The 1,153,433-nt window shown below is 45.5% G+C and overlaps 1 protein-coding gene across 2 annotated transcripts; it reads right to left on the reverse strand.

The window, feature by feature from the left end:
- Window positions 1–84,406: 84,406 nt before the first annotated feature.
- Window positions 84,407–922,010, reverse strand: KCNS3 (potassium voltage-gated channel modifier subfamily S member 3). 2 transcript variants are annotated; one of them, XM_069605922.1, is made up of 6 exons: window positions 921,448–922,009; window positions 720,199–720,392; window positions 451,596–451,732; window positions 404,182–404,268; window positions 273,351–273,497; window positions 84,407–86,544 (listed from the first exon to the last, which is right to left on the reverse strand). In XM_069605922.1, the coding sequence occupies exons 5-6, from the start codon at window positions 273,453–273,455 to the stop codon at window positions 85,003–85,005; spliced, it is 1,647 nt and encodes a 548-aa protein (XP_069462023.1). In that variant the 5' UTR covers window positions 273,456–273,497; window positions 404,182–404,268; window positions 451,596–451,732; window positions 720,199–720,392; window positions 921,448–922,009; the 3' UTR covers window positions 84,407–85,002. The 2 variants fall into 2 exon arrangements, with proteins under 2 accessions (XP_069462023.1, XP_069462024.1); XM_069605923.1 differs by lacking the exon at window positions 404,182–404,268 and having other exon boundaries at window positions 921,448–922,010.
- Window positions 922,011–1,153,433: the final 231,423 nt, after the last annotated feature.

The raw sequence follows: 1,153,433 nt of genomic DNA on the forward strand, positions 1-1,153,433 counted from the left end.
CTTCACCATCAACCCTCACCTGTCCTTTACACATCATATCACCGCTCTCACCAAAACATATTTACAACTACACACCCTATGTAAAATCAGACATATTCTTCCTCATAACCACTTCCGCACTGCAGTCCAAGCACTGGTTGTCTCTAAGCTGGACTATGGCAATGCTCCTCTCACTGGACTCCCCAATATCAATCTTGCCCCCCTGCAAGTCATACAAAATGCAGTAACCAGACTCATCCTCCATCTACCCAAATATTCACACACTACCTCACTTGACCAGCTCCACTGGCTCCCTGTACCCCAGAGAATTCCCTTCAAATGTCTCTCTAATTGTATTCAAAGCCATCAACTTTAAAACTCCATTTTACCATCATGACCGACTCAAACCCATCACCCACACAAACACTAGGCAAGCCAGCTAACACCTTCTACACATTCCACTCTACAAATTCACATACACACACAAACATGCGTTTATCCACCATGCACCCAGGGCATTGGGCAGCCTACCTTTCACATACACCCTGCACCCTCTATCACTACTTTCAGAAAGCCCCTCAAAATGTATGTGTTTCCCCACACTTAACTGTTATACGGCCACCTGGCATTGCAATACAGTAGCCACCGGCACCCCCACAGATGGACACACACACACAGGTATTCCATCTGGGCTCTGCCTGCACTCTGCAGCACATGCACAGGACTAGCCCATTTATTCCCCGTGATGGAGTTGTGTCACACTGTCGCGGGCGTAACCTGACCACGTCACCACATCCCTCCTTTTTTATAACAATGAATATGACATACTCACTAAACTTGTTATCACTCTAAACACATAACAACAATGCAGTTAACTTGAAAACACAACACACCACGCCAGTCTATGACTTCTTTTGGTGCAACACTGACAGTATGTTAATCGTCTACCACATAGTCCTTCAGATGTAAAGGACGGCACCTGGACTCCCGTTGGGGATATCTCCTACCTCTGCGCCCTCAGGATTCTTCTTCTGCCCCTGGGCCCAGATCTGTCTGTTCTGATGGGCTCCAGGCTCGATCAGTGTGTTGATCAGTCTCACTACACAAAGGGCTTAGGTCGATGGGATTGCTGCCACTGAGCCACTTGAAAAAACTGTCACTGTTTTCCTCCCATCGGATGCAGTCACCATAGAACCTTTTACTCCTAGCACGTCCAATGGCTGAGGATCATAGGGCGGTGAGACCTTACCTTTCAGGTGTTGGTTCCTGACCAGCACCTCATCGCCCAAGGATATGTCTAGTGGTTGCAGTTTCCTCCTGATGTTCTCCATCTCGTTGTGCATCCTTTGCTCTTTGGCCACCTGCTCTTCGTCAATCGCCCCTGGCTCTCCATCCTCACTGCCTGGCAAAAACCCAAACAGGCACTTTCTAAACATAGCTTCTGCATGGAGCAGTGTGGGGTGGCCCTGTATTCTTTCAGGAATTGATAGAGTGCTCGACGCAGGGATTGTCCCTGCCCAGGAGCAATCCAGAACACTTTGTTCAGCGTCCATATGAAGCGCTCCACCCCCCCATTCACTCTGGACCACAACAGAGACATCTTCCTGTGCTTGACTCCGCACTCCTTCAGGAAACTTGCAAAACCGTCCCCTTGAAATGGCGGACCATTATCGTGCACACCTCTTCTGGTAACCCGTGAGATGCAAACATCTTCTCCACCACTGGTATGATGTTTTCAAATGATTATGATTACACGTACTCCACGTCCGGATAGCTGCTCCATTCATGAATGGCCACTAGAAAATTAACATCTCTCACTACTGAAGCAAAATCCAAGTGCACCACTTCCCATGGCCTGGTACCCCTTGGCATCGACTAAATTTGGGGTTCTCTCTGCACGTGGGTTGCAGCCTGACACCACACACAGTTCCTCACAAACTCATCCAGCAGCAGTTCCAAGTTGGGGAACCACACCTTCATCCTCAATTGGGACTTGGTCTTGGCCGACCTCTGATGCCCTTGATATGCCATTGTTATGACTTTAGTAACCAGTGCCAAAGGCACGACCATCCTCTGTCCTCTCAACAGCAGCCCGGATTCCATAAAAGGCAGTTAATTCCGCACTTTCCAAAGCTGCTCCAGTGAAGATTTTTCTTCCTGTGTGCGCTTGTCCAGCCCCATCAGAGCCCACTTCCACTCTCCTTTGTTGAGGGCCTGCTGGAGTAGGCAGAAACACTCGTCTGTGGCTGTGCTATCCGCAAGCTCTATCACTGACATGGAGTTCAGAGTTTTTGACTTCACCGCCAGCCTGATCGATTTCTCGACCTCCCTCTCTCCATTCCCAAACTCCACTCCAGCCTTCCCAGGATGTCTGGACTGGTATTCAGCAGTGTTGTTTGCCCCAGGCTGGTAGACCAGACAGACATCATATTCCAACAAGGCTAGCATTCATCGCTCAATGTGAGCCGGGGGCTTCAATTATGATCCAGCTATAATTGGTAACAATGGCTTATTGTCAGTCACCACCATCACTGGTCTCCCCAACACATAGAGCCTGAAATGCGCGCAACCCCAGAGCACTGCCAGTGCATCCCACTCAATTTGGGAATACCGTTGCTCTGTGTCTGTCAAGGCTCTGCTTGCGAATGCCATCGGCTGTACTTCACCCTTCGAGTTCTGCTGGGTTAGCACTGCACCCAGCCAAAAAGGGCTTGAATCCACCACAATCTCTGACGCTACAGCAGGGTTGAAAAACGCCATAGTGGTATCAGCCGTCACAGCCGTCTTGATTTTATCAAACAAATTCTGTTCCAGTGGCCCCACCGCCATGCACACTCTTTCCTCATCAAATTTCACAGTGGCTCAGACAGCATCCCTAGATTCCAGATAAATAGCCCACAGTATGTTACCATACCAAGGAAGCTTCTCATATCCATGACCAACTCTGGTGGCATTGACTCTTTGATGTCCCTCACCTTCCTTTTCCTTGAAAAGTTCACATTTCTCATTGTGGAGAGTTAGTCCTAGTGGCGGTATCCTTTCTAGTGGCTTCTATAGCCTCTCCATGTGCTCAGTCCCAGACCCAGCAAACACCAAAATGTCATCACTGATGTTAATCACTCTGGCCAGATCGGCCAGCACCCCACGAATGATGTTTTGCAAGACCTCTGCAATTGATGACACACCAAAGCTCAGCTGCTTGTATCTGCTTAAGCCCTTGTGATTTGTAAAGGTTGTGATGTATAGGGACTCGGCATGCAGGACCACCTGATGATAGCCAGCCCTCAGGTCCAGTTTGGAGAAGAACCTTGCCCCTTGTAATTCTGAAATGGTGTCATCCAGTGAGGTGCCTCTCCCGCTTCATAGCCTTGTTGTGTAGATGCATGCCTACACAAATCTGAACTGAATCCGGCTGTTTCAGATTCTGTGCCACCACTATCGGTGACACCCACAGGGTTGGCCTCACTACTGTAGCAATGATGTCCATCACCACCAGGCACTCTATCCCCTTATCCACGTGGTTCCTAAAATGAAACAGGACTCTCCTGGGCTTAAGGGCCACCGAGCAGATGAACTCATCAATATGCAGTTTCACTGGATCCCCTACCAGATTTCCCATGCCCACAAATACCTCTTCAAACTTCCACAGGAGCTTGTGAATGTCCTCCACGTAGAGTGTCCTTGCTGACATTGGTAAAAAAAAAATCTCACCTTGTCCAACTCTTGAGTCAGACACCCCTTTTAGCGGCACCGGCTGTTTACCACTAAAGGTGAAGGTTCTCACTTCTGACCGGGCCAGGGCCGGCAGGCCTGGCAACCCCTCAAAATGTTCCAAAGCAATCCCACTCACAGACACGCCTGTGTCTATCAGTGCCAGGATCTCACATCCATCCACCGACACTGCACATCTCAGCTGCCTTTTCCTTTTGCCTTTCGGGTGACTGAGTCTGGAGATGAAGAAGACATCTTCCTCCTCATCATTAGGGACAGGATCATGATTCGGCTGGTCCTCATCTTGATCCACCTCAGCTAGCCTTGGGAATCGTCTCTAAGGAGGCATGCCCATCTTGGCGGGGCCTCTTGGTGTGACGACTGGCCCCGGGGCTTTAAACACATATGCTCCACATTTCCCACACACTCTCCCTTTGGCAGGGCATTCAGCTACATGCGGGAGGTCATATCCACACAGCATGCATTGAATCAGTGTTTCCGGGCCCCTATCTTTTCTAGGCCCATACCGTGACGACCGCCCCTGGCACCTTGCTGGTGTCATATCATGCAGATATCCTCCAGCTTTACCATCTTCATGGCCTCATCCATCCTAGAAGCCCTTATGTCTGCCAGCTCATAGGAACTCCCCATTTCCAGAATCCGCACCAGGATGAGCCCTTGCTCCCTTGGAGCTGTCACTGTAGCTTTCCTGAGGCACACACTCAATCAACTGGTTGTGCACCATCTCCTCTTCACTGACCCATGCGCACGTGGCTGCCAGTTGCCTCAGCCTGCCCTGGAATGAGTCCAGCAACTCATCGTCCTTCTTCTTTGCCACGCACATCAAGAACCTCTTGTAATCCAAGTTCACCAGCTGGATGAAGTGGTCTCTCAGGGAGTCCTTAGCCACCCAATAGGACTTATCCGCAGTCTGCAATGTCTCAGAAAGCTTCAACACAGCTGGTCCCACAGTATACAGAAGGGTTGACTTCTTTGCCTATTCATTCACCTACCCAACCGTGGCGAAGAATATCTCCATGCGCTTCAGCCACAATTTCCATCTGGGTCCCAGAGCCGCTGGCGCCACAGACACATCAAGTTCTGGCATGGGAGCCAGTGCCCCTTGTTGATGATGCACATGGATCACCGCCGGAGCACCTGTGGCCGCCACCTGGTCATCCGCCATGCTGGCACAGCACCCCACTTGGCAGGATCACGCTGTGTGCAAAGGCACCACCCAGTAAAAGAGCGCTGCAACCCAGCGTGACTGCCTAAGGGATCTGCACAGGAGTTCTTCCAAAAAACCAATCAGCAGGTACAAAGCCTCCAAAAATTCAGGATGAGGAGAAAAACTCACAAAACTCCCCTTGTGAAACAGGAGGGAAGAGAAAAGACCAGAAAAAAATTCTCTCTCTTATTTGTATTTATCTTTTCTTCAAAATGGTGCACCCTCGGGTGCTGCAAAAATTTTTATGGAGGTGCACGTGAACTTACCTGGCTGGGAAGCCGCCACCTCCTTCTTGCCAGCGTCACTGGGCGTTTCTCACCTTCCCCTTGTGTGCCAACACAGCTGGCGAGCTGAGCGATCGTTCCCTGACACCTCCATCAGCTCAGCTGATTCCACACACGGGCTCCTGTAAACGACTTCCTCGTCGCAATACGGTATCCCTGGACCCCCCACAGATTGACACACGTGCAGGTATACCATCCGGGCTCTGCCTGTACTCTGTGGTGCATGCTCGGGATGCCCCATGTATTCCCTGCGACGGAGTTGCGTCACTCCGTTGCAGGCGTAACGTGACCACGTCACCACAATAACCATGCCTTCCTCCACTGATATCACTTGTCTATCCTTTCCTGAAAACATTTTGTGACTTCTTTTGACAATTCCCACCTTTTCAAAGTAAAGGTGCTCTGAGAGCCTCTGGGTAGGGCCAGAGCTAAACAAACATTCAAATAAATACAATATTAGTAGTTAGAAAACTAAATTTTAGCAAACACATTTTGCCATCTGTGCTAAGCACCATGTTTTTCTTCCAGTTATACTGCCTTCCAGAGAATACATTTTAAGTTTTTAAAAGCTCCTGCGACTTACCAATTTACACTGTGAACATTGAGCTCCTTAGCTGTCTGCACTCTTGGACCTTTTCCCTGTGGGAACTGCCTTTGCATCAGCCTGATGGATTGTGCCATCAATGCATCTAAAGAATCAGATTAACGACTCTAGACAATGAACTTTGAGATGCTAGAGCACTCTGCCTAATGAACGGTGCACACCATCTATTCCAAAGTTATAGAGAACTTGTCATACACACTTAGAACCTTGGCCAACACGCAATGTACCGCAATACAGTAGCCTGCATCTAGTCACATTTATTTAATTTTTCCCATCACCACTATGCGTAAAAGAATCCTAACTGCACCTCTCAAATGATCCTAGTTGGGTTTGCGCTATACAAACGAGATTACAAATACACATATAAGGACACCTATAAGTGCTCTCCAAGATGCAGCTTCAGGCAGGCTAGGGCACCTTGACACCCCAGTCTGGGTGACAATGCAGGGATCTATGGATGGGCAAGGCATGGCCCAAATTTACAAACTGAAATGCATGACAACCATTGCAGTTTTCGAAAAATGCATGTAATTTAGGCCTAATAGTTATTAAAGTTTAAGGGCCTTATTCATGGAATTTTTGGCACGCTTCCAAGTGACTTTGCCCTGATGAAAAGTGACTTTGCACTGCCATCACAAACCCTGAGTCATGGGACTGTGCAAAGTGTATTTTTGCAGTGCAAAGTCCGTGCAAAGTCATTTTGTACTGAAAAAAATGACTAAGCATTGATATTGATCCTGAATCCTGATGAAGGATATCATATCCGACATGCTTTGGCATGTTTAGCACATTGGCACAGGCCGCTGTTTAATGACCACATTGGTTTTATGCCTCAACTATTGTTTGGTGTTTTTTCTTTCATATGAACTAAAGTAATCCTGTAATCACCAAAGAAACACTGTAACGGAATGTAATTCTAGCATATCCGCTAGGCCAAGGGTGTACAGCCCTCACCGTTGACTGTTTCAGCCAAGGTCCACAGCTTTGCCACTATTTTTAATGCCATGTTCCATGTTCCATTGGGTATGCACCCCAAGCTTATACTAACTGACAATCTGAATCACAATCATTAATTAGAATGGAATTTACTCAGCAGTGCAATTAGCACCTGATGACAAGTTGCAGTGATGTTGTAAGTCCCAATGTTTCTTAAGTCCATAGGACTCAATGGGGCAATTTCTGCGCAATTACTGCGGCGCTATTTGCGCCACAGTAATTGCACCGAAATTGGTCAGAAAGTCAGCAGATTTACCTCCAGCTAGAGCTGGAGGTGAATCCTCTCAGTTTCCCCTAAACTCGGATTGGGGGAGCGGTAATACAGTGGTAATAGCGTTACTACCACATTTCTACCCCTCCTCCCAACCCCTGATGAGGTCCTTTGTCAATGCTTGTTTAAGCAGACATCATAAGATACACTGTACTACAGACCTACACAAAAGAAGCTCTGCATTTCTGAGCTAAATGAATTTACTGTATCATTGCAGAATTAACAATAGTGAGAATTAATTACTGCCTTGTTTTGTATTCCTTCTTTCACTCCTTCTAATTTGGAACAACTAATCACATATCCAATCAAAAGCCAATGACAGTGCAGTGTGCACCATTAACACTTGTTCCATTGTATTAACCTCGTCAAATCTAAGCACTTAGTGGATTTCTTTCATTAAGGTTTCTGAAGCGGAAAGACGTGTTTGGGACCCCAATTGTTCTGAAAATTGCTACCATTTAAAAAGGAATCATGGTTTTCAGGAAAAGTTAGCTGCCACAGTAGGAACAAAGAAGACAAGGCAACGTTGAATCCTGTGTTGATTCAGAGCTGATTTCGTGGTTTTGTTGTACAGATGCACAGATCAAAATAACAACATGCTTGGTGATGGAGAGAAGACTGCAATACACTATTGTGTCAAATGCAAGATAACTGTCTACAGCGACAGAGACAGGAAATATTAAGATGTTACTCACTGCTATATTGTACTGCTAGAAATATTTAATGGAAAGCATGTGTACAAACAAATAGTCACCTAAAACCACACTAATCAGTTCCATAAAAGTGCACCTATAGCCATAAAGCAAGTTTACAGATTAGTCGTTTTTTAAAATATATTTTAAAGGTTTTGTATAGCTCACGCTATCTAAAATAGCCTTTTGCATATGTTTAGCAAAGGCACAATGAACAGAGACTGGACCTATGCTCTAGGAAGGGACTGAATTGGTTAATGTACATTAGTACCCGGTGCAATAAAAAAAAAATCACTTACCTCTGGTTGGCTGGATTCCGAACCTTAGCTGATGGTAATCCTGATCACAGGACGGTGTGCAGCTGGCTTCCATCTACAACAGCATTTTCTTTCCGGAATGTTCCATGGTGGCCATTTTTTTTGTTTCCTTTTTTTTTCTACTTACTTCAATGGCTGTCATGGAAGGGGAGGAGGGACTACATGTAGTCCCTCCTCCCCTTCCATGGTGGCCATTTTCTTTGTTTACTATGGCCACCACGGAAACAGACTACATTTTCTGTCTGTGGCAGACTTTTTTTGTAACTTTTTTTTATTTTATTTTCTCCGGCTGCGAAATGCAACACGTCTCACAGCCTGGGAAAAAAACATTAGTTCCCTGGTCTAACAGGCCGGGGTACTAATGGCAATAAGCCCCTCAAAGGCAGGACATTACCGCCTATGGTAATTCCCCCGGGGCCTTCATTAAGTCCCTTGCTATGCTCGGGCCTGTAACTGTGGGGCCCTAAGGTAATCTTAGGCGGTAATCGCCCGCTGTCTCGGGGCTTATTGCCCCAGTGTTTGGAAGATTGTACTTCTTGATATTGTTTATTTAATGTTTGGAGCTCACTGTGGATACATTTCAAAATAATGAGACTAACAGAAAGTCAATAGTCAGAAATGGATTGCATAGCCTAAAACAAGAAGATTGTGACTAGGCCTGGACGAAAGTATTTGGTAGAACCTTGAATCATCTTAATTTTGGGTGATTCGCCCTGGCTGACCTTCTGAAGAACCTTCACGAGCTGTGTAGGGACGCATGTGGCTGGAGTCCGTTTTTAGTCTTCAACAGTTTTTAGATAGACAGGTGATTGTTGTTGGAGGAGAAATAGGAAATTTTGAGACAAATGAATAAACTGCAGTGTCGAATATTTGAATATGAATGAGGGTGGGGAGAGTTAGTGAGTGACCAGGGACTCAGAGAGTTAGATTTAACTAAGGTTTTGTTTTAACTGGTGACACTATCAGGGCTTAGAAATGAGTGTACAACACAAGTGTCATCAGTAATCCACCATCGCTTGAAGAGAGTGGAGGACGCATGTGCCACCGATTGACACTTAGGAGGAGGAGCAGAAGGAGAAATCCCTGGTGGCAGCACTCATGATTTTTGTAGGGGAAAAAAGCAAAGATTCATGCATGTGAGAGACACCATTTAGTGAGTGAATGACACATTAGGACAGTGGTCTTCAAACTTTTTTGGCCTGGCCCCCCTGAGAAAACGTTGGGCAGGCCAGGCCACCCCAAAAATACTAAATGGACAGTATGGACAGTATGTACAAATGTCTATGAACGATTGTGCGCCGTCACCTCACCCTACTCCCAGTATAGTCACTGGGCTCCCCACCTGCTCCCATCACAGTCGCTGGGCTTCCTCATCCCCACCCCATCGCAGACCCTGGGCTCTCCCCACCCTGCTCCCACCACTATCCCAGTGCTCCTGCCCATTCTGCTCAAACCACAGTCCCTGGGCGCTGCCCACCCCATTCCCAACACAGTGCAAGGGCCAGTGGGAGCTGGTGAATTTTTTAAGTGGAGGGGTATAAATATTTCCCACAAAAATGGCATAGCGACCGAGAGCAGTGAGTGAGCCGGAACCAATCAAGGGGGGTTCGGGTGGTTTACCCCCCGAGCATTTTTTTAAAATAATGGGTTAAAATGTTGCATTTTAGATTTGGGTAAAAAGCCAAACAGTTTGCAATTGGCACTGGGGCCCAAGGGAAAAGCATGACATTTTTTTACTGGACATCTATGATAGATATCCAGTAAAAAAAATACCATCCATGTGCCCTGGGCTCCACAGCGCCTCAGAAGGAGAGCTGATTTTGGCAGGTGTGCAGGGGGACTGTGCAACGAAGGCATTTTTAAAATTCCTTTGTTGTACAACCCTCATTTCCCCCTCAACCCCCCACTCGCCAAAATCAGCTCAATGGACCAAAACAAACACACACACACACACACACACATTCACATTCACACAGCAATCACTCTATCATTCATACAAGCACCCATCACCATAAACTCACTCATAACACCAGCATTCACGCATCCATACACATATTTAAATAAAAAATAAATTAACATAAACGTACCTTCTGCAGGGGCCTGCGTGTGGGTGCTGAAATGTCCCGCTCAAGGTTGCTCTGTCTGTATGTGTTAGGAGGGGCATGTCCCCCCCCTCGCACATACAGACATGCAGTGCCCCAGCCAGCATTTCCAATGAGTTATGCAAAGCTGGCGAAGCTGGTGAAGCAAACCGCCCCCAGCGTTGCATGGCTCAGTGAGCATGTGCGGCTGGGGAACTGAACTGAACTAAGGGAGTGCTCAGTGTTTTATTAGGCTGGCTCCTCTGCTACTCCATAATAGGTGAGGGGGTCACTGGACTCCCATTATGGATGAGCTGCCAAACTGCTAGTGTAGGCCAGTCAAAATGGGCCACTCTTCTGGCCAATTTGGGCCAGTTTCATGAGTCATTTCACTATGCAGCTAGTATTTTTGACCATTATTACTGAATAAATATTCTTCAAATATCACAATTTGCTTACATTTTAATAAAAAAACACCCCCTTGGGTACTATTCAAAGAGTCTGTGACTAAAGGAATTAATATCCATTTACAACTGCGGCCCACTTTTTAATTGGTGCCTGAGACCGGTTTATGGTCCAGTCCGACCATGTGAGCTGCCGCTGCCCATTTCTCTCAATCTAAAAAAACAATTTTTTTATTTTTTACATTTCATGCTACGCTCTCGCGTTAGGACAACATGCCTGCAGCACCTAAAGGAGGCAGAGGTATGGGGAGCTGAGCTGCAGATGGCTTTCTCACATCTGCAGCAGTGCTTTCTGTGAACTCGGTGGGCACTGTGCCCCCTTAGGTTCATGTTATCTTTGTAATTAACCTGTTTTCTTATATGTATATTTTTCAGTTTGTTTGGTTTTGTCCCTGGTCTATGGCCCACTTGTTTACACCCTCGTAAACTGGCTCACCATGTGTGCTCTCATCTCTGTGCTATTGTACCGGCATCTTTTCTGGGAATGCTTCTACCATCTGTAAATGTGTTATTGTAAGCCATTTCTGATTGAAATTGACATGGCTGTTGTTCAAATAAATACAAATGCAAATACACTGGGCATGCCAGAATTGCATGTGATTACCTGAGGGTATCACCCAACTCACATTCCATGTCACCCTGTAACCCAGGCACCAGTACAAGTACATGCACGGTTACTGAGCCACAACAATGTACAGCCACTGAGACTGACAGAGGTGGTTTCATTTTCAGTTCAATCCACTATCTTAATTGAATACTTGGAAGAGTTTGAACATGTGTAAGTCTCTATCTCCACCATTCCCATCCTCTGATAAGTCAGACAATGATGGTGATGATGATGGTATGGATTATGATGACGATAAAGATCATGATCTCTTGGAGTCCAGACAGGAATGTATGTTGTTGTTTGAAAGAGTGATGCTGAGGAGGGGGTGAATGTCATCACCGACACAGAGACTGTAATAGTGATATATGCTGGCCCCCATATCTGCACAGTCTCATTGAGAAACAGTTGTCCTGTCATAGATAAGAATGTATCTGACATCTCTATGTGGTATTTAGAGCACCGCTAGCACCACCACCAGCACCAACACACACAGGCACCCTATCAGTGTGTTGTTTGCCCACAACAAAAAACGTGGTACTTCAAAGTGAATAAACAGCAACTGCATCTGGTCACTTGCACACTCTGCTGGGAAACAATGGGGTGAAGGAAGGCAGGGACCACCTTAGTTAACAATCTTAGATCTGCAAACCGCCCCATACCATCAGACAAGCACCACAACCAGGCCACATTGTTACCCCTAAGAAAATGCTGCAGCTGTGTCATTGCTTAGGGACATTAAGCCTACCCATTGTATCCAGGAAATGTTTTGCAGTGTTGCAACCAAGTGCCATGGCAGTTTTGTGGAATCACATGAGTGGTGGCAAAAAAATCACAAGTCACATGACAAATAGTGTCTGTTTGATTCAAACCGGGCTGTAATGTTGTCAATAAACCTCTTTCCATTCTCTTTTGTGTACAACCCTTGACTCTGATAGCTTATGCGAAAAGATGATCATCACTGGCACATGCACAGCTGCCAGTTTTCCTCTGTGTGGTGCCCCAAAATTGTATGAAAAAATTACGACTACAGCAGGGGCAGGCGGTACAGCAGTCCATGAGCCAAAAAATCCCCTTCAACATCTTCAAAGAATTGGCTACATGGCTATCACTGTGGGATGCTTGTGGTCTCACGCAGAAGGGGTGTGACCTACCAGTTTGGGCTGGCCTGTACCTTTTGGGGTTGATCCAAGCCTGATTTGCATATGGCCTTTCCCCTTTTCTATGGCTTGGCAAGCTGAAAAACGATGGTCTGGAGGAATGCCCAGAGCTGCACCGGTGGTTATGATTGATTCAAAACCTTCCAGCCACCACCTTTTTCATTAAAATGACTTTCACAGCAGACTGGTTCCTCTATCAGCTTGGAGGGATTCTGAAGAAAAGCAAGGGGGCAGGACCTGTACGCTGTTTGGCACCAGGCAACAATGGTAATTCCAGAATTTCAGAGCAGAGGCCACAGGGGACTAGACATCTGGGAAAAGGTGGAGCATTTGGAGGCATAGTTAACTCATAATTTGCATTTTGGCTTTGTTGTGTCAGACAATCGATTGAATGTCCTTGCTGTCTTGTAAACTACTAACACAATGCATGTACCTGACTTTGTGCATGTCCTCTACCTGGTCATCACATTATTTAATGCTAATTGTCAGGCTGTGGAAGAAATGGTAACTGTGGCCCAAAAGATCAGCTCACATTTCAGCTTAATTTATCATGCCACTTTATGCACAGTGCCAATTGCTGGTGCACTGCAAATTGCCACGACACAACCTAAAGACCTCAGTGGACACCTGTTGAAACTTTATTTTACACTTGTTGGACAGGCAATGTGAGTAGTACAATGTGGTCAAGGGTTACTGAAAAACTCACAGAGGATCTCTAGATGGGGCCCTCGTTTTATCCAGCCAGTGGCAGCTGCTGTCTAATGTTTGCTCTGTGCCACAACCTTTTGAAGATGCCACCAAGCAGGTTAGTTACCCAGTATGTCCCTCAGTGAGGTTCTTCTTCTGGTGTACCTGCTTGAGTTGTACATGTTCATAGGGTTATGCTCCATGCCTTGGTCCATGATGCAGGAGCGGGACAGCTGCTGAGGCACCTGCTTTCAATCTAGTATGTTGAACCCCAGGTAGCTAGAATTGAAGGTAACAATGATACCTGCTAACTTCCTTTATGCAGCCGCACTTCAGGGTAAAAGTGGCCACTTTTCACCAACATGTGTCACTGTTGAGGCGAGGACTCACAGAAAACATCACAAGGAGGAGACACTGGCCAAGAATTAAGGCATCACGAATATATCCATGAGTCCACATTTTGTTACCTACACTAGGAATGTCAAGCACAAGATTGAAGGAATTAACAGGCAGTACATCGGTGACGCTTGTTGAAAACTTTGGGAGCAGTCATTGGAGAGGAGATGATGTGGGACACCCTGCTCACTGATGCATACAGCTTGAATTGTGACGGGTCATCAATGGGAACAGACAGTGAAACATCAGCAGTACTGATGTTTGATACCCTTTTCTACTGAACACTTCAACTGTGGGAAGTCATGATGACCCAGTACAGTATTGGTACATCTAGCGATCCATCTGGCCAACGACACTTGTGCAATACTGAATCTCTATGTTTGCAGTGTGAGAGAGTTTTTATGACACCCTGGCTACTGCATCTACCCACAGGAGAAGTCTTTTGCTGTATCTTGAACAATTGACATTTATCAAAATAAACAGTCACTTCGATGCCGAATACTATGGAATGGCATCTTTCTCTAGCCAACCCCTCATCTCAGATGATGATGGCCTGTTACCGGGTACATGTCTGACATTAAAACGTTGATCAGAGTTTTCATGAAAATTAGGCATTTCAACAACCAAGCAGAACTACGAATACTATGAGAACTGTACCTGAAGAACAAAGCACAACACAAAAAAATGCCATAGTGTAAAGACAGGAGGGGCTTATCTGTACTCCTGCCCTCTACATGGCAGAGTAGAAGCACAGCGCACCTCAGCCAAGTTTGTCTATTTGGTAAGTGTGGACGAGCAATCAAGGCTTTAGCTCTCAGGAGGTGATGCAGGCTGGTTCTTAAGTAGAGTGTAGTCCCAACCCCCCCACAAAGGAATGTCCACACACTTTGTTAGTGATAACACAGTTCTTTATATAAATAAAGCTTTAATAATGTACACATACAATAACACACTTTGTGCTCAGGCAATTCTAAAATCATAAATATATCGTGTCTCTATGTGGTACCACAATTAATTATTTGATTCCATTAAAATGCATCCACTGTAGACAGTTTCAAATGGCATACAAATCAATTAATAAAGTGAACCAATAATAGACTTAAGGAGGAAAACAAGCTGGTTAAGCAATTGGCAGAATACTGGTCGCCTACCACTAGACACAGTTCTGTGTGAGGATCCCCCCCACCGGAGCAACCTGCAAATAAGATAATAAACAAGCCCAGTCTATATATTGTTTTAGCAGAGTCTTATTTCCTTCAATAATTGATCTACCACCCCACTGTATCTGGTACAGCAGATTTCTTTGATGAGTCATTGACAGATCCTTCTTTAGTGACCCCCTTTAAGGCAGGAGCCACGGATTGTCGATAGTCCTCGAAGAAGGTGAACCTTGGCGTCAAGAGTCCTCGATGAAAAGGTTTGATGGCATCGAGGCAGCAGCTTCGGTCCTGGCGGTGCTCATCGATGATCGGTAATGGACATCCTGCGAAGACAAGGCGTGCGGTGCACCTCGACGACGATAGTTTGTTCCCGCAAAGAGTCAATGAAGAACTTTGGCCCAGCAAGGGCATTGGGTCGTCGGCTTCTTTGTGGTCTTTGGGTGGCGGAAAACCCACCTGGCGGACTCTCCCCGGTTCGTCAGCAACCTTAAATTTCTCTGACAGGCAAAGCAGTCGGCGGTGATGAGCAAGGGAGTCCTTGATTCAAAGTGTTCTTAGGCAAGGGAGCCTTGCGGCTCCAGCCGTCGGCAGCACAGTGTCAAGTTGTCCCCACTTCTGGACAACACGGCTTTGACGGCCTTCCAGCAGTTACGTCAATCCTCCGAACCCTGGTCGACGGTAATGGACTTCGATGGCCTCGATGTCCGGCTGCTTTACTTTGAGTTTCCTCTGCGGTCCCTGTCTCCGGTCGACAGTCTTTAGAAAGGCTGGCTTCCAGAGGGTGCTTCGCCAAAGGTTATTGGTCTGCACAATGTTCCTTTGTAGCTCGGGAAGAGGTCTCCGAGCCAGGTCCTCTCTCAGATCAGTCCTCGACAAACTCGACAGCTTTCGGATTGGGTCAAAGCAAATGCAGCAGCAAGTCTTCTTCTTCCAAATGGGCTCCAGGCATAAGCAGCAAGTTCCAACTTCAGCTTCTGAACAATTTCCATCAGGGAGAGGTCCCCAGATATACTGTTTGGTCTCTCATTCATTCTGATGGGTCACACTCAGGCAACCAATCATCCAGAAGGGCATTCAGGCAATCAAGCAGCCAATCAGGCTCACAGTGCATTCAGCCATTCTTCCCCTTCCAGACACTCACAAGAAGAAATATGGATTGGGGCAAGCACTCTTCCATTCAGTACTCCACAGTGCATTCATGCCAGGTTCAGGCAGGGCTGTCTCAGTCTTTGTGTTACATACCAGAAACCAGACACCCATAACAGGAAATGTATATTGGTAACACACTCCATTCAGCCAGGACCACCCCAAGGGCGTACCCACAACATACAGTCACTGGGAAGGCTCCCGCCAGTCTGGCCTGGACTTCCCCACAATACCATGTATGGAACTTCCACCCAACAGCCAGTCAGGGGAAGGGACAGAGTCGGGGTTTCCCAGGACTTTGGGAAAACAAGGCAACAGACGATATAAAGCAAGAGACCACAGGGGCCCTCTTGTCTCATATCGGGAATCAACTTATTCCAATGGCAGGGCCTGGGTATCCTAAAATGGAGGATACTCAGCACATCTGTCAAATTCAGCATAGAGCTGCCACCAGCCCATACCCTGCTCTGTGGGCCACACACAGGTGCCCCAAAACATACACTAGGGGTACAGGGTTGTATCCCCAACCATGGGTGCCACAAGGGTATCCCAAGGGTCTGTTAACCAAACCAAAAAGAGGAAGGGCTGCACTGCCAGGAGTCCCACATGGACTCCTGTGCAGAAAATAACATAGAACACACATGATAAAACAGAGAACAGAAAAAGGACATGTAGGCCCTGTCCCTCCAATGCATTTCCAGCATCACACATAGAACCCTACAGATAAATACAAATAGAGAGTAACAGCACAGCAAACATGTGGGTAGACAATTTTTTTTATTGTTATTTGGTTAACAAGTAACCTTTAACAAACATGATTAAAAAAGATACATACAATAATTCATTTGAACGAAAGATCCATTAAAATAATTAATCAAATAAGGAAGAACAGTCAGTAAAAAAAGCAGGACAGAAAATGTCAAAAAAATTACTAACTATTCTGAAAAGAACATGATCCCGGTCTTCATTATGTTAAACAATTTTCCCTATCAAGTACATCTAAAACATCCTTCAAAAAATGTATTGCAGCAGTCATCCATTTATTAGTGCCAAAAGAATTCATAATCAGCTGCCATACTCTACACGGGCGAACCTGAACATATGGTTGGATTAAGTGGCCAAAGCGTGACATTCGTTTCACCTCTAGTGATTTGCAGTGTAGCAGTATGTGGCGTAGCCTATCCACCTCCTCAAAGTTAGAGTAAAATCTACATTCTCTCAACTCTCTCTGAACTTTGCTCCGTGCCCCCATAACTTTGTTTGTATGGACCAAATGTAGTCTTAGTCTCATCACCTTTGTCCACCACAGTTCACTGGGAGATCTATGCAGATGTTCTGGGAATATTCCGGCTGGTCTGGCATCAATCATCAAGTCAGCGTACAGATGGAAATTCTGACTTTGCTGATTGTGTTGATCCAGTCCCATACCCTTAATTTCCTTTTCGTTTGGGTTAAGTTGTAGCATAACGTGTCTTTTCGAGATGTCATACCTTTCACAGAGCAGATCACACTATATTTCCCAGATTTGTAAGCCAATCCAAGTTTTTTGAGTAGCAGTTGGTTTAATAGCCACCAAATTGACCCCTACTTAGCACAAATGATATTCTTCAGCAATAAGAGGTTCTTCTGATAAAGATGAGATTTTATGGAAGTCAACCCTAACTCGTGGCAGATTACCACTGTAGGAACACCGTTTGGTAGGTGCAAGACCTTCCTCCAAAACAGGCCCTCCAGGGCATCACAATCCACCAGGGGTGGCAGGCCCCAGTTCTCACCCCCATAAGTTATGGATGGCACAACTTTTGCCCTATAAAATTCTAGGACCGGAGTCAAGGAAAGATGGTCAAATTTTCGGGTTACAGCACAAGCTTGGGTTACGAGGTTAACCATCTTAGATTGCAGGTAACTTTGAAGCTTAATTTTCATTTGAAGTTCAGATACTCTACACCCCAGGTAGCAATGATTTGAGACCTTTTCTAGCGGTAAGCCCTCAATTTTCCATTGGTAGCTAGAATATTTTTGCTTAATTCCTGGTCTAAATGTCAGTATTTGTGATTTTGTTACGTTGATACCTAAGTGGTTGTATTCAGTATATTTAGCAAGGGAATCAAGCTTGTGCTGCAATCCGATTGGCGTATAATCAAAAAGTACAAGATCATTGGTATAAAGCAAGTAATCCAAACGAGTAAGGGCAGAGTTCGACAACAAGCTACATATACCTTCGAAGATCACAGCAAGATCCGATAGGAAAAGGCAGAACAATAAAGGGGCGAGTACGCAACCCTGTTTCAAATCACACATTGTGGAAATGTGTGATGACAGCTTGCCATGAGCATTCTACTGCACTCAGATCGAGGTGTCAGTGCGGACAGCCATCAAGATCTATAGTAAGTGTGTTGGGCATCCCCATTGTCTAAGCTATGTCCACAAGTGGGTTTGATCAATACTATTGAATACCATGGCGAAATCAATAAACGCCATATAGATGGGTTTCGACCTCACCATTGCCTCATTCTTTAGTAGACCTAAAATGAACATGTTTGCATTTGTTCCTCTGCCTTTCTTAAACCCTGTTTGGAATGCATCCAGTCTACCCGCACCCTGTGCCCATTCCGTTAGTTCTTTCAACACTACGGATGCATTGATTTTTGCAGGGATGTCAAGTAACACTATGGCTCCATAATTACTGGCTAGCCAATGTTTACCCTATTTAAATATTGGTACAATGAGGTATTGTGTCCATGTTTCTGGCATAGTGGCTGATGATGTAATTTTTCTGACAACCAGGCCCAGTATATGCCCCCAGAGGTCGGGATCAAGTTTTAGGACTGCATTTGACAGGCCGTCTGGCCCTGGGGCTCGCAAGTACTAACTTTGACAAATAAGAGAACTTATTTGGCTCTCTTGGAATTCTAAGTGCCAATATTCGCTACGAGGTTTCAATCGTTGACTTTCCTCCCCAGCATCACCCTTACATACTTTCATGAAGTGATCAATCCATCCTTGCTCTCCAATAGGGTTAATTAGAGGATGGGGTCACCAAGTTGTTAATTACTCGCCAAAAGGAGGATACATCTTTTTGAACTAACCAGTTGCAAGGTCTCTTGAGCATTCATTAGCATTGCTTCATACTTATAAAAGTGAAGCCATTGTTTACTTGCACCTTAGAGATTTTCTCTGGTTATTCTCTGATGAAGGGTTAAGTGCCCACCTCAATTCTCTATTCCTTGCTTGGACAATGGGGTCAAAGACATGTTTTCTTTGAATTATGCCTCTGTTTACAGATTGAGGCATTACTTTGTAGACCTGATATAGGATGTCTTTGTAAGGGGTGGTTAGCAGGGCCTGCTCCAGTTGTTCAGGTGGAAACAGGCGATAGAGGCTACCATGGAACTCAGCTATACTCGCCGCATTCCAGCTGATTCTATTCTCACCCATTGTGGCCTCTATTTCATGATCATACAATTCACCACTCTCTCCCCATTTTGCCAACTTTAGCTCCAAGGATAAAGGATAATGATCACTAAGATCGGATTTGTTTATTGTCATTGATTTTACAGATTGCAACATTTCAACAGTCGCGAAGTAGTAGTCCAGTACACTACTGGAGCTACCTCGATGCCAAGTAGTTTTTGGCGGGATATCTCCCGTTGTCATACCATTCATCACATTCAAATCCCATGCACTCATTAACTTCATTCACGCATTCCCACGCTTCTTAGCCATGACGTTGTGATGTAACCCATTCACAACAGTAGCATTTAGCCAAAGTGCATTCAGGTCACTGCATAGGATTTATTTTTGAATACATTGTTTTGTATGTTTTCTTATACTTTTTTATTCAATTTTGAAAAATAAACCCCTAGTTTGAAAATGTTGCTTCTTGTGCTTGCATTCAGATTCCTAATGGGTCAACTTTTATGTGATATCTGTTTAGGATACACGTAATAGTTAAAGGATAAATCAAATTATTTCAAATTTTCCTAATTAGCAGCATAGGTACTATTGGTGTTTCATTCGTGCACAATTTGTCCGCCTGAACATCCACCAGCTCATGGATCTACCCAGCCCTAAAACGCACGCAAGCGTAATTCCGGGCTCATGCAGTATCTGGCATCTCATTTTGACTGCCCGAACATCCGCTAGCTCGTGGGATCTCCCCAGCTCTAATATACGCACAAGCGTAATTCCGGCCTCGCGCAGTATCTGGTGTCTCATTTTGAACGACGAGCAGCCTTGTATAAGTTAAGGCACATTTGTGCTCTGCATCAGGCCAGGGCCACACCACCGACATGCGTTGTAACCTACTATGAAAACCGTTGAGAGACTCCCCTTCTTTCTGTATAGCAGTCCTCATGAGGAACCTCTCATAGGTCCTCATTACAAGTCCGGCGCTGGACCATGGTGCTATTAGCACCATGGTCCATGCCGGACTCCGGCATGGTGGATGGCAGAATTACCGCCGCATTCCAAGGTGAGTGGGGCGGTAATTCCCCATTCACCATTTGCCCTTCCCCATTCCCATTTTTGCCCCATAGGGCATAATGGGAATGGGGAAAGGCGCTAAGTACGGTGCCGCAAATTGCGGCACCGTACTTAGCACCAAGGTCACTTTGCGGCATGGGTTTTAATGCCTGCAAAAAGCAGGCGTTAAAACGCGGGACCTCTTAATCAGGCATTAAGGGTTAACGGCGCCGACGGCACCGTTAAACCCTTAACGCCTGACTTGTAATGAGGGCCATAGTCCACATTCGCTATGGGTGCACAATATTCTTGAGGAGATAAGTGAATGCTTTCACTCCTTCTATGCAACTTTGTATGCTGAAGATCGTACTCCATTGGAAAGAGAGCTGACAGAGTTTTTCGATAGGATTGATGTTCCCTGTTTGTCCAGCGATGTTAGAGAGTTTTTGGATGCTCCAGGAGGTTTTGCAGGCTATCAAAAGCATGAGGACTAGTAAATCGCCGGGTCCAGATGGGCTACCGACTGAATTTTATCAATCTTTTGATGAACAGGTAGCACCAGAATTATGTGCTCTTTATAACCTGTTTCTAATGGAGGGTTCTCTTTGTCCATCAATGAGGGAAGCTGTTTTAACTGTGATTCCCAAAGTAGGGAAAGATACAACTAAATGTTGCAACTATCGCCCCACATCCCTTCTTAATGTGGATGTGAAGATATTTACGAAAATTCTGACTATCAGATTGGATAAGTTTATGAGTGATTTCATAGATGTAACTCAAGTGGGATTTATGAAACAGCGCTATGTTTATGATAACATTAGAACCCTCCTTGATGTTTTGAATCTGTCAAGTTCGGAAACAGAAAGTCTACTTCTTATTTTTTTAGAGGCCGAGAAGGCTTTCGATAGTGCAAACTGGATCTTCTTAAATTTCACTCTTATGAGGATGGGCTTTGGCCCATTATTCATTATTGCTGTTGGAGCATTACAGTCAGATATCAGCGTCAGAGTTTGGGTAAATTGAGACTTCTCGGTTTCTTTTGAGCTTTTTATGGGCACACGTCAGGGGTGTCCTTTATAGCCTTACATTTTCAATCTAGCCTTGGAGCCATTTTTAATTTATATTCGACAGACTCAGAGTCTTTTGGGGTTCAGAGTGGGGGAGATCGAAATTAAAGTGCTAGCCTATGCAGACAATGTCATGATCGTCCTTGGTAACTCTGAGGAGGGGGGTACTATTTTGAGGGATATGGTCGAGGAGGTGGGTAGACTCTTGGGTTACAAATAAACTGGGGGAAAACAGTAGTATTTCCGGTTCAGACTACCCCTGTGCATAATCAGTTGATGGACTGGAACTGTAAATGGGAGAATTAATGTGTGAAATATTTGGGTGTATATCTCACTAGGGACATCAAAGGAATGGCTGGCTTTAATGTGGATAGAGTTATAGAAACTCTTCGACAAGATATCCGTTAGCGGGGAGGCTCTCATTATCTATTTGGGCTAAGGTTAATGCCATCAAGATGGTTCCCTTGCCTAAGATTCTATACATCATTCAATCCCTTCCTTTAAATTTCACCAAAAGGGTTCTGGGTCATGTGGATAACGTTTTTCAAGATTTTTATGGGGTATTGGGAAAAGGCCTAGGATACCAAGGTATCTAATGGTTCGAAGTGTCCATGATGAGGGATTCGGTTATCCCATTCTTGAAAACTATTGTAAAGGTTTTTTGTCAAAGAAATCAGTTGTTTATTTTTCTATGAATGGGTTTGGGGTTCCACTTTGGGCTCAGATTGTAGAATACATAATGAGGCCATTTCTTATTAAAAGTTGATACTCTTTCGGTAAGGTACCCAGGCAAATTGCTAACTTGCAAGCGGTGATGGCTACTAAAGATGCTGTCACTTTGTTGATATCGAGTGGCGGACAGGGATTGTTTCTGTACAAGGAGGCCTACATCTGGCAGAATCCAGGACTACAAATTGATAATAAGATGTTATGTTGGAGGAGTTGGACCAATAGAGGAATATTACTGGTAGAAGATATCTGGTGGGATGGTGATGGGGGGATGCAAACTTTTGAGTTCTTACAAAGGAAGTTTGGCTTGCAAAAACAGGAACAAAGAAGGTATCATTTGTTAAAAGCATTGTTATTCGAAAGGCGAAATATGCAGGACACACCTCTAATTCAGAGGCCTGAGAGGTGTGATTTTATTATGGTTGCACCCCATAAGGAGATTGTTGGTGTTGATGTGTTGCTGCAGTTGTGCTGCTACCTCTTTCTCGATTATCTTACCTAGGAAGGGAAGATGGGAGATGGGGTGATAGTTACCTAGGTAGTCGGGAACCAGAATGGGTTTCTTTATTAGAGGGAGGATTAGTCCTGTTTTTAGGGTTGATGGAAAGGTATCTTGAGTTAGGGAGCTGTTGATGATCTCCAGGTAGGAAAGTAGAGCTTCTGTGGGGAGGGTCTTCAAAATGGATGCTGGGAGGATGTTGTCTGTATACGATGTGGCTTTGAGGGCAGCCAGGGTTTCTACCATGTCCTACCATGTCCTCTGTTGAGAATGTCTTGAATGTTGTCCAGGGTGTGGACATTTCACGAGGAGGGATGTGAGGTGGGTCTGTTGATGAAGAGTAGGTGTCTATGTGCTGGACAATCTGGCTGATCTTGTCGATGAAAAAGGTGTTGATGGCGGTGGATTTATAGAAGGAGTGTGGTATGGCCGGTACAGGTAGTGTGTTGATGCAGTGCTTGACCATTTAAAGAAGGCTCTGCTTTAATTGTCGGCTTCTACTATGGTGTTCAGATGGTAGTAGGCCTTGGCTGTGTTGAGGAGTTGTCAGCAGGTTTTCTCAGAGTTCCGCCAGGTCGGATGTGGTCCTGGAGCGGTGCAAGGTTTTCTCTTGTTTTCTGATGACTCTGTTGCTGAGGTTGCAGAGGTTTTGGTTTGCAGGTGCATTGTTTCAGATGCGTGTGTCGGTCGATGAAGGCTAAAAGGGTTGTGTTGAGGGCTTTCAGTAGAGAGCTGCAGTTCGGTTGGGGGTGTTTGGTCGATGTAAGGTGGAGGTTGGCAAGGTCTTCCGTGAGGGTTTCCACTAGGAAGTTCTTGAAGGACCTGAAGGTTTGTCTGATTGGTTTATACTGTGGAGACCCCCGGCCGGCCCATAGAGCCGAGGTTTCCTCTGAAGTACTTTAAGATGAGATAGCTGCAACTTGAGATGGATGGGGGTGCATATTTATTACTCCAACACCAATTAATAAGGATAACTCAAAGGTTTGGCAAAGGGAGTCCGTTTAATGACAAGTACAAAAAACAGGGTGTCATGGAAATCATCAGTGATGTGATAGCCCGTCTTGCTTCAACTCTAACTAACTTCATACAAGCAGTGACATGTATACTCAAAACTCATCGTAATTGACGTGTAACACTCAAAAGTTTAACATGCAATTCTATTGGTTAGAAAAAGGTAACTTTAATATAGGTACTATATCTGTATATGGTAACGGAGTGAGGGGATTGGGTAAAACACTGTCAGGTGGGCATCTAAGCCCTTCCTTCAAAATTACTACTGCAGGCGTCACTAAAAGTACTACGTCCCATTGGTTCTACTAACTATAGGACCCTAGATTATTCGGTACCTTGTGATTGTTGTGACAATCTGGCTGATTTTGTCAATGAAAAAGATGTTGATGGCGGTGGATTTTTTGAGGGAGTGCGGTATGGCAGGTGCAGGTAGCGGGTTGACGCAGTGCTTGACCATTTTAAAGAAGGCTCTGCTTTTGTTGTCGGCTTCTGCTATGGTGTTCTGATGGTAGGAGGCCTTAGCTGTGTTGATGAGTTGTTAGCAGGTTTTCTCAGAGTTCCGCCAGGTCGGATGTGGTCCTGGAGTGGTGCAAGGTTTTCTCTTGTTTTCTGATGACTCTTTTGCTGAGGTTGCAGAGGTTTTGGTTTGCAGGTGCATTGTTTCAGAGGCACGTATCGGTCGATGGAGGCTAAAAGGGTTGTGTTGAGGGCTTTCAGTAGAGAGCTGCAGTTCAGTTGGGGGTGTTCGGTCCATGTAAGGTGGAGGTTGGCGAGGACTTCCGTGAGGGCTTCCACCAGGAAGTTCTTGAAGGACCTGAAGGTTTGTCTGATGGGTTTGTACTGGGGAGACCCCCGGCCAGCCCATTGAGCCGAGGTTTGCTCCGAAGTACTTTAAGATGAGAGAGCTGCACCTTGAGATGGATGGGGTGCAGATCTATTACTCCAACACCAATCAATAAGGACAACTCAATGGTTTGGGAAAGGGAGTCCGTTTAATTACAAGTACAAAAAACGGGGAGTCATGGAAATCAGCAGTGATGCAATAGTCCGTCTCGCTTCAACTCCAACGAACTTCATACAAGCAGTGACATTTATACTCAAAACACGTCATAATTGACGTGTAACACTCAAAGGTTTAACATGCAATTCTATTGGTTAGGAAAAGGTAACTTTAATATAGGTACTATATCTGTATATGGTAACGGGGTCAGGGGATTGGGTAAAACACTGTCAGGTGGGCATCTAAGCCCTTCCTTCAAAATGACTACTGCAGAAATCACTAAAAGTACGACGTCCCATTGGTTCTATTAACTGTAGGACCCTAGATTATCCGGTCAGTTGTGATTGGGTTGGCACCAATCCCATGCATAAATTTCCACTTTGCTTAGCAGCATGCAGAATGGAAAGCCAGGTGCGGGGTGCCCCTCAGTTACCCGGCCTTCCTCCAATTAAGATTACAATCAATCATCGCTTCAGCAACTATGTGTCAATTATTTTACTGTGGTTGGCCTCGAAACTGCATCTTCTGTCTGGAAAAGTTCTGATATCTCTGCCTGGGCGGATGCCAAGCATAGGTGTGAATCCATGCTCCTTCTCGCTCCGCTGGTCACGTGCTACCCACACCGTGAATTTGTCTAGTTTCTCTCAATTTCTGTATTTCATTCTTGTTCAGCTTGCCACCTGCCGAGGCCTCCTTATCTCGACCTTTCAAAGACAGGATATTCTGTTCTTAAGTTTGAATTATGTGAAGCTACTGTTCATTCCTTCTATTGGTCTGACCTTGGCTCTACTGGCACAAGTTCCATCTGCCGAGTTCCGATTCAGCCGTCTCGTCTCATTTTGTTTAGAATATGAATTTTGTCTTGTGGCCTCAAGTTGATTCTGCTTTTCGTGCAAAGTGGAATCACAATTATAATACTGTGCTTCATTTTAAGATAGATTATGTATAATGGTGCTTGCCGTGCTATTTTTCTACTTAGCATAGCAAGTCGTATTGTTTTCTCAGCGTTTTTGCGGTTCCAAGCATATGTACAGGCGTTAGCTGGTTGAATATCGTCATCCTGCTTACAACTTAAGCTTCTTCGTATTTCAACATCGTTCTCTTCTTCTAGGTTCACGATATCCTTATTCATGGCATTTCGTCTCTTTGTGTCATCCTTGGGTCGTCATCTCTTCTATTTGCGAGTCCGTCTGAGTCCTTGTGATGTCACCATTCATCTTCCATTAAGACCTTTTTGGTTTCTTCCAGGAAGGTACTTGTGCAATCTCCATTTCGTCTTATTTGCTGGTAGGGTTTTCTCAATAGATACCTTACTGTCCATGGTTTTCTGGGTATTGGGACTTCAATAAGTGTTGCTCTTCTGATATGTATTGGGCAGAGCCCTCCCGCGGCTCTCTGTTGGTTTATTTGCTCATCATACATCACATATTTTGGTGTAAACGTTCCTGGTACTTCATGATGGGCGACTGGAGTGTAGGCTTTATTTGGGACCTCCTCTACAGGTTTCTCCTGGGAATGCTTGCCTTGGGTAGTGTGCATGATGTTGAAAGGCACAGCTAGGTGGTCAAACCAGTCAAGCGGGAGAGGAGAGCTGCAGTGGATGGAAGACAGTGTGGTGATAATTAGGTTGAGGATGTTACCTTTCTCGTTTGTTGGGTATTTCGTGTGCTGTGTGGGGATGAGGGTATTCGAGACGACCGAGGAGAGCTTCCTTCATCGGTTGGGTGCCCTTGTTTCCTGGGAGGTTGAGGTCGCCTAGGAAAATGTCAGCGTGCATGAGGGACATGGTGGTGAACAGTTCGGTGAAGTCTCTGATGAAGGCAGTGCTGGGTTTTGGTGGTCCTTAGATGAGATGGAAGGTGACTCTGTCCATCAGGGAGAGAAGCTAGTGTCAGGAGTGAACTTCAATGGAGCCAATGTTGTTGACATCAAGTCTGGTGCAGGGGATGACATCTTGTGGATGACTGTGAGGCCTCTGCCTGTGTTGTTTGGTTAGTCTCTGTGTTGGATGCTGTAGCTCTTGGGGACAAGGATGTCTAGGATGTGGGTGGAGGTAGGTGTCAGCTAGGTCTCGGTGATGAAGATGTGAACAAGGTTGTGTGTGGTGATGAAGTTGCCGATGTTTGTTGCATGGGTGATAGCTGAGCGAATGTTGGCAAGAATCAACTTCCATGTTGTTACATAATGACATCATGACCCACCACAACGAATCCTATGAAGAGGTGTGTTCTACACATGAGCTGAAGATGATAGTTAAGATGAAACTGCCCAATGAAAATGTAGGAATTGGAGAAAGATGGGATTTCTTTGAAGAGGGTTTTGTCCAATCACATGTGGGGGGTGATTAGACATCAAGGGCAAGTAGGGATATGATAGTTTATTTATATAACGCCTATACACAATGTGTTTCAAAGCGCTTTAAGGGAGACAAACAGTCAGATACATAAAAGTGAAAAAAGGAGAGGGATTATAATAAAACATGGGGCATAAGAGAGGTCAGTAAGGAAAGGAAACTGGAAGCACATAGAAGCAATGCATCAGTTACATGAGAGTAAAAAAGACAAGCATGTAATGAAGGGGAGCTGCCAGGCATAATGTGAAGTGTGCATCGAGGTAGTGTCACCCCACAGGATATCAAATTGCAAGCAACATGATAAAATTGACATTATATTCCGGGCAAGACAAGCATAGTGCATGCACAAAAAGGCACGAGGCCAGGTGGAAAGAGATAACATTGTCCAGAAGATGTTAGCATGCATGTGAGAACACTAGGGGATAGCCACACCACACCACAAGATGCAAGAACAGCACTGGGCTGAAAAACAAACCGGCATGAAAAAACACACCTGAGACGGGGAAAGATGAGGAAACGTAAGGAGGAGCATGTGAGAAGGAAGCAAAATAAGACTAGCAGTATACATTAACAAAAATGAAAGGGGATGAGTGCAAACTAAGCAGTTACAGACGGGGACATATGATGCAACGCACGGCTGCAACATGCAAGGCCACAGACTGTAGATTGAGGCAAGTAAAGAGCAAGTGCAAACTGAGAGCAGGTAAACAAGATGATACATTAAAATAGCAGCACGGTATGATGAATGTCAAAGTCAATAAAAGCTAGTGTGCAGGGTCCATAGAGGCTACGAATGAGAGAAGAGAAGCCAGATGCATTAAGATAGCAGCACAGTATGATGAATGTCAAGTCAATGCAGGCCAGTGTGGAGGGTCTGTAGCGGCTACGAGGAGGGAAGATTAGGCAGCAGCGATGCAGACAAGGTGTTGTAGCTACGATTGACAACAGATTAGGAGCCCAAGATGGAGCAGGTAGTAACAGCGGGCGTCACAGAACGGAGACCGGGAGGTTGAAGGAGACGATCCGTGGCTGAGGACATGAGGCTGCATCAGCAGAGGTCTTTGCAGGAGACCCAGTCAGGGTGAGAGAACATCAAGGGGGATTGAAAAACGATCACATGTGGCAGTGAAGTGGGAAGAGACAAATGGAGAAGGTGGGAAGCTGGGCACGAAAGAGGGGGAGAACAGGAAGGGAAGGGCTATCCAACTCAGACCAGCGGCCAATGCAGATGAAATGACGAGAACAGGCAAACATTTTGAGTTCTGTGATAAGAGGGCAGGGGCACCTCCATTTCTGGACAGGCCCAGAAAGGAACTCCCAAAGGCCTTGTAGGTGACCCTTTGAGGGGGCCGGCAAAGCAGAGATTTTATATCAGACAAATGAGGGTGATTGAGTAGAATTTTTGTTTTACTCATTATTGCCTGCTATACAATTTTACAAGCAGCTGACAGGTATGTTTTTACTAAACTTTGATACATAGGGCCTCATTACAATCTTGGCGGAATGGGTTAACGGGTGCCGTTAATGGATGCGGACCCGTTAAACCCATTTCGCCTGATTACGAGGTCCCCTCGCGGGACCCGGTAAGGACGCCTGGTAAAACCAGGCGTCGTTACCGGGTCCCGGAAGGGGACCAGGGAGCTAACAATGGGCCGGTCGTAATCAGCCCGTTGTTAGCTCCCTGCACCCATTCCCGTTGAGCCCTATGGGGGTTCGAATGGGAATGGGGAATGTCCTGGCCCGGGTTCCCTGAGGGAGGAATTACTGGGCCCTCCAAACTCGGAATGGCCCGGTAATTCCCCATTCAGGGAACCAGGACCCAGACCCGGTTTTGGAGGCAGCCATGCTGCCATTAGCGGCATGGCTGCCGCCAAAGCCGTAATGAGGCCCATACAGTCAAAGCAGGCATCCCTTGAATATAACAGACAATGGGCCTCATTCCAAGTTGGGCGGCAAGGGTTAACGGTCACCGGTAATGATGCTGGTGCCGGTAAACCCTTACCGCCCTACTCCGAGGTCCCTTAGCGGGCCCCAGCAGGAACGGCTGGTCTGACCAGCCGTTCTCTGCGGGTCCTGTTAAGGGACCTTGGATCTAATAACAGGCCTCCAATTTGCGGGCCCGTTATTAGCACCTTCCCCATTCCCATTGAGCCCGATAGGGGCTCAAATGGGAATGGGGAGTGGTCTACAGAATGGGGATTTACCGGGTCCTCCAAGGTCGGAATGACCCGGTAAGTCCCCATTCTGTCAGACCGGACCGGACCCGGGTTTGGAGGCAGCCATGGCGCCTCCAAACTCGTAATGACCCCCAATGTGCCTTGTGCATGCCACACTTGGAGATGTACATTGTACCTGAAAAAAGAAAAGCTTCAAAAAGAGAACTAGTACAACATTAAACTGCATCAGACCTCCCCCCAAAAAAGAAAACAAGTACACAAACCTCTAATGCACTACATTCCCCATTCCCAGGTCGTTTTACCTTTCAAAACATAACTGGAGTGAATTGCTTTGCAAATGTAGCAATCAATCTACTTTTCCAATTGTCACCACTTGTCTACAATATATATACACACATATCTCACAATAGCTATGTTTTCAACTCCTCATCATGCAGAAATATGCCACTAATAATCCTGACACTATCTACGCTGTATCAGGTGTAAGACAGGTAGTGGACCAACATGCAGGAATTGTTAAATCCACCATAAATGCACAAGAGGATCCACGAGAATTACTCATGTGCTTACCAGGAGGACAAGAGAGGGAGAACGCATCCCTGCACATGACAGAAAATGCCATCGGTTAGCTAACTGATTTAAGCATAGTATAAAAGATATAGCTATCATTATCAAACAATGCACTAACACTCACAGGAAAATACAGATTCTTTCAATCCACCTTGTTTTCCCCAATGATCCAATCATTAGAAATATGTTAATACAACAACAGTGTACTGTACACAAATGCAATACACATATTAGTGCTAATATTTTGCCATTTCCAATATAATGTGTAAACCTTGCAGACCTCTTATAAATCCAAAAGCAAGCACTGCGATTTGCCACTATTAATCCATGATCTCTAATTCATGGTAGTGGAGGTGTTGGTAGCCTATGAAGGAGAGGAACGTTCATCACTGCTGCCATGATGGCAGCTGCTCCTAAAATGTCTTGTTCCTCTTCAGATGCATAATCTGTATAAAAATGAATAGAAGAAATGGAATGGACCACTGATTACACTATCCACAGTCTCTTCCATGATCAAAATATGTATTTAATCTAAAAGTAAAATATATATATATATATTTTTTAATCTACATCAGATTTGCTCCAATGTCCCAATTATTAGAAATATGATAATACAACAACAGTGTACTACACACAAATGTTGTACAAAAACATAGTACATGCAATATACTACTTATGAGTATATATTTGTTTGAAGATTAGCAAAACATTCTATGACCTGTCCCAATTATCAGCCCAAAGCAAATTGCAGATAAGCCCACTTTCCACTCTCCTTGGATCATGGTCTTCAGCCATTTTGCAACAAATGCACATTGCCCATTCAGCAGCCCATTCCCAGTGCCAACTGTAACCCCATACTAAGACTATATTGCATACCCACTTATCATCTCAAACTAAACCTTGGCCCGTGCAACAGTCCAGGCCATCTGCCAAACTCAATCTCAAATATCATTCCTCATGGCAATCTGGCCAGTGGCCAGATTGTTTGGGGCATGGCCGAACAATCTGGCCACTGGCCATGGTCACAGCCCAACCGCCCAACTTACTCACAGACTCATAGACCAACAGACTAACTTTCTATACCTTTCTATACCTTTCTATACCCCCAAACAACCTGGCTACTATCAAGTCCAAAAGGCAATTTTGCCCTTAATACAACTATGGCCCACATTCACTTTTCCCTATCTGTAACACAAAGACTATTTACCACTTTCCACATCTTGCACTCGTGGACAGTCCCCACAATCCCCGTGGCTAGCTGACAGACCTGTCACTGTCATAAATGCCTGGGACATAGCCTTCAGCCATTTTGCAAACCCCACTAAACATCTCATAGTATACATTGCCCATGCAGTCAGTCCACTGCCAACTTTAATCCCATAGATGAACTGCATTGCACATCCCACTAATCATCTCAAAGTACACATTGGCCATTGCAAAGGACATGCCCATGGATTATATTGCATACCCGTTAACCATCTCAAAGTACACCTTGGCCCCGGTAACAGGCTGGGCCCACAGCCAACCTTAATCCCATATATCATGCCGGATGACCATGTCTAGTGTCCACAATGTTAGGGGCATGGCTGCCACAGCCCAACAGCCCAAAACACTCACAGCCCAACAGACCAACTGTCCACCCCTGCCCATACACCAAACAATCTGGCTACTGGCCAAGTCCTTTGCAACCCCTTAACAAAACCTGGGCCTACACTCACTTTTCCTTGTCTGTACCCGAGGAACCATTTACCACTTCACACATCTCGCACCCATGGACATGGTCCACAATCCCTGTGCTTAGCATACAGATGTGCCCACTGTCCACACTCCCATATATCAACCCTAATGGCCATGGATAACGTGCCTCGGACAAACTGGTCATGAGCTCAGCCCAACATATTCTAACAACTACCCATACCCACTGACCAACTTTGCACCCCCTTATACCCCAAACAATCTGGCTACTGGCCATTAGCATAGTTAATCTTGCCACCAGTCATACTGACAGACCAATTTAGTACCCTTTCCTCATACTGCAAACATTGTAGTACTGGTCATGATCACAAACCAACATTGAACACCTCTTAACAAAACTACTACTGACACTCACTTGTCCCCATCTCTACTTTAATCTCTCCACTAGCCACACCCATAAACCAACTTTGCAACCCCTCCCATACCCCAAACAATCTAGCTACTGGCCATGTCCAAAAGTCAACTTTGCTTCCCCTTGACATAACTGGGACACAGACTCACATTGCATGTGTAATATAATAAAACCCATTGCAACATACATACCATCAATATACATCATCCCTCAGGGCCATGGCCAGTGGGCAGATTGTTTGAGGCTTGGGCAAAGCCTAACTTAATCTGACACTAACCATGCCCACAGACCATCACTCCCTTAACAAAACTACAACCCAAACTCACGTTCCCTATCTATTATATAATAAAATCCACCTCAACATACATACAATCAATGCACATTAACTAAATCACCATAAGTGTGGCATCAAACTCCCACCAGAATAAATGTCATGGTGTCCGCAGATAGCAAAATAGTCCCCAGAAGGATTGTGCTGTCCGCAACCATAAAACAGAGACCACGAACACCAAAGAAAACATCAAGCTCCTTTTTTGCACGAAAACACACATATTCTGCACCTTCCTACCCACCACTAGCCACCCCAGGGAATGGTCGATAACCAATGCAAGTACAAATTCGCATTTGTACACACCTTTTTTTTTTTTTAATTATTATTTGTTACAGTTGGTAAACCAACTTTTCAAATGTTCGATAATAAGGTTATATACAATGCATATACAGACTACGCACTAAACATAAAACATATCAAATTATTTAACACTTTGACAATTTTCACAAATGAATAATAAAATGTCATCTTTCATTCCAAGATCACTGTTCACACTTTTCAGTTTTAAGTATCAGGAAATACTATATCCAAAAATTGCACAATTGCAATCTGCACAGTTATTCTCGGATTAGAAAACAACAAATTCCATATTTGATCATGATCTAAATAATTCTATGCAATTAGTTTCTTTCCAAAGCATTTAGCCCTTCTATCATTTAACGCAGTGCACTGAATTACAAGATGCTGTAGAGTTTCACTCTGTTCCCTGGTCAGACAAAATCGACAGTAATTCTGCTCTCTGAGAATTAATCTCCTTCTGAACAAGATGTCCTTCGTTTCATATTGGTTCAGTCTAAATTTTAATAGTTTTCGCCGAAATAAATGAGATGGGGATTTCAATAAGTAGTCGGATATAACTCCATACCTTTTGGTGCCAAAAGCAGTTGGATTGAAGTCTTTAAGTTTTGAGCACAGTGCCATGTTACCAACCCAATCATATTCATTAATTTTCCTTTTCGCACGACCTTGGTTGGTTAAAAGAAGCTCAATTGTTACAGAGGCATCAGCTGCCGCATTTAGGGCATGGTTTCGCCACTTTCTCGACATGCCATTTTTGGATAAAAACAAATTTTTGGCTAAAACATTCAAGAAAGTTGGTTTCTCCAACGCTTCCAACAATTTTTCGCAAAAGGGCACACTGCTTCCATAACACTTGAGAGTGCAAGGATACTAAGCCCAATTCAAACCGCAAAATCGCCAAAGGTGTCCCAGGCGATAATGCTAGGACGGCTTTCCAATATTTTGCTTCCAGACTGTCCCAAAAACTACGGTCCTGCGGAGCAAAGGCCTCTACTCCATACAGTAGAATCGGAATTACCTTTGATTTATAAAAATATACAACATCTTTCAGTGAACACTTCCCAAATCTTCTCAAGAGTATCTTTGATTGTGATATCAAAGCCCCTAACTTAGATTTAATTTCACAAGTCAGGATGCTTCAAGTTTTTTTATGTTCGATGTAAACTCCAAGATACTTATATCTCAAGACCACGGAGAGTTCACACTGTTGAAGAAACCACCTTGGATGATGTTTTTTTGAGATGCTATTATTGCAAATTAAAATTTGCGATTTGGTGGTATTAAGAATTAGATTATTTACCATTACATAGGTTTCTAATTGATTCAACATATTTTGCAGGCCAATGGGTGACTGGGACAGCAGGACCAAATCGTCCGCATATAATAAATACGCAATCTTTTGGTGGCCAATACGAGGTGCATCAGTAATGCAGTTCATTAGAGTGGGGCCCATATCAAAAATGAAAAAGTTAAACAAAAAAGACACAAGGGCACAGCCCTGCTTCACTCCTCTATGTGTTAGAATTGAGGGTGACAGTTTGCCTTCAAAGTTCAATTTCACTCGCATGGATGTGTTTGAGTGCAACAACATTACCAAATTCATTTGAGATGGGGGACATTGATGTTGCCTGAGTTTGGCTAGGAGTATTGATCTATCTATTGCATTTGTACACACCTTTCTACCATGGTGTCTGTGAGCAGCCGGAAGGGATCGCAAACCCAACATGGTGCCCATTTCAAAATATTTTGATGCACCTCATGTTCTTCGATAGACCAATCGGTGATCTTGCCTGATGTCTGAGGGCATTAGGCAGCCCTCTGATAGGTCGAGAGGTGTCTACAGACATCAGATCAGGGAGTGAGTCTGCAAACTGGACTGAGCTATCACAAATTATTTTTACGTATTATTCCCACATTTAAAACGTGGGATGGCCATAATTGCAAATAACAAGCTATTGGGACTAGGCCGCCACTCCTCGCGCAAGTATGTTGCCAATCCGTCCAGCGGATCGAGCTCTAGTAGCCATGAGCAAAATGCTTTTCCCATTCAAGTCTATACGGATTTCAAAAATGTTGCCATCCCCCCTACAACTTGCCCCCCTCATTTAAACTGCACAAAACTTAGTGAAACAAAAAACAGTGTTGTGTCTACATTTCTTTTGCACAGTTGTGTGCGGATTCGCCGAATGCCGGCAAAGTTATGAGCCACCTAAAAACTGTTCTTCGTATCGGAAAGTCAACTTAACCATAACTGCAGTGTTGCTAGCACCGACCCTCTAATATAAATATATATATTTCAAATTTGTTATGAATTACATAATGGTGGCACACATCATATGTAATAGATAACGCCTATACATCATGTATATAAAGGCGCATACCATATACATGCTTCTGTGTGAAAGTAACATATGTCTACTTTTACGGCTGGCTTGCTGTACAATGAAATAACAACAGTACTCCCCATGTCCGCCTCTGTCCTCTGAGGCTGTAATGTCAGCATGCAATTCTACATTTCATGGAAGCCCCAGAACACAAACAGAGGGATCCGCCTGGCCTCGGTGTCCCAGCGCACTGCACATCGACCACCAAGATCGGGGTGCCACAGTCTCAGAAACTGCAGTAATTTAGGAATGCAGATGAACCTAAACAACACGCATATTCGAGTCAAGCAAACAGCCCAGCTTAATGGATGTGTCCAATTAGCAGTTACTGGAGTGTTTTCTCAAAATCTCTCAAGTGAATTAGAATCGATGGAACCGGCTGCTCATCACCGGGGACACTAAGCGTGTTTGCCTCCATACAAGAGCGCAGCACGAAGAGTCAGCAGATGCTACACCAATCTTGCCTAACACATAAACTCCTATGCAATTTAAAAAGTTATGTTACACGCTACAACAGTCATAATAGAGATTTTAATGAAATGAATGAAAAAGGGTTTTGCTTTTTCCCTTTTCAGTGAAATAGATTCATTCATCGTGCTTAGGTTTTAATACAATGAGCAGTGACATATGAACCACTGAAATGTTAGGTGAAAATCCCTCACCTCTTGTGTCCTTCAGCCATTTATGCCCGGTTCCACATATATAACACCAGACCCGATGGAAATCACACAGCATCTGGTTTGAAAGTTCCTTTCATTTCACAGGAATGCCTATTGGCCTACTACTCTGCATAAGGACTGCCCATCACAAACGCCTGGATACTTACCATTAATCAGTAGTAGTCTTAGTCTTCCTCGTCACAATCCTGAGCTTTCTAAAGCAACCCTAAGAAGATGGTTTGCCTTCTCTTTATCAGAAGCAGAACGTCTGAGCGTACTTCAAGGTGGGACCTCAAAAAAAGCCTTCTGTTATGGAGATCTGCAAGACCATAACATGGGCCTCCCCAATACCTTTGTACAGCACTACTGACTGCTGATGGGAGGTCCAGCTGTTGTTCAGTTTGGTTCATCTAAGTGCAGTGTCCAAGTAGGATATTTTTTTTACCACTTGGTTTAAACCCCTTTTTATAGCTGTGATAAGTGTCACTTTCATGTATTTTATTTATGTATAGTGTTATGCATTGTGCCACATGCTACACACTCTGCATAACACACAGAGTGTGCATAAAACAGAGTGATTCATGGCCAACGGGCAGAATTTATACAGGAAAAAAACTCCATCTACAAACCAACACAAACACTAAGATCCTGCAACAACATTGGTCTCGAACCAAAACAATACTCAAAACCAAAATTCAGGGTATCCACATTCTCATGCGTAGCGGTGAAACTCTGGAACTCGCTCCCAAAGGAAATACGAGCAATAGAAGATCATATGAAATTCAGGAAACTGATAAAAACATGGCTCTTTAATGCACCAAACTGAAGAACGGAGCAACAAACCCCGCCACTGCAATGCAAGAGAACCCAACGAGACAGCAACACCCAAGAAAAATCCACACAAACCCAATAATAATAAGACGAAGCGGAAAGGCTAACCCTTTGTAAAAACAACACAGACAACCCCGACTAACCCTACCAAACGCTCACCACTCAGCACACCCACCACCCAACATGGAAATACATACCACAGATCTTCAAATGAAAACACCCAAACCACAGGCACTCTGCCAACTCTCTATAACACCTAACATGCACATGAAACACCTGCATACAACCATCCACAAAACATCACAAAAATGCCATACCAGTACACAGTCACCGTTTTTTCCGAACTGAAGCTACCAATAGCAAATCCAAGATCGCTTGCACTTTCCCCTCTCGATTCTACTAACCTACCATCCCAACCCTCTTCCTTTTCAGATCTTCCAAAGTCTCATTAACATAACATGTATGCAGTACTCCAGAGCGCAGTATTGAAATAATGAGGGGACAGTGGAAGGGGTAAGGTTGGGTACATAACAGAGGCAAGTGAAAGCATAATGAAATACAAAAAATACAAATTATTGAAAGAGCAATATAATACAGCCAATTCCCATCTACGTTACCTAAGAGTATTGAAACATGAATACAGTGCATGACAGGTGAGTGCCGATTCAAGCCATGAGATGTGGGCAATAGGTAACTACACAGCATTTTGCAAGGCCCTATTAAAAAGGAGCGTTTTTAAGGATTTCCTGAATTTATGGTGGTTGGCTTGAGCCTTAGTTGAAGATGCAGTGCATTACAGAGGTCTGGTCCCGCAAAAGCTAGTCCTCATTTCCCAAATTCTTTCTTACTCTAAATAGAAGTTTAATGTGATTGCTCCGAGAGCTCGGGGAGAGACATGTTTGATGAGACAGTTACATATGTACTTAGGTCATGAGTTTCAAACTTTTCTTCAGGAGACAACGGAGGCTTTCATGTCAATTTGAGATAGTATAGGTAAAAAGCGAAGACTTCTTAGAACTCCAGAGATGTTGCTGTTTTTCCCTAATTCAAATACTAATTGTGCAGCCATATTTTGGATGACCTGTAGACATTCAATACCATTTACAGTAGACTGGCTCTGTTATAACCAGTGCCTGGACCATTTAGACTTTGTCATTCACCCGAGAGATGGGAGGAGCTTGTGGAATAGACTAAGAGTGGAGCATCTCTTACTTCCAATCCATGAAATAGGATGCAAGAAGGAAATGTGTTGCACAAAGGTCACCCCAAGGTTCTTAGTTTTAGTTACTGGGTGGGCTGCTGGGTTAGTTCCTTGTGCCACAACTCGGGGACGACTAATGATGGGACCTACCTACTATTTTGATTAATGCTCCTAGAGGATTGGGTTATGCAAACTGTCTTTATTGAAATATCTCCTCCACAGACACCCATGACTGCTTCCACCCTCTTTCCAGCAGTCCTGCCTCCCAGAACCATGGACTCACAACCCACACGTTCCATATTCCAGTGTCTGGAATGTGAAACATGCTGCTATACATGAAATTGGTGTCCCTCCCCCAGAGTCTATAGGCTGAACATTATGGAAAACATTATGGAAAACCACTAGATCATTAAAAACATAATCAGCATAACATAAGCTTAAAAAGGTCACAGGTGTAACTAATTCAGGAAGAAAGAGCACAATCAACAATTGCATTTTCATCGTACCATACAATAGTCTTTACACCCACCCAGGAGATGCAGCGTTATTTACTTGCATTTCACAGTCCATTCCAAACATAGGTGGTCTCTGCACCCTCCTGGCATGATTTACTTCCCGCGACACACAACCACTATTTGTTGCCACTCCAACATATGTGTCTTGTTCGACACTTAAACTTTCCAAATTCTCCTTCCTTAGACATTCTGTCCCTTCAACTTGAAGACATTCATTTTCTCCATCCCACATTGACATCCTGCTATTTTCAGTACTCATGTCATTCCCTCTGAACCCCCATCCTCATGTTAACTTCCCAATTGGGATTTAGATCCTGTTAATATTCAATAGTGAGACTCCTCAACAGCATTCATAAATAAGCATTCAATACCTCCTTTATTTTAACTGGGCATGAACATTTCGACAAACCTTTGTGTACTGTCTGGCCCTTGCATATTCTCACCCAGTCCCCAGGCTAAATCATCCTGTGAATCCGTGATATTTTACCACCCACCAATTTCTTATATTTGGATTGAGTCTCCACTATGCGCTGTCTAAAATCCCATGAAGAAGCACCTCCCTCTACACAAGGGAATTTACCCACGCTGGGTTTCGGGTGGTTTTCGGTTACCTTTCTCTCAAGATGCTGAACGGAGAGACTTTATTTATTTATTGGGTGATCTCCATAACCATTCCTCCGCTACCCGGTTGGCCTCTGTACCATTTCTTATCGCTTGTTCTATTGTCTTTACCATAACACAGTTGAACCTCTCTACTAATCCATTTCTTTCAAGGCGATAACATGGCTGAACACATTCACATAATCGCTGCCTTCTTTGCATAATTTTTCATGGGATTCCCTTGAAACTGGGTTCCATTATCACGTATTACGCTCTCAGAGAATCTCTCCTTCCTGACCACTTCGTCCATAATCTCTATTGCATCATAAGTGTTTACATTCTTCACTAGTTTAACCTCTGGCCATTTCTAAAAGTAATCGACCATCATCAACCTTACACCGGATTTAAAAGTTTGGTAAGGCCCTAAAATGTCTATTCCTACTTGTCAAATATTAAACAGAACTAGTGCCCAATGGAATCAAGGAGGACAAGGGAAAAGAGACAGGAGCTGCGACTAATCTAACATTATTTTATTTTATTTTCATTGTTATTTAATGTATAAAAAACAGTACAAAACATAATTCATGAAAACATTACTGCTGTTTCTCTTTCATTCATTCATATTCCATACATACCATTAATTTCCATCATTCTAAAGCAGTTCATCTACAGAAGCTAAAATCTGCATATAAGTCTTCTGTTCCTATTCTTTAAATTTCAAGTATTCTAATTTTCTGCTAATAATGATGTAACCACTAATCCTAATCGCCCACATTGTATACTTTATCAACTATATGTTTCCTACTGTTTTATCATCCAATTTGTCTGGGACTTCCAACATGTAATAGTCTCGACTCTACAATCTCTATTGAACTTCTTCCAGATAATTGTGTGCGTCTTCTTCAGGATATGTGAACATTTCTAATTTTCAAATATTATGGATTATAGCAAATGTTTTCTTGTGACACATCTGTCTTTTTTCGTTTCCATCTGTCTGTGCTTTTAAACTCAAATTCAGACCAACTTCAGCCGTGGTCGACTCCTCTAATGTTTGTGTTTGTATTTGGTGCGGTCGGTCTCTGGCTGCTTTCTACCGCGATCCCGCTTTTCCTGAACGTCTTGATTTACACCTTCATTGCGTTTCTCCGTTCGCCCCGGGTGTTTCTATCGGATGGGTGCAGCTCCTTGATTCCATTGGGCACTAGTTCTGTTTAATATTTAATTGTTCAACCGCTAAGTGCCCGTGAAGTAGGGGTCCCAACTGTGGTTTTTGGTATTCCTACTTGTCTCCATACTCCCTCCGAAGCCACAATGGGATTAACCCATTGCCACTTCAGTTTTCAACTCATGTCAGGGTTCTGGCAATGCAAGCAGTTCCTAACCACTCTTCCTGAACTCACATCCACACCATGCCACCAGTAATTTTCTCTAACTCTCTGTTTGGTTCACGTTATTCCTGGGTGCCCGTCATGGGCCAAAGCGACTATGTTCTCCCTCATGAAAGCCAGAGCGTGATGAACCCTGTGGAGTCATCACTCATTCCCCTCCGATGACCTCCTCAAATGTGGCCAGGGGACAGCAGCCGCTACCTGATGCTGACCCTGGGTGCGGCTATATGAGTGAGGATAATATGGGAGGAGACAACTACCGAGGAGAGATGGTGATTTCCTTGGGTGAGGCACAGTATTTTCCCCTCTCCTCTGACAAAGACCCTCTAATACCTAAGTCTTTAATGATGTGTTGTCACTTAACAGTGCCCTCCTATAATGAATGTCAGAAAACCTTTTCTCTGAATTGCGGTAGTCAGGCCCCTATCTATGACTCAGCCATTCACAATTCATGTATAACATCTTCTGGTTTTGATATGGCTTTTTGTTAGACTTTTGAACAACATCCAAGAAACCCAGCCATGGACTTCAATTCCCATAAAACCACAAGTACTGAGACAAAGAAGAGGCGGAAGGAGGATATGCCGATCAGAAGAAGCCTGACGCCTAATGCAGAGGCTAGTTGTTTTACTGAACCTCAGATGCATGGAATATTTAAAAATGGCAGAGGCAATGAGAGCCGGGACGGTGCAAGAGAAAGCAGCCAGAGCAAGGACGGCCAAAGCCTTGCAGCAGCTGGAGAACGCAAGGCTCATTTAGCCATGGCGACAGATGAGGGTAGAGCCAGCAGGCAAACCTGAGGAACCATGGAAAGACTGGGAGCCTCAGCGGAGCTCCTCGAGGTGCGGTCATGCTAGGAAGCAATGTTATCCAGTCCAGGCCACAGAGGGAACCAGGCAAGTGATCGCGGAGCTGCAGAACATGCTGAGGGAATGTCTGCACTGTGGGGGAAGTCGATCCATCGAAGAGGCTTTTGTGCAAAGGCACAACAAGAGTCTGGGATGCCGTGAACGACTAGTGAGTCTGGACAAGTTTATTCCAAACCTGAGGGTGTACCGACGTTCGTGTTACAAGGTTGCAAATACTGACAATATACAAAAGAGGTTGAAAGCAGATAAAGTCCAATCCTATTTCAAATATCTGACAAGCAGAATGTTTGAACGCTGTTAGGAAAGATTTCTCTTTACTACAACTTTCCTTCCATCTTTATGGAACCCCCAAACCTTTTGCTTATATTTTTGAATCTGACCTGTACATTTTGCAGTAGAGCGAAGTCTTAAACTTCACTGTTCTGGCCTTCGTTCATATGTTATTGGGAAACTGATATGTCCTTGTTTCCCTTTGTCGTGTTACTATATTACTACTTTTGGTTCATTTTGTATCACTTGGGGTGCAGTTTTGTTTTGCCCTAGACTAACACTCAGAGGATTTTTGGTTACTCTAGGTGTACTAAAAGGATAGGCTGGTGGCAGCAGTGACTTTTCCCCACTTTTTGGGATTTTCGTTTTAGCTTTTCCGCGTTTACCGCATTTGGCTACTAACTGTGGCTACTGGTCAAACATGGCTGAGCCACTAGATTTTTCAACTGTTCTTTTGCCATCCTGTTCTTTAGCCTTCTTCCTGGCTTCAGAGGCCAGGTAAATCCTTATAAGGACTTCCAGTGCCTGGGAAAGCAGGAGTTTTTGGCAGGCTACTGTAGAGCTGTGTGTGTTTGCTGACAGAATGTGGGCTGGGTCTGTCTGACCCCAATCCACAAACTGGTTTCAGTGTGTCTGAGTGGTATGTATGAATGTTCCCACCAGTGGTCCTGATTGGACCACTGCTGGGGTGTGTGTGTGGGCTCATCCTTCTATTGGCTAGTGGGAGATTCAGCTCTTACCTGGCTTTTAGGATAAGAAGAGAACCCATGCACCCATTCTTCAGAGACCCTGGAAAAACCTGAAGGAGCCAAGTATCCTACCCAGCTGTGAGGACTCGACTGAAGGAGGCCTGGCAACCAACATCTGCTGCTGTCCTGGAGTGGCCATGTCTTGCTCTTGATCTTTAGTAGTCCTGTGAGATACATCCATTCTCAACGTTCTGGTTGGTACCATACCAAAGGAATCCTTAGGAAGTGCCCTGGAACGATCCTGTGTCTGACCAGCTTCGTTTCTGGGCTACCGTGCTGCCGGAGTCACCGTTCTGGAGTTTCGGCCTGAGATTTGGCTGACCCTGCAAGACTACCTCCTGCGAAATTTCAGTGTCCTAGCATCAAGGGGCCCCGAGATAGAAGGGAAAGTCTGATCACGGTGGCTGAGTCCTTTTGCATTGCCGTGCACAGTGACCACCATCCAAAAATTGCTTACTTGACCCGAGTCCAGTCCTGAGAGGGGTGCTGCATGGATATTTTCTGCATTCTTCGACCATGAGTCCTTGCAACAGTAAAAGACACCAACCGGAGATTAGCTCAAACTTGCATCCCCTGTTAAGCAAGGACTAAGGCTTTTGGTGGGAAAAGCAACATCAGAATTCTTCCTTTGTTCTGCCAAATCTGGGGAAGAATCAAAATATGGGCGGTAAGTTATATCATTTCTAGCCTACCCCTATACTCCCATTATATGTCAATGGGCTTATAATAAAGCGTATTTCAAACACTTTTGGCTTTGCCATAGCTTTCTTGTGCAAGACGTCTCACTGTTGGGGCTACTTTGGGGCATTAGTATAACTTGAACCCGTAACCTAAGAAACCTTCACTGGACCCCAGAGACCCTACCTGCCATTTTTCCTGCATCCTAAATTCTGTAGAACTGTATCATGAAGTATTGGGATCAAGGCCCCAGGCACCTTAGGACTGGACAATTTTAGTTAGGGACCATCTCTGTGGACCTTTTTGTGCATAATAATTGTCTAACCTTTCCTTTGCAGGAGTTTCTGATTTGCATTATACCTTATAACCAAGTGAATGTATATATGTATTTAATCTTATAGTGTTGTGTGATATGTCTACCTGCTTGTAGTCATTTTACTACAGTGTGTTTTGGCCATAATTAAATAGCTGTATTTGTATACATCCTGTCTAAGTGTAATCTGTGATTTCCATTGTGTGACCGAATTGCGGACCCTTTAGAAGCTCACCCCCTGTGAAGATTTAGCCTAGACCGCCTGTCACTGCTACCTAAACTGGTTTGGCTACAGCTTCCCAGAGTTCTTCCTGTCACGATATAGGTTGGCCTTCTATACATCTGTCCACTAGGCCAAAGTATAGAAAATCAGTCCTAACAAATACTGGTGAGTCAAAGAGTAGAAGCAAACTACAATCCTGTACAGGTGCACGAGATGCCAATATGGAGGAAAATAAAGCATGTATTACCATAGGAAAATATGTCAAGCACCTTAGCAAATATGCTACTGTGATATAAATAAATAAACAGTAAAATAAAAGAAGTCCTGGCAGGCAGAAGTACCAGGCTATTGCTGTTATATACAGTTTGGACATTGTGGGAAGATACCTGGCAGGGCAGTATAACAGGGGATCTGAGAAGCTTGCAAAAGGAGTCCTTGCAAGCAGAAGTAGCAGCCATCTTAAATTGTATACAGTGTATACAAATTCAGACACTGTGGGAAGATAACTGGCAGGGGAGTATACCAGGCAATCAGCAAAGGTTACCGAAAGACCTAAACAAAAACTGACCTGGAATGCTCTGTTTGATCAAGTTAAAGAAAAGCGGTTGTGGAAATTATTTCTAATTTACGGTGAAGAGAGACTACCTTGGAATTTATTGTTTGACCAAGTTGAAAAAAGATTGTTATGGCATTTCTTATTTGAACAAGAACTTTGTGAGTCTTGTATGAATATACAAAAAGAACTGTTGGATAAAGAGACACTTTTGCCATGCTTCATAAATGTCCAGGGGAAGAGAACCATGCCATGGATCCCAGGATCTTTCCTGGGAAGTTTCTTTGTTGGAGTCATCCTTATATTTGATTGTGAACAACTTTTGCTTATATCAAGTGTCAAATACATTTTCTTGGATCCTTTGATATTTTGGTTTAGTGTGAGTGTCAGCTTAGAATGTTTGGACACAAGGACAGCTTTTTAGTTACTGACATCCTGACATGGACAGATTCTTAGTCTTAGTTTTGGAGGCACAGAAGTTCCCCTCTAGAATAGGGCTAGAGAGGCCTTTTTCCAGTCCATTTTTATTTAATAAAGTTTCTGATTTTGAGAATAACATAACCTTTTGTCCATATCTCATTTTTGCCCCCTCACATATGGATGACACACATGTAGAGTAAAAATACATCCCACAGTTGGTTACATCTGGGGAAGAGTGGAACAGCAATACCTTTCCCACTAGTGGGTCATATAGTCAGGAAGCCAATATAGGTTTGTGTTCCTTACCACCTGTATCTGGAGAAATGTCTTGACAGAGTTATTTTTCCATTAGAGGACTGAGACCTTTAGAAAGGGGCCCTGAACCACTTACTCATGTACATTCTAGGGAGATTTTTTCTCTCCCAACAATTAACTTGCTAAGCTATTTTGCCAGCCAGGAAGGCTGTGGAGGGCAACATGTACCATCTTTTCTGTCCCCAAGACTGGCTGGTGCCTGGGAAAGACAAGGTAATCATTTCTTTGCAACTGCGGGTAGATTACCCTATCACCCTGCCCCTCTATGTTACACCCTGTAAAGAGGGAAAGTTAAAGATGCTGCCCCTTCTCTACTAACGAGAAGAATGAGATTTATCTTTTTTAATCTTACTTCAACGCTGATAAAAATCACCAAGTGCCAGGTAGAGGGAAACCTGGTATATGAGGTCTCATGGGAAGCACCCACTAGGGAAAATAAAAGGGAAACCTTGAGGAATGACACCCCAGAAAATGCTTCTTAGCCTGTGATTAAAGAAACAGATTGTAAACGGACAAAGAGCCAGACTCTGGGGGAGGGAGCTAAGTCTCCCTGTGTGTCAGCATCTTTAAAAAATATTTCTCTAAAAGTGAGGCCTGAGGTAAAAAAAATATTGCCTCACAATCTGAGGATGAATCCGACCCCTCTTGCGAGGAATCTGGATCATCTGTAAACTATTGTCCTCAGAAACCAGAATGTTTCCTTTGTGGAAGTCCAAGACACTCCAGGCACCACTGTGCATCCAGTAGGTCAAATCCTTATAATTTATCAGTAGAGCGGGGAACAAATCAGGTCCTGGATTTCCCTTTGAGAGCAATGTACATGCACACTCTAGGGAAACCATACCCCAGGTTAAAGGTGAAAGTCAGGGAAAGTCTAATACTATCCTATGTACCAGAGACAGGAACATCTATAAGATCCCTGTTATTCAAAAAGGAAAAACTATTTGGGCCACATTGGTTCCGGGAAGTAGAAGATGTTCAATAAGAACAGAACTACTTCCCCAGGAGTGGAAACCAACTGGGAAAGAGAATGTAACTTGCATTCATGGCCATGTTGATGAATACCTACAAACTCAAATTCCTATTACTATTTTGGGAAGAAAGTTAAATCTAGAGGTGGCTCTAGTCCCTAACCTACCAGATCAATTAGTTGTTGGAAATGATATCCCCCAGTTTGGCCAGAGGGTCTCACAAGTGGCCCATTTCAGAATCAGGATATATTAAACATATTGCCATCCCAGAATTGCCCAAAGCAACAACAGCTGACACTAAGAGGATGTCCTTCCCATATTCCCCAATTCATTTATGGGGAAAGAGGGGTTTTCTCCCTCAGACCCAGTTTGAAAATGGGAAGCCCAGACCAAAAAGCCTCTTCACTATATGGAGTAGGCTGTTGATTGTCATCAAAATGACGGCCCTAGAGCGGGAAACTGGGTCTTCAGGGGAGGGGTATGTGATGAATCCTGTGAAGTTGTATAAAGTTAGGGCATTGTAGGAAGATAGCTGGCAGGGGAGCATACCAGAGGATCTGAAAAGCTCACATAAGATGTCCTGACAAGCAGAAGTACCAGACATCTGAAGTTGTATATTTTGATTAAAAATTAAGACACTGTGGCAAGAGACCTTTCAGGGAAGTATACCATGCAATCAGAAGGACTGGCAGGGGAGTATACCAGGCAATCCACAAAAGTTACCAAAAGACCTAAAGAAAGACTGACCTGAAATCTATTGTTTGACCAAGTTAAAGAAAAGCGGTTGTGGACATGATTGCTTGTTCAAAGTGAAGAGAGACTGCGTCGGAATGTATTGTTGGACCAAGTTAAAGAAAGCCTGTTATGACATTTCTTATTTGAACAAAAACTTTTTGAGTCCAGTATAAAGACACAAAAATAACTGTTGGATAAAGAGACACTTTTACCATGCTACATAAAAGTCCAGGGGAAGAGAACCCCCCTCTGGATCCAAGGATCTTTCCTTGGAAGTTGTTTTTGGTGGAGTCATTTTTATATTTGATTGTGAGCCATCACAAGAAGACTGTGAGAAGGCCCAAACAGCCTTTTACAATAAAATTCAAAAAGCTTGCGAATTCATAAAATCCTGTAAGTTGGACGTCCAACCATACGATCTCCTGGATAATTTGGAGCATACCCCCCATGAGAGGAGTACATTCAAGTTCTCCCCTATCTCTCTAGAGGACTTGAGCTCTATACTTTCTACCATTAGATGCACAGCCTGTTCCGAAAACATATTAACCCCACAAGCTTATACTGGACAATGCCCAGACGTTTTCCCCCTAACTTCATAGAATAGTGAATGCTTCGTTTAGAGACAACAAAGTCCCTACTGCAATTAAAACAGTTACTGTTACACAAATACTCAAAAACCTGGATTAGACCTGCACAAACCTTCTCTTCTCCATCCAATAACGAACTGTAACTTTCTCCTAAAAAACTTGGACAAAGTCGCTACCATCCAACTCCAAGATTATGTCGACAGGAACAGCCTCCTACACAAACAATCAGGCTTTAGAGGAGCACATTATACAGAGACGGCCCTGATCGACCTTCAGACTAAAATGCTTAGTATGCTAGATTAGGGAAAAACAGGGATGCTGATATTATTAGACCTCGCAGCAGCATTTGATTTGCTCAACCGTCAAAACCACCACAAGGCTTTAGACAAATCATGTAATTGTTCTCGAGGAGCCATAGTCTGGGTAACATCCTTCCTCAAAGAGCAGAGCTCCAAGATCCACTGGGGTGACCACTTCTCCATACCCGGACCTATAAATCATGGTACCCTATTAACCAATTTAGGGGTCTACTTTACAAATTTTGCCGACGACACACAACTAGCCATCGAACTGCCCAGCTGTAATACCACTAACAATAATAAGCTTGCTTGCATGTACAGCACCATCGAAGCCTGGATGATGACAAATTGGCTTTGCCTCAACAGAAGCAAGACTGAGCTCATGATCTTTGGATCACACCAGGCAAGAGCTAAGCTAGGCACAGAATACACCACCTTTAAGATCAAAGACACAAATGTAAGAGTCTCTGATAAGGTCAAGACACTACCTGTCTACCTGCAAGCATCCTTGGGAGCGGAAGCCCACGTAACGTATCTGAAAAACAATTGCTGATACCACCAACTGATCAGCCGCATCAGGCCATTACTAAGTAAACAAGTAAACAAAACAGCACCATTATTACCAGAGCTACATTCTTATCCAGACTGGACTAGGGGAATGCACTATTTATGGGGGCCAATAAAAATGCATCAAACAATGTCAGGTGATACAGAACAATGCAGTAAGGACAATTACCAAGAAAAAAAGGGATGAACATATTACAGAAGACAGAAAGTCCCTTGATTGGTTAGCCGTGAAAGACTGGATCACCTTTAAAGCAATGACCATTGTCAATCACTGTATATATGGATCCGCACCCGTATACCTAAAAAACCAAATAACCACATACAAACCTTGCCACACCTTAAGATCCAAAGCGCAAGTGTTTGTGAAAGTAACTCACTCATACCAAAGCGGCATCTAAGTGGAACAAGCTCCCAAACAGCCTAAAACTAGAATCTAACTACCTATCCTTCAGGAAGAAACTGAAGACAATGTTGTTCAAATAAAGGACCTGCATACGTACTAATGTCCATGTAATGTAATCTACTCAGAACCAGTAATCTTACCCTACTTTCCTGTCACTTTTCTGTTGTCCTGGTCTTCGTGTAATGCGTCCTGATGCCTGCCGCTTTGGCGCTATAGCGTTAAATAAATAAATAAATAGTCAAAGACATCTTCTTGCATCCTTTGAAGTTTTGTTTTAGAGTGAGGGTTGGATTAGAATGTTTGGAGACAAGGACAGCTTTTTACTTACTGACATCCTGACATAAACAGATCCCTAGTTTTAGTTTTGGAGGTACGCAAGCCCCCCTTTAGAATAGGGCTAGAGAGGCATTTTTCCAACCCATTTGTATTTAATAATATGTCTGATTTTGAGAAAAACATAACCTTGTGTCTGTCTCTCATTTCTGCTCCCTCACAGAAGGTATTAACTGTTGCCCTCATACCAGCAACCTTGCTTATGTCGATAATTAAGTCTTTCAGCCATCACTCCCAAACCCTCACTTCACATTCCACATGTTCCAGATACCAGGTTCTGGAAAGTGGAAAATGCAACCATACATGCAACACCTACATAACCGAATGTTTGCCTTTACGAGATGCAAGCTAAGCTCGGGCAGCATCTAGGTGGATTCTGAAATGCGTGTCATTGCATATATGGTAAAAGCAATTTTAAAATGGATGAGGATGTCTAGTTTGAGTGGACAGTGAAAAGCCATGGGGAAAGGAGGAACCATGTGCAACTTCACATAGGAGGTGAAATGGCCCCATCTAACTGTAGCTGGGTGCTTCATAAGGAAGAACACAATGCTGGTTAGGGAATTGTCCCTTATGTCCAGGAATGATTCCAGTCTTGTGAGCATGATACTGTATGTAATCGTTTAATATGATTGCTGTAAGATTCAGAAGAATTATAGCGTAGTTCAATTTGCTTCCTGTTTCTGCATGATGTCTGTTCTAGTAGTAAGCAAAACGATTTCTGCATTGCTCCCTCGTATGAAACCAAAACATCTGTCAAGGAAGGGAACAAGGCTTTTACTGTAATGCTGACAGTGTTTTCAATGAACTTAGGGTAGAATGGAAGGATTGCGATCAGTGATAGTTAGCTAAGACATCCGGGTCTGTGCTTGGATCATTTATCACTGTTGTTTTTAGGTAGGCTGGGAGGATTCTAGTTCTTAGTGATACTTTGCATAACAAAGTTAGGGGTGTAACAAAGGGGGCCATCCGAGAGTCCAACTGGAGCACTGAGCAGGTGTACACTTGGGATTTCTATCTTTTCATGGTGGCTGATGTATCATCCAAAGATGCTACAAAGGATGAGGTCTTCTTTGTTCCTTGGCAAGGCTTCCACTCCTGACCATTTGTGGGTCCCTGAGATTGGTGGACTGGGAGCTTATGCGTCCTTCTGGGTCCCGGCCTTCCACCCCATCCCAGCACTCGCCTTCGGGCACCCACTGGCTTCTCAAAGGCCTGCACTTATTATTGGCAGGTGATCATTCCGTACTAAGCGATCTCTGCCAGGCACTTACTTTGCACACAACTGACTCTGTGGCACTTCCCTTTGTGTAACTCCTAGCACTTACACCCTTCCTCTCCCTTCTCACTCTGTCTTGCACTTGCACGCTCTGAATGCTCACAAGGCCTAGCAGGACTGCCCCTTTTTCATCAGTTTATTCTATTTGCCATTGTTCCCATGTTCCCTCCGCTTTGCCCTGTGGGCTCTTTGAAACACCATTTCTTGATGTATAAGCGCCTTACAAAATACACACTAAATACATACATAGGATTGAATCTCTGATGATTTCCACTTTGGAGATAAAGAAGGCATCATGCTCAGTTAACTTATAGATGGTGAACCGCTCCGCTCTTTCCATTTGTTTGTTGCTCAGTAGATTCAACAGAGCATGATGGAAGAGTATTTCTGATGTATGGTGTGTCCGTAGTTTCTGGCATGCTGTATGCATTATTTCTGGGTGTCAACTGGATTTTGGGAGTTGTTCCATGTGCACTCCAATTTGCAACCCTCCTATTGCTTGAGAACCAGGTGTTGATCAGAACCATTTGTTTTTGCTTTCTGTGCTGTCTTTGCTCATTTCAATGGAGCAGCTGCTAGTCTAACTATGGTTTTGGTAGTAGCTTTGTTCAAATTGGAGAATATCATTTTAAGGGGTTTTTGATAGATTCAAGTGGGTCATGGAAAAATAAGTTTGTTAAGGATACAGAGGGCGCCTCTTTCCATTATGAATTTGTTGGTGTATTGTTCCTGAGGGATGCAGAGGGTTCCTTTACCCCGGTATGTAGAGGTAGGCTAGGATCAGGGAATGTTCTGTCCAGAATATTTAAAGGGTCCTGGTGATGGGTATGATGCAAGTGATACAAAGTAGGACATTGTGATGAAACCCCATGTCTGAGGTTAGAGGATGGGTCTAGGAAAGTCACACGGCCTGGGATCACCACTTGCTATGTGATATTAGCCAAAAAGGGGGCACACTGGTGATCTCAATGTTCCCCAGTCCACCTCTAACTTATAGTGCTTTACCAAATTTTACACCATCAAGGATCTCTTAACTAAGTCTAAAGAAACCGGACTAAAGCTGGGGTAATTGTGTCTTTTATAACATTGAACCTGGAGAAGTGTTACCTATGCCCATGAGTGCTGTGTACCACAGGACCCAAACCAGCACCATGAATGCAATGCAGGAACATGTCATTTGTACATTAGTAGTTGTCAAAGACTGGGTTGAAAATTATGTGAACACAAGACCTGCTAGAGGGATTCCTTTATGGAAATGTAATTTATCAGCAGCCTGACCAGCCACGTGTGCCTGTATAATATGATATGGCATTTATAACGTGCCTATAGACAAGTGTTTCACTGAGCCAGGAGGGTGGATGTCCGTGGACGCAACTAACTGGAAATAAGGAGTTTGTATGGAAGAATAGTAACATTCAGGTCACAAACAAGATAGCAACTTGCCTTAACAAGGCTCAATCCATGACTCGGCACACAGCAGCACTTCTGATGGCAGAACAGCTGTGAAAGCCTGCTTGAAATTAGAGAGCTAGTTTCCCACTCAGCCAGGGGGGAATACAGCTGAGACCGGTTTGGCAATGACCAGATCCACAGTGAAACCTGTGAATGTATTAAAAGGCTAGTGGCTTACCCTAAGAGATGGCGTGGATGGAAGGATTTGGAGAATAGAGTAGATGGTGCTTCAGAGTGGTGATTTGGAGAGCAAGTGGGCATGAGCAGAAGAAAAGATAGCTGGGAAGTGGTATGTTCCACTCGTGCTAAAGGTTTTTCATTCAGAAAACGGTCTTTTGTTCGGACGGCCCCATTATAACCTTGTATGTTAGTCTCTAGTGATTTGACTTTCAGATGTGTTTAGTTTAATTTTATTCCATGGCTTTCACCAAATAGCTACATGAAATGGTACAATGAAACAAGATTTGTTTGAACACAAAAGCTAGACAGAGGGAACAATGATCAGGCAAGGATAGATGGAAAGGGTATGTCAGAGGTAGACTGAGGAAGGAGAACGTCCAAACAGACAGAGGGACTGAATTCCCCAAAATAATTCAGTACAAAACAAAGAAAATGAGAAACAGCAGAAAGGTATCAAGGAATCCTTAGGCAAAGTGGAGGTTCATACACCTTGCTCGCTTGCAGCTCTCTCCATCGTTCAATGTTCTTGTCTTCTCCAGACAGAATCCACATGGTGATGACAGTCAAGTGTTCAAAGGCAATGCAGTTGACTGTTCCTACTAGGTCAGGGTAAGAATGTACTGCAGTCCATAACCATATATACACACTCAAACACATACACACAAACACATGTTAGGAAAGATTTCTCTTTTAACAACTTTCCCTCCATTTCTATGGACCCCCACACTTTTTACTTTCATCTTTCTGAATCTGACCTGAACTTTAAGCAGTACAGTGAAGCCTTCTGATTCACTGCACTGGACTTTGCTCATTGCTATGGGGAAACTGGCATGTTCTTCAGGCTGTCAGTACTGAGAAACATTGTTTCTCTTAGTCTTACAACTTTGTTGCCATTTGTTGATATCATTCTAGCATTGCGCAAATTACCTTACAGTACCGTGCTAAGGGCCGTTGTGTTTTATGGCCCTAGATACACTCTAAGGAATTTTTGCCGGTTGTAAAATATGCCTTAGGGCAGACATGTGGCAGCAGTAGATTTCTCTTACATTATTATAACATTTTATCGACCAATGATGCGTTTTTCACATTTGTTCCAAGGCTGCTTCTTTCATGGGTCCCTGCAGGTCACGTGTGTAGGCACCCAAGAAGTGGGCTGGGACTGTCAGGTCCCAATCCACACTACTGAATGCAGGGTGTCTGGTGTGCATGAGAGCATGAGCACCCCAGTGGTGCCTGATCGGACCGCTGCTGGCGTGCATGCATGGGGCAGATTGGTCTCATTGGTGGGCCAGGTATGAGCATTTGCCTGACTATGGATATGAGGAGGGGTCCTATGTCCATTCCTGCAGATCAGCAACAGATTGAAACGAGTCTGCAGAAGGAATAGGTATAAAGAAGAGCTGAGAGGAACAAAGGACAATCCTGAGTTGCTGATCTCTGAATCCTGTTGCTGTCCCAGCCCAGTCGAGCCCCGCTTTCTGCTTGATCTCAGAAGACCTGTGAAGGTGCTTTAAACCTTTGGAGTGACCTTCACACCGGGTAATTCATCTATGCTCCCTCGAATTGATAAAAACTCATTATTAAATCTATGTTTGAGAATTCAAAGAGAGTCTTTGGGCCACATACCACTTAATCATCTGCAGCCAGAAGTGGACTGCTCTGCTAATATAATTGGAGGTGTAAAGTCGCCAAACTTATCAGCCACTCCACATTTGCTACAAATAGATGAAAATGTCTATACCTCATCCCCTACTGCAGAAAACTCATTTAATACATCTTACTCTGGCTCCTCTGATTCTTGAGCAGAGGGTGAGCCTCCAGAACAATTGGTTATAATGAAAGCCATTTTTACCCTTTTTAACACTATTCTTAAGGATTAAAGGATTATTAAAGGAGGTCTTCCAAGATTGGTTGATGTTGTTTTGACTAATATTGGACCTTCCCGAACAACCATTGTTGGTGAGTTGGAAACAAGTGCCGTTCATATAGATGAAATCCAACAAGTACCAATGGTTCCTATAGTGTATTGCATACCCATCACATCTGGAACAATGGACTTGCAGTTGAATTCTGATTCTCGAGTGGAACCTGTTAGTGTTGTAAGTACAGGAAATGAACAGATGGGTGTGGTGTGCCATGGGAGAAAGCGGCAGTGGAAAAATAAAGAAGTTTTGAAAATAAATCAGGTGGGATTCAGGGCAGGGGTGGGAAATCCATTGGCGGGGTGGATAATATATTCATTACAATGAGCAATAAGGGTGCAAGAAGTAAATGTTCCCACAATTGATCTCTCTTTAGCATTTGATCGAGTGAACAGAGAGAGATTGTGATTAAAGTGGGTTACCTGGGATATCCCGCGAGGGCTACTAGCAATTTTCATTTACTTGCACTGAGATACAGTAGTGAAGGTTAGATTAGACAGCGAAGGACACTTCTCAGATAATATTCCAACATCCTGTGGACTCTTAGCACCCTTTTTATTTAATACCAGCCTGTCAGTTCTCTTATTCCCTGGCTCCTTCCTCTTTTTTTCCGCCTAAGATTAACAAAGTAAAGCTTTTCTGGCTACTTTACACGGACAATATTGTTTTATTGGATAGGACCCAAGTGGGCCTACAATGTTTGTTGAATTCCTTTAAACAGTATTGTGATGCAAATGATCTACAGATTAATGTGAGTAAGACCAGGACTTTGACATTGAGAGTGGGGCGCAGGTGAAAAGAGTGTAAGTGGTGGTCCAGATGGGCAGCCCTTGGAGGCAGTAAATGAATTTAGATATCTTAATTTTCAAATATATTCTCATCCCTGCAAGACTGCTCTATTGGAACATATTTATGAAAAAGCTAACGTCCTTGTGGCACAAATGTAACATTTTGATTTTAAATATGGTAAATTCTCTATGCTCCCTCTAGTAAAATTGTACAGAGCCAAGGTGATGTCAGCAATCATTTATGGCCTTGAGGTCCACCATGTCCTTTTGGAGGAGGATTTTGTATATTTAGAGGGCCTCTTCTGGAAGAGCATCTTACCAGTCCCAAAGTCGGTGCCAATAGTAGTACTCAGATATGAACTGGAACTGATTTCTATAAGAATGCAGGTATGGTAGAAGAGGATACTATTATGCCATACATTTGTCAAGTCACCAAGAGACTCCTTGTTTGGACAATTTGATCAGAGACAGATTAGGAAGGGTCACTGGCTGGTGTGGAAATGACATGAGAACATTAAACTGTGGGGTCTGAATAGTGTGCAGGACATGGATAACAATGCACCCTATACAAAAAGATCTCAACCATATATTGGTGCCATACCTGCAATTCTGTGGGAAATGATAAACCATTTGGCAAGTTTCAACAGCCGGGAAAGAAATTGGGAATATGTGCAGAATATTTAAGAAGCTTTCCTTCCCAACATTTTGGGATTGGTATGCTGAGATTTAGATTACATGCATTATTAACACAGGATAAATTGTGTCTTTGACAGAAAGACAATTGTGTGAACAATGAGTGTTGTTACTGAAATAAGAAAGTGGAAACAATAAAACATTTGATTGTTGGTTGTGAAGTGATAATTGATTTAAGATTAATTTGCTTTGCGTGGTATGTGAAGGATTTAGTTATGGATCCTTGAGGATCACTGTGGGGGCAATTGATGTAGGAAAAGTCTTTTGAATTAGGAAAGGGATTATTTAGATTCCCGCGGATGATGAAATTGATTGAATGAAGTGAAAAAAATACATAGATATATTTATGGAAAGGGAAATGCTGTTCATTTAATAAGAGAGTACGACGTGGGTTATGTTTTAATTTATTTTAGTATGTTAAGTTAGTTGGATATAGTGAACTGTATTTTGATTATGCAATTGAATTTGTACATGATTGTGTAAGATTCAATTTGTTTAAACTCTATGTGCAGTAATAATAAAAAACAAGAAAAAGAAGAAAAAAAAAGATAATGATACATCTAAGGCCGAGAACACCTCAACAGTGGGTGATACAATGTATGTCTCTTCACCTCATTGTGGGAGTTCAAACAACTTGCCTTTGTTCAATCGGTTTGAGCCAATGAGTGAAGAAGCGTCTACTTCACAAGCTATTCACATACTGCCTAAACTGACTGTGGGCACTCTTGATATGTGGTCGCGCCTGCCAGGGATGGTTTGCCCTCCTGATAAGATGGTAGATAACACCAAATCATTGGTTAATCCCAAGTCCTTAGTTGAACCTTTGTTAAAAGGGCAATTAGGTAAGCTGATACAGCCTTTGGACCATTGTTTGACTGAAGTAGTGCATGCTTAAAAGCATGTTACGAAATGTTTAGAGTGCGAAGGTTTGCTCCGTCTGCCAAATAAATTGGTTACTAGAATTAAAATCACTGAACTTTTTGCTACTACGAAGAGTCCGTTTTTAAATCGGAACAATACACTTCAATTAATAAGCAGTCTTCCCAAACTACTGAATATTTCCAGTTCAGATTTAACTTTGGTGGAGATACCAGAGACCTCAAATGATATAAAATGGGCTGTGATATATCTTATTTCTCTGATTATAGTTGACCAGCTCTTGGCATTCTCCAATGATTCTTTGCAAATGGGTTTTGACCGTATGCCGGATTATGGCGACCATGTAGTTCAGCATGAGCTTTCTGTTGGGGATCCCCATCTTTAGCAGACAAAGATTTACTAATAATGAGGTGGAATCCATATTGATGAAGATTTTATCTGCCGTAAATGAATCTGGAGAATTGGTACCTAAATTAGACGATGAAAGATGGGCTATGAGAACTTTTCATGATGTAGCATGATCTCCATGTACTACCCTTGATGTGCATAATAATCTCACTCAAATTTCTTGGAACACAAGAGGGTTTAATTTTTTTTAGTCCTGCAGGTCAAGCTCTTTTGCGAAATGTAGATATTTTCCTATTGCAGGAGACCTAGTTGATGTGTCCTTATCAGCAGGATGGATCTGTTACTGCCCCACTTCCAACGACCAAGGGGAATACTTGAAGACCTTCAGGAGGGCTAATTATAGGGGCTCAGAATACTTTAGTTATTAAGGAATATCTTCCTTCTAGGGCCTAAAAATATGTCCTGGTGGCAGTAATATCTACCTCCATTCTTTCCTCTTTACAACAGATTTTTATTATAAATGTACATGACCCACCAGGTGGGATTGTGACAATGTATCTATTACATGATGTATAAAGGCTAATTGATGAATGGCTTAATGGTTTTCCCCAGGGACTTTTTATAATTACTGCCAATTTTAATTTACATCGATGTTTTAAACCTTAGTTTGATGTGAACCCCTTTGTTTATCATGCACCTAGTATTGATTCAAAGAAGGGTGATTGCCTTGGAAGCTGATGCAATTATAGAGCGTATGATCTTATCTGGTAGAAATTGGAGTCACTTTATGGAAAGTTTGGGCCTGGTGCAACTTATGTCGGCTATGTATAGTTCACCATCTTCTTATTAATCATGGTTAAATGGACAATTATGCTAGTGGATTGATTATGCTTTTATACCATTGGAGTTTCTTTATAGAGTAACTTCTTTTAATCTTAACGTAAAATGAATTAAGTGGCCATCGCATTTTGAGTTGCATCTTGTCCTGGTCTAATGAAACATTTAAAAAGGCTTGTATACCATTGGTAATATAGGGACTAGGGTAAATTGGACTAGGAGTGACATTAAGAATTTTTATCAGATTTTACCTAATTTGTTTCTGAATTACATTTTAATCCATTGTACGCAGGCTGACGTCTACAATAAGATTGATCTGCTATCTGTAGATGTTTTTAAACCTACAAAAAAATATAGTTATCCTAAGCGAGAGGGTGAAAGAATTCATGACATCCTCACATCCTCATACCTAATAAGAAAAGAAGGCTGAGCTAAACGCTAAGACAGAATAGGGTATAATTACTAGTGCTGAATGGCACAATGAAACCACTATATTAAAAACAGCATATTTAAATGGGTTGAGAAGCCATAACAGATCGATATCAACTGCTCAGTGGCATACCATACTTGGCTCTTTAAAATATAAAGACACATGTACATTGTGGTCCATTTATAATTGATATAAGATAACTATGGTGGAAAAATTTGAGATAAACAATTTTTCCGAGATAGATTGGTGTAATAATGTGCGTAAGGTTCTCTGATTGAAACCATTTCATGATAGTCGTTGTCTAAAATTTGAGGTGGATGATATCCTTAAGATTAATAATAGTATAAAGATATCCCAGGTGCCCGGCTGGGGCGGCCTGGCTAATGTGATAATAAAGGAGCCACAGAAGTTGGGGGCACAGATTATTCATTGATTGTTTTTGCAAATCTTCTATTTTAATACTATTTTTTTTTAAATGTGAACTTCCAGGAATCTATTGCCTTTTGGCTATTGTCGACACATAATGAAAGATTTTTTCCTATCTGTTGGTGGATAAGGTGAACAGCTGACTTACTGATAAGGAGATTATTAAAAATGGTTTTCATTGGGAACTGAATACATTGACCAAACTCTGGTGCCTCCTATATTTGATACATAAGACTCTTCAGACCAAAAATGTATCTTTATATATCCGCTTTGTAGATTTTCCAGGGGCATTCGATGCAGTCGACAGGACAATATTGTGGGGTAAAAAGGAAAGATGGGGTCTGAATAAATCTATTTTACATTTGATTCAGGAATTATACACTTACACTTCCTTTTGATTAAACAAGGAAGGTTCCCAACTTCTTCGATTCCCACTAATGTGGGATTTAAAAAAGGGTGTAGACTTGTCCCAACATTATACAAAATGTTTTTTTTTTTTTTTTTATCTTGATGATGCTTGCATTCTTGTTGAAGTTTTCCTCAGAAAATTGGGCAACAGACAGTGAGCTTGCTTTCATGTGCGGACGATACTTTGACTTTGGATCGGCCTCAAATCTGACTCTAGCGTAGTATATCAGCATTACATGATTTTGTAGAATGAATAAGTTAAAGATAAATCTTAACAAGACTAAAATTATGATTATAAAATCTACAAGAAAAAATATAAATACTCGTTTTGTTTGGAAAATGGACCACACTCCCTTGGAAATTGTAGATAGATATATTTATGTGGGAATACCTATATATGATTCTTTGAGTATTGACCTTTTATCTAAAGACATATGTATCAAAATACATAGGAAATTTAGAGCTATAAAAGTTTTTGTCTCCAAAGGAGGTGGATATTTGATAAAGGGCATTTTAAATATCTACAAAACGAATATTGTTCCTAGTGTCCTCAATAAACTTGAAATTCTGCAGAGGAAGGAAGTGCGGTGGCTCAATATCTTGGAGGGTAAACTTTGGCAGTCTGTCCTAGGTATATCTAAGTTTACACCGCATGAGTCCATTTGTTTAGAGTTAGGCTTAATATCATTGTCTACTAAGTCAAAGATGGCTTGCGGCATATGGTATTTGGATATAGGAGAGTTGAATAAGGACTCCTCCCAACTGATTTAGTATTTCAAAGATATCTTTCATTCTGATATAGGTAGGACCGTTTTTGACATTTGGCTCAAGGATATTAAAAACTGTTTGATTAATATACATTTATCCCTTAGCCTACCAATGAATTTGGCGATTCTTTATAAAGAATTTAAAAATAAAGTGTTTATATAGGAGTGCAGTAATAATATCAATACATTGAGTGAAAGGATATATTTTAAAGTTCTTGTTCAGCAAGGTGTCCCTCTATATCGCCTTTTTAAATATATTGTTGTGACTAGGAATACTAAAATAAGATGTTTCTTTATGAGATTGCATTTTGACCAGCTGCCCACAAGTGCCAGATTGGAAGGATGGAAAAAAGTCCTGTGGCAAGAAAGACCTTGTAGATGTTGTCATACTGAAGTTGAAAGTTGACGTCAACTATTCACTTAATGTATTATGTTAAACATGATATATCGAAAAACCTATATTAATATTATTCATACCATGGAAAACCTCTTGACTGATCAATTTTGGGCTATGTTATTTTCTGCTAAAAGTTTTATCCAAAATGCTGCTATTTATAATATTTGGTTATTGTGGAAACAATATATTTTAAAAATAATGTAAGCTTTGGAGAATGAATTAAGAGATTTATAGGTGTACAATTCTGTTTATTATTAAAACCAACATATGTACAATGGTGTTCTGAGATTAAGTTTTAGAGACCAATATAGTGTAAAAGAAATGTTATTGAATATTAGGATGTGTCAAGAATTTTACATATTTGTTTACGCCATGATGATTGTTAACACTGAAATAGAATGAAATATGATGTTGATTTTTTACATTTTGTATTTTGAGCTTATTGTGTTACGGTATAAATGGTTTTTGTTTTACCAAATCACCTGATAAAATATATGTATATCTTTCTGACCTCACCTCTGCCTTCTGGCGCAGGTGCGGTTTCACAACGCTCAAAGATGGGTGGAAAAATGTTGTTTTTGCACTCTAATTTCTGATAAGAAAATGTATACAAGTAATATTTTCAGGTTCTGTACTTCGATGCACATAGTTTGCTATGGCAAAATGTGGCTGTTACATGTCTTTACCATTTTTCATTTATTCAAAACATGTCACAGTATATTTCTTTACATATTCTGATAGATATTATTTCTATCTAAAAACTGTCCATATTGTGTGCTGATCGGAGCCTCTGTTGCGATGCAGCAATTACTTTAAGGATTGAACATTTGATTTAAGATTTCCCTCATGTTATTATGAATCAGGTTTTCTAACGTGGAGTTGCAGACACTTTCCTGAAGGTGGCAGTGGTGGTGTTTTTACAGATTATATTTCAAGCATCAGCATCCAAAACCGTTACACACACAAGAAAAGGAAGCAAGAAACACATAATATGGCCAGACAATGGAACTAAGATCAGTAGTTTGTTGTTTATATTCCAGTAGTAATTAGTATTTTTCACTTTTTTACATCAGATTATCAGCTGCTCGGTAATGAGCAAAGTGAGTATTATTTGATTTCCTAACGCTTATATAAAAGGCCTATATCAGAATAGGTGTACAACTAATTCAACATGTATTTTCCTTCTGCCAGATGACTAGAAGATCATGGTGACTGTGTTCTATCACAGATTATATTTATTATGACAAAAGGAAGATACAAATAAGAGGAGATATTTGGGACCTATGCATGTGACATTGGAGCCCACATTACGTACATGTTGTGGGGTGAAAATACAGCTCCAGAGTGACAGATGGAGAGGCCAAGTTAGGCCCATATTGTGAGAGTGAATCTGGCTAATGTGGGTTCCTTTGAAACATAAAAGCCAGCACGAAACAGTGATTTGCAACATGAGGCCCAGTGAATGACCGAGAATGGGCCTCACTTCACTTTATCAAAATGGAAATCACTCAGTTGAAAGAGTGTGAGACTCAGAATGGTAATATTGATAATGATGCCCAACGAATGGAAAAGACACAGGGTGCTGCAGATGCTGACTTTGTGTAAACTGGGAAAAGGCACATTTTGACAGATTCAAAACTGCAGCAGCACACATGTGAAAAGAAACATTGAAATGCTGTGTCTTTGAAAAATAAGAAGGATGAATTGTGCCTTACATTTAAAAAGTGAAGCCAAGTGACATATTTCAGAGAAAGACACTTACTTTTCACAAATACACTGACATTTAAATGGAAAGGCTCACTTATTGGAGAAGTGAACAAAAGTGTTCTATGTAACTTTGGACTTTGTGTGAATACTACCTAAAGTGTCCTTATATCTGTCCAGACCGTATGTAAAGAAAGATTGTATTATAAACAACATGCCCAGATATAATGATAAATGTTACATGTAAGTACATCTTGTCAATTTAAAGCTGCATTTTCTGAAATATTGATGCAGATTATGTTTTTCCCACTGAACTGAAAGGTCTATTGCTTTGAAAATATGAACTCAAGACCTGTGGGCTGGGCCCCCTAGGAAAAGCAGGCCTGGTTCAATTAAAAATTCAAATACATAGCAGAGAATTACATTAACATTGTGGGAGCTGTAGATAACAGGGCTATCAGAGGTGACCTTTAAGGTCAGGTCTCCCCATTAACTGTGCATTAGTGGCCAACAGAAATGACCTTTTAAGGGCAGACTCAACCTCAAGAAATGACTTCAGAGCCGCTAACGGATGATCAAACATTGTGTATGAAACAGACCTTGCTGATAATCAGATGTTCGTGTCAGGTCACAAGAACAGAATTGAATCTTAAAAAAAGTTTGGGGCTAGTGTAAAGATGAGGGGCACATGTGATGCCTTGCCATGACATTGGGCCACCTTTTCTTTAATAAAAAGACAATCGTATGTCCCAGCAAGCTCATCCTGGACTCATATTAAAGGGGATATGAAGCCCATCGGTGTCATATAAATATGAACCCTTTGTGATATATACACGTTGAGCTATAAAGACATTTATGATTCCTTCCTTCTCATAATTCTGAGGGAATGGAAAGCTGGTGTGGTGATACGTCATGGAAGTAAGGTTTGAATCTTGAAGGATCATAGTTGTGACTAATTTGGCTCAGGAGTAAATTGATAAAAACAGTTTCTCCTCCCAGGAAGGGCGTGCCAAGCTATGATTAGTATTTTCCGACTCGCAATAAAATATAGAACTCAAATATATTATATGTGCCTGCAGTTGTCTAAAAAATTGTTCGATTTTTAAGGACAATGAAAAGGTTATACCCACTTGTCATTTTGGGGTGATTAATCTTTCTCCTCCCTCAGCCTCCATCATACACACACCCCTATTCCTTGTCCTATCAGCAGGCAGTGGACGTGTCGGGGAGGGTGAGGCAGAGAGCTGGCCAATCCACAGCCCTGGAATTATGATAATAATGGAGTGTCACCAGCTCTATAAGAGATCAGTTTTCAACGAGAGAGGGGGTTTTCCTTGACTTTTTGACTCTTGGAAACTTTCTTTGGACTTTTGATTTTTCCCTTGATTTTCCCTCTCTATTGCTGGAGGTAGTCTACTCCGGGACTATTGCAAGAAACATCTGGCAGAGGGACAGGGAGAGGTACCAAGGCCTTAAACATTGCGTGGGAGTCAGAGACTGGTAAATCTAGAAGCTAGCTGGGCCTGCCATTTGAGGAGCCAGAAGAAGTCTCGGTGCTGGGGACTACCCCTGTCCAAAGCCTTTGACCAGATCTGTGCTGTCCTCAGAGGAGCCCTGCTATTTCCCTCAATGCCCCATAACAAAGGCCTCCCATGTAAGTAGATTAATTAAAATAACATCAAAAGTGGGGGGGGGGGATCTGCCAGCCTTAATCTCCATCTCGCATAGCAGGTAGGGGGGTGGAACTGGGGACACCCTTGGCACATTTTATAAATATAACTCAAATTAATTCCACTATATAAAATCACCCTATCCATTTAAATTGAATTATGTTGGGAACTGCCTGCCTTAATCCCTTCCATTAAATTGTGGGGAGGGAATGAAGCTGTGTAGATCCTGAGTGCATTGAATTGAAGCTAAATCATTTAATTCCCATATAGAAAATCTCGGGATGAGTGTTGTTAGAATTCAAAACTAACAAAGTTCATGCCCAGTATGTTAGAGCCGGTATAGACAAAGTACTTGGGTGACTCTACCTTTCTGAAACCGCTGTCTTCTGTACAAAAGGGGGGTGTCCTTAATCCCAAATTAAGTAACCCTAAAAATCTGCTATTCAAGTAAATGTAGAGTGTGCAAAACGAAAGTTCCCATGTATTTACTTGCCTTCCAAATCAGAATCCCAAGCCCTACATTTTATGCAAACTAATAGCCCAAAAGGTTTTTCCGATTGAGTTGCTTTTCTAAACTTTGCATTTTTCAAATAAATTGCATACATTGATTTTTTTTTCATTGTGTCTATTTCCCAAACCCTGCCTTTTTATAAGAATGATTTTTCCATTGTATTCCCACTCCCTGTACCTTGCCTTCAAACCAGAGAGGTCATATCTAATTGATGCTGGGAGAAAAATGCCTTGTAACAAACTAAGCAATTACAAGAAATCTGATGTAAAGTGATGACGGTCCATCTTTAAATTTTACCTTTGTGTTGTAGTATATGGAAGTCCATTCGAAATATAAGTCAGTTAATTGGTTCAAGTAATTTGAGATTGTGATATTGTGTTGTGCCACAGACTTTTTTTTAAACTTTATTTTATTGGCAGAGGTAAAAGGCAAATACACACATCACGCATTGAATAGTGATTAGGTGGATACATTCCTTTATTACATTCATATGCAGTCACAGTTAGTACATTTACAGGGTATGGGACAGGTAGAAAGACCACATTACACGTTACCATTATAGGGTCAGTGTCCCGGACGGGGCTAAGTAATCTTCGGTTTCCTTGTTGAGATAGCTGCAAAAGGCGGACCAAACATTTTTAGGGCGAGCTTGCATAGGTAGAGAGGCGATGTATTCCTCTTCATATGTCTGTGTCCAGCTGGGGGCCGAGAGCCACATTTTAATGGTGGGGGAGTCGGGCGTTTCCAACACTGTAGTATACATTTCTTAGCCACCATGCAGCCCACATTCAAGAATTTTCCCATTCTTTTGATCTCGTTCCCCCTCCATATTCCAAACAACAAGGCCAGCGGGTTTGGGTCGATGACTGTACCCACTATGTCAGAGAGAGCACAGAGGATGTCCCCCCAAAATGCATCGAGTGCAGTACATGTCCAGAACATGTGTGCATGGTCAGCATTCTCAGCCTGACATCTAGGGCAGACATGCAGGTGGCTGTTACCGAACTTGGTGAGTTTATGCAGAGTATAGTACACTCTGTTCAGTAGTTTATACTGCATACAGCGGAATCTGAAGTTCAGCTAGACTTTTTGCGTGTTTAAACACATCTTTTTCTACAAGCCATCTGTAATCTCCAGGCCAAGTTCATCCGCCCATGCCTGGCGGGCTTTGGAAGGTTGGTCCGGAATTTTCGCAAGTAGTGTTTTATATAAGGAGGAGACTATACCCCGACTATCGCTAGAGTTGGCAATGTAGCATAACTCGGGTGTGTCAGGGGGTTCATCAGGGTACGATGACCCCCTAGCCCGGACTGTGGCTCGGAGTCTATAGTGCTGTAGCATTTCCATTGCCGAGCCTGTGTGGCTGGGTCGCCATGTCTGTGGGGTGATAAATTTGCCTTCCGGGAACAGATCTGTCAGCGCCTGATATCCCAGGCCTAGCCAGTGTTGGCCGAGTAGTTTATCATGAGTGGATTCAAGCCGGGGAATTCCAATATGGGTAGCCATTTGAAGTAGGGGCGGGGATCAGATTTCAGGTCTAGGAGACGATGACAAGCCATCAAAGTGGACGCAATTGGGTCAGCTATAGCCTCAGTTACGTATTTGTGTTTGAGGACCAGGGTCATGGTGTTGACCTCAGTCGTAGCTAATTTTTCCAACTAGTGCAGGCGGTGCAGGCGCATATTGGGCCTGCACCGCTATCCAGTACATGGTCAAGTCAGGGGCCGTGAACCCATCTTTCTCATGTGGTAATATGGTAAGGCCATATGTTTCCATTTTTTGCAGACCGCGCCTGCGTGCCATAAGAATTGAGCGCCCATTGCATGTAAATCCTCAAGGTATTTTTGCCCAGGCCAGTTAGGTACATTTGCGAAGATGTATAGTAGTTTAGGGACCAAGATCATCTTAATTAGCAAGAGTCTCCCGGCCAGGGAGAGCGGTAGGGAGTGCCACCTTGTCACCTTAGATTCAAAGTATGTCGCCGCTGCGATGTAGTTATTCGTTATCAAGGCGGGTTTGGACAGTGCCACCTGAACTCCCAGATATCTGATACCTTTAGGGGACCAGCAGAGAGGGTATTCACAAGATGGCTGCCGAGTAGTGCAAGTGAGGGGGAACATCTCTGATTTAGTGTAGTTGATAGTAAAGCCAGAGTAGGTACCTATCTTGATTATATCCAGTAATATGGGGCCCAGGTAAGTTGATGGATTCCTGACAATTAGTAGGACATCTTCTGCATATAGTGATATAATGTCAGGGGGGTCCGCCAGACGTACTCGTCTGTGAGAGTAACTAGCCCTAACATAATCTGCCATAGACTCAATGGCCAGAGCAAAAAGAATGGGGGAAAATGGGCAGCCTTTACGGGTGCCCCTCTGTAGCTCGATGGGTGAGGAGGTAAGGGAATTGGCCCAGACTGTAGCAGTGGGGCACGTATATAATAACTTAATATATCGGATCATGCATGGACCCAGCCCCATTTTCTCCAGTACTGTCCACATATACTGCCAGGAAACCACGTCGAAGGCCTTTTGTGCATCTAGGGTGACCGCGACTGCCTCCACCTCCTTGTCAATTCTTGAGGGGACGTTAAAGAACCTTCTGATATTGAGTGCAGTCGAGCGTCCCGGCACAAAGCCGCTCTGTCTTCGTGGACAAGGTGTGGCATGATCGGGAGGAACCTTTTTGTATCAATGTTCATGAGCCAGAGGGGTCAATAAGATCCACACTCGTCACTAGGTTTGTCAGGCTTAAGGAGAATTGTTATAAGTGCCTCGTGCATTGAGGGGGGGGGATAGAGTCGCAAAGTGACTCAGTCCAGACCTCCGGCAGTCTAGGGGCTAGATGTGTGACGTGCTCCTGGTAAAATTCTGGGGTGAGTCCATCGGGCCCCGGGGATTTACCCCTCAGGAGATCCGTAATGGCTCTAACTATCTCGTCTAATGTGATAGGGGCATCTAGCTGCTTTCTTGTGACTGGGATATATAAGTCATGGGGATTTGGACAAGTAGATCACGGATATCTTGGACATTGTGTTCATGGAGCGGTGTATACAGGTCGGTATAGAATTATGAGAATATTGAGAGTATTTGTTTATCTGACCATTGTTGGGTTCCCTGTGCGTCCCTGATACACTCAATCTGAGTTCTCTCCCTCTCTGCACGGATCCGCCTGGCGATTGTCCTCCCCGGCCTCTCGCCCTCTCCATATTTCCTCAACGCAAGGGGCTGTGACAGGTATTTCATCTCCCGCAGAGTGTGGGATTCAAACATCTCCTATTCCTCTCTGATCTGGGCTAGCTTAGAGGGTAAAGCAGCTGTCGCGCCTTTGCGCTCCAAATCTTTAAGTTTAGACTCGGAGCGGTGCAGATCATTCCTGATAGTTTTCAATATCCCGACTTCCCGTGAAATGCACATGCCTCTAATGTAAACCTTAAAGACCTATCACTTGACCCCCAGGGACGTTTCATGGTGTGCATTACATTCAAAGAAGGTCTGTATATCTGATAGCATTTCCGCTTTGAACATTATATCTAGTAGCGCATTGGATTTGAAGCGCCAAGCAGCGTAACAGGGGCATGGTCCGATAGAGTACGAATGAGTATCTGGACATCCACCGTTCCCACCCACCAGTGCTGCCGACACCAGAAACAGGTCTATTCTAGACAAACTGTTGTGTACTGAGGAATAAAAGGTGTATTCAGGATGAAGCATCCTCCAGACATCTCGTGGCCCAAGTGATGTCATATGTGCGTGTAGTCTCGTGGCTGCACGTGACTGAGCCCTAGGGGCTGTTCCCGTCCTATCCAAGTCGTGATCAAGTATGAGGTTCAAATCCCCCCCATATTATCGGGGCCCCAATGTATCCCATGAGAAGGGAGGCCACACCATCAAAGAATTCAGGCATGTCAACGTTTGGACAGTATGGGCATTATCACGAGTCTGGCAGTAACCCTTAAATTAAAGGGTCTGCCAGATCATGACTTAGGCAAATTTCACCCAGGCTCTGAGCTGGGGTGAAATCTGCGGCAAAATTGCTGATTTTTGGCACGTTTACCGCCGGCGGGAAATCCACCAGCGGTAACGCATGAATTTTCCCCATTGGGTCCAATAGGGAATGAGGAATTCCCGAATGGGCCCAATGGGGAATGGGCAATAACCCTTCTGCCAAATCTGTGATCCAGCGCTAATAGCGCCGAGGGGTTTGCTGGTAAGACTATTAGCGCCAGCACTAATAGCGCCGGCATTACCACCCAACTCGTGATGAGGCCCTATGTGTTCACCAGCAGGTATTCCCGATTGGTTAACATGCAGTGTAGTATGACATATCGCCTTTCCGTGTCTGTATGGCGATTCTTCAGCACACATTTGAGATTTATGGATGAGAGTCAGTACTCCCCTGGACTGTGTGGAGTAAGTAGTGTAGAACCTATTCGAACCGCAGGTTGGTGCTAGGGAGGATGGAAAATGGTCCAGGGCGTTCGTCTCCTGTAATAGGAGTATCTTTGCTCTGTGCCTCTGTGCATAGATGATGATCTTTCTGGCTTTAGTATAGTTACCCAACCCTCTGTCATTCCATGACATCACTTGAACGGCCATAGCCCTGTTTTCAAGGAACATCCCAATTGGCGCGATTGCGTACATATAAAGTGTCATTAACGGTGACTTTGTGTTGTCTTATCAGCGTGTGCATTGCTCGGCCACCTCTGCCTTTTTGAGAACCCCCAACACCTCCTCCCCCCTCCCTCACCGCCCATCCCCAACCAGTAGTGTAGTCCCCCCGCCCCCCAGTTTCTCTGCATGTGAGCCATCCCCAACTCACCCCACATGCTGCCCGGGCCCAACAGGGGCACGCATGCTGAAAGAACATAAGAACAACAATTGCAGTTGCAGTGGGTTGCGCCGCTGCCGTGTAACCAACTAATGCAGAGCCCATTTGGGTCCCACTACATTATTTCCCTTCATTGCCCTGTGGGGCGAGGCGGTTGGTCATCTCCCCCCGCATCGTACCATCCAAAAAAAGAATAGATGGCCAGCATGCAATCTCACTAGCCATGGACTGAGATCAGTATAATCAGGACCACATAAGCAGCTCAGGATGTAGGTGATGCAATCAAATGGCACCCGTCTGGTGCAGCCTGATGGATGGTCGGATCTAGGGAGGCAGCCCATAGTGGTACAGTTAGTGCGGCCGACAGGCCAATCAGGCCAATCATGTAATGAACAAAATAACGGATAGGGTAATGTTATGTCAGAGGTGCTAATTGCTCATGGGATGAAGAATAAGTGGACCTGAGAGTAGGGTTATTAGCGAAGCAGTTGCCGCTGCCAGGTTCAATCGTTTTCCATCAGATCCTCGGCGGGTGCCCTTATGGGGATGAGAGCTTCTATAAACTTCACTGCTTCATCTGGGATAGTGAAAAAGTACAGTTTGTTATTAAAGGTGAACTTCGGGTGTGCAGGAAACAAAATGGCATAGGCAATATTCCTTTCTCTAAGCAGTTTTTTGACACCGATTTATTAGCAGTGTTCCTGCTGCACCCCTGTGGAGAAATCCGGGAATATCCTGATGACTTGGGCATCCATCCGAAGTTCTCCTTTCTCCCAAGACAGAGGAAGTATATGGTCTCTATCTCTGTAGCTCAAGATTTTTGCTATAATTGGTCTCGGGAAGTTGCCGGGCTTAGGTCACGGGACCACCGCCCGATGGGCCCGCTCAGCAGCAAAAGACGGGGACAAGACGGGGTCTCCTAGCAGGTCTTTGAGCAGATTTTCAATTGCCAGTTCCAGGCGGCCCTTAAGTGCATTCTCGTGGACCCTGATGATTTGTATATTGTTTCTGCACGACCTGGATTCCAAATCGTCGCATTTGGTTTTGACTGATTTCATTTCTCGGACAAGTGTGGACACCGTGTCCTGTAATGCAGTGATTCCATCCTCATTAGTGCTGATCCTGGATTCAGCCTCAGTGATCCTGGTTCCCTGCTGGTCCAGTTTGGACTTGAGCGACGCCACGTTCGCGTTTATGTCATCGAGTTTTTCGTGGAAGGAGGCAAAGTTTTTGGCCATGTATTCCATCATGCTAGCAAGGTCAGGTCCAGGTAAGACCACTGGAGTATCCACGCCTTCCGGGTGGGGGGGGATTGTTCCTGTTCAGGCCTAGGTGTTGATTTACCAAATGTATCCATAGCTCCGACCTTGTTTGCTCCTCTGGATCTATTAGACATTGTACTGGTAGGTGTGACTCTTGAGAGGTGGCGGTTGCTGCACCGCTCCAGTAGGTATTTAATTTTATTTAGTTATTTTAATTCTTATTACGTGCCACATGCCTGTGGGCCTCAGGGCGCACACAAAACAAAGACAAGACACACACCATGACCAGTAGAAGGGAGTAGAGGCCGTGGAGGGCTACTCCAGATTGAAAAGGTGAGACTTTATGGCTTGCTTAAACAGGGAATAGTTTTGAATCTGTCGTATCCCAGCTGTAAGGGCATTCCAGAGGAGGGGGCCCTGGACACCAAGGGTGGTGTCCCCAATTTTAGCTGTCTTAATTCTGGGGAGATCAAGAAGAGTGTCAGTGGAAGAACGAAAGTTTCTTCCATTGGACTTGATGCTAATGCGTTCAGACAGATAGGTGGGATTGCTGAAGGACAAGCACTTGTGTGTTGTCGTTAGCACTTTGTGTGTTATGCAGTGTTTTACAGGATGCCAATGTAGCTTCTTCCTGAAGGTGGAGATATGAGTGCAATGAGATTGATTGAAGATGGTGCACACGGCATTGTTCTGAGCCACCTGTATAGATTGAATATTGGCGACAGTAGTGCCAGACAATAGACTATTGCAATAGTCAAGTCTGGAATTTCTCAATGCAGTAGACAGGAGAGCACAGTTTTCCAATGTAATGAAAGGGGGAATATAGCTGATTCGTTTGTTAATCAATCCACAACTAGACCTGATGCTGGAAACATGAGACTTCATAGATAACTCCTCATCAAGAACAACTCCCAAGGTCTTCACTTTCCTCTGGACAGTGATGGTATTGTCTGCAATAGGGAAGTTGGCATAATCAGAATCATGTTTGTTTGGGGTGTTCTGGATGGCTTTGTAGATGCTGTTGATAGTTTCAACATCATTCTTATACAAGCCATTTAGTTGTATGACGACCTGTGTGTCGTCTGCGTAGTTTGTATATTGAACTCCAAGCTTGCTAAGAAGATCGAGGAGGGGTTGAATATACAAATTAAAAAGCAGTGGCGACAGACAAGAACCCTGTGGGACTCCACAGGTTTGAGAGATGGGAGTGGATTGATTTCTTCCCACGCATACCCTTACCATACGAGGGCCCAAGAAGGAGGCTATCCATCTTGATGCTAGCATGGAGCAATTTGCGACCTCTCCAAGCCTTGTCACTAGTAAACTGATCGACCAGATCGAAGGCTGCAGAGAGGTCAAGTAGCATGATTTTTGTCCGCTATACCCGCAAGAGTCGAGCATGGCCGTCTCAGTTCCATGACGAGCCCTGTAGCCTGACTGTTCAGTGCCAAGGATGTTATGTTCTTTGACATGAGCCTGCAATTGCATATAAGCTAGTTTATCCAATATCTTCACAATGAAGGGTACATTGGTTATTGGCCTGTAGTTATCTTTATTGGTGGGATCTAAATTTTATTTTTTTAACAAAGGGGTTATCCAGGCAGATTTGAGCGCATCGGGTACCACACCTTCATCAAAATATAGGTTTATCAGCTAAGTGATCCATGGGACCAGTACGTCAGTAGATTCCTTGAAGATGTTTGTGGGACAGTCATCTGCTGGGCAGGATGTAGCCTTAAGATCCTGTTGTCATGATGCCTACCCCCGGGCATCCGGACCAAGCCCATCAGCCCCGGGAGCAGGCATCCAGGTGCTTACTAAAAACCCAGCAGTCCCGGCTAGGGGCTGTCTGGGTACAATCCTGGCGCATTTGGCACCAGGCTCATGTACATTACTTACCTCATGCAGACCATGCTGCAATGAAGTCAAGCCAACGTGAGGCCTGAATGGGACTACTTTACTTCAGGGACTATTTTTTACTCGTGTGTGGTTCTGGGGGAACTTCTTACCTGGGACTACTTTGAAGGCTATTTAAACCACGCCCGAACAGCAGCACATGCTTCGCGTTATTCTGCATCCAGCAGCGTAACGCTCACCGTGCCTGCAGTCAGCATCCAGTCTTCTGCCACGCCCGCCTCGAATCCAGAGCTCCTAGAAAAAGAGGAAAGAAGAAGGAAAGGTTAGAACACGGACATTATTTTAATTCCTTACCTGATTCCGGATCCATCACGTCTTCGAACTTGGAAAGGACATTATTTCTGGACGCGTCACATCGCCAGCTGCAGCGTCGCGCCATACTCACCAGTCCTCACAGCATTTTTCGATTCGGCGCTGCCTCCATCATTTTCCTCGCCGAACTCCAGCATCTAGGGGACAAAAGAAATATAAGGTGAGCCGAGAGAGCCAACAAATACAATCTCTTTTTTTTACCACCATAGACTTACCTGATTTACCACCGGAGGCATTATTCTTTAACATCCCGCAACTTCTTACGCCGCACCTGTAAGGAGAGGGAAAACAACAAGTTAAATACACGCATCTTTTACCGGACAGTGTTGGGTAATACAGACTCTTACCTGAACGCCATCAGCTGCCACAAGACAATCTTCTCTTGGACCCAGCTGCAACACAAGAAGGGAATGGGACAAGAGTGAACATCTGACATATTGAACTCTTTGGACTTTATACTTACGGGTTCTCGCCAGGAACCTCAGAGTCAATATTCATCCGGAACTCTTCCAACGCCTTCGAACCAGTGAAGTAACTGGTATCTACGCGCCCCTGCTTTCCACGAAGGATGGAGAGCTCATCATTCAAAAACATAAGGTGAGATTACTGAAAGGGAATATCGGAGGTGATTAGTGGGGAGAACAGTGGGGTGCCATTACTAGAATCCACGGGTGGCTAAATCCCTTTCTCCACTTGCAGGAGAATACTTCTACGGGTCAAGCAGACGAGATTAGGCGGGCCAGTCTAGTCTGTCATCTCTGCACTATGCTTCACGTGGGAGGAGACTGCAGCTGTCCAGGTCCGATCGACGCACCGGTGGGACCCAGGTGAGCGTAACACCTGTATTACTTTAAGTACCTCCTTTTCAGAGTAATGAATGAAGGAGAATTAAGGAGTTCTACAATGGGAGTTGTTGAGAGGGGTTGTTCTTTTTATAGGTGGCATAGGTGTCACGTTGTTAAGGGCATCTTTTATTTTTTCCTTGTGGGAATCAATTTTAGATAAAAATGCATCGTGGATGTCTTGGCACCATTTGGAATCCTTGGTCATATTATTGGATGGTGGTGGCTGATCCTGAAATTCAGCTAGAATTTTAAACAGCTCACCAACATTAGATTGGGGGTTTATGATCATTTTATTGTAATGTGTGGCTTTGGCATCAATGATAAGTTTTTTGTATGCCAGTGTGGATTTTTTATAGGGAGCTAAAGTATCTTCGTTGGGGGGCCCCTCCTCCAAGATCTTTCTAGAGCTCTTTTGGTTTGTCTGGCATTGACAATATCTTCTGAAAACCATGAGTTCTTTGTGGTTTCAGACTTGATTACCTACATTTTTATAGGTGCAAGGTCATTAACTGCTTCTTTGATAATGAGAGTCAAGTGGTTAACTAAGGCGGCAGAGTCAGCAAAGTTGGATAAGGGTTGTAGTTTGGATGATAACAACGAAGATAGTTTGGAGGCTGTTATGTTTTTTGAATTACGAGTCATCTTTCGTAGACGCGGGTAGGTGTTGAGTTTGAGCGGAGAATTAGGTAAGGCAAGCTTGGCCTAGATGAGGGAATGGTCAGACCATATACATGGTGTGACTGTAATGTCAGAGATGTTTGAATTTTGTGATATGAGCCAATCGAGAGTGTGCCCACTTTTTTGCGTGGGAGATTTGATCCATTGTGTGAGTCCTACTGAAGTAATGGAATCCATAAGGCTGAGGCCTACTTTGTCAAGTTGTTCATAGGCCCAGTGGTTAAGATCGCCCAGGATGACCAAAGGGCTTTTAGTAGTGCAGATCTGAGCCAAAAGATCAATAACTGCTCTTGAAAAAGGGGCAGGTCCTTGGGTGGTCGATAGATAGTAAGTACGTTAAGAATTGTGTGCGGAGAAGTTTTTCACCCCCAGCGATTCACACCCATCAGGTGAAATATGTGATACCGCGTGACAGTTGAGGCTGGACTTGCACATGAGTGCAACTCTTCCCCCTTTGCCTTGAGATCGGTCAGCTCTGAATAGAGTATATTCATCAGGGGTGGAGAGTGTAGCTTGGGTGAGCAAATTGGAACTAAGCCATGTTTCGGTGATCCCAAAGAAATCTGTCTTGCAGTCATTAACAAAATCGGCAATTTCAACTCCATGTTTGTATAGTGAGCGTGTGTTGAGTAAGGAGAGCGATAGGACTAACAGCGGCACAATGTTGGAACCTATTTCACTGTTCCCACACATTGTTTTATCCAAATATATGATATCTACTAAGTTGGTTATGTGCACCACACAGAACGTTAGGAGTGTTATGAACAGCTGTCTTACTTGTGAGTATATCCAAGAAGCAGCCACAGAACAGTCTGGGGTGCACAGGTGAGCAGTAGCCTAACGGGAGACAGGTGCCAGCTAGCCGGCGAGCTGCAGCATTGACCGGTGAAGACCGGCGCGTCCCAGAAGCACCGGAGCTGAAGCACCTGGACTCCCAAGAGATACCTGGTGGTGATGGTAAATGTAGTCTGGAAGGACTACAGTACAAACACACAGGCACACGTGTAATCACACAAAGAATAGCAGCCGTACGTGAGAGTTCTTTGCTCTCTGACAAGCACACCACAATTTGGCAGAATAAACAACACTAGCAGCGTTATAGTGTACAGTTTTAAATATATCAAAAGCTGTAAATTCCATATAGAAAGTTAAGTTCAATTCAATGGCAAGAAGTTCATGGCTGATAAAGAACACGAGTCAGCTGTCTGACAAGTGCTGCCGTCGGAAAAAAAGATCCTTGTTACCTGAAAGGTAAAGAACAAATATGGCGTTGGTGTACACCGCTACCCCTAGGTATGAGAGCTGGAACTACAGCAACGCGGTTAAGTCCAGCCACCGCCCCAAGGGTATACAAACGGCCCAGGGTACAGTTCAGTGCAGCAATCCAGTTCAGAGAGGAGGTATGGGTTATCTGCCTGTGGAGGGGACGCAGGGGTCGGGGGTAGGGATAGCCAGGGCTCTGGAGACAGGGACACAGCGTGCCGCCCAATAAGGCGCATTATATTCCATGTACAGGGTAGGGTCCAGTACTCTGATATGATGAGGCTTCCAGACGGGGACCCAGCTGCACAGTGATTCCCCTGTCTAACAAATTAATGTACTCCAGATTAGTAAGGGGCCGGTGTGTTATCGCACTGTAATGTGTCTCCCAGGCGGAGCAGGAGGCTGAGAGTTAATGGCTGGAACACGGGCGTGGCAGCCTCAGTTTTGGAGCACAACGGCACTAGGGTATGGGGAGCCAGCCAGGGGCACCCTCTCAGGGGAGGGGCACAGTGAGCAAGGACGGTGGGCACCGGGCAGCCAAGTCAAAACCAGAGCACAGTACAGAAGGCCGATATGTCCTCCCTCCAGTCCTGAGCATGGAGTACCCAATCAGTTTTTAATGCAGTCCAGCTCGCTCGCCTAGTATAATGGAGGTTGGTGGGAAATCAGCTCAGGCAGTGGTGCCTAGATGGTATACCCGGCATGTCCAAGAGCCGGGGTCTGATGTGCACAATATGGGTGGGCCATTGCAAGGTGCACTTCGTCTGGCAGCAGTTCGAGGGATAGATGCACTAGGGCCCAGGATGGAGCAGTGCCACAAGTTCAATCAGAGGAGCTATGGGGTGATCCAAGGGTGTTACATCTCCAAGTAGACTTACTTGTGGCGTATATTGAGGTTCCTGTGTCTCCCAGTCCGGTGTGCACTGGAGCCGGGGCACACAGCCACCGGGCGCCCCCAATGCCCAGGCCTGCAAGGGGGTCACACAGCCCAGCCGGCTCACAGATGCGTGGTCTCCTTCACAGCCATCAGATATCAATGGGGCCGGGTGGCCCAAGGCGGAGTTGAGGTGCAGGTGTGCCAGAGCCCCCAGGCACAGCACTCTGAGCCTGCCCGGCGCGCTCGTTAGCAAGGTGGGAGAATCACTGCAGGGGTAGCCCAGTCCGCAGGCCGGGGCCAATGTACGGCTGTGGCTGCTCAGCCGCCGGGGAAGCACAGCATGCACTAGGGCAATCTCACAGTGTCCAGCCCACGGTGCACTCAGGTCCCCGGGCCAGCGATAAGGGCTGAGGGTCTCAAGGCAAACCTCGGTCACCGGGCGAGATGTCCAGCGCAGGTCTCACCAGCTCGAGGTGGGCACCAGCAGAGGGCATGGCTGCTTTCGGTCACAGTAGATGGGGCAGCAGAGCCTGCAGGTACGCCAGTCACAAACGGTGCACAGGGAGACGAAGTTCATGCTCTGCCGGCCGTGGCACAGAGAAGTCTCACAGCACTCTGGATTGGCGAATTTGGACAATTTTCATGCCACAGCAGCTAGGCATCTTTATCTTCATGCAGGCCAATTTCCAGGGTGGGGAGGTCCGACAAACCGCCACATTAAACAGATTTGTGTTGGTTGAACACGGAGCTACAGGGCTAGTCGGCCATCTTTGGGCTGCTCAATAGCGCCCCCCGTTGGCAAACATTTTTAAATATAAACACGTGTTCATAATACAATGAGTTTTCTGTCAATTTTTGCAGATAATTCATAAGAGATAAAGTATCATATTTTTTACCCCAAGAATGTCCAGCACAGAGGAATACAAGGGATAGAAACATATCTATGTAGGGAGCCGATGTCAGTACAATTCACTGCACATTTATTGAGGCATCCTGTAGATGTGTACATACAATAGGAGATTATTGGTTTTTTAATGAGTTATTTGTGTACATTTGTGTAACACATTTGTAGTGTGTATAACAAAAAGAGTTTTGTATTTGAACTGAACAAATATTTTTCTATAGTATGAAGGATTTTTATATTAAAGTATGAACAAAAAGGGTGTTCTTTTGTAATCCCCGCCATCAACACGGAGCTGATGGCCAAAGTCCCTTAAGGTTTCGTATCTCTCCTACCGGCCAGGAGGTTTCCGGTTTATTTCCAAGTATGTTAACTATAAAGATCATGGATTGCTCTTGGTTGTGTTTATCATAAGAATTTGTTCTTACTATAGCTTGCTGCCTTTGTCAGCAATGCTTGTTCAGGATAGAATTATTAAATAAATACCATGCAGTAACAGTGGTATTTGAGGAGGCAAAAGAGGGTTAATGTCAGATAACAACACAGTTGTACTGCCCCAATGACATACAGGGCCAGCTAGTTCTTCTCTGACAATTTGGGATGGGTGACATATTAACAGCAAAAGCAAAAGAGATGGATCTCAGCCACTGCAGTTCCACCTACCACTTTTAGAAAATATTACCCATCCACCCTCAACAACCCACCCAACCATTGAGTGAAAATGTTGGCCAATATGGTGAATGGAATATCCTTTGTGCCCCCTACTGGCTGCAAATCTGGGAATTTCAGCAAATCAAGAGCATTAAACATCCAAGCTTCCCAGATGTCTGAATTTTCATGCAACAGAGCCACCTCCTATGTTAAGAAAAGGACCAAACTTTAGAGTGATTACATTGGGAAATTTGCTGGAGGGAGGACCCTGGCCAGTGAGAACTACACAACTATTTCTTATTAATGCCAATTTAACAACTTGAGCTTCTTGAACATTGGTGAAGTAACTTGGGGATGACCGCTGTTTTGCTCCCACTCAATTGAAAGATTTAAACCCTACTGTGAATACCTGTGGCCACAACAACCCCGAGAAAATGTGTCATCTGCTTCATGCTGTGTGCCTTATCCTGGCCTGGATTTTAGCAAAATCAAATATGCAATCAGTGCATGAATATCCAGATTATTGAGGAAATCTTTTTTAACTTCTAGATATTGAAGAAATATTTTTTTGTAATATCATCGCATTTCTATTTTGTACGTATGTATGAGTATGTGAGGTTAAGGTTTCTTCTGTAGTTTCATGTGCATTTTGCACTGTGGCCCGGGTCTCTTGAGGGTTAGTCATCTGCCACAAAACAAATAGAGACAACAACCACCTATCAAATGTTGGATCATGTCCCACAGCTAAAGAGAATTTGATTAATAAAATGTTCTCTTTATGAGCAGAGATGCGTTGCAACATGTTTTTCTTTAGAATATTACTTAATGTTAATCTTTCGAGAGTACAAGCAAGTGTCAACAGTAACAAAGTTCATTCAAATTTGATGAAACATGGAGAAGCTATTTTGCTTGGACGGCATACTCTGTATATTGATAATGCATAATGCTTAGCTGAAAACCTAAAAGAGATACCAATGGCCAATGATATTGTATTAATAGCCAATGAGCAACATCATTTGACAACGGATTATATTATATGTATACGATGGAAACAGAAAATACTGCATCTGACCAATGAACAAAACAAGTTTTTTTTAATGCGAAGAAGAAATCATGACATAATGTGTTCCATCACTATGGAAGCTCAGAATCAATGTCAAGGCTGCATACTGCAGCACATAATGGAAGAATCCTCCACCCACAGCTATAATCGTAGCCAGAATTCATTTTAGGGACAAGTGTTTTTTATACATACAATATTTGACTTTTATTGCAGCATGGTAGCAACTGCACGGCTCAGTACCTTTTCCCTGTAGCCTCCCTCATACATGGTTAGCTTTTCCAAAATAGCCTTTTTTAGATCTGGCTTTCGGGTGGTCACTAAGCGCCAACTATAAATGAGAACTATTTGAATTGAGTATAAATAAGGAAGCAATTGCAGGTGAAAAGGTGCACACAGGTCGAGGTTGTTGTTTGTTTATTTACGTTACTAAACTTGTCATTATGTGGGAAAGTAAATGCCCTTAAAAAGACCTCAGCTCCAAAAGTGAATTACATATTTGGCATGCTTCCACTGAGGATCGGCCCACATTACTGGAAGGAACTAGACAGATTGATGCAGAACTTTATCTGGGATCGCAAACCTCCCAAATTTAAACTTTGGAAGCTTCAATTGCCTTTAGATAAAGTTGGGCTTGGGATCCCTAATTTTCATGCATACCAATTGGTGTTTTCATCTCAGTTCCTTGTTCCATTTCTTAATAATAATTAAAGGCAGATTTGATGGCTAATAGTTCTTTATCGGTAACCGCATAGTTTAACTCAGGTGCTGAGAACTTTCTGGACCAAAACGCTACTGGGTGAAGTTGTCCGGTTTCAGGATCCTTCTGGGATAGGACAGCTCCCATGGCTAAACTGGATGCATCAGTTTCTACTATGTATGGAAGCTCAGGGCGTGGATGCTTTAAGACAGGTGCTGATGTGAATTTCGCTTTCAGCTCTTGGAAGGCCTTTTCAGCCTCTTCGGTACACAAGAAGCGTTTGTTTTTTCGCAAAAGTGCTGTGATGGGGTGTACAACATGGGAGAAATCCGGAATGAATCTGCGGTAGAAATTAGCAAATCCGAGCATGCTTTGTACCCCTTTGACTGAACTGGGTGATAGCCACTTGAGAATTGCGTCCACCTTTTGAGAGTCCATTCGGACTCCTTTTGGTGTCAGGATAAATCCAAGAAATTCAACTTCCGTAGCATGAAAAACACATTTTTCCAATTTTGCATATAACTTGTGCTGGCGTAGTTTCTCAAGGACTGCACGCACGTGCTTAACATGGTCTGATTCTGAGGAGGAGTACACTAGAATATCATCTATGTATACGACGACACAGACGTCAATGAGTTCACGAAGGACATCGTTCATAAAATACTGGAAGGCTGCTGGTGCATTGCACAACCCAAAGGGCATCACCTGATATTCGAATAATCTGTACTTGGTGCGAAAGGCAGTCTTCTATTCGTCGCCTTTCTTGACACGTACCAGATGATATGCCCCTCGGAGATCTAACTTAGTGTAGATACAAGCATACTTGGTCTAGTAATTCGGGGATCAGAGGCAATGGGTATCGTTTTTTACCGTAATCTGATTTAATGCCGGTAATCTATGCACGTTCTAAGGTCACCTTCCTTTTTTGGCACGAAGAATAAAGCTGAGGATGCAGGATACTTGGAAGGACGAATAAAGCCATTAGCAAGGTATTGGTCCAAGTATTGCCGTAGGTGACGATTTTCAGGTTCCGTGAGGGCGTAGATTCTACTGCATGGGGGTTGTGCACCGGGTAGGAGGTCGATTTGACAATCGTATGATCTGTGAGGAGGTAATGTATTGGCCTGTTCTTTTTGAAAAACATCCTGAAATTCTTGGTATTCCTGAGGTAACTGCACGATTGGGTTAACGACTGTAGCCAGGCCTTTGTTCAAAGTTTTCTCCGGGTAACAGGTGTGTGCACAATCCGGGAAGGTTATTCTCTTCTCTCGCCAATCTATACAAGGATTATGTGTTTCCAACCATGGCATCCCCAGTATTACTTGGAACTGTGGGGCTTTGATTAGACCAAACACAACAGTCTCTCGATGCCCATCTTGACTCAACAGTGTCATCTCTGTAGTGGAATGAGTTACAGGACCCGAGGCAATCTCAGTTTCATCAACTGTGGTGATGACATCCGAAGTGGTCTTTTTGCAAAGAGGTAGATTCATCCTTGACACCAATTCGTGGTCCATATAGTTTCCTACGGCCCCGCTATCTATGTATGCCCTTACTGTGTGCATACGTGATGGCTGCCTGGGATCAAGTAGGACCATTGGGATGATCAGATGCGAGGTCTGAGTGTCCTTCTTTAAGCTCGGCAAGCGGACCTCTAGGCTTGTCGGGCGTGGTCGTTTCCCGAATCAGGCTCTATGTGGCTTTTATCAGCAACTCCTACCAACTTCTTGGGTGGTTTTGTAGGGCAATCCCGTAGAAAATGTCCTGAGGTTCCACAGTACAGACACAACTGCATCTGTTGTCTTCTTTCTCTTTCCTTTTGAGTTAAGAGTCCTTTAACCCCCCCCGATCTGCATAGGTTCAGATGCATCTGTTCCTTTGGGGGCAAGGTTGGGTTTAACCAATACCCGGTTCTCGAATTTAGCTCGATCAGTCTTTCGGTTCTGAAGTCGGTCGTCTAGCTGGACCACTAAGTCTATAAATTCTGTGCAATCCTGAGGTGGGTTCACAACTTGAGCCAAGACATCTTTGAGTTCTCCCCGAAGTCCACGATGAAACAATGTAATTCGTTTTTCCTCCGGCCACCCGGTTTCCACCACCAACCTATTGAAGGTTGCAATATAGGTTAGCAGATCCTGGTTACCTTGCCTTAAGGATAAAAGTTTGTTGTCCAGGGCTTGACCCTGTGAGTGTCTGGCGAATAGTTTTTCCATGCTCCTTTGAAAACCCTGAAAATCCCAGAGAAGAGGATCATCCTGGTTGACTAATGGAATGGACCAATCCGCTGCGCTGCCACTAAGATATGACAATACAAAGGCTACTTTGGCTTGGTCATTTGGAAAGGCTCCCGGTCTGCATAAAAAGTGCAAGCGGCATTGGTTCATAAACACGGCGAACCTTTTGGGGTCCCCAGCAAAGCGTTCGGGTGGAGCTAACGGAATATTTCCTGGTAAAACCACTTGCACAGGATTGCTTGACGAAACGGGGGTTGGGTTTCCCCCATATCCAGGTAGGGGCGTTTGCCCAGCTTGGTTTTGCAGTAGTTGCCTAGCCAGATTATCTGTGCGCTCCTTTGAGACAATCAGTTCTCTCCTGAGGGCATTAGTCTCTTGGCGAGCGGCATGTACTTCTGCCCTAAGTTCCCCCAATGATTGGGCCAGTTGGTCGGTTTCCGAGGTTTCCATAACACCCGGGTCGGTATTTGTAGAGAGGCTTCGCGTTCTGTAACGCTCACCTGAACCCCACAGGGGTGTCGATCGGACACGGACAGCTGCGGTCTCCTTCAACGTGATGCGTAGTGCAGAGATGACTGTCTGGACTGGCCCGCCTAGTCTTGTCTGCTGTACCCGAAGAAGTATTTTCCTTATGTTCGTAAAAGATGAGCTCTCCATCCTGCGTGTCTTGCAGGGGCGCGTAGATACCAGTTACTTCACTGGTTTGAAGGTGTTGGGAGAGTTCCGGTAAGTATTGACTCTGATGTCCCTGGCGGGATTGGTAAGTATCAAGTTCAAAGAGTTCAATGTGCCCGATGTTCACTCTTGTCCCCTTCCTTCCTTAAGTTGCAACTGAGTTTGTGAGAAGAAGGTCTCGTAGCTGCTGCTGGCGTTCAGGTAAGAGTCTGTGTTACCCAACGCTGTCCGGTAACTATTGCATGCGTTAACGTGTTGTTTTTCTCCCTCTTTACAGACGCGGCATATGAAAATGTGGAGAGTTATGGAATAATACTGTCGGTGGTAAATCAGGTTAGTCTATGGTGGTAAGAGGTTGTATTTGTTGATTCCCTTGGCTCACCTTGTTTTTTCTTGCGTCCCCTAGGTGCCGGATTATGGCGAAGAAATGATGGAGACAGTGCCGGATCGAAAGATGCTGTGAGAACTGGTGAGTATGGCGCCGTGCTGGAGCTGGCGAAGCGACGCGTGCAGGACTGATGTACTTTCCAGGTCCGGAGATGAAATAGTTCCGGAATTAGGTGAGGAATTTGAAATAAGTTTGTTTTCTAACCTTGTCCTTTTCCTCTTCTTTATTCTAGGAGCTCCGGATTTGAGACGGGCGTGGCAGAAGACTGGATGCTGGCTGCAGGCACGCGGGCGTGGCAGAAGACTGGATGCTGGCTTCAGGCACGGTGAGCGTCACGCTGCTGGATGCAGAATAATGCGAAGCATGTGCTGCTGTTCGGGTGTGGTTTAAATTGCCTCCAAAGTAGTTCCAGGTAAGAAGTTCCCTAGAGCCACGCCCGAGTAAAAAATAGTCCCTGTAACAAAATAGTCCCATCCAGGCCTTATGTAGGCTTGGACTCTTTTGCAGCATGGTCTGCATCAGATAAGTAAAGTCTATGAGCCTGGCGCCTATGGCGCCAGGACTGATTTCTATGATGAGCCTGGCGCCTAAGGTGCCAGGACTGGCCCAGACAGCCCCTAGCCGGGGCTGCTGTGGTTTAAACAAATGTCTGGATGCCTGCTCCCAGAGCTGAGGGCCTTGGTCCTGATGCCCGGGGGTAGGCATCATGAAAGTAACACTTCTGGCCAGAAAAGTGTATATATGGGTACCCATATCAACATTGTGTGTGTGTGTGCACATGTAAGACACAACAGGAACGTCTAAGGTGCTAATGATTTCTTGTACCTTGTTCAAAAGGGAACATATATATTCAAAATAAATGTACTTGAAAACTGCAAATCATTAGGACTTTTGAAGATGGTTTTTGCTTCTTGCAGCAAGGCCACCATTATTGGCAGATGGGTGCTGCATAAGACCACTTACCTTGCATTAACTTACCAGCCAAGGGGAGTTTGACATATAAAACACAGCAGAGTAGGGATGTTCTTCTTCTTCTTAATTATTGGATGCGTGGGCGGAGGCGCTTTCCCATCCTAAAGGATGATGAGCACCAGACCCACCAAACAATACTTAGTTCACATAAACTCACAACTCCTCCCACCGCCCTGTCTGCCTCACAAAATCCAACATCACACTGTTCCTCCTCCTGCCTCTCACCCCGTCACCTCCCAGCAAAGCCTTCCCACTCAGCTCAGCCACACCGAGTGCAGATAACCGAACCCTCATCAATTCTCTCTCCTCAACATGTCTCTCACACCTAAGCAGAAAATGTCCCACATGCACCCCACACACCGCACAATCCCTCCTCACGCTTCCCCACTCGATACAGACAGTCATTCAGCCCCACATGCCCTATCCTCAATCGATTCAGCATCACCTCCCCCTCCTCCATTCCAGACTCCCCGCATCCACCTTCACCGAAACTTTCCCACGAACACCAAACATCCACCTGCCCTTCACCCCACTTACCCACCTCTCCTGCCACTCATTCATGACCCGTCTCACCACCACAGCCTTCATCTCATCCACACTCAAAGGCAGCCTAACATCAACCGCTCCCCTTCTCATACCCTCACCCGCCGCCAAATCCACCAACTCATTACCCAAAATGCCACTGTGATTGTAGTAGGGATGTTCTACATAACTCTTAAAAAGTTTTAAGAATATATGATACATTTACAAAAGGTCCAATTTGAATGAAAAGATATCACTTGAACATTAACAGTGATTATGTGTTCTTGCCTTCTGAATTGTCCACCGCGTCAGTCGTCGTGCCTCCTATTCACATAAGTCATGCCTGTTCAAAACATCCTACAATTAATTGTATAGTTTCATGAAATAACATTATTACTTTGATAAAATAAGTGATATCTTTATAATTTGCAATCATGTGTTTACCTGGCCATGCCTGCTCTTGGGAATATTACAGAATAAGAAAATATCATTTTTACTGAAATTGCAATGTGATGTGGAAGAAAAGCAACAGGATGACAATACCTGCAAAGGAAACTGGCAAAGAAACCTGTTGGATTGACTGTAAATGTTTCATTATGTTTTGGAAACACATCACAGACGACTCAAGCTTTTATTGTCTAGGATGTAACTCATACATCTTCAGGGAACCCCACGCCCCTGCACCCATTGTGTATACCTACTCCTCTACAATTCTAAATGTATTGACTACTCCTGGGTAACACCAGCAGACTCATTTCCATGACTGTGGTAAAATGGTCAGAATGGAATGTACATGTGGACACAAGCACTCCACCTGTAAATTAGGCGTTGTGCCATTTTAAAGGCATTTTCTGAACAAGGCTGGGCAACAGAAGATGTTGTGATCCTCCTAAACCATGGCTCCTTCCATAAATAAGGCGAGTATCCCTTCCCACATCTAATTTTGATGCAGGCAGAAATGCTTAGATCCCTATGAATGTTGCCTCTTGCAACGCGAGGATGCCCGGATTCAAAGCCTTATTTGTACCCCTAACTGGAAAAAAAAGATGGCACGGGGAAAGAACGCAACAATGCCAGAGCTTGCAGCCGCCCACCTCTCCGTGCAATTTACCCACCATGTAAAATGAGGGTGCTACTGTAGAGTGTGATTTGCAAAGTGCTCTCCAAACTGCAAAGACTCATCAATTTTGAATAAGTGCATCCAAGCACTTTGGTGGATCGGTTGCAGCAAGGATGCGTTTTTGTCACTGCCAAGTTGATTATGCAAGCTCTCCCTCTTCCACATGTCATGCATAGTCTTCGTCTCTGATATAATCCATAAGCACAACAACTACACAGTGAATCAGTAAAAATAACAGCCAATGTCACAGATGCAACTGTTCTCTGATTTAGGCGGTTTATTTGGCTCTGAAAGTTCCTATCTGCTCACTGGAAATGGTTCTACATGCAGTCTTGCATCGCCTGTTGCTTCTTATTCCATGTTCAAGTTACACATGCAGCACATGCCATGGACCTATATGACTGGATTGTGCCATTCTCTCCCTACATGTCGGCAATTTACAAACATGTGACTGCCAGTAAATTACAAACATACATGCTTCCTTGAAATACTAGGCTGCAGTTGCAGACATTTAACTTGCATTGAGTACATTTTTCCTTTTTTCTAAAAATAGCATAATACCAGTAATGTAAAAAAATAAAACATCAATGAGGCCCTATTTCCCCGAACCTCATCTAAACAATGAAGCAGTTATTATTAGAGCAATTCATGTTGCAAAAATATGGCTGTCATACCCTGAGAGTTAAGTGCTTTTTTTTAAGAAAATCCAGTTTTTGTAAAGCTGTATGAACCCAAATCAATAAGAAAAAAGAAAGCGGTTGAAGAGATAGTGAGGAAAAGAGAGAGCAAATGAATGGGGGAGTAAAGAAAGAAAATGTTACAAGCAAGAAATGAAGAAGGCAGCATGGCAAAGTCATTTTGCAGTCCCATTGTCTAATGGCGTGTGGCAAACCGCCTCAAGCTCTTGCATGCTGGATGCATCCGTGGAATCGTCATCGCTTGCAATCATTCCTACAGAAGAAAGACTGGAAATAAAAGAATTCATCCTTTTTGCATAGATATCCCGGATGTTAAAATAGGGTAAGTCGTTGCATTTCTCTTTCTCCTCTTCCTCGGTGCACTCATCCACATCTATTACCTTTTGTTTTTGATAGTATTTAGAAAACTTATTAAAAATAATGGTTATGGGAAGGGCCACCACCAGTATACCACAGAGAATGCAGACACTGCCAATAAGCTTCCCAAATAAGGTGACAGGATGAGTGTCTCCATAGCCCACAGTGGTCATGCTGATAGTCGCCCACCACCAGCACATGGGGATGGTTTGCAGTCCTGACATCTCATCATCTTTTTCCACTGAGTAAACCAGGACGGAAAAAATTGAAATCCCAACAGACAAAAAAAGCATTAGCAGCCCAACCTCATGATAACTGTGCCTCAAAGTAGCGCCCAAGGAACGCAGCCCAACAGAATGTCGCGCAAGCTTCAGGATGCGGAATATTCTCATTAACCGCAAGATTTGGACAACCTTTCCCATGTTTTCGATGCCTTCATTTTCCTCATCCTTTGTGTCGACAGCCAGAGTTGCATAGAACGGAAGAATAGAGACAAAATCAATTATGTTCATTGGGTTTTTCCAAAACTTCTTCTGACTTGGAGCAGCAGCAAGGCGGATCGTTAGCTCAGTGGTGAACCAGACGATACAAATTACCTCCACCACTGCCAAACCAGGGTCTTCAATCTCCCGGTCATTGGCGTCAAACCTTTGAAACTCTGGCATACTGTGAATGCACATAACCACGATGGACGTCAGGACAACACTTATGGAGAAAATAGCAATCAGCTTGGCCGACAAGGAGTGTGCAGGGTTTTCTAGTCTGACCCAAATATTTCTCCTGAGCTCACCAAACCGTAGAGTATCAAACCTCTCTAGTTCTTTTTCGAACATCGACGACTCGTCTAAGGACGAGTCTTCACTTCGTATGTCACTCTTTTGATCCCAGTCCCTGTCACATGTGTTATCCTTCCTTTCCTGGTACTTATTGCTGCAGCAGGCATCAATAAATAGCTCATTGATCCCCCAGTACTCTATTTCCTGGCAGAAGGAAAAAATGCACAACTCCTCCATGACATGAAGCTTTCCGGTGTAGTAAAAATTCAAGATGTATTTAAACAAGGAAGGGTTCCTGTCAAAGTAATATTCCTTGTCCGCACAGTTGTAGTCATCACACAGCTCCAAGATGGCCTCCTCAGAGTGGCATGTGACCAGTTTTCCAAGTCTGGTTTGGGGAAATCGCAAGATGGTGCCTTCATCGATTGACTGCTTGAAGCCTCCCACATTCAAGTTGACGACGTTATCACTTTTTCCAGGTCTGTAGAACAGATCGCCATAAACCATCTTGAAGGCAGTAGGTTTCTCGCCACCAAGACGCCATCCATGAAGGCTACATTGTCCCTAGAAAAAGAAAATACACAAGTAATTACCATACAGGACATGTTCATAAACAATATAACAGCAAGCGGATTTTCAAACTCTTTCCTCCAAATTAAATGTTTAAATCATAAATGTATATTGAGGGCCAAAGATTTAGAATCACATCTAGAAAATACAGTGAGACCCAAAATCTTAACATTTTGACAGGAGCTTTAGAATGCCATTACTATACTGAGTCCATTCATTCATAAAGGATGCAGTTGGGTCTCCATCTACCTATATTGGTTTTTCTTCATCCTAAACCACGCTATATTTCAGGTATCCCTATGGCTGATACTTTGAGAAAAAGCAGATTTAACCACTCCTGAGATAAAAAAATACTCACTTTACCTGTTTGTTTTTTCAGGAGTGTAGCACCCTTGTACCTTATTTACACTTTCCTTTCCCCACCATCTACACTCCTGCCCCTTGCCTGCCTCCATGTGCGGTAAACATAAATGCTGCAGCAGGCGTGTTTACCACCAGTCTTGCAATGGCTTCATTAAGACCCAGAAAGTTTATGATCACCTACTACCTTCAATGGTTTCCAACATGCCCCTGCATAATTATAACATCAGCATTCATAGTAGACACCATGGTAAAAATCCAGCATTGTAACTCAGTGGCATGGAAGCAAAGTCAGTCAAACAAAATAATCTCAATAGGATTCAAACTTGGGTACTCAACAAAATATGAGTACTTTCTGACGACCATGCCCTAACCATCACAGGGCATACTAGCAGAGATGCTAAGATTATCTGTAGTGGCCTATATTATTCACACTTAGAAACCATAGCCCATAGCCCAATTAGGGCCTGGCTAGGAGGACTGCATTCCTTGTTCCCTGGTGGATAGATAGTTAAATACAGATTTTTATTTAAGTTGTATATATTATGTGTTTGTGGTTTTCACAATAAGGCTTATCTGTTATTTATGGTCTGATCCACGCAGCCCCACCAAGCTGCTGAATGGAATGTTGATGGAAGAACGGACAATGGCTGGGTCACCCCTGTCCCCTGAGTGGATTGGTCAGGAAAGATAACTGAGAGTTCTAGAAACAATCATTAAGAATAACAGTTGGGGGCAAGGGAGAGCAGGAGCTTGGAGAAGGGGAAATGTAGCTTTGAGCGGCCTGTGGGGCTCTAGCAACTGCTAAATCCAGGGCTTGCACGCCAGTAGTAGATCTGTATCATCTGTGAGCCCTGGACTATGTGACTGGTACAGACCAGGCACCTATGGGTCCTGCCACTATGTCAACCAGTCCAGGGTCCAAGCTGGGCAGACCCAGAACAAGAAAATACCTAGGTTGCGTATGCTGTGCTGCCCAGGTGAAGAACAGGGATGCTTAGACCAGATTATGAGTGAGGCACCCTGGGACCAGGTGGTGTGGCTGTGTCCCCTGTTGGCCCACCGTGGGACCAATCCGAGTGTCCCCAGAAGAGTGGAGGTGTGCTTGCCCACTTAAGGTCAGAAAGGTGGGCATTAGAAGTGAACAGATCCCTGGGAAAAGTGCTTGTGGCAACCCAGGTGAAGGTGTTTGTGCGTGCCCCATGGAGCCAGTACCACAGGCAGGCAAAAGATAAGTCTCAGACACAGTCTTCCTGGTGGCCCAGGTGAAGAGCTCTGGCATACTGCCATCCATGCTAGAGTGTGGAAGGGAGTGCAGCTAGTCCGCCTGTCAGCACTGCAAAGGTACGATGACAGAACCGGTGGACCATGCCCCCTAATCACCATGAATGCAGTGTCCCCAGGGGCTGCACCGCTGTGAATGCAGCATCTCCAGGGAATGAGGACAATGCAAAAAAAAATAAAATCCCACTAGGCATGGCAGGGCTAAATGCAGCATCCCATTAAGTGGAGAGTGTTGACACATGGGGCAGGTCAGCCCTTTGGAAGCAGCAGGGAGGGTCCGGCCCTCCCCCAAGGAACATCAACGAGAAAATACTGGGGTCACCCAGTAACAACCAATGGCAATTGGATGTGGCTGACTGCAACAGTGACACCCTCATATATAATGCACATAGTATACCATTTTTAGTTGCATAGGTGTTGTGTAGCAGGCAGCATATATATGAGCATTATTGTAAAAGAAGAATTCCCTGGTGTGAGGTGAGTGTATAGAAGACAGCCTACCAGAGGCCACCTAGAGAGAAGGGCAGCCCACCCGGGCCATCCACCGGACTCTCTCACTGAGTGGCATCAGATAGGTAGGAGGGGTCTCTCCAACCAAAGTGAAACATTCTACTGTAAGACTTGTATTGAGGTTGTTTTGATTATAAGACATTAGGAGAAGAGTTTGTGTTTTAGGCCTTATACTTCAGCACAAATATTCTTAGACCCTGGGGCAAAAAAACTAACACATGGATTGGCCATCTGAGGTGAATGTCAAATTAGGAAACACTGATCAATGGGTGGAAAGACCACCAAAGGACCCTCAATGCGTCTTTCTAACCAAAAGAAGGGCACATACCTCTGTTTCATTTGCAAACAATTAATACATATAAGTAAAGGTCCAACTTCCCTCACAGGAAAATCAATATACCTTGGGCATATGCCAAAAGACAGTCAATATGTCAGTAGCATTACATGTTCTTGTGTGTTCTTGTGTGAAGGAGCTAGTTCAAGATAAGGGTTAACATGTTATCACATGGATGTTAAGGAAGATCCAAAGAAGAGTAGGCTTGAAATTAGAGGCATTTGGATCGGTTATTTTCAGAAAAAGGCAATGCCATGCAATGTTGAGGCCAAGTCTCCAGGTGCAACCATTTAATACTGTGGGGTCACAAACATTCAGGGTGTGACTGGCAGTCTCTGAAATCCATTTAAATTCTTAGAGGTGTCCCACACACCCATTTGAAATATTCAGTGTAGCTGTTGTGCTACAATAGTGAATGAACCAAAGTTATAGTCATGTGACGGCTGATTGATCTAGAATGGGATGATCACGATGCAAAGTGTGGTTACTATTGGCATCCATGATGAGATACAGGGGTTCTCTGTTGCTGCACCATCTTCATCTGCATTCTATCAATTATCAGACCCAATTCAAAAATGGCCCCTGAAACTTAGAAGCAGGACATTCTCTTAAGGGGTGCAGTTTGAATCGGGTGGGTTTGTGGTTGTCCTTGTTATTGCCTGTAGTCAAGAGCAGGGCCTGCAGTTCTTTCTAAAGTAATGGTGTATGACAACTTACATGGCTCTTGGCCCTTGGGAGTTGAGAGTTTTAAGCCAGAGACTGTGTGTGGACAGGGGAGGGAGAAAGCCCAGTGAGAAGAGGTGCAGAGGATTGTGCACAGATCATGGGGAGGATACCACTGCTGACGTATCAGAGGTTGTGTTGTTCTTGTGTCGCTTTACGAGTCTGGAGAGGTGAGGTGGTGGGCAGGCAAGGGAGGCATAGTCAGGATGCAGGTTGTATGGCAAGTTGATGGCCAGGTCTCTGCAGCAGCATTTATTATTACTGGCCCCACAACCTTATGACTAGTGTGCAACTTGGGCCTTTTTTTCTAATGCAAATTGAGCGTTTGCCCACCTGTGAGAATGTATGGTTGACAAACAGCTGGCCCTTAGAGATCTCTCCTGTAGCAGAGGCAAAAGGAAGAGAAAGGAGCCTGTGTGGGGGACAGAAAGGGAAGCTACTTGAGGGGGCCTGGGCAGCAGGTGTTACATTTTAACACCAGCATATGGTTTTCAACTTCACTGATAAAGAGTGCCCTTCAATCGTTCAATTGAGAGGGTCCATCTTTGTGAACTCCTTATGAGGGATGATCCAGATAGGGGAGTGGCTCCCCCAACAGGTTTCTCCCGCTTTGTGGTTACTGTGCATCCTGGGGTAGCTCACTGTGGTGATGAAGGGCGTCAGGGGAAACCAAAGCAAAAAACCTTTTGGAGGCCCCATAAGCTGCAGATCAAATGTTTGATGATTACATCAGCTAATTGGAAAGTTGGGAATTTTGTTTGGACCAATTGATCATCATTCAGACAATTATTGACTTGTTGAAGGAGTCACTGGACGATACCAACAGGGATACTAGTGAGTGAGAGGGAGGCACAAATGCATGTAGCAACCCAGTTGTGTGATGCTCCTCTTTGGCTCTCAGTTGGATTAAGCCCCCCGTATTGCAAGCTTGCTTGTATTCTGCTGAGCCTGAAATCTTGTTTAATTACCCTGAAATGAATTCCCAGGAAAACTGCAGTGTGAAACAGGATACACAGAGCAACCCGAGCTCCTAGAGTAAGTAAAACAATTAGAGCCACTGCTCTACTGGGAATGCCTGTATCAAAGGGCAAAACCTTCAGTTAAAGCCTGTGGAGTGGGGGTGTGGGTATGGGCCTCACCCATTCTTACAAGTTGTGATCATGAACCTACCCCCTGATGCAGCTCCCCTTTTGAGTGTCAAGACAGTGGTACCATTCTTAACTGAAGTCGGGTTATAGTCCAATGAATAAAGCAAACCAACAGTTAAACATCAGGAAGAGATGTCGGACCAAAATCCAGAAGATCTGTTGATGGCTGGAAGCATCGCATTGGTTGTAAAAAGGCCTGGGAAATTGAATTGAAATGATATTTTATTTGTATCGCACTCGTACACAAGTGTAACATGTTAACATTTAGGTACTCTACTCTTGCCATGTAGCTCTTGGATGACAAAATGTGGTATTTGTCATCAGGGGTATTGCCTTGAAAAACCTAAGAAACCTAAGTTAGTTATATCCCCCCCACCTTAAACTTGGCACTGAAACTGGTAAACATATGTGCCAATTTGCTGGAGTTATAATAAAAGGGAAGGCTAGAGACTGAAATGCATCAGAAGTGATAAGAAGAAACAGGAGTGGTGGGGTGTCTCTAGAAGAATGTGTTTTACAAGCAATAGATACAGATGAACCCCAGCTAAGATTGAGAATAGAAGTATTTCGGGTCTGGGATATGGATAGTGTTGGGATACCTACTGCCCAGTTTGATGAGATAGCAGGGGAAAAACTATTACAGAGTTAATTAGCAATTGAGCATAAATCTTCCATCGCTGCTCAAGGAGATATAAGAGTTATTGATTAGGACCATTTAAAGGACAAGCTTTTAAAACTAAAATTAGGTGCAACTTCATTTTGTTCACTTCCCACTTGAAAGACGAGGATTGGCAGCAATTTCTTAGATATCATTTATAAAGATAACACTGCGGTTGTCCATGTTCTTGCAAATTCTTCCCAAAAAATGCATCCCAAGAGTTAACTTCGATTAAGAGTTTCAGCAGGGTAAGCAATCTGCTTTCAGCAAGTAGATTTAGGATGCTCAAAAGTTATAAGCTTGATATTAAGCTGATTTGTGCCTCATATTTGCCCTTTTTAATATTTGAAATGAGGGTAACGGCAATAAGGGGACATTTGACACTTTCAATATCTTGGTCCACTTCATACACAAGTTTGGAGACACCTCGATGAGGATCTCTTTTTAGTGGTGGGGGATATTAACTGAGTATTCGTTAAGTACATTGCCAAAGAGACCGAAATGAGAAGGAGACTTCCTCCAATGTGTTGTCCCCCCACTTATGCAACTTGCAACAGAAAGTGCTGCAAACTCTAAATGTCATGACACAGGATGATACTTCAGCTGCGTATATGTTTAAGGCCATCTTGGGGAGACATTTGCAGGCTGTACTGGAATTTCTCCACAGTGTTGCACCTAAAACCGATGTATCTGTGGAGACAAGTATACACAGATGTCATTGTCCCTTACTGTTTCCATGTCCACATCTCACTACCAGTTAAATGTTTCTTAGTGATCTCCACTACATGCAAACTGCCTCCATTTGCCCAGGTCTTATAAGCCCCATCACTTCTCCAACGCTATAGACTGCCGGGCTCATAGGTGTATTTTTGAGACTTATCACATTAGAGGGAGAAATCCGTCCAGTCCCCACCTGTTATAGGTTGACTTGGACAGCCATTTGGCCGTTGGGGAGCTTATTTGAATTAATCTCCATGAGTTGAGGTGCATACACAAGTGAGTTCTGTGTATTGGAAATAAAAGCATACAAGTGTATTCAAAATGGAGAATGTAAATATAGTTTCCTATTCAGAAGAACATTTCCAGAAGCTAATGAGAGGGGTGTCTGAATTGGGTTTAGAGACCGATACAGTAGCGCAAAACAGTGGAAAAAACAATTAGAAGTGATTGAACAAAAAAAGAAGAAATTGGTACGTACCACTTCATGGAAAGATGATGCTCAAGTACCTAAGAGCAGGTATAATTCCAGAAGGCCTACAGGTTAAAAACACCCCCCGGGTTTTCATTGAGAACCCCAAATTTAAGGGTAACTTCAGTAGTATAGGGAACAAATGCAGCAGAGACTGGATTATTTTGATCATCAACACTGCTGAAGTGGAGCTCAAGAAACAAGGGGAAAAACTAGTAATTCTAGAATGCCAATTTGCCACGGACACAATGATCAATGATGCAAAACAGAAATTAGGAAAAATGAATGAAGAAATTTTTAAGTTCTGACAAATTGACCTTGACAAAAAGATCTGGCTAATTACGGAGGAAAAGACATATATCTTTTTATTACCTGATTTCTATACTAATTCCAACCGGCGAAGACATTTCTTTCTATCAGGAGGACCGGCATCAAGAGGAAGATGGTTTGTCATTTTTTCTGAAACAAGTGCAAACACAAGTGGGAGTGACCAAGACGACAGAGATCAAGGGGCCATAGCCTCGACATCTGGTCCACCTGGACCAACGCAGCCACAGTTTTTGCAAGGGAGAGGAAGGAGAGGCAGAAACACAAGGGGATACAGACAAGACTACCCCAAGATGCGAACAAGATAGTGGGGGAGACAACAGGGGGACAGGCAGCCTCATGGTAACACCCATTTTCAACTTTTCTCAACACATTTTAACTACAGCTGAAACCAGCATTCCGAAAAAAGGCCTACATTTTGTGCTGACCACGAGTGGAGATTTGTTTGAGATGTAGATTGAGCTAAGAAAGTTCTTTAGATTAATAAAACTCAAGAACTTTTTTAAGAACAATACATATGAACCACCCCTGAATGTGTCAGGTTGCAAATGTCCTTCCACATTTAATCCACCAAGCAATATGATCTGCCCTGAAATCATGACCTTTGAAAACAGAGTCATTAAAGGGCTCAAAGGAAAAGGTCCCGCTTTAAATACACAAAGATAGTTTGACTTTTGATGGGGATTGCTCTATGGGACACCCAACTATATGAAGCTGAAGCATTGGTTTTGCTTAACAACAGACAGAACTACGAAAGATTGACCACAGACCCCACCAAACGCCTTCAGCTGGAAATATCGAAATTATGTGTAGAAGCTGAGGCAAAGGGGTGGATCTGTGCCAATGAAAAAGATTTTCTCTGTAAGATTAATCCGAGGACACCCATTTTTTACATTCTCCCGAAAGTCCGTAAGAGTGAAACATTTCCACCTGGGAGACCTAGTGTGTCGGCGATTGCATCGCTTTTAGAACCGCTATCCACATATGTGGATTTCTTTCTAAAGCCATTTGTATTCAAAACAGAGGCTTATGTTAAAGATACAACGGGCATCATCAACATTCTAGAAGGAATGGTGGTGGAGGATAGTGACCAATTTGTGTCATTTGATGTGGAATCCTTGTACACCAATATACCTCAGATGGACAGTCTAAGAGTCATTGAGTCTTGTCTCAACAGTAGAGAAGCTGGACGAGATAGTGTTCCAACAGCATTTATAGTAGAGTTCACAAGATTGGCATTAACAGAGAACTTCTTCTCCTTTAAAAAAACTTTTTGTACAAACAATTAAAGGGACCAGTATGGGTGCCACGTTTGCCCCAGATCTGTCTAACCTTTATGTAACATGGTTCGAGAACACTCATATTTTTAATTACACAAATCCATTCAAATCTAACCTTTTGGTGTGGAGATGTTAGATAGATGATATTGGGATGATTTGGAGAGGGATATCGTAAGGTTTGGTTGAGTTTCATAGTTGGTTAAATGAAATTCACCAAAACCCAAAACAACAGTGCCCTCCCGTTCCTAGACATCTGGATTAAGAAATCAGAGGGAAAGTTTATCACTTAATTGTATAAAAAAGCCAACTGATAGAAGCAATTTACTTCGTTTTGATAGTTTTGATCAGAAGGCTCTAAAAGAGAACTTACCGTTTGGACATTTTCGAAGGATTAGAAGAAACTATTTTGTGAAAACTGACTTTGTAGTGGAAGCAGCAAGACTTGAGTCTAATCTCATTTGTAGAGGATGCCCCAAGAAGACAGTTAAACAGTGTCAAAAAAGGGCTTTCACACCAACAGGGAAGACTGCATTGTGCAACGGCCGAGAGAGAAACAGGAGAAATTAGTGTGTGTGACCACATACAGTCTATTAAGTAATTTTATTAGAAAAGCAGTGCAAAGCAATTGCAATGTCCTTCAAATGACAGATTTTATACTTGGCAAACTTGTTTGCTTTTAAAAAAGTTCTAACATTAGACATAAATTGGTTAGCGCTGAACGCACTAAGAAGAATTCTATTAAGGAACAACCTCTTTGGGGACTGCCACCAGTGCTAGGACACTTAAAATGTGGACAATGCTAGGTTTGCAACCTCACTAACAACCTTAAAAGCATAGACATCAATAGGATCAGTTGCCAATGCAAGTCTTTTTTTCGAACTGTAAAAGCAAGTATGTAATCTATGGAATAAAACATCCCTGTGATTTAGTGTACATAGCAAAGACCAAACGTGAAGTGTGAAAAAGAATATGCAAACACTGGTCATGTGTTAGGAACAAGGTGGCCGATAAAACATTAGTTGACCGCTATAAGGCCAAAAACCATGGTACTAATTATATTTTTTGGTTTGTCATCTGGAAATTGAAATTGAGTGAGGGAAGAAATCAAGATAGCATACTTACATACAGAAAATGGAGCAAAGATGTATACAGAAATTTGACACAGTTCAGAAAGGTCGGAATATATGTATAGAATGGGGTCCTTTGATTACATCAAATTAAGAGAGGGAGATTTTGGTGTAAGAAAGGCCCTTGATATATTTTTCTAACACTCTGCACAAGAGTTCCTTTTTGCGGTTTTGTGCTTGAGCGACATACAAACTGTGGCACTGGGACATTGTGTGATCTGATGAGAGTGGGACTGCTCCGTGGTAGTGGCTGGTCGAGTGGGATGGTTAGAGAATCACGCTGGCATTCAGCTGGATAGCTAGAACAGTAACTAAGAGCACACATATGTGCAGTTCAGTGTTAATAGCAGCAGGGTCTCCGGGCTGTAGACTACTGAGAATCATTTTTTGGAGAGAATGCGCTGATGAGTGGCACAGGGCGCTCAGTAATTGACATCTCCCCCGTATCAGTTTAGATGAAGGGAGGGGGTTACTATGGTTACCTCTCAGCGTCATGGACATGACGGACCTTAAGAGTCTACATTTAGATGTGCTGAGAGCATGGTGGCTAGATTACGAGTAGATGTGGCAGGGCTTCAATAAGGAAGAGCTGTGGAGTCGCAGAGTTGAAAAGTGAAAACAATCCGTTAGGTGTATTTGTATTCACGAGCCGTTTGTAGGCAAGGACTGATGCACGGCACACCATGTGGAACCGGTATACTGAGCAAGACTGTTCTATGATTTGTGACAGGTGAAGTAGGACTTGGGTGAAGTGGGACACTTTGTCTGGTTATTCTACAGATAGCTAGGTGAACAAGGACCCGATTATGTGATAACGCCATGGTTATATCCACAGATGTGGCACTTGCGCTCTACCATGGTGGGAGCGGATAGCTAATGTGAGATTAGGCAGGCACAATGAGTACTCTTAGTCATGTTAAATGTATTAAAAATGAGTCAAACTCAATGTAGGACTCGGGTGAAGCAGGAAACTGTATTTATTTCAATAACAAAGTGAACAGGGACACGACTATGTAGTAACACAGTAGTTATATCCACAAATGTGGCCACTGTGTTCCACCACGTTTGGGAGCTGATAGCTAATGTGAGATTAGGCAGGGGCATGGAGCAATTTTATTCATGCCAAATGTACTGAAAATGGGTCAAACTTAATGTACTCGGGGCTGCATGTTGGCTGCCTGGATTGTGCAGTCTATAGCATTGGAGAAGCGGCGTGGATCATCAGACCAGGGCAAATGGAGACTGGTTGTATTTAGTAGAGATGACTAGGCAACATTTAACTGGTAGTGAGATATGGACATGGAAACAGTAAGGGACAATGACATCCATGTATACTTGTCCCTACAGATACAATGGTTTTAGGTGCAACACTGTGGATACATTTGAGTACAGCATATGGACAAGGTAATACAGGTGAGCTCTTTTCAGTGAGATATACAAATACATTAAAATAAAGGGCATGTGCATACACATATTACGTCTTTTCTAGATTTACTCGAAGTCAAGGAACAACAAACAATATGAATACAACTTTCTTGAACAGCATTTGAAGGGGAGAGCTACATGGAGCCCCAAGGAAGATGTTTTACTCTGTTTGAATGTAATAGAGTTTGTGAGAGTGAGTGAGTTTGAAACATGTGGTAGTTAATTTTCTTGCAGGCAAAATGTGGACACTTGGGAACAGAAGAATCCACTTGTGCTATTTACTCTAGTTTCATCATGGGGCGTGAACTTTGTTTGTCCTGATGAAGGCCTAACCAAATCGGGTGGTGAAACAAAAAACACCTAACTAGAGTCCAAAACACATGTTTGTCAACATGTTTTTGTTGTTTTGTTATACACAGTGCATTGAGGTTATGAATGCAGGTCTAAGACTATGCACGTGACAAGAGTTTCATTTTGTCACATTGCGCCGGTAAAATCTGGCTTTAGGAATACATCCATGTACAATATGAATCTTGAGAAAGGCCTGAGAAAAGACCTTGAGGCATTTAGTGCAGACTCCCACCTGTGATATAAAAAAAGTGTATGATATGATATGATATGATATGGTATTTGTAACGCGCCTATACACATGTGTTTCAAGGCGCGACGAGGCAGGGAGGGGGGGACAAGGGGAGACAGACAACGATCTTACTAGGCCAGGTGTCATTCAGATCGCGCAAGTGCAGGGGTGGGGGAGGGGGAAAAGTGCAAGGGGAAGGGGAGGGGGGGAAGTGCAGTACAAGGTAAGTGGCGTAACGTAATAAATAAATAAATAGGGCCAGCTGGTGGCAAGTGTGAGGTAAGTGCAGAACAAGTGCTGGGGGAGGGGGGGGGGCTGTAGGGATACAGAGACAGTCCCGCAGTGCAAAGGGGTTCCAGGGCATCAGTGCAAGTGGAGAGTGGCAGGGCCCAGGGCCGAGGCCGTTTAGAGTGGTCCAGTTGCAGGATCAGTGCAGTTTCAGTGAGGAATTAAATTAGCTGTTCAGCAGGGGAGAGGGAGAGAGAAAGCAGAAGCAAAGAGGAAGGTTTTGAGGTGCTTCCGGAACCGGAGATGGTTCTCCTCAAGTTTCAGGGAGGCAGGAAGGCTGTTCCAGAGGGAGGCCCCTGCCGCGGAGAGAGATCTACCCCCAGCTCGTTGCTTCGAGAAGCGGCTAACCCTGAGGGAATTGGAGGCGGATGAGCGAAGGGCTCAGGAAGGAAGATATTTGGGAAGAGAGAGTTGAAGGTATTTAGGACCCAGGCCCCAGAAGGCCTTGTGGACAATGCAGAGGGTTTTGAACTTTATCCTCGCAGCCACTGGGAGCCAGTGTAGAGATTTCAGTCCTGGAGAGATACGGTCCCTGGGCTTGAGGCCAAGGACAAGTCTCGCAGTTCTGTTCTGGATGAGTTGCAGAGGGCGGAGAGTGGAGGCAGGCAGATTAAGATAGAGGCTGTTACAGTAGTCCAGCTTCGAGAGAACCAGGGCTCGGGAGACAGTGAGCTTCTGGGGGAAGGAGAGGAAGGGAAGAATACCTCTGAGGAGGTGCAGCTGGTAGTGTGACCTCTTGGCGACGTCAGAAATATGAGGAGAGAAGGAGAGTGTGGAGTCGAAGATGACCCCAAGGTTTTTTGCCTTGCAGGTAGGAGCAGGGAGGGGGCCAAGGGAGGCAGGCCAGAGAGCTACAGGGAAGGAGGGAGTGGGAGTACCGATGAGTAGGATCTCAGTCTTACTGGCATTAAGGCAGAGGTCATTGGCGGCACACCATTCTTGGATAGCAGACAGACAGTCAGAGATGAGGGAAGGAGAGGGGGAGGCTGAGGGTAGCCTGAAGATGAGTACTAGAGAAAAGAACACTGTGATTTGTGTCAAATTTGTCACTGTTTTACCTACCTCCCATCACGAAACATGTGTGAAATTCAGTCCACCTAGGAGTGGACTTGAAATTGTGAAGTAGAGTGTTGAGATATTTTGATATTGTTATGATTATAATTAAAATGAATTATTCTAAACATAGAGCACAGATTTTGTCTATGCAAGGAAAGAATGTGTTGAGCAGCACGGGAGGATGTGAGATTGATGAGTATGTGTAGTGTGTTGGAGTGACTAATATTTGACGTGTCTCCAACCCACTGGAACAGGAAACCCATCCGGTGATCGTAGCTAAAACTCACCCTCCATTACGTGAAGTTTCCTTAGAGGTCTGCATTACTGCAATCAGCATATCTTCGCCGACAGGGATTGAAGCTTGCAGTTGCACCCAACCACAAGAATCCTCGAACCTGCAACCCATGGGCACTGCTTACGGAACAAAGGGCAGAAGATCATCCTTCAGCGACCCCCAGATGATCCATCACGACTTGTGGGAAAATCAGAGTAAGTAAGCATACTTATGCCTGTCACCCCCCGTCCTCCATAGGCTAACATTGGAAACAAATCCCTAGTCTCCTATCTCCCTTTTACTCACATTTGGTCATCAAACCTGGATCGGGTATCCTGCCCAAGAGTTAGCCTTGGGTCTGGAGAAAGGAGTGAACTTACCTGTCTTCTTGTAAATTGTTGCTTAACTTTTCAAAAGTTTGAAACCATTCTTAACCACTACCACAGGACCATTGCATCCCTTTAGGGACTACATACCTGTGAGAAACCTTGTGATGGAACCTGTGTCTTTTGGGCACTAGGCCCTACACACCTTAAGAGTTGGACTTCTAAAGTTTAGGGAACTAAACTTGTGACTGGTTCTCATCATTTCAACTGCTTCTGCATCCCTTACTTGTTTTACATGGAAAGTTATTTGATTATTTATAGCGAATTAATATACTGGTGAGTGTATATGTTTGTAATATAGAGTGTTCCATGATAATGCTACCCGTTCATTTCATTTTGCAGTGTGTTCTGAAAGCCTAAATAAATTACTGTATATTTATAACTGACTGCCTAAGCTGAATTATAATGTACTATTCTGTGTGGACTCATTGAGCGCCCCTGTCCATACTCACACTCTCCGGAGACTAAGCCTTGACTGCTTTCCATTCCTATCTTGATTGGATTTTGGCTAAACTCTCCCAACTCCCCGTTTACCATAACTAGGGGGTGTTCCTAAAATCTGTCCACCAGGCCAGATTCTAGAAATCCATTTTAACAGGTTGGTGCTCAGCGGAGAGGATACGGTCTTGGGTACACAGTGTCGTTCAATGGAGTGTCACTATGATTCTGATTACATAGAAAATTGAGATTTGAAACGAGTAGGCCGAACAAAGTTACCTAAATAAAGAATGGAAACTTTCACTATTACTACTGTTAATGTTCTTATATTTGTTAGATTAAAAAGGTTGTGTTCAGAGAGGGGGTTCCCCTCCTTTGGAGTGAAACCTGACATGATACAGAGATAATTGGATCACCAAGAATCTAGGATTGTTTCTTTACCTGTGGGTAGTGATGCACATGGTGCTGGCACAGGGCCCAGCAGTAGCAATGGTATTGTGGTAACTGCTACCATTAAAAACATAAATGAGACAGAAGAGAGGGTTCCTGAAACCTCTCTCTCTACTTCAGAAGCTGAAGCATGGGTTGAATTGGAAAAAGAAAACACTTAGGCTCAGAGACAAAGACCTTGAGTTCAACAAAGTTAAGCTGGAGTTTGATAAGAATGAAAAGCAGAAGGACAGAGAATTTCAGCTGTATTTGTCCAGCCAATAAGGGTCTTAATGCTCCTCCAGTGGGTCTGGAAGTGGATCTGGGTCCTCCTCTCATCCAAGATTCCTTAATGATTGGTTAATTATGTATGATCAAAGAAATTATATCATAGATTGGTTGACTGCTTTTAAGGATAGCTGTAAAGTGCAAGAAGCAGGAGAGTCTGATAATATTGCACTGTTGCTCTGCAGACTTCGCCATACTGGCTGAAGTGCAATTATGGAGTTGTCAATGGATGGCAGAAAGGACTTTGAAAAGTGGAAACAGACTCTTCTCTTGAAGTTTGGGAAGCCTCCTGCACAATACCTCAAGTGATATAGAGACCATAAAAAGAAAGATAGTAATACTTTGGTTACATTTGTGTGGATTCATTGAGGGAGCCCTGACCACCGTTACACACTCCTGAGACTAAGCTTTTACTGCTCTTTATTGTAGCCTTTATTGAGTTGTTGCTAAGCTCTTAGAACTCCCTGTTCACCATAGGTAGGGGGCCCTCCAAAAATATCTCCAGGAGGCCCGATTCTAGCAATCCAGCTTAACATACACCAAACCAGCGTGAACGCTAAATTAAGACAAGCTGATACCCAGAAAATGATTTGGATAAGCACTGAAGTTAAGTACGCTTTGAATAAGGTCCAACTTGTTTGAAACATGCCAAACAATGCCTATGTGGTCCATAATGGCAAGGTCGCTTTATTTCAAATGTAAACATGAAGGTCAGCTTATACTGATTATATGAATGACAGCATCTGTTAGGATTGGTTTGGCTAATGGAAACATAAGAGGGACTAATCCTGTGCAAAACAGCTGTTTTTACAGACGCCGATGGTTTTCTGATATTGCAGCAAAGGCTACGACATTGTGGAATCCTGAGCAGGCAGAGTCTAGAGGACCACTGATCCCACAAGACTTTACCTCTCTGGGTAAGGAAGCAAGCAGACACTTTAACGACCACTCCAAGACGATTATTCTACTCTATGGGCCTAAAAATGTGTCCTTTGCCTATTGTTTCAAATTATGATTGTTGATGAGTGCTTGAATATTTTGGAGGCAAGACTAAATTACAAAGTTTAACTGCCTTGAAAACAAGCAGCAAAAAGCGCTCAGATGGCATCCCTTTATACCGTAAATTGGTTAAGTGGCTAAAATTGGCACTTTTTATAAATGTGCCAAATAAAACATTTTTGGACTATTCCTATGTTTTAGTTGCTGAAATAAGACATTATTACCTATTCATACAACATATATTTTAATTTTCCATGTGAACAACATTAAGAAGCAACATGATACATTTTTGATAGGTTAGACTTTGAACTTTCCCTGTGCTGGTGAAAAACTGAGTTTTGGGGCAGCGTCCATATGTAAACTGCGATGACCCTCATATTTCTTTGGCCATGATACGTAATGCCATCAAAGCACAGAGGAATGGCAAGAAGAATCCTTTAAAGAGGATTTAAATGGCTTTACTTTTATTCTTTTTGATACATGTCTGTAGTTTGCAGTTAGGCTATAATTAGTTAACAAGCGACAGAAGAAAAGGATTCTTTGACAGAGTTTTAAATCCTTTCCACCAAATGGGTTAGCCGGAGGTTGGTCTGTATAACCTCACCGGTCACTAGTCCATAGCACTATAATTGTGAGTGTCATTTTATGTTTTACTGGGCCACAATGTCTGCACACACATTATTGATTTTCTGTAGAACATTTTGAAAGTTTAGAAGTGAATAGGCTGGTGGGTATCTACTCAACTACCGTATTGATAATATTCAGAACTGTACATTCTTTAACTAAACTATTTGAATGCTCATGTGTTGTCTCTACAAGAGGATAAATATACATAAATGCTAAGCAAAAGAGTGTGAATTATTTATGTGTTTCAATTTATGAGTAATAATGACACTATGTTGTATGTGTGAACACAAGTTGTTTTAGTCATATGCATGTATAGTGAAGTTGTTTGTAGCATTTAATGTTTATTATACATACCATGGTATTGCATTCATACATAGATTTACCTAAATGGTAGACCCACGACAATGTTGCTGTTCAACAGTAGGCCTATTAGCTGCTCTGAGTTATACATTTCTCTTGAACCTAAGCACAGGGAAACTACTTCCTCCAAAGCCTTGCTTCTGACACATTACTATTCTCTGCCAGATGTGCATTTAGAATGCCTGTGGAATGGAGGTTAGGCTCTGGCACACATGGTATTATCATCAAAGTTGGTGCCCATAACATGTACGGGTCTTAAGAATCCATAATAGTTGATGCCCATACATTTAAAAGTAGGTTGGGTTCTTGGAAAGCCATAATAGTTGGCACTCATAACCTTAATTGGAAATATTAGGTAGCCGTGGCAGCTGACACCCATTACATCAGAATCAAGGTCGCCAAGACAATTGGCACCCTTAATGTTTAATGGGATCTGGGTAGCATTAACATTTGGCTCCCAGTATGTATAAAAATATACCTTTTTTTTTTTTTTGTTTTATTTTTATTGGTTATATTACAAACCTTTAAAAAGAAAGAAGCAAGAAGAAAAGGAAAGAAGACAAAACCAAGCTATGCATTCTACATTCATCTCAAATCAATACAAGTCCTCCTCCCATCATCTGGTTCCCATAACTTGTACTAGATGCGGATCTCATGATCTCACAACGAGCGGGACCACCGGGCTATCGTGTAAACGTTCCTTTATAGCACGAAGGAAGGAAATCAAAGCATATAACAACGCTCTGTTTGATCCATCAAACATAGCTTTCCACCAGTCATCACGAGTGAGGCACTGAGAGTTCATTATTAATGGGTTGAAGATGTTAATTCTCTCAGACTCAAACTCGGAGCACGTTATGATAAGGTGTTTAAGTGATTCCTTTGTGTTAGAACAGAATCGACACACAAGGTCCGAGTCCGAAGATTGAGACCAATAGCAAAGACGTTCTTTAGTTGACATAGCGTTCAGCCTAAACTGAAGGTAGGCGGCCCGGGCCCACTGGTCCGGGAAGCAAGCTAGATATGGAGCTACGTTTCCGTAAGCTCTTGCCTCGGCCGGTACTTCACGCATCAATTTAGATTTAGCTCTTTTGTCGCAAGTCTGGATCCAGTCATTTCGCCAAAGTTTCAGTTTTGCGGCATCCGGATTTTCGAGCAGCAATTGCATCGAAATGTCATAGAAACTGAGTACATCGTAACATATCTTATTCCATTGGAATGCAATTGTGGATGCTTTGGCGAACTGTAGGCTGTGAAGAATCTTCATCTGAGGCAAAACGGTGTTAAGGTTTACTTTCCTGAAGATGCTTAGAAGATTCCAGGCGACCCTCGCTTGCATCGATATATAGCCAAGTTCATATCTAATGCAAACAGTGGAGGTGCCTTTGGGTAGATGGAGAACCCTGGTCCAGAAAATGTTTTCTAGGGAATTCCACATTTCAAACCCACACCCAAAGGCATTTTCGCCAGCATAAATTAGAGAAGGTACCACCTTCTGCTGAAAGAAGGTTAACGTCGGTCTTAAAGTAAATTTCCCAAATTCTTTGTTGATTATGGCTGCTTGGCACGCCAATTGACGGCATTTGTTCTTCACTGAGTCCACCCAGGGAGCGTCATTTCTGCTGGCACTTAGTTGCATTCCTAAGTATCTGGTGTTAAGAACGCGTCCGATGGGTTCTTTGTTCACGTACCAGTTGAATTTCTGCCGGTTTAAATTGGATCCTTGCAGTCTTTCAAGGACCATTATTTCGCATTTCCCTCTATTGATAACTAACCCGTTATCTGTTAGGTATTTTTCCACGGCATTTAGTTTGCGCTGTAAACCTATGGGGGTTGAGTCTATCAAAATGATATCATCTGCATAGACTAAATAGTCCACATGGGAGCCATGGAGTTTTGGCGGGAATGTGCGTAGGCCACTAAATACGTCTTTGATGTCGGATATGAACAAATTAAATATGGTTGCTGCAAGCGGGCAACCTTGTTTGACACCTCGAGAGGTGTTGATGGGTACAGATAGATTGCCTTTTTGATCTAGGCGGACTCTGATGGTCGTGTTCGTATGGAGTTCATGAATAGCGGCCAGCAGACTTGCAGGGCAATTCCATTTGGTCAGTTTAGACCAGAGTAAATCTCTGTTAATACTGTCGAACGCCTGAGACAAGTCTACCAAGGCGAGATAGATCTTGGAATTGGAACGCAAGGCTTCCATTTTCAGTAGGTTTAGTATTAAGAGGTTAATGCCGCAGCCCAAGCCTTTGACGAATCCCGTTTGTCTAGGGTCCATCTGATTGCATTTTGTTGACCACTCAGTCAGTTTTTGTTGAAGGAGAGTGGCATAGACCTTGCCCAGTACGTCAAGAAGTGCAATGGGTCTGTAGTTCTTAGGATTCCAACGATCGCCTTTTTTAAAGATAGGTATGATCACTGCTGATTTCCAAGACAAAGGGGTCTTGCGGTTGTTGACGATTCTTTTGAACAGTAGCTCACAAAAGGTAGTCCATAGTTCAGGTTGGAGCTTGAGCGTAAAGTTTGTTAAGCCATCAGGACCGGGGGCTCTAGAGTTGTGTAGATTCCTAATGACTCTCAATATTTCCTCATAATCAAAGGCCAAGTCCCAAAGTGGCAGCGCTGGTGGGCTCCAATCAGCGACCTCATTATTGTTACAAAAGAGGTTGGTATAAAAGGATACCCACTCAGACTCAGAGACCAGGTTTGCCTGGAGAGCATGTTGAGGAGCAAAGTTGTCCTTTATCAATCTCCAATAATCAGCAGCGTTAGAGCTCTTCATTTTTGATAGCATCAACTCCGCATCATTCTGTAGCATAATAGATTTATGGGACTTAAGCCAGTTCTTATAGCTTTGTTTGAAATTTTTTACAAGCCCATTTGCAGCACTAGATGTTTGTTTGTGGGTCGATCTTATCTGCCAGCGTAGGAGACGTTTCCGTTGTTGCACTTCAAGATCAAATTTATGTTTTGGAAAAAAAAGACTATTGACCATGTGATTTTTGCGTTCTTGATATTGTGTTAGGAGGTGGCTATATTCCGTGAATTCAGAAGTCTGGAGACCTTTCAAGATATTACCTGTCTCAGTGTGGTCTAGGTTTAGGCGAATCCTACCGACTCCTGTTCGAGTTGGAAAGGCCCAGCGATCTTGAGGTCTTATGTCAGTTGCCGCAAATGTCAGTACCACCATCTCGTGATCGCTGTGTCGCATTGTTCGGACGGACAGTCTGGATGTTTTCATATGAATCCCACTGGATACAATGATATAATCCAAGGTTGAATTTAGGTCGCCTCTTCTCCACGTGGGGGCAGCAGGAATATCGCCTACCGTTTGACCATTCAACATCATCAAGTCGCGTAGCTCCATTTCCAGAGACCATTGAGTTGCCAATTGAGATTCTAAATTGTTGACAGTCTTCTTGTGACCTGGTGTGTCCTGATGGTCAAGACAACCGATATTAAGATCTCCACAGACTATTAGGTTAATTAGGGGGCAGGCTTCAATCTGCTCGTCCAGCGCCTTGGTGACTTCATCTATGAAGTTTGTGGTTCCACTGGCCGCATGGTTCCAGTACAGATTAAAGATGCAGATGTTAGTTGTCGCATCAGCAGCCATGCTGCCAACCCCGACCGTGGTCACTTGAATATATGGAGAAATATCAATTGAGTTTAGGATCCGAAGACCTGAATTAATCCTAACGGCTACCAGAAGGCCTGACATTGGTCTTCCCCTAGTCTGTTTGAGGGCTGGAGTATAGGCAGTTTCAAATCCTTCCAGAATGGGTTTTTCACGTAGCCATGTCTCCTGTAGGCAAATAAGGTCCAAGTCATCGGCCCAGGTGGTATTAAACAGATGAGTGAAGCCCCTTGTGTTCCATGATCCCAGAGTAAGGGTTTTGTTGCTGGAAGGGTGTTTGAGGACCTGGCGTTAGCGTGGCGTGATATTATTTAAAGATTCAATATACCTAGAATTAAAATCTAGAACGTATGAAAAAAGATTTATCTGGTTTCATTCCCACAAAACCTATCCCTATTTAGCTACTAAACAAGGTATAATAGAGTTTTCAAGCTTGACAATAAAAGAGAAATTAATCTGGTAAAAAGAGACACTAGAATAGATAACATACACCATATTGATGTTCCAATATCTGCTGAATGCTTTCAAGCAGTCAATAATGGCTCACGCACAAAGGTGTTATCAATCCTAACACTAATGTTACTGTGGCAGTGACACAACCAGGAGGTCGGCCTATGGAGAAACTATTCACATTTGTAAAAACACTGAGTGTAAAAGTAGGGGGTGTGTATGAAATCCTTCACATAAGAAAGGATATAGACCTAACTGAATATGCACCATATATATATTTTTAAATAGCCTTAGAAAACAGACTATCATAGTTGGTATGGGGGCATTTTAAGATATTCTGAAAATGCTTCTAGGTGTGGGTTCTTAACATCAGAGGAATTAATACTAGTCTGTTTTCGCCCAAACAGAAATCATACTGGTCCTTATACTAGACAATAGAACATAGTATATTGTATTTGGGAGACAATGTGTCAGTGTCCAAGCATATGCTATGAAGACAGCAGCTGTAGGGGCGGTTCCATCACCAGGTCATGTTTCACCTAGTGAGGAAAGGGGCTTTCATTCTGTACCCTCAATGCTCTGCTGGGTTCACGCCACTAAAATGAGTCAACTTGAGGCAGCATTTCCTCAGGCCACTCCTTAACAGACATTTTATTTTTGTACTTCATTGTTTAAACTGCGGCTCTAGCTCGGGAGCAGAGGATCACTGTGTTGGGTAGACAGTTGTTGGGCTGGTATCTTTCAACACTAAACAATACTGTGATTATTTTCATTCTGTGCATCCATTGGGATTAGTCCATGGTCAGGTGACATACATCGATAGCCATGATCAAGCCAGCAGGTTTCAACCTACTACAATACAAATGTGAGTTTCAGTTTTTTGTTGGTTATGGTTGGAGCTCATAGGAATTCTATAAATGACAGCATTAACTAACATTCCGATGTAAATAATAAACACCTGAGGGGCAACTGCAGCAATGAGTTTATGAATAGATATAGCTGGGGCAACTATCCCACGATAGAAGGGACAATAATGCAACTCCCTAAAGAAGACCCTTGAACATTAGATGTTGCAAGGCAACTGACTTTACTTCCTAATGAACAAGAGAGGAAACTCCAATTTGAAGACATAGTATCATCCACATTTAAGTCTCTAGGTAGTGATTACTTTGGCAGATACCCAGGTGAAAGATCTAGTAAAGAACCAAAAGAGAAAAATCAGGCGAAAGCTGAGGAATTTCATAGTAAATTTGATTAAAGCCAGAGGTAGCTTCTCAAATCAAGGGAAAGTGTTGCACATCGCCGCAAGTGGTCTTTGTGGGCACGGACCCGCTTGTGCGGCACTCTACTTACGAAGAGTTCCAAGATGGATGCCCGTGATTCTCCACATTCTGGTTGTAGCGGTCCAGTTTTTGCACGTTCATTTGACGTACGGCCAACTGCTCACGTGATCCTTTATCCGGAATCGAAGTGGACAGTGCTTTGCGTCGCTTCTGCCTTTGGCGCTCCGTGAGTTCGCTTCTGAGACCTCCTTCTCACTTCTGCTAGTTAATTCCTCTTGTGCTTACTGTTACTTCTAACCCTGTTTTGCATCCCCTATTCAGATTCACCCAGCAGCATTCTCCCGCCTCTTTCTCAGTCTGCCATCTCTAGCAGACCTGCTTGATTCCGGTTCCTGCCAGACTTCTATTAGAGTAAGTTCAGATCCGTGAGGGCTCCCCCTTCCTTTCGATTAGGATCCTTACTTGCTGCTTTCCTTCCAGAGTCCCCCGAAGCTTCACTACTCCTCCGATTTCCAGCACTGAACATTATTCCTCCAACTTCGTTCGTTCGCTGGTGAGAGGATTACTTTCTGTTTCCCATTCTCTTCTTTCCCCTTGATCTCTCCTCTAATCTTCTATTTTCTTCCTCTCCCGTGTACCTAGAAGAAGCCTTCCAAGTGATATCCTGGTTCTGCCTTCGGAGACGCTTACTCTTCAAACTTCTTCGCGATCCGCACGAGTGGAAATCGTCCAGGGTTTTCTTCCCTTAGAGGGTTTCCCTGGGGGTCGTGCCCTCTCCCCTGGGTCACTTTACCCTGGGTGGGGAGGCCAGGGCTCTCGCAGGGGAGCCTTCCCAGCTGCATTGGTCCTCCCATTTGGAGCCATCGATCTGTCAAGGTGAGTTGGTTGTAGACATTTGTTGCATAATCTGTGCTACAGCAGCTTTAATTATCTGTATACAACAGAGTGCTAATAGAAAGTGGGAAAGCAGCACAAATCACACCTAGCCAAAATAGCACAGGAAAAATGTAGGTGTCATGGCACCAACCATGCAATCTCCTCTGAAAGAAATTGCCTTAATCCTTAACAAGGATCAAATATGACAAATCGATCAGGGGGTAAAACTGAAGGTCCAGCAACAATCACATAAACTATCAAAGATAGAACATAACTCAGAGAACGATAAAGGTACAGAGATGAAGACTCGACCTTCTCTCACCCACAAAAAGAGAAAACACAGGGCTCACCATCGAAGGGAGAGCATAAACCTGTGAGAAAACCAGACAAGAAAGACGAGAAGAAGCATAGTGCATCTCTTCAATCAAGCAATGGAAAAGCTCCAGGAACACAGAATACTCTCAATAGCTATAGATGCCAGTGAATAGTCCTTTTGTATTCAGGTTCGGACATTTCAGTATTTGGGGAAAAACACAAAAGCCATGTAATGAATGCACCTGCATAACAACAAGCAGAAATAACTACTCCTATAGGACAAGTGGTAGAAAGTAATGAAATTCATTTAATTACAATTCAGCCAGACGGGAGCAACCAAACAAACTCGAGGCACAGTTTTGGACCAATCTACATTTAAAGCAAGATGAGCTTTTGGCAGCTGAATACTGGCCCCCGCTTTACATTACAGAAAGTCAGAGGGGAGAATATGGTATTAAACCAGCCTTGTCTGTGGAGTATCACTGCCTCCATCTTCATCATTTCCTATAGATGAACCACACAAGGAGATAGTTTGACTACAAATATCTACAAATATCTACAAATCAATCATGAACTCTATGTATTTTGTGCCGCATGGTTATTCTTTCAGAATATTCTGTGTGGGCAGTCAAGATAGATCCGTTCATGACACATTAGAGTAAAGGCACGACTTTCAGATGCAAGACATTTATGTGGACTGATGAATGCATCTTTCATTGACGCTAATCATCTTTAAGCAGTCATAGTGGATAGACAAGAAACTCTGAAGATTCAATGTAGAAACTGTTGAAGAATTGGGTTTCCAGTAAGGAGCAACCATTTACAGGTTCATAGTGAGAGCATCTGGTTTATGAGTCATGGCTGCTATTTGAAATTAATTGAAAACAACTCCACTGTAACACTCAAGTTAAGAAAATAAATCACAAAAAAATAAAGTTGTGAAAGGCATAGTTCAACATGCAACACAACTTTAGATTGGTGACACTGCCTTTTTAGAGGTCATCCCACCAAATCTGAGGTGCACTTTGTACTGAGTGCACATTGTATTTTTGCCATTGTTCAGTATACTTCCCCTTTGATCATTTAAGTTCGCAAGGGGCGTGTGGTAAGAAGTAGAGTAGGCACATGGAGTATTACAATCCATTACACATAGGGCCAGATTCACAAAACCTGAGGAGATGCGTGAAAAAATGGAGCAGTCCTATTCACAAAGATCTCGTCCCAGATGTGCTCATTCAAATGCTCTTTTTCTTCCATTTGTGCAAATAAGGGGACGTTTCTGGGCATTTAACAGCGCATCCCATATTCGGCCAAATGGGGTGTGCTTTTTAATTCCCAGAAAGGAGGGTCACCCCCCTGAGTCTTTTGAAATAGGCGCAGGGTGAAGCGCAAATCATGATATTGGGTTGAAACTAACAGATATCGTTGTTGTTTTATACTTTGGCATCTGCGTTTCCAAGCATCAATGACTGACCAGATTGCATTATGGCGGACACTTCTTCTGGAAATTAAGAGCAGATTGTTCTCTGAGAATTGAGGAGAAGACATTATATAATGTGTTTCAGCATTTCTATCCTCAGCTCAGGACTGTCTTCACTAATGTTCTCTAAAAGCTCATCCACACATTTATTTTACAGTTGCTAGGTGTAAATATACTTGAGGGTTAAAAGAAGGATTTCCCTTGTGCAACCAAGAAATCTAAGATAATTACAAAATACTATTTCTCTTAAAGTTTTGCATAACTTTTCCAACAGATTTTGACTAGACAAGCGCCATCTTGACATCTGCAACTTATCAATAAAACCGCAGATACCTTATAATTGGAGAACAAAATAAAGCCAGATGTTTGCAGGTCTTTCCTCATGACAGAAGATTTCAATGTACATATCTGTATTCATGTGCTGATCATGTAGAGCACAAATGCATCAAGTACATCAGTGGCAACTAATCAGTTGTATGTGAAATTCGAGCATTTTGAAGCCTGAAAACAAAAAATAGCGATTTATTTTGGCCGATTTTGTGTTGGCTTCAAAATGCAGGAAAAGCACATACTGCCCCGCTCCCATCCCACCCTGTCCTGCTGATTCTCATAAACCCCCACGCCACCGAACCTGCCATTTTCTCACCCACCACCCCCTTCCCAGTACAGTTCATGCATACCCCCTAAACATTCACACACAGACACCTACACCCACTCACGCACACTTACACACACACAAACTTACCTGTTCTCTCGTGACGGCTGTTCCTGCTACTGACGTGCCTCTCAGCCTCTGCGCACACTGCAGCAGGGGCATGACAGTTCAATTTAGAAGGAGCGCTATGTGTGGCCACAGAGCGATCTTTCTAAATCAATCTTTTTTTAGGTCTTTTTTTTTAAAAGGTCTTTTCACTTAGGACCAACTAATCAGGCACTGGTAACAGAATGCTAGTGGTTGAGAGTGTCATGATCCACTCAGCTACCACTCCCAAGATGGCATCCCATCAGGGCCTCCCTCGTACCAAGCCTCAAATGTTTAGTCAACATGTTGCCAGAAAACTTGGTCTACAGACAGCTTGCAGGTCAACACCGTTTTCCAATGCTCCATATGAATAGCTTACAGTTACTCGTCTTGGTAATATGAGGCTGTCACAAGATGTATACTGTTGCCACCTAATGCAGAAATTGCATTAGGATTGGAACTTTTTTTTTTGATTGATGAAAGCCATTCACATGTTTAAACCTTAATCGGATTGGATGCATCTGGTCAGTCACCTGTGATGTCTCCACTCTGCTGGCTTTTGAGTGGTTGCACATGTCCAGTCACTTGCAGAAATCCCTTGCTGACTGCTGTTTGGTTGCACTTCGCCTGCCCTTGCAGCATGTGCAAAGATAATTTGAAAAGGGGCCCAGGCTGGATGACCAGAGCTTAGAGGACTGACTTGCTGGATGGGTTGCTGTTGGTCCTTCTTCGATATGGCATACGATGGATTGCTCAATAGGCACCAAAGGATTTGCTTTTGTTTTTGACAAGACATTTAGGACCTTTCAATAGTTTTCAGGTTGCATGCCGAAATTATTTTGCAGAATTTGTATTACCTTTGGAGTAACATCTACGGTTTGAAAGGATTTGCTTTTCTTTTGGAATCGGAAAGGTTACATGCTGGCATTGTTTGTGGAGTGGTTTTTCAAGGAATTACATTTGGAATCAGAACTCAGCATTTGGTTGGAATTTGGGTTTAAGACTGAAATTGTGACATAATAGTCCATCCTGGAGCTCAGGTTATATGAAAGCACATGTCTGAAAACTAACTGAATATTGTGTTTGATCCTAATGTGACTAAAGCATTGTTTGTAGCTCTGGTACATTTTGTCCCTTATAAGTTGGGAACTACATTATAGAGTACTAGCAGGTGCAACAGTGCTTCGCACGGCAATTCCTACTTCAGTCCTAGTTTGAATTGTATTTAATGAACTGAACAATGCTTCTTTGTAGACAATGTTGCTAGTCTTTCCTGTAGGAGCTAGTGTGAACAAAGTGTCTTTATTTACAACTCTGGAGCAAACCACATTAAGCAAAAATGAGAAAAAATTATATTTGATATATTTTACATTGTCTACACCATGGAACCTACCCACATGCCAAATTTCAGGTTTGTAGCATGTTGGGAAGTATGCCAATCACACATGCGCAATGTTTGCTCTGTGAATACCAATGTAAGCTTAACATTATTTTCTAATTATGTGCTGAATGTTAGCAAGTTCTTCATTAAACAATATAACAGGCCTGAGGACTGATTATCTGGGTTTGTATTTTCTTGGTGCCCAGATATAGAAAGTGGTTAAAGAGATCCCAAGTTGACTCCTGGGTATTGCCCATTTTGTTCGAATTTATTTGCTCGCATGCGTTATCTGTTCGATTTTGCCACGTACCTTTTGATCGTATCTCCGTTTGTTTGCACATAACCGAACATGAGGAGCAGCGGTTCAGTATTTTGGGGTTTCAGGAGTGCAGGGATGTCTCTCGGTTACATAGCATTGTCGTCGGGGGACAAAATAAAAAGGAACCAAAATAAATGGGGCCCGGGCAAATAGGCTGTAGGCAGTTCGGCCGCCAACAAATGTGGCACGAACAATCAACGTGTATCCGATTCCTGCAGGCACATCAGAACCCAACCAGTGTCCAGAAAAAGCTCTGTGCAAGAGGCGTCCATTTCGACATGCAATGAATAGTAGAGGCTTCATCATGTTGAGGCGATCCCCGAGCGGTATTTTTAAGGAGACTGGTCATGTGGCAGAATAGTCAGAGGGAGAGATTTCAAGATCAGGGGTGGCATGAGGAAAGATCATCTGAGTTTTAAGGTGGCAGTAGTGTGTCAGAGCAGGCAAGACAGTATTTGAATTGTCATCTAAGGGCGTGTCCAGGGATGTGGTTGGAGACAGTCTGTGCAAGGAAATTGATGGCAATGGAAGCCATCAGTCTCCTTTTATGCAAGAGAAGAGGAACTTGCAGAGGAATTTGTGGTGCTCTGTGAGCGATGCAAATATAGCATTTGCAAAGAAGTAAGGAGTCCAACTTCAGATTACAATCCTATTCACTGGCTGCTTCTGCTAAATTACTTCTGGATCCCCATTCAACCACACATCTGGGATCCGTCTTAAATAGATGAAGGTCACGATTGCCAAGCACAAAGATATTAACAGACAAATCATAGGAATTATAAAGGGCATGTGAATAATGTTCCTAAATGTGTAGAATGAGTGCTTCTACATTTCATGAGTTGCTTTTTATTAACTTCTTTTAAGAATTAAAATGTGATAATTCTGTGTTTCACATTATGTTCCAGAACACTAATATTATGTGGCTCGGACTGCATCTGCAAAATCGCTAAATAATTGATGTGCCTGCACTTTCCATTCTACATTATGCTGGAGCAGAGTTTCTGCAAAATTAAAATCCCTTCAAGTAGTTCTAATGGCTTAATGGAAACACGCAATATCCGCGACCGCGCTTTAGTGAAATATGGCAAATGCTTTTAGATGGGTTTGCCCACTTAGCCTCATTTAAATTGAGAGGTTAATTATACATCTGGAAGGTCATTCTTACTCACAGTTCCCACCAACCTAACATTATTATTCATAACCTTTGACGATCTTGCTTTATTTGGACTGTACCCTGTTAAAATTAGCATCATTATGAGGATGAGGAAATGCTGAGGTTGCTACTAAATCAATTTAAAGCGTGTGCTAAACTTACCTCTGTAAGTGTCAAACTGGTAGAATAACTGACAGCCACTGCTCAGAACCAAGTTAAAAATATGTTTTAAAAGAAATTGACCAATGCCACAGAAAAAGGTGTCAGCTGGAAAAACTGGATTGCAAAACATCAATATTGAACAATGACTAAACAGTGGTAGTAGAACTCTTACTTTCACTTTAATACAATTGTATCCCGCACCAAGTGGCCCGGAGGAATACAGGCGCAAGAAAAACACAAGAGAAAAACAAACAATGGATAATAATCCTGTTTGCCTTCCACAATGGATGGCATAATCAAAATTGAACCAGAGGGGGAGAGGGGAGGGGATTTCGGGGGTCTAAAAAGCAGTGTTTTTAACTTCTTCCTGAAAAGTTCTGTGGATTTCACTGCTCCTAAATCCAGGGGCATCATGTTCCAGGCTTTCAGTGTTTCTGCGAAGAAAGCCCCTTTCTCTACCTGTGCAAATTTGCATCTAGGCACCTTCAGTAAATTGAGATTATGAATCTACGATCTCACGTGAGTGGTTTGCTCTCTAGAGCTTCAGTAAAGTATACTGGGCTTAACACCATCAAACATTTGTGCGTGATCACGAGAAGCCAGTAATCAATCCTGGCCTCAATAGGGTGCCAACGTAATCCTCTCCTTGCATCGGAAGCATGGTCCCTCTATCTTTAAGCAAGAAGTAATCCTTACGGCCCTATTCTGTATTACTTGCAACCTTGCACTGTCACTCTTACAGATCTACAGTAGTCTATTGTAGCACCAATAATGGCCCTCGCAACTGACTGTGTTACAAATCCAACTTATTTGTTGTCATTTGATACTATTTGTTGTTTGTTCATCAAGTAGTTAGAAAACATCTAGGTGCAACAAGCTGCGAAAATAAAAGGCAATAGATCCATAGAGGAGGGAGATAGATAATCATAGATCAAAGAGAGCTGGAGCTATCGGCTACTGAGTTCCATTACCCTTTTTATTCCTTACTGTTAACAGGTCCACTACTTTCTACAAAATGTTTACCCATTTTGGAACTGTTTTACGTCTTTATTTTACCACCCTCTAGGAGTTACAGTTACACTGAAATCTATTTGAACGCACATTCACAAAGCGTTACATCTTAGCGTGACATCAGCGTAACATCTTAGCCTGGATGGACTCCGACTAGTTTCATATTAGCCGGGTGTTGATGGAGGAGGTCCTGCCTACACTAAGAAGGAATTTCTCCTTGCGGCCTTGGTCCCCTTGTTTTTTGAAAAACTTGTCAAGTTGTCATCTCAGGTTAAATGCTTAGATGTTATAGTTGATAAAGATCCAGGCCCTTTACAATGGAGGGTATTTTAATATTAGTTGACCACTTGGAATTGCTCCCTTCATTTCACTGGACAAGTGTGTAGTTGTAATAGGAGGTTTAGCAACTAGTCCTTCCTATCAAATCTCTCCCATTTGAACAGCATTATAGTGAACAAGGAGAGAGGGAGTGTCCCCGGCACCTGACCCCTTAAGAATAAAAAAAAAAAGGAAAGGACCCTGCAGCGCCGGTTCCTGATCACGGAAATTAAAGAGAACAGGCATTGCAGGGACACAGCAGGTCGGGTAAGTATGCGGGTGGGAGGGGAAGCAGGTTATCCGAAATGGCCATGGGAGGGAAAACCCAAAAGTTGTTTTCGAACAAATATCTTTCAGTTTCTTCTCCCTGTGTCATTTAGGATTTGAAAAAACAACAGTAATCCTGTCGGTAAAAGCTACCAGCAGACTTTAGGTCGCTCAAAATGGATTGGTTACTCGATGTAGGAAAAGGTATCCTGTACAAGCTGCTAGCATCATCTTCAAATGCATGCGTGGTGCTGCTCCTGCCTACCTTAAGAATAGCATCACATGGTATATCCCATGATGGAACCTTTGATCTATCATGTCTTGGGATCTCTGTCAGACCAGAAGGGATAAAAATACATTTCAAAACTCTATTCATGTCCATGCACTTTTGTCTAGTTTCAGACTCTTGTTAAGGTAGACGTTAGATATGGGTTCCAGCAGAGTTATGGTCAGCGAGAGAGACAATTGATGTCAAAATATATATAAATATTTGCACTGACTAATAGAGAGGGACCTTCTTCCTTTGTCCGTTTCTCCCATTTGGCTGTCAACCTGTACCAGCGCAACCCCTTGATGCATGTGTTGCGCAATGCTCCTGCCTACCCCATCTAACACCAGAGTCACAGATCCATTACTTTTATTGGTAGACTTCTAACACTGAAGATAATGGTTTGGCTTTTCTTTCTTTATACATTGAGATTTTCGTTCAACACACAACATACCACCACCAGCCAGCATTAGGGCAATCAATCTTCTGACCATTACGGTTACAGCCTCAAGATTACGCTTTAAAGTTCAGTTTTCAACTTGCTAAACAGAAATCTGTAGATCCCACTTGTTCGTATTTGTGCGCATAGTGCTGTAGAAGTACAGTTACATGTACTACTTCAAGGTAGAGGTGCAGCAGTGAAGGGTGCATACAGAGACGTCATTTGGGGGTCTCCAGAGGTCACAAGTGCGACCTCTGTGGTCTCCCTTGTGACCTCTTAAAAGAAAAAGTTATTTTTTTTCTTTATTTTTGTAATGCAAGCTCCTGGGCTGTGGCCGGCACCATGTTGCTCTTTAATTCTGGAGTGGCTGGCTTTCTTGTTCAGGCCCCTTAAAAAAAGAAGGAAAATAAGAACAGGAGTGCCACAAGTCTAACACTTTCAGCACTGACCCTAAATAAGAAATATAGGAATGCCGTTTATTTCTTTATATATGTCTTTCTGGAATTCTATACAATAATTGCTAGACTCTTTAAAGGTTTATTTCAGGCACACTTCAGGGTGTGAGTCACTGATTTAGTCTGTTCTTAAACGCCTCAACTCAGCCTTTCATCCTTCTGAGGTCGATAAATGGGTACCAACACAGGTTGGACGATATTGGGTGTATATTTATTCTATGTAAAGCGCTTAAGCATGGTGCTATATAATAACACATCATTATCATTTGGTCATAGACGTCTGCTTGCATTCACAGTAATTTGTTAATATGGGCCTATACACACTGATCTTAACGATACATATGGCGATCCATTCTTGTATGAAATGTACATTACATTATAGTGATATCGTAACCATATTTTTCATAGTGTACCATGCTATGTGATGCCACTTCCTCTTTTGTCAATGGGTGAAAGGTCATGTTCCATCGCTTCCCGCGAAATCACTTTGGGGTGGGGTCAAATGACATCACTTCCTGGGATGTTATCAGGGGTCAAGGGTCGTGTGAAGTCACTTCCGCTACCCCAGGCATTTTGGTGAAATGACGTGCCTGGGTGCATATGAGAAATAGGGGGTACATTTTGGGGGTGAACAGGGCTATATTTAAGATCTTTAGCATCTTTAGTTCTATTCACAGTGAAACTGTAAATGTGTATTCCAGGGCTACATGGTGCGACATGGACACATTAAAGATCCTGGTGGCTGGGGCTGGGGAATGCTAAGGCCAAGGCTACCACAAAGGGGCCCACAGCGGTGGCGTACAGGGAGGGGCTTCTATAGGACCTCTCCCCATTCCCAACCTTGTGAGCAAGGTGCCCCAATTATCCACGAAATACCCACCACAGGTTAAAACAGTCATAGAAGCCCTCACTGCGGACTCAGACTTATGGAGAGAACTCTGACAGGAAGGGATTAAATAATACAGGAGTTGGGGGTTGTGGGGTACCACCATGGAACTCTATCTGCCATACTTTACTGACAATCTGTGTGCAGTGGAGGTTTGTTATGAAAGCATTGCTCGCAAGCTAAGCCCGCCTCAGACTGTGAGAACTTGCACTCATGCTGCAGAATCAGGAAGCTGTACTGTAAGATTGCAGCAGGGCTGCTTGGGAGAAAAGAACCATCTGTTACAAAAATGTGTGCCAGTAGTTAAGAAACTTCAGTGCACTCAACCACAGAGTAGTCACCCATACTAATAAGCACACAGGAGAGAATGCTAGGCTGCACATCGTACACCATTCAGACAGGGCCATTTTACGGAATCCTGGGGCCGGGGGCACAGACTCCTTCGGGGCCCCCCCTCTGAGCCAAAGAAATTACGGGATACATAATCCCTGGTCGCCATCCCCACATCGTGATCAAAACAACCAGGTTGATTTTTTGTCCTACAGCAATGAAAATAGGCCTGGGGCTCCCTACCAGTCTTCCTTAACCTCTTCAGACTAGCTGGAAACGGAATAATAAACGAGCAGCATTTGAAGGGCAACATTTTCAGTCCAGGACGAGGATAGTTGTGTTTGAACATAGGTACAGGAACATTTTTTTGAAATAGCAGCCATGAGAAAGGTCTAGTTCAAATGCAGGGCACAGATAAGTAGCTGTATGAAAGAGGCACACATACCCCAGCATAGAGAAATGCCTCAGGTGGGAAGTCTCATTAAAAGTAAAACTGACCAACCATGTAGACAGATCGCGTAGATTGCGGATATAAATAGAAGCTATTGTTTTCAAGAAGTTTTGCTATTAGTCTGCAAATAACAAATGAATTTGTCTATATATCAATGGTCATGATTATTATATACAATTCAACAATGTAGCCAGTAAAACAATGAGAGAGTTTTTTTAAAGAGCATACCCTTAGAACAAATTGGCTCTTAGAGGACGTACTCTCGATTCTCGGCTAGGTTTAAATCGCCGAAAATGTTGGAATATATTTTACCGGCATGTTCAGTAATTAACAGCTATTCTGATGGTCTCGGATTTCACTGAGGGAGCACACAATGCACCAGTTTGGGAACCTTTGCACCTGTTGCCAGCATTGACTTCAAACCAAGCTGGCAGTCACCAGTTCCGTAAACAGGTTGTTTGCATGTGGATTCTGGTGTTACTGCTCCACATCAGTGACAGTGTAAAAATGTCAGTCACATACACTACCTCCCTTGGTGGGTTCCATGTGTTAATATCGCTGCAAACGTATCACCATACAAGATTGGCGCAATTGTTTTGCAGCAATATTACCCCATGGAACCTGCAGCGGGGCAGCCCTGCAATCCCCATCTCTTTTTAAAGGGAGCGGGGGTCACCTCCGAGACCCCCGCTCTCATTAAAAATGAATGTTTACCCCATCAATGATGTCACCTATGCTGCTTCGTGACGACTCTATATATGGAAACATTATTGTGGGGATAATATTACGTGATGCCCTTTGGTGGTGGTCCACTTATTGCACTTTTGCTATTGTGGAGGAGTGCTACCAGAGAAAAGAGGCAAGGTCACCCCCCTTTCCAGTCACAAACTACCGTACACATCTAACTATACATGTGCATTTGCAGGGGGGTAACCAACAGATTAGGTGCTTCTCAACAAGACAAAATATCTGACAAGTACGCCTGATCCTAATTGTGCTGGTTTAAGTAAATATTTTGCACATAATTGAAAATTGAAAATAACATTCCTATAATGACTGGATTGTGTTTTTGGGGTGTTGGAGCGATGGGTTGGTGAGGGTTGTTCCACAGTGCTAAGGCAAACTTAAAAATAAACGGAATGCAAAAAGGGGTGTTGTGGGCAGCACTTTTGTTAAATTGCAAATGCTGTGCAGTTATACAAAACTGCTGCCGAAAACATGCAACCCGCCCATTGATTTAAAAAACAGGCGAAAGGCAGACCATTTGTGACACAGCAGTATCGTCCTCTGCGCCGAAGCCCAGGACCCCCTGAGAATGAGGACAGTACATGGGCATCATGAAAAGGCGCAATGAAGCATGGTGTTTACCACGCTCACTGTGCCTTGAACAGAATTAAGCCCTGAGAATTTTCAACAGTTTACAGACTGGAAATGTGGACAAGTTAGGCAAAAGAAGATTAAATGAGTTGCCCAGGGTCACGCATTTTGGTTAAGAGGTGAAGCTGAGATTTGAGTCACTCGGGAGGATAGTTCAGGGGAATCGTGCACACCTTTGGAGCAAGACGACACTGAGCACCACAGGTTCGATCTCTGGGTCCGCGCTTAGAACCCTCTGGGTATTAAGCGCGTTATAAATAACCTATCGTATCATATCTGCAATTTCTATACTTTACCACATTGTTCGCCAGTTCTTATGATAGAGCAAGATGCAATTATTTGTGTTTCACTTTCATAAACTAAAATAGTACCTTATTGTTTTAATAACTGACTTGGAAAGTATACAATTCACATAATAGCCTAATATGACGTATTTTAGGCAAAAGGACAATGATTCTAGCTTTATTTTCACTATCACCAAGGAAAGTACATTAGCATCACAATATTAATCGATGTGAGCTTTAACGGCTCCATCTGGGATTTTCAAAGCTTTACATGCACCCGAAAGACAGAATTGAAGATTGTTATCTAATATGTGCAGAAGTACCTTTCAAATTGTATAATAAAGCAGACTGTTTTTGCCAATATGTTTGCCAGAGGTCTGTGACATTTGGTTGGCTTACCTCTGTCTAGAACCCCTTGCACTCAAATGACCTACATGAAAAGAATGATCAAGCACTAGGCCAAACAATGCCACCCGTAAGTGAGAAGGTAAACCTTTTCACAGGAGACAGCACAGCACAATACAGTGGCATAAGATGATTTGTCCAAGATAAGCATATCTTCCACTGGAAAAGCCAGGCTATGAGCCTCAACACTTTGCTTCCAGTGTCTTGAATTAGACAACCTAATCACCTCGCCCTACTAGCAATTTATGTTCCTCATTGGGAAGTGGTTGCCCATTTTAGCAATACTCATTTGGAGGAACAAAGCTCTAGACCTGCACCAGATGGATGCTATGTCACTTTCTACAGCTGGCGCTAACTGGTGCAATTAGATTGCTGTGTAGCACACCTTAAGTGTTACTATCACAAAAGTATATGTACATGCAAGTTTATCAACTTCAGACATAGGAAAGGCTGAGTCGGTCTTGCTGGAATTTAGTACTGTGATTTGGCATATGAACACAGTACTTAAAAAACTGAGCTATCTTCTGAGTAATCATGGCACTCAAATATATCAATATGCATTTTCAACTTTCGGTATAGCATATGATCTATATATAACCCACAGAAGGGTGAGAAAACTACATGAGTTGTGCTATAATGACTGGACAAACTGTGTACTGCAGTGAACACAAAAAGCATTATAGGATTAATCGATAGAACAAATTGAACTGGTCAGCAACAGCCTGGCTGCACGTTTGGCACCTCAACAGCTCACCATAAATGGTATGGGTTATTTTAGTTTTGTAAAACAAATGGACACTGACTGATTTCAATCAGGCAGCCATGTGGAATACCCCTCAAGGGTGGGGGCCCAGGGCACGTACCCCTTTTGCCCTCCCATGAAAACGTCTCCGCAATCAGAGGACCTGCTTCCAACCTGCCTGCAGCTGTCACTCATCCAACAATTCCACAGCCGATTTTACACCCAATAGGATGTAAAAAGAGTTGTGGGCGATGTATTGTAATTATGGAGTTGATGGAGCAGTACAAGGAGGAGAATGAAGGGAGAGGTTGAAGTTGAGCACTTATATATAGACACTAGATAAATAAACAATACAATACAATACAAGGAAGAGCCAGCGAAGTTGAGAAGTGGGAGAAGGAGCAGACAAGAAGTGAGGAGAAGGGGAACCAATGGTAGAAAAAAAGAGAAACGGCCAGAGATAGAGGAACATTAAAGAAGAGAGAATGGCGAGGTGTAGGAGGCAAACATACAAAAAGTAGGAGAGTAGGTGAGTAGGAGGGGAGTAGCACAGGAGAAAACATCACATGAAAAAGTAGGAAAAGGCTCACTAGTAGAGAGTGGAGTTAGGATAAGGCAGGACACAAGTAGGGCAAGGGAGAGAAAACGAGAAAAAGACAGATACAGAAGAAGGAGAGGTGGTACTTAAGACTAAATGGGGGTGAGAAAAATAAAAGAGGGCAGGGAAAGGAACCTGTGAGAGGGAGAACTAAAATACCTCATAAGAACAAGGAGATAGAGGAGGAACATCAAAAGCCAGAGGAGGCGACGGAACCTCAAAGCAGAGGAGAGGATTTAGAGGGGAAAGTGTGGCTTAAGGGGATCTATGTGATTACTACGTAGTGTGAAATTGTGAATCCAAAAATATCAAATTCCAAAATCACATAGATCACTTTCCCGGTATCCCACATCCCTCTACCCACCCACGTACCTTTTTGGCAGCACACAGAAGCGTGCCACTGACTCCCCTCTATCCCTGCGGTGTGAGTTCCCTCCCACTTAGAGGGTTGGAGCTGTCGCAGCACAGTCTTTTTTTCTGTTTTTTTTTATTGTCTCCCGCATCCAATGTCATGGAAGCGAGGGATACCCCTGCAACTATGCAGTCCATAATGCGGAACAAGGGGACGGGGGAAACCCCCGCTACCCTTCTCCCCCTGTTCTACATTTATTTTTTGCACATGCCAAATGTGTAATAAATGCACTTTCAGCATTGTTGTTCTTGTTTTTTTGTACGAAACGAGGTCAAAGAGGAACAGAGGCACAGTCAGTCAGAGACAGAGGGGTGGAGAACCATGAAAATTGGAAAGGAAACAATTCTTGGTGGAAATTCCAAGCTGTGCTTGACTGGTTAAAGATCATGGCTGAGCAGGAGTTCCTAAGTTGGTGGAGAAGGTTTCAAACTGAGGGACACAAGTTGGCTATAGATTAGGGCCTGAGAGAAGTGACATTTGGGACTTTTTAAGCTGAAAGAAAGCATAGGTAAAATCAAATAAGAGGGGTATCCTGGGGTTCATCTGTTGAGACTCGATCCAGTGCCTGACACCCTTCAAAATAACCTAAGGTGCTTCTTGGGATCAGCAGGTAGGCAAGTCCAGGAGGACCAGCACAGCAAGACGAACATTATGACACCCAAGGTAGACACAAAGACCAAAAAGATGTGGTTAGCATATTATGTTTTCATTTATTTAATTTGTAAAGCACGTGCAAACCCTTAGGCATCACGGCGCTGTCGAAGCAGTTACATTCGCCTCTCCCTTTCACTATGTATGACCGCTCATTTCTAAAACTTCACCTATTACCTTTCAATCCTAACTACTGACCATAAGGCTTCACCCCTAACATACTATCCTTGTATTCTAGGTAAATAAATACTAAGATGTTCTAAATATCTATTAAATAAAAAGTTACATAAGGAAAACTCTCAATGTGCTACTCGAGGGAAATGCAATCAAGGAGCAAGATGTTGCCAGCAACCATCCTTCACAAGCCCAGCAACAGGTATGGAGAGGCCTCACCGGCCCAGAATTGATCATGGGTAACAGTGGCATGTCCATCAATATCTAGGCCACTCTGTGTGTGTGTGTGTCCGGTAAAACATATGGCCAACCTCCTTATGTGCAGCACCAGGTATGTCCAGCCTCCCCATTGGCAGCAGCAGGTGTGAGCAGCCTCTCCATCCCTAGTAACAGCTTTCAAACCCTCCCCATTTGTATTCTTTTGTTCTGGCTGGTCCTCCTTTCGAAACTGCAAAATGCTGGTTTTACTTTCCTTTTCATAAACGTCCTCTCTCAACCAGATATCTCAGTGAGTTAGGTGCCTACTGTTAAAACCTGTCTGTGTCCTGCAGATAACCAATTCAAACACAATCAGGGCTAACTCAGACTTTCATCATTTTGAGTTTGAAACATTGAGTACCATTTAATTACAGAAGAATAAATAGTCACCAGATAGTGGAAACTCTGCTGGGACGTTTTCTGTTGAAAACACGTATTGATTTGTTCTTTTTTCAACCCTCGCTGCTTTCTTTTGTTCTATTCATCGTTTCTCTTCAATATTCATAATGAGCCCTTTCTTAATTGTATTCCCCTTTGTATAGTTCACGTTCCCTCATGATCTTTCAAGCTTATTTATTCAACTACATCTTAACATTTACATCCCTCTTTCCCTTTTTTCTTCTTTTATCTTTCATACTTCCTTTATTTTGTGTTATTTCTGCTTCCCTGGCATTATAACTTTCCCTCTGCTTTCATCTCTCACAATTATCTTGTGCTTGGTTTCCTGGGTTCGTTCTCACGCCCCATGCTGTTACTTTATGTCTAGCCTTTTTGTGTGTGTACATTAACTATAGTGACTTACATTCGAACTAGGTATTACTTGTCATTTCAGGGGCATTTGAGGCGCTGGCTGACCTATGATGGAAGCGCTTAGACATGTTAGACTGCACACATGGTTCCTCATACCATGCATACAAGGCATTCACTGTCATTGAATGGCAGTACTGGGGAATTTGAGGCTGCACCACTCATATGATGGCAGCAATTAGGGATGTGAGGAGCTCCCTTACATATGACAGTGGCGTCACTAGAGGATTGAGCGGGGTGCGATCCTCACCAGGTGACACCAGTCACAGGGGTGACACCAGGGGCCCTGAGTACGCCTTCCCAACACCTTAGTGAAGCCACGGTATCTGTATCAGTATACAGGCGCTTTTGCTCCCAGGTTGCAACGGTTTTGATTTCGCTGCGCGCGTACTCCCAGACAGGGGTGGTCTGGGGGGCAGAGGGGAAATTGCCCACCAGACCATTAGGTCTGTTGCTCACTTGGTAGACCCTAGGTCTGGTTATTAGGGTGTGTATGACACAGCTTGCAGGCACAGGCGCCATCGCTGCACTGCACTCTATGGATGAGGCACTGGGGTGGTTGTAACAAATGTTGCAAATGTGCCCGGCCAGCTCCTTGTGCTTCACAGTGTTGAGATCGATGAGTCCAGGAAGCAGCCTTTCGCTCGCTGTCCTGCTCGGTGCTTCACTTATGAACAGAATTTCCAGTTATGATGAGTCCTCCAGATTATGTTTGCTACCTTTACCAGCATGGAAGAGTGACTTTCCCATAGAGTCTGTGTATAAGAAACCTGCTCGGAGCTCCTTGAAAGGGTCGGAAGACAGTCTGGCCCAAGCATTGCAACTAAGTGACAATTAGGTGCATCCGAATTACAATACTATACTATACTATACTATACTATACTATACTATAACTGCATGTTAAGGGGAAACTATATTGTGCACTGAAGGTTAACTTAAGTGGCCATTGTTCAGTAATCTCTCTATAATGCCACTATTTAACATGGGACCCGCAGGTGCAAAGCCCCGGAGGTAGAGAGTCCAGGCACATAAGCCTGGAGGTGACATGCCGCAAGGAAGGGACACCCTCCGCCCCCGTTCTGGTGAAAGCAGCAGGGAGGGGGGGGTGTAACAGACCTACACCCAGTAGGTTTCACTGACACACACATGGCCAAAAGGAAACACCTGGTGAACAAAAGGGACCCTAGCCTCCACCGCTTTTGTTCAGGAAGGGGATGCAAAAGTAGCACCTACTCTTCACCGGGTATGATCACAGGGCCAGCAAAACAATGATAAAAAGGGGTCCTCCAGAAAGACAGGACATGGCACCGGCTATGCAGAATTTTCACCCAAGGTGCCTGCCTGCCCTCAGGCAAAAAATTCTCCATAAGAGCAGGGGGCTCTTGCAACCCTCTTCTCTCTTTGCGCCGACGCTGCCAGCACCACAACACGGAGAAACCTCCAGAATTACCCGCCCTTCCCGCCCAGGTTGCCAGAACATGGCTGGAAAATACAACGCTTGGAACAAGGGAACTAAAAGGGAAGCAAGGGGTTTATTTAAAACAAGTTGTTGTCAGCATAGTGAGCTACCACCTCCCCTTACCAGGTTGCCAGGAAATGGCCTTCTACAAATAAAACATGCTTGGTAATCAGGGAAAAAAGCTGGTGGGTCTTAAGATATACTGGTAAAGGTTGGTTCTTCCTCCCACAGCCAGCCAGAAAATGGCATAGTAAAGAGAGTCGCCTGGGATACCAGCAGAGCTGGGGAGGGGGAAGAATTTCCATGCAAACATTTTTAATAAAGGGGGTCCTTTCCTAAGCTGCCAGAAAATGGTCCAAATACGCTTGAAGAAGTTCCCCTCCCCACCACAATTAAAATTAAAGGATGTCTTTGCCCAAGCCACCAGAAGAAGGTACCAATATGCGTGGGCAGCCCTCCGCCTTCCTTGGCTTAAGAAAATACAGTGGGTCTCAAACAGGAGATAAAAAAGGAGAGGCACAGCTGATGCTGGGCTAATGTCGTAAATGGAGCAAATGGCGGCGGCATGGATCACACACGAGTTGGCCTCATGCTGGAGCAGGGCCTCCGCACGCCTGATCTCATGATGCCCAAAAGCATATCATTCATCATTGTGTGTTTGGTTGGTTATTCTTTACTGTTTTTATGTCATGACTGTCATATGGGTAATAAAACCTACGGCCATATATTTCCGCCTCACTCACCTCTGTGTGTGATTTGTTATACAGAGTATAGCAGCATTGTTTGGGTTGGGAGTATGCTGCCACACAACCAGCCATTCCTCCACACTATGCCACTTCCAGGTGTATTGCTACATTCTCCTCTTTGCTAATCTTTACTTTTGTGCCTTTCTTTTTTACTTTGCAACAGTTTCTTTTCCAGGGCTGCTCTGATTCTTCTTACACGCTGCTCATTAACACCCTGCTCATTAACACGCTGCTCATTAACACGCTGCTCATTAACAGTGTGGCAATGTATACAGGGAAGTCTGCAGGTTTGGGCGGATATGCTCTTTTCTTTATATTTGTATACACCCTCAGCTACACGCCGCTCACCCTGAGCTACACCCCTGTCACCACTCTCTGTGACCATGCTTAAATCTGAAACCTGGTTTGCATCCGTCAATGCCCTGTGCCTCTTTTTTGGTGGTATTATACCTTACTGAAGGAAGTTAAAAAATAATAGCAAACTGCAGGATGATTGCACCCGTTTCGGAGAGAAGGGCTTTCTTACTGTATTCCCTGTGCCTGTGCTCTCATGCAGGGTCGGACTGGGACAAGAAATAGGCCCGGACACCTAAAGAAAAGTGGCCCACCACTCGCCTCAAAAAAAGTAACCCTCAAACCATCACCCATGAATCGTGCCAATTCATGACTTTACAGGAAATGCTACTTATGGAGGGCTAATGGTGTTTGTTGCATGTAATGTTTTACGTAAACACTCAAGAAAACAAGTGATAACATTAATGTTGTACTTTAAAAAAAAGACATCATCACATAACTAATCCCTGCACTTATTTTGCAGAAACAAACTCAAGGCATGTCCACTAGTAGCAGTAGCCAGGACCCATGCATTTGATAGTGGTGATAATAATGAGTTATTTATATAGACATTTTGCCAAAGCACTGTACATAGAACATATTTACATATAATTAATTATCCCTACCAAAGATGGTACTTCTTTTGGAACCCAGATGAAAGAAAGGCTCAGCTGGTCTTGCCAGGTTTCAGACCTAGGACCTGACCTGCAGATCACACAATCGCAGCAGTGAGTGCTCAACCTGCTGATCCATCATACCTGAGTAAGCATAGGAGAAAGAAGTTCCTTCAGTATTTACTTCCATTCTTCCATAGTCAGTCTTTGCTTTCTTCCTTGATCCTTCTGTCTTTTCCCCTACTACCTTTTTTGCTTCCTGGTTTCTGCTTTTGATGTTCATCTTTCTTTTTTTCTTGGATTCTTTCTAATTTCTCCTTTCATACGCTGCCCTTTCTTTCCTGGTCATCTTTCCTCCCCTCCTTTCCTTACTAACATTGTTTCCGTCATCTCTCTCTACCATCTTTTCCATTAACTTTATCCCCCATCCTTCTACCCTCACTCGTTTACCTCTCTCCCGCCTTTTGTTAAGTTCACTTGTAAAGGATACTCAGGTAGTCAGCAGTAATCTTCACGTTGTTTTAATCAGGTCACATCAGGTACATGACATAAAGATAGGAAGTATATTCAGAGGGGAGCCCACTGACCCCCGCCACCCAGGCTACATCATCACCAACTGCCCTGGGGTCCTCTGCCTCGTCTCTCAGCTTCCCATTAAGCCCCGGATGCATGGATTTGTCTGCCCTGTCTCTCAACTTCACATTTAGCAAAGTGCTCAAACAACCAGTCCTTTGCTGGGCCTGCGTGCTAACCAGGACAGTCTCTGGCACCTCTATCTCCCCTGGGTGGTGGGACCCAACATTGGGGGCAGTGGGCCCTCTCTCCTTTCCTTTTTGTAGCTCATCTTCCCATACTGTCTCCTTTCTCCTTCCTGATACTCATGCATGCAGGTAGCTGTATTTTCTTGGGTTCTTCAAATCCCATCCTCGTCGCCAAATGTTAATTTCACTTGCTAAAGGATAGTCCGCTGTGATCTTCAGGTGACTTTAATCAGGTTTCATCAGGTACATGACAAGGAGATAGGAAGTATAGTCAGAGGGAGGCCCACTGGCTGCCATCACCAACTGCCCTTGTTGGAATCTCATTCACACTCAACATTGCAGCCAGTCACACTCCTGGCATTCCAATCATGACCTCATACCTGCAGTCACATACCATGCATTCAGAGAGAAGGATTAAACAGGAGAATAAATAGATCATAGGAAAACCATTCGTAACACCGTCCCCCTCATTCCTTTCCTTCCTCACTCTCTGAGGCTTTTTTCTTTCTTTACAAGTTAGCAAAGCTAGTGTGTGCTAACTGCTAAGATCTAAAATAAACTAGCAGTCCACCACACATCCCCTTCCCCTCTTGCTCTGCTGAACATTCTTTGTGGTGGTTCTCAGGCTACAAAACCTCACAATGGAATATTCTTTGCACTGCAGAACCCCACTGGCAGTCGGCGGAAAGGGAAATGCAATGGGAGGGAAGGGAAAATGATGTGTGTGTGAAAGGCAACAGACAGGAAGTGAGATATCTGTTACGAGCCATGGGGAAATGCAGACAGGTTCGTGGGTGCTGCTAAACCGGCTTTTAAATGCTTCCTTTAAAAAAAAGACATTCAATTAATATGCATTTTTATTGTAGAGTAAACGGATTGTTTCACTACGAAGAACTGTAATTAATATTAGAGATGGGGAGGAATACGTGTGTTAATGGTGCATTTAAAACAAGCTTAGAAAAGTCACACTCTACTGTTAAAACAAAGAAAAACATAAGGCACTGACGATTGTGGAAATATAGTGATCACAACATTCCCACACTCACCAATTAAAATCTGAATGAGGGTGCCAGATAATAAAAGGTGTGTACCTTTAATTTGAAAGCATCTTACAGTGAACGCAGCGTTATTTAAATTAACAGAATGTAGGACTTTAAGAAGGGAAACAACGGTTGTGCAAGTGTGTGTGATAGGGGGTGCAGGGGTAATATAGTAGTACAGTGAGAACATTTCCCTCCTTTCTCAATTTCAACAGAGTAAAATTGAGATGTTTTGGAAAAAGTGTTGGTGTAATGTATGCACGCTTTCCTTTCCGGTCAACATATTTTAGACATTTCAGAATGATTTCCCGTAGCGTGAATGCTACTTTAGAATTTTTTTTTAAATAATAACCCATTTAGGAAACATTGATGAAGCTGAGCGGATGAGGCCCAGACCTCGAGCTACTAATGTTCCATTGATTATAATAGCAATAATCTCAGGTTTTAATGTAGTGCTCTATGCCAAAAGCCCCCAATCCTAAGCACTGTAAGTAATAATTATTATAAACTTAATGCAGACCTAGCCTAAAAGTGTGATGCGGGCAGACATAAGGTACATTATGGGGGGTAGACAAGTTACCCTGGAAGTGAACAGTGCATTTTGTTCATCACTTTACTTCTAGCTCTCAGAGGTCTCCTTAACACTAGGCTGTGGCGGGAGTGAGTGGCCTGTTTACGTGCGCAAATTTGCTGAATAAGGGCTTTGTGACATGTGGAGGTTATGTGGTTCGTCCAGGATCACATCATTTGCTGGTTGTCCAGCAGGGAATACTGTGTAATGTTATATGGCACGATATGTATGAATGACTGTGTCAGATTTACATTTGCATAATGAATCCTGCCAAAGTGGTTTCCAGTGGCCCGATGGGTCACTGATGCTATGGCATGAAGGGTGCATTTGATGCCACGGACCCGCCAGGATCTTCGCTCACATATGGCATGACACTTCAAAACCACACAATGCCATAACACATGGTAAGATCAGATGTGGCTTTAATTAACCTCAATTATGCAACTGGTTGTATAATATGTATCTTCTTGCTAGTGCGATGCTGGGTGCATATATTAATACAGGCAGGCACATGAAAAGGGCAGGATAATTGACCGGGTAGCGGTTCTCAATTGTAACACCTCCTTACTAGACACTACTCCGTTAGTATGGTCAGACCACCACCTTATTACCTTTGAAATGCACATCAATAACCTGGAAAAGAAAAAGCCCATCACTGCTCCTCCCTGCCTCACAAGAAGTAAACGCAACATCACAGCAGAAGCCTTAGTTCCCTTGGTAGCCCCCTTACTCAATGCCCTACCAGACACCAATGATCCTAATATTCTGATTACTGCCTATAATGAGACCATGACTAATGCCATTAATACTATTGCCCCACTAAAATTGCGCAAAAGTAAACCTATACCTCCTCTTAACTCGTGGTTTACTCCAGAGCAAAAAATTCTCCGTACAGAAAAAAGTCAGTTCCAGTACTAAAGAATTATTCAACATCCTGAGAGAACTAGAGAATCCCAATCCCCCACCAGACACATGCACTAAGGATAAAGCCTGGTGTACTAGTATACAAAATGCCCTGTTCAACAAAATTAAAGGACTTCGGACCAAAATAGCCGACAAAAGATCTCAACTCACAGTCAACATTCCAGTACCATCCCCTACCTTACACATTAACTCGGGCTTCATGTTTAAAAAAAGTTACCGTACCTATAGTTCAAAAAATCATTGTGGCCCTCAAACCATCCAATTGTAAGGGCGATATTTGCCCGGCCCAGATCATAAAAGATGCAGCCAGAGACCTAGCTCCATTTATTACTAAGCTCATAAATTCCTCCTTCTCTAGTAATTCCGTCCCAGGTAACCTCAAACAGTCCTGGGTTCTACCACTACTAAAGAAACAGACCCTCGACCCGGCTATTCCCACTAACTATAGACCTATTACGACAGTCCCCTTTTTACTGAAAATCTTGGGTAGAATTGCCTACTTGCAAATACAAGACTATCTTGAAACTCACAAATTAATCGGAACCCGTCAATCTGGCTTCAGACCTCAGCATGGCACAAAAACCACCCTTGTTGACCTCAAGAGCCAGATCTATGAACTGAAAGATAATGGAAAGATGGCCATCCTACGCCTTCTGGACCTATCAGCGGCGTTTGATTTGGTGGACCACTCGATACTTTGTGACCACCTATCGTCAGCAGCTCACTTCTCCAGCTCTGCGGTTTATTGGATCCAATCCTTCCTCGCAAACAGAACAATGCGTGTGTTCTCACCTTCAGCAGCTGCTGATCCCATTCCCATCACATGCGGAGTCCCCCAAGGATCATGCGTCTCACCCACTTTGTACAACATTTTTACAAAGCCACTATTTGACAAATTGGACCGTCTGGGTGTCACTTACACAAATTATGCGGACAACATCCAGATACTCCTACCCCTATCAGGAACTTATGATATAGATGTCGCACGGATTAACAAAGTCTACACCATCATTCAGGCATGGATGGCCACACATGACCTATGCCTGAATGATGATAAAACAGAGTTACTCCTAGTTGGCTCACCCAATAACCTGCGCAAACTAAGTCCTCATTATACAAGTATTCTCATTGATGGGAACAATAAACCTGTAGCTAAACATGTAAAAACTTTCGGTTTTTACCACTAAACACAATGTTACTTAACTAAACAGATAAATATGACCTCATCTGCCACTGCCTAAAATGGCAAACTGATCAGAGCCTGCAGACCTTTTCTATCCCCCACCAGCTGCCTCACACTGGCGACAGCACTCATACAATTGAAATTGGATTACTGTGACAGTCTATACCTAGGTGCCAATAAAGCCATTCTAAACAAATTACAGATCATGCAAAATAACGCGCTCAGAGTAGCGTTAAATATTCCCAAAAGAGAGCACATATTAGAAACGAGAAAGCAACACAAGTGGCTCTCCATACATGATAAAATTGATCTAAAAACCATCTGCCTTACTCACAAAGTGCTTAACTACCAAGCCCCCCCTTATCTCACTGACAAGTTCACATGGAAATTGTCCAACAGAACCACTAGAGCATCTAACAGACCATGTCTGGTGGTACCCAGATATAACTTAAAAAGAGCTGGGGGCACTAGCCTCCCGGTATTAGCCGCCCAGCTATGGAACTCTCTCCCTCAGAATATACAAATGATTCAATCCTTCAACAAATTCAGAAGCCATGTTATCACTTGGTTGCGCAACAAAATATAAACTCCACAGTTTCTAGATACCACTGACCTTGGTGGGACTGCATATTTTGTATATATAGTGTACTATTGCCATGACCTTATTGTTTCACTTTATAATTTGTCTAATATGTATATTTTTACCTGTAATCAAACAATTACTGTCCTATGTAACCATTAATGTCCTACGCGCCCAATTACCTCTGGGTCATGTGCGCGATATAAATAAAAAAAACAAACAAACAATGTAACATAGTAAGTAGGCGCCACTAAAACAATGGGAAGGTGGCGTCACAATTCTGCTCCTGCTGCATTTACATTCAAACACAAAACAGGTGATCGAATGGGGCACATTAATTACACACTCTACAACTTCATCCTAGTCTGGAGTAAGCATAGGAGGACAACACTGCAAAAACACTTTTATAAACTGGTGCAACCTAAAAACCAAAGCTGTAAATGAATTTGAGTGCATTTATTTACCCTTTCCTCTGGATGCACCATACATTCTATTATGCTCCACCAACGACCACCATCGTGTCCAAAATATCCTAATGCCATAATAACCTGCTGTGCTAACCCACATTGGTACCTGAGAGACGCACACAGTGACCGGCATCGATCAGAGGCAGACAGTTTCTTACCTCTGGTGGATGCGAATGCTTGCAGTGCCCACCCTGGTGACACGGTCTCTAGCCCTCAGCCCCCTCCACAGGTGTGCCATGTCACCAAGTGACACTGTGGATTTAAGACCCTTGCCCCTCTCCCAATGACACTATGACTCAGGCCCCCATCCTCTCCCATTGTCTCTTTCTGCCCAATGAACCCACGTCCCCCCGTGACAGTTGACAGCCCGATGTCCCTCCCCAGGGGCACTGTCCTCACCACTCTGCCCCTCCCCTAGTGATATGTCCTCTCCTCCCCCCCAGTGACACTTTCCATCATCCTGTTCCCTCCCCTAGTGACCCTGTCCTTAGCACTCTGTTTACCCCGGTATACTTTCTTCATCTATTCATTTGCACCCTCCCGCAGTTAAGCCGTCCACTATTATTGCCGTTCCCACAAGTGCCACGCCCACCTCCCGATACCTCCCGGGGTGGCGACAGCGTGGACCACCCTCTGCACCCAGCCGCCCCATTTACAGCCTCTAGCCCTTTACTTGCTGTTGAAGCATACATAAATGCCCCTGTTATCTGCAACCCTTCAACAGTTTGAGGCCTTGGGCCTCTTCTCGCCTCTGCAACACTGCCTCTACGCACCATTTCTCAGGCAGCTCAAGATATGCCTGGTCAGGTGTGGGTTCTTAAAATTAGTAACTTTCAGATTACATTTCGGTTTTACTCTCCTCACTATAAATTCAGGAGTTCTGATACTGCAATGCAATTGAACAAACAGTATAAAGCTACCCCCACTAGCAGGCTTGGATGTGTACCAACAAAAATCAGCACCAACAAATCAAGGCAGTCGCATTTGCATATCACAGTTTGGGACTTTGCATGGCTTAATGTTGAACTAGTTCACAGGGGCGCAGCTCGGCAAGCAATTTGGCAAATTGCACATTTTATATCACAGTGGCTGCATAGAGTCATGAGAGTTGCACACAAAACCAACTCCATACTAACCTGTTAGTTTGCCCCTGCGGCCATCACCCTCTGTAACTTCTGTCCACCCCTTTGCTGGGACCAGGCTGCTGCAGGCAGCTGAGCTCCAATAGGCCTTGTTGCACATGCTTTTTTCCAGAGGCCTGCTCCATCTTTGTCAGTTCTCAACACTTCCTCCAAATCATTTGAAGTGTGCTCTCTCATGATTGGCTGCCGGACATAGCAACAGGCCCTCTGCCCTGAGGCTCAGGACGTGAGTCAGGCAGCCATGGGCCAGCCCAGCAGCTGCCCGGCCTCCAAAGCAAACATGCACAAGGCAAGCTCTCTCCGCTCACAGGACCCACCCCTCCCCCCAACAACAATGTGTTGTTGAACGAGCGCAGCTGCCTCGGATGGCACCAGGCTGGCGGATGCCTGGGACACTGCCAACATGGCCTCAGCTATTCATCAAAGCAAAGTTAACACTTAGCAACTAAGTTTTAACTTTCTTTGATAAATGCATCCATCTGCTGCTGCAGGCCTGGAGACAGGCAAGCAACGTTAAGCTACTTCAAGTAACTCAAGTTACAAACAAATAATGTTTCCTTAAAACCGGCCCCAGGGTGCCTTATAAAACCAGCCCCAGGACCATCTAAAGTCGAATTCTATTTGACCGGTGGCCGAATGGCTATCAGGCCAGTCCGCCCCTGCTCTCATGGACAACCCTTAATCTGAAAACAAAACTTGCTATGAACGGAGTGAATTGCTGCAGGTCTGTGTCCCGTCTTTGAATGAGCAAATTACCATACAGATATGTGGCAGACACCAAGTTTAATGGGTCTTCAAAGCTGCCTGACTTCAGAGTAGTGTGTTGCAGTTATGCTACACCTCAGAACAGCAGACAAGGCACATCATTTGCAGGTTTATTTACCATTGACAAGCATGTGCCCATGATTTCTCATCATGAGACTCAGCCATTCATATTTCCATTGCATTAGCGGCCTCTCAGTCTGTATGAGGAATGTGGCAGAACTCACATTCACTAGATTACAGGCACTGCAAGCCGGCAGAATCCAAGCCCCCCCCCCAAGAGGACACCTTTCTTTTGTTGCCAGTGGCAGGTGTGTACTCTGCACTCTCTTCCAACACATGGCGGAGGACTTTTGCCTCTCCAAGTAGGCCAATCTGCATCCCCATTCTATGCTTTAGGCCAGGATCCTGTAATCTTATGCACCTCTGCTTGGGTGGTGTTAGTCACTAAACTCATTGTTTTTTTAATGGGACCAGACATGCATACATTAAGGCATGCATTGCTTAATCCATGCCACTTGTTTTCATCCCAGTTACATTTTTTTTCTCTGCATTCTGGTATTTGTAGTTATAGACTCATAACTGGGAAATGGCAAAACTGCATGAATCATAATTCAAATAAATAAATATTATTATTATAACTTGCAGGTGGCATTTGACAATTTAAGATGTGAACGTTTTTACTCTACTATTAATGAGGTGTGTGTGAGGGGGTGGGGGCTGGGAAAGCATAGCCTCAGGCCCTGATATGGGGAACACTTGTAGGATTGAAGCAAATAAAAGATGTCATGTCATGTTATGTTATGTTTCCCTATATGAAGCTGTGCTGTTATTGTATGGTAGCGTTGTCTTGATCTGCCTTGTGTTGTAGCAGATTACCAGACCTAATCTTACGTTATGCTGTGCTACGATATACAATATCATGATGCTTTGCTAGGTTCTCTTACTTTATTCTGTTCTCTGTTGTTTAATGGCACTTCTGTGCTTTGTTATGTATGGCTTGTTGTGGTATGTATGGTATTTTGTGTATTTCTGTGCTGCTATCTTATGTTATGCTATGCTATGAGTAGGAGTTCTCTTGCAGAACGCACTACCTCTAGGTGCTATGATATGCATTGCTATGTTTTTATGCTATGATGGTGATTCAGAGCTGTTCTATCTTTTAGCATAGTGTCTTGGCACTATAGCTCTCGGATGGCGGAAGTTGTGCTGGAGGGGTTAGCAGACATGGGTGTATTATTGTCCGGAGATAGGGAAGACTGCTATAGTTTTTATTTGTTTGCATTTCTTAAGAGCTATTTTGACGGACACTGTGGCATGGCACTGTATAACATGCAAGGGTAGACATAAAACAAATACTCTGTGGCATGCACATGTATTGCACACAGTCAGCTAGTGGCGTCACTAGGATGGGTGAGACCATGAGTTACTGCACCGGGATTCACCAACCCTATTGAAGCCACTGCATATGGGGAGTATGCCAGGTGCATGTGTCATGGACAGACTTTGGGTGGCATTACTGAGCTTTTGAGGCTGCACCTGGAATATGATGAAAGCAACTGGACATGTACAGCTACAACCTACTCACCTATAGGGGCCATCATGTTGCATACAGTACTATGGTGCACCAAGGAACATGGGGTTTCTCTTAGTATATAATTACTACAGATGACTTGTGCAGCTATAACATGTACAAGATAGCGGTAACTGTCCATATCAGACTGCATTGCAGTGTAGTTGGTTCTACTCTGTGTACCACTGTCTTAGCATGACCGAACCCATGGCATATCAAGGCATCACTCTATTAAAATATGGTTGATTTAAAAAAGAAACAGTATTTTTTTCTGATTCGGCACCTACTTGGCATTTTAAGAATCTTGAGCTTATGTACATGTTTACACCTGTGAGTCACTTCCAGTGAAGTCATCAGGGATAAAGATCATACAATGATATTTGCTGTTGTGTCCTCCAGGTCAAGGATCATGTGACATAATTGACTGTGAAGCAATGAGGTGTGTGATGTCACTTACACCACCCCAGGCATTATGGTGAATTGACGTCCCTGTTCCGGACTTGTCAAGCCCTTTAATCAATCCCTCAATTGAGTTTCTGAACCACAATTGTTTTTTCTTCTGTCTGGCACAATATGGATCATTAGATATCATTGTTTATATTACATTTTGTAACACACCCCTTGTGATGAATCAACTTCCGGGGCACCAGTGGTCCAGGGATGAATATCGGTTTCTAAACCATCAATCAACCCCACACCTCTTGTACACCTGAAGGGGTCCAAACAGATTGGAAAACAAGTAAATTATAAGACCTCCTTGTCCAATTTTGGTAACGTGGACGGAACGGCAGGCTTATCGCCGCAAGGCCGTGGATCGTTGGTTAGTTGCAACACAGCGAAAATACAATTATTACTCAATGATAAAAGGGACTGTTCAATCAAGGTTGTATACAAATATCTACCTTATTATTACTACAACAGACAGTTTTAGCACACTACAATTACAAACCCCACTGTAAAGAAACACAGAGGACAGACAGTTTCACAAAAGAAAGGGATGCACTCTTGATTATGACAGGAGGGTAATGGGTAAAGTAATCAGTCTTATAATTCATGATTATTTGGTTTCAGCACCAAAGCGGCAAAGGGTCGTAACTGTCTTTAGGGGTCTTCAGAGAAGGACCATGCGGGCAGAACCACAATGACCTGGTATTGAAGAAGTTCTTGGTGCTGGACAACGTTGAAGCGGTTCCAGGGCATTTTGCAGCCCATGAGACAGAGTTAGTGGAGCGGCCAAGAATTATTGTCTCTGTGCTGGTTGGCAGATCTGGAATGCTGGTTGAAGCATCTCGGGCGGCTTTGGTGACTGCGGTGTGACAACAGTCAGCGGTGCAGCCAGATGCGGTTTGAGGACTCGACTGTCTCGAAATTGTCCTTAAAAAGATGGACGCTGGATGATGCGTGTCTGGCACTCCTTTTAGCTTCTTCGCAGGGCTCATGTCCTTTCAAGGCAGACGGCCCAAATCTCAGGAGGGTGTTAGCAGGCAACGGCCTTGTTCTTTGTCCAGCAATTTTCCAGCATTTCCCACTTAGGAAGCTTACTGTCAAAACCTAGCAGGGTACACTGCGTGCTGGCTGGCTACCGGGTCTGGTGCTGCTGGACGGGTCTTCTGAGTCCGGTATCTCCCTCTGTTCCCTAGGGGATGTTAAGGGAAGGGATCTTGCTTCCCTCTTGGAACTCCTGGCCTTCCTTTTCTGGTGAGAAATGTAAGGTAGAATGTACCTTCAGCTATTGTCCAAATGAGTCCTTCTTCTTACTCCTTGCAAACTCTTCAAATGATCTGATCAGTGAGGTGTTATGCCCGCTTTTAAAGCCAAATGGGTCCCAGCAATTGGTGTAGGCTAAGCTCACCTTAATGGACCAATCCTGGTCAGAACCAGGGCGCTTGACAACAGAGAGGGGAAGGATGACAACATATAATTCTAAATCTCACCCATCTTCCTGTCTGCTGTACATCAAAGTGTCTCCCTAATTAACTGAGCCCAATGCAGCGCTTGATCACTACATGGGCCTCCTTTGAAGTAGGGGGTTGCAGGCAGACATTCGTCTCCTACAATTCACATACTTCCCTGCTCTGAAAGGAGTGGTTCCAGATAGGCCATTTGCTGCCCTTTCATACCTAGGAGGGGTGTTAGCACCAAGTTGACACATTGCATTACATAGAGGTGTCTGGCGTTTGGTCTCCATTGTCACTCCCTGCACCCAGGCCTTCCCTGAGGCTTAATTAACATTCTTCAGTATTCACCGCCACCAACAAGGTTTCACAATGGAAATGCAAATCCATGGGACCTTGAAATTCGAATCAGGCTGCCCATGGCCAAAGGGTTTTGATGTACCCACGGCTGTCAGGTGTCAGCTCCATATGACAGGGGAGGGCAGTGCTGGTAAACTGTGTCCTCTCAGAGTACATGACGGTGAGCGTGGAAAATGTGCATGAGAATGGCCCCTTCATTCATTCTTTTTAAACAAACAAAAAAAGCCCTGGCGAATGCACTTTTACCACGCGGATGGTCGAATCCCTCACACCCCTCAACTCCCTCAATCATTTTCAGTTAAAAAATATCCATGTAGTTTGTATGTTCTATTTTCGTTCTTTGTATTTTTCGTTTTATTACAGAGGCTACATTTCCTTACTGTAGGGCATAAAGAATAGGAGTAACTAGTTTAAAAAAAGAAATCATCCACTGGTAGCGCCCACTTACTCATCTTGCATGTTTTAACTCCAGAGACAATATCTTAACTTTCACCTTGTTCCAACCCCGGATCTTCAAAAGGATAATAAAGTGGCGTGGTGAGGGGGCAGGGAATGGAAAGAGAAGACATATGTGGGTGGGCTTTCCTCCATACTAATTAGCCACGTCTATATACAAAACAGTTCTGTTAGAACCGTAGCTGACCTCAAACCATGAGATAATGTCTCAAAGGCAAGGCAGGACTTGCACTGGCTTCCTATTGAAGCGAGGATTGAGTTCCAGCTGTTGGTGATGACTTATAAATGATATAGGGGTTTGAGTCCTGCTTATCTTTCTGAAGTCATTTAGATTTCTTCTTACTCCAGAGCACTGAGGTCTAATGACACCCATCAGCTGATTGAGCATAGATGCTTGATTACACAGGTCAAAAAAGGCACATTTTTCCTGCTGCGCTGAAAGCCTGCAACTCCATCCCTCCAGACTTGAGAGTGGAGGGTGCCATTCACTTTTTCAGAAGCAAACTGAAATGATAGCTGTTCAGATAGGACCATCGAATTTCATACCTTCTTTGCCCTGATTCTGAATTGTTTTTCTGTCATGGGACTCTTTTGGTTGTTTTTGTGCATCTCTGTGTTGCGCCCATAATACTCTGGGTCCTCGGTAAAAGTTGGTAAAGTAAAGTAAACCTTATAGTTCCCATAAACAGGCTCCTTACCCACACATCTGGCGGGCTTTTACCAGGTGTACAGTACAAGGAGCCCAGAGAAGCAGGCTCAGTCTAGACACTGCTTTCATGGAACCTTAGATCCCATTCCTCTGTTGACTAGTGGTCTTTACCTCCATTCACTCCTTACCAAATGGAGGCATAAACCACTATATGCTCCCTTAGGCACCATATGACATATCATACCACAAAAAAAGATTGATGTGCATTCCTATTTGTTCAACCTGAATGGAAACTCAGAAGCAGATGCTCAGCAGTCTGGTATGTTTCCAAGAACATTGTTTTACCTTACCATAGGCACTGCTTCAGGCCTACTAGAAACAATACCAATTGTATTTTTTCCAGAACCTATGGTCACTAACACAGATGGAATAAGCACGGACAAATACTTGCCTGACCCTATCGTAGAACAGATTTGAAAGCAGACACATTGTCTAGATGAGCTGTGCCTCGGCACAACCTGCACATCCGCCTAAAATGAAAATCAGCCCAACACCCCCTGGTTTGCTTGCTGACTTTAGCATGAGAAGTCACAGTAGATAAACGGTGGCCTTCTTTCGACATATTGTATTATCTTTCACTCAAGTTACAAAATGCACGAGAATATATGCAGAAGAATGGCAGTAATGAATAACTGCATTATTTCATACTTAGAATAGCTCTTACTCATTATCATTACCACTATTACAACTACTACTACCGCTATTACTACTCTGCGTTGTGCACTAGAACATAGCCTGATAATATATATATATATATAACTGAACTAAAAAGTACCAGCATAAGAGTTCATGAAAGGAAATCCTAGCTTCCATTTAAAGTCCACTGAACTGTGTTGTGACCTTAAAATCTCTGTAGACGTTTTACTTTTTATATTTATGAAGTGTGGGTTTTGTCACCACAGCTTGATTGCCATGCAAAACATGTGCGGAGGCGGCCTGGTATGCCCAGTTATTGGTAGAATAATAATGGTTACTGAGTCCTCAAATGATGAGTCATTGCCAAGAGAAGGGTGGGATGCAACCCCTTACTTAATGTCAACACTTTAAGCCACCCATAGAAGATAGGAGGAGACAATAACAGGGTGATTGATGCAATGGAGACACTTCGGCTCTTAACAAGTTTGCTGGTATCCTGGCAGTATATCTGCCAGGATACCGGCAAACTGAAATACTGATACCGGCACTCGGTCTGGCGGTATGACCGCTGCATTACGAGTGCCGGTGTTGAAGGTAAATCCCCATTACATGTCATGCCATTGGACGGCATAGATACATTTCACACCATAAGGCATGCACACCAGTCAGGACATCACCTGAGAGTTAGAAGAGGTCTAATAAAAATGTAGTTGAACCGTGACCACAGAGGAAATGGGCAGGAACCATGGAGCAAAACATTTACTGGGCCTCATAACAAGTATGGCGGTCCAGAAACAAGTGTCTCAGTAAGCTTACAGGCACCCTTGTTTCCGGACCGCTACACTAAAAGTCTGTCTGCCAGGGTTGCTGCACACGACAGGTCTGACACTGCCGGGTGCAATGGCCCCGGCAGGCAGAGTTGCCATGGAAGCACTGGCACCATTAGGAACGCTGCCGGTGCCTCCGAGTCCCTATTCACATGGAGTCCTATGGGATTCTATGGAAATGGGGACTTACACAACCTGCCGCCTGATTGCCCTCTGTGCTGGGGCTTGTAATGTCCCGGTGGCACCAGGAAGTCAGGCGGCGGATCTGGTGTTACGGATACGGCAGCAACCCGCTGTACTCGTAATGAGGGCCACGGTGTGCTTGTGGGCAGGGTGTGTTGACCAAGAAAGCAATAATCCTGGATTGTTTTTCATTTTGTTCTCTTCGGTCAAAACGGGTGTCAGTTTAGTAACCAGTTTGAGGGCTTTTCCAGCCGTGCTGTTGCACATTCTAGAAATTCTGGAAGGTGTGCGTTGGAGGCGGCTATTTGGATTTCTTTTTTCGCTGTCAAGTCAGACATGACTTTTTTAAAATTATTGTACAACAGTTTCACAACTAAAAAAATAGTGATGCAGTGACCTCTGAATTGAAAGGAAGGAGGGGAAGTCCGGGCTTTTTAATTTAGCACAATCGTTGTTTCAGATCTGGCCAAAGTCCTCTCTACAGGTGCTGGAAGATGCTGCTGGAGATGCTGATAATAGCTATAAAGTGGACTGGTGGGGAGTTATGTTTCAGTGCCAGACCCGTATACCAACCATTGATATCAACTGGTATAACCAAATGGTGATTTACGCTGTGTCAGTTACCAACATAGTGACAACACTTGTCTTAAGCATGGCCTGTAAACACGTCTGAGGTAATCTGCTGTGGAGGGGAAAATGGAAAATGTTTAAATTTGCAAAATAAACAATTGAACATAAACGATATAAAAACGATGTTGTGTTTAAGTGAAAGTTATTTGGTAAATTTAAAATATTGTCAGCCTTGAAAAATATAATAAAGGGAGTGTAATATTGTTTTAAGCATCTTGTGTGTGCTAGAGTTCATGCATTTTTCAAAGGCTTGCAACAAATAATGACCGACAGCCACTATTGGAAGCTGTCAGCGCTTCCCTGATGCCCACAGGAAAGGTTCTCAACAATTGAACAGCAAGGATATTAATCTTAAATTAGATTAGATCAACACTGAAATAATAAAACCATAATCTGAGTACCTGCTGGATTCCCTCAAAAATATGCTGACAGAATCAGACAAAAGATTAAAAGACTCGAGGCTGCTTTTTACAAACTACAATGGCAGCACACTCATGCTCGTGCATACACTTGAATTGTTAGTTCACGATCCACCCAGATGCCCTACAAGCAGAGGCGTCACTTTCTTTAAAATTACAAGGCACTGATCAACCTCTGAAGATGTTTCAGTTTCACAAAGATGCCAAAGAAAAAATGGATTCTAGCAATCACCCAAAAATCAATGGCTGCGATATTCAAAGACGCGCAAGGCAATAAAAAGTGGTGCTCAAGTGATGTGATTGTATAGCAAAAAGTAGAGTATTGATTAAGCAACTACAGGCTCGTAGAGAAAAGAGCAAAAAAGCTATAGAATTAAACCTGCGACAAATAAGCAAATAGTCTGGGTGTAAGTGCCCCATGGCCAGGGGTGTTGCTGGGTCTGGCAAAGATCAGGGGCTAAGATAATGTCAGGACTGGCGGGACAATGGGCTAGCTAGCATTTTGGTTGTAACACTTAAGCTTCTATCCGGGGCTACAACCAAAAGACCCGGGGCTAGAGCCCCCTCAGCCCCCCCCAACCCCCCTAGCAACGCCTCTGCCCATGGCCTAATGCCCATTACGAAGATGGCACAAAAGCCTGGCAAATAACTCCACACAAAAAGACAAACAAGGTAAATATTACAGAAGCCGCCATCTTGGATAAACGAGATCCATATTAACACTCACACTAACGTTGGTGTGTTTCAATGGCAGCTAAACATTACCGAAAGAACACAGAAATTACCATCAGCACACAAATGCTGTCACCTGAAGGGTGCCAAGGACATCTGTGTGGTGACAGAAGTTGGTGGAAGGTGAGAGTCAAATCTTTCAGGAGAAAGGCAGTGCTTAAGAAGAGGACACACTGCGCAGAAGCCTGGATGAAGGTGTGGAGGACAGGGAAGCATGAAAAAAAGAGCTGGGGCAGAAAGGCGATGCCGAGTGTCAATGCAAAAGAACTCCCGCAGGATGGGCCTGCCACTCACTTCTGTATGGGGACCAGAGAAATCAAGGAGGACAGACGCTGGGTGGGAGAAAATGGCAGCTACAGAGGAACACCTCAGGGCAGAGAATGCAGGCATTTACTCCTGGATTCAGCACATGTTGCCTGCTTTCTGATTTAGCAGTCCAAGTGTGCTAATACATTACAGGTATTTGAATGGCATGTGTTGGTCTGCAACCACACGCCAGTTACAAAACAAACAAGCGAGAATAGGTAGAATGGAAGCACTTGGTGTACTTTGAATGTTGAATGCATAAATAACTTGGTGTAGCCTACACCCGTTGCTACCACGGGATGCTTAACTGAGTGCATTGCTGTGTAACTAAATTCCAAGAGACTGAGGTAGCTTTTCAACTGTATGCGCCGCTGTTTTAAAATATTATAATTGTGTAAACAAGCTTCCTGGTGGGTTATTCATTTCTAAATATAAGCAAGATGGTTTTGACATGCTGGCTACTATTATTGCACAATTATACAGCCACGACATTCAATGCCATTGTATTGTCAGCTTGGTCAATAGTGATTCATTCATGAGAGTGTAAGATGTGTATTAAAAAGTCTTCTGGGTGTACCCACAGCAACCATGGTGGGTCCAGCCCATGAAGCCCTCTCCTTGATCCTCCCAAGAAGGGTGTCACCCTCCTTAAGGGACAGGAACAATCCATGGGAGGTCCCCCTGGAACCAGTGCTTCAAAGCCAGTCCTTTCATTTCAGGCCACCTCACATTCCTTTTCTTCTGCACGCTGTGTTAGGATGACTTTCTAGAACCTGGCCTAGTGGACAGATTTTAGGAGGCCACCCTAGTTATAGTGACCAGGGAACTCTGAGAGGTTTGCCAAAATGCTATCAAGGTATGTGGATGATCAGTCAAGGCTTATTCTCAGGCGAGTGTGTGTGGGATAAGGTGACCTTGATGAGTCCACACAGTATGGCACGAAGTAATTCAATTCAGACAGTAAGTGTAAAACAAAGTTATTTATGATAAGCCTTCCGGACACACTAGAAAACAAATCTAACAGGTAGTATTATTGCACAATACTCTGATACACATTTCTAAAGATTGTGGATTTGCTTAGAATCACATGCTTTGAAAAGGCTGATATCAAGTGGTAGGTGCAGAGTATTGCATAGATGTTTTAGAAGTTCAGAAAGGGGTGTGGACTGTGTGTGTTTGTAATACTAATCCCTAGTGTGACGTGCACTATACCCACTGCCCTACACGCATCAAGGTCTCCCAGATTGCTTTTTCTGCCATCTTGGTCAGTCACTTCTATGCAGAGCCTGTAGCTTTTCTACTTTAAAATTAATAACTACTTTAAAACCTCTTGCGTCTTTTTGATGGATGCAGTTTCGATGCATGTTTCAACAAGCAACATTCAATTTCCTTCGACAGCAGATTTCGACGAATACTTCAGCAATTCTTCAGTAATGGGTAAAACTCCTGGTGACAGACACACACACAGACACCACAAATATCATAAGCACACAACCCATAGCCGCCCTTAGGGTGTGTTGAAGGACAGCGGCACGGTAGCTGCGGGACCCTCGAAGCCTACTGACTCAAAGCAACACAAGCCTGCTGCACTTCTGCTCTCTCGCCCAGTGCGTGGTAAAAAATGTAAACCAGCGCTGATTGCCGTGCTCCCTAACCCTTCAACAGAACATTTTTTGCTGTCATCAAAACTGTTCGGGAGTTTTACAAAAGCACACCTTTGGCAGGACTTGAGAAGACTCACTCTTAGATGTACAGGTTTCCAAGTGTTAGATTTGGCCTGAACCACCCAAATGATTTGGTGGCAATGGGTGAGTAGCCAGGCTTGGTCTATGGGGGAAGAAGACTGTAGGTTGACACACAGGACTCAGAGCATACAAAGTAGTTAAAAAATACACTGACCCACTTGTAGTTTATTTAAAAATACCATTTATTTCTATACACACTCAGGTTAAGGCTGTTACGGAAGTTAAGTACTATTCACAGTAGTATCACAGTCAAATAACAGTAGAATAAAAGGTTGTATCCTTAAACTAAAACTAAATAAAAGGTTGTATCATTTAAATCCAAATGTAATAAATGAAGGCACACTTTAAATCAAAGTAGGAAAAAAGTAATGTCAAAACTCTTGTAACAGGTAAGCAAACCGTAAGAACAATCTGGTAACTTAAATTAACCCCAGCTTAGCCAGGCTTCGGAGGTCCAACCTGCTACACACAGGGTCAAGGGTGGCACTGGTGGTCCAGTGACCAAGGTTGAGGAGGAAAGAAGCAGGGGAGCAATTGGTACAGCAAATGTTTTATGAAGAAGTCTTCTTGTTTGCAGGTGGAGAATTAGCTGGAGCAGGTCGGGCCACCAGGTGAGGTGACAGATGTCCCTGGTTTGGGTTTCTTGGCTTGGAAGGCTGAAGAAGGTCTTTTGAAGGGAGCATCCAGATGCACTCGAGCAGTGGGACGACCAGCAATGGATTTCTGTCACACAGGTGTGTTGGAGCCTTTCACAGAATCTGGGTGCAGATTGGTTACTGTGCGATGGAATTCGCACCCTTTCTCAGTCCTTGTCTTGGTTGAGGGGACTTTCAGGAGTGGGATCCAGTCACTGGAGATCCAGAAAGATCCCTACTAAGCTACAGACCAAACTGACCTTTGGCAGATGTTGCACCCCAAAATGGTAAAGGTCCCTGGGTATTCATGAATTTCAGGGCGTGGAGGTCACAGCTCTTGCAGGGATGGCTCAAATTGAAGTTTATCTTGGTCTGGTGGATCCCACTAGTCAACGGGTGGGGGGACTTCCTTTTGGGTCTTCCCTGTTGTACAGAAGTTGATATCAGAATACATTGGTTACTCAGCCGGTACTGGCGGACGCTGGAAGTGGCTGCAAGCTTTCTTCTTCTGCTTTGGATCTTCAGTCCAGTGGTCAACTCTGAGATGTAGTTCCAAAACCCTCGCCTTTCATGGCTAAGCCCACCAATCATACCATAAGCCTCTCATGCAAATCTGGGCAGATGAGGTGTCCAAGACCAGGGGAGTTTCTGGAGTCTCCCCCACTTCCTTTTCTTTCAGGCGCTCAGAGAGCCTTGCCAGAGTTTCCAAGGGAAACACACGGAAGACAAAAGACACATTGAGACCGCCCTCATTCAGCTAGGTTGAAGAAGGCCTCACAAAGTCATCAAGAGATGGTGAAAAAAGTACACCCACCATTTTAAGGGTGTATGCTGTGTTGCCTGTTGCAGCTGTGAAGACAGCCTGCAACCAAAGTTCAAATAAATTGGTAGAAAAATATCCACTGCCACCAGCCACACAGATAACTCGCCACTGTAACTAGAAAGTTACAGGATAAGTGGAAAAGGGGATACCTTTTGTCCCCTCAACACTCCACATAAGGTGGGGTGGACTGATTCCACAAAAATAGAGGACAGTGTGGATCAAAAGGATCCCCCTGTCCTGATAACAGAATGTTGTCACAGAGAAGTAAAAGGAAAGCTCAAGGAGCTTCCCAACTACACTGCACAGAAAGTGCTATGTACTGCAATAACACATTGCAGATGCCCTAAAGTTGGAGGAAAACATGCCTCGAAAAGAGTATCCAAAAGAGATACAAAAGGTTCTCAAAAATAGAGTAAGCACCTACATGAGTGTGGAAAAAGGGTCCTACTCACTCATCAGAGTCAGATAAAAAACCAAGAGTCCAGTAAAAAGTGCTGGGGGACTCACATGTGAGGAGAATTTAACATAGTAAGGAATTATACTCTAACAGAAACAAACGTTGAAATCGCAAAAGCTTAGTAAGAACGGGACAACTACAAAGCATCTCAGGAATGTGCCAGCTGTCACAAAATAGGTTGCTGAACATTCTAAGGCCACCTTCCTTTGTCTTGATCTTTACAGAAACAAAGACAACAGAAAGATCCAGAAGCTGTAGTGTTTCCACCTGCAGAAACCCCTAAAACCCCTAAAACAGGTCCTTGGACTAGGGAACATTTGGAAGATGCAATGGATACAGTTTCATCCTTTGTTTTATTTATGGAACGTTACCCAATTAGACAAAGACCCTAGATTTCGAACGGAGGGAACCTCAATTTAAATCCACAGGCTTCATACTTCTACAACACATACCATCATTGACGATACTGAGCGATGCCAATACAGCCTATTACAAGACTCTCAAAATCACCTTTACTATCAAGACCAGGGTGATGATGACCAAGGGACTTGGTATGATGGCCATAATGAGCCTACCTGGCGATGACCCACATGATCCAGACATTACCACTTTACAGTGTCCTGATGTTACACCTGAACCGGGTCTCACTTCTCCCATTGATGATCAACTCATATTTAACGATCTTCTTAAAAGAGCTACAGATCATTTTCAGATCCAAACTCAAGAGACTGTTGATGACACTGATTTTGCAGATGACATTCTAAATGAAAAGTAAGCACTCAGTCAATACACTTCTGCCGTAAATTAGAACAGAATTGCTCCGTCAATAGTTACACCATCTTTTACACAAGCAGTGAACCCAAGGGTTGAGAACCTTTTCAAGCACACACCATCAGACCGCCTCGCCATTAGGGTCCATATAAAGGCAGATTCTCTTGTCATCACCACGACAAGGAAAAATGCAGGTGTACTATTGTCCAAGGCTGAGGCACCGCCAGACAAGGAGTGCAAAAGATTATACACTCTAGGCAAAAGAGTAACTACTTCTGGAGCTTACTCTACTCATATAGCTAACAACTCTGTTACTTTTCAGTTATTATCTTGGCGAGTGGGATCTAGTAAATTGCAGTGGCCCGTGCCCTCCTCGGCTGAATGCAATTCACTTTGAGGCGGGCTGGTCTTAGAAGCTATAAAGATGGGCAATTTTTAAACTGTCATTGTAACACACTTTTACATCCACTTGTGTGTGTGTGTGTGTGTGTGCTTACATTTTGCCCATTTTTTTTCCTATGGTATTGTGTGGCCTGGTGGAGGCTGGGCTGATCTGTTTTGTCTTGACTCGCCAGCAACTGGGCGCAGCCCCACTTGATACATTTATCAATACTTAAGGAAGTTAGAATAGCCGCATTAGCTAGGCCCTGCCCTGTGCGCTCTCTGTTGCGATCATCAGCAGCCTGCCAAATGAAACTTAATTTCACATCTCTGCCACTACATGAATTACTCGCAACACATGACATTAATTAATGATGTTTTTATAACAAGGTTACTCCAATGCGTGACAGAGGAATTCAAACCTGTGTTGGCGTGCTTTGTCTTGCGTCCAAGGCAAACACATTACACCTGAACTATCCTCCCATCCCCATGCCTGGGCCTCTCCCTGGAGGCTGTTAACTATGCTAAGTTTTGCTGCTTCTGGAGGATGTGAGGTGCAATCACGATTGAGGGAAGGAGTGAGCCAGCGCCTATTTGAAGTAATTTCATAAGACTAATGTATGGGTGCTGTTAGACCTATTTTACTATCCATAAGGAGCTTCTTACATGGAGATATCCGACTGCTTTGCAACTTAAGCTTGTGTTGGCCTAATAATATATGTGTGGACCATGCAAAAATCAGTGGCTATGGGCTAGCTGTGTAATTGAGAACGTGTCCGGAAATCGCATTGGAAGGACATGAGGGGTGGCTGGATATAGCGCCTGGATGAGTTACAAGGTTGACCTCTCATGGTAAAGGCAACAACTGTGAATGTTTAGTGCATGCACAATATCTGGGAAGATTCGCCATGCTCTCGACCTGGATGAACCTGAAGGTTACAGCCTGTTCTCCTCTAGTAACAATTTGTGAAGCATAGACTGTCGCTGTCGCTAACCATTTTGTCGCATCAGCAAGATTCGACAGAGTGTGCCACTACCTTATCGAGCGCATATACAACAAATCTCCATCTGAACTTCTAGGTACATATAACCACTCTGGTGAACACTGGCTGCATGCATGGATACCTGCACACATCAGAATGCAGCAACAACTATGACAAAATTGGTCTCGATGGTCACATTGCTGTTACGTCAACTTACACCAGACTATGCCTCAACACCTCTACCATCAGTATGCAGCAAAGACCTATGACAAATTTGGGCCAGCTGGACATATAGTGAGTTTCTAGTACTCACAGCATCTCCTGACTCGTCTCAGCACCCATTCTACAGGAGCCTGGCCAGCCCAGTTAAGCATTTCTTGGCCAAATGCACAAACGTATTCTAATCCTACTCTGTGATCTGCAACACTCTGGACTTCTGTCCCCAAGGGCATTCCCACCAACAGTGCATTGAGACTATAATAATGGAAAAAAGCGCTATATAAATGACAACTACAATACAATACACCAGGGTGCTAATTAGTGGAGACCTTTTGATGTAGGGAGACAGCGCAAACGGGTGGAGTTAGAATTGCCCAGAGTCGAGCTTCTGTCAATAGAAAGGTCTCTTAATCTTGGAATTTGCTAGAATTCCCAAGTTACTGGTCTCCCTCCTCACTTCCTGCAGACAAGACATTCTGGGTATGAAATGAGAAGCCAAAGAACAATTGTTCCAGTAGCCAAGATTAGACCCTTAACAGTAGCCTTGCGTGGACCACTTTCCTGCAGCATTTTGCCTTTACAATTGGCGGGGGGAATCCTCTCATTAATTGATGAATCTTTGGAACCCTTTTTAAGAAGTATTCGCGTAGACCTGTGGTGGGGGTACAGCCTGCATCAAAGTCCTGTGACCGAGAGGTGAATATAGAGAACCCCAAGGAAGAGACAAACTCGACTCCCTGACCCTCTAATGGGGGAATGGGACTGTCCGGGATGACAGGCTGGCTGGATAAGGTCTATGGCAAATGGGCCTCAGTTAACAGGTACCTGGTCACTGGGTGTGAAAGAACCCTGCAAGTTACCTCTGTGAGATAGGCATGGTATCAAGAGATGAAACAGACAACATATTTCAAGTTTAAACTAAAATATTTTATTAAATCAAATGTCAGGATGGTGTAAGGCCTAACTTGTTCTATAACTAAGGTTGGGATTCATCCTGCCTAAGTAAAACTAAGGGAAGTCTGTCTCTGGAAATCCAAATCAAAATGTCTGTCAGTGTCAAAAACCTATTCATATCTTCACATCTAGAGAAAACGTGGTATGTGATTTTAGCCAACAGAATGGTGTTCAAAAGTAAAGTCTCAGCTGTTCCTAGTTCAGAGTTCATCTTGGGTTCCCTATCAGAAGTTCAACCCAGCTCTGATGGATGTCTGTCTCCACAACGTTCCATCATATCTTAAGGTTCCCTTCCCCAAGTTCAATACAGTATAATTTACACACAAAAAAGAGGTCTTGAGGTTACCTTATGGAAGATAGTGTTTCTCAGTTCTTTCAACTCTCAGGGTTCACTTCCCCAAGTTCAGTACAGTATAGTTCACACAAAAAGAAGGTCTTGAGGTTCCATTCCCCAAGACAGTGTTTCTCAATTCTTCAGGAATAATTTCCAATGTTATTTGATTGTCATCATTTAGAGATCTCTGGTCTAGGCGCAGTTGTCACAACACACAGTCCACCCACTGCAGGCCACGCAACCAGGAACTCTATGCTTCTCCTTGGCTTAATTTGTGATGTCTGATCTTCACAGCGGGAACTCCCTGGTCTAGGCACAGTTGTCAGACCATACGGTCCCCCATCACAGTTAGTGCAACTATGAGTTCCCTTAACCTTGTTTGGCTCCTTATCAGGCTCTTCTGACTTCTCACACATATGTGCACTTTGCATATTGTAACACTCTTCTGTTAAAGTAAGACACTTCAGCAACAGCTTTTTGTTTTACCATAGACTTATGGGCCTCTCTCATACTGTTTGTTAGAATACTTAAATGATTGTTCAATATTCCACATAGTTTTCATTTTTCCCACAGTGCTTCTTACATATAGTCTGACATTCAATAAGTCTGTTTGACTTTAAATGTTTGGTCAGTGTTAAATATGCTGTGATATTATTCAAATAGTACTTGTTAACTTCAGTTTGGTGTTTTATATCCTCACCAGCACTTTGCATTTCCCCAGCCACTGCTCCTGTTTCCCTTGCTCACCTTCTTCATAGCGGGGAAGCAGATCACCACATTTGCCAGGCCAGTTCAGACTTCACTTCTCAACCTCTGACTTCCCAATAGACGTGGACCACGTCTCCCCTGCTCCCAGTTGCGTTTGCAGCTCCAGTTGCCTCAGGGTCTAGGCAAATATCTCTCTCTCCCCCTCTCTCCCCCTCTCTCCTCCTCTCTCCCCTCTCTTTCTCTCTCCCTCCCTCTCTCTCCCTCTCTCTCCCTCTCTCTCCCTCTCTCTCTCCCTCTCTCTCCCTCTCTCCCTCTATCCCTCTATCCCTCTTTCCCTCCCCCTCTCTCTCTCTCCCTCTCTACCCCCCTCCCCCCAGTTTGGCAACAAGTCCTCCAAGATAGATGCCGGCATACAGACTTCTGAGTCTCTTCCCAACACAGCGTCTCAGCTCCTCATTCTCGTTCTCCTTGTTATGTTGCATGTTTGGACCTTCCTCTTTTATACACCAGAGCCCTAATAAGGGGTCTCAGGTGTGAGTTGTTAGCTTATCTTGCCTGTCCATACTTAATCCAATCAATGGGAGATGCCTGGCATTCAGTTTTGGAGGTCTTCATACACCTCTTCTTCATCCCAGTACTAGGGTTGTGTTTGTAATAGTAAGTGTGTATTACCAGTAAGATAGCTCCGCGGGTTGAGCACTCGCTGCTGCGATCTGAGCGTGATCTGCAGGTCGCAGGTTCCAATCCTGGCAAGGCCAACTCAGCCTTTCATCCTTCCGAGGTCGATAAATGAGTACCAATTTCGGTTGGGTGATATTGTATGTAAATATGTGCTCTATAACGCAATTTGGATAAAGACGCAATATAAATAACACATCATTATCATTACCCCAAGTTGCTTCTTCCTCTTCTCAGTGCTTGGTGGATATGTATAGGGTAATATAGACCCTGAATGAAAATAGCCCACAAAGGTTGAGGTAAGGGAGGGTAAGTGAGTGTTAGGAAAGGGGGGGATGTCTCTCCCAAGGGCATCCCACTCCCCATAGACCCTCCACCTAGGTGATCCTGCCTTGCTTGTCCACCCCCAGGGGCCAGATCCAAAAGCAATGGCCTTTCCCTGGCCACCTACACCGAGGATCCATGGGGCGTAGAAGGGAGAATACCCTCAGGTTTCTCAGACCTCATGGGAGGAAAGCACACCTTGCAGCTGAGACCGTGGACTGGACTCACAGTGGCTGCAAAGCCCAGAAAGCAGCCCAAAGCCTATTTACCAATTCAATTTAGCACCTCATGACACTTGTTGACCCAGCTTGGCCATGATCCATTCACTTTGAGAGGCTACAGGCCCTGCGCTGCTGCCTTTGGCACTCCAAGAACTTCGAATTTGCTTACCCGCTCACTTTGAGCCGTCTCAACGCCAACTCAACACATCGAAGCCCATTGTTCCTTGTCAACTCAAATGTTGTCTCGACCCTTGAAAGTTATTAACTCACTGGCTTTGAATGCTGACTGGACCTTTTTCATGAACTGAGTGATGCTCATATGCTTAATTAATGCGTGGGTGCATTATAATATGTGTTTACATTATAAATGTGCACACAGTAGTTCATTATTTACTTCAGTGGTTTGAAATGGTTGTTAATAGATTCTTGATCATGATGTCAGCAATGTTCATTACACTTGCGGTTCTGTCTGTTTTTGTGGTCTGGGAGGAAGAATGCTAATTCCTTTCTGACTACAGAACGTGTTGAGGACAGAAACGTATCATCCTTATGTACATATCTATCAATATTAGAGGTGGAATTCTGTTAGTTTAGGCCAATATTTTAAAGAATGTTACATTCCCTTTTGCGATGTCCTTTTATTTTTGTCCCCTTGTGTGGCTGAGTGCTGTTTTCTTTTTTTCAAGGGACTCATGTAGTGGTAAAAGATATGGGTCTCTTCTTAAATTGTCAACTCAGTGGAGATGTCTTTGGTATGTTTCAATCAAAATATAAGTAGAGGTGTTTTTGTATTTTAAATAAAATGTAGATGCTCTATTTTTGATACTGTTGATGGCATTGAGGCACATGACATATTTTTGAAAATGTTTGTGGCTGGCAGCCTTTAGAGACTAGCTACTGTTAATCCCATAATGTGAATTACTACACATTATTATAAGCATTTTAAGCATGATATACATATTTTCATTGGAGAGGTTATTTCAGGGGATTTCACTGTTAGATTGGAGCCTAACTTGGATTAATCATCTTAAGCGGCCAAGAAAAGGTATAAAAGGAATGATGGCCCCGCAAAAATAAGGCTTCAACAATTTGATGGTTGGAGGGTCATTAATAACTTTTGTGTCGTAGCACGGATCAGCACGGCATTTGAAATTCCTATGTTAAGGACTGGGCACCCAGAAATGGAAAGTTTTGCGCAGATTCGTGTTAAAGTTCAAAAGATATAAGGGTAAAAAAAGAGTGTGTTTTCACTTTTATATATAGGAAAAATGTAAAAAAAATTCTGATGCACACAGCCCAAACCGCTGGATGGATCTGAACCAAATAAGAAACAAGTCAGGCACAAAGCTCTTGCAGGAAAACCTTTCTTGTTTTAGTGCAAATCTGTCCAGTGTTTTTTTTTTTATTTTGGGACAGAGCGGGGTCCCCCTGCAGCCCAAATGTTGCTCCTATCTCCCATTATGCATCGCTGTTGCCAATATTTTTCAGTTCTGAAAGGCGGCCATTACGCGATTCGAGTATCAATTTTGAAATCGACATTGAAAAGTGCCCTAAAATAATATAAAGAATGTTAATTAGGGAATTTTTAGGGCAGGGCGCATGTGGGCACGGCAAGGAAGGATGACTGGTGAAAGTTTGGGGCTTGGGGATAGCATAGTTTTCTTTTGCATTTTGCAAAGAGAGAGAAGCAGTGCGAATGGAGAAAGAAAGAGTAAATATTCATAAACTATAATACATTGAGATGTGGTCATCAGTATGGTTGCTCGTTAGGAGAAGATGAGTATTTCAAATAAATTTAGGGATCAAAAAAGATATATATATAAAAAAAATGCTTTCCAAATTAAATATAAATAGGAAGGGCGGTTGTAGTAATGCAATTTACTGTCTCCAATTTGTGTATTGAGATCGAAAACTGTTTCATTTAAATTTGTTTTGTGAACATAAAGTGCTCCACTGAGACGCGTTCATGGCCGAGCCGTAGTTACATTGTTTTTGTTTTGATGGGGTGAGGTTTTCTCTTGATCTGAAGGAGCGTTTCTTGATTCAGTGCTCTCTTCAGAGCGGTCCTCAAAGTCAGGTTTTGTATAGAAGTTGTAAAAGTTGATTTCAGATTTGTTTAACATTTTATTTTCTTGAAGGGAGGATGTGAGGAGCATAAAGGAGGTAGATTAGTGTTGTTTTGGGAAAGAGGCCGTGGGCAGCACTGAGATACATGTATATATTTTTGTATATATGTATGTACATCAGAACTATTTTGTTTGATTTCTCAATTCGTTAGACACATTAACGAAGAGTATATAATGTAAAAAAGGTGCTTCTTGATCCAGTGTTCTTTATGGAGAGGTTCTCGAAGTCAGGATTTGTACAGAGGTTTGAAAAGTTGCTTTTATGATTGTTTAATGTTTGATTTGATTAAAGTGTGAATGTGAGGGGTATAAAGGAAATATAGTAGAGAAGTTATTTTAGGGAAAGAGTCAAAGGGCACAGAGATAAAATCACATTACTTTGCATGATTTCTCGATTCGTAAGATGTGAGGAACGAAGAGTATACAATGTAAAAAAGGAGACTTTTTTCCCGAAAGTAAAAGATGCATGAGTATTGGTTTGAGAACTGTGATTCTCAAATCAGTTAATTGGGAGTTAATGATGTTGAGCTAACTTTGTTATGTTTATATTTATATGACAACAAGTTCAGAAAGATGGGCAGTGGTACAGCATAAGATAAAGATATGTTTTGCATTTTATTTTCATTAAGTACCTGGAAGCCAATCAGGATGCTTGGAACGTGGGCTGTTTTCTCTAGTATAAGCCTTGTGTTTATTTTAAATGAAACACCTCTAGTACCTGCATGGTGCTAAGGCTGTTTAATTAAAAATATACTAATTATTGAAGTCCTGGATGTGAGATTGAAATCAATGGTTGTCCTGAGATTCGGCTGACGGTGAGAGACGGCTGCAAATAGGCAAACATTGTCGGAAGCGGCCTCTTTCTGACCGTACGTATGCAAGGTGCGGCTTGACACGTCTTTGTCGCCTGTAGGTGCTATCCTCTAATTTTAGCAGAGCGGCGAGCAGTGAGCGGAGAGTGGATAGCAGGCAGACAAGCAACCTTACTCGGCTCACGGCCCTGGGCCCCGGGCAGTATTGCGGAGGTGTTGTACACAGCTGCCCACCTGTGGAGTTTGCAGCGGAGCAGTGCAGCGAAGTGCAGCAGAGCAGTGGGTGAGCATTGTGAGCACTTCAGGGGATAGCTCTGTGACTGTCCCAACCAGTTAGAAGGTCGGGCGGGTCAGAGAATGCCTGCAAGTCTGGGCTGATTCTTGTGGCCGGATTGGTAGCAGGAATTGGGAAAGTCATATGGAGGCAGTGAGGGGGTAACGGGAGTGCAGCTTACCGATTTTTCCCCCGTTCTCCTTTTTCTATAATTGGTAACACCTTACCATTACTCATTCTGCTTGAACAGAATAAAAAAAGTATTGTACATTCCTTTTTCCTACTCAGTGTACCTGCCCCTGATAGCGGCAACTGCCACACGTGATAAAGTGGGGGAGTAAAATGAGATTGCGTAGCACCCCTTCCTTGGAAAATGAGCTGGCTCAGGACAGCTCTTACATAGATCATTGTCTGATGGTTGGGGAGGAATCCAGAGCTCCCATTGAAATTTTGTTAGCTCGCCAACAGAATGCTCCCTATACCACTCGTGCTCTGGTCCATGCCCAAACAGTGGAAGCTGAAGAATCACCAACATCATTAAGAAAGGGGTGGAAGCAAGGTTTGGAATACACAATTACTACAAAAGAAATTCAGGGCAAAATAAAGGATCATTTCTTTAAGAAAAGAAACAAAAGTTTAAACGACGCAGAAGAAATGGACAGTAATGCGTGGCAACCCCCTGAACTCAGACAAGAGAGTGAAGAAGCGCCCACCCCATTGGTCATAGAGGTTGGAGAGAATACAATTCTGGGACCATCGGACCAAAATGAGTTGCCTCCTAGTACGTCACACAACTGTCAACCAAGTTCTGGTTTTGATCAACACAGTAATGTTCAGTAAACAAGTGATAGCACCCTATCGGCCCTCAGCTTTGTACTGAACTCATTGGTTTCGGTTTGTTTCAGTTTTTGAACTATTAAAAATGGAAGTGCAAACACAAGCTGGAGTGCTGCTTGAACTAACAAACAAAACGGCTAAAAATGAATCAGCAATTGTGGGTTTTGATCCCCACTTTAATGGAAACGCAACTCGAAGGAGTGAAACAGGGCCTCGATATGGCACAAGTCTTTCTCCTTCTCAAAGCAGGGAAAAAAGATAGTGATGCCTACCCATGATCTGATTAATAAAAATTCTGAAAATGTGCGACTCTCCCTTGACCTTAGGCAAAACCCAAATGTAGAAGGTCGGGCTGAAAACGCTCCTTTTCGATGATACCCCCTCTCGGAATCTGTCTTGGAGGAGTTCAGAAGACTAGCAAATGTGGTTATTGAAGATGAGGAGGGGGGTCACCGATATCCCAGTACTAGTGGAGGATAAAACCACCCAAGAGCTAGTCATTGTGGAGGACACTTGGATTCCAGCTTCCTCACAAAATTATAAAGGAAGAAGAAAAACAAAACGGAAAAGGGTAAATCAAACCCTGTAAAAAAATCCTCCTCTACAAAAAACAAGAATGCAAAAAAAGACAAATAATCAGAAAGGACAAACTCCAAGGGCCACAGGTGTGAACCAGTTTTTGAAAAACTTGACTCTCCCAGTGGAGGAGGAATCCATTGAAGCCTGTGCCCCAGCTCCTCCATCTGCGGAACCAGATCTGGTGGTGGTTGATACTCGAGTAAATCCAAGTTCCTTTCCCCCCCAAGAAAAAATCGGGGTGAAAAGGCTCTTGTAGGAAGGAAATTAATAAAGGCCAACAGAAACAAAAATCCTCTGTTCAAGTATCGATCTTCAGATGGATGTAGTTAGCGCTCCCCTGAAGATAAAGAGCAAAAAAACAAGGGTATAAGCCATGCAAATATCAAGATATCCCCAATATTTCTGAGAAAAAAAGAAACTAAGGCTCAAAATTCTGCTTCAGCTATAGAAACAGGAGGGGAGCCTGTGAAGACTCATCTTAGCGCCAATTTTTGCAAAGCGAACAGAGAAGAAACTGAATAGGCCTGAACCATTAGCCCCTCTTCACATCATACAAGAGGGAGAGAGGCAGGAACTCTCAGCTCGTATAGAGGACACATGGAATGGTTTGAGGAAGTATAGAAAATTGGAGATCCCCACTGGAAGTAGTCTCTGCGAAGGGCTCCAATCATTCCCCATCCAAAATCCTGCAGTGGCCAAGACTACAGATGAGGCAGACTATTCCATTCCAAAAGTCTGGTTAAGGCAGGCCCCCAACAACAATAACAAATCTCCTTGAAGATCGGCTATTCTCTCTTACTTGAACCAGGTCCCAAACCTGTTCCTCCTCGCAAGTGATGGCATTGAATATGTCAAATTTCCACTAAAAAATGACCATCATTTTGTTGAAATCGGCCTGAAAACCAGAAGTGCTAACCAAGCAATTGTAAACCATAAGGCCGATTTGGCCCGGGTTGGCCTGATAATCACAGAAAAGTCAGAGGAAAGCAAAACAAGTGTACTCCCCAGTACAGAAAGCACAGTGTGGGGAGTAGGAGTGAAGAATGGGGCCCAGGGTGAGGTCTCACAGAAAAAAGATGTAAATCATTCTCAGGGTCCAAACCAAAATGGAGAACTGTTGGCAAAACTCCCTGAGATTATATCGCAAATCATTCTAAAATTGGGGGCAGAGACAACCTGCCTTTAGGCAAAGTAACTTGAAGCTGGTTTGTCGGAACACACAAGGGCCAGGTTTTTTGCAAAAGAAAGAACTCAAAGAAGAGCTGTTGGGGCACAATGATATCTTAATATTACAGGAAACCTGGCTCGTTCACCAGCTTGATATTGAGGGATTTACAACCCAAAATCTGTATGCATCTCAAAAAGTCAAAGGCAGATCATCGGGGGGTCTTTTGCTTGCCTTTAAAAACTCCACTTTCAAAATAATCACTCCAGTGTGTAATAACCCTTTGGGAATACAAGCATGCAAAGTTGTGTTAAAAAATACTGAAACCCTATTTGAAATGGTGATTATCAATATCTACTGGAACCCGGCTATCTCCAAACTACATAATTTTCTAGTGGATCTTCATGAGGTATTAACCAAGGTGAAGTTTGAACAGGAAGGTATTTTTATCCTCTTAGCCGGGGACTTCAACTCTGACTGTTCCACTAAAGGCTGTGGTGAGTACCAAGGGAGTAAAACCTCAAGAAGAGGTCAAATGTGGTCAGACTTTTTGGCATCTTGGAACTTAGAGCAGATCCAGGCGAAACCTAGTATGGGTGGAAGGGCAGAAGCAACCTGGAGCAGCGCAGGGGGAATGTAGCTTCTACCTTGGACTTTGTCTTCGTCTCCTCCGAACTGTCCTGCCTCCAGCCAAGCTTGATTATAAATCATGAAGGTGGGAGTGATCACTCCAGATTGGAACTTTCCCTTCTGGATTTGCTAAACCCTAAAGAAATGAGATTGGCGCAAGAAGTAGAGGGCTGCAAGGGAAAGCTGAGAGTTGTAAAATATAAACAAGAAGGGAAAACCCTTAACGAAAAACTTGAGAAAACCTCAAAAATAGATTGGAAAGAAGAACTACACCCGGAGAAATTTGGGATGTTTATATAGGCAACTCATCCACCTAGTAAAATGTGTACATCCTTAAAACAAGATCATATCCACACTTTTAATGAAGAGACTCAGAAAAAAAGGGAATATAGAAGTATTTTGTGTAAACTAAAAAAGGAGCTTAGCGACAACTCTATAATTTTTCAGGAGGTAAAAAAAGTAAAGAAGACATACAGAAACTGGTCAAGGAACCAGAGATTCTAAAGGATCCAACAGGACGGTGAACAAATATTGCATCTTTTAAGCTCAAATAACTCTAGGAATTTCTGGGCGGTGTTGGGCAAACTGGAATCAGGTGTTAACAGCTCCCTATGCAATCTAGTCCCAGAGATAAAGTGGGTGGACTAGCTCTCAGAGAACTTTAGATCTTGCGGGTCTCTTGAATTTATTCCCACAATAGACTCCCCTTGATCTGTTTCATTCGAGGAAGACGATATTCTCGATCTAATTTCAAGGTCCTCTAGATCTAAAGCGGCGGGACCAAATGGTTTAACCTACAAGGTTCTTAGAAATAAACCAAAACTTTGGGCAGAGATCTTGAATCTTTTATTTCGAGAAATATTAAGGAGCCGTTTCTTTCCACCGTCATGGAAGAATGCTTTAGTTATACCATTCTTCAAGGGGGTGATCGGCTTAAACCGGAAAATTACCGTCCGATCGCCCTCCTTGATACTGATGGCAAACTTTTCATGCAAATACTTTTAAGAGATCTTACAAGCTTGGTTGAGGCACAGCAAATCCTGTCATGCCATCAGACAGGTTTCAGGAAGGGTCTGTCCACCGGCTGGAACGTCCTCATCCTAAATCTGGTTAGTGAAAAGTCGAAGGGGAAATCTGACCTACCTCTTTATGGGGCTTAGGTAGATCTCTCCAAGGCATTTGACCACATGGACAGATGTCGGCTGTGGAGAAAACTTTATGATTGGGGCATACCACACCATCTTCTAGCAATTCCAATTCCGATTCATAGAAACACAACATTAAGAGTACGGTTAGATGAGCAAGGCCACCTCTCCAACTTGGTACAGGTTTTGAGAGGGGCTAGGCAAGGTTGTATGGGGGCACCATTGTTTTTCAACCTTTTTCTCTCAGACCTAGGAAACTTTTTGCTTTCAGCAGCATTGGCCAGTCCAGTGATAAATGGTAGAAGGATTCACTGCCTGGCCTACGCGGATGATATCGTCCTGTTGGATAGGTCTGCAGTGGGCCTTCAACATCTCCTGAATAAGCTGGGGAAATACACCAGTTCAAACGTGCTCACAATAAACCCTGCGAAATCTAAAATCTAAAATTCTTAACATCCAAACATCCAAAAAAGAAAATCAGTTATGGTAATTGGTTCCTCGATGGGATGGTTGTTCCCCGCATAGATGAACTGACCTATTTGGGTTATAAAATCTATGCATATCCCACAAAAAAAAGTAAATTTATCAATGATGAAGAAAGTTGCCCAATTAATTCCTCAAACTTAATGCAAAATACTGTAAATTCTCAATGCTACCATTGATCAGATTTTATACGGCTAAAGTAGTCTCAGTATTACTTTATGGTTTAGAGGCGAAACCCTTATGCTGGCACACAAATTGGATCAAAATCGAGGGTGCAATCTGGAAAAAATCTTTGCCACTCCCGTTATGTGTACCAATGGAGTGTCTAAGATTTGAGCTCGGTTTACCAGTAAACAAGACTCCCTTTATTATGAGGTAAATGAGCACCTCAAAAACTCAAGATCACAGATTTTGTGCGACCTGGAAAAAAAAATAAAGGGAATTCTGTCCAGAATAGAGATGAACCTGGAAACTCTTGTTTCAAGCCCTTGTAAAGTGAAAAGGACACTGGAAACCTGGGACTGGATCGATACAATTGCCAACGTAAGGTCCAGTATGCCCCCGAACACCTGCTTAAAGATGGAAAAAAAGCTTGTTTTGTTGCTCCGCTATCTACAAAGGTTCCCTGATAGAGCAATAAGAAACAACTTTCTGAGGCTCCGGCTCAATGTGGCACGTACTGGGGAAATATTAACAAGAAGAAACCAAGGGGATCAATTAAAACAACTCTGTGATCATTGCGTACTCCCGGGCAGACAAACAATAAGACACTTACTATTGGAGTGTGAAGGTACCTGGGAAATCAGACTGCTACTTCTCAGAAGATTTGTGACCAAGGAGGAAAGTCTTTTGTCTGAGTTTTTTTGGGAAAGAATGATTGCTGGTCAAGAGGTTATGTTAACAGCAGCCATTATACAAGTACTTACATTAAGTGCCATTATAATTTGAGGAATTCTTTTTTTGTTTGGCTTTCTGAATTGAATTGGCTGTCTTTCCTCTCTCATTGTGATACCCTTGGTTTTGCTTGTGATTAGTTTGCTATTGATTTTTTCTTTACTTATTTATGTAATTGTATCGCTAAATATTGTTGTGATTTTGTAAAGGTTTTTTTTATAAAGCCAAAACAAATAAGAAAAAAAGAAGAAAAAAAAATATTACCTTGTGTTGTGGCACTGTGCCATGCTGTACTTTCCGAAGTCCATTTCTCTGTTGATGATGTAACGGCCAACAATAGAGAAATGGGACTTTATGGTTAGGTTATGGTTTTGTTGCACTAATAAAAGCCTATGCAATTCAGTGAAAAAACATTGTTAAAGGGATGTTATGGTTACAAGTAAAACAGAAAACCCCCAGAAATCTGCCAGTTATGGTAAACTAAGCAACCATAACACACACAACCACTGTGAACTGCTAAGACTAACACACAAGACATCAAAGATGACATCACAAATGTCATTGGTGACATCACATATCAAATTAATTCTGATGAAAAGTACCTACAAGGGGTTGTGTTTACAATGTTGGCAGCAACATATTATGGGTGATCAGGAGACCTCTCATAAACTAATGAATGTATTAAAGAATGTAGTCACCAAAATAAAGCATTATATTGGAGTGTTGTTGTTGATACAGGAACCTATTCATACATACACATAGGCAATGGCTGCAGCATGCACTAGAGAAGTAAAATATTTTTAATCTGGTAATTTGGGATAGTTAATTAAATGGTATCTTATCAGAGTTTTGAGTAATGTTAAACATGGCATAAATAGCAAACAATTCAACACTTCCTACACACTTGTGTTAGTACAAACAATACAAATGAAGACCCACAATGCATACAAATGAGAAGCACATACATGGAAACTAAAGAAAGAAAGAAACAATATCACTAGAAAATGTCAATAACATTAAAGTTAATCCTCATGTATACAAATGAATTGTGTGTTTTTGCCCCATGTATGTGCAGCATGGGCAGATATCAAACTGTAAGGAAAGGACTTTAAGAACATATGAGAAGGTTAATGTCTACATATATGGCACCTTTTCAAAATTCTTACTGTCAATGAACAAAAACAACTAGCCTACAATGAACAAAAACAAGTGGCCCAGATATGTGATGTCATCAATCAATCAGTCTGCATGGTTAAATATATTTTAACACATGAATGGGCGCTAGTCATGGCCTTCAGCAATGGGCAGTAGTCACAACCTTCATCCATGTGCACTAACAGGCTACCAACCATAGATGTTGGCCTTTACCAGTGGATACAGCTTTCAACCGGATTTGGCACTAGCCATGGATGTTAGCACAATACTGGCCGTTGTCCGCAATCTTTGGCTGTGCACATTATATATTCTAACATATAAATGGACCATTAGCCATGGCCTTTGACCTTGAGCAGTTTGTACATCTTTTGGCCATGTCCACTGTACATTTTAAAATAATAAAATGCAATAAGCAATGACCTTCGGCCGTACCCACTCTGTATTACACTACACTAACCAGCCACTAACTATAGCTTTCGACCATGCCCACTGTATATTATATACACTAACCAGCCACTAGCCATGATCTTCAACACAATGCTAGCCAGTGGCTATGTATATTCTGACATATTAATGGCCGCTAGCTATGACCGCTAGCCATGGCCACTGACTACAGCTGTCACAGTAGCCCACTGTATATTTTAAATCAGTGATGGGACACTAGGCATGGCTTTTTACCATGCACATTGGTATTTTTAACACTAACTGACCACTAGCTATGGCCGTTGGTGCTGGCCAGTGACCCCACTCTTTGTCATGGTCAAGTCCACTGCCTATGTCTAATTCCATTATTGATGTAATCAGTTATATACAATGCAATTAGTGTTGTAACCAATGATGCATAAGTGGTGTCATTTGTAATGTCATCATTGTTCTCATACAACATGTAATTAGTGATGTCATCATTGTAATCATAGCCTGCGCAACACGGGGCATGAAGTTAAGGTGGCTTTAGCTGAATTTCCAGGGGTTGGTTGCATTAAGTTCTCACCTTAACGTCCGTACAACCAGGCCTGGACTTACCCACCGGGAAACCAGGAGTTTCCCCGGAGGGCCTCGACACATGGGGCCTCTTTTCTTGGGGGAAGGATACATAGATGAATGAATGGGCCTGCGCAGCTGCTGTGCGTAATAACTTTACTGAAATGACTCTCTCTCTGTGAGACTGAGAGTCGTTTGTTCGTGTACAAAACCTCCTTGTTCTTGTGACTGGTGGTTTAGGGGGAGGGGGAACATGAGATCCAGTCCAGCCTGGGTGTGGCTCGCACTGCATTCTGCCCGTGGATTTGGGGCTCGCACATGCGCATTGTGGAGGGCAACACAGCAAACGCACATGCTCTAGTGTGTTCTAATACACATGCGCAGGGTGCAGGCACTGCTCGGTGACGAGCTGCATTTAAGTGAAGCAAAGCGACCTGCAAGGCTCACTGTGGGGCTGAGGCCTGAGTCTGAGTCAAGCACGCACCCCAAGCTTTGCCAAGAAGACGGAAGAAGACCTCTGGCTGCCTTCTGCTATCCTGCCCTGCCACTGCCAGTCCCCTGCTTCTGCAGGCTGCAGTGTCTCCCTCACCCATCCCGGCCTGCTTGCAGCTACCTACTGTGCACAGGGGCACTCTCTCTGGCAGATTCTGAAACGACAAGATCGTGTGCTTGGCCCCCGCGACCTCATAGGTAATTGTAGTTTGCAACTTAAATCTGAACTAAATTGGGGGTGGTATGGGGTTGGATTTATATTGGGATAGTACGTGTAAATTGATTGGTGGTGGCGGTGTATCATGAATGGCTGTCAGTCAGCCATGATCACTGCACTCTGTGGTATGGGTTTGGATTTAACTTGAGAACGTTTAAATGAATAGGTGGCTCATGGCTGACCATCGAGGGCTGATGATGCTGGCTGACTGTGCTAGGGTTCAGGGTCAATGCACTGCGTGGTATGTATGGGTTTGGATGCACCGTTATGTTACCAAGTGCACGACCTATGGTAACAGCTAGAAGGAGGTCAACAAAGGGAATTACAATGTATATAAACTGCTCCATGTGAGAGGAAGCTGTATGACGGGTTTGAAATCGCAAGACTATTCCTAAATTGCCACGTGGGTATCAGCTGCACTGACAGAGCTTGACGCTCTTATAGCACCGTGACACTGACCAGTGGAGCTATAGTTGCATTTTTGAAAAAGCCCAGGTCTGCATCATTCTAAAGTGTGCCTTGAAAATTAAGCCACTGAAAACAACTAACATGCAGTACCAGATGGTTCGTACATTACTAAACACACATCAAAACAAAGACGCACCCTTGCATGTGCAGCAACACTACATGGATTCGGGCTGCATTGGCTGCCACCTCCATGGGCTTACGATGTCCTGCTGTGCCCACTCACTGTGCCAGGGAGTGGAGTGGAGTGGGCCGGGCTTGGAGGGGCTGATACTGATCTCTCGCATAGTGCGTAATGGTATAATGTGAGGACAACATGGCACTGAAACTAAGCAAAAAGAACGAAGAAAAGCACACACATAAAGGAACGTTTCATCAATGACAGGTATCCTTTTCAAGTCCTGCTCCTCCAGTCGCATTTTGTACATTGTCTATTTCCCTGTTATGGCAACATGTAATTTGGGTTAATGTAATGGAACTCTCTCTTCCGCATTGAGCGCACTGCAGTCTGTGCCTGTTTCTCTGCGCTCATTCTGCTTGGCTTTGTTTCATGTGTATACTTAATACGTCTCTTGAGGGTTCTTGTTTTGTGGCACTAGGTCATATAACCTGTGCATTTGGAATTTTCCCCAGAGAATTGGTAGTCTTCGTAAGCCAGTGTTCTAGGTGTTAGTTTGACCACATCCAGGACATCACTCCGCGTTTTCAGGTTGCAATAGCCACCATGAGAGCCCTACATTCCAGAAGGAGCACTAATTTCTGTTTTCTTATTTATTTATTTTATTTTTTACATTTGTTTAGCGCACAAACAGCCCTTCTGCATCGAGGCGCTGTTACTTGTGGGGTACTTAGTTACAGGGTAAGTACAGCTGGGAAATGCATTTACATGTTGCACATCTTAGTGATGAAGTTCCAAGGGAAAAGGATTTACTTGGATAAAGAAGTCCATCTAAATTTGCACAGAGGAGAGCGCATTCATTTCAACAAACCGCAACGATGTGGTTGGTTTTAACTTTGGAGGACAGTTGGGCATAACAGAGACCAGCCGCAGCCACCGCATTTGCCCACTGAAATGTACCCCTCTGGTCTTTGCAATCCAGTACAGTGTTGCTTTTGCACGCAGGTCAGAATTTCGAGGTTTTTAGCAAGGTATTTCACGTGTTTAACACACTAATGCACGTGTCCCTGTGTTGGCTTTTGTCTGCGACATGCAGTATGTAGTAGAGCAGCAGAGAGATAGTATCTTAATTAGCGGGTTCTCAGTTGGTATGGCAGTGTGTGCTTGCTCTCTGCAACAGCCAGACCTAATTTTAGACGATAGAAGGAGCCCTGTCCATCATTTTGCTGCTTCTAGACAGTTGTTTTGAAGGTGTTGGGTGTTAGATGACTTGTGCTCCATAGCTGTTTCTTGCGTTATTTCAGGATCTTTGGGTTTACGTGTGTGTGTGTGTGTGTGTGTGTGTGTGTACGTGCTGTAGGGAGGGAGACTGGGCGTGGGGTTGCATGCTCCAGTGTATGTGTTATAGTCAAAGGTGTGCTGTTTGTCTTCCATGTGTGTGTTGCGGGACTGCTGTTACGCTCTGTCTTTGTTGGTTTAGGTGGTGGCTGCTATTTGAGGTTAACTTTAAGGTACTTTAATAAAAAAAGAAAACAAATCAGGTTCTATCCTGTGTGTCTAAGTGGTGGATATTTCAAGGTAACGCTATGAGCTAACAGTATGCTTGTAGATGTTGTGGTTTCAGGACCCTGTGTTTGTGGTTAGCTACTCAGCTGACGGCTGTTTAGGTGACTTGGTTAGTTTCATAATTGCATAAACTGTTATTTTAGATGCCTATTGCAGTTGCTGGTTATTGTGTGTGTGACTTGTAGGGGCTGCTTTTTTTGGGCTTGCAGTTATGCACCATTGTGTGTTCTATAGAGTTATTTGTTGTAGTCACTTTTGCTTATTTTCAATGCATTATCACAGATTTGCATTTATTTTAGGGTTGCTTCTGCTTGTTTGTACTTGTGCTTTTGCGTTAACTGCTGTTGAATCCTCTTTGTATGCCGATGATGTAGGGGGATTGAGTCATGGCTTGTGTATTGTATAAAATGGGGTGTTGTTGCTGCCCATGTTTGTAACATGGCTCTTGTTTTTGAGGTTGGATTTTGAAAGTGGCATACTGTCATTTCCCCTCCGGCCGGATGAGGTGACACCAACACATATTCAATCAGTACTGATAATGTTTGTTAGTAGGAATTGCAAGTCCATGGGCTGTACCTTGCTCCACCTTCCGACAAGCAATACAGAAAAATGGCTATGGCAGGGCTCCTGTAAACTCTGGTTTGGACTGACTGGTGATTCCCAGTGGCCCTCTTCACTGTGGGCCTGGTGGAACTGGAAGGGAAAGCAGTGCTAGGTGCAGGCAGCGGAATATGTAAAATGTCCACTGGCAATGGGACTGCTTCAGATAATGGACCCATATTGCTGGGGTGTTTCTGAAATATACCTCTGTGGCCTTTGCAATGCAAATTGAGGTTACAATGTCATTAGTACTTTACAGCTGGGAGGGGGTGGCTCGGATGTATGTGCAGGCTGGGGACATTGGAGACGTCTGTGAGCACTGGATCCAAAAGTGCTATTTTCTTACTGTTATTCAGACTGATATTACACTTGTGGTTTGTGACACTTGTCGGGGGGAAATTCTGCCGGGGTCGGCCGGGCCGTCCGCAGACCTCCGGGCAGGGAGGCCCCAACTCCTCCCGTATATCCCAGATGAGATAGAGTATGAGACACACGCAAGAAGCAAGGTGACTCTGCTGTTTATTAGACAGAAACGGCAGGAATGGGTCAAGGAGCGTACGCGTCCGTCCTGACACACACACAATCGTAGGGCTCGCAGGCCCTTTTTACCTTGATATGACGCGCTACTTGCGTCACATTGGAAAGTTAGCAAAAAACCTATCGCCACTCTTAATTGGTTACTCGAGTGGTAGGGTTAGTATAGCACACGTATAGAGAACAATGTTAGTGGTCGAGGGTTAGTCAGGTGATATATCTGGGTTGTCCCTACGATTAGATACATGAGAATTGTTACATGAAGACCCCTGATGATTGGTTAAAGTTAATGGCGTCAATGATAGGAGCCCCATGTTCTGATTGGTGCGCCCGCGAGCTTCCCAGCCTGGGACCATCGCTGTTCCCAGCTCTCGGTGTACCTGTCATTTGCAACAATGTTTCACTATGGGTACGTGCAGACAATGTGAGGATTTATTCATAGCTGGAAGGCCGACTGCTCCCACTGTCGCAGATGTCCATTGAGCCTTTTTAATTGTATCTGCTTATGTCTTGTAACGAGAGATCCAGACGCTTTCTTTCTCCTGGGCTTGGCATCCTGTCAGGTTCAGCTTGGTCACGTGAGGTGGGACCGTGTTTGAGGCATAATTCTGCACAATTAATATTGTTTTTCCACTGTGTGTCTGGTTTAATTTGCAGGTGTGACTTTAACGTTGGTGCGCGGCGTGCGAGGTTGCAACATCGTGCCCTTGATGATTTGCTCTTGGAATGTGGGTTTGCAACATTGCGACCTTGGCTGGTTGCTTCGCCGGGCTCATTCGGCAGGATCAGCAATCTGACTCTTGTTCTTTTAACGTCCATGGAAGCTCTTGCTTGCGGCCTACTTAGGCCTGGTGTATAAGTGGGTCCGTCTGGTGCACAGGTGCTTTAGGTTACAGTACCATATAGTTTCATGACCAGTATCGTGTCTTCATTATATTTCTCATTGTGGCAACTGGTTTTAGGAGAAGCGTGAGCAAGCTTTTTAGATGAGTTCATGACGCGTCTTGCGTTGCTGCATTTTGAAAGCCTATGTAGAAAATAATAAAGATGCACGTCCGTGAGTATGTCTGTCGCCTACGTCATAGCACTGGGTATATTCTTCGTGTAGATTGGTGTGGGAGTGTCCCTACGATTAGATACATGAGAATTGTTACATGAAGACCCCTGATGATTGGTTAAAGTTAATGGCGTCAGTGATAGGAGCCCCATGTTCTGATTGGTGCGCCCGCGAGCTTCCCAGCCTGGGACCATCGCTGTTCCCAGCTCTCGGTGTACCTGTCATTTGCAACAATGTTTCACTATGGGTACGTGCAGACAATGTGAGGATTTATTCATAGCTGGAAGGCTGACTGCTCCCACTGTCGCAGATGTCCATTGAGCCTTTTTAATTGTATCTGCTTATGTCTTGTAACGAGAGATCCAGACGCTTTCTTTCTCCTGGGCTTGGCATCCTGTCAGGTTCAGCTTGGTCACGTGAGGTGGGACCGTGTTTGAGGCATAATTCTGCACAATTAATATTGTTTTTCCACTGTGTGTCTGGTTTAATTTGCAGGTGTGACTTTAACGTTGGTGCGCGGCGTGCGAGGTTGCAACATCGTGCCCTTGATGATTTGCTCTTGGAATGTGGGTTTGCAACATTGCGACCTTGGCTGGTTGCTTCGCTGGGCTCATGCTGCAGGATCAGCAATCTGACTCTTGTTCTTTTAACGTCCATGGAAGCTCTTGCTTGCGGCCTACTTAGGCCTGGTGTATAAGTGGGTCCGTCTGGTGCACAGGTGCTTTAGGTTACAGTACCATATAGTTTCATGACCAGTATCGTGTCTTCATTATATTTCTCATTGTGGCAACTGGTTTTAGGAGAAGCGTGAGCAAGCTTTTTAGATGAGTTCATGACGCGTCTTGCGTTGCTGCATTTTGAAAGCCTATGTAGAAAATAATAAAGATGCACGTCCGTGAGTATGTCTGTCGCCTACGTCATAGCACTGGGTATATTCTTCGTGTAGATTGGTGCGGGAGTGTCCCTACGATTAGATACATGAGAATTGTTACATGAAGACCCCTGATGATTGGTTAAAGTTAATGGCATCAGTGATAGGAGCCCCATGTTCTGATTGGTGCGCCCGCGAGCTTCCCAGCCTGGGACCATCGCTGTTCCCAGCTCTCGGTGTACCTGTCATTTGCAACAATGTTTCACTATGGGTACGTGCAGACAATGTGAGGATTTATTCATAGCTGGAAGGCCGACTGCTCCCACTGTCGCAGATGTCCATTGAGCCTTTTTAATTGTATCTGCTTATGTCTTGTAACGAGAGATCCAGACGCTTTCTTTCTCCTGGGCTTGGCATCCTGTCAGGTTCAGCTTGGTCACGTGAGGTGGGACCGTGTTTGAGGCATAATTCTGCACAATTAATATTGTTTTTCCACTGTGTGTCTGGTTTAATTTGCAGGTGTGACTTTAACGTTGGTGCGCGGCGTGCGAGGTTGCAACATCGTGCCCTTGATGATTTGCTCTTGGAATGTGGGTTTGCAACATTGCGACCTTGGCTGGTTGCTTCGCTGGGCTCATGCTGCAGGATCAGCAATCTGACTCTTGTTCTTTTAACGTCCATGGAAGCTCTTGCTTGCGGCCTACTTAGGCCTGGTGTATAAGTGGGTCCGTCTGGTGCACAGGTGCTTTAGGTTACAGTACCATATAGTTTCATGACCAGTATCGTGTCTTCATTATATTTCTCATTGTGGCAACTGGTTTTAGGAGAAGCGTGAGCAAGCTTTTTAGATGAGTTCATGACGCGTCTTGCGTTGCTGCATTTTGAAAGCCTATGTAGAAAATAATAAAGATGCACGTCCGTGAGTATGTCTGTCGCCTACGTCATAGCACTGGGTATATTCTTCGTGTAGATTGGTGCGGGAGTGTCCAGTGTGTATATTTGTACAGGTGTGCTAACCGTTGGCTAGGTCGTCATGGCATCTCTAACGACGTGTAGGCTTTAGTCTAGTTGGTCCGTGCCGCAGGTGTCGGCATGGCTAGTGCGGGCTGCTGGGCAGGCAGATGGACACATCCGTATGTTCCTGTACCAGGGTATCTGGTCGTCTGGTAAATGGACAAACTCTTCTCGTGGCGGGTGTCTGGGTTGTGACCCTTTAGGCCAAGCGCGAGAGGTGAAGGACGGGAGCCTGGTCTTCCATTCTCCCACTTCAGTCCCCCCTCTGGTCGACTTGTCGACCACAAACATATCCTTTTCGTTGTCTCCTCTTACTCTCCATATCTTAGTTATTCCTCCTAAATGTCCATAGTGGTTCACATGATCTTCAAATGACCAATACATATATTCTTTTTTTTTTTTTTTTTTTTTTTTTTTTTTATTGTAATATTATAGTTTTTATTATCAAACTTTTTATTACACAACACAACCACCACAAATATCTCAGCAATACTGTCCACCTGAAAAGACCTCGGTCTTGCCCCTCAGATTTCGATGGGACCATTCTTTTCACCATGTCATTTTCATTACAGTGCGATGCTCGGTATGATTTTTTCCAAAAAGTTTATCACCGCACAAGTCAGCTGAACATTGTTACTGGTTAACATTCTAAACCACCAATCTTCCGAATTTCCATTGAGAGGTGCATACTTTCCTAACATCAGTGAACGCGCAATTACTAGTGCTTCACAATCCGTGATTAAGTGTTTCAAAGTTTCATCAGATACTTTGCAAAATCTGCAGATGTTGTCTACTGTGCTTGTATCGTGCCTTTTCCAAAGCACATCTTTGGTGTGATATATGTTTAAACGTAATCTCAGGAATTTATTCCGATGGTATCTGGATGGAAATTGCTTTAGATATTTGGGTAACTTATCCAAGCTATTTTCCGCAGTTCCTAGAACTAATGAGGTCTTCATCTTCCCACGGTCAGCTACGTTTTGAATCCAACTCCATTGGCGAAATTTTTTTTTGGCTATTTGTGGTATAGCCATCACCAAGTCCCACTTAATGTCTGCAGTTTCAACAATGAATTTGATTTTATCGACCCAGCATCTTAGTAAGCCTTCATGCGGTCGTTGCGTTGTTGCTGCCAAAATTTGGTAGGCCGGAGCTGGTTCCTTCAGGTGTAATTTCCTGGCCGTTGTAATTGACTTCCATAATACCGTTGTGTATAGCGAATCGAGGCCAAGTTCATGTCTGATGGCCTTGATTGGTACATATGTGGGAAGCCTTAGTACACGTCTCCAAAACTTACCTTCAAGAGTGTCCCAACAACGCGCATTCAAATTCCACCCAGCTTCAGACCCAAAAGTAATTGCTGGTACGACTTTCTGTTTAAAAAACGTTATCACCGGAGTTAGAGTAAATTTTCCATAATCAGCATGTATGCGTGCTGCCTGAGCTCCCAAACCGTCTATACGATTTCTCAGGTCACACCACCACTCGAGTTCTCTTATAGAATTATTAAAGAGAATTCCTAAATATCGTATCGATGCCACTATTTCAATGTTCTCCTGGGCAATTGTCCACTTGAATTCTCGATCTTTTTTGGTTAGCACCTTGCTGACAGTCAAAATCTTTGATTTTTTTTCATTTATTGTTAGATCGTTGACGACGCAGTATTCTTGAAATTTTACCAGGAGCCTTTGTAGGCCGATTTGTGTGCGATCCATTAAGACGATGTCGTCAGCGTATATTGCCCAACTCACGTGGTTCCCATTTACCTTTGGCGGAAAACATGACGCTTCTTTGAGGTCAATTGCAATGTCTGAGATGTAAAGTTTGAACAGTAGTGCCGCCAAAGGACATCCCTGTTTCACACCTCTATCAGTGGATATTTTATTTGAAAGTTCCCCTAGAGCATTCATGCGTATACGCATTGTAGTGTTCGAATGTAGGGCTATCACTGGATTTAATAGGGCCAAAGGACAGTTCCACTTGATTAATTTATTCCATAATTTGGCTCTGTTTATTGAATCAAAAGCCTGCCGCATATCAATGAATGCCAGAAAAAGCTTTGTTTTATTCTTTAACGTCTCTAGTTTTAACAGGTTTAGTATTAATAGGTTCACCTCCGTACCCACTCCTTTGGTGAAACCTGTTTGTCTGCAGTCTAGAAGCTTCGCATCGGTGGCCCATCTGGTTAATTTACGCTGTATACACATCGCGAAAATTTTACCAATGGTGTCCAAAAGGGCAATCGGGCGGTAATTTGAGGGATCGTCCCGCCTGCCCTTCTTGAACACCGGAACCACAACCGCTGTTCTCCACGAATCTGGCACTTCTTTCACAGTTGCAATCAGATCGAACAAATATACGATGAAGCCGGACCAACTTTCTTTTTTTTCCTTAAGCATAATATTTGTTATGCCGTCAGGTCCGGCGGCTCTTGAGTTTTTTAGATGACCAATTAGAACAATAATGTCCTCAACCTTCTCAGTGACATCCCAAGCATCGCTGCACTCGGCAGCTTGCGTAAATGTGTTCGTTGATGTTACTCCAAATACTTTGGCAAAGTGTTTCTCCCATTTTGACTTCGATATACTATTTGACTGCGCAAAGTCTTGAGATAAAGTGCCCTTATTTAGTAACTTCCACGTTTCTCTTGAGTTATGAGTCAAGATCAACTTTAGCATTTGTTCTCCTCTTTCTTGATCTCTCATAGAAGCAAAGGACTTCAACCAATTTCTGTATTTTAATTTCCTTTTTTTGATTTCTAAGGAAGCATTTGTTCCCATTTGTCTCTTAAGCTGTCTGAGATCCCTTTGTAGAGATTTTTTTTCGTTATACACAGTTCGGCTAAAGACATGTTTTCGGTCTTTAAATTTTGATCCAGATGTGTTATTAAGACGAAATTCTGATAACAATGGAGCAAAGTTTATTTTGCTTTTTGGAGATAAGTTTCCCAACCTAATATCACCAAGGAATTTATTTAGTTGTCCAGCATTGATTTTTAGTCTATTTCCTCCATGATTAATTGTAACTGCGGTCTCATATATCGCATCAGGCGTGTACTTGTCACATTTCCAAGTTAAAAATAATGGGTTGTGGTCACTATTTGCGCACCTTTTGACTTCGAAGTCCTCAATGTCTGGCCACATGTTGTTGGATATCCATATGTAGTCTAGAGTTTTATGCAAGTGACCACAATTCCATGTCGCTTTAGGCGGATTATCACTTTTCGACGATCCGTTTACCATGTCACAGTCCCGGGATTCCATGGCCGTCGTCCATTGTGATCTTCGCTCAGCATTAATATCACCCGCGTCTTTTGTGACACTTTTTGACGGTTGGATCTCTTCCAACCATGAGCAGTTTAGGTCGCCACATATGATAATCTGCAGATTATAACTTGTTATCAGGCTGTCATCGATGACTGCTGTTATTGCATCCAGATATGCAGTTGTTGAAATCATCTTCGGATTCCAATAAGTGTTGATCAATAGTAGATTCTTCGGGTTATCAGCGGTACCAGATTTAGATTCTAGCAATATACCTTGCACAAATAGGTTGGGCATATGTGTTTTCATTATTTCCCATCCAAAGGAATTATTCAGCATTATCAATAGCCCAGAGAAGGGACGGCCAAACTGGTTTTTTCCAGCAGGGTTGAGTAGAATGGAATACCCATCTCTTACCGGTGACACACGGAGCCACGTTTCTTGTAAACACAGTGCAAAGACGTTATCCATACAAAATGGTGACTCCAACAGCAGATGACTAAACCCACGTGTATTCCATGAGATCACCTCACAGGATACCTTTTCATAATGCTGCACTAGTTACTTGTGACGCCGTACAACTGGATTTGCGCCTTGATGTACTTGTACATCGTGATTCGAGTCTGTAGGCTGGATTTTAAATACCTCCTTTAAAATATCTCTTCGCTTTTCGTTTGAAGTGCGGATATCTTCGACTGATGCTGTATTCTCAGGCCTTTGCATAATTGCAACTTCTTTTTGGTATGATATCTCAAATCCATAAGCAAGGAGATCATCTTTCGCTGCGAGTAACGTTTTTTCGACTGCTTGTGAACGAATATGTAGCAGTACCTGATCGGAACATGATTCTGAGATATATTCAACTATTCTAATGTCTTCTGAAGAGATTGTACGTAGAGATGGAATTGCATGAAGTAACCGCAATACATTACTTCTGTTTAAGTTTACATCATTCCCATCAGGAAAAATGTTTTCAATCCGTACTTTCCCACTCTGATTTTTCACTCCAGACATTTTATCTCGGTGCACTTTTGACTCTTGCACTGGATGTTTTAACCTTTGCGCTTTAGTTAGTTTTGGATTTAAGGTACTATTTCCTGGAGAGATATTATGGTGAGGTCTATTGGGCTGATTGACTGGAATCAGCGTGACTGCTTTCGAAATAGTAGATTTAGCAACTCCTTCGTCGGTAGAATCCATAACCTTGTTGTTTTTTTTTGCTCTACAATTACAAGGTGATTGATTATCAAGGTCGTGTACATCAGATGTCAATCGCGGAGAACCGACAGAGCCCACCTCAATAAATTCACTTGAGATCTCCTCATCTACTTCAATTGAATAAGTTGACCAATCACATACTTCTTTTGCATCTTTTGTTTGCTCCTTTTTATTTAAGTCTGTGTCACGCCTTGGCCGTTTTTTTGGATTTGATACTTGAGCACTTATTGGTATCTCATCTATCTTTGACTCTCCTTGTTTGACACTTTTTGATCCCATAGGGGATTGAGGCTTAGCGACAGGAGCTCGCTGGAAGAGGCCTAATTTTTGAGGTGTCGATAGGTTTCGTAGAAACTGCTTGGTTTTAGCAGGATTTTGTTTTTGTCGACGATTATTTTTCACTTCTTTCGACTTAGTGGCTGTTTCGGTTGCTTTCTTATAAGTTGCTATGGTCTTTGCTGGACCCACGAAAATCCCAAATGTTTTGCAAGGAATTGTATTTGGTGATGTTTCTATTTGCCCCTCCGACAGCTCTAAAGTAATGCGGGGGACCGCAATCAGATTCTCTCCATTTTGCTCCTGGATTATATCTGGAATCAACATTGGGGCATCAGAAATCACATTTATTCCTGCTAGCTTGTCTGCGACGGCTGGCTCAGGTGGTGGTACATCAATGACCACGACATTCGATAAATCTTGTTGGGTTCCTTTGTTAGGTATTTTTGCTTTCACAGTCCCATGCTGACCCTCATGACGGCAGGGACCAGACTTTCTTTCAGACATACGAGTTGTGTCAAGATGTCGAAACCATTTCATACATTCTAAGATGGCGTCCATCAGGATCACAGAGTTATTATGATCTTTCATTGCCAAATCGCCCAATCTATGTTGCCATTGCAATGAGACATTGGCATCCATTTCACTCTTTTGCTGTAATAGATCAAAGTTGTGAGTCAAAACAGATAATTTGTGGTCTATGTTGGCCATCACTGCTCCCTGATCTTTTATAGCTTCACTCAGTGACTCATACAATTTTACAAAGGGGAGTAGCGCCACAGACGTGGCAGCTAAGACATTATTATGTATTTGTATTGAAGCCGCCACTGATAAATTGGCCTTCGTTGCGCTTTCCGTAGTCAACTCTTTGGGTGACTGAGCTTTTTGTGCAGAATTTTCAATGTTATCGTTGGAGACTGTTGACTCTTCACTATTACTGTTTCCTTTATCAGCAGAAGAGATTAAACAGTGTTGAGACACCGACAGGTTTGCTGAATCTCTAACTCCATTAACACAATCCATTAATCTCTTATTGTAAAGCTGTGGAGTACTCGATCTGTCTCTATTCGATGAATAACGAAAAGCCTCAGCCTTACGTATACTATTTGAAGGTGTCGTTTTGTCTTCATTTATAACAAGATGTCTTGTTTCATGGTGGGAAAAACTTTGGACCAAACTATCTTTGATGTATTGATAATCTTCAGATAGGCGTTTTGATAAACGGGCTTCTCGCTCAATAGCGTCGGAACTACTTTTTAGTAGCTCCGACTTGTTTCTTTGCCTTCTGTCCTTTAGAGCGGCTTCGTCACTCCACCGCTTATCATTCTCGTCGAATATGGCCTCACTATTATATGTAGTGGGCTTATGATTTAATGCATCATGAAAACCACCTTCTACAAGCATCACATTGTCCATTTTCTTTCTGTTTGAGTCAATGGATTCATTGTGGTTCACCTCCGCAACTGCCAATTGACTCAATTCATCACGTAACAGCGGAAAAGGAAAGACTGTGTCCAAACAATGCGGTGGCAAACAGCTACTTTCACAAATTCTAGAAGGTATTGCTGTTATTAGATGGGAACTAATCTCCCATCCCAGGATTTACGTGTAAATTCAGAGATAGACGCTTCACTTCATCGCCCACAATGCATTTTACTTGGCCGCCTTGTAGCGACGGGCAGAGCGACAATTCTCTTTGTTCAAAGGCACTCACTGGCAGTTGTAGATCCATCAACTCTATATCTGTGATATCGAAGGGTGAGTCAAAATGGGCGGGGTCAATGATAATGTTATGATCGGGCCCACATCGCGAGGCTTCCATATTTATATGAGAAGCTGGCACGCCGTCGTTAGGACCCACTCTCACTCCCTCTCCTGCCAAAAGTGCGGATTGAGCTTCGGGTGAACCTTTTTGTGTTAGTTGATGCGCCTGTTGATGCACCTGTACAGGTATTATATCCTTGTCCTTGTCTCGTGTTACACATGTAGCACGTGAAACTTTATCAATATTTTTTATATGTGCAGATGCAAGATTGTGTAGCGAAGGTATGGCTGATTGCACGCACATGTTTGTCAGAATTTCATCGCTTACCTTATCATTTGTCATCGATAAGGGCATAGTAATTGGAGTCCGCGGTAGTCTAGACTGCCGCCGTTCGAACAGCGTTTTTTGCCGTGTTTGAGGACCCGGCTCAGACATTAGTCCGCTGCTCACCGTTTTCTTCGTGTTCGCTTTCACCAGGCCTTTCGCCGTCTTGAGGCGGACTGGGCAGACTGGGACTCCACGGGACTCGCACATATATTCACAGGTTCCTCCAGGAGTACAGTATACCCATTTCCCTATGTAGCTCCTGGGGTTTCTTGGGTTCTCGATCTTCATCGATGGTGGGTCTAGATGGTTGGTGATGATCTGGTTGCGCAACTTCTCCCTCTCCTGTATTATTACGCCTGTGTGTTGGCCGTCATCTGCTGGCATCAAGGGGTGCATACCGACCATTTCAAGCAACTCGTCAGTGGTACGTGCCTTCCGGGCCTTCCAAAATCTTATTATGATCAGTGTAGCTCCAGCCAAAATAGTACAACCAACTATAATTTTCAGTCCATCTGACAGCCAGGATGGCATCCATGACCATAATAGTGAAAACCAGCTCTTATCCTTGTTTACACCGTTACTTTCATCCATCATTTTGGAGTGCATCTGGGCCAATTGTGAAACTGCTTCTGTCAGTGTACCATTGTCAGCATCGTTGGCAGGAATGAACGTGCAGCATGATTGTCCTATCTTTGCACAAACTCCTCCTTCCATGGCTGTGAGAAGCTCCAATACATATCTGTTCTGGAGTGCTACCATCCTTATAGCTCGCAGCTCCTCTTTTATTGCGTTGAATCCATTTACTGTAGAATTGATAGTCATCATTAGTTCCCATCTAGTTATCTGGAGCCATTTTGCGTTTGCGTAAGCCTGCAGTCCCGGATGTATTATTGAGGAGAAGAACATTGCTGCTCTGCTGAATAGGCTGTGTTCTGGCGGTATTGAAGTGAGTGCCGTTTCCGACCTTCCCCACAGGTAATTTCCTGTCAGAGGTTCTCCTTGTCTTTTCCTTCTATTTAGGACAGTATCATTGCTGTTGGTCCTGTTCTTTTGCTCCTCCTGAAGTGGTGCAGATCTTTTTTCTCACACCATTCCACAGGGGAGGCAGTGTATGGTATGCCTTTTCTCCACAGGCCCAATAATGGTCCATTATTACTGCTGTTCCTGCTCCCCCTCAGGTAACTCCATCACGCTTGCACAGTTGGTGTTATATCCTACGTCCACCTCTCCTTTATGCTGGTAGCATACCTTGGGCGCAGTCAGCGGCAGTATTGTTATTGGGTCTTCATCCGTCTCCACCCACGTGAGCATGGGTACGTACTTGATCCACGTCGTCCAACATCGGTGGTTGTGTGCCTCAATAGTTGAGATAGTTTCTTTTGTTACCATTTTGCTGCCAATCACTCCTATCTCCCAGCTGTTGTCCAGGTACACCTTCCCGGTTATCGTCACCAGTGGCCTCTCCCAACATCCTTGTTTACCAGGAACTTCAGTGGCATACCAATCACATGGTAGATACTGCAGTGTTACTTTCTTTGTTTCTCCTTTTGCAGGACCACTTGTTATGTATTTGAATGCTTCAGCATGTAAACTGCTCTTGTGGTAACTCAAATAGGTCTTGAGGAAGTTGTTTTCATATGGGTATGAGTCTCATGTTTTCCATGCCATATGCACCACTGTCCCTTGAAATCTTCCTTTCGTTTGGAACAGTGCCAAGTATATTATGCACGGTGCTGTCTTTTCATCTATTTCTGTGGCAACAAATGTTCGAGAAGCACTCATGGCGTATGGTATTAATGAGCAAACGTAGCAGCTGTCCTCTGTTGTCTGCTTACCAATGCGGGTCATGTGTTGGTACCATATGTTGTTTGAGACGTGTGCTGAATCTTGTATATAATTATCAATACCTTTATTGTCTGAGTATGTGCTGCGTTTAACTCTATTTTGCTTCGGTGCAATTTTACTACTATCACCTGACGTAACCCCTGTTGCAGCAGGGGACGGGGTTGTATTAGGTTTGGGTGCAGCAATAAAATGAATAGCATAGCTGTACTGCCATACAGAGGCAGCCAAGAACCCGGTGATCATCAAAATCCCTATTAGTTTTATTACATATGCTAATTTCACCGGCATTTTGCTCTTACCTTGCTGCAGTCCTGGAAGCGTATTCTTGCGACGTTAAAGTTGCCCGCCTGAAAATTCTCAAAATGCTTGTTATTAAATGTTAGTTGTTGTTTTCTTTAAGCTCTCCCTATCAAATAGTCATTCAGTGCCCAGGCGAAGAGCTGTTCCCACGCTACTCTAAGTGATCTATCTCTTAGGACCGGCAAGTATGGGTGGAGGTGGGGCATTGAATATTCTATGGCCAAGAGGAATGCTGTGTAGTAGACACGTACCCTTCTCCTTTTCAGGTACGTTGGCCTTTTTATTTCGTATACAAATTGGTGTGACAATTCTTCCGGGTAGTTATCGTCTGGGAGTACCATCTACTCCTGGGCAGTGAATTTGTTAGTTATCTATTTTCTTAACAATACAATAATACGCAGTTCCTGTATGTGCGAGAGAAGAGAAAAGAGAACATTCACGTGTTTACATGTGTACTTGTGCAGGCAATGTCCTTCAGTTCGGGTATTACTAATTTTGGGGGTAGGGGTCAATGGGCAGGGGGTTTGGGCTCAGCTGGCGGAAGTATTTTTACTCTTTGAGCGTGTGACCATGGGGTGGGCAGTATGGGGATCACCCCTTTCTTCGTCAGTTATTGTCTCCGGGGAAGCTGGGGAGTGACAGGGTATGGGAACTATTGGGTCGTTGGCTGTGGTAGAACTCTCTTCCGCCGTTGGTGATGTTGTTGTTGTTCTCCCAATGGACCTGTCGGTGGCGCTGGGGCGGGTCTGCAGTTTGTAGATCTTTACATCATGTAGGTGGTTCCAGGCACGCTTGTCCTGTAGCTTTACTGCTCTTGTTGATACTTCCTCTACCAGATGGGGGCCAGTAAATCGTTCATTATTCCATTTCCTGTTGAAATTGCGAAGTAGCATGTGGTCACCTTTAGCAAGTTTACACAGGTTTTCCTTTTCCAATTCTGTATTCGCGCCTTCTTGTTGATTGCTGTTAGACCCGCCCCGTGTGCGCTCGAGCTGTTGAGACACAAACACAACACTAGTAATCAAAGAAGACACATATTGGTACATTTCATCACCTAGAACACTCGCTGTACTTTCGTGGTCAGTAAATGCTCTTGACGTTGGCGTTAGGGGAAGGCGCATTTGACGTCCGGTAACCACCTCGTGTGGGGTGAGGTGGTGGTCGGACCCTGGTCTATTCCTCAGTTCAAATAGGGCTAATGGAAGGCAATATAACCAGCTTTTCTTTGTTGTTTGTTGTATCTTTGCAATTGCCTCCTTTAATAGGCCATTCAGGCGTTCACATACACCGTTGGCCTGTGGGTGGTATGCACATGCGAATTTGTGTTTTATGTTCAGCAAGGATGTGATATGCTGGAACATTTCGTTTGCGAAATGTGGGCCATTGTCTGACCTTAACACCTCGCACACTCCCCACCTGGGGAAGACCTCCCTCACTAGGAATTTAGCTGCTCTAAATGCATCTGGGTGTGAACAGGGCCCTGCTTCAATCCACCTAGAGAATGGGCATACTACTACAATCATATACCTATTACCTTGACATATGTTGATCATATCAACATAGTCAATATGAAGATGACGAAAAGGTCCCTCTGGCCGGGGTATAGTACCTCTTATTACTTTTAGGGTATGACCGGCCGTAAACTGTTGACATGTGAGACAATTGCTGATAAAATTCGACACATGAGAATTTAACTCGGGGCAGAACCAATCTTCTCTAATTCGTGCTGCAATTACTTCCTTGCCTGTGTGGGCTGGGTCATGTAGTTGGCTCAGGGCGGTGTTCAAAAGTGCCAATGGTATTACAACCTTTCCAGTGCCACCCTGGCGCCATAGTGCGTCGGTTGGTGACATTGTGCATCCTCTTTTTACCCATATTTCTTTTTCGGCCATTGGTGCAGCCGCTTGTAGCTCCATAATCTGCGTGGCTGGGAGATGGGTGTACCCTTCTCTTATCAACATCTCCTTAGCCATTCCCCTCCCTCTCCCTCTCTGTGATTCTGGGGGGTTCCATATCTCACCAAAGTATGCAGCATATTTCGCATGTGCATCTGCTGCTGAATTCCCTTTTGAGACGTGGTCTTCACCATTGGTGTGTGCGGTGCATTTTACTAGGGCTAATTCTTGGGGGTCATTTATTACTTCAATTAGTTCAGCCAATAAGAGGGCATGTTACACTGGAGTGCCATCAGCTCTCCTAAACCCTCTTCTTCTCCATTTCGACAGCCCTGAGTGGACAGTGGATGTAACATATGCACTGTCGGAGTATATGGTTACTCGTTTGCCAAAGCTTTCCTTCAATGCCAATATTAGTGCAACCAGTTCCGCGGCTTGAGCGGAGTAATGCTGTGGTAATTGTACACATTTCATAGCCACACACACCGGTACCTCCATCAATTTTACCACTGCTGCCCCAGTTCTCCTTATCCCATCTCCTTGATCAATAGTTGATGACCCATCAATAAACAAAGCTCACCTCCCTCTAGTGCGTTTTCTTCAACTTTTCTAGTACATGAGTACATTTCAGTTATTTGCGTACAGTCATGGGCATAATCCCCCTCCTCAATTACTTCTGCTAGGAACCTTGCAGGGTTAACCGTGCTACATCTAACAATTGCTAGTTCAGCTCTAGACAGAATGATCTCATAACCTGATGCCCTCTGCGTGGTTAGGGTGGACTTAGGTTTATTCAATATTGCAAATAGTGCATGTTCCACAAACAGTGTAGTTGGACACCCCATGGTTATTGCTGATGCTTTTTCCACTGCAAAAGCAGCTGCAGCGAGACCTTGTTCGCAAGGGAAGTGACCTAACATCACAGGGTCCAAGTGACCGCTGTAAAATGCTACTGGTTTATAGCCCATGCTTGTTTTTTGGGCCAATACTGCTTTCATTACTGCTGAGTCGCAATGTGAAAATATAAAAAATTGTCGCTCATAGTCTGGGGATGCCAGTACTGGAGCAGTTGATATCGCATCTTTCAATTCATCAAAGGCCTCTTTCATTTCCATAGTCCACCCCAACTTTTTCTCCCCTTTATTAGCTTCCCTTAAAGCCTCAAGCAGGGATCCTATGTATGAACTGTAATCAAATACCCATGCTCTACAGTAGTTGCACAGCCCCAGGAATTGCTGCAGTTCCCTCACAGTTTGTGGCATTGGAGTGCTTGAAATGGCCTGTGCTCTTTGTGGTGCAATCTTTCTTCCATGTTGGGATATGAGTTGGCCAATGTAAAGTACCTGTTCTTGACAGTATTGTATCTTTTCCATGTCTACCTTGTACCCTTTTTCAGCCAATATTGTCAACATCTTTAAGGAGTCCTCTCTGCATTTACTTGCGTTTGTACTGCAAATTATTATGTCATCCACATACTGCAACACTGTGCTTTCCACTTCAATGTTACCCAAATCCATCTGTATTACTCTATTGAAAATTGAGGGTGATTCGCAATACCCCTGTGGCAATCTGGTATGTTTCCACTTTGTATTTCGGTAAGTGAAGCTTGTCAGATCTTGTGAGTCTGGGTGCAATGGTATTGAGAAAAAAGCATTTTTAAGGTCGATCACTGTAAATCGTGATGCTTCCGCTGGAATGCCACACAATATTGTGGCCGGGTTTGCTGTTACGGGATATTCTGCTTCTACTATGTTGTTCAAGGGCCTGAGATCCTGTATGAAGCGCCAAGACCCCCCTTTAGCCTTGCGCACTGGGTACACAGCCGTGTTGCATGGTGATTCTGAGGGGACCAATATGCCATTGTTTATAAGGGCCGTTATGGTTTCATATATGCCCTCATCTGCCTCTTTTGACAGTGGGTACTGTTTCACTCTGGGGAGTATGGCACCTTTTTTCAATTTTATCCTTACTCCCCCTATGCTTTTTATGCACCCCACGTCATAAGGGCTAATAGTTCACAATGATTTGGGTACCTTTGACATATCCTCCTTAAAGAAGGGGACTGGGGTGCATGCGGGTGCCTCAAGTGCCATCGCAATTTTCTGTGCTACTTGTTTGTGAGCCACTCTTAGCCATATTTCTACACTCATCATGAACACCATTTCACCTTCCTCCTTTTCTTCTGAGAACAGCTCCTCATCTGACACCTGGGTTAGCCTACATCCTTCTGCTAGTGCTATCACTGCCCTCCATGCTCTTCCTTCTTTATCTTGGGCGTGCACAGCAATATAATCAGCTGTTGCAATAATGCTCTCAATGTCCATTAGAATCACCTTTCCTTCTGGTTCATTAACAGGTGTTTCTGGTCGGAACAGATAGGCTGCTGGCCTCCTCCATATTTTCCCTTCTATCCCTGGCATCCATGCAAATGCCATATCTGTTCCATACTGGAATAGCTCGCCATCTACTGGCTCCGCCCTAATCGCTGTCTGTCCGCAGTATGCTTGCATAATCTGTAGTGCTGCGAGCATGTTAATCCCTGGAGTAGAGCAAATTATGCCGTCCTCTGTAAAGGAGATCGTCATATTCAACCTGTTCATTATGTCTCTCCCCAGTATATTTACTGGTGAGGCACTATAATGTAAAAGTGGAACTGACAGATCATAATCTCCAATAGATAAGGGAATGTTATCAGTAAAGGGAACCAACCCTCTAGCCCCAGAGAATCCTTGGGTGTTCATGGCTTCGCCTGACATCTTAAATTTACCTTCCCTTATGCAAGACCGGGTCGCCCCGGTGTCAACAAGGAATGATAATTTTTTGTCACCTATCGTTACCTCTATGCGTGGCTCCTCCGCACTATTAGGTGTTACTGACAGGATGGGACACACCAAGGCCGTCTGTGGGCTGTCCTATTGAGGGTACAATGATTGGCCATTTCCTGTGTAAGGGTTGTGTCCCAAGACCGTCACCCTACCCAATTGTGTTTGTTGTGTTTGGGGTTGTTGTGTTATCGCTACCTGTTGTTGTGGCAGTGAATATGTCTGTGGCTGTTGTTGTGTTATTTGTTGTTGTTGTTCACTTCCCTGTTGCAACGTCTGCTGTTGTTGTATGCCCTGCTGTTCTTGTGAGGTCCTAGGTTGTCCCTGTTCATTCCATGCTGGTGTTCCTGGCCTAACCCTACACGTGCGTGACATGTGTCCTAATAATCCACAACTCCAACACACGGGTGGTTCCCTACTCTGCCATGGGAAGCTCCCTGTGTTGTCCTGGTATACTGGTTGCCCTGTGGGGTAGGAATTTCTAAGTCCTCCCACCTGCTGTTGGGTGTTATATCCGTATCCTCTCCCTCTCATAAATCCTCCTCTCCCCCTGTTATAATTATAATACCCAGCTCCTTGCATTGGGTACCCTCCTCCCATGTTGGTTGTGTGTAATTGCAGTGGCGGCGCTTGTTGTGTTATAGTCTGTGAAGGTGGTATTTGGGCGGGATCTTGTGCAGCCACTACTTGTGTGGGGCTTTGGGCCATTGCTGTGGGCGTAGTTATTAGTGCCCCTTCCATTGTGTATTTAGTAAGTTTTTTCTGTACTAGTTTAGCCTCTTCTGTTTTCCTGTCCTCTTCCTTTTGTTTCATTTTTCCTTGCCATGTCCTGCAGTGATGTACTATAGTCAGTTGTATTTCTGGCCATGGTTTTGCTTCCATTCCCACTACTTTCTTTAGTTGTTTCTGAACTCCTTCTGGGAGCCCTTGTACTAGTATATGATAAAATATTGCTGGTGTTTTATCCCATTGCTCTCTAGTTTCCATGCGCCACTTCTCTTGGATCTCCTGGATATAATCAACAGGATCCTCATTCTCACGCATCTTACGGGAAGTAATTGCTCCTATGTCTGATGTGTCTGGGTACTGTACCCTCAGTGCCTGCCATAGTGCATGTCTGCAGTTTGCGAATGGTGCCCCATCATGCGATGTGTTTGTTATTGTTACCCCATGAAATCCCGCTCTTTTCCAAATGTCATCCGCTCTATCCCCTAATATTGATATTAACAGGCCCTTTACATCTCCTACTGCTAGTTTCTGTCCTGCGGTGTGTTTTTCCATTTCATATATCCACTTACCCGCACCTCCACTTAATGATGGAAGCCTACATTTTATATTTTCTTTATCTGTATGCTTCCAAGGGACATACTGTGGTCTAACCCCTCCTCTCTCCAAAAGTGGCATTAAGTTGTGTCTCGTTTCACCCTTTATGTTCCATAATATCGAGTCCTCACACCCGTCCTCCTCTTCCGTTTCTTTTACATCTTCAATTTCGTCCTTATTACCCCTGCTCTTAACTCCTTCTTCTCCATCCTTTCCCCCTCCTTTCATCATTTCCTGTATTTAATGTGGGCATGTGTATTCGTCTGTCCTGCCTGCCACTAGGGAGGTATCTAAGCCGACATGCATAGGGTGTCAGTTCGTCTATGAAGGGCGCGAGTTTTATTTTGCGCAACGAGCGTGAGGTGGTTGAGCATGTAGGGTGCGATGGGGGAGGGCGTGATGGGGATGGGGATGGTGTGGCTTCATGTGTTTGTCTTTCCGCTAGTCCTTGCTCTCCCTCCTCACTTCTCTCCAGCTCCTCCTTTCTCCTACTGATCCATGGCGAGTCTATGTTGGTTCGGGTGAGGTATAGTTTATCTAAGCTTTCCCTTTCACTTTTTCTTCCTTCCCTCTCCACTCCTTCTTCCTCCTCACTACAAAAGTCATTCATAAACGGCATCCCCCACTCGGTCTTTTTCCCTTTTATTGTTACTGTTTGTAAGTCTATTAGGTCTAATTCTCCTTTTTCTCCGTTACCAACTGCTCCCCCTAGTGCTGATGTTGTCGCTACTTCTCTGCTTCTATATACATCCCCCCATCTTTCACTCTCCCTACTCCTATCTTCTCTTCCACCTTCACTTCTCTCCTCCATCTCCCTACTATTTTCCTCCCTTTTCCTTTTCAATTCCTCCATCACTTCATTGCTCATCTGTTCCAAGATTCTTTCATCCTCTTTCTTCCTTTCCCATTTCACCCTTTCTCTTTCTACTATACTCTCTATTACCTTCCCTTCTTCATATTTCTTAGTTGTCTCTGATAGTAACCTCCTCTTCCATATTGCCATTTCTTTTTCTTTTTCTTCTTCTTCCCTCTTCTTCTCTCGCAGCACTACTCTTGATACCCTATCTGCTGCTGCTTTTACCCTTTCAGCTTCTCTCCTTTGCTCCTCATTCCGTTCCCTTAATTTTTCCAATTCGTTCTTACCTTCTTTCCTTTTCCTCGCTCTCTCTCTTTCCTCCCTCTCGAGCTGTTTGATCAATTCATTCTGCTCATCCCTTAGCTTTGCTAGTCGTTCCTCCAAAATCTCTTCCTTTTGCCGTAATAGCTCTTCCCCCCTCATTTCACTCTCTCTGGCACTATCCTCGTCTGTTTTCTTTACTACCTCCCTCTCTTCTCCAGTTAGTGAACCTCGTAATTTTAATAATATCTGTGCAGCTACCCACTCATCATTTCCTATCTCTACAGTCTGTTCTTCTCCAATCCTCCCCTCCCCCACTGGCATCTTCCTATGAGCCACATATGGTGGAGGGCTGTATGCCGGGTTCGAGTATCCTTCAGCCGCCCTTAACTGTCCTCTTTCTATTTCGCCTAATTCTCTTAAAGGGTAAAGCCCCCCTCCCTCTGTTTTCACTTCCTGTGTTATGGGTATCTCGTTGCTTGGTTCCTTTTTTATGTCATCTAATTTATTATTCTTTACTCCTCCTTCTCCGTTTCCCGTGTTTTTTCTGCTTTCACTCCCCTTTTTCCCATCCTCTCCTTCCTCCTTAATCTCTTTTTCTTCCGGTTTTTCCCCCATAGTGAACATTCCATTTGGTCCTGGTCCGGACCCCTGGAACATCCTCCATAAGTTAAACACCTCCACATGGTTTGCCAACTTCTTCCCCTTGTATGTATTGTGCAGATGGTTTAGCAGTGAATGTTGGGCATATGGATCGAAGCTACCATTAGGCGGCCATGGTGTTAGCATTTTGTTATCCGTCCCCTGGGTCCATTCTATGCTGTACTTAATTAGTTTCTCCCTATGGGGTGGCAGTGTGGTGCATATGTGTTGTAGTGGGGTAGTGAGGGTGTTCCCCCACCCTCCCGAACCTGTCCCGTATGACATAGTAGCGCTCCTCTTGTTACCCTTCCCCTATCTGGTAGCAGTTTATCTCACTAGCAGTTTACAATATACAACCTTATATTGTTTACCTGGCCCCGTAAGTTTGGGGACTTACGACAATCCTTTGATAAAATTATAAAAGAAAAAAAATATGGGGTTTTACATTTGTATATTCCCTTCTGTCTTTCTTTCTTTATACAACACACTTACGGCCCCCTGCGGCCGAAGCGCACGCAGCCCCCTGCGGCTGCGTACCCCTTATGACGCTCTTACACAGTCGTCCTGTTTCCACGTTCTCCTCCCCCTTTTACACTTGCCGTGGCCGGCGTTCTCCGTGCGCAGCCACGCCCCTCCCCCCTTGTCCTTTCCCCGATCAACTCGTTTACCGTTTATCTCCGTGTCCACTCCCTTACCATATTTCTCTTCCCCACCACTCTCAAAACCAAGGTGCCTTGTGCTCGCGATATCCTATTAAAGCCCTACTGGTGACGTCACCGATCTCTTCGAGCTACTGGTAAGTTCTTCATATGTTCTTTAAGTTCAAAATACACTTGCAATCTACCCCCGTTAACCCTACAGCTGTCTTCCTGTCACTCCTGGAACAAGGTAATCGAATCAATAATATAATCGGACTGCGCACGCTGCGTCGCCTCGCGTGTGATACGCCCCTCGACAGGAGGGCTTAACCAGCCAATTATCTTCCGTTTTGGGCAACTAGCTAGCTACCGCCTACAGGGAAACGTCATCTACCTATCGAGTTTCTTGCTCGAACAATAGGGATCCTCATCTACTCATTGATCAATAAATGCCAAATCGTAGGAAACCACACACACCCACCCTTACACGTAGTCGCAACCTAGGCCAATCAGTGTCTACGAGCGGCCGCACGTGATGTTTTCGTGCTCCGCCCCCCTCTTTCGTGTGATGTAGCCGACTGCTCTCGCACTCGTTTCACTACCATTCATTCCATTGCCAACACTAAGTTGTTAAACCTTCGCCGCGCACCTGTGCAACACCTCCCTCCTCCCTTATTTACTTCCTCCCCCCTCCCTCACAATTTCGCATTGCTTGTTGTGCGTGTCATGCTCACCAAGTTCTCTCGATGCAGGGCCGCTCGACTGCGTGCACCCCTCCAAGCGGCTCGCCACCTCCCCTCGTCTGGACCACGTCTGGACACTCGCCAACCGCGGGCGGGATACTTCTCAACCGGCTCCCGAGGGCCAATATCCGAATTGCGCTGTCCGGTCTTCTCGCAGCTCTGCGATGGTCCTGTAGTCCTCAGAAGGGGGCAACGGCAGAGGGGGCCGCGCCGCCGGGCCTCCTCGCAACGGGAGTGCCTGGAAAAAGTAAAAATAAAAAGGTGGATCTTAAACAGATCGCAGCAGTGCCTCCAACTTGTCGGGGGGAAATTCTGCCGGGGTCGGCCGGGCCGTCCGCAGACCTCCGGGCAGGGAGGCCCCAACTCCTCCCGTATATCCCAAAAGAGATAGAGTATGAGACACACGCAAGAAGCAAGGTGACTCTGCTGTTTATTAGACAGAAACGGCAGGGATGGGTCAAGGAGCGTACGCGTCCGTCCTGACACACACACAATCGTAGGGCTCGCAGGCCCTTTTTACCTTGATATGAAGCGCTACTTGCGTCACATTGGAAAGTTAGCAAAAAACCTATCGCCACTCTTAATTGGTTACTCGAGTGGTAGGGTTAGTATAGCACACGTATAGAGAACAATGTTAGTGGTCGAGGGTTAGTCAGGTGATATATCTGGGTTGTCCCTACGATTAGATACATGAGAATTGTTACATGAAGACCCCTGATGATTGGTTAAAGTTAATGGCGTCAGTGATAGGAGCCCCATGTTCTGATTGGTGCGCCCGCGAGCTTCCCAGCCTGGGACCATCGCTGTTCCCAGCTCTCGGTGTACCTGTCATTTGCAACAATGTTTCACTATGGGTACGTGCAGACAATGTGAGGATTTATTCATAGCTGGAAGGCCGACTGCTCCCACTGTCGCAGATGTCCATTGAGCCTTTTTAATTGTATCTGCTTATGTCTTGTAACGAGAGATCCAGACGCTTTCTTTCTCCTGGGCTTGGCATCCTGTCAGGTTCAGCTTGGTCACGTGAGGTGGGACCGTGTTTGAGGCATAATTCTGCACAATTAATATTGTTTTTCCACTGTGTGTCTGGTTTAATTTGCAGGTGTGACTTTAACGTTGGTGCGCGGCGTGCGAGGTTGCAACATCGTGCCCTTGATGATTTGCTCTTGGAATGTGGGTTTGCAACATTGCGACCTTGGCTGGTTGCTTCGCCGGGCTCATTCTGCAGGATCAGCAATCTGACTCTTGTTCTTTTAACGTCCATGGAAGCTCTTGCTTGCGGCCTACTTAGGCCTGGTGTATAAGTGGGTCCGTGTGGTGCACAGGTGCTTTAGGTCACAGTACCATATAGTTTCATGACCAGTATCGTGTCTTCATTATATTTCTCATTGTGGCAACTGGTTTTAGGAGAAGCGTGAGCAAGCTTTTTAGATGAGTTCATGACGCGTCTTGCGTTGCTGCATTTTGAAAGCCTATGTAGAAAATAATAAAGATGCACGTCCGTGAGTATGTCTGTCGCCTACGTCATAGCACTGGGTATATTCTTCGTGTAGATTGGTGCGGGAGTGTCCAGTGTGTATATTTGTACAGGTGTGCTAACCGTTGGCTAGGTCGTCATGGCATCTCTAACGACGTGTAGGCTTTAGTCTAGTTGGTCCGTGCCGCAGGTGTCGGCATGGCTAGTGCGGGCTGCTGGGCAGGCAGATGGACACATCCGTATGTTCCTGTACCAGGGTATTTGGTTGTCTGGTAAATGGACAAACTCTTCTCGTGGCGGGTGTCTGGGTCGTGACCCTTTAGGCCAAGCGCGAGAGGTAAAGGACGGGAGCCTGGTCTTCCATTCTCCCACTTCACACTGTAATTGAAGATCTATTTTGAGAGATCATGAACTTATTTAAAACATGACTTTTTAATCCATATATGTTTTACAACATGCTTTAAATACACTAATTTGGTTAATTGTATTAAACGTTTTCTTGGGGGATACTCCAATACTCCCAATCTCCTCATAGAAGGGTTGGGATCACACGCTGTGCTCTCTCATTTGGCGAAATATGGGGCCGCTTTGAAAACATTTTCCAGTGCCACTTTTGGTTCCCAGTCCACCCCTGCTTGCAACTAATGTTTTTTCCTTGAATTTCAAGGGTTTTGTTATTCCATACATAAATAACATGAATAATACAAAAAATGTGGCTAAACAAAACAATGTATTATGTCTAGAAAGTAAAATAAAAAGCAATTGTGCAACCACATTCCCCCCAAATAAACCTGTTGTTACAAAAAATGTGTTTGCATGTATACTTAACTTTTTAAAGTATTTACATGTATATGTACTGTTCATGAATAGTTATTAAAGTGTTACAGTAAATGTGTAGAAAGACTACACTCAAAATATTTAAAAATAAATACATACAAGACTACTGACTATATATCTGGACGTGGGCAGAATACCACGTGGGCTACGTATGCTCACTATACCATCATTTGAGGAACAGGATCCCCTAAAGCTGCAAGAATGGGGCGATGCAACCAATCATTGCTCAAAGAAATGTTTACAGTTATTAATAAAATATGCAAGCAATGATCGTACAAAAATCCTGCAACAAATTGCGGATTTGGAGGAAAAATTGAAAACTACAAAAGAAACGGAAGAAGGAAAAAAACTGCAAGCAAGTATTGAGACAGGAATACAGTCTTATGAGGAAGAAATCAAATTAAGAAAACAACGGAAGTTCCTAAGAGACAAAGGCGATTACGAACAGGGCCGAGTCTATACCTTTGCACATAGATTTGACCAAATACGACAAAAAGCAAAGGAAACACCAATGGCTCCTTTGGCCAAAATGCAAATCTTCAAGAATCAACAGCCTCTACCTCGGAGTCAGATGTGACTGAAGGCGAAGAAGACGAGCCTATTATACGCCTCCATTTTTTAGAGGAAATGAGACTGTTGTGTCAGGATGGGCGGACAAAAAACCAAAAAGCCAGAGGAGGTGCCACAAACACAAGAGGACGAGGATGAGGTGGAAGAAAAAAATGAGGAGGGGGCAGAGGGGCAACAAATTCAGACAACTCTCTGTCATCACGATTGCTGCGCTCTGGGAAATAACCAATGATGTTAGAGATGCCACCAATAAACAACAGATTATCAATCTATCCGATCATGTCCTCACTCTAGAAGAGAAACTAATTTTGAAACTGGGACTTAATTTCTGTCCACTTACCAGTTTTAATTATGTTGAAACTAGGATAGATTTGGACCGATTAATTCGCAAATTGCGACTCAAGAAGTTTTTTGCCACTTCCACGTACAAAAAAAAGCCAAAAGACATTTTAGAGGGAAGGACAAAAATCACCATTGCAGAAATGCATACCCTGATAACTCTTGACGATCTAGAATAGGAGAATCACACAGAGAGAAATGAGGTTGGTACTAACTGGCAAAGATTGGGGATTTGCACAGATTGGCCATCAACTAGCAAGCTTAGATGCAAATCAAAATGTAATCCATTAAGTGCCCAGAACAGTCACATCGAAGCGTTCGCCAATGTAGTCATAGATGACTTGAAAGAAGAAAGAAGAAAAACCCACAGACAAAATCAAAGCAACCTGTTGAAAAAACAAAAGAAAGTGTTAACAGAGATTGCGAAGCTGGATAAATATATAATCAAACCAGCAGATAAGGGTTGTAATATAGTCATCATGAATAAAAGCGACTATATTGCCGAAGCTTATAAACAATTGAATGATGTGAATTGTTATGAACGACTTAAGACCAATCCCATTAAGCAATTGAAATTGATGTATGGACTTTCCTAACAAAATGGCAAAAGGCAGATATTCTTGAGGAGGAAATGGTGAAATTCTTATTTTCCAAAAACTCAATAACTCCCACTATTTACTTCCTTCCAAAGGTCCACAAGAACCCTCTCAAACCACCAGGCAGACCCATCGTGACACTGTGAGGGTCACTTTTGGAGAATATATCTCAGTTCATAGATGAGGTTCTTTGTATTTTTGTAACTACATTACCGTCATATGTCAGGGACACAACGGATTTCTTATTGAAAATTGATGAACTTCCGTGGGAACCCAACTATTTGATGGTAACTATGGACGTTGTGTCCCTCTATACATCTATTAAACATGATGATGGGATTGCCGCTTGTCGAAATTTCCTCAACACAAGATCGCTCAATCATTTACAACACACACAGATGATCTTAGAGATGATTAACATATGCTTGAAGAATAATGTTTTCATATTTAACAATGAAGTTTTCTGCCAAACCCAAGAAAATGCAATGGGTACGACTTTTGCACCTTCTTATGCAAACTTAATGATGGAATACTGGGAGAAAACCACAGTATGGGCAGAAGTCAATGAAAAATTTAATGAAAAAATTGTGTTGTGGCTCCGTTACATAGATGATTTATTCGTAATCTGGGACGGCTCCGCTGAGCTGTGGTGTGAATTTGTCAAAATACTTAATACCAACAATGTGAATCTTAGGTTCACAGAACAACACAGCCGCCAGTCCATCATATTCTTGGATGTAGAAGTTAAGATAGTGGATCAAAAAATCGAGTCATGTCTTCACAGAAAAATCACAGGTGCCAACATCCCGCTCCATTGTAACAGTGCCCATCCCAAAACTCTCCTATGGAGTATTCCATATGGAGAATTCATCCGCATTAGACGCAACTGCAGCAAAATTGTGGATTTTGATTTAGCCAGCAAAGTAACGGCTCAAAACTTCATGCAACAACAGTACCCCAAAAAGATCATTGAAAGGGCATATCTAAAGGTCCGAGAAATGGATAGATATAAAATGCTAATAACATCAAACAAGGACCTAGCAAAAGAAGAAGAGGAAAATACTACCAGGTTAATCTTGACATTTGGAAGCCACTCCAGTATTATTAAACGAATAGTCAACAAGTATTGGAGAGTACTAAAAGCAGATAAAGACATAGGGGGTATGTTACATAACTATCCCGACGTCACATTTCGTAAAAGTGCCACCATAAAGGACTTATTGGTAAAAAGCTATATGGTTGCGGAAACAAATGACACGAATACCAATTGGCTTCCCTCTACAGGAGTTGGTTTCTTCAAATGTACCAGGTGTAAGATTTGCAAATATGCAAGGAATTGCAAAACCTATGAACACCCAATATTGAAACATCTGGTGTACATTAACAGCAAAATTACATGCAAATCCGAACTGGTGGTATATGTTTTGATGTGCCCATGTCTGAAATGGTACGTGGGAAGTACTAAATGGAAGCTCAAAGTACGTATCTTGCAACATGTTAGAGCCATCATCAATAAGGACTGCTCGTACCCCATGACTAAACATTTTTCAGAAATGCACAATGCTGACCCGGCCTATCTTACGTTTTTTGGCATGCATAAGGTCATTCCAGGTCCCAGGGGAGGTGATAGTGAGAGAACACTTCGACAGGAAGAGACCAAATATATTTTAGACTTTGAGTGTAAGACCCCGGTGGGACATAATATTGATGAGGAGCTTTACACCTTTTTGGGGACATAAGGACTTTACCTTCTAAGATTTAGCACCCCATGTAGCCCATTTTTTCTAATGACCTTACACTGTAACTCCACATGTTTGACTTATTATTGTTTTGTGCGAAGTTTCATTTTCCTTTCTTTTTTATTTATCACTTTTTATCTTTCACTTTGTATGGTGACTTATAAGCTAATTTTAATATTGAATGGATTTGGCAAATCTATATACAAAATTAGAAATTCTAATTGATGACAACAGAATTCTGGCATGCTATTTAAGCAATGGTATCTCTTGTACATTTTTAAGGTATCTGATGTTTTTAAACAGTGGGATTGGTATTTTAACTCAGCGTAAGGACTTTGGTATTTTGTGTCTTTTACATGCATTTGGCACTTTAGAACATGTTTCTCTTCCATATTAATGTTGATCGAACTATCCCCGGAATAGCAAATGCAGGAATACTAATGTAATATTTGAGGTATCTTATATATATTTGATACTATTAGAAAATCTGCTCTCGGTGTTGTATTATGCAAAACATTGTTTTACTGCAGCAAAGCATCTTTTAGAATATTAGTAGCTTGCACTATGCACTTTATGGTTCTCTCAAATGTGAAACTATTATTATCATAGGGATGCATTGTTTTGCACATAAAAAACACCAGAGTACATGGAAATAATCATGAATACATTGGATATGCACTATGCATTTTATATGACTACAACACTATTTACCAATTGTGACCTTGATTTGAATTACTCAGATTTTCATTGGTCTGGTGTTAGTCACATTAAAATACTACCTCTGCCTGGAAGTACGTTTTTCAGCTTCCTGGGTAATATTTTAACCTTGTTATGACCAAGGGTAGAGTCTATTCCCTGCCTGTGTATTTGGCAAATATAATTTTTCAAAATACATAAATGATGATCAATTTATTCATCATTAATAACTTGGCGATAACATTCGTGGTTTTTAAATTGAAGCAACATATCAAAACTAATAATGTCCACAAACACTATGTTAATAATACTGCAGCATGTACGACTAGGAAAGGTCCTTCCAATCACGAATTGTGCAAAATGCAATCGCTGAGTTCAAAAATAGGAATGTCAATATTTAAATGCCAGAATTTATGTGTGTATTGCCTCGATTTAAAAGCTAGGTTTTGCCTATGTAACATGTACTAAATAGACCACATTGGGAGTTGCTTTATGTTATTTGTAATACGATTTAGCAGCCCAAGCCAAAATGACCAACAGCCACTATGTTAAATTACTAAGTCACCTTTTCTATGTTTTCACTGTGGTATGTGTGTTTTTTATAAAAACAAACTTCCTGTGGTGATGAGTGACTGTGAACAAGCCACTGGGTAGTGGCGAAACGCATCAGGCTGCCGTCTGGCAAGAAAAAACTCTCACTGGGAGAATTAAATGGATTTTTTAAAAGCTGCAAAAGAAAAATAAAGATTGTTTTAAACTTACAACCGGCATTGCAGTGTTCATTGCTGGCTGTCCGTGATTACTACTTGTCATATATATATATATATATATATATATATATATATATATATATATATATATAAAAGAAAAACAAAAACTGCAATTACGCAGTTCACAGCGGCACTCCTCCATTTGTAGATCCAAGAATCACGGTTTAGCCATCTGCACCATAGTTAAAGTCCTTTATTAATTAATAGGTGGACACATGTAGAAAACACACAATAACCCGTTTCACCCAAGTGGGCTTCGTCAGATTGTGAATGAGACAATGGGCTTCCATTGCATTTAACATGTGACACGTCAACGTCCTCCTTCATTAGGCAACACTAGGCTGCTAATTCTTTTTACACTTCTAAGCCCTTTAGGGCGGCCATGTTGGATGTCCCTTGGACTTTGCCATTGCCTTAATAGTGTATATACACTTGCCTCTATTTACTGACACAGAATTATTTAAATTACAAAGTGCATGCAATATACCTTATAATGTAACATAGTTTTTTATTTTTAAACATACTTAATTGTACAAATATCGCTTTTCTAAAGTGTCTAGTGCAGTCAAGTATATAAATAATTGCTTTGTGCTTTCATTCGATAAAGTGCTACTTGCTTGAATAAAATGCTACGTGCTTGCTAGACTAGAATGTTTGTTATATATATGCACAATTAAGTACAAAATTATGTAAAATTCAGCATACAATGTATTATTTACTATGTTATTCACTATGCTACCTAATAATAAATATTATATAATCTAATCCAACTGATTTTTATTAAGGCTTAGTTAGAGTGCAGCTGATGGATTTTGATAACATGTGTCATTGTTGCGATGAAATATCTGATACATGTATCTTAATTCATCTCAAAGGATGTACAATATTTTGTAAGATGCTCAGTGCATTACATGTTATAATGTGCAAAGTTGCTATAATTCTCTTAAAATATCTTAAAACATATTACAAATCTTATAACTCAGTTGGTTGCCAAACACGGATTGTGATCTTTTTCCTAAATAGTGAAAGTGTCAGGTAATGTTGAAGTCCATTGTAACATAAAAATGATTGTGTTAAAATATTTACTGTGTACGGGGTATTGCATATACCTGTAACTATATTATTAAGAACCTATCCAAAAAACACATTACAGTTTAAAAAAATATTAAATCTTAAGTATACTGCAAATATTTGTTCAGTGTGCCGTCCCACTTGTTGCTGATTTTTCTTTTCATAATGCAAACAAGTTATTAAAGGTTGTCCTTAAGCATGCTTTTATACCCCATAGTTGTATCTGGTCTGGAGCAAACTATACGTGGATCGTCCAAGAACTCATTCTCCTACAAACGTGTAGACCTCTTCATCCTTGTTATGTCCTCCCGGGGATTTGGTATTGTATTCAATTATATATCTACTTTCCAGTTGGCGTAGCTGCCTCTCTCTATCCCCGCCTCCTGGATGTTGTTGTACACGATCAATGCCAAAATATTTAAATGACTGCATGCTTCCTTTGTGTACTTTTGCAAAGTGTTTCGCTAGAGGATACGTTGGGTCTTGATTTTTAATTGCTCTTAAATGTTGCAAGATTCTAATTTTGACTTCCAATTTGGTGCTTCCTATATACCAAAGGTTGCAGCTACAGCTGATTACATATATCACAAACTTTGTACTGCATAATATGGTTTTTGTAATTTCCACTTTTGCTCCTGTTCAGGGATTTTTATATTGATATTTTCCCCGAATTTGCATGCTTTGCACTTGGCACATTTTTGGAAGCCTTTAATTTTGTCTGAGAGCCAATTAGATCTTGTTTTTGTTTGGAACAGACTTGGAGACACTTTTGACTGTATAGATTTGGTTTTTCTGTATGTTACTGTTGGATTGATACTGAGCAATAGGTTGATGTCTTGATCATTCCTTAACACCTGCCAATGTTTTGACAGTATTATTTTCACATTCCTTGCTCCACTGTCAAAAGTAGTAATGAATCTTATATTTTCTTTTTTATTTGTCCAATTCTCACCCTTTTTATCATTTGTTTCTTAAATTTTTGTGAGAATTTCTTGTCTCGTTTGTTTGTTACATTGAATATAAGCTTTATTGATAATTGACTTCTTGCATCCTCTAGCTTGAAACTTGGATGCCGTTATTTTCGCATTTTGCTCAAAGGTCGATGTTTCACTGCAGTTTCTTTTCATTCGGAGAAATTCTCCATATGGTATGCTGTTTTTTAGACTTTCAGGATAGGCACTTTCTGCATGCAAGACTGTGTTTGTACTTGTTGGTTTTCTGTAGACCTCTGTGGTAATTTCATTGTTCACAATTTTTATCTTCATATCAAGAAAGATGACTTCAGTTTGATTGTGATTCTCTGTAGATTTAAGGCTAGTACTTTGCGTGTTAATAACTTGGAAGAAATCTTTCCATTCGCCTGTTGCTCCTTCCCACAGTATAAAAAGATTGTCAATATAACGATGCCAGAGAATTATTTTGTTGGTATACATTTCAATTGTTTCGTCTCCAAACAGTTTCTCTTCCCATGCCCCCATGTATAGGTTTGCAAATGTTGGAGCCACCACTGTTCCCATCGCTGTACCGCATATATGTGTATATTACTGGCCATTGAACATGAATGCATTGTATGTTAGGCAGAATGTCAGAATTTCCAACAACATAAGAGAATGTTCTCTAAAACTTAACAATCTTGTCGACAAGCATCTCTTGTACAAGACTACTGTATATATATATATATATATATATATATATATATATATATATATATGTTTGAATGGTTTTATAGCCGCGTCTGCAAAGGATGCATGTGCTGCTACATGCAGCAATGACTAGGGGTGTACCCGCATGTGCAAAATGATCCAATAGATGTCGACATCCTTCAATGTGGCTACGTATCTTTGTGCCTAATACACCAACCAATCATATCATGCATTGCAGCTCTGCGCCTACACGTAACTTATGTGTGTCAATGAATGATCCAATCAAATGGTGGGATGTATTCATACAAATATGGCCATTCCATCTGACGTGACCCGTGTGTGGGTAATGAGCCAATAGGACATTGAACTTCCTTGAAACATCTACCAATCTTCACGCGTGATCCACCAACCAATGAAATCATGCGCTGTTGGGTGTCCTGACCCTCGTTTGGATTATTATACTGCAACACTTGGTGCTGTAGGCTTAGGAAATCCAAGAGGGCGGAAAAGCCCACATTTGCGCCAGAATCCTGGAGAACCGCGCAGTCGTTGCGCACAACAAAATGGTCGCCTGACCTGCTACCCACCAGTGTGAGCGTGAGGGGCCAGAAGCGTCATGAGCAAAATCAGTGCTAAGGAATATGGTGCTGTTCAAAATCTGTTGTTATTAATGTCAAAAATGGGTGAAATACTGGTGCTCACCACTACCAGAAAGCCGGCGTTTTAAAACCACCAGACACTTGTGCAAAACTGAACAAATGAACCAAACCAGGCCAAAGAAAGACTTACTAAGAGGTGGATACAATGTAAAACTATATTCTGAAATGACTTGAAGGAAGTTATTGTCTAATGTATGTATTGAAAATAGCTGGGGATGTCAGCAGTTTAAGTGAATTTGGGTTTAAAGCCACTAAAATCGAAATGTTTAGAATAAATGAGTGACCTACTTTTGAGTGTCACATAGGTTGCAATTATTTAAATGTCATAGTTTTGAACTTAGAATCAGTGTTGTAGCTGCATGTGTAAAAATTGCAAGTTTGGTTTGAATGTACAAAACTGGGAACCAAAGTGACATTTAGCTGAAGCCTGGCTTAAAGAGATTGAATTCTGCCTGACAACTACCGCCGACAGGAGTTGAAACATGATCAGCAGCTGTGTTCCCATGCCTGGTTGCATTCTGCTGCCCCTGCCAAAAGGAGATGACACGTCTCTGATTGATTTAGGGGAGTGGCACCTGGGGACTGCATGAAACTGAACAAAGCACTGTCTTGGGCTCAAGCAAATGTTATATTGGAGGGGTCGTAAAATAGCTTCCTCTTGGGAGAAGTGAGAGGAGAAGTGCCTCTGTGAGCAAGCTGAGCTTGGGGGAAGTGGACAAACCAGAAATTCCACCATGTGCTTTGGAAAACCACACCCCTATGGGGCCATAGCATAATTTTAAAAAGATGGATAATTCATAGTGCGGACTTGTAAACATTATATAAATAATATCATCATTCTTGTGATTTTTCTGTGCACATTTTAAGAGGTGTCAGGACTCTGTGGTATGTTCTGGGGAGTAGTAGCGGAAAATAAGGTTGTTACTCCAAATGTATGCATGTTAAAAATCTGACACTTTATCATCTGAAACCCATATCACTTGTGCACATTCGTGTAAAATCTGGAAAAGTTTAGAGGTCGATATCTGGACGAAAAGAGCAGAATTCTGTCAAAAGTGGACACGACATCTTACAAAGACAGGGACCTGCTACAGAAAATATGTTTACTGGACATATAATATTAGAAAAATGGTACATAGATAAATGGGTATTTGGATCAGAAATAGATTTGTGTGCAATTTGACAAGGGGAGGGCCCTCTGACCATGAACCCACCTCATCACTCTGACTCACTGTTCCCTTCTCAAATCAGGTCAAAGAGAAATCCTTGACCTATCAAATCGTGAGTGGGTTGGGCAAAGAAAGTTAGCATCCACACCCATTTTCAAAAGACATAAAAAGAGCCACTGGAACCCAGGCAGGGACATTCACTTTGCACTTTCTTGCGGGACGCTTTGCCGGGAGACTCCAGACTTCAAATCCATCAATCTCCAGAGACCAGAACTTAACTCCAGAACTTAAAGCAGAGAGGCCTGGACCACCAGCTAAATCCTTTTTCAGCAGGCCTTCAGAATCCACCAATCCAACCAAACTATTCTACAGCCGGGCGAGCTGTTGAATTCTTTGCCAAGAACTTTTGCCAGAACCGGTAGCAGACCCAGAAAGAAGTGCCGATAGCAGAACCGCAAAATGTAATCCATTAAGTGCCCAGAACAGTCACATCCGATAGAAGTGCCGATAGCAGAACCGCAGACAGGACCCAGATCGCTGTGTGCAGAACCAGTACCCAGTGGTGAGAGAACCGCAGCCAATCCTGACCCGATCCGTGATGAAGTCGCATTCCTGTCCAAAATATAATGTGAGTACCCAGCCAGAACTGTGCAAAACCAATCTCTTAGTTTAAAATAATCTAATTCAAACTATTTTAACCTATTGAGAACTGCATCATAGAAATCGTGTCCCTCCTGTTGATTCAAAGCTGCAAAACTGTCATCTGTCATTCGGAGCTTTACTTTTATTTTGAGAATCTACCTTCACAAAATCGTCCGTATCTCTTGAACCGCGTGTGATAGAAGCGAGATTTTTATTTTAAAGCTGAGATTCCAAGCTTTCCAACAAGCTCTAGACCGACCTGCTACTCCTTATACTTTGTAATTGCGCTCGACGCACCCGACTAAATTGCAGCGATTTGACATTTTGCTTCATTCCAGCCACGTGTAAAAACATTTGTCTTTTGCTTCCATTACGGAATTCCGTTTTCAACCTGGTAACCATCCCTGAATCATTGATAGGGCTGGCCTGAAATATTTTAAAGTATCTCTCACTCACCCTGAACCTCTAGAGGGAATTAAAATCATTTTTAGCATATTTTTCCTTTCTTTGCATACCAACTTTAAAGTACTTTGCCTGTGTTTAAAATCATCCCTGTTTCTCTAAGCTTGCTAGGGGGGAACAGAATTCGGATTGTACTGTGATTGTATTCCTGAAGACTGTGTGTGTTACTTCCATCTCCTTACATTGCATAGGGAGGGAGTGAATTGTCAGAGAAAAGTAATCATATTATCTTTCGCTGAAGTCATATCAAATTATTTCTGTGTTGCATTCTGACCCGCCTTGCATTTCCTTGAACCATATAAAGCATTCTCTGCTACCTTAGTCCTCTGTTCTTATTCATAAGTAACCAAGAACTGTGCCACTGTAGGATTACCTATTGCTGATTACTGCTCATATTCACAAGTGTGTTATCAATTATCAATTTATTTATAAAAGTGTGTTATATATATATATTGTTTAATTATTCAATAAATCTTTTAAATTGCAAAACAAACCTACTTCTTGGCTCAGTGAGGTCAGGGGAATTCAAAGAGAGCGGCGTTATGTAAGGGTTTATCATCCAGAGTATATAACGTGTCATAAAAATATATAAATAAGGGCTTACCTTGAGCAATCCCAGACAAGGCACTGACCAAATGGGAATGCTTGATTGGAGTCATTAACAGCGCTTCAGCTCCACATCTACATGTGACTTTTATGTGCGTGAACGAATGAGCCAATCAAACATTGCAATATATTGACGCAGATACGGCCACATTGTTTGACAACATCCGTGTGTACGAGACTGTCATATCAGACAGCGCAGCTGTGAATAATCACCACACCCACAAAAAAGAAGTTCACATTTATCATTGCTTTATGTATTAGTGAAAGGGTTTCTCAGTAACTGCAAGCACTTTTGACACTTTACACCTTAAATTCCTCATCCGTTTTACCCACCCTTCGCCTAATCCTATTTCCCTTTGTACTGTGATTTGTTCAGTTTGTGCATTTTTTGTGTTTACATTTCTATTCTTTTTTTAGAAACTTTTTTAATTCTTTGCAGCATTGTCTTTGTCTTTTTCCTTCCGACTAAGACATTCCAACATTTCCACTCCACCAAACACCAAACACTGTTCCTAAAATGCCTACCAGCCCCCTTCCACTCATAATTCTCCTCCACTCCCCAGTCTCTTACAATCCCCACTCAATTCATATACGATCCCGCCCCACCCAGAATTTGGGCTAGCCGCGGCTACCACACCTCCACAAACACACAATGTGTCATTTGCCCGAATATAGCCGTGACTGCAGAAGTAGTGGGGAGTATCTACCCACAAATAGCAATGCTGCATGCTGGGTGGCTGCATTATGCCTTGAATAATATCAACCAATTAGAAACTACAACACACACACACATCATAGATACCCTGCTCATACAAACTACTAGAAATTCAAACTAGAAATGATTTGCCTGGAAACAGAGAAATAGTACAGATATCGTGGCTGGTTTAAAAAACGGTGTGGCTGATTGGAGACAGTTGGCTGTTTTGGTTGCTGACTTTTTGTGAGAAACTAAATATTAACATGGAGCTAGGTTTGAAAGATTTTACAATTGAATGGTTTGGATTGCAGGGAATGCATTAGTTCAAAGTTTTTCCCAAATGGTTAAGTCCGAGACGTACAGGGCACCCAGACGTCATACTAATTCATTATGGAGTCAATGATTTGGGGAATGTACGAGGGGTGTCCCTTACTTTAATGATAAAACAAGACACGGGAAAACTAATGGAACTCTTTCCTCACACCATCTTCATCCTTTCCAATCTAACTCAACGGCAAGAATGGAGCTGGACTACCAGATTGAATGGTAAAATTGCGAAATCCCGGAGAAATTTTAATAAATCAGTTTCAGTATTCATGATAGACCATAACCAATTATGGATTTCGAACAACAACATACAGTTCAACATGGCCAATTTCAATAGACATGATAGAGTACACCTAACCGATGAAGAAAATGCAGTGTTCCTACATAACATCAAAACAGTACTCCTGATGTGCTAAGGTTCTACACTGAGTGTACCCCCAAAACAGTCCTTTTAAGGTCTACACATCATACATAAATACACAAATACAATAAATAACAAAAATATATGTTTTTATTATACCCACGGCTCCAGTTCATTGACTTTTACCATAACCACGGTTACAAAGTGTCTGACTTCAAGTTGTATACTGCAATCCAACTTAAATAATCAATACAGTACAACACTACTCATGTACTTATGTAAAGTAACTAGAAAATAAGAAAGCATAGAACAATACATAACAATAAACTAGATAGGCAAACATTTCACAGCCACACAATATAATACCAGAAGTTAGAATACACAACCTAAAATACATTGTATGGCGCATGTAAAACTATACTACAATTGCTCCTTTTTATATTAATTTTGTTTAACTATTTTCTTCAATTTTTCTCCAAAATCTCACATGCTCAAAAGTCTGAAAATGTAGTTTAGTTTAAGGTGTCGGCTATTCACGGCTATAGCCGAGGCTAGAGAAAACTGTGTTGTAAAGACAGTCCCTGGACCACCTCCAACTCTCAAATTTCACTCAGTGCCCTCTAGCCATCCCCCCACCTCAACCCTGATGGTATTTTTATGTTTTCAACCTGCCTATAGGTTTTTACTGCATTTCATTTTCCCATAACCTCGGTTATAGCTGTGAATATCTCTCAAATTGAGAGAAAAACAAGATGGCGGTTGTTTCATTTCTGAAAAACATGATCCTGCAATGCACCATGGGAAATATTTAAATTTTGGGGGTCAATGGGCATTCCCTTCTCTGTCAAATATTTAAATAACTACTGCACAGAATAACCCCATACCATGTGTGGCGTGCAAGTCAACACTTCGTGCCCAAGTTGTTTTGATGTGGTCCAAATTCCTCTAGCGATTTGGGCTGTGGGCTTTGGCAAAAATTGACCTTCTTTGTCTATGGGAAAATGAATAGGAAGTAGGCTACACTTTTGGAAATTCTTTTTTTTATGCTTAATAACTTAACTATACAAATCTTTACGGAACTTTGTCGTTTGGGGGCAGGGGTCCCACTGACTTTTAATCACTTTCAAAATTTGTGTCAAATCCATTACTCGAATCAAAAGTAATAATAATAGAATTTTGAGGGGTTCCTATGCATCTCCGACTCACCTTAACGATAGGGCGACTGTTATATATATTACGGTGGTAGCCGTGTTGGTATGGATAAGTTGCTCAATCCATAGGAAGAGCACTTTTTCGGCAGGCTTATAACTTTGCTCCCCACCCCCGATGCAATGGAAAACACATTTTTCTCACACCTACAGCCCAAACCGCTGGATGAACTTTCACCGACAGGAGTAACGGCTCTGTCCGAAAGCGTGCTTTTGTAAATTTTGTGTAAATCAATCCAGCGGTTATTTTTAAAATGGCCAAAAAGTAGGTAAAAAACTATTTGTACTATCTGGGTTCGCCATGCAGACCCACTTCCCTGTATGCCGTGCAGACGGTCTCTGATTGGCCCAGAAGTTGACATGATGTCTTCAGACATCGGATGTGCCTGCTAATTGGATGGTGAAAAGCGTGAGGTGCGTCATATTTTTGGAAACGCTGGCCATGTTGGTTCCGCGGACAGCATGGTAGGGGAAACATCTGGAAAACACATTTTGGGTTATTTGGTGCCATAAAGATGGGCTCAGAAGGGTGGAAGAGTGGAAAAAAGATGATATAGAGCTATTTTTGTAGGTGGAAAAAAGTTGAGTAGCTGTCGTATTGGTCCGCGGACACCGCTGTAGTTCACAGACAATACAGTGAACAAACAGCTTGGAAAACACATTTAGAGTTGTTTGGTAGGTGAAGTAGGGTTTGGAAAGTGTAGGGCAGTGGAATAAAGATGATATGGAGCTGTTTCTATAGGTGGAAAAAAGGATTTGCAGAAACCACGAAATCTGCAGTAAATTTCAGTGTACGTGGACATCATTTTCGATTGCAGGGGGGTCAAGGTGAGTTTTATTAATTGACGGTGTATGGTACATACTTGTTATATAGTTAATTCTATTCTGGAGGTTGTGGCCAGTGGCCACCACAGTACTAATATGTGTGTAGCAAATATAGGTAATGTAGTAGGAGTTTGGCCAGAATGACCACAGTGGTAATATGTGTATAGTATTTGTAGGCAATGTAGTGTGAGTACAAAGTGTTTGTAATATGGATGAACTGCGCAATTGAAATGTATTTTGTACTTATGATTGTAGTACAATTGAGGATAGTGCTCATAGAATATGTATTTGATTATACTTCCTATGGTTACTTAGTTTCATATGTGTTTAGTAATTATAGGTAATGTAGTAGGAGTATGCCAGAATGACCACAGTAGTAATATGTGTATAGTAATTGTACGTAATGTAGTGGGAGTTCAAAGTGTTTGTAATATGGAGGAATGATGGAATTGAACTGTATATGGTACTTATGATTGTAGTACAATTGAGAATAGTGCTCACAGAATATACATTTGATTATACTTGCTATGGTTACTTAGTTTCATAGCGTTATGAAGCTGGAATCTCTGGTTTATTTTCTGTGGGAAAAAAACAGTACAATTTGTTAAGCAGTATAGTTTAAAAGCTTTAGTTGTATCCAATTTTACATATACACTTTGTGTAGACCCTCATAAACAGTACATTCTAAGTAATATGTTTGGTAGAAAAAAATCCATACTGGATTAAAAGAACCTGATTACAATGATGTCAGTGTAAGTATGATAGTATGTTTGTTTGAAGTATGTTCTGATTAAGGGAATGCTTGAAGTAGGTAGATACCTGTTGGCGTATTCTAACTACATTAGAGGTTAGAATATTTGTTGTCGTATAAGAATTGAGATGACGTATTTGAAGTGTTTTGGAATTATTTGATTTGATTTTGTGCATTTGTAGAGCGTATTTCCAAAATGTAACCAAGCAAAGGATTGCATCTGGGCACAGATAGAATAACAGAGGAGACTAGAAAGCCAGCACTATCTGCACTGTCAGGAATTGGGGCCGGGGCAGGAAAAAGTGTGCTGTCTATGTGAGGTGACTAAGAACATGTAAAAACTGCATTACCCAGCCGCCTGAGGAATAGCGTGTAGTTCTGGCCTTCACGCTTACCAGCTAATTATGATTAAAGGGCTTGATTAATGCCTGGGCCGCCCATGCTCAGGTGCAAATTATTGTGGGTTTCCAGCACGGGTGGTCACGGTGGTTTGTTTGAAGCATATTGAGGTTATGAGGGACACGTCAGGAATGCTGCATTCTTAGAAGCCTGGGCCACAGCGGTGATCAGGAGCGACTCTGCCAGTATTCAGCCTTCATTCGTTGGGTCTGGGTTGCCCCACGGGGCTCCCATACACACAGATAAGTGTTGGGCCACTTTTTTGCCATGGCAGGGGGAAGGCTGGAACTAATGAATGTGAGCTGCTCGCACTACTGCTAGTCGGGATGCACAGCGGCTCGCACTCGCTCCTGTGTTCTTGAACTTTAATGTGCAAGTAAAGCTATTACCATTGTGAAAGAGTGCACATTGCGAGGGACATGCTGAAGGCACTACCGGAGAGATAGTGTCAGGAAATGACATACATTACATACAGAGAAAGGGGCTTGCTCCATGGGCTGCATAATGGGGAAGTCCTGAATTTAATGTCACGTCCTGCTTGTTTTGCTCGCCCAAAGGGCCATGTGTCTTATTTTTTCATGAAAGGGGAATACCCCTTGTTTGTACCATGCTGCTTGCTACCAAGTCCATGTCTATATCCCATGCTGCCAAAAGGTCTATGTTCCATGTGCTTACGTTGCATTAACATCCTTGTGATATGCTTCCATGTTATGTCCTTTTTGCTTCAGTAAGGTCCAGGTTGTATGTGCTCCACAAGCATTGTAGCAGAATACAGGTTTAGGTAGGAGTGTTCAGGTTTGGGGTTCTAGGATTGATGTATGAAGAGATTTGTGAGAGTAGGACAGGAGTGTTAATTCATGTGTGTTGTTTTTTCCATAAAATTCCCCCAAACCTATCCAACTATGCTACCCTTTTTCCTCTTTCCGGTTTTCCTTATCTCCCCTACCTATACACATCCTCTCCCTAATCCATCTTTCCCCCATTGGCTGCCATGCGGTTTCCTGTTGTTTTCTTATCAGGCGCCCGTGCCAGCCACGGTGGGAGGGTCGATCTATTTGGCTTCTGCGGTTCGGGGGAGGGTGTCGATATTCTCTCCTCCCTTGGTTCTTGACATGCACATTTAATTGAAAAGATAAGTTTTCAGTTTTTTCCTTAATTCTAAAAGAGGATCAATTTTCCAAAGATTATAAGGTAGAGCATTCCGCACTCTTGGTCCCGCACAGGAGAAATATCTGTCGCCCCATGTCACAGATCTTGATGGGGGAACCACCAGTATATGTTGTCATGATGATCGAAGACTTTGGTCTGGGTGATAGGCATACATTTTTGACATAAGATATCTCAGAGCAGTCCCAAGTCAAACAAAGGATCCTAAACCGCTATCTGCCGGTAAGATAGTTCAGCGGGTTGAGCGCTCGCTGCTGCGATCTGAGCGTGATCTGCCGGTCGCAGGTTCGAATCCCGGCAAGGCCAACTCAGCCTTTCATCCTTCCGAGGTCGATAAATGAGTACCAATTTCAGTTGGGTGATATTGTATGCAAATATGTGCTCTGTAAAGTGCTTTGGATTAAGGAGCTATATAAATAACACATCATTATCATTAAACAGCTGTGAAATGTGTGAGCGTCGGGGTAGTAAAAAACTGCGCAACTTGTAGACTTTGAATTTGTGTTTTTGGAATACCCATTAAACCGGCATTACAATAGTCTAGCCTGGAATTAACCACTGCACGGACAACCAGGGGATGATCTTTAGGTAATATCAATGGTAGCAAAGGTTTTACCAATTTAAGATAGTAGTATACAGATTTTACTATATCGTTTACCTGCAGGTTATAACTTAGGTTTGCCTGCCAAGTACATCCACGCTTCCTTACCTTAGTGGCAAAAGGTGTAGTGAGCTCAAATAATTCTGGGCAGGGCAGATATGTTAAAATGTTAGCCAATTTTGTCTTTGGTCCAAGCAGAATAATCTCCGTTTTATCTGGATTTACCTGAGGCTTGTTAGCTACCATCCAGCTCTTTATTTTACTGACACATGCTAACACTCTTTTTGCTGCTTCCATAGGTTCATTTAACCGTACGTAGATCTGCGTGTCATTGGTGTTAGGGAGAATTCTCATTTATGGCTAATTTCCCTCACCTAGTGCGTCCCCCAGAAGCTTTGCTGGATTTCTGGAGTTTATTTTTTTCCACTTTTTAAGAGTGAGATCTTTTTCCCCACTCTTACCTCTGTTTTGCTATGTGTTTCCATCTGCTTTTGTGATTGTGGACTCTGAAGTACACCACTTCACTAGCCCCCTTTTTTGTGTGTGTCACACAGCACTTTCAGGGCCGTGGCACAGGGTTGTCTTTGAGACTTCCCTCAATTCCATTTCTGAGGCGACTACTGTCTCCCAGAAAAGGGTAAAGTCACCATTTACTTTCCTTAGTCAATCTACCACAGATCCAGTACACCCCATCTTGCAGAGAGTACTGGAAAGGGTTAACTCGTATCCCTTTTTTATCTATACCTTCTAGATAATTGTTTCGCTCTTTTAACATTTAGACTTGGCTGGTGGCAGTGGTATCTACCCTAACTTTTCTACCGCGATTACATTAGATAAACGTGGTACTGTTCTTGGCTATTATATTAGTCTCAAACATAAACCTGCTTGACCAAATCGTTTTTGTTTTGGCTCCGGTTGGGTTTATTCGCCATTTCTTTTTGTTAAAGTCCTTCTTGTGTTTTACTTTGCACGGCAAACTAGGTTTGCCTTCTTTGTTCACCGTCTTTTGGCGGGCTTTCTGTTCACAAGCCCTCCACCATGCGCCTAGGTGTCTAGGTGGGCTGAATGTGAGGAAGGGGTGTAGTCACCCCCTGCACACTGTATCCTAGGAAACCCAAGTCACACTGTCATGATTGGCCAGGGTAGTTGTCCGGGCTGGACAACCCCCCTGTTGGGTGATTGACAGCCAGGCTGTGTGAATGGGGTTTTTCGCATAAAAGGCAGGTCTCTTGGGCTAGAAGTCAGAGAGTCGCCACTGGAACTACAAAGAAACAAAGAGAAGCGGAGAGAACGACAGCTGCTGCAGCTACCCCGTCCCGGTGAAGCCCTGCTGCAGTCCTGAGCTATCTGCCCCTCAACGACTCAGAGAAGATCCAGTCTGGAGTCTTATTCCCCTGAGCTTGGTGGGGATAAAAAGCTCATCTTCTACAGCCAGAGGATCCTCTTCCGTGGTCGAAATCGCTACACACTGCTGTAGTGGTCCGGATAGCCACCTGAAGAGCCTCTCCTGTTTTTAAGGAGTGCACCTTTTATTCCGTATTGCTGCTGCCGGCCTCATCCCTGTGTGGTGCAGACCCCCTTCAGACGTCTCCTTCACAACGAAGCTCCAGGAATCGTGGGTCTGCGGGAAACCAACAGGAACAACTGCCAGGGCACCAGCTGCACCATTGGAACAAGTTACTGTGTTCTGTTGAGGAAACTGGGTGAATCCCGTTTTCTTAATTTCCCAGGCTTGACCTTGTCTTCCCTCAAGTGCTAAGTGTGTTTTTGCCCCGGTAGAATTTCATGTCACGGATACGCGTTTGTTTAGTAGACCGAACTGTCAAAAAACGATCGTAATCGTATTCGCTGTAACGTGTTTTGTTCATAACACCGGTTCATACAAGCACAGGGTACTTACCTTGAGACTTACTGTACAAAGTGAATTGGTTAGTTGTAGTATATTTAACGTGTGATTTTCATTTGAGTTAATAGAAGTGTTGTGTTTATAACAAATGGTTTAAAAATAAATGTACTTATATTTTTCTACCTGAAACCTTGAGTCAGTGTTTGCTTGAGTCACAGTAATTGTGGTCCCTTTGTGTAATCTCTGCTACTGCTCATGTACTCTTGACATAAGCCTGGCTGCTCCGCCACTGCTACCACTCTGACTTGGTAATACAGGCTTGTACCAAAGGTAAAACTTGTATTGCCACATGTAGTCTTAATTGTGTGTAGTGGTCCCTAAGGGCACTGCACAGGATTCTGCCTAACAATCGGCATATGAATGATAATGCAACCGGAATTCTGAGAAAATGTCCAACAAAGGCCGAATGTAAACATTAAACAACAGTGGTGACAGGGATGAGCCCTGGGGCACTCCACATATAACTGATAAGAAATCGGAGATAAACACCCGAATTTAACTTGCTGAGTTCAGTTGTTTAAGAAGGATGTAAACCAATAAAAAGCCTCATTGGAGACCTGGGCCACTGCATGTCTTGACGTAAGAATCTCAAAATCTACTCTATCAAAGATTGCCGAGAGGTCTAGCATGACTATGCTGATTTCACCCCCATCAGCCGCCTTCTGAATGTTGTCCCAGACTGACAAAAGAATCAAGGGTATTTTTCAAGTAGTTTGATTCATGTTAGCGTATTCTAGCTAGATTGACTTTGAAAAGTACTATTATAGTATTATGGGTGTAGTTAGATACCTGTTGACATATTCTAACTGTTAATTGTGCTACATTTTAGTGACTAAGTTTGGGTTGAAGGAAAATGAAGTAGGCATTGGTTACATTTGCTGGTAATCTATGTTTTGGAGTAACAGAGGTATCATTACATTTAAACCAACCACTTCCTTTTTGACATATGCAGTGTAGTGCCCTGAACATGTCACACCTGTAAGTTTACTGTTATTTTTGGTACCATATGCATTGTACCTTATAAGCATTAGTATGGCATACTGGCTATGTGAGTTTATTTGTATGATGGAACGATTGTCTGAATTGCAAAAAGGGCATACTATGCCATGATTTGCATTCTGCAGAAACTGGTGAAATGCAATCTATTCAGAATCTGGTATGGATAAATATACAGATCATTCATTAGGGATGTGGTCTTTGGAAGCATGCTTGCAGAGAGTGCATGTATGTTTCCATGTGTATGAAATGTAGAATACTTCATTGATAGGGGTGTTTTTGGTCTCCAGTACTTGTAGTAAATACATTAGGAATTCCTGTGGATCTTCCTGTGTGTTTATGGTCAATGTTACCATTCTTGCACAGTAGTCCAATTCTTGCCTTATACCCGAGACACTCAGAGGCCGATTCATGGAATAATTAGCGCGGCGCAAGTGGGCAAAAACGTGCGAATCGCAGTGGAATAGCGAAAATCGCAGTGCAAGTGCGAAAATCGCACGAAAAGCAGCGCACATCGATTCATGGAAGTCCGTGCGCGAGAAAACCAGCGGATGTGCGATAAAAAAGTGTGCGGCGCACGTTGGCGCACAGGCCATCTAACAGTGTGCGCCAGGTCACAGCGAAAATCGCACAGGCCACAGCGAAAATCGCACATAGCGCGGCGCACGCAACAAAAGTAGGCGGAACACGGGCGTAACACTCGGAATGGGGAACAACTTGCCAAAACGTGGGCGTCACGGGGGAAGTACAGGGCACAAGTGCGCGGAACGCCCACACGCTCGCCTACAACACGTATTCATGGAATAGAATAGGGCAAAAAAGCGCACGCTATACCGGGGTGCGCGGGAAGTCTCACACGCGATTTGGCCGAGTACGTGTATTTCAGGGGTGCGCGGGAAGTTCCACACGCGATTTCAGCAGGGTACGTGTATTTCAGGGGTGCGCGGGAAGTTCCACATGCGATTTCATCAGGGTACGTGTATTTCAGGGGTGCGCAGGAATTTCCACACGCGATTTCAGCAGGGTACGTGTATTTCAGGGGTGCGCGGGAAGTTCCACACGCGATTTCATCAGGGTACGTGTATTTCAGGGGTGCGCGGGAAGTTCCACACGCGATTGGCCCAGTGCGAGCAGGGTACGTGTATTTCAGGGGTGCGCGGGAATTTCCACACGCGATTTCAGCAACGTATGTGTATTTCAGGGGTGCGCGGGAAGTTCCACACGCGATTGGCCCAGTGCGAACAGGGTACGTGTATTTCAGGGGTGCGCGGGAATTTCCACACGCGATTTCCGCAAGGTATGTGTATTTCAGGGGTGCGCGGGAGGTTCCACACGCGATTTCATCAGGGTACGTGTATTGCAGGGGTGCGCGGGAAGTTCCACACGCGATTGGCCCAGTGCGAGCAGGGTACGTGTATTTCAGGGGTGCGCGGGAATTTCCACACGCGATTTCAGCAAGGTATGTGTATTTCAGGGGTGCGCGAGAAGTTCCACACGCGATTGGCCCAGTGCGAGCAGGGTACGTGTATTTCAGGGGTGTGCGGGAATTTCCACACGCGATTTCAGCAAGGTATGTGTATTTCAGGGGTGCGCGGGAAGTTCCACACGCGATTTCATCAGGGTACGTGTATTGCAGGGGTGCGCGGGAAGTTCCACACGCGATTGGCCCAGTGCGAGCAGGGTACGTGTATTTCAGGGGTGCGCGGGAAGTTCCACACGCGATTTCAGCAAGGTATGTGTATTTCAGGGGTGCGCGGGAAGTTCCACACGCGATTTCATCAGGGTACGTGTATTTCAGGGGTGCGCGGGAAGTTCCACACGCGATTGGCCCAGTGCGAGCAGGGTACGTGTATTTCAGGGGTGCGCAGGAATTTCCACACGCGATTTCAGCAAGGTATGTGTATTTCAGGGGTGCGCGGGAAGTTCCACACACGATTTCAGCAGGGTATGTGTATTTCAGGGGTTCTGGGGAGTACCACACGTGAATTGGCCGTGTGGGCCCTCCCAGGTGTACGCTCCACAACCTCCACGGACCCTGCAGGCAGCCCACACCACGGGGGACTACCCTGCACCCATGCTCATGTCCCGCAGGCAGCCCATCCACCATGGACATGCCCCCCAGCCAACCCACATTTCACCTTGCACTACTGATCAACAATGCATGTCTACCACCACCCCCACCCCCCTGCCACCATGGGCATCCTCCACCAGGCCCCCACTCATGTCTCCCACCACCCCCACCCCCCTGCCACCATGGGCAGCCTCCACCAGGCCCCCACTCATGTCTCCCACCACCCCCACCCCCCAGCCACCAGGGGCAGCCTCCACCAGGCCCCCACTCATGTCTCCCACCACCCCCACCCCCCAGCAGTGCAGGGGCAGCCTCCACCAGGCCCCAACTCATGTCTCCCACCACCCCCACCCCCCTGCCACCATGGGCAGCCCCCACCAGGCCCCCACTCATGTCTCCCACCACCCCCACCCCCCTGCTACCATGGGCAGCCCCCACCAGGCCCCCACTCATGTCTCCCACCACCCCCACCCCCCAGCAGTGCAGGGGCAGCCTCCACCAGGCCCCAACTCATGTCTCCCACCACCCCCACCCCCCAGCCACCAGGGGCAGCCCCCACCAGGCCCCCACCCATGTCTCCCACCACCCCCACCCCCCAGCAGTGCAGGGTCAGCCTCCACCAGGCCCCCACTCATGTATCCCACCACCCCCACCCCCCAGCAGTGCAGGGGCAGCCCCTACCAGGCCCCCACCCATGTCTCCCACCACCCCCACCCCCCAGCAGTGCAGGGGCAGCCTCCACCAGGCCCCCACTCATGTCTACCACCACCCCCACCCCCCTGCCACCATGGCCACCCTCCACCAGGCCCCCACTCATGTCTCCCACCACCCCCACCCCCCTGCCACCATGGGCAGCCCCCACCAGGCCCCAACTCATGTCTCCCACCACCCCCACCCCCCTGCCACCATGGGCAGCCCCCACCAGGCCCCCACTCATGTCTCCCACCACCCCCACCCCCCAGCAGTGCAGGGGCAGCCTCCACCAGGCCCCCACTCATGTCTCCCACCACCCCGACCCCCCAGCCACCAGGGGCAGCCCCCACCAGGCCCCCACCCATGTCTCCCACCACCCCCACACCCCAGCAGTGCAGGGGCAGCCTCCACCAGGCCCCCACTCATGTCTCCCACCACCCCCACCCTCCAGCAGTGCAGGGGCAGCCTCCACCAGGCCCCCACTCATGTCTCCCACCACCCCCACCCCCACCCCCCTGCCACCATGGGCAGCCCCCACCAGGCCCCCACTCATGTCCCCCTGCACCCCCACCCCCCAGCATCCAGGGTCACCCTCCACCAGGCCCCCACTCATGTCTCCCACCACCCCCACCCCCCAGCCACCAGGGGCAGCCTCCACCAGGCCCCCACTCATGTCCCCCTGCACCCCCACCCCCACCCCCCAGCATCCAGGGTCACCCTCCACCAGGCCCCCACTCATGTCTCCCACCACCCCCACCCCCCAGCCACCATGGGCAGCCCTCACCAGGCCCCCACTCATGTCTCCCACCACCCCCACCCCCCAGCAGTGCAGGGTCAGCCTCCACCAGGCCCCCACTCATGTCTCCCACCACCCCCACCCCCCAGCAGTGCAGGGGCAGCCTCCACCAGGCCCCCACTCATGTCTCCCACCACCCCCACCCCCCAGCAGTGCAGGGGCAGCCTCCACCAGGCCCCAACTCATGTCTCCCACCACCCCCACCCCCCTGCCACCATGGGCAGCCCCCACCAGGCCCCCACTCATGTCTCCCACCACCCCCACCCCCAGCAGTGCAGGGGCAGCCTCCACCAGGCCCCCACTCATGTCTCCCACCACCCCACCCCCCAGCCACCAGGGGCAGCCTCCACCAGGCCCCCACCCATGTCTCCCACCACCCCCACCCCCCTGCCACCATGGGCAGCCTCCAGCAGGCCCCCACTCATGTCTCCCACCACCCCCACCCCCCTGCCACCATGGGCAGCCCCCACCAGGTCCTCACAATCCCCAATCATGTGCGTAATGGTCAGCCTCCACAGCCAAAAAGCCCTACCAAGTAACCCATTCACCCACATGGAAATGGAAATCACATGTTACACCCCCAATGTTCATGAAGCTAATGAACCCATGTCCGTCACACACAATGGTTGCAATTGAATGGGAAAACACACAACATGACATGCATGAAACCAATGAGATGATACCACACAGTGAACTATGGAAACAAAATTGTATTGAAAAAAATAAAGAATGCTAAAGAAAGAAAACAAACTACAATGTGAATGAGAAAAAAAAAGCTGCATGTCTGTATAAAAACACAAAACTGCAAATCAGAATCCAAAAAAAATGTGGCCAAAGTCAAATGTAAAAAAATCTCCATGCAATAAAGAACTATGTAAAAAACTACCAAGGGTCCATGAGCCCAACTGAACAAAGGAAACCTACTAAAAAACCTACCTAAAAATCAACTATATACAAAAAGTGGAGCAGTGTCCGTCGACTCCAAATCATAATGAGAAAGAAAGGAAACCTAAAACTAAAGAACTATATACAAAGGCGGCGGGCAAGTCCAGCGGCTCACTCCGTGGTGTCCCGGGCCAGGGCATCATCGAACTCCTGTTCGATGTCCCGGAGGCGGTCCAGTTCCATGGCCCAGAGGGTCCGCAGGGACGACGCCGTGTCCTCCTCCAACCCCCTGCGGATTGCCTCGAGGCACTCAGCCCGCCTCAGGGCCCTCCGCATGGAGTTCTCCGCCCTGACCATTGTGAGCCGTGCCTCTTCCGCCCGCCGCCGCTCCGCACCTATGGCGTGGCCCAACCGCTGCCACACGGAAGACACTCTCTGTCCTGGGTCCCCCTGCCCTCCGGCCGATGCCTGCCCCTCCGATGTCGAAAGCCCCGAGCCTTCATGTCTCCCACCATGTTGCTGCTGCTGCTGCTCTGCCTCTGCCCGTGCACTGCCTCCTGCTGCCTGCACATCCTCCGCCGGCTGGGGTGCAGTTGTTGATGTGGCCACCCCTGCTGGACCTCCGACTCCCGACTGTGGCAGGGATGCCTCCTCCACCAGCCTGGCCGCACCGTCAGAGGCAGCTCCACAGGGCACCCAGGTGACTGATGGGTGGGAAGATGGCACAGAGGACGACTGGCGCATAGGGGGTCCAGTTGAGGAGGGGGTCGGAGCAAGCCCCATCAGATGGAGGAATCCGGCCTGGGTGACCTGTCCCAGCAGGCTGACGTGGTCAACGAGCCATTCGAGATGACGTGCAGTCTCTCCATGAAAAGACTGCAGGTCACCTCGCATGGCCCGTTGACGCAACGCCACACCAGCCAGGACAGGCTCAACCCGGACCTGGATGGCCACGTCCGCAGGCAGAGGAAGGCCAGTTGACGTCAGCTCATCCCCTGCCTGAAAACGGGTCTGGACGTAGGCATCCCTGCTGGTGCAAGATGATGCAGGGACAGGATCGGGGACAGGATTGCACACAGGCACCTCCGCGGCTGCCTGTGCTGCCTCCTGTCCCTGGTCCTGCACTGCACCACTAGCACCAGTGGGATCCCCACCTCCAGACCCCGTCTCTGGTGCTTGCACGGCCCCCTCCTCCACCAAACCCCCCACCAACCTGGATGACTCCGTGCCATCTTCCCCTGTTGGGCCCTGTGGGGTCCCAGCTGCCCCTTCTGCTGCCGAGGAGTCCAACTGCAACCTCTGCCTCTTGGACCTCCTCCCGGCAGCTGCGGCCTGGGACGCGGCACCGGACTCCTCACTCCCCGACGAGATGACAACACGGGAGGGGAGCCGGGCCTTGCGTCTCCGGCTGGCGGTCGGATCCCCGCCGCTGTGCTCCACAGCACCTTCTCCGCCCTCTTCATCAGTTGACGCTGCAGACAGGGAGAAACAAAACACAGGCATCAGGGCACTGTATAATGGACACATACACGCATGACAGTTGCACATGAGTGGCATTGGCAAACCTCAGACATGTCATCACAATCCCCAACACACATGTCATTGCAACTCGCACACATGAGCCATACCACAGCCATATCGCAACTGCCACCACCATCCCTACACATACAACAGCATCAGCAGCCAAAGGGGAGCCAGACATCACATGCAACACAGGAAGTGCACCACACATGTACACACACCACCACACTTGCATGCATGTCTACACCTCTGCCAAGTGTCGCACTGTTCAGACGGGCATCCATGTCACATCTGCCAATCAGGCTTCCACATACCGCTGTCACATGCATCCATGTTGCATCACTGTTGCACCCTTGACAAATACACACACATGCACATGTACACAGTGCTCATACATGCAGCCGAAAACAACATACATGCCTGACATCACGGACATGTCTACTTACATACACATTCATCCAAACATGTGTGCATGCACAACTGCATTTGCCATGCAAGCCCACACACACAAGCACCATCCATGTCTCACACATTACAGCCCTCGCATGTGTCAGCCCCACGGCCCTGTACACCCCCACCCATACTCGACCCCATACAAACAGATGTGCAACCGGCACAATACCGAATAATCACCACACGCACTGCCCACAATCAGGATGCATGTACACTCACCGCTCGACTCCAGACGGGTCTGCTTCTCTAGGACCTGGACGTGGAGCGCTGGGGCTATGCGTTCCAGGACCCCCATCTGTTCTTCCGACAAGTGGCCCCGGCGCCCCTTGGCATCCGCTGCCTTCAAGAGGCGCCGGGCCTTGTTCAGGGTCCTGGACCTGAAGTCCTCCCAGCGCTTCCTGACATGTTGTAAGTCCCGGACTGCCACCCCCTCCGCGTTGATGGCAGTTACGATGTCAGTCCAGATCCGAGTCCGTCCTTCCTTGTCGGCGCGGGAACTTCCGAAGAGGGCATCATACTGCCCCAGGACTTGCTCCACCAGGACACCAACTTCGGTGGCACTGAAGCTGGTGCCCCTCTGCCTCTCTGGCCGGGGGTTGTCAGTGGTCACAGATGGTGTTTGCCCCGACATGAAAACCCCAGAGGCAGGAGTGGGTGGGCAACTGGGTCCTGGGGCTGGGCTGTGGAGTGATGGAATTCCAGTCGGGAGTCTTCGGTTCCAGCAGGGGTGGTCACAGCAACAGCACCCCTGGCTGATGTGCAGGCAGCAAATGGCAGTGCACGTGGGCAGCAGGCAGTCAGGCAGCAGCAGATGGCAGGTGGGAGCGTGCTCGGGGCTCTGGGGGGCAGTAGTTCGGCCTTCTGGGCAGGAGCGTGGTCTTCCGTGTGCTTACGCATGGCCAGCTTGGTACGGAGTGATTTGGCACGTGAAAATCCTGCACGTCAGCGTGAAAACCGAGGAAAGGCCCTTAGCGCGTAAGCGCGTCAGCACGCATACGCAAATCTATTGGACCAAAGGCCCTCAGCGCGTAAGCGCGTCTGTGACGTGACCCGCACGGGTGTTTCCCACACAGCACGTGATGACAGAGCACACGTGGAAAGACTGCACGTCAGAGTGTCATCGCGTGTAATTGGACAGCACGTCAGGGTGTCATCGCGTGTAATTGGACAAAAGTGCGCGTACACGCGATTGGCCTATGTACGTGTATATCAGGTGTGCGCGGACACTTACACACGCAAGTACGTCAGCGCACCTGTATCCCGGTGTGCGCGGGAATTTCCACACGCTATTGGACTGGGTACTGGATTTCAGGGGTGCGCGGGTCACACGCTCGCCTACAACACGCGCAACGCATTAATTTGCACGCTAACAAAATAACAAGCTCAGACCCAGGATGAACATACCGTTCCTAGCAGCAGTGGGCGTGGCCTACCAAAGGAGGAGGAGGAGGATAGTCAGGGCCAGAATATTCACACCCAGAACCAGCCTTTTCGGGATGCCTGATGACCAGGTGCATGGGAGGTACAGGACCTCACATCACCCACCCTGTGCTCCCAAGCACTCAGCCCCCTGGAGAAGGTCCTCAATGTACTGCACTTCTTAGCCACTGGATCATTTCAGCGGACAAGTGCCATTGTGGGTGGTGTATCACAGGCCACCCAGTCACGCTGCCTACACCAGGTCTTGAACATCATCACTGCACGCCCATCAGTCCGCAGGCACATATACCTGCCCAGAACCCCTGCAGAAAGGCATGCTGCCGCCCTGGATTTTTACGCTGTGGCACGATTCCCCAAAGTGCTAGGTGCCATCGACTGCACCCATGTGGCTCTACGTCCCCCCAGGACATCTGAGCACATCTATAGGAACCGCAAGCACTGGCATTCCATCAACATGCAGGTAGTATGTAATGCCAAGGGAATCATCACCTCAGTATATGCCAACTATCCCGGGTCAACCCACGACAGCTTCATTTACCGAATGTCCACCCTAAGCCGGGACCTAGAAGCTGGGCGGCATGGCGATACATGGCTGACTCATGTGGAGTTGAGTATGAATGCCACTGCACATGCATGCATGTCAGATACTGAGCAAGGTCACAACCCCACCAATGATACCAATCACCACCTCCACAGGGGACAGTGCCTACCCTCTCAGCCCCCACATGATGACGCCAATTCGGAACCCCACCACGCCACCCCAGGTAAGATATAACGCAGCCCACATTACAACCCGGGGCATAGTGGAGCGCACATTCGGAGTGCTGAAGTCACGCTTTCGCTCCCTTGACCGTTCTGGCGGGCAGCTGTTGTACGCTCCCCCAGTAGTGTGCAGGATCATAGTGGCAGCATGTGTCCTGCACAACGTTGCAACACGCCGGGGCCTGGCCGTGGACATGGTGGTGCCCCCCCATCCCCAACCACATGCACAGCCGCTGCGCATGGGAGGGGAAAGGGCACGGGGGGAGGCAGCCCGTACACAGCTAGTGGCTAATTACTTCACATAGAAATCACACCCCTGTGGAGTGCACACTGCCCTGGCACATTCCATCTGACAATCAATGATGACTCAACCTGACACTGATCCTGAATGTCTGGAGAAAGAACCGTGAAAACCATATCAGCCTGAGATTGTTCACCTGGAAGTGTCACAATGTGTGCATCCCTACCCACACAGACACCACCAATGCAGTTTTGTGAAGTTACACATTCAAGCAGCTAAAATGAATACCCACTTGCAAAATGCAACAAGAGGACAGTGCCATGTCAGCCAACCCAACCCCAGCACCGCCACACGACACACCGTGCCATGTCATGCTATTTGCAGGTAAACAAAGTAATCCCCACAACATGACACTAGTGTCACAATGTACAGTGTCCCTATTAGAAACTTGCAACACCTGAAATGCTCACAGTAATGCCGGACCAACAACAAACCTGAGCACGTACTACCATTAACATGACATCACTAATGTTAAATATTAGTAGTCTCACCACCTGGAAATGCCTGCACTCCCACCACTACCAACTGTGCAGTGTTGGCGCCATGTAGAGTTGTAGGTGCACTGCTGCCAACATGGACCACATCTCCAAACTAGAGGTCCTTGTGTAGACATGAGGAAGGGACCTGCAAATTGGGAGGTAGACACAGAAGATGAGTTACACATCAATGCAACATGCAGTGTACAACACAACAGCAATATGCACTAGGAATGTATACACAGTATTGACTACAGACTGCCCACACAGCTCATGGGAGTCCAACGTCACTGTGTAATTCACTGTCACTTGGGCACACCCTTTGCAAGCCCATGGAAACGGGAAGCAGGAGGGGTGTGTGTGACTCAAACCCAAGCATCTGAACCAAATACATTACAAGCCTGCATGTGCCCAGCCACAATGCAGCGTATGCCCACAGGAACCACGGAAGCCAACAAATCGTCCCAAAAAAATTGGGAATAAAATAAATAAAATTAAAAATAAAAATAAAAATAAAAAAAAATAGAAAATGGCCATTGAAGGGCCCGGGGGGGTTGGGGAGGCCACCCAGGAGGTCCGAGGACAGGATGCACACCAGAACCCACCTGCGTGGATCCTGGGAAAAAAAAACACCTCCATGGGCTCATGGCCCACACGGCTACCCTATTGTGGGAGTATCACTGCTGTCGCTATTATCACCCTGTGCAGCTGCATCCGGAGGTGGTTGCACTATGGGAGGCAGCCCACGCAAGGCCCTAGTCTGCTCCTCCATGGCTGCAAGCATGCGGGTGTGGTAGGTCTGGTTCTGGAGGATGAGTGTGCGGAGGTCCCCATGCAACAACTCACGGGATGCCCGGACCTCTGCCCTCGTTGCCTGCATCTCAGCTGAGAGCGTACGGGTGAGACGCTCCAGCTGCTGTTCTGTCCTTTGGTGTGTTGAAGCCTCAAGCTCAACAAGAGTCGTCCTGAGGTGAAGGAGCTCCTGCCTCAGGGCTTCCCTGTGGCCCTGGGACTCAATGGAGATGGCCTCCTGCAGAGTCGCCAGTGCCGCCCGCCTGTCGCTGTTGGACCCCAACATGTCCTCCCTGTGTGACTGGCAGATGGAGTCGGTTGCCTGCTCTAGTCGCTCCATCAGCCTTTCAGGGGGGACAATGGAAGTGGCCACCCTATCCATGGCCTGAGCCATCATCTCGGATGATGCTGCCTGTTGGGTTGCCATACCGTAAATGGATTGCTCCCATGCGGTATTGCCAGGTGGCGTACGGCCACCACGTCGGCGGGCACCACACCTGTCTGGGGCAAGGCGAACTGCGCCTTGCTGTGCCGGCACTGCCTGAGGCTGCAGGACTGCATTCCCCCTCTGATCTGCTGGCCCAGGAACAGGATCAGATGTCGCGGAGTGTGACCCTGCATCCGTAACCACCAAAGGCGTAGCTGCCAACACTGACATCCCCATTGAGGGTTCTGACCCTGGTGCAGGTGGGTGAGACAGAACAGAATCCCTCACTGGAACACTCACCTGCGACGGCACGTAGGTCTCATCCGAATCAACACCTGAGTACAGCTCGGGGGAGGTGCAGCCAGAGACACCCCTTGAGAGCAGGACCTGCAGCACTTGTGGGTTCTCACCCACCACCACACCACGTCCCTCACTGGTGGTTGGTCGGCCCTCGGACCCCTCCTGGGTCTGCACCATCTCCACAACCCCAGCAGTATCAGGTGCGTCTTCCCCTGCAAAGACATTAAAACAAAGAAATGGAAACAGGCATTAGCACCATGGCACACAATGAGGGCTGAGAAGCAAGAGAACCAGTACTTGTTTGACACATGTCCCACATGACTAAAACCCTCCCATGCATGCACCCTCACTGCGTATGAAGGGCAGGCAAATGGCACACACTGATGACACCAAGATGGAAGATGAACACATTTTCTGCATGCAGCCTGGCAGTGGCATCACACATTGGCCTGTGATTGGCAGGTGAAACACACATGCCATCACACAGATGGCATGTACCATTGCTATTGAGTGAAGATGGAGAGGAGGGCAGCACCTATTCATTCAGTCCAGTTCCCGCATGTAATAGCTTTTCTAATTCAAACAGGTCAGATTCTTCACCTGGAGCTGCCAGTCCGAAATGGTGCAATTGCACAGGGACATGTTTGAACAAATGATATCCAGGTAACAAAGTCACTCCACTTTACCATAGCCATGTCAGACATGTGACTAGAGGACTGTGACATGCCTAGTAAAAGTGGTGGAATGCAAACAATCTGACTAAATGAACAGTGAAAAATTAAGCAACAATGTTGTGGCAAGGTGACACTTCAAGGGCAACTGGCGTGCAGTTGGGCTAGATGTCTACTGTTGGCAGAAGGGATACTGCTATGGCCAAATGCAGCTGCGCAGGATGTATTGCATGAAGCACATGGCTGACCCATACGACTCAGGCGCACACACTCTCACCTGTCACACAAACAGAAGCCCTCACACACACCATGCACATGGATGACACACACATGCATGTGCACTCACCGGACAATGCCTCGTAATCAGCCAAATCTCCCACGCCTTGGATCTGTTCCTCCGTGACGTAGGTCCCAGCGACTGACTCATGTGGAGTGAGTTCCATGTGTACTACTGGAGACCCACCTCCAGTCACTAGAGTTGCGGCATGACTTGAGGCCAGCTTACTCTTTGCCCTGCGCTTTAGGACATTCCAGCGCTTATAGCAATCATTGGCTGTGCGCCTCACGATTCCAAGGGCACTTACAATGTCCGCAACGGTCTGCCAGTGTGCCTGGCGTTGTGCAGGTGTGGTCTTGGATCCTGCAACAATGACCATCTCGTTGTCATGTGCGGACACATACTCGACAAGTGCATTCAGTTCGTCATCCGTGAAGCTGGGCTTCCTGGACGGGCCGGACTGTGTAGCCGTGTCTGGGGCATCAACCTGTGCCAGACGAGCACTCTTCCTCTTCCGCTTGGAAGGTGGTGGTGATCCTGAGTGTCCTGCGCCGCTCTGGACACTAGGGGCAGGAGCCCTGGTGGACTCTGTATCAGGAGTGTGGGATTGCACACTCAGCATGGGAGTTGGTGCAGGCATTGGCTCTAGTGTGATGGTGTCAGGGGGAATGTCAGCAGCATGGACTAGGACCGACACTGTCCGGGCTGGGTGTGTGAGGGCTGGGGTGGATGGAGCCGCAGCTGCCCCTGCAGCCTCTCCGCCCTGCCTACTTGGTCCAGCAGATGACCTTGCTGCCCCAGATGCACGTGGCATGGTGACATCAACGTGCACCAGCGCACGTGTCATAGGCCTGCTGACCTGGAAGTCAGCCATGGAGTCAGCCAGGTCTGGTGCCACAATGGGCTGGTCCAACAAGGGCTGAGCATGGATGGTGTCAGCCACATCAGCCTCAATGGGAGGGGGGGTGGGGGGATTATGGGTGCCCTTGACTGGTCCTCCACACATGGGGGGACAGGCTCACCCTGCAAGTAACGACCACGTCCCCTACCGGATCCACCACGGCCACCACTTGTGGCTCTTCCACCTTTGCCACCCTTACGGAATCCTCGCCTCCCAGCCATGGCACTGATGTTAATGTGCATATGGGAGTGGCTGTAAAATATTGTCCTGGGCAATTGGGGGTCAAAGGGGTTGGGTACCAGATGGTAATTGTACCCTAGTGCTCTTGCAAGGCTGATTGTAACCCCTGGGGAAAGATGACGGGTCACGCTACGCACAGGAGCCCCAAAAAAGGGAGATGACGTGCACGCAACCCCTCCTAGACCACGTGTGCAGAAAGAAAAACCTGCACTACGCTGTGGCACCCAGTAACACAAGAATGAACGTATGCGTGTCACACGCAGCCTAGAATGACCTCTGAAGGGGTAGGCTACACACGGGGCAAGCACAGATGTTAGATACGTGCGTGACCCACCGTCTGCCAGGTAAAAGAGCGTGAAAAAGGAGCGCATTTGGTTGGCAACACCCCCGCCAAAAGAAGATTTGTACGCTGTCTGAGGAGACAGGACAACAGTAGAAGGGAACACTGTTTGAGGGAACAGGCCCAGGTAAACCAGTAAAAGAGAAAAAAGAGAAAAAGCTGTCAGAGGTAACAGGGAATACGAACTTGAAACGCCGTGAAGTAAATCGCATGTGAAACGACAAGAAGTACAGAATTCACCCACTCGCTCTCCACGAAAAGCACGTACAAGGAAATGGTGTTCTACGCGTACCTTTTATACAGGCCCACACGTCCAGCGTCACTTACGCGGCGTGTACGCGCTAGGGCCATTTCCACCAATTACACGCTTTGTCACTTATGCGTGTAGGGCCATTTCCACGAATTACACGCTTTGTCACTTACGCGTGTAGGGCCATTTCCACCAATTACACGCTTTGTCACTTCTGCGTGTAGGGCCATTTCGACCAATCACATGCGATGACACTCTGACGTGCAGTCTTTCCACGTGTGCTCTGTCATCACGTGCTGTGTGGGAAACACCCGTGCGGGTCACAGTCCAATAGAATCGCTTATGCGTGCTGACGCGCTTACGCGCTAAGGGCCTTTCCTCGGTTTTCACGCTGACGTGCAGGATTTTCACGTGCCAAATCACTCCGTACCAAGCTGGCCACGTGTAAGCACACGGAAGACCACGTTCCTGCCCAGAAGGCCGAACTACTGCCCCCCAGAGCCCCGAGCACGCTCCCACCTGCCATCTGCTGCTGCCTGACTGCCTGCTGCCCACGTGCACTGCCATTTGCTGCCTGCACATCAGCCAGGGGTGCTGTTGCTGTGACCACCCCTGCTGGAACCGAAGACTCCCGACTGGAATTCCATCGCTCCACAGCCCAGCCCCAGGACCCAGTTGCCCACCCACTCCTGCCTCTGGGGTTTTCATGTCGGGGCAAACACCATCTGTGACCACTGACAACCCCCGGCCAGAGAGGCAGAGGGGCACCAGCTTCAGTGCCACCGAAGTTGGTGTCCTGGTGGAGCAAGTCCTGGGGCAGTATGATGCCCTCTTCGGAAGTTCCCGCGCCGACAAGGAAGGACAGACTCGGATCTGGACTGACATCGTGACTGCCATCAACGCGGAGGGGGTGGCAGTCCGGGACTTACAACATGTCAGGAAGCGCTGGGAGGACTTCAGGTCCAGGACCCTGAACAAGGCCCGGCGCCTCTTGAAGGCAGCGGATGCCAAGGGGCGCCGGGGCCACTTGTCGGAAGAACAGATGGGGGTCCTGGAACGCATATCCCCAGCGCTCCACGTCCAGGTCCTAGAGAAGCAGACCCGTCTGGAGTCGAGCGGTGAGTGTACATGCAGCCTGATTGTGAGCAGTGCGTGTGGTGATTATTTGGTATTGTGCAGGTTGCACATCTGTTTGTATGGGGTCGAGTATGGGTGGGGGTGTACAGGGCCGTGGGGCTGACACATGCGAGGGCTGTAATGTGTGAGACATGGATGGTGCTTGTGTGTGTGGGCTTGCATGGCAAATGCAGTTGTGCGTGCACACATGTTTGGATGAATGTGTATGTAAGTAGACATGTCCGTGATGTCAGGCATGTATGTTGTTTTCGGCTGCATGTATGAGCACTGTGTACATGTGCATGTGTGTGTATTTGACAAGGGTGCAACAGTGATGCAACATGGATGCATGTGACAGCGGTATGTGGAAGCCTGATTGGCAGATGTGACATGGATGCCCGTCTGAACAGTGCGACACTTGGCAGAGGTGTAGACATGCATGCAAGTGTGGTGGTGTGTGTACATGTGTGGTGCACTTCCTGTGTTGCATGTGATGTCTGGCTCCCCTTTGGCTGCTCATGCTGTTGTATGTGTATGGATGGTGGTGGCAGTTGCGATATGGCTGTGGTATGGCTCATGTGTGCGAGTTGCAATGACATGTGTGTTGGGGATTGTGATGACATGTCTGAGGTTTGCCAATGCCACTCATGTGCAACTGTCATGCGTGTATGTGTCCATTGTACAGTGCCCTGATGCCTGTGTTTTGTTTCTCCCTGTCTGCAGCGTCAACTGATGAAGAGGGCGGAGAAGGTGCTGTGGAGCACAGCGGTGGGGATCCGACCGCCAGCCGGAGACGCAAGGCCCGGCTCCCCTCCCGTGTTGTCATCTCGTCGGGGAGTGAGGAGTCCGGTGCCGCGTCCCAGGCCGCAGCTGCCGGGTGGAGGTCCAAGAGGCGGAGGTTGCAGTTGGACTCCTCGGCAGCAGAAGGGGCAGCTGGGACCCCACAGGGCCCAACAGGGGAAGATGGCACGGAGTCATCCAGGTTGGTGGGGGGTTTGGTGGAGGAGGAGGCCGTGCAAGCACCAGAGACGGAGTCTGGAGGTGGGGATCCCACTGGTGCTAGTGGTGCAGTGCAGGACCAGGGACAGGAGGCAGCACAGGCGGCCGCGGAGGTGCCTGTGTGCAATCCTGTCCCCGATCCTGTCCCTGCATCATCTTGCACCAGCAGGGATGCCTACGATCAGACCCGTTTTCAGGCAGGGGATGAGCTGACGTCAACTGGCCTTCCTCTGCCTGCGGACGTGGCCATCCAGGTCCGGGTTGAGCCTGTCCTGGCTGGTGTGGCGTTGCGTCAACGGGCCATGCGAGGTGACCTGCAGTCTTTTCATGGAGAGACTGCACGTCATCTCGAATGGCTCGTTGACCAAGTCAGCCTGCTGGGACAGGTCACCCAGGCCGGATTACGCTGTCTGATGGGGCTTGCTTTGACCCCCTCCTCAACTGGACCCCCTACGCGCCAGTCGTCCTCTGTGCCATCTTCCCACCCATCAGTCACCTGGGTGCCCTGTGGAGCTGCCTCTGACGGTGCGGCCAGGCTGGTGGAGGAGGCATCCCTGCCACAGTCGGGAGTCGGAGGTCCAGCAGGGGTGGCCACATCAACAACTGCACCCCAGCCGGCGGAGGATGTGCAGGCAGCAGGAGGCAGTGCACGGGCAGAGGCAGAGCAGCAGCACAGCAACATGGTGGGAGACATGAAGGCTCGGGGCTTTCGACATCGGAGGGGCAGGCATCGGCCGTAGGGCAGGGGGACCCAGGACAGAGAGTGTCTTCCGTGTGGCAGCGGTTGGGCCACGCCATAGGTGCAGAGCGGCGGCGGGCGGAAGAGGCGCGGCTCCCAATGGTCAGGGCGGAGAACTCCATGCGGAGGGCCCTGAGGCGGGCCGAGTGCCTCGAGGCAATCCGCAGGGGGTTGGAGGAGGACACGGCGTCGTCCCTGCGGACCCTCGGGGCCATGGAACTGGACCGCCTCCGGGACATCGAACAGGAGTTCGATGATGCCCTGGCCCGGGACACCACGGAGTGAGCCGCTGGACTTGCCCGCCGCCTTTGTATATAGTTCTTTAGTTTTAGGTTTCCTTTCTTTCTTATTATGATTTGGAGTCGACGGACACTGCTCCACTTTTTGTATATAGTTGATTTTTAGGTAGGTTTTTTAGTAGGTTTCCTTTGTTCAGTTGGGCTCATGGACCCTTGGTAGTTTTGTACATAGTTCTTTATTGCATGGAGATTTTTTTACATTTGACTTTGGACAAAAAATTTTTGGATTGGGATTTCCAGTTTTGTGTTTTTATACGGACATGCAGCTTTTTTTTCTCATTCACATTGTAGTTTGTTTTCTTTCTTTAGCATTCTTTATTTTTTTCAATACAATTTTGTTTCCATACTTCACTGTGTGGTATCATCTCATTGGTTTCATGCATGTCATGTTGGGTGTTTTCCCATTCAATTGCAACCATTGTGTGTGACGGACATGGGTTCATTAGCTTCATGAACATTGGGGGTGTAACATGTGATTTCCATTTCCATGTGGGTGAATGGGTTACTTGGTAGGGCTTTTTGGCTGTGGAGGCTGACCATTACGCACATGATTGGGGATTGTGAGGACCTGGTGGGGGCTGCCCATGGTGGCAGGGGGGTGGGGGTGGTGGGAGACATGAGTTGGGGCTTGGTGGAGGCTGTCCCTGCACTGCTGGGGGGTGGGGGTGGTGGGAGACATGAGTGGGGGCCTGGTGGAGGCTGCCCCTGCACTGCTGGGGGGTGGGGGTGGTGGGAGACATGAGTGGGGGCCTGGTGGAGGCTGCCCCTGCACTGCTGGGGGGTGGGGGTGGTGGGAGACATGAGTGGGGGCCTGGTGGGGGCTGCCCATGGTGGCAGGGGGGTGGGGGTGGTGGGAGACATGAGTGGGTGCCTGGTGGAGGGTGACCCTGGATGCTGGGGGGTGGGGGTGCAGGGGGACATGAGTGGGGGCCTGGTGAAGGGTGACCCTGGATGCTGGGGGGTGGGGGTGGTGGGAGACATGAGTGGGTGACTGGTGGAGGCTGCCCCTGCACTGCTGGGGGGTGGGGGTGGTGGGAGACATGGGTGGGGGCCTGGTGGAGGCTGCCCCTGGATGCTGGGGGGTGGGGGTGGTGGGAGACATGAGTGGGTGCCTGGTGGAGGCTGCCCCTGCACTGCTGGGTGGTGGGGGTGGTGGGAGACATGGGTGGGGGCCTGGTGGAGGCTGCCCCTGGTGGCTGGGGGGTGGGGGTGGTGGGAGACATGAGTGGGTGCCTGGTGGAGGGTGACCCTGGATGCTGGGGGGTGGGGGTGCAGGGGGACATGAGTGGGGGCCTGATGGAGGGTGGCCATGGTGGCAGGGGGCTGGGGGTGGTGGGAGACATGAGTGGGGGCCTGGTGGAGGGTGACCCTGGATGCTGGGGGGTGGGGGTGGTGGGAGACATGAGTGGGTGCCTGGTGGAGGCTGCCCCTGCACTGCTGGGGGGTGGGGGTGGTGGGAGACATGAGTGGGGGCCTGGTGGAGGCTGCCCCTGCACTGCTGGGGGGTGGGGGTGGTGGGAGACATGAGTGAGGGCCTGGTGGAGGCTGCCTCTGCACTGCTAGGGGGTGGGGGCGGTGGGAGACATGAGTGGGGGCCTGGTGGGGGCTGCCCATGGTAGCAGGGGGGTGGGGGTGGTGGGAGACATGAGTGGGGGCCTGGTGGGGGCTGCCCATGGTGGCAGGGGGGTGGGGGTGGTGGGAGAAATGAGTGGGGGCCTGGTGGGGGCTGCCCATGGTAGCAGGGGGGTGGGGGTGGTGGGAGACATGAGTGGGGGCCTGGTGGGGGCTGCCCATGGTGGCAGGGGGGTGGGGGTGGTGGGAGACATGAGTGGGTGCCTGGTGGAGGGTGACCCTGGATGCTGGGGGGTGGGGGTGCAGGGGGACATGAGTAGGGGCCTGGTGGAGGGTGACCCTGGATGCTGGGGGGTGGGGGTGGTGGGAGACATGAGTGGGTGCCTGGTGGAGGCTGCCCCTGCACTGCTGGGGGGTGGGGGTGGTGGGAGACATGGGTGGTGGCCTGGTGGAGGCTGTCCCTGGATGCTGGGGGGTGGGGGTGGTGGGAGACATGAGTGGGTGCCTGGTGGAGGCTGCCCCTGCACTGCTGGGGGGTGGGGGTGGTGGGAGACATGGGTGGGGGCCTGGTGGAGGCTGCCCCTGGTGGCTGGGGGGTGGGGGTGGTGGGAGACATGAGTGGGTGCCTGGTGGAGGGTGACCCTGGATGCTGGGGGGTGGGGGTGCAGGGGGAAATGAGTGGGGGCCTGGTGGAGGGTGGCCATGGTGGCAGGGGGGTGGGGGTGGTGGGAGACATGAGTGGGGGCCTGGTGGAGGGTGACCCTGGATGCTGGGGGGTGGGGGTGGTGGGAGACATGAGTGGGTGCCTGGTGGAGGCTGCCCCTGCACTGCTGGGGGGTGGGGGTGGTGGGAGACATGAGTGGGGGCCTGGTGGAGGTTGCCCCTGCACTGCTGGGGGGTGGGGGTGGTGGGAGACATGAGTGGGGGCCGGGTGGAGGCTGCCCCTGCACTGCTGGGGGTGGGGGTGGTGGGAGACATGAGTGGGGGCCTGGTGGGGGCTGCCCATGGTAGCAGGGGGGTGGGGGTGGTGTGAGCAGTGCTTTAAGTGGGCCGGGGCCTGCCGGGGCCGGGCCCCGGCAGTCTCCAGAAAGTGGGGCTGAGCCGGGGCCCAGCCGGGGCCCCCCGTCCCACACAACATTGCGGGATGCATTATCCCGCCGCGGCCGCAGCCGCGACGGGAGATGCGCCCGTCATTATGTTGGCCAAGCTGACAGAAGTGCCAGCCAGCCACAGCTACGCTGAGGCTGGCGGCACTTCTGTCAGTTAGTGTAACTCCCTCTGATGACCCCTCATCAGGGTCATCAGAGGAAGTTACTGTCCCTTTGTTTTCCCTCCCCAGGTCACTGACCCCCGAGGGCTCCGTGATCTAATATGCAGATTAAATCATGGAGCCCGCGGGTTCGCAGAGGGTGAAAGACACCTCGGGCTCAGTGATAGCAGATAGATCACAGAGCCCGAGGTGCCTTTCTCCGTCGGCAAAGCTTTATAAAAGATGCCTTGAACTGTGTACGTTTCAAGCCATCTTTTATAAAGGTAGAAATATTTCTATGTTTATAAAAGACGGCTTGAAACGTGCACAATTCAAGGCATCTTTTATAAAGCTTTGTCGACGGACAAAGCCACCTTGCGGTTTGTTTTGTCCGTCATGCCTTGAATTGTTTACGTGTCAAGCCATCTTTTAGAAACATAGAAACATGTTACAAATATCTATGTTTTTAAAAGGTGGCTTGAAACGTACACAAACCATAGTAAGGTAAGCACACAAGTGTGCATAACTTACTATGGTTTGTGCACTTTTCAAACCACCTTTTATAAACATAGAAATATGTAACATTGCTATGTTTATAAAATATGGCTTGAAAAGTACACACACCATAGTAGTACGCATACAAACATATAAATGCTCACATACATTTATATATTTGTTTGCGCACCTTACTATGATTTGTGCACTTTTAGGCCACGCCCACAATGAAAGCCACGCCCCCAAACGAGGGCCCCCCCTCAATTTCTTACCCCACTTGAAGCACTGGGTGGGAGACATGAGTGGGGGCCTGGTGGGGGCTGCCCATGGTGGCAGGGGGGTGGGAGACATGAGTGGGGGCCTGGTGGGGGCTGCCCATGGTAGCAGGGGGGTGGGGGGGGTGGGAGACACGAGTGGGGGCCTGGTGGGGGCTGCCCATGGTGGCAGGGGGGTGGGGGTGGTGGGAGACATGAGTGGGTGCCTGGTGGAGGGTGACCCTGGATGCTGGGGGGTGGGGGTGCAGGGGGACATGAGTGGGGGCCTGGTGGAGGGTGGCCATGGTGGCAGGGGGGTGGGGGTGGTGGGAGACATGAGTGGGGGCCTGGTGGAGGGTGACCCTGGATGCTGGGGGGTGGGGGTGGTGGGAGACATGAGTGGGTGCCTGGTGGAGGCTGCCCCTGCACTGCTGGGGGGTGGGGTGGTGGGAGACATGAGTGGGGGCCTGGTGGAGGCTGCCCCTGCACTGCTGGGGGGTGGGGGTGGTGGGAGACATGAGTGGGGGCCTGGTGGAGGCTGCCCCTGCACTGCTGGGGGGTGGAGGTGGTGGGAGACATGAGTGGGGGCCTGGTGGGGGCTGCCCATGGTAGCAGGGGGGTGGGGGTGGTGGGAGACATGAGTGGGGGCCTGGTGGGGGCTGCCCATGGTGGCAGGGGGGTGGGGGTGGTGGGAGACATGAGTGGGGGCCTGGTGGGGGCTGCCCATGGTGGCAGGGGGGTGGTGGTGGTGGGAGACATGAGTGGGTGCCTGGTGGAGGGTGACCCTGGATGCTGGGGGGTGGGGGTGCAGGGGGACATGAGTGGGGGCCTGGTGGAGGGTGGCCATGGTGGCAGAGGGGTGGGGGTGGTGGGATACATGAGTGGGGGCCTGGTGGAGGGTGACCCTGGATGCTGGGGGGTGGGGGTGGTGGGAGACATGAGTGGGGGCCTGGTGGAGGGTGACCCTGGATGCTGGGGGGTGGGGGTGGTGGGAGACATGAGTGGGGGCCTGGTGGAGGGTGACCCTGGATGCTGGGGGGGTGGGGGTGGTGGGAGACATGAGTGGGGGCCTGGTGGAGGGTGGCCATGGTGGCAGGGGGTGGGGGTGGTGGGAGACATGAGTGGGTGCCTGGTGGAGGCTGCCCCTGCACTGCTGGGGGGTGGGGGTGGTGGGAGACATGAGTGGGGGCCTGGTGGAGGGTGACCCTGGATGCTGGGGGGTGGGGGTGGTGGGAGACATGAGTGGGGGCCTGGTGGAGGGTGGCCATGGTGGCAGGGGGGTGGGGCTGGTGGGAGACATGAGTGGGTGCCTGGTGGAGGCTGCCCCTGCACTGCTGGGGGGTGGGGGTGGTGGGAGACATGAGTGGGGGCCTGGTGGAGGCTGCCCCTGCACTGCTGGGGGGTGGGGGTGGTGGGAGACATGGGCGGGGTCCTGGTGGGGGCTGCCCCTGGTGGCTGGGGGGTGGGGGTGGTGGGAGACATGAGTTGGGGCCTGGTGGAGGCTGCCCCTGCACTGCTGGGGGGTGGGGGTGGTGGGAGACATGAGTGGGGGCCTGGTGGAGGCTGCCCCTGCACTGCTGGGGGGTGGGGGTGGTGGGAGACATGGGTGGGGGCCTGGTGGAGGCTGCCCCTGGTGGCTGGGGGGTGGGGGTGGTGGGAGACATGAGTGGGGGCCTGGTGGAGGCTGCCCCTGCACTGCTGGGGGGTGGGGGTGGTGGGAGACATGGGTGGGGGCCTGGTGGAGGCTGCCCCTGGTGGCTGGGGGGTGGGGGTGGTGGGAGACATGAGTGGGTGCCTGGTGGAGGGTGACCCTGGATGCTGGGGGGTGGGGGTGCAGGGGGACATGAGTGGGGGCCTGGTGGAGGGTGGCCATGGTGGCAGGGGGGTGGGGGTGGTGGGAGACATGAGTGGGGGCCTGGTGGAGGGTGACCCTGGATGCTGGGGGGTGGGGGTGGTGGGAGACATGAGTGGGTGCCTGGTGGAGGCTGCCCCTGCACTGCTGGGGGGTGGGGGGGGGGTGGGAGACATGAGTGGGGGCCTGGTGGAGGCTGCCCCTGCACTGCTGGGGGGTGGGGGTGGTGGGAGACATGGGTGGGGGCCTGGTGGGGGCTGCCCCTGGTGGCTGGGGGGTGGGGGTGGTGGGAGACATGAGTTGGGGCCCTGTGGAGGCTGCCCCTGCACTGCTGGGGGGTGGGGGTGGTGGGAGACATGAGTGGGGGCCTGGTGGAGGCTGCCCCTGCACTGCTGGGGGGTGGGGATGGTGGGAGACATTAGTGGGGTACTGGTGGAGGGTGACCCTGGATGCTGGGGGGTGGGAGACATGAGTGGGTGCCTGGTGGAGGCTGCCCCTGCACTGCTGGGGGGTGGGGGTGGTGGGAGACATGAGTGGGGGCCTGGTGGAGGCTGCCCCTGCACTGCTGGGGGGTGGGGGTGGTGGGAGACATGGGTGGGGGCCTGGTGGGGGCTGCCCTTGGTGGCCGGGGGGTGGGGGTGGTGGGAGACATGAGTTGGGGCCTGGTGGAGGCTGCCCCTGCACTGCTGGGGGGTGGGGGTGGTGGGAGACATGAGTGGGGGCCTGGTGGAGGCTGCCCCTGCACTGCTGGGGGGTGGGGGTGGTGGGAGACATGAGTGGGGGCCTGGTGGAGGCTGCCCCTGCACTGCTGGGGGGTGGGGGTGGTGGGAGACATGAGTGGGTGCCTGGTGGAGGGTGACCCTGGATGCTGGGGGGTGGGGGTGGTGGGAGACATGAGTGGGGGCCTGGTGGAGGGTGACCCTGGATGCTGGGGGGTGGGGGTGGTGGGAGACATGAGTGGGTGCCTGGTGGAGGCTGCCCCTGCACTGCTGGGGGGTGGGGGTGGTGGGAGACATGAGTGGGGGCCTGGTGGAGGCTGCCCCTGCACTGCTGGGGGGTGGGGGTGGTGGGAGACATGGGTGGGGGCCTGGTGGGGGCTGCCCCTGGTGGCTGGGGGGTGGGGGTGGTGGGAGACATGTGTTGGGGCCTGGTGGAGGCTGCCCCAGCACTGCTGGGGGGTGGGGGTGGTGGGAGACATGAGTGGGGGCCTGGTGGAGGCTGCCCCTGCACTGCTGGGGGGTGGGGGTGGTGGGAGACATGGGTGGGGGCCTGGTGGAGGCTGCCCCTGGTGGCTGGGGGGTGGGGGTGGTGGGAGACATGAGTGGGGGCCTGGTGGAGGCTGCCCCTGCACTGCTGGGGGGTGGGGGTGGTGGGAGACATGGGTGGGGGCCTGGTGGAGGCTGCCCCTGGTGGCTGGGGGGTGGGGGTGGTGGGAGACATGAGTGGGTGCCTGGTGGAGGGTGACCCTGGATGCTGGGGGGTGGGGGTGCAGGGGGACATGAGTGGGGGCCTGGTGGGGGCTGCCCATGGTGGCAGGGGGGTGGTGGGAGACATGAGTGGGGGCCTGGTGGGGGCTGCCCATGGTGGCAGGGGGGTGGGGGTGGTGGGAGACATGAGTGGGGGCCTGGTGGAGGGTGCCCCTGCACTGCTGGGGGGTGGGGGTGGTGGGAGACATGAGTGGGGGCCTGGTGGAGGCTGCCCCTGGTGGCTGGGGGGTGGGGGTGGTGGGAGACATGGGTGGGGGCCTGCTGGCAGGTGCCCCACAGTGCTGGGGGGTGGGGGTGGTGGGAGACATGCATTGTTGATCAGTAGTGCAAGGTGACATGTGGGTTGGCCTGGGGGGCATGCCCATGGTGGATGGGCTGCCTGCGGGGCATGAGCAGGGGTGCAGGGTAGTCCCCCGTGGTGTGGGCTGCCTGCAGGGGCCATGGAGGTTGTGGAGCGTACACCTGGGAGGACCCACACGGCCAATTCACGTGAAGTACTCCCCAGAACCCCTGAAATACACATTCCCTGCTGGTATCGCGTGTGCAACTTCCCGCGCACCCCTGAAATACACGTACCCTGCTCGCACTGGGACAATCGCGTGTGGAACTTCCCGCGTACCCCTGAAATACACGTACCCTGCTCACACTGGGACTATCGCGTGTGGAACTTCCTGCGCACCCCTGAAATACACGTACCCTGCTCGCACTGGGCCAATCGCGTGTGGAACTTCCCGCGCACCCCTGAAATACACGTACCCTGATGAAATCGCGTGTGGAACTTCCCGCGCACCCATGGAATACACGTACCCTGCTCGCACTGGCCCATTCGCGTGTGTAACTTCCCGCGCACCCCTGAAATAAACGTACCCTGATGGAATCGCGTGTGGAACTTCCCGCGCACCCATGTAATACAAGTACCCTGCTCGCACTGGCCCATTCGCGTGTGGAACTTCCCGCGCACCCCTGAAATGCACGTACCCTGCAGAAATCTCGTGTGGAACTTGCCGCGCACCCCTGAAATACACGTACCCTGCTGAAATCGTGTGTGGAACTTCCCGTGCACCCCTGAAATTCACGTACCCTGCTTGCACGGCGCCAGTCGCGTGTGGAACTTCCCGCGCACCCCTGCAATACACGTTCCCCGCTTGGCGTTTGCTGATTGCCAGCCCGGTGAACTGGTCCAGGGTTAGCGCAGCCCTTTGCGATGATTTAGCGATTTTGATGGCTTTTCCTTGCGCGAGGGCGTTCTTGGGGGCGTTACTGGCGCTGCTGCAGGGTCGCTGCGATTCTCTGCGCCACGGCTGGTTTGGAAGCCTGAAATCCATGAATACGCTGTGTGCGGAAATCGGTTTTAGCGCACGTACCTGGCGCAGTCAATCGCACGCGGACACTCTGAGCCAGCCGCTTGCGACACTTTTCTGCGAAATTCTATGAATTACCCTGTCAGTGTTTTCAGGATTATTGTCACATTTCTATGAAGGACAAGCATTTGCAAACACAACTGGTCTGAGCAGTTTTTCGCACTCTGTTTTGAACGATCCCTGCAGAGCAGGGATCGCTCAAAACTGTAATCCAACCCCCGGGCTATGTGAGGGGGCTGGATTACCTTCAGTTTCACGTTGGCGTTCGTAAAGCACGCCGATGTGAAAGTGAAAGTAATTTTCACTGCAGCAGCCATTTCGGGCTGCTGTGGTGAAAACACAAGGTGAGTCTCCACCTTGCTCCCCCTCGATCTCCAGCTGTATTTCAAGTTGGAGATCGATGGAGGTGTCATTGGAAAGGGGAGATTCTCCCCTTTCCAACGACACCCTTTGTGACAGCAGAGCGCTCGATCCGCAGGCAGCAATGCCCACTAGACACCAGGGATGTCTTTACAGTGCGGGGGGAAGGTGGGCTGCTTACTAGGTAAGTGGCCCCCTCCCCCTGAGGCCCCAAAGCATGGGGGCACATATATAAAGACAAGTGACCATCTGCATCCAGGGGGTGGGGGAATAAAAAAAAAATGCTATCCCCTTTCCAACGACACCCTTTGTGTAAGCATTGCTGCTCCCGGATCAGCTTCAGGGCGCTCGATCCGGGGGCAGCAATGCCCACTAGACACCAGGGATCTGTTACAGAGGCGGGAGGACAGCTTACTAGGTAAGTGCCCCCCCGTGGCCCCAAATCATGGGGCCACATGTATAGAGACCCCTGGGGGCGGATGGGTGACTATCTGCCCCCAGGGGTGGGGGCAAACAAATATTTTAAAAACATTATAAAATGAAGCATGGGAAGGGGGGAGGGGAGGTGGGGACCTCTAGACACAAGGGATTTTATTTGTGGAGGTGTTGTTGGAAAGGGGAGATTCTCCCCTTTCCAACGACACCCTTTTTGTAAGCATTGCTTCTCCCGGATCTGGCGCAGAACAATCGATCCGGAGGCAGCAATGCCACTAGACACCAGGGATGTCTTTGTAGTATGGGGGAGGGGGCTGCTTACTAGGTAAGTGGGCCCATCTCCCCGTGGCCCCAAAGCATGGGGACACATGTATGGATACCCCTGGGGGAGGATGGGTGACCATCTGCCCCCAGGGACAGGGGGCAAAATATATATATATATATATATATTTATATATTACATGGCCACGGTAGTGGCCATGTAGTTATGGTTAAGTTGGTGTTTCCATAGGAAGAGCAAAAAGTATTTGGGTCACTCCGAATTTCTTTGCAAAGTTTGGTGAGGATTTGTCCAGAGGGGGCAAAGTTATAAGGGGGGCCCCAAAACTTTTTTTTTCCCCATAGACTGAATGGGTAAAAAAATGTGCTCGCGTCTACAGCCCAAACCGCCGGACAGATTTTCACCAAATTTGGACCAGGAGCAGCGGCTTGGTCCCAAAAGCGTGCTTTTGCAAATTTGGTGAAAATCCGTCCAGCAGTTCTTTTTAAAATGACCAAAAAGAAGGTAAAACAAATGTGTGATACCTGTGTTCGGTCCGTGGACACACTTCCTTGTTCGCTCCGCGGACAGTGTCCTGATTGGCCAATCGGCTTGCGTGATGTCCGCGGACATGGGACGTGTTCGCTGATTGGACGGCATGCAGCGTGAAGCGCGTCAGATTTTCGGTAGCGCCCGCCATCTTGGATTCGCGGACGTCCGCGGACAGCGCGGTGAAACTTTGTTCAAAATGTGTATTTAGTAGAGTGTGTTGGTTTGTAGGAGTGTTTGGGGAGGGTGGGAGTGTATGAGACAGGATGAAAGTTGTGTTTTTTTATGTGTTAGACATTCTTTTTGTGGTCGATTTGTCTGCGGACATCACGGGTGTTCTGAAATGTTCTAAATAAACTGAATGGGGGGTGCTCTGAGGACTCAATATGTGTCCGTTTTGTTCGCAAGCAATCTGAAACTGTTCTAAGAACACTCGTGGTGTCCTGAAATGTTCGCAAATAAACAAAATGGGCGTGTCCTGAGGACGCTGTCCGTATTGTTCATTGTCAAGTTGAATGTGTTATAAGAACACTCGCTGTGTCCTGAAATGTTCGCAAATACACAAAATTGGGGTGTTCTGAAGACGTTGTCGAACACTCGCTGTGTCCTGAAATGTTCGCAAATATGAATGGGGGGTTGTGGCTGGCAAGTTGAATGTGTTCTAAGAACACTCGCGGTGTCCTGAAATGTTCGCAAATAAACAAAATGGGGTGTCCTGAGGACGCTGTCCGTATTGTTCTCTGTCAAGTTGAATGTGTTCTAAGAACACTCGCGGTGTCCTCAAATGTTCGCAAAAAAACAAGATGGTGGTGTTCTGAAGATGCTTCTAAGAACACTTGCGGTGTCCTGAAATGTTTGCAAATAAACAAAATGGGGGTGTTCTGAAGACGTTTCTAAGAACACTCACGGTGTCTGGGGAATGTTCGTAGAGGGTGTCCTGAGGACGCTGTCCGTATTGTTCTCTGTCAAGTTGAATGTGTTCTCAGAACACTCGCGGTGTCCTGAAATGTTCGCAAATACACAAAATGGGGTTGTTCTGAAGACGTTGTCGAACACTCGCTGTGTCCTGAAATGTTCGCAAATAAACAAAATGGGGGTGACCTGAGGACACTGTCAGTATTGTTCTCTGTCAAGTTGAATGTGTTCTAAGAACACTTGCGGTGTCCTGAAATGTTCGCAAATAAACAAGATGGTGGTGTTCTGAAGACGCTGTCCGTATTGTTCTCTGTCAAGTTGAATGTCTTCTAAGAACACTCGCGGTGCCCTGAAATGTTCACACATCAACAAAATGGGGGTGTTCTGAAGATGTTTCTAAGAACACTCTCAGTGTCCTGGAATGTTCGTAGGGAGTGTCCTAAAGGCGTAGTCCGTATTGTTCATTGGCAAGTTGAATGTGTTCTAAGAACACTCGCGGTGTCCTGAAATGTTCGCAAATAAACAAAATGGGGGTGTCCTGAGGACGCTGTCCGTATTGTTCTTTGTCAAGTTGAATGTGTTCTAAGAACTCTCGCGTTGTTCTGAAATGTTCGTAGGGGGTGTCCTGAAGATGCTGTCCGTATTGTTTGATGGCAAGTTGAATGTGTTCTTAGAACACTCGCGGTGTCCTGAAATGTTCGTAAATAAACTAAATGGGGAGTTCTGAGGACACTGTCCGTATTGTTCGTTGTCAAGTTGAAAGTGTTCTAAGAACTATCGCGTTGTTCTGAAATGTTCGTAGGGGGTGACCTGAAAACGCTGTCCGTATTGTTCGCTGGCAAGTTGAAAGTGTTCTAAGAACACTCATAATGTCAGCGGACATTAAAAGTTTCCATAGACCATAGTTGAAATGTTTGACTCTATGGATGTGATATGCTGCGGTGGTTGTGGCCAGGGCATAGAGTCTTGGGTGCATGGCTGTTTGGCCATGCACCCAAGACTCTATGCCCTGTCCACAACCACCGCAGCATATCACATTCATATTTGCTTATAACTTTGGGTGAAAAACAAATGTATAAGGAACAAAGGTATTAGATACTATGGATGTGGTATGCTGCGATGGTTCTCCTCATTATTGTATACTTACTGTTTGGTCTAGTAACCGGAGTACATGTATTTCTTGTTAATTTCTGTGATAAAAAAAAATAGCATGTTAGTATTAGTATTTTTTAAATGACTTATTACATTGTATAATCAACATACTTTTTTTTTTTTGGACCCTCATATTTAGTAGATTACAAGTACTGTGCAATTTTCTCAGTTTCTGTATTTGTTGCTAAAATCATTGGGTCTGTGGGAGAAAAAAAAATCCATGTTGGATTAAAAAAAAACGTTTTTCTGTTATGCTACAGTTTATTTGTTTGTTTGTTTTCAGTGTTCACTTGTTGTTTCTGGCTAATGCTTTATACTTTGGCTTGTTGCATTTTTTTGAAGCAGTAACATGTTATTTATTTGTTTGGATATTATAACATTTTGGAGCAGTTAGATACCAATTGGCGTATTCTAACTGTCTATTTTTTTGATATATTTTAGTGGTATTGATTTATCTATTTGGATATTGTTAAATTTTGGGACAGTTAGATACCAATTGGCGTATTCTAACTGTGCATTTTTTGGTCTAATTTAGTGGTATTCATTTATCGGATTAGTTGTTGTAGAATCTTTGAGCAGTTAGATAGCTTTTGGAGTATTCTAACAGTTTATATTTTTTAACACAAGTTTACTTAGGGTTTAAATACAGTTTAGTTATCAAATTTTGGTTTTAAGAACATCAAATAAGCGTTTGTAAGATTTGCTGGTAATCTCTGCTTTAGAGTAATGGTACTATCATTACATTCAAACCATCCACATTTCTTTTTTATATATGCAGTGTAGTGCCCTGAATTGGTTGTGGCTCCTGCGTGGTAGATTATACCTATTGTTGTGAAGGTTTTCTTACCAAGTGATATTTGACCATGTGTGAATCCAGTCAGCTTGCAGTTGTTTTTGGTACCATCTGCATTGTAACGTAGAAGCATTAGTATTATGTATTTACTAAGTGTTTGTATTACTAACGTGGAGCGATTATCTGAATTGCAGGTAGAGCATAATCTACCATGGTTTGCATTATGTACAAGTCGCTGAAATGGAATGGATTCACAATTTGGTTTTGATATATATATATGAAGCGTTCATTGGGGATTTCTTCTTGTGTCAGATTGTTGCAGAGAGTGCATGTATGTTTCCACATGTATGAAATCTGAAAGATTTCATTTATAGGTATGTTTTTGTTTTCCAGTACTTGTAGTAAGTACATTAGAAATTCTTATGAATCTTCCCCGTGAGTTTATAGTGAATTTCACCATTCCAGCACAGTAGTCCAATTGTTGTCTTATTCCATAAACACTATACGTGTTGTCAGGATTGTTTGCTGCATTTTTGTAAAGTACTAACATTTGCAAACACAACGGGTCTGTACTGTGTGAGTAAATGTTGTCAACAATTGGTGGTAATTGAAATAGAATATTCATTGCTACATTTGCGTAGCAACTTACACCAACTATATTTGAGAATTTAAATGGTCCAGGTAGTTCTGTATCGAACTGCTTTTTTTGGAGTTTGTCTTCCTTCTTTAAAGAAGTACCTGGTTTACTTTCCCTAATTGATTCTTTTTTGCTTGTGGTACTTGATGAAGTATTAGTTTCTTTTACTCTCTTTGGAGGATTTGCAGTGACATCCTGTTGTATTTCTGTTTGATTTATTTTTCTTTAATAACGTTTTACTTTTTGTGGAACAGAATATGTGTTTAGGTGGGGGGTGTATAGTGAGCGAAGTCTATTCTATTCTAAAATGCAAGGAATATCAGCGTTTATTTTACTTGCATCAAAGTTGATTAGAAATAGACCGTCAAGTGTACGTAAGCGTGATAGTGCTACGTAGCTCATACCTTCTTTAAAGACTGTGTTACCAATATCTATCATTGCTTTGTCTAGGGTAAGACCTTGTGATTTATGAATCGTGACTGCGTATGCAAGAGTTAGAGAACATTGTTCTCTGCGTACATACATATCTTTGAAGAGAAGGAATCTAGCTGTGGAGCGTCCTATCCTTTTTACTTCTGAAAGTTTGTCAGAGAGTATATTGACAAACTGAATTTTGATGTCGCGTGGGTATGTTTGAAAGCCAACAACTGTACCCAGTGCTCCATTAAGGATAATTTTTATATCTTTTCTAAGCCTGCTGTGTTTGAGATTGATTTTTCTAAACTATTTAGTCTTGTTGTAGCTTGGACACACATGGGTAGTGTCATACCATGTATCTTTTCTAAGCCTGCTGTGTTTGAGATTGATTTTTCTAAACTATTTAGTCTTGTTGTGGCTTGGTCACACATGGGTAGTGTCATACCATGTACATCTAGTTTGTCTGTGGGCTAATTGTTCCATAACATCTGTAGCACATGCATTATCGCCATAAAGTGCATTAATGTGCCGGGTTTTCAATATTGCTTCTGCTTCTTTAGAAAGTATACCAACTCTGATACTTTTTAAAATGTTGGCATAAGTGAGATCTGCAGATTGCTGCATGTTTTCTGTTAATTCTCTGTATTGGAAATGTTGCCAAGGGTTCACATTTCCAATGCTGCCAACAGTTTAACGGCAGAGTTTGTGTCCTAATGTTTTAAAAATAGGCTCACCTTTTACTGGTGTTAATTGAAGCAGATCTCCAAAAACAATAATGTGTTTTCCTGCAAAGAGCTCTTCATAGTCTGTTTTGAGTACTTCTTGTAATCTGAGGTGAATCAAAGCTAACATCAGGTTGGAGACCATGCTCACTCCATCTATTAGTAGCATTTTCATTTGTTTCAATACTCTGCGTAGTTCCATTGCAGCTTCTGCAGAAAGTTTGTATAGTCTAATTTGTTCTGGTGTTCCACTGGTAATAGTAGTAATCGGTGTAATGTAACCCCACCTATGTTGTAGGCAGCTAAACCTGTGGGGGCAGAGACAACAGCTGACAGTTTGTTGTTTGTCAATTGTTGAAGGAACTTACTAATGATTTTGATTAGGAATATTTTGCCAGAACCAGCTTCACCACTGACGTACAGTAGTATAGGTTTATAATTATGGCAGGAACATTCTTTATTTTCATGTTTTACACCATGTGCAATTTGTTTTGTTACTTCTTGAAAAATGCTACGTTGCTCATTGTTTAGTTTTGATTGTAGTATAGTTAAGTCTTCTTTATCTTCATACCGACACATGGTGTTTTCTACTTCTATCATAGCTAATTCTGCCTCATTTATTATTAGTGGTTCTCCCAGTTGTTCTTGGCTTCCTGTTACAGAAGGTTGACTACTGTCAGGAGTGTCCTTATCTAGTTGGGTTTGGAGTTCTTCTTCGTGTTGCTGTTCATTGTGCAACATTGTTTTGTACAGTGTAAAGTTTACATTAGTTATAGTGCTTTCATTTGCTTTGAAAGCATCCTCATATGAGTCATAGTTATCTAGTATGTGCTCTTCTTTTCTCCATGGTTTGAAGAGTTGTAGCAGTGATATGTAATGTACTTCTTTATGTTGAGGAGTCTTTAATGACAATTTGATATGATTAATTACATTTGGTTTTGTGAGTTTAACTAAGCTGCCTTCACAGTTTGTCACTCTATAATTACCTTTTTTTTCATCAGGTTTCATATTATTTTTGTATGTGTAGTTTTTGGCTATGTGGTATAGACACATGTTTTCCAAAGTATTACTTCAGTTTGGGTAGTATGTGTCCAATAAATTGTTTTTTAAAATGTCTTGGCTGTTGGGATCACATTTGGCTATTGTTTCTATATCTTCATATGATTTTAGAACTCTTTTTCTAGATTTAGCTGGACCAAGACTTAGCCATACTATATGTTCAGATTTACCATACAATGCAGTACCAGTTAAACGACCAGCTGCTTCATATGATACACATTCTCTGTTGGTGAGCATTTTTATGCCCAAGCTGTATAATTTCTGAGACACTGTTTTATCTGATGACAGGTCATTCCAGAGGTCTTGGAGGTCTGTCCTTTCTGCTTTAGTTAAGTATGCTGTGACATATTGTGCAACTGCAGTAGAATTGTCTGCAATGTACTGCAATCTATGTTTGCATTCCATAAGTGGGCAATGATTTCATTATAATCATTGATATATTTTTCTTCTTCTTTTCTTTTTATGTAATATGTATTTTTTTAGGTGACTTACCTTTAACACTATATCTAACTGAAGACATGAGGTTGTTCACTTGACCTGTATTTGTAACTGGTGTAGGGAAACCAAATCGGCATTTGGTGTAGTATTTCCCTTTGTTTTTGTATTTGCAACGACAATATTTTCCACATTTGTGTCTTTGAAATTGTAAACTTTGTGCATGAAGATCACTATTTGTGGCTTCGGATGGAATTTCACAAGTGACATATTTTTCAATTAACTGTAAAACAGTGGCATCACTGTCTTGACCACATTAAGGAGCATCTTTAATCCATAAAAGCATGTGGATATGTGGTGCTCCTCTGGCTTGGTATTCTTTTCTCCAAAAGAAGTGTTGCACTTCTCCAAGGGGAGGAACAGTTTTATTACAAATAAAATGTAGCATAGCAATGGTGAAAATATTATTGCTTGAAATGGGTGTACTGTTTGAATTATGATGCTCTCATATAAATTAAGTTGTTGTAGGGGTTTTGGTACTGGGTATAATTCCAAATTATTTGTGATAGCACGTGAAGGTTGTTGTCAAGTTTTGTAGTGCAGTAACTGCAAAGTATTAAGGGCTCAGTTATTTCGTATTTGTTTTCTGCTACAAGGTAGAGAGCTAATTCAAACCATTTAGAATCTTCATTGTCTTCTATTTTGTATGATAGGTCTACAGTTTTTGTGTTCCTTTTATAAAAAGTTCTACGGCAACATACACATACATGGTTTGGTACTTCAGCCGATGTACTTTTAAATTTTAGTATTTCTTTTTTGTATGTGTTTAGCAAAAGGTTGCCATTTGTAGAATTGTTGCTTAATTGGTTTAAAGCTATTTCATTCTGTAAATGGCTTTCACTTCCAAAATATTATTTCTGGATATAGTCAATTTCTTCAAGTAGGTCTTTTGCTGTACCATGTAGAAGAATGTTATTTAAATTTGCTAGTGCTAAAGCAGGACTTTTAGCATAGTAGCGTTTATAGACTAGATTTCTCATAGTTGAATGATGTGTTGATATTCCTTTGATATCATGGAAAGTGGTTTTACAAGTATGTCCTGTAATGCAGGCCAATGAATGTGCTTGTAGTCCTGTGTACTTGCGCACTGGACAGGTATCCATATTTTGCAGTAATTTAATTTTGATTTTGTCTTTGCTTTTTACATATTTATTGAGGTATTGGCGTAAAGATTTGAAACATTGTTTGGGAATGTTACACATTGACGTGCATGGCCATTTGTACACTAGACGTTCTGATTCAGTTGAATGGAGGGGTAATTCTAGGTTTTCAGGGCATATTTTTGTAAGGAGTACTTCTTGTTCCATTAGGGTATTATTCACTTTTTCATAACCTCGACTACTGCTATGTATGGCAATTGTATTTGTTTGCTTTTGTTTGTACGCTTCTTCATTAAAATATGGTTCTGTGCTCGTAATGTGATTCCATTCACCTCCGCAGAAACTTAAGAAGTTCTTTCTGTTGACATTTTGCTTATTGAGAAGTCTTTTTTGTAATTTAGTTATTAGTTTTGTTAGTGGTTTCATTTTGTTTAACAGTAAAATAAATAACTTTCTTTTGAGAAGAATTGCACTGTCCATCAACGCTTCTAAGATTAATTTCCTACGATAGGTTTTAAGCATTGAACCTGATTTCTCTCCTGTTTTTATAAGATTTTGAAGGGCTTTGTGACGGTACATTTTGGCTAAAATACTTTTCTTGATATGCTTACTTTGCACTATATTAAAATTTAAAGAAGTAGTTTTATCTGTAGTGATAGCTGATTTTCTGTTAATTGTTTTTTGGTTTGTTTTACATTTTGATAGAGGAGGCAAGGTTTTTGTACTTGAAACTTCTTGTGTTTCACTAAATGACTCTATTAGCTGTTTTGTTTCAACTTTTTTTTACAAATTCTGCTAGAGATGGATGCTTATGTTGGACACTTTTATTTTCATTTGCTCTACTTCTGTGTTGCTTTCTACGGACTTGACTTTTGGTAGGCATTCTTTAGGGTCTGTTGAAAAAAATAAAGAAGGTATGGGTTGGGGTGTTCTGCAATGTATGTGTGCATGAGTGTTTGAGTAAGATGATAAAGATGTATGTAACGGTATGTGATTGTGCATTGGGAACTACAACTAGTAGGGATAGGTATTCTTGAATTTATGTGTTACTAAACTGGTGTTCAGATGACAAAAAAAAAGTAAGCTAGTGGTGTGGAAAAGTACAAATAGTAAATCTAATGTATACAATTAAAAACATTGTTTGTTCTATAATATGAACATTGTAGCAATTCAGTTGGGTAATTTGTGTGTCCAAAAATAGGAATTTGTAGGCCATTCTGGCTGTAAATCGCTGTTTAAGACATGGAGATTTTCGGACAAAATGGTAAACAATCTCTATTTTTAGGCACAGAAATAGCTTGTATTAACTTTACAGTATGTTTGAGTAATAATACAAATATTATGGTGATATTCTACTTACTTTTTTTCTTAAATTAACAGGTAACTTCTTAGTTCTTCTTTGTTCTTCGAATTTGGCTGCTTCTTTTCAGGAGACAGGTCTTCACTGCAATTGTAAAAGATTCAAATTAGTAACTTTGTATGTAGCGCTGTTTTTAATTTAGATATTGATTTTTTTAATTGAAATCCTCAGCGCCTTCTTCGAAACCATTAAACTAATTTATTTACATAAGATACATTGCATCAGTTCAGTACATATGATATGTTCTTAATGAACAAATTGTATTGAATGACTAACTGTAGCAAAATAAATATCTTTACTATGTCTTGTGAAATTTATAATATACCAGTGAATACCACTATTTCTGTAACTACGCTGTTCTAGGTAATAGCGCCTCAATGTCATGTCTAAATTAAAGTAATTAAGTAAATAAATAAATAAAAACAAAAAAATATGAAATTGTATAAGTTTTTTTTAAAGATTTAAACATAGATTGTGCTTGCATGCAATTTTGTTTGAATATATGTAGTCTATATATTTCATTTAAAAAATGTTAGTTTAACATGATTTGAGTGTGTGTGTATAAAGAAAGTAAATAGTATAAAGGTTTATAAGTGATAGTTGATTTTAGAAATTGAAAAAAATACAGTAAATTCATTTTACAGATTACACAAGCTAAAAGTCTGTTTGAAAATGTGTTCATCTACTGTACAGAAAATATGCATACCTGAAGTTTGTGTTCATGCATATGGATATGCATGGAGCTGCAAGTAGAAATCTTGGAGACTTGTACAGTATTTCTGGTAGATGGTGCTTGCCAATGATATGACACTTGTACTCGGAGAGATTCACAGTACATTTGCAGTGCTGATCTATGATGATGCAGTTAGATGTAGAGGTCTTGAATGTGATTGGTGCATGGTCATGTGACTTCTTAGCTACATCCAATGAGGGAATGGCAGAGAGAGTGAAGTGGAAATGGTAGAAGGGCTGTTCATGTTACGATATGTCTGCGGACATGGCGGTAGTTCGCGGACATCGGGAGTTACATCCGGGGATTTTTGGGTTCAGAAGTCATGCAAATGAGAATGAGTACTGAAAGGGATTGGTCAGGAAAGTTTAGTGGGTGTATTGTGCCAGAAGAGAGTTTCTCATATACTGTTTTTGCTGAGAGAACTACAGATAGCTATGTCTGTGTGTTTTAGGAAAAAGATTGTATGGATTTTGGGAGATTCATGGATATATTGGTTGAAGGTGCATGCAGAAAGCTGTGGAGTAGCTGTAGATCTTGGATTCCCACATTAAGAAGTACACTGGCATGGAGTACGTGGAATGAAGTGGTTGGACTTGCTACCTCTCTGTGCTACTTTGGAGACAGAGCAACATCCAGACATAATTGTAATTCATTGTGGAGGGAACAGTTTAAGACATGCGACTGGAATTCTTTTGCAATTTTCTATGAAAGAAGGACTTGGGAAGGATATGGACAAGTTTCCTAATTCTCAAGTGATATTTTCATGTATTGCACAGAGACAAATGTGGCTTTGTTCTTCTTCATTTGGTCCACAAATGGAAAAAGCAAGGCGCAATGTTAATAAAGCGGTTTGTGCCTTTCTAAAAGATTTTGGCATGTCTTCTTTTCACAATGAAAATATTCTGTTTCGTAGTACAAACATTTTTCGCAGAGATGGAGTCCATCTTACTTATGGTGGCAATCAGATTTTTCTGAGAAATGTACAAAATGCATTGCAACCTTTTTTGGAATTACAACATCCATTTTGAAGTAGGTGTTAAGCATTTATAATTTTTGACTTACAAACACCTCCCAAAGGCTCTTTTCAGAGCCACCACTTCCTCCCAGAAAAAATTGCAATGTTTGTGATAGGGTAGCAACCCAATTTTTTAAATGTTCGTGAACTGTCCGCAGACTTCTAAAAAATACAAAGGGCCCTGCTGCATTTATTTTCACTTCTATTTTTTAACTGTGAAAGGCGGCTCTGAAAAGAGCCTTATTTTTTTTTTTGATTTTTGATATTTTGTATTTTTTTGGGTTTTTTATACACGACACACTAGGAGAGGAGAGGAAAGGGAGGTAAACGGGGGGACACCAACCACAGGGATAAGAAAGGGTGAGCTGAGAGAAGAAGATGTAGAGTGGGTTTTATTTGGGTAGTGTGCAGATCTTCTCGTGCTCTGAGACGATAGTCTCAAAAGCACTATGAAGTCGCTCCCCCCTACAGAGTACTGTGTCACAGTACATACATACAACTGTGACCCTCGAAAGGTAAGGGTCATCAGCATTCTGTTTGGCCTGTGAGGCAGCTTGCGGAAGACGCTGTCCCACAGAGGTGGTCCTTGTGGTGACAGGATCAGAAACAGAGGATGAAGTAGAGGAAATCAACCTGCTACGTTCTTCGCAAGGTACAACCCTGTGAATAGCCCCAGAGTGAAATGACCTCAGGTGTTGCTTCATAGTAGTGGTCCCAAAGCTGAACTTACCATGCTTCCCGCGACTGAGTATCATTTTGCACTCATTGCAGGTAACACGGTTCGCACGAGCCTTAGGACCATTCCCATGAATGGTAGATAACCGCCACACCCAAGACTCACGCCTAGTGCGGGTAGTAGGGATTTCCTCTACCTCATTTTCATCATCCTCTTCTTCCTCCTCTGCATCCTCACTCCTGTTCCTCTCTTCAGGCCCTTGGGGAGGTGGTGGTGGAGGGGGTGGGGGTGGTGCTGAAGCAGGTGCAGCACCAGGTGGCAGTAGTTCAGCCATGGATGCCATCTCGATGATGGTGTAATCTGCAGGTGGCAGCAAAAATCGCTGTGTTCTGAAGAATAGCCAGAAACAGAATAAGCTCTAGGGCGTGGTCTTTTATAGGGGTGCTTGTGCGCGGTCCGCGGACATCCGTGCTGTCCGCGGACAGATCGAACACAAAAAAAAGTTTGAAAAGTTTCAAAAGGTATGTAGAAACTCAGGATTACTATGTGGGATTTGTGCCATGGTGAGATTGTATTGAAAAATATTATGGATTAATTGAAAATGTACTTTTAAATTGTTCGGGGACACGAACAGTGTCCGCATTCAGAACACGCGATCAGCGTGGGCGCAGTCATATGATCCGTTCGCGAACAAGTCCGCACGGAGATTGGTTAGCGCATGCGCGTTGATGTTCTACGGACACTGTTCAGGTCCTGAAGTAATTAAAAATGCATCACACGTGAAACGAACATTTCAGGACACTGCGTGTGTTCTTAGAACAGTTTAAACTTGCTAGCGAACAGTAAGGACAGATATAGTGTTCTTCAGGACACGTCCAATTTCGTCTATGTACGAACATTTCAGGACACCAATTGTGTTCTTAGAACAGTTTCAACTTGCTAGCGCACAGTACGGACAGGTATAGTGTTCTTTAAGACACCTCCATTTTCGTTTAATTACGAACAATTCAGGACACCGCGTGTGTTCTTAGAACAGTTTGAACTTGCTAGCGAACAGTACGGACAGGTATAGTGTTCTTCAGGACACTTCCATTTTCGTTTACTTATGAACATTTCAGAACACCTGCACTGTCCGCGGACACCTACATTGTTTAAAAAAAAAAATGAAACTATTTACAACACAATATAAAAATTAAACTTTATTTAACATATATTAATAATTTATGACAGAGAAGGTGAGGCAGAAACAGAAACAAAAACAGGAGAATTTGGGGTTTCAACATGATTGTTATTAGGTGAAGAAGGGATGGAAGTCTCATCAAAACGTTTTGGGTTATGGAGAGGGTTTGGGGATAATTGACTGGGATATGGTGAGGAGGGACAAGTACATGTGGGGCAATGGTACGAGGTTTTTGGTTTCAAATGATCTTCCACAAAAGTTTTCAAATTATTAAAATTAGTCAACAATAAATCCATTTTTTCTTCTATACTGTGAAAAGTGTTATCCATAAAAGGTTTTTCTGAAGTATTTTCTATTTTGGTATGCTCTGTACAAAAGAAAATATATATATATGTTAAATGTATACAAAATAATAATAATTAAATGGTTTATATTATAAAGTGTTTACCATTAGTTTCACTATCTTGTGACATTTATTCATGTGGGAAATGTTCCTCTAGCCATTCCAGAGTACTAGACATTTCTGTGAGAAAAAAAAAAGATATTATCTAATACAGAAAGTTTATAAATATATGAATAAAATTAAGTACACTTACTATTTCAGGTAAGATATGTCCTATGTACTCAGTGGGTATGCTCTTGTTCTCAGTTCTGTCATGTTTGTGAGGTAATTATGTTGGAAGCCAATTTATCTTCTTGTGGTATATTCCATTTTAGAACATAGTGCATTTAAATGAATGGTTAGTGTGTTGTATATATGGGTTACATTTCTTATGTGTTAGTACATATAATTTGTTTGTGTGCTCCTTTTTGAATTTGTTAAATGTTCCTATGTTATGATATAACAATCAAACATACCCCCCGAGATTTTAGGTAGTGGTACTGTTCTTCGAACATGTCCGCGAACATTAAATGAGTTTGCGGACATCACGTACAGTAGAAGAGATTCAGTCAGTTCCATATGACATGTATAAAAAGTCAAAGTCATTATTGTTAAGTTGCACTACTAAAAACCTATGAAATTCAGTGAAAAAACCTCGTTAAAGGGACGTTGTGGTTAAGTTGTACTACTAAAAACCTATGAAATTCAGTGAAAAAACTTTGTTAAAGGGACGTTATGGTTAAGTTGCGCTGCTAAAAACCTTTCAAATTCAGTGAAAAATCTTTGTTAAAGGGACGTTATGGTTAAGTTGCGCTGCTAAAAACCTTTCAAATTCGGTGAAAAATCTTTGTAAAGGGACGTTATGGTTCCAAGTAAAACCGAAAAACCCTTGAAATTCGCCAGTTATGGTAAGCTAAGCAACCATAACTCGCGCCACCACCGTGCACTGCTAAGCCTAACACCCAGGACATCAAAGATGACATCACAAATGTAAAAAGCATTTTAGGGGGACTGTGGGGCACCCCAAAGGGAAGGGGAATTTTCTAATGGGACAGGGTGGTGACCCCCTTCCATCCAACCCACAATGGAGTGGGAGCCATGTCATGCAGCCCTCCCTGGGCCCAGATATCTGCTCCCAGGAAGGGACGCCTGAGCCCAGGGAGAAGTGCAGGACAGCCGCCTTATCTGCCCCCAGGGAGGGCTACATGACATGCGCCGCCCCTCCAGTTGGGGTGGGCGTAGAGAGGTGCACCCCCCTTCACGTTACATAATTCCCCCGGTGGTGTAGGGTACTGTTTTTTATTCTATGGTTAGGGCCCACTGCCAGTGGGGTGGGTGAGACTGGGGCTTGATTGTTGGTGGTGTGGGTGGGAATGGACTGTCTGGGCAGAATTTTGGTGGGCTGGGACATAATTGCAGGGGCAGGCCACAAATTGTCTCCCGTGCAAGCAGAACATTGGTGTTTCCCTGGGAGCGGATCCCTCCCAAGTGGGTTGTCCATCTGCAAGCCCAGGCTCCACCTCTGACTGTTACAGATGTCACCTCTGGGGAGGAATGGGGATCCTGCCGGGGCTCACTGGAGCTGCTGCTGTGCTTAGGGGATGGTACACCCACATGGTACATGGATTTCCAAGGCCAGGGACATCACCTCCTACCATCCTGGAGTTGCAGCTCGACTGCATTACAGCTTTTCCCTTCGGGGAGGTATTGGCACACTGCCGGGACTCCCTGGGGGGAGAAGCTGTAACACAGGGCAGCCAGGGCTCCAGCAAAGTCGGCGGTAATATCCCTGGCATTGGACCCCCTTCTTTGACCTCTGTGGATTCCCACAGGTGTCCTCTTTTCGGAAATGCATGGGGTTCCCCATTTTCCTTGCAGTCTTCGACACCCTAGGTCCAAATCTGTAGGTTGCCCACATGAACAAAATGTGCTGTGCCGAAAGGCTTGGGGTTAGCAGTGGGTTACCCTTTTCCTTTTGTGCCCAGGTAGGTGCACCCACGCATATGAGGTACGCATATGAGGTACCGTTTTCATCGGGACACCTGTGGGAACACGGGACGGTAGGCCATGCATTGTTGATGGTGTGTTTTGGTGGGTGAGCCGAGTGAAATGTGTGGAAAATGTGGATTTTTTTGCATCATTTTGGACTTTGCCGGGTTTTCTGGGCAATAAATTCTAGGCTGATTTGCACAAGTCAAGCCTCTGCGGATTCCCACGGGTGTCCTCTTTTCGGAAATGCATGGGGTTCCCTGTTTTCCTTAGTGGCTTGGACACCCTAGGCCCATATCTGTATGGTGTGCCCGTCTGGAAAAATTGTGAAATTCAGCTGTCAGAACAGACTTGGGGGTAGGGGTCTTTTAGGCTTTCCCCTTGGCGCCCAGGTAGGTGCACCCACACATGTGAGGTACCATTATCATCGGGACACCTGTGGGAACGCGGGACAGTAGGCCATGTGTTGTTGGCAGCGTGTTTCGGTGGTTGAGCCGAGTGAAAAGTGCGGAAAATTGGGGGTTTTTCACCTAATTTCAGACTTTGCCAGGGTTTCTGGGTAATAAATTCTGGGCCGATTTGTGAAAGTCAAACCTCTGCGGATTCCCACGGGTGGCCTCTTTTCAGAAATGCATGGGGTTCCTTATTTTCCTTAGTGGTTTGGACACCCTAAGCCCAAATCTGTAGGGTGTGCTCATGAACAGAATTCCTGAAATGATGCTGTGCCGAAAGACTTCGGGTTACCCGTGTTTTAGGCTTTCCCCTTGGCGCCCAGGTAGGTTCACCCACACATGTGAGGTACCGTTTTCCTCGGGACACCTGTGGGAACGTAGGGTGGAAGGCTATGTGTTGTTGGCAGCGTGTTTCGGTGGGTGAGCCGAGTGAAATGTGAGGAAAATGAGGGGGTTTTTCACCTAATTTTGGACTTTGCCTGGGTTTCTGAGTAATACATTCTGGGGCGATTTGTGCTAGTCAGACCTCTGTGGATTCCCATGGCAGTCCTCTTTTCAGAAATGCATGGGGTTCCCCGTTTTCCTTGGTGGCTTGGACACCCGAGGCCCATATCTGTGTGGTGTGCCCGTCTGGAAAAATTGTGAAATTCAGATGTCAGAAAAGACTTGGGGTTAGGGGTGTGTTTGGCTTTCCCCTTGGCGCTCAGGTATGTGCACCCACACATTTGAGGTACCGTTTTCAACGGGACACATGTGGGAACGCGGGAAGGTATGACATTTGTTGTGTTTGTGTGGCTTTCATAAAGTTTTGACCCATTTGCTGGTGCCCTTTGTCACACAACCCTTTCATTTCCCAAATGTGCTCTACATTTATTCGCTACTTTATGCTCCATACACTTTTGTAATCTGCACAAGGAACCTACTCTTGAAAAGGTCTGCCTGTGCTCTTTCAAAAAATGTATGCTTGCCATTCCTCACCACATTGGTTTTCCTGATTTACACATGCTAAGTACGTCTGTTCAAGCCGTAAGCATAAAACTCATGTGTACCATGGCTCAGTGTTTGGCTTGTGGTATTGCTTGTTTTATGAAACACAAAAAAGAATGTGTGCTTTCCTAACTGCAAGAGTCAGGGAAATGTAGCAGAGCATTGTTTTTCTCAAAATTCATAGAAGCCATTGCCATACCAAGCCAACCATGTCCACCACATACCTTTTTTTTCAGTCATTTTCCCGCTTTTTCCCCAATCTATGGCATTTTCCCCAACCTAGTTGTTGCCCGACCTACGCAAATCACCCCTTCCTAAACTTGAAATTTTGTCTACTTTTCAGAAATGTATGCCTTTCTGTCCTCCAATTCGGCTTTCCTACCCTTTTCTTCCATTCCGTCCATGCATGTCCAATTGGCAAAAAATGTCCAAAATCGCCTACCTCTCACAAAACGGTTGATAACCACATCAAAATAATGTTTGTTTGTTTCCACTAAACCTGTTCCTGAAGGCCAGGAAATTGGGGAATCCAGCACAGCAAGCCATTCGTTCCTAGCTCTTACAAGAAAAAAAACACATGCTTCTTTGTACATCATTTTATTGGCATTTTTTGAAAAAACACAAAATGTTTGCCCTTTTTCGTTATTTTCTCTCACCCGCCCTACAGCAACCTAGGATTCCTAAGTGGCATTATGACCGCCTACATGTGGGAAAAAAGGGGCTAAATTTGGCCACAGTATCTCATGTGACAAAAAAGTTACAAGGCATTGAATGGCCATATACCGAAATCATCAAAAAAGGCCTTGGCACTGGGGGGAAATACTCATGGCACTTAAAGGGTTAAGGACGGCTACGACATGTTTTTACACACTTCTCCCTGAAGGCTACAAGATCCTCTCTGAACCCAGGACTAACAGACAAGGAGTTGGAGTAGCCCTGATCTATCCAGAGTGTATCCCTGTCTCCATCATTTCCACTCAGGCCTACTCTTCCTTTGAATGCCTGGTCTGCAGGCTCTCTCTCTCTCTCTCCAATTTCCTCTCATTTTTTGTTTGTTGCGGCATCAAAGCGCATTCCAAAAAGACAGGACATGTAAAGACAGAAACGGGACAGTGGGGTAACCACATATGTAAGTCAGTTCCGCGATATACTAGGGTTTGTTGTCTGGTCAGGAGTTTATTCATACTTTGGCAACCTTCTAAAGGCCAACAGGCCAGTCCACCCTCTTCCTCTCTGAATGTCTGAATGGGCTGACCTGGCCTCCTCTCTCCTCTCCACCTCCTCACAACTCCTCCTGCTCAGGAATCTCAACATCAATCTGGACTCCCCAGACTATTCAGGACCTTTCCAGAAACTCTGCGACTCTCTCTCTCTATCCATTCTACCTTATGGGCCAACTCACACCGCAGGCCACCCCTTGGATGCGCTCATCTCCACTGGCATCCCTCTCTCTACCACCTTTTACTACAGCACTCTCCTGGACCAATCAATCTTTTCTCTCATCCCACCTTAAGCTTTCATCTCCTCTGGCATTGGCACACCCCTAACAGCCTCCTGTCTTCAAGGCCACCTGACCCATGAAAAGAGTGATGGTGGCTGCCTTTGCCTCTGCCTACCCTCTACCTCCTATTCTTGTGGCTGACTCCCGCCCTGACACAGCCCTCTCTAACTTTCCTCTCTCCTTTTCCAACACTCTTGACCTCCCTGCCCCTGTCATTAGGGTGCGTATGAAGCCTCCCAAAAAGTGTAATTTGTAATACGACTCTGATCTGGCTGCCCTCAAACGCAAGTGTAGAGCATCAGAATGGAAATGGGTGGCCTCAGGGGAACCCTTTCACAAACTGGCCTGTCTCCTTCTTCAAAGGCAATATAGACTCTGCATCAGGTCCAAGAAAAGAGTCCATATTCAAGCCTGCCTCTCTGGAGCATCTAACCACACGGCCGAACTTATCAAAGTCTGCAAGGAATTGGCCAACCCATCAGCAGACTCATCTGACACTGCACCCAAGCTTTTTGCATGTCATTTGCAGCACATTTCACCAACAAAACCTTGGATATCCTTTCCTCTCTCTTTCCTTCCCCCACCCATGCGCCAACATCCGCTGAGTCCCCTTTGGCCTCCCACACTCTTCCCCCTCTTCCCTTTCCTGCTTTTCCCCTGTCACACCGGAGGAAGTCCCTAGGCAAGTCCGGTCTATGAAAGCCTCTTCCAAACAGGCAGATCCATGCCCTTCCAAAAGTATCAAGGACACTATTGACTCTCTAGCTCCAGGTTTGGGAGACCTCTGCAACCTCTCTTTCACCTCTGGAGTTTTCCCCTCCTCTCTCAAACAATCTCTGGTGTACCCACTACTCAGAAAACCTTTTTGCCAATCCTTCTATCCCAGAAAACTATCACCCAAATTCTATGACTTCTTTCTTGGGCAAACTGCTGGAGAATTTGGCTATCTCTCAGCTTACACCCACACTGAATCTGTTGGTTGCCTCCATGATCATCAGTCTGATGTCAGTGCATCCTGAGGAATGGAAACTGCTCTCCTTAACACCCATGCAGACCTGCTCTCAAATCTTAATAACAAACTCTTCTTCTGTCCTCATTCTCCTTGACCTCTCCTCTGCATTCGACACAGTAAATCATAACACCCTGATCGTTCGTCTCTATGATACCCTGGGCATCACTGATCTGGCCCTGGTGTGGCTTACCTCCATTCTCTCCGACCGACCATCCCTGGTGGAACTCGGGCCTTTTGCTCCGCCATCACTCTCTCTACTTGCGCTGTCTCTCAGGGTTCTAACCTATCCCCCTGGTTTTTCAATATCTACATGGCCGCCTTGGCCCACAGGATCTCTTTCTTCACTTCCAACTTTCAGTTTTATGTGGATGATACTTAGCGCTCCTCAAACTACCCTCAGCCTCTCCTCTTTGCTCATTCATGACTGTCTGTCCGCAACTCAGTCCTGGTGTGCAGCTAACAACGTCTGCCTTAATGCCAGTAAGACAATGATTGTTATCATTGGGACCCATGCTCCCGTTTTCCCGCTTGCGCTCTGGCCAGCCTCCCTTGGCCCTACGCCCACACTCACCAGTGAGGCAAAATATCTGGGGGGTCATCTACGATTCCACTCTGTCCATCTCCTCACACATCTCAGAAATATCCAAAGAATCTGACTACGAGCTGCACCTCCTCTGGTGTATCCTACCTTTTCTCACTTCTCCCCCAGATAATCTCTGTCTCCAGAGCTCTGGTTCTCTCTAGACTTGACTACTGTAACAGTCTCTTTCTCAATCTCCCTACTTCTGCACTCTGACCTTTACAACTCAGCCAGAACAGAACCGCAAGACATATCCTTGGCCTCAAGCCTAGGGACTGCATCTCTCCAGCTCTGAAATCCCTCCACTGGCTCCCCATGGCTGCATGGCTGCAAGGATCAAGTACAAGACCCTCTACATTGTTCACAAGGCTTTCTGAGGCCGGAGCCCACACTACTTACAACACACTCTTCCTAAATACACTCTCTCTCTAGAACACTCTGCTCGTCCTCCTCCAACTCTCTGATAGTGAGCCGTTTTTCCAAACAGAGACTTGGGGGTAGATCATTATCCTCTGCAGGGGCCTTCCTCTGGAACAGTTTCCCTGCCTCTCTCCGTCGAGTCAGGTCTCCTTAAATATCGGAAAATCATCAAGAACTTCCTCTTCTCCTTTGCATTCTCTCTACCTCACCCCTGCTAACCTCTGCTCCCTACCTGCTACCTCCTCCTTCTGCTCAACTAGTTGACAGGTTTCCTGGCTCAACTCAGAGCCTTACAGGTCCCAGGCACCCACACCAGTCCCTGCACTTGCCTCCGGGCACCAGCACTATTTGCTGCACTACGCACTTTACCAAAGAGATAACGCTCTGCACGTAACCTGGCCCTCCTGGACTAGGTGAACGTATCCTTTCCCGCATCCCTCACACTTCCGGTTGCGCACTTAGACAAACTGAATGCACCCAACCCAGTAACTCTGCTGTCTGTCAGCCCCTTTGTCTCCCCTTGCCCCCCCTATCATTGTGCACCAGAAACACTTGTGTTAGTGGCACATTATAAAATGCCCAGCGAACTTAACCATTCCCCTTCCCCATCTCTCATCCACTCCCCTATGCCAATGTCTACTTGAGTTCATTCTAGCAAGAAACGTTCACTAGTATGGCTGTTGAGTTGTTACGTGCCTCCACCCCTCTCTCCCCTTCCAGCCTACCCTCACTGCTTGTCACGCACTTGCATTGTTGTCAGTGTTTTGCATGTACCTGCCCTCTCCTCCCCCCTTACTTTCTCCCACTATCTGTTAACACACTTGAATCAGCAGAAATGTCATCAGGCCTAGTATGTTTATTATTATTGTTTATCATTCGGAATTCTCCAGGGCCTTATGAATGATTGTATCCCATGTTACCCTCCCGTCTTGGAGTGCTTTGAAGCACTCATTTTGTGCCTAAACGCTTTATAAATAAACAATACCAATACCAAGTAAGGGAAATTCAGAGGCAAAACATTTGTAGAAGATTACTAAGTGGTAGTTGGTGTGTGGAAGCTTAATATGGTTAGAGGGTTATATGTACCGCTTTTGGAAGTGATTGGTGGATGGATGTGTGACTGTTTTGAAAGCAGACATTGAGGGAGTGCTGCAAATACAAAATTAAAATGGGTAGAAGGGCTGCCCTGTGCGATGGTGTGCACATGCCATCTGGGTTTTTTAATGATCCATGGCCTAGAAAGGGGACTGTGGAGACTGCGGATAGTTATAAAGGTCTATCGATTATGGTCATTATTGTATGCTAGAGAAAGGTATTTGGGACAGAAAATAGTTTCTGTCCTTTTATATTTTTCTCTATTATACAATGGTCCATTATTCCCATTAGCATTACACAAAATGCTAATGGAAATTTTGGAGAATCATATCGAGTCTAACTACTTTATTAAAAAATGTAAAGCAGATGGAGTCTATGAGATTATTTTTTTTAGTTCTATTTTTTAACTGTGAAAGGTGGTTTCTAAAGGAACCTTTTTTTAGTGTTTTATTTTTCTTTGCAGGCGAGGTCAGAAAGTAAGGTGGGGAGGGAAATGAGGGAAGAGAAACTAATCACACATATGTATATGGAGGGGTAGGTGGACAGGGGAAGATGTGGCGCGTGTGTTACATCTAAGGTCAGGGGCATTGTTTCTCATGCTCCTTGATTAGAGCTTCAAAAGCACTTTGAAAATTGCTCCCCCATGCATAGTGGTGTGTTGCAGTATATACAGAGAGATATTGTTTTCAAAAGATATGGATCAACAGCCTCTTTTATTACTTGCGAGTTAGCTGGTGGGATTGTGTGTACCGCAGATGTAGGCTGTGTGGTTATAGCATTGGTTGAGGAAGATGAGGCACAGGAAGATAGCCTACTGCTCCCTAATAAAGAAACAGCGTTTCTGAGAGCATAGCAGTGTTTGGATTTTGTGTGGTGGTACATGGAGGTGGTCCCATATGAGTACTGCACAGGTTGTCTGCGACTGTGTACAATGTTGCACTCAGTGCATTTCACTTTGGTAGCTTTAGCCTTTGATACATTTCCAACAGTGGTAAAGAACTGCCACACCCATGATTCTCTCTGGGTGCTAGAGGTAGCCACTTCTTCTACCTCATCTTCTTGATTGCAAATAAAAACCTATGAAATTCAATGAAAAAACATTGTTAAAGAGACGTTATGGTTACAAGTAAAACCTAAAAAACCCAGAAATTCGCTAGTTATGGTTAGCTAAGCAACCATAACTCACACCACCACCATGCACTGCTAAGACACACACCCAGTACATGAAAGATGACATGACAAATGTCATTGATGGCATCACTGATAACACTCCATATTAAAATAATTTTAATGAACAGTCCCTACAAGGTGTAGTGTTTGTATTGTTGGTAACAAGATGTCAGGCATGATCAGGAGATCTATCATAAACGTCTTAATGTATTAAAGAACGTTTTCATCTAAACAAACCATTATATTCGAGTAATGTTGTGAATACAGGAACCTAATCATATATACACATAGGCAATTGCTGCAGCATGTACCAAAAATAACAATATTTTTAATCTGATAATTTCCGATAGTAAATTAATAATTGCTACCTTATCAAAGTTTAGCGTAATGTTAAACATGGAATAAATAGCTAACAATTTCAAACGTATGACATACTTGTGTTAGTACAAAAAATACATATGAAAACCCAGAATGCATACACATGAGAGCCACATACATGGAAACTAAAGTAAGGAAGACAAACAACAGCCCCAAAAAGTGACAAATAACATTAGAGTTGATTATCATGTGAACAAATTAATTCTGTGTTTGAGGACTGCTCATTGCCCCATGTATGTGAACTATGAGGTCAAATCAAATTCTATGGAAAGTACTTTAAGAATATATAAGACGGTTAATGTATGTATACATAGCACCATTTTAATTTTTTAAAATCTCATTGGCAGTAAAAATAAAAACCTGCCTAGACATGTCAGTGAACAAAAATAAGTGACCCGGACATGTGATGATATCAATGACATTTGTGATGTCATCTTTCATGTCCTGGGTGTTTGTCTTTGTAGTGCACAGGGGTGGCGCGGGTTATGGTTGCTTAGCTTACCATAACTGGTGAATTTCTTGGGGGTTTCGGTTTTACTTGTAACCATAACATCCATTTAATAAAGTTTTTTCATTTAATTTCTTGGGTTTTTATTAGTGCAACTTAACCATAGCATCCCTTTAACAAAGTTATTTCATCATATAGATCAGTTAGTGCGGTCACAGTGTGTTGTGGTGTGTAATAGTAATTGATTACATTGAGGTTGCCATTAAAAGCCACGTTTTGGGATATATTTTGAATTTTGAGACATATTTGCCTACCTTCATTCTTTTGGAATATTTTTCCAGACTTTAAGGGCAACTGTGATGAAAAATAACCTCCAAAATATTGTTTGGAATATGGATATTGCCTGCAAATTGTCTCGTTAGGCTTTTGAGTGAACAGCTAGTTGGTATGGCTTCCCGCATTCTGAGAAGTAATATTTGCATGTTGAAAAAAGGGTGTCGTAATATGCAATGCTTTAAGTGACATCCTGGATTTAATATGAAGAGACAGAACACCATGTATTAAGGTCCAGACCAAAACACACCCAGGTTGAAATAGCTGATTAAACTGTAAGGGCAAATATGGTTTGAGAAGAACCAAATAAAGGCACTAGGAATTTGGGAAAATGGAAGGGAAGTTCTTTGAATACTACAGTCATCCCACCAAATAGTGTTGGTGTGAGGCAACAATTGATGGGCTGGGGCTGACAGTAAAAGATGTTATAGCAGTAACATTTGACATGAAGGTTTTGAGAAATGAATTCTTGATGACTACAACATATGTTTTGATGGTCATCAAGATCTTTTGAAGAGAGCACTTCTACTGATGGGAGGCGGTGATTTTGATGTGCTCTCCTGCCCAGTATAGAAGCAAGCAAAAAATGGTGCACTAAAAATACTGATGCATGGAAAATCATCAGGTCCTAAGGAATTCCAGATGAGATTCATGCCAAATTTGAAAAGTTTTCAGTACAGAAAAATACATAAGGATATTTTTACCAGGTAAAAACTGCCTTCTGCAGAAACGTCACTTATAAAGCTGCTTAAAGATCCAGAAACGATCCTAATGAGAGTACCAGTTATAGATCTATCTAATTGCAGAATGTAGATTTTACAATCATTTCACTGAGTTTGGACTAATAAACTGAGTGTATCACTCGTAACCTTTTCATCATTCTCAAAACAGTTTAGTTGGGGGCTGTCACGGACCTTCAAACCATATAGCTCTGTTGAATCCAATTCATATACATATTCACATACATGGTCAGGAGTAGCAATGGCAGTTTTAAGTCTTGATAACAAAACAAAAACATGTTGGTTCCTAACTAGGGCAGGTGACTTTTTTTTAATGACACATTGGGCCTCATTCCGAGTGGGGCGGTAAGGAATACCTGGCACCGGTAAGGAAACCGGTGCCCCTATGGGGGCTCAAATGGGAATGGGGAATGGCTTTTTCAATGGGGACTTACCGGTCCCACAAAGGTCGGACTACACTGGTAAGTCCCCATTGAACCAGACCGGTGCTGGTACCGTTATTGGTGGCATTCATGGTGCAAATAGCGCCATGACTACCTCCAATCTCGGAATGAGGCCCATTGACACGTTTTGGTTTTTCATATCTATTTGAAAAATGTAATAAACTCATCATGAGTTAATTTGCATGCACATGTGTGTGTGCCTGAGGATTTTGCATTAAATAATACAGTATAAAACACAAAGTGCTTTTTTGGCATGACAAGTTAGATGAATACTGCCAAAGTTAATACATATGATTAATAAAATATGACATTCTCTCCAGTAGTGCTCATTTTGGTTTTCAGCTTTGTCGAACAGTCTGTATTGCTTTGTGTACATTGCTTTCATAGGCGACATGCATGTATATAGTTTGCGGCTCTCACTGCTAATGTTAGTGTTCGGGGATAATGCAGATTTGCTCCTGTCCTGTATACTTACGAAGACTTCATTATTGTCACAGAATGCGCAGACATGTGTCCCCAATGCCTTTATATACTGAATTCAAACAATGTTCCCAAACTAAAACTAAACCAAAACCCCAATGCTAATGTAGTCCTTTACATTACTGTTTAACTGAGGCGTATTTCTTCAATGGCATTCCACGTCATGTCCCTAAGTATAAGCATCTCTCCAAAACAATATTTGGAAAAATATAATCTGCTTGAATACGTATTCACAAATATGGCAACAGAAAAACGTGAACAATATTTCCTGTAAATGATTACAACAAAATATAAAAAATGTTTCCACCACCAAATACAACATTAACTCGAAACTAACAGAATACAAATACATTTTAAAACACAGTACAACAGTTACAAAATACAAACTAAATCATAAACATTCAACTTGTTAAAAGGAAAGTTATAAGAACACATGATCCATTCCTTTTTCAATGTTTACTGTATTCACTTTTTTATAGAAAATCCCAATTCACAATGTATACGTGGTTGTCGAGAATAAGGTTATCTAGGCTGCCAACCAGGTTTCGGCTATGATGGCCTATTCATTCTTCCTTACCAATCCTGCATTGCAGCCACCTCATTTTCAGTGGTGAAGTTTTCATTCTCATTCACGGCATTTGCTAATTCGCATTTTGAAAAAAATCCAAACCTCTGCTGGCTTCTATATAGATATTCGTATTTGGATCTGACTTGTGGTTAATCATTTCTCTTCTGCCAAACAGATCCACTTTAGGAACGGCACCCTAAACTTCTATCACCCATGTTAAAGCATTGGAGGTATATCCACCTGTGAGTCACTATATGTTGTGCGCCCTGAGGCCTGCAGGCATGTAGCGCGGTTTATAAGAATTCCAATAAATACATGTTCCGTATGGGAAAGCATCTCCTGTACTAGTAGTATTTCTCCCACGATTCTCCCTTTGAACTCGATGTGGTCTTTACATGCTGGCCAGTGCAGAATTAAGTGTCTGTCAATCACTACTTCTCCTAAATCACACTGTTGACAGATTCTGTCCTCCCTAATGTTGTTGTTTCAACTGTGTTGGCCAGCCTATTTCCAGTCTGCATTCGAATTGTGTTTGGCTGTGATTCTTGCTTGTAACTAAGCTTAAGTATTCTCCAAGTGTCCATTTTTGCCCAAGTTACCTGTGGCATTCTAGCATGTTGTGCGGTCCTACTTCTGCGCTCCAGTTTATTGGGTTTTCCTTCTTTAATTAATCTTGTATTACGATCTTAACACCGGAGACCAGTCTTTAAGCATGAGAATGGGATTCAAACCTGTGTGCTCTGCGTTGTCTTGATTTCAAAACAAATGTCTTTCCCCTGAGCTATCCTCCTGGCTTTGTTCCAGGTCCCTAGCCAATTTCCCCTCCTGTCTGGTTTTCTATGTTGCAAATGTGTGCAGCACGGCTGCAGCAAAACTACAGACCGGTCATAAAATGTGCAAGAGAATTTCTGGAGAGTTTGACAGTTTTTTCTAGCAGGGCATTGTAGTGGGGGGAGTTTCAGTACCTGCACGTAATATAGCATGATAATGTATAAATGTGACATTTTATGTTGCACCGCGGGGGGAGGGGATCTCCCTAGTTCTGCTCTGCATCCATGATCTGAGATGTTTCTATGCACATGAACCAATCGTTGTCAGAACTGCAGGTGCAGAATGTCTGTGGGGGATTTGGCCCATTAGTGTGTAGTGTTTGACCCCAAACGACAGTCCCATAAAGTATAATAGGGGAGATGATGCTGTCAGGATGTTTCATCATTCAAATTCCTGGTGGCTTGAAATATGCTTCTTGGTGGCATAAAATGCACAGAAGACTTTTCCTTGGAGTGCTTTTGTTGACAGTTTCAAACTTTCAGATGCACTAAATCTGAGGCATAAGTAAGTGCAATCTGTAATGTCTTCACTATTTGTGGCATGGAGTAATAGTTTTACATTCGTTGCTATTTGCCTTCTTCTGGATAACCGTCATGTTGGTCTTATTTAGGTTCTACAAAGACCAGATCTTGCAATGTTCATCAAGGTGGTTAAGATTGTGTAGGAGACATTCTTTGGTGGGTGCCAATCTCACCAGGTTATCAACCTGTAGCAGGCCTGTTATTTCTGAGGTGTTTTTTTCTCAGTCCAGGGGAGTGGATTCCTCTAGCAACATAGAGAAGTCATTGCTATAGAGATTGAACAGAGTTGGACTGAAGTTGCAACATAATCTCACTCCCCATTCCTGTGGTTTGAAGAGCACAGTTGGTGCATTGTTAATCTTCACCTTGCAGCTGATTGAGTTGGATTAGTGTGTTCATGAATTCTATATTGTCATTTGCTTTCCCTCTCTATTCCAACCTGCAGTAATTTAAGGTTTGGTTCTGAATGCCAGATGAAATCATATTCTTTTTGGAAATATTTTCGGCAAGAGTGTGTTGCCTGGCTTTCTTCAATAAATTGCTTTGAAAATAGAATGCAGAGCCAAAGTCTCATAATTAATATTCATGAGGCTAAAAGTTTGGCCTGGGGAATGTATGAAAGAACGAGCAACTGCCTGCAGATAGGGGAGAAGGCAGTGAAGAAGGTGTCTTCCGTTGACTACATTGGGTAATATTTTTGGCGTGTGGCACTTGGGTAGACCATTTATATGAATCTGTGCTAATCCTTACCCAGGTCGTGTGGGGGATGGGGAGGCCACTTTAGCATGTCTTTTATTGCTGGATCAATTGTGTCTCACATAGAGACTAATACGGTGCCTGCAGCCTAGCATAGTGCAGAACTATGGGGAAACATGCCCTGCCCTAAATTGGTGGTGACTGAGAATCTTTTCTGAGGTCCCTATGGCATGTTGCGAGTAGCGCATCTATGCTTGCTATTGCAGCGTGATAGGGAATAGACAGGATTTGCTGGTTGAAGCCACTGGAGTACTGGGCAAGGTGGTAGCTGAACCATGGGTCGGGGTCTAGCAGGAACACTGGAGGCTTGGGGCTCCATTGGGTTAGAGATCTAAGAAAAGGGGTTCTCCTGCTAGAGGTTTTGGATATCTGGGCGCACCCCTAGGTGAAGGCCTGCAATTAGTTAGGGAGACCTACTGGCATTACCTCTTGAGACAGAAAATGGAGAAGCTGGCTTTTACTCCCATAGGAGGGGAGAATGTGGAGATAAAGCTCACACTGTGGAGAGTTTAGTATTTGGGGTTGTGTGTATTTGCCCAGTGTACGGGACTACATCTTATGCTGGAGTGGATTCCCTAGAAGTGGCAGCAGTGACTTTGCCGTTCCATGGGGTTACCCTTGCCTTTGTATCAGGCTCTAGTGATAACCTCACTCTGCGCACAACTGGGCATGTGTTTGTATTTTGTCTCTTTTATTGGGACTTTCGAAGATTCCTCCTAATGCCCCTGTTTAAGAAAACGGGGGAGGGCAGCACTAAAGCACATACATGTGCGATGAGCCTAAAACATAAGATTGAAGGTTAAATCGAGCTGGTAATAGGGATGGAATTTGAGTCCCAATAAAGCCATAAAACAAAATGAGATGAGGCTCCCCTGGGAAGGGAGGGGAGGGTTGTGTTTATGTGCCATCTTCATTATATGAGTGTGTCTTAATGAGGCTGTGTTTTGTGCTGCTAGGAGAATGCAGCGCCATACCTTTTAATGGCGATATTCTGTGCGATATTATTTATTGCTGTTCTCGTTTTTAAGGAATGTGCTGTGATTATTGCTTTTGTTTCTTAGGTCTTTGGGGTGGTCAGTAGATGTGAATGTGTCTTTACCCTCTTCTGTCCAGAGGAATGTGCGAGAAGGAGGATGAATGGTAACGGCGCTTTGGAGTGGCTGTTCTCGTGTATTTGTTCTGGGCTGTTTTAATGTATAGACCCAGTTGACAATGGTCTGAGTGGCGATTTCTCTTTGGCAAATAATTGATTTCAGATGTAGTAAAACCAGTGATAGCATTATAGATTATGTTGCTGCCCTAAGTTAATTTAAAAATAAATTGCCCGAAGGTATCCTTCCATTGACGGATTTGACAATTAACGCTCTTGCAGAGGTTGAATACCTTCTTGCCATTTGAGTTAGTGGTGTTATCCTAGCTATTTGTGTATGTATTGGGCTATGCGAATATGGTATATGTCCTGAGAATATGTGTCTGTGCCCACACAGAGGTAAATATCTGATTGCATATGCAGAATCTTTAGATATGTTGATCCAATTGTGTATGGAGCCCTTCTGCCTTGCCAAGATCCCTCTTCCCCCCCAGATATCTGTCCCCTTGTCTTTTGATAGCTGGGCAATCATGGATAGTTGTGTTGTCAATCCTGGTTTCTTGTAATATCATGGCCCATCACTTTGCAGAAGATCTGCATTTTTGTGTTTCTGACCAACTAGCCATGAAGTTATATCCTGGATATTCCAACGTGTCACTGTGAAAGATTGTATGTTAGGGGTCTAGGGTCCAAACACATGTTCAGAATAAAATCTGCATAACCAACAGTATTTCTAGGAGTAGGCCTGGCTCATGCGAGAGCCGTGGAATTCCAATAAAATGTTAAGTTCTCTTTCGTTTGTTTTTCGTGTGCTATATTTTGGCAACTATTCTTAGTGTTATACAAGCATTTCTATATCTCTCTTTCTACACATATAAATATATATGCGCACACATACATATGTAAACACACATGCATACATGTCTATAGACACACACACATATGCTTAGTTACACGTGCCTATAAATACACACACATACATGCATTCACATTCATATGTAAACATATTAATAAACGCATACATGCATACACATTTCCGCACACATAGAGATAGGTACGTGCCCATGAACACACACTTACATAGGAATGCATTGTTTGCCAGTGTCAGCAGTAAATGAAACGAAGTGCCTAATGTTAGCGATTACATGTATGACTTGCTTCCAACTACAACAAAAGATCACACAATGTCTCATACGTAAAATTTAAAGTCCTGAGGAGAAGATAAATGGGTTAATGGAAGCCTTGCAGAATGCAGGGGCAATTATGTGGTTTCAGATGAGGACATTAGGTGCTCCAGGTCTCTTGATTCGTGATATTCAAGTAGAATAAAGAGCCTCAGACTCCAAGTGCTCTGAGGATCAAGGAAGACGGCAGAACTCAACATTCTGTGCTCAATCACTCCACCTGGGCACAATAATACATGTTGCTAGGCAGAAAGGGGGCACATTATGTTTGTCACAGAAAGGGCAAAGCTGCTCAAGAGGAAACAACAGGATCCACCATTAAGAAGCCAGTAATGAAGGCGGGACATCCACTATGATTGACATGTGTGCTCCCCTGCCATCATTGCATACTCAAGAAAGAGTGGGAGCATTAGTCCACTACTAAGGTAGTGTGTCCTGTCCCAGAAGACACATACAGAAATGCATTATGATGGCTTGCATAGGGACAGTCACAGGGAGCATTACAGTGAGGTTGTGGTCTTATTCCAGTGGCCACGTGGCTATGTGATATGATATAAGTCATCTATAACTCGCCTGTACACAAGTGTTTTTAGGCGCGACAAGACAAGTGAGGGAAGACAGAGGGAGGACAAGACAAATATCTTTCTAGGTCTTGTGTCATTCAGATCGTGCAAATATGAGAACAAGAAGTGCAAGGGGAGAGGGAGGGGAGAAGTGCAAGAGAGAGCAAAATTAAATGACATCAAACTTGTATTGGGAGATCCAAGTATATAAGACTTCTTATTCACGAAAATGGCAAGTGCGTAGAACAACCTTCCAACAGGAGTGGAAGAGGGCATTCAGTGAAAGAACCGAACAGGGACTGGGACAGATATGGGGCAATAATCGTTCTCTAAGAGCAAAGACTGCACTGGAGAGGAAGCAGTCTCCATGAAGTACACATATGGGCAGACCAGGCAATCATGATACAATAAACTACATGTATATGGTGTGCTCTTCATTCATCATCATCATTCCTCTATCCGGAGGAGTTGTGAAATACCAATATTAGGGGATAAGTCACAATGTTGAATGTACATACACACCTCAAGAAAATGTTCTTTGTAGTAAACTTTGTTCAGTTATGCACAGACCTAAGAGTTTTACATGAAAACGTGGGGAATGGCCACTATAGTCCTTTATGATCGCATGAAACAAAAACCCCTTCATTAACCCGTGATTTGCAGATTTGAATCTGGGTTGTCTATGAAATATTTGTAGTCACACAAAGAAAATGGTGGAAACAGAGTTCAACGTCAAGGTAAGAAACTCCACAGCATACAATCAGTCACTTAATTCTACGGTTATTTGACATAATTTTTAGCATGTGGTGTGAGGGTGCATGGCAATCAGCACGTTCCAAAGCCAGGCACGAATGTACAGGAAAAGCCTGCTTTCAAATGCAGTTGGTGGCTTCCACGTGCTACCGGGGCCATTTTACTTCCCAGGTCCTCCATTCTCTGACTGGTCCTCCATTCTCTGACTGCCCCCCCCTTCCAACACACCTCTCAACAACCCCTCCCCCCACCCACTCTCGCACATTTTCCGCGCTGCTGGTTGCCCGATCTTCCACCGCATACTCAGATGCCATGAAGAGCGACAAGGGACTCACTCCTTACTTTTCGTGAAGGGGCATACAGCTGCAAGCACTCCATCAACAGGGACATTTTTCTTTTTTTTCAAAAATACACGCTATTGCACCATGGACACTGGGCCCAAGTGCTATTAACACGTGCCCAAAAAGAATTCCCCAGAAACAATGTTTTTGCATCTCCATGAGTAGGTCATCAAATGCTCTGTTGCTTCTCATCATTCTCAACACAAAGAAAAGCTAAATCAGATAATCCTTTATTTAAATCCATGAAAGTACTAAATCACTCCATTTAACCTATAAATAAGCAGCAAAGCATGACTAATGAGTCACGGTCAGAGGATTCACCCTGGTAGGGAGGAGCAGGGACCACCGCCCGACCAGGGGTAGGCAGCCTACCAGGGCAATTCCAGAGCCAGTCTTACTCCAAAGGCGAGGCCCAGTCCCTGTTTCTTTGAGTGCGCTTTGTATGGGACTGCTGGTACTGCTAACTCTTCTATAATGCCTATCAACCTCTCTTCTGGCCAGAGTCCTCTCTTGACTTTTTCAGGACCGCACCTCCCAAAGTGCACCGGGGTGCATCCAAGAAAACCCCAACAGGAAGCAGGGGATGGAATAGAGAATAGGAATGGAATGGTCTCAGATTCTTCCTGCCAAGCAGAGAGGAGACACCAAACACCTGACCTACCAACACCAGACTGGCCCCAGGGGAATGGTGGGGCAGCACAAAAAAAAACAGAGGGCAAGAGGGGACTTCAGGGGACATGCAGAACAGTTCCCCAAACCCAACTTGAAATGAAACACACCAGCACACAGAGAAATCCACAAAGAAAATGAGCAGCCTGGACACATGGTTGCCACCCCGCAAATGGAGATTGAAAATGGGGTGGGGCTAGAGCCTTTGAGTAGACGAGATCATTGAGGGAGAGGGGTGAGAGGGGTGCAGGTAGAGAGGGAGGGAGATTAGAGTAGAAAGATGCAGGAAATCACAGGTTGGTGGAAGAGAGGTGAGAGAAGAAGATGAGGGGAGTATGTAGGAAACCGACAGGGAGAAGGGGTGAGATAGAAGTGATGACTGAGAGACAGGAGGACAGGGATATAGTTTGAGAGCCAAGCAGACAAGGAGAGGACAGAGGGAGGAAAGGGGAGATAGACACAGAGGGAGATAGAAAGACTTAGTGAGAGCGAGCGAGAGAGCATGCCAGTCGAGATACCTCATTGAAACCGTTCTACTGCCAAAAGGGAGAGGATCATTTAGAAATTCATTGATGGCGGTAGAAAAAGAAGGCCACAGCCTTTAGGTTTCCCTTCCAGATTTTAAAAGATCTAGACAGTAGGGGTCACCATGCTTTAGTATACAGTGGGAACAATCTAGTGGTCAGGGGCACATGGGTTAAAGTGGAGGGAGCACACGTGGAGGTCGGGAGAACCATAGGGATACCCTTAGTTTTACCCACCCGAGCCTTCCCAAACCATTTGTATAAAATGTTAATAAAGCACGCTAATCTTGATCTGGCTATGGACTTTTAGGCCATCTGTGACAATATCAACTAAAAATAAATGTGGGTGAAGAGGCTGTGGTCTTTATATTACCTTGTCTGTGATGTAACACTATATGTGACACAAATATTACGTGTGACACTGAGTTTGTTTTCTACACCAACATGTGTCCCACTAGCCTTACTCGCGTTAGTAAAAACACCTGGAAGCGGAAATCAGACTAGCTGGCCACAGTTCAGAAGATCCCAATTCCTTCTTCATAAAACACTTCACAGACCCAACCAGCAAGTGATGAACTAATGCTGCCAAAGAGCGGAACATGAAATAAGATCCCGCAACACATGAAATCCTGGATTCATACATTAGGGAAACAGGCATTGGGCTGGGGGCTCAATAATGAGAGTAAATGGGAGCAAACTACAATCATTTTTGTAATTCCATCCTAGGCACTACTGATGTTATGTGCTTCCTACATTTTCGGCTTCATTTCACATTCATGATAACGGCCTATGTTTTTGTTTCATGTAACACTTCAGCTATATGGGAGCAGTCCTACATATGTGTAAATGCAAGCTTTCTTCATATCTAAAGTTCTTCAAACAGGTAATTTGGTCACTTATTGTTAACAATCATGCTAATTCAATTGTCATTGGTGACTGACAGTAACTCAGTATATGACGGAAGACACCTTAAAGTACATTCGATATTGATCTCCAAAAAAAGAACAATGCTAAACCGTTGTTGAAGTTTGAGCAAACTTGAGTCAGTCAACCAGAAGGAGTCGCCTTCCGGAATGACTCATGTTAGCATTGATTCATTGCACTACTGACTCCCTCAAACAAACTCCCTCAAACAAAAGCATTGATTAATTGCACTTCTGATTCCCTCAAAAAAAGCATTGATTCATTGCACTACTGACTCCCTAATACAAAAGCATTGATTCATTGCACTACTGACTCCCTCAAACAAAAACATTGATTCATTGCACTACTGACTCCCTCAAACGAAACAGTGATTAATTGCACTACTGACTCCCTCAAACAAAAAGCATTGATTCATTGCACTGCTGACTCCCTCAAACAAACTCCCTAAAACAGAAGCATTGATTAATTGCACTACTGACTTCCTCAAACAAAAAGCATTGATTAATTGCACTGCTGACTCCCTCAAACAAACTCCCTCAAACAAAAGCATTGATTAATTGCACTACTGACTCCCTCTAAAAAAACATTGATTCATTGCACTACTGACTCCCTAATACAAAAGCATTGATTCATTGCACTACTGACTCCCTCAAACAAAAGCATTGATTCATTGCACTACTGACTCCCTAATACAAAAGCATCGATTCATTGCACTGCTGACTCCCTCAAACAAAAGCATTGATTCATTGCAATACCGATTCCCTCAAACAAAGGCATTGGTTAATTGTGACTCCCTCAAACAAAAGCATTGATTCATTGCACAACTGACTCCCTCAAACAAAATCTTCATTGGACGGTTCATGGGCTATTTTCACAATTGTTCACAAAGGTGGTTCTTGTGCCCAACTGCATTATGTTTGGCAACATCCTAGGCTGTAGAGGATTTTAATCTGTATGCCAGGCAGGGGAAGAGGGCAGAATGCTAGGGGGAAAATGGTGGACAGAAGGTGGGCATTGGACCATGTTATGAAAAGCAGAGCTACTCATGGGAAATGGTCATGAGAGTAAATGTACAGGCCTGTTCCAATGGTCAGATCAGAGAAACGAGGCAATACAACCATGTTTGTACATTTAAATGAAAGTGGGAATTTCCGGTCTGGAATTATTAAACGTATCACGGAACGTGCAGAAGTACAGAAGGAAAAAATCGGATTTTTTTTAAAATCCAATGTTTTCATTCAACATCATAACCCAAAACATTTGTGTGTAGTGTTTAAAAGGTTCAAATGTAACCATGAGCACATCAATTTAAAAAAAAACGAAAGCCAAACATGTGGATGCAGAAGAACTAATGCAGGTTCATGAATGCAAGTGCATTTCAGTCATGCCGTAGTAGCATGCACAGCTCACAGGAGACACGGCAGAAAGCTGCCCGATGGGCTAAATCCTTTGAGAGTCAAAAGCGACAGCACATTGGAGACAGCGCCTTCAGCAGCCTAGCAAGTATCCTCACCTGCACCGAGGGATGCAGCCCCAGAGGCTGGATGCCAGCTTGTGCAATAGACGAAACAATGGATGCTTTGGCATTTGATGACATCTGGAATCCTCCAAATAACATTGTTTTATACAGGCTCAAACGTTGCTTTACCTGTGAAATGACCTGCAGAAAAGAAAAGAAAGAAAAATACCGTCACTTCAAGGGATAAGGATGTGTAGATTGTGTCAACAGCATATGAGGCGTCAGACCATATACAAATAGTGAACCAGTGAGCTCCAAAGCTCGATCTTTGATTTTGCAACCAGAATGAGGCAACAGCACCCAGGACTCCCTGACGACCTTGCGGTTCACAGCCCGCTGCTTGAGTAAAGGACCAGACTAACCAAAGGACGCTTTATATGGGTGTCAGCACCATTACTGTCAGGTCCGCCTGCTGTTCCAGGTATTGCAGCCATCAATCCGGTTATGTTTTCGGTGCTCGCTGTCCTGCAACTTTTCTTGGGGATCACACTGATCACGTGCAATAGCCAGAGTTGAAATGGTATTTGCAAGTATCAGACAAGATGGTGAAGGCGAGCGTCCCCCAGATAGCACGATCCTCCCCACAATGAGAGACAATAATGGACTCTGCCAGGATGGGAATAAGGCCAGGACAAAGTGCGGGTGAGCTTAAATGGGAGTTTATCAATCAGAATAGGGCATGCAAAGAACTCTGCAAACTCCGAGAGCGCTCTGTCTGACAATAGCAAAGACAGGCGTATATATTTACAAAAAGCGTCATAAGAACCTACATGCTATAGGGGGCACAAGTTCGTGGGGATTGGGTGGCGACGACTAACTATAGGTGCTGCTGCGATGTGGTTTGCCGTGGCTGGAGGACGTCACTGGTTACCCTCGTGGGTTGGGCTGGGCCTGGCAGGTCAGCTGGGCTCATCCGGGCAGTGTTGTTGTGCCAGCCGTGACCAGTGTCAGTGATGAATGTCTTTCCTGACTTTCTGCCCTAGGGCGATGCACACCGCAGTCATTCAACATTGCAATATTATCTTCCCTGGTAAATCTTCCAATAGGTTATTCTACAGGTTAATGCAACACAGGAGGAATGCACCTAGAGTGGGGTCTTTTGGTGATACATCAATACATGGTTACCATCGTCCTGTTGACCGGGTATCATAGGTCGCGGGGTTGCGTCTCAGGGCATGGGACAGGCGGTCCGCGTTATCATGTTGCGTTAGAAGTCATTATGGATGTGTTCTTGTAGTGTTGCCATAATATTGGGTGTCCTAATTTTACAGGGGCCATTAACCTAAGGTGAGCCGGTGGGTCGTGGAGCTTAAGAAAGGGCGCCTTTGGATCTGTGTTTTCAGGCCAGGGTTTACTGCTGGGTTGTAAATAATTGAGGTGGCAGGCCGTGGCCTTGGGTGCTGCGGGGGAATGCAAATATTTGAAGCGGCTCCAGCCGAATTGGGGGAGGTGGAGCAGAGCAGCACAGGCCTCTGCTTTTTCGTCTGGCAGGCTTCACTGGGAGGAAGGGGGAATGGCCTTGCATGTGCTCACAAAGGTATTTTCCTTGTGTGTTGCAGATCTAGGTCGAAGAGACATAAACATTCACATAATATACAATACTCATTGAGTCTTTTCAAAGCTCACATTTTTTTTGACATTGTTAGTGCCTTTCATATGGCCATTTCGAACACGTTACTTATACGCTAAGTATTTCACAACCACAACATTTTGTTACATGTCTATACATGTGCGGTAAGTGAGGTAGTAGTAAGGTTGGTGGAGCACGCAGGAACAACCCACCAATAAGACTGACGGCAGTGACACATGGTGAGCTTGGACATACATATGGTGCATTTTCGTGCACCCCTTACGTGAGCTCCCAATAGGGTTGCATTTGTCTTTCCTTGCACTCTAGCAGCATTAGTTCAGTTATGGCATGGGACCTTGGGGTGCAGGCTTCTTGGTAAAACACAAAACATGAAAAACCCCCGGGACACTTTTACTGTTTGCGCATAGTTACAGGGATGTGGGTGCTTCATCCCTAATGTCATAAGCACACATTCTGCCATTTTTATGGAGTTTACAGGTTTTTAGTCAGAGAGGTCATGGAGAGAAAAGTTTCATCACAGGTGGTTTGCACATTAGTAGTTGGGGACTCTGCTTTTGTCAGGGGACCATTTTACAGTTCTTTTCCACCCTGGCCCTGCTGGCTGGGTCATACTGGAGACAGCGATACACTGCGGAAGGTGAAATGTTACAGTGTTGGTATCTAACACTAGCTCATGTCCGTCTGTTTGTGGGAACGGGCTCTCAGCAGATCTACCAGAGAGCTGTGGCCACGGGGATAATTGAAACTCTCCAAGGGTGGGGGCCACGCTGCAGTGCACAGGGCTCAAACCATCTTTATTTCACAAAATGGTTTCCAGGGCCTAGCTAAATTGAACAGGTTTGGTCAATGTCTTCAGCCACCTGGGCCCTGGTGGCAGGGGGAACCCCTGACGAGCCATGGACTTCACCCGGGGAGAGGATGCAGGGGAGGGGGGTCTCTTGGACCAATCCTCCCATACATTTCCCCCCTTTCGTTACTTAAGTAACAAATACTTTAAATCCTCCAATCTCCTGCACTCTTCCTCGTCAGCTATAGCGTCATCCCATGGAGGGGTGCCTTTTATGGGCATCCATGCCCTGCACAACCCTCGCAGGCTTTCTCCTCTCCTAGCATATTCATCTGGGGTGCAGGTCAGGTATATACAACCGCTCTCCCCTCCTCGTACCATTTAAGTATACGGGGCTCTTTAATTGTAGTGTGCCATAATTTATCTACTATATCCTTGTCGTGGTACCTGGGCACCATCTGGAATCTTGACGTGTAATCTGTTCCTGTTTGTACCTGTACTTCCTGCATAGTTTGTATCGTACCGCAGGCGTTGCCCATTGTCACCATCATCATTGCACCATTCGGCACTGCGTTAGCGCAACATCGAAGACCCACCTGGCACAGGCAAAAAATAAAAAGAAGGAACACTACAGCCGGCATCAAAAATTTAACAGTCATTCCCAGCCACGATGGGACCCAGGAGAAGATGTTGTCGAACCATGCACTTTCTTCTGCTCCACCTTCCATTTTCATTCTTTCTCCTAGGTTATGTACTGCTTTGATCACATGGGACAGGGAACCGTTATCTGCGTCTTCGGAAGGTACGAAAGTGCAGCAGGCACTTCCAATTTTTCGGCAAACACCTCCGTCCATTGCTGTCAACAGGTCCAAGACATACCTATTTTGCATGGTCATTAGCCGCAGTGCTCGCAGTTCCACTTTTATTACGTTAAACCCTTCTTCAGTGTCATTTGCCAGCTGGATCAGCTCCCAGCGTGTGATTTGGAGCCACTTTGCATTTGCTCATGCCTGGATGCTTGGGATGAGTGAGGCAAAGAAAGTTTCTGCAGAGCTGAATAATCGATATCTATCCGGGATCTGTGCCAGCAGTTCTGATGATGCTTTTGATATGTAGTTCGATGATCGTTTGTTTCGGGACAGCACCTCCTCCTTGTTCCCGGAAGACAGGACATATACTTGACTGTGCAGTTGGCTGGGCCTCATTCTGCTGAGGTTTTTCTCGCGTTTTCTTGCTCCCATCAATGTGGCTTTCCGGGATCACCATTAGTGTGGAGTGTAGGGTGGCCAATGAGCAGCTCCCACCCCAGGATTGTGGGAGGTGTAGGTATGCCTGGTTGCCACATACCCAATAAGTGTCCATTAGGGCCGCTGTCCCTTTTCTCATATCTGGGATGGTGTGGGTCTAAGTTACAGTTTTTGTTTACCCCATGATGGTTCTCCCGTCTCCCTTGAAACACAGTTCATAGTTTCTTTCTTTCTGCAGCTTGAAGGGTTTTTCAATGGCCGTTACCCAAGTCAATTTTGAGATATGTTCCTTCCATACTGGTGTGCACGTCTCTTCTATGCATTGCAGTTTCTCTTGTGCCACACCTCGCAGTGCTTCAGCCTTGCACATTATCTCTTCGTCAATCCACTTATTTTCTGAAAAAAGTGTCCCTTGTATTATAAAAAATGGAACCTCCAAACATACCACTCCTACCGCCTTCGGATAACGGGTCTTCTCATTCTGCAGCATTTTAAAAGTCATTTCATGTGCCTGGAAGGTGTTCTTAATTCTGCACAATGTGAGATGAAGGAGACATTGGGCATCGACAATAGGCAACTCTTTGGCTAACAATACTTTGGGTGTGCCTGAAGCATAGGGAATGAGGGAGCAGACATAACAGCTCTCATTTGTGGTTTGCTTAGCCGTTGCACTCATGTCTGCATACCATTTATTTGTCTGGTGGGGGTGTCGTGGGTCTTCCATTTTGTCCAATCCCAACCCATAATATTCATCATATTTCCTCCTCCCCGCCTCCCTTTTCCGTCTGTTATTTCTTTTTCTAAGGTATTTCCCAGCTTCATGGGCGATGGACAGTGTGGGCCCCCCTTTCCCCCTCTCGCCCCCCTTTGCCCAGTCATCATATAATACTTCATATCTCGCTGTCATTTTTTCATTCTCTTTCTCCATGCTATCTAGCAGTGTGTTTTCTGTTCCGTGAGCGGGCACGCTGGTGGGGGTGTTATATAACCATGATATAACTGAAGGGTTACGATCATTTAGACTATGGGCATTGTAATTAGATACTTTTGGCGGGGAAGTTGTGCTGTTTTGCATTTTTTCCTGCAAACCTTCATTTTGCGAGATAGCAACATTAGATGGTGTCGTGTAATACCCCCATACCAGTTTAGTTCCATCCCATACCCAAAAATCACCTTCTTTAGTATTTACAATTGCTGTTTCATTTGTCACATTAATCCCGTTATAACCTCCCCCCTCGTTCATCTCGATAGAGATGAACGCTATAAACCAATATGTAACCAGGCCAAACAGTATTGTAAAAAATAATGTAATGCATACAGACAACCCACACTCATACGAATATCTACATCTCTCAGCTAAAAATTCTCTATATCTAATAAATCTATCCGTTGCAGGCTGCCCGTTAGTTGCCATGGTAGTTCCTGTTTGAGATATAAAAGTGCATTAAGTGCATGCATGTAAACATTTTTGTTGGCACTACCAGTGCCAGGAGGTCATGGAAGGGAGATGGGTCTGGGTAGGGGAGGGGGGTTGGGATGTACAGAGAAGGGAGCAGACAATATACATGTTTTTCACATTATTATTTACACTTAAATCCTTCTTTTTTTTTGTTTTTTTGAATCTTTTATCTTTATCGATAACCTGTAATATAATGGTTCTCGTTAACAATTTTATCTGTCAGGTACACTTCTTTCACTCACATGTTCACGTTCACTCATCATTTTCATTAGTATTTTTTGCTGTTGTCTGTGCCTCCTCATCCACCTCTTCCTGCACACTATTATATGCCTTTCGCACATCCGTCAAATGTATCCAATATTTGAGCCCCTTTACTTTTACAGCTGTAGGGGTACGAAACACCACTTCGTACGGTCCGTGGAACTGTGGGGCATTCCACCGGCGCACAAAGCTCCGGACATAAATTAACTCTCCTGGCATTAATTGTCCCTGTACTTCATGTTCTACATGGGATCCTGTTGTGTTTCCTTCTTCCCTTGTGAATGGTGGAGAGAGCTGCTTTGAGATTGCGCGCGCTGCCCTAGTTAGCTTCTTCAGGTATTCTGTGAACTCATCTCCCAATATCGTGGCGCTTCTGTGTGCGTCTGATTGTTGGCGAAGTGGGGAATGTGCAGAGTGCATCCGTCTCCCTGTCACGATTTCGTGCGGGGACAAATCGCGGTCCTTGCTCGGCTGATTCCTCAGCTCAAACAGCGCAAGGGGCAGACAGTAGATCCAGTTTTTCTTTAATGAAAAACACAATTTGGACAGTCTCCCTTTTAACAGTCCGTTCATCTTTTCTACCACGCCATTACTTTGAGGATGATAAATTGAGCACAATTTATGTTTTATTCCCAATAATGTGGTCACTTCTTTGAAGAGCTTGTTCACAAAGTGAGTGCCGTTGTCTGAGCGAATTACGTCGCAAATTCCCCAACGCGGGAACACTTCCCTTACTAGGAACTTTGCAGTGCTTTTAGCATCAGGTCGTGCACATGGGCCTGCTTCCACCCACCTCGAAAATGGGCAAACAACCACTATCATGTAGCGTGCCCCATTTCACCTTTCCCCCATATCCGCATAGTCAATGTGCTGTTCTCTGAAGGGCCCTACCGGTTTTGGAATTGTTCCCCTGAGTGTTCGTAGCGTCATTCCAGAGTTATATATCTGGCACGTTGTGCACTCCATTGTCAGTCTGGATATGTGCTCCTGGAGACAGGGCACGAACCAATCTTCTTGTATCTCTGCTGCAATGTGTTGTTTGGTGTTGTGTGCTGGGAAGTGTAATTGCTGAAACGCTATCTCTAATAGTTTGACCGGCATTACTACTTTCCCTGAGTTATTTTGTCGCCATAGTACGTCTGTTGCCGATTTGCTGCACCCTCGTTTTTTCCACATCATCTTTTCATCACCACTTGCTCCTTCCTGCAGCTCTAGTATTTGTGATATGGGCATGGCATTGTATCCTTCTGGGGGCTCTTCGCTTGTCTTTTGCTGTAATATGTACTCACCTGTTTCATGTTTTTCAAAGTACGAGGCCTCCTTGGCAGCAGCGTCTGCTGCCGCGTTCCCCAAAGACACAACGTCTGTGTTGGACGTATGTGCTTGGCACTTCACTATTGCTACCACTGTTGGATCTTTTAGGGCCTCAATCAATTCCTTCAGTAGTTCTGCATGTTGCACTGGGGTTCCATCTGCTCTTCGAAACCCCCTCCGCCCCCATCTTGCTAGACCTCCATGTACTGTTGTCGTCATGTAAGCTGAATCTGTATATATTGTTACTGCACAACCTTTAGCTGCATGTAATGCTTCTATTAGGGCAATAAGTTCTGCTGCTTGTGCTGAGAAATGTGATGGAAGTCGATACTGTACTAGTATCTCATACTCACCTTCTTCTAACTTCACCACTGCCAACCCCACATGTTTCTCTCCTGTGTCCATGTCAATCGATGCTGACCCATCCACAAAGTACACCTCCCCCTCGCTCAGGGCATTCTCGCACACCACAGTGTCCTCCCCTGTTTCCCCTGTGTAAGTCGCACAATTGTGTTCCTGCATGTCCTCCAGTGTGCATGGTTCTGTGATGAATGTTGCCGGGTTTACTGTCCTACACCGTACCACATGGATATTGGCGCTGGACAATATTATTTCATAGGCAGTTGCTCGCTGTGTGGTCAGTGTACTTTTTGATCTTTCAAGTATCGCAAATAATGAGTGTTCCACGAACAACGTGACAGGGCACCCCATTACTATTATGGCACTTTTCTCAATGGAGAACGCGGCGGCGGCGAGAGATTGCTCGCACGCGAAATGTCCTTGCATCACCGCATCCAATGTGCCACTATAGTAAGCCAAGGGTTTGTGTCCTAGGGAAGTCTTTTGTGTCAGTACAGCTGTCATAAGTGTTCCCTTACAGTGTGAGAACAGGTAAATTTTGGTTTCATAATCAGGATTGGCGAGTACTGGAGCACTCGAAATCAATTCTTTTAGTGACTTAAATGAGTCGCTCATCTCTTCTGACCATTCTATTTTCCTGTTCTCTTGTTGGGCCTCCTTGAGTGCTTGCAGTAATGGTCTGGTGTAGGCTGCATAATCTAATATCCATGCTCTACAATAGTTACACATTCCCAATAATTTCTGCATCTCCTTCACTGTTGTGGGCTCTCTCACTGACCTTATTGCTTCCACTCTGTCAGGGATTATTCTTTTTCCGTCTCTTGATATCAGCTGCCCCAGGTACAACACCTCTGTCTGACAGTATTGTAGCTTTCCCTTGTCCCCCTTGTACCCTTTATTCGCCAGCAGCGTTAGAAGTGTTACTGAGTCTTTTCTGCACATTTCTTCATTCTGCGCGCAGACGAGCAAATCGTCTACGTACTGAATGATCGTGCTTTCAACTGATAAATTATCCAGGTCTTCGTGTAGTATGCGGTTGAATATGCTTGGGCTTTCACAGTATCCCTGTGGTAATCTGCAATGTTCGTATCTCTTTCCCCCCAATGTGAATGCTGTCAGGTACCTGCTTTCTTCTGCCAAGGGGATGGAGAAGAATGCGTTTTTCAAATCGACCACTGTGAAATGTGATGCTGTTTTTGGAATGCTGCACAATATTGAAGCAGGGTTCGGGACCAGAGGGAACTCTTTCTGTATGACGTCATTTAGGGGGCGTAAATCCTGGATCATTCTCCACGCCCCTCCCTTTGCTTTTTTGATCGGGTAGATACAGGTGTTACATGGGAAATTTGAAGGCACTATTATCCCCTGTGCTATCAATGCATTCATTGTCTCTTTTATCCCTTCCTCAGCTTCACGGGACAATGGATATTGTTTCAATCGGGGCAAAATTGCCCCTTGTTTGAGCTTTATTACCACTGGTGTCACTCCATGCAACAACCCCACATCATGGGGGCCTGTTGTCCACAAATTGTTTGGCACCAGTCGCATGTCATCGTCAAAAAACGACGGTGGCGTTCCCAACACTGCCATCAACTGGACGGGAATTTGTCTAGTCTGAATCAAAATGTCACAGGGCATTGCTATTTCCATTATTATTTCACCATCATTTTCTGAATCAGAAAAGATATCCTCATCAGATAAGTCCCGTAGGGCAATATTGGCATTGATGCACAGTACAGTGCGCCATTCACACCCATCTATGTCCATCCCAATCAGTGCAATTCTTTTTGCTGATATCTGTACAGCATGCAAGTCTAAGGAGACCACTGACCCTGGTGCTATGTCTGGACGCACTATTGGGCGGAAGACAAACGCTGCGGGTATTATCCACTCCAACTTTTTTAGCTCAGGAACTACTTGAGCCAGTGTTTTTAAACCTTCAATGAACATTCTCTCATCCACTGGCAGGCCACGTATTTCCGGTGCAATTGTCTGAGCCTGTACCACCAGCATTACGCATAATGGGCATATCCCTGGTGTCGAACGCACTATTCCTCTTTCTGTGAATGATATTGTCATGTTAAGCTTGCTAAGAAGGTCCCTTCCGAGCAGGTTTATTGGCGATTGTTCATAATACAGTAAGGGTGTCTTTACTGTTTTACCCCCCACTGTCACATCCGAAGCTTCTGTGTAAGGAACTTCAATAACAGCCCCAGAGAACCCCTGCGTCTCTAACTTTCGGTTAGATAACGGAAACCGACCCTCCCTAATACATGATTTCTCCGCTCCCGAATCCACCATGAATATGAACTGCTTGTCTCCTATCTGCGCCCCTACCAATGGTTCCTCTGCTGCATCATAGGTTGTAGATAGAACAGGACACGCAAGTGTTCTCTGTGGGCTGTCCTATGCTGGGTGTCTCATTGCCCCCCCTGGTTGAACACACTCCCTGAAACTACTGATACACCACTATAGGGGGCTGGTGCTGGGGCTCCATTTGCTGTCGTTGCGAAAGGGTTGCCTGGGGTGTAGTGCATAGTGTCGTTGTTCTGTGGGTGATTCTGTGCTCTGTAGTGATGTCCCTGCCTTTGCTCAGGGTACCCCTGCTCTGGTTCCCTTTGTTGTTGCCCCATTGGGAGACCATATGGGCTTCCCGGGTGGGGGTGGCCATAGTGTTCTGTCTCTGGGAATCCGTTGTTTGTTCTACTCCTACATTCTCTAGAAAAGTGCCCCCACCTCCCGCAGTTCCAACAACTTCCCTGCGCACCTCTAGGACCCTGCCATCCGTTTCCTCCCATTCCCCCGTACCATTGTCCAACCCCTCTTCGACCCCTGTACCCACCTCGTCCCCCTCGAGGGGCCCACTCTTGCCACTGCGGACCTCCACTCTGCTCCTGCTCGTTCCACTGCTGTTGCCCTGCTCCTGCCCAACTCGTTGCCATCCTCCCCTGTATTGCTACCAGCCCCTTCTCCTCCTCGTCTCCCTCCCTGCTGTGTGGGAGCACGGCTACTGCTGCAGCGACCTTCACCAGCTTTGTTTGTACTAATTTTGCCTCGTCTGCCAATCTTCTCTGCGCTATCTCCTTTTCCCTCTCTTTTATTCATTTACAGTGGTGAACTATTATGCTCTGTATTTCGGGCCATCCTTTTGCTTCAATACCTGCTATTTTGTCAAGTGCTTTTTGCACCTCTTTTGGGAGCCCCCTCTTTATTATGAAGTAGAATAATGATGTTGATTGATACCAGGGCGTGCCCATTTCTGCTCTCCACATCTCTTGGACCCGAAAAATGTAATCCATAGCATCTTCCCCGTCATTCATTGTACATTGCATTACTGACTGCAAATCTGGGGTATCTGGAAACGTCTCCCGTAAGGCGTCCCACACCCTGGCACGTACTGTGTTGAAAGAGGTGCCATCATGGCGGTCGCAGTCTAATGTTACTCCCGGGAAGCCAGCCTTTACCCATACTCAGTCAGCTTGATCCCCAACTGCTGATACTAGCAAACTCTTCACATCGCCTATTGCTAGAGGTACCCCGGCTGTGTGTTTCTCAAATGCATATATCCACTTGCTTGCCCCTCCTGATAGCGGGGGCAATAACTAACAAATTGGCCTGATCCATCTGAGCCCATGGTATGTAATTCAGCCTCCCTCCTCCCCTGTGTATTAGTGGGAGTTGTAACCTCCCCTTTGTCGTTGTATCTGCACTCACCTTCGTTCCGGTTTTTCCTAATGGTGCCATTTTCCCCAACCTGTTCCTTAGTCGTCCTGTCCACTCTTCGTCCATGGTTCTCCCTGAACATGCGCCATCCAACCCCTCGCTTTCCCCTCCCATTGCCATGCTTAGTCTTTCACTTTCCTCTAAATCTTCTCCTATATCACACAGTAGCTCCTCTCTACCTCCTGTAGTCCTTATCTCATCATCAGTGCACCCCTCTCTTCCCTCTAGTTCAACTATTCGGGTCGGTTCTTCTTGTATCCTAAACAGTATCTGTCCTTTCCACCCTTCTTCAATTGTTTTATTCTCACTCTGCGCTCTTGATGCAGGCTCTGACCTAGCAGTATTGATTGCAGTCCGTTCACATATGCTTTTTATTCTCGAGAGCTCGTCTTTGGCTATAGAGAGCCTGGACTCTAGGTCTCCTGTTAATTTCTCTATGTTCACCATTGGTGTACTTACCTGGTCTCGCTCTCTATGACTCTCATATGGTGGGGGTGCTGTTGGCCCTTGAGTGGTAGTGGTCGTCGTTGGGGGTACATATGTTGGGTCACTGTATCCTTCTGCGGGCACTGGCTTATTTAGTATTGGGTACAACCTAGTTACCTCTATCAGTGGCTCCCCTTCTGGCAACACCTTGTCATCTTTTGGTATCAGTAATGGATTGTCAGTGGTAGATGGCAGATCAGTATCTAATTCCCTTTTCTTCAGCGGGGGTATTTCTTCAAACAACCTCCATAGGTCTAATATTTCTCTCCTATTATGTAGCTGCTTCCCCTTGTATTTCAAACGAATGCATGTAGCTACCATATCTAGGACACTCTTGTCAAACGATCCCCCTTCGGGCCATATCTGAGGTAATCCTTCTCCCTTCAGCTCTGTGATCCACTGATCATGATATTTCTTAATCCGTTCAGCGTACCCAGTTAGACTCTTACAAATATGTGATAAGGGTGTTTCTGCCCCCATACTTCGTAGTTGCTTGATACTGATGTGCTCTATATATGTCTATATCTTAATATAGATGTATCACCATATGAGTCCACGTATTTATGTCTTACTGAGCGTGGGGACCTGCGTGTTTTTTTTTCCGCCACCTGTACAGTATGAGAATGGCTGCGCACAGCCTCTATTCTATACACTTTATGGGGCACATACAAGAGCAAACCATCAATAACGTCAGCAATTTTACCCAACAATTCAAAGACATAAACACTCACTTTACCACATTACACTCTTCTTTGTGATATTTCTTCTGGTCACACTTACCATAACCATACGATAATTATGCATTTCTGACCACCTTTACACACTCATTATAACAAATATGTTCTGACACATACGATGCTTACACACCCATAGGCAACACTCTATTCATAGCCCAGTTTGTCCTCCCTTTCCTCCCTTGCCAGCTGTCCCTTTTCGTCTTATTCTGATATGTATTCGTCTCCTAGTTTTGATATAAAGTTGTCTTTCTACTTAAATTATATCTTTGTTCGTACTAACCCTGTTTATTTTCCCGTAAACCCAGAGAGAAGAATAGAAAAAATAGCAGTCACTAATGTATTCTCTGTGTCTTCCTTTACCAGACACCTTTATCTCATTTTCCACTTCTTCATATATTCCCAGTACTAGTCAAGATAGCACTATGCGGCGCCGCCTTCCACCCCCTCGCGGAGCTAGGTTCCCGTCTCTTTATCTCTGTTCACCTCTTAATCCTAATGGCCATATGTGAAGAAAAAGCAAAGAAAGTTTAGAGTGGTCCTTAGTAGACCCAAAGTGTCCCCTTTCAACCAGCCTCGTTCCCTGTCCTATATTTCCTCCCCTTCTCCCTTTATGGTCGCGAGCACTCAATACTCATGTGCCCGTCTTGAACCGAGAGTCTCCGAAACTGGGTCCGTCCAGGCAGTGTTGCCGTACGCTCAACGGTCAGCCCCGGCTCCGGCGAGCGGTACTCAAAGGGGATTTTTCAACCGGGATCCTGTACCCTCTCTCTGTTGAGTGCGCACTTCTGAGCGTACCGGTCGCCGTTGGCGGGCAGCCTTCCGGAGCTGGCGCACCGTGCGTATCCCTTTTCGACCGGAGATTTTCGTGCCAAAGGGGACGGTAGCGATATATATATATGTTAGCAGAAAATAATAATCACACTTTCGGGGTCACCACTGAAGGCGAGCGTCCCCCAGATAGCACGATCCTCCCCACAGTGAGAGACAATAATGGACTCTCCCAGGATGGGAATAAGGCCAGGACAAAGTGCGGGTGAGCTTAAATGGGAGTTTATCAATCAGAATAGGGCATGCAAAGAACTCTGCAAACTCCGAGAGCGCTCTGTCTGACAATAGCAAAGACAGGCGTATATATTTACAAAAAGCGTCATAAGAACCTACATGCTATAGGGGGCACAAGTTCGTGGGGATTGGGTGGCGACGACTAACTATAGGTGCTGCTGCGATGTGGTTTGCCGTGGCTGGAGGACGTCACTGGTTACCCTCGTGGGTTGGGCTGGGCCTGGCAGGTCAGCTGGGCTCATCCGGACGGTGTTGTTGTGCCAGCCGTGACCAGTGTCAGTGATGAATGTCTTTCCTGACTTTCTGCCCTAGGGCCATGCACACCGCAGTCATTCAACATTGCAATATTATCTTCCCTGGTAAATCTTCCAATAGGTTATTCTACAGGTTAATGCAACACAGGAGGAATGCACCTAGAGTGGGGTCTTTTGGCGATACATCAATACATGGTTACCATCGTCCTGTTGACCGGGTATCATAGGTCGCAGGGTTGGGTCTCAGGGCATAGGACAGGTGGTCCACGTTATCATGTCGCGTTAGAAGTCATTATGGATGTGTTCTTGTAGTGTTGCCATAATATTGGGTGTCCTAATTTTACAGGGGCCATTAACCTAAGGTGAGCCGGTGGGTCGTGGAGCCTAAGAAAGGGCGCCTTTGGATCTGTGTTTTCAGGCCGGGGTTTACTGCTGGGTTGTAAATAATTCAGGTGGCAGGCCGTGGCCTTGGGTGCTGCGGGGGAATGCAAATATTTGAAGCGGCTCCAGCCGAATTGGGGGAGGTGGAGCAGAGCAGCACAGGCCTCTGCTTTTTCGTCTGGCAGGCTTCACTGGGAGGAAGGGGGAATGGCCTTGCATGTGCTCACAAAGGTATTTTCCTCGTGTGTTGCATATCTAGGTGGAAGAGACATAAACATTCACATAATATACAATACTCATTGAGTCTTTTCAAAGCTCACGTTTTTTATTACATTGTTAGTGCCTTTCATATGGCCATTTCGAACACGGTACTTATACGCTAAGTATTTAACAACCACAACATTTTGTTACATGTCTATACATGTGCGGTAAGTGAGGTAGTAGTAAGGTTGGTGGAGCACGCAGGAACAACCCGCCAATAAGACTGACGGCAGTGACACATGGTGAGCTTGGACATACATATGGTGCATTTTCGTGCACCCCTTACGTGAGCTCCCAATAGGGTTGCATTTGTCTTCCCTTGCACTCTAGCAGAATTAGTTCAGTTATGGCATGGGACCTTGGGGTGCGGGCTTCTTGGTAAAACACAAAACATGAAAAACCCCCGGGACACTTTTACTGTTTGCGCATAGTTACAGGGATGTGGGTGCTTCATCCCTAATGTCATATAAGCACACATTCTGCCATTTTTATGGAGTTTACAGGTTTTTAGTCAGAGAGGTTGTGGAGAGAAAAGTTTCATCACAGGTGGTTTGCACATTAGTATTTGGGGATACTGCTTTTGTCAGGGGACCATTTAACAGTTCTTTTCCACCCTGGCCCTGCTGGCCGGGTCATACTGGAGACAGCGATACACTGCGGAAGGTGAAATGTTACAGTGTTGGTAACTAACACTAGCTCATGTCCGTCTGTTCGTGGGAACGGGCTCTCAGTGGATCTACCAGAGAGCTGTGGCCACGGGGATAATTGAAACTCTCCAAGGGTGGGGGCCGCGCTGCGGTGCACAGGGCTCAAACCATCTTTATTTCACAAAATGGTTTCTAGGGCCTAGCTAAATTCAACAGGTTTGATCAATGTCTTCAGCCAGTGGCCCACCCACCACTCGGGCCTTGGTGGCAGGGGGAACCCCTGACAAGCCATGGACTTCACCGGGGGAGAGGATGCAGGGGAGGGGGGGTCTCTTGGATCAATCCTCCCATACAATGGTTTAAGTCAAGATGGTTCAGGAGATAGCTCAGTGTATTGAGCATTTGTTTCAGAGACCTGTCTTCATATGCCACATCACAGTACGAAATCCCAGCAAAGCCAGCTGTCTCTAACTTTCCTCTGTTTTAGGTTGATCAACGTATGTTTATAAACTCTGGTAAGAGTCAAAAAGTGCTACTTATAAAAACTAGTATAGCATCAGCAGAGAAGTGAGAGAGCTAGAGAACTCATCGGGAGGGCCGAGCCAGGGAGCGGGTTTGCTCTAGGAGTCCAGCTGGAACTGAGCTGACAGAAACCCCATTCCTAGTGTCCTGTCTCCCAGAAGAGCTGACTTTTGACTTTCTGGGCATAGGCGCCACCAAGAGGTGGCCAAGGGGGGCCACGGTCACCCTTATAAAAACGCTGGACCCCTACCAGCCAGCCTGCCAGTTATGTGTTTGTTTGGTGTGCCACCCTTATGAAAAATGTCTGGGGGTGCCACTGTTTCTGGGGGGTGCCGGTGGACAGATTTCTAGGAGGTTCCATTGTAAGTATGGGACATTTAGCACAGCTGGCTTTTCCTGGGGGTGCCTACTCGTTGCCCCTGCTGCCGCCCCACCCACTGCAACACAAGACCCATGTCTGGCATCTCACCTCTCCAGCCATGACAACACAGCACCCATACCCAGTGTCCTGTCTTCCCAGCACTCACAAACCCCATACCTGGGGTTTGTGAGTGACGAGAGTGAGTGAGTGAGTGAGTGAGTGAGTGAGTGAGTGTGTGTGTGTGTGTGTGTGTGTGTGTGTGTGTGTGTGTTTCAGAAACAAATGTACCTAGCGTTGGCCATTGGGGGACACAGTAGAGGTTGCTGCCAAAATGCTTCCAGTTAATAAGTGTAGCAGCTAATGACAATGAGGGATGTGAAAAGGCATTTGCAAAGCCCTGGCAAGCCCCTCTCTGTGTGACACTTTCCGGATGGCATATTTCTCCTCCTCCAGTCAGAGAGGGTTGAGAGGATTGCAGGACTACACAGGCGAGGGCCGGTGTTGGGGTGCGTCATGTTCTCAGGCAGATTCCCCCCACAGGCCAGGCCTTTGTTTTCTAATGTTTATTTTCGGAGGCGGGACAGTGGGGGTAAACGTTTGTTTACAGGGTCCACTGCCTTTAACACAGAGTGTAACTCAAGCCAAGCTCTTGGCTTGAGCTGACCCGAGCATGACTGGCTCGCCCATCACTCCATCAGTTTGCTTTCAAGTCTAGATCATGGCCCCTTGCACTCCTCCTGCACCGCAACCTCTTTCTGCACCTCCATCTCTGCCCGCCTTGACAGGACGCTACTCCAAACACACACACTTTCTGTAAGTCTGCCCAGGCCTTAATGGGGCCTCATTCCCTCCCCCTCGGCCAGGCTTCTGTTCAGGCAGTGCACATCTAATTGATAACTGTTTCTAGTTTGCAATTGGTTAGCTGGTAAGAGTTCAGGAATGTTTAAAGGCATGGTCTAGTAAAAAAATTGATTTAAAAAATAGATTGGCAACATAAAAAAAAATACTAGCATTCTCATTTTTTAAAACTTCCTATGTAAAATTTTGAGCTATTTTGTGAAATGGATGCCCTCCTGTGCTGGCTTTTGCTTTTGCGGCACTAATGAAGGAAAAGCCAGCCAGCTGTAGTAAACAAAAGCTACCGCTGGGTGGCTTTCCCTTCATTAGTGCTGTACGCGGGGGACGGGGACCGGAGACCAGAGCAGGAAAGCTGCAGCTGAATCTCGGTAAGTGCTATTTATTTTTTTTTAAAAATAAGCACTAGCTGGGGTTTTTTTTCTATGTTTTCCGGGCTGGAGGAGCCCGGAAAACTTAGAAATAAAACCGCAGCTTTAAAAACGTTGTATTTATGTTTGCGGTCGCTTTTGAAGCGACCGCAAACATAAATACAACGTTATTGTGTTGGAAAACACTGCGGTTTTTCTTTCCAAGTTTCTCGGGCTCCTCCGGAAAGAAAAACCGCAGCGTTTTCCAACACAACCGCGTTGTGTTTCTGCCTGAATCTGCTTTCCCATTTGGGAAATTGAAAATAAAACAGTTATCCTTTTTACCAACTATCTGAGTCATTTTGATTATCGATATTTGAGTAATTTCTGCATCCCCGTCTATCTCCAGGGTTATTGCTACTCATCTTAAAGGGCTGAGGTTATTTAGTTCAATATCATGGGGAATGGTTGCGTGAGAATAAAGGGAAAATGATAAATTCTTGGCCTACTCAGGGATCGTAGGATACAGGGATATTGGAGAACCTGCATTCCTTTCTTAACTACAAAGCACAAGGGCTTGAAGTTAGAAAAGTGGTTAATCATCACCAGCAGGGAGGGCCATAATGTTGACATTGTGGTGGGAGGGCTGAAAAAGGAGGGTGCAGGAATTTCTTCTGCACTACCCCCATATAGTTTCTACCCTTTATCACCCGTAGGGGGGTGCACAGACGCTTAGTTTCACCATTTTCCCCAGTAGCTACTCCAGTGGTTGCAAGACAGACACAGGTAACGCCTCCATCAGCTAGGATTTCTTAGAACCGGAAGTCTGAGGAAAGTGGAATGGTAACTTCTTCCATGGTTAGGGATGCAGAGAGGTTGAAAATAAGAGAGGGGGAAAGGGATAACTCACCAAACTGCTAGGTTAGCAGATAGATTAACGGTGGAGGAGCAAGAAAGGGTAAGACAGATAGTTAAAAGAGCAGAGGAAGGATTGGAAATGAGAAAGAAAGAAGAGGTTAGGCCTCTTCCTGCGAGGATAGAGGATAGGCTATGAAGAGTGGTAGATGCACAACGACCGGAAAAAGATGAAGGAAGCCCTACAGTTAGCGGAGGCAGAGGTAATGCTGTTACGATGGCAGAGATGAAGAGTGGGAGGAAGTAACAAGACAGGTAAGGGATGTAGAAGGAAGGAAGGTGGAGACATGGGCAGCTTCTTGTTAGATTGGATAACTTGAATTCATCCAGTATGTTTCTTCTCACCTTCTATGCTCTTCTTCTGCCCTTCGGATTCTGGTCCATTGGGTTAGATTGTCCCGGGTGGGAGGGTGGCTGGCAGGGGTGGGACGGCAGGTGGGCACACTTTTTCTGTGGCTGCTCAATAATGAAATTCCTCCCTGCTGTCACTACGAGAGATCAGTTGTCTTTTTGATTTGCCCTGAAGACCTTTTTGCTTCTCCCTTTAAGCTCTTTTTTGTCTGCTCCGTCAAACCCTTTTTAGTGCAATGATGCCCTTGCTAGTAAAAGTGTGCACTACAAATGTGGATAACATGACATAACATAACTCAGTTATCAGAACGGTTGAGGAGGACATGGAGAACAAGGGTTGCTGCCATGAGTACAGAGGCTGAGCAGAGAGGATGAAAGATGGCACCCTATCGTAGTGTGATTATGCTTCTGTGCCTGTAGAAGGGTTAGGGCATGTAGCAGCCAGAATAGACTATGAAGAAAGAGAGAGATGGGATGATGAGCAAGGAGAGCAGGGTGAAGACACCCTACCTCCCGGTCCTGTCTCAGTGATCGAAAGCACACCATGGAACCAAAGGACACTCCAGGGTATTCGCATGGCTGTAGTAAGTTGTAGGGGAGAGATATGATATGATAGGTTATTTATAACGTGCTTAATACCCAGATGTTTCTAAGCGCGGACCCGGGGATCAAACCTGTGTTGCTCTGTGTTGTTTTGCTTCCAAGGCAGGCACGTTGCTGCTGAGCTATTCTCCCTAGCTATCCTCCCGAGATGGGGGAAGCCCCAGTAAAAACAGGTATAACTCAGTTTCCATTGCTCCAGAAGGGTCTGTGAAGGATGAATTATGTCCCGTGGTCACACGTGAACCGGAGTAACTTAATGCAGCCACTTCCTTTGCTCACTGCAGGGGTGGGGAAATGGATGTATGCATTGGAGAAGCATAGTCCGGGTGACATGTTGGCCAGAAGGGACATGAAGAGCGTATTCACGGCCCTAATGGGGGAGCAGACAAGCGAGCTTTAGAAAAGATCGGAGTATCCTGGAGTTCAGTTAAATACAAATACCATGATGGGACAGCTTTTAATAATCTTAGGGCACTGGTATGGGGGGGGCCTTGTGGATTATGTACTCCGATACACCTAATATCAATTCAATTTTGCATCAGTGCAGACATGGGACAATAATACTTTTCCCCAAAGAACCGTTGCACACTACACTGTAGATAGTGTTTTCGGGGGAACTCCTTTTTCTCTACTAGGTGCTAATAAGTACCATGAGTAGGACAGCCCACAGGGATCTCTGATGTGTCCAGTCCTGTCCATTACCACCAATCCAGAAGATGACCTTCGAATAGGTGTGTAGGTAGGTGACCAAATGTTTTCATTCACGGTTGACACAGGAGTTACCAAGTGTTGTATTAAGGAAGGTGAGTTCCCCTTGTCAGGCAAAATGATGGACACAGAGATTCTCTGGGGCTGCCTTGTCAGTTCCTTATACTGAAGACCTTCGTATCAAGGTGAGTAATCAGAATTTATCAGCCCCTTTATTGTATTGTACCGGTACCCGAGCAAATCCTTTGGGAAGGGTCATCCTTAGTACATCGCGGATATCGATTGCTTTCACAGAGGAAAGTATTGCATGCTCAAACACAGGGCTGTATCCGTTAAGGGAAGCAGCACATTTTTCAGACCTATTGTAGTGACAGTGTGATTAAGGGAAGATCCCATGTATGCAGCAATGTTTCTTCATGGGTTGATGGTTTTGACGAGTTGGGTTCCGGGGATCAGGAATCAGCTATGGCGGGTATCAATTGAGTTTTCTTTTTATTTCAGCCTGATATGCTGAAGGAAGGAAGGAAATGCCAGAGAGAGCTACCACAATTCAAAATACACTTCAGCCAGTCACAGTGAAACTAAGGAAGAAGAAGAAGAAGCAGAAGAAGAAGAAGAAGGAAAGGAGAAGGAGAAGGAGAAGGAGAAGGAAAAGGAAAAGGAAAAGGAAAAGGAGAAGGAGAAGGAGAAGGAGAAGGAGAAGGAGAAGGAGAAGGAGAAGGAGAAGGAGGAGAAGGAGAAGGAGAAGGAGAAGGAGAAGGAGAAGGAGAAGGAGAAGGAGGAGAAGGAGAAGGAGAAGGAGAAGGAGAAGGAGAAGGAGAAGGAGAAGGAGAAGAGAAATGTGAAAGAGGATTCTCAGGAGATGGGGTGAGGTGATTTTTGTTGATTGGTCTTCGACCATCAACCGAGAGACGGGAGAGAGGTGCACAGGCACAGCTGTCGTGGCTCTTGTGGATGGACAGTACCAGGTCGGACTGAAGAAACAGTTGCCTTCTCGTTACTCTGCACAAGTGGCAGAACTGGTGGCACTTATAAAAGGGGTGCTAGAAATGTGTAAGGGGAAGGCAGCCACTGTTTATTCTGACTCCGCGTATGTCACTTCCATTGTCCATTCTGGGTTATTAAGATGGCAGAGAAGAGGATTTAGGAGGTCTGTTGGCCCCTGTCTAGGTCTAATGACGTGTGCTGCCCACACTAACCACACCAATTCAACAGCTTCTAGTGCAAGGAGTATTTGGTGTTTTGGAGACTTGCTGCCTGTCATTGAAGCAGACCAAGCTTGAGGGGTCTGCTTTCTATTTTCATTGCCACCGGTTTGCACAAAACTGCTTCACTACACTTACTTCAGTAGGAGTGGAGCGACCGGAGTGGGAGGCGTGTTTGGAGTGTGGTGGGTGAGGTTTCTGGGGCCAGGTGAGTTTGCTTCCTAGGATCGGCTGTGCAGTCGGTTGTAAACCCTTCTCCGCCCCATCACTCTTCATTCATCAACTCCTGTGCCCACGGAAACAGTGAACTTGCTACTACTACTATGAAGATTTGATCCTGTTGGTGCTCTCGATTACTCCTACTTATCCAGAAAGCATCTCCCTGTTCTTTTGCCTCATCGCTTAAGGCTCTGTAGGTCAACTCCTGACTTCTAACCTTGCCCTTATGAAAAGCCCCCCAAACAAACGCTGTTACTCCTCCTATCTGGGGAGTCTGTGGCAACATTTTTGTATACTTCTGTGTCACTGCGTGTTGTGATTGCGCTGTATTCTGTGGTTGCTGTGTCAACATCTGCTGTGGTTGTGGCGCTGTCTGTGGCTGTGTCTGTGGCCCCTGGGGTTGCTGCACCTGCTGTGCTTGTGTCTGATCTGGTGAATATTGTGTGTCATCATAATACCCATAGGGCCTCATTCCGAGTCCGGCGGTAATGGAAAAACGATGGCGGTAAAGTAATACCGACATCCTTTTCCGCCGTGGACTATTCCGACCCATCACACCGTAATTACCGCCGCCGTAAAGTACGACGGCGTAAATAGCGGACCAGTGTCGCGCGCCCGAGACACCACGTCGGAAATAACGCTAAGGCGTTAACCAGTGCTGATCCCAAGTAAAGCGGACACGGTAAAAACGGGCTCCACAAGGGCGCAAAGTACCTTAACGCCATGGCGTAATTACCGGCATCGTAGAGAAGGTGTTAACAACCCTGAACAGTGCCAGAAAGAGGAACAGGTGCACCCAATCAGCACAGGTGGAGTCCATAGAGTCTGGCACAGCACAAAAGGAGCACACCCACACACCACACCCCCTCCCACACCAAGATGATACCAATTCTCGCAGCATTCATGGAGCTGGAGGCCCTGCTTGCAAGGCAGCAACTACGACAACATCAACAACAGCAACCACAGCAACCACAGCCCCCACCACAGAGGATACACAGGAGGAGAAGGAGGCAGAGACAGGCCCAGCATGCCCTACCGGTGCAGCCACCATTACCACGCCGTCAGCCCCCAATTCCACGCATCAGACCCACCCCCTTCAACCTCACACCAGAGCAGATACACACCCTGTACCGGCTTGACTGGGACACCATAACCACCATAGTGGCCCTGATACATAACGACATAGTGAGCCTAATAGAAATCAGCACTGCCATCCCCCCTCTACTAAAGGTAGTGTCTGTGCTCCACTTCCTTGCCACAGGGACCTACCAGCATACAGTGGGGCACATGCATGGCATTTCACAGCCCATATTTTCCCGGATACTCAACCAAGTGCTTGATGCCCTCCTCAAGCACAGAAGGGACTACATATGCCTCCCCCGGACTCCCCAGGAGACATATGATACCAAAGCTGCCTTCCATGCACTTGCAGGCATGCCAAATTGCATAGGTGCCATCGACTGCACCCACGTAGAATTGGTGGTTCCCCATGCCATGGAGGTGCCGTATCGCAACCGCAAGCAATATCACTCCATCAACGTCCAGATGGTGTGTAATGCCAGTAAAGCCATCACACAATGCAATGCCCGATACCCCGGATCAACTCATGACTCCTTGGTCCTGCGGAACTCTACACTACCACGCTACATGGAGCGACATGCTGAACGATGTACCTGGCTGCTTGGTGAGTAACCGGAATGGGCCATGGCAGTCCATTGGGGCTGTGAGTAGGTTGTCAGCATGCTCCACCCGGGTGGTAAAGGGGGGGGGGGGTAGAGAGATGCATACGGGTGGGACAGTCAACGCCACTGTACGATGTAATGGGGTGACTGTATCCTGGGACATGTGTGCATGGCCAGTGAACACCTGCTGCAATGTTAGATTAGCACAGTTCTCCACCATGATTGCACGAACACTTACCTTCATTCCACTCTCATGCAGGTGATGCTGGCTACCCATTGAAGCCGTGGCTCATGACCCCGGTCCGCAACCCACAAAACAGGCACGAGGAGGACTACAATAGATCTCATACCTGTACACGGGTGGTGATAGAGCAGACCTTCGGCCTTTTGAAGGCACGATTTCGTTGCCTCAGCCGGTCAGGTGGGGCCCTCATCTACAGCCACGAGAAGGTGGCCAAGATCACCATGGCATGTGCAATGCTGCACAACATGTGCATCCATCGGAACGTGCCACTGCCCCCTGACGTGGGTCTGCTACCACCAGATGAGGAGGAGGAAGAGGAGGAGGAGGAGGAGGAGGAAGGAATGGCAGGACAGCATCACGGGGCCGATGCACAGGAGGGACGTCACGTGCGACAAGCATTCATTGACCAATATTTCTGAGTCACAAGTCAGCTGAGGGGGTGAGGATGACAGGACATTGGGCACTGGGTGTGGGGATACATGTACTACATGCACTGTGAGACATTAAAAGACACATGCACAATGATCAATGTCCACTCTGTTTTCCAGGATAGACCAAACTGTGTATTGTATAATCATGTGAAAGCGTGTACAAATAATCATCCACCCTCACCCCCCTCCCCCCCAACTCCCACGCACACCCTCACCCCCCTCACCCTCCCCCCACAACAGCCCCACAATGGTCCCATCAATACTACATAGGCCATATGTGTGTGGCTTCATAGTCAATGGGCACTCCCCGAGCCTGGGGTATCATTTTCGCATTGAGCGTTGTGACCTGCGGACCGGGCTGGTCTGCGTGGAGGAGCACTGGGAGGGTGGTTCCTCCTGCTGGGGCTAAGGTCTGGGGGTTGCTGCCTCCAGGGCATCAGCAATCCTGCCGAGCACCTCACAGAGCCGGTTTGTGCATGTAGTGATGACCTCGCCCAGAGCCTGCAGGTCATTGTGATGCACCAACCCTGATTCCCGGTTGTCCCGCAGAAACTCCTCTATCATGGCCGTGAGGTTCTGGGAGTGCACAGCTTCTGCGGCCGATGTGGGGGATATGGTTGGCAGGCTTGGTATTGGGCCTGCAGGCCTCTCAGGTGTTTCGGCAGGGGAAGTGGGCTGATGTGAGACAGGTCTTACCCCTTCGCCTGTGAGACCTGGCCCATCACTCGACCCGGAGTCGCTGTGTGCAACCTGGCTGTACGATGGTGACTCAGGGCTGTAGTCATTGATCTCCTCCACGTTGACCACGGAATTGGATGTGGGGCTGTCTGGCACACTAAGGAGGCACATGGCAGCATTCTCCCCTGAAATGCTGGATTCCTCAGGGTGCAGCGTGGGGCATGTTACCGGCGGAACTGCAGGCATGTCCAGGTGCGCGGGTGGGGGTTGTGTACCCTCCATGGGGGTTGCTGGAGCAGGTGGTGTAGTATGGGCCTTATGTCTGCCAGCAGGTATGCGCTGTACCCTGCCCCTGCCCCGGGAGGTACTTGGCCGGCAGCCTTCCTGCTCCTCACTTTCATGACCGCTACCTGTGGGGGGCAAGAGAGAGACAGCATGAGCAATGATCTGGGGGTCATCATGACTTCAAGCCTATGGTAACACATTGGGAGAGCAGCGTCTTGGTGACATTTGGTCGGTGAGTGAACTTGGCTTGGATGGTAAAAGCATACTGTTGGCGGGGTCAATCAAGTTGGCGGAGTACTGTGGTGAGTGACATTGACCAGCTTTCTGTGTGGCATGGCCAATATGGGTGTCAGCCTTGCACCTGACATCATCCTGGGTCCCACTTGTTACGACATGATTGCAGGGGGGGGGTCTACGAAGCAAACATGATGTGACTCTTTGGCCGGCCCTTTGCGGTGAATTACATTAGGGATGCATGTACTGTTTAGACTCATGACACTCACCTGCATCAGCGGATGAGGGATCACCGCAATCCATTTCGCCAACACCTTCGATGGCTTCTGTGCCCATCATCTCCGCACATGTTTCCTCCCAGGGCATCATTTTAATGGGTGAGCCTGGGCCTCCTCCTGTCTCCAGGGCCTGCTGACGGTTTGCTGAGAGGGTGGCCCGCACCCTGAGACGGAGGTCATCCCAGCGTTTGCGGCAATGCGTTGTGCAGCGGGGGGTGTTCCCAACGACGCTCACCCTCTGTGCGACCAACTCCCATATCTCCTTCTTTCTGAGGATGGTGGGCCTACGCATGTCGCTGCAGAATACGATATCTGCATGTTCATGCAGAGTGTCGACCAGGACCTGTAACTCATCCTGGGTGAATTTTTCTTTTCGGATGCGCGCAGCGCCCTTTTTCAGAACTTTAGGCATGATGCTGGTCTCTGAAGTATATTTGGTCGATCAGAGTCCTGTATGGAGTCCTGTATGTCCTGTATGGAGAGGATTGCAATGGATTGTGATTTTAAATATGGCCGCCGTGATGCTTCCCGTTCCTGTGTGATGACGCTATTTCCGTTTCCGGTTTTTAACGGTGGCCGTAATTTACGGTTAGCGTAAATTACGGTCTCCGCTATTTACGGATTCCATCGAAGGCGATGGTGTTAAATACGTCTAGGTTTATGGCGGTAAGGGGTTTGACGGGACCTTTTGCGCTATGCCGCAAGGGAGTTTACCGCCACGGCGGAATACTCGTGCAGGCGAAGTCGGAATATGGTGGAAATAGCGCCTTCCAACCACATCGTACATGGGGCCTCATTACGACTCAGGCGGTAAGGGTTTTACGGCGGCGTAAACAGCGCCGACCCTTACCGCCTGATTCCGAGGTCCCTTAGCGCCATGGAGGTTTTAACACCTGCTTTTAGCAGGTGTTAAAATCCATGGCGCTAAGGGACCTTGATGTTAATTACGCCACCGTAATTTACGGTGGCGTAATTAACGCCTTCCCCACTCCCATTATGCCCTATGGGGCAAAAACGGGAATGGGGAAGGGTAAATGGGGATTGGGGACTTACCGCCCCGCCAACCTCGGAATGGGGCGGTAAATCCGCCAACTACCATGGCGTAAACGTAGTTTACGCCATGGTGGTAAAGGTACGACCCAGGCGGTAACTTACCGCCTGGGTCGTAATGAGGCCCATGGTGTTTACGCCATGGCGGTAATATGTATTTCTTACCCCCATACTCGGAATGAGGCCCATAGTCTTGCTGTGGTGCACCATATGGTGCTGGATATGCCCGCAGGTCCTCCGAAGCGGGGCTGTCTCCCACCAAACCTAAATCCCTCTGTGAACAAATCCTCTTCCTCCACTGGGGTAAAAACGACTCTCCCCTATAGCTGCAAAATAACCACCCATGTACTGTTGTGGCATGACAGCTCCCTGTCCATTATTCCCGCCTCCTGTATTTATCAATACCGCTCGTTCTACCACCATTTTGGATAATTTTTTCTGCACCAGTTTTGCCTCTACCTTTTGCCTTTCCTCTATTTTCTTTTGGTCCTTCTCCTGCTTTAACCCACAGTGATGGACAATAGTCAATTGTATCTCTGGCCATGATCTTATTTCAATCCCCACAATCTTTTTAACTGTTGCTGTACTTCTTCGGGTAGGCCCTGACATTAAAATAGGATAAAATACTGGTATATTTTTATCCCAATGGCCTGTAGTTTCCAAATGCCAAGGTTCTTTAATGTCTTGAATATAGGCAACATGGTCCTCAGTAGGCCCCATCTTCCTTGTCATTATGGCGCTCATGTCAGATTGGTCTGGAATTAGCACCCTCAGTGCCTTCCATACATTAGCTCTACAATTATTAAATGGTGACCCGTCATATTTAGTGGTGTTATGTTCTGTCACTACAAAATAGCCTGCTTGCTTCCATACATCCTCTCCTTGGTCACCCAATATGGATGCAAATAGGCTTTTAATGTCACCTATAGCTAATGCTATTGCAGCTGTCTCTGGCTCTAGCTTGTAGATCCACCTGCCCGCCTCTGCTGTGAGTGATGGTAGCTTATCCATCAAGTTATTTTTGTCTGTCTGATTCCATGGAGTATAGTGGGGCTGCCCTAATCCCTTGTGGAACAGTGAGAACTGTGTTATCCCTTTCTTGCGCAAAGGTGATGCTGCGCGAGTTCTCCTTTTTAATATCTCAGCTACACGATGTTGCTGGCGTTCTGGCAAGTGTCTGAAGAAATATGGTGATTTATGGTCTTTATTTATGAGGAGTTCTGATGTGAGAGGTGGATATAGGCTTATGTTTGGCCCCACCAAATCTGCTATCTCTCCTATGCCTGGTCCTGCGGTATCAATTTAGGGGGCTTGCACTGCCTCCTCTCCTCCCTTATCATCATCAATGTCTACTCAATCTGTCTCTCTGTCATTTTCTCCACTCTTGTCATCATCAAGTATGAGATCAAACTCATTAACAGGCTCCCTTACAGCCGGTAAAATAGCTCAGTGGGTTGAGCGCTCGCTGCTGCGATCTGAGCGTGATCTGCAGGTCGAAGGTCTGAATCCAGGCAAGGCCAACTCAGCCTTTCATCCTTCCGAAGTCGATAAAAGAGTACCAGTTTCGGTTGGGTGATATTGTATGTAAATATGTGCTCTGTAAAGCGCTTTGGATTAAGGCGCTATATAAATAACACATCATTATCATTACATATGTTCCACTCATTATCACTGACAACACATCTCTACCCTGGTCTCTGGGGTTATTTTCCCACTCCCTTCATCTATGGCATCATATTTCTGCTCATCTGTTGGCTCATCTCTTTCCTCATGTTTTCAATTTCTTCCTTTTCTCCCGTTCTTCTCATTTTGCCTATTTACACACTCCTTTTCTCCTTCCTCCCTTTTCCCTTTTTGTCTTTCCTGTTCCTCTCTCTGCATCTTTTCTGATGCTTCTCTCTGTTCCCTTGCTTTCACCCTTTGTGAGTTTGCTCTTTCTTTTACTGTGTCTTCCTCCTGACTTCCTCCCTGGCTGCTTCCTTCTTCATACTTTACTACCTCACATAATAATTTTCTGTGTCTTTCCCATCGATTTCCAACAATATTTTTCCTAATAACCATTTCTATGGTTCCATCATTGTCTCTCCCCTATCTCCATTACCTATGGGCACACTTCTCACCCTGTGCCCATCTATCTGCATGCCTCTCACTCTCCGGAGCTCTTACTTAGCTGCTCTTAGCTGCTTTTCTAAGCTATGTAGCCCTCTATACGCTTCCCTATATCTTAACTGTGCCTCTGAGCTACGCAATGCTTCATTCTCCATTGGCACTAATGGCGCATTTCCTTTTACCAATTTTGCTCTTCTCCTACTATAATCACTTTCCTCATCAGTGGATTCATACCTGGGATTACTATACCCTACAGCTGCTGCTTGTACGGGGTATATTGCTGGCATGGTCGGGACTGGTGTGCTCTCTTCATACGGAGGCGGTACTGTGAATTGTGTGTGAACGCCTGCCTCAGCTGGTGATTGCAGGGCTGTTTGCTATGTGTGAGCGCTCTCCTCTGAGGGAGGCTGCGGTACTGTGGGCTGCTTGTGCACATATGTTGGAGTACATCTTCACATTGAGTGCCTTCTTGTGGCCACGACATGTACATCTTTCCAGCATTCCCTTTCACCCACTCAGGTGATTTAGTACTATATCTAGAGAACACTTTGCATAGGTGAATTATAGGGGTATCTGACATGGTGACAACTTTTAAGGAGCGCGCGGCTTGGCACTTACACAGAGTAAAAAATGCAAATAATGGTCCTCTTACCAATAATCAGAACAGAAATATTCTTCACAATTCTCACACTTTTCCCTTATTCACACCTCCTCCCCACTTCAAATGTACACCACCTACTAAATCAGTTTTCATTGTCTAGGGCCATGCCCCAATATCCAAACCCTACCTCTGGGTCACAACAACAAAATCCACTCCCAATCCAATGTTCATACTTACCCCAGCAACCTCTACCAAACAATACTATCTGCTATTCTCACAACATACAAAGAAAACCACCTCTACAGAACCTGCCTCACATCACAAAACAATGCCGGAAATCAACAATTTAATCAATTAAAACACAATACAACACAATAAAAATACAGCTATCTTCTGTTTTTCATTTTGCTTTTGCTCCAGGGTATCCTTATCTCTCTAGCTCTATTACTCTAACCTCAAAAGACTGGGCAGCTTTGCATGACCTTGTCAAGGGAAATCTTTTATCAACTTCACTGTTTCTTAAATATAATACAATACATTTCCCAACCCCAAACGTTACCATGCACATAGCATACTCACTTTCTGTGGCCCTTTGAGGATTGGGGGCACTGGGGTCCCTTCAATTTGTCAGCTCCTCCTGTTGCTTCCAGCAGGTGGTGGAAGATCAGGCAGGCTTCCACTTCAAAGCCACCTCCTGCTGTCCTCATGTTAAGTTGTGCACAACAACAAAAACTCTGCTCTCCTGACCGATCTGCTGTCCAAAAAGGAAGGTGGAGGGGGGAACCCCAAATTCCACAAAACTCCAACCATACTCTGCTACCAGATGAAAATCAGAGGTCCCTAAAACCAATATAGCCCTCTAACTGGTATGTGCCAATGAAAAGACAACAGAGTGTGGATTGTGGTATGCCAAATGCAAGGCAACCCAGCTTTATTAGCAATGTAAAGCTGGGGGAAAAGCAAAGATCAACAGCCAAGCATCCAAGCTCTCCCTCAAAACTTTCTCCAACATTTCAAGAGGAAACAGCAGTTTATACAGTCATTCTGATGTCATTAAGAGCACTGAGTTATGAAAACCAATCGGTCCTGGTCTTGGTTCCCTCTACTAAGCCGATCATCTATTTGGTATTTCCACAAAATTATTTTTTGTCGGGGGCCAGACTCAGGTGTGGAAAGGTTTCAAGCCAAGCGGTACACCAATATCATAATAACCCCCCTGTTACGCTCACCTGGCTCCCACAGAGGCGTCGATAGGAACTGGACAGCTGCGGTCTCCACCAATGTGACGCGTAGGGCCTAGATGATGGACTGGACTGGCCCACCTAGCTTCTTTTGCTTGGCCCGTAGGAATATTCTTCTGCAAATGGAGAAAGGGAATTAACCACCCGTGGAGTTGGGCGTAAATTCGCCCACCCCTGCTGTTCTCCCCACAGATCACCTTTGATGTCCCCTCTTATAGTCTCAACTGATGGTTTGAAAAGATGAGCTCTCCATCCTGCATTGAGCGCAGGGGTGCGTTGATAACCAGTTGCTTCACTGGCTCGAAGGAATTGGTGAGTTCCAGAACAATATTGACTCTGAGATTCCTGGCAAGACGCCATAAGTATAAAGTTCGTAAGAGTTCAAATGCCTGATTTCACTCTTGTCCGATTCCTTGCAGGTTGCAGCTTGACCCTAATGAAGAGTTCCTCGTGGCAACAGGTAGTATTCTGGTAAGGATTTGTATTTTCCAACACAGATCGATAAAATAATGTCAATATGTAACCTGTTGCTTTCTGCCTTATTCAGGCCCTGAGAGAAAGTATGAAGTCTTGGGGAATAATACCTCCAGCTGTAAAATCAGGTAAGTCTATTGTGGTGAGGAGGGTTCCCCTTGTTAGTTCCTTTGTTTCACCTTGCTGTCCTTTTGTGTCCCCTTAGGGGCCAGGATTCGGCGAAGATGCAGTGGAAGCTGCGCCGACCCGAGAAGAGGAATAGTACCCCCGGTGGTAAAATCAGGTAAGTCTATGGGAGGGTAACTAATATTCCTCTGTGTATTCCCTTGGCTCATCTTGCTGTTCTTGTCTTCTCCTTAGGTGCCGGAGTGCGGCGGGAACAGACAGGAGGATGCGGTGGAATGTGAAGATGCTGCGAAGGCCGCTGAGTTCAGCGCGGCGCTGCAGCAGGCGAGGCGACGCGCATAAAATAACTTCTTTATTCCAGCTCGAAGGCGCGATGGATCGGGATTTCAGGTAAGGATTAAAGGTGTTGCTCTTGTTCTAACCTTTTCTCCTTCTTTCTCCCTTTTTCTAGGAGCTCCAAACTCGAGGCGGGCGTGGCAGAAGGCTGGATGCAGACTTGCAGGCACAGTGAGCATTACGCTGCTGGATGCAGAATAACGCGAAGCGTGTGCTGCTCTTCGGGCGTGGTTTAAATAGCCTCCAAAGTAGTCCCAGCCCTGCCTGAGTAAAAAATAGTCCCTAAGTAAAGTAGTCCCTTCCAAGCCTCTTTTGGCTTGGAGCTCTTGCAGCATGGTCTGCATCAGGTAAGTTTTAATCTATGAGCCTGGTGCCTATGGCGCCAGGACTGACTGTCCATATGACCCTGGCACCATAGGCGCCAGGACTGGACCCAAATAGCCCCTAGCAGGGGTTGTTGGGCTTGCTTAGGATAACTTGATGTCTGCTTCCGGGGTTGCTGGATGTGGTCTGGGTCCCCGGGGGTAGGCATCATGGCACCCCCAGTCACCATTATTTGTCTGTATATAAGTGTATTCTTTTGCATTCTGTAGTTTTGGTCACATGCACATGATTCAAATATGTATGTTGTTATGTTTATCATTGTGATTATATGTTGAAACTTCTGTTTAGGCTTTTTTATCTTTTGTAATAATAAAATTGTTTTTGGTTCACAAAAACAACAGAGTAAATAAATACTCTCTTTGAAACCACAAGCACATTAATAACTTATGACTAGGCAATCTGAGAAGAGAAAGCATTTAGTGCCTTGAAATAAGTAAGGGAGTGGTAGCCATCCCTCTACTAAGCTACATATATAATTCTATATGACCAACAATAATGATTATATAACTCTTTATCTAAGATCCCACCCATAAAACATCCCATAAAATGTGCTAAAGCATCATGCTTGAATATTATTGGTAGGCTCTAAATTACTTTTGCAGTGAAAAGGACATGTGCTAATCAGTTAACATGTGGTCCAACCTCTGTGAACTGGCGGCATGATGACATGTTGTATGTAGATGGGAGAAGAGGACAAGCAAATCGCCTTTATTCTTAATTAAATAAAACAGCCCATGTTATCTCCTCCATGATGTCGCTGAGTTTCAAGGACGAACTTCCAGTAATTCCAGCCTTCCCTATTCTTGCAACAGTAACCGTGCCATTCTGTTCTTGACACATTTATGTATACTGTTATTATAAATTATGCTGCTTTTACCATGTGCACTGTAATTATTTGTCTTTTTAGCCGCATCCACATTTTTCGGTCACGCCTAGCTGATAGCAGAGACATTAATCTGTCTGCCACTTAGGACATTTCCTGAGAAGTTCAGTTCATCCCATGGACTTCAAATAGTCTGCTGTGTTGTTGTAACTTGATTTGCCTTAACAGTTGAACGCTCACAATGGTATCTTGTTCCATTATGTAACCCTCCACTACAGAGTCCTGGGCTTTGACATTCCTTTGATGCAGCTACCATCCAGCCAGCACATACTTTTCCCGAATTAAATGTATTTGTCTCAAATAGCGTGCTTAGCTGCAAGCCTCTCTTAAAGCTACAGAGCTTAATTCTCTGCTGTGCTGGTGCAGTTTAAAATGGCAACTGCTTGTCATGTTTTTTTCCTCTGCAATATACATTTACTTTGCTGTCTACCGATTTCCTGGTGCATGTCTGTCACATGATTTCTCTTCCTATGGGTAGCAGCAACCTTATCTGCCCACAATTTGCTGCCCTACTTGTGTAGTGAGTCCCTATCTTGTGTACACATCTTCCTGTCACCTAATGTATCCTATTTTAAAACACACTAATTGTTGTGGGATACATCTACCAACCAGCAGAACTCCCCTACATCACCAAACCACATCGCAGCAGTCACCGGCAGAATGTTTGCATTGGCGCTGTGGAGTACTATGACCTTGCCTTAAAGACTGCGTTTTGCAGTCACCAAGATAATGGCTGTGGTGTTTGACCAGCCACACATGGGGCGAAATGAAACACCAAATACCACGAGAATTGCTGCCAGTATTTTCTCCAGTGGCACCAGAGAAAGTTAATTTGCACCAAAAAGAAAAGAATTTTAAGATAGCACTGCTAGGCTGCCAGCGCAAAACTTCACTGAAAAAGAAATTATTTTGCCTTTTAAAATGACTGTACCCTGATGCTCTTTTTCCACCATTTCAGCAGTACACAGTTCTGTTCCAGTGACATCCAGCGACATCCCTCCATATTTAGGTTGTGCTCCAACAAAAGTGGGCATTTCTCACTGAATGACAGGCTGTGTCAGGCAGATCTGTGAAATAAAAGAACTTCACTCCAAGCCGTACAGAAAAATGCTTGACTTTTTGCAACAAAATATCACAGGTAAACTATTCACAAGAAGCCCTACCTCTCCTAGCTCGTGTCAGTTTCAAGGGATCTTTGTTTGAACAGATGACTGTGCATTAGAAATATGACTTGGGCTTTGGAAATATTCAGAAAATTAATGTGAGAAGGCTGCATTGTGAAGTGACATCCAGGGAAAATTGACCATGTGTCAAATCTTGCTTTTACAAATAAGAAAAATATCTGTTTAAAAGTGAAATGTTGAATTAGGCCCTGTCTTTGCATAGAATGTGATGGGGGTTTTGTTTGAAAACACATATAGGATGTTTTATTCCAACAGACATGCTTCTGGTTCAGAAAAAAACTAATAAATAAATGCATTTACTGTGAAACCAGCAGGACAGGTTTTTCCAGGCCCTGGCTTCAAAGGACATTTGCTTCCTGGGAACAGGACCTACCTCCCCCCAAGGGGACCAGCATCTGGAAACTATGAATGGGCCAAGGGAAAGACCTTGCACCCCCATCAGACTCTGTGGCAGTGCTCCAGCCTGGCACAATAGATTTCTGGATACATAGGTGTGACTTTTTAGCAGCACCACCCCTCCACTCCAACTAGAGAGGTTCAAAGACAAACTCCATGGCAACACCCGGCGGATCGGACATTTGGCTGTGGCCTGGAAAGGAATTACCATATTTGGAAGACAAATGCCAGCCCAACTGGCTCAAAAGACTATTTTATTAAATAAACCTGAAGACTTTTATTTCTGCAACCAGACAACGCAAGAATGCAAAAGTTTAACAGTTTCAATTTAATTTTTACGTCATTAAAACAAGACATAGTAGTTGTCCCTAGGATGTAGGGAACGTGAACGGCAGGAAAATATAAATTATGGGAAATGTATACATGGTTGAATGTTAAAAACTAATGCAAACATGTTCTGTGATAATAGGCACACATATATCAAACTGTAGAATTTTTGGTGAAATATTTCCCAGTGAAAATCGTGAAAGATTATTAAATGACATCGGATGAACCAGGGAGTTGGACTGTCATGCTCTGTATGAAATATGTCATTTGTTTATGTGATTTGCAAAAGTGCCACAACTGTAAAAATGTGCAATTTATGTCATAACTGATTGTAGGCAAACATAACTGTGGGAGGGCATGGGCTTTGTAATCACACCCCATAAAACTGATGTCAGTTCGCTGAAGTCCAGCCGGTTTGCCTGGAAGTCGGTAACATTTACTCCTGACCAATCCAGTTGTTAGAGGCATGTCAAGACAAAGGTCTGCCCCATCGTAAGTCCTGTGATGTCACCCGCCTTATAAAAGGTAGAGGCTCACAGAGACAGAAAACACTCTTCTGAATTTTCCAGCTCCTGCGTATGAAGATATTCCATATTCATCCTGCAAGATTCCAAATTCCACTGCCAGGCCAGAGTATAGCTGACCCTATCCAGGCAGGACCATTGATCCAGAAAAAAAACCACTCAAAATCCCAATAACTCAGGGAGAAAGGGGAAAGGTGGCTGAACCCTCACAGGGCTTATCCAGTGTTGCCCGCTTGTCCTGCTTCCCGATCCAGCTGAGGTGCCGCTGTGCCATGACCAGACCTTTGCCCAGCTGTTTTCTGCTAGGGGAATCCACTACTGTGACCAGTGACCAGATACTGCCTTGCTGTCCAGAAACTCGGTCTGCTGTTCAAAATACCCCATTCAAGTGCTTGTTTTGGGTATTTCCCTTCCCCAACAACCACAAACGCATCCTTTGCTCTGTTACCTTGTATGAGGTCCAACCCCATAGAAATCCCATAACTGCCTTAGCAGAAATCCTTAAAACTGTCATAATCCTCTGTGCATCCTGTCCTTGATCTCAAAGTGTTAGTGCCATTCTTCCACTCATTTCTGTCCTTGTGTAAGTCCTTAATACTATTTTGATTAAATACATTAATTCTCCCTAAAAAGAGGCACAATGCGTGAAGGAGTTACAACTGCAGCGTAACCTTTCTATTCACGGGTGGTGTTTCTCTTTTCTAGCCACTAAAATCTAGTTTAAGTGAAACTTTCCCTTTCCTTTCCAAACCAATTTTTTCTGTCAACTGCTTTTAGTTTTAAAACCGAATTTCCTTTCCCATTGAGAATCTCATCCGCTCATTAATTTAGAGTCACTCTTTCACTTGCATATTATCTCTGTGATGTGCATCTCAAAACCGTATTCTGATTCTGTCTATGTACCTGTTTTTCAAACCGTTTTGACATTTAAACCTGTGTAAATTAGCAAATGCAATTTCTATGCGTGTGATTTGGCTGCACTGTGTTGTCACTTCAAAGTTGATTTTTGAACTGTATGCCCGTTGTAGGTACCTTGCCTTGTAGTTGCTATTGTTCCTACATCCCTGATACTGTTATAACTCACATTTACCTCATTCACTCAACCGCACATTTAAGTGAAATAGGGAGCATTGCAGGGGGAAATCTGAACTCAGGAGAATTTAAAGTACAGTTTCATATGTGTCCTTTCTTATCTTATAATTTTGTTTCTTCTGAGGAAGGTGGGGGGCAGAGCCTGAACATGCTCTCTAGTCAATAATTGCCCCACTACAAAGACAACAAGCTGTCAGACTCTTGGCTGACCTCGATACCGGTCACTATTTACAAAAAGGGTTTGCAGATCAATCTTCTTAATTATCACCCAATTGTCTTCTAGACGTCTTTGCTAACTTTTTGCATCTGCTCTGCTGCGCCAACTTTTAGCATGGTCATAAAATGCTGGGAGACTGGACCCACATCAGACAGGGTTCACAAAGGGAACAGGCACGTTTGCTAACAGGCTTGTTTTGGGCATTTTAAAAAACGAGGCAAGGAAAAAATCAAAACCTGTTTATATTTCATTTTTAGGACTTCCCAGTGGCTTTTGACAGCGTGGACCGAGACCCAATCTACTCCTCACTGATGAGGCCCAACAAGCCCGAAACATGTGTGGGAATGCTTGTGGTCTCGTGCAGAAGGGATGTGACCTAGCAGTTTGGGCTGGACTGCCCCTTTGAGGTGGCACCAAGCCTGATTTGCATATAGTCTTTCCCCTTCTGTAATGGCTTGGCAGGCGGAGAATGATTGTCTGGAGGGTAGCCCAGAGCAATGCCAATGGTTAAGATTAATTCTAAACCTTCCAGCCATCACCTCTCTGTTTTTGCATTGTCACTCCGAGTGGGACGGGTATGCCCAGACGTGGGTCCCGTGCCTGCAGGGCCTAGAGACCCAAGCTACTCCTCACTGATGAGGCCCAACAAGGCCGAAACATGTTTGGAGATACTTGTGGTCTCGTGCAGAAGGGATGTGACCTAGCAGTTCAGGCTGGACTGCCCCTTTGAGGTGGGACCAAGCCTGATTTTCATATGGTATTTCCCCTTCTGTAATGGCTTGGCAGATGAAGAACGATGGTCTGGAGGGTTGCCCAGAGCAATGCTAGCGTTAAGATTCATTCTAAACCTTCCAGCCATCACCTCGTTGTTTTTGCTTTGTCACCCTGAGTGGGACGGGTATGCCCAGACGTGGGTCCCATGCCTGCTGGGCCTAGAGACCCAAGCTACTCCTCCCTGATGAGGCCCAACAAGGGCGAAACATTTTTGGGGATGCGTGTGGTCTCGTGCAGACGGGATGTGACCTAGCAGTTTGGGTTGGTCTGCCCCTTTGAGGTGGGACCAAGCCTGATCTGCATATGGTCTTTCCCCTTCTGTAATGGCTTGGCAGGCGAAGAACGATGGTCTGGACTGTTGCCCAGAGCAATGTCAGTGGCAAGATTCATTCTAAACCTTCGAGCCATCACCTCTCTGTTTTTACTTTGTCACCCCGAGTGGGACGGTTATGCCCAGATGTGGGTCCCGTGCCTGCTGGGTCTAGAGACCCAAGCTACTCCTCACTGATGAGGCCTAACAAGGCCGAAAAAGGTTTGGGGATGCTTGTGGTCTTGTGCAGAAGAGTTGTGACCTAGCAGTTCGGGCTGGACTGCCCCTTTGAGGTGGAACCAAGCCTGATTTGCATATGTCTTTCCCCTTCTGTAATGGCTTGGCAGGCGAAGAATGATGGTCTGGAGGGTTGCCCAGAGCAATGCCAGTGGTTAAGATTCATTCTAAACCTTCCAGCCATCACCTCTTTGTTTTTCCGAGATCTCATTTGGCAGAAACCTTTTATTTGGGTTTGCCCGAAAGTTCTTTTAAGTATGATTGTTGCCCTCCACACTAATACGTCTGTGAAGGTTAGAATGAACATTACAGGCTCTCTGTCAAGGAGGATTGAAAGCTTGCGCAGACTTAAGCAAGTTTGTGTACTGGCCTCACTACTTTTTGATCTTTTTATTTTCGACATTGCAGAGGCTTTTAAGGATACACGTTGCTTCCCACCTTTTTTAGCTGCCTCTAAAACCAACTAACTTTTATATGCAGATGACCTTACTTTGATTGATTATACTCTGATCGTTCTTCAACGCCAACTTGCACCTCTGGGGGAGTATACGTCTTGCAATAGGCTGAGCATAAACATTGCAAAGACTGAGGTGTTTCAGTTTAGGGTGGGAAACTAAAGTCGATATACTATTTTTAGTTGGTTTCTGGAAAACTCCATTGTAGACGAAGTTTGTAGCTTTCTATATTTGGGTTTTTCCTAACAGAGCCATAACCACAGGACTTTCCTCCTCCAACAGAATGCCAAAATCGTGAGTTTGGCAGAGAGAGCCTTCCAAACAAAGAAACATTTGGTAAATTCTAATTGACTCCTGTGGTTGAATTTTATAATAAAAATGTCATACCGGTTGTAGCCTTAGGGGGAGAGACGCTTCTCTTATACCCTAAGGTATAATGGGGCCGAATTGAAGGATGTTTTTGGAAAAGGATCTTGTCGCTTCCTTCGAGTGTTCCCGCTGCAGTCTTGCATTATGAGCTGGGACTCCTATCTATTGAGGCCCAGGTGGTCTGGAAACAGCTTTGTCTTTTCCTCAAAATAATATCTGGAGCCAGTCCTACACTGTGGCAAGAACTGAACCAGGTAATAGAGGAGAAGTCTTGTGTGTCGCTTAACAAATGAATCCTGGAATGCAGGACTCTAATGTGGCGTTATGTATCAATTCCACGGGCAAAATGGGTGGTAATGGCCCGCGGCCCCAGTTGACGGCCCAAGCGAAGCAAGGGCCATTAACATGGGCCCAGGGCCGTTACCTCTCGTAGTTGCCCATGGAAGGAGTACATAAGCCATTAGCACCCTGGGTTACCAAAGTGGCAATCCCGGGTGATAAAAAAATAGATTTTCCTTCCTACAACAGGACGTCGTTCATGTCCCATTGTAGGAAGGAAAATCCTTTACCACCATGGCCACCATGGAAAGGGAAGGCAGGGCTCTGTACGTAGCCCCTCTTCCCTTTCCATGGCAGCCGTGGGAAGCTGAGGGGAAGATGCGGCTGCGGCGGTAAAGGCCGCTGCAGCTGAAATAAGGTAAGTGGGCCGGGGGGGTTAATAAAGAAAAAATAAATGTGGATGGAGGGTGGGGGGAAGTTGGTGGTGGAGAAGCTGGTTGTCATGAGACATGGAACTCGGGTTTACACCAGTGATTCAAGCCTGCATTCCTAGCCACCCGACTGGCTGACTCTCCCATCCAGGGTGCTAATGGAAAAGTATGACATGTCTCTGACACTGTTGCAGACTTCCCCCAATCTGGCAAAAAAAGAAAATATGGGACTGGATCCTAACCATTCAGGAAGTAGACAAGACCAAATTATTCAACAATGTTTTGGTGTATGTTAGACCCCCTAGGAGTTCGTATTCACTGTCAAGATCGCTCAGATCGAGTAGGAGAAGGGTTAGCTGATATATTCTCAAAAACACTCAATATATATGCACTGGAAATTCAACCCATATCTAGATGTGAAATACTACACATCAAATTGTGTGTCAATCCTAATCTTACATACAACTTTTCACGCTTATATAGTCCACCTGAGCATATGCCAAACGTTAAAACCACCATCATAGAAGCAGTTGTACCATTTATGACTATCAAATCAACCAACCTCATATTAGGAGACTTTAATATTGGCTATTTGGACTCCAATGAAAAGAAGCATCTGACTGTCTGGCCAATCTTGAAGAACTCAATTTTTCTCACCTAGTCAGGGGCCCTACACACGAAAAGGGGTGGACCATCGATTGGATCCTTGCCAACCGTAATGTTGTCACAAAACTTAACTTGTCCAAATGTCCATGGTGAGACCATTTGGTGCTTAATTCTGAGCTGGACATGCCTGGGAAAACAACAACCACTCGTATCAGCACAGCAAGAATTCTGTGCAAGAATAATAACAGAATGTTGCATCAGACCATGAACCCCATGTTCATGCCACTAAATGAGGACACCTTCCTAGAAAAATCTTTGGAGAGCAAGATTGATTGTTATCAAACCTCGTTGAAGGCTGCTCTGTGTTTTGTTTCTCCAAAACCAATGAGGTCTCAGACAAATCTGACTGTTAACAGCCCCACTGTGGGAAATATTCACAGGATTAAGTGGTGGTGTGCCAAAAGGAAATGGCACATGTCTGGTCTTTCAGAACATCGGCCGAAATGGGCCTTAGCACAAACCCAAGACTGCTCTTCTAGTCTCTAAGAAGGAGACATATAATAGCAAAATCTCTATGGCTGCAAACTCCTCTAGGGAATTGGTCAATTTATTGCACACATTAGAGAAATGACACATTGCTATTATGGGCCCCTCGGCATCTCCGTAATGGTGCAACAAATTTATGGATTATTTTGTGTTTATAATTTATAAGATTAGGGGCACTATCGAAGCTACATTGTCAATCTCCCACCCTGTGAACATTAAAAAACACTGAAAAATCCTCAAAAACAGAACGGGACTTTTCTTTTCAGCCTGTCTCTACCACTGAGGTCGAAAAAAATTGTCCAAAGGCTCAAGGGCTCAAAGCTACCCATTGTGCTAGTGATACCTGCCATGGTAGAGTTATCAAAGAATTTCCCCAGTGCCTTGTCCACACAAGCACTGCAATTGTAAATTAAACTGTATCCACCAGTCTCATACCAAGCTCCCTTAAGGAAACATATACCACACCTATTATTAAAAAGGTGTCACTAGAGCCAGGTGATCCAGTGAACTACCGTTTCATCACTAATGTAAGTTTTCTTTTGAAAATCCTAGACCGAGCTGCATATTTGCAAATACAGCATTTTGTTGCTAAATACAATCTACTGGGAACATATCAGTCAGACTTTCGTCCTGTGCGTAGCACAGAGACCTCCATGTTAGGTATACAATCAAGTATACTGCACATACTCGACAAAGACAGGGCAGGGTTATTGATGTTTTCTAATCTTTCAGCCACTTTCAATGTCCTTGATCATAACATTCTCATGAATCGTCTTGCTTCTGATCTCAACTTGACCCAACTTTCATTTAACTGGATTGACTCCTTCTTGTGAGTCAGATCTGCCTCAGTAGTAATGGGTCAGTCATCATCCAAAATGTATCCCATCACACAAGGAGTCCCCCAGGGTGCATGTCCGTCCCCCTTGCTATTTAATCTGTACATCAAGCCACTCCATGATCTACTTTTGGAAAGGAAAATTCTATTCCAAAACTATGCTGATGTCATGATCTCTGCTTCCAAAAGGTCAGGGTTTTCCCAACTCCCTTGGAAGCAGATCCATAACCCAGGTTCCGAGTGCCAACCAGTCCCAATTGGGACCTTTTGGACCCAGTCCTGGCGCCAGTGGCACCAGGCTCATAAATATTCCCAGTCCCAGCGCTGGAAGCGCCGGGCTCATAATGCTTGGGTGGACTTACCTGCAGCAGACCATGCTGCTTACTTGCCTGCCAGTTGAGCCTCTGATCCTCTTCTGTTTGGAACTACTTTTCCTGTTGGGTGGGGCAGGAGCCACTCCCTAGATTCAGAACACTGGAACTCTTCTGGAAAGCAGGAACTCTTTTCTTACCTAGGCGTGGCTGTGGAAGAAGACACCTAAGCCCTACAGGAGGCTATTTAAACCACACCCGATGGATGAATCTTGCTTTGCGTTATTCTGCATCCTCTGCAGCAGAACGCTCATCGTGTCTTCTGCATCTGATCCTGGGCCTAAGGAAAAAGGCTTACCATCCTGAATCCAGTCTTCAGCAACACCTATAAAGACAAGAAAGAACAGGTTAGCATTACGGTCTTCAGTGACAGCTCTTCACTTACCTGGTCCATCGGCTGTCACCAACGCCTCGCGCTGCATTCCGGCATCTGAAAGACAAAGGCTTACCTACTCTTCGTGCGCTCCGGAGGTCTTCACACTGCATTCCGGCATCTGAAAGACAAAAGCTTACCAACTCTTCGCACGCTCCTGAGGCCTTCGGCGCTGCATCCCGCATCTGAAAGACAAAACAAGGTGCGTTTAAAGACATTGGGGAACTTTAATACTCACGTGCCATTACTCCTTTCCACATCTAACCCAGTGGGTATTCCGGCACCCTGCAGCCGCTCCGAACTTGTACCTGCAAAATAAAAAGACAGTTAGAGCGCATCGTGAAGCAGGCAACAAGCGCTTACTTACGTGCTTCCAGGCGCTTCTATTCATCACACGGGCTCCATCTTCAACTCACTTCAGCCCGTCATCCGCCATCGCCGGAACCCTGCAAAACAAGAGACATCATTACTAAAGACTTTAAAGACATTAGAATTACTCGAAACTTACCGTTCGTGCAGTAAACGACGGACAGCAGTCCTCTGAAGTCAAGAGGCCTGCTCCCCTTATCCAGTGAAGAAACTGGTTACAGCACCCTGCCCCGAGGCAGATGGAGAGCACAGCATTCACTTACCTAAGGTGAGAGCGTTAACCTTTGGGGTTCTACAGGAGAAGAGAAAGGGAAGAAGAGAGAGACATTCAATAACCCAGTTCCTTAATCCCATATTTTCTATCTGCAGACATCTTACCCTTCGAGTCAGACATACAGTGCACAGAGGTCCAGCCCAAAGAGCCAGCCGTGTGTTACACATCACCTTTGAAGATACGGTATACGCCCAGTCAAGACCGTCGCCTCTACGGGAATCAGGTGAGCGTTACAGCTGATGACACACATCTGTTGTTCTCGCTGTCTGGAAACAAGGCTTTGGACACCTGCCTGATTAATGATACCATCAACATTGTCAGTGGCTGGATGAAAGATAATTGTCTCGGTCCAAACAATCAGAAAACATAGCTTTGCTATTGGCTACTCAGAATATGACAAAGAAATTGGGAAATGCCTCTGATTTCCTGATACAAGGCTCTTGCTCTATTCCAGTACTGAAAAAGTCAAGTCCTTGGACATTTTTCTTAATTCAGATGCTCATATCTCTGCCACAGATAGTGCCTGCCATTATTATCTCTGGGTGCTCCAACAGATTAAGCCCTTTATCTCGGACAACAACGCTACCATAATCACCAGAGCAGTTATTGGGAGTAAGCTAAATTATGGAAATGCCCTGTTGTCAGGTGCACCAGTTTATGGGTTTGCCAGACTCCAGGCAGTGCAAAACTTGGCTGCCACAATAGCGGCCAATATTGCCAGGCACTCTCATATTTCTCCTACAATGAAGCAACTTGATTGGTTGCCGATTACGCGCTGTTATGCCTTTCAGACGCGTGTAATGACCTCGGCACTTACCATATTACACAAACTAAAAGTTCCTGGACCCATGAAGGCAAATATGGACGCTTAGACTGTAAGTTGGAAAATAATTGCCTCTTTACAGGCCCTTTATTCTCATGCTATTCGTATACATACTACTATAAATTAAATGCAACTGGTTATACATGAATACATGGACAAGAATAAACACAGTAGATACATATATATATATATATATATTTTTAAATAATGTTTTATTGGTTAAAAAAAATGTCAACCTTGAACAACAAACATTTGTTAGTCCATTCTCTCTTTGGTGCACCATAACAGAACCTCTCATTATTTCAATGAATCACCCTCCACTAGTGCTAAGAAGATCAGATCTACAAATTTGAGGACGTCAAGTGTCCGGCCAATTTTATCGGCCGTCATTAGTCTTTCCCAACATTCCTCCTCTGTAGTTGGATTAACTTGGGCCACACAGTTACCTAAGTACTTTCTCCTTTGGAGTGAAAGTTTTGGGCAGGACAAGGTCAGATGTCTGGTTGTCTCCAGAATTTCAGGGTTTCCACAGAATCGACATCTAGCTTCTTGAGCTGTGATCTGTTTTCTTAGGAATTGTACCTCCATAGATGGCAAGATGTTAAGCCTACATTGCATCAATAGCTCACTATATCAGGACGATGGGAACCTTCTCTAGTACAGAGGGGGGTCATTCAGAATTTTGCATTCCCGTATGATGTTATGACAATATTTATTCTGTCTCTTCAATGTTTCCGTTTCATGCCAGTCTTTCTCTCAAAGAGTTTTCTTTGCCTTGTCAGGGTTTCTTTTGAGCGTCTCCGTTTTAATATTATAATACGATAGTACGTCTTGGCATTTCCGTTTCCAGGACTGAAAGTTGTTGTCCCCCTTCCTCACATTTGTGTTTGCCAAGATCTCAAAAGGGATTGGAGGCACGTCCAGAATACATTTGCGGTAGAAAGAGATTGTCTTTCACAATACTATCGATACCAGGGATTGTAGTCTGAGTTCATGTCTTATTGTCGTGACTGGCAGGCAATTAGGGAGCCTGAGGACTTTCCACCAAAAAAAGGCCTCAACTATTCCCCATGTTTCCCATGGAAAACAGTAGATATACATCACCGTAAGTGCAGTTGTAGGATAAAGCTCCATCTAGGCCACAACAACACTACCCAGTCCCAAGGCAGGTAGGCAGAGAGTTTAAATATCAACCAACGGGGTCCGGAGAAGAGCGTCCTCCCTATTAGCGAGACTTCAACACCCGGGGTTCCAATTCTCTGTCTCTTCTTGGGATACCTCTCTTCTTAAGGGGACAAATCCCCACCCCTCATAAATTGCTGACTGTCCCTGGCTGAAGGACAGACATCAAGCATGGGAGGCAAGAGCGGAAAAATCCAGACAGTAGTGGAAAAACCCAGCTCGTCTCCTGCATGCTCGTTCCCAGCACTCCTTCTCAATGCAACTGCATATCTCTGACTCCCCTCTCGGCTCATCCTTGAGTGAACAATGCGAAAACTGTACTCCATAATAATCTCATCTGCTTCACACTAAAATATCACAACCATTGCAGAACTCATGTCTGCCTTCTAACCGAGCTCACAGAAACACGGTTTGGAAGTAAATGTCACACACACACACACACACACACACACACACTACACGCACGTATTAACTTTAAGACCCTAACCATCACTCATAAATGTCTGTATGGCGAAGCACCAGCCTCTTAAAGACCACCTTCTGTGGTATAAGCTCTTCCGTTTCTTGCATTTCAGCTCACAGCAGCTTCTTGTCAACAAACCCATTAAGTGTACCAGAGGGGGCGGAAGATAATTTCAATTTCTCATGCCTGTTGTATGGAACACTCTTCCTGTGTGTATCAGAGCTGAATCTAATCTCTCTTCATTCAGGAAGAGGTTGAAAACCATGTTGTTCTCTGAATCCTTCACGTAGTTGTACTCTGGATTTTGCTACCAGTTTTTCCATTCTTTAACCCTATTGGACTGCGTTAGTATACCATAGTCTGTCTTGTCTATGTTTCAGTGCTATGATGCCTGTGGGATTTTAGCGCTATATAAATAAATAAAATACATTTCAATTGAAACCAGTGCCTCTTCAAGTAACACCCACCGGCTAAGACATTGGGCCTCTTTACGACCCTGGCGGTAAGGGGTTAACGCCAGCGTTAGCTGCGCCGACCCCTTACCGCCAACTACGAGGTCCCTTAGCGCCATGGCGCTTTTAACACCTGCTTTTAGCAGGTGTTAAAATCCATGGCGCTAAGGGACCATGGAGTTAATTACGCCACCGTAATTTACGGTGGCGTAATTAACGCCTTCCCCACTCCCATTATGCCCTATGGGGCAAAAATGGGAATGGGGAAGGGTAAATGGGGATTGGGGACTTACCGCCCCGCCGACCTCGGAATGGGGCGGTAAGTCCGCCAACCACCATGGCTTAAACATAGTTTACGCCATGGTGGTAAAGTCACGGCCCAGGCGGTAACTTACCGCCTGGGTCGTAATGAGGCCCATTGAGCCCACTTTACCCCAACAAACTAAGGCAAGCCAACCACTGATTGCAAAGTACTGTAGAGCCAACTCAAAATCGTTGAACACAAGCTTGAACCCATGTAAAGCATTAAGAGGTCCAGGACAATGTGGTTGAACCTTTTGCAAAGCACTAAGGTAGAGAACAGTTTGACAAGGTTTAATTCACAGACTTTCTTACCATCCCGATACCAAGGCCTTACCTTTCGGCATTACAGACTGGTTGGGTCAACATTACCTACCTTGGCCAAAGACATATTAAAATACAATTTTGTTTACATTTTCATGTTTAGTCCAATGCCTATGTTCGTTGTCCCTCCTACATTACACTTCCCAGTCGCTCAGCCTGCCTAGGCTAGGAGTAAATATTTGGCCTATAGTAAAGTGTTATTTTCCATGACGCTATGGGTGCTTAGTATATTTAGTTGTAATGTGTTTTATGTTTGGTGGTCTAAATCCCCCGCACAAAATGTCAACGTTGCAAAAGGCAGCTGCAAAGGCTGTCCCTACCAAGGTCGGTATTTTGCCTCCACTTCCTTCGACCTGGTCTGTACTCTAATGCAATAATTTCGGGTAACAGGTGCCACTAAGGTCCAAACTAAAAAAGTAAAAGGAGTGAGGAGTCAAGACAAACTCCAGGCCAGAAGCCTTACAAGGAAATAAAGGTAAAGAAAATAAAAATATACGAGCAGGCCAGGCTAACCCTGCAACTCTTGAAGCACTTTAAGGAAAGTAAAATGCAAAGAAATATAAACAAAAGTCAAATCTGGTGGCAAATGAATGAAAACAAGCACGTTTTCAGGAGAGGCATGTCTGTTCTCAAGCATTAGTAATGTTAGCAAGTATATTGTACAACATCATTCTAATTTATGAATTTTTTCAAAACCAGCTTTCCCAACAAGTTGTAGAGTGCTGTTTAATATATGATTGTGCCAATCAGGGGGGTGCTTTCCTGTATTCAGCTGTATTATTAATTTGAATAGGCCTACCATTGTGCTTGCTATAGTTTTCTGTTTATGAGAGGGCAACCCACATACTAACAGGTCATTTCCGAAGCCCAATCCTGAGGGGAGCTTTGGTTCCCTCTTTTCAAGCATGCATTTAACAAACTTTGTTCTCATAGTGATACAGATATATTTCCCGTCAATGCTGTACCAAGACTTGCCGTGATGATCGTCATTGTCATCCACCGGAAGCCAGAAAGGCTTTTCCAGGCACTCTAGGAAAGGGACTTTTTAAATTTAGTTTGCTTCAGTCTGCGAGTTCTTGGGTGGATCTGTTGTAGGTTGAACACTAACGCACCACCTTAAACGAGGGACGGCCTTCAGGGTCAGAAGGAAGAAGACTGCACCGGGATCGACGGAGGAAGAGGAGGGGCTACCTGAGCCCAGGACAGAATGTCGTAGAGTGAATAAAATGAGGTTCTCTTTACGTTAACTCTGTCCTCCTGCCAATCTATATCCCGGAGCATTGCTACGTCCTTCCCATTTGTCCATGTCCCTGTGGTTTCAGAATGAGGATCCTTTAAAGCACTTTGAACATTAAACAATTACAAACACATAATTACCTTGAAATATGGCAACTGTCACCCACACATTCTAACCATAAATTAGCCCAAATCATAGCAAGGAGGTTTCTTTGTAAACAGTCTTTGTCAGGACAGAAGAATAGTTTCCATGTGGGTCTGTCCACATTCCAATTGTTCACACGAAACAGAGCATGACACTGGTTGCCTGGTGCACCTCCAGAGCCTTACAGTTTCCAGGCCCCCCGCCAGTGATTCCATGTGTTAATATCCCCACATAAATATCGCCTACAAGAATATTGCCATATTTTTGCAGCGATATTGAAGCCATTGAACCTGCGGGGGACCCTCCTGCAGCTCCCATAACTCTTTTAATGGAGCGGGCAACACCCCCACAACCCCTGGTCCCAATCACCCCATAAATTATCCCCGCTAATAATATCGCCTATGGCCTTACGCCACGACCATGTATATGGCGATATTATTGGTGGGGATAATATTACCTGATAACCCGCCAGTCTGTGCACTTGCCTCCAAGCCACTGCACTATGTTCAGCATTACTGCACTTTCAGCTTACGCTCCATGAGCGAGGCAACCTCTCTGCCCTTTACCCAGTGCCCCGTTGGACTGGGCGTGTTTGTTCCCCCTATCCCTTTTCCTCGCACCTCCGTCTGTACACATGCATCACCTAAATGAAGACTAGTGTCCTGTCCCCCCCACCTTTTTCTGCCCCCCCTCTCCGTAGCTGGTTCGAAACTGTAACACACTTGCACTTGCACTAGGATAAATTCAGTCAGGCCTAGTGTGCTAGTTTTTCTGTTTAGATCATTTGGAAACTTCAAGGTCTAAGAATGATTACTGTATTCCTGTGTTCCCTTCCCACCTTGAAGTGCTTTGGAGCACTCCACCTGTGTATAAGCGCTGCTTAAATAAACTATTACAGTTACAATTACAAATGACCTTGTAGTTGACGCTATAGAATTGATTGGTGTGGATGATAATCAAGTGTCTAGGAGTCATGAGAAAGATTGCCCCATTGCTCTGGTGATCTGGCACTTATAGTCGAGAGCATTTGACAGACTAAGTGACAAGCAGACAAGAAAAGACTGCAGGAGAATTACAAGCAGCCCTGAGCCTTTGGCTAAAAGTGTTATGTCACAACACACAGACAGAGACACCAAACTCTCAGCAAACACACTGACACTAGCACAAGCGCTCTGCAAGACTTTGTCATCTGATCCTATTGCCCAAATACCGAATCAAGAGCATGTGTTGTGATGCTTTAAAATTATGAGTAACCTGCATGCCCTGTCTGCGACCTGCTACCAATTGGAATGTAACTAAAGAAATACCTTGTCAAATCCAGTCTTGAGTTCCTCAATTGACCCAGCAGGGTTTTTCAGCACTGTTAGCACCAGCGCAATTAGCTGGCAGAAATTGGAGATCTTTACCTCCAGAAAAAAGCTGTAGGTAACACTCCAGACTTTCTGCCAAACTCATGATTGGGTCAACCTTTAAATGCAGCAATAAATTAAGGGCTGCCACCCAACTGGTGATGAGGCCCATGTCTCTCGCTTACCTCTAGCCTCCGTTGGACTCTAAACAGATAATTAAGGTTCTGTGAGTGCATAGGGGAGACTATCCTCTTTATTCTGTTCTGATACACCCCTTTTTTGTTTCTTTCCTATAGTTCTATTCAGGCGTCCACTTTCTGGACTGTTGGCCTTCGAGGATGGGCCCCATCTGCTCTAACTCGTAGACTGGCTGGTGTCCAGCTGGAGGGGCCGGGATGGCTCACTGACGGACATGAACCCCACTCATTGTATTTGGTGGTAGTCTGCAGACCTGCTTGTTACAAAGTATCATTCATTTAAATATTTTGCTGCAACAAAAAGGAACTCTTGCGACACAAATCTTTATATGTTCCTGCATGTTTTCTTAATTCATCATAGGTAGCTTCAGTGCTACATTTAGACAGTTGCATTGCTGATGTCCTTTTTGGCCCTCTCAACTGAAAAGAAACATTTCCACAAGGTGTTACTTCATTTAGATGTTGGGTATTCTTGGACACGCTGGCACTAAGGGTATTGGTGCCTTCCTGGTTGCCACTCTTTTTCCCTACTTAAGGAGCCCTCCAGCCTCTTTTCCTTTGTAGGTGGGGAGCAGGTGCAAGTTGATCTAGGCCACCTGGCCTAAGCTCCGCCCACCTGGTGCCTTCCTGGTTGCGGCTCTTTTTCCCTACTTAAGGAGCCCTCCAGCCTTTTTTCCTTTGCAGATGGGTAGCAGGTGCAAGTGGATCTAGGTCACCTGGCCAAAGCCCCGCCCACCTGGTGCCTTCCAGCTTGCTGCTCTTTTTCCTCACTTAGCAAGCCCTGCCCACCTGGCGCCATCTTGGTTGCCGCTCTTTTTCCCTACTTAAGGAACCCTCCAGCCTCTTTTCCTTTGCAGATGGGGAGCAGGTGCAAGTGGATCTAGATCACATGGTCTAAGCAGTGCCCACTTGTTGCCTTCCTGGTTGCCGCTCTGTTTCTCTACTTAAGGAGCCCTCCAGCCTCTTTTCCTTTGCAGATGGGGAGCAGGTGCAAGTGGATCTAGGTCACCTGGCCAAAGCCCCGCCCGCCTGGTTCCTTCCAGGTTGCTGCGCTTTTTCGTTACTTAGCAAGCACCGCCCACCTGGTGCTTTCCTGGTTGCTGCTCTTTTTCCCTACTTAAGGAGCCCTCGAGCATCTTTTCCTTTGTAGATGGGGAGCAGGTGCAAGTGGATCTAGGTCACCGGGCCTAAGACCCGCCCACCTGGCGCCTTCCAGGTTGCTGCTCTTTTTCCCTCTTTTTCCCTAGTTAAGGAGCCCCGCTGCCTCTTTTCCTTTGCAGATGGAGAGCAGGTGCAAGTGGATCATGGTTACCTGGCCTAAGACCTGCCCACCTTCTTAGACCTGCCTCTTCCTTCCTGCTCTTAACTCTTAGATCAAGGGCGTCTCTCGCCCGGGCGTCCGAAGCGAAGGGCTGATGAAGAAATGGGCAATTCCTGTTTGGACCTGTGCAGACCAGGAGGACCAAGGGCCCGAACCCCTGCTCAGACAGCAGGTAAGCATGCACCAACATGTGTTTACCCCCTCCGTCCCCACAGGCGTCCCCACCCCATCTGGTCCCCCTGTGATGTTCCTTTGTGTCCCCACCCTTCACACACACAGGTGTTGCCTGTTTAGCTTGATTCTTCTACCCTGCTCCCCCTCCACCCCTCCAGCCTACTTCTCCAGGAGTCTATCCTGATACATTCTGGTTTCACCGGTTGTATACGAATTGTTCGTATTACAACTGTTCGAATGACAATTGACCTTTTTCACAATTGACCGAATTGTGAAGGTCAATTGTGACATATACGCGGGGGGAAACCCCCCGCAAACCCCCACCCAACCCAAACCCGCCCAAAAACCCATATATATATATATATATATATATATATATATGCGGTCAATTGTGAAAAGGTCAATTGTGACCCTTTAAATTCGGTCAATTGTTCATTCGAACAATTGTAAACGAACAATTTGGGTAATACCGTTTCACCAACACCGTCTTGTGGCCAATGCTGTATTTGACTTTTATGGACTTCATTGAATCACGGTGCATCACCCTTTCTCAACTCTCATGCTGGACTTCCTTCGCATCTGGTACTCATGGTAGCCCTGAATCATTCTGTTCCCATCTTCATCTTGTATCCTGGCTTGCAACATTATATGTTGCTACTGACTTCTGCAATTGTATTCGCTCTCCCCTCTTGCTTCTCCACTCTTTTTGACTGCTTACTCTCTGTTCTCTCCTCGTCTCCCTTTCTTCCTTTTCCTATCTCCTCCCCTCGTCCCCTTACTTTCTTCTATGCACTTACCCTATAAGAATTGTCCCTGCACGTAGTATGATAGCAACCTTGTCAATCTCCTCCCACCTCCCCTTACTTGTTCCCCCCAGCACTATCTCAAATGTCGTCAGGCCTAGTACGATAGTCGCTTGTTTTTTTCCACCCCTCCCTTTCTGCGTCCCTCTCCTTCACCTTTTGTTTTTATCCGGCTCTACCAGAATTGTCAGGCCTAGTACAGTAGTCGCCTGTCTGTTTCCATTTCCTTCCCACTCTCCCCCTCCCTTTCTCATCTATGGCCCTCATTACGACCCTGGCGCTAAGGGGTCTGCGCCAGCGTTAGCTGCGCCGACCCCTTACCGCCAACTACGAGTTTCCAGAGCGCCATGGACACTTTTCCGCCCGCTTTTTGCGGGCGGAAAAATCCATGGCGCTCTGGGACCTTGGTGTTAATTACGCCACCGTATTTTACGGTGGCGTAATTAACTCCTTCCCCACTCCCATTGAGCCCTATGGGGCCGAAATGGGAATGGGGAAGGGTAAATGGGACAATGGGGACTTACCGCCCCGCCGACCTCGGAATGGGGCGGTAAGTCCGCCATCGGCCATGGCGTAAAGGGACTTTGCGCCATGGCCGGAAAGTCCGTGGATGGCGGTAAAAATCCGCCAGGGTCGTAATGAGGGCCTATGTCTTATCAATCTGAAATGACGTCAGGCTGAGTATGATAGTTAATTTCACATCCTTACTGTTCATGGGCTGTAATAATGTAATTGTATTGTCCCTTGTTCTCTCCCCTGCCTTGAAGCGCTTTGAAACACATTGGGGGTCATTACGAGTTTGGAGGTAGCCATGGTGCTATTAGCACCTGACTGGGCCTGTCCTGCTGCATCAGACCCTGGCAGGCCTGGCCAGCCTGCCCTGCTGCATCGGCGCTTGCACAGAATAAAAAATGATTTTTTATTCAGTTACTTAACTGAATAAAAATCATCTATGTGTGTGTGCGCGTCGCGTGCACTGCAGCGACATGCATGCATCCAGGCCAGGCAGCGGCCGGCCAGCTTTCCCCATAAGTGGAAGCTGGGTGGAGGGGGAGTGGCGACGAATGTAGGAAGGAGATCCCGCTGCAATGGCCCTTCATGGACATATGCATGGCAGTGCATCCAGCCCGAACACACTATAATGTTGGACATTGGACTTTATCGTTGGAACTTGCAGTACCATTTCGGTACTGCAAGTTCCAGAGAAAACATTTGTGTAGGTTTGTGGAGTTTAAAACATGCACACCTTTAAAAGTTTTCAAAAACACTATTAGAAGCAAATATCCTCTCTTGGTGTGTGTGTTGATTTTATGAAAGACAAATGCCATTCGTCATGTGCAATTTGGGTAGTTATACAATTACAAAGCTAATTTAATGAAATGAGCATATTTCACCTTAACATGCTAATTTCTGGCGACAGCACAACCCATTGCATTTGCTGATGAGTCCCCCCCCACTTCTATTTTTAGGACTTGACCCCTTCTATCACTTCTTGTACACAGGGATCAAAAGCCCCATCACTCTGCCGAGAGGTGGGTCACTGCCAGCGCCCATGACTGGGAGGCATGCATTGCAGAGGAATTTGCTAAGACTCTCTCATCCATCTTGTTACAGTACACGGGAAACCCCTACAGGTAAGAGACCTCCTTTATGCAGAACATAATTCAGCTATACGTAGACAATGACTGAGTGACGTCACATCTGCATGGCATTTGTGGCATAATCCGCATTGTATGAACTGGTGGCCTTATTAGTTTGGGCTATTTACACCACCTATCAGGCAAAACGTGTGCATTGGCGTACAGATAGGGAGAAATGGCACATGTGGAGGGACACAGCTTGTTGGTGCTGTTTGGTTATTTGCCCACCCATTGACTTCCCATGGCCATGCTAATCTCTATGGCCATTTCCTCGAAGTACCTTCCCTTCCCCGCCCATAACTCCTCTTCATGAGAACTCTATGAGCTCGAGTCGATTCATTCAAGCCTTACCATTAAACTTCGCACTTTAGGGCCTGCCAGTGTTTTTAAAACAGTCTTCTAAGAGTTAATGACTTGATGGAGCTGTAGACCTACTTCTGGTGTAATATAAATGTCTTAACCAGGTTTGACTTCCGCCACTCGATTTGTAAGCGCTATACATATCCTTCACTAAAGGACTGTTAAAAACAAGCATTGGCAAAGCCAACAGCTTTGACCTGTGTATAATTATTAGGCATTTGCCAGGCACTTCTATTATATGCCCAGGCACCTGCACCATTTTGCAGCTGCTGCCATTAATGATGAATTTCTTTATGTATACACCATAGTATCAGCTATTCTCAAATTTACAAGCTGCTGTAAAATACACCACCACACTTGCACACGCAAGAATAATGTACCATCATTAGTATGTAAAACCTAATGCTTTTTAATTCATATTTCGGTGGGTTTTGGACAGTAAATTGCATATTTTGGAGGACAGTTTAAAAAAAATGTGCATGGGGAGATCCACCCCACTTGGGTGGTGTGGGCTCGCAAGCTGCGCGTGCTCGCTCCGAGAATTCGGGGATCTTTACGCCCCACCAGCTTTCAAACTCACCAGCCGCCACTGTGTATATAGGCACCATATAAATAAACTATGATATCATATCATATCAATACTCTAGTTAACATGAATGTCAGATGGGAAAAGTCCCATATCTCGCACCTTTTTGACATAATTTCAGAAATTGTGCAGCACATTTGAAAAAGGCAAATGTGTTTTTTGTTGCGTGTGCAAAGATGCTGCAAGCTCGATGGTGTGAAGGAAAACTCTGCTTCACTGATGTGGAATTGCTGTCGTGGGGCATTACTGTCTAAACAGCTTTGATGAGCTGACCAGCTCTTCTACACTGTTTGCACACAAAGTAAGTACCTTCTTATTTGATTAATGCATGTCGTGATTGGATTGCTTGTGCTTCAGTGCATTCTTACAGCATGTGCGCATCGATTTCTGGTTAGTCTTTATCAATATTATGCAAGCTGTCTTCTGGAAGCGCTTTTAACCTTCTCTTTCATGCATGTTTCTCCCACTAGGCACACATTAGGGAAAGGACGTCTACGAGAAAAAAAACAGTTTAAACAGAATTTTTGGTGTCATTGTTTTACCATGAAATCAATACACTGCAGCTCACAGCATAAGACTGCACATAAGGAAAGGAGAAGATTATGCAGATCTGCACAATCAAGAGCTCGCCTTATGTTCTGCTCCCCGAGCTTTAAGTGAACAAATGAACGAATGCCAGTGGTGAAAGAATAGGAAAACACGACAGACAAAAGAGAACAAGCAGAAAAACTGGCTAGTAAAAAAGCCATGAAAGAGATGTATTTATTTTTATATTGAGAGTTTATAGAGGGGCCATAAAGGCTGAAATCCTGCAAACCTGCTGAACTCAATCCTGCTCAACTGAATGATCGCTGTACTTGGGATTCAGCAAGAATTTGCACTGGCTACATAAAGATATATTTTCAGGAGAAAATTGCCCATAATGAGGTGGATAGGCTACTCAATCTTGGTTTTTGTTTACTGCTATTGCATATGCAAACCCAGGACTCCCAGTCTGATGCCACACAGGGACGTTGTTTAAGCATCTGAATCAATGAAAGATCCAATGCAAGAGAAAGATACATTTTCATTATGGTCGTAGTGTGTCTAATTCCTAGTTAACTATATTTGGTTATTTAATGATGCTTTACAAGGCACCAGCCGTGAACACAGGCTCTTCTCCAGAGCACATGAAAAGAGGAAGGGAAGCTGATCTCTCACAGGCTCTGCAAAGCGGCAGATCAGTTAAAAGAGACAGACAATAGGTAAGTGCAGCATATACAAATAGTGCAGATAAAGCAGTACAATAAGTGCAATATTGGATATAGTATCAGCAAAGGAAACAGATACAAGGACAGGGCAGAGGATAAGGGCAAATGAAGCATCACAAATAATCCAATAACAGTGCAGTGTGTGCAGGTAGGAACAATGCGCTGAAGCTGTGTAACAGAGTTCGTGACACAGAGGTCAAACTAAGAGAGAGCCAAGTCAGGGAAGAAAGCATCTTATAAGGAGGATTGTATCCTAAAAATGAATGTTTTCTTTTTTATTTTGCTGAAATACAGGTGTTCCCAACAAAGCTAATTACCTCTGGGAGATTTTGCCATAACTTGGTGCCTACAGAGTCCAGGGATCTGTCTACTAGGTTCTATCTCCTCAATCCTGTGGTTCTATCTCTTCTATCCTGTGGTATTTTTCGACAATAATTACTTTGCAGTAATTACTTTGAAAATACAGGGGAGTATGGGCCCAGCTGTTAAAACGGGTGGGGAGCGGCTTGGGGTAGAGGTACTAGTGTAGAGGGAGTTGGGTGGACCCCCCCCCCCCGAATAAACAAAAAGCACAAAGTGAAAGTTACTACCATCAGCAAAATAACATGGAATCATCTCCTGCAGTTGGAACCCATAGAACCTGCAGATCTGAGAGCCCTGTGAGTGGTATAATCCTGATCTTTTGTCTGAGATACATTGGCCCAGTTATCCAATAGGCCCTATGTTGTGACCTGGTGGGCATTGAAGGTAGTCCAAACACAGACCAGCTTTGAGCCTCTACGTTAAGAAGTCAAGCTAAGCTTTGTTATGCATTTGTACAGTTGCTGTATAGTTCCAGTTACTCTTTAGTATTTACGTTATGAGACCACCCACTGGACATTCTCATGCACTCCAGCCAGCTCAGGCCCCCAACTGACACATTCAGAAACTTCACACTCAAGCACTCATCAACATTCTCCTGAGCTGTCAGTAACACCATGCACCAACATTCCATCAGCATTCAGACATGGCCAGCAGGACAGGACAATATTCAGACTACGTAACATCTCCCTTCCTACAAAACAACACATAACCATTCAGTCCAGTTGAAGTACCGGAGGAAAGACCAGGAAATATATGCGAGGTAAACAAGGATGTTTATTTATCTACTGGAACTAAAGTGTATGTGGACAGGCCCCACCGACCATGGGCAGCAACTGAAAGCTGCATTTGAAACGCTCGTTCTTGTCGCGTGTCATAACATTCCATTCGTCCTTCCATCACGAGGTGAGCTCGCGCAGCGCCTCGTGATGAAAGGACGAAGAGTGTACTACATTACACATCTCCCCTACTTAATTTCTTGCTATTATTTGACAAATAGTTTGATAAGATCTCTTCTTCGTTCTGCATACTCCGTATTCTTAGACAAAGTCCTTCATGTAGTCTGGTTTGCGGATTATCCTTCCTGTTCTTGATACACGTGAAGAATCTGATTTTACTTTTGGCAAGGAAATTAGTGACATTGCCTTTCTATTCAACATTGGTCTCACATGTGTACCATTCTCTTTCATGTCTTCACTACTACTATGACTTGGTTGTTCTCTGCACATAGTTTCTCCATTCATCCCACTTCTGCACGATTTCATCACACACACCCTTTCCATATTCCAAACTCTGCCATCTTGCACCCTCACCGCGTGTTTGAAAACTTCAATCACACTCACTGGTTTGGACCATTTGCAAGGTCCATCTCTTAGTACTGGAGGCAATTTAATTCTTACTAAACCCCCCACTCTTGGGACCTCATCCTCTTTTCCTTTCTTTACATGACTGTCATGAGCTACTTTGTTCTTAATCTGTGTATCCCTGATGTTTTCTACTGCTTCTCCAAAATCTTTCCTCACCACAGTCTCCCTCCCCAACCAGGATGGGGTCAATTTGGTATTTGCTTTGCGTCCTCTACTCAATTCAAAAGGTGATAAACCTGTTGTACTATGTGGCGTGAAACGATGAGCAATTATTTTTCTTCTTACTGCTTCTTCCCAGCTAAGCCCATTAGCCCACGCCCAGCGAATGGCGTCTTTGAGAACTTTGTTGAATCTCTCAACTACTCCATTCATTTGTGGATGGTATATTGCGCTTGTTTTGTGTACAATGGAATTATTGGCACAGAATTTCTCCATTTCTCTTGACCTGAACTGGACACCATTGTCCGTTAAAATGCTTCTTGGGAAACCTTCCCTGTCACATATTTCTGACAGAAATTCTATAACTACTTTTGCATTCATGTTAGGCCTAATTAAAACTTCCACCCATCTGGTTAGAAGGTCTATGACCAGCAAGCAAAATAGTTGCTTACCATCACAATGAATAGGTCCCAGTATATCCATACCTATCTCATCCCCTACCTTTCCTGGAATGTTAGTTATTACCATCGGGTACTTCACACTCACACATGTTCTGTCACTCTGATTACAAAGGATACATTCTCTGATGATTCTCTCGATTTGCAGATCGCATCCTGGCCACCAGAAATCATCACGTATTCTCTGTTTAGTCTTCACTATCCCTTGATGACCTTCGTGACCTAATTCAACGATTCTTTGTCGTAGGCCCACAGGTGGAATTATTCGATCTCCTCTCATGATTCTGTCATTCGTCACATTGAGTTCATCCGCTACTCTCCAGTATTCCATGAGATTGGATTCCTCGAATTTGACTTTCCTCAGGTTTTCACCGTTTTGTATAATCTGTTTCAAATTAGCCATATTATCATCTTGCCTCTCTGCTTCCTCCCACTCAGCTTGAGATATAGATAATGTTTCTATATTCAAAACCACTTCTGAATTAATTTCACCTTCGTCGTCTGCTTCAGAAGTATTGGTAAGTCTCGACAGACAGTCAGCAGCACGATTTTTCACTCCTGGTACATATCTTACTTTACAATTGTATTCTTGCAACAGTACAACCCATCTTTTGATTCTGTTAGATACATTGTCCAAACCCTTATTCATAATGACATGTATTAATGGTTTGTGGTCAGTGCGAATCTCTACTTCCACTCCCCAGATGAAGTTTCTGAATTTTTCTGTCGCCCACTTGATGGCTAAAATTTCTTTCTCTATTGCAGCGTACGACCTTTCTGCACCTTTTAATAATCTTGATGCAAAAGCAATTAAAACTTCTTTTCCATCAACTCCATCAACAGCATCTGTTGTAATTATGGTCTTCCTCCCACTCTTGAAATTCTTCAAAGATGGTGCCCTATTTAATTCCAATTTGATATTTTCAAATTCCTCCTCACATTCTATGTTCCATTCAAATATCTTCCTTTTTAAAAGTTCACGTAGTGGAACTGTGTGCACTGCAAAGTCCTTTATAAATTTAGAATAGTACTCCGCCATCCCAATGAACGTCCGCACTTCTTCTTTTGTTTTTGGTCTTGGCATATTTACTATGGCATCAGCCAATTGCTTCTTTGGCCTTATGCCTCCAGCAGAAATGTTATGCCCTAAATATTCAATTTCACTGCGATTGATGTTACATTTGTCTCTACTGAGGGTCATTCCTGCTTCATATAATTTCTTAAAAACGTGTTGTAGTCTTTCATTATGTACCTTTTGGTCAATGGCATGCACTAAAATATCATCTTGGAAACAAATGATTCCTTCATCACCTTCAAACAGTTGGTGCATGATCCTTTGAAATACTGAAGCAGCTGATACTAACCCAAAAGGTAGTCTCCTGTATTGGTACAATCCATCCGGTGTGATAAACGCTGTCATCTTCTTAGATTCTTTATGCAGCTTAACTAGGTGGTATGCTGACCTCAGATCAAGAGTAGAAAAGTACTTCGAAGGTCCAATGGTGGACACAATTTCCTGTATGTTAGGAAGTGGATGTCTGTCTGGGATCACATTTTTATTTAATTCCCTCATGTCCACACATATTCTCAGTTTTCCGGATTTTTTTCTCAAAACTACTAATGGTGAGACCCATTCACTGGCTTCTATTTTTTCAATTATCTTCTGATCTTCCAAAATTTAATTTCCTTTTTTACTTCTTCTCTCATAGAGAGTGGGATGCTGCGCAACTTCTGCACTACAGGAACATGGTTTGTCTTCATTTTAATCTCATGAACAAACCCACGTAAGCATCCAATTTCCTCCCTGAAAATTTCCTTCATTATGTCAACATTATCTGTGGTCTCTTTAACTCTTCGAATTACTCCAGTACCACTTTCAATTGAATATACTGCTTCGTCAGATGCAGCATCTAACTTCACTTTTAATTTGCTCTGGTGAGTCCAGCTTAACAAAGGTGTTCTCCCTTTCTTTGTTATGTATATTTATCCGTTGGCTCTCCTCTCTTTGAACTTGAGTGCTCCCCAGAACCAACCAATGACATCTATTTTAACTTCCCCATATGCCCTGGGTCTTATGTCTGGTTCATGTAGATACTCATGTCTCTTTCTGTCCCAGAGATTTTGTGGTATCAGAGTGTATTTAGCTCCTGAGTCGATCATCATGTGCATGTCAGTACCATCAACACACACTACAGCCTTGGGACTTTCCATCTCTTGCTCATTTTCTTCATCTGTTACAAGAAATACACATTCTTCTCCATCTTCATCACTACACTCGTCATTTCCTATCCAATTAGTGGAAGTGTTCTGCATTCTGCAACAACGAGCATAATGCCCTTTACCTTTACATTTCCCACATATAATTTTCAGGGCAGGGCATTCTGGATTATCTGCCCAATGATCTATGCTATCACATCTAAAACATCTCCCTGTATTCTTCTTTCTAGGTTCATCTCCTCTTCTGCGTGGACTTTTCTTCCTCCCATCTCCATTGCTGACTCTTAGGGTAGGTTTTTTTTCTTTTATCGTCATTCCAAAGCAGTCTTCCACTCCTTTCTGACTTGTATCTTTTACCAGGATTTTCTGTCACTTGAGCAATAGACTCATTGTTCTTGATCGCTGTGGGTATAGTAGTCTTATCCTTGGAGATTTCATGTTTAATTTCAGTATTTTGTAGTCTGTTCTCCAACTCCTTGACACACTTTTCGGTGTGTTCCACCTCCTTGGCCACACGTAAAACTGTCCAAAGTGGGGTCGTCCTCAGCCCACAACCTTTCTCTTACTTTACTGCTCCTACATTCCAACATGAATTGATCCCTTAATCTCTCATCCAGTTGGGCATTAAAATTACATGTTTTAGCCAATTTCCTCAAATTTGTAATGTATTGTTCTATACTTTCACCTTCTCCTTGAGTCCTCTTCCCAAACTTATAACGTTCTAGAATTGTGCTCAGTTTCTTTTCATAATGCTTGCCCATTTTCTTCACTGATCGTTCGTATTCATTCAGGTCGATATCTTCATTGGGAAGTAGATCTGGCAGGTCTTCAAACTTCTCCTGCCCTGCTGGGCCCAAACAATGCATCAAAAGAGACTTCCTCTTTTCCACGCTGCAGTTTTGGCCACACACAACACCAGCGTAATGTTCAAACGATTTAATCCATCTCTTCCATGGAATTGCCGTTTCGCCAACATCTGACATAAAAAACATGGGCGGTGGCACACTACTGAAAGCCATGTTGTAAGAGATTTGTCATACAGGTGTGCTGGGAAGATTATCAGGGTAATTCATAGAATCCAGCGCACAAGTAGCGCACGCGGCGGGCGCACAGCGTGCGCCTGCGATAGTCTGCGCCAGCCGCGTGCGCCAAAACCGAATCCGGCGCACAGCGTATTCATGGATTTTAGGCTCCCAAACCAGCCGTGGCGCAGAGTATCGCAGCGACCCTGCAGCAGCGCCAGTAACGCCCCCAAGAACGCCCTCGCGCAAGGAAAAGCCATCAAAATCGCTAAATCATCGCAAAGGGCTGCGCCAACCCTGGACCAGTTTACAGGGCTGCCAAACAAGGAACGCAAAGCGGGTAACGTGCATATCAGGGGTACGCGTGAAGTTATACACGCGATTAGCCAGGGTACGTGTATTACAGGGGTATGCGGGAAGTTTAACATGCGATTAGCCAGGGTACGTGTATTACAGGGGTATGCGGTAAGTTTAACATGCGATTAGCCAGGGTACGTGTATTACAGGGGTACGCGGGAAGTTAAACACGCGATTAGCCAGGGTACGTGTATTACAGGGGTACGCGGGAAGTTTAACACGCGATTGGCCAGGGTACGTGTATTACAGGGGTATGCGGGAAGTTTAACACGCGATTAGGCAGGGTACGTGTATTACAGGGGTGCGCAGGAATTATCACACGCGATTTGGCTGGGTACGTGTATTACAGGGGTGCGTGGGAATCATCACACGCGATTTGGCTGGGTACGTGTATTACAGGGGTACGCGGGAAGTTTAACACGCGATTAGCCAGGGTACGTGTATTACAGGGGTACGCGGGAAGTTTAACACGCGATTAGCCAGGGTACGTGTATTACAGGGGTATGCGGGAAGTTTAACATGCGATTAGCCAGGGTACGTGTATTACAGGGGTACGCGGGAAGTTTAACACGCGATTAGCCAGGGTACGTGTATTACAGGGGTATGCGGGAAGTTTAACACGCGATTAGCCAGGGTACGTGTATTACAGGGGTACGCGGGAAGTTTAACACGCGATTAGCCAGGGTACGTGTATTACAGGGGTATGCGGGAAGTTTAACATGCGATTAGCCAGGGTACGTGTATTACAGGGGTACGCGGGAAGTTTAACACGCGATTAGCCAGGGTACGTGTATTACAGGGGTACGCGGGAAGTTTAACACGCGATTGGCCAGGGTACGTGTATTACAGGGGTATGCGGGAAGTTTAACACGCGATTAGCCAGGGTACGTGTATTACAGGGGTGCGCAGGAATTATCACACGCGATTTGGCTGGGTACGTGTATTACAGGGGTGCGTGGGAATCATCACACGCGATTTGGCTGGGTACGTGTATTACAGGGGTGCGTGGGAAGTCACACGCGATTAGGCTGGGTGGGTCCTCACAGGTGTTCCCTGTACACCCTCCAGGCAGCCCACAAAACAGGGGACTACCCTGCACACCTGCTCATGTCCCCCTGCACCCCCACCCCCCAGCAGTGCAGGGGCACCCTCCACCAGGCCCCCACCCATGTCTCCCACCACCCCCAACCCCCCGCCACCAGGGGCAGCCTCCACCAGGCCCCCACCCATGTCTCCCACCACCCCCACCCTCCCGCCACCAGGGGCAGCCTCCACCAGGCCCCCACCCATGCTTCCCACCACCCCCAACCCCCAGCAGTGCAGGGGCAGCCTCCACCAGGCCCCCACCCATGCCTCCCACCACCCCCACCCCCCTGCCACCAGGGGCAGCCTCCACCAGGCCCCCACCCATGCCTCCCACCACCCCCAACCCCCAGCAGTGCAGGGGCAGCCTCCACCAGGCCCCCACCCATGCCTCCCACCACCCCCAACCCCCAGCAGTGCAGGGGCAGCCTCCACCAGGCCCCCACCCATGCCTCCCACCACCCCCAACCCCCAGCAGTGCAGGGGCAGCCTCCACCAGGCCCCCACCCATGTCTCCCACCACCCCCACCCCCCGCCACCAGGGGCAGCCTCCACCAGGCCCCCACCCATGCCTCCCACCACCCCCAACCCCCAGCAGTGCAGGGGCAGCCTCCACCAGGCCCCCACCCATGCCTCCCACCACCCCCAACCCCCAGCAGTGCAGGGGCAGCCTCCACCAGGCCCCCACCCATGTCTCCCACCACCCCCACCCCCCGCCACCAGGGGCAGCCTCCACCAGGCCCCCACCCATGCCTCCCACCACCCCCAACCCCCAGCAGTGCAGGGGCAGCCTCCACCAGGCCCCCACCCATGCCTCCCACCACCCCCAACCCCCAGCAGTGCAGGGGCAGCCTCCACCAGGCCCCCACCCATGCCTCCCACCACCCCCACCCCCCCGCCACCAGGGGCAGCCTCCACCAGGCCCCCACCCATGCCTCCCACCACCCCCACCCCCCCGCCACCAGGGGCAGCCTCCACCAGGCCCCCACCCATGTCTCCCACCACCCCCACCCCCCCGCCACCAGGGGCAGCCTCCACCAGGCCCCCACCCATGTCTCCCACCACCCCCAACCCCCCGCCACCAGGGGCAGCCTCCACCAGGCCCCCACCCATGTCTCCCACCACCCCCACCCTCCCGCCACCAGGGGCAGCCTCCACCAGGCCCCCACTCATGTCTCCCACCACCCCCAGCCCCCACCATCCAGGGCCACCCTCCACCAGGCCCCCACTCATGCCTCCCACCACCCCCAACCCCCAGCAGTGCAGGGGCAGCCTCCACCAGGCCCCCACCCATGCCTCCCACCACCCCCAACCCCCCCGCCACCAGGGGCAGCCTCCACCAGGCCCCCACCCATGTCTCCCACCACCCCCACCCTCCCGCCACCAGGGGCAGCCTCCACCAGGCCCCCACCCATGCCTCCCACCACCCCCAACCCCCAGCAGTGCAGGGGCAGCCTCCACCAGGCCCCCACCCATGCCTCCCACCACCCCCAACCCCCAGCAGTGCAGGGGCAGCCTCCACCAGGCCCCCACCCATGCCTCCCACCACCCCCAACCCCCAGCAGTGCAGGGGCAGCCTCCACCAGGCCCCCACCCATTTCTCCCACCACCCCAACCCCCCCGCCACCAGGGGCAGCCTCCACCAGGCCCCCACCCATGTCTCCCACCACCCCCAACCCCCCGCCACCAGGGGCAGCCTCCACCAGGCCCCCACCCATGTCTCCCACCACCCCCACCCTCCCGCCACCAGGGGCAGCCTCCACCAGGCCCCCACCCATGCCTCCCACCACCCCCAACCCCCAGCAGTGCAGGGGCAGCCTCCACCAGGCCCCCACCCATGTCTCCCACCACCCCCACCCCCCCCCGCCACCAGGGGCAGCCTCCACCAGGCCCCCACCCATGTCTCCCACCACCCCCACCCTCCCGCCACCAGGGGCAGCCTCCACCAGGCCCCCACCCATGCCTCCCACCACCCCCAACCCCCAGCAGTGCAGGGGCAGCCTCCACCAGGCCCCCACCCATGTCTCCCACCACCCCCACCCCCCCCCCCGCCACCAGGGGCAGCCTCCACCAGGCCCCCACCCATGCCTCCCACCACCCCCACCCCCCCCGCCACCAGGGGCAGCCTCCACCAGGCCCCCACCCATGTCTCCCACCACCCCCACCCTCCCGCCACCAGGGGCAGCCTCCACCAGGCCCCCACCCATGCCTCCCACCACCCCCAACCCCCAGCAGTGCAGGGGCAGCCTCCACCAGGCCCCCACCCATTTCTCCCACCACCCCCACCCCCCCCGCCACCAGGGGCAGCCTCCACCAGGCCCCCACTCATGTCTCCCACCACCCCCAGCCCCCACCATCCAGGGCCACCCTCCACCAGGCCCCCACTCATGTCTCCCACCACCCCCACCCTCCCGCCACCAGGGGCAGCCTCCACCAGGCCCCCACCCATGCCTCCCACCACCCCCAACCCCCAGCAGTGCAGGGGCAGCCTCCACCAGGCCCCCACCCATGCCTCCCACCACCCCCAACCCCCAGCAGTGCAGGGGCAGCCTCCACCAGGCCCCCACCCATGCCTCCCACCACCCCCAACCCCCAGCAGTGCAGGGGCAGCCTCCACCAGGCCCCCACCCATTTCTCCCACCACCCCCACCCCCCCGCCACCAGGGGCAGCCTCCACCAGGCCCCCACCCATGTCTCCCACCACCCCCACCCTCCCGCCACCAGGGGCAGCCTCCACCAGGCCCCCACTCATGTCTCCCACCACCCCCAGCCCCCACCATCCAGGGCCACCCTCCACCAGGCCCCCACTCATGTCTCCCACCACCCCCACCCTCCCGCCACCAGGGGCAGCCTCCACCAGGCCCCCACCCATGCCTCCCACCACCCCCAACCCCCAGCAGTGCAGGGGCAGCCTCCACCAGGCCCCCACCCATGCCTCCCACCACCCCCAACCCCCAGCAGTGCAGGGGCAGCCTCCACCAGGCCCCCACCCATTTCTCCCACCACCCCCACCCCCCCGCCACCAGGGGCAGCCTCCACCAGGCCCCCACCCATGTCTCCCACCACCCCCAACCCCCCGCCACCAGGGGCAGCCTCCACCAGGCCCCCACCCATGTCTCCCACCACCCCCACCCTCCCGCCACCAGGGGCACCCTCCACCAGGCCCCCACCCATGTCTCCCAACACCCCCACCCACCAGCACTGTGGGGCACGTGGCCAGCAGGCAGTCAGGCAGCAGCAGATGGCAGGTGGGAGCGTGCTCAGGGCTCTGGGGGGCAGTAATTTGGCCTCCTGGCCAGGAGCGTGGTCTCTCGTGTGTGAACGCGTGGACAGCCTGATAGGGAGTGAAATCCCACACGTCAGCAAAGGCCCTTAGCGCGTAAACCCGTCAACAGCATATGCGCGCCTATAGTCACCTGCACGTGCAGGAAATTGTTGCGTGACACGTCCCAGTGTCAAAGCGTGTGATTGGTGAAAATGGATCTACACGTAGAAGTGACAAAGCGTGTGATTGGTGAAAATGGATCTACACGCAGAAGTGACAAAGCGTGTGATTGGTGAAAATGGATCTACACGCAGGAGTGACAAAGCGTGTGATTGGTGAAAATGGATCTACACGCAGGAGTGACAAAGCGTGTGATTGGTGAACGTACACGCCGCGTAAGTGACGCTGAACGTGTGGGCCTGTATATAAGGTACATGTAGAACACCATTTCCTTGTACGTGCTTTTCGTGGAGAGCGAGTGGGTGAATTCTGTACTTCTTGTCGTTTCACACGCGATTTACTTCACGGCGTTTCCAGTTCGTATTCCCTGTTACCTCTGACAGCTTTTTCTCTTTTTTCTCTTTTACTGGTTTACCTGGGCCTGTTCCCTCAAACAGTGTCCCCTTCTACTGTTGTCCTGTCTTCTCAGACAGCGTACACATCTTCTTTTGGCGGGGGTTTAGCCAGCCAAACGCGCTCATTTTTCACGCTCTTTTACCTGGCAGACGGTGAGTCACGCACGTATCCAACTTCTGTGCTTGCCCCGTGTGTAGCCAACCCCTTCAGAGGTCATTCTAGGCTGCGTGTGACACGCATACGTTCATTCTTGTGTTACTGGGTGCCACAGCGTAGTGCAGGTTTTTCTTTCTGCACACGTGGTCTAGGAGGGGTTGCGTGCACGTCATCTCCCTTTTTTGGGCCTCCTGTGCGTTGCGTGACCCGTCATCTATCCCCAGGGGTTACAATCAGCCATGCTAGAGCACTAGGGTACAATTACCATCTGGTACCCAACCCCTTTGACCCCCAATTGGCCAGGACAATTGTCTACAGCCACTCCCATACGCACATTAATATCAGTGCCATGGCTGGGAGGCGAGGATTCCGTAAGGGTGGCAAAGGTGGAAGAGCCACAAGTGGTGGCCGTACGCCACCCGGCAATACCGCATGGGAGCAATCCATTTACGGTATGGCTACCCAACAGGCTGCATCATCCGAGATGATGGCTCAGGCCATGGATAGGGTGGCCACTTCCATTGTCCCCCCAGAAAGGCTGATGGAGCGACTAGAGCAGGCAACCGACTCCATCTGCCAGTCACACAGGGAGGACATGTTGGGGTCCAACAGGGACAGGCGGGCGGCACTGGCGACTCTGCAGGAGGCCATCTCCATTGAGTCCCAGGGCCACAGGGAAGCCCTGAGGCAGGAGCTCCTTCACCTCAGGACGACTCTTGTTGAGCTTGGGTTCTGGTGTGCATCCTGTCCTCGGACCTCCTGGGTGGCCTCCCCAACCCCCCCGGGCCCATCAATGGCCATTTTTGATTGTTTCTTATTTTTATTTTTATTTTTATTTCTTTCATTCCCAATTTTTTTGGGACAATCTGTTGGCTTCGATCTGTTGGCTTCGATCTGTTGGCTTCGATCTGTTGGCTTCCGTGGTTCCTGTGGGCATACGCTGCATTGTGGCTGGGCACATGCAGGCTTGTAATGTATTTGGTTCAGATGCTTGGGTTTGAGTCACACACACCCCTCCTGCTTCCCGTTTCCATGGGCTTGCAAAGGGTGTGCCCAAGTGACAGTGAATTACACAGTGACGTTGGACTCCCATGAGCTGTGTGGCCAGTCTGTAGTCAATACTGTGTATACATTCATAGTGCATATTGCTGTTGTGTTGTACACTGCATGTTGCATTGATGTGTAACTCTTCTTCTGTGTCTACCTCCCAATTTGCAGGTCCCTTCCTCATGTCCACACAAGGACCTCTAGTCTGGAGATGGGGACCATGTTGGCAGCAGTGCACCTACAACTCTACATGGCGACAACACTGCACAGTTGGTAGTGGTGGGAGTGCAGGCATTTCCAGGTGGTGAGACTACTAATATGTAACATTTGTGATGTCATGTTAATGGTACTACGTGCTCAAGTATGTTGTTGGTCCGGCATTGCTGTGAGCATTTCAGGTGTTGCAGGTTTCTAATAGGGACACTGTACATAGTGAGACTGATGTCATGTTGTGGGGATTACTTTGTTTACCTGCAATTAGCATGACATGGCACGGTGTGTCGTGTGGCGGTGCTGGGGTTGGGTTGGCTGACATGGCACTGTCCTCTTCTTGCATTTTGCAAGTGGGTATTCATTTTAGCTGCTTCAATGTGTAACTTCACAAAACTGCATTGGTGGTGTCTGTGTGGGTAGGGATGCACACATTGTGACACTTCCAGGTGAACAATCTCAGGCTGACATGGTATTCCTGGTTCATTCTCCAGACATTCAGGATCAGTGTCAGGTTGAGTCATCATTGATTGTCAGATGGAATGTGCCAGGGCAGTGTGCACTCCACAGGGGTGTGATTTCTATGTGAAGTAATTAGCCACTAGCTGTGTACGGGCTGCCTCCCCCCGTGCCCTTTCCCCTCCCATGCGCAGCGGCTGTGCATGTGGTTGGGGATGTGGGGCCACCACCATGTCCACGGCCAGGCCCCGGCGTGTTGCAACGTTGTGCAGGACACATGCTGCCACTATGATCCTGCACACTACTGGGGGAGCGTATAACAGCTGCCCGCCAGAACGGTCAAGGGAGCGAAAGCGTGACTTTAGCACTCCGAATGTGCGCTCCACTATGCCCCTGGTTGTAATGTGGGCTGTGTTATATCTTACCTGGGGTGGCGTGGTGGGGTTCCGAATTGGCGTCATCATGTGGGGGCTGAGAGGGTAGGCACTGTCCCCTGTGGAGGTGGTGATTGGTATCATTGGTGGGGTTGTGACCTTGCTCAGTATCCAACATGCATGCATGTGCAGTGGCATACATACTCACCAAGCAGCCATGTATCGCCATGCCGCCCAGCATCTATGTCCCGGCATAGGGTGGACATTCGGTAAATGAAGCTGTCGTGGGTGGACCCGGGATAGTTGGCATATACTGAGGTGATGATTCCCTTGGCATTACATACTACCTGCACGTTGATGGAATGCCAGTGCTTGCGGTTCCTATAGATGTGCTCTGATGCCCTGGGGGGACGTAGAGCCACATGGGTGCAGTCGATGGCACCTAGCACTTTGGGGAATCGTGCCACTCCGTAAAAATCCAGGGCGGCAGCATGCCTTTCTGCAGGGGTTCTGGGCAGGTATATGTGCCTGCGGACTGATGGGCGTGCAGTCATGATGTTCAAGACCTGGTGTAGGCAGCGTGACTGGGTGGCCTGTGACACCCCACCCACTATGGCACTTGTCCGCTGAAATGATCCAGTGGCTAAGAAGTGCAGTACATTGAGGACCTTCTCCAGGGGGCTGAGTGCTTGGGAGCACAGGGTGGGTGATGTGAGGTCATCCTCCCACTCAGTCACCAGGTCCAGTATGATGTGTGGTGGAAACCTGTACCTCCCATACACCTGGTCATCAGGCATCCCGAAAAGGCTGGTTCTGGGTGTGAATATTCTGGCCCTGACTATCCTCCTCCTCCTCCTTTGGTAGCCCACTGCCACTGCTGCTAGGAACGGTATGTTCATCCTGGCGTCTGAGCTTGTTATTGTTAAAGTCCGCAATTTTATGCTTTGCGCGTGTTCTAGGCGAGCGTGTGACCCGCGCACCCCTGGAATCCAGTTCCCAGTCCAATAGCGTGTGGAAATTCACACGCACCACGGGATACAGGTTCGCTGACGTACTTGCGTGTGTAAGTGGCCGCGCACCCATTAAATACACGTACATAGGCCAATCGCGTGTACGCGCACTTTTGTCCAATTACACGCAATGAAATACACGTACATAGGCCAATCACGCGATGACACTCTGACGTGCAGTATTTCCACGTGTGTTCCGTCATCACGTGCTGAGTGGGGAACGCCCGTGCGGGTCACGTCAGACGCGCTTACGCGCTGAGGGACTCTGGTCCAATAGAATCGCGTATGCGTGCTGACGCGCTTACGCGCTAAGGGCCTTTCCTCGGATTTCACGCTGACGTGCAGGATTTTCACGTGCCAAATCACTCCGTATCAAGCTGGCCACCCGAAAACACACGGAAGACCACGCTCCTGCCCAGAAGGCCGAGTTACTGCCCCCCAGTGCCCCGAGCAGCCTCCCACGTGCTATCTGCTGCTGCCTGCCTGCCTGCCTGCCTGCCTGCCTGCTGCCACCGTGCCCTGCCATTTGGTGCCTGCACATCAGCCATCTGCAGGGGTCCAGTTGCTGTGTCCACCCCTGCTGGAACTGAAGACTCCCAACTGGGATTACATCGCTCCACAGCCCAGCCCCAGGACCCAGTTGCCCACCCACACCTGCCTCTGGGGTTGCCATGTCGGGCACTTCCACATCTGGCACCAGTGGCAACCCCAGGCCAGAGGGGCAGAGGGGCACCAGCTTCACTGCCACCGAAGTTGGTGTCCTGGTGGAGCATGTCCTGGGGCAGTATGATGCCCTCTTTGGATCGTCCCGCGCCAGCAAGGAAGGACGGGAGAGGATCTGGGCCGACTGTGTGGTTGCCATCAACGCGGAGGGGGTGGCAACCCGCAACGTCCAGAAGATCAAGAAGCGCTGGGAGGACTTGAGGTCCAGGACCCTTGTGAAGGCCCGGCGCCTCGTGGAGGGGGGCCGGGGCCGCATGAGTTCCATCCAGAAGAGGGTCCTGGAACGCGTACGCCCAGCGCTCCACGCCCAGGTCCTTGAGAGGGAGGCCCGTCTGGAGTTGAGCGGTATGTGTCCAAGCATTACTGTGTGAGACAGGGCATGTTGCGGTGTGCTGGTTCTATGATACTTGCCTGTATGTGTGCCATGGGCCATGTATGCATGTATGTGTGCAGGGACATCATGGTAATGCATGTGCGACCAGTGATGTGTGACCCACATGGTTGTTGCATGTGTTGAAATGCGGCATGGGGAGCCCTATGCAGATTTTGGACATGAGAGCATGCCAGTCTCTGTACCTGGACATGGATGGGGGTGAAGGATGGGTGCTGATGCCAGGTACATATATGGTAGCCATGTCTGTGTGCCTGACCTGCGTGTCTGTGACTTGTGCATGCCATGGATGCATGACACATGTGTGTGACAATGCACAGATTCAGTGACGCACCCAACTTACCCTTGTTTCGCCTGTGTTCGGTGTGTTTGGGGCCAGATGGATGTGACTGAGGTGAAGTGTGTGCATGTGATATGCATGAGCCATGATGCATGTGAGTTACATATCATTGAATGTTTCTAGAGTCCATTGGACATGCATGGAAATGTCCATGGCATGCACCATGCCTGTTACTGTGTGTGTTTTGCCTGGACTGACCCATGTGTTGTGGAGGGACATGATGGAAGTGTACTTTGACAGTGGTGCTCATCTGCTATTGCTTCCTGTCTAGGGGACCATTGTACAGTAGCCTGATGCTTGTGTCCTTTGTCTCCCTCTACGCAGCGGCTAGTGAAGAAGAGGGCGGAGACGGCGCTGTGGAGCAAGGTGGCGGGGATGCCCCCACGGCTGCAGCGGAAGGGGTGGGTGAGCCCCCACAGGGGCCTGCTACGGCGGGAGACGGTGAGGAGCCATCCAGGTTGGTGGTTTGCACAGAGGAGGAGGAGGCCGACACTGGTGCACACATGGGGCCTGGTGGGAGCATCCCTGCTGGTGCAAGTGGTGCAGTCCAGGGCCAGGGGCAGGAGGCAGCACAGGTCACCGTGGAGGGGCCTGTGCATGTCACTGTCCCTGACCCTGTGAGTGCACCACCATGCACCAGCAGGGATGCCCCGTCCCAGGCCCGTCCGCAGGTAGAGGGGATGTCCATGTCACCTGACTCCCCTCCACCTGCGGACGTGGTAACCCCTGGCCGCGTGGAGAAGGTCCTGATTGGGGTCGCGATGCGCACGGCTGTGATTCGTGATGACGTGCGTGCTTCCCGGGAGGAGCACACACGTCATCACGAAGTGCACCGTGCCGACGTGGCCCAATTGGGATCGGCCATGTTCGGGGGTTTCCTGCATGTGTTGGCCAATCTGACGGCCCTCTCCTCCTCAGTGCAGGCTATCCACCGGTCGTTCTCCTTGCCGTCTTCCGGCCCAGATGCCACCAGGGCCCCCTGTGGACCTGCCCCGACCAATGCAGCCAGCTCGGTGGGGATCCCATCCCTGCCACAGTTGGGAGTCGGAGGTCCAGCAGGGGTGGACAACACAGCAAGTGGACCCCAGCAGATGGAAGATGTGACGGCATCATCGGGCAGGGCACGTGCACGACGGCGTCGGTGGTTTCCATCAGCCTGGATGCCGTCGTGCTGGCAGAGGCAGTGGCGTCGGAGGCAGCAGCGGGCTCGACGTGGGAGGCATCATGGCTCGGGGCCATCAAGATCCGAGGGGCAGGCATCGGCCGGAGGGCAGGGCAACCCTGGGATGGTGGTGTGTTCCGTGTGGGAGGAGTTTGGCCAGCGGATAGGTGCGGAGCGGCAGCGGGCGGAAGAGGAGCGGCTCGCCATGGTCAGGGCGGAGTTCTCCATGCGTCGGGCATTGAGGCGGGCTGAGTGCCTCGAGGAAGCTCGCAGGGAGTTTGAGGTGGACATGGGGTTGTCCCTGCGAGACCTCGGGGCCAGGACAGAGTCCCGCCTCCAGGACATCGACATGGAGTTCGATGATGCCCTGGCCAGCAACATCACCAAGTGAGCCGCAGGACTTGCCCGCTGCCTTTGTATATAGTTTTTTAGTTAGTTAGTGCTAGGTTTCCTTTATTTATTTTTATTATTTTGGACCGCTCGGACAATGGCCACTTTTTTGTACATATATTTTTCATTAGTTAGTGGTAGGTTTCATTTTTGGTGTTGGGCTCATGGACCCTGGAACATTCCTGTATATAGTTTGTTTTTTTGGGAGATACATTTTTTTAATTTCTTATTGTTTTCACCATGACGTAATGGTTTTTCATTAATTTCCTATGACATGATATTGCTTTGGACAAATTCATTTTAATTTTTTTTTCCTTTGTTTTTTTGTTTATCACTTTTGTTCTCGGACATGGACCATTTATTTACTTAGCCACATCGTTGTATGTTTGAAAAGTTCACTTATTTTTGGTATTCAATACATTTTTTATATTTTCTTACACTTGTGTTATTTTCTCATTGGTTTGTTACATGTCATGATATGGGTTTTGACATTCACTTGCACCCATTGTGTATGTGTGTGTGACGGACATGTGTTCTTTTGCATACTTGGCATTGGGGTTGTGTCATGTGATTGCATTCACTATGTGGGTGGATGCAATCCTTGCCTGGGTGTTTGTGCTGGGTATGCTGGCCATTACTGCCATGATTGTGTATCGTCAGGACCTGGGGCCAGGGGGACATGTGTGGGGGCCTGCTGGCAGGTTCCCCACAGTGCTGGGGGGTGGGGGTGGTGGGAGACATGAGTGGGGGCCTGGTGGAGGGTGCCCCTGGATGGTGGGGGCTGGGGGTGGTGGGAGACATGGGTGGGGGCCTGGTGGAGGCTGCCCCTGCACTGCTGGGGGGTGGGGGTGGTGGGAGACATGAGTGGGGGCCTGGTGGAGGGTGCCCCTGGATGGTGGGGGGTGGGGGTGGTGGGAGACATGAGTGGGGGCCTGGTGGAGGGTGCCCCTGGTGGCGGGGGGGTGGGGGTGGTGGGAGGCATGGGTGGGGGCCTGGTGGAGGGTGCCCCTGGTGACTGGGGGGGTGGGGGTGGTGGGTGACATGAGTGGGGGCCTGGTGGAGGGTGCCCCTGGATGGTGGGGGGTGGGGGTGGTGGGCGACATGAGTGGGGGCCTGGTGGAGGGTGCCCCTGGATGGTGGGGGGTGGGGGTGGTGGGAGACATGAGTGGGGGCCTGGTGGAGGGTGCCCCTGGATGGTGGGGGGTGGGGGTGGTGGGAGACATGAGTGGGGGCCTGGTGGAGGGTGCCCCTGGTGACTGGGGGGGTGGGGGTGGTGGGTGACATGAGTGGGGGCCTGGTGGAGGGTGCCCCTGCACTGCTGGGGGGTGGGGGTGGTGGGAGACATGAGTGGGGGCCTGGTGGAGGGTGCCCCTGGTGGCGGGGGGGTGGGGGTGGTGGGTGACATGAGTGGGGGCCTGGTGGAGGCTGCCCCTGCACTGCTGGGGGGTGGGGGTGGTGGGAGACATGAGTGGGGGCCTGGTGGAGGGTGCCCCTGGATGGTGGGGGGTGGGGGTGGTGGGCGACATGAGTGGGGGCCTGGTGGAGGGTGCCCCTGGTGGCGGGGGGGTGGGGGTGGTGGGAGGCATGGGTGGGGGCCTGGTGGAGGGTGCCCCTGGTGACTGGGGGGGTGGGGGTGGTGGGTGACATGAGTGGGGGCCTGGTGGAGGGTGCCCCTGGTGACTGGGGGGGTGGGGGTGGTGGGTGACATGAGTGGGGGCCTGGTGGAGGGTGCCCCTGGATGGTGGGGGGTGGGGGTGGTGGGCGACATGAGTGGGGGCCTGGTGGAGGGTGCCCCTGGTGGCGGGGGGGTGGGGGTGGTGGGAGGCATGGGTGGGGGCCTGGTGGAGGGTGCCCCTGGTGACTGGGGGGGTGGGGGTGGTGGGTGACATGAGTGGGGGCCTGGTGGAGGGTGCCCCTGGTGACTGGGGGGGTGGGGGTGGTGGGTGACATGAGTGGGGGCCTGGTGGAGGGTGCCCCTGGATGGTGGGGGGTGGGGGTGGTGGGAGACATGAGTGGGGGCCTGGTGGAGGGTGCCCCTGGATGGTGGGGGGTGGGGGTGGTGGGAGACATGAGTGGGGGCCTGGTGGAGGGTGCCCCTGGTGACTGGGGGGGTGGGGGTGGTGGGTGACATGAGTGGGGGCCTGGTGGAGGGTGCCCCTGCACTGCTGGGGGGTGGGGGTGGTGGGAGACATGAGTGGGGGCCTGGTGGAGGGTGCCCCTGGTGGCGGGGGGGTGGGGGTGGTGGGAGGCATGGGTGGGGGCCTGGTGGAGGGTGCCCCTGGTGACTGGGGGGGTGGGGGTGGTGGGTGACATGAGTGGGGGCCTGGTGGAGGGTGCCCCTGGATGGTGGGGGGTGGGGGTGGTGGGAGACATGAGTGGGGGCCTGGTGGAGGGTGCCCCTGGTGACTGGGGGGGTGGGGGTGGTGGGTGACATGAGTGGGGGCCTGGTGGAGGGTGCCCCTGGATGGTGGGGGGTGGGGGTGGTGGGAGACATGAGTGGGGGCCTGGTGGAGGGTGCCCCTGGATGGTGGGGGGTGGGGGTGGTGGGAGACATGAGTGGGGGCCTGGTGGAGGGTGCCCCTGGTGACTGGGGGGGTGGGGGTGGTGGGTGACATGAGTGGGGGCCTGGTGGAGGGTGCCCCTGCACTGCTGGGGGGTGGGGGTGGTGGGAGACATGAGTGGGGGCCTGGTGGAGGGTGCCCCTGGTGGCGGGGGGGTGGGGGTGGTGGGTGACATGAGTGGGGGCCTGGTGGAGGCTGCCCCTGCACTGCTGGGGGGTGGGGGTGGTGGGAGACATGAGTGGGGGCCTGGTGGAGGGTGCCCCTGGATGGTGGGGGGTGGGGGTGGTGGGCGACATGAGTGGGGGCCTGGTGGAGGGTGCCCCTGGTGGCGGGGGGGTGGGGGTGGTGGGAGGCATGGGTGGGGGCCTGGTGGAGGGTGCCCCTGGTGACTGGGGGGGTGGGGGTGGTGGGTGACATGAGTGGGGGCCTGGTGGAGGGTGCCCCTGGTGACTGGGGGGGTGGGGGTGGTGGGTGACATGAGTGGGGGCCTGGTGGAGGGTGCCCCTGGATGGTGGGGGGTGGGGGTGGTGGGCGACATGAGTGGGGGCCTGGTGGAGGGTGCCCCTGGTGGCGGGGGGGTGGGGGTGGTGGGAGGCATGGGTGGGGGCCTGGTGGAGGGTGCCCCTGGTGACTGGGGGGGTGGGGGTGGTGGGTGACATGAGTGGGGGCCTGGTGGAGGGTGCCCCTGGTGACTGGGGGGGTGGGGGTGGTGGGTGACATGAGTGGGGGCCTGGTGGAGGGTGCCCCTGGATGGTGGGGGGTGGGGGTGGTGGGAGACATGAGTGGGGGCCTGGTGGAGGGTGCCCCTGGATGGTGGGGGGTGGGGGTGGTGGGAGACATGAGTGGGGGCCTGGTGGAGGGTGCCCCTGGTGACTGGGGGGGTGGGGGTGGTGGGTGACATGAGTGGGGGCCTGGTGGAGGGTGCCCCTGCACTGCTGGGGGGTGGGGGTGGTGGGAGACATGAGTGGGGGCCTGGTGGAGGGTGCCCCTGGTGGCGGGGGGGTGGGGGTGGTGGGAGGCATGGGTGGGGGCCTGGTGGAGGGTGCCCCTGGTGACTGGGGGGTGGGGGTGGTGGGTGGCATGAGTGGGGGCCTGGTGGAGGGTGCCCCTGGATGGTGGGGGGTGGGGGTGGTGGGAGACATGAGTGGGGGCCTGGTGGAGGGTGCCCCTGGTGACTGGGGGGGTGGGGGTGGTGGGTGACATGAGTGGGGGCCTGGTGGAGGGTGCCCCTGCACTGCTGGGGGGTGGGGGTGGTGGGAGACATGAGTGGGGGCCTGGTGGAGGGTGCCCCTGGTGGCGGGGGGGTGGGGGTGGTGGGAGGCATGGGTGGGGGCCTGGTGGAGGGTGCCCCTGGTGACTGGGGGGGTGGGGGTGGTGGGTGACATGAGTGGGGGCCTGGTGGAGGGTGCCCCTGGTGGCGGGGGGGTGGGGGTGGTGGGAGGCATGGGTGGGGGCCTGGTGGAGGGTGCCCCTGGTGACTGGGGGGGTGGGGGTGGTGGGTGACATGAGTGGGGGCCTGGTGGAGGGTGCCCCTGGTGGCGGGGGGGTGGGGGTGGTGGGAGACATGAGTGGGGGCCTGGTGGAGGGTGCCCCTGGATGGTGGGGGGTGGGGGTGGTGGGCGACATGAGTGGGGGCCTGGTGGAGGGTGCCCCTGGTGGCGGGGGGGTGGGGGTGGTGGGAGACATGAGTGGGGGCCTGGTGGAGGGTGCCCCTGGATGGTGGGGGGTGGGGGTGGTGGGCGACATGAGTGGGGGCCTGGTGGAGGGTGCCCCTGGTGGCGGGGGGGTGGGGGTGGTGGGAGGCATGGGTGGGGGCCTGGTGGAGGGTGCCCCTGGTGACTGGGGGGGTGGGGGTGGTGGGTGACATGAGTGGGGGCCTGGTGGAGGGTGCCCCTGGTGACTGGGGGGGTGGGGGTGGTGGGTGACATGAGTGGGGGCCTGGTGGAGGGTGCCCCTGGATGGTGGGGGGTGGGGGTGGTGGGCGACATGAGTGGGGGCCTGGTGGAGGGTGCCCCTGGTGGCGGGGGGGTGGGGGTGGTGGGAGGCATGGGTGGGGGCCTGGTGGAGGGTGCCCCTGGTGACTGGGGGGGTGGGGGTGGTGGGTGACATGAGTGGGGGCCTGGTGGAGGGTGCCCCTGGTGACTGGGGGGGTGGGGGTGGTGGGTGACATGAGTGGGGGCCTGGTGGAGGGTGCCCCTGGATGGTGGGGGGTGGGGGTGGTGGGAGACATGAGTGGGGGCCTGGTGGAGGGTGCCCCTGGATGGTGGGGGGTGGGGGTGGTGGGAGACATGAGTGGGGGCCTGGTGGAGGGTGCCCCTGGTGACTGGGGGGGTGGGGGTGGTGGGTGACATGAGTGGGGGCCTGGTGGAGGGTGCCCCTGCACTGCTGGGGGGTGGGGGTGGTGGGAGACATGAGTGGGGGCCTGGTGGAGGGTGCCCCTGGTGGCGGGGGGGTGGGGGTGGTGGGAGGCATGGGTGGGGGCCTGGTGGAGGGTGCCCCTGGTGACTGGGGGGGTGGGGGTGGTGGGTGACATGAGTGGGGGCCTGGTGGAGGGTGCCCCTGGATGGTGGGGGGTGGGGGTGGTGGGCGACATGAGTGGGGGCCTGGTGGAGGGTGCCCCTGGTGGCGGGGGGGTGGGGGTGGTGGGAGGCATGGGTGGGGGCCTGGTGGAGGGTGCCCCTGGTGACTGGGGGGGTGGGGGTGGTGGGTGACATGAGTGGGGGCCTGGTGGAGGGTGCCCCTGGATGGTGGGGGGTGGGGGTGGTGGGAGACATGAGTGGGGGCCTGGTGGAGGGTGCCCCTGGTGACTGGGGGGGTGGGGGTGGTGGGTGACATGAGTGGGGGCCTGGTGGAGGGTGCCCCTGCACTGCTGGGGGGTGGGGGTGGTGGGAGACATGAGTGGGGGCCTGGTGGAGGGTGCCCCTGGTGGCGGGGGGGTGGGGGTGGTGGGAGGCATGGGTGGGGGCCTGGTGGAGGGTGCCCCTGGTGACTGGGGGGGTGGGGGTGGTGGGTGACATGAGTGGGGGCCTGGTGGAGGGTGCCCCTGCACTGCTGGGGGGTGGGGGTGGTGGGAGACATGAGTGGGGGCCTGGTGGAGGGTGCCCCTGGTGGCGGGGGGGTGGGGGTGGTGGGAGGCATGGGTGGGGGCCTGGTGGAGGGTGCCCCTGGTGACTGGGGGGGTGGGGGTGGTGGGTGACATGAGTGGGGGCCTGGTGGAGGGTGCCCCTGGATGGTGGGGGGTGGGGGTGGTGGGCGACATGAGTGGGGGCCTGGTGGAGGGTGCCCCTGGTGGCGGGGGGGTGGGGGTGGTGGGAGACATGAGTGGGGGCCTGGTGGAGGGTGCCCCTGGATGGTGGGGGGTGGGGGTGGTGGGCGACATGAGTGGGGGCCTGGTGGAGGGTGCCCCTGGTGGCGGGGGGGTGGGGGTGGTGGGAGGCATGGGTGGGGGCCTGGTGGAGGGTGCCCCTGGTGACTGGGGGGGTGGGGGTGGTGGGTGACATGAGTGGGGGCCTGGTGGAGGGTGCCCCTGGTGACTGGGGGGGTGGGGGTGGTGGGTGACATGAGTGGGGGCCTGGTGGAGGGTGCCCCTGGATGGTGGGGGGTGGGGGTGGTGGGCGACATGAGTGGGGGCCTGGTGGAGGGTGCCCCTGGTGGCGGGGGGGTGGGGGTGGTGGGAGGCATGGGTGGGGGCCTGGTGGAGGGTGCCCCTGGTGACTGGGGGGGTGGGGGTGGTGGGTGACATGAGTGGGGGCCTGGTGGAGGGTGCCCCTGGTGACTGGGGGGGTGGGGGTGGTGGGTGACATGAGTGGGGGCCTGGTGGAGGGTGCCCCTGGATGGTGGGGGGTGGGGGTGGTGGGAGACATGAGTGGGGGCCTGGTGGAGGGTGCCCCTGGATGGTGGGGGGTGGGGGTGGTGGGAGACATGAGTGGGGGCCTGGTGGAGGGTGCCCCTGGTGACTGGGGGGGTGGGGGTGGTGGGTGACATGAGTGGGGGCCTGGTGGAGGGTGCCCCTGCACTGCTGGGGGGTGGGGGTGGTGGGAGACATGAGTGGGGGCCTGGTGGAGGGTGCCCCTGGTGGCGGGGGGGTGGGGGTGGTGGGAGGCATGGGTGGGGGCCTGGTGGAGGGTGCCCCTGGTGACTGGGGGGGTGGGGGTGGTGGGTGACATGAGTGGGGGCCTGGTGGAGGGTGCCCCTGGATGGTGGGGGGTGGGGGTGGTGGGCGACATGAGTGGGGGCCTGGTGGAGGGTGCCCCTGGTGGCGGGGGGGTGGGGGTGGTGGGAGGCATGGGTGGGGGCCTGGTGGAGGGTGCCCCTGGTGACTGGGGGGGTGGGCGTGGTGGGTGACATGAGTGGGGGCCTGGTGGAGGGTGCCCCTGGTGGCGGGGGGGTGGGGGTGGTGGGAGGCATGGGTGGGGGCCTGGTGGAGGGTGCCCCTGGTGACTGGGGGGGTGGGGGTGGTGGGTGACATGAGTGGGGGCCTGGTGGAGGGTGCCCCTGGTGGCGGGGGGGTGGGGGTGGTGGGAGGCATGGGTGGGGGCCTGGTGGAGCCTGCCCCTGCACTGCTGGGGGGTGGGGGTGGTGGGAGACATGAGTGGGGGCCTGGTGGAGGGTGCCCCTGGTGGCGGGGGGGTGGGGGTGGTGGGAGGCATGGGTGGGGGCCTGGTGGAGGGTGCCCCTGGTGACTGGGGGGGTGGGGGTGGTGGGTGACATGAGTGGGGGCCTGGTGGAGGGTGCCCCTGGATGGTGGGGGGTGGGGGTGGTGGGAGGCATGGGTGGGGGCCTGGTGGAGGGTACCCCTGGTGACTGGGGGGGTGGGGGTGGTGGGAGACATGAGCAGGTGTGCAGGGTAGTCCCCTGTTTTGTGGGCTGCCTGCAGGGGCCGTCGAGGGTGACAGGACCCACCCAGCCTAATCGCGTGTGTAACTTCGCACGCACCCCTGTAATACACGTACCAAGCCAAATCGCGTGTGATAATTCCCGCGCACCCCTGAAATACACGCGCCCAGCCTATTCGCGTGTGGAACTTCCCGCGCACCCCTGAAATACACGCGCCCAGGCTATTCGCGTGTGGAACTTCCCGCGCACCCCTGAAATACACGCGCCCAGGCTATTCGCGTGTGGGACTTCCCGCGCACCCCTGAAATACACGCGCCCAGCCTATTCGCGTGTGGAAATTCCCGCGCACCCCTGAAATACACGCGCCCAGGCTATTCGCGTGTGGAACTTCCCGCGCACCCCTGAAATACACGCGCCCAGGCTATTCGCGTGTGGAACTTCCCGCGCACCCCTGAGATACACGCGGCCAGGCTATTCGCGTGTGGAAATTCCCGCGCACCCCTGAAATACACGTACCCTGCTGTAATCGCGTGTGGGACTTCCCGCGCACCCCTGTAATACACGCGCCCAGCCTATTCGCGTGTGGAAATTCCCGCGCACCCCTGAAATACACGCGCCCAGGCTATTCGCGTGTGGAACTTCCCGCGCACCCCTGAAATACATGCGGCCAGGCTATTCGCGTGTGGAACTTCCCGCGCACCCCTGAAATACACGTACCCTGCTGTAATCGCGTGTGGAACTTCCCGCGCACCCCTGAAATCCACGTACCCGGCCATATCGCGTGTGGAACTTCCCGCGCACCCCTGAAATCAACGTACCCGGCCATATCGCGTGTGGGACTTCGCGCGCACCCCTGCAATCCACGTACCCGGCCATATCGCGTGTGGAACTTCCCGCGCACCCCTGAAATCAACGTACCCGGCCATATCGCGTGTGGAACTTCCCGCGCACCCCTGAAATACGCGCGCCCAGGCTATTCGCGTGTGGAACTTCCCGCGCACCCCTGAGATACACGCGGCCAGGCTATTCGCGTGTGGAAATTCCCGCGCACCCCTGAAATACACGTACCCTGCTGTAATCGCGTGTGGGACTTCCCGCGCACCCCTGTAATACACGCGCCCAGCCTATTCGCGTGTGGAAATTCCCGCGCACCCCTGAAATACACGCGCCCAGGCTATTCGCGTGTGGAACTTCCCGCGCACCCCTGAAATACATGCGGCCAGGCTATTCGCGTGTGGAACTTCCCGCGCACCCCTGAAATACACGTACCCTGCTGTAATCGCGTGTGGAACTTCCCGCGCACCCCTGAAATACACGTACCCTGCTGTAATCGCGTGTGGAACTTCCCGCGCACCCCTGAAATCCACGTACCCGGCCATATCGCGTGTGGAACTTCCCGCGCACCCCTGAAATCAACGTACCCGGCCATATCGCGTGTGGGACTTCGCGCGCACCCCTGCAATCCACGTACCCGGCCATATCGCGTGTGGAACTTCCCGCGCACCCCTGAAATCAACGTACCCGGCCATATCGCGTGTGGGACTTCGCGCGCACCCCTGCAATCCACGTACCCGGCCATATCGCGTGTGGAACTTCCCGCGCACCCCTGAAATCAACGTACCCGGCCATATCGCGTGTGGGACTTCGCGCGCACCCCTGAAATCCACGTACCCTGACTAATCGCGTGTGGAACTTCCCGCGCACCCCTGAAATCCACGTACCCGGCCATATCGCGTGTGGAACTTCCCGCGCACCCCTGCAATCCACGTACCCGGCCATATCGCGTGTGGAACTTCCCGCGCACCCCGGTATGCACGCACACGTTTATTTTTTCTCTCAGCGCGTGTCTGTGTTTGTGGGTACCCCTTTGTACGTCATTTGTCCTGGAGGGCCACAGTATTGGACATTGATCATGTCTGTATATAGGTGCTATTTGTTGGCGCACCTTTTAGCGCACATTTCTTGCAGGCGCAGAGACGCTACCGCCTGCTTTCTTGTGGCGGTCGTGTTTGTGCCTGTGCGCTGCTTTGAGCGTGCGCTTTTTTGCCCTATTCTATTCCATGAATACGTGTTGTATGCGAGCGTGTGGGCGTTCCGCGCACTTGCCTCCTATACTTTCCCCTGCCGCCCACATTCTTCCCCATTCCGAGTGTTGTGCCCCATTTTATTCCCCATTCCGAGTGTCCCGCCCTGTGTTCCGCCTACTTTAGAGCTGTGCGCTGCGCTCGGAGTGATAGCGCAGTGGCCGTGGCGCACGACGTTGGTTGACCTGTGCGCCGGCCTGCGCCGCGCGCTTTTTCGGCGCACGTCCTCTGCTTTTCTTGCGCACGGACTTCCATGAATCGACGTGCGCTGGTTTCCCTACGCTTTGCGCTGATTTTCGGCGCAGCGCACGTATAGGCCCCTCTGCGCCGGAATTTTCGGCGCACATTTATTCCATGAATCGGCCTGTAAATGTGTGGCTGTAGAAAATGGATTTGCTGCAGAATTTATTAACAAAATTAAGTAGCTGTACTACCAATATGCTGACAAAAAAATATAAATGTCCAGCAAATTGTGCTTGGTTTAGCACAAAACAATTGCCATCTGCATTATTGTCTTCACAAAGTCAATACAGCTGTATTTGTAAATTCACTTGTCCTTATATGCAGTATTATACGGTAAGAACCGTCTTGAATTATAAAACTGCCTGTCCTCGTGTACTGCGTAATACGGTAAGGATTCAATGCAGCATGCAACACATCCGGATGACATGAACTTGAATAAACATACGCAGCACAATGAAAACAATTTGGGGCCACGCAGGCACTCACTGCGGTAACGTTCCCGTGCTCAGGATCACGGAACAGGAAACTGATGAGGCGGAGTGGCCACAGCTTTTAGTACAGCTGCAGGGCCTGCTACACACCCAATGCACAGCTGACAACCCGAGCGGAGCGGCCACAGTTTCTGACAACTGCACGGCCTGCTACACGCTCAAAGATGTGTCACTGGAAGTCGTCATCATCGCCGGAGGGAGAATCTGGAGGAAATGTGCAGGGCGGTGGGGCCTGAAGTTTATCCTCGTCGCCACTTGAAGTACCGGAGGAAAGACCAGGAAATATATGCGAGGTAAACAAGGATGTTTATTTATCTACTGGAACTTAAAGTGTATGTGGACAGGCCCCACCGACCATGGGCAGCAACTGAAAGCTGCATTTGAAACGCTTGTTCTTGTCGCGTGTCATAACATTCCATTCGTCCTTCCATCACGAAGTGAGCTCGAGCAGCGCCTCGTGATGAAAGGACGAAGAGTGTACTACATTACACTAGTCATAGCATTTTCCTTTCAACAGTCAATGCACAAGGTCCAATACACCAGTAGCCCGCTGTGCACAGGACCTACAGAAAGAGGTAGTCACAGGTGGGCAACCATTATTCATGGGTGTAGTGCCCAGGTCTGTCAATTGAGACCGCCAACATCCAAACTACTCACACTTTCTGCTGAGTGGTGTTACACATCCTCCAGTGTAACACCAGGTGTGTCACGTAGCTCAGCACTATCCCACAGGAAAGCACAATGCAAACAATCTCCCACCATAGATAACCTAGAGGAGTTATCAGGGATAAGTCTACCCCTAAGCTCCTGTATCAATAAAAGGTATCATGTACCATACAATATAAACTCAGACTCTGCTACCACCTAAAATGCCATAAAGACCTGTTGCACTCACTCCGCATTATAAACAATCCCCAACTACACACATTTCGCACTCTGTTATATAAACACAATGGGCCTCATCACGACCCAGGTGGTAAGTTACCGCCTGGGCCGTGACTTTACCACCATGGCGTAAACTACGTTTACGCCATGGTGGTTGGCGGACTTACCGCCCCATTCGGACCTTGGCGGGGCGGTAAGTCCCCAATCCCCATTTACCCTTCCCCATTCCCATTTTTGCCCCATAGGGTATAATGGGAGTGGGGAAGGCGTTAATTACGCCACCGTAAATTACGGTGGCGTAATTAACTCCATGGTCCCTTAGCGCCATGGATTTTAACACCTGCTAAAAGCAGGTGTTAAATTCGCCATGGCGCTAAGGGACCTCGTACTCAGGCGGTAAGGGTCGGCGCTGTTTACGGCGCCGTAAACCCCTTACCGCCTGGGTCGTAATGAGGCCCAATACCTCTAATATGAGACACACACTAGACTACTGCATACAAATAAATATACAATGGCCTAACACCACATGTTTCATGGTGAGGTGGCATCAATACATGGGGCCTCATTACGACTTTGTCGGTAGCCATGCCCTAAATAAGGGCATGGCTTCCACCAAAACCGGGTCCAGGTTCCCTGAATGGGGAATTACCGGGCCATTCTGAGTTTGGAGGGCCCGGTAATTCCTCCTTCAGGGAACCCGGGCCCGGACCTTCCCCATTCCCATTTGAGCCCCCATATGGGTGCAGGGAACTAACAACGGGATGATTACGAGCGGCCCGTTGTTAGCTCCCTGGTCCCCTCGCGGGACCCGGTAAGGCGCCTGGTTTCACCAGGCGTCCTTACCGGGTCCCGCGAGGCAACCTTGTAATCTTGCGGAATGGGTTTAATGGGTCCACCTCCATTAGCGGCACCCGTTAACCCATTCTGCAAAGGTTGTAATGAGGCCCCATGGTATCTCTCCTGCAATGCTACACAACTACTTTAACAATTACAACTCAAACGTTCTAAACATAACTAAATTCAGAAGTGCATTGCTCATCTTTCTCTTCCTCTTGACGCTTGCACCCTAAACCTATATTCTGACACATGTTAATTCTCTTCATCCTAACACAATAACTGACTGAAAAATTTCACCTATGATGCTATATCTAAGCACATTTCCTGAAAAATACTTTCTTTTGCGCATATCTTATTTAGCATTTAACAAACATCTATACTTAAGCACATTTCAGAAAAGTCTGTACCATAGACCCTAATTATGTATTCTTTAAAAGGGCCTAGTCCTAAGATTTGGTTTTACTTTCACACCTCTAACCAAATCTATGCATACCTAAAACAATGGAGTGCACTATATTTCCCTTAGTACTAAATGACATTTTCTAAATTGTACCCTGCTTTTAAGACCACAACACATAACATACACCATTCATCTCACAAGACAATGGCCTTGAAACCTTTAAACTCAACTTACATTTTTAATTCTATTATTCATGACCTTGCCTATTAATGCTATTATTCATGACATTTCCTAACATGGGGCATCATGCATAAACACCCTACAGTATCCTCCCTCTTAAGAAATTCTTACCTGGATTCCTGGAGGCCATTTACTTCACAGAGATCTCAAAAAGGCAGGGTGATGAGAAGCAGAAGGTTTGGTTGGTAGGGAAACTGACAATGCCAGGTACCAGTACATTCATGTTTGTGTCAGTCCGCTCACCATTCTTTCTTATAGCCCTTCATCCTTTTATTTCATCATAGTCCATCTCCGTCATCCTTCTCCTTCATCATAGTCTTGTGTTCTATTTCTTATTGCTTCATCCAATCCAAATCCTTTGTCATAGTGCTTCTCCTTCATCATAGCCCTTCTTGCTAATATGTATCCTTCTTTATGATTCTTCACCTTAGTCTTGCATTCTAATAGTCCTTCTCCTCTATCATAGATCTTTGTCATTGACTTTCTTCTTCGTCATAATATTTCTCCTTTGTCATAGTCCTTCTCATTTGTCGTGTTCCTTCTCTTTTATCTTAGTCCTTCTTCCTAGTCCACTATCAGAGTCCATATCATTGTCCAAGTCCTTCTCCTTTGGCACTGTCATTCATACTAGCCCTTTTCCTTCCTCATAGTCTTTTGTTCTAGTCATTCTGTCTTTTCATAGGCTGTTGCCAAAGTCATTCTCCTTCTTGATCTTCCGCTCTCCTTCCTGGTCTTTCATCATATTCCTCCACTTTTGCCATATTCCTTCTCCTTTATCCTAGTTCTTCATTTTTCACCTCAATCCTTTGATCTTTGTCCTTTCCCCTTTGTCATGGTGCTTCTCCTACATCCTGGTACTTTGTGCTAGACCTTCTTTGCACTTAGTCCTAGTCCATCACCTTCATCCTCATCCATCCCCTTCACCCTAGTCTATCTCTTTGATCCTAGTCATTTAACTTAATCATATTTGTAGTTCTTGTCCTAAAGTCCAGCTACTTCATTCCAATCATTCTCCTTGATCCTAGTCTTTGTTCAGTTACTAGTCCTTTTAAAAATGTTTTATTGTGTTTCAGTTTAATAATACAACGCTCACAATAAAACATACAACCATGATACAATACGAAAGTAGAAAAAATAAAACAGCATTCATCACATTATTTGAAACATACAAATGCATCATTTACCAGATCAAATATACTTGAGAACAAATATTCTAAAATAGAAAAAGTAAAACAAATATCTTTTATTCATTTATCATCATAAAATTCAATTTCCAGTCCAATAATAGGACTACCATTCTATAAGACCCAAATATTTAAAAAACCTAGGAATTCTCATGGTTAATTTGAGCTGCCTACACAGGTAATATCGTTTGGAGAATAATTCATCCTCCACATTATATGCACCAAGATATTCTCCCAAGAAAAGACTCAGAACCTGTGAGAGTCACCCACACTCTACCAAAAGATGTTTCAATGTCTCCTTCATGGAGTCCCACTTACAGAAGCGACAGTGTGGGTTAGAATAGTCAATCGCATTACGGGTATTATACATCTAACCCGTCAAAATGAGGTTAAAACAAAATCTCATGAATAGCGCTCTTAATCTAGCATTTGGAAATCTTTCTAAATATCTCCGTAACTGGCCACATTCCTTATGTTCCCCTGACAGATCATGAAATAGTCTATAATTCCCGAGGGCTGAGCACACATTTATCAGTCCCATTCCCACAGTCATTTCTTTACTACTGAGGGGGTTTCTTCGTGTTGTTGACAAGTACATCACACCTCCTCCAATATAGCTTTACACTTATAAACCCACTCTCACAGGATCCTGCATGTTTTATTTCACAGAAAATCATTTAGACTACAAAAATTTGATCCAGGAGGAGGGCTAATCACTTTCTTAAATAGGAGTAGCATGTTCTTAGGATAACAGACCAAGCTTGTACCAAATAGCCATTTGGAATACAAAGAACATTCCTCCATAGACCTGCTTCTATTGCATTCAAACGCTTCCTATTAGAGGATACCATTGTCTCTAAACCAAATATCAATATTGGGACCACTTTCATTGTATATTATTTAATTACAGGATTCAACGAGAACCTCCCATACTTTCAGTTAATCTTCTTGATTTTTGGAATAAAACCATCTTTTTTTTCATCTATTTTTTTGTACATCCCTATTTCTCCATCTACTATGGATTGGCGTACCCAAGTACATATAATTCTCGACAGTATAAATAGGTGCATTCTTAAACACCCATGCACATCTTATCTCCTCCTGTTTGAGGAAACCTCATAGTGTTGGTTTTAGTTTAATTATGAGATAATTAGCTATTGCATTGGAATATAATGCTACAAACATCTTTGGCTAGCATTAAAATATAATTCCCAGGGGCTAGCAACTTTATTCTAATTTCCCCTAACTGCGCAGAGCCCAATGGGTAATCCTCTAAGCTTATCCTAGATCCAATACATAGATGTTGAAAAGACATGAGGCCAATACTCACCCCTGTCTTAGCCCATTATCCATGGGAATCCTTTCTGTTATGTTTCCTGCAAAATCCAACATCAATTGCATGCATGTACTAGTATGTAGATGGACTAAGATTTAACAAGCATGAGGGCAGGCCCAATTTAGCCGATTTGGCCCATAATCCATCCCAATGTAGAAGATCAAAAGCCTTAGAAAAGTTGATTAAACCCAGGAAGAGATTCGAGGAGCCAGGTCTAGTGTATACCAGTTCTCCTTCATCCCAAATCTTTGTTCTTAGTCATATTACTTCTACTTTGCTCTAGTCCTTCACCCAAGTCCTTTTTCATCCTAGTACTTTTTCTTCACTGTATTTACAGTTCCCATTGTACTAGACGACATAGAGCACCCTTTATCCCAGCACTTCTTCATCCTAACCCTTATTCCTAGTCCTTCTCTTTTATCCTAGTCCTTATTCCTCATGTTCACATCAGACTTTTTATCAGGCACCGTCTCCCAGTCTACCACTGACTCACTCTCTTCCACTACCCCCTATGTATCACTTCATGTAATATTGCTTCTTGTCCTCCTCCATATGGCCCATTTTGTTTCTCTCTTATTTCTATTTGCTCTGTCTTGTTCCCTTTCTCCTTTCCTCACAATGGGCATTGTGATGCTAATCAGGCTGGAAATGGCACAAGAGAAGGCAAAGAGAGAGATGAAGACAGCGTGGAGAGTATATAAGATGGCTGGATTCTGAAAGCATGAAATGGGTTGTCATCTATGAGAATGTACCTCGGTTATACTGAAATAATTATCCCCTAAAACCTGTATATGGATCTGTATGTAGTAGTTCTAAATGTCAGCACTTGGAACCTTGCTTGTTTGAAGAGTTGAAGGTGTGCATGGAATGTACACTCTGTCTTTAAGTATGAAACTTGCACATAAGGAATAAGTAGAGCAATGGCTTCGCTTGCCCTGACGAGAAATGGCAAGTGTCAGGCTTCGGAGGTGTTGCACCCACGAAGAAAACCCCAACCAGACCCGTACTATCAGAGACACGACAGGGGATGCTCTAAGCCTGCAACTACCTGAATGGACTGGATAAACGGGACAAACACTGTCTGGATTGTATGACTATTAAAAGGGAAAAAGCGACAAGGGGTCAGTATTCATGAAACCTGCATCTTCCCTTTATTGATCCCTATGTATCTGAATATAAGGGAGGGTGATCATGCCTGGGCCAGGGACTGACAGAATACCTCAGAGGAGCAGGCATCTTTTCAACAGAGGAGAGAGGTGCAGGTAGAATTCTCAGAAAACAGTTTTACCATCCCAGGCACAAAATCACAAGCCAGGGGGGGTTATTTCCAGAATCCATAGGATAACACAAATGTCTGATAAGTCCCACACACAGTTCAAGAGGTGAGCGCCACATAGGAAAGAAAGGTCCTTCACAGATAAGAATTAGAGGAGAAATCCAGAAAACAGACAAAGTCCAACTTGACGCCGTCTACCAAACTAAAGGCCTAACTGTAACCAGGGTTGGAAGTAGGCACACAAGAAGTCAGATAATGGGATTGGTAAGTGGAATATCCTGGAAACATTCTGGTAACTATATCGGACCAGAGAAAATTATGCAGGTTGTTATGCAAGCCAGAAGAAGTTCGGTACATGTTCAGGCAACAGTGTAGGGCGGAGGGCAGAACCAGAATGTATGTCAATAAACAAGCCAGAGATGTGGTACGTTTTCAGGCCACAGTATGGCCAGGGGCAGAGCCAGGATTTGGGTCAATAAACGAGCCAATGATTCAGTATGCAAGCAGGAAATAAAACAGATGGCGTTAGAGCAACAACATGTACCTTGGTGTCGAACACAGGAGTGTGCGCCTGAGTTCCTAAATCATCCGGGATCGCTTCCGGATGTTGGGATGTGAGTGTGACATGTATGCAGTGGAATCACTACCTGTTCCTGGCCTATCCGGGTTGGCTGGGAAATGGACACCATGCAGCTTCTGGTGTAATAGACTGTCGAATCATGACACTAAAGCATGCATGCTGATCAAATACTTCTCAGCTAGAAATGGGCATATGATTTTTTTCGCTGACAGATCCTTTTAAATGTGTTAAAACTAGCATGTGTACATGAATGGTGGAGGCCTTTATGCACGAGGATGGTTTGAAAGCAGGTGTTGTGTCTTGGAACTCCTCAATATGCTCATCTTTCTGCAAATTAATGTTATCAAGCAGGACATGCTTTCTGCACATGGTCCCTTATGTCATGTATGTCTGCATTCTATTTCAGAGTGTTAAAGTCATACTTTTGGCCCTGAAGCAAACATATTGTTAAGGGTTACACTATTTTGTTTCAATGATGGTGTGTAAACATTATTGATGATACGATCTTGGATGTAACAGGAATCAAAAGCATGAATGGGCCTCCGTAGCAGGCTGTAACTCAGCTGCCGGTTTAAAATGATAAAGGTTTTTAATCAGCCGGCATAGCCACGCGATAACTGGCCCTTCAGCTTTTATGTTGTTTAACCTGGGCAAGCTCATTATGGGGCTGTGAAGAAGTCCCCTGCACTGCCCTGCTGATATTTGGCAGAGTTAATAAGGCAGGTGGATGCTAACCTAACCCAATTGATGTTGGGCCAGGGGCAGGAGGGGGTTGATCCCTGTATCACTTTCTCATTCATGGTCCATGTAGATTGGCATGGGCCTCAACATGATGGGCCCCCTAGATAGAAAAATCCCTCCCAGCCCCCACAACTTTAAACGGCCCCAAGGGAAGAATGAGCAGGTCCGTTATGACCCCAGGGGGTCCTACACCCACCTTTGGCAGGTTGAATGAGATTTTCGGATCTCCAGATGTGCCCATATGGGCAGATCTGCTTTTGAAGTCTGCAAACTCGCAAACTCCCTAACATGCTTTTAAAAGTGTACCTATCACAAAAAATAAAATTAAAAACAAAACTGGTTCCACGTTAGGACATTTACTAACAAAGAAACAGCATGCAGGTGCAGTACAAACAAAGTTAGCTCACCCTGGTGCAGGTGAGTGTTGTGCCTTCACTGGTGCCCTCCATGTATGGCTTTACTAACTTGTTTTTGGCCCTCCAGGCCCCGCGCACTCAGCCCTCCACACCAGGTCCCAGCCTGTGTGTTTCCTCCCGCCCTCCTGCCTTCTGTTGGTCCCTCCTCCCCTGATTGGCCATGCTCCATGTGTATCCACACAAGAAGCTTTTGAAACATCCACGACACCCACCTCACCATTTTTGGTGCCTGGTGCGGGCGAGTGTCATGCCTTTATTGGTGCCCCTCTTTTTTGGCTTTACTAACTTGTTTTTGCCCCCCCCCCAGCCCTCTGCATGCTCAGCCCTCGACACTGGGTCCTAGCCTGTGTGTTTTCCTCCCTCGCTCCCGGGTTCTGTCCCGTCCCTCATCTCCTGATTGGCCAAGCTCTATGTGTATCCACATGAGAAGTTTTTGAAACATCCACGACACCCACCGCACCATTTTGGTCCCTGGTGCAGGTGAGTGCCATGCCTTTACTGGTGTCACCCCTTTTTGTATTTACTAAATTGATTTTGGCCTCCCAGGCCCCGTGCCCTCAGCCCTCCACACTGGGTCCTAGCCCATGTGTTTCCTCCCTCGCTCCCACCTCCTGTCCCTCTCTCCTCCCCTGATTGGGCAAGCTCTGTGTGTATTCACATGAGAAGCTTCAGAAACATCCACGACACCCACTGCACCATTTTTGGTCCCTGGTGCAGGTGAGTGTTGTGCCTTTACCGGTGCCCCCATTTTTGGCTTGACTAACTTGTTTTTGGCCCCCAACCCGTGCACTCAGCCCTCCACACCGGGTCCTAGCCTGTACGTTTCCTCCCTCGCTCCCACCTCCTGTCCCTCCCTCCTCCCCAGGTTGGCCAAGCTCCGTATGTATCCACATGAGAAGCTTTTGAAACATCCACAACACCCACTGCACCATTTTTGGTTCCTGGTGCAGGTGAGTGTCCTGCCTCTATTGTTATGCCCCATTTTTGGCTTTACTAACTTGGTTTTTGGCCCCACCAGGCCCTGTGCGCTCAGCCCTCCACACTGTGTCCTAGACTGTGTGTCTTCCTCCCTCGTTCCCGCCTTCTGTCCGTCCCTCTGCCCCTGATTGGCCAATGGTTCCCATAAATATCATAGTGCTAGTGCCCCAAGGCGAAGGGCAGCCCCTACAGGCAGCCCCAAGAGGTGCCTGCAGGTGTTAGCAGGGGAAGCAGGCTGACAATCACAAAAAGAATATTCACCATCCGCTCCCAACAAACCCTATCCCCTAACCCCACCCACATATGACTGTGTACTGGAGAACCCACAGAACCTCTCACCCACCTACCTGAACACCACCCTATGCTGAGAACAAGCCGCAGGTAAAAAATCACCAGCCTCCCGACTGCAGTGGCAAACTCTGCAGATTCCCAAAGCAGCTGCCCACAACTCTCGTGCTCACACCCCGCCTGGCCTGCAGACAGCATAAGCACCGTCGGAGACTATCCACACGTGCCGAAAGAGGAACAGGCAGCCATCAACTGGCGTCAACAGACAAGGTAGGGAGAACTACGGGTAGTAACTGCTATCACCTCCTGAAATAAGTAATCTATCCACTAAACAAACACAGCCAGGACATCACCTGGGATCCCAATGTGGACAAACCTTACATGCTTACACTTAACTACCTATTTTATGGTGAAACCTAGGCAATCTACCCGCTTATCTAGGAATCTCAAATCTAGGTGTTTTTAATTATTGCCTGCCATTCTGTGAAACATAGGCCTTTCTCCCATTATCTAGGAGTCTCAAATCTAGCCGTCTCATATTATTGCCTGCCATTCTGTGAAACCTAGGCCTTTCTCCTATGATCTAGGAGTTTCAAATCTAGGTGTTTTTAATTACTGCCTGCCATTCTCTGAAACCTAGGCCTTTCTCCCATTATCTAGGAGTCTCAAATCTAGCCGTCTCTTATTATTGCCTGCCATTCTGTGAAACCTAGGCCTTTCTGCTATGATCTAGGAGTTTCAAATCTAGGTGTTTTTAATTACTGCCTACCATTCTGTGAAACATAGGCCTTTCTCCCATTATCTAGGAGTCTCAAATCTAGCCGTCTCTTATTATTGCCTGCCATTCTGTGAAACATAGGCCGTTCTCCCGTTATCTAGGAGTCTCAAATCTAGCCGTCTCTTATTATTGCCTGCCATTCTGTGCAATTTAGGCCATTATCCCATTATCCAGGAGTCTCAAATCTAGGTGTTTTTAATTACTGCCTGCCATTCAGGGAATCCTAGGCCTTTCTCCCGTTATCTAGGATTCTCAAATCTAGGTGTTTTTAATTAGTGCCTGCCATTCGGTGAAACCTAGGCCTTTCTCCCACTCTCTAAGATCCCAAAATTCGAAGACTATTATCTCACTGTAAACCAATGTGTGAAACCTAGGCTTTTCCCCCATCATCTAGTTATCTCAAATCTTGGTGCATTCTATCATTACCTGCCATCATTGAATCCTGGGCCCCTCCCGTTACCCAAGAACACCCAGCAACCACTGAAAGCTAGCAACTACAACCAAAATCACTATCCAAGTTAGTCAGGAACCCATAGTCCTCCCATATCCAACTGTGCCATCCCATCCAAAGCTTAGTACTCCCACTAGACAGTCCACCCATAGATAGAGGAACACCCAAACCCAACCGACTGAGTGGACAGACACCCTCAGAAAGCATCCAGCCATCACAACATAAGAGGATACAAATTTAAAGGATCCAAGCACAAGGCCCGACAGGTGGGGTACTGGTCCTGTAAACTAAATATCCAAACCAATCCTAATACCAAGGACACAAAATGCCCTGACTCAAAATTGGACACTGCCAAAGAGACCTTGAACAAGGACCAACCACAATGGATACACAAACTCACCCGTTTTCAGTAGAAGCTGTCTCGACCACAGAACAAACCCCAGCAAACAATACAACTAACAGAACAAACATCATAAGAGAAAATCCATATACCTTACACCGTACCTCGCTACAACCACAGAACCTCGACACTTCAACGCCATTGACATGTCCAGACAAGCTAAGAACTTTCCCAAACCCCTCAAAAAAAGTCGAGAGGACCCAAGAAGAGAAAGAGACGATAACAACACCCTTACTTCATTTATCACAGTTCCAACACCAAATTTGCTCATACAAAAAGGAAATAAAAAATGCCAAAAGGAATCATCAAAGCATCATAAACCCAAAAAGAACAGTTTAAAATCATAAAGGAAATTAAAAAAACCCTGGCTGCAACAACGCTTCAATACCATCGAAGAGACTATGCAACTGTCATGGGTATCTGGCAGGTAGTTGGGGCAAGCTGGGTGGAGGCTTGGCAGGCCTGGCATAGGCACACAAAGAACCCATATCAAATCCCTCATTTCATACCTTCCTAGTGTTTGTAGTAACTTCCTGGTTACCACTTCCTGTTACCAAACAGGAAGTGCATGATAACTCATGAGATCTCTGGTGTTTGGGTGTGGTTGGCTATATAAGCCACAGGCAAGATTCTTCCAGTGCTTCGTGTTGCTTACTGTGAGCTGTATCAGCAACACACTTGCCGTGCTCTGGATCAGCCAGCATCTGCTTACCTGCTCCAGATCATCCTGCTTCTGCTTACCTGCTCCGGATCATCTGTTTCTGCTTACCTGCTCCGGATCATCCTGTTTCTGCTTACCTGCTCCGGATAATCCTACTTCTGCTTACCCGCTCCGGATCATTCAGCTTCAGCTTACCTGGTTCTTACTCCATGCCGCAGCTATCTCCAGTCAAGAGGGGACTTCTACACTGGCACCTGTAAGAACAAAGAAGAACAGCGTTAACACGCGCACATCAGTAACGCTGCGCATTCTCACCAAATCTTCCCGCAACGCTGGAATCCAGGTTAGTTGCACGAGCGCACAAACCCCTGTAAGAGAGAAGAGACATTATTCATTGCGCTCGCTCCAATAACGCGAACACTTATTTCACTGCGCTGTCCCTCTCTACGCAGTGCATACTTACCAAAAGCCTCCGTGCAAACTTACCTAACCACCAAGTCTCCAGTAGCGCTGAACCCGGACTCGAGGCCATAATACCACATAATTTCTCCTGCGAGGGAAAGGGAGAGACCAGGCGCGCGCGAATTAAAGGTGCTGCGCAAACCTACCAGCAGCTAGCTTCTACACGCAGCGCGACTCACCCACAAAAATACCGGCAAACAAAGACAATGTTGGGGGTTGGTCCTTCCCCCCAATCGCGATGCCCGTAAGCCCCCCAGACAGTACAGACTCACACACACACGTCCGTACTGCTCGGGCTTCCCGGTCACACTGACGCGGCTGGGAACGCCCCTTTTATGTATGCTGCACGCGGCGGCATGCAACATCACGCCGCCGCGTGCGCGTCCCTTCAAGGGGCAGCGCCACACTCCTCCTTTTTCGGGAGGACAACAACAAATGCTTCAATATTACACACTCCAAACCAACTAACTCTAATAACACAACACTTAAAAACAGTTTCCCCACACACCCCTTTATTAGAATCCACCCGGGTCCCCTTACTGAACAGTCCAAGGACTCAGGCCGATCAGATAAACGTCCCAGCACATAATCGCTGAGGTAAGCGGGTTTCCCTTACCCAGCCCTCTGGGGGTACCTCCCGCTTACCTCCGGCACGGGTAGTCTGTCCACAGGCATCCTCTTGTCAGGGGACTCAGGTGTGCCGGATTGGCCTCCTCCGCCATCAGGCAACTCCATTAAGTCCGGTTCATGGGGAGGGTTCAGTTCTCGGGTCTCCTAGCTTCTTGAAGAAGCTCACGTTACAGGCGACAGCCGACCTTCCATCCAAGGCGGTCACCATGGACCCCTTGACAGCCACAACGTCCAGCTGCTCCGGCTCGTATGGAAGGGAGAGCTTTCCATGAGGTTGTCTGTTTCGGATGAGGACCTCGTTGCCTGGCTCCAGCCGCTGCGGACGGAGCCCTCTTCTCATGTTTTCCTGCTCAATCCTCAATCGCCGGTCCACCTCCACCTGTTGATTATCAATCACCCCGGTTCCTTCTCCCCTACCTCGGCCAGCAACCCCCGAGGGCAACGCTTGAATAGTGCCTCGGCCGGGGCCACCCCCGTGGATGCATGCGGGGTGATGCAGTACACCCGCAGAAACTGATAGAGGGCTCTCTGGAGGGACTGTCCCTGGCCTTGGGCAATTCTGAAGGTCTTATTCAGTGTTCTCATTAGCCTTTCGTCTTCTCCGTTTGCCCGTGGCCACAGGGGGGTGATCTTCCAGTGTTGTACCCCGCAGCTCTCCATCAGTTCCGAGACCCGCTCGCTCTGGAAGGGCGCCCCGTTGTTAGAGCACAACGTGTTGGGGAACCCATGGGCTGCAAACACCTTCTCCACTGCCACCACCACATGCTCAAAAGCCACAGACTCCACGAATTCCACCTCGGGGTATCTTGAGTATTCATCGACGATCACTAGGATGTGGGTACCCATCGTTGTAGATCCAAAGTCCGCATGGGCCACTTCCCAGGGTCGCGTCCCTCAAGGCATCGCTTCTATGGCCGGCTCTCGTTGCAGAGGAGACACCGCCTGACACCAAACGCAGGCCGCCACAAAATCGTCCACCTTCCGCTCCAGCTCAGGGAACCATACTTTCAGCCACAGCCTGGTCTTGGTCTTTGCCGCGCCCTGGTGTCCATGGTGAGCAAGGGTGATCACGTCCTTTACCTTGGACTGGTGAACGACTATCCGGTTACCTCTGAGCAGCAGGCTGGATGCCGAGAATGATAGTTCTTCCCTGACCTTCCATAGCTGCTCTAGTCCCGTCTTGGCCTCTTGAGTTCGTCCTGCCAGGGACTCCAGCACCGACTTCCAGAAACACTGCTGCATGGAGTGTCTCAGGATCTGGAAACACTCATCTCCTGCTGCTGCAGCCTCTAGCTCCTCCAGGGGCATCGCATTCGGCGTGGCCGCCTCCACCACCATGCGGACGTGATCATCGGCCTCTTCAGCACATGTGTCATACTCTATCCCCCCATGTGCACCCGGGTGTCGGGATAGGTAGTCTGCCGCATTGTTCGCCCCTGACCGATACATCAACGTGACCGCATACTCCTAGAGAGTGAGCCTTGACCGCTCAATCATCACCGGTGGCTTGGATGATGACCCTGCCACAATGGGAAGCAGAGGCTTATGGTCCGTCACGACTGTCACTGGGCGTCCCACGACATACAGCCTAAAGTGTCTACAGCCCCAGAGCACCGCCAGCGGTTTGCGCTCAATCTGCGAATACCTCTGCTCCGTCTCAGACAGCGCCTTGCTGGCGTAGGCCACCGGGCGGACACCCCCGTCACAATCTGAGTTAGCACAGAGCCCAGACCAAATGGGCTGGCGTCCACAATAACTTCCAATGGCAGAGCAGGGTCAAAGAACGCCATGGTGTCTTCGGCTGCCAGCACACCCTTGATGTCCTCGAATGCTGCCTGCTCAAGCGGGCCCCAGTGCCAGGTGGATACTTTCTCCGTCAGGGCCCTGAGGGGTTCAGATCTCGAGGCAAGATTTTGAATAAACGGTCCACAATATGTGACCATGCCAAGGAAGCTCCTCACATCGGACACCGATTCGGGTGGTTGTGCCTTTTTGATGTCCTGGACTTTCTTGGGATCCGGCAACACACCCCCCTCTTTGAAAACAAAACCAAAGAACTCAATGGACAGGCGCAGGAATTCACATTTTTCCCTGTGACGGGTGAGGCCCAGCGACTGCATTCTCTCAAAAGTCTTTGCCAGCCTTTGCAGGTGGTCTACCTCCGTCCTAGCAAACACCAGAATATCATCGCTGATATTCAGGACACCCACTAGGTCAGCGAGGGCACCCCGGATTATATTCTGAAAAACCTCTGCTGCCGAGGATACACCAAAGCTAAGTCTTTTGTAGCGGTAGAGTCCCCGGTGAGTGGTGAACGTGGTGATGTACCTTGATTCTGGGTGTAGGACCACCTGATGGTAGCCCGCCCGGCGGTCCAGCTTGGAAAAGAAACAAGCACCCTGCACCTCTCCAATAATGTCATCAATCGTTGGGGTAAGGTGCCTCTCCCTCTTGATGGTTTTGTTCGGCAGCCTCATATCGACACAGATGTGGACAGAGTCAGGTTGCTTGGGTTTCCTCGCCACGACAATCGGGGACACCCATGGAGTCAGACCCTCCACCTTCTCGATTATGTCGAGGTTAACAAGATTGTCCAGCTCCTTGTCCACCTGCTCACGAAGGTGAAAGGGTACCCTGCGAAGTTTTAGGGCAATGGGCTGCACGGACTCGTCTATATGTAGCCTCACTGGGTCACCGACCATATGTCTGATTCCATTGAATAGGGCGGCATACTTGTCAAGCAGGTCGTTAATGTCCTCCAGGTACACCGAGTAAGCAAAACTGACAATGCCGAGGGCCTCGGCCGCTGCACAGCTCAACAGGATGTTTGTGCTTACCAGCGTCACATAAAATCGTGTGGTGATCTGCGAGCCATCATGCTCCACCTTCGCCACGAAGGCACCGTCCAACAGGATGGGTTCCAAACATCCGAATGCAAAAATGCGAGCCTTCGGTGTGACCAATCTGGGAGGCGTGTCCATGGTGTCGTAATGCCCACGGGCCATCACATTGACTGACACTCCCGTGTCTACTAGGACCGGGACTGGTGACTTGTTGACCTCCACCACACACCTCGGCTGTCTCCTGTTTTTTCCTTTTAGGGCCCCCACACTGGAGACAAAGAAAATGTTCTCTTCCTCCTCTTCTTCCACCTCTTCCACCGGGGCATCTTCCTCGCTCTGGTCTACCTGAGCGACATTCGGCGGGCGATTTTGGCGAAGGAACCCGGACCGGGGGGGCCTCTTGGCACCATCACAGGCAGGGCTGCCTTGCACACCCGGGAGAATTGATCGGGCAGTCCACACCTTCCACTTGTCCTTCCAGCCACCGGGCACTCCATTGGGTGAGGAAGGTCCTACCCACACTTCTGGCACGACTCACCAGCCCTTCCAGCTGTGTCACGGGGTCCAGCGCCAGGTCTTCTGTTGCCTCTTCCACCTCGCCACATGGCACATACCTCTTCTGTCTTAACTGAGCGGGACCCAGCCTCCATTCTGGCTGCCTGAGCCTCAGACACTCAAGGATGCGGGGCAAAGTGGTGCCCGGCTCCCTTAGGACCTGCCGTCTGAGCTTGCCCGAGGAGCACGCCTGGATGAGCATTGTCCTTATCATGTCCTCTGCGTCGCCCCACGCACATGCCAGCGACAGGCGCCTTAGAAGTCCGTAAAAGGTGTCCAAAGTCTCATCCTCCTTTTGCCTTGCCGACAGCATCACAAATCTTTCATAGTCTGAGTTGGCAAGGGGCAGAAAATGAGCCTGGAGAGCCGTCTTTGCCGCGGAGTAGGAGCCATCCCCTGGTTGAAGCGACTCAAAAATCTCCTGGACCGAAGGTCCCGCCGAATACAGCATGGTTGCCAGCATGCTGTCATCATCCATCACCTGTGCGTCCCTAAAGTACATATCGAGGCGGTCAACCCACCTTTTCCATCTGGGCCCCAGGCTGGATGGAGGGCCCGAGACGTCAAATTCGGGGATGGGCTGCAGGGCCACTGGGGCTCGTGCTTGGGCCATGATGGTAGGTAGTGGTTGAACAACCCGCTGTCCCACTGGTGGCGCCTAAGGCAATAGAGCCTGGCCTCCCGCTTGAGCCTGAGGAGGCTTCTGTTGAGCTGCTGGTTACCCACCGTCCTGAGGAGGCTGCTGTTGAGCTGCTGGTTGCCCACCGTCCCGAGGAGGCTGCTGTTGAGCTGCTGGCAGTCCACCGTCTTGACCATCCGCCGTGTTCATGGGCGTGAGTGCACAGGCACCCCCAGCGTATAATTTAGGGGTCGCAACTCACTCCCACCACCACAACACAGTCCTGACACACACCCAGGCAAAGGAAATGTCCAACCTGGAAACACAGATGTTGATGGCAGAGTGTCCCCTTCCGCAGACTGTCTCATGCACGGACAAAGCAGCTGGATGTGATGATGAAGAGGATGAAGAGGATGAAGAGAATGGAAAATCCACAGCTGCAGCAGTCTACCCTGATAATGAAAAGGACAAAGAAGAACAACTCCCCAGCATGATGATGAAGATGATGATGAATAACGAAATCCCCAGCTGCAGCAGCACCTTGTGGGCACAGATGTTCCAAAAATTGAGCCAAGGAGAATTTGGGATAAGCAGGCCCAGCCAGTGTAGCCCTCCTCCTCGCTTTCACTCGACGTAGGAGGCCCAAGGATCAAAAAAAGTTCGAAAAATGGGCATGGGTATGCAGGTATAACTGCCTGCTAGCAGTGTGTCCAGAAATTTGGCCTGGATCCCACTCACCGCCCAAACCGGAGCTCTGTGAAGTTCCACAGCGAAGTTCAAAATGGCCGCCAGCCGCGTGGTCGAAGCACGGCCTACGGCATGAAACAAAATTCAATCAAGATTCCGCTTCAGGAAACAAAATTGATCTTTCAATCACCGCCGGGCCCAGGCATCATCCACACCTCATCGCCCCTGTACGGGGTTGGTCCTTCCCCCAATCGCGATGCCCGTAAGCCCCCCAGCTAGTACAGACTCACACACACATGTCCGTACTGCTCGGTCTTCCCGGTCGCACTGACGCGGCCGGGAACGCCCCTTTTATTTATGCTGCACGCGGCGGCGTGCAACGTCATGCCGCCGCATGCGCGTCCCTTCAAGGGTCAGCGCCACAGACAACACGGACAATTTTGGACACTCAACATTCTCCGCGCAACGTTCATTTGTGGGAAGGACTTTCTAGCCAGTGAAGAAACTGGCCCCTTGAACTCTCTGCCTCGCTGTGAAAGCATAAAACAGCGTTTGGCATCTGAACTCAGCCTACAGACATTGGCACCAATCACATGAGTGAATTGCGCCCCTGCAAATGCAGGATGGAGTGTACACCCTACTAAAGATCAAGGTAAGCCCATAGGGGGACATCACAGCACACAGTAAAGAGAAGGGAAGGGCCCAAGGGAATCGGGTGAATTCAAGTCTGAGTGTACACCTTGCATTTGACAGGTATTCCTCCGGATGAAACAGGTGAAGTGAAGACTCGGGGTCAAGGGAGGCTGCAGAGACACAGGTGAGTGTGACAGCAACGACCTTGCAGACCACTTCAAAAACAAAATCATCACTATGCAACAGACCATACAAAGCAAACCATGCGACCGCAAAATGCAACCACCCCACCCATATGAGGAATGCCCAAACTAACTCTGAAGCTTCCTGCGAATATCAGCAGAGACATCTGTCAAACTGGTAAACAAAAGCAACAAAAAAGGCTCCTGCATGGATCCCTGCCCCCAGACATATACAAATCAATCCTCACACAAGGAACACCCATGGATTACTACAGAAACCTCTTTACCACGCAATTACAACAGAAAAAGTGCTCACCATCATTGCTCTCATCATGTCCAGAGTAGACTATGCCAACAGCCTATATCTAGGCATGCCAGAGAGACTTCTAAAAAAACTACAACGCATGCAAACAATGCGGCGGCCAGACTCCTCCTCAAACTACAGCGATGAGAACACATCACACCAGCTCTGAAAACGCTACACTGGCTACCAAGAAAACAATGAATAAAGTTCAAATCAATGTGCATAAAGCACAGAGCAATCCACGGCCAAGGTGCAGACTTCCTAAGAGAGAAAATAAATGTCTACCACCCAACTAGACCACTCAGATCTAGCAGCGACATCCGTTTGGAACCAAAACCATACAACAAAAGAACATTCTGAGGATCCTCTTTCTCCCACCTTGCATCAAAAACCTGGAATGAGCTACAAAAGAACATACGTAACACGAGAGATCACTTTCTATTCAGCAAACTACTCAAAGCCCGGCTCTTCTCCCCATAACTAGAAGGAATGCCTATGCAGGCACATACGCAGGTGAAACAATACTCAGAGAAGGAACCGATCCTCCCTATCGCCCTGAGATAGCTTCCATAAACAGAGGGAGGGGGAAGAACAATTTACAGCCTATCACTATACCAAAATTAAAGATAGATAAGTTAGGACCACACTAAGGAGCTAATATGGAGAGTTCAGAAGGGAAGGGTAAGGATGACATGTAAACACACCTTTAGCCGAACACGTTTTAGGGCAAGGATAGGAAGGGAGCTGATGAATGTAAAATATACAGCACAAATACTAGAGCAGGGGACAATGCGTGCCACAACCTGACACACAAAATAGCTTGGATGGAAACTTGCCATCCCATCACACCTAACAACTAGACGGACAAACTAAAATACCATCTCCATAGGACAATCAGAGATGTGGAACAAGAAATGCAAAGACTACAAGCTGAACTTTCCGCATACATCTCTCACACAAACACCCACACAACCATATCTCTGCACAGCAAACCGCACGCACTTCACCACAACACAACAACAAACAAATAACTCGCACCAACAGCACATGAGGACCCACATCGATCCAATAATCACACCCAAGCTCAGCGCATTGTGAACACCGAATTGAAGCTGCCAACAGGACACCACCTTTCTCACTTTCCGACTCCCACTTCACCCTACTAACCCCTCCCAGCCCTCCTTTATTGTTTGCAGATCTGCCAGAGCGTCTGGGGACCAATTTCGTTGGTCACGGTTTGCGGTACAAATACCTTTGACATTAACACTCCAAACGCAAACATAGAATTCAAGATGGCCGCCTGGGATGAGATGGACTCCCATCTCTCCGCCCACATGACCCTAGGCTCAAGGCCCAATCACATCAAACCCAGGCACGCAGTGCACAGGTGAAGCCACTAAAGGTAGGACCTGATGAAGGAGAGGGGTTACTGCCCTTTATAAGCCAGACAGTTCAGCCTGACACTGCGGATTGCAGGAGCTAGAGGATTGTGTTTTGTGAAGGCTAAAGATTGGCAAGCAAAGGAGGTGAAGAGAGCGGGCAAGACATTACTGGAGACTGGACATATGAAAAAGCTGGATAGACTTTTCTGGAGACTTAAGAGGTGAGGAGATCTGGAGAAGTAACAGCAGGAGAGGCCCTGGTTACAGCAGAAGGGGAGGAGGTAGTAATTGTAACAGGAGGGGCTATGTTTAAGGAGGCAAGGCGAGAGCTAAATAGCTGGAAGAAGTGAGGCACTTTGGGGTGCTCTGGGAAGCAGTGAGGTCAGAAGGGAAGAAAGCCGTAGCTGTGACAAGAGTGGCAGACGTGTTTCTAGACCAAGAGAAGATGATTAAGAAAGTTGTGAAACCTGAGTGTGAAGCTGTGAAGAGATGCCAAGAGTGAAGACAGTACAACGTGGTGAAGACCAGATGATGGCCAGAAGGAGAGTCTATGGGAGTAGAGTCAAGACAGAAGAATAGAGAAAAGAGCTAGAGGCGAGGGGGTGGCATTGAGAGTTAAAGGTGATAAGCATGAGGTGGTAGCACTGACAAAAGTCCAAGGTGTCAGCAATGCAGGAGTGTCAAGAAGAGTAGGCCAAGCTGATAACAAGGAGTTGGCAGCGATAAGGAGTGGCCAAGGTGATAGTGAGGAGATGGCAGATAAGGAGGAGGATGAAGTAGTTCCAGGAATAAAGAAGCAAGTCACCTGGAAGGCAAGGGCGCCTGAACATAGAAAGAAGTTTGACAAGTGGACCCCGTCAGATGAGGAATTTGAAGAACAGGATACACAAGCGGGTAGCAAAATCTAATGTTACTGCCTGATGAAAGATAAGAACTTCAGGAAACAAATTGTGAATTGCAGGAAATATTTTAGAAGTTGTATATCACTTTCATTACCTGGGAGTTTTTCCCCCAGTGATATTGAGGTATCAGCTCATTATCGATTGGTCAAGCAGCAACTTTTAAAAAGAAACGTAAATCTTAAATTATTTGATTTTGGTTTAATACACCCAGTGTAGCACCATATGGGCGGTGGGTGTATTTTGCCCACTTTTTCCTGATTACTCTGCATGCTGCCTTTGGAAATGTCACTGTTGGTCTCCCTTTAAACATGGCTGACCTGTAATTGCAGGCACTGGAGTAGCCAACCACATCTGCCTCCTGCTCACTGATTGGGCCTTGCTTTATACATCTTGCACAATCAGGTGAGCCGGTAGGCAAATGCCAGCCCCCACCTACTTCTCCCTCACGAACTATGAAGCAGCCTCCTAATGGCCGGCACCTGTATGAACTTAAGCCACTACAGCTCCATGCTCCCTTCTGATCAACAAGTGAGTCATGGCTGAACTTTCTACTGACTCCACCAATAACATTCTCTGAACCTTTACCAAACTGTGCCCATCTCACTTTGCCTTCCTTGACTCACCTATTCCACCTATTGCATTGCATTTTCTGCCCCTGTTTGATCTTCAAAACTCGGTATGTGTGTTTTCTTCATCTTGCACTACACTTTTTGCATTATATTTTGTGCCCCTGTTTGATTTTCAAATCTAGGTGTGCGTGTTTTCAACATCTTGCACCCCACTTTTTGCATTGCATTTTGCGTCTGTGTGTCCCTTTCGCAACAACTAGGCCGCCTGATAAGTGGGCTTGGATTGTGCTGTGGAACCTCTCCTCTTTCCTTCAACTATCCTCTGCCACCCTGATGGCACTCACCATCTCTCCTATCTTCTCTAACTGCTACACTATCACCTACCCTCCCTCTATCACGAAGTCTGGAAGAAGAAAGCACAAAAGAAGACATCTTGACCGCCAACCCTGGCCTACCCATCGCAGACACCTATGTCAGTGATAATTCCAGACAGGTCTTCACTGACATCCTCTTCTCTGTCCCCTCCCCATATCCTTGGACTCCTAATCTCATTTCTACTCTCTCCCCTTTCGCATCCTCTCCCGATAATGGTGGCACAAAGCTGGAAGTGCTTTTGGCGGGCTTTGCATCATCCCGGTGTATCATTAATGTTGACCACACTGCCACTATCTTGGTTCAGGGGCCTCAACCCAACCGTCTTCTCTTTGACTGGCACCTGCCGTCCCTCATTAACTTCCTTCCCACTCCTGCTTCTCCTCCAGCCACTCCTTCTCTCCCCCTCCTCTGACCGGTGAACCACGCCCCTCTGCTCCTCCTCGGAAAACCTTCAAATAGCAGAGACCTCCTTCATTTAGCCACACTTAACGCTCGCTCAGCCAACAAACACTCTGCCGACATCTGCCTCCTTCTCAAAGACATTGAACCTTGACATCCTTGCTTTTACCAAGACGTGGTTCAATGCCAGCTCAGTCACTCCCTTCTCCCTGATGGCTGCAAGATCATTTCCAAGCCCCGCCCTAACCGTGCTGACAGTGTAGTTGCCTTAACTTGTCCTGAGTGGGTCCCTTCTTCCTTCATACCCACCAACCTTACTCATCCTTTGAGAGCCTGCTGTGCAAGTTGGTAATCTCTCCCTCCTCCTCTGTGACCATTGCCACTATCTACAGTACCCCCGGCTCTACCACCCCTTTCCTCTCCGATATCTGCTTCTCTCTCCTCTCAACCACCTCTAAGCTCCTTCTCTTGGGTGATTTCAACATCCATTTGGACTCTTCCATCACCGCATCCACTCTCTTCCACGACCTCTGCACCTCGCTCTCACTCTCCATTCTCCCTTCTGGTCCAACCCACTCAGCTGAACACACTCTTGACACCCTTATCCACTCTGATCTTTCACTCTTCTCCCCACTGGTCACCCTTCTCTCCTGGTCAGATCAATCTCTCCACTCCTCCCACCTGGGTCCCTTCAGGCCTCTGACCACACCTCCCCAACCCTGCCAACATCATTCATGAACATCTGTCCGATGAAATGAGTGTCAGCTGCTGCCTTTGCTTCCACCTTCACCCCTCTCGCTTGTTCCCCCACCACAGACTCTACCTCTGACTCTGTTCTCAGCAACCTCCTTCTGGCCATTACTAACACTCTGGACATTCTTGCCACAGTCATGATGATCCACATGAAACCTGCCTCTACGAGTAACACCTAAACCTGCAGCCCTGAAGCGCGATGCAGAGCTGCAGAATGGAAGTGGCAGTCCACTGGGTCAACCTCTAAAAAACAATTCGGTCGCCTGCTCCAAACACAATACAGACTTTCCATTCACACCAAGAAGAAGGCCCACATCCAGGCGCGGGTCTCTGGTGCATCCAACAACTCGGCTGAACTCTTTAAAATCAGCAGGGAACTAGCCAACCCATCTGCCGTTTCCTCCTAACCCCTCCCCTCTTCCACAAACCGTTGGGGCTCTTCCCTTATATTGGAGCACTCCTTGGCCTATGTCTGAAGATCCCCAGGTGCCCATGGGACATGGACAGTGACCAGACCCCGATGTTGTTCATCATCCTCATGACCAGATGGCACTTGTCTGAGGGAAGCTTGGAAATGCTGTGAATCCCTTCCATATATCGTACCTCCCCTCATCATAGAGGGTCATACAAGGGAGGCGGCCTTCTGGAGCCTGTGCCCCTGCGGACCCTAGCCTGCCAGACACAGGTGTCCTGGGGACAGAGGGAACCAAAGTATACATCTCCATCAAAGTCACCTCCTGCTGTGCCTACTCTGGCCTCGGACCTGTAAGTGTTGCATGCTAGTGAAAATTCAAGTACATCTCCTGGCATCTCACTATCCTGTTCTTATCGATCCACTTCTCCCCTGTCTTTATCCAATGCCCCATCATGGATTATTTGGGTGCACACCCAAGCCCCTTCTGTTACCCGTCTGAATCTAAGAAACTTTAATTGTCCCTTCAGTTGATCATTAATCCCCATCAGTCATCTAATCTTCCCATCATTCCATCTCGCTGTTGCCTCTTTCAGCTATGTGGCGAATTTCCCCCACTGTACTGCCAGTATCTTAGTACCTTCCACCTCCACATGTATCCAAATTAAACATCCCCCAATTAGGAATTGGGTCTGTGTATTACGTCAAGTCAAATAGGGCCATGAGCCCAACAAAAAAAAAAAAATAATAATCACACAACGAACTGCTAAACTGCCTAAACATATTTTGGGTTGGCAACCCCTTTGGGGGTTCCTCCACCTGTTTCAATTGCTGTTTGGCCATTTTCCTTTACCTATTTAAATCTGTATTTACTTGTCACTTGCCCTGTTACCCAGGCACCCCTGCTCCATCTGTTCTTTGAGTACACTGCTTTGCTGTCCTGTGTTGGAAAGGAACTCACATTTAACAATCAGAGACATTGTGGAATGGTCCTGACTGGGATAAGGGCTCTCACACAATGCATTTATCTGCCTGTCCCTATTTAATTCGGGCATTACCTGATCCCCAACCGGTTACTCTAACCAGTACCCAGGTTTTATATGCTACCTAGGGTCTCCAACAAAAGGCTAAGGAGCCTCATCTAGAATGAAAATGTCAAGATCCTATTTATTACAGATTTGCAAACCACTAAACAGACAGAATTTCACTAACGCGCCACCCAAGCTAACCCAACCCACCTCCAATGTACCTTCCCTTTATATCCCCTCGTGGTCTGAACCCTTGCAATACATGTCACTTGTTTTTGACCTCTTCTGCCCCGAAAACATAACAATAGTACTCTTTGCAATTCCAAAGTCTGTCTTCCATTTCCATTCTGTCTCTCGTCATCGTGTTGTCCTCTACTTCTGGGTCGGTCGCTCTGGTGTGACGATACCTGGTGTCCGCCTCCTTAGGTGAGGGATGTAGGGCCACCGTCCCCATACGTCTTTACGGCAAAGTACAAGGGTCTATTGTTTGAACCAGTACCAGCCGGCGTGATCCAAAAGTGGCGGCTGGGTGGTCATCACTTAGTCCCCCTGAGAGCTCCTGAAAGTGCTGCCTCAGTAGTGCTACTATGTCTCTTTTTGAGAGCCCTTGGAGTAAGAATTACCTCAAGCCAGTAGATAGTGATTCCTCTATCCAATGTCCACCAGTATTTAAAAAGGAAAATAATAAACACTCAAGCATATATAAAAGGAGCGGCGCTTCAGGTATTCAGTTATACTCCCAAGCTCCTCCTCCCACACCATCATTTACCCACATTTGTGACCACACATTATCGCATGCCATTATGGTGTCATCATTGCATAAATAATTTTGCCTCCTCCCCGGGGGCCATCAATGTTCACAATGAAGTGCACTCCAGCTCACCATCTTCTAAAGGTTAAGCCTTGATATTGGTCAAATTTACCTGAATAAATAGTGTGAAAAGTACCATATATACACTTTGGAACCTCTATTTGTGAAACTCTGAGTGATTGAGAAGCTTGGCTAGAGTGCAGTAGCGCCTAGTTAGTTTTTCGCCTGCCAGGCAGGTGTTCACCTCAACTGAGGTTAAGGTTACCATCCACTTTATTTACCTTAGGAAGAAAGGTTGAGCTGCGTTTTTAGGATTTTCAATGTGTGCACCGTGAGCAAACTTTCAGTTTGGGATCAATAGTTAGTAGGGGGAATCTCCCAGATTGTTTTAACATTTTAGGAGCTTTAATACCTGGATTCTGCCATAAAAGACTGATGTGCTAAACCGTTCCACTTTCAGACAGTGCTCTGTGTTTAATAAACAGCAGTTGGTGGGTTTTACATAGATGAGCATGCCGGTCATTGAGTATACAATTAAACGTACCAACATACATATATAAGACACTCTATGTGTAATTTCTCTATGCATCAGTAATTGGCATGTCAGCAGCTTTTAGGACACTTAGTACTTAATTAAGCAATAAGCCCTGAGCTGGAGAAGGGGCATTACTGTAAAGGAGGTAATTTCTCAGACATACTCCAATAAAGCCATTCATGGGTAGAGACAAAGTGCAAAGAACAAAGACATTTATTTATCTTCCCCAAGGCTAGCCAGGAGAGTTTCTCATGACAACAGGGTGTTTCAAGCTGGCAAGGAAAGTCTCAGGTTTTTTCTACTTCCAGCATACATTTATAACTAGAAATATATGACACATCTGTCCTTCTATAACATAAGTCCTAAACTGCAACTGGTCAGGTTTCTATGAGTAAAATACATTATCCTCTCCCACTGGCTGAACATGCTTCCCTGAAATGCAGCACTATTTCCTATTCCAAGGACCTCAAACTCTGCTGATCAGCATAAAATGTGTTTTTGGAACATATTTTGCAACTTAAAACTGGATGGAAGTAGTTCTGTGATGATGCAGGCTATAGCAAAACTCTACCTCTGCATTGTCCACAAGGCTATCTGAAGCCTGGGACCCAGCTATCTGCATCAATGCCTTCCTAAATACTGTCCCTGTCGAGCCCTCAGCTCATCTACCTCCAAACTTCTGGGAGTGAGCTGGTTTTCTAAGCAGAGATTTGGAGGGAGATCTTTATCCTCATCAGGGGCCTCCCTCTGGAATAGCCTCACTGCCACCCTCCATCTTGAGCCTGACCTCCTTAAGTTCCAGAAACTCCTTAAGACATTCCTCCTTTCCTCCTCCTTCTCTCTCGCTCTACCCTCCTAACCTCTCTCTCCTCTCTATCCCTCTCTCCCTCCTTTCCCTCACAGCATGCCAACTGGCTGCCAGGCATACTTCAGAGTCTCACAGGTCCCTGGCACCCTCACCAGTCCTCCAGCACTTGCCTCAGGGCCTGCACTTGACTCACTGCTACTGCATTTGGTAAATGACCCATGAGAATGGCATCTCTCAGCACCTACCCAGTTTCTGGCTAACTGGCCGCACTTGTCCTCCCCCCTCCCCTCTCCCCTCTCCTGTACCGTCTGTACACTTGCCTGATCTGAACATAGCATGCCTTGAAGATCATTTACCTTTCCTTCCTGTCTCCCCTCCTTGCATGGTTGCGCCTCTTTGCACTTAGAAAAACTGTAGAATTGTCATCAGACCTAATCGCTGTTATCCACACTGTTAATTGTATATATGCACTTACTCTGCCTAGGCAGACTTGTATCGTTCAGAAATTCAAGGGCTCTGAATGACTGTTGTTTTTCTCCCCTCGTTCCCTCCCTCCTTGAGGGTTTTGAAACACTTGCCTTGTGTATAGGCACTTTACAAATAAACATTACCATACCATACCAAGGACATAAAACTGCTGTTGCATCCTCATTCGCTAATTTATCTACCATATCTATTTCTTACCTTACTTCCAAGTCCATTTATAACACTGCTGAAATTGTGTTTTCTCCTATTTGATTCTGTTTTATACATGATATTTTGCCAGAATCTGTCTACAATTAATTTTGTGATGCATACTGTGGCGTCCATTTTGGAAGGAATGGATACCTTTTTCTGTAGTATTTCTGTGTCAGCGGCAATATTATGCATATTTTAGTATTACATGTTGCTGATATATTATTTATGATATGTTTATCGAGTGACTATTGAGTGTGGGTAACATTCTTCACGTCTAAATGCAGTTTGACCTAATGTCTGTGTAACTTTGTGATAAATACATATTTGCCTCATGTCTTATGCAGATGCGTGTGTCATCCTTCACTCACACTGTGTTTATCCTCACTGTCTCTGCGTAGGGTATGGATGATACAGTTGTTTAAGTGACTAACGCTTCTCATATTCAGAAAATTGGACCTGGGGAGGGACAAGAGCCCTGAGTGGCAAGTTCATCTGTCCATTACTAGAGGCGGGGGGGTAGTCGCTTTTGGTCTACACCTCTTCATTTACCTCAAGCAATAATGCCCCCCAATGAGGGGCATATTTCTATAAGTACCCAGGCCCATTAGACCAGGGTACTAATAGTTATTTTTCAGTTGTCAAATGCTTCGGCATTGAGCAACTGAAAAAAGAAAAAATACAGCCATGGAATGGGCTCCGTAGACTGTTCTCCCTTTCCATGGCAGCCATTCAAAAGTGTAGAAAAAAAGTAAACCAAGAAGATGGCCGCCATGTTCCAATTCGCTTATCACTTGATGTGCTTTGCACCCTGAAGTAACCCTGAAGTAAACTGCACTGAAAATGGGCATGTGTGGCTGGCTGACATACCCCAGAGCAGATGTTGGGGGAGGCAAGAGTGGATGTGCTGTTGCATACTGGGGCCTTCTGTGCTCTCTCCCAACCTGTTGCCTCACCCTGGCATGGTTGCAGTGTATTGCAGTACTACTATCTTGAAAACCGTGCATCCTCTGGGCTGGACCTCAAGTTTTGTTCCTTGTGTCGGGACCAGTCCTTCTACAACCACATTGATGTTTCACCGATTTTAGGCAACCAACTCATGTGTGAAGGTGCTGAAATCCAGGGAAAGGGGGGTGTCCAACTGTCAAGTAGCCAGTAATGTCTGGGGTTTCCTATCAGGTAACTATGAATAATTTGGTGCAGATTGGTGAAATCTTGTGGAATTGTATAAAGAACAATGCCTCCCCAAGCCACAAACCCACAAACACATTTTGACTTGTGGTAAAATCCAGGGAACAGGGTGTGGTGTCCAAATGTCATGTAGCCAGTAATGTCCGGAGTGTCCTAACAGGTAACTATGCAAAATTGGGCGCAATCTTGTGGAATTGTATAAGGAACAATGCTTCGCCACAAATCCGACCACAAACACGTTTTCACTTTTATATATATTGATTTTGGTATAACAGTACTTTTGTTGTGTGGATACTTCCATGTTGGCTCACACCCTTCTTGAAGAGTACAGACTGCCTCCAGTCCATGCTACCATTTTCTTCTGGTTGGGGTGGCTATGTTGTGTTTTATTGAGACCACCCTTAACCTGGGGAATTCCTTCCAACCCCCAACAAGAAGCCATGCAATACTCGCTTAAGTTTTTTAGCGCTGGCCATAATGAAAACTCAGATAGAGCTGCTAAATCTCTCCCCTGTGTCCACAGTGAGCCAAGAACCAGGCCGGGGTATAGAAAGAATATATATTTATTTTAATTATAAACTCAATTGATAATAACTTTGTTCAATCACAGCCACCACCTTCTTTGTGGCAGAAAACACAGATTCAATTACAAAACACTCTTGGTCTACATGTACTTTTGTCTCGCAAACATGGAACACAGGCTAAATAAAATGTCAAACCTCTTTTCCCATGAATCCAGTGGAATGTTGAATTTCAATACAAATAATATGGCACAAATCTAGAACATAATCTTCAACACCACTGGCTGAGAGGTTTAGTATCAAAACATAAGCACCATTTTCGTTTTGTGGAAACTAGTACACCTTCAAGGCTTGCTTTATGGAGTTCCCTGCACACTCAAATGCTAGCAGATTAAATCGCAGATTTGTAAAATTCATATGGCAAATAGGATTTCACCAGCATTAGCTTAGGAATAAACACTGTTAATTTAAAAACAAGACATGCATCACACATTTAGTGCTGAATACATGAGGCCTCACTTTTGCAAAGCGCTTCTCCTCCAGTCTCAAAAACCCAAGCATCAATGACATGCAGCGCCAGGTTTAGGGAGTGGGGACAATTTACCCTCTCACTTAAAGGCCTGTGAAGGGAGGTTGCACAGTAAATTGGGGATGAATTTTGTTAATTTTCGGTCTGCCCTTCACTTAAAGGCCTGCGTTGGCGAAGTTGGACAGTTTAGAATTGTCTTTTTGTGGGACCAAGGGCTAAATACAATGTTGAAAGAGTGTATCTTGTATTTTCCCGTTAGGAGGGAGGGTTAACGTTTTGATTTCTTCCAAGCTCCCCTCTGCGTCAATGTATTTGGGAGTTAGTTAAATTAATATACAGTCAAATATGCTAAGGCTCTGCACAGTTATCCCCCACCCACTAATGCAAGATAACCCACTATGAAAGGGAATGGGTGAATTAAATAGATCCACACACTGACATATTTTGGACAATCTACTTACTTTTAGAAATCTCTGGGCTGGCACTCATGAACTGAGCAGCCCTTCGCTCTTTGGGAAAAACAGGGTTGTGGCAGCACTTCAGTCAATGGTCCACAGCAATCCTCCCTCTATGGTTCCAGGGAAGTCCTACAGTCTCTGTTTTATTTAATTAGTTTTGCAATTATTTCAGTGCAGAAAGCCCTGAGGCATCTAAGAGCTAGTTACAGAAAGTGAATTATACTTACGAGTCTCAATAGGTAACTGTATGCATACTGGCACAGCCTCACCTCACGGTGCGGGGGCTGCTTCCAGCATGCAGATAGGCATAAGCAAGACATTACATGTGCAGCACAGGCATCCTGAGTCATAGTAGGTGAGTTACAAGATATTACAATCACAGCACATGCAAGTGTTAGTCATAGTAGGTAAGATGAGATATTACATTCCCAGTACAGGGCTGAATTAGTCATAATAGGTAAGATGCAAAATATTATGTTTAAAGCACAATGCTGAGTTAGCCATAATAGGTGGATTGCTGGAGGATACCTAGCAGCAGAGGTTGTACAAGTTGTAATAAATAAATTTCAGGAAATTACTTTGGTCCACCCTTCGTGAATTAGATGACACGGAGGCAGGAAGCCACAACATTATCAACATCTGGGATCACGTCTGGTTTAGTAGTAGTGTGGGGCGGGTAGGAGCTTAGAAAGCACTACTCGCCCCTGTACTCCTATGAATCAGCATTGTTCAAAGTTTATGCTCCAATGTCATCTATATTCCTGTCTTTCAGCTTTAGTATCATTATTATGCAGAGCGAATCCGCAGGATACAGTGTCAGTGATTTAAACATTTTGTGGTAAGAAAAAATAAACCGTGCAGCACAAATCTTTAAATGTTCCTGCATGTAGTCTTAATTAAAATATGCAAAGGTAGCTATAGTACTAAATTTACAAAATTCCATTGCTTTTTTGCTTCCGCATAGAAAGCAAGTTTTCGCAGAGCACAGTCCTTCATTTATACGTTGTGTGTGGCTTGGGAACACTGGCACTGAGCTCAACAGGGCCAGATTATCTAATACTTTATCAACTGAATATGTATTTAAGAGTTTCTGTGATATGATGTTGGCAATTGATAATGGGATCATAGTGTATGTATTTTAACGGATTGATAATTGAAATTTGTAAACGTTTTATTACTAAATACAAATAAATAAACATATGTAATACCTAATATTTGCACTGGCGCTAATAATTGAGTAAATGGAGTTAACAGGTTTTGTCGCCATTCGTATTATATACATACATTTGAACCAGAGCAACAAAAGAATCAAGCCTGCTTTTTTTTTACTATATTTGCTGAATAACAGAAACCTAAATGTGTTTATCACATTTCTTTTCATATTACGCAGCAATACAAGTAAATAAAAAAGTCTGCTTAAGGTTATGCCCCAGTGAAAACATTTTGGCACAATACAGATTGGGGCTAACCCTGTTGGGTCCATTCCATATAATCTAGTCAGGAAAATCGGTGCTAAATTCAATCACTCAATGTTTTCTGCACAAGGGAAGCATTTTAATAATCTGGCCACAAATCTGCTCTCAAACTGCAGCCCCACCGTAAATACATGCTACTGATTAAACAGCTTTAGATTAGCTGACCAGCGTTTTACATTGTTTGCACACTTAGTGCCTGGGCCACAAATATGAATTTGATTAATGGGTGTACTGATTGGATTGTTTATGCCTTAATGTATTTCCACAGCACGTGTTCATTGATTTCTGGTTTACCTTCCTCAATAATGGTATGCAAGCTGTCTTCTGAAAGAGCGTTTAACCTTCTGAGGCGGGAATGTTTCTCCCAGTAAGCACCATTTAGGTAAATGCTAAACCCTGGAAAGACATTCACTTTATGGGTCAAACAATTTTTGATGTCATTATTTCAAAATAAAATTGATAAACCTTTGCACCTGCAGCACCCTTCTCTTGGTGATAGTGAGGGTAGGACTGCAGATAAGGAAAGGAGAAGACCATACATATGAAATGTCAGCCCATCCAAGAGCTCACCCCATGTTGTGCTCCTGCGGTATTTTAAATGATTAGGGAGAAAATGGCCAAACGTCCATTAGAACAAATGCCAGTGATGAGAGAATGCGAAAGCTTGACAGAGAAAAAGAAAAGGGGAAATAAACTCCCCAGAAAAATATGCTGTGAAACAGATTCACTTCTTCATATACTGCAATTGTTCAAGCATTTCGCACTCAATTCAGCTAAACTGAAGGGTTCCTGTACCTGGGACTCAGCAAGAATTTCCCTTGGTTTCATAAAAAAGTATTTTAAAATTTCAGGAGTAAATGCCCCATAAAGAGGCTGAGAGGCTACCATATTTTCGTTTCCGTTTATTGCTACTGTAAATGGATAACGAGATTCCCAGGCTGATAAGAGGGAAGTATTACAAGCATGTGAATCTAAGAAAGAGCTGATACTGGAGAAAGACACATTTTGAGTGTGGGGGCTGTGTGACTAAGATTTCACTCCTCAGAGCACTTTCACAAGCTTACAAATTCAGAGCACAGGTCCATTGAGCATGAGGGGTGAAGAAAGATGGTTCTGAAACGGCCATACATAGCTTCATTTGGGGGAGTGGCCTTCAAACTAGGGGACCAGCCACTCTAGGGGTGCCCAAAGGATGTCAAAAGCATAGGGAAATGGGGGGTTTTCGTTATAACATTTTCATTATTGCAGCATTCTCTGTATTTTAATTCGTTAAAATCACATGTAAACTATACAATTGGCTTATATTTTAAAGAGTCTGTGGCTCCCCTGGACATCTTTTGGGCACCCTGAAGGGCCAACCCATAGGTGTGGGGGCCAGAAACAATAGTTTTACTCAAGGAGGGGATTGGTATGAAAAGGTTTGAATACCGCTGATTTAGAGTTAGGTGTAATGCAGTATAAAATGTGGACTAGGTATTAGCACATATTTTACTGCATTCAGGCCTTGTTTGCATTTTCTTTTTACTGTATTCTGTCTGACTCTAACTGAAGGCATACCTGGATTAGCAGAGAGTTGCAAGGGCGTGGCAGGCACAGTTGGCATTTGCATTTGGTTGTCAGAAAGAAATGAAACGAAATCAAATGTCCCCTATTTCTGTCTTCAAACTAAAGTTAAGACAGAAATTGTCAAAGGCCAGCATAGTAAAATACCTTTAGAGTTTCAGACGCAGCAAGAAATATGCAAGTCATCTCCATTGACATTTATGACATATGCACCCAGTTAATTGACGGATTCTCTGGCTGAGCTGTGCACGTGTGCCATCTTCCGGGTGTGGACATGCACAGAGTTAGATTGCCCATCCGCATGTGTTGATGACCTAAAGGACAGGCAATACATAGGATTGCATCATTCAGAAATGGTGTGCCTCCATGATGATGCCAAGAATGTGATGGTAGCTTCTAAATTCAACCCACTTATCCTGCAACAGTGTCCTTGATCATCAGCTGTATTACTTTACTCATGTGTCAGAAAGTAAGGTTCATCTCACTAGTAACTTTCTTAAAACTCCTGACAAAAGAGGCACAGTGATGAAGGTCATAATGTTTGAACACTGAAAAACCTGGTTGTTGTAAAATAACAAAGATGATATCTTATGTCACACCACATAGGTTAGGTGCTTAGAAACATCCAAATGTTTTCATTGTGGTAAAAAAAAAAATATTTGAACCCCCAAAACGGTCTCAAGAAATGTAAACTCATCTTAACTTCCGTTCATCCATGCCTGCACCTGGATCCAGATGCTTCCCACGGTTGTTGCAATAGCCCCACTTGTGCTTACATTGCTAGTTATTTGGTTTGCAGCATCCCAACTCCTTCTTGCCAAAGCTGCTATCCTTGGGAAGAACACTCAGGCTTCCCTATTCTGTTCAAGCTGTGATTGTTTCCTAATGATGATCCACCTGATGCCAAACAATGCTTCTTCACTGCCATTGCCACTAAAGTAAAGGAAGAAACGTCGCAGCGGCAACAAAAGGATAAGGCATTAATACGGAATAACATCCAGCTGTTCAGTCATTTTCAGAGAAGACAACCCTATTCTTACAATCTGAGCACTAACTACTTACGAAGTATATAGTTAGGGTAAACCACTTTAGGGTGCGCATAGCCAGCTATCATAGATTGTGGTGTGCTGCAGCACTAGTTGATGTAGGGCCTACCCTTGACCTAAAATTATGAAAACAGCTATAACAGGTGAACTAGTTTTCTGTGCTTCCCATAAGTTCAATAGCAGCCCAAAATAGGCTACGTATACAATTCTATGTGTTCCAAAGACTATAATGTATTACTCTTTCTCTCAGAATTTAAGACATACATCCTGTAAAACAGCCAGCAACCTGGCAGTAATTATGCACATTTTGTGTGTCTCAACAATGAGATTTTATTTGTGCTTTCTTATTCCGCTAACAGCCACAGCCTGCTAGCGGAATAACAAATAACTAGTTTACCTGTTTGCACTCCTTCCGATGTGTGTCTCACTGCACAGCAACCAAGCGCCCTGGCTAGGAGCGGGTAAAGTAGGCCCTGGGGAAGAACTCCGAGGTATGGTTAGCTTGTAATGTGAGGCTAAAGGATGGTATACTTAATACCTTTACTCCACAAAACTCGAAATATATTAACCATAATGCACACAATTTGACGTCATTGTTCACCAGTATGACAGTGAGCTTTCTGAAAAGAGATGTCGGAGGTTGCCAACTACCAAACATTACAATATAATTGTAATCCAGTGTTCAGATGCAGGTGCACCGCTCCCCACGGGAGCGGAAGTACCGCCTGTGGACAATCGTCTAGCAGGGCATCAGGACCCTCGGCAGTGACGTAAAGGTTTTGTGTCACTGGAACAGTAGCATGGCTCACGAGTGTAGGTTTGGCTTTTATTTTTTATATAAAATAGGCAGCTCTAGCATTTCGATTTTTGTGAAGCCATGGAACACCTAACATAGCTAGCACTGCTCACATGCACTGCACTCCATACAGAGGGTACATACAGCACATTATTTTTAATACAACACATTGCTTCACGCTCGAACACGACCCACAACGCACTGCCCAACACTATATTCCTTAGCCCTCATTTGCACGACAAGATGGCAGAGAAGACCTGGAGCATGACTCCACATACCTGCATGCATTACACTTTATAAGGGACACAGGGCACCTTGAGTATCACACCTGCCTGCGGTCCAGTGCATGGCACCAGACTATTTTCTGCATGGCAGCTAGATAAAAAGCTGCACAGTGCAACAAGTACCTTCCCATTATCTGGCACAGCACACACACACAAATAAACACAACTCACCACTTTTCCCCTTTAGCAAAACACCACAGAATGCTATGTTTTTATTTTTTTACACATGATGGGATTGTGCATGTTTTTATACGTTTATAACGCATAGTGTGAAACACATGGCACAATATTATACAGTCTCACGTTTGTAGGGATGCTTCATGTTATTAGGAAACGATCTTCCATTTGTATGAATAGGCCTTAAGTAGAGGCAAAAAGTTGCCATTGTAGTGCATTAGGCCTCAGTGGTCAGAAAGAAGCTGAGGATTGAATTGTGTCTCGCACTGCAAACGGACTGAGTCCAAAGTCAAGTATGGAGGTGTTTAAGGTAATTGCCAGCTCTTTAGTGCAAGGTTAGTGTTTTTCATGGGACGAATGCCTGGTCTCAGGCAACAAGTACTGCCTCATCAGATTGGGAAGGAGTACATAATGTTTGTGAAGGCTGCAGCAAGCGTTCCCAGGCAGCCACAATAGTAAATATGATGAATAATAATAATATGGGGAAATTAGCAGAAATTATGGTCCAGGAACGGCGATCAACAGTGGACCAGTCACGTTTTTTCTGGAAGGCGATTCATCGCAGGAAGAGTGCTAGAAGGCAGAGTACCAGGGATGGCAACATGTAACAAGATAGGGAGCTACACGGTGAGCAGATGCAGACAGTGAGAACAGGGAATGAAAAGAGGTGGTGTGTACAATCATAACCAGGGAAAACCTATTCAGTAAAATCCTTACATCCACCAACTAGCTATGTTTTAACACAAAGGGGACACGAGAAAACAACCATGTTATGCTATGATTCAGTCCAAACCAACTAAACGACAGACTCCCTTAAAAGAAGTACTATGCAGTCCCTTCGGAAAATAATGACCATGGGGTGATGTGTTGTGCCGCCTATCTAACAGGACAGAAGGAGAAAGAGAAATCCCTCCACTAAACTCAAGCATGAATCAATCAGACATTACTCAACTGGTGACTGCAAGGTTGTCATGTGCATTCGCCCAACTGTGGGATGTTTTTACCCATGCATCCAAGCCCTACCATAAAACTGTGCATTACTGGCATTGAAAACATCATGATGGCCAGAACTCCCCAGAGAGTGCACAGGGAAAACATGAAGAATAGGCTGCCACCCATTTTTGCCTATGTTGTGAGCACAGGAGGGCACTGCCTAAAACCACCATTGGTCTACACACACAGTAGCCTGAAACCATTGGGAATGGCAATGCTGATTGCCAAAAGCAACCCAGAACTGTGGGGAATTCATTTTCTTAATGTCAAAATGGATGCAATACTGGTGCTCACCACTATCAGAAAGCCGGCGTTTTAAAAGCACCATACTTTTGTGTAAAACTGAACAAATGAACCCAAACCAGGCCAAGGAAAGACTTGCTAAGAGGTGGATACAATGTAAAACTATATTCTGAAATGACTTGAAGGAAGTAATCATTTAATGTATATATAAAAAATAGCTGGGGATGTCAGCAGCTTAAGTGAATTTGGGTTTAAAGCCACTAAAATCGAAATGTTTAGAATAAATGAGTGACCTACTTGTGAGTGTCACATAGGTTCCAATTGTTTAAATGTCATAGTTTTGAACTTAGAATCAGCATTCTAGCTGCATAAAAATGCAAAAGTTGTAAGTTGGATTTGAATGTAGAAAACTGGGAACTAAAGTGACATTTAGCTGAATTCTGCCTGACAATTACCCCCGACAGGAGTTGAACTGGCTCAACAACTCTTCCCAGGCCTGGCTGCATCCTGCTGCTCCCACCAAAAGGAGGTAACACCTCTCTGATTGAATTAGGGGAGTGGTACCTGCAGACTGCAGGAAGTTGAACAAAGCCCTGTCCTGGACTCAGGCAAATGCTATATTGGGAGGGGGTCGTAAAATGGCTTCCTCTTGGGAGAAACTGGGAGGGGCAGTGCCTGTGAGAGCAAGCCGTGCTTGGGGGAAGTGGATAAACCAGAAATTCCACCATGTGCTTTGGAAAACCACACCCCTTTGGGGCCAGAGCATGGTTTTAAAAAGATGGATAATTCATAGTGCGGACTTGTCAAAATTATATAAATAACATTATCATTCTTGTAATTTTTCTGTGCACATTTTAAGAGGTGTTAGGACCCTGTGGTATGTTCTTGGGGATAGTAGCGGAAAAAAGGGTTGTTACTCCAAATGTATGCATGTTAAAAATCTGACACTTTATTATCTGAAACCCATATCCCTGGTGCACATCTGTGTAAAATCTGGAAAGGTTTAGAGGTCGTTATCTGGAGGAAAAGGGGAGAATTCTGTCATAAGTGGACACAACATCGTACAAAGACAGGGATCAGATGGTTTGGTGCTACAGAAAATATGTTAACTGGACGTATAACATTAGAAAAATGGTACATAGATAAATATGTATTTGGGTCAGAAATAGATTTGTGTGCAATTTGACAAGGGGAGGTTCCTCTGACCATACAACCTACAGCATCACTCTGACGCTCCATTTCTTTCCCCCAATCATGGGAGAGAGGAAAGCTTGGCCAATGATAAGTGAGAGGGGCAGGCTTAGCTAGGCCCAGGCACACACCCATTTTCAAAACACATAAAAGGAACATTGAAACCCAGGTAGAAACATTCACTTTCCACTTTCTTGCAGGACGCTTTGCCAGGAGACTTCACATCCAGAGATCCAGACTTCAAATCCATCAATCTTCAGAGACCTGAAATTAACTCCAGAATTTGTAGCAGAGAGGCCTGAATCCACAAGCTGAATCCTCTTCAGCAGGCCTCAAAACCAACAAACTATTCAATAGCCGGGCGAGCTGTTTGAATTCTTTGCCAAGAACTTTTGCAAGAACCTGTAGCAGTATCCAGAAAGCAGTGCTGTATCCGGAACCAGAGAGAACCAGCGACCAGATCGCTGTGAAGAACTGCTTGCAGAAGTCCAGCCAATCCTGACCCGATCGGTGACAAAGTCGCATTCCTGTCCAAAATCTAGTGTGAGTACCCAGCTAGCACTGTGCCAAAACCAATCTCTCAGTTTTGAATAATCTAATCCAAACTATTTTAGCTTATTAGAACTGCCTCCTAAAATCGTGCCATTCTGTCATCTTTAAAACTGAAAACTGTCATCTGTCATTCTGAGCTTTAAAATTTCAAATCCGAAAAACTACCTTTACTAAATCGGCCGTATCTCCGGAGTGAGTTTTATCTGTCATCTTAAAGCTCAGATTCTAAGCTTTCCAACGAGCCTTGAACCGACTTCCTACTCCTTATAGTGCCTCCGTAATCGCGCTCGATGCACGCGACTAAATTTGCCGCGATTTGACATTTTGCTTAATTTCAGCCACGTGTAAAAATATTTGTCCTTGCTTTCCTTGCTGAAATTCGTGTGCAACCTGACAATCATTCATAGAGCATTGCTAAAGTGATCCTGAATTAATTTAAGTATCTCTCACTCACCCTGAACCTCCTATAGGGAATTAAAGCAATTTTAGCATATTTTTCACTTCTTTGCATACCACATCAAAGTATATTGCCTGTGTTTAAAACTCCTACCTGTTTTCCTCTAAGCTTGCTAGGGGGGAACTGAATTATATTTGATTGCATTTCTGAGAACTGTGTGCTTTCCTTCCATCTCTTTACATTGCATAAAGGGGGGGGGGTGAATTGTCAAAGAAAAGTGATTACATTGTCTTTTGTTGAAGTCATATCAAGTTTATTTTCTGTACTGCATTTTCATTCATCATTGCATTGTCCTTGAAGCCATAAAAGCATTCTCAGCTACTTTATCCTCTCTATCTCACTTCTAAGCCATCAAAAAGAGTGTACCACTGTAACATTATCCATTGTTGATCACTATCATCCTCACAAGTGTGCTATTAAATATTAATTTACTATAAAAGTGTGGTAGATAGATATTGTTTAATTTTCAAATAAACCTTTTAATTTGCAAAACAAACCTACTTCTTGGCTCAGTGGGGTCAGGGGGATTCTAAGAGAGGGGCGTTATATAAGGGTAGTCATCCAGAGTAACGAACTGGACATAAAAATATATCAATAAGGGTTTCCCTCAGCATCCCAGACTAGGCATTGACTTAGCTGTAGTGATGAAGTGAATCCGCTTACACAACTGAGCTTGTCTCCTGTAAATCAGACCCCCACACAGGTAGCAAGCGGAACCATGAAAAACCTATCCAGCCAAAAAATGGGAAAAACTGAGGCTGTGGCTGGGCTGCCTACCACTTTGAGAATACTCTAGCAGATGGGGTGGAGGTGGGAAACCTGTTTGTCCACTGTGTCGTGATGGTTCCATGTGTTAATTCTGCCGCAAAAATATCACGATGCAAAGATATTGCCATATTTTTGCAGCAAAATTCACACATGGACCCTGCGGGGGACAACCCTGCAACCCCTGCATCATGTTTTAATGTAAGGTGGACACCCCCGCAAACCCTGCACCCACATAATATCCGCAACAAAAATATCGCCTATGGCGAACCAAACGGCCAGATCTACGGCAATATTTTTGTTGGGGATTTTATGTAGTGATACCGTCGTGATGGGTTAGAAACTATTGTCCACTTTTTGTTATTTTGTGCCAACCTAAAGGAGCTTAGAAATAGGTATCTCAAACCCCTGTTTTGCCTATTTTGCATCTGTAAATCTAGGGTTGCATTTATCGGGCATGGTTGAAGAGAACTAATGTATTGCATCAACATGGGACGATAAAATCTTTAGGCAATAAGGTCGATGCTTAACACACGTTACTGTGAGCCTAGCCACTTAATTGGACCGAAAGTGGCTCCTGATTGCTTAGTACAGAGATCCAGTTGAGCAACTGGCTTGTGGGCTGGTGAGTTAATTGAATGTAAAAATAGTATTTATGTGATCGGTAGTGAAGACTGATTTCTTTAACGTAACTATGTGTAACAATGTTTTATGTTTATATCGATCAATACCAGTGTATTTATTTGTATTTAGTTTGATGTCCCTAAAAGGCTTACGCTGAATAAAGGTTTACAACAGCAACAAAAACTGAGATTAAAAACCCACATTAAAAACCAGGGGCTATTGTTGCGGGAACAAACCCACCCAGCATTTAAGGAGGGATTTTATACTCTATTATACCCACCCTCAAGCGTTCACATGTGTGATTGGTCCTTGACTTGCCAATCAAATTATACCACAAGCAACAATGCCCATAAAAACACAACTAATCATTTGGTATCCCTCATACTACATCAAAAGGATATGCATCATACAAAAAACTATGTTGAATGACCACTCAGATCAAGACCAAGCAGAGTGACCACTCTATTCATTCAAAACACCACACTGTGCCTTGTATAGACTGTTCAACAGCCACCTTTACATTGTGACTTAGGATAGATGTGACAAACCATAGAAGAAATGAACATGCTTTTAGTTGGTACTGAAGAAGGTGCGGACTGTGAGTCACCAAAACTAGTTGACCCGAATGGTCTCCTGGAACCAGCGAGGATGATCATAACGAAAGATGGTAAGCCCAAGGAATTCCAAACGCGGAAGAGGTTAGGTAATTCCTCCAAACCCTTTATGACATAGCAATGGAGGTAGTGCACCAACCCACCCCGCTACAACAAGGGGCATTTGAGGGCCAGAGAAGGCAGATGGGATAAAATCAGATCTAAACCAAGTAGGGAGCATAATCAAAAGGCCCAGAAAATGCCCACCTTGCCCTCAGCGAGGCAATAAGAAGACCACCCGAGGGGGAAATAGAGAGCACCACTGAAATCACAACAAAGGCCAATAGATAGTTAAACGAGAGCTCTTCAACAGTAGGCACTATGAATGGTCAAGGTAAAGCCAGGAAGATGATGACCAAGAGGGTAACCTCAGCCGTTGAGGGAGAGGGTAGTGCGAGTCCACACCTTGCCAAAAGAAACAACAGAGTTAAAGTGTTCTATTCGACCGGGTAGGTGGTCCTGTTAGTTTGTTAACCTTCAATGGTTTGTTCATTTAATTCTGGTTATTACTTGCATTTTCCTAGAACATACAGGATGTACACAACAGTCTGTGACACAAAAAGAGCTGAAGAATCATATGGTGAGGCCATGGCATGGACTTTCCAGAGAAACAATTAGGTGCTACTACCAATGGAATATATTAGATCACTAACTGGGAAGATGCAGAACACCTACAAACATCAAACCTCCAAACACAGACATGCATAATCTTTCAATTTTAATGGAAAAAGTGAATGGTCTCAACTATTATGTTAAAAGGAAAACAATGTTGCAATAATTCAAAACTAAAAGAGTAGATGTCCAAGAGGCACACTTGTGTTTAGAGGAATGCAAGAAACTAGTGAGAGGGTGGGTAAGGGACGTAGTCTACAGCTGTTCGAAAAATGGAAAGAATGCAGGGCTGGCCATATGAGACTTACAATATAAGATTCTCAAAACATGGGGAGAAGGAGGAGGACATCTTACCAAAATCAAAGTCGGAAGCACAATCTTGATTGTGGAATCCAGGTATGCACCCATAGGGGACAAGAGTAGGTTTTTAAGATTCTTGGACAGAACCTTAACTGAGATCAGAAACACACCAATCTGAGGGGAAACTGGAATATGACACTGGATGGGCTGCTAGATAGATCAAAAGGGATGGATACCAGTGGAGCCAGAGACTGCAACATCCTGAAGGACATTATGTCAGATCATGGCCTGTGCGACACGTGGTGAATAACTCGCCTCAAAGACAGCAAATATGTTGTGCGCTCATGGATCATGGGCAAGACTTGGCTACTATCTGAGGTCAAATCAGTTAACCAACTCAATAATTATCAATGATATATTGCCCCTGGGGCTCACAGATCACACGCTGATACCTCTTCAGACGTCATTAGAACTAACGCACTCACACACTGTGAGATGGAGAATACACATCAGCCTGTATAAGACACCAGAACAGATAGTAGACCAGCAAAACACACTGGGAGAATACCCTGAACTCAATGACCACTCTGTTGATAGTGCAGCAGTTCTATGGGCCTCCGCCAAGACATACATGAGAGGGCAAATGATCAGTTATGCCTCCCACTGCAAGCAGAAAGCATGTGACATGTAAATGAAAATAGGGAGCAAGATCCAGAAACTGATGAAAAAGTACCTTCAGCGGCCCTCTGTGCACAATATGCAGGAGCTTATAAAGGCAAATTGTTGCGCTCAATCAGCTATTGACTAAAAAATCAGAATTCACCCTCTTCAAGCTAAGGCAAATGCATTACGAACAAGGAGAGAAAGCGGGGAGACTGTTGGCGTTCCAGCTCATGAATAAGCAGGCAGAGCAAGATGTCTCCAGGATCAAGACCGCAGACAACCCCAACAAGAAATTACCAATGGATTTGCCAGTTTCTATTCCAAGCTATAAAAATCTACAGACAACAGCTGCAAGCTGGACAGGTACTCTTTTTTAGAAGCTATAAACATATTAAATCTCCGTGCTCAAGCGAGGCAGGAGCTTGATGCTGCGATAACGGAAGATGAGATCAGGGTGGCCATAAACACACTGCCAAGGGGGAAGGTCACTGGGCAATGATGGTTTCCATCTGAATTCTACAAGCTGGAAGTCTAACTCATAGTATCACTGCTCGCCAAAGTATACAAAGAAGCAGAAGGGGTGAGCAAATTCCCAGAAGAGTACAATAGAGCCATCATTTCGGTAATTTCTAAACAGGGCAGAGACCATACTGACCGTGCAAACATCTACTCTATCTCTCTGATTAATCTAAAGAGCAAAAATCTATGCAAAGGTGCTGCCCACACGATGGCAGAAACATATAAACCAACTAGTTCATGAGACACAGGTGGGGCATGCCCTAAATTGGTCACCCAGTGCACACATTATTTGGGAAGGGAGGATGGCCAAAAACATGAGGATTGCCTTATCACTGGATGCAGGGAAGGCCTTCGATAGGATCTACGTGATCACTGTGTGGCGCGAAATACCGAATCCCAAAATGTCACATTTGAAAAGCGAGCAGCGCAGTGATCACATAGATATTCTCCTGCATCCCCGATAGCTTCCCCCCACTTACCTTTTTCAGTGACTACACTCCCTGCGGCATCAGTTCCATCCCACTAGTGTTGGTGGGAGCTTGCCCTGCAGGGTCCTTTCTTCTTTTTTCACATTTTTCTTTTATGACTTAATTATCCCCGCATTCAATCTCATGGAAGCAGGGAACACCCCCGCTACCCTAGAAGCCCATAATGCCAAACAAAGGGAGCGGGGAACACCCATGCAACCCCCGCTCCCCTTGTTCGACATTACGGGCTTTGTTTTATTTCTCCATGCCGAATGTGCAGTAAATGCGCATTCAGCATTTTTATTTTTTGCCCGAAACGCCTTCAATAGAGTTGTTAAACTTTATGGATACTAACATTAGTGCTCTAACTATACCTTACTTTCTGAAATTTGACTAATATATTTTGTGAGTGGACTGTTTCACGAGGGGTCATTACCCCATGTGTACATATTGCCATTTGCTGTCTGTTGAAGATTTCTTATCAATTGTCTCTCTTGATTTATATTTCTCTTCTTGTGTTGATCATGCTTACATTGGACGAATTATGTGTTGTATATTTTGTTATGTCTCAATCAAATTGTATATGATCATTGACTGTGACATTTTTATTTCACTCTGTCTTACTTCATTCCCTATTTGATTCCTTTGAGTGATGTATTCCTGCTTTATGAACCCTTTACAACATGTATTCTTGTTCTTAGATGACAATTCATATTGCACATTTTTAAGCTTAATTACCGAGTTTCAAATAAGTTTCAACTGCATTAGAAGAACACATGACAGGAGGACCTTTATGTTCCCATGGGAATGTGACAGTCAACAATAGAACACACGATTTTAAGTAACCAAGCATGCATGGAAGTGTGCTATCAGAATCTGCTTGTCATGTGCATTGTGCTGGTGCAATCCAGGAAAAGGCAGCAGGACCCATGAGAACAAGAAGGCCCAGGGGTTCCAAGACATACAGCAATGGTTTGACCACGAGAAAGTGGCGGAGCGCTGAGTACTTTTCTGTGTGGGCTGATGATGTAGACAGGAGAATGGTTTTGGCCACATGGGAAACCGTTGGAAACACATTTGTTCTCTGAGTGTGTTGTGTGCGCCGTTCAAGCATTTCTATCTCTGTTGGAAGGGAAGAAATAAGAAATAGCATCACAGGGTCATGAATGACGTGGATATGCATAGTGTATTCCCCTTCTCCCAGTCGAAACATGATCTAGGTGCCTTTCAAAGCACATCCCATTTCTGAATTTGGGATGCACTCAAAAATGGGTAGAAATGCCATTTGACCAATTGCTTTGTGTAATTGCATAAAACGTGGGAAAAGGGTATCAGAATGTGTTAATCTGTGACTTTTGAGGACATCTACACCGGACTGAAAATGAGCCACATTGAAAGCAAAACTACAATATAGGACAAGTATGACTAGGCTGCAATTATACATACAACTAACAGATGGACTGCTCTGTTGCACTGTTGCTCCTTTCTGTATTGTGCTGTCCCCCTCTTGTGCTACCCTCCTCCCCACTTTGCGCTGTCCCTCCTCCCCCTTGTGCTGCCCCTCATACCACTTTGTGCTGTCCCTTCTCCCCCTTTGTGCTATTCCTCCTCTCTCAATTTTACTGTCCATCCTCAACCTTTGTGCTGTCTCTCCATCCCCTTTTGCGGTGTCACTCCATCCCCCGTGCGTTGGTGCTCCTTCCCCTGTGTACTGTTGCTCTTTCCCTGTGCACTGGCTGGCACTCCTTCCCCCATTACAGGATTGCACCTTACCCTTGCGCTGTCACTCCTCCCCTGTACGCAGTCGCTCCTCCTCCTGCACAGTCACTCCTCCCCTTGCACTGTTGCAGTGCTCCTTCCCTCTTGCGCTGTCGCTTCTTCCCCTTTGCGCTGTCGCCTATTCCCCCTTGTGCTGTTGCTCCTTCCCCCTTGCTATGTCGCTTCTTCCCCCTTGTTCTGTCGCTCCTTCCCCCTTGCTCTGTCAAACCTTCCTCCTTTGCTTTGGCACTCCTTCCCCCTTGCTCTGTTGCTTTTCCCCCTTGCGCTGTTGCACCTTCCCCTTGTACTGTCACCCCCCTCCATTTGTAATGTCACTCCTTCCTTCAAATGCACTAAAAATATCGCCTATGGCCGTTCCCGGCTACGATATTTTTGGTGGGGATAATATTACCTGATACCCAATGCTCCTGTGTATTGTTGCTGGACTAGCTTTCATCGATTGGATTTTTTTATTCCCCCTCGTGTTGCCATTTATTTCTTAATCCTCCTCCCACAATGCTTCCCTCACCTCCCAGCACCGCCATTCATTACCTCCCAATCTGTCATTACTCATTCCTTCCCTCCATGCTAAATATAAAATGCAGTAAACATCTACAAACACCAAAATTATAGGAATTGCCAATGCTTGTTTGTTTTAAGGTATTGTATCCAATGTAATAAAAGGAAGTGAAAAGACAAAAAAGTTCCTTAAACACTTTGTTGAAGATGTTCATGTTTTTATTCATGACAATATTTAACTAACCTTTCCAAGGTGCTCTGGAGCACACATTCTGAAGAGCTCAGAGGAAAACAATGTTTTCTATATTGAAAAAAACGGTTCCATGTCATTTCCATGTCATTAGCTGACTCTGACTCAGTGTTTTTTTTCGGTACAACGTCCTTTCATCGCGGGATGCTTTTTTGTTTTTTCGCTGTGTTTTTTACCACGATTTTTTGCATGAAAAAACCCATCGAATTTTTTTTTCATTATTTTTGGGGGGTTCCCCCCCTCAACCCTCCCCACATTTTCTAAAAAATTAGATGGGTTTTTCCAGGAAAAAATGTGCGGTAAAAAACGCCGCGAAAAAACATCCCGCGATGAAAGGACGTTGTACCGAAAAAACACTGAGTCAGAGTCAGCTAATCACTGTGGGGCAACAATCCACGGTCATATCACCTGATGTGTTTGCGTTAATATGGAAATGTGTTTTTTCCTGACCGCCTAAGTTGCTTCCTGCCCCAGGCCTTGCCTTTTAATACATACAAGAGAGTCTAATACTTCCTTGAAAAACAGTGCAGATTGTCAGCACACGTAGTAGATGGTCAGCACACGGAGTAACAAGTGATTTGCTGATTGCCAGGAGACAAGTGGGGATGAGGGGATCTTCTTGACTGTGCTTCCCGTCCAGCTGGAGCATGATCTGGGCCTCATTGATGCACATGTTCCATTGAATCCAATGGAAGGGATGAATGTGGTCCATGGTCAGAAGCAGAAGGTGAAGATTTGTAGAAGTAAGGCAGAGATAGCCCGGAAGACCACCAGAGGTGATGGCAATAGGGGCACGGAGGAATGGCGAGGGTATGACCCATTCGGGACCTGTGTGGGTGAGGCTGTGTGACCAAGAGGGAGACATACAGCTTCATTTGTAAGGGGAGAAACCATATTGGGTGGAATGAGTTTTTGAGAATGCCCAGAATTAGCCAAGAAATGCAGGTTGGTGGTCTTTGAATATTCAAGCTGGGTACGGGTTTAACCCTTCAATCACATTAGCTAGCAACCTGCCCGCACCAGCACATTTGGTAAAGAATCCGGGTAGCCTCCGGGAGAAACATTTAGCCTCTCACAGTTGGAGTTTGGTTAGGTAACTAGTCGAAAATGAATACACTGTAAATTCAGTGGGTCAACGTGGAGATAGTGGGAAAAGTGCCATAACATAAAGAAGGAAGAAAGGTTTTTTTTAGGGCAAGTGGGGGAAAGGGCAAAAGGCCTAAGAGAGGAGGCATGCCCTCCAATTAAAAAAAGGAGAAGGACGAGAGGGAACTAATCAATAAAAAAACAACATTTTAGGACACTATGTAAGGCATTTTGCAGCATCTATGTTTTCACATGTTTTAGCATTGTCCACAAGACTTTCTGGGGCCTGGGTCCAAAATACCTTCAGCTATCCCTCCGCAAATACCTCCCCTCTCGAGCTCTTCGCTCGTCTACCTTCAACTCCCTCAGTGTCAGTTGTTTTTCTAAGAAACGAGCTGGGGGTAGATCTCTGTCTTCGGCTGGGGCCTCCCCTCCCTCAGGAACACCCTCCCTGCCACTCTAAAACTTGAGGAGAACCATCTCCGGTTCCGGAAGCACCTCAAGACCTTCCTCTTTTCTTCTGCCTTCGCTCCCCCTCTCCCCTGTTGATCTGTTCTCTCTTTGCACCATGCACCTGGCCACCCTCTGTCCTTCGCGCCCAGGTACCTGCTCATCCTGCCACCCTCCCGCACTGCCTCCGGCCCACCCCTTGCACTGGGGTCTGTATCTGTACCCATACAGCCCCTCCCCCCTTTTTTCTTCCTGCACTTATCAGACCTACCCTGTCTGCTGCCTTAAACCTAGCACTTGCAAATTGCTGGCTGCATTACCACTGTTTGTTGCCTTTATTATTTATTTATTGTTATTTATCTGTTTCTCCTCTGCTTCGCACTTTCCACTTCTCCCCCCTTCTATGCACTTTTCCCCTCCCCCTCCCATGCACTTGCGCGTTCTCAATGTCACTGGGCCTAGTAAGATCGCTGTTTTGTTCTCCCCTGTTCCCCTCCCTTGCCTTGTCGCGCTCTGAAACACTTGTGTACGAGCGCGATAGAAATAAAATATCAATCAATCAACTTGCAACTATTTCACCTCGGGGTGCCTGCTTAAGATATATTGATGTACATACTGCAAAGAATCCATAGATGTTGCAACTCATAGGATGAGCACTCTAAGTTTGCTATGACGAATATTTGAATCCACTTTTAGGATTGGTATATTTTGAAATGCGCACATTATGAAGGCACCTATTTGGCGGGGAATCAGCTGCAAGCCCAATTGGATATGCTGCTAAGAAAATTATTGTAGGAAAAATACCAATGGAAGGATAGGAGATAGAAATCCGTAAACATATGCATTACGTATGACAAGCTTAATTTCCTGTTATATCCATACAATAAGAATTTCATAACCTCACTGGTCACTGCCATAATCACTAAAAGAAACAATTAGAAGAGCAGATCTTTCACCAGGATTTCCACTCTCCAGGCACATGAGAAAATGCCAATGGCAGGGCAGTGACCACCAGGTTTGGAGCTGATCAAGCAGCTCCCTTTCTTCCCAATTTTTAGAATTAGGTAATCCTGTAAAGCCATGCAGAGTGAATTTGTGATGCTTCCCCGGGAACAGACAGGGGGTGGAATGTGAGCTACAACCAGCTGTGATCTGGTGGTGTTGGTAGCATTGTTATCGCTACGCCTATTCGCTCTGCCAACCTCTAAATGAGCAGTCGGCTACATGGATTAGAAAATGGACAAAATGCAGGTGGAGTCTGAGTTCCCACCATCAGAGTTGGTCACAGCACGACCCCCTACATTAAGAAGACCCTGAAAATTAGGTGAAAGCGGGCAATAAGACTGTCGCAATATATGTTTTGTGTACCACCTGCAAAAGACAGCTGCCAGGGGATATGGAATAGAATGTGTAGGTGATTGTTCTCTTTAAAATTGGAATTTTTCAGGAAGAAAAGCGGGTCAATTGGAAGCAGTTTTATTAAGGATTTGCTACATTAATGCATGTTTACTTTTAATAAGTACTTTAACTGAAGATATGGTGCTGTATATCATTACACAAAAATATAGTATCCCGAGCCGTATGTAATTTTGTTATACATGTGTTGACCTTTTTCTTAGGACATTCACTTGTCTGTTATTCCACTCCTGGACATCTGTAGCAACTGTCAAATCAGCAATATTTTTGAAACCATATTGTCTATAAATTGTTAAATAAATTTCATACACATCCTTAAGTAATTTCACAGTGAAAAGAAAGCTGAAGAAGAAGGCGTTTTGTCAGACTATCATAACAAACACGAGCAACAAGAGAAAATGAATGAGCAATGTAAGGGCATATTAACGCAGGCTAAACAGAATAACAGGATGATATACTAAGATTAAAACCCTGTATAAAAAATCCAGCCATGATAACAATGAAGAGGATGGAGTGATAGCATTGTTGCAAAAATGCATGAAGCATATGACAAATGATAATGTTAAATTGCGCTATGAGAATAATGTAAAATGAACAATGTAATCACAACAACCTCAACCTTGGAATCGCTTGAATGAATACCTTCAGACCAGATCTACTGGACAGGTTTGAGGCAGGAATCCACACTCACGGAAAGCCAGCAAGATCCGTGTAGTTATGTTTGAAGACCTTGAAAACAGAAGTAGGAAAAATAATTAGAGCTTTCTAGGGTTTATCAAGGAAGTTAAAGCCTGATAGGGCATGATGGGTTACTTTATTGTTCTTCTGTGAACTATGATGCAATGAAATTGATTACAAGTCAGATGTGCACCTTACAAGGGGACCGCTATAGCAAAACTTACAAGAGTTTTTTTGTGACTGTCCACCATGTGTTAGTATTAAAGAAGAAGAGGTTATCACATTAAACTGCAACCATTCAGAATGAGTCAATCATCGATGTAGTCTGGTTAGACACTGGGCCTCATTGTAATACTCGCGGTAGCCGTGCCGATAAATCTGGCACAGCTGATGCCGGTATCATTTTCTTCCCGGCGCCCGCAAATGGGCCATTATCGGGTCATTACGGCTTGCCGGACCCAGTAATTGCCCATTGGCAGGCACCGGCAAATATTCTTCCCCATTCCCATTGAGCTCATTAGGGCTCAATGGGAATGGGGAAGCCGGATGCACTGGCATCATTAGTGAATGGTGCCGGTGCATCCGACATGCCCTGCTCACGGGTGCCGGTACGCCCGCCAGGTCAGACATGGCAGGTGAAAAGGCACCGCGAGCAGAACTCGTAGTTTGCCGGTCCGATAGTAACGGCACTGGTAGTTTATCGGTGCCATTACTACCGGACTGGCAAACTTATAATGAGGCCCACTGAATGTGAAACAGAAAGCAGACAAAGGCTGATCAATCATCTAATAAAACACATTATGGAACCGGTTTGACTGCAAAATTGTGGTTTACAGTTAAGCTTAAGGCAATGTGAAAAGTAAAATGTCCGACTTCAGTTCTGTAAGGACCATTCAACAGTTCTTGACCGGTGTACACAATTTAAATACCCAAGAAATGTAAATGATAACCAAGGATAGAAAGGACAGGAGGGCTGTTTTTGTTTTTTTCCATATTTCGAGTTATTTTAATCTGATGTTTTACAAATTATTTCTATAAGTAGCATATGTTCTGGTCAAAGAAGATGTAGTTCTCCTCAAGGGACATAATGCTTTCCCCAATCCAACCACCCCACACAGTGTTTGGAGTCTGAAAGGCAGTGCTGGCCTTACTCCAGACTATGTGCTTACAACACATACCCCGTTTTCCTTTCTAATGAAAAAACAATAAAAGGTATGGTAATGGCCTGGTGCCAATAGGAAAGGTAGGGGTGGATTACGGCTGTGGGATGATATGATATGGCATTTATAATGCGCTTATACACAAGTGTTTCAAAGCACGATGAGGCAAGGGAGTGGAACAAAGGGAGGACAGACAATCCTACTAGGCCAGGTGTCATTCAGATCACGCAAGTGCGTGGGAAGGGGGCAGGGAATGTGCAGTACATGGCAAGATGATAACAATAAGTAAGTAGCTGCCAGCATGTGGCAAGTGCATGGGTAAGTGCAGACATCAGGTGTCAGGGCTGGGAGGGGGACTGTAGGGATACAGAGACAGTCCCCAAGTGCTGGGGTTGCCAGGTGGGCAGTGCAGGTGTGAAACGCTGGCGGGGAGGACCTGGTCCTGAGATCAGAGGGTGTCTAGGTAGCCAGTGCAGTTTCCAGTTGCACTCAGAGGTCAGAAGAGGAGGGGAAAAAACAGAAGCAAAGAGAAAGGTTTTGAGGAGCTTCTGGAACCAGAGATGGTTCTCCTCAAGTTTAAGGGAGGCAGGGAGGCTGATCCAGAGGGAGGCAACAGCTAAGGAAAAAGATCTACCACCAACTTGTTGCTTGGAGAAGAGACTGACCCTGAGGGAGCTGGAGGCGGATAAGCAACAAGCTCGAGAAGGGAGATATTTAGGAAGAGCGAGTTGAAGGTATTGAGCCCCCAGGCCCCAGAAGGCCATGTGGATGATGCAGAGGGTTTTGAACTTAATCCTTGCAGCCATTGGGAGCCAGGGCAGAGATTTCAGTCCTGGAGAGATACGAACACTGGGCTTGAGGTCAAGGACAAGTCTTGCAGTCCTGTTCTGGATAAGTTGCAGAGGTCGGAGAGTAGAAGCAGGCAGATTTAGAAAGAGGCTGTTGCAATAGTCCAGCCTATAGAGAACCAGATCTCTGCAGACAGTGAGCCTCTGAGGAAAGGAGAGGAAAGAAAGAATACCTCTAAGGAGGTGCAGCTGGTAGTGTTACTTCTTAGAGATGTCAGAGATGTGAGGAGACAAGGAGAGTGTGGAGTCGAAGATGACCCCAAGGTTCTTAGCCTTGCAGGTGGGAGCAGGAAGAGGGCCAAGAGAGGCCGGCTAGAGAGCTGCAGGGGAGGAGGGAGCGGGTATGCCGATGAGGAGAATCTCAGTCTTACTGGCATTAAGGCAGAGCTTATTGGCGGCACACCACTCCTGGATAGCAGACAGACATTCAGAGATGAGAGAGGGAGAGGGAGAGGAGGAGGCCGAAGGTAGCCTGAAAAGGAGCTAGGTGTCATCAGCATAGCTCTGAAAGTTGGGGCCGAGAGCGGCGAAGCAGTGACCGAGGAGTGCCAGGTATTGGTTGAACAGCCAGGGAAAGAGATTAGACCCCTGGGGGACACCACAGGTAGAGAAAAAGATAGAGAGGAAGGACCCAAGTTGGACCTAGGAGGGTCAGTCAGAGAGGAAAGAAGTCAGCTAAGCCAGAGCCTGACCAGTGATACCCAGGTTATCACAGAGATGGTTGAGCAGGATGGCATGGTTGACCGTGTCAAAGGCAGAAGAGAGCTCAAGCAAGATGAGGACACAGGGGTGTTAGAGTAAAGGTTGGAGAGCAGGTCATCACGGATGTTCAGGGGAGCAGTTTCCGTGCTTCTGGCAGCTCTGAAGTCAGACTGAGGGCCATGAAGACAACCAACAGATTCAGTGTGGAGATTAAGCTGGGAGATGGCCAGTTTCTCTAGGAGCTTGCCCAGGGAGGGAGTGATGGAGATTGGGCGATAGTTGGCCGGGCAGGAGGGGTCGGCAGAGGGTTACTTAAGAAGAGGGGTCTTAAGATGGAGAAGAAAAACATAAAACGGGAGACAAAAAAACAAAGGCACTGTACTCCCTGCTCATGGAATACTCCTACTATGTGGAAATTAAATCTATGAGGTAGTTTTCAAACTCTAGTGCTATGGTGCAACTCCTCATCAACAGTGCAGTCTTTCCGAAAACAGGGTAGAATGCCCTTGATGCATAGTAGGTGCACACTTATTATTTTAATTATTATTATTATTAAAAATAGTATTTATTGAGCACAGACCTAGCTTAGAGAAGCAACATAGTGCTTTACAGAGCTATACAGCAATACAAATACACAATGGAGCGCTTTACAAAGGTATCCAACAGTACAGATGCATAACATAGCACTTCTGAGAGATAACAGAACAGATATACAGCGGGATTGAGATACAGAGGGGCACAGAAGAGGGCTACAGCTGTACAGGGTGGTGGAGAGAAGCAGGGCAGACAGCGTCTAGCGATTCAGGAGGAGCGGGGGCCAATGTGATGGCCTAGGTGTTGAGGAGGGGAGACTCCTTGAAGAGGTGGGTCTTGAGTTCTTTTCTGAATTGTAGGAGCAGGGGGCGAGTCTGATGCTGACGGGGGAAGAGGTTCCATAGTCTTGGTGTATAGGCAGATAAGGCTTGTTTTTAGGTCCTTTGCTTTTTGCAGCGGTGGATTTCAAGTCTGCACATGTCCTGGCTTCTGGTGGTGCACCGTCTGAGAGATGATGAGTATCTCTACGATGTAGCTGGGTGACTTGTGGGCGACTGCCTTTAGATGATGCAGAAAGACTTGAAGGTGATTTGTGTGTGCAGTGGGAGCCATTGAAGGTGGTTGAGGGCTGGGGTGATGTGGTCGTATCTGCATAGACCCTTGATGAGGCATGCAGCCGTGCATAGGATACTTCTCAGGGGCACAAGGGAGGACAACATGAGGTGTTTCAGGAGGGCTTTGCCCTCATCCCGTTGGGATAGGACCAGTGCTTGAACGGTGGATCTAAAGCTGTCCAGAGGAAGGGCTGGACTTTCTGCAGGAGGCAGAGCTGATACCAAGGTGTCTGAGTTTTCTTAGCTATGTGTGTCTTGAAAGAGAGGTGTTTGTTGATGTGGAACCTGAGGGACTTGGCGTAAGAGGTGAGCTAGGGTGTTAAATCCCCAAGGGTTAATGGTTGATAGCCAGGTCTATATGTCTGGTTGTTCGGTGTTGGTGGTGAGGAGTAGTGATTCGGTTTTGGAGGGGTTGAGCTTCAAGTATGCACTGGACATCCAAAACTGGAGCAACGAGATGCAAGCTTTGAGCCTGTGGATGTCCTTGATGGAGTCGATCGTGAAGTATAGCTGTGTGTCGTCAGCGTATTGGTGGATGTGGATGTTGTGTGTGACTATGTGGGCTCTGAGCGGCTCCATGTATAGATTGAAGATTACTGGGGACAGGTTGGGACCCACAGGTGATGGATAGCATTGGTGATCTAGAGTAGTCTATCTGAACAAACTGCTGATGGTTGGTGACGCAGGTCTTGAACCAGCATAGGAAAAGGTTGCTGATCCCAATGTGCCAATGTAGGGTGTCCATGAGCGCCTGGTGGTATACTGTGGCAAAAGCGGCCGAGAGGTTGAGTAGAACGAGCAGGTACGATGGCCATTGTCAAGGATGTTGAGGCCATCGTCGACCACCTCTATGGTTGCCGTATCCATTCTTCATCTGGTTCTGAACGCAGATTGGTAAGTTTGAAGAGATTGTTTATGTCGATGTGTTGCTGCAGTTGAACGGCTACCGCTTTCTTGATGATCTCACCTAAGAAGGGAAGATGGGTGATGGGGAGATAGTTACTTAGGTTGTTGGGATTCAGAGTGGGTTTCTTTAGTAGAGGGATGATTTGTCCTGTCTTTAGGGTCAATGTGAAGGTGCCTTGAATTCAGGAGCTGTTGGTGATCACCAGGTAGGGAAGGAGAACTTTTGCAGGGTGAGTCTGGATGCAGAGCTGGTGTCTATGTGCTGGCGCATATTGCACATTTTGATGATGAAGAAGGTGTTGATGGTGTTGGATTCTTCGATGGAGTGTGGTATGGCATGTTCGGGTAGAGGGTTGACTCAGTGCTTGACTGCTTTGAAGAGGGCTCTGCTTTTGTTGTCGGCATCTGCTATGGTGTTCTGTTAATAGGAGGCCTTGGCTGTGTTGATAAATTGACATTGAGTTGTCAGAGTTCCTTTAGGAGTGCCAGGTCAAATGCAATCCTGGAGCAGTGGCAGGTTTTCTTTTGTTTCCTGTTGACTCTTTTGCTGAGGTTGGGTTCTTGCGTTTACCAGTGTGCTGACAGTTTTGGATTGCAGGTGCGTTGTTTCAGAGGTGCGTATCAGTCGATTGAGGCTGAGAGGGTGCTTTTGAGTAATTCCAATAGAGAGTCATTTGCTTGGGGATGTTGGGTTCATGGAGAGATGGAGGTTGGTGAGGTCTTCCGTGTCTGATAGCAATTGTTCACCACCAGCTCTAGCATGGCGCCATACCCAGCCACCAGTACTCTTCCCCGAGTCTACTCTTAGTAAAACTATGACCTAGGGTTTTGGTCTCTCACCCCTCGCTATACCCCGCTCAGACACAATTGATCTTAAATCATTACATATGATGGCTCACACTCAGGCTTTGCTGCCCATCCTCTCTGGATGTACTCAATGACATCTCACAACCTCCTCCTGATACTTTTAAAGAGACTGACATTCCACCAGCAGACTGCGCAATCCACACACTATTAACCCACCAAGGTCTAATTGCAGAGCATAGCCAGACAAAGGATAGTTCTACCTATCATGAGCATAGCCACACAACCATCCACCCAGAGGTTTCAAAGGTTTTGCTACAAGCAAATGCCAATGGAAATGACCTATTTATCACAGGTGGGAAAGTGACAACCATTAAAGTGGCACTTTTGAACACCAGATTGCTGATTAGCCATGCCCAAGATGTTTATGGCATGATTTTGGACAGTCAACTTGACATTATGTTCTTTTCTGAAACTTGGGTTAGAGACACCAGTGGCCCATCAATTAGCCTTGCAGTTCCCCCAGGCTTCTCCATTTTCTGTAATAAAAGAGACCAGGGCTGTGGAGGATGGGTGGCAATTATTTTAAAATCCGAACTGGGTCTTTTTGCGTCTCCTATCTCTTGTCAGGGCTGCAAGAGCTTACACATAAAAATGACCCCAAAACCGAACAAATGTATTTTTTTGTTCTTATATATCGCCCTCCATCGGCCATGCCAGATTTTACTGACAAAATCTCTCATATCTTAAGCTCCCTGAGGGCCCTAACGGGGCCTCCCTCTTTTTAGGTGATATGAATTACTGGAGGGGTGAAAAGATAAGGCAGCTATCGAACTTGAGAGAGCGCCAAACAACTTAAACTTTCAAGTTGTAAACTTGGACCCCACCACAGATAAAAATCATATGTTAGATTGGGTGGTTTCCAAAGACATCATAAACAACATCGAGCAAACTTGACCTTTTATCTGGTCGGATCACTATATTGTCGACTTTTCACTTCCAACTACCAGAGGTTGTTGTTAAACATCACAACCCTTCAAAAGCAGTCACAAACCATAACTTTAACAGGATACAGGTCCATGACTTATCTTCATGTCTTACAACTTTCATGACAGAGGCTTCGAGTATGGATTCCATTGAACATCTGGCCTCATCCTTCTCAAACACCGTTTGAAAGATGATTGATGAAAAAGCCCTTCTTTGATCAAGAACTGTAAGATAATCCTAGCCAACAAAAATGGTTTACTCCTCACCTCACTATGTTAAAAAAGGAAAAACACAAACTGAAATTACAGTGGTTAAAACATCAAACTGAAGAAAAGAAAAAGTCCTGGAAGGAAGTAGACAAAATATATAAATACAAAATCGTTGAAACCAAAAAGGATTTCTACAACCTTGAAAAAGCCAATCTTCAAACTGCCCTAAAAAACTCTTTGAGACCCTTAGACTTCTTGAAAAGTCTACGGCACTCCACACCCTGTTTGTTCCTTCCACAATGCACTCCATATCAGTACAATTAGCCTTTGAAGCTAAAATAGTAAACACTAGAGAGAAAATCAAAGATACACTGCTTAACGTTGCCAATTCAAATGAGCAGCATTTTCTTGAAACTAAAAATGAAAATCCCTCTCTTATTGCATTCTCCCCAATAACCGTTTCCGATATGCAGAAACCTGTATCATCTATGCATCCAACCTCCTGCTCAGAACATATATTGCCTCCTAAGTAAATCTAGAACATAAATATCTATTTGCTCCAGATTTGACCAGATTTGTTAACACATCTTTTAGAGACGGCAGGATTCCCAGGCCAAATAAAACTGTTTTGGTTACTCCATTGCTAAAAAAGCCTAATTTAAACCCAAAGGACCCTGGGAACCTCACGCCTATTACAAACTGACATTTTTTAACAAACCTGCCTGCCTGCTATTTCAACCTTTCATGGAATCTCATAACATCCTCTACGATAGACAATCTGGTTTCCTACACTGTTATAGTACAAAGATAGCATTATTAGACATTCAGTCACACATACTGGGAATCATCGAAAAAGGTAAAATGGGATTGTTGGTTCTGATAGATTTGTCGGTGGCGTTCGGTCTGGTGGATCACAAATGCCTCCTTCACTCCCTATGTCATCTAGGACTTTATTCTGAGGGGGCGGTCAACTGGTTCCACTCCTTTCTATCTAAATGTGAATCTAAAGTTCAGTGGGGATTGGCATGCACTTCAACAGCCCCTATTTGGTGTGTAATCCCCCAGGGGGCTAGCCTATCTCCCATTTCATGTAACCTATACATTAGGCCACTTGTTTTCTACTTGATGATCTGGGTGTATTTTTTACAAACTACGTGGATGACACCCAGTTAGTTATAGAACCCACTGGGGACTATTTAACTGACAACAGGTCTCTTACTAACATCTACCATCAGATTGAACTTTGGATGTCATCCAACTGGCTCTGTTCGAATGGCAACAAAACAGAGATCCTTAATATTTGGCTCAAGTTAGGCCTGGGTCGAACCTGAGCCTTATAACCTTTATAAGCTTTACAAACAGACAACATCATACCTGTCCAACCCAAGGTGAAAACATAGAGTGTCTAGTTAGTGGCCTCCCTGAACTCTAAGGAATATGTTAACTAGCTGCGCCAAAACTATAATTACCATCTTCGTCTCCTTAGAAACATTTGCTGTTATATTTCTGAAGTAAATAGTGATAATATTGCTCGGGCTACTATTATCTCAACGCTCGAATACTGCAATTCTCTATTGTTGGGAGCCTCAAATTCCAGCCTGAAAAAATGGCAAGTACTACAAAATGATGCAGTAGGCATCGTTAAGAATGTCTCAAGACGTGTAAATATATCAAAGAATAGACAAAACCTTTACTGGCTCCCTATCAAGGAAAGAATCAATTTTAGGCCACAAACCATGGTTCATAAATGTATATTTGGACAAGCCCCTGCCTATTTAAAAACATCAATCACACAATATAGTCCACCCAGAATATTGCACTCTACAAACAAAATGCTGATTACCTGCCCAAATCACAGACACGCAAAGGGACTTGAAAGATCTTTTCCAGTAAAAGCAGCTATGTTTGGAATTCACCAATACTCTGAGAATGGAACCCGACCTGGGAACTTTCAGAAAATCCATAAAAACCTTTCTCTTTGAGTAACTCGCCCTCCTTCTAAACCTGCCCTTTTCCTTTCTCTATCCTGTCACTTATTGGTCGTCCTTACTGTTGAAATGTTCTGGCGCCCCGATGCCTGTGGGCATTCGGCACCTTATAAATATATATACAAACAACACCCTCAACAATTCTTCCTCTGGTACAATGGTATTTAACTCCTCTTCATATTATCTAACCATCATACTATCCTAGGGGTGACCATACCAGAACCCCGGGTGGTAAAAAGATTGATCAATGTTTTGTGTTCACTACGCACAGTAATATAAATTCTGCAGAAATAGGTCCTAAAATAATGGCCTTCTCCGCAGCAGGCCTACGCTTCTCTCTATATGACAGATTTTCACCCTAGTGTCACTGAGTGCTTTGGGGCGTAAAAGCTATCAGCACCTCCTTCTGCTCCTGATGCTGACTCAACACAGCTCCTATGCCTCTTTTGCTAGCATCCATTGTCAAATATGTTCTGGCCCCCATATTAAGTCTACACAGAGTAGAAGTGATTTGAATGGACTTTTTATTGCTCATGAATGTGTCATGCATCCCAACCATCCACACAAAACTCACTTCATTTTTTAGTATGTGAGAATCCCAGTACACATTTCTGCCATGCTGAGAAACAACCTTAAATGATTATTGATTTCTGGTTCTCTCACCTGTCAAATTGCCTCCACTAGATGTGGCTTGGATTGAAGACCTTCCCCAATTAGAACATGTCGTAGATATGTGATGTGTGGGAACTTGAATTTGCACTCCTCCATTTCAATGTCAAACGACCTAATTTAGGTTCTGTAGTAAATGGCAGTAGTGGAGGCAGCCAATAGGATGCCAGCGGGAGGCTGATGGGGTACCCTGAGCACCAGGGGGAATCCAGGGGGAGTGGCTGCCCCCCATTTCCCCCTGGCTCTACCACTGGGACATGCCTCAACAACTGATCAAGCTGCCCCTATTCCTAGGCACTCACCTGGAGGTCATTGTGGCAGTACGCCTTTATTCCCAAGAAAGAGTTTTTCCATTACGCTATGGAAAACACCACTTGCTGCTTCCAGTCCCAATAGCATACGTTTTAATCGTATGCCCCCAGCATAGTTATGAACAATGAAATGTGTCATGAGTTTTGGTGCTACTCTATCTGGTTGTAACACAACGATACATTACATCAATGGTGGAGAACCACCTCAACCTCCCCAGTGTGGATGTCATGTTGTGGATGTTTTGAAGGGGATATCTTTCCACCAATGTGGCCTGTGCCACGTACTACTGTAGAGTTTCTTTACACCCCATACACACAATTTTTCAAATTCTATCTTCAGCTTGTCACTCACACCTATCAGCACGTATCTCACTTTGTGTACTTCTCGGTTACGTAAATATTCCCCTTCATCGCATGGTTCCTCACACTTATTTTACACCACACAAAGCCCAAAATGATCAACGAGCATCAACGTACCTTGCATTTGTGTGTCAATTGTTGCCTTTGACACAATTGTATCTGGTGCCCCTGAGTCAAAATGTGAAAGGATAAGGGAATGGAATGGATGCCCAAATGTGGTGATAGCGTCACATAACCTGCTTCAAATACAACAGTCTGAGGACCACCTTCCAAGTAAGGCAGAAGGGGCAAAACGTGTCAGTAATGAAATACTACTGCAAAATTGCAAATTACAAGCCAACATCCAAGAGTGGAGTCCTGTGAGAAGCTTCACATTACCACTGTGGTGAGAGGTAGGGAGAGTCTAGAAAAGATATTTGGAGAAAGCAGGCCAGGGGAAGCAGTAGAGAGATCGACCACTGGGTAAACTGGAGTTTTAGGAACATTCGGAAACCTGAGCTGAAGGTTTCCAAGTGTACAACAGTATTATTTGAACATTTGGATAAGGAGGGAAACCCCTGCACTGCATTTTGGAACCTCGAGGGAAACTTCACAATTGTGTAATAGTATTAAACATTGTCAGAAAGAGAAAACATACACTGCTTTCAGGGTCCTGGAGTGCAGATTTACAGTGCATAACAGCTCTACCTGAACTTCACGAGAAAAAGAAAACTGCACTGAATTCTGGAACCTGCAATCAAGGTTCTCCAGTGCACAACATTACTCTCTGCACATTGTGAGAACGAGAGAACCCCCACTGCATTCTACAATATGAGGTGAAGGTTCATAGGGGTGCACTAGTATTACGTTCAATGTACTCTCAGCATTAGAAGACAAGGAGAGGGAGTTACAAAACCTGGAACCTGGACTGTGACAAAGTCAGCAACCAATGCAGCATTCTGGAACATGGCTGGGATGTTGCAAAGCCTACATAAAGATGCAGCGATAGAAGTCATGGCCATAAAATAAAGGTTTCCTTAATTATTTTCCTTAAACTAAGACCTTTGTGTTTATAGGACAAGCCACAGGACAAGCTGAACAGTCCTTAATCAAGTGTCCTTTTTCAGCCACAGTCGGAACATAGTCCTAGCCATGTTTGGCACACTCTTCCCCTGCAGAGGAGGGCCCAGTAACAAATAAATCATCATTTCAACAAAACAAGAATTGAACTGAGATCCACTGAATCACTCCCCTCATTAAGAAATCTCTGAGAGGAAGCAGATCTTATGGCACTTCTTCCATTTCCATGTTCATTTCCTGCAAACGGTAGTCAACCTACATAACCAACTAAATCAGCCCCTCACCATGACTAATTTATTTTAGTCTCCTCCTTTTAGCCGGTCAAGTGGCACAGCGAGTAGAGCGCTCGCTTTGACATCAGTGCAGAGCCTGTTAATGCAGGTTCGAATCCCGGCAGCGCCAAACTCAGCGTTTCATCCTTACGAGGTCGATAAATGAGCACCACACACCGTGGGTAATAATAAGCAGCGCTCAGATACCTGAGGGTTCGTAGCGCTATATAAATGCCAAATTATTATTATTATTATTATTATTATTATGATGCAAAATTTGGTGTGCTGAGTTATTTCTATTCAGCAGACGGCTGCTTAAATGTTGGACCTCAATGGACCCCCACTGGAATCACAAAGACTAGTCATCCGGATGATAAAACATCTGTCAATATGCAACCATGAAGCCCGGATGAGGATGAGATCAGCAGATGTCACAAAGGGCACTGTGCACAGCAAAGTGGAACCAATTCACAAACGAATTATGCCAGCATCATATTTCCTACTTGTGCCAAAGAAATGTGTGTGGTTTGGTGTAACATTAGTTACACCAAACTATACAATGACCCCTCTCTTCTTGCCCTGACACCTACACAATGTAATAAAGTTTAGCAATCCCGACATAAACATTTCCCCGCAAACAAAGTGTCTGTTTTAAGTCTCACTAGATTCTCTGTATTTTCTGCATTGTGCACTCTCTCACCAAATATTACATGTCCTCCTATATAGAGGTGTTGCCTAACTTACATAGCCCTTTAGTTATTTTTCTTCTCTTAGAGTCAGTCATAAATCGGCTATTAAGCTAAACAATCTTTTGAAATAAATAACTACTTTCATTGAAGCAATTATGTCATGTGTGCGGTTGTGGGCATCAAAAATACACAAAAGTGATCTGACAAACTCTTTTGCATATGCAAAAATGAAGAAAATCCAAAATAATACAATAATTACAGTCTGGAAGAATTTTTCCATATCCTTTCATGCAACCTTCTAACATGGTTATGACTCTCCGTTAAAATGTCCTTGTGAGAGTTGCCAAGTGGCAAGATCAGCCAGCACATGTGTCAAGTGCCTTTAGTGACTGTGGCCAACACATAAAGATCATCACAGAATCTACAATGTACCTTCTTTCTCTCCAGGTGTTGTACATGAAATAAATACCAGGTGGGTGACCACTACAGTGGGCAATTCACATCAAGCCATCATCTCTCTTATGGCACACATTCCTGCAAAGACATCAATTCAAATGCTCAGCTTCTTTGAGAAAGTGTAGGAAATGTATCAGATAGGCTTCTCCTTGGTGCTTCTTAAAATCCCCTTTCTTGGTCAACAGTTGTACACACAATAGAATTGATGCTGTGTGAAACCTGAAGGTGTCTCACCTGCCAGTCCCCGGGGATATGTCATCCAGGTGGCCAGGACACGGCCATCGCTTTTGGATCCAGTTCATGGGGGTGGACCAGTGAGGGAGGATCACCTGGATGAGGGGTCCTCGGGGAGTGGAAGTGGGACACAGGAAGGTGAGATGCGGTATCCCCTTCCTTGTGACACCTTTCCCCATCCTACCAGGTAGGATACCTAGAAGCTCAATCCGTCCGCCCCCTTTTCTGACACAAACACTTTCTCATGGACAGTTCACTGTGAGCGACAACACAATAACACCAGCGAGGTATACCTGACATGTTCCAACACAAGGGTCAGGCAGAGTCAGGCAAATACTGAAAATGACACACACCTGACTTCCATTACCCTTCCCCACATGGATAAAAGGTGGAGCATGAAAGCACACTCTGAGCACGGCAAAACACAGGAGGAAACAGTAGTTCTGAGATGGTGGTTTAGTACGAGGAGAAAGATGGCGGGACCAGAAAGGGTTGCAAGGAGGGAATTGCCCTTGGCCTTTTCAGAGGAAGAACACATTTACTTTCACAGGCCCTCGAGGCCCTCGAGGATAAGAAACATCAGAGCGGGAATTAAAGCTAAAGAAAGCTGCATTGTGTGTCAAAGGTACCCGGGGCTTTCCCGCATTGATGGCCGAGGCGGGGAGGAGCGATTGCTGCCGTGGTCTGTCCTTGGCTCCGACAACAAAGCCACTCCAATAAAGTCAATACAGCCGGCGAGTCGAGAAGACTGATAGCAGACCGGTCTGTGTTAGAACCAAGGTTGCAAGCTACAACATTGAATGAAGACATTTGCTAAGAACAAAGTTTAAGGCATATGTGAGGAGCGATGCAAATATAATTGAATATCCAAGGAGTGACTGAACTTTTTAAACTAAAGTGGATACCATATACAGAGTGGTCCGGCAACACATGGGTGCTCATTTGAAGGTCTCTGTTAGGTATCCAACTGAGAGAGTAAAATTGTGAACTGTGATTACAAAGGCAAGTGTGAAGCCGACGGAGGGATGCCGAGAGAAAGCTAAGGGAAGGGAACCCTGCTTTCTGATGAGTGTAAAATTGTAAACTGTGAAATCAAAGTGGTCCTGCAACGGGTCAAGCCAAACCCTGTGCACATTCAAAAGTCTTTGAATGCAAATAAGAACTGTAATTGGTCAGGGTACGGCTGAGGGAGACTAGTTGAGAAAAGGGGATCTGTTTCTGACTGAGGGACATCCAGGGTGAACCGTGAGTCACCCACGAAAAGGTATTGCTGTGGCAAATGTGAACTCGACTGAGGGATGCCAACAGACTGAACTGAGACTGGTCTGAGCCCGGATGAAGAATGAAGGAGACTACTTGTATAAAAGGGGATCTGAGCCCAGAAGAGGGGATCCAGGGTAAAGAGTGATTCACCCGACTTGCGTATTGTTGAAAGCAACTTTAATTTGTTTTTGGTACATCAGGCCCTCTGAATCAAGAGACTCTGATAATATAGGAGACTTGGGCACAGATGTTGGTAATGGAACTATGTCCTCGTGCCGAAGAAGTCCAAGAGTGTGCTATGCCCGAGTGAACAGCCTTGTCCCTTGCTGAAAAAGTGGGCAGGGGAGGCCAACGACCTGACAATCCTGACTTATCATTTTGTGAACACTTTTCTTTTTCATTAACATTTCCCCACACTATTTGTAAATTAGTGGTAAGGATTGGTTATCATTTTTTTAGTACAGGCCTTTTTATTTTGACGAGACTCCACTAGGACTGCATTATTATTATTTGATGGTCGTAGCTTGCTCCCATCTTAGATTTAGGTTTAGATAGGCATGTATCATACCCTCATAAGGTTCAATAAACACCAGATACAGAGAAGATACATTCATGTAGGTGATAAAACAGGTGCATCCAAGTGCTTCTGAAGGTATATTTATTTGCCACTCTTTCCCCAAAACCAGCTCCAGAAAACATGCAGCCCTCATCAGATGTGATTTACATCCTTGGCTGCTGCTGCACCCCGTTTTTGCTGCAAAGACATGTGGTGCAGCAGCAGCCAATGATAGATGGTAAAGGTGGTGTGTGATAAGGAGGTCTCCCAGACCTTGTGCCAGCCCCTCTCCATGGGCATGGTCCTAAGACCCAATAATCCATGAAACTGGACACCATTGCAAACCTGTTCAGCCTAATACAGGTAAACCTGCAGAGCAGGATTAACATCAGGACTGCCAACCCACTCTCCCCGCTTCAGCTGGTGGCTGTCCTGCGCTTCTTAGGAGGCACACCATATGTCGCAGCCAGGTGCTTGATGTGCGAATGAGACATGCGCTAAATCACATTTCCCTACCCGTCACATTGACCCAGGTTCATGCCAGCAAGCCCACTTCTCCTGTGTGATTGTTGTGTGGGACTGTATACATGTGGGAGTGGTCCTCCTGTCAACCACAGGCATTGGAGCAGTCCTTCTGTAAAAGCAATCAGTACCATTCCATGAACAAACAAATGATGTGTGAACCACTGCTGTGCCTGTTTCCTCGGTTCCACCCATGATGCCATGGTGCTACAGAACAGCATCTTACTATTATACATTGGCTCCAACAGGGGACAGCATACTTGAAAATGGCAAGTGTAAATGTAATCTGTATGCGGAGCAGAAAAGAAAGTGTGCAATAGCACCTGCAGTGTTCCAAGTGCCGAATGGGATTACCACAATAAATGATCTCAGGCCCAAATAACCAGACAGACTCAAAATATATGGCACAATACTACTTTATTATCAATTCAATAAAGTAGGGAAGCCTGCTGAACAAACAGATTGCAGTTCACACACTCTCAATGCATTTCAGTTACACAAAAGGTTTTATTCCTCTGCATACATCAGCTATGACATCATTCTATGTGGTTAACAGTAAAAACCTACTGGGTGGAAGGATTGGTTAGGGGAAACGTATACATATATTTTGTATAAATGTTAGTATCAGCATTGGATGCCCCTTATCTGGTAGACATACCTTGAACTATCGCTATATATGTAAAATATAGATAATAACGTAATAACAGCAGCGGATAGGTCCGTGCAGCAATGTATGGTCCACCATTAGTTAGGCCCTCATGATTGGTTGTCACTCTCTTACCAACCTTGAACAATCGGCTTGTTAGCAGCACATGAACAACCAAACCCAGGTGCAAGGGACCAATGTCAGGCAACTGCCTTTCCTAGCTCATTAACCTACTATCTCTCATCAGTTAGGCCCAACGCCAAGGCTTCTTCTTTGTAGTTGACCTTGATGCATGTTCTCTTCCTCGGAATGTTAAAGGGAGTGAAGGTACCTTGCTATCTTTGTCTTGAGCTTTATGAATACGCCTTGTCTTCTGGTCTCATACCACGTATGAGGAGACCATGATTGTATCCCTTATTTCCTTTTATTTAGTGATTTTATATTAAATTATATTAGGTGCTACTACTCCTCTTGGCCTCTGGAGACTATTGTTGCTCCATCCGGCATGTGCTTTCCACGTCTTTAGATTACAATGCCTGGCCCTCGCAATTATTCACTCCTTCACTGTATCAAAGAGAAATATGCGGTAGGTACACAACTGATCTTCTTTGACTCCTTTCGAGCCATGTAGTTGCTCTTGCTGTGGCATCCTGGATTCTGAGCCAAACAAATATCCTTTGTTCTTGCACAAATTTGTATTTCAGTGCCTGTCAGCACAGCAGCCTTTATTACCCTTCTCGAGGCTTTTCGCTGTCTATAATACGATGCTGACGTCCATTTTCTCAACATGGCTGCTTTACTCGCGTTCTATTTTCTACTTTAGCAAGCTTCTATGTTGTCTTATCTATATTGCGTTTCTGCGTATATACATCTATCACATCTCTTGTCACTTATCTTCTTAGTGTATATGGTTTTCCTTTTCATTCGCATATATGTTTACTTTGTTGCTTCAATTACATCTTCATTCTTTAGATATCCATACATAGATTTCTGTGCGTCCAATTATCTTCTCTCCGTCGGTGATGTCACTTTTCTTTTGTGGGACTTTACTTATAATTCTTCTAGCTCCAGTGTTGTCTGCAGACATATATCTACCTCATCAGTTTGAGGGTACATACGATACGGTTGTCAAAGCACATAGGCCCTCATTCCGAGTTTGGAGGCAGCCGTGGTGCTAACAGCATCGGGCCGACTCCGGTCTGGTGAAGGGAGTAATTACCGGTCCAGTCCGATGTCGGCGGGACCGGTAATTCCACATTCACCAGAGCCATTCCCCATTCTCATTTGAGCCCCCATAGGGCTCAATGGGAAGGGGGAAGGCGGCAATAACGGTACCGCCAATTGTAGTACCGTTATTGACCCCGGTATCCCTTTGCGGGTCCCGTCCATAACGCCTGGTAAAACCAGGCGTGTAAGGGAGGACCAGCAAAGGAACCGCGGACTAGGGCGCAAAGGGATTACCGGCACTGGTGTCATTACCGGTGCCCGGTATCCCTTTGTGCCCAGGTCGTAATGACCCCCATAGTCTCTCTCATATCTTCAATGTGGTATTGGGATTCTACCAGGTGGCATGCACAGTGTTTTCTTGCTGTTCTTCCAGTATGACAGAGTTGAGGGAGTGGGATCTATGAATGTTGTGTACATCTGTCTCTCTACATTGGGGACGAGAAAGGGACAACAGGATTAGAGACATATACAGGTTGTGCATGCATGCCCAAACCTTTGCCACTGTATGATGCATATGCCTACAGGAAATCAAGATTGCATGCCTCAGACCTCTAAACCCAGCAGTCCTGAGCACAGCTGAAGTAATTAGAAGGCCTTTCACACAACGTCCTGGATGGAACTACAGAATCCATAATGCCTAGCACAAGAGTCCTTACATAGGCCATGGCGATTATCACCCACTCCATTAGGCATAGTGTGATCTGAGTGAACAGCATAGTTGGCAGTACGCAGTAATGTTAACACCCAATCGTTGTATGTATAGCTTCAGTTCTGTTACATCCTAAATGGCATTCAAATGATGAGAGCACCCAACAATGCACAGATCATGTTGCATAAATTGCCTATGACAGGCAAGCAATTGGCCAATGAACATGGGTGATACTGCAGCCGAGATATTATGGTGAAGACAGTGGCCAACTCATTGACCATGGAGCAATATTAGCAGTACTCTTTGGCAATGTCCCACTCCAAGGCAGAGACACCTCAAGTGTCATGGAGAGAGACTCTCTCTGAGTACACAACAAAACATAGAGCCCTGAAGAACAGTAGAATGATGGGTACTTGCACAACAAACACTCATGCCATCCAATACTTCTCTTGCCTGTTCCAGTGGCTCTGGCTATCTGCAGCTACAGTGGCTGAGGGAACCCATCAGTGCATCAGGAGGAATGTCCCATTCCCTCCAGGGAATGGCAACACCCCCGCAGGCCCAGAAGATGATGATAATAGAGGTGACCACGACCCATTTCATAATGTATGTGATAATGGAAGGAAATTATGCATTATGTGTAAGGAACCCAATGAAAACTATTTTGGAGCACACAAATTCACCTTTCATTGTACTAATATTCATTAGAAAGATCACATGTATGACAGACGCTAAATGACTAGTGGAATGATTCTTTTTTTATTCAGCAGATAAACAGTCATACCTAGCTATCACGCTCACCTGCAAAATCCAAGTTTACCCACCACCCTCATCTGCAACACCCATGCCCACCCACATACCCAAACCAATGTCTTTGACAGTCATTCCCTATTTGTGTCAGTTCTTGTCATGTCCCTGCCTAGATGGTGGTGAGGGAGGCACTCTTCGATGAGAGTGCTTCACTGGACTGCGGTCTGAATTATTCCCTCCCAGTATATGCTGCATAGTGGGGGAAACAGCATTATCTCATTCTTGGCCAAATGGACTCAGTTAGCTCCTGCACGTTCTTCCTAATTATCGTGATGGTAGCAGTACCATCTGCTACTCTCCTGCTCAGCATCTCCACAATTGATGCCACCCTTCTCGATGCATCCTTCAAAGGATCACACATGTCCTGAGAGTGACACAGTTGTTCCTGTGCCATGGCATCCATACACCCCTGTTGCTGCTCCTTCTGGCTGAGTCTCTGCCATATAATGGCAAGTGTCTATTGTGGGACAGGATAAACTGGGTCAAAGATGCACAAGGCCAGGCATTTGGAGTGACATCATGAGGTGTGGAATCAGTGTCCTGCTGATGCTGCCAAAGCAGTAGAAGGCTATTGGATAAGGGCGATGGAGTGGTGGGTGGAAGGGAGCGAGAAGAAATGGGGAGGAAGTCCAGCAGCTGAATGTCCACCCTTGGCCATACAGGAATGCATGAGATGGAGCCTCAGACTTACACTCGTAGTTGTGGGCCAGAGGAGGTTCTATGAGCCTCTGAGGCACATTTTGCTAAGGGGGTGGTGGCAACAGCAGTTGTGGAAGCAGATTCAAAACGTGGCAGAGATGTTGGTGGGGACAATGGTGAGGTAGTCACAGTGTCACTGCTGCAGGAGATGGGGATTGTGCAGGTGCATGGTCTTCTGACAGGCTGAGGGTGTCCAGAGGTTATGGCCTCTGGTAGGGAGGACACTGTAGCTGTCTTTCATGGTATTTTCCAGGGACAGCCAGTACTCTGCCCTGTATCTCCGAAGGTGTGGCTGGAGGGTGGTGCTGTGGTGAGCTATGTGTTCACATATGTAACTGTTGTGCTGGTGCCTTCATCTTCTCCCTGGCTGACATGGGGAGATGTTGTGAAAGATGAGACATACTATCACTAGCAATGGCCACAAGCACGCAGCCATTTTATAGGCACTGCAGGGCAGCTCAGGAAGGGAAGCATGAAGACATCACACATGGGGCTCCTAAGACTTGATTTGTTGATTCCATGCTGCCCATGAGGGCATGGCATAACTTCCATTTAATAGGTTTAGCTGCCATGTGCTTCTGAGGATTTTCTTTCATCATGAACGCTCAGTGTATACCCAATTCATGAAGCCTACTAGCATGCAGTAAGTGAATGGTGGATTGTTCACAGGTTATGTCCGGAGTGGTGAGATGTGATGTTCCTCCTCAAGGAATGACCTCCAAGGCTGATTGGTAAAGCATTGTGCCTAGGCCTTCTCGCTACTTGTGAATGCATGGGTAGATGGCATGTGTCCCAAATATGGCTTTGTGCCCCATTACATTCCTGATGTTGAGGACATGTTCCATCAGGATTTGGGGATGCTTGTGTGCGAGAGCCAAGAGTTATGGTGCATGTTAATAGTCTGGGAGTATTAGCAAATCTGGGATAGATGGCACACATTTAATATGACATGTTTGGTACTTTGGGAATGTGTATTCTCTCACAGCGTATCTATTTTTTGTAGGCGAGACCTGCCTTGGGCCTTGATTATTGGTTTACTCTATTATGCATGGTCATTACAAGCTCAGAGGCTGCAGGGCGACTGGCAATGTAGGCCATGCCATTCAAAATTGGATTTAACGTTGCTAAATGGACTAACATGTACTCACTGGGGCCAGCTTGGCTGCCAGCTCCACACCCTCCAAACCAGCCATAAGAAGCAGGCTGCTTGCTGCCCAGGGGGCTAGTTTAGAGGGCTTTACATTTCCTCATCCTGTGGACTTTTGATTGAGTGCCAGGAGACTACAGACTCTGACCTTCAGGTTACTCCACAGCTTTTTTAGGTCATCTGTGTCCTGGAACACCATCATGACTGCCACCACCTTGTTATGCACCTCTGCCCAGATAAGACTTTCTTTGGTGTGTGGCTTTCCAACTTGGCTACCAAATGGCTTTTCTGCATGAGCCACCACCCATCAGACAGTAAAGTGACTTAACCTTCTGTGAACATTGGCTTCCCACGCCTCATTTGTGGGACTTTGGATTTGCTTTAGTCATCTGACAAGATGCTTTGTCCTTCTCCCTTAGATGGCACCTTAAATGAGTGCCTTCCAATGGATTTGATTTTTAAAGTTGGCCACTGTTCCTGTTTCGGTTGTGAGTGATGATATTTTCACCATGTGCTAATTCTGCCATTTGTGAGTGGAATTAACATTTAGTAATTCCTCCAAAAACTGTTGGTGGTAATGCTAATTCAGCTACAAATTGGAGGAATTAGTGATTGGTAAATTGTTTTCACAGTCATTTCACCAGACAGAATTACTGTTACCACCACATGGATTGGTGCAGAGTGATGTTACAGTAATTCTGTGATATTTATAGGAATAGTAATTAGTCTCATGTAATTACTGCCAATTTTACTGCCACATTTGGAATGAGGGACTAAGTGCATCATTACGACCCTGGTGATAGCCGCACCGTTAAAAATGGCACAGCTTCCGCCCGAGTTGTGTTTTTTTCCGCTGGAAAAAGTAACTCACCATTCCCATTCGAATCCCATAGGAGTAAACGGGAATGGGGAGGACAGTAGCACCTGCACCGACAGGGTTGTAATGAGGCCCAAGTCTTTTCGCTGTCAAAATTAATAATGGTAAAGCAAGACAATTCAGTCACTTACACACTGCCTGACATGTTTCTACTGTCACTAGAATTGTGCCATTCTTTCTTATAAATGTTACCTCATTGTCCTCATCACACTGGTTCAATCAATAACGAGATTCCTGTTTTAGGAATTTCTAAAGCAACATTGAATTTGCAAATCCTTATAGTATTTTTATACAACACCTCTACAAAACCTTTACAAATATATACAGATAGAAACATTATTACAAACCATCTAAACATCTTAAATCTAATTGTCACTGAACAAAAACTACAAATAATACCACAAAACATATTTATTTATAAATAACATACACAATGTACATAATCTTATACAAAAATCTATTCTCATTATGATTTAAGAACTATACAGTGTCAGATACCTGACGGTGAATCCCTGACAAGTCCTCGAGGATCTGTCATCCAGGTGGCCAGGAGACGGCCATCGCTACTGGAACCAGTTCCTGGGGGTGGACCAGTGCGGGAGGATCACCTGGATGGGGGTCCTCGGGAAGTGGAAGCAGGACACCGCTTACTATACCACCTTTTTCCCACCTTACCAGGTAGGATATCCAGACACTCTAACCTCCCTCTTTTCCGAGACAAACACTTTCTTGCACCACGAAAGACAACGGACTAACAGTAGGGCCGTTTACCTAACATGTCCCAACGCAGAGGTCAGGCAATTGACCAGATCCACACACACCTGACTGCCGTTTTCCTTCCCCACAGGGATAAAAGGTGGAGCACCAGAGCACACAATGAGCAAGGCAGACCACACAATGAAAGAGCTACCCAAGCACGGCAGTTCAAAAGGAGGAGAAAAGTGGCAAGAACTGAAGGGGCGACAAGGGGATAAGCAACCTTGCCCTTTCTGACCCAGACCTGTGAAGCCTCAGCAGAAGAAAACATAAGACCGCGAACAATAGCCAGAGTGTGTTGCAGCAGATGTCAACGGTAAACGGAACAGGCCTTTGCTGATAAGCAGGACTGAGGGAGACGTCTGCTACCTTGGTACCGTTCTTGACGTCAGATACAAGTAAAGTCAAGCGGTTCATCACAGCCAGTGAGTCGAGGGGAGAACTGATAAGAAACCGAACTGTGTTGAATGAAAGTCGTAAAGTGGCATATTAAGAAAAGTACAAAGAACTGTGACTATTGAGGGAACACCAGCTACAGAGGGGTCCGGCACCATGTGGGTGCTCACTCGAGAGACTGTGGATGATCCTGTGTTTGTTGAACTACCAATACCAGAAGGCCCTAGGAGAGCCACAAGGGAAAGTTCAAAGAGGTCATACAGGGGTCCAGTAAAACCCACTGTAAGTCTTTGACTTAAACGCAATAGGAAAGCTAAGGGGGATGTATTCCACATAGTGAATTCAAGAGAAAGAATTGTGTGAAAGGAAAGAATTGGCAAGAGTGAATCTGACAGAGGGATGGCGATAGAATGGGGTGAACCATGAAGTCCCAATGAACAGTGTGTTGACAAAAGTGAACATGCCAGAGGGGTGTCCACAATGAACTGCTTAAAAAGACATCAAGACTTGTGAATGTCACAGATGAAATTGTACTGAAAAGCCATAAAGAACCTGACACAGGGAGGATGAGATTTGAGAAGGTTCTGAGCCCGGAAGAGGGAGATACAAGGGTGAAGAGCTGTCACCCAAAGAACTGTGAAATCAAAAGGGGAAAGTGTACGAATGAGAACCAGAGTGAACCCGACGGTGGGAGGCAAACATTTGAGAAGGGTCTGAGCGCAGAAGAGGGTTATCCAGTGGGTGGAAAACCATCACCCCACCGACACATGAATGCAACAAATAAATATTTGGAATACAAGCCAGATTGAACCTGACGGAGGGAGGCTAATATTCAAGAAGGGTCTAAACCCAGAAGAGGGCGATCCTGGGGTGAACTATCATCACCCCAAGTGCAATCCGAACAGAACTTTTTGTTTCTTATTTGAACCTATCAGGTTCACATGAGCAGTAGAGATAACCTCTGAAGGACCTGATATTGGTATGAACTGTTTGAGGGGTCTACGCCCTGAAGAGGGGGACCTAGAGGTGAAGTCATCACCCAACGTACATTTGGAACAGAACTTCTTTTTGTTTGTTATTTTTTTAACCCATCAGGTCCTCGGAGGCAAGAGATTTTTTGTAGAAAAGAGATTTAACTATGAAGGTCCCGATCTGTGAATCGGAACTGTCATCTTGGAATGGGAAATCTCGAGAGTGTGCTGTGCTCATGAGTCCCACCTTTTCCCGTGCTCAAAGCATGGGGAAGGGAGACCCCCGGCTACCACATCCTGACTTATCATTTGTGAACACTTCTTACTCTCTTGTGAATCTCATCCCTCACTCTTTTTGTATTTAGGTGTAAGGATTGGCAATAGGTTTTTCTTAGTATAGTCCCTTGTATTTGACAAGACGCCACTAGGATTGCCTTATTATTATTTGATGGTCATAGCTTGCTACCATCTTAGATTTAGGTTTAGATTAGGCATTTTTTCCAACCTGCACAAACAGTTTAATAAACACCCTTGAACTGTGATAACTTTTGTCTATCGTTACTGTTGCCACCTTAAGTTCCTTACAACAGCAACAGTATTCCTTTACTTTTGTGTAATCTTGTGAGACCAATTGTGTAAAAAAAGAGTTAATCATAAATGCAAAATGGATTTGAACTGACATCCTTCATGTTTCAATCCCCAGATGAAATTGGATCTTTTTCAGCGACAAAAGATGTAATAGGTGGTGTATGAAAGTAAAAAACCTAGAGAGACAACTTCTGAAGAACAGTACACCGACCAAAACATGAACTAGCTTTTGTTTTTCTGTTTTTTACGTTTCTGCCTTTAGAATGTTAGTCTATTTTTATTTTTCTCTAGATGTATATTTTTGTTTTTTGATTGTTTTGATTTTTGATAATCGTGCGTTATCAGAGTGATGCTCTATATGAAGGAGAGCACTTGCTCTACTAAAAGAACCTCCTACCTTTCAAAGTGAGGTGCTTGCTAAAAATGTAACCTTCATGTTTTATTGATTCCCTAATACTCCCATTTTCTGGCAGGGAGGGCAGATCTAACAAGAAAAACGTGGGGGTTTGTTTTACCCACTAGTACGCTAGTGTCTTTCAAAACCTCTTAAGAAAGGCAGATTTATTTGTATATATGTGTTAAAATCATTAACCTCTGATGATATTGCACTGTGTAAGGATTGCAGAATATTACTACGTCTGTGAAGATAAAACAAATGTGATAGTTTGATTTTTGATTTTGGATTTATGTGTCTCATAAAAATTTAGATTTGTATTTACACTTTTGGCTTTTTGAGCCTTTTGTGACAGCATAATAAAATGCAAGAGGTAAAAACACATGATATGAGTGATTCAATGCAATAACAACCCCACAACAAAAACATAGTAAAAATGCCACAACAATCCTAAAAGAGTTAGATGACATAACTACAATTTTAAATATTTAAATGGGAGCATGTTGGAACCCCTCCACTTGAGGATCATAAGTAACCTGGGATTGCAACAAAATAAATTGCACTCTCTTAAAGCTAAAGCCCTGAAGGTTGTTCTTCACCAGAGGGGAGAGCAATAAATGGTCAGCATAAAATAACATTTTTACATCCTTGCTCGTAGTCCTGAAATACCTATATCTCAAAAGCCCTAAACACAGGGGCTACTAGACTGTGCCGCCAAGCACCATAAAAACAAGTTGCAGTTTCTTTGGTTATGTTAGCATTCAGGTCGCTCAAACGAAATGACATGGTGGCATTGGCGTTATCCAGAAGTCCTTTCGCTTCTTAAGAAGGGGAGAGTGCATTGTGCCTTAAATGAATTATAAGCAGGACATCCAAGAAGAAAATGGGGTAGATCTTCCCTCTCTGCCATAAACATAGTGGATTCGATTGACCCTTCCATTTATTAATAATGGAAGCTAGAGGTAGAATGTCAGCTCGAGCGAGAGCGAAGAGGCATTCAATCTTCAGGTTGGCAAGTGTCGGAAGATAGCCTCCCCCCTGCACAAATATTTCAGCCCACCAAATATGAGCCAAGCCCGTCAACTCCTCCTCCATCATCCTCCTTAGTCTTACCCCTTGAGCCTCTTTAAATTCTTGTCAAAGGGGTCTAACAGTCTATTAGATTATGAGCTTGTTCCAAGATATGGCTAAAACCCAATTCAGTGTGGTTATTCGAAAATGTCTTCCTACACAGGGAAATTGAGGATTGAGAAAAGTGTTTCTGCCACAAAAAATCCACCAGCTCTCTTTCATTTGAGACCGCCCTCTCAACAGCGTATCTTGCTGGACTATCCATGACCCTGCTTCTTAAAATCTCTGCGTGCAAAGCAACCAATGGTATGCTTTTGGGTAAATACAGGAGATTCTTCCAAGAAAAAACATTCCACAGACACCTACTTGACTAACAAACTTCTCAAGACCCCGTAGCTCAGCACCATAAGTAATGATGCCTCTGAACTTTCCGCAGTAGACGTCTGTATTTCAGCAGCAAAATTGTCCCTGTGTTTAACTACCAACTTTGTGATGACACTACCTACAATAGATGCTTTTTTAGAAAGCTTTCTCTATTTGGGTTTTCCAGGAGAGATTTGGAGCAAATAATACACCCAAATAAGAAACTGTCCCGTACGTCAATTGTTTCCGCATCTAACTTGGATCTGGGCTTTGATGTGCCTCTACTCTAATTGCTAGGACCATTACTTTAGACTTGGCTTTGTTCAGGATTAGATGGTTAAAAGAGCAATAGTCAACCGCATACAAAAGCATAGGCACAGGCCTCCTTTCAGTATTAGGGATGTCTTTTGCAGCTTCCTCAACACATTTCGGAATATCACTTATATATAGGCAAAAGAGGACTGGGGAGAGTAGGAAGTCTTGTTTGATGCCTCTAACGGTTAGGATTTTCTATGTAAGTTGTCCCTGAGAACCAAACCTTATCTGTACGGTGGTGTTGTTATATAGGGCCCTGATAATGTCAAGTAGTTTGATGTATATTCCCATGGTTGCCAACTTCACCCACAATCGCTCTGTGACCACAAGATCAAAAGCAGAAGAGAAATCTAAAAATGCTACATAGAGGGAAATGTTCTTAACTATGGCATATTTGTATGACATGTGTCATAGGCCAAAAGCCTGATACACAGTTGAGACCCGATCTACAAACTGCCTTGGGCCCGGTCCAGGATTCCATTGTCGTCAATCCACCTTTACAGTTTCTGGAGAATTATATAAGAAAACATATATATTTCTTTTGTATTTATCTGCATTTTTAAAGCACTCACACAGCCCACGGCCATCGAGGCGCTGTTACAGGAATTGTTTGTTTTTTAGTTGCGTAGTTGTTTTTTGTCTTAGTTGCGTATTTATAATGCGCTTAAATACCCAGCGGTGTCTAAGCGTGGACCCGGGGATCAAACCTATGTTGCTTCGTGTCGTCTTGCTTCCAAGGCGCACACGTTGCCACTGAGTTACACTCCCGGGATGAGATGTTACAATCTGTATCAATCAAACTGATTGGACAATGAGACCCTTCATATACAATGGGAGAAAGGTAGAGTTAGACCAGGATGATGGATATATCACACTTCTAACAAAATGGGGAAAGACAACACTAAAGATCTGAGCCCACCAGTCCTGCAGGAACTTAAAAGCTTGAGCGGGAGTCATATTAGGACCTGGAGTTTTACCCCATGCCATGTGGTCAATGGATTTATGAATCGTTACTTCTGTATAGAGTGATCTTTCAAATAAACCAATTTGATCTGCTCAGAGGTTTCCCATCCCAGTGGATAAGGAAGAAGACCCCCTGCTCAGGGCATCAAACGTTTCAGATGAAATTTGAGTCAGGTGTTAGAGAAGAGATGCTTTGAGGGTTCTGTGCCTGAATGAGTCTCATGGTAGCATGTCATTTTGGATACCTTCCATTATTAAATATGCTTAAAAGGTGGAAAGAAATATTAAAAGCAGATGTAAAGTATGATCCAATGTCTGTAGGTAGGTTCTCTCATGGTTATGGTCACATAGTTAGACGAGGATGTCGGATAGTAATGGCCCCACCGCAATTGTGCAATGAACATTCAGGAATATCCATAATCTGAAGAAAAATAGTGACCAATTCTATGTAAGCATATGCTTTCATTGATTATAATGGAGTAGCAAAGGGCATATCAGAATACAAAAGAAATCTTACTTATGGAGATCCAAATAATATTGGCAGTGAGAGGGAGTGTTGCCAGGCAGGCAACAACAGCAGTTTAAAAAACGTGCACCTGTGTCTATGGGCCTCATTATGAGGTCGGTGGTAGAACCTGCCGGTATGCAGCGGGCTGCCGCCGACCCCGTAACACTGTTTCCCCTGCCCAATATTCCGGTGCCAATGGAATATCAAGAGCGGTGGCAGAATGGTAAATCCCCATTTACGTGGACTCCACAGGAATGGGGTCACTGAAGCACCAGCACTGTTGCTAACGGTGCCGGTGCTTCAGTGAAAACACTGCCCGGTAGGGGCATGAACTCCCGGCATGTCAGGCCTGCCGGGAATACCGTGCCCCTGCCGGCGGACCTGTAGTTTGGCGGTCCAGGAGAGTGCCAGTACGTTTCTACAGGCACTCTTATTTCCGGACAACCACACTAGTAATGATGCCCTATGTCTTTTTGCTATATCAGCATTCATCTGATAAATTAAATTGAAGCAAATCATTCTGAAACACTAGAATGCACTGAAGAATTGTCCACCAAAATCAAATACACACCTTTTTGCCTTTCAGAGAAGTTCTAACCTTCAAAACGGCTTAGTGCACACTGATACACATATAAGCACCCTCTAGGTAACAATCATTCTTAGTATACTAAGGCCCTCCACCCGTGAAGGGCCACCATCCAAATGTTTGATGTGTACATTTACAAAAACTAGTTTGACTCTTGAACTTGTTTTCTCAAAACTGTGGCATCAATAAACATTCACTATTTGCAGTACTACAAGAATTGTATGCATGATTAAATGAACATGCAAAAACAGTTATCTAGGAATGGCCCTGATAAGCGATGAAATATGAAGAAATGAACAGCAAAGCTGTATTCTGATTTTTTTTTAAACACAGAGGCACATATGGTCTAGCACTCTCGAAGATGCCATCATCTGGTCAATGTTGGTAACAGTTGAACTAGGACATCAAACAAAACGAAAGCTTTACCTTGGAACAGCAGCTAATTTCAAAATTAAAAAATACATTTGTATAGATTGCAGGGGGACTTCACTCCTGACTTTGGCCTACTATTATCATGTTAACATTTTCTCCATGAATTAGCCTAATTATGTGAACATCGTGGCAAGACTTATCATCATGAAAACACTGTGTTTTAATATCTCTGCATGCGATAGTAGTCTTCCTTATATGATTAATAAAAACCGCAGAAGGAACCTTTGAGCACTCCAACTGATAGTTATACATTTGCTACAGATATTACCTAAAGATTTCATATTTGATATAATACTTCATGTACATATTATATGCATTCTCAATACATATTTTTTGTATTCGCCTTGTAAGGAAATAAATATCAGTTGAGATAAATGCATCTTTAGAGAAAAACATAAAATAAGTGTAACAAATAAACATGTTGTGGTAGCAGTTTGACAGCACTTATAAACATAGTGTGGCCTCATGCCACATTTGAATCTATACTTGTTTATGTGGTTACCATTCATGTGACAAGTTAAGAGCAACATGTTATTAGGTCTCCTAGAAGACATATAACCTACTAACGTTCCATATCAATCTTGGACAGGAGGGCCTTAATTTATGGAAATAAAATGCTTACTCAAAACATACTTGCTTTTTTGGATATCCTTCACTTGACTGACAGTTTTACAAAGCATCTTAACAGTGACAGAGGACTATAAGATTGCCATGTTAAATCTTTAGCAGCCTTAGTTAGGACTGTATCACCTTTATAGAGAGAAGTGTTGATTAAACTACCTAATTGCTTGGCTTTAAACATTGCTAATATATGTGGAATTAAAAGATGTACAAAGTCCTTGCAGAATTCAAAAATGATTCCTTCGGTCTTTCCCCCTCGATAATTGTTTGATCACTGTTTATTTTTCTATTTAGACAAGGAAATCATTATTGACCTCCTCTCAGCCAATCAGAAAGTTCAAAGTGAAGACAATAACTACTGCTATTGACTGAATTCTGAACATTCTGACTTCAAAGGCAGACAGCGAAACAATAATGCAATTTCCAGGCAAGATGTCTTTCAACCAGACAATTCCCCTCTTAGATTGCTGTTGTTTTCACTGCAATATCCTATTTTACACACCAATGAGAAAGCTAAAACATGTGGACATTTTTTCACTTTCTCTTAGTGAAACAGTGTACTTTTACACAACCCCTAATGCATGCTCATGTTAAACCGACCCGAGTTTAACCAAGTATGCAATTGAAATGCTTAGCGTAACAAGACAAGCTTGTTATTTAAATACTACATATTAAAATTACATTTCATTTACTAAGTCAATTTGTCGATTACTTTCTCATTATTAAACAATAATGTTTTGCTTCAGCACCAAAGCTCCAAAGCATGTATTGCTACTACCATTTTGTGCTAATAGACTTATGGACCTCGGGAGGGATATAATATCGCTTGGCATCATGACCCTTCCCCACCTTATAACTTGGTGGCGGGTCATTGTCCTGAGATAATTTCCCCTCCCTCAGCCTGTAAGGCTATAGTACATCAAAAATATCTGAGGAAACAGCAGGCAAATTACACCCATTTAACAAACGAGTGAGTGTTCATCACTGTCCGAATCAGTCGCATAGAGTGCAGTATAATAATCACTACACGTATCATTCACCTGTTTCGTCATCATAATGCGCATACCAGCATTAAGTACTTCTATGATCCTTAAAGGTGAACTAATTGTGTAAGCATCCTACCAGCTGTGCCACCTTCCAAACTCTGCTTATTACAATATTGCATGCAGTCATATTTACATAGTCTATCCGCTAGCCTATACCACACACTGCACAATTTAGTCAGTGTGTGAGTTTCTTTATCCATCAATTCTGGTTTGGCCTCATTTTCCAGTTATGTTATGTCTTTATCACGTTTAGAAAGAGACGTAGTATGTACTCTAGAAACTTTAACCATCTAGATGTAAGCACCACGTTTTTATAATTTGTACAGTTCTTCGTATTTTGAAAGACTTCTTTTTGAAAGTGTTCATTTTGGTCGTGCACTTGTGACTGGCCAGAATGCAACTGTTGTTTTATCAAGGGGTTGCCCCCACAACTCCACTTCCTACCCCACTCTGCCATCTACTCACCCCCTCCCCAACACCACACTATGGGCCTCATCATGAGTTGGGCGGTAGGCCCGGCGCTATTAGCACTGGGGCTATTAGCGCTACCGACAAACCCCCGTCGCTAATAGCGCCAGATCACGGGTTTGGTGGAACGGTTGGTTCCCATTCCCCATTGGACCCATTCGGGAATTCCTCATTCCCCATTGATCCCAATGGGGAATGTTCGTGCTATTACCGCCGGCGGATTTCCCACCGGCGGTAATAGCGCCGAAAATCAGCAACGGGGGAAATCAGCCAAGGCCATGATCTGGTGGATCCTTAAATGCTGCGGTAATAGCGCTACCGCCGCATTTAAGGGTTACAGCCAAACTCGTGATGAGGCCCTATGTCCCTCCCCCAACATAAACATTACAAAAAAACAGGTTGAATTCTGATCAAACAAATGTGCACGACCAAAATGAAGACTTTCAAAAGGAAGTCTTTCACTTGACCTGTTATAAATTTTAATGCCTCCCAAATAGACTTATATCTAGAGGTCAACCTAACATTGCGATAGAAAATGAGTATAATATGCGTCTCCTCTGCCATATGAAATGCAACAATGGTTAAATACTCCCCTGCCAGAGTCATATTCTCCTCAAATTCAAACTCCCTGACTGTCAAACGCTTCTCCAAGCAGAGTGTGGGGGGCAGATCTCTCTACTCGGCTGGTGCCTCTCTTTGGAACAGCTTCCATGCACCTCTCAGACTTGAGCTGGACCTCCTTAAGTTCCAGAAACTGCTCAAAACTCTTTTTCTTCTCTACCCTTTCCCTTCCCTGCTAATCACCCCACTGCCACTTTGACCGGCAGACTGATCCTCATAAATGTCACAGGATCCCAGGCCCTTCCCCCCAGTCAATACCAGAACCCCTCCCCCCTCATGGCACTGCCCTGCGGGCCCCCGCTCGGGAGCTCCACACCCCACCCTTGAGAGTTGCCTGTACTAGTACTTAGCCTGAGGTTCTCCTCCTTGGTTCCCCTTAGCACTTCCCTCCTGAACCGTCCTCCAGCACTTGTCCACTCCTCTGCTCCTCCTTCCATCCCAATCCCCTGCACGGCCGAATGCCACAAGGCTTAGTAGGACCACAACGGTATATTACTGTTTTTGCCATTGTTGTTATTTCCCCTGTTTCTTCCCATTTAGTCTTGTGGCGCTTTGAAACAGAATTTTGTTGTATAAAGTGCCTTACAAATTTTCAATAAATAAAATAAATAAACAAATTAAAGCTGGAACCTCCAGAGAAATTCAGGGGGTTGTATATATTCCATTGAGTATTTCCAAAACACTAGTGCATGAACTAAGATTTCTAGCACCGTAATGAACCTCAATAATCATACTGTAGTGTGCGTTCATTATAAAAACACAAGTAGCCCATTTAGTGCCTACTTTGGCATGTGTCCAAATTTCAGTCATCTCATAAATTGAACAGCTTTCTTGCAAAAATACTGCACCTTCTGTGTCATTTTTCATTGATGATGGGTATTCAATAAACAGATAAAATTGCCAGCCTACATCAATAACTCATTATTCATCTCTTGGATAGGTCTTACAATTTAAGACATCCATGATATGCCCATAAGGAACAAGTTACTTACTTGTAACTCCTGTTCTCCAGCACTGGTATCATTCATAGATTTGCATGCATATGAATATTCCCTGTCGTCAGGCCAGGAATCCTTGCTAAAGAGAGTCGTTTTTATTTAAATTGTAAAACCATTCACTTTAGGGTCCCCTTAGAGTCATTTTTGGTCATCATGCCCTTCAACCAATAGGCAGTAGGCAACTGAGCTCCTCCCCTCAAGGCTCACTTCAGATTAGCATAACGCATGTGAAAGTGTCAAGATGAACCAGAGCCTTAAGTGGAGTAGGACGCAAAGTCGCATGTGAATCCATAAAATATACCAATGCTGGAGAACAGCAGTTACAGGCAAGTAACACATTCCTTCTCCAGCATTGAATCTTTCATAGATTCACATGAAGTATGAACAGATTAGAAAGCAGTGTCCATATAAGCATAACATACCAAAAGGCTCACCTGCAGGAAAGATCACCTCTTTGGCAAATAGATGGTGATGTACTGTGTAGAATCTGTTGATCCAGTAGAACCTTGTGAAGGTATGTACCGATCTCTACATCACAGCTTGGCAGATGTCCAACAATGGTCCCCGGAAACGAAGGCTATGGTGGAAAAGATGGTCCTGGTGAAGTGAGCCCGATGCCTACCCGGAAGTGGCCTGTTGGCGATGTAATGGCGGTAAAACATTCAGATGGACACCTGGAAATTGAGTCTTTAGAAAGTCCTTTGGCCACTGTTGTGCGACCAAAATCTTCAAACAGCTGGGATGATTTGAAAAATTGTTTAGTGCGGGCAACATAATATTGTTAAGCCTTCATAAAGTTTAAAGAGTGCAAAAAACGTTATGCCAGAGTTGACAGAAAGAGTCCAAGAAAATGGGCAGAATTAGTGGCTTGTTAAGATGAAAGGATGAGGGAACCTCATTTATTTATTTTTTATTTTATTGTTGATTTATAACGTGCTTAATACCAGCGAGTGGTTTCTTAGCGTGGGATCAGGATTCGACCTTGTGTTGCGCTTTGCCCCTGAGCTATCCTTTGGCATGAAAGTAGGATAAGTACATAGCTAAACCCTGGATTTGTGGAAGACCAAGTTTGCTGGTTTATAGGAAAACGCTTTGATCTCCCCCACTCTCCTGGCAGAGGCAATGACAACCAGGAATGCCATTTTCCAAGACAGTAATTCGAAATATCCACCTTGTGTTGGGGCTCAAAGCGGAGGTCAATGAGTTTAGAAATAATGACACTGAGATCCCAGGTGAGGGTAGGCGTGCGCACAGGTGGAAATGCATCAAACGGCCTTTGAAGAATTCCTTGACTAGGAGCTGCCAAACTGTAGATCGTGAACATGCTTTTGCAAGAACATCCCTGCAGTATTGAGGCATAGCAATTCTCCCAAATTCTGGTGACATAGGAGGCAGACCTTAAGGTTTAGAGAGGCAGGGTCATGGTGCAGGACTGCTCCATTGTCCCTGGATAGGAGGTTTCAAACTGCTGGCAATCGAATGAGAGGTGCCAATGAGAGACTGAGAAGCTCAGAGAAGCAGAACTGTCCCAGCTTAACCAGCGCCCCCAAGATCTCTCTGCAATGACTGAGTGAAGGAATGGAGGACCTTTGGAGTCAGTAGAAACATCAAGAATGCATAAATGAGTGTGTTTAGCCATGGTAAAGAGATGATCAAAAAAATTGTAACCCAGAGAATGCATCCCCTAGCCTTCCGTGTTGCAGTAATGTGTTGGTGAATGCCTTGCACTCCGCATTCGACTTGGTGGTGAAAAGGTTGATGACCGGGACACCCCACCTTCAGAAGATGCAGAGCACCTAGTCATGGCAAGAGCTTAATTCACTGCTGAGGGAATCTGCAATTGAGTAGTGAATGCCTGGCAGATGGAATGGCAGTAGGGACATCCTGTGAGCTAGAGCCCACCTCCATAGCGCCTGCGATTCTGTGGAGAGGAGTAGAGATCGGATGCCTCCCTGCTTTCGAACGCAGGAACATGGTGGTGGCATTGTCTGTAAACACTGGAGTGACTACAGTGCCCAGAACATGGCCCTACATTTGAGGATGTTGAGACCAAAGATCTCTGGCATGGTAGTTGCCAGAGTGAGCTCCCCAACCTTTCAGGGAGACATTGGTAGTCACCGTAACTTGGCTAGCTGGGGGCTGGAAAGGGGCACCCTGAGTGAGATTGGAGGGTACCAACCACCAGCTAAGTGTTTGTGGAAGGCGCACGACAGGGGCAGTTTGTTGTCTCAGGACCCAGAACCTGTTACCAATAGGCATCTAGGTACTCTTGAATGGGCCCCATGTGCAGTTTACAATGCGGGATTAAAGGAATACAGAAAGCCATCATCTCCAGGAGGGATTTCAGGACATGGACCAATGTCACTTGTTTCCTGGAGAGTAGGCAGGTCTTCATCAGAATTGCCTTTACCCTGCCGGGAGATGGGGTGGCACTGCAAGAGATCATGTTGAGCTGGATGCCCAGAAACTGCATCCACTAGGAAGGAAGCAAGCAGGGCTTCCTGTAATTTATGGAGAATCGCAGCAAGAATAAGCAGTTTGTCATGGCCCTCGTACGTAGTTGGGCTTGAGGAAGGGATGGCTCCCTGACTAGCCTAATGTCAAGATAGGGATTAATATGTACCCCAAGATGATGCAGGTGGGCCGCAGCTGGAGCCAGGAACGTTGTACCAACCTGCAGTGCTGATTTGAGGCCGAATGGCAGAGCCTTAAACTGGCAGTGGAGGCGGACCACCCTGAATCGTAAGAAAGGGCTGGGGTGGCAATTAATGGATATGTGGAAGTAATATTCTTCCAAGCCCAGGAAGGAAAGGAAATTGCCCTGCTGCAATTGACTCAGTATATGTTCTAACCAGACCATAAAGAATTTTGGGACTGGATGAATTTGTTGAGGAAGTGGAGGTCCAGAATGGGGTGCCAACCGCCCGACTTCGTCTTCACCAGGAAGTATCTTGAGTACATGCCTTGACCCCGTTTGCACACGAGGGATGCTTTCTATTGCATGCTTGGAGATGAGGGCCTGTACTTCATGTCACAGCACCAGTAGATTACTTTACCCCTTTGGAATGGGAAGTATGTTGAGTGGTTGCAAAAGGAATTCTAGGGTGTGGCCCTAAACAAGCAAGGATATAACCCACTTGTCATTTGAGATGTTTTCCCAATTTTGATGAAAGTGGGAGAGACACCTCTCAGTGGAGTGTGCAAATGGAGGGGCAGTCCCGCAGCCTGTTCAGGTCTTTTTACCTGAGTGTCCTCTTGGTTGGGAGGATGCTTGTCAGTGCTGGTTACATCTTTAGTATTGAGACTTTCCTCTGTAGCTGTCTCCAGAGGCATACGTTGCGGACTGATAGGACTGTGAGTAATAGGAAGGCTGACAGTCCTATGACATCCTGGAGAAACAGGATTTCCCAGACCAAAAGGATTGACGGTATTGCTGCAGGGTTCCCAAAGATGGTGCAGTGTCAGTATTAGTCTTAATAGCCTGCAATGTGTCATCTACTTCCTTTCCAAAGAGATCCACTCCATCAAACGGTATGTCCACGACTTTATCTTGAACATCCTGCCAGAAGTTTGGTTGCCTTCGGGCAACTTTGCCAGTGTAGGACTATGCTGTTTTCTGTCTGCTTACATCCAGTGTCTGCAATTTAAACCAAGGAGATGGTGTGGTTTGAAGCAGCCTCTCTATGGACTTGAAATGACTAGTGAGACATATGGAGACAGTGTAAACAAGGGCTGCTTACGTCCACCAGAAAAGGTGGCTACCATGGGAGAAGCTGTAAATGCAGCTGGTGTCATCAAAACTGCATTCGCCCTTGTAGTTGACAGAATTATCGTTGATGGAGCTATCCCTGATGGGACTGTAGATGAGGTTGCTGTTGATAATACCTCTTTATTGGCAGACATTAAAGAGGTAGGTCAAGGTCCTCGTCGCTGTCGACAGAATTTTGGACAAAGTCCAGATGGCATTGTCACTATCGTTGCTCGAGATTTTATCGATGAGTGGTTTGTGGATGCTGACGTGGCCATAGTCAAGGTCATCGTCATGACCGTGACCACTGGCCACTTATGAGCTTTTTGAACGTTGACCCGTTACACACGAGAAACCTGAGCATGGGTGGAATGATCCATCCTCACCCTCTTAACATGAGGAACATCTCGACCTCTTGGAAGAGGGTGTACGCTCTTGGGGTCTGTGGTGAAGGGAGGCCTGATTCTGAATGGAAGCTGTGTTTCAGGCGATGGTATCTTCCTCCAGCAAAGTCACTAACCTTCAATAATGGTTGTTGAGATGTTTGCAGGAGGAGGAGTGACAAATGGAGTAAGAGTTCATATCATGCTTTGGATACAGGCAGTATATGCACTGCTTATGCTGGTGTTCCACATACACTTTTTTTAAATGGCAGGTGGAACATGCCTTGAAAAGACTTGTTTTTACTTTTGATCGGCCATGGTGACAGAAGAGACTGAAGAGGTCTGTTGTCCATGAAGCTGGTAGCTGTTGTACTGTGGCATGCTGGGGTAAGCTTCTTAGAAGAGGATCTGGGACCCAGGTGCCCAAAAAGACACCAATAATCAGAATAGGTTAGATGTCCAAAAAGCATGAAAATTCAGAAGAATAAATTGTGTTGTCATTGATACAACTTAAAAGAAATACAGAGAACAGAGAACTGGTAGAGGACTCCAAACACTTGAAAGAAGTACAGTAAGAATCTTAAGTGAACTTCGACTAATGGATCTGAGTTGCATGCTGCCTATTGGTTGCAGGGAAAGATGGCCCAAAATGACTATAAGAGAGCACTAAAGTGATTGCAGTCTTTCAATATAAATTAAAACTGCTCTCTGTTACCGGGGATTTCTGTCCTGACGATAGGGAATAGTCATCGAGCATGTGAAAATTAGGGTCATATTAACTGACCAAAATAACATTGCTTGCTCCTAATTTTCCCTTTACAATTACCCAACTACCATGGTAATCTGACCAACAGAGGGCCACTGAAAAATGCAATTTCAAGCAATCAAAACACATACTCCTTCTGCACTTGTAGTGGAGGACAAGAAATGTATTGATCCTTCAGCTAATTACCACTTGTGTGTGTGATCCCTCAGTGATAAACATGTCTCCTGCAAAAACACTATAGTTTTTTTTCCTTTTCAAAATGTGTAACACTGTGCTTCATTTAAGTACACTATGATACCACATGCATTGTATTATATACAGCTAACTTCAATGATAAAAAACCCAAAAGCAAATAATATTAGGCGATGTCATCAATACGGTGTAGTTTACTCCCACATAAAATATCTCTTCAACAACCGCCCCCATCTATCTCTCACCCCCAACCACAGAACACATCATCATACCCACCCGTAACATAACACAGGTATAACAAAATCAAACCAAATGGTTAATACCAGGCATACATTGAAAGTCTCCATGTTGGAAATCACCAGTGTTCTGGCCTTCAGGAGGGAAACCGACATTATGGCACAAAAAGCTAGGATACTCATGGCACATATTCTGACATGTTAAATGTTAGCTGGAGCATGTTTACTCTTTGACTTGTGTAGAATCATCAAAATATGTTTTGCCAGTCCTGAAAACCATTCTATCATCAATTGCGAATTCCCAGAATTTCATCTTGAATATGTAAAATCCACAGAGAGCATTCCCTGTAACCTTTGAAAAAGCAGAACAGAATAAAAACGTGATTCCAAAAACCACACCTCTACTACGTTGCGAGCAGACATTAATCAATTGACCTCATCTCGATAGTGGAGCAATTTATCCTAATAGAGACTCTATGAGCAATATCTGCAGTTACTGAAGACAAACTCGAGTCATCAGCAACTCATGATTTAATGAGATCTTCAACATAGATCCATAGATGATCACCTTTGCGTCCTGCAGGCGCTAGATATATGACTGCTGACGGTCTGCTTCCTGAGTCTACTACACAGGCCTAGCGGCCTCCTGTGCCATCCCTTTATGAGTGCAGCTACCACTAAATGTGTTAATGTAATCCGGAACAGTGGGCTCGTAATAATAAACATCCATTCCAGACACTCACCTCTCCTATCACTATGCTCACTCTCTAAACCAACACACAATAAAGCACATCTACACCTCTCGATAGATTTTCGGCCTAGCTGCTGACATACGAACAATACTCCTTGAGCACCTCAACATCCTGCTAGAGCACAGCTATACCCCATGAAAAATCAGCCTAGCTGCACACATAAGTGTCTTACAAAGGCCGAATGCCACCAGAATGCAGCTCAAAGACCAACCATGATACTGCGCACATTCAGCTTATCTCTCAATACCACCACACCTAATGTTAGGATGCAGCTACCATCAGGCAATCGCATCAGCTGCTCACATATTGAGTGCTCCCAAGCACCATAGGATACCCTACTCTCTCAAATGACCTGGACTTCATTCCCAGAGGGCTTTCACCCCACAAGCGCTTTGAGGTCATTCCAATGATATAAAGAGCGCTATATAGATGCCAAATAACATAACATGAATAACATAACATATAACTCGACTGGGGCCGATTGTCGCATCTAGAACGATCTTCTAGATCAATCAACATTAGAATGTACTGATCCACTGATTTCATGAAAGTACTTACAGTGGTCGAATTTCCTCTCCTAGTGGGTTCCAAACCTGTTACACATGTCTCAATATTCGTAGTGTGCTGTGTGACTTTTATACTTCTTGACGCAATGTTCAAACTGTTGCTCAAGTTATATATTTTGTTACCAATTCGTTAATTCCCTTCTATGATCGCAGCATGCAATCCAGCTAGACCAGGGTCACCATAAACTACAATTCTCATTGTGGACATTGTATCAGACTTCGTAGGAACTTGTGACATATTTCCAGTAATTTTCTTCTCCAAACTAGCCATAATAGTTGGCTATGTTTTGGTCTGTTTCAGGTGATGACAGACTACATTGGATAAAGTAGACTACATCAATAGGCAAAAGAGGCAAGATCTTGCAAGAGCCCAGGCCGTATATCTGAGTGTTTTGGAATCTCAAATCAAGTTATTGCTTCAATTTATGAAAGGATCAGTGTAATTTATGGTTTACTTACAGCCATTAACCAGCAGCATTGTACTGCATAATATAGAGCTGGGCAGTACTTTAATTAGAGGAAAAACTGTTTGGTCCACTCTACAGTTTGAACACCTCACTATGATCAGTAGAAGTCCTCAAGGCCCTGCCACAATCTGAAAAAAAGGCTGTGCTATCAGCCCAGACCAACACCGTGGCCTTGGCCCCACCTTGTCAGAGGTTACGCACTGCAATAATACGTTAATGTATCAAACTGCAGCAACAGAGACAGCGTTCAACTTGTGATGCTTTATGCTGCCTGTGGGAGTTTACTGAAGAATGGCACTCTGCTCCAGACTCAATAATTAGCACGGTGAAGTGGGAATTGAAGGCAACTCCGAGTGCTCACATCCTGCATGTACGCATGAGGGAATTGCCCTCCAATAAAGCAATTTATTCTATATTAAAAATCTCTTTTTCAAATGATTACAATGTCTCCAGGGAAAAACTAGAGGAGATTTTCGTTTTTAATGACGGTTTAAGCCCTAAAATGAGGGCAAAAAATACAAAAATTAAATGCTAAAGAAACAAGAAAAAAAGTCTTAACCCTTAAATGCATTGGTATTTTCATCTGTGCTTTGGTGGTCCAGTGATGTTGTCTCTATCGAATACATAAGCTGCAGGTGCTATATCATTTTGCCAGGGCTCGAAATTAAGATTGGGTAAGCAGGAGCAGCAAGCAGATCCTGGGTATCCAGTAGTAACCATTGACCAGGAGCTACCACTGGGGTACGAGGAGCTAGCACTTAGCGATACGCAAATGTAACTTCCACATAAAATGTAAACGTATATTTGTTTCCATTATTTATGACCCTTATGCTTCAAATATCATATAAATGTGTCCTAATCTTTATTTATTGTTTCAAAAGCACAGATCCAAATTCAAATAGTTGTGTTTGTTCGGCATCAGTTGGCCTGGGCAGCCAAAAGTAGCTCCTGGGAACTGTTGGTGTCAAGCTAACCAATCAAGGCCAGGTGCGTGGAAGACCCTGGGACCGCTTTGGGCCCTTTTTTAAAAAATTATTGACCCCCAGCTGCCAGCGTGCCGCCTTGTCCCCTCTCCCCCTTCCAACCAGCTTCCCATGTTTTTTCCCGCCTCCTCCTGCCTCCCAACTCGCCCACCCCCCGTGAATGGCTACTGTCTCACAGCGAGTGCAGGCCAGCCACCGACTGCCTCGCCGCCTCGCCATTCGGAAAATATCAAGGCCAGGTGAGTGGAAGACCCTGGGACTGCTTTGGGTCCTTTTTAAAATAATTATTGACCCCCAGCTGCCTGCGTGCAGCCTTGTCCCCTCTACCCCTCCCGACCAGCTTCCCGTGCTTTTACCGTCTTCCAACCCGCCCACCCCCCACCCCCCGTGATTGCCTACTGACTCACAGCGAGTGCAGGCCAGCCACAGGCCACCTCGCCGCCTCGCCATTCGGAAAAAATCAAGCCCAGGTGAGTGGAAGACCCTGGGAACGCTTTGGGCCCTTTTTAAAATAATTATTGACCCCCAGCTGCCTGCATGCAGCCTTGTCCCCTCTCCCCCTCCCGACCAGCTTCCCGTGTTTTTTCCTGCCTCTTCCTGCCTCCCACCCTGCCCGCCCTCCCCCCCGTGATAGGTCACCTGATAGACAAATCTGAAATCCCCAGGGCAGCCCTCTGCCTGGCAGCCCCTTCAGCTAAGGATCCCAAGGCAAAGGGCGGTTCCTAGACTGGCGGCTCCAAGAGGTCGCGGACAGGTGTCAGCAGGGGAAGCCAATGAAGCCAGCAGTCAAGAGACACCAACAAAAACCTTAAGTGTGGCTTGGGTGGGGTGTAGAGCAATTACTCGACTCCAGAAAGCCCCTGTCACTTTTCCTTACCTTTCCATAAAGTACACCACCACATACTTACACCATGCATATTTAGAGAGATTTTGGTACACTGACCGAAATCTATGCATGACTGAACTAAATAAATATTGTTTTGCATTACTTAAGAACATAGTTCCCAATGTTAAAACATGCCACAACTAGATGGAACTTGAATGTCAGCATGTGCCACACTTAGATGGGTTTCTTAACTCTAGCCTGCGTCACACTTAGTCAGATTTCCTAGCTCAGGCCTGCCTCATATCTTGATAGGATTGTGAATGTCGGCACATGCCACGCTTGGATGGAGCTTGAATGTTAGCATGTGCCACACTTAGTTGGAAGTCTTAACTTTAGTCTGCATCACATCTAGGCAGGTTTATGAATGTTAGCATGTACAACACTTAGACGGATTTCACGATATGAATGTTAGCATGTACCACATTTAGATGGAATTCTCAATTTAGCTTGTGTCACATCAAGACAGGATTATGAATGTTAGCATGTGCCACACTTAGTAGGAATTCTTAACTTTAGTATGCGTCACATCTAGACAGAATTATGAATGTTAGCATGTACCACACTTAGATGGAATTCCCGACTTTAATCTGTGTCGCATTTAGATAGGATTATTAATGTTAGCATGTACCACACTTAGATGGAATTCTTGACTTTAGTCTGCGTCGCATCTAGATAGGATTATTAATGTTAGCATGTACCACACTTGGATGGAATTCTCAATTTTAGCTTGCGTCACATCTGGACAAGATTGTGAATGTTAGCATGTACCACACTAAGATGGAACTCTTGACTTTAGTGCGTTGCATCTAGATAGAAATGTGAATGTTAGCATGTGCCACACTTAGATGAAACTGTGAATGATGACAAGTGCAACACCCAAAGGGAATCATGATCTCTAGCCTTCCTCACATCTAGACAGAATTTTGAAATTAGCAAGCGCCACACACTCAGATGCAATAGTGAATGACAGCAAGTATCACACCTAGACATAATTGCAAGGACAGAAAGTCCAACTAACCAATCCACTAACATTTTCATCCCTCTGCATACACCTCTCAAACTCTAACCAAACACAACCACAACCACAAGCCTAAAACACAGCAATCTGCACAAACTTCACTACACTGCAACAACAAAACAAACTGCACATCGACTTGCACAACAGAACACAACGACTACTGACCGTAAAATACCCCAAGCCCAGCCAACGGGACCCATCGGGCTCAGGCTGCCAACAGTAAATCACTGCTATCTTTCACTTTTCCAGCTTATTCCCACTAACTGACCCCCCCCCCCCCCTCCCTCTTTCAGAGCCGCCAGAGCGGCAGGAGACCACTCCGGTGGTGATAGTGCACGGTAAAAATATCCTTTAACATTAACATTAACATAAGCAGGAGAGAAATGGCTTCCAGCTCCCCTCAATCTCTAACCCTGTTTTTCTATTGGCCAATTTCTGCTTCCTCACTCTGTTTCACGCTCTGAAACACTTGTGTACGAGCGTGATATAAATAAAATATCAATTCAATTTAATTGCATTCATTTGCTCAATTCTTTGGGTCCCTCTCGTAACCTCTTTTTACCTCGGAGCCCTCTTGGCGACTAGTGTGAGGTACATGGTCTAGATCAGAAGGTTCCATTCCAAGATGGTGGAATGGAAGTTGAACCTTATTCAAGTTTTTCATGCAGATTCCTATGAAAGTCGACCTTCTATTTGAAGAGGGAAGGTCGAAATCTGCCTCTGCTACCCCACCCGCAAAACACTCAAACAAGAAGAAGAAACGACAACAATATGGCCGTTCGTACGAGTTTGCACTGACATCCACAGCTCCCCTGCTTGACAAATAAGCGGAAAGGTACCCACTCAGTCAACCCTACAGCCCAGGACCAGCACTGACAATGCCTAGAGTGGATGAGGAGTCATCAGACGTCGTCAGAGATACTTCAATTGACAGCCTTGACTAAAAGCGCCATGAAGATGTGCTCTAAGTCATTAGAGACACCACGACATAGCAGTGTCAGTGAACCATCCGCACATCGGGACAATCACACACCCAAAATACATGAAGAACACATGAGTGCAGTTCTATGAGTTAGAGGACAGAGACATATACATGCCGTCTTCATGTTTATTATTTTGTCATTAGCTTGTTGCAGCAACAGTGAAACCAGAAGGAGGCAAGGGATAATGTATATGCTTGAAGATACTTAGATGCAACTAATTCCATGGAACTGCAGCAGCACCCGAGGGACCCGACAGGACCATAAACCACTAACCTATGGACACTATGAAAAAAACGAAACAGTAGAAGCCATGCCATGGCTTAGGAAATTACAGCAGGCCACAACTGTCTCAGTAAAAGCGTACAGAACTAGAGTTGAGAGCGAACAGAAGAAATCAACCGTGTGGGAGAGGGCCGCCGCCAAGACCACAAAGGCAAACAACATCTCTTTCCCTGACGTAGGGTAACAGCAGCACAAGAACTATGAATAATCCCCACAAACTCAGACTAATTCGGAGCAGCAGAGCACAAAAATATGGCCTCTGGACACGTGACTGGCCAAGCTGATGATGAACCGAAACTAGCAGCTGGGAAGCAGAACGGTCTCACGAGCCAGACAACAGCTCGCAACAAAGTTGATACAGTAAGGAGCTCAGCATTGCATGATGAGAACCAGCACTCTCATAGTCAATGGTGGTCACACACGGTAATAATGCAGACACATAGTTGCTCTTATTACCTTGAACAGGCACACTTCGAGCGGAGAACCGACTTGGGTCCCAGGCCTGGGGGCAACTGTTCTAACCAATCACAGCTCAGGACCCTAGGGGTGGGTAGCCATGGACATAGACCAATCATCAGGTCCGCATACTGCAACATTGTAGAAGAAGCACTTTTCGGGGATGGTCCAGGCCTGACACCTGACATGGGAGAGCCAGTCAACTGACTGATATACGGACTGCTATCGGAGAACTCCCCCTCAACGCCCGATTCACTTGCTCGATCGGTTTGCTGGAGAAGGGTCAAGGTCATGACGTCATTGTGACATGGATTTGTCTAAAAACTGGCCTGCGAGCCAGAGATCGGTGTGATGTTACAGGAGCAAAGGAGTTAGGCCTTCCATGAGTACTGGGTTTACAATCTCCTAGCATCCCTCGACCTGCCTAAGAGTTCTAACCTAACATATTAGCACCTGGTAACGTACAGGCAGATTCTATAGGAATCCATTAGTAAACACTGTCTGCAAAAGTAATTTGCATGCAGCATTTGCCTTTTTGTAAAAGGGAGTGTAAAAGCAAAGAGTGAAAGTGATCTTGCCATGTTTTACTCTTTACTTTTGCACTCCACCCTGCAAAACTTGATATTTGCAGGTATGGGACTGTCCACACATAATTTCAAGCTTTGGTGGTCACCTGAATGCAATTACCCTGGCCCTGATTCATGGATTATTTGCGCCGAAAAACCCGGGACTTGTGCGCCATTCTGACCGCAAATCCCTGTTTAACAAATGGGGATTTGCGGGCAGAATGCGCACAAATCCCGTTTATTTCGGAGCAAATAATCCATGAATCAGGGCCCGTATGTCTTAAAATGACCCCTGTATCATTACAATGAAGTGAAATGGTTTCACCCATTTTTTTCTGCCAGCTAAATTTGGTTTCTAACCTATGACAAAACGTGTTCAACCGAGGTAAGAGCATTGAGCAATCAAATGGCTTAACTAAGTTTTCTGTTTAGTCAATAAATAAACATAAATGGGGTTTCACTGTTCCAATGTGAAAGATGGGACTTTGAAGCAACATCTGTATGTTCTGCCACGCTCCAAACCCAGTATAAAGATAGGATTATTTACTTTTGCACCAGAGCAACAATCTTTGGGTAATACGGAGTGAGGCAAAACCGGTTTTCTCCACTGCGTATTCAGAAGCAGCGAAACTGGTTCAAAATGCATTCACGCAATACCCACAACCAGTACAAACGTTAGATAATCAGGACCCTGCCCCTATACTGAATGTGCAAGAGCGATGCTAAGCCTGGCTCTGTGGTCAATTGTAGAATGGTGCCCTGCTGAAACTACTACCCAAACGTTTCTTGGAGCTTTCCCCAATGATGGGAAATGATGGAAGATTGTGGGATTTATAGTGTGTAGCCCGATCTGTTGTGTCCTGGGCCCAGGGCATATGGGCCAAGCACACCTTTGCTGGGGGCACCCAGCTGACAGTATCAGTTGCAGGGATCACCCATTAGGACCGTCAGCACACGGTCAGGTCGTGGCCTGTGGGCAACCAGGCCAGTGGGGCAGGAGTTGCCCAGCAGGGGCTCCATGGCATGCACGCAGAGTTGCCCAGCTGGGGCTCTGCTGATAACGAGCAGCCAGGGACAGTGCTGCACACCAGGGGCACTGTCATGGTGGAGGGCCCTGCGGGCAGGCCCTCTGCCTGCTACACAGCACCAGTATCACGCTGCAGAAGGAACCACACAGCAGGCAGGAGTCAGGCAGGAGTCCGTTGGTGTCAACTGACGAGCCAGACTGCAACTGATACTGTCAGCTGGGTGCCCCCAGCAAAGGTGTGCTTGGCCCATATGCCCTGGGCCCAGGACACAACAGATCGGGCTACACACTATAAATCCCACAATCTTCCATCATTAGCACGAGCCCTGGGAGGGACCATTCTCCCAAAAGGTGTGGCACACCACACGACCCTTCAATCGCCGTTTCATTAATGTCGCCAAAAGCGATGGTATTTTGTAATTCTGGATCACGATCAATCCATCATTCATCATTTGGTTTGAGCTATATTTGATAAGCTAGTCACAGACACAGGTTTTAATGTGGTATTGAAGTCACTGGGGTTTCCCCTTTCTTTTTTAAATGGGCGTGAAGTCGTTGGCCCTCATTACGACCCTGGCGGAAAGGGGTTTACGCCGGCGTAACCCATGGCGTACCTTTCCGCCCGACTACGCATTCCCGTAGCGCCATGGTGATTTTTACGCCTGCTTTTTGCAGGCGGAAAAATCCATGGCGCTACGGGACTTGTCGTTAATTACGCCACCGTAATTTACGGTGGCGTAATTAACGCCTTCCCCACTCCCATTATACCCTATGGGGCAAAAATGGGAATGGGGAAGGGTAAATGGGGATTGGGGACTTACCGCCCCGCCAAGGTCGGAATGGGGCGGTAAGTCCGCCAACCCCCATGGCGGAGTTGGCAGCTCTGCGCCATGGACCATGGTGCAAATTGCACCATGGTTCTCCGCCAGGGTCGTAATGAGGCCCGTTGTCTTTTTGCAGCCGTGTTCTGCCTGCCTCGAATTCCGCGAAGTCCCAGCTGCAACTGTTGTCAGACGTTTTTGCAGTTCTGCTGCGATGAATGCGAAGATCCAATGTGCTTTTTTGGCGGGGTCATGCTTCTGAGGCTGAGGGCCAGTTGCCAGGAGAAGTGGAGAAAAAGCATGCGCTGGGGATTTTCTGCTTCTGAGCAAACCGCGCAATGGGCCTCATTACGACCCAGGCGGTAAGTTACCGCCTGGGCCGTGACTTTACCACCATGGCGTAAACTACGTTTACGCCATGGTGGTTGGCGGACTTACCGCCCCATTCCGACCTAGGCGGGGCGGTAAGTCCCCAATCCCCATTTACCCTTCCCCATTCCCATTTTTGCCCCATAGGGCATAATGGGAGTGGGGAAGGCGTTAATTACGCCACCGTAAATTACGGTGGCGTAATTAACTCCATGGTCCCTTAGCGCCATGGATTTTAACACCTGCTAAAAGCAGGTGTTAAAAGCACCATGGCGCTAGGGGACCTCGTAATTGGCGGTAAGGGGTCGGCGCAGCTAACGCTGGCGTTAACCCCTTACCGCCAGGGTCGTAATGAGGCCCAATGTGTACATATGCGCACAGAGTCGGGCTCTTTAGGATAGGAGCAGTTCTTGAAGGTGAATGTCCGGTGAGAGGAAAATATCGTAATATAACAGCGCTGACGTCATAATGCAAATAATGGGCCATTGATGGCATACGTTTGCGACTTCTGGGAATGTTAGCCTTTGCTGTTTGGAATGTAAATGCACCAGGCCATTTTATGTCAAAATATTCATACACTACCTTTAAAGCAGGTGAATGGCTTCTCTCCAGTTTCACGTGTCAGGTTCATCATGCTCTCCCTGAGGTTCCTCGCTGTGAAGGTCAGGCCAACGCTGGGTGGCGTTTCACACTTCATTTGTGGAGGCTGGCGTTGAATGCTAAGAAGAAAATAAGAGTAGACAAGAAAAAAATGGTAAAAATCACGATATTCATAACACACAAAAATAAGGGCCAGATTTTAAATATAAAAATCAATGGGACTTTCCTATGCGAAAACAGGTTGGAAATCAGACCCTAACTCCCAAAACAATTGGCTGTCCAAGTCCAGTCCTCAAAAGCCCTAACCACACCATGGCCCTCATTACAACCCAGGCGTTAAGGGGTTAACGGGGCCGTAAAAGGTAGTTTGCAAATTTACAAATATACATATTTACATAATTTGCAGCGGTGAGGTGGGTTGAATAGTCACTTTAGCGGTCATTGGTCTTTAACCAATGGATATAGTTGCGTCTAAAGTGTGTGTAGGTTTGGGGGGTCCTTAGAGAGGGTGGCAAGGAGTTCCAATGTTGGGCTGCTTTCACCTGGAAGCTGTTGCCGCCCATTTTGGTACGTTTGAACATAGGAACTGTGAGCAGATTTGCATTGGAAGATCTAGTAGGTCTGTTGGAGGTGTGTTTACTTATTCTGTCGACTAAGTAGCGGGGGACAGCGTTGTTGAGGCATTTGTGTGTTAGTGAGGCTACTTTGAGCAGGATTTTATCTGTAGTGTTGAGCCAATTGTGGGATCTCCTAATGTTAGAGATGTGTTCTCTCTCTTGGGGATGCTAAGCGCTGCTCTGAGAGCGTTGTTTTGTAGCGTCTGTATTTTGTTAGTAACCTGTTTGCTGGCTCCTACGCAGAGGGCATTGCAGTAGTCCAGTTTTGATAATACAAGGGCTCTGGCTAATGTGATGCAACTCTGGGTGGATAGGAAAGGTTTCGCTGCTCTTATAAGCTTACATGTGTAGGCCGTGGAGGATGCCATGGAGGTAAACTGTTTGTGGAAGGAGAGGGAGGAGTCAATGTAAATTCCTAAGGTTTTCACTTCCTTGGCTACCTTAATCGGGTTCCCGTTCATAATGAAACTGGTGTAATTGAAGTCCAATTTGGTTAGGTTAGAGGTAGCGCCCAGGATGATGAGTTCAGTCTTGTCATCATTCAGGCATAGACTGTGAGAAGCCATCCATGCCTGGATGATGAGGTACATCTTGTTAACCAAGGCCACATCAAGGTTGTAATCTCCCGTCAACGGGATGAGGAACTGGGTATCATCGGCGTAATTAGTGTAGGTGATACCCAGACCATCGAGATCATCAAACAAGGGCTTTGTGAATACGTTGTACAGTGTAGGGGAGACGCATGAGCCCTGGGGGACTCCACATGTGATGGGGATAGGGTCGGCAGCAGCTGTGGTGGAGAAGACGCGCATGGATCTGTTGCTGAGGAATAACTCGATCCAGCCAATAGCTTCTTGGGAGAAGTGGACAGCTGAGTCCATGTGGTTGCAAAAGATTTTGTGATCAACTAGATCGAATGCTGCAGAAAGGTCTAGGAGAAGCAGTAAAGCAGTTTTCCCATTGTCTCTCAAGGTGTCAATTTGAGCCTTCAGGTCGATAAGGGCCGTTTCTGTTTCGTGTTGCGGTCTGAAGCCTGATTGTCGAATACCCAGGAGATGGTTTATTTCAAGATATTTTTGTATTTGTTGGTAAGCTGTCTTGTCTAGTATCTTGAGCAGGAATGGGACGGTGGTAATGGGTCTGTATTTGGTGGGAATGGAGGGGTCAAGAGAGGATTTTTTGAGAAGGGGGAGGACCCATGACTCTTTGAGGTTACTAGGGACTGTATCTGAGGAGAAGGAGGCGTTAATAAGGCTGGTAATGAATGGTGAGAGGTCTCTTGCCGCATCTTTAATGATTAGTGAGGGGCAAAGGTTGCCCTGACAGTTAGATGGTTTTAGGCTGAGAATGATTTTTTCCACTTCAAGAGTGGACCCTTTGGAGAAGCTGAAGCGAGTGGCGTTGGGTGAGGGTGTTGGGGTGTGATGAGCAGAGGGGAATTAATGGGGTTGGTTGGTTTAGTTATGGATTCTTTCTTGTTTTTAATTTTAGTTTGCAGGCCAGTGACTTTATTGGTTAGGGCATTTTTGGACACTAGTATACCATTGTTTGTCCTTCACACAGGTGTCTGGAGATAGCACAGGTGTTTCTACTTCTTTAATGATCGTAAACAGTTCTTTGGTGCTGGAGTTGGACTGCGCTATTCTCTGGTTGTAGGACTCTTGTTTGGCAGCTATGATTTCTTTTTTGTAATTGGACGTTCTTTTATTGAGCATCATCTTGTTATAGTTTGTGGGAGATTGTCTCCAGGCTTGTTCCTTTTTGCGTTTTTCTAATCTAATCTTTAAGATGACTAGAAAACCAATGGTTGAGGTGTTTTTTTGGTTTACATTTTCTTAGTTTTAACGGTGCAATAGAGTCTAAGGCTGTGCGCATAATTTTGTTATAGCCTTCTATAAGGTCATATGGGTTGGAGGTAGACAGGAGTTGGTTTAGTATCGGGAGGATGAGGGGGATCAGTTTTTCTACTGTGATATTTTTCTTACTTCTCGTTGGGATGGCTGAGGCTAACACATTATTGGTGATGGGGCTGGAAGCTTTGAGGCTAAAGGAGAGGCGATGGTGGTCAGACCATGGTTGAGGGGAGTTATCAGTGATGGAGGCCGCGCAGTTGTAATCTGCTACCCAGTTGAGGGTTCTCCCTTTATTGTGGGTGGGGCCAGAAACTCTTTGGGTAAAGCCTAATTCAGACAGAGTATTGTTAATGAGGATAGCCTGGTGATCTTTGGGGTCTTTAAGGCCTAGGTTGAAGTCCCCTAAGAGGAGTTTCTGGGAGGTATGTTTTAGGTTATTAGTGAGGATGGTGCTGAGGTCTTCCTCGAAGGATCCTAAGGGTCCTGGAGGTCTGTAAAGTAGGTGAATGGATATCGTTTGGGAGTTGGCCATAGGAAGCTTAGCTGTGAGTGATTCACATGATGGGAGGTGGTTGGAGGAGTCGAGTCTAATGTTGAGATGTTTTTTGGCAATTAAGGCCAGGCCACCACCTCTAGATTCTATTCTGTCCGCTCGGAGGATGATGTAGTCATCGGGGATGGCTAACAAGAGGGCTGGACCTACGGCTGCATGGAGCCAGGACTCGGTTATGGCTAAGAAATCTAGGTCTTCTGCTAGAATGAGGTCCGCTATATCTGTAGCATGGGCTACTATAGAGCGTGCATTAATGAGGGCGCCTTTTATGAGTGGGGCGGTGGTTTTAATGGAGGTAGGGATGGTGGCTGTGTTATGAATTTTGTGTTTGGTCATAGTATTGAGTGGGCTAGAATTAGGTCTTTCCAAGGTAAGGTTGGTGCAAGTGCTAATGATAGGGGAGCGGTTAGTCAATTTGGATTGGGTAGTGTCCCTGGCTCGAGGCTCGTATAGTTTGGGTAGTCTGGCCCGTAATCTGGCATTTCTCGCAGGGAGGCTACATGGTAGGGAAGAGTGGAACAGCATGGTTGTGACGTAGGGCCCAGTGGGGGGTGGTGGAGTGGTGCCTATGTAGGGCGAGCTAAGGGTAGAGCTAGGGAAGCATGAACGATTAATAAGGTGGAGAATAACGCTCAGCAATATTGAGTAGATACCTGGTAGGAACATTTTGTTAGCAATAGGTGGGGTATGGAAGTCAAGTGAGGAGGCCAACCTAGTTGGTGGTTGGGTGTGTGGCAATCAGCAAGAGGGCAGGGGGGTACTAGATGCTGCATAGGTAGCTAGGTTGTACACAGAAATCAGTTATGTATAAGATATTATAGTCATGTAGCAATTAGCTAGCAATCAATAGGTAAAGCAAGTAGTGACCAGGTGCGGTAGGACTGCAGGTGCACCGGATAAGCGAGATAGGCCTAGGCTAGGGAGTACACAGAGAGCAGCTTTAATAATAATAATAATAATAATTTGGCACTTATATAGCGCTACGAACCCTCAGGTATCTGAGCGCTGCTTATTATTACCCACGGTATGTGGTGCTCATTTATCGACCTCGGAAGGATGAAAGGCTGAGTTTGGCCCCGCCGGGATTCGAACCTGCAGGCTCTGCACAGATGTCAAAGCGAGCGCTCTACTCGCTGTGCCACTTGACCGGCTTGGGTGGACACCAATAGTGGCTAGGGTGCACACAATCAAATTCAATCAGCATTTTAAAATAGTACAGTGGCTAAAATGCAGTGGGGCAACACCTAGATTCAAAATAGTACAGTGGCTACAATGCCGTGGGGCAACACCTAGATTCAGAGTAGTATAGTGGCTACAATGCCGTGGGGCAACAACTAGATTCAGAGTAGTACAGTGACTAAAATGCAATGGGGCAACACCTAGATTCAACATAGTACAATGGCTACAATGGCGTGGGGCAACACCTAGATTCAAAGTAGTACAGTGGTTACAATGCTGTGGGGCAACACCTAGATTCAAAATAGTACAATGGCTAAAATGCAGTCTAAGTATAGTATGCAGTATTAAAGGGTGGCGTTGGTGTCCGTGAATAGGGCTGTCTCAAACTGCACGTGTCATAGGGACAAGCTGGGTGAATGCAGCCATAGGTTTGGGCAGTTGCCTTAGTAACTAACAAGTTATGCTGATTCAGAGGGCAAACAAGGATCTTGTTGCAGTGTATATAGCTGTATGCAGATGTGCTGCAACAGTGCAGCCTCAGCTACGTAGGACATATTAGGTATTTCACAATACATTACAGTAGACATAGGGGATGACTGATTTGCTGAGTTGAAGTGTGCAGAGTGGAGCCAAAAAATGTTTTTGCAATATGCGCTTAAGGTGCGCAAGCGTGCTAATGATATGGCAAAGTCAGGGAATGCAATGGCCCATAGAGTAACCTCCGTAGATTTGTATATCGAATAGGGCAGTTATTTTAGAGCGATGGCGCGATTTAGTAAGGTGTCATTAGTTCAGAGGGCAAGTGCTTACCTAGAGCAGTATGCCGACAGAGTTCCATGGCCCTCGGCTCCTTCGGCTCTGGACAGGCTTAGGAGAGGTGGAGAGCCTTTGTTGTGCGTGCCTTCGTTTGTGTGGGCCGGCTTAACGCCTGCCGGCTGGGGATTGGTGCATAAGAGGCACCCAATGGCCAATAGTGAGCATTCTGGTTGCAGGCAGGGTGATGGTGCTGCCTTTACCAGCGAGCTGCCATTTTGGAGTGGCTATGCCTCGTGTGCCATAATGGAGACATGCAGCACACTCGCTAGGTGCATTGTGTGGGCAGTTGTAAAAACAGCTTAAAGTTGAAAGTGGAAATATGCGGAGGGATAGGAGCGCGATCCTTGCATCATGTGGGATTGCGCATCTACTGCCATTGCTTGCTGTCAGTGTGCCACTTATAGGTCCCTTGCTTCCTCATACCTGCCTACCCTCCTAGATTGAACCAGGATCCAGGGCACCGGTCGACGGACCACGAGGACGGTCGTCATCTGCCCACTCTTTTCAGAGGGCGGACAATTTCCCCTCTGTGTGTTTATAAACATTTTTATTTAAATCAATGTTCTGTATACACTTGAAGATGCAGTGCCGAGTCCAGAATTCAAACCATAGTAACCGTAAGACCACACAAATGGTCTAGTCTGGGATTCTAAAATGTCTAATATTGACAATCTGCTATACAGAACATGTACTTGTATTCTTCCATTCAAGAAAACTATTATCACGCTCTTTTTGAAAAGCACACTTCTAAAAGGAGTTATTTATTTATATTGCGCCAAAAGACAAACAAGCCTCTGAGCATCAGGACACTTACAAAGACAAACAACAAAAACCAAATAATCCTGAATCCTGAGAAAAGAGACTCGTATCCATCCGTTACCGGCCCTAGTTAGTGCTGGTGTGCCGACTGCAATGGGATGCCGAGAAAAAGAACTGCCCCACTGGTTGAACACTACATTGAAATGGAACATACTGAAAATGACCTAACATGGACTATATTGGAAAAGGTCAAAATACCTAAAAGAGGTGGGAAGATAGCAGCCCTCTTACTGAGAAGAGAGCAACAATGGATTTACAGGATACGCAGTCACTTGACAGGCCTAAATGAAGAAATTTGTTGGCAAGCCTTGGCGGTCCTATGAATGAACTCTGAGAAGTCTGTGAATGTAAACTCAGGAACCATCTTGTTAACGATGCCTAGAAGTACCTTGCTCGAGTACTGACTCAAGGGGCCCTTTTGAATGAGAATTTTGGCTAACACTGTCCAGTGTAGAAGAAACCTACGCTACACGGGATTGTAATTGCAAAATTCCATCTTTGGAGCATAACCTTAACCCCATCCCTCAAACAGGGCCATTTGAACGTTATTACGACATAGCCCAGATCCCCCAGCTATACTCGGGACAAATTGCAAGTCAGCGCGCGCACCGCGATAATAAAATAGTAAATGATTTGTGAACATGAACTACAAATCCCAGCATTACTTGGGACTGACTTGTAGTTTACACGGGACCACAATGTGGCCACGCAAGTGCGTTGGTAGGTAGTTAGATAATAGCCCTCTAAGAGGAGCGTGGAGGATAGCTCCTAGATGAGATTGGGACTGATTAGTAGGAAGCACATGTAACGTGTACAAATTAACAGTAAATAATTGTGCAACATGGCTACCAACTACAGTTCCAGCACTGTCTGGTTTAAATTTGTAGTCCGCACGTGTAGTCACGGTCACATGAGCGCGACGTGACTACAAAAACAAACATAGAGCTAAGATGGTGCTTGACCGGACCGCGATACGAGAGGCGGCAACAAAAGAAAGGAATTAAGGTGAGCGTCCGCGTTTAAGACTCTACATAAGAGTCCACACGGGCTGTCCCACTGTAGCCTGTGCATTAAACTGTGCCGGAGTGGCAATATGAATGCAGGACCATCATCTAGTGATTATGGGAGGTGTTTTTTAACTTAACGAAGCCCCAAAATACAGCATGGCACCAGCTTTAGGTTGCTTCTATACGACGTAGACTATTGAAACTAAGACATAGACGGATTAATGAATCCATGCAACTAATGTGTGAAAGAATAGCTAGACCTTAGCGGGCATGGTATAACAGAGAGGCCAACGAGTAACTTTTGAGCCTCCAACATGACAAAATAATGTATAGATTAGAATAACAATATACATCATTGCCTAAGGATTCCTGTTTTTATTACAGGAAGAATACCCTGAGGAGAGAAGAAGGGACTGTGCAATATACATCACTGCCTAAGGATTCCTGTCATTACAGGAAGAATACTCTGAGGAGAGAAGAAGGGACTGTGCACCTTCCCCCTCTCACAGGATTGAGTAGTGAAGACAGGTGAATGGATAGACTGGGTCTTATATTCTCTTTGTGTAGCTGAGCGTGGGAGAGCGGTCGCCGGTGGCCCCGAGGGAACTGCAGGCCTGGAAGCCCTGCCTCGGCATCCCTAGCGGGCATCCGTGAGTAGTTTGTGTTTTTGTTTAAAAAAAAAAAGAAGTAAAGTTTCATCTGCGCTCGTAGCGCGTTGTTGTGCCTGCTCTCCCCCTCCCCTCCCACTTCCTGGTTCTCCACTCCCTCCCGCCTCCCTGCCCGCCCACCCCCCCCTCTGATTGGCTTCTGCCTGCCTCCCTTCTGGGCTACTCGACGCCCGCTCCCCCTGCTCGCTTCTTTATGTAGCTGAGCATGGGAGAGCGGTCGCCGGTGGCCCCGAGGGAACTGCAGGCCTGGAAGCCCTGCCTCGGCATCCCTAGCGGGCATCCGTGAGTAGTTTGTGTTTTTGTTTAAAAAAAAAAAGAAGTAAAGTTTCATCTGCGCTCGTAGCGCGTTGTTGTGCCTGCTCTCCCCCTCCCCTCCCACTTCCTGGTTCTCCTCTCCCTCCCGCCTCCCTGCCCGCCCACCCCCCCCTCTGATTGGCTTCTGCCTGCCTCCCTTCTGGGCTACTCGACGCCTGCTCCCCCTGCTCGCTTCTTTGTGTAGCTGAGCGTGGGAGAGCGGTCGCCGGTGGCCCCGAGGGAACTGCAGGCCTGGAAGCCCTGCCTCGGCATCCCTAGCGGGCATCCGTGAGTAGTTTGTGTTTTTGTTTAAAAAAAAAAAAGAAAAGTTTCATCTGCGCTCGTAGCGCGTTGTTGTGCCTGCTCTCCCCCTCCCCTCCCACTTCCTGGTTCTCCTCTCCCTCCCGCCTCCCTGCCCGCCCACACCCCACCTCCCCCTCCTCTCCTCCCTCTTCTTATAACTACACCCTTTGGGGGCAGCCCTCTGCCCGGCAGCCCCCTGCGGCTAAGGGCCCCAAGGCCAAGGGCGACTCCTTCAGTTGCGGCTCCCTGTGTGTCTGCAGGTGTCCGCAGGGGACGCAAGGCGCCTGTACTTTGCCATTTCCACCTTGCGCGGCCCACCCCACCTACACCTGGTCACTTCCTTCGCATGGTGTCTTCACCTCACTGTGTTCCACAGTTGAGGTAAACTTGGGTTTTTTCTCCCCTCGCAGGATTCTCTAACTTAGGTGGCCTCTGTACCTAATACTCATTTACTGTTCTGAATTGTGGTAAACTTGGGTTTTTTCTCCCCTCGCAGGATTCTCTAACTTAGGTGGCCTCTGTACCTAATACTCATTTACTGTTCTGAAATGTGGTAAACTTGGGTTTTTTCTCCCCTCGCAGGATTCTCTAACTTAGGGGTGGCCTCTGTTCCTAATACTCATTCACTGTTCTGAAATGTGGTAAACTTGGGCTTGCCGTTCACTTCCTGCCTGCGTGCTTCTCGTATCGTCTGTCTTCCCGCCCCCACACTCCCTCCTACTCCATGGTGCTCTCTATCTCGCCTATCTTCTCTAACTGCTTCTCTATTGACTATCCTGCTCTCCTCACTAAATCTGGTAAGAAAAAGTTTAAAAAGGACATCCTGGTCTCCAACCCAGGCCTCCCTATCGCCGACACCTACACTAGTGCCTGCTCTAAGGAAACTCTCACTGACATCCTCTTTTTCGTGCCTTCACCTGACCTATGGACCCTTCATATGGTCTCTGTGCTCTCTCCTTTTTCCTCTTCTCCCATTAATGGTGGCACCCGTTGGGATGACCTCTTGGCCCCCTTCCGCTCCTCTAAGGCCATCATTAATGTCTACGCTAATGGGACCGTCTTGGTCCAAGGCCCTCAGGCCAACCTTCACCTCTTTGATAGACGCTTCCCTCGCCTCATCAACTTCCTTTCCTCCCCTGCTGTCCCCCCCCTGTCTTCGGCTACCTTGCCTCTACCCTCCCTCCCTGCCCCCTCTCGCACGCCCTCTTCACCTCCTTCTTCTACACCTCCGCAGGGCGTACCTCTGATCTGTACCCCTCCCCGGAAGTCCTTCAAGGATGGCAACCTTCTCCACTTTGCCACTCTTAACTCTCGCTCTGCCATCAAGCATTCCTCCGATATCTGTCGCCTTCTTGAGGAACTGGACCTTGACGTCCTCGGTCTCACTGAGACATGGTTCACAGCCAGCTCTGTCACAAGCTTTGACACACTCCTACCTGAAGGTTACAAGATCCTCTCTGTGCCCAGGCCCAACCGTGCAGGGGGGGTGTTGCCCTTATCTTCCCTGAGTGGATTCCTGCCACTGTCACTCCTACGCAGACCTACTCCTCTTTTGAATGTCTTGTCTGCCGACTCTCTCTCTCTCTCCTAGCCATTCCCTTACCGTGGCTACTATCTATCGGCCACCTGGTCAAATTTCCTGCTTCCTCTCTGAGTGGGCTGACCTCTCCTCCTCACTCCTGTCCTCTACCACTCAACTCCTCTTTCTTGGTGACTTCAACATCTAACTAGATGCCTCCTGTCCCCCCACTGGACTCTTTCGTGACCTCTGCGACTCTCTCTCACTCTCTATTCTCCCGTCTGGGCCTACTCATTCTGCAGGGCACACTCTTGATGCTCTGATCTCTTCTGACATTCCCCTCTCTGTCCCTCTCTCCACTCCTCTCTCCTGGAGTGATCACTTTCTCCTATCCTCCCACCTCACCCTCCCTACCCCACAGGCAAAGCCACCCTCATCATTGCAACCCACCTTCTCCGTCATCCGACCCATGAAGCACGTGTCAGTTGCGGCTTTCGCTGCCACCTTCTCGCCCCCCCTCCCTCTTCGGCTGACTCCCACCCTGACACAGCCCTCTCCTTGCTCCACTCTGCTATATCTGATACTCTTGATATCCTTGCCCCTGTCATGAAAATCCGCCTGAAGCCCAAAGCCAAATGTAACTCCTGGTATGATTCGGATCTCGTCACCCTAAAACGCAAGTGCAGGGTGGCAGAGAGGAAATGGCGTGCTTCATGTTCATCCTCTGACAAACTGGCCTGCCGCCTGCTCCAAAGGCAATACCGTCTCTCTGTTCTCACCAAGAAGAGAGCCCTTATCCAAGCCCGCATCTCTGCGGCATCTAACAACTCGGCTGAACTCTTTAAAATCTGCAAGGAGCTTGCCAATCCTGCTGCAGTCTCTACCTCTCCTGTCCCCTCCCAGGCCCTCTGCACTGCACTGGCCTCCCACTTCATCTCTAAAACTCAGGACATCCTGTCCTCACTCTCCTCCTATCACCTCCCCCCCTCTCTTCCCTGCTCTTCCTCTGGCCCTTCTGCAGCCACCCCTCCTCCCTCCTTCTCTGCCTTTCCCCTTTTTTCTGCTGACGAGGTTTCCAGACAAGTCCGATCTATGAAAGTCTCGTCTAAACAGATTCACCCCTGTTCCTCCAAAACTATCAAGGACCACATCGACTCCCTGGCTCCTGCCCTGGCTGACTTTTGCAACCACTCCTTCGCCTCTGGAGTCTTCCCATCCCCCTCAAGCACTCCCTTGTGCACCCTCTCCTTAAGAAACCCTCTGCCGACCCCTCCTGTCCGGCTAACTATCGCCCAATCTCCATCACTCCCTTCCTGGGCAAGCTCCTGGAGAAACTGGCCATCTCCCAGCTTAACCTCCATGCTGAAGCGGTTGATAGTCTCCATGACCATCAATCTGGCTTCGGAGCGGCCAGAAGCACGGAAACTGCTCTCCTGAACATCCGTGAGGACCTGCTCTTGAACCTCGACTCCAACACTCCGTGTGTTCTCATTCTGCTTGATCTCTCTTCTGCCTTTGACACTGTCAACCATGCCATCCTGCTCAACCGTCTCCGTGATAACCTGGGTATCACTGGTCAGGCTCTGGCGTGGCTGACCTCTTTCCTTTCCAATCGACCCTCCCAGGTCCAACTTGGGTCCTTCCTCTCTGACATCTTTTTCTCCACCTGTGGCGTTCCCCAGGGATCTAATCTCTCTCCCTGGCTGTTCAACCAGTATCTGGCACACCTTGCCCACCGCATCGCCGCCCTCTGCCCCAACTTTCAGTGCTATGCGGACGATACCCAGCTCATTTTCAGGCTACCCTCGGCCTCCTCCTCTCCCTCCCTCATCTCTGACTGTCTGTCTGCTATCCAGGACTGGTGTGCTGCCAATGACCTCTGCCTTAATGCTAGTAAGACTGAGATCCTACTCATCGGCATACCCACTCCCTCCTTCCCTGCAGCTCTCTGGCCAGCCTCTCTTGGCCCTCTTTCTGCTCCTACCTGCAAGGCAAAAAACCTCGGGGTCATCTTCGACTCCACACTCTCCTTCTCTCCTCATATATCTGACGTCTCTAAGAAGTCACATTACCAGCTGCACCTCCTCAGAGGTATTCTTCCCTTCCTTCCTTCCCCCAGAAGCTCACTGTCTCCCGAGCCCTGGTTCTCTCGAAGCTGGACTACTGTAACAGCCTCTATCTTAATCTGCCTGCCTCCAGTCTCCGCCCTCTGCAACTCATCCAGAACAGAACTGCGAGACTTGTCCTTGGCCTCAAACCCAGGGACCGTATCTCTGCAGGACTGAAATCTCTACACCGGCTCCCAGTGGCTGCGAGGATTAAGTTCAAAACCCTCTGCATTGTCCACAAGGCCTTCTGGGGCCTGGGGCCTAAATACCTTCAACTCTCTCTTCCTAAATATCTTCCTTCCCGAGCCCTACGCTCATCCGTCTCCAACTCCCTCAGGTTCAGCCGCTTCTCGAAGCAACGAGCTGGGGGTAGATCTCTCTCCGACGCAGGGGCCTCCCTCTGGAACAGCCTTCCTGCCTCCCTGAAACTTGAGGAGAACCATCTCCGGTTCCGGAAGCACCTCAAAACCTTCCTCTTCACTTCTGCTTTCTCTCTCCCTCTCCCCTGCTAAATTCTTCACCAAAACTGCACTGATTCTGCAACTGGGCCACTCTCACCGACCTCGGTCCTGGGCCCAGTCACTCTTCACTTGCACTGCCTCCCTGGCAACCCCTGCACTGCGGGACTGTCTCTGTATCACTACAGCCCCCCCCCCCAGCACTTGTCTGCACTTACCTTGCACTTGCCACCAGTTGGCCCTATTTATTTATTATTTTATTTCTATTCTACTTATTTGTACTGCACTCCCACCCCTCCCCCTTCCCCTTGCACTTTTTCCCTTCCCCCTACCCCTGCACTTGCGCGGTCTGAATGACACCTGGCCTAGTAGGATCGTTGTCTGTCTTCCCCTTGTTCCCCCCTCCCTGCCTCATCGCGCCTTGAAACACTTGTGTATAGGCGCGTTACAAATGCCATATCATATATCATATCATACAGCTGGCATTTTGGAAAACTGATCAATAGAATGGGACTCTAGAATTGATTTCCCATCTCTTACAGATTCCTGCAAAGAACACATGCAGTTTAGTTTAAGACACTCTCAGCACACAGCAGGCACAAACAAGAAATTTGGCACATAGAGGTAAGAAGAGTCTTACCCCTTAAGTAGGCGGAATCATCTATAAAACACTTGGAATAAGGTTTTAGAAGCACTTTGAGATTGGTGATCGTTCCACTTGTCTCTCTTGTCTTTCTATCCTTTAGGATTTAGGGATTGATCCAACAAGCCCTTTGGACACCTGAAGATATCCTCAAAAAACTTCACAGCATTGAAGAATATACATTGAATACTATATCCACAAGTATTCGTCCTGAAGAAAGCGGCCACTTATGAATACCACTGAAACCGGTTGACTGTTTCCAAAGTAGTACTGATTGATAACCCAGACTCTGATACCCTTAAACATAGAGAAAAGGGATCGTATAAAGAAATGTATTAAGTTATCACCACAAACTTTCTCTACAACACTGTACAGTGTAGAGAAAATACGTTTTTGTTTAAATATTATTCTATTGACCTTTGGCCATAGATTCTTTGTTTTTTGTTTTTAGTGATAAGACACACGCTCTGGAGGCGGAAATATTAAATACATATACTGACCCCCACCTTGTGTGCACTAACTTTTAGACATTAGGAAAGTGGTTTAGAGAGGATAGGGTCAGGATCTCGACATCCCTTTGCAGTCGGCACACCAGCACTAACTAGGGCTGGTAACGGATGGATACGAGTTTCCTCACATATAGGGCTAATTAGCTTTTGCTAGGGACTCAGCGTTAGGAATAACTTTTTTAATAAATTAGCCTTCTGTCACTAATGTGTTATAATACTGAGGTATAGACGGGAAGCGAGTGCCTTTCGACTCCATTTTGTTGTTACTTTATCCTGAGTAAAGAGACCATATTACACAAGGCACAGGGGAGACACCACAACCTCTCAGGCAAACAAATAGGTCTTAAGAGCTCTCTTGAAAACGGCCAAGGAGCTATAACTCCTCAGATTGGGGGGTACAGGGTTCCATCGAGTAGGTGCTGTGCAGTGGAAGACACATTTACCTACTGTGACCAATTTTACTCTAGGCACAGATAACAAATGTGAGGAGTTAGACCTCAATAGCCTTCGAGGTGGTAACCAGACAATGCTTTCTGACAAATATCCTGGGCTGTCACCAAAATGACATGTATGTGTCAGTACAAGAAGTCTAAAGGGGATCCTGGTTTCCACTGGTAACCAGTGGAGTGCTTGCCTGGCCTGCGAGACATGGCTTTTTTTCCCTAAGCCTTCCACCACATGTACTGAACTATTTTGGATTACTCAAAACTTGAAAATTAGTGCCTTATTGATACCGTACAGTAAACTCCACAGTAATCCAACTTGGCTCCAATAATAACTCTTGCAATAGTTGAACATCTCTTTTTGGTTAGAAGGGGTTGTAGGTTATTCAATTGTTTGAGGTGGTAAGCAGAGGTCTACAATACGGCTCACATGAGCTTTAATGCAGAGCTCGGAGTCAAGGAAGACTCCCAAGATAGTAACGATATGATATGATATGATATGGCATTTGTAACGCGCCTATACACAAGTGTTTCAAGGCGCGACGAGGCAGGGAGGGGGGAACAAGGGGAAGACAGACAGCGATCCTACTAGGCCGGGTGTCATTCAGACCGCGCAAGTGCAGGGGTAGGGGGAAGGGAAAAAGTGCAAGGGGAAGGGGGAGGGGGGAGCAGTACAAATAGTAGAATAGAAATAAAATAATAAATAAATAGGGCCAGCTGGTGGCAAGTGCAAGGTAAGTGCAGACAAGTGCTGGGGGGGGGCTGTAGTGATACAGAGACAGTCCCGCAGTGCAGGGGTTGCCAGGGAGGCAGTGCAAGTGAAGAGTGACTGGGCCCAGGACCGAGGTTGGTGAGAGTGGCCCAGTTGCAGAATCAGTGCAGTTTTGGTGAAGAATTTAGCAGGGGAGAGGGAGAGAGAAAGCAGAAGTGAAGAGGAAGGTTTTGAGGTGCTTCCGGAACCGGAGATGGTTCTCCTCAAGTTTCAGGGAGGCAGGAAGGCTGTTCCAGAGGGAGGCACCTGCTGCGGAGAGAGATCTACCCCCAGCTCGTTGCTTCGAGAAGCGGCTGACCCTGAGGGAGTTGGAGACGGATGAGCATAGGGCTCGGGAAGGAAGATATTTAGGAAGAGAGAGTTGAAGGTACTTAGGCCCCAGGCCCCAGAAGGCCTTGTGGACAATGCAGAGGGTTTTGAACTTAATCCTCGCAGCCACTGGGAGCCAGTGTAGAGATTTCAGTCCTGGAGAGATACGGTCCCTGGGCTTGAGGCCAAGGACAAGTCTCGCAGTTCTGTTCTGGATGAGTTGCAGAGGCGGAGAGTGGAGGCAGGCAGATTAAGATAGAGGCTGTTACAGTAGTCCAGCTTCGAGAGAACCAGGGCTCGGGAGACAGTGAGCTTCTGGGGGAAGGAGAGGAAGGGAAGAATACCTCTGAGGAGGTGCAGCTGGTAATGTGACTTCTTAGAGACGTCAGATATATGAGGAGAGAAGGAGAGTGTGGAGTCGAAGATGACCCCGAGGTTTTTTGCCTTGCAGGTAGGAGCAGGAAGAGGGCCAAGAGAGGCCGGCCAGAGAGCTGCAGGGAAGGAGGGAGTTGGTGTGCCGATGAGTAGGATCTCAGTCTTACTAGCATTAAGGCAGAGGTCATTGGCAGCACACCAATCCTTGATAGCAGACAGACAGTCAGAGATGAGGGAGGGAGAGGAGGAGGCCGAGGGTAGCCTGAAAATGAGCTGGGTATCGTCCACGTAGCACTGAAAGTTAGGGCAGAGGGCGGCGATGCGGTGGGCAAGGAGTGCCAGATACTGGTTGAACAGCCAGGGAGAGAGATTAGATCCCTGGGGAACGCCACAGGTGGAGAAAAAGATGTCAGAGAGGAAGGACCCAAGTTGGACCTGGGAGGGTCGATTGGAAAGGAAAGAGGTCAGCCACGCCAGAGCCTGACCAGTGATACCCAGGTTATCACGGAGACGGTTGAGCAGGATGGCATGGTTGACAGTGTCAAAGGCAGAAGAGAGATCGAGCAGAATGAGAACACACGGAGTGTTGGAGTCGAGGTTTAAGAGCAGGTCCTCACGGATGTTCAGGAGAGCAGTTTCCGTGCTTCTGGCCGCTCTGAAGCCAGATTGATGGTCATGGAGACTGTCAACAGCTTCAGCATGGAGGTTAAGCTGGGAGATGGCCAGTTTCTCCAGGAGCTTGCCCAGGAAGGGAGTGATGGAGATTGGGCGATAGTTAGCCGGACAGGAGGGGTCGGCAAAGGGTTTCTTAAGGAGAGGGTGCACAAGGGAGTGCTTGAGGGGGGATGGGAAGACTCCAGAGGCGAAGGAGTGGTTGCAAAAGTCAGCCAGGGCAGGAGCCAGGGAGTCGATGTGGTCCTTGATAGTTTTGGAGGAACAGGGGTGAATCTGTTTGGACGAGACTTTCATAGATCGGACTTGTCTGGAAACCTCGTCAGCAGAAAAAAGGGGAAAGGCAGAGAAGGAGGGAGGAGGGGTGGCTGCAGAAGGGCCAGAGGAGGAGCAGGGAAGAGAGGGGGGGAGGTGATAGGAGGAGAGTGAGGACAGGATGTCCTGAGTTTTAGAGAAGAAGTGGGAGGCCAGTGCAGTGCAGAGGGCCTGGGAGGGGACAGGAGAGGTAGAGTCTGCAGCAGGGTTGGCAAGCTCCTTGCAGATTTTAAAGAGTTCAGCCGAGTTGTTAGATGCCGCAGAGATGCAGGCTTGGATAAGGGCTCTCTTCTTGGTGAGAACAGAGAGACTGTATTGCCTTTGGAGCAGGCGGCAGGCCAGTTTGTCAGAGGATGAACATGAAGCACGCCATTTCCTCTCTGCCACCCTGCACTTGCGTTTTAGGGTGACGAGATCTGAATCATACCAGGAGTTACATTTGGCTTTGGGCTTCAGGCGGATTTTCATGACAGGGGCAAGGATATCAAGAGTATCAGATATAGCAGAGTGGAGCAAGGAGAGGGCTGTGTCAGGGTGGGAGTCAGCCGAAGGGGGAGGGGGAGGAGAGAAGGTGGCAGCGAAAGCCGCAACTGACACGCGCTTCATGGGTCGGATGACCGAGAAGGTGGGTGGCAATGATGAGGGTGGCTTTGCCTGTGGGGTAGGGAGGGTGAGGTGGGAGGATAGGAGGAAGTGATCACTCCAGGAGAGAGGAGTGGAGAGAGGGACAGAGAGGGGAAGGTCAGAAGAGATCAGAGCATCAAGAGTGTGCCCTGCAGAATGAGTAGGCCCAGACGGGAGAATAGAGAGTGAGAGAGAGTCGCAGAGGTCACGAAAGAGTCCAGTGGGGGGACAGGAGGCATCTAGGTGGATGTTGAAGTCACCAAGAAAGAGGAGTTGAGTGGTAGAGGACAGGAGTGAGGAGGAGAGGTCAGCCCACTCAGAGAGGAAGGAGGAAATTTGACCAGGTGGCTGATAGATAGTAGCCACGGTAAGGGAATGGCTAGGAGAGAGAGAGAGTCGGCAGACAAGACATTCAAAAGAGGAGTAGGTCTGCGTAGGAGTGACAGTGGCAGGAGTCCACTCAGGGAAGATAAGGGCTACCCCCCCTGCATGGTTGGGTCTGGGCAGGGAGAGGATCTTGTAGCCATCAGGTAGGAGTGTGTCAAAGCTTGTGACAGAGCTGGCCGTGAACCATGTCTCAGTAAAACCGAGGACGTCAAGGTCCAGTTCCTCAAGAAGGTGACAGATATTAGAGGAATGCCTGATGGCAGAGCGAGCGTTGAGTGTGGCAATGTGGAGAAGGTTGCCATCCTTGAAGGATTTCCGGGGAGGGGTACAGATCAGAGGTACGCCCTGCGGAGGTGTAGAAGAGGGAGGTGAAGAAGGAGCAAGAGAGGGGGCAGGGAGGGAGGGTAGAGGCAAGGTAGCCGAGGACAGATGAGGGGGGACAGCAGGAGAGGAAAGGAAGTTGATGAGGCGTGGGAAGCGTCTATCAAAGAGGTGAAGGTTGGCCTGAGGACCTTGGACCAGGACAGTCCCATTAGTGTAGACATTAATGATGGCCTTAGAGGAGAGGAAGGAGGCCAAGAGGACATCCCAACGGGTGCCACCATTAATGGGAGAAGAGGAGAAAGGAGAGAGCACAGAGGCTTTTTTTTTTTGTTTCAATTATACAGCCTGCAATGACAAAGCTTTTATACCTCAGGCCTAGCTTGTTTAACCTTATTGGCAGTGCCAATTAGCATCAGTTCTGCCTGCATAATTTAAGGCCAAACCATTTGATGTCATCCACTGCTGTATATTTGAATAGATCTTATTAATATGTTTTGTGTCCTTTTTCGTAATCTCCCGAAATGGGAATTAAACACAGTGTGACATCAACGTAATTGGTGTAAGCTATGCCCGTTGTGTCCAGCAACTCAAACAAAGGGTTGGCAAATATATTATAGAGGGTCCGTGACAAACATGACCCCTGTGCAACATCAAATGAGACACAAGACCTCATTATAAGGCTGGCACTCCCGTAATGAAGGAGGCTGGTACGGGACCGGCCCCCTTCATTCCGGGAGCGCTGATTACAAGATTCCCATCGCAGGACCAGGATCGCATGCCTGGTAAAACCATGCATGCTTTCCGGGTTCCGCGAGGGGAAAAGGGAGGCAATAACGGGCCAGATGTAATCTGCCCTTTATTACCTCCCTCCCAATTCCTAATGAGCCCTATGGGGGCTCAAATAGGAATGGGGATGGGTTCCTGCAAGGAGGGATTACTGGGTCCTCCTATGTTGGAGTAATCCGGTAAGTCCCCATTGCAGGAACCCGGTAATGGAGCCTGGAACGGAGGCAGCCATGGAGCTAATAGCTCCATGGCTACCTCCATTCTCGTAATGAGGCCCACTGACTGCATCTGCCACCGCAGCACCAGTGGACACCCTTGTTGAGCGATTAGCCAAGAAAGATTCCATCCATTTGGCCACTGGAGGTGAAAAAGATGCAGAGTGTAAAAGTCTATCAACACATATAGTATGATCTACCAAGTCAAAGGCAGCAGACAGGTCCAGTAGCATCAATAACATGATACCACCTTTATCCATAGCTTGCAAGATATTTGTCTTCAAATCTAGCAAGGCAGTTTTGGTGTCATGTGCTTGTCTGAATCCTGATTTTCTTTTACCTCGCATGTTGTTTTTGACAAGGTGTTTTTGAACTTGCAAATATGCTAGCTGTTCAAGGATCTTCAATAGAAAAGGCACATTAGTGATGGGTCTATAGCTAGAGGTGTTGTATGGGTCCAAAGAAGTATATTTTTTTAAATGTTTTTTTTTTTTTAACATGTGAGTAATCCCTGCTTCCTTTATGAAACCCGGCACATCACTGTCACTAAAGCAGGTGTTAATATATTTAGTGATAACTGAGATCAAAGATGGTACACAGGCTTTCACTGTGAATGCTGGACAGGCATTGTCCTTGCAGATGGTTGTTTTGAGATGGGCCACAATGTTCATTACCACACTTTCTGGTGCCATTCTAAGAATTAATAACTCTTTTATATTAGTCATGGTACATCAGCCTCTCATTCTCCGTCAGGCAGACTGGAATTAGTTGCCACCTTTGGTTTATTCTCCACGTTTTTGCTACTATTCTGTAACTTGCTAACCATAGCCTCTTGCACGGACATACACCATGATCTGTCTCTCTTCAGTATTAACTCAGTCGGTACTGGATTTTCTGACTCCCTCAGAATTGTTCACGTGTATCCGATTGGGCATTGGTGATTCGCAAATTGTAGTCAACATTCTTTGCTTCAATGATGACAAGTCTGTGCTTCTTTGCTACTATAATCTATGTATCTCTGTTCTCTGATGTTCTGGATTTAGATCATGTGTCATAAGCCTTACACTTAATGATTTTAAGATTATCTATCTTCGAAAAGTACCATGATTTGGTTTTTTTAACTGGTAAATTACGAGTTTTTAACGAGGCAATCGTGTTTGCAGCCTTTGCCAAGGTGTTCTAATATGTTGCTGCAATATCGCATGATCTCTTAAAGTCCTCTAAGTTCTGAATTAACGGAGCAAGAAATGGTGTAATAACCTCAGATGTAAGACTCCGGACCTTACGCGAGGTAATGGTACTTTTAGGTGGCTTGCTCTTTTTTACCCGTTGAGGTGCCACGATTGCAAAGCGAATAAGGTTATGATCGGAACAAGGACAAGGGAAAATGTTAACTTCATCTATAGCAATATAGTAACTGGCTATCCAAATCCCAGATCTATCAATGAGGACTGAACAGACACTGCAGCCAAGTCTGCCTTGTTAGCAAGCCAAAGATTAAAATGGCCAAATAAGCTAAATCTTGTATTAGGCTTAAGCAAAGGGCGCAATATGGCAGAGGGTTGGTCCTGGAAATCTGTTGTAAGCGAGAGGGGGTCTGTAGAGCAGAATCAGATTTACTGTTGCATTTGGGTCCGTTATTATCTTGATATACACAACGTCACAACCCAAAGGACCCTGCATGCCCACCTCACGAATATCCAGTGTGAATATCCAGATCAAGGCTACACCTAGGCCTTTGCAACCAATCCGATCAGTGCGACAAACACTAGATCCCGCTGGTACAGCCAGCGCAAGTGATGGTCTGGTGGCATTATGGAGCCAGGTTTTTGAGATGGCAAAAATAGCAATCTGATAATCAAGAGTATAATCTGCAATTTCTGTTGAGTGTTTCACGAAGGATCGTGCATGAAGTAGTACACATTTTAAGAAATTCAAGCCATCCTGTTTTTCGTTAATGCAAGGAGAACTATGTGAGACAATGTATTGACTATCACTAGACTGGGTCGTTTTCTTCTTAATTATTAACAAACCAGAAGTATGTTTGCTTACCCAGAGGCAAATATATCTTATATAATTCTCAAGGGATGTCTGTAAAGACCCTGCACATCCTCTGCAAAAACTCTGCAAGGCATCAAAACCTCAGAGAAGCATATGCTGCAGCTGTTTTATCCTCGCATTAAATTCCTTAAGGTTCATGGTTACAAACACTTTGTTAGGGAGAGTGATGTGAAAAATCACTTGAACTCCAAAACCATTGTGCACTTTGTTCTTTTTTATACAATCCTTGTATCATAGACATATTTGTTAAATATATTATTAAATGTAAAGATCTATGGTCATTCTTAAGTTTCCAAAAGGCTCTTTGAGTTTGTGCAAAGCAGTCAGGAACCCTCAAGGGTGCTATTTGTCACCTCTCTCATACAGGTATTTCGAAAGAGTACAATAGAGAGTACCATTTTGGAATGATAATGCTCTTGCCAAAATAATTAATATGGTTATTCTAGGTTTTAACAATGTGCTTTGCCTAGTAAGACAAATGGAACATTCTAATTATACCCAGTAAAAATAGTAAAAAAAATGTAAAAGAAAAAGGTCAGTTTACAATAGTTAGTACCATTAAAGCATTTTCAAATAGATTATTTTTCCAAGAATGCACTCAGATTAAAATGTATGAACTGTTTCTTCTCTGATCACCAAGGCAATGTTTATTTTTGTGTGCTTGCCACTGATTGGTCGGTAGTGTTGCTGAACCTACATTGCTGTTACAGTCAGAACTAACATTAATAATGAATACAAAATATCAAATAAATGCAGTTCCTGGAGCCTAGTCCTCTGGTCTGGCCCGATACAGCGTCTATTAACAATCTAGCAACCCTGGCACACCCTACCTGTGTCCTCCTCACTAGACCCTATATGTAATGTAAGTGTCTTGTATAGTGCCCATCTCCCACTATTGATGGTCTTGGTGCACTTGGCTCTGTAGGAAAAATGGGGGACGAGGTTCATTTGTGGAACAGTGGGAAAGGTAAATGTGAAACTTGTGATGTTAATGTGTGCAGTTTGGAAGTACCCAGTTCCTGAATGCCAATCTGCTTTCTATGGGTTTGGCGGGTGTATGTTATACAACGGGAGGATCGCAAGATCGGTTCAACTACAGCCCTTTGGGTCTGGTTAGCCACAGATGTGGAAAAGTGCGACAAGGCTAAATAATAGAGCTTAGTTGTGGCGCAGATAATGTTGATGTGCTAGCGGCTAGGCCTCTAGAAACCTTTGGTGGGGTGTTTGAGGGTAGTATAAGGTGGTAGGAGATCTTAGAGGGGAGACCGCTGGTCAGGGAAATGGGGAAGTAGGTCTTACAAGGCAATGCCTTGCCCTCCCACCACTGGCCTCTTGCATACAGGTCACATTTCACTAGCTCGCTCTGCCACGGTCAATCCTCTCTCTCTCTCACACACTGTTAGAAAGAATTCTCATTTTATGGCTAATTTCCCTTACCTATAGAGTCCCCCAGCAGCTTTGCTGGATTTTAAGTTTTTTTTTGTTTTTCTCCTGCTAAGAGTGAGACTCTTTTTCCCACTTTTAGGCATTTTTCGCTATGTGTGTTCTAGGCTATTTTTGTGTTTAATGTCTGTGGGGTTATTCTCACCCCCATAGGGACCATCTTTATTCACATGTATTATACAGCACCCCCCGTGCAGTGACACAGGGGTGTCGTAGCGACCCCCCAACATAGACTCCATACCCTCGGACTGACTACTGTCTCCCAGGGCATGTAAAGTCCCCATTGACTTTACTAGTCAGTTTTTATGAACTAAACCAGTACACCCCATCTTACTATGGAGGTACTGGGAAGGGTTAATCATTTTTCACTTATGTTCATTTTCGAGAGGGTATCGTACAGTCCCTCTCTCAAAGGTTTCTGGCTGGTGGCAGGGGCAGTGGTTACGACCGCAAATATTTACCTATGGGATTTTCCCTTTGTTCGAGGCTACCACATTTTCTGACAGCCTCTAACATACCGCCGGTGTATTTTAATATTAACTTTACTTTTATTTGGCAGAACTTTAATAGAACTTCTTTCTCGTGTCTTTCTCTAAACTCCTAACCCAGGTCGGGGATCCTTTGTTCGTCCTTTTGGTGGGCCTCTGCCAAGAAGCCCTCCTTTCGGCGCCACTGAGTCTGGGGTGGGTCCATTGTGTGGGAGGGGAGTAGGACCCCTGGACAGGGTTGCCTCAGCAACACATGTCGCACTCTATCCTGATAGCCTGGAGGGTCTCCCGCCAAGGTGACAACTCCACTGTGTGAGTGACAGCTAGGCTGTATGAATGGGGATCTTTTTGCATAAAAGCAGGGTCCCGAGGACTGGAAGAGCAAGACGTCACCACTGGAACTAAGAAGCCAAAGAGGAGAGAAGCCAAAGACACCTGCAACGACTGAACCACCGGTGAAGCCCTGATGCAGCGTCTCACCATTTTTCTCCACACGACGAGAGAAGATCTTCATCTGCAAGAGCCTTCGTCCCTTGAGCTGGTGGGGCCAACCAGTTTGCCAATCGTCTTCCCGGACCTGCCTTGGTCGAATCACCAGTACCGTGTACTTGGAGGCTGGATAGCCAGGCACCAGTCCACCAGGACCGCGATTTGAAGGAGCGTACCTTTTATTCGTCGGGCAGAATTGCAGCTGGTTTCATCCCTGGGTAGTGCAGTAACTCGAACCTTCCTCAATGAAGAGAGCCTCTCTTCCTCTGCTGGATCCACCGAACTGCAGGAACTACCAGGAACGACCGCCACCTCAGGAGCCACTTCTTCATATTAAGGTACATTGTTCCGCCAGGCCGCCCTTTTCGCGTGGTAGTGCTAAAGGGGTTTTAAATCCTTTACCTACCTGTTGGGTTGGACGCCCTTATCTTCTAAACATTGTCTTTCACCTTCTGCACCCACCTTTTCAAAATCGTTAACCAAAGACTTGACTGCAGTTACAAGAACATTTTGCGCCTGGGCCCTTTGCCCTGTACCACTGACTCTGGCACATGCCTATTGACTCTGGCTACATTTGTTAGAACTGCCTTCTCTAGATTGTTTCTCAACTAGAATTGTGTTGGTGCACCTACTTCTTATAACCACCTTTTCCTTCCCACTTTTTAAACTTGTGAAGTGCCATTTTGCTCGGTTGTCATTGAAGTATTCTTTATGCTAAAGTACTGCTTTGCCTAAACTGATTCACAAACTCATGGGAAGTGTTGCTAGGGTGTGTAGGAAGATATTTCTGTATAACTTGTGCTTTCCCTCCCTTGTGAGAAATTGCTAGAGTGCCATTTGTGTTTGGTTTTCACTGTGCCGTTTTGCTCCGTTTTCACTCATGCTCAAACTTGCCTATAATTTAACTAGGGAGTTGTGTATACTTTCTGTGGCTGAATTTAACTTGCTTAATAACTGTGATAAATGTGTAAAATAAATATATATTCTTTTTAATACAAAGCTTTGGTCAGTGTTTCCTTGTGCCATAAGTGCTGTAGCCCTATTGTGTAAACCCTGAATACTGTTCATCTCCCTCTTGAGATAAATCTGACTGCTTAGCCACAGCTACCAACTAAATCTTTGTGGTACAGACTGATACCAAAGGGGATTTATTGCTCATACCTGTAGTCTTAATCTTTTGTAGTGCTCCCTAAGGGAACTGCACAGGATTCTGCCTAACACACACGCATTGATAGTGTATCCCATGTGTAACAAAAGAAGCATCTGCAAGTTGGCAGATGAGGGGCAGGGGGCAGTTTGTAAACACCATTCAATTTCCATAGGCTACATCAAAGGGTTATGGGAGGTACGAAATGTTGTTTCAGAGAAAGGGCTACCTGAAATTTGTGGCTGCAGTCACCTATTTGGCCTTGCTTAGCATGGTCATTGGCAGGGTGAGAGGTGCTTCAAAGCTCACTTTCCCATGCTAAAGTGCTATGCTCAGTGGCCCACTGGGAATCCTGCCTGTCAGGGAAAGGCCTGTCTTGTGCAGGGCACGAAGGTGTTTGCATGCATTCATCAGATATTGGTCAGGGCAGGGGCCAGAATCCCTCTCATTTTGCTCACCAGATGGGTACCCTGCTGTCTCCTGCAAGCCCCAAACTCTTCCCAAGCAGTTTGAAGTGACTTCCTCACCCATCCACCGCCACCAATAAACACAAACTCACCAGGTTATGATGTGGCACCAGGCCTTCAGTATCAGAGTGATAAAGTTGGATGGTGAAGTACAGTGTGTTGCAGTGACATGGGTTTTGGGGTCAGGGTTATGATGGACATTCCAATAGGACTGTCATTGCGGGTTAGTAGTCTCTGCGGCCTCTTTCTATCTAAGGGTCTCAGAGGGTGTTCCTTACTTGTGCCAGAGCACAAGTAAGGCATGGGCAATGCACCCATAGTATGATGGTGACATTCCTGCAAGACATACGTGATGACTATGTACGCCTCCAAATAGAAGGCTGGATTTCACCTTGGGATATGCCTCTGTCACCTCTGCTCTCATTCTACTTAGAACCATTACAAAAATAGCGCACCTGCTCCACCTTCACGATATCTGCTTTCTTTTTTGGCCACAATTTTGCAGTAACAACTGTGTTGGCTCTAGAAAACGTGCTCCTACCAACACCACTCTTACCCACAGGGAGGTAGTGAAATATAATGAGACGAAGAAAAAGTGAGAAAAAAGTGCAGAGAGAAAGAGAGAGAGACACAGAGACAGATAGTGCTAGATTGGCATAAGATGCGCTGGGTGCAGTTAGCTACATACGTTGTCACCAAGTTGCAATCAACAAGCAACTGGGGCAAGGACAGAGTGTTGTGGACTTTAGGGCAAGATAAGCTGTGTGCAGTGGGCAACAGAAATCTCATGTTTATTGATTTTCAATAGCCACCCATACTCTGCATTATCACATGACTTATGACATGACATGGGTGATTAAGGAAGTGGCCTGTCTGGATACACCAATGATTCACCCATTGAACGGAGGATCGCAGAGGGTCAACGCACAGGTCTTCGAAGCAAGACCACACAGAGCAACAGAGGTTTGAATCCAGGATCTCTGCTTTGAAACCGAACTCAGGTACGGTATTAGGCGTGTCATAAAAAACAATTAAATAAATAAATAAAATAAGTCAATTGCATGTAGGATAGCCCATACTGAAATGGCGCACAGCATGCTCCGCTGCCAAAACACCAACTCTCCTAAGCATCATTGCCCGATGCAAAGGGCCTTTTGATCCAATATTACTGCTCCTGCCAACAGACTGGAAAAATATGTTAGACCTTCACACAACAATTTCCCCTAAGAGCCTTGCTGCCCATTTAGTAAACAATACAATCATACCTTCGGAAGACAAGTGCCTACTGCCTCTCAGCACATCAAGGCAGCAACTTATCCTGGCATTATCACTAGTGCTGCATCGTCTGCCAGGCATAGTTTTGGTATCTATGATTTGCTGGCGACCAAGATAAGGACCGATTATGGGGATTCCTCTGTCAGTCCTAGCTTACAGATCCATGTCTTGTGTCTATTAATGAGAGGAGTTAAGCAGGCTTAAAACTGCTCCTGGAGAATCTCCTGGAGAATCTGCCACGCAACTAGAAACAACTGCCTCTGCCTATCTTTAAAAGGCTATTAAACCGATACAGAATTACCTGTTCTATGCGGCAACATCTTAAAATCTTTCACATCGATATTTTAGATAGACTTTGTTATTATATTGTTTTATTTTAATGGGGCGGTTTAACCCATACTTACTCTTGTCCCACCTCCATGGACCATCCCCAAACATCTATGTATATGTAAAATGATTTAGGCAAAACCACTATTCACCAGAGATAACATACTCAGGCTCTTAAAAGCTATGCCATCCATGACCCTTTGCTCCCGCACATTCACACAAGTCCCTCCCATCTTGCCTGCCTCCTCTGCTGACTCATTTACCAGCCTACCAGTGGTTCAATGTGTGGAGCTTGATAACCGAACTGCCCTAGAAAAAGGAGTATTTTGGACACTTAGGCCCCTGTTATTAGTTAGGCCGTACAAGCAAAAACGGGTGACATTTAAAACATTGCCTGTTTTTGAGGATGGCCTAATTATAGGTCACACACAGAACCAATATGTGTCATGTCCCATGTGCATAAACAAAGTAAGTGTAGAAAAAAGAACATCTACTCTCATATGTGATTTAAAAAAGAGGCATATGCCAGTTCAGGCACTCATGCACAGAGACGCTTTCTAGAGTGCATTGCTGCCCTACCAACTCAACTAGTGGTAGCCATCAGTCACATTGCAAATGAGACTTCACTTCGTATGCAGGAGCTTGTCCTTTTAACAAAAAAACACAGGCTAAAGTAGAAAACATTTACTCATACACAATTCTGTTAAAAAGTTAAATGCTGGGAAAGTGAAATGTCTGCACAAAAAAGTTGTGATCCTTACACATGAGGCCTGCGAGGACACTGTGAAGGTCTGGCCTTCTTGCCAGGGACACCCAGACATCTTCCTTGGGTAGCAGAGCATGGGGGACAGCAAACTGTTACCTTCTCTTTTCTTCTCCCAATCTACCAATCTGGTTTTAACCCTCCTCACTCTACCGACACAGCTCTCCTCTCTGCCCGTGACCCTCTTCTTTCTGCTCGCTAGTCCAGACAATCTTTGCTTCTGGTCTTACTTGATCTCTCAGCTGCTTTTGATGCTGTTTATCACTCTTCTTATGCGCTCTCGCTGGTCTAAGTTTCAGTGGCTCTGTTCTTAAATGTATTCACTCTTTCCTGAGCAATCGCACATTCTTGGTGTCCTGAGCTGGTCCTGCTTCCTCTCCACTTCCTCTTCAGAATGGGGTTCCTCAGGGCTTGTTCTTGGGTCCCCTACTGTTCTCTCTCTACACAATTCCTCTTCCCTCTATCATTTCTTCTTTTGGTGTTTCTCATCATCTCTACACTGATGATATGCAGCGTATTCTTTCTTTTTCTTCTTTCTCTTCCTCCATGTACCTCACTCTCACTTCTTGTCTTCTCGCAATTCTGTCTTGGATGTTGGCTCACTTTCTTCATCTAAATCCATCAAAGGTTAAAGTTCTTTTCTTTCCTGCTACGACTCTCCGTCCTCCTTTGCATCGCCCAACTTCCTCTCTTTTCTCTTCCCATCTCTCTTTCTGCCCGTAATTTTGGAGTCATTCTTGGAGTCATTCTTGAATCATCTCTTTCTTTCAATTCTCATAATACTACTCTCTCCCACTCCTGTTGGTTCGAGCTTTTCAATATATGGAATGCTAGACCATTTATTTCTTTTTCTGCTACAAATATTCCTTTTTCTTCTCAAATTTTTCCCCCAACTGTTCTATTGTTCTTCTCTTCTATTTTGTCTTTTTGCAGTCCATCTCTATCCTCTTCACTCTATCTATAACTCTGCTGTTTGCCTTCTTTTCTCCTTATCTTCCTGTGACTATTGCCTCTCTCCAATGGCTCTCCTTTGAGCCACAGCTGTTGTTTAATCCTCTGCATCTAGTTTTTAAATACCTTGCAACTCTTATTTATTTTTATGTCTAACCACAGTCTCTTCACTCTCAGTCACATCGTCTTCTTATTGGTTGGCATCCTCCTTGTGCTAATTTCTGTTTCCGCTCTTTTTCCCTCTTGGCCTGAAGCACTGGAGCGTGCTTCCCCTTTCTCTTTGTCTTCTTTTTCTGCTTTCCGCTCTCATCTTAAAACTCATGTTCTCACTGGTTAATATGTGTGTTTCAATTTTATCTTACATAATGTGTACTGTTTTTATCTTTGTACAGCACATTGGTGTATAGCACTATTTAATTAAATATCAAATAAAAACATTGTAAAATCAAATAAGAGAATTTAGGAGATCATAAAAACCTGACAGAAATTTAAGAGAGACAAAATGAGAAATTAAAACTAGAACGAAAAAATAAGAATGTAAAAGAGGGACAAGAGTAAAAAAAAAAGCATTTCAGAGGGAAAAAGAAAGAGAAAGTAAATGAAAGAGGGTTAGGGAAATGGAACAAAGGAAGTTGGAAAATGAAACAAAAAAACAGGTTTGGAGAACCTTTCTGAAGCCACACAAAAGGATGAGTCCCTCAAAGGCCAGATACATGGTTTGAAACTGAAAGCGTTCAGACACATTCAAGAGTATCTTCCTTCTCTACAGAAGAAAATGCGTTGAGAGTGCAGAAATTATTTTACTGACTAAATGTAACACTTTTCATTAAAGAAGGTGCACTTTGAGTGACTGTATAGCTTTATATTGTGTTAACTAATGTTAAACATAACAAGAACTAGTTTTCTTTAAAAAAAAAAGGTGCTTTAATGTAAAAAGGTTTCTGTATTTATGCAGTCATGTTGCATGAAGGACAAACAGACTTACACAAATTACATTTTAGTATTCTGCAAGAATGTGTTTTCTGATAGATTCAGTAAAATGTGTTAAAGACCTACACTTTACCCATGACAATTACATAAAGACTTTTTGCTTTTTGCATGTAACTTCAAAATGGTTAAATTAGTTTGAACTCTGGTTAAACTTACATCGTATGTTTATGCCAATGGGCAATGTAGGTGAAAAAAAGTAGTTGTACTGTGTGCTTTCTGTAAAAAAAAAAAAAGGTGTTGTTTCAGAAGGCATGATATAAGGCATGCAGCGGAAATCTTTCCCTGAGATTTCTCTAAAACCACCTGACATGAGGTAAAGGGAGAGGTTTGTTCTATGTTTATAAAATGTGCAGAGTAAGCCGAAATGTAACTGTAGTTTTGGCCATACAGGCATATTCCTGTGCATTGCACCTCACTTTCCGTCCTAAATGGAAGAACCAAAAACTAAGACGTTTTCCTAGCAGAAACTCTTTAAAAAAATTCTGCCCTAACAGGGTCCGGCCTGGGTCATAGCAAAATGAAGCGGGTCAGTAACACCAACACAGCTCACAGCAGGACACTGAAATCAAGACGAGATGCAAAAAAGAAAAGTGGAGTTCTTGCCTTTGCAGATATATTGATTCCATAGAGGTTTGCTGGCCCAGAGCTTCATGACTATTTAACGTTAATGATGAGGCATCAAAGTAAAAACATGCTGAAGGATTCACAAGAGAGATTGTAATCACTTAATCTGACAGCTGTGTTCAGAATCCATTCTGCACTGCTCTCTCCAAACAAATCTCATGCAAATGCAGTCACTTTAGTATCTGTATTTCACACACCCATACACTCCAAAAACACTGGCACATGGTGTGTGACTGGGCCAGGTGAACTTGTCTGCTGCGATAGATTGCAGGCCAGCATGGTCACTAAACACCCCTGCAGTGGCAAGCGCGTGTGCAAAGGAGCTGTGATTGGGCATTGGCACTAAAGTTACAAAAGCGCAGCCACAGATGCAGTGTATGAAAACCCAACTTCTTCCTTCCTATATTTTTATTTTAAAAATAAACCATTCCAGAATGGTTTCTTTATTAAAATAAAAATAGAGGAACGGTAAAGCTTTCAAAATAAAAGTGTAGGGGCACCGCTCCCAACTGCTCACACACACTTCGATCAATGGTTTATGCAGAGCTGTGTTGAGACCATGAATGCAAGGGTCAGATTTCTGCAAAACGGACCCCATGACCAATCACTGTGAAAAAGCAATGTTTGGGGTTAAATGGCACGACTGTGTGTACCCAAGACAAAGGACTGAAATACCAAGAAAATAGAACTAAATGCATTCTGCATTTTGGATTAACCTCGATTCGGTAGATTTTTAAGAGGTGAACACGATCAATAGATGCAATTGTCTGATGAGCCAGTAATGTCAACTTCAAATGGAATAACATTGATCCTGGCAGTGCAATATAAATGTGTATCTGTCCATTAAGGAGTCTATTAAAAGACAATTGTGCTCTGAAGAAAGCAGATGTCTTTGCTGATATTAAGACGCTAGCACTGCACATAATTCAAACTGAATTTTACAGTAAAATGTTCACCCAAGAAAAACATTTAAAATTACAAATAATGAAACACAGTATTGTATTTAATTTGGCTCAATTTAAAAACCAAACATATATTTCAGTTGAGCACAGCAGCCCCATTTATGTGCATATAAAAAGAATGCATTACAATGTGTGTATTATTAATATATTCATATACTTTTAGAACTTATGCACAAACCTAGAGAGACATGAAGGATGTCATTGAATACAGAATTGTCTTATGATTCTGCTGAATATATAGGTCTTAGTAACGGTATAGGCCCTGTGAGGATCCAGGAATGATAGGCGGCCACAGAGGACTTGTGGTTTTGGTTATAAACCTTTATTCACATCAAGAAGGAGTTGGAAAATGCCTCACTATCCATAACCTAGGAGGTATTTCCCTACCTCAACCAAAAACTAAGGGGTTTGTCCTTTGTCAAGATGTCCAAAGCAAAATATGTCCTGTGTCCGTAATCCTATTCTGGCCCTCACACTTTAACCTAACTCTAAGGTGCAAAGGATATTGGGCCTCATTACGAGGTAGGAGGTAGCCATGGTGCTACTAGCACCATGGCTACCCCCTTACCACATTCTGGGTCCAGGTTCTCGAAATAGGGACTTACCGGGTCATTCCAACCTTGGAGGGCCCGGTAAATCCCCATTCTGAGAACCATTCCCCATTCCCATTTGAGCCCCCATAGGGCTCAATGGGAATGGGGATGGAGCTAACGACGGGCCCGCTAGTAGCAGGCCCGTTATTAGCTCCCTGGTCCCTTAGCGGCTCACGCTAAGGGACCTCAGAATACGGAGGTAAGGGGATACCGGCACCGGCATCCTTACTGGTGCCGGTAACCCCTTACCTCCAACCTCGTAATGAGGCCCATTGTCTCTGATTTTCAAAAGTGTTCAGATGTTTAAATCCAACATAAAGGTATGATTCAAACCAAAAGGTTCCAAATGCAGAAGGTTTATAGATCCAGGGAATGGCTCCCTTCCCCGGCTTTCTTTTCACCAATATGCAAAAGTTCAAACAATGAGTAGTCAAGTTCCTTGTAACCCAAGAGGGTAACACCCTCCTCTTGATGGGCTCACAGGTCAAGGGAAGGGCTCCTTGGCCCAGATCCCTCCTTAAATTCAAGTCAACTAAAAATCCCAAAAGCATGAATCCACCTTGGGTTTCTTTTTCCAATATTCTCAATTTGGGTGCAGGTCCTAGACTCGCAGGTCACCTTGTATATGCCACTGCCAGGGCATGGGTCTTCCTTGAGATTCTCTTCCACTGTAGTTTATCAAACACCTTTTGACTTTGCCTGGTGTACTACCCTGCCAGGACTTGGTTGCAGTCTTTCAAACATTTACTTTCCCTGGTACATTCTCCTTCTAGGATTTTAACTCTTGACCTTGCCTTGTATTCTCTCCTATGTAATCTTTCAACCACGCAGTACCTCTCAAATGCTTTTATACTTTCCTGCCAGGACCTATATGCATTTATCTCTAATTTTGCCCACCAAGTGATGTTTGCCCACTGTTAGCTTATAACGTCAGGTTTCACAAAGTTCGTTTCAACATTCATATTTTTATTTTCTGTATTTCCTTTTTTCAGGTATAGGCCCAACACCCCGTTCATGTTATAGTTAAGACCACGTTAAACCCTTCACAGGTTTCATTCAGCATTTATCTCATTACTTTCATGGAAAGTTATGCATTCTTAGGCACCCTGGTATCCAGTCCGTCTTCCATGGATTTATCGGGTGCTTTAAATGCTACTCTCGCCTTTTCCTTTCTTCTCCATGCAGCTTGTTGTCTCAGCGTGCGTCCCGTCAGCCGCTGTAGCTTTGGTGCATTAGGTTCCCCTTTACACGACTCTGGCTGCCTCTTAGACACGGGAGGCAAGCCCTCTGTCATTCGGTTTCCTCTCACGCTGTCAGGTTCGCCTCTTCTTCACATCCCATGGTGTGCTCTCCCATAGCCTTTTGTCCGGTCTCTGAGCAGCTTGCAGCATTACCCAGATTCGGTCCTTCTTTCTCGCACTGTCTGTCAGTTGCTGTGAATTTAAAGTTCACAGCAGAATGGAGCAGCTTCCAAAGACTAGACCGCTGAGTTTGCTTATTGGCCCCAGTCATCTTCAATTGTTCTGTTCCTCTTTCCTGTCTTCATTTTGGCCACAGTGTTTTTAGTATAAGGTTGAGTAAGCTGACAATGGATCTCCCTGGGAATATTCTCTACTGCTCCCTGCCTCTTCCTCATCTCCGTTATTAACATATCACACCCTGTCTGATGTTGGGGACTGTATGAAGTAGAACTCGCAAAGGTTTGAGGGAGAGGGTTACAATATGCCATTAAGGCATGAGGAAGAGAAGGAACATCCCTAAAATGGAAGGGGTTATGTTTCTTTATCTAACAATGTCTTGTCATCCCCTTGAAAGTCGCCTCCCACCATGTGGTCCTCCCTCATATAGCTGCCCCCCAGGGCCAGTCTCAAGTAGTGGCTGCTGTCCTCTGGCCGAACAGGCTATCATCAGATTCGATTCATCACATACCTTCCCACTAATGCTGTTGATTCTCTCAGCATTTATTGGAGAATGGAAAAGCAAGTCTACGTTCCCCAGGCCCTTTTCTTTTCAGTGTTCTACCATGAAACAATATGGCTGCATATCTAGGAACCAGAGTACGACTTGCGTAGTGGTGTCTTTATATAGGCTTATCGATGTTAGTGGAGAATGGCCTGTGACCAGCCTGAAATTTCTGCCCATCAGATAATATTTAAAATATGGTACTGGCCACTTTATGGAGATGGCCAAAAGCTCAATTGTGACATAGTTGTTTTCTCTAGGGTATAGATTACTACTAATATAAAGAATTGGATGTTTGATAACATTGTGATTTTAGGAAAGAACAGGCCCTAGTCCCACATATGAGGCATCCATTTGCAGAATGCTTCTAGATTCGTTTTTGTCACTGGGCACATCGAGGATTGACTTTGTTTGGAGCAGCGCTTTATGTATTTAGTGCTTTCTGTGACTTTGTCCTGTTTACTGTACCCCTGCCTCATTGTGCCTTAGCCTTCCAACACGGCGGCACTTTTTACAGTACTGAACTGCAGCCTTCAGGTTGGCCCTGCTCCCCCTCCCATTGGTTGCCCTTGGCTTGTTAAGCCAATGAGAGAAACCGGGAGGCGGGAGCTGGCCATCACCTTAGGCCACAACAAAGGCCCTGTCTACCCCTGTCCACCACAGTTTGAAGCCCCACGTGAGTGTTTCATTGCCCCACATCCACCCCCATGCCCTGTGAGTGTTTCTGTGATCCCCACCCACCCTCATTCTCTGAGTGTTTCTGTGCCACCCACCCACCGCCATTCCCCCTGTGAGTGTTTCTGTGCCCCCCACCCACCCTCATGCCCCTGTAAGTGTTTCTGTGACCCCCACCGACTCCCTTACCGCCTGTTAGTGTTTCTGTGCCACTCACTCGATGCCCCGGTGAGTGTTTCTGTGCTCCTCACCCAACCCCATGCCCCCCATGAGTGTTTCTGTGGTCGCCGCCCAGCCCCATGCCGTCTGTGTTTCTGTGGTCCTCACCCACCCCCTTGCCCTTCCCCCCCGAGCATGACTTAACTGGTCCTGACCTAATATGTTGTCACTCTCCTCACCTCTTTCCCCTTCTTACCTACCTACCCCTTCCCTTCACCCCTCCTCCCCTTCCCCCTCCTGTTACATTCTGGCACTACCCCAATTGCCGACGGACATAGTAATTGTAGCAGCCTGTCTTGCGCAGCCACCTTCCTTCCCCTCCCCTCTTCTTGTTAAAGCCAGGCACTACCGCAATTGCCATCAGGCATAATAATTGTAGTCGCCTTCCTTTCACAGCCACCTGCCCTCGCCCCTTTCCCCCCACCTCCCGTTTATGTCCACTAGCACTTACTCTCATCATTTGTCCCTTGACCTTTCATAGCAGCCTATTTGTCTCCCACCGCTTTCCTCTTGTCCTCTCCTCCCACTCCCCCCAAGCACCTTTCTGTCCTAATATGATAGATGCTTGTTTTGTCCCTCTCCTTCTCCCTCTCTCCATACCCCCTTCCCTCCCTTCCCCCTCCTCTGGTTACTCATGCACCACAACAATTGTTGTCAGGCATAGTAGTGTTACTGCTTGTTTTGTTCTCTTTTTCCCTTCCCCCCTCCTCCTTAATTGTTCCTGCACTTGCACTATCTGAAATGTCGCCAGGCTGATTATGATAGTTATGGTTCATTTTTATTTGTTTCAAGGAACATGTAAGAATGTATTTGTATTCCCCCTTGCTCCCTCCCTCCTTGAAGCGATTTGAAACACATTGGCCCTCATTACGAGTTTGGAGGTATCCATGCCGCTATTGGCGGCAGGGCTGATGCCGAAATCGCGTCGGGGCCCGGGTCCTCGGAATGAGGACTTACCGGGCCATTACGAGTTCGGAAGGCCCGGTAATTCCTCCCTCCAAGGACCCGGACACGGTCCTTCCCCATTCCCATTTCAGCCCCCATAGGGCTGAATGGGAATGGGAGAGGGAGCAAACAACGGGCCATTACGAGATGGCCCGTTGTTTGCTCCCTCTTCCCCTCGCGGGACCCGGTAAGCACACCTGGTTTTCCCAGGCATGCTTACCGTGTCCCGCGAGGGGAACTCGTAATGCGGTGGAACGGAGTGAACGGCGCCGGCACCTTTTACGGCGCCGTTCACTCCGTACCGCCAGGGTCGTAATGAGGCCCATTGTGTATAGGCGCTATACAAATAAACAATTCAATTCAAAAGATACATTCTTTATTGAAGTTGATCACTTTGAGTACTGGCTCACTACATAGGATTTTCTTAAGTTTATCAAAACAAGCTTGATTTTCAGGACTCCATTTTATCTTAGTAGTCTCTGCGTTTTTAAGTTCATCAGTGAGCTACATGGTAATAGAGGAATAAAAGGGAATTAACTATCTATAATAACCCACTAACCCCAGGAATGCTCTCAGATCTTTCTTTGTCTTGGGTATGGGGGTGTCTTGCACAGCCTTCACCTTTTCACTTTGGGATTGAACAAGTCCATTTCCTACAAAGAAACCGAGATACTTGACAGCTGACTGTGCCAAGTAACATTTCTTGGGGCTTGCGTTAAGGCCAGCTTTCCTTAAGGCTCTGACGACTAAAAAGGGAGAAAAAAAGAGAAACAAGGACATGGGAAGGAAAGCATAGGCGTGTAAATAAGAACAGGCATAGGAAAGTATGGAGAGGCATAGGAAAGGATGGACAGAGAAAGGAAAGGGGGACCACGGGGGGAGGGGGAAAGGAAAGGGAAGGGAAGGGAAGGGAAGGAAGGAAAGAAGGAAGGAAGGAAGGAAGGAAGGAAGGAAGGAAGGAAGGAAGGAAGGAAGGAAGGAAGGAAGGAAGGAAGGAAGGAAGGAAGGAAGGAAGGAAGGAAGGAAGGAAGGAAGGAAGGAAGGAAGGAAGGAAGGAAGGAAGGAAGGAAGGAAGGAAGGAAGGAAGGAAGGAAGGAAGGAAGGAAGGAAGGAAGGAAGGAAGGAAGGAAGGACACATTGTGTAGACTCTGCTGTTTCCCTACCACCCTTTACCCTATGGTGAGACTATTGGTGTCGCACGTACTGGGGACATTTCAACTACGGCGACAAACCATTTAGGCTGGCACTGACCATGTGCGATTATGTGGCCAGATAGTGGTTGCAGCTTTGTGTTTGCCTTCCCCCTTTTAGAGGAGGTGTTGGAACTGACTGTATGTGTGTTATTCTGAGGTGGCATAGCAAGATGCAGAACCTAAGAGATATTTATTCTGTTTGAACCTCTAGCATCTATGTAACTTCAACGGTGTCCCCGCTTTATGCGCCAGTAATGTGTGGCATCGCACGCTAAGCGCTGTCAGAGTATAGATGTGAGGGACACAGAGGGAGAGTACATTCCCCCACGCTGCAGGGGTGTGATGTCATCGAGCGCAGCGAAAATAATGCATAATCCAAAATAATTCAAGCCATCCACCCTAAGTGAGTTGGGAGATCATTATTAATGGCCTTTTGTAAGTGGGGCACTGGAAAATAAAGCGCTAGGATGATCCTATAGGCACTATGTGGGCCTACAGAAGTTTGGCAGCACCCTTTCATGTGTGGCTGCAACTTGAGCATTCCACGCTTATCTCATACCTAAACAACAAATGAAAGTTGTTAGTTATGATCCTTTTGGCTTTTTATTACAGATTCCAGGCAACATGTAAGGTTCTAAACTGGTGGACTGAACTTAATTTCTAACCGAGAAGCATTTGAATGTGCAAGTTAATTACAGTACTACATTCTTTGTGACATATTTCAAGTTTTAATTCAGTGATGACTGAATTTTAGAATTTGAGCTTAAAATAGTCAATTCTAAATCAGAGAAGCCCTTGGTTTGTATACCTCACAACACTAGGAAACTTGAGGGTTATTTAAAGACCACTTGTGCAACCCCTCTACAGGACGCTGTCCTTACACTTCAACAAATGCCACCAGGGTCTAATGGTAACACAGAAGGTAAGAAATCACTGTCAGAAATACACACAAACCCAATCTACAAAAATAACTATTTATTAGTACACAAGCTATAATTACATTTAATTCGATTTGTATACAGTTGTATTACCTTGAAACCATTTAACTCTCGTGAAAACTGTCTAAACAACAATCACCACTACAATTAAATTCCTGAGCGTACAAAAATGGTCACCGACTCTTCCAAAATTCTTAAACTAATGGATTGCTAGTTTATAACCACCTTAGATTAGCTAAAAGCTCATCGTAGCTAGTCATTCATACATACACCCAAATCCCTTGTTCAGTAATTGATACATATCTGACCCAACATGTTTCATTCCCATCTATAAAAATTTAAAACTATCATAGGATTTCTTCAGGGGCTTTTCAGCTCCCGCTCTAGCTTAGGTGGCCATCTGCATAGCCTTTTGTGTAACCTCTAGGTTCAGTCACACCCGTCACTTCTTCTCTTAGTTATGAAGCACTCTCTCTGCAGCGACTATTCACGCCATGACCTTTTTAATTTATTTAATTTTGCAATAGTGCTGTGACCCTGTATTATTTTTTGTTATAGGGCCACGACTACAGTCTCCATGTACACAATACACTCATGGTGCGGTAAGAAATGTTGCACCCGTACAAGAGAATAGTGAGTATATTACTCTATTTTATAAGCAAAGACTGTCCTGAAGAAAGTGGCTGTAAGAAATGTGTACCAACGAAACCAGTAAACAGCAGATAAATGTAGTGGGGGTAGTAGAGAACCTACCCATTTATACAGTTTTGATCTGATCGATGCAGGACCAATAGGTCATGAAGCATCCGGAATTAGATCAGACATCGCGTCTTCACACCTACTTTTAACTTTGATATTTTGGGAACAAGGCCCTCCTGTCTATAGGTCAATAAATTGGGTTCCACTACCAATAGACAGGCAGACTTTCCATAATCTCTTTTACGAATAAGCAACAGACAGAGGTTGTAGAGGAGGAGAGAACGAGCAAAAAAAGATCAGTAGATCTTGAGAACTGCCCATCTGTGGCTTGCAAGAAACGATACAAAAATGTTTCCTTCAATATTGCACTTGTTAATAGGGCATGAGTAACACGAGTAGAAATGTATGTTACCTCCTCTACAACTTTGTATGAATGTGGAGCATGCTGCTTATCTGGAGAGGAATCTGAACACATTAATATTTCTGTTGAATACGGTTTGCGAAAATGTAGTACATAAATAGTCATACAGAGCCGAATTCTGTACTTGTCATCAATGTTTATATTACTGGCAGGCACACAAAATACCCTGCATCGTGGGAAGATGCAGTGGTATGGTGGTCATTCTTAAATTCCCCAAATGCTTTTTGATTTTATGCAAAGCTGACAGGAACCAACCTTGGTGATGTTTATCCCTCTCCCCATTCTCAGAGGTGATATATTTACAGAATGAGGTTGTTTCTATACACTGAGTGAGGGTTTTAATTATAGACAGCAATTTACTTAAAAACTGAGCCATAGAGATGTACTTACAATGTGCACACCTGAGGAAGAGAAAGACCAATGGAGGCCATGCGGAGAGACCAAAAACACGTTGGCAGGTTCTCATGATTTATTGTAAAAGTAGTCATCCCACCTTTTAGGCAACATCCATCACTCTTTAGGCCATGCCCCCTTCTTAGGTCCCTCATCGATTTTGCACCCCACTTAAAGCACTGAATGCAACCATACTTGTATATGCCAGTAGTTGTGCCTGAGGCAAGGCCCTTCCTCCTCACCTTGTACATTACCCTGCTTACCTCCCACTGGGCTGGTTTGGCAGCAAAGCACTGCCTTTGAAAAGAATGCCCGCAAGAGTGAGCTGCATGCCACTCTGCCCGACAATATTCAGGCGCCACAAGTTGCCACACACTGGTTGACAAGCCAGAGGCACTACACCCGCCCCCCCCCCACCCTCCTGCCATCCAACTTGATCTGAAGGGCTGTTAGTGGCACACCCAGAGTGAGAGAAGACTACCAAAGCAGCAGTGTGTGAACTTGAAGTTAAAACATATAAAGCATTTGTATGCATGATTTTCTGAAATACTGCTGTAAACCCGCATTTCTTGTGGGTCTCTGTGTGTAATGGGCACAGTGTCCCGTTTGGAGGGAATTTTTATTTCCATTTCTCATTCTCTCCTTTCACCTTGCCTCGCGCGCCCTGCGTGAAAAGTTTGTTTCCATCAGACATGGTATGATCCGCCAGCAGGGGGAGTGGGCTGGTACGTAAGGTGAATTCACCTCATCTGTGACAGGAGCTCCCCTGCTGGCAAACCAAGGTGGAAGATCCCCAGGGAGCATAAAGCCCAGAGGGGACTCTCGTGGGGAGAGACCAGAGGGAGAGGGCGATCCAGAGCATTGGCGAGGGCAGCCAGGCCCTCAGTTTTGATGTGTAAATTACATAAGCACCTATCCATTGAGCACCTCAGTCTTTATGGTGTGCCGAAATGCACGAAGTATGCTTTTTACTGTCGCGGACACGAACCATGCCAGCAAATATGTTACAGACCATTTTAATCAATTTTCTGCACAGAATTTGCGGACGAAGCATAAAAGACGGGTTCGCATCTAAATCATGATCTAGACCGAAAATCTCTGCCCACATTGACTTTTCATGTTGTAGGAGATGCTTAAAAATCAAAACTACATTGAGGTGGCTACAGACACTCAAGGGCCTACAGGGTGTCTTTGAGCAAATTTCCCTGCACTGTGAATCGAGGCTGTAAATGTCTACTGCATACTTATAGTTCTTTGCTCATTATCATTTCTAAGTGTTCTTGATTTAGCATTAGGTGTAACTGAGGTGCCGATGAAGACATATCTGTGCTACACTTTCTACAGAAGACCCCAATTCAGTTAAAATACTCTGGGCACAAGTTTCAGAATACCTTAACACATTACGTGAGACTTAAATAAAACAAACTAAAATTCAAGCGATCATTTAAAACAGAACATTTCAAATAAGTTTCTAATAGACAACAGTCATCCAAGAGGGATTGCGGGCATTTTCCTCCATGCAATTAGTGAACTACAGACTTCTGATCCTAGTGCTGCGCTGTCCCTGTCTGTGAATAAAAATCAGGAACAATGCATAAATGTGGAAATACGGTAGTTCTCAGCTATAAATCCCTGCCACACAAACCGACTTCCTAAATCAAGAAAAAACGGGCACCAGTCAAAATAAAAATCAACCCATTCAGACCTGCAGGGCAGTTCATGCACATTTCAGTGACTGAAAGGTCAAGATAATCATGTGTATTATTATGCACCTGAAAGTAATTGAAAAACATCCTACCACCCAGCACTACAACCAGGGACCAACATGACTGGGGTAACACCAAATGACAAAGGAACTAATGCCATATGACATTTGCACCGGCAACGTCATTTCACCAAAATGCCTGGGGTAGGGAAGTGACATCACACAACCTGTGACCTCTGATGACATCACATGAAGTGATGTCATTTGATCCCACCCCAAAGTAACATCACGGGACGCGATGAAACGCAAGCTTTCAACCCCACCACAAAACAGGATGTAGCATCACATAGCATTGTTCCTAAGTACACTACGAAAAATATGGTTACAATATCACTATAATGTGATAATCATGTCATCAAGAATGGATCCCCAAATGTATTTTTACTATCAGTGTGTATGGGCCCATATTACCAAATTACTGTGAATGCAAGCAGACGTCCAAGTCCAAATTATAATTATGTTTTATTATATAGCACTTACGCTTATGCACTTTATAAATAAATATACATACAATATCACCCAACCAACAAGACAGCCAACCTCTCCAGAAAAAAAGAGCCACATGGTGCTGGCCATAGTCCAAGAGCTTCCATTAAAAAAACAAATAAAAATGTTTTTATTTTTATTTGTATGTGGTTGCAAGGGAGACCACAGGGGTAGCAAGGGAGGTGTCAGGGTTTGGAGGTGCGACCCCTGGTGACCCCCAAATGACGTCCCCGCTTTGCACCTGTCACCATCCCAGGAAGTAACAGCATATGACATTGGACTGAGAATAAATCATAGGAAGTGACAGCCCAAATGTACCAAAAAAATTATATAAGTTTATGATTGATAAAATAATGAATAGTCGCTTAAGCAGACAAACGATGTACAACCACATGTCAACACTGGTTCTACCTTGATATGACATGTGTGGCGTGACGAAGGCACATTCAACAGAACCAACAAAAGCCAGGTGAACATCCTTCATATAAAAGTACAGCCACATATGGACAGCTTCTGCCATGTTGATCCACTGATGGTTTAGATGTTATGTTATGTTATATTATTTTGCATTAGTATAGCGCCTTATGTATCATTGGTATGATCTCAAAGCGCTGGTAGGTTGAACACCCTCGGGACCGCAGTTCAAGTCAGTTGAGAGAGAGAGAGAGTCGTAATGTGCGTGGGCGCACTAGGTATGTGTGCAGCTGGTGTGATTGTTGCATGATAGCTGCTTCTTAGCTGTAGGTATGGTGCTGAGGCGATCAGTTGAATGTGTTCAATCTGGAGGGTTGACATCCCGACTGCGTTCGGGCTGTGTTAGGCCTGAGGAGACGCCTTAGCTAGCCGGTATGTGCTAGCTAGCTGTGTTTTATTAGGACGATGGGTAGTTTGATGGGTCATGTTAGTATGAGAACAGCTTTACCAAATGTGTCATAGTACTGCTCTGTTCTAGTTGAATGGTGGTGTATAGGAGAGAGTAAGCGTAGTAGTGTGATATTGTGGTAATCAGTAAAGTGTATGCGATCAGGCACAATCAATGATGTTGGGAATACCTTCTAAATTCAACTCTCATACAGTGACTCTATTAGGGGATACTTCTAGGTTCACCTTTAACACAGTGACGCTATTGGAGCCCACTCAATGATGTTGGGAATACCGTCTAGATTCAACATTAGCACAGAGATGCTATTAGGGCACACTTTCTAAGTTCAACTTTAACACAGTGACGTTATTAGGGCAAACTTTCTAAATTCAACTTTAACACAGGTACAGTTACTGTATGGTACTACAGCCCCGCGTTTCCAGATGCTGCCATAATATTCCAAGTGTAGCTTCTTCTTTGTAGATGCTGTCAACGTATTCCTCATATAGCCTGCCAAGCCAAGTATACTCATAACATGTAAGGCACAGTTTTACATGCTCAATTGCTTCCATCATATGCCAAGGGCAGCCTCAAGTCTGTAATGCACCTGTAATTCCATTCAATGCCGGTTGATTCCTCGTACGCATGGCTTTTTCTCAAAATGTGATATACAGCCTTTCATGTCTAGTGACTGCTAGCATATACAATGTGCAGGTTGAAATGGTTCCATCTGTTTTTCCTCCTGATTTTATCATCCTCAACTGTTCATGTTTTCATGAATGTTCCCATTTTTATATACAGTTCCGCAGCAAAATGCAGCGGGAAACACCCAGAAATCCCTTAAGAAACCCCGACTCCTCTCCTGAGCCAGGAAAGAAGCATTATCCCCTTTTCCAAACATACTATCTGTACCTTTTCTTTAATTATATCTTGTAGGTGAAGGTCTTCGAGACGAATATTCAGCACTGAAAAATGTGTGTAGTGAATGCTCTGAGATCACTGTGTGCCCCCTGCATGGTATACTCACTATGGGTGATGCAGACTCACATGTCCATGTGCTACCATTATAGGCTTTTTGCATCCTCAAATACCCCAGTAATGCCTTTCAATGCCAGATCATGTCTTCTCTGCATGGCTTAGTGATCATCTGCAATGTATAGCCTTGCATGTTCAGTTACTGCCACCCGCAGCCTTAAATGCCCCAGTAATGCCATCCACTGCCTCTTCATGCCACAGACACATAAACTGGCAACCTCTCACTCACCACCTGCAGTTGAGGCACACTTGCAGCTGGGTCCCAGCACTGCTTTCACTCCCTGCACTGCGCAGGATCTGATCTTCCGCGCTCTCACCTCTTCTTTTTCCACTACCTCTCTTCCCCATCCGCTATACCTGCAACATCCTACTCACATGTTTCAGGTGGGAACTTGTGCTCCCACTCCTTGCCTAGGCCCTTCGCAGCCTTTAAAAATCTGCTGAGACTTAGGAGAGGGAGAAATTGGAGGAACTGCCCAGGGACGTTGATTCACTCAATTGCCAGGGGTGGTGCAAGTGACATCACACACCTGATGACATCACAGTAGTTGATGTCACATGACATTTGACCTGGGTGGCATCAGTTCCTCTTTAACCCTGGTGACATCATACATAAATGTAAAATGTTTAAACTACCAAATAGGTACTGACACAGACAAGAATATTTTAGATACCAAGCACATTTTAATATGGGTGCTGCATTCATATGCCATTGACGGGATCATATGATAGGGTTAGACCCTATAGAATCAACATAAACCGAGGCAATGCCATAGATATGCCACTTCAGCATTGTATGGCCAGTTACTTCCATATTATGCCAATTATAGCTGCATGTCAGGTATTGTCGTTATATAAGCAGAGCCACTACATTGCCAGTTGCTGCAATAGTACAGTATCCAAAAATCCAATAAATGCAAGTCACCGAAAGGGCACGGGAGCATTAATGATTTGATTTATGATAATCATTTGTTATGTAAGTGATTTCAATCAGGCACACACCCAAGTCAATGCCTAGCGTGTAATGCACAACTGAAATCCTTATTTATTTTTGTCTAAAAGTTATTTTATTCTGAACGATGTACCACTCATATCATGCCCCTCTCCTGGCACCCGCCCGCCCCCCGGTCACACTGAACCAGGAATCAGGCTTGTTTGCAAAGTTAAAATATTTATTTATGTATTTACAATTTAATCACACTATGTTTTTATGGGTACACAATGATCACCAATGGGGTGATGTAACAGTGAATAATCTTTTTAATACACAAGGAGCAATAATGAGCAAAACAATTCAGCACAGAAATAATACTTTTGTGTGTGTTTACAGATCAGACAGCACTGTGGTTAAAGGTTCCCCCTGCACCCCCTTCAACCCACCAATAGGCAATGTAAAGAGATAGGAGAAGAGAGCAGGTATTCAGGAATGGCAGAATTCAGACAAAATAAGAATCCCACTTCCCCCCCTTCAAACACAAGAGAAAACGGAATTGACTGTCAAACTGTCAGAATGGCTTTTAAAGTTATCTTAGACTAGACTGGGCAAAAACACTAATGTGTTCAAAATTGCTGAAATTGATGAAATTGCTATCAATTCTTATGAGAGTCACTTTGGATGGTTGCACACAAACACAAGCAATGATTCAATACCAAGAAACCATTTGAAATCCTAAATTTCAAGTCGGGAGCAATGAAAAGCTGTTTTACACATTGTCAGAATTTCCCTAAAACAAAATTTGTGGCGCAAGAATGAAAAACCGGAATGTGCTTTTAAAATGACAAATGCGATTTCTAACACTAGAGGATGACTATGAACAAAACGAATCCCCACAAGAACACAGCCACTTGATCAGAATGACTGCCTGCCCAGGACTCGCCTTCTTCAGATGAGAAAAGATCAGCGCAAAGATAGTTTTAGCAATACTAGTACAGGAGGAAGATAGGAGGGATTGGAAAGAGAGTTCAAACAATTCAAAAATATTTCTAACAATGCAGGTTCTGACGACAAGATAGGATGTGTTTAAGATAGGGATTGACTATGGACAGCACATATGCTAGTGACACAGTTCTATCTATAGATACTCACTGGATATGTTTTTAAACAGAACCGTCAGGATTCTGGTCCGTCAAGATTCTGGTCAGGGAATGGAATCTGGTTCTGGGACAGACAGCTGGGCACAGTGCTTCATAGGTAACAATTGGAACTGGAATCCAGGCTATTAACACAAGCACACACATTCACTTGATCTTTTACACATGCAGCCATACACCATTCACTCACACATGCACATCCAGCCACCCATTCATCACACACTCATTCACACACATTACTTGATATATACACACACGACACGTACATTACATAATACACACAGACACATTTACACTTAAAAATACATGTCCTTACCTTCAGGAATCTGTTGCTCCCCTTATGCAGGCAAGCCTCTGGTGTTCCTCAGGGGTCTAACCTCTCTACCTGGCTTTTCGAACAATACCTGGCACTCCTTGCCCACCGCATTGCCACTCACTGCTCCAACATTCAGTGCTATGCAGATGACACTCAGCTCGTTTTCAGGCTTCCCTCTGACACCTCTTCTCCTTCTCTCATCTCTGACTGTCTGCTATCCAGGAGTGGTGTGCCTCCAATGATCTCTGCCTTAATGCCAGTAAGACAGAGATTCTCCTCATCGGTACACCTGCACCCTCCTTTCCTGTCACTCTCTGGCCAGCCACCCTTGGCCCTCCTCCGCCCACCTGTGAAGCAAGGAAGCTCAGGGTCATCTTTGACTCCACACTTTCCTTTCCTTCTCACATCTTCGATGTCTCTAAGAAATCAAACTACCAACTGCACCTCCTCAGAGGTATCCTTTCCTCTCCTTCCCCCAGAAGCTCACTGTCTCCAGAGCTCTGGTTCTCTCCAGACTGGAATACTGCAACAGCCTCTTTCTAAATCCGCCTGCTCCTACTCTCCGCCCTCTGCAACCCATCCAGAACAGGACTGCAAGACTTGTTCTTGGCCTCAACCCCTGGGATCGTATCTCTCCAGCCCTGAAATTGCTTCATTGGCTCCGAGTGGCTGCAAGGATTAAATTCAAGACCCTTGTGCATTGTCCACAGGACTTTCTGGGGCCTGGGTCCAAAATACCTTCAACTTTCCCTGCATAAATATCTTCCTACTCGAGCTCTTCACTCCTCCACTCCAACTCCCTCAGGGTTAGTCGCTTCTCCAAGCAACGAGTTGGTGGTAGATCTCTTTCCTCGGCAGGGGCCTCCATCTGGAACAGCCTCCCTGCCACTCTGAAACTTGAGTAGAACCATCTCTGGTTCCGGAAGCACCTCAAGACCTTCCTCTTTGCTTCTGCCTTCTCTCTCCCTCTCCCCTGCTTACCGGTGTGCTTTGGCACAGTGCACCTGGTTACCCTCTGATTTCGGGCCCAGGTCTTTGCCCACACAGCCCCTCACCTGCACTGCCCCTGGCAACCCTTGCACTTGGGTCTGTATCTGCTACCCGACAGTCCCCTTACCTGCACTTACCAGACACCCCTTGTCTGCGCTCAGAACCTGCACTTGCCATCTTGCTGGCTGCACTACCTTTTGTAGTGCTGTATCCTGTGCTCGGCACTTTTCTGTTCTCTCTTTTCTTTTGCACTTTCCCTCTTCCCTCTACCCTGCACTTGCACGTTCTCAATGTCGTTGGTCCTATTAAGATCATTGTTTTGTCCTCCCTTGTTCCCCTCCCTTGCCATGTGGCACTCTGAAGCACTGGAGTATGAGCGCGATACAAATAAAATATATCGTATGATATCCCATGCTCCAGCAAGCATGCAAGGAACCAGCTCTGGTTGCTGTAATGCGGAACAGGGCAGAGGAGCCGGAGGGCTCCGTGTCCTGGGGGGGATCGTTGGGGGGGGGATTAGATTTCCAAATGAAATGATTTCTTTTTGAAGTCACTCTTAATCAGAAGGAATCAGACAGCCAGTCAAAATGAGGCATAGGGGGGCATTAGCAGGGGAGGTCTAGAGGGAACGAGGAAGAGGAAAGGACAGTTCAGAACCTTAGTTTCATCTGGAATCAGGATATGACATGAAAGAATAACTACAAGGCTCTTCTGCTCCTTGTGATTCTGGGTTTGTTCTTCCATTCTGCTCTCATTTGTTCTTTTTCTAAAAAATGTCATCCACCATTGGCACTTCTACCTCTACTCCGGCGGTTGTAGTTTCTTATATTCCCAAAACCACCCCTTCGACGGAAATTGCCTTGCTGCATAGAACCTCCATTAGTGAGGGAATTCCATCCACAAAAAGACTGTCGTCACTTGAACTGTAAGGAGTATCTCTAAATCTTAATCTCTTCTTTGTGCCAATTTGTTTTGTGGTCTCATGATCCATGCAGGCCATCAGCGCTTATTTCCACGACACCATTTTCGTTTTGACTGACCCAAACTGCCTGCAAACCCTTTGCATATGTTCTCCCTGACCCCTCACCCTCCACCATCAATTTCACCAACATAGCCCCACCATCAGTCCTAATTTACCATGAAATTCGTTCCCCATCCACTTGTCACTTGTCAATTATGCCATGGGCCTACAAAAAGGAATCTCTTTCTATGTTTAAGGCAGCCATCTTTGCTTGCAGATTATTTAAGAGAATTCAGATTGCGTGTATCTGAATAGTCTTTAGAAAACTGCCATTAGCATCCCTTACTTGTTTATCTCGGGTGCTAATAGCAATATACACATTAGATCCATTAGCAACCTGGGACGTGCCCGGAGCTATTGAAAATGCTCGCAACACGGGCTATATTCACAAATGTAAACCCGCATTCCAAGCACTTTCATTAAGTGTCAGGCGCTTCCCTTCCCCTCACCTCCTTGCCACTCACCTAATGATGTCTTGTTTTACCCTCAACAACAAAAAAAAAAATGTACCTTTCCTGCACGACCACAGTCCATTTTCATGTTGATGACGTTATAGTCATCAACAATGAAAATGGACTGCGGCTTTCAGTAGCACTCTACGGCCCAGTCGGGCTGCATGAAAGGTACGTATCATTTTTTAAATCATTTTATTTCAAAAATACTTTAGCAACCGTGTACAAAACTAAATGGGTGCTAGTAGCAATGTGCCCCTCGGTGGCGGGCCGACCCTTTAAACTAGGTGGCTGGCCATTACCTACAGGGTCGGCCCGCAGCCTCTGGGCATATTGCCTCATTAATGTCCCCTCCTCTGTGTTTATTGCTTAAATAGAAAATGACCTCAGTACTTTTATTGCAGTTAAGTTCTGATGTCACAATGACTGCTACCAGACCCAGTACACAGTGTGAATGGCAGTTCTGATCAGAATTCCACCTAACGGTAAAGCATTTATTTAAAGCTGTGACTAGCTTTTTAGGTTCCATTTTTCTTAACACCAATTGTCTTTGTCAATTCAGAGCCCTTAGTGAATAACTATGGAGACGTTTGTGGTAGTAGGTTCATTTAATTTACTGTTGGAGTTCAGAAAAGGACAGTGGGTGGCCGTCTGCATGTTACTGCTTACTCTGAACCACATTAAGTATTTCTTCGCAGCACATTGCAAGCTGTACTTTGAGGTGTTTTTGCAATCCAACAGATGATACATTTGTTCCACATTACAACAACAGAGCATGCAAGAGACCAGGTATTAAAGGTGTGGCAGCGTGAACATGTATTATAAGGCATACATTAAACACATCATACATTCAAATGACATTGCAAGTCATCTTAGTGTTCCCTGGCTTTATACAGGAACATGGACCCTGGTCTCGTTCCTTTGGTCAGGGGACTCCTCTGCAACTTACGATACCTTTATAACGTACAACCAGGGGGGCTTTATCATTTAATATTTGTACTCAATATTACTCTTCAACCCACTCACCTATCTCTTTGCAGACCTTCATTTAATGCCAACTTGCAGTGATATGGCACCAAGATGTTGGCTGAAATGTGGAGCCATTATATATTCATACTAGATCTTTCATTTCTAGAACCAGGTGATATAAAGAATACGGTCAGTCACAACTTTAAATAAAGATATCTATAGCACCATCAAGAGGCGCTCATAAGGGACCACACGTCGACCATAAAAACAAAATATAGCCCTGCTGCAAGCTGAGGGGGTCAACACGGCACTAGCTGAGACACTAGAATTCCCTGGACCTCACTTGGACGCTGGGTGACTAACCACTGACGGGTTCCCAAGGACCCTATTAACAATAGCAGCAAAGCTTGTGTTGTTCAGAGCGTTGACTGACAGCTGCAACCCTATTTCCGGTCTCTTCAGCACTCCGGAACCTCCCCTAAATTTTGTCCTGAAGAAGGTTGTATGAACGAAGGGTCGATTAATGTTGACGTCCCGAAGAAAAGACAACCGAAACACATGTAGACGAACGTCGGTGTAATTAGTAACACACAGACGGAACCATCAGATAATCGAATGGAGGACTTTTGTGTAATGTAGAATTAGGGTCGGAGGCCGTCCATATATGAGGCCACATATATTTACATGTTAATAATCTGATACGAAAAAGCAAAAAAACAGAATGAATGATAGGAGTGATTGACTATGAGCGGAACTTGTAGATACTTGCCTGTGGAAATGTTCCAGTATTTTTTATGAATTTGATATGCAAATAAAAGTGTTTAGAAATTGATAATTGAACATTTATTTGTATTTATGAAATAAATAAATGTATTGAGAGGCTATTCCCGGTTCCATAGGTCCATTTTTTGTTGATTATTCTCAAGGATGCAGGTCAGGGCCGTCCCAGGATCTGCTGTCCCAGCTCCAGGAGATTCTGGTGCAGAGTGGCAGGTCCTGGTCACTGCAGAGGTCACTACCAATGTGCGCTGCAAGTGGGTAGGGGACAGTTATTCCTTCTGCCTTGGATCGTTCCTTCTTCACCTCAGGCTAAAGGCTTTGGAAAGTAAAACTTTCCCAAAGGAAGTCCAGTGAGTTCTTCAGAGCCAATCTGTGACCTTAAAGGATCTCAGAGAATCTCATTAAGGGGTGGAAGCCCCCTTCTTTTAAAAGCACTAGTCCTGAGGTGATTGGGCTAAAGCTATATTGCCTTAGTAGTCCAATCCCTGCTCTTGAGCAGAGGAGACTTTGCCCTTCTGATCTCACACTAAAAGTGCTTTGCTCCAGCGTAAATGGAGGGGAAAGGAAAGAGAGAGATACACATAGATAAACCAGGGCACTCTTGCCTATCACAATCCTGCCCCTTCCCTTCTCACTAAGAACAAAGACCTTCAGAGATGCAGCACCCAGGTGTGAGTCTACTCCTTTTGAATGGGTGTGTTCCTTTGATGCCCAGGCCCAGGACAGCTGCCTGCTGTGTGGCTGTCTCAGGCAGAGGGTGTTATCTGCCATCACAAAGAGATCAAAGAGGGGGCCCGTACCTCCAAACTCTGGTCCTGCCATTTGGCAGGCTTCAGCCAGCTGACCAGCATGAACATCACCCTCCACTGCAGAGCTGACTCACAGGAGCTGACACATGTGCAATATCAATTGGGATGTAGAATACATGATCATAAGTAATGCCATGCAGTATTCCTAAACTCAGGCAAAGCTATATTTTAAAGATTATTCTGATGTGTTACTTATGATCATCGTAGTTTTGGTATATCTTAAATGCAGACCCTGAGTGGCAGAGACTCTGCTGTCACTGCAGCTGTCAAATGGGCAGCTGTGACCTCTGAGCCTGCTCTGTGCCACTGGTAGAGCAGGCGCAACAAATCAGGATACTGATGGAGCAGGACACTGATAAATAATAGGATTTCGGCTTGAAGCTTATTAAAGGGGAATGTGATCAGCAGATTACCCTTACAGAGATGGAATTACCCACATCATTTTATTATTTAATACAAATCAATAAGCAAGGTATTTGCACCTTTTACAGATGATAATTCCTCACAGAGAGAGAGAGAGAGAGAGACAACGATTGAAAGCACACACTATGAAGTGGGGGGAATAAAAGGAACGGGGAGAGAGAGGGAATGAAATAAGTGAGAGAGTGAGAGACAGACAGACAACCAGAGAAATGGAGAATGAAAGAAAGGAGAGGGAGTGAGAAAGAGTGAAAGAAAAGAGTGAGAATTGAAGAAAGGAGAGAGAATGAAATCAAGGAGAGAGAATGAAAGAAACAAGACAGAGAATGAATGAAAGGAGAAAAAGAGAGATAGAGAATTAAAGAAAGAGGGGTGGGAGAGAGAGACTGGGTTTGACAGTGACAAAGTGAGAAAGTGAAATGGGAGATGTCTGCTAACACTAATAGAAGAAGTGCTCGCATCATGCCCTGGTACCCCAAGTTATGCATTGGTATATGTGGTTTGATTGTGTGCATCTCCCACTAGCCCATTCACCATTCTTCGTTCTACTTTGTAGTATTCTGCTGCCAAGTGCTCCACAGTGATTCTGCCTACTGGGAGGTCCTCCCATTTTTCCTACAGTAATATTGCCAAGATGTAATTTTGCTCCTTGGTCTTCTGCTGTAATTTAGTCTGTGTGAGGAATTTACATCATGAAAGGGTGTAGAAGACCAAAAGCATAGTGTACACTGGTGCCCTACTGAATCAGTAGCCTGATTGCAGCACCTGTTCTCCAGTGACACAGAGCAGGTTCAGGTCACAGGTGCCTTCATTACATCTGCAGTGACAGCACAGGGGCTGCATATGAGATATGCATCCCGATTCCAATAACGACATAACTAGAAGTATGCTTTTCTGGTGGACATTAAATAGTAAATATTAGCTATAACTTAGTTTGCGGCATTGTGGCTGGCATCGCTCATAGTTATCCAAGTCACACCAAATTGATATTGCAGTTCAGCTGTGAAACGGTTATGTGTATTCCCCCAAGCCAGGCTGTCTTTGCTGCTGCCAGCAAGCCTATTGTCCTGGGGGTTGCCTCTCTTTGTTCCTTTGTGAGGACAGGTAACACCCTGAGAAAGAGAGAGACACTGCACAAAAGCTGTCCTGGGAATAGGAATCAAAGCGCACACCCATTCACAAAAGGAGTAGCGTCAGACCACGGTGCTTCATACCAAAAGGGCCTTTGATTCTATTGTAGACAGAGGGAGCTCCTTACAGCTGGAGGAAGGTTTCCCATTCTTATTTCTCTCTGTCTCTATCTTTCATTCCTGTCTTCTCCACTTCCTATAGCACAGATCACTTTGGGTGTGATATCAGAATGAAAAGTCCACTCGTTCCAAGGACAGGGATTGGACCCTTAAAATAGGTTTGCTTTTCCCCAATCACCCATAGACATTTGCCTTTAAAAGAAGGGGTCTCCTACTTCTTCTTTGAATAATCTGTGGACTTCAAACCTTCAAGAAGGTTTTGTTGGACCCTTTTGGGGGAGCAGTCCTTTCCAAAGTCCTCCAATTGTGAGGTGAAGACAGATAGTCCAGAGGAAAGCTATATCCCCTAACCCTCCCCAGGGAACATTGTGGGTGACCTTCTGCTGGAGCAAGACCAGCACCTCTGCCAGCCAGAGTGGTGCCCAGGACCTCACTGTCCTGAAGGACCCCTGAAACTGTGTGACAGCCTCCCCCATGTTTGAGAGACTGAGAAAAGTACTACTCTTTTCCTTGGAGTGGGACTCACAGCTTCTGAGAGCAAAGAAAGCTGGGATACCTGCATGTTCACTGTCAAACCACTGCAAATTGTGATTCGAGCTCGTTCAACACCGGTTCAAATCAAAAGGACCTTTGAGAGCTGCCCCTGGCACTCATCGACATTCGAACTGCTGTTCCACTCGTTTAAACCAGTTTTCTGCTGTACCGCGCTAGCTGAAGCACATCATTGTCTCGGCCCCAACAAAGAAGCATTGCTGCACTTGCATCGCTTCACCGCTGTTCAAAACTCTGTCTCTTCATCGCTAATCCAGTCTTCGATCTAACTGGCTCTGCTGTTTTCTCCGAACTGCATGCTTCGAGCACTGCATTGAACCAACTCACCTACGCCTTCCACTATCAGCCCATCTGGTATCAAACCTTAGCCGTCAAACTGATCCAGGTGACATCTGCAATCCACATCACTCAAACATTAGTTCGAACTGGAGTTTTCTTCCGTTTGACCCCACTTTGACATCTGCTTGCCACCTTTTAAAATATTTTGGTTTTTCTTGCCTTTTATTCCCTGTCTCATTACCCAGGGTGCTGCATCTTAGTATCTTTCATATACTGAGCTTAATCTACAGGGGTAGGTTTTGTAGTGTTTTGTATTTTGTTATTATTGTGTATGGTGTGTTTAATTAATAAATATATATATATATATATTTATTTTATTGTTTTTATTAAATAAACCAAACTTTCAATAATACAGTGCATATAATAAACCTTCACTTAAAATCAAACAATCAACAAATACAACTGTGTTGACAGTAAAAGACCTACAACAAGTTATGGTACATTAAAAGAATTGCAATAGCATAACATACAGTAAATCTTAAAGTATATATACTTTTATAGGAAACGGATTGGGCATTCCTTTCTTTTGAACTTTTATAGCTCACTGTTTGGGTTGCTACTGTTTCACATTCACACCCCTCTTGAGCGTATAGCCTTCCTTCGGTCCACATTACCACAAAAGGTGAAGGAAGTATATGGCTTAGCTGTGCCTGTTTTACCCTTTTGAATGGATTGACTCTTGGTTTGTAGTAATGTGAGGGCTGAGCAGGTGCTTTAGATTCTGCCCATTCTGAATGGGTCCTGAATTCGTCACAGTCCCATTGGAGTTTTGCTTCCTGGTATCCCGTTGTGATTTCACTTCGCGCTGCCCAATTTAGTAAGTGCCCACCCGTGATTTTGCTCAATGATACTCAATGTAATTTGTGTGACTTCCTCCTAGATAGTACACTTTGACCTTTAAGAAGGATGAGCTGTTCATAGGGACCCCACCGGGACTCTGCTCTGCCTGGAATCCTTACTCTGAATTATTCTCACCTACGATATACTTGCTATTCACCGCTGCATGTCTTCCACTCCTCCCTGGGTTTCCCCCACTGTCATACAGGACCAGTCGCTCACACTAGCCACTGCCAGAGAACCAGCTCACATCAGAGTACCGGAGCAAATCATCTCACAAGTACTTTAGCCGAAGGGCACTGCTTCCGAAGCATCACACAAGCGGCGCCCCTACCTACGTCACCGTGCCCAAATTGGAGGGATGCTCCAACTAACATTCTCTCCCTCTATGCTCAAACACACTATACGAGTATAAACTAACCCCACTTGCACATGACAGTGGAATAACCCTACCAAGATATCAAACTAGAGGAAGCTACACTGCAACAGTCTACTTACATATCACAGCCCCGGCCAATGAATCCTAGCACGATGGGCTCCACTCTGGGCGTAAATTCCTCTCTGCTTTCATAACAGAACACTGAGAAACAGACGCTACTTGGCATTTTCCTTCTCTCTCTCCACTCACCTTACCCACCCCCTCCCTTTAAGATCCACTAGAGTGCCTCGGGACCATGCAAATGGCAGCAGTGCACAGACTACACCCCAGTAACATCATGTACTCAGTGGATCAGTTCCTAAGGTGCTAACGGTGGCCGTCGTAACCCCCTGTTGAAGAAACCAGATTAGAGCCTGTTTCTAATCTATCGTATTTGGCATAAACCCTTGGAAAAAAGGGCTCTTGCTCAACAGCTTCCGCATTGGTCTGCCTGCCTTTTTCAACTTGGGGCACTAGAAAGCAATTTAGGTGAAGTTGATGCTTTACAAAACAGCAATAAATGAATACAATTTCTACTGGGGGAAGAAGAGTGAATTTAGAGAAATGTGTTGGCACTAGAGTAAGTTAAGGGGCATGCTTTCTGGTATTTGGTGGGTGATTGTCAATTGAACCCCCTCCTATATTCAAGATATATATAAGTTTGGTGTTATCTCAGTGGTAAATCCGGATTTACCATTACCGCCACTTGGCCCAGCGGAATTACCGGCAGATTACAAGTGGCAGTATGGCGGTGTTAGTCCCCATTTATGGAATCCAGGGGATGGGGACTCCATGGTGGTTCTGGCAGAATTTCCACTGCCGGTAATTGCCTCAAAATTGAAGTTTTTTGGCAGGTAGGTGGTGGAATTACCTTCAGCATTTTGCTGGAGGTTTTTCCTCCACTTTACCTCCAAACCCATGGTTCAGCGGTGTGAAAATGCAGCAGTAATGCAGTGGTAACTCAGTTACCACTGCATTAAAACCATTTATGACCCCGCCAAACTCATAATGAGGCCACAGATTAGCACTGCAGGCTCCAGTTCCCTGGAATGCCGTCCCTCCCCATAGACGTATACATTTTCCTGGCTTAACGATGCAGTTCTCTTTCCCTGTTGTACTAGGTTCATCTGTCTCCTCTACCTCCATAGTGCGCCCTCCCCTGCCCCCCCACAACACATTCCTCCCTGCATAATGTATGACCATCCTAACTTTTGTCAGGTTTTGCTCTGAAATGACAATCTGCTCCGCATGAGTGTGGTTCAAATGCCCCATAATGAAATAATAAAGGTCATGTTGTACCCTGTATTTAGCACATGATGGCTACACCTATTTTGCAAGCACACCTTTGTGCAGTCAAACGTCATCTCACTCCTTGTACTCCTTGTATTCAACTACACTGTGGGCCTCAATACACATTATGCAGTAAACCATGGTGCTACCGGTATGGTTGCCGCTGATACCATACCGGTACCACCATGGAGAAAAGGGGAATTACCACCCCATTCCAAGGTTGGCGGGGCGGTAATTCCCCCTTTCTCCATGGCCCTTTCCCATTCCCATTTTTGCCCCATAGGGCTCAATGGGAATGGGGAAGGAGCTAATTACGGTACAGCAAATTGTGGTACCGTAATTAGCACCAAGGTCCCTTTGCGGGTCCCAACTTTAACGGCTGGTCTACACCAGCCGTTAAGGTCGGGTCCCGCAAAGGGACCCCGTAGTAAGGCGGTAAGGGTTTACCGGTACCGGTGCCCTTACCGATGCCGGTAAACCCTTACCGCCTACCGTGTAATGAGGCCCTGTGTCTGATCTCAACGCGCAGTGAGAAATATGCTTTAATTGGGACACCAATCAGGGCATGGGTTGGCTGCATTTAGGCATGCACTTCCTGCATATGTGCATAGATACATTCACCTGGAATAACTTTGCAATATCAGCATTCCCGAGTCTCCGTCTTGCACATGTGGGGCCCTACCTGAAATTTCATAACACCACAACCAATGGCTTTGTTGATGCTTGTTTGGGTATGTGGTTGAAATGCACACAAAACAAAACACTGGTGAGTGTACTTGTTCCTAAAACCTGTGGGGAGATGTTTGCCATGAATTTGGGGGGTGGCAAGTGCCTGATGCACTGTAAGTGTTGTCACATGCTATGGTTTTTTGTGGCAGAGAGAATATATATGCAGTACGCCTCATTTGTTCCTATAAAGTGCAACTATCTGACATTGTTTGCTTTTATGCTGTAGTGCGTTTTATTTATTACATTCATGGTATTTAACGTCAGCACATATGTTATGTTTCCCAGTAGGGATTTGTTTGTTGCCCGCCTTCTGCCCCCGATGAATGCTGCCAATTCCCTCATGTGAGATCGCGTCAGCATCATGACAGAATTACTATGAATGATCTCCCACCAGCGGGTTAACACCATTGATTAGTGCGAGAATACATCACTGCAGGGAAATGCAACATTCATTTAGTTGAATGCCAGCGTTGCAGGATGGAAACGTGGCCCCACACGATACAAGGCTGGTCCACCAATTCCTGGTCAATGTCAAGAGCAAAGGTCTGCTGATCATGCCCTCCCATCCAGAGCGGCAACCACGGACACACGTAATCCAATGACATCATAGTGGCAGCAGAGGAGGAAGCCAGCGTCCACGCCTGCCACCAATGTATGCTTACAGCTATATGCTTCACTCACAAGTTCCCCGCCAGAAGTTGCTGTGAAATGATCCAATTAGCACAAATAAAGCTTGCATCTGGTACTCATGTATGCTTGCATCCATGTTGTGTTGTTTATTTATGGTTGCTGTGAAGCTTGCACATTGTGTAACTGCTGGTTCTGGGTGGTTTCCCGCAGAGAGAGGGGGTTTGGTGGGAGGTAGGTCCAGTGAGAGGAGACCACAAGGCTGGCAGAAAGCGTTGAAAGAGGTAGGTTTTGGCACATTTGCAAACATGTCTAACGTCATCCTTAAAGAGAAGGGATATCGAGTGAAAGGCCATTAAGAATGAGACAAATTAATGGAATGTGCCATCAGCAAAGTGTTCCTTTCTCAGACGGCATAGTGACGAATGGTTTTAGGAGATGACTTATAAGCATCTGGGCAGCAGCAGAGTTCAAGATCGGAATTGCGATGGTCATGAAGGACATTCTGGGCAGGCAAATCATATTGTAGGAATCCCTCTGCTTCATCTGCCAACAGCAGAGCAGCTTCAAAGCTGGTAAAGTGATTTCAGTCTGTTCTATTTCCAGAACTAGTGTACAGAAATGTGTACACCTGCCAAAGTGCAGGTTTTCATTGACACAGCAGGACCTCTATGTATCCACAGCCAATAGCTCCCTCTAGGGATGACCAAAGGCGAAGAAGCTATGCGAAATGGCATTGTCTCTTTATATCATAAGGCAACATCTCCCTCTAGTGGTGACAACATGTGATGCTACTGCATCGGACAAACTGTGAGGAACCTGAGGGGGTCCTCACTTCTTTTGCCCCGGTATCCTCTTCTCAGGTGGCCAGGGATAGGCCATTGCTTTCAGATCCTGATCCTGGGGGTGGATATGCGAGGGAGGATCACCTGCGTGCAGGAGACTTGGGGAGTGGGGAGAGGATGTCCTTAGGTGATACATGGTATCCCCATTTCACTTTCACCACAAGCCCTCCATCCCACAAGCCTTCATAGGCTTTTGTCAGCCATTTCACTGGGATTCCCATAGAGTATTCCATAAATTGCATCAATATGGCACTGGGACGAAGAAGAGGACAACTAGAGCAACACATCCTCATTTTGTGAAAGCGAATAACTATCAGCCACAATCAAGTACTGGGAAGAGGAGGAGGACAACACAAGCAAAGCAGGACTACCGCTTCGCTGATGAGCGGTCTAGTGCTTTTTGTAATGAAAAGGGAGGCGGGAGCTTTAAAAGCTGGAAGCCCTGACCAAAGGGTGTCAGCTGCAGGAGCACAGTAGCTCTGTGCAGGGAGACCTCTCTGATGTGTCAGCATGGCAGGAGGAGCACTGGAGACACGTGAAGCAGTGCAGAGTGTATGCAGCGGGAAGCAGTGGCACAAGAAGCTGGAGGCCAATGGCAACGCTGTGAGAAGGAGGCCGTCAGGACCGAGCGAAGCGGTTGTATGTATCCTGCTTTGCTGTAGAAGCACTGCTTGGTGAGTGCAAGCCCAAAGAAGACCACCAGGAGAAAGCACGAGCGACCGCACAGAGAAACAGGAACCCATGGAGGTGGAAGACCTCGCAAGGAGCCATAAGGCCGACCGGTGAGTGAAACCATAAAGGGGAATACCGAGATGGCAGTGGGTGATAGAAATGAAACAAAAGCAAGGCAATACCGAATGCACTTTAAAGCAGATGACAAGTATGTTGAATATTGAATGAAAAGAAAGCAAGGCATTTTGAATACTGAAGAATTTAAAGCAATTTGGAAACACTGGCATATTGAAAGGAGTGAAAGAAAGATTGTGAACTTTACTGAAAGGAACGTTTGAACTGCATTGAAATAATGAACTGCATTTACTGGAACATAGAGCACAAAGAGTTGAAAGCAGGATATGAAAAATCCAACATTGGTCACAGCCAATAAAGTCGAAGGAACTGTGTATTATAAGGGTATAAGGAAACAAGCATTGGCAAGATCCAAGGAAACTTAAAGTGGTGTAACAATGGCAATGTGGTTAAACAAGCCTGTGACAATGAGACAGCCAGGCGGCTTGATGGAAATTAAAAATGGGGCTTTATTCAGACTATTTCAAAAAGGATAAAAAGAAAAATAAGCTTTAATCAAAATTTGCTGTAATGTCCTTTCTCTGTGCTTAGGCTTCTTCTCTGATCCTTGCAGGGAATGTGGTAAGGACTCCTGGCAAGACTTCTCCTCCTAGTCCTCATACGCCCACCAGCCTTCAGCTGCTCCTGATGTCCTGACTGGTTCGATCTGCAACAAAACCAAGAATGAACACACTCTCGCCTACCAGCGTTGTCTTTATATAGGTGGAGTTTAACAGGCCAATCAGTGTTCACTTCCTCCTCCAGTCTTTATAAACTCTCCCAAGCCCCGCCCCCTTTTCCCTTGAGGCATTGCAAACTGTCTTCGACCTCGATCTCCACCCGCTCCCTGTCCCAGTCATCTCTGACCAGGTAAGTTCTTAGTTTATTCCTGGAAGGGTTTTTGTGGGTCTCTGGGAGTCTTGTGTTTTTGTCCTGCCCTATTATGTTGTCACAACGCTGACTTTCATAATCCGTGGCTCTGCGGTTCTCATGTGGGTTACAACTGCCGAGTACCCGCAGGTTCCTCATGCCGCAGCAGCCCCGCCTCTCCCTGCTCGCGGTTCCTTGACTTCTCTGTCGGCTGTCAGAGTCGAACGTCGGCTTCTCTTCTAATTCGCATGAGTGCGGCGTTCTGACTCTCATGTGCCCACCCGTAGGTTCCATGTGTTTCAGACAGCTGCAAGAGTTGAACGTCGGCGTCTCTGCTACTTTGCAGAAAGGCTGCGTTCCAATTCTTTTGTGTCCGTCCTGGAGTTCCATATTACCTTTCCCAGTCTGTGCGTCGCCTGGATTAGGTAACTCCTGACCCCACCATTCCCCAACCAAGTGGGTCTCTGGGTATCGGGCCCCTCCGTGGTATAACTGACCCTCTTGACTGTTACAAAGCCACAATACAGTTTCAGGAGAGTGTGACAAGGAGCAGCAGTGGACTGGTGTGAAAGGAAAAGCAGTCAAGGAAGGGTACCAGTTGCGTGACCTGTAATGGGTGGAGCTTGTGGTCCGATAACTGCAACTAGACCGGGTAGCCCTGAATGGAAAAGCCACTGAAAACACCTATAAACAGGCGTGGGTTGTGCAAAGACCTTGTGATATTTAAGTCAAGTGTTGTTTTGGAAGATTTGAAGTCTTGGGGAAGGAAACCCCTGTAATTGATTAACTACTTTGAACTTGGTGAAGGGGAGCTGATTACTTTGAACTATTCCTTTTGATACTGACATCCCTACACATTGTATGCAGTTCGTTATGAGGGCAAGTGCAGGTTTTCGATACAGACAGATGTTTTACTTTGGACTTCCTGATGTAGACTATCCTTAGTTTCCTTTAGGTAGGGAAATCCCACCTTAGCATAGGGCAAGTTAGGCATTCATCGACCCTACCTTTTAAGTTAAATAAAACTTTGTTGAGAAAAGTGAACCTGTTGTCTGTGTCCGACTACTGATGCCTTCACAAAACATACAGGGACAAATATACGTTTTGCCTTTTATTTCATTTCCACAATGAGGCAAGCAACAGCATAGTTTTGTGGTATTTGTAACATAGCAATCAATTCAACAGGCAGTCCTCTAATTGACTAGATTTGGACATCACCAGGGGTACGTACTTATGCCCGTGGAAACCCAAGGCTCTGCCCTTGCCATCCCTGTTTGATCATCCCAGTTTTATGGTCGAATTGTGAATGTTAAGGGAAACTGAACGGCATTCAATAATTTATTTAGATATAATGAATGTTTTTCTAGGTTAAACCTACACATTCCAACTTCAAAATGTGTCAAAGCAGTCGGCAGCTTTAACCTATGTTATCTTGTATGTATGCATTTTTTATAGTGAAAACCTGTCTGTGAAGACAATTAGCAGGATAGACTATTAGGGGTATATTGACTATTCAGCTATTGAAGGGTCTATTGCATGCATGGATGGACTATTGGAGGGACATGTCGAGAAGGGATGCACAGGGTTAGAGGCAGGCCTTTTCTATGCCTGCAATCTCACTTCCCTTTATATCTTAGAGATTTAACCTGAGAGAACCCATTTTTCATTTTTTGGTGTGCGCTGTGTGGCTCAGCTCTTATGGGTGGCGTATTTTATTTATTATTTGGTTACTCTGGTGTCTTAGAATCCTAAATATATCTTAATTTATTTGTAAAACGAATAATGCAGTTGGTGCACTGGGCAGCAGAATGTAATACAACAGCAATGGATGAATAAGGGTCTTATCTTTGTAAACACATTCATTGTTTGGCTGGATTATCTTCTGCAGTCACTAAAGAGGTGTTAAGGACCACATACCGTAATGTATAAGAGACTTGTGTGACTAAGTACAGGAAAAGTTCCAATATATATTCTTCCTACTCAACGATGCTGGACAAGTTACTATGGCTCGAGTTATCACATGTCATCCGCTGATATCTTGATTGTCTTTTTGTGTATCACGCAAAATACCCTCTTGTTTGCGAAAGAGATGATGAGGTAAAGAATTGGCAAATGCGCATTCCATTGGCTAAAAAATACCTGGTGCTGGTCTTCTTAACCGACACTCTGTCACTGATTTGCTTACACCATCTGCTGTGAAGGCTTGTGTTGAAATATATGAGACAGTTGGTGATTCTAATTACCCTAGAGTTTCAGGAAGAGTGGTGTGTCCGCTGGGTACGCTTTATCATTGGAGGGTTGACGAGTTTGACCTCCTTTCCTAGTGGCGCCATATAGACCATGATGGTTAGAGGCTGATTGGCGGGCTGAAGCTTGTGCCCGACCTTGCTGCTAGATACCAAGGAAAGTCTCATTATAATCAGCTTCACAACCACCCTCAAGAATCATCTTCTCTCCCTGAGCATTCCCTGGACTATGGCCTCCACATAATTTCCCCCATCCCCCTCTATTCCCCACAGTTGAATATAATTGAATTGTGGGAATGTTCATAATTGTACGTTTTGTAACAATGTTCTGTCTTGCATTGTCCCCATTCTCGTTTTCCGACTCCCTCCACTTCATAACCTGGTTTATGAAACTGACAACTTGCTATTGTTAAGTATTTCAATCAGGCGATACACCCTTGTCTCAGCCTAGTATGCAGCACACAACTGAAATGCCTATTTTGTTATATATATAGGTTCAATATTTGAGAGATAAACCACTCATATCACACCCTTTATTCAAACACCCCGGGTCACGATGGACCAGGAACCAGGCTGGGTAGTAAAGGCAATATTTATTTATTTATTTAGAAATTCAAGAAAATCATACACTTTTTAATATATGGGGCAGCAATCACCAATGGGGTGACAATAACAAATAGGAATGTGAACAATGGACTTAAATTAATCCTTTGGCAACACAGATAGAAAACACCAGAGAATAGAGATACTTTTGAAGTTTTGGAAAGATAGCACTCAAATTAGGATTTCCCCCTGCAATATTCCTCTACCTACAAATAATCAATTCTAAATAGATATAAGTAGGCAGCAGATAATCAGGAATGAAGAATAAGAAACAGCATTCAAATCCAACCTTCCCTCCCCAAACAAGAGAGAAAAACGGATTTGAAACTCTTGCAATGTTAAAATGATCCTCGGAAATGGCTGAATAAAACAATGACTGTGTGCAAAAATCCTTAAATAAGTACAATTCTCTACGGGAGCAACACTGGAAAGTTACACGCAATCATAAGTAATAGATTGAGCAAAAGTATACAATTCGAAAATGAATGAAGGTTTAAAACCATTGATAGTAAAAATAACACGTGTAGAACTTTGCAAAAATGCACATGCCCACCTGAAATTAACCAAACATTTTTGGATAAAAATGGTTGAAATTCATTTGGAGTGCGGTCCTTTGGTTGGGGTGTAGCTATAGATCTTAGGTACAATCAGGAGGTGAAATGAAGTCTCCAGCTATTAAACTGAGGGAGATATGAAATGTAGAATAAGAGGCGTTTTTAGAAAAATCGGGTAATTAAAACAGAATAGTTTTACTCTATACTAGAGTATTGGGTTGCAATAAGAATTCTGACAATGTTACAAGTTATTAAGGTAAGAATAGGGTGGTTTACAGAGTGGAACTAAGGACAAGGCAAGGCAAGGTTTTCTATGTTTCTATGGTTCTTATGGATACTCACAGTCCTCTTTTAGTTTGGATTTTGGACAGTCAGCGCTCTGGATCACCACACGGATATGGTCTAACACAGGGCAGCCAGACAAACTCAGTGGGACAGAGTCAGCTGGGCAGGGACTGGATACCAAAGGATAGTTCCTCTGGACTGGCAGTTCTGGTTACTGGATACTATAGGGCATCAGATAGCAGGATAGCAGCGGCATGCAGTGAGTGGCAGCAGGACAAACTGGATCAGGATGCCAAAGGTACCACCAGTTTCCCCTGGTTAATGGGAGATTAGTGGGCTTTCAATATTGTAGGCCTTGCTGGAAATGGGATCAGCACTGCTTGGCCTTGTGGTTGGGATCTGGAGTTTAGATGGATAGATGCAAGATGAAGACAGGAACAGACAGGAACAGGAGGCCAGCGTAGGAATCAGGAATCAGTATGTCTTGAGTTTGCTGTCAGGGACCCTTTATATAGAGCATAGTGACATCATTGACTATATTGCTGGGCTGGCTCGGCTAAGCACGCCTTTAAACAACTGGATTGGGCAATCAATGTTAGCGGCCTCCCCTGGGCGGTACCGAGTTTAGGAGGTTGTATTTTTATGAGATAAAAGGACTTCCCACAGACCTTTTTGCCAAACATCTGTCATATCAGTATTTAAGCATTTGTACAATGGTAGCACCTTAATACATTGCATAATCAGTTCACATATTGTATGTAAAGTACAGCCGTCCAATCCTGCAATCTGTGAGACATTATTTTGGGTGGTTACTACTTTATCATTTTAGGCATGAAAAGTTCAGCCTAAAATTCCATCATTTTATACATACGTGGGTACTGTCATGAGGGATGTATGTACAAAAACGTATGTTTGCAACATTTATACTTTTCTTTAAATCCTCAAGATTTCACCATTTCTGTCCAGCGTGTGTCAAAACATTCTATCAAGTTTCAAAATAAAGCACACACGATCAATTTTAAATGGGGACGTTTTCACAATTTTTCAAAGTCTTGCTGCAGAGATAGAAGTCTTTAAAGTTTCTTCATGAAATACTCTTTGGCACCAAAAGGCAGTTCCTTTGTTACTTAATCCTGTTTTTTTTTCTTTCTTCAACTGCAATCAGCTGTCATTTCCTTCCAGGCAAGGGGGTTTCCAGTATTAATTGAAGGTTTTATGGTCCTTTCACACTTGACAGGTGAATATCCCAGGACTGCTATTGTCCCAGTCTGGAGCACAGACGAATGTCTGATGAGCATGTGAACCCCCATTGTGCTAATCCATACAAACTTTTTCAAGCTGGTACTTTGCACCTAAGTGTCCTGGATGTAGGGTGCATCTCCCTTCCTAGGAGGAGTTTCATAGCTGGCAACTGGAATTACAAGTTTCTGAGAGCTTGCAGCTCCAGCCTATGTGTTTTAAACTGTTTAATTTCTTACTTTGTCTTGAATTAACCCAACCTATGACAGAAGATATCCTATGTGTGTATTGCCACCACTAACATTACTCCTTTACATTGCTAAGTAAGCAGGCTTTCATTAACAATTGATTTTTAAACGGGTCATTTTCTTTCTCTTCAGTAAGCACAGCCCATTTTTCCACATGTGTGAAAAACTGCTATCATGTCTTTCTTTGATTCAGTTTGCAGCTCCTCAGATTGCCCCTGTCTTGGCAGCTGTAGTCATTTTACTTGCAGCAGGACTGTTATCTAAAGTATAGATACAATTCTCCTTGACCTGGCTCAGAGGGTAAAAAAAATCTCTTTGAACTTCTGCACCTGGATACATTTTGTCAAGAAATAAACGCGTGTTTCCAATGTGAGTGAAAATGAAGTTGCTTTTGATTTCTCTGAGAGTTGGTTGAACTGGGCCTTTTTACTCACAGTGGTTTCAGAATGACAGATGAAATTGGCATCAAAGCAGCTTTTTCAAAGGGTGAAAATGGTTTCATTTTGAAGGGGATTTTGGCTTTACAGCAATGGCAGGCTTTCCTTTTCATTTGATTCCATATATGTTTCAGAACACACAGGCATATTTTTCAGTGTGTCCCCTTGTTCCATTTTGCCCGAAGTGTGTGAGGCAAAATGGTGCAGCCATTTTTATGTTGTTGCTGCCAAAAACAGTTTTGAGCTCCTGGTGCGCACAGGAGCCAGCGCAGCCAGGTTACTGTTTCTTGCCCAAAGGCAGCTCAGTGATGTAAGGCAATGCCATTGAGTGGGTCAATATATCCCACACATTGACACTTGGTAAAGTGCTGACATATAGGACGGATCCAACAATCCACTTCTGACGAGCCATATGCATTATGTATTGTACATTTGAAGACCCAGTCTACTACTTCAGAAAAAAGTACTCTCCTCCTTATCGAAATAAATACTACAAAATACCAAACCTCTTTGACGGACACTTTTGGTGGCATAACACATCCACTTCAGTCCAGGATCACCTCGCCCTTTACATTTGATCCAATCAGTAATATATTTATTTATTTGTTTAACATTTAAAGAGCGTGCCAAACCCGTGGGTATCCGGGCGCTGGAAAACAGATAATGCGGTACAGTCAACAATAGATGTGAACAATTGTCTATTGTGAATTGTGCATTCATGGGGTTTTCAATTCAATCCATGGATTTCTGATAGACTGTGCATTCTCTCTGGTTGTAGCACGAATTCCTTGAACTATTCTGGGAAGACCAGTGAACTAAGAGCTCTACCCGGAGAAATGACAAGCCCTCCAGGCATTACAGGCACAGACACTTTTCTGTGTGGTGAATGTCTTCATTATTGGACAGCCCGGCTAAACCACAACACTCTAGTCACTTGTACAAAATGTCATTTCTGTACATTCAATGTGGGCCTGAGGAAGATCACGAGGCGCCCACTCCTCTGTGGAAACAAACATCACAACAATTACATTAGTGTATGCACTGCATTGTATGAGTGATTTATATCACACTGGCAAGTGATTTGAAACTGTTGGTCATGTGCAAAAAGAAACATAATAGCAATTTGGCAATGTTTAAGATGTAGTTGATTTGAACACTTTTTGCATGCCTTTGTTCAATGTGTTGGATATAATCGTATATGCATCTACACACTGTGCTAAAATCATGTCTTTCTACTCAATAAAAAAACAGGCTATGTCCTAAAGCTACCGCTGCAGTAGACTTTTCTATATAAATGGAAATCACTCATTTGTAGTGCTATCCATCCAGCTTTCAGCGGCGTCCACGGTTCAAGAAAATGACTACACATGTCATTTATTTTAGATGAATGACCTGGTACATGCTGCCTGCTACGTTCCCATTTTAGTCCCATTATTTGTTAAGAGAAGTTTGTGCCCTCCAGGTTTGGCTGGTGCCAAATATGTCACCGACGTGTCTCTAAAATAGGTTTCCAGAAAAGATTCATGAAGCCCACAGGAAGAAACGAGATCTACCTCTCCTTACAGTCTCACAACTATACTTTAGCAGCCATTCTTGTTTTTGTTTTTTTTCTGTCCCTTTACATTGCTATTAACTAAAAGTATGGCCTTTGAAGGTAAACAGAATCAATTTTACATATGACGATGATTTAGAAACACATCTTTAATAAATAATAGCATAAGCTCTGGGACCTCAACTTTGCTATGCATCCATCAAACTAAAGAGAGTATTGATTTTTTTTATTTGATTAATTTTCAGGTGTATGCAGCACTCCACCAAAAGTAATTGTCTATAGGCTCTGTAGGAATCGTGCAAAAGTACACATCACTTTTTGGCAGAATTTTATAGCAGAGTGACAGGGTCCCCCAAAAGCCCCATAAGCAGCCTATGACTTTAGGGCTGTACACAAGGGCTTGGGCTTTGTCTAATTGTGAGACTGTGCACCCGCTTGGCGCAGCACAAGCAATGGGGTAGCGCAGCCACAAAGGGGTTAACAACTTGCAAGAATGAAACTCTGTGCATTGAATGATGCACCCCTCTCTCCACCTCTGTGCAGCTGTAATGATATTGACCTGTTCTAATGACATCGTGAGACAGAGCTTAATGAATTGCCTCTAGGCGCTGGGCTAATTTCCAAGGACCAAAAGTAAAAAGAAAGGACTACCGCTACACAAACAGGACTACCGCTACACAAACAGCAGGATCTTGGGGTTTTTTCCTCAACACTATGGGCCAGGTTTACAGGGCGCATCTCTTTTTTGCTCCTGCTACCTTACACCTGAATCACAAAGTGAAAAACCAGAAGAAATCAGAGATGCCCGAGCGCATCTCTGGTTTGCTCCTCCTACTTTACACCCGATACACAAAGTGAAAAATGGGAGCAGATCTGAAGATGCCTCTGAGGTCTCTGAGATTCTGAGGTGCAAATGTGATTCACAAACATTTGCTTAAGTGCATCTCAAAGATGATACAGGCATTTACAGGTTTGTTCCAGATTAAGGGCCTGATTCATGGAAAAGTGGCAATTTCTCACGCAATTGCTGCATGTCGAGAACAACACTGCATGAGTCTGCGCACAGAATAGAAAATGCGCACTCTGCATATTCATGGAATTTACAGCGCAAAGTAACCGTATGCGCAAGTCGTGCCCGCAACGCCCCAACACGCATCCACGCAAAGCATAAATAGCCAGAACATCTACCTTTGCATGCTCCCCGGGGCGCAAATAAACACACCCTTTTCAGTGTGTCGGGTCCCCTGAAAGCAAGCCTGCATCTCGGGGACCCTGCGCAGGGTCCCCGTAAGTGTTTCAGGCACCCCGTCAACATGACTATGAACATTCATAACTCGGTTTAAACTCGTAAAATCTACATGCGAACCCCCATAAACCGTTCCTGCAACCCGCTACACTTCATATATGTACTCCTAAGTTAGATCGGGAACCGTGGTTGCGTACACGCAAACCTAAATCTGACATGCAAACCCACCTCCACCCTGCGATTCCTATGCGCAATTGTCTTTATGCCTGCCTTCGAGTGGCACAGTGACTGAGGGATTTGCGTGGCCATTTCTATGCCAAGAGTCTGCATGGGTTTTTCTGTGAATATGTGTCGTTTGGGGCAAATGTGGAATTAGAATGGGTGTGGATAGGATTACTTATGGATAAGATATTTGCTAGGGACAATCCTATGCTATGGATACTCACTACCACTGTTTGGAATGGACCCGTTAGGGATCTGGTAAGGGAGACTTTCTGGACAGGAATTCAGCTAGCACACCGGACTGGACTCAAGGCGCTCTGGTTCTGCACTCAGCACAGCACTCTGGACACTGCACGGCAGGATTGGACTGGATCTGATGGGTTGGTTCTGGTTCGCAGCTCTGTTCTACTGGGTTGGATCTCTGGATTCTGGCAAGAATTCTTAGCAGGAAATCAGCAACAGCACAGCCAGGCTGTTCTTTTGTTCCCCTTAGAGGTCTGGGGTAAAATCTGGTTTCTGGATTTTAAAGGCCAAGCTGGGAAGGGTTCAGCTTTGGAAGTGGGCCTTTCTGCTTTCAAGGTTTTGGAGTCTGGAGTCTAGAATATGGATTTCTCTTGCAAAGTGCTCCGCCAGCAATCAGATGGTGGTTGAATGTGTGTCTCTAGGTCCTAAGCTGTCTCTATTTATGTATTTCCTAAAAGGGTGGGTATGCTAAATTATGCTAGGCACACCCCTAGGGATTCTATTGGTTAGGGTATTTCCTCTCCCTTGATTTGAGAAGAAAACGGAGTGTCATGATGACGCTGTATTTTATGATCCAGGGAGAACCTTCCCCTGGTTTCTGCACATGAAATCTATTTTTCATACAAGACATATTTACAATTTTACAAACTTTCTAGCAATTGCATATTGATATCACAGATTTGGTGGAGCAAGTATTCATCCAAGCCCCATCATGGTGAGAGCTTGGGTCTAGGTTTGGCAATTTTTCGCACTTTCACACTTTTGGTCTGGTGCCCAATGTCAGATTTGCCCATATGTGCGCATGATATCTGGGCATAATCATGTGAAGTTTCATGTTTCTGGCATCAAGACAATTGCTAAAAAACCACAAATTCTGTAGTCTTGTCCCTGAACATAGCACAGAGTTCTTAGTACTTTTAAAACGTGACCAGAATGTTCATATTAACAATACTCTATTTTACACATTTTTACAATTTTGCACAGTCCTCTGACAGTCCTTTTTCATAAATATACTATCTTGTGCTTTAAGAATACACATAACTGTCTGTCCCGCCCCCAAAAGTTTTGGTGGGTCAAGCGCAATCCCTGCCTCTTGCCTCTGGCAGGAGTCTCTGTTGACACTTGCATCTGCATATTCTTTTCAATCCAGGAAGCTCTTTGTCTCTCCCTGGTGCAACAGGCCAAAATCTCCTCCCCTCTCCATTAACACCTGAATGGGAGTTCCTGGGGCAGAGAGCAGAAGGAAGGTGCCTGTTGTTTGGGGCACGCTGTGGAATTTTCTTTGAAGTTCTTTGGCTTTTATCAGTTTTACTTTAAAGTCAATTTGTTTAAAATTGTCTTCTATAGAATAAACTTACATTTTCAAAATAGGCAAACAGACCTCTAATTCCAGTCTTTTTAAACATAGAGATTACATCATTGCAACCTATACTGATTTTGATAGCAAGTCACTTAATTTCAACCATGTGATTTTAACTGCACAAGTTAAGCTTCCAATGTAATTAACTGACAGCTGTCACATAGGCGGTGTTAGGAAAGATTTCGTAATTGTAGGTAATTTTCCTTCCATGTGACAACCCCTAAACTTTTTGCTGTTGTTTTTCACCTTGTTCCCGACTTTGCCAGAGAAGTGCAGCCTTCTGCCGCACTCCTCTGGGCTTTCGCTCCTTTCTTACGGGGAAACTGATATGCCCTTAAGACAGTCAGTACCAGGAAACACTGTTTTCCTTAGTTTCTTTTATCATGTTGCGGCTTTCGTGCAACATGACACAAGAGGGCACTATAAGCTAAGTTACAGCTCTCTTGGGTCTCTAGCCTTCTACAGGCCCTAGATACTCGTTTAGGATTGTAACTGATCGGTGCAAGTGATTCACGGACGGGAATGGTGGCAGTGATCGTTTCTTGTGTTTTGAGTTCCTTTTGGCGTTCTAAGCGCGTTTCTCGCACTTAACCCAAAATAGTGGCCTGGCTCCCAAAATGGCCACACCATGAGGCTCCTTTGTCCTGTCCGCTGACCGTCTTGCTCCCTTCACCTTCCCCAGGTCGAGCCGACCCGGGGCCTTCCTTATTTGGGCATGTACTTTCCCACGAAACACAGATGCTTTCGCGGGCTTCTACATGTCTTGTGTGTGCCTCCAGGATGTGGGCTGTGATGTCTGGTCCCAATACACATCCTGGGTGCCAGAGAGTCTAGGGTGGTGTGAATGCCTGGGACCACCGTGGTCCGTGTTTGGTCCACGAATGGTGTGAGTGTTGATGAGCGGATCTCCCATTGGGTCCCCTCCGTTTTGGCGCGAAGGGAACCGTAGATAAGAGGGGGCTGGAAACACCACTACCATGTCGATCTCCTGAGTTCTCACGAACGAAGGAATACAGGAGCCAAGTATCCTGCAACCAAGAGGCTGAACCGAGGAATCACTGGTGACCCGCTGAAGGACTGCTCCTCCTCACTGTTGTCGCCTTGTGAAACCATTTTTACCTTTGATCGAACCAGAAGGCCTGTACTGGTACTTCGACCCTTGGAATAGCGGCAACAGCTATTCTCGGCATCTTCACCATCTCCTGCCAGTAAGCCTTCGGAAGCGTCTCTGGGCCATCCAGTAGACTGACCAGCTTACACGGGAGTCTTGCTCTGTAACCGCCGCCAGGTTGTGTAGTATTTCGAGTCCTTGTCACTCTCACACGCTTCGTACACTTGGCGTTCCCAGGTCTGAAGTGAGTAGTGTACATTTGGCTCAGATACACACGGCCGCTCCGTTGCCCTGCTGTGGTAACAAACTGTGCGGGTTTCTTCGATTGGGACGTCTTTTACTCAACACGACGACAAGACATTCCCTGCTCTTCTGAACCTGCCAGCGACTGAAACGGACGCGGAGAAGCCTGGGTCTGCTTGCATAGGGGACCGGTGAGTAGCATAGCTAGGAACTGGTCGCCCTCCTGCAGGAGCCCATAGCTTTTCCCCGCTGTGTCAAAACAGCACCCTTTTCCGTACTCGCGCTCTGCTTCTGCCCACAGTGGAGGCTGCGCTTGAGTCGCGGAACTTGTTCTTCTTCATTTATGCACTAAACTGAACTGCCTGATTTCCCTCGAAGAGACTCCCCTTTTGCCGTTGGCACCAGCGTGTGCAGGTACTTTTGAGCACAAGGCTCCACTCTTCGTAGTGCTCGGACTTCCTTCTAGTTAGGTGCCTCTGAAGGCGGACTGGGTCTAAGCATTATTTCGCACTGCCTGTTTTCCCTCCCTTTTAGGTGGACTACACATTTCGTGCATCTAACGCTTGAGACTTGTTGTATTTGTATATATATTGTGTTGATATGGTATGTGTTGGTTTACTATTGTTATATTGTGATTTTCTCGCTATGGTCATTGTTTTAAAGGCCTTGGAATAAATGTGTATATATTTTTGATATAACACCTGTTTGGAGTAGTTTGTAAGTGTCCTTGCTTTGTGTGCTCATTGCGGGCTTTCAGTCACCCTCACCCCTCTTGAGACCTAGTCTTGACCGCCGCGATCGCTACCTTGATTGGTCTGGCTCGTCCAGAGGTTACCCTGTTCCAAGTAATTAGGTTGGCCTTCTGAACTTCTGCGCCACCAGGACAGAGTTCAGAAATCCGTCTTAACAGGTGGCAAGCGGTACTGCACCCATTTCTGACAGATTTTACAGACCAGCACACTTTTTAATGTGGATATTCTTGTGATGGAATCTGCTTTTCCTGATATTGTGTGCTTATGTGGATTCTTTAAAAAAAAGTGACGGGTAACACCGAGCAAGGAGGTTGGATATTTTCTGATGCTTGGAATCATTATTTTGTCATTTCAGCAACCAAGGAAAAACGGATTTCAGAGCACTTCTGGGTTTCCTTGCAATGAAGCACTGCCTTTCATGTAGTTTCCATTTTCACTATGTGGGCAGCCCAATGACAAGTTTTAGCAGTGTGGTCTCCTGTTCCACCACTGACACAGGCAAAGTAGATTGGCAGCCAACTTTTCCGGTTTCACTGCGCCATTTTCAGAGGTTTTAGCGCGCATAGGGCTTTTTGCGGCCATTTCGCTGGTTCTGGTGTGACCAGCAGACAGTGATGTCGCAGGGCAGAACCTAGTGGATCAATACATCCCACACCCACTTGTTTGCATGTTCTTCCCCATTTTCTGTGTTCCACCCCCTTCCCAGTCCTCTGCGCAAGCCACGCCCAAGTTTTGTGTGGTGTCTCACACAAGGCACTCAATGGCTTGCAGAGACATGACAGGTCTGCGTGAACTCCACACAAGTCCAGGAAAAGTCCTCTGCATTCGATCCCATGAATTGACAAACAGGATTTTGCACGTAGTTTGGGGCGCAGGTTCCCTATTTCCCGTGCAAATAATTCCATGAATCGGACCCTTAGACTTTGACTTAGGTGTAAGGCAGCAGGAGCAAGTCAGAGATGCTCACGGGCATCTCTGATTTGCTCCAGTGTAAAGATATGTGAATTGGGCCCTATCAACTTGTTTCTGAGGGCTAGTGGAAGCTTACTCCACAGTTGTGGGCCTGGACAAGAATGTTATAACTAGCCAGTACTTTTTGAAGGAGTTCATCTCCTTACCAAAGGGGACAAGACCAATAGCACACGTAGATCTTTCTTGCCGATAGTGAAAACAATCCATAACAGTTTTGGAACTAACAACTTGGTCTCGTGGCACTGAACCTGTGTTAGGTGATAAATGTTAGTGTGGCTCCTTGACATTGGTAGAAAAGCATGATCTTGAGTTAATAAGCAAAGGGAAAGTGATGCTCAATGCTCCTTACTTAGGTCCTGCTGCATTGAGCTCTAGAAAGGGAGGTGATAAAGAATAAAGCATGCTGCCACCTGGTCTGACTCTCTGAAGGTGGGCATCATTGGTGCACATTATCTGATCAGATCTAAGCGGTCCAGTTCATGACTGCACATAATATGTGCAGCACTGGTTGGGACCATGAAGCTGTTGCTGCATGCCAGGGATCAGAGATAGAAGGGCGCTGTGCTTGTGGGAGGCACTCCCTTTTAACAAGGGAAACCTGATGGGCATTGTGGGCATGTGGCATGCGGAAACCTGCGCCTGCTCTTCCAGCCACAGGCCCCAGTCTGTTAGGGTGCGACATTGCAGTGTGTGGATGGCACATAGTGTATCCTCCTGTGTGCACAGGGTATGTCAACATGCGTGTGGTGACGAGGTTTCAGACCTGCAAGTCTTGTGTATGGGGGTAAACAATAGCCTGCACTTCCATTATCAATTGCACCGTCATACTGTTTGGTGTGGGGTACGCGACATGCAGATGTTACCTCGGTTGTGTCTGTTCCAAAAGGGTACACATCTGGATGTCCCTTTGGTAACCTGTGTGGCAGTACACTCACCTGCCATTTGTGATTATTGTAAACAAGGTCCACTTAGTTCTTGGGTCTATTACGCAACTGTGCAAACACATTTATAAAGCGCATTAAACCCATAGGTATCAAGGCGCTGGTTACAGACAGTGACATCAAATGACAGGGATGAGGATTTGAGAAGATGAGACCCTTGGTCCATTTGGGGAGAAGAGTAAAGTCTTGAGGTGTTTCCTGAAAGTCGAATTAGAAAGGCGGAAAGTCACGTGTGCCACCAGCTCCTGTCGCGCTTGCTTCCTCACGTGCCTTCGCCAGAGGTTCATGGACCCTGCTCCTAATTGATGCTTTAACATTTTTCATGTGTAGCCCAGCTTTCTGGAAGAGTGTGCCCGGTCCTGCTTTGTCAGGGTTTCTCGTGGCCGCCTGCTTGGCGCTGCCATAAAGTGAACTGAAGCAAATTACTGTGATGTAAAGTGGGACAGCCTAATCAATACCACCTACAACGATGGCATATTAATGAGGGCACGATTTATATTAGGCTAATGCTGCTGTGTCTTCAAAATCAAATTTAGCTCTGCACATCCGATTTATCCTGGTGAGAACTTCACAAAGCAGGCATCACTTCTACTTCCCCAAATCACTGCCAGACAGGGGTCGGGGTACCTAGCTGTGTTAGGGATACACATGTTGAGCCTTCGAATGTAAACTCCAGACAGACTTTGGGAATAATCAAAACGAGTGCACCTTATCGTCATTAATGTTCATTAGATATGCCTTTTGCAGTTCTAGCTATGAGATGGCCACCCATAACCCAAATCTATTGCATTGTAATACAGCTCGAGGTAGAGGACATGTGAGGAGGGACGCAAAGCTTGTTGGTGTTTTTGTTTTCTTGCCCACCCATTGACTTCCCATGGCTAGGCTAATTACTATGGCCATTCCCACCCACTACTCTCCCTGCCCAAAACACATCCTCCTGGGGATTCTTTGAGCTAGCTCTATCCAGCAGTAACATCAAACCTTGGCCTGACAGTGTTATTTCTAAGTTGCATGCTGAGAGTAAAGGCTTAATTGCAGCTGGAAATGGCTACCGGTGTAATAAAATGGCTTAAACACGTGTGCCCTGTAACACTTTATTTATATCTGTTCCTCTTACTGAAGTCCCGTTTAAAATAATAAATAAGAAAACCAACAGCTTCTGTTTGTGTATAGGTATTAGAGAAGGCAACCATATGCCCAGGTAATGGCACCGTTTCCAGCTGTTCCCATTTTATGGCCATGCTAGTGGCAAGTGACTCACGCCTACACAAAAGCCAAAACAGTTGGCATTGCCAATGCTTGTTTCACACAGATTCCGTGAGGATCTCCTAAAAGACGGACTTGACTTTTATACAGCTGGTCGCTCAGGGCCTCCCGAGTTGACAATCATCGCTACAATGGCAAAAGTGTTGCACTTGAGGTGCAATATTACCAGACACGCTCATCACAGTATCCCCTCAAAAAAGCGCGCAGCGCTTTAGAGAAAAGAGCGCCACTAACTGAACAGATGTGGCTGTCCTCTGTATCTCAGGGGAGGGATCAGTTTGTGAGGTTTGCCACACAGTGCCTCCTATCCTCAACCTAGTGAGCCCAGAGTGAGGAGACGCCATGATGTGACGCCCTCAACGCAGCATGGCAAAACGAATATCAACCGCCGCTTTGCATTTACAGTAGTTTTGGACATCACCAATGCATAGTGGCAAATAGAGAAAAGAGCAGCCGGTTACCTCAAAGAGAGTTCGGAGTTCTAAGTGCTTGCCTCTAGCATCAGCGCTGAGCTTGCTTGACGCAAATTCGAATCCAGCAGACCTAGCCCTGCATGCATCTGAGGTTAATACAATGAGTACCATTTAATTGGGTGACATACTGCTTATGTTACAGCGTTCAGAAGGGGGAAGAATCGTTCAGGTTATTGTTTGGTGAAGGCCCAGCCCTCAAACTAGTCTCTTCATGAATAATACTCACAAATCTGGATTTAAATTGTAAAATGGAGATTAGCAAATCTGCCATGAACATTCCACTCTTTGTTAATGTAGAGGACAGACAGTGGTCCTGTCTCTGGAGGATAGCTCAGGGGTAACGTGCTCGCCTTGGAAGCAAGACGACACGGAGCAACACAGGTCCGCGCTTAGAAACCTCTGAGTATTAAGCACGTTATAAATAACCCATCATATCATATAATGGCTGACAGAGTTACTAATCATGTCATTCAGTAGATAATAGGCATTGTTGTGTTTATTGTTTTGCATCTGATAAATTGCTGGGTTCCAACATCATACATTATTGCAGGGATACACTTGCATTAGTTGGGGGCACTAACGCTGCTTAATTGCTCAGAAACCTGAGATTACAGACATGAAATAAGCAAGGGCCTTTAAACAGGGCGCAGTGCAATTAAACCCTGTTAGTTACCCAAAAATGGGTACTAAAGCAATTATCATGTGCCTTCAGGGCCAGATGTTAAAAAACGTGCCCCCATTTTCACTTTCGTAAAAAGCAATCAGGGCCAAGATGAGAAAAGGAGGGTTAAATGAGAAAAAGAAGCATGACAAGGTTGGCCATTTTATACGCTTTACATGCCAGCTGTCTAGGGACACAGAGAAAGACACACTTTTTCATCACTAAATTAAACAAGTGACCTTCAGTGAGAAGGTGGATCAGGAGTGACCCCAGGATGCCTAGAAAGAGAAGAGACACAGCCAGACTAGCAAATCTTGTGGAGGAAACAACCAGATGAATCGATCCGGGGAGACAATGAAATAAGACGAGCCTAGAGAGAAACAGCCAGGGCAATGGATCCCAGAAAACAATGAAAGAAGGCCAGCCTAGGAAGACACAGCCAGGGGAATGGCTCCCATGAGACAACGAGAGAAGACGAGCACAGGGAGAAACAGCCAGGGGAATGGATCTAGGGAGACATTACGACCCTGGTGTTAACGGTATAACGGCGCCGTAAAAGGTGCCGGCGCCGTTAAACCCTTAACGTCTGATTACGAGGTCCCTTTGCGAGACCCGACCTTAATGGCTGGTTTTACCAGCCATTAAAGTAGGGTGCCGCAAAGGGACCTCGGTGCTAATTACGGTATCGCAATTTGCGGTACCGTACTTAGCACCTTCCCCAGTCCCATTGAGCCCTATGGGGCGAAAATGGGAATGGGGAAGGGCCATGGTGAAATGGGGAAATACCGCCCTGCCAACCTTGGAATGGGGCGGTATTTCCCCATTTCACCATGGCGGACTCGTTACAACACCAGCACCAACCATGGTGCTAATGGCACCATGGTTTAGCGCCGGTGTTGTAATGAGGGCCAAAGAGAAGACCAGTCTGGGCAGAAACAGCCAGGGGAATGGATCTCCAGAGAAAATTAGAGAAGGCCAGCCTAGGGAGAAACAGCCAGAGGAATGGATCCCAGGAGACAATGGCCCTCATTACAACCTTGGCGGAGGACCATGGTGCTATTAGCACCATGGTCCATGCCGCTAAGGTTGCAATTCCGCCATGGTGGTAGGCGGACTTACCGCCCCATTCCGAGGTTGGCGGGGCGGTAAGTCCCCAATCCCCATTTACCCTTCCCCATTCCCATTTTTGCCCCATAGGGCATAATGGGAGTGGGGAAGGCGTTAATTACGCCACCGTAAATTACGGTGGCGTAATTAACTCCATGGTCCCTTAGCGCCATGGATTTTAACACCTGCTAAAAGCAGGTGTTAAAAGCTCCATGGCGCTAAGGGACCTCGTACTCAGGCGGTAAGGGTCGGCGCTGTTTACGCTGCCGTAAACCCCTTACCGCCTGGGTCGTAATGAGGGCCAATGAGAGCAGATAAGCCTTTGGAGAAATAGTCAGGGGAATGGATCCCCAGAGTAAATTACGGAAGACCAGCCTAGGGAGAAACAGCCAGGGGATTGGATCCGAGCAGACAAAGAAGGTCAGCCTAGGGAGAAACAGCCAGGGGAATGGATCGCAGGAGACAAAGGAAAAAGGAAGAAGACTAGCCTAGGGAGAAACAGCCATGGGAATGGATTTGGGGAGACAAAGAAAATAACAGCTTAGGGAGAAACAACCAGGGGAACTGATCTGGAGAGACTAGGTGAATACCAACCTAGGGATAGATGGAGGGAGCTACGGCTGAGTCTCAACCAACAGGATCTTCAGAATTGCAGGCAACTATATCCAGGAAGGTAAAATATTGTTACATAGACCATTTGAAAGTCTAGTTTAGTCGACCACTTTTGGTTGGTTCGACCAAATGCATGAAGGTTTCTCCCTTGCTGACCTGTCTGCTGCGCTGACTGGTCGCCTGGCTACCTTCTGAACCCAATGAGCACCAGGCTCCACCATGACCTATGAGCACCTGCACTGCATCTGGGCCTCCGCGCACTTGGGGTTGCATCTATAACCCTACAGCCCCCTGCCTCCTTGCACTACCCAGAGGCGGTTCCCCTGGCTGCCCATACTCAGAGCAATGCAGCCCCGATCGCACTTCCCCTTTCCCTCCCCCTGGCACTTTTCCTCTCCCCCTCCTCTGTACTTGCACGATTTGAATTACCAAGGCCTAGTAAGATTGTGTGTTTTGTCCTCCATATGTCTCCCTACCTTGTCTTGTCATGCCTAGAATCAATTGTGTACAGGCACGTTATAAATGATGCATCATATCATATCATGGACATATGTACATATAAATGCATTTGTGTATGTGGGGGTAAGGGAGTAGGGAGGTGCCTTATTGGCTACTACTTAGCCGATGTTCTACTGTGGATGCTATATAACCGATAATGATGACATTGATGGACCATTACCACCTGGTACAGCCCACCAATCTCGTCATTATTTCTACTAGCACCCTGACTAAGCATGTAAGGTGCACAGCCCACGAATGAACCAACGCACAGGAAAAGTGATATCCTTGACCTCATTACCGCACTGCCCACCTTCCATCATTGCTCTCCTAGACTTCTTGGCTGGTCTGACTGTTAGGCAAAAACCTGTGCAGTTCCCTCTAGGACCACTGCAAAAGATTTAGGACTACAGGTGTTTGGCAGTAAACCCACTTGGTAGCAGTCTGTACCACACAGATTCACTTGGTAGCTGTGGCTGAGCAGTCAGACTTCCCTCAAGAAGAGTTAGGCAGTATACACAGTATTCACAATAGGTCAAGAGAACACAGTAGAACAAGTAAACACTGACCAGGGCTTGGTGTAAAAGAGATATAATTATTTATTTAAAACCACATCTAGAAAAACACACAGGCACTAATAGTAAGCAATTCAAAAACACGGTCACTAAAAGATATACACTCCCTTAAAAGAATATTAGAAAAGTCTTAAGTAAAGCCCCACTTATTTTCACACAGCGGTGAGCGCTTAACGTAGATGGCACTCTAATAGTTCGTTTTAAAAAGGGAGAGAAGAGCAGAGAACAAGTTGAAACAGATCCCAACACTTTTATTAGAACATAACAAGAGAGGAAGGCAAAGTAAAACCGTGAAGTTAGAGTTCAAGAGCCGGATCCACTTTCAGAGGATTCAAACGAACTGTGTCCAAGGTCACACGGTGCAGTGCACAAAAGTCTTATAAAGGTTCAAAAAGGAGTTGGACCAAAGAAAGGGACCAGTTAGAGGGTCAAGGCGGCCAGCCCAGTCCAGAAGGTTAAGGGGTTATTATTAACTTGTAGCAATCTTTAGAAAGGGAGGCCTGGCGGACACGGTACCTTAAGGTGGTGAGAACGCTCCAGGGGGGCAGTTGTTCCTGGCAGCGGGTGCAAGTCGGTGCTTCATCTGGGGGAAGAGAGGATCCCGTCATGGAGGAAGACAGGATTCTGTTGCACTGCCAGGGAAGAAACCAGTAGCGGAGTTTCTCAGGTACAAGTAGCGGTCCGGTGATTCGCGGTTCAGAGGTGAGTGGCTATCCGGCTGCCGGGCTGCTTGGCACGGGCAGTAGGACCACAAACCGGGCTGGGGTGCAAAGAAGGAAAGGTAAACTGTTTGTGCCCACCAGTCAGGGGAAGAAGCCTCTCCAGCCGGGAGATCTTCTCTGTCGTCGGGAAGTGGTGAGTCGGTTCTGCAGGGCTCCACCGGTGGTGTCGTCGTGGTAGGTCGGCTCAGCTTCTCCCTCGTCGGATTCTCAGGTCCTGTGGCGACTTCTGAAGTTCCAGTCCCCAAAGCCCTGCTCTTATGCCGAAAACCCCCATTCACTCAGCCTAGCTGTCACTCAAACATGCTAAGTGGTGAGCCGGCCGGCTCACCACTTGGGCCAATCACACAAGAGTGCGACCTGAGTTACCAAGGTAACTCGGTCCAGGGAGCCTAAACTCCGTCCCACACCCCCTGTGGTACCCAGACAGAGTGGCACCACTTTTGGAGGCTTCTGTGGAGAAGCCCGCCAAAAAGTGGAACAAAGGGCTCGACTTGGGTTGGAGTCACAGAAGAGAACACAAACGCCATTTTAGAATCGAGTCTTGGCAAAAAATACCAACCGGAGAATTAATATTAATTAAATAAACCGGCGGTATGTTCGAGGCTATGAGAATTAAATAATTAAATTTGGTAGCCTCGAACAATGGGAAAATCCCATAGGAACATATTCGCGGTCGAATATAAAATGTAGTGTCCACTGCCACCAGCCAAAACTCGATCATGGGGGACGGAGACGTGCCCTCTCGACTAACAGACCCCGGGGCAATCGAATTGCCCCGACCAGTACGTCCACAATATGATGGTTTGTACTGGTTTCTGTTAATAATTTGAGACTAGTAAAGCCAATGGTGACTTTACATGCCCTGGGAGACAGTAGTCAGTCCCAGGGTATGGAGTCTATGGTGGGGTGTCACTATGACGCCCCTGTGTTACTGCATGGAGGGTGCTGTGTAACACACATAAGAAAAACACATGAGACCCTATGGAGTAAAGGACCCCATAGCCCATAAAACACATTACCAGTCAAAGGAATACCATAAATCATGTCCAAGAGTGGGAGAAAAAGAGTCTCACTCTTGGCAGGAGGAAAAAAACAAACTCCAGAAATCCAGCAAAGCTGCTGTGGGACTCACTAGGTTAGGAAATTCAGCCTAAAGAGAGAATTCTCCCTAACACTGACCATCTCGCAATCCCCTTTGAAATTAGTCACACTAAACCTCTCAAGCAAACCCATTGCAAACCAAGCAATCAAGCCATCAAGAACTTCCCAGTGGAGGATCTCACAGAAGACCTCACAAAACTGCACATCACATCAGCTGATGTACCTCTGATGAACGAGGACTGCAACTCGCTTCTCCGTGAACACAACAACACCGTCACAAACAACATAAACGGCCATGCTTCAGTGAAACAGTGCACCGTCAAGCCTAAAACTTCAGCACCCTGCTACACTCAAGAACTCAACCTCAATAAATGAACCATCAGAAAACAAGAAAAGAATTGGAGAAAATTCTGCAGCGCATCTGACCTCACCCTGCTCAGGAACTCTGTGCTCCATTGTTAAGGATTCCAATCGGGCGTCACACACTGGACCCGGACACTTGGTCTTAGCCTGAGATGTGGTGCTCAATTGGAATGCTTTTTCTTTAATTTCAACTAATTCAAATTGAGCTGGTACCCGACCTGTCTCACACCCCCTTTTACTAATACCCCGGGTCACAGTGGACCATGAACCAGGCCGGTTGGTGAAAATACAATATTTATTTATTTTTAAAATTTACATAAATCGCACACATTTTAATATTGGACAGCAATCACCAATGGGTTGATAATGACAATGGAAATGGAAGCAATGCACTTGGTTAACCTTCTAGTAGAACATATCCAAAGCACAAATGAATAGGACCACTTTTAGAATTAGGATAGATGGCACCCAAGGTAAGGTATCCCGCAATTTTCCCTCAACTCACAAATAATCGAATTCTGAGTGGATAGAAAGAAGCAGCAGTTAGTTGGGGATCAGAGGCAGCCAACAGAATCAAAATCCGACCTTCCCTCACAAAATAAAGGCCTAAAATGCACTTGGATTCTGTAAATAATTAATTATATGTGTGCTGAAATAATGATATGCATATGTTCTATCGCAGTATTAGGGATGTTATATCACTATCAACCATAAGGTAAGGTATCACAAAAGCATACAGTTCACAAAACAGATTGAAATTGAAAACCCACTGCAGCCGAATTCACACATGGAAAAGTTGCATTTTTTTTAGTTTGCAGTTTTAAATGCCAAAAAGGTTTTATTTTAAAACCGGGTGAAAAACACTGATAAGCCGATTCATGGAATTAATGTGCGCTGAAATTTTCAGCGCAAGCGTGCGAAAGCGTGCGAATCGCAGTGCCAGTGCGAAAATCGCAGCGAAACACACGCACAGCGATTCATGGAAGTCCGTGCACGTGTAAATCCCAGGATGTGCGGCAAAATACTGCGTGGCGCATGCTGGCGCACACGTCTCGAAACAGCGTGCGCTATGCGCACAGCGAAATCACACATAGTGCGGCACACACAACAAAGTAGGAGGAACAGAGGGCGTGACACGCGGAATGGGGAACAACCCATGAAAATGTGGGCGTCACGGGGGAAGTACAGGAGGCAAATGCACGGAACGCCCACACGCACGTTCAAAACACGTATTCATGGATTCGAACGGGGCTAACGCGTGCGCCAAAAAAGACACGCTAATCCGGAAACACGTACGCCAGCAGGAAGCAGGCGTATGTGGACCCGCGCAGCATAAAAGTGCACGCAAACAACAAACAAGCTCAGACGCCAGGATGAATATACCGTTCCTTGTTAGGGAGAATTCTCTGTTTAGGCTGAATTTCCTAACCTAGTGAGTCCCCCAGCAGCTTTGCTGGATTTCCGGGGTTTGTTTTTTCCATCCTGCCAAGAGTGTGACCCTTTTCCTCTCACTCTTGGACATGTATGTGTGGAATTCCTTTGAGGTGTCAATGTGTTCGATGGGCTATGGGGTCTTTTACTCCATAGGGTCTCATAAGTTTTTCTATGTGTGTCACTCTGCACCCTACGTGTCGTGACACGGGGGCGCCCTAGCAGGTCCCCCCACCATAGACTCCATACCCGGGGACTGACTACTGTCTCCCCGGGCATGTAAAGTCACCATTGGCTTTACTAGACCTAAATTTACTAACAGAACTAGTACCAACCATCTTATTGTGGACGTGCTAGTAGGGGTAATACGATTACTCCTGGATCTGTTACTCGAGGGGGCACTGTCCCGTCCCCCCTCGTCGAGTTTTGGCTGGTGGCAGTGGAAACTACTTGTTATGTTCGGCCCCGAGCATAACCCTATGGGATTCGTCCCATTGTTGAAGATTGATACTGTTTTTCGTTAATCTCCAACGTACCACCGATCTACTTATCTTAAATAAGTTTATCGAGTGGTATTTTCTGCCAGAACTCGGGTTGTAAAATGGCGTCTGTGTTTTTCTCTGTGACTCCTAAACCAAAGGTTGAGCCCTTTGTTCCACTTTTGGCGGGCCTCTGGACAGAGACCCGCGAAGGTGGCGCCATTCTGTCTGGGTTACCTCAGGGGTGTGGGAGGGGGTTTAGACACCCTGGACCGAGTTGCCTTGCCAACTCAGGTCGCACTCTGGAGTGATTGGCCCAGGTGGTGAGCCTTCCCGCTCACCACTTAGCATGTGTTGATTGACAAGCTAGGCTGAATGAATGGGGGACGTCTGCATAAAAGCAGGGCCTTTGGGACTGGATCTTCAGGAAGTCGCCACTGGACCTAAAGAATCCGACGAGGGTAACGCTGAGCCGACCTGCACGACAAAACCTCCGGTGGAGCCCTGCGGAATCGTCTCACAATCTCCCGACGACAGAAGAGATCTCCCTGCCGGAGAGGCTCTTTCCCTGGCTGGTGGGAACAACCAGTCTTCTTCTTCTTTGCGCTTTTTGATCGCCCAGGACGCAGTGGTCGAATTGCCCGTGCAGAGCACCCGGCAACCGGATAGCCACTACTCCTGCATCGTGATCGAAAGGTGGTGCCTTGTGACGAAGCACTCCGCGGCTGGTTTCTTCCCTGGTGGTGCACCGGACATCTTCTCTTCGACGACGAGAGCATCTCTTCTCTTGGCCAAGACCCGTCGTGCATCCACCACCAGGAACAACTGCCCCCGTCGGAGCTGTCTTCCCCCACAAGGTACCGTAACCGCCTGGCTTCCCTTTTCGATCGGTTCGTGTGAGGTATCTGATTCCTCTCCGTTCCGTTGGGTTGCCTCCAAGCTTTATTCACTCTTTGTTCTGAACTGGTTCAACCTGTCGCTAAACAATTTGCTAACCAAGACTTGAGTGCATCACCCGTAGAGACTTTCCAGGACATCGTGCCTTGCCTCTCACCGAGTGGGCCTGGCCGCCGAACTGTATGATCTAGTGTGATTAATGCTTTCTTGCCTTGCATTTTTACCCGCTTCAGTACGAACCGTGTTGACTTCATTACCTGCCTTTCTCTCCTCTCACTTCCTCACTAAAAATATTCGAGTGTCATCTGGGTTTAGGTATACACCTCTGTCTGAAAATAAGTGGTGCCGTAGAACCTAGAGTTGTCGATATTGTGTTTCGGGGGGTTGAGCTTTATTCCATTCTGCAGAGTAATTGTATTTTGATTTGTTTGCCGTGGTTCACTTTAGTATTTTTCGTAGACATTCTGTTATTAATAAATAACTTACTATCTTTATACTAAAGCCTGGTTGCGTGTTTACTCGTTTTGCTGCGAAGAATTACCCTATCTTGTATACTCCCTATACTGACCAACTTTTCTTGAGAGAAGTCTGACTGCTCAGCCACAGCTACCAATTGGTTCTGTGTGGTACAGACTGCTACCAAGCGGGTTCATCGCAACACCTGTAGTCCTAAATCTTTTGCAGTGGTCCCAGAGGGAACTGCACAGGTTTCCGCCTAACATTCCTAGAAGCAGTGGTCGTGGGATACCGCAGGAGGAGGAGGAGGATAGTCAGGCCCAGAATTTTCACACCCAGAACCAGCCTTTTTGGGATGCCTGATGACCAGGTGTATGGGAGGTACAGGTTTCCACCTCACATAATACTCGACCTGGTGAGTGAGTGGGAGGATGACCTCACATCACCCACCCTGTGCTCCCAAGCACTCAGCCCCCTGGAGAAGGTCCTCAATGTACTGCACTTCTTGGCCACTGGATCATTTCAGCGGACAAGTGCTATAGTGGGGGGGGTGTCACAGGCCACGCAGTCACGCTGCCTAAACCAGGTCTTGGCCATCATGACTGCACGCCCATCAGTCCGCAGGCACATATACCTGCCCAGAACACCTGCAGAAAGGCAGGCTGCCGTCCAGGATTTCTATGGGGTGGCACAATTCCCCAAAGTCCTAGGTGCCATTGATTGCACCCATGTGGCTCTACGTCCCCCCAGGGCATCAGAGCACATCTATAGAAACCGCAAGCACTGGCATTCCATCAACGTCCAGGTAGTACGTGATGCCAAGGGAATCATCACCTCAGTATATGCCAACTATCCAGGGTCCACCCACGACAGTTTTATTTACAGAATGTCAACCCTAAACCGGGAGCTAGAAGCTGGGCGGCATGGCGATACATGGCTGCTCGGTGAGTATAAATGCCACAGCACATGCATGCATGTCAGATACTGAGTAATGTCACAACTCCACTAATGATACCCATCACCACCTCCCCAGGGGACAGTGCCTACCATCTGAGCACCCACATGATGACACCAATTTGGAACCCCACCACGCCACCCGAGGTAAGATACAACACAGCCCACATTGCAACCCGGGGCATAGTGGAGCGCACATTCGGAGTGCTCAAGTCACGCTTTCGCTCCCTTGACCGTTCTGGCGGGCAGCTGGTATACGCTCCCCCAGTAGTGTGCAGGATCATAGTGGCAGCATGTGTCCTGCACAATGTTGCAACACGCCGGGGCTTGCCCGGGGACATGGTGGTGCCCCCACATCCCCAAACACATGCATGGCCGCTGCGCATGGGAGGGGAAAGGGCATGGGGTGAGGCAGCCCGTACGCAGCTGGTGGCTAATTACTTCACCTAAAATCACACCCCTGTGGAGTGCACACAGCCCTGGCACATACCATCTGACAATCAATGATGATGACATAAGGGACAGTCAACTGTCACAACCATATCAGCCTGAGATTGGTCTCCTGGAAGTGTTACATTGTGTGCATCCCTACCTACACAAACACCACCAATGCTGTGTCATCAAAAGACACACTTCTATGCTGCTAAATTCATTACCCCCTTGCAAAATACAACATGACAACAGTGCCATGTCACCCAACCCCTCCCCAGCACCGCCACCCAACACACCATGGCATGTCATGCTATGTGAGAGCAAACAAAGCAATCCCCAAAACCTGACAAGTGTCACAAAGTACAGTGTCCCTAATGGAAACTGGCCACACACAATATGCTCCTAGTAATGTAGAACTAACAACACACATGACCAAATACTTACCAACAATACAATGCAGCTACACAACCTCAAACATAGCAAAAACATGACAGTACTAAGTTAAAGTAGTGGTAGTCTTACAAACTGATTATGCCAGCACATCGACCCCTTCCAACTGTACAGTGTTGCTGCCACGCAAATGTGTAAGTGCACTGCTTACAACATGAACTCCATCTCAAAAGTAGACGGCCTTGTGAAGACATGAGGAATGAACCTGCAAATTAGGAGGAAGACATGGATGCACAAGCACATATCAATACACCATGCAGTGTACAATACAACAACAATATCCACTAGGAATGTATACACAGTATTGACTACAGACTGCCCACACAGCTCATGGGAGTCCAACGTCACTGTGTAACTCACTGTCACTTGGGCACACCCTTTGCAAGCCCATGGAATCGGGAAGTAGGAGGGGTGTGTGTCTCACAAACCCAAGCATCTAACCCAGACTCAGGACAAGCCTGCATGTGCCCAGCCGGAATACAGTGGATGCCCACGCGAGCCACACAAGGCAACACACTGTAAAAAAAAATCAAAAATGGCCATGTGGGGCCCGGGGGGGGCACCCAGGAGGTCCGAGGACAGGGTGCGCATCAACGGCCACCTGTGTGGATGTTGGGAAAAAAACACCTCCATGGGCTCATGGCCCGCACGGCTATGCCAATGTGGGAGAACTGCTGCTGTCGCTCTCATCACCCTCTGCTGCTGCGTACGGCCACCGCGTCGGCGGGCAACACACCTGTTTGGGGCAAAGCGATCTGCGCCTTGCTGTGCCGGCACTGCCTGAGGCTGCAGGACTGCATTCCCCCTCTGATCTGCTGGCCCAGGAACATGATCAGATGTTGTGGAGTGTGACCTTGCATCCGTAACCACCAAAGGCAGACTTACCAACACTGACATCCCCATAGAGGGTTCTACCCCTGGTGCAGGTGGGTTGGACAGAACAGAATCCCTGCCAGAAACACTTACCTGCGACGGCACATAGGTCTCATCATCCGAATCAGCACCTGAATAGAGGTCTGGGGAGGTGCACCCAGAGACACCCCTGGACAGAATGGTCTGCAACAAGATTGGGTTCTCACCTACCCCCACACCACGTCCCCCACATCCCCCACTGGTGCCCGGTCATGCCTGAGATTGCTCCTGGGTCTGCACCATCTCCTCAACCTCAACAGCATCAAGTGCGTCATCCCCTGCAAAAACATGAAAGACAAAAAATGGAAACAGGCATTAGCACCATAGCACACAAATAGGCCTGACAAGCTACAGAACCAGTACATGATATACACGGTTGCCAGACATTTCGTCGAAAAAAATTGGTCGACCAGACAAATGGTCGAACCAATTTGGTCGAAAACCAAATGGTCGAAATTTTTTTTATTTTTATTTTAACCCTTTTTTTTTTTTTTTTGGGGGGGTCCCCCCTCCAACCCCCTTTTTTTCTCTAAAAACCCCTTTTTTAACTAAACGAAAACCCGAAAAATAAAAATATAAATAAAAAAAAAAATTCGACCATTTGGTTTTCGACCAAATTGCGTCGACCAAATTGCAGTCGACCAGGTTTTTTTCGACGAGTTGACTGGACACCGATTTACACATGTCCCACATGACTATAACCCTCCCATGCATGCACTGTCACTGAGTTGGAAGGGGAGGCAAAAGGCAGACACAGATGACACCAAGATGGAAGAGCAACACATTTGCTGCATGCTGGGTAGCACTGCCATCACACATTGGCCTGTGAGTGGCATGTCCAATACACATACATGACACATGCCATGTACCATAGCCATGGTACATTCCACAAGTACATCCATATGTCAGTGAATGAGTACTGTCAGCCATCCATGTGAGATGGACATGATGAGATGAAAAATGCTACATAGTGTGACAAAATACGCATGTGGCACACACTGCAACACATCAAGTGTACAAAAATACAGTGATTGCAGGCCGATGTACACATCAATGGTTGTGCACTTCAACATGACAGGAAACAACTATCATGTTCCACATTCAAACAGGCCCCAAAGATTTATGTGATCAGGCCAATACTCAATCAGCCTGAATGGTCAAATCATTCACCTAACAAGGTAACACATGTGGGCCAATGTGGGGTTCATCAATGACAGAAGCATGTCACAAATGTGACAATAGGGCTGAGGAATGCGTAGCAAAAGTGGGAGAAATTAAACAATCAGCCTGAACGAACACTGAAAAATACAAACAATGTTGTTGCAAGATGCCACTTCAAGGGCAACTGCCGTAATGTTGCGCTAAATTAATACTGTGGGCAGAAGGGATACTGTCACACCCAAATCCAAGGCCGCTGAATGTTTTGGATGAAGCACATGGGTGACCCATACCACCCAGGCACACACACCCTCACCTGGCACTCAATCAGAACCCGTCACCCAAACAACATACACATGCATTACACACACATGCATGGGCACTCACCGGACAATGCATCATAATCAGGTAGTTCTCCCACACCTTGGATCTGTTCCTCTGTGACGAAGGCCCCGGCAACAGACTCATGTTCAGTGAGTTCGTTGTCCTCTTGTGGAGACCCACCGCCAGTCACCAGAGTAGCGGTATGATTTGAGGCCAGCTTGTTCTTTGCTCTGTGTTTCAGGTCATTCCACCGCTTGTAGCAATCATCAGCTGTGCGCCTCACAAATCCAATGGCACTTATGCAGTCTGCGATGGTCTGCCAGTGTGCCCTACGTTGACCAGGTGTGGTCTTGCACCCTGCAGTCACCAACTTTTCACAGCTATGTGCCGACACATAGGACACAAGTGCATCAAGTTCCATGTCATTAAAGTAAGGCTTCCTTGACGTGCCGGAGTGTGTAGCCGTGTCTGGGGTCTCAGCCTGTCGTGCCAGAGCACCCTTCTTCCTCTTCTTTAAAGGTGGAGCGGAGCCGCTCTGGTCAGTAGGGGCTGAATCACCGGTGGACTGGGTAGTAGGAGTGTGGGAATGCACAATGACCATAGGTCTTGATGCAGGCATTGGTTGCAGGGTAATGTTGGCAGGGGGAACGTCATGGACCTGGACTGACACTGTCCTGGCTGGGAGAGTCAGAGCTGGGGCGGATGGAGCTGCAGCTGCCCCTGCAGCCTCCCCACCCTGCATATTTGGGGCAGCAGATGACATAGCTGCCCCAGATCCACATGGCTTGGTGACAACAACTTGCACCACCACACGTGGCCTAGACTTCCTGACCTGGAAGTCAGCCTGGGAGTCATCTTGTGCCAGGTCAGGTGCCACAATGGGCTGGTCCAACAGGGGGCTGAGCTGGGATGGTGTCAGCCACGTTTCCCTCAACCATGGGGGTCTGGGGAATGGGTGTCCCTGATTGTTCCTCCACACATGGGGGTATAGGAGCACCCTGCAAATCCCGGCCATGTCCCCTACCGCGCCCACCACGCCCACCTTTTGAAGGTCAGCCACCTTTGCCTCCCTTACCGCTTGGTCGCCTCCCAACCATGGCACTGATGTTGTTGTGCATATGGGAGTTGCAGTAAACTATTGTCCTGGGCAATTGGGGGTCAAAGGGGTAGGATACTAGATGGAATTCGTACCCTAGTGTTCTAACAAGGCTGTCTGTGACCCCTGGGGGAAGATGACAGGTCACACAACGCACAGGCAGCCCAAAATCAAAAATAAACGTGCATGCAACCCCTCGTAGACCACGTGCGTGAAAAAATGAACCCGCACTATACGCGTAATACACGCAGCCTACAATGACCTTTGAAGAGAAAAGCGACACACAGGGCAAGCACAGTTGCTAAGTACGTGCGGAACTCACCGTCTGCCTGGAAAAAGAATGTGAAAAATATGCGCGTATGCGTGTTGGCAACACCCCCGCCAAAAGAAGAATAGTACGCTGTCTGAGGAGACAGGACAAAAGGAGAAGTGAACTCTGAGGAAACAGGCACAACAAAAAATCAGAAAAGAGCTGTCAGAGGTAACAGGGAGTACGAACTAGAAACACTGTGAAGTAATCGCGTGTGAACCGACAAGAAGTACAGATTTCACCCACTCGCTCTCCACGAAAAGCACGTACAAGGAAATGGCGTCCTACATGTAGCTTTTAAACCGGCCCACACGTACACATCAGATACGCATGTACGCAAGCCCTTTCCTCCAATTACACGCGATGACACTCGGACGTGCAGTTTTTCCACGTGTGCTCTGTCATCACGTGCTATGAGGGAAACGCCCGTGCGCGTAATGTAACTGACGCGCTTATGCGCTAAGAGCCTTTGGTCCAATGAAATCAAGTGCGTGTGCTGACGCGCTTACGCGCTAAGGCCCTCTCCTCGAATTACACGCTGACGTGCATTTTTTTCACGTGCCAAATCACTCTGTATCAAGCTGGCCACGCGAAAACACACAGAAGACCACGCTCCTGCCCAGAAGGCCGAATTACTGCCCCCCAGAGCCCCGAGTACGCTCCCACCTGCCATCTGCTGCTGCCTGACTGCCTGCTGCCCACGTGCCCTGCCATTTGCTGCCTGCACGTCAGCCAGGGGTGTAGTTGCTGTGACCACCCCTGCTGGAACCGAAGACTCCCGACTGGGATTCCATCGCTCCACAGCCCAGCCCCAGGACCCAGATGCCCACCCACTCCTGCCTCTGGGGTTGCCATGTCCAGCACAACACCATCTGGCAGCACTGGCAACCCCCAGCCAGAGAGGCAGAGGGCCACCAGCTTCACTGCCACCGAAGTTGGTGTCCTGGTGGAGCAAGTCCTGGGGCAGTATGATGCCCTCTTTGGAAGTTCGCGCACCGACAATGAAGGACGGACCAGGATCTGGATGGACATTGTGACTGCCATCAACGTGGAGGGGGTGGCAGTCCGCGACTTACATCATGTCAAGAAGTGCTGGGAGGACTTCAGGTCCAGGACCCTTAACAAGGCCCGGCGCCTCGCTAAGACAGCGGATGCCAAGGGGCGCTGGGGCCAGCTGTCGAACCATCAAATGAGGGTCCTGGAACGCATATGTCCAGCGCTCTACGTCCAGATCCTTGAGAGGCAGACCCGTCTGGAGTCGAGCGGTAAGTGTACATGCATGTTGATAGTACGCTGTGCGTGTCGTGGTGTGCCAGTAGTGTGCAGGTTTCACATGTGTTTATGTAGGGCAATGTAGGGATGTGTATGAACATGGGCGTGAGGCTGCCACATGTGAGTCCTCTCACTTGTGAGACACATTGATGGTGTATGTGTTGGTAAGCATGCTGTGCAAATGCAGGTGTGGGAGCACACATGTTTGAATTTCTGTTTATGTACATTGGCATGGTTATGGCATGGATGGTGGTTCATAATGCATGTATCTGCACTGTGTACATGTGCATGTATGTGTATCTGACAAGTGTGCAACTGTGATGCAACATGGATGCACGTGACACTGATATGTAGAAGGATGAATGGCAGATGTGACATGTATGTTGATCTCATCACTGCAACAGTTGGAGTAGATGTAGACATGCATGTAAGTGTGGTGGTGTGTGTGCATGTCTAGTGCACTCCTTGTGTTTCATGTGATGTCAGGCTCACCTTTGGCTATTCATGCTGTTGTATGTGTATGGATGGTGCTGCCTGGTTCAAATATTGCTGTTGAAATGTTCATGTGTGTGAGTTAAAATGACATGTGTGTCGTGGAGTGTGATGCCGTGTCTGTAGTTAAACAATGCCACTCGTGCAACTGCCATCTGTGTATCAGTCCATTGTACAGTGCCCTGATGCCTGTGTTTTATCTCTCCCTGTCTGCAGCGTCAACTGAAGAAGAGGGCGGAGAGAGTGCTGTGGAGCACAGCGGCAGGGATCATCCCACCAGCCAGAGACGCAAGCCCGGCTCCCCTCCCAGGTTGTCATCTTGTCGGAGAGTGAGGAGTCTGTCGTCCCAGGCCGCAGCTGCCGAGGGAAGGTCCAAGAGGCGTAGTTCGGAGTTGGACTCCTTGGCAGCAGAAGGGGCAGCTGAGACCCCACAGGGTCCGACGGAGGAAGATGGCATGGAGTCATCCAGGTTGGTGGGGGGTTTGGTGGAGGAGGAGGCCGTGCAAGGGACAGACACGGGGTCTGGAGGTGGGGATTCCACTGGTGCTAGTGGTGCAGTGCAGGGGCAGGGACAGGAGGCAGCACAGGCCACCGCGGAGGTGCCTGTGAGTAATCCTGTCCCCGATCCTGTGACTGCATCATCCCGCACCATCAGGGATGCCTACGTCCAGACCCGTTTTCAGGGAGGGGATCCGCTTACAACAACTGGCCTTCCTCTCCCTGCGGACGTGGCTATCCGGGACCAGGTTGAGCCTGTCCTGGGTGGGGTGGCGTTGCGTCAACAGGCCATGCGAGGTGACCTGCAGTCTTTTCATGAGGAGACTGCACGTCATCTCGAATGGCTCTTTGACCGCGTTGACCTACTGGGACAGCTCACCAGGGCCGGATTCCTCCATTTGCTGGACCTTGTTCCGACCCCCTCCTCAACTGAAACCCCTATGCGCCAGTCGTACTCCATGCCATCTTCCCACCCATGTATCACCTGGGTATCCTGTGGAGCTGCCTCTGACCCTGCAGCCAGGCTGGTGGAGGACACATCCCTGCCACAGTTGGGAGTCGGACGTCCAGCAGGGGTGGCCACATCAACAACTGCACCCCAGCCGGAGGAGGATGTGCAGGTAGCAAGAGCCAGGGCACAGGCAGAGGCACTGCAGCAGCAGCAAGGTGGGAGCCATGATGGCTCGGGGCCTTTGTCATCGGAGGGGCAGGCATCGGAAGTGTCTTCCGTGTGGCAGCGGTAAGGCCATGCTATAGATGCGGAGCGGCAGCGGGCAGAAGAGGCACGGCTCACGATGGTCAGGGCGGAGAGCTCAATGCGGAGGGCCCTGAGGCGGGCCGAGTGCCTCGAGGCAATTCGCAGGGAGTTGGAGGAGAACATGTCGTTGTCCGTGCAAACCCTCGGGGGCATGAAAGAGGACCGCCTCCAGGACATTGAGCAGGAGTTCGATGATGCCCGGGCCCGGGAAATCCAAAAGTGAGCCGTCGTACTAGCCCGCTACCATTGTAAATAGTTTTTTAGAGTTAGGTTTCCTTTTCGTTTTCCTTTTATTTGTGGTCAATGGACAATGCCACACACATTTGTATATAGTTATATTTTTAGGTAGTTTCTTAGGTAGGTTTCATTTGTTTAGTTGGGCTCATGGACCCTTTACATCGTTGGACAATGGATTGATTTATTTTTGGGATTTTTGCACATGGATTAATGGATTTTTATTTTGGACAATGGATTGTATATAGTTACATCATGGATTCATTTGGATTTTTTTTTTCATTATGGACATGGAGTAATGTTTTTTTTTTTCAGGGCAATATATTGTAAATAGTTGGACTATGGATTGATTTTGCATTTTTATGTATCATTATGAACATGAAACAATGGATATCTTTTATTTACCTTTTTTTGGATTTGCGTTGGTGGAGCGAGAGTTTGGACTGGTTTTCTTTCAAATTTTTTTGCATTGCCTATTTTCATTCTTTCATCTTTTTCACGTGCTTTTCATTTCATGTTTGATATTTTGGTAAGCTTTCATTTCATGTATTTTTGTACATAATACATTTTCATATTTTAGTTCCATGTGTGGGATTTTCTCATTGGGTTGATGCGTGTGAAATTGTGGGTTTACACAGGCAATGCCAACCAGTGTATGTGTGTGATGGACATGGGTTGATGTACATAGTTGAGTTTTGGTTTGGCATGTCAGTGTGGGGTGGATTGGGAAATCATTGCGTCTCAAGAATGGGGTGGCGTGATGTGGTATTTTTTGGTGTAGAAGTGGGCCATGACTGTGTATCTTTATTTTGTGTAGGGGGGACATGAGTGGGACATGAGTGGGGGCCTGCTGGCAGGTGCCCCTGACTGCTGGGGGGTGGGGGTGCAGGAGGACATGAGTGGGACATGAGCGGGGGCCTGCTGGCAGGTGTCCCTGACTGCTGGGGGTGTGGGTGCAGGGGGACATGAGTGGGGGCCTGCTGGCAGGTGCCCCTGACTGCTGGGGGGTGGGGGTGCAAAGGGACATGAGTGGGGGCCTGCTGGCAGGTGCCCTGCACTGCTGGGGGGTGGGGGTGCAGGGGGACATGAGTGGGACATGAGTGGTGGCCTGCTGGCAGGTGCCCCTGACTGCTGGGGGGTGGGGGTGCAAAGGGACATGAGTGGGTGATCAGTAGTGCAAGCTGACATGTGGCTTGGCTGGGGGGCATGTCCATGGTGGATGGGCTGCCTGCAGGACATGACCAGGGGTGCAGGGTAGTCCCCTGTTGTGTGGGCTGCCTGCAGGGGCCGTGGAGGGTGTAGAGGGAACACCTGGGAGGACCCACACTGCCAAGTCACGTGTAGGACTACACGCACACCCCCGAAATACACGTACCCTGCAGAAATCGCTTGTGAGACTTCCCGCGAACCCCAGTTAAACACGTACCCCACTCGCACAGGCCCTTTCACGTGTGAAACTTCCCGCGCACCCCCAAAATACACGTACCCTGCTGAAATCACATGTGAAACTTCCCGCGAACCCCAGTAATACACGTACCCCGTCCGCACAGGGCCTATCGCATGTGAAACTTCCTGCAAACCCCAGTAATACATGTACCCCGCTCGCACAGGGCCTATCGCGTGTGAAACTTCCCGCGCACCCCCGAAATACACATACCCTGCTGAAATCGCGTGTGAAACTTCCCGCGAAGCCCAGTAATACACGTACCCCGGTCGCACAGGGCCTATCGCGTGTGAAACTTCCCGTGAACCCCAGTTATACATGTACCCCACTCGCACAGGCCCTTTCGCGTGTGAAACTTCCCGCACCCCCCCCGAAATACACGTACCCGGATCCAATCACATGTGAGACTTCCCGCGAACCCCCGTAATACAAGTACCCTGCTCCAATCGCATGTGAAACTTCCCGCGAACCCCAGTTATACACGTACCCCACTCGTACAGGCCCTTTCGCGTGTGAAACTTCCTGCGAACCCCGTAATACACGTACCCTGCTCCAATCGCGTGTGAAACTTACCGCGAACCCCAGTTATACACGTACCCCACTCGCACAGGCCCTTTCGCGTGTGAAACGTCCTGCGAACCCCGTAATACACGTACCCTGCTCCAATCGCGTGTGAAACTTACCGCGAACCCCAGTTATACACGTACCCCACTCACACAGGCCCTTTCGCGTGTGAAACTTCACGCGAACCCCAGTAATACACGTTCCCCGCTTGCCGTTTGCTGTTTGGCAGCCCTGTAAACTGGTCCAGGGTTAGCGCAGCCCTTTGCACTGGATTGGGGATTTTGATGGCTTTTCCTTGCGCGAGGGCGTTCTTGGGGGCATAACTGGCGCTGCTGCAGGGTCGCTGCGCCACTCTGCGCCACGGCTGGTTTTGGAGGCTAAAATCCATGAATACGCTCTGCGCGGAAATCGATTTTAGCGCACGCGGCTGACGCAGACATTCGCATGCGCACACTGTGCGCCAGCCGCATGCGCCACTTGGGAGCGAAATTCTATGAATTACCCCCTGTTTCGGAATGTTGTTTTTGGCAGGGTGAGAGATGCACAGCAGAGGGACAATATGGAAGTGAAAGGAGGGCTATTTCTGGTGAATTGAGAGAGATTTGGAAGGTAGAATAGGGTTCGTTTTTAGGAAAATAGAGCAGTGAAAAAGAGAAAATCGGTTATAAAAATGAAAGGCAAATTTTACTTTAACTAAATTATTTAGACTACATGGTTAAAGAAAGCCATGGTACATTCAAAGATTGATTCACAACGTCAACGTTTTCCTGCTGGGTTCTGATCTATGTGGGAATAAATTTAAATTACTCCAAATATAACTAATGAGTTACAAGATAAGGTGAATTAAAGAATTGCGCTAACTCTAGGAAACAAGAACAGGGTGCACAGAAAATTAGAACAGTCTATACAGGTTATCAGGGTATGTATAGGGTTGCTTAGAGAGTGGAACAAAGACAAAAGTCAAGATGGGGTAGACTATGTGTTATGGGATGGGGAATACTCACAGTCCACTCTTAGATTTGGGATTAGGAACAGTCAACCAGGTTCTGGACTCCAGGGCTCAGGTCACCAGGTAACGGCAGACTCTCCTAGCAGAACAACAGCTGGGCCTGTCTGATCGCTGGATAATCAGGGCAGCTGGATGGCAGGGTTGCAGCGGGCATGCAGTTAGTGGGCAAAAAGCTGGTCAGGTCTGAGAATGCTTCCCAAAAGAATACCACAGCTTTACCTTTGGTTATTGGGATTTTCCTTAGTGGGATATCTGAATTGAGGCCTTGCTGGGATGGTCAGCAATGCTTTGGCCTTGCAGTGGAATCTGGAATCAGCTATGATTTGGCTTTGCAATGGGATCTGGAATCTGGCAAGATGAATGTAGAAGATCAGGAATGCAGGCGCAGGAAATTCAGGAAAGAGTCTGTGTAGAGTTCTGTCAGCCACCCTTTTTATAGAGAATGGTGACATCATAGAATTATATGGTAGGGCAGTCTTAGCTAAGCACGCCTCTAAACAACTGGATTGGTCAGGGGTGATGTCAGATTTATGATGTGAGTTTTACAATGTCCAGAACATCACACAGTTACTTTAGCTAAATTCAGTTTTGCCATAAATGGCGCATTTGTACAGTTGGGGCCTTTTAACAAATTACATAAGCATGTTACATATTTTATGCAGAACATGCCAGGACAACTCTACAATTTGTAAGACATTGTTTCGCCCTTCTAATGATTTTTAGTCATTTTTAGTGTGAAATATTTGTCCTAAAATTCTATAACTTTATACATGTGTATGGATTATCATGGGCATATCAGTATTGATTTTCATATTGGCCTCCTCTACAATTTATGTAGAATACCCAATTTTCTGCCATTTCTGTTCCCAAGCTGGCAGTGAAGGCTACAACGTCTTAAAACCCACAAAATTACATTAACACTGTTAACCTTTACATTCCTGCGAATTTCTGTTGCAAAAATAACCATCTTCAAAGTTTCTTAATAAAGTAGTCTTTTGAAACAAATGGGCATCCTTTGTCCTTCCCTGGAACCATTTTTTTCTCTTCAGCTACCACCAACTGTCAATTCAGCCCAGTGTGGGGAGGGGGTTTCCCAGTTTGATTGAATATTTATGGCCCCCTCCACTTCACAGGTTGGTGTCCCAGAAGTTCCATTGTAAGAGGCCTTAGCCCAGACAAAAGTCTGCCATGGTAGCAATAAGCACTTGTGTGTTCTACCATCTACTGTGAGGGGCCTTCTGTTGCTGGCAACCCCCAAGCAGAAACCTGTTTGGGGCTGATTTCCCCCATGTAGCCAATGCAATTTAATTCCTTATTTTATTTATTTTTGTTACAAATCAGAATAAAGCCTGTTGAATAAGATCTCCCCTACATGTTTCACTGCACAAACCCCCTTCACATTGCTATATAAGGGCAGGGCCTTATCCAACATACACTTTTAAACAAGTATTTTGTTTTTATTTGCAAAAGTACATTTAAACATGTGGTGACTGCATCCATTTTCCTTGCAAATTCCGTTTTTCTTTTCCCCATGAATTTCCACATTGTTTTGAAGGCAGACTGAGTTTCTTGTATGCAGCAATTTGTTTAAACACAGATGCACTGACATTGACATAGCTCAGAGAGCCAGGGCCATGATCTTTGATATTTTGTAGCCCCAAAAGTAAAGCGTTTCCTGTGTAGCTGAAGTAAAACTTCTTTTGATTTCTTCAGACCTGAACAACAGCCTGTCATTCAGGGATACTGCTCTTGTCTGCTGCAGCACAATGTGAATGTGGATGGGCATGACAGGGTCTCATTAATAAAAGTAGTATGATGAAGAACAGAGGAACAGAAGAAAAGAGCATCAGCTGCATCATTTTTAAATGTACATATTTCCCTTTTTCTTCAACTGGGAACTTTGCTTTTTCACTCCCCTTCTTTTGTACATGTAAGAACACACTGGCAGGCTTTCTCAGTGTGCCCCTTTGTTCCATCCTGCCCAATGTGTGCTTGGCAAAAAGGTGCAGCCATATTTTCATAGTTGCCTAACGCAGTTTTACTGTGAAGCAGTGGTGCTCACAGGAGCCAGCGCAGCCATTTTGCTGCTTCTGCTGAAGTGCAGCTTGGTTATGGAAGGGGAGTAGAGCTGAGTGGGTAAATATATCCCACAACATTCAGGCGATTGATCAACACTGCCACGGCCAACTAGCACCAAAATACCATACCCAAGGCCAGCAATGAAAGCAGAGCCCTCTACAAAGCCATCAAGCATTGCCTTAACCCTCTGCTTGACCCACCTACAGCACACTGCATTGAAAGATCCACAGCTATTAACTCTTTCTTTGTCACCAAGATCAACATGATTGGCCAACACATAGACACCAATGTCACAACTGATAGCGCACTACACATCCCATCTCGCAAAACCACAACTACCTGGATAACTTTCAAGACACTAACTATGGAAGACCTCACTGCCACCTTAGCATGCCTCAAGGCCACATCGTATGCTGACAACATTCTCCTTGCCTCCATACTCAAGACCCTTCTGACTGAAGCATTCCTGCCTTACCTGACAATTATCAAAAGCTCTCTAACTCAAGGTGACTTCCCCCGACCCTCAAGACCAGACAAATCCTCCCACCTCTTAAGAAACCAACAATGGACCCAGGCAATCTCAGCAACTACCTCCCCATCACCCATCTTTCCTTCCTAGGGTAAGATCCCTGAGAAAGCAGTAGCTACGCAACTCCTCCAACACATTGAAGTCAACAACCTCCTTCAGTCCTACCAAACTGGCTTCAGATCCAAATACAGCACAGGAATGGCTACCATCAAGGTGAATGACGATGCCCTTAAAATCATTGATGATGTACATCCTTGCTTCCTAGTACTCCTTGACCTATCAGCAGCATTTGACACAATAGACCACCAGAGACTCACCAACAATCTACATCTTGCATGGGGATCACTGAGATCGTACTCAGCTGGTTCAAAACCTACCTTGCGAATCTCCAACAGTTTGTATAAATGGATTCTTCCAGATTACCAACTCTACCCATCACCTGTGGAGTTCCCATAGGATCTATCCTGTCCCCTGTAATCTTCAATCAGCACATGGAACCACTCAGAACCCTACTCGCTCCACACAACATCCACATTCACCAATACACAGATGGCACGCAGATCTACCTCAAGATATTCTCCATCAAAGACATCCACAGGCTCAAGGCCTGCCTACATTGATCCAGTCCTGGATGTCCAGTTCTTAACAGAAAATCAAACCCTCCAAGATTGAATTCCTACTACTCACCAACAATGAACACCCTGACATCCAGACCTGGCTCTCTGCTATGAACCTCAAGGGATTCACACACCAGCTGGTCACCTGTACCAAGTCCCTTGGGTTCAACATCGACAGACACCTCACGATCAAACAGCACATAGCAATGAAGACACAAACGGCCTGGTACCAACTTTCTCTCATGTGAAAAATCAAGCCCTTCATCCCAGAAATCAACTTCAGATCCGCTGTCCAAGCATGGGTCCTCTCCCACCCAGAGGTGTAGTCAGGATTGTCTAATATGTGGGGCCTGAAGCTGATCTAGTTGGCCCCAGCACAGTGATATAAACATCTGTAAATGCTCACACAGCGCTGCTAAGTGGGCATTTACAGATTTTGGATGGGCCTTCCCCGCTCAGGCCCTACCCTGTCTACGCCTCTGCTCCCACTTGCATGGTGGCCATGCCCTTTTCAAAGGCCTTCTGGCGACTTTCTAGGCACCCCTGGGCCATGTCCTGCCTGCTCCAGCAAGACTTATTAAAGGACCCCAACACTCGACCCTCATCCGACTGTACTGACTCACACTGCAACCTCATATCACCTTCAAATCCTGTAGCATCATCTACAAGGCTGTCATCCTGAAGTCCCCAAGCTGCCTCACTGAGAAACTCAGCATCTCCTGTGGCCTGCGATCCACCAGCAGTAAGGAAATGTGTAGGCTTGAATTACAATGGTGCATGAAGAACAAAGAACCAGAAGACAGGCCTTCTTTGCCTAAGCTCCAAGACTCTGGAACCTCCTCCACGTCAATATCATACTTGACACATCACTTCTACAGTTCAAAAAAGAGCTCAAGGTCTTCCTCTTCCAGGAATGGCTCCCCCTTAACACCTAGGTCCACACACCCTGCATTCCCTACGCTATCTGAGACTCAGTGATCTGCTCCCCACTGCGTGACCCCCTACTTACTTGTTGGTCCCTTGCTGCTAAATTCCCACATTCGCCCTTCACTGTTAGCTCCCAGCTTCTTTTTTCTCTGCTACCCTCACTGTGTTCTTACAATTGTAAAGTGCTTCGTTGCTTCCCGAAGCTAGGTCTGTGCTAAATAAATACCATAATAATCATAATAATAATAATAAAATGGCTACTTTTTTGTTGTGTAAATTATGGCCCAGTGAACTAGCAAACCTGTTTCTTCACACTGAAGAGAACACCCATAATACAGATGGCCTCCATAGAAATAGCAGTTGGGTCTCAAAGAGTGTCTCTTCAAGTTGCATAGTGGCCATTAACATGAAACTGTTGCAAAGGAGAAGTGGTGCTGTGTCCAGAGGGCGGCATGAGAGGAGATGGGGGGGGGGGGGAGTGTGCTTGGTACACTGGGTTGTGCCAGAATGTTAGAAAAATCAGACTGCATATGGCACACGGCACATATTGCATACATTAAATACCTTAACTCACCAACATTTACCGTCTTTAAATTTATAATAAAACCTAAACATTACTAACGCTCAAGATATGTACGTTGTATCAACCACTGTTATTATTGGTGTAACATAGTGTTCTCTGCATTTTTTTCTCTATAGCATACCTGTTCAAATATCAATATGAACCTAATTGTTTTCTCCTAATATATCCAAATAAATTGAGGTCCCTTGCGTGGCACCCAATTGGATGTCGCACTCATCACCACCAATAGTTTGGTGATTGACTGTTTTGGGAAATGTGAATGCTGGATGGGTTTGTGAACTTTTCTTACGCTCTAATGTGGACGGAAGCTTCGTCGCTAACTGTTTTATTACCAAATGTTCTTTATTAATTCATGTTCAGTTAATTTTTGTTCCCCCCACGCCTGTATCTGGGATTTGTCTGGCTGGTGCCCTTCTTTCTGTAATTGGGTTCCTAGACTGGAGTCCTGTTTCTGTATTTCTGCATTATGCAATATATTTGGTTTATGATTTGCGATATATGGGGCTATTGGGGACAGTGGCAAAATGTATGCGGCATGTTTCTGTGATGTTATGAACTAACTTGCATTTTGCATTGTCCTTGGCTTGTGTTGCAGGGATATTGTGTTGGTTTTTTGGGATATTTGGGGGACATAGGGGCAGTGGCGGAGTGTGTGCGATATGTCTCTGGACTGCGGGATCTCTCGTTTGCGTGTTGTGTGCTGTCTGTCGGTGGAATGGCTGTGGTCATTTGGTTTTTCTTGATGGGAGGATGTGTGGATGGGGGCATTGGTAAATTTAGCAGGGTTGCACTGATATTTTACATTGTCTGTCTGCGCACACCTACCATATGGGCCTTCACTCCGGGTGTGTGTTTTAAGTGGCTTGATTGGTGCTGTTTGTTTGTTTCAGAGACGGGACCATCTTTTAGGTTCTATGCTTGATATATATTGCATAGTTGCCTCAGCATTGTGACACAAGATGGGGAGACACGAATGGGTTATGACTACTTTCGAAATTATTGTGATACTGGGCATTTTGGAGGGGTTTGAAATGACTGGCGATGGACTGATATTGTCACCAATGCATACAAGGGTTTCTTTCTGTTTGCTGTACTTTATATTTGTGTTTTTGCAAAGGGGTGTGTCATAAGATTCAATGCTATGGGGATTAATTCATTGGGAGGGGTGCCGGGGGTGGTGGGTTGGTTTTTTGTGCGCTTTTCGGCATTGGTGTCATGCTTCTGTTTCAGGGGGGATTGCGTGCAGATTTTTTTTTTTTTTGTGGTTTTTTGTGCATTTTGAACTGGTGCTTATTTTTTGGATTGTCTCAGATCTTTTGAAATGTCTGCCAATAGAGGGTCTCACCTATTGGTTTCTTCATGGAACGTCAATGGAATGAATAATCCTGTCAAACGGCAGAAAATTCTAAATTCTATGGAAGATATGAAATGTGATGTTTATTTCTTGCAGGAGACTCACCTTTTGTTAGAAGATATTGGTGTATTGCTTAAGAAATGGCTAGGTGACGTCGCTGCTTCCTGTTATTCCTCTAAAAGTAGGGGGGTTGCGATCCTTTTACGGAAAAACTCACCAGTTAAAATTCTGAAAACTAGCTGTGACCAGGAGGGCACAGCTGTTGCTCTCTTGATGGATATACAGGATGTGCAACATGTGTTGTGCAATATTTATGCTCCTTCAATGGGCGATGGTTCTTTCTTTAGAGATGTGGCGCAATTAATACTTGATTTAAACTCCTCTAATATCATTCTTGGTGGTGATTTTAACCTGGTTGATGAACCATCTTTAGACCGCACTGGGCAAAAAACATTGCAGAGAAAGCATACACATTTTTGCTAGTTTTGGGCACTTGTTCAAGAATTTGATTTGAAGGATTGTTGGAGATTGCAACATCCTGACTCCAAGGAATTCACATTTTATTCTGGGTCTCACGATACATATTCGAGAATTGATATGTTTTTTACAGCTGGTGGGATGACTGCAAATCTTTTGAGTAGTAGAATTGGTTGTATCACGGTCACCGATCATGCACCTATTTTTCTGAGCCTGACTTTGAGTTTGAATGCTGTAGAACCTTTCAATGGAAAATTAATACCTTGATTCTTCATGATGAGGCTATTCTGGAGAAAATCAGGTCTGAGGCTGAATGCTTTGTGAGAGAGAACCAGTCTGATGAATTTAGTAAGAATATTACATGTGAGGCGTTCATATGTACAATGAGGGGCCTTACTTTAGGCTTATCCAGTGGCAGAAGGAAAAATTTGATATGGTGCAGTGTGAAACTGATATCCGTATTGCTGAAGTGATGAGTGATTTGGTACATGATCCAAATGGCAGTGATAGGAGAAGGGAATTAAAGAAACTGAAAAAGGAAGTGAACGACATTTTGGGTGCTAGAGCTGAAAAAGATTTATATTGGATCAAATGTGCCTACTTCAAGAGTGGGAAAAAATGTGACAGATGGCTTGCCTATAGGCTAAGGCAACAGGTTTCAGAAGGGGCCATTACTTCCATAAAAGGTTTGAATGGGGTGGTCACTTTTCAACCACGTGAGATTAATTCAGTTTTCAAAGATTTCTAAACAAACTTGTATGAGAATGAGGCTGGGATTACAGGTCGAGGTGAATGTTTCTTTGGTAATCTGAATATTACGAAAATTTCAGATGAAAAAAAAGCGGGTCTAAGTCAGCAGGTGACTATTGATGAGATTAGGTCTGCTATTAATGGTTTGAATTCTGGGAAAACACCAGGGCCTGATGGTTTACCAGTCGAGTTTTATAAGATTCTTCCTGAGGCAGCATTGGGGCTCTTGAGGGACATGTATACTGAATCTAAGGAGGTGGTCTTGCTTCCAATGTCTACCAATCATGCTACCATCTCAGTATTTCTAAAAAAGGGAAAGGACAGTGTCCTACCTTCTACTTACCGACCGATAAGTTTAATAAATACTGACAACAAGATCTTGGCTAAAATACTTGCTTTGCGCATTGAGGAGGTGATTCAAAAACGTATTCACTCGGATCAGTCGGGCTTTGTTAAACGTCGTAGAACTTCTAGCAATATTCAGAATCTCTTGCTGACCATGTCGCAGGTCCAGACTTTGGATGAGGACGTAGCTGTGATTTCTCTCAATGCTGAAAAGGAGTTTGATCGAGTTAATTGGCATTATATGTTTTCAGTCCTGCGTGCAATGAATCTGGGTGATGAATATATTTCATGGGTGTCCCTTTTGTATGCCCATCCCACGGCGGATGTTAAGACAAACGGCTTGCTGTCAGAGTCTTTCATTCTTCCGAGGAGCACCAGGAAGGGCAAAGCTGCCCACTTTCACCATTACTGTTTGTGCTAGCCATTGAACCTCTCACTATTGCTTTACGAAGTGATTTGTGTTTGAAAGGTGTGTCCTTTAATAGGGTTGAAATGTATTTATGCAGATGACCTTTTACTAGTTTTACGGGACCTGGAGATATCTTTGCCATCTCTGATGAGCACACTTGAGCGATTCCATGAGGTGGCCGGGTATAAAATAAATTGGTCTAAGTCTGAGGTTTTGCCAATCACGAGGTGTTGTGTTAAATCATTGGTGACTGGTTATGGATTTCAATGGTTTTTGCATAAAATAAAATACTTGGGATTTTGGTTGACTCCAGTTGTGAGTGATATGATGGAGGTGAACATGGGAGAGGTATGCCGGGAGCTGAAGATGAATACCCAAAGGTGGTCGGTTTTACATTTATCATTGTGGGCAAGCTGAACGCCTTGAAGATGGTTGCTGCCCCGAAAATCAACTATATTTTGAGTATGCTCCCTCTGAAGGTTAGTGCATATTTTTGGAAATTAATTGATGCAACTCTACAATCATTTCTTTGGGACGGGAAACCTCCTAAACTAAAACTGTGGAAGCTACAATTGCCAGTTGGGAGGGGGGCTCGGGATCCCCAATTTTAAGGCATATCATCTGGTGTTCTCTTACCAGTTTGTGCCTCCTTTTCTGGGTGATTCTCCAAATGCATGGGCAGTGGCGGAGGCGAGCGCATTGGGTCCACTTGCCCCGCGAGCTTTGCTTACGACAACCAGCAGGTATAGTAGGAGATTTCCCCGACTGAATTTCTGAGGGATGTGTGGAAAAGTATTCATGACATGTGTGGTTCGGTTGCTTTGAAGTCACCTTCCGCATCAATTTGGCTTAATAAAGCAATTACAGATGGTGGCAGATCTTTATTTTGGCTGGAATGGTTTGTCGGCGGTATTCATTGGATTGGTGATATGTACAGGGATGGGAAGTGGGTTGATTTTGATGAGTTACGCATAATTTTCACTATTGACAATCTTTCAGTTGCAGACTACAGGAAATTGAAGATATGTATTGGTGAGGTTAATGGGAATGGGTCTGTGTGTTTGGAATTTTTCAATGTGGGTAATCAATCACTTGCAAGCAAAGTATATCGTCAAATTGTTGCTAACTGTAAAGATAATACTGGTCTAATGGATGAATGGAGTAAAAGATTGGATGCGAGATCACTTCTGATGTGTGGCTTGAGTTGTGTGCTAATGTGAAGCTCTGCTCGATTAGTTTATGCGGACGCTCTAGGCAAATAAAAATTCTCAACCAGGTTTATTGGTGCCCGGAAAGACTCAAAAGGAGAGGCATGTCAGATTCTCATGTCTGTTGGTGTTGTGGTGTAGAGGTGGGCAGTTTCGAGCATTTACTCTGGGACTGTGTTCGGGTCTGAGATTTTTGGGAGGAGATCTACACTATGTGTCTACGGGTTCTGAATCACAGTATCGATTTGGTCTTTAAAATAATGGTTTTGGGCTGTGGTGCCTTACTTGATGATTTTTCTTTGTCTGAGAAAAAGTTTTTGTTCAGGGGAGCATCAATGTGCAAGAAAATGATCTTGAGGGGATGGAAATCCTGAGTCCCGCCAAATTCAGATGATTGGGTCGATGAGATGATTTGTTTGACGGATATTGAAAAAGTGATCTATAGAAGGACGGGGAAAATACATTTGCATGCTAAGGTCTGGGATGTTTTCTTGAGTATGTACTAGTTCTCTGACATGTTTGTGATAAATGCTGTTTTTTTCTTCTTCTCCACTTAATGTTATTATTGGTAACCTTTATATGCTATGTACACTACTATGCTTTGGATTTCTTATGGGTTTTTTTGGTAAAATGTAAATAAAGAATTGAATTTTTTTTTAAAAAAAGTCTTCAAGGTGATAGTTCAGTGAACTATGGTTAGATGAAAATCATAGGACATAAGACAAACATGATTCCTAGAACAGGTACGTTTTCAAAATATAACAAAACATAAGTCATAAGGTGTTTATTTAATTTTATTGGTGTCTTATATACAGGTGCACGATCATATGAGTGCTCCAGGAAGCGAAAGTCATCTGGACGCAGACAGAATGTAAAACTATGTACAGACCAATGACATTTAATTAGGGTTAGTAAGCACATACTTTCAAGGCACAAGCGAGTAGATTCCAGAATTGCTAAGGAGGCATAGAATGGGGAGGTGGGAGTAGAGGGGCAGAGAGCAGAGTGATGAAAGGAGGATACAATTGGCATGAAAGAAAGTACAGTTTACTGAAGGGGTAAAAGTGTTATGGGGCCTGAAAGTGCATATCGTAATTGTAATTGGTTATTTATAACGCACCTAATACCCAGAGGTTTCTAGGTGCGTACCTGGGGAACCTGTGTTGCTCCGCATCATTTTGTTTCCAAGCGAGCGCGTTGACCCTGAGCTGTAAGCACTATTGCAAAAAGGCGATGGAAGAAGGAAGGGGTGTCAGGGAAAGTGTTAACCAAGGTGCAGGAAGGGGGAGTAGGGAGAGTGTCTGGTTTAGTTAAACAATTTGAAAAATGCCAACTTACTGTCAGAGCACAGAAACATTGGCAGAGTGGGGAATCAAATCAACACAGGACAGTGCTCATAGCTGTGGATAGCATACCTGCATCCCCCGCCACGGCAGCTGTCAAGAGCTATTTAGAGATGGATATCAGGAACAATCCCCCCTAATACCTAGGGGTCCTCTTGTTTAACCAGTTTTATAGGAAGTACTGAATTAAATGTAGCATGTGTTTTTGGGTATTACTTTCCAGCTTTATGTGCAGGTTTTTATATAGTATGAACCTAGCTGTGATTCAACAAGGTGCTGTACAACAAGACCATAAGAGTTAAAAATACATGCTCAGTCTTCCATTCTTGCTGGAGAACCCAACCTGGAATCTAAATATGATATGATATATTTTATTTATATCGTGCTCGTACACGTTTTTCAGAGCGCGAACAGGCAAAATGGAGAGGAACAAGGGAGAACAAGAAAATAAAAAACAAAAACAGAAATCTTACTAAGCCCAGTGACATTAAGAAAGCGCATTGCATGGAAAAGGGAAAAGGGGGAAGGGGGAAAGTGCATGGAAGGGGGCAGAAGTGGAAAGTGTGGAACAGAGGAGAGAATTAAATAAATAAATAAATAAATAAAGGTGATAAACCATGGTAGTGCAACCAGCAAGTGGCAGGTGATAGTATAGTCAGATCGGGTATATATGATAAGTGCAGAAGAAAAGTGAGAGGGGGAATGTATGGGTACAGAGACAGAGCCCCAGTGCAAGGGGGGGCCCGGAGGCAGTGCTGAAGGGTGGCAGGGTGAGCAGGTACCTAGGCCCGAATGACAGAGGGTGGCCAGGTGCACAATGCCAAGAGACAAAACAAATCAATAGGGGAGAAGGGGGGCAAAGGCAGAGGCAAAGAGGAAGGTCTTGAGGTGCTTCCGGAACCAGAAATAGTTCTCCTCAAGTTTCAAGGTGGCCGGGAGGCTATTCCAGAGGGAGGCCCCAGCCGAAGACAGAGATCTACCCCCAGCTCGTTTCTTTGCAAAACAACTAACCCTGAGGGAGTTGGAAGTAGAGGAGCGAAGGGCTCGAGAGGGGGGTTATTTATGGAGGGATAGTTGGAGGTATTTCGGACCCAGGCCACAGAAAGCCTTGTGGATAATGCAGAGGGCTTTAAATGTAATCATTGAGCTAATTGAGGGATTTCAGGGCTGGAGATATATGACCCCAGGGCCTGAGGCCAAGGACAAGTCTCGCAGTCCTGTTCTGGATTAGTTGTACAGGGTGGAAAGTGGAGGCAGGTAGATTTAGAAAGAGGCTGCTACAGTAATCCAGCCTAGAGAGAACTAGAGCTTGAGGGAAGGAGAAGGAGGGCAGAGTACCTCTAAGGAAGTGCAATAAAAAGTTTAACTTTTGGAGACGTCAGTGATGTGTGCGGAGAAGGAAAGTGTGAAGTTAAAGAATACCCTGATGGGTGGTGTTCTAGAGTAAACATGTAGTGAACCACCTGCAACCATTATTGTTGCCAAATGCTGTCCTCCCAACTTTGTAAGTACTAGTCTCTCTTCCTTCTGCTGCCCTAAATAGGCAGCTGAAGTGATCTTCTAGACCTTGTATTCCACTTCTCAGATCTTCACCCCTTTTTTGTTCTTTAGGTGCCGTAGCACTAATTCTAGTAGTTGAAAACAAATCTCCAGCGAGTACTCCATCCGCTTACACTGGTACCGAAATAACCAGAACTCCCAATCATTCACTGGAGTGTTGGCTTCCCCTGCTGTTTCCTCTTGCGGGATATCACCACAGCTCTTATACATCACCATACCATAACCATGTATGGCTTATTCTAAGAGATTCCCCTGCATCCAGACTGATAAAGCAACAATTATTACATTTTAGTTCAGAGATGCAGAAGTTAAAATGCTACCTCTGTCAGCACGGACATGGTGTCCCAGCAGCTGTCATAAAAACACATGTGACCTTTGAATCTGCCCTGTGCCACTGGAAAGCAAGGGCTTCAGCTTTCAGGGGACTGGTGCAGCAAAGTGCGAGGGGTTAGAAATGAAATCCGGATACAACATTATCATGTTTGTGGTTAAGGACGTTTATCTAAATGAAAATGGGTTGGGAAAATGCCCCTCTATGCTAAAGAGGAGATTCCCAACCTAAACACCAAAAACTAAGGATCTGTCCAAATCAGGATGTCAATATCTGAAAAGCCGTCCTTGTGTCCAAAACATCCTATGCTGCCCCTCACGCTACAAATAAAACAAAAAGGGTGCAAGGAAATATCTTCGACCTCATATTGGCAAAAAGGTGTTCCAACTACAGATTAGAATAACTCCAAAACTCATAACAGTGAAAGACCTTGGACCCAGAGAGTGGTTCCCTTCCCCTAGATTCGAAATGGATGACAAAGTCTCTTTTACTCTCCTGGATTCACAATGTTCCTGTTAGGCAAAAAGTTCTGCAACAGTCTTTCTTTAACAAAAATGTCTCTTTTGTCTAGCAAACACTCTTCCTCTTTTAGTATTACCTGTAACTTTGCAACTACCCTGGTATACTCCCCTGCCAGGATTGTTTGTGCAACTCCAACTGCCTTGTGTACTCTCCTGCCAGGACTTCTTTTGTGGTTTCACTTGCCTGGTATACTCCCCTGCCAGGAACTCTCTTGTGGTTTCACTTGCCTGGTATTTTTCCTCGCCAGGAATTCTTATGCGTTTCACAATTCCTTTATATCACCAAAACTGCACATACCACGTTTGGCACAGTGTATGTTTCTGCAGTAATGGTTGTTCAAGATCTGAGCCACATGTGCATCTCATGCATCCAGATCTCATTGGGGTCTGTATCTGTACTTTGCCTTTTCTGCATTCGAACAATCTTCTTTTACCTTCCGTATTATGAATCTCATTACATTCAAATTGTCATTGGCGCAGTTGGCAGAATGCCCCGGGGTCACCACTTGCTTTGGGTCATCAAACCTGTTCTGTCCAAAGTCTCCGGTCCTGCTTGCACTTCATTGGGGTGGCTCTGCTGCTCATTTGCCACTCTGGATCGTGCAGACATCCTTCCTGCTTCATTCGGGGCTCCACCGTCACACGCCTGTTTCCTCTCAGGTCCCAGGCTGGAGAATGCTGCCTCTTCGAGCTGCTGAGTGCACGAGGGACTCTCACAACTGCCAGCATCTCCACGGATCTTCCTGCTCACGCACTGCATTTCCCCTTCTACCTTGATGGATTCCTCTTCTACACCACACGGGGATGTGCCCATCGTGTCCGGAAGCCTCTGCATAGGAGCCGACGCCTTCTCCTGCACTGCCAGTGTTAGCAATAATGTTGCCATCTTTAAATGTTCCACGCACAGGTGATTCAGTAAAACAACTAATCTGCACATTAAGCTTCTATCTCCTGTTATCAAACTCATTCATCCTCCTCGTCTCAGTACTGCAGTGATTATGGGAGTTGGAATTCATAGATGCCATCGGGCATAGAGCATTTTGGTATTTTTTCTCAGTGGTTTTACATGAGAGAACACTTTCAGATAAAGGTATATCGGAAGCAAGAAGAGTTTTTTTTCGAGCTTTGTGTGTCTAGGTCATCAATGGGGTTTTGACCTAAAGATTATGGGGAAGAGATTTTTTTACTTCCTCTGCAAGGGGGAACAGACAGTTCACAATAGGCTATCAAGATCTTAGAGGGTCTTCCTAATGGGAAAGCAGAGTATACCTTATCTCGTCCAATGAAGTCATGACATCTCCCTGGTAGTTGTCTCCTCCCATGTGGTTCTCCCTCATATAGCCGCCTCCAGGGTGTTGGGAAGGAGAGAGGGTCTTCCAACCCCCCCGGCTTATCGGACTGAGAGACAAAAGATAGACCGCACCTCGAGAGAGCAGGGGGAAAGGGCGTGTGCTCACAGGAGAGTGCACGATTGCGCAGTGTATGCATTAGGAGCTATATAGTAGAGGCAAGTGTGAACGCCATCTTAGTTATAGACAGCCATTTTCTTTTTAGGAGTAATTCAAAGTTTTTATTTTCAAATAAACACAAATATAACAACAATTGAATAGATGATATTGATATTGACAAGAAACCCAAAAGCATCTGATACATATTAACAAGTACAATAACATATCAGATCAAATCAGTACCAAGGTCATTTAAAAAGATAAGAAATAAAGGAGGAAAACAAAGAAGAAGAAAGAAAAAGAAAATAGAGCAAAGATTAAAGAACCTAAACATAATTATGCTCTCAATCATTGCTATTGGTTAATGAAGCATCATATAATGAGTCAGAGAGTGAACCATGTTGGTATTATAGCTCACAGTCCAGAGACCTAATAGTCCAAATAATTAGGCATACATCACCCATATACCTCAAGGAAACTTCCCCAAATGTCTCAAAATGTCTCAACGTCTCCCGAATCTTTGTAAATGGCCTTCTCATAAGTGGAAACAGTGAGTAGTTATTCCACCCACTCATCAATGTTAAAGGAGCTGCTTGACTTCCACATTCTCAGTATCATCCTCTTGGCGATCAAACACACCCGGAGCAACCAAGTTTTCTTTCCAAAGGTAGAATCATCCAACTGAGATATGTCACCTAAAATCAGAAGGGAGCCAGATAGAGGTATTGTACAGTTCAAAACCAGTCCTAATCTTTCACATACATATTCCCAAAATGTTTTTGTTTTCGGGCAAAACCACAACAAGTGACTGAGGGGGGCACTTGCACCTTTGCACTTCCAGCAGAGATCATGCGCCAAGAGTTAACTCAGAAATAACTTAGCTGTTGGCCAGTAGGCTCTAAAGAGAATTTTTGTTTGTGATGCCCTAAGGCCCCAGTCCAAACTCATCAAACGAATATTCTCGCAGCAGCGTTGCCAACATTTTTGATCAATGTCCTCTCCTAGCTCTTCTGCCCAGACAATTGGCAATCTTGGATCCCCTTTACTGCATGACTTCAAGAATCCATATAATGTGGCAGCTTGGTGGAAAGCACTTGAACATGTCTGCAGTGCCAACCAGGTGACATTTTGAGTTTTCAGTTGAGGAATTTCACGATAACTTGACACAATAGTTCTCAATGTCCTGTATTCAGCGAATGTACAATCTGCCATGTTATGAGATTGGAAAAGTTGTGTGTACGAGATCCAATTCCCCTCTTCTACAAGATCATGGATGTACTTTTTTTCCCTGACATTTCAAGGCAGGGTTGAGCCAAATGGAGGCATTCAAGTGCTGATAAGGATCTGCATTCATATGCTTGGATATTTCACACCAGCAATCCTGTAAGAAACTAGTCAAAGGATTAGCTTTTTTGGATTTACATTTCTTAGTGGTCAAATGTTGCGCTCACCTGGCTCCCACAGGGGCGTCGATCTGAACTGGACAGCTGCGGTCTCCACCAATGTGACGCGTAGTGCCGAGATGACGAACTGGACTGGTCCACCTAGCTTCGTTTGCTTGGCCTGTAGGAATATTCTTCTGCAAATGGAGAAAGGGAATTAACCACCCATGGAGTTGAGCGTTAACCCCCCCACTCCCGCTGTTCTCCCCACTGATCACCTTTGATGTCTCCTCTTATATTCTCACCTGATGGTTTGGAAAGATGAGCTCTCCATCCTGCATTGAGCGCAGGGGCGCGTAGATAACCAGTTGCTTCACTGGCTCGAAGGAATTGGTAAATTCCAGAACAATATTGACTCTGAGATTCCCGTCAAGACGCCGTAAGTATGCAGTTCGTAAGAGTTCAAATGTCTGACTTTCACTCTTGTCCGATTCCTTGCAGGTTGCAGCTTGACCCTAGCGAAGAGTTCCTCGTGGCAACCGGTAAAGTTCAGGTAAGGATTTGTATTATCCAACACAGTTCGATAAAATAATGTCAATATGAAACCTGTTGCTTTCTCCCTTATTAAGGCGCTGAGAGAAAGTATGAAGTCTCGAGGAATAATGCCTCCGGTGGTAAAATCAGGTAAGTCTATTGTGGTGAGGAGGATTCCCCTTGTTTGTCCCTTTGTTTCACCTTGCTGTCCTTTTGTTTCCCCTTAGGGGCCGGGGAACGGCGAAGATGCGGTGGAAGCTGTGCCGACCCGTGAAGAGGATTAGTACCCCCGGTGGTAAAATTAGGTAAGTCTATGGGGGGTAACTAATATTGCCTCTGTGTATTCCCTTGGCTCACCTTGCTGTTCTTGTCTTCCCCTTAGGTGCCGGAGTGCGGCGGGAACATGCAGGAGGATGCAGTGGAATGTGAAGATGCTGCGAAGGCCGGTGAGTTCAGCGCGGTGCTGCAGCAGGCGAAGCGACGCGCATAAAATAACTTCTTTCTTCCAGCTCGAAGGCGCAATGGATCGGGAATTCAGGCAAGAATCAAAGGTATTGCTCTTGTTCTAACCTTTTCTCCTTCTTTCTCCCTTTTTCTAGGAGCTGCAGACTCAAGGCGGGCGTGGCAGAAGACTGGATGCAGACTTGCAGACACGGTGAGCGTTACGCTGCTGGATGCAGAATAACACGAAGCGTGTGCTGCTCTTCGGGCGTGGTTTAAATAGCCTCCAAAGTAGTCCTAGGTGAGTATTCCTCCCCAGCCCCACCCGAGTAAAAAATAGTCCCTAGGTAAAGTAGTCCCTTCCAAGCCTCCTTTGGCTTGGAGCTCTTGCAGCATGGTCTGCATCAGGTAAGTTTGTAGCATGTTCTGCATCAGGTAAGTTTTAATCTATGAGCCTGGCGCCTGTGGCACCAGGACTGACTCTCCATATGAGCCTGGCGCCATAGACGCCAGGACCGCACCCAAATAGCCCCTAGCAGGGGTTGTTGTGCTTGCTTGGGATAACTTGATGCCTGCTTCTGGGGTTGCTGGACTTGGTCTGGGTCCCCGGGGGTAGGCATCATGACATCAACAGAGCTTCCGTGTCCATCTGGGACACGGCACCACACTCCCACACCAAATCGCGTGGATGTTCATTAGCAGATTCAATGAACTTGCGTAGATGGCGTGCAGAGAAAGATAGATGGTAGTCACTAAATTTCGGTAAATTCATCCCTCCCTGTTGCAGGGAAAGGTGTAGTTTCCAAATTGCCAGCCTTGGTGGTTTCCCATCCCAGATCAATCTCTTCATAGCATTGTCTATTTCTTTACAAAAGTGCCCTGGTATACTGATTGGTAAATTGACAGAATATAATTTACCTGAGGTGCTAGATTCATCTTTAAACAGTTTATTTTCCCCCACATAGTCAGTTTCAAGAGGCCCCATCTTTCCAGATCTGATTTTAGCTTGGGGAGGAGCAATCCAAACTTTATCGGTGGTAATTTCATCACCTCAGCACTAATCCATATGCCCAGATATTTCATTTTATCCACACACCATCTGAACTGAAACTGTGCACAAGTGGCTTGTTGACACATATTGGTGATGGGAAGTATTTCAGATTTATCCCAGTTGATTTTATAACCGGAGACTCTTGAAAACTGCTGAATATCACTCATTAAGTGAGGAATGCAGGTAGCTGGCTCAGTAGATCATCTGCGTACAACCAGATTAAATTATTCCGATTGCCACCAATTAATGGTTGTAGATGGACATCTGCTCTCAAGCATATTGCTAGTGGTTCCATAGCCAAGACGAAGAACAATGGTGAGAGCGGGCAGCCCTGTCTTGTACCTCTGTGAAGCGTGAACTTATCAGAGATGAGGCCATTTGTGAAAACACTTGCTGACGATCATTGTACAATAAATGCAACCATCATTGAAAGTTCTGACCAAATTTCATTCTCTTCAGGCATGAAAACAAGAAGGTCCACTCCACTCGATCGAATGCCTTCTCAGCGTCCAGCGAGATCACTGCATTGGCTACTGGCGGAGTGTGTCCTTTTTCAATTGACAACAATAGGCGCCACATGTTATCCGCTACAGCCCTTCCAGTGACAAAACCAACCTGATTTTCATGACCAAGAGTTGTTATTACTTTTTCCAATCGTACCGCCAAAATGTTTGCCAAAAATTTTCAGTCACAATTAGTCAGACTTATCAGTCTGTAGTTCTCACATTTTGTAGCGGATTTATCTTTTTTTGGCAGAAAAGTTATTAATGCATGGCACATTGAATCGGGTAGCACGCCAGTATCAAAAGCATTTTTGTATACATCACATAAAAGTTCTAAAGCTGAAGTTTTGAAATAGCAAATTGTAAATCCTCAGTTGTGAATTATCCATCAAGACTAGCTGCTTGTTCTTCTGACAAAGAAGACAACTCACATGAATTAAGATATTCATCAATCTCCGCCACTTCACATGTCAGCTCAGATTCATATATTTTTCCATAAAAGTCACAAAATAATTTGTTAATCCCTTTTTGTTGAGTTTCAATGACGTTATTTTGACACTCAATTGCACTGATGAAGTGATTACTATCGGCCACCTTTAATCTGTGCGCCAACAACTTTCCCGCCTTTTCTCCATTTTCAAAAAAGTAAATTTTCTGTCTGAAAAGTGCATAATCTATTTGCGAGGAGATGAGTTTATTCAGTTCATATTTGGCTTTTCTCAATTCAATTGTTGTCTCTTCACTTCTCGTGGCAGCAAATTGGTGGTCTAATCACTTAGCTTCCTCTGTTAACCTCTGCATCTCTTGAGCTCTCCGTTTTTTTTGCCTGTCAGTTTTTGATATTAACACTCCACGGACAAAGCATTTCAAAGCTTCCCAGACACTGGAAATGTTAACATCGGCAGTCCGATTTATTTGAATAAAGTTCTCCATTTCTTCTATAATCTCCTCTCTGAATTGGTCATTTATGAGAATATTGGAATTAATTTTCCATCTTGTGGATTTCGTCAAAGCATGTTGCAATGAGAGACTTAGGGATATAGGGGAATGGTCCGTCAGGAAAATTTAGGCCAATTTTGGAATCCTAGCAACTTGAAGTCACTTGTCCTGAGGTCAGGAAAATGTCAATGCGGCAGTATGTATCGTGACAATGAGAATGAAAAGTGTAGTCCCTGTCACACGGGTGTTCTAATCTCCATATGTCCGACAAGGTGAATTCCCTTATTAAACTCTGAAATGCTATATTGCTTCTCTTAGGGTTTCTGGAACGATCCCCATTTGAACGATCCAGTGCCGGATCTAGCACCTGATTGAAATCACGTGCCATGACAATTGAATCCACATTGTAGTTTTGAAGCAGTGTAGCAAACTCATGAAAGAAAAGTGGATCATCCAGATTCGGAGCATACACATTACACAACAGTATTTTAGCATTCTGCACTTTGAGCAAAACACATATAATTCTCCGCTCTTTATCCGACTTGCACGAGAGGACTGATATTGGCAGGTTTCTCTTAATAAGAATCGAAACACCCCTTTTACTAGAGTTAAAAATGGAAAAGAAAGTTTCACTAACCCAAACCCGTTTCAACTTTTCAGCCTCAAGATCGTTCAGATGAGTCTCTTGGAGGAGGGCAATGTCACATGAATTTGATCTCAGGTAAGATAACATTTTGGACCTCTTGGCCACAGTCGTTGGTCCATTTACATTCCATGAAACCATTTTTAGATGATTCCCAATCCTAGCATTCATTGAAAACAACTTTTTCTGGTTCTCACAAAAATGATTATGTTTAATTTGGAAAAATAGAAAAAGTATATAGAATAAAGAGGAAAGAAGAAAAAGACGGAAACCCGGGCCCCAAGAGGGCATAAGGGAGAGAGGTACTGTAGGTCACAAATAGATGGCTCACTATAAAGTCGAAAACAACAAAGTAGCACTTTAGTGTAGTGTTCAGAAGAAACACTATAAAGTTGAGAATACAACAAAATCCAACCCCAACACTCCTACCCCCACCCTACAAATCCATTAACAACTTACAAAAACTAAATCATACTATTCAAAACAGGAACCTATATTCACTTTATCCAACTCAACCATCCAAAGGATTCAGATATCCCACATTGTGCAAGTGATCAAAATGATCCTAAAGCCTCGCTTATATAGCTTACGTAGACCATTATTAAGACATAAACCACGAGATCATATTTCAGGTATTAAACATGCATAGCTCTATATGGCTGCCTCCATAGGATAGAATAGAATAGAATAGAGAGGGCACCCCCACAACCCTCGCCCACAAGGTGTCACCGGGGTGGGAAAATTGGAAATGGTATAAAACATCACCCATACTTGTGCATAATAATATACATCGTTTGCAATAAACTGGTGTACATGGGGCTGCGCTTAGAAGAAAATGTGAGTTTTAAATAACATTGGGCCAGTGATATCGAATGACCAAACCTTTCTGCAAAAACAGCCCCAACTAGTCCATGGAACTGGGCATTGCCCTAGAAGCTGATTGTTTCAATTTATTTAAAGCCTTCCAGCCACCAACGTTTGGATTTGCCAAACCAGGCCTACCAGAAGCTCAAGTATGTATCAGAATGCAGTTTAGGGCACTAGTGTTTGACAGTGTATACTGTATAACATAAGAGGAACCACACGGATATTTGAGCAAGCTAGTTAGCACTTGCACAATATACGTAAAGACCCTAAAGATAGAGCAGGCCTCTATTGGTATTCTGTCTGGTATTGGCAGCTACCAATAGCTAATTGCAAGAATGTTACATTAAACAATGAAATTGCGCATTTGCACTTTTAGCTATTTTTTAATGTATGCCAAAGCGCTGCTAAATCACCAAACATGCATTAGTAGTACAGACAGAAAGCCACACCTCGAGTGTAGTTCACGGAAGTTACAAGCCTTCCATTGTCTCAGAGGCCGTAAGCATTCGCACCCTGGGAGTAATGTGATTTGCAAGGCCACGCGAACGGGCAGAGTGCCTCATGCCACTTACCATTCCACGATACAGATGGCATGGCCCCTCAGCCGCAACACCACCCATGCCAGAGTTGCAGTCCTCCTATGCTCCTATGATCCCAAGAACCCCACATACCACGGTGCCAGCCAAGCCCACACCACTGACCATGAAGCTGTTAGACCCTCGATCGATCACAAAGATCAGAAAGCAAGACTATATTGCCTTTACATGTGGGCCAAGTGATTTGTGCTATGAGGTGCCAGGGAGGGATGAAACTATAGCTCAAAACTAGGGTGGAGGACCTTGGTGGCTGCTGGCGCATCTGGGAGTGAGTGAAGTATGCAAGTTGGTATGACCTTGGCGCTCCCCCTGGGCCAATCTCTGTGTCTGCCAGGTGCACCATTACAGTGATAAAGTAGCATTGTTTTCAAAGTAAATAATTGCTGGTTTGGCCATGTTTTTCTGTGGATGACAAGCTCAGCAGCACCTACGTGGACAGGGATGGACGAGAAGGCTGGGACCAATGGCCCAGCATCCCATATGGAGTGGCCAGCCATGTATAGGGTCAGCCCAGCCAGCCTCACAGTTTTTCACTGTATGTAATGGCACTGAATTACAGAATTCCTGTCTGCTCTTTGAAGCGAGGCACGGCTCCAGGGAGTCTGTAGGCCATTGTTGGAACGCCATGACGGAGAGGTTTGGGTGAACATGCATATGTGAATATACCCTTGCAAGTGATAACAAGTAGGGGAGCAGTGTGTGTGTGTTGAAAACAGAGATTGTGGGAATGATGGAAGGGTGTTTTGGATTGTGTGGTAAATGAGAATTTTTGGTTCTTTTTTCATTAAGAATTTTTAAGAGGAACAATAAGGAAGGAAAATATCAGAGTGTAGGGAGCCTTCCCGAGTGAGGGGAGATGGTGGTACCATTTGTTTTGTGACACAGGGGTACACAAATCGGAGCTCTGCATAATTCGTGGGCTTGGAGATAGTAGTGTTTATTGTTTTAGTTTGCAATTTTTAATGGTATGGAGTGAAGGCCTAAATAGGGTCATTGGTGGTATAGTATTTTAATTGTATTGAGTGAGTGCAGTATGGTTGTGGATGTGTGTGAAAGGAAGGGGAGAACATTTTGGCTGGGGTGACGGGGAGGAGGAGACAGAAGACTGGTTTTGATTTTGACAACTGCAGCGTGCGCAGCATGCAAGCGAAAGCCTACGAGATCTGTGCCCATTATTTGCTAAAACGGGAGGAGGGACACCGTTAGAATACATGTATAGTGTGCTGCCATTGTACAGGGACAAGATTGAGAAGTACCACAAGCAGTGGGTGGTAGAGACATGAGGCGGTATGCCCTGCTCCTGGCCAGAGGAGGGCACCTATAATAAGGGGGTGCTAGAACACATGAGCACATTCTTAGCAGCAAAGTATAAAGGCAAGCAGCTGCAGAAGTGGAAGGAGAATTTAGATCTTCGGAAAATGATTGAGAATGTGGAGGACCCAGACAAGGAAGGGGTTTGAGATGTTCATGGAGGACACCATTACGCGCAGGACTCTAAACTCCAGGGCCCAACAAGAGCCAAGCTGTAATTACAGGAACTCACGCAAATGATCAAACCAGGACCCTATGGGGGGTGTCGGACTGCATTACATTGCCTTGAAAAGGCCCTACAGGTCGAAACACGTGTCAGCTGACCACATTAGGACATAAGAGCCCCCACTGTATCTATAAGAGGTGTTCTCAATCTAAGTAGATGAAATAAACAAACCCTCATGCAACTGAGCACAAAACGTGAAACAACTGCGTGGAAAATCCATTTCTTTTTAAAAAAAAGCAGATGTGAGGTATCCAGGTTAATCCCCCTTTCTCTCTACCAAACAAATGAGGTGTGGGCTACACCTCAACACAAACATGTGACCTTGCCACCAATATAGCAAGAAACAGACTTACTAAAATAGAGCTTAGCAAGGCCGGTTCCACCTCTAGGGCCCCCGTTCTCCTTTTTACATGCATAGTGTGCTGCTATTGTACAGGGATAAGATTGAGAAGTACCACAAGCAGTGGGTGGTAGAGACACGAGGCTGGATGCCCTGCTCCTGGCCAGAGCAGGGCACCTATAATAAGGGGGTGCTAGAACACATAGGCACATTCTTAGCAGCAAAGTATAAAGGAAAGCAGCTGCAGAAGAGGAAGGAGAATTTAGATCTTTGGAAAATGATTGAGGATGTGGAGGACCCAGACAAGGAAGGGGAGGGAGATATTCATGGAGGAGCACCCATAACAGAGGGGGGCGGGACCTCAACAGAACACAAGGGATCATATCTGTTAGCGGCTCAGCCAGCAACAGGATACACTAACCCGAACTACGTGCCCACCCCAGCCACTGCCCCGCCACCCCCAAATGTTCCTACCCCAACTACCTCCCCACTTCAAAAGTCTAAGGAGAAGAAGGAATTGGAGGAGGCACTGGAAGCAGCACATGTTGAGCTGGCGTGATTAAGAACAGCACAGACAGAAGAAAGAGTAAAAGGGAGTGGACTAGATGAATGGAGGGCCAGGAACAATTATTAAGATTAGAAAATATAGCAATAAAGGATGTGCAAGTTGAGACGAAGGAGGGGGAAGGTGGGTGATCAGTGAGCACGAGATATGAGACAGTGAGGTCTGATAGAGAAACGGACAGTTTATGGAAGAGGAATGGGACACAGAAGACAAAGTTGAGAGCGATTAAGAAGAGGGACAGCAGGCACCAGATATAACACTGCGGGTAGAGAACTTGTGGAACCAAAGGTTAAGGAACAGATATGGCTGAGTGACAGTGGCAAGAAAAAAAGGAAGTGCAGGATGGACACAGGGGAAAAGGATTGGCACAGATGTCACTATTACACAAGGGCATAGGGAGAGCAGATTATGTGCCCTGGGCACAAATGGATACAAATTATTTGATCAAAGTGCTCCCGCTCCTCACTGCAGGCGTGGGGAAATGGATTCACGCATTTGAAAAACAGACAGCAGGCATCCCTTTAGTGGTGGGGAATATGAAAAGCTTGTTGGTAGCAATTGTTGGTAATCAGGCCGGGGACATATGGTTCAAGACAGGATACCCGGGAGTGAAATTGGACGATGATGCACACAATGAGGCACCTTTTAACAACCTCAGGGCACAAGTGTGGAATGGGCTATGGCAAAAGTACCCCGACACCCCAGACATACAATCCGTAACGCAGTACACTACGGGCCTCATTACGAGTCAGGCGTTAAGGGGTTAACGGCGCCGTAAACGGCGCTGACCCTTAACGCCTGATTCCGAGGTCCCTTTGCGCCATGGTGAGTTTAACGCCTGCTTTTTGCAGGCGTTAAAATCCATGGCGCTAAGGGACCATGGTGCTAATTACGCCACCGTAATTTACGGTGGCGTAATTAGCGCCTTCCCCACTCCCATTATGCCCTATGGGGCAAAAATGGGAATGGGGAAGGGTAAATGGGAAATGGGGATTTACCGCCCCACTCACCTTGGAATGGGGCGGTAAATCCGGTAAATAGTTTACACCATGGTGGTAAGGGTACGACCAAGGCGGTAACTTACCGCCTGGGTCGTAATGAGGCCCTATAGGTGATGATGAAGACCCCACGCAATACATTATCAAGATTCATGAGATGTGGAGGCCGGAGACGGGACACGTGGGACCACTCAGTTCCTCTTTTCTATTTTGTCATAAAACAGGGCTTACCCAAAGAAGTGCAGAAGGCACTCGGCAAGATAATGGGCATTGAGGTGAAGGGGTGGGCGGAGATTCAGATGATAATAATACATCATTGTAAAAGAATAAAGGAGCACAAAAAAGAAACAGCGCAGCGGATACAGGCAGAAGAAGCGAAACTGGTACAGAAAAGGGTTAGCTAGAATTGCAGTAGAAGGGATAGCGGCCACACTCGTGCAGACAGAAATGACAGGGAACATACAGGCGGCGGTAGATGCCAGAATACCTGAATTTTTGCCCAGAGGGGGGCCTCAACATACTGGCGCGAGTGGTAGCAAGGAGATCAGCAATGGGGATAGGTGGGTTTACTGGGGAAAAGGGAGGGTTTAGAGGTATGGACCTCAAGGTGGCTGTATGGGGTCTTCACAATGTTGGAGCTGCAGGAAATGGTGTCATTTTGTGAGAGAATGTAGGAGAAGGCCAGGGATGGGCTATAACTCATTCAGCAATTATTTTCCACAGCCCCAGTCACAAGGACACCTCCAAATAGCAACGTCTATACCAAATGGGATCCATCAGGCATATATGCAGTTTCCCCCTCAAACCGCAGGTGCACAAATGCAAAACCCACAGGTTGCCCAGCCACATATGCCTCTGCCCATTGCTGTACATGGAGGACACATGCCTTAAAAATATGCTGTGCCCAGCGGCACCGTTGCACTTTACCGGGGGACCAACATAGGAAACCTTCCCTGACTAGCAAAGCCCACAGAAGGCTCTCACGTACCCACTACTATCCATGACAATGCACCCTGACGAGGAACCCTTAGTGGGCACTTAGATAGGAAACAAACACTTCATCTTCATGGTTGACACAAGTGCCACTAAATCATGAATCAGTGTGGGAATCTTCACGCTATTAGGTGAAACTCTTGACACACAGAGCTTCTCTGGGGCTTTCACCACAGTTCCATATACTAAAGAGGGTGACATCAAAATAGGGGGGAAGGTGGTGCAGGTTCATCTGTTGTATTCTAAAACTTCCCCAAAAAAGTTGTTGGGTCACAACATGCTCAACAAATTCAACATGACTATCTCCTTTACAGACAGCGGGATAGTGTGTGCCACCCCAGGGGTGTGCACAATGAGAACAATGCTTATCATATATGCAAGAGGGGGAGAGGTCGTGGTTCGCAGGATTTCTGTGGACCCAAACATGTTCATGTACGGGATTACAATGCTTCTTGAGGCGGTGCCCCAAATTGGCAAAGTTTGCTGGCGAGTGCCGAGTGATTTTATTTTTCACCCTGTGGTGACCCCCGAGTTATTGGCAGGAACAATACTGTCCCTAGATTTGCAAGGTCTGGTGGTTTCAGCAAAAATAATTGTTGTCATAAGAATTGTTGTCATAGGAGTAGACCGTGCGCGAGTAGCACACCGTACTGTGTACTGATCCTATGGTGCCTCTGAGGGAGGTAACTGATGCAGAGTTGTTTGAAGATAGACCAGACAATAGTGAAATTGTATAAGCGATTTGTATCCCTTGTGAAATTATGGTACAGTATCGGAAGGTTCAATGCCCCATTATCGCCCTTGTAGTCCCCCCCACTTTATTGGCAGAGAGCTAGGACAGGTACCCAAAAGACTTTGGACCACAAATGCCCATGATGTGGGGCTGTTACAAGTAATGACCACGGTGCAAATAACACTGAAGCCAGGTGCTGTGCTACCCCGAGTGAGACAGTACCCTTTATCAAGGGAAGCCAAGGAAGGGATTAGGGACACCATCACTGCCCTATTAAACCGGGAATAATAGTACCATCCACCTCCCCATGCAACATGGCTGTATACCGTATAAATAAGGCAACGGAAGGCAGTTGGAGGATGATCCAGGATCTGCACCCCCTAAATGACATTGTACAGGCCGAATTTACTGTAGTTCCAAACCCTACAACAATACTTTGTAATAACCCCAAGGAAGTGATCCACTTTACTGTGGTGGATCTCATAAATGCTTTATTTTCCATTCCACTGCACCCCAACTCACAATACCTCACTGCGTTTACACATGGGGGGGATGAGATTTGAACACACAAGATTACCTCAAGGGTACTGTGAGTCCCTGAGCATTTTTTAACAGAATACTCCATGCAGATTTAGGAAATATTCAAGTGCCCAGCACGATCATACAGTATGTGGACGATATGCTTGTGTGCAGTGACAGCGAACACCAGTGCAGGATAAATTTGATGATACTTCTACAGCTCTTGGCTGGCAAGGGGTACAAGGGTGAGAAGGCAAAATTACATTACTGCCACCAGGAAGTTTTGTACTTGAGGCAATTGATATCTGTGAATGGAAATAGAATAATACCAAATTGCACCACAACTGTATGCACTATCCCACGGCCCACCAGAGTGAAGGAGATGCAAACATTCTTAGGCTTGTGTAACTATCGTCGGGTCTGGATACTCAACTATACAGCCTACACCAGGCTCCTTTTGCAGAGCCTCAAGGAGGCACAAAAGATTAATAACAAGATTTTATGGACAGAAGACATGCTCACCAATTTCGATGCACTCAAAATGGTAATATACACTGCCCCAGTTCTAGCCACCTCGGACTACCCACACAAATGTTTCCTGTTTTCTCATTCTAACGGTCAACTTATGACTGCAGTACTAAAACAAAAGAGCACGGTGGGCCACAAGCTAGTGGCCCTCTACAGCGGAACGTTAGACTCAATAATGCAGCGACATTTTGCATGCGAGCAGGCACTTGCCGCTGCAGCGTTTGCAATGGAAAAAGCCCCACCATACTAATGGGGTGATCCATCACCTTATACGTGGAGCATGCAGTGTTTGCTATCCTGGAAAGATCAAAATCCACTTTGACAACACAAAGAGTATCTGCCTATGAGATAATTTTGTCAGGCCCAAACATACACATCGTAATATGCAAAAAAGTAAATGCTGTTATGTTTTTGACTGAAATGTGCACTGACGGCCTGCATGAATGTTTATCTTATGAGGGGGAGGAACATGACATTCCCAAAGCAGCAAAAGACATCTCCACGCGGGCTGGGGTATGCTCTTCATTGATGAGTGAGCTATTAAAGATCAGGGCACTGGTGTAACGCTCACCTGATTCCCACGGAGGCGCAGGTCTGGCTTCGAGTGCTGATGCTTCTTCAATGGTGAAGCGCAGGACTCTGAAGATGGACAGGGAGGGCCCTCTACTCTGGCTTCTCCGGCTCGCAGGAATATTCCCCTGTGCGTGAAAAGGGAGTATTACCTACTGACTGAGTTATGATCAAGCCTCCCACTCTCTTCCAACCCTCCACGATACCCTTCCACGATTCCCTGTGAAGTCTCACCTTAGGGTCAGGAAGGATGAGCTCTCCATCCTGCTTCTGATGCAGGGGCGCGTTGAAACCCAGTTACTTCACTGGATTGAGGATTGATGGGAGTTCAGGTAAGCTTGACTATTCAGGTAAGGCTCTGTAAAAGTTCTGTTGCAAGTTCAAAAGTCCAAGCTTAATAATAATGTTCATTGTCATTTTGCAGCAAGCGCTAATGTTTATGAGCCTCATTACACAGACGGCGGTAAGGGTTAACGGTCACTGTTAATGGCAACGGTGACCGTTAACCCTTACCGCCGTACTACGAGGTCCCTTTGCGGGTTGGAGGAATTAACGCCTGCTTCTTGCAGGCGTTAAAATCCAACCCGCTAAGGGACCTCGGAGCTAATTACGGCACCGCAAAATTGCGGTGCCGTAATTAGCGCCTTCCCCATTTCCATAGAGCCCTATGGGGCAGAAATGGGAATGGGGAAGGGCAATGGCGGAAAGGGGATTTACCGCCCCTCCAACCTTGGAATGGGGCGGTAAATCCCCTTTCCGCCAAGGCGGTGCCGGTATTTTACCGGCATGAGCCATGGCGCTAATAGCGCCATGGCTCACTGCCTACCGTGTAATGAGGCCCCATGTCCTTTTTCCCCTTAGGGGCCGGGGTTCGGAATTCCGGAGATATGGCACCTACCCGAAGTGAAACGTGCAGTTCCAGTTCCAGTAAATGGCAGGTTAGTTCTGGATGAGTGCTCAGGAACTGACTTTGCATACGTTCATTCAATGTCTTTGTCTTTTTTCCCCATAGGGGCCGGGGTCCGGAAAATGCCTGGAAGCGGCAAGACCCGAAATGAAATGAGGTAAGTCTTATTTCCTTCCTTCTCTCACCTCTTATTCTTGTCTTTTTCTCTAGACTCTGGGAAGTGGCTGTGTATCCGGATGATCGCTGCTGAAGATGGAGGAACCCAGGAAAGGTGAGTGAAATGCAGCGCTGCAGCGATCGTAACGAAATGCTTTTAAAAATAATGTCTTCCCTTTCAGGATCGTCGGTGATGTCTCCGTGGTGCAGATTTAGCTGGTAAGGTCTCTTGTCTCCCTTTGCAGGTGACCCAGGATGCTGACAGGCGTGGCTGAAGTCCAGATGCAGGAGCTGACACGGTGAGCGTCCAGCTGCGAGGAGCAGAACAACGCGAAGCGTGAGTTGCTGATCGGGTGTGGTTTAAATAGCTTTGGAAGAAGTCCCAAGTGTGTATCCTTCCTCCGATCAGGTATGTATCCTTCCCCGACCACGCCTGGGTGGAAAGTAGTCCCACAGGTAAAGTAGTTCCATTCAGGCCTCAAGAGGGCCTGGATGTGGCAGCATGGTCTGCATCAGGTAAATGCACATGAAAACACTTTAACACATGTCTAGCTTTATGAGCCTGGCGCCTAAGGCGCCAGGACAGAGGTCCAACATGAGCCTGGCGCCTAAGGCGCCAGGACTGCGTCCAAAGGGCCCCAGCTTGGGTCCGCTGGCTAACCCCTGGGGGAAATGATGCCTGCCTCTGGGGTCGCTGGGTCGGACCTGGCTCCTTGGAGGTAGGCATCATGACAACTGGTTTGAGACACACTGATGTTGCTGTGGTGCACCTGGTGAACAGTGAATATGAGACATTAGTGCAAAAGAGATTGTCAATGCATTTTTCAGCTCAGGTGGCAGAGCAAATAGCGCTCTAAGAAGCGATACTAGACAGTGCACGCTGGTCTGATATGATGGAAGAGGAAGGGGTTTAGGAGAGCTTATGGGTCCCCAGTTCAGCATGCTGCGTTAGTAGATAGGCTAATTTTCACACTATCACAACCATGAATCGAAATTTGAAAAAAAAGAAGAAAAAGAAAAATAGAGGAAATTTGCATAATATTGTTGGAAAGGACTGTTTTATTTGGCATTTTCATCGTGCAGCCATTTTTTTAGCTTTTTAATAGCTGGAGCTGCATTGCTATTTTGAAAGCACTCGTTTTTTCCTACTATTGCTGCTTATTTGACTGTTTTTGGCCCTTCCAAGATGGCCGCCGTGGTTTTCTTTGTTGTGTAGGCAGGCTGTGCTGAATCACCTCTTCCTGTGCTGCACTCCCATTGGTTGCTGAGTGTTTTCTTCCATGCAATCAGGGACCGGCAGGCTTCAGCCGGCCCTCTCAGCAAAGGCTCACTTCCAAGGCCCCTGTCTGCTCCCTGTCCACTTACAGAATGCTAATTGGGGTCCACCCTGCACCTTAACCACAATGATGCTGCCACTTCACTCCTCTAAGAAATCCGGACTGCCTTGACTTTGCCACCTCCAGAACTATGGGTTAGTTCCCTACTTATGGACTCACTTATACTGCCTTTGACTATCACTGTTCTTTCTGCTTGTTATTCCCATGTTGTCATCCTGCTGCACAGTGCTTCCTAAAACCCTTTGCCATCATCCAATTCCAAGATTGAAAAAGTCAAATCTTGCTGTGTTTGCTTTGTGCTAAAAAGTCAAATCTTGCTGTTTTTGCTTTGTGCTAAAAAGACAAATTTTGCTGTTTTTGCTTTGTTCAAAAAAGTCTAATCTTGCTGCTCATTGTGAAATTCTCTGTATTTTGCTTGTATACTGTTTCTTCTCTGTAACTTGCCAGCCCAGTGACCTCACCACTCTCTTTTGTCAACACCTACCTGCCTTAGCCCCCCAGTATCTCCATCCTCTCCTTACTTCCACCCCAATGGCGCTTTCTGTTTCTCCTATCTTCTCCAACTGCTTCTCCATTGACTATCCTTCCCTTCTCACTAATTCTGGTAGGAAGAAGTTCAAAAAGGATATCTTGGCCTCTAATCCTGGTCTTCCTATCGCCGACACCTACTCCAGTTCTTCCGCCAGACAGACCCTTACCGACATCCTCTTTGTCGTTCCTTCGCTAGATCTATGGACTCCTCACATGGTCTCTGTGCTCTGCCCTATCTCGTCCTCTCACATTAATATTGGCATTCGCTGGGAAGTTCTCATGGCTTCCTTCGACTCCTCTAAAGTCATCATTAATGTCTACCTAAATGGCACTGTCATGGTCCAAGGCCCTCAGGCCGATCTCCTCCTCTTTGATAGGTGCTTCCCTTGCCTCATCAATTTCCTCTCATCTCCTGCTGTCCCCTCCTCTCCCCCCTTGGCTACCTTGCCCCCTCTCTCCTCCTCCTCCTCCTCCTCCTCCCCTGCCCCTCCTAGGGCTCTTTCTCCTCCGCAGGGCATACCTCTGATCTGTACCCCTCCCCGGAAGGTCTTTAAGGCTGGCAACCTTTTTCATATTTCCACTCTCAACTCTCGCTCTGCCGTCAAACACTCCTCTAACATCTGCCACCTCCTTGAAGAACTAGACCTTGAAGTCCTTGTCTTACTGAGACATGGTTCAACGCCAGCTCTGTCACAAGATTTGGCACTCTCCTCCCTGATGGCTACAAGATCCTCTCAGCGCCCAGAACCTCCCGGTCCGGTGAGGGGTAGCCCTGATCTTTCCTGAGTGGATTCCTGCCTCTACCATTCATACTCAGACCTACTCCTCTTTTGAATGCCTTGTCTGTAGGCTTTCTCTCTCGCCTACCCATTCTCTTACTGTGGTTACCATCTACCAGCCTCCTGGTCAAATCAACTCATTTCTCTCTGAGTGGGCAGACATCTCCTCCTCCCACCTGGCCTCTACCACTCAACTCCTCCTCCTCGGTGACCTAAATATACATTTAGACTCTCCTTGCTCCTCCTCTGTACTCTTCTGTGGCCTCTGCAATTCCCTCTCCCTGTCCATCCTGCCCTCTGGCCCAACTCACTCTGCAGGGCACACACTCAATGTCTTGATCTCCTCTGAGCTCCCATTCTCCATCGCTCTGACCACTCCTCTCTCCTGGAGCGATCACTCCCTCCTCTCATCTCATCTCTCCCTCTCTTTCCCCCAAGCCAAGCCCACCCCAACACTGCCACCTACCTTCTCGGACATCCGGCCCATGAAGCGCGTGTCAGTTGAGGCTTTTGCCACCACTTTCTCTCCCCCCCTCCACCTTTGGCTGTCTCACATCCTGACACAGCCCTGTCTCTGCTCTACTCTTCAATTTATGATACGCTTGATGCTCTTGTCCCTGTCATGAGGATCCGTTTGAAGTCCAAAGCCAAGTGCAATTCCTGGTATGACACTTAAACGTAAGTGTAGGGCAGCTGAGAGGAAATGGAGGACTTCCTGTTCATCCTCTGATAAACTGGCCTGTCGCCTGCTACAAAGGCAATACCGACTCTCTGTCCTCACCAAGAAGAGAGTCCACATTCAAGCTCGTGTCTCTGCGGCATCTAACAACTCGGCCGAACTCTAAAATCTGCAAGGAGCTGGCCAACCCTGCTGCAGTCTCCACCCCTCCTGTTGCCTGCCAGGCTCTTTGCAATGCCCTTGCCTCTCACTTAAAAAACCCAGGACATCCTGTCCACCCTCTCCACCCACACCCCTCCTCCTCCCTCTCCATCTGTGCTTGCTGACCCTCCTTTAGCCACCCTCCCACCATCCTTCTTGTCCTTTCCTCTTTTCACCCCTGACGAGGTTGCTAGACAAGTCCGATCTTTGAAAGCCTCTTCAAAACAGGTTCATCCCTGTTCCTCTAAAACCACCAAGGACCACATTGACACCCTCGCTCTGGCCCTTGCTGTTTTTTGCAACCACTCCTTTGCCTCTGGATCCTTCCCCTCCCCTCTTAAGCACTCCTTTATGCATCCTCTTCTCAAGAAACCCACAGCTGATCCTTCTTGTCCAGCTAACTATCGCCCAATTTCCATTACTCCCTTTCTTGGCAAACTCCTGGAAAAGTTGGCCATCTGTCAGCTTAACCTTCATTCCAATTCTGTTGGCTGTCTCCATGACCACCAGTCTGGCTTCAGAGCTGCCAGAAGCATGGAAACTGCTCTCCTGAACATCCGTGAAGATCTGCTCTCCAACCTTGACTCTAACATTCCCTCTGTCCTCATCCTCCTCGATCTCTCTTCTGCCTTCGACACAGTCAACCATACCATCCTGCTCAACTGTCTCCGTGAAAACCTGGGTATCACTGATCAGGCTCTGGCCTGGCTGACCTCTTTCCTCTCAGATCGACCCTCCCAGGTACAACTTGGGTCCTTCCTTTCATCTATCTTCCTCTCTACCTGTGGTGTTCCCGAGGGGTCTAACCTCTCGCCCTGGCTTTTCAACCAATACCTGGCAACTCTCGCCCACTGCATTGCCATTTTCTGCTCAAATTTCCAGTGCTACACTGACGACACAACTCATTTTCAGGCTGCCCTCTGCTACCTCCTCTCCCTCTCTCATCTCTGATTGCCATTCAAGATTGATGTGCCGCCAATGATCTTTGTCTGAATGCCAGCAAGACGGAGATCCTCCTCATCGGCACACCTTCACCATCCTTTCCACTCACTCTCTGGCCGGCCTCCCTTGGCCCTCCTCCTACCCCCACCTGTGAGGCTAAGAACCTCGGGGTCATCTTTAACTCCACCCTTTCCTTTTCTGCCCACATCTCTGAGGTCTCTAAAAAGTCAAATTTCCGACTGCACCTCCTCAGAGGTACTGTGCCTTTCCTCGCCTTCCCCCAGAAGCTCATGGTATCTCAAGATCTGGTTCTCTCTAGCTTGGACTATTGTAACAGCCTCTTTCTAAATCTACCTGCCTCTACTCTCCACCCTCTGCAACTAATCCAGAACAGGACTGCTAGACTTGTCTTGGGCCTCAAGCCCTGGGATCGTATCTCTCCAGCTCTGAAATCTCTCCACTGGCTCCCAGTGGATGCAAGGATTAACTTCAAAACCCTCTGCATTGCCCACAAGTCTTTCTGGGGCCTGGGTCCTAAATACCTTCAGCTATCCCTCTGCACATATCTCCCCTCTCGAGCTCTTCGCTCCTCTACCTCCAACTCACTCAGGGTCAGTTGTTTTTCTAAGAAACAAGCTGGGGGTATATCTCTGTCTTCGGCTGGGGCCTCCCTCTAGAACAGCCTCCCTGCCACTCTAAAACTTGAGGAGAACCATCTCCGGTTCCGGAAGCACCTGAAGACCTTCCTCTTTTCTTCTGCCTTCGCTCCCCCTCTCCCCTGCTGATCTGTTCTTTCTTGGCACCGTGCACCTGGCCCAGGTACCTGCTCATCCTGCCACCCTCCCGCACTGCCTCCGGGCCACCCCTTGCACTGGGGTCTGTATCTGTACCGATACAGCCCCCCCTTTTTCTTCCTGTACTTATCAGACCTACTCTGTCTGCTGCCTTAAACCTAGCACTTGCAAATTGCTGGCTGCATTACCACTGTTTGTTGCCTTTATTATTTATTTATTGTTATTTATCTGTTTCTCCTCTGCTTCGCACTTTCCACCTCTCCCCCTTCCATACACTTTTCCCCTCCCCCCTCTCCCATGCACTTGCGCGTTCTCAATGTCACTGGGCCTAGTAAGATCGCTGTTTTGTTCTCCCCTGTTCCACTCCCTTGCCTTGTCGCACTCTGAAACACTTGTGTACGAGCGCAATAGAAATAAAATATCAATCAATCAATCTGCAGTGGTGGTCATAAACTGGGCCACCCACACACACAAATAACACAGACAAGGTCTCTCTCGGAAATGCCGCCGTGGAAGCAGTGGCCAAAATTGCAGCATATCTTCTGGTACCTCTACCAGGGGAATATCCTATGGTAACACCCAATGCAGAGCAGCCCCCAGTCCCCTATAATGCACTACCAACTGCACAGATAATTTAGTTAATGGAACGGGCCCCAAAGGAGGAAAAGCTACTGTATTTTAAACAGGGTGCAAGCAATCCCCCACTGATTTGTTATGGAGACAGGAGGTGACGGGAAAAGCAGTTATGCCACACAAGTTCATAATAGTAGCATTGCACCAACTTCATTATCCATCGCATGTCTCTATAACAATTGCTGCAGACATCAAGGAAGGCTGGTTTGTTCCAAACCTTCAGGAGCACTTGACCAGTTTCATAATTTGCTGCACCACATGCCAGAGCTACAACACGGGGATAACACTGGGAACAATAAGAGGCACTCTGCCCCGCCCTACTGGGCCCCTACGCGGATAGGGGCGAGAGGTGAACCGGCTCCTGATACTTGATCGTTATGGTCTGCTCCTTCTCCCGGTGAGTGGAGGCTGGACCTTGTGCACATCCAGATGCCAATGAAGTTGTAGAGCGGATAAATGGCCTGCTGAAGAGTAAACTGTCCAAGCTATGCACCACATTGAAGAAAAACTGGGTGCAGTGCTTGCCATTGCCACTTTTAATTTTTTTGTTTTTTATTTTACTTGTCACAATTTACAAAAAAAAAATTACAAGAAAATAAAAAGAAAAAGAGAATATAATGAAATTCACAACTCCAGCTGTCCCATCACTTCAGCTGCCAAATTGTAACCAAGGTCCAAAGTAACGCACAGACAGATCTTTTCGAATCACAGCCCACAGCGTGGCTCCAGTTTTCTTAGAGCTTCAAGTTCATGAAGAACTGGGAAACCGCTATCACATATCTGATGTTACCCCCTCAATTAAGCGGTTCCACCAATCTTCTTCATCGCACGTTCTTGACTCCTTGAATAAATGACCCAAATGCGCCATTCTCAGCCTTAACAAAGAAGATCAGGCTAATAATAGATGATGCAATGTCTCTGGTTGTTTCTTATTTTTACAAAATCGGCAGCTAGTGTCAGTTGTTATTTTCCTGATCGTTCTAATCTCGTTCGTTGATAGGAGATTCATTCGCACTCTTAAGAAGGTATCTCGCAACGTCTTGCTTGGGAACTTTTTTAAATAATTCGGTAGGTCATTTAAGCCTCTATTGTCGGTGGCAAGTGGCTTATCAATTTGGATACAAACTACATCATTGGACCAAAGAAGCAGTCATGTTCCTTCAGTTTTTGTTTTACTTTATTCGGATTCTGAATAAGTTCTTCCTCAGAGCTCTTTATTTCCGCAAGGGTTTTTTGATGTTCTTTCTTCCAACACATCAAAATTTTACTTTTCTGTTCTTCAATTTCCGTATGAATAATGGACATTACGTTTGGGCAAGTGGTAATCAGGGACTGCCTATATAGCATTAATGGATTTCTAATGACCATTGATTCCAATGATTGTAGACAGAGTTCCTGGCGTATGGTCTTGACTGGAGTTGATTGTGGTAAGTTCAGGGTACGTTTCTAGAACAAACCTTCTAGGCATTTCCAGAAGTCTTGTGGAATCATCAGCAATGCGTCCGCCCCATAAATCAAAGACGGTACCACCTTCCCTTTATAGAATTGAATCAGGGGGATTACTGTAAATCGTCCAAATCTTCTGTCGATTATTTTTGCTTGACTTGCCAATTTGTTTACCTTCTCCAAAAGGTGGAGTTTCATGGGACGCTCTTGTTTATTGTTACTGAGAATTACCCCTAGATATTTAAATTGTACCACTTGTTCTATTTTCTCACCTTCCAGAGTCCAACTGAAATTCTCAATGCGGGCGGTTTGTTTCTCCATGATCATAACTTTGGTTTTGGTCTTGTTAATCTCTAGATTATTCTTCTTTATGTACAACGCTAGTTTGTTCAATTGGCGTTTGGGGTGTAGTCCATTAGAATGAGATCGTCCGCGTAGAGTAATCTTGGGATCTTAACCTTCCCTGCTGTGGGTTGGAAAGACCGGATCTCCTAGCCGCTTTCTTCAATGTCCCAAAGATATGCGTTAAAGAGTGTTGGTGCAAGAGGATACCCTTGCTTCACCCCTCTTGCCATTGGGATTGGCTCAGATAGCAATCCCCCTTGATGTAAACGCACTCTGATAGAGGTGTCATGATGAAGGGCTCTAATGGGTCCTAAGATGTTAATTTTTCCCAGAGTATTTCACGATTGACCTGGTCAAAAGCCTGGTCCAGGTCAATAAAAGCAAGATAGATCTTTGGATTTCCTTCTTGGATCTTGCTTTTTAAGGTGGTTAATAAGAGAATGTTAGGTGCAGGTCCCCCATCTTTCACAAACCCTGATTGTAGAGGGTCCTCATGTCGCGATTTTCTAGACCATTTTTGAAAATTTTCTATCAACAGTGAACCAAACACTTTCCCAACTACATCTAGTAATGCAATCGGCCGGTAGTTCCTAGGTTGATCTCTCGGCCCTACTTTGTAAATCTGGACAATTGTTGCTGTAGTCCATGAAGCAGGCATAGATCTTGTTTCAATACAGTTTTTAATTACCTCATGTATAAAATGTGTCCATTATATAGCATGTTCCTCCAAGTCTGCGTTGGTAATGACGTCGGGCCCAGGGGCCCTTGAGTTGTTCAATTGGACGAGTTTTCTTTTTATGTCCTCCTTATCCCAGAAATTCTCCCATGATAGTTCTAACACTCCATTGTTATGGGACAGATTTACCAACTTTTGGTTAGGACGGTAAGGATGTCCCTTTTTCTGAAATGCTTTCGTGAAGTAGGCCAACCAGGCTTCTTCCCCCACAAAATTATTTATTGAATTATTTTGTGTATCTGAAGTGGTTCTAATTAAGGTCCAAAAATCTCAGGTTTTCCAACTGCACAGTGTCTTTAGCATACCAGCAGCATCGGCTTGAAGCATGTTTTCTCTGTGATGTCTTAACCAGTTTTCATAGGTCCTTGATGCTATTTTTAATTTATTCAGCAGTTCAGAGGTAGGTGTCTTCTTTACTTGTCGCTTTAGTTTTCTCAGTTTTTTCCTTTCTTCGACAATTCTCTTGTTTAATTCGTGTAAATGGGTTTTTGACGTAAGTTTGGAGCAAACTTTCTTTTAACTTCGCAGACTTCTAACAGAGGTTGATAGTCGATGTTATCTTTCATGGCTACTTGCTGGTTTGTTCTACTGATGCTTATATATGAATCTGTAAGTTCCACAACTGCATTAGCCGATAATCTTAACTTTGTGCCCCTATTACAGACTTCAATTTTTGCTTCCATTTTTGAACTTGCTTTTCTTGTGCAAGCCAATTTTACCTTTAAGAGGTTATGGTCACTGTTGACCGTTCTCACAACCTCACATTCAGTTATGATCTTAAGTAACTCGTCAGAAACAAATATATGATCCAAATTTGCTGTCGAGTTGTTTCTTTCCCATGTCGGTATTCTCGGGTGACTCTGTGTATTGATGTTTCCAGACTCTGCAGATCCCAAGTGGCCATTGCCTTAATCCAAAGATGTCCACGTACCATGTTCAAAGGCACCTTTTTACCATTCTCATACCTCGTATTAGATTTCGGGCAAACTGCATCAAGGTCTCCAAACAGAAGGTCAAATTTCGGCATCCACTCCAGATGTATTCTTTCTAAGATGTTGTCTGCCATTTCTAGGTAGTCCTCGTTTTTAGTCGCTGCAGGATTCCAATATGTGTTCACCACAAATATTGCTTCATCCTTTAGAATATGACGACTATTATCTAACAATTGCTGTGACCAATTCAGGAGAGACACTTGGGGTGGCTATTTGAAGTCAGAGTCAACATAGCGTAGTCCTGACCGAGATCCAATAGCGGTGAGCAGACCTGAGGAGGGTCGTCCTTTTTCCGAATGGTCAGCGGGGGACAGATAGGTTTCATAACCCTCCAAAAATGGCTTCTTAGTTAGCCATGTCCATCCTGGAGACAAATGATGTCGAACTCTCCCAGGTTAACATCGCTCCTTGCCAAGAGGTGGCTAAACCCCCGGGTGTTCCAACATGCCATGGTGATACTATCCTCTCTCAAGGCCTTCCGACCCTCTGTCCCAGCATCTGCCTTGCTGACCTTCTGTGCCTTGCATGGCTAACTTCTATTCCCTGGTGCTTTCCCCGGACTGTTCGCATATTCCTCATCTTCTCCGTCCCCAGACTTTTTTCTTACCGCTGTTTGATCGTTGACCATTTCAGTAACTTCTTGGGCAAATGTGATTTTTATCTGCCGCAGGGGACCTTCTGGGTATCTGTTGTTGTTCACAGCATTCTGGTGAATATTTCCATCTTCACTTGCTTCGTTTGATTTCGCTCTTTGATCTTCTCTTTCTAAGGCACTTAACTGTTTCTCATTCCTCGTAGCTTCCTTTCTTTCTGTACTACCTGCAGTAAATCGAATAGCGGTGTCATCTTGACAGGTAGGTAGTTCCTTTTGTCTTGATCTCAGATTATCCTTTTGCACCTGTTTTTGGGTTGTTTGTTCAGTTTGAGCACCACTTGTTCGTGTTGGGTGCCTGACTCACGTTTGGACTATTATGCTACAACATTTGGTGCTGTGGGTTTAGGAAATCCAAGATGGTGGAAAAGCCCACATTTGCGCCGGAATCCAGGAGAACCGTGCAGTTTTGCGCACACAAAAATGGTCCCCTGACCTGCCACCCACCAGTGCAAAGAAAGATGATTCTGTTCAAAACCCGTTTTTATTAATGTCAAAAATTGCTAAGATCATGGGCCCAAAACCATCAAACAAAAATCCAACTATGGTTGAGTGTTTTACTTTACTCTACTACAGATCCACATCAATGCCATGTCAAGCAAGGATCATATACTATCAAGTAAAATCCTTTCTTTTTGAAATGTATTCATTCAAGATAGCTATCAAAAATAGGTGCAGTACCGGCATTGGACACTGACCGGCGCTGGCGCTCTATAAATCCTGACAGGAGAGCTGTCTTGCAGAACTGTGCAGTGAACAGAAGGGGGTCTTATGTAATTAAAAGTTCAAAAGACATGCCTTTCCTGAGAACTCTTAACACCCCAGAGACCCACACCAGGAGACAGGATATCACATGGCCCTGTTGATTGAGAGGGAGGGGACTTCCCTGCAGCCTGCTGGACCCAACACAATAGACCCTTTCAATTGAATGGAGTATGCTGATTTTGGGTGTGGACTGTAAACAGAGCTCTGCCTGAAAGGAGAGACATGTGATCCCTGACTCCCCCAGTTCCTAGGGGCGGGCCAGAAAGGACTGTGTATTCATATTGCAGCAAATATATGTTTAAGTTAAATGCTTCTAAAATCTTGTATTAAGCTCACAGAAATGTACAATTTGGGGATCCTGAAAATGAAAAATGCACTCACGATTTGAGCCCAAATTCCACTTTGTACGGTGTTCTCGGACCGAACCTCGCTATTTAATATTGCAGACACTGTGTTTAGGATAGAGACATAGTCATTTCCAGTAATATGCTCAGGGAAGGGGTGCAGGTCTGTGTAAATTTTGAGGAAAAACCAATATGGCAAAAGTCACTTAAAAGCACAAAATGTTGCAATTTGTGAACCCAGGCTCTGAGGGGGATCAGAGTTGGGCGAGAGTGTATCTTAAATTAATCTGTGAAATGTGTATGTAATTTCAACGACATGTGTATCTGGGAAACCTGTCAGTTATGAAAGATTCATTTTCTAAGTAAAAGCAAAGGGGCGTTCCTTCAATAGACTGTAAGACTCTGACTCACTCTGACACACTATCCCTTCTCAAATCAGGTCACAGAGAATCCTTGAGAGGGTTGGGAATGCAGAATGAGCCGACCCACCCACTTTCAAAACACATAAAAAGAGACTGCTTGGACAGGCAAGACATTAATTTTTCCATTTTCTTGCAGAGCATTTTTGCCGGACCACACAACATCTAGAAGGAACATTCAGAACTTATACTCCAGATAGACTACAGAACTTAAAGCAAAGCCCTAACCCACAAGCTGAGAACTCTTCTCAACAGGCCTTCAGAATCCAGCAATCCAACCAACTATTCTACAGCCGGGTGAACTTTTGGATTCTTTGAAGCTTAAAGCTAAGATTCTAAGCTTTCCAACAAGCCTAAAACCGACTTGCTACTCCTTATAGTTCCTCCGTAATCGTGATCGACGCACTCGGAAAAAAGTGGCGCAAATTGACAGTTTGCTTCATTTCAACCACTTGTAAAAATATCTGTCTTTTGCTTCCATTACTGAATCCCGTTTTCAACCTGATAACCATCCCCGAATCATTGGTAGGGCTGACCTGAACTGATTTAAAGTATCTCTCACTCACCCTGAACCTCTAGAGGGAATTAAAAGCATTTTCAGCATATTTTTCACTTCATTGCTACCACATTTAAAAGGATCTTGTCTGCTTTAAAATCATACCTGTTTTCCTCTAAGCTCGCTGGGGGGAACTGGAAATTTGTATTGCATTTTGTATTCCTGAGAATTGTGTGCTCTCCTTCCATCTCCTTATCTTGCATAGGGGAGGAGGGAATTGTCAAAGAAAAAGTGATCATATTATCTTATGTTGAAATCATATCAAGTTTATTTCTGTGATGCATTTTTCCCTCATTGCTTTTTCTTGAAACCATGAAAGTATTTTCTGCTACCTTATCCTTCCTATACTAACTCCTCATTGATTGTAAAGAAGTGTGCTAGTGTCAGATTATCTATTGTTGATCAACATTATATTCATAAGTGTGCTATCAATTATTAATTTATTCATAAAAGTGTGATATATATATATATATTGTTTAATTTTTCCATAAATCTTTTAAATTGCAAAACAAACCTACTTCTTGGCTCAGTGAGGTAGGGGGATTCAAAGAGAGGGGTGTTATATGAGGCTTTATCATCCAGAGTATAACTTGCCGTAAAAATATATAAATAAGGGCTTCCCTTGGGCGTCCCAGACGAGGCACTGACTTAGTGGGATTGCTTGATTAGAGTTGCTTGACAGATTGGGGGCTCGTCCGGGATTCTGGATTAGATCTATCACTTCTGCAGATTAATACAGTGTGCTAACTGACAGGATATATAAATTCTGTTGGATCACCACGCCGTGTTACACTGTAAAAACACCCCTCAAAGGAAAGCTCTAAGGAAACGGTCTACTTTGCAAAATAAAATGCAAACTTCTGTAAGTCAAGAAGGAAATCAATTTCAAGAATGACGACCTTGGTAGATATCAAAATAGCCAGAGAACACCTCTTGCATAAGCTATTTGTGAGAGGTCAGTGGGATCATCAGGACCAGCGGTCTGGTTGCAGGCAATCGCACCCCAGATCACTGAAACAGGGTCAGACATATGGAGAGATCAGGGTCCATTACATGTGGTCCTAAGTGAACTATATATGGCCCCTAAGGCCAAGGATGAGCACAACAAGTTTGCCAGGGTAGCGGCATATTTATATTTATATATGGGAGCCAAACAGGACAAATGTGCTGAAGGCCAAGATCTGGCAATTAGGCAACTGATGGCATTAGAGAAGGCCCAATCGGACCTGATCTCTTCTGAGCAGAGGCTGCACAGGAGCCAGAAGTCAGAAAATGATAGTAGGCAGTATATTATTAAAATAAAGGAGGATGTGGATATCCTGCAACAGGAAAAGGCTGACCAGGATACCAGATTTTGGCCTTGCAGAAGGAGTACCAAGAAGGTTTGGACTCCCTACTGCAGAGCCAGAAAAAGCTGGAGCAACACCTAGACTTTAACAGGGCATGCACAGAGCAGGTAGCCACCCTGCAAATCCGACTAGACAGAGAGAAAGAGGAAAGCAATACATTGATTTTGAAAGACCTGGATACCCAGGCAGAGTTTGATCAAGAACGCCAGAAAGCTGGTGCCTTTCAAAGGCAGAGGGACGACCTGGCGGCACAGATGCAGGCTCTTAGTCAGGAAAGGGACACCTTAGGCCAGGAAGTCTGCCAATTAAAAGAACAAATTGAAGAAATTCACTTGGCCCTCCAGGGACTGGGTGACATCCAAAAAGAGCATCAGAACTTGTCAAAGCACACCAGAAGGGTGGAAGATGCTCTGGCAAGAAAGGAACAGGCCAGTAGGGATGGGACTCAGGAGGTAAACCTCCTGCAGCAAGGACTGTCCCAGTATTACAGGACCAACCAGGAAGCGCACAGAGAAAATGAGGCTCTCTGTCAGCACAATGATAGGCTCCAGCAACAGGTAGCCATGCAGGAGAGACTGATAGAGTCTAGTAAGGCCTTAACTGAGGAACTGAAAGCACAGGCTCTAGCATTGCAACAGGGAGCAGGGGCTGACAGAGATGAAGTTCGCTGGGAAAGGGAAACACCTGAGCATAACCTCAGGAGCCCTAGTACCAGAGGCCTTCATCTCTCCAAGTCCTTGGACTCTGCCACCCCCATGTCCCCAGGCGCACATGAGCACACGGCCACAGAGAGGGCAGATTACTATCCAGCCAAAAGTATGGGGTTCATAGGCCAGTACCTCCCAGGAATGGATGGGCGGGCCTCCGGGTATGGGCACCCGAGCACAGTGCAATTTAGTGGGGAACCCCAGGAAAGTAGGCCCACTAAGGGCATCCTAAAAACCTCTGCCCAGTTAGGTCAGTGTGGGGGGTACCCATCAAATCCTGGCAGCAAGGAGGGATCTGAAGACACCTCTGAGCGGCCCAGGACACAGGAGACTAGGTCCCCACATTCTGCCAGCCATTCCCAGGCTCGCAGAACCCAGGAAAACCTGGAAGATCAGACGGGCACCTCTGGGAGCAGTGCCTCTGAGTCAGAGGATGAATGGACCAGGGTTACCGGGAACCAAAAGGCCAATAAGGGAAAAAGGGCCTTGCTTAAGGTCCCCTTAAAGCAGATCAGGGCAATAAGGAGTGTCATCATCCCTTACCACAAGAAAGATAAGTATTCTGTTTGGGAACACTTGGAGCTTTATGAGCAAATGATGGAGACTTTCCATTTGAAGGACAGCAGTAGCTGCATTCAGTATGTCAAATGGACATTCTCCCCTGAATACTACAGTTTCTTTGCGGGGCAGGAGGACCAAAATCATTCAAGATGGTCCACCTACAGGGCGGCCATCTTGAAACATTTTTCTGTTCACAGAAATCCCCAAGAGGCTTGTAAGGCAGCCTACAATTTGCAATGTGGGGAGGATCAGGCCCCACAAGAATTTGTGCAGGAGTTAAAGCGTGCTTTTGCGCAGACTACAAAAAGGGTACGCACGGACAGTAAAGAATTTGTTAATACGTTTTTCCATGCCTTATCCAAATACATAATGACCCAGCTCGTGAGAGACTTTCACAAGAAAAGATCTTTAGACTGGGTCATTGAGCAAGCCACCCACATCTATGAGGTGCAGAAACCGGTGGAAAATAAGAATCAGCCCATAAACCCCAAAACCAATAGCACCCCTGCTGCTGCCAACCGAATACGGGAGAGGGGAGGCCTAGGGTGGAGGGGTACCCAAATCTTCCCAACCCAGGGTACTACCAGAGAAGGGATAGCGACCCTTCCCGGGATCAGCCCAGGGGAGAAAATAGAACCCCGTATCAGCCTGAGCGGGTTTCACAGTTAGAGCGCCAGGTCCAAAATATGGCACGGGATCTGGGTCACATACTGAGGGCTCAACAGAACCCTCAGATGAGCATGCCACCGCAGAATGCCTCAAACTCTAGGCCTGGTGCTCCAGAACAATGACGGGGGCAGCACCCTGATAACCCACCGGTTCCCACGGAGGAGGCACAAGTGGAAGGGGGGTGTAAAGCCTTGGAGGAAGCTTCCTTCCCCAGGAACCGGAAACAAAATCTCCTACCCCTGAAACTCTGCCACCCAAGGAGCAGAGAGGAGGTAGGAGAAACAAAGGGCCCAAACAGACCCATTTTGTGGAGGAGGTAAAGGTCTTCCAATTTGAGGGAAAGGGGTCCTCAGAGGATCCTGGGAAAAGGATCTTCTCCTTCAGAGATGGGGGAACTCCTCCCAAGAAAAAATGGGTCCCAAGGGATTCCAATCCATACTGGGTAGATGTGGGGATCGAACTGTCACCGCCCATCATCCTATCCCAGAACCAACAATACCAAAAACCCCTGGTTCAGACCCATCCTGGTGACTGCCTCCAAAAAGGGGGGGGGGGGGTGGCCCAGAACCGGAACCAGGGGAACCCAAAACCGCATCAATAGACTGGGTAGATGTGGGGATTGAGCTGTCGCCGCCCATCATCCTATCCCAGAACCAACAGCATCAAAATCCCCGGGTTCAAACCCATTATGGTGACTGCCTCCAAAAAGGGGGGGAGGCCCAGGACCGGAACCAGGGGAACTCGAATATCCTCTTTCAAGTTGCCAACTTTTTCTTGCAGATTCCCATGACTCTCCACAGAATTCTGCCCAAATCTCTTCTCTCGCAATGTCCAAAACCAGAAAATTAGCCCACCAGTTGTCCAAAAGTGTGCATTATCTGTGCCCCCTTGAGGAGACGGAGGGAAGATACTATGCCCCGGTACAAGTACAGGGGCAGGGTACAATTTTGGCACTGGTGGACACTGGATCCCAAGCTACTCTTCTGTCCAAAAGCGCCTTTGATAAACTAAATGCAGGAAGGGGGGAGAATTACAGTATTCCTCTCACCTCTCTTCCTGGACAACTCCAGAACTTTGACGGGAAGGAAATTCCCGTCGAGGGGACTGCAGATTTGGACATCAAAATTGGGCGACACAAGGTGAAACACCCGGTCATAGTAATGACTCCAGAGGGCACTCCTTGTTTACTAGGGAATGACCTCCTGAGAAGGTTGTCACCCCTAATAGATTGCGTAAACAAGGTCCTCTGGACCCAGACTGGCCGACCAATAAAATTAAAGCAGAGGGTCAACCATGTCAGTTTAAACGGCACGTGCCACATGGTTGAACAAAAATCTGACCAAGTAGAATTTAATTTCCAGAACAACCAAATTCCAGACGTGACAGTAATAGCAGTAGGACAACAGACTGGTGATGGGGGTTCCTCTCTATTTCTGAAAATCAACCTTCCTTCCAGTTTAAGGTGGTATTCCACACTGGAAGGAAACACTCTGAAATTCTTTACTAATCCACAATCAGACTTTCCCACTCAGATAGTCCAGAAAGATGTGAAATCAGCTCAGAGCCTGGCTGATATTCAGCAAATTGGAGAGCAGTTGTTCATCCCTGTTCAGTTAAATGATGGGAAGGACTCTGTTCTCGCCCGAGTGTGTGTGAACAACGGTAAGAGCTTCATCAGTGAAGCCATGTTCCGCCAACTCTCAAAAGATCCAGCCATTCCCACATTCAAACTGATAGACAAATGGGAAATTGATCTGGAAACACCCAATTCCAAACATCTCCTGCCAAACAGGTCTATGCTCAAAATCTCCATTGGCAACAAGAGCATAGTCCATAATTGTTGGGTCGTGTGAGACGTCACTGCCGCCTTTTACTTAGGCAGTGACATTCTCAATCGCTTTGCCATTAATTTGGACCTAATAAACTTTAAAGCTTGGTCCTGATTAGCGGATAATCCCATGGGCTTTGATGATCCAGAAAAAGCATTTAGGTCAGCTCAATTGCTACCTTATGCAGTTGAAATTCAGATTAAAGAGGAAGTCACCATCCCAGAAAGGACCTGACAATTCTCCCTGGAAGTGAAAGTCAAAAGAGGACAACAATTGAAAAACCCTGATGCTTATATTCATCTAAATGCTTCCCTCCAACAGCAAGGGTTAGGGGTAAACCCAGCACCATTAGTCAACATAGAACATGACACCATTCCAATAGAGCGATTTAAAGAGTATTACTCTAGCCGCGGGCACCATTATTGGAATGGCGGTTGATGACCGACATTTCTCCATTGATTTATGAAATTAACTGTTAGGACCAATCCCCAAGGACTGTTTTGACAGTGACAGTGATGACAATACAACACCAGACAGGATCTTTACCCGGCAGGGGGGAACTTCCTGGTGTACACTTCCTGCCCTTATGGCAAGGAAGATGTGACTTGTGATTTCAGAAGGGATGAGGTGATTTTCCAGGTCCATGAGAGCTGCCTTTCCCACCTGAAGCCACCAGTCCAAATCAGCACTCTGACAAGGGACTTCTCCACCCAGCTGGAGGAGGCTGCTGAGATAGCGAAACCAGAAGTCTTTCCAGGCTTCAGGCAGATGTGGAAGAGACAGTCAATCTAGCTGATGCCTGCGTGACTCTGGAACAGAAGCAAAAGTTGAAACAAGTTTTCTTGGATTTCCAAGATCTCTTTGCGGTAGACTCATATGACTGTGGTCGCACCGACATCCACACAACAACAATTCCCACGGACCCTGGCATGACTCCAGTGTTTGTGAAGCAATATTGTTTCCCTCTCGCATCCATGGAGTCCCTTACTGAAATAATTAAGAACCTTGAGTCCCGGGGAATACTCCGTCCAGTACACAGCACCTTCAATAATCCGATGCTGGGAATATTGAAGCCAAACCGCAATTGGAGACTCTGCCCCGACCTTAGGGAGCTCAACAAACGGGTCCATACTTCCCGATGGCCTCTGCCCTACATTGACCAAGGGCTGGCCCAGATTCAGGGGTCACAGGTATTCACTGCAATAGACCTGACCAATGGATACTGGACCGTACCTGTCAGTAGGGAGAACCAATACAAACTGGCTTTTACCTTTGGGGGCCAGCAGTACACATGGACCCGAACTCCCTTCGGATACCTGAACTCCGGCAATGAATTCAACATTTTCCTACACAAGGACATGCCCGACCTGGGTGCGAGGGGTAACATGGCTTATGTAGATGATGTCCTCATCAAAAGTTCATCTGTGGAAGAACACATAGCAGAGATCCGTTATGTTCTGACCCAGTTGAGGGCCGCCGGGGCAAAACTTTCCTTTCAGAAAGCACAGTGGTGTAGAACCTGTGTTAATTTCTTGGGGCATGAGATTACTCCTCAGGGTCTCTGTCCCCATGAAAAGAAAGTGGAAGCCCTCCAAAAATTGAAGGATCCCACAACTCTGCGGGAACTAAGGAGCCTCCTTGGACTGACTAAGTACAGCAGAAAGTTCATTGAGGGCTACGCAGAGATCACTAGACCCCGGATTCATCTTTTGAAGGGGGGGTTCAAGTGGGAATGGGGTCCAGAACATCCGAGGCAGTAAGACAACTCAAAAGAAGCCTCTCACAAGCGCCCTGCATAGCTTACCCTGTCAGAAACAAGGAGTTTTTCCTGGAGACAGGGTTCTCTAATACGTGCTTGACGGCAGTATTATACCAAAAGCATGACAAGGTCAAAAAAGTAATCTCCTATGCGAGCAAAACTTTATCCTCTGTGGAGTAAAAATTCAACAATTGTGAGAAGGCACTCCTGGCAACGGTGTGGGCATTGAAGAATTACCGCCCATTCATCCAGGGGGAACACATCATAGCAGTGACTCCACACCAGCCTCTGCTATATCTCCAAAGTGACAGAATCCGAGCCGGAAATGTGAGTAATTCCTGAATTACTTCCTGGATTCTGCAATGCAAGGCTTTCCTGTGGAGGTCAGATATGGCCACAACAAGAAGAGTCCCCTCGCGCAAGGGCTGGCTGACTTGCATGATTGTGCCAGAGAAAACTGTCTCGAGGACGAAAGTCTAAAAATCAAGAACAACATGGAGGCATACCTTAATTCCCCACACAAAGTCTTTGAAGAGGACAAGTGTGAGGGAATGCCCACTGTCTATGTGGATGGATGCTCTTACCATGTTGACAACTACGGGGAAAAAGAACTGGTGGCCGGCAAAGGGAATGCATGGATGAAGGAGTCCCCAGAACCCTCCGCTGGGTACAAAATTGGTCCCCAAAGTAGTCAGGTGGCAGAATTGATGACTGTGCATCAAGCCATCCGCACTGCTGTCCAACATCAACTCCACGAACTGGTCATAATCACAGATTCAGATTATGTACGGAACGGGTTCGTGGAGCACCTGGTTAATTGGAAAACCAGAGGCATGTTATGTGCTAATAACAAACCCTTGAAACATGGGAAGTTAATCCAAAATATTGATGATCTGGTCACCTCGAATGGGATGACCATCTATTGGAAGAAGATCAAGGGTCATTCCAAAGTAGAGGGACCAGACAAAACTGGAAATGACTTAGCTGATCAGCTGGCCAAAACCGGGGCCATCCAAGGGAATCTAATAGAGATTGAGTTCCTGTTGGGGGAAATCCAGGTCACTGCTATCACTAGGTCCCAGACAAATGCTCACAATGATATTTCAACTGCACAATGGAGTAAGGAGACCCCAGATGCTGATTTGATTACGGCTCAAAAAGGGGATCCAATAATTGGTAAGTTTTACCAACACATTGAGGACCCTGGAAACTTTCTGCTGACGGATACAGACTACATTGGGAAATAGGACCTTAGAGTGTTGATGAAATGTCCAAAAATATTCCGAATCCAAGATGGTTTTTGGTAAGGAAATCCCAAGCTGGCCATGATCAGTGAGTGGTCCCTACCTCATTCCGAAGCCTGATGTTAAGTCACGCCCATGATGCGGCCACCGCCGGTCATTGGGGGTTTCATACAACACTTGAAATTTTAAGAGAGGTTGCATACTGGCCACACATGGGGCAGGACATCGACCAATACTTGAAGGGGTGTCTTGTGTGTGCACAATTTCAGCCAACAACCCTCACACACCGGGCGCCTCTCCAAAAGAGGGGAATTACGCTGCCATGGCCAGATTTGCAAATCGACTTCATAGGCCCCGTGATTCGCTCCTCTAGGGGAAACCAGTACATGTTGACGGTCACATGCTTGTTTACCAAGAGGGTGGAATGTCTCCCGGCCCCAAACTGAAAGGCAGAAACAGCAGCTGCCCTGATGATCAACCACATCTTTTTGCGTTTTGGTCTACCCCAAAGGATTGAGTCAGAAAGAGGTAGCCATTATACCAGCGAAGTAATGACTAAGATGTGGGAGATACTGGGGGTTAAAAGGAAGCTACATATTGCTTACCGGCCAGCCTCTTCTGGTGCAGTGGAGAGATACAAAAGAACCATAGTGAGCATCTTAAAAAAGTTTGTGGCAGATTCTGGGCCAAGTTGGGATACCCGATTACCTCTGGTCCTAATGGCCATCAGATCTACCCCTTCATCTGCAACCAAAATGTCACCATTTGAGCTGATGACTGGACGCAAGATGGTGCTTCCCCAGCATTTGCTCTACAGGACCCAAGAGCAGACATTGATAAATGCCTCCACAACTCATGAGTATGTGGAGAATTTAAGGAAACACCTTCAACATGCTTTTGCCTATGCTCAGCGGAATCTAGAAAGATCAGCTGATAGCATGAAGACCCATTACGATTTGTAGACCACCCGGAAAGAATACAATGTGGGAGACCGGGTTTATCTATACAATTTCCAAAGAAACCAGGCCAAACAGCGGAAATGTTTGCCTACATGGAAGGGACCGTTTGAAATTGTAGATAAGATCTCCCCAGTTGCCTACAAGATCCGCCTCCCCAAAGGTAGTTTGGCGGAAGGGGAAGACAAGTGGGTCCATATAAATCATTTAAAGTGTTGCCATCCCAGGCACACTCTGCAGCAACTGGAGGAGTCCTCTGCAATACCAGAGGGTGCCGCTCCCGAGTAATTCAGTTCCAACCCTAAAATATTCCACATATAGCCTATAAAATTCTATGATTCTTGAATGCAAATTGTCTCCTGATTAAAAGAAAAATGTATATGTTCTTGTCTCCTGAACAAAAAAAAATGTATATGTTCATTTCTTTTGATTTATAAAATGTATATGCCGCCCCACTATATCAATAGTGGGGGAGAAATGTCTATGAATAGGTATTGCCGCTTTGCTTTGTCATCCTAGGAGAGATGAAACCATGGAGACTGACCAAGGAAGACGACCTGGGGACCGGGAGCAAAGAACCGAGGGGCCCAGGGTACCGCCCAATACTCCCATCTGGACCAGCGAGGAGAACGATCGATCCACCCTGATGGAGGAAAAGATGCTGAACTTTGTCATCTGCGGAATCGGAAGAAGATGATGCGGACATCCCAGCCCGTGGATCAAAACATCCTTTGCACCCGACTCCCCCTCGACTCGAAATCAAAGCGCAGTCAGGCGGGGGGGCTTGTTGGGTGTCCTGACCCACGTTTGGACTATTATGCTGCAACATTTGGTGCTGTGGGTTTAGGAAATCTACGATGGTGGAAAAGCCCACATTTGCCCCGGAATCCAGGAGAACTGTGGAGTTTTGCGCACACCAAAATGGTCCCCTGACCTGCCAACCACGAGTGCAAAGAAAGATGGTTCTGTTCAAAACCCGTTTTTATTAATGTCAAAAATTGCTAAAATCATGGGCCCGAAACCATCAAACAAAAATCCAATATGGTTGAGTGTTTTACTTTACTCTACTACAGATCCACATCAATGCCATGTCAAGCAAGGATCATATACTATCAAGTAAAATCCTTTCTTTTTGAAATGTATTAATTTAAGACAGCTGTCAAAAATAGGTGCAGTACCGGCATTGGACACTGACCGGCGCTGGCGCTCTATAAATCCTGACAGGAGAGCTGTCTTGCAGAACTGTGCAGTGAACAGAAGGGAGTCTTATGTAATTAAAAGTTCAAAAGACATGCCTTTCCTGAGAACTCTTAACACCCCAGAGACCCACACCAGGAGACAGGATATCACATGACCCTGTTGATTGAGAGGGAGGGGACTTCCCTGCAGCCTGCTGGACCCAACACAATAGACCCTTTCATTGAATGGAGTATCCTGATTTTGGGTGTGGACTGTAAACAGAGCTCTGCCTGAAAGGAGAGACATGTGATCCCTGACTCCCCCAGTTCCTAGGGGCGGGCTAGACAGGACTGTGTATTCATATTGCAGCAAATATATGTTTAAGTTAAATGCTTCTAAAATCTTGTATTAAGCTCACAGAAATGTACAATTTGGGGATCCTGAAAATGAAAAACGCCCTCATGATTTGAGCCCAAATTCCACTTTGTACGGTTTTCTGGGACCGAACCCCGCTATTTATTAATATTGCGGACACTGTGTTTAGGATAGAGACATAGTAATTTCCAGTAATATGCTCAGGGAAGGGGTGCAGGTCTGTATACATTTTTAGGAAAAACCAATATGGCGAAAGTCACTAAAAAGCACAAAATGTTGCCATTTGTGAACCCACGCTCTGAGGGGGATCAGAGTTGGGCGAGAGTGTATCTTAAATTAATCTGTGAAATGTGTATGCAATTTCAACGACGTGTGTATCTGGGAAACCTGTCATTTATGAAAAATTCATTTTCTAAGTAAATGCAAAGGGGCGTTCCTTCAATAGACTGTAAGACTCTGACTCACTCTGACACACTATCCCTTCTCAAATCAGTTCACAGAAAATCATTGACCTATCAAATCATGAGAGGGTTGGGCATGCAGAAGGAGCCGACCCACCCACTTTCAAAACACATAAAAAGAGACTGCTTGGACAGGCAAGACATTCGTTTTTCCATTTTCTTGCGGAGCATTTTGGCGGACCACACAACATCTAGAAGGAACATCCAGAACTTAGACTCCAGATAGACTACAGAACTTAAAGCAAAGCCCTAACCCACAAGCTGAGAACTCTTCTCAGCAGGCCTTCAGAATCCAGCAATCCAACCAACTATTTTTCAGCCGGGCGAGCTCTTGGATTCTTTGCCAAGAACTTTTGCCAGAACCGGTAGCAGACCCAGAAAGCAGTGCTGTATCCAGAATTCACTTGATCCAGACCAGCAGAACCACAGACCAGACCGCTGTGAAGTGCCGACAGCAGAACCACAGACCAGACCAGACCAGAACCAGTACCAGAAACCGCCCAGAGCCCAGTCCAAACCTGCTGACCGGACCCTGACGGCCTATTTAAAATTCATAGTGTGAGTACTCAGCCAGAACTGTGCAAAAAAATATCTTAGCTTAAAATAATCTGATTCAAAACATTTGAACCTGTCCAGAACTGCATCATAGGAATCGTGTGTTCATTCTCCGATGTTAAACCTGTAAAAGTGTCATTTTGCCATTTTGAATCATTATTTAATTTCTGAAAAACTACCTTCATAAAATCATCTGTATAGTTCCTCTGTAATCGCGATTGACGCACTCAGAAAAAAGTGCAGCGAATTGACAGTTTGCTTCCTTTCAACCACGTGTAAAAATATCTGTCTTTTGCTTCCATTACTGAATCCCATTTTCAACCTGATAACCATCCCTGGATCATTGGTAGGGCTGTCCTGAACTGATTTAAAGTATCTCTCACTCACCCTGAACCTCTAGAGGGAATTAAAAGCATTTCAGCATATTTTTCACTTCATTGCCACCACATTTAAAAGGATCTTGCCTGCTTTAAAATCATACCTGTTTTCCTCGAAGCTCGCTGGGGGAACTGGAAATTTGTATTGCATTTTGTATTCCTGAGAATTGTGTGCTCCCCTTCCATCTTCTTATCTTGCATAGGGGGGGGAAGGGAATTGTCAAAGAAAAAGTGATCATATTATCTTTTGTTGAAATCATATCAAGTTTATTCCTGTGCTGCATTTTTCCCTCATTGCTTTTTCCTTGAAACCATAAAAGTATTTTCTGCTACCTTATCCTTCCTATACTAACTCCTCATTGATTGTAAAGAAGTGTGCTAGTGTCAGATTATCTATTGTTGATCAACATTATATTCATAAGTGTGCTATCAATTATTAATTTATTCATAAAAGTGTGATATATATATATATATATATTGTTTAATTTTTCCAATAAATCTTTTAAATTGCAAAACAAACCTACTTCTTGGCTCAGTGAGGTCAGGGGGATTCAAAGAGAGGGGCGTTATATAAGGGTTTATCATCCAGAGTATAACTTGTCATAAAAATATATAAATAAGGGCTTCCCTTTGGCGTACCAGACGAGGCACTGACTTAGTGGGATTGCTTGATTGGAGTCGCTTGACATTCAGCAGTCCCACAAGTCGTAACTTAACATTTGGAAACTTTCTTATTCCAAGATCACCATTAGTCTAATTATAGGGGAGGGAATATGCAGGTAGACACAATCTCTTTTACCCGTGGAGCTAAACTCAACGATTTTTATGTCTTTCGTGCTAATCTGCCTCAGTTTTGGGATACAATTCATTAGTGCCATGATGTTTTTTCCGATTCAGGATCAAATTATCTCTGGACTCCCCCACCCGTTCCAGCTTAAAAGTCCTTTCACTATCTAGTATTTTGCTGTACGGGATGTGGGTATCTTGTTCTTTGACTGTAGCTAGTTTTCTGTCAGCTCTTGCTTTATGTCCCCTAATTTGATCCGATGTGAATCTACTCTTTTCCTCTTTGTTGTTATAAGTTATTGAGTGTGGCTTCTCCCATGTCCGAGTGTTGATCTCTCTTTTGGTATCTAGGACCGTGGGCCTTGGATTTGTTGCTAAGGCAGTTCTACTGCTCCTTTTATGGTCGTTCACTAAGTTCTTAGTTTCTAGGGAATTCAGGCTCAAAAGTTGTTTTCCTCTGTGGGCCTTTACTGCCTTTTGACGTTTTTCTGCCAAAGTAAGGAAGGGGCTCAATTGTTGGACGTCTTTGTTTACTTTGTTTCCACAGTCATTTCCCAAGACCCTCGCATGTTGAATCTCTCTTGGGGATTCTAGCTCTGAACTTTCAACCGAGTATGTCGATAGGTCTAAAAGATCAATACTCTCTTCAGAGTCAATGATGATCTGATGCTTCTTAGCTCAGCTATCCGCTGGTCTCACTTCTTCTAGGTTTGAAGGTTTCAAAGCCTGGAAGACCACCGATCTATTTATCACCTCTTTTCTTATCCGTTCTTTAGTACTCTGTTTTTCTGTTTGGTCTTTTACTAGAACTGACTCTGAGGACTGAACTTCTGTTGCTACATGTTCTCGTTGCTTGTTCACTGGCCTTTTCCCTTTTACAAAAAGCGGATATAGTTTCAGGGTCTTCCCTCTATTGTCAAATTCTTTTGGAACGGATGGTCCTCTGGTAAGTCCCCCCCCAAGGTTCAGTATGTGGCTCTAGATCTAGTTCCTCTACTATTTCAACCGTGGCAAGAGTACCATTTTCCTCGGCCGTGATTACACATCCATTAGATGGCTGTTTCTTAGATGTGGAGGGGGGGGGACCCTGTGTTCTTTCCTCGCTTTTGTTTGCGGGACTATTTTCAAGACTTTGGTGGAGTCCCCTAGGGGCTTCGGGTTAGTTGTTTCATTCCTATTTTCACTCAATGGTCGTCCGTCTTCTACAGCAAATGTATTTGAGAGTACTTTTGCAAGTTCCTCAGACTGTGCAACAGTCAGTGCAAGTTCAGGAGTCGCCTTGTTCCCCTCCATTTCCGAGTTTCCTATAGTGTCGTCCTGTGGTTTATTAGACCAAGCAAGCCCCCCACCTCTTGTTTCTAGGGCCATAATATACCCTTCAATGTAAGTCATTTTTGTGTAGAGCATTGCCACCAAAGTTATCTGATCCTTTAAGGTGTCATGAATGGATTCGTATAATTTACAAAACTGTGTCAGGGCAATTGTTGATGCTGACATCACTGTTAGGATGTCCACTTTTTTGTGGGAGTTCCTTTTTCATTATTAGAGTCCATAGTTGGAGATCTTCTGCTTCGCAGCGGAGAATGTAGATGGGTACTAGGTGTGGTGTTAGGTCCCTGCTCTGAATTCTTTATAGGCTTCTTAACACCACTTCCCCCATCCAATGAAACTTTTGGTGTTATCTCCCTTTGAGCCTCACTCATCATTGATATTTCCCTTGAGGTAGGTCTCAAGTTTGTTTCTCTTAAACGGAGGTTTTTATCACATAACGATGTGTCAGTTGCTTCTTGTCTGGGGATCAGCTCTATGCTCTTATCTGTGTTTGTCTTAGAAGTTTCACACAATTCCAAGACACGGCCATTTGCCATATAGTTTTTACTTATCACAGGGCTAGATGCCCGACACTTCACAGTTTCCTCCTGTGGTTGTTTGTTTAAAGTGAAAATGGGTTGTTGGTTCCCTTCAAGTTGTGATTCAGGATCCTTAAAATAACGAATTCCTGATTTTAAAGATGTACGAGGGGGGGTATTCTCTTGTACCTGACCAAGCCCAATCTTTCCCAAGTATATTCTCATTCGGGGGCATACTTGCCCCATCTAATAAGTCCGCATCAGAGACTTACTCCATCTGCATTTGTTCTTTCCTTACAGTTTTATGGAAGAATCTTGTCACAAGGTTTGAGGATACAAATATTGTCCTTCGCCCTAAGTTAGTTTTGCGGATTGCTCTCTTGTTCATTAATTTTGATTTCTCCTGAAAAGACATGTTGTGCGACGATATCATTGCTCTTCTTATATTGCATTTTCTAGCAGGTTTTTTCCGAGTGTCTTTATCTTTGTCTGAGGAGTCCAGGGCCGCAAATTCATCCTCTGATGAAAGAGAGTTATTACTCTTTATTGTATCTTCAGCTTCCCCTCTGTTACAATCTCCAACTCCATTTTCTTTATCAACATTTGTTTCATTATTGTCTGTAAACTCTGGGGCTTGGATATCACCTGGTGATATTGGGTTCTCTTGCCGAATTTCTTCACACGGGCTAATCAAATCTGGCCCTGTCATTAAAGGGTGGATCTGTATGCTGACGTTTGTCAGGTTGGTTAAGTTCACTTTAATTTCAGTCGCACTTTGGGCTGTATGAGACACTTCCGTACATAAGTTCATTGTCAACCCCTCCGAGGGCAGGCCCGGCGAGTTTGTCTCGGGAGCCACTCCCCCCACGGCTCCCGCCGAACTCGATCCCCGGGACTCCTCCTCTCCCTCCTCGCCATGGAACGTCTCGTCCCCCACCATCCGCTCCTCACTTCTCGCTCTCCCGGGGGCCCCTCCCGTCAGGGACCGCAGAACCAGTGGCGGCTCCCTCGGAAGGGACTGGAACTGCCGCCGCTGGCACCGGGCAGTTCCATCACTCCACCTCCCCCACAGGGAGCGGGCCGATCGTCACTCGCTCCAAGTCCAGTGGCAGGTAAGAGGGACAGCGTGGTTGGGGAGACAGATTGAGGAAATGTTCGTGTTTCGGACGGGGATGTGGAGGAAGGAGAGGCTGATTTGCGGTCGTCTTCTGCGTTCTCCTCCTCCTCCGCTTCCGTCAAGGGACTGTCGATGGTTTCATCCAAATGTGACGGAGAGACAGGGACAGAGACAGGGCAACATAGAATGCCAGTACTAGTCGGGGTCATTTTGGGAAAAAGGAAAATGTTTTGTTGCATACCTGCCTCAACCTGTATATTCATTGGTGACGCTGATACTAGTCGTCGTTGGCGCAGTCGGGGGTACTTCAGCAGGCTTCTCTTGTCCAGGCCAGAGTCCTCATGCCCTGGTCATTTGCTCGCATACTACAGCCAAAATCCTCCATAGTTGGTCTCGAGAAGGCCGCCCCGTGCAGCCCCGGACTGCACCAGACTGCTTCCAAGTCTGTGTCCGCTCCGCGGTGTGTGGAGGTTTTTCAAGGGTGGACTCCTCCTCCAGACACCAATAGCAATGGACAACAAACTCAACAGCACAGAGGGACTGCACCAGACTGCTTCCACCTCAGCTTCCAACTCCGCCACTTTTCAGTTTGTGAACACAGCCCTGCAAAGACAACCATGTGTCACCTCATGAGGTGGTTAATGGTTGTCGTATGCATATGCCGCTGTCTCCTGTTAGGATAGCAAACCAACAAAGTGTCCCTACTTCATGGACACTCCTGTCCCATGCACACCTATACATTCTGAAAAATATCAGTCAGCGTTTTAGTACATTGTCATCATATCGATACATTTTTTGATGAATTTTTGTCAGTGCTTCTTCTGAACTGAAAAAGTACCCCAAATCTTTTAAATATTCAATTTAAATAGTTTACTCACAAATGTTTACTCACAAATGTTTAACTAACTCTCTCCGTCAGTATCAACAATAATGTATAATCTATATTCAACCTAGTAATGGTCAATATTTACATCTTTTTCTTTGACATTTGTTCATTAGAAACACATTTTTTTTTGCTTTAACAGAAAAAAATGTTAACAACAAAAAATAGAGCTAGACACGTTTCGAGAAGAAGTTCTCTTGATAAGGAGCAAAATGTAATTAAATCTTCAGTTTTCACAATATCAACACATTTCTAGAATTTTTCCGCTTGGAACTCGGGAATAACATCTGTAACACTTATGTTCAAATCTTGACCTCTTCCTTAAATCATGAAGTATGGACACTTTGCTGGTTTAGTATTTGTGCATTGACTTTTGATACCAGAGTCATAGATGTCTCCCCTGTACCCTTAACAGACCTTACATTCCTCCTAGCCAAGATTGAGTTTTTTTTACATTTTACATAACAATTTGGAATTCTTGAATTTGGTGTGCTTAGCCACTCATCAATATTGTGGAGTATTTGTTCCCAATTCTTTGCAGTGGTATCATTCAGTGAACAGCACCCACCCACTATCACAACCAGCTACTCGTACTTAAATATAGACATTATGTCCATCTCAAAAATCAATGCATTGACAACAAAACATGCAAAAACCTAAGCATTCAGGTTAGAATCAGAAGAAGCAAAACATATTCTCAGGCTTATTAAGGACACAGACAAATCAACACCCACACCGGAAAATCCAGTACGACTTGTTAACAACTTAGAAAAATGTATCAGAAAACGAAATTGCACAAAAATTACATGCATCTACTCTAGCAGAACATTACAAATTTTAACTGAACGCTTGTGGGCTTAGAGTTTACCTAAAACTGACACTCTGTCGAGAAAACTGTGACTTTGTACTGAAATGGGAACACATCTTAAACAAGTCTTCGCTGACCTTATATTTCTGATGATAGAAGAATTGGCCTCATCTCTGTCTAAATTAGACACGAAAATCCTTCAGCTTATGGAGCAACTCACCAATCTAACAAGAATTATAAAAAGTACTACAGGAGACGAATTTGAAATTAGACGCATACAAACGTGACATTGAACAAAGAAAGATCAGAAAGTTCTGCAGGGACACACTTGATTACTCACGAGACATAGTATATTCTTGGCAGGAGTTCTATCAACAGAACCAACAACCACCAAAGAAATATCCACCACAGAAAATGCCCAGAAAAGACAGCTTGAAGCAGAACCCTCGAGAGATACATCAAGTGGAAGTAAGGATCCAACACCAGAGACCCCAACTGGCTCAGGCTTAAATATACCCATGGGAGGAACAGACAAACAAATGATTGACGAGACCCGTCCTTTTTTAGACAAAGGAAGATCAGGAGAGAAAACAAAGCAATTAAGAAGCAAAAAGTAAACACAAACCTGATCTTAAATATCTCAAACAAGATTGTTTATAAACAACAGATTGACCTCCTAAGCCTAGGATTGTCTTTTGTCCCCACAATCAATTCAAACTTATTCAATGAAGAGATCAATATGGCAAAATTAATAAGGAGAATGAAACAAACTATTTGACTCGATTCCAACAACACAAGAAAGGTCAGTTGCATTTCACACCCTGGAAATGAGACTAAAAGTAAATTTAACCCTTCACTGAATAACTTTGCATTGGATCTATTTGAAACCAAAATGTGCAAAGATCTAAAATCTATAAAATTATTCGACGAAATCAAACCGGCAGACAAGGATGGTGCCATTGTTGTCATGGATTCAGACATGTACACAAAAGGTTGCTTACAGCTATTACAGGATAGAAATATCTATATCATTTTGGACCATGACCCATCAAATAACATCCAGAAAATGGTTGAATAAGTCATCAATAATGCACATGGTGAAGAATAGATCACAGTCAAGACAAAGGAATTTCTCTACAATAAAACTCTGATAACCCCATTGTTCTATGGACTTCCGAACGTGCATACAAATTGTACAAACCCTACTTTTGGACCAATTGTAGTGGCTACAGAAAGCATTTTTGATCCATTAACCAAATACATGGAGACAGATTGAGGATCATTGGACACTCTTCACTTTTAAATCAATACCGCGTGGCGAAGGCTTCGAAGCGCTAGAATGGTTATTATTGCAACAGGATTACTTTCCATAAAACAAAGTTTTTGCAATAGAATTAGCTAAGATGATCCTTTATAACAACTTTTTCAGATTCAATGAACAGTTCTATCTCCGGATTTCGGCCACGTCCATGGGCTCAGCAATGGCGCCAAGCTACGCCAACATTTTCATGTTTCATTGTGAGTCACAACACATCCTGGAACACCCCACATGGTCTAACAAACTAGCCATGTGGAAAAGGTGCATAGATGATATTTTTGGAATTTGGAAGGGACCAGAGACAGAATTACAAATCTTTGTGAATTATTTGAACACCCGGAATTCAAGAAGGCACTTCCGCAGTACATTTCCTCAATGTAAAGATCATACCACCTGACAAACTTCATACCACAATTTTCAGGAAACCGACTGATGTGAACAACAGTCTGCACTACACTAGACACCATCCACAACATCTAAAGAATAACCTGCCCTTGAGTCAACTGTTGAGTATAAGAAGAATCGTCTCAGACAAAGAATCCTATACGGAAACGGCAAAAGATCAAATCCAAAAATTTAAAGAGAGAGGCTTTCCTGATGAAGTTCTCACTGAAGCTGCCTCTAAGAGGCGAGCGAAGAATAGGTCAAGCTTACTCATGCCCTCGATGAGTACAAAGGATAACCCACCATTGATCTACTTGACACAATACAGCAAAGTATGCAAATATCCAGAATTCTACATGAAAAATTGGAAAATGACCAGATTAGATCCACAATTGAGTAAGTTATTCCCTAAACCACTACTAATGGCATACACAAGAGGAAGCAATTTGTGTGACTCTTTGATAGAAGCAGAAAGAGTTGGAGACAAAAACAAGCAACTGTTTATAAATAAACCAAAGAAAGGCACATTTCCCTGTCTTCACTGCTGCCATTGAAACAATGTACAAAAAGGCAATATCATAAGACATCCGTACAGGTCAAAAAATTGATCTCCATGTTTTCGCAACATGTGAGAGTAAGTTTGTCATTTATGAATTTATACGCCCATGTGGTCAATATTATGTGGGTCAAACATCTAGAAGACTGAAAGAGAGACTTTCAGAACACAAGTCGAATATACATATGAAGAATGAAAAAGCATCTGTGTATAGACACTGTGAGGCAAAACACCACTCTATATCTCAATTAAAATGTGTGATTCTCAAAATGATATTGAGACCCCCAATAAGTGGCAACATGCAGGACATTATGACAAGAAGAGAGATGTTCTGGGTCCATAGACGGGACTCATTAGAGTCACATGGAATGAGTGAGACATTTTCTCTAACATGATTTCTGTAAAGAACATAATACCACCGTCAAGTTATAGACAAAAGGAGAGTATATTAGCATCTTCCTAATAAAATGGGTCACAACGTAGAGTGTAGCAACTCAAGGACTATCAAACTTAGAAGATGGGAAGTTGTGAAATCTACACTTCGGTAATACAAGACTCTTCCGGAAAAAATGAGGACAAGTGAGAAGAGTCAGCTAATGATGAACTCTAGTTATGTTGTGACATTCTGACACTTGGGTATAGCCCACAGGCTACATTACACATAAGAGCTTGTTAGATATTGTTTGTTGCAGAGCGAATAGGTTCACAAGGAAAGGAGCCATTTAAATCTGTTATGATGGAAATGATGTGTTCGAAACAAGGCATGTTGCTTTGAATATTCATGACAATTGTTTAATGCGATGTTGATAAGTTATTTTGTAGAGAAATATGTCACCAGGTAGATTGGATAAAATGGAGGAATACTGATTCAAGTGATCACAAATATTGGAAAAGTAATGATTTTTCCGCGTAAACTGTATATACTCCTCACAACATGTGCTTGAAAAATAATAAGGTTATAAGCTATTGATAACACTCTGCCGACAGACACGGCTGATTATCCAGTGTCTAGTTGGCATGATGCATAGTAACAACGCTGCAAAATAACTACTTAAAAATCTGAGATAGTATGACATAGAGGCGGAGGAGAACAATAGACAAGTATTTGCACACTCAAACTCATCATAAATAATGCCTTTAATTATTACTAGAGATAAATTACGCTGGTGGCAGAGCACAATCAGGCATGAACTCAAACTCCCATGAATCCTAGCAATTCCCACGTAGACTAGAAAAGGAAGCTGTTGCCAGGCAACGGGTCACTACACAAAGGAGCCACAGCGAGCAGGTTTTGGTTACAGAGAAACCGCAATCACTTTACATTAGCTGCATTAATGATGTTCTAAGGTAAGAATAGAGGTGTTTATGTAGCCCTCTGCATCACAACCATAATCGCCAGATTGTAGATCAATGAAACACTGGCTAAAGAGCTCAACTTTATGTGTTTGTTTGCCCGCAGGGACACACAACACTGTACAAATGAAAGGGCGATCTTGAACGCAGCGAGATAAGCAAGATAAGAAAGTCTATCCATCCTCACCACATAGTGTGGGTGAATATATCTAAAATTTACAACCCACCCATTTAATCATTTCTGCATAAATGAGAGTTAAGGGAATGAACGCAAAGCAACTTTACTTGTTTGTCTCCTAACAGGGACCCGCATATTTTACCATTTGAGGGGGACTCCTAATCGATTTACACAATCACTAGGAACATGGTCGCCACAGTATGGTGGTGAGTATAAACGAGGGAAACGAAAGGTAGAGGCTTTAATTAACATTTGAACACAATGAGATTCTAATATTTAGTATCCTTAATAGGAGACCACATGTGAGCAACAGGATATAAGGAAGAGGTTATGATTTGAACTTAAGTGTTACAGAACGTTATCCCCGAGCTCCAAGCGGAATAATTCTAGAAATGTGTTGACATTGTTTGGGATACTTTTTCAGTTCAGAAGAAGCACTGACAAAAATTCATCAAAAAATTCATCAACATGATGACAATGTACTAAAACGCTGACTGATATTTTTTCGAAATGTAAAGGTGAGCACGGGACGCTTTGTTGGTTTAGTATTTGTGCATTGACTTTTGATACCAGAGTCATAGATTTCTCCCCTGCACCCGTAACAGACCTTAAATCCCTCCTAGCCAGGATTGAGTTTTTTAAATTTTACATAACAATTTCGAATTCTTGAATTTGGTGTGCTTAGCCACTCAATAATTTTGTGGAGTTCCTGTTAAGGTAGCATCAGATGCACATAGGGCCACATCTGTGTTAGGAGAAGAATTTAACAGCTACTTGACCACCCTAACACGTGCCATTAAACTTGTCTATCGACAGATTGCACCAGCCCGATCAGAGTAAATATTGGGCACCGAGGCTGCTGCACCATCGTATTCCTCACCCATTCAACCGTTACTTCCAGGCAACCTGGTATACGTGCAGAACTTCATTCACAGGTGGAGGGACCCCAGGTATATCGGGCCATATCAGGTCGTCTTCTCCCCTTGCTGTGAAAGTTAAGGAGCTCTGCAAATGGATCCACCTATCAGATGTTCGGAGAGCACCCCTGAGCACACGTAGTGACTTTTTTATGCCCAGCGGCACTAAACAATTGAGTACTCGGACACAATAACTATCCCTTTTTTCGGCCACTTCATGCCAGTACCTCCGCAGCACACCTGCACTAAACAGCACTTTTGCCTAGTGGGGGCTCTCTTGCACCCTCCCATACTATATATGGCTTTTATTTATGTATTTTATTTATTTAAATGTATAAAGCGCTCAGCGGCCCTGAGGCATCGTGGTGCTGTTACAGAATACTTACTTAGGTTAACAACAGTTTAGATCATGTGACACAGTGGTAAGGCAATCATACAGTGGTGCTATACATTAGTTGTGGCAACAGTAGTTAAACATTAACCATGGTGATAATGGTAAATGAGGGGGCTGATGGAGGATACTTAGGTGATATGATTGGAGGGAACAAGGGAAAATACAATGACATTCTTACAGGCCATGAACAGTAAGGTTGTGAAATTAACCATCGTACTCGGCCTGACGACATTTCAGATAGTACAAGAGCTAAGACATAAATAAGGAAGGGAGGGGGAGAGTGGAAGGAAATGGAAACAGACAGGCGACTACCGTACTAAGCCTGGGTGGGTAGGAAAAAAACAGTAATGGGAGGGTGGAGGAAACAGACGAGGTTGCTATCATATTAGGTCCAGGGACAATTCTGACAGAGTACGTGCATAGAAGAAAGTAAGGGGAGGAGATAGGAAAAGGGAGAAGGGAAAGGAGGAGAGAACAGAGAGTAAGCAGTCAAATGGAGTGAAGAAGCAAGAGTGGAGAGCGAATACCATTGCAGAAGTCAGTAGTAACACATAATGCTGCAAGCCAGTATACAAGATGAAAATGGGAACAGCATGATTCAGGGCCACCATGAGTAGAAGATGCAAAGAAAGTCCAGTATGAGAGTTGAGAAAGAGTGACGCACCGTGAATGAATGAAGTCCATAAAAGTCAAATCCAGCATTGGCCACAAGACGGTGATGGTGAACCCAGAATGTATCAGGACAGACTCCTGCAGAAGTAGGCTGGAGGAGGTTGAGGGGGAGCAGGGTAGAAGAATCAAGCAAAACAGGCAACACCTGTGTGCGAGAAGGGAGGGGGCACAAGAGAACATCACAGGGGGACCAGAGGAGGTAGGGATGCCTATGGTGGGGGGTCTACTGAAAGAGTTGAGTTTTCAGTGCCTTACGGAATGCTGTCGGGGACATTTCGTTCCTGAGCGCGGGAGGTGTTGCATTCCAATTCTTCGGTGCTAGGACTGCAAAGATAGAGCCTCCTGCTTTCGATCTTTTGAACGATGGGATAGCCAGCTGGTTGCAGCGTTGGGCCCACTTAGGTCTGTTAGAGGTGGCTTTAAAGAGAATGCGCTCTTTGACTGGGAAGCCAGTGGGCATCCCGCCTTGCCTGTGAGATGTGCTCTCTCTTGGGGATGCTTAAGGCTGCTCTGAGGGCGTTGTTTTGCGTGGTTTGGTGCTTCTTCAGGTTTTTGGCTGAGGTGCCTAGGAATGGGACATTGCAGTAGTCTAGTCTGGCTCCCACAATAGCTCTGGCAATGGACAGGCAGTTTTTGTGTGAGAGGTAGGGTTTTACATTGTTTATGATTTTTGTTGTTAGTGCAGCAGATGAGGCTATGGAACTGACTTGCCCTGACATAGAGAGGGTGAAGTCTCTGTATACTCCTAGAGTTTTGGCTGCAGCCGAGGTGGTGATAGTCGTATTGTCAATGTTGAATGATGTGTACTTACTATCCAGCTTGTTGAGGACTTGTTTGGGACCTACAAGTAGTATTTTGGTCTTGTCTCCATTTAGACATAAACCATTGGCCATCATCCAGGCATGGATGAGGGCATAGGTCTTGTTGAGGGTGGCTGCATCTTGATCGTATGAGCCGGTGAGTGGGAGTAGGACTTGCGTATCATCGGCATAGTTGGTATATGCTATGCCATTAGCATCAAGATCATTGAAAAGTGGAAGAGTAAAAATGTTGTAAAGGGTAGGTGAGGTGCAAGTTCCCTGAGGTACTCCGCAGTGGATAGGGGTGGGGTGGTGCACGCCTGGTCAGAGAAAACTCATGTGTCTTCCTTCAAGGAAGGAGGTGATCCAGGATGCGGCTTGTTGGGAAAAGTGTGCCGGATCCTTGAGGTGTCTGCAGAGGGTCTTGTGATCTACAAGATCGAAGGCTGTAGATGCAGGAGCAGTGCTGCTTTCCCTTTGTCCATGGTTTGCTCTATCTGAATTTTTAGGTTGAGTAGGGCAGACTCTGTACCGTGGCATGGCCGGAAGCCAGATTGCCTCTTACCCAGGATGATGTTGTCTTCCAGGAAGTGTTTTGTCTGGAGGTATGCCGCTTTGTCTAGTATCTTGAGCAGGAAGGGGACAGTGGTTATGGGTCTATAGTTATTTGGTAGGTCAGGATCAAGGGGGGGGGGGTTTTAGCAGTGGGCGAGCCCAAGATCCATTGAGGGAGGGGGAGACGATGCCCGTTGAGAGTGAGGCATTGATAAAGGCTGTGAGGAGCGGGACTAATGGTTCTGCGTAGTCTTTAATGAGTGCCGTGGGGCAGATATCCCCCTTGCATGAGGAGGGTTTAATGCGTTTCGTGATGTCAAGGACTTCAGGTTCGGTTACTTCTCTGAAGGAGAAGGATTTAGCGCTTTTGTTGTCTGGATGGTGGGCTGCCACTGGAGGTGTGTTAGCTTTGGGAAGTGCGTTCAGGTGGGCTTTTCTTTTTACTGTAGTGTGTTTATTTTTTGTAGCTTTTTTTGTATGACTGTTTGGATATTGTTGCACCATGTATCATCTTTCACGGTTCCTGCGTGTTGGTTGGTGGGGAGGCAAGCTCCTTGTAGATTGCAAATAGTTCCTTAGACTCAGATTTTGCGTTAGGGATTCTAGAGTTGTTGGATGAGGATTTGGCTAGGGTGATTTCTTTTTTGTATCGGGAGGCAAGTGTTTTGTAGGCCTCTAGAGCAGAGTGCGAGGGGCAGGATTCCATGCAGTTAGTGCAGTTCTCTTCCTGGCTCTCAAGTCTAATAGCTCTTGTGTGAACCATGAGTTACAGTATTTCCTGGTTTTGGCTTTGTTCTTTATTAGTGGAGCGATGGCGTCTATAGCTGTTTTGATGGTAGTACTGTAAATGTCTACCAATGCTACGGGGTCTGTGGAGAAAGGGGGCCTCAGTGCTGAGGAGGCCTCTAGGACGGGGATGATCCTTTCCTTAGTGAGGAGCCTGGATGATCTGGCCAGAGCTGGGGGTACAAGATTGATGGTCTTGGATATGGTTTTGGTAGGGATGTGGAAGTGTATGAGGTGGTGGTCGGTCCATGGGCAGGGGGTGTTGGAGCTGATATCCACAGAACAGTTGTGGTCTGCTATCCAGTACAATATGCACCCTTTGTTATGGGTTAGGTCAGTACTCTTTGGGTGAAACCCAGGTCAAGGAGTGCTTCATCGAAGGCTTTGCTTTGTTTGTCCTTGTGGTCTTTCAGTCCTAAGTTAACGTTGCCTAAGAGGATGGCTTTGGTGTTGTTTTTTAGGTTGTCTCCTAGCTGGTGGAGTAGATTGGCTTGGAAGTCTAATAGTGAGCCAGGGGGATAGTAGATGGCATGTATGGTGATAGTATCGTTATGAGATAGGGCAAGTTTGACCAATAGAGTATCAGTGTTCTCATCAGGTGACGAGCAGATTTGTCTAATGGTGAGGGAATCTTTGGCGATGATCGGCACACAGCCTCCTTTGTTGGAGGGTCTGACCTTGTGGAACATGGTATAGCCCGGAGGAAGTGCCAGACTGATGGCAGGGCCTGAGGCTTCATGCAACAGGTTTTTGGTGATGGCGAGGATGTCCAGGTCTAGGTGAGTGAGCAGATTGTTGATATCAATGGCATGTGCTGGGAGAGATTGAGCGTTAATCAGGGCGCAGTTGAGTTGGGTGGGTGGGTCTGGTGGGTTGGGTGTATTTTAGATAAGGTCAGGTGCGGTGGTGATGACTTTGCCTGAGGATGGGGCTTTCGGCCTGTGTGTGGAAGGTGAGGGGGTGTCAGATTTGGGTTTGGGCGTGGTAGGTCTGTGGCTTGTGTATGCTCCTAGGAGTAGGTTTCTCAGGAGGGTGGGCCTGGGGTGAGAGCTATGCCGGATGGGGGCATTTTAGCAGATAATATTCTATGCTGGTAGGCTGTTAGATGGACTGGGGAGTTTGTTGGGGGGTGTGGGCATGAATTTGTGCAGGGCAGGGGGGCGCCCCGCCCTCCCTCTCTCTCTCTCTGTCTGTCTCTCTCTCTTTCTCTCTCTCTCTCTCTCTCCCCTACTCCTCCACTCCCCTCTGCCCCTCTCTCCCTGTCTCCCTCTTTCTCTATCTCTCTCACTCCGTTTCTTTTTTTCTTCGTTTATATCTTTCTTTGACTCATAGTTTTGCTTCAGGAACAACAGAAGATGGTACTAGCGCTTTCAAACCGCCTCTTGTATATTAAGTAAAATGTTAATTATAATACTGTGTCTAGATTTTCAGACTCGTACTTATGTGCCCTGTATTATATTGCACGGTTGTTTGCAATCTGTATGTTTGCATTAGGCATTTATTTAGGAGTTGTTTTCATATCGGATCCATATATAAAAAGGGGAGAGGGATGTTTATGAAACACCAATGTGGATAATGTATAAAATAGCACTAGTACAAATGCAACTATGCCTTCACTGTCCCTAATATACAACACCAAGGTCGTAAAGTTACATAACAGCGGTAACTGTTCTGTCCCTGTTGCAGACGCACCCACTGGATGAGGATTATTAGAATTTATTGTCAGGTCCTTATTTTTCCCCAATCTTATTCATGAGGTCATCTGCACTAATCACGCAAGTACTTGTAGAGTAATTTATGGCTATGTAAAAACCCCTAAATGAATGAGAAGCCAAACAAAAAGGGCAAAGTATGACGCCTATCAAGGGCTTGGCTTGGATGCTATAGAGGATGTGCACCATCCAGAAATGTCCAGTAGTTGGTACATGGACATAAGCACTGTGGGGAGAGAAAAAGTGAATGGGAGTTGTTATGTTTGTTCATTGAAACTGCATGCATCAGGGGTCCCCAAGGTTTTTGTGTCACAGTAAGAAACCATTCTAGAGGCTCAATGCATAATACATCTAGCGCTATGTAGGATAAGAGGCACATTCCAGGCGCACTGTATAATGCACAAAGTATCCGGTACAGATCAACTGTAATGCAATAGCAACCCTAAAAGCATCCAGTGTCTAATGAGACCGCATTTGGTAGTTCAAGGACTTAAATATGTGCAAACCATTGGCAAGAAACAACGCTGAGTTGTAGGGTAGGAGGCTTGATAGGGTTTGTACAAAAGGACCTGGCCTGAGTATACAGCCTGTGCACCATTCTGGACTCATCATATCGCAAAACTGACGTGGATAAAGGCAATGGAGAAACCTGTTAAAGTGCACAGAGAAGAAACATATGGACTTTGCTTTTACAATGAAGGAACTTTTACTGTAGGGGCCAATTAACATTGTAATAAGGTCTCGCTCATCCCAGATCTCAAGAAAGTCACTGCTGCAGTAATGGACTATTACTGGGTGTGTGGTCAGCAGGCGTACTTGCACCTCCCACCATCATGGGGGGGGGGCTACTGTTCTCTAGCTACCTTGCACTCAGCACTGCTTGTAATACCCGAAGAACATCTTCAAGGGGGGCAAGCACCAATGCCAGTTCCCACTTCAGAAGGGCCAACCAGAAACCCGTTGCAAGCCCCAGAGTCCCACATCCTCCCTTAAAGGGAAATTAAAGACAAGTTGCAGAGGTAGAAAAGAGCAAACTATCTATCTCAAGATTCATCCGAATTTCTCAAAGAGATACCCGATGAGTAGAGGTTATTCAGCAGCGCAGAAACATTCTTTGCATCACTCTTACTGCCTGGGGTCAAAGCAGCTGCAAATGCCAAATGGCTCCAGATAGTCCACTGGGAACTGATACAGCTGGCAAATGACACAGAAGGGTGCAGCGCCATAAAAGTAGAATTGTGTGCCTTAAGGTGGATGACGATGCAGAACCACTATGTTCTTAACCTCCTCACAGCGATGGAAGGAGGTGTGTGCAAAAGAATCAGGGACTTATTTTGCACATTCTTGCCTCCTAATGATGCAGAGAATGGTTCCCCCTCTTAAATAATAGAAGCTGTACACACCCTCAGAGTGCACATGAAGAAAGAAGCTGGAATAAAAGGTGTGGACTGGTTTGACGCCATCTTCTCCTGAGCCGCGTCCAGGATGATAGCAATAGTAAAGATGTTGGCCCCTGTGATTGTGTTTGTGCTGGTCATCTTCTGCACCTGCCAACTGGGCCTCAGATGCTGTGCCAACACAGTGCCTAATGGCGCTATGATGATGGTTTCAATTGGGGTATCCAACACACCTCGCAGTACCACAGAACACAGTACCCAGACTGATGACCAAAATAAGCCCCTCATGGACCAAATTGAGCAACCTTTACACCACCATGGCACTGTTACTACACCCCCACTAGAGCCTGAGAACTACACAGAATATTGGGTTGATTTAGCAGGGGTTAGGGGATGTATATATATGACTTGCACCCCTGAAGAGTATGCCTGATCTGGAGCAGGCTTGCACAAAGTATGTAAAGCAAGGGTTCCTAAAGTGGGATCTTCACCTTATTTGAAAGCTGAAAAGCTAGAAAGGGCACAGAGATTGGAAGAGGACTATTGTTGGGGGATAAGAATGGGTGACAATGCAGGAGTGTTCGTTAATATATAATTAATGAAAGGGGGAATGTTGGGAAGGAGAGAGGGGCTTTGCACCCCTTAGGTGATTCAGAATGAGAGACAAACAATATACAGCACCCCGAGAGAGCAGGGGTTTGGGGGGTGCTAGCAGTAGAGTACGCAATCACTCAGTGCATGCATTAGCAGCTATATAGTAGAGGCAAGTGTGAATGCCATCTTAGTTATAGACAGCCATTTTGGAACGTAGGCCCAAGTGCAACAAAATCACCAAATGTGTTAGTATTAGGACTGCATTAGTAGTACAGACATAAACCCACACCATGAGTGAGCCTCAGGTAAATTACAAGCCTTCTATTGTCTCAGAGGCTGTAGGCCTTTGCACCCTGGGGGAAATGTGCTCTGCAAGGCCACGCAAAGGCGGCAGAGTGCCTCTTGGCAGTTACCATCCCATGATACAGATGGTAAGGCCCCTCAACCCCAACACCCTCCACGCCAGAGTTGCAGCCCTCCTATGCTTTGATCCCAAGACTCTCACATGCCACAGTGCCAGCCAGGCCCAGACCACTGACCATAAAGCTGCTAGACCCTCGATCGATCACAAACATCAGAAAGCAAGGCTATTTTGCCTTCAAATGTGGGCCATGTGATTTGTGCTGCGAGATTCCAGGGAGGGATAAAATTATAGCTCAAAACGAGGATGAAGGAACTTGGAGGCTGCTGGCGCATCTGGGAGTAAGTGAAGTATGCAACTTGGATTGCCCTTGGCCCTCTCCCTGGGCCCATCTCTGTTTCTGCCATGTGCATCATTATACCAATAGAGTAGTCTTATTTTCAAAGTAGCACATTTCTTGTTAGGCACTGTTTTTCTACGGATGACAAGCTCAGCAGCACCCACATGGACAGCGATGGAAGAGAAGGCTGGAACGGTTGTAGGTCAACTGGTCGAATCTAAATGGTCGACAGGACAAATGGTCGACACCAAAAGGTCGACAGGTCAAATGATCGAATTCTTTTTTTTTCACATTTTTTCTTTTTTTTGCTAAAAACCCCTTTTTTCCTAAACAAACACCTAAAAAAATATATATAACTAAAAAAAAAATTTGATCATTTGTCCTGTCGACCAAATTGTGTCGACCATTTGTCTGTCGACCATTTGTCTGTCGACCATTTGACTAGACACCGGCTGGAACCAAAGGCCTAGCATCCCCTATAGCGGCTGCCGTCTCGTGGCCTTTTGGGAGGAGGTCACTGCTGGGGAATCTGTGATGACTCCACTGGATTCATCACTAAAGGTACATTAATGCACTGTACTTTTGACATGGAGCTTTTTTGAAAGAGGGGTCTGATTAGCAGACTTCCCTTACAGAAACAGAATTGTCCACATGATTTTATTAATTTAAAAAAAGAAAGAACTTTCAGCCCCTCGACAGACGGCATCCTGTCACAGTGTTTTCTTTAAATTTGAATTCTGAGTATGCCCTGTGCAGCCTATCTAATGAGATAAACACAGGCAGCACAATGCATAGATAAAAACAAAAAATTGCTAAAACTATTCTTGCAGTTGGGAAGGCTGACACCACATATCAAATGAGGGTGCATTTTCCCCAATATCATGCTGGCAATACTGAGTTTCTCAAGTGGAAAGCTAGTCATAACATCAGATGCAATAACAGGGAGATATAACAATTTTAACTAGAATCCCGATTACTATTACATTTTCAATGTAAACATCCTCTGAGTAGTAACACAGATGAAGGACATTTATTTGGGATTAATTAGTGTTCTTGCTGGGCTATGCATTGACTAATCCCAAGGGTCCTTGTAATGTTGCTTTCCTAAACGTAATATCTCACCAGCCAGTGCACGATCCAATTGCGTTTGGATTCCTAGACAATACATAATCTGTAATAGTGCACTACACTATCTGTTATATGTTCTCTTCCTTCCCTCCTGTCTATTATGTAAGAGTATCTGGTTGTAACAGCGCCTTAACGCCTTCGGGTTGTGTGCGCTCAATAAATGTAAGAATAAAATAAATAGTGTTTTTCTTCAAAATGCCATCTAGTTATAGGGCAACTTCAGTTTTGGAGAACATTGGCAGGAGAACTAAACTTTGATGAGATTGCAATGTTAGTAAAGCTGGAGATATTCCCAGGTGATTTTGCACATTGCTGACTTCAATATAGGTGGGGGTGCAGGTGCATTTCACAGGGTGTACTATAAGCGGGGTGTACATGTGTTTCCTTTTGTTCACGTATGCCCAGGTTGCAATTTTACTCGTTAATGTTCACTTGGTCGAATTCATACTGGGAGTTGGACAAAAGTACATTTCAATGTGGTTAATGTACCTAGCAGAATCAACAGCCAGCTTCTGTGCCCCTTGAAGGCAGTGAAGATGTGGAGAAGACTCTGAAGCAGAATCCACATGTAAGCTGTAGATGTGAAAGATCGGGTTCAATTCATTGATAACCTGCCAAACAGTTTCGTTGCGTTTATGATTGAGGCACGTCCACCCCACAGAATGTAAAAATAAAACAACCAACCGTAAAATATGATTGTACCGAAAAGGACACGTTTTCTATTTTCAGAAAGCAATATGCTCTCCGGTTACTTCCTTTGTTACTGTCAAACTTCTTGGAACAAATCGTTTCTGAGAGCTTTTATAGGACCTATTGCATTACCCAAAGGTGCAGCTGTTGCCACATAAATGGATTGCTCTACTGGTTTGATCAAGGGGACATTTCTGAAAAACTGTTTTCTCAAAATGGAGTGGCAAACTTTTCGACACATTACTCAATGTAATAAACGAATTAGCACAACTTCCCTACACCTAAAGCTAACAAACCTGCCGGTGGAACACACCATACTCTTATCACCAGAATCCTTATATACAATTTGTATTTTAAAAAAAATGAACCAAATTAATATGCATGTAATGTTTAAAAAATTCATGCACTTAATAGAATGAAAATATGCGTAGAATGTCTTTGTAATCAACATGCCACTGACTAGCAGCACAAAGGACAACATTAAGTTCATAGGAGTTAATAAAATGTAATTTTTTATTCTATTGTTTACTGTCAGTCACTTGCAATTGAGAGGTGTAAAGTAACCAACTTTACAGCACGAATCTGTTGTTAATTAAGACATTTGAAAGATGGAGCAATTGGAATCATGCAACAAAGTGCAGCATGTTTATTAGGTTCTATGTAATAATACTCCAGAATAAAAATGAAGACGTAAAATTAAACAGGAAATAACTAATGTTACACTGAAAGTAATGGAATGTATTCTTTGTTTCCTTCATCTAAAGAAATTGTTTATCGGAATATGCACAGTGGTAAATGCCAGCCACAGTTGAACTGGCAATATCAACAGGGCGTGTGGTTCAAGAAATCGACCTCTGTTGGCAAACAAGGCCAGGACATCTTCTTGACTTGTCAGTGTGACACAGAAGAAGACGATGGTGATGGGCAAAACGTTTTTCTGAAGCGCAAGGTCTCATTTTAAGGACAGTCTCTGCACCTTGCTCAGCAAACGTTAATGACACGAGAACACACTTGGATATGCAAGCAGCGGAGATCATCTAAGAAGGAGTACCTACAACATACTGTTTTGAGTATATGTGACAATGTGTGGATATGTGCAAGCATGTGTATACTGACAACTGCATGATCACTTATTAATACATGGTGGAAACAATGCCTTGGATGGTCTTTCTGAAACCCAATGCCTTTCTGTATTGATGTGGGCATATCTGCAATTGTATCCAGATAGGGGAGGAGAACAACGAGGAGACAGCTTTGTGCAGCCCAATGGGCTTCAAGGAGTTCTTTCATATGCCCAAAGGATTGTCAACAGCACTGACCATACTCCAGAGATTCAAGGAGGGAGGGAGGCTTACTCTTGCAGAGAAGTGTGATCTGGTGCCACAAAACCGAAAGGAAGTGTTGTCAAAGATGAACTAAAGGGATCTGGATGATGAGGCAAGTTGGGGGCGAGTGGTGGGGGGATCTGTCATGGTGCATATCAATTAGTTATCCTTTCATGGTTTCCTGTTTGGAGAGTTGGCCAGGGAGCAAAACTTCAATTTTGGTAAGGTTGAGTTTGAGGTGTGCACTTGTTATCCATGTATGAATTGCGGGACAGCATTTCCAGAGGCGAGTGTTGTCTCAGAGTAGTTTACTTTAAGCTACATCTGGGTGTCATCCATGGACATATGTAGCAAGATGCCTAGGTTGTCAAGAAGTGATCCAAGTGGCTACATGTATAAATTAATGATCGTATCATATCATATATCAATGAGGTGTGGACTGAGCCCTGAGGCACTATGCAGATAAATGAGTCTCAGTCAGATTGTAAGGTGCCTATTTGTTCCTGTGAAGCCCATTCCCTGGGGGAGGATGCTGATCAGTCTGATGATTCACTATAATGAAGTCAGCCGACAGTTCCAGAAGGACCAGGATGCAGGAATCCTCTTTGTCCATTATCTGAAGAGCATCATAAGACCTGAATGATGGCTGTCTTCGTGCTGCATGTAGGACGAAACACAGACTGGTGGTCCTGGAGCAATGCTGACTGGTTGATTTGCTTATGAAGTCTATTCATCACTACCGTCTCAATGATTTTACCAATGAATGGGAGGCTGGTGATTGGTCCATAGTTGGAGGTCTTCTGGGTCCAATGAGGGTTTCTTAAGGAGTGGTTGAATCAGCCCACGCCACACTGGATCCACAATATGAATATAAATGGATTCTACAAAGGCTGAAGTTCTCAATGCACAGTCTCAAACAAACAGCATGAACAAATGATACACTATCATAAGTTCTGTCATGACTACATAATATCTGTCCATTGTAGGGTGTCCTGACCCACGTTTAAGCTACCCTGCTACAACATTTGGTGCTGTGGGCTTAGGAAATTCAAGATGGCGGAAAACCCACATGTGCGCTGAAATCCAGGAAAGCTGCGCAGTTTGTGCGCACACTAAAATGGTTGCCTCACTTGCCACCCACCAGTGCGAGAATGAAAGGCCGGGTTGCCATGAGGGAAATGGGTTGCCAAAGGAAAAACAGTAGCGCCGGTTAGCTTCAAAGCGCTTTAAAACCACCATTGGACTACCCGCACAGTAGTCTGAAACCATTGGGAATGGCAATGCTGATTGCCAAATGCAACCTAGAAGTGTGGGGAATTCATTTCTTAAATCCCAAAAATGAGTGCAGTACCAGTACTCACCACTATCCAAAAGCCGGCGTTTTAAAACCACTCTGTGTGTTTTTCTGAAGGCAAGCAAAATGCCTATTTCAAACCTTGCAACATGTGCAAAATATTCACTGAACACCAGCAGACATTTGGCAGAATGGAGTTTTGTGTGCCTACAAAATCTGGGAAATGAAGAGCCCAAAAACAATGCTTATAACAAAAATGCTATGGAGTCAGCAGCTTAAGCCTAACTACAACTGGATTTAAAACCACCAAAATCGAAAATGTTAAATTAAATGAGTGACCTATGTTTGGTGTCACATGCCTTTGTAACTGTTGAAATGTCATAGTTTTGCGCTTAGAATCAGCATTCTAGCTGCATGTGTAAAATTACAAGTTATTTTAAAAGCAACAAAAAGTTAGCTGAAGGTCTGGCTTAAGGAACTTGATTTTGCCTAGCAACTACCCATCAGCAGTGAAACTTGAGTCACCACTGTGTTCCCAGGCCAACCTTCCTTTTGCTGCCCAGGCTAAGGATATGCCATCTATCTGATAATTGAATTTCCTGTGCTCTGCCAGAGAGTGAACAAAGCCCTCTCCACTCAGGCAAAGGTTTTTTATTACAGACGTCGTAAAAAGTGGCTTCCTCCTGGAGAAGCTGGGAGGAGCACTGCCTGTGAGAAGCAAGCTGGCTTGGCAGAAACTGGAAAGACTGGTTTCTGTACCATGTGACCTGAAAAGACACACCCCTGCAGCAAGGATATGGTTTTATAAAAAGGGGGATAATTCATAGAGCGGACATGTGAAAATTTTATAAATGATACCATAATTCTTGTGATTTTTCTGCCCACAGTTTAAGACGTGGTAGGAACCGGTGGTATGTTCAGGGGGGTTTTAGCGGAAAAGTGGATATTACTCTAAATGTGTGCATGTTAAAAATCTGAAACTTCATCAGTTAATGTCCCTACCCCCTGCACACATGTATGTAAAGTTGGGTCCATGTCGGAAATTGGAAAAGCAGTTAAAAAGTCAATTATGTACACTCTTTGAATGCAAGCTCCGAGAATGAGCAGATTTGGACATAGACATGGCTAAATTCAGCCACACCATGTATATGTAAGTTTAAACAAATGTGTACCTGTGCAAATATGTTTTTAGGTCAGATATAGATTGTGTGTAAAGTTGACAGGGGTGGGTTCTCTGTATCATAAACAGACCTCATCATGATGACACTTCATTTCATTCCCCCAATCAAGGGGACGAATGAAAGCTGACCAATTAGAAGCTGAGAGAGAGGTAGGGTCAGTGATGCTAGAACACACCCACATTCTAAACACATAAAAGCAGACAGACAGGACAGATAGAGACTTTCAAAATCCATCTGCCGCTGGAAGCCCTGCCGGAAAAATCCATACTTACCTCCATCAAACCTCCAGAGAGCCAAACTAGAGACTTCAATCTATCCAGAACTAGAGACCCAGACCAGAGAACCAGAGAGAGCTGAACCAGATCACTGTGAAGTGCAGAGGCCAGACCAGACCAGAGTCCAGTTTAAAACCCTGACCAGATCCATGGCGAGGCCCATTTCACTCAAGAATATAGTGTGAGTACATAGCAAACTGTGTAGAACCAAGATTTTAGTTTAAATTCATCTAATTCAATCTATTTAACCTAAGTAGAACTGCTTGATAGCTCCAAATCTGTCACCTGTCATTCTAGCTGCAAAAATTTGTCACTTGTCATTTTGAAAAAGTGTGCGTTTAAAATTTACAAAACCAAAAACGACCTTTACTAAATTACTCATATCTCCGCAACCGTTTGAGCTAGAGACTTGCAGTAACTTTCCTCTGATAGCTTAGAATCGTGGCTTTCCTAGGAACCTAGAACCGCATTCCTACCCCTTATAGTTTTACCGCAATCGCGAAACACGCATCCGCGAATTTTGCCGCGATTTGCAAATTTCTTCACGTGTAAAAAGACAGCAGTTTTGCCTTCCATTTGCCAGAAATTCGTTTAACCTGCTAACTATCCCTGCCTCATTGCTAGTGTGAGCCTGGACTAATATTAACTAGATACCACTCACCCTGAACCTCTGAAAGGGAATTAACAGCATTTCCAGCATATTTCTCATCCATTGCTAACACATATAAAAGCATTTGGGCCTGTGTTTTCAAAACTCCTATCTGTTTTCTGTTGTCTAAGCTTGCTGGATTGAACTGATTACATTGATTGCATTTCTGAGAACTGTGTGCTTTCCTCCCATTCCCTTGCATTGCATAAAGAGGGGGGGAGTGAATAGCCAGAGAAAAGTGATTACATTGTTTGGTTGAAATCATATTGAGTATTTTCTGTACTGCATTCATTGAATATTGCATCCACCTGAGCTTACATAAAGCATCCTCTACCACATTATACTTCTGTACCTATTTACCAGTGTGCTACCTTATCCATTTCTTGTCAACTCCTTATTGATTATAGAGAAGCGTGTTAGTGCCAGATTCTCTGTTGTTGATCTTTATCATATCAGATTAAGTGTGCTATTCAATTATTAATTTATTATAAAGCGTGATATATATATCTATTTTAAATTATCAAATAAACCTTTTAAACTTGCAAAACAGAATTACTTCTTGGCTCAGTGGGGTCAGGGGGATTCCAAGAGAGGGGTGTTATACAAGGGTAGTCATCCAGAACGCATGAACTGGACCTAAAGATATATCAATAAGGGTTTTCATTCAGTATTATAGACTAGGCGTTGACTTAGCTGTAGTGTTGAATTGAATCCTATTACAAATTGGGGGCTCGAGCCGAGACGTTGGGTTAGATTTACCATTTGTGCGGCTTAATACAGTGTGCTAACTGACGGGATACATATATCCGGTCGGATCACCACGCTGCATTACGCTGTGAAGCATTCCTCAAAAGGGACACTCCAAGAAAAGTTCTGTTCTGCAAAAATAAATTACTAACCTCTGTAAGTCAGGACAGAGACCAATCTCTAGAATGACGACCTTAGTAGACATGAAAATGGCCAGAGAGCACCTCTTGCATAAGCTATTTGTGAGAGGTGAATGGACCGAACAGGGCCAGGATGCGTGGTTGCAGGCAATCACAAAACAGGTCACTGAAACAGGGTCAGATATATATAGAGATCAGGGTCCATTACATGTGGCCCTGAGTGAACTATATATGGCTCCTAAAGCCAAAGAGGAACACAATAAGATTGCCAGGATAGCAGCATACCTGTACCTATATATGGGAGACATGCAGGATAGATGTGCTGAAAGCCAAAATCTGGCAAATAGGCAACAGATGGCGTTAGAGAAGGTCCAATCTGACCTGGTCTCTTCTGAGCAGAGGCTGCAGAGGAGCCAGGAGTCAGAAGATGATAGTAGGCAGCACATCATTAAAATAAAGAAGGATATGGATGTGCTGCAACAGGAAAAGGTAGAACAGGATACCAGATTTCTGGCCTTGCAGAAGGAATACCAAGAAGGTTTGGACTCCCTACTGCAAAACCAGAAAAAGCTGGAGCAACAACTGGACTTCAACAGGGTATGTGCTGAGCAGGTAGTCACCCTGCAAGGCCACCTAGATAGAGTGAAGGCAGAGAGCAATAAACTAATTCTGAAAGACCTGGATACCCAGGCAGAGTTTGATGAAGAACGCCAGAAAGCTGGTGCCTTTCAAAGGCAGAGGGACGACCTGGCGGCACAAATGCAGGCTCTTAGTCAGGAAAGAGACGCCTTAGGCCAGGAAGTCTGCCATTTAAAAAGGAAAATGGAAGAAAATCACCTGGCCCACCAGGGGCTGGGTGACCTCCAAAAAGAAAACCAGAACTTGGTAGAGCACACCAGAAGGGTGGAGGATGCTCTAGCAAGAAAGGAGCAGGCCAATAGGGACACAGCTCAGGAGGTAACCCTCCTGCAGCAAAGACTGGCCCAGTTCTCCAGGACCAACCAGGAAGCACAGAGGGAAAATGAGGCCCTCTGTCAACACAATGATAGGCTCCAACAGCAGGTAGCGATGCAGGAGAAACTGATAGAGTCGAGTAAGGCCTTAACAGAGGAACTGAAAGCACAAATGCAGGCTCTTGCATTGCAACAGGGAGCAGGGGCGGATAGAGATGAGGTCCGCTGGGAAAGAGAGACTCCTGACCATAACCGCAGGAGCCCTAACACCAGGGGCCTTCATCTTCCCCAGTCCCTGGACTCTACCACCCCCGTGTCCCCTGGCGCACATGAGCACAGGGCCACAGGGATGGCAGATTACTATCCAGCTAAGAGTATGGGGCTCATAGGCCAGTACCATCCAGGAATGGAGGGGTGGGCATCCGGGTATGGGCACCCAAGTACAATACAGTTCAGTGGGGAACCCCAGGAGAGTAGGCCCATTAAGGGCATCCTGAAAACCCCTGCCCAGTTAGGTCAGTGGAGGGGGTACCCATCAAATCCTGGCAGCAAGGAGGAATCTGAAGACTCCTCTGAACTGCGCAGGACACAGGAGACCAGGTCCCCACATTCTGCCAGCCATTCCCAGGCTCGCAGAATCCGGGAAAACCTGGAAGAACAGACGGGAACCTCTGGGAGCAGTGCCTCTGAGTCCGACGGAGAATGGACAAGGGTTACCCGAACCAAAAAGGCCAATAAGGCAAAAAGGGCCTTGCTTAAGGACCCCTTAAAGCACATTAAGGCGATCAGGAGCGTCATCACGCCTTACCATAAGAACGCTAAGTATTCTGTTTGGGAGCACTTAGAGTTGTTTGAACAAATGATGGAGACTTTCCATTTGAAGGACAGCCAAAGCTGCATTCAATATGTAAAGTGGACCTTCTCCCCGGAATACTCCAGTTTCTTTGCGGGGCTGGAGGACCAAAATCATGTAAGATGGTCCACCTATAAGGCGGCCATCCTGAAACATTTTTCTGTTCACAGAAATCCTCAAGAGGCTCGCAAGGCAGCCTACAATTTGCAATGTGGGGAGGATCAGGCCCCACAAGAATTTGTGCAGGAGTTAAAGCGGGCTTTTGCACAGACCACAAGAAGGGTGCGCACGGATAGCCGTGAATTTATCAACACGTTTTTCCATGCCTTGCCCAAATATATCATTACCCAGCTCGTGAGGGATTTTCACGAGAAAAGATCTTTAGACTGGGTCATTGAACAGGCTACCCGCATCTATGAGGTGCAGAAGCCCATAGAAAATAAAAGCAATGCCCAGAAAAACCCCAAAGCCAACAGCACCCCTGCTGCTGCCAAGGTGGCAGAGGTAAAGGTCACCCCCGTTTTGGATTTGGAGATGGGGGGGCCTAAAAACCTACCTGCACCTAATAATGCTAGGCCCAGAAGGTCCTCGGGCCAGTCGCAGACAGGGAGCCAGGGAGGCAGCCCCACAAATGGGGTCCCTCGCTCTCCTGACTATGTAAGTCCTCGCTACAAAGGTAACAGACCCATCCTGGGTTATGTGTGGACTCCTCCAGCCCAAGGGGGGGGATCCAGACCAGCACCTAACCCAGGGAACTTCCCTCCAAACTTCCCACAGGAGGGCAGAAATTTACCAAACCCTGGGCAGAACTTTTTCCCCAGATATCCACCCGACTTTCAGCCCCAAAACCATCCATCCTTCTTTCCCCAATTCCCTGAGCCCAGACCATTGAATCCGGGAGAGGGGAGGCCAAGGGTGGAGGGGTACCCAAATCTTCCCAACCCGGGGTATTACCAGAGGAGGGACAGCTACCCTTCCCGGGATCAGCCCAGGGGAGAAAACAGGGTCCCGTATCAGCCTGAGCGGGTTTCCCAGTTAGAGCGCCAGGTCCAAAACATGGCGCGGGATATGGGTCACATACTGAGGGCTCAGCAGAACCCTCAGATCAGCATGCCGGCGCAGAACGCACCCAACTCTGGACCTGGTGCTCCCGAACAATGACGGGGGCAGCACCCCGATAACTCACCGGTTCCCAGGGAGGAGGCACAAGGGGAAGGGGGGTGTAAAGCCTTGGAGGAAGCTTCCTTCCTCACTTGTAAACAGCCCCTAGCAACCCAGGAACCGGAAACAAAATCTCTTGCCCCTGAAAGTCTGCCTCCTAAGGAGCAGAGGGGGGGTAGGAGAAACAAAAGACCCAAACAGACTCAGTTTGAGGAGGAGGTACAGATCTTCCAATTTGAGGGAGAGGGATCCTCAGAGGATCCTGGGAAAAGGATCTTCTCCTTCAGAGAGGGGGGAACTCCTCCCAAAGAAAAATGGGTCCCTAGGGATGCAAATCCAGACTGGGGAGATGTGGAGACTGAGCTACCGCCGCCCACCATCTCATCCCAGAACCAACAGCAAGAAAATCCCCTGGTTCAAACCCATCCTGGCGACTGCCTCCAAAAAGGGGGGGGCGGCCCAGAAACGGAGCCAGGGGAACCCACAATGGCTCTGATCTCCAGTTGCAAATTTTTTCTTTCAGATTCCCAAGACTCTCCACAGAATTCTGCCCAAATCTCCTCGCTAGCGATGTCCAAAACCAGAAAATTAGCCCACCAGTTGTCCAAAAATGTACATTATCTGTGCCCCCTTGAGGAGAAGGAGGGAAGATATTATGCCCCGGTACAAGTACAGGGGCAGGGTACAATCTCAGCACTGGTGGACACTGGATCTCAAGCTACCCTTCTGTCCAGAAGGGCCTTTGACGAACTGAATGCAGGAAGGGGAGAGAATTACCAAATTCCTCTCACCTCTCTTCCTGGACAACTGCAGAACTTTGACGGGAAGGAAATTCCCGTCGAGGGGACGGCAGACTTGGACATTAAGATCGGGCGACACAAGTTGAAACACCCGGTCATAGTTGTGACCCCAGAGGGCACCCCTTGTTTACTAGGGAATGACCTCCTGAGAAGGTTGTCACCCCTAATAGATTGCGTAAACAAGGTCCTCTGGACCCAGACTAGCCGACCAATAAAATTAAAACAGAGTGCCAACCATGTTAGTTTAAACGGCACATGCCACATGGTTGAACAAAAATCTGACCAAGTAGAATTTCACTTCCAGAATAGCCAAATTCCAGACGTGACAGTAATAGCAGTAGGACAACAGACTGGTGATGGGGGGTCCTCTCTATTTCTGAAAATCAACCTTCCTTCCAGTCTAAAGTGGTACTCCACGCTGGAAGGAAACACTCTGAAATTCTATACCAATCCACAATCTGAAACTCCCACTCCTATAGTCCAGAAAGATGTGAAATCAGCTCAAAGCCTGGCTGATATTCAGCAAATTGAAGAGCAGTTGTTCATCCCTGTTCAGTTAAATGATGGGAAGGACTCTGTTCTCGCTCGAGTGTGTGTAAACAACGGTAAGAGCTTCATCAGCGAAGCCATGTTCCGCCAACTCCCAAAAGATCCAGCCATTCCCACCTTCAAACTGATAGACAAATGGGAAATGGACCTGGAAGCACCCAATTCAAAACATCTCCTGCCAAGCAGGTGTATGCTCAAAATCTCCATTGGCAACAAGAGCATAGTCCATAATTGTTGGGTCGTGCGAGACGTCACTGCCGCCTTTTACTTAGGCAGTGACATTCTCAATCGCTTTGCCATTAGTTTGGACCTAATAAACTTCAAAGCTTGGTCCCGATTAGCGGATAATCCCATGGGCTTTGATGATCCAGAAAAAGCATTTAGGTCAGCTCAATTGCTACCTTATGCAGTTGAAATTCAGGTTAAAGAGGAAGTCACCATCCCAGAAAGGACCCGACAATTCTCCCTGGAAGTGAAAGTTAAAAGGGGACAAGAGTTGAAAAACCCTGATGCTTACATACATCTAAATGCTTCTCTCCAACAGCAAGGGTTGGGGGTAAACCCAACTCCATTAGTCAACCTAGAACATGACACCATTCTAATAGAGGTGGATAACAGCGACTTAAAGAGTATTACTCTAGCCGCAGGCACCATTATTGGAATGGCGGTTGATGACCGACATTTCTCCATTGATCTTGTAAATGAACTGTTAGGACCAATCCCCAAGGACTGTTTTGAGAGTGACAGTGAGGACAACACAACACCAGACAGGATTTTTACCCGGCATGGGGGGAACTTCCTGGTGTACACTTCCTGCCCCTATGGTAAGGAAGATGTGACTTGTGACTTCAGGAGGGATGAGGTGATTTTCCAGGTACATGAGGGCTGCCTTTCCCACCTGAAGCCTCCGGTCCAAATCAGCACTCTGACCAGGGACTTCTCCACCCAGTTGGAGGAGGCCGCTGAGATAGCCAAACCAGAAGTCTTTCCAGGCTTCAGGCAGATGGTGGAAGAGAGAGTCAACCTAGCTGATGCCTGTGTGACTCTGGAACAAAAGCAAAAGTTGAAACAAGTTTTCTTGGATTTCCAAGATCTCTTTGCGGTAGACTCATATGACTGTGGTCGCACTGACATCCACACAACAACAATCCCCACGGACCCTGGCATGACTCCTGTGTTTGTGAAGCAATATCGCTTGCCTCTCGCATCAATGGAGTCCCTTACTGAAATAATTAAGAACCTTGAGTCCCGGGGAATAATCCGTCCAGTCCACAGCACCTTCAATAATCCGGTGCTGGGAATATTGAAGCCAAACGGCCAGTGGAGACTCTGCGCCGACCTTAGGGAGCTCAACAAACGGGTCCATACTTCCCGATGGCCTCTGCCCTACATTGACCAAGGGCTGGCCCAGATCCAGGGGTCACAGGTATTCACTGCAATAGACCTGACCAATGGATACTGGACTGTGCCTGTCAGTAGGGAGGACCAATACAAGCTGGCTTTTACCTTTGGGGGCCAGCAGTACACCTGGACCCGGACTCCCTTCGGATACCTCAACTCCGGCAATGAATTCAACATTTTCCTACATAAGGCCATGCCCGACCTGGGTACGAGGGGTAACCTGGCTTATGTAGATGATGTACTCATCAAAAGTTCATCTGTGGAGGAACACATAGCAGAGATCCGTTATGTTCTGACACAGTTGAGGGCCGCCGGAGCAAAACTTTCCTTTCAGAAAGCACAGTGGTGTAGAACCCGTGTTAATTTCTTGGGGCATGAGATTACTCCTCAGGGTCTCTGTCCCCAGGAAAAGAAAGTGGAAGCACTTCAGAAACTGAAAGACCCCACAACTCTGCGGGAACTAAGGAGCCTCCTTGGACTGACTAATTACAGCAGAAAGTTCATTGAGGGCTACGCAGAGATCACCAGACCCCTGATTCATCTCCTGAAGGGGGGGGTCAAGTGGGAATGGGGTCCAGAACAAGCCGAGGCGGTAAAACAACTCAAAAGAAGCCTCTCACAAGCGCCTTGCCTAGCTTACCCTGTCAGAAACAAGGAGTTCTTCCTGGAGACGGGGTTCTCTGATACGTGCTTGACGGCAGTATTATACCAAAAGCATGACAAGGTCAATAAAGTAATCTCCTATGCGAGCAAAACTTTATCCTCTGTGGAGGAAAAATTCAACGATTGTGAGAAGGCACTCCTGGCAACGGTGTGGGCATTGAAGAATTACCGCCCGTTTATCCAGGGGGAACACATCATAGTGGAGACTCCACACCAGCCTCTGCAATATCTCCAAAGTGACAGAATCCGGGCCGGAAATGTGAGTAATTCCCGAATTACTTCCTGGATTCTGTCAATGCAAGGCTTTCCTGTGGAGGTCAGATATGGCCAAAACAAGAAGAGTCCCCTCGCGCAAGGTCTGGCTGACTTGCATGATTGTGCCAGAGAAAACTGTCTCGAGGACGAAAGTCTGAAAATCAAGGACAACATGGAGGCATACCTTAATTCCCCCCACAAAGTCTTTGAAGAAGACAAGTGTGAGGGAATGCCCACTGTGTATGTGGATGGATGCTCTTACCATGTTGACAACAACGGGGAGAAAGAACTGGTGGCTGGCGTAGGGAATGCATGGGTGAATGAGTCCCCAGAACCCTCCGCTGGATACAAAATTGGTCCCCGAAGTAGTCAGGTGGCAGAATTGATGGCTGTGCATCAGGCCATCCTCACTGCTATCCAGCATCAACTCCACGAACTGGTCATAATCACAGATTCGGATTATGTACGGAACGGGTTCGTGGAGCACCTGGTTAATTGGAAAACCAGAGGCATGTTATGTGCTAACAACAAACCCTTGAAACATGGGAAGTTGATCCAAAACATTGATGATCTGGTCAACTCGAATGAGATGACCATCTATTGGAAAAAGATCAAGGGTCATTCCAAAGTAGAGGGACCAGACAAAACTGGAAATGACTTAGCTGATCAGCTGGCCAAAACCGGGGCCATCCAAGGGGATCTAATTGAGATTGAGTCCCTGTTGGGGGAAATCCAAGTCACTGCTATCACTAGGTCCCAGACAAATGCTCACAACAACCTTTCAATTGCACAATGGAGTAAGGAGACCCCTGATGCTGATTTGATTACCGCTCAGAAGGGGGATCCAATTATTGGTAAATTTTACCAGCACCTTGAGGACCCTGAGAACTTTCCCCTGACGGATACCGATTACATTGGGAAAGAGGACCTAAGAGTGTTGATGAAATGTCCAAAAATGTTCCGAATCCAAGACGGTTTGCTGGTAAGGAAATCCAAAGCTGGCCACGATCAGTGGGTGGTTCCTACCTCATTCCGAAGCCTGATGTTAAGTCACGCCCATGATGCGGCCACCTCCGGTCATAGGGGGTTTCACACAACATTGGAAATCTTAAGAGAGGTTGCATACTGGCCACACATGGGGCAGGACCTCGACCAGTACCTGAAGGGTTGTCTTGTGTGTGCACAAATTCAGCCATCATCCCTCACGCACCGGGCGCCTTTACAAAAGAGGGGAATGACACTGCCATGGTCAGATTTACAAATCGACTTTGTAGGCCCTGTGATTCGCTCGGCTAGGGGGAATAAGTACATGTTGACCGTGACATGCTTGTTTACCAAGTGGGTGGAATGTCTCACAGCCCCAAATTGCAAGGCAGAAACTGCAGCGGCCTTGATGATTAACCACATCTTTTCCCGTTTTGGTCTACCTCAAAGGATTGAGTCAGACAGAGGTAGCCACTTCACCAGTGAAGTAATGACAAAGATGTGGGAGATACTGGGGGTCAAGAGAAAGCTGCATATTGCTTATAGACCAGCTTCTTCTGGGGCAGTAGAGAGATATAACCGGACAATTGTGAGCATATTAAAGAAGTTTGTGGCAGATTCTGGGCCAAGTTGGGATATCCGATTACCTCTGGTCCTAATGGCTATCAGATCTACCCCTTCATCTGCAACCAAAATGTCACCATTTGAGTTGATGACTGGGCGCAAGATGGTGCTTCCTCAGCATTTGCTCTATAGGACCCAAGAGCAGACACTGATAAATGCCTCCACTACTCATGAGTATGTAGAGAATTTAAGGAAACACCTTCAACATGCTTTTGCTTGTGCTCAGCGGAATCTAGAAAGATCGGCTGATAGCATGAAGACCCATTATGACCTGAAAACTTCCAGGAAGGAATATCAGGTGGGAGACCGGGTCTATCTATACAACTTCCAAAGGAACCAGGCCAAGCAGCGTAAATTTTTGCCTACATGGAAGGGACCCTTTGAGATCGTCGATAAGATCTCCCCTGTGGCCTACAAGATCCGCATCCCCAAAGGCGGTTCGGCAGAGGGGGAAGACAAATGGGTCCACATAAACCAGTTGAAATGTTGCCATCCCAGGCACACTCTGCAACAACTGGAGGAATCCTCTGGAATCCTAGCAGGCACTGTCTCAGACTAATTCAGTTCCAACCATAAAACATACCACATCTAGTCTCTAAAATATTGTGATTTGCATGAAACTGTCTCTTAGTTATACTGTTTTTTTTTCTCAAAATAAGAATGTAATGTTTCGTTATGATAAAATGCATATGCTGCCCCACTATCTCAACAGTGGTGGAAAAAAATCGCCTATGAGTAGATATTGCCGCTTTTGCTTTATCATCCTAGGAGAGATGAAACCATGAAGGATGACCAAGAAGAACGATCCGGAGACCGGGAGCAGAGACGCAACGGGCCCGGGGTACCGCCCAATCTTCCCATCAGGACCGGCGAGGAGAACCGATCGATCAGTACCGGATGGAGAAGAAGATGCTGAACTGTGCCATCTACAGAAGAGGAAGAAGATTATGCGGACAGACCGGTGCATGGGTCAAAACCCTTGTGCACGCGACTCCCCATCGACTCAAATTCAAAGTGCAGTCGCGTGGGGGGGCTTGTAGGGTGTCCTGACCCACGTTTAAGCTACCCTGCTACAACATTTGGTGCTGTGGGCTTAGGAAATTCAAGATGGCGGAAAACCCACATGTGCGCTGAAATCCAGGAAAGCTGCGCAGTTTGTGCGCACACTAAAATGGTTGCCTCACTTGCCACCCACCAGTGCGAGAATGAAAGGCCGGGTTGCCATGAGGGAAATGGGTTGCCAAAGGAAAAACAGTAGCGCCGGTTAGCTTCAAAGCGCTTTAAAACCACCATTGGACTACCCGCACAGTAGTCTGAAACCATTGGGAATGGCAATGCTGATTGCCAAATGCAACCTAGAAGTGTGGGGAATTCATTTCTTAAATCCCAAAAATGAGTGCAGTACCAGTACTCACCACTATCCAAAAGCCGGCGTTTTAAAACCACTCTGTGTGTTTTTCTGAAGGCAAGCAAAATGCCTATTTCAAACCTTGCAACATGTGCAAAATATTCACTGAACACCAGCAGACATTTGGCAGAATGGAGTTTTGTGTGCCTACAAAATCTGGGAAATGAAGAGCCCAAAAACAATGCTTATAACAAAAATGCTATGGAGTCAGCAGCTTAAGCCTAACTACAACTGGATTTAAAACCACCAAAATCGAAAATGTTAAATTAAATGAGTGACCTATGTTTGGTGTCACATGCCTTTGTAACTGTTGAAATGTCATAGTTTTGCGCTTAGAATCAGCATTCTAGCTGCATGTGTAAAATTACAAGTTATTTTAAAAGCAACAAAAAGTTAGCTGAAGGTCTGGCTTAAGGAACTTGATTTTGCCTAGCAACTACCCATCAGCAGTGAAACTTGAGTCACCACTGTGTTCCCAGGCCAACCTTCCTTTTGCTGCCCAGGCTAAGGATATGCCATCTATCTGATAATTGAATTTCCTGTGCTCTGCCAGAGAGTGAACAAAGCCCTCTCCACTCAGGCAAAGGTTTTTTATTACAGACGTCGTAAAAAGTGGCTTCCTCCTGGAGAAGCTGGGAGGAGCACTGCCTGTGAGAAGCAAGCTGGCTTGGCAGAAACTGGAAAGACTGGTTTCTGTACCATGTGACCTGAAAAGACACACCCCTGCAGCAAGGATATGGTTTTATAAAAAGGGGGATAATTCATAGAGCGGACATGTGAAAATTTTATAAATGATACCATAATTCTTGTGATTTTTCTGCCCACAGTTTAAGACGTGGTAGGAACCGGTGGTATGTTCAGGGGGGTTTTAGCGGAAAAGTGGATATTACTCTAAATGTGTGCATGTTAAAAATCTGAAACTTCATCAGTTAATGTCCCTACCCCCTGCACACATGTATGTAAAGTTGGGTCCATGTCGGAAATTGGAAAAGCAGTTAAAAAGTCAATTATGTACACTCTTTGAATGCAAGCTCCGAGAATGAGCAGATTTGGACATAGACATGGCTAAATTCAGCCACACCATGTATATGTAAGTTTAAACAAATGTGTACCTGTGCAAATATGTTTTTAGGTCAGATATAGATTGTGTGTAAAGTTGACAGGGGTGGGTTCTCTGTATCATAAACAGACCTCATCATGATGACACTTCATTTCATTCCCCCAATCAAGGGGACGAATGAAAGCTGACCAATTAGAAGCTGAGAGAGAGGTAGGGTCAGTGATGCTAGAACACACCCACATTCTAAACACATAAAAGCAGACAGACAGGACAGATAGAGACTTTCAAAATCCATCTGCCGCTGGAAGCCCTGCCGGAAAAATCCATACTTACCTCCATCAAACCTCCAGAGAGCCAAACTAGAGACTTCAATCTATCCAGAACTAGAGACCCAGACCAGAGAACCAGAGAGAGCTGAACCAGATCACTGTGAAGTGCAGAGGCCAGACCAGACCAGAGTCCAGTTTAAAACCCTGACCAGATCCATGGCGAGGCCCATTTCACTCAAGAATATAGTGTGAGTACATAGCAAACTGTGTAGAACCAAGATTTTAGTTTAAATTCATCTAATTCAATCTATTTAACCTAAGTAGAACTGCTTGATAGCTCCAAATCTGTCACCTGTCATTCTAGCTGCAAAAATTTGTCACTTGTCATTTTGAAAAAGTGTGCGTTTAAAATTTACAAAACCAAAAACGACCTTTACTAAATTACTCATATCTCCGCAACCGTTTGAGCTAGAGACTTGCAGTAACTTTCCTCTGATAGCTTAGAATCGTGGCTTTCCTAGGAACCTAGAACCGCATTCCTACCCCTTATAGTTTTACCGCAATCGCGAAACACGCATCCGCGAATTTTGCCGCGATTTGCAAATTTCTTCACGTGTAAAAAGACAGCAGTTTTGCCTTCCATTTGCCAGAAATTCGTTTAACCTGCTAACTATCCCTGCCTCATTGCTAGTGTGAGCCTGGACTAATATTAACTAGATACCACTCACCCTGAACCTCTGAAAGGGAATTAACAGCATTTCCAGCATATTTCTCATCCATTGCTAACACATATAAAAGCATTTGGGCCTGTGTTTTCAAAACTCCTATCTGTTTTCTGTTGTCTAAGCTTGCTGGATTGAACTGATTACATTGATTGCATTTCTGAGAACTGTGTGCTTTCCTCCCATTCCCTTGCATTGCATAAAGAGGGGGGGAGTGAATAGCCAGAGAAAAGTGATTACATTGTTTGGTTGAAATCATATTGAGTATTTTCTGTACTGCATTCATTGAATATTGCATCCACCTGAGCTTACATAAAGCATCCTCTACCACATTATACTTCTGTACCTATTTACCAGTGTGCTACCTTATCCATTTCTTGTCAACTCCTTATTGATTATAGAGAAGCGTGTTAGTGCCAGATTCTCTGTTGTTGATCTTTATCATATCAGATTAAGTGTGCTATTCAATTATTAATTTATTATAAAGCGTGATATATATATCTATTTTAAATTATCAAATAAACCTTTTAAACTTGCAAAACAGAATTACTTCTTGGCTCAGTGGGGTCAGGGGGATTCCAAGAGAGGGGTGTTATACAAGGGTAGTCATCCAGAACGCATGAACTGGACCTAAAGATATATCAATAAGGGTTTTCATTCAGTATTATAGACTAGGCGTTGACTTAGCTGTAGTGTTGAATTGAATCCTATTACACCATGACTTGGCCATGATATGCAGCTGGTGAGAATTTTGCAACCAAAAAGAAAAATGTCAAGAAAATCATCCAATTATCCATCCATGCTCACAGTCCTACCTTAAGGAGTGTGCCTGTTAGTTTGAGAGACATATGTCCAATAAGTCACAACTTATGCCTTGACAGCCAATTTGCTTGTTCTGCCAGTTCTAACTTCACAGATCCAAGCAAATGCAATCTGTTGTATTTGTATTTATTGAAATGTATAGTGCTTTCACCAAAGCGCTTTACAGACAGTCAATTAACAATGATACAGAAATAAAGATTAACTGACAATAAGTCTCTGCTGCCTTTGATACTATTGACCGTTCTGCTGTTCTCTCTACACTAGCTCTGTTTGGCATCAGACATAAGGCCCTTTCTTGGATTACTTCATACCTTTCCTCCAGATACATTCAGGTGTTTTGGAACAGCCCCACCATCCCACTCAATCTCCTTGCTCTTGGAGTTCCCCAAGAGTCTGTCCTTTGTCCACATCTCTTCACTCTCTATACTTCAGCTGTTGGCACTGTGATTCCCTTTTATAGCTTCTCCTATCTGCTCTTTGCTGGTAACACTCAGATCTTCTTATCCGAGGAGCTGTTGTCAAATATTTCAACTGTCTCTCTGCCATCAGATATTGGTTGGCATCTCACTCACTCATGCTCAACTCCACTAAGAATGAAATTTCTTTACTTCGCAGCTGAAACAGCTATCTCTTCCTCCTCCAACCCTTGTTATCTTCTCTCCTGACTACCTTCCTTACTCTGCCTCTGCTCGTATCCTTGGTATCATCTTCGAGATATCACACAACTTCTCGCACTTCATCTCCAAATATGCCACTGCAGCTAGACTCAACCTCCTCAATATCAGAAAGATTTGTCATCTTCTTTCTTTCAATACTGTAAAACAGCTAATCTCTTAAGTAGTCCGTTCTTGATCTGAGTGTTATGCCAGTCTCCTCTGTGGTATTCCAACTATGCTTTTTTCACATCTGGACAAAGTCCTCAACTTTGCGGTCCGAACACTTTTCAACCCTTTTCACTTTCCTCTGTCTCCTCTGCCCACTTATCTTCAAAACTAGCCATGGACTCACCCCAACCTGCCGCTCTGCTCATCTCACTCCCAACCTTGCTCATTACAATCATCCTAAACTCACCTGCTTGCCACCACATGAGCCCCCTGTGCTCCCTCTCATTTTGCTCTCTCTCTCCTCACTCCACTGCTCTTGAGTGCTCTTCCTCACCCTCTCCATACTACTTCAACTCTACCACTGTTTAAATCCAAACTCGAAGCTCTTCTTTCTGAAAAACCTGTTACCTAGCACTCTATGCTACTGCATCACCCTGTTTTACTCTCCCCCTACTCTTCATGAACGGCCTTACAGCACTTTTCTGTCACCCCTCCATCCCTAATTCAGCACTTCCTCCACCATCCTGTTCCTATGCAATTCTGTCCTGTCCTTGTCCCTAGTGTATGTGTCCACCTTCCCCTGCAACATCTGGTCTTCATGTAACATTCTCTGACCCCATTATATAAGACCAATGTCCTCTGCTCTGTTATCAATGGTAAATTTTTTATGCGATTTTGTCCCAAAAGCCCATGTGATTTTTAAAAATAAATAAGTATAATGGAAAGAAGGAAAATTAGGTATCAGACAAAAAGAGACAATTGACTTTTTGATGAATGTGAAACATATGGAATGAGTAGGAAGAGTGGATAGTAAGGGATAGAGCGTCCCAATGTTTTAGAGCGAGAAGTGCAAAAGTGTGAGGGGGTACATGGAGGTTACAAGAAGAAGAAAGAGAGATTGAGAACATACACACTAGAGGAGATAGATAGGATGGAGCAAGGCCATTCAGACATTTGTAGATGATACAAAGAAAGTGAAAGAGGAGACATAAGTCAAATGGTAATAAGGTGGCGGTATGAAGATAGGAAGAAATTGAGGAGTGAGGAAGTAGAAGGAAGACGAGGCGAACAACAGAGTTGTGTGTGGAGCAGAGAGGAATCGGATGAGAGAACGGAAGGCCAACTAAAAGTGCAGAACAGTAATCTAGTCGAGAGAAAATAAGAGGAAACAAGATGTTTGGAGGCCTGAACTAAAAGAAAGGTATAGGCACAACAAAGATTGTAAAGATGGAAATAACAGATGTTGGCAGTATTGGTAATTTGAGTTGAAAAAGAAAGGGAGTACCCAAACATAATGACGACAATATGGGCAGACGGAAAGAAAAAAGGTACAGTAGGAGGAAAAAGAAGACAGAGGAGCGATGGGAGAGGATGGGGGAAAAGCAGAATTTCCATTTTGGAGGGTTTCATGCCACAAAAGAGGGAAAGCATCCAAGATTGAATGGCTAGAAGGCAGGAGGAGACAGAGGATTGAAGAGAGTCAGAAATAGAAGAAAAGGTGAAGCTCATCTGTGAATCATCAGCATAAACATGACAAGAAAGATTCCATGATTTGATGAAAGCGGAAAGGGGGCTACGGCAGAGAGAGAGAAAAAGGCGCTCAAGAAAAGAACCCTGGTTAACACCATAGAGTAGTGGGCAGGGAGATGTTGGCCCACCCAGGAGACAGACTACGAACAGTACAGTAGTTGTGAGTGAAACCTTTCAAGTACAGAACCAGCAAAACCAAGGGGGGAAAGAGATGACAGAAGAGTAGGAGAACCAACAGTGTCAAAGGCAGCTTAGAGATCAAGAGGAGGGGAGGAGCGAGTTATAGACATGCAGTAGTGCAGTAGTGCAGTTTCCATAGAGTGTGTAAGATGACAGCCAGATTGAAGAGGGCAAAACAGAAGTGCAAAGGAAAAAAAGTGGAAACCTAAGAATTGAAAATCCTTTAAAGGGGTTTAGGTAGGAATGGGAGAAAGGAGGTGGGGAGAACATTGGAGGTAAGCGACGGATCAGGTGATGGGTGCTTATTATAGAAATAATAATACACATTTGCACAAGCTTTAAGTAGCTTAGAGAAATGCTGCACAAGGGAGAAGGCAAAACAACAATGACCTTTTCCTATGCAAGCCAGAGTCTTTCTGGGCCAACAAACTATGTGTTCTGCAAGCAGCAGTTTCCTGGATTTAAGTGGGCCACCACAGAGACTTCTGCTCAATACTACATTTGCTGCATGGATAGTAGTAACCCACCAAACCATGTGCAGAGATTATGCAGAATGGGCACAATGGAACCTTAAACATACCACTGTATCTAGGATTTGCAGCTTCCGTACTGATGCTAGAGAGTGAATCTAGATGCAGATACCCTCCATAGTTGTTTGCATACCCAGAATTCAGAGTACAAGGCCCAGCATACACATCTAATTTGTTAAATATCTAGATACTCTTCCCTTTGGATTCCCAACTCCATACACCAATATCAACAATCTAGAAGGGACTTCACTGCTCCACCTTTAGCTATGCTAAGATAACCAGGTTTCTCATTGTTCTTTCTGATCCGCTCTCGTGAGGGAGCCAGGTGTATCAGTGTTTCTGATTGCCTTGTCCACCATAAGTATGGAATAGAGGTCTATATATTACAAAGGAGCACTTCCGACAATGAGAAATTAATTCATAGCCCCAAAGAAGAAATCAGGGCTATTATCAATCCAAACATTACAAAAATCAGATTCCAACAACTCGATCTCCCAGGGTGAAACTCATTCCCAATCCAAGATAACTCCTCTGCAGCCCCTTCACCCTTGTCTCGGGAGGATAGCTCAGGGGCAACTCGCTCATCTTGGAAACAAGACAACATGGAGCAACACAGGTTCGATACCTGGGTCTGTGCTTAGAAACCTCTGGGTATTATACGAGTTATAAATAACCTATCATATCATAACATCTGTAACTCCCAGAGTATGTCCTCTTTGTACAGCTCACCCTTGCTTCCCAGCTTGGTTCACATTTTATAAATCCCATACCTACATACATGCATAAAGCATTATGTTAGAATCCTTTTATTTGAAATGTCTTCCAAAAATAGACGTGATTGTCTTGCTTCCCCCTTGGAGACCATTTAATATCCACAATTGGCCCTATTTAGGAGCCCTTTTTCATTTGACGAATTTCTTTCTATTTTTTATCTCAGTTAGAGTTTTTTGGTTTGATTGGCCAATCAAAGATTGCTGCCAATATAGGGTTACCAAATGACAAACTATTTAACTAGTTCATTCACTCGAACCTGCAGAGATCAAGTACAGTGAGTACAGAGGGGTTGCTATCTCTTTGCTGGAGCATCACCTGAGTCATAGCCTAGACCTTACATTAGTTATAAACATGAATATACTCTGTATTACAGGGACATGATGCATGATGTGTTGTCTACATACTTGATGTTTTATCATATGACTATGAAGCACTGTTGCAAAAGAACCAGATTAGAAATTATTGTTATGTTATGTTATGTTATGTTATGTTATGTTAAAGGTTCTGTCAGAAACCTGAAGGTGTCTCACTCGCTAGTCCCTGAAGATCTGTCAACCAGGTGGCCAGGACACGGCCATTGCTTTTGGATCCAGTTCCTGGGGGTGGGCCAGTGTGGGAGGATCACCTGGATGAGGGGTCTTCTGGGAATGGAAGTGGGACACCAGACAGCGAGATGCGTTATCCCCTTTCCTGTAAACCTTTTCCCATCCTACTAATAGTAGTGTACTTAGGAACTCATCCCCTCTCCCCCTTTTTCTAACACAAACACTTTCACATGGGCAGCTCACTGTGAGAAAAAATGCACTAACACCCGAGCCATATACCTGACATGTCCCAAAAAAATAGTCAGGCAGGGTCAGGCAATTACTGATCATTACACACACCTGACTTCCCCACATGGATAAAAGGCAGAGCACGAAAGCAAACTCTGAGCAGGTCAAAGCACACGAAGAAGCAGCAGTTGCAAAGTGGCAGTTTAATACAAGGAGAAAGATGGCAAGACTGAAGAGGGTTACAAGGAAGGAAGTGCCCTTGACCTTTTCAGAGAAAGACTGTTACTTTCATGTGTCTTCCAGAATAAGAAATGTGAGACCTAGAATCAAAACTGAAGAAACCTGCAGTGTGTCAGAGGTACCCAGGGCTCTCCAATGTTGATAGCCAAGGCAGGGAGGATCGTTTGCCGCCCGCGGTACTGTCCTTGGCTCCCACAACAAAGCAGTGCTTGTGAAGCCAGCCCAGCCGGGGGGGATCAGAGGGGGTGTTGGGGAGACTGATACCAGACCGGCCTGTGTTGAAAACAAGATTGCAAGCGGCAGCATTGTATAGAGGAAACTGAAGAAACAGTCTGTGAAGCATATGTTACAATCGACACAAATATAATTAAACAGCAGATGAGTGATCCAAAGTGACAATCGTTGTATTAAAGGGATCTGAGCCCGGCTGAGGGGATCCGGGAAGAATGGTGAATCACCTGAAAAGAGGAAAAGAACTACATATTTGTTTTATCATATCAGGCCCTCTGCATGAAGAGACTTTGAATGGCCAAGAGAATTGGGCACAGAAGGCCGCGATGCTAATGATTGAACTGTACCCTCGTGCTAAAGAAACCAAAGATTGTGCTACGCTCCAGTGAACCAGCGTGTCCCGTGCTAAAATATGGGGAAGGGAGGCCAACGGCCTGAACATGCCAACATATCATTTTTGTGAACACTTTTTTCTTTTTTATAAACACTACCCCGCACTATTTGTATTTAGAGGTAAGGATTGGCAATCGTTTTTATTTAGGATAGGCCTTTTTTTTTTACAAGACGCCACTAGGACTGAGTTACTATTATTTGATGGTCATAGCTTGCTCCATTCTGTAGATTTAGGATTAGATTGGCAGTTATCATACCCTTGTTGAAGTTCAATAAACACCTTTGAACTGTGGCCACTTGTGTCTGTCTTACTGTTGGTACCATGCCTTTCTTACAGTTGTTATACCACACAATGGTGCAGCCTGTGTGGTTTCTTGGCACTCTGGCTGATCTGAAAAGCAAGGGGGGCAGGGGTGGGATAAGTTAGTAGGACGGAGTGGTAGAAAAGAACAAGAGCTGTGATTTGCTGTTGGCAGCTTCAGTTCAGTTTACACCATTCGCCAAGCGTAGGTGTGTTTTTCGGTTGGTAGCCGCCATTGGGCGAGGCAATGTGCTATTGGGCGAGGCAATGTGCGGTTTGTTTTGTTGTTGTGGTGTAGTGAAGTGCGTACGGTTTGATGTGCTGATTAGAAAGTTGCAACTTTATATAAAGATGATATTACCTTGACAATCAGGTTCCATGTGTTAATATCCCCGCAAAAATATCAGCATACAAAAATATTGCCATATTTTTGCAGTGATATTAAGGCATGGAACCTGCGGGGAATACCCCTGCAATCCCTGCATTATTTTTAAAGGAGCGGGGGACATCCCCGCCACCACTGCTCCCAAAAACTCCCAAAATTATCCTCCCCAAAAATATCACCTATGGCCGTTCCATACAACCATATATACGGCAATATTTTTGGTGGGGATAATAGGTAGTGATAACAACAATCATACATCATTGCATTACAAAAATGTTGATTGTCTGCATGGCACATGCCAGAGCTTATGTAACACCAACCTGGATATAATATTGCTTTATATGCCCCCTGTGACTGATGCTGATTTCAAAGACTTTCTCATGGATTCCATTTCACTAATGATAACATTGATTCAAAACCTCTGTGCTGCTGGTTACTAATTTCAGGCTGGAGCAAATAGAAGCTCGAAAAAACAAAATGTCTTTTACACTCACTATAAGGTATTGGTCTCACCCAGCTTGTTAGCCTTTCTACCCATACTACCGGTGCTGGTGTTGCAGACAGATCACTTTGGAATTACTTTATTTTTTTCAAAGCAGATGTAATCATACTTATTTCAAACATAATAAAATACCATTAGAAAATGGCCAACAGATATCATTTCAGTATTAACCACACTTGCCAAAATCTGATGACAGTACACAAAACACTGTAGATTTAGTGGACACATTTTAAAATACTTTATCATGAGCCATGTATTCCTTAAAATGGACAAGATTTGTGTCCAGGAAAATATCAACCATAGACCAAACATGGAACTTCAGCACTTTGAAGGATGAAAAGCTTCAACTGTGAAGAGCTTTATAGCAAATCTATGGAGAATCTTGCCTTGGGTCTTTAAAAAAGAATATACTCAAATTGAAAAACAAATGTAACAAATAAAATCTTGTTAGCAACAATAATGTTCTCAACATCTTTCTGGTAACATAGGTAATTATTTTCAGTATAAATTCTTGATAGTTATTACTAAAGTTCATGCTGGTTTTCTTAACATGTTCTGGGACTCAAAAGGCTTTCCTCGAAGCGTGAGATATTTGACTCCTTTATCGGAACAAGAAATCTATATTAAACTGGCAAGAATATTAAAATCCTTTTCCCAAGCAATAGCTTACTTGCTTATGACCATTATAAACACTTTATTTATATCTCGTCACCTTTCTAATGCCTTCAAACATGCCTCAGTCCTACCATTTATAAAGTAGAAAGGGTTTTTTTTTCTTACAAAATCCTGCCAACTTTTCTCCCATCTGAAGACTTCCCTTCATAGAAAAGCTCACCGAGGCAGCTGTGACAGTACAAATGACCAACCATGTGGAATCAGACACATTCTGGGTGTCAGATAGCCAGTTTCCACAATACCACAGAGTTCATAGTCACCTTCATGATTGACGTCAGGAGGAGGATGGATGGCAAATATGCCTGTATTTTGATGTTGAATTTCTCTGCTGCTTTCAACACTCTCACCCCCACCATCCTCCTGGGCAGACTAAATCACTTTGGCATCACAGGTTCACTCCTTTCATGGATCCCAATTGCTCGCAATCGACTCCTATGAATCACTGTTTTCATACATCAAGTGTAGTATCAATCAAGGAGCCTCTATTTTCCAACTCCTCTTTAATTATTGCCTTTCACCTCACAAAACCCCTACACAGAACTATGGCATGCATTTTTACACATACTCAGATGGCAACCACATTCTTTTACATTTAGATGGGCTGTTGTAGCCAACTGGATTAATTTACTCGGCAGGTTTGCAGGCAGCTAGTAGCTGGATGGAACAACATTTTCTCAAATTCAATGTAAGCAAAACAACATTTCTCATTTGTGGTGCATACCCAGTTGACTGGAACCCAACGGTCTGGCCAACTGTTCTTGGTACCACATCAAATCCAGCAAACACATCCAGCACTCAGGCCTCACCCCTGACATCCACGATTCTAGTGTGCCCCAGAATAATAAGGTGGTTGACATCAGCTGTAACCAAATATGCCAACTAAGGAAACTCTTATCACTGTTCCCTTTTAGTCACCAAGTTCAAGCCAAGTGGTTAATGCATTTGCAACTTCTCAATTTAATTATGTCAACTCAGTTTACTTGGATCTGCAACATATTTACTATGGAATTCAAAATCTGTTCTCCACCATTTCTCTACCACTTGGGATTCCACTTACTGGGACTCTGATATATCACATATTTTTGACTCTCCAGAGTACTCCACCCTGCGTGCTTTCAATCTTCACCATGGACTTTCTTACACAGGGGGTGTCAGTGTTTTTTCTTGAGACCTTACTAATGCACCATGGACACCTAACCTGTTGGCTGCAGATCTGGATGGGCGAAAATTGACTTAGGTCATTTCTTCCCCATGATGGACTCTTTCTACTTTTCCTGTTATTGCTTATATGGCTATTTTATATGTTATATCTTTTGTATTTGTATGCTCTTTTGTTTCAATTTTTATATCGCTTTACAACTGTGTTGTAGCGCCAAGAAGCCTCTTAATAAACATAAACAAACTAAACATGCTTGCAGTGGTGCACAAAATCTGCTCACAATTAAAGTGGCTGGGGTGTACAAGAAATTATATGCCAAGATTTCCTGTGTACCAGTACCTGCCATATTACCAATTTAAAATGTTTTTACTGCCCACTGGAATTTAACATTGCATATTCTCCCCTGCCTAAGTGAGCAAGTCAATTGTATAAGTGACTAGGACTACTGTAATAATGGAACACTGTATGGGCTCTTTAACATAGTTCTAGTGCCAGCTCAAATTCAATACCTGTTCTGTGCTAGGACCCTTTGTGTCCTTTCATTGTACGTTTATTGCTTTATAAATAAAAAAGCTATGTTTTTAAACACAACTGAGCTAAAGATTACAAGTCCATAGAAATAGCAAAATATCACAGACTTAATTATCATCAGAGTCAGAGATTTAAGAAATCCTTTTACAGTTTATTTGCTCTGTATCCATCGACATTTTAATTAATACATTGTATTATCAATCTTAATTTCACCAAATGTCATGGTTAATCACCATTTATGAGACTTTCAAGCATCGCCAACCTCGTAATAAGTACATGCAATTTACACATGCACATTCCTTTCTTAAGGTTAACAACATTTGAGTACACCACACAGCATTGCAGGAATAGCGCTGTGTCAAGTTCATATTTATGCTGAGAATTTCTTTTCTTATAGAATGACATAGTAAAAAGATGCATCACCTTAAAAGGTAAAGCCAAATACATATCCATACCCAAATATTACATTTGATTCAATGCTCATGAAAGGAACAGGTTAAAAATATGAATAATACCGTAATTGCAAAGATATCCCATGGCAAATGAACTCCAGTTCAATTTATCAACAGGGTTCCATATTTATGTTCACACCTTAATGTGCAGAGGGCAGACAAATAATCACATAACTCACCATCCCCTCTGTCCCTGTAGCAGCTACATGTGGCAGTGTCCACACGCTTGGCAAAGCATGTGGGATGGTATATAGCCAATGGCAGCAAGTGGAAGTCGAATCTGATAACTAACATTCTTGTCCCTTTTTTGAGCTTATTAGTGTTTGAATATGCCCTTTACCTTAGGTGGAATCTGTTGGTTACTTATAAAGTAGGCCCCCATCACTGCGACTTCAGAATGCTCTCGATATACACCAACCATGATAGGAGATAGGAGTTTGGGTGTGGGCTACTACTAGTTAGTCAGTGTTAGGAGAGAGTGAGGCACATTTTATTTTGCATTTTTAAAGTGCTCAGACAGCCCAGCGGCATTGAGGTGCTATTACAGGAATATGTCTTAGTTGCGTATTTATAACACGCTTAATGCCCAGAGGTTTCCAAGCGCTGACCCGGGGATCGAACCTGTGTTGCTTCGTGTTGTCTTCTTTCCAAGGCGAGCACTTTGCTGCTGAGCTATCCTCTCTAATGGAGAGGGTAGTAGGGTGAGGAAGAGCAGGTCTAGTGTGGAGGGAGTGGTCCTGGTAGGATGAATGGAGGAGCAAACCCAGAGAGTTGAGGTGAGGATTAAAAGTCTGGAAGTTGTAGGGAAGGCATAGTATCACAGGTATTGACAATGGATACAATTTGTAAAACCTTTATTGATAATGTTGGGGTTGGATAAACTCCTATTCTGCCCTATAACTAAGGTGGGAATAGTCTTGACCATCAAACGATAAACAACATAGTCCTAGTGGAGTCTGACAAACCAAAATGGCCTATGCTAATGAAAACCTAATGCCTGCCCTCATCTCTTGTACAAAAAGTATAAAAAGGAGAAAATGTATGCAAAAGGAAAAATCAGTGTTCAAATGATAAGGTGGCTGAACCAGCTCTCCTCACCACGTTAGGCCTCACAAAGTAAGGTGAACCTTGTAGGCAGGATGACAGACACTGGCTCAGTTTTCAACACAGTAAACAGTTCACAACCGTGGATCAAGGCCAGCCTAGACTTCCATGTTTTAAAGTTCCTTTCTCTGGCTTTCAAAATAATGTTTCAACCAAAACGTTCACAAAGATCCCCCTCAGCCGGGCTGAGACCTTTCACCACACAGTTCTCATAGGTCCCCCTCTGACGGGCTCAGACTTCTCACAATACAGTTCACACAAAGTTACAATGGGGCTCCCTTCCCCAAGCTTAATATATATCGGGTCTCCCTCAATCGGGCTCGGACCCCTTTTGGATGTCGAAGTCTTTCGAATGTACATGGCTTTCTTTCTATACCACTGCATGACCACTTCGATTCCACATTCACTATTTACTTTCACTCTTGTTATTTGTTTACAAACAATGCACCTTTCACAGAAACTTTCAAATGGGCTACTCTGTTACTTCGTATTGCTTATCTTGCAGCTGTATTTCACTTCAAAGTTCATTTACGGTCTGCCTTTCTTCGCGTTTCATCCACATGCGTGCAGCCTTCACTTCTGATATGATGTTGCTACTTCATTCACTTTTACCCACACCAGTGTCTCAGATCGCTTGCCAACTCACCGGCTGTGTGCGCTTCTTTCTTGTTTGGCGCTTTCTGATTTCTGAGCCAATGTTAGTACGACAGGCTTGACCTTGCCAACCCAACTCTGCCGTGCAACCGGGAGGGTCTTTGGCATCCTTGAAACACAATGCAATCTTCACGTGTTGGATCTGGCCTTCTCCACGTGCCTTTTGCAGCCTGTCGGAGGCAACAACCTCCAATAGGGAAGCCTTGGGGTTTTTGGCCCACTACTCTCGTCCCTTGGTCTGTTGCTCTGCTTCAGTAGGTGTCCCTTCGTTCCAGAAGTTCAGCTCATTCTCGTGCTCCACCTTGCTCTGAGTGTGTCTTTAGGTGTTGCCTTTTATTCGTGTGGGGAGAGATAATTGGTATCAGGTGTATGCACTTAGGGTAAAGTGCCTGACTTTGCCTGACCTGATTAATGGGACATATCCAGTACCATAAGAGAGAGCTAGTCTGGTTACTCTCAGTCACCCTCTTCCTCGGCCCAGTGTTTGTGTATGGGGGGGTTGGGACTTCAGAAAATCATAAACAATAGGATGGGGTAGATGAACAAAAAAGGGGGAATACCATGTCTCACCATCTGCTATCTCACCCCCACTCTCCAAAGACCCCTCACCCAGGTGATCCTCCCACACTGGTCCACCACCGGGGTCTGGATCCAAAGGCGATCGTTGTGCCCTGGCCACCTGAGAGAGAGATCCCCTGGGACTAGCGGGTGAGATGCTCTCTGGTTTCTCACAAAGTCAATTGAGGCAACTGGAGAGAATTGAGAGCAATGGCAGTGAAAGCAAGAGCAGTAGCAGTGGTCGTTCTAGGAGAGTATTAGCAGTGTGGAACGGTTTACAGTAGTAGTAGTGCTGAAGAGGGAGAGTAGTAGTAGTGTAAAAGTGTGAAGAAGTTTGCATAGTAGTTCAGTGCAGAAGGGAGAGTGGTATGAACAAAGGTACTAAAATTGGAGAGAGAAGGGCCTGGGGAGGCGTAAAGGTGGGGGGAATGGAATGGAAAAGGACTGTAGTGGGACAAAGAGAGTGTTAAGGAGATAGAGGGTTTGAAGTTCAAATGGCACACATACACAACTCATTAGTACTAAACTTTGATAGTTTAGGGCCACTTAAAAAGTTGCTGAGGGAGTTAGAGAGCAATTACTACAGTGAGACTACTTTAGTTAAAGGCAGTGGTAGACAGTATGGGTTACCAGTCGGTAGCACTAAGTGGGTGTTACAGACACCAGGGCTCAGGCGGGAATCCCATGGGAGACAAAAGAGAGAATCTTATTCCAGACAATGATTTTGAGCAAACAGCTTGCCTTTCTCTGCATTGCACAATTTCAACCGTATTCAAAAGAATAGTCTTTTAACCTGATGCTATAATTATAATAAAACCTCTGAAAACGTCTGTGAGACTCAGAGTTATTAAGAAAATCTTTGGCACGCACTAGAAGACCTATTGAGTATGCAAGGAATGAGAGCAAATGTCAAACAAATGATTATGGTTTGAATTAAGATTTGATTCTGATATTCCATGTCCGACTGATTTTAAAAAGATGTACACTGATTCTGGCAAACTAAAAGCATAGATATCTTTTTTCAAACAGCCACCCAGGGACTAGAGAAACGTCAAGACTCTAGGGACAGGGTGAAAAAACAAATTGAACTGCAACCTCAATAGACCGGCTATCATCCAACACAATAATATTATAAAGTAAGAAGATAATGGTGGTAACAAAGTCATATTGAATAAAAAAGATATCAAGGCCACACTCTCACATCTCCATGACCATAGATATTACCTTAATGTTTTGGTTGTCAAACAATCCATAATGCCCACACTATACTTTCTACCTATGTACACAAGAATTTTGAAATCATACAAGATATTAGACCCACAATAAGTGGTCTTGGGTTTGTTACTGGACCTATATCAAAATATATAGATCTACCACTGAGAGAATATGGTAATTAGGGTTTTAGCAACAAATAATTGGAGTTGCACTGGGTGTTTAGTATGAACCGACATTAGCAAACCTCTTTATGGGAGAGTATGAAATAATCCATGCCCTGTCCCTGGAAATAACAGGATTTGAGAAACATGCAAAATGTGGAGCAGCCAAACAGATGACATTCATGATCTGGGCAGTATCAAGGAAGAATTAGATCAACATACTGTGAGGTTGAATTATAACAACATTACAATGGTATGTACATCCAACCAGAAACAACTACCCTTTATGGAGTTGATATAAATCAGGAATAACAACATAGAAAACGGAATTGTGAAGAAATTGAAGTAAACTCAGTATTACACATTGCATATAGCCACAAAAGGAATTCAATGAAGACTATGTGATATGATTAGAGGCAAATTAAATTGTAGCAGCCTTAAAATGTAAGATTCAGATTAACCTGATCGCCAAAAAGATTTAATGCAAGAGTCTGTAACATTAAGGATCTCAAGCTAGCCAAGAGGAAAGCCAGAAAGAAGAATACATCTAACTTGTGAGCCTTAAGAACTAACATTAAGTCACAACATAAATACAATGGTGTAAGTGTTATTGCATGTCATTCAGTGCAGAGCAATCTCTTTATCAAGATCTTAAACATTGGAAAGTATAAAGCATGTCTCACCAGGACAGCCCGGGCCCAGAAGCCAGACTCCATGAGTAAGATTCCAATTGATCCAAATCTATTGTTATCCAAACTTTTGTCTAATTTTTCATCACATAATCCTTTGGAAGATGATAGTATTCACTGCCAGAAAACATTTAACCTTTACCATCCTGGCCCACTTTCCCAAAATTTTTGTTTGAGAAATATACATGCGCATACGCTCTAAACTCATTGCACGGCTCACAGAAGAAAGGCTTGAAAGGTCTTCAATGCTTATTACTAAACACCAGGTCATCTGTTAAAAATAGATTTCTAATACATAATCTAATTGTAGTACTGGACCTGGAACAGCTTATTTCTGACAGAAACATGGATTCCCGATGAAAAACCTTTCATTTTTTCAGACCGCACTCCTGGTAATTACAAATATATCTGAAAGTCCCATATCAACAAACAGGGAGGTGGACTTGCTATTATTTTTACATCTGAGCTAAACATAACAGCACCAGTATACCCAATGAATTTAGCTGCAGAATTACTGGCTATACAACTCCAAGTTGGGCAGGTCAAATCTATTAATTTACTATTGGTTTCTTGACCTCTTGGACCCAAAGTGAACTTTATTAACAAACTATCAGATCTCCTGGGTTAATAATTTATGCAAAATATCAGTTTAATAGTTCTTGGTGACTTTTACTTCTGCAATGAATCTAAGATAGATAAACATGTCTTACAATTGCATGAGTCTCTACAAGCATTTAGCCTTATCAGTTCTAATTCAATATACTAACCATAAATTAGCCACATATTAGACCAACCCTTTGCCTTCTCTTCAGAAATCTTGGTTACTGTTGGGTGTCCTGAGCCACGTTTGGACTATTATGCTGCAACATTTGGTGCTGGGGGCTTAGGAAATCCAAGAGGGCGGAAAAGCCCACATTTGCACCAGAATCCTGGAGAACCGCGCAGTCTTTGCGCACAACAAAATGGACGCCTGACCTGCCACCCACCAGTGTGAGCGTGAGGGGCCAGGAGTGCCATGAGTGAAATGTGTGCCAAAGGAAAAATAGCAGTGCCGGTGGCTAAAAAAAAGTACTTTGAAATCACCTTTGTTTCTCTGAAATGCAAGCTAAAAATGCCTATTTTAAACATTGCAAGATATTCAAAAATCTCAATGAACACCAGCAGACATTTGGCAGAATGTAGTCTTGTATGCATACAAAATCTGGAAAGAGAAAGAGCCCAAAACAATGTTTATAACAAAACTGGCTGAGCTGTGGATGTCAGCAGCTGAAGTGAAATTGGACTGAAAGACACTAAAATCTAAATGTTTAAAATAAATGAGTGACCTACTGTTGAGTGTCACATAGTTGGCAACTGTTAAATGTCATAGTTTTGAACTTAGAATCAGCGTTCTAGCTGCATGTGTAAAAATTGTAAGTTTGATTTGGATGAAGAAAAACTGGACATTTAGCTGAAGCCGGGCTTAAGAGAGTGAATTCTGCCCAGCAACTACCCCCGACAGGAGTTGAAACTTGATCAGGAGCTGTGTTCCCAGGCCTGGCTGCATTCTGCTGCCCCTGCCAAAAGGTGATGACACCTCTCTGATTGAATTAGGGGAGTGGCTCCTGGGGACTGCAGGAAACTAAACAAAGCAATGTCCTTGGCCCAGGCAAATGTTAAATTAGGGGGGTCGTAAATGGCTTCCTCTTGGAAGGAAACAGGGAGGGGCACTGCATCTGTGAGCAAGCTGAGCTTGGGGGAAGTGGATAAACCAGAAATTCCACCATGTGTTTTGGAAAACCACACCCCTCGGGGCCAGAGCATAATTTTAAAAAGATGGATAATTCATAGTGCGGACTTGTAAAAATTATATAAATAACATCATCATTCTTGTGATTTTTCTGTGCACATTTTAAGAGGTGTTAGGGCTCTGTGGTATGTTCTTGGGGATAGTAGCGGAAAAAAGGTTGTTACTCCAAATGTATGCATGTTAAAAATCTGACACTATCATCTGAAACCCATATCCCTGGTGCACATTTGTGTAAAATCTGGAAAGGTTTAGAGGTCGATATCTGGATGAAAAGGGCAGAATTCTGTCATAAGTGGACACGACATCTTACAAAGACAGGGATCGGATGGTTTGGTGCTACAGAAAATATGTTAACTGGACAGATAATATTATAAAAATGGTACATAGATAAATATGTATTTGGATCAGAAATAGATTTGTGTGCAATTTGACAAGGGGAGGATCCTCTGACCATAAACCTACCTCATCACTCTGACTCACAACCCAGTTCCCCCAATCAAGGGAGAGAGGAGGAACTGGCCAATGATAAGTTGAGAGGGTTGGGCATGCAGAATGAGCCGACCCACCCACTTTCTAAACACATAAAAGGAGACTGTGCAGGACAGGTAGGGACATTCAATTTCCATTTCCTTGCGGAGCACGCTAACAGACGACTTCACATCCAGAGATCCAGACTTCAAATCCATCAATCTCCAGAGACCAGAGAGACCAGACCCAGACCAGATTGCTGAGAGCGGACCCAGACGGCTGTGAGCAGAACCAGAGAACCAGTACCCAGTGGCGAGAGAACCGCAGCCAATCCTGACCCGATCCGTGACGAAGTCGCATTCCTGTCCAAAAAATAGTGTGAGTACTCAGCCAGAACTGTGCAAAACCAATCTCTTAGTTTAAAATAATCTAATTCAAACGATTTTAACCTATTGAGAACTGCATCATAGAAATCGTGTCCCTTCTTTTGGTTCAAAGCTGCAAAACTGTCACCTGTCATTCTGAACTTTAAAATTTAATTTCGAGAATCTACCTTCACAAAATCGTCCGTATCTCCGGAACCGTTTGTCCTGGGAATCGCTGAGATTCTAAGCTTTCCAACGAGCCTAAAACTCTTTCTACTCTTTCTGCTCCTTATACTTCATCCGTAATTGCGCTCGACGCACGTGACTAAATTGCACCAATTTGACATTTTGCTTCATTCCAGCCACGTGTAAAAACATTTGCCTTTTGCTTCCATCACGGAATTCTGTTTTCAACTTGATAACCATCCCTGAATCATTGATAGGGCTGGCCTGAACTGATTTGAAGTATCTCTCACTCACCCTGAACCTCCTAGAGGGAATTAAAATCATTTTAGCATATTTTTCCCTTCTTTGCATACCACATTTAAAGTACTTTGCTTGTGTTTAAAATCATCCTTGTGATCTAAGCTTGCTAGGGGGGAACTGAATTCGGATTGTACTGTGATTGTATTCCTGAAGACTGTGTGTGTTACTTTCACCTCCTTACATTGCATAGAGGGGGGGTGAATTGCCAAAAGGGGAAGAGTGATTATATTATGTTTTGCTGAAATCATATCAAGTGTATTCATGTGTTGCTTCTTTTCCACCTTGCATTTCCTTGTACCATATAAAGCATTCTCAGCTACCTTATCCTCTATACTACTCCTAATTAATTAAACCAGCGTGCTAGTATCACATCATCCATTGTTGATCACTCACTGTCATATGTCTAAGTGTGATATCAATTATTAATTTATTATAAAAGTGCGATATATATATATACTGTTTAACTCTCAAATAAACCTTTTAAATTTGCAAAACAAACTTACTTCTTGGCTCAGTGGGGTCAGGGGGATTCTACGAGACGGGTGTTATATAAGGGTGGTCATCCAGAGTACACGAACTGGACATAAAAATATATAAATAAGGGCTTACCTTGGGCATCCCAGACCAGGCACTGACTTAGTGGGATTGCTTGATTGGAGTCATTTAACAAAGTGGGGGCTCGTAGCCAGGGATTCTGGATTAGATCTATCACTTGTGCAGATTAATACAGTGTGCTAACTGACAGAATATATAAATTCTGTTGGATCACTACGCCGTGTTACACTGTAAAAACACCCCTCAAAGGAACGCTCTAAGGAAACGATCTGTTTTGCAAAATAAAATACAAACTTCTGTAAGTCAGGAAGTAAATCAAGTTCCAGAATGACGACCTTGGTAGATATGAAGATAGCTAAGGAGCACCTCTTACATAAACTGTTTGTGAGAGGTGAATGGTCTGAACAGGACCAAAATGTATGGTTGCAGGCGATCACACAACAGGTCACTACAACTGGGTCAGATATGTGGAGAGATCAGGGTCCCTTACATGTGGCCCTGAGTGAACTATATAGGGCTCCTAAAGCCAAAGATGAACACAATAAGATTGCCATAATAGCGGCATATTTGTATCTATATATGGGAGCCATGCAGGACAAATGTGCTGAAGGCCAAGATCTGGCAAATAGGCAAAAGATGGCGTTAGAAAAGGCCCAATCTGACATGGTCTCTTCTGAGCAGAGGCTGCACAGGAGCCAGGAGTCATAAAACGAGAGTAGACAATACATCATTAAAATGAAGGAGGATATGGATATCCTGCAACAGGAAAAAGCTGACCAGGATACCAGAATTCTGGCTTTGCAGAAGGAGCACCAAGATAGTTTGGACTCCTTACTGCAGTGCCAGAAAAAGCTGGAGCAACAGATCAATTTCAACAGGGCATGCACAGAGCAGGTAGCCACCCTGCAAATCCAACTAGACAGAGAGAAAGAGGAAAGCAATAAAATGATTTTGAAAGACCTAGATACCCAGGCAGAGTTTGATGAAGAGCGCCAGAAAGCTGGTGCCCTTCAACGGCAGAGGGACGACCTGGCGGCACAGATGCAGGCTCTTACTCAGGAAAGGGATACCTTAGGCCAGGAAGTCTGCCACTTAAAAAGGAAAATGGAAGAAAATCACCTGGCCCTCCAGGGGCTGGGTGACCTCCAAAAAGAGCATCAGAACGTGTTAGAGCACACCAGGAGGGTGGAAGATGCTCTGGCAAGAAAGGAGCAGGCCAGTAGGGATGGGACTCAGGAGGTAACCCTCCTGCAGCAAAGACTGGCCCAGTATTCCAGGACCAATCAGAAGGCACAGAGAGAGAATGAGGCTCTCTGTCAGCACAATGATAGGCTCCAGCAGCAAGTAGCCATGCAGGAGAGACTGATAGAGTCTAGTAAGGCCTTAACTGAGGAACTGAAAGCGCAGGCTCTTGCATTGCAACAGGGAGCAGGGGCTGATAGAGATGAAGTTCGCTGGGAAAGGGAAACACCTGAGCATAACCTCAGGAGCCCTAGTACCAGAGGCCTTCATCTCTCCCAGTCCTTGGACTCTGCCACCCCCATGTCCCCTGGTGCACATGAGCACAGGGCCACAGGGAGGGCAGATTACTATCCGGCCAAAAGTATGGGGTTCATAGGCCAGTACCTCCCAGGAATGGATGGGCGGGCATCCGGGTATGGGCACCTAAGCACAGTGTATTTAGTGGGGAACCCCAGGAGAGTAGGCCCACTAAGGGCATCCTGAAAACCTCTGCCCAGTTAGATCAGTGGGGGGGTACCCATCAAATCCTGGCAGCAAGGAGTGATCTGAAGACTCCTCTGAGCATCACAGGACACAGGAGACCAGGTCCCCACATTCTGCCAGCCATTCCCAGGCTCGCAGAATCCGGGAGAGCCTGGAAGATCAGACGGGAACCTCGGGGAGCAGTGCTTCCGAGTCAGAGGATGAATGGACCAGGGTTACCCGAACCAAAAAGGCCAATAAGGCAAAAGGGGCCTTGCTTAAGGACACCTTAAAACAGATTAAGGCAATCAGGAGTGTCATCACGCCTTATCACAAGAACTCCAAGTATTCTGTGTGGGAACACTTGGAGCTCTTTGAGCAGATGATGGAGACCTTCCATTTGAAGGACAGCAGTAGCTGCATCCAGTACGTTAAATGGACATTCTCCCCAGAATACTCCAGTTTCTTTGCGGGGCTGGAGGACCAAAACCATTCAAGATGGTCCACGTATAGGGCGGCCATCTTGAAACATTTTTCTGCTCACCGGAATCCCCAGAAGGCTCGCAAGTCAGCCTACAATTTGCAATGTGGGGAGGATCAGGCCCCACAAGAATTTGTGCAAGAATTGAAGCGTGCCTTTGCGCAGACCACCAGAAGGGGGCGCACGGACAGCAGAGAATTCATCAACACATTTTTCCATGCACTCCCCAAATACATAATGACCCAGCTTGTGAGAGATTTTCACGAGAAAAGATCTTTAGACTGGGTCATTGAGCAAGCCACCCGCATCTACGAGATGCAGAAACAGGTGGAAAATAAGAATCAGCCCAAAAACCCCAAAACCAACAGCACCCCTGCTGCTGCCAAGGTGTCAGAGGTAAAGGTTGCCCCTGTTTTAGATTTGGATATGGGGGGACCTAAAAACCTGCCTGCACCAAATAATTCACAGCCCAGAAGGCCCTCGGGCCAGTCACAGACAGGGAGTCAAGGAGGTAGTCCCACAAATGGGGTCCCCCGCTCCCCTGACTATGTAAGTCCCCGCTATAAGGGAAACAGACCTATCCTGGGTTATGTGTGGACTCCTCGGGCCCAAGGGGGGGGGGGGATCCAACCAAGCACCCAACCCAGGAAAGTTCCCTCCGCACTTCCCCCAGGAGGGCAGAAATTCACCAAATCCTGGGCAGAACTTGTTCCCCGGGTATCCACCCAACTTCCAGCCCCAAAATCATCCATCCTTCTTTCCCCACTTTCCTGAGCCCAGACAACCTAATCCGGGAGAGGGGATGCCAAGGGTGGAGGGGTACCCAAATCTTCCCAACCCAGGGTACTACCAGAGAAGGGATAGCTACCTTTCCCGGGATCAGCCCAGGGGAGAAAACAGAACCCTGTATCAGCCTGAACTTGAACGCCAGGTCCAAAATATGGCCCAGGATCTGGGTCACATACTGAGGGCTCAACAGAACCCTCAGATGAGCATGCCACCGCAGAATGCCTCAAACTCTAGGCCTGGTGCTCCAGAACAATGACGGGGCAGCACCCCGATAACCCACCGGTGTAAAGGGGGGTGTAAAGCCTTGGGGGAAGCTTCCTTCCCCACTTGTAAACAGCCCCTGGAAACCCAGGAACCGGAAACAAAATCTCCTACCCCTGAAAGTCTGCCACCCAAGGAGCAGAGAGGAGGTAGGAGAAACAAAGGGCCCAAACAGACCCATTTTGTGGAGGAGGTACAGGTCTTCCAATTTGAGGGAGAGGGATCCTCAGAGGATCCTGGGAAAAGGATCTTCTCCTTCAGAGATGGGGGAACTCCTCCCAAGGAAAAATGGGTCCCAAGGGATTCCAACCCAGACTGGGTTGATGTGGGGATTGAGCTGTCGCCGCCCATCATTCTATCCCAGAACCAACAATACCAAAATCCCATGGGTCAAACCCATCCTGATGACTGCCTCCAAAAAGGGGGGGGGGTGGCCCAGAACCGGAATCAGGCGAACCCAAAACCATTTCAAGTTGCCAACTTTTTCTTGCAGATTACCATGACTCTCCACAGGATTCTGCCCAAGTCTCCTCTCACGCAATGTCCAGAACCAGAAAATTAGCCCACCAGTTGTCCAAAAATGTGCATTATCTGTGCCCCCTTGAGGAGAAGGAGGGAAGATATTATGCCCTGGTACAAGTACAGGGGCAGGGTACAATTTTGGCGCTGGTGGAAACTGGATCTTAAGCTACCCTTCTGTCCAGAAGGGCCTTTGATGAACTGAATTCAGGTAGGGGGGAGAAGTACCAAATTCCCCTCTCCTCTCTTCCTGGAAAACTCCAGAACTTTGACGGGAAGGAAATTCCCATCGAGGGGACTGCGGATTTGGACATCAAAATTGGGCGACACAAGGTGAAACACCCGGTCATAGTAGTGACTCCAGAGGGCACCCCTTGTTTACTAGGGAATGACCTCCTGAGAAGGTTGTCACCCCTAATAGAGTGTGTAAACAAGGTCCTCTGGACCCAGACTAGCCGACAAATAAAATTAAAACAGAGTGTCAACCATGTTAGTTTAAGCAGCACCTGCCACATGGTTGAACGAAAATCTGACCAAGTAGAATTTCACTTCCAGAACAACCAAATTCCAGATGTGACAGTAATAGCAGTAGGACAACAGACTGGTGATGGGTGTCCTCTCTATTTCTGAAAATCAACCTTCCTTCCAGTTTAAGGTGGTATTCCACACTGGAAGGAAATACTCTGAAATTCTTTACCAATCCACAATCAGACACTCCCACTCTTATAGTCCAGAAAGATGCGAAATCAGCTCAGAGCCTGGCTGATATTCAGCAAATTGGAGAGCAGTTGTTCATCCCTGTTCAGTTAAATGATGGGAAGGACTCTGTTCTCGCTCGAGTGTGTGTGAACAACGGTAAAAGCTTCATCAGCGAAGCCATGTTCCGCCAACTCCCAAAAGATCCAGCCATTCCCACATTCAAACTGATAGACAAATGGGAAATGGATCTGGAAACACCCTATTCGAAACATCTCCTGCCAAGCAGGTGTATGCTCAAAATCTCCATTGGCAACAAGAGCATCGTCCATAATTGTTGGGTCGTGCGAGACGTCACTGCCGCCTTTTACTTAGGCGGTGACATTCTCAATCGCTTTGCCATTAGTTTGGACCTAGTAAACTTCAAAGCTTGGTCCCGATTAGCGGATAATCCCATGGGCTTTGATGATCCAGAAAAAGCATTTAGGTCAGCTCAATTGCTACCTTATGCATTTGAAATTCAGATTAAAGAGGAAGTCACCATCCCAGAAAGGACCCGACAATTCTCCCTGGAAGTGAAAGTTAAAAGAGGACAAAAATTGAAAAACCCTGATGCTTATATTCATCTAAATGCTTCTCTCCAACAGCAAGGGTTAGGGGTAAACCCAACACCATTAGTCAACATAGAACATGACACCATTCCAATAGAGGTGGATAACAGCGACTTAAAGAGTATTACTCTAGACGCAGGCACCATTGTTTGAATGGTGGTTGGTGACCGACATTTCTCCATTGATTTAGGAAATGAACTGTTAGGACCAATCCCCAAGGACTGTTTTGACAGTGACAGTGATGACAATACAACACCAGACAGGATCTTTCCCCGGCATGGGGGGAACTTCCTGGGGTACACTTCTTGCCCTTATGGTAAGGAAGACGTGACTTGTGACTTCAGAAGGGATGAGGTGATTTTCCAGGTCCATGAGGGCTGCCTTTCCCACCTGAAGCCTCCAGTCCAAATCAGCACTCTGACCAAGGACTTCTCCACCCAGCTGGAGGAGGCCGCTGAGATAGCAAAACCAGAAGTCTTTCCAGGCTTCAGGCAGATGGTGGAAGAGAGAGTCAACCTAGCTGATGCCTGCGTGACTCTGGAACAGAAGCAAAAGTTGAAACAAGTTTTCTTGGATTTCCAAGATCTCTTTGCGGTAGACTCATATGACTGTAGTCGCACCGACATCCACACAACAACAATTCCCACGGACCCTGGAATGACTCCAGTGTTTGTGAAGCAATATCGTTTGCCTCTCGCATCCATGGAGTCCCTTACTGAAATAATTAAGAACCTTGAGTCCCGGGGAATAATCCGTCCAGAACACAGCACCTTCAATAATCCGGTGCTGGGAATATTGAAGCCAAACGGCCAGTGGAGACTCTGTGCCGACCTTAGGGAGCTCAACAAACGGGTCTTCCCGATGGCCCCTGCCCTACATTGACCAAGGGCTGGCCCAGATTCAGGGGTCCCAGGTATTCACTGCAATAGACCTGACCAATGGATACTGGACCCTGTCTGTCAGTAGGGAGGACCAATACAAACTGGCTTTTACCTTTGGGGGCCAGCAGTACACATGGACCCGGACTCCCTTCGGATACCTCAACTCCGGCAATGAATTCAACATTTTCTTACATAAGGCCATGCCCGACCTGGGTGCGAGCGGTAACGTGGCTTATGTAGATGATGTCCTCATCAAAAGTTCATCTGTGGAAGAACACATAGCGGAGATCTGTTATGTTCTGACACAGTTGAGGGCAGCCGGAGCAAAACTTTCCTTTCAGAAAGGACAGTGGTGTAGAACCAGTGTTAATTTCTTGGGGCATGAGATTACTCCTCAGGGTCTCTGTCCCCAAAAAAAGAAAGTGGAAGCACTTCAGAAACTAAAGGATCCCACAACTCTGCGGGAACTAAGGAGCCTCCTTGGACTGACTAATTACAGCAGAAAGTTCATTGAGGGCTACGCAGAGATCACCAGACCCCCGATTCATCTTTTGAAGGGGGGGGGTCAAGTGGGAATGGGGTCCAGAACAATCCAAGGCAGTAAGACAACTCAAAAGAAGCCTCTCACAAGTGCCTTGCCTAGCTTACCCTGTCAGAAACAAGGAGTTCTTCCTGGAGACAGGGTTCTCTAATATGTGCTTGACGGCAGTATTATACCAAAAGCATGACCAGGTCAATAAAGTAATCTCCTATGCAAGCAAAACTTTATCCTCTGTGGAGGAAAAATTCAACGATTGTGAAAAGGAACACCTGGCAACAGTGTGGGCATTGAAGAATTACCGCCCGTTCATCGAGGGGGAACACATCATAGTGGAGACTCCACACCAGCCTCTGCAATACCTCCAAAGTGACAGAATCCGGGCCGGAAATGTGAGTAATTCCTGAATTACTTCCTGGATTCTGTCAATGCAAGGCTTTCCTGTGGAGGTCAGATATGGACAAAACAAGACGAGTCCCCTCGCGCAAGGTGTGGCTGACTTGCATGATTGTGCCAGAGAAAACTGTCTCGAGGACGAAAGTCTAAAAATCAAGGACAACATGGAGGCATACCTTAATTCCCCACACAAAGTCTTTGAAGAAGACAAGTGTGAGGGAATGCCCACTGTCTATGTGGATGGATGCTCTTACCATGTTGACAACGGGGAAAAAGAACTGGTGGCCGGCGTAGGGAATGCATGGGTGAATGAGTCCCCAGAACCCTCCGCTGAGTACAAAATTGGTCCCCGAAGTTGTCAGGTAGCATTGTTGATGGCTGTGCATCAAGCCATCCTCACTGCTGTCCAACATCAACTCCACGAACTGGTCATAATCACAGATTTGGATTATGTACGGAACGGGTTCATGGAGCACCTGGTCAATTGGAAAACCAGAGGAATGTTATGTGCTAATAACAAACCCCTGAAACATGGGAAGTTAATCCAAAATATTGATTACCTGGTCACCTCGAATGGGATGACCATCTACTGGAAAAAGATCAAGGGTCATTCCAAAGTAGAGGAACCAGACAAAACTGGAAATGACTTAGCTGATCAGCTGGCCAAAACCAGGGCCATCCAAGGGGATCTAATAGAAATAGAATCCCTGTTGGCGGAAATCCAGGTCCCTGCTATCACTAGATCCCAGACAAATGCTCACAATGATCTTTCAACTGCACAATGGAGTAAGGAGACCCCTGATGCTGATTTAATTACGGCTCAAAAGGGGGATCCAATAATTAGTACATTTTACCAACACATTGAGGACCCTGAGAACTTTCCCCTGACGGATACAGATTACATTGGGAAGGAGGACCTTAGAGTGTTGATGAAATGTCCAAAGATGTTCCGAATCCAAGATGGTTTGTTGGTAAGGAAATCCCAAGCTGGCCATGATCAGTGGGTGGTCCCTACCTCATTCGGAAGCCTGATGTTAAGATATGCCCATGATGCGGCCACAGCCGGTCATAGGGGGTTTCACACAACACTTGAGATCTTAAGAGAGGTTGCATACTGGCCACACATGGGGCAGGACCTCGACCAATACTTGAAGGGGTGTCTGGTGTGTGCACAATTTCAGCCATCATCCCTCACACACCGTGCGCCTCTCCAAAAGAGGGGGATGACACTGCCATGGTCAGATTTGCAAATCGACTTCGTAGGCCCTGTGATTCGCTCGTCTAGAGGAAACAAGTACATGTTGACGGTCACATGCTTGTTTAGGAAGTGGGTGGAATGTCTCCCGGCAACCCAAATTGCAAGGCAGAAACAGCAGCTGCCCTGATGATTAACCACATCTTTTCCCATTTTGGTCTACCTCAAAGGATTGAGTCAGACAGAGGTAGCCATTTCACCAGTGAGGTAATGACAAAGATGTGGGAGATACTGGGGTTCAAAAGGAAGCTACATATTGCTTATCGGCCAACTTCTTCTGGGGCAGTAGAACGCTACAACCGGACCATTGTGAGCATCTTAAAAAAGTTTGTGGCAGATTCTGGGCCAAGTTGGGATATCCGATTACCTCTGGTCCTAATGGCCATCAGATCTACCCCTTCATCTGCAACCAAAATGTCACCATTTGAGCTGATGACTGGACGCAAGATGGTGCTTCCCCAGCATTTGCTCTACAGGACCCAAGAGCAGACATTGATAAATGCCTCCACAACTCATGAGTATGTGGAGAATTTAAGGAAACACCTTCAACATGCTTTTGCCTATGCTCAGCGTAATCTTGAAAGATCAGCTGATAGCATGAAGACCCATTACGATTTGAAAACTTCCAGGAAAGTATATAATGTGGGAGACCGGGTCTATCTATACAATTTCCAAAGGAACCAGGCCAAACAGCGAACATTTTTGCCTACATGGAAGGGACCGTTTGAAATTATAGACAAGATCTCCCCAGTAGTTTATAAGATCCGCATCCCCAAAGGTAGTCTGGCGGAAGGGGAAGACAAGTGGGTCCATATTAATCAGCTAAAGTGTTGCCATCCCAGGCACACTCTGCAGCAACTGGAGGAGTCCTCTGCAATCCCAGAAGGGACCGCTCCAGATTAATTCAGTTTCACCCTAAAATATTCCACATATAGCCTATAAAATTCTATGATTCTTGAAGATGTTCTTGCCTCCTAATTTAAAAAAATGTATATGTTCATGTTTTTGACTATAAAATGTATATGCTGCCCCACTATATCAATAGTGGGGGAGAAATGTCTACGAATAGGTATTGCCGCTTTTGCTTTATCATCCTAGGAGAGATGAAACCATGGAGACTGACCAAGGAGAACGACCCGGAGACCGAGAGCAAAGATCCGAGGGGTCCGGGGTACTGCCCAATATTCCCATCAGGACAGGCGAGGAGAACCGATCGATCCAACCGGATGGAGGAAAAGATGCTGAACTGTGCCATCTGCGGAATTGGAAGAAGATGATGCGGACATACCAGCGCGTGGATCAAAACATCCTTTGCACCCGACTCCCCCTCGACTGGAAATCAAAGCGCAGTCGGGTGGGGGGGTTTGTTGGGTGTCCTGACCCATGTGTGGACTATTAGGTTGCAACATTTGGTGCTGTGGGCTTAGGAAATCCAAGAGGGCGGAAAAGCCCACATTTGCGCCAGAATCCTGGAGAATCGCGCAGTCTTTGTGTACAACAAAATGGTCGCCTGACCTGCCACCCACCAGTGTGAGCGTGAGGGGCCAGGAGTGCCATGAGTGAAATGTGTGCCAAAGGAAAAGCAGCAGTGTCGGTGGCTAAAAAAAAGCGCTTTGAAATCACCTTTGTTTCTCTGAAATGCAAGCTAAAAATGCCTATTTTAAACATTGCAAGATATTCAAAAATCTCAATGAACACCAGCCGACATTTGGCAGAATGTAGTTTTGTGTGCATACAAAATCTGGAAAGAGAAAGAGCCCAAAACAATGTTTATAACAAAACTGGCTGAGCTGTGGATGTCAGCAGCTGAAGTGAAATTGGACTGAAAGACACTTAAATCTAAATGTTTCAAATAAATGAGTGACCTACTGTTGAGTGTCACATAGTTGGCAACTGTTAAATGTCAGATTTGAACTTAGAATCAGCGTTCTAGCTGCATGTGTAAAAATTGTAAGTTTGATTTGGATGAAGAAAAACTGGGAACCAAAGGACATTTAGCTGAAGCCAGGCTTAAGAGAGTGAATTCTGCCCAGCAACTACCCCCGACAGGAGTTGAAACTTCATCAGAAGCTGTGTTCCCAGGCCTGGCTGCATTCTGCTGCCCCTGCCAAACGGAGATGACACCTCTCTGATTGAATTAGGGGAGTGGCTCCTGGGGACTGCAGGAAACTAAACAAAGCACTGTCCTTGGACCAGGCAAATGTTAAATTAGGGGGGTCGTAAATGGCTTCTTCTTGGAAGGAAACGGGGAGGGGCACTGCATCTGTGAGCAAGCTGAGCTTGGGGGAAGTGGATAAACCAGAAATTCCACCATGTGTTTTGGAAAACCACACCCCTCGGGGCCAGAGCATAATTTTAAAAAGATGGATAATTCATAGTGTGGACTTGTAAAAATTATATAAATAACATCATCATTCTTGTGATTTTTCTGTGCACATTTTAAGAGGTGTTAGGACTCTGTGGTATGTTCTTGGGGATAGTAGCGGAAAAAAGGTTGTTGCTCCAAATGTATGCATGTTAAAAATCTGACACTTTATCATCTGAAACCCATATCCCTGGTGCACATTTGTGTAAAATCTGGAAAGGTTTAGAGGTCGTTATCTGGATGAAAAGGGCAGCATTCTGTCATAAGTGGACACAACATCTTACAAAGACAGGGATCAGATGGTTTGGTGCTACAGAAAATATGTTAACTGGACAGATAATATTAGAAAAATGGTACATAGATAAATATGTATTTGGTTCAGAAATAGATTTGTGTGCAATTTGACAAGGGGAGGATCCTCGGACCATAAACCTACCTCATCACTCTGACTCACAATCCAGTTCCCCCAATCAAGGGAGAGAGGAGGAACTGGCCAATGATAAATTGAGAGGGTTGGGCATGCAGAATGAGCCGACCCACCCACTTGATAAACACATAAAAGGAGACTGTGCAGGACAGGTAGGGACATTCAATTGACAGACGACTTCACATCCAGAGATCCAGACTTCAAATCCATCAATCTCCAGAGACCAGAGAGACCAGACCCAGACCAGATCGCTGAGAGCTGACCCAGATTGCTGTGAGCAGAACCAGAGAACCAGTACCCAGTGGTGAGAGAACTGCAGCCAATCCTGACCCGATCCGTGACGAAGTCGCATTGCTGTCCAAAAAATAGTGTGAGTACTCAGCCAGAACTGTGCAAAACCAATCTCTTAGTTTAAAATAATCTAATTCAAACTATTTTAACCTATTGAAAACTGCATCATAGAAATTGTGTCCCTTCTTTTGATTCAAAGCTGCAAAACTGTCATTTGTCATTCTGAACTTTAAAATTTCATTTTGAAAATCTACCGTCTTTCTACTCCTTATACTTCCTCCGTAATTGCGCTTGACGCATGCGACTAAATTGCCACGATTTGACATTTTGCTTCATTCCAGCCACGTGTAAAAACATTTGCCTTTTGCTTCCATCACGGAATTCTGTTTTCAACTTGATAACCATCCCTGAATCATTGATAGGGCTGGCCTGAACTGATTTAAAGTATCTCTCACTCACCCTGAACCTGCTAGAGGGAATGAAAATCATTTTAGCATATTTTTCCCTTCTTTGCATAACAAATTTAAAGTACTTTGCCTGTGTTTAAAATCATCCTAAGCTTGTTAGGGGGGGAACTGAATTCGGATTGTACTGTGATTGTATTCCTGAAGACTGTGTGTGTTACTTCCACCTCCTTACATTGCATAGAGCGGGGGTGAATTGCCAAAAGGGGAAGAGTGATTATGTTTTGCTGAAATCATATCAAGTTTATTCCTGTGTTACTTCTTTTCCACCTTGCATTTCCTTGTACCATATAAAGCATTCTCAGCTACCTTATCCTCTATACTACTCCTAAGTAAACCAGCGTGCTAGTATCACATCATCCATTGTTGATCACTCACTGTCATATGCCTAAGTGTGATATCACGGACTTACAAACTGGATGTTTAAACAAAACATAAATGAATGGGCTCTCATTCTTAGCAATGCATTTCATCACATTTTGCAAACCAAATGCTTACCAGACTCTTGGCGCTCGTCCGTGATTATCCCGATTTATAAAAAGGGTGATCGCATGGACGCCAAGAGTTATCGTCCGATAGCGTTATTGGACGCTCCTGGGAAGTTGTTCACCAAGTTGGTATTAAGAGATTTCAATCTCTGGTCATCCATAGCCTGTCAACGCGATCCAGCACAAACTGGTTTTGTGGCTGGTTTGGGTACTAGTGTTAATTTACTCACTTTAAATGCTATTCGACAACAAGCCCAGTGTAAGAGACAGCCCAGGTATTTTGCATTTGTGGATTTACATTCTGCCTTTGATTCGGTTTCAAGACCTAAACTTATTAACAAGTTAATCAAGGCGGAGTGCCCCTCCACTCTTATAGACATCATTTTTGCATTGCATTCCAAAACTAAGATCTTTGTAAGATTAAATGCTGAAGGTCTTTTATCATCCCCTGTTCAACTTCTTTATCAATGATGTTCGTTGGATCTTTACTAAAATAGTGGCTGACGCTCCAAAGCTAAATGGTGTCAAAATTAGTGCCTTATGGTATGCAGATGATCTTGTGCTTGTGTCAAAAACATCTAGTGGCCTACGCAATCTTCTGTCAGCACTATGCAGTTATTTTAAAGAAAATGAATTAACTATAAATACTACTAAAACACAGATTGTCACGTTCATCCCTAAAGGTTTACGCAAGCATTTGTTAGAATGGCAAATTGAGAGAATTCCCATAAAGATAGTTCCAAATTATGTTTATTTGGGTGTTATTTTTGACGGCTGCCCCACATTACATTCACAGTTGAATAAAATTAAGCAGAAGCTAACTATGGCAATCTGTCAAACTCGAATAATTGTATCTAAGTATGGTAAATTCACACTTAAAGCAGCCCTTCTATTTTGGAATCAAAATGTTGTCCCAACTATTCTTTATGGCTTGGAAACGCAAATCCTACCAAATGGTTTTCTTAATCAATTAGAATCCAAATTTTGGCGAGCCATTCTACATTTACCGCAATGTATTCCTGGGGCGATGATGCGATTTGAATTGGGCTTAATTTCATTAACTGCCCAATATAATTGGCGCTTATGCACATTATTTCGTAAGTGTTTGCTCTCAACACAAGATAACTCTGCTTTGTCATCTGTCTCCAAATATATACTAAACTCAGCAGAAATGTTCCCGAAACAGTGGTCCTCAAATGTTCTCTCTGTCATGGTGAAGGCCGATATTTCATTGAGCCTTTTATTAGATCATCCACAGAGAGCAAAGAAGAAAGTCCATATGATGGACTGGATTGAGACCCGAGAAAAATGTTTAACTTATAAAGATTTTGATACTGCTATATTTGGACCTAAATCCTATAAAGACACTGCCTCGTACTTGTGCTTGGCTCCCTCCTCTGCTATTAGATCTGATATCTTGAGGCTGCGGTTTAATATCTGGCCTACTAGGGAAGTTAAACTAAGAAGGAGACAAATTACACCAGACCTTAATTGGTGCAGGTTTTGTCAAGATACAGCAATTGTTGAAACCTTGCAACATTTATTATTGGAGTGTACAGCCCCTAAACTTTTGAGTTTAAGAAACATTCACTTTGCCAAATATTTTGCGTACTTTGCACAAATAGACCCAAGCAACAGATGGGTCGCTTTGGCTGCAACTGAATGTATGGGCATAAGGATTGCTACCATTAATTTTTTAAAATCCTTAAATATGGAATGACCGATATACATTATATTAAATTAAATGTCAACACTCTTAAAAATGTGAAATTTCGACTTGAAAGATGGTTGTAACTGTAATTGTAAATGTATGTTCAATTGACGTATTGTTCATGTTATTGTTCTTACTTATGAAAGAATGATTTTTTGTAATATGTATAAATTGAAAAAGTTGTTGTAACTACAGCTATATTCAATAAATAAATAATAATTATTAATTTATTATAAAAATGTGATATATATATATATATATATATTGTTTAATTCTCAAATAAACCTTTTAAATTTGCAAAACAAACTTACTTCTTGGCTCAGTGGGGTCAGGGGGATTCTAAGAGAGGGGTGTTATATAAGGGTGGTCATCCAGAGTACACGAACTGGACATAAAAATATATAAATAAGGGCTTCCCTTGGGCATCCCAGACCAGGCACTGACTTAGTGGGATTGCTTGATTGGAGTCATTTAACATTACTATACCAATTCCTTTCTCATGGACTGACCATCTTGGCATACCATTTTTAATCTCCACCATGAGGGCACAAGAAAAAACAGCATTACCTAATTTTCAAGTTGTCTCACCTCTGGAACAGAATTACAAAATAATCAGGGTTGGCTCTCTTACCCCATTACCAGTAACCTAAAACTGAACTAAGAACAATGACGCAAATAATATGCTTGAAAATCTAGACCATCTCACCACAAAGATGATTGATAAACTTGTGCCACCCTCCGAGACCAGACCATGTTCGATACAGATACAAAGTAAAAGATGGTTCAACTCAGATGGTACCATTCTGCAACATGAAGCCAGAAACCTAGAGAGGAAGTGGTGACATTGCCACAGTAGTGTGGATCTCAAAATACTTAAACACCACCAATCGGCCTACAAAAACATAGTGTAAAGGCACAAAAGTATTCTACAGTTATAGGATTGCTTCTGACCACAATAACTCTCTGAACACCATACAGAGGCCAATGAAATTTGTAACAGACCTAATGCATTTACCATAACTCCATCTCAATAAGTGGTTGAAAAATTGGCCTCTCATTTTGAGAAAATAGGGATAAACCTACATTTCACTAATCCAAGTGAGTCCCAATCACACACCATACACAGACAAAGGTATACATTTGTTTATAATATCTTTGGTTCATTAACTTGGCAGCCAACATATCAGCCACCTTCTGGTGTCCACTAATTGCTCTGGCTCCCCACTTGAGCTATTTCCTCCTCAAATCACCTGTGATATAAGTCCAGGTTTTTAACAACAAGATCTTATCCCTCTTTAAAATGCATCCCTATCTACCAGCATTTTCCCCAATACCTGGAAACTTTCATTCATTAAACACCTTTTAAAATAAACTCTTTGAACCCAATGAAACTGGGTAACTATCACCCTATCACTCAATTAATTTTTCTATCCAAACCACTGGAGAGAGTTGATGTGACCCAGTTTCAAAACTTTAGAACCTCCAAGATAGCGCTCAATTGGGCTTTAGGCCACTGTGTACAACTGAAAGTAGTACTACTTCAATCTTGGACCATCTGAGAGGAGAAGCAGACAAAGATGAAACAGGCACCCTAATATTGCTCGATAAATCTGGGTGGTTTAATACCACTAACCACCAAATATTATTTGAGAGGCTTTATAATCTGGGAATCCAAGGTTCCATGCTGAATTGGGTTGAATAATTTTCAGGAGAACGCACTCAGTCTTTGTCCCAGATCGGCACAGCTCCACCTCACTAATGAGGCCCAACAAGGCTGAAACATGTGTATGGGGTTGCTGTTGGTACTCTTGTTCAGAAGGGAATTGCCATAGCATTGCCATGTGGACGGGACAAAGACTGATATGCAGATGGATATTTCCCATCTGTGAAAGGTACAGTGAGCAAAAAGCAGATGCTGCAAACTCTCAAAGTGGTTAAAAACCACTGAACAGGTTATCATGCCATGTTCTTTCGAGAGAGGGGAACTTGCTACCTTTTTTGTATTGATCAAATATTTGGCTTATAAAAAAAGATATGATATGATATGGCATTTGTAACGCGCCTATACACAAGTGTTTCAAGGCGCGACGAGGCAAGGAAGGGGGAACAGAGGGAGGATGATCTTACTAGGCCAAGTGACATTGAGATTGTGCAAGTGCAGGGGAGGGGAAAACTGCTAAGCGAAAGGGGACGGGGGCAGTGCTGTACATGGGATCAAAACAATAATAAAATGTGCGGCTAGCAGCTGGCAGGTGCAAGGGTAAGTGCAAACAGCAGGTGTCCAAAAGGGCAGGTAGGGGGACTGTAGGTTTACAGATACAGACCCAAGTGCAAGGGTTCCCGGCAGGTAGTGCAGGTGTGGAACTGGGCGGGCAGGGACATGGGCCCGAAATCAGAGTGTATCCCTGGCATGCGTCCCCATACTAAGGGATCCCTCACACAAAGCACAAAGGTGGTGGCATTGCCATTGTTGTGGCTTGTAGAATGTGGAATGTAAGGGGAATAGAACTGGAATGGGGTTGGAAGGAAAAGGAGAGAAAGGCAGGCAGCTGATATAGAATATAGAACAATAAAGAAGTATAGATGCTGAATATGTTTCAGAATATTATTCAAGATAATCAAGGTTATATGATGAAGGCATACAACATTTGGCGACGAGGAGAACACTAATCCATGTGTGTGAAGTGGCTGTGAAGATGACTGGTCAAGAAAAAAGGAATGGTAAACTGGGACATTGGAAAACGGTAAGAGTGATGGCCTAGGGAGGAGGTCAAAACAGGACATTAAGAACTAAGGAAACACATAGGATAAAAGATCACAAGAGGACCCAGGACTGATAACTAAAATACAAACTGAACCAGAAACAGGACCATAATGCAAATGTGAATGTAAACAAAATGCTGGCAGAGACAGAAAGAAGTGATACGTAATATGAAAGTGTAATATGAAAGTGCATTACCTGCTGATCTACAGAGGGATTGAAGATTTATATCCTAACGAAGCATTTAGAATTCTTGAACGTTGGGCTGACAACAAAATGAAAATCCAAAATGGAATAAAATAATAAAAGCACGGAGTGAATGAGAATTCTCACAAATAAGGTCACGTAATGCAAAATACAGGTGGAAACAGACATGAAATTTGCAAGTAATTGTACAGCACACCAATGTTAGAGAGAGGGAGCATTGATGTGTGAACAAGATTAAAAGAAAAAACAGACACCCGCACTAACACAGCAACGCCAATAACGCTGCACTACAATAACGCAGGACAAAACTACTAATCAAAACCAAGACCAGCAATAACAGCTAAGAGACTAGGAAGAATCTTAACAGAGCAAACTCGGCAAAACTCCAAAAAGCTCTAAAAATAAAAAACAAGTGGGGGCCAGCAAACTCAATAAAGATTTGGTGACGAAGGACCAGTTTCAACTAACATTACAGTGAACAGTGGTGTCTAGCATGTCACATTGAAGACACTGAACATTAATTTCCAAGACAATGTTTGAAACCCTAAAGTGATATAATGATGCCTGTGCCTTCATTGCATCGTGCACAGCAGCATAGTGCATATTAACCAGTGGGCATCAAAAGGTTCGGTCACTGTGTATGCATGGTTAAGGATTACATGTGCAGAGTGGTTAGGGTGCACAAATAGCTAAAGGTTTGTTCCTGCATCAGCCAATGTGATGGCAGTGGGAGGTGAACAGCTCAACAAATATTGAGGGGAGTTTAAATAAAGAAGCACGGACTGTACAAATAAACAGTGAATCTGCTACGCCTGTGCAATAAGAGTAAAAGAACATTAAGGGCAGAATAACTGCTTTGGAAACAACAAGTGACACTAACATGAGCGCATACATATAAAATTGAATGACAATGTGTTTATGAAGTATTAGTGCATACATACAATATAAAGTTAAAAGGATAAACAGAGTGGTGCATTGAAAGCTTCTTTTGACATCTGGCATAAGTTAAGGAATGCAGTAATAGAGTACAATAAACTCAAAGGAGAAGAGTCAAGCTACCAAATGTGCACTTGAACAAAGAAAGAAAGAATATTGAGCAATGCAAGAGACTGGTGATAATCTCGACACAACGAAGCAAAGCAAACAACGAATTGGGCTAAGGCACCTGTATAACAAAGTACATAAAACTGGGCGACGGTGCTGCCAACTCCAGTCTAGAGAAGAAGGAATAAGGAATGTGCAAGTGCAGCATGTACACCATGCACAGTGGCATAATTAATGCATAGCTGAGATCGACATAAGAAAGCCAAGGTTGGTTTCTGGTTGGAGCAGTGAAATTGATATGCTTGCGCCTGCACAGCATAGGCGATAAGGGTACAATACTTCAGCACAGGCTAACAGACAGGCTGTGTCACAAAAGCCAAGGTGAGGAAAGGCTATCTACTAGTTCAAAATGTCTTCTGATAATGCAAGTGGGGATTTAGACTCAGCTCAAGGCATGTGGGGAATTCCTATATCATCGAGTTTAGTCAACTATCTACACCGCCCAGGCTCATTTAATCTTGAGCCACATGGTAACCAAGGTCGGCGCTGGCAAGAGTGGGTAATTGTGTTTGAGGACTTCTTGCGAGCACTACTAGATGAGGATGTTCCGAACAAATTAGATATATTTATGAATTTGGTGGGAAAATAAATGAAGAGTGTCATAAAGGCATTGACAACTGAAGAGAGAACATCGTACCAGCTTCTTATTGCTGTTATAGGGGAACAGTTGATAGATGCTCCTAACAAATATTATGAAAGTTATGTATTTAACCAATGCACACACAGGCCACAGGAAACAATTGCACAGTTTATGTTACAATTACAAGAGAAAGCAATGTATTGTGAGTTTGCAAAATTTGATGATGAAGCAGCAATTAGGTTGAGAATAATTGAGAGTTGCACATCGTCGGAGTTGCGGAAACATCTTCTAAGGGTGCCTCTCTCGTTGAAGGATATTCTGGAACTGGCGAGAATGTATGAAAGAGTTGAGAAACAAGTGGCCCATATGAAAAGCAAGAGGGAGTTGGAGACAATAGTTGACGTTAGAAGTGATGTACGAAAACAGTCTCGATACTCGAACATGCTATGTCAAGGCACATGGAATGGGATCAATAGAAGTGGACCGAGAAGACTGTGTTATAGGTGTGGATTTGAGTTTCCGCACAAAGGTGGATGCCCGGCCATTGGTCGAAGGTGTGTGGGAGGTGGTCGAAGAAATCACTTTCAGGTCATGTGCAAAGAGAGAGCATCTTTGGTGTCAACCTATGGAACCAATACCCAATCAATGGTGAATTAGAGGCAATGCCTAGTGGTGGAGCATTCTGAGAAGGTAAAGTGAGCCGGGAGAACAAGTTGAGCAAAATGATCTGGCCCCACCAGATCAAGGACTATTGGGTAGAAGAAAGTGGCTGCCCCGGGAAGAGATACAGGACAATCCACATATCCATCAAAAGATTCCTATGAGGCGACAGGATGTGCTCCCAATGAAAGAATGGGGAGGGATAAAGTTTGGACAGCTTATAAGAGGAAAGTTGAAGAACATGAAGATCATCAGATGACTGGAGATGATTGCTTGCTAGGGAGGCAAAGGCAGTGAAGGAAGATGGTCAGGAAGATGGACCGTAGTGATGAGTCAGAGTCCTTCGTTGTAATGTATGTTAAAAGGCCAGTGGTCACTGACATGAGTGATGGGAGTGAAGTGACTGGAGATGCCTCGCTCCTTCATGCAATGTTTCAAGATGACTCCGGAGGGGAAGGAGCATATGAGGAGAGACGGAATGAAGAATTGCATGAGGAGCGGGGAAATGAAGAACCTGTTGATCTCATGTCACTTAAAGACTGTGGACATTCTCCACCGTGTATGGCTGGTGGGGGAGTTTGTGAGGCAGTCAATGTTTGGCCCCAAAGAAATATTCGTAAACCTGTATGTCTGATTGAGCAGATGTAGAGGTGATCTTGCTGGACAGATATGGAATTAACTTATATGATAAGCAAGGGAGGGATGTTGTGGCTTGTAGAATGTGGAATGTAAGGGGAATAGAACTGGAATAGGAATTGAAGGAAAAGGAGAGAAAGGCAGGCAGTTGATATGGAATAATAAAGAAGTATAGATCCAGAATATGTCTCAGAGTATTATTCAAGATAATCAAGGTTATATGATGAAGGCATACAACAGCCATCATTCACAAAAACGTGCTTACACTTGGCAATCCTACTGAATCACCAAACAAATCCTTTGAAGACCTCTCGCTTCGCTGCTCACCTTGATCACTCCCACTCCCCACATTCATCTACCTCATTTTCTAACCCCAACACACAATCCCGATTTCCACACTGAATGGTCTGACTTCACCACCCACAAGCAATCAACGCCCCCCTGCACCAGAATCTACCTTGGTGATCGTAACCCAGGTAGCTCCTATCCAGACAGCTACCCTATACTCAATAGTATCCTCACTCCACTCCACTCCACCCCCACTGCCAGGCATAGGACCTCTCCCAACAAATCACCTCCTCTACACATATTAAGGGCAACACCCTTCCCCTTCTTATTTCAAACAAAAATCACATGTGTGCAAAGTCAAATTTTGGTTTTGTGACCTGAACACTTTGCAACCGCCTTCACACTCAAACTACCACACAACATCCGCACGATCCCCCATAAAATCAGATATTCTAATAAAACACATTGCAGACATAGGGCCTCATTACACGGTAGGCGGTAAACCATGGTGCTACTAGCACCATGGTTGCCGCCGGTACCATACTGGTACCACCACGGAGAAAAGGGGAATTATCACCCTTTTCCAAGGTTGGCGGGGCGGTAATTCCCCCTTTCTCCATGGCCCTTCCCCATTCCCATTTTTGCCCCATAGGGCTCAATGGGAATGGGGAAGGGGCTAATTAAGGTATCGCAAATTGTGGTACCGTAATTAGCCCCAAGGTCCCTTTGCGGGTCTCGACTTTAATGGCTGGTCTACCGCCTACCGTGTAATGAGGCCCATAGTCTTAACACCAATCATACTACCCTCTCCTCCCCTCACACACACCCCTGCATTTTCCTCAACAATTACAACCCCACCATCACCCGGCACTCAACAGAATACCCCTCTCAAAACACCTCACAACCACTACCATAAACCATGGTTCAATAATTGCCTCTGCTGCATCAAACAGGAAACCAGGCGTCTTAAAAGAGCATGGTAAAAGAATCCGAATATGGGTTGTAAGACCATGGATGAAATGTTTGAGGGAAAAAAGACAGACAATTATTTTTTGAAAAATAACCTTCGGTCTTCTCTCCCCAGAAACATTTTAGCCTTTGCCCATGCCCCCATCCCTCTACTCACCTTGCGGTGGCACACTTCGCTGTGGGCCCCTGACTTGCTGTGTCCCTGCGACGCATGTTCCCTTTCACTTCCATGATCGGGAACCAGCGCTGCAGAGACCTTTCATGTTCTTTTTTTTTTGTTTTGTTTACTTTTTACGGGACCAGCTGGGGGGGGTGGGAGGGACACCCCAGCAACCCTCACTCACAGTATAGTGAACAACAGTGCAGGGGACGCCGACGCAGCCCCCACAGCCCTTGCCACCAAATGAGGAATTAGTCAAACTTTTCAGCTGTTCAGAATTTTCAAATGCCCAAAATTCAGCCAAATCTCCCATTCGGCATTTTAAACACAGTGTTTTTGCCCACCAGAACACATCCTCAAGCACACCCACTCGAGACACAAGATGGCCAGGCAACGTAAAAATCACCCATTATCTCCAAAATCTCAAATCTGCTGCCAATCACACAGATAAACTTTTCAACATCATCTAATCACTGTCCAAACCACCTTTCACACCACCAAATGCAACTCACTCATGGATCATTTTAACTCTAAAATACACATCAGACAAGCTCTCTCCTATGCATTCCCACTCCCATCCACTAATCCCAAACCTTCCAACACATGGGAAACATTGCACCCCATAGACCACAACACCCTACTCACCCTCACATCAAAGATGCATGCCCACCTTACCTTGAGCTGCATGAAACTGCGTCACCACCTTGACTTCACACTCGGTCAACATCATCCACTCCTGTCTCTCACATGGTAAACTCCCTGAAAACTACTGCCCCATCACTACCCTGACATACCTTCCCAGAATCATGGATTGCTTCATCACAAGCCAATTTCAAAAACACATCGCCAAAGAAACCTCCTCAACTTTCAATCAAGTTTTCCACAAAGCCATAGCACTGAGAATGTAACATTTCACATCCTCGATGGCCTCCACAACATTTCCGCCAAAGGATACACAGCCCTCCTCGTACTCCTGGACTTACCTGCAGCCTTCAACACCTTCAGCCACACTATTCTCCAAAACATCCTATCCCACAGGATATATCTCTCTGGTACTGCCCCTGACCAGTGCACCTTCTTTTTATCGACACCCACCTATTCTTCACACAACACATAGATGCCTTTACCAAAACATGCAATCTGCAAATGCATCTTTAATGCAATGTAAGACTAACCTTTTAACCAGACAACTTCCACATCACAGTCAACCACTACTTCAGTCCAAGCTGGACTACAGAAACGCTTTAGTCACTGGTCTCAAAAACAGCACCTTCATCCCTTTGCAAACCAAACAGAACACAGAAGCAAGACTTGTCCTGAACCTACTCAAACATTCACACATCACCCCAAGTCTCTCAGCTGCACTGCTTCTCCATACTCCATAGAATTGCTTTCTTCCTACCCTGACAAAAACAAAACGCATCATTCACATAAACACCAGACAAGCAGAACACAATCTCCTAAACATTCCACTCTGCAAACTAATGTGCACCCAAAAACAAGCATTCACCATTTGGGCACCCAAGCAAGGAATGTCCTATTGCTTCACATTCGCACTGCATCCTCCATCATCAATATCCAAAAAGTGTGAAAACATACCACTTTCCACACACCTAATAAAACCACACTCCCTCCCCTGCCATCCATTGTCTATCCTAATCGTCCCAACCTGTCATGAAAACATTGCAACTTCCTTTTCACATTCTCCTTTTTGAAAATGTGTACGTTGCAGAATTCAAATAAAGCAATGATCTTGTTGCCACCATTTGCCCCTCCTCCTACTCTACACGGCGCTCCTTTGCTGTTGTGAGCAGCTTTTCGCTTTATAAATGCCCATAATGAATGAAAATGCACAGGGCCTCTGCCTCTGAACGGGCTTATTACAACAATAGCCAGACATTGGCCTAACCTGCTCGGCAGACATGACCTGAAAAGTGTACTTAATGCCCCGCGGCATTTAAAGATTATCAAAACATACATCTTTGAAAAAGAGCTCCTTCGGGGTGTCAGGCATCCAGGGCCACTGTGCCCAGGTCCCCTACAGTTGGCAGGACAATTGGGTAAAATGGACTCTGCTGGCAGATGAGGTCATGGTCTGGGGTTTAGACAGCGTCTGACTACCCTCCCATGGCCACCAAAGGAGCCTCTGCAAAGACACAGTGTTCAAGACTGAAACAGGATATTAACAAATCGTGCTCACATGTTTTCATTCACATCAAAAAGCACCACAAAAATAATTCAGAATGTTATTCCAATACAAATTGCGAATCTGTGAACTTTCTGAGTTTCGAGGAAACAGTATTAAGAGTTCAAAAATGCATGTGCTGTGAGGTACCGAACGCTGCACACAAATAGTTGTGATTATTAATATATGGTACCTGTGCTGCAACTGATCCCTCTACAATCACACATTTGACATAGTATGGATTAGTTGGGCTGGTTCAATGCGCTGATATATTAGGGGTAATGGTTAGTCAAATGTACATTTAGAAACTTTTAATGTATCTGATTTTATGCTTTTGTTTAACAAACCATATTTTTTATAATTTCAAATGTGGTCTCAAAAATAATTCCAGTATATCTTTATAATGAATACACTATTGTCATCACAGATCTTTTCTCCTACGTTCAGTGTCTATACAATGATGATATGATGCACCGAGAAACTGCATTCCATTTGATGCACCTAATCCCAGGATTACATCATATACTGATCATCTAAGCAAGAAGTGATTTGTAGCCTACACGTCCAAGAGGGCCTGTAGTTCCACTCAGCTGTTCTGTCTATGGAACTTGATAGTTCAGGGCCTTGTGAGCAATTGGAGGAGTGTGTGCTTTCCTGCTCCTTTGAGCATCACTTGAACACAGCCAGGCAGTGCAGGAAAGCCTCAAAGCGTGTGCTAAATTTGCCGCACATCATCTGCATGCAGGCCTTAGACTGAACAGTTTACCATCTACAGTGTTATCCTTAATGTGAATGCCTCCTTTGACTCAGCTAACCTGCTGTGTATTAGTTCCCAACCTTACTTTTTATTTAATTCTCTAAGACCGCGTTCCAGTGGCTTACTTACCAATTAATTTCATAAAAGGGCAACACGTGTTCTCTCATCTCCACAAAAGGCCAATCTGGTATAGCGGAAGGTAGGGGAGATCCACCTTTTCAAACTCTCGTTTTGTGTGTCCTACCGATCATTCTACAAATAGCTAAATCCTCGCTGTGACACCTCCATCATTGGATCTGGCTCTACCAGACCTCCTTCAGTCATCGGCAAGATCCAATAGAAGTATCTGGTTAGTAGCCCCCACAATGTCCAGAAATTCTTGAGCACACCTCAAGGTCAATATTCATCTTCAAGATAATTTAACACAATACCACCACCATACCAGTAATGGCCTCCTTGAAAGTTGTGCCGGCCAATAAGGAAAGCTCTTGCCCACTTTTGATTACATTTGCAACACAGAAAACTATACATTAATCACAACAATCACTATCACTCACTCTTATGTTTTCTTTTCCCTACATATTGTGAGTTTTCTGCATGATTTGTCTCCCTGACATTTCCCACAATTCCAGCTTCCCACCTTCATGTCTCGGATTCCTTTTCACTCCAAGGACCACGACCTGGCTGCCGCCCTGGGCAGTGTCACTATTCGCCTCTACACAGACATGGGTCGGCCCTTTAAGACCACTATGGTGGTAATGTGCACAGGATAAAAGACAAATAACATAACATAACGTGGATGATGTTTCCATGCAAGTTGTTCTTCAGTCGCATGGCTGATTGGGCAAATGCACAGGATGGGCCAACTAAGGCGTTGAGCTCGCAAGGAGGGATATGAAACAATATGCGTCCAAAATATTTGTTTACTGTTGCAGGTATGTAATAGCACCTCAAACTGGTAGGAACAGACAACTATCTATGCAGCTGAAGAAAAGAGCCATGCTGGGGCAGATTTATGTTTTTGGCCACCCCTACTGTTCCTCTGCTGGTGGCGGGCGCCCTGACAACTGCCTGGATTTGTATTCCTGCAGCACCTGAGTTTTGAGCTGCACTGTTCCCATTGGTGGCAGTACAAAGACTGATTTGTAAATGGGTTGTACCATTTGACAAAAGTACAGGCAAACATTTTATAAAGTTGGAATTAAAAGCTTCCAGTAGTTATAATAGAGTCAACCTTTCCAACTACCAGTTTAAAGTCAGGCATTTGACAGAAGAAGGCGGTATATGAATCAACAGGCAATCCAAAGACACACATGGTTGCTGCATACTCATGTAGCAATTTTGTTTATTTGTTTTTAATGTGCAAACATTTGTACAAGATGCTTCATTTGGACTTTATACAATCTGGTTGAAAAGCAAAGCGTATGGAAGTTTTCTTAAGGTAAATCATTTAATACCAATAAAAGAATAATAGATATCTTTAGTAGTACTGGATCGGGGCCAATAATTCACAATGAGTTTTTGGAAACGTAATTATTGTTGCAATATTTCAATGTGTGTCACTGTATCTCTATTTGGTTGCCTGACCGAAGTGTTCTGCAGACAGTTTGGTGGCACGTTAGAGCAACATAAGATCTTAAAACCAATCAACTACAATAAAAAAGCATTAATTACATCATCGTACCAAAACTGGCCCAGGGGGACAGGGCCTCTCCACAGTATCTTAATTCTTATTCTTGGGTGTGCGGCAGCGACCAGCAGGGATTCTATATGCTTTCTTTTGGTTGAGATGGTGTCAAGACAAAGCGGGTTGCGCTGTTGCAACAGTGACTCAGTGTTGAGATCACATCAAGATGATTCAATGGATCCCAGCAGTTCGAGTCGTGGCCATGTCAAAACGATGCTTCCGCTGGGTCGAGTCTGCATGCAAAACAATGGTTTCCAGCAGTTCAGGTTGGCGGTCCAATCGGGAAGAGACTATGCTCTGTTTATTCAAGACAACGCTTAAAATGCTGGGTATCGGATGCTTCCACAGCGACTACCTGGTGCTCGAGTTGTAGATACAGTGTTCTGCACTGGTGCAAGACGAGACAGCTTGAAGATTCATAGTGTGCTGTGGATCCTTTGTCAGCTAAAAGCCATAGAGCACAGTCGAAGTGGCTTTAAAATGTGTCGAGGTGAAGAAACAGGATACAAGCTGATCTTAGACTGAGGTTGCTGCGCGTCCCAATCCAGAGGCTCCAGGACAAGGTGGGTCCTTCTGTTACACTCACATTCCATGGAGCTTTGCTGGCACCTAAAGGGGATGCGTCAACTACAGTAGCAGGATCCTGGTTCCAGTGAAGCCAACAGTGAGGCTGTGGTCCAAAAGCATTCCACCCATTGCTCCCTCGGGATGGTTAGGAGACATACGTCCTGCCTTCTGTCTTCACCCATATGGCAGAGGCCTTTGGAATGGAGTGCACAACAAACATCTAGCTGTACAAAGATGAATCAAAGAAGGACTTCAAGGGGACCTCTGTAGCCAGCACCCTGGGATGAGAGTGCCTTGATTATGTCAGTGCTGCTTTTGAAGCACTGTTTCCTAGGAGACCTTCTGGGGGAAGTTCCTTTGCTCTGGGGAAGGTTTCAACCTTCCTGCAGGATAAACAAAGTTGCCGCTTCCTGGCTTTTGTTCCACATAGAAGCAGTGGAGACACTCAGGCCAGACACCAATGGACATCAGACCTTTCATTGCTGGGTACTGCTAATAGAGCTGACACTAGTGTGATATCAAATTGCTGTGACTGTATACTTGTGTCCCTTTAGTAGTCACCTTCCCCCACACAGGCATGGCTTATATTTAAAGATATATGTGCCACCAGACCGACTAAGGTCTTCAATTATTATAATTTAGATTAGCGGTGCAGAGGATTAAAAATCTGCCTCTGTGTGCAGAGATGGTGTGCCCCAGAAGCTGTCAAGGGGGCACATGTAACCTTTGAACCTGCAATGTGCTACTGCAGAGTTAGAGCTGAGGGTGCCTGAAGTCTATCTCAGGGAAGGCCTGTGTCTGCACTATTTTGTGTTGTGAAGCATTTATGAAAGACCCCCCTTTCAGAAACAGAATTAAACGCATTATTTGGTGTAACTAAAAATTAGAAAACCTCAGCCTATTCCAACCTCACTAGACGGCATTCTGCAACAACATCTTCCGTGCCATGTCCCAAGGCTGACCCTCTATCCAGTACTGCTAAAAAGACCTAACAAATAGAGATGAACCTCATTTGGAAGACTGCAGTATTATGTGAAAGTGATCACCAATATGTAAATCCTCGAAAATAGCTCAGTTGGTTGAGCACTTAGTGCAAAAATCTCTGCATAACATGCAGACGGCAGGTTAAGTTCCTATTAGCGTAGAGGTATAAGGCACCTTGTACAGGATCTGCGTGTAACCTTCTGGCTGTAGGTCACAACAGAAGAAATAAAGGCACCACTTCCTCCTTTTGACTGTCTAAGGAATGTCATGTAATGGCATGCCGGTCAGGAGTGTTGATTACTCATTGCAAGGCAATCTGTGAAACTCTAATGACACAGAATCAAATATCTGCAGTGCCAACCCAGTCTCTCAATCATCCACTAATAATTACAAGAGAACCTTTCAGCTGTGCAATAACACCACTAGCTAGACCTGCATAGCACACGTACATCTCTAGAGCATGTGCACTGATTCACAGGACTCTTTAGATGTACAAAATAAAACATTGTCTGACAGCAGCCTACTCCCTCCCCCCCCCGCCACTCTTCTGACTATTCTAATCGACATTTCATGGTGCAGGAAAAAGGACCTTTGTTATAAATTCATTAAGAATTAACTCAGAAGAGCCTATTTTTCATAATACAAAAATCAACATATTTTGGAAAAATGTGTTCAGAGAAGAAAAGAAATGGAACAAAGAGTGCACACAAAATAAAGTTTAAATGGGCAAGATGTTTGAATGTCAGGATATTTTGGGCGGGGGCTTGCTTCTTCAAATACATTTTTCTTTTAAAAATCTTCATGCAGATTGAGTTTCTGTGCTTCAATATTTGCTCTCTGAGTGCAATTCTTCTCTGTGGCAATAACAAGTAATGCTTTAAGAAAAGATAAAAAGAACTACAGCCAATACCACCTAAATAATTGCTTGCATTAATACATTTAGAGGTGCATTCCCAATCGCGTAATGAGTAAGCCCAATTATACCTACTGCAAATAGACAAAACGATGCTGGTTCCAAAGTTTCACTACCAGCACCTCATCTTCCCCCCAATCCTCACAATCACCTGTGCCCTCCCCTGACACAGCAGCTGCGTGTAAGGCCAGGAGGTAAAAGTGCATGTGCTTTCAAAGGGAACCCCTGAGAGGCTCCATCACTGTTAAACACCAGCTCATTGGTTAAAATAGCGGATAACCACAAAAACAAATTGTGCTTTTTCCAATTCATAGTCCAGAATATTCCATTTCCCATGCCAATTTTCTCACATTCTAATTTGTTTCAGGGACCTTTAAGAATGTGACTGTATTCTCCCATGTTCCCTCCCTCCTTGAAGTGCTTTGAAACACACTGGGCCTCATTACGAGGCTGGCGCCCACGGATTGAATGGTGCCGGTAAGGGACTGGCACTGTTCATTCCGGGCCACCACATTATGAGGTCTGCAGCAGGCCCCACTCTGGGCACCTGGCCAGACCAGACGTTCAGAGCGGGACCCGCTAGCAGTCCAGGATGCTAACAACGGGCCCGTCATTAACGGGCCCGTTGTTAGCATCCGCCCCATTCCCATTGAGCACTATGGGGGCTCAAATGGGAATGGGGACGTACCGGGTCTGTGTCCCGCGAAAGGGAATTACCGGGCCCTCCAAGGTCAGAATGGCCCGGTAAGTCCCCTTTTGCGGGATGCGGACCCCGTACCCGGTTTGGGGGTAGCCATGCCACTAAAAACGGTATGGCTACCTCCAAACTCGTAATGAGGCCCATTGTGTATAGGCGCTATACAAATAAACAATCAAATCAGATCAAACTAGATATGCAGCTTCTCAACACTGCTTCTCCTCTTGTATCTTTTCTGCCAGCAATGTTTTCACCACATGGTTGGCGCTACCCCCACCAAATGCACAAAAAAGGCCCTCTTGGTGGGGAAGTGCTGTGTTCTTAGGCGCTGGAAATCGTAACAATCTAATAAGTTAAACATTGCTTGGGAGAATTAGGATGACTCCGTGCTATGGACAAAGTAAACATAAACTGTGGGACAAGGAGAGGTTTGGTGAAACCTGGGGCAATATCTGGAGCTCTACGTATACTCACTTAGAACTTCCTTACTAAGAAGAGAGTACGGAGACATACGTCTATGCATTATGGTGTAAGGTTGGTGCCGAACTGGTTTCGCTGGAGGGACGAATTTACCACACAAGTCCCATACTGTGCGCTGGACTGTCCATGCGAATGAGCAGGTGGTGGGGAAAAGGTGCACAAATTGGAGTTAATAAAACATGGGTTTACTTTTAATTTATCACTTTTTTTACAGTATCAACCGTGATAGATTGCCTTTTTAATGGCATTGCCACTGAAATTATGTTTTAAAATAGAAGTAAAACTGCATACATCCTGATGGAAAGACAAAAACTGGACCACAGAGGTCTCATGCACCTGTGGTGGGATGCATATTAGCATTGCAGCCCCTCACATACGATTTAAATTGCAGAAAATATATTAACACATGGGGAACGTGTAGAGGGTGATGTAGGGGGAGGGGAGAATGTTATGGGTGACACTTGGGAGACCTATTTAGTATGGAAAAGTATTCGCATTTGGCATGTGGTTGTAATTTCTGTACCAATGACTTACGTACAGGCTTGTCAGCTTCTGTCAATCATAACTCATAACCACTAATAAATTCGCCTCTTACTGAAATCTCACTAGCTTGCTGGAATACCCGAGGCTCCTCCCATTTGCAATGGACATCAAATAATCAATTGAATATATATGATATTGTAGCATTACAAGAAACATGGTTACTAAAGCCGCCCGTCTGGGATGACCATGAGCTCAGTCTCCTTCCAGCTGAACATAGTGGCAAAGGTAGACCCACTGCCGGCCTATTAGTTGCGGTGAAAGTAAGCAAGGGTTATAAAATCTCCCCCTGGCGAGCGCCAAATAAATACATACAATTGGTTAAAATTTCCTTTCAGAAGCGCACATATGCCCTTATTAATGTGTACAGAAACCCTGCAGGCATCACTGATGATAATTTTTACACAGCTCTGTCGTCTCTTTTTGAATTGATCTCTATTCAGGGCAATATATCTGGAACTCTTGTAATGGGTGATCTAAACTTTTCATGTGTCGAGCATAATCCAATGAGTAGAAATCGCAATGGAGTACGGTGGATGTCCTTTATGAAAGATCTAGACTTAAAAATGGCAACTGGCACAATTATAGGAGATATCCCCTCAATGAACACCTGGGAGCGAGGTAATTCAAAATCCACAATTGACTATGTTTTCATATCTAACAATATCTTTATGAATGCCTCTAAATTTGTCGTTGTAAAACAAACAACTAGCGACCATCATCTGCTAGCTCTATCTTGGTCAGTCCCAGCGCCCGATTGCTTAAAAAACGCACGTTATTATAAACAAACCTTGACAGTAAATAATGGTAAAAATCGATTTAAGTGGTCTACAAATAAATTGTTGGCTTTGAATGAAGCAATTTTACTAAACAATCAAAGAGCACAAGGGGCTATGTCCTATATAGATGTTCTAAGTACCTTTGCAAATATCCAGCCTGTTCACAACAGGCCACCGAGAAGTCATGTTCATGGGTTTGATATGGCTCTCCATGAGAGAAAGAAAGCCCATCGCAAAGAGATCAGAAAACTTCGAAAATTACCATTACTTGAACAAATTAAAGCGGTCAGGTCTGTCAATACAAAATATCGAAATTGGGCACGGTCAAGGAAAGCCGCACTATACCAACTAGATAGTGAAAGGTTTTTACAAACATGTTGTAATAAAAACTCTGGTTTGATCTGGGAACTGCTAAATAAATGTGGCACAGCTCCACAAGCGTACTTCCAACTCAATGGTGTTCATGAAGCTGTGTGGATTAAACACTTCAACACTTTATATGACGATCCTAAGATAAGTAGCTACATTTATAATGGCAGTACCACAAGATGTTGGGAGCTGCAATGTACTGAAAATATCATCCAGTCCCTCATTAAAACAGCGTCCTCGTCAAGAGCAGCAGGCCTTGACGGACTTACCAACTGGATGTTTAAACAACACATAAATGAATGGGCTCTAATTCTTAACAATGCATTTCATCACATTTTACAAACCAAATGTTTACCAGACTCTTGGCGCTCGTCCGTGATTATCCCGATTTATAAGAAGGGTGATCGCATGGACGCTAAAAGCTATCGCCCGATAGCGTTATTGGACGCTCCTGGGAAGTTGTTTACCAAGTTAGTATTAAGAGATTTCAATCTCTGGGCATCTGCAGCCTGTCAACGTGACCCAGCACAAACTGGTTTTGTGGCTGGTCTGGGTACTAGTGTTAACTTACTTACTTTAAATGCTATCCGACAACAAGCCCAGTGTAAGAGACAGCCTAGATATTTTGCATTTGTGGATTTACATTCCGCCTTTGATTCGGTTTCAAGACCTAAACTTATTAACAAGTTAATCAAAGCAGAGTGTCCCTCTACTCTTATAGACATCATTTTCGCATTGCTTTCAAAAACTAAGATCTTTGTAAGATTAAACGCTGAAGGTCTTTTATCATCCCCTGTTCATACGTATAGAGGGTTAAAACAAGGATGCAGCTTAGCGTCAGCCTTGTTCAACTTTTTTATTAATGATGTTCGTTGGATCTTTACTAAAATAGCGGCTGACGCTCCAATGCTAAATGGTGTTAAAATTAGGGCATTATGGTATGCAGATGATCTTGTCCTTGTGTCAAAAACACCTAGTGGCCTATGTAATCTTCTGTCAGTACTTTGCAGCTATTTCAAAGAAAATGAATTACTTGTAAATACTGCCAAAACACAGATTGTTACGTTTATCCCTAAAGGTTTACACAAGCATTTGTTAGAGTGGCAAATTGAGACAATTCCCATAAAGATAGTTCCAAATTATGTTTATTTGGGTGTTATTTTTGATGGTTGTCCTACATTAGACTCACAGCTGAATAAAATTAAACAGAAGCTAACTATGGCAATTTGTCAGACCCGAATAATTGTATCCAAGTATGGCAAATTCTCACTCAAAGCAGCCCTTCTGTTTTGGAATCAAAATGTTGTCCCAACTATTCTTTATGGTATGGAAACGCAAATCTTACCAACTTAGAATCCAAATTTTGGCGAGCCATTCTGCATTTACCGCAATGCATTCCTGGTGTGATGATACGTTATGAATTGGGCTTAATTTCATTAATTGCCCAACATAATTGGCGCTTATGCGCTTTATTTCGTAAATGTTTGCTTTCAACACAGGACAATTCTGCCTTGTCGGCTATCTCCAGTTACATACTAAACTCAGCAGAAATGTTCCCGAAACAGTGGTCCTCAAATGTTCTCTCTATTATGGTAAAGGCTGATATATCACTGAGCCTTTTATTAGATCATCCAGAGAGAGCAAAGAAGAAAGTCCACATGATGGACTGGATTGAGACCCTAGTAAAGTGTTTAACCTATAAAGATGTTGATCCTGCAATATTTGGACCTAAAGCTTATAAAGACATTGCCTCGTATTTGTGCTTGTCTCCTTCCTCTGCTATTAGATCTGATATCCTGAGACTGCGGTTTAATATCTGGCCTACTAGGGAAGTTAAAGTAAGAAGGAGACAAATCACACTTCAATTGGTGCAGGTTTTGTCAAAACACAACAATTGTTGAAACCTTGCAACATTTATTATTGGAGTGCACAGCCCCTAAACTTTTGAGTTTAAGAAACATTCACTTTGCCAAATATTTTGTGTATTTTGCACAAATAGACCCAAGTAACAGATGGGTCGCTCTGGCTGCAACTGAATGTATGGGCATAAGGATTGCTACCATCAATTTTTTTAAATCTCTAAACCTGGAATGATTGATATACATCATGTTAAGCCAACACTCTTAAATTGTGAAACTTGATTTGGAAGATGGTTGTAATTGTAATTGTAAATGCTTGTTTTATTGATTTATTGCTTTTACTTATGAAAGAATGGATTTTTGTAACATGTATAAAATTGAAAAAGTTGTTGTAATACAACTATATTCAATAATAAAAAATAATAAGTATGGAAAAGTATGTAGGGGATACTAATCATTTGCTTTGCTATAGTGTTATGTAGAATACATTGCACTTGTGGGATATTTATAACACAAACTAATATTGCATTTAAGAGTAGGCCTGAATCTTCACTGAATCCTCATAGGCCATGTTGGAAACACAGAACAGTGAGGACCCTTCTCTTGCTTCCTTATCACATTCCAATTTCCAGATGTGGTAGGGAACACGCGCGTACACTCATATACAAATGTATCTAGTTAAAGCTTTGAACAGTTAGGAAGGAATGAGAGTAGCTGCATTGGATAAGGGCTTTGGCCCGGTAATATAGGCCATACTCATGGGAGCCAGGTCAGAGGTCTTGATCTGCCAAAACACGAGCTGAGATTTAGGACACTAGCGCCCTCCAGAATAATGGTCATTCTATTTAAACTACCAGATGCTTAGGACTAAGACTCTTAAATCCTTCATGAAGTGGAGGGATTGGTGGGACATGAGCCTACCGCTTTGGGGGAGTAGCTGATACAGGGAGGAGCAGAAAACAAAAAGGTCCTTGATTTGTACCAGGGAGAGCAAAGGGCAATACCAATACTTATAAGATTGCAGCGGGTAGGCATGATGGGGGTGCCCGAGTGTCTGGGATGAGAAAAGTGTTGCTTTGTTTGCAAGGATCAGGGTGAACTCGAAGTTATCTGCCAAGTTCATGTTGATGATCAGCTTCACATCACGTAGTTAGGAGTAAAGATAGGGTGGTGCATTTTGAAGTCTAACCAATTACTTCGAGGTGAAGAGGCTGTTACCCATGTGTGAAGAAGATGGAGAAGAAGATGACATGACCAATCGTAGACCGGCCCTTATGTGAAAATTAGCGTGTAAATAGGCAACAGTCAATGAGGGTGTGGGAAGAATACTGTATATTAAATGCGTCATTTATGACAGGTTTTATGTTTATAAAGTGATGTTAGCTTTGATGAAGACAGAGAGCTCTGCAGCAGTGGACTTATAATACCCTGTCGCCGTTTTCCTCTTTGTATTCAAAATAAAGCTGTTCTTCTCGACAAAGGGTGCACCTAGCCTTTTTCCCTGGTGGGTTGTTTTTTCTATGCCTGGTTGTTGTGGAGTTACCCTACACCTGACATGACAGAGACTAACTGCCAAAAACCAAAGGCAACACTTCATTAAACACATTTGACTTGGAGGGAGACACATTTGGACCACCGGCAGTATGCTGTGTGGCACTGTTGTAAGAGAACACTGTTGTTACCCGCCAAACTCACTGACATGATTACTTTCAATAATGACACAACTGATATGCACATTTCCAAATGCCCATGACCCCTGTCCTGCATCCCCCTTCCCCCACACATCCCTATGTACATAAATCTCTATATATATAAAAGTCAAATGATGTGTGTCGGTTTGTCGGTGTGTGGCAAAGTGTTGTTCCTTATACAATTCCACAATGTTTCACCAATCTGCACCAAATTTCGCATAGTTACCTGTTAGGACCCTCCGGACAATACTGGCTACATGACATGTGGACACCCCACCCCTTCCCCCTGATTTGAGCACAAGTCAAAATTAGTTTGTGGGTTTGTAGCTTGCAGAAGCGTTGTTGCTTATACAATTCCACACCGTTTCACCAATCTGCAACACAGTTTGCATAGTTGCCTGTTATGACCCTCCCCCTTTCCCCGGATTTCAGCACCTTCGCAAATGAGACGGTTGCCTGAAATCGGTGAAACATTGATGTGGTCGTAGAAGGACCAGTTCTGGCATGAGGAACAAAACTTGAGGTTCCATACTACGTTTTAGGTCCTTAGGATGTATCATTTCTGAGATCTTTGCACCACAACAAACTGCAACACTTCAGGGTGAGGCAACAGGTGGGAAGAAAGCACAGAGCCTGATACCTATACCAGTGCCTCCTCCAGGCAAACTTTCACTGACATCCTCTTTGTCGTTCCCTCGCCAGACCTATGGACTCTACATATGGTCTCTGTGCTCTCTCCCTTCTCTTCCTCTCCCATTAATGGTGGCACATGGTGGGAGGCCCTCTTTGCCTCCTTCCACTACTCTAAGGTCATCATTAATGTTTATGTGAAGGGAACCGTCTTAGTCCAAGGCGCTCAAGCTAACCATCTCCTCTACGATAGAGGCTTCTCATGCCTCATAAATTTCCTTTCTTCTCCTGCTGTCCCTTATATGGCTTCCTTGCCTACCCCTGCTGCCTCCTCCTTGTCTACTTTGCCCACTCCTCCTTCCTTTTCTTCTCCCCCTCGGGCTTCTATGCACCTCCGCAGGGCGTACCTCTGATTTGTACCCCTCCCCAGAAGTCTTTCAAGGACGGCAACGTTCTCCATATTGACACTCTAAAGACTCGCTGAGCTGTCAAATACTACTCTGATATCTGCCGCTTTCTGGAGGAACTTCACCTTTATGTCCTCGGTCTCACCGAGACATGGTTCACGGCCAGCTCTGTCACAAACTTTGACACTCAGCTCCCTGACGGCTAAAAGATCCTCTATGGTCTCAGGTCCAACAGCTCTCGAGGTCTAGCCCTGATCTTCCCCGAGTGGATTCCTGCCTCTGTCATTCCTATGTAGGCCTACTCCTCTTTCGAATGCCTCGTCTGCAGGCTCCCTCTCTCTCCTAACCATTCCCTTACTGTGGCTACTATCTATTGGCCACCTGGTCAGATCTACTCCTTCCTCTCTGAGTGGGCGGACATCTCCTCTTCCCTCCTGGTCTCAGCCACTCAACTCCTCCTTCTTAGAGTCTTCAACATCCACCTGGATGCTTCCTGTCCTTCCTCTGGACTCTTTCGTAACCTCTGCGACTCTCTCTCACTCTCTAGTCTCCCCTCTGGCCCGACTCACTCTGCAGGGCACACACTGGATGCTCTGATCTCCTCAGACCTTCCCCTTTCTATCTCTCTCACCACTCCTCTCTCCTGGAGCAATCACTTTCTCCTTTCCTCCCAGCTCACCCTCTGTACTCCTCAGGCCAAGCCAACTCCATCAGTGCCACCCACCTTCTCGGTCATCCAACCCATGAAGCGTGTGTCAGTTGAGGCTTTCGCTGCCACTTTCTCCCCCCATTCCTACCTTGGCTGACTCACACCGTGACACTGCCCTTTCCATGCTCCACTCTGCTATATCTGATACTCTCTATGTTCTTGCCCCTGTCATGAGGATTTGCCTGAAGCCCAAAGCCAAGTGCAACTCCTGGTACGACTCAGACCTCATCACCCTTAAACGCAAGTGCAGGGTGGCTGAGAGGAATTGGCGTGCTTCTTGTGCATCCTCTGACAAACTGGCCTGCCGCCTGCTCTAAAGGCAATACCTTCTCACTGCCCACACGAGGAAGAGAGCTCACATCCAAGCCTGCATCTCTGCGGCAACTAACAACTGGGCTGAACTCTTTAAAATCTGCATGGAACTGGCCAATCCTGCCACAGTCTCTACCTCTCCTGTCCCTTCCCAGGCCCTCTGCACGGCACTGTCTTCTCATTCCATCTCTAAAGCTCAGGACATCCTGTCCTCTCTCTCTCTTCCTCTCCCCTTTCTTCCTCTACACCCTGCTCTTCCTCTGGCCCTTCTTCGGCCACCTCTCCTCCCTCCTTCTCTGCCTTTCCCCTGTTCTCCCCAGATGAGGTTTCTAGACAAGTCCGATCTATGAAAGTCTTGTCAAAACAGGTTCATCCCTGTTCCTCCAAAACCATCAAGAACCACATTGACTCCATGGCTCCTGCCCTGGCCTACTTCTGCAACCACTCGTTTGCTACTGGAGTCTTCCCTTCCCCCCTGAAGCACTCCCTTGTGCACCCTCATCTTAAGAAACCCTCTGCCGACCCATCCTGCCCGGTCAACTATCGCCAATCTCCATCACTCCTTTCCTGGGCTAACAGTTGGAAAGGTTAGCCATCTGCCAGCTCAAGCTCTGCACTGAATCTGTTGGCTGTCTCCATGATCATCAATCTGGCTTCAGAGCTGCCAGAAGCACGGAAACTGCGCTCCTGAAAATCCGTGATGTAAGTGATTTCAATCTGGCACACACCCAAGTCTCGCCCAGCATGTAGTCCACAAATGAAACCCTTATTTATTTTTATCTATAAGTTAAGTATTCTGAATTATATACCACTCATATCACACCCTTCTACCGAGACCCCCCCAGTCACACTGAACCAGGAATCAGGATAGTTTGCAAAGGTAAATATTTATTTAATTATTTAGAATTTAAATCACAATATATTTTACTAGGTAACAACAATCGCCAATGGGGTGACAGAACACTGAAAAATATTTAATGCACTGGGAATCAAGTAATGAACACAAAAAGAATGCAGCACAGAAAATAATACGTTTGAGTTGGTTTGGAACAGATAGCACTATGTTCAACGGTTCCCCCTGCAACACCCCTCAACCCATCAATAGGCCATTTAAATAGATGTGAGGAGAGAGCAGATACTCAGGAATAACACAGATCGTACAGAATATAACTCCCACCTTCCCCCTTTAAACACAAGAGAAAACAGAATTGACTTTTCAACTGTCAGAACGGCTTTGAAATTGGCTGAGCAAAAACACCAAATGTGGTCAAAAATGCTTAAATTAGAAAATATTTATATGGGATCCGCTTTGAACAGATGAAAGCAAACACAAGCAATGATTTAATCAAAAGAAAACATTTGAAATCTCAAAGTCAAGTGGAAAATAATTTAAAGCTAATTCACACATGTAAAACTCTTCAAAATGCCAATTCGCTGCAAACTTTTCCTTATGCGATTTTTGATATAATGGGTCAATCGCACTGTTTAGCACTGCAGTTTTTGGGTTGTAGAGATAGCTAAGGATGTTAGGTACTAACTTAAACTTCTGTCTTAAAAACTGAGGGAGTTATGGAGGTTTTTTTGAGAGGAGTTTTTCAAAAATAAAGACACAAAATTTGAACAAGGACTTCAGTTTAGAATCAGAAAATATGGCGTATGCGGGGGGCTGTTGAGCAGCCACGCAAGATGGCCGCTTAGCTTTGGAGCCCCGTCGAGACCCACCTGAATCCTTGCTATATCAGCGCTAATCCTATCTGCCTGCTGCAGCCACAGCAACGATTTTTCTGACGGCATCGTCCTCTACACCCTCCTGTAATTTTGGGCCGAATCGGAGCCCGGGACCCGCACTTCTGACATCCGAGGCCTCCTAGAATCACTTGGGGCCGCTGGCCCCGCTGCCGCCGTGAGGTGCTGCGGCTCTGAGGGCCTCCCGCGCTGCTGCCTGCGGCCACCCGCGGTGCCTCCTCGCGCTGCTGCCCGCAGAGTCTGCACTCCGGGACTTCCTGTCACCTGCATCTCCATTGTCGGGAGGAACTGTGGCTCCCGCTCCTCCCGCGCTGCTGCACCTGTCCTCCTTGTTGCGGCCTTGCGGATTGCCCGGCTGCTGCGGGCTCGCGGCGCCTGGTGAGCCTGTGCGCCGGGGCTGGGCGGTGACCCGCTAAGTCCGCGGGAGGGGGACGGACCTCTCGCCCGCTCCTGAACTGAGGGGGCCCTGCTGGCTGTGGTGCCGGCGACTGCCTGGGCTGGCTGCTCAGGCCGTCTGTTGAGCGGGCGGTCGCTCCCCCGTGGAGGGGGGAACCCAACGAACACATCCTGTGGGCGCCGCCGCTGGGACTCCCATCACTCACCTTCTCCAATCTGCCACGTGGATCGCCCCGACGAACTGCTGCCAGCTGTGGGCCTGTACCCATTATTCTTCAGACGACGAGCGGGTCTAGCCACCCCAGAGGCAGCAAGGTGGGTGCTGGGAGCTACGTCTCATTCTCCCTGCTGCCTGCTTGTACGGGCCCCTGCTTCCTCCGGCCACTTCTACTCTTGCCTGGGTGCCTTCTTCGCTCGCTGCTGGGCTGCCTGTATAGGGGCTTGGCCCCCACCTGTCTTTTTCTTCTCTGTGAAGTGGGGCTCTGCATCCTGCCTCCCCTCTGGCGCTGCGGCCCACCTAGGGGTGGTGATTGCGCGCCCATCTCCTTGCCTCTCGCCGCATCTCGCTCTGGATCTCTTGGGGCCGGGGCCGCTACAGAGGACCGACACACTGCGGAGTACCATTGCAGGTGGAGTTGCCCCCACTTACTCTACTGTCCGACAGCTGGTGGTGTCACTCCCTGGGCAGTGTGGGGTCTCCTCTCCAATGGTTTGTCGCCTGGTTGCCGCCTCGGCGCTCTGGGCTCAGCCCGGTGTGGGTGATCCTACGCCCGCACAAGATACGCAGGGCCCCTAAGCTCCCTTGACCGGCGAGGCCTCTGCCTCCCACGAGACCCGCACTGTCCTGGACCACGCATACCCCCTGCTGGCCTACATCATCTCTGCGGCCACGCTGTAATCCGCCTTCCCCACCCTGCCGGCACACTATCAGCATCCCTGGGCCTACAATACTAGAGATTGGCGGCTACAGCCCTGTCTCCGTCTCCTCTGGCGACTCCTCAGCCATTGCCCATCTCTGACTCTGCCAGATTTGCTGGAGACCCCCCACCACTATAATGTCCAACAGAGCGCGGGGGGCTAACAAAGTGGGCGATATGGACAAATTTGCCAAGGCGGCCCCTCGGGCGGATCCTGCGTCCTCCTCTGCGACACAGGAAGACTGCGAGACATTGCCGGATCCGGCACAACCAGACCTCACCATCATGATGGAGTCCATGGCCAAAAACTTTGCATCCTTCCATGAAAAGCTGGACGACATCAACGCCAATGTCGCCTCCCTACGCGCTCAAATCGACCAGTAAGGGTCCAGGCTCACGGAGACGGAGCAACGGATAGGTACCAACGAAGATCACATTCATACCCTCCAGACCACAGTTACAGAGCTCGTCTGCGACATGAAACAGGTCAAGGCCAAGAACGATGACCTCGAATCGAGGTCACGGCGGAATAACATTCGAATAGTGGGGTTCCCGAATCAGCACTCAAGGACCGAATGGAGCTCGCGGTCGAGCAGCTCATCAAAGATCTCCTGGGTAACCCTGAGCTCTCACCATTCTTCACGGTTGAAAGAGCGCACCGCTCTCTGGCACCCCGCCCTAAACCTGGAGATCTCCCCAGGCCAATCATCGCAAAATTACTCAGCTACAAAGACAGGGATCACATTCTCCGTTTGGCTAGAGAGAGAGGGGAACTGAGGCTTGTGTCCCAAATCATCAGAATTTTCCCTGACTTTTCGGTGGGGGTCCTGATGGAGCGACGCCGATTTAGCGGGGTTAAGAAGATGTTGAGAGATAGAAAAATTGAGTACTCTATGCTTTTCCCTGCTCGCCTGAAATGTATTCATCGCAACAAAAGCTATTTCTTTACGGTCCCGGATGAGGCCGTTAAGTTTATTGAAGCACAGGTCCCCCTGTTGGATCCTCCGGAGGAACAAATGGACGACGATTGACCTTGCACTCTCTAGGTTCCTCCGCTGACCTCTGGCAGATGATGAGGCCGTGACACTGTTCACCTGGCGCAATGCGGCCCACCCCCCCCTCTCATCCCACTTGCTGGCTGGCCCCTGGCACCTTAGCTAGCACTTCTTATCCTGTGGGCGCCGCCTCTCTGTGTTTCATGATTTTATTGCCAAAACCCAGGCCACTACTCCAGAAACCGGGCCGCACCGTCGTCCACTGACCTGCGGTAGAACCAATTTCGTCCTTACTATTCTGAAAACCATGGTTATCCTTTATTCGTAACTTCTACTCTAATAGTCGAACAATGCTGGAAAATGCGTATGTTGTTATTCATACAAAGTTTTAATATTGGTGGGCTAGACGGCAGCAGCAGCCCCCACTGCAGCTGCAATGCCGTTTATGGCGGTAAGTTTGTGTTCGAGCCCCGTTTGGGCTACTTGTCAGGCATTGCTGAGTTGGGGTTGGCACGCAGTTTCGCTTCAGGGTGGTTGCTTATACACTGCTAGTTATTACTGGGCGGTGAGGGTGGGGGGAGGGACAGTTGGGGTTTGTTTTTCACAAAATGGCGGGTTGGTCTTGACCGGTCCGGCAGGGTGGCAGGCCTGCCTCATCACAGCGCTCCAGTTAATGTTCAAAGTGAGAATCCATATCTGGGATGTCCCTTAACTCTTTAATATGGTTATTAGGATATTGACGTAGAATGTACGGGAGTTGACCAATTTTACCAAATTTCTTAGAAATACTGCGTATGCACAGAGGCATGGGGTCAAGATTCTCCTGCTGCAGGAGACACACGCTAAGAAACTCTTGGCTTCAAACCTCGCACAGTCCTGGGGCCCCAACAGGTACTATACTCAGTACTCCACTCAGTCCAGGGGAGTCCTCACTCTCATCCACAAATCAATCGGATTCACACTTCACACATCCCACATTGATCCTGAAGGCAGATTTGTGATCCTACACTGCACCTTAGCCGGCGAAGAATGCCTGCTTGTGAATTCGTATGCTCCCAATATTGATTCTCCCGACTTCATGGATACAGTGTCTTCCATTCTCATGAAATATGTTGATGTCCCCATTGTATGGGGCTGCGACATGAATCTCATACTTTATATGGCCCTAGACAGGACAACTACGGGCCGGAGGCCTATAACCTGAGCAGCCAAGCGGCTACTAACCCACATGAGCTCCTTGAATCTACATGATGCTTGGAGAACACTCCACCCCCAGGAGAGGGACTACACCTTTTACTCCACGGTACACAATAGTTCCTCGAGAATATTCCTCCTGTCAGGAAGCCGGATGGGCAGGGTTTCCGATGTTAAGATTCTGGCGCGCACACTCTCCGACCACTCCCCCGTGCTACTTCAGATCCAGCTGGGTTTTGCCTCGGGGGCTCGCCCCGCCTGGCGTTTCAAATCCGACGCCCTATCAGATATCGTTTTTAGGGCGGAGATACTAGCCGACATAAACCTGTTCTACGAAAACAACAAGGTCTCCGACACGTCCGAGGGGAGCCGCTGGGAGGCATTCAAAGTTTACATCAGAGGAATGTGCATCTCTAAAGAAGCAGGGGTCCTCAAATACATAAAACAGGCCTTAAACCTCTCCGAATCCAAACTTAAAACTTTAGAACAAGAGTATACCTCCAAGCCAGTACCTGCCACCCTAGCGAAAATTAGGACGGAACTGGAACTATTTGAAGCACATGCCTTTAGCGAAGTGGGATACCATACCCGCCCTGCGGCCGCCCGAAGATATGGCGAGGGGGACAGGCCGGGCAGAACCCTGGCCAGGCTGGTCCGTTCTGAGGGAGGTAGGACTCGTATAGATAGTATTATCGATGATAATGGGTCGAGACGCTGGTCAGGCCATGCTATCCTTGACACTTTTGCCAATTTTTATGCCACCCTATACGGCCCCCAACCAGAGCACACGGCCCGTGACCTTGACGACCTGCTAGAGTCCATCCCTATGACCTTGATCTCTCAAGGCACCAGGGAACTTCTCGAAGTCCCGTTTTCATTAGATGAGAAAGTCCGGGTGATCTCGGATCTCCCTAAGGGCAAAGCCCCGGGACCCGACGGACTCACATCTGAGTTTTATCAAGAGCATGTTGCCATATTAGCGCCGATACTGCATGGGGTCTGGACCGAATCACTCCGCTCTCACACCCTCCCCCCCCTCTTTAAGAGAAGCATTAATCACAGTGCTCCCCAAACCAGGGAAACCTCCAGACAAATGTGGTTCTTACAGGCCCCTGTCCCTCATTAATACTGACATGAAGATCTTTGCTAAAGTAATTGCCAATAGATTTCTCCCACTCATGCCTCACTTAGTCCATGCCGACCAGAGCGGATTTGTCCCTGGCCGCTCTACGGCACTTAACGTCCGGCGCCTATTCAACGTACTGTCTAGAATCGACCCAAACGCGGACGCAGTGGCAGTCACACTAGACGCCCAAAAGGCGTTCGACATGGTCTCGTGGCAATACTTGTGGGCTGTCTTGGAGAAAATGGGAAATGGGACAAACATGATTTCCTACATAAAACTGTTGTACACGGGACCGTCGGCAAGGGTGCTAGTTAACTCCGTCCCCTCTTCCCCCTTCGAGTTACACAGGGGTACCCGACAAGGCTGCCATTCTCCCCCATCCTCTTTGCGCTTGCCATTGAACCCATGGCCGATCATGTCAGAAATCGACATACTCATAAGGGCGTCCGGTTGCAGCGCACACCGGAAATCATCTCGCTGTACGCGGATGATGTACTCCTCTACGTCAGACAACCCTCCATATACTTGGACCCTATCATTCGAGATATAACAAAAATAGGCACCTATTTGGGCTTCACCATAAACTACTCAAAATCCAAAATCTTCCCCCTCACTAAAACAACTCAGCCACCGTCCTGCGAGTTCCCCCTACGCTGGTCCCTGGCTGGGATCAAGTATCTCGGGGTTCAGGTGTCACGGGCTAAAGTTTCCCTGCTGGCAGATAATTATGAAGCAACGGCGCAGCTCATTGAATCCAAGATGCTTAGGTGGCGCAATTTCCCTCTATCCCTCGCTGGTAGACTCTCCCTAATAAAAATGAATGCGGTACCTAAGCCACTCTATATATTTGTAAATGTGCCAGTGTGGCCAGGCAAGCAGTATTTCAAGAGGCGCCACACGTCGTTTGCTCAATTTCTCTGGCATTCTGGGGCGGTCCGCAAGAAGTGGCAGCATATGACCCTGTCCTATGAGAAGGGGGGCTTTACTGCCCCTGATTTAACTTTCTACTGGAACGCTGCACAGGCCCAACATGCTACCCATTGGTACACACACCCCAACCCGCCCCCACATGTTAAATTGGAAAAAATGGCGGGTGACGGTACCCACATCATGACCCTCCAATTACACCATGGCTTCCGCGCGGATGCCCCATGGGACCCGGTAGCTTCCACGATTAGGGCATGGAACAATATCCTTTCCCCCAGTCCTGTACAGCGCCCACACTATAAGTGGCTCCCCTTATGGCAATTTCCCGGCCTCACCCCCACACATGACCAACACCTCTCTCAACGCTGGGAGAGCCTCGGATATCGTGCCCTGACTGACCTGTACCCTGATGGCTCATTCATTACCCCCCCCGAACTCCGCGCTTGACTTGTTGCAGTATTACAGATTGAGAGCAGCGGTACGGACAATGTGGCCCTCCTTCACAGAGGAGCCTCCTGATTCACCTGAACTCCAGTACATAGCGAACTCCACAGGCTGTAGGGGCATAATATCCTCCCTGTATAAAATGCAGATGGGCAAAATAGAGAATACCTCCCCGGCACCATGGGAGGCATGGGCCAGTGAGCTCGGAACAGAGATCACTGACGAAATGTGGGGCAAAATGTGTGCACACACGCGCAAAGTATCACTCAGTGCCAGGTTCCGCTGTATTCAATACAAATTACTCAACAGGCTCTACTACACGCCGTACAGAGTGGCAAAATCCACGCTTACTTCGACACATAAATGCCGAAATGCGAATCAAATGAAGCAGATCATGCTCATATGTTTTGGTCCTGTGCTGTGCAGGTTTTGGGTGGAGGTGACAGAAGCGCTCTCTGAGATAATTGACGCCCCGGTAGAGATGGACCCATTGGCCTTGCTGTTTGGCATTTGGACGGGAGAAAATGTGAGGAAACTGTCAGAATTCTTGAATGTTAGTGCTATTGTTGCCAAAAGATGCATATTACAATGCTGGAAGTGCCACACTCCCCCCACCCTAAACATGTGGTTGAAGGCCCTCACATGGGTACAAACATGCGAGGAGGAGTACATCGGCACCTTGCCCGCTCCATCCCGCCCTGCAAATGTGTGGACTGAATTCTGTAGTTACCTGAATAGCAAGGATGGGGCCGAGTGGACCTCCGCCCCTTCACCGGTACCACCGGACTCATCTTGACACTTGCCGCATGCGTACTATTCTACTGTTCCACTATGTTCTCCCCTCTAAAATGTGAAGTTGACATTATTTGTGAGGCAATGTATATTGATACTGTCATGCTGTTTTTTCTTGCTTACATGCTAACTGTGCTGTACCTGTCTTAACCACCTGCCAATAAACAGAAGTTTAAAAAAAAATAATAATTTTAAAAAAAAAGGAAATATGGCGTATGCTTTTACTCAAGGCTAGAGCATTTGGGCTAGGCAACCAAGTCAGGACAAGGTAAGCTCTGAAACTGATTCATGACTTCAGTAACAGATCCCCATCACCTTCCCCGGCGGCACCAGTCCAAAGATTTATGGAACAGAGTTACACAAATAAAATGCCTATGAAAATGGCACTTTAGCAACTAGACAGAATAAGATAGCACTAAAGATTTTGACACTATTACTGGTTATGGAAGTAAGGATAGGTCAAAGATTAGAGTGGAACAACAAAGATTAGAGTGGAACGATATAATACAAGGTATACAATAGTTCTCTAGCATCCTATTAATACTCACATTCCACTGAGATTTAAGATTTTTGGACAGTCACAGTTCTGGTCAATGGATTGGGTCTATCAAAGAAGGACAGCACATCAGGCGCGGGACTGGATCAGCTAGGCCGGTCACTGGAGCTGCACAGGATCTGCCCTTCTTGTTTCTGGGTATTCAAATCAGCGTGATAGCGAGTTCATCAGGCAAGCATTATGGTAGCATGTCAGATAGTTTCAAGATGCTAGTTCAGGATGCTTTCCCATACCACAGCGCTACACTGGGTTGTGAGAATAAGTTTGAGGATTGAGGCCTTGCTGAAAATGGTTCATCTACTGCTTTGCAGGATTCTTGGCATCTGGATCTGGAAGGATGTTAAAGGCTGGATGTTGAATGCTGGAACAAAGTGCTCCGCTGGAATCAGAAGAGTGTGTGAGTCTATGAGTGAGTATGTGTTGTCAGCTGTCTCTATTTATCCATTCAAATTTCATCACAGAAATGGGTGTATGGGCCGGCTTAACTAAACCTGCTGCTGTGAAATGAGATTGGATCAGGGCCTCATCTCCGCATTGCATCTGAGTGATTGGATCAAGGACGGATGATGTCACATTTATGGTTTGGCTTTTACAGTCCTTAGAAACCTCCACTAGCCACTAATTGTCCTTAATACATATTTATACATTGGTAGCCTCTACAAAAATCACACACAAAGATGGCATATTTTATGTAGTATCTGTTCCTCAAAATCTCACAGCTGTGAGACTTTGTTTCACCTATCTGCAGAATGCTGTCTTTTCGCCATGAACACATTTTCCAAACTTTCTGCAAATTATGTTTACCATGGGGATGTGTGTGCAAAGTTTAACAATTCTAGCATTAATACAGTTCACATAAAACCACAGAGGATAGCTCAGGTGCAGCGTACTCACCTTGGAAATAAGACGACACGGAGCAGCACAGGTTCGATCCCAGGGTCCGTGCTTAGAAACCTCTGGGTATTAAGTGTGTTATAAATACCCTATCATATCATATATTGCCATTCCTGCCCAGAATATATTACACAGTTCCACCGCCTCTTGAAACGTAAAGCCAAAAATTAGAATAACAAATCTGTCCTTTTTATATTTTTCACCACTTTGGATAACAAGTTATGAGTCTCTAAAAATTCTTTATTATTTATTCTTAGCAGCAAATGGTCCGCCCTTTGTCTCTCCCTTGAGCTCAAGGAGTAGCCCCCTCCTTTGGAGAATTCCTTCATGGAGCAGTTTACGACCTTTTCACACGTCCATTTCCTGGCCTGGATGATCTGCCATTATTCCTTCTCTGGCTACAGACAAAAGTCTGGCCTAACCCACAATTATGATATGTCAGTGAGTTTCTGCTGAGAGGATTTCCCTCCCCTTGGGCGAAACCTGTTTTTCCACTTCTTGCAGGCCCAGCCAGGCTAATGTATTCTTAATTTTTTTACTTAAAATCCAGCAGATACCAACTTGTTACATCAAATGACATAGATAAATTACATTCTTAGCTTTAAACCTGTGGAATAAAAAAAAACTGAGATATGTATTCCTTTTAGCACCAATTCTTTTATGTTTGCTAATCCGACAGACCTTTAGTTTAGATAACTTTGAAGTTTCATCAGGAGAGCCCATCTGACAGGGCTGTCATTCACAGGTAGCCCAGTGTGCTGCACACAGATTTTGACAGGGGCTGACATTCACAGGCAATCCAGTTTTTCTGAGAAAATGTTTTGCTCTTCACATTTTAGGACTTTGTACATTCACAGTGCTTCATTAGATTAAGGAATTTTAGTGCCAAGCAAGATTTTGAGTGTTAAAACAGTATTATGTAAAGGCTTTTTGGCATTTTTGCAGCAAAATAAATGTCCTTTACAGGCACATTTTTTGAGTTACATTTTCAAAGCACTGCTTCTCCCTCTGTACTCTATGTTTGCTTTTCATGGAGCCCACTGACACTTTTTCTGCAGTCTGTGCTCTATTCCACCAAACATGCACCATGGGTGGCAGGTTGTGTGTTGGAAACTGCGGCTTTGGAGGTTTTGGCATGCACAAGTGTTTTGCTGCCATTGTTGCTGTTTCTTGCACCATATATAGCAGAGTGATGCTGCATAGTATAGCAAAGTGGGTCAATACATCCCACAGTAAAGACCTGCCCTTCATCCTTGATTCCAACACCTCATGTGTCCTTATCTTATCTCTTCTGCCTTGACAAGGTCAACTATGCCATCCTGTCAACCGTCTCCGTGATAACCTGGGTATCATCGGTCAGGCCCTGGCATGGCTGACTTCTTTCCTCTCTGATCGACCCTCCCAGGTTCAACTTGGGTACTTCCTCTCCTCTATCTCTACCTGTGTTGTTCCCCAAGGGTCTAACCTCTCTCCCTGGCTGTTCAACCAATACCTGGCACATCTTGCCCACCGCATTGCCGCACTCTGTCCCAACTTCCAGTGCTATGCGTACGACTCTCAGCTCATTTTTAGGCTACCCTCAGCCACCTCTTCTCCCTCTCTCATCATCTCTGACTGCCTGTCTGCCATCCAGGAGTGGTGTGCTGCCAATGATCCCTGCCTTAATGCCAGTAACACTGAGATCCTCATCGGCACACCTGCTCCCTCCTTTCCTGTCACTCTCTGGCAGGCCTCTCTTGGCCCTCTTCCTGCCCCCACCTGTGAGGCTAAAAACCTCTGGGTCATCTTCGACTCCACAATCTCCTTCTCTCCTCACATCTCCAATGTCTCTAAGAATTCACACTACCAGCTGCACCTCTTCAGAGGTATCCTTCCTTTCTGCTCCTTCCCCCAGAAGCTCACTGCCTCTAGAGCTCTGGTTCTCTCTAGGCTGGACTATTGCAACAGCCGCCTCTTTCTAAATATGCCTGCTTATACTGTCCGCCCTCTGCAACTCATCCAGAACAGGACTGCGAGACTGGTCCTTGGACTCAAGCCCAGGGATCGTATCTCTCCAGGACTGAAATCTGTGCACTGGCTCCCTGTGGCTGTGAGGATTAAGTTCAAAACCCTCTGCATTGTCCACAAGGGGGCCTGGGTCCCAATACCTTCAACTCTCTCTTCCTAAATATCTTCCTTCTCAAGCTCTTTGCTCATCCACTTCCAACTCCCTCATGGTCAGTCGCTTCTCCAAGCAACGAGTTGGTGGTAGATCTCTTTCTTCGGCTGGGGCCTCCCTCTGGAACGGCTTCCCTGCCTCCCTGAAACTTGACAAAGATCTCTGGTTCCGGAAGTGACTAAAAACCTTTCTCTTTGCTTCTGCTTTTTCTTCTCCTCTCCCCTGCTGACTTCCTGGCTGAAACCGAAACTACACTGGTTACCTGGCCACCCTCTGATCTTGGGCCCAGGTCCTCCCCCCCGCCAGTAGCACACCTGCACTGCCTTCCTGGCAAACCCCCGCACTTGGGGACTGTTTCTGTATCCCTACAGTCCCACATCCAGCACTTGACACACGTCTGCACTTACCCTTGCCACCTGCTGGCCGTACTTCTACTATTGTTATTTATTCTTTTATCCTATGTACTACACTGTCCCCTCGCCTTTCCCCCATAGTCTCCCCTCAGTTGCGTGATCTGAATGACACCTGGCCTAGTAGGATCGTTGACTGTCTTCCCTCTGCTCCCCTCCCTTGCCTCGTCGCGCCTTGAAACACTATGTATAGGTGCGTTATAAATGCCATATCATATCAGAAGGTCTGTATCAGAAGATCTGAGTATGCAGCAGCACACCAACTCTCGCCGTCCATCCCAATTTCTGCTCTGGGGTATGTCATCCAGCCACACGTACCCATTCTGAGTGCAGTTTACTTCAGGGTGCAAAGCACATCAAGCAATAAGCGAATCGGAAGAGGGACCTACAGGATCAGTGTACTCAAAGAACAGGTACTTCTGCTACTACATAATAAAATACTTGGAAAAAATTGAAAAACCCATCACAAATCGGTTGTGGACCAACATTCTATGTTGTACTAGTTCTGTGTAATGCATCCTGCATACATTTGTTCTAAAGATAGCTTTGAATTGAAAGGACTCATTGAAGCACTATCGTGCAGGACTTTATTTGCTTTACCTTTCAATAAAATATTAAAAATAGATTGCTGTTTTGATATTTTAGCCCTGAGCGGCTATGTTCCATACTAAAAATGTAGAAAATAGGCTGGTGGCCTTTTTGTTTCGGCGTTCGCGGGGAGGTCGCCTCAATTGACGTAGATAGCCAGCCACCGGCGCCTGCCTCGGGTCTGATAGCCTTCCCGCGCGTTGATAATGCACGCCCTGCGGCGTTACGCAGACACCCAAACACATGTTCACTGAAGGAAGAAGCGTTTCCTGGCAGCCGTGTCCTCGGAGCAGAATTTCTGAATGGCCCATTTGGGGTGGGCTCTGATTCCCGACTATCGCAGCTTAAGATCCGCCCTGGCAGCTCTAAGTGCTTTCTGAATTCCTCGTGCCATTACATTACATGCACATTATCTTCGTAATTGGGCCTGGCAGGGGGTTCGTGTTGCTTTCGCCGGATTGCAGGTTCTCATGCACGCCTCCTCCGATACATTTTACCGCTCTTTTGCAATCCAGAAATAAATATCCCTTGACCTGGAACAGAGGAAAACGTGCACTGTTTTCCACAATGACTATCCACGTTGTTGCTTCATATCCCACAATGCTTCAGGTTTTACAAAGTGCAGCAATGGCAATGAAGTCAAACGCACATTGGCCGTGATGGTCTTCAGTCAGAGATGCCAATTCAAAATGCAGAGCTTCTTCAGTGTAATAATACCAGGCTATCACTTATAACAGACTGTCCCTGCAAGCATCAATGAAAAGATGTCCCTTTGAGGGGGGTGGGGGGACAATTGACACTTCAGACAGGCTGCCACTGCCTCTAAAGATACACAGGGTAAACATTCGTAATGTGACATTCATATTCCAGTTTCTCACACTCTCTCTAATCGACCACAACCATGTAAGATCCCAATGTCCTGCTAGTAGGTGACCGGAAATTATTCATACCGGGGGAAGGGGGAAGGCCTCCTGGAGTGGAATTACGAAAAGCAATCCCTACTCCACATGAACAGGCAGGGCAGGCGCTGAATTGCGCCTTCCCCCATTCCCTAACCATGTCAGCCTTAATGTCCGCGGGAATGCAGATCGGAAACCTCTCGGCCTACCTGGAGGAACTGTTTTGCACCCCAGGGTCCGCAGTGGGACCCAGTCAGATTGGAGTAATCCACTGGCACGCCCACACATGATACAAGTCGTGGCAAGACCTGAAACCCACTCCCCTACAAAATCACTTAGTTTAATGCAAGCTGATTGCCAATGTGGTCCCACCTGCTCAGCTATAACCAACATTTTCAGGAGGCTCTCTCTGGTCTCCAAACCCATCTTCACCTCTGAATTAAAGTGTTTGATTCTGGCAACACCAGTGTATCTCCCTGTGCCTTATTTTTCAAAATTAGAAGTCAATAGAAGTGATGCAGTTAATACTGCATGCAGCGCTTCTGGGTACAGGGCAGCGTTAAGGTCCCCAGGTCTGGCCTTCCATCCAATGTAGGGCCTCACAAGTAAGGCGAGACCCCTACCACCACTGCCTTTTGGATGGTTCTCCTAGAACATACTGATCAACTGGATGCTGGGTCAGTTTTAAACACCAAGCCCATTAGACTACCTGCCACTCCTCCATCATTACTAATCCCATAACCTGATCCAGGGTAGGTGGGTGATGGTAGAGAGAGGAGGTATGTTGGGTGTGGGCAGAAAGAGGGGGTAAGGTGGGTGGAAGTGGTAAAAAAAGAGCAGTCGGTGAGAGTAGAGAGAGTAGGTATGTGGTGGGTGTGGTAGGGAGTAGGGTGGGGCTGGTGGCGGTTTGTAGGGAGGGTGGGGATGGACTGAGTGTGTGGTAGAGAGAGTGGGGTTCGGTGGGGTAAAGAGGATGAGGTTGGTGAGTGGGGTAGAGACAGTGGTGTTGGTGGGTATAGGTCGAGAGGGTGGAGGTCGAGAGGGTGGGAGGGCTGGGTGGGGCAGAGTAGGTGGGGTGAGTGGGTGTAGACAGTGTAGGTGGGTGGCCGGTGGTAAGGAGAGTGGGGATGGGATGCATAGGTGGAGTAGAGAGTGGGGGTAGGATGAGTGGGTGGGGTTAGTGATGGCAGGAGAGATAATAGGGTGGGTAGGGGTCGAGAGGGTGGGGTGTTGTGGGTCAGTGGCGGTAAAGAGGATGGGGTTGCTGGGTAGGGAGAGTAGGGTGGGATGGGGAGGCTTGAAGGGGATAGATACAGTGGAATCAGGTGGGTGGGGTAGGGAGAGTGGGGGTAGAGAGAATGGGGTAGGGTCGAGAGATTAGGTGTAGCATGGGTCGGTGGCAAAAGAGTAGGGGTTGGGTGGATGGGGTTAGAGAGAGTATGGGATTGGTGGCTGGGACTAGAGAGAGTGTAGGTAGTGTAGGCGGGGGTAGAGAGTGTGGGGGTAGGGTGGGTGTGTGTGGGGGTAGAGAGTGCGAATAGGGTAGGTATGGGTAGAGAGAGTCATGGTAGGGTCCATGGCTGGTGGTAGAGAGAGTGGTAGTATGGCAGAGGTATTGAAGTAGGGTGAGTGGTTGGGGGTAGATAAAGTGAGGGAAGGGTGAGTGGGGTCAGGTAGAGAGTGGGGGTGGGTGGGGGTCGGGTAGTGAGTGGGGGTGGGTGGGGATAGAAAGTGGTGGTTGGGTAGGTGTAATGCTCACCTGATTCTCGCAGAGGCGCCGGTCTTGACTGGGCGACTACCGTATCTTCAAAGGTGATGTGTAGCACCCGGTTGGCTCTTTGGGCTGGACCTCTGTGCACTGTATGCCTGACTTCAAGAGTAAGATGTCTGCAGACAGAAAATATGGGATTAATGAACTGGGGTTATTGGGGTGTCCCTATCTCTTCCCTTTTTTGCTCTCCTGTAGACCCCCAAAGGTTAACGCTCTCACCTTAGGTAAGTGAATGCCGAGCTCTCCATCTGCCTCGGGGCAGGGTGCTGTAACCAGTTTCTTCACTGGATCGGTAGCGCAGGCCTCTTGACTTCAGAGGACTGCTGTCCGTCGTTTACTGCACGAACGGTAAGTTTCGAGTAATTCTATTGTCTTTAAAGTCTTTAGCAATGATGTCTCTTGTTTTGCAGGTTCCGGCGATGGCGGATGACGGGCTGAAGTGAGTTGAAGATGGAGTCCGTATGATGAATAGAAGCGCTTGGAAGCACGTAAGTAAGCGCTTGTTGCCTGCTTCACGATGCGCTCTAACTGTCTTTTATTTTGCAGGTACGAGTTCGGAGCGGCTGCAGGGTGCCAGAATACCCACTGGGGTTAATGTGGAAAGCAGTAATGGCACGTGAGTATCAAAGTTCCCCAATGTCTTTAAACGCACCTTGTTTTGTCTTTCAGATGCAGGATGCAGCGCCGAAGGCCTCCGGAGCGTGCAAAGAGTCGGTAAGCTTTTGTCTTTCAGATGCCGGAATGCAGTGTGAAGACCTCCGGAGCGCACGAAGAGTAGGCAAGCCTTTGTCTTTCAGATGCCGGAATGCTAACCTGTTCTTTCTTGTCTTTATAGGTGTTGCTGAAGACTGGATTCAGGATGGTAAGCCTTTTTCCTTAGGCCCAGGATCCGATGCAGAAGACACGATGAGCGTTCTGCTGCAGAGGATGCAGAATAACGCAAAGCAAGATTCATCCACCGGGTGTGGTTTAATAGCCTCCTGTAGTGCTTAGGTGTCTCCTTCCACAGCCACGCCTAGGTAAGAAAAAGAGTTCCTGCTTTCCAGAAGAGTTCCAGTGTTCTGAATCTAGGGAGTGGCTCCTGCCCCACCCAACAGGAAGAGTAGTTCCAAACAGAAGAGGATCAGAGGCTCAGCTGGCAGGCAAGTAAGCAGCATGGTCTGCTGCAGGTAAGTCCACCCAAGCATCATGAGCCCGGCGCTTCCAGCGCTGGGACTGGGCACATTTATGAGCCTGGTGCCACTGGCGCCAGGACTGGGTCCAAAAGGTCCCAATTGGGACTGGTTGGCCCTCGGAACCTGGGTTATGGATCTGCTTCCAAGGGAGTTGGGAAAACCCTGACCTTTTGGAAGCAGAGATCATGACAGTACCTCCCCTCAAGGCCCCTCCCAAACCGGGCTTCTCCGGGGGTTTTGGCTTGTCAGGAAATGTTCGGTGAAATCTTTTGATTAGGCGAGGAGCGTGGACATATTCAGCAGGTTCCCAGGATCTCTCTTGTGGGCCATAGCCTTTCCAGTCAATTAGGTAAAATAGTTTAGATTTGGAGATCTTGGAGTCCAGAATGCTTTTGACTTCAAACTCGAGTTCTCCATCAACTAGGATGGGTTTTGGAGATTTAGTTAGTCGGGTTTGAGGTTGCACGGGTTTTAATAGAGAGACGTGGAAGACCGGATGTATCTTCATGTGAGGGGGCAAGTCCAACTTGACCGCTACTGGGTTTATTATGGTAGTGATGGAATAGGGACCAAGGTATCTTGGGTTGAATGTGCGTGGCCCTTTTAGAGGTAGATATTTGGTGGATAACCAGACTTGGTCCCCTACTTGATATTGAGGGGCTTCCTTCCGATGTTGATCTGCTCCTTTCTTGTATTGTTCTTTAGCCCTTTGAAGGTGAGAAACAGCTTCCTTAAAGGCTTGGGTGATTGTAGAATGCAGGTAGTCTACTGATGGTGTTTCAAGATCTTGGAGGGGATCCAACTCCGAGGTTCGAGGGTGACTGCCGTACAAAAGAAAAAACGGTGTTTTCCCAGTTCCCGAATGGACAGAGTTATTGTAGGCATATTCGGCTATCCAAAGGATGTCTTTCCAAGTTTTTTCAGTTTGTTGCAGCATGCAGCGTAAATACTGTTCCAGAGTTTGATTGGTCCTCTCGGTTTGTCCGTCGGTCTGAGGGTGGTGACTGGTCGATAGTCTCACATCAATTTGAGCCGACCGACAGCAACTTCACCAAAAATGAGAAATAAATTGACTACCTCGATCCGAAATTAGAACCGAAGGAAAACCGTGTAGTCGGACGATGTTTTCGAGAAATTCTCGGGCCAGAGTTGCTGCTGTTGGCAAGCCTTTGAGCGGAATGAAATGCTCCATCTTGGAGAATAAGTCCACGATTACTAGAATCGTATTGTATCCGGAGCATGGAGGTAGATCGGTGATGAAGTCCATAGAAAGCGTATGCCAAGGGCGAGGTGGGATGTCAATAGGGCTTAAGAGGCCTGCTGGTCTTTCCTTTTGACTCTTGTTTTGGGCGAATACTCCACAAGACATTATAAAGTCTCTAATATCTTTTTTCCAAGACGGCCACCAGAAGTAGCGCTTGATCTTTTCTGAGGTCTTGGCCATACCGGGATGACCTTCCATTAAAGAATCGTGATAACAGGAGATTACTTTTTTCTGTAAATCTGTGCTGGGTAGGTATAATCGTTCTTGGAAATACAATAAGTTGTCCTTTACTGCAAAGTCCTTTCCCTGCAGATGCCAATTCTGTATGTCTGCTGGAGTTACAAGTTGCCTGGCTTTATCCTTAACTTCCTCTATGGATTCTGTGGCGATTACACCCAGAATTCTTTGTTCGGGAATGATTGGTACAGGTTTAGGGTTGATCAAGTGTTCTTCCACTCCCATCCGAGAAAGGGCATCAGCTTTACCGTTCTTTGTACCAGGTCGATAGGTAATTATGAAGTCAAACTCGGCAAAGAATAATGCCCAACGGAGTTGTCTAGAGAATTGGGCTTTTGCGGTTTTCAAATATTGCAGGTTTCGGTGATCCGTAATCACAGTAACGGTGTGTCGGGCCCCCAGCAGATAATGCCGCCAAGCCTTAAAGGCAGACTTGATAGCCAGAAGTTCCTTGTCAGTAATCGTGTAATTGATTTCAGGAGGAGAGAATTTGCGCGACCAAAATGCCACGGGATGCAACTGATTGGTTACCGGGTCCTTTTGTGCTAGAACTGCCCCCATGGCAAGGCTTGAAGCATCAGTTTCCACGATGTAGGGGAGTTCGGGGCGAGGGTGTTTTAAGATTGGTGCAGAAATAAATTTAGTCTTCAAATCCTGGAAAGCTTGTTCCGCCTCGGTAGACCATTCAAAACGTTTGTTTTTCTTTAACAAGGCAGTGATGGGCTGGACTATTCGAGAGAATTCGGGGATAAACCTGCGGTAAAAGTTAGCAAAGCCTAACATGCTTTGCACACCTTTTACGGAGGATGGTGATGGCCATTTGAGAACTGCATCGACCTTCTTTGAATCCATACGTACTCCGCCAGGTGATAATATGAATCCCAAGAATTCAACTTCAGTCACGTTGAAAACACATTTTTCCAACTTAGCGAAAAGTTTGTGTTGACGCAATCTTTCGAGGACCATTTTCACGTGTTTCCGATGTTCAGATTCCGATGAAGAATAAACGAGGATGTCGTCAATGTAAACAACAACACACACATCTATGAGCTGTCTGAGGACATCGTTCATAAAATATTGAAAGGCGGCCGGGGCATTGCAAAGTCCGAAGGGCATGACCTGATATTCAAATAGCCCATACTTGGTGCGGAAGGCAGTCTTCCATTCATCGCCCTCTTTTACTCGTACCAAGTGGTAAGCTCCTCTAAGATCCAGCTTTGTATATATGCATGCTTTTCTGACTTGGTCCAGGAGTTCAGGGATCAAAGGTAACGGATATCTATTCTTAACGGTGATCTGGTCAGGGAGCGATAATCGATACAAGTTCTAAGGTCTCCTTCCTTTTTTGGAACGAAGAACAAAGCTGAAGAAGCAGGGGACTTGGAAGGACGAATAAACCCATTCGCCAGGTATTGATCCAGGTATTGTCGAAGGTGAAGGTTCTCAGGCTCGGTGAGGGCATAATTTCTACTACAAGGAGGAGTAGATCCAGGTATCAGGTCTATCTGGCAGTCATAAGACCTATGAGGAGGTAGAGTGTTAGCCTGATCCTTCCGGAAAACATCTTGGTATTCAAGGTATTCGGGAGGTAACTGGGGAGTCTCTGAAGAAATTGCTGCCAGTGCAACACCAGGTGGAGGGTGACAAGTAGAGACACATTCTGGAAACTGGACCGTTCTTGCTCGCCAATCGATCAGAGGATTGTGTTTCTCTAACCAAGGTATTCCTAGAATAATCTGAAACTGAGGGGCCTTGATCACATCGAACACGATCTTCTCATGGTGTCCATCTTGACTTACTAGCGTCACCTCTTGAGTGGTATGCGTTACTGGCCCTGAGGCTATCTCCGTACCATCCACTGTAGTAATGACGTCCTTTACAGCCTTGGGACGAAGAGTTAGATTCATCCTCAAAACCATTTCATGATCCACATAATTGCCGATGGCACCGCTGTCGACGTAAGCTTCAATTGCATGTAATCGATCCGGATTATCAGGGCTAATGAGGACCATAGGTATCACGAAATGCGAGGTCACGGAACTGGTTTTCACGCTCGGCATGAGGACCTCTATTCTTGTCGGGCGAGGTCGTTTCCCTGCTCAGAGTTTGTAACTTTGGTAACTGCAGCTCCTACTGCCTTCTTGGCAGGTTTCACCGGACAGTCTCGAAGAAAGTGCCCTGAGTTTCCGCAATATAGGCATAATTGCAACTGTTTTCTCCTTTCCCGCTCCTTTTGTGTTAGAGGACCTTTCAGACCCCCGATTTGCATGGGTTCCCCGGAGTCTACTCCTTTGGAAGGAGTTGGCGGTTTGGAAAATACTCGAGCATCAAACTTGGAACGGTCGGCCTTCCTGTTCTGCAGTCTATGATCTATTTGAACGACCAAGTCTATATAATCCGAACAGTCTTGTGGGGGATTCACTACTTGGGCTAAAACGTCTTTGAGCTCTCCACGTAGACCTCTGTAAAACAGCGTAATCCTTTTGTCCTCAGGCCATTGAGTTTCCACTATTAGTCTATTGAAAGATGCAATATAAGCCAAAAGGTCTTGATTACCCTGTCGCAACGAAAGAAGCTCATTGTCCAAGGCCTGCCCCTGTGAATGTCTTGCGAACAGTTTTTCCATACTAAGCTGAAAGGCTTGAAAATCATGGAGAACCGGATCATCTTGATTAACTAGAGGGATCGACCAGTCTGCCGCATTGCCACTAAGGTACGAAAGTACAAAAGCTACTTTAGCTTGATCAGTTGGAAAGGCTGCTGGCCGGCATAAGAAGTGCAACCGGCACTGATTGATAAATACTGCAAACCTCTTTGGGTCACCAGAAAATCGTTCGGGCGGAGCCAGAGGTACATTCCCAGGTAGGTTGATCTGCACTGGATTCATAGAGGATGTTGAAGGAAGATTTGCCCCTGATGCGGGTAACGGGGTTTGTCCGGCTTGTGACTGTAGCAATTGTCTAGCAAGACCGTCTGTTCTCTCCTTGGAAATAATTAGTTCCCTTCTTAGAGCATTCGTTTCCTGACGAGCTGCATGCACTTCTGCCCTTAGTTCCCCAAGTAACCGGGCTAGATGGTCAGTATCCCAGGTTTCCATAGCGCCTGGGCGAGAGTTTTGCGGTAGGCTTTGCGTTCTGTAACGCTCACCTGATTCTCGCAGAGGCGCCGGTCTTGACTGGGCGACTACCGTATCTTCAAAGGTGATGTGTAGCACCCGGTTGGCTCTTTGGGCTGGACCTCTGTGCACTGTATGCCTGACTTCAAGAGTAAGATGTCTGCAGACAGAAAATATGGGATTAATGAACTGGGGTTATTGGGGTGTCCCCATCTCTTCCCTTTTTTGCTCTCCTGTAGACCCCCAAAGGTTAACGCTCTCACCTTAGGTAAGTGAATGCCGAGCTCTCCATCTGCCTCGGGGCAGGGTGCTGTAACCAGTTTCTTCACTGGATCGGTAGCGCAGGCCTCTTGACTTCAGAGGACTGCTGTCCGTCGTTTACTGCACGAACGGTAAGTTTCGAGTAATTCTATTGTCTTTAAAGTCTTTAGCAATGATGTCTCTTGTTTTGCAGGTTCCGGCGATGGCGGATGACGGGCTGAAGTGAGTTGAAGATGGAGTCCGTATGATGAATAGAAGCGCTTGGAAGCACGTAAGTAAGCGCTTGTTGCCTGCTTCACGATGCGCTCTAACTGTCTTTTATTTTGCAGGTACGAGTTCGTAGCAGCTGCTGGGTGCCGGAATACCCACTGGGGTTGATGTGGAAAGGAGTAATGGCACGTGAGTATCAAAGTTCCCCAATGTCTTTAAACGCACCTTGTTTTGTCTTTCAAATGCAGGATGCAGCGCCGAAGGCCTCCGGAGCGTGCGAAGAGTCGGTAAGCTTTTGTCTTTCAGATGCCGGAATGCAGTGTGAAGACCTCCGGAGCGCACGAAGAGTAGGTAAGCCTTTGTCTTTCAGATGCCGGAATGCTAACCTGTTCTTTCTTGTCTTTATAGGTGTTGCTGAAGACTGGATTCAGGATGGTAAGCCTTTTTCCTTAGGCCCAGGATCCGATGCAGAAGACACGATGAGCGTTCTGCTGCAGAGGATGCAGAATAACGCAAAGCAAGATTCATCCACCGGGTGTGGTTTAATAGCCTCCTGTAGTGCTTAGGTGTCTCCTTCCACAGCCACGCCTAGGTAAGAAAAGAGTTCCTGCTTTCCAGAAGAGTTCCAGTGTTCTGAATCTAGGGAGTGGCTCTTGCCCCACCCAACAGGAAGAGTAGTTCCAAACAGAAGAGGATCAGAGGCTCAGCTGGCAGGCACGTAAGCAGCATGGTCTGCTGCAGGTAAGTCCACCCAAGCATCATGAGCCCGGCGCTTCCAGCGCTGGGACTGGGCACATTTATGAGCCTGGTGCCACTGGCACCAGGACTGGGTCCAAAAGGTCCCAATTGGGACTGGTTGGCCCTCGGAACCTGGGTTATGGATCTGCTTCCAAGGGAGTTGGGAAAACCCTGACCTTTTGGAAGCAGAGATCATGACAGTAGGTGTGCAGGAATGGATAGAAAAAGTAGGGTAGGGTGGGTGGATGGGGTAGAGAGGGAGGGCAAAGGATGGGTGGGTTTGGATAGAGCGATTGGGGGTAGTGTGGGTGGGTGGGGGTAGAGAGAGTGAGGGGTGCCTGGGTGGGTGGGGTAGAGAAAGTCTGGGTAGACTCTGAGGTTTGGGTAGAGAGAGTGGAGGGGATGACTGGGGTGGGTAGAAAAAGTGTGGGTGGGGTCAGTGAGTGGGTGGAGGTAGAGATGTTGGGGTGGGGTAGGTGGGTGGTGGATAGCTGGTTTGGGGTAGAAAACATGAAGAACAAAGCAGCCTTAGGAGTAATAGTCAAAAGTAGGCCAAAATAGCCCAAACACAATCCAACCAGCGCACGTAATGGGGGTGGTGTGGGTGAATGGGGGTAAAGAGAGTGGGTACCGTGCTAGCGAGAGTAGGCATGTTGAGGGCAGCCTAGGGAGGACTAAAAAAACAGATCTATAGTCAAAAGTAGCATAAAATAACCCACACCCTACACACCTGTAATCTCCTGGACACATGGGATTTTTGTAGGCCAGTTTTACATTAAATCCAATTGTGTGGATGGCATAGCTCAAAATAGCCCAATAAAGCAACCTCGCAAATCACGGCACACCTGGGAAATGGAAAGCCCGGCACCTGGTTTGCTTCTTCCAAAGCTTCTATTTGGAGTATTGTTAGGGAACTCCTTGTTGGTTAGTAAGGAGCAGGAGTTTGGCTAAAGAAACTTTAGTGATTTGTCATGTTCTTTCCACTTTCCGTGGCATTGCTGGTTGCTATGCCAACCAGATACTCTCTTCTGTGACAATGATTTCTGCATTTCTGTGGCGCAAGTGCCACAAAAACTCACCAACACCAAAAAAACAGGACGGGCTGGTCTTCTTCCTCATGGCCACGGGACCCTTGAGAAATCTGCAAGCATTATAAAGGTCTCCGAAGTGAGTGCTGCGCTCCTTGAGCTCTTGTTGGATTGAATGCAGAATGTACGCAATAGCCTCTCCAGTCAAAATCTACGCATCACATTTCAAAAGCAGACTGAAATCCATCCACTCCTACTCCCTCAATGAGCAACCTTTAAATCGCATGACCACTGGGCGAGCATTCAACACATTTGAGAGGGTCCTCGAAACGTACCATGTGAAGTGGCCTAGGACACTGATGAAGCAGATAACTGGCACCACTTTACCGGACACTTTCAGCCAGTCCTGTTTTTTTGGCCAACATCATCTTGCATTCTGGAACCTGTAACTATGTTGTACCTATACTAAGATTTGGCCTTTAAGTCCTAGCATTTCAACACCGGAGCGGGTGAACTTTCCCTTGAAAATGTAGCAGAAACACCTGTCCAACAAAAGTGATAGATGGGTGTTCGACAGGTATTCTACAGCCAAACTCAACCACCGAGCATCCCTCTCATAATAATTCCATTCCATTTTGCTTTATCTCGGGAGGATAGCTCAGGGGCAGCGTTCTCGCCTTGGAAGCAAGACCACATGGAGCACCACAGGTTCGATCCCTGCTGGAGCAAGACCACACGGAGCACCACATTGTCGTTCCCCGGGTGTGTGTTTAGAAACCTTTGGGTATTAAGCGTGTTATAAATAACCTATCATATCATATATCATCCAAATAATCACAAGTCACTCTTCATATCAAGACCACAAGGGTAGAAAACATGCCGAAACGGCGGGGCCATGTTTTTGCTGTGTCTGCACAGGTTCAACCCCAGACATATTTCAGCTATGTTTGGCCTCAATGAGGTGCAAACTTGACCAATCACAGGCCACGATCTTATGGCCCACAATTTGGAAGGCTCAGAAAGGCAATCATTTATCAATGGGAATTCTTGACCCAACACTTCTCAACCACTGGGAATTCCTTTGCATAGCATTCCAGGGTGTGGACAGATCCTTTTTAGACTGACATTGCAGAAGGAGACCAAACATATGCACGTTGAGCTTGATGCAGAATGGAACCTGAACACCCAGATTACTGGTCTGGGCACCTTTGCATCTGCGAGGAAGCACCCTACCTGTTTGCACTAGACTGTTCCCTTAAAAGGTGGCCTGAAGATGAATCTGCATTCCATTGGTCCCTTTTTGTTATGACACACAGTAACGCAAAATTCCCATTGGTTATCAAACACTCGGCTACGTGGGAGTGATTACATTAACACAGTATGTAAGCAGTGCAATAAAAGGAACACAGCTCATGGCCAGATCGTGGTCCCTGCGATTGACACACAGAGGTTTTTCACATCACTTTAACAATCCACTAGTTTTTTTTTTAATGAACTATTAAAGCGGTGCAAATGAGATGGTAGCGTGGGGGTTTAAAGGGCGGAACCATGACGACCAAACTACCTATTACTTGCACGGGTGGTATGAGCACTGCAGCTGCTTTGCATTACAAGAAGGCCTGCATTTCTATCTGTAACACAAGTATGGTTCCCCAAGTGGAAACGCTTCAGTGTAGGCTCACATAGAAGCGGATATAGCTGAATCTAAACTTCATATACACCGTATCTCACAAATAATGCATATGCAACACAAACAATACACGTGTGTTATATGACGTACGAGTAGCTTAAGTTACATATCATATATCTGTCATGTAAATGAAATATGTACTAGTGGGCATACATATAGCATACGTCTGTGTGCGAATAACAAAGCTACACATTTGTAACTATGTACCCTTAACGCCGTGATACCTCCGGGTTCGGGAGCTCCCAATAAATACAACAAATAAATAAATAAAAAAATTACAAAAGTTGTGTATGTCAGCCTATATATTTATAACAGTCTTCGAAAAACGGTGCATCACACCGTTATGCCTCATATCCCACTCTGCACCTCCTCACCATCTACTTAACTCTCCATGGGCATTATTTTCGAGGGGGGGCAAGGGTCTTTATCCTATCCCCCTAACTTGAGTGGTACACCATTTTGTCCTAGTCATTTGGCAGGGTCCCCTTTCATTTAGATGTCATGTCCCCCACCATCAACATTTTCAGCAAAATTACTCCACTGTACCGCTCCCCAATGTATTGCTCAAGATCCATCTACAACTGGGCCTGGGCCTCATTTTCGCTGTGTGAATTCATCCTCATAACAACTTAACCAGAATTCGACTGGCACGTGGAGCGTGGTTCCCTCCAATCCACACACGTTGATACAACGGCAAAGCAATCGCGCACTGCTCGCTCTGCTGCTACTTACCAAACACTACCCATTTTTCTCAAGGTCCCAAAGCACCAATGGACCAGAAAAATGGCAGCAGTTCCTCCAATCAGGTAACAGGGTGTGTACAGATCTATTACCTCGTACAATCCCAGTGTGAAAAGAGCAACTATACATTTCGTCAAAGCAAAATATTTCATAAGGTTTGGTTTGTGACTATGCGTCCAATGCACCTAATACGGTTTCTGGATATGGTATGATATGATAGTTTATTTATATAGCGCCTATACAATGGGCCTCATTACACGGAAGGCGGTAAGGGTTAACGGTCACCGGTAATGCTACCGGTGACCGTTAACCCTTACCGCCTTACTACGAGGTCCCTTTGCGGGACCCGATCTTAACGGCTGGTGTAGATCAGCCGTTAAAGTAGGGACCCGCAAAGGGACCTTGGTGCTAATTACGGTACCGCAATTTGCGGTACCGTAATTACCGCCTTCCCCATTGCCATTATGCCCTATGGGGCAAAAACGGGAATGGGGAAGGGCCATGGCGGCATGGGGAATTACCGCCCCGCCAATCTCGGAATGGGGTGGTAATTCCCCATTCCGCCATGGCGGAATCGGTAAATTACCGGCATGACCCATGGTGCTAATAGCACTATGGTTTAGCACCTACCTTGTAATGAGGCCCAATGTGTTTCAAAGCGCTTTTCAAATGCTCTGCTGTACCAGATGCCCTCTCTTTATGATGATTGTTTCCCCGGACGGGGGTCCTAGTGACTCTGTATCCTGAGAAAACTGCCACTTGTGCCACTAAAGACATTCTAATGGTACGGAAAGGTCCCAGCGGCCTGTGGTAGGAGGGCAACTTGGCGAACCTGGAAGGGGCATGGTTGTGCTTTTATACATAATTTGGTCTTACCTTGGAATGTGGTGCTTTGAGTGGTGCTTTCTTTTGCTTTGGCCTTTTCCTGCTGGTCTTCAGCTTAACCGTACATTTCAGTGGGAGGGCAGATGTTTTCTTCTTCCCTGTTGCTGAGTAATGTTCCTACATCATTTTGCTCGCCTCCTTGCTGACCCCACCACGTGGCCTTAAACTTCTATGCAAATATGTACCTAATATAGCAGGAAGCAAGGAGAAACCCAAACAAAAGTATCAAAAACACTTCAAAAAATTGCACATCTCAAATCCAAGCATTAGAAAGAAAATCACACGCCCCCGTCAATAGACCGTTTATAAAGCATTGCTGGTGCAAGGGGCACTACATCAATGGAACAGCAGAATTCATGAAAGTCTCGAAGTGTATATTCACAAACATTTGGGGGGACAATCATAGGGGATATTTTGGGTGCCTGGATGGATTTTTAAAAACATTATGGACATCAAAGTTAGCACTGCACGAACTCCCATCCCCCACATCCCTCTCATCCTTTGCCATTATATCCCCGGCAACTCTTTCTTTAACTTCCACTCAGAATTATCACCGCTTCCCACCCACATTTCCAGCGTGTTGTCTCACCTTCATCTCAGTCTCACTTATTATTATTATTATTATTGTGTATTTATTGAACATGGACCTGACTTCGAGAAGCAACATAGTGCTTTACAGAGGTATACAACAATAGAGCTGCACAATTGAACTTTACAGATGTATACAACATTACAGATGCATAAGAGCGCTTTTCAGAGGTACCAACAGACATATACATGGTGGGGGTAGGATACAGAGGGGTACAGAGGAGGCGTACAGCTGCACAGGGTGGCAGGCGAGATGGAGCGCACAGTGTCTAGTGAGTCAGGTGGTGCAGGGGGATGACATGATGGCATAGATGATGAGGAGGAGAGACTCCTTGAAGAGCTGGGTCTTGAGTTCTTTTCTGAATTGGAGGAGTGTGGGGGTGATGCTGAGGGGTAGGAGGTTCAATAGTCTGGGGCATAGGTAGTGATGGCTTGTTTTGTGGTCCTTTCCTGTTTGCAGCGGCGGACTTAGAGTCGCATGTGTCCTGGCTTCTGGTGGTGCGCTGTCCGCTGAAGATGCTGTGCTCCTCTGCAAGGTAGCTGAGTGACTTGACGGCGACTGCCTTATAGATGATACAGCAAGACTTGAAGGTGATTTCTGCGTACAGTGGGAGCCAGTGAAGGTCGATGTGGGCCGGGGTGATCTGATCGTATCTGCATAGACCCTTGATGGGGCGTGCGGCTGCGTGTAGGACACTTCTCAGGAGCACAAGGGAAGATGACGGGAAGCCTTTGAGGAGTGTATGGCCCCCATCCACGTGGGATAGTCCAGTGCTTGAATAGTGGATATAAAGCTGTCCGGAGGGAGGAAGGGCTGATATCAAGCTATCTGAGTTTTCTTATCTATCTGTGTCTTGAAGGAGAGGTGTTTCTCGATGTGGATCCTGAGGGACCTGGCACAAGAGGTGAGCTCGGGTATGAAGCCCTCAGGGTTCATGGTTGATAGCCAGGTCTGTATGTCTGAGTGTTCTGTGTTGTTGGTGAGGAGTAGGTATTCATTCTTGGAGGGCTTGAGATTCAAGTATGCACTGGACATCGAAGACTGGATCAGTGAGAGCCTTACTGTTTCACATTCAAAGCCTCTGTCCCTTCCACACATCATCTCTAATACCTCACTTGCTTACCTCATTCTCTACTACCTCTCTGAATATCCCTCTCAAACCTACCTCTCATTCTTGCCAGAACTATTACCTCTCTCCTGCTCTCTACTCTATTCTACTTCTGTCCTCACCTTCTTCCATCTCTGTTTCCTCTAGTCTAGACCATTCCTATCACCCTCACCTTCATCTTTCTCTCATCCAATCTCTGCCTTTATTCTACCACCTCATTCACTTCAATTCTCTCGCACATTACCAACTTTGCTCCTGCCATACCATCTTTCCTACTTCTGCACTGTCCTCTTCTCACCTCTATCCCTCCAGTCTCGCTCTCACCTCTATACCTGTGCTCCACTTCCTCTAACATGTCCATGCCCCTTTCAAATTTACATATCCTCTCACAACCATATCTACCACTGCTATCCATTGACGCGATCTTGCTCAGTTTCTCTCTATCTTGTCTCTCTCAAATCCACCTCTTATAGTGAAATTCTCATGTAAATTTTTGAATGTTTCCCTTTCACCTCCATCTTCTCTAGTTTTTCTTTCCCTCACAGTCCTATGTAGAGGAGCCAAATGCCTCTACCGGAAATCCCACCCCTGTCTTGCCTATATGTTGGGAACCAGAAATTGTGATAAGCGAAACACCAGTAATGATGCCTATAACACGAAAAGCCTCTGAGACAAGGTATCCATTGAGAAAGCCATTCTTCATGTATCCTCGGAGAGCTGACTGCCTCTTAGGAGAGGTCCCAGAAGAAGTGTAAAGATGAATGAAAGAGGAGATTGGTGACCTCACACGAAGCAAAGATGACACGCCAAGAAGAGATGCCAAGAGAGAAGGTGAATGGACCTTATAGAATCTGATGACGAAATAAAGAGTCGAGTAACATTTCATATGCAGAATGAAGATTGCCTATGCAAAGAACACTGAAGAAAATATGATTTGCTTTATAACTGCCCAGATACTGCAACACAAGTAGACTAAGTAACCATGAAGGCTGGCTACACGTAGTGAATAGATTGCAGGCAGTGCCGCCAGTATATATATGTGTATAGAATCCACGTCGCATTTTAGCAAACTCGGACATCAACAGCAAAAGGGCTGAAAGTGTGGTGCAGCAGAAAAGCAGCTGAAGATGGAGGAAGAATTGAGAAGGCTCGTCTAGCCCAGTGTCAAGGGTTGAGGCAGCCAAGAAACTGGTTATCCATTTGAGGGGATACAATGAACGTGAGAATCGAGGTGAGCTCCTGTTGAGTTGCAATGGAAAAACATTATGAGAGCCAAGTTTCATTCATTTAATAGTATTAAAAACAAAGAAGGAGCTAAAACATGTTCTCCTGTCACATGGGGTATATGGAAATAGACTTTGGGTAAGCTACATCGAGACTGAAAATAAGAACGTGCTCATACTCCCTTCTATTCTCTGGCGCAGTGATACTTTGCAAGGCCGAGTACAAAGACAATTCAAATGGCAGACAGCAGGAGTGATGACAAATGATGGGCTAATTGGGTGGGGAGGCATGGTCAAGTCCGCCCACAAGCACCCGGGGTACCAGCTTGCGTGCTGCTAGCGAGTAGAATATTCAAGAAGGGTATAAGCGTGCCAACCAATTATAGAGGACCATGTAGCAAAGAGCCTTATAGTTTGAGAGCCAATGAAACATTGTGTATTTGATGACAATGAAGATGACTTGCACTAGGGGTGGGCATAAGTTGTCCACCTGACTATGGAGACTCAATCATAATCCTGTCCACCATAGAAAGTATACTTAGGTGTTCCCCATAGACCAACCACAATCCCAGATACATTTTCTTAGTTTGCCACGTAGTATGACATCAATGATGATGAGTTTTTGCTATAAAATTGTATTTTTTCATGTAAGACTTTGAGAGATATGCTGTGAGACGTCCATTGATGTCGGTTGTACTCCCTGTTTTAGAAAACTGAAAATAAAACAGCTATGTTTTGCCAACTTCCTGAGTCGGTCTTATTATTGGCGTAAGAGTAAATTCTGCATCCCCAATAAAGCATTACCTCACGTAAAAGGGTTCACGTGGTAGCAGAGGATGTTTAGACCCATCGACCAGTAAGTTTCCAGTATTTCGAACGATCGGACACTCTCCGCCATCTAGCCGGAAGATCGCAAGGTTTCCTGTTGAGAGCAGTGATATAGAATTCTTGCAAGAAAAATCGATATAGGTGGGGCGGGTCCCTCTTTGACAAAATCCCTCCTGGTTTCCACAGGCGCCTTGCGGACGGAAGGCAGAAGTGGATGATTGGAGGAGTGGAGACGATACTGAAGACCTAGAGCTGAAGAGCGAAAGGTGAGTAGACTGAGGGTAATGGCAAAATAAGGGGATGGGATTTTGGTGACGTAGAAAAGTAACAAGGGGTTGTTTAAAGTATAACGAAGAGCATTTTAAGAGCCTGGTTTCCTACCTCAAGGCAGGTCTAGAAGGAGTCATTTCAAACCCCAATCGGGGTATAAATAAGTGGCACATAATCAGGTTTATGATAGGGAATGACTCAAACTCCAATCTGAGTATTTGAGGGACTAGGTGAAAAGAAGTACCATGGTGTATATATATATATATATATATATATATATATATATATATATATATATATATATATATACATATATATATATGTGTAAAAAGAGTCGACTAGTCTGTCTGTGTGTTGTGTATTGAAAGGAAAAGGTACCAAAGAGTGACAAGAATAAGCTGTGTACAGTTGAAGTTGAGATAAAGGTTATGGTCTATTTTAGGTCATTGTCAGCGCCGACCGAAAAAAAGTAGGTTGAGATAATTGAAAAATAGAGCCTTTGAGCATCGAAGATTGGAGCACACTCATATTTGTTGTTTTTCTGAAATGTATCTGTGTAAACAACGGTAAGTATTGACAGTCAATTGAGACTTGTCACTATGGGTGATATTACTCCACTGATGCACCTGTGTAAAGCACTGCCAAAACAAATACCTAAGCTCAAACAGTATAGTGCGGAATGGGTAAAGGGCACAGCAGATAAAATGTGCATGCCATGGCCACAAGGGGGATCGCTGTCGAAGGCAGTATTGCAACACATGACCACATAATTGCACGCTGCGTAAACAGGGAAGAAATTAGAGAAACGGTTAGCTATTTTAGAGCTCTGGAAAACTGGAAAATGTACCAGGAGGAGCGGGAGGAACCGCCGCCTGAGGAATGGATGCTTAACCAGTGTAAGGAGGAAGGTGTTGAGCCTTCTGCTCCCCTTACCTCGCCAGAAGTAAAGAGCGATAGTACAGAAGACGTAGGATTGTATCCATTAAAGGAACTTAAAATGGCAACAAGGTATAGTAATCCAATATATGAACCGCCTGCTTATAGCAGTGACGATAGTCCAGAAGAGACTAGAAGAAAGGAGGAGATCTTTAAGATCTTACAGAACAAGGAGGAGAAAAGCTGTTAGGCAAAGTTTGTATGCAGTACGCTCTGGGAACACTACACACAACTATGACACCCCCGTATAAGCAAACCAACCTTTGGGGTAAGTCTGTACTACACAGTTTTGGTAGCCTGTTGAGCAGCTAGGCTTATTTCAAGAGGGGAATGTTAGCAGTAATGATGTTACACAGAGGCATACAATCACAGGTGTTTAAATAAACTTATACTCAAGGTTTCTTTGATAAATACTTATTAATTTATTTATCTGTCATTTATAAAACATTCATTAGAAGGAGGCAATTATATTATGACACACAAATATACTTTAATACTTTTCAAGAGGAGTAAAAGGCAAATGTTATCAGAACATAAAATACTACAATTATTCTTAGGCAGTGCAAACACTGAGTTCACCAGAACAGTCAATTCAATTAAATAGGCTATGCCAAAGTCAATGGGTTAAAGTCTTGGATAGGTTAAAGCAGTTCTGGTAAATAAACGGAAAAGTCCCTCCCTGCATAAGTTCTTGGAAGTAGTTTGCAAAAAGAAGAATTATAAATTGGGTCACAAGCTGATTAGGCCTGCGAATTGCAAAAGGTTCAAACACTTTCACCGTGAGAGGCAAGTTCTCTCAAAGTCTGGTTTTACAGTACCTTACAGTGAAGAAAAAGATGCAGCTGATGACTTCTGTTCCTGGCAATTCCTGCAGATCTCGCTGTTCCTGGACCTCAGTCGTGGGGACAAGAGGAAGGACGTCGGGGGACTCCTGCACTGCACTGGGACAGTCAAAAGCTTGCAACTGGCATACTTCAATTTCAGTGGCTGTTTCGCGTTTCAGCTACCACACTGGTAACAATGCTGGTCCTGGCTATCAAGTTGGACTGTCCTGGTTTCTGAGGTCCCACACTCAGCTGAGGGGGGTCAGACTCAGTCGGTCCGAAGTTGTGGGAGTCCAGAGGATCTTCCAAACACTTTCGGACAGCTTACAAGTAACGCACACAATCTGGTGTCCCTCTCCCTGGCTCTACGGTTTCCTGCAGCACTCTGAGGAAATGCAGCCAGCTTTGAGATGGGTGTCTAGGTGGCTTACTTGGGAGTCGATTGGTCCTACAACGCAAAGGGAGAAGTCGTCCTTTGCAGGGATTCTCTGTCAATGCAAACTTGATTATTCGGACCTGCAGCAGGGCTTCACTGGGCAAACCAACGGTACAGGAGTTGCAGCAGCCGTCCTCTTCAAGCTCTTCTTCGGTTCCTTCGTCCAGTGGTCGACTCTGCCTTCCAAGCCAAGAGACTCGCCTTTTATTCAGTTCTCTCCCATTCATTCTAGCCTAGCTGCCACTCACCCAGCATGGTGGCTGTCCTTGCCTGTCAGTCAGCCAGCCAATCATCACAGAGTGCATTTGGGTCTCCTATGAGACTAAGCACTGGGAGTTTTGGGCACCTGCCACACTTCCTTCCTACCCCAGACACTGGAGCCAGAGGCAGGTTTCACTCCTGAAGCCCGCCAAAGGCGAATGAGCAAAGAGACCAAACCTGGTTTGGCGCGCAGAGAAAAACTCTAGAAGGACCTTTCAACAAAGACATGGCAAAAAAAGAAGACCGAGAACCATTTTAGCAACAATGGCTGGGCGCCATCTTGAAAAACATGGCTCCCGTGATTTACCATTACCGGAGCTACGAATAGTTTGCGGTCGGGAAAAATCATGGTAGTTCATTGTAAAACCACTGCCACCAGCCATTCTGAGAGGAGAGGGTAACATTTGACTGTTACATGAGTATCTAGACACAGGGGATACTAGGTAACCACTCCAGCACTCTATAGGAAGATAGGTTGTGCTGGGTCTAGAAATGTACAGGACTAAGTGAAGTCAATTTCACTCCACTGTTCGGGTAAAGATAAGGTAGTTAAACCTTGGGAAAGCCTGAAAGGCTTCCCAATGTCACTGCACTGAGGGTACTGTGTGACACAAATGAAAAAGATGATGCCTGTGGAGTTGGTTAGACCCCATATCCAAAAAGAAACAAACACAGAAAACACATTGATTTCAAAAGCTCAAAGTCCCAAAGTTTAGCAAAAGAGCTGGAGGGCTCTAAGGTGGGAGGAATTGGCACATTTATGAGAATTCTCCCTAACAAAAGTGAACAATCGAATGTAACCACAGACATGGAACGAGAAATTAAGAAATGGAAAGGAGAAAAGGATAAAGCTGATGAGGTAATGCCCGTACAGAACGAATGGATGGGTAGACAAATATTGCTCAAGTTTGATGGGAAAAGTATTGAGGAAGTCAGGCAAAGGGAAGATCAAGACGAGCAGGACAGAAAAGACAGGGACCTAGAAAAGAGACTGAAAGAGGATGAACATAAGAGGAAGAGTAGGCCGAGGCGTGAACAAATGTATCAGGAAGACCAGCAGAAGAAGGAAGAAAGGGCGGAGGAGCAAAGTAAATAAGACAACAGGCATAGAGCAATCGAAGAACGAGATAGGTAAGAAAGGAAGAGAGAAAAGGAGGAAGCACAGAAATTAAGTGATAAAAGGATGCAAAGATGAAGGGAAGAAGAAGAGCGTAGAATGAACGAAAGAAGGGAGGAGAAAAGACAAGAAGAGGAAAGAGTTAGATCAGAAGCGAGACAGCAAAGAGAGTTAGATGAAAAAATGGAGCAAAAAAGGAGACAGAGGGAGAGCGATATTAATTGCATTCACAAAACGTTAATGGAGCCGAGTCCAGTGATATCATGGGGCAATATAGAGGAGTTCCTCCTGTTAAAGGGAGCAGTTAGGGCCATCTAGAGTAGCCCAAGAAGACAATTTTGCCATAGGGAGCATCAGAGATAGGATCGATAAAGCCTATCAAGAATTGAGACAAGGTAGCAAATCAGGAAGCCGAGGGAAGGGAGATCAGTCCCTGGTCTTCCAATCATGTAGCGAAGAAAGTGACCCCTTTAGTCTCAAGCATAGAGCCTTGTCCTTAGACAGGCTGACTTTAGATAAGGGTGAAGGGGATCAAGGCCATACCATTTGGCGGCTAGACATGTCAGACGAAGAGAGAGAAACCTTCCATGGGGAAGAGGGAGAATGTGCATGCTGTTCCGAGGGATGTCAGGATGTCTGCAGACAGACAAGGAAGTGAGATGGTCTGATCTAGAGCAGCCTAAAGATAGGACGCCATATCCCAATGGTGTATCCAGAGCGTCCTAAAGGACGATTGCATAGCGAGAAAGGGGCGTCACCACCATATGTGAGCAGGCAGAGGTCATTGGCAGGTAGAAGTTGATCAGGAACCATTGTTCCCACTATGGATAGGCAGATGATAGGAGCTGATTGTGGGTTGATATTCATGCAGTTCCCCTTATTGGGAAAAGGTAGGGCCAGGCCGCAGTATATTTCATGGCCACAAATGGATAAGAATAACTTAAGGTGCAAACATCCCAGTTTAACGACTGGTGCAGGAAAATGGATTAATGAGCTAGAGGAAATGACGGGGGAAATACTTAAGCAATAGGGGACATTAAGGGTCTCCTAGCAACCATTCTTGGGGAAAGGGATGATGACACTTAGACAAGTGCAGGTTATTCAAGGGTCACGGCACAGAACACAGCGCACGATGGAGTGTCATTTAACAATTGTAGAGCAAAATTTCGAATGTATATTTGTTTTATTTAATACGTTTTTGGGGGTTTTGGTACGTAGAATAAAGTGTAAAAAAAACAGGGGTTTGGGGGGAACCCCCATTAAAAAAAAAAAAAGAAACATTTGCAAATTTTTTTTTCGACTTAATGTTTGACATTTTTGCATTTGAAATAATTGAATTCGAAATATTAACTATAAACCTAGGGTGCAGTATCCTGACACGTCAGACGGTATCCCTACAAAATATCCCCACCAAAAATATCACTGTACATATGGCCGTTTGTCTCGCCATAGGCGATATTTTTGGGGAGGATATTTTGTGGGAGAGGGGGATGCAGGGGTGTCCCCCGCACATTTTAAAATAATGCAGGGGTTGCAGGGGTGTCCCCCACAGGGTCCATGGGTCAATATTGCTGCAACAATATTTTGCTTGCATTCAAAGTATTCAGGAACAGTGGACCTTTGAAACGCGGGAGCCATGGGGAAAGATGGTGCAGTATTTTACCACATTTTAGGTCAGGGATTGCCAGAACAAGTACAGAGACAGCTCAAGAAACTAGTGGGAATGGAAGTGAATCCATGAGCATAACTACAGCTGACCAAAGTTCATCACTGTCGGTTGTTATTTCTAGAATAATGTGCAAGGAGGACTTAACCAAGGGGGACAAATCAGAAGAGTTCCTCCTGTATGTATGTCATGTGTGGAAGCCAAGGGTATGTACATATGTACACAATGGGCAATTATCAAGATGGGGGAACAGCATATCCTCCAGCATATAGCTCACAAGCTAGGGACAGGTTCGCCCAAGATCAGACAGTGTATCAAGCACAAGCACCACAAATACAACAGGCCTTGCAGCCACAGCAAGCACCATTGAATCCCCCACAAGGGCAGTCGCAGCACACACCCATGCAGATACAGCAGAATGCAAACACAGGACAGTTATTGACACCTAGAGTAGGGGTTGTCACTGTGGTGGGAGTAAATCCTTTCACAGGTACAGGGTTATGCATGTATCCACAATAGGACTGCTCACAGGGCGACTTGATGTGTTCAGTACTATCAGTGACACAAGACCTTCAATAGGAACCAAGGGTTGATGTGATGATAGGAGGCACATCATTTTCTTTTTTAGTAGACACTGGGGCTACTCGTTCATGTATACAAGAGGGAAAATACCAAATGTCAGGAAATGCCATGAATGCTCAAGGATTCTCTGGAGCTACGTGTCGAGTTCCTTTCACTGACGAATTACCAGTCTCTATAGGAGAGTGTGACATGTCTGTTCTATTATTGTATTAACGGCAGACACCAGTTAACATTCTAGGACAAGATTTAATGAGAGAGCTTAACATGATGATTTCTTTTACTGATGAAGGCATAGTGTGTTCTACTCCAGAGATACAATATATGAATGTGGGCAAATTTATATTGGCATTTACAGGGCAAATGGCTCTGCAAGGAATGCCATTGGAACCAGAGGTCTTTCTTTATGGGGTACGCATTTTGTTGAGATGGGTACCCGGCTTAGTGGGAAAGATTATGAGAATACCTGATGAATTCTTGTTCAGGCCACTGATGCCTATGGACGTAGAGGGACGTAGAGGGGGGACAGACTATACCCCTAGAGTTAAATGCAGCCATAGTACGAGGGGATATGGGCATGCTCGAGTGCAGGCCATGGAGAACAGCGATTGTCATTGGGGAAGGGTACAGATTGACTGGCGTCACTGACGAAGATATGTTTAGAGATGATCCATCAGATGATGAAGTAATATTTCAGATGAGTATTACATATTAGATTAGGATAGAGAAAAGACAGATCACACAGTGGATGGTTATAATGCGACAGCATCCAGCATTTTTTGATGAAGATGTGGAAAAAGTACCAAACTCTTTATGGTCTACAGGCCCCTATGAATAGGCCTATTGAAGGGGGTAGGGGAGGTTAAGATAAAGTTGAAGCCCGGAGCGATTTTACCTCAAGCAAGACAGTACCCAATGTCTCGAGAGGCAGATGAGGGTATTTATAAGACTATTTCAGCCCTGATGGATCCAGCTATTTTAGTGATGTCAGAGTCACAGTGCAATACCGTGGTGTTTCCCATCAAGACATCAAAAGGGGGGGGTCGTGGAGATTCATACAAGACATGAGACTGATTAACCGGAATATAGAGGCAGAGTTTCATTTAGTTCCTAATCCAGCGACAATATTATGCAGTATCCCAGCAGAAGCATCATATTTTACGGTGATTGACTTGAAAAATGTGTTTTTCTCAATCCAGTTGCAAAAGGACTCTCAAGACCTTACATCATTTACTTTTCGCCAAACTAGACTGAAAAGCACTTGTTTGCCCCAAGGGTACTGTGAATCTCCATAGATCTTTAATAGAGCCCTCCAGATGGACCTAGGCAATATTGAAAAGTCGCTTTATAACTGTACAGATGCTGGAATGCAAGTAGACTAAGTAACCATGAAGGCTGGCTATACGTAGTGAATAGACTGCATGCAGTGCCGCCAATATATATATATATGTGTGTATAGAATCTGGATGTTCCACGTCACATTTTAGCAAACCAGGACCTCAGTAGCAAAAGTGGCTGAAAGTGAGACATATGCTGGGAGACGTCCGTTGATGTCTGTTGTATTCCCTGTTTTAGACAGTTGAAAATAAAACATCTATGTTTTGTCAACTTCCTGAGTCGGTCTTATTGTTGGTGAAAGAGTAAATTCTGCATCCCCATCCATCCAATCAAGCGTTACCTCATGTAAAAAGGGCCTACGGGTTCACCTATCTTTCACATTCACCCACCTCTTTCCTTCCACTTTTGTCACCATCCTGTCTTTCTCTCCCACTTCCAGCTTGCTTCTCATTTTCTAGAGTGTTCTTATCACTTCTGTACTTACCTTCCGGTCTCTAATGCATCCTTCCGGTGTACTATCTCTTATTTGCACGTTCCTTTCTCACCTGCATGTCACCATCATCCACCTGTATCGTCCTAAAATACACTTGCAGCCTTATCTATATCCTCTCCACTACAACTTCCTATTTTCTTCCCGCCACCTATTACATATCTCTTGTTCTCACATCTCCATCTCCCCCAGTTTCTCTCTTACACCCCTCAAGTTGTTTCTTCCTAAACTTGTGTCAGGTTCTCTGGTTTACTTTTGCAATCTTCTGCCCAGAGATCACTCTCTCACTCTCTCTGTAATATCCTCCTGTTTTTCCTTCCCGCATTTTCACTCCCATCTCTTATCTCCCTTCGCTCCCCCTCTCTTAACAGCATTCATTGGCCAGACTGCACTCTTAGCTATGCATTGGCTTTGCTTTACCCTAAAGTGGACATTCCTTCCATCACTCATCATTTGTTCCACAGACTTTGTTCTGGTCACTCCCACCTTCTCTTTTGCCCAGTCCTTCATCTTTCTGACTGTCCTTTTCTATTTTATTTTACTATTCTCAACTACCGCTTTATTTCTCTTTATTACTTGCTGACACCTCTCTCTTTCTATCTTCTTTCACCCCACCATTTCTCATTCATACTTTCCCCAGACTTTTTCCTTCATTTTCTATATTTAGAAGCTGGCTTCATTATTAATGGTTATGTTTTGTTTTTTTAATCTTTTTATATGTTTTGATTGTTTGCCTTTTCTGTATTCAAAGGTTAGATGAACCATGAAGAACACTTCAAAAGGTACAGTGACACACAAAAGTGAGAAATATTAGCATCCCTCAATTACTTTCAAGACCCTGTTAAGCTTTACTCACGAGTCCAATAGTTGTGATCATAGTCACAAGGAACAGTTTTTGGAATTTTGCATGACTTGAGTTAAACTTGACAACCAAGTATAAATGTCATAGAACATATTTAAAAACCTGTGTGAGGGGCAGGCATTTATTTAAGTCATCCCCGCCCCCTGGTACAAATAAATGTCACAAACAAAGTGGAATGATGCCTTTCTGCTATGTTTTATAAGCAAGTGTTACAATGGAGGCCTTTCCTCTCCTAGAACATATTGATTTAACATGCAGGGTTCATGGAGGAAGCCTCTGGGAATATACATTTGAATCACAGATCACCTACATTTCGTAGGGAGACCTGCAACTATTCATGGGCCAAGTTAAGGGATATTCAGATAGAGGTTTACAGGGCCTGATATGAAGGATTTTGTAACTACATTTTTAAATCTCCTGAGGAAGCTGACCAGCATCCCAGAATGTATTATAATCCAAGAATGTATAATTTAACTTCAAACAACTTTACTATGTTGTCCAAAGATTTATCCCTCCACATCGAACAGATTCACCTCAACCTCATATGCCATTTGTGCTAGAAATGCTCCAGACCCACTATTCACCAATTTCAGAATAAGTCTTCATCCTGGGCTGTACATCTCCTCAATAATGCCATTATGGTGCTGTTGCTCAACTGTTCTCTCATGAAATCGACTGATACTCAAGAGGAACGACCAGGCGTCCTTACCGGGTCCCGCGAGGGAACCTCATAATTTTGCGGAATAGGTTTAATGGGTCCGGCTCCATTAGCAGAGCCCGTTAACCCATTCCACAAAGGTTATAATGAGGCCCTTAGTCTTCAGGAAAACCCTGTTCTGGCTGAGGGCAAATCTTCACAAAGGAAAGCCCCACTTCCAGCTAGATGTCACATCTCCCATCTAATAACCCTGCAACAAAATGTGGTGCTGCTAAAGGCATCAAAATTCAGTCTCCTCCTGACCTGCTGACTAGGAAAGCAGGGACTTCAAAAGAGAGCAATACTTGGCTGGAGCATGACTAAAAGGTGTGAATCCTTGATGCACCCACTTCAAAGAGCACACACTAACTTCAAAGAAACTCATAAAATCCTCTGGTCACAGGCTTGCCCAGGGAGACAAATGGCTGTGCCGGATGAAGCAGCCCTCCCATTTGCTGAACAGGAACACTCAATTAATTTAAAAGACTATTTTAATTTTAGGCATTTTGCGCAGAAACCATACTATGGATTGATTTCATTTTTATACAATTTTTCATGTAATTTCCAGGCAATTTGGGGGTAATAAAAAAAATGCATCTGCCCGTGATATTGGGAACTCTAATAGCCAGTTAGTCTAGGATTCTGGCTGATCTGAACATGTTACAAATGTGAGAGTTGGTGACAAGGTGGAAAATGAAATAGGGATATGCTTAATAAATAACATCTTCATAACTGTTGTGCATTTCATGGAAACGACAAAAAATGTAACACATGGTCATGCTACATTGTACAGATTTGGTGGTTGGCTTATCTAATTCCCTATGATCAGCTAAAACAGAAAATATGTTTAGTATGGCAGTTGCTAGTACAATTATGAAGTTGTGATACATAACTAGTTTTTGCCAAAAAGTTGAAAGGAGAACAAAGGATGAGGATAAATGGGGAAAGACAGATGTTGCTCCAAACCCCTAAACCAATCCTGACTGGGGGCGGAGAGAGAGAGGGTAACTGTCCAATCCTAGCGGCAGGGATCATTGCAGGTTACTTCCACTAGATTGTAAAATTGGTGATGTCATTTCTGCTATACAAGGGGGACTGCACCAGGACAGGGGACACACACAAAAACTGCAGAGACAGAAAAAGAAGGATGGAGAGATGGCAGCTGAAACATACCATCTTTGAGAGTGGAGTGACCAAACCCCTACCCTATCTTTCCGGAGTGTCCTGAGATGCAGCTGGTTTTCCTGAACGTTAAACAAAGGCTTGCTACGTAAGTAGCAATAACCTCAGCTCTAAATTGCATAAGCCTTTCTTTGTTGTAGCATTGCATCCAGTATTTCCCCATTGAACATTCCCCATTGAAAACCCCAATTGCCAGTGCATTTTAGTCATCTCCCCATTGAAGAATCCTTTGTTTGCCCATATATTTCAGTCATCTCCGCATAGAAGAATCTCTTGTTTGCCTATGTATGTTAGCAAATCCCCATTGAAAGGCCCCTCATTTATTTGCGTAAATCCCTAGTGTATTTTGTAAGTAAATCAATTAATTGCCCCATTGAATTTCACAGGACCAGGATTGGTGGAATTCGAAACCAGCGATCTTTTTCCCCAGTGTTTTTGTTCATTGTTATAGTTTTAAAGTGTTGCCCAAAAGGATTAGTCCCATTGTGATCTGAGAAACAAATGTGTCCCTGTGTTTAAATTGGACCCTGCTAAAGAATTTCGATTTGACACTCATTCCTCTTTGCATTTGTCATCCTGAACTAAAACTGATTTCCCTGTTGTGAGCTAACTCCTTTGCCAGAGACTACCTGTCATTTGCAGCCTCAGTAAAAAATGAATTCCATTTGCATTTTCTTTTCCATTGAAATTTAGCTTAACATCCCACGATTTCGCTCTTCTGGGTGGTCAAAACGATTTTCCATTTGCATTCCCTTTACATTGCCCATGTGTTGCATATTCTAAAAATGGATTTTCTCTTTGTGTGCTGATTAGTATTCCCTAAAACCCTGACTGTCTTTCTAAACATAAGCAACCAAATTCCCTGTTTTCTATCTCTTTCCCCTAGCAGTTGTGAGAAGGAATAACAAAAACTCCATTCTTCCATTGGAGCCCCAAAAACGAATTTCCCCCTGCTTTGCTGGCTCCCCATCTTGTTTCTGCGGGCACCACACCAAAACCGATTTTTCCCCTGTATTCTTACTCCATGTCACTGCCTTCCATTCAAAGGAATCAAGTCCAATTGATTTTTGGGGGGTTGAGTGTTGCAGGGGGTGTGCTTAACACTAGTGCTATCATTGTGTGGTAAATTGTTCTTTTTCTGTTCTGCCATTAAAGAAAGGAAGCAACTCTGACAGTGTATCTTAACCTGGTTGTTTTGTAGAGATTATTGCGTTTGGTGTTGTCACAACATTGGTGGCTGCTGTAATTGGTTGATTTTCCTTTATCATTAAATAATAAGTTAATAAATATATTATTGATACACACCGACCTGGTTCTATCAGGTTTTCTTTACTTCCAAAAACTTCAGTTTGTCCACAGAAGCTGCTGAACCTCCGCAGTCCCCTATGAATGCTGACCTCTCTACTGATTATTTACAGTGTAGCTGTTAGCATTCCCAAGGAAAGGGGGAACATGGGACAAAATAACAAACTTCAGTTCTCGTTCTGTTTTCTGGTAGCCACTCAACCTATTTAGGAGAAAAGCATAAAATAACATTATGTTTACTAACCTTTAGTCGTTCCAAGAACCTTTTTTCCCCTCCAAAGTTATATCCCAGATTTAAAGAAGAAACACTTAACCATACCTGAAAATCCTCTTCTCAGTACTTAGAGGATTAATATTTTCTTACTGTGGAATTTTTTTGAATGTCACTAAAGTGTCTCTTCTGCCTTTTTTTAAAAGCACTTTGCTGGAAGACTGCTAAAGCTTATACTTGAATAGACAAGTCTCAACTCCTACTGAGTCTCTAATTATTTGCAGTTCTATTCCAAAAGAAAAAAGGTTGAACTCCACTTTTAGATTGTTAACTCTCAAAGTACTTGTAAAATCATCTTCCAACTTGTTTGAAAAATGCAAAGAAGATAAAATAAATACAATTTCTTTCTTCTTCTCAAAAATCGGATCAAAATCCTTTCTGTGCATGTACAATCACAAGTTTCTTTCCAGCAAGAAGTTCACTTGTGAAATAACAATGGACCCCGTTGAGAAGCGTCTTGAGTTTAATACGCATGCGCGGAAGAATGCTTTTCAGTATTACTATGTTTTTCTTCCTTCAGTAAAACGCATGCATACTAAATTATCTTGTCGGGAAAACGCTGTTGGGTAACTGCGCATGCGTGAGTGAATACTGCTTTCTGTGTACAGATGCTTCCTTTTGTCTTACGTCTGCGTAGATTTTTCACCTTGTGAGAAGCGTCTTAGTAAAATCTTGCATGCGTGAATGAAACTCTGAACTCTGACTGCAGATTTCTCTTGGAGTAGAACCCGCGCATAAGTTAATTTTGTTAGTGACGTTACGAAAAACCAAATGAATAGTTGAATGTTGCTGTTCCAATACGTTAACCTAACACGCTGTCACTTGCGCAGACAGCGTAATACGTCTAACCCGAAACCCGAACGAGCACTAAACAAACACAGCGCTCTACATATACAAGTACATTGAACTTCACGTAATTGCGCAACGATAAAGAAAATAAAGAAAAAATGAAACACGCGCACGCTTAAACGTCGCCAGTACTCAACGTACTTAACGCAATGCAGTCAATTTAAGAAATGTAATTTCAAATGAAGAACACTCTCCAGAATACTTTAACTCCTTTAGAATTGACTTTGAATATTTTAACTTAAACCAGAATTTCAATTAAACACAAGAGTTTATAAGCTTTTCTATGGAATTTGCTGATGAAATAAAAATAAAGTCACTTATCTTATTTTTCTCTTCATAAGATGATCTTAGGATAGACTCCAAGACTCTCCAACCGGACTCCCAAACTCCAGAATGATTCAATTTTAATAAGGCCCAAAAGTTTGTTTCAAAATGTACCAGCACTACACACATAGGACCTTCCTGCTGGACTGCTAACAATGAAATGCAGTTTAGAATGTTCTGACAATGCCTTTTCTGAACTTCTGACCAATCAGTAATGTTGCTTGAAATCACCACCTTGGCTTGGGAATTTCTCCACACTCTGTACTTCAAGTTTAAGGCCCAAACCATTTATCATGTTAAACACATATATATTTCTCCCAAAATCAACCACAGCCCCTGAAACCTGACAGGTTCCTAGTCCATTGTGACAAGGGGTGTTTGTGGAGGTTGGGTGTGAGACGGAAAAGCATTTTTTGCGCCACATTCATTGTAGGGAAAGGAGTTCCCTGGCTTGCGTGTGCTGTGTAATAAACCGTGACACTCCAAAACAAGTGATTAACAGGGCACAACCATCCCATAGCAAATGCCACTCAGAAAAGAACCTCAAAGAATATAAATATCTGCTTTCCACTGACAGAAATGAAAAGGTTTCTAGCGAAAAACTGGTCCCAGAACCAAAGTTCAACAGTTATAAAAGAAACAGAAATAAATGAATCCAAATCCTCAGATTCGTATCTTCCAACTAATTATCCTAACCTATGGGATCTTTCGCCCACTCAGACACAGAAAATAATTTGATTAATGCACTGTATTTCCACACCTCAGTAAGAAACAGCGCCAACAGGACCTCTACAAACTCTTGCAAACAGTAAAAAGAGTTGCAGGATAAATGTACACTATTCCCACTTTCCTTCTCATAAGAATGTGCCCTCATATCCTCCCAACACACCACAACCATTACAGGTATGACTTATGAAAAAAATAACTGCCCTTCATCTGTGGATCACCCCCGAGAACCTCTGAAAAATGAGCTGGCAAGTCCCTCATCTCATGGAAATGCTGCCCTGCAATAACCAGGCTACTTCTTCAGGAATTCCAGGTGCTACATCTCCCATTAAGGCAGTCTATGGTTCCAGTGATGGCAAAACTGAGTTCATCAACTGACTGGAAAACCCTGTGCTAGGAGTGATCCTTAGTTCAGCATACTCAATAAAGCAAGTCCGTTCTAGAAGGTAGGTGAGAGATTGGGCACTAGGGGCTGAATCAACTCGCGCATCACTGGGTAATTCCATTTGGCAATATATGTTGGGTTAAAGTTTGATCTGCAGCAAGGGAATGGGAAGGAGAGGTGCAGCCCATACCTCGTGCATTGATTAGAAAGTAATGTACCCCGGATTTCTTGCGCTGATGCAATATGATAAGTTGAATTAATAATCGTGCTTTACAGAATGTTGTCATTAAATTTTTTAATTTGTGGTTAGAATAGGTCAGCCAACACCTGTTTCAACCCATCTGTGTCTTTTTCAAGGCTATAGGGTTTGAGAAATACCCATGGTATAGGGTTGGTTTGGGTATCAATTTGATGAATCCTAGTTGGGACTATTGGGGATGGCACGCCTGTGCACATTCAGTGTTTGTTGCACAATATGTAAAGGTGCCCGCTGGTCATGCAGCACCTGTGCCTTTCGGCTTTGGCTGAATATTGTGGACGGCCTTTCGGCAGGGATGATATGCCCTACCAAAAGGCTGTCCACAATATTCAGCCAGATGTATCCAAGAAGACATTTTTTATTTACTTCCCCATTGAGGATTTAAGTGTGGGAAGTCTGAAGCAAACCTCACCACAGAGTAATAGTAGTAGTATTGGGAGTTTTATCCCGGCAGGTGAGTATTCCAGGAAAGGGACAATCAGTGGTTAGTGCTGGCAGGCGAATGGACCAGGAAGAAGACAATTTGTAGCACTACAGTGTGGTAGAAGGTTGTGGTGGAGACAAAGTGGCAAGTTCACTAACTGTGTTCTCATGAACTGTTGCAAAACCATCCTGACCAAACTGTATTGTTTATGAAGAAGAAATATAATTTGAGGAAAAGTTATTGGTATTCAAATAAGATAAGAATTATATTGAATACTGATTGGGTGTGTGAAGACACAGGGGGTCATTCCAAGGTGGGAGGTAAGGGATACTGGGCACCGGTAAAGAGACTGGTGCCGGTAATCCCTTACTGCCCTACTACAAGGTCCCTTAGCAGGTCCCACCAGTAACGGTTGGTCTGACCAGCCGTTATGGATGGGACCCGTTAAGGGACCAGGGTGCAAATAACGGGCTTGACATTCGCGAGCCCGTTATTTGCGCCCTCCCCATTCCCATTGAGCCCTGTGGGGGCTCAAATGGGAATGAGGAATAGCATTTTCAATGAGGACTTACAGGTCCCGCAAAGGTCGGACTACACCGGTAAGTCCCCATTGAACTATACCGGTGCCGGACCCGTTATTGGTGGCAGTCATGGCGCAAATAGCGCCATGACTACCACCAACCTCAGCATGAGGGCCACAGTCTTTCTGGTTGTCAAGCAGAAATTTGTGGAAACTTTGATAATTGTTCTGAAGAGTGAGGAAACCTGTCTGAAAAGAAGACATTCCATAAGTGAAGGACTTATGGAGTGGAAGGAACTTTGTTTTATACATAGAGTGGAACTTGGCTATTGAAAAGAACTTTCTTGATTTGAACTTGAGTTTGAAATATCCTGAATTGATTCTGGGGAAGGGGATCCGACCCTGGTGACAAGGATAAATGTTTATGAAAATTCTGTTTGAATATAACTGTTATTTTCTGGAGTTTAAACAGCCATGTAATCCTTGTATGATTTTGTTGTATGTATGAGTGTGAGGGACAGATATGTTTGGATTTTAGATTATTTTCCTTTAGCCTTAGTTTGACAGGTAGGGGAGTGCTTGATAGGTTAGGGAAAGGTAGGCGTTTGTCTCACTCATATTATTTAATAAAATGGCTACTTGTGAGAAAACTCTATCTACTTGTCCATATCGCATTTCTGACCCCCTCACAATATCTACATGTTGTTCGAAAGTGAGTCGCCTAATCCATGCAGTATGTGTCTGTGCCATGTATTAACTCAGAAACCTACCCATTTGTTAATAAAATAGCCCAGTGGTTTGAGCACTTGATGCTGTGATCTGTGTTTGATCTTAACATCACAGGTTCAAATCCTGGCAAGGCCATCTCAGCCTTTTGCTTCCAAGGTCGATAAATGAGTACCATCTTCGGTTGGGTGATATTGTATGTAAGTATGTTCTATGTAAAGCGCTTTGGTGAAAGCCCTATATAAATAACACTTAATTATCCTTTGTTTTGGTGCAAAGTTTTCTATTCTCTGTGATAGCCCATTCAGATAAAAGCTCTCAAGCTAGATATATGTGTGTGTACTGTGTAAGGACAGTTTGATTCCTGGATTGTCAGAATAAGCCTTTCATCTGTTATGGGCTGTTACAATGAGCTGAACTCATTTATTAAAGTCTAAATTCGTAAATAACTGTTAGTCCTTCTTGTGCACTGCATGAAGCTGTATTTGTCCTCAACATATCTACTTGCAGAGGTTTGATAGCTGGGGATTTCACAAAACGTTCTATTTTAGTATGCACACCATAAATAGCTGCACCACTGGCGTCACTCTCTCTGATTTTCCACTGTCAGCTGTGACCTGGTGGGAAACGGTCTGTAGGATGTCTGATACCCATTACAGTAAATCCTGGAGTCTAGAATGGGTTTCTATTGGACATATGGGTCACATGAACTCCATAACTAGAAGTAGTGTCCTATTTGCCCTGTTATTCATTTGCAGAACAGAACACTTAAAGTGTATACATATTTCAGCAGGGTTTGTATGTTCCTTTATGTTTCTCCCCGTGAATGTGCATTGGTTTTTCTCACTGACACAACAAAAGTGGAGAAAGTAAGAAATAACTTTCCAAACAAAGCTATGTCTTTATTTAACCTTCATTTCTCACCCCATAATCTCTCACCCACCTCTCCCAAACCTATCTCGTAAATGTACCCACTCTCTAACCTTTCACACTCCTATCATACCTTTCATATCTCTCAGCCTTCCACATGCCTTCTCTGTATTTCTCTTCTGCTATGTCACTTCTCTTTTAGAAGCCTGGAGCTTCTTTCTAGTTCTTGCCATCCCCCTCCCTGGCCACCTTTCTTTTCCACTTTACCTCTTTACTTGTCCTCTACACTGTCACTCCTACATATGCCTCATTGTGCTAATCATTTGCTTCTCTCTCTACTCACTGTCTCACTGGGTCCATCATCTCCCTCCTCCCCCTCACTTTCCTTGTCCCTCACTCATTCCACCCACTCTCACTTCTCTATCCCTTCACTGTACTATCTTTCCTCTACCTCTACATGATAAAAGTATTTGTCATCTCTCCCTTGTTTCTCACTCCACTGTCTCGCCATGTCTCTTCTCTCTCTCATGCTCCATCGCCCCTTTCTCAGATCTGTCCCTCGCCTCACGCACCTTCCTTACCTCTCTATTATTGACTCAACATCATTGATATTGCTTCCCTTCCTTGTCTTTCCCATATGTTCTGCATCTCCCCTCTCCAGGCCCAGGATCTCCTTCTTTGGCTTTGTCTCCTGCCTCATGGCTTTTCCTTATCTTATGTCTTTTCTTTGCCTCCCCCTCATTGTCTGTGCCAGTCTCTGTTCTGTCATTTCTTGCATCTTCCTAAAATATATCGCAGTGTTTACTCCTTTCTTAATTCTCTTCCTCATCCTTGGTATCTCTGCCCTCTCTGCTGTTTGTCTTCTTTGACTGCCATTTGTGTTGTATGCGCCCTCTGTTGTCTTTGTCTCAATTTCACTGTTCCTTATTTTTCCTCAACATCGGCTTGCCCTGCTTCCCATGCACACCTTCCTTCTCTCTCTATTCTGATGCCCTGATTCCCATTCAGTATCTTTACCTTCTCTCTCCGCTCTCTATTGAGTCACTTCTCTCTGTGTCTGAGCAGGTTTAAAGCAAGGGGCGAGGTTGTCATCACTGATGAGCATCAGTGAGACTAGGCCCGTGTGATTGGGTGGGAACTGAAACACGTTGTTGAAGTCTTAAGGCTTCCATGTTTTGTGTTAAGAGTTTGACCTCTTGCAGACAGATCTGGTCAACCGAACTGACATGCACTGGGCAGCACCTGACACATACTTCAAGCTAGACATAGCATCTTAATGTTGATTCCAGCTGTGACTAGAACAGCTGTAGGAATTTGAGCAGTATAGATACTGTCAAATACATTGTTAAGTCAAAATACTGCTTTCCAATGACATGTTGCACTCACTGCAGCCACTCATATTGGCGCAAGCAAACATGCATGTTCCGGCATCTACTTTTATCAAGGAACCAAAGATGCCAGAGTGGGTATGTAAGGCGCTGTAAAACAGGGCTCAGAGGAATGAACACTTCCTTGAGCTTCAGAAGCGAATTCAGAGTGTATGCATATGTCCACAACGTAAAACGCTACACTCATTAATGGGCTATTTTGACATTTAATATAATTCCCAAACTATTGGGGAGGGGAAGTTTGTAGAACAAGGGGCGGGGTGGGGGGGGGAGGTCGAAATATAGGACCAGCAGAAACTCCTTTGTCTTGCCAACATTCATTCTGAGGTCACCAATTCCAAACTATACTTTGACTGATTACTACTCCTTCGAATCAGTGGTAACGTTTTCTTGTGGACCGCTGACTCGCAGACAAGCGTGTATGCCACCTACACAATGGATTACATTGTAAGCCGGCACAGCTGTGTATGGCCATGAGGGGTCGCGGGTTCGTATTAAAAGGTCATGGTTGAAAGGAGAGGCCGCCTGGGATGCCACAATCTACCTCCGCTGTATTTAAACATCCATGCATCCCAACACTATCCCTGGTCAGACAAAAAATCGACCACCAAGATGCCAGTAATGTAGGTCATCGAGGCATAGAGCTATAATTGGACTTAATGACCCACCGTGCCCGATGCCAGAGACACATCATAAGTATGAGGCAGGAAAGTGATGCCACATCAGCCGCTGCCAAGACACAATTTCCAAGGGGCAGGCACGGATGTGGCCCTTCCATCTACCCAGTACATGCAGGATACGATGACTTCCAGTTGTCCACTGCCTCGCAGAACAACAACGTTTGAAATCCAAGGAGGCACAGCTAAGGGGCCGGAACTTGTCTCCGCACCGCCAGGTCAAATGACACTTTCTTGAGGGGAGTAGTTGAGAAAAATACTTTGCATCTTTGTCCCAGGGGTGCTATATCGGGTGTGCATGACTCATCTGAGCAACAGGTGTGACCAGAAGACGCTGCGCACCGCCTTTTACCAGGACTGCGAAACACATGCCCTGGCACCTGCGAGTGTACCCGGGCAAGGGGCGCATGCACTGCCAATCAAAATATAGAAAGCGGAAAGGGCATGCGAAGCAAGAAGCAGTGCAGTAAACTGTCCCAGTTCTGCGCTAGCGATTGGCCCAGGGTTTTGAGTGTTGGGGGCGTTTTCCAGTGTTGTAGGTTACTGAGCCTGCTGTTTGGGAGTAAGTGGGTAGGTTTGGAGGGCAAAGGGGTACTTTTGTCAGGTAACACACCCAATTTTACAAAACCTTATTCGTTTGGACTGAGCTTGTCTTAAAATGGCAGAGGACTGTGTCCTGCATAAAAGTTTGAGACGGAACCAACATAAACAGTGCTTGCAGGCCAGAGGGTGTGCATGCATAGGTGTGTCCAGGTCATGGCCTTGTGTGGCACGTGCTACCCCTGGAATCTGATTGGCCACCCGAGGTGCCACCCCATTATCCTATTCAGACGTGTGGGTGTGAGTATGCGCGCGTACACTCGTACTTCATGCCACCCCTGCATAAGTCAGTGTCCCACTTGGGCTACCCCAGTCAAGAGAGTGTGGACACACCACTGTGTGCATTTCTTTTAGAGCCTAGTCAAAATATCTAAGAAATGTAAGGAAAGATCCGCTTGCCTAAAGGTTAAATGTTCGTCAAATGTCACAAACGAAGCTTGCTGAGACTACAGACAAGCCATGAAATGGGCCTATGCGATACACAAGCAGGCAGATAATGCCAATGAAAAGAAGGTGGCTGAAAAGCAGGCATGCGGTATGCACACCTACCATTTCCATGAACGAAGTACAGGCAGAAATAGTGCGCCTTAAAGTGAAACTAATTAAAGATTTAGATGGTCGTTCATCAAGGTCTGAAATTGGTTAAAATTCGCCTGTGAAAGACAAGAATTGTGCCAGCGCTGAATTTGCAATTACATTTGCAAACTCCAATATTAAGCAGTTTCTAATTAGCACAATTTACAGTTGCAAGGACCACGGTAATTGTAGGCGTGTAGCCAATCAATTTTCCTCATACAAATTAGACAATTACTGCGTGTCAGATATTAGCCAATGGAAGATTGCTTCCAGTGGTTACTGCTGAGTTGGGCAGTAATAACACCTATTACTCAAGCACAACTAAACCATTCAGTTTGTGTTAAGCACGCCGGCCCCTTGTTTATGCCACCTCAAGCAAAGCGCCATTTTAGCACCCCCAGATTAGCTGTTGATAGCTCCAAGTTGGCATCCCAAGTTTCTCCTGCCATAGGCGCCTACTGAGCCAACTGATCTGCCTTGTTGCAGCACCACCTATGAGTGTACGCACTAAGTAAATGGTTAACATTTCCTTTCTTATCAGTTCTTTCATAATCCTATCCTTTATATCCGGTCAAATAGCACAGCGAGTAGAGCGCTCTCTTTGACATCAGTGCAGAGCCTGCTGATGCAAGTTTGAACCCCGGCCTAGCCATACTCAGCCTTTCATCCTTCTGAGGTCGATTAATGAGTACCACACACCATGGGAAACAATAAGCAGCGCTCAGATGCCCGAGTGTTCATAGCGCTTTATAAATGCAAAATTGTTAATATTATTATTATATATGTCTGTGCATTGGGAACTGAGCATGTGCTTAGACATCCTTTCCCTGATATCCTGAAATTCTGCACTAGGAAAGGCAACATTACCGCTGGTTAGTCCTTAGACCCAAATGGAAGGACTGTTGTTGCTGACATGTTATTCTTGCATCCACATCCTGTGGCTGTTCAAAGAAGTATATGTGTGTCAATGTTAGAAACATTTTAATGCTAGGATGGGTGTTGTGAAACATGTAATGAGCAGCAAGCCCAGTGTTCCTGGTTCCTTTGCAGGCTGCTGGGTCTGGGGGACCTGAATCGCCCTCAGGCTGCTAGGTCTGGTGGGCAGCGAGACAAAGCATACCTTTTTTAATTCTGCGCTGTCTGCCTTTTTGTGTAAACCTCCCCAGTCCAAGGTAATGGGGAGGTGGATAGCGTAGGATCACGGCAGAGGTGTTGTACATATCTCATACTGAGCCACAATCTGCTACATACAGCTTGTTGCATGATGGTGTATGGCTTTGGTGACTTCACCGTTCCTTAGTTTTAGCAGATGGGCCAAACCCCAGGGAGCCAAAGTTCATTTCTCCTAAAGGTTCTTCTACTTTTACTGAGGGTATGGAATTTGCTCAAAGATTATCCTAGCCACCGCCACGATCCCCGCTGTATGTGTTAAAGGGTTGTGGACCAGAGTTAAAAAGGGGAATGCCGACGTTGCCTCAGTAATATTTCTTCACTGCCACCTGTGCAACAGCAGAGAAGTTGAGAATGGCAGTCTGTAAAATGTTATAATTATAATCGTTCTCTTATAACTGCTCAATACCAGCAGATCGGGATTCAAACCTGTGTTGTGCTGCAGTTGTTTGCTTCCAAGACAGACGTGTTGCCTCTGAGCTATCCCCCACTGTTCTGAGCAAGGATCAGATTCCAGGCATGGTTTGTATATTTGGAGCCAGTGGAAAGGTCTAATCGAGTAACTTTCTCAAAGTCCTGAGTTGCAACAGGGTTTGGAGGCGTCATCCTCATATATTTTAGGACTGGTACTCAATAGAAGGATCGGTCAACCATCTCATCTTCTCAAGGCCTTGATTTGTTCAACGCGGGTCGGACCTTCATATTAAGTCCAGGTGATTCCATTGCATTTCTAAAACCAGCTGTGACGATCCCTTGCCAACATGGAATGTGAAACTCACTTCAGAAGGTAGCATTGGAAAAGACTTTTATTGAATACAGAGGGGCCGCTTTACTAGGGATCAGTGCCAGTGAAGAGGATCAGCAGAAAACCTGAGAGGCTGAGATTAGCAGAAAACAGAGGGTTACGACGCTGCACGCTAGGATCGCAGCAAAATAGGGAAGAAAGCAAGGTAGGGCAAGTCTCCAACGCACTGTGAGGGTAAGGGAAAAATAAATGCATGAAAGGTTTTCCCGTATATTCGCTTCCCGAGGAAGGTTAACAACTGTTCATAATTGGAAAGTCTAATATGGAGTCAAACGGTACACATAAAAAAGATAGGCTCAACATACATACATTTTAAGGCCGACATGTACATCAGACTCAGAGCGATGCAAAATGAGGCATGGGAACAGGTGTGAAGAGGCATGAAAGAGGACTGTGGTCTTGACACCTCTCGTTATAAAAACAAAGGAAAATTGAAGGAAAAGTAAAATTGAATATGTATGAATTCCAGAGATGTCAGTTAATCTAGGCTGCCTAGGCAACGGCATAGAAGGGGCAGGCAAGGGATTATGGAGGCGTGAAAACCGCTATATTCAAGCTTGTAGATCGTTTAACCTGACAGTGTTTCACAGTTGGAATTTGACCATGCCCACCTTTGTAGTAAGTCAACACTTTACTGCAGAATACCTCAGTTTGCAAAAGCCTCTTCTTCCTTTTTGAAATTTTAACTGGCAGGTGACCAGTGATTTTTCACTCCCTTGTCAAATGCCAGACATATGTACCCTAATTCTTCCCCTAATAAAATGTTTGCTAGACAGGCATTTTTTCAGACAGGACGTTTGATCTTCCGTCCATGAGGTAACCTTTGGAGGAGATGTTCAAACCGATAAAGGTGAAGTAAAGCTCGGCCCTTGGTGGCATTATTGCAATGTGTACATTGACAACAAGGGTATGTTCTGCCATGAATGGGAATAGGGACAACAATAGGAAAACCTGGAAAGGTAAAGTTAAATCAGGATTTAAACAGGCTATTTGCAGGATTGGGCCAAATGAAAAATGGAAAGTGGCTGAAAACATTGTCCATTAACAACAACAGGGTGACTTCTCCTTGGATTCAAAAGTTCTTCATATGGCATAATCCCATCATTTCGCAGAAAGAAATGCTGAGGACGAAAATGCAGTGTTTTTAACTGCATTTCTACACAATTATATGGTGGGGAGTAGGGTAATAAATAATTTATGGGGGTTTGTGGGGGGTCTCCACCCACATATAATTGCATAGAAATGTGTACAAATAAAAATAAATCGGTATTTTCGACTTCAGTTTTTTTTTCTTCAAGATAATCACATCGATTCCATCCAATCACAGTCGGGGCTTCTTTCATGGAGATGTTCACAACATCCCGGGGATTTGAGTGTGCACAACACTTCTTTCTTGCCTCCATGATCCATCGATTCCTGGTATTCAGTCTTTGTCATATCATAGCAGCCTGATCTCGGCTCTACAGGGGATGATTACTGAGCTCTGAAAGGTATCTTTATGCAGACATCATTGTGTTTTCGTTACAGTGACTATATGGTGGCAGTCTTTTGCATACACCAGCACATCAATACAACTATTCCAATGCACACATAGTTTACTTCCATATTAGTTCTTCCTAATTCCTAGGGGTTTCTATATTTTCTAAATGCACCTTATTATTGAGATACAATTGACGTCGCTGTGCACATCATACTTCATTTCTGCCATCACATTAACATTTAATTTGTTTGGCATTGAATGGCTGGTCGATACCTAACTGACATTCCTAATTGCAGTCCTAGTATCTAGGTACAGTCCTGCTGCAAAGATGCAATGGTCGCTGGGTGGGTGCTGATCTCCACGATGGAAGCACGGTGGGTATTGGCTGGAATGTTTACACCGTATTGAATGATTACTGAGCCAACATTGCTAATCATGTTCACAAGAATCAAGGGGTGCCTCTACCAATTGCAGAATATCAGTTCTCACTGCAGTGGTATAAGGGGGGACATGTGTATGCAATCTACGGCTCTGATTACATTTGCCAGACCAGCAATGTTTCATTCATGTTGACACTGCCAATCGGGAAAACAATGTACGTCACCATAGCATTCATCCCTTGATTCCATGAGGGACTGAAATATAGTTGGGATTTGCCTCCTCCCACGATAGGAACAGTGGGGCCCATTCCGAGTGTTGTGCTAATTCTACTGAATTACCACCAAAATCAGATTCTGTTACCGCCACTTGTTGCTGTGGGATTTCCACGGGAACACAAGTGTTGGTAGGGTGGTGTTAGTCCCCATTACGGATTCCACAGGACTCCATTGGGGATTTTTAGAGGAATTACCACCGGCGGAATTACTGAGTGGTAATTCTGCAGTTTTTCTGGAGGTGAGTGGAAGATTTACCTCCAGCATCATGCTCTCTATTTATCCCTGATGCTAGCGAGGCAAGATGTGGATAAAATACGAAACAGAATATCTGAAGCAGGCAGTCATTCCAACAAAATGTGTATTTTGCAGTGCGGAAAAATTTGACATAATTCTGTTACCACTCAAAAATTGGTGGTATTGGAAATTACTGTAATTATTTTACTGCACCGCCAAACTCGGAATGAGCCCCACTGTCTTCATAAAAATATGTGGCATAGAAGTTCAGAGTGCACTGACATCCATATTTTAGGAAAGCCAGAGTTGCCAGGGGCCTCTGTCCATTCCGAAATTAGCTTTGAATGTACAAAGCAACACAGCAGTCAATGGTCTCAACAAGAGAATTTAGCATATATGTTTTTAGATATTTTTCTATCCGCATGTCCTTGGTTTTATCGTCACTGAAGAGCGTAACATTGTACTCCCAAATAAGGTTTACATATAAAGTGGGTTTCATTTTCTAGAGACAATACACATGCAAAAAATGTAGGTGGGCAGTCATATATTGTTCTAATTCTTCTTTAGTATGTCACTATAACTAAAGTCCTGAAATGAAAAGTGCAGTATGATTAATAGAACCAATTTTCAGAAAACACAGTAGGGCAAAGGAATAGCCAGCAGCAAGTCAATGAAGACTTTTTTCGAATACTACTCCATTTATCATATTTAATTGCAATTCATATTGCACAATATTAATTTCACACATTTTTCACCGTGCAATAAGAACAATGCCCTTTCTTCTACTGTGCAGTCCCTTATTGGGTTACAATGTGGAGTTGACAGACAGTCTAGGAGTTGCATGTGTACATGTATACACACTTTGATCGATGACTTTTGGTGCTTCAGGACCAATATAAAAGAAATGCAGACAGGAAATGAAATAAGAATTGGCAATACAAGAGGAAAAAATGGAAGGCAAAATACAGAATTGATCAGAATTGAGAAAAGTGGGGCAAAGGGGGAAACGTCCCTATCAAAATGTGAGGCGAAATGGAGAAAAATAAGCATATGGAAAAAGATCACGTTAAAACGGAAATCGGTTAGATGACATGAACGCGGTAAACTGGGTTGGATGCAGTGACAAGAGGATAGTTTAAAAGTCAATGGGCCTGATTCACAAGATTTACATTGGGGCAAACCAGGAGAGGCCTGTGAGCATCTTAGATTTACACGTGCAGCCTTATCCGGGACTCACAAAGCCTAACACTGGAGCCAATATGAAGATGTATGGAGCACCGTTGAGGTGATTATGGGTGCATGCAATTCACAAAGATTTCCTCAAATGCATTTCAGAGGTTCTTCGAGCAGCTCACGCATTGATCCAGTTTTAGGTTTGTAAATCAATAACGTTGCAGGTGCAAATCTAATAATGCTCTCAGGAATCACCTGATTTTCTAGAGTGCATGTCTTTGTGAATCTGGCACCAAACTGTTCCCAGATCGGTCTTTCTTGTCAGACATGCTACAACTTTATAGCTATGCACGCCCCAAAGCACATGTTTGGAGATCTTTGGCAAGTTGGGAGTGATGATTTTCCTTTAAGATTTCATCAGGGCTTGGGTTTTTTTTAAACATTACCGACATCTCTTCTTTGTATTTCTCCAGGGAGCCATTTCATTCAAGTTGTTGGGTGGCTGGCCGGACTTGCACACAATGTATTGTCTCTTCTCACTGCCGGATCTGTGCATGCTTGTTTGCTACAGGTGTTGTGTTTTGGAGTCATGCTGGGCAAACGGTTGCAGGAGTTTTTCTACTGCCATCTTTTGTTTTTTCCCTCATGACCTTTGTTTGTTGACTGCGTTCAGTGATGCTTGAATCATCATGAGGGCATTGGTATAGACGGTTCTGCTTTTGTCTTTTGTAAGTTGTGGCTCCTTAGGGCTAGCAATTCCCCAGTCTCATGACTTAATCAGGGTGAGTAACTCACTGAAGGGCAGATGATTTTGAATCTCTTCTCTGTTCTTACCAATAGTTGTAGACATTTGGGCTGTGCATACTGACGCTGTTGTAGGGTCCTCATTCATCTCTGTGAGGCAGATTAGATCTCTGGATTTGCCAAAGCCATTTCTGGCCCTTTTGCGCTTTAGTTATAGGGAGGACAAACAACTTTGTTATCTGGCTGCAGCACTTTCAAACATTAACACACATAGTACAACTCTGCTCCACCTTAGTTAGCACTGTATACACTGATTCCCCCCAACCCCCTAACTTGATTCACCTACTGTTCCTCTTTCAAGATTTTCACTTGGGATTGGCTTTATTTTTAGTTTACTTGAGTTGAAATAGTTATAGGTGCTCTCGCAGAGGGTACTGATCTTCTATTGGCATTGGGCACTTTGAGGAAGGCATGGTATCAAGTAGTAGACGCAGACACAATGGATACAGGTTTTGAAAACCTATATTCAAAGTTTTAGTTAGGTTGGTCAAATTCCCAACTGACCTTAACTCTAAAATGGGAATACTCTTGACCATTAAATAATAACAAATATGTCCAACTCATTCTAGTCAAAACAAAAAGGCCTATACTAAGAAAACCTAACCTTGCCCTCCTTCTCAAGAAAACAAAATGTGTTAAGGGAATACAAAAAGAAAAATAGTGTGTCAAAAAGAAATGTCAGAATGGCTTCAGCACCAACTCCCTTCCCCAGGTTCAACCCCATTGGATCTAGAGAGTCTCTTAATAAACAAAGGATAGGTGGATGGATGGCACAGTTATATCAGTCTTGCAAACTTTGGCTTACTGGTACAGTTCAACAGTTCAATATTAGACTTTCAATGTCTGGTGGTTCAATCACTTCATTAGGCTTCACGTGCCTTGTCATCAATAATTAGTTCATATGCCCTTAATTTCTCATAGTTCTGCAGAGGCTTCCCTTTGCCGGGCTTGAGCCTGTCTGGTTTCACTTTATCACACAATTTCTCACAGTTCTGCAGAGGCTTCCCTCTGCCGGGCTCGAGCCTGTCTGGTTTCACTTTATCACAATTATTTACAGTTCTGCACAGGCTTCCTTCCTCTTGGACCTCGAGCCTGACTTGTTCTTCGTGGGGAATCCCTTCCCCATGTTTTATCTTGATCTCTTTCACTGTCAAAGTCTTTAGAAACTGCAAAGAATGTACATCTCTGCATGACCACTTCGACCTCTCTTTCAATATTTCTTCAATTCAGGGGCCTGGCAGCCCCTGCGGCTAAGGGCCCCAAGGCAAAGGGCAGCTCCAACAGAGGCAGCTCCAGATCGTGTCTGCAGGTGTCAGCAGGGGAAGTCACCAGACACCGCCAAAACTGTAAGTGCTGGCATGGGTGGGGGCTAGAGCAATTACTCTACTCCAGAAAGCTCCTGCCACTCTAACTTACTTTTCAATGGCCTAGACTGCTACAGACCTGCACCATGCATTACCAGAGAGATATGTGACCACCAGCCTAAACCTATTCATGGCTGGACAGCAAACACTGCCTGCAGTATAATGCTACGCAATACCATACCCCAAGAGAACCACAAAGATTAGCTTGTGCCAAATCTAGACAGAAATGTGATTGTTAGCATATGCCACACTTAGATGGAATTTCAGAAATGTGATTGTTAGCATATGCCACACTTAGATGGAATTTCAGAAATGTGACTGTTAGCATATGCCATACTTAGATGGAATTTCAGAAATCTGACTGTTAGCATATATGATTCTCAGCATGCACAACACTTGGAATTCTGAACCTAGCTTGCGTCGCATCTAGATAGAAATGTGACTGTTAACATCCGTCACACTTAGATGGAATTCTCAAGTTTAGTATGCGTCGCAGCTAGATAGAAATGTGATTGTTAGCATATGCCACACTTAGATGGAATTGCAGAAATGTGACTGTTAGCATATGCCACACTTAGATGGAATTTCAGAAATGTGACTGTTAGCATATGCCACACTTAGATGGAATTCCTCAAACTTAGTCTGCGCCAGATCTAGACGGAAGTGTGATTGTTAGCATATGCCACACTTAGATGGAATTTCAGAAATGTGATTGTTAGCATATGCCACACTTAGATGGAATTTCAGAAATGTTACTGTCAGCATATGTCATACTTAGATGGAATTATTTCAGAAATGTGACTGTTAGCATATATGATTCTCCGCATGCACCACACTTGGAATTCTGAACCTAGCTTGCGTCGCATCTAGATAGAAATGTGACTGTCAGCATCCGTCGCACTTAGATGGAATTCTCAAGTTTAGGATGCGTCGCATCTAGACAGAAATGTGATTGTTAGCATATCCCACACTTAGATGGAATTCTCAAGTTTAGTATGCGTTGCATCTAGACAGAAATGTGATTGTTAGCATATGCCACACTTAGATGGAATTCCTCAAACTTAGTCTGCGCCAGATCTAGACGGAAGTGTGATTGTTAGCATATGCCACACTTAGATGGAATTTCAGAAATGTGATTGTTAGCATATGCCACACTTAGATGGAATTTCAGAAATGTTACTGTCAGCATATGTCATACTTAGATGGAATTATTTCAGAAATGTGACTGTTAGCATATATGATTCTCCGCATGCACCACACTTGGAATTCTGAACCTAGCTTGCGTCGCATCTAGATAGAAATGTGACTGTTAGCATCCGTCACACTTAGATGGAATTCTCAAGTTTAGGATGCGTCGCATCTAGACAGAAATGTGATTGTTAGCATATCCCACACTTAGATGGAATTCTCAAGTTTAGTATGCGTCGCATCTAGACAGAAATGTGATTGTTAGCATATGCCACACTTAGATGGAATTCCTCAAACTTAGTCTGCGCCAGATCTAGACGGAAGTGTGATTGTTAGCATATGCCACACTTAGATGGAATTTCAGAAATGTTACTGTCAGCATATGTCATACTTAGATGGAATTATTTCAGAAATGTGACTGTTAGCATATATGATTCTCCGCATGCACCACACTTGGAATTCTGAACCTAGCTTGCGTCGCATCTAGATAGAAATGTGACTGTTAGCATCCGTCACACTTAGATGGAATTCTCAAGTTTAGGATGCGTCGCATCTAGACAGAAATGTGATTGTTAGCATATCCCACACTTAGATGGAATTTCAGAAATGTGACTGTTAGCATATATGATTCTCAGCATGCACCACACTTGGAATTATGAACCTAGCTTGCGTCGCACCTAGACAGAAATGTGAATGTTAGCATATGTCACACTTAGATGGAATTTCTCGAGTTTAGTCTGTACTGGATCTAGACAGAGATTTGATTGCCAGCATGTGCCACACTTTGATGGAATTCTCGAGTTTAACATGCGTCGAATCGAGACAGAAATGTGATTGTTGGCATGTGCCTCACTTAGATGGAATTTCTCAAGTTTAGTCTATGCCAGATCTAGACAGAAATTTGATTGTTAGCATGTGCCACACCTAGATGGAATTCTCAAGCTTGGCCCGTGTTGCATCTGGATAGAAATGCGATTGTTAGCATATGCCACACTCATATGGAATTTCAGAAATATGACTGTTTGCATATATGATTCTCAGCATGCACCACACTTAGAATTCTGAACCTAGCTTGCGTTGCATATGGATAGAAATGTGACTGTTAACATGTGCCACACTTAGAATTCTGAACCTAGCTTGCGTCGACTCTAGATAGAAATGTGACTGTCAGCATGTGCCACACCTAGATGGAATCCCACAATTGCAAGGACAGCAATGCCAACTAACCAACCAACTAACTATTCCATCCCTCTGCATACACCTCTCAAGCTATAACCAAACACAACCACAACCCTAAAACGCAGCAATCCGCAAAAACTTCACAACAATGCAACAACAAACAAACCACACATAGACCTGCACAACAGCACACAACGACTACGGACCACAAAACACCCCAAGCCCAGCCAACTGACCCACCGGGCTGAGGCTGTCAACAGCACATCACTGCTCTCTTGCACTTTTCCAGCTTATCCCCACTAACCCACCCACTCTCCCCCCCTTTCCAGAGCGGCCAGAGCGCCAGGGGACCACTTCGGTGGTGATGGTGTGTGGTACAAATGTCCTTTAACATTAACAATTCACAATCTTCTCTTGCAGCACCAAACGCCTCTTGGTACTTGTAGTTCTTATACTGTTTCACTTGCCTTCTTGGCCTTTTCCAAAGATCTTTACATTTTACTTTTGCCTTCTTGGCTTGTAACATCTTTCAACGGTTCATAACATTGCACAGAGACATTCGAATGTGCAAGTTCCTCTCGCAGGACCACTCTGCTACTCTGTATCCTCTTCTTTTAAAAATATCTCTCTTCATTCGCATTTTATCAGCACACGTGCAACCTTCACCTTTCAAATCACAGTCACTTTCCCTTTAACATCAACTGGACTTTTGTTGTGCTCGATAACCCACCAGTTGAGTAAAATGAATGTCTTTCATCTTTTTTTTGCAGCTCAAGGCTGTTACCAAGCCTCCTCTGCTCCTCCCCAACTCTGCCGTTCACCCAGGAGGGTTGTGAGCCATTTCCTGGTACCTTGAAGGTTTCTTTCCTCTGCTCACTCGGCTCTGTCTTTCGAACACTCTTAGCTTCCAGAAAGCTAGTAAATCTTGCCTGGCTTTCTCTTGATCCTCTCCGTTGCTGATCAGCCAGTTCGCCTTTCAACTCCCACTGCCCGGTTCGCTACAGCCTCGCAAGAGCAGTTCCTTCTCATGCCCAGCCTTGCTGTGCTTCTAAAAAAAAAAGTATCTAATTTTTAGTTTCGCCAAATTCAGAACTTCAAGTCCCACAATGCATCACTCCTGTTTTGCTCCCACTTTCACTAGCTCCCCTGGTAGCATTCTGGCAATTTTGGGAGCATATTTTTTTTAATGGGATGCAACTGAGGTCAGGATCTCACCACCTGCCCCTCAGATGTCTGGGCTTCAGTACCTCACCCACGAGGTGAGCCCTAGCTTGGACATTGGCAGAAAACTCCAGCTGTCCCTGGTTTGGCTCCTTGGAGACAGCTCCCTCACCACATTGCAGCCTGCTTTTTACTTACAGGTTCAGTGTCTTTGCAGTCCGTCCTCCTCCAGGCTCTCTAGGGTTCTCCCAGCTGCTGCTGCTTTCTCCTCCTGGCTTTTACGGTCCTTCCAGCATCCTCAGCTCGCTCAAAGTGTGCTTTCTGGCTCCACCTTTCATACTTGGTGGTAAAGTCAATTGGAGTCAGGTGGGAGTAGTTGTCCAGCCCTGCCTGACTCTGCTTGACCCCATTAGTGGGACAACCCAGTGGTGGTTGTAAATAGTCTTTTCTCTGGTTCCCAAGGTGTTGTTTAGAGATAATCCTCATGGCTCTCGGTCACCTCTTCTTCTTCCCAGTGTTTGTTGGTATTTGGGAGGGGGAGTTGGAATTTTATTCATTTATTTATTTGAATTTATAAAGCGCACAGCGGCCCAGAGGCATTGTGGCACTGTTACAGAAGATTTGCTTTTACAGTACAGAAAAAACAGACTGAGAAGAGAAAAAGCATTACAAGGTTCAATACATTGGTACATTTGTGTATGTTCCATGGTTACAGGGTAACAAGTCATGTGAAGTAGGTTTCCTTTCTGAGCTTAAGTGGTAGTAGGTTCAAGTTTGTTGGGGCTAGCAATGATTTTGGTTGTGAGGACTTCATTGAAAGGGTGGAATCCCGGTAAGACCCAGAGTTTTGACTGCGCTAGAGACTGTGATTACAGTACTCCCGATGCTGAAGGTACTGTATTGGCTATTTAGTTTGTTCAGGATTTCCTTGGGACCTATCAGTAGAATTTCTGTTTTGTCCCCATTAAGACATAACACATTAGCCGCCATCCAAGCCTGAATGAAAGCATAAGTCTCTTGAAAAGTGTTAAGGTCTTGCTTGTAGGAGCCGGAGAGGGGGAGGAGAATTTGTGTGTCATCGGCATAGTTTGTGAATGCCGTGCTCGTCCAAATCATTGAAGAGGGGAATTGTGAAGAGATTGTAGAGGGTAGGAGAGATGCATTAGCCTTGTGGGATTCCGCAGTTAATTGGGGAAGGGGTGGCAGAAACTTGGTCCGAGAAGACCCTCATGGCTCTACCTTCCAAGAAGGATGTGACCCAAGCTGTGGCTTCCTGTGAGATGTGAGGGGCCTCCTTAAGGTGTCTGCATAAAATCTTGTGGTCGACCAAGTCGAAGGTGGTAAAAAAAATCCAGGAGGAGCACTGGCTTTCCTTTGTCCATTGTTTCAAGTAGCTGATTCTTGAGGTCTAGCAGAGCTGACTGCGTACCATGACGTGAACAGAAGCCAGACTGTCTTTTCCCCAGAATATTGTGCGATTCCAGATAGGACTGGATCTGCAGGTAAGTAGGTATGTAGCTTTGTCTAAAATCTTTAGCAAAAAAGGCACAGAGGTGATTGGCCTTTAATTCTTAGGAGAGTCTGGATTGAGGGTGGGGTTGTTCAGCAATGGTCTAACCCAATATTCCTTGAGGGAGGGTGGGGACAATGACTGACTTGAATGGGGTGTTGATAAATGCTGTCAGAAAAAGAGCTAAAGGCTCTGCACAGTCTTTAATAAGGCTTGCTGGGCAAATCTCACCCTTGCAGAGGAAGGGTTTGATATGTCTCATGAGCTGTAGGACTTCAGGTTCAGTTATGTTTTTGAAGGAAAAGGGTTTTCGGTTTGTTTTTATCGATGTGTCACCCGATGCTGGCCCAGTGCCTGCAGACCTAGAGTCGGGCACAGTGATTTTAGGCAGGGTGTTGAAGTGAACCTTAATTTTTTTCTGAAGTGTGTTTATTTTGTCTAGCATGGCCTGTTGAATATTGTTGCACCACACATTATCTTTGACTGTTTGTTGTGTGGAAGTGGGGCGTACGATAAGTTCTTTAAATATGGAAAACAGCTCTTTAGAATGGGATTTGGCATTGTCGATTCTAAGGTTAGACGAGGCTGCTTTGTCTGACGTGATGGCTTTTTTGTATTGTTTGGCAATTGTCTTGTACTCCTCTTGTGAGAAGTCAGAAGGACAGGATTGTCATTTGGTGAGTGCTGCATGTTTACTGGCTCTTAAATCCAGTAGTTCTTGGGTAAATCAAGAATTGGCGTGTTTGATGGTTTTCGCTCTTTTATTTTGTAGAGGGGAGAAGACATCTATTGCTACTTTGAGAGTAGTGTTGTAAAGCTCTACAAGCTCTATCAGGGTTGTTACAGAAGGGGGGTTTTAGCGCAGAGGCTTCTATGTATGGTAGAAGACTGTCTTTGGTGAGCAGCCGTTTAGATCTAACCATGGCAGGTGGCATTGGTGTGCTAAGTTTATCTGTGGGTCTAGCTGGTAGGTGGAAGTGAAGGAGATGGTGATCAGTCCAAGGAAGTGGTGTGTTTGAACTAATGTCAACTGCACAATTGTGATCATTTATCCAATCCAGTATGCGACCCTTGATGTGAGTCGGGCTGGTGACTCTTTGTGTGAAACCCATGTCTAGGAGAGCTCTGGCAAAGGTGTTGCCTTTCTTGTCTTTTGGGTAGTTGAAACCCAAATTAAAATCCCCTAGGAGTATTGATCTGGTGTTGTTTTTTAGATTGTCCCTTAGAAGGTGTAGGATATTGTCTTGGAGGTCAAGCGTGGGGCCCGCAGAGCGGTAGACGAGATGGTGGGTTATTGTGTCATTGGGTGATAGGGCTATTTTAATAGAGAGGGCATCAAACTTGGCCGCAGTAGCAGATTTGATTTGTCTAGAATTGAGTGATTATTTAGTGATGAAGGCGACGCCACCTCCTTTATTGGAGGACCTATCTTGATGGAATATAGTGTATCCTGGTGGGAGGGCTTGGCAGATGGCTGGCCCAGATGCTTTGTGCAGCCAAGTTTCAGTAATGGCTAGGATATCGAGATCAAGCTCTGAGATCAGGTCATGGCTCTCTGTGGCATGGGCTGGTATAGACTGTGCATTAATAAGAGCACATTGGATTTGACTGGTGATAGGTGGTGTAGTATTTTTTAGTCTGATTTTTTGAGCATTAGTTTCCTTATGGATTGTACATAGGGTAGATGGATGAAGTAGGTGTGCTGGGGAGTGAGAGTGCAAGGTGTGTTTGCCTTGCAAGAAATCTTTTGGTAATGGAAGAAGGGTGTCTTGAGCGGGTTCCTAGCCGCTGGTTCCTTAAATGGCAAGGCATTGGGTGAGTAGGGATCAGCGGGCCAGGGGTTCTCTAGGGGTGAGATGGTGGGAACTATGGCAGGTGGACACCCTGGAGGGGCTGGTGTGACTTTGAGTAGTGCAGGGAGGAAGGGTGTGGATGCATCATGTTGGCGCATGACAGTAATGGAGTTGTGGTAGAGAGCAGTGTGGACACGGTAAATCTAGGTGAACACCTAATGTGGAGGTAAGCATTTGCAAGGCACAGTATGGCGATTGGCATAAATCACGAGCAGTAACCTTGTGCTTGGCCTGTAAGAATCACAGAGCAGGCGACTTGCTAGGCCTACCTACACTTGCAGAACACTGGGCAGCAAGTTAATGAAACATATTGCAAGCTACCATTACGTGTTCTAAATAATTTACGAGCACTGTAGCGTTTAACACATCGCTAACTAGATCATTTGACCAATATCAGTTACACCTCTTAATGCTGTTTGCACAATACCTGGTAAATGACTGGAGAGGCAACATGTGCGCTGATTAATCCGCATGTAGAACACCAATTAACACAGGAACTGTTATTTACGAGCCAAGAACATGTGATGAGGGGGTTGGGCCTTACATGCCCTTATCATACCTTGTAGTTCATGCTGGGTGCAGTGGGATCTCTGTACGTGCTGTGTAATGTTCCAAGTAACAATTGGTCTAGTAACGTGGGCAGCAGGATGAACCGATGTGAAGGGCCGGTGGCGTAGAAGGGGTGTGGGCAATGGGGAAATGGGCAGCAGGACTGGCTGGCGGCCGTGCACAGCCCGGACAGTCGCATACAGGCCCTTTTGCTGCGGGCCTTCTGCTGTGATGCTGGCTTTCGCCTGGATAGAAAATGTACCCTGAAAGTCGATGAAGAGGATTTGGGGGTAAAATGCATAACAGGGAAACATACGGGCTTGTTACTTAATGTGGGGATCTGTCGGGACTTAACAAAAGGAAGGTCTGATATATTCCTATTACCATTATTTGAGGTGTTGAGGTAATAGTAATCCCTGGACATTGGTTTTCATCTCCCTTGGTGTTCTGGGATTTTGGACTTCTCTTTTCTTAAGAAAACATTGTGGGGTGGAGTAGGTCCTGAATGCCGATAGCCCATGAAGGCCTCAGGGACTCAGTCCTCCTTGCCTTCTGTCCCACTGGGATACCGTGTTTCACATGGGGTCTTCTCATGAGCGCAACCCTGGGCTCCCCTACCCAGGTGGTCCTACCTCACTCGTCCACACCCGGAGTCTGGATCCAACAGGGATGGCTGTCCCTTGGCCATCTGAGAAGAGGATCCCCGGGGAGTGGGGAGGGAAAGGCCCTTAGGTTTTTCACAGCACCCTTGAGACCACCTTCCTCACATGTTCTGGGGCTGTAGCTTCATGGCTGGCTATGGAGGTGGTCAGGAAGTGCATGCACGGGCTCGCTCACCCTCTTAAACTGGACTTTCTGTGCCCTTGTGTGGCAAGATTTTCATTTAGGAGTGGAATGTGCTGCTTACACATAACTCTTAAAAAGAGGTCATGGGTTAAGGATTCAGCTGCAGGCCATGAAATCAGGTTGATTTGAACAGGTGCAGGAAGACCACTGAATTGCTAACACAAATGCAGATGGTACATAAAGTGACTATGGCCTGGCATTAGTGGCAGAGATTGATGCAAGAAGTATTTCTGTTATGCTTGGCGTATATTTTATTCAGAATTATATCCTGCTCACAGGGAAAGCTAAAGAGAAACATTATGGCCAGCTACTTTGGGTGTTGGGAGTCATCTAGAGAAGGGGCCAGAGTCTCATGTTAGAACATGTCACAAAGGTCAAAGAAGTTTCATATATGGGAAATGCCATATGTAAGTAAGGAATACAACCAAAAACATAATCTTGGGAATGTCAGACTCATAGTTTCCAGGCCAATGAATAAAGATCCACTGCATTAAACCAGGGCTAACAGAATACTATGCGAAATTCATACAGAACTATAACAGTAAATGTTTTAATAAGATATCTTTGTTAAAGAAGGGAACCCACTTTGAGTAGTAAAAAGCACATCAAGAAGTCAATTAACTGACAATGTGGTTCCTCTAGCTCAGACCCTACAAATGTTTGATGTTGATGCAGACAGCAAATGGTAATGATTATGGGTCGTGGAGTGCCAAAATAGCAAAGTTGTGACCATTGCCTTTGCTTCTCAAACTCTTCAAGACACTAAAAGAACTATACTACTGCTGATAGCCGGGTGCTGGCTGTGTAGTGGACAATCACACCTTTCTATAGGGACTACCAATGGTTGTGAAGACCGATCACAAGCCCCTAGTGCATATGATGTTAACTAAAGGCATGTCCACAGCATCTCCATACATTTGCATGTGGATGATGAAGCTGATGGAATATAACATTGGAGATGGACAAATATCAGGAGACAATAATTAAATTGCAGATTGCCTGTCTAGAATAATCACCCAGGTGACGAATGCAGTGTAGCCATGTTCAACCTAGTGACGAGCAGATAGAACTGGATGAAATGTTGAAAGACATATGAAGAGGACAATCTTAAATCCCACCCAAAGAAAACCTGCATAATCCAGGACCTCTTGACTTTAAGGAAATCTTTGAAAACAGGCTGTTTAAACTCACCTGACAAGCCATTGAAAGAACCTTTCAGTCTGCCATGGATTCTCTAAAGCGCCTACTGGGCTCTCCGTGAATCTCCTGCATTAACATCTTAAACTCCTACACTCAAATGCAGAATACGCCAACCAACTAGACTGCCCACACATGGCCCCCCATAAGATCTGTCCCATCAGACTTCCACTACCACAACAATACACTTCAGCAGCCAATGTACATGCCACACACCCTGGTCAATGCACCCTAGCACTTCGGAAACACAAGGCAACCGTTTGGAGACAATTGCTTCTGTGTCCCAAATAAATAGCACCTGGAAAGAGACCTTTATGCAGAGCTGTGGGTACTTCTGGTCTACAGGGATCAACACAACAGCAAAGCTTTCTAGCAACTTCGCTCACCCCCTTTAACCTAACCACTCCTCATCCATCTCAGATCCACCAGAGTGCCTGGAAACAATGACAGGTGTACACAGTATATAGCCCTATAGCAATAAATAACAGACCCAGCTCACATCACTATGCCACCTGGCCACCAATGGGCTATTTGAAAGAATAAATAGGATTATTATGGAGTGTGTTCAACTGGGCGAAGTTTGCAGCCTCACCTGGAAAGAAGTGTTAAGAGAAATGATTATGTGCTGCAGGTTTATCTCGCACTCAAGCTCATGAGTTGAACCTTTTGTCATTATAAGGGAAAGGAAACCAGGGAAACGGTTACAATTAGCTGAGGTTATCTATCCATGATTGAGTATGGGTAGTGTGGCTGGTCAGAAGAAGGACACAGAGTCTGACTGGTCATCTCACTGCTTTTTTTTAATTAAACAATAGGGCTGAATACCCGACTTTCCCTATACTATGGGTATTCCCTGCCAACAAAACTAACTAAGGTTCTTGTCAGTGAGAGTACAAATCATAAACAGTCCACTGTCCCAACTAACCTATTCTAACCCTACCACTAATATAACAAGACAAATCTGGATTGGGTCTTCATCAATTTCAGTTCAGCAAGCAATTCTTAAATAGTTCTGGGTTACCCACAATTATAACATTAGATTCTTCAGGCTCTCAGCCCTGACTGTTATTTGATTATTCTTTCGTTCCTTCTGACAGGAGGACTTCACCCGCCTTTTGGGATTGACTTCTTGTCTTCCTGAGTTCTTTATTTTTATATCACACTCTCGGACTGTGGGGTCTATCTTTCTTTCTGACATTAATCCAGTCTTCAAGTTTAACCTATTCACACTGTTTCTGTATTTTTCATATCTCAAAATGTCTCTTCTTTTTCCTTGTATACATGATTTCCCATAACACTTGTTATCTTGGGTTAGTACTTTATCTGCATGGAGACGAGTGTGAGTATTACAATAATGATTCTTTTTTATTTTGTTTATAGTTATAACACTTACACAAATGACATTAGTTACATGTATACATAACAAACTATACAATATGTTCACCATCCAAAAGGAAACAATTCAAATAAAAGAAACTATAAATAAAACAATGCAAACTCCCATCAAATCTAACCAGATTTTAGAAACAATATAAGGAGAAAATTTAAAGGACAGATTACGGCACTAGCACATCAAAAGCAGCAAATTAAAGATCTGCACACTTCCGCACATCTGCAATGGCTATGGTCAGACTCTTGCTATTTCCTTCCAGACATCTCAGCCAGAATGATTCACAGGTTAGGCATTTAAGATCTTCAACATATTTAGAGAGCTAACATTCGTATACAGGACTCATGGTAGGACAACTTGTCAGGACATGTCTTGCGGACTCAACTTCATTCCTATCTAAACAGATTCTGCATGATCTTTCAGTCATTGGAATGCCAGTCCATGCACCTATGGTTTCCAGGACATTTAGGCGATTCAGTCTGATATTCAGAAATATTCTTTGCATAATTAATGAGGGTAATAACTTTAGATATAATTGAGGTTGTTTGTACATAAAGAACATCCTGGAAAATGTTTCCAAGGAACTCATACTAGCAACCTTCTCATGGATTTTCAACCAGTCATATTTTTCCACGCAATATTTTAGTGACTTAAGCATGGCGCCTTCACCATGCTCCCAGCGTGGAGTCCAACGCAGTTTTACAAAGAATAGCTCATTCATTTCCTTAATTCTATTCACTACTAATAATCATTCTCCGTCTCTTCATTCACTTTCAATTTTTGATCTGTACTGGGACAAATGCAAGTGTTCCAGCAATGATTCTCTTTCTTTTCATCCACTGTTGCTATTTTATCCAGACTGGGATGAGATTGAACGTTCCAGTAGTAATTCCCTTTTTCTTTATTCACGTCTAAAGTTTTAGATGCACTAAGACGAGTACGAGTGTTCCAATAATGTCCTTCAATCTACCTCCTGTGTCTCCTGCTCTCACAGTTACCTGCTCTGCTCAGGCAGAGCAAAAAAAGAGGTTCCTTGATGGGCTAGGATTCTGTCTGTGCCCATCAGGTTGACTTCTTGGAGTACCTCTGGTATTACTGTTTCCTGCGTTTTCCCAATGGAGTGGTCTCAACTTTGCTAACGGACCTACTGGTCCACCATGGCTTTTAAACTGTCATGTAACGCACCCACTTGCTTCTTCTCTAGGGCAATGGTGCCTTATGTACAGTTTGCTTTCTCTGCATGCTTCCCCTTCTTGGTGCCACACGTCTGCAGCTTTGCACAGTTTCGCATCTGCTATAGGACGCTGAGCGTCCCATTTCCCAACAGTCTCCACCTGTGAACAGATTCATATTTTGTGGAGTTTTTCTCTCTGCTTAGCTTTCTGACAGTGTGCGTCTGGAGTCTCTCTCCCTCTCTGTAGGTTGCACCTTTTTCCTTTATGACGTTTCTGTGGGATTACCCCGGGTTGGTGTCACAGTCCTTCCTCTCTGCTTGGTTGGCATTCTGTTTTCCTCAGTCGTTTTTCTTTGTCTCAGTATATGGTAATTGTTCTCTTAAAGTGTAAAGATTTCCTGATGACAATAACACATTTTAGTAGGTTCTTCCACACAGAATGTTTTTGGAGGTATATTTATGATATTTATGATGTGTTTGTTAGGGAGTCCATATGCCCAAAGAGGTAGTCTCTCCTGGTGGGTTCCCACTTGCCTCTATCCCTTGGGATGGTACTGCGGAGCAGGCTCCCCTCCCTAGCCTCACAGGGAAAGGCTCCCCCGGGGAGAAGTAATGGATTCACACAATTTGTCATAGCAGATATGGATACAGCCCAACAAACTGTCAGGTAGAAACAACAAATATAAAGGGTGCTACAATACCAGGAATTTTGTGAAAAACAGACAGATTGAGGAAGAGGAACAGTTACAACAACAAACAGGTCCTTGACATGTGCTTAAGGGTGTTTCTAAGTGTGTGTAATTGGAGACTGTTGGGGATGAGGAGAAGCCATGGTATTCTGATGAGTTGGGAACAACAATGTATCAATGATGTGTTGAAAGTTGCTAGTGAGATAGCAGAACACCCACTGGTGATGGACCACAGTGATGTAGTGCCAAAAAGAGTAGTAGAATGTGAGTTAACACAGTGAAATATGGTGACTATTTGCTTGACCAATTCTATATCTTATGCAGTCAATGTTCATGTGGTGATGGGGATAATGTATGTGCCAGCTGTACTGTGTAAACAGATTGTACCTGGCATCATATCATATGTCATATACACATTTTTAGCTTGTAATAGGATGATCATGACATTATAGGCTAGCACTGGAACTGTGGTCTAGTGTGAGCGTTGTCCTAGTAAGGAAAGGACACTTGCCAAAGAAACTACTCTCGCATCAATGAAGGCACAGCATCTTCTTTGATAAAAAACAATCCCACTTTTGAACTGTGAAAGTATTTTTTTTGATTGTTTGCAGTATTGATTGATGTATCATACACACTAAAGTACCACAAAACTTTGTTTGACACCTTGGACACGAGTGGCGCTGGCTTTCCTTTCGGGCTATACAGGTACAAATGCTTGGGAGAGGGGTAACCTGTGGCCTCTATTAAAGGGAAGTCAAAAATAAAAACCTTTACAACCTAGTCAAAATATCCACACACTAATGTTTGCTTTTTATGGAGTAATAATTCTACATTCTGAGGGCATTACTAGGTAGTAACAGCAATCAACCCAAGTTAAAGGCCAGATAGAAGTGCAGGCAGTTAACATGGGCCAAAGGCTGTTACCACGCCACGTGGTAATGGCCCGAGTGGGGGGAGGGGGGTTATTGCTATTAAAACCAACAATCGATGCTGGATGTGAGTAGTAAAATTTTTAATACCTTGGTCCTTAAAGAGATTGAAAAATGGGCCACAGAAAGACAGATCTTACACTTTGCACAAACGGGCTTTAGGCCAGGGGCAGGTACCACCCATAACATCAGGGTCCTAGATCAGCTAATTAACAACACCACCAGCAGTAAGGAGGCTACACTCTATATGGTTTTTGTAGACTTTACCAGTGCCTTTGATCTGGTTAGGCGGGACATACTATGGCTCAAGCTAAAGGAAATGGAGTGCACAAGCTGGATTATAAACATATTGATAGCCCTGCATAGTAACACCTCAACAAGGGTCCGTCTAAACGATAGGGGCGAGGTATCAGAGAAGATCTGTATTAATATGGGAGTCAAACAGGGATGCGTAACTGCCCCTATGTTATACAACTTATATATAGCAGACATGTTGAACCGCATGGCATTAAAATCAAACTGTCCACCTAAACTGAATGAAACCCCTATCACGGGAATGCTATATGCAGACGATCTGATCCTCTTTGATCGTACACTAACGGGTATTAAGAACTTACTTAATGAACTGCAGGTCTATTCAACACAATTAGGATTAGTAGTAAACCTGGAAAAAACAAAAATAATGGCGATCGCAAGAAAAGGGCAGAGACGATCGGAAATTGCTACCAATCTGGGTACAATTGCGGTGGTGGACCAATATCCATACTTAGGGCTGGATTTTAAGGCTCTATCTGATTACGAAGCCATTATTAGAACAAAAAAGAGGAAAGCAAAATTGCTTACCCACCAGGCCTGTAGATTTGCAAAGGGTACTGCAGGCTTTAGTATGGCTGGTATCATGAAACTGTATCTACAGTGTTTTGTACCTGCTTTGCTATATGGCCTGGAGGCTTTGGCAATGCAGGATCTGACGTGGCTAAACATCTTAGAGGGATTCTATTGGCGGAGCATTTTTGGCCTAGGACCCTCTTGTTCAGTACAATATCCACGATTGGAACTGGGCCTAATCTCGCTGAGAGGAATGGCACTACGGGCAAGAGGCTCTTTTTATTTGAAAGCCTTAGCAAACCCTCGATGTAAATTGCTCAGGCTGGCAGGACAAAGCTACTACCTAGAAAAACATCCTAGAGGTAGTTCTTACAAAGAGCTGAATGAATCATTGTTTGTGGAGATTAACTGGCCATATGAGACATTAAAACATTTGCCTTATATTCACCAGAAAAGAGCATTTCAAGATAAGCTTAACAAGTGGGACTGGTGTATGAACTCAGAACATCTAATAAAGCTTAAGGGATACGAAGCTGTCTCTCATGTTACACATAGATATTTAAGAGCCCAGGTATTTCTATTGCTATCCCCAGCGCCTGAAGTAAGACGTTTCTTGCTACAACTAAGAACAAATCAGTTACCAGTCCTTACTATAATTGGACCAAGGTTAAAAATCCCATGCGAGTCCAGGACGTGTAGAATATGCCAGGTGACAGGAGCCCTTGAATCCGCGCGGCATGTTCTAACCTTGTGTCCAAAACTTGGCCCAATATATATGAATGCTTATGGAAAATGGGTCCACAACTATGATGCGATAAAAGATGAAGCGTTCTGGTATGGATGTTTGAATCCAGTTACCTTAAGCTTACAGTTAGCCCTTTTTAGGGTTTGGACACAAATAAAGCACCTACTTACTCTAGTGAAAACAACCCTTACTCATTCTTAATATATTGCGGTTTTAATATATTGCTGACACATGGGATTGTGAAAACTTTTTAAATGGTTGAATGAACGATTTAAATGACATCATTATTGTTGTTTGATTAACCAGTGCCTATATGGTTGTTTATATGGAAACTCGTGAAAAATGTATGTGTATATGAAATGTATCGATCGTGTATTGTCATTACTTATGCGATATGAGTTGTGTAAAATCTAATTTTGGATTATATCACAATAAAGTATTTATTATTATTAAAACATTGTACCCAAGAAAGGGAGAATGTTCTATTTAAAACTGTAGGGAAATCTGTGCCAAAGAAAAGTATGCAAAGAAAGGAAAGTGCCAGCTTAAAAACAAACATGTGAACGGAAGTCTGCACACAGCACATGCAAAAGAGATGTGCGAGAAAATGTGCAATGTTTCCAGCCCATCCACAAGAGAATATGTCCAAAGTAAAAAACAGGCACAAAAAATAAATCTTTTCAGTTACACTGAAGAATGCAGCAATCTTTAGTTAAAAGGAAAAATTGTCCAATCTGTAACGAAAAGCACAACAGTTTATAGGGCTATTTTAAAAAAATGAATTAGGCCTTGCATTGTGGACATTTATCTTTACAGGACTGGGAATCAGCTTTGAATAAAGAACCGCACAGCGATATGCTGTTCCAGAGAGTTTGATTGCACAATTGTGTAATGTCCTGTTTTCAGAAAATATAAAAGAAATGGAGAAAATAATATTACTGTTAAAGACTGCTGCAGGTGTGGACCTGGCAGCCACATGGCTAACATTCGCCAGCTACAGCAACACTGCAACAGGAAGAGGGATGGCTGGCTTTCCCATGAGAAAAGCGTGAACAGGTGCTTTTGAATCTCATTTATAACTATGTTATAACTGTGTTCCTTGAAATCAGATAAACCCTGTCGCCAACTGTTCCCGCCTACTGCCCAGTATGGTATTCTAGACAGTCCACTTTTATATAACTATGTATCTGCCATCTATCTACACAGTCCTACTGAGGACTATCCTATACTTGCTCATCATGATAGATGTTAACCAACCTCACATCCTGCCTCCCTTGGTGTCTGTGACACGCCTGAACTGTAACACTCCTAGCCAATACTTACATCCTAGCTACAGGTCCCCTGAGACAGTTACCTTTGTATCACTACCATGTGCTACACTCAGCAGAAACCTTAGACTTCGTGCCAGACTAACCAAATTGCACGAACCTCTCCGTAGGTCTCTTCCCCCTACCAACATCAAAACTATCAGTAGGTTAGTAAACCAAGCCATACTAGGCTACCATTGCCATTCCCGACACCCAATTCCGATGCCTGCCAATTCATAATAGCAAGCCTAAGCCACCTAATACATCTACTACTAAATCCCTCCAAGCTACAGATGTCACTAAGACCCCACCCATCGCAGGAGCACTCCTTAATGTGAGATCGCTCGTCGCCCATGCCCTTGACATAGCCGACCTAATCACAGAAGGCAACTTTGATTTTCTCGCAATTACTGAGACATGGCTACATAATGCCGCAGGACCTTCGCTTATGCTAGCCATCCCTGATGGTTACACGATAGTCAGACAAGACAAAGAAGGTGCAAGAGGTGGTGGTATCGCCATAATTTCCAAAATGAGCCTTTCCCTCAGAATAGTCCCTACCCAAGTGTTTCAATCGTGCGAAACCTTATCTGCCAAACTCCAGATAAATAATAATCAGTCACTCACTATTCAGCTACTATATAGACCTCTAGGTACCTTTGAAGAGAATCTCCATAACTAACTCACTAACAACCTCAAACCATGTTCTCAATTAATCCTTCTTGGGGACTTAAACCTAGGTTTCCATGACACTACGGATACTAATGGCTCAGTGGTAGCCAATATGATTCACGCACTAGGCCTAACTCAAACAGTTGACAAGCCCACACACTTGAAGGGGAGAACGCTAGATTGGATAGTAGACTGCAACTGCTCAGCCACTATTTCTTCCATAACCCCCCTACCCTGGACAGACCACTCATTGGTGGCCTTTATCTTACCCACCTCCAGACCCAACCCTATGGCCCCTCCACTAGCGCCACCATGTTTAACCAGAAATAAAATATGCATTACTGCAGAGCAAGTCAGAAAATCTAAATCCTAGCACCTTAGTGCATGAATTCAATAACATTATGCTCTCTAGTCTAGATAAACTGGCACCTCTCAAACTTAGATCAAGCAAACCTAAAGTGCTGAAGCCATTCTGATATTTCTTTTTGACACACTATTTTCCTTTTTTTATTCCCCTAACACCTTTTATCTTGAGAAGGAGGGCAAGTTTAGGGTTTCTTAGAATAGGCCTTTATATTTTGACCAGACTGAATTGTATGTATTTGTTATTGTTTAATGATCGCGATTACTCCAATTTTAGAGTAAGGGCCAGTTAGGAATTCTACCATCCCAATCAAACTTGTAAATAAAGGTTTTCGAAACTAGAATCCATTGTGTCTGTGTCTACTGCTCAATACCATGCCTTCCTCACAACTCCGTCACCTTCTCTGCAAGTACCGTGATATGCCTGCAGTTCATCCTATCGGCGCTGCCACGGGTCTCTGTACTCTTGCTCCTCGGGCCATGAGGCTTGACCACTCCTCCTCAAAGTATCAGATCTGCTGTATTCAGGAATTTTGGAGCACTCCTCTCACCGATTTTGCCCTTCTTATCCCTATTGCATCCTTTTGGAGTGACTCCCTGAATCCAACAGTGCTGCAAACTGCCTTTGACCACCTGGGCCCGTGCCCTTGCGTTAGGGGCACTCTTTTTTATTTGGGTTAGAGCAAGCAGCTAGCTTCCTGGGCCTCTGTCAGGAGTTGGTGTGTCTTCCACCCCAGAAGCTGCACCCATTTGCCCAAACTGTCACCTGATTCAACTGCGAGTGAAGCATTTGGACTTAATAGGCTTCTTCGGGCACCTCCTTCTACTTTTAGGTCACTCCGGTGCTGGGCCATTTCAGCGAGCCTCCTCGCCCCCTTTCGGGCCCCTCTTCCGGCTGACGAAGATTACAACACACTCACCAGTGCAGATGGTCTGTCCTCTCCAGACCCCTGAATTGGGCTACCTGCTTAGCCGACCTCAGTGCGAGGATGAGCGGACCAATTTCCGGATCCATGCGATCCTCCTCACCAGTATTTCACCTGGTCACCCACGTTCCCCACATGCAGCCCCCACATCTCGCTGCTCTCCACGGGGTACTCTGATGGTTGGCGGGCCTATCTGGCCTCGAGGCTGGAACAGATGTGACTTGTACCACGCCTCTCCCAGCAGCCTCCCTCAGCTCCCTGGGGCCTCGCTGCTGGCCCCAGCGTACATCGTCAGGTCATGTTGCAGGGGTGGGACAGCTGTGACCCGCCTCCCACAGCTACAGATCTTTGTCAGACCCTCCAGAGAGGGCCGTCCCCACACCGCTGTCCCCTGGCTTCTGCCCATCCTGTCTCACATCTCTCATTGCGTTGTGGTTCACGACTGCAGAGCTTGCCAGCATAATACGTGACTAAGCCTTGCTTTTGTTTGGGCTCTCAGATGTTGGCACAGATGCGTAAGAAATATTTGAGGGCCAATAAGCCTGGAAAGTAGTTCCATCTCAAGGTAAGAGAGAGTCAGACAATGGAGTGCACCACTGGAGGGGAAGAAGGAGAGAAATGGGAGTTGATAACAACATAAAGGAAAATGGAATAGACTCCTTTCCTTGTGGACCCAATTTTGGATTACTAGCCATACACTGCAAGAGGGACCTACCTGGAGTTAAAGTGCCAGGACTTCTTCAGTGAGAAAGGCAGCAGACAGTCCCAAATACAGAAAGAAGAGAACCAGACTGTGGCGGGAAGCGGACTTTTCTTGGTGACTAATGCCTACCTTTTCCAGAGGGGGAGATTAAAACCAATCCTTAAGAGGGTGCCCCCCCTATCTGTGAGAGACCCACAAGAAATTCCTACATAAGTATAATGTCAAGGGGAAATATAATTCTGAGAGGGAAAGGGTTTCAAAGAGGAATTTGTAAGCACAGAGGGACGGGGTAAATAAATTGGCTGTACATTCTGAGAAGTTAATATATATTTCAGAAGTGTATGTGCTTCTGGAATTATAGACTTGACATAATAGGTCATATAGTGTGCATACTGGGAGATCTCATGACTCCTCAGTCTAACGATCAAACACAGAAGAAATAATTGGGGAGCTAAAAAGACATCTCACTGTCTGTATACCTAGATAAATAAGGTAACTGAAGTCAGTTCTGGGTTACATCACCATGAAGAGTCATGTTACTGGTGTTAATCCATTTAAGAAAACTGAGAAAGGGTGATTAATCGCTACTCATGTTCCTGCTTTTAAGTTGCCCATTGAAATTGGGAAATGTACACTTTTACACATAATGCAATAAAAACACCACTGGAAAAGTGGGGGGACTGTTTATTTGCAATGAATAAGAAGTAGATAGGTTTAGATAGGCAGGGATGTTCTGATATAACGTGTTTTTCTATAAAATGCCAATAAACCAAATATACATATGGTGATGCGTGTGCTTTAAAGGTTTTCTTTCAAGTTAATGCCGTTTTGAAAATAGAAGTTGGAATTTCATTGATGCATAATTTGCTATATTTAAATTGATTTAATAATTTTTATTATACTAAAAAATATACCGTCTGCGCAACGCTGTTTGTTTCTTGTCCCGAAAGGGGAGGTAGGCTGTTGGGAATCATTATTTTTACATCTGGGGTCCCAAGTTCATAAAAAGAACTTTATTCAATAAGAACAAATTGTGCGTGCCTGGTTTGAGGTGGGTGTAAAATTCCCCTGCATTGAATGTTGTCCAATTAACAGCAGCCTACAAAACATGGAGACACAGAGGAAGAACAGTGGCAAATTGGGACGAAGGACAGAGCCATTTTATTGCCTTCAACCAAAGCATTGTCAGTAAAGGAACTGCCAACATTCCAATGTTCCAATTAAGCAATAATCACCTGTTCCTATGCTCTGGCCTTTAATCGGGCCCTGAGCCATTACTACCCATTCCAGCCTGTGGAACGGGTGATTATTGCTATTCGCACTGAGGCATTCAAATCCAGACACCAGTGGTGCTAAGAGCACAGTATTTTCTTTCAATGAACGGGACCCCCTCTTCCATTTCCATGGCGGCCAGCAGCAGGGGGACAAAGCAAAGCAGCGGCGGCAGGAATTGCCGTCGCACTAAGCAGGTATGTGGGACTAGGGCGGGCGCCTGGAGGGAAATTCAAAGGAACTGGAAGGGAGCGTGGGCGGAAGATGGTGGGGTGGGGTAAGCAGTCGTCAGGTTGCTTGGAACGTGGGTTTGGATTGTGGAATTCAGCCCATGATCCAAGCATCCTGATTGGTTGTTACCCCCACCCAGATGCTTATAGAAAGATAGAACATGTGACGCCTGCATTTTCAACAAACACAGGGCAGGCCCAATGATTTATTTTATGCTCAGACAAAAAGCTGTCTTGCAACCAACTTCCCAACTTTGCAGTCTGGCCAGATTTCCTTTTCTTACAACCAGATTTGGGAGGTTTTTTGGGGCCATTAATGATGGGAATTAAAGAAATAACTCTGAATTGCACTGCTGTGTAAAAGCAAATAAAACGTGAATTCACTACTGCACAAAATACATTGGCCCTCCTTATGTGGGGTGGTATAAATTACAGTAATGGGGTGGTAATTCCACTACTGCTGCATTGCTGCACCACTGTACTCTGAGTTTGATGCTAAGGTCGAGAATATACCTTGAGCAAAATGCTGGAGGTAAATCCTCCACCTTACTGCCAAAAATTTGGGAGAGGCTCATTTAGATATGAAGCAGCGATGGGAGTGGGTGGAGCAAAATTGCTGAGAAGCAACTGGGCCATTCTCAGGCCATGAGGGATGTTGTACAGGGGGCATCAAGGCAGGTGGACCGCACAATGGATAGGCAGAGCAGGAACATATGTGAGGGCACAGCTGTGATCACCATGGTTGGGGAGAGGTGGCAGGAGCTGGCTAAAGCCAGGTCAGCCAGTAATTAGATTTCCTGAGGGCCATCACCCTCAAACTGCAGCACACTGGTAGCTCAATTTCTGCAGTGCCCACTGAGAGCTCTGTCCCCAGCACTCCAGTACAGAGAGCTTGGATAGTTCTGTCACTCTCCCAACCACCTGCAGCAGAACATAGCAAGCGCAGGCACAAGTAGTCATGGACATGGCAATGTCATGCATGAGAATATTCCGCCATATGCACATGTTATTCAGCATTGCGCAAGTGATGACAATTTCACCTACTTTTGCTGGCCTGTACATAGGTGCCCACCTGTCTGGTGGAGGCACCTGAACCTTCCCTTTAGCAGTCCAAGTGCGCGCTCAATGCATGTTCTGATTCTCTTGTGGTCCTCATTATAGGCCGTCTCCTACGGTGTACCAGGGTTCCACACCAATGTCATCAACCATGGTAACAGCGGCTAGCCTGAGTCACCTACAAGAGGTAGAAAGGATACTGCTGAACATGACTGTCTACTAAATGTTAATTTCAATAAATATTGTGCTGGTGAGCTTTGTGTGCTCATAGGTGATTTACGGTGACACCCTGTACTTCACAGGGGAATGGAGTAGTGCCTTAGTATGGCCACAAGCAGAGGACTGCAGTGCATCCTGCATTTGACATTTTTGTTTTTGGCGTAATTATGGCCACAGATTTACCACCGGGGGTAATTCCACCAGCAGTAATTCCGCCGGAGCTAATACCCCCTGCAGAATTAACAGCAACTTTCTGGCACCTCTAATTCGACAGAGTGGTAAAAGTGGCAATAACGGATTTGGCCACATGCCCTCATGGTCACGGTGGGTGGAGTTAGGATTGAGCCTTTCTTTTACAGTGACGGTTGACCTGCCCTTGGGGGGTTAGGTTTGGGACAGGCCTCGCGGAGTGAGTTAGCGATCCCCCCTCCATATTTATTTATTGGTTATTTGTAAGGCACTGATACAACACCTTTGGCAGTGTGGTCCGAGGGAAGAGTGCAGGGGACGTTTTCTTATGGTCGGCTATATTGCCTTCTGGTATATGCTGCCTTCCAATTAAAGTAGGGGTGGGTGTACTAAGGGGTTCATTTGGTGCAGATCAGTGAGCTTTGTACTGTTGCAGTGATCGGAAATTACATGGGATACAAGCAGGGGCTCGTGGGTTTCCTCCGATATCATTCTCAAGGGGCATGGCTGAGGGGAGTCACTTGCCCCATAGTGACAGCCCGATTGCCCGGAGCCACTTGTGTGGGGGTGGCCCCAATTGGAGCTGGACTAGTCGGCTGCGGGCATGTAGGGCATAGGGACCTGAGGGTGCTTGACACAGGCTGCAGGACTCGGGGCTCCCCGGGTATTGTGTCTCTAGGGGTACAGCCTTTTAGGGGTCGCATCTTTCCCAGTGGGCATCAGCCCAGACTAAATGACAGTTTCTTCGGTTATGGTTTTACTGAACGGCTGGTCGTGATAGATGTTTGCTCCCGGGGGGCAAGGCTGGGGTCCTGAGCCAATTGCGTGTGGGTCCCACTGTGGGTGGGTATGGAGGGCCCCTTAGGCAGGTACAACCTGCGGGCGGGGAGATCGAGATCTGAGGACGATGGGATGTAGGCTGTGGGCCTGTGGGGCTCCCCGGGTACCATTTCTCATAGGTCGTGGTTGGTGGGAGGTTATCACCCCTTCTGCTGGGCCATGCTCATACCTTGTGACAAGAGTCAGTGGGGGGTCAGCATGGGGTGGCTTGGCAGATATAAGTCAGTTCTCAAGGGACTAGTCTGGAAAGGTGCTGCACTCTCTTGGGTGGACACATGTCCATTCTGGGGGTCAGTTGTTTTGGTGTTCCGCTTTGGTGGTCAGATTGTTTGCCCCACCCCTTGGCAGCACTCCTAGTGTGTCAGCTGTCAAGGGTCTGGTCACATGAGTGTTTTTCTGGGGAACAGATTGGTCGGCATTAAGCCTGGGAGGTTTGGATGTTTGGCCCCCTGACGGCAGTCCTTCTGGATGGGGCATGATTCGTGCAAAGTCCTTGTGGCAGGGGGCTGGCGGCTTTGGGTAGGCAAGGCCGGCAGGGGCCAGAGAGATCTGGATCCAGGTTGGAGCACTGCAGGCAGGTTGAGGAACCGGGCTGCTCACTGGGTATCAGGATCAAAGGTCACCCGACAGGCCGATCGTCCTAGGTTACAGGCTTAAATAAAGGCAGACAGTGTTGGGGGCTGGTAACCAGGGGCCATGTGGCAGGCAGTTGGGTGGGGTGCGGGGGGCAGTGCCCCTGAACGGCAGACCAGGGGTGCTGTGGCAGTAGGTTGGAGCACATTGCATTGTATTGAGCAAAGGGCTCAACCTTTTTGGGTCACTGGAATGAAGATTGCTGATTTACCTTGGGGTCCTAGGCTCGGCACGGAACAGTGAGGTGGCAGGCCAGGGGCTCCTAGAGCGGTCTTCACCAGTCCGTGAATGGGGTGAGCGGGTCTGGTAGATGGTTTAGGGGGTCACATATTTCCCTCAGGCCCGTCTGGGGGCATGGGGGCAGGTGACTTGGTCACCTCCCCCACACTAGAGTACATAAGAATGACGTAATTTATGAATTAATGATGATGTTGTTATGACGTCACAATGACACAGCCATTGGCTGATGTCATTCATGTATGATCTTTTGTCGCCTTTTTGGGATGTAAGACATGTAATAAGTGTGGCCTATGGCCTTCCAAGTGAACATGTGTGGTGTCCCTCACTGGCCCTGCCGCCTGCATCGCCCATATCACAGCGCCCTGCAGTCCATTTTAACATTCTAACTGGCGTGACTCGTCTTCCATCGTGCTTCATTGCTACACGGCAGGCATGCATCCAGATAGCCAATCTGTTGTCTAGGACCCCTGGGGCCGCACTAAGCTGCCCGATAGATATATTTGCTTCCGCACTCACTGCAGTCAGTTATGTAATCTAGTCACAGCAGCAGCAGCAGACTTGCGCGCGAGCCTTGAGAGCAAGCAAATATGGCAAATTGCCCTCTACAGTGGAGTCAGTAAGAAGCCCAGGGCTAGCACCCCGCGGAGTTCGCCAAAGGTTAATTGTGCGTATGCGGCGTCTGTGTGTTTTTAAGACCCTTCGACGTGGCATTCTTATTCCAGTCAGAGAAGAAAGGCATCTGGGACACGACGTTCTCAGACCGGCGATCTCTGACCCCAGTGTTTGAAGTGATTTCTGTTCGCTGCACTGCATGCATCTGTAGTCAGTGAGGCGCACATAAACTCTCTTGTTCTGAAATAATGCTAAAGAGTTTTTCTGAAATTATCAAATAAACGGTCTGACAACTGCAACAATATTTTCACAGCAACCTTGTTGGGGTCACATTTGAATAAGATGAGGGGGCGCCCCGAGTACCCACCTCCCCTCCCCTCTGTGGAAAAGCATCAGCGCGAAAAGTCGCTATGCTGTCAATGGGACGCCCTAAAAATCTGTCTTCCGGCACCCCTCCCCACCACTAGGAAAATCAGAAGTCAGCCCTCTTGATAAGATGGTTCCCACACATAGCGTCATGATGCAGCACGCAGCAACATGTGGCACTATGCTTTACATAATACAGAATCTGAATTAGTAGAGATGTCTTTTTTGATAGATTCCATAATCAGATTTACTGCCAATTTTCTGCCAAACTTCTAATGAGGGCCTATGTCTTTATCACTTTGGAGTCGTTTTGGAGGACAGGAATAGTCCAAGGAGGTGTAGGGCTTTCGTGTCATGCATATTTGGTCCTGGCGTTAAAGGTATACAAGGCAGGGAATGCTGAGGAAAAGGTCCTGGGCAGGTAGTTGAACGACGCAGGTGGACACATGGATGATGGCTAAAGGTTTGCAGATGATGGCAGTGTGAGGAGCTCTGCTATAAGTATTTAGTAGTGGGTTGGCGCTGGAGGGTTGGAAGCCAGGGAATGCTGAGCTATCAGTCATGGGCAATTTGATGACAGAAGGTAAATCTGACCTCAGATGATGGCTAAAGTTGTGCATGTGAGGTTCTTCCTCCTCCAATTTTTCCTTGACCAGCTGCTTGGGCTATACAGCCAAGTCCAGAGGATGTTTTTGAAAAGTCTCCCTTAAGAGGTATTTCTTAATAGGCGGGAATGCAGCTTCTGGTTGCACAGTCCATTGGAGCATGGGGGAGGGATAACGATAAGTCCTTCCAGCTGAAGTTCTGGCACTAAAGAAAACAGACATCCAGCAGTCCCTCACAAATAGGAAGTCCCTGAAAAACAACTGTACTGCACAAAATGTAATGTTGCATTTAACCACCATCCATTATAAAAAACCAAGGATTACAAGTCCCAGAATCCATTCAAAATACCAGCCCTGGATCATCGCCAACAAATAGAAATGGATCATGGTGCTATGTTAAATATCCCTGAAGAAACACTTGACATAAGCAAAGCACAAACCTCCTCCCACCCTAGCCCCTCAGCCCACGGACCTGCAATGTCTACTCCAACTCAGAGCACAGACAACCTTTTTCAACCAAAACCTTGCCGAGCACATTAAATGACACCTTAACTGTCATCCCATGACGGGGTTAGAGCTGGGTCAGCTCTGCTCATCATTTTCCGATTCAGAGAGTAGACAATCTCACACAGGGTCCTAAACGTACAGATACGTTAGTGTTCTGGAGCATGCAATCATTTTTGGGGACACTTTCCGAGGATAACCATGAAAACCGAATGTACCCATTGACTTGCCCTGAAGGGAGTGATATTTCAGAGGGAGAAAGCAGAAATTGGGAGTCTACCAAATACTGCACATAGCACTGGCTGCCATGTACGGGCACTCCCACCTCCTATGATACAGTAGAACACCCAACAACATGTCCACCTGCTACAGTAAACAGTACAACACGTCAACACTTACACACCCTGATGCATGCTTAACTATCCTCTTTTGCAAGTCTGCTTTCCCACTGGTGTAATCATAGACGTGAGATCACACGAGGGAACCCTGAGAATAAAGGGCACTTTCGGGATTTCTGGATTGGAATACCCATAAAAAAGCTGCCTCTGCTTAGCATGGATTGATATGATATTTATAATGCACCTATACACAAGTGTTTCAAGGCACAACCAGGCAAGGGAGGGTGATCAAGGGAAGACAAGACATATGATCTTACTAGGCTTAGTATCATTTAGTAGATCATGCAAGTGCACAGAGGGGGAGAGGGTGTGGGGAAAAGTGCACCCAGTGCAGCAGCGCCCTGGGTTAAGTGCAAGCAGGGCTGGGACTCCAAGGGGAATCACACCCTGGTAGTGGAAGGTAGGCCAGCAGGCAAGTGCCGGGGGACTGGACAGAGGGTGGGCCTGGTGTCCGCTATGACTCAGAGGAACATCAAACAGCCAGTCAGCGTAAAGGTGCAGAAGGAAGGGAAGGTTAGCAGGGGAGAGGAAGAGAGAAGGAAGAGGAGGAAAGGGAGGTCTTGAGGAGCCAGGGGTGGACGGGGAACCAAAAGAGACCCTGGAAATACATTTCAAAGTGCCGCCGTATTACACGTTTTCAGCAAGCCCAACCCTTTTCCTATAAGAACATTTGAAAATAAAATAAGTTATCACACAAAAGAGACCCAGGGTCCAGAGGCCTACCCGGAAATCTCCAGCGTTCCCTCAAGTATAGTCCACCCCTGTGAGGAGCTTCCATAACTTAAGGAGATCCGGCTCAAGGTGGAGAGAAGCAGGGAGGCCGTTCCAGAGGGAGGCGCATGCAAAGGAGAGAGACCTACCCCCTATTCTCTGCTTGGAAAAACGACTCGCCCATAAAGAATTAGAGGTAGACGAGCGGAGGGCTCTAGTAGGATGGTACTTAGGAAGAGAGAGTTGGAGATAGTGATGGCCCCGGCCCTAGAAGGGCTTGTGGATAATGCAGAGGGTCTTGAACTTGATCCTTGCAGCCACTGGTGCTTTCCTGTTTGCCGCTCTTTTTCACCACTTAGCAAGCCCCGCCCACCTGGTGCCTTCCTGTTTGCCGTTCCTTTTTCCTACTTAAGGAGCCCTCCAGCCTCTTTTCCTTTGCAGATGGGGAGCAGGTGCAAGTGGACCTAGGTCACCTGGCCTAAACCCCGCCCACCTGGTGCCTTCCTGTTTGCTGCTCTTTTTCACCACTTAGCAAGCCCCGCCCACCTGGTGCCTTCCTGTTTGACACTCTTTTTCACCACTTAGCAAGCACCACCCACCTTCTTAGCCCTGCCTCTTCCTTCCTGCTCCTAACTATTAGATCAAGAGTGTCTCTCGCCTGGGCGTCCTAAGCGAAGGGCAGACGAAGAAAAGGGAAATTCCTGTTTGGACCTGTGCAGACCAGGAGGACCCAGGGCCCGACCCCCTTCTCAGACAGCAGGTAGGCATGCACCACCATGTGTTACTCCCTCTGGTCCCCCCGTGATGTTCCCTTGTGCCCCCCCTTTCTCGCACACAGGTGTTGCCTGTTTTGCTTGATTCTTCTACCCTGCTACCCCTCACCCCACTCAAGCCTACTTCTGCAGGAGTCTGTCCTTATGCATTCTGGTTTCACCATCACCGTCTTGTGGACAATGCTGTATTTGACTTTTATGGACTTCATTCATTCATGGGGCGTCACCCTTTCTCAACTCTCATGCAGAACCTCTTTTGCATCTTGTACTCATGGTGGCCCTGAATCATGCTGTTCCCATCTTCATCTTGTATCCTGGCTTGCAACATTATGTGTTACTACTGACTTCTGCAATTGTTATTCACTCTCCCCTCTTGCTTCTCCACTCTTTTGACTGCTAACTCTCTGTTCTCTCCTCCTTTCCTTTCTCCCTTTTCCTATCTCCTCCCCTTACTTTCTTCTATGCACTTACTCTATCAGAATTGTCCCTGGACCTAGTATGATAGCAACCTCGTCTGTCTCCTCCTCCCTCCCCTTACTGGTTTTTTCCTCCCCAACCCCTCTCCAGCACTATCTGAAATGTCATCAGGCCTAATATGATAGTTGCTTGTTTTGTTCCTCCCCTACCTTTCTGCACCCCTCTCCCTCACCTCTTGTTTTTTTTCCAGCTCTACCAGAAATGCCGTCAGGCTTAGTACGGTAGTCACCTGTCTGTTTCCATTTCCTTCCCACTCTCCCCCTCCCTTCCTTATCTATGTTTTAGCTCTTGTACTATCTGAAATGTCATCAGGCCGAGTACAATAGTTAATTTCACATCCTTACTGTTCATGGCCTGTAAAAATGTCATTGTTTTTTCCCTTGTTCCCTCCCTTGCCTTGAAGCGCTTTGAAACACATTGTGTATAGGCGCTATATAAATAAACTATCATATCATATCATTATATATCATATCATATCACTGGGAGCCAGTGGAGGGATTTCAGAGCCAGAGAGATGCAGTCCCTGGGCTTGTGGCCAAGGATAAGTCTTGTGATCCTGTTCTGGATGAGTTGTAGAGGCTAAAAGGTAGAGTTAGGCAGATTGAGAAAGAGACTGTTGCAGTAGTCCAGCCTAGAGAGAACCAGGGCCCTGGAGACAGGGAGCTTCTTGTGGTAGGTGAGAAAAAGAAGAATACCTCTAAGGAGGTGCAGCTGGAAATGGGACTTTCTGGCAATGTCTGTGACGTGTGGAGAGAAGGAGAGAGTACTGTCGAAGATGACCCCAAGATTATTTGCCTGACCAGAGTGTGAGGGCAGTTGTCCAAGGGAGGCCGGCCAGAGTAAGAGGGGAAAAGTGGGAGCAGGGGTCCCAATGAGAAGGATCTCAGTCTTACTAGCATTAAGGCAGATATCATTAGAGGAACACCATCCCTAATAGCGGATAGACAGTCATGGATGAGCGAGGAGGAGGAGGCCAAGGGTAGCCTGAAAGAGAGCTGCTTGTCATCTGCACAACACTAAACATTTAGGAAAAACGAAGAGATCAGGTGGGCAAAAGGGGCCAGGAAGACAATGAAAAACCAGGAGCAGAGGATAGAGCCCCGAGGAACACCACAAGTGGAGAGTGAGGTGGTGGAGAAGAAGGACCCAAGTTGAACCTGGAAAGGTCGGTCCAAGAGGAAAGAGGACAGCCACGCAAGAGCCTGATCCGTGATGCCCAGGGTATCGTGGAGCCGAGTGATCAAGGTGTTGTGGTTCAGTGTGTCAAAGGCAGAGGATAGGTTGAGGAGAATTAGGACAGAGGGAAAGCTACAGTCATGGTTAGAGAGCAGATCTTCACAGGTGTTCAGGAGAGCAGTTTATGTGTCTCTGGCTGCGCTGAAGCCAGACTGATGGTCGTGGAGACAACCAACAGCTTCAATGTGGAGGGTTAGCTGGGAGAGAGCCAAATTCTCCAGGAGTTTGCCCAGGAAAGGAGTGATAGAGATCGACGATAGTTTGCCGAAATGGAGGGGGTCGGCAGAATCCTTTTTTAGAAGGGGGTGCACTAGGGAGTGCTTGAGAGGAGAGGGGAAGACTCCAGTGGTGAAACAGGGATTGCAGAGATCAGCCAAGGCTGGAGCAAGAGAACCAATGTTGCCCTTAATGGTTCTGGAAGGGAAGGGGGTCACCTGTCTGGATGAGACTTTCATAGTTCGGACTTGTCTGGAAACATCTTCAGGTGTGACAGGAGAGAGGGTGGAGAGGAGAGGGGGCAGCCCAGGAGGGCCTGAGAGAGGAAGAGGGTGACGGGGAGAAGAGGCAGAGAGTGCAGACAAGATGTCCTGGGTTTTAGTGGTGAAATGAGAGGCCAGGGATGGGTAGAGAGCCTGGGTAGATGTAGAAGAGGAAGATACTGCAATAGGATTGGCTAGCTCCTTGCAGATTTTGTCTAGTTCAGCTGTGTTGTTAGAGGCCACAGAGATACGGCTTGAATATGGACCGTCTTTTTAGAGAAGATGGAGAGCCTGTAGCGCCTTTGTAGTAGGCGGCAGACTAGTTTGTCATTAGGTGCACCCGAAACTTCCCATTTCCGTTCAGCAGCTTTGCATTTGCATTTCAGAGCGGTCAGATCTGAGGCGTACCAAGAGTTGCACTTTTCTGCAGGCTAATGCAGATCCTCATGACAGGGGCAAAGATGTCAAGAGTATGAGAGATAGAAAGCTAAACGTTGGAAAGGGCTGTCAAGATTGGAATCAGCCGCAGGAGTAGGTGGTGGAGGCAAAGGCAACCACTGACACTCGCTTCATAGGTCGAATGACCACGTAGGAAGGTGGCAGTGCTGGCTAGGCCTTTGCCAAGGGGACAAGAAGCTTCAAGTGAGAAGAAAGAAGAGAGTGGTCAGTCCAGGAGAGAGGAGTAGTGAGAGGATTTGAGAGGGGGATGCCTAAAAAGATTAGATCATCCAGGGTCTGCCCAGCAGAGTGAGTCAGACCAGAGGGTAGAATGGAAAGGGGCAGAGTTTCAGAGTTTGTAGAAATTCCCAGAGGAGTCTAGAGAGCCCAGGTGGATGTTGAGATCACCAGGGAGGAGAAGATGGGAGGTAGAGGAAAGTAGAGAAGAAGTGAGGTCAGCCCATTCAGAGAGGAAGAGGGTAACCTGGCCAGGTGGGCTCTATAAGGTGAGCAAGGTCAGAGAGAAGCCAGGGGAGATGGAGAGTCTGCAGACCAGGTATTCAAAGGAGAAATAGGTTTCAGTGGGGATTATAGAGGAAGGAATCTACTCAGAAAAGATCAGGGCCGCTCCACCTCTGGGCCTGTTTAGGCTGGGCTCGGAGAGGCTCTTGTAGCACAGTCAGATCTGGGCCAATGATTTCAGTAATTGAAGGTACAGTACTGCAGGTACAGCATGTGCAATTATCACAAGCTGCAATGCTCAAGTAATAACTGAATGGTCATCTGGAAAATTGGATCCTTTACATGGGGTAGGACAGAAGAAGGGATCCACAAGGGACACAAAAGCCTGCAGTTTGATTGTTTCATTGAGAGTCATCATTAGTACAGACATCTCAGACTGGTAATAGAGCCAAGGCCAATTGAGATTTTGAATCGCTGTAGATGGAAATCACACATTTGAAAAGGTGTGAACGCTTTGCAAGAGGCCAAATGTGGCATTGAATGGCATCGACTATGCTGGCTGCAGGAGGTTAATATCTACACATTAAGGAGGCTCCATCACTATGCAGCAAGCCACAATTCAAAGGAAAGATGCATAGTTTTCAATAAAAAACACCATCGGAGTGTTCAGTAGTGTTCAGTAGTAGTACATAGCGAGTGGCAACTGAGTTATGACCCAACATTCGACCCAAAATTCGGTGCACAGTTCAATAAAGAAGACCCTGTTTTTAATTCTACTGTCCTGTAATTAAAAAGTGTGACTAATAGCAGAGAGGGACCTAAAAACCAGTATTGGATGCAAAGACGTTCCGAATCTGTACACTCCGAGCTATGGCGGGTGTATCTAAGCCTGTACGCAGGGGGCCACATACTTTTCGGGGTTTGAGCACAGGGCAGAACAAATTCTATGTTAGCGAGACATTCATTTTGTGTCATTTAAATCTAAACATATAAGAGATGATAGATGTATTATGTGCTTAGATTAAGGTTGGATATTGCGGTTTTGCTGTGAGCCCACCTGATACCATTATCTTCGTGATTATTAAATTAGGAGCAATGGGAACTGATGGGATCAGTTTATTCAATGCGCTGGGCACCTAAAGGTCACACCCTCATAGCAGTGGGAAAAGGTGTTCATGAGATGCTCTTACAGTGCATTTTCAGCGTGGGGGGTCAGAGGTGCTCCTGCTCAAACTAATTATGCCTATCAGCTTGAGACCAAGGTCTTCTACCTCACGTTGGTGCATCTGGTCTCTCACCAAGGACCAGCCCTAGGATTTGCAGGGCCCTGGGAGGCAAAAGATGTGTGGTTCCCCTTTATTTGCATCGTTGAAAATGATGTGACAAAATGAGTCATTAATATACATGGGGATCAAATAAACTGATTTTCAATATCAGAATCCTAACTGTTAATATTACATTTGTGGCAATACCAGGAGTGTGGCTTATTTTGGAATAACCGACCGAGTGAGCTGAATCATTTGTAGAGATGGGTACCTCAAAAGAAAGTACTATGACGAGGAAGAGCAGGACAAAGAGTAATGAAGATCACAGGTAAGTAATCCAAACATACCTAATGGGAATGAAAATTCCAAGGATATAAGGACAGGGATTGGCCATCGGCCAGACAGGATAGTGCAATCGTAACAAAGCATATTTACCGGAAAGGTACTGAGGCAATCAGAGTAAGCAATTGCGCAGGTCTTCAAATGTCATCAATAGGGCTCTAGTCCTGAAAAAAGTTTGAGGGATCATTGACATACGCACAGGGACTGAACGTATCCTAAAGTGAAATACGCATATTTAATTAAACTGGCCTTTCCCAATATAAGAACATTCAAAATAGAAATGAGCATTGTCTTACAAAATGAATCATCACTACCCGGAGGAAAAAAAAATGCTAGAGGAGATTTTCCTAGAACACTGCTGGCAAAGTATAAACGATGTGCACCCTTCTAACCAGTGCTTTAAGTGGGGTAAGAAATTGAGGGGGGGCCCTCATTTGGGGGCGTGGCATCCGCTGTGGGCGTGGCCTAAAAGTGCACAAAACATAGTAGGGTGCGCAAACAAATATATAAATGTAGTAGAGCATTTATATATTTGTATGCGTACTAGTATGGTTTGTGTATTTTTCAAGCCTTCTTTTATAAACATTGCAATGTTACATATTTCTATGTTCATAAAAGGTGGCTTGAAAGTGTACAAACCATAGTAAGTTGCGCACACTTGTGTGCTTACCTTACTACGGTTTGTGTACTTTTCAAGCCACCTTTTATAAACATAGACATTTGTAACATATTTCTGTGTTCATAAAAGATGACTTGAAACGTACAAGCCATCTTTTATAAAGCGTTGAGGACGGACAAAACCCAAGATGGTTTTGTCCGTCGACAAAGCTTTATAAAAGATGCCTTGAATTGTGTACGTTTCAAGCCGTCTGTTATCAACGTAGAAATATTTCTACGTTTATAAAAGATGGCTTGAAACGTACACATTTCAAGGCATCTTTTATAAAGATTTGCCAAAGGAGACAGGCACCTCGGGCTCAGTGATCGCTGCTCTGAGCAGAGATCACAGAGCCCAAGGCGTCTTTCACCCTCTGGGAACCCGCGGGCTCCGTGATTTAATCTACATATTAAATCATGGAGCCTGCGGGTTCACAGAGGGTCAGTGACCTGGCGATGGCCAACAAAGGAACTGTAACTTCCCTGATGACCCCTCAGATGGGGGGTCATCACGGAAGTTACAGTGACTGACAGAAGTGCCAGCCAGCCTCAGCGACGCTGTGGCTGGCTGGCACTTCTGTCCACTTGCCTAACGTTACACTGGCGGGCGCATCTCCCGTCGCGGCTGCGGCCGTGGCGGGATAATGCGTCCTGCCATGGCGTGGTGGGACCGGGGGCCCCGGCAGGGCCCCGGCTCAGCCCCACTTTTTGGAGACTGGCGGGGCCCGGCCCCGGCAGGCCCCGGCCCACTTAAAGCACTGCTTCTAACCCAAATATCTATATTGAAATATCCCATGGAAAGCAAAATACCAATACAAGACATGTGCTTTGAAGACACTCTGACGTGATTGTGTGGGTTAGTGGGTTCAAATCCTGGTGGGCGAAACCTTGAGCAAACAAGCTTTTTTTCATGCTGGCCTCAAAAACACCAAAGGGGGATGGAGTCGGCAGTGTGAAAAAAGTGGGGAGACTGTCAACCCACATGTAATCTCAACATGTATCTTCAAAATCAGCACAAGGCCAGGTAGAACATCTTCAGGCCAGCAACCTCTTCCCACATCCATGGACCTGGTAAATCATCACAACAAATGTGCCCTCTGACCCTTTCCCCTCCTCACCAGGACGTGTGGCTTTCAACAATACTCTGTTTTTATAAATCAGACTTGAAGAGTATGCACATCATAATTAAAGTACTTCAGCAATATAGGAATCCTTATAGAAATATGTTATACAAAAATATTAAAAATGGTGCGGTCAGGGTGGTCGTAGGACTATCTTGTCGCGACCACATATCGGCTGCTAGACAAGCTTTGCATTGGCTTCCTGTGGAGGCGTGTGCCCTTTTCCGTCTTCTTGTCATCACCTACAAATGTAGACGGCCTAATGTCCTCGTACCTGCAAGACCTCATCTCCAATAAAGTGAACAGCAGATCTCTTAGATCTAGCAACCAGAACTATCTGATGCTTCCTAGATGCAGGACTAAAACGGTCGAAAATTGAGCTTTTTTTATTGCAGCTCCAAAAGCTTGGACCAAGCTTCCCCTAAATCTCAGATGTCAAGAATCCATGGAGCCTTTTCAAGAAAAAACTGAAAACGTGGATGTTCGCCTGATTTTCCTGGCCAGTTATGATTGAGTACTCTCCCTTACTGTTGGTTTCTTTATGTCAGTTTTAATGTTTTGTCTGCGCCCTGATGCCTATGGGTCCATGATTTGCGCACTACAAATGTGTTAAAGTAAAGTAAATAATGCAATTCCTCAACATTATAAAATATGGCTGGTAGGCTTTCTTTCAAGACTTAATCATAACAAAAGATAATGTGAAATGGTAACCTTTTTCCATCGTTTGACAAAGGCATGCTTTATTTGATGTGAGTTTAATGTGACATTCTCCCAATGAAAATAAGGTATTCAACACATCAAATGCGGTCATATGAATACTATCAAGGTAGTGCACGACTTTTTTTTGTTGATATATTTTAATTGTCTTCGAAGAAGACATTTTTGTGAAACTACTAGTTTTTCTGTATGTGCTTTCAGAATAAAATGGCACTTTTCAACCGCTTTAAGCAAACAGCGTGATAAGCCCTAACTGTGAGGGCACACAGGTCTGGTGTGCTGCTGGTGACGTGAGCGGGATGTATTTGTCTCTAGAAGCAGGTCAGAGGGGGTTGGGAGCTGATAGCACGGCCTCGCTAAAACAGGCACAAAAAAAGCCCTGTGGCTGGAAGTTGCTCAGCCCTAGTTACTTCTTATAATCCGGGCAGTAGGCAGCTGAAAGGCCCCCAAGAGCAAGGGACCAGGGACGACGGCACAGACTGAACATGCCTCGAGCCGGTTCTGCTCTCACCAAGTCACTCCCAAAGAACATCCCCATCTCTGATGTGCACATCGTAGGAGCTCTGCCAATGCACCTTGCAAATGCCCCTTATATAGACAGGGCTCGGCCAAGGCTTCTCTGTTCTAAGTAGGAGTAGCCTGTAAGCTCTTTGAGGTCGCTCGGTGAAGAAGGCAGGAGGCTAGATGAGGAGACGTCAACCATCAGAACAGGATGGAAAAGACTCACCAACTATACTTTTACTTCATTGGTTAATGCCTTCTATCATGGGTCCCAGAAAAGGATGTTCTGTTCTAGAATGGCCCGCCCATGTCCCTCTGCTGCAGCATATGATGCCTGCTTGATTGATTGACTCTTAGGACATATGCCTCACAGGCATTTAGAGGCATAGGCCATGATTCACATTGCGTTTTCCAATTGGGTTTTGCCATTATAAAACACTTCGGTAAATTAGGCCCATGGATTCTTTGGGGAAGGAAAGGGCAGGTGATCAAACAGACTAATCGGTGTTAAAGCAGGGGCTGGACGCAATCTCAAGGGGTGTTTATGATAAATAGATTGTATGACAGGTGAGAAGGGCAGTGAGGAGAGAGTTTTCATTCTATCTTACATTGTTTGGTGCAAGGCCCCAGGCAGTGATGTCTCATTTTGCAGGTCATTGTGAGGGAGACATGAATGGTGAGTTGCTGAATGTGAAGCCTGGAACACGGGACTGCTGGAGTGCCGCTTCACACTTGTGTGTATTCAGTACCCAATGCAGGGGGGCAGGGTCATGATGACCTCCACTAAACACATACCCGTCTGCCACCAAGCTGGTAGGCTCATTGCTGGTCCATTGCTTACATAAGCTTCAACCAAAAAATATTCTTGTACGTCAGTCAAAAGCAAGTAAAGCAGTGTGATATTTTAATCATATAATAATTAAAAAGTGTGGCTTTTCACTTTTCATAAGGGCATTGTCAGAGAAAGGATTTCAACCCAGCCACTTATCATTTGGAGGCCAGTGTACTAGCCACTTCACAATCAACACTGTATGCACAAAGCACCCATATGTCACTGTACACTCGGCCAAAAATGTGAGTACTATATGGGGTCCCCTTTTTTGCAATGTTACATTTTTGACTGGTGGGAACGCCCTCTGCGTCGGGCCTTAGTTCAGTCTTCCCCTTTTTAATATGATTTTTTGTATCACTTTAATATAAATTTAATATAAAATGTATATCAAAGATGATATCTCTTTTATATCAAATGTATGTTTCTTGAAATAAAGTGTTGTAGTTTGATATGATGTTGAGATGATTTGATATACAGTTAATATAAAGTTTATATATAAATGTGGGATGGGAGCGCTTGTGTGCGCTGCTACCTGTAGGAGGACAAAGTCAGTTGTGAGGAGATAGACTGTGCATGTTAGGGCTTTGTTGTGGTGACGAGTTGATGCAGGAGTGAGTTTGGCTTTGTATATATCATTGATAATCCCTTTAAAGTATTTGATATTGTATGGATTTTTAACATTTTATTTTACTTGTATTTGTATATAAAGTGGGCGTATATTGATAACAGTGTTTTTCTATAGATTTAATATAAAAAGGAGGTTGTGTTTTTTAAAGCATGCCGTCATAATTTTAAAATGTAAACGGCGGCTTGAGCTATAAATAGGTCTGGAGAGTTTTGGGATATTAAAGTGAATAAAAGTGGAATAAAGCAGAATAAAGAATGTATAAATGTGAATAAAAATGTTTTTTATATTAGGATGAGCCGGGCAGACATGCCCTGGCATGTCCAGATATAGAGCGGGCAGTATTGTGAAGTTGCCAGGGTATGCCGAACATGAAACCATTGAAAATATAGGACGGCAAAGTGGAGCTATGGCTCTAAAAAAACAGCTAATTTGCATGGCCTGGGAATATATATTGTACTAACATTATATTTGATAGAATGAAAAGAAGGGTTTTTTAAAATGAGAAGTGAAGATCTAATTTCAGGGCTGCAAAACACAAGTCCGTGCATTTACAAACAAAATGGTATGGCATTGGATTTAGCCATTTAAAAAAAACACAGTGTTCCCAAAAAACACAGCTGCAGGCACATAGGCAGACATGATACCGTTGAAAATATAGGCTGACAAAGCGGGGCTATGGGTTTAAAAAACAGTTAAGTTACCCAATCTGAGAATATATATTTTATTAACATTTAAACGTTAGAATGAAAACAGTTTGTAAAAAAAGAAAAAAAAAGATAAAGGCTGCTTAACAGGTCTGAGACAAAAAATTGAAAGCTATTATGAGTAACACATGTTGCATATGTTAGCCAACCAAAAGTATCTTTTAAAAAAAATAAAAAGTGGAGATCTTATTTCAGTCCTATTCAGACAGATGTGGGCTATGCCTGGTGCTGCTGCTGGCAGGGTCACACACACACACAGAGCAGAGATGGGGCTCTTATCTATAATGCTAACAGCTGACCGAGGCAGTGAATTCACAGATGACGACACATGCCCATGTGGTCTGGCTCAGCGGAGTTCTGTTTTCAGACAGCCAGGAGGAGGATGTAACTGTTAGGCTGAAACTACGACTTGTAAAAACAAATGGACAGGACAGAGTGTCAATGTGCTATCTAAAATATTTTCCTTCAGAATAAGCATGGCTAATGAACTGCATAGCTGAGTCATACCAAGGTTTAGCCTGCTGATAACGGGACACAGAACAGAGGGTGTGGGGCCAATTGACGGCCCTTAAAAAGCAAACTTTGGAAGCCGGCGAGAAATATTGCTTTGAAACTACAGAGGATAGGCCTGTGTCCTGGAGCATTGTAGTTCTGCTATCTACAGGCTCTTTTCTAGGAAGGGAGAAAAAGGACATTACAGTAAGATAGATTTTACATTCCAAATGAGAGGCAAAATGTAAAAAAAATTCATGCATATTGTTTATATTTTAGGGCCTTTTGTTCATGGATTAAAATTACAGAAATATAAAATTGTCAGCCAGTGTTAATGTAAGAAATGCATGTTTGACGGACTGCAGAACGTTGGTTGGCGTGGGCGATTAGGCAGCTTGGTGTTTTATGTATCTTTCCTGTTTGATACATGAAAATGGCCTTGTGCTTTTCTAGGACATGTTTAAAAAATTGAGAGTTTTGTGGCTTGCACGCAGAATAGAATCATGTTTAGAGGGGTTTGCCACTGGTTATGGCGCAGTGAATTATGGAGTTCAGCGCTTAAATATTAAAGCTTGAAAAGTTATTCCTAATATCTCTGTCTAATTATTTAATCCTAAACTGATTTAAGTGTAAATAATGTTTAGGCCTTCAGCACTATAAATGTACATATATGCTGCATTCCTTTGGGGGCTGGCGTGTAAACAAAATATAGCAGTTTTTTGTGAGGCCGTCTGGGCTGCCATGGTGCACATGTATGAATTTGGATTTTTTTGTCAAACAACACACATGATGTGACAAAAGGTGTAGCCTTTATTTTTATATAAAGGATGAAACTGTTGCTTTTTAAACACGGCACAAGCGTTAGGGGGCTGCATAATATTTTTTAAAGAAATGCTTGGCGTGAAAGCCAGCTTATTTAAAGTTTATGTTCTAGAATCTGGCATTGTGTATTTTTAAGCATGGTCCTGTTTTAAAAGTGCAAAGTGATACATTGTTGCAGCGGTGTAACTGCCACACATGCAGGCTGTTAGATTAACAGGTTGCATCTTCATATATGCAAACTTCAAACATGGCGAAATAGTCATTATAAAATGTAGGCCTGTGCTAAACTATAAACCTACAGATGTATTAAAATGCAAGGCGATGTAAATATTTGTATTTTACACTCAATGAGGAATATTCACATTCTGTCTTTGGAATATGTCTGGCTAAATAAGGCAGGCTTGCACTATAAACCTGCATGTGTTATAGGGTTCTGGCAGCCGGCAGCACCGGTGCTAAGCATTATTTTGTAGATTTAGAAAATGTCTGGTTTGTTATAAATAACCAGGGTGTGTTTTGAGGACAGCGCACAATATTGCAATATTGATACCATTTTTAAAAATAAATTTAAACCTAAAATTATTTAAATGTTTTAAAAAATGCCAAGCCAGGCCATAGCCTGTGAAAGCAGATGAGTACATAAGATACATGGGACATTGCGAACTGGCAGATGGCATATGTTTGTAGGGGCCTTTTTTCTAGAAAAACTGCAAACAATTCATTTTGATGGCACACAACCAAATGGAAATGTTGCTTTAAACAATGTTACAAATACATTCAGGGTTGGACCATGTATGAACACATTTTAGAAGAAAAAAGACATTGACAAAGCTAATAGCCATGTCCCTTGCATAGGCATAGTGAAACAGAAATGGAGAAAGTCAGACCCATGACTTTATTTGTATAACAAAATTAGTGTTTCTGAAGAATAGTCTGCTGCATGTGAGCGATCTGACTTTGAAGTGAGGGTGCGCAGAAAATATAGTTTATGCAAGCTCCACATGTTTTGAGGCGGGCTGTGCTTACAGACAGAATTCTATGCTGATGTATTAATTACATTATATTAATTTAAACTTTGGGCCTGGTTGGAGAGCACAATTCATAAATGGGGCCATAACTGCTTTATTGGTCCACTTGTACGATGATTTGTAATAAGTACATTATATAAATTTAAACATTGGGCTCTTGCGATTCATGTGCAGTGTGCTTTCTTAATTGTGTGCCATTAATTTAAAATATATATTTGCAACTTTTATTGCGTTTTATAGAATAATGAGGGTTCTGACAATGTGTCACAGATCAGACTATGGATGACATTTTTTAAGTCTGTCAAGAATCAGTGTGTTATATTTGTGCTCAAGGTGTACTTGGTTGTTATAAGGGTTTAAGAGGTTGACTATTGAGAGACGCTAAATATTATAATGTGTAAAATATGTTTTATACTGATAGTAGATTTCTTATGTTTGTTATAGAAATGTCTCTCAACAATTGAATGTTGCCGCAGGCCACTTCTGGGAAAAACAGCCTGCAGAGGTGGATGTTCTGAGGGCCTGAGAATGGTGCTTGCGGGACCAACAAACCATCATGGGCTCAGCCCTGTTCCAGTACAGTGTGTGGTATGTGACCCCTTGCAATGGCAGACGGTGATGCCATAGATTTAGGACATAGTGTGGATTGTGCAATTTTGCAAACCATCAATGCCTGGGGAAATTGATCTAGGAATGTCCCTGGATGTGTAATGGGTTCACGCAAGCAGCAAAGCTGGATGTGCATAGCAAGGATTTATGGCGTGTACTATTCACTGGTTCTCAGGGGACCTCAAGCCACAAAGGCCTGTGGTTGCCACTGAAAATAAAGAATGGGTTTGGGCTAGTTTAAGGAGCCCCAGCAACAAGGGTTATGGAAATGTCTCGAGAAAAAAATCAGGGTTTCTGGACCCTGTCACTATCCCCAAGCACATCATCACCAAGGGCTATACACCAGAGGAGCTGCAGCTACCAAGATAGCAATCAAGGGGTGCTACAGCCAGTGGTTCTGAGCTCCAGAACTGGCAGTACAGAATCTTAAGCATTGCTTTGGATGCATCTTGGTTGTTGATCATAAGGGCACAAGGAATGACTGGGGGCCCGACAATCGAAGTAGTTCTTTTTCTGATTCATTCAAGAGGCCCGAGGAATGTCTCGGGGGGGCCCCAAAGTGTGGAGCTGTTATTTTTCTTTATACATACAAGGGGCCCAAGGAATGTCTGGCGGGCCCCAAAGTGTGGAGTTGTTCTTTTATTGATTCATCCAAGGAGCCCAAGGAATGTCTGGGGCCCCTGAAAAATTGAGTTGTTCTTTTGATTTATTAATGGGTCGCTGGATTGCCTGAGGCTCCAACGAGCAGAGTTGTTCTTTTATTTTTTGCAAACAGGTGTCATGGAATGGCTGACAAACGGCAACCCAATGTTTTTGTTTACAAGGGCGATAGGATGGGATATTATATGTTGAATGATTTGTCATAACTTCTAAAGCTATGTGTTGTGTGATATATATCGCATGTGTTTTATACAGTTTTCAAGAGGTATATTGTATCGTGTTTTTTATTTACAGCTTTTAGCTATGTGCAGGACGCACATTTCATTTGTAAGTATTTGCATATCGCTTAAATGGCAAATAGAATGGGCAGATACAGTAATGTTTGTTTTATCAACTTCTAGAAGATTGAAAGGCTAACCACCCGCTCTGATTTAACCTCACCCAAGAAGCTTTCACTTAAATATCTGTACATGTTTTGTTAATGATCATGCATTTGTCATTATGAAAATTCTAAAGACCTGTAGAGTCCTGTTCGCTATTAATACAACAGATACACTTGTTGAATTGTTTTGAAGCATAGTTCTCTATATAAGCCAGGAGTGACATTTAGATGGCCTGGTGTAGAAATTAAAAATAATCTAGAGTGTTAAAGTATACAACTTTTTAGCACTGCCTATAGGGCGGCCGGCAAAATAAATGCCTGGTGTTATGGGACCGTTTCATTTATGAAACACTGTTTTTGGTCCGGGCACTTATGAGAAGAACAAATCAAACGGTTAAAATGTAAAAACTGTAGTTCATTGTCAGAGAGAAAAAGATTTGATTTAAGGAGGGTTCTGTTGTATTTACCAAATAGAGTTACAGCGTGGTCATGGGTGCAACTTTACTGTTGAAATGGATTTCACATTCTTGAGCAGCTATTTTAGAAGTTTTCATAGAGTTTATTTATAGTTTGTTTTCAACATTGTGATTACAAAATTCACTTTGTATTCTCGGACATTGTCTGTGAATATAATTATGTTGGGCTGTGCATTTATTAAACAGCTATTTTTCTTAACAACCTTTGGCAGCAACTCATGGAATGATCAAATTTTAAGCCTGATAATGTTGAGTCACATCTTAACATTTGGTGACTTTTTTTCCAAGTGTTTTACAGAGGTATCATACTAAACCAACTGGGGTAGAGGCTAATAATAAAAATGTAAAACTGCATTCTATGCTTTGACTGGCAATCTTTGACTAAGAGTTAAAATTCATTTTGCCGTCAGTTTTTCTATGTATAAGACCAGTCGGGGCAAAAAGAAGTAGATTCTACAATCTATGGGTCAAAGCACTTTTGAAAATGTGGGAGGGGCTGTTTTGATGCTACTAGCACCTTAGCACCAGAGGTTTGTGAATTAGCCATAGGGTTGCAGGCAGATATTACGGTAGCAGCTGGTCCGGTTGTTCAACACAACACCATCCCTATAGGAGGGTCTAGTGATGCACCTTGTGAAAGATTCATAGAGGTGTAGTCCGCTTCAGTGCTAGACAAGGCCCCTGCTATTGAACAAAGCGCACCAGCCATTGCCGTTTTCTCAAATGATTGCTTAGCGGAAATTCTACAAATATTTGCAAGGCCTAGTATATCCAGAACCCCGTTAACACCTGCTCTGGAAATACCACAATTACCAGGCATATCAGACGAGCAAAAAAGTGATGACTAGCAACTAATGACTCAGTGCAAACCACCCCTATTAGAAAACAAACAAACGCTCAAGAACAAGCCCACACAGCTGGCTTATCCAGGAGATTGAGTAAAATTAAAAATGCAGCCACTGTCAGGCCCATTGTTACAGATGGGCTATTTGTTCAAAGCGGAGGTGGATGTTTGTTTCGACAGAGCTCTAAAAACAGGAGCCAAAACTTAAAATGGGCCAGATCGAGCTCAGAGGCATCGCCTATTTAAAATCTAAAAGGCCTGATTGGTTACATCTAGAACTAACCCCCACAGACATCGGATCCACTGGTTTATTTGGAAAGGGTGCAAACTTATCAAGGAAGTTATAAAACATTCTCGGCCATAGATCATTATCAGGTGTTTAGATTCATTAACCTAAACCAGTTGCGCAACCTGAGGCATGGGGTAACAGTCATAACGGATGCTGTGGAAACACTGGCCCATCAGAAATTGCAAACGGTTGGGCCCAATGGTTTTGTTCAAATTAGAATGAATGGTGAGGGCTTAAACAGACCCTTGTTCACTAGGTGATCAACTGTACTACTTTCTGAGTTTTGCAGTTATTGGTGAATTTTCTAAGGCTTCTTCAGAGCAAGAAAGAGATTTATGTTTTGTGCCACTAAAAATTGTGGCGCTAGTTGTCAGGTCATGCTCCGGTGGTGCTTATAAACCTATGACCAAAATTCTGCATAGCCACATCATAAAATCCAAAGGCAGATTGTTGTTAAATTTTGATCACAGGCCCGTAAATCTCTGCCTGGCATGTAGTCTCAAAGGTTTATCGAACTGCAGAGCATAGCAGATATATGTGCAAAACCTCTTCAAATACACGCAGAGCTGGGGCTCCTGACAGACACTCCGGTAGACACTCCAACATTTCCATTAGCATTTTGTGTTATGCTAATCGGAATAATGGATAATTGTATACTAGAGAAAAATATAAAAGGGCAGAAACAATTTTCTGTTCCAAATACTTTTCTCTAACATACAATAAGGACCAAAATTGATGGACCTTGATAACTATACGCGGTCACCAGAGTCCCCTTTCCAGGCCATGGATCATTAAAAGACCCAGATGGCATATGCACACCATCGCACAGGGCAGCCCTTCTACCCTTTTTAATTTTATATTTGTAACACTCCATCAATGCCTGCTTTCAAACAGTCACACATCCATCCACCAATCACTTCCAAATACTGTAAATGTAACCCTATGACCATATTAAGCTTCCAAACACCAACTGCCACTTAACAATCTTCTACAATTGCATCTGCATTTTCCTTACTTATACAAAAAAAGTGTACACAGTGCTCCTATAAATGCACATATGCGTTGTGCAGTGAGAGAAGTGCATAAATAGAAGGGGCAGAACGGATGGGCAAGTGCTCATGAGAACCCAGGAGGGAAATGCAAAGGGATGCCAAGGTGGAACGCCGCTGGCTAACTACTGGAGCAGAGGTGCATCTTAACTATAACATCCCTTTAATCAAGTTTTTTCTGTCAATTTAATAGGTTATAAGTGAAAATGTTTCATGGTGTTACATCACTGTATAGGAGTTATTAATAATTCATCTTTTCATATATAGGAAAGAACTATGAACCTCCTTTGAGAAACATACTTTTTGCAACATATGTTTATGTCTGTCTTCATCAGCAGCGCATGCTGTGTATACAAATCATCATTCAATTGCCTACAAATAAGGCTCAACCGTGACCCCAGCCGAGCCAAACCACCCCTATTATTCACTGCAACTACCCTGCATCCTAGCTGAGTGTCCACTATACCCTAATAATGTAACCAAAGGCCAGTCTCCAAATCCATGGTGCATGTGCTTCAGCCATGCTGAATTCCCCAATAAGCAAATCAGAGTACACATTTGTGTTTGGTGAGGGCCAGGCCCACTACCCAGGCACCAAATGTATATCACTTGTTTTTCTACTTACATTCTTACACTTTGAAAAAATAAAACACAAGAAGTATTTCCAAAAACATGCTTTCAGTTCCTTTCAGGTTTGTTGTAATCTAGTCCACCACTTCAGGCTGTAACCACAAGCAGAATATGTTTTCCCATTCAAACCTACTGCTTCAGCCAAGCCCCATGCCCCAATATATAAATTACAGTACACATTTCTCCTTGCTGACAGCCAAGCCTATTGCCCAGACACCAATGTTATGTCACTGTGTTGTGTACTTACATTTTCACACTTTTCAAAAAATAAAACTCGGGACATATATGCAAAATCATGCTTTGAGGTTCTTGCTGACCATGCTTGTACATATTTGCTGCAATCCCACCCAGCACTTCAATTTGTACACACAAGCAGATTTTTTTCCCCAATCAAACTTTTCCCAATTTTGAAAAACGTTACCACATAGCCGGTCCCTGGTGGCCATGCCCCCTTTAACCCCATTTCTGGTCCCTCATGGTCATGGCCATAGGCTATATATACCTCAGTCACCAAAGGTATATCACTACTTTTGTACCTACATTATGACACTTTTCAAAAAATAAAACACGGACATTTTCAAAACCATGTTTTCAGGTCCTTGCCAATGCTCCTTGCATGTGTTTGCTGCAAATCCGACATGTTTTATTTTTTGAAAAGTGTCAAAGTGTGCATCAATAAAATAGCCATATAACTTAGCGTCTACTTGATAAAATCCATTTAGACCTTTCCCAAATATTCAAGGTTGGGTTTATAAGCTTTCTGAAAATGTTTGTCCACATGCATCAAACGACAAAAGAGTTATAAGCCATCTAAAAATGTTGAGACCCCGCCTCTAATTTTGCCCCTCTTGACAAAATCCCACCAAACATTGCAAAACCATTCATATCTAGGTCTAAATCTTTTTGCAAACCTTTGTGCAGATTTGTCAAATGGCACATTTATAAGTCTTCAAAATATTTTGGGACCGCCCCTCTAATTTTGTTCCCTCTTGCCAAAGCAGCACCACACGTTGCAGAACCATTCAGGGTCAGGTCCCAAATGTAATTCCATAATTTCATGCAGTTTCATTGAGTGGTTTCAAAGTTATAAGCCATAAAAAAATGCTTTTCACCAACCCTGTAATGCAGAAATAGGCATAGATGTCCCCGAACATCTCAGATGTTCGCGAACATCACAGAACTGCCGGACTGTTTGTGGACATCGGAGAAGAAAACTACCAGTTTATTGGCTTCTTAAGGTCATATCCCATCCCATCCTCATCATCCCTCACCTCTCCACAGATTGTTTGATTCGTTTGTCACGTGCAAGGTTGTGTATTTGAATATGTTTTTACTGCAGTGTTCAAACATGGTGGGCGTTTCCAAAAATCTGACCCACCCAACGCTTTTCACCATTCAATCAGTGGGTAAGTCCGATGTCGGCGGACCTCAAGCCGCCCTCTGGGCCAATCGGAGGTCCTTCCGAGGAACAAACAGGGAAGTGAGTCCGTGGACCGAACCCATATATCACTAATTTTGTGTATCTACTTTTTGGTTGTTCTATAAAAAGAAAATACTACACGGATGTACACCAAATTTAGAAAAGCATGTCTTCGGGACCAAGCCACCGCTCCTGGCCAAATTTGGTGAAAATCCGTCCAGCGGTTTGGGCTGTAGGCATGAGCAAAATTATTTTTCCATTGTGTCTATGGGAAAAACCACACATTTTGGGACCCTCCCTATAACAAAACCTCACCAAACTTTGAAGCAACAAACTGACCGGGCCATATACTTATATATTTGCAAAGTTTTGTGAGGATTCATCCAGGGTGGGCGAAGTTATAAGCCGCCTACAAAGTGTTTTTCCTATGGGTTGAGTAACTCAGCTATAACTATAGGGCCGCTACCGCAAGCCCTGTAACATTACAGGGCCTGCAGTAGCGTCAAGTTGCTCAACTTATAGAAAGAGCACTTTTTGGGCAGCTTATGTCTTTGCCCCCCCAGATGAATCCTCACCAAACTTTGCAGAAAGGGTATATGGACCCCTTGGAACGATTATTTGAAGTTTGGTGCAGATTTGTCAAGGGGGGCAAAGTAATAGGGGGATCCCAAAATGTGTGGAAATCCCCATAGACACAATGAAGAAAGATTTGCTCATACCTACAGACCAAACCGCTGGAGGATTTTCACCGAATTTGCACCAGCCATGCCAGCTTGGTCCCAAAAGCATGCTTTGTACATTTGGTGTAAATCGGTCCAGTAGGTCTTTTTAAAATGGGCAAAAAGTAGGTTAAAAAGAAATTGTGATATCTTGGTCTGGTCCGCGGACTCACTTCCTTTTTCGGTCCGCGGACAACCCCCTGGATCAATCAGGGGGTGTTGTGATGTCTGGGGCTGGACGCAATCTCAAGGGGTGTTTATGATAAATAGATTGTATGACAGGTGAGAAGGGCAGTGAGGAGAGAGTTTTCATTCTATCTTACATTGTTTGGTGCAAGGCCCCAGGCAGTGATGTCTCATTTTGCAGGTCATTGTGAGGGAGACATGAATGGTGAGTTGCTGAATGTGAAGCCTGGAACACGGGACTGCTGGAGTGCCGCTTCACACTTGTGTGTATTCAGTACCCAATGCAGGGGGGCAGGGTCATGATGACCTCCACTAAACACATACCCGTCTGCCACCAAGCTGGTAGGCTCATTGCTGGTCCATTGCTTACATAAGCTTCAACCAAAAAATATTCTTGTACGTCAGTCAAAAGCAAGTAAAGCAGTGTGATATTTTAATCATATAATAATTAAAAAGTGTGGCTTTTCACTTTTCATAAGGGCATTGTCAGAGAAAGGATTTCAACCCAGCCACTTATCATTTGGAGGCCAGTGTACTAGCCACTTCACAATCAACACTGTATGCACAAAGCACCCATATGTCACTGTACACTCGGCCAAAAATGTGAGTACTATATGGGGTCCCCTTTTTTGCAATGTTACATTTTTGACTGGTGGGAACGCCCTCTGCGTCGGGCCTTAGTTCAGTCTTCCCCTTTTTAATATGATTTTTTGTATCACTTTAATATAAATTTAATATAAAATGTATATCAAAGATGATATCTCTTTTATATCAAATGTATGTTTCTTGAAATAAAGTGTTGTAGTTTGATATGATGTTGAGATGATTTGATATACAGTTAATATAAAGTTTATATATAAATGTGGGATGGGAGCGCTTGTGTGCGCTGCTACCTGTAGGAGGACAAAGTCAGTTGTGAGGAGATAGACTGTGCATGTTAGGGCTTTGTTGTGGTGACGAGTTGATGCAGGAGTGAGTTTGGCTTTGTATATATCATTGATAATCCCTTTAAAGTATTTGATATTGTATGGATTTTTAACATTTTATTTTACTTGTATTTGTATATAAAGTGGGCGTATATTGATAACAGTGTTTTTCTATAGATTTAATATAAAAAGGAGGTTGTGTTTTTTAAAGCATGCCGTCATAATTTTAAAATGTAAACGGCGGCTTGAGCTATAAATAGGTCTGGAGAGTTTTGGGATATTAAAGTGAATAAAAGTGGAATAAAGCAGAATAAAGAATGTATAAATGTGAATAAAAATGTTTTTTATATTAGGATGAGCCGGGCAGACATGCCCTGGCATGTCCAGATATAGAGCGGGCAGTATTGTGAAGTTGCCAGGGTATGCCGAACATGAAACCATTGAAAATATAGGACGGCAAAGTGGAGCTATGGCTCTAAAAAAACAGCTAATTTGCATGGCCTGGGAATATATATTGTACTAACATTATATTTGATAGAATGAAAAGAAGGGTTTTTTAAAATGAGAAGTGAAGATCTAATTTCAGGGCTGCAAAACACAAGTCCGTGCATTTACAAACAAAATGGTATGGCATTGGATTTAGCCATTTAAAAAAAACACAGTGTTCCCAAAAAACACAGCTGCAGGCACATAGGCAGACATGATACCGTTGAAAATATAGGCTGACAAAGCGGGGCTATGGGTTTAAAAAACAGTTAAGTTACCCAATCTGAGAATATATATTTTATTAACATTTAAACGTTAGAATGAAAACAGTTTGTAAAAAAAGAAAAAAAAAGATAAAGGCTGCTTAACAGGTCTGAGACAAAAAATTGAAAGCTATTATGAGTAACACATGTTGCATATGTTAGCCAACCAAAAGTATCTTTTAAAAAAAATAAAAAGTGGAGATCTTATTTCAGTCCTATTCAGACAGATGTGGGCTATGCCTGGTGCTGCTGCTGGCAGGGTCACACACACACACACAGCAGAGATGGGGCTCTTATCTATAATGCTAACAGCTGACCGAGGCAGTGAATTCACAGATGACGACACATGCCCATGTGGTCTGGCTCAGCGGAGTTCTGTTTTCAGACAGCCAGGAGGAGGATGTAACTGTTAGGCTGAAACTACGACTTGTAAAAACAAATGGACAGGACAGAGTGTCAATGTGCTATCTAAAATATTTTCCTTCAGAATAAGCATGGCTAATGAACTGCATAGCTGAGTCATACCAAGGTTTAGCCTGCTGATAACGGGACACAGAACAGAGGGTGTGGGGCCAATTGACGGCCCTTAAAAAGCAAACTTTGGAAGCCGGCGAGAAATATTGCTTTGAAACTACAGAGGATAGGCCTGTGTCCTGGAGCATTGTAGTTCTGCTATCTACAGGCTCTTTTCTAGGAAGGGAGAAAAAGGACATTACAGTAAGATAGATTTTACATTCCAAATGAGAGGCAAAATGTAAAAAAAATTCATGCATATTGTTTATATTTTAGGGCCTTTTGTTCATGGATTAAAATTACAGAAATATAAAATTGTCAGCCAGTGTTAATGTAAGAAATGCATGTTTGACGGACTGCAGAACGTTGGTTGGCGTGGGCGATTAGGCAGCTTGGTGTTTTATGTATCTTTCCTGTTTGATACATGAAAATGGCCTTGTGCTTTTCTAGGACATGTTTAAAAAATTGAGAGTTTTGTGGCTTGCACGCAGAATAGAATCATGTTTAGAGGGGTTTGCCACTGGTTATGGCGCAGTGAATTATGGAGTTCAGCGCTTAAATATTAAAGCTTGAAAAGTTATTCCTAATATCTCTGTCTAATTATTTAATCCTAAACTGATTTAAGTGTAAATAATGTTTAGGCCTTCAGCACTATAAATGTACATATATGCTGCATTCCTTTGGGGGCTGGCGTGTAAACAAAATATAGCAGTTTTTTGTGAGGCCGTCTGGGCTGCCATGGTGCACATGTATGAATTTGGATTTTTTTGTCAAACAACACACATGATGTGACAAAAGGTGTAGCCTTTATTTTTATATAAAGGATGAAACTGTTGCTTTTTAAACACGGCACAAGCGTTAGGGGGCTGCATAATATTTTTTAAAGAAATGCTTGGCGTGAAAGCCAGCTTATTTAAAGTTTATGTTCTAGAATCTGGCATTGTGTATTTTTAAGCATGGTCCTGTTTTAAAAGTGCAAAGTGATACATTGTTGCAGCGGTGTAACTGCCACACATGCAGGCTGTTAGATTAACAGGTTGCATCTTCATATATGCAAACTTCAAACATGGCGAAATAGTCATTATAAAATGTAGGCCTGTGCTAAACTATAAACCTACAGATGTATTAAAATGCAAGGCGATGTAAATATTTGTATTTTACACTCAATGAGGAATATTCACATTCTGTCTTTGGAATATGTCTGGCTAAATAAGGCAGGCTTGCACTATAAACCTGCATGTGTTATAGGGTTCTGGCAGCCGGCAGCACCGGTGCTAAGCATTATTTTGTAGATTTAGAAAATGTCTGGTTTGTTATAAATAACCAGGGTGTGTTTTGAGGACAGCGCACAATATTGCAATATTGATACCATTTTTAAAAATAAATTTAAACCTAAAATTATTTAAATGTTTTAAAAAATGCCAAGCCAGGCCATAGCCTGTGAAAGCAGATGAGTACATAAGATACATGGGACATTGCGAACTGGCAGATGGCATATGTTTGTAGGGGCCTTTTTTCTAGAAAAACTGCAAACAATTCATTTTGATGGCACACAACCAAATGGAAATGTTGCTTTAAACAATGTTACAAATACATTCAGGGTTGGACCATGTATGAACACATTTTAGAAGAAAAAAGACATTGACAAAGCTAATAGCCATGTCCCTTGCATAGGCATAGTGAAACAGAAATGGAGAAAGTCAGACCCATGACTTTATTTGTATAACAAAATTAGTGTTTCTGAAGAATAGTCTGCTGCATGTGAGCGATCTGACTTTGAAGTGAGGGTGCGCAGAAAATATAGTTTATGCAAGCTCCACATGTTTTGAGGCGGGCTGTGCTTACAGACAGAATTCTATGCTGATGTATTAATTACATTATATTAATTTAAACTTTGGGCCTGGTTGGAGAGCACAATTCATAAATGGGGCCATAACTGCTTTATTGGTCCACTTGTACGATGATTTGTAATAAGTACATTATATAAATTTAAACATTGGGCTCTTGCGATTCATGTGCAGTGTGCTTTCTTAATTGTGTGCCATTAATTTAAAATATATATTTGCAACTTTTATTGCGTTTTATAGAATAATGAGGGTTCTGACAATGTGTCACAGATCAGACTATGGATGACATTTTTTAAGTCTGTCAAGAATCAGTGTGTTATATTTGTGCTCAAGGTGTACTTGGTTGTTATAAGGGTTTAAGAGGTTGACTATTGAGAGACGCTAAATATTATAATGTGTAAAATATGTTTTATACTGATAGTAGATTTCTTATGTTTGTTATAGAAATGTCTCTCAACAATTGAATGTTGCCGCAGGCCACTTCTGGGAAAAACAGCCTGCAGAGGTGGATGTTCTGAGGGCCTGAGAATGGTGCTTGCGGGACCAACAAACCATCATGGGCTCAGCCCTGTTCCAGTACAGTGTGTGGTATGTGACCCCTTGCAATGGCAGACGGTGATGCCATAGATTTAGGACATAGTGTGGATTGTGCAATTTTGCAAACCATCAATGCCTGGGGAAATTGATCTAGGAATGTCCCTGGATGTGTAATGGGTTCACGCAAGCAGCAAAGCTGGATGTGCATAGCAAGGATTTATGGCGTGTACTATTCACTGGTTCTCAGGGGACCTCAAGCCACAAAGGCCTGTGGTTGCCACTGAAAATAAAGAATGGGTTTGGGCTAGTTTAAGGAGCCCCAGCAACAAGGGTTATGGAAATGTCTCGAGAAAAAAATCAGGGTTTCTGGACCCTGTCACTATCCCCAAGCACATCATCACCAAGGGCTATACACCAGAGGAGCTGCAGCTACCAAGATAGCAATCAAGGGGTGCTACAGCCAGTGGTTCTGAGCTCCAGAACTGGCAGTACAGAATCTTAAGCATTGCTTTGGATGCATCTTGGTTGTTGATCATAAGGGCACAAGGAATGACTGGGGGCCCGACAATCGAAGTAGTTCTTTTTCTGATTCATTCAAGAGGCCCGAGGAATGTCTCGGGGGGGCCCCAAAGTGTGGAGCTGTTATTTTTCTTTATACATACAAGGGGCCCAAGGAATGTCTGGCGGGCCCCAAAGTGTGGAGTTGTTCTTTTATTGATTCATCCAAGGAGCCCAAGGAATGTCTGGGGCCCCTGAAAAATTGAGTTGTTCTTTTGATTTATTAATGGGTCGCTGGATTGCCTGAGGCTCCAACGAGCAGAGTTGTTCTTTTATTTTTTGCAAACAGGTGTCATGGAATGGCTGACAAACGGCAACCCAATGTTTTTGTTTACAAGGGCGATAGGATGGGATATTATATGTTGAATGATTTGTCATAACTTCTAAAGCTATGTGTTGTGTGATATATATCGCATGTGTTTTATACAGTTTTCAAGAGGTATATTGTATCGTGTTTTTTATTTACAGCTTTTAGCTATGTGCAGGACGCACATTTCATTTGTAAGTATTTGCATATCGCTTAAATGGCAAATAGAATGGGCAGATACAGTAATGTTTGTTTTATCAACTTCTAGAAGATTGAAAGGCTAACCACCCGCTCTGATTTAACCTCACCCAAGAAGCTTTCACTTAAATATCTGTACATGTTTTGTTAATGATCATGCATTTGTCATTATGAAAATTCTAAAGACCTGTAGAGTCCTGTTCGCTATTAATACAACAGATACACTTGTTGAATTGTTTTGAAGCATAGTTCTCTATATAAGCCAGGAGTGACATTTAGATGGCCTGGTGTAGAAATTAAAAATAATCTAGAGTGTTAAAGTATACAACTTTTTAGCACTGCCTATAGGGCGGCCGGCAAAATAAATGCCTGGTGTTATGGGACCGTTTCATTTATGAAACACTGTTTTTGGTCCGGGCACTTATGAGAAGAACAAATCAAACGGTTAAAATGTAAAAACTGTAGTTCATTGTCAGAGAGAAAAAGATTTGATTTAAGGAGGGTTCTGTTGTATTTACCAAATAGAGTTACAGCGTGGTCATGGGTGCAACTTTACTGTTGAAATGGATTTCACATTCTTGAGCAGCTATTTTAGAAGTTTTCATAGAGTTTATTTATAGTTTGTTTTCAACATTGTGATTACAAAATTCACTTTGTATTCTCGGACATTGTCTGTGAATATAATTATGTTGGGCTGTGCATTTATTAAACAGCTATTTTTCTTAACAACCTTTGGCAGCAACTCATGGAATGATCAAATTTTAAGCCTGATAATGTTGAGTCACATCTTAACATTTGGTGACTTTTTTTCCAAGTGTTTTACAGAGGTATCATACTAAACCAACTGGGGTAGAGGCTAATAATAAAAATGTAAAACTGCATTCTATGCTTTGACTGGCAATCTTTGACTAAGAGTTAAAATTCATTTTGCCGTCAGTTTTTCTATGTATAAGACCAGTCGGGGCAAAAAGAAGTAGATTCTACAATCTATGGGTCAAAGCACTTTTGAAAATGTGGGAGGGGCTGTTTTGATGCTACTAGCACCTTAGCACCAGAGGTTTGTGAATTAGCCATAGGGTTGCAGGCAGATATTACGGTAGCAGCTGGTCCGGTTGTTCAACACAACACCATCCCTATAGGAGGGTCTAGTGATGCACCTTGTGAAAGATTCATAGAGGTGTAGTCCGCTTCAGTGCTAGACAAGGCCCCTGCTATTGAACAAAGCGCACCAGCCATTGCCGTTTTCTCAAATGATTGCTTAGCGGAAATTCTACAAATATTTGCAAGGCCTAGTATATCCAGAACCCCGTTAACACCTGCTCTGGAAATACCACAATTACCAGGCATATCAGACGAGCAAAAAAGTGATGACTAGCAACTAATGACTCAGTGCAAACCACCCCTATTAGAAAACAAACAAACGCTCAAGAACAAGCCCACACAGCTGGCTTATCCAGGAGATTGAGTAAAATTAAAAATGCAGCCACTGTCAGGCCCATTGTTACAGATGGGCTATTTGTTCAAAGCGGAGGTGGATGTTTGTTTCGACAGAGCTCTAAAAACAGGAGCCAAAACTTAAAATGGGCCAGATCGAGCTCAGAGGCATCGCCTATTTAAAATCTAAAAGGCCTGATTGGTTACATCTAGAACTAACCCCCACAGACATCGGATCCACTGGTTTATTTGGAAAGGGTGCAAACTTATCAAGGAAGTTATAAAACATTCTCGGCCATAGATCATTATCAGGTGTTTAGATTCATTAACCTAAACCAGTTGCGCAACCTGAGGCATGGGGTAACAGTCATAACGGATGCTGTGGAAACACTGGCCCATCAGAAATTGCAAACGGTTGGGCCCAATGGTTTTGTTCAAATTAGAATGAATGGTGAGGGCTTAAACAGACCCTTGTTCACTAGGTGATCAACTGTACTACTTTCTGAGTTTTGCAGTTATTGGTGAATTTTCTAAGGCTTCTTCAGAGCAAGAAAGAGATTTATGTTTTGTGCCACTAAAAATTGTGGCGCTAGTTGTCAGGTCATGCTCCGGTGGTGCTTATAAACCTATGACCAAAATTCTGCATAGCCACATCATAAAATCCAAAGGCAGATTGTTGTTAAATTTTGATCACAGGCCCGTAAATCTCTGCCTGGCATGTAGTCTCAAAGGTTTATCGAACTGCAGAGCATAGCAGATATATGTGCAAAACCTCTTCAAATACACGCAGAGCTGGGGCTCCTGACAGACACTCCGGTAGACACTCCAACATTTCCATTAGCATTTTGTGTTATGCTAATCGGAATAATGGATAATTGTATACTAGAGAAAAATATAAAAGGGCAGAAACAATTTTCTGTTCCAAATACTTTTCTCTAACATACAATAAGGACCAAAATTGATGGACCTTGATAACTATACGCGGTCACCAGAGTCCCCTTTCCAGGCCATGGATCATTAAAAGACCCAGATGGCATATGCACACCATCGCACAGGGCAGCCCTTCTACCCTTTTTAATTTTATATTTGTAACACTCCATCAATGCCTGCTTTCAAACAGTCACACATCCATCCACCAATCACTTCCAAATACTGTAAATGTAACCCTATGACCATATTAAGCTTCCAAACACCAACTGCCACTTAACAATCTTCTACAATTGCATCTGCATTTTCCTTACTTATACAAAAAAAGTGTACACAGTGCTCCTATAAATGCACATATGCGTTGTGCAGTGAGAGAAGTGCATAAATAGAAGGGGCAGAACGGATGGGCAAGTGCTCATGAGAACCCAGGAGGGAAATGCAAAGGGATGCCAAGGTGGAACGCCGCTGGCTAACTACTGGAGCAGAGGTGCATCTTAACTATAACATCCCTTTAATCAAGTTTTTTCTGTCAATTTAATAGGTTATAAGTGAAAATGTTTCATGGTGTTACATCACTGTATAGGAGTTATTAATAATTCATCTTTTCATATATAGGAAAGAACTATGAACCTCCTTTGAGAAACATACTTTTTGCAACATATGTTTATGTCTGTCTTCATCAGCAGCGCATGCTGTGTATACAAATCATCATTCAATTGCCTACAAATAAGGCTCAACCGTGACCCCAGCCGAGCCAAACCACCCCTATTATTCACTGCAACTACCCTGCATCCTAGCTGAGTGTCCACTATACCCTAATAATGTAACCAAAGGCCAGTCTCCAAATCCATGGTGCATGTGCTTCAGCCATGCTGAATTCCCCAATAAGCAAATCAGAGTACACATTTGTGTTTGGTGAGGGCCAGGCCCACTACCCAGGCACCAAATGTATATCACTTGTTTTTCTACTTACATTCTTACACTTTGAAAAAATAAAACACAAGAAGTATTTCCAAAAACATGCTTTCAGTTCCTTTCAGGTTTGTTGTAATCTAGTCCACCACTTCAGGCTGTAACCACAAGCAGAATATGTTTTCCCATTCAAACCTACTGCTTCAGCCAAGCCCCATGCCCCAATATATAAATTACAGTACACATTTCTCCTTGCTGACAGCCAAGCCTATTGCCCAGACACCAATGTTATGTCACTGTGTTGTGTACTTACATTTTCACACTTTTCAAAAAATAAAACTCGGGACATATATGCAAAATCATGCTTTGAGGTTCTTGCTGACCATGCTTGTACATATTTGCTGCAATCCCACCCAGCACTTCAATTTGTACACACAAGCAGATTTTTTTCCCCAATCAAACTTTTCCCAATTTTGAAAAACGTTACCACATAGCCGGTCCCTGGTGGCCATGCCCCCTTTAACCCCATTTCTGGTCCCTCATGGTCATGGCCATAGGCTATATATACCTCAGTCACCAAAGGTATATCACTACTTTTGTACCTACATTATGACACTTTTCAAAAAATAAAACACGGACATTTTCAAAACCATGTTTTCAGGTCCTTGCCAATGCTCCTTGCATGTGTTTGCTGCAAATCCGACATGTTTTATTTTTTGAAAAGTGTCAAAGTGTGCATCAATAAAATAGCCATATAACTTAGCGTCTACTTGATAAAATCCATTTAGACCTTTCCCAAATATTCAAGGTTGGGTTTATAAGCTTTCTGAAAATGTTTGTCCACATGCATCAAACGACAAAAGAGTTATAAGCCATCTAAAAATGTTGAGACCCCGCCTCTAATTTTGCCCCTCTTGACAAAATCCCACCAAACATTGCAAAACCATTCATATCTAGGTCTAAATCTTTTTGCAAACCTTTGTGCAGATTTGTCAAATGGCACATTTATAAGTCTTCAAAATATTTTGGGACCGCCCCTCTAATTTTGTTCCCTCTTGCCAAAGCAGCACCACACGTTGCAGAACCATTCAGGGTCAGGTCCCAAATGTAATTCCATAATTTCATGCAGTTTCATTGAGTGGTTTCAAAGTTATAAGCCATAAAAAAATGCTTTTCACCAACCCTGTAATGCAGAAATAGGCATAGATGTCCCCGAACATCTCAGATGTTCGCGAACATCACAGAACTGCCGGACTGTTTGTGGACATCGGAGAAGAAAACTACCAGTTTATTGGCTTCTTAAGGTCATATCCCATCCCATCCTCATCATCCCTCACCTCTCCACAGATTGTTTGATTCGTTTGTCACGTGCAAGGTTGTGTATTTGAATATGTTTTTACTGCAGTGTTCAAACATGGTGGGCGTTTCCAAAAATCTGACCCACCCAACGCTTTTCACCATTCAATCAGTGGGTAAGTCCGATGTCGGCGGACCTCAAGCCGCCCTCTGGGCCAATCGGAGGTCCTTCCGAGGAACAAACAGGGAAGTGAGTCCGTGGACCGAACCCATATATCACTAATTTTGTGTATCTACTTTTTGGTTGTTCTATAAAAAGAAAATACTACACGGATGTACACCAAATTTAGAAAAGCATGTCTTCGGGACCAAGCCACCGCTCCTGGCCAAATTTGGTGAAAATCCGTCCAGCGGTTTGGGCTGTAGGCATGAGCAAAATTATTTTTCCATTGTGTCTATGGGAAAAACCACACATTTTGGGACCCTCCCTATAACAAAACCTCACCAAACTTTGAAGCAACAAACTGACCGGGCCATATACTTATATATTTGCAAAGTTTTGTGAGGATTCATCCAGGGTGGGCGAAGTTATAAGCCGCCTACAAAGTGTTTTTCCTATGGGTTGAGTAACTCAGCTATAACTATAGGGCCGCTACCGCAAGCCCTGTAACATTACAGGGCCTGCAGTAGCGTCAAGTTGCTCAACTTATAGAAAGAGCACTTTTTGGGCAGCTTATGTCTTTGCCCCCCCAGATGAATCCTCACCAAACTTTGCAGAAAGGGTATATGGACCCCTTGGAACGATTATTTGAAGTTTGGTGCAGATTTGTCAAGGGGGGCAAAGTAATAGGGGGATCCCAAAATGTGTGGAAATCCCCATAGACACAATGAAGAAAGATTTGCTCATACCTACAGACCAAACCGCTGGAGGATTTTCACCGAATTTGCACCAGCCATGCCAGCTTGGTCCCAAAAGCATGCTTTGTACATTTGGTGTAAATCGGTCCAGTAGGTCTTTTTAAAATGGGCAAAAAGTAGGTTAAAAAGAAATTGTGATATCTTGGTCTGGTCCGCGGACTCACTTCCTTTTTCGGTCCGCGGACAACCCCCTGGATCAATCAGGGGGTGTTGTGATGTCTGTGGACATGGACATCGGACGCACCCACTGGTTGGATTGTGAAAAGCGTGAGGTGGGTCATATTTTTGGGAATGGTCGCCATGTTAAATCCTTGGTGTCGGCGGATAGTGCAGTGAATGACCAGTTTGGAAAACACATTTGGGGTTATTTGATGGGTGAAAGAGGGCGTGGAAAGGGATGGGGAGTTGAATAAAGATGATATGGTTGAAAAAAGTGTTTGCAGATGCTGAGTTTTGTCATGTCAAGGTGTATTGAACGTACTTGTTATATGGTTTGATTCTATTGTGGTGGTTGTGGCCAGTGACCAGATTCTTGGGGGCATGTGTTAGGCCATACCCCCAAAGATCTGGCCACTGGCAACAAATAGTATACTAATAGGTGTATAGTATTTGTAGATAATGTAGGAGGAGTATTATAATATGGTGGAATGATATAATTAAAGTGTATATGGTTTTTACAATTGTTTTTATGATTGTAGTACAATTGAGGATTGCGCTCCTTGATGTCTCCTCTGCCTTTCACACAGTGAACAATTGTATCCTCATCAAACGGTTACATGGTACCATTAGCATCATGGACCGGGCACTGGACTGGCTGATTGTTTTCCTTACTAACCGCTCTTACCGACTGCAACTGGGCTATTTGTACTCCACCACCTCACTGTGTGCAGGCAGAGTATCACAGGGTTTTATCCTAGGATTGTAGCTCTTCCATATCTAGCTCCTGGGCTCCTAGAGCACTTGGCAATCCCTAATCCTCTCTCCATCCATGCCCTTCTTTTACTGAACCATACATATGTATAGCAGCAGTGTGTAAAGTATGTTGGGATAAGCAAGGATATTTCATATGCAAATGATGTGTAAGTGGCAGTTGTGTGCATGTTTAATATATTGATAGGGTTATATGTAGAGTTTTTTTAAAACTTATTGGTGGATGGATGTGTGACTGTTTCAAAGCAGGCAATGAGGGAGTGCTATAAACATAAGAGTAAAAAGGGTAGACAGGTTGTTTTCTGTAATGGTGTTCACATGCAAGCCAGGTTTTTTTTAATAATGCATGGCCTAGAGAGGGGACTGTGGATAAAGGGCCTTGGATTAAGGTCTTTATTTTAGTCTAGAGAAAGGTCTTTTTTTTGTGCTTTTTCTTTAGTATACAATTGTCCATTATTTCCATTAGCATAGTATAAAATGCTAATGGGAATGTTGGAGAAACTTATTGAGTCTAACTACTTTACTGAAAAATGAAAAGTAGATGGGCCCCATAGCTTATTATTTTACTACTATTTTTAAACTGTGAAAGGTGGTTCCTAACTAAACCTTTTTTTGTGTTTTCTGATTTAGTATTTTTTGTTCTTTTTTTGCAGGAAAGGTTAGGAAGTAAGGTGGGGGAAGGGAAATAAGGAAAGGGACACCAACCACAGATGTGGAGGGGCAGGTGGACCGGGGAAGATGTTGCATGTGCATTCAAATTAAGGTTGGGGCAGTGCTTCCCATGCTCCTTGATTGCAGCCTCAAAAGCACTTCGAAACTGCTCCCCTCTGCAGAGTGGTGTGTTGCAGTATACACAGAGTACTGTTGTCTTGGAAATGCGGGATCAACAGCCTCTTTTATGGCTTGCAAGGGGTATCTGGTATTTGCATTGAATGCTTTTGCATCGAATACTTTTCCATCAAGGGTTTTGCAACGAAAAAAGTTGAATCAAAGGTATATTTTTGATGAGTTAAGGGTTCATTTTTTTGGGATGGGTTTAGAGGCTAAAAAACAGGGGAGTTGGGCACCCCCCCAAAAAAAATACATTTGATGCTACTTTTTTTGTTGCAAAAAATTCGTTGGAAAGGACCTTCGATGGAAAATATTTGATGGAATGACCATAAACCCTTGCAACGTAGCTGGTGGGATTTCCTGCCCCACAGAAGTAGCCTGTGTGGTGGTAGAGGAAGGTGAGGAGAGGAAGACAGCATACTACCTCCTGAAAAAGGAACAGTCTTTCTGAGAGTATTCCGGTAGTTGGATTTGGTGTGGCAGCACCTGGAGGTGGTCCCGTAGGAGTACTGCCCAGGTTGTCTGCGGCTGAGTACAATGCTGCATTCATTGCATTTCACCTTGGTACACCCCCAACGGTGGTACAAAACTGCCACAACCATGATTCTCTCTGGAGGCTAGAGGTAGGCATTTCCTCTACCTCATCTTCCTGGTCCTTTTCATTGTTTTCGGCATTGTTGGGCTTTTTCTGTTGTTTAGGTCCTACAGTTGGTGGTGGTGGTGGCTCCTGGGGAGCAGGGATGGTAATAGCTGATGCCATTTCTGAAGATAAAGAGCAGTTGTGCTAATATTCTTGCAGGTGTGTGCTTGTCCTAGATTGCAAATGGATAAGTAAGACTAGGTGTAGGAGTTTTGTATAAATATGTATCTATCTATATTTATAAAATTCAAAATGTTTGGGTTTGTGGCTTGGCGAAGTGTTGTTCCTTATACAATTCCACACCATTTCACCAATCTCCAACAGATTTTCCATAGTTACCCGTTAGGACCCTCTGAACATTACTGGCTACATGACATTTGGACACCCCACCTCTTTCCCTGGAATTCAGCACCTTCGCACATGAGACGGTTGCCTGAAATTGGCGAAACATCAATGTGATCGTGGAAGGACTGGTCTCAACACGAGGAACAAAACTCAAGATAACTATGGGACCTCAAAAAACCATGTTTCGAGGCCCTAGAATGCCCGGTTTCCAAGATATTGGAACGGCAATGCACTGCAATGAACTGCACCATGCCAGGGTGAAGCGACAGGTGGGGAGAGAGCACAGAAGGCCCCAATATGCAGAAGCACACCAACTCTCACCTCCCCGCAAAGTCTGCTCCAGGGTATGTCAGCCAGGAAAGCACATCAAGCGATCTGCAAATCGGAACAGCAACCTACAGGATCATTGATTTTCAATAATTAATGAGAGTGTTGTCATGTCGGTCTACAGAACAGATTCGGGGAATGGCTACTTTTTGCTAGAATAAATATAGTATCCAAAAAGAAGTGCTCAAAAAGCACGCCCAGCCTCTAATATGTAGCCGGTGTCTCCAGATGCAGTGAAGCAACGCCATAATCAATGTTTAACATCACCGCCCTCCAGTCATTAGCAGTCTTCAACACAACAGTGATAGTGCTTACAAAGATACACGGGCACACCTCTTAAAAAGTGCAAATGTTATTAATAAATAATTCACATCACCCAAAAAATGCTTGCATCAGCAGAAGGGAAACAATACCTATGAAATAATCATGGTAGCCACCCATTCTGTCCTAGAACAGGACTTCCTCAGGCAATTGTTACAATGCATAAATAGATAGACATATTTCAAGGAAAGAAAATTCAACTTCCTGCTGTGACATCACAGGACATCTATTACACACAAGCAAAGAAATACTTGAATATCAAAATGCAAATAGGAGTGCCATTTTGAGAGTTTCAAAATACCAAAGGAAAATACCAACAAAAATCAAATACTATAATAACAAGATGTAATATCTGTCAAAGAAAATCTTCAAGAAGTTAAATGCACATTAACTACAATGACTTTAAATAATAAGCTAAAGTGCAAGTGCAACAGTATAATACAAATTCACAGATATTAAAAACAGTATATATCAGGCGATGAATTGATATAGCAAACTGCTAGATCTTGCAGGTCGCACAATTACAACAAAATACAAGTCTCAAACTCGTTGAGAGAAGAACAAGCTGTCATAGTTATCGTACCTTTGGCTTTCAGCACCCACTTTTGATAGCTCTATTTTTGAGCCTGAGTCTCTTGTTTGTTAAGCAGGGTTCAATACTTGCTAGATCTCTGAGAAATGTGTCTGGAGGATAGTGAACCAATTGTGTGGCTCTCAATATCTCCTTAAGTGCAGCTACTGCATTTTTTTGTTTCATGTAATTTGAGAATCACAAGTATTCTCAGTGATATCCAAGATGATACAAAATGGCAGAAGAGGTGGAAAGAAAAAGGAGAGCAGCAGTTCAAATCTTATTTAAAAGCACAAGTGACATTAATGACCAACAACAAACAGTATGTGTGCAGGAATGATGGGGCGACAAAAAATTGACAATTTGGAAAAGCTTAACAAAAAGGGATCAGCAAGTGATGGGAATCCATGACACTCCAGATGTATTTGGAAGAAAAACATATTCCAATGGGACTGCACACATTGACTATTCCCACGCATGAAGATATAGACCCATTGCTCATACAAGAATGGACAGAGCATACAAACAGCTGCTTATTTAACATGATGAAAACCTTGCTCAAATTCCCGAATTCTGATCGACCTAAACTTTTTAAAGATATTGAAGAACCCGAGGAAGAATCGTTTTCATCAGTTGAAGGAGACAAATGTAAAAATCGGGTCTCCAGGATGGAAGAAAATATGGAAAGCAAGGCATAAAATAAGCAGTGTTGCATAGCAATTTGCTATACGATTCTGTAGTTTTGCTAATTAATTTGACACTTATGTACACAACTAGCTATTTAAATTACATTTTTTAATGAAAGCACAGCTAACCCTGCATTCCTCTAATGCCGTCAGGGCTCACACCACCTTCTTTTACCTGTTCACTGCAAGGTCAAAGGGGCTGATGGAGAAGAGAGTGCAGCAGAAATCATCTCCTCTAATCTTAAACATGCCAAAGGGCTGCGTGGGAGTGCTAGGCAAAAAAGATCTCTCTTTTTTAAATAATTGCAAAACAGAAGAAATCTGGCTGGTTCTTTTATTAAGCTAACTACATCCTGTCTGGCAAAGACTACTATGCGTTTTTCTCTTAGTTTCTTTCCTCTTACATAATGAATACACAAAAGGTAACTATATGTTTACACAAAGTAGTGATCAGTCTGTACATCTACAGATCTACTGCCATACCACTACACCATAGTTCGCCTCCAGAGCTTGTGTTTCTCTATGATTGTGATTGCATTTTATAATACCACCTGTGGGAGAGAGCTGGCCAATCCAGAGCTGGAATGCAAGCAAAATCTGCAAGTAGCTGCCTGCATTTCATTCCAGGCCTCTGCCCAGTCTTCACCCTGTTCTAGGAGGCAGTGCCCCAGGTAAATTCTCCCCTGGAGTGTCACACCTCAATGCCCTGCCCACACAACACCTTGCTCACCTGCAGGTCCTGGAAACAGTTATTTCCAATTGCGGACATATGTGTAATTTCTTCTTAAGGGAAGCATGAATTGCGCAAAGCCTTGTTCCCTTAACAACAAACAAAAGTATCAAAACCACAGATGGCGGCTCTGAGTGCTAGTAGCGATAAATACCTCTTTCATGGATGCGCAGGGCTGGAATGCTGTGCTTGTAATTACCTCTTTTTGGTTTGAGGACTGTTACCGGCCATCCATTCCACCCAAAAGTGGTACTTAATGCTATATTTAAAACAGTTTTTATCAATGATATGTAAGGGCCATCCTGTCCACCTGAAGGGGACAATGACCATGCCTGCTGCAAAACCATACAACGTACTTAGTCTCAGGCTATGACTTTACTTAAACATTGTGGACCTTTTTGTTTATGAAACTTCCTAACTTCTCCTTAAACACCAAATGATGTGTCAAACATACAAAATACGGAACACTCTCCTGTGCAATACTGACTGCACCTAGCTGCACAGAGCCCTGCACTGAAAACTGTTTTCAGAGCCTTTTTTTAATCATATTCATGTTTGTGTGTCCATTCATTCAGCTAACCTTCCGCATTTTACAGACACTCCCCTCACTAATGTCTTACTTCAGTGGTATACAAAAAAACTGCATTGTTGCTCATTTTATGTCTTGGGTACACTGGTGACATTCAAAATTGCTAATCAAAAATGTTTGTTTGCTAATCAAGAAAATTTTAATTAGCAAATTCTGCTAATCAATTTTTGAAAACGAATTTATGCCTTGGGAAAGATATGAAGGAGTGATTAGAGTTTGTAAAAAACACATATTCAAGAGAGAATTGACTACGAACAAGGTCGGATTTACACCTTTGCTAATCAATTTAATCAGCCAATTAAGGAACAATTTCACAGGGGTTGATCTGACACTACACCAAAACAAGTGCCAACAGTGGAGACATCAAGTTTGGAAATTAAATCCTGAGATCCAGAGATGAGATACATACGGGAGTTAAAAATCCTCCATATGGACAACAAGATGGAATGCAAAATGCGAGGTACACCACCAGGAAGAGAAAGAGGAGAAAAAAGAAACATAAAAGAAGGGGGAAGAGATCCCTTGTAAGGGCTCTCCAAGAGTCAAACCGCACGTTATGGGGAAGGTCAGAGAGGGAGAGGCAGAGGTGGTCCAAAGAGAAACATGAACTGAAGATCTATAAAACCTCTAACAGGGTCAATTGTCAGAACCTGTCCACTCCAAGTCAGTTGAGCTTGTAGAGTAGTCGACGAGTTCTTCTGACCAATGTACCCCTCTGGGTGATAGAACACGCAGAGGAGTCAATTAGCAGGAAGATGGAACACCAGACGCGGGCTGAAGGCGGTGGTCATATGATGGAACACCAGATGCATGCCGAAGACTGTAATAAGGAAACAATGTAAATAGGCAACTCACATAAATGAAATCGCAGCTGAATCAATGCAGCAATAATGACTTACTGAGACTCTATGTACATTGGACCCAGAAGGACAAGTCTAATTCTGCGTAACAGGGTACCTGCAGGGAGAACAGGAAATATCAGAAACTCTGATCCAATGAACAGAATGAGAGAAAATAAGGAAGATATGGACAAGACTTACCAAAGGAAGGTAATGGAAGGAGATGGTCCTAGGAATGTCCAGCTGTTGGTAGTGAAGCAAAGAGGCTACCCCGATGGCACACGGACGCCTAATACTAAAGGTGATCCAGTCTCTAGTCCCAGGAGGAACCACCGAGCCTGATGGCACCAGGATGCCTAATTCAGGTGTACAACACACTACTAGCAGTCTCTAGTCCGTGTGTGTATACCTGCAGAGTGAAGCACTACCAACAGGGCAGGAAGCTGTGACAGAGTCCAAAATACCAAGCCAATGAAGTAAGTTCCAAGAAACAATCCCGCAAGCAGGAATCCAGATCGTCAATGAGTGGGCAAAAACTGAGACAGGTGCAGGATCCAGGCGAAGTCCGTTATGCAGTCTGGGTCAGAGAGAGTTTTTCCGAAGCAAAAAACAAAAGCAATTCTAGGTGCAAGGCAGTCCGGGATTCGTAACAGAGGTCGGCAACGTAGAGGCAACAAGATAGAGGGGCAAACTAAGAACAGTATCAGATGAAAAACAGGTCGGCAACGTAGGAATCAAAATGAACAGAGCAAGAACAAGACGCACTTCCGTGAACCCAATCAGAAGCACGAGTTGTGGAGATGGAGCAGTCTTATTGGAGAACGAGGTCACGTGGTTAGAGAGAAGCCTGCTGCGTGCTATGCAGACTTTGCGAGGAAGCCAATTTCCATGGCAACCTCCAACGCTCAACCAGCCAGGACCGCCCCGTTAGGAACACCCGTGACTGGATGCCAATCAACCTTGAGGTGGGGAGCTGTTTAGAGGTATAGTTCAGAGCAACGACTGCAATACCGGTCTTTGGCATTATTCCAACCTCCCCCATGTTACGAGCAGCTGAACGTTTTTCAACATGGGCAACATGTTTCCTGACAGTACCCCCCTCAAAGAACGCACCACCCTCTGAGATGACCAAAAACGGGAGAGAAGAACAGCAGCATGAATGTTATCTGCCGGTTCCCAGGTTCGATCTTCTGGACCATAGCCCTTCCAATCCATGAGATAAAGGCGCACCCCCCCCCGGCAGACTCTGGGGTTGAGGATGCGGCGTACCTCATACTCATCAGGACCCTGCACAGTTATATGAACAGGAGGGCCAACCAACCTCGTGGCAGGGTGGAAAGGCTTGACCAGTGAAACGTGGGAAACAGGATGGATCCTCCACCAGATGGGAAGTTCCAACCGAACAGCCATGGGATTGATCACCCTCGAGATATGGTAGGGACCCACAAACCGAGGCAGCAGAGCCCGACAACCAGGTATCCAAAGGTTTTTTGTGGACAACCATACTCTCATCCCCACACAATAACCCGGAGCACGCCGAGCATCCGCTGCAGCCTTCATACCGGCCTGTGCAGCAAGGAGCCGATTCCGTACATTCTTATGGAGTCTGGTCAGGTCCTGGACGCAGGCAGAAATGCCAGGACTGGAAGGCGATGCCCCCAGTTGAATGGGAAGAGAGCGGGGATGACGACCACAAACAGCAAAAAAGGGTGAAACACCCATGGAGGCATGGACCAAATTGTTATAAGCGAACTCTGCCATAGTTAGAGCTGACAACCAGGTTTCCTGGTGCTGGAGAATGAGACAGTGTAAATACTGCTCCAAGGTGGCATTAATGCGTTCTGTTTGGCCGTCCGTTTGAGGATGGTGGGAACTGAAATACCGTCTTCTATGCCCAGAGAACCAGTCAAAGAATGCCAGAAGTGAGAGGTGAACTGACTGCCCCAATCGGATACAATGATTTCTGGTAAACCAAAGAACCTAAAAACGTTCCGTAAGAACATATCTGGTAATAGCAGAGCCAATGGCAACCCCCGACAAGGAACAAACATGGCCATCTTTGAAAAGTAGTCCACGACTACCCATATACTGTCGTAACCGCAGACTTCAGAAAGGTCAACAATAAAATCAATTGACAACATGATCCATGGATGATCTGGAACAGGAAGAGGATGGAGTAAACCCATGGGTCTAGCATGGGTACCTTTGCTCTGAGCGCAAACAGCACATGACGCGATGTAAGTGGACACATCAAGACATCGATGGCCACCAACACCAATGCTTCAATAGTTCCTGGGTCTTCCTCAGACCTGTATGTGCCGCACTCTTAGAGTCATGACACCATTGAGCTGCCTTGTGTGATTCCTCTCATCAGGTAAGTATATCCTGCCTTGTACGTATGGCAGTTCCTGTACCACATCCATGCTGTATTCTATGAGCTCCGATGGCTTAGATCGGACCCATTATTGAATGTCTGTCTTCATGGAACATTGTAGGACACAACCACATGCTACCTGATTAGGGAGGATGGGACTTCCATCAGTAGTGCGAGACATCTTGGTACTATCAAGACGGGACAAGGCGTCCGCCTTCGAATGGAGAGAAACCGGACGGTATGTGATCACAAAATGGAACATAGAAAAAAACTCATATCATTGAGCATGGCAAGCCGTAGAACAATTAATTGATTGCGGAGCCAGAAGATTTCTATGATCCGTATATACCTGTACCGGCCGTATAGTTCCCAAGAGGTTGTGACGCCATACTAGAAAGGCGTCTCGAACAGCCAACAATTCCTTCTCGGTTATGGTGTAATTAATCTCATATGAAGACAATTTCCGAGAATGAAAAGCTACTGGGTGCAACTCGTTAGTCTCAAAACATGACTGGGACAATATGGCCCCGAGGGCTACGCCCGAGGCATCTGCCTCCACCACGAATGTTAATGCTGGATCAGGATGTTGGAGAACCGGAGCTGTAGTGAAGGCGTTTTTCAGCATATCAAAAGCTGTGTGTGTCGGGGTGTCCCACTTGAACTTCACCTTGTTGCTGGGCATGGCAGTGAGCAGGGCAACTATCCTGGAGAAATCCCTAATGAATTGCCTATAAAAATTGAAGAACCCCAAAAACGATTGGAAGGACTTAACATTCCGTGCAGCTGGCCAGTGTAGCACTGCATTGACCTTGAAAGTTCTCATGCGAACACCCTTGTTGCTGATCTCATAGCCCAAAAACTCTACACTGGTAGCATGAAGTATGCACTTCTCCAATTTGGCATATAATTGGTTATCACGTAGACATAGGACGGCAGAGACGTGCTTGATATGCGACTCCAGGGAGCGTGAGTATATCAATATGTCATCGAGGTATACTACCATGAAATGGTCTAGCATATCTCGAAAGACATCATTAATAAAATGCTGGAAGGTGGCAGGAGCATTGCATAGGGCGAAAGGCATTACACAGTACTCAAACAAACCATAACAAGTCTTAAATGCTGTTTTCCATTTGTCACCTTGACGAATGCGGATAAGATTGTAGGCACCCCGAAGGTCCAGTTTAGAGAAAATCACTGAAGACCCCAGTTGATCTAAGAGAACAGAAATCAAAAGAATGGGGTATTGATTGCATATAGTGACAGCATTCAGTGCACGATAGTCTGTGCAAGGCCTGAGGTCTCCCTCCTTTTTAGGCACAAAACACAGGGGAGACACTGCTGGTGAACGCGAGGGTCGGATAAAGCCGGTTCTCAAAGCCTTATCATTGTACTCCTTTAATATGACATCATCCTTGACTGTCAGGGAATACACACAACCAGATGGTAAAGTAGCGCCAGGAACAAGATCAATGGGGCAAATCGTACAGTCAGTGCAGTGGCAAAGTTTCTACACCCTTGGCATCAAACATGTCTCTATAAGTTTCGTATTCCATTGGCAAAGAGGTACTCTTAACCGACACAATGGTAGTAGCTACCATCATCAGTGGACGACAAGGAGTACATGGAGCATCATCAGGGTCTAGACACGGTGTACCACATTATTCAGAACAGAAGTCAAGGTTCCCATTGCGCCAGTATATGCTGGGATTGTGTAGGGTTAGCCAAGAAAAACCCAGAATGACATATTGCAGAGCAGCGATTAGATCAAAATGAATGGTCTCCCTGTGGCTACTGTCAATGACCATTGTTAAACCTTCGGTACGTTCCGTAATCAAACCAGAAATCAGGGTCATGCCATCTGCGGCGTTAAACTGTTCAGGATGTTCTTTGTTGATTACAGGTATACCCAAATCAAGAGCATACTGACTGTCCATGTAGTTGCCTGTGGCTCCTGAATCCAATACAACATGGACAGACCAAGTGGGTTTGGAAGAGAACACAAACTGGACTGGAATCGTGAAAGCCGAAGCCATGGAGTCAATGGGTGGGTGACTCGGCAGTTGGACTCCCCTCATTGCTGAGCATTCATGTTTCCCTGCTTCTTTGGTTTCTTTGGGCAGGCCCGTAACATATGATCAGGTGATCTGCAATAGAAGCATAAACCGGACTTTCTCTGCAGTTCCCTCTCCTGAGCAGTCAACGGTCCCCGTACCGCTTCGATTTGCATTGGTTCTGGTGTCCCAGAACTAGCTACGGCCGGGACCGAAAGAGACCGGGCCCTGGGCTCTGCGTTCCCCCTTTCTTTCTGACTTTCTGGCATTGATCTGGAAAACGAGATTGAGACGCTCTGAGAAACCTGTAGGAACCACAGGTACTGTAGCCAAGGTGTCTTTTAGGGAATCCGAAAGTCCCTTGTAAAATAACGAGGCTTTCTTGTCATCTGGCCAAACAGACTCAGCCACTAGCTGGTTGAATTGGGCCAGATACGACAATAAGGTGGAGTCGCCTTGTTGTAAACTCAACAGCTCTAGGTCCGTGGACGGAGTTTTGTACCTAGTGTCAAATACCCTATTCATAGCCTCAATTAAAGCATCGCAATCAAACAGTAAATGGCTGCACCCCTCTAATAAGGGATTAGCCCAGGCGGCAGCCGTTCCCCCCAAATGGTTAAGTACAAAGCGGCCTTAGTAGTCACATCCGTAAATTTATTGGGGCAACATAGGAAATGGAGCAGACATTGATTCAGAAATGTCCTAAACATTCTAGGATCACCATTAAACCTTTCTGGTGGAGCCAGAGGAAACTGTGTAGCCATGTACACTGGACCCTGTCCTGGTCCAGGAGGGGCCACCCCAAAACCGGAAACCACAACTGGCTGAGGAGTGGCCATCCCAGGAGCGGGGATTGCTGCCTGTAATTCTGCTAGGCAATGCTCTGTACGGTTATGGGCCATCTGCATCTCTGTGCGCAAAAAAGCGACAAGTTGCATGATAGCCGACAATGCCTCGCTGGCATCCATGATGGCTTCTGATTTTGTCAGAACCTGTCCACTCCAAGTCAGTTGAGCTCGTAGAGTAGTCAACGAGTTCTTCTGACCAATGTACCCCTCTGGGTGATAAAACAAGCAGAGGAGTCAATTAGTAGGAAGATGGAACACCAGACGCGGGCTGAAGGCTGTGGCCATATGATGGAACACCAGGCACAGGCCGAAGACTGTAATAAGGAAACAATGTAAATAGGCAACTCACATAAACGAAATCTGTAGCTGAATCAATGCAGCAATAATAACTTACTGAGACTCTATGTACACTGGACCCAGAAGGAGCAGTCTAATTCTGCGTAACAGCGTACCTGCAGGGAAAGCAGGAAATATCAGAAACTCCCATCTCAAGAACAGAATGATGAAAAATAAGGAAGATACGGCCAAGACTTACCAAAGGAAGGTAACGGAAGGAGATGGTCCTAGGAATGTCCAGTTGTTGGTAGTGAAACAAAGAGGCTACCCCGACGGCACACGGATGCCTAATACTAAGGTGATCCAGTCTCTAGTCCCAGGAGGGACCACCGAGCCCGACGGCACTAGGACACCTAATTTAGGTGTACAACACACTACCGGCAGTCTCTAGTCAGTATGTGTATACCTGCAGAGGGAAGCACTACCAACAGGGCAGTAAGCTGTGACAGAGTCCAAAATATCAAGCCAATGAAGTAAGTTCCAAGAAACAATCCAGCAAGCAGGAATCCAGGTCATCAATGAGTGGACAAAAACTGAGACAGGAGCAGGATCCAGGCGAAGTCCGTTATGCAGTCCGGGTCAGAGAGAATTTTTCCAAAGCAAAAAACAAAAGCAATACGAGGTGCAAGGCAGTCTGGGATTTGCAGATTTGTAACAGAGGTCGGCAACGTAGAGGCAACAAGATAGAGGAGCAAACCAAGAACAGTAAGAGATGAAAAAAAGGTCGCCAACGTAGGAATCAACATGAACAGAGCAAGAACAAGACGCACGTCCATGAACACAATCAGAAGCACCGAGTTGCGGAAATGGTGCAGTCTTATTGGAGAGCAAGGTCACGTGGTTACAGAGAAGTGTGCTGTGTGTTACGCAGACATCATGAGGAAGCCAGTTTCCATGGCAACCTCCAACGCTCAAACAGCCGTGACCGCCCCGTTAGGAACACCCGCGATTGGATGCCAATCAACTTTGATGTGGGGAGCTGTTTAGAGGTATAGTGCAGAGCAACGACTGCGATACCGGTCTTTGGCATTATTCCTACCTCCCCCATGTTACGAGCATCTGAACGTTTCTCAACACGGGCAACACGTTTCCTGACACAATTCATCTACAGAGAAATCTGTATTAGAATAAGGATTATATTTTTATCCAACCACAAGTTTTTGTGTCTACTCGCATTGTTCTATTTAAATTCATTTCAAAGTTAAAACTGACCAAATATTTTAGACCAGACATCAGCATCTAGATATGGAATCTATCATTATAAACCCCTTATCATGAAAGGCATATCAACTCGCATTTTCCTTGATGAGCTAGACAACATGAATCAAGAAACCACAGCCAATTTAGATGGTTTATGACATAGCTGCAAAATTTGCCGTACCTGCTAACTTGATCTCTGAAAGAAATTTTAAAAAACACATCCAAATTTTGTCCTAATCTTTCAGAACCAAAATGGCCGTAGTTGAGTAATTGGTCATTAAAGATCTCAAAAGACTGTCTAACTATGATAACGGTAAAGAATGGAATTGAAATCTGGAACAGTTAAAGGCTATCGATTACTTACAAAATGATGACACACTTGTAATCCGTCAGGCAGACAAGGGTGGGGAAGTTGTTATTTGGGACAGAAAGTTATATCTAGTAGAAGGCGATATAAAAATGATCTGATGTAACATGCTATAAGTTTATTGTTTTTTTTTGTTTCTTTGCATTTTTAAAGCGCTCACACAGCCCGCAGGCATCAAGGCGCTGTTACAGGAATAGTTTCTTTTTTTTTAGATGCGTAATTGTTATTTTTTTTTGTGTTAGTTGCGTATTTATAACGTGCTTAAATACCCAGAGATTTCTAAGCGCTGACTGGGGAATCAAACCTGTATTGATTCGTGTCGTCTTGCTTCCGAGGCGAACACGTTGCCGCTGAGCTATCCTCCCAGGACCGATGCTGATGTTTTGTTGGAATTAATCGAAGATCTGAAATCTGCTGCATTAGGAAGAGGTATTATACTTGAGGTGTCAATATTCAGTGACCCCGTCCTGTATTTGTTACCAAAAGTGCACAAATCCATACTCAATCCTCCGGTGAGACCCATATTTTCAGCCATGAATTCACTATTGGAAGCTACCTCTAGGTTTTTAGACAATCTTTTCCACCCCTTTGTATTAGGTTTTAATTTGTATATCTGGGACAGAGCAGATTTGTTGGATAGATTGCAAGATCTCCAATAGGAAAACAATTACATATTAGTATCCCTTGATGTGGTCTCCCTACATACAAGCATAGTCCATGATTTGGGAATTGAAGCCTGTGAATATTTCTAAATACCCGTCCAGTCAGTTAGAAACAAGGTAAGGAAATGTTACTCAATATGTTAACAACCTGTTTGGAACATAATTACTTCATTTTTTAAGGAAAGTACTATAGATAGAAACAAGGTACTGCCAAAAGCTCCTGCATGACCCAAACGTATGTGCACCTACATGTGGGCTGGTGGGAGGAAACAGCATGGTCACTATTCGTATTGGTAAGCAAACTATTAAGGGTCCTGATTAAGCAAACTGTATAGGAAGCTGACTACATCCAATTCAGTCTTAAATGCCAGAAGTCGTCATTCCACTACATTAATTAAAAGTATTCCTTTTAGAAAATTATTGAGAGCCAGACCTTAAGTGTTATAGAGAGGAAGATTTTATTGAGGAAGCCACAACAGTAGGAGAAAGATTTTTTACAAGAGGATATTTGCTAAAAGTAGTTGAGAATGCCTACCAGAAGGCTAAAATAAGGAACAGGGGTGATCTATTAAAGAAATAAATTGGAGAATGAAAAATGTAATAAAATGTGATTCACAACTAATTATATTCCACAAGTAAAAGTGATTTGAAACATTCTAGCCAAACACTTGTCTATCCATAAAAGTGATAAAGATCTTTGTGTAGTAGTAGGCAATAATCCACAGATCACATTTTTGAAGGCACCAGCCTTAAAACAGATTATTTCTCTGAGTCCGATTGGGAGGAAAACCAGCTAAAAAGATTTGATCTCCAAAATTAACATATCTAATGGCATCTATAGATGTGATACGTGCACTAAATGTGACTTAGCCATCCAAGAAAACAAATTCACATATAAGAATTCTAAAACGTGGCACATCAAACATCAAATTACTTGTCTAACACAGTATGTAATTTAAGTGATTGTTTGTCCCTGCAAATTGGCCTTTATTGGCTCTACTATCTGTGCTTTGAAAATGTGCAAGTTACAACACTTCATATGTGGATTATCCATTGGCCGTTCACTTCACAGAAAAACATAATAGTGTTCCAAGTTTATCATCCTTCTTTGGGATTGCACATGTTCCAGAACATGTCAGAAAAGGAAATAGAGTATTGAAAATCATGGCAATTCGAATCAAAATAAATTGTTGATTTTGACACTCTGAAACCCAATTGATATAATGAATTACTTGATTTTTAAAAAATTATTGCAACTGTTTCAAGAGATAAATTGCTTGGTGTAAAGTAAAGACATACCAACTAAAGAAAATCTGAAATCAGTGTTTAATCACGTTCACATGTACTTTTAATTGAATTGTGTTACTGGTAGATTTAACACTACTAGAAATTATTAATTTGCCCGCTTGGGTTTTAATTTCACACCAGATGATCTGTAGAGCAATTGTGCATCATTATCATCATGATTTCCCCTTCTCAGGTGCAGTACAGCTGCAGGTTCCTCCATTTTAGATGGGGAAATTTGCTCTCCTTTTAAGAAATCCATGTACGTATGTTGCTGTGATAGATCGTAAAAAATGTTTTAGTTAATTGCACTTATAATTTTTTAGAGGCAAGATTTATAAATTAATTATTATACTATTAAAAGACATTGATTTTGGATGTTTGGCTAGCCCCCATCTGATTTGCTACTCCAAATTTAAGACAAGATAATTGTTCATTCTATTGGTTTCCATCAGGAGGTACAGACCACAACCCACTGTAAGATGGCGACTGTTTTTGTATTAACGATTTGAACCTGGCTGAAGATTCCACTATCATATGTTGGGGGCCTTTCAGGCTTCAAGAAGCAATGGACTTTATTACCAGTGAGCCTCTTATTGATATTGAAACCTGCCTGACGAAGCTCCGAGTAAGGGGGGGAAACGTGTGGCACTATGAACATTCGGGGTTGGGGGTGTTGCACCTACTGCCACTTATGAAATATATAGACTGTGGAATCTTAATCAATAAAATATTGCACTTTAAGGTAACGAGTGCCTGGGCATTATGTTGCTACCTAACCCGTGCTGTTAATTGAAAACACAAGATTAATGGTGGCATGTTTGAGAGATATATATGCCCTTTTGCATCATACCCAGAGTGCCTTGTTCTGCAGGAAATGGAGGAAACAGGTACAGCTCCCTCTCTGGCTACTCTAACTCTGCCCCCTTCCAATTCCAGCTACTTCAAAGGCCCGTTGGTGTGCAACCCGCCCTGCTGTGAGGCTGGCTTTAGTATGTAAGCACCATTTGAAAGCTAGATTCCCAGGAGATCTCATGCTGAAAGGTTATTTGCATGAGGGGAGGCATTACCTTCCTTCGGGGATCAAAGGAGGGCAGCATCCTGGCTTATTGTCTTACTGTGTACAGACAACCAGGCTGCCATGAATACACATGCCCCTCACTTATCTGGACTTGGCTCACGGCGTGGACACTTGGATGACATCAAATATGTGTGACTTTAATAATGATGCTTTCAGTCCCAATACAATAACCAGGTATAGCTTATTCTTAGAGTTGTAGAGGAGGTCCCAGACATGGCCTGCACCCCTGCTCCACATTTTGAGATGCCAGCAAAGTACTCACAAAGATATGTGACTTACGAGGAGCAGCTGAACCAACAGAGAGCTGCAGTGGGCCTCTGCCCTGTGTACGTTAGAAGATCATTACCTGTTGAAGTGCCCATAACCAGACAGCCCTGGGCTGCACGGTACCCAATCAGACAACCGTACCTGCCATTGGTATGAAACGAGTATTTACAGACTGTCCACGAGGAAACCCCGAAGGCCTTAATGGAAGGCCAATGGAAATAGACTAAGGGCCTAGGCAGCCCCGAGAACAACCAGAAGTGGCTAGTGAAAGCTAGCATGCCGTACCAGTGACTGCTAGAATAAATGTAATGGACAGAGAGGAGAGATAAAGTTAAAACGTAAGGAAACGTAGCCACGAGACAAGATGGAAGCAACCGCCCTATCGAATGTGTGTAAGTAAGCTTGAAACGCAAGATGCTCAGAAATTGATACTGCCTGCAATGCTTAGTAGAAGAATAGAGCGGCAAGCACCAACCATATACCTACCTCAATACAGCACAATTTACACGTGCGACTCCATTTTGCAAAAGCAGAAGTGTACCCAGGCGGCCAGAGGCCTAACAGGCCGAGTTTCGAAACCTAACAGAGGCCAGGGAAGAAGCAGGATCTAAACTTAGCAAAGAGAGGCTCATGCCGGGGAAATCGAGGTCAACCAGAGAAGGGAGGTGAGCATGAGCTCACGAGACTCCAGCTTCAGAGCATGCCAGCCCACCCGTGAAGGTCAAGATAAGAGAGGCCCATGCAGGTGGCCAAGCGAACACAGAATTAAATACACAAAAAGATGGAAAACTAAAGCAGATTCACGGTGAACTAGCACGTGACCAGCCAGGCGCGAAGATGTACCACCGCATGATGTCATCCAGAACTCGAGGATGCCATAACTTTTCCTGATAACAGACTACAGATCCGAGGCCATACCCAGCCAACTAATTGACACATAGCCCTAAAACACTGATTGATGGAAAGGAGGAAGGGTGAATGTTGGGACACTAGGCACCTGGGTGTCTATTCTGCATGCTGCCAATTAAAGTGAAGATTTATGTTTAGGGTAGTAACTTGCCCAATCATGATAGACCATGTAATCTAGGGTCCTATAGACACTGTAACCAATGAGACGTTGTACTTGTAGTGACGTCAATCACGTGTGTTGTAGAGGGATGGGCATAGACACCCACCCGATAAGAGTTATCCAATCCAATTGCTTTATTTCCATATACAGATATAACACCTATATTTAAGTTACCTTTCTTAACCAATTATGCTGCATGATGATTTTTTATGGAAGTAGACGTCAATGATGACGAAGTATGCCCATAAAAGAGGCTGTTGTACTGAAGTTCGGGGAAGTCGGGGTGAGGCAGGTGTTTGTGATGCTACTGAACTCAATATGCTGATGTATGTATCATTAAACGGACTTCCCTTTGCCAATTTACCGAGTCCTGATTATTGAACCAGGCTGGAGTATGTGAATCCCGCACTCTGTCCTTGCATGGTGCAGCTATCTTGTATTACTAGTTTTCGAGGGCGAGTACTGACCAATGGGCCCGTCAGTAATTTCCTCTCCTCGTCAACACTTGGTAGCAGAGGATGGTTTCGGCCATCGATTAGTGATAATTGATTGATATAGTTATAAGACACCTTTTAAAACTGACGGCACAAAGTAACTCTGGGCCTTCGGTTACATCACGAGTCCTTTCGCCATTCCGGCTGAGTAAGCTGAGAAGCTCCCCGTGGACAATGATAGTGTAATTATTCCCAAAAATCTGCAGTGGGTCTGAAGGAACCCGCTTTTACAAGCATAACCCTTCTCATTCCCACGGGCACCGGATCAGACGAAAACCATAAGAACTGGAAGCGGAAGGGGCGGTGATCCTGAAATTGCAGAGAGGAAAAGTGGCGATCGGTGAGTGAAACGATGAAAACTTGTATGTTGGCAAAAGTCTTATAGGTCTTAGAGTAAGAAGGGGAAAGGTAACGGTGGGTGGCGGAGAAAAATAATATAGCTAGAAGTAGGAAAGACTGTACAAATATATATGGGATAAAGACCTAGGCACTTGATATCAAAACTGTAAAGAATACCGGGGGGGCACCCAAGAGAAAAATGGTAAGGGATACCGGGAGGGCACCCGAGAGAAAAACTGTAAAATTCGCCTTGTTCCTGCGCTTTAAAGAGTGGCCAGAAGGAACTTGAACCCAGAGCCCACAGAGAGGGGGACGCTAGGCTACGATGACGTTTAAAGACGTCATAAAGGGGTAGTTCAAATCCCATGTCTGGGTATTAATTAGAAGCCAGGTATATGTATGACCAGCTGGTGTCTGTCTAGTCTGTCAAGCGTCTTTCATATATGTCCTGTGTATGCTGAATGCGGAATAATTGTGTTATCAAATTAATGGCAATGCATTTTTGCTTTACGCGATTCTGTAAATGAGAGGGAATCGCCACTGAATTGATGCGTTTTGAGTAGAATTGTTGGTATAAAATTGCAGAAATATTGGATTGGAGCTTGCGTATGTGGTGCTCGCTCATAGTAGCGTAACAATGGAACACTGTGCGATTATTGTTAGTGACGAAAGTGAGAATGGAAGAACTGACCCCACTCGCACATTTGTGCAAGCAGTTGCCAAAGCACGCTACAAAACTGAAGAAATATAGTCAAGAATGGGTTAAGGGCACCGTAAATAAATGTTTATGCCGTGGCCCCAAAATGGGTCATTATCGAAGGCTGTTTTACAGCATATGACTACCTTCTTGCATGCCACATATAGCGGGAAGAAGCTCGAGAAACACCTTGCTGTTCTCGAGCTATGGAAAATGTTTGAACAAGTGAAGGAAGAAGAGCCCCCCGCAGATTGGATATTAAACACGTATGTACAGAGGTGGGTGAGATGCCTACCGTGCCACCTGCCCCACCGGAACCAGTTACTGAAGAAAGTAAGTCAGAGGGTCTGTACCCACTAAGAGAACTGAAGGCAGCCACAGGGTATAGCAACCCTGCATATGAGTCACCTGGGTGTAGCAGTGACGAGATGAAAGAGAAGGAAGAGGAAATCGACACGACCTCCACGATCCCGTGGGACAAAGAGAGGCGAGGTGAGGAAAGGAAGGATCAGGCACAAACATGTGCACCCTTCGATAGAGAGAGAGAGAGAAAGAAACGGAAAGGAAGCAATGAGTTAACATTTGCAAAGGACGAATGGATGGGAGGGCAGATATTATTGAAATTAGATGGAAAAGGAAGCGATGATGCAAGGCTGAGTGAACGGTCTGATGAGGTGAAAAGAAATGAAAGGGAGAAAGAAGCGGAGATGAAGGACGAAAAGGCACGAAGGAAGGAAAGGTTGAGGCGGGAACAAATATATCGCGAAGAGCAAGGAATACCGCTCAGTCGCATACAATGCGCTGCCTATGAAAAGTACAGGCAGAACATGCTAAAGTTAGAGGAAGAGAAGAGAATGCACGAAAGAAAGGTAAAAAAGCGAGAAGATGAGGAAGATAGAAGGGCAAAGGAACGTAGACATGACCGAATGAGGGAAGTAGACAAGGCTAGAGAGGAAGCGAAAAAGCGAAGAGAAATGGATGACGAAGAAGAGCGTAAACGCAGGTAAAGGGTGCGAGATTTAGAATATTTGCAACGGGAAGTGGAAAAACCCAATCCTGTAGTAGGCTGGGAAGACATAGAGGAATTCTTTCCTGCAAACGATGTGGTACCAGGTACAAGCGGGACAGGTATTGATGATGACTTCGACACATGAAGCATCGGGGAAGTGATTTATAAAATATATGATGGGCCTGGAACAAAACTCCCAAGAGGGAAGGGAAGATGAGCGCTTGGAGAGCACCCAGCTATATGACACTGAGGATGTCACTCAAAGTAGTGGGAGTAGGGGACTGTCCCTAGATAGACTCGAAGTCGAGCAGAACGAAGATGATACAAGAAGCTGTGTGAACTGGGAGTATTCAGAGTCTGACTCCGAAGGGGAAACGGAAGAAACAGTGTATGTTGAAGGGAGACGGTGAGAAAAGCAGCACCCAGGGAACAGAGGTACGATGGTCAGATGCTAGCGGGTCCACAAGTAGGACACCGAAGTCCGTTGGACAGTCCAGCCGACATAAAGAGACACACCTCGGTCAGAGGGGGGCGTCAGCCCCTGCCTATGCGGACAGGCTAAGAGCATTACCAGGCAGGCGGCAAGGCGGAAACACCCCCCTGGCAAAAGACCAGAAAGATAGAGAGGACTGCGCTTTCCAATTCCCGCTATTAGAGAATGGGGGAGCAAGACCGCAGTATATTCCTTGGCCGCACATGGACCGCGAGAATCTTAAAAATAAACTTCCCATGCTGACGTCGGGGGGCTGGGAAGTGGATACATGAGTTAGAGAAAATGACAGGGGGTGTCACTCTAGCGATAGGGGACATTAAGGGACTCCTAATTGCTATACTTGGCGAAAGAGCAGATGATGTGTGGAAAAGGTCAGGCTACCCTGGGGTGACCATAACTAATACCACTCATGACGGAGCGCCATTTAATAACTGTAGGGCAGCAGTGTGGAAAGCGATGCCCATATTATATACGGACACATCAGATATGGGACATATTATGACTCGTAAAATGAAAGAGTCAGAGGATCCGGCTTTATATCCAAAATTTTCAGGACGCATGGGTACTCGAAACGCATGAATCTTGAACGAAATCTATCCCTGTATTCTACCATATATTGTGCCAAAGGTTACCAGAACCAGTGCAAAAACAGCTAAAAAAATTGGTAGGACTAGAAGCTAAACCATGGGCCGAAATCCAGTTGACAATTGCACATTATTGTAGATTGTTGCAAGAAAAGAATCGGAAGAAAGAGGCAACACGTAAGGGAGAGTAGAAGAAGCTATTGCAAAGGAAGCTCTCAAAATACGCTCTTGATGGAGCCATGTTGACAAGCCCAGTCGATTCGAGTGCACAACGTGCAACTGAACCGCCGCAGACCAATCAGGGTAACACGGATTTTACCCAAGAGGGAGAGGTTTTGGAGGAAGAGGATGGCAGAGTAATCAGGGAGGATTTCGAGGTAACCAAGGAGGTTATCAAAATGTTCAACGTGGTGTTCAGAATGCACAGATGGGCCCTCCAAGCATGCCAGATGGACACATGACCCGACCACCGCCAGCGTGCTGGCTATGTGGAATGACAGGACATATGGCGCGCATGTGCAGAAGCCAAGGATTGTGGCAGAACAAACAAGGGATGGGGGCAGGCATGGTGAATCAACCTATTACCCCACAACAGGGCAATGCGCAAAACTATACTGTGCAGCAGCAGGCACCTAGTTCACAGCAAGGTGCGCAGCAAGTAGTCCAGCCACAGAACATGGGGAATGTGCCGCAGGGACAACCCCAGCAGGCACTGCCGCAAGTGGCTCCGGGCACTAATTCAGATGGAGGAAACCCACAGGTATACAATGGACCGAACCTATACATGAAATAGGACGGCTCAAAGGGGACTCTGATGTGTTCTATCCTATCAGTGACACCAGACCCTCACAGGGAACCTAGGGTAAATGTCACCATAGGGGGGAAAGAATATTCCTTCTTAGTTGACATGGGTGCAACGCGCTCGTGCATACGGGAAGGCAAGTTTTCCTTGTCCGGCGAGGAAATAGACACCCAGAGTTTTACTGGAGCTCATAGCAGAGTTCCCTTTACTGATGCACTCCTAGTCTCTGTGGGGGAGCACGAAATGAATGTACCGTTATTGTGTTCACGTCAGTCCCCTGTAAATATCATGGGTCGCGACTTGATGACAAAGTTGAATATGACCATCTCGTTCACTGAAGATGGCATAGTGTGCTCAACACCAGGAATGCATTATTCAAATGTGTGCGATATGATCAGAGCATATTCAGGACATGCAGCTATGAGAGCTGTACCGCTGGAGCCAGAAGAATTCGCATATGGGATATGAGTACTCATGGCGGGGTTACCAGGCCTTGCAGAAAAAACTATGAGAACTCCGGATGAGTTTCTATTCAGACCAAGAATACCCATGAACGAAGAGGAGGGACAAGTATTTCCCTTAATGATGCACTCTGCCGCAGTGCGAGGAAAAGTGGTATTGGTTGAGGGATGCGACGATGAGGGCAGACCATGGTGTGCGATAGTCACTATCGAAGAAGGGTATCGAGTGACTGACGTCACCGATGACGATCTGGTTGAAGAGCACCCCGACCTGAAAGAGATGCGGGTGGAAGTGAGTCTAATATATTGGGTCAAAATGATCAGGCGGGAGGTACCGCAGAGAATGATGCTAGCTTTAGTACGTCCAGAATACTTCGATGGTGACATGGCCCAAGTGCCAACCAAAGTGTGGACTACAGGACCCTATGACGTAGGTCTCCGGAAAGGAGCCGGCGAAGTAAAAATTAAGTTGAAACCAGGAGCAATTCTGCCACGAGCTCGACAATATCCTATGTGCAGAGAAGCGGATGAAGGGATTGCCAAAACAATCTCCGCCATGATGGAGCAGGGCATCCTGGTGATGTCAGAATCACCTTGCAACACAGTGATTTATCCTGTCAAGAAATCAAAGGGAGGGTCTTGACATTTAATCCAGGATTTACAAGCCCCAAATGACATAGTCGAAGCCGAATTCCCTCTAGTCCCGAATCCATCCACAATCCTGTGCAACATACCCACTGAGGCGAAATACTTCACGGTGATCGATTTGAAAAATGCATTCTTCTCGGTTCCATTGCACCGTGATTCACAAAACCTGACATAGTTTACTTTCAGGCATATGCTCCTGAAAAGCACAAGGTTGACACAGGGGTATTGCGAGTCTCCATCTATTTTCAACAGAGTCCTGCAAAGGGACCTAAGCAATATTGCGGTGGACAGTGTTGTGTTGCAGTGCGTAGATGACATTCTGATCTGCAGCACCACTGAAGAGCAATGCAGGCGCGACTCTGTCCAGCTATTGACCATATTGGCTGAGAAGGGATACAAAGTGGACAAAGACAAGCTGCAGTACTGCCAACAGGAGGTGTTGTACATAGGGCAGCTAATCTCACATGAGGGAAAGGGGTAACCCCAGAAAGGGCCGAGGCTATCATGAACACGGCCAAGCCGCACACGATAAAACAAATGCAAAGCTTCCTAGGCCTGTGCAACTATGTCAGAGCATGGATCTTTGACTACAGCTCATATACCAAGCCTTTGTTGCAGGCCCTTAAAAAGAACCCAGGCGACGCAAGAAGAGATTGAATGGAATGAAGGAATGGAGAAAGGGTTCACAGAACTTAAGGGGACAATTTGTAAGGCCCCAGTTCTCGGGATTCCTAATTATGCTGAGGTATTCTATCTGTTTTCTCATACCGATGGCAATTTTATGACGGCAGTGCTCGCGCAGCGAACCTCACTGGGGTATAAAACCCTAGCATATTACAGTAGGAGTCTGGACCCGGTCATGAAGGGCCACTTCCCATGCGAACAAAATCTAGCTGCCGCCGCATTTGCCATTGAAAAGGCGTCATCCATTGTGATGGGGTGCTCCATGACACTCTATGTTGAGCACTCGTTATTCGCCATACTGGAAAAGCCAAAGGGCACGCTGACTTCTCAGATAGCATCAGCCTACGAGGTGATCATCTCTAACCCATCGATCAAAATAGTGTGATGTAAAACTGTGAACCCTTCTATGTTTATAGCTGAGCCAGTCACAGAGGGAGAACCTGTGCATGACTGTGCGAACTATGAGGAATTCTATGATGAGATCCCCAGGGTAAAGGAAAATGCCCTGGCAAGTGGAGAGATCATCTTTATTGGCGGGTCTTCGAGAATCGACCAAGAAGATGGACAAAGATATACAGGCGTGGCCGTAATCAAACACATGGCAAATGGAGAGTTCCGAGTACTTGTCAGTGCATGAATACCATCTCATTATTCAGCACAGGCTGCAGAGCTAGTGGCACTGATACTCGCCATTGAGAACCATGCAGACCAGGAAGTAACAGTGTACAGCGACTCTGCCTATGTGACGTCGACAGTACACGCAGGATTAGCACGCTGGAAAAGGAGGGGCTATCTCCGAGCAGACGGCACGCCAGTGCAACACGCAGCCTTTTTGGACAGGCTGATCAAAGCACTATAGCTCCCAGTGGGCATAGCGGTCGTTAAATGCGCTGCTCATACTAAGGGGACAGATTTTGTGTCACTTGGAAATCACGAAGCAGACACGGAAGCCAAACGTATGGCATCCAAAACTGAAACAATCATGGACGTGGAGGTGATCATGAAAGAATGATGGTAGCACGAGCCACACCAGAGGCTTATAGCAATATGGGGCAGTCACAGTTAATGGAGCTCCAGGGGGAGGCACCTCAGGAGGAGAAAAATGTATGGAAGCGTCAAGGGTGTTCTTTAAACCCCTCCGACGGATTGTGGAGGCAAGACAGCACTGGTAAACCAGTAATGCCTGTCACCCTTCTAAAGGTAGCTCTAGAACAGCTCCACTACCCTTTACACCTGTCGAGAGAAAATCTTGCTGCAACTCTCACCGAAGACTGGTTTATACCAAATTTAGCAGAGCATGTGGCATTCTTTATGGTAAATTGCATTATCTGCCAACAATTCACCTCTGGGCACACATTAAAAGGTAGTGAGAGGAGTCATCCCTAGACCAAATGGACCTTTCCAGCACCTGCACATTGATTATGTCGATATGATCCAGATGTGTAATGGGTACAGGTCACCACTTGTGGTGGTGTGTCCCTTCTCCAGGTGGGTAGAAGCAGGTCCCTGTACACACCCCAATGCTGCCTGTGCTGCTAAATTCCTGGTGAGGGAGGTCTTCCCTAGATGGGGGGTGTGTGAGGTTATGAGATCAGACAATGGGCCTCATTTCGTGAACACAGTGTTCTAACAGATTAGCGTGTTGCTTGGTATAAAGCACAAGTTCTCGTCGGTTTATCATCCAGAGGGAAATGGGATATGTGAACGATCAACGGCTTGCTTAAGGAAAGGATAGCCAAGTTGAAACTCACATTAAGAAAGGGATGGATGCACTGCCTACCACTGGCATTGTATGCTCTTCGGAACCAACCAGGCTCCGACCATCATCTTACACCACATGAAGTGGTCACTGGGAGGAGAATGAGAACCCCTCTTACCCCCCCGAGCCAGATGTGATGCCCAATCTACTCGGGAGGTTCTGGGAGCAGAAATGAAGGCATACCTTGACTGTCTCATAGCCAGCACCTCTATCATTTCAGGCCAGCTGCAGCGACGGCGGAAAGGGGATAACACAGCACGAATCACAACAGATAGTGCTGATGAAGACACAACTCTCAGCCTTAACGTACCCCCTGTCTTCCTGGGGGACAGAGTTCTAGTGAAGAACTTTACGAGAAAGAAATGGGACAAACCAAGGTTTAACGGCCCCTTCATCGTAGAGGACTGCACCCCGTCCGCTGTCAAGCTTGTGGGAAGAAAAGCCTGGATCTTTTTGAACGATGTCAAACCCTTTGTAGGGGAAAGCCTTCCTGCTGCACTCAACGAAGAAGAACCTACAGACAAAGAAGACGAACCGCAGCGCGTACAGACAAGATCTATGGCGAGAAAGAAGGACGCATGAGCAGACAAGCAATGAGAAAGCAAGAAAAGTGAAACTTGTAAAACAAGACATTTCCTCAAGCCAAGTGAAAAGTGTTCAAAAGAACAAGCACAAACAATCAGTATAGCCTACAAAGAACGTTGTGAAAATTGTGTCCACGATTGAACTTTGTTATGCACAAAAGAAACAATAATAAGCAAGCAAACACTCTCTGCAGCCAAAAGTGCAGGGTAAATGAAGAAAATCACGCATTCATATCGGCAAAAGCGTTAATCTCATGAACATTTAAAACCGCACGAAGCATTCATAAGCCTAAAGACTCTGGTAAGCAACAGAACCGGACATTCCTGAGAACTGAAACTGTTATCCTGAAGGACCCAGCATAAAGACTTTGTTCACGATCACATGGTTCGTCCCAGCAGAAGCCTCAAGTGGGATGTGCTCACCTATTTTCAACTAGTTGTATTGTCCTATCCGTCACTTATAGGCAGAGAAGCCAGCGTTACTGAATTCATTCAAGACCCTGCGAACAAGAAAATAATCCAACAACTACTGACAGTCATAACAAAAACTTTAATCACACTGCCCGAACACAGTGGAAGAGACACAGATGCCTCCACCACAGGTTATCATTGACGAGATCACCTATACGTTGTTCTTCCAGATCATAGAAGAGTATCCAGGAATCGTTGGAAGAACCACTGACACCCTATCCTTCATCAGAGATCCAGAAAACAATTACTTCCTCAACCAAGTGTGGTACAAGTTGAACCACGTGGTTGCAACTCATGCAGCAGGAAAGTGCAAAACTTGTTCGCATCAAAAAAAGGGACTGTGATCAGGACCCAGCGAATGAGGCAAATGCCCCTATCACCTGAAGATACACGGCTGGCACACAACGTTTTGCTTCAATTAGTCACAGACTATCCGGAAATGGTGGGGAGACCTGCAGATGTGGACGTCATCACCTTTCTTAGGAATCCGGCCAACATCCCACACATGGGCGCACTCCTCCAAGGCATCATGCTCCAAGTGGAGCTGTCCAATTTCCAGCGAGAATCCCTGAGGAGATTTCATTGAGACTATTGGACGAGAGACAGATCAAAGGGGAAGAACTGATAGCACTGAAAGAAAGGCCTGTGACTTCAGAGCCAAAGACCCTGAACAAATGTCATTAACACCCGCAGACAGTCGCTACGCTTTTCGAGTTTTCTTTCATCTCATCGAAAACTTCCTGGAACTAGTGGGCAGACCCAGCAATGTCGACATACCCACCTTTCTTAATGATCCATCAAAGACTGCCCAATTAAACAGACTCCTAAGGGCTATTGCATCACAACTAAAGAGCAACTATGGACATCCACTGCTAAGAAGAGCCTTAGAAGGGGGCGTTCCAAAATAATACTTTTCATCATCCCAAGCCGGGGACAAAGCAAGAAAACAAAGACACAGTTCTTCATGCATTCAACATAGGACAGGTCGAGAAGAGCAGAAACAAGGATAACAACATCTTGTTCCATTTTTTCTTTTTCGTGTTCATCCTCTCTCGCAGTGGAGTAAATGGGGAGAGAGAGAGACTGTTCAGCGACTTGACCTCGAAGGACCAAATGAAAGGAACAAAGACCCGAACTTCACTGCCGTGTTTACCGTTTTCAACCTTTTTCTTATTTTTTCCTACCTCCTCATATGTTCACTTTTATTTTCATTTTGTTTTTATTTTTTCAATGGTTTATCCATGCGTGATTTCTAACTAATCCATTTTTATGGTGTCACTGCGAACAAATTCCTGCATGTCCCCAGGGCCAAGACGAATTGGGAAGGTGCCCTGGAAATGCGTTGTATACACAAATGCAGGAAGAATGTGATGTGCTAAAAATGGTAGTCTAACCTTTTTCCATAGTATAGCAAAGGATCTGTACTCCATAACTAGAAGACTTCCGTCATCACTCGCAAGAGGGGGGACATTAAACTGCACCCGTCACTTTAGTGTTTGCTGAACTTTTTAAGTAACGAAATCAAGATAAGAAAAGAAATAAACTATTGACTATGGACTTGTTTGAGATGGGGGCCCAAAACAGTAATTTGGTTGTGCCACCAGTGGATGGGCGCCCCCGCTTTCATGGAAGGAGGTGCTGCAAACTGTCCTTCAAGGCAATCATATGTATATGTATAGTGATTATTGTAGTATTTTTGTCGTTAACGATCAGAACTGCATTTTTTATTGGTGCACGAAGCATCCCAATGTCCGTGCATCCACCAGGTAATGAGCGTCTGGGCCCCACAAAGGCACTCAGACCTTATATTGTCATCCCTGTTCCAATAAAAATTGATGATAAAGCAAATGATTTACAGTTGAATTTAATTAGCAGTGATATGGATGCACCTGAAATTATGAATGACGAGAAAAGCTGGAGACAGGGTCAGCACGGAATGAATGATAACATAGCACTGTCCACAGCACGCACCCACACACTGAGTGCACATGAGCAAGGGCAAGTGTCAGTGGCTGTGAGACCCCAGGCCGAACTGACAGAAAACAAAGAGATACCTGTGAAACTAACAGCTCTAGAGAACAGAGAACCAAGTGAGCAACAAGACAGAGATGGCATGACAAAATCCCTCAAGAGAACAGGGGAGGCCACAAAAGAACTCATGGGGAAGACACATGCGGTAGTCAAGTATGTGTTTCCGCTCATACTAAGAGCAAAGAAACTACATGAGGAGATGAGCAAGAAAACTGCAGCAACTGTGATAACGAGCACACCTGCTCCAACACCAGAAATAACGACCGAGCTTACGACACCTCCACATGTTGGAAGGATGATGAGCCACATGTGGAAGGAGGTCTACGAAAAATGCACGAGGGAAGAAGAAGAAACACAAGACGGCCCCGTAGTACTGCAGGGCAGGAAATGAAACCTGCCCCTCCAAAGATAATACCCGAGAGCCTGCCGGAACGGAAGAGCAGTACAGATGCATTCAGAGACATAGTGATAGCTAACTACAGAAAAACACTAAGGATCAAGAGAAGTCCATATGAAACCGATAATGAGCTAAACGATTACTTGGACAGCACAGCCCATCTCAGAAACAACATATGGTACCACCACATGAAGGAAGTAGGACGTAGGCAGTCAGAAGGAGAATGCTTCATCTGTACGTTACTGCCATACAGGATGGGAAAATCCAAGATCTTCGTGGCTGTAGAGATCGATGTCCCCACAGCCCACTGCATGTCACACGTGGCAATGTGCAACACCAGAGGACAATTTATGGGAAAAGACGCCTTGTTGATATGGGCCAACGAAAAGGACTACCCTGATGAAGATGGGTTTGTCCAGGACATCAAAACAAGAAACAGGGCGCACCAAGAATCACGTTATTAGATATGAAAACCCTGACATCAAAGGATCAGGAATAAGGTGGGAAATAAACTCAAGACTGAACGTCCAAGGAAAAACGGCAGAAGAAGCTCAAATATGGAGGAACCACGGAAAATTGCAGATCTGGGGATCAGTAGTTTCCCCTAACGGATGGGAGGAAGGAGTCGTAATCTGCCGAGCTTGGATGGTCCTTGGAGCCTGCAAAGAAGCAATAGAAAACTCACAGAGGTTATGTAAACCTCTATGGCTGAAGTTGGTGAATCTGTTAACATGGGTCGAAGACAGGGGAGGGCCCCTGCAAATAGTACCATTGGAGAACCCGAAACTGTGCTTCAGAAGTAATGGCACAAGGAAAATGCGGGTGAATCAAAACTGTGGACGAATATATGAGGCACCAGCAATGGCACAAGGAACCGCAGTCCTGATGGACAACTATTGGGCGTGTGGATCCAAAGCATACATAAGACTGCCAAAAAATTGGGGGGGCATATGTACATTGGTCAATGTCCATGTTCCCACACTGGTGATTCCAAAAAACGATCTGAATCTGGACAGCTTCCCGAAAGCAAATGCTCATCTGAGAAGGAGGAGATCCGCAGAGCTGATATCCAGAATGAAGAGAGAAAACTACTTTTCTGCCAAATCAGAAGAAGCATTCTATGCGATTCCATACGAACACAGGCTGTTCAGCCTCACTTCAACAGTATTCACCACAATGCTCCTGCCACACATCCAAATTGGAGTGAATGCTAAATGGTTGCAGATAACCAGATGGGAGTTACTGCAGACCATCAACACCACAATAAAAGGATTCAATGCGATCAAAGAAGAGCTGAGAGCGGTTAGACTGATGACTCTCCAGAACAGATATTTGCTTGACATGATCACAGCAATGGATGGAGGTGTTTGTGCAAAAATCGGAGAATCATGTTGCACATTTACACCATCGCATGATGAGGAAAATGGAACCCTCACAGAGGCCATAAGCATGTTGACAACTTTAAAAAACCAGATGACTGATGAAACGGACGAAGTGGATGATGACAGTTGGTTTGGGAACCTATTCTCATGGGTCCCGCAATGGATGGCTGATATATTCAAGTTCCTGGGAGCCTTGCTAGCCATGGTATTGCTAGGATTCTGTGTTATCGAGATAATCATCACTCAATGCCAGAAAACTGCAAAGAGAGCCATTGGGATGAAAATTATGGTCGATGTCGAGCCAGGATGAAAACCCAGAGACCTGACAGATGAAGAAATAAAGGACTTTGTGAAGGACAGTGAATTTGCACCAGATGGAACTAAATTCACTTATCCCAAGAAACGAAAAAGGTATGAAGGCAAATGGATTTACTGCAGTCCAAATGGACAATGCCAGTTGATGACCTGGAACAAAGATGAGCATGTGAAAACTGCAGGAAGCTTGAAGGGGGTGATAAAGATATGGACTCTTAAAATGCACATGTTGACACCGTCATGTACCAGTCCTGAAGACGATGAACAAGATTCTGAGGAGTCAAAGAAGCTGAATACAAAAGAGGAAGCAGAAGTGGTCGATGAACCGACCAGAGGGGGGAGTGTAGAGGAGGTCCCAGACATGGCCTGCACCCCTGCTCCACATTTCGAGATGCCAGCAAAGTACTCGCAAAGATAAGTGATGTACGAGGAGCAGCTGAACCAACAGAGAGCTGCAGTGGGCCTCTGCCCTGTGTACGTTAGAAGATCAGTACCTGTTGAAGTGCCCATAACCAGACAGCCCTGGGCTGCACGGTACCCAATCAGACAACCGTACCTGCCATTGGTACGAAACGAGTATTTACAGACTGTCCACGAGGAAACCCCGAAGGCCTTAATGGAAGGCCAATGGAAATGGACTAAGGGCCTAGGCAGCCCCGAGAACAACCAGAAGTGGCTACTGAAAGCTAGCATGCCCGTACCAGTGACTGCTAGAATATATTTAATGGACAGAGAGGAGAGATAAAGTTAAAACATAAGGAAATGTTGCCATGAGACAGGATGGAAGCAACCGCCCTATCGAATGTGTGTAAATAAGCTTGAAATGCAAGATGCTCAGAAATCGATACTGCCTGCAATGCTTAGTAGAAGAATAGAGCGGCAAGCGCCAACCATATACCTACCTCAATACAGCACAATGTACACGTGCAACTCCATTTTGTGAAAGCAGAAGTGTACCCAGGCGGCCAGAGGCCTAAAAGGCCGAGTTTCAAAACCTAACAGAGACCAGGGAAGAAGCAGGATCGAAACGTAGCAAAGAGAGGCTAATGCCTGGGAAATCGAGGTCAACCAGAGAAGGGAGCTGAGCATGAGCTCACGAGACTCCAGCTTCAGAGCATGCCAGCCCGCCCGTGAAGGTCAAGATAAGAGAAGCCCATGCAGGTGGCCAAGGGAACACAGAATTAAATACACGAAAAGATGGAAAACTAAAGCAGATTCACGGTCAACTAGCACGTGACCAGACAGGCGCGAAGATGTACCACCGCCTGATGTCATCCAGAACCCGAGGATGCCATGACTTTTCCTGTTAAGAGACTACAGATCCGAGGCCATACCCAGCCAACTAATTGACACATAGCCCTAAAACACTGATTGATGGAAAGGAGGAAGGGTGAATCTTGGGACACTAGGCACCTGGGTTTTTATTCTGCATGCTGCTAATTAAAGTGAAAGTTTATGTGTAGGGGTGTAACTTGCCCAATCATGATAGACCATGTAATCTAGGGTCCTATAGACACTGTAACCAATGACACGTCGTACTTGTAGTGACGTCAATCACGTGTGTTGTAGAGGGATGGGCATAGACACCCATCTGATAAGAGTTATCCAATCCAATTGCTTTATTTCCATATACAGATATAACACCTATACTTAAGTTACCTTTCCTAACCAATTATGCTGCATGATGATTTTTTATGGAAGTAGACGTCAATGATGACGAAGTTTGCCCATAAAAGAGGCTGTTGTACTGAAGTTCGGCGAAGTCGGGGTGAGGCAGGAGTTTGTGATGCTGCTGATCTCCATATGCTGATGTATGTATCATTAAACGGACTTCCCTTTGCCAATTTACTGAGTCCTAATTATTTAACCTGGCTGGAGTATGTGAATCCCGCACTCTGTCCTTGCATGGTGCAGCTACCTTGTATTACTAGTTTTCGAGGACGAGTACTGACCAATGGGCCCGTCAGTAATTTCCTCTCCTCGTCAACAGAGTTTACCCTGCCACCAGCCGCAATAGGTGCCAATTATTACATTTTAGATCAGAAATGCAGAAGTCAAATTGAAGTCAATGGGCCTCATTACATGGGTGGCGGTAAGGGTTTACCGGTACCAGTATTTTACCGGTACCGGTAAATCCTTACCGCCTTACTACGAGGTCCCTTTGCGGGTTGGGGAATTTAACGCCTGCTTTTTGCAGGCGTTAAAAACCAACCCGCAAAGGGACCAGGGAGCTAATTACGGTACCGCAATTTGCGGTACCGTAATTAGCGCCTTCCCCATTCCCATAGAGCCCTGTGGGGCAAAAATGGGAATGGGGAAGGGCAATGGTGGAAGGGGGAATTAGTGCCCCGCCAACCTTGGAATAGGGCGGTAATTCCCCTTTCCACCAAGGCGGTGCCGGTATTTTACCGGCATGAACCATGGCGCTAATAGCGCCATGGTTCACCGCCATCCGTGTAATGAGGGCCTCTGTCTGCAGTGACTTTGAGTCACAGCAGCTGTCAAGGATGCACATGGGACTTTTGAACCTGTCCTGTTCTACTGGAGAGTAGGTGCTGCACTCATCAGGTACAGCAAGGGCAGATATATGCACTATGCTTTTGGCACGGAGCTTTATGAAATGGGGGTCTGAGTAGACGACTCCTCTTTCAGAAACAGAATTGCCTGCATCATTGTATTATTTAATAAAAAATCAAAGAAGCCAAGTTTCAACACCCTCACCAGATATCAATCTGCTAGGCCCCCTCCCCTCCTCTGACACAGACTGGGTTGCTTTTATCTCCCTAATCTTCAGCCACTGCCTGCAGCTCCCTGTGTGCCCTATGTCCACATCCTGCTAGCAGTACCCTTTATATACTGTTCTCCTAGTAGTATCAATATTACTGCACCCTTTCGCTATATCCTCTTGTTGCACACCGCTTTGTTGCTTTCCTGCAAGGTTTGTGCCATATAAAGCACATTACATATACATAAGAAAAGACCTTAACGATTGTTTTGAAATCTGAGTTTGTGCTCACAGACCAGGGATTTGCGTTTAATTGGAGACGTGCCTCTACTACTGAAAGGAACTGCCAATAAAACTTTCATCAACTGCTATAATCCACAAGTGCCGCCCAGGCACTGAATTGCCAATTCTGCGGTGAGGTTTCCTAATGCTGTTGGAAGCTCCAGCCTGCACAGTCAGTGCTCTTAACATGCCAACACTCACGCCTGCCAAATGGTTCGTTCCGCAGCCTACAGCACCGTCCAGACCCGTTGCCTTCACACTGTGGAGTCCAAGGAATAACCAGGGGCACAAGAATGTTTCAAGAATGCCTTTAATAGAAAATGTGATCAGTTTCGGACTACGGCCATCTTTGCCAATATTTTTGTTTACTCGGTGAGGGTATCAGCATTAAAACAACTTTGGAAACCACTCGTCTAGCGGGATTCGGGACACGTTCATGGTTTACCGAGCTGAGGACTGATGCCATGTATGGTGTCATTAAATGCAAGCATGCAGCGTACAGGGGTGAGTGGGGTGGGTGGGCTGGGTGGGTGCGCCCCGCCCATAGTAGTTTTTTTTTTAACATCTTTATTTAAGACAGAGAAGTGCATAACATAAATGCATCATACACATGCCATAGTTTTTTAGCAACAACAGGACTATCCCTTTGCCACATATAGAGAGGTTCACAGTTTTCATTTTCTGACCCTACATCCTAAATTATCTGTGTGCAGGGTACATTTTGTAAGCAATCACATGTTATGCACGTAAACTGCAGTGTGTAATGCTTTAATCACTCACCGGTACACTTCATTACCCCTAGCCCCACACTTCCTCGCCACAGTACTTCCAAGTCTGAAGACACCTCGTCTTCCCGTCAGTTTCCACATTCCCCGCTTCTTTTTTATTTTCTTATGGCCACTCCCTCAATCTGGGTAGAAAGCCTGTTTGACTAACCAGCTTTTCCTCTAGCAAACCATCTGTCCCGGATCAATCATCACCCAGGGAGGGCACGGCGGCAATAAGTACTGTGACGAGGAATAGTAGGATGAGGGGTGGTTAAGATTACCAGTAAGTAATTAAAACATTACCCATAGGTCCCTCTTCCTTGTTCCATGCTTACAAGTATAAATCATACCAAGGAATATTCGATCTGTCTCAAGAAATAACAAATTCCATAATCCAATAATGGGTTTTATTAGAAAATCTCCACTTACTTCCTAATCATCCGGCAGAGCTGTGCAACTCCCTGCTTGTGGTAAGGCTTGGCCAACATGGCTCAATAAGTGCAGTCGGTACTGCAACATGACAATAGACAAGGACCAGGTTGCCGCCCTACAGATGTCATGCATGGAGGCGCATTTTGCCTTTGCCCAGGAGGTAGCCAGTCCTCGAGTGTACCGGCCCTGGACCCCCACTGGCAGAGGCAGCCCAGCCAAAGAATATGCCAAAAAGATGATCTCCTTCGACCATCGGATTATAGACATCCCAGAGGCTTTTTGCCCTCTCCCAGCCACCCTGTACATCGCAAACAAGCTCTGTGATTTCCAAAAGGTGTCTGCCTTTTCGACATACAGTAGCAGAGACCCTCTGTCCTCGAAACCCGCCATCTCTTTTGCCTCTCCCAGGGACAGAGTCCCCGACAAACCGGGTACTACTATTTCCCAAACCAAGTGGAGGGACGAGGACAGCTTAGACCTAAAGGAGGGATCACACTGTAAAATTACAACCTCTGGGGTAACCCTGAATAACGGTGACGCACATAACGGAAAACCCGGCTCACCATTTCTCTTGGAGAAAATGATGGTCACCAGAAACACCCCTTTAGGTGTGAGAAACATAATCTCTGCTTTTCCATAGGCTCAGAAAGGGAATCCTGTAAGGATTTTATCACCACCGGCCAGTCCCACGGCAGGATCAGCAATCAATCTCGAGGACGTTGAGCTGCAAAACCCGTCTGCGGGCTTGCTATCAAATATACACCTCGCTATAGCCCTCTCCAGGGCTACCTTACTGCCTTAATTACTAGGTCTTGACAGATCAAGGGGATAAAATGAGGTTAAACCCATGATGTAGAAATTGTGAGATGTTTTGCACACCACATTACAAGGGAGGACTATTTTTCTCTTACAACAGGCTGAGAACAGCCCTGTGAAGAATTCGCCCATCCGCACGGTGGGTGTGTGCTCGCCTGTGTTTTTTGAAATTTTAAAAGAAATTGACGATTGGTAGATGAACCTCTGTAAAATGTGTGGGGCTAATTCGCACACATTTTGCTATGCTCACTGCACGACATACACATATACCCATATACTTAGGGTGGACACAGCCTACAGGTGCCGTCCCTGGTCATATTTAGTTGGGATATGACAGCCAGGATTACACCATGTCCTCTCAGAAGGGTGAGGGCAAAGCATTGTCCCTGCCATGGCCAGCCTAATTAACTAACAAAGGCTCCATGGATCTGCCATGTCCTTTTGTTAGCTCTGCTGCTGGTGGCAGCTGTGCATACTAAACAGAGTTTAATTAAAACAGGCCCACATGGGGCCTAGCTGGAGAGGCTAACAAAGGAGACAGGAAACCCCAATAACCTTTGACATACACTGTGTCAACCTGAAGCCAGCTCCTGTCCTCTGTACCAATGGACAGTGAAATATCATGTCTGTGGCTGCGTGTTGCAGTAGCCATCCATGCAGGAGGACCCCATTCAGAACGTAGGAGTAAGTGATTTGACAGAGACAGAAAGTCTGGTCCAGCCGCAGCTTCAAAGGAGACCTGTTACTTTAATCAGGAACCACAGAGAGCTCCATTAACTAGAGAGAGCTTTTGATCTAAAACAGGCAGGAATATGGGTGGGCCTTAGTAGTACATGCTTTCACCCCTTTACCTTTTCTGTTGGAAGGCACTCTGGTTATGACCTCGTGCATACAAGAGATTGTTGGTGGGGACTGAGGATTGGTTCATTAAGGTAGGCCTAGCCTACACCAATCACTGTGGCCCATTTGGCTTTCAAAGAGGACTGAGCCCCTCTTTTGAGCAGATCATCTGAAGACTTTTTAAGGAGTAACAAGAAGAACTCAGCATTGGACCCTGGCTGAATGTACCATCTGCCTTACATCTTCTGTCATGAAGGAAGGCCAGGACATCCAAGAGGGAAGCGAGACCCTCCCCAAAACATCTCCCAGGGAACAGAGGGAGATATTGAATCCAGAAGACTGTCCAGCAGCCCCAGAACTGGTACCCAGCCAGCACTCAGCGTGATATGCTAGGCTCTGCAGCAAGCTTCCTAAGAGGGAAGTGCCAGAGAGTCTCTGAACCAAACCAAGGACATGACAGCTGCCTGCAACACTGTCCTCAGCTTTGGGCCATCTGCCTTATAAGAGGACATAAGCCCAGTGAAGAAGCTACTAGTGGTGCATCGACAAGCCTCTGCTGACATCAGCCTTAAAGGACGTTTTTGAGCCAGTCGAGTCCCTTGAGCTGCAACCGACTGCATTGCTGACTGTTGTTATGTCACAGTCGCTTATGCTGTCCGAAATGCCTCGATTCCTGACCCGAGACGCTGTGTAGGCCAGCCAGCAGCCATCTGTCCAGCCTCTCTCACCGAACTGCCGGCCACCCCTGATACCCGCAGCTGTATCCAGTCTTGAACTCTGTTGCAGAAGCTGGAAGGCACCCTGAAACCGACTCGGCCTTGTCGAGCACCAAGAATATCTACAGCACAAGGTACATTGTGGTTCTGTCCCCATGGTCATTTTGCAAAGGCCCATATTGACATTTTAGGACCCATTGTTCCCTTTATGTTGAAACCAAGTATCCTGGAACTATTGCAATTAATTACTTTACCGACTACCCTCCTTTCAGTATCCAGGATGCATCCCTTTTCCGTCTTTGAAACAGTCCTCTGCTTTCCTTTACAGGGTGGGTTTTATTTTGCAGTGTGCTAGAACTGTCTGTTGTGATAATAATAAAGTAGATATCTGTATACAACCTTGACTGGATAGTTCCTTTTATCATTGGGTAATAATTGTATTTTCACTGTGTTGCAACTAACTAACTATCAACAACCCTGCAGAGATAAGCCTGTCGTTCTGTCCACGTTACCAAAATTGGACAAGGAGGTTTATAATTTGCTTGTTTCCAATGTGTTCGGATCCCTTCTGCTGTACTAGAGGTGTGGGGCTGATTGATGGTTTAGAAACCGATATTCATCCCTGGACCACTGGTGCCCTGGAAGTTGATTTGTCACAGCCCCCAGTCCCTTCATATGACTTACAGGTTGACTTCGAACCCCCCACTTTTGTGGATGACTAGCCCCCACCGCTCAAGGACAATGGCGGCCAGCACTAGTTGCTGCTCTGCATCCAAGGAGTAAGGACCTTTGCTGAAGATGGAGCATCCTGAAAAAGAGCCGGAGGTACTGTGGCTAGCCTGAGGAGGAAGGGAAACCGCAACCTTGCTTGCCAGAAGGGGGCTATCAAAATTACCCTGCAGTCGGACTTCGTGATTTTCCAATGTACTAGTCTATGGAATCGCCATGCATCCGTCCCCCATATTTCCAGGTCTAGGTACATTGAAACATACAGAGGAAGCAAGGTATTTTCCCTTCAGACAAAGAGGTCCATGCAAGGCTGCCTGGTAAAACATGTCTTGAGAATATCAAAACATCCTGCTTAAAGCATCTGCCTCCACATTGTCCACCCCTCTGAAGTGTACCCCTGATAGGGAAAGTATCATTCCCCAGCCTGCAGGCTACCCTAGTGACCTGGAAAGTGTGCCAATCACACCAACACTGGTAGCCCCTTGGTCCGAGATTGAAATACTAGTAGAGCCCTTCATACTGCTTCCAACTTCTTCCAGTTGGAGCTCCTGTCATATTCCAACAGACTGCACTGTCCCTCTGCAGTGCTGTTCTCTAGGAAAAATTCCTAACGCCTGGAACTTGCATCCATCCCAAGGACTTTTGGCACCAGAATCTCAAAATTCCTGGAGGCCTGAATTTCAATGTTAGAGAAGGTGTGACAGCCAGGCCCAAGGACTCACAAACACTGAGGCATCCATTAGATCCTGAACTCTGAGCCATTAACTTGCTGGTGCCATCTGCACCTTGCAGAGTACCATTAACTCCCTCCTGACCACACTGGCCCTGCCCTCTGGGAGCTGTACTGCTCTAAAATGTGTTTGGAACTAAGCGGCAATGAACTTCAAATACTAGCGTGGTGGGAGCTGAAACTTCTCCAGGTTGATCTTTTCATGAACTCTTAATAAGGCGATGGTCCTTGATACTCAAACTTCCACGAAATGTTGATTTAGACCCTAAATGAACCAGGCTTCTAGATATGGGAACACTGCAATCCCCTTCTTGCGCAGGCATCCCACCAAAGGTGCTAATACCTTTGTGAATACTGTGGGGAAGATCTTGATCCAAATTGTAGGGTGGTGTACTGGAAATGCTGGTCCTGAACTTCAAACATTGAGAACTTCTATTTGATCTGATCATTCCCACTGCTGAGTGGACAAATGTAGTCTTCATCCGATATTGTCTGTTGTAGATGGAGTGGTCCAGTCAGGACCTTAACTTCTGGTTGGTGATCTGCAATGAATTTTGGAGCACATATCTGAAACCCTGTTCCTTTTCCTTCTTCAAAAATGATATTTCATTTAATGCCATCTATGTGGTCCTCAAGGGTTGAGGGTTGTGCTCTGAACCTCTTTTGTAAGGTATACACTGAGTGGTTTTATTTATGCACCTGGTATACATTCTCATCTAGTTCGTCCCTAAAGAGCTTAACTACCTTAAAAGGCAAATGCAACATCAGTGATTGGTGGGCCTAATCAGGAGTCCAGTACCTGACGAAGACCTGCCATCTGGCAGCAATCAATATCCCCTTGGCCAGTGTTGATTCTCGTACTCCATCATAGGACAAGTCATAAAGGAGTCCAGTCTGGAGCTGCGTCTTCTCCAACAGATCAATACACTCCTCCCACCTTGATAGCACTAGGTCCTGGAAATCATCCAACAGGACATGAGTAGTATAGCATCCATAAACATTGCTTCTCATGGCTAGGTGCCCACTCAGGTAGTTCTTTCTCAGTGCTGCCTCCACTCTTTTGTCCATGGGATCCCGTATAACTGCCAATTCCTAAACCATGAATTGGTGGACTGTTGTGAAGACCGCAGGGAATCCACTTCTAGCGAAAGAGGGAGTGGTGATTCATCCCGTTAGAGTAGAATTTTCTCAAAAACATATGCGCAGTGATACGATTTGGGTCTTCCCACTCTCTAAAAAGAAAATATTTAATTTCCTATATCAGAGGTCTCTTGTGTGCCGATACACGGAATTGCTGCCCACATAGACCTCTGGTTATATAGAAGTGCTGCACTGTCACGGTATCCGTTTTGCTGGGTCTGGTTTCCGACTTTGCATTCTATTTAACATGCAGTTTAGGACCTCTTCCATGGCCCCTCCTTCATGATACTTCTTCATGGACTCCTACCCCATATTTTCAGGTGAAGTCTCAGTGGAGGAGGGGGAGGAGGAGGAGGAAGAAGAGCAAGAAGAGGATAGTCATCCTCAGACTCTTCATGGGGAAAGCTCAGACTCTACATTCCTTTCCTCTTGGAACACCTTCCTGATCAATTTTATATGGTGTCATTCAGACGAATTCCCCTGCCTCCGTTACTTCCTTTTTTTCCAGAGGTGGTGTGGGGCGGTAGAAGATGGGATAGAAGAGGAAGCTGTTGGTCAAGGCCCCCTATGTTTTCGCTTCTCCGGGAATGTCCCCATGCTTCGGACAGCACCAGCAAGGGATCATTAGCTGGACAACGCATGTCCCTCTCTTGTTTCTCTATGAAGCTGCAGCCGTATGACCTGCTGGGAAATGAAGTCTAAAGATAAACAGGCTCCCACTGACCCCAAGCCTCCTTACTTCCTGACTTGGTGACAGACTGCCTTCCGGTTTACCCAAAGAAGCCCAGCAGCTTGGGTAAGACCTCCGCCCTATCTCACAAAGCCAGGCCCATGTCTGGGGTTCACAGTCACCCCTATTCACTATGGACACACCAAGGACTTGTTACCTCAGCCCAGCCGGAAACCAAGGCTTCTAGCTCCTTCATCAATGAGAGCCTGGCAACTACATATTGGGAAACATTCATCCAAGGGGACACAAAATTGAACATGAAGAGCCGTTTGGTAAAAGGTTGCTTTATACCCGGGTGCTGAGAGCATGGTCATCAAAGAACAAAAAATAAAGAGAGGAATGGAAAAAATGGAGGGAAGATGTGGTGTCTTCCGACCTGTAAGCACAATGACAAGGAAGAGGAATGAGATGCTAATGCTGTGGTTTTGCCCAGTATCAATAATTTGGAATTCTTTGAATGTTGAGTGACAAGTGCAAACCAGAAATCTGCAAAGGCAGCAAGCAGGTCGGGTTCCATGTGATGCTTCTGAAATGAATGTTAATGAATTCAAAGTTGTTGGGAAAAAAAAAAATTACATTGTGTTAAAAGAATTGGGATGTTTCCCCCAATCCCCATGTTGCCGCATGCTTGTAACCCACACTGAACTACCCCCACACCTTTTAACCCTTTACCCCCAATCCATATATATTTTTTTTTGTTATTTTTTCAGTAACTTTTCATTAATTATTTTCATTTCAGTAACATCACTGGATACCGGCAGGTTGAGTAATTGTTGCTATTAATTTAAATGTTCAGTTCCGCCAGCATATTGTCCTCATTACAAGTTTGGCAGTGTGGTAAAAAGTGGTGGTAATTCTGTTGCAGAGTATCACAATTACTGGCCCTTTTACTATCCCACCAAATTACGAGGTTGGAGGTAAAGTGACGTAGCCGGAGGTGAATCCTCTACTATACTGCCAGAAACTGGCTGCTTCAGCAGTATTACAACTTGTGGTAAATCTGCCAAAAATCCCAATGGAGTCCTATGGACTCAATCAATGGAGTTTTTCGCCACCGTAGCACCACTTGTAATCCTATGGTAATGGCACGGGACAGAGTGGCTGTAATGGTAAACAGGTTTGGCAGTAAATTGATGGGTTAGCACCAAATTACTGCCAAACTCGTAATGAGGCGTGGCTTTTTTTTCCTAAACAGCTTTAGGAATGTCCTTTAATATGCACTAGTTCGAACTGGGGAAGGGTCGGCTCTCTAGATTCAATCTGTGCCTTCCTTATATTCTGGGCAGGGGAATATCCAGGAATGGCATTGGGGCATTTCAGCCATTTCAGTTGAAATGGGCCTCGCAACCTACCATTTTGTTAGCGGTCTTAAAATAAAGCAAAATACTTCTTTAATTCAGGACATTAAATGTACGCATTGCAGCGGGCACGTTACAGGCTGTATTTGCACGATACAGGCTGCTTTTGCTGGCTCCTTCAGGCTCCTATCATATCTACATGTTTTGTCTTGGGAGGATAGCTCAGGGGCAACGTGCTCACCTTGGAAGCACAATGGCACAGAGCAATACAGGTTCAATCCCCGGGTCAGCTCTTAGAAACCTCTGGGTATTAAGCGTGTTATAAATAACCTATCATATCATATCTTTGCAGTATCCACCAACTCCATTGAATGTTTACTCTCATTTACTTTAGCCACTTGCTGACAAACAGCTTAATAGTTTTTCAGTGGACATTTTGTGTTTCAGCCCTCCATTTGCTGGCTGACATGTGAGACTCTGCAGCCAATAATCCCTTCACTGCCCTCCTGTATGTCTCCCTTATAATGTAAACACCGTAGATTTTCTCCAGACTGTTCTCTCCAGCTGTGTGGAAGAGTGCCGCTCAGGCATCTTGAAATGGGTCCCCACGAGCCCTGACACATCTTCAGCTGGCCCCGGGAACATCATCACCTGTAGTGAATATCAAACGTTGGCACCCTGATTGCATACATTAACGTTTCGGCAAAGATTGCCTTTTTCAAATCCAGGCCTTATATTCTTTCAGATCAGTTAGCAGCATAATCATGATTTCAAGGCTATGATTTCAAAATAAAAGGAACACACAACTCCTATTGAAACTACTTGCTCGTCTTGTTATTTTTCGGCGCATGGTCAGGTGTAAGCTCACCCAAAACTAGAATTATTTGCAACAAACGGAGTGGAGGGTCTCAATGTCTCCGTAGCAGCTTACACAAATGCGACGCATTCAATCTACAATCAATGCGATGCATGATCTAAATACGCATTCAATCTACAATCAATAACAAAAAACTTTTCAATTCAACTTATTATCAGGGCGCGAAGGTACCATTGGAAAGGTGTCATCCAAAAAAGTCACTCACCAGTTACGATACAATAAATATGACCTGGAAACCGAAGGTTAGACCAGACTGCTCCTCCCCTGACTGCAAAGAGGCCGATTTAAGGCGCCTAAGACGGTGGGATGTGCACATGCTGCAGGGATGTGCGAGTAACCTGCTGGTAACCTGTTACAGCCATGACAGGGTGATACAAGAAAGGCAATTACGCAGGTTTGTTGAAAACGCTTCTTTTGTGCATGTTCAATGTTCGTACACTAATGCAAGTACAAAAATTCCATCGTTCTGCGTCAAATAATGTGCGAATTGTTGGGCCCTAGGATAAAATGAAATCAAGATATAGCAGAACAATACACTTCCTAGTTATAATTCTGGGTAAAGCAGTCACGCCACCACATCCCCGTCACACTCGCCAAGCAGAAACAGCTGAAGATGCGTTCGCTAGGGACAGGCAGGTGTCGTACTTCACAGGACAAAGGTCAAAGGCAGGTGCATTGTATATAGCTGCATGGTCCCAACTAACCGACACTAAACATGCCCCAGAGGGTCGTAAATTCAAGTCGATGACACTCCAGCTAACAGCCCATGATACAGGCTGATTGATGTGTGTGGTGCACATGGGCGGCTGCCCGCTGAGAGCGGGCGGGATCCTAAACACTCGCCACTCCCCACAAACACGCGCAACCGCCTCGCGCTACTGCACGTCACTCAAGCCACAGACTCCCAGAGTCACTGGCTCGTTATTTATCCAGCCAGGGTAGCTTTCCTTTGCAAGATTTGCATGTCAAATATATTTACATACACATTTCAAAACAGAAGCACTTGAGCTTAACAGCAGCAGTGAATACAATGATTTCAGTATGCGCCAGCACCATCATTATCTGAAAATGTTCGGTGGCTTTCTTTAACGCCTTTCAGAAGATTTTCTGACTTGAAGGACAGCAACATCATTAAAGGTACATTGCATATGCCAGAGATATGAACATGTCATGTTCAGGCAATCGGCAAATAGCCTTGAGTCCACATGTATCGATGAACAGTGTAAAGATGAGTTTGAAAGATAGTCCAGCGAGTTGGGCACTAACCCCAGAGATTGTTGCCTATCACGCAGGACACTGCCTGAACATCTGCACCTCTTCCCTTTGTTTTTCCAGAGGCTGATACATTAGTATTAACTGAAGGATTGCCATCCGTCAAGGGTGTAGAAGTACTTTTTAAATGTTCATGAGTAATACAATGATGCAGGTAATTCTGTCCCAGAAAGGGTGTCCTGCTAACCCCGGGCCCCCCTTTCAGCAAAGTCCATGCCAAACACATGGACCCACACGGTACATGCCTTGATCTTTGGACCGGAAACCTCAGTCACAGCGAACAGCACAGCCGGTAGCGGCCATGCATTGAACACTAACATAGTGTCTAGTGGCCCGCGCAGGCTCTGGTGGGCAGGTTTCAATGGGAACTATTCCCTAGTTCCTGTTCGGCCTGCCAGTGTGCTAGTTAAGAAAAAGCTCAGCAAGGATCGTTTTACCTCCTCACCACTACTTATGTAGCTTCTGTGGGGACTATGCTCAGTTCAATAACATCCTTACACACGTGGCTTTAAGTGAGCCGGGGCAGTGTCCCGGCAGTCTCAGAAATATAATGTTCGCTCATATGCGAGCGCTTCAGCTTTAGAAAAAAATGCCCTTTTCCATAATGGCGGCGATGGCACCAGAGATGGCTGAGACCCGACGCCACCATTATCAAGAAAAGGTGAGGCCGCTGGAAACCGAGACATTTTTTTCTAAAGCCTGAAGCTCCTGCTCATTCGCAGGAGCTTCAGGAAAAGTCATTGGTTTCCAGCGGCCTCGCCTTTTCAGCTTTAATGGTGGCACTGTCCCATTTGTTAATAGATGCAGAGGTCAGCATCCTCTCACCAATGGGGGAGAGGGTGCTGATCTTTGCAAAGGGCTGCCTGGCGTGTGGGGGGGATGTCTGTAACCGAATAAGCAGGGGCCTGTTAAGGTGGTATGGCCTAATGGGGACGGTTAACCCCCCCTTAGGCCACGCCCCCTTGATGAGTCCTGGGTCGTCTTCTTTGGCCACTGAAAGCACTGCTTACAAACTCTGTATATGTCCTTTGTTTCACAGTACAGAAAAGCAGATTTGTACCTGCCTCCATTTTTGTATTTTTTTTATTTTTGCATTTTTAAATCGCTCACACAGCCCATTGTCATAGAGGCGCTGTTACAGAAATTGTTTGTTTTTTAGTTGCGTAATTGTTTTTTTTTTTTTAGTCTTGGTTGCGTATTTATAAAGCGCTTAAATACCCAGAGGTTTCAAAGCGCAGACCCGGGGATCGAACCTGTGTTGCATCGTGTCGTCTCGCTTCCAAGGCGAGCACGTTGCTGCTGAGCTATCCTCCCCGACCTTTCACCTCACTCCAATCGGTACATCAAACTTCCACCGCATTGGGTAAGTGCACTGGTATTACACAAATAACTGCCTCTTGACAATCTTTTACCCCTCTCTGGACAAATTAATACAAATGTTCTTTTCCGCTTTTGCCTCTCTTTGTCTTTCTCGGCGCTCTTGCCTCCCTGGCTCTTTTCTATTTCTGCTGCTTTTGGACCAGTTGGTTGACACACCATGGGTCATGACTGCTAGTACATTCAGACAGGGTACCCACCAGGGGCCACTTTGAACTTCGAAGACCACAGTAAGTGCCCTAATTTAGTTTGATTGGCACTTGGTCTAGACACATTACATAACAGGCCATCCCAAATATTCAAACCTTGTTTTCAAATGTTTTATTTTCTACTTTCTTTTACCTCTAGAACTCTGACTTTGTGCACGACTCACCAGAAGGATTTCTTTCGCTTTGGTAAATCTTCTGTCTTGAAGAAGGCAGGGCTGACTATACGTCACACAGGTCCGTACAGCCAAAAGCCCTCTATAGGGGGTCAACAGTTTTGCTTATTCCTTTTTGTTTATATACACTACTTGTTGCTTTTCACACATTCTGAGGTTTCCTATTTACTTGGATTCACTGTTAGGCTTCAATTGATTTGCCTTTAATATTTTGACGCATTGCTGCAAATTGTATACATTTATTTGCCGCTTTTCATTGTATTCTACTGTACATGTTTTGGTCCCTTGATATTGCGCTAACCTTTTGTGTTAAGCCTTTGGCTGTGTTGGTTTGTTGTGAAATGTGTGCACCACTTCATGGTTTATGCTTTAGGTATTACAAATAGTTCCCTCATCTCAGATTTGTGTTTTCCTTCAATTTATCTCGTTAAATAGGCACCAATGATCTGTTTTCTAGTCTAGGGACTTCCGTTGTGATGCTATTTTTCTTTGTCTCCAGTTTGCTCACTTATTTCGGAGCTTAGACTTCCCTTCGTTCATTATAGAACCGGCCGCCTGGTCAGTTACTGCGTCATGTATTCATAAGGTGCCCACGGTACACTGGTACTCCCTTCTCTTGGTCTTCCTTTTTTCTATTAGTTCTTTTCTGTCTTTTTCGTGTTGCTCTCCCTCCTTTTCGATATGACAGATCTTGATACTTTGAGCTTTACTGAAGATCAACACTTGCAGATCTTCAATGGTCCTTCATTCTTAGCCAATCTACCCGATGAAACCTCAGCTTTACCTAAAATTACAAGTGACTATTTTCTTAAAACAAAAAGAAAACATTTAGGACGGAACTGCATGTCGATTTATTTAAGGAATATTTACGTGTTAATATTTTCCCTTTGGGTTTATAAGTACAAATAACACCTGCACTATTTTTTAGAAGCCCAGGAGTACAAACTGGGGTTTATTCACTTTGCCACCAAATACAGTAGGGATATCATGCTACACACCATCATACAGCTTTACGTCTATCAGCCAAATTAGCAGAAGACCTTCTCCTAGCAGAAAAATAATTCTTGGAAAGTCTGTTGATCTTCAAAGCCACTGGCAAACTAGAGGCAGTGAATAAAGAGGTTGAAGAATTTCAAAAACTCAACTCCATTAAGAAAGCAGAAAAAATGAAGATAGATATTGGATCCTTCTCTAGAGAAAAGGTGTACCCTTATCTCGCTGCCAATTACACCTCGTACACATGGGGCCCGCAGGCAGATGGCCATACCCCAATAGTAACACTAAGAAAATATAGGTAACCTTTTCAGAGTCCAGCTCCTCATTGGATGGACATGAAAACCCTGCTCCAAACAACCAAACTCTTTTAGGCCATGGACAACAACGCGGGCAACTCCCACCACCACCCAACCTCACCTCCAATAGAGGCAGCCTGAACACTGTCCAAACCAGGAGACGAGCCTATCCGCAATAGAATCTCCAGTTTACAATCTCTCTAATATAGAACTTATCACCAACCATTTGGGCACCCTAGCGAAGAATTTATCATTTGTCCCGACACAGTCAGTAACTTTAGGGCAAATTCAGATCGAAATTTGCAAGTTCTTTTGAACAGTATGACTTAGGACCTTCTTTTTTAACTCTGAAGATGAGTCATTGATTGTATTCTCTAACTATTCAGATAAATCTTCCTTTACACCACCTGACTCAGGTATGCCACCCGAAGTCCTTGCTTTTGAGAAATGTATCCTCAACAATCTCCCCAATGTTTTTGGCCAGATGCCTTTTGTTAAACCTAAAGCCTTCTGAACGGGATGCAGGGCACTCAATCCTCTTGAAAAAAACATAGGATTGTGATCAAACCTGCCGATAAGGGTGTTGGAATAGTGATAAAAGACGTAGGTCAATACGAAATTATGACAAATAACCTTTTACTTGATGCACAACACTATACTCGTTTGGACCAAGATCCAACAGAAGACATCATGACTTTGCTACAAGATCTATGTTCCAATGGCATTCACAAAGGGTTCCTTAGGCCCAAAGAAACCTGCTTCTTAACACCCTGGGATGTCAGAAGTCCCCAATTGTATGCTCTTCCCAAGATCCACAAAAATATTAATAATCCACCAGGTAGACCCATTGTTTCTCTTTGTGGATCTATATTGGAACCTATATGGAAGTATCTAGACTTTTTTCTCCAACCTCAGACCATCACTGCTAAAGCCTTTTTGAAAGATACATGTGATGTCATCAAACTTGTAGACCACCTGCCATTTGATCCATCTCACCAACTACTTGTTACTTTAGGCGTCAACACCTTACATACCACCATTCCTCAGTACGAGGCCCAAGAAGTAGCAGACCATGCACTCAACCAATGCCCAACACCGCATGAAGTACCAACGTCATTACAGATAAAATGTCTCAAAATAGCACTAAGCAGAAACACCTTTACATTCGGTAACAAATATTACCTACAGATCAAGGGCACTGCGATGGAAGCGCCTTTCGCTCCTAGCATAGCCAATCTCTACATGGCTTCCTCTGAAGATAAATTCATTTTTTCTGAGCATATCTACTCACCCCATATAAAACAATGGAGAACGTATGTAGATGATGTTCTGCTCATATGAGAGGGTATGGTAGAGTGCCTCACCAACTTTGCTGACTGGCTGAATGGATTACCCCCCAATTTAACATTTTCTGTGCAATTTAAACATTCAGCAATTGCTTTCCTTGACATTTATATGAAATGCAAGGAATCTAAACTGTAAACTTCTCTTTTCAAGAAATCCACAGACAGCAACACTATTTCACACTACATGAGTCAACATCCTAAAAACCTCAGTGATAACTTGCGATTTGGTCCATTTTTACGTTTACGCAGAAATAACACTACTAAAACAGATCCTTCTGAGCATAGTGTCAACATGATTTCTAACTTCATTGCACAAGGGTATCCACTTAAACCCTTGAAAAGAATCGCAAAACGTGTCTGGCACATCGAAAGAAAAGCTCTCTTACATTCACAAAAGACACCCTCCACCCAGCCCAACAGTGCTTGTGTCACTATGTTTTCTCGTTTTACCCCGAAACTCAAAAGACTTGTTCACAACTTTTGGTCAAGCCTCTGCTTGAGTGCACTTACAGGGTCAAACGTGATCTTTGTTCTCAGACGAGGATCCAATATCAAGGACAAATTGGTACGTGCCCAACACACCAGACATAACATCCCTAACATGATTTCTGATTTTTTTGGCCATGACTCAGCACCACCTGTAAGACATTTCCCTTGCAGACATTGTACAGCATGCAGATTCACAACCAAAATCAAATCCTTTAACCATTGGACGATCACATGGCAACATAGATCTTTGACTACGTGTTAAACTAAAAATGTTGTTTTCATTATTTCCTGTCCATGTAATTTGCTGTATGTGGAGATAACTACACAAACCTCATCCACCAGGATCTCAAAACATCGATCCCGGATCCACAATGGTAATTATTATTGTTATTATTATTTCAAATTCTTGTAAAGCGCTGCAAGCCCACAGGCCTCAGAGCACTGCACAAAAACAATACTTCAAACAACATGACACAATAGGTAAACAAGAAACATATACAAGCAACAAGACACCAGCACGGATCTATAGATCAAAGGACATATGCCGGAGACTAAGGCTCACACTATGGGCCTCATTCCGAGTTCGGAGGTAACCACGCCACTATTTGTGGCATGGCTGCCTCCGAACTCGTCCAAACTCCGGCCTGGTGAATGGAGTAATTACTGGTCCATTCCGAGGACGGAGGGACCGGTAATTCCCCATTCACAAGGGCCATTCCCTATTCCCATGTGAGCCCCCATAGGGCTCAATGGTAAGGGGGAAGGCGGCAATAACGGTACCGTAAATTACGGTACCGTTATTGACCCCAGAGACCCTTTGCGGATCCCTTCCTTAACGGCTGCTAAAAGCAGGCGTTAAGGAAGGACCTGCAAGGACCCGCAAAGGGAACTCGTAGTAGGGCGGTAAGGGTTTAACGGCACCGGTCTCGTTACCGGTGACCGTTAACCCTTACTACCCTACTCGGAATGAGGCTCTATGCGTCTTAAATTTGAAGATCCCATTGGCAAATATGTACACACATTTGCCACTTTTTGGAATTGGGATGTAGTGCAGATGATCTAAAATGGATGATTGTGGACACCATACAACCAGATTTGCATAATTATAGCACTATCACCACCTGGTTAATTTGGAATAGAAATTAATCTCAAGACTATGTACTCACTTCATAGGTCTGAATTCACAGATTGAGTGGGAGATTTCATATCAACCAGTTTAGTTTTCCACAAGTCACAGGCTCTTTGCTACTTTCCTACATATTTACACTTACACACCTTCTCGCTGTAGTTCTAACCATACAAGGTATTCATCTAGCAGCCCCATTTTCAATATGGTGGCCCTGACAAACACCCAGCCCAAACACTAGGCCATCTGTCCTTCTTCTATGCTTATGTTTAGCATATTTGTGTTAGTCCATTCTCTACATCTATTTGGAGACAGACAGAGCACAGCGTCTACTTACCATATACCTTGCGCCGGAGAGCATCCTGCTCTTGGCCACCACACGCTACATGCTGTGATCTTTGGACTAGAAACATCGGGCACAGCAGCCCGCAATAGCAGTGGACAGCACAGCCAAGAAGGCACGGTAGCAGCCATGCCTTTAATACTTTAACACGTGTCTAATGTCCTTTGTTTCACAGTACAGAAAAGCAGATTTTTACCTACCTCTGCTTACGCCTCACTCCAATTGGCACATCAGACTTCCACCCCATGGGGTAAGTGCACAGGTATTACACAGATAACCGCTTCTTAACAATCTTTTACCCCTCTCTGGACAAATTCACAAATGTGTTCTCTTCCGCTTGGCCCTCTCTTACTCAGTTCTCTGGCCTCCTTTGCTCTTTTGTATTTCTGCTGCTTTTGGGCCAGCGTGGCACACCATTGATAATGACTGCTAGTTCATTCAGATAGGGTACCCACTGTGGACCACTTTGAGCGTCAAAGACCACCGTAAGTGCAATAATTTAGTTTGGCTTGCACTTGGTCTACACAAATTACATAACAGGCCATCCCAAATATTAACCTAATTTTTAAATTCTTTCTTGTCTACTTGTTTTATATCTAGAACTCTAACTTTGTTCTCTACTCACCAGTAGGATATTCTACTGTCCTGAAGAAGGCGGGGCTGGCCAGACACCAAACAGACCCAACCAGCCGAAACACCTATGCATGGGCCAACAGTTTTGCCTCATCATGTTTTGTTTATATACACTGCTTGTTGCTTTTCACTCATTCTGAGGTTTCATATTTACTTAGATTCACTTTTAGGGTTCAATAGTTTTGTCTTTAATATTTGTGATGGAGACTTTTGAACACCTGCTTGCTAATTGTGAACGTTTAAATAAGATGCACACAATGTTCTTAAAATCTTATGATAATGCAGTTGATTGTGACAAAAGTTTTGAAATATGATTAACTTTTATGAAAGTTGACGACAATAATTTTATGTACCATATGGTTACATTTTATTTGAAGATACAGATGATTTTTAAAGTTTTAGGATAATATAGAAAGCTTGAATCATGTTTTATAGTGTTGTCACGTTGATTTTAAGTGCGTAAATAGGCGTTGCTAATAGCTTATGAGCACTCTAAATTGTATGATCATCAGCATGTAAATTGTCAATGGATTTTACTGGTTTTATATGGAATTTTATTTTCGTTGATGTGTATGTTTGCAATTTTATGTTGTATATACAAAGCCGCTGGCTGAAAGTAAACTACTAATAAATAAAATAAATAACATTTATATGTTAACACATTGCTGTAAATTGTATATATTTATTTGCTGCTTTTCATTGTGTTCTACGGCACATGCTTTGTTCCCTCACACTGCTTTTTTCTTTTTTGTTAAGCCTTTGGCTCAGTTTGTTTGTTGTGAAATGTGTGCACAACTTCATGTTTTATGCTCTATGCATTGAAAATAGTTCCCTCATCTCAGATGTATGTTTTCCTCCAACTTAACTCATGAAATGGACACCATTGATCCATTTTCTAGTCTAGGGACTTCCGTTGTGATGCTATTTTTCTTTGCCCCCAGTTTGCTCACCTATTTAGGAGCTTAGCCTTCTCTTGATTCTTCGAAATTAATGTGCACACCTGTGCCGTGCACAATCAGTATCCTGATCTGCAGTGCCGGCTGTCCAGTAGCACATAGCAGGTACAGGGTTAACAGGCGCCCGCTTGACAGCTGCAGTGACTCTTTGAACCAGCCTTACTGGTAAGTGCCTCCCCCAGGGCCTGTGACCGCACCCAGTCTCGGCTTTTAATTTAATTGTTCATGTTTCGGCTTTTTCTGCATTTCTGACCCTCCCTGAACCTTCCCCAGAACGCTTCCTGGTTCCCCTCTCCCCCCCCCATTCTGCCCCTGTTCACTGATTGGGTCGTGTGGCCAGTTTCATCCAACTCAAGGGTCCAGGCTAATAGGGAGCCAACCTCCACTCTTTGAACCAGCCTTACTTACTGGTAAGTGCCTCCCCCAGGGCATGCAACTGCATCTAGTGTTTGCCTTTCATTTAATTTAAATTGTTTGCTTTTTTTCATAGCTTTTTGCACTCCCTGCAGTCTCTCCAGCCCGCTTCCTGGTTTCCCCATGTGCTTCCCGCCTCCCATCCTGCCCTCAAACGCTGATTGAGATCTGTGGCCTGTTTCAACCAACTTGAGGGTCCAGGACCATCATAGGCAGCCCACCGCCACTCTTTGCACCAGCCTTACTGGTAAGTGACTCCTCCAGGTCCCCCAACCACATTCAGCATTTGAATTTCATTAAATGTTTCACCTTTTCCAGCATTTGTTGCCCTCATCAGCCCACTTCCTGGTTCCCCTTTCCCTCCTGCCTCCCATCCCGCCCCTGACTGCGACTTGGGCTGTGAGGCCAGTTTCATCCACCTCGAGGGTCTAGGCCTCTCATAGGCCGCCCACCTCCTCTCTTTGAACCAGCCTTACTAGTTTGCCTTTCATTTCATTTTCTTTTTCACCCTTTCTTTTCTGTGTTTGTTGCCCTCCACCACCCTCCCTATCCCACTTCCTGGTTCCCCTATTCCTCCCACCTCCCATCCCGCCTCAGACCACCGATTGGTAGACGGGGCCAGTTTCATCCAACTCGAGGGTCTAGGCCCCTCATAGGCAGCCCACGTGTAGTACGCATGGCGAAGGGAGTCCTCTTGCAAGTTTTATTGAACTTTGTTCTGAAGAGGTCTGAGCCCAGCAGAGGGGGATCTATGTGAACTTTGTTGTGAGAGATCTGAGCCCGACAGAGGGGGGCCTACGTGAACGTTTTGTTGAAACATTATTTGGAAGTCTGGAAAGAGAGACTTTAACATGGAAGGCCAGGTGGGCCTCAATCCATGTTTTGGAATTGTTTATTGTGTTGAAAACCCGAGCCAGAGTGTGTCATTGTGCATATAGGGACCGCCTTACTCCATGCGGTCTAACGTGGGGAAGAGAGCTATTCAAGCACATTTATTCTTTTGAACACTGATCTTTCGTTTGCATACATTTCTCCTTTTACTCTTTTTTGTATAAGATATAGGGCAGGCATTAGGTTTTGTTAGCCGAGGCCATTTTGATTTGATGGCTCCACTAGGATTGTTTTGTTTATCGTTTGATGGTCAAGACTACTCCCATCTTAATTATAGGGCAAAGTAGGACTTTTTCCAACCCCAGCATCTTCAATAAAGGTTTTACACATTGTACCTATTGTGTCAGTGTCATACATGTGATACCATGCCTCCCCTATACTGCCCTCTATCCCACCCTGTTGGACACCTAACTCACACTTCCCCTCCATCAGCAGGAGCCTCCCTGGCCCACACAGCCCTCCCCAGCTGCAACTGGGCTGTTTGTACTCCACTTCCTCACTGTGTACTTGCAGAGTACCCCTGGGCTTTATCCTATCATTGCGTCAATTACATATCTATTTCCTCCCTCTGGCTCACCTGATGCGTTTCCTCTTTTCTGATTCCCGGTGTTGTGTTAATGACCCACAGTTTTACATATACTTCCCGGAACTAATTTGTTCTCCTTGTTTTTTATCCCCAATTGTGTGACCACTATTGAGGCATTGTGTGCGGCTAACAATCTTTGTCTCAATAGTGTATATGGGATTTATGATTGTAGTACAATTGAGGATAGTGCTCCTTGAAGTCTCGTCCATCTTTCACACAGTGAACCATTGTATCCTTATTAAAAGGTTACATGATACCATTAGCATCATGGACCGGGCACTGGACTGGCTGATCTGTTTTCCTCACTAACTGCCCTTCCCAGCTGCAACTGGGCTGTGTGTACTCTACCACCTCACTGTGTACATGCAGAGTATCCCATGGTTTTATCCTATCATTGTGGCACTTACATATGTATTTTCTCTTTCTGGCTCACCTGATGTCTTTCTTCTTTTCTCATTTCCAGTGTTATGTTAATGAAAAACAGTTTTTTTTAAACTTCCCTGAACTAATTTGCTCTCCTCGTTTTTTATCCCCGATTGTCTGACCGCCATTGAGGCATTGTGTGTGGCTAAGAATATCTGTCTGAATGCTGGTAAAATTGACATCTTTCTTATCATGACACCTGTACCCTGTTTTTCTCCTACCCTGTGGCTGCTGTGTTTGGGCTGTATACTCTTACCATTCTGTGAGGCCAAAAACATTGGGATTATCTTTACATTTTTTCTCTTTTACTCTTTACATTTTGGAGTTTATAAAGAACGTCCATGGTTTTGAGCTTGACCTCCCTGCAGGCATTGTACCATTCCTTACCTTCCCCCAGAAGGTCAACGTTTATAGAGACCTGGTACTGTGTCGACTGGACTACTGCAACAGCCTCTTCCTTAACTTCCCCATTTGTTGTCTATAGCCCCTTCGCTTAATCCAGAATAGGGCTGCAAGACGTATCCTTGGCCTGAGGCCCATCGAGGGTATTGCTGCAGACTGAAAATGTGTAAATTGACACCTGCTAATTGCAAGGACTTTAATATGTCAAACTTTGTTTCCATAAATACTGCACTGCTACAGCGCTCTGCTGCTGTTAACTCCAATACTCTGCTTGTGAAATGCTTTTTGAAACAGAGAGAAGGAGGCATGTCTCTGTCTTCGGCCGGTGCCTCTCTTTGAAACAGTCTTTCTGCTCCTTTTATTCTTGAGCAGAACTTCCTTAAGTTACAAAACCTTCTAAAAACTGTGCTTTTGTGTTCCTGTTTTACTTAATCCCTTTCCTGCTAACTCATACCACGGACACTGGTGGTTTGGTCCCTCATAAACCTTACACGTTCCAGGTCCTATATCTAGTCGACACCAGTAAACCCCTCCACCCTTCAGCACTGCCCTTGCGGATGTACTGCCTGGCGGCTTGTACCACACCCTTGGGACTCCTTTGCCCCAGCAGGTAGTAAGTGGCCTCACACTTTGGTATATCTTGGTACTTTCCTTCTGGGATTCTATGAACACTTGGTAATCCCTGCTCCTCTTTCCGTTTATGTACTTCTTTTACTGCACAATGAATTTGTGCATTTATAGCAGCAGTGTGTACAGTTTTTTGGGATGAGCAAGTGAAATGCATATGGAAAAGATGTGTACAACATGTTTAAGTGGTAGTTGGTGTATGGAAGTTTAATATGCTGATAGGGTTATCTGTAGAGATTTTTTAACTAATTTCTGGATACATGTTTGACTGTTTCAAAGCATCCAATATACAAACATAACTGTAAAAAGGGTAGAAGAGCTGTTTTGTGCGATGGTGCATATGTGCACTCTGGGTTTTTTCATAAATCATGGCCTAGAGAGGGGACTGCAGAGACCGCGGATAGTCGTAAAGGGCCATGGAATATGGTCCTTATTGTATGCAAGAGAAAAGTATTTGGAACAGAAAATTGTTTGTGTTTTGTTCTTTTTCTCCAGTATACCATCTTCCATTATTTCCATTCGCATAGTAGAAATTGCTAATGGGAATGTTGGAGAATCTTATTCAGTCTAGCTACTTCACTGAAAAATGTAAAGTAGATGGAGTCTATAAGCTTATATTTTACTTCTTTTTTTTAACTGTGAAAGGTGGTTCCTAAAGGAACCTTTTTTGGGTGCATGATGTCCCAGGAGGACAGCTCAGGGGCAATGCATTTGTCTTGGAAGCAAAACAACGCAGAGCAACACAGGTTTGAATCCCGGTCCCATGCTTAGACTGGTCTCTGGTATTAAGAGTGTTATAAAAGGTTAACAATGCTTCAATAAACCTGGAACATAAAAGAATTGTACAGAAAGTTGAGAGTAATACAAAGATGACTAGATAAGTGAGAATTTACTTGAGGGCAGGTTTACTATAGAATATTGCGCATTGCCAGGTATGGCTGCTGCTTCATGCATTAGAGATATGGATTAGAAATGTCCCCTTGAAGCATGTTTCTTACATTGCCGGGACTACATTTAATTTCTCCCACAAGACAAACTACAGAATAATAATGCCTTATCTATAAGAAGGAAAATGTGGGTGTCAACAACACGGAGGTTATGGAGAGATGGGACATATAGCTGTTCATTTGTATAGAGTGACAGTCTTAGTAATCTTTGAGTCAGCCGTGGTGAGGCACTTAAGCCTTGCACAATGCTACATTGTCCTTGTGAACCTGGGCATGTTAAAGCTATGCACAAGGAAGTAGGAGAGCCTACTTCCCTAGGCTACAAATGGCCTTGAACAGCTGGGTTCCACAGAGAGGAAAGCTCTGAGGATCTATGGGCACTTTCAAACAACAGTGTATTCTGAACTGTATATTCTGGGAGCAAAGCCCTGGACTGGGCTTCCCAGAGGTTCCTGAGGCCTGCAAGGAAATGTATGCGGACAAACTGCAGCCATCTTGTCCTAAAAAACAAAAGCAACTTGTAGATCTTAGCTCCAACAGGTTTATGGAGTCTGCTTACCAGCTTCATTTGTAGGTCTACTTTGGGAGTTATGGCCCATTTAATGAACTGAGTGCTAATCATTTGTATGATGTATTTATTTGGATGATTTGGGGTGGTCTACCTGTCACCTTCTGGCTGATTCAAAGCGCTTCTGATTCAAAGCGCTTGTTGGCCTTATACAACCAACATGACATTCATTTGAAACGACCTGATACAACATGACACAATATAACAGGACACAACAAGTTTGTATAACAAAAACCAGCATCATGTCCCCCAAAAAAATGAAAGGGGATAAATAAACAAATAAATAAAAATGCAAAAGAGCAAAATTCCCTTAAAACCAAAAATGCAATTCAGTTTTCAGCCCACAATTACAAAGGAAGAAATAAGAAAGGAAAACACAAGTGTGGAGCAGAGATAACTGTAGAGGTAGTGCGGGAAGCGGTGGAAGGTCAAATTGGGGTCTGTGGGTGGGGAACACCCCCAAATGGTTCAGGAATGTGTACATCAAGAGCACAATTTCAAAGTTAACATTTCTGGCAAAGATGCATTTGGGAGAAAAGATTCTAATAGAACCAACTCTGCACAACATTTCCCCATACTTTAAACAGGACATGACGTAGGATAAGAGAACATAACGCAGCATACCACGTCTATGAAAGCCTTGCATTTTCAAATGTGATAGATCAAAGCGATGATCGCATAGGATAGCACAGAACTGCCATATTGCAAAAGCATGGCATAGCATAGCGTACCAAACTCAAAGTATGAAATCCAAGTTACAGGTGCCAAAATTAAACAGATCAATTTCTCCCAAAAAGTAGCATTTATAAATATCTCTCCAAGGGAAACAACATGGGTGAGAAATCTACAGCGTAATTCAAACATTGCAGTGAAACCCGCCACAAAGCCACTCTCATCGTTATTTTAGAAAAAGGGGTAGGTAGGCGACTGGCGCACTGCGACAATGGGAGGACAAACAGAGGTACATGTTACTCAACCAACACACAAATCTCAAAGTATCCAAGATCATAAAAAATGAGCTACAAATGGTAATGAGTGGGTTTTACAAGCAAGACCAAAGAAATCTGTTCAATATCCAACTACTGGTCAGCACTTTCACCTCTCCCCTCTTGCTTGAACTTACCCCCTTCCCTCTCCCCTTCACTTGCACGTTCTCAATGTCACTGGGCCTAGTAAAATCGCTGTTTTGTTCTCCCCTGTTCCCCTCCCTTGCCTGGTCGCGCTCTGAAACACTTGTGCATGAGCGCGATACAAATAAAATATCATATCATATCATATACAACATTCTTCTACTGGGCACCCAAAATACACCCGGAAACCCTGCATGCTGCTCACCCACCGCCCAAGCATCATATTTTAACAAAATGTTCGAGTACATTAGTGTGACCTTACAACCACTAGTAGTGAAGGATGGCTTACCTTTAAAAGAAAGCACACATTTCATCAAGCGTTTACAAAGTGTCGGCTTGCTATAGTAGACCTGTTGTCATCATAGAGGTGCTAACGTGACATAGTGGCTGAGGTACCCCAGGGATATTTTATTGAGCAAAAAATATACAATCTTCAGGTATGTTAGGACTACAAGGAACAAACATGTCACACATAGTACAAAGACACATTTGGCTTGCAGGTGGGAGGCACCTATCTCAAGTACACGTATATTTCAAAAGGCACGAAAAAAATGTTTTCTCATCTGCTTCAACAGTGGTAAACACCAATGACCATAGCATCAAATTTAAAGGTACTGTGGGCGACTCAGTGGGTCACTTCATTCAGACAACTGTAGCATTTGAAGGCAATGCATTCATACCAATGGCTGCAACAGACTGACAGAGAAAAAAAGACCATGTTGCGAGCAGACTAATGATCTACCCTAATCACAAATGCTTCACTGCAGAAGGGAATGCACCAGTGATACACAGTCTCAGATGGAAAAGGATACCCTTACCGTGCAGCCATTTCCAACTACGCGGCTACTCAGCTAAAGACCGGACGCACGCAGCTCTAAAGTGCAAAGGAAATTCACTTTGCACCGTTCGTTTTTTTTTTCTAAGAGGTTCAATGGCTAGCTGAGTAGTTCAAGATTCTTCGGATATTCCCCAGTGGAATTCGGAACTCAAACAGGGCTTCCCAAATCATCTCTAGTTGCCATGTTGCTGGTAACTTAAGCGTAACTAACTTTTAGCAGCAAAATCAAAACAAAAAAGGAGTCTCAAAATATTTACAAGCACCGAAAACTGACACCAACAATGTAATTGAAGCCATAGCTCAGGTGCACTGTGAGGAAGTCGGTGTCAGGACCCAGTCTCTGAGGATCAGGAGGAATCTGGGGAGACTGAGTGCCCAGTAGCAGGGATGCCAAGAGCTGTCATGGTTAAGATTTTCAGACTCCTCACTCCCGTAATCAGAATGCTCAGTGAAGGCATCTATATACTGGATCCGCATTTCCGTTGGACCACCATCGCTGGGGACAGGAATCAAAACATACCCCAAGACTCAGCCTAAACCCTGGAGAACAACACCTTGGCATCCCCAACCTAAATGGAATGTCTATAAATTGTACCTGCAACGAGAAAGACACTGGCACCGCTTACTCAGAAGGGAAATAGAACTAGAATAAAGCACCCCACACATTTAGCTGCAGTGCCACCACAGAGAAAGACACCAACCGCTCACCTAACCGGAGAAGCTCACCACACTAACCACCACCCCAACCCACTCTCTCAGTCAGCAGGAGTGCACGCATGATCAAAGGCAGCTTTTCAGTAGTAACAACTACAGTGTGTGAGCCACTCTACGGAGACCGACCATGGTTCGAATAACCTGTTCTATGGGATGTGTGAAACTGAAGGAGGGACTACAACTACGTTTTAGCTCAAAGTACCATCCACAGTGGAGAAATACCCATCTGCAAATAATTCTGGCCCCACACTCAAGGTCAGTCCAGCACCAAAATGCTCAGCAATGTTCCTAAAGGCCCAAGTGAAGCAACGGTCGCTTAAGGATGGAGGGTCGGCCTGCCGCCAAGGTTGCCATTAGAAACCACCATGTGCAGAAACGGGGGATAAAGCCACTTGGCAAAACATAAAAAATTGACAGATCCCAGCTCTGTTGGTGTTAGCTCAAGGAATTTTTCTTTTTCAATTGTTTATTTAGTAAAGAGACTTTAGCACCTGCATCTGCATATCAGTGGTGCTAAAGGAATGTGGGTCAGTGCTTGGAGACTAAACAGGGGAATGACACCGAGGGGGTGGGGGGGTACACGCAGCAATCAGGCTGCTCAAAATTTAGTCTTGTACTGATGAACACAGTCAGCTTTACGAGCACTCTCATTGGATGTGCGTCCAGCCCAAAGAACCAATGTGTAAAATCTTCGGACTGTGCTTCTGGATCTGCTGCTGCACCTGATTACATTCATTTGTCTCGGGAGGATAGCTCAGCGGCAACGTGCTTGTCTTGGAAGCAAGACGACACAGAGCAACACAGGTTCGAACCCCGTGTCCACGTTTAGAAACCTCTGGGTATTAAGTGCGTTATAAATAACATATCATATCCCCAGGATTCCATTGCAACCACAAAGACACTAGACTCCAACTTTAAATAAGCATTGGCAAGGCTAACAGTTTGGGCTTTTGTGCAGGCATAGGAAAGGCACTTGCCAGGCACTACCATATTGGTATTAACTGTCCATTGATGGTATCAGATGCAAAATGGTGCAAGTACCTGGGCATTTAGTAGCTGTGCCTGGCATATGCCTAATACACAAGCCAAAACTGTTGGCTTTGACAATGCTTGTTTTTAACAGGACTTCAGGTAAGGACATGCATAGTGCTTATAAATAGAGTGACTGAATGAAGGCAAACCTGGTTATGACTTTTATTACACCAGTAGCGCATTTACCACCCCAATTAAGTAACTCAGAAGACTGCTTTGGAAAAACACTTGCAAGCACTTCAAGAGAAGCTTTTGGTGGCAAGGCTTAATTAAAACGAGCACAAAATTTCCCATGAGGTGGTGTTTTGGGCAGGGAGGGGCAATGAACAGCCAGGGAATGGTCATAGGGATCAGCATGGTCATGGGCAGTCAATGGGTGGGCACATACCAAACACCTACAACCTGTGTGTCCCTCCTCATATGCATTTCTCCCTATCTGTAGTATAGTGCAATGGTTTCAGCTTGTAGGTGGCGCAAGTGCCATCTAAAAACCTAAACTAATTAGATTAGTACATATCTCATGGAAAACAAAGCGATATCTATCCAATGCACCAAATATTCCAATTAGTAGCCTAATTGCTACAATATTTGTCCCAAAAAGATTGATGAATAGTGTTTGTTGAGTATTCAATTGCTCTTCAATTATTCAGCCAACACCAACATGTGTTTTGACCTAGTAAACACTGGTCTTTGTCAGGGCGTTAGAGCTGCTCCAGTACAAAAAACTTTCAATTGGTACCTATTCTCACAGTTTCACAAACTCGTTCTTCAAGTCGATCTAAATATGTCCAGCTTAATTGTGATATTCTTAATGTGCCATGATCAAATCCTCGACATAATGTCCAAACTCTTGAAACCTAATGGCTCTGCGCCAGTCCTCAAAGAGTAACTTTCAGTTATTCAAATAATGTGGCAAAATACTAATCCAACGGGTAAATTCCCAGCAAAGAAAGTAATCTGTTTGGCTTACATTAGCCACTCAATCTCTCCAGGGCAACAGATAGCAGCGTTCCTCACGGAACAAAGCATCATGTTAGGAGTTAATCGTTTACCTGGTGGTTAGTGTAGTGGAGTATTAGCCCTTGTTCAAGTTTGATCATATCTCATGGAAGCAAACGAACTGCTTGAGATATGATTTGTGTAGGGGCATGCTTGAAGTTTAGTAGGAATCACAGCAGTCACACTTATATGAACACTGACAACACTGATTTAGGACTATGGGGGTCATTAGGAGTTTGCAATATCCCGCCGGTAATTCCGGCGGGATACCGGCACACGGTATTACCAGTCTGACTGCTTGATATACCGGAAATACCAGCATATTACAGGCAGTGGGAATACCAGTAAATCCCCATTCCATGGAATCCAATAGGACTACATGGCGGGAATTGCTGGTATTACAGGCACCATTGATACCGGTGCCAGAAATACCTGTAATGTATTGCTGGTGGGGGCATGATTTACCTCCAGCTCTTAGCTGGAGGTTAATTAGGTAACCCCCACCGGCAAACCTGTAGTTTGGAGGTCCAGAAACGTGCCGGTATATGGAATAACTGGAACATTAATTCCAGACCGAAGAACTTATAATGACCCCCTATCACATCATTCTGAGCATTTGCATGGAATTGTTGATGCTAAAATTAAGACATTTTTCCTTGCATGTGCATAGCCACAACTTTTTGTAATCCTTTGATTCTGGGTATCACATTTCTTATTAATATAACGCCTATTAGTTCACTTTTTATTATAGTGCTTAGAAGCAGGGCAAATATGTCATGGCACACTTCTTATAAATGTGATCATTTTAATGTTATAATTTGTATTGAAAAGGGACTGGAGGGAACAGGGGCCAGGAGAGGGTCCATGGCAAATATGATACATTTCTTTTTCTCTGCACCTAGTGTATAGCTCAGAGAGTCAAATGCTCAACTGTGACATGTGCCTTCTGGCACTTTCCAAGTTCAAATTTTGGCAGTGCGTAATCAGCCCTTCATCCTTTTGTGGTTGATAAATTGAGTACCGTTACATTTGGTAGTAATTCCACTGTTACAGCATTTATAAGTAGGAGGGTTCAGACATGAAGCTCTATACATAAAAATGTGATATAATAACATATCCACGCAGCATTAGGGAATCTTTAGACCACAGTAGCATCGAAATTGAGTATTTTGCATTGCCCAAAATGGTAAGCCATAGAAAGATAAAACAGTCAAGTTAATTTTATCTGAGAAGCTCTTGAAGTGGAGCATTCAGTCTGCCTGCCCTAAATAGACAAACTCTACTCTCTACCTTTTTCGTTGCGAAACAAAAACACATTTGCCACTGAAAGAAAGCCAAAACGTATGTGAAATGAGGATGGTTCCTGCCAGGGGGAATTGTGGTGCAAATGACAAACTGTAGCATGCATTAAATGCAATGTGCACACATTTCACCTGACTAGAATCTGTAAAAAACGCAGTTTATCAGTGCTGCATATCTCCAGCACCAGTCCTCCTCTTGCTCAGTGCAGTGAGGGGTAGAAGGGGTGAGTGCAGGTTTTATGGAAGGGGTCCACCCTGCCCTTCATAGAGACTCCACTGCACCAGCAACACCCACTACTGTTCTCCAAAAACTAGAAATACTTCCAGAAACCAGTTATGCTGTGTCATCAAGCAACCACGTTACTCACATGGTGATAATGGGGCCTGACTCTAACCAAGAAGAAGCCTAGGGATTCTGGGACTGTGCATCAGGAATTGCCAGGCTCTGGAAATCGGAGTCTGGAGATTACAAAATGGGATAATAAGGTGATTCAGAATAAGGCCTGGCATCAGGGCCGTTCAAGCTATTCAGTTAGAAAGGGTCTCATTGTCAGGCCCCCCTTCAAATTTGACAAGAAAGTTTAATAGTTTTTCTTAAGCAGTCATTTGTGGGTTAAAGCATCCCTGCTGGATGTTATCTTTTGTTTTGCTATGCAGAGGCCAGTAAACCTGTCCTTTGATAATGTGTAGATTTAATATCTTCTCCATTGCTGCTTCTAGGGTTTGCCACACGATGAGGTCACAGGGTGGAGTGGTAGGTATGCACATATGCCTCAAAGAAACATTAATCTTCACAAATTGAAGAATGGTGCAGTTTTAAAAAAATATATTTTTAGTGAGTTGGTTTAACAAATGAAACATATTCACTATATAAACACATTAAAAGATTATATACAAGATATAAAACACAGTCTACAAAGACAGATGTATACCTTTTCACTATATCAAAAAAGTTAAAATAGAAATACAATAAAGCATAATCTAAAAGTCAAGTTTAGAAATTGATACATGCAATAATCAAATATGAATTTCCAACATTTCAAATTTATCTATTAGGATCCGATTTAGATCCAAACATTTTTTGACACTATTAGCCACCATCAGGTCAGACCATAAAAAGGTGTCCCCATCCATAATGGAAAATTCACTGTAGTAAGCAAAGCAGCGGTCCTTCACAATTCGAGTACTCTCGTAAGAGAGTATAAGGTGCTCAATCATCTCAATTCTATAGGGATTTTGCACAACCTACATGTTCTAGTACGGTTAGCATCTTGCATTCTCAAACCCAGGCACTGGGTAGGGTATCCAGTGAACATGAGACCAACATAAATGTAGTCAGTAAAAACGTTGTGGCGAAAATACCTCTGCAGTGAAGAAGTTGCCAAGCAAAAAATAGTCTATGAATGCAGCTGACATGTAGCCAGAAATGTAATGGTTTGGGTAAGTGTTACAGAAAGGGATAGGGAGGTTGGAGAGTGCTGGTAATGTTGGTGTAGGATAGTATTTAGGATAAACCTAATGGTTAGGGTAAGTGGTAGACTCGCAGTAAGGGTAAGGCCAAGGTTAGTATTAGAGCAAGGGTTTAGGTTAGAGCAAGATCTATGTAATTTTTGCGAGCTGGTGATAGGGTTGGAGATAGAAAATGAACAGTGAACCTATTTATTTTGTATTCAGTAACATGAGAATGAAATGCTTTAGTCCGCTGAAGGGTTTTTGTTCTGTAATAGTTCAGGGTACAACAAGGGTTTTAATTAGAGCTAGGGTAAGGTGTAGAAATGGAGTTAGCGTGATTGGGGGGGTTTCGTTAGAGGTTTGGGTAATATTTATGTTTACAGCCTTATACTTTTGTGTATTTAAAAATAGCTTTTTTGGCCTTATTACTACCAACATTTTCACCCTTTGGATTGCCTGTATTGAATGACTACATATATTATAATAACTTTTTTTCTGACTACATTTTCACGTGACTACATTTTACTGGGGACATTTTCACACAGAACCCTGGATAGTAGGGAGCAAATTAAATTTGACCTCTAGCGCTGGGAAAAAGGGTACTATATCTAGGTGGAAACACCCTTCACCTGGGAAAACGACTATATTTCTTACATAATGAGTAAGTGATCAGTTTATCCATGGTCTCACACCAATCATATTCAAATCATTTATTTTTAAATAAGGTATTATTTTCAGTGGGAGCAGACAAATTCGAGCCAATGATATATGATAGGATATGATAGGTTATTTATTATGCACTTAATACCCAGAGGTTTGTAAGCACTGCCCCGGGGATCGAAACCTGTGCTGCTCCATGTCGCCTTGCTTCTAAGGCGAGCACGTTACCGCTGAGCTATCCTCCCAAGACTAAATCAGTGATAAAAATTGCTTTATAGAGGTTGCGAAGTGGGTCAAAGAAAAAAAAGAGTATTCACTTCTAACAGGGAATGCTGAGCCACGAACAAGGATTCAGGTGGAGGGGCTAAAATATTAGAAAATAAGGGCATTTTTGCCACAATACGCTGTACGGTATGGTTGGTTATCTTGTAAAGCGCAGCTGTGACCTAATGGGTATCGTGGCGCTAAACGAAAAGCAAGGACCAAGTGTTGCGCAATGAAATCTCGTGAACCAAAGATCCCTCTCAGACTACCCAATGCTTAGCCCTAAATTGGAAACAGAAAACTTTTTAAATGTTTCCAAAAGACTGGATAGCTTTCTCTAGCCCTCAATATCAATGGGAGGCTGTTCCAAAGTATTGGAGCTGCCACTGAAAAAGCCTGACCACCCATTGTACTTTTACTGAAACAAGGAACCATCAAAAGTAATCTATTCACTGAGTGAATTGCTCGCAATTGCCTGTACTTGCAGAGCTTTTCCTGGAGGTATTTAGCACCTGTGTCATAATACGCCTTGTGAACCATGCATAAGGTCTTAAAATTGATTCTGGCCTCGACTGGGAGCCAGTGCCATTTTTTTAACAATGGGGAGGCATGGGTCCATCTGGATGAATTGGTTTCAAGCCTTACCTCTGCATTTTACAAGACCTGCAAACGTCTGATCTGATATTTCGGCTGTGCTAGTAATATGGCATTACAATAATCTATTGTCCCCGAGATGGTAGCCGAAATCAGTGATGACCAAAGATCCTGTGGTAGGAAAGGAAGGACTTTCTGCATGATTTTCAATGTCAGGTGACCCCTCACTGCATCTAGCGCTCACCTGATGAGTCGGGGTTAGGGACTGCACAATGTTTATACCTACATTTTCTACAGAGGCAACCTGGTGCAGGAAGACGGGTGAGTTCCAATGCCCAACAATCCAAGGTCCAGGGGATTTTCATGGCCAGGGGTCTGATGACAAAAACATCGATCTTGTCCCCGTTTAGTTTGAGCCAATTCTGTTTCATCCATAAGCCATTTGCAAAAATGCAGTTCCTGATATCTGCAGCAATTGTAATCAGATCTTGCTCATTACGAAAAACCAGTTGCATATCATCTACGCATGAGTAAAATGAACAACCAAACAACTGAATTATGACCATCAATGGTTTTATGTATATATTAAAAAGGATAGGCAACAGGGCCAAAAACTCTTCTGCTTTGTAAGGAGGTAGAGATACTGTCTGGCACTGACTAGAAAGAAACGATTTTAGCCAAACCAGCGCTGCACCCAAAAAACCACTCTCTTCTAGTCAGTGCCTTTACAAGAAAGGCCATGAACGATCGTATCGAACCCCGATGACTGTCTAGCAGTATTGAAACCAATGTCTGAGACCTGCCAGAAATCCTTGTAAAATCGTCGATGAATGCCACAAGCACTGATTCAGTGTTGCTATAGACAGTCCAAATTTGTGGCGAATGACACAGTTAGGTACAGATAAGGGAAGCCCCAGACCAAGCTTCCATATAGTTCCCTCCAAAGAATTCAGAAATACACCAATATCGGGTAGAAAGGATTCCAAACCATAGGATAGAATAGGGACCACCTTAGCAAGATAGAATTTGTGAAAGGGTATCAGGGTAAATGAGCAATGGCTCTGTCATGGTCTCTTCAATTCTGCGATCAGAGGCACAGCCATAGCTCTTGGGTGTTCCTGAGTGGCTTTAATAGAGGCCTTGTAAGTTTAATTAAACCCAAAGTATATGATGGAAGTACTGAACTCCATGGACACAGTACCAGTAGCCCAGCTCATAACCTTCAGCCTTTGCTTTCTAGAGAAAATAGCAATCTTTGATTTGCCTCCATTGATTAGAAGATTATTGTCTTATGCATAGGAGACAAACGCAGACAATTTCCGTTGCATACCAATTGGGTCAAATCATAAAACAGAAGGTCATCAGCAAAAGCCAAAAAAGCCAACCAGTTAAATTTCAGAAAGCCAAGCCTGACTGGGAATGAGTTGACAAAATCCCATATCGAGTCTAGATCGGACAAGTATATCTTAAAGTGGGGGTGCCAAGAAGAATCCCTGTCTTAGCCTGACAGATGTCTTGATAGCCCTAGATAAGTGACCTTCTTTGGAAATCCTAGTTGTTACCACAGAGTTGTGGTGCAACATCATGATCAGTTTAACTAGGGGGGGAGGGGCCCTCGATCCAGGAGTTTGCACCACAATTAGGGCCTGATAACTCTTTTGAATACACTATATAGGTCAAGTAAAATCATGCATACTGTCCCAATAGAACCTCTTTTACCTTGGCCCTAATGTTGGCCAGGACAGTGCCATTCAATGAGGGGCCAAACCGTTTTCAAAAAGCCTAGATGTTTTGTCTATCAACACATAATTCCTATTTATTGAGAGTCAAAGACGCAAAGATCTTGCTAACTGTGTCAAGTAGGGCATTCGGTCTACAGTTGGTTGGGTTAGACTTATCACCCTTTTTGAATATAGGAATTGTACAAGACAGACTTCAAGAAGTAGGTGTAATAACTGTGCTAAGGATTTCCCAGTAGAGGTGAGATCAAATGTTGGACCATAAGACTGGGTTGTGTTTTAGAGTAATAGGAGCAAGGTTTTCAGGGTCTGTGGCTTGAAAGCCTTTACTCTTTTTAATAATAGAGCATATTTCCTCCGGGTCAGTGGAGACCAGGTAATGCCCTAGAGACATTATAAGAGTAGATTGGGGAACCATTGTTTGTAGGGTCTGAGAACGTTTTAGTGTAATAGTTAAACCAAGCTTCCTCCGCAACAATATAAATATCTTCAACATTGCCCTTATCAATGGCAGTCCTAGTTAGTTTCCAAAATTGGGACATGTATTTTTTTTTATCAAAAGCTCCACAGCTGATTGGCTGTCTCCAACAGTCAATTGAATTATCAACCCTTTTAGATAGTTGTGATAGTGTTGCATAATTTTCTTTTTTTGTTTTGATAAACATTTTTTTTAAAGGCTGAGGAAGAATGTTCACTCACTACTGTCCTGGTGATTGATAAATTCAAACAGTGTGGTAAAATAGAGGCCGAAACAAAGACATAGAATATCCATGACTGGGAGTTATTTCTACTCCAAGTGTGAAGGCTGGAGTCAACTTGCCAAGCCTCGCAAATTAAGATACAAAAATCCCAATTCATAAAGAAGTCACAACACACTCTTCCTCGGAGCTTAAATACCGGGTTCACCTTGAAAGTCGAGTAATTACATTCTTTTGTGATGTTTATTGCTAGGATTCTAAAAAAGTTTAAAACCCAAAGCCAAAATTTCAGGACTACGAACACAAACTTTGACTCTAAAACCAATTGCATTTGCCAAACCCCCATGGAGGTCCGCCTGAGCTGCAGGTTGGGAAAATACCTGAACCCCATCCAAATACAAATCAGAAGAGAGCATTGTTTCTTGGAACATGTAGATGTCATAATCCCATACCAAGGGTGCACAGTTAGTCAGCACAGCGAGATTATTAAAGCTGCAACAGTTCCAAGAGAGAAATGTTATCCAATTATTGTTAAAGATACAAATGGTTATCGTTAGGAAAGATGTTATTGCAGATAGCCTCCAAGAGTCACAATCAATATGTTGTTCCCTTACTAACTTGTGCTTTCACTCCTAAGGGTTTGATAAGTGAGGTAGTTGGATATGCCTTGTTACCAAGGTCATCAAGTAGTTTGGTAGACACAATCTTATTCAGGTCATCCTTGGAGGTTAAGAATTTGTCAATTTGCTCCCGATCTCTTAAATGGAGGATGTTGAGTCCCATAGACCTAACAGCATCGTATTCATCCCACACTAGTTTTGCTACTAGGCAGGAATAGAAATGGGCAACAGGCGTATTGCTGCCCAAATCTGGAATTGCCGCTAGCTCAATGTCTCCTAACTGTAGGGCTCTCAGAAATGGAATTTCCCCAAATATCGCAAGCAGTTTGGAGTGTTTGAGTTGAAGAGAACTATTAATTTGGATTATATTTTCAAATCCAACAATGCATGGGTCGTAATCCATTGGTTCGTTAACTTGGCTTAACCATGTATTAGCCACAACATAATTTACTTGAATCATCTTTCCCAATACAGCCACCGTGCTTGAGCTTATAAAATTCAGAGAAATGGAATTTGAAATAGCTGCTTCCTCTTTATTTTGAAGTGGGTTACTATCATTTGTGAGTAGAGAACGGATGACTTGGCTCTGATTGGATAGCAAGATCTCTCTAGAAACCTCATCAAAGTCATTATTTGAGTTCAGGAAGGTTATAATTTTGGCCTGTATTGTTTTATTTGTGTTTTACTTCTTTTTGACCTTTTAGTTTTATTAGTAGGAGGTGCAGTTGTTTCTCCCTCCAAGATGGTTTTAGAACTAGGGTATTCAAATCAATCATCTCTTGATTCGTGGGGAGCGATCTCAGGAATTGTTTTCGTGAAGATTTGTTCCTACTTCAGGAGTTTTTTAGATTTCTATACTTGGGCACAACAAGCTCTTCTTTTTTGTTTCCCTCTTAAAGGAAAGGGCTTGTTAGAACCTGACTGATCACTAAAAACCGGGTTCGCATCTGACGAGTTAGAGGTCTCCAGCAGAATCTCTCATGGTTGAGTCGCAAACAGGTCAGGAGACATGCGCAGTCGATTTGGAGGTTGTTAAGGATTGAGTTTGCAAGTGATTAGTAGCCTGATAAAAGACTGTAATTTCCAAGACTAAGGCCCTTGTCTGAGTGTCACAATGTTTACCTAAGCTGGAGGGGGAGTTGTCTTTGTTGAATCTTTCAAGTAACATTTGTAAAAGCACTGTGGTATGTAAGACAAAGTCTTTGATGTTATTGTAGAGCCTTAAAATGGACTCTAACACTAAATGGAGGGCAGCAACCGAAGACGGTCCTAGAGTATTGACATTTCAAAGGGAATCCATTCTTAATATTAGTATTGCATTAGCAGGAGTAGTACATTCTACACAAGGATTAGGTATAGAGTGAAATGCTTCACCAGGCACTAATTTTCTCATAGTGGGATCCCATGAGGTAGCAGGTTCATTAAGCCCCAACGGGTCATCCCCCATCTCTTTCCACAAATGGATGAAGGATGCATGCAATACGATAGAATCCGAGCGATCCACTTGTGCAATATCAGACAAGGTCACTATAGGAATCTCTATAGGAGTCGCAGGATGAGGACCCTGTAGGTCATTAATAGGTTTGAGCTGGCAGAGATGTGTGATTTTTGCCTGGTTTAACTTATGCTTTGTCCGTGGGGACACCCTAGCCACAGAATTCACATACGTCACAGAAGTCACATATAAACAGTCTACAGTATTGACCGATTGAGGTGCTGCCATAGCATTTAAAAGGTGAAGAGATGGAGGAGGAAGGATTACTTTGCAGTTTGTATACATAGGTCAACATTAGGAAGTGAGAATGAAGCTGCAAATGAGACTTCTAAGTGGTTGAGCTCTAATATCGTGCACAGAATAGAGGAGGCAAGTATAGAGGTGTAACCTTGTATCAGGAGAATGCAAACCAAGCTAGTGTTCCATGGTAAATGCGCGGTCACAGAGATGCAAATCAGAATGATGACGGATATCATGAATGTCAATCATGTGTTTAATCACATTCCAATTAGACTGCTTGGAGATCTTGCCTATGCCACCTATGCATACACATGTTTCAACCACTGCAGTGGTCTAAGCACGTGTCGGCATAGGCAGCATAGGCAAAATGTCCAAGCAGTCTAATTGGGATGTGATTAAACACATGATTGACATTCATGATATCGGTCATCATTCTGACTTGAATCTCTGTGACAGCACATTTACCATGTAACACTAGCTTGGTTTGCATGATTTGTCAAGGTTGGGGTATTCTTCCTGTTCCATTCGTCTGCAGCAGTCCAACCTCAGTGTTTGAACTGTTTCCTGGTATGACCCATCGTGCATCACCAGGCACCCCGACATCTTTGTTCTTGTATCAGGAGAAGGTGAGTTTGAAATAAGAAGTGTCGCTCATCAGCAATGGAGTAATTGGAGGCTGGCTCCGTCTGCATCCACCAGACCAGAGCAGACCACCGCTCACACCACTTTCCATGCTGCGCTATGAGCAGCAACTTGGATTTTAAAGGGTTTGCGGATTTTGTGCCTATGTAGCTCCTCCTCCACAGTGAGCACCAAAAACAGACTTCACGCAAGCAAAGCACCATGACCACAGCAGACCAATTCTCACACCAATTTCCGCACCATGCTCTGCATTGCAACTGGGATTTTAAGGGTGTTGCAAAGTGCGTCCCTCTGTAGTTTCTCCTCCACAGTGAGGACCAAAATCCAGACTTCACGCCAGCAAAGCACTGTGACCACAGTAGACAACTTCAAACACCATTTTCTGCACTTTAATTGTTGCACTGTTGGCCAAAGACAGACCTTTCCAAAAACTGTTCAATAATCACAGACATGTTTCATCCTTCTTTTAGCTCTTTGGAGTGGGGTATCTAATATGCTGGGAAATAATAAAGTTCAACAGTGGAACTCATCAAGCTATCCAACCTTAAAGCTAAAACCAGGGAAATCACTCATTCAATTTGCATTAGGAAACATATTCTCCTATTGTATTCCATGCACCCGACAGCTACCTCCCCTAACAGAAGTCCTTTACCTAGGTTGCACTGAATTCACTTTTCCCATACCTTATGATACCTGGATTTTGTGATACGATATGTGCTCCTGGGATAAAAGAAAAACTCACCAACTGAAACTGCTTGTGCCCCAAAAAACGTGTTTTCCATTTTTCAACTGCCCTTTTGCATTTTCAATCCTAAAACTACACCAGATCAATGCCTTTTTATTATGAATATATACAGCCAGGTTTTCACAGCTGTAGGTAAGAGGGCCCCAAGCCATCCTTTTCGGATGCCGCACTCGTCCCCCCTGTACAACGTGTAAGAATAGCCTGAAGAACAGTGATGGGACAATGGAGGCTGAGCTTCCCTGTGGAAATTCCATTCCATATAGCTGATGATTGACCAGCCCTGTTTAGTTTGGGCTTTTTAAAAGGGGTGCAGTCAAGGACACACAGAGTGCCTGTAAATAAAGTGGCTGAAAGCAGGCCTGGTAACACATTTTTTTATTACACCAGCAGCATGTTTACAACTCCAATTAAGTCATTGACTGCTTTGAAAAACCCCTGGCAGGCGCTTCGAGTGCAAAGTCTGATGGTAAGGCTTGATTGAAGCGAGCTCAAAGAGTTCCCATGAGGAGGAGCTTGGGCGGGAGGAGGCAGGATTGGGTATGAACGGCCATAGGGATTAGCATGGCCATGGGCTGAGAGTGGGTGGGCTCATAGGCAAACAACCCCTATAGACTATGTGTTCCTCCTAATATGTCATTCCTCTGCGCCCCTGCTCATACGCATTCTCCCCATCTGTACTTTTTTGCAATTGTTTAGGCTTATGGGTGTCGCCCAAACTAAAAATTAATGGTTGTCCTGTGAGTGTCTTGTAACTAACTCCTTTTATTTTGTGTCCGATTCTTACACTTGTTAACGTCACTGGGTAATTACTTATTATCTTTCTATGAATTCTTGAATTTAGACTAACAATGCACATCATACATTTTAGCTTTGAAACTAGACTCGTACGATCCCATAAGGAAATGGAGCAATTCTAGAAGGGGCAGCTCCTCTGGCATATGGCCTCTTCAGGGTAATGTCGGCCCATTTGATGAGTAGATAGGAATCATACAAAAATGGCACCTCAATCATTGAGACATGACAATACCTGTGCCTTTGCCAGTACAACTGTCGTTACACCGAGTAAGGAGAGCAGGGGCTTGCGGGGTTGTCCCCTGCTCATCTTGTTCTGTGCAAAGGAAGTTGAGGGTTGCAGGGGTGTCCCCCTCTTCCATTAGATGGATGGTGGGAGACAAGAACGTAATGGAAGTCGGCATTTCCATAGTCAACATTTTCGGTGGTGCAGTGATCACAAAGATCCAGGGACGTCATTTAGGTGTTGCCAGGGGTGGCAAGTGTGTCCCCTGAGGTCTCCCTTGCTACCCCTAAAAAAAGGAAAACAAAAGTTGTTATTTTTTTTTTTTTTTAAATGCAAGCTTTTGGGCTGTGGCCAGCGCCATGTTGTTGTTTGCTTCTGGTTTGCCTGGCTTTCTTGTACATGCCTCTTAAAAAAAAATTAAAAGACTAATAAATAACAGAGATTCCACAAGTCTAACACTTTCAGCAGTGACCCTAAATAAGAAAGAATAGGAATACCAAATAATTTGACTTTCTGGAATTCCTTACAATAATTGCTAGAATCATTAAAGGTTTATTTCAGGCACACTTCAGGGGGTGAGTCACATTGACAGGGTAATTCATAGAATCCAGCGCACAAGTAGCGCACGCGGCTGGCGCACAGCGTGCGCCTGCGATAGTCTGCGCCAGGCACGTGCGCTAAAACTGATTTCCGCGCACAGCGTATTCATGGATTTCATGCTCCCAAACCAGCCGTGGCGCAGAGAATCGCAGCGAGCCTGCAGCAGCGCCAGTAACGCCCCCAAGAACGCCCTCGCGCAAGGAAAAGCCATCAAAATCGCTAAATCATCGCTAAGGGCTGCGCTAACCCTGGACCACTTCACAGGGCAGGCAAACAAGGAAAGCAAAGCGGGCAATCTTCAAATCAGGAGTACGCGGGAAGTTCTACACGCGACTAGGCAGGGTACGTGTATTACAGGGGTACGCGTGAAGTACAACACGCGATTGCCCAGGGAACGTGTATTACAGGGGTACGCGTGAAGTAGAACACGCGATAGGCCAGGGAACGTGAATTACAGGGGTACGTGGGAATTATCACACGCGAACAGCCAGGGAACGTGTATTACAGGGGTACGCGTGAAGTAGAACACGCGATAGGCCAGGGAACGTGTATTACAGGGGTACGCGTGAAGTAGAACACGCGATAGGCCAGGGAACGTGTATTACAGGGGTACGCGGGAATTATCACACGCGAACAGCCAGGGTGCGTGTATTACAGGGGTAGCGGGAAGTTCAACACGCGATTGGCCAGGGAACGTGTATTACAGGGGTACGCGTGAAGTAGAACACGCGATAGGCCAGGGAACGTGTATTACAGGGGTACGCAGGAATTATCACACGCGAACAGCCAGGGTGCGTGTATTACAGGGGTAGCGGGAAGTTCAACACGCGATTGGCCAGGGTACGTGTATTACAGGGGTGCGTGGGAATTATCACACGCGAATAGGCTGGGTGGGCCCTCACAGGTGTACCCTGTACACCCTCCACGGCCCCTGCAGGCAGCCCACAAAACAGGGGACTACCCTGCACACCTGATCATGTCCCCCTGCACCCCCATCCACCAGGGGCACCCTCCACCAGGCCCCCACCCATGTCTCCCACCACCCCCACCCCCCAGCAGTGCAGGGGCACCTGCCAGCAGGCCCCCACCCATGTCTCCCACCACCCCCACCCCCCATCCACCAGGGGCACCCTCCACCAGGCCCCCACCCATGTCTCCCACCACCCCCACCCCCCAGCAGTGCAGGGGCACCTGCCAGCAGGCCCCCACCCATGTCTCCCACCACCCCCACCCCCCATCCACCAGGGGCACCCTCCACCAGGCCCCCACCCATGTCTCCCACCACCCCCACCCCCCAGCAGTGCAGGGGCACCTGCCAGCAGGCCCCCACCCATGTCTCCCAGCACCCCCACCCACCAGCACTGTGGGGCACGTGGCCAGCAGGCAGTCAGGCAGCAGCAGATGGCAGGTGGGAGCGTGCTCAGGGCTCTGGGGGACTGTAATTTGGCCTCCTGGCCAGGAGCGTGGTCTTTCGTGTTTGAACGCGTGGACAGCCTGATAGGGAGTGATTTTGCACGTGAAAATCCCACACTCAGCGAATCGCGCGAAAACCCGTCACCAGCATATGTGCGTCTATAGTTACCTGCACGTGCAGTGTCAAAGCGTGTGATTGGTGAAAATGGATCTACACGCAGGAGTGACAAAGCGTGTGATTGGTGAAAAGTGAGCTACACGCAGGAGTGACAAAGCGTGTGATTGGTGAACATGGGCCAAGCACGTACACGCCGTAAGTGACGCTGTACGTGTGGGCCTGTATATAAGGTAGTGTAGAACACCATTTCCTTGTACGTGCTTTTCGTGGAGAGCGAGTGGGTGAAATCTGTACTTCTTGTCGTTTCACACGCGATTTACTTCACGGCGTTTCCAGTTCGTACTCCCTGTTACCTCTGACAGCTTTTTCTCTTTTTCCTCTTGTACTGGTTTACCTGGGCCTGTTCCCTCAAACAGTGTCCCCTTCTACTGTTGTCCTGTCTCCTCAGACAGCATACACATCTTCTTTTGGCGGGGGTGTTGCCAACCAAACGCGCTCATTTTTCACGCTCTTTTACCTGGCAGACGGTGAGTCACGCACGTATCTAACTTCTGTGCTTGCCCCGTGTGTAGCCTACCCCTTCAGAGGTCATTCTAGGCTGCGTGTGACACGCATACGTTCATTTTTGTGTTACTGGATGCCACAGCGTAGTGCAGGGTTTTCCATCAGCACACGTGGTCTAGGAGGGGTATTGTGCACGTTCCTTAACTTTTTTGGGGTGCCTGTGCGTTGCGTGACCCGTCATCTTTCCCCAGGGGTGTCATATAGCCTTGCCACTGCACTAGGGTACGAATACCATCTGGTACCCAACCCCTTTGACACCCAATTGCCCAGGACAATTGTGCACACCGACTCCCATACGCACAATAACATCAGTGCCATGGTTGGGAGGCGTGCAAGCCGTAAGGGTGGCAAAGGTGGCCGAGCCACACGTGGTGGCCGTGGAGGATCCACTAGGGGACGTGGTTGTGACTTGCAGGGTGCCCCTGTCCCCCCCAGTCTGGAGGACCAGTCAGGGACACCCATGCCCCCCCCCCCAGTTGAGGGTCATGTGGCTGATACCAACCCTGATCAGCCCTTGTCGGACCAGCCCATTGTGGCACCAGACCTGTCCGAGGGTGATCCCATCGCTGACATCCAGGTCAGCAGGTCCACTGCACGTGCACCGGTGCACATTGGTGTCATCAGGGCACGCGCATCTATGCCAGATAGGTCATCTGCTGGCCCCCGTAGCCAGGGTGTGGCTCCATCCACCCCACCTCTCATACACCCTGCCAAGACTGTGTCGGTCCTAGTTCATGCACCTCAGATCAGGCCTGACCCCATCCCTCTACCCCCAATGCCTGCACCTACTCCCATGCTGAGTGTGCAATCCCACACACCCAGTACTGAGTCCACCACGGCTCCTGCCCCTAGTGTCCACAGCGGCGTAGGACACTCTGGATCCCCACCCCCTTCCAAGCGCAAGAGGAAGAGTGCACGTCCGGCACAGGCTGATGCCCCAGGCACGGCTGCACAGTCCGGCCCATCAAGGAAGCCAAGCTTCACAGACGCCGAACTGAATGCACTTGTTCAGTATGTGTCAGATCATGATAGGGAAATGGTCATCGTTGCAGGGCCCAAGACCACACATGCCAGACGCCAGGCACACTGGCAGACCATTGCTGACAGAATAAGTGCCCTTGGAGTAGTGAGGCGCACAGCTAGTGATTGCCAGAAGCGCTGGAATGACCTTAAGCGCAGGGCAAAGGATAAGCTGGCCTCAAGTCATGCCGCAACCTTGGTGACTGGAGGTGGGTCCCCAGCACAGGAAATAGAACTCACACCACACGAGTCCGTAGCTGGATCCTACGTCACCGAGGGACAACTCCAAGGTGTGGGAGATCTCCCTGATTACGAGGCATCATCCGGTGAGTGCACATGCATGTGTGTATTATCCATGTGCATGGTGTGTGTGTGTGAAGCATTCATGTTGGGTGCCTGTCAAGGGGGTGTGTGGCAGAGTTGATAGTGGCACCCATGTGCCTCATCCAGTATGTTCAGTGCAACACCATCTGCCCACAGCACTATCCCTACTGGCAACAGTGCACACATGGCCCTACACCATGGAAATTGCCCTTGAATTGTCATTTTGTCACTACATTGTTGCTCATACTCCCCTGTCTATTCATCTGATGTCTTACATACCATTCCTATACTTTCCCCCAGCCATTCAAGTTTCATCTTCACATGCCTGACATGCAATGATACCACATGCTAATGCATCCTCTGTATATAAATGCCAACCAACATGCTGTCATACTGTGGATGTTGCCTTGACATCCACCTCCTACCTGTGTGCTTTGGTACCGTCTGGTTTCCAGCCCCATTCCCTCACACTCCATGCTGCTCTTCATGGTCTATCTTCCCTGACTTCTACAGTTCAGACCATCGTGCCCTACTCACGACACCTGCTTGCTAACAGTCAAATGAGGGCACCCTGCCCTCCAATGCGACCCACCCTATTGCTGACAAGTGCATCTGAGCCTACTCAAAGCTAACTCTCACTGACATCTGCTCATACATGCCTTTGCCTGTCCCATAGACCCTTCACATGGTCCCTGTCCTCTCTCCTTGCTCCTCTTCCACCATCAATGGTGGGACCCGTTGGGGTGTACTCCTGGCCTCCTTCCAATCCTCAGAGGCCACAATTGATGTGTATGGTAATGGGAGCATCTCAGTCCAAGGCCCTTAGGCCAACCTCATTCTCCTTGAGAAATGCTACCCACATCTCATCAACTTCCTTTCCTCTCCTGCTGTCCCCCCTCCTCTCTCCTCATCAATCCTGCACTGCCTCCCTGCACCCTCCCATGATCCTTCTCCGCCTCCCACTCCAACTCCTACACATGCTGCACCTCTGATCTCTAGCACTCCCCGTAAGTCCTACAAGGCTGTCAACCTCCTCCACAATTACACTCCTTTCACTGCGGCTGCATCAGGCATTCCTCCGATATCTGTCACTTACATGAGGTTATGCACCTTGACATCCTTGGTCTCATGGAAACATGTCTGACGGCCAGCTCTGTCTGCATCCTTCACACACTCCTACCTGATGTTCAGGAGATCCTCTCCTTGGCCCGCCACTACTGTGCAGGGGGGGTGTGCCCTTGGCTTCCCTAAGGGTATTCCTGCCACTGTCACTCCTACTTAGACCTACTCCACTCTGGAATGGCTTGTGTGACGTCTCTCTCTACCACACCTTGACATTCACTAACTGTGCGTACTGTGTCTGGGAAAACTGGTCAAATGTACTACTTCCTTTCTGAGTGTCCTCACCTCTCCTCCTCACTCATGTCCCCAGACACAGAAATCCTCTTCCTTGGTGCTGTACGCATCCACCTGCATGCTTGTTGACCCCCCCCACGTGACCTTTCTGTGACCTCAGCAACTCCCTCTCACCCTCTAGACTCCCGTCTGTCCCTACTCATTCTGCAGGGCACACTCTTGATGCTCTGATCTCATCTGACTTTCCCCTCTCCGTCCATCTCTGCACTCCTCTCTCCTGGAGTGATCACATTCTCCTCTCCTCCCAGCTCACCCTCACCACCCCACAGGCAAAGCCACCCTCACCACTGTCACACACCTTCTTGGTATTCCAACCCATGAAGTGTGTGTCAGTCGAGGCTTATGCTGCCAAAATCTCCCCCCCATCCAGCTCCCCCTTAGGCTCACTCCCATCCTGACAGGGCCCACTCCATGCTCCACTCTATGTCAGGTACACTGGATGTCTTTGCCACGGTCATGACCACCTGTCTGAAGCCCCATGCCAATGCAGAGTCCTGGCATGACTCGGATCTTGTGAACCCAAACCACAGGTGCCGGGTGGCAGAGAGGGAATGTCCTGCATCATGCTCATCCTCTGGCAAACTGGCCTGCCACATGCTCCAAAGGCAATAGCGCCTCACCCTTTTCACCAAGATGAGATCCCCAATCCAAGGGCACATATCTGCGGCATGTGACAACTCTGCAGGACACATAGAAATCTGCAAGGACCTTGCCGAGCCAGATGCAGTGTGTACCTCCCCTGTCCCCTCCGAGCCCACAGCACTGCATGATTGTCTCTGTACCCCTATAGGCCACCCCCCCCAGCACTTGTCTGCGCCTAACACCATCTGCCCTTGACGTTAAGTCCTACTTACCTTGTACAGCACTTCCAGCCGCCACTTCCCCTTGCACTTCATTGTGCCACCCACCCCTGCACTTGCGTGACATGAATGACACCAGCACCAGTAGGATTGTTGACTGGCATCCCCTTCTGCCCCACCACCCTTCAGTGCTCCGCTGTACCTTCATACATTTCTGGACCGGTGCTTCACGAATGCTATATGATTCCTTTACAGGTGATGGGGAGGTGGAATCTCATTGTTTACTGCATTTTGTTGATGTAGACAAGGCACTGTGCATCGTGGCCAATTGGGACTAGCAGATCCATGTACAACATGTTAACTTATTGATGTGATGATGCAATGTCAGGACCAGAGTGGTTGAAATCCAAAAAAGTTGCCCTCCTCTCCCTCTTCACTTGGTGGCTATGTCACATGCCATGTGTGTGATGGCATGTGCCTTTGACATGGCAATCACGGGCCAATGTGTGATGGCAGTGCTAGGCAGCATGGTGAGCAGGCGTTGCTCTCCAATCTGTACATTGTATGCCCTGAGCCTCCCCTACAGACCCAGTGATGGTGAATGCATAGGAGGTCTCCCAGTCATGTGGGACATGTGTCGTAGAACTACTGCCTCTGTTGTTCATCAGCCCTTGTTGTATGCCATGGTGCTAATGCCTGTTTCCATTTTTCTCTTTCATGTCTTTGCAGGGGACGAAGCACTTGTTGATGCTGGGGATGTGGTGGTTGAGCCGTCCCAGGAGGGCAACCCGGGCCGACCTTCCACAAGTGAGGGACGTGGTGTGTTTGTGGGTGAAAACCCACAAGTGCTGCAGGTCGTGCTGTCGAGGGGTGTCTCTGGGGGTTCCTCCCCCGAGCAGTATTCAGGTGTAGACTCGGAGGATGACACCTATGTGCAGTCGCAGGTGAGTGTTCTTGGGAGAGAATCTCCTCTGTCCGACCCACCTGCAGCCGGGCCATTGCCCTCAATGGGGATGTCAGTGTCGGCAGCTCAGCCTCCGGTGGTTACGGATGCAGGGCCACACCACACAATCTCTGATCCTGTTCCTGGGGCTGCAGATCAGAGAGGGAATGCAGTCCTGCAGCCTGAGGCCTTGCCGGCACAGCAAGGCGCAGTCCGCCTTGCCCCAGGCAGGTGTGGTGCCCGTCAACGTGGTGGCCGTATGCCACCTGGCAATACCGCTTGGGAGCAATCCATCTACGGTATGGCCACCCAACAGGCAGCATCATCCGAGATGATTGCACAGGCCATGGATAGGGTGGCCACTTCCATTGTCCCCCCAGAAAGGCTGATGGAGCGACTGGAGCAGGCTACAGAGTCCATCTGCCAGGCACACAGGGAGGACATGTTGGCGTCCAACATGGACAGGCGGGCGGCACTGGCGACTCTGCGGGAATCACTTTCCATGGAGTCCCAGCGCCACAGGGAAGGCCTGAGGGAAGAATTCCATCACCTCAGGTCGACCCTGTTAGAGCTTGAGGCTTCATCCCATAGAAGGACAGAGGAGCAGCTGGAGCGTCTGACACGGACGCTCTCGGCCGAGATGCAGGCAACTCGTGCGGAGGTCAGGTCATCCCGGAAGTTACTGCATGGGGACCTCCGCATGATTATAACCCAGAACCAGAACTACCAGACCCGCCTGCTTGCAGCCATGGAGGAGCAAACCCGTGCTTTGCGTGGGCTGCCTCCCATTGTCACACCATCTTCTGAGGCAGCTCCCCCACCTCCTGAGTCAGCTGCAGGGTCTGGCCAGAGCGATAGCGACTCATCTCCCACAACAGAGTAGCCATGTGGGCCACGAGCCTATGGGGTGTTTCATTTTCCCATGATCCACACAGGTGGATTGTGGCGTGCATCCTGTCCTCGGACCTCATAGGTGCCCCCCCCCCCCCCCGCCGGCCCTTTCATGGCCATTTTTTCTCAATTTTTTTTTCTTTTTCAAGAGTGTTGCCTTGTGTGGGTACCTGGGCATACACTGTATTGTGGCTGGGCACATGCAGGCTTGTCCTGAGTTTTGTTTCGATGCTTGGGTACCAGACATCCACACCCCTCCTGCTTCCGTTTCCATGGGCTTGCAAAGGGTGTGCCCAAGTGACAGCAAATTACACGGTGACATTGGACTCCCATGAGCTGTTGGCCAGTCCATAGTCAATACTGTGTAGACATTCATAGTGTACATTGTTGTTGCACCTAACTATGCATGATGGTTTGATATGTGCCTCTACTTACATATGTTGCTCATGTTTTGCAGGTATTTCACACAGTTCTTCACACGGGCATACTCTCTGGAGTCAAGACTACATGTCGGTAGATGTGCACTGACACTTTTGCGTGGCGCCATCACTGTACATCTGGACGGTGAGGACATACCAGCAGAATCAGGTAATGAGACTACCATTGATTACATGCATTGTGTCTTGTTTGGGTGGGCTTCAGGGTGGGTTGGTGTGTAATTTGATTGAAATTACTCTTACACAGGTGTGTAGTAGTGGCTCCAGCGCGGTTAGCTGTTCAAGTGCGGCTATGTTCCATTTGGGGCACTGCTATTTGTGACACCGGTGTCATGTTGTGATGGCCAGTTTGTTTGCTCTCACATACCATGACATGGTGTCCTCAGTGGCGGGACTGTGAAGGGAATGGGTGACATGGCAATGTTGTCATGTGGTGAATCGCCTGTGGCAATGCATATTTGATTGATGGAGTTGTGTCTTTTCGTTGTGATGCATTGCTGGTGTATGTGTAGGTAGGGGTGCACACATAGTGACACTTCCATGTTAACAATCTCAGGCTGATGTGTATCTGACAGTTTATTGTCAAGTAATTTTGTGACATTGTCAGGTAGTGTCATCATTGATTGTCAGATGGTATGTGCCAGAGCAGTGTGCACTAGCCAGCACTGTGATTCCTAGGTGAAGAAGTTGGCCACCAGTTGCGTACTGGCTGCCTCCCCCCGTGCCCTTTCCCCTCCCATGCGCAGCGGGCGTGCATGTGGTTGTGGATGTGGGGGCACCACCATGTCCACAGGCAGGCCCCGGCGTGTTGCAACGTTGTGCAGGACACATGCTGCCACTATGATCCTGCACACTATTCGGGGAGCATATAACAGCTGCCCGCCAGAACGGTCAAGGGAGCGAAAGCGTGACTTCAGCACTCCGAATGTGCGCTCCACTATGCCCCGTGTTGCAATGTGGGCTGTGTTGTACCTTACCTCGGGTGGCGTGGTGGGGTTCCGGATTGGGGTCATCATGTGGGGGCTGATAGGGTAGGCACTGTCCCCTGCGGAGGTGGTGATGGGTATCATTAGTGGTGTTGTGTCATGACCCAGTATCTGACATGCATGCATGTGCAGTGGCATTCATGCTCACCAAGCAGCCATGTATCTCCATGCTGGCCAGCCTCTAGGTCCCGGCATAGGGTAGACATTCTGTAGATGAAGCTGTCGTGGGTGGACCCGGGATAGTTGGCATATACTGATGTGATTATTCCCTTGGCATTGCATACAACTTGCACGTTGATGGAATGCCAGTGCTTGCGGTTTCTATAGATGTGCTCTGTTGCCCTGGGTGGACGTAGAGCCACATGTGTGCAGTCAATAGCACCAAGCACTTTGGGGAATTGAGCCACACCATAGAATTCCTGGATGCACGTCCGCCTTTCTGCATGAGTCCTGGGGAGATATATGTGCCTGCGGACTGATGGCCGTGCAGTGATGATGTTCAAGACCTGGTGTAGGCAGCGTGACTGCGTGGCCTGTGACACACCACCCACTATGGCACTTGTCCGCTGAAAGGATCCAGTGGCCAAGAAGTGCAGTACATTCAGGACCTTCTGCAGGGGGCTGAGTGCTTGGGAGCACAGGGTGGGTGATGTGAGGTCATCCTCCCACTCACTGACCAGGTCCAGTATGATGTGTGCTGGAAACCTGTACCTCCCATACACCTGGTCATCAGGCATCCCGAATAGGCTGGTTCTGGGTGTGAATATTCTGGCCCTGACTCTCCTCCTCCTCCTCCTCCTTTGGTAGCCCACTGCCACTGCTGCTAGGAACGGTATGTTCATCCTGGCATCTGGCTTGTTTATTGAAAAGTGCGCAAATTAATGCTTTGCGCGTGTTCTAGGCGAGCGTGTGACCCTCGCACCCCTGGAATCTAGTTCCCACTCCAATAGCGTGTGGAAATTCCCACGCAGCAGGCATACAGGTGCGCTGACGTACTTGCGTGTGTAAGTGCCCGCGCACCACTGAAATACACGTACATAGGCCAATGGCGTGTACGCGCACTTTTGGCCAATTACACGCTATGAAATACACGTACATAGGCCAATCGCGTGTACGCGCACTTTTGACCAATTACACGCGATGAAATACACGTACATAGGCCAATCGCGTGTACGCGCACTTTTGACCAATTACACGCGATGACACTCTGATGTGCAGTATTTCCACGTGTGCTCCGTCATCACGTGCTGAGTGGGGAACGCCCGTGCGGATCACGTCAGACACGCTTACGCGCTGAGGGACTCTGGTCCAATAGAATCGCGTATGCGTGCTGACGCACTTACGCGCTAAGGGCCTTTCCTCGGATTTCACGCTGACGTGCAGGAATTTCACGTGCCAAATCACTCCGTATCAAGCTGGCCACCCGAAAACACACGGAACACCACGCTCCTGCCCAGAAGGCCGAGTTACTGCCCCCCCAGTGCCCTGAGCAGCCTCCCACGTGCTATCTGCTGCTGCCTGCCTGCCTGCTGCCACCGTGCCCTGCCATTTGGTGCCTGCACATCAGCCATCTGCAGGGGTCCAGTTGCTGTGTCCACCCCTGCTGGAACTGAAGACTCCCAACTGGGATCACATCGCTCCACAGCCCAGCCCCAGGACCCAGTTGCCCACCCACACCTGCCTCTGGGGTTGCCACGTCGGGCACTTCCACATCTGGCACCAGTGGCAACCCCAGGCCAGAGGGGCAGAGGGGCACCAGCTTCACTGCCACCGAAGTTGGTGTCCTGGTGGAGCATGTCCTGGGGCAGTATGATGCCCTCTTTGGATCGTCCCGCGCCAGCAAGGAAGGACGGGAGAGGATCTGGGCCGACTGTGTGGTTGCCATCAACGCGGAGGGGGTGGCAACCCGCAACGTCCAGAAGATCAAGAAGCGCTGGGAGGACTTGAGGTCCAGGACCCTTGTGAAGGCCCGGCGCCTCGTGGAGGGGGGCCGGGGCCGCATGAGTTCCATCCAGAAGAGGGTCCTGGAACGCGTACGCCCAGCGCTCCACGCCCAGGTCCTTGAGAGGGAGGCCCGTCTGGAGTTGAGCGGTAAGTGTGCAAGCATTACTGTGTGAGACAGGGCATGTTGCGGTGTGCTGGTTCTATGATACTTGCCTGTATGTGTGCCATGGGCCATGTATGCATGTATGTGTGCAGGGACATCATGGTAATGCATGTGCGACCAGTGATGTGTGACCCACATGGTTGTTGCATGTGTTGAAATGCGGCATGGCGAGCCCTATGCAGATTTAGGACATGAGAGCATGCCAGTCTCTGTACCTGGACATGGATGGGGGTGAAGGATGGGTGCTGATGCCAGGTACATATATGGTAGCCATGTCTGTGTGCCTGACCTGCGTGTCTGTGACTTGTGCATGCCATGGATGCTTGACACATGTGTGTGACAATGCACAGATTCAGTGACGCACCCAACTTACCCTTGTTTCGCCTGTGTTCGGTGTGTTTGGGGCCAGATGGATGTGACTGAGGTGAAGTGTGTGCATGTGATATGCATGAGCCATGATGCATGTGAGTTACATATCATTGAATGTTTCAAGAGTCAATTGGACATGCATGGAAATGTGCATGGCATGCACCATGCCTGTTACTGTGTGTGTTTTGCCTGGACTGACCCATGTGTTGTGGAGGGACATGATGGAAGTGTACTTTGACAGTGGTGCTCATCTGCTATTGCTTCCTGTCTAGGGGACCATTGTACAGTAGCCTGATGCTTGTGTCCTTTGTCTCCCTCTACGCAGCGGCTAGTGAAGAAGAGGGCGGAGACGGCGCTGTGGAGCAAGGCGGCGGGGATGCCCCCACGGCTGCAGCGGAAGGGGTGGGTGAGCCCCCACAGGGGCCTGCTACGGCGGGAGACGGTGAGGAGCCATCCAGGTTGGTGGTTTGCACAGAGGAGGAGGAGGCCGACACTGGTGCACACATGGGGCCTGGTGGGAGCATCCCTGCTGGTGCAAGTGGTGCAGTCCAGGGCCAGGGGCAGGAGGCAGCACAGGTCACCGTGGAGGTGCCTGTGCATGTCGCTGTCCCTGACCCTGTGAGTGCACCACCATGCACCAGCAGGGATGCCCCGTCCCAGGCCCGTCCGCAGGTAGAGGGGATGTCCATGTCAACTGACTCCCCTCCACCTGCGGCCGTGGGAACCCCTGGCCGCGTGGAGCAGGTCCTGATTGGGGTCGCGATGCGCACGGGTGTGATTCGTGATGACGTGCGTGCTTCCCGGGAGGAGCACGCACGTCATCACGAAGTGCACCGTGCCGACGTGGCCCAATTGGGATTGGCCATGTTCGGGGGGTTCCTGCATGTGTTGGCCAATCTGACGGCCCTCTCCTCCTCTGTGCAGGCTATCCACCGGTCGTTCTCCTTGCCGTCTTCCGGCCCAGATGCCACCATGGCCCCCTGTGGACCTGCCCCGACCAATGCAGCCAGCTCGGTGGGGATCCCATCCCTGCCACAGTTGGGAGTCGGAGGTCCAGCAGGGGTGGACAACACAGCAAGTGGACCCCAGCAGATGGAAGATGTGCCGGCATCATCGGGCAGGGCACGTGCACGACGGCGTCGGTGGTTACCATCAGCCTGGATGCCGTCGTGCTGGCAGAGGCAGTGGCGTCGGAGGCAGCAGCGGGCTCGACGTGGGAGGCATCATGGCTCAGGGCCATCAAGATCAGAGGGGCAGGCATCGGCCGGAGGGCAGGGCAACCCTGGCATGGCGGTGTGTTCCGTGTGGGAGGAGTTTGGCCAGCGGATAGGTGCGGAGCGGCAGCGGGCGGAAGAGGAGCGGCTCGCCATGGCCAGGGCGGAGATCTCCATGCGTCGGGCATTGAGGCGGGCTGAGTGCCTCGAGGAGGCTCGCAGGGATTTTGGTGAGCACATGGGGTTGTCCCTGCGAGACCTCGGGGCCAGGACAGAGTCCCGCCTCCAGGACATTGACATGGAGTTCGAGGATGCCCTGGCCAGCATCACCAAGTGAGCCGCAGGACTTGCCCGCTGCCTTTGTATATAGTTTTTTAGTTAGTTAGTGCTAGGTTTCCTTTATTTATTTTTATTATTTTGGACCGCTCGGACAATGGCCACTTTTTTGTACATATTTTTTTTATTAGTTAGTATTAGGTTTCATTTGTGGTGTTGGGCTCATGGACCCTGGAACATTCCTGTATATATTGTTATTTTTTGGGAGATACATTTTTTTATTTTCTTATTGTTTACACCATGACGTAATGGTTTTTCTTTGATTTCCTACTACATGGTTTTGCTTTGGACAAATTCTATTAATTTTTTAATCCTTTGTTTTTTGGTTTATCATTTTTGTTCTCGGACATGGACCTTTTATTTACTTTGCCACATAGTTGTATGTTTTATTAGTTTACTTATTTTTTGTTTTTAATACATTTTTATATTTTCTTACACTTGTGTTATTTTCTCTTTGGTTTCTTACATGTCATGATATGGGTTTTGACATTCACTTGCACCCATTGTGTATGTGTGTGTGACGGACATGTGTTCTTTTGCATACTTGCCTTTGGGGTTGTGTCATGTGATTGCATTCACTATGTGGGTGCATGCAATCCTTGCCTGGGTGTTTGTGCTGGGTATGCTGGCCATTACTGCCATGATTGTGTATCGTCAGGACCTGGGGCCAGGGGGACATGGGTGGGGGCCTGCTGGCAGGTTCCCCACAGTGCTGGGGGTGGTGGGAGACATGGGTGGGGGCCTGGTGGAGGGTGTCCCTGGTGGATGTGGGGTGGGGGTGGTGGGAGACATGGGTGGGGGCATGGTGGAGGGTGCCCCTGGTGGATGGGGGGTGGGGGTGGTGGGAGACATGGGTTGGACATGGGTGGGGGCCTGCTGGCAGGTTCCCCACAGTGCTGGGGGTGGGGGTGGTGGGAGACATGGGTGGGGGCCTGGTGGAGGGTGTCCCTGGTGGATGGGGGGTGGGGGTGGTGGGAGACATGGGTGGGGGCCTGGTGGAGGGTGTCCCTGGTGGATGGGGGGTGGGGGTGGTGGGAGACATGAGCAGGTGTGCAGGGTAGTTCCCTGTGGTGTGTGCTGCCTGCAGGGGCCGTGGAGGGTGTACAGGTAATGCCTGGGAGCACACAGCCAATTCGCGTGTGGAACTTCCCGCGCACCCCTGAAATCCACGTACCCGGCCATATCGCGTGTGGAACTTCCCGCGCACCCCTGAAATCCACGTACCCTGACTAATCGCGTGTGGAACTTCCCGCGCACCCCTGAAATCCACGTACCCGGCCATATCGCGTGTGGAACTTCCCGCGCACCCCTGAAATCCACGTAGCCGGCCATATCGCGTGTGGAACTTCCCGCGCACCCCTGCAATCCACGTACCCTGCCATATCGCGTGTGTAACTTCCCGCGCACCCCTGAAATCCACGTACCTGGCCATATCGCGTGTGGAACTTCCCGCGCACCCCTGAAATCCACGTACCCGGCCATATCGCGTGTGCAACTTCCCGCGCACCCCTGCAATCCACGCACCCTGACTAATCGCGTGTGGAACTTCCCGCGCACCCCTGGAATCCACGTACCCGGCCATATCGCGTGTGCAACTTCCCGCGCACCCCTGCAATCCACGTACCCTGACTAATCGCGTGTGGAACTTCCCGCGCACCCCTGAAATCCACGTACCCGGCCATATCGCGTGTGGAACTTCCCGCGCACCCCTGCAATCCACGTACCCTGACTAATCGCGTGTGGAACTTCCCGCGCACCCCTGAAATCCACGTAGCCGGCCATATCGCGTGTGCAACTTCCCGCGCACCCCTGCAATCCACGTACCCTGACTAATCGCGTGTGGAACTTCCCGCGCACCCCTGAAATCCACGTACCCGGCCATATCGCGTGTGGAACTTCCCGCGCACCCCTGCAATCCACGTACCCTGACTAATCGCATGTGGAACTTCCCGCGCACCCCTGAAATCCACGTACCCGGCCATATCGCGTATGCAACTTCCCGCGCACCCCGGTATACACGCACACGTTTTATTTTTTCTCTCAGCGCGTGTCTGTGTTTGTGGGTACCCCTTTGTACGTCATTTGTCCTGGAGGGCCACAGTATTGGACATTGATCATGTCTGTATATAGGTGCTATTTGTTGGCGCACCTTTTAGCGCACATTTCTTGCAGGCGCAGAGACGCTACCGCCTGCTTTCTTGTGGCGGTCGTGTTTGTGCCTGTTTGTGCCTGTGCGCTGCTTTGAGCGTGCGCTTTTTTGCCCTATTCTATTCCATGAATACGTGTTGTATGCGAGCGTGTGGGCGTTCCGCGCACTTGCCTCCTAAACTTTCCCCGTGCTGCCCACATTCTTCCCCATTCCGAGTGTTGTGCCCCATTTTATTCCCCATTCCGAGTGTCCCGCCCTGTGTTCCGCCTACTTTAGAGCTGTGCGCTGCGCTCGGAGTGATAGCGCAGTGGCCGTGGCGCACGACGTTGGTTGACCTGTGCGCCGGCCTGCGCCGCGCGCTTTTTCAGCGCACGTCCTCTGCTTTTCTTGCGCACGGACTTCCATGAATCGACGTGCGCTGGTTTCCCTGCGCTTTTCGCTAATTTTCGGCGCAGCGCACGTATTGGCCCCTCTGCGCCGGGATTTTCGGCCAACATTTATTCCATGAATCGGCCTGATAGTTTGTTCTGAAACACCTCAACTCAACCTTTCATCCTTCTGAGGTCGAGAAATGAGTACCAACACAGGTTGAGTGATAGTGTATTTATTCTATATAAAGTGCTTAAGCGTAAGTGCTATATAATAACACATCATTATCATTTGGCCATGGACGTCTGCTTGCATTCACAGTAATTTGGAAATATGGGCCTATACACACTGATCTTAACGATCCATTTTTGTATGAAATGTATCACATTACAGTGATATCGTAACCATATTTTTTAGTACTGTACTTAGGAACAATGCTGTGTGATACCACTTCTTGTTATTTCAAGGGGTGAAAGGTCGTGTTCCATCGCTTCCACGTGATATCACTCCGGCATGGGGTTACTTCCTGTGATGTCAGAGGTCAAGGGTCGTATGATGTCACTTCCGCTACCGCTGGCATTTTGGTGAAATGATGTCCCTGCAAAGATCCAGTTGATGCACTAAGCAGCTGGTAATATTGACCTATGCTGTTGACCCAATGTGCATTAAAATATATTATCTAACACAATTTTTACCAAGAACATGTTCCCACATGTACTACCCAACCCATTTGTGGCAAGGCGTAGTAAAAAGCGATTTAAAATTGTGGAACACTTTTTTTATTGGTCCCGAGCCTATCGTTTTCTGCAGTGCGACTATGATTGACTCTGTCAATGATTTGTAGTTAGACACTTGCATTTCATTGAGCCTTACACAAAGAATTGTGCATTTCACAGTGTTCGTGATAAACAGGTTCAATGACCGAGAGTTAAACAACTGCAGGCACACGAGCCCTTTCTGGTGGGCAATGGGAGTTTCGTCATGGCTCATAGTTCCCCTTTCGTCTGCTCTTAACTCCCACAATGCTGCTCTTCTGTGGTCTTGTCTTCAACTATTCAAACCTTCCCTAGTAGAACACAGGGCTTCAGGTCCCAGCAAGCAGGTGTATTTCTCTCTCAACCCTCTGTCATTTGGCATGCATGTCACCAGCCTCAATGAATCAAGTCTCTCCTGATGGACAATTCGGACTACCGGTCCCAACATGAATTAGTCTTTCTCCCTCTCGCCCTCTCAGAAGAATTGCCTGACTTGGACTGAGCCGTATCAGCCTCTGAACTATTAAAGTGTAACCTGGTGAAACAGTGGGCTAGACGCAGGATAGGACTGGCCTTTAGGGAACTATGGAGCTTTTCCGGTAGCCCTCTGCACACTGGGCCTCTTTTCTGTAGTATTTTTCAAATTTTCCAATAGGAAAAGGTCTGGACTTGCTGAAGATGTGTAATGTGGGGCAACTTTGAATATTATGTCCAGGGCCTCTTTTGCTCCCCAGTCCACCCCTGGCTAGATGTGCCAGTATAATAATAACAGAAAATGGACCCAAGTAATGAAGTTGAACTACACCACTAGTAGTATCAATATATAAACAATTTATTGCACACAGTATCAAACATATAGAAATCTTGAAAAGCCAGCATACAAATAGTAAATCACACTTTAGACATCTGATTCATTCCATCTTTCATACCCACATTCACGCACAAACAATAAATGACAATATTTAATAAAAATAAACAAATTGAACTTATATATAGGACCCCTTCTCTCATGTCTTCTAACATTCAATACTTTGATTTAGAATACACCCATGTTCCCCGTCGGTATGTACAATAGTAAACCACTTACTGACAGCGTATACATATGTTTCGGTCGGTCAACGACAGGCGTACACAATGATGCCAAATATAGTTTCGACCTTCAGGACAGACCCTGAGGTGTAATTCTTCCCTCAGAGACACAACACAATGTGATGGAAGATGTCTTCCAATATTCACTCTCCAATCTGTAATTATGGGGGTGGCGCAAACTTCGCAACTCAATCCACAGTGCTCCCAGGGACAATTATCAAGAAGCTTTTGTAGGAGTGTCAGAGACAACACTACACAATGCTGCAGCTCAGCCTTAGCAAGTATACTGTCCTTTATCCCAATGATTCAACAATTCCAATGCAGGATAGCTGTTGCTGCTTCACAATGTGGTCGGGTATCCAGTGGATGGTTACACAGACAGGCCACTCTATATGTGGGGGAGCCCAGGTGGGGCTTATCCAGAATGAATCAAGATGCTTTGTTTTTTTTTTGCAAGCGTTTAGTTCCCGGCAATGTAGATAGTTCACCAGAATCCCCTCATTCTGGACTGATCTTGTATTCCCACTTGTGATATTCAGGAACATGGTTACTCACATCTTGCCCAGTTGCTTCGCTCTTTCTTTCATCAGCAGTAGTTGACTTTGTTGGTGATTGCATAATGTTATTTCGTTTATTGGTCAATATTATTTCATCTGTGCAACTTTCATTTTGTCCAGTTCTATCTTGTTTTGTTGCTCTCGCACCAGGATAACCATAAATGAAATTATGATCTCTTTCTGAAAAAGTGTTAGAGTATAAAGTTGCTCAGGCTGTTACAGTATAAGGTTGCTCTATGCACCCGTGTGTGAGTGCAAATGAGGTGCACCTTACAATTTAGCACCACTTTAAACACTATTTATTTTTATGCCAATCCCTTGCTGGTTCGCCTATGAAGTGTACTGTTCAAGGTCCTACAGCAGCACAATTGTGATTATATACAGGGAGATAGCAGACCTTGTGCCACTAGCTCATACATGTAGCATTCCACTTGTTCACTTTCATCCAGATTCCCAGATTCACCTGCCGTGGTGTGGGCTGTTCACTAGTATCTTTCTTTGCCATTCTGCAGCCAGTATGGAAAACAATTTCCCAGTGTGAGCACTTCTTGTGTTGTTGTTGCAGTCTATGCCTCACCACTGTGCTCTTCATTCCACACTTTGATTTAATTGAACTTTCATAGTTTCCATTTTGCACTCATGACACATTTTAGTTCATTTCACTGTTTGTTTCATTTAGTTAGTGTCTCGATCTTATGTTCCTTATTTGACACTTTTCGTGCAATCACTCATGAGATGGCAGCATTTTATTCTTTGCTCAATGTCCTTCATTTGGTTGCACTCGCACCACATCACTTTCCTTTCAATGCCTTCCTTTAGTTTTGCTTCATAGAGTCCCAGCCAGTGACTCTGACACCTCCAGCAGTCTTAGACCTCACACACCCGTGAATATCACAGTTCCAGTTTCTCCTTTTTCTCTTTTTTTTGAAAAATGCCTTTCCTGCACAAGAGCCCGTTAGCAATCTTCTCCTTCATGTATTCATGTATGCCATATTAGCAAGTCATACCAGTCAATTCCATGCAGCGTTGCTCCTCTGTTCTTACTCTTTCCTTCCTTTGGCTTCTGTTTCCTTTATCTTTATTTCTGTCTTCTCATTAGCCACTTCCACTGTATTATTTTTAATAGTTTCACAGGCTGCTTTCTCTTGACCATCTCTATAGCTCATCAGTGTTTCAGTGGGTCAAATCACTACTTCGTCGCCAATTGTTGTGTGCCTCATGGACACCACTTTATTATATCTTCATCAAATAATGACTGGCGTTAGCCTGCATGACTGAACTCCTTTATTCCCATATCATAACTGACACCTCTCCATTCCATTCCTTCCCAAGTTCTACCCACCAAACATTCCACATTATATTCAGCTACAACACCTCCCCCTTGCTTATCATAGAAGATTCAGCCATCCAATATTCAGCTACAACAGTCTGGCTCTTGCCAGCTTTTCACTTGTTCAAGTCTCCCTGAGTCCCTACACGCATCAGTCTATTTCTCTCACACTGCTGTTTCTGCTCAAATCCACTCTGGGCTCGTTCATGCTCTTCAGGTTTCTCTTTCGCTTTGTGGCTCATGTTTGCTTTGTTGAATGTGTCAACATCTTCGTGGTTTATTTGTTGCGTCTATTTCCTTTTGCTTGCTTCCTTTCGCTCACTCCGCCTCATTCTGTTGTCAACCCGTTTTGTACCCGCCCCCCAAGCATGATGTTCTGCAGTCTCTTCTGGGAACACTTCTGTCACAAGTTACTCCTTTTTCATCTCCAACTGACAGACTATCTGTGTCAGACACGATGCCAGCCGCTTAGTGCTGGGCTTGGATGCCACCTGCCATTTGGGTGTTAGGCCTGGGACTGCTGTACTCTTTTTTCTGGCTTTGTTACTGAGCACCCCTCTTATGGTCACCGTTAGTTATCCTGCTGCTCGCTACCATACCTTGCCCTTATCCTATATTTGTGACTCTGCTTCAATGTACCAGGGATCAAACGATTACTTCCTTCCTCGGGCGTGCTTCACTACTTTCTCGGGCCGACCCCACCCTGTACCAGCATGGCGATCCTCTTCCTCAAGATCCTCCCCCTGCTCCTAAATTTAAAGGGTCATGAATTCGATTCCATGGAGGGTATAAGCAACAAGACTTCCAATCAGTGGTCGAAGTGTATGAAAAGAAGCAGTGCAACTATGTTCCTTGCTGGTCTGCCCCGCTCCCATGTACCCAATTGCCACGCCCCATCTGACACAATCCAAACCCCTAAACACATGCGCCTTCTGTTTAAGGGAATGTTCAGTGCAATGCACTGAAGGGCAAGTTTCAACTGCTTCCTACACTTTCATTTTAAAACGAAACAATTCCGGAATGGTTTCTTTTTAAAATTAAAGTATAGGAACAGAAAAACGTAATTAAAAAAAGTAGAGGCGCACCGCTCCCAACTGCTCCCACCCACTGCTTCCAATTGACAATTCTGCGTCTCTGGCTGCACCAATCCGACACATGTGAGCCATCTACATTTTAAAAGCAGAATTGCCATGTCCTGTGCCCAGTGCCGACCTTCCTGGCGGCAGCAGGCCAGGTAGAGGAAGAACAATTTGGCGACCACCCCAGGTCAATTGGGGGTGGGGGGGTTGGAGGCGCCAAATGTTTATTTTCGGTGGTGGAGGAAGGCCACGGTTCATTTAACAATAGGGTGTTATGGCACCCTATTAAGATGATTATCTCCCTACTCCCACGCCGGAGCAAGGAGTTAATCACTTGAATAGGGTGCTGATGCAAGCATCAGCACCCTATTCTAATGAAAACCACCCTGCTCCCGCGTTGCAGCAGGGAGGTAATGATCTCAATAGGGTGCCAGCACCCTATTGTTTGTAAATGCGCCCGCTCCCGCTAGCACATTTAATTTCAAAAGGACACCTCTCCCACCATGCCAGCTCAGGGTATCCCTTGAAAGGCGCCCCCGAGCTGGTGCCCTGGGAACCTAATGCCCTAATTCCGGCCCTGACTGTGCTGTACTGTTTCCCAAATAGGGCCAATCCCAATTTGCAATATCCCAAGATAGACTCAATTGCAAAGTGAAACCCTTTCCTTTTATTTTTGTCATATGGTTTCATTTAATCCTTTAACAACACATATGTACAACATAACAATGAAACCTGTCGATATCCACAGTTCATTACATCCTCACCGTCAGAATGATTCCATCCTTTCGAATCTGTCACCACTCTTCTCCAATAAAACGAAATGTCATGTATGTTTTGCAAAACCACTATAATGCCCTGCCACATGAGCAAAGGGGCAAACATCACCCTAATGTCAACCCGCATACTACAGGCATGCCAAGCGACATCCGACTCTTCTGACCAATCCTCACCCCTAAGGTGGCCAAATTCTTTCTTTGACAAGAACCTGATGCCGAAAGACTATTTTCCGCAGTGTTTCACCTATGTTTTGACCTTTACAAAATATGCAGCAAATTGATGTAATGGCGCCCCTTTTCATCGACCGAAGGTTTAGTTGGTTGGCAACTTTAACCTTAAAGTTAACGGTTGAGATCCATTATTTATTTATGTGTTGTTTAATAGTGCACCTTTCATACTTACTACAATCTGTAAAACTAAAAATCAGAATTATACACATTTCATATTAAAATTATACATAACTCTTCATAATTCCAATGCCAAAGTATATTATGATAGAAATACATCAAAAATCCACAATAATATTAACTTGTTACAAATTCACAAATTTCAGACTCGGTCACAAAAAGTTCCCAAAATGCAACTACGGTTGAACTTAATGAAAGCCTGTGACCTCCTAACATCTTCAACCAAAATAAATAATTCCAAATTTCTTCTCGATAATATACAAACTAAACCTATGTGCATGTCTCGAGGCACCACATTCTCTATCAAGATATTTTAGTCATTCAATTCGACCAGCCAGTGACAACTCAACTTCCGGGGCACCAGTGGTCCAGGGATGAATATCGGTTTCTAAATCATCAATCAGCCCCACACCTCTAGTACACCAGAAGGGATCGAAACAGATTGAAAACACAAGTAAATTATAAGCCTCCTTGTCCAATTTTGGTAACGTGGATGGAACGGCAGCCTTATCTCTGCAAGGTCGTGGATCGTTGGATAGTTGCAACACAGCGAAATACAATTATTACCCAATGATAAAAGGGACTGTTCAGTGAAGGTTGTATACAAATATCTACTTTATTACCACAACAGGCAGTTCAAGCACAATACAAAATACAACCCACCCTGTACAGCAATGCAGAGGCCAGACAATTTCAAAGAAGGAAAAGGGATGCACTCCGGATACTGACAGCAGGGTAGTCGGTAATGTAATTAATCACAATAGTTCAAGTATACTTGGTTTCAACACAAATGGCTCATAAAATGTCACTAGGGCCCTTCGAAAAAGGACCAGGACGACAGAACCACAATGTACCTTGTGCCTGTAGATGTTCTTGGTGCTCGACAGCGTGAAGTCTGTTTCATGGCGCTTTGCAGTTTCTGCGACAGAGTTCAAGATGGGAGACAGATGCGGGTATCATGCGTGCAGGTAGTTCGGCGAGCCAAGCTGGACAGGTGGCTGCAGGCTGGCCGACACGGTGGGTCGGGATCAGGAATCAGTGTTTCAGTGCTAGTTGGCGGGCCTGAAGCACTTGTCGAGGTGTCTCAGACAGCGTGAGTGCCTGCGGCGTAACAACAGTCAGTGGTGCAGTCGGGGGCAGCTCAAGGGTCGACTGGCTCCAAAATGTCCTTAAGGCGGATGTCGGTCGATGCTTGTCAGTGCACTCCTCCTAGCTTGTTCACTGGGCCCGTGTCGTCCTGTAAGGCGGATGGCACAAAGCGGAGGAGAGTGTTGAAGGCAGCTGCCTTGTTCTTCGTTTGGTTCAGTGACTCTCTGGCACTTCCCACCTAGGACGCTTGCTGCAGAGCCTAGCAGGGCACGCTGTGTGCTGGCTGGGTACCGGTTCTGGAGCTACTGAAGGATCCTCTGGATTCAGTATCTACCTCTGTTCCCTGGGAGATGTTTAGAGGAGTGATCATGCTTTCCTCTTGGAGGTCCTGGACTTCCTTCACTGGCGAAAGATGTAAAGCAGACTGTACCTTCAGCCAAGGTCCAATGCTGAGCTCTTCTTGCTACTCCTGGCAGCCCTCTTTTAAATCCAAATGGGCCACAGTGATTGGTGTAGGCTAAGCCTACCTTAATGAACCAATCCTGAGTCCCCACCAACAATCTCCTGTATGCCACAGGTCATAAACAGAGTGCTTTGCAACAGAAAAAGTACAGGGGTGGAAACATGTAATACTAAGACCCACCCATCTTCCTGTCTGTTGTGGATCAAAGGGTCTCTCTAGGTAATTGAGCTCTCTGTAGTTCCTGATTAAAGCAGCAGGTCTCCCTTGAAGCTGCAGCGAGACCAGCCTTTCTGACTTCTGCAAACCACATTCCCGAACCTCCTGATTGAGTTCCCCCTTCGAGGAGGACTACTGTAAACAGCTGTCCCAGACATGACACTTCACTGGCCTTGACACTAAGAGGCGGGAGCTGGCTTCAGGTTGACACAGATGCTTATCAAGGTTGTTGGGGATTCATGTCTCCTGTTTTAGTCCTGCAGCCAGGCCCCACACCGGCGTGTCACAATTAACTCTGATTAGTATGTGAAGCTGCCACCAGCAGAGCTAACAAAAGGACAGGCCAGATCCATGGAGCTTTTGTTAGTCAATTAGGCTGCCCATGGCAGAAGGAAGGTTCTGCCTGGCCCTTCTGAGATGCCTTGATGTACTCTTGGATGTTATATCTGAACTAAATATATCATGGGGGATGGCGCCTGTAAATTGTATCCACTCAGAGTACATGGGTCTATGTGTTTGTCGTGTGGTGAGAATAAGAAAATGTTAGCGGATTATCCCCACACATTTTAGCGGAGGTTCATCTACCATCATTCAATTTCTTTTAAAAGTTCAAAAAAGACAAGGCGAACGCACACCCACAGTGCGAATGGTCGAATTCCTCACACGGCCTGTCTGCACAGACTGGATTCTTTTTTATCTTTCACTATTTCACTTCTGGTGTCAAGTCTATCCAGGCCGGCTAGACCATTTAATCACATTAACATAAAGTTCAGAGATATTTCTTACATGGAAACAACTCTAAATACTTCTTTATTTCCAAAAGAAATAGGCTGTATTCTCATGTATTCAGTCAAAGAAGATCTTCGACATTTCATTATACTTGCATAACTAGTCCCATAAGACTGTTTTTTTTAACCAATTCCATTTTTGCCTAATCCCTTTCTTCTTCGAACTGACAATTAATTTCACATAAACATTGTATAGATTGAGCCTATCCCATTAACGATCTCCCCTGATAACCAACAACATATTTCCTGGAGCGGCCTCCGTTACCTTAGACACACTAGCTACATTCCGAGCTTGAGCTAGAGTATCAAACAAGGTTAAATTTAAATCCCAAAGAATGTCTTGAGAAGCTGCATTTTGCAGAAGATGTAGCAGCGTCTTTCATATAGTTCCTTCCAATCTTTGTAACCAAACAGTTTTCTGTGTCTTTTAATCCAACACCATCTTTGTAATCGTTTGGCAAAAAGGCAGTCTTATGGAGAGTGCTGAAAACCACCATATTGCCAATCAAAGTATCACAAGCTTCCTGCAACTAGCCTTAGGTGATTATAGAGAAGCTCTAAAGTTCTTGTATCACTATCTGTGTTGGTAATATCGAACCAGAAACAATGATACTCATCACCACCTCAATACCTAACCACTATAAAAACTATTTATATGACTGAAGTATTTTTTATGCGACACACATGTGGAATGTTTTGACCCACTTTTGCTCTGCTGTGCAGCATCACTCTGCTATGATGGTGCCAGAAATAGCAAAATGGCAGCGAAACCATTGTGCGCGCCAAAGTCCCTAAAAATCGCGCTTCTCAATGCACAAAAGATGGCTGCCCAATCTGCCATCTGCATGTTATCAGTGGTGGATCAGAGCTCTCACTACCGGAATGTGTCACTGGGCCCCATAACAATTGAAAGTGGAGTGCAGAAGGAAAAAGCAGTGCTTTGCTAAATTAAACCCCAAATCCTGCTTTAAATCACCTTTTTCTTTGTTGCTGAAACTTCAGAATGCCGGTACAGAACACCTTAAAATATTCAAAATTCTTGCTGGGTGGTACAATTCACTTCGTTTAAGAAATCAGTGTGAACCCACAAGGCCCTGAAAGGCTGAAAGCATAAAGAGATTTCCACAGCAAAAAGCAGCATGTCTGTGGATCTGTCAAAAATCTCTATGCAGCAGAGAGCTGCTGGGATGACAGCTGTCAGCTGCCTGATTAAACTTTAACATGTATAAACTGAAATCAAATGTTTGCAATCCAAGAGGCCTGTTACTGAAAGTAACCCATATTGTAATTGTTTTGATTCCATGGTTTAAAATCTTGAATGAGAATTCCAGCTGTGATTTGATACAACCAGTTGTTTTGTGCTAAGGAAAATTCAACAGAAGTTAACAATGAAAGTAAACCTGGATGAAGCTGCCAAACTGGAATACCAGGTTTCTCACAGAAGAAAGGTCTTTCCCCCCCAGCAGGAAATCGCGGACAAGTGGGAATTACAGAGCAGGAAAGAACCTGGCCTACAGAGGCAAAAGGGAACAATGGCAGCTCCAGCTCAGGAAATGTGAAGTGCGAAGACAGTCGTAAATGGCCTCTGTCAAGAGCAAACATGGGGGATGGCTCCTGGGCTCCCAGGGAGAGACCAAAGGGGTGGAGCTAAACAACCATTTGTTGCTTAAGAAAGACAAAGGACACATTTTAAAAAGACTGATAACTTACTATGTAAAATTGTGAGAAATATAAAAATAACAGCATTGTTAATGTAATTTCTGGCTGCAAGGGGGAAGATGCGCCAGAACTGTGTGACATGTTCTGGGCAGAAATGACGAGAAATATGATTTTACACAAAATGCATTTCCGCTAGAACTGTGAAACCTTATACACTTATGCTCACATTCAACACGCACACTTGCAGAAATTTGCTTAAAAAATGGACATTGTGTTCTGAGTGAAAAGGGCAAAATTCTGTGAAAAGTAGAGACAAGATCCCACAGCTATGAGGTTTTGAGGAGTAGCTGCTAGGTAAAATATGTAATCTGTATATGTGATTTTTAAGAGAGGTTGCACATGTGGAAATATGTATTTTGCCAAAAGTAGATTTTGTGTACCAGGGGATAGGGGTGGATTCTCAGCCTCATAAAATCACACCATAAAGATGACGGTCTCTCTCCTCCTATCAAGGCAGAGAGTAGACTCTGACCCAATAACCTTTCAAAGGGGCAACCTTAGACTAAACCAGCCCACACTCCCCCATTATCATAGCATTAATAGAGACTGCTCACCACACATAAGGACAGACAGATTCACTCACTATCCTGACGCTGGCGAGTACCCTGCTGCAGAACTCTACATCTTCCTTGCTCCAGAAACTTAGCAAAGCATAAGGCCCACTGCATAGCTGAACCATTCTCAGCTAGGCCTCACATTCCAGAACAGAACCCCACAAGCCTAAAGGGGAAGCCACATAATACAGCCGGGCTGTGCTGTACTGCTTGCCTGCTGAAAATAATATCCTCAGACCCAAGAAGAGCAGATCCAGTCCAGTCCGGTGCCGTGCTGTGACCAGAGCGCCTTGCTGACGTTGCCCGTCCAATGTGCCCAGCCGTCTTTCCTAAGCCAGATCCCATCCCCTGACCAGAATTGACGGTTCCCATTAAAAGCTTATCCAGTGAGTAAAAATAGGAAGAATTGTGTCACTAACATATGTACTTTGCATAGTCTTAGCCCTATCTTAGACCCATCCTATATTGTATTCAGAACCTAGATTGTAGGAGTATCTTTGCATTGTCTGAACCTCTCTCCAAACCATACTATCTTTTCTCCATAACCAGTATTGTTAAAACTATCTCTGCGCTGATCTTTTTCTCATCTGAAGAGGGCGAGTTCCTTAGCAGGCAGTTAACCTGATCAAGTAACTGTGTTCCTGTGGGGTATTCGTTTTGTTCGTAGTCATCCTTTATTGTAAGAAACCCATCTGTCATTTTAAAAGCGCATTCCTGTTTTCCATTCTCATGCCTATCCCGAAAAATGACCTCTACTAAAACATCTATAACTCCCCCAGTTTTTGTGCTAGAAACAAAATTTCAACTTCTGCGCAGTGAAAGGTTTGCCACAAAATTTCGTTTTGGGAAATTTTGACAAGTGTAAAACAGCTTTTTATTGCTTCCGACCTGAATTTGAAGATTTCAAATATTTTCTTGGGATTAAATCATTGCTTGTGTTTGTGTGCAACTATCCAAAGTGGCTTCCATAAGAATTTATAACAATTTCAGCAAATTTGATCATATTTGGTGTTTTTGCTCAGTCCATTCTAAAGATAAACTTTAAAGGCCATTCTGACAGCTTGACAGTCAATTCCGTTTTCTTTTGTGTTTGAAAAGGGGAAAGTGTGATTGTTATTCTGTGTGAATTCTGTGATTCCTGAAAACCTGTTCTCTCCTCCCATCTCTTTAAATTGCCTATTGGGGGGTTGAGGGGTGTGGAGGGGGAACCTATAACCACAGTGCCATCTGATCTGCACCCACACAAAAGTATTCATTTCTGTGCTGAATTGTTTTGCTCACTAATTACTCCTTGTGTATTAAAGATATTCAGGGTTACATCACCCGATTGGTGATTGTTGTGTACCTATTAAGACATATTGGGCCTCATTACACGGAAGGCGGTAATGGTTAACGGCCACCGTTAATGGTAACGGTGACCGTTAACCATTACCGCCTTACTACGAGGTCCCTTAGCGGGTTGGTGCTTTAACGCCTGCTTTTTGCAGGCGTTAAAAACCAACCCGCTAAGGGACCTCGGAGCTAATTACGGCACCGCAAAATTGCGGTGCCGTAATTAGCGCCTTCCCCATTCCCATAGAGCCCTATGGGGCAGAAATGGGAATGGGGAAGGGCAATGGCGGAAGGGGGATTTACCGCCCCACCAACCTTGGAATGGGGCGGTAAATCCCCTTTCCGCCAAGGCGGTGCCGGTAATTTACCGGCATGGTCCAGGGTGCTAATAGCACCCTGGATCACCGCCTTCCGTGTAATGAGGCCCATTGTGATACAATTTTAAATACATAAATACATATTTACCTTTGCAAACCAGCCTGATTCCTGGTTCAGTGTAACCGGGGGGGTTCCAGGAGAAGGGTGTGATATAAGTGGTATATCGTTCAGAATAAAGAACTTTTAGACAAAAATAAATAAGGATTTCAGTTGTGCACTAGATGCTAGGTGTTGACTTGGGTATGTGCCGGATTGAAATCACTTACACACACGTTTGTTTTATTTTTGTTAATTTTTAAGCCACTTGGACGCGAGTCAACATTCAATGCCCATAGGCTATGCTGTAATCCTATTGAGTATATTCGAACAACACAGTATCTATCATCAGCAAGGGTGAGCCAATCAATGGATCTTGTATTTTAGGTGGTACATTATTTCAAAAATGATATATTGGAGGTCCAACAAAAAACAACTTAAAAAAATGCGCCAAAACGCAACCTTTTCAACCCTATATTACTATTAACTGGATTTGCAAAAAAGGCCTTCATTGTTAACCCTAATAAAAAAATGCTGTATTGGTGTAAAAAAGATTAACTAAAATTAGCAAAGCCTGGCCCACATCCAATTCATTTAGTTTAGCCCAATTAGCCCAAAGTTTATTTCTGTCTACCTTATCGAAGGCAGATTTGAAGTCTGTATGAGCCACACATTAATTGCATTTGCCCTTATTCAAAGCAGCCTGCTTTAGTTGTCACACAAATATTGTGTTATGCAACGTTCTATAGGCCTTCCTTTTCTTTTTTTAATGGGACTGCCCCACAATTACTCCCAGATTATTCATGCTCCCTTCAATAGAGTGTCTTATTCAATGCTATATTCCCAAAAATGTTCAGTTGAAAGGCAATGCCATGATTATGCTGATAGTATTAGTATAACTGATTTGTGAAAAAGTGGGCACGCGGACGCCAGACGAGGGCTAGGACCTTCAGTAATGAGGGCACTACTTCAATTTGGAAGTATCTACTTGGAATCGAGGAACTCCCAATTGCACAGGTACAATATATGGGATTATACATACGAATGCCATACAGCTTAATAGGAGTCACTTGGATCTTGCTAATGCCTGCTACTCATATATCAATAATGCAGAGAGGATTCCAGATTTTTTTTGCCTTGAAAAAGACTGATCAGGTCAAAACACGTGTTGGCAAATTTGGGGAAACTTTATTGTCATACATCGAGTACAAAGGAATTCAAGAATGGTGCTGGTGCATCCGACCTCCCCATTCCCATTGAGCCATCTGGGGCTCATATGGGAACGAGGAGCATTTTTTTCAGCGCCCGCGAGTGGGCATTTACTGGGTCCTGCAAGGCTGTAATGACCTCATATTTGCCCATTCAAGGGTGCCACAAAAAAAATTATACTGGTGGCAGCCGTGCCTGTTTTACCGGTACGGCTACCGCCAGTATCGTAATGAGGCCCATTATGGGAGTTTTAGGCTCTGTTACTTTAAATTGAGCACATATAATTTAAAGCCCTTGATAACCGGGATGTGTACAAGAAAATTACATGGCTGTAAAAGTAGTGTGCTAGTGACAAATCGTCATCTGGCCACCCTATGCATGTCCACCCCACACACACCCCACACCCGTGTACCACTTTCCACCAGTAATGCAAACGTGCAAATATGTTACACACTTACATTTATATATTACAGAAACAAATTAACGAGGTAATGTAATTAATAAACAATTAGTAAAAATCCGATTAACATATCAAAAACATCTCACAGTGCAGAAGCACGAAATTAAACAAAAAGTACAATGCATACATTGTCAATCAGACAACAAAAAGTTTTACAAAGGTTACAAATAGACTTTATGGACTATACTTGAATTAGCATGAATTATCCATAACCGGTGCAGTACAGGACTTAGGGCCTTATTCCCTTAAGCGTTTTTATAATGGCAAACCCCATTGGAAAACCCTCTGTGTATAAGGGCCTCAGTATAGTACATGCCGTATGTATAACACAGAGTAGCCCAGGAAGAGTAGTACTGTACTAGTACAGCACGGCTGCAAGCTTCCTCCCACCCAGGTACATCATGGACTGCAGAAGTGCAAGCTTCTCCCAGTATCCGTCTCACACTCTCCGGGTGTGATGCTCGTATTGGGCAAAGTCATTATAAAAAGGCTTCTGAGAATCAGGCCCAAATGCCCCAAACCCTGTATCCTGGAATGAACCCAGCACAATCTCAGCCTCCCCTCCAGGCGGGTTGCACTCACTGCAGAACACGCGCGCGCTCCAGCCTTTAAATTCCCATTCTTAATTCTTCCCAGCCGGGATAAAAATGAGACCAGTGGTTACGGCCTGTGCCGCGCAATGAGGAACTCATGGAGCTGCAGGGCACGGGGGAATAAGCAGGGGGCAAAGGGGCAATACCATCGGACATAAGAAAATAACAGGGTGCCATAAGTAAGCCACAGCAATGCAGAGCACCCACTGCAGCACCCACAGCTAGCATACCTGGACACACGTCATGAGCGTCAGGCAGGAAGGGAACCAAACACATCAGGGGGCTAAGAAGCACCCAGGTGACAGAATCCCAGAACAGGATGAGGCAGGGAAGAAGGGACAACAGCTACAAAGGAAGAAAGGCTTTTCACGCCAATGTGTGTAGGGCTAGTGGAGCCAGCCGGCCAGGCGTGCATCCAAGCACCCAAGCAAAAGACAAACCACATAGCTTCAGGCTCTGGAAAAGGACAATAAGGAGAGGCAACTGGAGGAAAACTCCGGTCCTTCTTGGTGATGCGAGGAGACTATGGGCCTCATTACGAGGTATACCGGTAGCCATGCCGCTATTGGCGGCATGGCTGCCGGCAAAACCGCATCCGTGTCCTCGGAATGAGGACTTACCGGACCATTCCGAGTTCGGATGGCCCGGTAATTCCTCACTCGAGGACATGGACACGGTTCATCCCCATTCCCATTTCAGTCCCCATAGGGCTGAATGGGAGAGGGAGTAAACAACGGGCCATTACGAGATGGCCCGTTGTTTGCTCCCTCTTGCCCTCGCGGGACCCGGTATGCACACCTGGTTTTCCCAGGCGTGATTAACGTGTCCCGCCAGGGGACCTCGTAATGTGGCGGAACGGGTTGAACGGCGCCGCAGCCTTTTACGGCGCCGTTTAACCCGTTCCGCCAGGGTCGTAATGAGGCCCTATATGTTCTTTTCCCAGAAGCCACCCACCCAGAAAGAAGGAGAAGAAGGAGAAAGGAAGAAACAGGAAAAAGCAAGGACAACCAACGTTCTTCGTAAAGTCGTGGGAAGAAGATGGCGGCACGGGCCACCAGGGGCCACCCTTTTGCCCAGGTGCCCAAAAGTGCAACGAGAGATGAGACTTTTCCCTAGGAGTGTAATTTATAAATAAATTACATATATGTTATGATTTGTGTAGGTGCAGTCAAAACCACAGCCTTTTTATTGCCAACACTAAATCCGATGTCTCAGTCACCTCTGGGACAAACCCAAAGGGGCCGGGGGTTGGGTTTGCTGGGGAAGTACAAATGGTTGCCATCTCTGCTCCCCATCTCATGTAGTCATATTGCATTCCTCACAATGAATGTCTTCTGTGAACTGCCCCGGCATACCTCCCAGGAATATAGTATAGTGTGGTGATTCTTGAGTGGGTGAACTTTCGCCCGACATGCTACACTTGTTTTTCGTGTGAATCGCTGCTCTGAAATCACACACGTGCTGGCGCTTGTGTAACATGTGAAAGAAACTTTTGAGCAGTAAAAGGAACAGAACTCAGACTTGCCAGATGCAAGGCTGAACAGGCTGCCATATTAAACGCCATTAAGAACAGAACTCAGACTTTCCAGATGCAAGGCTGAACAGGCTGCCATATGTAACGCCATTAAGAACAGAACTCAGACTTGCCAGATGCAAGGCTGAACAGGCTGCCATATTAAACGCCATTAAGAACCAAACTCAGACTTGCCAGATGCAAGGCTGAACAGGCTGCCATATGTAACGCCATTAAGAACAGAACTCAGACTTGCCATATGCAAGGCTGAACAGGCTGCCATATGCAACGCCATTAAGAACAGAACTCAGACTTGCCAGATGCAAGGCTGAACAGGCTGCCATAGGTAACGCCATTAAGAACAGAACTCAGGCTTGCCAGATTCAAGGCTTCCTGCAATGCTAGAGCACAGGCTGCCACAAGTAACGCCATTAAGAACAGAACTCAGACTTGCCAGATGCAAGGCTGAACAGGCTGCCATAGGTAACGCCATTAAGAACAGAACTCAGACTTGCCAGATTCAAGGCTTCCTGCAATGCTGGAGCAGAGGCTGCTACATGTAACGCCATTAAGAACAGAACTCAGACTTGCCAGATTCCAGGCTTCCTGCAATGCTGGAGCACAGGCTGCCACATGTTACGCCATTAAGAACAGAATTCAGACTTGCCAGATGCAAGGCTTCCTGCAATGCTGGAGCAGAGGCTGCCACATGTTACGCCATTAAGAACAGAACTCAGACTTGCCAGATTCCAGGCTTCCTGCAATGCTGGAGCACAGGCTGCCACATGTTACGCCATTAAGAACAGAACTCAGACTTGCCAGATTCAAGGCTTCCTACAATGCTGGTGCACAGGCTGCCACATGTTACGCCATTAAGAACAGAATTCAGACTTGCCAGATGCAAGGCTTCCTGCAATGCTGGAGCACAGGCTGCCACATGTAACGCCATTAAGAACAGACCTCAGATTTGCCAAATTCAATTAATGTTGACACTTTTTAAATGAAATAGGGAGAAAGGAGTGGAAATATGGGCCACCATCTGTAAACATTGCTGAACAAACTTGTGTGCATGGAGACATGTGGGAAAGGGCACCTTCTCATGGGTTACTTGCACTCCTGCAGGCCAAGCAGTGGGGGTGGGATCGTTTTAGCAGCGAGGGCCGAACCGTCTCATGTTATCGGGATGCTGTCACCTGGAAGTGCGGCTGAGGTGCAACCAGGCTCGGACTGGCCTACCGGGCAATTGGGCAACACCCGAACCAAAAACGCAAAAGGCTAGCGGGGGCCCGTTTTTTTGGTCAAAGTGGGCCACCTTCTGGGCCCATGTGGGCCAGTCTGATAAGTTACTTCACTGTGCGGCTAGTAGCTTTGAGCAGTGTTACTGAATGCATACTCTGCAAAAGGCACCATTTGCATTGCCCTTGGGTGCTACTGAGGCAGTCTGTCAAATAAGGAATGAATTGCCATTTGCAACTGTGGGCCACTTTTTCATTGACGCCCGAGACAATGCTGTGCCCCTGTCGACCCTGGGTGCAACTCAGGGTGCGGCGCAAGGCAATTAGAGGGTCACTCTATACTCTTGTTTTAACACTTTACAGCATCTTCCCCAAGCTCCTCTTTGACCCGTCTTGACAACCTGGGTGTCACATACAGCAATTACGCTGATGACACCGGGGTTCTCATCACACTCTCAGGGTGCTATGAAGATGATTGTAAAAGAATCAACAAGATTTACTTGGAAATCCAGGCATGGATGGCAGATCACTGCCTTTTCCTCAACGACGAGAGAGCTCAGCAACCAATCCCGTCTGAACAAAATAGACCCTCACTATGTCTCCATCAGCATCGATGGAGACCCAATCAAAGCGGCCAAAGAGATTAAAACCTTGGGAGTATACCTGGAGTCCACACTGTCCCTCAAGAAGCAGGTGAACTCAATTGCGCCTTCCATGGCCTAAACAAACAAACTAATTAACACCTGCAAGCAACTCCTGTCACCTAGTAGTTGCATCACACTAGCCAGGGCACTAAACTAAAGTTGACATGCATGCATTTGAAGACAGAGTACAACAAACGCCTGCAAATTACACGCAGGACTAAATGCCTTCAAAGTGTCTTTGTGGGATTGCCTCACTGGTCAGCATATTAGCTTAATGCACAAAGTCACGTTTCCTCAACACAAATCGCTGGGTACTTTATATGTGTATTAAAAGCAATTCGGTGTGCCAGCTGTAGTTGGTGTGGTGTCGTCGTCCCCCTCCTCCCCCCACCCCCACACACACACTGTTGCTGCCTCTCATGATATTGATTTCTAGCGTCGGCCCGGCGTTACACCGGGTCCTAGGTCTAATAATGGCCCGGTCCTTATCATAGTACCTCAGGGCAGGAAGCGAGGGGACTGGGGGACCGCTAAAATGACTGCAGCAATAAGTGATATGAAATGTGCCGGCGTGCCGTGCCCACCCCGCCCGGCCATGCCACGCCCGATGCCACTCCTGAGGACAGCTCGCCTGTGCCACTGGCGGGAGGGTCTGCAATGCCTGCCACCACCCCGAGAAATGGACTGCGGTGCACCCCCCAGCCCGCACAGTCCTCCGCCAGCTGTGATAGGGGTGATTAGGCGCGCTTCGTGGGAGAGTCATGCCCGCACGCTGGCTACACAGCTCGTTGCATATCCTGGGAATGCCTCTTAAAAGCACGGCCTGTGGAGGAGGGTGTCCTGAGAGGCCGTAGCGTTACTCGGTGGTCCCGAAAGCGCCCTGTAAATGGGACGTGCAACAGTGCTGGACGGACACAACTGCGCTCCGCATTGCGAAAGGGCTGCAGTGATCAATAGCCGACCCTGCGGCAGCGTGCACGGGCAAGCCCAGGAGAAGCTCCACGCAGAGGGAGCGGGTGCTCCGCGGAGAGCTCGGGGGCTGTCCGGGGTAGAGCTCGGGGCAGGCAGGAGAGAGCTGCGGGTCTGACAGAGGGAGAGAGGAGCCGCGCGGCTGACCGGGGAGGGTGGAGCTACATGGCTGCAGAGTGGAGCTACAGGGCTGCAGAGAGTGGAGCCCTGGGGCTGACCTGGGAGAGTGGAGCTACAGGGATGCAGAGAGTGGAGCCCTGGCGCTGACCGGGGAGAGTGGAGCTACAGGGATGCAGAGTGGAGCTACAGGGCTGCAGAGAGTGGAGCCCTGGGGCTGACCAGGGAGAGTGGAGCTACAGGGATGCAGAGAGTGGAGCCCTGGCGCTGACCGGGGAGAGTGGAGCTACAGGGATGCAGAGAGTGGAGCCTTGGGGCTGACCAGGGAGAGTGGAGTTACAGGGATGCAGAGAGTGGAGCCCTGGGGCTGACCGGGAGAGTGGAGCTCGGGCAGTTCACGGGCTGGCAGGCAGGCGGAGTGCGGAGACCCACTCTGACAGTAAGTAGCCACAGAAAGGGGCTCTGAGGTTGACTGGGCGAGAGGGCAGTTCCACTGGACAGGGAGAGTGTATGTGCGGGGTGATAGGTGGCAGAGTGTATCTTGGGTCCTGACCAGAGGAGAATTCAGGGGCCCGGGTCTGAGGGGAGAGATATCAAAGGCTGCTAGGGACAGAGTAGAGGGGCTGGTAGGAGGAGAGTGCCACCCCTGAACTAAGAGGGGGGAAACGAAAGCTCGGCAGAACGGGGGAGGAGGGAGGGGCGGTAGAAGAGAGCTCCAGGGCTTACATAGGGGACATTCTGGGCTGACTGACCAAGTGAGAGCTCCACATTTAGAACGTGAGCACACGGGTCCCCGGGCCGTTTCCCGAGGCGGGCATAGAGTGTTGCGGGGCTGAAGCCTGAAAGAGAGCTAGTGTCCGGGGACTGGCTGCAGCGAGTCAGAGGCCCGGGACTGGACTGGCTGCAAAGATGGAACAAGAGCGGTAATAAGCGGCACAGCTAGAAGTGCACAAAAACTCACAGCAGATGGGAACTCGCGCCTCAAAGCTGGCTGTGGAGAACGAGAGAGTGGTTGCGGAAAGAGTGGAGTTGAGAAAAGGCCCTGGGCCTCATCTCCTAGAGCTGGAGAGAGGGGAATAGACCCCCATGCCTGTCTGCACTGGAGGTCTGCAAAGCAGAGTGTGTCCATTGCCTGTCTCCGCAGACAGAAGGTGGCGGGGGTACACCTCGTCTGTGATGAGCGGCTACGTGCACTCACAGTGAGAGAGGGGTCCAAGCACCAGAGCATCACGAGGGGAGAAGAGCGAGAGAGAGAGGGTCTGCACACATGCACCGAAATGACGGCGGCTGACCTCCCCCTCCCCATGCGCCTTCAGCTCTTTTTGGCGGGTACCTTGGCCCTACTAAAGGTGGCAGACGTTTCATGGGCCATACCTTTACTCGTGGTGTTATGTTCCCACCACAGGTGCTCTCGCATCATTTAGGCTGTTCTCGACTACAGACAGTTTTGAAAGTTCCAACACCCCCTTGCAAGTACTGGAACAGTAGCAGCGCCCCTCTCCACCCTTTAGTGCAGCAGCAGCAGCGGGGTGCAAACTTTGGCAGTACAGCACTGGGCATAGACGGAGAACGTGGGCAGAAAGTAGGGAGAGCGTCAATACCTGAGGATGCTGGCCCCGGCGAGGCTGTGCTGGCAGGTGCCCCTCTCCCGTGCTGTGCAGCCGCTCCCCCTGCCCGCCTGTCACCCGACCTCGCTGCGCTCCCGGCTCAGGGTGGCTCCCTCTATCCCGGGGTCTGATCCCACTGCAGCCCGGGAGTTCCAGCCAGATGCGCAGGGAAGGGGAGGGGGGTCCGGGGCGGAGCGGGGAAGCCGGCAGGGGAGGAGCGAGTCCCCGCCCCAGGCACCAAGCGCTGTAGCCTCGCTCCCTAGCCCCACCCTCCTGGGTGTTACAGCAGGTCTCGCCACCTGAATGTCAACAGAGGGGTTTAGCGCCACGTTAGAGCGAGGCAGCCTCGAGGAGCCAGCTCTATTCAGGGCAGGCAGTGGTCCGAAGGGGGGTAATCACAGGAGTGGGTGCGCTCGCGACTGCGTTCAGCGCTGCGATCCCCGAGAGATGCGTGAGAGCCCACCCCGAGTCCCGACACCGCATGCATACAGATCTGATGCTGGGAACAGAAGGAGCGTGTGAGCTGGGTCAGCCATGGCTGCGGCGCCCTGGGCGGAGGGCACGGTTACTGGCCTGGCGCATGCCAGCAAGCCCACGCTGTTCCGGAGACGGCAGCCCAGTCCTGGTAATCCTGGAGGCAGGCGCTCAACACAGTGGGAGAACCGGCCGCCACTAGCTCCACCCCCCTAAAGTCTGGACCCCAGAGGGGCAACTTGGAGATGGTAATCGGCGTCAGGCCGCTCAATTACATGTTGTTTCAACACGTTGCTTTTGTGAGGAGCATCAGCCTTTTAATTCGTGTATGATTAGATAGCTTGCCCTGTGAAGGGGCATTTCCAACGTCATATGATCAAACGCCTTAAAGCATGAAGAGCGCGGGGCATCCACGCATACGGTCGCCAATAGTGTACCGCGTTTTCAGAACCATTAGCGACTCCGATAATGCACCAGCCACCTGGAAGGAACCTGCACTCATGCTACACATAATAAAACATGGAGATCGCTTGAACCCTGGAAACTACAGATTACTTGCAGTGTTGGACTCAGGGGAGTATCCAGCTTTGCAAGAGTGGGGTGTGGGGGGCTAAACACGAAAAAAGGCCTGCTACTTTCCCCCCAAATGCAGTGCACGCAATAACTGGTGGAGCCAACAGTTTAGTGACTGTCCGCCACTTTGCGTTTCCCAATGACCACTGAAACATTGGGGGTCATTCCGAGTTTGGAGGTAGCCATGGTGCTATTAGCGCCATGGCTGCCTCCAAACCCGGGTCCAGGTCCGGTCTGACTGAATGGGGATTTACCGGGTCATTCCGACCTTTGAGGACCCGGTAAATCCCCATTCAGTAAACCATTCACCATTCCCATTTGAGCCCCCATAGGGCTCAAATGGGAAGAACGGCTGGTCTGCTGGGACCCGCTAAGGGACCTCGGAATAGTGTGTTAAGGGTTTACCGGCCTCCTTACCGGTGCCCGTAAACCCTTACCGCCCAACTCGGAATGACCCCCATTGTATAAGTGTTTGGCAAGAAAAGGCAGTGGCCCTCATTACAACCCCGGCGCTAAACCATGGTGCAATTAGCACCATGGTTGGTGCCGTTGTTGTAACGAGTCCGCCATGGTGGAATGGGGAAATACCGCCCCATTCCAAGGTTGGCAGGGCGGTATTTCCCCTTTCCACCATGGCCCTTCCCCATTCCAATTTTCGCCCCATAGGGCTCAATGGGACTGGGGAAGGCGCTAAGTACGGTACCACAAATTGCGGTACTGTAATTAGCACCGAGGTCCCTTTGCAGCACCCTACTTTAACGGCTGGTAAAACCAGCCCTTAAGGTCGGGTCCCGCAAAGGGACCTCGTAATCAGGCGTTAAGGGTTTAACAGCGCCGACACCTTTTACGGCTCCGTTAAACCCTTAACGCCAGGGTCGTAATGACCCCCAGTGGTTTTTATTGCACATCACGTAGTAGTACACAACATAATAATCACTATATAATACATAATGTACACTTTTGGGCACCGGGTCCAGGGTTGTGCCTCCAGGCCCGTGCCACCTTCTTTCCCCACGACGAAGTGGGCCCCGTTCGTTGCCCTGTATTTCTATTCTTCTCGCTTTTCCCCTTTTCTCGGGTGGGTGCGTTTCGAGAACAGGAAAGGTATTCTGTGTGCACAGATTACTTGTGAATCTCCGTTCAGAGTACCAAAGGATTGTGTTTTTTGCTGCCCAGGCAGCTCCTTATATCCTGGAAGATTGGTACTGGGCTATGTATGCTTGTGGGGGCTTCGCCGCATCCCCGGCTGGCTGGCTGGCGCAGGCGGCAGTTAGGAGCTTGTAGTGCCCTTTGTTGGACACCTGCGGGTTCATTCCTCCCTGATCTCCTGGGTGCGGCACTTGCTAATGTGCCTAGGCCCCCTGCTATGTCCTTCATCCTGCCTGGCCCCATGTAGATGGTTGAAGGGAGATGGTTGGGGCTACCCCTTTGTGTCTGCATGCTGTAGATTGTAGAGTGTGCCCCACCCCCCTTTGTCCTCTTTGCCCCCCATGTTACCGGCCCGCTCTTTCTAGCTGCAGGGGTCCCCTCCACATATTCCATATAGTCTCATTCGCGCCCACAAACCCCCACCTCTGCTCCAATCTACCTTTTTGGTAACATTAGTGGCAGATGGCATTTTAACACGTAAAAAAAAAATTATAGCATGCTATGGGGTGCATTCAAAAGCCCCAAACAGAAGTTCCTTTCACATGAACACCAGGATTTTAAACCCTGAAACAAAAATGGCTTGGCCTTTGTTTTTTTTCAAGTACAATTGAAGAGCCATGTGGAAAAGGGGCCTCCCTGTCATTACCAAAGGAAAAGCAGCATTTTAATTTACAAAAAAGGAGAAATCAAAGATCCCTTTCACATGGAAAACAGGATTTTTAAATAGACAAAAAATGGCTGGCGCAGGTGTGCGCAGATAAAAGCAGAGTAAATGTGAAAATATATCACTGCTAACAGAAAAATGTCAGGGAAAAGACATGATGCGCGGGTTGACAAAAAGCAATGTATATTAGGTTTGCAAACTACAAATCATTACAGATGCAGTGAACCCATCTGTTAGAGCTCTGTCTAGGCTCTCTGAGTGCACAATACATACAAACCTCCTAATTTGCATATGGATTGCACCAACAGAAGTGACTTCACAGAAAACGACATCACATCAGTCTTTGATACTTGGAGGCACCATGGAAGTGAATTTAGACTACGTTGCCATAAATAAGCCAAGTAGCAAATAACATTAGGGTTCAAAGTACCTAAATTGCACGATTGTTATATATGGAGAAACTCTATAGTCAGACTTTTAAAAAAAGAATAACAGCATGATATATTAACATACACTCTGAACTAAAACACTTACAGAGTAAAACACTTAAAGAGTTGCAGATCTGCCCAGGATCACAAACTTTGTTTAAATGGTGGAACTAGGATGTGGACAATTTAAGCAACTGACCACATCTTCACAGGTTTAGTTGATATAGATATTTTTAAAGGTTTCCCTTTGCCTTTCATGTGCTTAAATCATTTGTAGCAATGCCTTGGAAGATAAGTACATTACATAATAAACTATCCTTTCCTAATTAGCTTTACATTATATACATCATCATCGAAATATGTTGAGCAATATGAGGAGGGCTTTAGTTTTAGTCTCACTATCCTGCTTGCAAAGTCACAATAGCACCATGCAGGTTAATGTGAGCCTAACAAATCCCTCTTGGGTAAAGCCTTAGTCATTATTTCACTCGGGTATTAAGCGTGTTATAAAAAAACACAAATAAATAAATAAAGCATGTAACATCATGCACCCTTACCTTCTGACTGCTGTTCATTCCCTCTCATACACATTTCTAAAGGGCCAACAGTCCCAGCTAATAGCCCCCTCTCCCTCCCATCAGTGCCTAATGGCTCACATTGAAATACTCTGTTGCCATAGATCAACGGGAGAGCCCCTCTGCTGCCCAGAGCTCCTTGGGACGTTATCCTGGCTACGGGAGATGTCTCCCGTTCTGAAAGGCTAAGGTGTCCTGCTGCCAGGACAATGAGCATGCTGAGCAGGAATTGCTCAGCACATAAAAACCCTCCCAGTGGGACACATTTCCCGTTGGGCACCCTCATTGAGGTGCTGAACGGGAGAGGTGTCCCGCTGACAAAAGTCCCGGCCAGGCTCTCAAAAGAGCCTGTGCTGGGGCAGCATGCCCCCCACACGCCTCCCCCACCCGGAACACCACTGGCTGGACTCATCCAGCAAACATTTTGGCGCCATTCTTTTGAGAGAATTAACCAAATGTGCCACCCAGCAGAACCTGCTGCACCCTTTTCAAGCTGGTTTTGGACATGGTATACCACTAGCCACAGCATATTAACACAACAACAACTGCCATTCAGCAAAATATGGCTCCTGTACTCCTCTTTAACTCTGTTGCCCTTCATGGCGTTGAACGCGGGTTATCATGGCATAAGCTCACGGCCTGGGGATTTCCTGCTGGCCCTCTTAGCACGATAAAGCTGCTATATTCAGACACAGCAATAAGAATTCGGCTTAGCAATATGACACTTGAACTTAGGAAATTGGGTGTAGCATTCTATTGATGAAGATGTGCACCTCTTCTAATAACACTTTACCTAGTATCGTAGATGAAGCAATACACAAGGGGTCAGCAAAGGCAGTAAAAGACTACCTCAAGGTCATATTGGCTTTTCCTGAAAAAGTGGACTGGGTCCCTGATTGAAAAATGCCTAGCCTGACTTCAATAGCACAGATTAAAAGTAAGGCCAAGCGTTGGGACCAGACTCATAATATTAATTACATATTGAAGCAGAAATCATACAAAGATCATATTTCAGAAATTTTCACATGACAACACCCCGATAATACTTTTTCCATTACCCTCCTGCTCCATGCATAGATTTCTCATGTGTCTTCATTTTAATTTGCTTCCATTTATATTAGTAATAGGCACAAGACAGTCATCCCTTGGGATGAGAGAACTTGTAGTATGCAAAAATGAGAGCATGCTGTGCGATGCATTCAAAAACCCCAAACAGAAGTTCCTTTCACATGAACACCAGGATTTTAAACCCTGCAAAAAATGGCTTGGCCTTTGTTTTTTTCCAAGTACAATTGAAGAGTCATGTGGAAAAGGGGCCTACCTGTCATTACCAAAGGAAAAGCAGCATTTTAATTTACAAAAAAGGAAAAATCAAAGATCCCCTTCACATGGAAAACAGGATTTTTAAACAGTGAGACCAAAAACGGCTGGCACAGGTGTGTGCAGATAAAAGCAGTGTACATGTGAAAATATATCACTGCTAAGAGAAAAATGTCAGGTAAAAGATATGATGCGCGACAAAAAGCAATGTATATTAGGTTTCACCTACAAAACTCAAGTGACATTTTAAAAGCCATTTTGTTTTCATGAAAACATGTCAGGCCAAGATAAACCCTTTTGCTGGCTGTGGGAAACTTCACAAAGGAAATCCCCCACTACCAGTCTGGATGTCACATTTCCCATCTAATTACCAACTGCAATAAAGTGTTCTGCTAAAGGTGTTGAAATTCAGGGTTCTCCAGACCTGCTGGCTCTGAAGATATTGACTACAGGAGAAGTTCTCCTTGGCTGGAGCATGACTGAAAATGTGTGAAAATGTGGGCAGTAACTTCAAAGAGCAAGCTTTGAGCAAGCAAAGAGACTGATAGAAAAAAACTCTGGGTGCAAGCTGACCCAGTGAAAACAAATGGCCGGAAGCAGGAGAAGGGCCATTTATCCCACATGAAGATTCACAATTAATTTAAAAGGACTTTTATCATTTAGGCCATTTCATCAGCAACCATAAGGCGGATTGATTTCATCTATGTACCATTTTCTAGGTAATTTCCAGGTGATTTTGGCGATATACATTTCATCCACCTGTGACACATGGAACTGTAATGGCTATCTAAGATGTGTTTCTGGCAGATATGAACATGTTCCAAATGTGAGAGTTGGTGAGAAGGGTGGAGAATAAAATTAGGGGTATGGGTAATAACATACATATTCATAACTGATATGCTTTTTATGGAAATGGCAGAAACATGCCACATGGCCGTACTACATTGTACGTCCATGGTGGTCGGCTTATCTAATTCTCCATAATTAGCTGAATCAGAAAATATGTTTATTATGGCAGTTGCTAGTAAAATTATGAAGTTGTGATACATACCTCGTTTTTGCCAAAAAGTTGAAAGAAGAACAAATGGCGATTACAAATGGGAATTGCCATATCTTGCTACAAACCCCTAAACCAATCCAGACTTGGAGGATGGGTTTGGGAGGAGGGAGAAGGGTAATTATCCAATTCTAGCTGCAGGAATTGTTGCAGGGTACTTCCCTAAGATTGTAAATTGGTGGTGTCATCACTGCTATATAAGGGGGACTGCAGAAGGTGATGTGACACAGACACAGATAGAGTGGTGACAGACAGACAGGACACAGACATAGACAGACTGACACAGAGAGCTGGTTTATCATCAGGAGGGCGGCTGCTGAAAGGAAACACCAGAGGAGATTGCTGAGAGTGCATCTAGGTGAAGCTGTCTATTTCTAGGAAGGCCTCAAAGCTGACTGGGTGCTTTGGCGAGAGAGCGGGAGGCCCTCTTTGAGAGTAGAGTGACCAGACCACCTCCCTATCTTTCCAGAGTTTCCTGAGATGCAGCTGGCTTTCCTGAACTTTAAACAGATGCTTTTTATGTAAGTAGAACTCAGCCCTGGGAAACCAAACGGTGGGGGGAGTCTGCTTGGCTTGAATCTTTTGCCTTTATAGTGCGTGGGGGTGGGGGGACTGTGTAGATCCTAAGCCTATTTAACTAAAAATATTAATTTAATTATTTCCTCATTTGGCAGAACACTACAGGGTTAATTTTGTTAAAATTCAAAATGAACAAAGTTCACTACCCAGTGTGCACTGAAAACTATATCTTACAATTTAAGTGGCTAATCCTTTTTGTCCTGCTGTCCCTGACTTCTTTAAGGAAGAGTGATGTACTCAGGAGACCCCTGGCCGGCCCATAGAGCCGAGGTTTGCTCCGAGAGTACTTTAAGACGAGATAGCTGCACCTTGAGATGGATGAAGGTGTAGTTGTATTACTCTAACACCAATCAATAAGGACAACTCAATGGTTTGGCAAAGGGAGTCTGTTTAATGACAAGTACAAAAAACAGGGAATCATGGCAATCAGCAGTGATGCGATAGTCCATCTTGCTTCAACTCCAACGAACTTCATAAAAAACACATCATTTATACTGAAAATTCATCATAAGAGACATGTAACACTCAAAAGTTAATAAGCATTTCTATTGGTTCGGAAAAGGTAACTTTAATATAGGTGCTATATCTGTATATGGTAAGGCAGTGAGGGGATTGGGTAAATACTGTCAGGTGGGCGTCTAAGCCCTTCCTTCAAAATGACTACTGTAGATGTCACTAAAAATACGACGTCCCATTGGTTCTACTACTATACAACCCTAGATTGTGTGGTCCATTGTGATTGGGTTGGCACCAACCCCATGGATAAATTTCCACGTTACTTAGCAGCGCGCAGAATGGTCAGCCAGATACAGAGTGCCCTCTCAGCTACCCGGCCTTCCTCCAATTAAGGTTACAATCAATCATCACTTCAACAAAAATAGGCCTCATTACATGGTAGGCGGTAGCCATGGCGCTATTAGCACCATGGCTACCCCCTACCGCCGTAGGAGTCCGGGTTCCCAGAATAGAGACTTACCGGTCTATTCCGACCTTTGCGGGACCGGTAAGTCCCCATTCCGGGAACCATTCCCCATTTCCATTTGAGCATCCATAGGGCTCAATGGGAATGTGGAAGGAGCTAATAACGGTATCGCAATTTGCGGTACCTTATTAGCTCTGAGGTCCCTCAGCGGGAACCGTCCATAACGCCTGGGCAGACCACACGTTAAGGACGGGACCCGCTGAGGGACCTTGTAGTAGGGCGGTAGTGGATTACTGGCACCGGTGCCCTTACCAGTGCCGGTAATCCCCTACCGCCTACCGTGTAATGAGGCCCAATGTGTCAATTATGTGATTGTGGTTGGCCTCGAAACTGCATCTTCTGTCTGGGAAAGTTCCGATATCTCCTCCTGGGTGGATGCCAAGCGTAGGTGTGAACTTGTGCTTCTCCTCGCTCGGATGGTCACATGATGCAGACACTGTGAATTTTCCTAGGTTCTCTCAATTTGTGCATTTAATTCTTATTCAGCTTGCCACCTGCCTACACCTCTTTATCTTGACCTTTCAGAGACAGGATATTCTGTTCTTAAGTTTCAATTAGATGTAGCTACTGTTCATTCCTTCTATTGGTATGACCTTGGCTCTCTTGGCATGAGTTGCATCTGCTGAGTTTCGATTCAGCCTTCTCTTCTCATTTTGCTATAATATGAATCTTGTCTTGTTTGGCCTCTAGTAACCTGAGTTGATTCTGCTTTTCGTGTAAGGTGGAATCGCACTTATAATAATGTGCTTCATTTTGAGGTAGATTATGTACAATGGCACTTGCCGCGCTGTTCTTCTACTTAGCATAGCAAGCCGCACTGTTTTCTTAGCTTTCCCGTGGTTTCAAGCATATGTACAGGTGTTAGCTGGTTGAATATCTTCATTCTGCTTACAGCTTAACTCTCTTACGCCTTGATAGCTTTCAATCACTTTAATGCTCACGATCTCTTTTCTCATGGCGTTTCGTCATTTGTTCTATCTGTGAGTTCATCCGGGCTCTTGTGACGTCACCATTTGTCTTCCGTTAAGAACCTTTTGGTTTCTTCCGGTACGGTACTTAGGCAATCTTCATTTTGTCTCATTTGTTGGTAGGGTTTTCTCAATGGATACCTTACTGTCCATGGTTGTCTGGGTATTGGTACTTCAATAGGTGTTGCTTTTCTGATGGGTACTGGGCAGAGCCCTACTGCGGCTCTCTGTTGGTTTATTTGCTCATCATACATCACATATTTTGGTGTGAACATTCCTGGTACATCAAAATGGGTGATGGGAGTGCAGGCGTTATTTGGAACCTCCTCTACACTCCCCCTCTGGATGATTCATCAACCACTTTCACCCCCTTCTTTGGATGCAATTCACTTGATTCTTCTATATCTTCACTCCATCGCCTTGGTTCATTCCTTCTTCATCTTCTGGATCTATACATGATGGTTTGAAGAAGTGTCTCTTTGGAGTCCATATTTTTATTACTCCTTTCAGGCTTCCTGCTGTCCTTACATGTTCATCTTTATTCCATGTCATTAGTTGACATTGTCCATTTGGGCTACAGTAAACCCATCTTCCCACATAGTTTCTTTGCTTCCTGGGATAGAGAAACTTTGTACCTTCTGGCGCGTGCCTGCTGGCCTTCACAAAATCCCAATGGCTTTCTACGCAGTTTTCTGGCATTGCGAGATTATTATCTAGCTAACACAAAATCCTAGTAATATCATCACTAGCAGGGCTCCTAGAAACTTGAATATGTCTGCAATCCACTGTGGGACCCAAGAGAATAGTGATCCAAACCAGCTGTCATCATCAACTTTGTCAATTTCGTCGATCATCTGGTTCTGTAGCTTCGTCAGCAAACCTACGGCTTCTGTTAAAGTTCAATTTTCCTCATCATGAGAAGGTATAAATGTGCAACATGATTCTCCTATTTTTTGCACAAACTCCTCCATCCATGGCTGTGATCATGTCAAGCACATATCTGTTCTGGAGAATCATCAGTCGGATGGCTCTTAACTCTTCCTTTATTGCATTGAATCCTTTTATTGTCGTGTTGATGATCTGCAGTAACTCCCATCTGGTTATCTGTAACCATTTAGTATTTGCTCCAACTTGGAATCTTGGCATGAACATTGTTGCAAACACTGATGACGTGAGGCTGAACAGCCTGTGTTCATATGGGATTACATGAAAAGCTTCTTCTGATTTAGCAGAGAAGTAATTCCCTCTCTTCATCCGAGTTATGTTTCTCAGATCTCTTCTTCCTCAGGTGAGCATCTGCTTTCGGGAAACTGTCAATATGCAGGTCACTTTTCGGGATCACCGATGCTGGAACGTGGAGGTTCACTATCGTGCATATGCCCCCCCAGTCTCTTGGCAGTCTGATGTATGCTTTGGATCCACACACCCAATAATGATCCATAATCACTGCAGTTCCATGTACCATTCCTGGAGCATCAAAAACTCATCCACAGTTCTGATTCTCTCCCATATTTCTTGTGACATTATTTCTGAAACAGAACTTTGGGCTTTCTAGTGGCACTATCTGCAAGAGTCCTCCTCTGTCTTCGACCCATGTAAGTAGTTTTGCAAGTTTTGGCCATAATGGCTTGCATCCGTTTCGCACTATGTTGATGGTTGGCTCGTAGTGACCGAAGACCATTCATGCTCGGCATATCACTACTCCTTTCTCCCATCCGTCTGGTGAAAGCACTGTTCCCCAAATTTGCATTTGGCCTCAATTCTTCCATCTTCGAGCTTCTTCTGGAGTTTTTCCTTGGAATTTTAGCTTCTGATTTGCTTCTCTTCTTATCTCTGCTCCTTTAACTCCAGGCTTCTCATATCTGATCACAATGTGTTTCGTCTTTCCATTGTTTCTTGTCTTTATGTCTTGGACATAATCGTCTTCATTTGTATCAGTTGCTTCAGTTGCCCATTTCAGAGGGGCATCACTACCCATGAACTGGCCTCTGGTCTTGCATATTGCTACGTGCGACATACAGTGTGCTGTCTGGACATCGATTTCTACAGCTACGAAGATCTTGGACTTCCCCATGCTATATGGTAGGAGTGCGCAAACAAAGCATTCCCCTTCTGAACTTCGTCTTCCAACTTCTTTCATGTGCTGGTACCAAATGTTGTTTCCCAGATGTGCTGTTCTCTCCAGGTAGTCGTTCAGTTCATTTTCATCTCCATGCATGCTTCTCTTAGTGTTTTCCTGTAGTTGGCAATGACTACATCCCTGAATGCATCTGTATGGCTTTTTCCTGCTGGAGGATTCCATGGGGCAGGCCTCCTCATCTGCGCCATTTGAGTGAACAAGAGCCTGGTAGCTCTTTCCCTCTCCTCATACATCCTTCTCCTGCTGGTTATAAATGCCCATGCCAACCAGCCTGAAACTGGTCCGGTGTATGGTTGTCTTGTAGAACTGGTACTTGTCCCTTGCGTTAGAATATATATGCTTGGCAATACAGTTTCTGCGGTTTTGTTTTTCATTTCTTCCTGTAGTTTCCTTGCTTTCTATGTGCGGAACTAATGAGACTACTATCAGTTGTGTCCGTGCAGAGAGTTTCTCTGAGTTGGCTCTTGTTTTCTTAAGAGTTTCTGATATAACTGCTTCTGTTGGTTTTCATTTTAACTCTTCTTGTTTTCTCAGAACATCTGCTGTGGAGTTTCTTACGGCAGGCAGTCTCTTCTTCTCTACTGCTTTGGTTTGTGGTTCTGCAGTCATTGGGCCTCATTACGACCCAGACGTTGGACCATGGTGCTAATAGCACTATGGTCCATGCCGGTAACTTACCGACTCCGCCGAGGTTGGCGGGGTGGTAATTCCCCATGCCGCCATGGCCCTTCCCCATTCCCATTTTTGCCCCATAGGGCTCAATGAGAATGGGGAAGGAGCTAATTACGGCACCATAAATTACGGTGCCGTAATGAGCTCCTAGGTCCCTTTGCGGGTTGGTTTTTTAAAGCCTGCTAAAAGCAGGCGTTAAAGTGGAACCCGCAAAGGGACCTCATAATCAGGCGTTAAGGGTTTAACGGCGCTGACACTTTTTACGGCGCCGTTAACTCCTTAGCGCCTGGGTTGTAATGAGGCCCATTGACACTAGGCCTGTTTCATGTGCATTCAGTGTTTGCATGCGTGTAGTTGTCAGCGAGGTTACTTCATTCATTCCTTTCCGACCCTGTCTCTGGCTTTTTTGTCTGTTAGTGACCACAAGTGTGTGTGTATCATTGCTAATCACATCCATTTCAAGTTCATTCACTCCACCGTCAGATCTTCTAGGGACTGGAATGAATATATAAGGTCTGGGTGCTTTTGTGGTTTTTATGCGTGCATTATTAGGTGGGTGCACTGAAATTGGGACACTTTGTGCACCAATAAAGAATGCTGTTCTGATCGTTAATGACAGTAAAACTTTCTCTGCTCTGGACCCCCATCTCGATCATTCGCCAAATGTCAATGTTATTAGTCCCTTAACCAATATCGTCTTCCAAGTTCTGAGCTTAAGAGTGTCAGATGTTCTACAAGTGTGTCCCCCCTCTCGCAAGTGACAAATTGTCTCCTAAGTCAGGATATAGTTCCTTTGCTAGACTATCGGAAAAATCAGAAATAAAATAACATTTTAATGAGACCCTTTACTGTGCATGTTCAAAATAGGTAAGCTCCCAATCCACTCCTCGGATTTGCTTCAGTCCTGAGGACATAGTGTACGTTGATCAGTGCGGAGGACTGGGGAAAAAATAGCAACAAATAGGACACAGAGAGTTCTTGACACTGCTCCCTTGATCTGTCCCTCGGCGGAAGGCTTTTAGAATCTCGTCAGATAGCTCCGCCGATGGTTGGAGAGTTACACTTGGAGCACAATTCCGTGCAAGAGCATTCCCATCTTTGCAATATTAGCTGGATCTCTGATGAATGTGAGGACGTCAACTTTGATTGGTCTCCCCACTAGCTCTGGAAAGTCAGTTACTAGGCGGAAGAGAACATTATGGGTCAACCTGGTGTCTTCTGGTGACAGGGACATCGGTCCTGTCTTGCTGAGGTTCAGGATTATATGTTTTCTCCTAAATGTGAACAATGTCTGCACTGTCCGGTCGCATGGAGTGCAACTAGAATTATGATTTTATTTAAAAGATGGCTTAAATTATCTGTATTTGATGGGTCTCTGAGGAATGTGAGTGCATCTGTTGTTCTCCTGATAAGAGTTGGACAGTCTTTGATTATGCGAAAGAACAGTGTGTTGATGAGCTCATCTATTTCCGCCTGTGTTGGGAACATTTGATTCTTTCTCACTGTACTCGGGGAGTAGGATAAATTATTCGGCAATTACAGTAAGGAGTTGTCTTCTTGTCTTTTCGTTTTCAGGATCTTGTAGAAAGCAGTGACACTGGTGAGCCTCCCTACCAATGTCAGGTATGATCTTAGCACTAGGTCAAAATAGGTGACCACATCCTTGGCGATGTCGCTATTGCGGGACACCATACGTGATTCTGAATAGGGTCTCCGTGTGGGATACTGTGTTTGCGTCCAATGTGTCCTCGGTCAAAATTTGGCATATTTTTTTTCTCAAAGCTTAAGTATGCCTCAGTTCAAAGTTCAAAGTCATCAGACTGTGGTGTGCCTTGTGCGTGCAATTTGCTCCTTCACCCTGCAACTAGGATGCACTGAGTGTTTTTTATGTCCTTATCCCCTTTATTGCTTAGAGGAAGTGTCCAATTGAAGCCACAATTTGCAAAAAGTTCTTTGTCTTTGTCGGGCTGGTCATGCGTCCTTCTTCCACGTCATGGATCTCGTCTGCACGTGCTGTGGTTCTTCTCCGCCGCTCGTTGATTCCTCTCATTGGGGTGCAGGCAGGGGGCCTTCTCTGATGTAGGGTTTTATATCGCCGAGAAAAATCCAAGCTCTCCTGCCTTGTAATTTCACTGCCGACGGAGTACAGTCCTCCACTGTAAAAGGACCATTGAACCTTGGCTCATCCCACTTTTTCCTTGTATGATTCTTCACAAGGACGGTGGGCCTCATTACACGGTAGGCGGAAAGGGTTTACCATCCTTACCGCCTTACTACGAGGTCCCTTTGCGGGTTGGGGTATTTAACGCCTGCTTTTTGCAGGCGTTAAAAACCAACCCGCAAAGGGACCCAGAGAGCTAATTACGGTACTGCAATTTGCGGTGCCGTAATTAGCGCCTTCCCCATTCCCATTATGCCCTATGGGGCAAAAATGGGGAAGGGCAATGGGGAAGGGGGAATTACCGCCCCGCCAACCTTGGAATAGGGCGGTAATTCCCCTTTCCTCCAAGGCGGTACCGGTAAGTTACCGGCATGAACCATGGCGCTAATAGCGCCATGGTTTACCGCCTACCGCGTAATGAGGCCCGTTGTCTCCAGGGAAGATGGACACATAGACCTTGAAGTTGGCCTGTTGTAGTGTCTCCTTCTGTGTTCTGTGCTGCTCTGTACCCTTTTCGTCGTCGCTGCAGCGGGGCTGAAATTAAAGTGAGGCAAGAAGTCATGCAGTTCAGGTAGTTTTGCATTTCAGACCCTAAAACCTCTCCTGTTGACTGGGCATCACATCTAGCTCTATCTCAGGGTGTGAGAGGAGTTCTCATTCGACTTCCTGTGGCTATCTTGTGTGGGGCATAAGATGATGGTCGGACCCGGGTTGGTTCTGAAGTGCATACAGTGCCAGTGGAAGGTAGTGCAACCATCCCTTCTTTAGAGTAAGCTTCAACTTGGCTATCCTTTCCTTTAACAAGCCGTTGAGCTTCTCACAGAGCCCATCACCTTGTGGATGATACGCCGACGAGAACCTGTGCTTTATACCAAGCAGCAATCTAATTGTCAGAGCCCAGCAGGGGCCTAGTGTGGCAGCCACCAGTATGGGGACGTATTTATCCAGCAGATGCCATCTCTGTCCCTCTTGCAGAAACATCAGATAGGGAAGAGTGGCATCTGCTGGACCAAAATGGCAAGCGGAGCAAACAAAGCTCCAAAGACTACAATTCCCAGCAGTCCTGGGAGCAGCACACCCAGAAACAGGCACACGGGGCCTGCAACCCACGCGGACAACGCCCCAGCTATCGCGCATGCGCGAAACAGGATCGCGCATGCGCAGACGCCGAAACTCTGTTCGCACTCGACTTCCTCATGGGCAGACACATTCTGCAGAGCTCCGAGAAGGCAAAACTCCCACACGGGGCCATCCCTCGCCCAGACCTGTTCACTGCGGCCCTGCAGCACAAAAGCTAAGTACATTTATCTAATTTCCCTGAATGGAACGTAGACTAGCGTGCGCAGTTCCTGAACTACTAACTGCATGAAGGCACGGGGGATTGAGGCCCGGGAGGCACCCGTTCACTGAAGGAGACCCAAGGCGCATTTTGGGCATCAGGCGCATGGTACTAATCGCATGTAGACTTGTGTGCGAGTCAATCATTGGTGGAAACACGCTAATGTAAACACGCGTACTAATACCTTTTCATTTGGCAGACGCAGCACACGGTCTCCAAAGCACCGCTGGGTGCCACAGACAAAACCAGACTCCAGACAAGCACCGAAGCTAAGTCTTTTACAGTTTTCCTTGAAAATACGTTCTGTATTGTGTCACTGACTGCCTGGTGCTGGACCAGTACCAAACCAGACTTTGGTGCACATATGTTCCCTATTACTAGCACATGCCATGTAGTGTGAGTGGGGCTTTCAAGTCAGCACCCATGCCCAATGTGTAGTAAGCTCTAAGCTGTGAGTTAAGCAGAAATATTGCAATGGAAATCCATGTTATTCAGTGTAATTGACACTGAAGTAAGTGTCAACTAATGATGATATTGCTGAAGTAAGCAATGTTTGGTGCTAGCTTTTGAATCAGTGTCAAGAAGCTAAGCAGCCTCTTTTAACTCAGTTCAGCAAAACTGAGTATGATTCTCTAAGAGTTATTTCTGTGTGCATGCATGAATGTGTTGCCCTAAAGGTGTTTAGTGTGACCAACCAAGCATCAAGAGATCAGGAGCATGTCTTCCCCCAAGCCTTCTGCCTATCCATGACTTCTACATCAACCTCTACCCGGTGATCCTACAACCCCATACCCATCCAATCCGTGGATCCTAACCCGCTTTCGCCGTGGTGGTTGCGGTGCCCTGTGTGCATTATGTCCCAGGCACCAAAACTGCTAAGGGGAGGAAGGAGTTTGTGCTACCTCTGCGCTGGATCAAGAGCCCACAACACTAATCTGCTCGAACACTGCATTGTCAAAATGAGGGCCATTATCTGACCTCATGACCTCACACACCCCCCATCTGGGGAACACTTCTCTCACTAAAAATGTGGCCGCACAGGGAGAGTCTGGGTGTGTACATGGACCTGCCTCAATCCATCTAGAGAATGGACACACCACAACAATTAAGTATCTGTACCCGCTACATACTTGAATCATGTCGACGTAATCAACATGCAAGTGTTGAAAAGGCCCATTTGGTCTTGGGATGACTCCTCTCATTACTTTTAATGTGTGCCCCGCAGTGAATTGCTGTCAAATTATACAGTTTACCATAACGAATGCAACATGCTCTGCTAAATTCGGTATGAACTAGTCTTCTGTGAGTGTTGCTGCTAAGTTCTCTTTTGTCATGTGCTCCCGGTAATGTAACTTTTTCAGCACTATTTTTAATAGGGCTACAGGCATTACTGGTTTACCAGTGCTGTCTTGTCGCCACAAGCTGTCAGAGGGGTTTAAAGAACACACTCGACATTTCCACAGGTTCTTCTCTTCCTGTGGTGCCTCCCCTTGGAGTTCCATTAGCTGTGTTTGCCCCAAAACACTGTAACTTTCAGGTGCAGTTTGTGTAACCATCATTCGCTCGTTGACATGGATAACTTCCACTTCCATGATTGTTTTGCTTTTGGATGCCATACGCTTGGCTTCCGCGTCTGCTGCTTGATTTCCATGTGAGATCAAATCTGTCCCCTTCGTGTGGGCGGCGCATTTCATGACTGCTATGCCCACTGGGAGATGTAGAGCCTTGATCAGCCTGTCCAATAAGGCTGCGTGCTGCACTGGCGTTCCGTCTGCTCTGAGATAGCCCCGCATTTTCCAGCTCTCTAAGCCTGCGTGCACTATTGACACCACATAGGCGGAGTCACTTTACACCTTTATTTCCTGGTTTGCATGATTCTCAATGGCGAGTATGAACACCAATAATTCTGCAGGCTGTGCTGAATATTGAGATGGTATTCTTGCACTAAGAAGCACTCGAAACTCCCCATTTGTTGTGTGTTTCATCACAGCAATGCCTGTGTACCTTTGCCCATCATGTTGGTCGATCCTCGAAGACCCGTCAATAAATACGATGATCTCTCCTTCTGCCAAGGCATTTTCTTTCACCCTGGGGATTTTGTCATAGAATTCTTCATAATTTGCACAGTCATGTATGGGCTCTCCTTCGGTGACTGGCTCTGCTATGAACATAGCTGGGTTCACTATATTACATCGGACTATTTTAATCGATGGATTTGATATGATCACTTAATAAGCAGAAGCTCTCTGTGATGTCAATGTGCCCTTTGGTTTCTCTAGAATGGCAAATAACGAGTGCTCAACGTACAACATCATTGAGCACCCCATTACAATGGTAGTAGCCTTCTCTATGGCGAACGCTCCGGCAGCTAAACTTTGTTCACACGGGAAATGACCCCTCACAACTAGGTCCAAGTTCCCATATAGTATGTGATATCAGCTGGCCTATGTACAGCACTTCTTGTTGACAATATTGTAACTTTTTTTTGTCAACCTTATATCCTTTCTCAGCCAGTATAGTCAATAGCTGTACAGAATCGTGCCTGCATTGTTCTTCTGTTGTGCTACAAATTAAGATGTCATCCACGTATTGCAGGACGACACTTTCTAGTGCGAAATTGCTCAAATCCATCTGCAGGACTCTGTTAAAAATAGAAGGAGACTCTGTGGCAACCTTGTGCTTTTCAGACGCATTTGTCTGAACGTGAATGACATCAGATCTTGTGAGTCACCGTGCAACGGGATTGAGAAAAATGCATTTTTCAAGTCAATCACCGTGAAATATTTTGCCTCAACAGGTATGTCACATAGAATTGTAGACGGGTTAGGCACTAGAGGGAACTCGGCCTCGACAATATCGTTTCTTGGCCTCAGATTTGAATTAGCCTCCATGACCCCTCTTTACATTTTTTCACAGGTTACACTGACGTATTATATGATGACTCTGACATCACTAAGATGCCTTGTTCTATCATTGCAGAAATTGTCTTAAAAATCCCCTCATCTGGCTCTCTGGACATGGGATATTGTCGGGCTCTTGGTGGAATTGCTGCTGGTTTCAGTTTAATTTTCACTTCTCCAACCCCGTCATAGGAGCCTGTAGTCCATACTAAGACAGGCATCTTGGCTATGTCGTCATCAAAATATTCAGGCCGATTTAGTGCCAACATCATTCTCTGAGGTACTTCTCTTTCAATCATCTTTACCCAAAAGGTGAGACTCACTTCCACCATTGTCTCTCCTATATCTGTTTGATCTTCAAACAGATCGTCATCAGTGACGTCAGTCAATCGATATCCTTCTTCAATGGCGATTACTGCACACCATTGTCGGCCCTCGTCGTCATAAGCATCAACCAAGGCCATTCTCCCTTTCACTGCAGCCGTGTGTAACATCAAGGGAAATACTTGTCCCTTCTCCTCATGCTCGGTATTCTGGGTCTGAATAAGAACTCATCAGGAGTTCTCATGATTTTGTCTGCAAGGCCTGGCAATCCTGCCATAAGCACACGCATACCATATGCGAACATGTCTGGCTCTAATGGTATGGCCCTCATGGCTATGTGTCCTGAGTATGCTCTAATCATTTTGCATACATTTGAGTAGTGCATTCCTGGAGTGGAACATACTATGCCCTTCTCCATGAACGAAATTGTCATGTTTAACTTTGTCATTAAATCTCAACCCAAAATGCTTACTGGGGTCTGCCAATAATATAATAAAGGTACGTTCATTTCACATTCTCCTATGGAGACTGGAAGTGCATTTGTGAAGGAAACACGACTGGTAGCTCCTGTAAAACTCTGAGTATCTATGGCCTCCCCGGACAAGGAAAACTTGCTTTCACGTATGCACGAGCGTGTTTCACCTGTGCCAACTAAGAAGGTATATTCTTTATTACCTATAACTACATCCACCCTAGGTTCCCTGTGAGGGTCTGGTGTCACTGATAACATAGAACACATCAGGGTTCCCAGTGAGCTGTCCTAGTTTATATACAAATTTGGCCCACTGTGTGTTGGTGAATTTCCCCCATTCCCATTGTTACTTCCCATTCCAGGGTTCGTGGTCTGCCCTGTACTCATCGTCTGCGATAGTTGCAGTGGTGCCTGTTGGAGTTGTCCTTGTGGAAAATTCCCCATGCTTTGCGGTTGCACCCCTTGTTGCACTCCTTGTGCTTGTTGTTGCACCATGTGATTCAGTGCACCACCCTGCTGTAAAACTGCAGGTGGATTTGCCCTGTGTGCTCCTGTTCCTTGGCCGCTCTGCATCATGCCTTGATTTCTGCATGTGAGCGCCAAATGCCCTGTAATTCCACACAGCCAACATACTGGCGGTGGTCAGATCATTTGCCCATTTGACATATCTTTGTTACCATTTTGCATATTTTGAAAGCCTTCTTGATTATTTTGGAAACCTCCTTGATTGCTCTGCTAACGTCTTCTCCTAAATCCTCTTCCCCTTGGATAAAACCCTGTATTGCCTTGATTGTTCTGCTGTGGACTAGCGACCTGCTACATGCTTGATTCAGCTGTGCTAGTTATAATGGCTCCCTCAAGATCATATTTTGACAATTTGTTTTGCACCAATTTCGCTTCCTCACCTTTTTGTGTTGCTTCCTTTTTGCGATTCTTTTCCTGCAGCAGTCTACAATAATGTGCGATGGTCAAGGGTATTTCAGCCCAAGGCTTAGCTTCAATTCCCATCAATTTCTTGAGTTGTTTCTGTACTGGCTCTAACATCCCTTGGCACAATATATGGTAAAACACAGGTATAGATTTCGTCCAAGATTCATGAGTCTCGAGCACCCATGTGTCTTGAAAATTCTGTATGTAAATTAACGGATCTTCAGACTCCTTCATCTTTCGCGTTATTATAGCTCCCATATCGGAAGTATCTGAGTATAGTACTCGTAGCGCTTTCCATACTGCGGCTCTACAATTGTTAAATGGAGCTCTGCCGTGCGCAGTATTAATTGTGGTTACACCAGGGTAGCCTGTTTGTGCGCACACGTCATCTGCTCTCTCACCAAGTATGGCGATTAGGAGACCTTTGATGTCCACTATGGCTAACGTGTTTCCTCCTGTGATTTATTCCAACTCATGTATCCACTTTCTGGCTCCCAATGTCAGCAATGGAAGCTTGTTTTTCAAATTTCCTCGATCCATGTGTGGCCATGGAATATATTGCGGTCTTCCTCACCCCTTCTGGAGCAACGGAAATTGGAATGTGTAGCCCTCTCTCTCTTCTCTCATTGTTCTCCTGTCTATTGCAGGGGTAATATTCCCACATCGCCGTCTACCTGGCAATATCCTGAGCCTGTCTACATAGGGCGGTGAAGACACGCCCCTCTGACCATGAGATAGACTGTGTGGCTGACTCTGATACCCTTGGTGCAGACTCGCTAATGTCTGACCATCTTATTCCTTTTTCCCTTGGGAGTCGTCTTTTGCTCCATCCCTCTCCCTCATTTTCCTCACGCTCCTCCCTTTCGGAGTGGGACATTGTCTGTCCCCAACTAGTGCGACTTCTCGTATCCTCATTGTTCCTACTTATTTCTAATCTATCCAGGGATAGCTCTCTATTCCCACTACTTTGGGTGACATCCTCAGTGTCGTACAGCTGAGTGCTCTCCAGGTGCTCGTCTTCCCCCTCCCCTTTGGGGTATTTGTTCTAGCCCCATTTCATCATATATTCTGTCGATCGTTTCTCTGATGTTTCTGGTCTCGAAGTCATCGTCAATATTTGCCCTAGACGTGCCTGGTACTGAATCGTACTCAGGAAAGAACTCTTCAATGTCTTCCCAGTCTACAACTGGAGCAGGTTTTGTAACCTCTCTCCCCAGATATTCAAGATTGTATGCTCTCTGTCTTCACTTACGTTCTACATCGTCATCAAAGTCTTTGCGTTTCCCCGCATCGTTTCTGACCCTATCTTCTTCCTTTCTCTTTTCATTTCTACGTTCAAATGCACTTCGAATTTCCTCATCTCTTTTTTGTTGAGCTGAGCGTGGGAGAGCAGTCGCCGCTAGCCCTGTTGGAAGTCCAGCCCTTGGAAGCCCTGCCCGGCCCTAGCGGGCCTCCGTGAGTTTGAACAAGTGTTTTCTTTTTCTTTTTTCTTCCATTGATGCTTTTTGCATCCGCGCTCTGAGCGCGTTGTTGTGCCTGCTCTCCCCTCCCCTCCCACTTCCTGGTCCTCCTCTCCCTCCCGCCTCCCTGCTCGCCCACCCCCCCCTCTGATTGGCTTTCCGGCTGCCTCCCTTCTGGGCTACTCGATGCCCGCTCCCCCTGCTCACTTCTTTGTTGAGCTGAGCGTGGGAGAGCGGTCGCCGGTAGCCCTGTTGGAAGTCCAGGCCTTGGAAGCCCTGCCCGGCCCTAGCGGGCCTCCGTGAGTTTGAACAAGTGTTTTCTTTTTCTTTTTTCTTCCATTGATGCTTTTTGCATCCGCGCTCTGAGCGCGTTGTTGTGCCTGCTCTCCCCTCTCCTCCCACTTCCTGGTCCTCCTCTCCCTCCCACCTCCCTGCCCGCCCACACCCCCACCTCCCCTTCCTCTTCCTATAACCATTCCCTCCTGGGCAGCCCCCTGCGGCTAAGGGCCCCTAGGCCAAGGGCGACTCCTACAGCTGCGGCTCCCTGTGTGTCTGCAGGTGTCCGCAGGGGACGCCAGGCACCAGCATCACTTGCTATCTCCACCTTCTCCCGGCCCACCCCACCTACACCGGGTCACTACATTTGCATTGGTGTCTTCACCTCACTGTGTTCAACAGTTGTGGTAAACTAGGGTTTTTCTCCCCTCGCAGGATTCTCAAACTTAGGTGGGCTCTCCTCTGTGTACCTAATACGCATTACTGTTGTTGTTCTGAAATGTGGTAAACTAGGGTTTTTCTCCCCTCGCAGGATTCTCAAACTTAGGTGGGCTCTCCTCTGTGTACCTAATACGCATTACTGTTGTTGTTCTGAAATGTGGTAAACTAGGGTTTTTCTCCCCTCGCAGGATTCTCAAACTTAGGTGGGCTCTCCTCTGTGTACCTAATACGCATTACTGTTGTTGCGCAACCTGTGCTTGCCGCTCTATTCCTTGTCTGTGGGCGCTCGCATCGTCTGTCTTCCCCCCTCCCACTCCCTCCTACTCCATGGTGCTCTCTATCTCGCCTATCTTCTCTAACTGCTTCTCCATTGACTATCCTGCTCTCCTCACTAAATCTGGTAGGAAAAAGTTTAAAAAGGACATCCTGGTCTCCAACCCAGGCCTCCCTATCGCTGACACCTACACTAGTGCCTGCTCTAAGGAAACTCTCACTGACATCCTCTTTTTCGTGCCTTCACCTGACCTATGGACCCTTCCTATGGTCTCTGTGCTCTCTCCTTTTTCCTCTGCTCCCATTAATGGTGGCACCCGTTGGGATGTCCTCTTGGCCCCCTTCCGCTCCTCTAAGGCCATCATTAATGTCTACGCTAATGGGACCGTCTTGGTCCAAGGTCCTCAGGCCAACCTTCACCTCTTTGATAGACGCTTCCCTCGCCTCATCAACTTCCTTTCCTCGCCCGCTGTCCCCCCACCGCTGTCCTCGGCTACCTTGCCTCTACCCTCCCTCCCTGCCCCCTCTCGTGCTCCTTCTTCACCTCCTTCTTCTACACCTCCGCAGGGCGTACCTCTGATCTGTACCCCTCCCCGTAAGTCCTTCAAGGCTGGCAAGCTTCTCCACATTGCCACTCTTAACTCTCGCTCTGCCATCAAGCATTCCTCTGATATCTGTCGCCTTCTTGAGGAACTGGACCTTGACGTCCTCGGTCTCACTGAGACATGGTTCACAGCCAGCTCTGTCACCAGCTTTGACACACTCCTACCTGACGGTTACAAGATCTTCTCCGTGCCCAGGCCCAACCGCGCAGGTGGGGGTGTTGCCCTTATCTTCCCTGAGTGGATTCCTGCCACTGTCACTCCTACGCAGACCTACTCCTCTTTTGAATGTCTCTCTCTCTCTCCTAGCCATTCCCTTACCGTGGCTACTATCTATCGGCCACCTGGTCAAATTTCCTCCTTCCTCTCTGAGTGGGCTGACCTCTCCTCCTCACTCCTGTCCTCAACCACTCAACTCCTCTTTCTTGGTGACTTCAACATCCACCTTGATGCCTCCTGTCCCCCCACTGAACACTTTTGTGACCTCTGCGACTCTCTCTCACTCTCTATTCTCCCGTCTGGGCCTACTCACTCTGCAGGGCACACTCTTGATGCTCTGATCTCTTCTGACCTTCCCCTCTCTGTCCCACTCTCCATTCCTCTCTCCTGGAGTGATCACTTTCTCCTAACCTCCAACTTCACCCTCCCTACCCCACAGGCAAAGCCACCCTCATCATTGCCACCCACCTTCTCGGTCATCCGACCCATGAAGCGTGTGTCAGTTGAGGCTTTCGCTGCCAGCTTCTCGCCCCCACCTCCCCCTTCGGCTGACTCCTACCCTGACACAGCCCTCTCCATGCTCCTCTCTGCTATATCTGATACTCTTGATATCCTTGCCCCTGTCATGAGAATCCGCCTGAAGCCCAAAGCCAAATGTAACTCCTGGTATGACTCGGATCTCGTCACTCTAAAACGCAAGTGCAGGGTGGCTGAGAGGAAATGGCGTGCTTCATGTTCATCCTCTGATAAACTGGCCTGCTGCCTGCTCCAAAGGCAATACCGTCTCTCCGTTCTCACCAAAAAGAGAGCCCTTATCCAAGCCCGCATCTCTGCGGCATCCAACAACTCGGCTGAACCCTTTAAAATCTGCAAGGAGCTTGCCAACCCTGCTGCAGTTTCTACCTCTCCTGTCCCCTCCCAGGCCTTCTGCACTGCACTGACCTCTCACTTCATCTCAAAAACTCATGACATCCTGTCCTCACTCTCCTCCTATCATCTCCCTCCCTCTCTTCCCGGCTCTTCCTCTGGCCCTTCTGCAGCCACCCCTCCTCCCTCATTATCTGCCTTTCCACTTTTTTCTGCTGACGAGGTTTCCAGACAAGTCCGATCTATGAAAGTCTTGTCTAAACAGGTTCACCCCTGTTTCTCCAAAACTATCAAGGACCACATCGACTCCCTTGCTCCTGCCATGGCTGACTTCTGCAGCCACTCCTTCGCCTCTGGAGTCTTCCCATCCCCCCTCAAGCACTCCCTTGTGCACCCTCTTCTCAAGAAACCCTCTTCCGACCCCTCCTGCCCGGCTAACTTTCGCCCAATCGCCATCACTCCCTTCCTAGGCAAGCTCCTGGAGAAACTGGCCATCTCCCAGCTTAACCTCCATGCTGAAACTGTTGGCAGTCTCCATGACCATCAATCTGGCTTCAGAGCGGCCAGAAGCACGGAAACTGCTCTTCTGAACATCCGTGAGGACCTGCTCTTGAACCTCGACTCCAACACTCAGTGTGTTCCCATTCTGCTCGATCTCTCTTCTGCCTTTGACACTGTCAACCATGCCATCCTGCTCAACCGTCTCCGTGATAACCTGGGTATCACTGGTCAGGCTCCGGCGTGACTGACCTCTTTCCTTTCCAATCGACCCTCCCAGGTCCAACTTGGGTCCTTCCTCTCTGACATCTTTTTCTCCACCTGTGGTGTTCCCCAGGGATCTAATCTCCCTCCCTGGCTTTTCAACCAGTATCTCGCACTCCTTGCCCACCGCATCGCCGCTCTCTGCCCCTACTTTCAGTGCTATGCGGACAACACCCAACTCATTTTCAGGCTACCCTCGGCCTCCTCCTCTCCTTCCCTCATCTCTGACTGTCTGTCTGCCATCCAGGAATGGTGTGCCGCCAATGACCTCTGCCTTAATGCTAGTAAGACTGAGATTCTACTCATCGGCACACCCACTCCCTCCTTCCCTGTAGCTCTCTGGCCAGCCTCGCTTGGCCCTCCTCCTGCTCCTACCTGCAAGGCAAAAAACCTCGGGGTCATCTTCGACTCCACACTCTCCTTCTCTCCTCATATATCTGACGTCTCTAAGAAGTCACACTACCAGCTGCACCTCCTCAGAGGTATTCTTCCCTTCCTCTTCTTCCCCCAGAAGCTCACTGTCTCCCGAGCCCTGGTTCTCTCGAAGCTGGACTACTGTAACAGCCTCTATCTTAATCTGCCTGCCTCCACTCTCCGCCCCCTGCAACTCATCCAGAATAGAACTGGGAGACTTGTCCTTGGCCTCAAGCCCAGGGACCGTATCTCTCCAGGACTGAAATCTCTACACTGGTTCCCAGTGCCTGCGAGGATTAAGTTCAAAACCCTCTGCATTGTCCACAAGGCCTTCTGGGGCCTGGGGCCTAAAAACCTTCAACTCTCTCTTCCTAAATATCTTCCCTCCCGAGCCCTTCGCTCATCCATCTCCAACTCCCTCAGGGTCAGCCGCTTCTCGAAGCAACGAGCTGGGGGTAGATCTCTCGCCGTGACAGGGGCCTCCCACTGGAACAGCTTTCCTGCCTCTCCGAGACTTGAGGAGAACCATCTCCGGTTCAGGAAGCACCTCAAAACCTTCCTCTTTGCTTCTGCTTTCTCTCTCCCTCTCCCCTGCTAAATTCTCGACTGAATCTGCACCTAATCTGCAACTGGGCCCCTCTCACCGACCTCGGTCCTGGGCCCAGCCACTCTCCTCTTCCACTGCCTCCCTGGCAACCCCTGCACCGAGGGACTGTTTCTGTTATCCCTACAGCCCCCCCTTTCCCAGCACTTGTCTGCACTTACCTTGCACTTGCCACCAGCTGGCCCTATTTATTTACTTTATTCTACTTACTGTACTGCACTTCCCCCCTCCCCTGCCACTTGCACTTTTCCCTTCCCCCTGCACTTGCGCGGTCTGAATGACACCTGGCCTAGTAGGATCGTTGTCTGTCTTCCCCTTGTTCCCCCCTCCCTGCCTTGTCGCGCCTTGAAACACTTGTGTATAAGCGCGTTACAAATGCCATATCATATCATATCTCTTCATCTTTTTATTCTTTTCTCATGTATCCTTTGCTCTTCCTCTAAACTTTGCTGTTTCTGTTTGTCTTGATAATTGGCTGCTCTTGGTCTGCGATCAAGCTGTTTTTCTTTCTCTTCGCGATATAGGTGTTCTCATCTTTGTATGTCTTTCTTTCTTATCCTTTTTTCTCTCAACTGCTTCTCTTTCCCCTTTCTCTGTGTCTCATCTAACCTCTCTTTTTGTTTTGCGTCGTCAATGCCTTTGCCATCGAGTTTCAATAAAATTTGCCCTCCCATCCATTCATCTTTTGTGAATGCTATCTCATCAGTTCAATCTTCGTTTCCCTTCCATCTCTTCCCTTCTCTCTCTTTGTCGAGAGATGCGCTTGTCTGTGCCTGATCTCTTCTTTTGTCATCACGTCTCCCTTTGTCCCGTGGGATTGTGGAGGCAATATTCTTATCCTTCTCTTTCCCTTGATTTTCATCACTACTATGTGTAGGTGACTCATATACAGGGTTGCTGTACCCCGTGGCTGCTTTGAGTTCTCTAAGTGGGTATAATCCCTCATCCTTACTTCAGTTTTCGTTTCGGGTGGGGCAGGTGGCGCAGTAGGCATCTCACTCCCGCTGTGCATACATTAAGTATCCAATCTGTTGGCAGCTCTTCCTCCTTTCCCTCTTCATACATTTTCCACAACTCGAGAACAGCAAGGCATTTTTCTAACTTCTTGCCTGTATATGTGGCATGCAAATATGTCATCATATGCTGTAAAACGGCTTTAGATAAAGTCCCATTTTGTGGCAATGGCATAAACATCTTGTGGCAGTACCTTTAACCCACTTGGTACTATATTTCTTTAGCTTGGGCAACTGCATAAGTGTGCCAATGGAGCCATATCTTCCATGCTTAAATCTGTTCCCTTTTCTCTTACATAATGCTTGTCAATGCTTTCATGTGGCTTAAACAACTTGTAACAATATGAGCAAGCACCAAACCCTGCAAGCTTCAATCCAAATTTTCACAAAATGTTATACCTTCTGATTCACTCAAAAAGCATCAATTCATATGCAATTTTATCTCAGCTCTTAAATCGCATAAAATTTAAATCAGTTTTCTCTAAGATTTTTTTTTTACATATGACGTCACAACAAAAAACATGTAAGACAGACACTTGACAGACTAGACGGACACCAGCTGGACACAGATAACTCTGCCTCTAAACATTACCCCTTCATGGAATGTAAATGTACCCGTTTCACGATGTCTTTAAACATTGTGGTAGTCTATTTTTTCTCCATTATGTGGGACTCTGGGTACACGTTTCTTCTAGCCGCTATATTAAAGCGTAGGAATAAGGCGAATCCTCTCAATTTCGGTTCAGCTGCCCGTAGGAATGGGAAGGGATGCGTGGGGAACACGGGTCCCGTTAGGCCCTGTCTGCAGTCTATTTACACTACCATTGTCTACGGGGAGCTTCACGGTCTACTCAGCTAAATGGCAAAGGACCCGTGATATTGCCGAAGACCTAGAGTTACTTTATGTTGATTGTCAATAGGTGTCTTATTCAAATCAATAATCGATAATCGATAACCATCCTCTGCTACCAAGTGTACTCAAGAGACCCCCGGGCCGGCCCATAGAGCAAGGTTTGCTCCGAGAGTACTTTAAGACGAGATAGCTGCACCTTGAGATGGATGGGTTGCAGATTTATTACTCCAACACCAATCAATAAGGACAACTCAATGGTTTGGCAAAGGGAGTCCGTTTAATTACAAGTACAAAAAACAGGGAGTCATGGCAATCAGCAGTGATGTGATAGTCCGTCTCGCTTCAACTCCAACAAACTTCATAAAAACACATAATTTATACTGAAAATTCATCATAAGTGACGTGTAACACTCAAAAGGTAATAAGCATTTCCATTGGTTCGGAAAAGGTAACTTTAATATAGGTGCTATATCTGTATATGGTAACAGAGTGAGGGGATTGGGTAAATACTGTCAGGTGGGCGTCTAAGCCCTTCCTTCAAAATGACTACTGTAGAAGTCACTAAAATATGACGTCCCATTGGTTCTACTACTATAGGACCCTTGATTGTGTGGTCCATTGTGATTGGGTTGGCACCAACCCCATGCATAAATTTCCACTTTACTTAGCAGCACGCAGAATGGTCAGCCAGGTGCAGGGTGCCCTTTCAGCTACCCGGCCTTCCTCCAATTAAGGTTACAATCAATCATCACTTCAACAACAATGTGTCAATTATGTTACTGTGGTTGGCCTTGAAACTGCATCCTCTGTCTGGGAAAGGTCCGATATCTCCTCCTTGGCGGATGCCAAGCGTAGGTGTGAACTTGTGCTTCTCCTCGCTCGGATGGTCACGTGATGCAGACACCATGAATTTTCCTAGGTTCTCTCAATTCGTGCATTTAATTCTTATTCGGCTTGCCACCTGTCTACGCATCCTTATCTTGACCTTTCAGAGACAGGATATTCTGTTCTTAAGTTTCAATTAGATGTAGCTACTGTTCATTCCTTCTATTGGTATGACCTTGGTTCTCTTGGCATGAGTTGCATCTGCTGAGTTTCAATTCAGCCGTCTCTTCTCATTTTGCTATAATATGAATCTTGTCTTGTTTGGCCTCTAGTAACCTTAGTTGATTCTGCTTTTCGTGTAAGGTGGAATGGAACTTATAATAATGTGCTTCGTTTTGTGGTAGATTATGTACAATGGGCGCTTGCCGCGCTATTCTTCTACTTAGCATAGCAAGCTGCACTGTTTTCTTAGCTTTCTTGCGGTTTCAAGCATATGTACAGCTAGTTAGCTGGTTGAATATCTTCATTCTGCTTACAGCTTGACTCTCTTACGCTTTGATAGCTTTCTATCACTTTAATGCTCACGATCTCTTTGAGTTCATTTGGGCTCTCGTGACATCACCATTCATCTTCTGTTAAGACCTTATTGCTTTCTTCCAGGATGGTACATAGGCAATCTTCATTTCGTCTCATTTGTTGGTATTGTTTTCTCAATGGATACCTTACTGTCCATGTTTGTCTGGGTATTGGTACTTCAATAGGTGTTGCTCTTCTTATGGGTACTGGGCAGAGCCCTACTGTGGCTCTCTGCTGGTTTATTTGCTCATCATACATCACATATTTTGGTGTGAACATTCCTGGTACTTCAAAATGGGCGATGGGAGTGCAGGCCTTATTTGGGACCTCCTCTACAGTGATGTCTTTGGTCTTAAATCAGTCCAACCTTTTTATCCATCTTCTGTTTCACAGGCCATTCAGTGGAGGGGATCCGAAATCCAAAATTCCCCAAACCATTCAATTTTTTCTGTCTGACTTCCCCCCAGACAGACCAAAGTAGGGTAGGGGGTGTCTGAAAAACAAATCACTAAATCACACTGTTTATTTTAAACTAAAAGTGTGGGTGAAATCATAATTGCTGTAGGTATTTGTACCAGCCTTGAAATCCTACTGCTAGCCTTTTAAGCCTGCAGGAAAATGAAGATCACTCAACACTACATGATAATTGCATTCGGTATTGATCAGTGTAATTATTTCTTGAAGTGAAATCTGCAGAAAGTGCAGAATTGTGATTGTATTCTGTTCGACTCACTTTTGTGATTTATTTATGCTGAGAGTAGTTGATTGTGTTGTCCCACAGATAAAGTGATGTTTCATATTTTCGTGCTAATTTGTATTACTTTTATTTAAATAAACACCAAGCTATTTCCCATACACCAGCCTGATTCCTCGCTCATTGTCAGCTTAGGGGGAGGGATTCAAGGGGCATGTTATGTGTCTAAAGTAGGGCTGAAGAAAATAATCAGTTAAACAGTTTGTTGCGTCACACCTTAAGTGGGGAAGGAAGAACATCCCTGTGTTGAGGGTAGCTTCTCAATAAACTGTTACAAATTGGGGGCTCGTGGCCGGGATTTAGCTGCCTATTTCTGACCCATGACAAGTACATTGTGACAGGCTATTCATTTTGATGCAATTACATTAAGGTGGAGGAATAGTCATCTTTGTTTTGTTAAAGTGCCGCAAGGACTTGACCCTTGAATTCCAAGGAGGTGTATAGAGGAAACATTATTATTGTGTAAGAATTTATCCATGTGAGGAAATCAAGCAGGAACAGAGTGATTTCTGCCCCTGCATAAAGAAAGTTTTACTAAGGTGCAAAAAAAGCCATTGTGAAAATGACTACTGTACAAATTGGGGAAGCCAGGGAGCATCTCCTAGCTAAATTATTTCTTAAAGGAGAATGGGTTGAGGGCGATGTAGGAAACTGGCAAACCAGAATTGTGCAGGAGGTTACCTCAGTAAGCAATGATATTTGGCTTGAAGGCAGAATATTGCACAAAGCACTTGAGGCATTTTATATGACCTCAACTGCCCATGATGAACAGATACAAATGGCTCGGCTAACTGCTCAGTTATATTTTTATTTGCTTTTAGTGGAGCGTTGGTAAAATAGTGAGGCTAGTGGGAGGAATCTGGCTGGAGACCTATCACAGGGCCAGGATCATATTGAACAACTCAAAAAACAGTTAAAAACTCAGGAGCAAGAGTGTGCAGAGCGTGAAACACATTTTTCTGCACTGAAAAACGCACATATAGGGCCTGATCACGACTTCGGCGGTAACCCTTAAATCCGGCAGTAGCACTAATACCGCCAGATTTAAGGGTCCGCCGAATCAGGGCTTTGGCGGATTTCGCCCCAGCTCTGACCTGGGGGGAAATCCGCCAAAAATTCGCGCTATTACCGCCGGCGGGAAATCCGCCGGCGGTAAGAGCGCGAAAATTCCCCATTGAGCCCAATGGGGAATGGAACATTCCCGAATGGGCTCAATGGGGAATGGGGAATTACTGTACCACGAACTCCTGATCCGGCGCTATTAGCGCCGGGGAGTTCGGCAGTAGGGCTATTACCACCGGCGGTAATACCGCCGGCGGTAACGCCCAAGTCATGATCAGGCCCATAGAGTGTGTAGAAAATATGAGCACATTGCAACACAAGTTAAATGACCTCAGGCTGCTCATAATAGAGTCATTTCTGAAGACATTATGGCCTTTCAATTGCAAATAAAGCAGTTGAAAAATTAAAACAGTCAATTGATTATCAAATGGGTTGACTCCCAAAATGTCTTTGATCAGATACATCAGCAGGTAAGTACTCTAAAACAACAGAAAGCACAGCTGATTCAGGAAAAAGACCTCTTGAATCAGGATAACAGCGTCCTATTACAGAGGATACATCAGCTGGAACTGGAGGTGGAAAAGGGACGGTCAGGTTCTCAGAAATTGATCAGAATTAGAGAAGAAAGGAATGAGTGAGGCAAGTAGAAGCTGAACTATCAGAGGCAGCTAATTGTAGGGATGAGCAAGAGTAAGAGATTAGTCTCCTGAAGGAAACTCGCCTTGAATATGCACGCAGCATACAAGGCTCACTGAGGGAGAATGAATCACTTCACCATAATGTGTAGCAAACAAAAGATCAGTTGGTAGCCCAGCATCGTTCCCTGGAGGGCAGGAGCCCATCCTGCTTCCACTGCTGTCTTGCCAGGTCCCGACATCACCCGCGCCGCCCGCGGGTCAACCCGTGAGTAATTGAGCGCCCTGCTGCCATTGTGCTGCGCACCGAAGAACGACCTGGCCGGGTGCCCAAGATTGCTTCGATCTGCCAGCAATCAGCTATTTGCCTCCACGGCCGGAAAGGAACCTCGAGGCCCTTCACAAGTTGGCCGCCGCACACTTGCTGTGCACTGCTGCCTAGCAACATTACTCTCCTCTGATTGGCCTTTCTTCCCTGATATTCAGGAAGCCGTGACCGGAAGGCGGCATCTGGCCCGACCACCCAAAAGCCCGCCTCATAAGGCCAGCACCTGTCTCCTGCCTGCAGTAGTAGCCCAGCATCGTTCCCAGGAGGGCAGGAGCCCGTCCTGCTTCCACCGCTGCCCTGCCAGACCCCGAAGTCACCCACACCTCCCGCGGGTCAACCAGTGACTAATTGAGTGCCCTGCTGCCATTGTGCTCCACACCGAAGTGCGACCTGGCCGGGTGCCCAAGATTGCTTCGATCTGCCGGCAATCAGCTGTTTGCCTCCACGGCAGGAAAGGAATCTCGAGGCCCTTCACAAGATGGCCACTGCACAATTGCTGCGCACTGCTGCCTAGCAACATAACTCTCCTCTGATTGGCCCTTCTTCCCTGATATTCAGGAAGCCGAGACCGGAAGGCGGCAGCCGGCCCGACCACCTCAAGGCCCGCCTCATAAGGTCAGCGCCTGTCTCCTACCTGCAGTAGTAGCCCAGCATCGTTCCCAGGAGGGCAGGAGCCCGTCCTGCTTCCACCACTGTCCTGCCAGGCCCAGACGTCACCCGCGCCTTCCGCGGGTAACCTGTGAGTAATTGAGCGCCCTGCTGCCATTGTGCTCCGCACCGAAGTGTGACCTGGCCGGGTGCTGAAGATTGCTTCGATCTGCCAGCAATCAGCTGTTTGTCTCCACGGCTTGAAAGGAACCTCGAGGCCCTTCACAAGATGGCTGCTGCACACTTGCTGTGCACTGCTGCCTAGCAACATAACTCTCCTCTGATTGGCCCTTCTTCCCTGATATTCAAGAAGCCGCAACTGGAAGGCGGCAGCCGGCCCGATCACCCCAAGGCCCACCTCATAAGGCCAGCGCCTGTCTCCTGCCTGCCCATTGCCTGACCTGCCCACTGCCACAACCCCTGCTCAACTCCGCAAAGCCCCCACCAAGGCACCAACTAAGGTACTGTGCGTGTGTGCTGTCCTGCTCACACTACTATAGATCTGTACATGTATATCACAGTGCTCCTACCACTACTCTGTCTAGCGTACTTGCCTGATCCCGTTAGCTACCGTGACTGTCTTCTCGTGTCATCTTACCCATTAATGCATTCAGGAGACCTGCGCCCATGCCTCTAACCGTCATCCCACACTGTAATGCAATTTGTAAGTATGTCCGTTTACACTTACCAACCATTAAGCACCTGTACTTGAACTTTTGTGCTGCTGGAGAATCCAGCTTCAAATCAGGTGCCATTTGCATATATGAGAACTTGACCATAACTATTATAACTATTGCATCGTTCAATTGCCACTAGCATTAGTAGTGGCTCTCATTCATGACCTCTGCAATTCTATGATATGATCATAAGGACACCAAGGAGCCTCAACATATTCTGTGTTCTGTTACTACCTCTAATTGCTGCACCTAGTATCCACCGGCCTTGCTATTTGACTGCCACTCAACTATCGCATTTTGCTTAAAGTTGCATATAGTACCTACGCGCCCTGCCACATGATAGCCACTTGGCTACTGTATTGAGAACCTAGGGTATACTTAGACTATTGCATCTTGCACCTAGCCGCCCTTTTGTTTAACTATCGCATCTTGCCATTTGATCATTGTATTTTGCACTTAGTTGCCCTCTTGCTTGACTATCGCATCTTGCCATTTGTTCACTGTACTTTGCACTCAGTTGCCCTTTTGTTTGACTATCACATCTTACCATTTGATCATTGTATTTTGCACTTAATTGCTCTCTTGTTTGACTATTGCATCTTGCCATTTGTTTACTGTACTCTGCACTCAGTTGCCCTTTTGTTTAACTATCGCATCTTGCCATTTGATAATTCTGCCTCACCCTTGGGCAACTCATTTCACTACCGCCATTGGATTGTTGCATCTAACCCATATGTAATCCTCCAAATGATTGACACCATTTGTTAGTGCTTCACCCTTGTGCAGCTCATCTCTTTGCTGCCATTTGATAGTTGCACCTGCAATTGTAGTGCATTCTGCATAGCCTATGCACTGGGCCTCTTCAGGCTGTCCCTCCTTTGCCTCCAGCGGCACCGTCCATGCCATGCTATCTTGTATCTTACTGCACACACCTGATCACCTCACTGACCCCTGATCAGGTTGATTGCTCCTAGTCTATACCCACGGCACTCCACCACAGACTCAGCCTCTAAAATGTGTTATACTCCCGGTAGCTTCCTACGCTACTCCTTCTCATATGTCAGTATATTAAAAAACGCACACCTGTCTACTCTACTCTTTGCTACCTACTATCTGTTCGCCATTCAGGCACTAACCTGGTCTCCGCTCCCCCAGATCACCGACCAGAACCACATCTCACCCTCTCCCACAACCTGCACATCATCAGACAATCTATCTCTCGCCTTCCTCATGACAGGCCACAATCCTTATCTAAACGTGCTGGCTCTGTGGTTACATCACTTCGCCACCAAACCTACCCCTAATCAACCATGCCTGACCTTCATTTGAAACTCCAGGCTCGGCTCACGCCTGCACCACCAACCACCCCGCCACTCTACTACATTCAACAACACAGCTACGCCAGACAGACACTACACTGTGCCCATTGCTGGGAGCTCCCGCTCATCTCTATCTTTGGCTCATGCCACTGCTACCAGTACCCCACCGCCACACGGCACCATACCTACACCACCAAACCTATCAAGTCAACCATGTATCACCACAGTCAGAAACCAAAGATTAGCCTCCAGATGCCTTCATTGGTCCTACCACCTGTATAACCCCACTATTGACAGAAACCCCAAGGCTAGCAATAACAAAACCGCTGCCCTAAAGGGCATCTAAAATTAACTCTACCCTTCCTACCCACAACACCAACACAACCCCAAAGCTTAAAGGGCTGCTCATCAACGCACGCTCCGTCCCTGCGCATGCCCTAGATATTGCAGACCTCATTGTCACGGAAAACCTTGACTTTCTCGCAATTACGGAAACTTGGTTGCATGCGGCCTCTGGCCCGGCCTTGACCCTGGCCATTCCTGACCAGTACTCCATTATCAGGTGTGACAGGGACACTAATCAAAAGAAGGGAGGAGGATTAGCCTTCATATTTAAGAGCTCGCTCAACCTCAGGCCTGTCAACAGTTTACAGCTGCCCTCAGCGGAACTACAATCCATCAAACTGCCAATATCACCTAATCACACTGCCACAGTACATCTCATCTACAGGCCCCCTGGCCCTACCTCCTCATTTGTGGAGGACATCTCATCTATCCTTGCTACGAGCACCAAGCCCAACTCGAAAATCATCATACTGGGCGACCTCAATCTAGGTTACCTAGACCCAAATGATGCAAAAGCCACAGACTTAGTGAGTGTTTTGGCCGACTTTGGCCTCACCCAACATATTAGTGAGCCCACCCACATCAAGGGTCGCACTCTTGACTGGGTTTCAGACATGAACTGCGCGCTTAATGTAACCTTTGTGTCTCCATGCGCTTAGTCTGATCATCACAAAATACTATTCTTTATCAACTCTAGTCCACCTTCAGACAAACCTAACCTCGCACCCCCCACACTTACACGCAAAAAGAAGGATATTACGGTTGAGAAATTACTCCCACTTATCCTCCCTCAACTGAACACGGCGTCCTCCACCTGTGCGGACCCCACAGTTTTAGTAGATACCTACAACCGTGCTCTGCTTAAAGCTCTCAACACCATTGCTCCTCTCAAACTGCGCAAACAAAAACCTCGCAACCACCTTAACTCATGGTTCACCCCTCTCTTACGCGACCTACGTAAAGTCAAAAGAAAAGCTGAAGCTCATTGTAAAAGCTTACTGTCCCTAGTTAATAAAAATAACCTCACCGTAACTTCCCCTACCTACAAAGATGCCATCCTAGCGGCCAAAAAGGAAGTGTACAACAAAAGGATCATACAAACCCAATCAAATACCAAGGAACTCTTCAAGATCCTCCAGGAACTAGAGTTGCCTGTTGCCCCGCTCGTTACATGCACCCAAGACACTAAGTGGTGCTCCAACATTCGAAAGGCACTACTAGATAAAATTGCCCTGCTCCAAGCCAAAATCAATACTAAATTATGCCACCTCTCTGATGCAACAGGTAACCCCCCATCCTACAAAACCCCCTCGCCGATTCACGCCTTCAAACCGTTTAGCTTCACACCCCTTACTATTAAGGAAGTTGAAAATATTATCATGAAGCCGAAGCCTTCCAGTTGCCAAGGTGACGCCTGCCCTGCACCGGTCATACAGGAAGCCGCACATGATCTCGCCCCATTCATTACATCATTCATTAATTCCTCGTTTAAATCGGGCACGGTACCTGAGAACCTCAAAGATGCCTGGATCATCCCCTTAATCAAAAAAACGAATCTCGATCCCAGCAACCCCGCCAACTACAGGCCCATTACCACGGTGCGATACCTTCTCAAAATTTTAGACCATGCAGCATATCTTCAAATCCAAGAATACCTCGAAACCAATAATCTATTAGGGCTTAGGCAATCCGGTTTCCATCCTAGACACGGCACTGAGACAGCCTTAATTGATTTGCAACCCAAATCGAGGACCTGAAAGACAAAGGCAAACAGGCGCTCCTGCTCCTCCTTGATCTTTCTGCTGCCTTTGATTTGGTGGATCACGAAATCCTCTGCCACCGTCTCAAGATTGCTGCTCACTTCTCCGACGCAGCCACATCTTGGATCAGCTCTTTCCTGTCGAACAGAACCATGAGGGTCTTCTTTCCCTTAGCCGCAGCTGATCCAGCACACGTCCTGTGCGGAGTTCCACAAGGATCATGTGTATCTCCCAAACTTTACAACGTGTTTACTAAACCGCTCTTCGACATACTTGACTCTCTGGGTGTCTCATACACCAATTATGCGGACGACACCCAGATACTCATCCCTATCACGGGAGACTATGTAACCAATGCCAATGCACTCAATGCAGTTTATACAGTCATCCAGGCCTGGGTGGCACATCATGGGCTCTGCCTCAATGATGAAAAAACCGAGTTACTCATCCTAGGTTCCCACGCCAAACTCACTAAACTTGACCTCAAATACAAATCCTTCATTATCGACGGGAATGACATCAAAGTCTCCAATATCACTAAAACACTTGGAATCTACTTAGATTCTACTCTGTCCCTCAATAGACAAACCAATGCTGTAGTCTCAGCATCAACCTATACCTGTAAACTGATCACAGCGTGCCACCCCTTCCTGACTCCGGGCAACTGCCTGATCCTCGCCAGAACCCTCATCATGTCCAAAATCGACTATTGCAATGCCCTCTACCTCGAGACCAGTCATAGAAACCTGGATAAACTCCAGGTCATCCAGAATAACGCCATAAGGGCAGCCCTCAACATACCCAGGCGTTCTTACATCTCTAACACCAGACGCAACCTGCATTGGCTTCACGTCACTCAGCGCATTTCTCCCAAAGCACTCGTTCTAACCCACAAGGCCCAGAACAATGCACCCCTACCTACCTATCCACGCACTTTACTCAGCATACAGCAATCAGACCTCTGAGATCGGCTCAAGTTCACACACTGACTATTCCTAGTTTCAAACTGCAGACAGCCGGAGGCTCAAGCTTCCCTGTCCTTGCGGCTAAGCTTTGGAACACCCTACCCAATGCTCTCAGAAATGTCCCTCACATCCACTCCTTCAAAACGAAAACCAAACTGTGGCTTTGTGAACTGGAGGCCCCGGCCTGTGCGCCATAAGCCACACCGTTGCTATTACACACTATAAACTGCTCATTCTGTATACTTAGGTCATTCACCTCCTCGCTATGTTATGTGTTTTTGCTTGTAAATATGTTAAAAAGTTTAAAATGTTTAAAAATGTTGCTTTTGCTAGAACCTGTAATTATGTATCTCTTGCCGTAACTTATAACTGCTTGAAAACATGCGCCCAGATGCCCCGGGGCAAGGTGCGCACTATAAATAAAATAAATACAAATACAAATACAGAGCAAGGTGTTTGAGATTATTCAGGGCTTAGTGTCAGAATTAAAAAGTCAGCTCTCTGACTACCAACAGCAAATAAATAGAGACACTTGTGTGAGAGCCTCACCAAGGAAATCAAAAATTATAAACAGGCTCTGAGGCAACCTGGCCAATCAGGATATGGGACATGACCCATGGATCAAGGTGAGGCACCCCTCCCAGCATGGGCCTCATGCTAGTCATTTACAATCTCCCATGTACATGCATGCCAATTATCAAGAACAGAGTGACATGAGGCAGTTAGACTTACGCCGGCCTAGCCCAACTGATCAAGAAGGCCAGTCCCTGTCTGATATTGATGAGTATCGATCTCTACCACACAGAAGGGAAAGTGGCTGGACCAGTGTGTTCTGGTAAGTAAGGAATAATACTGTAAGTACTACAGACCATGAACACTCTTAAGGAGAAAGTCAGGGAGTTAGATTCGCTGAAGAGGCGACTACAAAGAGACCACCTTGCCTGCTTCACTGAAGGAGAAAAGCCAGACCCTCAGCCTAGGAAGGGCATCAACCTCCATATATTCAGGGAAAAGAGGGGAATTACCCAGACTCTCTGGTAGGAGGGATGAGGAAACTGGGTTCTATCCTGGACCAGAAGGGAAATCCAGGGAGAGTGACCCCGAGGGTTCACTTTGGTCAGACGAGAGGAGTCCAGACCCTGTGGTTCTGGGAGATATCCTCCGTCTGATAGAGATAGAGAGCACCTAGAAGACAGGGAAGGGAATACCAGTAGCAATTCTGAGTCAGAAGATTAATGGACTCTGGTGCAGAAGAAGAAAAATACATGGAAACAAAGAAAGGGTTTTGTCAAAGACTCAATCAGACAAATAAATGCCATAAAGATCTTCCTGACCCCATACCACAAGAATGCCAAGTATTCGGACTGGTGTCACCTGGAACTTTATGGGCAGATTATGGCATCATTCCAGATCAGAATGATGTGTATTGTATAGCATTTGCTAAATGGATGTTCTCACCTGAGTACTCCAGTTTCTTTGCAGGACTGGAGGACCAGGATTATCATAAATTGTACACTTATAAGGCAGCCATATTGAAACATTTTTCCACGCATGGGAACCTGCAAAAGGCCCGTGAAGCTGCATATAACTTCCAGTGTGGGGAAGATCATGCGCTTAGGGAGTTTGTGCAGGAGTTAAAGCAGGCCTTTGCTCAGACATCCCGGCAGGTGAACACCAATAGTAGGGAGTTCATAAATACATAGTTCCATGCACTCCCCAAATACACAATTACTCAGTTGGTGCGTGACTTTCACGAGCATAGGACTCTGGATTGGGTGATTGAACAGGCCACCAGGATTTATGAGGTCCAAAAGCCTGCTGAGAGTAAAAATACCACCAAAACCCCCAAACCATCTAACACCCATGCGGCTACAAAGGTGGCAGAGGTAAAAACGAACCCTCCATTGTATCTGGAGACGGGGGGCCTAAAAGTAACCCTCCTGCCAACAAGCAAAATGGAAAGCAGAAGGGACCCTCAACACGGCCCAATCAAAAGCTAGTTAGGCAGGGGCCCAGAACAATGATGCCTCTGACCCTGCTGCCTATATAAGTCCTGGGTACAAGGGTACTAAACCAATCCTGGCGTATGTATACACTCCCCCAGTCCAAGGGGATGGAGCTAATCAGGTAAGTACTGCCCCTGGGAACTTTCCTCCAAACTTCCCTCAGAAGAGAAGTATTTGTATTTGTATTTTGTATTTATTTGTTTATATAGCGCTTTCATCCAAAGCGCTTTACATTATAACAACATAATACATAGAACATTATAACAGTAGAAGCATTAAACAATCATGAATCTAAACAATAAAACAGTAGGTAGAGCAATTAATCTGTGGGGGAATAGGGAAGGGGTGAGGATAGGAAGGAGGAGGGAAGGGAAAGGGTATAAGGGTGAAAATGAGGGAGGATAAGGGGAAGGGGGAGGGTAGTGAGTATCATAGGGAAGATTCAAGGGAACGGGAGAGAAAGAGAGGTCGGGAAGGCTTCATGGTGTGGAATGGAGAAGGAGAGATTTCAGGGAAGTTCGGAAGGAGGAAAAGGTAGGTATAGAGCAGATTGAGAGAGGTAAGGAGTTCCAGTGGAGGGGGGCTAGGAGCTGAAAAGAGCAGAAGTGGGAGGAGGCACATGGGGGAGGAGAGACGGTGAGAAGGAAGAGATCAGCTGAACGAAGGGAGCGGGAAGGAGAGATAAGGGGGAGCCAGAAGTACCACTCCACCTCCCAATCTGAACTTTTTCCCCAGATATCCCTGAATCAGAACTTCCAAAACAATCCTCCTCTCTCGCCCCGGTTCCAAGACAATAGATCCCTAAACCCGGGAGAAGGGAGATTCAAGATGGAAAATTATGGGGGGAATTTCCAATACCTGAGCTCCTCCAGGAGAAGGAACAGTTACCCTTTTCAGGAGCAGCCGAGGTATGACTTGAGACCTCCCTATCACCCAGACAAGGTCTCACAAACGGAGCGACAGGTTCAGCAACTGACCAATGATCTGGGGCGCATGCTGAGGGCTCAGTCCAACTCTCAACCTACTCCTGCTTCTCAGAATTCCCCACCACACAGGTCTGATGCCCCAGGGGGGAAATGATGGGAGGAAACCTCTGACATACCACAGGTTCCTGAGGAGGGGGCCTGTGTGGAGGGGAGGTGCCAAACCCTAGAGGAAGTTTCCTTTCTCACCCAAACAGAACCCCTAAAAATCTCTCAGCCTGAAAGAGTCTCTTCTACCCCCAAAATGTTAAAACCAAAACAGCAAAGGATAAGTAGGAGAGGCCAAAGAAAAACCCACTTTGTGGAGGAACTCCAGATTATCCCCTTTGAAAGAGAAGAATCCCTGGAGGATTCAGGTAAGCAGAAGTTCTCTTTCAAAAATGAGGGTATATTTCCCAAAGGAAAATGGGTCCCAAGAGACCCTGAGTGGGACAGGGTAAGTATGGTGACAGACTCAGAACCAGAAACTATTCAACTGCAAGCAGGTGAGCCAGAAAGAATGGATACGGAGAGGGTGTCCTTTCTCCAAACAGGTTCTGAGAACTGTTGCCAGGTAACAGGACCAGCCAAGGAGCCAGGGAAAAGGAGGATTCCCCAACAACTCTCATTGCAAGTTGCAATGCTTCTTTTACAGATTTCCGAACTCCGACAAAGAAAACTGCCCAAGATCACACAGTGTCAGAGTTCAATATTAAGAAAACGACCACCGGGTTTTCAAATAACTCACACCTTGGAGGAGAAAGAGGGCTGATTGTATGCACCGGTCAAGGTGAAGGGTCAGTGTGAATTATCAGCTCTGGTGGATACTGGATCCCAAGCCACCCTCCTGTCAAAAAGGGCCTTTGACCAACTAAACTTAGGACGGGTGGTGATCCACCAAATTCCACTCTCACCGCTTCCCGGACAACTCCAAAATTTTCGACGGGAATGATATTTCCGTTGAGGGGACTGCAGATCTGGACAAAAAAATTGAACAGCAGTGGCTGAAACATCCGGTGATAGTTGTGACTCCAGAGGGCACACCTTGTCTACTGGGGAACAATCTCCTGAGGATGTTATCACCTCTGATCAACTGTGTAAAACAAGGTCCTCTGACATCAGTGTCATCTCCGTAGGAGAACAAACTGGTGTTCGGAACCCTTCTCCATTCTTGAAAATCAACCTTCCACCCAGTTTTAAGTGGCAATCCACACTGGAAGGGAACAATTTTACACCAGTACAAAATCAGAAGAAACCTTGAGTCCCGTGAAACCAGACAAGCAAGAGCTGCTCAAAGACTGACTGACATTCAGGAAAAGGGCAAACAGTTGTTTTTCCCCATTCAGTTAAATGGTGGGGAGGAGCCAGTGCTCGCCAGAGTATGCCTGAATAATGGAAGGAGCTTCATCAGCGAAGAATTATTCAGGAAACTGCCAAAAGATCAGACCATTCCCACATTCAAATTGATTGACAAATGGGAAGTAGGTCTGGAAACCCCAAATTCCAAACATCTCCTGCCTAGCGGATGTATGCTAAAAATGTCCATTGGCAACAAAAGGCTACAACATAATTGTTGTGAGAGATGTCCCATCCACCTGTTAGCTGGGAAGTGACAGTGTCATCCTATTCACAATCAATTTGAACCTAATTAACCGTAAAGCCTTGTCCCAACTGAGGGGCAACCCTATGGACATCAACAACATTTTAAGAGCATTCCGGTCAGCTCAATTGCTGCTTATGTGGTTGAAATTGAAGTGTGAGAAGAGGTTACCATCCCAGGATAGGTGCAACTGTTTGCTCTTCCCCTCAAAAATAAGTGAGGACAGAACCTTAAACATCAGGACGCATACATAAATCTAAATTCCCATCTCCAAAAACAAGATTTGTATTTAAATTTGACACCTCTAGTAAACCTAAAACATAACACCATTTGAATATTGGCGGATAACAGTGACCCTCGAAGTATCACTTTGGGCATAGATACCTTTATTGGAATGGCGGTTGATGCCTAACGTTGTTCTATTGATTTACATAATGAAATCATTTTGACATCAGCAACGGTATTCATCCAGAAAAGATTTTTACTAGGCATGGGGGGAATTTCCTGGTGTACTCTGCCTGCCCCTACAGTGTTAAAGTGGTGACCTATGACATTAGAAGGGAGGGGGTAATGTTCAGAGTCAAGAACCACTACCTCGAATCCCCTGTCCAGGTCAACACCATCAAAAGATATCTCTCCACCCAACTGGAGGATACCACTGAAATTGCCACGCCCAAGGTCTTTTCAGGTTTCAAGCAGATGGTCAAGGAAACGATCAGTCTTGCTGATGCCTGTGAGACCGAGGAGCAAAGACAAAAGCTAAAACAGGTCTTCCTGGAATTCCAAGATACCTTTTCAGTGGACTCATACAACTTTGGAAGCACATCCATTCATTCAACCACAATTCCCAAAAAACCCGAGATGGCTCCAGTATTTGTGAAACAATACCAGTTACCTCTCACATCCATGGAGTCACTGACAGAGATTATTAAGAATTTAGAATCCCATGGGATAATTCATCTGATCCACAGTACCTTCAACAGCACATTACTGGGAATCCTCGAACCAAACAGCCTATTGAGACCATGTGCAGATCTGAGGGAGTTGAACAAACAGGTCCACATGTCAAGATGGCCCCCTCCCTACATCGATCAGGGACTGGCCCAGATCCAAGGGTCAAAGGTGTACACCGCCATTGACCTGACCAACGGTTACTGGACAGTACCTGTGAGTAGGGAAGACCAGTAAAAGCTTGCCTTTACCTTCGGGGGGCAACAGTACACATGGAGGAGGGATCCAAGGTGCATAATATGTGTCTGAAGTCGGGCTGAAGAAAAGAATCAGTTAAAAAGTTTGTTGTGTCACACCTTAAGAGGAGAATGAAGGAACTCCCTGTGTTGAGGGTGGGGTCTCAATAAACCGTTACAATGCTTGAAAGCACTCGAAATGTACTAATCCATTGCCCCACCCTCCAGCAACTCCATCTTAAATACTTAGATCTCTTTGCTCATGACATGCATTCTTTGACCACTAACATGTTCTGGCATGGATGCTTACCAGGCAGAACTATGCACTTGATTATTGCTCTCATGGATCTATGGCATTGTATCATAACGTTTCTTGATAAATAACTTTTATAAACCATTCTTATTCCTTTTTAATATGATTAGCTAATTGTATAATATTTGTATTTGTATTATAATGTGCATGTAATTACTTTAATTTACAGTGTTTGGAAAGTTATATGATAACTAAAACATGCAGATAAAAAAAAAGTATGCTTGGGCAATTGGCACTGTGTAGGACCCCACACGACTCCAGTTAACTTACCAAATCTGTGTCTGCCTCCAAGACAAATGAAGTGAGTATAATAATAACGCTCCCTAAATATTTGTTTAGATTCATGAAGTATACTAGCTCTGCATGAATGAGTCTTTATTTCGGGGAACAAAGCGTCATAAAAGAAAACATACACATATACAAATAAAATAAATATATAACATGATAAGATGAACACACTACATTCATTGATAATTATAAATTTAAAAGTTAGGGTTTGTACAAGTGCACTCATTCAGAAACATTTTCAGCAATTAGCTGTATTGTGGCTTGTAGGTACATATACACTGCCCCAGCTGCCTCTATCAGTGGCAGGGACAGTATAAAACTACTAGCTTCTTTTATTGTACAGCAATTTGTCTTCCTTAAAATTGGTATTAAAAATCTTGACCTTAGTTTATAAAATGCTGGACAGAAAAACAAAAGATGAACCAGCTCGGGGGATAAGGATACATTGCATGGACATCGGATATTCACTTTGTGGCCCATATAGATGAAGCCATCCTTTCCCTTAACTAACGTCTGTAAACGACTTGTTCTCAGGTGTAGCAAGACAGACCTCTTTATAATCCGTGGTCATGATACCGGAGGACTGACTACTTTTTAACTCGAGACCGCCACGCAAGTCCCTTCTAAGCTCCATATATTTCTTTTGCACCAATGTAAAATCAGCTTTTGGAGCGTTTGCCCGAGCAGCATAATACCCTAACAAATCAATACTCGCAAACGCTATTTCCAAAGAATTCAGCCAGGCTGTACATGGACAAAAAGTTTTTATGTGGATAATCCAATGTTCTTAACATCTGTGTCACAAACCCTTGGGATGAGACGAGTAACAACCTGGGTGATTATAGACTTTCACCCTGACTGCACCCATGGAAACTAGTTACAGAGAGGCTTAAAGGGGAGAAGTATGGGGAGTCGGGCACTGTATATTAACAAAAAGCTTAAAATGAGAAGGGCCTTCTTGGTAAAGAATATTGATGTCCTTTGTTAAAACCTGAGCCCAAAATATTAAGCGCAGGATGTTTGCATTTAAAGTGCAGCTTTGAGCAAAGAAAACTGAATTGTTTGAACTGAACTGCTGTGACAAATTGTATTCCGCCTCACAGGAGTACAAGGATGAGTAGAAGTGAAATGGCCCACTCAGCTCTCACACTTCTTCAAACCAAAACAAAATGCAAGACAATCAAGAGATATGCCACCTTCGCCCTATGTGTTAATGCAGGCTGAGGGAAGGCTATACTCTTAAGAGGGATATGCCGGTGAACCAATAGTGACCCAAACGACACAGTATAAGAGTCCAAAATAAAGGGAATGTCCAATCAAGGATCTATAAAAGTATAAACACTTTAATAAAACAGACCATCTGCAAGTAGAATGAAAAGAGATTAGTATACAAAAATCCACCACAAATGAAATAAGAGGGAGGATGTGACACACTGCAGAAAGTAGCACTCTGAGTGTAGTTTCCAGGGGTGGTTGGTAAGGTACTACCGTAAAAAAGGATGTTGGGTTGAAAACAGGAGTGATTGGACCTAACCAGTCTCTTGGGCCCAAGTGTATCGTGGCATTGGTTCAGATTCACAGTACCTGGATTTAATTCATGATGGGTGTATGCATCAGACCTGGGTTCAAACAGTGAAGCGAGCTGATCAGGCTCAGTCGGGCCGGTAGGATCGTGGATGCCCTGCCAGAAAGCAGCAATGAGTAGGGTTGAATGCAGGTGCAGTTGAACAGCAATGGTTCAAGGATGCAGGTCGGGCAGTCCCAGCAAGACTTCACAGTTGGCCAGGACAAGTCGGGCTTTGGCCACTGGGAGAGGCCAGTGAGTGATGTTCCAGCAGTTCGAGTCGGCGGGCGACAGTCATTGAAGTGATGATCGAGAGTGCATCGATGTGCAGTCAATGAGGCAGCAATTCCAGGGCTATCTGGGCCGAGCCAAGGTTGTAACCCCAGTTAGAGTCAGCGAGTGACCCGCCAGATATTCAGTTCAGTTTCCGGCATTGAGCAGTTGCTTCGGGCCTAACAAGTGATGTGCTTCTCCAGGACATAATGCAGTTTTGCGTTGGTTTAGATGCAGTGCAAAAGTTCAGCTGAGTGGAGAAAAGCAGACACCAGTGCTTTCCCTATTGTTCAGGATGCAAAAAACACAGAGTGACTGATTAGGTGTGGGAGAATAGGCAGCTTCAGCTGGTCTGACCTTCTGGTTGCTGTGAGGCCTCTGCAAAGGACTTGAGGACAGTATACTGCAGTTAAAGGTCTGCTTTTTTGGCACAGAAGATCCATTACAGAATGGTTGGGCCTGGTCCACAGCACTGGTAACTCCAGATGATCCCTAGGAGTGGTTAGGGGGCAGATCTTCCTCCTGTCTTGGGCGGATCCTTCTTCACCACTGGTGGAGGCCTTTGGACAGTGCAACTGTCTCAAAGGAAGTCCAACTGAGAATCTTCAGAACGTCTTTTCAGCCTTAAAGGATCCTTGAGGAACTGAGGGAATTCTGCCAATGGGGTGCGCGAATCCTTCTTTTAAAGGCACGAGTCCTCAGTGGTATAAATCTAGCCTTGTTTAGCAGACCAATCCCTGCTCATGACTGTAGTGGACTTTGCCCTGTTGATCTTGCGCCCAAAATGATTTGCTCCAGAGGAAGTGGAGGAGACAGGAAAGGGAAAGAGAGACAGTGAGAAACAAGATGGTGGAAGGCTTCTTCCTTGGATATGCAGCACTCTGGTGTGACGCTACTCCTCCTGAATTGGTGTGCTCCTATGATACCTGGGCCCAGGACAGCTGCTTGATGTGCCTCTTTCTCTTGAGGGGGTTACACACCCTCACAAAGACAATCAAAGAGCCTGGATCCTGTAGGTTTCTCTCCTGCCATGTGGCAGTATCGGCCCATCTGACCCAAATACACATTCTCTTCAACAGCAGAGCTGACTCACAATAGCTGACAGATGCATACCTTGCACTTCATCTGTGGCTCACCCTCGAGCACGGGCACCCCAGCACCTACCCCACTGCCTGCTTCCTTACTGCACTTGCACATTCTGAATACTCACAAGACATAGTAGGTTTAGCAGTCCCTTCCCCCACTGTACCTTTGTATTTGTTAATTGTACTGCAATGCCATGTTTCCTCCCTGTTGCCCTGTGGGCGATTTAAAACAGAATTTAATTGCTGTATAAGTGCCTAACAAGCAAACAATAAATAAATAACTAAATAAAATGTGCAATATCAATTGGGATGTGGCTACAAGTATCACCATGCACTATGCCTAAAGTCAGGCATAGCTTATTTTTAGAGATTACCCTGCCATCAGCATGGGGTACTCATGATCATCGTAGTTTCGGTACAGGTGGCATAGCTTAAATGTTGCCCCTCTGCTTCAGTGCCTTTGCTGTCACTGTAGCAATCGAATGGGCATCTTCTGACCTTTGAACCTGCTCTGCGCCACAAGCAGAGCATTTGCTGTGGGTCAGGCTACTGATGCAGCCTGGCAAAAGTGCACTATGATTTTGCCATGGAGGTGTGACAAAGGGGATCTGATTAGCAGATTACCCCTTTGGAGAAGGAATCACCCGCATCATTTTACGTACTAACAATAAAACAGCCAGGGCTTTGCACCCTTTCCAGATGGCAATTCCTCACAACTGCCTTTTAATTTACAAGAATGAACCAGGCTACATGTAAAAGCAGGTCCAGAATTAAAGTAGTCATTTTTTAGGGAACACTGCAAGTCATTTAATCAAAAGGCATCCTTGAATTTCTTCATGTGTCTTTGCAATGTTTACAGCATATGTAAAGAGGATGTGCCTCATTCCGAGTAGGGCGGTAAAGGTTAACGGTCACCGGTAACGAGACTAGTGCCGTTAAACTCTTACCACCCTACTACGAGTTCCCTTTGCGGGTCCTTCCTTAACGCCTGCTTTTTGCAGGCCTTAAGGACGGGACCCGCAAAGGAATTCTGGGGTCAATAACGGTACTGTTATTGCCGCCTTCCCCCTTCCCATTGAGCCCAATGGGGGCTCAAATGTGAATGGGGAATGGCCCTGGTGAATGGGGAATTACTGGTGCCTCAGACCTCGGAATGGACCAGTAATTACTCCATTCACCAGGCCGGAGTTTGGACGAGTTCGGAGGCAGCCATGCTGCAAATAGCGGTGTGGTTACGCCAGCTGAACTCGGAATGAGGCCCGATGTCATTACAGCTAAAGACATGTTCCTGTCAATGTGAAAATATATAATGTTTTCCTTTATTCTGCCTTGTTAACAATTTATTCAAACTATACTGTTTGAAATTCAGGAATAGGAATGGAACTGCTTTGAATTTCTTGCTGTGTGATGTACATTGAAAATATATGTCTGCATTAGTAAATAAAGAAAGTAAACCTAAAGAAGATGGAATGAAAGAATAGAATCCTGTTGTATTTTTATTTCTGTTGAAGCTTGTAAGCATACTGAAGAGTTCAGGACCTCCAGTCTAGTTGGAACTGAACAATTACATTTTATAGTCAGGCCAGATGGCTTTTTAAGGTTATCCAAGATGCTCCCCTGTTTATTTAAATATAGGCTTTCAGAGTATGTAAACACCAAAAATTGTCTTCAGGCAGGCCTTGCTTTCAAAGAGATGTCATATGCTTTATTTCACATAAACTCATGGACCAAATATATTAGTTAGAAGAGGCCAGCAGAGGAGGTCAATGGCATCAGATGCACGGCTCCAGCCAGCTGTCTTGGATTAGTCAAGGTTAAAGGTCATATGTACAACCAAGATAATTTACTGGGAATAATGAGAACACCCAGAAAGAATATTTAGATGGTTTGTCCTCTCTGCCCTCTTGAGGAGAACTTCTTCGATATCACACTAAAGAAATCCCAATGCATTGACATGCACAAAATAATGCCTTAAATGTGCCAAAATGAAATGAACCCTTGCATCATCATGCAATTTACCACTTCTCAGAGCTTTTGCTATATTATAGATAAAAGTAAGCTGTATCAGAATTGTGAAAGGCAATTATATGTTGTCATTTAGCAACATATCCGTCTATTGCAAAGGTTTTTATGAAGAGCAATTTCTCTCTCATACTCATCCATACTAATCACCTGATCACACTCCGGTGTGGTAAACGCGAGCGTGGAATATAAGGATGGAGTATGGATATGAGATGCAAAAGGCAACTCACTGAATACACAATCCAATGCCGCAGTTACGCCAGTTATAGCAAGGCAGCAGCACACTATTCAGATTGGAAAGTAATAAAGTGAAAAGCACACAGCTGATATTGTCTAACATTCACCGTCTCACTGTTTCACAGAGATGTAGTATTGTTAGACTATGGGCCTCATTACACGGTAGGCGGTAACCATGGCGCTATTAGCGCCATGGTTGCCGCCGGTAACGTACCGAGTCCGCCTTGGTGGATGGCGGAATTACCGCCCTACTCCAAGGTGAGCGGGGGCGGTAATTCCCCAATCCCCATTTACCCTTCCCCATTCCCATTTTTGCCCCATAGGGCATAATGGGAATGGGGAAGGTGCTAATTACGGCACCGCAAATTGCGGTACCGTAATTAGCTCTGAGGTCCCTTTGCGGGTCCCGTCCTTAACGCCTGGAAAAACCAGGCGTTAAGGGAGGACCCGCAAAGGGACCTCGTAGTAAGGCGGTAAGGGTTTACCGGTACCGGTGCCCTTACCGGTACCGGTAAACCCTTACCGCCTACCGTGTAATGAGGCCCTATATGTCTAAACTAGGAAATAGAGAGAACAACAATCTTGACACTGTAATAAATGTGTTTAAATGTGTTTAAATAAGTACTTCCAGATACTCATTTTCTAGTCCGATGACTCGCCAACTACTACTAAACAAACACGTAGTATTATTGTATTACTATATACAAGAGAACCGAACTACATTACATTAGGAGATAGCAGATTAAAAAAAAAATAGTCATGTTACACGTTTCATGTATCTTATTGCGTAGGTCAGAACTGCCTTATCACCTTATCGCCTTGTCACTTTGATGCCCCGCTGGCTGACCCTGCCACCAGTCAACGTGCTAGGAAGAGCTTGTAAGAGCTGATAGTAGACCCGGTGGCTACAACCCGGTTTTAGTTGCAGCTACGGGTGAAAAATGAAGGTAACTAAAAATCGAGCTGGGCAGGAATCATGGCAGTGATGTTCAATGATTATAAAGGGATATGGAGAATATAAGAATTAAAAGAATTAGACAATGTAGAACAATGTAAAACCTATGATAAAAGACGGGTGAACAACGTGCAACACGCGGCACACAGACACAGACACACTTCTTTGTGCACTTCTGCAGTGTGCGCGCAATAGTGTGCGTGCACGCCTGTTCTTAAGGAAGCACGTTAGGAGTGGGCGGAGCCAATGGAGTACACTAGAAAATCCAAACGAGTGATCCAAAATGACCAAGATGGCACGCCAGACCACAGATACACTTCTTTGTGCACTTCCGCAATGTCTCTTTTTGTTTTCACACACCAATGGCGAAGACCACGGTGAGTTATTGATGCGCGGAGCGCTGCTGTCATGAACCATCGAACTCGCCCTTTCTGGACCTCCTGGTCCCTGACACGTTGTTGATTACACTCCATAATACTACAAACATGGCTCCAAGCTCAAAACGCTGCTCCCCAGTCTTCACTTTCTGCGCAGCATGCTTTATAAAGAGGCCACACCCCTGCGGCCCAGCGCGTCTCAACGCTGCTGCTAGCTGTGACCGGACGTGTGCTCCGTACTCTCCTTGTACTATTCTGTTATTCCCTGTTTCCTGGAAACCCTTCGTCCAAACTACCTTCCCTCCTTCTTATCCAGCCTTTCCCCAAAACCCTGCACCGCCTCCGCGTGCTCCTTATCCCTTTTTCTGAAATTCCTGGAGTTTTCCCTTGATCCTGGACATCGAAGCTGAACGAAATCTGGAAGCCGAGGACAGCCGAGCGGGCTTGTATACCCAAACCATACGAAAGAAAACTCCTCCTAAAGAAGTCATCAGGCAACATAAACAGGTGAGAAAGGGGGAAACCTGTGACAGATTGAGACGCCACCTGACCGAAGTCGATACAGACACGGAGGCGGCCATCCAGGATCTTATGCGCGGCATGCAAGAACTAACGACCGAAGTACAAAACCTGAAAGCTGAGAACACTGCGTTAAAACAATTGGTACTATCCCGCGACTCTGCCACAAAGGACAGTGTGCTATTGGGCGGCATTGTTGACAAATATGACGGCTCTGCCAAAACCCTCCGTGGATTCCTGGATTCTTGTTTGGTCCACTTTACCTTTAAACCTTATTATTTCTCCACCCCCAGGGCTAAAGTTGGCTTTATTATTTCACACCTTTCCGGGAATGCATTAGCCTGGGCCACACCATTAGTTAATTCCGGAGATGCCCTTTTGGATGATTAAGACGGATTCATTTAAGCACTTAAAACCATGTTTGACCGCCCAGAACAGGTCTTTAGTGCTCAAGAACGTTTACTTGATTTCCAGCAAGGCTCTCAGGACATGCTCACTTATGTGACTCGATTCAAGCAACTGGCTAAAGAAGAGGGTTGGCCATCTGAAGCTTGCTTCACTCTCTTTTGAAGAGGGCTAAATGAAGATATCAAGGATGAATTAGCCAGGGTGGTACGTCCAAGTTCTTACCAGGCACTTATGGATTTTGCTCTACAAATTGATTTTCGCATCCAGGAAAGGAAGGCAGAGAAAATGAAGACCAAGTCACCCCTCCAGAACAAACCATTAGAGACCTCCTCGAAATCCGAAGATCCTTCTGTTCTTACAAACAAACCCAAACCCATGCAACTAGGGGCCTTCCATGGACCCATATCCCCCCAAGAAAGGTTGCGAAGGATCCATACCGGATTATGCATGTACTGTGCCTCGGACAAGCATTTAGTCAGAGAATGTCCAATAGCCCCTCCGCGGCGTTCGGGAAATGCCAGCTCCCGATCCTAGATGGAGCTCAGTTTCAGGAGAGAGAATTAGGCTCCACATCTACACCGTCCTTGAATTCTCCTGGACAAAACTCTCTGGTAATATTACAGGCCTTTCTATCGCCATCCAAGACAGAAACCTACCCCATTCTGGCATTAGTGGACTGTGGGGCCATGGGAATATTCATAGATGAAGAATGGGTCCTTAAACATCATATTCCCTACGAATCCCAAAATGTCTTGCAACTCATAGAAGCAATTGATGGGAGACCTCTCTCTTCTAGACCTATAACCCTTCAGACCAAGGAAATCGAGCTTGCAATAAACCATCATCGAGAGAAGATAAAGTTTGACATCATAAAATCTGCCCATTACCCAATGGTATTGGGAATGCTCTGGCTACAAAAACACAATTCATACATCAATTGGACAGCAGGTTCCCTGTTCCTAGGTTCCGAATTTTGCATGCCTCATTGTCTACTCCTGGATCCCTCTCCGACACCATCGGAAGGACGTTCAACAACCCAGCAAGGTCCTCTCACGGTCTCCAACATCGTCCAGGTTCCTAAAGCTTACCAGGAATATGTTGATGTGTTCTCTTCTGCTATTGTCCAGGCCTTACCACCCCATAGGCCAGAAGACTGTGCTATTGAAACCGAACCTTCAGCTGTGATTCCCTTTGGAAGGATGTTTATTCTGTCTGAACCCGAGAAAAAGGCCCTTTGTGAATACCTAGACACCAACCTAGAAAACGGCACCATACGCCCATCCAAGTCCCCAGCCGGAGCTTCACTATGTTTTGTTCCTAAGAAAGACATCAAAGAGCTCAGACCTTGTCTTGATTATCGAGGTCTAAATCAGTGCACCCTTAAAGATTGTTATCCATTACCCTTGATCTCAGATATCCTGGAAACCGTAAGAGGAGCCGTAATATTCACCAAATTGGATCTCAGGGGTGCCTACCATCTGATCCGTATTAGGGAAGGGGACGAATGGAAGACAGCCTTCAGAACACCTTTTGGTCATTATGAATACTTGGTCATGCCCTTTGGACTCACTAATGCTCCGGCGATCTTCCAACGCTTTATGGATCGGGTATTTTCGGATATGCTGTTTCTTTTCGTCATTGTCTACCTGGACGATATTTTGATATTCTCTAAGGATCCTCTCAAGCATGAAGGACATGTTAAGGCAGTATTACAACGGCTCCATGAGCACAAGCTTCTAGCAAAACCAGAGAAGTGCCTTTTTCATGTTTCCACTGTTCACTATCTAGGATTTGTCCTTATCCCACACGGCATAGGAATGGATCAATCCAAGGTTAAGGCCATACTATCCTGGCCAACTCCGACCACCGTAAAACAAATCCAGTCTTTCCTGGGCTTAGCCAATTTCTATTGGAAGTTCATACCATCCTTCTCCGAGATTGTTCAACCGATTACTGCCTTGTTGAAGAAAGATACTCCCTTTTATTGGACATCAGTCCAGGAGAAGGCCTTCCAATGCTTGAAAACAGAGTTTACACAAGCCCCCATCCTGGCTCAACCTGATATAAATCGACCCTTCCTAGTGGAAACAGACGCCTCTAACCATGCCATCGGAGCAGTTCTGAAACAGGAACTCGATGACGGACTGGGACATCCTATTGCCTATCTTTCACGGACATTGACCCTCAGTGAAACTCATTACTCGGTTTTCGAAAAAGGAACTGCTAGCCATCCGTCAAGCCCTCACCGAGTGGCGTCATTTACTTCTAGGAGCTAAACATCCTGTCCAAGTTCGCACGGACCATCGAAATCTCCAAGTATTACAGGCCCTGGAATGCAGGAACAGCCGTCAGGCCTGTTGGGCCTTCTTCTTTGCCCAATACCAGTTCCAAATTCACCATGTTCCTGGAACACAAAATATAATCGCTGATGCCCTGTCTCGGCGTCCTGACTATGAACCCCCTGAAGACCGAACATTTCCCAAGATGTTTCCCCATACAATATTTGTAGCCCCAGCAACCAGTCTCCTAGATGAAGTCTACATGCAAACTCAATCCTCTGAGCTCTGGAAGGACATCTCGAGACTAAGCATGGATACTTGTTCAAAGATAACGCCTTGGTCATCCCAACACAAAAACGACAACAAAGGATAATAAACCTCTGTCACAATACCCTTTACTCCGGACATCGTGGTATTACCAATACCCTCCGACTAAGTCAAAGGCAATTCTGGTGGCCCGGAATGAAAGCTGACGTACAACTGTACGTTCAGGCATGCTCTGTCTGTAATCAAAACAAACACGACAACAAAAGACTGGCGAGCCTACTAGAGCAACCCCCACTACCAACAAGGCCTTGGAAACTCATAGCTACAAACTTCATTGTGGAATTACCACCTTCCAGGGGATACACAACCATCATGGTCACCATTGACTTGTTCACTCATATGGCTCATTTTACACCCCTGTATAAACTGCCATCCTCGTCAGAACTTGCTGGAATTTTCCTGGAACACATATTCCGACTACATGGACTCCCTTCCAAGATCATATCGGACAGAGGGCCTCAATACATTACTCAGTTCTGGAAACACCTTTGCCGGATACTAGGAATTCAACGTGCCCTCTCCTCAGGTTACCATCCCCAAACCAACAGAGCTACAGAGCGTGTAAACCAAACCTTGGAACAATATCTCCATTGCTTCACTACCAAGGTCCAGGACGATTGGTCACTTTTAATACCAGTGGCTGAATTTGCTTATAATAATTCGGATCACTCGGCCGTTAAGACCAGCCCTTTTTTCTGTAGCCAAGGATTCCACCCTTTGGTTCTACCTTCTGTCCTTCAACATCCTACACCAGTTCCCACAGTCGACTCCTGGATTGAAACACTCATTAATGTACACAGAGAAGCCAAAGAACAATTAGAGAAGGCCAGGACCCAGAACAGGCTGTATGCGGACTCCAAAAGAAGACTGAGCCCTTCCTACACAATAGGGGATAAAGTATGGCTATCCTCGAAGCTGCTGCCACGGCATCTGCGACCAAATAAATTGGCTCCCCGGTATTATGGCCTTTCCCTATAAAGGAAATCATCAACCCAGTGGCCTTTTCGACTCAAATTACCAGACTCCTGGAAGAAAATCCACCCAGTCTTTCATACATCCTTAATGAAGCCATACGTCCAGACCTCTCGAACTAACCTCCGGCCTAACCCAGTGCTCGTCAATGACCAACTGAAGTATGAGGTCTCCAGAATTTGTGATTCCAGATATAGACGAGGCCAACTCCAGTACCTGGTGGAATGGAAAGGATATCCCCCCAGTGAAAGCACTTGGGAACCTATCTCAAACTTAAATACCCCCAGATTACTCAGAAGGTTCCATCTCATATACCCGGGCAAACCCGGTGGGACGGGTTTTCGGAGGAGGCATGCTGACATGAATCATCGAACTCGCCCTTTCTGGGCCTCCTGGTCCCTGACACATCGGGGATTACAATCCATAATACTACCAACATGGCTGCAAGCTCAGAACACTGCTCACCAGTCTTCATGTTCTGCGCAGCGTGCTCTATAAAGAGGCCACACCCCCACGGTCCCGCGCGTCTCAACGCGGCTGCTAGCTATGACCGGACGTGTGCTCCGTACTCTCTTTGTACTATTCTGTTGTTCCCTGGTCCCTGGAAACCCTTCGTCCAAACTACCTTCCCTCCTTCTTATCCAGCCTTTCCCCGAATCCCCGCACCGCCTCCGCGTGCTCCTTATCCTTTTTTCTGAAATTCCTGGAGTTTTCCCTTGATCCCGGACATCGAAGCTGAACGAAATCTGGAAGCCGAGGACAGCCGAGTGGGCTTGTATAAGACCCGAACCATACAAAAGAAGACTCCTCCTAAAGAAGTCATCAGGCAACGTAAACAGGTGATAAAGGGGGAAACCTGTGACAGCTGCGCTGTTTATTGGTGTTAATTGCTAACCTGTGTTCTCTTCCCTTCTTTGTAAACGTTGCAGTGATGTTCCAAAGTGATGAGCGATCGAAGCGCTGCTTGCCCAGGTTAGTGCTTTGTTAATGCTGACCTTGTTCCTTCTCCCTTGCAGGTTGCAGTGAAACTCGGAGATGGACGAGGTAAGAAAAGCGCAGGGTTCTGCCAGGACTCGCTGCTTGCCCAGGTAATAATTGTTATTAATGCTGTCCTTGTTTCTTTACCTTTGCAGGTTGCAGCAACTCCGGAGATGGGCGAGGTAAGCGAAGCACAGGAGGGATCAAAGACTGGTTACTTCACAGGTAAGTGTTTTTGCTTGCTAATTCTGTTCTTGTTCTTCCAGGCTATTAATGGAATCTGAATCTAGGGCTTTAGGATCGGGCTGTCGGAGAAGCAGATGAGCAGGAGCTGGACACTGTGAGCATTACGCTGCAGGAGTGCAGAATAATGCAAAGCGTGTACTGCTGTTTGGGTGTGGTTTAAATAGCTGAGGTAAAGTAGTTCCAGGCCAAGTAATTCCAGGCCCACCCACTCCCAAAACACTAGGCCTCATGGCTTGGTTCTAAAGAACTGAGCTGTGTAATAGGCCTCCATGTTGGATTAAGGTCTAAAACTGGTATTGCTTTATTCCTGATAATGAGCCTGGTGCCAATGGCGCCAGGAATGACTCCATGTATGTTTTTGATGGAGTTTTAAGGCCCTTGGGGCCAGTGTGAAGGGCTTCAGCCCCACTGCTGCCAAGGGGGCTGTTATACCTGAGGGGGTCAGGGACATGGATCGTGACACAAAATTACATCATTCCTTATGTCAAAATGTTCGCATCAGCGTGCAGAAACTAAAAATATACGTTTTATCAAGGTAGCATAGGCCAGCCAGAAATTAGAGCATACAATAAAACTGTTTTTTCTCAATAAGGAGGGCTTCCCTCCCATCCTTGGGACTAGAAATCTACACCTCTGACCAGCCAGAGGTGGAGTTAGAGGGAATATAATGGGATATCCAGAGGATAGCAAGATGGATTATGGAATAGTGGGCGAGGAAGTGACAGAAGGGAGATGCACTGGAGATTGGACAGAAAAAGGAATGATTCCACCCAGAAAGGGGAGACTGATCCATTGAGAGAGGGAAGCCAGAGTAGCCCATAGAAGAATGTCAAGTCTGCGCAAAGGAATTTACTTCTAAACTACCCATCTTAATTGATGGTTTTGCTGACAGAATTATGCCTGCCTGACTGGGTCCCTGGCTGGTTGTACCACAATCATAAGTTGTATCTTAAAAGGTAAATCAAAAGAAACCCTAACCCATTCATTTGTCCAACGTTTATCAGGGTAAAATCTGGCAAGGGAAAATGACTGAGAATGCAAAGGGGGTGCACTTTAAAAAATAGAATACTGGTGTTGACAAATGCATGCCCTGTGTTTCATTATTTAAATATTGAATGCAAAGTGAGAGATTGTTCATTTAGGCCCCTTCCACTCTGCAAAGAAAAACAAAATTCAAAAATAAAAACATTTTTGGCTGTCATTTTAAAGTAAGATTGCTTTATAAAGCTAAACATTATTTGGAAAATAAGTAGTGGTTTGAATCAGTGCAGTGTCACGTTGGATGATAGTACACATGCATGGTACTATTACCTGGAGTGACATAATGCAGTTAATGCCACTGAGGAGAGCCATAGCATAGTCTGGTTGTTTGCGCAATGAAATGCATGTTGAAAGAATTCATTCTATTTATTAAGAACCATGTAAAGTGAAAACCCTCTGCCTTCTCCTGTCTTTCAATGCTTAGGCCGAATGATGCGTAATGTGGGAGGGAAGATAATGTTCAACTAAATATCTATTATGGAGAATAATACATCTCCAGCCCATAAATATAAAGAGACTGGAAGCCTTACATGTAGACCCTTTTGAAAACTGTACATGTATATGGATATAAAGGAATCCATTCATGTGCAAGGAAAACCATACACATACATACCGATAAATGAAAGAACAAATCCTGGTTAAATGAAAGTCACATAAACATGCCTATGTAGAACTGCACCCACACCTGCAGGAAACATAGTGTACATGTGGGTACAGAACCAAAAATATAGATTCACTAAGACCTTATTTATGAATGCAAACTTCCATGAGCCAATGCAAACAAGTTGCCATTGGCATGTAAATGGTTTGACACATAGCCCTATGTTAGCAGATCCTTTCCTATATGTCAAGTGGCCGCTACATAGTTATTACATTCACTACCTTCCATGTACATAGGGGAGTTGGTGCATAGATGAAATGAGTAACGTGAATTGCTCCAGCACCGTACTTGTCTTGATGTTGGACACATTCACATGTTTTAACCCTGTTTGTCGTATGTGACGTATTGCATTGATATGTCAGTAATGTTCATACAGAAACTCATGCTGAGTAGACTGTAGTATGTTTAGTGGTTATTACAATCTAGTATATGTTTATGGGGATTGTTGTGAATGAAAGTGGATGCCTTTGTGGACTAGTGAGATATATAGAGGCGGGTAAAATGTAATTGTTGGTTTAAATGTCTCTATATATAAAAGGTAAATGTGTGGATATGTGTGTGTGTGTCCGTTCAAATTGTTCAGCATACTTCCCAACATGCAAAAAACCTGAAATGTGCCATGTGGGTAGGTTTCTTAGTGTAGAAAATGTAAAAAGTATAGAATATACATTTTTCTAATTTAGTTTTACTTAAGTAAAATGCCTATAACACAAGGATCAGTAATGCTTCATCAGATTCTAAATAACTATTCTCGATCCTTAGAAAATTAGAAAATCCCACCCCAGTCACATCCCGACCAACTCTAGTAAAGAATTGTGCACTACTATACAAGATGCACTTGCCTCTAAAATTGCTCTTCTCTAAAACAAAATGAAGTGGATTTGCCAAGTAGATTTTCTGTCTCGCTGCTCTGTTCTGCTTTTGCTCCTGCTCTATTTTGCCGTCAAGTTCTCCGGCTGCGGTCCGCTGTGCGAGACTGGAGCTTTCAGACTTGGAACCCATCTGATTGGCTAGCTGCCCTCAGCCCGCCCCCAGACGAGGCAAGCCAATCCTCATAAAAGCTTCTGCACACGCGCATTTGCGCACACGCATTAGGCAAGTGGATTTGCCAAGTAGATTTGCTGTCTCACTGCTCTGTTCTGCTTTTGCTCTTGCTCCTGCTCTACTTTGCCATCAAGTTCTCCAGCTGCGGTCCGCTGTACGAGGCTGGAGCTTTCAGACTTGGAACCAATCTGATTGGCTAGGTACGACCTATAGACACTGTGGCAATTGGCCTGGAGCCCGTTTTGCAAAGACCACCCCAGCAACGTCCCTAGCAATGGCCTATCAACAGCCTTTTGAACTGCTGACTTTTGGCACTTTGAAGAGTTACCGTGTTTTCATCTTTTTTTCTTCTTTTTGTTTTCTGCTTTCCCCAACAGCTGCCCTCAGCCCGCCACCCAGCCGAGGCAAGCCAATCCTCATGAAAGCTTCTGCGCACGCGCATTCGCGCGCGCGCATTCGGCAAGTGGATTTGCCAAGTAGATTTGCTGTCTCGCTGTCCCGCTGTCAAGCGGGAGGATGGAGCTGTTTCTCTGGTTTTTTGTTTACGGTACTCTTATTTTCATCTTTAACTTTATCCTTGTTTAGCAAATACGAGCTACTGCTGTTGTGATATTAGCATTTAGGTTATGGTTACACTGAAATTCACTCTAAAAACAGGCATGCCCCCCACGCCCTTGTTGCCTCGCTCTCCCAAAGGTCCCAAGCGTTCTGCTCCGGAGAAACCAACAATGGGGGACATCAAGCGTGTTACGATGGGTGGGCGAAGTATGTGCAAAAAGGGTGTACATACTTTACCCTGGCTAACTGACATTCGTGCATACTGTTTTAAAGAAGCGTTCGCTAACGAACGACATCGCAAGGAAGTTGATGGTTTTATCCACACCAGTGCAACCCCCACCAACTTTCATATCTAAGCGAACTCTGGTGTCATCTACAACCAACAATCCGACACGCATAACTTCTTCTATAGTTGGCAATGTTTGTCTATCTGACCACAAGGCAATATCCGGTGAGGCAAAAGAAGTGTGTACCGAAATTACTGATAACACACTCATCTCAGTTTGTATAGACCACGAAGAACGAGCCAAAGGCCTGGTCCTGCCAGCGGCTCATTTGGCATCACATAATCCTTTAGTACCAATGCCATGCCTACCCTTGGCACAGTCCAGCTCAAGGACCACTCATGACTCTGTGACACTGACCGGGGAAATTGATGACGAGGCACTAGATTTTCTGAACTCCTCGAGTAGATCTAGTGTGTCCTCCCAGGAAGTGTGATATATATATATGTTCTAACACAGGGGACTTAATTCATCTCCATGAAAGTACCATGCCAACCACAAATGAAAACTACATCAACCCCGAGATGCCCCTCACATCAGAAGTGTCTGACCCGATTCTCAATCAAAGTCACACATCAGAATCGATTGATAAATCCCACATACAGTGTGTTGACAAATCACTTTCATTTATTGCCCCAACACCAAGACGATCTAGGCTTAATGATGAAATGCTTAACCCTGAATTTTTTATTCAAAAGGGTCGATCGACTCGCTTTTCCTTCCCGGAGGCCCCTGCACTCAATAACACACTGGGTGCTATGAACACAGCTTTGCTGGCAGTAGCAAAGCTGTATGAAGTAATGGAGGAAAAGGTGAGCCACCAAACCATCTTGATCGAACAATCAATTGGCAATGTAAGTAACCTTGAAAAAATTATGAAAAATAATCATGTGTCAAATTTAGACCCCAATTCATCTCTTCCACCACAATCCATACCCAAACCATCCCCACAATTAAAGATCAACGTCTCATCCCTCAATCGACCCAAGCCAACATTGACCAAGGACGACTCGCAAGCTTGTATGATACCCTGTGACATGACAAAAAACTCTGAGGTAACTAAAGACCTCAAACCTGATCCTATTACTTCCACAAAAGATGCCCATGAAAAACCACCAATAAAAATGTCAGAGAATTTAAGTCCAACTCCCAAAGTTTCTAAAGTGATAACGTACAACCTTTTCTCGATTCCAAGCGACAAAAGTGTCGAGCAAGACACTGTTAAACCCAAACAAGCGCTGATTGTAAAGAAATCTGAAAAAAGGTCAAAAAGAACACGACAAGTCTCAGTGAGAGGAAAAAAGAGGCATTTTGTCAAAGCAATTAGTAAACTAGGGAAAAAGCAAAATCCTGTATCTACAATCAGCTCAGACGAGTTGACTGACCCTGATCATTATAGCTACCAGCCCCTTGATGATTTAGTGGCACTCTCCTGTCTGGCAAATCCAAATACATTTGCAACTGTGCCCACTAAAAATCCTGTGGCCGAACAGGTCCTGTGTCCCGGAGCTGATTCCTCTAACTCAGCGCAGATCATCTGTCACCAACCTACACCGATTATTCTCATACCAGATCACCAGGATTCTATAACAAAAGATCAACTGAGAAAAGAAATCCATGCATCGATAGCTGCCTACGAGAGCCAAAAAGCCTCTGAGGCGGAATCGATGAGGCAAACCAGTGTTGGTATCACGTCTGCTTCAAACTGCTTCTTGACACAGGCTAATCCTACGCTCAGTGTACAGAGCAAAGTGTTTGCTGGCCCGTCTGAGATTTCCAAAGTCCATCATGCAGACCAACAGGCGAACATTTGGCTTAAAAAGAACAGTACTCCCTCAATCCCGTAAGAGTTAACAACTAATACCGAGCCGAATTTTTCCACCACTCAACAGTTTTCTAATGTTGAAAATCAACCAAGCTCCGACAACCTGCGTGATATTATAAAAACATTTATTCAAGCCTACTTTTCAGAAATGCACATGAGAGCACAGAACAGAGACAAATCGCACTCAATCCAATTCCCCAATGTAGAGCGACTGCTCTCTGGCCCAGCAGTGGCGTAACAAGCCGAGCACCAAGTCATGCAATCGCATATGCAGCCCCTTACCTCGGGCAGACCGCAGGCTACAGGTATTCCTCCCCCTCCAAGCAAGTCATCAAGGCCGACAGAAAGCTCTCTCAAGAAAACCCAGTTACATTGTTTGCTAATTAAATGTCGAGAGCATCCGGCCCCCCAATAGGTGCTCAATCGAGCTAGCATTTTAAATATATGTGCACGAATACCATCTCTGAAGAACTTGTCCACAACTGATATTGATTTGGTAGAATTCTCAAGTGAGAACAATCTCCATGAAGCCACACTTCATGTTCGATCCGGGCTCGTATCACGCACATTATGGCAAGCCAGACTGGCCATATATGATCTAGGTTTTTTGTTGTTCCAACTTCCTGAGAGCATTGCATTACAACCATCAAAGACCGCACTCAACACCTACAATCCATCCTTAAGTGCTCCATTTACACATGGTCAGAATGCCTCTCATTACCCTCAAGCCACGCAAACATACTGTATGAACATATAACAACAAGTGAGCCAGAAAGATCATATCTATATTACATCCTGGAATACCAGAGGCTATTCCCATCTTATGACCTCGATGCAAAGCACTTTAAGTAACCAAGATATTGTGGTGTTACAAGAAACCTGATTATCCTCTGCCCCAGTATGGGACTCGCATGTTCTTCACATCACACCTGCTATTAAACATAGATTGGGTCGCACAATGGGTGGGCTACTTATTGCTATCAAAAAAATTTCTGGGCTTGGGTGTATATCTTGTATCTCACCATCCCCCTATTTTCAAGTAGTGAAAGTTTCAAGAGGTAGCATCTTGCTAGCTATTGTGAACATATACTGGAGCAAGAGCATAATTACACCAGTCCAATTTTTCAAGTTTCTATCAAATATTTTAGACGATCTACTTCAAGATCAGTCCTTGACCCACACTATTCTAATGGGTGACTTAAACCTGCACCTGCTTCATGCGAAAACAGACGACCTCCCAGTTGCTGAATCAGCTTGGTCGCACATGATGAAAGAAAGGGGTTTTATGATGTTAAATGGAGCAATCGTGGGTGATGTTCTGCCCCGATTTACATGGAATAGAGGTTCTCAACAATCGATCCTTGATTATGTCTATGTGACTACCAAACTATTGACACACATAATGTCATTTCAAGTGATCGACACCGATCTCAGCGATCATAACATGTTGCAGCTCTGTCTCGCCTTGTTTCGAAGCAGAGAAAAATGTTTACATTATAAATACAACTGTTAACACTAGAGGCTCCCGTCTCCAGTGGAATCCTAGGACCTTAACCGGTCTACAAGATTGCATTGAACAAACCTGTAATTCCCCACGCAATGATGGATCAGACTCTTATGTCCATCTTATGCAGCTATTTGGAAAAGATAAGTTATCAAATGTCAAGTACAAAAATAATCATCCACATCGTTTTGATTTGGAAGTACAGCAATACAAATCTATTATGAGATCAAAGCTGGGTAATCTGCAACATCATGACGGAATAACCAAAATAAGCCTAACAAAGCAATTGAAACAGGCATACAAAACATGGGTAAGACATCGACGTGCGATCCAATATCACCATGATAATGAACATATGTTTCAGCAGATCATTAAAAAATCAACCAGTGGAATTTGGGCATGTCTTAACAATGCTGCAATACACTTTCAGGGAGCATTGCAAATCAATACAATCTCGGACGAGTTATGGCAGTCCTACTTTGGGCAACTCTATAGCCCACTGGATTCCCACCCATTTGAGTGGCCGAATAGAGGTTGAAGAAATGTTATCTTGCATCTCAACATTGAGTCGGTCAAGAGCTCATGGGCCTGACAGTCTCCATAATGGTCTTTTAAAAGATCACTCATTAGAGTGGGCTCACATTTTACACGTGATATTCAAACATGTGTTCATTGTAGGAAGGGTTCCACATTCATGGAAGAAATCAATAATTTTGCCAATATTCAAAAAGGGCGACAGAAGCGACCCCAAGTCGTATCGCCCCATTGCCCTTCTCGACTGCCCTGGGAATATTTTTACTCGCTTAGTCCTAAAGGAATTTAACATCTGGCTTGATCTGTCCAATTTGCGAGATCCATTTCAAACAGGCTTTCTCTCAGGTATTGGTACGGCCATTAACATAGTGACATTACGAAGCATCCAATCCCAAGCAGTCCAACGCAATCAACCACTCTATTTGGCGTTCATAGACTTTTGCATGGCCTTCGATGCGGTCCCTCGCAAATTATCATTTAAGAAATGACTGGATAGAGGCTGCCCTTGGCATATCCTAAAATGGATAATTTAATTTCACACTGCCACCTCTATCCAAGTCAAACTATCAAGCAACGGTCTTCTGTCAAATTCAATACCTACGTATTGTGGGCTTAAATAGGGATGTCTGTTGGCATCAGCAATGTTTAATTTTTACATCTCAGATGTTGGTAAAGAATTTATGGGCGTTAAAGCTGATCCGCCCATAATAAACGGCAATCATGTGGAATATCTTCTATACGCAGATGATATGATCTTAATGTCAAAGACTCCCAAAGGCCTGTGTTTATTGTTGAATGCCTTAGTTATACGATCAGGAACTACATTGCCATCAATGTATCAAAAAGTAAGATCATCCAATGCGGCAATGTCAGACAATGCATTGCAAAGCTGAAGTGACCCGTACAGAATGTCCTATTAACCTCTATTTCCTCCTATATATACCTAGGGACCTTGATAACGAACCAAGCAATCAAATTTCAGCATGAGGCATATATTCAAATTAAAGTGAATACAGCATTGTCTCAGGCACGCATCATAAAGAAAATGTTCTGTAAGTTTTCAATAATGCCATTAGTAATTTATTACAGACAAAAAATGGTGCTGGTAGTCCTATATGGTTCCGAAGTCCACGTGGACAAAACATATCAATACTGCACCAAACTTGAAAGCCAATATTGGAAAGCATCCCTTAGTCTACCCATTTCTGAATCCATTATCAGAAGCGAGCTAGGCATGATATCTTTATACGCCTTATATAATGGAGGATGTGTAGTCTGTATCGCAAATGTATTATGGCCAATTCTACATCAGACCTGTTAGGGATACTTGCTGCGTAACTTTTTAATTCAACAGACAAACTGCCTAGCGCATGGCGTCTTCTAATTCAAAAAAGAGTAAGAGATGCAGGTTTTTCGATCAAGACTCTATGTTTAACCCAGACAAAGCAAAATTTCGTCTCTGGGAAGCTGACTGAAAACACGGTCAGCATGTTTAAAATATCGGAAATTTAAACAGAATCCGTTTGCCCTAAAACAATATGGGTGTATGGAAAGCTACCTTGTTAAATTCCCAAATGCTTATCAGAGGAACAAGTATCTACGTTTTCGTTTCAATATATGGCCAATGCATGAAATATCATATGTACGTAGATTGCTTTCCAAATCAGATGCTCATTGCCAGTTTTGCAATTTAGAACTGGAGACTCTCCAGCATTTATGCACTGAATGCCCAAAACTGGAAGCCAAACAATATATCCATCTTTAATCCCTGTTTCTTGATTATCACGAACTATCGCGAAAAAGAGCTTGGGGATACTTATTCCATGCCAATAGAAAAGCACTAAAATATGCCATACTTAACTTTTTACAGTGTTTAGATTTGTCTCATAAATCCGAGCAGGTTGCTAACTTTTAATCTGAAAAGTACTTATTCGAAATAACCATTAATGTTAACTCTGGTGCTATTGCTTTTCCATTTATTTTTTTCTTATTTGAGATTGAATTTGGATGGTATGCACACCAATCAAACATAAATGGCAAAATGCTCAATGTAATTGATGGAATTTTAAATATTGGCCTGCCTTAATCTGTATGCAAAAAGAGCAGGCATGTGTTTCCTCCCCTTTTTTTATATTCTTCTTTATTCTTTTTACTATGTATATATCTGAGATGTATTCAAAGTTGTATGTTGTTCTGTATTTACCTTGATTTTTACTGAAATTCTTGTTAATGTTGTAAAATCAAGTATTATTCTTGATTAAATAAACTTAAGAAAAAAAAGAAAAAAGAAAACAAAATAACTACCAAAAGACTGGTATTAGCAGAAAAAAATGCCTTAAATTCCAACCCCCTTACCATCCCCAATGAAAACACCAACTCCCAATTCCATTTTGCCACAGTCACTCAAGAGCTAGTGTACGACACCATCTCTAAGTTAAAAGCCTCTAGCTGTAAAGGTGATAATGTCCCAGCAAAACTAGTCAAGGCATGTGCATCCACCCTCACCAACACCAATTTTGTTAATGCCTCCTTCGACACAAATACAACCCCAAGCCTGGGTCACCCCACTTCTAAAAGAAACTACACTAGACCCCACAATACCAACTATCGCCGTATAACCTCAGTCCCATTCTTACTTAAAATCATTGATAAAATAGCATACACACAAATCCAAGCACACCTCGAACAGAACCAACTCCTTGGAACTAGACAATCTGGCTTTAGGCCTAACCATAGTACAGAAACAGCCCTCCTGGATCTCAAAAATCAGATCGATACCATCAGAGATTCAGGGAAACTCTGCATACTTCTGCTGTTAGACCTTTCTGCAGCATTTGACCTTGTAGACCATGACAAACTGTGTACATCGCTAGCCAACGATTTCAACTTCTCGATTGAAGCCACTATATGGGTGAAATCCTTTCTAGCTGAACGCACCTCCAGAGTTGCCATAGGTAAAGAAGCAGCTGATCCTATCCCAGTCCCTATCGGAGTACCCCAAGGATCATGCTGCTCTCTTACCCTCTACAATGCCTACACAAAGCTCTTCTTCTCTGCATTAGACGATATGGGTGTCATCTACACCAATTTTGCAGATGACACCCAGATACTCATACCCATATCAGGGAATTATGACCAAGACACACTGACCATTAATAAAATATATGCCATCATCCAAAATTGGATGGCGGTGAATAGTCTCTGCCTCAACGATGAGAAAACAGAAATTCTCATTGTGGGCTCCCAATCTAAAATAGCTGCCCTCCACCCGGACTACTCCTCTATCAATATAGATGGAACATTGATCCCAGTGCTCAAGCAAGTAAAAATGTTATGTGTGTATTTAGACGCCAACCTCACTATGACTAAACATATTAGCACGCTCTCATCTTCTACGGCTTACACTTCCAAACTAATCACACTAAGTCGACAATTTCTGTCTCCCACCAACTGCCTCACACTGGCTAGGGCCTTGGTATTATCCAAGTTGGATTACTGCAACATATTACTACTAGGGATCTCCAATACCAACCTCAGTAAATAACAACTCATGCAAAATAAAGTTCTAAGAGCAGCCCTAAGGATAAAAAAGTTCGACCACATCTCCAAGATCAGAAAGGATGCTCAATGGTTACCCATCAAAGCCAGAATTATCTTTAAAACACTCTGCATTGCGCACAAATGCCTTGCCAATAAAGCCCCCACATACCTCAATAACGCCTTACAGAAAAGACTCTACCAGAATACTGAGATCCAATGACAATCAATTTCTAGTATTACCCCGCTACAAAAACAGCAAAGCTGCGCGCAGTAGCTTCCATGCCCTGGCCCCCAAACACTGGAACTCCCTCCCCATCAACATCAAAAAAGAGCCATCATTCCCCTGCTTCAAAAAACAGCTAAAAACCTGGCTGTTTAACCAATATTAGTATTACGGGTAACTCAAACCAACACTAATAGATTGCTTATCTGTTGATCTTGTAAATACTGTTCTGTAATGTACTGTATGATCCTGTCTTTAATGTCCATATTCTTTGCTATGTATGATCAATGTCAAAGCTGTCTGTAACCACACCGTGATACCCCAGGGTCTGGGTGTGTAACAAATTAACAAATAAATAAAAAATAAATAAGTGTTTTTGTCTGCAATGCTTGGACGTGTGTGTGTCTGTTTTGAATGTTCAGCATACTTCTCAATATGACACAAACCTGAAATTTGGCATGTGGGTAGGTTCCATGGTGTAGACAATGTTGGTGCATAGATGAAGTGAGTAATGTGCATTGCTCCAGCCCCATATTTGTCTCGATGTTGGACAAAATCAAATGTTTTAACACTGTTCATCTTAAGTGAAGTGTTCTGTTGATATGTCAGTAATGTTCATGCAGAAACCCATGCTGAGTAGGCAGTAGTAAGTTTAGTAGTTATTAGAATATAGTATATGTATATGGAGATTCTTAAGAATGCAAGTGGATCCCTTTGTGGACTGGTGAGATTTATATAGGCAGGTAAAATGGTTCCATCTGATTATTCTGCGGCAAAAATATTGCGATGCAAAAATATCGCCAGACATCGTGGTAAAAACAAATTAAAAACACAACATTGCATTTGTTAAACTTATCAACTAATCTTTGGGGAGGTGAGCTGTGATGAGGATGAGATGGGATATGGCTGAAAGAAGCAAAAACCTGGTGTTTTTTTGTCTTGAAAGTCACACGGTAGATTTGGAGGTGTCCCACAATATGTGCCTAAAGTACAGGCGAAAACGATTGCATTTTGGCATGCAAGGTATGGGGATGTACAATCATCGAATTGTGGACTTGCAAACATAGATTGTTGCTTCTGCAGTCTGCAACCCCAACCTTACCTTGTGGTATTACAGAGTAATACTACATTCCGAATGTCTGTTCCTCTATATTGTTTATATTGGTTGCCCAATATTTATTAATATTAAATAGAAGCAATTTCAGGTTATTTTACACTCTTAATTAAAGCGCTTGATATTTATAAATTGATGTGCTGGTGCTACACCCAGAGCATGGCAAATAATGGGCTAATGATGTCTGTGTTAAAATGTAATTAAAATAATAATGGAGTCAGATTGGCACCCCCTAGATCCTGGCACCTCAGGCAGCCACCTGCAGTGCCTGATGCACGTTGATCAGAATAACAGTTCTCATGGATGCGGTGAGGCAAGTTGTTGCAAACTAAGAATGTATGTTGATTCTGAGTGAAGGTCACCAGCTTTGAATTTTTGCTTGAGAGCTAAGGAAGCCCATGCATCAGACAAACAGTATAAGGTTCAATTGTTTTTTGACCTTGAGAGAAAGGGACCATTCCGAAAGGAATTGAATGAGAGGAGGTTTGTAATAATGAAGATATGATAAGGTTAGGCATTCCAAAACTGGGCTAAGGAACATGTAAATTCAGTTTATGAAGAATCTTTGGTGCGAACGCAGTGTGCGTTACGGTCTGAGCTACGCCAAGAGACTGGAAATGGTGAATATAATGTAAGTTTGATTTTCGACAATTGTATACCCGAACGAGCATCAACTTATTAATATCTGACCATTATTTCTGGGTTACATTCTATTTGTTTGTTCTGTGTGGCATATTGCAATGAAACGCAAGTACAACCTTTGTGTGTAGTAGTCTTTCTAACGTGCACATGGGGAGTCCAGAATCGAGGTGCATGTAGACCACCACTCGGTTCCCCCAGGTTCAACGCTAATCTTTCATTAAAATGTCATGTATGACCATCTCAAATTGTGTACCACTTTCCACGTTGTTTTATTTCTGTTGAGATTGTTTCATGTCTGTGCTAATCGTTAGTTTAAACTCTATGCCTAATTAATAAGTCAATAGATAAATTGTAATAAAGTTCGGCTAGTGAGACACATTTCTGTTAAGTTTTCGAAACAGGTACATCCTGCCATTCTGTGATTGTCATAGATTCCAGATGCCAACTAACAGGTTTTTTAACCGGCAGCTGCACATAGTTGTGAATAACTTAATCACAGTGTCTCTTTTTTGGGACGATCGCCAAGGGTCCATATGCCCTTACGCTGTACTAGCGATTAGGAGCAACATAACATCCTTTACGGTGGTCTAGCCCCAAGTTGATGCAGAAGCACTGGAATTCACTGTGCCACCCAAGCGCTTCTTTTACCGAAAACGAACACCTTGTGTAAGCAAAAAGAACAGCGCGTCCCTCATGATAAAAATTTTGCATCGCGAGCGAAGAAACAAATTTGCAATTTGATTGAATATGGCAGTAGTCGAATGTTCTCAGAGCATTTATTGTGAAATAAAAGTACTTTACAAATTGTACAGTGTTGTTGTTTTCTTTTAAAGTACGGTTTAATATTCCGAATTGTGACGTGCTGTGCTGTGCTGTGAGTCAATGGGCGCGTTTGGCTACGTTGACGAGGAAAGTCACCAAGAAAGGTGGAGAATATCACTAGGTTTGGTGATGTGAGTCTCAGGGGCGGGGCATATGATTTAGTGACGTCAGGGAAGTTTACCTTAGGCCGATGCAGCAATGGATAAGATTAGCACAAGATGGCCGCACCCTGCTGCCAGATCTCGCATGTTTACAAAAGAGGAAAACTAAGGTAAGGTGCATTGGAAATGTTTGTGCAATGGATCAACGTATGTATAAAAATACATGCCCGAACCCTCGGGACAATAATATTTTCTGAGCATTGCACTTGTGAAACTTATCAAATAATCTCTGGGGAGGTGAGGGGTGATGAGGATGGGATGGGATATTTCTGACCTGATTTCGAATTAGTTTACAAAGTTTGGTGGGATTCTGTCATGAGGGGGGGAAATTAGAAGGAGGTCCCAAAATAATGTAATGGCTTATAAATGAGGTGCCATTTGACGAATCTACACTTAATTTGACAAACTGATAATAGATCTAGATATAAATGTTTTTGCGAAATTTGGTGGGATTTTGTCCAGAGGGCACAAAATTAGAGGGGGGTGCCAAAATAATGTGAATGCTTATAAATGAGGTGCCATTTGATGAATCTATACTTCATTTGGCAAACTGATAATAGATCTAGATATAAATGTTTTTGAAAAGTTTGGTGTGATTTTGTCAAGGGGGGACAAAATTAGAGGGGGTGCCAAAAGAATGTAAAGGCTTATAAATGTGGTGCCATTTGACAAATCTACACAAAGGTTTGCAAAAAGATTATAGATCTAGGTATAAATGTTTTTGTAAAGTCTGAATGGATTTTGTGAAGTGGGGGCTAGGTTATATGACGATTGTATGTGCATTCATTTGACACTTTTGAAAAAATAAAATGTGGGTGGATTTCCAGCAAACTTGCGTAAGGCGCATTGGCAAGGATCTACAAGCATGGTTTTGCAAATGTGCCAGTGTTTTATTATTTGACAACTGTAAAAAATAGCGGTATACCTTTAGTGACTGAGGGGTAGCCTGTGGCCATGGGCAATGGCCAGATTATCTGGTTCATGGAATAAGGTCGTGATCCGGACAATCTGGCTACTGGCTATGACCACAAGGGACAAAACATAGGATTAAAGTGGCCATTTCCACTTGGGACTGGCTTTGTGGTGAAGTTATTCGCAATTAGGGTAGATCTGAAAGGGAAGAAAAATGTGTTTGTGGTAATATGGTCATAGGGTTCTCTTTTTGCCTTCTGCAGGCTGCCATGGAAAGTGAAGAGGGCCCTGAATGGAACCCTCGCCTTCTCTTTCTGTGGTGGCCATGTTGGAAAAGGATTTTCCTTCCTACACCGGGATGCCATAGGCGTCCCGGAGTAGGAAGCAAAATCCTCTTTTTTAGCACCTCGGGTTCCCGTTTTGGGAACCTAGGTTGCTAATGGCCTTCATCCCCCAATACAGGGGCTGGAATGGGGGATAATGGTCCAGAGACTTCGTTATCCACCCTTGCTTTGCTTGGGCTGATAACTTGGGCTGCTGGGCCGGTATCCACCGTTCCAGTTTCTGGAACGGAGTATGAACACCACACTATTCATATTAGCATAACACAAAATGCAAATGGAAATGTTGGAAAATCTTATTGGGTTCTATTTTTTGACTGTGAAAGTGGTTCTAAAGGAACATTTATTTTGTTTTTGGATGCATTTATTTTGCCAGGAGAGCTTGGAACGAAAGGTGGGGAGGGAAATGAGGGAAGAGGCACCAAACACTAATATGGAGGGGCAGGTAGACAGGGGAAAATGTTGTGTGTGTGTTATTTCTTTAGTTAGTAGTTGGTGCCCCTTCTCTTCCCTCCCTTGTTTGTCATGTTTAAAAAATCAAAGAATATCAGACACAAAGAAACGGCTCTTTCAGAGCCACCTTTCACAGTTTAAAAATAGACATGACAATGATATGGTGCAGGCCCCTGCACATTCCGTGAAGTCTGCGGACAGCACGGTAGTCCGCGGACTTCCAAAGTATGCAGAGGGTGGCAGCATGTGAATCATTGCCTTCTTTTCTGGGAGAAAGTGGTGGCTCTGAAAAGAGCCTTTTGTTTTTTTTTGTTCTTGGAAGTTTTGAAGTGGCCAACACCTACTGCACAAATGCTTGATGTGCTTGCAAGAACGGCTGCAAAGCATTTTGGATATTGTGCAAACAAAAGGTAATTGCCACAATCAGTAAGACGGATGCCATCTCTGCAGAAAATGTTGGTGCTGCAAAATGTAATGTTTTCATTGTGGAAGGAAGACATACCAACAACTCACAAAAATGTGAAAACAGCCATGTTGAAATTGCGCCTGGCTTTCTCCATTTGCGGACCAAATGAGGAGGAGCGCAGCCACATCTGTCTCTGTGCAATGCGTGAAAAAATTACTCGAGAGTTTGGAAACATGTCAATGACTTTCCCAAGTGCCTCCTTCATTGCAAACTGCAGAGAGATTCCAGAATGTGGCCTAAACTGTTCCCTCCACAATAAACAATAATAATGGCTGGATGATGCTGCATCACCAAAGTGGCACAAAGGGGAAGCAAATCCAGACACTTCATGCCACGCACTCCATACCAGTGCACATCCACATGAGAGAATCCAAGATGTGCAGCCACTCCACAGAGCTCTGCATACACATGCAATCAATGTATCTAAGAGTCCCCCAAAATCCAGACACTGTGCCTCCTGAAACACACAGCCATAGGCACATCCATCTTCACTTCTCTCAGCAAACAAAGCCTCTCTCACGCTCTCTCCTTGCACACCACACCCAGGGAACCTTATTGACCAATCTGCTGACCTCCACAGTCCCATTTCCATGTCTGCCATTCTTAAAAGTCCAGGATGTGACAGGTGCGATAAAACCACAGTGTTCGTGGATAAATTGGCCAATTGAAGGTGGTGGTGAGAGACAATTAACCCAGTGTAGGAGATTTCCTCTATTGTAGTGGCTCTGTAAAGAGTCTTTTTTTTTAAAAAGAAAATGTTTTAGGTGCTACTGAACAAACACCTTTTGTTTTCTATTTTTTTGGGGGTTTCTCTTCTTTTCCTCCTTGCTGCCTTACATCAACCTCTGCAAAGCATCCCTTAGATTGCGAAAAAAAACAAGCATTTCCAAGAATGGACAACGAAACACCATCTGCAGTAAAATAGTGCACACTAAGGGAGTCAATGTTGTCATTGGAGAGAACAGACATCTCAGCACGTTGCATAACTATACCCATGCCTCTATTAACAAGGCACCTTCCAACATTTTGCTGAGGATTAAAACATTGGTGTTGTTGCATTGCGCTCTTGGTAGTATTTCAGAAAAAGCCACCTTTGCAGTACGGAAAATCAGCATTAGTTCTTCCACCAACAACTTCAATACAGGAACCAAATCTGGATCACTGATGTAGTCCAAAAGCTCTCCTCCACAGTGCACCACCAAAACATCAAGACTACCAAAAGTAGGCATGTATCTGCAAAGAGCAAGCAGTGCCTGCAAATTTCAGCCAGGCACACTGCACCATAAAGCCTCCAGGCCTGGAAAACCAAGATGAGCGGAAACACCTCTTACCTTTGCATATCTCTCCTGATTACATACAAAGAAATCTCCCACTATCCATACAATAACTCCAGCCATCTTCACTACACAACCAACACAGCAACGAAAAAAGTATTACCCTCCCTTCCTTTTAAGCACACCCGTAACACCTGATTGCTTAATCTCCACAGTCCCATTTCCATGCCAGGCATGCTGAGAAGCCCGGGATGTAGCACGTGTGATCTGCGAACTGGCGCAGTATTTGCAGATCTCTTAACACAGGGGCAGCCCTTCTTCCCTTTCCACTTCACACTTTGCAGCACTCTCTCATTGGCTACTGATAAGCAGTCTCACAAGCATCCACCAATCACATCCAAGATCTCTACATCTAACTCTATCAACTCAGTACAACACTGCAGATGTACTGTTCAACACTCAGAGCACAGGTCTCATATAATACCCAAGCACCTGCATCCAAAAGTACTATAAAACTCTCCAAGATTTCTACTTCCAGATTCATCCACATCTACATCCATCAACACAAACTACAGGTATGCATATGTTTTATAATGCACACAGAAAATGAACACTGCATGTATGTTACCAAAGCATAGCAAGTACATAGATTGCATGCATGCCAACAGGGTACCTGCAACTTGCCCTGCATAACCCACTGAATAATCATACTCTTATTTGTCCCATATTGTCACATTAACTGACAGTTACTTACAATGCTGTTTGCTTTCAACGTTTTCTTGTACTGCCCACTAGCATAACAGCTGCAAACCACATATTTCAATTTCAGCACCACTGTGCTATCTGTAAATTTGGATAAATAAGTGACACACAATAGGAAATGATTTCTGCACTCATGTAGCAAGCATCTATGTGTGAGAAAGTTAACACAATTGCACACACAGTAACATTCTCCTTTCTAATCTGTATATCTTTCTGTCCTTTTTCTCAAACTACTATGACTTGCACCAATCAATTTCCAAAACAAATAGCGCAACAACATCTCACACACTTCAAAAATGCAGCCCCATAGGGCACACTTATCACTGCAGCAATGGTCCCCATACCAACAATGCAAATACTCCCAATTCCCCACTCGTATGCAATGCTGTACAATTGGATACACACACTAACTCTTCGTGGCAGCAAATCTTCCTACAATGTAAAATAATGTGTTCTCCTAGTGCGATTACTGTATCATTAACACACATATACACTAACTTCCTTCTTTTGTAATTGCAGTGAATAACTGCCTCCTAAAAGCCAGTGACGTCTCTGCTGGAATATAAAACCCAGAAGAAACCTACCCTTCACATCCAACAAAGTAAGTGCAGTACTGTAGTAGTGTTCTGCCTGTTACTCAGACAGTGCAGTGTTGTTGCATTGCAGCCTAGAAAATTCTATCCAACTCCACACCACTCGCTTCACTGTTACTCATTGCACCTTGGCAGGTCCACTCTTTGTATTGTCATTAGAACAACAGCACGGTAATACCCACTAGTTTTATAACAAAAACATTGTAATGTCCTTACTTCTTCAAGCACACTACACTGTCATCCACACTGAAGCAAACCTTTCCCACAGGAACACACACACATACCAGTACAACCTTCCCATCCAAAGGTAACAGCCCTTTGCACAATCATACTCCTCTAAGTATGCCTACCCTCATATCTCATGCACAGTGCACACAAATACATTGCACAACTTCCAAACCCACACTTTCCTTTTTTCTCCAACAGACACAAGAGAATGCCTACCAAAAAGCAACTCTGTAGAAAACAACGCAGAAATAGAGCAGAAATAGAGCAGATAAAACTCAAACCATGCAAAATAGCCATCCACCTCTACAAGACTTTGTACGAAAAGTTCAAACAAAACAGCTAATGCAGCCACTGAGCAAAACGGAATGGGGTAGCAGGAAAAAAGTGTGACTTCTCTTCCAAAATGTAAAACTAAAAGTAGATGTATTAAGAAGAATAAAACTACCAGTAGTGCTAACACTAGATCTACCAATGTTAACATAGCCAGTAAGCTTTCCAAAACATTTATTTTACAATCAATGTTCCACCATAGAATCCTTCAGAACCTTATGAAAACAGGGGAGAAATCAGACTCAACCCTTAAAATGTACCGCAGAAAACTGATCCTGGACGCTCCCATAGACAGTCCCATGCTCCTCAAAAGAAAATTGTTTATATTAATTTTAAACAGAATGACACCACTAACAAAATTAATCAGTTAACTACAAAAGGTACTTTGCAACATACGCAATATCAACATAGATACCTTTGCAAGCTTCTGTGCAGGTGTGTGGATTCACACAAACAGCACAGAGCCATATTTCAATGAAGAGGCATACAAACAAGAGCAAACAAAGCCAATTGCCAAACATAGCATTGGCCGAGGGTATTAAAAGATAGACAGCAACATTATGGCAGAAGAAATGCTGATTGCAAGAATTTCCCCAACAACCTTACAATCAACTCTCCATTCCACCGAACCAATCCGTTCCGTCTACAAATGGCCGTGCACCTCAATGTGTAACATACGAAAACAATCCTTCAAATCTTTGTGGTAGTTCCTCAATCAGCATGTGAAAGCCAAAACAAATTAAAAATTAAAATATTACAAACCATGGACTCCTGTCCAGTGCGCAAATACACAGGACTACGAGGACATTCATTAGCCTGTATTACCAGGCCTGCTTGCAAAAGCACCTTCCACAACATCAAAATGTTAGCAACACTCAATTCTACTATACAAAATCTTGTTCAGAGACTATACTATGCAAAAAGTCCTGCTTTAGCAGTGGAGCATTTAAATCACATTCTCCTACATGGCACAGCCAAAGAACTCCTGGAATAAATAGACCACATCCAAAACAAATATTTTGGAAGTGTAGAGCACTTACAAACTCCAGTAACTTTAGAAGAGAGTAGTGACAACCTTGCAGATGCCAACCTTCTATTACACATGTACAAAAAAGAAATAGCAAACTTTAAAAGCACATCTGCTGAAGTACCAAACCAAGTATGTGTGTGTTGACGCAGAACCTTTTATACAAAGAACACCAAAACTGTAGATATAACATACAAAATAGAAGACAACGAGGAATCAAAATGGTTCCAATTAGCTCTCTATCTTATAGCAGAAAACAAATATGAAGTTACTAACCCCTCAATACTTTGCACATACTGCACTGGAAAACTTGCTAGTAACCAAATGCCTTCACGGGTTATCACTAATAATTTGGAGATATTCCCACTTCCAAAGCCACTCCAACAGCTTAATTTGTATGCGAGCATTGTAATCCAAACAGTGCACCCATTTCAAGCGATAACACGCCTTCAACTGAAAACCACCAAGTTGCCTCCTTCTGAATTACTGAAAGGCATTTGTGGCAAAGCAATTTATTGCCATTATATCATAAAGAAATGTAGATACTCTGGGAGTGCAACAGATCAATCTTTGATTATCCCAGTGAATGGTGTACCTACAAAAGACAAAAGACATTTGGCAGCAACTGGTTGACATAAACAAAGTTAGAGAAGCCCTGCAATATCTTAAAGAGAACAATGAATACTGCAAAGAAATAAACATTTAGGAAAACCTGAGAGAAACCACTGAAATTATTCAGGATTCCTCATCAACTAGCCAATTTGAACTTCTAGATCCTACTACAGCCTCCAATATTTTAGACCAGTATACAATTCACCCACTGCACTCCAAAGACACCATAGACGATGCACTAGAAACATATCAAATGCGACAAGCCAAAGGATCAGCATATGGGAAAAAAGTGTAGAAGCACAAGCCTTTCCACTACTCTTTCCTACTGTAAAAGGTGGAAGGTATGATGAAAGATGCTCCCAAATAACAGCATCAGAATACCACTCTTTACAAATGTATTCTGAAGACCCCAGATTCAGACAAAACATTGAATACATATTCCACCTCCTGTTTGAAAGTGAACTAGCAACTGTATGTCATTGAGTTGCACACACATTGAAAACAGGTTCCAATTTTATAAACATGTCTGCTATGCAGCTACTTCAAAAGGTGCAAGATAAAGATGAAGTTTTACAGTCAAGTATTACAAATCTCTTGGCAAACATGCATGGTACGAAATAATACTGGTTCCGACGTCACACAGATTGACGGTGTATGCTACGCAACCGTGGCCAAACCACATGGTTTGCCACTTTAAGTTTTGCCGAGTATGCAAGGGAAGACTTGCACGATTTTCTACGCATAGCAAATGAAAACAAAGCAGGGATAGACATGAAAACACTAGGAGAACTCTGCTCTCTTGACCCTGTAAATGTGTTAAGGTACTTCAATCACCACTTTATTGCCATGCTGCACTTCATCTGCAATAAAAACAATTCCTCCCCTCGGAGAAGTGCAACACTTCTTTTGGAGAAAAGAATATCAGTCCAGAGGAGCACCACACATCCACATGCTTGTGTGGATTAAAGATGCTCCTAAATTTGGTCAGGACAGTGATGCTAATGTTTTGCATTTCATTCACAAATATGTCACTTGCGAAATCCCTTCAGAAAGCGCACATAGTGACCTACATGCACACGTTTTGCGGTTTCAATTATGTAAATGTGGCAAGTATTGTCAACGCAGATATAAAAACAAAGGCAAATACTACACCAAATGCTGCTTTGGTTTCCCAAGACCAGTTTCAGCAAAAGGACAAGTAAACAGTTTCATGTCTTCTGTTAGACACAGTGTGAAAGGCAAATCGCCTAAGAACACATACTGTATGAAAAGAACCGAAGCATTAAAGTACATCAATGATTACAATGCAATTATTGCCTTCCTGTGGAATGCAAACATAGATGTGCAGTACATTGCAGACAATTCCACTGCAGTTGCACGATATGTCACAGTCTACTAAAGCAAAGCTGAGAAAACAGAGCGGAAAGACCTCTGGGATGACATATTATCTGACAAAACATTGTCACAAAAATGATACAGCTTTGGCATAAAAATGCTCTCCCATACAGAATGTGGTTGCTACGAAGCTGCAGACTGTTAAATCAGCACAGCCTTGATTGGGAAATCTGAAAACATAATCTGGCTAAGCCTTGGTCCTACTGCATCTAGTTAAAGAGTGCTCAAATCATACCAAGACATAGAAAAAATAGCCAAAAAACGATCCCAACAGCCAGGACATTTTGAAAAACAATTTACTCCACACATACTACCCAAACAGGACTACTGCTTTGGAAACCATGTGTCTATACCACTTAGCCCAAATTTTCTCATACAAAGATAATATTAAACCAGATGAGAAAAAGGGTAAATACATGGTCAAAGGTTGTGAGGGCAGCCTGGTTAAACTTACCAAACACAGCCTCATTAATCATATGAGGCTATCATTAAAAACCTCTCAACATAAAGAACTTTACTACATGTCCCTACTGCAACTTTTTAAACCATGGAGAAAAGATTTATTGGACACCCATACCTCCTATGAAGATGCTTTCAATGCGAGTGAAAGCACTACAACAGATATAAACTTCAAACAGTACAAAAACATGTTGGACAATGAACGCCAATAAGAGGAAGAACTTCAAGCACAACTAAATGTAGACACTCGTGAGAGCAGTAAACCTTCTCTTACAGGAAGCCAAAAGCCACTTGGAGAGCCACTCATAGTAAATGAGGCAGAACTAGCCATGACTGAGGTAGAAAATACAATTGGTCAGTATGAGGAATCTGAAGAAAACTTTCCTCTACTGATATAACAACTGAATGATGAACAGCGTAGCATTTTCCTAGAAGTAACTAAAGAAACTGAACATGGTGTGCAGCACAAAACTAAAACTTGTACCTGTCAAAACTATAAACCTGTATTCCTGTATGTAAGTGGTGAAGCTGGTTCAGGCAAAACATTCTTAATAAAAATCATCAGCAAGTTCCTCCAACAATTGACAAACAACAAGCTTTCAGCTGTTGTAACTGCCCCACAGGTTTCTCTGCCTACAGCATAGGTGGTGTTACTTTAAACCGATTGCTACTCCTTCTAGTAGAACACCAAAACAAATTAGACTACTACAAACTTTCAGCAGAATCTGCTAAGGAGCTACGCAGAGTTGAAAAAAATGAAATTGCTCCTAATAGATGAGGTGAGCATGGTCTCCAACCTAATGTTGGCTTTAAATCACCTCAGATTGCAAGAGGTCCTTAAAACGGATTACCAAGAACTCTTTGGAGGAAAATACGTTATTGTTTTTGGAGATCTTCTTCAATTAACACCAGTGAAAGGTGGATCTATTTTTAAAACCTTAGGACACAAACTGTGATGTAACACACTTGGCAGCATAGGAAATGTAAATCTCTGGCAACATGTCCAATACAGAGAACTAACTGAAAACATGCATCAGTCTGCAGACCTCACCTGGAAGCAGCCTCGTTTTAAAATGGCTGGCGTCTTTACCGGCCCATACTGAGGCTGCGTATCTGTTGCCCAGCAACTAGTCAGTTATTACTGCCCAATCATCTTCGGCGTCATGCGGAAGCCAGCCCAGCGAGAAAGGCCTGAGAAAAAGGCAGTCTGTGCTCTAAAGCAGACACAACCCTTCTACGAAGTGGAGAGGGCAGGAGCCCTTTCTCCCTCCCCATGCTGATGCAGGAGCATCCAGCTTCACCCTTGTGCTGATCCCCATGTGCAGGAACGAGAAGTAACTGTGACCACAACAGCGACCTTATCCATTTCCTTTAATGTAACGGTGAGCCCAAACTACAGTGAAGACTTCTACCAACTACGTTGTTTACCTGAAATCAGCTGTGAAACAAGTGTGATCTGCACGCATACCATTTACTGTGGAAGGAGCCTGGTTATAAAATGGCCGGCATCTTTTCCGGCCTATACTGAGGCTGTGTATCTGTTGCCCAGCAACTAGCCTGTTATTACTGCCCAATCATCTTTGCCAGCAGGCGGAAGCTGGCCCAGCGAGAAAGGCCTGAGAAAAAGGCCCTGTCTGCGCTCTCAAGCAGACACAACCCTTCTTCGAAGTGGAGAGGGCAGAAGACCTTTCTCCCTCCCTGTGCTGATGCAGGAGCATCCAGCTTCACCCTCATGCTGATCCCTATGTACATAAATAAGAAGTAACTGCAACCACATCAACCTTATCCATTTCCCTTCATGTAACGGTGAACCCAAACTATAGTGAAGACTTCTACCAACTACGTTGTTTACCTGAAATCAGCTGTGAAACAAGTGTGATCTGCACGCATACTATTTACTGTCAAAGCAGCCTGGTTATAAAATGGCTGGCATCTTTTCCGGCCCATACTAAGGCTGTGTATCTTTTGCCCAACAACTAGCCCGTTATTACTACCCAATCATCTTTGCCAGCAGGCGGAAGCCGTCCCAGCGAGAAAGGTCCAAGAAAAAGGCCCTGTCTGTGTTCTGTCCACGCAATCTCCATGCGCCTGTGAAACTTTTACGCCCGCGTACACCGCCGAATGGGCCCGTCCTTTGGTGTTATCTCAGTGGAAGGTAAGCTGCACCTAATCATACAGCACAACTTGCCCCTTACCCTTTCATAGCTTCTGTCTATCATATTACATGGATTAACAAAACCTTCAACTACACGAGACTCTGCCCCACTTCACATTTCACATTATCTGCAGCTACTGCCTAATTTTGTTTACTGTCGCACTGTGTCCTCCCGCATACCTGGCTAATCACACGCTGTGTGTATAGTTATGCTTACATATGTACAATTGTTACGTCACTGATCTTTTAGCCTACTGTTAACCTGCTAAATTTAACTTGCCTACTGATCGTATGAACATTATAAGGCTCACGTTACCATTGCTTGGTCGCAATCATTACGTCGCTCATACATATTGTACTTGAAACATTTGTAACAGCCTCTCAGCCTGGCCTAGTATGTTTTCTTACAATGCTTGCTAAACCTTTTAGTATATACCATTAGATGCCACAGATATCAAATGTCGATATATTGTTTAAGCTACTGTATGGCCACCTTGGCAGCCTGCCTCTATAACCCTATACTGAATGCTTACCTGATGATGTACCATAGTAATATGCTAGGTTCTCAATTAGGAACCTAATGTTTATGTGACGTTGTACTACAAAGAAATTCGAAGTTATTAGGTAGGACCCTGCAGTAGCACTTGTTTGTTTGTTTGTTTATTCATTTGTTAAGCGCACCAGACTCGTGAGTAAAAGGGCGCAGTGAAATGGAGATGCAAGACTTACATAGTTGCGTATACACAGGTAACAATATTTACAAAATAGCAAGATATACAGTTTTTTTCTTTTTTTTTTTTAAATGAATACAGGATATATACCAAGTACAAAATAGGACGAAGAAAGGAGTAACCAGTGAAATTAAATAAATGAACAGTAGGCATTGTACAGAGGATAAATGCGCCACATAGGGCCCTTTGTAAGATACTAGGCTCCCGAGTGGATCACAATGCACAAGGTCTTCAGAGATTAATGCAGAAGTCAAAATAAGTACAGTAGTCCGCTGTTACTGCAGGATGACCAGGTCGCGAAGGAAGTGGGCAAGTCTTTTAAGAGTGGTGGGAGACTAAGGATCCATGGCAGTGATGTGTTTTATTAAATTTTTCCTGAAATGTAAGTAAGGTTGGTCCGCTCTCAGCTCCTGGGGCAATGAGTTCCAACTTTTAGCTGCCTTAACAGTGAAGCTGTTTCCCCCATTGGTGGTGAGCTTGTATTTAGGAATAGTCAGACAATTAGTGTTTCCAATTCTAGTAGGTCCGAGAGAAGTTCTTCTCTGTATGAGGTAGTTGGGGGCTGCGTTGTTGAGGGCTTTAAGTGTCAAGGAAAGCGTTGTAGTAGTATTTTGTTAGATGTGGATAGCCATTCATGTTGAGATCTCAAGGAGGAGATGTGAGTTTTCTTATTTATGCCTAAGGCTGCTCTTAGGGCGTTATTCTGTAGTGTTTGGAGCTTTTGAATTGTAGATTTGTTGGCACCACTGTAGAGGGCATTGCAGTAGTCGATTCTAGAGAGTATTAGAGCTCTAGCCAGGATCAGACAGCTATTGTCAGAGAGGAACGATTTACCAGCTCTGAGTAATTTGCAGGTGTAAGCCGTGGCCGAGGTAAGGGATTTAACCTGTTCATCAAAGGACAGTGTGGAGTCCAAGTAGAATCCAAGGGTTTTTACTTCCTTGGAAACTTTAATGGTATTACCGTCAATATTGAATGATGGGTATTTTTGGCCTAGTTTTTTGATATTGGCCTGCGAACTCAGAATTATAAGTTCAGTCTTATCATCGTTCAAGCACAGGCCATGAGTGGCTGCTCACGGCCTCTGTCTGAATGATGAAAAGACTGAACTCTTGCTTATGGGAGCACCGGCCAGACTTAACAAACCCAGCAATCAGCTCCAGTCATTTAACATTGATGGCATTGATATTAAAGTGGCCAAGGAAGTAAAAACGCTGGGCTGTTACCTAGACTCAGACTTGAACCTACACAGGCAGGTTAACGATACAGCTTCAGCAACAGCATATACGTGCAAGCTAATACATGCCTGTAAGCCTTTCCTATCCACATCCAGTTGCATTACACTAGCGAGAGCATCAATTCTTTTGGAACTTGACTAACACTAAACATTTCAACTCGCCCTACCAGGACCGCCCATTCCTTTTTTCTAACGGTCCCTAGATACAAGCTTAAGAAAGTAGGGGGAAGTAGCTTTCCTGTTATAGCAGCCCAGCTTAAGGGCTGACCAGCCCTACTTCAGCTTCAGAAAGAAAACAAAAAACTGGCTCCTTGCTCAGGAATTATGATTGACACTGCCTCTATTACTGATCAGTACAGTATGATGCTTGCATATCTCTGTAAATTGCTTTCTGTATATTTCCTATGTATAATTCGGTTAAAGTAACGGGGTAAATAATGTATATAATGTCTTGTAACCTCAACTTTGTATTCCTCACTAATACTAAAGCGTAACCTTGACGTGGAGCAAGGTTTACTTAATGGAGCACTTGGTATAGTTGTTGGCTTCCAGACATACCCATGTGACAGCAGCATTCAGTTTGTCAACATCCACTTTGACAAACTTTCAGAAGTTAAAAGGATAGGACGCTCAACAGCCCGATTCCTTCTTTTCAAAGACATGCATACGCAGTCAGTATTCATAAATCGCAAGGTCTAACCCTAGATGAAGCATTGATTGACATTGGCAGTACAGTCTTTAAAGATGGCATGAGTTATGGAGCACTGTCACACCTACGTACACTTGAAGGACTATTTCTAGTCAATTTTGATGCAAGTTAAGTCAAGGCTGACATTCCTTGCATCGTAGAGTACAACAGATTATGTGCACTCTACACACCCCATCTCAAAATGTACCCTGTTCCTCAAAAAGGCAAACTTTGTAAAAGAAAACTAGTGCAAACACAACTTATACCTGATCTCCCAACAGTACCACCAAATAAATTGAAAACAGCTGATACTCCATCAATTACAGAAGGATGTACTGAAAAGTTAAATGCATACCCAACTTCACAAACAAAGAGAAGTACCTCTTTAAAAAAAAGCACATGGACCTATATCAAATGATTCAGACACACAACTATCTGATCCATTCAGATTTTCCAACACAAGTGGGGTAAATTGCTATGCAAACGTAGAAATCAATGTTCTATTCCAATTGCCACCAATTGCTGACAACATTTCCTTAAACTGCACAGACCAGTTGTGTTTGCAAATGCTACTCCTTCATAGAAATGCAACAAACAATCCAGACAACACTTAGAGTGTCTCAGGAATAAGGCAGGAATTGGACTACTGTGTGGAAATGGTGAGATTCACTATAAACACGGAAGAAGATTCACAAGAATTTCTAAAGTATTTACTGCACGTACTGGAAAGCAAAAACATACCTATAAATGAAATCTTCCAGATTTTTCATACATGTGGAAACATAAATGCACCCTGTGCAGCCATGTGGCGCAGGAACAAGTCCTTAACGAGCGCTTTGTGTATGTATCTATACCTAACTGTGAATCCATTCCGTTTCAGCAGCTGGTACAAAATGCAAATCATGGCATATTATGTACTACTTGCAATTCAGTTCCACCTTACAGATACAGTCACATAGCCAATGCATAATAGTAATGCATTTACGATACAATGCAGATGGTACCAAAAACAACTGATAAGCTTACTAGCTTCACACACAGGCAAGTATCACTTGGCAAGAAAACCTTCACAACAGTAGGCATAATCTACCACACAGGTGCCAAAACCACTGCAGGTCACTATACTGCATACATTAAAAACAAATGTGGGTGGTTTGAATACAATGATACTTCCATTACTCTGAAGCAGAGATTACCAGCACATCTTGCAAATGCCTAGTTAATATTCTTGAAACCAAAATGTACTCACTAATCTACAAAAGTATCATAGCCTACGGCCCAATACCTACCAACAGATATGTAACTGCAAACGAAAATAACCTTCTGCCGTGTGAAACTGAAACAACTTAGCATACACCAACTGGCCCATGAGGACATCAGTTGCGCTGCTATATAGTGTTTCCCCCAATGGTTATAGTCACAGAAACAACAACTGTGGAAAGGACACACTGATATTGTTTTACCCATAGTACTTAAAAAGAAAAGTACTGAGTATGAGGGTCTACAAACTGTCCTCAATGACCTGTGAAACAACCAACTGTAAGAATAAGGCAACAGCTGTCTAACAATGCCCATACCACTGCAATAAATATGCAACTGCATGTAACTACACCCATAACACTGCAAAGGCACTTCACAATAGTGGAAAATAGAAATCTGCCAACAAGAATGAAGGTGCTTGAAGACATACCCTTCAAAACTGTGAAACTGTAAACAGTTAGAATATGCCAACTGGTATCTAACTGCACCCACAATACTGCAATATTACTTCCCATTACTACACAATTTTTAAAATCCACCAACAAAAATGCAAGTTCTACTGAGGAAACCCTTCAACACATATAAAGTAGAAACAACTGGAATACACCAACTGGTATCTTACTACCCCCGCAGCACTAAAATGTTACTTCCAGCGGTCAAACTGCCAAAAACAACCATCAGTTATCAAAGTGCTGCAAAAATACCCTCAACACTTTCAAACTACCAACAGTTAGAATATGCCAACACTTATCTAACTGCCCCCACAATACTGCAATATTAGTTTGCAATAGTACAGTACATAGAAAACACCAACAGCAATCAAACAGCATAAATGGATACTGCTAAAAAGACTAAACAGATAAACAGTTAGAATACACTAACTAGTATCTAAGTGCAACCATAGTATCACCACTTCCAAAAAGAAAAACATACACCATTTCAATTCCTCCTCCTGCAACAGTGCTTATAACAGCAAGACCACATAAAAATAATAATAATAATAATAATAATAATTTAGCATTTATATAGCATTAAGAACCCTCAGGTATCTGAGCTCTGCTTATTATTACCCACGGTATACGAACCTGAGTCAGAAGGCTCTGCACAGATGTCAAAGCGAGCGCTCTACTCACTGTGCTATCGGACCGGCACATAGATGTGAACCTTAAACATTCCTGTAAAAACTGCACAGGTCAATGAAACAGAGTGTGCCACATAACATCAAATGAATGTAGAAGGTTTTTTTTTTTTTTTTAATCCTGCATGGATTATTTTTCCCACAGACCCAATTATTATACAAACAAACACAGGAACTGAGCACGTTGCACAGTACACTTCTTTGAAGCATAGTACCTGTAATTTACTAATTATGAGGCTCCACAAAGTTAATAAATGTCTGAAATTGAATACAATACAACATTATGATGTACCTTCCGTAAGATTTTATGGGTTTTTTTTATCACAGACAATGAAACAAAGATTTCTCCTGCATTTCCACATGCAACAAAGACAATATGTGCCCACAGTGCCACAATATTCAAATCTTCTATTGACACTTCAACGGTATTCTATCACTGAATTCAAAAAAGGTGTGCAGTGCCTCAACAATATATACAGTGAGTATATGATTATTGGTGTCATGCTTCTTTGGAATCAGCAAATTGCATTTCGATACACATATTTGTGCAATCCACATGCCAGTGTCACATTCTTGAGGGCATGGTCTTATTATGCTGCAGTGGTTGTGGCCAGACCCTAGACTCTGGGTGTATGGTCTACGGCCTAGGGCCTCCGGCCATGCACCCAAGAGTCTAGGGCTTGGCCACAACCACCACAGCATGATATGGCCATGCACCCAAAAATCTCACACATAAGGCAGCTGCCTGAGGCCCTGTCCACTTCAGTTCACATACTATTACACTACTTGCACCCACTGCACAGACCCTAATACACCCAAGAATTTCGGGGCAATCCAATAAGCCAGCTGCCACAAGCCCTGTGCACTTCTCTACACATACTATTACAGTACTTCAACCAGTGGGCATACTCTAAGAGTCCAAGAGCTTGCCAAAAGCACCACAGCATAATACAGCCTATACAAACATCTGCATATCATCTACATTCCACTCCCCTACCCTAAGCCGCCTAACGCCCTGTGCACTTCTCTACACATAATATTACAATACTTCAACCAGTGCGAAGACTCTGAGAATCCAGGAGCTTGCCACAAGCACCACAGCATAATACAGCCTATACAAACATCCTCATATCATCTACATTCCACTCTCCTACCCTAAAGAAGCCAGCTGCTTGCCTGAGGACCTACCCATTCACATACTGTTACACTATGTGTACGCACTGCACAGACTCTCATACACCCAAGAATCTTGGGGCAGTCCAATGAGCCACCTGCCACACACCCTATCCACCTCTGTACACTAACTATCTCCCACTCACTTTCAGAGTCAAAGTGAAAAATTGGCTCTTGGACAAGAAACTCTAATAGGCCTAGGCTAGCATGACTCACCGCCACTGGAACCCATGCACACTTATACCTTTCACAATGCGCTATTGTGTGTCCTGCACTGTTGACCAAACTGTAATGCCGGGTGCAGTGGTGTGCGTTTGTAATCCCAGCTCTAGCAATGGGGAGACTAAGGCTGTCGGATCCTGGTTCGCAGCTGCTGTGTGTCTATCAGGGCATCCCCAAACAAGGCCAGACTTAAATATAACTGCTGGGGAAAACTTTATGCTCTTATATGTATCACTATGCAAATCGACTAACCTGTAACCTATTGTTGATAAGCAATTCCTTATTATGTATTCTATATGTATGCTTCTGTAACTCTGTCATACGGTCTAGCGCCAAGATACCTCAGTGTTAGATGTGCTTTACAAATAATAAAATAAAATAAACTATTACACTACTTGCAGCCAGTGGGCAGAATCTTGGGTGCATGGCATCTTGCCATGCACCCAAGAGTCTAGTAGCTGGCCTCAACCATCACAGCATATATCAGCCTCTACAAACATCCTCATATCATCTGCATTCCACTCTCCTACCCTAATGAAGCCAGCCTGCAGTCACCAGATGAGCTGCTCTCCTGTGAACCTACCCATTCACATACTATTACACTACTTGCACCCATTGCACAGACTCTCATACCCCCAAGAATCTCAGGGCAGTCGAATGCCACCAATTGGATTAGTTCCTTCTTGTCTGACAGAACGACAAGGGTCTTTGCCCCCTCTGCGGCAGCCGACCCTGTCCCAATCCAATGTGGAGTCCCTCAAGGATCTTGTATCTCACCTACGCTTTACAACATCTTCACTAAGCTCCTCTTTGACTGCCTTGATGGCCTTGGTGTCACATATGCTAACTATGCTGACGACACTCAGGTCCTCATTACGTTCACTGGGAGCTATGAGGAAGATGTTCTAAAACTAAACAAGATTTACCTTGAAATCCAAGCCTTGATGGCTACCCATAGCATCTGCTTAAATAACGACAAGACAGAAATGCTCATCGTAGGCTCCCGGACCCTTCGGAATAAACCTGACCCTAGGTACCATTAATTCATTCAGGTGGCAACGTCATAAAAGTCTCAAAAGAAGTCAAAACGATGGGCGTGTATCTTGACTCCACACTTATGTATGAATAAATGCTACCATCTCATCCACGGCCTACACGAATAAACTCATCAATGGCTGTAAACATTTTTTATCAACCGCCAGCTGCCTTACCCTAGCCAGGGCCTTGGTACTAGCCAGACTGGACTATAGAAACACTCTCTTCATAGGCTCAACTAACCACAACTTGAACAGACTACAGATTCTACAGAACAACGCCCTTAGATGTGTGGGATGTTTCAACCCACTAGTCCAGGCCCTGCGACATTACTGTGAATTGCTTGCAGCAGAAACATCAGAATGGCTGCCGGAAAGCAGGCTGCTCACTAAAAATCACCAGAAAGTGCGCAGTAAAAATATGAAAAATAGGCCGCCATCCACTTTTGCCTATGTCAGTGGTAACACGGAGACCTCTACCAAAACCCATCATTTGGCTGCCCACAGAGCAAAATCATTGCAAAAGAAACGGAGCTGTTTTAAAAATCAGTTTTTCCCCTGGCTGTCAACATTGCAAAAATCATGCCTCACAAACCACACAAAAAGATCCAACCTCCTTGTTAGGTGGTGAACATCATTCTATTTCGAGAATTCGCATAAATACAATGTCCACAGAAGTATATATTATCTGAACAAAGGCCACTTTTGAAGATGGTTGAGCTGGAAGAAATCTGTCAAAAATGGGTGTAGTACCATTACTCACCTCTGTCAGAAGCCGGCAATTTAAAACTTGTCATGTGTTAAGTTGTAAATTGAACTCAAACTATGCCAAAGAAAGACTTGCTATTCAAAAATATATTCTAAAAAGGCTTGAAGTAAGAAATTGTTTGATGTATTTGTTAAAAATGTAAGTTATATTTTAGGACAAGACAGTTTCAGACATTGGGCCTCATCACGACTTGGGCGGTAACGGTAACGCTATTAGCACGGGCGGAATTAGCCCTACCGCCGAACTCCTGGCGCTAATAGCGCCGGATCACGAGTTTGGCGGTAATGTAAGTCCCCATTCCCCACTGAGCCCATTCGGAAATGCCCCATTCCCCATTGGGCTCAATGGGGAATCTTCACGCCCTGATTCGGCGGACCCTTAAATCCGGCGGTAATAGCGCTAGCGCCGGATTTAAGGGTTACCGCCAAAGTCGTGATGAGGCCCATTGTGTTAAAAGTTAAGGTTTCCCACACTGAGCTTCAAACACATTCCAAACCCTTTTACCCAACAAAGGAATATCCCCCCTGCACTGCTAAGAAACTGGCAGGCTGGTGTGAAAAGGAATTGGGAGGGGCACCCTGGCCTGTTGCTCTGAGTGCAGACAAAGGGCTCCCTTGAGCTGAATGGAAATGCTAATTTGGGGCGTCAATAGAAACTGCCCTGGCAGGAAGACAAGCCATGTGACTCTCTGACTCAGCCAAGCTTTGGAGGCGGGCCAGACTGAAAATGTGGATTTGACATTGAAATAAATATATGTTTAAGGAAAATTCTTCTAAAATATTGTACCGAACTGACAAAAATATGAAACTTACAGATTATTAAGATGAAACATTTGCTCACAGTTTAAAACTAATCTAGAATCTGTGTGATGTTCTGAGACTGAACCACAAATGTTTTTAATATTGTAGCTAGTGTGGTTGTGCTAGGAACATGAAAAATTACAGAAGTATGACCAGATGGTATGTGCATGTATATGTAAAAAATTGTACAGCGCCGAAAATGTGTAACCAACCAAAAGCGCGAAAAAACAGTCAATTGTGAGCCGAAACTCGTAGGAACATGTGACTTGAACAGAGACGTGCCTTAATTAATCTGTGATGTGTACATGCAATATGAACAAGTTGTGCATATGGGAAATATGGTTTTTGGGAAAAATAGATTTTGATTGATTGATTGATTGATTGATTGATTGATTTATTTATAGAGTAAAAGCAAAGGGGAGGTTCCTCTCTAGATTATAAATGGCAGCATCATTCTGACACATGATGATACACTGTTCCCATCTCAAATCAGGGGACAGGGAATTCTCTGATCTATCAGATCCTTAGAGAGTTTGGCATAGATAATCAGCCTCCCCACCCTATTTGGAAAATGGATAAATAGGGACTGATGAGGACCCACAAGCGGACTTTCTCACTCATCAACTGACCTCTGGAGAAGCACCCTGCAGGAAGATCCAGACTCCAGATCCAGACCCCAGAACCAAACTCTAGAACTTTCAAGCAGAGAGGCCTAATCCAAAAAGATGAACCCTTTTCAGCAAGCCTTTAAAAACCTTGCAAACCTGATTTAACCCCTGAACTTCCAAGGGGCACCACAAAATCCAACAGCCTGGCTGAGCTGTTTTGCTTCTGGCCAAGAACCTGTGCTAGAACCCATGATCCAGATCCATCCAGCAGAGCTGTACCCAGAACCAACCCGTCAGATCCAGTTCAAGAGGCCGTGCATACCAGAGTGCCTTGCTGAGAGCAGAATCCAGGTGCCCTGATCCTGTCCGGTGGCGAGTGAAGTCCAAACCCTTGACCAGATCTTTGACGGGCCCATTCCATTCCAAAGCCATAGGAGTGAGTATTTAGTATAGAACTGTCAATAGTCATCTCTTAGTTTAAAGTAATCCTATTCAATCCTTTCAACCTATCCAGAACTGCATTATAGAATCTTGTGTCCATCCTGAATTCTTCTCATTATATAGTCTGTGATAATTGTAGCAATAATCATCTGTGCGCTGATATTTTCTGAAGAAAGTAAAGTGTCCTGGCGCACAGCAATCAGAGTGGAAGGTGCCCTGTTCTGGTGGTTGTCCCGTTGGGTATTTTGCACTTTCATAGCTCCTTAGTATAAGTCCATATTGGTTCCTAATCTTTAAAGCACATCTTTCATTTTGAAATCTTGACTCTGTTTCTGAAAAATCTACCTTCACAAAAACCTCTGTAACTTTTGAACCGTACGTCCTAGGAACGAAATCTAAATGTCATTGCGTTTCCCGCACGCAATTGGCCTCAATTTCACCACATGTAAAAATAGCTATTTCTTGATTTCAACTTCTGAATTTCGTTTTCAATCTGCTAATCATTCTATAATCATTGCTAGTGTTGATCTGAACCAAACCAAAGCAACTGTCACTAGTTCTGAATCTCATTTAGTGAATTAAAGTCATTTTTAGCATTTTTCCATATATTTCTAAATCACATTCAAAAGCAATTGACCTGTTTAAAATCATACCTGTTCTCTCTAAGCTTGCTGGGGGAATTGGGATTGAACTGCATTATTGATTGGTATTCCTGATACCTGTGTGCCCTCATTCCATATCTTCATATTGCATGTTGGGGGGAGTGAGTAGTAACAGGGGAAATAGTGATCATATTGTCTTTCGATTGAAGTCATATCAAGTTTTATTTCTGTGTTGCATTTCTTCCTATCGTTGCAATCTCTTGAACCCATACAAAGTATTCTCTGCTAGATTACTCTTCCTATTCCTACTCCTAATTGATTAAAGAGGTGGTTGATATTGTAATATTACCCATTGCTGATCATTGTTCATATTCATAAGTGTGATATTCAGATATTATTCATATTCATAAAAGTGTAATCTATATATTGTTCAATTCTTCAAATAAATCTTTTAATTTGCAAATCAAACCTATTTCTTGGTTCAGTGAGACCGGGGGGGATTCTAAAAGAGGGGCGTTATATAAGGGTACATCATCCAGAATTAAACAAACTTTTGACATAAAAATATATAAATAAGGGTTTCCATTGGGCATCCCATACTAGGCATTGGGCCTCATTACACGGACGGCGTTAAGGGTTAACGGTCACCGTTAATGGCAACGGTGACTGTTAACCCTTACCGCCGTACTACGAGGTCCCTTTGCGGGTTGGAGGATTTAACGCCTGCTTCTTGCAGGCGTTTAAATCCAACCCGCTAAGGGACCTCGGAGCTAATTACGGCACCGCAAAATTGCGGTGGCGTAATTACCGCCTTACCCATTTCCATAGAGCCCTATGGGGCAGAAATGGGAATGGGGAAGGGCAATGGCGGAAAGGGGATTTACCGCCCCTCCAACCTTGGAATGGGGTGGTAAATCCCCTTTCCGCCAAGGCGGTGCCAGTATTTTACCGGCATGAGCCATGGCGCTGATAGCGCCATGGCTCACCGCCTACCGTGTAATGAGGCCCATTGACTTAGTTGGAGTGCCGGATTGAAATCACTTACAGATGCACGCTCAACCTCCCCTTTAAGGCCCACATCTCTACAATCAGAAAGGAGGTTCACTGGCTCCCTATCCGTTATAGAATCAAACTATGCACACTAATCATTTCACAAAAGTGCCTCTCCTTGACAGCCCCTCGCTACCTATCAGATAAATTCTCCAGACATAGTTCCTCTAGACCAACCAGATCCCCATATCTACACCCACTCAACATCCCAAAGTTCAACCTCAAAACAGCTGGGGGATCAAGTTTTCCTGTACTCGCCGTAAAATGCTGAAATGCTCTTCCTATGATAATCAGAGCCGATACTTCGTTTTGGTCGTCCAGAGCTAGGGTGAAAGAGCTGCTCTTAACCCAGCAATAGCGGGCTGGTTGCCCGCAGCATATTCCTTACTCCTCAACACTGTATTACCTACAACTGCAGACCATTCAGTAACCTGGTCCTTCCATCAACTTTGTGCTTCCCGACTGTCATGGACCATCCTGTAACCCGGTCGCACATGCTATTTATTTTATCGTATTGTCCTCTGTTGTGCAACCTTCTGTTACCCACGTTGTTCTAAAAGATTAATGCGCCCAGTTACCCCAGGGTTTGGCTGCGCTACACAAATAAACAAACAAAACTAAACTAAACTAATACGTCACCTGCCACACACCCTGTCCACTTCTGTACACATACTATTACACTACTTGCAGCCAGTGGACAGACTCCTGGGCCATGCACCCAAGTGTCTAGTAGCTGGCCACAATCACCACAGCATAATGCAGCCATGCACCCAACAATCTACACACTGGCCCCAACCCACACACATAAGCCAGCCACCTGAGGCCATGTCCACTTCTGTACATATACTATTGCAGTACTGCAACCAGTGAGCAGACTCTTGGGTGCAATAAGCCAGTTGCCGGAAGCCCTGTGCACTTCTCTGCACATACTATTACAGGACTTCAACCAGTGGGCACACTGTTGGGTGCATGCACTTCTCTACACATACTATTACAGTACTTCAACCAGTGGGCAGACTCTTGGGTGCATGGCCATGCATCCAAGAGTCCAGGAGCTTGCCACAACCACCACAGCATAATACAGCCTATACAAACATCATATCATCTACATTCCACTCCGCTACCCTAATGAAGCCTGCCTGCAGTCACCCGATAAGCTGCTCGCCTGAGGACCTACCCGTTCACATACTATTACACAACTTGCACCCTCTGCACAGACTCTCATACACCCAAGAATCTTGGGGCAGTCCAATAAGCCACCTGCCACACACCCTATCCACTTCTGTACACATACTATTACACTTCTTGCAGCCAGTGGGCAGACTCTTGGATGCATGGCCTCTGGCCATGCACCCAGGATTCTAGTAGCTAGCCACAATTACCACAGCATAATACAGCCATGCAGCCACAATTACCACAGGATAATACAGCCATGCACCCAAGAATCTGCCCAGCGGCCACAACCCTCGGGACAGTCCAATAAGTCAGCTGCCACACACCCTGTCCACTTCTCTACACGTACCATTACAGTACTTCAGCCAGTGGGCAGACTCATGAGTGCATGGCCTCAGGCCATGCACCCAAGTGTCTAGTAGCTGGCCACAACCACCACAGCATAATACAGCCTATACAAACATCTTCATATCATCTACATTCCACTCCCCTACCCTAATGATACCTTCCTGTAGTCACCACATAAGCTGCTCGCCTGAGGACCTAGCCGCGAACTGCTGCAGTGTCCATGGACTGCCACAAATACAACACAGTCTTCTTCCATCTAAACAAATACATCACTCACCCACCCTTTCCAAACTCAACCAAATGGGTCAGCGGAGTGGGGCCAGACATCACTAATTTCTTTTACCCACAATTTTCCTGTTTTAAAAAAACTACTGGGCGGATTTTCACCAAATTTACAAAAGCACGCATTCGGGACCAAGCCGCCGCTCCTGCCCCTAATTTGGTGAAATTCTGCCCAGCTGTTTGAGGTTGTATGCATGAGCAACCCTTTTTTTCAATTCAGTCTATGGGAAAAAAAAGATTTTGGGACCCCCTTATAACTTTGCCCCCCTGGACGAAACCTCATCAAACTTGCCCAAAGAATTCAGAGTGGGCCATATACTTTTTTCTGAAAAGTTTGGTGAATATTCGTCCAGGGGGAGTGAAATTATAAGTGCCCAAAAAGGGCTCTTCCTATGGGTTTAGCAACTTAACCATAACTTCACGGCCACTACCACAAGCTGTGTAATATTTATATATATCAAAACAACAAAGAAAACCCACCAAAGGCAGGTGAACGGCACTACTGGTCACGGAATACCACACAAACTAAAAAACATCCTCATTAGGGGATTGGTTGTAACGTGTTTAATCGTCAAGCACAGCATACAGGGATAGGCGGGAAAAGGTTGCGCGTTTTGCGCTCACACAGCGCTTGTTCACACAATGGCAGCAGCAATAAATACACACTAAAATAGAGTGCTCAGTCCTTCCACCATGTCAATGGCACAGTGTGGTGTAGGGGTTAATGAATGGAGCTCAACGGCAGACATCTTTGAACATATTCAGACCAGAATAAACATGACACACAATAGTTAAAAGTTACCTAAACGGTGCATTCCTAAATACAATGTAAGGTTAAGAATCATACATGAAACATACAATAATTGCACATCGATGACCTGTGAAAAATTATAAATGCAAAACATAAATAATATCAATCAGTCAACATGAATTTCAAACGCATTATGTAAAAGTGGAAACCATATTGTAGTGGGCTCCAGTGCAACACGGAGACGCAGTTGTCTGCAAATAACTATTCTTTTAAATACATTTTGATTTTTGAATACCTCACTGTTCTTTGCCCTGATTTGTGATGTGGGATCATATAAGTGGGAGTATTAGATTGGCGTATCACATCTGAGTGAGCCAATGTTAAAACGAATAAATAAACACTCAACAAGAGAAAAGGTAGTGGTATGCCTCACAGCCTACCACTAGGCTGTAAGGAAGAAATAGAGAAAGGGGAATATCAATAATCAGTTCCAATTGTCCAGACTCACCATATCCAATCCCAGTTCCCACTTTGGTAAGGTCGGAAGATACCAGAAACCTAAATGAACATCCAATCCGCCAAGATGGTACATTTTCACAGAACAGAGAACCCACCTCGGCCACAGTCCGAAACCCAGGAATGTAACAGGGTAAAAAGGACCTTAAAAGAAAGCATGTAGGGACCTGACCTTAGAGGAATGAGGGTGGACTGCTAAGGGGAAACAGAATTCATGAAAGGGACAATGAGGAATCTGGGAATATTAACTAGATGCAGCAGTTTAAAAAGGAGTTTCCAAAAGAAGGCGGGGATAGTGGGGGCAAAAGATATAAAGAAGCAAAACATTCCTTGGTCCAAAATCAGGGAAATAGCAGACAAGAGAAGTAGGCAGTAGAAGCCCTCTAGCCGAGAGGAAAACAAAAGCACAAAAGTTGTCAAAAGCAGGAGAGTATTCCAATGGAAATCCAAGAAGACAAGCTGGGATCAAAAAGCTATGTACACTTAACACAGAATACAACAAACACTACTTACGGGTGTTTTCCTGTTGAGGAATGTGTGCTTTCTGAAAAGCAGGGATTTTACTTTTGTGTTGATCAGGCAGTGCATTCAGAGTGCCTGATTGGCTGTGCAACGTGAGCGTGTGATGACATTGATGCAGTAATTACTGGTTTCGGCATGGAGACTATGAAACTTGGCGATCAATCGTGGAGCATGGACAAGATGAGCCGGTTCTGTTGGGGAGCAGGAACGGAAGACCCAGACCCCTCTGCGATTTGGGATGAGTCGATTGTAGAAGGAGATGTTGTCAGGGAACTGGGAGAATGGGAGGGGGGTTACCTGTAGAAGCTGGATTGTAGTAGAAACATAGTGAATTTTGGTACTAACAGCACATGTGTAGTGAGACTCCATTTTAAAAGTTAGACGCCAGTTTGTAATTGAGACCTAGTGCCACAGCATTGTCAGTATGCTTAATTTTATTCCCAGGGTTAGCAGGGTGTACATACATCTCTTGCTCGCAGCCCTGGCAGCCATGCAGAAGGTTAATTCAATTGACGACACACAGCTCCCCATTGTCTCTTATCATTAGTGCATGCGACCGAGGCCAAAATAGTTATCCCACGAGAAGGAGGGTGAAGGCTTTAGGCCTTCACCAGTCCACATGTCTAGGTTATAGCTGCCAGGGACCCCCGAGTCCAGGACACAAGAATTTGAATGCACTGACTAGCCCATGACCCAGTCATAACACTATGAAATGGCCAACCGATCAGGAAGATCAGAGAACGGTAACAGGCTGCCCCCAATGTCGGTTCATGTGATTTGTGCTGCGAGGTGCCAGGGAAGAAGGTAACAACTTTAGGACTGCAGGTGGAAAAGTTGTGGAGGTGCCGGAGTGTCTGGAATTAAAGCGGGGGTTCATGTAGTCTGACGAAGTTATCACAAGATCGAAAGTATCTGCCTTGCTCATGTCCTTGGTACCAGGTGCACTGTAGAGCTATGAAAATAATGAATTTTGTAACTAAATTGCCAATTACAGCCTTTGTACCTGATGACGGAAGAGGAAGATCCCCACATGGAAGGAGATGAACAGAAGATGCTAGGACATATCGCCTGGCATCCCATATAGAGCAGGCTATATGTGTATAGGATCGTGCCAACCCGCTACATGGATTTGTAACCTATGCGATGTACATCACTTGTGACACTATGTATCTCTATAACCCATTTTTTATGCTGTTTTTGATCAGAGCGCTCCATGGCATCAGGGTTGTTTGCTGGCACGTACTTGTATTTTCGAGAATAAAACCTTGTGTTCCTTGCAAAAGGTGTGCTGGGCCTTTTTCCATAGTGGGTTGTATTTTTTCTGGTGTGAGAGTTGAGGGGTCCCTCTTCAAATTGGTGACCCCGACGTGATCCCAGATTTTCCACAGACTCAGAGGATTCCAGTCCACACATGCGTAGGGGCCTCGCCCACCTGCAGCGACCAACCATAGGTGCGCAACACATAGTGGTGTACATGAGCCATTTTTTAAAGCGTGCCTGTCTGCTCTTTGGAGCGGGGCACAGCTCCTACGATTGTACAGGCCGTTAATGGTACCCCATGATGGGGGAGCTTGGGTGAAAGCGCAGATGTAAGTACACCTCTTGTGGGCAAAAACGACAGAGGTGGATGCTGAGAGAGAAGTTGGGGAACACAGTGTGTGGGTGTTGAAGAAGTGGGGGGGTGAGTGTATGGTGAAATGGTGTATGCCTGAGTTTGGTAGTGTGTAAATATCACATGGCAGTAATATGTCTACTTTTATTATTATTATTATGAGTATATGAGAAGAGAAATCAAGAAGTGGAATCCTTTTTGAGACAGGGAAGAAGATGGTGCCATATTTTGAAATAAGATAAGAGAATACAAAAGTAGTGGCTCTGTATAATTAGAGGGCTCACATTCCCGTGCCCAATATATTCTGGGTGGGGGAATAAGGTGAAGTAGTGGTTGTTATTTTAGTTTGTTGTTTTAGCTTGCTGTTTTAGTGTTTTTAACTTAAATTGTGCAGTAGGAGGGGGGCAAGGGAGGGCCTTTGGAAGAAGTGGTGTGGTTGCTGTACATGGGGGGAGTTTGTGTGAACATGGATTGAGCAAGAGAGAAAGGAGGGTGGATAGGGGGTGACAGGTGAGAGGGCGAAAACTACTGGTAGGAACACTTAAGCCAAACTGTATTTTGTATATGGTGTGACATTTTTGTTTATCTGGTTTTTCAACATGGGGGTATTTACACCATTAGAGTATATGTGCCGTGCATTGCCTTTGTATAAGAATACAATTCAGAAATACCATAAGCAGTGGGTGGTGGAGACACAGGGGGGAATGTTCCACCCATGGCCTGAGCAGGGTACGAATAATAGAGGGATACTGTAACACATGTAAACATTTGTGGCTGTTAAATAAGAAGGTAAAAAGCTTCAAAGTAGGAAAGAGATTTTAGAACTATGGAAAATGGTTGAGGACATAGAGGACAATGATGAGTGTAAATCCCAGTGTGACAATGACTCAACCACTAGTATAGTTAAAACATCAGTATCTGCAGAAAAACTGTTACCTCTGCCCCATTAGAGTGGTATTCAACCCTTCCTGCCACTGTGTATACCAATCCAATGTATATGTGCCCCAATCAGCTACTGCACCAACCCATATGTGTTACCACTCCCATAATAAACTAATACTAACACTGCCGTACCACATAAGGAGTTAAAAGAGGCATTGAAGACAGCACAAATGGAATTGGCACGGTTGAGGGCCCATATGGATGAAGGAAGCTAATTGGGGTGTGGACTAAATGAATGGAGGGCAGGAGACATTTTGTTTAAATTGGTTAGCACTGCGATCAAGGATGTTCACATTGAGGAGGAGAATGGGAGTGTAGACTACGGGACAGTGCTGTCGGATGGAGATACAAATAGGGAGTTGCTGGAGAAGGAATGGGACACAGTGAATGAATTAGAGGATGAAGAAGAGATGCTAGCAATTACCCCACGGGTAGAGAGCTTGTGGGGTCCGCAGTTGATGAACATATTTTGGTCGGTAGCAGTGGCAAGTTAAAAGGAGAGTGACGGCATCAAGGGTAGATGGGGAGTGGGCACACAGTTGCCATTATTGCATAAAGGCCCCAGAAGGGCGCAGTATGTTCCTTGGGCTCAAATGGACAAAAACAACCTGATTAAAAAAACAACCTGATTAAAGCGATCCTTCCCCTCACTACAGGGGCTGGGAAATGGATATATGCTTTTGAAAAACAAACGGCCGGCATCCCTTTAGCAGTGGGAGATATAAAAAGTTTGCATGTGGCAATTGTGGGGGAACAGGCAAGGGACATCTTGGTTAAAGCTGGATATCCGCGAGTGAAGATAGATGATGATGTGCATGATGGGGCACCTTTTAATGACATTAGAGCGCAGGTGTGGGCCACACTTCGGCGGGCATACCCTGATACACCAGATCTGCAGTCCATGATGCAGTATACAATGGGGGATGATGACGATCCCGCTCAATACATTTCGAAAGTATAGGAGATATGGAGGGCAGGGACAGGGGAACAGTGGGACCGATCAGTTCTGCTTTTCTATTTTGTCATTAAGAGGGGACTGCCCAAAGGAGTACAGAAAGCTCTTGCTAAGATAGTGGGTAGAGAGGCGAAATTGTGTGAAGAAATACAGACTATAATTATAAATCACTGTAAGTGGATCGAAGAAAGAGAGAACAGAACAGCACAGAGATTTCCGGCTGAGGAAGCGAAACTGCTGTAGAAAAAAGTTACCAAAAATAGCAGTTGAAGGAGCAGTCGTGGCAGTGACTCCAAGGGATCCAGCAGACCAGGGAGCAGTGCGATCCGACAAAAGGATAGCAGTGTGTTGGCCATGCAGAGGGAAATGTAATGGTGGGTCTCAATCACAGTACCCTGAATGGTACCAAGGAGGTCAGCAGCGAGGAAGAGGAGGGTTTCAAGGAGGAAGGGCGGGTGGCAGAGGTGGATTCGGAGGAATGGGTCAGAGAGGGGGAACAGGACCAGTTCAGTGTTGGGGATGCAGAAAAATGGGCCATTTTGTGATGGAGTGCAGGAATAGGATGGGAGCGGGATATAATCCATACACTTCCACGGTCCCAGCACCACAGCAGCAACACTTTTCGGCACTCCTAATGCCCACATCAATACCATATCAGATACACCAAGCTTTTACATAGTTACTACCATGACCCCCTCAGGCACAGCTGCCTGCCCCGTCCGGCATCCCAACACAAGCTGTGCTATAAGGCCAATCATATGGTGCCCAAATCCCTGGTAGAAATGCTGTCCCTAATGGGACAGTGACGCATTTACAAGGAGCAAGTGTCATGGGAAGCAACCCTTTCACGTTCCCAGGTACCAATATATATCCTGATTAGGACAGTCCACAGAAGGCTCTTGCATGCCCAATCCTGTTCATGACTACTGTAGGGGAAGCATGGTATCACAAATATGACACTGACACAAAAGGTAACATTTTTAAAAACTTTATTAAAGTTTCTGGGTTTGGAAAAACTCCTATTCTGCCCTATAACTAAGATGGAAGTAGTCTTGACGATCAAATAATAAATAAAAAGTCCTAGTGAAGTCTATCAAATCAAAATAGGCTATGCTAACAAACCCTAATGCCTGCCCTACCTCTTGTAAAAAAAAGTGTATAAAGGAGAAGTGTATGCAAAGGAAAAGTCAGTGTTCAAAAGAATAAATGTGGCTGAATCAGCTCTCCTCCCCATGTTACACCACACAGAGTAAGGCAGTCCTCTTAGGCAGTATGACACACTCTGGCTTGGGTTTCTAACAGAAAAATAGTTTAACACGTAGATCGAGGCCCACCTGGCCTTCCACATTAAAGTCTCTCATTCCAGCATTTCAAAAAATGTTCACCAAAAGGTCCACGCCAGTCCCCCTCTGTTGGGTTCAGACCTTTCACAACAAAGTTCACATGGGTCCCCCTCTGTCGGGCTGAGACTTTTCACAGCAAAGGTCACGTGGTTCCTCCTCTGTTGGGCTCAGACCTTGCACAACAAATTTCAACAATACTCGCAGGGGGCTCCCTACCCCAATCGTATTACACTTTGGGTCTCCGTCAATCTGGCTCAGACCGTTTTCGGATGTCAAAGACTTTCGAATGTGCGTGGCTTTCTTTACAGACCTCCACAGGACCACTTTGACTCAAAAATCACTGTTCAGCTTTACTTTACTCTACCCTTCTCTCAGGGTTAATTTTGCTTACTTCATATTTGCAGTTCATTCACTTTTATCGCTACAAACAATGAACCTTTCACTGAGACTTTTGAGTGGGCTACTTCCTTTTAACGGCCCACTCTGCTATTCACTACCGCTGATTTCACAGCTGTCCTCACTTCAAAGTTCATTCACAGGTCTGCCTTTCTTCATGTCTTATCAACACAGCTCTGACTTGCAATATAATATTGCCACTTCAATCTTTATTTAGCATATACAGTTCTCTCAGGTTGCTTGCCAACTCACCGGCTGTGTGCATTTCTTTCTTGGTTTTACGTTTTACAATCCATGAGTCAAGGTTAGTACTACAGGTGGGGCCTTGGCTCCCCATCTTTGCCATTCACCCAGGAGGGTTGCTGGCATCCTTGAAACACAGTGCAGCCTTCTGATATGGGATCTGGCCTTCTCCACGTGTGTTTCGCAGCCTGTTGGAGGCCACAACCTCCTGTAAGGAACTCCCAGGGCTTTCGACCCGCTGCTCTTCTCCCTTGGTCCTTCACTTTGCTCCAGCAGGTTTGCCTTCACCCACAAAGCTCTGCTCATACTCGTGTTCTGCCTTGCTCAGAGTGTGTCTCTAGGTTCTACCTTTTATCTGTGCGAGGAGAGCTAATTGGTATCAGGAGTATGCACTTAATGTCAAGTGCCTGACTTTGCCTGACCCGAATAGCGGACATGTCCAGTACAATGTATGAGAGATAGTCTTGTTACTCTCAGTCACCCTCTTTCTCGGCCCAGTGTTTGTGTAAAAACTGGGGGAGTTGGGATCTCAGAGAATCTTAAAAAATAGAATGGGTGAGGTGAACAAAAAAGGAGGGAATACTGCATCTCACCATCGGCTACCTCTACCCCACTCCCTGAAGAAACCTCACAATGTTCATCCCCCCGCACTGGTCCACCCCAAGGGTCTGGATCCGAAGGCGATGGCCATGCACTGGCCATCTGAGAGAGAGATCCGCGGGGACTAGTGGGTGAGACACCCTTCGGTTTCTCACATACCCTTCCCCTATGCAATGTAGCCACATGCATTTCACAGGGAAATCCAGAAAGGAAATTGAGATTCCCCTGTTCTTTACCTTTTCAGTGTTCCACATTGAAACAGTAGGGTTCCAAGTCTAAGAACTGTTTGTCATGGTTCGAAGTTATGGGCATGGAAATATAGTTTCCTCTCATGCAGGGAAACTAGGTTGCAGTAAGAACAAAGGCTGTTCTCATGATACCACTTCTGAACGTACTTTCCCTTGAAGGAAAACTTTCCATACTTTCCATACTGGTCGTTTGATGGACAGATGGCGGTTGCCATGGAAACAGTGGTGTCCGTTACGTATGGGACGGATCGAACTGATCATGTGATCAGGACCTCATTAGTCCTGTTTCAGAAGGAGGTGTCACTTCTGAACTTTTCCCAGTATGCCTTACTTTTGTTCTAGACTCTTCACATTGCCGATTTTTCTTGCCTGTTTTGGATTCTGTGTTTTGCTTTTGCCCTTGTCAGATTTGTCGCTTGGCTTTTTTCTTGAACTACGGATATCAGGACTTGGAACGCTTACGACCTCTCTTCAGCTTAACCCTTAACTGGTTTGCCTTACCTGCTCTTCCTTCCCTGCAGCCTCTGTTGGGGTTTTCTCCTCAGGTTGTCAGTGGCTGGAAGTCCGTGACATTCAGCTGTTCTACTATTTCTTTCATCATCCTTGAGGATGCAAACGCACGCACCGAGGGAGTACCTGTGATACTTTTCTCTTCATCGCTGAGGACGCGCGCACTGAGGGATCAGCTGTTAATTTCTTTCTCCGGACTGTTAGTGAGGACGCGACTGCGTGCACCGAGGGAGAATCTTCTTTGCTTTGTTTCCTTGGATTTAGGAACTGCTTTTGGTACACCACATACTGGTTATCATCAGTTCCAACTTTTCTTTTCGCGTGTAATCGGATTCCGAGGTAAGATCTACTCCTAGTTCTTAAATATCATTGTACTTCGGGTTAGTGTACTTTTCTGATATCTTGTTTTACTTGTTTAGATCCACCTACTTCATCTGGTTGTCATTCTACCTTATTTTTGAGTCAAGTTACCATCCAGTACAGGTCAGGAAGTGCTTAGATAGTCTTTGTTTTTGCACTGTTATTAGACGTTGTTATTAACAGTGCCTTTTCCCTCCTTACAGCCTGGTATTCCATGGGATCCATCTTCCAACCAAATAGTCCATCTGTATGTGTATTTAGACATCCAGAGGGTCACATTGGTGGGCAGACAAATATTCTTCACTACGTGTCAAATAACACGGAAGAGGTTTTTCTTGGTTTTCCGATTGGCATGATACCGTTGCATGAGTCAAGGGTTAGAGTCATTTTGTTAACCTATCCATACTAAGGGTGAGTGGTTGGTGACAAGTGTGAACTTTCTCCCTAGAAGGTAGTACCTTAGATGGATAATTGCCCAATTGATACCAAAGGCCTCTAATTTCAACACAGAGTAGTTTTTCTCATGTGGGAAGAGTTTACAACTAGTTAACAACCCTCCAGACCATCGTTTTTCAGCTTGCCAAGCCATTACAGAAGGGGAAAAACCATATACAAATCAGACTTGTTCCTACCCTTAAAGGGGCAGTCCAGCCCGAACTGCTACGTCACATCCCTTCTGCACGAGACCACAAGCATCCCCAGACATGTTTCAGCCTTCTTTGACATCATCAGTGAGGAGTAGCTTGGGTCTCTAGGCCGGGCAGACTCGGGACCTACATATGGGCATACCCGTCCCACTCAGGGTGACTATAGCAGAACAAAAAGGTGATGGCTGGAAGGTTTTGAATTAATCATAACCACGGACGTAACTCTGGACAATCCTCCAGACCATCGCTTTTCAGCCTGCCAAGCCATTACAGAAGGGGAAAAAACCATATGCAAATCAGGCTTGGTCCTACCCCAAAAGAGGCATTCCAGCCCAGACTGCTAGGTCATATCCCTTCTGCACGAGACCACAAGCATCCCCAAACATGTTTCAGCCTTGTTGGGCATGACCAGTGAGGATTAGTTTGGGTTTCTAGGCTGGGCAGACTGGAGACCCATGTCTGGGCATACCCGTCCCACTTTTGGGGTGGGACCAAATCTGATTTGCATATGGTCTTTCCCCTTCTGTAATTGCTTGGCAGGTGGAAAACGATGGTCTGGAGTGTTGTCCAGAGCAATGTCAGAGGTTATGATTCATTCTAAACGTTCCAGCCATCACCTCTCTGTTTTTGCTTTGTCACCCCGAGTGGGACGGGCACCCCTGTGAGAGGGGCATCAGTTTGTAACACAAATTCTTTTGAAAAATCTACTACTTTTAGTATTGGGTTCTGTTTTAGATTGTCGTAACATGCATCATCCTCATCAGTCCAATGAATATTCTGGGGTTCAATGTAGCTTGTCTGTTAATCTAGCTGTTCTATATGAAAGGTATGGGGTACACCTACGGTAGTAACCAATCAATCGTAGGAATGCCCTGAGGTCTTTCTTGGTCTTAGGCGTGGGGGCATCTAGGACGGCTTTCACTTTTTCTTGCTGGAGTTGGATACTGCTATTTTCTACAAGGAAGCCTAGGAATTTCACGGCCGATTTAGCCAGTTTACATTATGATGAATTGGCAGTTAAGCCAGCCACTCTGAGGATTCTCATAATAGTAGAAAGATGGGAAAAATGGTCTTCCCAAGTTTTACTGTAAATGACTATGTCGTCAATATAGACTGCACAGAGATCAGAGAAAGGCTGTAATATCCTGTCCATAAGTCATTGGAAATTGGCTAGGGCCACATGCAATCTAAAAGGGACGACTTTCATTTGGAATAGTCCCATTGGTGTGGAGAAAGCAGTTTTTTCCTTATCAGGGCCATGTACAGGTACCTGCAATATCCCTTGGTTAAATCTAGAGTTGAGAGGAATACTCATCAATGTGTGGTATAGGCTAGGCATCGAAAGTGGCAATGGCGTTGACCTGCCTGAAGTCTTTGCAAAACCTCCAAAAATGATCAGATTTAATTAAAAACACAATAGGGGTGGACCATGGACTCGAAGAGGGCTCGATAATGTTTGCTTTCAGCATTTCTTTAACTTCCTCAACCACTATTTGTTTTTGTGCTTCTGAGAGTGTATATTTATTTATTTATTCATTTTGACATTTATAAAGCGCACGTAACCCAGAGGCATCTCTGCGCTGGAACTTAAGAGATTGGTTTCAGGAGAGCACTTCAACAGGTATAGTTACAGTTGCACTACAACATATAATTTACAGAGTACAAATATACAGATATTCAAAGCAGACATGACATATATATTGTATCTAGTTACCGCATAAGTAATTATTATTCATGGCAAATAGTACTGCGAATTGCAGGAATTGGTAAGTAGATAAGTGTGCCTACAAGTCTTCTTTATGGTATTGGGCGATTTGTTAGGAGTGGACTGTCTAACCTGGGCCTGGCGTCTCATTGTTGGGAATCCAGGCTGAAAAGTCTAGTTTTCAGACATTTTCAGAATGACCAGAGGGATGGGTCATTTCTTAGTTGTAGTGGCAAAGTCTTCCACCTTTTGGCTGCTATTACCGGAAAGCTAGACCCACCTGCTTACTGTCTTTTAAATCTCGGTGTAGCAATGAGGTTAGCCTATGAAGCTCGAGTGGGTCTATTAGATTGAGTTTTGACAATTTGGTTACTGAGGTATGCTGGTACATTGTTGGCAAGACATTTGTGGGTCAGAGTAAGGATTTTAAATTTGATCCTATCTTGGACCGGAAGCCAGTGGATGTGTCGTCTGGTTGATGAAATTTGCACATTCTTGGGTATATTCGACGCAGCTCTGATAGCATTGTTTTGTATTATTTGGAGTTTTTTATGTTTCTGGTGCTAGATCCTGTGAATAGATAATTACAAGCAAGAGGCCCTGCCCTCTTGCTAGCAGTACCTGATGGATACACCATCCTGAGAGCAGACAGATCCAAGGCGCGGGGAGGAGGCATTGCCCTCATTGCTAAATCCAGCTTATCCATGAGATTAGCCCCATCCCTAGACAGTCAATGCTGTGAGGCCCTAGCAGCTAAACTACCCACAGCCAACTCCCAGACTCTTACTATTCACCTAATATATAGACCTCCAGGCCCCATCGGGTCATTTGAGGAGGATATATCTACTATTCTCTCAGATAGTTTAAAAAGTAACTCACAAGTACTACTGTTAGGAGACCTTAACCTGGGTTTTAGCGACCCACAAGATAAACAAGCAAATAGTACTGCTAACATCCTTTCAGAATGAGGTCTTACCCAGAGGGTTAACTTTTCAACGCAGAACAAAGGTAGAATACTTGACTGGGTGGCAGATTATAACTGTAATGCCGTCATTACTTCCATCACCCCACAAGCCTGGACAGACCACCACCTCTTGTCATTCACGCTAGCCACCATAAAGCCTACACCCATATAAACGCCAACCGCTCCCCCTACTTTAACATGGAACAAAAAGAATATTACGGTGGATAGACTCCTACCTCTTATTCTTCCTACCCTTAATTCTCTACCGGACAGCATGGATCCCAGCATGCTGGTCGATAAGTGCAATACAATTATGACAGTTACACTTGACTCCATTGCCCCTCTCAAAATGAGACAAAGCAAACCAAAAGCTCACCTTAACACCTGGTTCACCCCACACTTGAAAACCCTTTGCTTGGAAAAAAGAAGATGTGAGACTTCTTGGAGACTACTTCCATCTATGGAAAATGGAACCATCCTCAATAATATATCCTCTCTTTACTAAAAAGAAATATGTTTGGCGAAACGAGAATCCTAGAACAATCAAATCTCACAAGCTAACTCCAGCATGAAGGAACTTTTCGTAATTTTAAAAGAATTAGAAACACCTATACCAGTACATGACACCTGCATGAAAGACAAAACGTGGTGTACTAATATCTAGCATGCTCTAGCTAATAAAGTCACCACCCTTCAGGACAAAATTGTAAAAAAAAAGCCTCTCTCTACCTTGACCCTTCCCAACAATACCCCTGCGCCCCTCCATAACCCTTCAACCCGCTTCAACTTCTCTAAAATATCTATTCTGGAGGCAGAAGAAGCCATACTGTCACTCAAACCTTCGAACTACCAGGGCAACCAATGCACAGCCCAACTCATTAAGGACGCTGCAAGGGATTTTGCACCCTTCATATCGAAGCTTGTCAATGCCTCCTTCACCTCAGGCACCATCCCAAGCAACCTCAAAGAGTCATGGGTACTCCCACTCCTGAAAGCACAGACTCTAGACCCATCTATACCAACTCATTTATGACCCATCACTATAGTACCTTTTCTTCTCAAAATAATAAATAACGTCGCCTGCCTACAAATTCAGAAGTACTTGGAACTTAACCACCTACTAGGAGCTCGGCAATCAGATTTCCGCCCACAACATGGAACGGAAACTGCACTAATTGACCTCAAAGCTCAAATTGACAAGCTCAGGGACAAGGGAAAATCAGCCTCACTTCTCCTCCTTGATCTCTCAGCTGCATTCAACCTTGGAGACAACAAGGTCTTATGTAGCCACTTGGACTCAGCTGTGCATTTTTCCAAGGAAGCCATGATCTGGATTGAATAATTTTTAAACAACAGAACCATGAGAGTTTTCTCACCCTCAGCTGCCGCAGACCCTATCCCCATCACCTGCAGAGAGCCCCAGGGACCTTGTGTCTCACCCACCTTGTACAATATATTCACCAAGCCCCTTTTCGATGATCTGGGCCATCTTGGAATTACCTACACAATCTATGCAGATGATACCCAGATTCTCCTTCCACTTTCTGGGTATTATTGCAAGGATTTGGCCTTGGTGAACAGAGTCTACCTCATCATCCAGGCATGGATGGAAGTTCATGGTCTATGCCTTAATGATGACAAAACTGAACTCATCATTCTGGGCTCCACTTCTAACCTCAAAAAACTAGTAATTCCATTAAATTTGCCAAAGAGGTAAAAACCCTAGGCTTTTACCTCAATTTTACTCTCACATTAACCCAACAAGTAAATTTCATGAATCCACGTGATCCGACCGCGGCTGAATTTACCGCGGCCAGAATGTTCACATGAGAAAGGTGCGAACTACCAAAGGTTTGCATCTTTCTCATGCGAACATCCGTACCCACACCCCCACCCACACCCACAACACACTCATGACATACCCCCACCCACACCCACACCCTCCACACACCCCCACCCACACCCCCACCATAAACAAACCCCACTTACCTTCTCTTCACGCTGGGTACCTGCTGCGCCAATTCCCTTTCACCTCCGTGATCGGGAACTGGCGCTGCAAGGTGCTTTTCTTTTTTTTTCTTTTACGGGGGGCTGCAAGGGTTTCCCCCGCAACCCCCGCTCACTATGCTGTTAAGTATAGTGAGCGGGGTGTTGCGGGGGACACCCCCGCAGCCCCCATTTTTTTCATGCGTGTGCTGCGGTGGTGTCCCCTACAACACCCCGTTCACTATACCACACAGTATAGTGAGCGGGGTGTTGCGGGGGAAACCCCCGCAGCCCCACTTTTTTTTTTTCAAAGTTACCTGCAATGCTAGCACCAAAACTTCAAACTTTTGGTGTTCAAACTTTTGGTGCTAGCATTTGTAGAACCTTTTGTACATGCGACCGACAGTCTTTTTGTACAAAACCAAATTCCATGGCGTCTGCCACTGCATATACCTGCAAACTCTTCAGAGCTGGAAAACCATTTTTATCTAAGAACAGCTGCATTATCCTTGGAAGAGCCCTCATCCTGTCCAAATTGGACTATTGTAACTCCCTCTACATTGGGTCCAATAAGTACATTACTAGAAGAATTCAAACACTGCAAAATAATTGTCCTTAGAGCCGCTCTGGGTGTAGCAAGTAGAGAGCACATTTCTGAGATCAGAAGACAAACAACTGTCTTTCCACCAGCGACAACATCTGTCTGAAAACTGCCTCGCTTACCTATAAATGTCTGAACAATACTGCCTCTTGTTACTGCAGGGAGAGATTTTGTAAAAAATCCTTGATTGGTCCCACTAGAACAGCCAACATCAACTGTCTTATTATACCAAGATTTAAGCTATCCAAGATTGGAGGCAGCAGTTTTTCTGCTAAAGCTGCCCAGCTTTGGAACTCCTTGCACCATCCCTACGAGCGGATCAACCATACACAAATTTCAGACAAAACTTTATCAACTGGCTTAAAGTCAATGACCAGTAAGACTCCTGTCACCCACCATATGGGAGTGTTGCCTAAAACTGCCTGTTTTCTGTTTTTATTGTACTTCATACTCGCTTTCTGAGATATCATGTAACTATACTTCCTTGAGTTTGTGATTTGTATATATGCCATCTGTGTATTTCCTACTCGCTTTTAACGGATATTATGTAACTATATTTCTTTGAGTTCTTGATTTTGTATAAATGCCATGTGTAACCTAAGCTGTGAGACTTCTTGTAACTCCTGCGCCCTGATACTTTGTGTCTGGCGCGCAATATAAATAAATAAACAAACAAACAATAATCTATCCTCGAGAGGATCAATGCTCTTGCTAGGGTAATGCTGTTATTTGTCGTGAGGAAAGGTCTGCTAGATGTAATAAGTTTAGACGTGTAGGCTGCCGACGAGACATTGCAATTGACCTGTCTGGTTAGGGTGAGGGAAGAGTTAATGTAGACCTCCAGTGTTTTTATTTCATTTTCGACATTTATACTATTGACATCAATGTTGAAGGATTTGTATTGTTTTGATAGGTTATTTAACTTAGATGTATTTCCTATTAAGGATAACTCAGTCTTGTCATCATTGAGGCATAATTCATTTTGAGCCATGCAGGCCTGGATAACAAGGTACATTTTGTTAAGGTTGTTGGCATCAGTGTCATAACAACCTGTGATAGGTATGAGTATTTGCATACCGTCCGCATTATTTGTATACGTAATACCCATTTTGTCTAGTTTGTACAATGTTTTCACAAAGCTCCAATTTGACAATGTCTGTGACATGCAAGAGCCTTGCGGTACACCGCATGTTACTGGGACTGGTGGGGCTGCTGATGAGGTAGAGAAGACTCTCATCGTGTGATTGGAAAGAAAAGATTCGATCCATTTGATGGCTTCAGGGGAGAAGTGAACTGCAGTTTCGAGATGATGGCATAAAATGTTATGGTTGACCAAATCAAAAGCTGCAGAAAGGTATAGTAGGAGGAGGATGCAGATGTCTCCTCTGTCCTTGAATTGGTTCATTTGTGTTTTTAAGTCCAGTAGAGCCGTCTCTGTTCCATGACCGGGTCTAAACCCAGATTGTCTCAGTCCTAAGAGATCATTGGTTTCCAGGAATTATTGGATCTGCAGGTAAACTACACTGTTGAGGATTTTTAATACGAATGGGACTGTAGTGATATGTCAGAAATTAGTTGGGATTTCTGGGTCCAAAGTCGTTTTTTTTTTAACAGAGGTAATACCCAGGCTTCTTTTGAGTCATTGGGTACTGAACTGGTGGCAAGTGAACTGTTGATGATGGTGGTGATGAATGGTGCCAATTCATTTGCACATTCATTTATAAGGGTGGCAGGACAAGTGTCACCTTTGCATCTCAAAGGTTTTAGTCCTTTGATGAGATTAATAGTTTCAGCTATGGACACTGGCATGAAAGTGAATTTATTAGTCACGTGTGGTTCTAAGGTCGAGGATATGGTTTCAAATGGACAACTTTTCTCTTTGGAGTTCTGATATAATGATAAGTACAATATACTCTCCCTGGTTACTCACAGAATACATCAGGGAATGCCATAATAAGGCCATTCAAATCTTCTTGTTTCTGTTTAGGTCTTGGGGAATAAATTCAAAGTTGTCTATCTCCTCTGTACCAAACAAGACAATATAGAGGAGGTAGTGGCGGAAGGAATATCTTTCCACTCTTTGAGGAGATTTACGTGGTAGAGGTGGGTCTTTTGCTTTCTATCACGTCAGGCTATTTTATAGGTACAGGTTCCTGTTTGCTCTAGCACCTCATAAGGCCCATGCCACTTTAACACAAGTTTATTTTCAGAGGTAGGTAGGACTAATACTTTCTGTCCCACTGAAAATTATCTTAAATGTACCTTCTTGTCATAGGTGGACTTCTGTTGGGCTTGAGCTTTCTCCATGTGAGTGTGGACTAGACTCTGTATGAGTTTCATGTGCTCTCGCAATCGGGTAGCTATTTGTGAGAGGGGAATAGGTGCCTCTTCTCTTTCTTCCCAGGTCTCCCGGAGCATGTCTAATACTGCTCTTGGTTCTCTACTGTACAGTAACTCAAAAGGGGAGAATCCGGTGGATGTCTGATTGGTCTTTCTTACTGCAAATAGGGCACATGGGATCATACAATCCCAGTCCTTCCCATACTCATCTAACCATTTTTTCAAAATCATTTTAAGGGTTTTGTTAAATCTCTCTACCAATCCATCCATTTGGGGTTGGTAAACTGAGGTTCTTAAGGTGGTAGTGTGTAGTAATTCCTTGATTTCACCCATAAGCTTACTCATGAAATTGGATCCCTGATCCATTAGAATTTTCTTGGGGAAACCAACCCTAAGAAAGAATGGCAATAGGTGTTTTAAAATGTGCCGGGTTGTGTTGTTACGCATGGGGAAGGCTTCTGGGTACTGAGTAGCGCAATCAAGGATTACGAGAACATATTTATTACAAAATGTAAAGTTTCCAATGGTCCAATGATATCCATCCCAATTTGGGACATAGGGACTTCTATTATCGTTAATAGGATTAGAGGGGCGGGTAAGGGAATATGTGAGCTCGTTTTCTGGCATATTTCACATGTCTGAATGAGTTCTTTATGTCAGCATGGATATCTGGCCAGTAGAATTTCCTACTGATGTCATCTTGGGTTTTAGGCTGTTCCAAATGTTCCCCTGTCAAATGAGAATGTGCAATCTCTAGCATGATATTGTGATGGGTTTTGGATATTACTAGCTGAGTTTTACTTAGGCCTTCCCGGGAGGTTTCCCTTCTATATAGTAATCCCTGTTTCAGGAAGAAAAAGGGGTTCCCCTTCTCTTGTCCTTCTCCATCAGGAATCACATGTAAGAAAGCTTCTGCGAGTATTGGATCATTTCGCTGGGCGAAGGCTAAATGTGAAAGGATGGTAGGTTCTTCTTCCCTTTTTGCCTCAGTGATACATGTCTCATTGGCCTCTCCAAAGCCTAAGCTACCTCTCTCAGTTTCCTCTGGTTCACTTTCTTCCTCAAAATGGGGAAAGAGCCTTCTCAAGAATACCCTGTGCAATTTTGTCCCCACAGCGTATTTCAAACAGAGTTTCGCCATGGTTCTGTAGGAGAACCTTTATGTCTCTCCAAAAGTCCGGATCCATAATGCCTTCTATGACATCCATGACAAACTTCCAGGCTAGGCCAGATTTTGAGGCCAATCTTATATAACAACCCAAAGAGGGTATTAGAACTAAGTCCATGGGAACCAACCCTCTTTTCCCAGGAGGGAAAGTGGCTTCTCTGCTGCTACAAATATCAAAGCCTATGGATTCTTTTGTCACGGTAGAGGGGTCTGAGGCTCTGCGACTACGTTTATGGAATTTTAGGGTCCCCCGAATTGTCTCAATTGAGTTGTATACCACTCCTGATACCATATGTAGGGGAGGCATTGTATCACAAGTATGAAACTGACACAAAAGGTACAATTGTTAATCCTTTGTTAAAGTTTCTCGGTTTGGAAAACTCCAATTCTGCCCTATAACTAAAATGGGAGTAGTCTTGGCCATCAAATGATACACAGACCCAGTGAAGTCTGTCAAATGAAAATGGCCTATGCTTACAAAACCTAATGCCTGCCCTACCTCTTGTACAAAAAGTGTATAAAGAAGAAGTGCATGCAAAGGAAAAGTCAGTGTTCAAAAGAATAAATGTGGCTGAATCAGCTCTCCTTCCCACGTTAGACCACACAGAGTGAGGCGGTCCTCGTAAGCAGTATGTTACACTCTGGCTTGGGTTTCTTACACAAAAACAGTTCAACATGTGGATCGAGGCCCACCTGGACTTGCACGTCACAGTCTCTTGTTCCAGTCTTTCAAACAATGTTCAACAAAAGGTTCACGCCAGTCCCCCTCTGTCAGGATTAGACCTTTCACAACAAAGTTCACGTGGGTCCCCCCCTGTCAGGCTGAGACCTTTCACGGCAAAGTTCATGTGGGTCTCCCTCTGTTGGGCTCAGACCTTGCACAACAAATTTCAACAAAACTAGCAGCGGGGCTCTCTTCTCCAAACTTATTACACTTTGGGTCTCCCTCAATCAGGCTCAGACCTTTTTCGGATGTCAAAGACTTTCAAATGTGCGTGGCTTTGTTTACAGACCACCGCAGAACCACTTTGACTCAAAATTCACTGTTCAGCTTTTTACTCTCCCCTTCTCTCAAGGTTAATTTAGCTTACTTTGCATTTGCAGTTCATTCACTTTTATCGCTACAAACTATGGACATTTGAGGAAGACTTTCGAGTGGGTTACTTCCTTTCACCGGATCACTCTGTTACTGAGTAGCGCTGATTTCACAGCTGTCCATACTTCAAAGTTCATTCACAGGTCTGCCTTTCTTCATGTCTCATCCACATGTGTGCAGCCTTCACTTGCGATATTATGTTGTCACTTCATTATTTCTTTAACACACACCGATCTCTCAGGTCGCTTGCCAACTCACCAGCCACTAGCGTTTCATTCTTGGTTTTATGATTTCCAATCCACGAGTCAAGGTTAGTACCACAGGCTTGGCCTCGCCTCCCCAACTCTGCCGTTCACCCGGGAGGGTTGCTGGAATCCTTGAAACACAGTGCAGCCTTCTGATTTGGGATCTGGCCTTCTCCACCTGCCTTTTACGGCATGTTGGAGGCAATGACCATCTGTAAGGAAGTCCTGGGGTTTTCAACCTGCTGCTCTTGTCCCTTGGTCCAAAGCTGGTTTGCCTTTGCCACGGAAGTCCTGCTCATACTCGTGTTCCACCTCGCTCAGAGTGTGTCTCTCGGTTCTGCCTTTTATCCATTTGAGGAGAGCTAATTGGTATCAGGTGTACGCACTTAAAGCAAAGTGCCTGATTTGCCTGACCCGATTAGCAGGACATGTCCAGTATGTTGTATAAGAGTTAGTCCAGTTACTCTCAATCACCCTCTTCCTCAGCCCAGTGTTTGTGCAAAAACGGAGCGGGGGGTTGGGATCTCAAAGAATCATAAAAAATAGGATGGGTTAGGAGAATAGAAAAGGGGGGAATACAGTGTCTCACCATCGGCTGCCTCTCCCCCACTTCCTCAAGACCCCTCACCCAGGTGATCCTCCCGCACTGGTCCACCCCCAGGGTCTGGATCCAAAGGCGACTAGTGGGTCAGACACTCTTTAGTTTTTCACACTACCCGCCCAGACGCGGAACCCTTGGTGGGCGCTGAGATAGGAAATAAACAATTAATCTTCATGGTTGACACGGGGGCCACAAAATCATGCATTAGTAAAAGAGACTTACCGTTATCAGGTGAAACTCTTGACAGACAAGGCTTCTCTGGGGCTGTGGCCATGCTTACATTCACAGAAGAAGTACACATCAAAATAGGAGGCAAAGTGGTGCATGCACCTTTATTATATTTGGAAACCTTGCCAGTAAATTTGTTAGGGTGTGATATCCCTAACATGGCCATCTCTCTTACAGATCGAGAAATAGTATGTGCTACCCCTGGAATGTGTGCTTTGAGAGTCATGATGATAATACATGCCTTTAGAGGAGAGATGGTGGTTTGCAGCTTTCCTATTCACCCCGATATGTTTGTGTATGGGATCACAGTATTGCTTAATGCAGTGCCCCGGGTTAGCAAAGTGTGCTGGAGTATACCATCAGAATTTATCTGCAGACCCGTTGTGTCCCCAGAGCTTGTGGTAGGGACTGTCATTTCACTGGATTTGGAAGGACTGGTGGTGTCTTCAAAAAGGGTTGTGCTAATGGGGATTGATTCAGACGGGTGTGAAGGGTACACTGTATAATGCACTGAGTCAACAGTACCCTTAAGAGAAGTAACAGTCGCAGAGTTGTTTGAGGGCAAGGTTGATGATGGAGAGATAGTACTGGCTATTTGTACACCCAGTGAGATAATGGTGAAATACTACATAGTGTAGTGTCCCATGATGGGTTTGTAACAGTGGCCCCTTTCACTGTAAACGACCTAGCACAAGTTCCTGAGAGGTGATGAATAACCAGTGCCCATGATGAAGGCCTCTTACAGGGAGTGGCACCCATTCGAATAACACTCAAAATACTCAAACCAGGTGCAGTGTTACCCCGGGTGAGACAATATCCCCTGTTCAAAGAAGCAGAGGAGGGCCTAATAGATACCATTTCTTCACTTCTGAATCAAGAGATCATTGCGCCATCCTGCTCCCCATGCAACACGGCTATATACCCCATAAAAAAGGCAAAGGGGTCAAGTTTGAGAATGATACAGGATTTCCAGCCGTTGAATGGCATTGTACAGACAGAATTTCCTGTAGTTCCTAACCCTGCAACCATTTTTGCAGCATCCCAAAGCAAACAACACTTTTCACTGTGGTAGATTTAAAAAATGCCTTCTTTTCCATACTGCTACAATCAGATTCCCAATATCTCACCACGTTTACGCAAGGGGAAAGCGAAACAAGCACACAAGATGACCACACTGGTATTGTGAGTCCCCTAGTATTAATAACCGAATATTACATGCAGATTTGGGAAACATAGAGGTATCCAGCACTATTATTCAATATGTGGACGACTTGCTATTATGCAGTGACAATGAACAACAGTGTCGAAGGGACTCTGTCACACTTTTACAGCTGTTACCACATAAAGGGTACAGGGTGTGTATGATATGATATGATAAGTCATTTATAACGCGCCTGTACACAAGTGTTTCTAGGTGCAACAAGACAAGGGGGGGGGACAGAAGGAGAACAAACAACGATCTTACTAGGCCTTGTGTCATTCAGATCGCATAAGTGCAGGGAAGGGGGGAGGGGAGAAGTGCCAAGGGGAGGCAGGGGGTGAAGAGAAGTGCAGGTGGCTCAATAAGTGCTGCAAGAGTGTGGCTCTTAAGTGCAAAGAGAAGAGACTGTAGAGTTATAGATACACACCCTTAAGTTTTGTGGGAGCTCAGAGGCAGTGTGACGAAAACATGCAGGAGCCTGGGCCCGAGTTCAGGGGTGGTCAGGTGACCAGTGTGAGGAGCTATCAGGGACATTAGCAGGGGAGAGGAAGAGAGAAAGTAGAAGCAAAAAGGAATGTCTTGAGTTGCTTCCAGAACCGGAGGTGGTTCTGCTCAAGTTTGAGAGGCAGGGAGGCTGTTACAGAGAGAGGCCCCAGACGAGGAAAGAGATCCGCCCCCCATTCTCTGCTTGGAAAAACATCTAACCCACAGAGAATTGGAGGTAGATGAGCAGAGAGTGTGAGAAGGAGGATGTTTGGAAAGGTAACGTTGCAGGTAGTGCGGTCCCAGGTCCTGCAAATCCTTGTGGATGATGCAAAGGGTCTTGAATGTGATTCTTGCAGCCACAGGGAGCCAGTGCAGAGATTTCAGAGCAGGAGGGATACAATCCCTGGGCTTAAGGCCAAGGACAATTCTTGCAGTCCTGTTCTGTATGAGTTGTAAAGGTCAAAGAGTAGAGACAGGCAGATTTAGAACGAGGCTGTTGCAATGGTCCAGCCTGGAGAGGTCCAGGGCTCTAGAGACAGTGAGCTTCTGAGGGAAAGTGAGAAAAGGCAGAATACCTTTGATGAGGTGAAGAAGAGAAGAGAAGGCGTCAGTGGAGTCGAAGATGACACTAAGGTTCTTAGCCTCACAGGAAGGAGCAGCAAGAGGGCCCAGGGTGGGCGGCCAGAGAGATAGAGGAAAGGAGGGAGTGGGTGTCCCAATGAGGAGAATCTCAATATTACTAGAATTAAGACAGAGATCATTACCAGCACACCATTCCTGATCTGCGGCCAGACAGTCTAGTATGCGGGAAGTAGCAGAGGTGGCTGAGGGCAGCCTGAAGGAGAGCTGGGTGTCATCTGCATAACACTGAAAGTCTAAATAGAATGTAGCGATGCAGTGGGCCAGAGGTGCCAGGTAGTGGTTGAATAGCTAGGGAGAAAGGTTAGACCCCTGAGGAACAACACAAGTAGAGAGAGCGATAGAAGAGAGGAAAGACCCCAGTTGGACCTGGGTTAGTCAGTGAGAAAAGAGGTCAACCAGGACAGGGCCTGACCAGTGATACCCAGGTTGTCATGGAGGCGATAGAGGAGGATGGCATGGTTGACCATGTCAAAAGCAGAGGATAGGTCGAGGAGAATGAGGACAGAAGGAAGTTTAGAGTCAAGATTAGGCTAAGTTCCAATATTACCTTCATGAGGTTCTTTACTTGGAGAACAAACAATAATGGACCCCTGGGATAGGGAATGACCCTTCCTACACATTTATCTTTTTTAATGCTATCAATAAATGTCACACTTTTAATTCAGATCAATTAATTTTACTGTCATTCATACATATATAATATAAATTCATAAAAACAGTATCAAAAATTAATTATTCAACTCACATACATTCAAACCTACCAATCATTCCATATCACTCTCATAAAAAACCGTACACATCACACATTTTTATCTGACCACTTGGTCAACAATATATATTCTCACTGTAAAGTGCCCTCGATCTAACGCTCAGATGATTCTATTTATGTATAATCAATTACACAGATGTAGTTATCTACATGTGTTTCAGTTGTCTGATTGGACTTTAACACATTTGTCCCTTTGGTAAAGCAAACTTCTTCAGGACCACAATGGGGAATTTAGTCGTTACCATTCAACAAAGCAGGGCAAGTTCACCACCTAGAAAACACAATAAAAACCATTTACAATCTAAAATTCAAGCCATTCCCTTTTATTTATCTCTTACTATTAATGTAAGTATACATGATTCTCAACAGTAATCATAAGATCACCTTTTTCTACTGTTGTTTCCTTACACTACATAATACATTGGATGAATCCTATTCACATATGTATGTAGAGGTCAGTACATTTTACCCTACATCAAGGATGCAAAAACACTAAACCTCTTCAAATAAGGTCATAGTTTAAGTTATAGATCGGTGTCATACTCACTCAAACAGGTATATCACAACGTTTTGGATGTTGCCTTTGGATAATTAGAACGTTTCCTTAGTTGATCAGAAAAGATTCTTCGTTCCCCCGTTAGTTGTCTATGCTGCTTCCCGCAGTCGAAAGATACATCGTCTAATCATGTGCTACTATAAGTGAGAAAGTATATTTTTATGGAAATCTATTTTCAATGTTAACCCTAGTTTGCCCGGGTAATAGCCATCATCATCGGTGCATCTGGGTACTTACATCCAGCTCGAATCCTTCTAGGTACATATTCTTAATCGTATCAGGCTCCAAAGTTAGACACTATTTGCCAAAACTTCTCTTCAAAGTAGCTATGTCACCACGATCTTACTGTAGAAACATATAGAGTATCATCAGTTCCCAATTCTCAATACTCCTTCTCATTTATTATTCTCTGGTATAAATTGCCATGTAACAACATATTGGGGAATTTATTTTAATTTAATTTAAAGGGTCGTGTCACGTATTGCCTCCTACCCATCTTTATTTACAAAGCACATGCATCTTGATGTGTCTCTGCACGGGTAGGCTAGCCAAACTTCAAAATTCTTTGTTCCCATGCACCATGTATTGCGGCAGACATGGCTACATCCTGGCTGCTAATTACTTCCGAGTGATCATGCTATAAAACACTTCTCACATAAATACATGGAGCAATTGGAGTCGCAGCATCAGTTGTTAAATGCTGCAATCTGATTGGTACTCCGATGACACAAGAACCCCCTGGCATTAGTCGTTTGTTCCCACTATTCCAGAGCTCACAGAGCATCCCCATTACACCCTTCATACTTACTTTGAGTGACGTGGAGCTACTCTTCTCAGTATTCTCCCTCATCAAGGGGGTAATTCATAGAATTCTGCGCACAAGTGGCGCACGCGGCTGGCGCACAGTGTGCGCGTGCGAATCCCTGCGCCAGCCACGTGCGCAAAAATCCATTTCCGCGCACAGCGTATTCATGGATTCCAGCCACCAAAACCAGCCGTGGCGCACAGTGGCGCAGCGACCCTGCAGCAGCGCCAGTTACGCCCCCAAGAACGCCTCTCGCGCAGGGAAAAGCCATCAATATACCCAATCCAGCGCAAAGGGCTGCGCTAACCCTGTACCAGCACAGCAAGCGGGCTACGTGTATCACTGGGGTGCGCGGGAAGTACCTCACGCGATTGGCCCGTGCGAGCAGGGTACGCGTATTTCAGGGGTGCGCGGGAAGTTCCACGTGCGATTTCATCATGGTACGTGTATTTGAGGGGTGCGCGGGAATTTCCACACGCGATTGGGCCCGTGCGAGCAGGGTACGCGTATCTCAGGGGTGCGCGGGAAGTTCCACACACGATTCCATCAGGGTATGTGTATTTCGGGGTGCGCGTGAAGTTCCACACGCGATTCCATCAGGGTACGTGTATTTCGGGGTGCGCGTGAAGTTCCACACGCGATATCAGCAGGGTACGTGTATTTCAGGGTGCAGGGGAAGTTACACACGCGATTCCAGCAGGGTACGTGTATTTCAGGGGTGCGCAGGAATTTCCACACGCGATTGGGCCCGTGCGAGCAGGGTACGCGTATCTCAGGGGTGCGCGGGAAGTTCCACACGCGATTCCATCAGGGTACGTGTATTTCAGGGTGCGCGTGAAGTTCCACACGCAATATCAGCAGGGTACGTGTATTTCAGGGTGCAGGGGAAGTTACACACGCGATTTCTGCAGGGTACGTGTATTTCCGGGGTGCGCGTGAAGTTCCACACGCGATATCAGCAGGGTACGTGTATTTCAGGGTGCGGGGGAAGTTTCACACGCGAAATCAGCAGGGTACGTGTATTCCAGGGGTGCGCGGGAAGTACCACACGCGATTCCATCAGGGTACGTGTATTTCAGGGTGCAGGGGAAGTTACACACGCGATTTCCTCAGGGTACGTGTATTTCAGGGGTGCGCGTGAAGTTCCACACGCGATTCCATCAGGGTACGTGTATTTCAGGGTGCAGGGGAAGTTACACACGCGATTTCCGCAGGGTACGTGTATTTCATGGGTGCGCGTGAAGTTCCACACGCGATATCAGCAGGGTACGTGTATTTCAGGGTTCAGGGGAAGTTACACACGCGATTCCAGCAGGGTACGTGTATTTCAGGGGTGCGCGGGAATTTCCACACGCGATTGGGCCCGTGCGAGCAGGGTACGCGTATCTCAGGGGTGCGCGGGAAGTTCCACACGCGATTCCATCAGGGTACGTGTATTTCGGGGTGCGGGGGAAGTTTCACACGCGAAATCAGCAGGGTACGTGTATTCCAGGGGTGCGCGGGAAGTTCCACATGCGATTCCATCAGGGTACGTGTATTTCAGGGTGCAGGGGAAGTTACACACGCGATTTCAGCAGGGTACGTGTATTTCAGGGGTGCGCGGGAATTTCCACACACAATTGGGCCCGTGCGAGCAGGGTACGCGTATCTCAGGGGTGCGCGGGAAGTTCCACACGCGATTCCATCAGGGTACGTGTATTTCGGGGTGCGGGGGAAGTTCGACACGTGATTCCATCAGGGTACGTGTATTACAGGGGTGCGCAGAGAGCACCACACGTGAATTGCACGTGTGGGCCCTCCCAGGTGTACCCTCTACACCCTCCACAGCCCCTGCAGGTGGCTCACACCACAGGGGCCTACCCTGCACATGTCCTGCAGGCACCCCATCCACCATGGCCATGCCCCCCAGCCAACCCACATGTCAACTTGCACTACTGCCCACCAACGTGTGTCCCCCTGCACCCCCAGCCACCAGGGGCACCCTCCACAGGCCCCCACCCATGTCTCCCACCACCCCCCAGCAGTGCAGGGGCACCCTCCACCAGGCCCCCACCCATGTCTCCCACCACCCCCACCCCCCAGCCACCAGGGGCAGCCTCCACCAGGCCCCCACCCATGTCTCCCACCACCCCCACCCCCCAGCAGTGCAGGGGCACCCACCACCAGGCCCCCACCCATGTCTCCCACCACCCCCACCCCCCAGCCACCAGGGGCAGCCTCCACCAGGCCCCCACCCATGTCTCCCACCCCCCCACCCCCCGGCAGTGCAGGGGCACCCACCACCAGGCCCCACCCATGTCTCCCACCACCCCCACCCCCAGCCACCAGGGGCAGCCTCCACCAGGCCCCCACCCATGTCTCCCACCCCCCTACCCCCCAGCAGTGCAGGGGCAGCCTCCACCAGGCCCCCACCCATGTCTCACACCACCCCCACCCCCCCAGTCACCAGGGGCAGCCTCCACCAGGCCCCCACCCATGTCTCCCACCACCCACACCCCCCAGCAGTGCAGGGGCACCCACCACCAGGCCCCCACCCATGTCTCCCTGCGCCAGCCGCGTGCGCAAAAATCCATTTCCGCGCACAGCGTATTCATGGATTCCAGCCACCAAAACCAGCCGTGGCGCACAGTGGCGCAGCGACCCTGCAGCAGCGCCAGTTACGCCCCCAAGAACGCCTCTCGCGCAGGGAAAAGCCATCAATATACCCAATCCAGCGCAAAGGGCTGCGCTAACCCTGTACCAGCACAGCAAGCGGGCTACGTGTATCACTGGGGTGCGCGGGAAGTACCTCACGCGATTGGCCCCGTGCGAGCAGGGTACGCGTATTTCAGGGGTGCGCGGGAAGTTCCACGTGCGATTTCATCATGGTACGTGTATTTGAGGGGTGCGCGGGAATTTCCACACGCGATTGGGCCCGTGCGAGCAGGGTACGCGTATCTCAGGGGTGCGCGGGAAGTTCCACACACGATTCCATCAGGGTATGTGTATTTCGGGGTGCGCGTGAAGTTCCACACGCGATTCCATCAGGGTACGTATATTTCGGGGTGCGCGTGAAGTTCCACACGCGATATCAGCAGGGTACGTGTATTTCAGGGTGCAGGGGAAGTTACACACGCGATTCCAGCAGGGTACGTGTATTTCAGGGGTGCGCAGGAATTTCCACACGCGATTGGGCCCGTGCGAGCAGGGTACGCGTATCTCAGGGGTGCGCGGGAAGTTCCACACGCGATTCCATCAGGGTACGTGTATTTCAGGGTGCGCGTGAAGTTCCACACGCAATATCAGCAGGGTACGTGTATTTCAGGGTGCAGGGGAAGTTACACACGCGATTTCTGCAGGGTACGTGTATTTCCGGGGTGCGCGTGAAGTTCCACACGCGATATCAGCAGGGTATGTGTATTTCAGGGTGCGGGGGAAGTTTCACACGCGAAATCAGCAGGGTACGTGTATTCCAGGGGTGCGCGGGAAGTACCACACGCGATTCCATCAGGGTACGTGTATTTCAGGGTGCAGGGGAAGTTACACACGCGATTTCCTCAGGGTACGTGTATTTCAGGGGTGCGCGTGAAGTTCCACACGCGATTCCATCAGGGTACGTGTATTTCAGGGTGCAGGGGAAGTTACACACGCGATTTCCGCAGGGTACGTGTATTTCATGGGTGCGCGTGAAGTTCCACACGCGATATCAGCAGGGTACGTGTATTTCAGGGTTCAGGGGAAGTTACACACGCGATTCCAGCAGGGTACGTGTATTTCAGGGGTGCGCGGGAATTTCCACACGCGATTGGGCCCGTGCGAGCAGGGTACGCGTATCTCAGGGGTGCGCGGGAAGTTCCACACGCGATTCCATCAGGGTACGTGTATTTCGGGGTGCGGGGGAAGTTTCACACGCGAAATCAGCAGGGTACGTGTATTCCAGGCCCCCACCCATGTCTCCCACCACCCCCACCCCCCAGCCACCAGGGGCACCCTCCACAGGCCCCCACCCATGTCTCCCACCACCCCCCAGCAGTGCAGGGGCACCCTCCACCAGGCCCCCACCCATGTCTCCCACCACCCCCACCCCCCAGCCACCAGGGGCAGCCTCCACCAGGCCCCCACCCATGTCTCCCACCACCCCCACCCCCCAGCAGTGCAGGGGCACCCACCACCAGGCCCCCACCCATGTCTCCCACCACCCCCACCCCCCAGCCACCAGGGGCAGCCTCCACCAGGCCCCCACCCATGTCTCCCACCCCCCCACCCCCCGGCAGTGCAGGGGCACCCACCACCAGGCCCCACCCATGTCTCCCACCACCCCCACCCCCAGCCACCAGGGGCAGCCTCCACCAGGCCCCCACCCATGTCTCCCACCCCCCTACCCCCCAGCAGTGCAGGGGCAGCCTCCACCAGGCCCCCACCCATGTCTCACACCACCCCCACCCCCCCAGTCACCAGGGGCAGCCTCCACCAGGCCCCCACCCATGTCTCCCACCACCCCCACCCCCCAGCAGTGCAGGGGCACCCACCACCAGGCCCCCACCCATGTCTCCCACCACCCCCACCCCCCAGCCACCAGGGGCAGCCTCCACCAGGCCCCCACCCATGTCTCCCACCACCCCCACCCCCCAGCAGTGCAGGGGCACCCACCACCAGGCCCCCACCCATGTCTCCCACCACCCCCACCCCCCAGCCACCAGGGGCAGCCTCCACCAGGCCTCCACCCATGTCTCCCACCACCCCCACCCCCCAGCAGTGCAGGGGCACCCACCACCAGGCCCCCACCCATGTCTCCCACCACCCCCACCCCCCAGCCACCAGGGGCAGCCTCCACCAGGCCCCCACCCATGTCTCCCACCACCCCCACCCCCCAGCCACCAGGGGCAGGCTCCACCAGACCCCCACCCATGTCTACCACCACCCCCCAGCAGTGCAGGGGCACCCTCCACCAGGCCCCCACCCATGTCTCACACCACCCCCACCCCCCAGTCACCAGGGGCAGCCTCCACCAGGCCCCCACCCATGTCTCCCACCACCCCCACCCCCCAGCAGTGCAGGGGCACCCACCACCAGGCCCCCACCCATGTCTCCCACCACCCCCACCCCCCAGCCACCAGGGGCAGCCTCCACCAGGCCCCCACCCATGTCTCCCACCACCCCCACCCCCCAGCCACCAGGGGCAGCCTCCACCAGGCCCCCACCCATGTCTCCCACCACCCCCACCCCCCAGCCAGCAGGGGCACCCTCCACCAGGCCCCCACCCATGTCTCACACCACCCCCACCCCCCAGTCACCAGGGGCACCTGCCAGCAGGCCCCCACCCATGTCCAACTCATGTTCCCCACCACCCCCACCCCCCAGCACTGTGGGGCACCTGCCAGCAGGCCCCCACCCATGTCCAACTCATGTTCCCCACCACACCCACCCCCCAGCACTGTGGTGCACCTGCCAGCAGGCCCCCACCCATGTCCAACTCATGTTCCCCACCACCCCCACCCCCCAGCCACCAGGGGCAACCTCCACCAGGCCCCCACCCATGTCTCCCACCACCCCCACCCCCCCCCCCAGTCACCAGGGGCAGCCTCCACCAGGCCCCCACCCATGTCTCCCCCCACCCCCCCAGTCACCAGGGGCACCTGCCAGCAGGCCCCCACCCATGTCCAACTCATGTTCCCCACCACCCCCACCCCCCAGAACTGTGGGGCACCTGCCAGCAGGCCCCCACCCATGTGCAACTCATGTTCCCCAGCCAACATGTCATCACAATCTAGATCCCTGGTCCCTATGGTCAGCCTCCAAATGCAAAACACCCACCCGAGTATTGCATCCACCCACTCATAATTTGCAATTACATCACAGAACACCAATTGCAAGTTCCGAAACAAACACATTTCCCTCACATACACCCAATGGGTGTCAGTGAATCTCAAAACACATATCATGAAATGCATGAAACCAATGGGATACCACACATTGAAGTTCACCAAAAATAATATGTATTAAAGGAAACATCAATAGAATAAAAAATGAAGAAACAGAAACGTGAATGTACAAAAATGAAAAGAAGCATGTCCGTCAAAAAAAGCAAAACCAAAAATAAAAATCCAAAGTAATGTCCAAAGTCAATGTCCACAAAACAAAATCCAATGGGAAATAAAAAAGAAAGCCATTGCTCCATGGTTAAAAATAGAAAAAATAATACAATCCAACTGTCAACTATGTACATGGGAACAATCCAGGGTCCATCATCCCAACAAAATAAAGGAAACCTATCTAACTACACTAACTAATAAAATAAACTATATACAAAAATGTGGCCAATGTCCGAAAGGTCCAAATAAAATAAAAACAAAAATGAAACCTAACACTACCTAGAAACTATGTACAAGGGCAGCGGGCTAGTTTCACGGCTCACTTGTGGATGTTCCGGGCCAGGGCATCATCGAACTCCTCCTCAATGTCCAGGAGGCGGTCCTCCTCCATGGCCCCGAGGGTCCGCAGGGCCGTCGACGTCTCCACCTCCAAACCCCTGCGGATTGCCTCGAGGCACTCGGCCCGCCTCAGGGCCCTCTCCATGGAGTTCTCCGCCCTGACCATTGTGAGCCGTGCCTCTTCCGCCCGCTGCCGCTCCGCATCTATGGCGTGGCCCAACCGCTGCCACACGGAAAACACTCTCTGTCCTGGGTCCTCCTGCCCTCCGGCCGATGTCTGCCCCTCCGATGTCGAAGGCCCTGAGCCTTCATGGCTCCCACCATGTTGCTGCTGCTGCTGTGCCTCTGCCCGTGCACTGCCTCCTGCTGCCTGCACATCCTCCGCCGGCTGGGGTGCAGTCGTAGATGTGGCCACCCCTGCTGGACGTCCGACTCCCGACTGTGGCAGGGATGCCTCCTCCACCAGCCTGGCCGCACCGTCAGAGGCAGCTCCACAGGGCACCCAGGTGACTGATGGGTGGGAAGATGGCACAGAGGACGACTGGCGCGTTGGGGGTCCAGTTGAGGAGGGGGTCGGAGCAAGCCCCATCAGACGGAGGAATCCGGCCTGGGTGACCTGTCCCAGCAGGCTGACGTGGTCAACGAGCCATTCGAGATGACGTGCAGTCTCTCCATGAAAATACTGCAGGTCACCTCGCATGGCCCGTTGACGCAACGCCACACCAGCCAGGACAGGCTCAACCCGGACCTGGATAGCCACGTCCGCAGGCAGAGGAAGGCCAGTTGATGTGAGCTCATCCCCTGCCTGAAAACGGGTCTGGACGTAGGCATCCCTGCTGGTGCAAGATGATGCAGGGACAGGATCGGGGACAGGATTGCACACAGGCACCTCCGCGGCGGCCTGTGCTGCCTCCTGTCCCTGGTCCTGCACTGCACCACTAGCACCAGTGGGATCCCCACCTCAAGACCCCGTCTCTGGTGCTTGCACGGCCTCCTCCTCCACCAAACCCCCACCAACCTGGATGACTCCGTGCCATCTTCCCCTGTTGGGCCCTGTGGGGTCCCAGCTGCCCCTTCTGCTGCCGAGGAGTCCAACTCCAACCTCCGCCTCTTGGACCTCCCCCCGGCAGCTGCGGCCTGGGACGCGGCACCGGACTCCTCACTCCCCGACGAGATGACAACACGGGAGGGGAGCCGGGCCTTGCGTCTCCGGCTGGCGGTGGGATCCCCGCCGCTGTGCTCCACAGCACCTTCTCCGCCCTCTTCATCAGTTGACGCTGCAGACAGGGAGAAACAAAACACAGGCATCAGGGCACTGTACAATGGACACATACACACATGACAGTTGCACATGAGTGGCATTGGCAAACCTCAGACATGTCATCACAATCCCCAACACACATGTCATTACAACTCGCACACATGAGCCATACCACAGCCATATCGCAACTGCCACCACCATCCATACACATACAACAGCATGAGCAGCCAAAGGTGAGCAAGACATCACATGCAACACAGGAAGTGCACCACACATGTACACACACCACCACACTTGCATGCATGTGTACACCTCTGCCAAGTGTCGCACTGTTCAGACGGGCATCCATGTCACATCTGCCAATCAGGCTTCCACATACCGCTGTCACATGCATCCATGTTGCATCACTGTTGCACCCTTGGCAAATACACACACATGCACATGTACACAGTGCTGATACATGCAGCCGAAAACAACATACATGCGTGACATCACGGACAGACGTGCATGGGCATTTCAGCGCGCGTGAAAAACTGCACGTCCGCGTGTAATACGAGGAAAGGGCCATGCGCGTAAACGCACGTGAAAAACTGGACGTCCGCGTGTAATACGAGGAAAGGGCCATGCGCGTAAGCGCGCGTGGAAACTGCACGTCCGCGTGTAATACGAGGAAAGGGCCCATGCACGTCTGTACGTGTCACGTCACAGGGGCGCTTGCGCTTGAGGGGCCTTCTGTCCAATGAAAATGCGTATGCGTGCAGACGCGCTTACGCGCTAAGGGCCTTTCCTCGAATTACACGCTGACGTGCAGATTTTTCACGTGCCAAATCACTCCGTATCAAGCTGGCCACGCGTAAGCACACGGAAGACCACGCTCCTGCCCAGAAGGCCGAACTACTGCCCCCCAGAGCCCCGAGCACGCTCCCACCTGCCATCTGCTGCTGCCTGACTGCCTGCTGCCCATGTGCCCTGCCATTTGCTGCCTGCACATCAGCCAGGGGTGCTGTTGCTGTGACCACCCCTGCTGGAACTGAAGACTCCCGACTGGACACAGCCCAGCCCCAGGACCCAGTTGCCCACCCACTCCTGCCTCTGGGGTTGTCATGTCGGGGCAAACACCATTTGTGACCACTGACAATCCCCGGCCAGAGAGGCAGAGGGGCACCAGCTTCAGTGCCACCGAAGTTGGTGTCCTGGTGGAGCAAGTCCTGGGGCAGTATGATGCCCTCTTCGGAAGTTCCCGCGCCGACAAGGAAGGACGGACTCGGATCTGGACTGACATCGTGACTGCCATCAACGCGGAGGGGGTGGCAGTCCGTGACTTACAACATGTCAGGAAGCGCTGGGAGGACTTCAGGTCCAGGACCCTGAACAAGGCCCGGCTCCTCTTGAAGGCAGCGCATGCCAAGGGGCGCCGGGGCCACTTGTCGGAAGAACAGATGAGGGTCCTGGAACGCATATCCCCAGCGCTCCACGTCCAGGTCCTAGAGAAGCAGACCCGTCTGGAGTCGAGCGGTGAGTGTACATGCATCCTGATTGTGAGCAGTGCGTGTGGTGATTATTCAGTAGTGTGCAGGTTGCACATCTGTTTGTATGGGGTCGAGTATGGGTGTGGGTGTACAGGGCCGTGGGGCTGACACATGCGAGGGCTGTAATGTGTGAGACATGGATGGTGCTTGTGTGTGTAGGCTTCCATGCCAAATGCAGTTGTGTGGGCACACATGTTTGGATGAATGTGTATGTAAGTAGACATGTCCGTGATGTCACGCATGTATGTTGTTTTCGGCTGCATGTATCAGCACTGTGTACATGTGCATGTGTGTGTATTTGACAAGGGTGCAACAGTGATACAACATGGATGCATGTGACAGCGGTATGTGGAAGCCTGATTGGCAGATGTGACATGAATGCCCGTCTGAACAGTGCGACACTTGGCAGAGGTGTGCACATGCATGCAAGTGTGGTGGTGTGTGTACATGTGTGGTGCACTTCCTGTGTTGCATGTGATGTCTGGCTCACCTTTGGCTGCTCATGCTGTTGTATGTGTATGGATGGTGGTGGCAGTTGCGATATGGCTGTGGTATGGCTCATGTGTGCGAGTTGTAATGACATGTGTGTTGGGGATTGTGATGACATGTCTGAGGTTTGCCAATGCCACTCATGTGCAACTGTCATGTGTGTATGTGTCCATTGTACAGTGCCCTGATGCCTGTGTTTTGTTTCTCCCTGTCTGCAGCGTCAACTGATGAAGAGGGCGGAGAAGGTGCTGTGGAGCACAGCGGCGGGGATCCCACCGCCAGCCGGAGACGCAAGGCCCGGCTCCCCTCCCAGGTTGTCATCTCGTCGGGGAGTGAGGAGTCCGGTGCCGCGTCCCAGGCCGCAGCTGCCGGGGGGAGGTCCAAGAGGCGGAGGTTGGAGTTGGACTCCTCGGCAGCAGAAGGGGCAGCTGGGACCCCACAGGGCCCAACAGGGGAAGATGGCACGGAGTCATCCAGGTTGGTGGGGGGTTTGGTGGAGGAGGAGGCCGTGCAAGCACCAGAGACGTGGTCTGGAGGTGGGGATCCCACTGGTGCTAGTGGTGCAGTGCAGGACCAGGGACAGGAGGCAGCACAGGCTGCCGCGGAGGTGACTCTGTGCAATCCTGTCCCCGATCCTGTCCCTGCATCATCTTGCACCAGCAGGGATGCCTATGTCCAGACCCGTTTTCAGGCAGGGGATGAGCTCACGTCAACTGGCCTTCCTCTGCCTGCAGACGTGGCTATCCAGGTCCGGGTTGAGCCTGTCCTGGCTGGTGTGGCGTTGCGTCAACGGGCCATGCGAGGTGACCTGCAGTCTTTTCATGAAGAGACTGCAAGTCATCTCGAATGGCTCGTTGACCACGCAAGCCTGCTGGGACAGGTCACCCAGGCCGGATTCCTCCGTCTGATGGGGCTTGCTCCGACCCCCTCCTCAACTGGACCCCCTACGCGCCAGTCGTCCTCTGTGCCATCTTCCCACCCATCAGTCACCTGGGTGCCCTGTGGAGCTGCCTCTGACGGTGCGCCCAGGCTGGTGGAGGAGGCATCCCTGCCACAGCCGGGAGTCGGACGTCCAGCAGGGGTGGCCACATCAACAACTGCACCCCAGCCGGCGGAGGATGTGCAGGCAGCAGGAGGCAGTGCACGGGCAGAGGCACAGCAGCAGCAGCAACGTGGTGGGAGCCATGAAGGCTCGGGGCCTTCAACATCGGAGGGGCAGGCATCGGCCGGAGGGCAGGTTGACCCAGGACGGGGTGTGTCTTCTGTGTGGCAGCGGTTGGGCCAGCAGATAGGTGCGGAGCGGCGGCGGGCGAAGAGGCGCGGCTCACAATGGTCAGGGCGGAGAACTCCATGCGGAGGGCCCTGAGGCGGGCCGAGTGCCTCGAGGCAATCCGCAGAGGGTTGGAGGAGGAGACGGCGTCGTCCCTGCGGACCCTCGGGGCCATGGAACAGGACCGCCTCCGGGACATCGAAGAGGAGTTCGATGATGCCCTGGCCCGGAACACCACGGAGTGAGCCGCTGGACTTGCCCGCCGCCTTTGTATATAGTTCTTTAGTTTTAGGTTTCCTTTGTTTCTTCTTATGATTTGGAGTCGACAGACACTGCTCCACTTTTTGTATATAGTTGCATTTTAGTTAGGGTTTTTTGTAGGTTTCCTTTGTTCAGTTGGGCTCATGGACCCTTGGATGTTTTGTACATAGTTCTTCATTGGATTGATTTTATTTTTAATGTGACTTTGGACAACATTTTTTGGGATTTGGATTTGTAGTTTTGATTTTTTTAGACGGACATGCAGCTTATCTTTTTTTCATTGCCATTGTAGTTTGTTTCATTTAATTTGCATTCAATTTTTTTTAATACAATTTTGTTTTCATACTTCACTGTGTGGTATCATCTCATTGGTTTCATGCATGTCATGTTGGGTGTTTTCCCATTCAATTGCAACCATTGTGTGTGACGGACATGGGTTCATTTGCTTTATGAACATTGGGGGTGTAACATGTAATTTCCATTTCCATGTGGGTGAATGGGTTACTTGGTAGGGCTTTTTGGCTGTGGAGGCTGACCATAACGCACATGATTGGGGATTGTGAGGACCTGGTGGAGGCTGCCCATGGTGGCTGGGGGGTGGGGGTGATAGGGGACATGAGTGGGGGCCTGGTGGGGGCTGGCCATGGTGGCTGGGGGGTGGGGGTGGTGGGAGACATGGGTGGGGGCCTGGTGGAGGGTGCCCCACAGTGCTGGGGGGTGGGGGTGCCGGGGTACATGAGTTGGACATGAGTGGGGGCCTGCTGGCAGGTGCCCCACAATGCTGGGGGGTGGGGGTGGTGGGGAACATGAGTTGGACATGGGTGGGGGCTGGCTGGCAGGTGCCCCAAGGTGCTGGGGGGTGGGGGTGGTGGGGAACATGAGTTGGACATGGGTGGGGGCCTGCTGGCAGGTGCCCCACAGTGCTGGGGGGTGGGGGTGGTGGGAGACATGGGTGGGGGCCTGGTGGAGGCTGCCCCTGGTGGCTGGGGGGTGGGGGTGGTGGGAGACATGGGTGGGGGCCTGGTGGAGGCTGCCCCTGCACTGCTGTGGGGTGGGGGTGGTGGGAGACATGGGTGGGGGCCTGGTGGTTGGTGCCCCTGGTGGCTGGGGGGTGGGGGTGCTGGGAGACATGGGTGGGGGCCTGGTGGTGGGTGCCCCTGCACTGCTGGGGGGTGGGGGTGGTGGGAGACATGGGTGGGGGCCTGGTGGAGGCTGCCCCTGGTGACTGGGGGGGTGGTGGGAGACATGGGTGGGGGCCTGTTGGAGGCTGCCCCTGGGGAGTGGGGGGTGGGGGTGGTGGGAGACATGGGTGGAGGCCTGGTGGAGGCTGCCCCTGGTGGCTGGGGGGTGGGGGTGCTGGGAGACATGGGTGGGGGCCTGGTGGAGGCTGCCCCTGCACTGCTGGGGGGTGGGGGGGGGGTGGGTGACATGGGTGGGGGCCTGGTGGAGGCTGCCCCTGGGGAGTGGGGGGTGGGGGTGGTGGGAGACATGGGTGGGGGCCTGGTGGAGGCTGCCCCTGAGGAGTGGGGGGTGGGGGTGGTGGGAGACATGGGTGGGGGCCTGGTGGAGGCTGCCCCTGGTGACTGGGGGGGTGGGGGTGGTGGGAGACATGGGTGGGGGCCTGGTGGAGGGTGCCCCTGGTGACTGGGGTGCAGGGGGACATGCGTTGGTGGGCAGTAGTGCAAGTTGACATGTGGGTTGGCTGGGGGTCATGGCCATGGTGGATGGTGTGCCTGCAGGACATGTGCAGGGTAGGCCCCTGTGGTGTGAGCCACCTGCAGGGGCCGTGGAGGGTGTAGAGGGGACACCTGGGATGACCCACACGTGCAATTCACGTGTGCTGCTCCCGGCGCACCCCTGTAATACACGTACCCTGATGAGATTGCGTGTGGAACTTCCTGTGCACCCCTGGAATACACGTACCCCGCTCAATCGCGTGTGTAACTTCCCGCGCACCCCTGTAATACACATACCCTGATGGAATTGCGTGTGGAACTTTCCGCGCACCCCTGGAATACACGTACCCTGATGGAATTGCGTGTGGAACTTTCCGCGCACCCCTGGAATACACGTGCCCTGCTGATGTTGCGTGGGATACTTCGCCCGTACCCCGAAATACACGTACCCTGATGAGATCGCGTGTGTGACTTCCCGCGCACCCCCGAAATACACGTACCCCGCTCTATCGCGTGTGTAACTTCCCGCGCACCCCCGAAATACACGTACCTCGCTCAATCGCGTGTGTAACTTCCCGCGAACCCCTGAAATACACGTAGCCCGCTCCCCCAGGCCCGATCGCGTGAAAAAGTTCACGCGAACCCCTGAGATACACGTAGCCCGCTCCCCCAGGCCCGATCGCGTGAGTAAATTCACGCGAACCCCTGAAATACCCGTAGCCCGCTCCCCCAGGCCCGATCGCGTGAAAAAGTTCACGCGAACCCCTGAGATACACGTAGCCCGCTCCCCCAGGCCCGATCGCGTGAGTAAGTTCACGCGAACCCCTGAAATACCCGTAGCCCGCTCCCCCAGGCCCGATCGCGTGAGAATGTTCACGCGAACCCCTGAAATACACGTAGCCCGCTCCCCCAGGCCCGATCGCGTGAGAAAGTTCACGCGCACCCACCGGAATACACGTACCCCGCTCAATCGCGTGTGTAACTTCCCGCGCAACCCCGAAATACACGTGCCCCGCTCGCACAGGCACTATTGCTGTATGTTGCCACTTTTGTAATGCGCAGGGACGCTACCGCCTGCCTTCGTGTGGCGGACGTGTTTGGGCTTGTGCATGTCTTTCGCTGTGCGTGGCTTTGCCCTATTCGATTCCATGAATACGTGTGGTTCGGGTGCGTGTGGGCGTTCCAGTTGCTTCCCTGCAGTACATCCCCAGTTACGCCCTTGTTTTCGCGAGTTGTTCCCCATTCCGCGCGTTACGCCCCGTGTTCCGCCCACTTTCTAGTGTATGCGCAGAGGTTGTGCGCTTTCACTGTGCACGTCGCGCACATCTTTCGGGATGTTGCAGTGACGTGTGCGCCATGCACAGGTTTGGCGCACATCCCGAGGAAGACACGCGCAGGGACTTCCATGAATCGCACGCGTGCGCGTGCGCCTGTTTTTTTCCGCTTGCGCCTGCTTGCGCGTAGATTTTCGGCGCACGTTTGTTCCATGAATCGGCCCCCAAATGTCTCTCTTTGGTTCCGTAGCCGTCGCACAAGAGTTGCGCGTGACACGTCATTGTTTGCCTACTTTATACGATACAGCATGGACCTAAAGAGAGGACTAACAAGACAAGTTACTTCCTCTCTCCTACCTTCAATATATCGTGGCGTATATCGAGTTCCTGGTATAGCAGCCTATCTTTTCTTATTAGCCAAGCCCTATGTTTGGACTCTAGACTAGTTCCTCTCGATTCGATCTTCTTTATTTACTAAGGTCCGAACCCGCGCAGTGGACTAAAAATTACCTCTTGTTAAAAATTGTGCGCCGGTGTCTTATTCTTGTTGACACAAGAGATAGCCATCCTGCATTACTGTCTCCACATCCTCAGGCTCAACCAGGATACATTATATGTGTAGCTCGGCCCACCATCCGATTAGTCTGTGTAATAACTGAACTCTTCTCTGTCATCTCCTAGATAGGATATTAGTAAGAAAAACGGCACCCGGGAATTAATATGTTTCTCTGCTGCAAACCAAGTGCAGTGATCTTAATGCCCATCACTCATTATTTAGACCTGTAGCCACGGCGTATAAGGTCTCATAGATACTCAGTGGGTTATGAGCGCATTCCACTCCACCGAAATATTAAGCCAGTGTTTCACAGTGTCTAGTACATAAATCCAGCATTGTTCTATTCTGTGTAACGCCACTGCCATGTCACCACCTCTCTTCTGTGGTCTAACACTTTGTAAAACAAACCAATTTAAATCAGTGTCCTTATGTTTATATTGTATAAAGTGGTCCACTAGTGGTTGATCTGCATTTTTATTACGAATACAGCTCCGATGTTCCCCTATACGTTGCCTTACTTCACTAGTGGTTTTGCCCACATGTATCAAATCGCAAGGACACATAATTACATAAATGACATTCTTAGCTCGACAATTGGTATGGTTCCTCAATTGTCACCTTACTGTACAGTGATTAAACTCCAATCGTGTCTCAGTTAGGGGACAAACTACACAGTTGCCACATTTGTGGTGTCCCACCACTGGTGGTAATCCCCACTGGTTTAGTACCGTTTGTTCTCGAGTTGTTTCTGTATAGGTATGGACCTGTTGTTGTTTCAGATTTTTATTTTTCTTAAAAGCAAAAAACCGTTTCTGATGAAGACTTGCTGGTTGCTTAATTAAGTCCCAGTTCCGATTCACAATCTTTTTGATTTCGTTACTCAAGGGATTAAATGTAGTAACACAGACCAGTCTATCCTGCTTCTGTTTTTCCCGGGGCACTAAACACAGCTCTCTGTTCGTATGAGATGCGCTCTTCAAATTATCCTTGACAAGTTTCCTGGGATACCCTCTTTCCAACAATCTTTCTTTGAGGTCATCTGCGTGTTTTTTTAATTCTTCTTTAGCAGTACTATTTCAGCGAATTCGCAGAAGCTTACCATAAGGTAGGTTCTGGTGCAGCCCCACAGGGTGAAAACTAGTAAAATGAAGGAGAGTATTTGTATCAGTGAAATTCTGATAAAGTGTTGTAACAAACTTGTCCCCAGATTTTTGAATGAGCAGATCCAGGAAACTGATTTGTGTTCTATGCCAGTCCATCTGTCACAGGTTTCCCCTTTTCTCACCTGTTTCCTTTGCTTTGCGGAATCCTTAGCCGGGGTCTTCTTCCGTGCAGTTCTGGTCTTGTACAAGCCCGCTCGGCCGTCTTCGGATTCCAGGATTCGTTCAGCTACTTCGTCCGGGATCAAAGGAAACTCCAGGAAACTTGGAAGATGGCAGCACATGGAGGCGGTCTGCGCGGAACGCGGAAAGAACAGGATCAAGGAAGTAGAAGGAATAAGAGTAGGAGGAAAGTCCGGGAATCAGAGAGCAACACAGTTCCAACACTACGAACTACGGCACACGTCAAGCCACAGCTATCGGTAGCATTGAGATGCGCGGAACCGCAGGGGAGTGGCTAATTTATAGAACGTGCTGCATAGGACGTAAAGGTCGATAGACCACATTTTGTGTATACAGCCATGTTGGGTGTACTACAGCGAGTAACCCCCAACGTGCCAGGGACCAGGAAGACCAGAAGGGGCATGATCGATGGATCATGACAGCATGCCCCCTTCTAAAACCCATTCCACCGGGTTTACCTGGATGTATTCGGTGGAAACTTCTGAGCAATCTGGGGGAGTTTAAATTCGAGACTGGTTCCCAGGTACGTTCACTGGGTGGATAGCCTTTCCATTCCACCAGGTATTGAAGTCGGCCTCGTCTATATCGGGAGTCACAAATACGAGAAACTTCATATTCCAGCTGGTCATCGACAATCAGAGGACTAGGTCTAAGAGTAGTCCGGGTGGTTTGGATGAATGGCTTCAACAGAGATTTGTGAAAAACTGGATGTATCTTCTTCCAGTAGTCCGGAAGTTGGAGTCGAAAGGCCACAGGATTAATGATTTCTTTTATAGAGAAGGGCCCATAATACCGGGGAGCCAATTTATTCGGTCTGAGATGTCGGGGCAGAAGTTTCGAGGATAGCTATACTTTATCCCCAATAGAGTAAGAAGGTCCTGGTCTTCTCTTTGAATCTACATAGTGCTTGGTTTGGATTCGCGCTCTTTCAAGATGTTCCTTGGCGTCTCTCTGTACATTGATGAGTGTTTCAATCCAGGAATCGACAGATGGAACAGTTGTTGGGTGTGGAAGAACAGAAGGTAAGACCGAAGGGTGGAATCCTTGGCTGCAGAAAAAAGGGCTGGTCTTAACAGCCGAATGATCCGAATTATTGTAGGCGAATTTGGCTACTGGTATTAAAAGTGACCAATCATCCTGGACTTTGGTAGAGAAGCAACGAAGATATTGTTCAAGGGTTTGATTCACTTGTTCTGTGATACCATTGGTTTGGGGATGATATCCCGAGGAAAGAGCTCGTTGGATCCCTAATATCATGCAGAGGTGTTTCCAAAACTGAGAGATATACTGTGGTCCTCTGTCCGATATGATCTTGGAAGGAAGTCCATTCAGTCGGAAGATGTGTTCCAGGAAAATACCAGCAAGTTCTGATGAGGATGGTAATTTATACAGAGGAGTAAAGTGAGCCATATGAGTGAATAGGTCAATGGTGACCATGATAGTGGTATAACCTCTGGAAGGCGGCAATTTCACAATGAAGTCTGTAGCTATGATTTCCCAAGGTCTTGTTGGTGGTGTTGGCTGTAATAAGAGACCTGCGGGCTTCTGGGTATCATGTTTGTTCTGATTACAGACGGAACAAGATTGAATGTACAGTTGTACATCTGTCTTCATCTTGGGCCACCAAAATTGTCTTTGTATTAGACGGAGGGTGTTGGAAATACCACGATGACCGGAGTGAAGAGTATCATGGCAGAGATTTATTATCCTTTGTTGTAGTTTCTGTGTGGGAATGACCAGGTTAGTATCCTTGAACAAGTATCCGTCCTTGATTCTTAAGTCCCATTGATTCTTCTCTGAAAGTCCTTTCCAAAGTTCCGAAGTCTGAGTTTGCATGCAAATCTCTTCCAGGAGGTTGTTTGCTTGAGCTACAAATATGGTATGAGGAAACATCTTGGGATATGTCCGATCTTCTGGAGGTTCGTAGTCTGGACGTCGAGAAAGGGCGTCAGCTATAATATTTTGGGTTCCAGGGACGTGGTGAATCTGAAACTGATATTGGGCAAAAAAGAAGGCCCCCCGAGCTTGACGGCTATCCTACATTCCAAGGCTTGCAAAATTTGTAGGTTTCGATGATCCGTGCGGACCTGGACTGGAAATTTGGCTCCTAGAAGTAGATGACGCCATTCTGTGAAGGCCTGGCGGATGGCTAGCAGTTCCTTTTCTAAGACGGAGTAATGGGTTTCGCTAGGAGTTAATGTCCGAGAAAGGTAGGCGATGGGATGTTCCAAGCTGTCCTCGAGTTGTTGTTTTAGAACGGCTCCAATCGTGTAGTTGGAGGCGTCTGTCTCCACTATGAATGGTCGATTGACATCAGGCTGAGCCAGGATGGGAGCTTGTGTAAATTCAGATTTTAACTGTTGAAAGGCTTTCTCTTGGGCTATGGTCCAAAGGAAGGGAACATCTTTTTTCAACAAGGCAATGATGGGTTGGACTATCTCGGAAAAGGAAGGTATGAATTTCCTATAGAAATTAGCCAAGCCCAGGAAGGATTGTATCTGTTTCACAGAAGCCGGGCTAGGCCAGGATAATATAGCCTTAACCTTGGATTGATCCATACCGATACCATCTGGAGTAAGGACAAAACCTAGGTAGTGAACGGTAGAGGTATGGAAGATGCATTTCTCGGGTTTCACCAGGAGCTTATTTTCACATAAGCGTTGTAATAATGCCTTAACATGTTCTTCATGCTTGAGAGGGTCCTTCGAGAATATTAGAATATCGTCCAAGTAGACGATAACAAAAAGGAACAGCATGTCCGAGAACACCCGATCCATGAAGCGTTGGAAAACCGCTGGGGCATTAGCAAGTCCAAAGGGCCTGACTAAGTATTCAAAATGCCCAAAGGGTGTTCTAAAGGCTGTTTTCCACTCGTCTCCTGCCCTGATACGGATCAAATGATAGGCGCCTCTGAGATCCAGCTTGGTGAAAACAACTGTGCCTCTTACTGCCTCCAGGATATCTGAGATCAAGGGCAATGGATAGCGGTCCTTAAGGGGACACTGATTTAGACCTCAATAATCCAGGCACGGTCTGAGTTGTTTGGTGTCTTTCTTAGGAACGAAGAACAGGGAGGCCCCTGATGGAGATTTAGATGGTCGTATGGTGCCATTTGCAAGATTTGTGTCCAGGTACTCTCGAAGGGCTTTCTTTTCAGGTTCCGATAGGATAAACATCCTACCAAAGGGAATCACAGCGGAAGGTTCCGTTTCAATAGCACAATCTTCAGGTCTGTGGGGAGGTAAAGCCTGAACAATGGCAGAGGAGAAAACATCAGAATATTCTTGGTAAGTCTCCGGAACCCGGATGATGTTTGAGACTGAGATTGTACCTTGATGAGTTGTAGGGAGTCCTTCCGATGGTGTAGGATCAAGATCTGGATGTAGGCAGTGGGACATACGAAACTCAGAACCCAGGAACAAGGATCCGGCTGCCCAATTGATATACTGGTTGTATCTTTGAAGCCAGGGCATTCCCAAAATCATGGGGTAATGGTCCGACTTGATGATGTCAAAGTTTATCTTTTCTCGATGTTGGTTTATAGCAAGCTCGATCTCCTTGGTCTGAAGGGTTATGGGTCCAGAAGAAAGGCGTTTTCCATCGATTGCTTCTACAGGTTGCATGATAGTCCGGGATTCGTAAGGGATATGGTGTTTTAGGACCCATTCATGATATATGAATACCCCCATAGCCCCACAATCGACCAGTGCCAGGATGGGATATATTTCTTTCTTGGATGTTGACAAGAAGGCCTGTAAGATTACCAAGGAATTTTGTCCAGGAGAGTTCAAGGATGGAATAGAGGTGGAGCAGACATCTCTCTCCCGAACCTGTGCTCCATTTAGGATCGGGAGCTGGCGTTTCCCGAGCGCCGTGGAGGGGCAATTGAACACTCTCTTACTAAATGTTTGTCGGATGCACAATACATACATAATCCGGTATGGATCCTTCGCATCCTTTCTTGGGGGGTAATGGGTCCACGGAAGGCTCCTAATTGCATAGGTTCAGGCTCGTTGCTTGGAGTAGAAATGCCTTCGGAGCTCGAAGGTATCCCAATGGAGTTCTTCTGGAGTGGTAACTTGGTTTTCTTTTTCTCCGCCCTTCTTTCCTGAATGTGAAAGTCAATTTGTAGAGCAAGATCCATTAGGGCTTGATAGGAACTCGGGAGTGCCACTCTGGCTAGTTCATCCTTGATATCTTCGTTTATCCCTCTTCAAAATAAGGTAAAACAAGCTTCAGAGGACCATTCCGCTTCCTTAGCCAGCTGTTTGAAGCGTGTGACATATGAGAGCATATCCTGGGTACCCTGCTGGAAGTCGAGTAGACGTTCCTGGGCACTGTAAAGCTGTTCTGGGCGGTCGAACATGGTCTTAAGGGCCTCTATGAAGCTGTCGTAGTCATCCAGGAGAGCATCCCCAGATTTAACCAATGGGGTGGGCCAGGTCAGGGCATTCCCGGAAAGATGTGAGATAATAAAGCCCACTTTAGCCCTGGGCGTAGAAAAATAATAAGGCTTAAATGTAAAGTGGACCAAACAGGAATCTAGGAATCCACGAAGGCTCTTTGCTGAACCGTCGAACTTGTCAACGACACCGCCTAGAATTACACTCTACCTTGTGGCGGAATCAAGCGATAACACCAATTGTTTTAACGCAGCGTTTTCAGCCTTTAAGTTTTGCACTTCAGCCTTCAGCTCTTGCATGCCACGCATAAGGTCCTGGACGGCCGCTTCCATGTCTGTATCGTGATCGGTCATGTGGCGTTTCAATCTGTCACAGGTTTCCCCTTTTCTCACCTGTTTCCTTTGCTTTGCGGAATCCTTAGCCGGGGTCTTCTTCCGTGCAGTTCGGGTCTTGTACAAGCCGGCTCGGCCGTCTTCGGATTCCAGGATTCGTTCAGCTACTTCGTCCGGGATCAAAGGAAACTCCAGGAAACTTGGAAGATGGCAGCACACGGAGGCGGTCTGCGCGGAACGTGGAATGAACAGGATCAAGAAAGTAGAAGGAATAAGAGTAGGAGGAACGTCCGGGAATCAGAGAGCAACACAGTTCCAAGAGTACGAACTACGGCACACGTCAAGCCACAGCTATTGGTAGCGTTGAGACGCGCGGACCGCAGGGGAGTGGCTAATTTATAGAACGTGCTGCATAGGACGTAAAGGTCGATAGACCGCGTTCCGTGTATATGGCCATGTTGGGTGTACTACAGCGAGTAACCCCCGACGTGCCAGGGACCAGGAAGACCAGAAGGGGCGTGATCGATGGATCATGACACCATCGTGAATTTAATATGTGTATCACAGGTGTTGACCCATTGATGGAATAGTCTTAGTGTATCCTCTGTCCCACTCCAGGCAATAAATACATCGTCGATGCATCTGTACCAGGACCTTAGGCCTAGGTGTAAATCATCTGGTTGTTTTAGTAGATTCTTTCTACCCGAGATGAATTTCTCCTCAAAGTCTGCCATAAACAAATTGGCAAAGTCGGGGGCAAAGGTTGACCCATGCTCACTCCTTTCTGTTGTTTATATAAAGACTGTTTAAACAGAAGGAAATTTTCTGTCATCGCTATTCGTGCACATTCCAGTATGAACCCTGTCTCTGGTACATCGGGCTCAGATCTTTCATCCATGTACTTCCTAATACCTCCAAACATTCCATTTGTGGGATAGAGGTATAAAGGGACTCCACGTCCATAGTGGCCAAGATGTCCTCAATGCCAATTAATAGGTTGCATGTAATCCTGATCATATCGCTAGAGTCTTTTACATAAGATTGCATAACTTGAACAAATGGTTTGAGAAAGAATTCAACATAAACGGACAGCGGCTGCAAGAGTGAGTCAATAGCTGCCATTATCGGTCTACCCGGTGGGTTAGTTTTATTTTTATGGATGTCAGGCAGGATATAGAAAGCCGCCTTCTTAGGGTGTATTTTTTAAGAAAACAACCCTCCTGACTGCTTATACAAAGTTGTTTCTCTGCATGTGTCACAAGACTCTGGATCTCCTCTTGGAGTCTGGATGTAGGGTCACGATCTACTTTTTTTATAGGATTCTTCATCGCTCAATAGATGTATACATTCCTTCTCATAGTCTATTATCAGTAAAATCACTATGCCACCCCCCTTATCTGCGGGTTTTATCCTAATCTCTTCCATTTCACATAGCTTCTTGAGACTTTCTCTTTCCCCCTTGGTCAAATTATCGAGGGCATATTTTTTTCTTTTTAATCACTTTAAGGACTTCATTTGTCACCCTCTTCTCGAATGTCTCAATCCCAGGTGGACATTCATGAGGGGGCGGGTTGAAGATGGATTTTGGTTTTAAACCGGTGATATTGGGTGTATTCTCTGTACATTCCCTCATCTGACTATTGTCCCTTCTTTGTTTAGGCAAAAATACCTCGTGTTTGAGGCGTATATTACGGAAAAACCTATGTAGTTCTATCTCTGTGTTGAAACAGTCTGCTTTTGCCACTGGTACAAAAGACAACCCTTTAGATAGTAGACTTAACTCCAGAAGTCTTTTGCCACTGGTACGAAAGACAACCCTTTAGATAGTAGACTTAACTCCAGAAGTCTACTCTACTATCTAAAGGGTTGTCTTTTGTCCATTTTTGTTTGTTCTTAAAGTATCTAGCCTGGAGGACCAGGGATTTACACCAGGCACCCCTTTGTTTATAAATAGGTTCTTTACTTGGGCCAATTGATATCCGTTCATGGAAAGAATCTAACACCGGAATGCACTGCATTAGTGTGCAGTGCTCCCCAGCTAAAAACTGTCAAAGAAATGCCAAAGTTCCTCGAGCTGTGTAACTACTGCAGAGTGTGCATTACGCTGCACACAGTAGACCCTTGTTACAAGGTCTTAAAGAAGCACAAAAGACAGACAATAAGATAACATGGACAGAGGGCATGTTCACAAGCTTTAACAAACTAAAAGAGGTTATTTACACCGCCCCAGTGTTGGCAAGCCCTGACTACACTCAAGAGTTGTACTTGTTCTCCCATTCTGATGGCCAGATGATAACAGCAGTACTCACTCAAAGGGGCACTACGGTCCACAAGCCATTGGCCTATTACACTGGAGTACTAGACTCAGTAATGCAAGGACAGTCCCCTTGCAAACAGGTGCTTTCCACGGCCGCCTTCACAACTGAGAAAAGCTCCACGATCACCAGAGGTTGTTCCGTAACATTGTACGTGGAGCATGCAGTATTTGCAATGCCAGAACAATCTAAAGCAACACTAACCATGCAGCAGGCATCAGCATATGAGGTATTTTTATCCAGTCCAAACTTTCACATAGTGCGGTGCAATACAGAAAACCCAGCCACTTTCCTGGCAGAACTGTGTACTGAAGAAGATAGCGCTAAGCATGACAGTGACATTTCAGGGGGAGGAGGTAGACATACCAAAAGTAAAAGATAGCCTGCTTGGGAGGAAGTACTTTTTGTTGATGGTTCAGTGACAATTGACCAGGGGACAGGTCTGAGACATACAGGTGCTGCGGTTGTCCATCTAGTGGATGGGTAGTACGAAGTACTGGTACATGAAAGGCTCACAGCGCTTATTGAAGCACTTCTAACGGCCCAGGGGTTCAGGGTGACCATTTATTTTGATTTGGCCTATCTAACTACAATGGTGCATTTGTGGCTTGCAAAGTGGAAAAGGAGAGGGTTTAGAAGAGCTGACGGGTCCCTGGTGCAAACATGCAGCATTGCTGGATAAACTAATTGGTGCCCTTTCTCAGCCTTCCATGACGGTGGTGGTTAAATGCACTGCCCATACAAATGATACATGTGAAGTTTCACGCAGCAACACTACCGCAGATGCAGCGGCCAAACAGGCCGCTTACCTCCCAGTGCCTAACATCTCTGAGTATCCAGTAATAGCACGGCGGTGAGAGAAAATGCCAGCATCATACACTTCACCTCCAATAGCACACATTACTGAATTACAAAGACTAGCACCACAGGAAGAAAAAATGCTGTGGCAGAAAAGAGGGTGTGCACAATCTCCACAGATTTATTATGGTGACAAGAAAGCACAGGTAAGTTGTTATGCCACATAAAATGTTACTGGTCGCCTTCGACCAGTTGCATCATCCATCTTATTTGACAAAGCAACATATCTCTGCGGATATTCAGGAGGACTGGGCTGTCCCCAATCTGCAGGAAATTCTTACTAAAATGGTGATAAATTGCATCAGATGTCAGACCTACAGCACTGGTCACACCCTAAGAACAATATGAAGTGCACTACCCCACCATACTGGGCCATTTCAGGAGCTCCATATAGACTATGCTGATATGGGAGAGCAGTGTAATGGATGTAGGTACATGATTGTCATAGTTTGTCCCTTCTCCAGATGGGTTGAGGCAGGTCCTTGTGCACATCCAGACCCTAAATTTGCTGCCAAACTTTTAGTAAGAGAGGTGTTTCCTTGCTGGGTTGTTTGTGATGTGTTGCGGTCAGACAAAGGCACTCATTTCTTTAATGAACTTGTTACCGGCTGGGATTGGCCAAGAGAAACACGGACACATAGAACATTCATACTCAAGTCTATTTCATTGTAAATCCCACAAAAACAATAAATTAAGTATCAGTCTGGGCTGGGGTGGTGGTTAACTCACCAGGACCCCCCTCTCTCCAAACAAATGAATTCTGTTCTGTCTTACTGTGACTCCTGCCTATCAGGCATTCCCGTGTTTAGCGAGACAGTCCATTAGGTCAGTCCTGAACTCTTCGGGTCTGGGTAGAACTCACTCAGTGATGGCATTCCGCAGCCTCAGCTCCTCTGTGGTCTCCCGTATCGCCGGTATGTGATGTCCACTCCACTCCTTCCTGTCTGGCACAGAAGATACAAAAGTAAGCAATATAAAGAAAAAACGCATCGTCTGTCGCTGGTGGCATTCTGCGTAAGCTTCTGCTCGTCTGTCGTGGTCTCCTGCTTTGGTCGTACTTCCTGTAAAGTCGTACCTCGTCCCGTGCTGCATTCCTGACTCTGGCCTCGGTTCCTTTAATATGCCCAGGCAAATGCCTCCTCACCGGTGTCCGTCTCCAGTTCTCTCTTGCCATTCTCCTCTTCCAGCGTCCTCACCATCATACATCTCCACCCCTCCTCCTGAACACAAAAGTAATCAGTCCTTTTATTAGGCTCCCCGCCTCACGCCTGTCCTGCCATCTGTTCCTCCTATCTTCCTCTCCGGCTGCCGGCCCACCCCTCATTCCCCTTTACTATCTTCACCTGCCGTCACATTCTCACTGTGCTCTCTGCCGCCCCTGTATGTTCCCTGCAAGCACCCTTCCCCTCACAGAACTCTTAAAGGAAGTGAATGCATTATTGGGCATCGAGCATCGAATGTGTCCAATTTACCACCCCAGTTCAACGGTGTTGTGGACAGGATCAATGGCTTGCTAAAGGCAAAATGATCTAAGTTGTGTGCCACCCATCAGAGAAACTGGGTGCACTGTCTTCCCCTAGCACTATTCAGTTTGCTCATGCAGCCCTGTAAAGATCATCACTTATTGCCACATGAGGTGGTAACAAGTCAATGAATGCACATGCCTTTATCTCCTGCTAGGAAGGCCTCTGATGCTCACAGGTCAGTGTCCGTTGTGTGCAAGGAATTTAAAGATTATTTGACTGACTAGATCAATCAAATGTATCTCTCAATAGATAGCACCACAGCGAATTGAAGAAACAACCAGTGCTGCATCTGCTTTAATGACATCATAGCCTCTTCAATTGTCTCCTGGTGATCTTGTGTTCATAAGGAACTTCGCCCGCAGGTGGAGTGAAACTCGATACAACGGGCCATTTACCGTTGTGTATGCCACTCCGTTTGCGGTGAATGTCTGGGAGCTGCGATATTGGGCACACCTTTCTGATGTCCGAAGGCTCAGAATGCTGCAACCCCCACTAGTGAACACAACAGTAGTACATTAGTAGTGTCTAATAAGAGTGAGTATGCATGTTCAAAGCAAATTCACCAGCTGTACATATGCATATGAATTACATACATAATTTCACAAATTGTTTAGTTTAACTGAATGCAGTTTTGATTTACATTTTTATTTTTATGCACTGGCATATTTACACTTTTTTATAGCATAATATTTTTCCCTTCCCTTTTTTATCTAATAATGAAGTTACAATTGCTTCTTGATGCTCCTATTACTGATGTACATTCTGCAGCTTAACGGAGACCTGAGAATATTGTGTTTTTCTCCAAATATATGCGTGTGATGCATTTTGCATTGAAAATACTATGTTTGGTTTAGGATTATATTTAATATGAAATTTTATATGGCTGAACATATAAAAGGGGGGATATTCGAGGGAGGTGTAACATGGACGGGTGTACATATCAGAATGAGGACAATAACAATACTGGGAATTGACACAAATACACCAATAAATTGTAATGTGATGACAGGAAAAAGAAATGTGAATATATTATCAGATGCAAAGTTATATGTGCCACATGCAAGCATATTAAAACGCTTTAGAAGGCAGACCAAGAATAACACATACTATGAATATAGAGGATTAGGTTTTGACATGATAGAGGATGCGCACCATGCAGAAATGAGTAACAGTTGGTACATAGACATGAGCTCAGTGGGGAAACAGAGGGCAAATGGGAGTGGTTATATTTGCTCCTTAATACCACACGCATCGGGAGTTCCAAAGGTACTAACACCACAAGTGGTTCTGTTTTTGGATGCTCAATGTCTTGTCCATCTAGCACTATGTAGGTTGTGAAGCACGTTCCAAGCGCAAAGCATACACCTTGTGATGCCAAGAGCCCAAAGTGCCTACAAAGACCAGACATGCAGCTGGAAGGAGTGAGTTTTGTGGCCAATCAGTGGGAAGAGACTGTGATGAGCTGTGTCACAGGAGGACTTATAGGATACAGAAAAACATACTTTTAAAGCGGAAAAAGAGGTCTAACTATATGTCAAAAAACTCAGCTCAATTGCTCTATGAAATACCCATCAAAATAGATTGTACAATAAAGAAGAGACAATTTTTGCTTCTCTGTTAGCACCATGGATACAAGCAGTGGCCGATGCCAAATGGCTGCAAATAGTTAGATCGGAACTGATACAGTTGGTGAATTACCCTGAACAAGGATTCAACACGATCAAACTTGAACTGAGGGCCATCCGGTCAATAACGTTGCAAAACCGGTATGTGCTCAATCTGCTGAAAGCCATGGATGGGAGCGTTTTTACGTACCACCAAACAATGCTGCAAATGGGTCTCTCACACAGATCATAGAGGCCGTACACACCCTCAGAAAACATATGCAGACAGAAGCAGAAATTCATAAGAGTGATTGGTTTGATGATCTCTTCTCGTGGGCACTGTCGTGGATAGGAGCAGTTGTGAAGATACTAGTGCTGGTGGTGATGTTCGTGCTGGTAATCCTCTGTATTTGCCAGTTGGGACTTCAATACAGTGCTAAAGTGATCCCTAATACTGCAAAGATGATGGTTTCAATGTGGGTAAGCAGTGCACGTCATGGTACAAAAGATGGGCAGGTCCAAACAGATGTCCCAAATATGCCCCACATGGTTAGAATAGAGCAAAGAATTGACCCGTGTGAACAGTTACTATGGCACCACCTGATCCTGAGAACTATGAAGAGCATTGGGCTGACTTAGAAGGATATGGGGGCTGTATGTATCTCACTTGTACCCCGGAGCAGTACGCTGAGGATAGAGAAAGTTTGCGTTCAGTATGTAGAGTGTGGTTGCCCAAGAAAGGGACATGGAGGTATGAGGAGGCTGAGAGGAATGCAAAGGAGTTTGTTAGTATAGAATTAATTAAAGGGGGAATGTTGGGGAGCAGGGGCGGAAGTCCCAGGCCCATCAGCGATTTCAAATGAGGTGATTGTAGAAGGAGATGTTGTCAGGGAACTGTGAGAATGAAGGGGGTTGAGTGGTAGCATGTAGAAGCTAGATTGTAGTAAAAACAAAGTGAGTTTATGTACTAAAATCACATGTGTATTGAGACTCCATTTTAGAGGTTAGACGCAATTTTCTTAATTGAGGCGTAATGCCACAGCTATGTCAGTATGCTTAATTTTGTCCTGAGGGTTAGCAGGGTGTGCATACATCTCTGGCAGCCCTGCAGAAGGTTAATTCAATTGAAGACACACAATTCTCCATTGTCTCTTATCATTAGTGCATGTAACCCAGAAGGAATGTGCACTGCAAGGCCAAATGAAGGCCGAAGGCAATCTTTGAAGAGTCATCTCATGAGAAAGAGGGTGAGGGCATTAGGCATTCATCAGTCCACATTTCTAAGTTATAGCAGTCAGAGACCCGAGTCCAGGACACAAGATTTTGAGAGCACTGAGCAGCCCAAGAATCCTGGCCATAAAACTATAAAATGGCCAATCGATCAGGAAGATCAGAGAACGGTGATAGGTTGCCCCCAACGTCGGTTCATGTGATTTGTGCTGTGAAATGCCAGGGGTGAAGGTAACAAATTAAGGACTGCAGGTGGGAAAGTTGTGGAGGCGCTGGCGTGTCTGGGATTGAAGAAGGGGTTCACATAGTTTTGAAGAAGTTATCATGACCTTGAAAGTATCCGCCTCACTCATGTCATTGGTACCAGGTGCACTGAAGAGCTATGAAAATAATGAATTGTGTAACTAAATTGCCAATTACAGACTTTGTACCCTATGATGGAAGTGGAAGATCCTCACATGGAAGGAGATGGACAGAAGATGCTGGGCCCAATCATCTGGCATCCCATATGGAGCAGGCTATATGTGTATAGGGTCGCGCCAACCGGCTACATGGATTTGTAACCTATGTGATGTACGTCACTTGTGACGCTGTTTATCCTTATAACCCATTGTTTATGCTGTTTTTGGTCAGAGCGCTTCATGGCAGCAGAGTTCTTTGCTGGCACGTACTTGTATTTTTGAGAACACCTAGTTGCCCTTGCAAGAGTTCTGCTGGGCCTTTTTCCCTAGTGGGTTGCATTTCCTCTGGTGTGAGCGTTGAGGGGTCTCTCTACAATACCCATTGCCTGTCCTCAGGGTCGAAGCCCTTACAATCAAGCAGATAACAGAGGACGAGATGTAAAATGTGTGAATCAAGCACAGCATGCACCTTGCATTCCTTAGAGCCCATCACTGTCTAGGAAGGAGGTCTAAATGACAAGCGAGCCCTAGCAGAACAAGGCTTAAGTGACATGAAAAACTGATGGTCTTTCCAGGTCCTGGGGAGGTGCAGTTTAACCGCCACAGGATTGACAAGTCAAGTGATGACACGTAAGCCCACAAAACAGAAAAGGAGCTCCCTCACTGCCAGGATTTAAAGGTGTGCAGTGGAAACCCACACCCGATTACCACATTTGTAGTCCAGAGCCAGTTGGGGGCAAGCATCTCCATGTCACCTTGTTCTCTTTTGTGATACCTCTAGATGCTGAAGGACTTGCTCCGGGTTGCTGTAGATAAGCTGCATGCATGAGTCATCCACAGTGGGAATTGGTAGTGATATTGGAAGCATGCTCGGGTGTAGCCCATACATAACATAGAACTGAGATAAGCCTACAGAAGAGTGGACAGAATTATTGTAAGAAAACTCAGCCAACACTGCGAGGGACAGCCAGTTCCGCTAATGTTGCAGGCACAGACACCGTAGGTATTGTTCCATAGTCTGGTTGGCCCTCTCAGTCTGTCTGTCTGTTTGGGGGTGATAAGATGAGAAATAACATGCATCTATACTGAGTTTCGATGTAAGGGAAAGCCAAAACCAGAAGGTGAAGGGCAGCCTAAGGAAATGTAATACATGGCAAAAGAAATGTTCAGCTAAAGACGGAGAAGAAGGGATTCCTTGACACTGCATGAAATCACTGATTTTGGTGAATGAGTGAAACACCACCAAATGGTATCATGGCCATTGATTTTAGGCAGTTAGACTACGAAGTCCACAGTGACCATATGCCGGGGTTTGTGTGGAATGGGTATGGTCTGTAGGAGTCCAACAGGTGTCTTTTTTCTCCTTTGCACTGGAAGCAAATAGCATAATGTAGAGTATATTTGACAAGATCTTTTTTCATATTGTGCCACCAACGCCACCTTTTAGTTGTTCTATGGTTTTCCATTTCCCAGGATTAACAAAGAGCTTGCAATCATGGCAACAGTGCAAGGCTTGTTCCGCGTCTTTCTCCTGAGGTATATATAGACATCCCTGTAAACGGGAAGCTAATTGTATACATCTAACTTCATGCTTTCTACCTGATTCTGATGACAGACAACCCACTTTCTTAGGGAACCAAGCAGAGGAAGCGTAGCAGTGCAACCAAATAACACCTTGGGGGTCATTATGAGTTGAGCGGTAAGGGATACCGGGCACCGGTAAGGAGACCGGTGCCGGTAATCCATACTGCCCAATTCCGAGGTCCCTTAGCGGGACCCGTAAAGGACGTGTGGTCAGACCACACGTCCTTTACGGGTCCCTCTAAGGGTCCAGGGCGCTAATAACGAGCCTGCTATTCGAGGGACCGTTATTAGCACCTTCCCCATTCCCATTGAGCCCTATGGGGACTCAAATGGGAATGGGGAATGGTCTACAGAATGGGGACTTAACGGGTCCGCACAGGTCGGAATTTCCCGGTAAGTCCCCATTCAACCAGACCAGTGCCGGACCCGGTATTGGAGGCAGCCATGGCGCAAATAGCATCATGGCTACCTCCAATCTCGGAATGAGGGCCCTTGTCATGACAAATTATGGGTTCTTCATGCAACGGCTCGTGCTCTCTGGTTCCACACCTTGTGAGGGCATCGACTATTCCAGGCAGTACATGACCAGGAAGTCAAATAATGTTAAGAACAGATGCCACTGCGCCTGATGAGCGTTAGTAGATTTACTGGAGGCCAAGGCTTGCAGGTTCCCGGTGATCAGTATAAACGAGCACTTAGTGATTTGTTCCCTGCAGCTGATGTCTCCACTCCTGAAAAGACACTTGATGGGTAACAATTCTCATTTTGTGACTGTATACCTTTGTTCTGCCATTGTCAGTTTCTGTGAATAGCAGGCCACAGGATACAGGGGATGGGTTTGTGTACACCTCTGAGAAAGCACATCCACAACTGCTGATCCGGATTCGAGTGATGAAGTACCAGAGCAACAATAAAAGTCTCCCTCAGAGAGGAGAAGGACGCTTGGGCCTCTAGTAGGTCCGAAAAGGGACCTTTCGACAAATAAGATGGAAGGGGCCACAGTGTCAGAGAAGGACTGTAAAAATTTCCTTTAGAAATTGGTAAGCGTAAAAATGACTACAAGGCCTTCATGGTTGGGTGTGGGACAGTCCAGTAAGGCCTTTACTTGGTGGAGCTCATTTGCATGCCCCGATGAGTCAGTACAAAGCCAAGGAACTCGACCTGAGTGATTTGAAACACACACTTTTCAATTTTCACATAGCGAATGAGGTCTTGTAAGCATTGCAGTACAGTGCGCACATGTTTGATGTGTTGGAAAAATGACTCCGAATATATCAATATGTCATCAAAGTATACAACAACACAATGGTCCAGCAGATTGCTGAACACATCATTAAGAAAATGCTGGAACACTGCTGGGGTATTACGGAGCCCGAAGGACATTATCAGGTATTCAAACAGCGAGTATTTAGTACAAAAAGGCTGTTTTCCATTCATCACCCTGGAAAATACTATCAAGCTAAAGGCTGCCCTTAAAATCCTGCTTGTTGGCTACCAGTAATGGATTCAGAAGGATCGAGATAAAAGGAAGTGGATATTGATTCTTAATAGTCACATTAGTCCAATGCCAGTAATGTTTGCAAGGTCTGAAGTCCCCACCTCACGTTTTGGTACAAAAAAAGCTGCGTTGTGCGTTAGGTGACCAGGAATAACAGATGACACTGTTCTTCAGTGCGGTCAATAAATAGTGTTTCTGCAATTCATCCTTCTTATGTGTCAATGAGTAATTTGGGCCCTTTACACAAGGTCTACGGGACAATCATAGCTGCAATGTGGCTGCAGAGTTTCTGTCTTCTTTTTACTGAAAACATTGGCCATATTGTGATAGTGGATAGGGAGACTGGGGTCAATAGCCCCATCCTCATAACCGGTAGAGAACAAAGCTTGACAAAGACTTCCATAGCTTACTGTGTCACCCTCAGAATGATTGGCATAAACAGGAGGGAATCCGATTTCGTTGTTTGTCCAATTAATGACAGGATTGTGTTCCTGTAACAAGGGAATATTGAGAATAATAAATACAGTGGGGGCTGCAATCAGGTCAAACAATATCTGCTTGTTCTGCCCCTGGACCATTTTCAAACCCATAGCAACAGTTTGTTCCACCGCACAGACGGAACTCAACGGAATCTTGTCCACTGCCTTTATGGGGTCCTGCACCTCTTTTTGTATGGCAGGTATTCCTTCCTTACGAGCAAACGATATATCCATGTAGTTCTCAATAGTTCCAGAATTCAGTATTTGACCAGGACATTGAGATTGTTAGAAAGGCTTGGATATGCAACAGAGACGGCTGGACGCCGGAAGGATTGCAGGCCATATATGTGCTGGACTCACCATGGAGGCCTTTGTTGTGGATGAATCTCAGGGTTTCCATCTTCTTCAATGGCTTAACAGGACAGGTACATCTGAAGTTCCACCTTGTCCCAAAATAAAAGAAAGATGGGACCTTCTCTGACGCTCTCTCTCTTCGAGCATAAGAGACCCACCCTTAGGCTCTCTATTTGCATGTATTCTGGGATGTCACTGGTCTCTGTTGATGACATGGTAACCCCCTACTCAGAGGGCCTACAGAACTGTTAGAAATGCATGCCCCTATGTTCTGAGATCGGTACATCAAAGTGTAGGAGCTGACCCAATAATTCAGGATGTGTGAGGAGCTGACCCAATAATTCAGGAGATGTGATGAGACATGATGGAACCAGTGACAGGGCATCTTTGAGGTCTTTGGAAAGACCGTTGTAGAACACAGTAGCTTTTTTACCTTGCGGCCACAAGTTTCTGCAGCCGACTGGCTGAACTGTGCAGTATATGCGATCACCCCCTGTTTGCCCTGGGTACGTTTTAACAAGGAAAGATCCTGGGCTTGTGCCTTGAACCGGGTGTTGAATACTTTAACGAAGGCTGCTAACATGGCCTCAAAACCAGAAATTACAGGGTTGACATTTTCAACAGTCAGTTAGCTGAGGTAGCTTCTAAACCTCTTAAGTGGGACAAAACAAAAGTTGCTTTAGTAGTGGAGTTGGGAAAGGCAGATGGTTGACACAGGAAGTGCAATCTGCACTGGTTAATGGAAGTCCTATCGGACACAGAATCCCCACTGATCAGTTCGTGTGGAGACAAAGGGAATGGATGGGGCATGATTACAGGAATTGGTGTAGCAGAGTGTGTTGGTCCTATTGCTACAGGGATGGCTGCTGCAGCTGCTCCTTCTCCCTGAACATCAGCATCAGCAGACAGAGCATGCAAATGGCTCTGTAGTTCGTCTATTTCCTGATCAAGAGACGCATGTGCAATGGTCATAGCTACACAGAGGGTAGAGTGGGCCTGAATTAGGATGCTGACAGGGTTGTTAGTAGAGTATGTGTCCATTGTACAATCCTCGATCTGCCGTCAGCCCTTGGAACAATATGAGGAACACCCGCGAGGATTGTAGACTTTCCCCACAACTGCACCCCTTTAAACTAGTTACAGATAGGCATAAATGGCAGAGGGATGCCTCACAGCTTCCCCTACGCTGTAAGGAATAAATAGAGAAAAGTGTATATTAATATTCAGTCCCAATTGTGGAGACTCACCTTCCCCTACTCTAATTCCCAATGTCCAAACCTAGGTAGGTTGGAAGATGTTGGAAACATAAGTGGGCATCTAATTGGCAAAGATGGTAAATGTCCTTAGACCGGAGAACCCGCCTGGGTCATAGTCCAACACACAGGAATGTAACAGGGCAAAAAGGACCAAAAAAGAAAGAAGGATGAAGGCAGACTTCAAAGAGAATACAGAATCCGTGGAATGGAGAAGAGAAAATTCGGGAATATTATCCAGATGCAGCAGTTTAAAAATAAGTTTTCAAAAGAAACAGGGTGCAAAAGGCCCAAGAGGTAAAAAAAAGTCCCAGTTCCCAAAACCAAGGGAATAATAGACATGAAAATAAGGGAGTAGAAGCATTCCGGCAGAGAGGAAAACCAAAGCACTGAAGTCATCACAAGCAAGATGGTGATCCAACAAAAATCCAAGAAGACAAGAGGAGATGAAAGAGCTAGTGCAACAAACACTACTCAAGATTATTTCCTGTTGAGCCAGGAGCACACGTCTTCCAGAAAGTGGAGACTTTACATCCACGCTGATAGACAGGGCGTATTCAAAGCACCTGATTGGCAGCGCACCCGAGCATGTGATGACGATGATGCTGCCAGGAAAGGTGTGGATCGTGGTTTGCGTTCCGTTGTCCAGCAGTCGGGCGCCAAGGCAACCGCCAATGCCACAAGTCCCATTGCCCAAATCGCTACAGCCCACAGGGCATGACGATCTTTCTTAAAAGCAAGCTGGAAGTTTGTGACAATCTCTATAGCCAGGACACCTGAATATACAATTTCAGTCTAACCCCAGGTGACCTTATTAAACAATTTATTTGTGTGTGGTTTAAAGTGCTTCAAGGACAGTAGTGTAAAACAGAGGATTGCTCAGGCTTGCCTTATTTTGTATTCTGGGACGTCTAGTTTTCCATTTAGGATTCAGGATGTGGAAAATAAAGCTACAATGAAATTCTTTGGGGGTAACATGTTTCTATTTGTGCCTATTTATTTTAGTACAATATAACTATGACAAAATATGACTTTTTATACATATGTACAGGGCAATAAGCAATATAGACATACTGAAGTAAGAAAAAAGAAGAAAGATTACATTCTTATAAAATAGTGATACAATCAACAACAAATTGATTACATTCCACATCTCATAGAAAAATTAACATGCACACATTCTTTGAAGATAGTTCTCAATGTCATACTAAACACGGATAGCAGAAATAATAATGTAACAATTATTGCCTTCCATAATACTGGACCGTTTAGTTTCCTTTGTTATATTAGCAAGATAAGGTGTATAGGAAAGTAAGAAGAAGCTGCATACTTTTGTATTGTGACTCCATTATTTGCATTGTTCTCAGGATATTTTAGTTTAAATTATATTCTGTTTTCCCTTCCCCAAAATACTTTAGCTCAATTGCTTTGTTGTATTAATTGTTTTAGTTCCACTTCTTGTGCTTTTTAATTAGTTGCTTGCGCCGGTTGCTCAGAGTATTTTCTTTATTTTCACTACGGCAAGGCTCAGCAAGGGAAAATGTCTTAATTCTAGTAACTACCTTTAAAAGTTACTTTTTAGATGTTTGCAAACGTTTCTCCCATAGGAATCTAGGGAAAAGCCCAATGGGAAAACTTTGGTTATGGGTAAAAAGATAGAAACATTATGGGGGAGCTTGAAGGAACCCCAATAAGAGTTCCAGTCCATGGTTTAAGAACCAGAAGACCAAAAAAGGCTAGGTGCAGAGACTTCCAACGGTACTATGGTCAACGGAGATCAATGGTACGAGGGGGGCTTAAAAATCCACCCTTTGCTAAACCCAGGGGATCCTAGAGAATGGAACCAACTATGGGAGCAGGGTCCAAGGATCTGGATCAGCTTCTCACTGTTGCTGCTGCTTCAAATTCCTCCCAGGAACAGCTTGTGTACATGTGGGTTTGGGTGTCAGATATAGGTCTGGCTATTGACTGTTGGGGTCTACAGTCAGTGTAACTCAAACATACAACACAGAAAGGAGCCAGATGGGGTATGCCTACACATATAAAACTAGATACATGACCCACGAGGTAAAATAGACAACAGCAGCAACCCGTAGCAAGAGGAGCACTCTGCAGGACCCATCAAGGTTCACAGTTCCACCAGGAGTTCAGGACGGTAAAGCCAGACAGCAAGAAAAGGCTCCCTCAAAGGAGGTAATGGCTAGAGGAGGATCAGGATGTCCCACAATTAAACTGATGCAGAGCAGCAGCAAGCACATTTTATGACCAAGAAGGATGATACCAGGGATGCACCACTGAAGGCATGAAAGAATCCAGAAATGACAGCCAGTTCAACTAGCAAAGAAGACAAAAGGGCTTAAAGAAAAAGCCCAGCAAGGGAGGCCAGCAGAAAGAAGAAGCAGAAATACGTGAATAAAGGAGCCACTGTCCAGTGAGTATGGCCAAACCAGGATCCTTAACATCAGCCAATCTCAGCAGCAGTGTTCTGGAGTTTCAGAGAATAAAGTGAGATTGTACAGGGTCTCCCACTGTTAACAAATTCAATCAGGGTCTGGCATGAGCCAGCCCTGCAAGCCAATGAGAAACTGCCACTCAGGATGTATATTGGGATGTCACACGGTCTTTAAACCAGTTTGATTCATCCAAAGCCTAAAGCGAGTGTGCTTTAGTGGGCTCAGGTGGAGCCAATATCAACAAAACAGCCATTTCGGCTGTGCCTCATTGTCCACACAGACAAAGAAAGGCCACAAAACAAAATGGAACGGGCACCATCTAGGTGCATTGGGCTTCTAATGCAATACAGATGGCATGCATGGTGGAGCCATATGTAGATCACACCTTCTGCCAACCTACACCCTAACACCCTTTCAAGGTGGCCCAAAATTGGGTGCTTACAAAAATACCCCTAACCTGATAGCCATATGAACTACAAAAGACAACACATCATAAAAAGCATTGTTGTGAGAGGGGGGCCTCGGTAGAAACTCTAGGAATGTTCAGTGATTCAGCTGATGCATTTTCTCTGCATTTATGTCCCGGGAGACGCGTCGGTCGTCCATGAGAAAGTAAGAGGAATTTGCATATTATTATATTGCAACTACATTGTTCGCATTGTTCTGAGGATATTTTATTTTTAAAACATGGAATTGAACCAGTTGTCAGCGTTCACTGCAGCTTCTTTCGCCATGGCAATCCTCAAATTGTGGAGGGCCCCTAGCGCATGGTTCAGAGACCTGTTGTCCGCATCATTTGGGGAATATACGTGCAGCAAGACAGACCAATTTTCTGGCACACGCCTCCCTCCGTAGCCATGAGCAACTCTAGAATGTTTCTGTTCTGGAGGGTGTGACGCATCTGGCGATATCGCCACTGACTCTCTGGAGGGAAGCTTCTCTTATGTGGCCAGGGAAGGGAAGAAGCTTCCTGATAACGCCCCTGGGGTGGCTGTCTGCAGCAGGATCACTTGGGGTAAGCAAAACTCCAGATAGGTAGGAACATCATAGATCAACATAATCTGGCAATCATAAATCCCCTTGATGCACATACAGCTTTACAAGCCACCTGTATGGCCTATTGCAACATAGAGGAAGAAACTCCATGCTTTTCCAGACAAATACCTTGTTTGTCTCCACCCCATTTAAGTACTGAGAAGAGGAAGAAAGATGGAGCAATGAAGATGCCTAGAAGCAGTAAGCCAACGCTGCGTTCTAGTCTTTGGAAGCTTTTGAATAATGGCCGGACGTTTAAAACACCACTGATAGCAATGGAGAGAGAGTGTGGCAGAGCCCTAGCAATGTGTGTGAACGCCGACATGGACACCTGAAGCGAGAAGCTTGTGAATCGTAGTGCGGAGGCTCAATCGAACGGTGTGAGGAAGAACCGAACCGAAAGCAGCCTGTCACCTGGTGACCGGGAGCAGCAGGTGCTGACCAGTTTAATAAAAACCTGAGTGAACACAGACTGGCTGACAGGACAAATGCATAGTCAGCACACCAAACAAAAAGCCAAAGGGGAGACGCAAGGACCACCAGAGACATCCAGTAAGCCCACGGAATGGGTTACCAGGGCGCCTAGCAGTGAATGTTGTGTCACGCAGAGTATGCAAGAGAAAGTCACTGAAAGCAACAACAGAATTGATAAAAAAGAGAACATTGGTTAAAGTGGGTCAGAGACCCAATATTTCAAAGGAATCAGTGATGTGCTTATGAACATTGTTAAAGGTGAAAGGGAAACCAAAACTGTAAAAAGGAGAACTGTGATACTTAAGAACAGAGTAGAAAAGGGGTTGGAGACCCTGCCCTTGGAAACGGGAGATAAAGTATGTTGAAAAGGGGTTAGTGACCCAACTGTGGAAATCTGTTGTGAAGTGGATGAAAGAAAAAGTCATTCAAGAAAGAGAAAGCCCTGGCAAGTTAGTGCACCAGGCAGACAGAAAGTGTGAGACTCACACCCAGGAGGGGGATACAAGAAGCAAAGTGATATCCTGGCAGGAGAGTATACCAGGAGTAAGAAGTGAATCATTATCCTGGGAGGAGAGTATACCAGGAATAAGAAGTGAAGTCATATCCTGTCAGGGTAGTAAACCAGGAGTGAGAAGTAAAGTGATACCTTAGCAAAGAAGTAGACCAGGGGTGGGAAGCAAAGCAATATCTTGGCAAGAGAGTAAACCAGAAGCAAGGAGTGAAACAATATTCTGGAAAGGGAGCAACCCAGGAGTGAGAAGAGTACTAAAGTGACATCCTGGCAAGGGAGTAACCTAGGAGTGTGAAAGCAAAGTAAACTTGAAGTTGTGGAAATAAAAGGGAAAATGTATATCCCTTTTAAGGATTGAAGAGAGAGTCATAAATACCCTGGCAGGAGAGTACACTGGTGGTGGAAATTGAATCTGCTGAGGTAGTGTAAAGAAAATGAATGTTTGAAGGAAACACAAAGGAAGGCTCATGCCATTGTGAGATTCTATTAAAACTTAATAAAGAGACATTTTGAACTGCCAAAAGGACTCAAGATGAAGGGCTGCCCCTTTCCTGGTGGGGCACCATTTTATTCTTATGTTCTGCACCTTAAACTCTTATGTTGAGAACTTCTGAAACAAGCTACAAGTGTATGGCATACCAGAGTATCCTGATACTCATTATACTGAGTTTAGAGTGTAAGGGTCAGATTTGGATTTTCGGACACAGGACGGGGGATGCTCTTTTGTTTAAACATCCTCACTCAGACTGTAAAAGCAAAAGAGAAATATCGAGGCTGAGTACCACAAAAGGAAATACACCAAACACAGGCTTATAAAGATTCTCAGATCTTTATTCAAATAACTGTACAGTGTACAAAGAAACAAAGTATCAGATAGCTATCTGGCCCTCAGTACATCACAACGAATACCAGCCCTTTCGGTGTGAGAAGTGAGAGGTACTGGACTTCTACATATTCTCATCTTTTATACAATTCTCAATCGCAATGTCCAGCCCCTCTGCAAGTTAATTATTTTCAGACTAGGGTGCGTGCCGAGTTCGCCTCTAGTTAGTCCAACTATATGCATGTGGATTACGTCTAGTTTATAAAAGAACAAGTCACAATGGCAACAGTGTATCTCAGAATTTGACATTAAGCCTTAGTACATGTTTTATACAATGCAGTTCAACAAGTGCTCACAATCAGTATTTAAACATTGTATTCAATGTATGCCCGCGGATCAGACTTGTTGGTGCGAGTAATCCTTTGATCTTCAGGTCAAACATAGGACATGGTCTTATTACACGACCCAAACATTTAGCCTACAGGCAGTTTAGGCATTAACCTGTGTAAAGGTCAGGACGGCTAAGGTTACGAGCAGGAGAACACTGTCCATCATTTTAGAATACAGATGACTTTGAGGTGGAAATCAAAATGGCGGATGTTCCCAAAATGGCAGCTAGGTCAATCCTAGGTCAGAACCTTGTAATGCGGATTTCTTCACAGAGCGACTGGGCTTAGGCCAATATATACAATAAAGGAGGCATAATATGATATCCCGCTTAACAAGACGGTCCTTAGTTTTGTTGAGGCTGGGAAACACCTCTTAGATTTAGGGAGAGATAGGATGTTCTCGAACCCTTCATATTATTTTCTGGAAATAAAAGTCTATAGCAACTAACAAACATGCCATTCTGTCCAAGTCTAACTCTTGACCCCTTACTTATGGTGTCAGGTATGGGGTCCGGCTCATCTGATACAAACTGGGGGAGCCTTGAGTTTGTAAAACTAAATGAGCGAGCTTCCAATCCGACTGTAGCCACCAAAGAATCTATTGGATTTGATTTGGCTAGCAGTCGAGAAGAAACGTTGCAATCAGGAGACCAGCTATTACTCCCCAAAGACCTAGTTTTAATTCCCCCAAAAGGAACATATATAAGGCTGCCCTCGGGTTAGGGTGGAGAGGTGGCTTAGATGTCTTGGCGGGGTGGTGGATCCCAACTATAGGGGAGATGAGAAAATCCTAGTACAGAATAATGGAAGTCAAAATAGGAGAGAAAATAGCCCAGGGGATATTAGAAAAGGCTTGGTTCCATAGGACTGTCGAAAGCACCCAAATGGATAAAACAGAAAAAAGTGAAAAAGGATTTGGAGAGGCAGATGAGGAACCCACACTGTCATCGGAAATATTAAAACCCACTTCCCAGGGTGAAGAACCAGAAATCATCTCCGAATTTGCGTTCGCCCAGCGTATTCACGCCCTGGTGCCTGTCGGATATTCAGCGTGCAATAAAACGATATAAAATTAAATTAAATTAAATAAACTGATCCAATACTGGCTGAGCCTATTCTACATACAGCTTCAGAGGTGGAAAGGAGGAAAAAAGGAGAGTCCATTCTTCTTCATTAAACAAGGCCTCCTATATAGAGGGGATATAAGCTCAGAAGGATTGCCCATATCACAGATTGTTGTCCTCAAAACCCACCAAAGAACGATGTTAGAAATAGCCCATTCCCACTTAACGGGTGGACATCTTGGAACAGCGAAAACACACGGACAGGTGGTGAATATATTCTATTGGCCTGGTATATATGCCGACGAAAGGAACTGTTCACACCTGTGCCCTGCGCCAAAAGACAGTGCCCATACACCTCCTCCTGGCTCACTCCAACCTTGACCTTTTATTGACATTCCCTTTTCATCGATTGGTCTCGACATTGTGGGACCGCTTGAACCTTCCAGAATAGGTAATCAATACATTCTGTTAATATTGGATTACACAACAAGACACCCTAAAGCTCTTTCCTTATGGAATAATATATCTCAGTAAAAATAAAAATAATACCTTTTTTTCACAAGTTGGATTCCCTAAGGAGAACTTTACTGATCAAGGGACAACTTTCATGAGTAGACTAATGACTGAGACAAACAATTTCTTCAGATTAAAACACTCCAGACCTCATTATATCACCCTCAAACTGATGGTCTGGTTGAGCATTTAAAAAAAACTTGAAAAGTATCCTTCACAAATTGGTAGAAGCACACGGGAGAAACATGGACGTAATTATACCATGGGCCCGTTTTGCCATCTGCAAGACCCCACCAAGCTCCCCTAGGGTTCTCTGCCTTTGAACTCCTGAATGGCTGAGAGCCTCGAGATGAGTTGGACATGCTGAGAGAGACAAGGGTGGAAAGAGAAGAACACTTATTGCCCGTATCTCAGACCACCCAATGTCTGAAAGAGCATATGACCACTGTCCAAGCCATAGTCCATGCTCGTCTTACAAAAGCACAGGAACAACAGAAAGCCATACATCATTTTTAAAAAGCAGCCCTGAGATCCTTTCCCATTGGACAGAAGGACCATGTGTTATTACCTACATCTGAGAATAAAATACTCTCTAAATGACACGGCCCATTTGAAATCTTAGAACAAGCAGGTGCCTGCAATGACTAGGTTTCTCAAACAGATAGGTCAACCAAGATGCAAATCTACGATATATTTTTTTTTTTAAACTTTATTCAGGTTGACAACACACAGAGAAACACAGCTAGCGAAAGCATACCGCAAAATCAGTTTGCGATCAAAAATACAGAGGCATCACTGTAGAATGCATCATAACCAAACAGAGCACAAGAACATATAATAAGGACAGAGGTGCAATCAGAGTGAGCAGGGTATATACCCCATAGAGGGTCACTGAGAGGAGTGGGACGGAGAAGAGGCTTCCGAGTTTGAGGCCAGGGCAGACATGTAATCACGAAATCTGCGCCATATGTCCCTAGGTCTTGAGTGTGGGCGTTGTGTTGCCCCCCAGGCCTCCTCAGTGTCATGTGCCCAGGTGACTGCCCGGAGCCACTGCGCATATGTGGGCGCATTGGGGCGAAGCCAGCACAGTACTATACAGCGGACTGCCAACATCATACACAGGCCTGCCAATTTCCTAGAGTCACGTTTCAAACCGGGAAGGTCGTGAAAAAGGCAGCACATTGGAGAAGGGTCTATGGTGCAGTCTAATATGTCTGATATAGTGGAGCATATGTCCTGCCAGTATTGTGTTAGGTACGGGCAGTGCCAAATCATATGAATGTAGTTGGCTTGGTCAGCGCCGCATCTGGGGCAGTTAGGAGAGGTCTCATGAAACATACGATGCAGTCTAGTCGGTGTGTGGTGATATCTGTGCAGTAACTTGAATTGCAGTAGTTTGAACCTGGAGTTGTACGATACTTCTTGGGTTCGCGCGCACATACGGGCCCAGCGCACGTCATCAATCTCAACTCCAAGATCTTCCTCCCATTTCACTCTGAGTTTAATAAAAGAGGGGGCGGCCCTGACCTGTAGTAGATTATAGAGTCTAGATACTTTCCTTCTGAAGGAATCGGAAGTACAGAGTTCAGCTATTAAAGGGTCATCTGGTGGAGCTGTAGGAAATTCGGGGAATTTAGCTTTTAGGACCTTCCGAAGTGAGGAGTACTGTAGCCATGGTGATGGTCTATGCCTGAGGACAGGGGGGAGATCCGACCACTCCAGGAAATTGCCTTGCACAAAGAGATCCCTAAGAGTCAACAAACCTGCCACCGTCCAACGGACAACAATGGATTGAGGAATGTAAGGGACATCAGGGAGGAAATTCCACAGTGGGAGGTCACCATGGAACGGATTAGGGGTTGCAACCACTGTCCACATTTTGGTAAGAGCAAGTGACGTACTTATCACAGGATCTGAGGAATCGGGGTCTGGCGGAGCTGGTTTGAGAATGAGGGAACCAATTGTACGCTCTCTGACCTTCAGTTTTTCAAGACGGACATGAGGAGGGGAATTCGTTGTGCTAAACCAATAGGAGGCAAATTGGGACTGAGCAACTACCCAGTATCTGAAGAAGTCAGGGGCACCAAAGCCGCATAGTTCCTTGGGAGCAGTGAGCGTATTCAGTTTGAGTCGGACCGCCCCTGAGTGCCAAAGAAAGGTGTTAGTAATGCTGCGCAGCGTCTTAAAGAATCCATCGCCCGGCCATAGTGGAATGTTTGTGAAACGGTATAGGAGTTGGGGCAGCACGACCATTTTTAGTATTCCTATTCTACCAGCTAGGGAAATGGGGAGTCGGGCCCAAATTGCGGTTTTGGCAGTCAAGACAGCTAGGTAATTCTGATAATTATCAGCGCGCAGTTTCCCAGTGTGACGGGAGACCGATACTCCCAGGTAGGTGAAGGTGGATTGGGACCAAGTAAGACCCAACAGGTCAGAGGGTGGTTGTGTGTTGTCTGTGAGTGGGAATATGGACGATTTAGAGCAGTTAACTTTAAGACCAGATATATGCCCAAAACGGGTAACGTCACTAAGAATTGGAGCGAGGTTTGTTTCTGGAGAGCGGATGTAGAGCAAGGTGTCGTCCGCGTACAGGGAGACAATATCTGCCTGTCCCGCTGAACGTAGGCCTCTGTGAGAATGTGATTGGCGCATCATATCTGCGAAGGGTTCAATTGCTATTGCGAAGATCAACGGAGAGAAGGGACACCCCTGTCGCGTCCCTCTGGCTATCTGAAAGAGGGTGGAGCACCTATCTTCAGTATGGACTCCTGCCACTGGGTTGGTGTAGAGTAGTCTGACCCAGGACCGAAAATTAGGGCCAAACTTTTTTCCATGACTCGCCACAGATACTCCCAAGACACTGAGTCAAATGCCTTCTGCATGTCCAGCGTGACTGCCACCGCCTGTGTTTGGGGATTCATTCTACTGATCACGTTGAAAAGTCGTCTAAGGTTTAGGGACGTGGACCTACCCGGCACAAATCCTGCCTGATCCGGGTGTATGATATCAGGCATGAATGCAGCCAGGCGGTTTGCCAATAGTTTAGCAAATATTTTTACATCACAATTTATTAACGAGAGGGGGCGGTATGAGCCACACTGGGTAGGAGGCTTACCAGGTTTAAGGAGGACTGTTATCACGGCCTCGCGGAGTGAAGGGGGAAGTGTGCCTGTTTCGCATGCCTCCTCCCATAGAGCTAGCAGCTGCGGGACCAGGGCAGATTTATAACGCTTATAAAAGTCCGTAGGAAGACCATCCGGCCCGGGGGCCTTCCCTGCAGCGAGTGAATCAATGGCCTCAGTCAGTTCCTCCGCAGTGAAGGGTCTATCTAGGGAAGCAGTGGCGTCCAGGGACAGGGCCGTGAGAGGGAGTTCCTCCAGGTAGCAGTCAATTTCTGAGACCTGGGGCCCATCAACCTTCGAATAAAGGGAAGTATAGAATGTGAGGAACTCCGTGTTGATGTCTTGGGGCGAAGTGGCTAGTGTACCGTCAGATCTCTCTATCGCCGGGATGTTGGGTGCTCAAAGCTCGTGGCGAATTAACCTGGCTAGCACACGGCCTGGCCGCTCTCCCTCCCCGTATCGCCTAACTGCCTGAGGGTTATCAAGGAATTTAACTTCACGCTCAGCAAGATTACGGAATCTATCCAGTTCACGACCCAATGATGCCAGTGCGTCGGGGGAATGATCGCGCGCGTATTGGGACTCCAAGCTGGCAAGGGTCGACTCGCTGTCAGCGATATCCTCCCGGATGCTTTTTAGGATGCCGCTCCCCTTGGATAGGGCGATACCCCTGATATAGGCCTTGAATGATTCCCAGAGGGTGGCTCGAAGGGGGACTGAATCTGTGTTGACTTCGAAAAACTCCTTGATGGATGACTCAAGCTCGGAGGCAAAGGTATGGTCAAGGAGGGCATGGGGTCTCATTCTCCATTGCCTTGATCTTCCAAGGTCATGTCCCTAATTCAGGGAGATGACCACAGGGGAGTGATCAGATAAAGTTCTGGGAAGGATTGCCAGATGGGTCAGGCACCTAATTAGCATATCAGATAAAAGCCATCTATCTATCCTCGAATGGGAGTCATGGACCAAGGAATAGTAGGTATACGTGCGGGAGTCAGGATACATTAATCGCCAGGCGTCGACCACTGCCAACCGGGGGAGGGTTGTGAGGATTGTGTAGGCTGCCCGTGAAAGCTGGCGAGGCCTGGAGCCCGATCTATCTAAAGTGACATCCAGAATCGTGTTGAAGTCCCCGCCCCATATAATCGGGATCTGAGGGTAACTCTCAAGGAGCGAGGCTAGGTGAAGAAAGAATTCAGGGTCGTCAATATTAGGGTCGTATATATTAAGGATAGCTACATCTTGATTCTGCAATGTACCAACAATGAGTATATATCTTCCAAGGGGGTCAACATGTGATTGGGAACAGCTGAACTTCAAGTTTCTGTGAATTAAAATGAGGGTACCTCTGCTCTGGGTAGAATAAGTTGTGTAATACCTCTGGGATCCCCACTGCTTGGCAAACCTATCGCACTGTTTAGCACAGGCGTGCGTTTCTTGTAGACAAAGGATTTGTGTACCGTGGCGCTCAGCGTAAAGTTGTATGTGCCTCATCTTTTTGTAGTTGCCCAGTCCTCTAATATTCCAGCTCATAAAGGTTATGTTACTATCCGCCATTAATATGGAGGGGATGCTCGGGTTCTGTTCTACGTATTAGGGTTGGTCCAGCCCAATGCGCCCCGGACCAACGTTCTACTCCATCTATACCTCTGTGTTGCGGTAGTGTGCCATGTGTGATTTCTCTGGGGGCCGCCAAGACTTTTTCAACATAACTTCCCCTCCCCCCGGTTCCCACCCACATCCCTCCCCAAACCTGAGGAATGAATCCCAAACCCCCCCCCCAACAATAACAAACTTCTCGGCACCAGCGCCTGGGGGGCTGTTAGCTGACCGAGCAGTGGCGCAACGGACAGAAGAGGGTAAGTTAAGTGTGTATACAGCTGAAGTCTCTAGTGCATGCAGTTTAGAATCCATATGTGAAGCGTTCATGGTATTACCAAAAGAAAAAAAGGGGTGGTTACCATAACATGTTAATGCATTACCATAAGCGCTAGACATGACAGTTTATAATCATGAGCCTTCCAGGCCTTGGTATCTCGCAGGAAGCCTGCGTGCATTTAGAGTCTAAAACACCGATAGGGCGTCGATAACTGACAAACATAGTGAGATGAAACCGCCCCAAGGGGCCATGGTTGGGAGGATCAATACAACAATAACAACAGAGAACCATTCAATGCCTTTATGCATAGCATCGAGCCATCATGAATAAGGCTAAATACGGTCTATTGCCGACCCAGCCCAACTTAACAGACAACATTCTAGACTGGACTGGTGATGACAAGGGATTAGCCAGGGAAGTGCTCATCCAGGAATTTAGAGGCTTCCTCTGGGATCGTGAAAAAAAAGGTTTTGTTGGAGTGTTCGATACGCAGTTTTGCAGGGAACAGCATGGAATACTTGACTCCTAGATCTCGAAGTCTTCTCTTAACAGCTACAAATGTTTGACGTTCCCGTTGCACCGCCACCGAGTAATCTGGGTAGAGGTGGATTTTGGCCGCTCCAAGTGTAAGTTCACCTTTGATCCTGGCTGCCCGCAGGAGGGCATCACGGTCCCGGAAGTTCAAGATCCTGGCTATAATGGGCCGAGGGGGGGCGCCTGGTCTAGGTTTAGCGGTCAAGGCTCGATGTGCTCTCTCGATGGCGAACTGTGGGGAAAGTTTAGGGGAGTCCAGGAGTGTCATGAGAATCCGTTCCAGGTAATCCTCCATCGGTTCTGTAATATTGTCCTCCGGTATTCCAACAATACGTAGATTATTACGTCTCGAACGGGATTCGAGGTCATCATTCTTCTTCTCGACTGCCGACACACGGTCGGTGAGCGTGGAGACCTCAGCCCGTAGAGAGCCAAGTACATCTTCGGCAACCCCCAGTCGAGTTTCAACTTCCACCACACGCCCATCTGTCTTTTCGATGTGGACTTTTATGGAGGAGATGGACCCATTCATGTCGTCTAATTTAGTGTGCAGCGTAGTGAAGCCATCACGGATGTACTCCAGCATCTTCTGTGAGTCGTCTGAGGTCGATGGGGCCGAGATGGACAGGGGCTCCTCAGTATCATCGGGGGGCGGCTTGGACGGCGTTTTAGCAAACATGTTCAACGAGCTTTGCTTCTTCCCTGTACCGGCTCCCTTAGTCATGATGTAAGCGGGACAAAGGCCTGGGGTCCCGGAGAAAAGTGTGTGAGCAAAGTAGCGTAGTGCCCGGTAGCAGCCGTAGATCCTGAGCGTTCGGGCGGTCGGTATGTGGCCAGTGGGTCAGTGTCCCGTTTGCAGTAGGTTGAGTTCACAGCCGCGGAGCACACATGGGAGTTCGGCCACCGGTGTCGCCGCACCTCGGGGCCGGTACCGTACGAGGCAGGCCTTAAAGTTCGGGGCCGGGTTCTTCTTAACCCCAGAGCTCGCACGGTAAGTATGGAGTGCGGTGCTTGACCCAGGTCCACAGGGCGGACCCGCCGGTGAGGCACCAGAGTCAATGTGGGCTGAGGCCCTCCAGGTCACCGCAAGTGAGGGGCCCAGCAATCCCCCGCAGTTTTCCTCCGCGGTGTCCAGAGTAAAGGGGGGGGTCCACCCACCGCTAGTCCCCCGGCCCCCTTACCTTGCCAAGAGAGTGTGTCGGAATGCTCCGGGAGGGGAACGCGGGCAGACGAGCAGGTCAGTCGCGCAGCGTTGTGCAGTCAAGAGCGAAGGGAGCCAAGAGCCCCGGGCACCAGCCGCCAGCACGTATCGGCGCAGCGCTATCCCAATCCACCCGCTGGTCTGGCAGATTGGCAGCAGGGACGCTACACGCGCCTCGAGGGCTTCGGCGCCCCTCCCCCACAGAGGCCGCACACGCTGGGGCGTCGAGTAGCAGCACGAATCAGCAGTCCTCGGAACTCCGTCACGGGGAGAGCCGGGCGTCCGCGGCGTCCCGCCTCCCACAGCAATAGCAGGGCGCACAGAGGGTCTGCGGGTCCCAGAGTTAGGATGTCGGTGGACTGCAAGCTTATACCGCGGCCATAGCGGTGATAGTCGGCACAGCTTTATTTTAGCGGTTAAATCTGCAAAGATGTGCCCTCGTCGTCCGGAGCTTCACACTCAGGCGGCCATCTTGTTTCGGCGCAACAGCGCCCCCAGCAAATCTACCATATTAACCTTCCGGAAAGAAGATCACATACAATTCCAGTCAGTTATAATGGCTAGTCCTGTTACAATGCCTCCTCTGCTGCCATAAACTTGCCTTCTCCGAAGTTCAGAAACTGTTGACCATGTTACGGAGGTACCATCATTCGTTGTGATGCTAAATGCATAAATTGACTTTTGCTTCATGGTGTGTTTATTATGTTCTTGAATCTTGATGTGCTCATGTTGGACTTCTGAATCTTGTCGTGCTCATAGTGTTCTTTTGAATCATGGTTGCGCTCATTCCATCTGTGTTTTTGCACCTGGTCACTTGAATTTTGTCGGTGTTGCCGCTACTCATCATACTCACTCATATTCTCAGTCTTTCTCTAACTCTCATTGCTTGTACCTTCTTCCCCCCCCCTTCACCATGATTAAGGCTCTTACACTATCAGAAATGTTGACAGGCCTAGTACGATAGCTATTGTTTGTCCCTCACCTTCCTCCCCCCTTCCTTCCCTCATTTATTGTCAATGCTCTTGCACTATCAGAAATGTCATCAGGCCTAGTACGATAGCTATTGTTTGTCCCTCACTCCCCCCTTCCTTCCCTCATTCATTGTCAATGTTCTTGCATTATCAGAAATGTCGTCAGGCCTTGTACACTAGTTAATTACCCATTCCTAAGGTCTCATGGCCTTGTAAGAATGTAATTGTATATTACCCTTGCTCCCTCCCCTGCCCTGAAGCGCTTTGAAATACTTGTGTATAGGTGCTATACAAATAAACTATCTTATCATATCATACAAGAATTGGAGAAGATGAGAGCCTCTAACATATTCGACCCATTCCAAAGTCCTTGTTCTTCCCTGATAATGCTTGTAGCAAAACCTGACAACACCTGGATCCTGTGCATTTTTTTTTTCGAAAGGTGAATAACATTTCCCAATTTGACAATTATCCCATGCCGCGGATCGACGATTTAATCGAACGGATGGGCTTTGGCGTTTACCTTTTTTTTAAATGTTCTTTGTTTTTGTATACGGCTGAATTAATCAACCTTTAGAAAAATATATAATTTTATTTAGAACCATAATTAACAGGCTATTAACATTTCAATATCATTTCATTACAGAATAAAACAATAATCATTCAGCATTCTTCATCTACAAATTGTCGATCATCTAAAACAACATCCCTTAAAATCTTATCAACATTTTTGAATTAACATTAAAACAAATCATATAAGAATAAGACAAAAACTAATTACAGACTTCCAGCAACCTATTCATTTGATCTAAGGTGCCTGTCCCAACAATTGAAAATTCATAGCATCTAAAAAGGGAGATAGGGCTATAACAAGAGCAACATTGTCACCCCACTTGAGCCTTGACCAAAAAAGATTATTAAAATAGTCAGATTTCATCGACATATCATCACCAAATGTCTGTGACCCAAGAGGACCAAAGTGTGGGCATTTTAATATCCAGTGTTTAACGTTTCTACTTCTGCAGAAAAATTACAAAAGCGACAGTACATGTTCTCATTTGGTGTCTTACAAGCAATCCAGTGCCTGGTGCGTTCCCTGGTTAGGAAATAGTTGGATCAAAAGCGCATATAAAGTGCACATGCTTTATTACATGGGAATCACCTGATATATGTGCATATTTGATTCCTCTTCCTGGGAAAGCAAGCACACTCTTTATGCAGTCGATAGGTACACATAGACTCAATGGTAATCAACTTATCATGGTTATATAGCTTTTCCTTTACTTTCTCTGGGCGGTGAATCAGTTCCTCCTCACTTGAATTAATCGTGCAGAGTAGAGATTGCATTCTATCACCATACATATTCACAGATTTAACAGAAATGTCCTTTTACATTAGGCCAAGATCCTCATATAGAGACTTTGTAGGTGGATGTAGGATTTCGAATAATTGGAAAGTTGCCTAAAGTGGACTCTTGAGGATAAAGAGACTAGACCCAACTCGAGCATCATTATTACATTGGGCAATGAGTTGGCAAAACAAAGGACCGCTTTCCATATCCGTCCTGGAATAGAGATCAAATATTCACTAATACCTATCAAACACATGTCCAAGCCGTAAAGTAAGATCAGATCAATATTCAACACATAATAATCAAGGATTGGCAACAATGAAAACCTGCAAACCCTAGAAAAAAGACACTTCATTTGAGATAGAATGGGTCATAATTTGGCTCCCGGAGACTCTTTCCACATGCACATAGAGAAAGAGTTGCATAGATTGTACCCCAAATATCATAGTTTCAAGACTTGTTCTATTCTCTCTGAGCCCAAAGTCTACCTCATTATTTTTTACTTCTGAGATCCTGTGAAGATGACAATTTTTGATTTAAGGGCACTGGCCTGAAGATTATTTATTGTGCTATACTGCGTGAATAATGTAAGCTTAGCTTACAAACCCATAGGCGTCTTATAAAAAAAATGAGGTTGTTAGCAAATGTCAACCAATGTATTCTTAGGCTACCCAGTTTTACAGGAGTTATTTTATAATTTTTCCAAATTTCATCGATGTCACTGAGATAAAGATTTAATACGGTGGATGTCATACAACAGCCCTGCTTAACCCCTGTGTATGTCGGAATTGTTCTTGTTAGAGCACCTTCCTGTGTAAGCAGAATTCTATAGGTGGTGTCAAATTGTAACACAGCCACTAACTGTACCAATCTCAAAGGAATTCCAAATCTCAAGAGTTTATTCCATAAGATTGGTCTTATTACACAGACAAAGGCAGATGTCGTATCTAGTGAAGCCAAAAATATGGGACCTGAATGGCTATGCTTAACTGTTTCTAAAAGATGTGCCAGTATCGTCTCATTTAGGGGATTCCCCATTGTTCTGCAAAAGCCCACCTGAAAACGTGATAGAGCATTCGTCTGATGCAAAATACTTTCCAACTCCCTAAGAAACACATATGCAAACACCTTAAATGAGGCATCAGTAAGGGCTATAGGCCTATAGTAGAGGGAATATCTTTTTTGAAGATTGGAATAACAAGCAGCTGGGACCACGAGTTTCAAATAGAATTTGTGATAAATATCATTAAAAAAAATATTTTTAGTATGGATGCCCAAAGTAAGGGGTCTTCTTTCAATTCAAATGATGGAATACCACCTGGGCCAGCCACTCTCGATGGATTTAGTTTGTTAATTGCCCACGTGATGTCTTCTTCATGCCCGTGGCAAGGGCCTTGTAGACATAGACCTTCACAGCGATTGCTCACAGCAGTGAATGTTTGTGGCAATTTGTATCTTTCCCAATAGAATTTGACCCAGACCTCTTCTGAGATATGAGATTCCATATTGCCCAACTCTTCCCAACAGTTTGGTACATGGTGGACTAAAAGGCTTTTGTGTTGTTATTGCACACATTTTTGATCATGGCCTGATTTTTGTTTGTATAAATGCCAATCCTCAATGATTTGAGTAGATTCCTATGGGCCTGGCATATACAGCTATTTTCCTCTTTATATTGTATTAGTGGAAGATTCAACTTTTGAAGATGTCAATTTTTTCTATTTTTAGCACATTTAGACAAAGCAACTTCCTTATCGTAGGCATGTGATTTTGGCTTTGTGGATCTATGTGTCACAAGTCTAGGATTGTGACACTATGCCTGTTTTAACCAACAGTTGTCTTCAGACAGTATAGCACAATCTCTGATATTAGGTTGTGCCTGTCGAATAATACATGTTTTCATTATATAGTACTCCAGACTAACGGACTTCTGATTTTAGCAGATTCATGAATACTGTACTAAATTTGTTATTCCATTTTAGCGAGCTACCTGGACAATCCGGGATTTATTTCAAACACGTGAGTTTGCTTTACATAATCAAATTCAAGCATCATATGATCACCCGCACCAGGATCTCTAATATCTATATATCCACAATTTAATTTGATATTTGAAGATACATAGAAATAATCTATCCTTGAGTGAGAGCCACCTCTATGCCAGGAATAGTTAGGAAGGTGATTTAATTCACACATTTCTAACTGCCAAAGCTACCATTCTGCGAGATATGTATCCCATATACTTCCTTTATGTCCACTTTTGGAGGTTGCTGTTTCGAACAGAGCGTCATTGTAGATTTTAAGACCCTCTGAGCAATAGCAATTAAAATAACCACCTATTATGATCTAACTATTAGGATGTAAGATGACCCAATTCTCAAAAAGATGTGTTAATTCTTGAAGGAACTCTTCTAATTAAAATTTTGCTGGGTTCCAATACACATTCACTAGTGATAATAGCAATTTATTTTCTTCCAATGGATCCATATTAACAGCTAAAAGACTGTCCAAAGAATGGACTAGAGTCTCAATTTTGAGATTTCTATCAATGGTATTACTAATCCACCACTAGGACGACCAATAACAGCTTGAGTGGCAGGGCAAGTATATGTCTGATGTCCATTTAGCTGAAAATTTGACCTCACCATTGTTTCTTGGATCATCAAATCATTGCTTTGATCTCTAGAGCTGGATTATGAAACCAAGAATTCAAATTGTTTATGCCACAAGCGTTCCTTTGTTAGACCACAAATGACCCTATAGTATGTATAATATGTATATTATGTTGGCCGGAAACCGATCGCATCATGTGGCAAAATCCGCAATCACAGAATCGTCAATGTAACCAGAGGGCGTCCATTTTTTGAAATGTCAGACATTTGTATTTTTCCTATCTGTCAAAATGCTTTTGCAAAATGTATTCTATGCTTCGAAGATAATGCACGGTGCAAGGCCACGGCCTGCATGCTGAAAGACTAACACAGACAGGAATATCAAATGATACAGAAATACCTAGTTTTCCTCCCTCACAAAGTCCTTAGAGGCGAGCAGAAGCCGCATCTAATCAGCAGACCAGGTGCCGGCCTGTCTTGCAAACGGTGTAGTAAAAGGCAGTTAAAGCATGAATTATATTCTTTCAGCGGTCCTCCTCCGAGGAAACTGGTATTTTCTGCCTCAGAACTGACTGACCCTTGGTTCTTGAATAGAAACACGTAGATAACGTGCTATGGAATGTTTCTCTCCAACGAAGATGATATAATTGCTGAACTGAGAGCTGTATGTTTTCCATAACAAAAGGCTGTCTCTGCTACTGTCGCTAGAATAACTATATTTAGACGGAATAGAAACTTGTCAGAACGTGTCATAATTGTCATGATTGTCAATCATCGAACCCTAGCCTGAACGATACATTTATGGGCGTTTTGAATTGCCTTCAGAGATTACATGTTATGTATATACATTGTTGCTTGAGCGTTGCTCGCTCTCTTGTGTCTCACGAGGTCTGGGTACACATGTTGCGAGATGTTAGACCCCAGTCAGCCGACTGAGAATACTTTGAAATAAACCAGACTTCTTTGGAAATCGAACCTCGCGTCTGTGTGTCACTAGAGTATATGGTTATTGTGCTTTAGTTTCCATATATGCGGTCTTTATGGCCTAGCAAATATGGCGCCCAAATGGGGACCCTCCCGCTTTTGCTCATTCGTACACGTTAAATTTGAAGAAGGCAAAAACAACTCGAGGATGAAGCCGTCGAGCCTGGATCGAAAGGTGTTCAGGGCGCCCCTGTAGAAGTGATGAGAGACTCCTTTGCAGATCTGTACACAGCCGATCCTTAATCGACGAGCAGCGCTCAGGGAGCATTGAGGCGAGGGTCCTGGAACGACGCAGGTTGAGCCAGACACCCAGTCACGACGATTCTTGGTTGCTTCTGTATACGGAGGAATTGCGTCCTGAGTGACGAATTGATTGATCAGGAGAGTAGTGCCCGATTCTTAAACGTCCTGATATTGATTGAGTGTTGCTCTTGCAAGATCAAACGCCTTAAGTAAAAGAAGGGTAAGGATTAACCATGCCTGGGAGATTTTCTTCCTGCTTAGTGGGATTTTTCAATCTTTTGAGACTTCAGAGTATGAATTGGCTGCTTTAATAGGCAGTTCTACAGAGATGGGGCCTGCGCAAGGAAGCAGTAGAGTGGCTCGTAGTACGGTTAGTAAAGACAGGAAAGAAGAGCTGAGAAATTGGGCAGAAGCATATGTTGAAGGTGGCGATGAAGCAGCTGTGCAAAGTTCCATGTCTGATCATAAAGGCCATGGGGAACAGCAGGTATTGTTAGAATGCACAGGGAAGTATCTTGTGAGAATCTGGAGTGATTTTACTGACATATTGGCACCGCAGGAGTTGCGTGATTTGGTTGTTCTTTCTCATTTGGGATATAATGCGTCAAAAGTACGAGAACATGTAGGCCGAATATTTGTGTTTAAGCACAAGCTTGATCGATTGCATAGAGAAGTAATGAAGAAAGATAAACGGTATATGTCAGATGTCCAGCGACAATTTTTTCCGCCGTTGAAACCTGTTAGTGAAGAGATGAGAATTTGTACGTGAGATGCGCTTAGATGGATTTCAGATGCCGCCATCTCCCCAATTGAAGTGCATGATATGTTTAGTCAGTATACACCAGAAATGCAGAGAAAGGTATTACAGGTCATGGTAGAGTATTTGCAAGATGAATGTATGAAGAATAAGACTTGTTGTCCTGCTGATTTAATGACGATTTACAAAAGAGCGTTTTCGCCTGAAACTGGAATTACTGCTTTTTCTCTTGATTTAGCTTTATTGCTCAGTAAATGAACAAGTGTAGAAACACCTAGTCCGCAATTACCCATGAGGAAAGTGCCTCCCATGTTTGTCCCGAAAGTAGAAGTTGCAGCCACCGCAACTGTTGCAGCGCACACGTTAGAGGCACGTTATACTGCACAGTTTGGACATGTCCCTTTTTCTAGACAAGAGGTAAATAATATCAGGCAGACGATCCCTGACATTAGAAAAAACTTGTCAGGATTCTATAAAGAAATTGAATCTGTTTTGAATTTGTGTTTTTACATTGAGTGACATTGATTTATTGTTTCCTGTGATTCTTCCTGTAGACATATGGAAACAGGTGAGAAATATAAATGATGCGACGATGTTAGGTGACACATGGGAACATTTGATTAGAATTGATGGTGAGAGAAAGGCTGGAGAAAAACCGCCGCAAGTTATGTTGGCTTTACCATCACGAATAGTAGAAAAATTGAAAACTTTGGTACCCGATAAGAGAATAGTTTGGGATCAATTAACTGCTTGTTTACAGGGCAAAGATGAAGGAGCAACTGATTATTTTAATCGATTTGAAGAAGTATTTGCAGATTTTAGTGGTCAAGACTTGAGTACTGAACCTGGAAAGAGATTGTTTGTTGATAAGTTTGTGCGAGGATTATTACCGAAAATTCAAAATTTAAAGATGACATCTGAAAGTGTATGGCAAGCAAAAACACAAAGTGAAGTATTACACATGGCCCAGTATTATGAGAACAGAGTAAATGCAAAGAAGGAAAAAGAAATAAGGGACAAAGGGAATTTGAAAACAAGAGTATTGATGCAGCAAGTAGGAAACAATAATAAAGGTGGCAGGAATGCACAATCTAGAGTCCAATTTTCCAACATGCAAGGTGGTCCAATAGGGATTAATCAATGTGCCTATTGTAGACAGGAAGGCCATTGGTGAGCACAGTGCCCGCAGATACAGAATCGGAATAGGACTTTCCCGAGAAGACAGAATAGAGGTCGCCCGGGAACACAAGGACAGAATAGAAACCAAAGAGCGCCACAATTTCAGAATAACCAGGGGAATCAAAATCAGAATCAGAACCAACAGTGAAACAGCACAAATGTTGGAAATATTTTTGACAATCAGTCCAATGCATATTACACCGGTGACTTTACATCTGACGATATATTGTTTTACTAGGACAGCCCGAGACAGGGGTTGGAACCAGTATCTATTCCCGTAGACCAGAAAGGGCCCTACGTAGCAATGAAGGTTGGGAATAGAGAACACAGATTTTTAGTGGACACAGGTGCACAAAAATGTTCGATTGATGATCAGCAGGTTCCAGATATACCACTTTCAGGGCATGAAAATGTCTCAGTAGGGTTCTCAAGTACACCAGTAATTAGTCCAGTGTCACAGTCAGTACCTATAACACTAGGTCCATTCATTGAATCTTGGCCATTTCTTTGGAAGAAAAATTGCGGTGAAAATTTGTTGGGATAAAATTTGTTGAAGAAATTGAATGCCGTTATTTATTGTTCTCCTGATGGAGTGTATTTGACGATAGCGCCACAGAAGACTCTTGTATCTCAATTTTTACCTAAGCCATTATCGACTGAATTGAGTAAAGTACTGGCTTGTATATGGGCAGTGAACAACAATAATGTTGGTTGTTTAAAAGTAGAGCCTGTGAACATTTTTTGAAAGAAGGATTTACATTGCCGCGTATTGCGCAATATAAACTTTCGGCCGAAGGGGAGAAAGCATTGAAATGCATTGTGTCAGATTTGATAAAAAGAAACGTAATTGAAGAAATTTCTGGTAGCACTTGCAATAGTTTGATTCTTCCGGTTTACAAGAAAGGAGGTAATGACATACTGTACCGTTTCATAATTGATTTGCGCGGAGTGAATAAAGTTGTTGATCCGCAGGTTCGATTAGTCCTGGATGTGACTACAATTTTGACTATGATTCCAGCATCTGCATCGTATTTTAGTGTTGTAGATTTGAAGAATGCATTTTTTAGCATTCCAGTACATCCCAATAGCAGATATTTATTTGCTTTTACTCTAGGAGGACGTTCATTTACATTCACACAAATTCCACAGGGTTACACTGAAAGTCCGAGTATTTACAGTAGAGCATTAAAAGAACAACTAGATATGCTAGAACTACCAACAGGTTGCATTTTGTTACAACACATTGACGATTTATTGATAGCAGCTGACACTGAAGACATTTGTAAAGAAAGTACAGTTGCATTATTGACACATTTAGCAGCACATGGACACAAAGCTTCACTAAAGAAATTCCAGTATTGTCGAAAGGAAGTGACCTGCTTGGGCTACCTCCTTTCGAAGGAGGGAAGAAGATTGACACCAGAAAGAATAGAAAGCATCTCTGATATGCCTATTGCAAATACGCAGAAAGAAATCAGGGCTTTAATTGGCATGGCTTCATATTGTAGGCAGTGGATTTCCAATTTCTCCATGATTGTGAAACCGATAGTGGCATTGACAAGGAAAGATGTTACCTTACCTTTGCCATGGGACATGGAATGTCAAGAAGCATTTGACCTGCTCAAAGCTGCATTATGTTCAGCTCCAGTTTGTGGCACACCAAATTATGACAAAAGTTTTAAATTATGTGTGCATGAAAACAATGGTTGTACTTACGCTGTTTTGACTCATGAACAAGGAGGGAGAAATAGACCATGCGGCTACTTCTCTTCCACGTTGGATCCTGTTGCATTTGCTTTGCCGCGAACTTGCAGGCTGTTGCTGCAGCTGCTGTGTCAGTAAAACAAACAGAGGGTATGGTTTTAGGTCACGCTTTAACCGTCATGGTGCCCCATTCAGTGGTCATTATTTTAAATAGAACGCAGACGCAACACCTTACATCAGCTAGATTAACAAGGTATGAAATTGTCCTGTTTGCACCGCATATACAAATTATGAGGTGTTGCGCTTTGAATCCGGCCGAGTTAATGCCCCCTCCCAATGAGACAGGGGGTGGAAAAGAATTCCCCCATGATTGTTTAATGGATACTGAGCAAGAGACAAAAGGAAGAATTGATCTAAATGATACCCCACAGAAAGAGCCAGATGGAGAACTGTTTTGTGACAGTTCTTGTTTTAAATTACCCAATGGTACATCAACTGCTGCATATGCCATCACTACACTGAAAAGTGTTGTAGAAAGCAAAAGAATCCCATACAACTCAGCACAAGCCGCTGAGATAATAGCATTAACCAGAGCATGTGAAATTTCTGTAAATCTTAATGTAAACATATATACTGACAGTCAGTATGCATTTGGGGTGGCACACAATTTTGGTCGATTATGGGCTGAAAGGGGTTTCCTGACATTGCACGGAACAAAAATCCAACATGGCACTTTGATAGTGAAACTGTTGTCTGCACTTGCACTTCCCAATCAATTAGCAATAATTAAATGCAAAGCATATTAGAAAGTAACATGTGATGTTGGAAAAGGAAACGCATTTGCAGACCGACTTGTGAAACAAACGGCCACTGATTTACACACAAACATTTATGTTGAAAAAAGGAAAGAAGTACCCTGCATGATAGAAAATGTGATTGCCACAGTGAAGGAAATGCAAGCAGAAGCTACTGCAGATGAAATAAAAGCATGGTCTGAGGGTCCAGCAGAATTAGACTTTGAAGGTTGTTGGGTGGACAAAGAGAACAAAAGGTGGATGCTGCCAAATGCCTATGCGATGGCAATGGTCACTATGGCTCACAGTCCAACACACATATGTGCTAAGAAAATGATTCAACATCTAGATACAGTATGGAAGAATCCACATATTAGGAAAACTGCTGACGATTGGTCCAAAATTGCATGACTTGTTTACAACATAACATTGGAAAAGGAACAGCAACGCCAACAGGAAGTTTTGCCCCCCCCCCCTCTATGCCGTCCTCTATGCCGTTTGAAGTCATCCATTTTGATTTCATAGAAATGGAAAGGTGCCAAAACTATTGTTAGGGAGAATTCTCTGTATAGGCTAATTTCCCAAACCTAGTGAGTCCCCCAGCAGCTTTGCTGGATTCTTGGGGTTTATTTTTTTCTCCTGCTAAGAGTGAGACTCTTTTTCTCCCACTCTTAGGCATGATTTGAGAATGTCCTTTGACTTTGTAATGTGTTTTATGGGCTATGGGGTCTTTTACCCCATAGGGCTTCATGTGTTTTTGGTAAGTGTGTTACACAGCACCCTCAGTGCAGTAACACAGGGGTATAGTACTGGCCCCCAAACATAGATTCCATACCCTGGGACTGACTACTGTCTCCCGGGGCATGTAAAGTCACCATTGACTTTACTAGTCTTAAATTGTGAACAGAACCAGTACAAACCATCATATTGTGGAAGTACTGGTAAGGGTAATTTGATTGCCCCTGGGTCTGTTTTTCAAGGGGGCACTGTCCAGTCCCCCCTTCTCGAGTTTCTTGCTGGTGGCAGTGGTTACCACGCAAAATATTCCACCAGAATATTTCCTATGGGATTTTCCCATTCATTTTAAATGCACCACTTTTTTGGGTGCAATGTTAAAGATACCGCCGGGTTATTTATTTAACATTTATTCCCCGGTTGGGTCTTTTTGCCAGGACTCGGTTTTAAAATGGCATTTGTGTTCGCCTCTGTAACTCCAACCCAAGTCGAGCCCTTTGTTCCACTTTTGGTGGGCTTCTGCACAGAAGCCTCCAAAAGTGGTGCCACTCTGTCTGGGTCTACAAGATGTGTGGGAGGGGAGAATAGGCACCCTGGACTGAGGTGCCTCTGCAACTCAAGTCGCACTCTTGTGTGATTGGCCCAGTGGTGAGCCGCCCGGCTCACCACTTAGCATGTTTGATTGACAGCTAGGACTGATGAATGGGGGTTTTCTGCATAAAAGCAGGGCTTTGGGGACTGGAACTTCAGAAGTCGCCACAAAGAGGGAGAAGCTGAGCCGACCTGCAACGACGACACCACCGGTGGAGCCCTGCTGAACCGAACTCACCACTTCCCAACGACAGAGAAGATCTTCTTCCAGGAGAGTCTTCTTCCTTTGAGCTGGTGGGGTTAACCAGTTCGCCTTTTTCACCTTCCTGGATCGTCTCGTGGTTGAATCGCCCGTGCCAAGCACCACGGCGGCCGGATAGCCACGCTTCACCACTACCGCGAATAAAAGGGTAGTACCTTTTAACCGGGAAACTCTGCGGCTGGTTTCTTCCCTGGCATTGCAACGACCTCCAGCTTTCCTCCACGTCGAGATCTTCTCTTCCCCTGGACGAAGCACCGACTTGCACCCGCTGCCAGGAACAACTGTCCCCGCTGGAGCTTTCTCACAATTTCAGGTACTGTGTCCCGCCTGGTCTCCCTTGACTCTCTATCCTGGGGTGATCTCGGACCTGTTAACTAACTTTTCTGAACTGATCTAACTCCTTTTTGAACTATCTGCAAAGAATTTTAAAATGTACTTCAACTGTGTGATCTTGGGCACATTCCGCCTTGCTCTCTCCAAGAGTGGGTCTGACCTATGAACTTTTTGCTCTACAGTAGACCCTGCCTTTCTTGACTTGCTGTGGTTCTTTAAAAAGTGTTGGTATTGTGTGTTTTCCTATTTCTGCCTTTTCTCTCCCTTTTTAAACTGAGTGCCATCTAAGGTTACGCGCTCACCTCCGTTTTGCAAATAAGTGGTGTCGTAATTTAGACTTGTCAAATAATTAATCAGGGAGGTGTATACATTTTTTAGTGACCGTGTTTGAACTTGCTTGACATATTAGTGCCAGTGTATTTTTACAAGTGTGTTTTTAAATAAATAATTATATACTTTTATACCAAAGCTCTGGTCAATGTTTGCTTGTGCTACTGTATTTTTGTACCTAATGTGTATACTCTATATACTGCCTAACTATTCTTGAGAGAAATCTGACTGCTCAGCCACAGCTACCAGGTAAATCTGGGTGTTCAGACTGCTACCAATTGGGTTTACTGCTAACACCTGTGGTCTTAAAATTTTTGCAGTGGTCCCCAAGGGAACTGCACAGGTTTCTGCCTAACAACTATAAGTATGTCCTCGTGGTGGTCTGCACATTTAGCAAATGGGTAGAGGCCTACCCCCTGAAAGATTGTACAGCTATGTCCACAGCTAAAGTTATGCTAAAAGAGTATTTCTCCATTTTGGCCTACCACGTGTCATATGGTCAGATAACGGTACGCACTTTGTTGCAGCCGTGATATTAGAAATTTGTGCAGGCCTCCAAACTGACAAACGATTCCATTCGGCCAGACAACCGATGACTGATGGTTTAGTGGAACGCCAGAACGGCATCTTGAAAAATAAATTAAGTAAACTCTGTGAGGGGAGTAATTTGAAATGGCCTGATGCATTGCCGTTAGCTTTGTTGTGCATACGAACCTCTGTACAAGCTAGGACTGGACTCTCCCCCTATGAAATAATAATGGGGAGACCAGCAAATGTTTGGAATGCTCCGCAGCCAAATCGGCTGCGAGACATAGAATACCCATTGCTTATTAACTATTGTAAACAGTTAACTCAAAACTTGCATTTAATTCATCAGCAGGTCCAGGAGGCTCTTCCTGTCAGATATACTGGCCCAGGACATTGTCTGCAGCCTGGTGACTGGACTTTGATTAAAGATTTTGAGAGAAAATCTTCACTCGCACCGCGATGGAAGGGGCCCAACCAGGTGCTCCTTGCTACGCAGACTGCAGTCCGAGTCGATGGTCGCGAGTCCTGGATCCACGCAACACACACAAAAAGAATTCTGTTTCCTTTGAAAGAGCTGCCTGATCCTGACATCGAAAGAAATACAGCTGCACTTGATCACGAAGATACCATCGCCAGTTCTCTGCCAGAAGTGCTTCCTAAACCCAAGAAAGGGCCTGGGGAGATTGCAACGAAAATCGAAAGACAAAAGGTGCCTCAACCCTGTCCGACTACTGCTGCATCATCACTCATTGCATCGCAAGCTGGCACTGATCCTGCATCTGGAAATGAGAGTGCATTGTTCATCGATCATACGGTACCTGGAGCCATAAGGTACAATCTACGTTCACAAAATCGGAAGTGATCTGCGGTTTTGTTCTGCCTTTGTTCCCAACATGGATGAAGTAGGAACAGAGGCCTAGGGAAAAGGAGCGTATGAGCTGTATCAAGCTGCATCAAATTGAAAGCGCTGACACGCGGTTTTCCGATGCTACCATTGAAAGTGAAGGACCAATGCGACCCGTGGGGACAAGCGGGGGGCACATGGTACCGACACAATTGATGCTTGCTCCTGACTTTTTTGGAGCTCTGTGTGGAATCACATCAGCTTGCTGTCATTTATTAGCCTGAACTGGCTTGAACGCTTTGCTTCTACTTGAATGCTTTGCTGTTAATGTGTGTTGCTGTGGAGAACTTTTCTGCGTCGAAGATTGAAAAACATTTCCTGAGATAAACATTACAGACAATGCCTACACTCACTCCTGCTTCTTCCTGCACCAATGCTGTTGATATTATAGAAATGGAGACTAATTCTACTTTTACAAAACGTTGGTTTGAAAAGAATAATGATTATGATACAGCTTTGCATTTTGATTACGCTGTTCCCAATATTCTGGTATCTAGAAACTGTGCATCCTTTGAACTCTCTTTTGCCTGCCACCAATACTCCTACTACGGGCAGCCCAGTACATGTGCTCTCTTATACTCTCCCCTCACAAGAAGTGAAACATAGAAAAGGTTATGACAATAATACATTACTATTGATTATGAATATGACCGATGCTATCTTGAATAGGTCCAAATGTTGGGTTTGCTCCCATTTACCCCAGCATGGTAGGAAAGGAATGGGTTGGTATGTACATCCTTTGCCACTTAATACAGCATGTTATGCATCATTGAGAGCGTTATTTTATGGAAAATGGAACGACAGTGATACTGGTCAGTTTGATGAAACAAATATAAATGAGTTTGAAAGAGTGGTATTGGAACCAGTAGGCTGTTCCATATTTGCAAGCGCAAGAAAAATAAACACGGTAATACAGAATCCAGAAGATAGACTTTCCAGGCCTTACAAATCCTTAATCACTTTTAACATGGCTCCAGTAGGAAACAAAGATGCTGTGCCTCCCTCCTATACTATTAATCACAGTCCACGTTCTGTCCAGTTTTGCTTACGGAAAAAAGGTTCCTATCCTGTAGGAACATTTACTAGATGCATGAATACTGCCGTATCTGGGCAAGAAGAGAAACCATTATATATAGGAGGTTCTGTTTATTTTGTATGTGGAGATCAGGCTTATCCATGGTTACCTAGAACTTGGGAAGGGACCTGTTATTTGGGTGTACTTTTTCCTGGTGTATTTCTTTCTGAAACTTCTGAAATATCAAAACTATCTAGATCTAGACCACGACGAGATGATACAGCAGGACTGATTGCAGGCGATATAGCGAAGTCATTTATACCATTTTGGGGACAAGAAATACATTCATGGAATATAAGGAAACTGTCCAGGGTGTTAGAAAAAACGATAAATGGAACTACAGATATACTCTATAATATGACACTTGTAACACTCACCTGGTATCCACGGGGACGTCACTCAGCCTGTTCTGACCTCTTACGACCTCGAACCCTTCCCTGGAGTCTACTCGACTGGAGACGGGGCCTGAAACACAGGATTGGTAGAGTTTAACTCCCTATTGTCTCTGTGTGCTTGAACCCCTCTTCTCCGGGGTCCAACCCTTCCCTTTGATCCACAGCTCACCTTGTTTTCTTGGAAAGTGTGCTCTCTGTGTTGCTTTCAGCGCAGGCGCACGTTGATTGATGCGGGCTCATTGCTGCCTAGTTACTTCACTGGCAAGAGTCCGACAGGTAAGTATAATGAGTCTTTTAAACAATTCTCTAACTTCGTTCCTTTCCTTCCTTAGATGATGGCCGGCGTCCGGGGATGGCGACGTGCTGCTGAAATGATTAGTGCTGAAGGTGAGTGAGAGCGCGATGCGCGAAGCGACCCTTTCGTATATGTATTGAACTGAGTTCTTTTTCTGTGTGTTTTAGGTGCCGCGACGTTTTCAGCGTGGATGCCGGTTATGAAGAAGAAATGCGGTGAGTAAGCACGGTATGTGGCCCCTCTAGATATTTCCATGCTAACCTGGAGTGTCTTTTCCCTCTTGCAGATGGATGAGAAGTCCCGGAGACAGAGTTCCCCCAGAGCGGCTGGGATTCAGGCAAGGGTTGGAAGCTCGTGCAGTCTTTAAAAATAAGTGAAGATTTGCTGAATGCTTACTAATGCCTTTTTTCTGTTCTTTTACCTTTTCCTTAGGAAGCAGCTTGCCGGGATGGGAATGACACCGCAGAAGATGCCTGTAGAACAGAAGGAGCGAGGAATGATGGGCAGAAGCGCAGCAAGGTAAGGCTGTTCCTAACAGTGTTCTTGTTCTTGCAGGAGCTGAGCGCTGAAGAAAGATGCAGGCCTACTGGAGACCGATCTGAGTGTCACGCTTCAGGTGCAGAAAACGCAAAGCATGTTTCTCAGCCTGGGCATGGCTTAAATAGTCTCTGGGTATCCCAGGTGTCTCTGGGCTGAACCACACCCAAAAGACTAGACTGCACATGCAGTTCTGGGAACCGAAAAAATGTGGGGGCATCCATCTTGTCCCCATCAATGCACTACAAGTCCAATCCCCAATGTTATCCTATGGGAGTGAGTGAGTCTGGTGCCACAAGCGCCAAGTCTGACTGCAAGTGGGTCTTTGGAGGGATGGAGAGGCCTGTGCGGGGCAATGTAGGAGATTGTGTCCTGGCTCCAGTCTGACATCTTGGAGGGCTGGGGACATGAGGGGCAGGAATCATGACAACACTAGAATAGAAAGCAGTCAGATTAATGGCACTTCAGAATAGAATGGTCCTTGATATAATGGCCGATCGTGGGGGGTATGCAAAAATCGTGGGGTCAGTGTGCTGTGTATTTGTAAGTGACCCCCCCCCCACGATATTTGAAGCAATCAAGAAATTGCATGTCCTGAGTTCTGATATTCGTGTCCCACAGGAGGTTGAAATCTGAATATAAGTTCATGGTTTTGGGAACTGCTGCGAACATGGGGATGGAAATGTGCACATGCAATCAAAACAAAACATCCTTACATATTAAATGAAGGTGAACACTACGAAAATGAGAATTTATGGCAATTAATATTTCTGATGACGATTATAGTAGTATGCATAGTTCAGAATTAAACACATGGTCAGATGAAGATGCGATGTATGGATGATGCTCTTGGCTTACGGCCAAAAGGAGGGTTTGTTAGACCAGAAACGACCCTATAGTATGTATAATATGTATACTATGTTGGCCGGACACCAATCGCATCATGTGGCAAACACTGCAATCGCAGAATCGTCAATGTAACCAGAGGGCATCCATTTTGTGAAATATCAGCCATTTGCTTTTTTCCTTTCTGTCAAAACACTTTTGCAAAATGTATTCAATGCTTCGAAGCTCATGCACGGTGCGAGACCACGGCCTGCATGCTGAAAGACTAACACAGACAGGAATGTCAAATGATACAGAAATCCATTGTTTCCCTCCCTCACAAAGTCCTTGGAGGCGAGCAGAAGCCGCATCTAATCGGCAGACCAGGTGCCGGCCTGTCTTGCAAACACTGTAGTAATAGGCAGTTAAAGCATGAATTATATTCTTTTAGCAGTCCTCCTCCGAAGAGACTGGTATTTTCTGCCTCAGAACTGTCTGACCCTTGGTTCATGAATAGAAACGCGTAGATAACGTGCTAAGGAACGTTTCTCTCCTACGAACATTATGTCCTTGCTGAACTGAGAGCTTTATGTTTTCCATAACAAAAGGCTTTCTCTGCTGCTGTCGCTAGAATAACTATATTTAGACGGAATAGAAACTTGTCACAACGTGTCATAATTGTCATGATTGTCAATCATCGAACCCTAGCCTGAACAATACATTTAGGGGCGTTTTGAATTGCCTTCAGAGATTACATGTTATGTATATATATTGTTGCTTGAGCGTTGCTCGCTCTCTTGCGTATCACGAGGTCTGGGTACACACGTTGCGAGACGTTAGACCCCACCCAGTCGGCCGACTGAGAATACTTTGAAATAAATCAGACTTTTGGGGTGGGGCCAAGCCTGATTTGCATATGGTCTTTTCCCTTCTGTAATGGCTTGGCAGGCGAAGAACGGTGGTCTGGAGGGTTGCCCAGAGCAACGCCAGTGGTTAAGATTCATTCTAAACCTTCCAGCCATCACCTCTTTGTTTTTGCTGTGTCACCCCGAGTGGGACGGGTATGCCCAGACGTGGGTCCCGTGCCTGCTGGGCCTAGAGACCCAAGCTACTCCTCACTGATGAGCCCCAACAAGGGCGAAACATGTTTGGGGATGCTTGTGGTCTCGTGCAGAGGGAATGTGACCTAGCAGTTCGGGCTGGACTGCCCCTTTTGGGGTGGGGCCAAGCCTAATTTGCATATGGTCTTTTCCCTTCTGTAATGGCTTGGCAGGCGAAGAACGGTGGTCTGGAGGGTTGCCCAGAGCAACGCCAGTGGTTAAGATTCATTCTAAACCTTCCAGCCATCACCTCTTTGTTTTTGCTGTGTCACCCCGAGTGGGACGGGTATGCCCAGACGTGGGTCCCGTGCCTGCTGGGCCTAGAGACCCAAGCTACTCCTCACTGATGAGCCCCAACAAGGGCGAAACATGTTTGGGGATGCTTGTGGTCTCGTGCAGAGGGAATGTGACCTAGCAGTTCGGGCTGGACTGCCCCTTTTGGGGTGGGGCCAAGCCTGATTTGCATATGGTCTTTTCCCTTCTGTAATGGCTTGGCAGGCGAAGAACGGTGGTCTGGAGGGTTGCCCAGAGCAAGGCCAGTGGTTAAGATTCATTCTAAACCTTCCAGCCATCACCTCTTTGTTTTTGCTGTGTCACCCCGAGTGGGACGGGTATGCCCAGACGTGGGTCCCGTGCCTACTGGGCCTAGAGACCCAAGCTACTCCTCACTGATGAGCCCCAACAAGGGCGAAACATGTTTGGGGATGCTTGTGGTCTCGTGCAGAGGGAATGTGACCTAGCAGTTTGGGCTGGACTGCCCCTTTTGGGGTGGGGCCAAGCCTGATTTGCATATGGTCTTTTCCCTTCTGTAATGGCTTGGCAGGCGAAGAACGGTGGTCTGGAGGGTTGCCCAGAGCAACGCCAGTGGTTAAGATTCATTCTAAACCTTCCAGCCATCACCTCTTTGTTTTTGCTGTGTCACCCCGAGTGGGACGGGTATGCCCAGACGTGGGTCCCGTGCCTGCTGGGCCTAGAGACCCAAGCTACTCCTCACTGATGAGCCCCAACAAGGGCGAAACATGTTTGGGGATGCTTGTGGTCTCGTGCAGAGGGAATGTGACCTAGCAGTTCGGGCTGGACTGCCCCTTTTGGGGTGGGGCCAAGCCTGATTTGCATATGGTCTTTTCCCTTCTGTAATGGCTTGGCAGGCGAAGAACGGTGGTCTGGAGGGTTGCCCAGAGCAACGCCAGTGGTTAAGATTCATTCTAAACCTTCCAGCCATCACCTCTTTGTTTTTGCTGTGTCACCCCGAGTGGGACGGGTATGCCCAGACGTGGGTCCCGTGCCTGCTGGGCCTAGAGACCCAAGCTACTCCTCACTGATGAGCCCCAACAAGGGCGAAACATGTTTGGGGATGCTTGTGGTCTCGTGCAGAGGGAATGTGACCTAGCAGTTCGGGCTGGACTGCCCCTTTTGGGGTGGGGCCAAGCCTGATTTGCATATGGTCTTTTCCCTTCTGTAATGGCTTGGCAGGCGAAGAACGGTGGTCTGGAGGGTTGCCCAGAGCAACGCCAGTGGTTAAGATTCATTCTAAACCTTCCAGCCATCACCTCTTTGTTTTTGTTGTTTGGAAATCGAACCTCGCGTCTCTGTGTCACTAGAGTATATGGTTATTGTGCCTTAGTTTCCATATATGCAGTCTTTATAGCCTAGCACCTTCACGTTATACTGAATGATCGAAAGATAGAGTTGGGAAAGACCCTATTGGAGTGCCATAAAAGTTTTATCGCTGGTTCTACCCACGACCAATCCTGACCCACGTTAGTTAATCATGATATTTGAGCTGCTACAGAGTCCATTGTAGCCAACTCTATCTCGCCCAGTTGAAGGTCTTTATTAATAACAGTGGGCAATTTAACATGAAACAAAATGAATTCCTTAGCATCCTCCAAGGAGTCCATAATAAACAGCTTATAGCCCAAGGTCATTACATTCTGGTGCTGCTCCCATATAAGTCTGGAAATAATGACAGATTGGTACCTACAAAGCATACCATTATTGTTACTCTGAGGCAGGTTAACCCATTTAATGTCATCTGGTATTTGTTTGAAAAGGTCCAATGAACACAATCTATTTATTTTGTCAGTACCATTAATTTCTGAATCACTCTCCGATCCCATGATCCTTGAGGAATAGGTCTCAGATTTTGGTCCAATTTGATGATTTATAGAGGGGTCAGCTGCAGGAGATAACATAGGCACAGATGATAATTCCATAGCAACAGCGTTTATGAGCAGTAATAGATGTAGAATTTGAATCAACCACATCCGAAGCTGAATTGGTAGCCACTGACTTTACGGCACCCCCCTGGTTTTTTACCCAACACTGTAAAAGACAAGGACAGTTTACTCTGTTTTGTTTCCTCATCTCCGTTAATAAACTGAGATGGCAAGACCATTGAATCAACTTACAAGACCTTATGTTTGGGTAACGAAACTATCTCACCTGAAGTGAGGGAACACACAGATGCCCTCACATCCTGTTTTCCAGATTGTTTTTCAATAGAACCACAAACCATAGATTGAAAGGATCCCTTAGAGGCAGTCTGCACATAATCCCCTTTTTCTACCGTGCTGCCCATAGTATTCAGATCAATGATCACATTCTCCATCGGCATATTACTTAGACTTTATTTTGTATTGTAGAGTTATGTCCATGGATTATAGCAGCATGCATGTTTTTAGGGTTTTTCTTTGCAATTGATAGGTTATGATAGGTTATTTATAACGTGCTTAATACCCAGAGGTTTCTAAGCACGGACCCAGGGATCGAATCTGTGTTGCTCCGTGTGGTCCAGCTTCCAAGGCGAGCACGTTGCCACTGAGCTATCCTCCCGAGACCATTATTAGATTATATTATATAATTATTAGAGTTCCTATTAGCTTTTCTTCTGGCTTTATTTTCTTTGTGTCTAATTCTGTGGGAGTTAAGAATAGTTAATGATGGAGAATTAGAAGATTCTGGCTGTAAAATGGAAGTGTTTGCCAACTCCTGTTCCAAAGTCGTTTGTCTCTGCGATATTAAATCCACCAATGGTGTTGGACTAATCATGAAGAAGAATCTAACACACCCTGATTCAAACGCACCCTTGTTTCCATGATCTCTGTGGAAGGGCCCCTTCCAATGGAGCATAACAGGGTCTAAATATCCCTTTCCATGGTAGCCAATTTAGACACATTAGAGTTCACAATGTGCCAAACAACCTCCCCATTTGTTTTCTGTACATGCTCTGCAGATGTATTTACATAATGGCAGACACACTCCTGAATGTCATCTACCTCCAGTTTATGCCTACACTCATTATAGCTCCTTACAACTGGTATTGAGGATGTCTGGACAGCAATTGATACTTGTACAGGGGGAATTGAGGAATTCTCATTTATCCTTTGTGTCTGGCATGCATTTGATACTCTGCAAGCTCTCTTCTTAGAAAACCCATCATTTTTATTAAGAATTTTGGAACCACAGGCCAAAATTAGACCCTCCAATATATTTATCCTGGCCATAAATCACTTAATGTTGACTTAACCTCCCGGATCACAAATTGTGTCGTATCATGCCCCCAGTCCAGTAAATTCAGAATTCTAGTTAATACTGGGAAGGAGCAGATATTAATTGGAGAGAGTTCCAGTGGCCAGATATTATCCCCTAAAGGTGTAGATAGAAATGCCCTCTGACTCAAACCATGTTCCCCCTGACCAAACTGAGAAGATCTCTGCGTTTCATTTAAGCCACCATGTGGAAGAGGACTTTCAATGTTACTTGATTGAGATGAGTAACAGGAGAAGCCGAGTAAGAGGAGTAGTTTAACATTTTACTCGAAGTAGTCCCCTCAGAGCACTTGGGAAGAACACTAGCATGATTGAATAAACATACTTCGTCAAGCCCAGGAGGTAGTAGTGAACGTGGAGTTGATGGGCCCAAAGACAATCGGACATGCTTCCCCAACTCGGTTAATACCACTGGTGCTAAGATTGACACATCAGAGATAAAATTGTTATCACTGCAATTTAGAAGGTCCTCCGGATCCACATGAACTAAGGAGCAAGAATTGTCCCCTACTTGTGGTAGTGACTTAGTATTCATAATATGTGTGTTCGACAAGTGTGTGCCATTTTGGTTTGTATCCTGATTGAGAGTGGAAACATTGATAGACTCTTTCTGATCTATTACCAACGTATAGTGTTCTACATTAGAGGAGACATTTATGTCTTCAAGATTCATTGTTGTCCCAATGTTTGATATGGAACTAGTGTCAGGAGGAGTATTAACAGCGTGAGGATTGCACAGTGTCTTTGGAACTACATTAGTGAAATTATCTGCTTCTACAATATTTTCACCGTTTCTTTCTTTACCATGCTTGAGCAGGAAGACATCTGGTTCACCAATTTTGCAGATGATACGCAATGTATCATCCCATTGACTGGTGATCATGTACGAGATGAAGAACGCATTAACAAAGCTTATACATGCATCGAAAACTGGATGGTGCAGAATGGTCTCATACTGAATAGATCGAAAACCGAACTTATGATCGTGGGTTCTCCGAGTCGGATTTCCAAACTGGACCCGAGGTACAGCAACTTCCAGCTTGGTGAAGTCAAGATTGACACACCGAAGAAGGTCAAGTCTCTAGGGGTGATCCTTGACCAGCACCTCTCTATGAAAGCCCATGTGGGGAGTATGGTTTCTGGAACTGTTTATTATTTAAAACAATTTGCACATCTTCGAACTATGATCTCCCAGACTAATGCAGAAACACTGGCCAGAGCCATAGTGGGATCTAAAATGGATTACTGTTGCAGCTTGCTGACTGATATCAGCAAAACCAAATTAAAGCAACTCCAGGTCATCCAAAATGGAGCACTGAGGGTGGTTACAGGTCTTGCTAGACGGGACCATGTTGCACCAGCTAGAAGATCATTGCACTGGCTTCATGTAGAGTCGAGAATTCAATATTGTCTCCTTTTTTATTGCTTTTAAGAGTCTCCTGGGCATTATGCCCAATTACTTGAATGAACTTCTAATCCCCAAGCACACTCATCGGTCTCTCAGATCCAACAAGACTAAAATTCTCATGATCCCGAGAAGCAAATCAAAAAAGGCTGAAAAAGGAGCATGGAACTGTCTGCCGCTTGATTTAAGGCTGGAAACCAAATTTGAGCCCTTCAAGAAAAAGCTCAAAACCTGGTTGTTTGAATAATTCTTTTTTTGCATCTACCCTGGACGCTCCTTGGACTGTTTTTTCAGATTTGTTTTTCCGTTGTTTTTGTCTTGTCTGCACCATCATGCATATGGGCTCATTGCTGCGCATTATAAGTTAATTAAACTAAACTAAACAGGTGTATTCATGATTTCTTTTTTAAGACTGGACCCTGCTCCATTAGACACTTACCACTTCTCAGGCCTACCACCTTGTGGTTGATTGAAACTCTTTTGATTTTATGTTCTTTAGAAATTCTGTTTCCAACCCCCACTGATGCCCAAAACACAATATTCAAAATATTTTTAAAAACAGCTAAGAAAAAAGAAGAACTAAAAAAAGGAGAGGAAGTGAGGTAAAAAGGAAACAAAGAATGCGCAATATGGGGCAATACAAACACAACACAACAAAAAATGTAAACAACAGAAATGCAAAACTTCTTATTAACACAAAAAAAGGAGTCAACTTGCAAAAGTACAACTTCTTGTTCATGAAGGCTTCAAGCTTGTAGCAGCATTAGGAGCAGGAATTGTATACACCGGTCAAATATGAACGTATTCACCTTCACCTTAAACTAAGTAAAGATTAGAACAACGGAGATCAAAGGCCAATTGCCAGCAGACTCTCCCTTGCAGATTTTTTGTTGGTCACAGAAACCACTTATAAAGTTCAATTGCAGGAGATCAAAGACAGCTAGCCCGCCGACTTTCCAGACTTTAAGTTCACACGCCAAGAGTTGATTACCCAGCAGTTCAACTTTCCAGGAGACCAAAGGCTCAATTTCCCACAGTCTCTCCCATGGCGTACAGTCACACACGATTGGTTTAACACGGTATCCAGCAATGAAGATTAGGGTTGTTAGGGCTATGCGTCCCGTTCCAGGACCCAAACTTCAAAATGTCCTCAATGTGCAAATGAGCCAGTCACTAAACTGTTGCAAAGTGTTTATGAGATAAAAGTTTCTCACCAGAGAGTATGAAGTTCAAGAAGTTCAGCAGCTGCCCCATGCACCAGCCACCAAACACAAAACACGCTGTGCCACACACCACTCTGCACTCTGCGCCGGTGTGGTGGTTGTATTGCATCCCACTTCCATTCCTTCCGGTGATGAAAAGTGGGGAAAGACTGTTTCTGTGAAAAGAAAATGTTCCTGCCAACACTACCTCTCAAAACACACTGCGCCTCACACCATGCCACGCTTCGTGCCAGTGTGGTGGTTTTATTGAATTACACCTCCTTTCCTTCCCGGTGATGAAAAGTGGGGAAAGGCTGCTGCGTGAAAAGGAAATGTTCCTGCCAACACTGCCACACCAAACACACTGCACTTCCCACTGTGCCACACTCCGTGTCGGTGTGGTGGTTTATTAAATTACACCTCCTTTCCTTCCTAGTGATGAAAAGTGGGGAAAGAAAATGTTCCTGCCAACACTCCCTCTCAAAACACACTGCGCCTCACACCACGCCATGATTTGCGCCAGTGTGGTAGTTTTATATTATTACCGTTCCTTTCTTTATTAGTGATAAAAAAGTGGGGAAAGGCTGCTCCATGAAAAGAAAATGTTCCTGCCAACACTGCCTCTCAAAACACACTGCACCTCACACCATGCCGCTATCTGCACCGGTGTGGTGATTTTATTGAAATACACCTCCTTGCTTCCTGGTGATGAAAAGTGGAGAAAGACTGCTCCATAAAAGGAAAATGTTTCTAGTAGTCACACATTCTGATTCAGGTAATTTTATTTGTTTATAAGTTTTAAAGACCACGTTTTTGGATATTTTCTGTTGCCTTTATGCCATATAAAGACAGCCTTCCAAGTGAAACGTTAGTTCCTTTTTTATTCAGTTTCTATGGAGAGCAGATTTTCTTAAAAACCCACAGTTTTTTGGTAGATTTCACAACAGTTATACCATAGACCGATGGTGTGTATTAGTGGGCACAATTCTAAAAAGGTGAATGGACTGAGGTGATTCGGTGAATTCTCCTATATACTGGTGCACAGAGTGGTTAGACTCTTCTAGACTCCAACCCCAGTATGTTGAGACATCATAGTCCTCTCTTTTGATTTATTTTATGGGAGGATCAGACTGTAGTCTGGCATAGAGTTTTTGATTTATAGTCCATTTTTGCCAGAGCACAGAGTAAAGCGAGCCGATCGGTTTCAGTGGTATTGGGTCATTGGACCACTTTCATCAGGGCTACTAAGACCAGCACTAGGTAGTGTGCTGTCTTAACAGACTTTCATTCAGCATAACGTGGCTGTTTTCAGGAGACCCCGCCTGGATGTGATGAATAGAAGCGGGGAGGGGGTAGGAGGGAGACAAAAGGAACTCCAATTAGTTGTGAATTTGGAACCTAAGTGCGTATTATTCGAGGTGCCCAAATGGGCAGTATTGTGTCTTATCCTCCTTAAGGTGTTCCCCCTTATCACCTAGCGATCCTTATTCCAAAGAGGGTAATTTCAGTCTTCCTAGAAGGGCTGCTCATGATAAATAGCAGGCCATGTAACCCAGAAGGAAAGCCACAGGGGGGTCTTTAGATCTTGGTCACCGGCTTAATGGCAACAAACATATCATAATTCTTATGAAACTTGAGAAACATGTTCAGGGAACATGTACTAGCTAGGTACATATACCAAGGGTTAGTTCATAATGAGTTCAACCCTATGCACATACAGACTGGGTTAGGCCAGACCATTGCATACAGTGTGGCTTGGGGGAGACTACTTCGATGAACACCATATTTCAAAAGGTAGTCAAGGATCAAGATGGACATTACATATATATAAATCAAGATGTTAGAGGCAAAGTGTCTCTGTAAAGATGTAAGGGTATCAGACTTAGCAGTGACAGGAGGGTTGTCAGTGATATCAGCGTCCGCCTCCCCTTCCTCCTCACCTGAATCCTCTGATGATGTCTCCTGCCGGGTAAACTTCTTCTTTGTTTTCTTTCTTCTGGAGAAGAGATACGGTCGCCCGCGGTAAGAAGCCACCCTGATTCCCTGCTGAGCAGGGAAGCAGTGGGCCCCTTTCCCGTAGGAACCAGGAAAGAGGGAAAAAAGCAACAGCTCAAAAAACCCTCTTGGAAATGGTAACAACTGAAGACTGCAGAAATGCCTTGGCCGATCCGGGTGAAAAGTCGATTGGAAAAAACAGCAGCGTAACTGCACAGCGTCCAAATGAGTGTGGTAGAGAGGACTGGTCAGCTCAGGACCGGAAGGGAGAAAGTCCGAAGAAGACACACAGGAAGGGAATACCATGGGAAGCTGGAGCAGCAGGTCCGGCACTGGAAGGTAAGAGAGTTCCGTAGCAGGAGAGGAGGGAAATCCAAGCACCAGCGAGACGGGACTCACCGGAGAAGCAAAGGCGAGTGGGAGACCAGGGGAAAAAAGGAAAGCAAAGGCGGCGGCAGAGCGCCGAGGGGAGAAGGAGAAGGGACAGGAGGGAAGGGAAGAGGAAAGTAGCACAGGCTTGGAGCAAAGCGAAAGCACGGGAGCAAGCAAAAGAGCGTACTGACAAAGTTGAAACACGCCGGCCCTGATAGGGGGCGGGGCTTACATAGGAAAACAGAGAGACAGAAGAAAAAGACTAGAACAGCAACCAGGAAGTAGAGAGCAAACCCGGACATCCTAATGGCGCCGCCATCGCCAAGTGTTCCATAGTCTCCAGCGGCTCCCCACAGCCCGTGGCATGACAAAGGGAGCTGACCTTAAAGTTTGGCTTTCCTCATACGATCAGCAGTGGCTTGATCAGTGCGGGCGGTGTCCCAAATGCTTGAAAAATCAATGCGGCAAACGCTGTTGGATTTACCCGTCCCGTGACGTCACGTGAGTAAATATCACGTGGGGCTGGCTGGTAAAGGACATAGATGAGGGGATGCAATTTTGTCCCACGTCATATTGGTCCTTGTAGTGCACTCACAGAAAATGACGTGAATTCACACACATCTGCTTCTAGTGCCATCTGGGAAGCTCAATGGGGGGAGTAAAATGATTGCGGAAGATAGAGCAATGGATGTACGGAATTGTGTGGTTTTTCATGGAGTTATTCCCAAACAAAGTAGTCTCTAAGTTACGTAGATACAAAAGATCTAATGCCAAATGCCGGCAATGACAGACCTTCAAGGACAACATGAGGCTTTCAAAGACTACCATGCATGCACAATATGCAAAGTTTTGAGATATTGGAGGCGTTACTCTATCTCATGAGTCCACCGACATCTGGTGTCTAGATGTTAGCCAGCTTGTCACCGGTAAATTACAATATTAGTACTAACCATGAGGTGTTATACAATTTAAAGTCCAACCTGTAATATGTGGCGTTGTGAATGAAAACCAAACTCAATAAGGTGAAAGAAAGAGAGGGGGAAGAGGGGAGGGGAAGACAGAGAAGGAAAAAGAGAGAGAAGTGGAGCAGTTTTTCATCTAAACGGCTGTGTATACACATTGATAATTGAAAAGTTTTTACAGCGTAGCCAAAGTCTGCCAGGATGTAGATTCATTAAGGCCGATGACATCAGTTTTCAGCCTGAATATCCATTGTTGTTCCCATCTGTATAGTAGATTGTGCAGATTGCCTCCCCTTGTAGGGATTTTCACTTTCTAAAAGACAAACCAATTGAACTCATTTGGACCATGGTTTTTGTCTAAGAAATGTTCAACCATTGGTGTAGATGCTTTCTTTATGTGGATGCAAGAGCGGTGTTCTGCCAGCCTGGTTTGAATTGGGCGAGTTGTCATCCCTATGTAGCACAGACCGCAAGGGCAGGTAATGAGGTAAATCACATTCTTAGAGTTGCAGTTGGTCAGGTCTTTTTGAACCCAAGAGTATTTCCATCCTATATTGATTGTTTTTGTTCTCGTTGTGCTGGCACAGGCACTGCATGATCCAAACAGTGCGTGTCCTGATGGTTTCGTTTGATTCCAGAGAGTCTCCGGCGTCTGGCTAGTGGGTTCCTTATAAGTATGGATAAGGGAATCTCTGAGGTTCCTCCCTCTCTTTATGGCGAATCTTGGTGTTATTTGATTTGATTCTCCTATGTTCAATATAGGCCACAGCTTGAGCACTTCTTTTTTGATCATGTTGGTAATTGGAGAATAGGTGAACACTGCTGTGATTTTGTCTTCTTGGTTCTTTTGTTTCTCGTGTTGTTCTAAAGTGGATTCCTTCGGAATGTTCCTTGCCCTTTTCCTAGCCTTCTTTATGGTCCGTTTTGGATATTCCTAGATTCTGTAGTTTCTTGGTCAGTTGACCTGCCTGTCTGTCATAGTCTGCACTGTTGGTGCAGTTTCTGCGATACCTGAGAAATTGTCCAAACGGCAAATTTTGCTTTAGACTTGCTGTATGGAAGCTTGAAAAAGTGAATCGGGAGTTTCTGTCCATGGGTTTATTGAACACAAGTGTAATAATGGTGTAATTTCTTATTTGTAATCTTAGATCTAGAAAGTGTAGTGCAGTCAAGCTGTGTGTTTCTGTGAATGTCAGGAACGGATTCTGCTGGTTAAGCCAAGTTAAAAATTCTGCTAGGTCTTGTTCTGTTCCCTTGAAGATCAGCAGAATGTCGTCAATATATCTGGCCGATAGATCAATGTAGCCAGTTCATGGATTTGTATTGTGGTAAATTGATTGGTCTTCAAATTCTGCCACATACAGAAAATGTTCCTGCCAACACTGCCTCTCAAAACACACTGCACCTCTCACTGCCATTTACCTCTCGACAATTGATTTAACTAAAGGTTATTGGCAAGTGCCAGTAAACCCAGAAGACAAAGAATAAAACTCTTTTTCCACTCCGGTTGGGTTATAGCAATTTAAAGTGGTTCCCTTTGGTCTAAAGGGGAACCAGCTACATTCCAAAGATTGATGAATTGTGTACTCTGCTCTTTATCAGCCTTTTGCAGGGCCTAAATTGATGATATATTCATCCATAGCAAGACCTGGAATGAGCATTTGTATCAACTCTACCAAGTAAGGAAAGCCACTGCTTAGCCTCTATCCGGCGCTACAACTAAAAGCCCCAGGCCTATACCCCCCCAGGCCTCCCTAGCGATGCCTCTGAGCTGGAGTAGAGGCAGAGAAACCACTCTAAGATGTTTGGATAGATAGGATTTTCTCCAACCCATCGTATTATTTTCTGGAAATAAAAGTCTATAGCAACCAACAAACATGCCATTGTGTCTGAGTCTTACTGTTGACCCCTTACAAGGGTCATGAGACTGATCGCCTGTAATTCACTCTCAATTAAATTAAGACACTGCTCTGTCTGGTTCGCGTGCTGGAGCATTTTGCACCTGGTGATCTGCAGCCAGTTAGTGTTTGCTGCAGTCTGGATCCCTGGCACCAGGAGGGAGGTAAAAAAAGGTCTCTGTTTTTGAAAAAAGTCTACGTTGATCCAGATTGCCTTCAATTTGTCAGATGCGTCTTTGTATAGGTATTTAGATCTTTTCTGATTTCGAAGCCTTAGTGACCAGCAGACACGCTTGATAGATGAGGCATAGTTGGTTCTGGGGGCAGCACATGTAAAACAGTCAAATGGGTGTCAGGTACTTTCAAAACGGTGGAGTGTGTGGTGGTCAGTGAACATACGCACCCCCATGATGGCGGGAGGTGTGGGCACGTTGATTGCCCACACACCAAATACACATCCATCAATGCAGCTATGCCTTCGGTTAAATCAGGAATGAATAAGGTCGTATTACAGCATTCCTACAGGTATGGTACCATTCCCTCGAAAAGATAATGAATATTCCTCTGGTCCCTATACTTTGGCTGGGGTCTCAGTTAACTCGCTCCATGTCAATTTTGGCACGTCATTTCCCCATGTTCTGCCACAGTTTTAATTCACAGGTGCCACTACATCTTCTGAAAATCCCAGTAGGCCCCGTGCTGCACAGCTTACTACTCCTACCACCAATCTATTGTCGGAAAACAATGCTCCTTCCATCTTCAGCAACGTTCTTATTTTACAACAAGCATGGTCTATCTTCTTGGCACATTCTTCATCATCTCTGTCAATAATTACTGCTCGGACCATGTGCCCTTGGAAAAGACTTCACCCTCTGCACAGCGCCAGATGCACCAAGCACTGGGCTACAAGAGGCAGCATTTCCTGAGGTATAAGCAACTTGGGTGCACCCGTCGCATGAGGTATCAAAGTGCACACATAGCAGCTCTCATTTGACCTCTCTATTCACACTTTGTGGATGTGATTGTACCACATGTAGTGTGATGCGGGGTGGTCCACATCAGAAACGGTGTCCAAGATCGCACCTGTATACTGATTATATTCTATGTCAGCCTCAGTTTCCCTCCTAGTTTGTGTGATCCCCACATTTATGTCATTTCCATTGTCATCTCACCTTTACATACCTCCACCATATAAAATACCTAAAAAGAGACAATATAAAAACAACATATACAACATAACATACATTACACAACGCTTGTAGTGTTGAACCTGCAGAGGGATAGAAAAAAGCAAGAAAATATACAGGCAAATTCATACTTTTCATCATGAAGGGATCCCATCTCACCTGCTCTCCGCACCTTACATTGGCTGCTGATTGGGCGACGGGCCACCTTCAAATTCTTGTGCATTACTCAGTGAGCTGTGCACAAAGCCAGCCCCAAATACTTACAAGAAAAGATTATGCCGTACCTCCAATCCCGCACTATAAGGTCATGCACTGCCCTCCTCCTAGTGGCACCCGCCTCGAAATCAGCCATGATCGGAGGGTCCACCTACTCAACCCTGGCACCAACAATCTGGAACTCACTTCCCCTCCTCCTTCAACACATGCAAGACTACATGGCATTCCAGAGAGCCCTCAAAAGCTGGCTCGTCCCCTAAATGGTGCAAAGGACCAATCTGGCCTTTGTCCCCTACACCACAATGCACACCTCAATGATCTTTAGAATGCAACTATCCCAACAAAATAATCGACCTAGCTACACACATAATCTCATATACAAGTACCACCTCCGCTAGAATGCAGCTACCCCAAAGACAATTCGGCTTAGCTGCACACATCCTACTGGTCTCACACAACCTTCACACTACTCTTAGCATTGAAATGCAGCTTCCCACCACAAAATTCGTTCTACCTGCACACATACTGAGTGTGCACACGTACTACATACTACCCTACTTTCTCCACTGACAGAACTATGGTCTTCGAGGGCGTTCAACCCACAGTGCATTGTTATCATACCAATGGTGAAAGGCGCTATACAAATGCCCAATAACATAACAGAACATATTATAAGGATTGATCAACTGTAGCAGTATATGAAATCATGTAACAAAGTATACTGTAATATCATTCAGTAATTTGGTCATTGCCATGAGAGAGTGGAGTGGTGTTGGGTGCCTTCCGAACATCAGATAAGTGGATCCAGTACCGCAACTCCTTCATACGTACTGTAAATGGTGTTCCATAGACAGCCATGTACAGTCCCTGAAAGATGTTGTCGTTCCAGTGGCACATGAAATTCCTCACAAACATCTGGTCCCCACAATACAGTTGTGGCGTTGGCAAGTACAGTGCATCTGCCAGTGATGCTTCTGCTGTTTCCGCTCTACTAGGAGCAATCTGGTGAGACAAAATCTTTATAGTTTTGGTTAACTCCAACAAATAACCCTGAATCTCATCCCCTAATAGCTCCTGCTCCCTGTGAGTATCTGATGCTGTGCATGTAGGCATGAGAGGTGTGTGCATTCTTCTCCTTGTCACTATCTCGTGCTGGGACAAGTGGTGGTCTTTGCTGGACTTCGCTCCCAGGGTAAACAAAGCCAAAGGGAAACAGTGCAGTGTGAGGGGTCAGTAATGCAAGGTGGACAACTGCTTGTAGATTTCTCAAAATGTGTCATTTTATTAAAGAAAATATAGTGAGAAAATACCTTGCTTTCCCTAGCCTACAGAGGAATTCCCTACTTATTCTAAAGGCAAATAGCATGAGTAAACTGGCCCTCACATTAAACAACCAATACATAAAGGAAATTGTATAACAACACAATATAAGGAACAACATTAACACAGTATCAGAATGGCGTCCTCCTCTCCTCTGTAACATCCCTCCCCCAGACTTTAAAGTCACTTCAAAATGTTCAAAAAAAGGAAGGAAATGTATCAAACCAGTTCAAAAATCCACTGGAAGCAATTCTTTGTTGCTGGGTGAAAAGATCCCCTTCCAACTTCCAGAAAGAAAATAGCAACAATGCTAATCCTGGTTATGGTATTCAATTGTATCTGCTTCTGGTTAAATTTCCACAGTTCACAAGAAAGTGTGATTTTCCTCAAATGTCAAAAATATACACTTCTTTGCATCTTCTTCTGTTACAACTTTATATTTGATATATTTGTCAGGATGTTTTCTCTTTGCTGCTGCTTTTATTTCCAACAACCACACTTCTACTGTTGGTACTGAGAGAACAGCCACCTTTGTCCCACAAACGATACTGCTTCAACCCCTTCAAGGTTGCATCTAAAGACAATTCTATGCACCGCCAGAGTTCAAGTGTAATTACTATTTCTTCAGTACTTGGAAAATGATTAGGTAGATTACAACCAGACATTTGACCTCTTCAGGTAGGAAAGGCACTCTTCCTTTTAATCGATTTCTTAACAGGGGCAGCCTCTTTGCCTCTTTAGTCTGTTTAACTACAACCAGAACATCCTGCTCCTGCTCACAATATTCTATCCCATCTAGCTTCAGCAGTCTATTGCCACAGGATGTCTTCTACTTCATGATATTCTTCACAAGCATGTATCTCCCCTTCCCCAGCATTGTTCGCAACCTTCCACCAGGTGTCAACCCAAGGAATTACCCAGAAGCTTAGACAGTTAGGTAGTTCTTTACTGCTTGGCAAAACAGATTTCACTCTGAAAAGGGGAGGTCTACTGGCTTGGGAAATGCTTGTTCTTCTTTTCAAAGCGTTTGGACTCTTGACTTCTTTAAATAGAATAAATGTCAATTCTGGATATAGTATAGAGTTTAGTCTTCGAGGTGAAAACACAATAAGGCATACGCAACCTTTCTTTCAAACAGTTTTTAAGGTTTAAAGTTGAATGAAACCTTACGTTCTCATATATTGACAAAGAATGAAGTTCAGACTTCCTTCAGGAATTGTAAATAGGCACAAGCAATCTCCTTTTTCTTAATAGTTTTCACTGTGCTACTTAGAACTTGTATACAACCAAGGTTTCCGTATTCAGTAATATTGGTGAGGCGTTCTCTCAGCTTAATTGGAAGGCACACAACCACTTTGTTATACAGCAAATAGTCTTAAATACACCAACAATGGGGTTTCAAGTGCTTTATCATCTCACGTGAACAAGAATCTTCAGCGTTATACGTGAGTGCTACATTTCATTGATGTGACAGCTTCTGCTACAATGAACAGTGTTTCCTTACATACATTTTAACGCAATACAATTAGGAGATGGTTACGGTTACCGGCAAGGCTCGCACAGTGGACATGAATGCTGAGCTACACTCACCGGCTTCAGTGGCTCTGGCCCTGAGGGTTGCACTGCTTCCCCGACTTCCTCTGCTTCTTCTACTACATCTGGCTTGCTGGGGACCCACACCCTTCTCCAGCAAGGGTGGCTTTGGTCCGGCCACCTGATGTGGGAGTTTCTTTTTCTCCCGAGACCCTCTGCTTGTCTTCTGATTCTGGCCTTGCCTCCTGCACTTCTACAACTCGGCAATCACTGCACAATGGTTCACATGGGGAAAACTCAGCCTCATGCACATGTTCCACTGTGCAGCCTCCGCAATTCCGAGTTTGACAGAAAAGAACTCTCTCAGCGTTTGCAGGTAAAATCTGCTGTCTTCACACTCCTGTATACCTTCTATTCCGCCACTTTCGTGTGATTTTCCAGCCTTGTGATTCTCCTCTACTGCTGCTATCACACCCAGCCTTCCAGTCCACAGTCCACCTCCTTCTACTTCTGCTTTCTTTCTGGGGACTTTTATGCCTCCCAGCTTGTATAATAAACATCAGGTCTGAGCCATTAGTTTCAATTACCTTACTCTTGCGATGGCTACCAGGCCTGATTGCCTGACTACTACATCTGGATACCTCTTCAGCCCTCTTCTTCATCTCAGTCCCTCTAGGATTTGAGACTTGTAGTTTGATCTACAAAAGTTAGGTTTTTGAAGGTAGATGTTATTTCCTTAATATTTGCAACAGAGAGGTTGTGAGGTTTAACTTCCACAGGGGAAGATGGTTTAAAGAAGACAACATTTCCATGGTCCTCTTTCTTGCACCTTTGGGATTGAGGAGGGTATTTAGTTTGGGACACCAATAAGGGTCTTGCGTTTGATCTAATTTGTTTGAATTTACGATCTTAGAGATTAAAATCTTAGGTCTCATATAAGATTGAGAGACATTACAATGACACTAAGCTATGACCTCCTTTGGTACAGTGGTAAGAGTCTCTCTGTCAGAGGAAAAATACTTTGTCTTATCTCACGGAATTCCCTCACCACCCAGGGCCCTGTCCCTCCTGCAGTACACCACCCGCAGGGTTGGGATCAGGAAGTGTGTGTCTTCTTCCCCTGGCCACCTGGGGGGAGATTAAAGGCAGGGTTTCAGTGAGGGATCTGCAGGATTCTTCACAGCAGCCCGTTCCTCCCTAACATAACACATATCTTAGATAATAAGTATTCTTCAATAAACCTGTCATGATGCCCGCTCCCGGGGAGCCGGTTCAAGCCCTGTGTCCCCGAAAGCGGACATCCAGTCCCCAAGGAAGGACACAGCAACCCCATATAGGGGCCCTTTGGACAGTGTCCTGGCGCCTATGGCACCAGGCTCATAAAAGACATCAGTCCTGGCGCCATAGGCGCCAGGCTCATTATGGAAGTGCTTGGGTGCACTTACCTGATGCAGACCATGCTGCAGGATCCCGGCCTCCTTGAGGCCTGAAAGAACTACTTTACCTGTGGGACTAATTTACCATCCGGCGTGGTCGGGGAAGGATACATACCTGATTGGAGGAAGGATACATACCTGGAACTTCTTCCAAGGCTATTTAAACCCCACCCGAACAGCCACACATGCTTCGCGTTGTTCTGTATCTAGCAGCTGGACGCTCACCGTGTCTGCTCCTGCATCCTGACTTCTGCCACGCCTGCCAGCATCCTGGATCACCTGCAAAGGAAGAGAAGAAGAGAACAGAAGAAGGAAAAGTCCTTACCTGCTAAATCCGCATCCCGGAGACATCTCGCCGACAATCCTGAAAAGGAAGACTTTTATTTAAAAGCTCATCGCGTCGATCTCTGCAGCGCCGCATTCCACTCACCTTTACAGGGCGCCTCCATGTTCAGCAGCGATCATCCGGATTCGCAGTCACGCCCCAGCGCCTAGGGAGAAAAAGACCAGAACAAAAGGTGAGAGAGAGAAGGGAATAAGGAAAGCTGAATCTCCATGTTAAGACTTACCTGTTGATTCATTCCCTCTTAATTTCGGGTCCGCGCCGCATCCTGGCATTTCCGGACCCCGGCCCCTAAGGGGAAAAAGAGACATCAGCGTTCATGAGCGAATGAAAAGACATTACCAAAAAACGCTCATTAAAGACTTACCTGATTTCTACAAGGATTTCACCTCTCATCTCGGGTCGGTGCCTGTTCCCCGGCATTCCGTACCCTGGCCCCTATGGGGAAAAAGACACTAGCATTAGCGCATTAATGCATGGACACAAGGGGAATCTCTTCCAAGCAAGTTTGGTTCTCACCAATCCGAAAATCCAGTGAAGTAACTGGATACCAACGCGCCCCTGCATCAGAAGCAGGATGGAGAGCTCGTCCTTCCAGACCCTAAGGTGAGACGCTACGAGGAATCACAGAAGGGTTTCAAGGAGGGTGAGAGGGGAAAGTGGGAGGCTGATTGCATTACCCCGCAGACTGTTAATCCCCTATTTTCGCCTACAGAAGGATACTTCTGCGAGCCAGACAAGCCAGATTTGGGGGCCCGGTCCAGTCCGTCTTCCGAACCCTGCGCAGCACCTTAGAAGAGGTCACAGCAGCGCGAACCAGGCCAGCGCCTCCGTGGGAGTCAGGTGAGCATTACAGAACGCGAAGCCTTCCTACAAATTCCCACCCAGGCGCTATGGAAAGTTCTGAGACTGATCAGTTGGCCCAATTACTGGGGGAATTACGGGCCGAAGTACATGCCGCTCGTCAAGAGACTAATGCCCTCAGGAGGGAATTAATAATATCAAAGGAAAGAATTGATGACCTGGCCAGACAGCTTTTGCAAGGTCAAGCTGGGCAAACTCCTCTACCCGGTTCCGGAGGGAACCCCGCTCCTGTGGTTTCCAGTAACCCTGTGCAGATTAATCTACCTGGAAACATGCCGCTGGCCCCACACGAACGCTTTGCTGGGGACCCCAAACGATTCGCCGTATTCATGAATCAGTGTCGTTTGCACTTCCTATGCAGACCTGGGGCCTTCCCTAATGATTAGACCAAGGTAGCCTTTGTATTGTCATATCTCAGCGGCTGTGCTGCCGATTGGTCAGTTCCACTGGTTACTCAAGATGACCCGATTCTCCGTGATTTTCAAAGGTTTCAAGCAAGCATGGAAAGGTTATTTGCTCGACACTCTCAGGGGCAGGCTCTGGATGACGAACTTCTATCCCTGCGACAGGGCAATCAGGACCTCCTATCCTATATTGCAACCTTCAATAGACTAATTGTGGAAACGGGATGGCCAGAGGATAAAAGAGTCACGTTGTTTTATCGAGGCCTACGCGGGGAACTTAAAGATGTCTTGGCCCAAGTTGTAAATCCGCCCCAAGAATGCACAGAGTATATAGACTTAGTGGTCCAATTGGATCACAGACTTCAAAACAGAAAAGCAGATCGGTCCAGGTTTGAGACCCGGGTGTTGGTCAAGACCCATGCTAATCCCAAGGGAGTTGATGTCTCTGAGCCTATGCAAATTGGAGGGGTTAAAGGACCCTTAATTCAAAAGGAATGTGAAAGGAGGCGGCAGCTAAAATTATGTCTTTATTGTGGGAATTCTGGACACTTTCTACGAGATTGCCCGGCACAACCGCCCCGAAAGGCGGTAGGAGCCGCTGATAAAAACCATGAAGACTCTGTTTCGGGAAACGACTCCGCCCGACAAGTGTAGGGGTCCGCTTGCCGAGCTTGAAAACTAACTCTCAGACCTTGCATTTCATTGTGCCAATGGTTCCCGTAGATCCAGAACAGCCTAAGCGGTTGCATGCAATAAAGGCATACATCGATAGTGGGGCTATTGGAAACTATGTGGATCGTGAATTGGTCTCTAGGATTAACCTCCCTCTCCGTCCTAAAACCAGCAAAGATGTCATCACCACAGTCGATGGAACTGAAATTGCCTCTGGGCCGGTAACACATTCAACTACTGAGGTGACTCTTATTGGTCCCGACGGCCATCGCGAGGGTGTTGTGTTTGATGTAATCAAGGCTCCACAGTTTCAGGTTATTCTTGGAATCCCTTGGTTAGAGACACATAATCCTCGAATTGATTGGCGAGCTAAGAGAATAACCTTCCCGGATTGTACACAAACCTGCTACCCAGAAAACCTGAAGATTAATCTTGCATCTATAACCTCTGCCTCCATGCAACTACCTCCGGAATACCAAGACTTTCAGGACATCTTCCAAAAGAAACAGGCCAACACGTTACCTCCTCTCAGATCATACGATTGCCAAATCGATCTGGTTCCCGGTGCACAACCCCCTTGTAGCAGGATTTATGCCCTTACCGAACCTGAGAATCTGCATTTGAGACAATATTTGGATCAATACCTAGCTAATGGTTTTATTCTCCCGTCAAAGTCCCCGGCATCCTCGGCTTTGTTCTTCGTGCCCCAAAAAGAAGGCGACCTTAGAACTTGTATCGATTACCGCGCATTGAACCAGATAACGGTTAAAAACCGTTATCCTCTGCCTCTGATCCCTGAACTCCTTGACCAGGTGAAGGACGCTTGCATATACACCAAGTTAGATCTCCGGGGGGCTTATCATCTGGTACGAGTTAAAGAAGGCGACGAATGGAAAACTGCCTTCCGTACTAAATACGGATTATTTGAGTACCAGGTGATGCCTTTCGGATTGTGTAACGCGCCGGCTGCCTTCCAATACTTCATGAATGATGTCCTTCGGGAACTCATCGATGTTTGTGTTGTCGTATATATCGATGACATTCTGGTGTACTCCTCTTCGGAATCTGATCACAGAAAACACGTCAGGGCAGTACTTGAAAAACTGCGCCAACACAAACTATTTGCTAAATTGGAGAAATGTGTTTTCCATACCACAGAAGTCGAGTTTCTAGGTTTCATCCTGACACCCAAAGGAGTCCGAATGGACTCAAGAAAAGTGGATGCCATCCTCAAATGGCCATCACCTAGCTCTGTAAAAGGGGTTCAAAGCATGCTCGGCTTTGCCAATTTCTATTGCAGGTTTATCCCGGAATTTTCACGCGTGGTACAACCCATTACTGCACTCTTGAGGAAAAATAAACGTTTTGAATGGTCTGAAGAAGCCGAGCAGGCCTTTCAGGATTTAAAAGCTAAGTTTACCTCCGCACCTATATTGAAACACCCGCGTCCAGATCTCCCTTATGTCGTCGAGACTGACGCATCCAGCCTAGCCATGGGAGCTGTCCTGTCCCAAAGAGATCCCGAAACCAACCAACTGCATCCCGTAGCATTTTGGTCCAGAAAATTCCCGGCACCCGAGGTTAATTATGCAATCACGGACAAAGAACTGTTAGCCATTAAGTCCGCTTTTAGAGCCTGGCGGCATTATTTGCTTGGCGCTCGACATACCATCACAGTGATCACTGATCACCGGAATTTACAGTATTTGAAAACCGCCAAGGCTCAGTCATCACGGCAGCTCCGATGGGCTTTGTTTTTCGATGAATTTGATTTTGTGATTACCTATCGACCTGGCTGCAAGAATGGCAAAGCAGACGCCTTATCCCGAATTGGAATGGGAGAATCTGATACAAACTCAGAACCAGTACCAATAATTCCCGAACAGAGGATTCTAGGCATGACTTCGTTACAGACGCTTGAAGACATTCAAGCCAGAGTGAAACAACTCCTGGACCCTACAACCTTACAGGATTGGATACAAAAGGGATCAGACTTTACCATAGATAATGGTTTACCTTATTTCCAAGGACGCTTATTCCTGCCACATAAGGAATTACACAAACTAGTTATTTCCGGTTATCATGATGCATTAATAGAGGGACACCCCGGTATTGCCAAGACAGAGGAAAAGGTGAAAGGACAATTTTGGTGGCCCTCTTGGCGAAAACATGTTAAATCTTTTGTGATGTCCTGTGGTGTTTGCGCCCAAAATAAAAGTCAAAAGAAAAGACCAGCCGGTCTCCTTCAACCTCTAGACATACCGCCAGCACCCTGGCACACCCTATCAATGGATTTTATTACGAACCTGTCTCCTTGTTCGGGGTACAATACTATTCTGGTAATTGTGGATTTGTTTTCTAAAATGGCCCAATTTATTCCTTTGAAAGGTTTACCTTCAGCTTCTGTCCTAGCCAAAGAATTCCTCGAAAATATTGTTCGGCTACATAGATTCCCATCTATACTAATCTCTGACCGGGGAAGCCAATTCATTTCCCACTTCTGGCGCAAATGTTGTCAAATGGCGCAGATCGACGTAAGATTATCGACCAGTCACCACCCTCAGACCGATGGTCAGACCGAGAGGACAAATCAGACCCTTGAGCAATACTTACGGTGTATGTTACAGCAATCTGAAAGCAACTGGAAAGACATTCTTTGGATAGCCGAATATGCATATAATAATTCGGTACACTCTGGAACTGGCCACAGTCCTTTTTATACTTTGTTTGGGCATCACCCGCGAACCTCAAACCTTGACTCACCTCAGAACCTCGGAATGCCTGCAGTAGAACATCTGTGTTCTACAATTACCCAAGCCTTCAAAGAGGCAACTACGCATTTACAACAAGCCAAGAGAAAATACAAGGAGAATGCTGATCTACATCGGAGTGAAGCACCTCCGTATCAGATTGGGGATCAAGTGTGGTTAGCTACCAGACATTTACCAATCAAAGGGCCTCGAACTTTTAACCCAAAATATCTGGGACCTTATTCTATTACAGCAATAATTAACCCAGTGGCTGTTAAACTTGATTTACCAGCTAGTATGCAAATTCACCCTGTTTTTCATGTGTCACTTCTGAAACCAGTGGTACCCGGAACCCGACTACTCAAACCTCCAGAACCTATTCTAATAGATGGGGAGCCCGAATTCGAAGTGAAGAACATTTTAGACTCAAAAATGTTAGGTCAAAACTGTTCTACCTAATTGATTGGAAGGGGTACGGACCTCAGGAGAGGTTGTGGGAACCCAGCGACCATGTGCATGCACCTCGATTAGTCAGGAAATTCAACCGACTCTTCCCAGACAAACCAAAACCCCCGGAGGGAACAACCTTGGGAGGGGCCTTGGGGGGGAGTGCTGTCATGATGCCCGCTCCCGGGGAGCCGGTTCAAGCCCTGCGTCCCCGAAAGCGGACATCCAGTCCCCAAGGAAGGACCCAGCAACCCCATATAGGGGCCCTTTGGACAGTGTCCTGGCGCCTATGGCACCAGGCTCATAAAAGACATCAGTCCTGGCGCCATAGGCGCCAGGCTCATTATGGAAGTGCTTGGGTGCACTTACCTGATGCAGACCATGCTGCAGTATCCCGGCCTCCTTGAGGCCTGAAAGGAACTACTTTACCTGTGGGACTAATTTGCCATCCGGGCATGGTCGGGGAAGGATCCACCTGATTGGAGGAAGGATGCATACCTGGAATTTCTTCCAAGGCTATTTAAACCCCACCCGAACAGCCACACGTGCTTCGCGTTGTTCTGCATCTAGCAGCTGGACGCTCACCGTGTCTGCTCCTGCATCCTGACTTCTGCCACGCCTGCCAGCATCCTGGATCACCTGCAAAGGAAGAGAAGAAGAGAACAGAAGAAGGAAAAGTCCTTAGCTGCTAAATCCGCATCCCGGAGACATCTCGCCGACAATCCTGAAAAGGAAGACTTTTATTTAAAAGCTCATCGCGTCGATCGCTGCAACGCCGCATTCCACTCACCTTTACAGGGCGCCTCCATGTTCAGCAGCGATCATCCGGATTCGCAGTCACGCCCCAGCGCCTAGGGAGAAAAAGACCAGAACAAAAGGTGAGAGAGAGAAGGGAATAAGGAAAGCTGAATCTCCATGTTAAGACTTACCTGTTGATTCATTCCCTCTTCATTTCGGGTCCGCGCCGCATCCTGGCATTTCGGGACCCCGGCCCCTAAGGGGAAAAAGAGACATCAGCGTTAATGAGCGAATCAAAAGACATTACCAAAAAACGCTCATTAAAGACTTACCTGATTTTTACAAGGATTTCACCTCTCATCTCGGGTCGGTGCCTGTTCCCCGGCATTCCGTACCCCGGCCCCTAAGGGGAAAAAGACACTAGCATTAGTACATTAATGCATGGACACAAGGCAAACCTCTTATCAAAAAACTTAGCTGGAAGCCAAGCAAGTTTGGTTCTCACCAATCCGAAAATCTAGTGAAGTAACTGGATACCAACGCGCCCCTGCATCAGAAGCAGGATGGAGAGCTTGTCCTTCCAGACCCTAAGGTGAGACGCTACGAGGAATCACAGAAGGGTTTCGAGGAGGGTGAGAGGGGAAAGTGGGAGGCTGATTGCATTACCCCGCAGACAGTTAATCCCCTATTTTCGCCTACAGAAGGATACTTCTGCGAGCCAGACAAGCCAGATTTGGGGGCCCGGTCCAGTCCGTCTTCCGAACCCTGCGCAGCACCTTAGAAGAGGTCACAGAAGCGCGAACCAGGCCAGCGCCTCCGTGGGAGTCAGGTGAGCGTTACAAAACCTTTATTTTTTCCACAATCTCGTTGGTCTGTGGATGATAGATCGAGCACAGTTTATGCCAAATCCCCACTGGGGATGATATTTCCAGCTTTTTCCTTAAATAACTCGTTAAAAAAGTGAGTGCCATTATCAGATTTTAGGACCTCACACACCCTACAGTGAGGAAATACCTTGCATACCAAGTATTGGGCCGCTGATTTGGCATCTGTTTTTGTGCAAGGACAAGCCTCAGACCAACAAGACAATGGACACACAACAATAAGGTAACAGTAATTACTGCACCTGTTAAGCATATCTACGAAGTCAATATGAAGTTCAATATGAAGTTCCCAGAAAGGCCTGGTGGGACGGGGCAATGTGCCAGGCAGCATTCTGAGAGTCTGGCCAGTGCTGTAAAGATGACACATGCAGTTTTCCACAAACATATTGATGAATTCCTACAGGTTGGGGACAAACCAGTCCTCCTAGCCATCAGCAGCAATGCGCTGTTTTGAAACATGTGCTGGGTAGTGCAACTGCTCCAAAGCAACCATTAGCAACACTTGTGGCATTACTATTTTACCTGTAATGTTTTGTCTCCAAATCAAATCAGTCGGGGACTGTGAGCATCCCCTTTTAATCCAAAGTTCCTTCTCCTCGTGGGGCACCTGTCCTTGTAACTCAATTAATTTTTGAGTGGCGCTGCAGTGTATGCGATTGTTAACTGCAACTGTTGATTGGCCACCTCAGGGTATGCAGTAACATATGCATCCCCTAGATAGGCTCTTTTTTTGGCAGCCTTGTCTGCTGCATCATTGCCAAATTAAATAGGGTCTGTGGTTTGTGTGTGGGCAGCACATTTACCACTGCTACTAAGGTTGGGTGGGACAAAGCATACATTAATCGCTCCAACAAGGCCGCATGATGTACGGGTGTGCCATCGGACCTACAAAATCTCCTCCTTTTTCATCTGGACAACCCTGAATGTACGGTGGTGGTTACGTATGCAGAATCCAAATAAATGGTCACCAAGCATCTCTGGGATGCTTCTAATGTTTCAATTAATGCAATGAGCTCTGCCACCTGAGCGAAGTAATGTGTTGGTAATCTTTTCTGTACTGCACCTTGATAGTCCCCATCTACAAGTATACTGATCAATCGTCGGTGACCCATCAATGAAGAGAACATCCCCTTCCTCAAGTACGTCCTCCCTTGCTTGTACTAAATCATCTTCAGAACCTTAATAGGTAATGCAATTATGCACTGCCTTTCCTTCCTCAACAGGTATTGCAATAAACATAGCATGGTTTAATGTGCGACATCTCACAATGTGAATGGGTGAGCTGGACAAAATTACTTAATATGCAGAGGCACTTTGTACAGTTAAGGAGGATTTAGATGAGGCAAGAATTGTGAATACTGCGTGCTCTACATATAATATCTTTCATTCAAACGGGAACTCTTAAACTAAAACTAAAACCCTACCATAAACCCTACCATAAACCGACTGAGAAGAACTCATTGCTTCAGTATACTAGCCATCATATTAAACATCTGAGGGACAATTTGCCATTTGGCCAATTTCTACGTTTGAAAAGGAACAGTTCAAACAACATTACCTACGAAACCTAAGCAGCAGTGCTGATCAAGAAACTGAAAGAAAGGGGTTAACCTAAAAAACTGATTAAGAGATCGGCCAAGCGGGCGTTCAATAATAACAGAGACGCCTTGCTAGAAGAGAAACCCAAAAAACCCAAGGATGAAAGAATCGTATGTGTGAATACATTCACAGATCTAAGCCTTGAAATCAAAAACGTGATTACTAAACAATGGAAAATCTTTGAGACTTCCAAAACATCTTTACCTACACCAATGTTTGCTTACAGAAGAAGCACCACAATTGGTAATAGAATAAGTGGAAGTAGACTAAAACCACAAGTTCAGAATACCATGAACTTAACTACCCTTTGGGGCTTGCCACCCGCAATCGGCCACTACCCTTGTGGAGCCTGCAGAGTTTGCAAACTCACCTCCAAAAGCAAAGAGATCGATATAGGACTGCCCAAACCATGGATGCAGAAAAGCTTAACAAACTGTAATACAGACCATGCGGTGTACCTCATAAGATGCAGATGTGGCCTAATGTATGTGGGCAAAACTATTCGCAAAGTTAAGATACGGATCATGGAACACCGAAGCTGCCTCAAAAACAAAACCGAGAACGCCCCAATGGTTAAACACTTCACCCAGGCAAAGCATGAATATGAAGACTTTACCTGGACGGTACTATTGACACTCAAAGGGGGTAATCTACATACACTAGAAAATAGACTCCTAAGGAAGGAACAAGAATTGATTTATAGAATACAGAGGGATACAAAAGGTATGAATGACTCTGTAGAATGGCATAAAATCCGCCAATAACCAACCCTCTGCCCTATATTAGTTAAAAAACAAAACACTAGCCAGTCGAGATAATCTCTTTGTTTTGAATAGATATAAGTGTACAGGTACTTTATTAGCGCCTGTTAGAAAACACGTTAGGCAAAGATATGCTATAAGATCTTGAGACAATGTCAATGCGAACTAGAACATGTAGCAGCTACTGAGAGTTCTTCTATTTTAACGTACGAGACAATTTATTCTAATACACTGAATAGATGCAATAGACATTTTGATGCTATGCCTTCTATGTGAGTAAAGTGTCACAATATCGAGGGAACAGAATGTGAATGTCAACGTAGTTTGAATTCATATATTACTGATAACTGTTCGACCTGCTTAGAGCAATGTTCTAATGAAATTACATGAGTGTACCTCCGCCGCAAGGTACAGGAACCTTTTTGATATATCCCCAAGGAACAGAATATTATGAATCCCGTCTAAACTAGTATGACTCACTAGCCTCCGAACACCATAAATTACATCATTTAATGATCCATTTGGGATCACCCTGGCGACTTATACACATGGATGGCGAAAGGTTTATACTCTACGCTCCATATAAATTAACTAACAGGAACGATATATACGTTATGTACATAAGTAGAAAGCTAGATCTAACCCGTTTCAACATGGACGATAGACACACCAATTACGTTGAGCGGCGTCCGGAGAACAGACGTACGCACGTATGATCACCATAGCAACAGTTATACACATAGTCCCAAGTGACTCGCCCCCGAACGAGATGCTGCCGGAGTGAGCGCAGACATTGAATGCAATTGCTTTTCCAATAACGAGCGTATCCTAAGGACGCTGTCCCTCCAACCGTCGAGGTACGCAAATTATACTGGTATGTGTAAACAGTTTAGACATGACGATAAAGTCACCAAAAGAATGCCGCCAGCCGAGTGGTACCTTCACGCGTTCTTATATTTGTTCACTTTCAGACAGTGACGCGAGCTGAAGTCATAATTGGACTACCCCAACCCATTAGGCACCTTTGTAAGAATACTACTTACCTACAAATTGGTAAGCCCCTAATTAATTAAAACAATACTTACACACTTGGGTGCCGGCTTTCTCTTAAAAGACACTTGCTCGAACAAAATAACCTTAATAACTGTATCGACCTGGTATAACGTTCACAAGGGCTGTAACACTCTGTTTAACTAATGGTAACCCTTGGCGAACCGAGGGTCTGAACAGGGCGACACTTCGTACTCCACTACTTATGATATTCTAGAGGTATACTTGAACATCCACGTTGGCACCAACCCAATTCTAGATGCTTAAGCAGTAACGTCTTCTGTCTATACTCACTATCCCGGTAAATCCGCTCTACACAAGACTAATACAAGATAACATAGCAATTGTCCATCTTTACTGGTGATTCAAAGACCTTGTGAACCTTCTCTACACATAGAAGATAAATTATCACTAATAAGTGAGAGCCTTTCACTCACTTAGCTTTATTCCATTCCATTCTTTCTTTCTTATAGAAAGGATATTGGTCTACTCTTTACGAATTGCCAACCAATACGAGCGGCTTGCATCCAAGTAGAAGAGCTACTTTAAAGGACGTACCCAGTTCTTCTCCTCTCCGAACTGATTACCGATTATTTCATACTCAGGTGAGCCTATACCATCTTCCCACCCCCGTATCAGTTCCTCCTTTAACTATGGAACCTCCCGAACTAGGGTTTTGAGCTCTTTAGAAAAACACTGATACAGGTTTTTCGTGTATTTATTACAGGTCAACAGCTCTTTTGTAGCTGACCGCAACCAGATTCACTTACGTTGTGAGCCCCCACGAGTACCACGAAAGGTAACTTTAAACCCATCGTCTGGTTCTCTTATTCACCCTTTGGGGAATATGATAGATGTACCCTAGATATAGAACAAGCTTCTTATCTGTCCATTTTTCTTTTAACCTACAGGTTGCATGTTTATACTACACTTTTCTATTTATAAAACAGTTCATGATTTTAATCTGGATTTTCGTGATGTTGACAACCCTCCTGATGAATGTTCTCTGAGTAACTTCCTAAGTACAGAAACGTGTCGAGACAACTTCCTGGATCTGTACAGGAATACAACAACTAGTGTTATTGAATAATGATTAGAAACAGATACATTGCGGCAGGGTGCTGTGGAGCAGCCTGCAAATGGCTGCTTAACCGTTGAGCTCCGTGCCCAGCAGACATCAATCCGTCTTCATCAGCGGAATTCTGCATTGCCCGACACCTACGCCTTGCTCCCTCGGTTTCTAACATCAGGGGCTACAACTGCATAAAATTCTGGGGAAAATCGGAGTCCTGCGGCCACGCTACGACCGTTCTCCAGTCCCGCGGTGGGTGACTGGCTTCCCGCCTGCTCTGCGCTGGGCCGCGTGGAGGCACTGGGCGCCCGCCTGTGAGACGCTCCCCTGTGCCGAGCTACGCCGCCGCGGCTGGAGCTGCCTGTGACGCCGACCATCGGCTTGGCCCACTCCGCCCTCCGAGGCTTACCCACACTTGCTTACCATCGCCGGCGGCGCTCTGCGGAGCTGGGGCCGCCTGGATTGGACGTGCGGCTGGCCTTTCTCTCACTGCGGCCTCCGCGGAGCCTGGGGCCTCTGGCTCGGGTTGGGCCTATCAGAGCCGCGACGTGCTTTTGGCGGGTGTCCCGCTGCCCTCCTCACTGGCCCGCACTGATCCCTGGACATTCCCTGCCGCAGGTGAGGAGCTGGGTGGCCGCCTGTGCTGCTGACTGCTGTCCCCTCCCCGCTGTCGCCTGACTTCACAATCGTGTCTGCCTCTCGCTGCCCTCCCCTGTCCCGCACGCGCGCAGCTCTACCGGATACCTTGAGCCGTAACTGTGCTGTGTGGCCCAGGGGGTGTTGCCCTTGCGCTTCGTCCTCCTCCCGTGCCTCATCCGGGCCTTCAGGATCTCCACGGGCCCTCCATCGCATGACCGCCGGCGCCTAGCTCTAGCACTGCCTCTGGGTGCTCTGCCCTCGGCCCCCAGCGCTTTTGGTGCAATCATCGTCTTGGGGTGGTGAGCTGCCCGCCAACATTGGTGAACACAGACATTGGCTATGTGAATTGATTAGAGTCTACCAAACCCTCTGTTGTTTTCTCTTCTGGGGACCCTGGACGAGTTTGCACCTTCTTCCCCAGACTGTGTAACTTTTCGCTGCGCCCTGAGTGCACTAGGCGTCCCTAACTGTGCTGTCCTCCATTGCTCGCTCCTTCAGCCTGGGGCCCTCCTGGCTCGGGAGCGGGCGCCACCTGTCACTATCCCCCCAGGCTATACTGCCGCTTGACACCTCGCTTGCCCCTCAGTGGGGGCCTGACGCCCTGGAACACACCTGCTGGGAGTATTCCTCGCCCCTGCCTCCAGGGCAGCTGCCGGCCCATCGGCAATTGAGTGCCGTAGTCCCCCCATAAACCCCCGGGGCACCATTGCTGACTTACTGCAATATAAACCCAGCGGATCTCGGTGCGCCCCCAAATATGTCCGGCAAGGCACGTGGGGCCAACAAGGCTGGAGCAATGGACAAGTTTGCCAAATCACTTGCTAAACAAGACCAGGGTGGGGCTGCTCTTCCTCAGGACGACCCGGATGTATCCTCATGTTCTCCTCAGCCGGACCTTACGACACTTATGGAGTCCATGGCCAAAAACTTTGCGTCATTTCATGAAAAATTAGATGATATAAACGCCAATGTAGCCTCCTTACGCACCAAATTGGATCAGCATGGCACTAGGCTGGTTGAGGCTGTGACCAGGATTGGGGCCACTGAGGATGAGGTACACGTGCTCCAGAATACGGTCTCCGATTTGGTACGAGATATGAAGCAGGTCAAGGCGAAGTGTGATGACTTAGAGACCAGATTCCGCAGGAATAATATCCGCATTGTGGGGGTTCCGGAGGCAGCCCTCAAGGGCAAAATGGAACTTGCAGTCGAGTCCCTTCTGAGAGTCCCCCTGGGTGATCCTCAACTCTCCCCTGTTTTCACTATTGAGCGCGCCCATCGCTCTCTGGCCCCACGCCCCAAGCTGGGCAACTTCCCCAGGCCGATTATTGCCAAAGTTCTGAGCTTCAGGGATAGAGATCTCATTCTACGTCTGGTCCGCGAAAAAGGGGAACTGAAACTTGAATCCCAGACTATCCGTATCTCCCCCGACTTCTCGGTCAACGTTCAGATGGGGCGTAGACAATTCAATGGTGTGAAAAAGATGCTTAGAGAGAGGAAAGTGGAATACGCCATGTTGTTCCCCGCAAGGCTGAAGCTCACCCACCGTAATAAACTGTACTGCATTCCAATGTCCCTTATTTCTCTAGCCACCAAAGACCAACTAGATGTTCCCTTCACCCTTGACGAAATCACTACTGTTATCTCGGCTCTCCCTAAGGGTAAAGCCCCTGGCCCTGACGGCCTGACTGCCGAGTTTTACCAGGAACATGTGGCCCTCCTTGCACCGCGCCTTCACGAGGTTTGGGAGGAGTCGCTGCGTCTTACTACCCTCCCTAGGTCCCTGCGTGAGGCTGTCATTACTGTGCTCCCCAAGCCGGGTAAACCTTTGGATGAATGTGGCTCCTATAGGCCCCTGTCACTTATTAACACCGATACCAAAATCTTCGCCAAAATCATCGCAAATAGGTTCCTCCCCATTATGAAATACCTGATCCACCCAGACCAAAGTGGTTTTGTCCCCGCCCAGTCCACCGCCTTAAACATCCGGCGATTATTTAATGTCATCTCTAGAATAGACCCCCAAGCCGACGCTGTGGCCGTGACCCTTGATGCCCAAAAGGCGTTCGACATGGTCTCGTGGCAATATCTGTGGGCGGTGCTCGAAAAAATGGGGATAGGTCCATACATGATGTCTTGCATCAAACTGCTATACACTAACCCCGTGGCCAGGGTCCTAGTTAACTCTCACCTTTCGGCTCCATTCTCCCTCCACAGGGGGACACGCCAGGGATGCCCGTTTTCCCCCTTGTTATTTGCAATGGCCATTGAGCCTATGGCAGACAGTGTACGTAACAACCACGTGCGCAAAGGGATCCGTCTGCGGGATACCCCCGAAATCATATCACTGTACGCTGATGAAGTGCTTCTATATATTAGAGAACCCTCACTCCACCTCGACCCGATCATGCGGGAAATTATCAAAATTGGCACATTCTCGGGCTTCACCATAAACTACACAAAATCGGAAATCCTACCCCTTACGCCCGCAACTCCCCAACCTGCATACGAATTCCCTCTCAAATGGGCACCGGGGGGCATCAAATACCTAGGGGTCCAGGTTTCCCTCTCAAAACCCTCCTTACTGTCTGATAACTATGGGGCTGCTGCGCAATATGCCGGTGCCAGGATGGAAAGGTGGCGTAACCTCCCCCTCTCGCTTTCAGGGAGACTGTCCCTGATAAAAATGATTATAGTCCCGAAACTTCTTTATATTTTCGCTAACGTTCCACTCTGGCCCGGTAAACAATACTTTGCCGACCTTCACGCGGGGTGTGCCCGCTTTCTTTGGCACTCTGGGGCCGTGCGCAGGAAATGGCAGCACATGACCCTTCCTTATGAGAGGGGTGGCTTCAATGCTCCCGATCTCGCACAGTACTGGATAGCCGCTCAAGCCCAGCATGCTACATACTGGTACCACCATCAGGATCGGGACCCCCCCCCCACATGTTAAACTTGAAAACCTGGCGACGGACGAGGTGAACATTATGTCGCTGATCCTCTTTCACTCGTACCGCTCGGAGGCCCCTGCCGACCCGGTGGCTACCACGATTAAGGCGTGGTGGCAGATTCTGTGTCCTGGCTCTGGCTCCCCCCCGTATTACAAATGGCTTCCCCTCTGGTCGTTCCCCGGCCTCACCCCCACACAAGATAAGCTGCTCATGCGTCACTGGTCAGACTTGGGATACAGATCATTCTCTGACCTGTTCCCGGATGGGAAATTCATCACCCCAGACACATGGAAGCCTGGGCACTCCAAGTCCTCACTGGAGATGCTACAATACTTCCGACTAAGGGCGGCGGTCCAGGACATGTGGCCTTCATATCCGGAAGAACCTCCTGAGTCCCCTGAGGTCTCCTACAGCTCCAATTCCGCTGGTGCTAAGGGTATTGTATCCTCCTTGTATAAAATGTTAATGGCGCGAGCTGTAGAACCCCCCCACAATGTCCGGGAGGCCTGGAGCCGGGATCTGGGATTAGACATTTCAGATGTTATGTGGTCCAGGATGTGCATGCACACACGCAGGGTTTCTCTTAACGCCAGAGTTAGATGTATCCAATATAAGCTACTCAATCGCCTGTACTACACTCCTTACGCGATTGGGAAATTTGCCCGAGATCAATCCCGCCCCTGTCGAAGATGCAGATCTATTGATGCGGACCACGCCCACATGTTCTGGTCTTGTGGGGCGCTAGCCCCGTTTTGGAATGCGGTGCTTGAGACCCTCTCCGAAGTGGTGGGGTTCTGTATCGACCCCGATCCCCTGTATCTTCTGTTTGGGCTCTGGGAGGGAGCTGAGGCGAAACGGGAGGCTAAATTTCTGAATGTGGCAGCGATTGTGGCCAAGAAATGTATTTTGCAATGCTGGAAGCGCAGATTTCCCCCTTCCCTAGAGATGTGGCTGAAAGCCCTCACCTGGACACAAGCGTGTGAGGAAGACTATATTAATATGTTGCCCAGTAATGCTCGCCCTACAAACATATGGACAGAGTTTTGTAGTTACCTGAACCGCAAAGTTGATCTGGAGCTTCTGTCATCTCCCCCTTCTCCTGATCAGGGGACTGATCTCACTACAAGATGAATGCTTACACTGTATTTGGCCTATGCTAAGACTATATGTGATCCTCTGTAGAAATTGTGTTCTATCATTCACGATTTTATTATGGAATGTGTGTTCGTGGTTTTGTTGTAACTTGTGCTATGCCAGCTGCTACGACTTGCCAATAAAGAAAAATAAAAAAATAAATAAAAAAGAAACAGATACATTGCTAGTAATTTGCTGAATGTACTTTACAACTTATGTTAACTCACCAATTGTTTGGAATTGTGTTTTTTATATGTTAATTTTTTTTATATGTTAATCAATACAAATACTATGGGGGTCATTCCGAGGTTGGAGGTAAGTACCGGGCTTTACCGGCATGGAGCAAACAACGTGTCTGATCTGGTAACAGACCGCTAATTGTGGCCTATTACGACTTCACAGGCACGAGCTTTGCACCATGCCGGTAAAGTACCTAGCGCCCTGCCACAAAAGGGCCCGAAAAAGCCCTTACCGGCATGAAGCGCACCGTACTTAAGAATACCGCCATAGAACAAAGTGGAAACAGCGATGTCGGTAAATAACAGTGGCCGTAAATTACGGGCACCGTTAAACAACAGAACCGGAAATATCGTCATCGCACAGGAACGGGAAGGAGCGCGGCGGCCATCTTTAAAAACACAATCCATTGCTATCCTCAACAGACACCAGCCCTGGGACCATTTTGAACCTTGCAACCTTGGAACCTCGGAAAAGGCCTTCAGAAGCAGCATGAATGCCAAAAGCCCCTATGAGCAATATCTTGTACTCCACAATCAACACCCACCAAATTTAACGTGAAAAAGGTACCAGGAGCATGATCTTGGGGCACTGCTGTTCTAAACAGAAATTCTTATGGCACCCTCTGCGGTTTGTTTCCGATGCCTGGCACCCAACTCAACAACACGGTTGCACAATACATAAACAAATCTGGGTGCAAGGGTATTCCCCTAGAAGTGCCATCACTGTACAATGCTCGTGTTATCGCCGTGACCCTAGCATAACAAATTCCTTGGGTGAAGCAGACTACCCCTTCTTCAGAGAATGAAATTGTCATATTCAGTTTGCTTAAAAGATCTCTACTTAACAGGTTTACCAGTTGTCATCACCCATCCGTAACCCAGGATATCCTGCCTTTTTCCAAATGCCATTGCTTGATCCACTAATAATGCGGTAAACAAGTTTTTCATGTTTCCTACCGCTAGCATAATGCCTGAAGCCTGTTTCTTGAGTGGGTATATCCACTTGCCCACTCCTGCTGCGAGCGATGGCAGTGTCTGTATCAAATTCTTTCTATCCATGTGTGACCAGGGCACATACTGTTCTCTACCAATGTATTTATGCAACAATGTAATCTGTGCTCCCACCTGCTTTGCAGGTAACTTCCTCCCCCTCGCTTTTATTTCATCACTGCCATGTGACCTGGTCGTGCTCTCAGCCTTGGACCCCAAAAACTCTCAATTCTCAGTGTCTCTCTGGGTGGCATCCCTTCCCCGTGCTCCTTATCTGTTCCCCATTCTTACTCCTCTGCTACTCCTGCATCAACATATGATCTAATGGACTTGTAATCTAAACTATCCCCTCCTGGTTGTCCCTCTCGATACCTCTTATTGTTGCGACCATCATCACTTGTTTCAACGTGTACAACCCTGATCGCAGTACTGTCAGTTCTAAATAAAATATCACCTGCTTTCCTGTTGGCGCCCTTCTCCCCATTCTTGCTTTACTCACAAAAGCTCTGTCTCTGTCCTTCTAAGCGCTGTTTCTAAGTCTCTCTGCGCCCTGTTCTCTGTCCCCACAATGAATGGATCGCGTGTGGCATTCACTGCTGGGAACTGTGGGATATTTTCATAGGTTGCGGGGGGTCACTGTTGTGGGGCTGCATGAGGCACATACACGGGATTGGCATACCCTGCGGCTGCTTGCATGGGGTAACACACCTGTGGGAGTGGCAGGCTGTGGGGGATGGAGGTGTATCACAGGACACAGGACTTACACTGGGTGCAGGGGTGACATGTCATGATGCCTACCCCCGGACTTCCGATCAAGCCCATCAGTCCAGAGGGCAAACATCCAGCCCCTTATTGGAACCCACAAAGCCCCGGTTAGGGGCTCTATGGGTCAGTCCTGGCGCCGTAGGCGGCAGGCTCATATATGGGATCACGGCGCTAGGCTCATACAGTCAAACTTACCTCATGCAGACCATGCCGCAAGGAACTCAAGCATTGGCCTTTGTGAGGCCAGGGAAGGACTACTTTTCTTCAGGGACTATTTTTTACTTGGGTGTGGTGCTTGGAACTATTTACCTGGGACTACTTTGGAAGCTATTTAAACCACGCCCGAAGAGCAGAACACGCTTTGCGTTATTCTGCATTCAGCAGCGTAACGCTCACCGTGGCTACAGCCAGCATCTTGTTACCTGCCACGCCCGCTCCGAATCCGGACCGCATCCTGGGAAGAAGGGAAGCAGAAGAAAAGGTTAGAGCAAGAACCTACCTTCTAATCTTCATCGGGTCCTGAATCCACCGCATCCCTGCACAAGGAAAAAGACTTTGAAAAAATAAACGCGTTGCACCGCTAGCAGCTGCGCCGCGCCATACTTACCAGTCTTCACAGCATACACGATCCGGCGCAGCTTACATCTCTTCGTAGCTGCATTCTCGGCACCTAGAGGAAGACAAGAAAAAACAAGGTGAGCCGAGAGCCAACATAGACAATCTTGGTTACTGCCAGGCACTTACTTGATTTGCCGCCCGAAGTAAAATTCTTCAGCATCCAGCATCTTCTTACGCCGCACCTGTAAAAGGACAAAAGCACTTGGTCAGAGACATTTAGCATAATTATTTTCTACCGGACAGTGCTGTGTAATACAGACTCTTACCTTAGCGCGACCTGCTGCCAATCAGGAGAATTCCTTTTGGTCTGTCAGGCTGAGATCCTGGTGTCTGCAGAAGCTGCTGAGCCCCCGACAATCCACCCAAAATGTGGCACTCTGAGCTGATACTATAAACTGCTCAGTTTACCTCACTTCCAGGGGAAAGGGGGAAGGGACAAATTAACAAACACCAGGCTGGAAGCTAAGACTAGCTGGTTCTTCACCTGTGGTAAAACATAAACATATAATACACCTTGTTATTCATGAGGCACTATACTAACCTTAGTATCAATATCCTTTACCAAATAAAGTAAAAAAACCATACCTGGAACTTCTCTACAATATGCCCAGAGAAGTGATAAGCTGACTAGACTTCCTTACTAGTTGACTTGAATCTCAACGATCATTCAGCCTTCTTAGTAGGTCCATGAATGTGAAATTAACTTTGCAGGTAATCTTCTTTTAACTCAAGAAGCTTGAACAAAGTCTTAAGTTCATTAAAAGTAAATGGAAGTTCTAGTGTTTCTGGAAAGTATTTATTTCTTTTTAGAGTGTTTTTACTTAAATTAACAGTTCTTGAAACTTGCGTCAAAAATCTCACGTAGAAATCTCTTGAACTCGCATAGGGATCCAAACTGAGTGAAGATCATTGAAGCGCTGTAGATTAAACCACAGAAAAAATCCACACGCGATTAAACGAAAGCACGCACACGCGCTGAAGTTCAACCGCGGGTAAAAATCCACACGCGCTTAGTCCAGGATGCGAACACACGCGCTGACGACAAACCGCGGGTAAAAATCCACACGCGCTTAGTCCAAGATGCGAGCACACGCGCTGACGACAAACCGCGGGTAAAAATCCACACGCGCTTAGTCCAATATGCGAGCACACGCGCTGACGACAAACCGCGGGTAAAAATCCACACGCGCTTAATCCAATATGCGAGCACACGCGCTGACGACAAACCGCGGGTAAAAATCCACACGCGCTTAATTCAATATGCGAGCACACGCGCTGACGACAAACCGCGGGTAAAAATCCACACGCGCGCTTAATCCAATATGCGAGCACACGCGCTGAAGTTCAACCGCGGTTAAAAAACACACGCAAAAGAGTATCACGCGACACCAAAGAGCTCGCGCTAGATACTCAAACGAAGTCTCTCACGCGCAGGCTTCTGTTAACGAAAAAACCACGCGCTTGATAGAAAACGTAGCGTAACAAAACCAAACATGCGACAGCAATAAAGTTCTTAGTAAAAAATTTTCATATGAACTTGAAAATCAGATTAAATCTTCTACAATGACATTATAGAAAGAGTCTTGAGTTTTAAAAGGACTTATCTTGTGGAGAGTCTTTGAAACCTTTCTTTTTTCTTGGATAACTCGAAATCTTCTTACTCCTGTTCAGTGCCAAAATGAATCTCCGCAAGATTCCTGTTTGCTTTTCCAAATAAGCCGCTCGACCGCTTGAAACTTGAAACCCTGAACAAGTTAAGCAGGAGCAGCTTAATATGCGACCTCTCAGCTGGGCAAAGACGGTGAAAGGCAGTTTAGAATGTTCATTGTCTTCCCTATAAACAATCCCCAGCCAATCAGAACTTAGACTGAGGACCTCCATCTTGGCTTGGGGCATTCTCCATAGACTGCAATGAATGTTAAGGGCAAAATTGGCTGTTTTAAAATTAAACTCATAATAACTTCCAAAAACCTTTCTATACTAATTTTCCCCAGACCTAATGTCTCAGATTATGTCACTGTATCCTAACAGTACCTGACATGGACCAAGCTGCAAGATAAATAAAGGAAAAGGGAAATGAGTGAATAGCAGACATTGGAACTCTAAAGACTATATAATTACGGCTCCACGCCACATTCCCCAGAGCCCTATTTCGTCTGGAACTCACCCTATTCCTTCGATCCAGTGGAGTAACTGGCATTCTACGCGCCCCTGCAATCAGCACAGGATGGAGAGCTCATCATTTCAAGCACTAAGGTGAGGACATAAAGGGGATATCGGAGGTGTTCAGTGGGAACAAATTGGGTGCAGGTATCCTCGCAATCCACGGATGGCTAACTCCCTTCTATTGTTTTCAGGAAACTACTCTTACGGGTCAAGCAAACAAAACTAGGAGGGCCAGTCCAGTCAGCCATCTCCGCCCTACGAGTCACGCTGGTGGAGACCACTGCTGTTCAGTCCCGTTCAACGCCCCTACGGTAACCAGGTGAGCGTAACATGACACTGGGTGCTTTTATGACAATATCTCCCCTTTTAGGATCCTCTGGGACATCTTCCAAATCCTCTACCATTCTACAAAGCTCGAAAATGCCCTTCCTATTTCTCTACTTCTTGCCCTTATATTTTGCAGCTAATAAGTGTTCATGTGGCCCTGAACAACTTTGATATTCGTTACTTCTTTGGGCCAAGGCTTGTACATCCTTCCTCTCGTATCAGCGACCTACTCTTTATGATACTTCATAATCAATTCCTGGTACAGCGGGAGTGCTGTACACATGTATTTGTGTGGTGTAAGGGAATTCATGTTACATCTGATCCTACCCTCATAATGATCTTCTACTTCCTAAACACTGACCCAGCAATATCAATCTTCCCTGCCCTCCTAACACTGCCCATACTCCTCATTACCAGCCCCTGTCCTCTTCACCCCACATATTTAACATACCACACAACTCTTCTCTCAACACAACCACCACTCCACACTACAACAGTTAAAAGAAAAAAGAGCTCAATCCACAAGTCAATAAAAGACAATTTTATACACAATAGTTTAGACCCTTTGTCAGTCTCCACTTAGAGATGAGGGAATTTACCTCCTTACGCCCCCTTCTGCCTGGCGAAGGGATCCCAGGCCCACCATAGGACGGGCCTACACAACAAAATCACACTTATTTACACAATGGTGTAGACACTTCCTCTATCCCCTTTCCTTGGAAAGATGGAATTTACCTCCGCACCCTCCCTTGTGCCAAGTGGAGATATCTCAAGTCCTCTATATACTGGACTTCACCTCTTATTTTACGTGCAGTGCTGCCTTTCCTCCACAATGAAGGAGATCCCGTTTCCTCTTTCTTCTCTTTTGCGCATGCAATGATATTGTGACATCACCTTTGCTCTCATGGAGGAAATCCGTATATACCTTATATATGTATATACATATACATATATATATATTATAGGGCAATGGTAGCTGCCCTATAGTTAAGGTGAGTTGGGTCCCACAGGAACCCCTTAAAGTTCTATTGTTGATAACTTTTCATTCGAGTAACAGATTTGACCGAAATTTTGAAAGTGATTAGGGACTCACGTCCCCCCACCAGACGGCAAAGTTTCATAAAGATCTATTTAAAAAATAAACCAGTTATTAGGAAGACAAAAACAATTTTTTTCCAAAGTTGCGGCCTACTTGTCATTCATTTTCCCATAGACAAACAAGGTACATTTTTGCCAAAGCGCACATTCCAAACCGCTGGACGGATCTGGGTCAGGTCCAAAACAACTTGGGCACGAAGCATTAACTCACGATCTATGCTTGGTTTGGGGTTATTCCGTGCAGTTGTTATTCAAATCATTTGACGGAGAAAGGAGTGCCCCCTTCTCAAAAACATATAGCTATATCTCGCAAGTGTTTTTAGAAATGAAACAACCGCCATCTTGTTTTTTTCTCGATGTGAGAGATATTTGAGGTTATAGCCGAGGTTATGGGAAAAATAAACGTAGGAAAAAATCAATTTTCAGGTCAAAGAAGATACAAATGCCTTCATGCTAGAGGTGGGGAGGGGGTGGCTAGAGGACACCAAGTGAAATTTAGGAGTTGGAGGGAGTCTAGGGACTGAGTTTGCAACACAAAGCTTTCTGTAACCTTCGGTAACAGCTATAGTGATGGGGGTGAAAAAACACTGTTCATGGTCAAAGGCCATGGCCAGAGACATGATAGCCATCCAGTAAGCAGGACTGACCTACTTAGCTTCAAAGTGAAAAAGGGACCAGCCCCCTCAGGCCATGTTGCCTGTTAAATGAGGTGAAGTAACAAGACCACTTAGAGAAATGGCCTGGCCCTTTCCTTGCTTTGAAGCAAAGTGGGGTCAGTCCCAGTTACTGGATGGATGGGTGATCAAATGGGCTTCCAAATTTTATTTTTTTAAACCGTGCTACTGTCATTCCTTGAACGTTTTGCACTCAGAGACATTTTTTTTGCCTTTTGCTGAATTACATTCTGGTATTTGTAGTCTCCCAGTCAATAATAAAAGAAAACAGATATTTGTACAGCTTCAGTGGGTTTCCAGCTTCAAAGCGAGGAATTGGCCAGCCCCCTAAGGCCATGTTGTCTAATAAATGAGCCCACATTACAAGACCACTTTGAGATACCATCTCCCCCTGGTCCCTTTTGTGGGCCCTACAGATGGGTTAATAACCTTGTTGCATTTTGTTTCTGAATTAGCATATTCTTTTGAGTGACATTACAGCAATTCTTGCATTTTTCCTCACAGCTAATCCATAGAGTCCCTACACTCAATTGGTTTACATGTTCTGTCTTTGTTTACAGGGGGTGGTTTTAAGAGGCTTTTTAATAATTACATTTATAATTGATTTGTTTAATTAAATACTAATAATGTTTAAGGAACATCAAATACTGGATTATCTATTTGTATCCGAGACAACCTTCTGCCGTCTATTAGACTTCTTCATTCGGCAAGAGTGACCATGAGATCCCCACTACATCACTTGGCAATTGGTTTTATGTCACACACAATACAACAACTTTGGACTTATATCTGCAACCCGGGCCTAACAGTCTCAGTATCATCAAGGAAGGCCAATCCAATAAAACAAAGAGTAGCAAGCTAGAGTCCTTTAAAATGGTTGATGGGTGTCTTCCAAAGTCCAGCTTTAAGGCCCACGTCTTCAATGTTGAAATTATGAGGAAGAAAAAGGCTTTAAGGAGCAAGTTGATCAAGGCCAGAAAGGAGGGAAGTGACCCTTCAGGTATAAAAAATCTGAAAACGCGCCATAAGAACTGGATGAAAAATCACAGATGGCTGATGCATCAAAGAAACGCTGAGGAGATGCTTTGATTTATTGGAACTAAAAACACGTCTGGAATCTGGAAAATTCTAATTAATTTAAATACACCGCAAAACGCCATTCTGCTGAACAGAGTATAAGCAGAAACCTGGCAGACCCATTTCAAGGCACTTTTCAAGTCCAAAGAAGCAATAAGGGTCGAACATTTCCCCACAAACTCCGCCTGGTCATTCTCAACAGAAAAAACGGACATTGTGGCCTTGATTCTATCAGCAAGCAATTAAAGAGCCACCGGGCCAGATGGCCTGACAAACTGCCAGTTGAAGGAAGACCCTGAAGGTTGGACGGAAGTGATGCACAAGCAATTTGAAGAGATCAAAAGAATACCCTCTTCTTAGTGCATGTCGATTGTGGTACCCATCTACAAGAAGGTTGATAGGTCGGATCCATCCAATGTCAGACCTATCATCCTTCTTGAAGTGACGGGTAAGATCTTTGGCGCCCTTATCTTAAGAGCCTTTAACAACTGGAGATATACAACAGGTCATTTTGACTAATGGCAATCAGGATTCAAGAAGGGACCTATCCCTGATCAACTACATCAAGGCCATTGTCAAGTCAAGCTCAAAGAAGAAGGTACATCTAGCTTCAATAGACTTTGCTCATGCCTTCAATGTAATTGAAAGACCTAAACTTTGGAAAAAGCTTCAGAAATGGAATTGCCCATCGGATTTCCAAGAAGCCTTACTGGCCCTGCATACAAACACCAGCATGCGGGTTAAGTTGGATAGAGGAGGCAACTACACCGACCCAATATGCACTACAAAAGGCCTAAAACAGGGTTGCAGATTGGCCCTGATTGTCTTTAGTCAGTTCATATCGGACATTCCATCGGCCTTGATCATTTCCACCAAGATTGGCCGGAACAGCTGTGGGCCATCTGCTTCATGCAGATGACCTTATTCTGCTTGATCAAACCAAAGTGGGCCTGCCACGACAGCTGGATGCTGTTTCAAAGTACCTAGACGGAAACGACTAAGGGTGAAAGTCTCCAAGTCAAGAATTCTTACCTTTATTGGAAAAACAGCAAAGAAAACCTCAGGTAAGGAAAATGGTTTCTCAAGGGAGAAATCATACCCGAAGTCACAAGCATTGTCTATTTGGGGATTACAATCAGCAACAGTAAAATAGAAGCGCTGCAGGAACTTAGCCTTAGATCAAAGATGAGAAACTTAACTTTGCAGGGGAGAATCATCCTTAGAAAATATTGCAAGTTCACACTGCTACCAATAATATACTTCTATAACATCAAGGTTGTTCCCGTTATAACTTATGGCTCAGAATCTACTCTCCTGATATCTAAGGAACTTTGGCCTAAGTTAGAGGGGCTATATTGGTGAAAGTTACTGGCTCTCCCTCCATTTATCCCTATTGACCTTATGCGTAAAGAGTTGGGTGTGACCTCCCTTCTTGCTATAGTACAATCGAAAACCCTTGCCTTCTTCCAGAAATGTTTTTTAAATAACTCGAAAGGAGGCTTTAAATTACTATATCAAGTTTTGTGTGAAGAATCCGAGCATAACCTGAACACCTGGAAAAATAATTGTCTAGCCATTTTAGATGAAGTAAATGTTTCAGTAGATGTATTAAAAACGAATCCTACCAGAGTCAAATGAAAACTACTAGATCTGGACTGGATATATACAAGGGAAAATGTAAGCACCCTCGAACTGTATGGACATAAAAATCCACCACCTAGCAACAGAGGAAAGCCCCGACAATATATGAAAAAATTCTACTGCAGAATACAGAAAATGGAATTCATGAGACTCCGGATTAATTTAATGCCTACAAAAGAAATCTTGGAAGTTAGGAAAATCAAGACTATGAGGGATCTTACCTGCAGGTGGTGCAATGAGCAAAAGGAGACCTTGCACCATTTGATCATGCAATGCCCAGGTCTCAATAAAAAGAGAAACAGAGGGATGGGCAGACTTGTTGAGAAATTTGCAACAAGATTATCGTACCAGTGGTGGTCTGAGATTCTAGAAGGTGGAAATACTGCATTGGTGTTATCAGTACTTGGATTCTTGACAGAAACATTTTCAAACATTGATAAGGTCGACGAGCCCACTGAGACATGTAATGAATATCCTGTGTTGAAATAGAAGATTTGGTTCAACCATTTTATTTTTGGTTTGGTCTCAATTTTTTGCATCAGTTCCGTTATCAAATTGACCATAAAGAATTGTCTTATAGTGGGCTGGGGATGAAGTTGATGATGTGAAATATCTTTCTCTTTTTCTGTTTTTCATTTTTTGTGTCTTTTTCACATTTTTGTATAAGCTTAAGGTTTTTATAATTGTAAAACCAAATGTTTAATTAAAAAAATAAAAAATGTTTAATAGAGCCTTGGTTGAAAATTCTTATATTTTGGAAGTGTTTTATTATAACTGTTTGGGTTGCTATTCTTTCACATTTAGACCCCCTCTACGAGTATTACCTTCCCTCAGCCCACATTACCACAAAAGGCAAAGGAGGTATATATCTTGGATGTGCCTGTACTACCTTTATGATTAGAATCACTTTTGGTTTACAGGCGTGTAACGGATGAGTATGCGGTTTACCCCCTACTCATCATTGTACTTGTGCAGTATTGGGTGAATATACCTAGAACAAAATAGGGCCCTGCACAATAGAACAAGTTTTACATAGTGAGGGGTCAGTCATCTTGTCTGTTTATGCTCATCATTTGTCTGTGATGTGCTAATTGAAAATCACATTTTTTCAGTTTTTACTTAAATAGCAAATGTGAGGGAACCAGCCTGATGTCAGCAAAGAGGTTATTTCAGAGTACTGGAGCTCAGCAGGACAATGCATCTTTTCTGTTCTCCTCCTTTTTGCACTTCTTGAAATCCAATGGTTTTTCACCCCCAACGTCACTATACCTATAAAAATATCTTTTAAATGGAAAGAAAACACAGACACCCCAAAATGTATAGCGACGGCAACATCACTATTCTTACTCACGGCTATGCGTATTCCAATGTAGACCCAAATTTAGACGCAAATCTCAGAAAAACGGCTGGAAGAAATAAAATGCTTTCCTGCACCCCGGGCCTGCACCAAGTGACCCCCACATATTTGCCAGCTCCCCCCCCACTACCCAGATGGTGTCATCTCATTTCTGAAAGCCACGGTTATCAGCAAACACCAGGGAGGGGCTTTTGTATAACCACAGCTATGAAAAGCACGTGCCTAGGTGAGGTGATATTATTATGCGTTATATTTGTTGTGGCTGGACTCCCGGGTATATTTAAAGTCACGTCTATAAATATACATTTTCAGTATAATAATCATATTTTTATGTGGATGATATAGTACAGAATTTTGTTTGTGTGTGTTATTTTATGTACTTGGTTGTTCGCTGATTTGATTTGAAGGTTTGGAGGCCACTTTAGTTTGATTTCAGGCTTGCAGAAAAATGTGCGTGTAGCCGTGGATACAAACCAAGATCAGTAGCTGCGTCGAATAGCCGCGGCTACGAAAGATGCTAGGTGGGGAAAAAATTGCTTTCTGTCAGTTTCATTGTTTTTATTGGTTGTTGTTACTTTTCTTTTTATGTAGCTGATTGTGATAGGTTGTGTGGAAAATATGTCATTCATTTTAGTAGTTTTATTGGTATATAGTCCTCTTTTTTAGTATTCATTTTGGAAAGTATAAAAGCCACTATTTTCTGCAGTTTTGTCGTTTTGATTGAAGAACTCTGCCTGTGAACATGGCAGGAGTGTGGGTGATGTGAAATTAAGTGTTATTAAATGTTTATATGTTTTAAGGTTTCTTTGCAGTGTTGTGTGTGTTAGTTATAGTAGTTACTGCTAGTAGATTGTGTTTATTATCATTTGTTTCATCTGCTCTGATTGTGTGGCAAGTATTTTTTAATGTATTTTTTTACTTTCACTAACATGAACCTACAAAATTAGATATGTCTATATGTGACATTTATATGATGGCATTCGTTTTTGTATTCATGTTAGTGTAGTTGAAGGTTTATTTGATTGTATTTGTTGTAATTTTAATGCAGTTTCAGCTGTGCAGTACTCTTGGCTGTATTGAGGTTTCTGTAAGGTAGTACAATTGATGGTGTTTTTTAAGTTCATTTTAGTCATTTTTATTTTTTTATTGTGTTGTAGTTGTATCATTCTCGTCATCCCGGTGGATATGTACCGGATGTTGGACAGTTAACTTCTGTGAAAGATCAACTTATTTTCAAAATATAGTGGCACTGCTGGAGATAGGATTGGCACATTTGTAGACCGTTTTTGAAAAGCCTTTTTTATAACCTGTCTAGAATTTCTAATGAGTATTCAAATGAAGTGCTGCAGGTGTTTCAAGTCTCTGGTTTGATTCCAGAATTCTCACTGTGGACATGGCAGGCGTGTGGCCTTGTGCTACATTTATTGGCATCACCTCTGCTCCTCCTATCCCAAATCATGGAATGTCTGAGACTTGCCTCCCCCTTATCTTCTTCCAACTCCAGGTGCTCAGTGATTACCTGACCAGGCCACCGCTCTTGAGTCTGAATTTCAGCGAGTTATTTGTTTTTGGTTATACGTGTTCTTGTAATTCAAATGGGATGACCGCTCTTTGGTGAGGGCAGTAGTGCTCTAAATCTTCTCCTTGCTCATTGGCATCACACAACCCTATGTTTATGAATTTGTCCTTCAAAGGTT

Source organism: Ambystoma mexicanum, chromosome 4p (assembly GCF_040938575.1).
Source record: "Ambystoma mexicanum isolate Mex_15411 chromosome 4p, UKY_AmexF1_1, whole genome shotgun sequence".
Classification (NCBI taxonomy): Eukaryota; Metazoa; Chordata; class Amphibia; order Caudata; family Ambystomatidae; genus Ambystoma; species Ambystoma mexicanum.

Coding starts and splice junctions, on each gene's coding strand:
- KCNS3 (XM_069605923.1), bottom strand. CDS start 273,455: ATGTTATTTGGAGGATTCCAGATGTCATCAAATGCCAAAGCATCCATT. Junction 86,545..273,350: donor GGCTGCATCCCTCGGTGCAG/GTGAGGATACTT, acceptor TTCTTTTTCTAG/GGACAATGTAGCCTTCATGG.